At 39.4% G+C, this 1,147,891-nt stretch overlaps 8 protein-coding genes across 29 annotated transcripts; 5 read left to right on the top strand and 3 right to left on the bottom strand.

Annotated features, from left to right (window-relative positions):
• The first annotated feature begins 31,982 nt into the window (after nucleotides 1–31,982).
• On the top strand, nucleotides 31,983–93,101 carry VWA3B (von Willebrand factor A domain containing 3B). Its single transcript, XM_038154545.1, is given in 28 exon segments — nucleotides 31,983–32,090; nucleotides 34,411–34,507; nucleotides 36,188–36,406; nucleotides 37,978–38,072; nucleotides 40,384–40,634; nucleotides 42,909–43,068; nucleotides 48,713–48,882; nucleotides 50,760–50,884; nucleotides 57,291–57,407; nucleotides 59,135–59,331; nucleotides 59,968–60,122; nucleotides 61,869–62,007; nucleotides 63,581–63,712; nucleotides 66,829–66,927; nucleotides 67,891–68,073; nucleotides 69,440–69,567; nucleotides 70,663–70,769; nucleotides 71,419–71,615; nucleotides 72,524–72,694; nucleotides 76,954–77,072; nucleotides 79,843–79,893; nucleotides 81,064–81,283; nucleotides 84,740–84,860; nucleotides 85,607–85,731; nucleotides 86,908–87,045; nucleotides 87,579–87,676; nucleotides 90,797–90,966; nucleotides 90,969–93,101. Coding segments are annotated over 27 exon segments (3,819 nt in total). The 5' UTR covers nucleotides 31,983–32,090; nucleotides 34,411–34,467; the 3' UTR covers nucleotides 91,061–93,101.
• An 18,636-nt stretch (nucleotides 93,102–111,737) lies between these two features.
• CNGA3 (cyclic nucleotide gated channel subunit alpha 3) lies at nucleotides 111,738–142,126 on the top strand. 3 transcript variants are annotated; one of them, XM_038126517.1, is made up of 9 exons: nucleotides 111,738–111,804; nucleotides 120,866–120,997; nucleotides 124,654–124,770; nucleotides 126,235–126,414; nucleotides 127,977–128,030; nucleotides 131,688–131,807; nucleotides 133,895–134,002; nucleotides 134,894–135,000; nucleotides 138,198–142,126. In XM_038126517.1, exons 2-9 carry the CDS (start codon nucleotides 120,897–120,899, stop codon nucleotides 139,604–139,606), a joined length of 2,196 nt encoding a protein of 731 aa, XP_037982445.1. In that variant the 5' UTR covers nucleotides 111,738–111,804; nucleotides 120,866–120,896; the 3' UTR covers nucleotides 139,607–142,126. The 3 variants fall into 3 exon arrangements, with proteins under 3 accessions (XP_037982445.1, XP_037982586.1, XP_037982529.1); XM_038126601.1 differs by lacking the exon at nucleotides 111,738–111,804 and adding an exon at nucleotides 111,822–118,645; XM_038126658.1 differs by lacking the exons at nucleotides 127,977–128,030; nucleotides 131,688–131,807.
• Nucleotides 142,127–143,199: 1,073 nt separating this feature from the next.
• On the bottom strand, nucleotides 143,200–203,806 carry UBE3A (ubiquitin protein ligase E3A). 10 transcript variants are annotated; one of them, XR_005255553.1, is made up of 17 exons: nucleotides 203,442–203,806; nucleotides 199,630–199,719; nucleotides 194,099–194,166; nucleotides 185,750–185,868; nucleotides 185,029–185,110; nucleotides 182,590–182,684; nucleotides 182,312–182,356; nucleotides 172,317–172,627; nucleotides 167,913–169,168; nucleotides 159,541–159,685; nucleotides 155,732–155,937; nucleotides 153,394–153,558; nucleotides 152,856–153,011; nucleotides 152,690–152,763; nucleotides 152,080–152,223; nucleotides 148,175–151,869; nucleotides 143,200–143,535 (listed from the first exon to the last, which is right to left on the bottom strand). XR_005255553.1 is itself a non-coding variant. In XM_038125949.1 (17 exons), the coding sequence occupies exons 7-17, from the start codon at nucleotides 182,634–182,636 to the stop codon at nucleotides 151,749–151,751; spliced, it is 2,670 nt and encodes an 889-aa protein (XP_037981877.1). In that variant the 5' UTR covers nucleotides 182,637–182,684; nucleotides 185,029–185,110; nucleotides 185,750–185,868; nucleotides 186,479–186,625; nucleotides 194,099–194,166; nucleotides 199,630–199,719; nucleotides 203,442–203,806; the 3' UTR covers nucleotides 143,200–151,748. The 10 variants fall into 10 exon arrangements, 8 of the variants coding, with proteins under 8 accessions (XP_037981877.1, XP_037981991.1, XP_037981807.1 ...); XR_005255554.1 differs by having other exon boundaries at nucleotides 143,200–148,559; nucleotides 148,730–151,869; XM_038125949.1 differs by adding an exon at nucleotides 186,479–186,625 and having other exon boundaries at nucleotides 143,200–151,869.
• Nucleotides 198,415–204,539, top strand: LOC119703657 (basic salivary proline-rich protein 4-like). Its single transcript, XM_038143742.1, has 3 exons — nucleotides 198,415–198,488; nucleotides 203,047–203,566; nucleotides 204,171–204,539. Exons 1-3 carry the CDS (start codon nucleotides 198,415–198,417, stop codon nucleotides 204,537–204,539), a joined length of 963 nt encoding a protein of 320 aa, XP_037999670.1.
• Nucleotides 204,540–302,304: 97,765 nt separating this feature from the next.
• Nucleotides 302,305–413,838, bottom strand: ATP10A (ATPase phospholipid transporting 10A (putative)). Its single transcript, XM_038132825.1, has 21 exons — nucleotides 412,642–413,838; nucleotides 369,355–369,559; nucleotides 352,126–352,211; nucleotides 345,666–345,772; nucleotides 345,436–345,567; nucleotides 342,950–343,083; nucleotides 341,112–341,364; nucleotides 330,839–331,056; nucleotides 329,197–329,391; nucleotides 327,220–327,781; nucleotides 321,858–321,961; nucleotides 321,560–321,686; nucleotides 319,292–319,476; nucleotides 317,614–317,935; nucleotides 315,213–315,289; nucleotides 311,735–311,860; nucleotides 307,290–307,490; nucleotides 305,023–305,103; nucleotides 304,828–304,932; nucleotides 304,295–304,482; nucleotides 302,305–303,598 (listed from the first exon to the last, which is right to left on the bottom strand). Exons 1-21 carry the CDS (start codon nucleotides 413,082–413,084, stop codon nucleotides 302,893–302,895), a joined length of 4,557 nt encoding a protein of 1,518 aa, XP_037988753.1. The 5' UTR covers nucleotides 413,085–413,838; the 3' UTR covers nucleotides 302,305–302,892.
• A 215,330-nt stretch (nucleotides 413,839–629,168) lies between these two features.
• GABRB3 (gamma-aminobutyric acid type A receptor subunit beta3) lies at nucleotides 629,169–828,532 on the bottom strand. 2 transcript variants are annotated; one of them, XM_038139535.1, is made up of 10 exons: nucleotides 828,089–828,532; nucleotides 753,445–753,492; nucleotides 746,229–746,320; nucleotides 746,006–746,073; nucleotides 666,315–666,535; nucleotides 660,340–660,422; nucleotides 659,155–659,292; nucleotides 651,333–651,485; nucleotides 644,866–645,110; nucleotides 629,169–633,147 (listed from the first exon to the last, which is right to left on the bottom strand). In XM_038139535.1, the coding sequence occupies exons 1-10, from the start codon at nucleotides 828,187–828,189 to the stop codon at nucleotides 632,797–632,799; spliced, it is 1,500 nt and encodes a 499-aa protein (XP_037995463.1). In that variant the 5' UTR covers nucleotides 828,190–828,532; the 3' UTR covers nucleotides 629,169–632,796. The 2 variants fall into 2 exon arrangements, with proteins under 2 accessions (XP_037995463.1, XP_037994622.1); XM_038138694.1 differs by lacking the exons at nucleotides 753,445–753,492; nucleotides 828,089–828,532 and adding an exon at nucleotides 746,495–746,693.
• GABRA5 (gamma-aminobutyric acid type A receptor subunit alpha5) lies at nucleotides 778,769–836,564 on the top strand. Of its 8 annotated transcripts, none has more exons than XM_038140854.1 (11): nucleotides 779,579–780,036; nucleotides 780,686–780,740; nucleotides 781,368–781,520; nucleotides 789,475–789,596; nucleotides 791,394–791,461; nucleotides 791,572–791,792; nucleotides 807,834–807,916; nucleotides 826,535–826,678; nucleotides 832,481–832,633; nucleotides 833,897–834,108; nucleotides 835,025–836,564. In XM_038140854.1, the coding sequence occupies exons 3-11, from the start codon at nucleotides 781,435–781,437 to the stop codon at nucleotides 835,325–835,327; spliced, it is 1,392 nt and encodes a 463-aa protein (XP_037996782.1). In that variant the 5' UTR covers nucleotides 779,579–780,036; nucleotides 780,686–780,740; nucleotides 781,368–781,434; the 3' UTR covers nucleotides 835,328–836,564. The 8 variants fall into 8 exon arrangements, with proteins under 8 accessions (XP_038002816.1, XP_037996782.1, XP_037997630.1 ...); XM_038141702.1 differs by having other exon boundaries at nucleotides 780,686–780,744; XM_038143506.1 differs by having other exon boundaries at nucleotides 780,686–780,826.
• Nucleotides 836,565–842,847: 6,283 nt separating this feature from the next.
• Nucleotides 842,848–1,141,341, top strand: GABRG3 (gamma-aminobutyric acid type A receptor subunit gamma3). Of its 3 annotated transcripts, XM_038131038.1 has the most exons (10): nucleotides 842,849–843,392; nucleotides 846,557–846,705; nucleotides 858,914–858,981; nucleotides 992,907–993,127; nucleotides 995,433–995,515; nucleotides 1,085,604–1,085,741; nucleotides 1,121,875–1,122,027; nucleotides 1,127,720–1,127,916; nucleotides 1,129,385–1,129,414; nucleotides 1,132,702–1,141,341. In XM_038131038.1, exons 1-10 carry the CDS (start codon nucleotides 843,340–843,342, stop codon nucleotides 1,132,978–1,132,980), a joined length of 1,371 nt encoding a protein of 456 aa, XP_037986966.1. In that variant the 5' UTR covers nucleotides 842,849–843,339; the 3' UTR covers nucleotides 1,132,981–1,141,341. The 3 variants fall into 3 exon arrangements, with proteins under 3 accessions (XP_037986974.1, XP_037986966.1, XP_037986984.1); XM_038131046.1 differs by lacking the exon at nucleotides 1,129,385–1,129,414 and having other exon boundaries at nucleotides 842,848–843,392; XM_038131056.1 differs by lacking the exons at nucleotides 1,129,385–1,129,414; nucleotides 1,132,702–1,141,341 and adding an exon at nucleotides 1,127,189–1,127,254 and having other exon boundaries at nucleotides 842,851–843,392; nucleotides 1,127,720–1,127,853.
• The last annotated feature ends 6,550 nt before the right edge of the window (nucleotides 1,141,342–1,147,891 follow it).

The following is a 1,147,891-nucleotide window of genomic DNA, read 5'->3' as shown; positions in this document are numbered from 1 at the left end:
TGAGAGCCTGTGCTGGAGCTAGGGCGTGACACCACGCGTCTGCCACTCTTGAGGGAAGACGTGTACCTATCACTGTTTCGGTGACACGGCGTGGCCGTAAAGCCTTTGGGAAGGCATGGAGTAAATTTGCAGTGGGGGAAAAGGCGCATTGTTATACATACGAGGTTGGTGTCTGTCTAGCGGAGGTTACACTGGGAAATGGGTCCGTGGAACCAGTGCTGACAGAAGCTGTGATACCAGGTGTGCCATGTGGCAATGCTCCCAGTAAGAGATGTGAGCTGGGTATCTGTCCAGGACTGATAGTCTGAAAGTCATCTTGGATAAAGTGGCAGGAGCAAAAGTCTGTAGTACAATCTCCTCACTAAAGAACTGTGTTAGCTTTGCAGGTTTAAAACCTGTATGCATCCACGTGCCGTTGTCAACTGCTCATTTCACCACCTGATCAACACGTCACACTGGATTTGAAGTGGTTGAACACATCACTGAGTTTCATCTGTCACAACAGTATAACCGATCTTGGTAGTGTAATAGAGCCAGAGTCTCTAAGGGACTGACTAACAGCCTCACTAAAAATAGTAACATTTGTTATGGTTCTTACACAGTCATAACATGCGCTGTTCTTTATTGTTAAAACTCCCTAAAGACACCTTGAAAGTCTGGAGGTGGTTGTTTTGTTGAACTATGGCTACAACATCAACTAGGTTTATTTTCAAGGGAGAAATGGAATTTTAGAAGTACTGGGTTGAAAACTTTCCCAGCAATAGTGATTGTTTCCAGAAGACATGTGAGGAGAAACCTAAGGCTTCTGTGTAATTACTAATCTTTCAAACTTGCATAGCCTTTGACTAGTACATTGAAAATGGGTTTATACAAATCAGTGATTTATGAGTATGAGTCTCTGTTCATATTTCTCAGAACCACCCAAACCACAGTAAATACAAGACTTGATCACTGCTGTGAGCAAAAGCCCACATGTTGACTTCTGTGGGGGTTAGGTATGTACATCAAAGAGCAAAATCAAACCTAAGAACTCAGAAAGATAAACAGCAGTTAGTGATGCTTTCTTATTACAGTGGACGCTGTAGGATTTTGATTTTACCTTCCTTACTGGGCTTCTGCTACATGCATTACTCTTCTGGGAATAAAAGTCAGCTAATTTCTATTTCTCGTATTTCAAATGCACTATTGCACAACCAAGCAGACAGACTTTCTCATAATTCATGCTCTAGAGTGTCCTACCCACTAAAATGAATGGGAACTCTTAACAAAGCTAAGATGTAAGCATGGCAAAATCTGCAAGGATATAAATGAGAAAAGAACTATGAGTCTACTGTTATATCTATGAATCCTCAACCTTTCAACATTAAAATATGGGCAGTTTTTATTTGTTCTAAATACAGAATGTCTTTTGAAAAAGATATTATGAGTAAAAAACAAACAGCTCACAGTACATATTCTCCCTTTCATCTTTGTCCAGAACTCCCACTGTTTTCTGTGCAGGAGAAACCAATACAATATGGTCCAATGTCTGTAAATGATAAAGCAAAAAAGCATTCCATTAATTTATTTCTGCTTTAATCTGGGTTATATTATTTCATATGTATTTGCAGCTCTTCAAGTTGTTTCATTTATACATGCAGTGCATATAAATACCAACGTTTGGATACTGCAGTGTTGCATGAGCATGTTGAACAGTTTAGAAAACAATTTCTATGCTAGAAAAAAAAGCTTCTTAAAATAAACTATAACAAGACATAGAATATAGTTCTTATGGAAGTGTATTTGTGTTAATAAACAGAAATGACAGAAATACTTAGGCACTAAAGTTCAACAGCTGACTCATCAGATGAAGGAATGCCCTATTCTACAGGAGAACACATCAGAAAGACTTTGAGACAGAGAGCTGTACTCCAATTCCTGCAGCCATTGTCAGCTTTGCTAGCATGACTGCTAGCACAGGGTTCAGTTATCACCAGAAGAGTGTGGTGGTCCTTCCATGCTGAGTGAAAAATTGTATACCTGAAGACTGCTATGTTTACTGAGCTGTGGTAGTTTAAAGTGTTCCTTCTAAGCACACCAAAATGCTGGCATTCAATTATCATGTAAGATACCTTGGTTGATAGTTGATAGTATTTTTTTTTCTTCCTGAGCAAGGAACCAGAAATGCTAAAATGCAGATGTGTGGCTTCTGCCACCTTGATATGGAAGCAGAAATTTCTTGGAGAATATCAGTCTGGTTAGTTAGAAGCTGTAACCTGTTCAACTGCTGGTACTCACTAGACATTATCTGCCCGACAAGACTACAAAAGCAGTAATCCATTGTTTGAACCATCTTGTCTCTCCTGCAGGGAATTACCTCTTCTGTGGGACATAGATCAAATCCAAGTGATGTTGCACGCAAATAAATGAGAAATTTTTGTGGGGTCAATTTCTCAGGATCCGGGAGCATGTAAACTCTCTTCAATCAGCATCATAACCCTCGCTACTTTTTACTCAATGATTTTATTTTCTAGAGTGGTAAATTGAGGGGGGGTTGTTATTTGTTCTACTTTGATTTTCTGTTTGCTTAATCACTCATATGGTCATACCTAAATTAAAATCCAAGATATGTCATATGATTTTTATTGACCCCATGAGGAAAAAAAATCCCTAATTTCTTTAAGAATTTTGCATTTTAGGAATTAAATGCAATGATCCAGAAGTTACTTTCTTGAAGAAAGGGATGATGACCTTTTGATTTGGCTCATAATCTGATACACACTTGCCCGATGAGAGCCCACTTTCAGCTTTGCCTTGATAAAAGCCATTACTCTGATTTCGGTTTGCCACATCTTTCTAATAAAAGAACAGTAAATAAAAGATGCAATATTTTTCTGGCAGTAGTGCTAGCTGTAATATCCCTGTTGTGAACTGGGATGTGAACTTTTGCTGTGGATACACACCTGGAAAAATGCATGAAATAAGCACTAGCCTCATTTATTTGACTACCAATTCAGGTTTCCCTACTGGTACATCAGTGTCTTTCAAATGCTCTGTTCTTGTCCCTCTCTCCTGTAGTGACCCTAGCACCAGGCAGAGTGGGCTGGGCTGATCTGGGATGACCTAAGTAGTTGTGTCCAGCATGTAGGTTTGATATATGAAAAGGTGAAGGCATGGAGGAGGCTGGCTAGAAATGGATGCTGTGTGGCTGTAGTGCAGTGCCTGTTACTTGATTAATGCCTTTGCAGCGTCCTCACAGCCTGTCCCATGCAGTGCTGTGCACTGGGTTGTTGTGAGTTTGGGAGGTAGAACACAGGACTCTATCCTGCCTCAAAACCTGACACGGCAGAAGACTTCAGCACCAGGTTAGCTTTGTGCATACGAGTCCTGACAGTGAAGGGAACTGCTCCTGTTTGGCTGTGTGTTTGTTAGATGCCTTGCTAGTATGAGCCAGACTTTCCAGATTCACTCCCCAAGGGTGCAGCAATACATCTCCATTTGCTGTCAGCACAGTATTATTGCCTCTCCCAATGTTTGGCAGCCTGGCACAATTTCAGGTGTAGTGGATAGTATTTTGGTGTGACAGCAAGGTGTGTGATATTTATTCCACCCATACTCCACACTGATTCAGCAAAGCTGGAACTTTCTAACACAATCCTCCTCTCTATCATAGTCTGGTAGAAATCCAAGACTGCTGGCATGTTACCATAATGTGGTATCCAAAAAACACGCTAGATAGATGCTAATTGTATGGTAAATTCTGTGTATTGAATTCTCTGCCATAAGAGCTGGCATCTTGTGCTAAAACATCCATAACTGCAGAAGTAATCCACTGATGCAATAGAAAAACATAAAGGAGAAAGAAAAATAAAATAAATGGGCCTAAAAAGAATGCTGATTAACCAAATATCTTGTTCAGCCCAAAGATACACAGAACTGCATCCTTAAGTTCCTAAAGCTTTTCTGGGTGTTGAAACTTCATTGGAAACCTCTTCTTTCAGTAAAATTGGATTCTATCAAAACAGTGATGCACTCAACTCTGTGCTATATTTTGTGATGAGCACATCCAACCGCACTGCAATGATGTGCTTGGGTTTCTGTGCTTGGGTGAAAAGATGTTAGTTTATACTCAGACTGAAGTGCAACTCATTTTCATGGAGAGTTTAAAATTACCAACACATTTGATCATTTATCCAGTTGTCTCCATGCAGATTCAGAAGCTCAGCCACAGATACCTCCATCTGAAATTCATGGTCAGAGTTTATCAGTCCCAGATTACCTGCCAATGCTCGTGGAACCTATATCATAGGAGGGCATTTTTTATTAGGACTGTTGATTTCAATTTACAAGCTGAACAGAACAATAGATGAAGCGTGCAAAGGGGGCACACATCAAATGCTGTGGATTCCAGTTGTTGCCTGGGACCCTCATCCTCAAAGGAGACCAAAGTCAGAGATACCTGTTCATGAAGATTACCATGCAGGATAAAGTAGGATGAAATTCTAATAGTAGAACTTGATTAAATGCCCTAAAAATGGAAAATGGAAATGCCTTAAAAATGGAAAATGGTTCAATCTGGTTTTTACTGCTTTCTGTGCATGTGTTGTGTCTTCTGCTCTGTGTTTGTAAAGTCTTACTTCTGGAGGAGCTTGAGGAGTTTGATGATTGCCTCATTCTCATTGCCCTCTAGACAACACTAAATATTTTCTCCATTCTGAGTCATATGCTCTATGATATGAAGTATAAGTAAGGAGATGTCTGGACTTTCCTGTCCTTTCACATAGCCTAGGTTATCATTAGTGCTGGCATTCTGTGTACAGGCTCTCAGATATGCACTTCTCTTTTGCTCTGCTGTTGTTTCTGTTTCTGGGTTGGATTGTATTAATGATGGCTCTTCACTCTTGTCTGACTTCCCCTCTGCTGTTGTGGTTAAGCATCTCTTTCACTTCTGCATGTTATAATAGAAAAAACCAAAAAAGATGAGACCAAATGCTAGGGTAGACTCTTATGGTACAGCCTTGTATGTTTGGAAAGATCGTCCCTGATATTCTGTTGCTGTGATTGACATCATTTTAACATGTCTCCAAGTGCTTATTATCTCATCTCTCACACTGGCAAATAAAGGCTCCCAAGAAGCACTACAGAGATATTTCTGGGTGAAGGTTAGCCCCAATACAGACCCAATACATGTTCATATGTACCAATATGTACATTCAAGGCTCTGTTCCCTCAGCTTCTATGTTTGTTTGAGATCTCTTCACCTTCTTTCAAAGTGTGTTGCGCCGACCTTTTTGTGCTATAAGGCTCCAGGGGAAGGAGTGAGGTCTGAGGAGATGAGATGTAGAGCTCATGGGTGTTGTCTCCTCCCTTTCACCCTTCAGAGGAGACACCATGCAGGACAGAAAAAAAAAGGGTCAAAAAAGAGAGAAGTGACACCAGCTGAGCAGGACAGGACCAACACAGCTCCTGCATGACACTTAAATAACAGCATGGGGCTGAGCAAATGGGATATACCCAGGAATTTGCTGCAGTTCCCAGTGCCACCTCATCTTAACAGGGCTAGCATATTTTAGTCTCCTGCAAAATTTTATCTAATGTCTATCAAATCCCAGTCGGCATAAGATGAAAGCATGAGATGTCCCAGTCTTTTGTTATACAACAGAGTACAAAAAGATTCAAAAGACAAAGTGCTGCCTTGAATGAGGAGCTGTGGTTGGTTGGAGTGCCAAGGAAGCCTAAGTTGAGGCCCCCACATAACTAGTTAATTTTTTAAAAGAAATTTATTTTTAATAAGAACCTGCTGCTCTTCTTCCAGGTTCTGCTTTCCCATCAAGCAACACAAGAGCTGTCAGCCTTGCCTGTCCAAACTGAGGCATAGACGTCTGGGCACGCATCAGGGTGGAGGTGGAATTTCCAACAGAGAGAACTGAGAACCCAGAGAAAACAGAGCATTTTGGAACTGACGTTCTCTCTGGAATATTAAAAGACCTTATGCATACCTCAGGGATTATATCTGTATGGATGGGTGTGAGAGCTGCTTGCCTGCTCTTATACTTTGAGCTACCAGGCTGCAGGCCAGCTCTGATATGAAAACTGAAACCGTGACAGTGTGACACTGTGTGTGCATTTACCATAACTATTCTCTCTGCAGGACTTATCAACACAGCTGTGAGCTCTTGGTTAGTGCAGCTACCTGATACCCAGACCAGTCTGGATAACGTCCAGCTGGCTCAGACCATGAGCAACTGCATGCACCACCCTGCATGGGCACTGCTGCTCAGTTGCAGCAGTCAGTTCCCACAATGGCTACCGCAGCACTTGTACACAGACACAGAGTGAACTGCTAGTCACTGCAGTGAAAACAAACCCTTCCTGTGACAACGACACTCTTAGTATATAATTTCATATTTCATAGTTCGTAATCCTTTTGGATTGTTCAAATAAAATGTAAAAATGGCATTATATTGAAACCAAAGGAAAAAAAATTAAAACCAGAGCAGCTCTTAACTGACATATTTAAAATTACTTTGAAATGAAATTAAGCTTTTCAAAGACAAATGGGTTTCTGTGGCTCCAAGTGAAACAGTAAGCAATAAAATCCAGACTTACTTGTGCGTAAATGATTTAGGTGGTGAATGGAGAGGAGACGGTCATAGAGGGCTGAGCTGAAGAAAGTACATTTGCAAGTTCATGAAAAGCCGACGTAGCAGAGAGTTCTGCAAAAAAAAACCTGAATAGTATGACTCAACTTGATCCAGATAAGGTTTTCCTAGGGGAATAAAAGACAAAACCTTTGATCTTCGTTGCTGTGATAGAAAATTGAGTAATAAATAATGGTTCTGTTAATGTCTTAATCATAGCTTATACATGATGTTCTCTTGCCAACATTCCTTTGCTTCTCATTGTACTTTGACACAGTGTGATTGCATGAGTGTATCAAGTAAACTCAGTAGCTTTTCCAGAGGAAGCCTGTCTCCTTATAGCCCACCAAAACTGGATGTGTCAGAAGAAAGGGACTAGATGAAAAGCAGCCAAGGGGGCTTCCTGGCTGGGGATTGTGCAGCCAGCCATTAGCCTGCTTTCCTGGAAATACTAGTAAGAGAAGCATCCCCAGGGAACCTGACAGATGGATCCAGGGAGTCAAACTTCTTGTTTAAGCAACATCTGCTGGTGGTAGAAATATCCAGAAAGCCACACCACACTTAAAAATGAGACAAATTAATCTGCAAGAAGAAGAAGAGCAAACCAAGATAAATTTGCTGCGATAACCTACATTTTAACCACAGTCCTGCATGAAAAAGTTGCACAGCAGAAGTCATGCCACATAGAAAGCAAAGATCATTCAGTATCATAATCAAGCCTGAGCCCAATAAGGCCTGGTCATGTCCTGAACTTCCAGGCATTAAACTCTTAATCCTGGTCTAAACATGGTTATTTCTAATGTCTTCTAGTTTACCTGCACATTGCTCCTAAAGTATGGGGAAAGCAAAACACTTAAGAATTTTGGTAGGTGAAGCTTTGTTGGATACTTGTGTGGTTTGTGAGTCTTGTGATTTTTTTTAAAGCCAGAAAACTGAGATACAGAATGGTTATCCTGATCGAAAAGCAGGAAGAAAGAACACGAAGGGTTTGAATAGAAAACATATAAATTCATAAGAAAAGATATGAGGAAGCATATTTTTGAGACTATTATCCCTAATAAAAAACCAACAAAATCTAGTGCTACAGTGATGTTCTTTGAAATTCTCACGCCTTTTACTACATTTCACCTAGTGTATTGATCTAATGACTGAGCAGGCTGTAGAATTTTGCTCAAAGATAATAAAGACACAGTACCCTGTTCCAAGATGAAAAAGCTCAGTGTCTGCATGTAGCAGATTAAGGCTTGTTCCATTAGTATCAGAACCACCTCTGTTCTGTTTTACTCACTTTTACAGACACAACTGTCCATAATTGCTTGGCCTTCTGTTTAAACAGGGAAACATCTGGGCATTGAAAAATGATTTGGTATCTTAGTGGTGACATGTATAGGAAGCTGTGTACGTTTCTGGAGGGCAAGTGAAAACCAATTTATTTATAGTTCAACCTTTCATTTCTTTTCATGCTTCATATATTTGAAACCAGTGTCATTTTTAGCTCATCAAAATACAGAGGCACCAGTTTCATTTTTGCAAACCTACATATTTAAAGTAGGATGTTTAAACAGTGCTGGCAACTTTGTATTTCTAAATGCTAGTGTTCTGGTTTTCATCTAAATAAAGGAAGCGGGATTTGGAGTTGAAGTATAAATTTGTAAGCACAAAAGATACAGTTGGGAAAATATGTGGAGAAAAAAAATGCCAATTAAAAATATCTGTGTTAAAATTGGACTGTAATGACGGCTGCAATATTGCTGTTACCAATGTAGTTGCCGTAAAAAGCAGAGTACCAGGGCCAAGTACAGAAGCAAGAGGAATTAACTTTTAGCTACTCCAGCAGGGCAGAGCCCTGTGAATCACACTAGGAAGCCTAGATCAAATCCTCTTATGTAAACATCGTACGGAGCTGGCTCAAATCCTCTGCACACCCTAGGAGGACTGCTGATGTGGCATTCTCCAAACACACATTTGCTTTGCGTAATTGTGGCCAGTTGCTCTCGTGTGCAGGAGGCCTAAGTGTGAGCCTTTATATCATCTGCTCAGGGAGAGCAAAAATAAGTGGGAGAAGGCAAACTCTGAACATGGCTGTGGGCTCCCAGGGCCACCCCATACACTTCTTGTTGTCACTGACCTCCCCAGAGACAGGATATCCTCCTCCCAGCACACCAACATCTCGTGCCTGGGTCCAAGCCCTTGTAGAGCCAGGTGGCCTGTCTCAGTCCCAGGTCCTCCTGGATCTCCAGTAATGTCACTGGTGTCCCCCTGCTTTTCTCAGCAGTTGTCTGCTTCAGCGAGGAATGCTGAGCACCCATCTCCTGTTTCACACCAATGTTTAACTTGCTGAATCAGGACTCCATGTAATGATTCAGACCTGGTTTCTGGTGACTAATGCTGGGCACTCCCTTCCTCCTAGGCAGCAGTAGTTCCTTAGTGTTCCCAAACTGTTCAGCTAGGCAGCTACAGAACTGGAAGCCAGATGTTCTGCTTACTCCCACTGAACAAGTGGTGAATGTTTTTTATTTATACAGCAGCGTCAATCTTTAGTCTGAACTTAATTTTTTTCTTTTCAATCTGTGCAATTATATGGTCAAAAAAGTATAATCCCTGCATACACAGGTCCTGTAGTTTACAGAACTGATTTTCTTGAAGAAAGTCTGGGTGGGGTACTGTGCAATTTCTGTTGGTGTTCTTTTTACTCAGCTGGGATCAAATGTGAAATAAAGCAAATACCTTAGGATGAACACCTTTTTATAGGCATGGTTTTATCTATGTGAAGCTTTCTTCTTCCAGGTTATTTTATCATTCACACATAGAAGTTTAGGACGTAGAGAAGCACTCTGAGTAAAAGCTCTGGCACAACTTCCATTTTCCTCTTCTCACCCATCAAATACAAAATGTGTAACATAATATAAACACAGGAATTTCCCACAGAGACAAACATACAGTATCACAGCCAGGTGCTCTCTGCAATTTTTCCCTGTTTTGTTCAGTAAGGATTTGAAAGCATTATCAGTTTGATCACTCTTGGGATTTCTGTGGTGGAAGGAAGCTCACCGGTCCTCACAGGCTCCAGTGTGAGAATGCCTGCTCAATCACCCTGAATTCTTGATTCTAGATTTTCGGTGAGACAAAAATGTTTGTTCTATCCACCAGGCCCATCCATCCTGTGCAATTTGTCTCTTCAAGGTTTCAGTGCAGAATCCAGTGTCATCCCCCGAGAGGTAAACCTTCTTAACTAATCTTCTAAAACAGCTTCAGAGACCTCTTGGCTTGGTCTGGATCTTCAGCCTATGGGTTTTCCTGAATGTGTTCAGTTTTCATCTCTTATATTAGATAATTTCTCATCCTCTGAAATATCTCTGGTGTATGCATGAATATGAAAGGTGCTCTGCAGACCTTGCGGTAGTTTGTGCTCTGTCTTAATTTGTCAATGTCAGTGTAACTAGGTGATGCAGACTCCCAGTCAAAACCAATAACACATTCAGCTCTTGACTGCAGGAAAGTTTGCTGCTATTTTGAATTACCTTTCTTATCGTTATTGCAAAGCTTGGACTCAGTGGTTGGTGAAGTGGCTGAGTAGGGTTTTTTTAATAGTTCCAGTATAGGAAGTTCAAGATGATGTGGATGTGGTCAGGCCATTTTTCACCACCCAATACCTCACAGATATCCACTATGACAAGAAAAAAAAAAAAAAGAAAAAGCAAAGACACATTGTGGTATATCACCTGATACTACACCCAGTCGCATGCTCAAATCCATGAAAATTTAAGATAAATGGGTTGTATTAGAGCAATGGCTTCTATTCTTTGTCCTCTGTGAATATTTCCCTAATACTTAGACAAAGTGGGATGTTTCACAATTCTTTGCCATGACATGCTGTGAAATGTTTGGCTGTTGTCCTTAGAATCTGGTAATGTCAATTGCATTTTTGTTCTTACTTCGAGCTCAATTTTTGATGCCACATGAGGCGGCATCCTGACAAGGAGAAAACCTGATGGCACAGCTGTAGTTTCAAATACTCCAACAGGTTCACTCAGACATACTATTACACAATGACCTAGTTTAGAGCTGTCATGGGGTGGCAATTAATCTTTGTCACTCCATAGTCATTCTAGAAGCACCTGGAGCCTAAAGAACTCCCTGGAGCCACATCTCTTCCTGACGGCTTTCTGTGGAAGGGTTCAGTTCTGCTCCAGAGCACATTTACTTGCTTCAGTAGCCCAGAACACCTTCAGGGTCCCTGGATGAAGGCAAGTCTCAGTACAAGAGCGATAGAAATACTGATCACAAAACTGAGTTTTGTGAGTGTAGTCCACTGAGTTTACACACACCCAAAGTTGATGGGAGATTAATTTCTTCTGAAATCTGCATCAGCCAGTCATTAGTAGCTCCCAGTGTTTTTCAGGCAGTACATTTACTTCCCCTTCAAGCTCATAAGTATTTTCCATGGGTCATATTTTCACCAAATCACAATTCTTTTCAGCTGTTGATTTCTGCTTGGAGCAGCAGGTGCCTGGACAGCTCTTCACACATGTTGTTCTGGTTGTTGGGTGCTGACATCTCTGCAGCTTCTACTTATCTGGATGCGGCTTCCCTCTATATGGGCAATCCCACCTCCTTTGGCTTTTGTCTCTGCATCATCTACAAATACTGTCTGGCCCAGGAGGCCCCTGAAACAGCTTCTTTCACCTGACCCATGGTATGCCTATGAATGCATTGCAGTTGGGCTTCCTCCAACTCTTTAGTCACCTCACTAGAAATGTTTCCTTGAAATTCTGCATCTGGTTTAAATGACTCACCCCGAGGCTGGGAATTCACAGCTGATACCTTTAAAAAAACACCCTAAATTTCTGTCTCAGTGTTTATAGCTCTGTTGCTAACCTGTCCATGGAGTTATCTTTGGCAGCTAACAAACTATGAGTTGCCTTTGTGCAAACTCTTTTCAAAGTAAATGTTAACACAAAAGTCTCTAATAGTCTCCCACTGGTCACACAATCTCTGTGTATTACTTGCTCTAAATTCAATACACAAAGTTCTGCCTTGTTAAAACTGTCTTTTGACCAGGAGAGGGGAACCCCCAGCAAAGCTTCCTCAATGCAGGTAACCACCCTGTGGAGGCTGCTCTTTTGCTGCCCTTTTTGCTGTTTAGTCTGAATTTCCAAGGAGACACATTTCTGCATTTTTCTTTCCTGCACACCAAGAAAAGATTTATAAGACTTTGCTTTGCAAGATGCATAGCCTACACATGAAAAACATTGACCTTAACACGCTGTCAGGACGCAGTCCTGCTTTTCCTTTCCCTTCAGCTCAGTGACTGAAAGACCCTCCTACTCAAGGCCAACACATTTCTCTTTAGAAGTGCTTTTCCTATTTTGAGCCCACTGCATAAGTCCAAAGTACACAACGGCTACCAGGGGAAGGCCCAGCATGGAGAGCAGCAGTGCCCTCCTTTACTGCCTCTGGCTCAGAGGCAGCAATTATAGTAAAAAGCTGCATAGCATGTTGTTAATAAAATACTGCACCATCTTTTGGAGGAAGTGCTGTCTGGCCTAATATTTTTTAAATTACTTATTCCCTCACTGTCTAGGAGAGAGCAGGCAGTGGGTGTTGCAACCTGGAGGCAAATGAGTTGCTAGAAAGGTAATGGCTGAGTTAAAGACCTGCTCAGGTTTTTGCAGAGGAAGGCTTAAGTCAAGTCAGGGCAACACTAGGAGACTTAAAAAAAGTCTTCTAAACCTGAATCTGGCTCTTGAGCTGTGAGTATCCTGCAGAGTCATGCTTTTAGGTGACCAGGCTTGCTGCTTTTCTTGGTAGACAAACAGTAACCAAGGCAGTTTGCCAAACTGCCTTGTCCTCTTTATTAGAATGAAAGAATATTGACTCATACATCTGCCAATTTGTTTGCTGTGTGGTCAAAGATCCGTAGGGTGATCTAAGGCACTAATCCAGGTGGGTTACCAATACCTTTGGTATTGGCAATAAAGTGTTTGTTTAAGTCTTTGTCTCAAGTAAAATAGATCTTCTTATGAAGATTAACAGTAGAATTGTGCTTAATGGTGTTTTTGCTATCTTTTTTTTACTTCTTCACAGGAAAGAAAGGCCTAGAATAATTTCTTATTGTGGTAGTAAAATTTAATTTAACTTTCTCAGCTCTTTATTGTAGAATGACTTCCATATAGCACTATGGCTGACGTGTAAAGGTAAACAGCATTATTTTATTTTTCAATGTGACTCAGTGAACATAAGTCCACATTTATTCAGACTTTGTGGAGCACAATGATGTGTAGGAAAATTACAGTTACCAGGCAAATGAATATTTTAGTTCATTTAATTTATGTTGTATATCTACCTGTAAAATAAAATGCAGACATTTGGGGCAAAAGTCTTGTCTGAGGCCCATGGCTTGTGATCTAAGATTCGCAGGCAGCAGACAGACTTTTTATTCCCTGGTGTCTATGGGAGAACTAGAGTTATTAATGCTGGTAAAATAACAGCTGCTAAATGTTATTTCCATATGACCTAGCAATTATAGCATATGCCATCCCCTGATAACTTACTTGTTCTCTTTTACAATCCTCACTGTGATGGTTTCAGATATTCAAATTCTTTATCCTTCTCCCAGTGTATCAGATGACTCTAAACAGTCAGTGTGGTCCAACAGGCCCTTTGCAGAAGGCTCTGCTTTTTTTTTATTTTCTTAATGGGGAAATTGCTTAGTAAGCAGGACCTTCAGGGCTCATAAATAGAAATACTGGGTGCATGTCCTTCTCTGTGCCTGTCTTCTTGCTGAAGAAAGGCCATTTAAATTTTTTTTCCATAATTCTGACAGTGAGAGTTACTGAATCCCCATTGCCAAAGATATCTGAGATCTGCCCAGCCATCTGCTGTACCTCTGAGACTATGATGCTGCACTTCCTATCCCTGTGGTGTGACTTCAGTGCTTTCCTTTTGCAGAGGAGAGAGAAGGGCCTTTGGAAGCTTCTGGTCCCATCACACCTGTTAATCCTTCTACTTACCAAGCACACTGTAAATTTTTATTAACAGTAAAGGCTCTGACAAAAGAGGAACACAGGAGGCTGTACAAGGGAAAAAATGACCCATCTGTAAAACCATTTATTTTCTAAGTTGATCAAGAGATCAGTCATAGACAGTTCCTCTTACTCTTTCTTCCAGCTACTGGACACTCCTGCAAATACTATATAAAACCAATAGGCAACTAAATGCTGTATGTTGCTAAAGAATTTATATATATACATGTTTCAGTTCTGCAATCTGTTCCCTTCCTATGAATCCAGACATGGTGAACAAAATCTTCTATATGAAAAATTCTGCTATATTTTAAAAATAAAGAAATCACTTAAAATACAACTATTTGAAGTGTAACAAAGGATACCAGCTACAACAGGGAGAATGGATTTTTCTAGGTGTTCACAAAGTTATACTTTCTGCTGGTCTTACTTTGTTAATTTTCCTTAATTGTCCCACTACTTTTTGTGCTTGACTGCTGAACAGCTTTTGGTCATGGGCTTCTTTTGACTAAACAGATACAGCTGAAGTTTTCCTACTGCCTGAACTCTTTAATTGGAAAAGACTCAAGACAAATATGAGAGGCCACCAGATCCCTTCCTGTCATCTGTAAGTAATTTTCAAAGACTACAGAGAATGTTGTAGACATGTCAAGTTTCCAGTAATCTCAGGAGGAGAGGGAATATCCTAAAGTAAATACCAGGTAGTATATGTTACCTGTCCTGGGAGGCCAGCATGCCAATTGAACCAAAAATATGCTCTTCATTGGAAAACTGCCTGCAGCTTTAATCAGCTTTAGCTGACTTTTTTTTTTTTTCATAGTACCATATTTACCAAGGTGTAGGGCAACCCTGAATGGCCTCTCACTGTCTGTTTTAGCAGGTAGAAAATCAAGTATCATTGTATGTTGAAAATTCTCTTAATTATCATTGCAATGCATTATGATCCCACCTCTGACAAGCCATCTCTAATGCCTGATGGAGACAGAAGAATTAATGTGGAGCAGGAAGAATGCTGGTTGTAAGGACTGGGCTAGTTCTCAGATGAGACAGTTGGTGGTTCCATGTGAAAACAAGAAAAAGTTATCAAATAAAAGTACCTCTTTGAATTTTGGAGGGTATTTACAGGAGAATTTCTGGAGAGAAGTGTACAGAAATGATAGTAAAGACTTCTTCAGTAAAGAGCACGTGGGTTTGTGCCTGTGATACATGGATGATGACATGGATAATGACCTGTAGGGCAATAATGTAGTTTATGGGTTTCTACAACATAATCCATACATTGGTGGATATAATTATATCAGCAATTAAAGTGTACCTTACAAGTAGATCCTAGGATCAACAACTGTGGGAAACCACAGCAGATTCTGTATTTAGTTTGGAAACCAAATTGTAAAAGAAGGAGCCATAAGCTGCAGATACTCGCTGTTAGCAGCAGTGCCTTCGTCTGGCATTTCAGGATGCTGTTATAAGCATTACTACCCTTAGAGATCTTTTGAAATGTCCTATGAAATCACAAAAGTAATTACATTTTTGTCCTGCCTTATCCAGGAAATAAGGAGACAGTCATGCCTTTTCTATACACAGCAGACAGATCCCATGCAGAAGAGCTGTCTTCTGTCTGGGAGCACTGCTTTAATATCTGGGCAACTTGTGATTGCAACATGAATACCAGAGGCTTGCTAAAAGTCCTAAACATGATACATTAATGTCAAACTCTACACATACTGAATATTTCACTACTGGAATGTGTTACGGAAATGACTTATTTAATTTAGTTGATTTATGATGTAGGCTACAGTTTCTTTGGGAATCAGATTAATGCTGAAAAAAAAATCCAAATGTCCCAAGTTTCCAAGGAGAAATTCTCTCTCTTCCTCTTTCCCTCATGCCTGGTTCCAAAATCTGGAAGAAAAGCCCCCAAGTCATTAAAGGTATAGAGAATCATAGAATCATTATGGTTAGGGAAGACCTCTAAGATCATTGCGTCCAACCATGTTTGGCTAGCAGCAGTATTACTGTATGTAATAACAGCTCTGAACAGAAAGACTACTCAAATTTTTAAAAATGTTGCAAATCTTCTGGCAGATCCTAACTTCCTGGAAAAGTCTGAAGACATCCCACAGATGTAAGGTCCTGATTGCACACATAACCATGTGATTGCCTGAATTTAGCTGTAGCATTTGGACTTTCAGCTTACAAGGAGTTTGTTGGGGGCCATTCCCAAACATTTCTGTTCACTCAGCCAAGCAGAACATAAGCTGACCTCTATAAATAGGGAAGCTGATATGAAATTGTTTTGTTTGGACCTGTATCCCAATATTGCACATAGTTAAAGTGCTCAGAGCCACATGAAAACACAGCTTTGAACCACAGGAGAAAAGTCATGGCTCAAGGATGTATTACACATACTTGAGGACTACGTGGATGACTTGACAGCTTAGAGATGCTTGGGGGGAATACGTTTCAGGAAGGCCAGGGCTGTAGATCATTGCCTGGCGTCTCTTCAGCTCTGTAAACTGTTCTCTCCAGATCAGGTTTCAGAAAGGAATGCCGTCACGAGAGATGTTACCCGATGACTAAAACTGCTGACTTTCCAGTGCGACGTTTAACCTCCCATTCCATGCTCCACGCTTGTTTATTTACTAATCCAGCCTGTAGCTGTGATGTGGCGGAAGAATGGGGATAAGCTATGCCTTGAGAGCATATGTATGAGTGGAGAAAGTGCCACCATCTCCCCAGACACTGTACTTGTAGAAGCCCAGAGAACTTGACTTTTTGTCAAATTCTGATTGGGGTGGGGGTTGTCACAGTAGCCTCTCTTCTGAAACAGTAAGAAAAGCCTTCATCTGCAGTCAGGGAGAGAACATGAACAGGAATTGGACCTCACTCTCAGCTGAAAAAATAGCTATAGAATAGAGCATCCCAAGCTGCAATATATCTTTGTTTACCTTCTCCATGCTGGGAGGGAGGATCTGGACAGGGTCCACTGCAAAGGCAACAGTTGCAGGGAGCCACATGGTTCTACTACATATGACTTTCTGGTGTCAGAAGATTGATTTAAGACAACTCCTACAAAATATATTTTTTGGTATATTTCAACAAACCACCAGCCAAGGGTAAAACCTCTAACTGCTCAGAAAGATCAATAATTCTTAAAGGATAACAGACTCTTAATGTCACAGAAATACCAAGTTTCTTAGTACTTGCTCTTTTGTAGCAGCAAAAATATACCTCAAGATAGAAAAGTTCAAAATAGGAAACCATGTAAGTATTGCTAACTTGTGCTGTGGACTTGGTACAGTTGCTGTCTGTGTTCACATGCTCTTTTATGAGTGACAAGGTTTTATTCTGAATCCCAGCTAAGTCATGTGATTTTATGAGAGTCTTCCTTTTTGTCCTTCCCCTCCTATCAAAGGTTGATGTCGGCAGCCATCATGGAAGAATTTGAAACTGTTGGTTTCCTGAAGCCTAAAAAAAAGAGAAAGCACAGGTGTATGTGGGCAGCCCTTGTGTATCTGTCTACCTGTGTGGAGGGAGGGTAGGAGAGACACATTTCACCGTCTTTGTGAAGGCAAGGATTTCATGTTTGGCAGGGCAGGTCCTGGCAATGCCAGCCCTCTAAAAAAACCCCATTAATGAAGGGTTGCAGACACACAGCCAGTTTGGAGAAGACTCAGCCTGTTGCTAGACTAGGCCATTTAGGAGTCAGAAGACTTATGGCTGGATCTTGCAAGCATTTGATCCACTTGAGCTGTTTTTCATGTGGCTAGAGGTGGTAGGTAGTCAGTAGAGAGCAGGAGCTACCCAGGAGGGAGCACAAAATCTCCATCTCTTCCAGCAAGAGATTCCAGCACCGTGATACTGCACGTAGTTTTCTCACTCGTGGTAGTAGTTTGCATCATACTCTGTGAGGTCAGATGCTAAGGATCCAAAAATTACATTCTTCCTCATGAGTAAGCTTTAGCATGATCTGGAATGACTCATCAGGTGGAAGGGTTGTAAGGTCAAGCCATTTATGAAAATACTCTTTTAAGTGTTGGCTGAGTTTTCTGAGAATGATATTTTGTGTAAAAAGCATGAAGAATTTAATCCACTAGATATTTAATATTTAAGGGGTTTTTTTGGTCAAGATTTGTAGTTCCATAAGCTGTAGACTTTCTTATTTGTTTCTTATTTTTTCTACATGTAAATAAGGTGTAAAGCAAAAAAAAATTTAAAAAAAACCAAACAAAAAAAAAAGAAAAACCAACCACAAAAAACAACCCAACATAGATGCTGGCAAATACTCAAACTATCCAGCATATTCAGACTTATTTAATTAACTTGTCAGGCTTGGTTTTTACCAAGCTAATTCTGTGGCTATGACAAATTGTATCTTCCAGATCTGATTATTCATTAAACATCTACTGTGAACTTCAGGTTTCCTCATGCTTAAAATACAGTACATGTGTAATGGGATTAAGAATTGAAATATGTTTCTTGATTTTATTTAATTTATGACTTTCAATTACAGAATTTAAATTCTAAGGATGCTGCAGAACACATCAGTTAACTATACTAAGCTAATTAACAATTATAATAAGGTTTTTTTTGTCTGCAGCACATATATTTTCAGACCTGAAAGAAATGACTGGATTGCTTATTACTGATAATAAGCTTTGGGTTTTTTTCAGTGGTGGGCACATTTTAATCCACTTTTGGACTAAATAATGAATGACTTAATTATCAATGCATTTATCAGAAAGATGCAATGATGAAATTAAACATTTTTTTAGAATATTGTTTTCCAGTGTTTCTTGAGTCACATAGTGAGGTCTTGAAATGAGCATTTCGTTGCTGTACTATAGGACAAAAACTTTGCTATCCTGTGGTTGGCGAGCAGGATTAGAGTTGAGGTTCTTGGTAGCTGCTGCTCAGAAACCCCAGCCTGGCCCAGCTCACACAGATAGCTACAGGGAGCTCCCCTCAGGTTCCTATAGATTCTGGCTTCAGTGGGTAAGAGCTGTGTTTCAGTTGGCACATTATTATTTTCATATGTCTGTTTCTCTGGAAAAAGTGATTTCATGCTTTCTAACATGAAGATGACATATCACATACACATGATTTTTTTTTTGGGGGGGGGCTGGTTTATTTTTTTAATAATGAAATATTTTCCCTGTGTGGCTGACTTTATTTTCTTCATTCAGGGTTATAAGAGAATTGTCAGTACAATCTTAGGTAAAATTTGCATAAGAAATTATTAGCAGCAAGCAGCCAATCACCACTTCATTATACTCACAGGAACCCCCCCTCCCCTCTCAACAAAACAAAAGTTTAAAAATGGGACTCTGTATGCAAAGCCTGACATTATCACTTCACCTGTGCTCCTGTCCTTTCTGACAGTTGTGTAGTTTGCACAGGTCTTCACAGGCTGAGAATATGCAGAGAGAAATGCAACGTTTTTGAAAATGCCTTTAAAGTAATAAGCAAAAAGGAAAATGCAATGTTATAAGTTTTAAAAAAAAGCATAAGCTTTTTTGTGTCATTCTGACAGATCTTTTAATCTGGGAAGGAAAATAACACCTGGATAAGTTGCCAGAGGTTGCTTTTCTTTCACAAGTAATTTCAAAATACAAATGAAAGACTCTTCCCAGAGATATTTTCTGCTTCAACTACTGCTACTGGGCTGGGAAATGCATTAATTGAAGCAAGTGCAACAGCTTGTGTTAAGAAGGCCTCATCAACTCTAAAATGAACTGAAAATCAACAAATTTTTGTATCTTACCAACCTGTCAGGAGGATTAAGATTTCATGTCAATAGGTTACACTTCTCACAGCCCTTTTATATGTGATATCTATGGTGATACCTTTTTATCTCCTTTCCCTCCATGGCATCCCCTTGTGCATGGAGGAAGTCCCCTGAGGATGTCTCATCTACTTGTAATATGTTTCCAAGTCTCTTTTCTGCTGTGGTGCCTGTAAGAAAACAGCTGCTGTTTAACAGTTTGAGCAAGGTAGCTGTAAAACAGGAGCTGAAATAAAAGCAAATAAACTGTGATACAGAGGGTTTTTTCACATTTGTCAGTCTCCCCCTCTCCCTAACAGTTATGGTGCTGTTCCTGTAGAGGCTGATCTGCCAAGGGCAACTTAAGTGCACCACAGAGCACTAAGAAACGGTGGGAGGTTCTTATAAACATTAATTAAATATTTTAAACCAATTATATGAACACCCAGACCCAGTTAACTAAGGCTGATTACATAAGCAGACATTTTGCTGCTGGTGGTGTTTCCTCCCTGCTTGGCAAAAATAGCTGGAAAAGGGTTTTTTTCTGGTTTGTAAAAGTACTTTGTGCCACTGCCAGTTTCATAGTAATATGAATCCAGTTTCACAGACAGAGGTTGAAAGCCTGGTTGAAGCCATAATAGGCAACAAGCCTTGACTAGAAGTAAAATAATCTTTAAATGCTAGGTGTTCCTCAGTGACAGATTGAAGGGATTGCACTTAAGGTGCTGGCTGGCATTCATGATGATTTTTGCCTTTCAGATTTTGAGGAAAGAGATGAGTTCTGCAGTTAGGGGTGGTTTCAATAGAGAAAGAGTCAAAAAACCTTTCTGTATTCTCTGCCTGACTGTACTCTGGTGACTCCACATGTGCAGTTGCCCAAGTCATTTGACTTGGGCAGAAGATAACACCTGCTTCCTCATGCTGCCACGAGATTAGCCTCACGTTTGTAAAGCACTTTGGCAAGATTAGAAGCTAAGTGTTATTTGGGAGCCCTATGCTCCTGTTTCTGACACTACCCCAATAGCCAGGACTTCAGACATATCTTCTGCAAGCCCATGGCAGAGGATGCAAACAGCCTCCACCATAGCCACTCTTTTGAGGAAGCCACCTTTGGGAAGCTATGCTGTGCTTTAAAATTACGGCTCAATTTGCTCAGCTTGTCTTTGTTAATATGTAGCTGTATTTATTTTGCTGTCTTCCATTTTCTGGTTATATTGAGCAGGTTTTTCTTTTGAGCAGAAGCTCTGGGAATCAGAAAACAGAAGGGCAGAATTGTTTTACACTTCGTATCATTTTTCAGATGTTTTACTGACCCGCCTCTGCTGCTTGGGAAATGGGAAGTGTCCTTCCTCTCTTTTTCTAAGCATCCATAGGTTTTCCTGTGCTTGTGGGAAAAGCAGCAGGGCAATGACCTAATTCAATGCAAATGAAAGGGATTTCCTAGCAAAGGATGGTAATTGGCACAGTACTGCAGGTGTGTGAAAGCACTGAATGGTAACCTGGGACTACTGAGGGAGGAAGACCTCTGCCGTAACAGAGCTATAATCACCTTGCACTTTCACTAATTGCCAAGAGCTGGAGCTCTAAAGTGCCATGCTATTTTTTATATAAAATCTATTAAATTGCTATATCTTAGCCATTTTCTCCAGCTGTTCCTATCAGCCCTCATTATCACCGTCCCTCAAGAGCCAGTTTCAAAAATGAATGCAATTCCTGCAGCCTTCCATTCATGAAACTCCAGTGTTAAAAGACACTGTAAAAAATAAAAAGGAGACAATAGCTCAGCACAATATAATGAAATGGGCTGTAGTCCTGGCTTCCCCTCTCAAAATTAAAGGAATGATCTTCCAAACACAATGCCTTGCCTCAAAGCAGACTCTTACACCTCTCGCTGACATTTTGTGTCATGGTGATGCTGATGGTCACTCCTGCTTATATTTTCTCATGTCTTTCAGCAGAGTCATCAACTGTGCAGGTTTTCAGGAATAGATAATATACATTGTGTTTTTGTAATAGTTCTTCATTCTAGATGTGAACATCTTCTAAACATTTCTTTTATCTCTTACTAATTTTATCAATCTCTTCCTTTCCCAAGAATTCTGATGATACAGTTGTGTGTTCCAAGTATTAATTTCTATAGAGTGATAGAAATCACAGGACAAAATAAACCAAATAATTGAAACAGAAGATTTTGTTGGAGCATTGAAAAATAATTCTATTTTTCTTGCTATATGTGCAGATCCATCCAAGCACAGAGGGGGTGACATACATTTTTATCTTGCTCACGGATCCTCATTCGACCCATCAGTTAGGACCCCTCAGTTCAATATGTTAAATCAAAGTTAAAGACTGGCTCATTCTGGATTCTGGTTTCCAGCATGCTGATAATGGTTGCCAAACCAGATGTGTTTTGGCAACATTTTGGCGCTGCTTGTTCATAGTTTGTGTCCAAAGGTGGAACAGGAACTGTGTACAGCAGTGAGATTTGTTCTGTTTCTTTGAGACTGCTCTGGGAAGACCTGAAAGCGGAAGACTGATGGAGTCTCTGAGAGGAAACTTTACCAAGAAGTCAAAAGAGGGAGAGCAGGACTTTCTGTAGCAGCTTACTAAAGAGCTCCTTGTTTGCTTTTGCAGGCAGAGCATTTTTTATGCTTACCATTGTGACACTGTGACTATACCAGAAAAAGAAAAGTACTCAACAGTTGGGTGTACCTGTCATACGCTATTTAAATACTTGTCAAAGCAAATGATTTCACAAAAAGAATATGAACTGGAAGGACCTACACCCTTTTGCTAGTTACTTACATCTCAGAGTGTATTTGTGCTCACTTTTATGGCTGAATTCAAAGCCTTCTTTGGCATTGAGACCCTTTATTTTGCTGACACAGACCACAAAGTGTGGACATAGTGTGCAATCACAGCTTTATATAAATATTCATTGCAAGATCGCTTCAAGACAGAATTTAAGTGCATCTGAAAGGCAATGAAATACCTACAGGAAATGGAGTCTGATATGATTATTGCTTGCAAGTATACTGGACACACTGGGGACCACTTGATGGCACAGATTTTCTTATTGAAGTGGATTTTTTATATGGCATTCACAGCTTTTAGGTGCAAAGTGGTGGAAGGGCTTGTTACAGTATTTTCTTAAGTAGAAGAAAAGAAGCCTCAGTATCTCTCTGTATATAAAGATCCCAGGCCTCAGCATAGTCTTTTAGATAGGCTGTCTCCTTATTTCCCTCCTGAATAATGCTTTGGATAGTATTTGAGAAATGATGAAGAAGGGTAATGATAAATTGATGATAAACATCTAAGAATTTAGAAACAGGACATAAAGTTATTCATTTTATGGATGAGTAACAGCTGAATCACAAGAGAGGCTTGAATTGGCAGACCCTTTGAATATCCATTCCAAGTGAAATTCCGAAATAAGAAGTCATTTCAAAACAAAAAAACAAACTTGAGGTTGCCCATGGAAGTAGATTTTTGGTTTTTTTATCCCCAGGACAACATTCTGAATGACATATTTGTCTGTCATTTACAAATTTTCCCTCAACTTCTTTGAACAGCCAATAGTCTTGGCTCTTTACCATGCAGTGACGTGGGAAGCTGAAGAGAAGAAAACTAAAAAAGCCTGATTTCCTCAGATTTTTGGACTGTTGAGAAGCCAGGACTTGGAAGTCCTGGAAAAACCTTCACATAAGCATCTGTTTTGGAACCTGGAGGTGAGGTATTGTGGGATAATTCATACAACAACACGGACTAATCACGAGGGCCTTGTCATTTAAATGCTCCAAGTACTTTTTTTCTGCAATAGCTTCTGCTCTTCTCCACATCCCACAGTGCATTCCAAGGCTACTATGATAATTGGAAGTATATTCCTGTGTGTGAAGTGGACTTTAATTAGCACCTAAGGGGCGCAGTCTGGTGTCATGACTCATGTGGCATGGATGTCCTCCTGAGTCGCTCCATCGCAGCCTGTTGGACTGCTCATGAAGAAAGGTACTTCCTGGCCCAGACAAAGGCTGGCTTGGAAGCTCTGAGCCACCCAGATGGGACAAGAGGCTCCACTGAATCTCCAGCACATAATGCCATGGCCCGGGGCCCTATAAAACAATAGTTACACTAACACTTCCAATTATTTTGCTCAACTAATAAGCAATGTGAGTGGCCCCAGATTTTAAGTCTGTGAGCAATGTAGAAGCGCTGTAAAAATTGGGATTGCAGGCAGCTTTGGAACAAACAAATTACTTTGACAATTACGTGAATCATCTGTAAAATGGGCCCTGAGTTACAAAGACACACGCCAACTGTAGGGGATAGGGGGATATCATGGAAAATTAAAATTAATGTGACATAAAACTATTTCATTTACAATAAAAGTACTGCAGATGGAAGCGATGGGAAAAATGGGAGGGGCAAAAATCCACTATTAGTATAATTATACCCATGCATCTGCTTCCCAAAGGTTGCAATTTCAGCTCAGTAGCAGCAACTCCTGCCAGCCATGCAGCAAGACAGCTGTGAGCAGATATCCCAGCTCCTGCTCTGTGGAATGGAGCTGGCAGCCATGGTGAAAAGGAATAAAAGGCACTGATTATAACAACAAGCCTAGTCGGCAGGTTCTTCAATCATGATGTAATCAATCTCTTTTTTTTTTGTTTTGTTTTGTTTCTTAGGTTTTTTTGGGGTTTTTTTGTTTTTTTTTTTTTTTTTGTTTTGTTTTGTTTTTTTGGTCTTGATGCTGTTAATTGCTTTCAAAGCCTTTGCAAAACGCACTTTCCTGATGATAATGAAACATTCCCTCCAGAATCCATTCTCTGGGTCTTCCCTTATTCTAAACCCACGTGCATTGAAAATCCTTACCTGGAGGACCATAGTGCAGATGTCACTAAATACAGCTTCTTTGATGGTTACTACAGAATGGTGCATGTCTGTACTTTTCATGGACATCCTGAGACAATCCAGCAGGAGGAACCAGGGCCAAGTTATAAATCACCTGGGCAGTGTCTCAATTGCACTATCTCTGAGAGGCAGGTCCTGCCCATAGTGACACCGTGGGATTAAAATGTCAGCAAGTACTTCATGAAAGTTGTTATCTATTAATGATTTCATAACTCTGTAGAATATTTATGAAACTATGCTGTAAAGAATTATTTAGACTTGAGAATTATTATCTTAATTGTGCTTAGACTGTAATTAGAATACACTGAGGTTACTGATCTCTTCTGAATGAGCTCAATGGTAGGCAAATATTTTTAAATCCTTTAGAGTGAGGAAAGAGTTGAAGTTATTTAAAAACAAAGTCCTGCCTAAGAGTATGCTGAGTAACATGTCCATCACAAATGTAGTAAGGAAATATATGAAAACTAAAAGGTGAAAAACAGGTCTTAATTGCTTAATATATTTCTTTCTTGTATTATCAAAATGCTGTGCAGGATTTTGTCAACACCAAATCTATTTTATGTTGTTAAAAGACAGTAAAATGCTTCAAAATATGGCATTAATAAGTTAAATGCCTCCTGTTGAATCTAATGTAAAAAATACCATGTGATAGTCTAGTTATCTGCCAATAAGACAAAGCCCCATTAATATCTTACATTTTAGAAATGATGCACCACTTTTTTCTAAATGAGATAACTGTCCAACATATATCCTGCTAGGTAAAGAACTGTCATCTATGATATATGTTTTTGGCCAAACAACCCCCCTTAGCATGAATGAAGGTAATTATTTTATTGTTGAAAACACAGTGTATAAACACAGTGAACTGGGTATAAATATTGCTTTCAAGATCAATGCAGTGTTTGTAAAGCTCTCAGTGATTGTTGTTGGGCTGATGCTACATTTACAAATGGAAACAAATCTTTTTAAACCCCTTTTGTCAGCAAGCCTTGCAATCTCAGCTTAAGATTTAGGCAGCATCTTTGACACTTCATTTTGGCAGGTAACTCCCAGCATCTCAGGTTTGGCAGAGCTTTGAGGCCCTCACACAGTCTCGTCCCATCTTTCCTGCTGCCCTATGGAGGGTTGGTGGGCACAGGAATGGTGGGATCGTGGTGAACAGCCGAGCTCTCTGCTGCTGCAGCACCGGTCACTGCCTCTGCAAGCAGGCTCCTCTCGCCAAGACACAGGAAGGGGTGTCTGCCTGGCCCCCTCGCTCAGATCAGAGCCCACTGGTGGGACCACACCTGCCCATCATTCCCACCATTTGTAACACTGGAGAGGCTGCAAGCACTGCCTCCTTTGCAGAGGTACAAGCTGGCACACTCAGCCTGGGCAGCCAGAGCACACGGGGTGTGGAGAGATGGCTAACTCATCTCCCCACTGACTTGCCAAGGAGGGCAGGTGACTGGCCCTGATTAGTCACCCATGTCATAGGTGACTGAAGTCATAGGAGGCAAACCCTTTTTTGTAGGCTTAAGTGATCTGCAATATGCCACCTGCAATTCTCACCTCCAGTTATCCCTTTTGATAACACCATGATAACACACTATACTCTGCATGAAAGTAATACTACTTTGCTTAAATAATTTTTCTAGCTGATGGACTGTCCTTTGCTGTATATTTAATGGCTAATAAGCAGAGGAATCTGCAAAAACTTTACCTAAACCAGAAAAAGCTGGGTCTGCAGTTGTCCACAGTAAAAAAATCCAACCTGGTCTATAGTGAAGCAGCTTACTGATATAGTATTTTCATTTGTATATTAAAAAGTTGAATTTATTATCACAAACCATTATATATATCTTGCAGAATGGTACTGGGATATTTTGGGCCAGCTCCCATTCCTCTGATTCCCCCCTACTGTTCTGCTTGTTTTGATCTGTGCCTTCCTGTTGCTCACCATCACACTGTGTCCCCCTGCAGCAGGCATCGCTTTGGGGTCTTGCCTTTATTTTCATTAGTTGGTGCTTCTCTTACCCCATCTTTGCTTTCTGTAGTTTTGGCAGTAATACAACAATATTACACTATTTCTTGTCTAGGTTTGATTAGAAATCTTAACATAACCACTTTGATTTGCTGTTGCAGTAAAGATCCCCTGTTAGCTGCTATACAAGATGGGCAATTTCTTATTAAAAATTGTTTTTAACAATTACTGGTCTTTTTTTTTCTGTCATTCCAAACATTTCCTAATCTGATAGGCTTAGTCACTGTAACAAGGATTTCTAGTCAATACATATTTCTCTACAGAAGGCAGACAATGTAATAGAAGTGTATGTAGCACCCTGTAACACCCTAACAGACTTAGGAAAATAAAACACAATGGCAGAATTCCTTGTGCATTCATGATGATTTGATTTGAGTATGAATAGTGGGGTCACAGCACAGGTAGAGTTCAGTGAGTGCAATGTGGCTCTAGATATTAATAAATAAAACCACCTGCCTTTCATAAAGACTGTAGCATTATAGATCTATGTCCTTTGAGTTAAATACAGTCTTTAGATATTATCAAAAAAATTGTCTCCAGCCTGGCTGGAATCCCAGAGACTCTGAGGTATCTTGATAACTTTGTCACACATGACCTCTCTACCCTTTCACACATGATGCTGCCAGAAAGACTTTGGAGTTTTTGAAGACAATCTGTTGGTTTGCACAAACCACTGCACAATTTTATCACTGTTGCTCCCTAGTCCTTATGATAAGCCAAACCTTCCCTTACTAGAGGAAATTGTTAATTCTTCATCTTGCCTTGAAAGAATGAACTTCTAGCTTTAGCTTATCCTAGTGTATTCAGCTTGCTAAGCTATTTACTGGCTTTTAAATGTGTTGGCAGAATATTTGTTTAGTTTTTGAACTCTTCTGGAACCAAACAATTGAAGCATCTTTAGCGTAACCTGTCACAGCTGTGCCCCAAACATCTCTCCACATTCAGTGTTTTTATGATGGTGCAAAATGAGTGTCTCAACCCAAAGCAAATTTTAGTAAGGCTTTTACATGCTCTTATTTCAAATACGCCATTGAAAATTTCCCCTCCAGTGCAAATTAATCTACTCATGCATTCATTCATTTTATCACTCCTCCTGTCTCTCCATTTATGCCTCATTATCTTCTTTCATTTCTACCTTGCACTTAACATCCCTACTCCTAAGAATAGAGGAATGGGCAGAACCTTCTTGGTCAGTCTGTTCCCTTTTATATTAACCTCTATCTTTTAAGCAGCTTGTGTTCCACCAATACTCTAAGTCTGTTCCAGATCCTCACTTTTTTCTCATATTTAAGAATTTTGTTTTGTTTTCTAAACTAGAGTTATTAACGGTCACCTTAATCTCCTTCATGTGCATGATGTACTAGCATGGAAAAAAACTCAACAACCTTATTTTCTCACTTTTGCTCTCTGTGCTTCCCAGCTTCTTTACCTGTATTGGTATTACTCTTTCCTTGATAAACTACTAGGCTTCAATGCCCTGTCCTGGGAGTTCACAGACCAAAGAATATTAGGAGGCATATGTTAGTAAAAGTAGGCAGGGACTTTTTACACATGTTAACTAGAATCATCCTGTTATGGGAAGACTGATAGGAAAATGTCATGGCAAATAATGAGATAATTCCTCACCGGAACAAGAAATCAGTTCTTTCCAATCTTCTTAAAAAGAACCCCTCAGGTCAAAGACAAGCTGTAAATAAGAGTGACTTCCAAAAACGGGAAGAAGAACATCACTGTCAGTGGACTTGGGGAAGAACAAGAGCTGTGAGCTGAATGCCTCATTCCCCTTTCAGTACAGTTTCTTGAGTACTGGCATGGTGCCTGCTAGCATGCTTTTGAGCTTGTGCAAGCAGGCTACCTGGAAAGAAATTCATGTGATCTAGGTAAGGCAATATCACCCCAAGGCAATAAGGAATCAGCAGTATTTGTATCTTTCATCCTCCATTTCAGAAGACACAAACACTGTGTGGGTACCAGGGAGTGGCAAACCTTGATTTGCAGTGCCTATCTTAATAAAAAAGGTCATGGAGCTCTGAAATATTTTCATTATTTTTTAATTTTAAATTTTGACTGATCTGTTATTCATTGTTCCAAGTAGCATTGCCTCTTCAGTGACAAGGTCACCTCCATTAATACCTGGCCATACTACATGGTGGCTGGAAGACTTAAAGTCGTAGGAATGGAAAAGTTTCAGTTTGGAAACACTTCTAGTTAAGTATAAATCAAAAAAAAAAAAAAAAAAAAAAAAAAAAAAAAAAAAAAAAGAAGTAGAAATGGAAAAAAAAAGCTGAAGAACGGTATATGCATATTCAGCAACCGTGCTTCTTTCAAGACTGCACTGGTAGATTCAGGAAGCAGCAGTGTATGACTAAGTAGAGGACACATGCACAGCTCAAAAACATGGGTGGGCTGGTGAGGACAACCAGTTGCTGGCTTCTGTTGGAAATGCAACTCTCCTTCCTCAGGGCCTGACACTAGATTTTTAAACATGGGCACCAGACATCCGCAAGCAATGCCCAGCTTTTCATTATCACCCTATGGCTAACAATTTAGTCCTACAGCTATTACAGTTAGACGGGGCAGTTCTTCTATGGCTGATTTACCTCTGGTTCCTAAATAATCTGAAGAATTTTTTGTTAGAAATTTTTAGGAGGCTCTTGAGGGGTGACAACCACAAACACTTGAAAGGAGTATTTTACTTATTTGATATTTTTATGTTTTATATATTCTGTACTGATCAACTGTTTTTAGGTGTATGCAGGGTTTTTTAAAGACAATCACTGTAAACTATGTGTAAGGACAGCATTAACTCAGGTTCAGTCCAGCTTGTTTTTGTTCTTTTCCTTACCCCTTGCAACTGATTCCTGTTTCTCTTTGAAAGGGAGTCAACAGGAAGCATGACACTCCGGGGAAGGATGTGTGACAGCATTAAACTTCCTGGTGAAGCTTCATTCTTTGTACTATCATAGCTATAAGCATCAGTGCCATGAGTATCCTTACCTACTGATCCTGTGTACCATGAGAGAAAGTCTCTTAATACATGAGCAGTTAGAGTCGATGCACTATGTACACTGCTTTGCATGGATAAAGAAATTTTGCAAGCTTATGTTAAATGGGGTTTTAGTTATCTAAAAGAAATAAGATATTATGTTAAAGAGTCAGTTTGGTTTTTTTTAAATGAAAGACAGAATAAGAGTGGATTATGTCTTTATTTTGGTTCAAAAGGAATCATCATAAAACACAAGCCAACAGTTACCTGTTCTAAGCACCACTACAGAGAAAATGCTGAGAATTCTGATTTTTATCCATAAGAAAAAGTGATCAAATGTATTTATTGATAGGTGAAGTACTCGAGTCAGAACAGTCATGCTTGCTCATGCAATCTCAGGATGCATGTTACAATGACATCATAACATTTCCACCCATCAAAATCACTTTGTCATTCGGCCTAAAGGTCAGATGACAGAATGACTCCAGATTTAATTTTATCATCCCAACTGACAAGGAGTCAATTCTCATTTCCAAGTTACTTGGATCCCCCACCTCCTTTATTATTCAGCCTTGCCTCATTGAGCAGGCAGCATCTGGAGAATATATTCCTCATTTTCACAAGTTACAGAGCTGGCAATGGCCAAGGCAGGGCTTCCACATGAACAATGTTTATGAGATAGGCGGAGAGCATTTTATTTTCCTAAGAATTTCACCTAAGAGACAACAGCCAGTTGATTACAAAGCCCGTGGGAGCCAGAAGTAGCTTTGCATTTGTCAGCCTTTGCCCCTGGGCTTGTCAGGCAGTTCTATAAGCCCTGCAGTTCAAAGCATTTTAAGGAATGTTTTCTTGCAACATATTTTGTTTAGCGCAGCCAAGCCTCAAATGAAGGTTTCTGGCACACTCTATGCAGGGAAAGTTTCAGCACATATAATCGCTTTTAAAAAACTCTTGTAATTACTACATTTACAGACATTTATGCATCACAATGGATGGAGCTTTTCTGTGTAGTGAATAAAAAATTACCTGAGTGAGGAATATTGAGTGATGGTTAAAAAATTGGCTGGAAGCAGCATAACAAACCAAGAGAATGACTAGTTTGATTTTTGGGCACCCACTTACAAATCCATTCCACTTACACTTTCAAGAGAAATTTTTTAAGCCTTCCCCTAAAAATATGGGTTTCTACAGAAGCTTGTGCTGAGGCAGTCATGGTGTCCGAAAGGATCCTGAGAACATTCAGTTCTACTATTTTGAATTATATGATGGGAAACTGTTTCATGCCTGAGAAATAAATGCCTTTTCTATACCTCAGGGGAAGAGTTGTGCAAGCCCAAATCATTTGCCATGCCTAGGCTAGTCTTTAAGCTCTTGGTATGAGAAACTGGAGCTCCAGAAAGTCATGTTCCCATCCCAACTGCATGCCTTATAAGGAACTTCTCTTGCCTGTCACTGTTTACAAATCCTGGAGAGTTGAAGCCAATGCTTTGGATGGCCTGTGGGTGTGTGTTTCCATCTGAACATCAATACGTAGGTAAGGCTGATCCATTGATCCTATGAAGTGACAGATCTTTTATTACTCCGTGATTGCACAGTAAACCAGAGCAAAACAGGTAAAGTGCAAATCTCAGCCCTATCTATCTCTCAGCTGGAAACTAAACTCATAAACATTTACAGACCAAATACTGCAAATAAACACCTGGGGTTCTGGTTATCTTACATCAACAGGAGCTTTTTAATACCAAGTTCAGGTTTACGGTGCACATATTTTTGTAATTTTACTATGCTAGAATAGTTTTTATTTTGGCTTCTCCAGGAGAAGGGTGAAGGAGCTGGGCCTGTTCAGCCCTGAAAAGAGATGACTGAAAGGGGACCCCTTTAGTGTATATAATTATCTAAAGGGAGGTTGCCAAGAGGAGAGAGCCAGGCTCTTCTCAGTGGTGCAGTCATCAGGACTTGAGGCACTGGGTAGAAACTGATGCACAGGAAGTTCTACCTGAATATGAGGAAGATCTTTTTTACACTAGGGGTGACTGAGCACTGGAACAGATTGCCCAGAAAGGTTGTGGAGTCTCCCTCACTGGAAATACTCAAGAACCATCTGGACACAATCTTCTGCAATGTGCTGACTCTGCTTGAGGAGGTTGGACCAGATGACCCACTGTGGTCCCTTCCAGCTTGACTGATTCTGAGATTGTGTGAGCACAGCAACTCCTCAGACAGTGTATACTGCTCCTCTGACTTAAAGAAAGGACATGTGTGGCTGCTCTTGTTATAAATATTGTCAACGGCTTAGCCTAAATTAAGAATTAACGAGACCAGAAGGCTCGAATGCTCTATATATAGATTTCTGCAGCTCTCCAAGCTGGCCCGTGTATTTCTGGCTCCCCAAGGAATGAATGCACGGCGTTGTGCAGGCGCCTGTTGAGGATGAATTTATTCCACATCGGTCTCGCCGCGGCAGCAGTGGCAGGGGAAGGGGCAGGGTGGGGGCGGTGGCAGGGGCAGTAGCAGGGGCAAGGACAGCGGCAGGGGCAGTGGCAGGGTCAGGGACAGTGGCCCCCGAGCCGCCCGTGCCCATGCCCATGCCGTGCCCGTCCCGCCGGCCCTTAGGCAGCTCAGCCCTTGCGCCGTCCCTCCCGCCGCTCGGTGGCTGGGGCGCGGGGTGAGGCCGGGCCGTGCCGTAGCAACCGGGCGGTCTCCAGGCTCACAGCGGCACCGAGCGCGGCCGGGCAGGCGGCGGAGAGGCCGCGGCTGGAGGCAGGTGAGGGCGGAGGGCGGCCTGGCGGGCGCCACCGCGCTGGGGGAGGAGAGGAGGCGGCTCAGGCGGCGGCCCCGGTCCCGCCGCGGGGCAGCGGCAGCCGGGTCCCGGCGCTGGCGCAGGGCTGGCGCCGAGCCGTGGTCCTTCACCCCGGAGGCCCCGGCTTCCCTTCCCCGCCCGTTGCCATGCGGTGTATACAGGGACGCGGCCCGTTGCCTCAGGTGGCCTCTGCGAGGCCGCAGCGCCGGTGAACGACGTGGCCGGGGCTCACCCTGGCCCTTGTCCCGTTCTTCCCCTCTTCCTCACACCTGGCTATGACACCTCTGCCCTGCTTGAGAAGCGACCCATCAGTGTAAAATATGTAAAGGGGGGTGGGCGGGGGGGGATGTGTCCCAAGAGGAGGGAGCCAGGCTCTTCTCAGAGGGGCCAGTCGCTAGGACAGGAGGCAGAGGGCAGAAACTGATGCACGGGGAGTTCCACCTGAATAAGAGGAAGAACTTTACTGTGGGGGTGGCTGAGCACTGGAACAGATTGTCCAGAAAGGTTGTGGAGTCTCCCTGGAGGTATTCAAGAACATCCTGGACACAATCCTGTGCCGTGTGCTCTAGGGTAACCCTGCTTGAGCAGAAATTGGACCAGATGACCCACTGTGTTTTTTTCTGATCTGACCTCTTCTGTGATTCCATGATTCCATTTCCTCAGTGGGCAGCCACCAGCCTCAGCCCCCTGCACTCCCTTTATCTGCGTTTCGGCGCTTCAGATGGTGTGGAGCAGCTTCTTGGGCTGTAAGGTGTGTGGGCTTTCTCGAGGCATTGGGGCAGGCCTGTGGAATGGCCTCAGCAAACATTGCCACCCGCATGTGCTACACACTCCGAGCCAGTGGTGGGTTATGGCTTTAGCAGTTTGTTTGCACTGGCCAGAGCAGAAAGAGTAGAGGTGCCCAGATGATCTCTGGTTCACCTTTTGAAAATAACCTGTTTCGATTCAGGTCTTGGGCTGAAGGTTATCCGAGCTACCATTGGTTTTGAGCTCACTGTTCCCAAGACTTGAGGTAAAACTCAATGTTTCCATTGGAAGTTGCTTCATCTGTTTTCAAATGCTCCTTTTCATACAGAGCTAGCATTTCATGTCCAGGTGTTGTTCACAAGCAACTGGGGGTGGTGCTAGAGGCTAAGGCAACGGAAAATCTGTTGCCATACCTATGGGCATCTGGAAAATGAGACAGCACCTGGGATTCATTCTCCTATGCACACTAAAATGTGTCTTAGCTATTACCATGAGAGTACTTTTTCTCTCTAGAGAAAAATGGCTCAAGCCTTGTGGCTTGCTGTGGCCTTTCATGATAGTCCTGTGGCAAGGGCTTCCTTTTAATGCCCTGATGCCAAGGTAGGAGGTTGTGCTGCACAACACCTGGGATGTTAAGGTGCAGAGTTCTGCTTTTTTTAAGCCCTTCCTGCCCTTCACACTGTTCATCTCTTTCTTCATGAGCAGGACAAAGACTGGAATGGTTTATATGTTTCCATATGGGTATTTAAATCCATATAAGAGAAATAGGTAGCATGTTTCATTCTGCAGTAAAGAAAGAGGGAGAAGGCTAAGTGTTTGGGTTAAATATTTTATCCTGTTTTTGCTTTACTGTGGGAAAAACTGCTTGATGACAACGGCTAACAGCTGGCCTGCTAGTGATTCATAAATATCTCTCATTCATTCATCTTACTAAAAGTAAAACCAAAGCATTGGTGTTTCAAAGCAATACACTCAGCCACTGTAAGCTACCTTGCTTTGTCTAGCATTTTGCCTTCTGTTTCTCTGCTGTCTCTTATTCACACTTGGGCCTTATACCAAGTTCACACACATAATTCCTTTTCTTTGTGAGTCATCTTGTAGTCTCATAGGCAAAGTTATGAATCTCTGCACAAAACTGCGTCTCAGATTCTCCCAGGTTTAGTCATAAATTGGATTATAGCAAAGGTAAGGTAAACTGCAAAGCAATAATAGAATATTATACACGGGCTGACAGCATGCCAAAGCATCACACTCATTTTTCTAGCATATTGGCTTTTTTTAATGATGATTTGGGGTGAAGGAAGGGAAACAATATTACCAATTTCCTGATTTCCCGCTTTTCAGCTTGTGGATCCCTGTCAGATCTGACTTCAGCCTTTCTTGAGATGGGGAGTAACTATCATTTTTGTGTTATTTTTTTTTGCTTGTGCAAAACCCTGATCTCATCCTTCTGTGGTTTATTATTGGCTGGGCATGTGGAACTGGTCTCCAGTTCATATTGATCTGTGCATTGCAATATTTTAATTTTTTAAAACAGTGATTCCTCAAGGTTTCAGAATAAAGCAAAGAGGAGCTGCCAGTCAAGAGATCTATCATGACTGCTAATCCATCTAAGAGACTTGCCTGGAGTGACTGTGAGTATTTCATCACTATTTTTGCATAGATTCCATGTCCTCCTAGATAACTTCCAGTTTCCTTTGGAGCACTGTGGTGTGCATGCTGGCTGTATGCAAGCCATTCTGAAGCTTTGCCACACTCACCTGGGCTGTGTATGGGGTGCTGTGCTGACCTTTATGTATTTTTGGGGAAGGAAACTGGGAATGACTGTTCATGTGATTGTAAACAATGCCTGACTGTATTCAAAGCTTGAGCAGCTGCAAACCTACACCTGCCTCTCTCTAGAGTTAACATCTGTCACTGCTGCTTCTGCACAGAGCAAAGGAGGGCTGGTAAAATGCTGGCCTCTACAGGCATGCCAGCCCAGTGTCCTGCTTGTAAGACTGATGGCTGTGAAAGAACTTGTGCCAGTCTACACTTTACAGAAGTCCTCTGTCACTGAAAGATGATTTCTGAAGATAAGAGCTCCATTTCCTTTATGCATTTCTGAAGATAATAGTCTCATTTCCTTTGTGTAGTGTTAAATGTGGAACTGTCTATCTAATGAACCTTTGGAACCAGGTTGGTTGTTACAATACTTGAATTTAGCAGGGAGTTCTGATCATATTCCATACTAGGCTGAAGGTTATTTTGGAGGCATTAGAGACAGAGATACCTTTCTTTGTATTTTGGGCCGGTTCAGTATATGCAGTACATTTACAGGCAGTTTATAGTATATGGGCAGTGGAGGACTGGAACACACCAGATGGTGTTGGTACTGGGGAAAATATACAGAAATTTCCAAAGTCCACAGAAAGTAAACTTAGGTACAGCAAGGGCATTTAATCAACTAGAGCCAGCTTAGCTCATGCAGTGTATTTTGGGAATGAACAGGAAATACCAAAGTCCTCCTAGAACCTCTGCTAAAGAACAGAGGCATTATTGTTTGTCATTGCTTCCATTTCTGCCTCAGCACTCTGGGGTCTGAGCTGCTGCTGCTGCTCCCAAATGCAAGTAGAGCTAGCCTAGCAAAACATACTGATGTGCTCAAGTGTGTTCCATGTCCTGCAGAAGTGAAAAGGAACCTGGACCCTCATGTCCATGATTTCTTGTGCATTCACATGATCCATCACAGCCCAGAGCAGAAACTGACAGAACCATCGTTTAAGCTTGAGGCAAGTCATGTGACTGTAGGGAATTTCACCAGCCTTGCAATAAAGTCAGGTTCTTCTGGGGACAATGCTGTTGCTTATGGGAGAAGTTCAACATAAAATTTTTAGGAAATACTTGTTTATTGCATAATGCTTCTAATGTGTATGTAGTGATGGTCTGACAATCTTTGAATGCCTATTATGTGTTCTGATTTCCAAGACTTAGGAGAGATGTCTTAGGAGTTGGAAGAAGTGCCATTTGGCAAACTGGACTTATATTTCAGGGCTTGAAATTCAACATACAAGAGACATTTACTTTAATAAATTGAAAGTGAATGTATATGGATGAATAGAAAGACGTAACAGCAAGTGGATGTGTAGGACTGAGAGCAGCTTTCCAGATTAAGGACATTTTTCAGTATAAAAAAAAGAAAACAAGAGGTGAGCTATACATATATACAGTACCACGGAATACAGGTAAAGAAGGGAGAAAATAATCTAATTTGGTTTTGAAATTGTTTGGTTAAAATATAAATGTAGTGCTTCCCTCATTTCTCTTTACTGCAGATGCCTTTGATTCAAAGCACAGGCAAGATCCTGAAGATTTCCATGAGGTTGACAAGAAGAAATCAAAAGAGAAGAAAAGGAGACTGGCAGTTGGTCAGTGGAGAACAGATGTACAGTCCCTTGTTTCTTCTTCTAAATGGCTTCAGCGTTATGGTCTCAAAAGAAACAAATTGTCCCTGTCCCAAATTTTGTCCCAGATTGGATTCCAGCACAGGAAAGGTATAAGACAGATCAATAATAGCATAATAAATCCCCCAGCTTTTAATAGTCTAGAGACTCACACTCATTCTGCACCCCAATGTATACAGTGGAGATTTTCACATTGTCTTTTATGATAATGGCAGAAATGGAAGCTGTATCTGCAGTTGCTGACATTGCCAGTTCAAGGAACTGAGAAACTCCTTCTCCTTTTGATGTGAGAAGGACTTAGGGTCTGAGAATGGCTTTCCTTACCCTTTCCTTACTGTTTCTTTACCCTAGGCTGCAGTTCACATCCTCACCAATATAGCTGTCACTCAGAAATAGCTGGTGCTGCTGAGACTGTTAATCTTTTTCTTGCAAATAACACACGATAAGATCTCTGTCTCCTTTCAGATGGCAAACATAATGTATGCCATGCCATAATCTGTGATCTGCTATTGATCATCAGGGTTAGTAAACGTGCTTGGGAATAGGCTATTATTTCTGGGTATCCAGCTTTAAGGAAAAAGTTAAATTTAATTAGAATTCAGTCTGCTTTTCATGCAAAGTCAGACTATAGAAAAATGTTCCTTTGCAGTTATCTGACAGCTGGAGGGGAAGAGTTTGCTAATAATTATTAACCACTGCCATAATGGTGCTTTGCAGAGCATGGTAATATATTCTTTTCTTTGAACAGCTTGCTGCCTGAGAAGTAGGAATTGTAATGTATTGCCATAGTTCTAGGTTGCATAATTTAAGGTTTTGGCTGGCTTGTGTCCATGGGGCATTCAAAGATCACCAGTGCTATTCCTGATATCTTGTATGCTGCAGATGAAGAGGAAGCTGTTAAGCAGGGTTAAAGTTGTTAGTGTTAGGAGCAGAATGTACTAGCTTGGCAGGGCAGCATGGTGTACAGATAACTGCTTTATGACGTTAACTATTCCCACCCCTAATGTTTTCCTATCAGTGGAGATCCTGGAGAAGATTTCTAGCTACTGAAAGTGCAGAGTGCAGCCTTTTCCTTAGATGCACTCACTTCTGCATCTAAGTTGTGTAAGAGAACAGCATTATCTGTACCAGATTTTGTATTTGGTTTGACAGACAAATATTTGCAAGTCCTGTAGTGAGATTGCCCAAACCTCACAATAATTAAAGTCCTGTGTAGCTTTTTGGCCTATAAGTAATTAGATGTGGGTTTTTTCCTCCCTTCTGACTAAACTGGGAGCAAACAGCAAAAGCAGGCCTGCTCTATCGGAGGAAAATGAAACAGGAGCCAAAAGGGACTGCAGCCCAGGCAGTGCCCTCACTGAACAGAATACAGTCCTGCAGCAGGGTAAGGTAATTAACCAAGTCTAGGGTCCAGCCAGGGAATGCAGCCAAGGACAGCAGGAGATGCAGCCAGAGGTTGAAAGCCTCAGGGCCCCATCATAGATATAACCAGAAAATAAAACAAAAACAGAATTAGAATTTCTCTCAAGTTTCTTACTGCCAAGAGCTCAATACTGGTGCAAGTGCCTCACACATGAACAACATACACATCAGCCTGAAAAATACCTGTTTGAAGTAGTCCTGAAGATTAGCAACTTGATATTTTGTAAATTTTACTGTAGATTATGTGACCACCTTGGGGAAACCTGTGGCTTCTCGATATGCAGATGGTCTGTTTCCTCAGTACAAGAGAGCACAAGATGGCAGCGTGTATAATGTAAGTGTGGCTGACTTGTGGCACGTTCCCTATGCACTTAGAAATTATCACTGTAGCAGAATGATGAGACAAAAATGCTTTCCTATGACAAAAAATACTTTTATTCTTTGTGAGAACTTTATCTTTTGATAATTTTTTCTTCTGTTTTGTCAAACTGTTAGTGACAACTATCAGTGGTAGAAAAGTTAGGTATCTTTTTTCCTTTCTTAGTCTCTTGCCTTGGTGCAGCATTGCAGCAAATCTTCTCCAGACATGATTGCAGTTTCTAAGCAACATCTACCCTGTCTTGAAAGAAGGAACCCTTAAAGAGAAGATGCTCAGAACCAGTTAAAAAATAAAATTGTAATCAATAAAACAAATGGGGACACTGAAATAAGAAGACATAATGCGCTGTCATTGCCAATGCAAAGCAGTGCTTTGCTTAGTGCCAGCAGGTCACAAAAGGCTCAGCCTATTCTACAGAGACAGCTAGCTGGATGTCTGCCCAGGCTCATGTTCTAAGGAATGTCTTAGCAACAGCTGCTGGCAACCCCATTGTTAAGAGAATGGATTCTGATTGAAGAGATGTGCCTGTGAGTGTGGAAGGGAGAGAGTTAATTTATGAAAGATTTTACAAAAGCAAATGGCTTGTCATTTTTTCTGATGACTATAGTCACTTCTGATGTCACAATGCTTAAAAAAGGGGTGAAGAACCATTTCAGGGAGCCTTTCCCCCTCATTTTATTCCCATTAATTCAGTATGAAATATCTACATAAGGTCTTTTAATCTTAGGACATGTTGTGAGCAGCAGGAAAGGCATTTTAGTTACTATATGAAATCTGGAGATCTCCTTTAGGATGTTGAGTACAATGTTGTATACAGTTACTGCAGGCTTAGAGGAAGCCATTCAAACCAGAGTAGGTTCTGAGAAGAGCTGGTAGGATGAACTGCAGTGGAGTGATGATCTTTTAACAGGGCTTGGTTGATGCTGAAATGTAAGACTGAAAGAAGACAGAAGAAGGCCCTTGAATGCTACAGAAAGGCAAATTACAGGGATAGGGGGAAGCTGTAGCTTTCTCTGCTAAAATACATGCTAGTCCAAAAATAAATGGGTATGAACTGAATGAATAAAATTAGGCTGGACAGTCAGAAGTTTCCTGGCCCTCAAAGAAATGGAAATCTGCACTTGCTTACTACACGTGAGGGAGTATTCTAAGAAAACTGTTTTATTTTAAGATGGAGTTTGGTCAGTGTAGTGCAATAAACTTTGTATGAATCTGACTGTCATAGGAGGAAACTGGATTTCTAAGTGTTCCTTTCCAGGCTGACATTCTTTTGGCAGACTGCCTGAGACTCTGTATCTGGGAGGCACATTACAGGGCCTGAGCTGATATTAAAGAACACAGAAAAAATACAAATAAGAAGGAGAAGTGTGCAGACTGACACACAAAATATCTTCTCCCTGAGAAATGTTCTTGTTTAAAAACATTTGTATTTCCTAGGTTTTGTACTTAGTCCTGGAAAGGAAGTTAGTAGGTAGAAGGCAACAAGTAAATCAGCTCACACAGGCCAGAGATATTGGGGAAATCTGTGATGCACTTTTAGACTCACAGGCTATGGCGAATGTGTATACACTTATTCATAGGGAGGATGTGCTGGTTTTAATTTTAATACTGAATCTAGACTTGACTTTACTGAAAAGATATGGGGAGTTTTAGTTGTTGATTGCAATTAGTTGAACTAAATTTGCCTAAGCACCTACCCACAAATATTTAATCTGTAATGCTAGGCATTGTTAGTTGAATAATAGTACAAATAAGAAACATTTTACGTTTTCCTTTCAAATGCTAAAGACAAGGTGGAGATTGAAGAGCCCTAGAACCAAACCGTATGCTGCCTTGTATTGCTTTAAATTTTTTTTAAAAGCCAGTCAAAGTTCTAGTCTGAGAAGGTACAAAGTTTCTGTGTCCTTGTTTGTTCACCCATCTGCTCTGCAGCCCTTTCTACATCCTAGCCTGTGTTCAGCTCATTCTAATTGCTCCAGTTTTGAGACAGACAAGTCAGACAACCCACTGGCACCGTCCCATGCTCACATAAAAAGATTATGAAAAGCAATTAGGACAAAATGCAGTGCCTTTTCTTTATAGCTTAGATGCGTTTGTCAAGTATTTGCTCTTGAAATAGTGGAGGGAAAATGGGTTGTTTTCACTGCTACCTTAGCTGGCATATCTGACACTTAGAAACTAGCTATGCAGCTGTGCTAAGCTTGGGGCTGCATTTGTATTATTTGTTTTGATGTTCAATTTCCTTCTCTCCCTTATTTGAATAAAGCTGACAGCCAAAAAAGAACTGATTCTTCATTTTGTGGATTGTCTAATTGGAGCTATTGAGCTATATAAGCAGCGAATGGAATGGTTAACCAGTGAGAGCCGGCAGATATTTGGAGTGATTCAAGAACAGTGCATTGTCATTGTGTTGGATTTTGGCACTGCAGCTCCAGCTGAATTTGATCTATGTCGGGATGCACTTTCTATGGTGCTTGTGGAGCAGGTGATACAAATTTCCAGATTCAACCTCATTCGGTAAGCAGAAAGAATCAGAATCAAGAATGGTTTGGGTTGGAAGGCACTTTTTAAGGTGATTTCATCCAACACCCCTACAAATGGGCACCTTCCACTACACCAAGTTGCTCAAAGCCACTTCCAACCTGACCTTGAATGTGTCCAAGGATGAGGCATCTCCCACGTCTCTGGGCAACCTGCTCATGTGTTTCAGTACCTGCATTGTAAAAAAATTCTTCATTTTGTCTAGTCTGAATATAGGTTCTTTTAGTGTAAAACCATCACCCCTTGTCATATTGCTACAAGCTAATGTAAAAAAATAAAGAAGTAAAAAAAAAAAAAAAAGAGCTAAAAAAGACTGTCCCCATTTTTTTTCTAAGTCCCTTCAAGTACTGAAAGGCCACCATCAGGTCATCTGGACAAAGAAGTCCATGTCGGCCCATTGCTGGGGAATAAAAAGGAGTTGCATGTTACGCATGTTTGGATAAGGCACTTTCTGTACTGGAAGTTGTTGTGGTTCATGTCATGCTGATATGTGTAGGTTTCCCACCAGTTTTCACCCATAGCCATATTGAGCTTGCCACTTCTGTGTAACAGAAGGCCGCTGTTACCCTGAAGAACAGATAAAGGGTAACAGAACACAAATACCGACACATCTACAAAATCAGAAGGATTTGCAACAACAGTAATGCCCTTCAGATATTGCAGTATTAGTGAAACGGTGAGGTTCTTTCTGACCACCTATTGCATTCTTGTGTCTTTAGACATTACAGGTTTCTGCCTTGCAGCTAAATGTGCACTCCCCCAAGTGCCATAGGCACAGGCATAGCCATTTGTATTTCTGTAGATTTCCATGGTCACAGAAATCAGTAGCAGCACTGGGAAACAATAGTAGATTTCCATAACAAAAGAAGATTTCCAAGCGCTTGTTCCCTAAGAGGAATAAATTAATTTGCACTTACTTAGTTAGAAGAATAGAAGCAGCTCTTCATATTTTACCTATCTGCAAAAATTCTCATGCATTCATGAGAGTTTGAATGTGTAAGCTTGGGTTTGGATAGATGAGTGCAAAAAAATGATGAACAAATTAGGTAATATAATTTTAAAATTGGCTCCACAATGTTAACTTGCAATTACATGGTGATTCTTAATTTTATTTTACCCAGGCATTGTCTTACAGGTTTGATTCAAGTGCCCTATCTTAATTCTCTAGATTGTGATACTACTGAGATTTGGAAAGGAAAATAATAAAATCACAGAAAGGTTTGGATTGGAAGGGACATTATAGACCTTCTAGTTCCAAGCCCCCTGCCATGGGCGAGGACATCTTCCACTAGACTAGGTTTCTGAAAGCCCCATCCGGCCTGGCTTTGAACACTTCCAGGGATGGGGAATTCACAGCTTCTCTGGGCAACCTGTTGAAAAAGTAGATATTTTCCAAAGAAGATATTTTCCAAAGTAGATAGCTTCCATAGTTTTTGAGAACAGAGAACTTTATCTTTAAAAATTGACTGCAAAGCCAAGTCAAAATTGAAACAATAATTATGTTCATCAATTTGTTTGTTTTTGTAGGAGGGAAACAAAAGACAATATAGCATTTAAATTACTACTTTAAAAGAATCTTGGGTAATATATTTGTCTTTTAGATTTGCAGGAAACTCTTCAAAATAGTTCTTGATGGAATGTCACAGATACTGGAACCAGTTGGTTTTATAGTTCCTTGCTGCCTTTTTATGTGCAAATGCACAGCAAAAGTGCTGTTTGGCTTTATACTTCTGTTCTTCCATTAAGACTACAGTCTTTTGTCAATTAAAATACCAAAAAGCCTAGCATCACAAATTTTATTTTTGGTGGCTAGGTGAAGATCAGGTGTACTACCAAAAAAAGTGTCAGTTAAACTGCTGTGACACCAAGATCATGGAGCAAGTTGTGGAACAAGACCGGTGGAATGCACTTTTTTTTTCATGCCCATATTTTAAAAACCAGATTGAGTTTTTATGATAAGAAGAGTTATGAATCAGGAACTAATTTTAAAAATACTTTCTCTCCTCTGATCCTACTTTGGAAACAGTTGTCTCAAAAAAAAAAAAAAAAAACCTTGTAAAATTACAGTATTTTTCTAATGGTTTCATTTTTTCTATTCTTCTTTTATTGCAAATCTAGATTTAGTATCTGTGTTATACTGTAATTCTTATTTAAGAATATAAAAGAATTGTAACAATAGCAGAGCTCCACTCACTTGTTCTGCCAGCATGATTCTCAGTGTTTCTGATTTATAGTTAATCTCATTTTCAGGGCTGCTCAGGATCTTATGAAGTGGCAACAGAAATGTACTCCTGTGTCTGAGCGTACTGTAAAGTCTGCAGTTACATGGCTCTGGAAGCTGGAGCATATGACAGCTGTCAGCCGCACCAGCTCTGCTGAAGCTCTGCTGGAAGCCATGGGTGATGAAGCGGTAAGCTCATACATCTTTTCAGAAGCCCAAGTAAATCCAAGAGTGTTCAGTGCTAGGCTGGCTGCTGTTATTCACCCTGATCAATGCTGCAAAGATTAATATTCATGACAGCATTTGGAAAGGATTTTTTTCCCCTCAAGTGTAGCTCCATACTATGCTTAATGATTGTCTGTTTATGTAAATGTACTGTATTTTGAATGCAGAAACTTGTTTATTTTCTTTTCTAGAGTACCCAGAATAAATAACATTCAGCCATTAAGGGAAAGAGAAAGCATCTTCCCTTACATTTTCCTTGCCATATAAGTTTTTCAGGGCTTCAGGTTTATGAGAAAATTTCTAGTACCAACATTATTGAAGGCGGGGAAACCATTTTTTATTTTGTTATGTATCCAACTTGCTCATGAAAAGTTATATTTAAAATTCAAAAGGGTGAGTACAGAGATTTATGGAAGTATTAGCTTATGATAGGGCTACACAAATCTTTTTTCATCAGCCAGGTGATAGCTAGACTTTCTTCCAGAACAAAGCATGCACAGTTATTCCTGTAATTAAAGGCTGTTCATTTTTAAAAGTACCCTATTAATTTATTCATTAAAATAGAGTCACAGGAAATGAAACATAGATGCCATCATTTGACCTAGTAACTTAAAAATTGTGTTTTTAAAGAGATATTTTATGACATTTCCTTAAAATATATATTATTTTAGTTCTCTAACATCTGAATTTAATGGAAAATTTGGCCTAGTGTCTGTGGGGCAGGGTCATTGGTTTTCACTGCTATTTACATCCATCCCTGTGCACAGATCCGATCCTAACTCATGTAAATCTCTTTGTGGAACATTGTTTGAGGGAGAAAGTAAATTTTGCTTCAGTTACCTTCTGGTTTCCTATGCTGCTGGATTCTCATCCAGAGAATGTTTGGAAATCCAGGATATTTGGAAACATATATTAAAAAGGAACTGAGTAATGAACAAATTGTTCACCAGTGAGATTTTTTTAAATGAATGCTATTTAAATGCTGCCTTCATAAATTTTATTAGCATTTTCAATTTGCAGTATTAATACTGATTTCCTGATGAGTAACTAAAAAATTGTACTTAGATTTCAGCATTGTCTGGATGAAAAAAGTCTTGTTGGACCTGGTGGGTCTCTGTTTGAATAAACAGAAACTAAAATCTGTGAGACAATAAAACATGTATTATTATTTCTCCAGATATTGGTGGGCCTTTAGGCAATCTGGGGGTGTCAATTGTGGCAGGTGCTCAACATAAAACAAACTTCAATTGCTCCTGAGCAGAGTCATTATCATCCATAACTGACAGCTCACTTAAGAGCAATGTTCACTGTAGTACAGAGAGGGGTACCCCATTCAGTCCTAGAGGAAGCTTGTCTACTTACTGAGCAGTCATGAGTAACTCTTTCCTAAAGACTTGCTTCATCCACAGAAGAGTTGCTCCAAAACAACAGTTCGTTTTTTATTGGGTTTTTTTTGTTTTGGTTTTTTTGTTTGTTTGGTTTTTTGTTTTGTTTTTTTTTTTTTTGTTTGGTTTTTTTTTCCCTAGACATGGCTCTTCTTGTCATTCCTTTAGCTAGTCTTTTCTTCCCATTTATGGTGATTCCTTAGATTTCCTTTCCTTATGACCTGTAAATCCCAAGCTCAAGATCAGTCTGCTGTAATGTTGCAATCCTTTGAGCTCTACCTGCCACAGCTGCCTCCAGTTCTGTACAGGTGCCACTCTATGAAGTGTGGATCACTCATCCAAAACACCTCCCCACCAAGACCAAGACTGTGAAGAACTGTTCATGTTGTTCTCCTTTCTGTTCTTACATGAAGTTTGCTTGCTTTTTTGAATGTATAAATACAATTTTCAAAATATGAAGGACTCACTTGGAAGGCTTTAACCTTTCCCCACTAGTCTATGAGGAACATTTCCTTTTTGGTATGTCATTGCTGGATTTGTAGTTAAGTAGAATGAATTATCTGTGGTTCATAATTTTTAAAAATTTTCTTGTGGAGGGTTGATTCTTTTTCAGCTATGCCCAATAAATGTCAGCATTTTGAAAGTTGTAGAGGCAGGCAGTGAATCCCTTAAAGAAAGTGTGAAAATTTCTATTCTTGTTGAATATCAAGTTTATGAATTAATGTCAGTCTTAGAGGGGAGGGAGAGATTGAATCTGAAGGAACACAGGGAAAAATCGTTGTGCAAATATGCATGCATACCTCTGGGCTAGGAGCCTCCTCAACAAAAGCAGTAGGAACATGGTGTTGTCTGAGGACTGGGTCTCATCTGGGAGACCTGTGTGCAGGCTCAGATAGCTTTTAGCTGGAGGAGGCAGACAGGGGACTTTGTAAAACTGAACTAAAACACAGATAGGTTGCAAGAGTTAATAATTTTTGTTTCTGTATACCTTTTTCTAAAGCTAATAAGTATTTTGTTAATCTTGTACTTTAATAAAATACATTCATTATCTCTTTACCTTTAGTGTTTGTCTAGAATTATCAGTGATGCTGGGACACCTGGTCCTGCTTGCTCCCAAATAAGTGGAGTCTGTAACTATTGCCCCTGCCTTCTGCATGGAGCGTCTGGCTCCTCTGCAAGATCCAAGAGAAGTTCAAGATGGCAAGGTGCTGCTTTGTTAGTTTGCCTGATCCAGCCTGAAATTGGGTTGCGGCTTGGGAGAGACATCTTCCAGTGTTGAGGAAGGTGCCAAAAAGTCCATGAGGGAGGACGCTTGAAATGCAGAAATTATTCAGGGAGCTGGAATACAAATCAGTATCCAAGGCAATAGTGGAAAAGTATGAGCACACTTTAGGTGATATTGAATTTGCATACTACATTGCTTTACTACATAAAATTATAAAATTATATGAGTGCAGAGATATTTCCTCAGTGCCATCCCAGACTCAAATAGTTGTCTTTTGTGGTGCACATCCTGGGATTCATATTCATAGAATATAGTATATTCATAGAATCAGAGTCACAGAATGGTTTGGGTTAGAAGTGACCTTAAACACTGTTTAGTTCCAGCACCCCTGCCATGGGCGTGGACAGCTTTCACTAGACCAGGTAGCTCAAAGCCCCATTTAACCTGGCCTTGAACACTTCCTAGGATGAGGCATTCCTGACTTCTCTGGACAATTGTTCCTGGTGCCTTACACCCTCATAGTGAAGAATTTCTTCCTTGCATCTAATCTAAATCTACCATCCTACAGTTTAAGGCCGTTCTTCTTGTCCTTGTGAAAAGTCCCTCTCCAGCTTTCATGCAGGCCCCTTTAGGTCCTGGAAGGTGCTATGAGGTCTCCCCAGAGCCTTCTTTTCTTTGGCTGAACAGTCCCAACTATCTCAGTCTGTCTACATAGGAAAGAAGTTAGAAAGTCACTCCAGCCTTGTGATCATCTTTGTGGCTCTCCTCTGGACTTGCTCCAGCAAATCCATGCCTTCTTGTGTTAGGGGTCCCAGAGCTGGACACAGTGCTCCAGGAAATGTTTCATGGGTGTAGAGTAGAGGGGCAGACACACCTCCCTTGCTTTGCTGGCCATGCTGATTTTGATGCAGCCTTGGATACAGTTGGATTTCTGGTATGCAAGCGCACATTTCTGGGTCATGTTGAACTTCTCATCAACCAACACTCCCAAGTCCTTCTCTGCAGAGCTGCTCTCAATCCACTCTCCACCCAGCCTGTGCTTGAACTTGGGATTGTCCTTACCTAGAAGCAGGACCTTGCACTTGGCCTTGTACTTCTTGAGGTTCACTTGGTTCCGTGTCTCAACGCAAATCCCTCTGGATGGCATCCCTTCCTCCCAGGGTATCAGGCACCACACAGCTTGGTGGTGTTGGCAAACTTGCTGAAGGTACAGTCAGTCCCACTGCCCTTGTCACCAACAGAGATGTTAAAAAGCGCCAGTCCCCGTGCTGACCCCTCAGGAGCACCATGGACATTCCACTTGGACATCAAGCTGTTTGCCCCGACTGCTGGAGTGCAATGTCCAGTCAGTTCCTTATCCACAGAGTGGTCCATCCATTAAATCCACATTTCTTCAATTTAGAGATAAGGGTGTCATGCAGAACAGTGTAAAATGCTTGATAGAAGTCCAGGTAGATGAGGTCAGTAGCTGCATTGTAGAAGATTACCAAATTGTCTGGCATGGTTTGCCCTTAGTGAAGCCATGTTGGCTTCTTATTTTCCCTGTGCCTTAGCATAGTTTTGAGGATGATGTGCTCCATACTGGGCTCAGAGGTGAGTGTATTCAAATGTATTTTTTCAGCTAAACAATAATTTATCAGGTATTTATCAGCTGGTATGTACCATGATATAGAACTGATACACTGCACACATTGTCTTGAAAGTCATCATGGGATAGCTGCTTATTACATTTATTTTTAATGATGGTGAAAATTCAAGAAACATACTCACTATGAGGATCATTACATGGATAAGTGCAGGTAACATAAAATCCCTCATAATGTAATATTCAAGCAATAACTAAAGGACATATTTTCAGCTTCTCTCACTTCTTGTAACAGCATTTTCAGAATATAAGTGTGTGTGGTTATAGTAAAACTGCCAAGCTCCCTCTGCCTTGGGAAATATAAAAAATACAAATCATCTGTAAATAGCAGCAATAGCATTCAAGTAATCACAGAATCACAGAATATACTAGGTTGGAAAGTACCCACAGGATCATTGAACCCAACTCCTGGCCCTGCACAGGACCATCCCCACGAATCATACCATATGCTGAGAGTGCTGTCCAAATGCTTCTTGAACTCTGTCAGGCTTGGTGCTGTGACCACCATTCCAGTGCCCAACCACCATCTGTGTAAAAAATTTTTCTAATATCCAACCTAACCCTCCCCTCACACAGCTTCATGCCATTCCCTCACTGGTCACCATGGAGAAGAAATCTATGCCTACCCCTCCTCTTCCCCTCATGAGGAAGTTGTAGACTGTGATGAGATCTCCCCTCAGTCTCCTCTCCTCCAGGCTGAACAGACCAGGTGACCTCAGACACTTCTCATTCAGCTTGCTGTCAAGACCCATCTTTGTTGCTCTCCCTTGGATGCTCTTCAACGGTTTAGTGTCTTGTCTTATATTGCAGTGACCAAAAATGCACACAATATTCATGGTGAGGTTGCACTAGTGCAGGGCAGAATGGGAAAATCACGTTCCCTCCCTTGATTGCCATCTTTCCTAACCTCAGAATACATGCTGCCAGTAAAACTATGTCTAATGTAAGTTCCTACTTTTCAGCCCTGGCAAGGCACCAACACAGCATGTCTCTTGATAAAAGTGGCATATGGCACAGAGCCTTTTTCTGACTAATGATGCAGTTTTCCTTCCTTACTTCTCTCTTTGGCTTCAGTTAATGCCTGTGGAAAGAGGCTTGCATTGGGCAGAATCAGACCCAGGGACTGTGGGATGGTTCTTGCCTCACTTGAGGAAATTTTGTGTGGCCTTCCTTTGAATTACTAGCATAAATGAGAGGAAGAACCAAATGTCTGAAAATCTTACAGCCCAAGTAATGCATCAGTTTTACCAAATTTCCTGCCAATACTGAGGACAGGACAGTGCATTAATAAGTGTCAGACATTTATGTAAAACAATGTCTTCCAATGACCTTTTTTTTTCTGTTTAATGACAGGTTGAAGCTATTTATTACTTTGCTGTGGGGGATGTTCCAGTGGACACAAAGCAGCTACTTCTTGAGAAGATTTCAGATGTCTCCTGTCCAGTCAACACAGTGTCTTTCAATGCTAGGGAAGATGAAACTATTATTTTTCTGAAGGAGTTGAGCCACTTGGCCTCTGGCAGGTATGACAAAGAAGCACAGTAAAGATTTCAGTATTCATGAACTTCTTTGCTGTTAGAAATGGTATTGGGACATACCTGAGTATAATCCATGAGGAAAATGAGACAAAGCCGTTCAGTAAGTGATCTGGGGATATGTAAATAGTCTTAAGATGTATGACTAGAATGCAGGCCCTACTTAAACAGTCCAGTTTTTTTCTGCATATGTTCTCACTAGCTTGCAGAAAGGCTATTCCCTCTTTATGCCCAAAATCATCTGCCATCTGCCTCTCTCTTGAAGTCTGAAAAAACTGTTCAGGGGAAATGGTCACAACATAAACTAAGTTTTTGTTGTGTTGCTTTGTACATTAGTACAAAGCATTACGTTACTATCCACAAGCACCATAAAAAGATCTAGAGTTTAGTTGGGTCAAGTGCCATAGAGACAAGTACTGAAAAGGAGATGCCTGTCCTAAATGAGCAGCTCATGGAATAGCAGAAAAATGATGGGGTGTTATTCTTCAAGCCTGGTTGTGTGGAAAAGCAGTTCTGTAACATGCTCTCTAGCATCCTTTTGGTATGGTTGGTGGAAACTAATATATTCCACATGGCTTTTTGTCTGTTTTATCCTGGGAATCAGCCATGTGGTAAGAATCAGCCTTTAGCAGAAATGGATAAGACGACTTAAATCTTGGTTCTGTTATCAAAATAAGGAAAACAAATGAACAAATACACAACCCTCAAGACCAAACTCATGCTCAACAGCAAGAAGGCAGTAGGAGTCAGTAGGTGTTTCTCTGCTTAACAGAAGTCACCATACAGTTTCAGACTTGTGAAATTGCTGCTAGCTTTTTCTGTTTCACTGTTGTTTGTGCAAGAGTGGGAAGCCCTCCAACAGTAGAAATCTCCCAAATGACAGCAGAGCAATTGGTAAGATGGCAGCTGCTTAGCTCTTTTATAGCCATCTGTGTTTAGAAATAGCTTTTAGGAGATGGGAGCATCTGCCAAAAACAAGACTGGGAAAGTGTTATGTTTGCTCTGGTCTGATGTGTGTTTAAAATGATTGTGGTCATTTAGAAGCATGGTACCTCTATGGTACCGGGTACATTGCCTGTCACTATCCCTCATTTTCTTTTGGCAGTGTTTATACCTTCATTATTAAAGGAAAGTGAGTGTTTCTTATATAGTATAGACAGAGGCAAAAAGGGCTGTGGCAGGGAGCTGAGAGGAATTTTTTTGTTTGATATTATTCTCACTGTTGTCTTTTTGCATGAGTCTAGCTTTTTGCAGAGACTTACAGGGCCTGTTAATAACTGGCTGGTGGATAGTTGCCCAACAACTGTATATAAGTTTAAGTCAGCTTTCCCACAGGAAGAGCCAAGTTCATGGGCTTTTCATGCCTTGAACCTGTTTCTAGTGTACTTCTGTTTTAGAAATGCATCTTTTTCCTGCTCTGAGGGCTTCTGTTTTGACAATGAGGATAAATGAAGTCTGCTTGTCATCCTGATTTGTATGTCCATAATGAAATAAATGTTCCTGCTAGGCTTTCAACTGGGAGGATAATCTGATAAAAAGGTGTTAGTGTCATCTCAGACATCTCAAATTACATGCCTGCTCAGCCTCTTAAAAGCATTAATTAAAAATAGGTTTCCAGGAAATTGAAGAGTAAGGTGCTTTGCAGTTAGTAATATCAAAAAGAAAGAATATTCTACATGAGAAGACTTCAGAAAGTACATAAATGTATATAAAAAGCTTGAAAATATTAATCTTAATTAATATAATCTTATTGTAGTTGAAGCTTTAGAATAATTCTGTAGCTGTGTGTGGGAAAAACATCTCTTTAAAATTAGAGAAATATTTATGTATTTTATATACTGGTTGAAACTCATTTTGTATTACAGATTCCATGCTTTTGCTGAGAAGAATAACTGTAGAGATGCTACTGGACCTGCACTAAAATGTGAAGAGGATGGAAAAGGATTAATTGCCCTGAGCTCTGGAAAAGTGAAAGAGAGAATGCCACTAGGTAGACAATATAAACCCCAAAATTACACTGATATTATCAGCAAGATGTCAGAATAGAAATGTAGTTTAGGAACTTGATGAGTATAAAATCAAAAGAAACCTGTTGGTGTGGGTGGGGTGAGGACAGGACTGCTCTGGAAATGGAAGTTCTCTGTGTGGGAAGGAGAGGGCAAGGAAAAGAAAAAAATGAAGAGAGTAGAGGATGTGCATGTGAGAATGAAAGAAAAGTGAAAAAAAAGGAGAATTTATTTAGGAATATAAAAAATGGTGCTTGTGTGCTTATGCCAATGACCTTGTGGAAATGTATGGAGAAATGGTTAAAAGGAAAAGGAATAGTGTGGCAGACCATATGATACAACAGCCAACATCAATATAGGGCAAGTTCAGCAGTAATATAAGGGGATTAAATCAACACGAGGTTTACTTGCTTGTCCCAAGAATTTGTCACAAAGACAGGCAAAAAGCACGGTAAAGTGACCGTAGAGAAGGCAGTGCAAAGTGGTGGTGGGAGGATTGATAGAAAAAATACCAGGAGGAAACAACCAAAATAAACAGTTTCACTGGTGGGTGGAGTTGGGCAGAAAGCTCAATGTGCTTCTTATTAGTCACAGTGCTACTTCCTCTGGGTAAGTGTTCAGTGGGGGACTGGACTATGGTTTCAGCCAGGGTGGGAGGAGAGGAGCTTGTGATGTGAAGTGAGACTTTATGTGTCAAATCTGATGTCTTTCTCAGCAGAAGAGTAAAAAAAAAATAATTCTTTTAGGCATCAGGAATACTAAGAGGTCTTTAGTCTAGTGGCTCAACACACCTACCCCCTACTCTCCCTTCGTACTGGGGGCATTAGTGTTGCCCTAAAGGCAGAACAATGTTATCCTCTTCTCACTGTTAGGGAATGTATGGCATAAGGTGGATTTGGTGTCTCATGTAAGGCTGTTTGTCAGTCTTGGACTGACTGGCCCATATTTGGGTTGCAATCAAGTTTCTTGCATACTAACCTATCCTTCACTAGGACCATGATTATAACAGCACAAGAGAAAGAACCATTGTGGGGCCCAGAAATAAAGGAGTGAGGTATCACCTGCTTTTTCGAGTTGAGAAAGGACACTCATTCCTCACCCATGTGGAGTTTGGAAACCAACAGCAGAGTCTGCTTCAAAATGCTGTCGTTTCATACTAATGCAGAGCAGTATAATGATTGCCTTCAGTCTGCTGTGAGTGCTTTCTTGCTGTACCACATTTCGGGGTGTGTATGGGGGGAGCTGCCTCCCTCTTCCCCTGAGGCAGTCAGCCTGTTTCAATGGATGAGCCAAGAGCTCCTATATGACTGAAATTACTTCCTCACCACTGTTTCTAAAGCTGAAAGCTGAATAGCTTTAATCGCTCAAAAGGGCAGTAATCCCCTTGAAGTGCATTGTCAGTTGTGTCTTATTGCTATTATGGAGTAGAATTTACACATTAAAAAGGAACACAATTAGCTTTCTGCATTTACTGGGTATTACAAGCACAGCCGTGACATCACTGGCAGCCAATTGGAGTGTTTCAGTCATATGCAGAATCTTAAGTCCTTTCAGAAAAGAAAACACATTGAAGACATTATTCTGGTCTGTCTTTGATTTCTCTTGTTTCAGAAACTCCTTCAAGGGCGTAGTAATAAGGCAATAAAAATAAAAGTGTCGATTACTCACTAATGGGCTCTGAAACTTGTTCTTGGATATGTGGCATAAACTACTCAAGGAAATAAATAGAGAATGAACCAGAGATTTAATCCTCCAAATGTGGTGTTTCTAAAAACTAAAGGGAGGCACAGGAATATTTTGATTATGTTCCTTTTTACACCACAAATGCAACTGCTGAAGGCTGACACTCATAACCATGTTATATGGAGTGGAAAACCTGTTTTAACGACATCTGATAGTTTCTGGGTATCCACTGAATATCAGCATTTTGCAAATACTGGATATCTTTATGTTGATTCCTTTTTATCTGCTTAACAAAACAAGTCAGAACTATTTAAAATTTTAGATAAGAGCTCAATTCTCCCCTCTTTTGCATCTTGAGCAGACATTTAGAATCACAAGTGTGATAAACTGACAATTTTTTACACTCATTTTGAGTGGGTGCTCAAGATCAAAACAGGTGTAACTCATTAAAGAATTAGGGTCCTTATGCTGGCAGTCTCAGATTTACTTCTGGCAGAGAAATGCTTTTACATAAAGCCTTATTTCACCAATGTGATTATATCTCCTCATCCAGCACTAATTTTCCTGTTATCACTTCTGCCTACATTCTTTGTGCAGTTTACTCATCTGCAAAAAGCTGTAGAATTAAGCAATTGTGTTATGTAGTTAAAATTATAAGTGGAAAGGAGGTGACATTTAAGTTGGAACTTGAAGACATAGAGGGCAAGGAATGGTGGAAGCCTAGGAGAAAAGATGTCTTTCTGAAAAGGGGCACATTTGTGTCATCTGCTTGGAGTAACAGGGTGATAAGTGCTACATAGTGCTTGAAAAGCAATGGTGCTTTGAACTAGATCCTAAAATGAATAGAGGGTCCTCGGTGGCTGACATAGAAACAGTAAATTTCTGTGTAGTGGTTTCTGTGTGGCGGAATAGATGAGCTGGCAAGTGTCGAGAAAATGCAAATGGACTGAAATCAGGATTTTACTGATGTGATAAATCCAAAGTGTCTGACCTCCTTGTGAACAGTATAAGGCTCTGTTCTTAGGTGTGGTTGATTTTTCACATTTAGGGAAATTTGATAAGGAATATTTTAGGTTGTTGTGTGTAAAAAAGGAAAGTGTAAGAGCGTCATTCTCCTGTATGACATTGAAGTCAATGAACTCTGCACTGTTTATGTACACTGACATGGGAAAGATTGAACCCTCCCTGTGAAGAGCCAGAATAATGACTGAAGAGTAGTTACTTTTCCTAGAAGTTACTTTTCCAATGATCCAAAAATCATTGCCTCTGCTTTTTTCTTCATGTGCTTTGTCTAGTTTTAGCAGCCTAACCTTGGCCTGGCAAATCTCTTTGCTAATGTGTAGAGAATGATGCAGATAGCTGTTCTGTGACACCACATGGGATACAAAGTTCATTTGCTTTGCCCACTTGCCCAGTGGGAAAGGGGCAGGATTGGGCTGCAGTGAGTTTCAGCGCTGTTTGATCTGGCAGGTACGTAGGTAAAAGCTGTGGACTACCCTCTTACGTTTCTTTGTGCCTTCATTCATCCCCCTCTAAGTGGAGATTTTAAAAATCAATGCTTAAGGGTGTATTGCTGTGTTCTGCTGCCACGTGGAGGCTGAGAAAGGGACTGGCAGTGAAGAAAATCAATTTCCCCACCTTCCCTTGCCAACAAATTAATTTTCAAATAGATCTTACTTCATTATATTTGGATTTTCTTGCTTCCACCGTTTAAGTCAGACATTCAGAGAAGTAAGAAATGCTTCTGTTTTCCATGATTTGCTTTTGTATTGGTATTTACTTCCTGTTTCAAAGATACTGTAGATATTTTGGATATTTTGTAGGGTTTTTGTTGGGTTGTTTTTTGGGCTTTTTTTAAAGCAGGATTTTTTTCATTAGCAATATGGAAATCAAATCGGTTATAGTGACTTGTCAAACCAGATGAGTTTGTTTGTGGGGAGGTACATGTAGAAAAGGTGCTTCTTTTGAGATTGTCTGCCAGTTAAATAACTGGGAAATGGAAATGAGGGCAGTTATGAGTTTCCGTGTACACGTGCAAGTGTGGTTGTGTTTTTGCTTAGGTCTAACATCTTGCTTCTCAGTTCGTGGGTGTCAGCAAAATGCTTCTGGCTCTTGCCACAGGCTCTCCCCACAACCTTCCTCATCCTCTTCCTCTTTTCTAGGCCCTCCCTTCTCCCGAGCAGAAACACCTTTACCTGCAGGCAGGGCGCTGCGCTCCTGGAACATTACCCAGGGTGGGGTGCTCTGCAGGGTCAGGATGGCTTTGGGGAGAGCCAAGGGAAGCTGACCATGCTTGGCACAGGCTGGACATGTGCAGCAGGGTGTTCAGGCCAGTCCCCTCATTTGTGACAGGTAGCCACCCTCCTGCCATTGCAGTGGAGTGGGTTTTGAATCAGAACCGGGGGAGTCCCCAGAGGTCTGGCTCTTACACTGCCACCCAGAGCAGCTGGGAAAGTGCTTCATGGCAGGGGAAACCAGGAGGGCCCTTTCTCTCCATGGATAAAGTAATTTTTTAAGACAAGATTATTCCTGGGACGTGGGTGCCTGAATGTGTACAAGAGACAGTGGCTTGGAATGGTTGTGAATTTCACCCTCCAGAGGGGTGACTTTCTTTGGTTGGTGGTCCCCAAAAAATGGCACATCTGAGGTGTGAGCAGAGGGAATTTAAGCAAAGTGAGGTGCATGCTTTCTTGCTTATCAGAGATGTGCTTTGAGGGATGGGCCACAGCTGAGAGCCACATCCAGAAGATGCTATGCCTTGCATATAGGTTTCGATTTTGGAGATTCCATTTTGAAAGACACAGGCCACTCCTTAGCTGTAGGGGAAAAGAGGCTGAGACAGAGGTGCAGTTGAGCTTCCTGTGTAGAGAAAGAATGCTGCTATTGATATCACTGCTTGCAAGCTTCTCTCCCAGTTGAATCCAGGAAAAATGTTGCTGGAAAAAAGGTTTTAAGCAGCTGGAATTTTACAATGTGCGGTTTTTGGTGCCTGCATTTGTCCTGTGTAGCAAGTAACATCAAGCACATTTGCTTTCAAAGGCATGCCGTGCTACAAGCATAAATAAGGAAAATAACATTCTTTAAATATTTCTTTAAATATTTCCAAATGATTAAAAATATTTTAAAATGTTAAAATATTCATAAAATTAAATCTGGATGACAGTAGTTGACAGCTTGTGGAGGATATCCAGATTTATTTGGAGACAGCACCATTGGAATTGCATTCTTAACAGCCTTAAACTTAGAACTACATTCACGTGTTGTGTGAATGCATGTGTTTACATTTCAGGGGAGAGAGTGCTTATAAAATAAAAGTTGAATTCTTGCTGAAATATTTGAAAGGATTATTTTTCTTAAGTTTAACTGGTAATGATTACAGACTGAGGGTTATTTTTCTCCCTTTTGTGTTTTATACTGTGGAATGATCTGCCTTACTGAAGCTTTTTGTGATTTAGGAAACGTTGATCTTTGTCCTAATGGCTGCAACAGATGTTTTGAAATGCAGGAAGGTCCCAGGAGATGGCAGTGTACAATAGCACAATTCAAAATATTTGTTGGAAACTGAAAGCATTTGACAATCAAAATTAAGTTATTGTTTGTATAACATTATTATTATTATTATTATTATTATTATTATTATTATTATTATTATTATTATTATTATTATTATTTCTTCTGGAAAGCTTATCAAAGAGCTGGCAGCCTACTTTAGTAGACAAGTATGTATATCTTATCTTTCATACAGTGAACCATCACTGTATATTAGCTGAACCACTGGATGATAAGATACAGTTTGCCTTGTTTAGCATTTTTATGTGCAGTTCATTAGTAGGTTGTGATCTGCAATAGTTTGTATCCTGTATGTGTGGTTAGGATAGCTGATGATTCAGTTTCTTTTAGATTTTTACTGTAACACTGCACACAGTTTCTCTGCATTGTCCAATACTGTAGTTTAAGCTCTGAGAGTAAGTTAATTTAACACATTTTTAATAGCAATCCTACTGCTTAGGTATACAAGGTGTCTCAATTTTAGTAGTTTATTTTATTAAATAAATTAACATTTTATTATTTTCATCAAGAAAGACCTATCTGTTGAAATTGAGAAAACCTTTTCTCAATTCTAGCTTTGGATCTTTCTAATTCTTTTTGAAAATATAGCCTGGTAGTAAATTTTTTTTGGTAACATTTATTTTTGACTGTTGAGGATTGTTGGGATGAAAATAAATTTATCTTTGGCAAAATTTCAGATAGGCATCAGGGAAAGAAGATTTAAATAGAATTAATTATGTACTTTAGGAAATGGAAAGAGTCAAAATTGTCTTCTCTTTAAAATGTCAAAACTGGGTTTACTCTTTGAAGCTAAGTTTTGCAATGAAGTCCAGGGGGCAACAAATGAATTTAATTGTGGATTTTCCTTATTATTTTCTGAGAGTGTTAAAATGTATTTGCTTCCACTGTGGGAACAATCTGTGGCCAACTTTGGAGGTTAGCTTCAATATACTAAACACCTGTCATATCCTGGAGCCAGGTTTGAGCCCTTTTTCTGAAGTCTGTCAGGGAACAGCATTTGTCATTACAACAGGACCTCAAGAAAACAAGGTTATATGGCAAGATCTGGGTATACCAATGACTTTGTTGTTATTCAGGAGTTACACAAAGTTGAAATTGTATAAAAATATCAAGTTCTGTTTATTATTTCTTTTGCAGTAGCTGGTGTCCGTGAAGATGTGTTTTTGATCTGGAGGGAGCTGGAGGAAGCCAAGAGTACAGTGAGACAAGTTCAGGAAATGTTATCAGAATCTGACCAGTCTGCTTCTCAAGACGGTATCATTTATGTTTCTTTCTAGAAAGCTACCATTGTATTAATGATCAACATCTTTTTGTGAACAGCTTTGATTGCACATCAGTTTGGGGATGATTTTCTCCAAAATTTCTGTATACAGGGCATAGCACCTATGTGTCTATATAGCACTATAATAGTTATCTAAACTTAGGACTGCTTAAAACTTTCCAATACAAATCTCTGTTTGCTATGGCTTAAGCTTGCTAAACTTTAACAGCTCAGGCTGAAACACACCATTTTTAGTTTACCAGAGACTAGGTTTAGAAGTTACCTGGATTTTAGGATATGGAAGTTAGCTGGGGGGTTTTTTGTGATCTCTTCCCATCTGCCTGAACGAGTAAATCTTCCATTTTTTCTACACAGTGCTGGGGAAATACCTCATCCATCTCCTATCACAGTCTTGGGATAGCCTCCATCCTGTTAGCTAGTTCATTCCACATGAAGAAGCAGAGGGGTTGCATTTTTGTCAAGGGCGGAGATCTGAAAACAATTCAGAATAAGCACTCTTGACAACTCCTGTCTTAAGAAACATAGAGGAACACCTACATTTGTTCATTCAGCCCATAGTTTCTGCCATTATGTTTGGCCTAGAACATGACTGATTTGTTCTGTGCATACTGATTGGATTGAGCCCTGTTGGAGACAGAAGCATAGCTGGTTTCTGAAGTTCTGTTCTGGAAGGCTTTAACAAGGGACAGTGAGAAGCTACTCAGTCCTGCAAAATAGGAGATGCTCTATGTAAAGCATGTAGAAGAAAGAAAACAACAGTTTCCTTTTCAAAATTGTGTGAGCACATTTGTGACCCTTGTTGTTCTAAGGACAAAGGTTTCCACATAAAGCAAACGTTTCCACATGAACAGTCTCTGATTGTGCACCTGCCCTGATGTTGGCTGATCTCTCTGTGTGTAGGGGCAGTATATGCCTCCATAGGTTTATTTACAGGCTCAGGATCTCACTACTGTCGTCATTGTATCTGCATTTAAACTGAGTAGACATTTATACTGCCTTGGTCCACCAAAATTAAAGTGTAACAAAGTAAATTCACCCTGCTATGGGACCCACTGCCTTGTCATTTGGTTTAGGTGTGGTTTATTGGGATAGTGATGAGTCAGTGGAGAATCCTGTATCCTATTATTTTATCTGTGTTATCTGTATACTATACTGGTGTCCAGAGTTGTGCAGTGCCCTACCTTAAGATAGTCCTTAAAAATTTTGTGAAAAAATATGACATCGTAGTTTGCCTTTTATTTTAAATTGCCATCTCTAAACAGAATAATGTTAACCAATGGTCTTGACTGCATTTTCAATTATATCTTCTGTTGTTTCATTTTCTCAAATTAATCTCCTTGAAGTTAGACATCTTATTCAGGAATACTTTCCAGCATTTTGTAATTCAACTACTAAGAAAATTTGTTTTATATGTTGATCTTGTCACTATTTATTGTCTTTGCTCCCTGTCTTCTGGTGTTTTTTTTTTCCAGTTACAAAGGAAGTTGTTAGAGTGAGTTATCTGATAAGAAAAAACTCTGCAGCCTAAGTATACACTATTAAAAATCACTCAGAAAGATCTGCTCACTCCAATGCTGTCAGAGCAAGTAGAACAAGTTTGAAAATTTTGATTTCACTATCAGAGTCTGGTTTTGAAAACAGCCTATTGAAAATGAACCATATTATACAGGACATTTTGTTTGTTTATTTTCTTTATTAGCAAACAAAGGTGATCATCCATTATCAAAACATATAACTGACAAATATTTGACTTCAGAGAAGTGGTTGCAGAATTATGGCTTGAAAGCTCGGAAGCTTACACTGTATGATGCACTTGCCGATAGTGTTTTTCAACATGTAGATGGGCCTGTTGACATAAAAACTAAACCAGAGGATGAATGCTCACAAACTGATGCTGTGAGTATTGTTCATTTTCCCTCATGTCCTATGAGTTGTTTGTTTTTTCTTTTAAAGCTTGAAAACTTGGCTGATGGATAAATTGATGATATAGTGTATGGTGTTGTTTTGTATTTTTTGTTAAAATCAGATTATTAAATATTGAGACAGAATAAGAATGTCTCAAAGAACTTTTTGAGAATGACTGTTTTAAGGACTTCTTGTTGGTTCACATACATTCTAAAAGGAAGAATCAGGACTGGCTTAATCAATGCCTTGGTTTTCTTTGTATTTCTGTGGGGTGGGGCAAAGATTTCTTAACTTTAGAGGATGTGTTAGCTCAGATGATGTGTTAGCTCAGATGCTGCAGTGTCCTCTAGTTCCTTAAGAAAATTTGAATTCATTTGTCTTCTATTTGTTTTTCTCAAGCTTTGCTATTAACTGTTTGGTAAACTTCTGTTTTTTGCTAGCTGCAAGACTAAAATCACTTTCTGTTGAATCTTTCTAGGAGCAAATTCTGTGAACACTATATCCCATGTTTATTTCTACTCCAGCTCATGTGCAACAAGCCTGTATCTTGGAAGTTTGTTCCCCAAATATTAAAGGCAGAGCAAAATAATATGTTTTTCACATGAAATGTGTTTTTCTTTTTTGTAGGAGACAAAGAGGAAGATAATTCATGCAAGATACTGTGACAAGTTTGTACATACTCTCTGGAAAGATGGATCTGTAGTTCATGTATATGTTTCTACAGAAAAGTATAAGCAATATGAAGAGAAAATGAGGACAGCTCTCAGACAAGTAGAAGGAAGGTTTGTGTTCTTTCACATAAAATCAGTTTGATCACTTTACATGAGCGTTGAAAAGTTTGACATTTACTGTCACAATAAGTTGAAGTGGTTGGTAAACTGACAGCAGCAGTACTAAGCCAGAAGTCTATTTTAAATCAGAATCTTGTATGTTTGGTTTCTTAGTAGCCATAGAAGAAAACTGATGAAGATTTTGAACTTTTGTTCTCCTTCTGAAACAAAGGTGTGAAAGTCAGTCTGCACATTTTTTAATTACTGCTAAAAGAGCCAAAAAAGTATTGGAACTATAAGGTGGCAGACAACTTCAAGAATCATCAATAAAACTTAGTAAACATACATCCTGTTTACCTAGGATCTCTTGTGACACCAAGAGGCACAGTTTGGCTTGTGCCTGTACTGATAGTAGTTATCTGCCCTTTTTGCAATTTTGCGTTGAAAACAAGTTTGAACAGTCTAGATCAGAGTCAGTAATGCACATGATCACAAGTTCACTGCTCAAACTAACTGTGTAATTTACATTTCTGCAGCCATATGGACACTTAAGTTTTGTATGACATCTACAAAATGATAGGTAGTCTAGGGAAAACCTGTTGTAGAACAGAAAAAAAAATGTTGCCCTCTGGTTTGTACATTAGGACAAGAAGATGCCTCACTGAAAAAAGAAGGATGTGAACCTTTATCTTATTGGTGAACTTTTCATTTTATTGCTCCTTCCCTACCAAAAATGTAACAATCTGATTATACTTAGCAAGGTCAAACAGAGTTTTGTTATTCCTTCTAGTTTATCTTCATCTTACTGTATTTAGGATAACATTCACATACTGTCGAAGGAAAATTTGAGATAAGCAATTTTGGTGAGTATGAATTTTTGAAATCCAAGTTAAGATTGCTGTTTTGAATGTTTCATCTGAATGTTAAAAAGTCTTTGTAGACCTCATCAAACACTTTGGGTGAAATAACTAATGACAAAATATCTATCAGTAGCTACTGTAGCAGTATCCTTATATTTCCATGATATAATTTTTCTGAAACCTACTATGGAGACGAATATTTTTCCCAGGGCCATGGTGTTCCATGTGTTAAATGTCTCTGTTTCAGTGTAGATAAGCGTTTTATGACTCTCAAGGGAAATCAGATTTGGACTTGCTATATCCATTACTGAGGAAATGTTCTTGTGCAGAGCAGTATGTGTGCATGTATTTAACTGGTTGGCACATTCCGGTCCTGTTTAAAATGTAAATCAAACTCTCTATTTGAGGCTCAAGGTCCACAAACCATTGAAGCATCTGTGTTATATTAAGGCTCTTTGAAGTACTTAAGTTCCTTGGAGAAGAGACTCCCAAGTGGTTTCCTGAGAAGGGAGGCATAGTAATATAGGCTTAAATGATTTACTGAGATGAGTCTGGAAAACAAATACAGGGACCATAGTTCTACCACTTGTCACATGTTGCTTCCACGTTGTATTTCCCAGCATAAACTACCTGATAACTGACTTTAGAAAGGTGCTGTATTGTTTTCTCTTGAAATAAAAAACTAATAAAAAAATGAGAAAAAACCCTAAAAATATCTTGTGATGTAGGGACAGGGGACTGATTCATCAAGGGCTTCTGACAGTGACTACTAGCAGGTGCTTTGGGAAAGAGAATAAGAAGTGCAGCAGTGACAAAAAGATCTTACCTTTCAGATTCTGAAGCACAGAGTTCCAAAGATGTTACAGAACAGGTTTTGATATTTTTTTTCCTCCCCCAGGATTAAGTGGCTTCAACAAGGAAGCAGAGGGCTTTTTGGAAATGTGTTTGAAGATGATGTCTATATTCTTATTGATACATCCCAGTCTATGAGCAACAAGCTGCCACTAGTGAAGGAAAAAATATTTCAGCTAATGCAGGTATGAAAAAGGGATGACTCTGAAGGCTGAGAAACATTTTAGAGTAAACTGATCTTTTCTGGATAGTTGTTACTCTACTTTTTTGTTTATTTTTAAAAAGTTTTTTGAAAACAGGAGCTTTATAAAATTTAGATTTATTTTATTTAGATTTTTCTTCATGTACTCATTTTTTAGTCAAGAATTTATATTTTCCCCTCATTTATACAACTATTTGAAAAAAGCAAGAGAAAATATTAAAAATGAAAAATGCTTAAGTTGTTCTTTCCCTCAAGCCACCTCACTTCTAAAAAAACCAAAAACAAGCAAACTAAAAAACAAACAACAACAACAAAGAAAAGCCAAACTGAAAATAAGCCATACAATGGAACACCTTTTGGCATTTTTAGTTTCACTTTTAAGCAGTGTCATCCAATTTCATTGGCTGGTTATGATTTGTAATGTGTGTTCTAGATTCACTTTCATGCTTTTACAATAGAGAGTGTAGAATGTTTTAGACTTTTTTGCATCTTACAGTGACTCAGAACTTTGCACAGAGACTGGCAAAGTGCAGGAGTACCTCAAAAGCTGTGAGTGCTGGGAGACACACCTAAAAAAGGATTGACTTGTCTAGTGCTAGAGATCTACAATGATGTCACCTAAGCTTGCATTAATATTTCAGAGACATGATTAATTTTAAATTTCTTTCATCCTAAGAGAAGTAACTGAGATGAAAATTCAGTCTGGCATTGATAGCAAACATTGGTAGGGCTAAAAAAATTGAAATTATGACAGGGAGCTAAGTGCTCAAGTCATAGGACATAGTATCTTGTGGTCCTCTAAGCAGATCAGCTGCTTAGAAATAGATAGATGTTATATTATAATATATTATAATATATAGAAATATATTAGATACTGTCCAGAAGGTTTCACTGGAAGCTGCTTAAAAATTATCATGAAAGGGAAGCAAAGACTTCAGGCTCTGAAAGTTTGTACTTGGTTGCACAGATCTTTCCTAACTTAAAACTTCTGCCCAAAAGTTTCTTTATTCTTTATTTTCTCCAGCTGTCCTAGTTCTCCTTGCCAGTGCTCTTTATATGATTCTTGTTCTCCTCCTCTAAATGATATCTTACTTTCTTTCTGATTTCAGTTTCCTCTGGTAAGCAGTGATAATCTCGTTCTTACACCACTGATCATATCTGGTTTCATCTCTCTTTTTCATGCCCTCCTACACATTTGCTGTTTAAATTGTTTGAGAAATATGAGTATATGGAGACTTTGGGAATTTCAAGCAATCTGAATAATTGCAAGCAATAAATGTCTCTGGCTTTGTATGTCTCTCTGGACACCATATCTTTTAATATAATAATAATAATAATGGTATTAAAAATATAAATCTATTTTAAACATAATTTAATGTTATTACAGTAAACATATTAAAATGTAAACATATTTTAATAAGTTCTAATAATTTATTGCAATCATATAATTAATTATATAATAATTAAAATAATTGCTATTACTCAGTATTTCAGGATACCTATTCTAGTATTCTTCCTTCTAATAGTAAGTAAAATTCAGATGCTGTCTCTTGCAGGAGCAACTGAGACACAAGAAGAGATTTAACTTTGTGAAATTTAGTGCCCAAGCAGTGGCATGGCAAGAGAAGCTTGTTGAAGTTAATGAGGAAAATTTGCAAGATGCTTGGCTTTGGATAAAAGGGCTTGAGGTAATACGGCAGCTAACTATTACAAAGAGTTTGTAATAAAGTGTGTTTGTTTCTTTGTTTGTTCAAAGTTGTGTGTGTTTCTCCACTTTCTGTATGGCTGGGGTGATTTTGCATAGACTAAGTCTTTGACTTGAGTAAGCTGACAATATAGATGATGGATAAAATGAAGTAGATCTGAATACAATGTGTTTGTCATGTATAATAATCCTTGAACAACGGACCTGTTTAGGAAACCATATTAGTTCAACTTGCAGCCTGAGATGTTTAATAGCCAAAATGTCAGCATTTGCCAATTTGAATTCCATAGGAATTTTGTGATCACTCAGACCCCACATTTTAAATTTGTCATTCTTGCTGCTGGGCTGCTGCATGGATGAGAGGTGTTGCTGGCTAACTTATGCTCAGAGGCGGTACAGGAGGCCAAAACCAGCAAACTGGAGAAGCATTTCTAGTCCCTTTTGATGGATGGACACCTAACTTTAGTTGTCATAGAAACATGAGAACAAACATACTCAGACCAAACATCTATCTACCCAGTATTCTCTCTCTGACAGTGGCCAAAGTCTGAGTGTTTTTCCCTGAAACAAAGCAGAACTGCTTGTAGTCACAGTCATCCACCAGATTGTAACTATCAGCAGCTTTAGGACCACTTAATGTGTAAAGTGTGGACAGCAATGTTATGAACACAGGACTGAAAATCAGTCATGCAAAGGTGTAGATACATCCCACATTATGTTTTCTAGCACAAACCCCCATGTTCATGTAATAAACATGGAAGCTGCACAGTTTTATTAACACCTCAGCATTATGACAGCTCTTCTTCAGACTTAAAATGAAAATCCTGGGGATGAGATAATTGGGTAAGCAACATAATACCTCTGAGACTACACAGCAAGATCAATAACTTGGTATTCTCAGAAAACACTAAGAGACCAACACACAGAGAAAAGGAAGTATTAGTGTGGCCTCCCTGAGCAGCTGAACACTTGTAACTGAGCTCATTTAGCCTTATTTTGCTGCCTTCCTTGAGGCTTGAAAACTTGTTTCTGTTTAAGTCATGCATGTTGTACAGCATCATGAAAGTTCAATAATACTTTGAACTACCATGTTTTGATTCCATCTTGTATATGCATCAGTGAATGGCCTTTTCCATCATTATTCATAAAAGTATGCATTTTTGATTATAAATTTCATTCTAAGTTTAGATCTAGATATTGAAATGGAATAGGAACTGGCACAAGAACAGGCTACTTTCTTTCAGGGATGACATGTGCTGCTGACCTTTTAACCTCTTTTAAGTGTTGCAGGCATAAGTCTGAGATCAAAAAGCTGGCTTTACAGTGAAGGTGAAATGAATAGAGGGTTGCTCTGGAATATTATTCAGAGTAGATCCTTTGATCCCATTTTATGCTTTTTGGTCCCAAGATTATAAATTAGGAAGCTGAGCTGTAAATAGTAACTAACTGCTCCTTAAAAATCCTTTAGATGTAATAACATCTAAAATTTTAGTGGTAGTACTGTCATAAAGTTGAAATATATCATTGTTGTTTTAACACTGATAAAACTGGTGTTTATTTGTAACAGTAGCAATTGAGAAACCTAAAATGAACCATAAGGTGCAGGGTTATTTTCTTTTAAACCTTTACCATAAGGTACAGGGTTATTTTCTGCACATCATCAGCATCCACCCTCTGTTCCCATGATGTAAAAAGAAGTGAAGGAAACTGTTTTGTTTTAAATCAGTTCGGCCAATTTACACATGATAATGAGTGATGTGTCTAAAACTTTATTATTACTAAAACATCAGGAGTATTAGATAAATTTAACAACTTTGGCTGGTTATTTCTTACGAGTGGGTACTGATAAGGATTGCTTGTGAGTTGGAAGATAAGATAATTAAGTAGATGAGCTATCACATTGCCTATCCCATATTCTCTTACATAACCATACAGAGTAACTCTCAGAACATACCTTCTATTCAATTTCACCTGATTTCCTTTATCCTTTTTAGTGGAATGGGTTGCTGGTGGGAAGGAGTGGAAGAAATTTTAACACAGTTCAAAGGACTGAAGAAATAATGCTATCTCTTAGCATATTTTTGCATGTATGGGTCAATGTTAGATATTTACATTTATCTTCTGTAATGCATTATATATGTGGATGCTGAATCTCTTCTTACACCACTATGATCCTCACTGCCCTCCAGAGCAGTACTCAGGTGTTATACTAGCATAAACAGACTCTTACATTTTTAGAGGTTTTGCTTTAGTTCCATTAAAAGACTAAGACTTGATGAAACAGTTTTTCATACTGGTAAACCTTACATGTGCCTTTAGTTTGGAAGGTTTTGTACACAATGTTTGAAAGGTGGACAGTTGAAGACATAAAATGCAGGGCTTAGGTTCCTATGCCATGAAATGCATTTCATTGAATTTAGTGTAAAAAGAAGCAAGGTGGATCATGATCACTAAGTGTGTGAATGACATAGGAAAAGTGCTAGTATTACTCCAGTGGAAATTTTTAGTGAGCACAGCATTAGTTTGCTGGGCATGTTTTGTTGCTAACTTTTTTGTGCTAAAGCATAAATGATACTTACATTAATGTGTGAAAGGGGTAGATGGGAGAGAGTCTGGAAAAATATGTTTGGAAAACCAAGACCTTCTTTTCCAGTTTTGGAGAAATAAAATTGTGCAACTCTTCTGGGCAACTTTTGAATTGTTTGATTAAGTAAAATTCGTGTTTCAAGGGAGTGTGATGAGTTGGCAAGCAGGAGCATCAGTGGTAAAAATGAAGAGAATTTGTCTTACATCTTCCTATCTGTTTATAGTCTTTTAGTGATTGCTTTTACTTGTACAGCTCAGATTGCTGCTGCCAGCATTTTGCTTCTATGTGTTTCCATAAGCACTGAATACCAATCTGATGTCAATTTATTTTACATTGACACTTGCTTAGCTTTTGTTAGCTAGATGACATAAATGTTTTCACCATTTTGTTAGTCATTTTGGTTCTGTATTATCCCATGAATCAGTACACTGTCATTATGAATTTAAGAACAGAGGCAAAGAATTGTTTGTATTTATAGCTGTTTCTTGGTCTTTTTCTCCTTGGTTTCTTAGGCTGGAAGTTCCACAAATACACTCAAAGCTCTCCAGATTGCTCTTTCTGATGCTGACACTCAGGCTATTTATCTCTTGACCGATGGGAGACCTGACCAGGTATTTCAAAATGAGAAAACAGAAAATGCAGAAAAGAGGTGTCAGCGGTTGGAATTATGAGATGAATGTCATGCCTGCAGTGCTGAGTCTTGTGGAGTCTCTTGGATGTTTATTGGCATTTTTTCACAGTTTTTCTAGCTAAGAGCATAAAGTAATATTTTACCAAGGAATAATTTGGCTTCCTGTACAATTTATATTCTTATTTTTAATATTTTACTAAGTTCAAAATTAGTGAATAAGTAATATCTTTTTACCTTGTTAATAATGTCTTTTGTACCTTTTTAATAGTTAAATAAAGGAAATGCTGATATTGCTTTTAAGTATTAAAGTTCAACCAACACAAGTATTATATTGCAAACATTGCTTAATTTGTCAAGATTTTTGAGTATTTTGAACAACTGAAATGTTACCAGAATTAGAGAACTGAGTCAATAACTTTTTCTACCAGATTTTCAGCATTTTTGGAGATGGTCGGTCTACTTTTTCACCTAATTTTTATTTCTTTATGAGAGGAGGAAACTTTCCTATTTTCTCAGCCTCTACTTTGTTTCCTGGTATTGAATCAACTTTGAACTAATTTGGTTTCCTAAAAAGATCCACACTTATATACTTCCAAAAATATTTTTATATATGTCCAGTGATACTCAACACTAATGTAGTAGTTTAATTTCCTAAACGTTAGTAATTTAGTTTAAAACTTCAGAAACAAAGAGTACTGATTATATTACAATTTACATCATGTGCCTTAATGCACTTATCAGTCTTTCAAACTCAGTTTTAAATTAGCTCATTTAGTTAATTTCTGATTGAAATAGCAATCTGTAGAAAGTGGATGCTTTTAACTGATCTATATCTGTCTCTGAGCAACAGAACAACTGATGAAATTCTTAAAAATTCTCCATGTTTTGATAAATATGTTTCTAGATGCCACATTTTTAACATAAGGGTATTTTTGATTTTCAGCCCCCCCAGATAATTTTGGCTGAAGTCCAGCTTCACTGTAAAATTCCCATCCATACTGTATCCTTCAACTGTGATGACATAGAAGCCAATAAATTTTTGTATGAACTATCTACTAAAACAGAGGGGCGGTTTCATTATTACCACATTTATTTGAGTGATCCTGATACTACAGAGTTTATTGTTGTGAGTATCTGAAAATCAATATATTTGCTGCTTGATGCTACTTTGAAGAGCCACATGACTTGCATTATTGTAATTTAATATTACAATAGATTACTAAAAAAGATAGGGTTAATCCTAGTAAGATTTGACGTGATATTAAAGCAATAATACTATTGTTTATCTTGTGAAATTTTTCTAGACAACAACAAAAAAGGCTAAATATAATGCAAAGTACATTTGTAGTGCTATTGTTGCAAACACATTCTCCCTGTCCTGATGCCCCCCTCTTGAAAACTAAAACCTAAAAGTACATGCAGACCAAATCAGGTCTGGAAGGAACTTGTGATCTCTGCTGTTTCAGAAATAAGTTACTGTTTAAAATGAAAATATGGTTTGTATCCTCTTAGTAAATAAGAGAATGCAGAGCTAAATTTGAATGATAATGATTCTACGGATTTTTGTAACAAGTTTGTTCTGCAGTGGCTGCTTGGGAGAGATCTGTAAGGAGTAAGATGACTAGAATAGTAGTCATCTATCAAGTGTGCCTAAGCAGCTCAACAATCCCCAACAGGACATTTTCAAATAGACTAACAGAAACACCCATTTGAAACGTTTTCTTGCTTTTAATTAAAATTACACTCAGTGAATTGATTGCATAGATTTCAGAAATGGTGATAGTTGAACCATGAGAACAAGACAGTACTGGGAAATTTGAACTGTACAGACACCAATTAGAATGAAGATGTGAAAATAATCCAGCTCTTGAAAAATGTCAGTGTACTGGGCAATTTCAGTGATTCTGCTGGTGGGGACTGTGTGACACTGCTCACGTTGGAAAAATGAGGTTGTACATCTCCAGACTTGGACGTGGGAGCCTGTGGTCCTGTGGGAGCTGTACAGGGATGATTGTTGGAATTTCCTTCCTGTTTCCTCCTCTAGCCTAAATGATTCCTAGTCAGTTCCAGTGTTCACTTGAAGAGTATGTTTTTTGCTTCCTTGGGCCTGGGACAGTATGTGATACAGCTGAATAACAGGCTACCCCTTGTAATGTACAAATCTTGTATTGTATTGTATTTATTGGCTTATTTTCTTGCTTGCTTTTAATGAGTGGAGCTAGTGACCTCATGACCTTATTCAGAAATACAGCTGTTCATATCTCAAGGGGTAACTGGCTAGTTAGGGAATGCTTGCCATTTTCCTAGAAAGGAAGAATAATTTGAAAGGCTATAATGCCAAACACAAGAGCCTATCTCAAAAAGTATACAAAATTTGGAAGCTGTCCTGAGTTATTAGTAGGAATTATTATCAGAACTTGCATCATTTCAGTTCAGAAATGAAACATATTTTGGAGTAATTGTACTAAAACATTTGATTTTCTTTTTGTTAGAATAAAGACATACATCTTTTGAAAAAAGAAATTGATCAAGGAGAGAAAGATCTAGAGAAAGTGAAGACCTTTCATGAGAAAAGTCTGATGATGAATTCTTATAGTGAAGAAAATAATCCGGAGAAGAAGTATGTCCTCATTGTGTTATTATGTTAACAACAGATGTGAACTATCTCTTATATTTTTCCTTTTTTAATGATGGTTGTTGCTTTCTTACTCTTAGGGGTTTTTTTAACAGCCAAGGTAATGGAAAAGAAAAATCTGGGAAAATTAACTAATACTGAGATGCCTGAAATGAAATTATCTCAAATATACCAATAGTCTCAACATATTATGAATAATTAGAGCAAAGAGGGGAAATTAATTTTTTTTTGGTCTCCAACACATGGTAAAATTGGTCCATCTGACCTAGAGAATTCATGAAAAATTATTGTCATTTTGGTAGAGCTGGCTTGATACCTTATGACTAAATGGCTGCTCATTGGGATATGCTGATTGAAACATGAATCATGTACAAATACACTTGTGTGTTTATTTGTGCAGTGGTACTAGAAATTCAAAAATGCATTAAAATAAATCAGATTTCCAAAGACAAATCTATTTAAAACAGTAAAGGAATGAAAATAAAGTAAAAATTATTAAAAGTGGACAGTGATATATTATGACTTCAAGTATGAAAGGGCAGCTAGGATGTCCAGTATGAAAATATTTTTAAGTGCTTATTTCAGAATTTGCACGTTTTATGTTTTATTAATGCTGGGACATAGATATATATGTGTATATATATCTGTGTGTGCATATGTATGTATGTGGCAGATAATCTCATTGCTGATGGTAGTTACTTAGCCCTGGGATCCAAAGTAGCTATTAAAGAGCATTCTGTTCTTATTCCAAATACATGAGATTGTTATCTTAAAAGTAATGAACATATTTTAAATCAATGAACAAATTACATTTAAATTATTTAAAAACCCAAGAATATTTTAACCTGCTTTAAACTCTCCTTTGAAGTGCGTATTAGTATAACAGAGTAAATATTTTGCACTGTTCAAAGCATTTGAAATCAGTGTTTAAATTGTCAGGAAACTTCAGCTTAGTGTTTTTTAAACTGGTGTTATATATTTGCAGTAATTTCTTTTTGTCACTTACAAGCTGTAATCACAAGCAGACACACACTGTGTCCCTGTTTCTAAACACATTGAAGAGCTGAGTACTTCTCTTAGGAGTAGGTCTTGCTGTGCTTCAGAAGAGCCATCAGTACCATCACATGAGCAAACCAGGCAAAGCTCTGCTGCCAGTCCAGCCCAAAGAAAGAAAGCATTATATGCAGGTGAGACTCACATGAGCTGTAATTCTCAGCAGAATTCATTCACTAACTTGAAAAGATTCTGTTGCAAATAGCAAAAATTGTCCCACGTTTTGGGAACAAATTAATAGTTCGCTGACTTAAGTAATTCATAATTTTGAAAATCTAAACTTCTCTTCATCTCTACTTATTTGGTGCAAACAGACAAACGTCTGCTCATTTGTGCTTTGTCACAGGCCCTGCCATGAAAAAGTAGCTATTTTAGAAGAATGTTTTGAAAGCTCTGTAAACAGGTTTTTAACACTAGATATTAAACCCTGATCTCTTTTTATTCTACGTAAGTACATAATTGGCAAGAACAAAGAGGTGATCTGTATTGTACCAATTGCATTACTTACACTAATGTTTCCCCTTACTACACCCATAATACTACATTTCTCCTGGAAGTGTCCTTTGTATGCAGTCTGAAACTAAATTTAACCAGCTGAAGTAAAATAAACCCTCATCTTTGGGGAAAACACAAAGTACAACTAAGTGTTGAAGTAGTTTTCTGCTTGATGTATTGTGTAGGCAGTCCCTTAAAAACCGAATACCAAAGAGGAACTCAGAAATCTCAGGCATGTATTTGAGCAGTAAGTTAGCTCTTCCTTTCTTTCTTTTTCAACAACTACAGATCAAACAAAGACAAGTCTGCAAATCCTGAACCGTGGTGTGAAATTAAGGGAAGAAAGCCCAGAGGAAGGAGTGTCTCCAGAGGAAAAGAGTTTTTCTGTCAAAAAGGGAGTGAAATGTACAACCATTTTCAAAGGCAAGTTGACAGAACAAGAAGTGTCGGCTGGGAAAGATGGTAAGGATTCTCCCATTACATTTGTAACTAATGGTACCTCATTTGAGGCAAAACTGTGCAGATCTGCAGAACAAAGGACTGAAACTCAACAGACATACAGAGTTGGACATGAAGTTGGGTATTGTGACAGTGTCCTTACAGCTGTGGCCAGACTCTAGTTCCCAAACTAGCCTTTTACAACTGGGTTTTCAGTTGACTTAGAAATACATCCAGATAATATTAGTTTCTTTCAGTAATTAGTCCAACTCTGATCTTTATGATACATCTTCTAAATAATTCTAAAACCTTACCTATGACACTTGAAGCTGTTTGACTTTTTTACATTTCAGCATCTTATGTTTAGTTTTTTATATATCTTTCATAGACATTTTCATAGTGGTGTACCTTAAATTAGCTACTCCTGGCCATCTCATTAGTCTTAGTACATGGTGTCACATCTTGACTTGGGAAATAAGCTGGTTAATCTTTGGTCTTGGTAAAAAATAAATAAACTGAGACAAATTTCAGTTTAAAAAACAAATTTCCTTCCTATTTTATAAATTTCCTCTCTGGCTGATTAGGGCTCATGAGGCATATAGTAGCACTGTTACTATTGATCAAGCACCAGGCAGGTGAGGAAAACTACTTTTCACTGATTAATTTAGCAACTGAAATGTTGTACAGTCGTTGTGCATGATGCTGCTTGTAGGCTCGAATAAAAAAATGGTGCTATTGTATGGTGACTTATTTATGCATGTTTTGTGTGCACAAAACCTCTGAGATAACAAAATTCAAATGTTTTCTCTTAGATCTGAAAACGCAGAATGTGGAAGGGGCATCCGAAAGGTATGTGTGTGCATATATAAATGCATAACAAAACTTACAGTTTAGGTATTTTCTTCAGTCATTTCAAACCTTTCAAATGTATTTCTACTTGAGCTACATCTCACAGTCTCTCTTTTCTAGCTCTCTAGATGTCTCTTCAGCTCTTTGGTTAAAGACTCATGGCTTGGCTGCTAGGCAGCTCACCATCATGGATGCCTTAGCTCCTGCAACTGTCCTTCACAGTACAAAATACATCGCAGTTCTGGACAAGCATGTAGTTTCTAAAGTATTTGATAAGGTAAAACTCCTGTACTGTTTGAAAGCTAGAACAAAACTTGACAGTGTTTTCAAAAGGTTTTTTAAAATTAATTTCTGTGAATGTCATAATAACATTTTCTGGTATTGTAGATTGTTGATGTGCACTAAATGTGTCATGCATATCTGAGTGTTCATTCATGCATCAGTAAGAAGATAAAACTGACAGTTTTGTTGATGTCTTGCATACTTTACCCTTAAGTTCTTTCACTTAAAATGTCAGTGATGTCAGCTGATGTAGCTGATGTCAGTGTGCAGCCATTGGGTGTTTGGCAATTTCTTGAGCATTGCATCCTCCACTGATACTTACTGATTCACTGGAGGCTGTCTATTATTCCATAAAGTCATCTGCAAAAGAGTGCTGGTGTGCATTTTGTGGATTTGTGCATTCTCAACTTTTACATGGGACTACTAAGATATTTTGAAAAGTATTGTCATTCAGGAATTAAAATTAAATTTTCAGAGCTGTAAGACAGTTGTAAGATTCTATAAAATTGTGGGGGAATTTTGTATCATAAAGTTTAAATTGCTATTCCACTTACAGGAAATCCATTTCATGGCAAATTACTCTAATTTTTCTTGTGTGATGCATCCTGCCAAAGTTCTATGAATATACTCCAGCTGATTTCAATTAATAAAAAACTATTTCTTTAAACAATGCTCAAAGAAAAAGCTAACCTTTTTTTTAAATAATAAAGAAAGAAAAAGGGATTTGTAATAGAATGTGATATAGAACTAAGTAAAAGATTTATAGCAGATGTACACAATTTTACATTTTAAACTATTCATGCTTGTTTTTTAAATTTAGGAATGGGAATTTTTGCTAAAACATGCAGACTATAGAAGAAAAACCAGTTCTTCTCTTTGGTAAAATCAGTTCTCTCTGTTTACCTCTTTGTAAAACCAAGTCAAAATCAAGATCTGTAAGGATTTTTTTAAGTGTGATTTTTTTAAAATAGAATTAAAATATGTCTTTTTACATGAGAACATTTTTAAAGGTACATTTTAACATTTCAGATGTAAAATAGCCATTTTTCAAAAGAATGCAGACATTCAATAATTACAAAACTGTGCAAAACAATCTACCATAAATGTCAAACAAAAGACATTGAGAATTTCACAAAACTCTTACATCTCCTTTGTGAGCAGTCACTTCTTTTTCCATCTTCATCTGAATATACCTAAAAGATCCTCTTTCTTCCATGTTTCTCAATGAAAAGCCCTTTGAGTCCTTTACAGGCAACTCTTGCAAAAAACAAAGCAGTCTGTAAAATAGAGACTTTCAAAGACTGTCTTTGAAAGTAGTCTAAGCTATGATTCAGCAAGTACTATTTACAAGTAGTTTTAAATAGCAATTCATAGGAACTCCTGGTAGTCTAGTTCAGGACTGAATTAAGTTCAGTGTTATTTGAATTAACAGGTGCTGTACAGAATCCAAACAGTGGTCCATGGGCTTTCTTTAGATTCAGGGATGTAAAGGCAAAATAATAATTTCTGTAATTTCTTCATACCTACTAATCTCCATTAGTTGTAATAAGACACTCAATGTCTCAGGCAGTGGAGAATTATTGTTCTCTGTGTAAAGGAATGGATTTTTCTGGATCTGAAGCTGAGTATGGAAAAGAAAAAAAAGGTTGAGGGTTGCACACAAGATGAAAGCAGTAGAATTTTTGAGCTACAGAACCCACTTGAGCTCAAGCTTCAAGACAGCATATCAAGAAAATAAGGTGAGACTAGACAGTGAGCTTGAATGGGAGACTTTCAGGATCTTGATTATTCCAGTACTTAAGAAAATTCCATTGAAGATAATAAATGCACAGATAATTTTGCATTCTTCCTTCTGAGATCTTAGTTTTCTTGGTGTGGAATGCAGACATCCTTGTTTGCTTTTTAGGGTATAATATAATTTTTATTTTTGGCCTTTGCCAGCAGTGGTGATGGAGTAAGTTTGAACAGTTTTCTTATCTTGGAGATGCAGGAAGAAAAAGGTTTCCATGACAACTGTTCATTAACAAAAGGCTGACCTGTTGTTTTCAGTTCTGTGCTATCTGTCAGTTTCACCTGAGTTATTTCAAAGAGGTTAATGTATTAAACTACCCATCCAAGTTCATATTCAGAAAAAAAATATAATGGCTTGGGAGCTTGTCTAAATTATGCTGAATTAATTCGGGGGGAAACCTTCCCTGTGGAATCATGTAAATATATGTTACAGGCTGTGACATCTAAGTACAGGTTTGCAAGTCATGAAGTTTTGGCTCAGTGCTTTGCTCAAAAGAATTAGATTCAGCCAACAAAAGCATCTTTCTTTGGTCTAAAATAAGAAAATTTATATAGGGTTATTGTGCTTTGGTTTTGTCTTTAAGATTTTGAAATTCGGGCTTTGAAATAAAAGCCATTTTTAAACAAGTGAATTCTTTTAGTGTGAAAGTTAAAGTATGCAATTTAGAAAATGGGAAAACATTTTGGCAATAAAAAAATTTCTCGGTGATTCCTATCAGCTGAATCTGTCAAATTTCACTTGACTTTGTGAGCAGTTTTCATGGTTCTCAAATTATGCATAGTATTTCAAGTTTAGTATTTACTAAGAACATATTCCATTCTGGCTTTTGTCTTCAAAAGCATAATAATGTGTTTATGCTTGTATGGTCCTTCTATTCTATACAAAGTATTTTATAAACTGTATTAAATATTCATGCTGCAAATTATGCTGTTTGTACTTGAACCTCCTCAGAATTTGTGAGGCTATGTAGACGTGGGCTCCTACATGGTGAGGCCCTGCTGAACTTCTGTTACCTTGGTTTGAGTAACATCATAGACAACAATCGTGGCATTACAGAACTTGAAGAGGGGTCATCGCTTCCCTGCCTGTCAGCTTTCAAACTTCACCTGGAAATGACAAGTAGCCAGATATCACTGCTCAGAATTATGGGCAGAGATTTACCTCATCTGTCTCCAGCAAGATACTTTCACTGAGGTGTTCCCATTGTCTTTAGCTTCTAAGTGATTTTAAGATTAATTTCATATTAGGAGCTTTGATGTGGTCTGGCACTGATGTGACACAGATTTATTAATCAGAGAGACACTGTCCTTGGAAAGAGAGGGTGATATAAAGCCACAATGCTGCTCCTAAAAAATGATTTTTGTTGCAATATGAAATCCAGCTATGCTGAGATGATTCAAACACAAGTAAAGCACTACTGAAAAATCTTCTCAATTAAATAATTCTCTTTATTGTTCTATATTCTGATCATTTGTCTTATTCCCCCAACAGGGTTTTTAGTTTAGTGTAAATTGAACCTCATTCATGTTTTTCTCATCTATATCCTGATCTCAGACAGGCACTTGGGGAAGACTCTCGCTCAGTCATATGCATTGAAGACAGTTATGGGGAGAGTAACATTCTCTTTCCTCTCCAGTTCTTCCTTGGATTTCTTTTTTTGTTTATATTCAGCATCAAGACATTGATATGTAAAACAGCATTTTGTTTACAAACTACTGAATAATTTAAGAGGCTGAAAGATGGTGGGACTTTGGACTGAGAGTTTGGAAGGCATCTTTCCTCCTCTTTAGTCATCCATTTCTAACATTTTCTCTGCCTTTTGAAGATCTACTTGCAGTTGCATTCATTTTTATTTTAATGAAATTGACTTATGTAGGTGTTGTATTGGGAGATTTGAAAAATATAAAGTTCCTGATTCTGATGAACCTGATGACAGTCAAGACAAGTTTCGGTGACCAATGTCCACCTTGTTTGCTCTTTAGTGATCGGTATGATGGTGAGAAATATCTCTCTACAGCTTTACTACTCTAATTCCTTGCAAAAGAAAGTCCTCCAGAAAAAAGAGCATTAAATACATTTAAATATCTACTCTCACACCTGTATGCTACAATTACATGCTAGAGAGTATGAGAGTGTTTTAAGGCAGTAATGACTGGAATATGGTCATACACTAGACATATTTGTTTCCTTCTGACTTACATTATTAGAGTGAGTTGTTTGACAGTACTGATTTAGTTAGAATTACTTAGTAGTTAGGAATCTTAATTTGTAACTTCTGCATAATGAGATTGTATAATTTTAAAAGAACTGGCTGGAAACTGTGTCTTAATTCTGACATTTGTGGTGCTTAGATTTTTCTTTCTGCAGCTTCCACTGTTCCTTCTGGCTGTTCTGAGCCTCGGCATTCAGTCATTCATGAATTTGTATCATAAATGATATCTGTGTCTTTTATTGTATAATAGATGTTACCATTGGCCCATGTTAGCAGTGACAAGAAGGGGATTGCACTAATTAATCCTTGGGCAGTGAATCTTGAGGCCTATAAAAAGAAGCTGGAACAAGCAATTAAATCCTATGAGAGGCAAGTCTACTCTCCAGAAATTTATTATGGCTGCAGTCATGTTTCAGTTTTTTTCTCAGGTACTCAGTATTTCCTTACACATGCTTTGGTCAATACTGATAATTCTGCTTGTTGACTCACTTTAATCCACCATCAACACGTAGGAGAAATTTTATTTTCTTTAAAAAAATGAAAGCAGAATGTAAACTCAGATAATAGGCAAAGAGATAAACAACAACATGTTGCTCATATTATGTTTTTTCAGTGACAAAAGCAAAATTCTTTTACTTTCTGGGAGCAAAGCTGAAACCAGTCATCCCTCAGGGTGAATTTGGCCATAAACATACAATGCTAGCCAGACTGGTAGCTTAAAATTAAGCTCCTGTATCAACAGGCTGACACTTAATTTAAGCACCTGCTTTTTGCTGCCATCTGTCTATCACCCAACTATGCATGCAAGAATATAACTGAGGCACCAATAAGAAACTGACAATTTAAATTTGGTGGATTTTTTTTGAGAGGCATATGTATTGTAGTTTTGAATTAAATGTTAATAAAAGCACAAGAGAAGTAAAGAGGAAAAAGGCATTAGCTCTCTAAACTACTTCTTTCCATGATCCAACTTTATGCATTTTTTTAAAATAATGAAATTGACTATGGTGTGATTCAGTAAACATATGAGAGCTTTTGACTAGAATTATTTTAGTAAATATTTTTAGGCTGTATTCTAATAATGTTTACAAATATAATTATTTTATATGACCAAAACCCCCTTGATGACAAGTGTTTAGTCCTTGTTTTTTTATTAATTCCACAGGGGATCTTTAAGGTTTGAGATTGTTTTCCTTGGTAGCTATATGATCATACCTGTTCTTTCTAAAGCATGTTATAGCTTTCTTTTTTGATCCCATTATCCTATATAGATCTTTTGTGATAAAATCAAGAATTTTGATTTGAAAATGTCTAGTATTAATGGAGTTCAGTGAATAAAATCTCTTGTTTTCTTTGTTCTGTCACTGAGACAACACTGTTGTTATCAGGCTGATGAAGAATTAATAGAGATTGATTTGTCATTCATTTTAATAAAAGGTTCAAGTGGTGTATTTGTGATGGTGAATTCTGAAAAAAATTCAAGTTTTTCATTGTTTTGTCATACCATTGAATATTTTACATTTACTGACCTTGATTTTAAGGGAAAGAAATTAGTTTTCTTTCTGGTTAAACTTTGATAGCATTGCCACAGTCTCCCTAAGACTTTGGTGATAAGGATTACTGTTTACTTCTGTTTACCAACAGAGATCAATGAATCAGTGTATTTACAACAGTAGGATTGAATTCCTACCTCCATGAAAAAGAGGTATAGAAGACAAATCTACCTGAAGATCCTTCTAATTGGCAGTGCAAATAAAAAAGAGATCTCTTTGCTTTTTCTCTACATGTGAAACAGCAAGCCTGTCAATTTTTTTAAAATCTAGATGTCACAGCCCTTTTCTAGTAACTGAACTTCCAAAAGCTGCAGTTCAGCTTTGTAAGTACTGGTTGGTCACAAATTTATTTTGACATATGCAGATGAAACAATACATCAGGGCATCTAGATTTCAAGCATGGAAGCAAACATGCCAGTATTTTCCCCATATGCAGATTGAGTTTAGCATCAGATTTAGAGGGAGAAAAGTGGCAAAGGCAGAATTTCTGTGGTCTGACAAAGAGAATATGCAGTGTTAAAGGAGAAAACCACTGAAAGCTTCATAATGTGTATGATTTTGTAGAGCCAGAAGCTTTTATAACCAACTTAGTTATGGGTGTGCAGATTTAGAAGGATGAGATAGGCATTGGAGCATGCTGAGACTGTATATTGGGAATGAACTAAGTAGTTTGTATTGTAAAAATGCTGGGATATAGTTTCTGGTAGATAAAATGAATCATCAAGAATTTAATATTCAGAATCTATTGTTAATGTGGGTTTTTTTTGGGCATGCATCAGGAAATCTGGCAAGACTACTCGTAGTCAGTCAGGTTACAATCTGAATTTTTCCTAGTGATGAATTGGTTCTCGTATCCAAAGGAAATTTGGAATTTTTTTCTGGAATTACAGTAATTGGAATGATTAGTAAAGGTTTATTTCTATAGCCGAAATAAGGTAATTGAGTGATGATGGCTTGTTTGGGATTTTAAGCTAGATGATCTTATAAGAGTTCAAAATTTCTGTCTTAAAAAGAAAAAGTAGAAAGTTTAGTGGTGCTTTTAAAAAATCTCACAACTGCATTGCTTTGGGATAATCATTTCTGTTTTCCTGTAAGTAGTTTTTCTTCATAGCCAGAGTTTAATGAATTAGTAACCTGAATGGCACAACTGAGGGGTAATCTTAGAAGGGAAAAAAATTAAAAATTAGCATTACTACATTCAGACTACATTTTCTGAAAATGTTTAATTGGAGAAACTGTGCAGCTCAACTCGCATTTAATCAGTTTTGTTATTTGATTTAACTTGCTGGTGCTGAAGACAACCATCCATAGAAAATCCTGGCAGAGAGTAGCAGTGATTGCCATTAAACCTTCTATGACCCTGAAATAGTCATGCTGTTATTTGATGGAAGATACTGCTTTCCCATCTTCTTTTGCAGTTGATAATTTCATAGCTGAATGATAAGGATACAATTTGATGATACAGTCTGCTTGGAATACAAATCAGTGCAGATATCTTAAGAAATTGTGTTTATTTGCTAGTTTTGAGATGATCAGCTGCATAAGGGACTGCATTCCCTCAAAAACTGCTTTCCTTTTGTTAATAGGCGCCTGAACCTAGTTATTTGGAGAGCACTATCTCAGGAGGAAAGAGACAAGTAAGCTATCACTTTTGGTTTTCTAATGTACCTCTGAAGGTCATAAATATTTGGTAGGTTGTTATCACTATTTCTATAACCAACTGGTTTAATTTTCAACTATTTAATAATTATACCTTGTTTTCAAAAATGTAAATATGATATGGAGTAATATTAAATTCTAGACCTCCTTTTTATGGTGCTAATTATTTTTGAAGGAAAGGATTTGCATTCCATTTGAATGTTGCTTCTCTATCTCTAATCAGTGTCAAGTGCAGGGCCTTGGGAGGGCAGCATGTCATTGCTTTTGACATCAAAGTAAATCTTCTCCCATCCTGTAAAGAGCTCTGTAGTGGCTGGTTTGTTAAGGTGTAATAAGCACCTTTAAAAGCATGTGCTGGAACTGTATATTATTCTGGAAGTTTGTACTATGTTACCCTATTTTTTTCTATTGATTTAGAAAAGTAATTGCTGTATAAACATCAGTGAAGTTAGCATCTGTTTGTGCCAGAGAATAAAGCGGAGATCAGTTAATGAAAACTGAATGTGCCTGAAATAGTTTTTCTCAGAAAAATGGGAATGCAAACTAGAATGCTTTTAAGAAGACATAAGCTAATGAGTAAAAAACCTACAGTTCTATAATTAATGAGGAGAGCTAAAACCTCATTCTGGTGCAGAGAGGAAATTAAGACTGTTAAACAAAGCAGCATGTAAGGAAGAAAAAAAGGAAATAGTTGTCTCTTGATAGACAATGAGTTGCAAAATACAGAAATTTGACAGGGTGTCATCCAAAATGTTTCATTATTGATAACATATGGCAAATTATGCATGTAATGAAAAAAATGTCATAGCAATTGCACAGTCTATTGCTAGAGAAGCATATAAATCATTAGTATTGTGCATAGGTATTAAAATATTTGATTTATTTTTCAGAAATTATGGCTCAGACACCTGAATTTCTCTGTGGCTGTCTTTCTATAAGATATAGTTATACCAGGTGTGATTGTTCGACCAAACACAGCAGTATCTGCATGAAATGCAAGAACTTGTAGCATACAGAACATAAATTAGGCAAATCTGATTCTTTCTTCTGCCTTCACAATTTGTGACTCTATCTGTAGAGCACTGATGTAATTAAAATTTTTCCTACTTGTGATTATTAATTTCTTTAGAAATATTTATTTTTTTAAGATTTGAAGAGGATGGGCCAGTCCAATATATACAGCATAAAGAAACTTTGCTGGAGGCTTTAGAGAATCTGGGATGGCCAGTTTCCTATGAAGATGTAAAATTGTTAGAAGATGAGATATTGACAGCATTAACATATATACAACAAGCCTCTGATCTTCAGGAAACTGTCAAAAAGGAAATTGAGAAAAGCTCAGAATCACACATAAGCAACAATAAAAAGGTAATACATGGGAAGGGGTTTTTTCCCCCCCTTAGATATTCTTCTTCACTATGTACCTCTGAAATATTTTTTTTCCATGATCATTGATGATAAAGTAGAATTGTAGCATGATGCTAAATAAAATGGATAGAGGAAAGAAGGTAGTTAAGAAGAGAGTAAGCTTTCAATTACTTTTTTTAAATATTGGGGAAATAGCAGTTCTGAAGCTTCAGAGACAGCCACAGAAATCATGCCTCTTAGAAATAAATCACAGCAAAGGATCTTTATCTCTGCTGTAATGACAGCAGGAAAGAGAAAGAACAGATATATTAAAGGCAATTTAGATACAAGATTTGTGGTTGGGTTAATATCTGATAAACAGGACTAAAAGATATTCTAATATTGGAGTAATTCACTGTAATCTTCCATGGTACATTTCTTGTAAAAGAAAATATAGAGAGAAGAGGTGGGATTCAACTTCATTTTTGTACACTTAAATTTAACTGTCTCTAAAATGTGTGTGTGTGTGAGCTGGTGGGCAATATCACAACATTGTGAACTGAGTCAGTGGCATCTGGAGCTCAGTCTGAAGTGGACACCCACTTTTGGCTTGGCAGAGAGGCTTATTTTCTCTCTCCATTTCATTAATAAATTAGTCTGGCATTAATACATTAGTCTAGCTGCTCTGTAACTGCATTTGAAATTAGTATTTTTCTATATACATATATATGTGTTTGCGTTTTCAGTAGTTTTTGAGTTTTTAAAGACTGCACATTTGAAAACATTTTAATATCTCCATAAAACAGATGATCTTGATTGATTTTACACTAGTTTGAAAATATTACATTGCTGCTAGAGCTATTTTGATTATTGATTTACCTATGCTGTATAATGCCCCAATACAAGAGCAGCAGAAACATGTTTATGTTTCATTTGTTGAGTGTAATTTTACTGTTGCCTTGGAACAACCAGTGTGTGCTCTCAGACATGATGTGATTAACATTGTGCAATCACTTATCCCGAGTCAACCTGCTTTAGGAGTCTAATCAGAGCAGCATCTTCAGTAATTGCTAATCTGCAGCTGAAAGGCTTCAAGAGTGAGAGGCAGAAATGCAGATGTAATTAGAATTCTGTTTATGTAGCAGAAAAACAATGGGAAAAAAGAAGAAGAAAAATGGGAAGGCTTTAAAAAGTTTTGTTGAAGGTTTTGCCCAACTGCGATGTCTGCCCACAAAATGGGTCTAGAGAAATAAACTGCCAACTGAAATACATTGCAGCTAGGAAATAGCTGATATGGCACTGAATGAAAATTGTCATTGTGACATCATAGAAAAATCACAATTATCCTGAAGCTACTCAAAAAAGCGAGTTTTTAAATTTCCTGATGATTTTTTTACTAAATTTTAAATAAAACACCATTGTTTTCAGCTCTTTCTTTTTAGGCTCTTTCATAAAAATGGGCTAGGTCCATTCAGAATGAGCTTGTTCCCACTGGCACCCAGGGAAGAGTGGTGGTAGCTTGACTCTGGAGGTGTCAGGATTATCAGAACCCAAAGTTTGAGCCAAGATACATGGAGATCTGTGGGTATTCTTCATGTCTGTTCTCACTTATGGTAGGAAAGTGCAAAGACTATTCTTTTTGAAAGGGAATTTAAAAATGTAGCAGCTAATGGAAGAAGTAAACAAAGTCTCCACCCATTGTGGTTTAATGCATTGCCTTCAACAGAAGCAGAGTGAAAGATGGTAAAAATTCCTTAGAATCAGATGGGGCTCTTCTGTAATAAAAATACTGAATGCCAGAAATGGATGTTCCAACAGTGTCTGTTCAGTCCTGCTGAACACCTAAAAGCTGTGTGAGAGAAAAGAAAGATGGATTTGAATTTAGACAGTGTTTCTGAGCCACCTGAATTCTGCATGACTCGGAATCCTCATTGTGGATGCTTGTGTCGTCTTTAGTATTTGGATTAATGTGTAATGCTGGAAGTTGCCCAAGTTATTAGTCAAGCAATACAAATTAGTTGATAATAAATATTCAGCAGCAGCTGTCCTTTTGGAGCCTGAGGAATTCAGTAAATGCTTTACCCAAATACTTTTTTGTGTCTTTGGAACTGTAGGTCTGCTCTCAAATCTGCATTTGTTGAGTTATACTTCAAGCAGTCAGTTAAGCACTGTGAAGAGCCTCTGGTTTAGTCTGAGTTGGAAAACCCAGACTGTTGACATAATTAATATTCTGTAGGGGTAAATAATAAGCTAGAAAAATCCCATGTATCTCTAATTTAAAATATCTCCTTGCCTCCTTTGTGTGTTTTGCTTATTTTTAGGACTTTTTTCCTAGGGTTGTTTGTGATTTTTGAGGAAGAGTTTGAAAAAAAGATACTGTAATAATTATAATGAAACTGAGAACAAAACCTCAGTCAAAGTTATTAATATATTTTCCATCATTATTGACTATTAGGGAAAATCAAGTTTCAAATCAAATACATTTTTGTAGGGAAAAAAGTCATCAGAAAAAGAAGCAAGTCATACACATTGTAGCAAGCAGGGGTTTTATTAAGAGTCTGTGAATTATGGTACTTTTTCAGAACAATGTGTAGATCTTTGGAAAAGTTTGAGATTTCAAGATGCACATTTTTATGATTCAGAAAAACTGTGTAAGGGATGGATGCCTGCAAATTGTTCATTAGGTCGGCTAATAAATATTTTAAAAACTAATGGTGAAACTGATTTATTTAATGGTGAAAATAAATACCACTATTTTCATTTAGTGGTGAAGCTGATTTATTATAAGCAAGTTTTGCACTTGCTAGTAATTTATATTTAGGAACAATATTGTGAGCAGAAGGGCAAAAATAATTAGTGCATGAAGAACCCCAGCTACTGGGGCAGAATAATGGAAGTGGCAGGTCTGGAAGATGTGGTATAATATTTTGCTAAACTGGAATGTTTTAAAATGGTTGAAAATGTCAATTGAATTTTGATTTTTTCCCCAGACATTTCAAGATTTGTTTGAACATTTTTTTATTTCATAAATGATTTTTTAATGATTCATCCCATACAGTGAGTTACTTCCAATGCAAATCAGATTACTGTGAAAACTCTCCTGGAGTTTTCTCCTGTCTGGACAAAAGAAATGTGTAGAGCAGGTTTTCCTATTCTGAAAAAAGAGCTGATTTTTCTTTACCTCATCCTTTAATATGAATTGTTCAACTTTGTTACATTTTTTGTAGAAAAATGGTAGCCAGAACACATGAAAATATAGGTATTGTTATGACCATACAGAACAGGACTTTATAGTGAAAACTCTTATATGAGTACTTCCTGTACTTAGAACTATTCTGAAAGTTTAAAGTATTTCCAGTTTACTGTGAATTCTGTACAGATCTTGTAGCATTCCATTGCCTCAGTTTTTAAATAATTCCAAAGAATAGATTAAGGCTGCATTAACTATTGTAGAGAAATAATTGTGTCAAATTACAGAGATTTGAAGAAGAAAGTGGGAAGCTGAAGTCTAAGACAAGACAAAAGTGTCAAATATTTGTGACTCACAAAAGCCAAAAGGTAATTGCAAGATCAGATGTCACAGGATTTTATTATCCAGGTATACATTTTTGTCCACATTTTCAGTATTATTTTGTGTTCTTTAATACTGATAAAACCTAAGTTATGGTCATAATTGACTACTTCTTTCTTAATGACATTTACTAGTACATGTGCATATTAATGAAAAATGAATATATATTTTGTATGTGCACATATATATAAATTTCTAAGAAAACATTCCGTTTGTAAAGTTGGAGAGCAATGATATGTTTGTCTATGAAAAGTATGGAAGTAAATCATAAGCCAAGCTTTTTCATGTGTCCAAAAAGATCACTAAATGCTGCTACTTTTTTGTTGAATTTTAAACCAGAGTGGTTTGTTGGTAAAACTCAGTTCTGTTGTTTCACACAGAGAATATTAGACTATTCTCTGTGTGTTTGCTTTTATCTTTGTGTTAACTTTACTTGTTTGGTTGGGATTTTTTTCAATTACATATTTTAACTGTGGTAGTAGTTTTATTACATTAACCTGATCAGCTTACAAATTTCAGACCTGTGCTTGAAAAAGACTTCATTTTCTTTTTGTAGCACTATTAAGACTGGTTGGTAAGGCAGGGTTTTTTTAGGTACAAATGTCCCCATTGCCCTAGCACAGCTTACAGTGGCTAAATGAAAATGAAGAATGTATAGTATAGACATGGTTGACCTCGCTGATGTGCGAGAGCCTATAGGATTTTTTTACAAAATAATTACCACGAGGAGTGAAAGAAAAATAATTTGAATATTTTATTCTGTTGTTTTTCAGGAACTGTGATAAAGAATATTAGTTCTACCTGTGCACTTGTTTACTTCAGCAATGGAGAGAGCTGTGATGTCCCTGTCAAGTTTACTATACCTGTGGGAGGTGCTATGCCATGCCCACATCTGCAGGTGAAAAACGGTATTTTTTCATGATTGAAAATATGCATTTTATATTTAAAAATATGAAATCAATTTTATATTTAGGTAATGAATTATAGATTTTTAAAAGTCTTTAAAATACATTTCTTTATTTTAATGAAGAGTTTTTCATTATAGTAATATCGTGCTATTTTCAACATGAAGTTTTTAATTTGCTTGAAGCTTGTTTTCATTGTAATTCTGTTCCTTTGTTTATTAAAATTATGTGTTCTAAATTCATCGATATTGTTTTCTTTCTAAAACATGAATATTTCCCCAGTCATAGAAGAAAGGTGAACTATTTATTTGTACAGTTATTGTTTCCTAGCACATAGATTATAAATGTAAGAGAACCTTTTTTACTTAGTGTGATTTACAGTAGGTTTTAACCATTTGGTTTCCAGAGCATGTTTTAAATCCAGCAAATAACTATATACTAAGGCAAATAACAGTAATAAAAATATTATAATCCCTGTTCATTTCTGGTTTTCTTTAAAATTTATCAGCTGACTACCTGTAATCACAGCTGGGTTTTTTGGTGATTCTTATTTTACACAACAGAATGGTGATGGTTGCATGGAGGATACAGCATGGATCCATCTGTTTTGAATAAAAGAAACATGTTTAGAATTGCATTGCTACATATAAAACTAGAGACATACCTCTTTTTTCAGTTTGAGATAAAGACAAATCCTGATATAGTAGCTCCTGATAACTCTGTATCCAACTCTAGAGACCTGCAGAATTTGATATAAAATTGTGACTTCTGTGTAAATTTTAAAAACAATTTTGGATAAATCAGTTACAGCTGGAATTATCTAAAATTCCCAAGGTTGGTTTAGAAGCTTATTGAAAGCCTTAAAATTTGCATAGAATCCAAGGGAATGCACGGTTTGTAAGAGTTTCCTCATTCAGTTCAGCTTGCCAGCTAAGCCCAGGTACATTTAGTAGAGCTCAGTCCTTTATTTTTGTTTTGTGTTCTCTGCCCGATTCACTGGAAGTTGGATGATCAGAACATGCAAGGACCAAGTTCTTTTCTTTCAATGCTCCATATTAAATCATGGGAACATGATAGAATGATGATTCATGTAAAAATACCTCCGTAGTTATGTCTTGTAAACTTCACAAGTTACGTGGTTCTCGCACTGATGCTTTCCTGGTGTGCAGGTTGGAGACTATGTGTTTGCCAGAACTGGGACACGGGCAGAAAATGAATGTTACGTACCTGCCATTGTCATAGCAACACCACAGAGGGTGGAGACAGGTGACAAACTCTACACAGTACTGCTGTTCAACAACAAGGAGGTAAGTAAACCTAGAAGATGATACTAGTCTGGCTGTTTTTGAAGAATAATAGAATTTTCCAGGCTAATGGGCTCCCTGTCCCAATCTGACTGTCCAGCTAACCAGAGTAAATCACATTTCAGAGTGCAATGAACAGCTCATGTAATAAACCTGAACGAAGAAATTCTGTTGGATAGTTTATTCTTAAATCATATTCTGTTCTTTCTTATGGAATATATTTGGTGGCTTTCACAAGTTCCATGCTTCTAAAATAAGAAACATAGGGAGTTTTAACACAGTTGGTATAGTCTGAAATTAATTCCATTAAGTTTGTTTGGTTTGTTTTTTGTTTGTAGGCCATTATGATAATTTTACTGCATTTTTCACAGCGTGCATTAAATAAAATTTACTTTGTACTTGATACTTTTATATTAATTATCTTTATTAGAGGCTGATTACAGTTACATTTAAACAGTTGATTTTTTATGCATATGTATCTTCATTGCTTTTAAGATTGGGTTTAAATTAGATGAATATTGATTGTGTTATTGCAGGAACACTGTATAAGAAGTGAGCTCATTAAAATCAGCCAAACCAAGTATGCCTATTCCTGCGAGTACATAAGAATGGTGCAGACAGTGGATTGTGAGATGTGAGTATGTTTGAACCTAAAAATACCAAATTTTAAAAATTTGAATCCTAAATGTTGCACTTTGAGTTCAGCTATGCTGTCAGGTTTCCATATGTAGTTTGGTTTCAAAACTACAGCTATTTTGAACTGGCTTACTCTACACAGGCAACTAAGTTAATGTGAGAATTTACTGCCTTATTTTCATTCTGGAAATATTGGTGGGATCTGATGGTTTGAAGCTTAGTCCCAGAAAGTTGTAAGGGGATTGCTGAAAGGTGAGATGGCATTTCTATTTGTTGTAGACCTTATTTTCCTTTTAAAATGCTTACTGTTATGTAAAGCTGCACACTGAATTGCAATTTTTTTTTCTAAGATACTTGTTCGTCTTCTGAGCTTAAATATGGAGAATGATGGAGAGAGAATGCGTAAGATGAGTATGAGCCCCTACTTAGGTTCTGCAGAATTAATGGCATATGAAGTGTGCACTGAAAATGCAAGTGTTCCAAGTACTTATGGATTACATTTGTTAATCTTGTGTTAAATTCTAGTTTAATCCAGTTGAAATTGTGACAGCCTTCAGAGCACTAACAACCTCAGACAACCTTAGGATGGACAATAGGATCAGAACTGTCATCTAGGGATATTTCCCCAGAATACATTCCCAACCTACAATTATTTGGAATTTAAAAATTCTCTGAAGCAGAATTGGAGTCTCTGTATTAAACAACCTTGATGGAATTTTCTTCCATGAATTTGTGCAGTTACTTTTTTTGAAACCATGTAAAACTTCATCATCCATAGCTTCTTCCCAGGGGGAGTCACACAGTTTCACATTTTGTGTGAGAAAACAATTTGATTTTGAGTCTTCCATTTGCCTTGACATCTACAGGATGAAGGATTTCCTCTTCTATGTAGTACGAACACTGCTGCAAAAGAATCGTATCATCTCCATCATGGGAAGTTTATTTTCAAGAGGAAACATAGACAGGGAAAATCACAGAATTACAGAATTAGCTTGGTTAAAAAAGACCTTTGAGATCAGCCTATCACCTAACACCACCTTGTCAACTAGAGCATGGCACTGAGTGCCACATCCAGTCTTTTCTTAAACACCTCCAGGGACAGTGACTCCACCACCTCCCTGGGCAGCCATTCCAATGCCAGGTCACTCTTTCTCTGAAGAACTTCTTCCTAATGTCCTGCCTAAACATCCTGGTGCAGCTTGAGGCTGAGTGCTCTTGCCCTGGTTACCTGGGAGAAGAGACCAACTCCCACCTGGCTGCAGCTTCCTTTCTGGTAGTTGTAGAGAGAAATAAATTCCACCATTAAAGGCAATTTTAGATTACAGAATCATGGGATAGGTCAGATTGGAAGGGACCACAGTGAGTCATCTGGTCCAACCTCCCTGCTCAAACAGGGTCATCGCAAATCACATGGCACAGGATTGCATCCAAATGGTTGAGTGTCTGCAGTGAGGAGACTGCACACTCTGTCTGGGAAGCCTGCTCCAGAGCTTGGTCACCTACAGATGTTTTTAATTTTCATTGAAATGTTCTTAGATGATTATAATCATTAAAGATTTAATCTAAAAATTATGGGTGAGGGTATCAGTTGTGGGCTTGATCTTTGGATTCACTGAGAATGATGGAGTGAAAAGCAACAAAGATTCAAGTCCTGTGGTTCCCACATATTTTCTAGTAGTGATCTTAGTACAGTTTGAAACTCAACCTTCCACCAGCTTGCAGCCACAGCACACAAACAAATGAATGCCCTCTCTTTACTGAGCAGAATTCCAAATCTGGGAATACATCAATGCCTTTTCCCAGGCCACATTATTAATATGACAGTAGCTTCTTCTCACCAAAAAGCAAACCTGAAGACTATGGTTTCCTTCTTTATGCAAACAACCAGTTGAAAAGAGGCAGGTATGTAACTGGTCTGAGTTCCAGCAAAATCAGCAGAAGTCTTTCCCTTTCACAGAGTTGGATTGTATTCTGAGGTACTGTATTAAGAAACAATGTGATTAAATGCATGAGCAATAAGAATAGTGTCCATTCTACATGCTTTCATGAATGAGTGCTTTAGTACAAATATTCGTTCTCCAAAGAGAATTTATTATCAAGCCGAGTTGCCATTTTTATGTACAAATGAGGAGAAAATTGAATTTTGCATTGGCAAATAGAGGAATTCTTTGGAGAATTAACTGAAATTAATGCACTAAATAGAGTTTCCATTAGAACCCCTACTTTTTATGAGGGCATGGAAGTGTGCTTTCCAATGAAACTTGTTATTTATTGTATTTCTAAAATAAGTCCCTACCTCCTATGTCCTTTTTAGAGCAGGACACTGCAGCATATTGCTCATGGATGTGCACAGATCTAATGAGAAAGTGCTGACATTGTTGATAGGAAAAATGCAAAATCATAATTTAATTGGAAAGGAATCAAAAAGTTTGAATGCAGTATTGTATTAGAACCTCAAAAAGAGACAAACCATTCATGGTAAGTGCTGGAGTAGTAAGGGAAAAAAATTTAAAAGGCACATCCAAGGTTCCCATGTTGACAGGAAGTCCTCAGTGCCCATAGATGTTATACAATGGATTGGCTAACTCCAGCTCTAAATTCTTTGGGATTGTCTTTCAGTGTTTTTGTGGTGTGTATTAGGTAGTATGCTTAATTGACTAATCTTTAGAGGTACTAATATAGCTCTTACGATTTTAGGATGAGACATTAGCATCTGTTTGGGGCATTTTCCTGCCATCACTGTGGAAAGAAATAATTATGGCAGAATAAGCACTCTGCAAATGTAGCTAACAAGTTCCATATGCAAAGTACAACACTGTGTGATGTGGACCCACACAGCAAAAGGGTCCTTTATGCCCACATCCTTTCTGGAGTCATAAGAGGCAGATAAGATTAAGGGCCAGAGCAACCTGTTTTAGGCTATCTTTCACTTATTCTATTAGTAAAAGGGAAACTGAATTGTAGGAGATTTTATAGCCCTGTGAAATGGTCAAGAGTGTGGTAAGTCCTTCTCTTGTTGGTACTGTGAGACGTGGAAAAAGGTGAAATCTGTCTTGTAAAAGAGGCTTTATGAGATATGTGCTTTTAGCTTAGTGGATTTCCTTTTCTGGTTTTCCAGCCTGGATGGTGAGACTAAAAAGCCCTGCCCTCACCCACCTGTGGAAGATGAAGGAGGAGAACAAGCAAAGAAAAGTATAGTGAAAGAAAAGAGGGGAAAAAAGAAAAAGAAGAGGACAACAGTAGACAAAAGGCATCCCAGGGAGACAATGTCAAACTTGGATAATCTTTTGCCTCCAGAAGTGAAGTAAAACAGAGAGGAAGAAATTCACTGTCTAGCAATAAGGAAGAATTTAGAGGTAAAGATGTGGCTCTGAAAGTGTAAGGAATTAATAATTTGTGATGGGCCTTTAGCTATTCCCCACACAAGGAACGGGTTTCTGCATTTCTGGGTGTTAGCCAAGTTAGCTTTCCCGTGTCTTATATGATGAAATTCTTTCACCTCCTTTAGAAACTGTTCTTGACACTTTCTCAGCGTGTGTTTTCACAGCAGTGGCAAGAAATGAATAAAGCATGTTCCAGCATATGCCACCTTAATTTCCATAACAGTTGTAGTAGCAGTGAGAATGCAGTAACACCAAACCTTAATTCCTGCTTGTAAGCAGAGTATTTATTCCAGTCCCTCTTCTGTTTGTTCTTTGTTAGATTGAAGTTATGTCTATATTGAGGGTTTTTAATTATTGCACCTGTAGCTCAATGCTTCAGAGGTTAAATTGCTTTTGTTTTATGAGCTGGCTCAGTTAAAGCTGACAGCAGTACCTCTACTCCCTGTCACTCTGGAGCAGGGAGTGGGCTAGTGTAGGCCTGCCATTACATGTCTGTCAGCTCTTAATTTTCAAGATCCTGCTGTCAGTGGAAAGATAACAGGATTTTTATCCATACTTGCTAGGTGTACCTCCTTGTACCATTTAAAATATGTTTTCAAAGGCCTCATTATTTATTTACTTTCAGAAGTGATGGGTTATAAATTCACTCAATCATCATGTTTTCAATCAACTTGATTTGGCTCATCTGAATATTCCTTCTGTGTTCTCTCTCATCCTTTAAAGATTGCCTGCAAATTCCATATACATTGCTGATAGTGGGTATTATGGTCACCATTATATAATGCACATTTTAAGAGTGGCCTGATCAGAATTACATGACAGCAGAGGTGTTGGGCTTGTCCAGTGAAAAACCATGATTTCCAAAGGAGGGGCTATGTCGTTGGAAATGCTGTTATCCCAGACACCTTCCTTTTGGACTTTTCGAGATGCAGATTCTGAGGAAAGGTGAAATAATCCTAATGTGATGAGCAACTCCTTTAACTGATTCCCTGCAGCTTGGAGGAAAGATTATACCAGAGCATTGGTTATCTAGGCATTTTAATCCTGCCTAGATTTAGCAAATAATCTCACAGTATTCTAACAAGGGTTCAATGTCATATGCAGGTCAAACATGCTGCAGAAGGTACCTTGTCCTCTTCTTGTGACACTGTAAATATTGAAGATGGGTTTTTTCCCCTAAAATTTATTTTCATTTACATATCATTCTGTGTTTTATCAGAAAGGGAAAAGTCAGATCTGATAAAGATGTTAAGTAACACTATATGGTCATCCTCACATGGTTTCATTAGATACCTCTTTATCCAGTCTCTCTACGTGACTGTCTATTTCTCCTCTTTGGGTGTAGATAGTTGCCCCATTTTCATACCATGCAAATGTTTCCGAGCACGCTGTGTAAGTTACATAATTTTGTAAGTTATATCAAATATGCTACCTGACCCCTGATATACACATCTTTTTACACTGTGTTAATGCTGGATTTCATTTTAAAGATGAAGAGAATAAAGAAAACAAATTTGCCTGGCATTTTTATTCCTTATGCTCAACTTCCAATCAAGTATGAACTATTAGTTTACACTTACTGCTTGGCAGTTCAATATGTGTTGAGCACCAGTGAGATTCCTCTATGCAGGTTAACACTTTTCCTTAGAAGTTGTCATATTTGATTTCATTGATGTGGGTAGGTGTTAAATAACATGGATGAGGAGTTGGAAAGCCCTGCCATTCTAAAGAATTATTCAGTTAGTCTCTGTGGACCAGGTATTAAAAATATCAGATATCTAACAATGGACTTTGCCTTCATGGAGTTTTTGTAGCACTGAAATAAGGCTGGATATTCAAGTCAGGAGCCTGAACTGCACAAGAGAGGTAAAATACCCTGTTTTCCTCTTCAGACCCCTGTATTACTCTGAAGTCTCAAATATCGCCCTTCATATGCTGGACACACCAATGCTCATCAGAGTGATCCCTTTCCAGGTTTTCCTAGTAGTAGCCTTCATTACTTCATTATTTTTGATCTGTTTATATCAAAGGCAGACTTTTTCAAAGTCAGCATCTCTGAGAAATGTTTTGAGTAGCTGTGATAATAATAATTTTTGTAGTTAAATATCTTTTACAGGAACAAGGTTATGCTTTTTTTTTTTTTTTATATTTCTATAAGCAGTCTGTTAAACTGTTTTTTTTTTTCTGAAAGATGTATATTCCTCCCATGTATTCTTTTCCTTGTAATATCAAATACCTAAATAATTAGGATATCTTCTAACTTCTGAAAAAGCTCAATAGTCCTGATCTGTTTGGCTGAAGTAAAGGCATTTTCTTCATATTTGTATAAACGTTTTCGCTATGTATGTATGTGTCTAATGCATTAAAAGCATTTAATGCCATCAGTGTTTCTTGCATTTCCTTTACGAAGGTTTGTCTTGTCACTTTTTATGTCCAGATACATAAACACACGCACACACACACACACACACACACACACACACATATATATATATTTAGTAATCTGACTGGGCTATGTTTAATAACTATTTAATATGTTAATCGACACTCTGCCTATGTTTCTGCTGTCTTCATGTGAACATTCATCTGTTACATAAGGAAGTAAGTTCTCCTGAACTTGAATGAGCTTTGCCAGATACCAAGATGGATTTTTGTGCTCCCTAAGTTAATGTGGATTCAGCTACTTGGCTCTTACATAGGTAGTTGATGAAACCTTGTATTCCCATATATTTCCACAGACCTGTGAGCCCTATATGAATTAAGGGAATTTGGACTGTTGGTGGTTTGGTTTATGATCAGCTAAAATATTTCTGATGGTTAGGAGGAATCAACAGCCCATTCCTGTTGGTCCCACTTGCAGAAACAGCATAAACAGAAGTGGATAAAGGTTAAGTAATTGTGTTAGTTATTTAGCATATATTAGCTTCATTATTGTGTTTAAGTGAATTCTGCCTTATCCTTATTTCTTCCAGAACTACTATATTTGAAACAATATTATTTTGATGTGTATGCTTGCTACTCTTACTGTGCTAGTTAGCTCTTTGTGTTGTTTATAAGAGCGTGAATGAAAGTCTGGCAAATTCCTGCTGACTGCTGGCTAATGCTTCTTTGTCTTGGTAAGTCAAATAATTCTATTTGATGTAGCAAGACCATTGATACTTAACTCTGTCCTTGGTTATTGCAATAACTGTTTTTATAGGTGCAATAAAATAATGTATCTCTTTCTGTAAAAAATTCTTCTGTCGGTGTTTCTAGTTTTTTCTGTTCTGTAATGCCTAAAATCAACGTTCATTCCACGAAACTTCCTTGTCAATTTTCTAAAATGTGTATCAAGTAAAAAAAAAAACGAAACCAGAAAAAAAATGGCGTGAAGTACAGGTATGATACACAGTGCTACACTGCACTGCCTGATGCATTAGCATATAATAGCTATCAGAGCCAAAATCTCCTTTTTCATTTATAATGAGATATGACTTGAAGCAATTATGCTGATAATTACTGTAACTGCCAATATGGGGTAGTTGGGAGACCTTTGAAAATGAACATTTTCTATCCCTTTCTGTAGCAAACGTAGTTTGTCTGAATTGGGTTCAAGAGTGGAGCAGCTGTGGCACCTGGCATTCTAGTGGATTGGCTGGGTTTCCTGCAGTAGGATTTCCCATTTTTAGCACCCACTCGTTTTCCAGTCTCATTTTCCATCTAGTCCATTCAGCATTTGGAGAAGGCTATCATAATAAAGCAGTGTTCCCATCTGTTGGTCATGGCTTGTTTAATGAGCAGTTGATGTCAATTCAGCTCTGCCTGCATCTGTTCCTTACTGCAGCTGTGTGTGGCTAAGGGCTCCTCAACAGCGGCCAGATTTAGCTTTTGTCTCTTCATACCATGTTACAGCTTGGCCAGAAACATTTTGTCTTCTCTCAGGGCTGTTTGCTCATGGAAAGAGGAAAGTGTGCTAAACTCTGTCCCTTTCCCGATAAAGAATGAAACAGGCAAGGGGGGAAAAGTGGAGTTCCATTGGTTTAGGAGGCATGTTTGGGGGTATCTGAGGGCAGAGATGCAGGACAGTTCAGTCCAGATCCTAAGAGCAAGAGCGGAATGGGTTCTTTCAGCATCTTAGGAAGAAACAGAGAGCCTGTGCACTGGCTGAAGACAACAAACAGATTGTGAACTGTGTGTGATGGGGAGCACTCATTTAATAGTGCAGCTTTCACTTTACTCAGGGAAGCAGTATGGCCACAATACCTTTCAGTATTTTAGTCTGGCAATGCTTTTGTACTGCAGCCAGACAGGACACAGTCCAGACATTTCCTGACCCTTACACATAGGAACTCTAGATTTCTGTCTCTTGGGTGCTGAAGAAGAATCAGAATGTTTCTTTTGTGTATGTAAGTACTGATGGTGTATGTTTATTAGGCAGTTTTCAAAGGCACACTTTTGATTTTTAAACTGCAGCTTCAGAGTTTCAGTGGTAGCTATGGATGACAATCACTCCTAAAACTAATCATACTCAAATCTCATATTCTGTATGTATTCAATCTGTGTTGTTGCTTCCCCAACCTGTGCATCATACTTATCCTTCTTTATTCTTCTGATTCCTTCCGCAGTTTTGTTTTCCACTACACAAGTGGTTTTTATATGATCATTGAAAACCAAAGTCTGAAGCAAAATAGAGTATATGCTTTTGTTTACTTTGTTTCTTCCTATTTTATTATCTTGTTTTTCCTCCAGCTTCTGGTCTTTTGTCATTCATTATGATTATCATCATTTTGTGCCAGGAGGGTACCTAGTAGTTGGCGGTCTCATTTGATACGACTAAAAAGTGACTTTTCAGTGACCCTTCAAAGAAGGCTCAGACACAGGTCCATGTAGTCTATTCCCTATCCCCAGCAGTTCCTGGAAGATGATTCCTAAGTAAGAGTAAGATCAAAGATTGGCCTGCGAATACAATAGCTACAAGCTTCAGATTTAGAAAATGAGAATACTTTAAAATACCTAAAAAACAGACTGGTTTGAACTTGTGAGGAAGAAAGCAAAACTTTATGCAGAACTACTGTCGGAACTCAGAATGTCCCACAGACATTCTCGGACGTTCCAGACCCAGGTCAAAAGCATCTGAGACCCTGGCATGCAGCCAAAGACACACGTGGCTTTGAATCTGACCCATGGAACAGTTTACCAACTTTGCAGGAAGAACAAGAAGTCACAAAAGTTTAGATATTGTAGTAGAAGTAGTCACGAAGTAAAGGGTAGGATTTCTGAGTGCTGTACAGGTGGGTTTTAAGCCTTGCACGCAGGGGTCCAAGTTTTGTACATGGGGGTCAGGGGGTTCTAAGATGGAGGGACTTGGGTGTGCCCTGTCCTCTTTCTTTCTCCTTCCTAACCTCCATGTCTTTGGTGATGTTGGCACTCACAGATTGGTCAACAGTAGAAAGTCACCATTCAATATAGATAGTAGGTATTGGAGAAAAAGCATAAACATGTAGTACGTAATATATGATATAAAAGATGGCACCAGCCCCCTGGGAGGGCAGTGTGCCTTTGTCTGAGCTGCTGAACGGGCCACAGCAGTTCAGGGAGAAGAATCTTTTAGATAACCAACAATAAACAACCTTGAGAACAGACAACAGAAGACTACTGAGTCTTTCTTCGAAGGCACGGGTTGGAGGAGGGACTTTTCCATCTTTTGGGGTCATCCCAATCCGGGGGTGAAACCCCACAAACTACTGCTCTGTTAACATAGTCATTGAGTTACTTGTTTCATGATAAATTTCAAGGGGTGTTTGAACTGTGACATCCAAGCTCATGGTACATTTATATTGGGTGAATTTCAGCTTTTGTGGTAGCAAATTTGATCACAGATCAAATGCATGATATGCATTTGATGCATATATGCATCAGATGCATGATATGTTTTAACTGGGTCTGGCTACTAGGATATTGCTCTGCTTTGATATAGCAATAATATCTCAGCTCTTCTATTTTCCTTTATTACCTCCTTTACATTTTGATTCTTCTATTTTAAATGCCTTTATCAGATGAAGAATATTCTTAGATTAATATTACATCCTAAATTACATTCTTAGATTAATATTCTTAGATTAATATTACATTATTCTTAGATTAATATTACATCCTACATTACATTCTGAGCAAATTAGCAAATATTAAATATTGCTGCATGATTAAACAAGGAGTAATAGAGACAAAAATAAGAACAGCCTTGTGCCATCATTTAAGAGACAGTATATTAAAAAAATAAATTTATATAGTCAATGGAGGCAGAGTCTTTGAGGATATATTTACATATCAGTTTAAAGCTTACTTTAGGCATCTTTCAATTGCCTGCTCTAGGTAGCTAGTTCAGGTGTACTTGGCCAGGAAAATACTACACAGTGGCTGTACAGATATTTCCCAGGAGAACTCTGGTTTCACTGGAGATCAGCTTTGGGAAAATCTTGATGGTTTGATATGAAGCCAGGATAGTTCAGTGGGGATGTGAGAGAGAGTGTGGAAATTTTTGCCTGGCCTGATTTAGGGAATACTCAAACCCAGGAGAAACTGAAATGGTCTGTCCTGGAGGTTTCAGTTTGTATAGCTCATATTATCTTCTGTTCTTTCCTTCATCATGTCAGTTTTCTCTTGGAGAATGGAGCTGGCACTCACATGGAGCCCCTGGTTACAGGCAGTCACTGAGGGTCTTTTCTGTACAGTGAAGAGATATTACTATAGCACAGCACTCATGAAATTTTAGGACAGGGTATCTGGAAAGAAATACTTCACTGCGGATATGAACATTTCATTTTGTGAAGGAAATGGCACCACCAATAGATGGAAAAGTCCCATACCTGATGGTAGGGAAGATTTGTAAATGAAAAGTTTAGATATCTGTTTTATCCCCAAGAATGGCTTTCAGTCACACAGACTTTGGAATCTACCTGCTCACAGGTCCTTTTTTGAGGACAATGAGTCTCAATCAAATTACTCATCGACATGATCATCTCGCTTATGTCTCTTGTGATTATTGTGTGTTTGAGGCTGAGCAGGTGCAATCCCAATGACATGAAGAAAATGGCGTGTGGGCCCATTTTGTATGTAGATACTGTTAAGTATGTGCAGATGGGTTATGTGCCATCCCACAGTGACAAAGACTCAGATCCTGTTTCAAAAATTGGCTGAAGAAACTTACCTTCGTATTACACTGGGTGCAATACAAAATTGTGAGAAATACAAACAGGAATGTTAACCTAACCAGGACCAAAACTGTCAGCACAGGTAGTCTGAATGGCTAATTCTTGTGCATAAAGGGTGGCTTTAAAGTCTGATGCATTATAGAAATATGGATGGTGATGGATGAGTTTCCTTTTCTCTTGTTATTAAGGATCCATTGCACTGTTCCAATCTGGATGTGCAGTCTGACCTCAAGAAGCACCTGTCATTGGATGACATTTATTAATTTTTTCCTATTGTGGCCACAAGACTTTTTCCTGCCTGAGCTTGGTTAAATGTTTTGTTGGATTGCTTTGCAGTAAGCTTGGGAATTGTTAAGATGATTTATTCTTTTCATTCAAATATTGCTGTTGATGCATTTGCACAAAGCGAGCTCTGTCCTGAGTTCCACACCCTGGTGCAGATATGGGAGGTAATGCTTTCATATGCTTGTGTCTGCCCTCCATCTCTTTCAAAAAGAGAAGTAGTATTATGATGGTTTGCCAACAAGATGAATTTTCCAGATTTTTTTTTGATTTACCAGATAGCTGAGCCTGACCCGGAAAGCCTAATTTCAGATTCTGTCAAGGGAGCATAACCAGACCATCAAAAACCCAGGTTGCTGCTTCATCACACTGCCTCACACAAAGTTGGCAGAGGTGGGGTTTGGGTTGCCAAGACTATGCTCAGACTACTTCTTTCTGATTCTGTCCCAGCTACTAAGGTGGCACTTCTCCCACTTGCTAAAGAAATGTAGCCTCCACAGAAAAAACAACTAAACAAAAGCCCCCAAACAAACAAATAGAAAAGAATATTCACCTGCATGAGTATTCATCATTCTGGATCAAGCCTTGGACCCAGGGCTTGAGACTCAGCCCCTGGCATTCAGCTCTGCATGAAAGGCATAAGAGAGAACACCTGTTAGCTGTCCTGTTGGTGCCAGCTGTTAGAATGGCAGGAAGCTGAAAAGTGTTTGAGCCTGAATTCCTTTAGAAAGTCATCAGTAACCTCCTGCTCAGTTGTGAAAATGGGAAATCAGATCAATGTCCTATCTTCTGAGAAAAAGGGAAGCTTCATGGAAGTTGGTATAACAAACTTTAACTCAATCTGCACAAGTATGCAATGGACCATTTCTTCCAGGGTTGTTTCCTTGCTTGCCTGGGGCTTGGCTGCTCCTCTTAATCACACATCCCCATGGCCCTGAGTGCTCCAGGGCCAACTGTAACCCTCTCCTGTTGATAAAATGAGAGTGTTGGCATCAAAGCTGAGGTTTTCCTCCAGCTGGGAGGTGCTTCTCCTGGGAGGGGGGAGTGCTCAGCAGAAAAGGATGCAGGTTTATGCTGAGTGCCCTTGAAAACCGAGCAGTTAGTGATCCCAGTCCTCCCCACAGTGGCTCTGGAGCCAGGCCAACAGCATTAAGCAAGTGCTGTCCCTGCCCAAGCTATGAGACAAGGTTCAGCTCAGTGGTGCCCAGGTTCCAATTTAACAGCAAAACATGCTGAGGGCAAAACTGTGCGAGGCATGATTTCAACACATTGTAAGCTCAGTCTTCTAATTACAGGGCTGTAAGAAAAGGTCAGAAGCAAACAAATACAAACACATCTGTGGCCTAAACTGAACATCAGCTCTTTTTGCCCAGTTCTTCCACTCCAAAAGCTATTAAGGTACGGTCTCAGCACTGGCAGTGTCATCCCATCCTGTGAAAGATGCCCCATGTCTCAGTCTTAGCAGGTTTAGAAGAGGTAATTGTCCATCTCCAGTGGCATTCCCTGCTCCACAGTTTCCCTGACAGGTAACTCAGAGCTGAGCATCACAGCATCCAAGCAGCTGCCTCTCTGTCTCTTTTCCACATGATCTTTAGTTGCTTGTGGGTTTTGAGGAGAGGATGTTGGGAAATTTGTGATACAGGCTTTGACATGTAGTGACAGGTTCCTGCATGCACTGATCTAGAGCTCGGCTTTGTGACTGTAAGCTGAGTTTCTGCTGCATCAGACAGTGATGAGGAGAGCGGAGATCCCTGCACACCTCACCTTTGTTTTATACGGTATGTATGCAGATTTGTTTTGCAAAAAGCTCTGTCAGTCCCCTGAGTCAACCAGAAGCCACCTCAGAGTGGGTGTTGCAGCAGTGATGCTGCATTGATCAGCCCAGACAAGAAGGAGCCTGCACTGGTTAAAGACCCACTCTACAATACTGGTGCTACACAGTTGCTCGTAGGCTCAGAGTTAATGTAGAGCTTGGGTGCTTGTGCTTGAAAACAGAATCCGGGACTGCAGTGAGTAATAAATATTTGGGGATGATGACTTTTCAAGCCCAACATTCTCCTCAGACAGATCACTGGCATAACGCCCTCCTTGGAGTGTCCTGTTAGCCCCAGCCTGAAGGCACAGCCGGTGCCACTGCCCCTGCAGCACTCCGGGCACTGCTGCATGGAGCACTGCTCTCCCTGCTGACTGGGATGTGCTGGGAACATGACAGGGGGTCCTGGGGGAACATGGTCTCCTTACATGCCAGAAGTTCACAGAATCACAACCTCCCCATGCTCTTCCTAATACAGCATGCTGTGAATCTATTCACTTTTCACAGATGAAATGGAAACCGAAGTCTTTAATCGAGAAATGTGTGAGGGGACTAAATTCAGGCAATGCAGTGAATACAGATGGCAAATATAGCAGAATTGGTTTTTGTTTTCTTTCTACTATACTTCATATTTTCAACCTTCTCTGCCCGTCTGCAGAGCTTGTTTCTGTTCTGAAAGTCTTTTCATGCATAGTGCATTCATTTACCACCCACAGATGCTGCCTGTTTATTCTCTTCTGCTGTTTTCATTGATCTAACATGAAAGTCACCTTGAACTGAAAGAGCTTTGCCCTTCCTAGGTGTGCAAAGTATTAAAAGGTACAAATACAAGCACACAAATACAAGGACTAAGCAATTTTTCGTAGGGGCTACTGTTACAGGAAGTCATGGGTACTGAATCTGAATTGTCTATAAAAAGGCAAGATGCTCTTGGATTTAATAGATAGTTCATAGAAAGGTGGCAGACTAGATACCAAGGCAGAGTGGGCTATATGTGTTATGTGTTATACCTTTCATTAATTATCTTGGTCCTTTTCTTCCTGAACAGAAGCATATTTTGGTATTTACTGACTTTTTTTTTTTTTTTACTTACATCTTAATGGGTGACATGGGATAATTTGCCTGTGGATAAATTATAAGTGGTACAGCACCAGAGAAAATTTCTTTCACAAGAAAATTAATGCCAGGATTTACCATCAATCTTTATTTTATGCAGCTGCTTTACAGATGAAGGAAACTGAGACCCTCAACAAACAAGAGGAAGCACTTCAGCCTAACAGCTTTGCATTGAGTGCCTAAATATCTTTTGCACGTGAATTTAACAATATGTTTCCAGACAATTACATTGTGAGTATCCCTGCAGGGCTGGCAGCTGAATGTTGGCCTGTTTGTTCCCTTAATTAAATATATGGCTAAATGCATTCAGCCACGTTAGCTCTGGCTGGGATGAGCAATGCTGTGCTTGCTGATCCCTTCAGTTCTGCCAGCCCTTGTGGTCAGAGAGCAGCTACACTCTGTTACTGTTTTCAGCTTGAGCACAAAAGCTACACAGACTTCCTTTGTGTGCTAAAGGACAAAAATTAATTTTCTCTGCCTCTTTCTCTTTTTCTCACCATGGAATCTTTAGCTTAATTCTGGCTGCAGGTGATTGTAGGTTTTAACTCCACAGAGAAATGGGTTACACTGGAAAGCTTCAGGGGATGTGCTTTTTAATTGGCACAAAACAGCAAAACCCCAACATTTTCCATGGTTGGTGGCAATTTTGGGAATCCTTTCTCTCATAAATGTGTAACATTTTGTGCAGGATGTCTGATCCACCAAGAGGAACTTTCCTAGTGACAAACTGGGAACTGACTAATAGCTTGTGGTTCTTTTTTTCTCCATTTTCCAAGCCTACCCACTTTGTGTTGCTTTAAGAGATCAATACAATCAAATTACCAGTCTGACCAGTTTTGACCATTACCTGTACAACTGGGCTGCAAAAGCCTTGAAGTTCACAGCATGCCAAAGCACTGAACACAAAATTCCTCACCTCCCACTGGTGACTAAAAGTCTTGTTCCTGTATAAATGTGACCTTGTGTGTATGTGGTTTGCAGGTGCTTTGCAGTGGCAAACACTTTTTAACTTCAAAGAAGTGAGGCAGAAGCTGAGGGGACAAGGCCACTCCTGCACAGAAACCAGCAAAGACAGAGCTCAGAATATTTATGCAGTGGCTCTGGCAAAGTAGGTAATAATAAAGAAAGTTTTATTATACCTTGTATCTACTTGCACACCTATCGCTGTTTGGCGGTTTTGTTTGGTTGGTTTTTTGTTTTTTCTTTTAAATTAGACTACCAACACTTCTGCAAGGGCTTTGGACTTACAAGCTGTGTGATGCAGAGCTCAGTGGCACTGCCCTTTTGAACTTCCCAGCAGTGGCCCCAGATAAGTGTGAGGGCTTCTTGTTACAGGAACTCTAGACACATTGTGACTTTGGTTAATTCCCCATAATACTTGCCTGGTACTTACAACTGTACAATACTTTAAAAATGTGTCTCATATGTGATGCTAATGGGGTTTTATGAACTAAAATGTACATTGAAATGTACAAAAATAAAGGTAGCCAAGTTTGTGGTAAGATGCACACTTGACAATTTTCATCTGAGAGTTAAAATCTAAATGCAAGCACTTGGTGTGTGTCCAGGACACAGATTTAGCATCTAAATGAGTGGAAAGGGAGGAAAGTCCCATGATTCAGGATTTCACATGTGATGCTCATGAATGCTGTAGCCACAAATATATTTCCTGAGGACCTCTAAATAAATTAGGGAATTTTTAAAATCTCTCTATATATTCTTTCTCTTCAGGCCCACAGAATTGAAACAAACAGGATGAAGTCCAGCTGCCTAAACATCAGTCCAGAGCTATCTGAGATGTTTAAGGGTGTCCAAGACATCTGGTTCAGGCTGGCATATATGACATAACACTTATTAACAACTCCTTTTTTCTGGCTGCTAGATGCTGGGGGAAATAATCCACAGCACCTAAAATAGCACTGAGCCCTGTCAGTAAAGTCACTCTCTCTGGTGAGTACTGCAGGAGAGGCTTAGGATTGTCCATTTATATCCATTACCATTTATATCTGCCTAATTATGTGAAGAGTGGAAGAAATTGTTTTGACATTAGGAAACTGCAGAAGACAAAGGAAAATGTAGTGATACTGACACATGCTATTAAAAAATCGACTTGAAAATATTTTCTGAGCTGCTATCCAGAAAGTCATCAAAAGAATAATTATCCAATCTGCAAGCTACATTGAAAAATCATTCAAGTCTACTAATTAGTCATGAATGACATGAAAACAGAGGGGCAGTCTCTTCTGGCAGGTAACAAATGATAGAATGAGAGGAAATGGCCTCAAACTGTGCCAGGAGCAGTTCAGATTGGATATTAGGAAAAACTTCTTCACTGAAAGGATTGTCAAGCACTGAAACAGGGTGCCCAGGTAATGGTGAAGTTGCCATCCCTGCAGGTATTTAAAAGATGTGTAGTTGGGACACTTGGGGACGTGGTTTAATGGTGCAAGATTAATAGCTGGACTCGATGATCTTACAAGTCTTTTCCTATCTAAATAATTCTAAAATTCTATGATTTTAAGAGGAGTTTGTTTGCAATTCTCTTTTTTATCCCTTTACTTTGCTCTTGAGGTGAGGTCATGGACAGGTTCCCTAGTGCCATTGGCACCAAGACACAAGGTACTTTCCAGCACCTGATTTTTTTCTTGTTGCAAATCGTATTAAACAGGACATATTTCACAGAGTTAACTCAAGTTTTCCTTTAAGCTAACACCCTCTACTGTTCACTCCTGCATATTATCCATAAAACAAACATAGCCATGATTAAAGTGACTGCTGACTTTGGTGTGGTACAGCAATTTCCAAAGTATTGCCCTAATTTTAGTTTTGTTATTCTTTGAAATGACTGCAGCAGTGACTTAGTCAACTGACTTCCCTACATCTTTCAGAAAAAGAAACATGCTGCAATGTCCCTTTTCAATAGTTTATATGTAGCATATATAATTATTATTTATTTTTGAAAATAGCTGTGATTCCTGCAGTGACAAGAACAGCCTGATCACAATTTGATGTTGTTGAATGCTGGGGCTTTACTTTAGCAACCAGAAGTTTCTGAAGTTGACTTCTCTCATTTTTATGCTGTATTTTTGACATAGTTATGGAAGTTGAATGGAGTTTCTGTGTGAATGATGATTGCTCACACTTCAAGGTTTTGATTTTGGAGAAGACAGGCCTGTTCTGTCTTTAGAGTCCATGTGAATGAGTTATCTGACTCAGAATTGCCATGCAAACCAGACATCTGGCTTGCCTACCTCTGAATTACAGCCACATGCCAGTCACCAGCTGTTGCTATACTGATCTGCTTTGAGGGTAAGGACAATGTAAATGAAATAGCCCAAGAATTAAATATTATTTGTCACTCAAAGAGGGTGCTAATGCCAAAAGGACTCTTAGCCCATCTCTAGAAAAGACAGCTGTCCCCATGGCAATGAAAGGGGCAGAAGAAACTGCAGAGCTCTCCTTGCCAGTCTCTCAGTAGCGTGACACAAGTGTCTGAAGCTCAGTTTTAATCTCCTTTTTTCTCTATAAGACACCTAGCACATCATGCTTTTTAACAATCCCCACCTCCCTTGGCAAGAAAAGGGTTTAAGGATAAACTTTAGGAATGCTGCTTGCTAAGCTCATGAAACTCGTCCTTCAGGGATGTCCTTCTCTTTATATGTAAGGCAATAAATGGGAATATATTCTGTGAAATCACTCCTTCCCCTCTAACCATTACCAGCATCAAATCAGCCCCTACTTGTTGTTCTGTGCATGGGAAGGTGCAAGCATTGTTAAGTCTTATTAGCCACTGAGGATTTTAGCAGTGTTAATCTCATAAATTCTTCTGTCTTACTGCCAGCCTCTGAAGCTTTCCCCAAAAACTCTCTGGGTCTGTCTCTAGCCCTCAGGAAAACCTCTTAGAGTTTTCCTCTGGGCTGAAAAGAAGCCACCATTCTGGGAAATCCCTTTTCCCATTGGCAGCTGTGCTGCCATGTTTCATTTGACTTTCAAGTGACATCAGAAGATTAGTGCAATCTCTTTGCAGGCTGCAAATCCAGAGAGCTGCATTACACTGCCTTGATGTCCCTCTGAATATGACATTATTTGACAAGAAACAGAATACTGTTCATAGGTGCTACAAAGATATTGGCAAAGACATCTTGACACCCCTGCCTTGAGGCCCATAAAAATAGCTGTAACACCCCCTGGGCTATTCCACAGGTCTGCTTGGGCAAAGAGGCACAACTTGAGGCTGTTGAGGCTGTTTTGTCTTGTCCTGTCACTGGCTGCCTGGGAGAAGAAGCCAACCCCCACCTGGCTGCAGCATCCTCTCAAGTGGCTGTAGACACCAATAAGGTGCCACCCCCAAGCCTCCTCTTCTCCAGGCTAAACAACCCCAGCTCCCTCAGCTCCTCCTCCAAAGTCCTCCTCATTCCTCATGCACAGGCAGCATCAACTTTGAAACTTAGGTTTTGCTGGTAGCTACTGCATGGAAGGTCTTTGACCACTGCAACAGTGCTTTCAAGTGTGTTATTGGTTTGCTGCAATAAAACTCCTGCTGGTATGGAACTAGGACAAGCTGGCTTGGAACCAAGATGATTTCACTGTCTGGGGGAATATCTGCATTCTGGTCAGCTCTGATGGGCTATGCCAGGCCATGGTAAGCTAGCGTGCCGTAGCCATGTGTGTGTGTAAGCCAAAAGGGACAGGGCATGGATAGCCTGGCACTCATTCTACAAATGAAGGCATCTCCCCCAAAGAGAGACAAGAGCCATGCAGCAGGAACCTGTCTCTCCTGCCAAGATTACAGGTGAGAGCCAGGAACCTGCTCAGATCAGGTACATCAGCTAAGCAGCACAGCAGTCACTGACCCCAGCTCTCAGACAGCTTGTTTGTTTAAGCAAAGCCTGTATACCGAATGTTCCCATTGGAAAAGATTTCCTGAGTCTTTACCTTCATTGTCTGTGGTTGTTTCCACTTCATAAGGCAACAGTTCCCACCTGTCCCAGCCAGTGATATTTGTCCTTTAAAAGCATTTCCTTTTTCAGCATTTCCCCTTCGCCTTATCTAACTTGTACGAGGTGGACTGCTCCTGCTCTGCTTTAATCTCTGGTCCACAGAAAGCCCTACAAAGACATTTAATAGTGCAAGATAAATGAAGATTCAGCAGAACTCAGCACTCTACTGGAATATTGAACTTTCTGTCACATTTTCAAATGCTTGCTTTTTATGACTACTGTAACATGAGTATTAGTGAGACATATCTTACACCTTGAGCCTTGTATACAGCAGATGGAAATAAAGGGTGTTGCCTCAAAAAACTCCAAGGCAAATCATAGAATGGCTTGGTTTGAAAGGGACCTTACAGATCATATAGTTCCAACCCCTAAAATGAAGTGGATAGGATTTTTTCTTCTCCTCTTTCCTCAGCTGTTGAGGTTAATCACTGCTATCTGCTAAGATGCATTTGACTACCCAAACTGCTGTTGAAATGAAGGTCAGAACAATGAAGGTCAGAACAAGGACACTTGGAGCTATTAGCTCCCAGTAGCCCTCCTCTACACATTTTTTAGTTCTTTGATTTCTGTAGTTCTAAGTTTACAACTTGGCACAGTGCTTACAGAGATCTACCACTCTCTGACAGTGCAGTCAGAGTTGTCTCCTGTATCTCAGAACAGTCCATCACAGAGCCTGTGCAGGCTGTTGTTAGATCCAAGTAAAGATATTTCTGAGTTCATGAAAGAGATGTCTTTAATATGTGATTACCAGCATTTGGCTGCAGACTTGTCGGCTGGCTTTCCTCAGACTCATTAGTGAGGCCCAGCAATGGCAGTGACTGCCGTCACAGAGCACAATGGGAAAGGTTTTTAAGCCCTAACTTATATTTCACATAAGTGTCTCTCTTTCCTGTGCTTGCTGCTAATGGACCGCCATTATGTGAAATGGAATTCAGAAAAAATGGAAATGCCAATTCATTCTGTTTGCAGGAGCTGGCCTGTCTCCCTATCAGTGCCTCAGGCCTGACTAGCATTTGGCTGAAATTCCCCTAAGAGACAGCAGGTTAGTTTTATTTTCATTAAGAGATGATAGGATTGTCCTGAGAACCATAATAACAAAAGAAATGCTATTGTGTATACCTATTATCTGCAGCTAGCCAGCTGGGGAACACTAACAAGGCTGCATTTGCAAACATGCTTGTTTAAATAGAGGAGCATGAAAATTCACAGAATTCCACAGCTCCCTGCTCGGCTGTAGGAGCCTGTGTCTTCAGGCAGTGTGACTCACACAGGATGGTAAGGGAGCTCACAGCTCGGCTTGCAGTCAGCAGGAATTTCCACACCTCTCCTAGGCCAGGAGCCAGTGTCCCTGCTGACAGGTGACCGTGTGCTCCCCATCCCTCAGGGGTCTCTTGTGACAGAGAACAGGGCTGGGGCACCTGTGAAATGCCGTGTGACAAAACTGCTCCAGCTGAGCAGTGTTTGCTGGGACAACAGGCAGGAAGGATCCTCACCTGTCCATGCCTGCTCTGCTCTGGTGCAAATGCCTCCGTTTGCTGTGGCAGGAACACCAAGCAAAGCTACAGGGTTACCATTCATTCCTTGCAGTGTTCAGCCTGTAAGGGCTTGCACTGTGATTTTGCTTGAAAAAATGACTGGTTTTAGTGGATGCTAAGGCTTTTGTGTATGTAGCAAGGACCAAACCCTGTTACACCAAAACCTGGGGGATGCTTTTCATTGATTTCAAAGGGACACAGCAGCTACTTTGCGTTCAGCATTTATTTTTACTCAAGCCAGGTAAAAGCTCATTAATTTTGATTAGAAAAAAAAATACCAGACTCTTATCTTGCCCTCTTACTGTACCTCACCCCAGTGGTGCAGAGTAAGATAAAATAAATAGAGCTTGTTCACTTTTACTTAGGACAACATGGAGATTCCAGTGTAGAACAATACACAGCTATGTGTGACCTCTTGCTTTTATTTATCAGGACATCCTTGGCTCTGGTGGGGCTAGTTTGTGTAAGCAGCTTGGCTGTGTTCAGTTTTCTACAGTATTCAGTTCTTCACAGGATCAGGCTGTTCAAAAACTGTGTAAATACCTATGATGTGGATTTCACATGCCTCATTTTGATGTTTCTATTCTTTGTTTCTATTTATTCTGTCTTTCGAATCTTTTTGTCTTGCATTTGCACATGTTAACTTCACAGTTTTGTTCAGTGGAGCTCCAATTCTGCAGGTCTTCTCCAAATCACAACTCACATTGTTCAAATGAGAATGGCTTTCTAAGGCAGATCTAATCAGTGTTTCTCTTGGGAACAAAACCAAATGAGCTTTTCTAAGGTTGGCAATTCAGTTCAATTATTTCACAGATCTTTGTTCATTTAATTCCTCTGAAGTGGAACAATCAGAAGAAACAGGGCAGAGCTACACTGCAAACAGGAAATTATGGTTTCTCAATTTGAAGAAAATGAGATTTTATAACACATTCCTCTATTTATTTATTTATTTACTAAGCCTTACTCTTTTGTCATGCATCCTGGCAGCGCCTCACTGCAGAGCACAGCGGTCTTGAGAGAACTATCAGAGTAATGTCAGAGCTCCTCAAAATGGAGCCGCGTAGACAAAGCTACAGGTGCTGTAAATAAACTCAACTCCATCAATTACCTGGGACCTATATTAGTTTAAAGCAGCTGAGAACTTGCAGTTTACTGCAGTGAAAGGATGTTTTTTTCACTCCTTGGATTGAAAATTCAAGGATCCATTATATGGAATCATCAAGTATTCTGAGCTGGAAGGGACCCACAAGGATCACTGAAGTCAAACTGTGCTGAAACTCCAGATTTTCCTTTTCTTATTAATTATAATTTCCAGTCACAAGCTATCACGGAGGCTTTGCTTAATTGCATACATCGTGGTACAAAATTAATCTTTAGTTTGCATATAAAACTCAAAAATACTCTGTTGAAATTAGACATGGTAATTCATGGTTGTGTTTTAAAGAGTTGTCTGTCTAAGACAAATAACTTTAGGCCACTGAGATAAATCATCAGTAGGGCCTTGATGAACATAATAATTTTGATGGATGATACCTTGCAGCTGTGAGCAGGTTGAACATACTTGTTGATGGCTCTCAGGGGACTGGCTTAATGATTGTATAAATGAAGCAAGAACTAAACTTGGAAAGAAAATTTCATGGAAATTATGAATATGTTGGAAAGAAGCAATATTTGCTCCCTGAATAAGCACATATTAATTTTTACTTAACAATTCAGAAAATGGAAAAGTAAAACAGAATTTTTTATTCCTGTCATCTTCAATTCCTAGGCAACTGGTTTAGAGGTACTGTGAAGATGTATGACAACTTTGACACAGTCTTTTCTCCAGAATTCCTTGCAGCAGTACCACTGAATTCAACGAGAGACTTTGGACAGTGATGCCATTCTGGATGTGGACATTCATTATTGTTGATTCAGCCTGATCCCCTTACTGCCCATATCTGGGACCTTCTGGAAGTCTCCACAGCTTTTTCCTGTGTTCCATTCACAAGCTTCCTTCACATAGCAACCAGAACATAAGGACAAGATGTACAACCAGACCTTGTCTGAGGAGGAAGCCAGGAAATGCAAGGGGCATGTGTCTGTGTGGAACACCTGGGAAGTGCAACCAGTGCTTGAGCCTTCAGAGGGACAACAGCAGCCTGGCACTTGGTGCACACCTGGCTGGTTATCTGGGGTCCCAGTGCTTCCAAAATGCTGCCTGGAGAACTTCTGAGGGGCCAGCCCAGCAGGAAAGAACATGAAAAAGGATACTCTTCAAATGCTTTCTGCCTTCTGCTTTTCTGCCTAGGGTTTCTAGCCTGATCCTTAAAAACCCTGTTACTCTGAAGACTAGTGTGACAGCTATAGGAGACAGACACCTCGAGATTCTGATGGGGTTTTAAGAGTTTTAGCCATGGTCTTTTCCTCTCCTCAGTCCTTTTTGCGTGATGTGGCTCATCTTTCTTGACAAGCACGATAATAACCCAAGCACTTAGAATGTTTTCTGATGTCCCGTTGTGTTCAATGTAGCTCAATTGACATGCAGCAAAGTGCAGCAGCCTTTCAGTTAGGAATGACATGGCTTCTGCTGACATTTCCCAGCTGAAGAATCATTTTATGAATCATACACACTCTTTGTTTCCAGCTCTTCTGAACCCTGTGAAAAGCAGAATCTGAACTGAACAGATGGAGTTAGGAGGAGTGTGAAAGCCTTGAGGGAGCTTCAGCACAGGAAAATGAGGGTCAGCACCCTCAAGGAGGTCAGGGAGCGAGGGCCAGAGAGCTGAAGAAGAAACCCATTCATCGGCACCGCGAGGAGAAGCGCCTCTCACGATGGAGAGGGCGTCGGCCCCAGCAGCAGTGGGGTTCCATCCGTCCCCTCGGGCGGCAGGCGCAGGGACGGCGGAGCCAGAGCCCCGGAAAATCCCCTCCCCGACGGCTGCCCAGAGCGCAGCGCCTCGAGCCGCCAGCGGCACGTCCCCACCCGCCCTCCGAAGCATCCCCGCTGCCTGCGGCCCCTCCGCCGGCGGCAGATGAAGGAGCCGCGGGCGGCGTGTGCGAGGCTCTCCCTGCCGGCCCCGAGCTCTCCTGCCGAGCGCGGCCGGGGGCGCCGCCGAGCCTCCCGCTCCGCACGGGCTCTCCCGGCAGCTCGGCCCGCGGCGGCTGATGCGCAGCAGGAGGCGGATGGCGGCGGCCGGACCCTGCCCGGCCCGGGGGCGCTGGGGCCGCGGCCTCGGGCCCGGCGAGCGGGGCTGAGGGCCCTCACGGCACGGCTCCGCCCCGCCCGGGGCGCAGCGGCTGCCGCGGGCAGCGGGGCGTCTGGCCGCCCCGCACGGCCCCGCCGCTCCTCGCCTCGCCGCCCGGGGCTGCGGATCCTCGTTCCACCGGCGGCCCCGGGCCGGCCCTGCCCTGCCCTGCCCGCGCCGCGCTCCCAACTTTCCTCGGCGTGGCACGAAATGTGCCGGGGCGCCGCCGAGCCCCTTTGACGTCTTGATCCTCTCCGAGAACTTAACAGGATCGCAAAGCCCTTCGAGCGGCTTTTCCCGGTGAGCCGGGCTTAGGCGCTCGGGCTGCAGCCGTAATCCGCCCGCGCCGCGCGGAGGGGCGGCTCGGCGGGCCCTGCCCTGCCCCGCCGCCCCCGCCGGGCCGGGCGGGCTGCGCTGCCGCGGCTCCCGGCGCGGCCCGAGCGCGTCCGCGCCGGCCAGGGCAGCGCTGCCCGCAGCGGCGCAGGGAGAGCGCCCCGGGGCCCCGCACACGGACGCACGGACGGACGGACGGACGGAGCGAGCTCCAGAGTTCGGATGCTGCGGAGGAGAGCGTGGGCAGGTGAGTGTGAAGCTGAAAGCATAAGCCTTCTGTCACGCCTGTGAGAGTGGCATCATGTCCTGCACCAGACTTCAATTCCAAGCCTTAGCTCAAAAGCTTGAAATGGAAACGTAAACTTTGTTCATTTATTTAAAAGAAAAGTGTTAATTTGAATAATTGATGCAGAGATCTGTGTACTTATAATTAAATTGGATTCTGGGCACAAATCTGAAGAGAAGTGGGGCTGAGGGGTTTTACTCCACTCCTGTTGACTGACACTTAATTTTACTAGCTTGATCCGTGTATCTCTTCACTTCTCTAATGTCTGATGCCTGTGGTTAAAGCATGAGGCTGTCAAACCCTGTATAAAAAAATGCTAGCAAATACTACAAGCAGTGAAAGGGAATAATTTTCTAGTGATTTCTGGTGCTTCCCATAAATTGACCTTGGTTCTAGAAATAAGAAATCTTTTGCAAAAGTCCTGTACTGTAATCCTGGCCATCGTCTGCCTAAGAGTGTAGAAGATACAGTAATAATCAGTGTCTTTCTGTAATGCAAGGTCCCCTCACTTGCCAAGAGAAAAGTCTAAAGAAGATAAGGAAAAATGACGTGAACATTACTTTAGATCTCCGAAGAAATGATGTTAACTGTAAATGTCGGTACCTGTTGATCGACCTGTTTTAATTATATTTTGTTTTCCAGATTCGTAGTTGCTGCATCCAAAGCAAATAGTTAACGGATTGTTGTATTTAAAATCTGTAATTTTCATTTTTACAACTGAGTAAAACTACATCTGTAGTTTCAGATGTTACAAATTTTGGAATAGCATAACTGTGTGTCTTCAGCAGCGCAGTCTTTGGTTTTTTCCTTCTGGTATTTTTCATGTTGTTTTCTTTGAGTACATGCTAAAACCATCTGATTAGAAAAATACATGTTGCAAATGAAAATGGGACTGACGTTGAATCAGCGAGGGTAATCATTGTAAACAAGTAGTGAATAACTTGAGGGAAGAACACATCAGCTTTAAAAAATTATACCTCATCCTTCCATATCAGCATGTGTCAGCTTTGTCTTCTGCGTATCCCAGCCTTTGTCATCCAATTTGCACCCAAGCTCAGTCATTTCGGTTCAGCACGTTGTCCAGCAGCCTTCTCCAACGCTGCCATCTCTTTTCATTAGCATCTCGTAAATCCTCTTCGGTAGGATGCCTCCTTACGGCTTGTGAAACGTGACACGATTTAGCCCTCGTGTTTCCTTTCCCCAGGCAAGTGGGATGGCTCCGATAGTTCACATAAAGTGGGCAGGGAGTGAATTTAAATGGGCGACATTCACACGTGTGCAAACATACATTTTTATTTTACAGGCACACATTCAGTAGTGTAAGCCTGCTGTGCTCATGCTGTATTCATGCCCCTGCTATGTTCACTTCTAAGAGTTACTTCGATACATGAATGCACTGGCAGGAGACACTGGCAGAACCAGTGAATTTTAGACAGTGGCTGCAGAAGCCTTGCACAGAGCTTATTTCCTGTATAGAAGCATGGACACCTGCATTGTGTTAACCCATACTGGCGGCAGAAACAACATGAGGTGAATTGCTTGTGCTGTCAGCTGTAATTTTTATTTTCTGTGTTTCAATTTACAATATTAAATTCAATACCCACAGCTAGTTTCTCCTGAAAAGTTTCCAATCTAAAAAAGACTTCTCTGCAGAAAACTTTAGTAAATCTTAGAAAATTGAACTATATTGCTAATAGTTCATAGTTACAGAGGGAAAACTCGGTCCAAATAATTCAGTTTATTTGAATGATTATTTTGGTACTAAAAGGTGCCAGAGACTCAGCCAGCAAATAGATCAAAGGTAATCATGTGCATTTCATTGTAAAACTATAAATTATACGTACATGAATAATGCAATGCTTTATGAAGTGCATGCACATCTAAAGTACCTGTGAAAGGTAGAGTATTTGACATCCTTGGTTGGTCCTGAGGCTACTGGGCTATGCATATAAATTATGTGCATTCTCAGGAGATGTCAGTGCTCATAGACTGTAGAAAATGCAATATGATGTAGCAGAGAATCATAAATTTTGAAAAGTGTGCTTTTAAAAGAGGCCCTAGAATTTAAGAATTGTTGATTTCAACTGTAATAAATTCACGAGGGTTAGTTGGTAGTGCTGATTTGTTTTTTCAACTCCCTGAGCTTGATCGAATAGCCTTCATACAAAGCTGATTTCCATATGAGTGTGCCAGAGTCTGATGTGCAGGTGAATTCGCAAACCTCCAAATCCTTGAAGAAAAGGTTGTGCCTTGTCTTCAAACCATGTCATTATTTAAAAGTTCCAGTGTCCAGTCTTTGATGTCCATTTGTTGCCATTAGTGGTTGCATCACTGGAGCTGGAGCATGTCACACAGAGCACACACAAGATACATAGTGCACAGCTGAGCCACAACTATTAGCAAGTGATATAACAAGGATCATGTAGGTGGAGGTCAAATCCCAGAATAAATCCCAAAGACTTATCAGGGTTGAACCTGAGAGGCTGTGTGAGGATTTGGAACGTGTCTTAACTAAAATGATGCTAGTGATCCTATGCAGCTTATCACTGCTTCCATAGCAATAAATAAAATGCTGAAAGCTTCAAGAACGAGTGTTTTAATAACTCCACAAACACGCAGGATGCATTATAAAATCATATGTAAAGTCATCTTTTACTTTGTGGTGGTGATACATATTTCACCTTGAAAAGCTCTTTTTTGAATTCTGCCATATTTTCTTTCTGTAGTCCTTTTACTCTAAACAAATAAGCATTAAGAATACTAAGTGGAGGTACAAATAGCTTGATCTGTCACGATTACTTGATGAACAACTACATTTACTTTGTATCAGGTGTATTAATTCTTGGTTGGTTAACAATTTTGGATTAAGTTAGTTGGGTTGACATATTCTGCCCCAAAAGGGAACTGCTAGAGTAACCCAAACATGAACTCTCAGTGCTCTTGAGAGGCAGACTACAGTGATTCAAAGGTCCTTCACAGATATTTGACAGGCTGCAGAGCTCACTTTGATGGCTTAGTGGATAGCTATCAACTTCCTAAATTTGTTACAATTTGTAATATTAAAGTGTGTGCCTGTGTGTTGGGGTTGTTTTTCCTGCTGAGAGGGTGCAGAATTGCCTGAAACCCAGGCCAAAAGCTGCTCAGAGGCCTTGACTGTGTCCAGATAGCAGTGGGTACTGAAAATAGATACTCCTGCTGCCATAGGTGTTCTAGAGCACTGAAAACCCATGAGAAAGCTATTTGTAGCCCATAAGCTACTGGTAGCAGGCTCTGGAGAAAGGAGGAAAATTGTTTTTTTTCTTGCTTGATTCGAAGCAGACTTGAAAAGGTTTCTCATTTTTGAGGTGCAGCTGCTCAGCACAATGCAATTTGCTGCAAACAGGTGAATCGACTTGAGAAAGAGGGGAGTTATGGCTGTGAATTGGGTGCCACTCCTTTGGGCCTGGAGTTAGAAGTCCAGTTATTCTCAGTATCCCAGTTGAGTTTCAGTCATTTTACATATGTAGCTTCCTTCCTAGTGCCATGTTCCTGCTCACCTGCATTTCTGCATTCCTACTTCAGGAGCTCCACTGGATGGCAGAGCTCCTAAAATTTAGATACTGCAGCCTTCATAGCTCTCATTCTAGGTCTTCAATGATGTAGATCTAAAGAGACAATAGAACCTGATTTTCAAAATTAGGAACTACGTGAATCCAAAATTTTCATATGTTACTTGAGCTCATATTTGTTGTCAAACAACTGGCTGTCTTGTTAAAAATGCTTCTTTTATACCAGACAGTGCCTTGAAAATAGTTTGACACAAAACCTCAGTTGCTATTGATTCCAAAAGGAAGAGGATAAAAGAGCCTGACCATTTACATTTCGAGTAGGGAGTGCTATCATGTATGTAATAATTACATGTATGTAATTTGTTACATTTTTAGTAGGATAATACATTTGTCTTGTTTAGCTGTAGTTTCAGTCTCAGTGATCTAGGCATTGAAAAGCAATATTCTTGAGTGTGGAATTACTAATCTCTTTCAGGTAAGTATATGGGGTACCAAGGAAGAAAAGACTAGGTGAGAAAGCATGTTAAAATTCTGCTTAAGGCATTGGTAAAGATGCCAATCTTTCACGAGCTAGGAGGGATTCAAGTTTTATTTTGCTGGGTGACTAGACTGAGGCTCAGAGGACAATATGTCTGTCTGTCTATCTGTTCTTTTGTTAAATGACTTGTGAGCTAAATACCTGTTCTAAGTGCCTAACATGGATTTACCGGACTTGTCAGCTTTTGGGTAATCAAGTGTTACCCTCAGTGTAATTATTAGCATTAAATATTCAGAGCAGAGAGTGTATTTCCCAGGTAGGAGCTGTTATTTGTAAAAGGCAGGTATCAGTGTGGGGTGGGTGCAGTGTCCAGGGGCTGGCAGGGGCTCTGGGGCTGATGTGAGCAGCAGCCAGGGCTGCCTGTGCTGGACACAAATGGCTCCAGCTCTTCCCCTGTGGCCAAGAGGGTGACACTTCAGGGAAAAAGCACTTTAAGAGTAGGATGCTCCAAAGGCAGTGTGTGGGGACTGAGGGGAAAAAAAAGAATGAAAACTATCTCTGCAGAAAGCAAGATCACAGAAGAAGGAGCAGAGGTGGTGTTGCAGGCACTGGAGCAGGATTCTCTGCGAGTCTTGGAGGGCTCTGTGATGGAGCAGACGTCCACTGTGGAGGACCCTGTGGTGGAGCCATTCCTGAAGCAGACTGCAGCCAGTGAAGAGGAGCCTGTGCAGGAACATGTTCTCCTGACAAGGACTGTGGTCCATGGAGGACCCACACTGGAGCAGGTTTATCTGCAGGACTGCAGCCTGTGGAGTGGACCCACACTGGAGCAGTTTGTGAAGGACTGCAGCCTGCAGTAAGGACCCACACTGGGTCAGGGGCATGGTGTGAGGAGGAAGGAGTGGCAAGGAGGAAACATTATGGATTGACTGCAGCCTCCCATTTCACTGCCCTTGGGCTGCTGGGTAGGGTAGAGGAGCTGGAGGAGTTGGGAATGTAGGGGTAAAGTCGAATCTGGGGAAAATGAGTGGTAGAGTGTTTTGTCTTTGTTTCCCACCATCCATCTCCATTTTAATTTGCACTAAATTGAGTTTTCCCCAGTTTGAGCCCATTTTGCCTGTGATGACAATTGGTCTTCCAGTGTTCTTTTTTCTTCCTGTTTTTTCCTCTTGACCCATGATGAGCTTTCTCATCTTACTTTCTCCCACTGGGCTGCTGAGGAGGGGAAGTGCAATAGCAGCTGTGTGGGCATCTGGCAGCCAGCCAAGGCCAACCCACCACTCCACCTGGTTTTAAATATGAAGCTGAGCTTTACTCACTTCTGAAAACTGCTTTGGTGAGAACCAGTGTTTAGTGGCAGTTTTGGGATTGCAGGTCCTAGATTGTTGCAGCTGTCTCTCTGTGTCCTTGCAGAAGGTGTTTGTGGAGCCTCCTGACTCTTCAGGACTTTCCTGCTGGCTGACTCCTGTTAAGCTGCTCCTTATTTAATTACTTGCCGTATTTTGGATCCAATGTTGAAATGTCAATCTCTTCCCTAGACTATTGAAAGCATTTATCATTAGGGTTCTTAGAGGCCTGGAAGGAACAAATATTTCATTTCATCACATAGTTAGTAATTTGTCAGAACTTTATGGGCTTTATGCAGTGCCAAACCACGTTGTTTCAGGAGGTCTCTGAACCTGCACTGTACTCAAATTACCTCACTGTTTATTTCTATCTGTCCCATGTTCAGTCTCTCTCTACCACAGCTGAGCACAGGTAACACACTTTCATCCACTCTTCCTACCTCCTTCCAAAAATATATTAATGTATTTTATTGCTTAATAGTAGAGTTGTATTTCTGTGAAATTTTCCCCCTCTCCTTTCCTTCAGTATATTGCAGAATAAGAGCTGAGACCACACTGTACATTGAACATGAATTTTACAGCAGAAATAATTGTAAGGGATCTGAAATGACCTGAAATTTTACCTAAGTACTTTTATTTTATAACTGTACAGTCTTCACCATTTAGGGTGAGCAGGCCCCATTTTCCTTTCTCTCCCTTTTCCAGGTCTTTAATCATTCTTGCCATGCTGTTATTCTGCTTTATCTTTCTGATTAAGAAAAGGTCTTGGAGTGTTCCAGATAAGTCTGCACAGTTGTTTCATGGAGCTGTTTTAGTGGTTTTTTTGTCATTAACATGTTCCATGTATACATCGTCAGTTGTGTCAGCAAGGCTGCCCTGCAGTGAGCCTGCTGAGCTGTACCTATATCCTAAGTTAATAAATTGGTTTGGGTTGGAAGGGACCATAAGGACCGTGTAGTTCCAAGCCCTCTTCTACCAGACCGGTTTGCTCAAAGCCTCATCCAGCCTGGCCTTGGACACTTGCTGGGGTGGGGCATCCACAGCTTCTCTGGGCAACATGGTCCAGTGTTTCAACACCATCACAGTGAAGAATTTCTTCCTAATATTTAATCCAAAACTACCCTTTCAGGTTCCCTTTCTGAGTGCATATGGTTCATTTAGAAGCATGTAGGGCAGTAGTTTGCATGCTTTTCATGGCTTTCCATTTGCCTGTGTTGCACATCACTTATCATCAAATTGAGAAATTGCTGTAGCTGATGTTGACCACCCTGAGGTTCCCTGCACTCCTTTTGTTTCTCTTGCCTATACAATTTTTTGCCATCCTGAGATCTTACTGTATCACCACTTTATCTTTCCATCAGCATCATTAATAACAGATTTTCCTACGGAGCCCTGAGGAATACTGTTATTGAACTTCTGCAGTGGTGAAGGTGACTATTTAGTCCTGTTACTGCTTTCTGTCTTCCTGTTTTTTTTTAAATCCAAAATAGTGTTTGGCTTCATATGCTATTACTTTTTTTTTTTTTTTTCTTCTTTAGTGGCATAGCTTTTAAAAGTCTGAATAAGGTTTCCTGTGTTCAGTGCTCCACTGGCATACTCAAGCCTTTGGAATATCTAATTCCAATATCTATTAAAAGTGTTTAATTCCAGATTAGTGATATCCAATTTCAGCTATTTCAGTTTTAAGTTTAAAGAAATACTGTACTTCATGTTTTTTAACCAAACTTTTGGGAACTGATGCACAAATGCATCTGGAAATCCATTTGCCACACCTACAGCATTTGAAACATAGAAGGGCATTGTTCACTAATCTCCAGCTTCAGATGCAATGTGTCTTTTCAGTGAGGGAATCCATCGTGTTGGTAGCAAATGATCTCCATCACCCCAAGACTTCAGAAGGGGTTCATTATCTTATGCTTTTATTGTTTTAAGAGCTTTATTCTTTTAACCAAGTTGCTTACTTTGTTGGAGGTTATAAGCCGGGTGACCCTTGGTTTTGAGAACTCCTGTGGGTAAACATCGGTCTGATTGTGAATCACCAGAAGTGATAAGTGTAACTGTTAAGTGTCAGAACTAGTCAAGAACTTCAGTCAGTGCTAAATTTGCTCTGAAGTTACAACTTCAGAAAAAAGGTTAATGCTTTGTTACTTATGAATAATTCTTCCCACTATCAAGCTTTTAAAACTGTTGAGTTATGTTTTTAACATAAATTAGCTGCACTTTAGAAGTTAATTCTTCTGCGTGAACATTCCAATCTGAGAGTGGGTTGAAAGAATTGAATTTTTTTTTATATCAGTGTGTAATAAAAATGCCCATTTTTTCCCCAGTTAAACTTCAGTTAATCAGCATGAACAAGGCTCAGTTGAAGGTGAGACACAGACATTAACTGATTTAAATTGAGGCAAAATTACTGATGTGGATTACTAATAAAATTTTTGAGTATTAAGTGATGTCCAAGACTGTTTCTAGAGTAATTTCATTATTTCTGGATGAAAAAAATCCCACTTTAAAATCTATTAAATAATTTTTAAAGTTGTATATTATTTTCTTTAATTGTCTGGGAGTTGAGTGGAGGGTAAATCAGGTATCTGGTTTGCAAGAAAGGGGGTGCATAATGTTCTAACCATGGATAGTGGGCTTTGCTTCACTTTTGCTTTAGGAACAATTCAGGTCACAAAGTTGGTTTCTGAAAGATCTCTATTTCATTTGGTGTTGAAGATGGATCTTGTGTGGCCAGTGAGACAGAGGATTACAGGTGAAAAATGGATACAGCCTGGTGTGAGGGAGTTGTTTGATCCTGAGGGAATTTCATTCTAGTCATATTTCAAACAAAAAAAGGTTCCTAAATGGAGTTTCTAAACCTTTTTTTCCTTTTTGTAAAATGCAAAGCTTTCACTGAAATTCTTTCAGTTCTTCATTTGTAAGACACTTGTCTTGAGTCTTAAAACTCATTTTGTAAGTAGTAGATGTGATATGAATTTGGAAAGGCATTGAAGATCAAATCTGGAAAGGAATTCAGACAAATTTTTTAAAACTTGTAGGAGATGAGCTGCTAAATATCTTAACAGAGTCTGTTTTGAAGCACTGTCATAAAACCTCCTAGTGTGTGTGTATAGTTCAGAGTTTTAATAGTAGAGAATTATGACATGGCCTGCATTAAACTAAGGGGTAAATGTCATTAATTATCTGCTTGGTTAATATGAATTTTTGGAATGAAAATCTTAATCATAAAATAGATAAAATTAGCACAGGAGAATCAATGCAAAGTGGAATGGGTTGTCCTAGCACATGTATTACCTGAATTTTTTTGGTTGACTTTCTTACTAACCTTCTTTTAATGAGATTTTAAATCTAATTTCACTATGGATAATAGGTATGATAGTGTAGGTAGTCCATAAAGCCCAGAGACTAAAAGAATATGATGTCATATTTGTCACTTTTTCTTTGGTCATGATGACTCTTTACTAACCCTTTTTTCTGTCTACTGCAAATAAATCAAGAAACACATGTCAAATGTGTGTGTAAATATCACTGACTGTCCTTCAAACGGTTGACATTGCTTTTTACTGTTCCACTGTTTTAATGAAGAACTCTTTTTGAGTACTGAGCACATTCCTTTTGAAGCCTTCATAATTTTTTTCCCATTTCAGCTGTCATTTAGATGTTGATATGTAAAGCAAAATGGCAAAAATCAACACCCAGCACTCCTACCCTGGTGTGCACAGCCTGTCTGTCAGAACTGCTGATGAAGATATCGAAAGGATTGAAAATGGCTTTATCAGGTAATATTTTCCTTTTATCACAGTCAAGAGGACAGATTGCTGCATAGTTTGTGGAACTCCTGTTGCTCTGGGAATAGAAGCTAGAATTATGGGAATGTTGTGTTGTGGTATTGTTGGCCCAGTGCACTTTACAGACTTGACAACATCTATCCAAAGTATAGAAGAGACAGACACAGGGAGGTTGTCATGGTTTGCAGTTTTGGAACCAGGAGCTGTATTACCTCAGGAAAAAAGCCCATTTTCACATCAGTGGGAATTGCACTAACTCATTGAAGAGACACCTCTTTCTCAGGTCACCACACAGATAGCACACAGGGTCTATCTTCCAACAGAGTATGTAGGATTTAGTGAACAAATAGTTCTTTTGAGCACCATGCAGTGAGAAGCCTTGAGAATGTTTGGGTTTTTTTTAAAGCAGCCTCTGCAAATTGCCTAGTACCTGTGATAGGGAAAATCTGTAGTGTATAAAGAGTATCAGCATTTTTGTGCTGGATTTTCAGAGTGTCTCACTGTACAGAGGAAATGTAATAGTTTCTTTACATTCACCTTTCTCTAGTTTTGATAGTTTCAAAGTGGCTGTTTGAAATGTGCCAGGGAGCTTGCACTTAACCTATTGCACAGTGCCAGTCATTCCTCTAGACTGGGCAAAGCCTGCTGGGCCTGTGAAAAGATGCCTGATGATCCATAGCATCTCTAAAAGCTGGAAAAAGTTTTCTGCTTTTGGCTTGTTATGGCTAACCACCTCCTCTATGTGGATCTTGTCAGGCTGTCTCTTGCTGTTCAAATGCACTCCCAGACTAGAGCACCCAGAATCCTGATGGGCTGATGGGACTCCCTGCATTATGGTGATTTTTGGATTGCATGTCCCTAGCAGCTGCTATGGATGCTCTGTTTGAATTGGTCCTTTTTTTCTTCTTGTTTTGATTACATGATACCTGCTGTCACATAGATGTACCTACAGTAGTGAAAATGGATCTGATTTGTTCTGCACAGTAAGGCTTGCTTGCTGTTGTTGCACTGCCCCATGGTCTCCTTAGGGAGATTTAAGAGCCTTGGCCCTTTCTCTCCTTTAACACTTTAACAGTGATGTGTTAGGAAAAGTGAAAACACAGATTGAAATGAGCTTCTTCCTTTCCTTTTTTTTCATGTCCTATTTGTAGTGGATATTAGTGACTGGCAGCTCACAGAATGGAATTACTGGCTGGGATGTGAGAGTGGGGTTATAAAGGTTTAAATGTAGAGTTAAATCCCTGGGGTCATCTGCAATTTCAGAGGCAATGACTTTGACAGATGGAGGGACTGAAATATGAATTGCACTTTGTCATCATGGTGATGGTCTTGAAGAGGCATTTTTTAAAGGAAAGTTTGATATTATCAGAATTAATTGCAGAACTTCATAGATGGGTAAGAAGATACAGTCTTGCTCTGTAAAAAAGATCTCATATTTAAGATTTTTGGATTTTTGAAATGAGTGCTGCTAAGTATATACAGTATCTTTATAACACCATAAAAATTTTTTCAGGTTTTTTTTTTTTTAATTCAGATTTGCTTTAGAATATGTCTGTACCAAAAGATAGAAACCTTCCAGGATTTTAGGTTTTCTCTATCTTACATGAAAATACGCAACTACAGATATTGGGAAAAAACACATTTGCTAGACTAGCAGCATTTCTTCTTTGCCTTTGCTTTCCTCCAGGTCCTTTTTGCTGTAGTTCAACAGAGCAATTAAACATATTACTTAGTTCTTGAAAAAGTCAGTGGGTGTTAAATTTATGCTTAATGCTAAGGATGTGCTTAAGTACTTTTCTGCAGTGAAATGAGGTGTCACCAAGAAAAAGCATTCACTGCAACAGTTAACAGAAAGCTGCTACTGATCTTTAGGATGCTGTGCTCGTTTATGCTGCAGTGATTCATGTGCCCACATTCTTACTCTGTAGTGTGTTATAAAGTTGGTTCATTTTGTTGAAACAAAAATTAAAAAAACCCCAAAACCAACAAATGGATCTCCGTTTGTAAAACCCAGTCTCTGTATAGAAACAGCTCATGTAGGAGAGGCAGCACGTCAGCTTATAGACACAGGTTGGCTATCTAAAGTTGAAAGTAGGATTCAGCTGTGCCCTGTAGACATCTGGATTTCAGTGTCTTTATGTGAGCAGGTGCCTACATTCCTGAGCAGAGATGTAGTCAGTACTGGTGGTCAGCAGCACTCAGGAAACTGCTCAGCTTGCTCTCAAATTCAGAAACTCTTCAGGCTCCTTTGGCTCTCTTGATAATGAGAGGTATTTAGTTGCCTGAAATAGGCATCTAATACTATTTGAGATACTGTAGAGTATTTGAAGCATTTAGCTGGCACTAGTGGATGTGAGGAGAGAGCTGTGTGCTCTGGAGAGGTCCAATAAAGTATTCTGAGGTGTTTAAATTGCACCAGACTCTTTTCTGAAGCAGCTGAATCAAGCCCTGAGATGGCCATTGGCTACAATGGGAGCTTAGATACTTCTTAGGCGCTGCCATTAACAATATTAGGATTTATTGCTAAGATCACACAAAATGTATATTACTTGGTAAACAGAAATAAAAGCACTTTAAAACAGCCATAGTAGTGCAGTCTAAACCACTAGCTAGTCCAGTATCCTTTCTCCAGCAGGTCTGTAGGCAGTTTCTCCAGGAAATACTAAAAAACGTGAACAAACTCTACTGTTCTCTCAGCATTCAGCTCAAGAGAGTTCTTGGGCTGAGTGTGGGCTCTGCGTATCTGGTAATCTATGGTGAATATCTGTTCCATGAGTTTGTTCATTGTCCCTTAGAAGGATGTCAACTTTGGCAACCACAATATTCACTGGCAACATAAACTAGGTTATAAAGTTTTTTCAATACTAATGGTGTTTTGTTACTGGAAGAGAAGTAGAAAACAGTTAACAAGCTGAGAATCCTGGGACTGTCAGTATGTATTTTAGCATTGTTCTTTGGGTAGAAATAATAAAGTTTTAAGTCTTTATTTGTTAGTTTCTCGGCTGTGAGTGCACATAAAATTGAGCTGCTGATTATCCTTTTGTGGGCATTCACAATGCTGCTGCCAGCTCCTATGAAGATACCGCAAGCATCATTTTTGTCAGTGTTTTCCTGGCAATACAGATTAACAGACCCATGAGAGAGTTCTTGTTTCCATTACAAAGGGGGAAAAAAGTGATTCTTAATGGACGTAAGAAAGTCTTGTAAAAGTGAGTACTAAAGACTGAAAAACAGAGAAAACCAAGAAGTACTATAAAAAAAATCTGGAGTGAACATTCATAAAGTCCAGCTTCCAACGAAGTCAATTTTAAAACTCTGTTTACTGGAAGATGAGGCTAAAATTTAATCTTTTTTTCCTCAAATGCTAATTTTTTAAGTGCTAATAAGTCATCTTTAGCTTCTGAGCTTGCTGGAATGTATGGCAGAACCTCCACTGACTTCAGTTCATATTGGATGGCTCCAGAAGAATAGGGGCACAGGCTTACCAATAAGATTGTCAAATATATGCTGTATTACTAAGGAGAGGACAATTTGCTGGACTGTTTCCTGATGCAGTGGTGGAGAGAACCAGATGTGGGAGAAAGTCTGGTGGAGGCTGCATGGTACTCCTTAAAAAAAAAAAAAAACAAACAAAATTGTTTTTGCAGATCCCATTCACTGCGTGAGGATGCATCTTCAGAACTGCAGGGAGTCGTTTCTGTGGAGGGAGGACATGTACCTGAATCCCAGGCAAGCTCCTTCACTGGCAGGGGAGCAATGGCAAGGTAACATACTAACTAATAGAATTTCCAGTATTAAGTTCAATGTGCTGGAAGAGACTGGTCACAATTTGGAGGCAAAGAAAGAAGAGCCATCGCTTTCCAAAGAAGATGGATGGAGTCCAGCTGAAGAATGGCTGTAAAAAGAACAGAAGTTGCATTTGACCTTGATTCATCACTTACTTATTGCTAATAAAAGTCTTAGAATCTGAGATAGGCTGAATAAGCCCAAAGAAATTTTTCAAATATAAAAGAATAAATTATATTTACATAACTGTATCTGAAAATACATTGAATGCTGGTGAAATGCATGAAGTGAGGCCAGACTTTAAAATAAATGGGCAAGTGTTTGGGTCTGGCTGATAGCTGATGCAGTGTTTCCTATCAAATAAAACATAATGATTGTCTCCTTTTGGGAGATGGCTCTAGAAAGGGAGGAGACAGGGGGTCTTTGTGTTTTGAGTGCGAGAATTTCTCTCAGTTTTTAGAATCCAGTTGTGTTTGTAATGGATTTGGAGCCCTAGTCAGCCAAATTGAAGCCGACCATTGTCTTAAGTTGTTTGTATAACTAGGACTTAAATATAAGTCTGAAGTGGAGCTTCAGAACTTCATTGTGTCTGCTTTGTGTCTGAGACTGCAGGGCTCTCTTCAGATACCATTGTTCCACGCAAGACAGACCACAGTCTCTTTAAGCACAGTGTATTTCAAAGAGCAAAGAAAAAAATTATTGTAAACCTAGGGTAATTTAAAGAGTATTGTTTACACTTCATCATTTTGGATAGTGGAGAATAAACTTGGATTTTCCTCCTTGGTTTTCAGATAATGACACCACCAGATGCAGATGACAAAGTCTGCAAGAATTTGAGTTTAGATGAAGATGAGAAAAGATTATAGGTGTATGTTTTGTGTAAATATAATGCACATGAATATAAAAATTTGTACTGAGAGCTTCCTTTTTAATCTTAGTTTATAATTTCTTTACCCTTTTTCAGGATAGATTGAATTACATGTGTGTGTAGCTACAGTTATGTATGCTCTGAATATACAAGGAAATTTGTGATGTAATGTAAACATGAATGCCTAGCAATTTAAATATTAAGGTAACACAACATGACTCTTGAATGGAAATTCTGAAGGACCTAAGACAACTGCATCTGATGGACTTCACTGATGGACTTCACTTTGAGATGTAAAGGCCCCCACTCAGCAGGAATATTCTGTTGCTCCTGCAGGGGATACAGTAGAGTAAAAACTGATGTGTGAGGTATTTTCCTGATCCACTGCAGGAGGTGATCTGCAAAATTGTGGCAAGTGACTGGGTTACTTGCAGCTACACAGTTACTCCGTCAAATTTAATTTCATCAGAGGTGGAGATGTGGAGAAAAATCCTGTCTGGTGTTTGTGGGGATGTTTTAAGCCACCTCATGTTTCTCTCTGGTTCAGTCCATTTTGTGTGTGTGTTCCATGCAGGCTGTCACGGTTTGTCTTATCCGTAAGGTCTTGGGCCACAAGACGCTCGCGCCGTGAGGACCAAAGACCTGATTCTTTCCTGGAACGTATCCGGGGCCCAGAGCTCGTGGAGGTGTCCACCAGGCAAAGCAACATCCGCTCCTTCCTGGGCGCCCGTGAGCGGCCTGGGGGAGCAAACAGGTAAGAAGACACGTTTATTCTTCAAGTGAAGATGACAGAGGTTATCATGTTTTCTTGGTAATTAGGATGTAAGTTGTATTTTAAGAAGAGAGTAAGGAGCTTAGCGTGGGAGATGAACAGGGTATCTAATGCTGCCCAGGAATCTTCACATAACTAAAGTATTGCTCTTTGAACAGATTTTCTTTCTCAAACACACTGTGACCAAGATCGTGAAGTAAAGGATTTTGATCATGCTGCTTCAGGCAGAGTGATTTCTCAGAACTGGATTTTTTTCATATACAACTTGATGTTGGTAAACTGCTTTCTCTTCTGAGGAGAATGCAATTTCTATCTCAAAAATCTAGGATGTTTCTACTTTTGGCTTTTCAGGATCCTACTGTGCATTATCTGCAAGTGTTAGTAAACTCTACAGAAGCAGTTGAGTAAAATGTGTAATTGCTTTGTTATATCTACTCAAAAGTCCATCTGATAGCATTACAGAAAGTTTCTGATGCAGGAATGAAAAAATCATTTGGACGCTGACTTCACTTATTAGCACATACACAGTCTTTGGTATGGAAGGCAGGTTCAGTCTTAATTTTTTTCCAGTAAAACGAAAGAGAAACCTTTATGTGTTTACAGTTCTTTGACTTGATGAATTGTTATTGCACTATAAATGTATGATTGGGTGTTTTAAATTTAACTCCAGCTAAAGTGGGAAAATGAAATCCCAAGACAAAAGCTGACTTTCTGTTTGGCATTAGGCTTTGAAGCAGAGACTCCTATATTTTTTTGCATAATTAAAGACTGGTAGGTAAGCAAGTAATTAGTTTCAAAAATCTCAGCAAGCAATTCAGATTAAAGCAAAAACCTTTGAAGGTCTGTGCATTACACAGGTTTAGTCCAGCACAGCCTTATTATCTTCACTTGATATCCTTCTTAGAAATTCATCTCAAGAGCACATTTTATTGAATTAGCCAGACTGTTGCCTGATTTCTCAGGTATCTGGATCAGTAGCAACTGCAGATGGGAAGTAATTAGAGAGAACAACATTGATCATAGGCCAACTAACCTCTGCATAAGGCTATTTGAAATTAATTTGAGGGCACCCATCCTTGCCTTCTCAGTTTTATGCTGGTGGACAGTAACTCTTGGTTATTGGATCATGAAGGCTTAATTCTGCAGCAATGGGTAGGTATGCTCATTACTTATCCACAAGCCTTGACACTGCATCTGTGAAGAGGACTTGAAAGGATTGAAGAAAGCTTAAAATAGTAGCCCAATGAGTACAGGGCTAAAAATAGTGAGTTGCATCTTGCCATGCTCTAATACGCCTAAGAACAGGCTTCAGACATCAGATGTGGTCACAAATGTGTATGCTAGGCGCATGACAGAAAGGAGCTGGTGCCTTGAAGCAGTTATGCAAAGGGGCTTATCACAACAGTCAAAATTGACCTTGCTAATCTTATCAGTGCCTATGTGAGAAGCTCGTGAGTCCTTCTGTCATGTCGGCAAACACGTGCGTGAAACACCAGCAGCCTTTACTGACACTCTTTAATGTGTTTTGTTTAACTTGCTTGCAGTCACTGGCCCTTGGCCAGGTTCAATGTCAACTTTAGCAACAACACCAATGAAGAGTAAGTACTGTTAACTTCCAAAGACCTTTCTACCACCAGCACCTTCTCTTTTTCCCTATCCAGCCTGGTAACATTTGTAGTATAAACTCCTTAGTTCTTGCTAAGCCTTTCCTAAGAGTATAGTTTTATTGTAGAGAAAGGTCTAGTTTTCTTAGTATGAAAAGCATCCTTTGTGCTCCCTGTGAACTTCTTTTTGTCTGAAGTTACCCCTTCCTCTTGAGGAGTGAATTTGACTAAGCATTTAGTCCCTACCTTCTGTAGTTCAGCTGGCTGATTTTACTGCATTACCAATTGATACATTCATTTTTCAGTTTTTAAATGAGATTCATGTGTAAATTTTCTCATAGTGGTTTTCCTCTTTTAACACACTGGTCCCTTTTTGCAAATCAAGTGCCCCAAAAATTTCAGGTTGTCAAATGAGAAGTGGATACTGATGAGGGCACCAAAACCCGTTTATATGTCCATCTTTTAGAAGTGTGTATTTCAGTTCAGCAGGTACTGTTGTTTTAGAGAGAGTGACAGGCACCATAATAAGGCTGGTATTGCCACAGAATGTCTGACAGAAGCTGTCCTTTTGAGTTTATTTTATATAATTGACAAGCTGTTTCACAGTGTTACACCAAAGAGAAATTTATTAAACAACGTGAAGAGCTCCTGTAATTTAAAATCACCCAACATCATTTGTTGCGTGTCTTAGACCACAGCAATTTGAAGACATATCTGCTCATTAGTATCCAGCAGCAGATCTGTTCTCATACATACCTACAATGATAGTAGGTTTTTTCATTGCTTTCCAGATGAAAACAAAACATTTAAAAGTAATCAGTACATCTTCTGATTGTGTCAGAAATACTTCTAGAAAACTCTTGAGTGGTTTTTTTCTCCAAATAATTCTATCATAGGCAAGTTTAAACTGTACATTTTAAATGATGCTGCAAAACCTTTGTGCACATAGCTGAACAAGAGATCTTTCTCCTCCTAAAGCAACTTTTTCATTTGGTTTGTGTAACTTTTATTCAAAAGGAAAATCTGTGTGCAGTGAACAGTGACAGAAATATGCAGGCTTTTATTTAGACTGATATAAAAGAAGTGCTGTAAGCTTGGAGCCGAGCCTGCTAGATGGAGCCCAAAGGACTGGTTAGGACAGAAATACTTCTGCCTTGCTCTGTTTCTGACAATGACTCAGTTACCTTGGGCAAAACTTCCATCCTTTCACTGTTTCATTATTTTTAAATGAAGACAAGACCTGTCTGTCTACCTGCCCGACAGTCTGAAACATACTTGATTTGCAAAGTACTTGACAGATGAGAAATGCAAATATTTGAGTCATTCAAAGACTATGACAGTGTTTTTATAAGGGCTGATGAAGTAGATTTCCAAGTCTAAAGCTGCACACAGCTTAGAAACAGCATGGATTCTGCTGTGTTGAGGTCAAAGAGGACAGACACAAACTGTTTTATTAGTTACTGGATTCCAATTTACTCAGTGTTACTGGTAAAGAAAAATAAATGTGGACTTTTCATTATGTTAAAGACCTAAGTATGCCATGTCTAGGGGAGCTGTACATGATGCTTTCAAGTCTTTGATTAAGGCCAGTCTTTTCCTCTGCAACTTCCAATCAGACTGCAAGTAGATGGGAGTATGATAAATTGGGAGTTACCACAACAGAAAAATAAACAGAGGCAACACAAATGGAAGAAACTCATTTAAAAAAGGTACCTGTAGGTGACAGATGAGTTTGTAGGAGAACTCAGGCCACAGAAAAATAATTGTCAGTATTAGATGCTCTGTTGAAATAAAGTTTTTTCACTTCTTAAAAAATAAAACACATAGGAGGGAGTTGGAATTGTCAAAATACTCCCTCCAAAGTTCACCACCACTGAGACTTTTTGACTGATTCTCCATCTCAGCCTACATTTCCCTACATAACAAAATCCACAAATGTACAGGCAGCCTTACCCTTTGAAAATTCTGCTTACTGGTAGTTCTTCCTTTCTGGTAAGAATGCCAGGCATTTGAAGTATTGAGGAGCTGCATTAATGCTAATAACAGCAACTGTGCATTTGCCTTTAGATCAGACACCATGCATGATGATCTGAAGTGAAATCCTGACATGTTTTTTAAACAGGAAGGAGTTTTGGGGGCAGATTGGAAAATGAAGAGGTAAAGTTCTGGACAGTCAGTCCAGAGAAATAAATTCTTGAGAAGCAGTTCCCACTGCTGTGTAGGAATCAGATTTGGTAAATAAAAAACTCTGATTTGAGATGCAAGTAGAAGTAGAAGATCAGTCAAGCCAAAGGTTCTTTTCTCCAGTTTCTGCTGCTTTGTACTGTGTAATTTTGAAGGTGTCAGGGGTGTTTGTCAGCTTGGTAGTATTTCCCTGGCTGTGGCAGAGTGTGGGATATCAGCATTTTTTAACTAATGTGTCTTGGCTTTTCCGAAGTACACTGTGGTGGTGCATCACTGTGGGAATGTCTAAGTGTAAGAGCTGGAACAGGTGCTCATTGCTGATTGGTGAAAGCTGCTACTGTCTGAAAATTGGTGGCTGTCATCTCCTTTGGAGCACTTCTTTCTCCCTGTATCAATCACTTTGCTAGATGAGACTGCCATTCACAGCACAGACCTTTCTGTCTGAGCAGTATGAGCAGGTGTGCATGGAAAGCACAAGTCCTGTAAGCAGCACTGTTACATACTCTGTCCTTGCTGTGGGATGTTGCTGTCATTAAACTCATTTGTCCTTTCTTGACACCAGTGCAAAGGGAGACTCAGACCCAGTCTTGGCAGTCCAGAGGAGAAAACAGAGCTCCCATGGGAGCAGGAGTCCATGGCTTTCATTCAAACCAGACATTATGTGTGGGGAGTTTTGTTATCCACATACACTGTAGTGTGAGGAGCACTCTTAGGCTTCTCTGTTTTCTGCTTCGAGGACTAGAAACGTTTCAAATAAAAAAGAAGGATTTTCTGCTTGTGCAAGTGAGTACTCTTCTTCACGACATATTACATGATTCTTGACCAAGGCAATGTAGCAAATCTAGCTTTAAGTATTGTCAGAATCTCGAGAAAGATGTTAACTTCCTGTTGGTTTGAAAAGTATTTGTGGGCCTGTCTGCCTAAGTTAACATATTTCAAGACTCTTCTGTTCAGACAAACCTAAGAATGGGGCAATTCAGATCCAGAGGTGATTATTAATTAAAATTTTGGTGGTTTTAAAGAACCATGAGTGGAGTTTCATCCTCATTTTTATAATTACTATGAAAGCTTCAGACAGTCACATTGGAGTTTTGGCTGTGCAAAGAATGTTGACAGTTTGTTAAGCCATTTCACATTTGGACATCATTTGATAGGTTTCTTTTTAAGTGCCTGGGTTCTTAAGAGTCAATCAAACTGAAAGCATTTACTTAAAATCAGCCTGGTTCACTGATGTCTGATAAGGTCAAGAAGATGTGGGTGACTAATGCAGAGAATCAGCCAGCTGGTTGTCTGATGTGATGGTGTGGTGGTGTCAGGGTGAGAGGTCTCAGCCCGAGAACCCCTTTTTTTCCAGTTGGATCCCTGTCCTACTCTGTCTGGAGTTTAGAATAGTTTCCCAAACCTCTACCCTCTCTCTTAACTGCTCACTATTGGTAATACTGCTAAGCCTTGCATTATGTTGTACAGCAAAAAGGAAGAAAAGAAAGAGGTTAAAGAGGAGAAAAAAGAGGAAAAGAAAGAGGAGAAAAAAGAGGAAAAGAAAGATGACAAAAAAGATGACAAAAAAGATGATAAAAAAAAGGAAGAGTAAGTATAAAGCGTGAATGTGTGATTGTAACACGTCTCCTACACTGCAAAGCATGGTATAGCATTTCATTGTCATGTTTACAATTGTTCTATAGACTGCAGATTCTTAGCCTGTCAAATGTTTAATACGTTTTCCCCTTTGGGAAGGTTTCAACTGCTGAGCAAACTTGTTGTATCTTGAAGACCTGTGTTTAGATCTTTTAGAAACAGCTGCCTACGTCAGTAAAAGGGAATTGAGCTACCCCATGTCGCTTTGAGTTGAAGATCACTTCTCAATTATGATAATGCAGCCTGCTTTGCAGAGCTGCACAGACTTTTCATTGTTCCAGAATTTCCATAACGATTCAGAGCAGCTGAACCAAAAGTCTGGTTCGTCTTACCAAGTAGAAATATTTTACATGTAGAAAATTAAAGGTTTGCTAGTAAGTTTAGTTATTTCACCAACTAGTTATTTAATTACTTAATATGGTGCAGTTAATTGCTATTGATCACTAAATTTGCTTCTGTTGGTTAGGGGATGGTGTATTTCTGCAACAAGATGAGATAATTTGAATGCTTTTGACAGAAATGGATGCTGTTCTTGCTTTGTTCCCCTAAAGCTGACCCAAATATAGTGCAATTTGCTATTACCAGTGATTAAAAGTAACAATGATGGCAGATAAAAAGAGAATGCATTTGAGTGCATTTCACAGTTAAGGAGTATGTTACAGTTATATACTCTAGGTTTATATGGATGTATATGGTGGCACCTGCTAAATAGCCATGGGGGCATTCCAAATGGAATCTGATTGATCTCAAGATCTTTATTAATCAAAGCTTTTAATTATTTTTTCCAATTACAAAGCCTTTGTTTTAAGCACTCTCTTTTGGCTTTAATTAGTATGCAGTGAAAGTGTGAGCTTTGCAGTAGCCAAGAGTGTTCTAAAACATTTTGTCAAAGAAAATTAATGTTTTAATGTCTACAAGGTAGTATACTCTGATGTATAACAACCATATGTCATGGTCACCAGTTTTGAGGTTTTGACCAGTTTTCTAGAAGAAATGCTTTAAAACCAGTAGTGACGATAGTAAAGTAAATACATTTTAGATTAAAGCTGCTTCCTTTACTCACATTGCCTGGGTATTCAGCTGACAGCAATGGCAATGCCAGAAATACACAGAGATTTGCAATAAATTACCATCATATTTTAGTATATTTGCATTCTTGGAGATTAGGAAAAGTCCCATAAATACATATTCAAGCATTACCTCGCCACATATTCTGCACACTATTACACAGTCCACAGATCACAGTTTTACTGTTGAAATAATTTTGCAGCTGTGGACCTCAAATCCACTGGTGTATATTTCCTCTGATTACAAGCCTAATTGCTCTCTATTCCATATCAACCTTTCTCATGCTGGAGGCGGGCACTTCTGAGCGTACCCTGTGCCATTAGCCGTGCTGTTCTTCAAATCTTTACATGCCAGGCCTGTGTGCTTCCCTTAGCATCACTTCCTTGTTGTGAGGCCTAAGGAGCCAGGACTGTGAATGTTTGAAATTTGCCTTTGACAAAGACTTGTTTCAGCTTTAGTCATGCACACTGTATGTGCATATGCACACAGAGTTTCTTACTTGTACAGACATATATTTGGATACATACATGCTTTACTTCTTCAAATGCATGCTTATACAGTCATTTCCATAATGGAATTTGCTAAAAATCAATAATTAGCCTGCAAAGGAAGGCTCTTTCTCTAGCAATGGAATGTAACCTTCTAATCTGAGTGATAATAAGAAACATATAACAATTAAGTTTTTTTTCAGTGTGGGGCTTAATACAGAAGACTGTGGGTTCCAGCCTGGGAGATATGAATGTCTGTGCTTTTCTTTCCACTCTTACTTACTTTTTTCGAAGTTGGGTCAAACAAAGAAGTAGAGCTTGTCAGATGGGATGCCTGGTATCTCATCTGCACTGCCTGCATGGATACTTTCTCTTCTCGGGCAGCTGTGAGTTCATGGTGAAATGAGCAGCCTCAAGAAGAGGGAAATCCAGCAGGTTGCTTGCTTACATTTCCAGTGTAAATCTGCATATTTTACTTTTCAGGCAGAAAAAGGAGGTCTTTGTGATAGATCCTTCAAGCAATCTGTACTACAACTGGCTGACTGTAATTGCAGCCCCCGTGTTCTATAACTGGTGTATGCTAGTGTGCAGGTATGGATTTAAGTGAAAAACAATTTTACATTTCAGTCATTATGTTTCCTGTGTAAATCACCCTCTTATCTCCCTGCAGTATCTTTTGAGTGACTTACCTAGAAGGTTCACAGTTCCTATGCCCTTAGGGATGTATGATATGCCTACCACCAGGAATAGATTCCCCGTGTTTCTTCTTTTTTTTCCCCTTTTTGTCTAAAAGCAGGTGGATGTAACTTGCAGTGAGTGTCCTCACGAGCGCTGGTGTGGCCTTTGTGTGCCACCTGCTGGCTGGCAGCTGAGCTGTGCCCTGGCCACTGCATCCCATGGCACTGCCGGGGATGAGGGCTTCCCACCACCCAGGAGAGAAGAGAAAGGAGGGATGTGGGCAGTGGTGGGGCCTCTTAAATTCATACAGTGCATCTTTTGGATGCTCGAAGGGCAGGAAGATGTAAATCAAGTATTTCTTTTCCATGGTAGAATGTAGAAATCAGTTTCAGTGAAAAGTGATGGAGAGCTGTAGAAATGGTTTCCTTGCGCTGTGTAAGATGGTAGGGAGATGAAGATGGGTTGCCACTGAGAAACAAATCTTTTATTTGGGAATTATCTTCATGGAGATGTGCATCCCGTGAAATCTGATGCACTTTTAATTGTAGGGATATGTGTAATCCTCCATAAGTGCACTTGTGTGGCATTTATGTGTTTGAGTTTTATTCCTGTCCGGAACACCTTTGAATTCTGAAAGATCCTGGTGTCCGTTTGGACATAGCTCTCGTGGGCAGATGTCTGCACATGGAGATATGCTGTAATATTACTGGAACACAAATGTGCACTAACATTGCATTGTGTAATGCAAGTACTCTGCTTATGCAGTTGGCCTAATTATTTCTTTTTAAATTTTTCTTTCTTTAGAGCCTGCTTTGATGAGTTACAAATGGACCATGTTAAAATGTGGCTGTTCTTGGATTATCTCTCTGATATTATCTATGTTATTGACATGTTTGTCAGGTTCAGAACAGGTGAGTCTTTCTGGGATTGTTTTCTAATACTGCATTTATTTAAAGGCTGGAAACAAAAATTCCCCTGTGGGGTATGATCACTGTAATATCCTGTCAGAGTGCAACAGTGGAGGCTTTTGGAAGACGAAGTGTCTGATCAGCTTGGATTTTTTAAGGCCATACACTTGCTCTTCATTTGTCTCTGTATTCAGTTCTGTCAGTAACAGGCGTGCCAGATGCTGAGTGCATAGTCACTGTAACAGGCTGTGTGGGGAAGGGACAGTAGGCACTTAGGGCACAAAACCAACTGCACCCCACAAGTGCTGTTTTCTTAACCAAGCTGTGCACCATCTTGGTCAGAAGTGGTTACTGAGTTGGTCAAGTGCAAGACCTGGCACCTGTCCCAGCCTTCAGTCTGTGATCCTATGCCTGGAACAGGCAGCGCAGCCCCTCTGCCACCATCTGCCACCATCTGTGCTCCCTGCAGGCTCTACGAGGTCCTGGCAGGGTTTCCCACTGCATGGTGATGGGATAGGGTTAACCCAGGAACCTCTGCTTAGGTCCTGCCTTCCTGGAGGTATTGTGACCCCAGAGGATCTGTGAGGGCTGTGCCATGCTATGTGTGGAGGGGTTCTCTTCAGCTTCTTGTCCCTGTTTCTATAATCCAGCAGGCTGAGATTCCAGCCTTAAAGTGGTATCTGTTTTAAACTGAGCAAGGTCATAACATAGGCCTAAGCCATGATGTACAGTGATCCATGTCACCAAGTTACTGAATAGTCCCTGATGCACTTTGGTGCTGGCACTTTGGTCCATGCCAGCGAGCACCCAGTGTCTGGGGACAGCTAGGAGGACAGCAGAGGTTGGGTGTTGTTCATGGTGGTGTTTTTGGAGGGGCCTGGAAGAACTTACATGTGAATAGAAGCTGTCATGGTAGCTGGTCTTGGGCCAGAAAATATCTCCTGTCTCATCCTCTTCACTGGTACAGACACAGCTTCAAAATGTCCCTAGAAAGGGTCCAAAAGAACGCTGATAATTTAAAAATTAGAGTACTTTTAGATCTTTCATTTTAACATCTTATACATTTTTATCTATTTATTTATTTAAAGTTGTGCTGACAGCTTGATGTTAATTATGGCCTGTGAGAAGTTGTAAACATAATTACAAGATGGGCTAAAAATGCTGTCATGTGGGAAGCACACAACCCATGGCAAGCCAAATTCTTAAACTTAGCAAGTACCTTGTTCAACAGGAAAGTCAGTTTCAGGTGCCAGCTGAAATTACAAGAGTGCTGTATTTGGGGCAGAATGGGGAGGGGTATTCGTCTTCTTTATGTAGTTAAAATGTCAACTGTGCCAACTAAATTTACCTTCTGCAGTTACATCTGATAATGTAATGGGAAAGAACGGAGCAGAAATTAGGCAGATTCAGGCAAAGCAAGTTATAAATTTCCATGGGCTGTCCTGATAATGATTATATGGCTGTTAAAGCCTGACTGGAATATGAATTTTCAGGCCTGGTTTCCAACTGCAGAATTGCTGGAGCTGTCTCCCAAATGCTTCAGTGCAGGTGTCTGCTGTGGTTCCAGGCATTCCAAGAAAGAAGTCGCTTCTTTTAGGTGGCAAAATCTTTGTCAGCTCTCTTAGCAGTCCTTCCTGGCTCTACCTTTGCCTGCTGCCTTTTCGTGTGAGTCCACAAGGTCCATCTGCCCTGGGGACAGAGGTCCTGGAAGCCTTTGGGGAAGAGTGAGACTTTCTGCTGTCTGAGGGCAGGGTCTACCTTTGAACTGAGATCTGCTCTGATCAGCAGCTTCTCCATGGTGCATTTCTTCTGGCTGCAGGGCCAGTTGGACTGCATTTCACCTGTTTGGTGACTGTGCACTGTGAAAGAGAAAAGATTCATGTCTCAGCAGCTGGTTGTGTTTAGCATACCCTGTGTTCTAATGCTTTCAAAAGATTTTACTGTAAGATTTTAGTTCCATAAGGGAACAAAAAGTTGAGAGATTTTATCTCCTTTCAGGAGGAAGGTGTTTTCAAAGTTATTTTTCATAACTGTGTATCAGAAATTGATCAGTGTGCCCAGCTTTTTTGTTTGGTTGTACAACTAAAGGGTATATTTGACCAGCTTTTTCAGCAGTGTTCTGGGAGGCAACACATGCATGGCACATGAACTACTTCCATTTGTAGTTGTCATCAGTTTGCAGATCCAAAGCCAGCTACACACAAATAGATGTGGCATTTACAGATGAACCACACATTCCAGAAATACCGTGCTGTGTAGGGCACAAAGAAATGCAGCTTGGTGTTCCTCAGCAGAGGCTTCACTGAGAAAGCTATAGGTGCCTTGTAGATTGCTAAGGGGTTGGTAAAATGTGATAATCTGGGATACACTGGGAATATTTTGGTGTTTTCTCAGTGGACTTTTTCTCCTGAGTGGCCCAATGGGCTGACAGTTGGGTATCTCCAGTTGGAGCAAGTATTTTGCAGTGCATAAGCTGTTCCTTGTGGAACATTTTTAATTCCCTCAGAGGCACAAAAGAGCACTGTGACTGTACTGTCTGCAGTAAATGTCTCTCACTGCAGTTTATATCTACTTGTAAATTTTTTTAATCTAATACTCTTCAAAGTCTTTGGAATGAAGAAATATTGATGTGTGAAAGTATGCTTAGTAACTCTCTCACTAGAAACACAAAGTTCAAGGAAAATCATGTCAGTTTTAACATTGGACACAAGAGGAAAAACATGACTCAGGGAGGGGGGTAACTGCATTTCTTTATCTCAATGATATCGATATTGTTTGGAAAAACTTTCCAACAATCTATTATACCTACTTATTCATGGTATTTATTTTAAAATATTCCACTCCTATTTTATATACACTTGCTTAACTTTAGTTATGACTCATGCCAATGATTAATGAAAAATTATACACTTGAATATTCTTACTTTTTTTGCAAAGAGACTTAAAAGAAAAAGATACAGCTGTCGCAGGAAAGAGTGGAAAGCCTCAGGGAGCACTGTGGTGATAATAGAGTCATTGTTCTTAGTCATTACATATCAGCTTTGAAACTTGATTGAAATATTTAAATATGCAATTAAGTGACCTCAGTATCTGTAGGCATAACAGTACAAATTTTAACTTTCTTAGGCCTGAAATGTTAAGTTACTCACTACTGTTGATGGTATTTTTACTCTAACATAAAATCTTTTTAATCTCTGAAGGCTTCCTCGAGCAAGGCTTGCTAGTTCAGGATGAGAAGAAATTACGAGAACATTATACCAAAACTGTGCAGTTCAAACTGGACGTGCTGTCTCTTGTGCCAACAGACCTGGCATATTTCAAGCTTGGTTTGAACTACCCCGAGCTCCGATTTAATCGCTTGCTGAGGATCGCTCGGCTCTTTGAGTTTTTTGACCGTACCGAGACCAGGACAAATTATCCAAACATGTTCCGTATTGGCAATCTGGTGTTATACATCCTTATCATCATCCACTGGAACGCGTGCATATACTTTGCGATATCGAAGGTGATCGGGTTTGGAACCGACACCTGGGTGTATCCCAATGTGTCCGTCCCGGAGTACGCGCGCCTGTCCAGGAAGTACATTTACAGCCTGTACTGGTCGACGCTCACGCTGACGACCATCGGAGAAACACCGCCGCCGGTGAAGGACGAGGAGTATCTCTTCGTGGTCATCGACTTCCTGGTGGGCGTGCTCATCTTTGCCACCATTGTCGGTAACGTCGGCTCCATGATTTCCAACATGAATGCTTCCAGGGCAGAGTTCCAGGCCAAAGTGGATTCCATTAAACAGTACATGCAATTCCGAAAGGTGACTAAGGATTTGGAAGCCAGGGTTATTAAGTGGTTTGATTACCTCTGGACCAACAAGAAAACAGTAGATGAGAAGGAAGTTCTCAAAAATCTGCCTGACAAGTTGAAGGCTGAAATTGCCATCAATGTCCATTTGGACACGCTGAGGAAAGTGCGTATATTCCAGGATTGTGAAGCTGGACTTCTCATTGAGCTGGTGCTGAAACTGAAACCTACGGTCTTCAGTCCTGGTGACTACATTTGCAAAAAAGGAGATATTGGGAGAGAAATGTACATTATTAAAGAGGGAAAATTGGCTGTGGTGGCGGATGATGGCATAACCCAATTTGTAGTCCTAAGCGATGGCAGCTACTTTGGTGAAATCAGCATCCTAAACATCAAAGGTAGCAAATCTGGCAACCGGAGGACAGCCAACATTAGGAGTATTGGTTATTCTGATTTGTTCTGCTTGTCTAAGGATGATTTAATGGAAGCCCTCACAGAATATCCAGAAGCCAAAAAGGCTCTGGAAGAGAAAGGACGTCAAATTCTGATGAAAGACAATTTAATAGATGAGGAGGCAGCAAAAGCAGGAGCTGACCCAAAAGACTTGGAAGAAAAAATAGGACGACTTGAAGTGGCTCTGGATACGCTGCAGACTAGGTTTGCGAGGCTCATGGCAGAATACACTGCATCTCAACAAAAGGTGAAACAGAGACTTGCCAGAGTAGAAACCCGAGTGAAAAAATACGGTAGTGGCAGCTTATCAGTTGCAGAAGCAGAGGCTGAAAAACCTGAGGAGGAGAAAAAGAAATAATGGAGTATTTATATTTCCTCATTTATTGGAGAAAGATGAAGCACTGAAAGCCATAAATGTATGTAAATATGTGTGTGCATACATAGACATAATTATTTTTATATGAACTCAAGAGAATGGTTTTTAGCATTTTTAACTGAAGCAGTATTTTCTTGTAAATAGAACACCGTCACCTTCTTCTTGGGGGGAGATTTAGTCCAGCACTTGGTACTTTTTTGTACTGAGAGTGGGCTTCTTACAAGTCATGCTCAGAATGTCTGTTGTGTTTGGTACCTGTAGGTCTTGACACATTGTCTCTTCCTGCGCATCATGCGTTAAGAAGGTATTGTACTTGAAGTAGAAGAGATTACATTTTTCCATTTTAAGAGCTTAAAAAATGTTTTTAGGGTACCCTGCTCTAACTTGCTACTTTAGTAGCTGATTAAATGCATGGATGGATGTCTGGGTTTCTCAACATTTTTGTTCTTTCACAGTCTGTGCAAACAGTTGGACGACAGCTAAGCAGTGTCAGGTACCTCGCCATTGCAGTGCACCCTGCACGTGTCTGAAACAGCTGTGCGTTCAGATGCTTTAGTCTGATTCTCTCTAATGAGCTGGGCTCTGCACAAAGGACCATGCTGACAGACTAGCAGTCCTCATTCATGTCCCTTCTGGCAGGGTCTGTGACAGCCTTTGCTGCTCTGCAACTGCTTTGCCAGGGGAGAAAGCGGGGGATGCTCCATTCTGGATTTTTTAGCCCAGTTCCATCAGCACTGGTAAAACCCTCACTTGAAAAGGAGTCCCCCTGAAGCTCACTGGTGGAAGGGTAATGCGGCTTCACCAAACCTGGGCAGAGAAAAGAGGGTCCTGGTGTGTGCAGCTCCGCTATGTAGGGCGCTGAGTGAACTCCCTGACAAGTGGGCAGTCCTGAGGGAGGCTACTGAGAAATCCCATGGGCTGGCAGGGCAGGCTGTCACTGCCTGCCAGGCAGCTTGCTCCCACAACAGGTTTTCTGCAAGGCAGGGATAACAAGCCCTGTGTTGCAAAGTCATTCTGGCCACTTAGGCCTATGTTTTCTTCCTTTTTATTTCTTCTGAGGATTTCTACTCCATCTCCTTTTGCTGTTTACTGCCATCTTTTCTCCAAAGTAGTTGTTACACTACCTTGTTTTTATTACTTAGGGAGAATGCAGAAGATGACTAGCTTTCACTTTTTACTGTACAGTATTTTGCTGTCATGCAGCTTTCCCTATGTTACTTTCATCCTCCTGTATCTCACTGGCTTTTGAAAGGTATGGAATAGCAGAGGCTGTTCAGCAGGTATGGCATGGGATCCTCCAGTGGCGTTAGGTATTACTGTGGGCAGTGCTCTGACTTTAGTTGTCCTCAGGCCTGAGTTATGGCAGCATCTGGGATCAATGGCCTGTTGGAAAATTGGTGAGGAGCTCACTGAGAAGAGGGTGGTTTAGCTGGATGACAGTGGAATGAAAAAAGACAGTTTTGCTAAACTGAGTACAACTGCTCAGAGTAAGTCCTTGTCTCCAGGCAAGCAAATGTTCCCTTCTATTGACACTTCTGAGCCTGGTGAGGGAGACAAATCTGTCAGTGATTAGGGAATGGAGCTTTGCCAGCAACACTGGCAAAGGGACAACTGGGTAGTAATGTCCACACCTGGCCCTTGTCTAAACTCCTGTTAGTGTTAGCCTAGAAGCCAGCCATACTTACAGATCTTCCCTAGATTGGGCTTAACCTCTATTTTCAAAATGTCCACTGATTGTAGTAAGTGGTTTGGAAAGTGTCAATATCTCTTTGTGGCCAGTGGCACTCTAGAGTCTTGGTCCATCAGCTGAATCTTGTCCTTATTTTCTTTAAGGGCTTGAGAGAAATGGGGGAGCTCTGAGAGGCTGGTTTTGGCAGGGGTGTAGTGCCCTTGGTCCCACCCAGAGGCAGGCAGGGCTGAGGTGGAGCTGGGCTCACTGCAGGGTCCCCCTGCGAGCACAGACAGTGCTGTCACAGGCTGCTCAGCTTGCAACTTCCACCTTGTGACAGGGCCGGGTACCACACTTGCCTTGGCTGACATTCACTGGTGTGTGACTCAAACCCACTGTATGTGGTAGGGGTTTCATGCATATTGACATGTTCTCCATCATTCTCTGTAAATACCTTTCTACCCAACATAGCACAGCTGTTCCAGCCCACTAGGTATATATGAGTAAAACTGTTTAAAGTACTCTTTATACCAAATTTATACCTGTTTAAAAACCCTAAAAACCACAGGACTGCATCTTCACCTGATGGATCAGAACAGCCTAATCTATCAGTTAAATACATGTTTGCTCTTCCATTTCTGTGCCTCTTGATCTGGTTTTCACATGCCAGAAAAAGAGCATTTTGATGCTATTGGCTTCAGTCACTTTGAAACATACGGCTTCTGGCATGATGAAATCACATCCTTTGGCGTCTTTCATCTCTGTAAGATGTTTTTTCCTCTTCTTTAATGTGGCTACAGCATGTACATTAAAATATTTTGAGTAATGTTCAAGCAACTCTGTGTTTTCTCTTACCCATATTCCTCTCGATTTTAGTGTTTCAGACAGACTTTGATCATGTCACCATTACATGGCCTGGAAAACTGCTAGCTAGAACAGAGATCTGAAGTGACAGAAAACTACGTGGGAATGGTGGTCTCCCCTCACTACAGGGCAGCTGGCACACAGCTTTGGTCCTGGGCCCAGTTTTGACACTATCCCTGAGTCTGCAGATACCACACGGGCACAAGAGCCTGACCATTGTGCCACTCCCCAAGGGGTTCCAGGTCCCATGCGGCACAGAGCCTGCCAGGCTGCTGCCACCTGTCTCCTGTCTTCCCTTCCCAGCTCCAGGCAGGGTGGCACAGCAGGGACAGTGGCTTGTCTAGCAGAAATAAGCGTGTGCAGCTTTCTGTTACTCGCACACAGGTAACCTACCAAAAATTGCCTGGCACAGACTGGGCTGGGCTGGTTCCTCAGCCCTGCCACAAGAGAAAGCAAGGCACAGGGCAGTGCTTACAGAGCATTTCAACATAGGCCCTGCATCTAGAAATAGGTTTAATGGTCACAGCACCCACTTCACATGGGCCTAGGCACATAGCCGTGGGTTGGCACTGCTGCTCCAAACTGCCTGTGCTGAGTGAGACACCAGATGGGCAGAGTCTGAAAAGTTTGAACATCTGCTCCACAACACATGCAGGAGAGAGGAGAGGTGGTGGAGTCACACACCATGCTCCAGCTGCTGCTTAGAGTGAGCTTTTTCAGGAAAAGGGCTACAAGCTGTGGACCCTGTACCCTGGCAGCAAACGATTTCAGCCTTGCTCCTCTCTGAAGTTTTCTCAGTACTCTCCCCATCCTTTTACCCTCATCCCCTATTATTTTACTTTACAGTTTTTACAGCAGAAAACTGCCCTGGCAAATTCAATGAACTGGACTTCAGAAGCAGCAGTAACAGCAAAACAGCTCATGTATTTGTACAGCCAAGTATTGGGGTTTTCTTTACAGTGCAGCTCTTTCTTCAGAAACAGCCCAGGGAAGGTACAGTCATGCTTTTAAAACTCTTTTGTCCAAAAGGAGAGATGTCAGCTTTGGAGTTTCATTCCTGCCAAGTATTTATTAATATACAATACAAGGGCTCGACTTTACATTAGAAACCAAACTGCTCATTGTCCTTGCCCCCACAAAAGCATTAGTGCCTTCTCTGAGCTGGTCTGTGTGTTGGTGGCTTTGGAAGACACACTCGTGTCTGTATCACTGCTGACACCAAGGATGAGACATTCACAGGCCAAACCTAGGCCAGGCTGTCCAGTGAGGTGACACAGGTGGACTAAAGGAGAGCTACTCTTCACCCTCAAGATTTGCAAGATGACAGCAATTGCACTTGGCTCCAAGGTCCCCCAGCTCTTCTATTAATGTTTCCAACCTGGAACAAACAGAATGAATCAAACCTTGTTTACAGAATCCAGCATTTGCAAAAACATCTCATGTATCCCTGAGAGCAAAACGAATTATGCACTAAATGGATCTGGCAACTGTACAGGCAGTTAAAGCACAAGATTTCAGTTGTGGTGGCTTTCCTGAAGGAAGCCATCAATCTGGGACTCCCCTCTCCTCCCCAGTTCCATTCATAGCCCAGAGCATGAGAATGGTGCCGGGGGGGGAAAGCCACACAAACTCTCAGGAACAAGCTCTAGGGCTGAAGATGGTCAGGCCTTTTGTTTCTGAAATTCAGATTTTGCAATCATTTCCATCTCACAAGGGCTGAGGCTTGCTGCTGCCAGCTGCTGTTGCAGCTTCACTGCGGCAAATACATTTCTGCTGTTCTGTATTGGCAATCCTCCCCTTTCCACGCCCTAGGAGCAAAGGGAGGAGGAAAGGCTTGCACTCTTTAAGCAGTTATTTAAGGATGAACATAAACACCAGCTTTACTCCAGAAGCACGAGCAGTTCTCACAGATTTCCTTCATCAGAAGCTGCGAGATCACCTGGGCTCCTGCAAGGAGAGTGCAGGTTGCAGTGCCAATGGCTCAGCTTCCATGGGCTGTCTTCCCAAGAGGCTGGGGACACTGGCCAGCTCTAACAGAGGCCTCTCTTATTTGTACAGGTAAATCAGGTTCGAGTACTAAAACCAGAAGTGCAGAAACATGGAAGGAATTTACTAATGGATGCTATTCAATTTTTCCTTTCCGTAGCATTTGTGGTGCCTGGTACCAGCCTTTCTGTAAGAGATCAACCGAAGAACACTAACATGAAAAATCAGGGAAAGCATGGCTGCATTCTAGAGCGATGTGCAGCTTGATAAAGAGTTATTAATTTCTCAGCTTTTCGTTTGTTTTAATATGTAATTTCTTTAGCTTTCTGACAAGGAAAAAACCCCACACCATTCTGTTCTTACAGCCAACAGTAACATCCCCTCACTGCCCTGGAAGGGGAACCCCCTCAAAGTGGTCACACCCAAGCAGCCCCTTCAGGTGAGTAGCATGGCAAGAACCCATGGGCATTACTTGCCTTTCCAGAAAAGGAGACAGAGAAGCACAAAACCTTTTTTTTTTTTTTTTTTTTTTTTGTGTAGCCTACTGCCAGGTTTGATAAATCAATCCAACCATGCTGTAAAGATCTACTCTTTGTAGGAGTACCAATTGCCAGTTTCTCATCAAAGTACAAATATTTTTTTTGCAGAATAGTGCAGATAATTAATCCAACTTCCTGCAGTGGGATTCCCACTCTTTTTCATATTACTTGTAGATTTAGGCTGTTTTAAGCAAGTCCTCAGGCTGCTTGTTCACGGGTCCAATGCTTGGCACAGGAAACCCTCTCTTACAGCAGCAGCTTTGGGTACTATCAGGGAAGGAAATAATCCAGTGGTGGGAATTTTAAGTTCTGACTACTGACAACCCAATGCCTCATCTCCTAGCAAAAAAAGCTGCCTCTGACCACACTTGCATCAAGGTTAGGAAAAAAGCTTATGTCTAGCAGCACAAAGCTGCAGAGCTTTTCCAGCAAAGCACCTCATGCCTTTCCAAACACATTGGTTGCCTCCACAGCTCATTTAGCCTGTCAGCCACAGCCAGGCTTCTCGGTGCATGGTTCAGCCTGAGCACTGACAGCACAGGGTAGGCTCATGGCTCAAGGCAGATTGGCAAAGGAGCTGTCCCAAGCCAGAAGCACTTTCAATTCAGGGCTTCAAGGCTGGCAGTTTCATTGCCATCATCTGCACCAGCTGTGGGCGCTGGCAGCCCAAGAAGGGTAAGTGTGGTGAGGATGAAAAGCAAGAAAAGAGCCATGCAGCACCTCCAGGTGGCAGTTCAAAACCGCAGCCACCTTGGAGCTGGGGTGACAGATGTGCTGGGCAAGGGAGAGACCCCAAGCTGCTCAGCTTCCTGCCACCAGGGCAGGGAGGTTGGTACAGAAGGGATGCTGCAATCTGGAGCCAGAGAGACAAAGCAGACAGGGGAGCTCCTGCAGAGTTTTCTAAAGTGATTGACACTTTGGTGGCCAGAAGGGGCCCAAGCCAGACCAAAGGGCGACAGGAATTACTCCAGAAGGGCACGTTCCCCCTCTCCAGACACTGCCACTGCTGAGGGCAAACCTGTTGTGCAGCATAGCAGAGCTGCCTGCTCTATAAAGGGTTCAGTCCTACACAGCTTCACTCTCACTTGGGCAGGGCAAAGGGAAAATTTCAGAGCAAACTCAGGAGGTGCTGAGACCAATTGATGCTACCATCAGCCACTAGGAGACCGCAGAGGCTGCAACCATCCTCAGGATCCAGGATTCCCAGAGGAAAGGTAAAAACCAGCAGAGTATGGCTGCTGGAGGCTCCCACCTTGTAGATGCCAGGAAGAAACTGCTGGAAGAGCCTGTTTTTACCAGCCACAGCCCTGCAGCAGTGAGGCTTGGATGCAGCAGGCAAATCATTGCCACCAACTGCCCCAAGTGTCACTGCTGGGCTGCAGCAGGATGTGGTGTCCAAAAGCGCTGGCTCCAGGCCAGCCCTTGTTCTGGAGACACCAAGAGCAGGAAAGAGAAAGGGACTAATCCATCCTCAGAAGGTGGCAACAGAGGGCAGGGGTGGTCCCATAGAGAGAGTCCCAAACCCAGGAAACCTTTCCTAAGGCTTAAACACTGAGAAATCCTCTCCAAAAAGCAAAGCTAGCACGCAAGCTGTTTGGGATGACAAAACTTGTCCAAACTCCTGCAGGTCTGGAGCAGGATTGCTTCTGAAAGGCCTGAGGATGTTGTCTGGAACAACTCCTGGCATAGGAGCTGGCTACTACAGCTAGGGCAGAAAGCAGAGGCTGGGCTCCAGCCCTTACACCACATCAGCCAGACAAGAATTTTGTTACAAAGGATATCCTCTTGGGGATTTTACTTTTGGAATGAGACACTCTCCAGAGAGATTCAAGGTGTAAAAAAACCAGTGCAAGAGCAACCCTTATCAGACGCTCACAAAGAGGTCTGTGTGGTGCTTTTAAAGGAAAGTACCCATATTGGAGAAACCAAAATGTCATTTGTTTTATTTCAGGTGGCTTGCTACAAAATTCATAGTATTCTTCATGTATAGATGACAAAAATTAAAAATCAGTGTGCATGGCACAAGGGAGATTTTTCTTTTGAAAACACCCTTTCATCTAGAAAACATTCTTGTGCCGAGTTTCCAATTTTTATTAAAATCAGTTATATTAGGAAACAAAACCCCTTCAGTAGTAACATATTGGCTTACCTGATCTTTATCCTCTGCTGCTCAAACACAGAGTGATTGCAAAGGGAAATATGAAATCAAAGGTGGCAGCTCAGCCTGGAACAGGGAAGTTCAACTAGTTGCCATTTCAAGGCCACTTGCACCTGAGCACTGTTACTCCCTCTGCTGTCCTATACAGGTCTGGGAGCAGGTTGCAGTGGGAAGACAGTTTTAAAGGATTTTCTCTGTACGTGACCCCAGTGGCACAGCAGATTCACCAGAACCTTTGGTGGTGTTAAGAAAGGCTTCATGTCAGCTTTGCATGTAGCAGTTGAGCCACGAATCTCTGCAGTTTTTATCTTCACTTGACATTGGTCAGTCCAAGCTGTGAGCCAAGGCTGCAGCAGCAGCAGGATCCCTGCATGTGCAGTTGTTTGCAGTTGAGCTGTGCTGCCTGTCCTTCAAAGGGCAGAAGTCTAACTCCAGCAATTGGCTGTCTGACTTTCACAGTCAGCTCTGGTCTCCATTTTTAAGTCTCAATACCATGCACAAACCTACCCAGCAAAATAATGTAGGAGTTCCTAATGCAATCTTATTGTCCTAAAATAGAAAAATGATTCCCACCCTCCACTTGCATCTCCAATGTCTTTGTCTCTTAGACATTTCCCCACACACAAATCCCAACACAGGATCTGTATTGAGCAAGACATCCATGAACACAAGAACACTAGGCAAACTTCAGCTATTTTATCAGAATTGCTCTTTGATGTATCTTACAAATACAGCAGAACAAAATTATACTTGTATATCTGCAATTAAAACCACCTTCCCACACACTTTTTAACTGGGTTAATGAAGAAGAACAATAAAAACCAACAGCTGAAGACATCTTCAGATGGAGCACTAGAGAAAAATGCTGACATTTCATGGGTTTTCAAATTAATTCATCTGGGTAAGAAATGACCTAAAGACTAATGCCAGTATCAACTCTTATTTCCAAAGCAGCATCCCTTCCATGATTCAGTATAAATTTTTAAAAATTAATTTTATTAAGTCCCCAATGATCTTATGAATTTTATGACAATTAAATTAAACTTTCAACTATGAACAAGAACTGTAAGTAACTCATCACAAACCCTTGTGACTCAGACTAAGCATAATAAACTCAGCTCTTGTTAGGAAAGGCTTGATTTTGAATAGCTTAACCTGGAAGAAATTGGAAGAATTCGGAAGAATTCCTGTACCATCTTGCATGCTGAAATGATGGAGTTTTTCTTCATAATAAATAAAGCATAGCTCAAACATTCCACCCAATTCATATGCATCATAAAAACTCTTAAGGCAACCAGGAAATTCTTAATCCTCTTGTGAGAATAAAAATTTACCTGGAGGTAACTGGTTACAACAGTGCGACGGAAACACCTTAAAGCTGGTGATGTGGGGAATTGTCCTCTTGCGGAACATCAGCAGCATGGAAACCTGTGTCCAATTCCCTGCTTCACAGAGCAGAAGCCCAAGCAGGCACCTGGGCAGCTCACACTCCAGCTCCCTGGAGGCTAAGCCCACTAGGTCCATAACACCTGTGTGGTGTCAGGTGGCACAGGAAGCTCCTGCTTCAGCAGTGAAGCCACTGTTGGATGAGAGGCATGGACTGACTATTGTAACACGGAGTTCCTTGGAGCCCTGGGCCCATTTCAGCATCAGCTTTGCTCAGAATGCAGGGCTGGAGGGGGTCCCCTTGGCTGCCACCATCCTGTCTCAGGCTGCTGCCTGCCAAATGGAAGACAAGCCCAGTGAGAAGCTCATAAAACACTATTCCTTGGCTAACTGAACTATGCTCACTGCTGACAGCTGTTCCCGAAATCTTTTTAGCAAGAAGCAAAAGCTTTGATCTTTTAAAATGTGATGCTCTGTTTATGCAGCATTATGTGCTAACATACCTCCAGAGCTAAACAAAACCATTTCTTCATTCGTAATTAAATCTGAAACAGTGCCACATTAGGATGATTCTTTTCAGGTCGTTACTTCTCTTGCACTACTATCGTTTTTGAAGCATGTGATGGTACAATACACAGAAGCCTGATGGCCCCTTTGCACTGAGGTTGGAAACATTCAGGCAGTCTGTTAGGGTGCAGGAGGAGATACTTGAAGAGGCATTTTTCATTTGTCAAATGAGGCAGTGCTGAGATGTCAGAAATATTTTCTTGTCAACATATTGAAGACACCCTGTGGAGAGAACACCACCACACTGGCATCAGACTACTGCCTTGGAAGAGGAATCTTCTGTCTCACTGAAGAGAGGTATTTCCATGACACATAAGTACACTTAAGTCTCCAAGTTTTGTAGACCCAAACTTTGTTAGACACTGTGAAAGACATTCCAGGTGTACCAGGAGCTCAGAAAAAAACCTCAAACCAAACCCAACTTAAAATGACATTTTCCCCTTCAAAGAGAACGCTGGCTGAAACTTCTGTAGGACATGAATGCAGCCTGCAGCTGTAAGACTTCAAGATTTATTTATTTTAAACCTTATCAACTGATGCTGCTGAACAATTAGTGCACTTACACCAGTTGTAAGGAGATAAGGTTTCAAAACAGTGCTATTTGGAGTGAGGCAGTATATATTTACATGAGAAATCAGTCAAATATTAAGTACTTATATCTTACCTGAAAATGGTTCCTTGAAAAACAACTTATGCTTTTGAAGGCCAATGCCATTATGTATTATTTTAATCTTAATGCTAAAGGAAAACAGAAAGAGCGTATTTACAATGTCAACAGTTGAATTAAGAGAACTTTGTATTGCTATCCAGTTATGCTTCTGCTCAGCTTTTAGACCTATATAAAAAACCCCAACATGAATCACATACGCCTGTCAGCTGGGTGCAACCACAAAGCACAGCTAGATTAGTGTAAGAAGAGTTACAGGGATAGAGTTTAACACATTAGACTGTGAACACAGTACATACCAAACAGCAGTATCATGATGTGTTCCTGCTTGTACTGAATAACCTTAAGGCACTGGGCAAATGTTCTTACCACCTACAGTAAGAGTTGCTCCAAACTTGAAGGGCTCAGCAGGCACTGTTGTCAACCACGTTACACTGAGAGGTGGGGTATCTTGTGTTTTCCTCCTCTGGGACATACAAGAGGGCAGGCCCCAAGGGCCACCTCTGAGATCAAAGGTGCCAGAAGGCAGACAGCACCTTTCCCTCCCCAGTAAGTTTCAGTCCCGTGTGTCCAGGCCACCTGGCATTGGCTTGAATCTGAGAGGGGAATATCGCTGGACCCCACATCACTACAGTTCACTCGTGGAGAGCTTTCCGTACCTGCAACCCTCAAATTATTCAGTACTACAACAACGTCTAATCAAACCATTTAATATCTAATTTATCAAAGTAAGAAAGTAACTTGTTTTCTTTTTCACTGAACCATGGTGAAAAAAGGTCATTGTTTTATTCAGCATCATAGTTACATAACAGTTGTCTGTTTCTATAACTAGAAAGAATTTATTAAAATAGTCCTGAAAGACATCTTTTCTTTTTCCAATGATTTCAAAACTAAGCCTTTTAATGCCAATTCCACACAGTCACGGGTTTGATCGGTAGTAGCCAGTTATAGCAATTGTCAAGGCACAAGCTCAGCTCTGCACACCCGCTGCAGCTTGTATTGGAAAAGAGATATGCCAGTTCCATCTGCACTTACAAATGCAGAATCCCTTCATCGTATATTGCAACAGGAGAAATTAACATTAAACACAGACTAAGAAAGGTAAAGGATTTATTTCTGATATGATTTGTAGAGTTAAATTAAAAACCTACTGAATACTTTATGTAGTAGATGAACATAACCTTAGTACTTACTTTCTAACAGTTTATTTAATGGTTGGAAGTGTACAACATGAAGTAGGCCTCACGTTTAATATTGTTCAATTTTGCTTATTGTTAGATGAGATTAAAATACAGCAGCCATCCCTTTAGACTATGGTGCAACACTGATCATGTGCCTTGATAGGTAGGAAAAATGATTCATTAAATAAATGATGACATAACATGTAGGGAAGACTTTGGATTGTCTATTTTAAATGTCAACATAATAGGCAATTAAGAATAGAACTTCATTTTAAGTGCACTTCCACATGCTTTGTTTATAATATAGCAAAAACTTCCTATCTTTTTTTCCAGACACTTCACTCCCTACTCTAAAGCTGTTCAGTTGAAAATGCACTTTCCCCAGTAAACTTCTTTTTAAAAAAAGTAACTAAAATTTCTACCCTTTCATATGCTAAGAAATGTTTCCTAATTAAAAACACAGTTTATTACAAGACATGTGAAGACAACATATAGTGAAATGAATTTTAATTGTTGTGCTGTGACTAAAGTAAAGTTCTCAAGGCTGCAATTTAACATTCCAAGTTCTCCCTTCCATCTTTATTGATTCTTAAGATTTTGCACAGAAACTCTTTGGGGGCTAGAACAGCAGTAATTGCATCACACTGTTTTTCAAGACTTCAAGTTTCAAAAGCAAACTCTTCAAAAAGTACAGTTCTTGATTTGATTAGATACAGGGACAAAAATATAGCACATACTTGAAGGTTACATGGTCTACAAATGATGGCAATATTTTCCTTGGGAGAGTACAGTTTGTTTTCTTGTAAATACTCAAAAAGGCTCAACTTCAAGCAGTAATAAACACAAGCAAAAGTGATTTAACCCTTAAAATAAATATTCAGGAAAACCTCTCTGTACATACAAGTGAAAGAATATGTAACACTTTCACGCTAAAAGAAAAAATAAAGATTTTGTTCATATAAGCAGCTGAAATCTGCTGTTCCAGCCCAATGTCCCCAGTAAAGAAGGGAGGCACAAACACAGGTGACTACTGTAGCTCACTATCTTATGGCCTTTTTGGACAGGGACATCATCACCATCATTTTTAAATCCCTTTTGTTATACTTATTACAGCATGCCAAATCCTTTGGCATATGTGATGGCCTTCAATAATCTTTCTTTAAGCTTTTCTTTGCTTGAGTACTCCGGAAGCAAAAGTACATTAAAGCATGTGTGAGATGTAGGTAACCTGTGGGACAAAAAATACGAGAATTCAGATCTTGGAACATGCAAAAGAAATACATCTCTATTTTACAAGTTGAAAAATAATGCATTTGAAGAAAATTAACTTTTCTTATAGATTCAGCTTTCAGATTTAATTAGGTTACTAATTTACAAGCACATAATTCACTTCCATTTATAAAAAAAAAACAAGCAAAATGTAGAATTTTTTTTTTACCTCTCTGTATCTGGGCCATTTTTGGCTATGATCATCTTTAACTTTCCAAGTCCTCCCACAGGGGCTCTGTCTGTGCCTGTTGTAAACTGTAAGAATAGTCTTTTCTGTTCATCTGTAAATGAATGGACTATTTCCCAGAATTCCCTATTGAAGAAGAAATGAAAAAGTAAATAAACTGTAAACTTTCTTTGGCATAAATAAGAATTTTAAAAGTAATTGAGCTTTGAAGGTGTAATAATTCTAATCAGTCCAAACATCAAGTTTACAAGTTGCATTCATAAACCAAAACTCTCAGAATTTACCAATAAATGAGATTCAGTAATAGAAATCAGAAATATTACTAAACACTGCAGTTTAACTGTCTTTAAACATTAATTTGGCTGTGTCCTGCAGCTATTTTATCATTCCTATTTCCTAAGGAATTATACTGATTCAACAATTCTTACACTGTCTCCTCTTCTGTAATGACAATACTTGAGAAAAGTGAAATTACACATAAGACATTTGCATCTCCAGTACTACAAAAATACTAAATCTTACAATATTAAAATAATTCGTAAGAAACAAGCAGATGAAGTGCTTTTTATCTTTACAAAATTCTAAAAATTACCTTATAATAAGAGAGTCTCTTGTATAGCCACCATCATATTCCGTAGTTTCTTCTAGTGCTTGAAAATCTAAATTCTGTAAGAAGATGACATTTTTTTAGATGACCACTAATTACATAATCAGTATCAAAAAAGCTCCACTCTCTAGTGTATATTCAAAATTCTTACCCTACTTCCACAAATAAGTAATTCAATTTCCTCTGGTCTAAATAAATATTTCAAAGGAGATTCATTGGTCACCATGTGGAATCCTCTCCGAAAGGCTTTGAACTGCTTTTCTACTGATTTATTGAGTATATAGTCAGCATACAGATTGACAAATTCCTGCAAAGAAATAAACCCCAAATAACCTTAGTGTTTCAACACATGCCACCTGAAGTACCTCCCAAAAATCCAAGACCCCAAAATACATATTAATCTGTAATTCTACGCAAATTATCTGAGCTTAATTTTTAATCAGCAACACAACAGAACAAGTCTCAAATACTGCTCAAACAGGTCAAACATCCCACCCAGAAGCTATGTATCCATCTATCAATGCTTTCTTTAACAGAAGCCTTTTCTGTTCACAACCACACTGTGCTATGGCAATTTTAAAAAACTTTTAAACTTAGAAATTGTGAGACCCAACCTTTGTAGGGTTCTAGATAATTCTACATACAGTATATCAAAGAACTCCAGACTGTGTTTAAAAAGCTGAGTGTACCTTTCTGTTTTCATTCGTAATAGGAATTTTATCACCGTTTTCCTTTAAATCATGCATCATTGGATTGCCAAAGAGATCCGTGTGAGATATCTGAAACGTTATCATCATATCATCTTCCACACTTCCTTCATACTCCAGTAAGTCTCTCAAACTCTGATACAGAACCTAACAGAATAAGAAATACATGTCTGTCAAAAAAAAGCTTTGATAGATTCCACTGAGCAATACAAGACATGAAACCACCTGCCTCAAAAAAGCGTTGTTACAGTCTATGACACAAGTCACCTAAAAATCTCCAATAGCAGTCCAAACAATTATTTATTAAGCTCAGTATCTGAAAAGAGAAACAACAGAAGATACTAAGATAAAAAAGAAACATGGCAATCAGCAATAATTCCCTTAAAAGAGCCTTTTAGTACCTACCAATCTTCCAAAATGCCATGATCAAACCTGCAGTTTAAGAGCCTTTAATAACATATCTTAAGTTTTTTGAATCTGTCTTTATTTTAGGCATCCCGAATATGTTACACTAGTAAGGGGAACATTTATGAGTTAAGAAACCCCTGTATTTATGTCAGATAAAATTCAGACAGTAGGCTTTCATCTTCTACTTCTTATTTAAAACTGAAACCAATGAGGAAGTAATCCTGAAGCAACACAGATGGGGCAGTCTTTAACAGAAGAAGACATTTATGAACCAAAAATAAAAAATCACAAGTTTGATCAGAATTTACCAAGTGGAATCTGAAATTACCAGTAAGAATTTGTTCTATTCAAAGGAGCAACCAGCTTTCCTTCCTGCTATGCCTTAGGAAAATCCCAAGACTCTCTTTGAAACCAAAGCCTACGCAGCAAAGGAATAATTATTTGGCTGCAATAGAGGCGTAGGGGCCAAAGAATACAAAGCGAAGTGGAAGCGACAACTGTGTGCAACTTATTTTTATACTGAAGTAGAAAAAATAATTTTCCCTGCAATGTTATAACTGCAAGATGAAAGCTAATATGTAAGTCTCAACCTCTCACTATCTGTGTGCTTTTGATTCTTCCACAGGACCTTTTAAAAGGACCTTGCACTGAAAATCACTGGACTTGGAACCATTGGTGGTAAGGCCTGGTGAACATCGTATTCTCCATGCTCTGCAGCATTAGAAAAAGCATTGGGAGGTTTGACTACTGTGAATTTCATTTTGGGTTTCAGAAGCTCTGAAGTGTTTCAGTCAGATGAGAACACAAAGAGTTAAAAAAGGATTATTTTAAAAGAAATCACCATTAAGTGTTAGCAGACAAACCTAAGAGCAGGGGAGAAAAATTAGGAAATGCCCTGTCCTGTTCCACAGACATACAGTCACTTTTTCTTTGGTCATGTATGAGTATGTAATAAAAGTTAGAGGAAACTCAGGGCACCATTGCTCAACATCATTATACAGAGAAACTGGTCTGTTTCATACATCATTTCATACATCATACATTCATTTATTTTATACATCTGGCATGCTGTTGTATGTAGCCACCCATACACCAGATAATGTATTTTTTGATTAAACATGCCTCATTTTCAAAAATGAAAGCCAAGTTCTTTTTAGACGGTATCATTTTACTAACCTTTTTTGAAAAGATGAAGATTTTGTGTAACTGCTAATAAAAGGGAAGTGTCTCATCGTTTGAAACAAAATGAAGCTTGCTAACAAGTCCTACCAGCATCATGAAGGGAAGCTGCTAGTGGAGGAGGAGGAGGAGCAGGGCCAAGACATCCTGCACACACACCTGAGTGCTCTATCTAATAAAGCACATGTACAGCTCAGTGCTTGTGTACAGCCACTGGCTGGGAATGGGCGTGTGAAGATGGACACTGATCACTGCTCTGACAGGATCTTCATTAACTGTAGGGATATTCATAAACTGTCTCATCTGTCTCTTGCTTTAGACAAAAACCAGGAAGAATTTCACACCTTTGCGTGTTTACTCTTACTTGCACCTTTTTTTTGGTAGAAATTTACTTCTACAAATTGGTATAAACAGCCCAGTTTTACAAGTCTCCTTGGGAAGAGACATACTTGTTTATGCTTAATAATTCTTAGTAACATTTGGGAGTTTATGTAGCAAAAAAATTATAAAGCTTTATTGATACTGAGCCCTATTCATTGGTGTTACAGTTTTGCCTCCTCCAAACCAAATGTAGCAAGAAGTTTTCTTGGTTATGAATTAATTTTAACACACACTATTAAGGCAAGGTTACTTCACTTTCACTTGTGACAGTGATCGTGTGTTTAACTGAAATATAGAATAAATTATTGCACGGAAAACGCACTATTCAACTCAAAGAACATAAGGAACTTACAGGATGAGAGTCTGCCAGATCACGGAAAGTTCCTTTTTTGCCCATTAGCTTCCTGTAGACAACCATGGGGAAATGTACATCCAGTATACAGTTGTTGTAAATAGCCAGTCCCAGTACTATGCCAATCAGGGTAAACTGACCCTCAGTTTCGAAAGAGGACGGATTAAACCAAAACAGTTTTGTAGACTCATCATATGTGAACATCCCTGTTAAAAAAACCCCCAACAATTATGGTTACAATTCAATAAAAATTGCACATAAAACATGTCATTATAAACCCATTTGCGCTATCCTTTAAGCAATTTTAAACTTAACATTATACTGAATTGAATGGCAAAGAGAAACTACTTAGGGTAACTCGAGGTGCTCAAAATACTGTTACTCACATCACCACTAAAAGCATGCAAGAGATCTGTAATAAAATATCCTGCAGCACTCACTCAAGCTGCATGTACACAAGCTTTCATCCCCTCCTCTACTGAGGAGCCAGCAGCACACTGATACCAGTGACTGTGACTTTGATAAATACAGCAGTACAAGAAAAGAATACAGACAAAAACATGTGGATGAAACAATCCCGAAGGACTCTAATTACTAAGATGTGACAGTCTTTCCTCAAAGGCCAGTTCCAGCAGAGGAACAGGACTAGATGCAGCCCTACTGCTTAATTATGATGATGGAGCAGGGATTGACCATCACCCATGATTTTAGAGTTAGATGCCCAACAGAATTGTTTGCTTGTTTCAGGGACCCTTGTTACTGCAGCTATGAAACACATCTGAGCTTGAGAGGAAAATGGACCAAGGCCTCACAGAAGGCGTTGCAATTTTAACAGCTTGTCACTGTCTAAAGAGAGAGGTTTTGCTTCTCTCATTCAGTTCACTGTTTCAGGAGATCAATGTTCTGCTCAGCTCATGAAGCACTGAAGACTTCAACAAACAGCTGAGCTGGCACATACCAGAAGCTGCAGAGAGAAAATGTGAAGACAAGAGACAGGCAGAGTTCCTAACCCTTTTGGCTGTAGCAAGACACGAGATAGCTCTTGTTTATGAAACTGGAGTGCACAGGCTATAAATTATTTATATAAATATTATTTATATATAAGTAACATCCACAATAAAATCCACTGCTTACCTGACTAGATACTGAAGCAAGATAAATGCAAACCCCATAGATTTAAGGTGAGAGAGAGAATACCCTGGACAGGTACAGTCCCAATCACCTGTTGCTTGTACAGATGTCATGATTTTCCGGCAGACCCTAAGAAAAACTGCCCCAGGCTCCTTATTCTCAACACACCCTGTCAGATCCATGTGAAGAGTATCAACTACATTTGCCACAAGGATTTATCTTGTCAGCTCTTAAAAGACACTCTTGTTTGCAACCTATGCAGATGTACAAACTGATTACAAAGCCACATGAACACAAAATTGCTCTGAAGACTGAAAATATTATCTTCAGCCAAGAGATAAAGACTCTTTCCTCATTCCATGTAAGGCAATAAACTGCAAGCTCATTCAGACTCTGGGTATTCCCCAGAATGGATTATGTATCTCAATAAATGACTAGGGCTAGGTCAGCCATTAGGGGAGCACACAAATAACAGACTGACCCATCAGATAAAGCAACTGGAAATCAGAAATGGATGGCCAACTCAGGCATATATCGGCCAAACATTCTACAGAATCCTGTATGCCATTTTCTGAACCGACTGAAGTAACTTCTGGATTATGGGTACAAAAAGCAATGACTTGAACTTTTTGGAATATGAAGGAAAAGTTAAACTGTCAAAACCAACAACTGCAGCAAATGTCTAATAATGAAGCATCAACAGTTTACTCAGATCCACATCTGGAAACACTTTAAGGTGTAATACAGTATTTTACTCCCTTACCAAAATTAAGACTACAGTACATTAAAATCAGAATGAAACACCAGAAGAAACTGGAATCTGCAAGAAGGCAAAAACACTTGCCCTTAAAGTTATATGAAATTATCACTTATTCCTTTCCCATGGAATACCTTTACCAGTATTTTTCTGAGTTATTGCCTTCTTTGAGTAAAATTTTAGGGTAGTTTAATATAGAAATACTCAAAAAGTCAAAGAAAATATAATAGCAATATACATCTCTCCAAATATACCTATTGAAGACAGACATTTTAAATTCCACTTAAAGGATCTCCTCAGGTAGGAGAATGCTTTCTTTACCTGCTTTCTCAGGTAAAGAAAGCATTTATAAATCAACAAAAGTCACATGTGGTATATCTGGTGCATACATGAACTGTTATACTGCAATGCATATATATGCATATATATATATATACACACACTGAATGCAAGCTACATTTTCTGCTTTTACACATTTATGCTAAAAGCCACTAAAAAGCTTTTCTTCCCCCCAGTTACTATGAATACAAAATTTGTGCATACTTTTTTACATTTTTAATACAGAAGTAAAACTTAACACATGCATACATTTCTAATATATTACCTACCTTTAAATGCAGGAAGTATATACACACGGCTTGGATCTTAGCTTAAGCACACTTTAGCACTACTAAATAAAGAGTATTTCAATACACCCACACAATTTCTGTTTAGATAAGCTCAAGTTGAAAATGTATTTCTTTTGCATTGAAAATCAAATTTCATCAGTCGAAGAACTAAAAGTTTTTTATTTTGCCATACTTCAAAGTAAGCTAATTCAGATTACAAATCTCTCTAAGTCAATAGCATTTTTCATAGTGAGTAAGACTTGTCTATGATTCTGTACCACTTGTTATAAGAACTGCCTTGCATATCGTGATGAGCAAGTGCCAAGGTTCAGATTTTTGCTACTGATTCTGGGTACTTGATACTGATACCTCCTTTCTAATCCAAGCAAAATAGATTTCTGTTTATTTTCATCAATTTTCTAAGCTACAAAACCAAGAACAGCAGCTTTATCATTTAAAATAGTCCAGTGAAACCAAATTAACAGCCATGAGCTGTTAGGCCTCTTTAATGGAAGCCATTACAGGAAATACAATGTAACATCGTATTTCACATAAAATGCAAAATTAGTATAGGAACCTGACAGGTCTTATTTCTATTCTAAAATGAAGTATTCTTATAATTTTAAAACATTGTAATCTTTTCAGTGCAGCAGACAAACTGCACACTAAAAGAAGTATGTCCTTGCATAAATGATTGGTGCAGGGAGCAAGGGAAAAAAGAATATGATGGAAGAATGACTTCCAAAACACAAACGTAAAATTTTGGCTCTAATATATCAAATTACTCTTGGTAGTTTAACTACAATCAAATTTGACACTGCTGTGACACTTTGGATCTGCAGAACTGAGACTATCAGATTTATTAAGCTGGAGGAAGTGGAGGAAGTAACTCAAAAACTGCCATAGTCCAACTCTTGCTTTATTGCAGAAGCTCTTCCTCTTTGGTTTGATTACTAATTCTAGAAGCTAATTACTAAGCAAAGTGAGGAGAAATGTGAGAGAACAAACAAAGGAACCCAGCAAAGAAACCCTGCACTACTTATTTGTATGCAAACAAGTAATGATGGTTCTCATTAACCATATACAGTTACTCCTTCCATCATTCCTCCTTTAGGAAGATGACTGCTGACAACACAGTGAGCCTCAACGTCTGGCAAATACTCTGCTGACCCTCAATGAATCTGGAGAGCTTCAGAGAGAAGCAGCAGTGGATATAAAAAGCATAAACATAGAACAATCCAGTTTGGAAGATCATCCAGGCCAACCTTTTGTGAGAAAAACCTGTTAAATCAGCAAATTATTAGAACACATACCGATATCTGGATTGAAGATTTCTTCCACAACCAGTTGAAAAAATTCTTTGGAAACACCTCCTTCATCTACCCCTTGCTCTCCTTCAAATTCAACATACAATTGCTTCTTCAAGTCTGCAGGATTTTCCATGGCAATCATCTCTAGCTATTGAGTGAAGAGATAGAAATATTTCATTAGTAAATCTGTTTACTAGAATAGTTTAGTAACAAATAAAGAAACCAGAAGTACCCTCCAAATTTAAGAAGAAAGTGAGCATAAATCACAACAGTAAAATAAATCAATAGTAACCCTAAACCACTCTAAATATGTTTTACAATGTGGGGATAAACAGCAAGAAACTTACCACAGAATTGATCTGTCAGCCCATTAAAGCTCACTGGCTGTTAGCATTCTCTATTTCTATTCTTTTAAGCACTTATTTAAAACAAGTTGTCATTGTGTTGCACACAATTCACAGAAAAAGGAAGAAAACAAGATGTATTACTGGGATAATTAAATTCATCTGACAATGAAGATTCTGCAAAATGATCTACATGCTTGACAATAAACGGCTTTGTGAAGGGATTACGCAGATATGTTTTCAGAGAGGGAGACAGAAAACAAGCCTTTGATGAGTAGTTGCATCTTTCAAACAAAGAGCTGAGGGAAAAAACCTAAGAACAAAAAAGACACTAGTATTACAGTCAAATCAACTCCCTCTTCTTGATTCTAATGAAGTCTCAAAACTCTCTTGCTCTTATTTCTTCAGTGTCTTTAAACAGATCTACTGCACTGCTGCTGTGAAAGTGAAAATTCAGTTAAGACCAAATAGAAAGTCTGACATTTTACAAGGGTTTCAAGTCTATACAAAGGCCATTAGAGGCCGCAGAATCACAAAATAATTTGGGTTGGAAGGGATCTGGAAAGATCATCTAGTTCCAACCCTTGGAACACATGGCACATGGGCTGGGACACATTCCAGTAAACCAGCTTGCTCACAGCCCCACCTAGCATGGCCTTAAATAGTTCCAGGGATGGGACATTGCCAACTTTCCTGGGCAACCTGCTGCAGTGCCTCACCACCTTCGCAGCAAAGAATTTCTTCTGACTATCTTATCTAAACCTCTCCTCTATCATATGAGGTCAATTGCCATTGTCCCATCACTACAAGCCTTTGTAAAAACTTCCTCTGCAGTTCTCATCAGCCCCCTTTAGGTGCTGAAAGTTTCTATAAGTTCTCCCAGGAGCCTTCTCTTTGGCTGAGCAATCCCAACTCTCCCAACCTGTCTTTATAGGAGAGGTGCTCCAGCCCTCTGATCATTTTTGCATCCCTCCTCTGGACTCAACCCAACAGGTCCACATCCTTCTTATGCTGGGGACACAGAGCTGGATGCAGCACTCCAGGGGAGAGTCTCACAAGGGCAGAGTAGATGGGGACAGTCACCTCCCTTGACCTGCTGGCCATGCTGCTTTTGATGCAGCCCAGGGTATGGTTGGATTTCTGGGCCGTGAGTGTACATTGCCAGGTCCTTCACTTGCTTACACCAAAAATGTATCCTTTCTGTAAATCAGAAGTTAAGCAAGGATATTTTGCAGCTGATAAGAAATATGCTACTTAAAAGCATAAACACACTGGTTACACATATTCAGCACGATTAGACTAAACATACCTACGTGGCAAAGAAAACTCAACAGGAGTAAATTAAGGCCCAGATGGATCTGTATACTCCTCTACCAAGACCATATTACTTGTGAGATTTGCCTCTGATGCGGGCTACTGCAAATTGTACTTACCAGCAGGTGTCCTGAACATCCTAAACCTTACTTTTTAATTCACTCCCCTACCTTATCTATATATGTCAAAACTCTTTAAAGCCCAGAATTTTACTACAGAAGTTTAAAGTAAAAAAGGAACAGAACAGAGAAGGTAAAGGCAGCAGCAATGACACTATGGACTCACAGTATCATACCACCAGCAAGACACATTTTCTCCTGCTAACTGCCAAGTCAGCCAGACACGATCCAAACAGTGCAGCAGGGAAGGATGCTACAGAGTTAGGGGGTTATCATAATGGGTTTGAACACTTGAAGCACCCCATGCAAAAGGAGCAGGTAGTGGTAGGAGAAAAAATTCCATTACCTGGTACTGACAACTAAATCTGGAAAGAGAGGGAGTGTAACTTCATAGCATATAAATCTCAGTTAAAAAAACCACAAAGGCAAGCCATGAAGACCCCAATAATGACAAGTGAGATCAGTCTGTATTTCAATCAGCAAATCACAACATTTTTCAGAAAAAACTTAGTTATGTACCACCTAAGCCATTTGTATAAAAAATTCTTTTCCTAGGACAACAATGGATATTAATCCATGTTCCAAGCAAAACTTGCAACTTTTGAAAAACAGAGAACTAGCATTTATTTTAAAACTGTAAATACAGGTTAAATGTTCAAGCTGGACAGAGAAAAATTCTCTTATTTGGATCCTTTCCACTTAGAACCAACAGCAATAAAGCTGTGGTTTTTTTCCTCCTCAGTCATGACTTTCTTGGCTTTGTAGTCTTTACCACCAGTAATTTAATATATTGCATGATTATGAATTTTCATGAGTTCTGAGAAAGCATATGCTGTCTCTGCATTTCTTCTGGGACAGCAACCCTATGTCATACTGTGAGGACTCTATTGTGTCATGGAAATGCACTAAGGAAGGTGTTCATATTTATACATATAGAGCAGTTAAAGAAATTTCAAAATTATTTTTTGGCTGAAGAAAAACTAGCCTTAAAAAAGAGGAAGGAAATAGTCTTAGTTTAGCAATGCTGGCTAGGCAGATTAGAACAGTGCAGTGGATGTCTGCAAGGGAGTCAGATAAAGGATTATCAAAAATCCAGTATTTTGTGCAAAGCCTGAAGCTCCTTGAAGTAGATTTTATAAGCACAAAAATGCTGCTAAGCTGCTCAGCTCAAAGTTCTGGGTTAGCTGCTCCTTCGAGTAACTGTGTCAACACTGATGCTACACAATAAACATTGAATGCAGTGGGCAACAGCAGCAAACACAACAGTAAGGAGGCACTGAATTTAAGCAGAACTGCAGCAGTGTTTCTATAGGAGGGAAGTATGAACTTCAGTTATTGCTGTCTGGTTCTTAGATTTTTCGGGGTCTTTGTTTGTTTTTAATAATCACAGCTATCTCAACCTTGTCAATATAGACACTGCTAGGAAAACACAATCCATCTGTGTGAATTACCAAAGTTTTAGAAGTTGTTTTCTGTCATGATGGTTTGACTGGCCATGTCATTGAAATAATCCTTATATTTTCCAGGGACTTCCTAAAAAGCAAAGACTTCCTAAAATTCTTAAAAATGTCTAAAGCAGCAGAAGAATGTATGAATTGAAAAGCTGAAAGCTGAGAGGTGATGTCACAAAGAATATCTGTATTTTGTTTGCTGAAACACAACAGTGTACCACAACTTAAGACACTGGGTGATTTTACTTTGTTTACAGAATAACACTGCTTTACTGAAAGACAGGAATGTTCACTGAATGACAGAAATATGACAACATTTAAAAGCTTAATGTAACACCAGTGTTTGGCAACCTGCTTAAAATTGATAGTAACTGAACTAATTTCTATTCAGGTAAAAACAATCACAAACCACCTTAAGTTCTATCATAACATAAAAGTTCTCTTTAAGGCAGAGACAGGAATGCTTTCCACACTAGACAGAAAAATGACAGAACACAGCTAATTTAAGCTTGAAAGTACCAGTGATGCATCACGACATAAGTTGGTGAACACACTTTTCTAAAAACTGGCATGGAAAGTAATAGTTACAGTGACAAAGTAGCCTTTGCTACAGCTGTTGCTTGGTTTTTTGTTGGTTTTTTTTTACAGTTCACGCATTTGGAGCCTGCACGCTTCAACAGACACATGCTCTGCACCCAACCAATGCATACCAGGGCTGACATTTTCACCTGAACACACAAACTGCAACATGGTCTGAAACAACGTCAAATCTCCTGAAGTACTTGGCTGCTAATACAGGAGAGAATCTGGCTACTGGGTCCAGGTGTCACAGAAGAGTTTTGGTCATCACTACACTCAGCAGAGACATTTGCAAGCAGGAGAGGGTTGCTGCCCACTAGCTAGTCTGCATTCCACGTGGAATTTGTCAAAGTGAGTTTCTAATTTGCAAGCCAAGTACAAGCCTCATTCTGCTGAAGGAATCCAAATCCACCAGGTTTTCACTTGCACAAGTTGTGTGTCATAACTCACGCCCTTTAAATTACTGCTACCTGAGAAGAACGCCACATTTAACCTGGGCCATGGGGGTGGGGGAAGAGTAAACTTGGAAGAAGGGGATGAAAGAAATAATTTTTGGGGAATGAAAAGGCAGAAGAGAGGATTTAAGGAGGTATTTCCTTTCATTACTACTACACTCACACAACATGACTCAGCAGTGCAGCTAACCTATTAAATCTGCTAGACAGTAAAAAGCATGCTAACTACCTTCAGGAACTGCAAACTCAGTTACCAAATCCCAGATACCAGAATTCCTTAAAAAGAGTGTGGGGACTAAAGTGTTACAAATTCTAACATTCCACTCTTGTCCCCAGGTGGCTTTTCAGACTAACATACATACAAGTAAGTATACAATAAGTATATAGATGTTTCATTGAATAATTTCCAATAAAAAAGGAAAAATAAGTTTCTGAGGCAAGTTTCATGCATGCAAAGAAATTGAACAAGGAATTTGTAAATAAAGTTTTTCCTTAGATGTATGTGAACTAAGGAACTAAGATTCTCTCAATAAGCGACTTTAAATAAGACAATGCCCTAAAGGCATTTTAAAAGTATTGCTTCAAATTCTTAGTAGAAGGAAAAAAGTCCTATGTCGTTAATTGTAACAAAAAAATCACTTACCAGTGTTCATATTTGCCTTACTGAAGTCCAAGAAGGGAGAATATATCCATATTGAATTATAAAAGCTAAAATATTAAGTATTGATAGGAGAAAAACAGCTTGGTAATGACTTTATCAGCTCAACTGATCAGCAGAAAGCCAGTATTTTGTGTGTTTGCAAGAAATGGCAAAGGCTCATCGATGTATTTGAAAAATATTCAACATCAATAAGTAAAATATGAGTAAAACTATCTCAACCTCATTTTCATAAATATTCTTGAAAATGCTTTTATCAGGAAGTTATCAGTTATTTCACAGATAATCAAAAAGTCTTCACTGACTTTTCTGTCAAGACACAGGTCTAGTGACATAAATAGTAGTCATAATTCAAAAATGTCTGTAAATATTCAAACCTCTGTAGTTAAAAAAATACTAAATTTGAGGGTAAATATGTTGGCACTCACAATTAATTACCTGTATATTAAGTATGTTCAGAAACATTTTGTCATTGAACAGATATAAGAACATACTTTCACTAATGAATATTTATTATCTTTGAAAGATCTTTCTGGTATTTTTCAGTGAGACTCTTCCTAAGTTCAATACTGTACATCCAAAACTGCAGCCATCCCTGATGCAAAGTCATCCAGTGCAGCTTTCACTTAGATTTGATGCTGTCAGTACTGCTACAGAAGGTCATGGTACCCATCTTAGATTCCTATCAGAGACAGAGCAAACTGTTTTAAGGCTTAGGACTTAAGACTGAAGAGCCTCCTCCAGAGCTATTTAGACCAATTAGGAAGTAATTGTGAAAATTACTAAAATCACTTCTGAACCAAATACAGAGACTCCCAGTAACAACAGCATGCAATTCTTGAACAGATAGGCACTTTCTGACAAAAGACAACAGTGTGGAACAGTTATCTCCCCCAGAATAACTTCCCAGCTACCAGCACAATTGCAGCTTAGAGATTTCCTGAGGTTTGTGTGTAGCTCACACCAAATGCCTAATGTCATGTCCATTAGCTTTTGATGGATCTTTCATGAAGAGTTACAAGTCCTGGGCAAAGACAAACACCCTGTACACAGTGTGGAAAACAAAATGTCACTTTGCTTATGTTAAGCCTGATTCCTGATAATAAAACTAGGGGCTACCAGTTGTAAAAACCAGTATTTCTCATTCAACTTCTCCATTCATCTTTTATGTTTTCACCCTTAAGGGGACTTTACAGTTTCTTTGAAGAGACTCTGAGCTTCCCAAATGTATTTCTACTGCATCCTTTCTGATATTAAAATGAGAAGAAACAAATGAAAGAGAATAGGCACACTGTGGCCAACAGCGCCATTAGAGCATTCCATTCACTAACACTTCCTGGGGAATATTTAAAATATATTCACTGAGCAATGAAAACATATCAGTAGTTAAAAGGTGGATTCTGTACCCACTTTATATAATACAATAAAATTTTCCCTACTTCCACATCATCCCACAGCAGGTACATTGTAACATCTCTTTGAAACAGCACATACTCCCTTCCTCCACTTTGGATAGCACCTCTGTGTTCATCTCCATTTTACTGAATATAATCTATTTTCCACTTCTGAGAAATGCCTGGGCTGCACTTGGTCTTTTTGGCTACCACTACAGTTTAGTTCAGACTACCTGAATTTAGAACAATTTTATCTTTTCCCTTTCTTTTCTGTCCCCAAATAAACAGTTTAAAATCCTTATTTTCCTCGTGGCTCTGACAGTCTCAGGTCACCATAATTTAGCATGCTCTGACAGCTTCAATTAACAGCCATAGGAGGATCCATGGCAACTGCCCAGGCATGTAACTCAGGCTGCTAGGCTGAGCAAGGGCTGCTGCAAGTGCATCATAATTTAGATTAGTATGTTTGAGCTTAATCTAATTTAAATTTCCTGAACTTCCTAAAAGCCAAGAATGTGCACAGCAGTGACTGCTGTGGCACCGCTGCAACTTGATGCCCACAAGCTTTTTAACCTACACATAATTTTTTTGTCCTCAAAGATTTCAACTTCTACAACCAGCAATATGTAAAAGAATGCCTTTTCTCATATTTATGGATTTTCCTCCTTATTATCAGATAAAGACGAAGGTTTGCTTTCGCTCTGCTGAAATTGGCATTGAAAAGAACATCCTAAAACTAGCTTTTAATGCCTCTTCATTTCCTCAAGAGAAAGAATTATCCCTCCCTTCTTTCCAGTATTTTTGTACCCAAAGCTGAACATTCAAGGAATAAACTCCATTACAGTAATAGCACAAAATGTAACTGGACACAACTGTAGATCTGATAGGTAGTGAAATCACAAAGAGTATTCTTAAATTAAAAAAAAACCCAAAACTGGTACACAGTATTTTTATATTTATTTGCCTAATATAAAGGCGAGTTTACAGACAGAAGCCACTTCTGTACTGCAATTTCATTTTTTCTTTTGGTACTGAAGACAAATGTTTTCCCTGACAAATCATAATATCAGCAACTCCCATGAAGCAGCTAACTCAGCTGGAAATTCCCTGGCATACAGAAAAATCAAGGTAGGAGGTCATTTAGGGTTCTCACAATTGACTTTCACTAGCAGTTACCATCATCCAATTTAAGTACAAGTAACAGCTGGGCTGAGAGGCAAAATGAGGTAATTTTCCCAAACCCTCTCTAAACACCTCTCTAGGTCTTCAGTAACAAGTTTTAAAGCCATTGGTAAATATAAAAAAATTTGCAAATTTGCAAATTTGCAAACCATGTGCTTTAATAACAGAACACAGGAAAATGAGTTTTTGAAAATTACCAGCTTTAACAAAAAAAAAAAAAAAGAAGGGTCCTAAAATAAAGAATATATTAAGGTTCATATATGGACCTATTTATTGTTAAACAGTTTGTATCCTGTATGACTCCCCTATTCCAAAAACACATAAACAAATGGCATTAAGTTTTAATTAAAGAAGTCAGCAGATTCAGAAACAGGCTGCTCTCACACTGCTTTGGTATTAACAGGTCTGTCTTCTTTTCTCAGATGTATCAGTATTTGCATCAAATTAAAATAATGCTTTATTTCTAGAAATTTTTAAGTCCACAAGAAGAGAACACAACTAAAATGTTTTAATTCTGACTTCCATCTGAAAATCCCTACCATCAGAAGACGATCCAGGACAGTGCAGAGGACAAAGAAACAGAAGTTGGTCACTCTCTCACCATCGAGATCTGTGCAGGATCTGATAATGGGGAATAAGTGCTATTTGATACTTTATAAAATCTAAATCTGCAGCCACTCTGAGCAGAAGTAGTTCTGCCGAACATAGAAATCTTCAGCATCATGCTTAGAATTCAAACAATAAAGCTATCTGAGATTCTTCTAGAGGAAATCTAGTACAGGTGCACTCACACAGAGTCCTTTTCAGTGACTCCAAGCCCATGTAGTTTGCACAAGTCAGAGCCACCAAACCCACGGGCCGCGTTGCTGCGGGACTTACCCGGACAAGTGCGTCGTCAATGATGTGATCACGCCTCACTTTCAGCCGCAAATACGGGTTGAGCTGCTGCCCTTGAACTAAGCTGTAGAGCACAGTTATGCGTCTCTCACTGTACATCCGGATCCTATTGTCGTAGTACAATCCCAGGTTCTTGGTAACAGCATTCAATATGAAGGGACAGGTCATAAATGAGAATTTATTCTCTGTTTCTACTTTGAAGAAAGTGTAGTCTTTGTCCATTTCTAGAACATCATTCAGTGGTTCATTAATAAATTCTTCAAAAGGGATAAGTGGTTTTCTGCAATCTATAGTTTTAACACCAAGTTCAGTTTCCAGTGGGTCTACTCGAGGACCTTTTTTATTTCTTCTTTCCTCACCCAACAGCTCTTGGAGAGTTAGTTCACTTGATTCTGGGATGGGTTCTTCATCTTCCTCTTCGTTATGATCCGTATCCACATCCCCTCCTACTACATTTGCATAGTAAACCATTTTCAAGCACTTTGAAGCAGCAACAACAGCATCATCATCATTCACTAGGTTACGACTATTGAACTCGTTGCTTATGACTTTGTAAGTAATAAGCTGCTGAAATGTTTCCATCATTCTCCGAATTTGATCTGCTCTGTACTTAGACCACAATCTGACCAGTTTTGCTTGAGCTGCAAGGGGTAGCTTGCTCATTGCTTTGCAAAACAATGGTAGAGCCATTTCCAGATATTCTGGGCTATGAAGATTGCCATTCTCCATAACGATAATAAACAAATTCAGATAGTTAGGATCCCGAGAGTACACATTATGGTAAGTCAAGTCACATTCCACATTAGGTGACAAGTACACAAGTGCATTTAAAAAGGCAGTTTCTATTTTTTCATTAGAAAGTAACCTATCATAGACCCGTCTGACTGCCTCAATATCTACAGACACTTCATCTGGGCCTAGTTTTTGGAGGTTATTATCTCCCTGTGTGCTATCACCTATTCTTGATGATGAAGATGATGATGCACCAGAATCCTCTTCCATAGCAGCAGCCGAACAGGCAGCTTTTTCCTTTTCATCTTCATCTTTGTCTTCATCCTTTCCTTGAAGAGACTTGAGCTCTTCCTTGGTGTGCTGCTTGGTTTTTCGGAAACTCTGTACCAGTGCTTCAGCACTAGAAAACACTCTCCCAATCACCCGGATTAAAGGGGAATAATCCTCTTTTTCTCGACATAGTTCAAGAATTTCATATATCTTGTCTTCTGTTAGGAAGGTCACATCTATAAAAAGATAAATGCATTAGTTTTACTAATATAAAAATTAAAAAGTTCATATACTTCTGGTTTGCCCTACCTAAGAAACCTGTGTGTCATTTCATCACTAAAACTTCAAAAACACTGTCAGTGTTGAATAAATTCCAGACAGATACTTTATAATTTCATTAGCATGAAAAATCATTACTTCATTCACTGACTTAGTAAAATATTTTATTCATGGATGTCAATCAGAGAATGTGAATATATTCACAATAGTGAAACTGTTTTGCAGCCAATTAACTATATTAGGTAGTTAACAGTACTGTATTGTCTAAACAAGTGCAATCAGTAAGAGGTTTAAACTTTAAAAGCCTTAATGAATAAGGCTGTGACAATAGAGTCTTCTGGTAAATCTGCATAGTTAATGTGTAAGTCATTAAACTAAACAAACTAGACTCTATCAACCTCTTTTTTTCAAAACAGACCTTGAAGAAAAGACTCAATCACTTGTTTTGTTATATGTTAATGGCAATATAAGATTGCTTATTTCTGTTTTGAATGCTTGCTTTCTGCAACTTTTTTTAGACTAAATTGATGCCTGAAAACTCTCCCAAACCCCTCAATATATGCTCTGAAATTTATGCTGCCTTCTAAATTACACATACAGCGTGGCATGTAGATTATGTCTTTGTACATTAGGCCTCCTGAAGATAAGCAACTTGGGTATACTAATCAACATGTTATTCAGAGGAACAAGATGCTTTACACACATCATCTGCTCCAAATACCTGTCTGCTCTCCCTCTACCCAAAATCCTGATACAAAATAAGTCATTCGAAGAGTCCATTTGTTATTTGAAATCTTCCTTTCTCTTTAGAAAAAAAGAAAGAAAACATTATTTATAGTTTTCTGTGTTACTTCTCAAACAGAACCCACAGATGCTTTCACATCAGGTGATGATTTACAGTAGAATTACTGTAAACATGATCAGACCCTGAAAAGATATTCTAGTTTAAGCAGATTCTTCTGAACTGACACATAATTTAGAACTAAAACAGAATCAGTTTAATAGCATCTCTAGAGAAAACATCTCAAAATTGTATTCACCAACAATGCTAGAACTACCTACCTCTGCAGAAAGAAGTGTAGCATTTTAATAAAAACGTTTCATAAAGATGTTGTACATTAAAATATTTTGAAATGTGATCACCTACACTGATACTCATTCCAAAAAGTCATTAAATTAAAAATACAAACTAGATGATGCAAAGATAGACAACCTATTGACTTTCACAGAACTCCAAGCCACTCTCACAGCATATGTAACATAGGAAAGGTTAGGCTTATGTCTTAAGCTCAGATTGATTTCCAATCTGAAGACACTGACAAATCTCAAAGCTAACATCTGTCCTGTTAAAAAACCAGCTCTACTGAAAACATTTTGAAAACATTGTGAAAGGATTCAAGCTTAGCATAACATCTATTTTTATCTGCTGCAGTGCATGCTCAGGAAGCAAAACTTGTCTTAAAAGAAGTCTTAATTTTCTTGTGTTAATACAAATTTATCTGCTGATACAGATGACATTCCATGACGTGGCTCCTCAAAATGAGGACCACAGTCTCAAGTTCATTGACTCTGATCCACAGACATTGTTCATAGCATAAAAATTATCAGCACACATTGACAATTCAACAGTATTATAAATTTCAGATTTTCATATTTAAACAGGAATTTTCTCATTCACTCTTTTAAAGGTTTTCGTGTTTCAGGAACTCCAGAAAAGTAATTTAATTATTTCTGAAGCATATTTCTTTCAATTTATTTAGAACTTTTAATCCTATGTCAAGCATAAAAGCAAGCTATACATACTTTTCCTTGGCTTTGCTAAACTTTGCTGCAGATTTCCAGGAACTGTTGTAGCAGACCTTAAAAAAATTCAGAGTACTAGATTCCTTAGACATCACCCAATTCCAAAGGTAACTAAGCCTCAGATGAGCTTTAAAAATGCATTAAAAGCCCTCTGTCTATACAGCTACAAAGAAAGGTCAATACTTGTGATGCTCCAAGAGAGGAAGTCTGAGTCACTGCTGTAGCCAACAGACTGTCTCTGGAGGTAGGTTCAGAAGACTCTTAGGTACCTGCCTTAGGAAGAGGGGATGGTTAGACAGAATAAGGAAATTTCTGTATCTGAAAACCTCCATTAATAATACAAAAAAATCAAGAGAAAAAACACAAAACAGACTTAATGTACCTCTTGCTCATCTAATGCTACATTTTTTCCCTTTCCCCTTCCTAGTGTTTGCCTCTCTGCTTATTCAGATCATAAGTATTTTGGGTACAAATTTTTTCTTGCATCAGATAAAGAATGAACCAATGCTGAAATATCTTGGGTTGCTTATAACAAAGTGCTATGTTTTATTGCTAATTCTGTAGGGTTTTTTAAATCTTTGCTGTAAACAATTTCACCTTCTTTAGCTAAAATAAATTAATCTGGACTTGTGTTTATACCACTTTTTGCCACAATACTTAAAGGTGGTCTGCTCAAAGGTTAATGGCTTTAAAAACCATTTGGCCTGGTTTCTGGATGTGTTTGCATCATGGGTTAAGGTGACAACTAACATTATTCTATTAGTATGTATTTACTATTACAGATTGTTTGAAAAGCTAAACAGAAGTTAGAAAATATATACACAGAACAGTATTTCATTTTACACTGGCTTAAAAATAACTGTGCTCAAGCATTTTTTAGCTTGGTGAATGTATTGCCTATCACATACTGTATCATTTATTTAATCTGTTAAGTTTCTCAATATAGAATCTGAAATTAGTTAAAGCATAACTTTTATAATTTATTAACTGCAGAATAACTATGAAACTAGCAAAACTAAAAGAGTCATACAACAGCACTTAAAACTTTTCCATATTTGCAAAAATCACTGTTTTTGTAAGACAAGAAATGCATGTTTATTTTAACAGAGATGTGGTCAAGATCCAGATGTGGAATCTGTTTTCAGCATTAATCCATCAATTTTTCTGAATCCATAGTAAAATATTCAATTGTCTAATACCCTATTTTACTAAAGTCAGCAGGACACCACCAGAGTGAATTCTGCTGGCTTGTACTTGTGCATATTAAATTGTTTAATTTTATGAAAATTGTAAACATCTTACCTTTAAAGTCATCTCTTGGGCCTTGCATTTCCTTCTTATTCATTTTTCTGTCAGTGCAGGAATTGTTATGGGCACCTTTGGAATTGTTTTCTAGGTAAGCTGAGCTCGTTCCTTTCTTGGAGGGATGAGGATCACAGAGTTTTGCATTAATCTTATAAAGCTCGAGGGCCTTAATGGCTGCTGCATTGTTATCCATACGGAGAAAAGTTGGACAGGAAGCACAAAATTCATTCGTGCAGGCTTCATTTCCACAGCCCTCGGTTAACTGGTGGTAGTAGCGCTCTATTAGATGCTTTGCAGCTGCTCGCTTCCTGTAGCAAACATTCAAACAGTAAGTACAAGGATTAGTGGAGCTTTCACATACAAAGCTCATTCAATAGCATCAGCAATGCAGAGATTAGTCAGGCACTGAAACACAAGATTTCTGTCAGAGAGAACACATCAGAAGATTTTTTTAAATGCAGGATCCTCATCTTGACAAATATAAATATATTTAACACACAATTTAATTTGTGGGTTCTATGTAAGTAAAAGATAAGTCCTATTTATGCAGTTTTCAGCTTTACATGGTAGTGCTACAGTGGAGACAGTCTTGTACAGTTCTGAATAATCTCAACTGTTGCTAAAAAGAGAGCAATTTGGATGCAAAACAAAGCTGCAACTGAAACAAAACTGAAAGCTGTACAGGTGTTTAATCTAATATGTAGTACTGAGGCATGGTTGCCAGTGACAGATGAAAGAGGCATGAAACACAAACAATTCAGACATTTATTTAGCAATACTATCAATACTATACTATTTTACCCATTTTAACAAGATTACAGATGACTAAATTATCATATTTAGCCTACTTAAATCTGTACGAAAAGTATTCCTCAATTAATTAAACTGATGCTAAAACCACAATTACAGATAAGCTCAAGACTGGATATATTTCTCCTCAGCCTAAATAAATTATATGGTTGCCTAAATAAAATAAAAAACCACCCCAAAAAGTGCTATCTGCCAAATCCTTCTTTTTCTCCTGCCATTATTGGTGCCTAGTACGCATTCTGAAAAATCATAGCTGTATTCTGAAAAATCACAGCTGTATCATTGTACAAGTCTAGTGCTCAGTACTATATATATGCACAGAAGAAAATGTAACTGCCCTATTAATAAGGTCGCAGACTTCTACAGAAACATGCAAATAGTAAAGAAATCACTGGAAAGCTGCAGGTAACCAGGACAGAAGCAGCTGCATGCAGCACCAAGAGCACCATGTTTGACCACATTTCAGAAAGAAACCCCCAAATCTTGACTGCATTTAAAATAGTAAGTTACTAATGGAAACTACCAACTATGAAAGATTTCAAACAATCTGACTAGGCTTAACATACAGGCTTTTTATGGAACTTCAGTGATACTGTACTACTAAGATTAGAGCATCAGAAATTGTGATATTAACTTAAAATTGCCTTTCCTGATGTCAATGTATGCACAGATTCTGCACAGAACAAGTACTTCAGAACTGAAGTGCTAGACCCACTGGCACTACTCAGCACTTGCTGCACCTTGCTGTTGATAATGGCTGGGTAAATAGCAGTTACTTCAAAAGGGAAAATGTTCTGAGAGTGACTGTTGATTACTCAGCAATAGGACCTCTGCTTCTTTCTTTTCACCCTTCAAGATCTCATAATCCCAGAGAAGAAAATATATCTTACAAGGAAAACAATTACTTTGATGCCTACCTGAGCTTTCAAATGCCCCAGTACATTCCAAGGAAAAGAAAACAAACAAAAAACCAACTGAGGAGAAAGGTTTCCATGTCACTTTGAGATGGATGTGGAAAGATAAAGCAGCATGAGCAATAGCATTAAAACCATTACTATGTAACAGGGAATAGCTATATTCTAATCTAAGGGAAGTGTTCTAGTCTTTCACATTTTTGTATGTAGACTTACAAAAATCTGCCTCTCTCCATGTACATCTAAAAATAAGTGGGTTTTTTTTATCTTGTCTTTCATACTTCAGCCATTAGTATAGAGGCTTTAAGAAAAACCACCCAAATCCCCTCAAAGCAACAGCATTTGGAACAGTTTATTATTTCAGAGACAACTATTCCTGAATGCAAAATTTCATACTTTGATCATTCCTGACCTCTAGATTTAGAGTGTGAAATATTGTAATCTGTAAGCAGGTTAAGTATTTATATATGAAAAAGCTGAATTTTTACACCTGAGCTGTGGCCACCAACATGCACACCTTTCCAGCTCACACATCTAGTTTGAATAGAGTTGTATCAATGAATAAACACTGATACATTTTATCATCTTAAACACATTTTATCATCTTAAACAACACTCCATTTAAATCAGGTCATGTCTGAGATGCCAGTAGATAAATATAAGCTTAGACTTGTCTCTAACAGTTAACTTCTGAAGGACTCAACATTTTTTTTATTTTAGTTTTTAGCTTCCGATTACTTCTCAAACTTTGCCATGCCTACAATAAGGCTGTTTGTATAAACACTTTTATTTTAACTTGTGGCTGAAGACTCACTGACTCAAGTTCTCTGAAACTCTATTAGAGACAGAAGGTCTGACTGAAGGTTGTATTTTTCATTTTTCTTTTTTAAATCAAGTATAAAAGTAAACAATATGGTGTACAGCAGTACTAGAATACAGCAGTGTTAGAATTTCATAGAATATCCTCAGTTGGAAGTGACCCACAAGGATCATCAAAGTTCAACTTCTGGCCCTGCACAGAACCATAGCCAAGAATCACACCATGTGCCTAACAAACACTTCTTGAACTCAGGCCTGGTGCTGTGACCACTTCCCTGGGGAGCCTGTTCCACTGCCCAACCACCCTCTGAGAGAAGAACTTTTTTCCTAATATCCAGCCTAAACCTTCCCTGACACAGTTTCATGCCATTCCCTCTGTCACTACAAAGAGATCGGTGTCTGCCCCCTGCTTCCCCTCATCAGGAAGCGGTAGACCATGATGAAGTCTCCCCTCAGTGTCCCTCTCCAGGCTGAACAGCCCAAGTGGACTCAGCCACTCCTCATATGGCTTCTTCTCAAGCCGCTTCATCTCTGTAGCCCTCCTTCAGATGTTCTCTAACAGCTTTGTATCTTTCTCATATTGCAGCATCCAAAACTGCACACAATATTCAAGGTGAAGCTGCCCCAGTGCAGAGCAGAGTGGGACAATCCTCTCCCTTACCCAGCTGGCCATGCTGTGTCTGATGCACCTCAGGGGATGACTGGCCATTCTGGCTGCCATGGCGCTGCTGATTCAGGTTCAACTTGCCACTGACCAGGACCCCCCGTGGGCCCTTCTGTGATGCAGGTCCCAGGAGCACTTGTATTTGTTGACCTTCATGTGGTTTGTGATTGCCCAACCCTCTAATCTAATGAGGTCTCTCTGCACAACCTGGCTGCCTTCCAGGGAGTCAATAGCACCTCCCAATTTAGTATCATGGCAAACCTACTCTGTATACCTTCAAGACCTGCGTCCAAGTCATTCATGAAGATGTTGAGGAGGGGCAAGGATAGAGCCCTGTGGAACTCCACTAGTGACCAGTCTGATGTCACCCCATTTACTGAAACCCTGTGTGCCTGACCTGTGAGCCAGTTGCTCACCCCTCACATGATGTATTTATCCAGGTGTGTTCTGGACATTTTATCCAGAAGGATACTGTGAGAGACAGTATTGAAAGCTTTATGGAAATCCAAAAAGATGACATCAACTGGCTTCCCTTGATCAACTAGATGGGTTACTTTGTCATAAAAAGAAATTAGGAATGACATGAACTATGACTATGACTGATGTCTGTGGTGTTCTTTAGGTGTTTTTCAGTAATTCCCAGAATAATCTTCTCCATAATTTTACCAGGCACTGATGTAAGACTGACAGTCCTGTAGTTTGGAGGGTCATTCTTCCTGCCCTTCTTGAATACTGGACCAACATTGGCCAGTGTCCAGTTGACTGAGATGTCTCCAGATTCCCAAGATCATTGAAAAATCCTTGAGAGAGGCCCTGCGATGACATCAGCCATCTCTTTGAGTATTCTTGTAAGAATTCCGTAAGTCCTCATAAACTTAAAGGGTTCCAGCTGGATCCTCCCCCCTCTCCTTGGCAGCTACTCCACAGACTTTTCACATTACCACAGACAAATGATTTAGGTAAATAAATAAAATAAATTTCAGTGAGGATATAGACCTCAGAAGGTAGAAGAGGATTTACCAATCCTTCCACAAGAGCTACCCTTACTAAGGTTCATCAACAAAAGGACTTACAGAAAATGCAGTTCTGAGTAAGTCAGTGTGAGATTTTCAGACATTCCATATCACATTCCAACTGGTGTACTTCAGGTATTACTATCACTGTCCATTGCCAAAAACCCACATTTCCTATTTCTACATTATTCAGCAAAATAACTTGTAGTATACTCTCTGTATTGTCCACAAGCGAAAACTTGATCTCTTTCTACATTCCCCTCATTTAGTATGCTGAAAACTAAAGTTCTTGGCCTGAGGCATTAAAATGGGTTCATCAAGCAAGGTAACATAAAACCACTCTCTATTCTTAGCTCACGCTACACCCGTGAAGACCGCAGCTCTTTCTAAGTTCCTATAAAGGGATCGGGGCAAGAACAACTGGTCCCTTAGAAAACTCAAGGCCTACTTCACTGCCCATGAGCACACACAGTTACTACTGTAGCTCAGGCTGTAGCGACTGACTTGCGTATGCATTTCCAAATACTCGTTGTTGCACGTCCAACTATGAAAATGCACCGGTGTGGCTGAAGTTGTAAACATTTCACAGGCATATTCTTATGACTGAAAGATAACTTCCCACTCAGTGGGCCATGTATAACCTCCTCAAGCAATGCTTCAGTGAGGAGGAGAGGCACCTAAAATAGACACTCAACTTCCTTCCTTAAAGTCCAACAATTTCACAAGCAAGCTTTTCTGTTTAAAATGAAATTAGCATTCATTAGTTTGTAGTAGTTACAGAAAGAAGAAAGCCTGCTTTTAGGCTTTCCATATGTTTTTTAGCTAATAAAAAGCCAGATAATAAGTACTTTGCATTTGTAATTTAAATAGTGCCAAAATTGTGGAGTATCATGAGAAACATATATCACCAAGACAAAGGTGAACTGGGCTGCATTTTCTGTAGTAATTTTTGAATGTCTAAAACCTGTAAAAAACAAGGATTGAGTGTACTGGTTCAAAAGTTCCTATGAAATAGAATGCAATTTGCATTTCTCAAATACCTTAAACTAAATATAGGAGAAATACCACATAAAGGAATCTTTTGCCACAGAGAAAAATCAATAGTTTAAACATTAAAGGAATTTTGGAAAGATTTGAAGCATGTAGTAATTTAAAATTCACCTACAAAGCATTTACATTCAAGTTAACATTTACATTCAAAACATGTCTGAAGTTTAAAATATCTGCATAACTGCATCATTTTTGCTTGTAAGTTTACCTAAATTTTAGAAATACACATGGATGTTTCATACTTGTCTGGAAAGAGCAGCACACTTTGGAATGGTTTTTGCTTAGAATACAATAACTGTTATATCACTTTTACAAATAAATCTCATATTGGACAGGAGTGCTGACCAGCTGGAGGGCAGGAAGGGATCTGGACAGGATGGATTGATAGGGCTAAGGCCAACAGCATGAAGTTTAACAAGGTGAAGTGTCAGGTCCTGCACTTGGGCTACAACAACCCTGTGCAGGCTGGAGCAGAGTGGTTGGGAAGCTGCCCAGTGGAAAAGGATCTGGGGGTGCTGGTCCACAGCAGCTGAACATTGAGCCAGCAGTGCCCAGGTGGCCAGGAAGGCCAATGGCATCCTGGCCTGTATCAGCAAGAGTGGGGCCAGCAGGATGAGGCTGTGATCTCCCTGTTCTTGGACCTTGAATCCCATCTCCAGTTTTGGGCCACTCACTGCAAGGAAGTAATTGAGGTGCTGGAGTGTGTCCTAAATAGGGCAGTGGAGCTGGTGAAGAGTCTGGAGCACAAGTCTTAGGAAGACCAGCTGAGGGAGCTAAGGGTGTTTAGCCTGGACAAAAGGAGGGTGAAAAGTGACCTAATCACTCTCTACAACCACCTGAAAGGAGGTTGTAGCCAGGTGAGGGTTGCTCTCTTTTCCGAGGCAACCAGTAACAGGACAAGAGGAAACTGGCATCAAGCTGTACCAGGGGAAGTTCATGTTGGACGTCAGAAAAAATTTCTTCACTGAAAGGGCTGTCAAGCTTTGCAATGGGCGGCCCATAGAGGTGGTGGAGTCACCATCCCTGCCGGAACTGTTCAAGAAATGACTGGACATGGAATGTACAGTGCAATGGTCTAGTTGATCAGGTGGTGATTGGTCAAGGGTTGGACTCCATGATCTTGAAGTTCTTTTTCAGTCTTGATGATTCTATGACTGCTCCAAGATGGCTAATTTTATTAAATGGAAATCTGCAACAGCCTGTTTTACAATGGCTATTAGGAACTTAGAAGTGCCAAAATGTTCATAAGCAATTTTCTTAATAGAAAAAAAAAAAACATTAATATGCACAGAGACTCAGGAAACAGTTTTTTTTTAGTACTAATAGCAAAACAACTTTCAATAGATGTGTTTACAGATGCATAAAGAGACACATCTGCAACAGTTATACTACACTTTGGAAACAAGACGACCAGCATTTCAAACACTGTTACAGAAGGTGTTGCAGATGGTCATCTTTGTGAAGTTAAATACTGCTTTGTGCAAATTTCAGCTTCAAACCTTGCATGCTGGTATTCCTGCTCCAGTTTATTTAGAGTAAGAAGAGTAGTGCTAGAAAAGACAGGCTTTCAGTAATAACACTGCCCACACAGAGCCTTTTGAAGAGCCTTGCACACCAAACTGCCAAACAGTCCACCCACAGCTGGAGCCCAGCCCTTTGCTCCAGCAGTGCTGTAACACCTTTTGCCTGCCTCAGCCTCTGGCACCACAGCAAACGTGCATCTGGCAAATGTGCATGTCCATGGAGCTCACATTTTCCAAACTCCTTTCTTTCCAGTGTGGTGGACCTCAACAGCAGGGGGGGATTGGGAGCTCTGCTTGGACCATACTGGCTTAACCCAAGGGACCTCCCTTCCCACTGTGTATTCTAGATCCAGCACGCCTCTGGGAACATCATGCGCTGACAAAAGCATGGCATTTTCTCAGAAAGGGCAACCCTGAGAACAGAAGGTCTGTCCTGGTTATATGGAGCACCGCAGGAAGACAGGGAAAGGGAGCAAAGAACACAGTCAGCATCTATCTCACAATCTTGTCTCAGAACAATTGCCTTGCTACAGTCATATTAAAAAAACAGAGAAGAGTTTCAAAATTGCACAGAATCCCATCCTCAAAAGCAAAGAGAAGGAAAGATGAATACACAGAAAGCCATATGAAGACAGCCATACCTTTGCCTTGATAAAAAAGTTTAAAAAAATAGAGAGTGAAAACACACGAACATTTAAGAAGTTGCTGTTAATCAATCAAATGACGTGATTTAGTACTAAAGAGGTTTTAAGAAAGTTATGCTAATCAAAGGGGAAAGTCAATGGAGATGTGTGACAGGAACAGTCAGAAAATGCTGACCTGAACAATTCTAAAACAAAAGACTTGTAAATTTGAGCTAGCACCAAGATGTTCATCACATGGAGACCCAGAATTTGAAAAGCCTGGGATAAGCAAGACTTACATATGGAAGATTTTGCTGTGTAAGAATCTGAATATTTTCTTTAAATTTCTTTTTATTCAAACATATGAAACACATATGACTCTGCTCCTGGTATGAAGCTTTGCAATTGAAAACATGGAAATAAACAAAGCAATTATAGCAGCCAACCAGAGCAAAACCAACCACTCATTGTGCAAACAAAAAACCACTTGCTTTAGTCTCTGCATTTAGTAATGAATTTTAGGCATGTAAATAACACAGTAACTATTTTAGCAACACACCAGGCTTGCAGGTCACAACTCTACCACTCAACCTGCCATTCCACCTTATGTAGCAAGAGCAGCTATGCAGATGGATTGCAAAATTTCTCTGTAACAAGTGTAGTACACATCATATTTTGATACAGTTCAAAAACCATTGTTTTGCAAATATACTGTATAAATACTCATCAAATATGTGAATTCCTACAGTTTGACTGGCTCATATTTTAGACAGATAGCTAAAATTTATGAAGGCAGGGCCACTCTGATCACTGGTGTACATCAAAAAGTATTCAGCGATAACACAGAAAAGCTTACTACTGTAAATTTTTTTAATGTTTGGTTTTAAGGAAGATAATTCACACACACACAAGAATTGTCAAATTTCTAAAAAGAAAAAAGCTTTACTGCCTTTTCCTTCTAATTTATGCTAGGTTCTTAAAGTCTTTGTTTCACATCAGTCTAGGTGAGTGCTGCTGATACATCTTTGCTTAAAATACATAAAAACCAGTAATCCAACTAGTAACATCCGGACTGGACTATTAGCCAGCCTGCAGCCTTATTTCCTCTGTTTGGCTAGGCCAAGGAAACTAAAGGACACAATTCAACTCGCTGCAGGAACAATAAACCACAACGCAGCATGGGCCATGACTGGAGCCATGACTGGGCCATGACATAAGAGACCATGGCAGGGCTTTTACCCTGTGACCTCTAATGCAGCAACAAACAGAGTCCACGCACCAACAGGCAGAGTCACCTTTCAGGTCAGGGTCCCTGCAACCTTCACTGCGTTCCGAAGAAAGCAGCTGGACAGCACTTCTGTAGCAGATGGTATGAGTGAGGGAAAAGAAATCTGTCATACCAGGAGAATTGCTTCTCCTAGTGCAAGAAAAGGCTTCACTGCCGTGAATTGCTAATAACACGTCAGAAGAGCCCTCACTGTTTCCTCCTCCTCATTTCTTAGGTACGCAGTCCAATGTATGGGGGGCTCACTGCAGTTTTGCTCCTCCTTAAGTTGGGTAGTTACAGCAGAGAAGTCCTTGAGCAATTCACACTATGTCACTAGCCTGCAAAACATCCTGAAAATGGCATCCAGCCCACGGCAAGTACGCTAGACCACTTGGGGGGAAGGCGTGAAGGAGACAGTTTAAGGTCAGAGAAGAAGTTCGTGACAGAAGACAAATGAACCCAGATGCTTTGAAGCCTCAGACAGCACACCAACTACTGGGCTACATTCCCTCTATTATTTTGGAATTTGCATTGTTATTCAGAAGAGCAGTTTGTGGTTTCCCTGAGTTCTATGACAGGACAGTTTGAATAGCTACAAAAGAATTTCACAGAAGAATAAAGTCTCAAAAAACTTATTTTGTTTTTAAATGATCCTCTAAATTCCTGCAACCCCTTTGAATTTTGAATTTAAATGAACGTTTCAGTCCACCACAATCTTGATTTTAGTTCATCCTGGCTTCTAACCGAATGAAGACACACAGAAAGGTTCAGACCCATCAGCAAGATGTTCTGTGAATACTGTTTAGCAAAAGAGAGTCAGTTTTCTGTTTCTAGAAGTAACTGGCATACAAATTCAGCAAATGAAGTCACAATTTTTCTTAGTTCAATAATCCATCTGCCATAAGACATACCAGCAGGTATTGTGCCTTAGTACTGAAGTGTCTTCAAACCCATGCAAGATGTTAGTGAATGGCAGGTAGAAATTACATCCCTTCTGTGAAGTCTGAATATAGGCTGTAAGATTTCTGACACTGTATTATGCTACCATCTACTGGTTCACATTAAATTAAACCTCTGAACTTTCCCTCCAACTCATTCAGCATCCAAACAAAACAAAAAAAAAAATCAGTTTCTACAGAGGTTTAAAACTGCAAAAATTAAAAAATATTAATTTGAAATTTTCTAAGGTAATTTCACAGTTCTACTCAGCTTTTGTCTTCTTTTTATTAAGCAGATGCAAGAGTGACTGTTATATATGTTCAGAACATTTTTATCAAGATAAACCAAACTCGTCCACTCATTTACTTACATTCGGCTAGTTTCAATGTTCTCAGAGTGCGGTTCTCCTGGTGATCTGCAAAACCAGATAGAAAACCTTAAGCACTGCTTGTTCTTTTAAGTCATTACAATATGAAGTTATGAAAGATGGAATGTGATGCGTGTATTATTGCCACTAAAAGCATCAACTTTTTGATACTTGCAGATTTAACTTATCAAACTCTAGAATACAGTTTATCACATAAAACATGATAGTCTAATTAAGCTAAATTTCCCTAAGAAGGAGAGCACTTTTTCCCCACTGCTTACACAACAGGAGCCATTAGGGAAGAGATCTGCTGGCAGTACTTCCGCATTCAGGCTGCATAGTGCTCCAGTTCTGGGCTAATTCTTCATAACCACTCCTGTAACCAAAATGCGTACTCAAAGATTATCAGTGATCAACTGCAACCAACAAATCCTCTACAGAGCTGGACTGTAAGAAGTAGCAGCTCAGAAACAGGGTCCAAAAGGATATCAAAACAAATCTCACATCCCTCTCCACCTGAATTCATGAAGCTTATCTCACAGACAGCTTTCTGTTTTCTTCAATCCAGCCAAGAGATCGGCCGGCAATATTCAGAATTAAGTGTTATTGCCTAGCACAAGCAGCACCTGTGTTTAGCTTGGCAACCCCATTGACTTAATTTACAGACTAATTCAAGGGGTATAGCTCCATACTAACTTAAAGTAGACTAATTGATAGTTATTTAGCTCCTCCTTATTGCCATCTTCCTTAAGACAGCCTTGATTCAACTGTTAACTATTTTTTCAGACAGTATTTTTTTATTGTCTTTGAGGTAGAACTTCCCCCTAGCCAGTGCATTTGTAGCCAGACAGGCCAGAAGACAAGGCAGTACAAATGCATCTGTTTTGATTCCCATCATCTTAGGATGCCTTGAAGTCAGACTTATGGAACCTTTGCTTGGGAACAACCTTTGGTACAGCTGACCAGAACTGCCATGCTGGATATACTGTGCCAGGAGTGAAAACAAAGCACAGACATTACAGTACAACTCTCCAGCTCAGATGAACAAAAATGTCTTTCATGACAGCTCTCTAAAAACAGAAGTGAGCTAAAATCTGCAAACAGAACTAACTGTTTAGGTTTCACCAGAGTCTGCTGTGAGACTTCAGTTAGGACAGCTAAGCAGACTTTCCCACAGCTTTACAGGAAAAAAAAGTCAGTATCTGTAGGAACGCAATTTCTAAATTTCGCTATTTATTATACAACTATCTATAATATTTTAAATGCTATTGGAAATCTCCACATGTAGCCTGATACATTCCTTTTTTCCTGTTTCATTGTGCTATTTTACTGGATGGTCTCTCCTATTAAAGTTTGGACTGCTCTCCAAACGCTCCAATAAAATTTTAGTTTCTTTTCTGAAATACCAGATCTTAAAAACTTTTTGGATTCCACTAAACAGACCCAGTGCCTAGAAGGCATTTCTGGCAGACAACTTATAATTCCCAGGTTAGCTGGATACTGTGTGGTGACAGATGATGCAGAACACAGGAAATTATTTGTTTGTATTTCACTAACTTATAAAATTTAATGGACACTAGGGACAGAATTCTGAACTTCCTATCCAACTAACATTATACTCATGCTTAAAATGTAAACAAACTTTAACTGGAAAATAACATAAAATAACATAAAAACTGCCCAATCTCAAAATTTGGCCTCTATTTATTACCTCCAAATTATGTTTCCCTTACTCATAAAATTCAGGACTGACAAAGCAGTTGCAGACAAAAGTACTGCTCAGCAGCAAAACAAGAATTTCCCTTTAACTCTCGTGACCAAAGAAAGCCTCTAAACGCTTAGTGAAAAGGATCTCAATTTTTTTTTCCCCACTCATTCACCTGAGCATTTAAGTGTTAGAAGCTGAAATAGTAGAAAGACACATGTTTATATTCATACTGGTTAGTTCCTCTATTTACTTCCAGGACTTCAGAAAATGGTAGCAAACTGTGTGTTCATTTAAGGCTTTGCTTTCTTAATTCTAATATTGGGACATACAACACATTGAGGCTTTGGGAAAGAGTAGTGCTTTTAATTGCTATGAAAATACAAAGGAAATAGTGGTGTTAAAAGAAAAACATCAAGAATACTTAAAGCCTTTCAGCCTTTAAAGTAAACAGCAGCATGAAAAATTACAGAAAAAGAGCAGATTGGCATCTAAACTCTGCATGTAAAAAAAAACCAGCCTGGTGATCTGCAGTACAGACATGAAATTAGCTAGCAGTATATCCAAAATCTTTTCCCTATCCCCCTATCCTCACTATTTGTGAGAATATTATTAAGGCTGTAAAGAGAGTTTGGTATATGTTACTCAAAAAAAAAAAAAAAAAAAGGTTGCATCTATAAGATAAACAATAGAAGAAAAAAAAATATCATCTAGCTGGGTCAAAAAAGGTTTGGTCCTCTAAGGTAAGTGGTTCTGCAGAACACAGGGTGAAAATTCCTTCAGCTTATTGTTTTCTAAGACATGAACAGACCTACTATAACTATGATTTGCAGAACTATTAACGGACATACTAACTCAATTTTAAAAGGTTTCAAATGACAACATAAGCACCTAATAAAATGAGCTTTCAATGCTCAGTAAAATGATGTGGAGGATCAATCTAATTACAGGAATTGGACTTGTTGTCTGAGAAGCTATTTATTTTGCAATACCCAATTGTTTACAAACAAGATACCTTGTTATTTCCTGTGAGCAGGCAACAGTATTGAAAAACAACTATATAGTATGGCAAGACGTCCTTTCATCATGCTTAAAATCTGAAACAAGAGTTCTGTTCAGAGAAAATCTCAGAGCAAATGCTCTTAAAAATTTCAGCTTTCAATTAGATTGTAGATACTGATCACAAGACAACAACTAATCCGATACTGCAGTATGAGCTCGCAAATTCAAATGGTGGCTCATTTCCAATAACACAGGGAACAACTTCTCCATTCTACAAGCCACTCCTTTTACTTCCAGTGTACCTCTCTAGATGAGAAAAGTAATGGTATGCAAGCTTACACATACTTTAACATCATCAAGCCATCTGGATAAATACTTCAAAACAAGAACTGAACACATGCTTGGATAAGTATGCTAAACAGTTTATACAGAAATTCAGTACGAGAGCAAAAACTATCAGGGACTTTTAAGTGATCATATTGTTTTTAAGAGCAGTATCATGGAGCACCACAGTGCTTGCTTGTATTTTAAAAAGCAGGCAAGGAAAACTAAGCGAGCTTTGAAATCACTGTCAGCAAGAGTCTAAGAACTTTTCCAGCTGACTTATCTAAAACAAACAATGTAACTTAATATTATTTATAAAACTTACTTCAGGCCATACAAATTAAATACCTTAAAATAAACATTATAGTAGAAAAACTCCTGAGAAACAACCTGATATGTTTTATGCTTACCTTTTACAAGCTGTGGCCATTCGGTGACATCAGGGTGATCACAATTTTGAGTCACTGATCAAAACCGAGTTGTCGCACCAGTCCTGTATCACGCTGGGCTAAGCATAAGCTTAACAATTCTAAATAAGTAAAAATAATGTAGTTAAAAGTTGTTAAAAATTATTTTCAACCAATTCTCTAAATAAAAAAAAATAATAAAAAGAAGAAAAATATTGATGCTAAGCATTGTTTTATCAGTGAGATTAAGACTTACTTACATTCATTTTTTGTATGGCATTTTAACTTCTAGAATAACTTGCTACAGGTACAATCAACTGACAAACTTGAAAATTCAGCAGCTTATTTTTAGTTTTTCTAAAAAACCAAAAGCCATACCCATCTCTTGGACCACTGCAAAACACCCAATGTCAAGACAACAAGCATTCAAGGATGTGGAAGTGTGTGCACAAATACAAACTGTAATTTCTAACTACAATAAAATTCTGGTACACGTGTTGCTGCTACAACTTGGTTAACATTGTTTCTTAGCAAGCCAGGCTCTGTTCTCAGAGGAGCAACAAAGTAACCTGAACTTTGTTGCGCGCCTCTCCCCAAAAAGAAGTAAGCTATAGATACGTAAAAGTTTCAGAGGAGCAACCTTTGCTATCTATGGCAAATCTTTTAGCTTCTCTGCTCCATTTTTACCATGTCCTCTCTCCTCTCCCTTAAATTTTCAAAAGTATATTTTACCTGTCAATTGTTTCCCGTGATCTGGCTCCACTGGTATAAATTGAAGGGTTGGTCCTTTACTTTGTCACGCAGGTGGCAGCCAATGATCACTCAGCAATACTCGTGCCCAGAGCGCCCTGGGACCACCCCAGCTGATTACTTCCATGGCTGAAAAGGAACCAGTTAGTCTCTTACCTACTGCTATTATCTACTCTAAACTAAAGTTAATGGATAAAATATTTCCGAACATAATCCTCAACACTCAATTCATCCCATTCTCTCTCCCCCCCACGCTCCTAAGTGCACTGGAGAAAGCCAGAAAAGAAAAAAGGTCTCTGAAGGAGAATCAGATAACAAACAGCATTCGCTTTCTGCTAATATAAAGTTTTGATAACAATTGCAATGTTAATATTGTATTTAGTAAATAAAAAGTCATCTTACTCTCTCTTTAAACCAGTAGCTATGAAGACAGACCTCTGTATATCCTGAGAAGTTTATTCCTGTGGTAACCCAGATGAAACCCCACATTTGCAGGTTGCCATGCAGCAAAAGCCTCACACAGAATGAAGGTGCACAAAGCTACTGATGGCACAACCGCAGCTCTCTGCAACACCTGCAGACATAACAATCTGGTGCAAATACTAAGAGAGCACATCAGACAGCTTTAAATATTTAGTAAAAAACATTTATTTCTTTACTGCACCTTCTTTTGTGCTTCAGTCCAATGTATTACAAGAGTATTACAGTAAGATCTTAGCAAGGCTCATGATTTTCTAAAGTTTGTCAGAAAAGCTGCCCAGTTTTGACAATCTACTACAATTTGCCATTCTGCCACAAACTCTGCACAGAACAAATTTTGTTTTAGTTTCAGAATGATGCTTAGTTTTATCATTCATTGAGGTAGGTAAAGTGCCATCTGTTGATTTTAACATCAGCAATATTTGAGTGTTCTCATTGTAACACAAGTGCAGTTGACACAAGGAAAGTAAAAAAAGAAATAGGCTACCAAAAATTTCCAAGGTTCTCCAGTTCTTATGTTCCATGCGTGTAAATTGTAAAACTTTAACTGAGACAATGCCAGGAACACAGAACAATGATTAAAAGTCAGTTGGAAAGGTCCCTCATCTGTCAACATTACAGAACAGGGTAAAGACTTTCCATTTAATGTTTGCTGACCATCAGCTGTACAGAAAGGCAACAACCCAAGATGCTGATGCAAAACTAAGAAGCTGTAAAACACTTCTCTGCTTATGACATTCTGATTAAGACCTGGAAACTTCCACTTTCAGACAAGCCTATTCTAACACTGCTTCTAGCACTTTGCCCGAGTAACTTTTAGTACACAGGTCAGAGGACAGTGGTATGATCTCTAAAGCCTCATTGGTTGGGAAACCTGCATTCTGACTGACTACTCAAAGTGTTAGCTCATGTTCTGGAGTGTGCCTGACCAATGACTCCCTACCTAGACTGGGTCCTATATCACCCAGACTACTGACAATAACTTATTACAGTAGTCTTCCATTCAAATGGAAGCATGCTGGAACACCAGGCTGCCATCAACCTTAGTGAAACAAAGTTTTCCTGAAGCTGCTTCATATGGGAGAAGTCATGCACGTGACTGACAACAGTGAAGGAGCACATGAAGTGCTGGTGCTGAATTCAAACACCACTAGATTTTGGAATGCTAAAAAATATACTTTAGGTTGGCAGCTCCACAGTCATAGTCAAGACAAGCTTGTGCCAAGGCCTGATCCAGATCCAACTCCGTTAGTCTCATTTACCACACCACCGAACACAGTATCTACAGCAGTTTTGTGCAGGATCTGAACTGCCACAAATCTCACTGAGCTGAAGTTAACTCATCTAAGTTTTGTTGGGAAACTTGTACCTACAAACCGAATTTGTCTCGGGTCAGAGCTTTGAGTCAGGTAGTTTCAGCATTTCTGATTTGTTGCACGATACCTTAAACCTAGACTTACTGTACTGTGCTCTAAAATTCTCATGCTCCTTTTCAGCAGTCTAGATGCAAAAAACCTTAATGAATCATTTTTCTCTTTTATCTCCTCATCCTACCTTTCCCACCTATCCTTGCTGCCACTCCTGTGGGACAGAATATGATTGGCAAGGATTCCCTAGCACATATGAAAGAATTAATTTTTCTAAAACCTTACTCATTCATGCATCAGCAGAGTAGTGTCTGCTGGCAAAGAGACCAGCACATTGGAATGCAAGGTGGGTGGTGAAGGAGACTGCCATCAAAGATTTATTCTGAATATATTTCAAAGGACATTTTGACTGCTTGATACAAACAAGGCACAAGAACCTCCAACCTGGTTAAGAGAGTCAAAAGACACTACTTGATTAGGAAAGGAAAACCACACTGATGAATACGCTAAGATCCTTGAAAACGGTATAGTGAATTGTGAATTGGTCTAAACCAATGGCTTTTCTGTCACAGTAGGTTCTCTACAAAAAACCTCCTTTGTTTGTAACTTACCTTACAGAAGATAGAAATAGCAGCCCCAGAGCAGATATTTATTCATATTACTCAAACAAATTTCTCTGTCCTCACTGTTATGATCAGCATGGCTTACAGTTTAGGCTTTTACAGACACACTGAGCAGCTGAAGATATGAAAGGAAGTTTGTGCCTATGGAGTATGCCCAGAAAACCCAAGATGGCTGCCAGGCTCTTTGGGACTGGCACATCTGTGTCTGCCTAGTGACTATTTACTGGAAGCAGAATCAACTAGGGCTGCAACTACACCTATTACAGTTAGTAAGACATGAAGACGTCTTCAAACCAATAATCTAAAGAACTTTGTGACTTGAACCAGCCCTCATGAAAAAGGAACGGGATAAATAATGTTTATGCAGTGATTTGGAACAACATCTATTTCTCCAAGATGGCACAGGTGAATATTTTCTTAAAAGAATGTTCCTATCAACTCAAGGAGTTCAACAATGAGCGAAAGAACAAGATGTCAGAAAGCAAGTTGGGAAGCATCAAAAGAGGCTAAAAGCAACTTTGTTGCATAGTTTGATGAAAGGTCTCAGCATATTTCCTTAAACCTCGAAAGTCTACAAGCATGAGGCAAGAGGACGTCCCCAACTTCACCTAAAGCCACACCCTGCAGACTGTAAATATTTATTTTTCAGCGACCAAAAAAAAGGCAAATAACTACCAGGTTGGAATAATTCCTTTGAACAATGTTACCTACATGATTTCCCTAAATCTGCTACTATCCTTGGGTTACTTGATGGTCACCTTCTGTGAGAGCAATGCAATCTGGCAGCTGACACACAGTATCTGAGGCCTAGGAAGATCCCCTAGAGGATGAACAGCTTCCATATTTAAACTATAACTTCTGATTGACTTATTGAAAGAATGGCACTTGTAAGAATTTAAGTTTCACTTACAAAGGAATTTTAAGTATCTACCCAAGTAACCTTTGATCTGAATTTAATGTTCTCTTTATGATCTATGATGAAAATAGGGGTAATCCACTGTACAATGAAGTACCATGATCTACCTTACCTTTCAGTACCAGAATTTTAGTTGCTCAATTAAATATAACCATCTGTCTCAAGAATATACCACTAAAGACAGCTTTTGAAGGCCTTCTGAAGAGTCCTTCTGAATGCTCCAAGAATGAATTTTATGTATTTCCAGAATGACTTTAGTACCACAACAAAACAATCATGTACAGTAAGAAACTGACACCTAATAGGAGAGTGAGCCTTTTATATCTTGAGATTGCATCAAATGTCCTGGAGAATATTCACCAAACCCCTAAATTCAATCTTAATTGTCATATGCAGAAAAAAAAAGATAATGTAATAGGCATGTTTGAGCCTATATTTCTTCATAAAGTTGGAAGTATAAATTATTTTCTTGCCTGTATGCTGCTTCCAATGCACAAAACATAAAAAGATAAGTTTTCTTCATCTAATTAGTAAGCAAAATTATTACTGATTCTACAGTAAAATAAAACAAACACTAATACAACCTGATCATATAAATCCTAATGCAGCCAAAAAAAAGTCCCAACCAAACACTAATAAGGCCTCTGTAGGATTTTTTCCCCACTGCCAAGTAAACCAAGCCATTCAGCTAGTAACAACAAATGCAAAATCACATGAGTTAGAAAACCAAAAGAATTGGGCTCTATCCTGGAAAATGCCAACCTAAAGTGACTAAAGCTGTCACAACTGATGTATAAATGTACACATGCTCCCATGTACTACAAAAAGAATGACAGATATGGCTCATCAAGGGTCCCTGGAAGAGTGTCTGTTCATCTGCACAAAGCACTTCACACATCTTCCAAACTTAAACCCAGTTCTCCAATTATTAAATATTCTTCAAAAGTGTTCCAGAAATAATAGAAAAGAGCCACAACGGCATAATGAAGATAGAAGAAAATGCCTTGTGATTAGACAATGAAAAGAGTTCAAAGTTAATCAAGCCTATCAATATAGATACTGGAAGAAACTAAGTCTTCTCATAGCACAAAAGGAATACATAAAGATCTTTGAACTGAAAGAATGCACATAAAATCCCCACTAATAGAAACTGAAGGCGCAAAAAATTCAAATTAGAGCAGGAATACAAGCATGCAAGATAATGAGAACAATTAACACTTGAATAAATTATTTGGGATGGAAATCTGAATTTGTTACTATCTTCAAATTAAAGTTAGTGCTACTCTAGAATTTACATTTCAATAAAATCACAAGTTACTGAGTTTCATAAAGGTAGAATTTTGTGTATCTCAATACAACGAGATCAAACATAGATTTACATAAAAGCTCCATCTTATAATATCTGTATACTTACTTTGCCTTGATGTCAATACTCCCCACTGTACTGGTTTTGGCTGGAATAGAGTTAATTTTCTTCATAGTAGCTAGTGTGGGGCTGTGTTTTGGATTTGTGTTAACACAGGGATGTTTTTGTTACTGCTGTTCGTGTTACAGCTTTCATAGAGTCAAGGCCTTCTCTGCTCCTTACCCCACCAGGGAGTAGGCTGGGGATGCACAGAGAGCCAGGAGGGTTCACAGCTGCGACAGCTGACCCCAGCTGACCAAAGAGACATTCCATATTATAAGGCACCATGCTCAGTGTATAAAGCTGGGGGAAGAAGGAAAAAGGGGGGACGTTCGGAGTTATGGCATTTGTCTTCCCAAGTCACTGTTACATATGATGGAGCCCTGCTTTTTAGGAGAGGACAGAACATGTGCCTGTCCATGAGAAGTGGTGAATGAATTCCTCGTTTCACTTTGCTTCATGCACAGCTTTTGCTTTACCTATTAAATTATCTTTATCTCAACCCACAAGTTTTCTCACTTTTACTCCTCCAATTCTCTTCCACATCCCACTGTGTGGGTAAGTGAGAGAGTAGCTGTTTGGTGTTTAGTTGCCAGCTGGGGTTAAACGATGATATCCATAAATTACAGAGTAACAGAAAAATATCTAATGTTTGCTCTCATTCCCTCCCCTCAGGCCAAAAGCTAGAGGCCTGCATGTTATTCCCATTTGCTACAGCTGCTCCTGCAACTTTGGACTCTAGATTTTGCCTTCAATATCTGGGTTTGGTTTAATATTTCAGTGAGATCATGTACATATTTTGTTCACCTTTGTAAAAGCAGGAAAGATCCAAAATTATCTTTAGCTTCTGTGTTTTACACTTAGACCACAGCTGATTTTTTTCTTCCACTACACACACACCTCTAATTTTTTTTTTTTTTTGTAGCAGAACAATTTGTTTCTATTTCAGTTATATTATACCTGTTACTTCAGGCTCCCTCCAAAATGATATGCAGCCATGAACAAAAAGGCCTTCCTACACCAGAAGGTGAAATCCAATCACCTATTTAAATGTCTTTTAATAATTCTTTTAATGACTACTGATCATGTTAAGTTATTTTGCAGGTTAAGTTTTACAGCTTCACTTCAGCTTTACTACTTAAACTTTTATTCCGTCTGTTTTTTTGCTTATTCTCTATTTTGATTTCTTTTGCCACCCATCTTTCATGCTGCCTTCCATGTAAAGCGTCTTTCTGTTAACCAAGTTCTTCAGCATGTTTGTTTAAATATAATTGATATTAAAACCAAGCAACCATGCAATTCTGTAGTACAACATTCAGCTTTTCTGATGTTCCATTAGTATTTATTACTCAAAATTTGTGGGGGATTAGAGGGGAATTCTTCATCAATTTATGAAGCACATACCACTACAAAGACTCTATGCATACATATAGTGGCAAGCAGGTAAACATCCAGAAGAAAAGCAGCCAGCAGGCATAATGGCAATAAAGAAATAATGGCTTAGGTTTGAAGAAGGGCCATCATACACAGAACTGGTATTGACACTGGAGAGCAAGAAGGAGGTGGGTGGTCCCAGTGGTGCTGTGGGTGCAAAAATGAATATACACTACCTGCCGGATGCCTGCTAGAGTAAAGGACCAATCTATACAATTCTCTCAGGAACATCTGGATTGTGACAATGTAACATTGTAGCTTTTTGAGAGACTTACAATTTTTAATTAGTACATACTACAGCTAAAGTTTCAGCTTAGAGTTAACAGTTTTATTAGAGCCTGTCTATAGCTTCCTACGAAACAGAACTTAAAAAGACATCAAACAACTGTTCTGCAAATTTGAGATTTCTAAACTTTAAGTATATTTCTAAGTTAATTATCTTGAAAAGAAAAATCCAGACATAAACCCATGGCACAGAAAACCTGGATCAGCTTCCTCACAAATTAAGTGGTTAAAAGAGAAAGTACACACATGGCTTAGGAACTGTTATTGTAATAACTACATACAATCTTGTATAGGCATTAACAGACCAATTTAATATGGGAGAAAAATTAACTTAATTTTGTTTTTCTCAATGTAGTGGTGCTAAAAATTTCAAAAATTCTCAATGTACCAAGTTGCAAAACCACAGAACTTAAAAAGACTCTACAAAGTAGTGCAGTAATACCAGGTATTACTAGAGAACTACACCAGAATTAGGTTAGGAAATGGAAATTAAAATAACTACAAGTTCAAGTTCCAACCCTGCCACAATACATGTACATACTTTTAAGCTGGCTGGACATTTAAGAGCCTAGAAAAAAAGAGATACCATGTGCCATGGGTTTATGTTAACACTGCTAAAAAAGATTGCATTTCTCTATTTCCCAGCATTTCTATTTGTAAACTTGATTTACGCTGATGATTGCATAAATTTTCTGCAAGTTCTAAACTTATTTTTCAAGTCATAGCCTCACTATAAATATGTTCAGTAGTGAATTAAAAAAAAGCCACACAGCTTTCAGAAACACCAGTTCTTATCCAATCCATGGAGAAATAAATGGATGGTAGCAGTGTGATGATGAGCTTGTTAAATCAAAAGGGAATTCACCAATGTTATATCATCAGTATTTATTTTCCCCAAGAAAAATCAAGTAAGTCAGTTTTCTAGAGAATTATGACTAAGTAATAGATATCAAAATTAAAAAGGGAAAATTTAATGTGTGCTTCTTCTGAATTAATTTTCAACCTTTTTTAAAATTTCAGTGAAGAAAAGTATAATTACTTGCTATAACAATTATGAGCATACAAACAATGTAAGTGGAAACATAAACATACCATATCTTTCCAGAGCTGCAGAATCTTGTTCTTTCAAATTCTAAAATGGACTTCTACAGTTCTTGTACCTATAATGCAAAACATTACAATTCAGTTCCTGCACTATGCTTCATACTAATCTGAAGCTCCATACAACTTCAAGACAATACATTCAAAAGTGCCTGTTTGATTAGTCAAAAATCTGCAACTAAAGGAAACACAGAATCATAGAATATGCCTAGTCAGAAGGGACTTACAAGGATCATTATACCAAACTCCCCACTCCTCACAGGACTATCTAAAACTAAACCACATAAAACTAAACCACACCTCTCATAGAAAAGCACAACAGAAAATAATTATTATGTTAGATAAGCTACAAAAGCATGAAGTTCATACACATAGTGTTCCCTATTCCTTCCCCTGTAGTGATGCAAGAGAGTTTACAATTCCATTCATCCAGTTCATTACAAATACCAATTTCCTTTCTCCTTTCCACCCCTTATTTTGTCCTTTTTTTTTTTTTTTCTTTTCCTTAAGAACTGGCATTTATAATAATAAGAAAGAAAAAAAAAACACTCAGGAGAAGTCACAGATAGAACCAAATCTTTGTTCTGGGTGCAGTATGCTTTCCATAAATTCATTTTCAGAGAAGTCATAATTAACAAGAGACTAAAACATACTTGAAATATTTTCAACAAACACCTAAAAGCACAAATGCCCTCGAGGGAAATGATGACAGAAACAGTTATATTCATATCACTAAAGAAAGATAGTGGATTCCCCATCACTGAAGGTGCTCAAAACCAAGCTGGATGGGGCTCTCAGTAACCTGGTCCAGTGAAAGGTGTCCCTGCCTATCGATGAGGCTTGTAGTTAGATTTTTTTCTTTAAGGTTCCCTACCAACCCAAACCATTCCCTGATTCTATGAAATCTACTAATTACTTTCGAAAAAAGTTAGTAATTTGGCACAGAATATCACATTTTCAGCACTGTGAAGATTTAATATACAATTTCTTGGCTTCAAACTCTCTTAAGAACAAACAAATCCAATGCAGCTGATTTAGGCTGATCTCCAATATAGATCAGGGTTCCCACATAGGCAACCTCAATTTGGTTACCTTAATAGTACATTAAGCTTTACTTTAGAAGATGTCAAACCAGTGAGAAATCTTTTAGAGTCAGGGACCAAATTCTTTATCAGGGAACTGTAATGGGGTGATCCTGGACCAGTTTTGCCACTAAAGCTCCAAGCACTAACAATGTGAGCACACTCTTTTGTATTTTTAAAAAATTAGTTATATAGGGCAGCCTACAAGTTTTGTGAAAAAGGACTGCTATTTCAGCAAACAATTCTACTAATTCTGTAGCTTTCTGTACAGTTAGGATTGCTGTGTTAATGATACGCAACTGTGTCAATAAAACTTCGCTACCATTCAGAAAAAAACAGAAGAAAAAATTCATCTAAACAACGAGACAGTAACTGATGATTTTCCTATTTGCAAGTAGCACTTCTACTCCATATCTACAGCAGAAATCCAAAATACCTTATATTCTACTAAAGAATAATTCTTCATTCGCTGTGGTGCCATTAGACAAACTCAGAACTATTCTGACATATGCAACCAATATTTTCACACCTTGTGTTGCAGGACTTCCAGATTCAATGTATACATTTGTTCCTCTACAGCAGTGTCATCTGTATAAAATTCTCTCATTCTCCTCTAAGATTCAGAAGCACAAATTTTCAGTATGCACAGAGTAGGAGGAGAGCACCAAGCACAGCTTAAAAAAGTATTGCAAATACATCTACCAGGGTTCTTATGATTATTGCCCAGCAACCGAGACAAGACAAAAAAAAAAAAAAAAAGAAGGTTCACAAAAGAACTGAAGCGAAGGTTCACAAAAGAACTGAAGCTATGGAGTAGGGTAGGACCATACAGCTGATAGAGGAAACAAGACTACAATGGAGGAGATGTAGACAGGTTATTTGCATAATAATACACAGCAACAGAAGAGCAAATCCAACAACACAAAACTGAAGTTCCTGGACTTCCAGTTCTTCTCCTTCAGTTTCTCCCCAACAACTACACTAAGGCAGAACAGAGTTCAGCAGTCTACTAAGTCTAAAGTCTACATTCACTCAAAGGCTACATGACAACACAAAAGGAAATAAGGCTCTGTAATGCTTGTCTAAAAGGAAAGAAAATTATTTCATGAAATCAAATGTACTTCAACATCCACCTTCAGTATACTTAACTAGCACTAAGCCACATCTCCCTAAAAAAATGCAAATGACAATATGACTTAAAGCTTGGCCAACCTTATTGCTTCCACTCCACATTAAAACAATCTCCATAGATTATGTGACCAGAGTCAAAAAAGCTGCTTGTTTATAACTACATTATACATTTTCAACAAGGAGACTTCAAAGCACACTGAATTATATTAACACAGACAGTAAAGCACTGAACTAACCACACTGTTGCATACGGAATTACAACATATTTAAGAAATTAATTATAAAATACAAAAAATATTTTGCAACTCTCATGTCTGGCCTGATAAAAATATAATGAAATTATCTCTATCAGGTGCTTAGATTATGTTTTATGTTTACATCCTTCTTTCAATCAAATATTCACGTTATAGGAATCATGCAAATGGAGTATTTTTTACAACCTTACTATGGAAAGGGCTCAGTCTTGGCAAGCAAGAAATACCAGTGTTTCACAGAAGTGTTACACTCTCTCAGGAGCTCCCTTGTCCTTGAAATCTGATGGGATTTGCAGGTTGTGTGGACTCTTAGGTATGTATTTCTATTGGCTACAACAAGCAAGTTTTGCTATACCAGCTGAAACACGAGGTGTTGCTACTCGGCCAGTGTACACTAGTATACCTTGGACTTTCTAAAAATAAACCTGGGTGTACACACATAGTAAAACACAATATTCATCACCAAGACTTTGGACATGAGATTTCACTATGAAAAAATAAGCAATTCTTATCTGAGTATAGCTACACAAATAAGAAAAATGAAAGATTGTATTGGAAACAGAAATTCTGAGGTAGTGACAGACTCTTCAGTATTGTCTAGCTTGGCAGAAGTTTTTGATTCCTTTTAAGAAGGAATTCCTTTTAAAAAGGCAAATACCACATTGTAAAATAAAAATATATAAAGTATTAGTTAGCTCAAACATACAACTAACCATAAAGCAAAAGCAAATCTCTTCTACAACTATGATAGCCATTCTTGAAGTATTTTGACCTACATCCTATTTGAGAAGTTGAGTTCCTTTAAGAGCCACTCCAACACCCGCAACAGCCCAAGCCTGCTGAACTGCAGCTGCCCCAGCCCAGGGAGCATACCAGAGCAGGAGTACACAAGCAGGGCCAGAGCCTGGCTGCCTGGACAAGCCTGGCACCTCTCAGTGCCATGCAAGCTTGGCAACACAAGGTAGATCACTCTTGTGCCTCCCCTGCACAAAGCTCCTAAGGGTAAAGGAGAAGTTGTCTGTCATCCAGATCTCCTAATTTTATCAATTTCTTAGGTGTAATGATCATCAAGGAAGTATTAATAAGTCCTAAAAGCAGTCTGCGAAATGAAGCAAAGAGCGTGGTCTTCTCTAGGGAGAGATGAACTAGCTTCACACCTAGAACTCTAGCTTGATCAGAAGTCCTGTCACAGTCCTCAAACAACACCAGAATGAAACGCAAACTATGTGGACTAATCATTGCCAGACCATTATGCAACAGCCACCAAACCTAAACAGAGGTTCTGTACTTTTCTGTTTGTGATCCTACTGATCCATAGGCCACCAAGATCAAATTTCCTTTGGGTTTCAAACCACCCTTTAGTTTTTGATACTTAAATTTTGTCTTTAGTTGTTTAGGTCACAGCTTTGACATTCTGTCACACAACGAAGGAACATGAAGGCACAGGGAGGACAGGGAGATTTGAGACAGCCAGCCTTCACCAAGGGCAAGTCCGGCTGGACCAACATAATGGACTCCTATGACAGAGTGACTGCATCAGTGGACAAGGGAACAGCTACTGATGTCATCTATTTGGACTTCTGAGGCCTTTGATATGGTTCCCCATAGCACCCTGCATCCTAAGATGAAGAGATAATAGATAGACTCTTCGGTGGATGAGGAATCGGTTGGATGGCCGCATACAGAGGGTAGTGGTCAATGGCTAAATGTTCAGATGGACATCGATGACAAGAGGTGCCCCTCAGGAGTCCATACTGAGACCAGTTCATCAATAGACAGCGGGACCTAATGTACCCTCAGGAAACCTGCAAACAACATTAAGCTGTGTGGAGTGGCTGATATGCCTGAGGAATGGAATGCCATCCAGCGGGACCTGGACAACACTGAAAAGAGGGCTCATGAAAACCTCACCCAGTGAGTCCAAGTGCAAGATCCTGGACCTGGGCTGGCAACACCTGGTATCAATACAGGCCAGGGGATGAGGGAATTGGCAGCAGAAGTAATTACAGAAGAACTTGGTGATCCTGGCTGTTGGAAGGCTAGCCTTGTCCCAGCAATGAGTGCTTGCAGCTCACAGTGTATCCCTGGCTGCATCAAGAGCAGCATGGCCAGCAGGCCAAGGGTCTGCACTTCTACTCCTCTGAGACCCCACCTGCAGTGCTGCATCCAGGTCTGGAGTCCTCAGCACATGACAGGCACGGACCCATTGGAGGAAGTCCAGAGGAGGGCCATAAAAATGATCAGAGGGCTGAAGCAGCTCTCCTATGAAGAAAGGCTGAAAGAGCTAGCATTGTTCAGCCTGGAGAAAAGAAGGATCTGGAGAGACCTGTTTGCTTTTGTTTAGTACTGAAGAGGAGCTTACACGACAGAGGACAAACTTTTAACAAGGACTTGCTATGACAAGATAAGAGGTAATGGCTTTTAACTAAAAGAGAGTAGATTAAGATGATATCAGATTCTTTACAATGAGGGTGGTAAAACACTGGAACAAATTGCCCAGGGATAGGAGATGCCCCATCCCTGGAAATATACACAGTTAAGCTGGATGGGGCTCTGAGCAACCTGATCTATTTGAAAACGTCCCTGCTTATTGCAGAGGAATTTGGACCAGATGACATTTAAAGGTCTCTTCCAACCCAAACTATTCCAAGTCTGTGGGAAAAAAAAAGCAATGCACTCCACATCAAGCAGTCAAGTGGTACATGAGTTAAAGTTGTCCTATATCCACCAACACTGTAATCCACCTCTGAGTGACAGTCCCACTTCCATCATACTACATAAGATAAACATGACTCTCAGAAGCAAGTTATGTTAGTACACAGAGCATGTTTTTTAAGTTATTTGAATGGATGCAGACAGCAATGCTTTTCAATGAAAAGTACTGGGACAGCTACATACTGTGAATGCCCTTTTCAAGCCACCAGATCAAAACAAACAAAAAAAAGAATTCAAAGCTCTGCTTTGCTAACTAGAAGTTTCTCTAATAAAAAACCATACATACTTCTGTCCTAAGGAAATGCAAGTAGCTTCAAAAGAAGCAGATCACCCCTCTTACCTAAGACAGTGAAGTGAGGGTCCAGAAGGAAGCCACCCATTTAGCTCCACTCAGCAGAACAACTGCAGCTTCTCCTAATTCTTCACCACTCTGTAAAACATGGGTAAAGAACCATGCTGGACGGTAACGGAAAGAGTATCGGTAAAGACTGACTTCCACCCCCTTCCTCCATTCAGCAGTTTGCATAATACAGGGAAGCAGGCTCAACCTATTAAAGTAAGTAAGAAGTAGTTAATGCTTCCTTTAAGAGATTCATTCATAAGAGTATTTGTTAGACAGAACTATGATAATATTTAATTCATAATGTAATTTTGCACCCAGCAAGTTATTTTGTCAATAAGCTCTATCCCTCCTAACCACAGGAAGGTGCAGCTATTCAAAAATAGCAATTTAAAATGCTATTTAGTCAGATGTTACATTGCCAAACCTGAATCCCGAATCTCAACATTACTTGATTTTCATGTTCTTCCTATGAGGTTATTTTCCTGAAGAAATGTGTCACCAGCTGCTGTAGTTACTGAAGTGTTGCTTCCTTGCAAAATGTTACCTTTAGACGGTATTCGCAACTTTCTGCTAGCCAACCAGATATGTTACACACATTACTATTCCCATGAAACAGCTTTCTTTCAAACTTTAATTCATGGGCAACACAGCTTTATGAGGCCATCAGGCACTGCCTGCTAATACAAGAAGTTAAAGCAGTAAATGTTAAGGTCAAAATATTTAAGGTGACAAAATTCACTTCAAACACAAGATTTGCTCACTGCTGTTGTCTCTGGGAACCACCTATTAAGTACAGCTTATAGAACTTCTGGAAAGGGGGTTCCTTTTTTTTGAGAGTAAACAACATACTCTAGATTTTTAAATCACAGACCCTGATAGCAAATGTATTACTCTCCTCCTTCCAGGTACAAATCAGAATCTGATCAGTGACAGAAAACCTTTTAAAACTGCTTCTCTAAAAAACTTGCAGCTACCTTAAATACACTGGTCATTTCAGACAACTTGTAAAACACATCTCTTTTGTTTAAAAATCAATATAAATTCATTAATTAGAGTGAAGACTTGGCCCACACTACCAGAAAGGAAGATTGATGCTGGAAAAGAGATCTATGCCTACATACTTTATGAATTATATTCCTTTTTTCCTTCAACTGCATGTTCTATTTTTAAGAATTAGTGGCTTTCATCTTCAGGTGTATGAGTACACTGGTGTGGGGAGGGAGAAAGACATTTCTTGCGTTTAAAAGAAAGTGAATGTCCAGAGAGAATTCATCAAGCAAACTAAAACTAAAAGTAATGGGGGGGAGGGGGGGGGGGAATCATTCCTGCACATCAAAACTTGGGATGATGCATATTTACAAAAACATAAAACCTGAATTAATTCCATGGTAAGTGTCATATCATGTACTATGCTAATTACTGTTTATAGAAAATGTTATATGTTTAAACATGTTTACAAATAAACGTGTTTATAACTTAAAACTCAATTCTGGTTAAGCAGAACCTGTGAATTCTGAGAACTAGTGAAGAAATGTCAACAAAGCACAGAATCATAGTGAAACAAGCATGATTTCATACTGTGTGTGCTGAGTCCTGGTAGTACACATGACATTTTATACTTTCAAAAGAGAACTTAAATTATATGAAAAAGAACCAGGTTTATTTTCTCAAGTTGATTAAAACAATTTGGGACAATTTCCAGGTGCTTTAACAGGTACTCCAACAGGCTGAGAACATCCCTAGATGTATTCAACATGTACACACAGTTTTCAATTCCATTCACAAAAGAATCATCGTTCCCATATTTTTAAAAAGCAGCAAAAATTTAAAAAAAGGAAAATACCAGAAGTCTTGTTTGTTATTTTAAAACAAGGATCAAATCCACACAACTTTAGAGCTCTGAAGAGGACTTGGACTGAGAAATTTAGGCTTTGAAACACACTGCTGTTCAAGCCTGACTTTTTTTACCAAGTCACAGAACCATATGCTGAAATAAACCTGAACAAATCAAATACTCATTTTGGTATCTAGCTTGGTGCTTTTGTTTCTATATTCTTGGGAGATGCTCAGGACACTCCAATGAGGAGAAATAACAAACACTTCTGATAAAAAAAAATTAACTTCTTAATTCCAGCAGGAAAGATGCTACATTAAATAGCAAACACTTAGAGTGGAACGGAAGGTATTTGTAAAAGAGAGATGAAACATCTGTAACATTGTACAGAAATAATTTCAATTACAAGTATCAGCTCTGTAAATGTAACTAGTGAAGTAGGTTTTCTTTCACTACTTTTCTGTCCTGAGTTGACAGAATGATACTGCACTCCAAACTGCATCTGGTTTAAAAGACAAACACGTGTGATAGTTTTCTCCGCACATCCATATCAATTTAGCAATACACATTTCATACTTTCAATTCAACCACTCAAACTGAGTTTTGCCATATTTTCCAATTTCTAAAAAGTACCTTCAACTGTTTCTACAATGAAAGGGCACAGCTATCAAGCCCACATCTAAACCAAGCAGTTTGTGAGAACTGTAAGCCCATTTTCCAACAATTTTCCTTCTTATCAAGTAGTACACCTCTCTCTATCTCCAACATTTCCCTCTCCCCCCATTGTAAGTGTCTAACAACACAGTGCAACTCAGTGTGGCTTCTTCCTTAGCAGGTAATGTCTCTTAACTGGAAGCTATTTGCATGAATTAGGAACTTAATCTTATCTTTTAGACCTCTCCTTTTCAAACCAGTCAGCTAGTCAAAAAAAGAAAAAGATAAAGAAGATAAATGACAATACAATCTTGCAGGTCCTACTTTGTTAAGAAATCAAAGCTAAAACCGGGTACAATTTTCCACTGAGAAACTTTCTGCTAGACATGCAAGAAGCATGGTAAAACCACTCTGAGAAGCCGATTTCTCACAGGGCTTCAGGTTTGCAGATTCTTACTGAAGCAGGTAAGTTTCCATACAGACAGAGGGACCATCCCTGAAGTGATGTGTAAAACACACGCTTAGTCCCAGAATTAGACCAACACATTACACAGAAGCAAACATAAACAAGTATTTCCATTAACTGCAGAAAAAAGAAAAGGAATAACTACAAATCTATATATTACAGGTTCTTGTCACTTAAAGGAGAATTGTAAAACAGGTTTGGTTTCTTAACCAGTAGTAACTTCTGAATGACCACAACACATCAGCTTAGACATCTGATTTACAAATCAGCAGTAAAGTGTAAAATCCCTTAACAGAAACAATGTAGGTATGCTTAAAAACTGAAGCCCAGAAAGTCCTGCAGTCAGGAGCGATACATCACATGCACCAACAAGGCAGCCTGCTCACAGGTTCAGGTCCAACTCTTCAGACTGGACAGAAGGTAACACGAGCAAAGTGATCAGACCCACTTTGTCAAGCAGGCCTCGGCCACTAGTTAAGAGACCCTCGCCGGTACTTCCCATTCCAGCCGGCCGCTGCGACAGCACCGAGCGGTCCCCTGCCCACAGCAGCCCCGAAGAGCAGCCACCGAACCGGGAAACTGAGGCAGGGGCAGGCTGGGTTCACCCAAGGTCGCCCAGCGAGCCCGGTCTCCCGGGGGGGCGGGAGAAGCTCGGAGCCACCCGCCCGCCCGCCCGGCCTTTCCGGGGCGGCCCCGCACCCATGTGTCTCACGGCGCGGAAGGAGAGGACCCCCGGGGCTGCCGCCTTCCCCTCCCCGGCGCAGGGGAGCCGGCAGGGCCGCCTCCCTCCCCTTCAGGGCCAGCGTGAGCCGGGCGCCATCCCCGCTCCCGGCCCTGCGCAGCGCTCTCACCGACCTGGGCACCGCGGCTGCTGCTCCCGGGCACTCCCGCCGCCACTGCCGCCCGGGCTCATGCGGGGGCTGCGCCGCACTCGGGGCCGGGCCGCGGGCGAGAAGGAGGCGCCGCCGCTGCTGCTGCCGGTACCGCCGGAGCCGCGGCCTGGCGGGGCGGGGAAGGCGAGGCGGGCGGGCGGGCGGACGGGCCGGGCGGGCGCGTCTCCTCCTCCTGCTCCTGTGTCGGCCGGGCCGCGCTCAGCGCGAGCCCCGCGCCTCCATCTTGGGACAACGCGGATGTCGGCGCGGCGCAGGCTCGGGGCGCGCGGGGGGGTGGGCGGGAAGGAGGGAGAGGGAGAAGGAGGGAGGACCGGCCGCGTCCCGGCGTGCAGCGCGGGCGGGGGCGAGGCGAGGCGGCGGCGGCGGCGCGCTACCCACCGCGGGCAACCATAGAGAGCAGCCGGGCCGCGCCTTCCGGCCGTGTGCAGTCGCGGCGGCGCCCGGCGGAAGAGCGGAGCCGCGGCGGCGCCTGCGCGTCCGCGCGCGCGAGGCGAGGGCCGCCATGTTGGAAGAGGGCGCGGGGTGGGGGCGCCGGCCAGGCGCGCGTGCGGGGCGGGGCGGGGCTCGGGGCTGCGCGTGCGCTCGCGCAGGGTATGGGGCGGGGGCGGTGCGGCGCGGGTGGGGCGGTGTGAGGGAACCCGGTCGTGTGTGTTGGGTACGGCTCTACATGCACGCATATACGTGTATACAGACATCTGCAAATATAAACATATACACGCAGGTGCACACGCGCACACTCGCTGACCTCCACACAGACACACACAGGTGCCCAGCTGCACACGCAGCCCTGGAGGCCGGCGGCAGTCCAGGGACTGGTGGCACAACAAGAGGCCATCGCTGCCGTGGGCAAGGAGAGCGGCCGCAAGCAGCTCTGAGTCCCCCGGCGGGTTCCCACCGAGCCCACCGGAGTCCAGCCTATCCGGCAGGCCCCATGGCAGCCCGCCCAGGGTTTATCGGGTTCAATCTGGGCAGGGAGCCGTGGCCGGCTGGCAGAAGGGAGCAGTGGAAAGGGAGCGGCCGGTGGGTGACCTCTGGAGGGGAGCCCATGCTGGAGCCATGAGTCAGCCAAGGCCTGAGAGCACGGGCAGTGCCAGGCCTGGCCGGCCCTGCCGTGTCTGGCTCCTCCCAGGCAAGGGAGGAGAGGACGGGGAGACCGACTGTTGGGTGACCCGTAGGTGGCAAAGCGTGAGGACAGCCTTGCTGTCCCAGCTTGCCGCGCTGGGCAGAGAGTCACCACGGTGTAAATTTAGGTCATCAAATGCCTGGTGTTATTCAAACCTAGCAGCCTGGGGGGCACAGAGGGCAGAGCTGGCTGGTGGGGCTGGAAGGGTCAGGGACTGCGACCCGGGGATGGAGCGTGAAGGGTGGGCAACACACCCTCTGTTCCTGCGCAGCCCTGTCTGACACCTGGCTCTCCCCTCTGCCCTGTGCATAATATTTCCGTGTCCTCTTCGGTCACTCTTTTCTTTCCCCTACCTACACCGAGGCCTATGCATTGCAAGTACACTTTTCGTGTGATGTTAAAAGCACGAGCAGAAGTTGTGTTTTGTCAGGTCAATGTTAAAAGCAGTTTTATGAAATAATTTTAAAACTGGTCAGTGCATGCAAAATTTTACTTTTTTTTTGGACATTGACTTTTAAAAGCTTTAAATATATGGAGCTACAAGCATAGAAGGGGGAAGGAGTAAGTAGGAAAAAAAAAAGGAAAATAGATCAGGTTCTTTTCTACATTATCCCTTAATAAAGGCAATTAAGTAGAGGTGCTTCTATCCTGGTAGAGATTATGCTTTTTTGTTTTGTTTTGTTTTGTTCTGAAAAGCATAGACTAGAAATATGAGTAGTTCTCAAATGTTAGAATAAGCTGTTAAAACCATAAACACAAATTCTCAAAAATATGATACTAAAGCCAGGTTCTGGGCTAGGAAATAGGTATTTAAGAAGATATATCTTCTTGGGCACAATTTTGCAAGACCTATTTTGTTTGTTACAGGGTAATAGCTGGTAAGACCAGTGCACTCAAATGGCATTATTACAAAGCAGTGCAGCGAGTCCTGGTGCTTGCAGAGGACATGGTGGGCAGGTGTATCATTGAAATATTAAGGCTGAATGAAGTATTTTTGTACTTCAGTGTGGTCTGAAAGCAGGGTACATTGCTGTGTTCAGATGGACATTGGTAATCATCTAAAAATAATCACTGGCACGAACACAGCCTTCTGCATCTGGATGCTCTCTCCCACATAGTAGCAAAACCTGCCAACTTTAATGTATTAAAATTTCAGATTCAGGCCAAAGTTTATTGTGCCATGATCTTTCCTGTTACCTCAGAAGCAGTAATACTGAAAAAACTGCAGCTGGAAAACGCACTGTTTTGCTACTTCTCCCTTGCTCTGTTGCAGAGCCCATGTGTCCAGCCCTTATGTCCTGCTTAACTGTAAGGATGCTATGGGGCAGCATGTCACAAGCTGAGTCTGCTCACTTCTTATCTACAGAACCTTCTCAGCTCAGGCTGGTCAGGCATTATTTGATTTTGGTATATCCATGCTGGCTATACATGCTGGCTGTTCCCAGTCTGGAAGTTCTTGATCTTACTCTGTCTGGAAATACTCTCCCAGGAAATACTGGTAGATCTTACTCTGTCTGGAAATACTCTCCCAGACTTTCAGGTGAAGCTGCTCAGCTGTATCCTCCTTGATCTCTGTACCTCAGATCTCCTTGTCTGCAGCCCTTGGAGACCTCTCACAGACACTGTGATTATTGAGAGATGGCAGAAGGCGGCCTCACAGCGACATTGGCCAGCTCTGTTTGTGTCATCACTTGCCATCTGATCCCATGAGCTTACATATGTCCAGTTTACCTAAGTAGTCTCTAACTTCATGCTCCTCATCCAAGAACAGCATCTTTCTCCCTCAAGCTTTGCTGCTCTCCATAAGGATCTGGGAGCTCCAAGACTACACCATGCCAGCAGTGATGGCACTGATGTACTCTTTTCTGTATACCTTGCCACTGGTGCCTTGTCCCATTTAGGAGCAGTCCCACAATTTCCTTAGTCTTCCTTTTGCTGCTGATGTACCTACTGATGCTCTTACCTGTCCTTCACATCCCTCACCTGTTTCAACTCCAGTTCAACTCTGGCCTTCACAATTTTATCCCTGCATACTGAGGTGATAGTCCTAACAACCTTCCTGGAATTTCTGGCAGGCAATCATTGCATGGGAGTTGTCTCCATAACTTTTATCAGGACATTGGGTCATCTTCTTGTTTCCTTATAGCAGAAAAGACCAGTATCCAAGATAGGACACAATTGATTTATATGATGAAGGTGTTTTTAAACCCTCAGTGTTTCCAAATAGTAGCTGACACTTCTTTCGGTTTTTTGGCCCTTGGAGACCATCAATTGCATTTTTCCCATGGATTGCAATCCTGAGATCTTGTCCCACGTTAGTAATGAGCAGTTCATGACCCACCTCTGCTCTGAGGTAATATAGTGTAGATGTGCCACACGTTTTCTTCTGAAGAAACCAATGCAATTATGAGGAAGGAGCAAATGATAACGGATGGAGGAAATGTGCAGGATATAGCGAGCTGTTGTGGATGCCGGTGGTTATTTATTGCGCTGGCTAGATGCAGAGGTAGGGGAAGGAGACTTTTCTGAAAAGGATGCAGGTGGGGAAAGACTCACCTGCTGTTTTGAGATGTGGGACAAATCACACTGGCAGTGGACAGGCAAAGAATGATACATTAAGGAATATACCCCAAACTAATTGCAGTATAGCAGTGTTGCATGGATGACCAAGCTGCATGACGGATTTCGTTTTGCTTCTGCCGGGGACAAGTTGCCATTTTGGGTGAAATACTAGATCACTTTTAAGTTTTGTAGCATGTGTTTGGGGCTTCTTTTTTTACTTTGAGATAGTGTGACTAGCAGTAGACTAATTGTGGCCATTGATGTACCTAAGTTGTTTGTGTTGCAATGGGGATGATTGTACTTTCCTTCCTCATTTAAGTGTGTTACATATTCTGAAGTGATGAGATACTAGGGTGCAGAAATGCTTTTGCTGCCATGAGTGCTTTCAGCTACTTTACATTGGTATAGCCAGCTGCTGGAAAGCAACTGGATCTGCCCAGCTGAGCAGGCTCCAAATTTGTAGAACTGTGATTGGAACTCCCAGTGAAAAGGCCCCACTCCCTTCCTGCTTCCTTGCTAATCCCTGCAACTCTATGGCCTGGGTATGGACTGCAGCTGAAGAGAACAAATGGTTTGACTGCCTTTTGCACTGATCCCTTCACAGAGCAGGCTCTGGTGGTAATTGATAATTAATTACTCTGGTGGTAATTGATGCTTCAATTACATTATTGAAGTAATGCTTGGTAAAAAAGTAAAAATCAACTATTGTGGCTAATAACTTGGTCATGAAGTGGAAGTCCTGCAGAAAATCTAGTTTTAACATCTGAATATTTGGAAACAAACAGGTTTTTTTACTGCTCAAGGGAATAAATACAACTTGTCTCATAGACAAATTGTATGGAATAGGCAGTGGTTCCCAGCAGGAGGAAAGAAGCTTTGAAAATAGAATCCCTAGCCTCATTCACAATTTACTTATGATGCTGGAGAAATGCCATCATGAACCAAGTCTGCTGCATATTAATTTCAGTAATGTTGATATCTCACTTCAGAACTTTGTAGCAAATAATTTCCTGTCTGTAAACACACACAGAGTGCTGTGTGTGTTCTGTTCTCATTTAATTTGAAAACCCCAATATAAATGGTTTGCTAATACTTTTTTTGGCATTCATTTCAAATAGTTATGTGAGTGGAAATTAAATAGTGAAGCTCTGTAAGTGTAACCCCTTAGGAGATAGGGGTGCGCTGAAGCGTACAGAGACTTTGTGAGTCAAGCCAAATGCTTCAGCATCCCTTTGCAGATAAAAAGATAAAGGATGGGGAAAGGTTATCAGTGATGGAATGAAATACTGAAGTTTTGAGTTAGGGCTTAGTCTGGGCAACTGGAAGATTCAAGAAATCCCCTTTATGTGGGCATTTCTGAATGGCTATGCATAGTTCTGAGTCCTGAAAAGCATACTTGTTCTCTCTTTCTTTTATACAAACAGATTATTTGGTTAAGCTGTGATGTGAAGGTTCATGTCTTCTTGAAGTGGCTCCCATTTCTGAGGACTTATCTCAGTCGAGTGAGGTTGTTAGTTCTTCCCTGTAAGCTGAGGGAGGTTTCGCAATTCATTTGCTGAAATAAGCTTGTCAGAGAGAGTCTTCTTTCCCTGAATGCTTTGCCCAGCCCAGTGGCCTCTGGAAGGAAATAGGGTGAAAGGAGAAGCAGCTCACATGCACTTCTTTTTCTCCAAGTCCAATGTATCATTTTTCTGCAAGCCTTGCACTTAGGTCCTCCACTCTTCTTGTAGATGGAGCAGAATACAGGCAATACAGAATACAGAGGTTTGTGGTTTGCTGCAGGTTTTCATTGAATTTCTGTTGGTCACCTGCGCACATGAACTGGAAATGCTCCTTTTTGACTATTCTGTGGGTTTTGGTGGGGGTTTTTTTTTGCCTTTTTACTTGCTGTTGTGCTGTATTACATATTTTTCTACATTCACAGTCTGGCCCTGGTTCCTCACATATCTTTTTTTCAGAAAGAAGTCTTGAGCAGTTGTAGCTGTGAAAGATTCTTAGGAGCAATGCTTTTGTTTACTCAGAGATTTTGTGGGGACACCTTGGTATGTTTTGCTGGACTCAACACAGCTGAAGCTGCCTTACATTATATAGCTGTGCACATTTGGGCTAGCCATTGTTTTGGTTGTAGAAGAGGAGCCTGACTGACAGCTGTTTTTCTGACCACATGCCTACTTTTTTTTTCCCCAGATATATATAGAAGTCTGATTTGCTGAGAAGAGCAAAATGGCTTCATGCAATTACTGTGATGTGCTTAATAATGCTTGGAAGGATGCAGGCAACTGCATTTAAAAACCTAAAAAAAAAAAAAAAATTGACAAGCAATCCTAGTGCAAATACATGTTTTTCTAAAAAAGGGACCACATAGTGCCTAGTTGTAATGTTGCTTTTGAGACAAAGAGCTCTATTTTTCCAAGAGAACTTGTGTCATGCCAGAAGCTTACTTATCCTTAGATTATCCTACACAGTGACAAATTCAATTTTTGACTTTTTTTTTCTTCTTTGGAATTTGAATGTCATTATTACTTTCCTATTTAAACAGCTCATTCCTTGAATACAGAGTATTGGTTTGGTTATTAGCACTGCAGTGGCACCTTGGTGAAATCAGGTTCAACCAGCTCTCCATATTTTTTCCAGTCTATAAATGATTTTAAAAAGGTCATCATGACAGAATTGAAGAGCTGAAGGCTCGGATAATTAGCATCAATATTCAGCTTTCTCCACCCAGTATTTTATAAGCTACTTTACTATTATTGTTGTCTGGGGAGGTTTTAATTTGAAAAGGGCATTCACAAGGGGTGTCTGCATGAAGACGAAACCTTATTTAGCTTGATAAGAAATAGCATCAGCCACAGCTCCAACATCTCTTGTCTTAGCTGCAAGAGGATGTTAGAGGACAAGCCTATCTCCCCTCCTTTCTTCAGCAGCAGTACTCATTTTACTGTAGATGTTGCTACTGCAGATCACACCAGCTACAGCCACACACCAAGTTCAACCTCCTGTAGCTAGTAAGGACCTACCCTGCAGTATGACCTTACTCTAAAGGTAGAATGTACAACTCACAGCATTTCTTCAGCCGTGTATAAACATCAGATGCTTGGCTGGCTGCTCCTTTCAGGAAAACAAGAGTAATGGGGAAGAAGATGGAGAGCTGAATCTGCTTCATGTGCCTTGTCAAAGTGAATTGCCTGGGTTTAGTATCAGGTGGAAGTTTAATTCCTGTATTTTGTGTCCTGCTGCCTGTCTTACTTCCAAGGAACATCAGAGGAGGAGGAAGAAGGAAAAGGGTCTAGGAGGCATTGATCATTGAAGAGTGTAGCTGGGGAGAAGAGGATGAAAATGTTAATTTATTATCAAAGAGGGTATAAACTGTGTTTGAACCCAGAGGTTAAAAGTAGTATAGCTTGTTTGTATCCTGAGGCAACCACTATCCCCAGTGCTGAGCTCTCCACAGAGGCATAGGATTGAGAGACACCGTACAGATAAAGTTTTATGCTTGGGGTCCCACTAGAGTGTGTTGGAGGCTGAATCTGACCCATGTGAATTTGGCATATAACCTTGTCACACCTCTTAACTCCAAAATGGAACTTATTCTAGACTGGTAATACCCATATTGTAGAAGAGATCACCCAGACTATTTTGTACCCAGCAAAAGCATTCAATGAGTGTTTGATCTGGCAGGGCGTTGAACATCTATCCCATTCATATTGATCCAGCTACTGCCCAAACATAGATCTATGGTAAGGGGTCTTGTTTGCATTTGTTCTTTTGCTTTCAGTTTTGCTTTCTTAATTTTGAATTTTGTAAGATTAGAAAATAAAACTTTCTGTCTGGCATGCTAAATAAATACAGCTATTTTCACTGAGAAGGTAAATCTGACAGAGGAAAATCAGCTTGAAATATGTGTGAGTTTTTCTCTGAATAAGCACTGAAATATTTTGCCCTTGGGATGGACATAGACCATGGAGTTTTACCAAGGTGCTTCAGAGATCCCTGCTCCTACTGCTTTTCTCTTTCAAATGATGACTGGAGCTGTCTGGATGCAGGACTCATTTGAACTAAAAATAAATGTATTTTCAAACAGGATCCTCATTCTCTGGTCTCTTAGAAATTCTGCTAAGGTATGTTACAGTTTTTGGTGCTGATTTTCTAGGCTAGTTACTAATCTGTGTGAACTGTGAAAGGCTGGTATAATTTTATTTACATGGAAAAGACCAAGCTTGTGAATAAATTACTGTGTTGCTAAAGATCTGATAAGCTTTTTAGTAATAGTTCTTTCCTAACCTTCAGTAGCCATTTATTGCAGGTACTTAAAAATAAAGCTAGCTACTTCACTTTGTTTGGAGGCATTGAAGAAGAAATATAGAGCTTTTTATGCACAAGGGAATCAGATTCAAATAGATACAATGAATGTTAATTGTGACTTCTTGTCATGTTTTACTTTGTAAGCCTAAAAGTTCCTTGACAGCCTTGCAATTGTGGAAAGAAATATTTTTAAAAGCCACAGAGCAGATGTGATTCTGTGCCCTGAAAGGCTGAAATGACACCACTTTGCAGAAGGGAGCAATGGGGGAATGCTTCTATGATTCTTCAGAAGTAACATCTGATTTAAGAAGTATCGCTCACCATTCCAGAGAGGATATTGAAAATTATCATGAAAATAATCTCATGTTTCTAAATTGATCAAAATTGATGTCATTGCAGACTAAAAGGCATTGTAAAGCTGGGTGAGTGCTCACAAGGCAAGGTAGGGTAAAAACCATAAACAATGTCTGTTCTGTAGCGGTGGACATCACAGCATAGTCTTCTGGGTTGCAGCTCCTTTCATTTGCTGTATGAACAAGACTGGATGCTTGTCTGTTATTTAGGGTTTCTTACTTGTACTGACCATAAAGGAGGTGAAAATGAAAAGTTAATTTTCAATTGGCATACTGTTGGACCCAAAGTACTAAGAATTGCATCTTTGAAACTCAATCACAAACTCCTGTGTTGGAATGGAAAATTTTCCATCAAAGCACAGATTATCCTCTCCTGCTTGGAGAACAGCTGAAAATTGCTGAAGAATCTGTCCCTTGGAATGAATGGAAATGTGGCAAGATGCATTGTGTAGGATGGGAAAGTTTTCTTTTATTAAAATACCCACACTGAACTGATGTGGTAAAATTTTCTTTTATTAAAATACCCACACTGAACTGATGTTACTAAGACTTACATGTTACATTCCAGAAGGAATATCCTTCTGTTTCAAATTTTGGTTAATTCCATGCTTACAAATACTGTTATGCTCTTCACTCTTAAACTAAATTAACGAGCCCCTAAATGTAGTAAGTTAGCACCCCACTACTTTTTTTTTTCCTTATCCGTAAAAATACTCCTATTGAACTCAAAAGCAAGATTTGCACAAGATCTTTTCCCTAAGAGTGGATACTGCAGCTTGATTTCCCTGTCAAAGCTGCAGATTTTTCAAAAGCTTGTTTATAGGGTCCTCAGCTAAGAGTTGTATAACACAGTAAGTGCTTGCAATAATTTATGAACTGGAATTAAAGTTGTAGCGTTATTTCTAATACTATAATGCTTGTAATGCTGGAAATAGTATTTTCGTAGGGCATGTAATATACTTCAAACTAATTAAGATATAACTAGCTATCATGTCTAAGTAATCTTTCTCTTTTTTCCCTTTTTTATTGTCTTCCTATGAACTAAAAATAGATGAAAATTATATCAAAATTAGTGTAAAAACACTCAGGGATAGACATGATCCCTGAAGTTTAACACTAAGTGAAATTCTGATCCACAGTTTTATTGTGATCAAACGGGATACATTATAATACAATATACTACATGGGATGCATCAAATATGGGATACATAAGGAACAATGGCTTTCTTCTTCATGTTGAACTTTCCTTATGTACTGGTTTTATCTGGAGTAGAGTTAATTTTCTTCACAGTGGCTGATATGAGGCTATGTTTTCAATTTGTGCTAAACACAGAGTTGTTAATATAGAGATGTTTTTGTTATTGGTGAGCAGAACTTACACAGAGCCAAGGTGTTTTCTGCGTTTCCTACTGCCAGGCTTGTGTGAAGACTGGGAGTCCATAGGAAATTTAGGAAAGACATTGTTGTGACAGATGACCCAAACTGACCAAAGGCATATTCCACACCATGCAACGTCCTTCTCTGTATGTGAAGTGGGGGGAAGAAGGAGGAACAGAAAGACATTTGGATTGATGGCATATGCCTTCCCAAGTCACCATTGTGCATGATGGACCCCTGCTGTCCTGGAGATGGCTGAACACCTGCCTGCCTGTGGGAAGCAGTGCACTAATTTCTCCTTTTGCTTTGCTTCCATGCATGGCTTATGTTTTCCCTATTAAACTGTCTTTATCTCAGTCTGTGAGGTTTCTGTCTTTCACACTTCTGATTCTCTCCCCAGTCCTGCTGGTGGGGGAGTGAGCAAGTAGCTGCATAGGGTTTGGCTGCTGGCTGGAGTTAAACCACAACACCTTAGAAGAAGAAAAGACCTGTCATGCTGTCCCACAGAGGGCATCATGAGATGTCATCAGACACACAGAGGGCATGTGTGCCTTATCTTCCTTGCACAGACACACGTTTAGGGTGAGTGAGAACTGGAGAGGCCACCTCCCAGGCTGACACCCATTAACAATTCCTTTGTGCTCATATTTCAGTTTCCACTCCCTTAAATTAAAAATTAATAAATATAAATCTAGCATAACAGAAGACCACTTTTCATGGTATTTATGCTGCAGACTACATGTAAGTCATATGAATGATGAAATATTTGAACTGCAAGGTCTTTTATATTACATTTACATTAAACAAAGTCTTTCCTGCCCTACTTGAGCAAATAATTCTCTTGTGTACAGAGACCATGACTTGTCTCATTTTCAAATATCTTTTGCTAGCAGTGGTTGGTCTTGAAAGTATTTTGTTCTCCCTAGCTTTTCTGTTTGTATTTATGTGTGTGTGTGTGTTTCCTGCATTGATGCAGGAAAAAAGAAGGAAAATGTGTGATAAAGGCTAACATTGGAAAAGGTTGCTTTGGAGTATTAGAAGATACCTGTATTGGGATATCATACATCTGTGAGAAGGAAAATTTTTATTTTTATCCTGATACTTGTTTTTTTTTTTTTTTTTTAAACAAAGGGTCTGAATGAATCCATATGCTATTGAAGTGAAATAGGGATAGTGGAATAAATTGCCAATTGTTTAGATTTAGATTTAGATTTAGATTTAGATTTAGATTTAGAGACGTTGTCAATCTAAATGAGTATTCATAAGGAATGACCTGACAGATAAGACCCTTATATCATGTAGATTCTGCATCAGTGGGTATCGTTGTCTAGTCTGCTGTTTTACAATTTCTTTTTTTTTTCACCATTTGAGGTTGACTTGGTGTTTGAAAAGATGTGTGATATTGTTAGCTTTGTGGCTGTGAAAATGTTTTCAGTCAAGGCAGCATAGATAAAAGGGCAGCAGGGAAAGCATCAGGGAGGGATGTCTTTGCTCTGCAGGTGCTGACAGAAGTTGATTATTGAAAGAGAGTTGTTCCCTGGACATTTGTGCCAGGTTCTGGTAGCTGAAAATAGTGGTGATTGCTGTAGGGCTGTCTATGAAGAACTAAATTTTATCTGCAGATAAAGCAATTATAAAGGTACTGTATGTACTGCTATCACAATACTATTTTTTACCCCCTTAGGAAAATAATGTGAGAGGTTTGGACAGCTGGTGTTGATCTGTAAGCATCAGGGTCCTCAAGCTGATGAATTACTAGGCTGAAAATGCCTTGTACTGGATTTGGACCAGAGAACTGGATTTGGAAGCCAGTGGAGTTTATGCAGCATTGGAGTCGTGTGGCCCCAGGGGACAAACCTGGGTGTGCAGCTGCCTGAGATCTGAGTTAAGCACAGAGTAACAGCACTTGGGGAATTGTAGCAAAGTCCACACCTCCAAGAGGGGCTTCTAATACCTCAGCCAACTGGACAGGAAGAAACATCTCTGACTACTGCTGCTAGCAATTGTATTGCAACAATGTGGGATCCAAGGAGTAGATTTTACATTTGGGGTTCAGATTCCTGAGGGAGTAGGGAGTGCAAAATGGCCCCCTCACATTTTCTGTACTGGGTAACAGATGAGTCACCCTCTCTGCAGAGTTCTGCACTGACTAGGGATGGAATTTTTCAGTACTGACCTAATAACTTTCTCGTCGGTATTATGCAGAACAGAAGTGGGCCAAAGCTAACCTTTTAGTGCAGCTATTTAAGTAAATGGTGCAAGTAACACCTCATGTGTGAAACTTACAGGAAGTCCCAGGGTGTCTAGGTGGATGTCTGAGACACACTGAGGGGGTGTCACAGAAAAGGACTTTCCTTTTCAGCTCTCCTGGCTTTTGTTCTCAAAGTTTTGCAACAGGTTTTGTCAGGATAAACCAAGTGGCTTTTCCCAACTGCATCCTGTAGGTCTGTGGTGCCCAAACTGAATGGCCTTTAACATTAGTCTTTAAATCTTTTAATGTAGTGATTAAACATGACAGGGATTAAGTCCCTGCCCAATAGAAGCTCACCTGGGTACGTTGTTGGTTGGATGCAAAGCACAAAGCCAAATGCTCTTAAGCACCCAAGCATAAGACAGTTTGGAAACATAGCAAGACCCATCATGTCTTGTGATTAGGAAGCATTTCTTCTTTATTGAAGATAGAGTGGAACAAAAAGGTGGCAAAAAGAAATCCCTTCAGAGCAAAAGAAACAGATTGTGAACAATGGTCGGAACAAAAATTGAAAGGCTTATCCTAAGTGTTTTTAAAATACATGTATATAGTATGGTTTGAATATATTTTTGACGTACCTACTGTAATTGAAAAAGAACTTAAAATTTCATAATATCCTCAAGTATTCAGGCAAGAGACTAAATTACTCATTTAAAGCAAATCAAATAGAGTTTGACACACAAACCATTAACTAATAAAAACATTTTTCTGGTTGCCAACTCACTTAAAAATCTCTCAGAAAATGTCAGAAAGGAGGTATATGTGTGAGCCATAGAGCCTTTAATTATGCCAATGCATGTTATATTTATTCTTGCAGGCTTTTTGCCTCAGTATTTTTTATTTTCTCCTCATTGTTTTATGTGGATTTTATGGTTAACACACAGTTCATATGTGATTTAAACCTTGTTCTGGAGACGAAGTCCTTTGTTTCCTTATTGGCCTTTTCCTATGATGCTAATTACTATAGCAACTGAGTGCTTCCCATGGCTTTATTTTCATAAAATCTCTAAATGTTGAGGGGGTAGCATTACTGTACTTTACAGATTAACAACAGAAAGTTTGAGGTAAAAAAATGAAGTAAGTTTATTCATTTATAGATGAAAAGTGCCATTTCAAGAAAATTAAATTGTCCATTGATGAGTTTTGTTTTTAGCTAGAAACCACTCTGGGAAGTGTGATTGTGTTATTCTGGAAGTGTGATGATTTTTTTTTCCTCCAGAAGAATAAAATCAAAATATTTTCCTTCCATGTGCTTGAATTCCACAGGAACACATTTGTGTTGCACTGGCTCCAGATATTTCATTTGAAATCTCTTCTCCTAAAACAAAGTGAACTCGGACAGTGGAGCAGAGTCCTTGGCAGATTATGTCTCCTAATGCAGAGTCTCTGTGCAGGAGTTACATGATGCTATGTGCTGCAGCAGATGGAAACACAATTGTAAGCCTGGGTTTCTGAAAAGCAAAGAAAACATGTGGATTGATCATACTATTGATTTGTGTGGACATGCTAACAGCCAGGACAAAAATGTCAATTTCCCTGTGATAGGTATGCAGTGAAGAGGGTGGTAGACAGCAGCTGCCAGCTGCCAGTGGGTTGCCTAGGGGCTTTTGGGAGATCTGGCATGCTTTGTCAGAAACTTTCATAGGCATTTCTGGACAGAAAATTTAAAAAAGGAGACCCTCAATGCCTCTCAGCTCCCAAAGCTTTTTCTTTAATCTTTCTACTTTTTTTTTTGCATGCTGCTTTGCACCTCTTGCTCTCTTCTGATGACACATGCTCGCCTTTCTCTGCATCCTTGGTTCTTTCCAGCCTTCTGTGCTTCTTGTAGCATGTTTTATTTATTCATCACTCTTCCTACTAACATCATCCCATGCTTTGCCCTTTCATGCTTTCACTACTCAGCCAGTCCCAGTTTTCCAGTTCCACTCCTCCGAATGTTGTTTTACTCATTGTCTTGACAGCGTCCAAACCCATGTTCCCCATTTTGTCCTCCTGATCATCTTTGCTTTTTCCTGGTCCAGTTGCTGGTCCTCATCTGCTCCCTGCCTCCCCCAAACTCTGCAGACTGATGATCCCCATCCACTCCAGGTCTGAAATTAGGTGTCTTTTACATGGTGCTTGGATGGAATATTGCTATTCAGTTTCAGCCACTGCTCAGTCTGAAGCATCCCGGAGTCATGAAGTGCAGCTCCAGGCTCAAGGGAGTAGATTGAGCATATGACAACACTATCAGTCACTTTGAGGAGTCTTATCTGAGGCCAGAGGGGCTGTGGACATTGGACAGGCTGCTCATGGACAAGCAAGATGTGTAAAACAGGTCCTTTGGCAGGCCTGGGGAGGACGTGGAGGGCAGAGGGTAGTGGGGAGGCATGGGTGGCAGGCAGGGGCCCGAGGTGGAGACTGCCCCATTCCTCCAAGGTGACCTTTTGGACAGCCTTGTTATTGCCAGCTCCTCTCCGGGATGTGCTTTTCCCATGCCCTCTGAGGCAGCAGGAGTTAACATAAAGCGAGGCAGACGGCCATGGCTGAAGCGCTTGGCAGGCCTCCCTGATCCATCTCTGCCTCCTTCACTCTGCATGACCAGCACTCTCCACACACAGGGCTGTCTCCTCTCTCAGCCAGGAGGACAGCATGAGGCAGGTGCTCTTTTGACCCTGCTCATTTTTTTTTGATGCACACTGGCATGATCCAGCTAGGATTTTGTGAGGAAGAGCAAAGGATACTCTGACCCTTCACAAAATTCCATGTCATGAACTACTGCTAGAGGGAAGCTGCCCCCACAATGGGGAGAGATTTTTCAACAGAGGAGATTATTTGCAGCAAGGTGTGCAGGAATGGTCAGAGCAGTTTTCCAGTTTAGCTGCTGCCTAACCTCAATTTTGAGATGGTTCAAGAAGGGCTGGAGAAATGGGGAAATAGTGCATAAACTGAGGACAAAGAATACTGAAACTGAAAAATGACACAAGGCAAGACATCATCCACATGGCAAAGAATCCACAGATTCCACAGAATCCACAGTGGTCTGTACTTACTGCTGGACTTATCTGTACCTTACTTCTGCAAACTGTTCATCTGTATAGGTAGCATGGCTGAGTTAAGTTTAAGGAAACAAAGACTTTGCCCAAAGGTATTCTCCATCCCAGCAAATGAACTGAAAATATAAAATGTATGGGGCAATCTGATTTTTAACAATGCTTTGAAAAAAAAAAAAAAGGAAAACACTTTCATTGTGTATTTTAGAATTTCAAGGACAGCAAAAAATCAATGATTAAGCTGTATCTGGAGAGCTGATGCAATCCTTATCAGTAGGGAGTTATTTAAAAAATCTGGGCAGAGCTCCTGCTGGTGGCGTTTGTTGGACATCTTTGCAGTGTAATAGGTGATATGGGGATGCTCTAGGGTCCCTGCTCTAGGTTCCTCTCCTAGAGCCTGTCAGTTCTGCTTGCTGACAGACTTTGGAGCTGGGCTGTCCTATCAATCACAGACTTTGATCCAATGTGCCTTGAACCCCCAAAAAGTACAGGTAGAAATGATAGAGGCCTTTCTGATAGCTTAACTCAGGGTATTTTGCTTTCATTTGTATTTCTTTTGAGCTGAGAGGCTCACAAAAGAAGATTTGGGTACCCTTGCGTGGAGTTTCACAGGCAAAATAATCACGAGCATTGACAATAAAAGTGCCTGTGTTATATTCTCTGTGGAGAGAAGCAGAAGGTGAAGACAGCAGGTGCCTTGAACATTGCCACCATGATGGTCACTGTGGTAAGCAGAGGTCGCAGGAAGCCTGTTTCAGCTAAAATAAACCACTGCAGCTTCCTTCTCACAGCAGACCAGAGATTTAGGCATTTTACACTCAGTTTAGGATCCTCCCAAAGCTCTTGCAGCCTCTTCTGAACTCCTGCACGCACATAATCCCCAGCTCCTGCTAAGTGTCCAGGCAGCCCAAAAATACATTGTCTGCTTTCAAATATCATTGTTGCTAAGGGGAAGTCCCTGCTGTTTCCTCCTCATCTGTCCCTTTGCTTCTCTCCCCCTTGCCAGTGAGGATTAGGCTTGACTGCAGCTGACTTTGCTGTCTCATTTCCTGCAATGGGGTGCCAAGCGTTCCACAGTGATACAGCAGTTTTTCTTCTGTTCCCTCCACCTCCCCTGGCTGCCCCACTCACTCAAAGCCACAGGGCTGATGATTTTGCCTCGTTCAAGGATGTCATAAGGCACTGAACTTTTGCTGGGGGCTGGCTTGCTACAGTGGGTCTGAAAAGCGCAGCAAAGTGAAGGAGCAAGTGAGGGCCCACAGGATTTTCATGATTTTCGCTTTACCATGAGTGAACTAATTCAGAGTTTACTAATATTTTGCATTTGTAAAACAACAAAACCTCTTTTAAATTTTTTTTTCTTTTGTGGGAGGAAGGAAACCATTATGAAAAAGTTGTAAGTTGTATATCCATGCATGAATGTGTGCACACATGCTTGTTTCAATTCAGAAATGAAATTGATGGAAAATAACATTGAAAAAAATGCAAGAACATTTTTAAAATTTCTGTCAGACTTTTTCATGAGCCTAAAGCATTGTCACAGGACTTGACTGGTTGCTGATTTTCAAAAGTTCATTGAATCTCACTGTGTTCTCTCTGAAATTTCTATGAGTTTTAATAAGTACAACTTAGTAAGACAATGAATAAAACCTAAAAGACCTAGTTTTTATCTTGATTTTGAAATATGGTGACTTGTTATTATTGTTGTCATTCTTGCTGCCAGTCTAGGGTGTAGAGGCTAAATTTCAATATCTTTGAAGACATTCCTGAAAAACAAATGAGCAAGAATTCTGTATTAGCATGGATGGCTCACATTCTGCTCTACTTGGTACATTATAATTTTCCCTCTTTTTTTTTTCCTTCTGATTGTGAAAAGTAGTTTTTAATTTCCCCAAATCATTCTGTAAATTTACATTCTGGCTTAGCTGGCTTATTTTTCAGTTTTAGAAAAGTCAAATTGAGTTGGCTTGGCAAAGTGAATTACTTTTCTTCAGATGAGAGTGGTTTCCTTCAAGTGTAGGTTCACAAGATGCACAGTTCCCTAACTGCTGAGCTGCATTAATTGACACAGATGCAAAGTTGTCCAGCTGAAGTTATTGCTACTTGTAAAGGCTTGAGTAGGAAGGAAAGCTGTTCCCTTTCCCTCCCTGCCCTATGTGACCTGTACATCCAAGGCCAGGTCCAAGTCTTTGGGTGCAGTGCCTGCAGGGCAAGCCTAAGGATGAGCAGCAGCAGAAGGGATCTTTCCTCTGCTTTTTGTTTCAGGTTTCATACACATGCTCATTCTCTGCCACAATCACTTTGGGTTAAGCTTTTAACTCACCTGCCCATCTCAACTGGACTTCAGTAAACCTAGGAAAGCACATTATCAGTTTACAGAGAGAGGGATGCAGAACCAGGTGATATGAGAGCACCTGATGCCAGTGAAGAGGCTGAAAATGTCAGACTTACTAAGTTTTTTGGTTTTCTATTTATACTTTACCCTGCTGTGGTCTTCAGAGGAGTTTGAGCTGTAGATGATTGTGTAGACAAAGTTGTCTTTTCTGTCTCATTGATATTCATCATCTGTTCAAAAAGTTTTATACATTTTAAGCTGCTTTAAGTCTTTTGGCTTTAGTTATTTTTCCCCCTACTGAAATCCTTGTACCTATCTCTGACTGAGAAGTCTCATGCAGACTGAGAACCTGATTGTGAAAGTCTGTGAATAAGCATTCCTACTGGTTAATATTCTGGTCTGATGCTGGAGAGCAAAATATTTCTGGCTGTATTAAAATGCTAACCATTCTAAGTACTGGTTCAAAGCTTATATTGATCATTATCTGTGTACTGGAACAATCCCTCTATACAAAAATTAAAAATCAAAGAGCAGATCAGACTGATGGTGTTCTCAGTCGTATTTCTTTCTATCCGTATGTGTCGAGGGACTGGAGGAAAGAGGTGTCTGAATTTTCCCAGGCAGTTCTTAGCTGGTTTTCCCTGCTGCTCTGCCTGGCTCTCCCCTCTGGCTGAGAGTGGAGGATGCAGAAACAGGGAAAAATCTCAGAGCGAGTGCACGACCCTCAAAAAAGCAGCTTGTCCTTTATAGAAGAAAGAACTTTTAGTGAGTAATGTTCTATTCCCTTCTTTAAGGGTAAGGAATACTACTTGCAAATAGCTGATTTTATATGTCATGGAATTTCAAGTCACTAAGCAAAAAGAAACACATATAATGCATGAAGAGAGGTGTCAAGGGAATCTTTTCATCTGGACTTTTGGAAAATGCTACCCATTAGCTGTGTAAAAGCTAAGTTATGTTCACCTCTTCAAGCAGGGTGGCTGCATAATTCACCATGCTACCTGGGGAGGATGCTGCATTAGAAGATCATGTGAGAGAAGTGAAATTAAAATAGTACAACAATAAAAACCATGGAGCAGAACTGATGCTTGAAACAGCCATCCACATTCACAAAGTAGTAGCAGTTGCATTTCAGAATCTCTTCTGCTTGTGAAGAGACAGAACATCTCTGAAAACACACCGAAACAAGGAAGGGGGTGGCACATTTCTGAAATACTGAGTATTGTGTATGTGTTACACCATCTCTTTCTGCTCACAAATCTTTGTTTGTAGGCTAGGTCTTTGGCCCACCCTGAGTTCCTGAACAGGCAGCAGAGAGAGAGGGACTCCTGGCTGGAATCTCCAAAAGTGGTGAAACATCCCTGTTTGTTCACGTGATACCAGAGAGCAGCAGAGTGGACCTTAGTGAAAATTTTAACACAGAGCTGAAAAAAGTGGAATATGGCAGCTATGCCAAAATTGGTCCTATTTTTCTATTTCATATCTTCAAAAAAAAAAAAAAAGCCTAAACCATTTAGTTTTAGCCAAGTCACTAAGAAAAAAAAATTAAATTAATGTATCTGTTTTTACAATGTGTTTCAACAATTGTAAAACCACAGGAAAGCTGTCAATTAACTGAGTGTAAGTTAGTATGTGTGAGTGCCAGGGATGAAAGTGAGACCAGTTTTCAAAACACAGGGTATCTTTGTTCCTCTCTAGAGCAAAGACACCATCTCCAGTCTTCACTTGACACAGCAGCTTGTGTAAGTTTATTAATCTCTCCTTGTCCTTTATGATGCTTGTATCCCAAATCCTGTGTTCTTTTTATGCTGGATGTTAAGTTCTGCAGCTTTAAGAGTGGTTTTGAGAGCAAGGGAGGGAGAAGAAGCACAGAGATTGCAGAAACTGCACTTGGCTCCCCTGCTTTCCTTCTCATGGACTGTGGTGTCTGCAGCACAGACAGTGGGACAGAACTCTCCTTTGCTCTCAGTCAGTTTTTTTTCTAGTTAGCTGAGGCCAGAAGTTTTTTGGAACTGTACAGATATTGTTCAGTCTGGGAACACCAGGACTATGGTCTGGGGGGGCCCCCAGGCTGCACTGTGGCCGTGACACCTGACCCAAACCCCAGAAAGAAAGACCCAAGCCCTGGTCTCGGGGGGCCAAGCTCCATCCCATGAAAAAGACTGTCTCTGAATTGACCATCTCTTCAGAACAACAAAAAGTTCCATTATTTAATTCTTCTTCCTGTTTGTGAGTACTTTGCTTGTTAAATAAACAGTTTTTTCCACTTCTCTCAAAAAACATTTATATCTCTCAAACCAATGAGGAAAAGAGCAGCTTAAGTTTGCTTTCTAGAGGGACCCCATTTGGAAGTTTGCTCCCAAATTTGCCCTAAACCAAGACACTCCTGAAGACCATTTTGCCCAGAGCTTGTCTCTGTTTTCCCTTGCTGGTTTCCAAGTGGGAGCATTATTCTCTCAAAGTCTGGATGTTTGGGAACTGAGCTGAACTGTTGGTCTGGTTTTAATTTTTGCACTCCTGCAAGCCCTGCAAGCTCAGTCTCTTATTGTCTCTCTGTGGCCACATTTAGTCTCTTCCAGATTTTTCCTGTTTGCTGGTAACAGTAGAACAGGACCTGTTGCTCCATAACCAGCCACTCCTGCATCTGCTCCAGCATCCTCTCTGGGACGGTGGAAAGTTTCAGGTTTGCAGTGAAAGGTCTGAAAAATTCTAGAGCATGATAGTTAAATAGAATTTCCTTGGAGGGAAAAAAGTTTGCTCTTGCCCACCCTCAAAGATCACTTTATGCCCTGCAGCCTACACTGGAAGATAGCCTCCATTAAAATCAAATCACATCTTTGCTTTTAGCGCTTGACATATTCTTTTTTTTTTTTTTTTCCCATGAAAATGTCCATTCCTTTTTAGTTCACAGAAATTAACTCCTGGCCTCAGTTGTCTCTGGTAGAGAGGAATAGCATCAGACAGTTGCTGTGGGAAAGGACTGTTCTTCATCCTTTGTCTTTCATTTTCAACAGATGCCCTTCTGCTCCTTTATGATGGGAAATGATGAGCAGAACCCACTTTCTTTGGTGCCATTCATTAATTTTGAACACCTTTATCTTTTTCCTTCTCTGAAGTGAACAGGTTTGATTATATTATTCATCTAGAAGCTTTTCTAATGCCTCTAATTGTTTTCATTGTCATTTCTAAACTAATTTTCATGTCTCTTTTGTCCTTCTCAAGGTGTCCAGAACTGATCATGATGTGCTCAGTTTGGGTAATAAAAAGTATTTTCAGTATTGCTTCTCTGTTCCATTTTTTTCCCTTCCTAACTGTTCCTCTTTTTAGCACTACGAGACATCACTGACAAAATGCCAGTGACACCCAAGCATTTTTCTTACTCTTCACAGTTAAATTTAGAAGCCAGAAGATGTAGTTTATATTCTTCCTCTCAAAAAGCACCATCTTCTGTTTGAAAATGCTGCATTCATCTGTGATGGCATCTTGCTTTACTGGTATCTCACCCAAGTTCCTCTCTTGATTTACTTTTTTTTTTTTTGCCTTCTACCATCTTCGCTCTCCCATTTCTTTGCTCCTTTTCAAACTTTCTCAGCAAAAAAATCTTTTGCACTTGGCTGTCCAAGACTGTTTCATATCCACATTTTATTCCTCTCCATTCCTAGAGCCTGAGTTTGTAACAAGATAACTTGAGTAATCTTCTACATTTAGTATTTTACATATTTAAAATATTTTTAATCCAGGTCAGATCAAGGCATTACCATGGTTTATTAGCGGGTCTAAAAAAGCTTGGCTTGTCTATTCTGTACTTATGGCAAAACCACTTCATCAACTAAGACAAGTCACTCAAGTTCACTCAGAAGCACAGGTGCCCATCTGCTCATCAGTCAAACAGGCTGCAGAAGGCCATGGGGCAGCAAACGAAATAATTCATGGCAAATCTGTGGGCTTTTTGTTTTTCTCCCTGACACATACTGACCTACAAACAAGGAGAACAGTGTAGCTGGATATTTCATGATTATATCAGCCATTAGAGAGCCATATTGGTGGGTCAGAAAAGAAGATGACAAACTTTATTTTTAAATAAAAATGCTTACTTGAGAATTGATAAATATTTTCTCATTACTGTAAAATAGTATTGGTTCAAAAAATGTAATTATGCATTTAAAAAAATAATCTAAAAAACCTGCCCATAAATGTCTGTTTCTTCTTTCTCAATTGCCATTTTCTGACTTGGGGACTGTTTCCAGGGCAACATAACAAACACTGAAAGAAGTACATAAAAGAATTCCCTCTTCTGTTTTAGGTGAGAATTATGTCCCTCTGTTATTGCTAAGGAAATGAGGAGTATTTTGCATTAAAAAGTACTTATCATGCATCTCTGCCAGAAGTACACAGAAGCTTGTGCAGTTTGTTTTGTACCTGATATTTGCCAAGAGATGGAGCTGCAGAGTAAGGCACCTCCCAAGCCTGACCCTGTAAATCAGGAGAGATATAATAAAACCTTTGGCAGCAAAAACCTGTAGCCTCTCATACTGATGCCTGTTACTCTTCCCCAAGTGGCGGCGAGGCTTGTGTTGGGCACTTAGCCAACTCTGTTCAATCTATTCCAATTTATTTCATTAAGCCATGGCTCAGAAAAGGCAAGAAACAAGCTATTATTAATGTTGCTGGATATCCTGGCCCCTGCTCAGATAATGCTGTAGAAAATGCTCAGCAGCCCCACAGTTGAGCAGTAACAGGATGAAAACAGCTGCTCTTTTGGATTTGCCTTAAAACCTCTGTTCCCTAGAAACACTCCAGTGAAATCTTGGTTGTTGCTCAGCTGATAATTTTCTGGGGCTACCCTCACAACTGAGGCATTATGCAAAACATGTTTCAGTTTCTAGGCACTTGCAGTGTGAGACAGAAGACAGCAAAAGGTTTCCCAAACTGCCAGAGACCTGAGTTTGTCAATTTACGAAGTGTCCCTCCCCATATGGATTTACAGGCTTAGCTCTGGAAAGCTGTAAACCTGTGTTAGTACTGAGCAAAGCCAAGTATTTTTGGAGCAGAGCTTGGGTTCAACGCTGGGTTAATGCAGTGATCTGGCATGACGGAGCCAGCTGCCATCCACGCCGTGCTCCTGTCCTTCCTGTCCCAGCACTCTGGCCTGTAGAACAAGTCCAGGTTTGTCTGTACCTGCCTGTAATATCCCAGGATTTCCTGGAGCTACTTTGGGATTAGGTACAGTATGGAGAGCCTTCTGAACTAATCAGGCTCCCACCCCTCTCCAAGCCCCAGGGGATTCTCAGAGCAGACATTCCTGCAAACCAAGTCACTCCAGTTTCTGGGTCTCCCCAACATCTGCAACATCAGTTCTCACAGGAAAAAAAAAAGCTGTGAAAGGGCAAGGATTGACTTCCCCAAGTACCCTCTTGTACCCGTGAGCAGTCAGGGCATTGCTTTGTTTTCAAATCTGTGTTCTGCTTCATTTGCTTAATTCAAAATCCTCGTGCCTACTGATTCTTTTGGTGAGAACCAGCAGATTAACATGGGATAAATTCTGCCTCTGTTGTGCTCCCAGGTGAGGGAGAGAGAGAGGGAGGTGAGCAAAGAGAGGTCAGTCTACCTCTGCCTTTGGATTGCAGTGCAAACCTTGAGGCTGTGCCAACCAGTTTTGAGCCCTTCTTCTACTGAAGATTTCATAGATTTCATCCTTTGTGTTATGTAAATAAGACAGAGACTCCAAATCGATTAGAAGAAAAGCCACTTGTGTATTTGCTAAACAGTGTTGAGAGCAGTCTTTTTTTTTCCTCCCTGTTTTTTCATGGGAGAAGGCTGACCTGGGTTATAAGCATAACTCCAGCAGGAAAATAGTGGCTGGGAATACTGATCAGACTAAGGGGTTCAAATACTTTTTGGGATAAGGATTCGGCAGCCTGTGTCTAGTTGGTGTTTCCCTTTGGGTGTCCAAGATAGCTCTTTGCTTGCTAAGTTCTGTTCTTTTCCCTAATTTTGGGTATGATTGGCCCCAGCTGTCAGATATTCAGAAAATTTCACATGGTATCCCCAAGGTTGCTTTGGAGTTTTAAACTGCACAGAGGTGGTGAAATATTTTCTAGTCTGATTTCCCAGGGAAAAGTCTGCTTGTCAGTCTGTTGTTTTATAGTAGGGCAGAGAAGAAAATCCAAAAATAGCACAGGAGAGGAATGGACTGTTGTTCATACTTTTAAGTGAGGTGTGTCTGGTTAAAATACATGTATGTTTCAGACATGTGTAGATCCAAAATGGCATAAACACACACTGTGCCTTGTTGTAGTGTCAAAAGAGAGAAGATTTTGAATTGTGGAAAAAAAAAATCTACCTGACTTCAGATGATAACTTTTTCAGATACCTGTGGGGTTTTAATGTGGAAAAGGAATGATGGGTTTTTTTAAACCAAAATAATCCCTTTAGACTTCAGGTCTCCTTATACAATGATTTCCAGGTCCATACACTTCACTGGAGCAGTGTTGGAGAGATGCCAGTATATTTATGTACATATATCAGCTGGTTACAATACAGCTTGTTGGGAGCTTTTGCTCTGAAAGACCTGAGGCAATTTGATCCTGTCTCCTGTGCATATTTATCTTGGTTTTCAGGGAGTAGTTTCATGCATTGGAGAGCAGACAAACCACATGCATGGAGCTGAGCTGTGTTTGAAAAAAGCAATTGAGAGCAATATTTTTGCACTGCACAGGTAGCTGATATTTTAAATGATATAATTACATGCACATGCTTTGTTTATTAAAGATAAAGCATCTCTTTTAAAGTGCTATAATTAAATAACCACCTCTTGTTGGAACAGCTCTATTTTCTACATTGTAGAACCACATTCCTCCAGCACAGAATTTGTGCCAGCATTCAGTTGCCCTCAGAGGCTGTGAGGACATTGCTCTGCTCTGCCTTAGCCAGGAGCTGGTTGTGTCTGGTGCTCACAACCTGCCTGCTTTCAACAGAAGATGTAGATCTTGGTGGTTACTTCTGGAGTTAATTCTTGAGACCAGACAAGACCTTGAAACACTATTTAAACAATAGCTTTTTTCAGTCTCTAGCTGAAGTTCTATGATGCTAGATACTGTAAGAGTGTGTCAGGTAAAGCAGACATCTCTTGGACATTCCAGTTTTGCTTCTCTGGTAAGCCATGGTGTAGTAGTGACTCAGACTTTAGGACTTTTAAAAGTTATGGGATACCAAGGACTATTTGAGCCTCTGCTTCTTCCTGTGCTTACCTGTTTGTAGAGCAATGATTCAGTGTCAGGTTATAATGGGGTGGTAATGGGATGAGTATACACGATATTTTTTTAAAACTAACTTGTATGTGTATTGTTGGTTGATATCATACGTAAGATTGAAGTGTGGGAAAAGAAAAATGTCACATTTGGGCTATTTAGATGAAAATACTGATAGAGGAGCTTGGACTAACTGGACAACAGATGGCATTGCTTCATGTGCTTCCCTTTAGCTAGATTGGTGTTTGGTTTGGTTTTTTGGGCATTCCTTTGGGACAACGTGAATAACATTTTCTAGGGTGATGTTTAAGAATAGTTTGGTCTTAGAGATGCTTTGGATGAATGTAACAGTTTTTGGAAAATTTGTGTCCAGCTTTGTTATTCTCACCTTTTGGAATGAGCAGCTTCAAAGACCAGCAGGGATTGGTTTTTTCTCAGACCTTTTTCTTAACTTCACTGCTATTTGGTTCCAGACTTATCATAGTATATGAGTCCCACAGAGTTCTCTTTATTTATGAGGGTGGGTGGCCTGTGCAACAGTGTTACCAGTGCCAGGTAGTGGAAAAGAGAGGTAAAGCCCTTTCACTTTTGGAGCTGTCGGTCCTGGTGCTTTTCACAAGCAGCACATTCAACCTTTCTTCTTTGCTGGTGGCTCTAGCTGTTCCCTCTTTGCCTCCTGCGCTGTACTGGTACAGGAACAGGCTCACAGATTTTACATCAAGAGCAGTGTCACAGCACTTTGTCCTAACATTTTAAGGTGATCAGTTCAGCATATCTGGAAAACTTTCTGAGCTGCTTCCCTTACCTCCCTGGACCTTCAAATTCAAATCTATTTTTCTTCCCACAGTGTTGTCAGATTATTTCCTTTCCTATTGCATTCCCTTCTGGAGCACTCTCTCCATTGCACCATGGAGTGGAACTCTCTCCATTGGAACAGTTCTGTGGAGAGGTATAGGCAATTCCTGGCTATTTTTGATATATACTTTATCAGTGCCAAGTGCTTGAAATTCCTGGACCATTAAACTGCTGGAAAGCATAGTTCCAGAGGAAATCTGCTTATTTTCCCACCAGCTCACAAGCTCAGACTTCTGGCCAGTGGTCCAGAGGCAGCCCTGCCTTTCTGACAGCTTTTGATTTGTATATTCTTATAAAGTCAAAAAGTGTGTCTGAGGCTCCCTGGCAGGAATTGGATCAGGGGACTCTGCAGGTTGTGACCATTAACTGGGCATTTGAGCTACATCTGTGGTTCAGAAGGGTCAGGGCAGGTGTTTGTGTACTGCTCTGTGGTTTCCCACGTGGCTTGGCTGGGTTATCCTGGCTGCTGCCATGGGATTTTGGTACTGATTACCAGCTGCAGATACCGGGCACCGTGAGGAGAGCAGCATACCCAAGGACCCTTCCTGCCAAGCACTCTGAACATGGTCACCCTAATTTTGGGAGAAGAGGAGTTTGCCACACACAGGGGAGAGCTGAGTTCTGCCTTTTGTCCTCAGTGTCAGGGCACAGCCCATTTTACTAGTCCAGACAAAGCAGTGGGTGACTGCTGAGAGATTAATTGTGCCCTGGCTACTCCGGGGCAGGATGCTCCCACAGCAGTATGAAGGGCTGTGTAAAACTGTCCTGTTCACATGGCTTGAGGCTGCCTCTAGGGCAGGCTGGAGCCAGCCCGTGGCACAGCTGGGCATCATGTGCTGCCCTCTGCCTCTGCGACTGTTGTTGCTGCTACTATTGCTGTCATTGATACTGTGATGAAGATGATGGAGAGTGACTTTCTGGGCTTCCTGCCTCCAAAGAGATTTGAAGGCTCTTCTCTAACCTACCACAGCAACACTTTAATGTCAGGAAATTGGAGGTGCAAGATTCATGCCTTGAGCTGGGGCATAGAAGCCTGCAGGAGCACATGGAGGTAAAGGATGGGCTGGGGCCATGCTGGATGGGGGTGATGGGCAGACAAAGCTGGTGTCACCACTTTCACACTGCCCGGGGGGACTGTCCTGGAGCCTGCTGTCACCCAAAGCTGAGGGCAAAAGCCACTTATCCAGAGCAGAAGATCATCAAAGGCCAGGGCTTAACAAGGAACTTTTTGTTATTTGAGAACAGACATACCATAATAGTTTGAGCTAGTAATTATGAAGCCCCAGCTATGCAACTTCTTATGGGCTGCCACCCAGGGGCGCATCACTGTGCCGTCTGTGCCCTGCACTTGTCCCAGGTGTGCTGGAGACCTCCTCAAAGACTGACAGCTGCCCTGACATGTCTTTCAGTGGCTCCTCAGGAGTGATGGGGCTGTGAGTACCTATAAACAGGGACAGCAGCAAGCAGATGTTTCTCAGTTTCCACCCCTAGACTGAGGGGTGTGGTGTCTCTGAGTATTTTCTCTTCCTGCAGGATGTCAAAAATGGCATTTGTGATAGCTCACAGTGAGTCCTTCTAATTCACTGTGCAGGGAACATGCAAAAATTACTTTCCCCCAAAAGATCATAACAGTTTTCAAATAATTTGACAAGATAAATAAATTATTTATTTTACTTTAAGGGATGAAGAAACAAAGTTTGTTAATATAACAGTCATCTGGGTTCAGTGAACCAAAACTTCAGAGATGTTATTTTAGGATGACTAGTTTTACAGTCCTGGTGGAATTTCTCCTTTTAATTAAAACCAAGGAATTTTCAGAACATGTTACATGCATCTTGAATAAAAACTATTCTGGGAGCTTGCAAAACTGAATCTGAAGTAGTTCTCCTTAAGCTTCAAGAACTGATCCATTCAAAAGAAGGATAAACCTTTCCACTGTGAATCTTAAGTGCAACATCCTTGCTAATATTCTTTTAATTGATGGCAAAGACAGTTCTTGTGTTTTACACATGAGTACTTTCCAGTTGGTGCCATGCTGAATGACTAGGCCTTAAGGTGAAAAAGGAATTCAGGCCTGAAAATGCTGCACTGCTTCCTAGGATATTGTTATCAATCTGATAAAATTATAATTTAGAATAAAAAAAACCCAAAACATGGGTAGAACAGCTGCTTCTTCCTTGCCATTGTGATCCCACATATATCCTGTTTTATACCTGTGCTAATGCATCCTCTGAGCACAGAGGGAGTTAGCAACATGTACTTTTATGAGTCACACTCCTGATCTTTCTACTTGAGCCAAACCCATGAACTATGTCATTTCCACATTTGAAGAACTGGAGCTCATGGGAGCCAATTATGAATAACATTGCTGAATGTCCTAGTATTCTTTGCAGCTTAAGTGATACACTTGTTCTTCTGGATTATCTATAATAGGATAATAATGGCTTTTTAAAACATGTTGAATATGTTAGCTAAGAAGTTTTAATGTTTAGACCAGGAAGGAATACCTGAATCTAGTGTCAGGTTAATTGGTTGGCTTGGAGTCTGATGTTAAAAATACTTCCTCAAGAAAAGATCAGGCTCCAAGTATTGTAATGCCAATATATTTTTTAAACGTCTTAAAAGTTTTTCTTGTTTTTTAAAGAGATAATAACTTCTTTTGTGATTCATAAAAATAATATTTGTTGAAAGACACAGTAAAACCACCCACACTGTCATCAATAGAGACATATTAGTTGCATTAGTTGCAAAACTGGTAAGAGGTCATGGAAGTTGCAATGAGTTATATATCCAAACAGGAACAGACATATCAAAGTTCCTGTTATGGAACTCCAGGGTGAAAAAGGGAATGACAGGTGACATATTATTGCTATATTTTACTCAAAGATGGGCTTTCTTTTTCTACTGTCAGGGCATGGTTAACAGTTTTTAAAAGGGTTTATCCCAGAATCAGCTGTAGTCAAAGAAACAGGAATTGCTTTACTGAAGGTGAAGTGGTTGGCTCAATTACCAAAAAGCATCATATAATGAATAGAGTGAATTTTCCATCTGTCCCATTGAAAGTGCACTTGAAATGTAATCTTCCTGCATTTTGATTTTTTTCAGATTTTTTAGAAGTAATCACTGACTTCCAACAAATGGCAAGCTCTTAGTGTGTATATTTCTAGTTATTGTGAGTTTATATTTCATTACTTCAGTGTGAAAAAAAATAACAGTATTCTTAAGGACTGTTTGCTGGTTGTTTCTCACTCCTTTCCCAGCTGTGGTAAGGATATGTATTAATTATATCCGGGTATGATACCTCCAGAGCTGAAAAGCCATGAGAACACACAGCATGTGTGGCTGTGCTCGGACACCTGAGTGGGAGAGCAGGAAGAGAGAGGCTAACAGCCCATGTTGTTTCATTGCACACAGATAGCCACAACTCACACTTACACATATGCCTTGCCTTTAGCTTGGAGTCGTTTTCCCTGTGCAGCTCCGTGCCACGCTGCATCTCACAGTATGAAAGCTGTTGAAAAGCCTATAGGCTGTTACAACAGGAATGCTTCTCCACCTAAGCACCATCTGCTCACGAGCGCTGGAAGTTGAACCCACCAGTTGAACTGCTTGGAGGCAGCTGAAACACGATGCAGAAACATGATCAGAGAGGATTGCTCCATGCTTTTGCTTCTTTCTGGTCCTCTGGTGAAACCCTGCCATCCTCCTGGCCTAAGGAAAACAGGAGTCAGTCTTTTGTTGGTTGTTTTTATAAGACATGTTTGGTCTTCTTTGAAGTTGCTGTAGTTTAAGGGGAATAAAAAGCATCTTGGGTGATGAAAGCAGAAGAACTTCACTTTGAAGAAGTGAAGAAAGCTGGCCCAGTCAGACCATCCCCTTATGAAGGGAGGCTGAAGAAGAGAGGAGAGAGAGAAAATGAACTTGTCAGTGCAAAAGCCGGGCTTGACTTCATGCCTTACCATTACTTACCTTGTTTCATTTTTTCCAGTCTCTCAGGCAGGCTTACCATTCCTAACAGCAGTTGTTGCAGTAGGAGTAAATCACTGTAAGAGTTAATCTCATTTTCTAACCTCTCCTAGTGGGAAGGATTACATGCCTGTATTTAAAAAGACTGCAGTGCCAAGTGTAGTACACTGAGAGGCAGTGCTGAGGTAGATTGCAGAAGCACCATGCCTATGCTCTGTCTGTCATCGCTGGGTGTGCTGGGAAGCTTTTTTTTTTTTTTTTTTTTTGCTGCTTTCAAGGCTTTTTTTGCATTATTTATTTTGGCGATCTGGAAGAATGCAATGCCTTGGGAACAACAAAGGTATCACGGCAGGACTCACGTTTTAGCCACTATTAGGGACAATACTCAAGGGACCAGGTATTTTTAGTGCAGTGAACTGTGATAAGGAGACTCAGAGTCTCACAAATTTAAAACAAGTTTTGAGCCTCATTTCAACAAGGCAGTCTCTTGAGTGCATGTTAGCAGTAGGGCAGCTCTGAAATTTTGAGTAGAGAGCAAGCCTGTTACAACCCCAGCACATTTACTTCTAGTCCTACTTTCTGGACTTCAAACGTACTGAAGCAGTACTGGAAGTTAGATGTAATTGGGATTCTGCAGATAGCACAGTTGCCTCACATAAATCCTTAGAGATTTTTTCTTTCACAACATAGCCTGGAAAGGCTGGCAAGGGTGTCCTCTGCAGGAGTTGCTAATTAAGACAGAAGAGTGGAGAGACATTTAATCCCTGTTTCACACGTTTCAGAGGTGCAGCATTTTACCCTTCAGCTTCACTTTTCTTATGATGTTGCTTTGGGTTTTCCTCTTGTCCCTAATCAGAGGAGGCTGTTTATTGCTTTTGTGTCTCTCTGGTCCTTTGCTGAAGTTACTTGTGCATTAAGGAGAAGTAAAGGCCTGCCATTTCTTACTCTCTGGTCACCAGCTTAGAGTTCTCAGTCTTTATAAAGGCAATAGAACCAAAGGCAACAGCAGAATATCTCTTGTTTTGATGTAAGAAAGAGATTGACCCTGTCTAGCTTGATGGGGAAAGCTAGGAATCATGAAGAGGGTATAAACTGTATTGGCACAAAGAGAAGAAAGACTCCTCAGCCTACTTTTTGAACCTCACTCTTTTGGTGCTAACTTCAAGATTTTGACTGCTTTGCAGAAGTGCTGTTGCCAATATGCTAAATTTGAATGCACACCCAAACACATGCATATGTGTGCAGCTCTTTGGGGCTCAGTTACTCAGCCTCCTTCTTGGTGCAGGTTTGTTTAGCAATCATTCTGCCTGCTTTAAACACCAGCTTTTGCCTAGCAGATGCATGTTGATTGCTTCACAGCAAGATAAGTTAGTCCTGCCTGTGCAGAAACATGTATTTTCTAGCGCTGTCTTAAGTGCTTTGTTCAGTTGTCTTTTGCTTGTGGGTTCCCATCAGATCTCCCCCTGCATCAGTGCATGAGTCTGAAAGGGCTTCCTGACACCTGCTGTGTCATCTCCAGCTCTGTGGTCTAAATCAAGCAAGGCTGTGGCTCTGGCTGTCCCAGCTTTCCTTCTCAGTGCTGTGAGCTGAGTGTTGACTCTTCTGAGTAAACTGGTGATTCATATGAAAATGCTCAGCTATGTGGGAAGAGTCACAGAGCAGTAATATGAAAATGAAGGTTTCTGTTTCCAAAGAATCTTTTGCAAGATTTTACTTTTGAAAATATTTTTTCCCCTCCTTAGATCACAAACAGAAAGAAAGATGTGTTTATTATTTTTTTCCCCTAGCTTAAAAATTTTAGTTGCATCTGTAATTTCAGGTGAAAATCCCCCTGCCACACAAAGAAAATAGAAAAAGAGCTTTAAGACTGGCCTCTGCTTCAGTATTTCTTTCCTTTACAATCTCTCTTCTCCAGTGTCTCTCCCCTTCATCTCTCTGCTTCTCCCAAAGTTGGAGAGACAGTTCCAAATTCCCCACTTGCTCCTCATCTGTTTCCTCCTGGCTCTGAACATTTCACCTCACCTTGTGGTGTTTTCCTCACTGCAGATGTTTCTCAGTAGCTTCTCTGAGGATATTTCTCACCTTTCTTGAGACATCTCTGTGTCTTTCTGTAGGTCAGGTTGTGATAAACAAAGCAAGTAGGTTATGTGATGATGCCTTCAAGTCAGAAGGCATTTGGGCTGCAGTGGGCAGAGTCATTCAGAGCTGCCTTCCTCAGAAGACTCCTATTTAGAATTTGTGCTTTGCCTGTATCCTCCACTAGGCCAGAGCCTCACAAGCAACACCCTAAGGCAAGCAGCATGGGAAAGAGCTGGGCACGGAGATAGAGCTTCATTCTGGATGGGCTTCTAGCCACACACCTCTCTCCTTGGGCACTTGGGAAATCAAAGGGGAAGCTGGAAAACAGAGCTCTTGCAAAATCACCTAATCACCACCACACAGTCAGAGGGCTGCTGACCCTAATGAAGGTCCTATATGGTGTCTGAATCTTGCTTTTATGCATTTTAATGTCTTAATGGTTTTCAGAAGTATATTTCTAATGCCTCAGAGGAGCTGAGAAAGTGCACAGCTTGCTGCATGGCAGATCCACTGCTTCACTCAGTGTCAGATTGTATTTTTTTTAATGTAAAGGGGTTGGTTTGTTTTTTTTTTTTTGTTTTTTTTTTTTTTTTTTTTTTATGAGAGACCAAGTGTAATGTGTCATTTCCACAGGACATCAGAGATGTGCTGCACTCTGGATGAAAAGACACCTCAATGCCTGGAGTAACTCAGTCCTTGCTGTCAGTTTTTGCTGGCAATTCTGCCGTGCAATTTCACTTTTAGATAAGTCCTGTTGTAAATATAATATAATAAAAGGAGAGGCAATGGGGGAATCAGAGTAGTACAGGTGAGAGAGACATGAAGGACCACAATGCTCAGAGAGACTTGTGGGTAGAAGCTCTTGCCACTCAGCCAGTGTGTGCCACAACCCCATGCCCCACACACACATGCAACCTCCAGCACTTGAAAAAGCAAGAAGAAAATAGATTCAATCCTAGTGAATTCTATCAAATGCTCTTTAACACAGTCAGACAGGTAATTGTTGTATAGGCTTAATTGTTCCTATCAGGAATGAATGGTGTGCAGCTAACGGGCCCTGTGGGCAGTGGAAAAGCCCTGTCTGCCCCTGCTGGCAGAGGGAAGGACGGGAGGGAGGGATGCAAGAGGTACAGGGGATGGAGGTGTGCAGGGATGCTGGGCTCCTCGAGAATACAGTCCACCTCCCGGGGATTTTTCCCAGCAGATGTCACTGTTCACCCACCAAATCAAAACACTCCCAGGCAGTAAAGGGCCTTTGGAAAAAGCCACCGCAGGCTATTACTTAAAAATGAAATACGCTGCCTCAGAGGAACATTTCCACTCGGGGATGAGAGTGAGAGCAGTTTATTTTTATAAAGATGGCATGGGATGGAAATTTGCTGTAAACCTGGAGGAGAGCTGTGCCTGCAGCAGCCCCCTGGCCTGGCACTGCCATACCTGGCACACAGCTTTAAGGTGGGCAACCTCTGAGGGTGGAGGAGGAAAGCTTTAGCTGCTCTCACTAATGTTCCTGCACTGCAGGGTTTAGTAGGATTTAATCATGACTAACAATTTAGTGATTTAATGATGACATAGTTTTGTGGTATTAAATCATGATTGGCCCTACCCACGCTTTATTTATTCAATATGTAGGTCCTTATGATGTTATATAGATACAAAATTCATATTCAATATTGGAAGAGCTCAACTATCTTTCCCTCAGTACATAAATTAGCCATGAGCAATTCGAAACTAGGCAATTTACACTCGAAACAACTTACATTCTTATTCTCTTTTAAAGATTTTTAGGGATACTCTTCAGTACTCTTCAGGAGAGAGGCTCTAGGAGGGCTTTGTTTTCCATGCAGTATGACAGAGCTGTTCCTGGCATGCAAGCAAAGTATCACTGCAGAGATATGCAGATACAAGGATAGGGCAGCTCAGACACCCGAGTGACAGACGAGCAGAAATGCTGCACTGCACACAGGAGACAAGGGAAGCCAGGATCTTGCTGGCCTAATGATGGGGCTGTAAATGGGATAATGGGCATGTTCAACGTGGGACAGCAGAAATGCCCATAATGGTACAGTCGCAAACCTCATCATCGGTGATTTTGCATTTTAAAACAGCAGAGAAGGCGTGCATCAAGAGAAAAGCAATCATCTTACTGCTGGGACATCATTAGCCTGGAGCGTGCTGACACTGATAGGGGCATGCAGCACAGAGCAGCAAAGGGCAAAACTGTGTGCTACACACTGCTTATCTCAGGGGCCCTGTGTGCAGAGCACCCCTGGTGCTACAAAATCCCTGGAAGAAGCGCTTTTCCACCTGAAAATGTGTTCATTTTTTTTCATTTAAAAATCCTGTATTTTCCTGCCAGCCTAAGCTCCCTTGTTTGCTCACCCCACTGACACACTTGTGCTTTCATAAGCACAGCAGGCTCCAGACAGGAAGAAGTTTAGACTCTTTTCCCCATTGTCCTACACAAAATCTGATGGAACCCTCCTCTCATCTGAATTTCCAAACTGAATTATTCATAATCATTTAAACTTGTGCCAGCATTGTCTTTTGAGGTGAGGAGCTCCTCTGCCCCCCCAGCAGGCATTTCTAGGAAAGCAATTGCATCCCTCTCTGTCTCTCCTCCGCAGGATAAACAACCCAGGCTCTCTGGGTCCGTGCTGTTGGACTGGCTGCACAGTGCTGGCCCTCCTTGCAGGCCCACATGGGGTCTGGGCATTTAATGTTCCTTCTTGTGAGGGGGGTGAGCAGAAGTGAACTGCTGTGCTGTGTGAGCCTCACTTGTGCCCTGTACATTTGTTTTACCAGGCATTTTTCATTTCTTTAAAGAGCTCATGATGGAAAAGTTTGAGTTGTCAGTGATGTCTGAAAGCAAGTGTCTGTATTCAAACTGGAAGTTATTGCTGAGATTGCTCCAAAGGTGATTTCCTTGAGGAACTTCACCAGTGATTTCCTGTTAGTTCAACAGTTCTCCATGTGGGGCTGCTTCAGTCGCATCTCCAAATAGTTCTTCATCTGCTTGGCATGTCCTGACAGTAAACTCGATTTCCAGCATTATGAAACAGCAGTGAAGGTGACTCTGTGTGGATGATGAGAGATGTAAAACATGCCATGGGTGGGCTCAACCACTGTTGTTGTTTTCACTGTTCATGAAGCCTCAATAGAAAAAAAATTGGTTTAAGCAAAAGGGTCATTGAGTGCCCAAACCCTGTAATGACTGTGTTCACTCATGGGGCTGGGTTCCTGACATGGTTTCTGACCTTCCCTCTAACTCATGAGGGGTTTCCATCAACTTTGGCAGGATCGGGAAGAATTTGTTAGAGAAAACATTGGGGGCAGATAACTTTGGGGTCAGGGAGGAGATGCCTGTGAGATACTGACAAAAGGGAAGAAGCCAAAGCAGAGCAGAAGGCCAGGGCTGGGTCTCTGCAATGTGGCAGAAGAAGGAGCAGATTATGCCTCAAGTGCTTTTGGGGTTCAGGGTGACTCCCCTCCTGCATGTGCCTGTCTGGATTGTGGGACTGGCCGTGTCCGGGAGCGAGGAGCCCAAGTCAGCTGCCTGGGTGAACCACTTCAAAGCTCCTTCTCTCAGACAGTGGGTGAGTATTTTGAGAGTGATAAGGCTGTAGAGTGATAAGGCACTCCCTCGTCATCTGATTCTTACCCTGCCTGGAATCAGATTGCCTCACTTGCCGGCTCTCGGCTCAGCCAAGAACCATTATAAATTGGCCCTCATGAAATGCAAAATGCTTGTCTGGCAGAGTTAGAGAAGACATATTCCACTCCTTGGGTTTTGCTGTGACTGAATAACACTGCAGTGAATGGATAAGACCCTGGAGAGCACCTTGTTTGGGAGAGGAATTTATCAGTGTCGGAGGTGTAAATTAAATGCAGTGCAGACCTGGAGTCAGTGGAGAGGGGAAGCTCAGTGTCTGCACATCGTGCTGGTGCAGTGTGTGTTCCTCCGACAGCACCAGGAAGAGTTTGGCTCACCCAAAATAGAGCATTGCAAACATAGGCATGAGCAGAGTGGGTCTAAATAGCATCAGACTAAAGACATAGTATGGGCCTCAGTTCTAGAGCTCAGCAGTAGTTAGATGTGTGCACATGGACTCCCAGCCATAAGCCAGGTATCCAAGTCTTCTGCTCAGTCCAAGGGCTTGATTCAGGCCTCTCAACACAGGTAGTGGGACCAGTGGGAAACCCACTGGTCCTTCTGGAGTGGCAGCTGAAGACATCTCAAGTGGCCCTGGCTGGCAGTGGCTCTAACCCCTGACTCGTATTGAGGCATCTGGGTGAAAGAATCTCACTCACAGTGTAATCAAAATACAATGAAAAAAGGCCACTGCTGCATCTTAAAAAAAAACACTTTGTAGATACCAACTCAATTAAAGCAAGTGATGGTGGGCTGACTTGCTGCAGGCTCTGTTGGTGGGTTAAGCTGGAAACAGTCTGTCAGCACATGCCTGAGGCTCCTGTGCATCCTGAGGATGACCCCAGGAAAAGGTTTTGGGACTAGCAAACTGTGTAAAAAATGTATATAAGCTGTTCTTGATGGAAAGTTTGTGCTTTGCTAAATTATACTATTTCATGAAAAATGCCACCTCCTCACAGTAAGACGCAGATTTTTGTTGTCAAAAGCTAGGTTATAGAAAATGAGCACAGAGCCAGGGTACAAGGATTTCTTCATGTGGGATGCTGGGTTGTCTTGTGGGATGGATCATCTTAGCTAGCTGCTCACACCATAGCAGCAGCAGGAAAATGAGGCTCCTGAATCAGTGCTGTTGTGAAACACAGAGATACTCACAGCCAAACTTTCAGAGGAAAGCTCATATTTTGTCTGAAAGTTGGTAATTTCCATGGAAATATCCATAAAATCTCTTAACTTACTTGCATTTCGGTTGCGAAAATAGTTTGCTTTCTGACCAGCCCTAGGGAGGGCCATCCTGGGAGAGGCAAGGACTCCAGCTCAGGGTTCAGCAAGGGATCAGCTCAGGGTTCAGCAAGGCAGAAGGCAGAAACAGCAGTGTGTTTCAGATGGCAGCAGTCATCAACATCCAACCTGGAGTTACAGGAGGGATTTATGAATACCAGGCAGAAGGGGAAGCCCAAAGATTGCCCTCACAGGCCAGGCAAGAGAGCACATTTTAATAGGTGGCTCTAAGCAGAGCTAAAACGTACTAATGATGGGAGAAACGCCTTTGAGAGAGAGGCTTAGAAATGTGAATTACAGGGTTCACAAAGAAACTTTCTTCCACAATACACACATTTCTTTAAAAGCTAGAGATGTGAAGGAGACTGAGAAAAATCAAGGCAAAGCTACCAGGTGAAACAAAAACCAGCTGTACTCCTCCTGCCATTCCTCTGTAGGCTCATTAATAGCACTTATCTCCTGTTTTTTACCACCCTTCTTGATGCAATATCTCTGAAGCACAGCAGAGACTGCTGCTGCCTTGGTCCAGAAGATATTGGCCAAAGTGTTCAGAAACTGCTAAGAAAAAATGGACATACAGGAAAACCTTCTCTGATCACATTAGGCTTGTTTCCTTCAAAGCACAGGCTAATAGCAAACCTGTAATGTACACATCAATTGCCCCTGCTGAGCCTCCCACTGGACTTGGATGGATCACAACTTGTGTGATCAATGCTAAGAAGTCAAACAAGGGCACAGCTTCTCAAGGTGATAGTTTAAAAGTCTCTTTTACAAAGAATGTGGAGAGGCAGAGAAAGGTCAAGCATTGTTCATGAGGGGCAGACTGAGGGAGTTAATCTCTCTTGTTCTCCTGCTGTGACCATGGCATCACAGTACAGGAAGTATTTTTTGTGTGTGGATCTCAGTTTCACAAACATGTGAATCCATAACTGGACCAAAATAATCAGACACAGAAGCTTACCTAAAATACTTCCAAATGCACAGAGTTGTTACTAAAAATTTGCTTTTTAAAATTTTCAAAGTGACACAAAAGTCTTGCCCAGCACTTGACACCTGCAGATAGTAACAGCTGCATAATCTCAGTAATTATGCAAACAACATTCTCTAAGCTCAATTTAACTTCCCCCGTCCTTTCCCTCAGCTAGAAACTTGGTGCTAATAAAAAGGCCTATCTGTGTTTATTTAAAGAAAAGGGAGATGTTTGCAACATCATTTCAACCAAATGAAGAAAACAGAACTGAAGACGGAGCTCTACTGCCTTATATCCTTCCTTGATGCTGTAAAAGGACTGTGCAGTAAAAGTCTGGATTGATTTACTGAAAATGTGGGATTCATTAATTTTCCTGTCTAGGGGAATCCACACTAATATACAGTTCTTCACCATTCCATGTGAAGAATTTGATTTTGAAACACAAAAGCTGTTAAATTCAATGCATGGCAGTAGAAAAAGTGGGAGTATGACCCTTTCACAAGTGCAACAAATTTGCCTGGAATCCACCTTCTTCCACAGTGTGGGGAAAACCTTCCATTTCACTCTAGGCTCTAGAACATTGTATACGTATCAAGATGCACATATATCTCAGATAAGAATATTTAGGGCAGAAAACCTAGGTTTAGTCTAATGTTTATGGGACCATTGAACCAAAAGGCTAAGCTGTTCTACGTAACTCCTCTTCCATAAGAGGCTTACTGATGGGCCTGCCTGTGAGAAGCATCTTCCTTGATGTGGGAAGTACCAAACCTGAGAACAAAAACAAACTTTAAGATAGAAAAACTTAATTTTTCCAAATTAGTTTCTTAACATCTTAAATAGTCCATATGGCAAAGATGTTCATGAAATTACTTCTGCAGTTTGGATAAACCCCAGCAGAACTCTGATGTGTAAGAAACTGTAAATATTGCACATGATCCAAAAAAGCTGCCCTGCATGTCTTTAGAGAGCAGAAATTTCTGTCTTCCTTGCTAGGTTTTGACTGCACGCTGACTGTGAGCACTACTCCTGCAGTCACTGGAGGGATGGTAGGAAAACGTGGTTTGTGTCTTCCTCTCCCAACAGTCTTGTGCCCTGGGAGGAGCTGTGTCAGAGAGGGCCTGCAGAGGGGAGTTTCTCCAGCATTTAATATCAGCAACAGAAGAGAAAAGGAGGTTGGAGATGGTGGCCTTTGGGCACCGTGTCCCTGGGCTGTTACATCACAGTTTGCAGCAGGTGCAAAAAAGGCATAGCTCATCCCAAGAGTGGTGTATGTGGAGTGCTATCTGCTTTTTACTGGTAGGAGGGGAAATTCCACATTGGGTAATTCTCACCCTGCACACCCCAAAATAATGTAGCCACTACTCAGTGAGAGTGGCAAATTGCAGCTTCTTATTTGTGTCCACAGCTTGAGCCCAGTGCTTTCCAGCCAGAATATCCCCAGCTTGGTTTTCACTGGCTTTTGGGTTTTCTTTTGTCCACACAGGGGTAAGATTTCTCCTTTGCTTAGGACAGACTCTAAGCTCTCGGAGTGGGTCTGCCTGATCCCATCCCTCCAAACCACTTTGTGCTTTGTACTCCAGACTCTTTTACAATTGAGCAGAGAGGATGTTGATACACACTGTGAGCCAGATTCTTCCATTCTTCTCAGTTGGAGATGGTCATAATTCAAGTTTTGGTGACAGGCTGCTGCCTTAGAAATACAAGATCATAATTTGGACTTCCAGTATTTGTTGTTTCCCATTTAGAGCTCTTACGAAAACAAATAAACAAATAAACAAAAAAACCCAACCAAAAAACCAAACAAAAACCCAAACTACTCAGAGGTCCTTGTTGTCAAGCACTCTATAAATCTGTGTGATGATATTTTCATTTACTTTTTATTTACTAGTCTAAAATGCCACCTTCTGTGATTTATGTCTTGCAGTGTTCACCAGCAGCCTTTAAATATATCATAGCAATGATTTATCAACAATTTTCAACAATTCTCTATTGGAATTGAGGTTTTCTGTGAAAAATTAGGAATTACAGCACTCTCTCTCACATCAGGCAATAGCTTTTGACTAATAAATTTTGCACCCAGACATTTACCACGTCTTTAGTTTGCAAATGATTATCATGATTCTTAATGGTGCAGTGTTAATAATAATTAGGGAAAAAAAAGGAGATGGCTTTCCAGAATATGGCTGAATAGGGCTGAGTGCTTTGTTCCAGTATCCAGGACTTTGTCAGCTATTACCAGACAGTGAATGAACATTTATTCAGCTTTGAGAGGAGCACAAAAGATACATGATTAGGAAGAATTTTAATTATTAGCTTCCAGTGTGTGAATGTTGTAGCACTGCAGTGTGCCCTCCGTGCAGTGCCCTCAATTTGAGCGACTGCTTTGCCTCTGCCCCTCCACGTGTAATTTCTTTGCTCCACACAGAGCCCAGTATTAGCCAAGTTCAAAGGAGAGCAGTGATAATTTATGACTCTTATGCTTTCACTTGTTAGTCATCAAGATGAAATTAGGTCCAAGAGAAAAAATGCTCAGAGGATTGGCTCCAGCTCTGCATGCCATAAAATTAGATGCCAGAGTGAGGCAGACTCCATGGGTAGCTCTGCTGCCCTGCTGGACCATTTTCATCATCGATGGAGAATGACAGGCAAGCCTAAAGGGAAATCAGCCAACGTGATGTTTGAATGGCTTTCAGACGTGCCTCTCTGACGGCTGCAGTGGGACCTGGGCGTGCTGTGTGCTCAGCATGATGGTGCTAAGTGAGGTGAAACCATGCCCTGCTCACCCTGTTCATCTTTTTTTTTTCTTTGCTGTTGATACTCCACCTGCCTTCAGCTAGACATTGCTATTTAGAAACTAGAGCCAGTCTTTGCTAGGTTTATACTAAGACCAAACTCCCCAGGGCTTACTATGTCTAAAAGGAGATGTTCTTTTTCCCTCTTTCCATGGAAAGGTGCTGGATTTTGTCCTACCTACATCTTCCCAGTTCAAAATCACATCTGAGCGTGCAGAGCAGAGTTAGTGCTCCTGAGGTCTCATTGAGAGCCAATGCCCAGCGTCTGATGGCCTTTAAAGCTCATCCAGCTCTGCAGGGACTCATGGTTCCAGAGTGAAAAAGGAATCAGAGAAAGTCTGTAGGGTTTAAACCATTTCATATCCTTTTTCCAGTTGCACATCCTTTGCAAAATGAAAGAATCATCATGTCATAATTCTTGTTGCATAAGGAAATTACATGAAAGCAATCCACCTGTTTCTGAATGTATTACATGAGCCTAGAAGAACCATCCTCCCAGAGACAAATAAAATTTTTTTTGAACTTCCATGCATGCATGACAGAGGATGTATAAATCCAAGTTACGGAGCTTGTTCTTCTTTGCTACAAGTGAACTATTGGTGCTGGAAGTGTAGCCACCTATGAAGTTGTGTTAGTTGTAGAACAATAGCTGTCTGCAGTGGGCTTGTCTATAGAAGAGGCAGGATTTGGCTTGTTTGATTGGGTTGGTTTTTTTCCCTTTTTCTATCATAATATAGGCAGTTAGATTCTTTCAGGGTCTGACTGGGATGCAGTTAGCTTTCTTCATACCAGCCTCTGTGGTGCTGGGCTTTGCATTTGTGGCTAAGACAGTACAGAGGAGGCACCAGTGCTCTGGCTGCTGCTGAGCAGTGACTGCACAGCATCAAGGCTGTCTTGCCAATACTCTCACCCCCAAAAAGACCAGGCTGGGAGTAGGCAGGAGGCTGGGAGAGAGAAGGGGCCAAAGGAACATCCCCTACTACATGATGTTGTACTCCGTGATAAAGGCAGAGATAAAGGGAAGAATGAGGAGACATCATGTTTGTGATGGTTGTATTCCCAAGCAATTGTTGTATGTACTGAGGCCCTGCTTCCTAGGAAGTACCTGCTGATGGGAAATAGGGAATGAATTTCTCTTTTCATTTTGCTTCCCTGCACAGCTTTTGGTTTTCTTACTCAACCCATGAGCTTTTCCATCTCATTTTCTCCCCCCATTCTGCTGAGGAGAGGCAGTGAGAGTGTCTGGGTGGGTGTCTGGCAGCCAGCCAAGGTGAACCCACCACATCCTGCCTGCACAGCATTCTGCCAACAACTTCATAAGCCTTCAGCCTTTGTGTGACTTCACAGTTGGATGTTTGAGATTTTAATTTCTGTAGTGCCAGTGACAAATTGAAAGGTTAACTTTTACCACGAACTCTGCTGAGCCTCAGAGGGGACCATCATGACAGCAAAAGTAGGATAGGCCTTAAAGTGGTATAAAGCAGGGAAAGCAAAAACAAAGGCAAATGCTGTTTGTGATTAAAAACAACAGGGAACCAATGCAGAATAACTTTTTCTCCTTTTAACCAGTGTTAGTTACTCTGCATACCTGTGCCAGACCCCCAGCTGAAGCTGCACAGCTCGAGGGCTCTTGGCTTGCCCAGCTGCCCATGCCAGAATTTGGACAGCTGGTGGGTGCCACTGTGTCAGCACTATCCTTGACCAAAATGTGTACTCCTTACACAAAACCCAGAAATCTGAGGAGGTCCTCCAGGAGGGGGCTGATGAACAGAGCCTCAAGCTGGGGTTTTAATGACCGTCTATGAATAGCCTGAGAAACAAGATCATTAAACCTATTCTTGCAGGGATTTGCTGTTACCTTTTTTTTTTTCCTTTCTTAGTTTTCACAGAATCTCAGTGACTCACCTGAAATTTTTCCTCCTCCAACATCACTTGTGTCTGACATCAGAAAGCTGATTTTCCTTGTCTCTTTCCAGGACAAGACCAGAAGTAGCTGGAATTGGGCGGGTGAACCTGTATTTGTCAGGTTTTCTTGTTGGGCATTTCAGATTTTAGGACAAAGAACACTCAGTAATGATTAGCATGGTAATAGACATCATTCTTTTATGTTAATTGTACAGACAGCAAGCCATCCTTACTTGTTGATCTGACTAACACCATTATTTAGGCATCTTGAGATACCACCAGGTGCCTTTTGGGATTTATTAAAGTTCCTGAACAGGACAAGATCAGAGGTACCCTACATCCAGACCACTGCTTCAGTGGGGTGCACTCCAGGAGTGGATCCTACAGGATCCAGGGGAGCCAGAGGAGCTGACAACCATCACTGCTTAGCTGAGAGCAGCACCTGGCTGGGAGGTGAGGCTGTTCAGCACTGCAGGCAGAAGCCACACATCCAGGCAGCAGGTTGGAGGCCCTGCCCTTAGCATGAGGACCTGTGTTTTCCCATGTCCTTCTTTCAGTGTGGTAGGTTTGGGGGTCCTGCCGGCCTCAAAAACCCATCATAAACCCAGTCTGGCTCCACAGCTTAGGGCAAGGGATTCAGTGCAATGCAATGCAAGGCACTTCAGCTCTCTTTATTTTAATGAACTTTATGCATTTTAAGCTTTTAAGTAATGAGTGTCTTAAAACACACATACAGTTCTGCAGCAGTGTCACATAGGTAGAAGGTGTGGTTTACAGTAACTCAGTTACTCCCACAGTCATGATGATCCTAGAACCATAGAACCATAGAACTGTAGAATGGTTTGTTTGGAAGGAACATTAAAGATCATACTGTTGTAGCTCCCTGCCATGGGCAGGGACACCTTGCACTAGATCAGGGTGCTCAGCCCATCATCCAGCCTGCATTTAACACTTTCAGGGATGGGACAACCACAAGTTCTCTGGGCAGTCTGTTCCAGTGCCTTACCACCCTTGCAGTGAAGGATTTCTTTCTAATATCTAATCTAAATCTGCCTCTTTCCGTTTGATTATGCACTGTCAGACTTAGTGGTAAGCTGGGCTTCTACAGCCTCTAAAGCCTAAATGCTCAGGTGCTTATCTGGATTGCTTAAGCTGGGAAAAAAGAATTCCTATGTTAACTGCAATATCTTATTTTAACTGAGATTTTCATAATTTCTTTTGGACTCTGCAGTTTTACCCATCATTGTATCTGATAAATCTGACTCTGCTAAACTGCAGAGGTTATGAGCCTGTAAAACAGTGTGGCCTCAGCAAAAGCACAGTAGTGAAGTCTGGGAGAACTGGATGTTTCAGAAACAAAATGGAATTTTACTGTGTATGCTAAAAATAATGTAAGTGCATTGGCTGGGACAAGGACTCCCAGATAAGCTGAAGCAGCAAAGCAGAAATCCTTCATTTGGTGATCAGAGACACAGAAGGTTTTGCAGGGAAACTTCTGGTGAGGGTAGTTGCTGGTGGTGTTTTCTCTGGCCCCAAAGCTCCCTGAACTTTTCCAAAGTTTTGCAGCCTTTAACTGAACTTCCCATAGGCAGAGCATCCCACAGGATGGCCTAAAGCATTCACCTCTCTGTTTCTCAGCATCCTTCTCATCAGAAACTCTTTCCTTTTGTCCCCTTGGGTTCCCCAGCTTTCAAGTGAGAGACCTTGGGGTCAATTTGCCAGCAGTGCAAAACCAGCGTGTGCCAGCCCAGCTCAGTGCTGATCCCCTCTGTGAGAGCAGGCTCCTTCTGTTCTCATCCTGTAGCACTCGGCCTTGGGTTTTCCTTGAGTCACTTGGGGTACTCCTGTGGCTGTGGCTGTGCTTATGTGGGGGTGTGTGAGTGTCCATCTTGCTTTTGCAGTTTCCAGGGAAGCAGAAGCCATGCTAAAGCCCACCGGAGTGATGCTTTGGGAGTGTGAAATTGGTGTCTGTGCTGCAGGCTCTGGGGAACAGCACAGGAGCTTGCAGCCACAAAGGCAGCTTGGGTAGTACAAGGGCTGTGTGTGCTGGAGAGAAACAGACCTGGGATTGCTTTGTCCTTTATATCTTTTTTCAGCAAAATGTGGTGTGCAGTATTCCTATGAAGTTCCTGTAGAGAGGATGTATGTGGTATTACCTGGCAGGCTTTTACAGATTCACTCTCTGTGGCTCAGGGGTTTTCCTCAGTAAGTAGCTGCAGACAGACCATCATGTTAATAGCCTTTGGTGGTGTTTCATGAACTGTTCTAATACCCCTTTGAAATGAGTTCCATTTCTTCACTTTGCATCATCCTGTGCCACTGAGTTCAGTGATACAATTATGTGCTGGGTGAAAGAGTTCTTCCTAATCTTTGTTTTAAATGTGCTACCAGACCATGCCACTTTTCCCAGAAAAGCAGCAAGTAGGGAACAACTTTGCCTATTTGTTTTAGTGACAATGTGTTGACTCTGGACCCCTGTGCTATGTACCCTTTCAATCATACAATTTCCAAAGTGAACTCCTAGTCTCTTTAATCATTGTTTCATTTGGAAGTCATACCATCCTGCTGCCCACCAACACTGCTTCCAACTCTATTGTATTCCTTTTGAAATGGAACGACCAGAGTGATACTCAGTATTCCATGAGTATATACTCTGGGGATTTTTACAATGGCATGATAGTATTGTCTGGTTTTTTTTTTCTCTATTCTTTTGGTAGTAATTCCCTCAGTGTCTTTTTAACCACTGCTGAACATGGAGTTACTCCCATAGAAGTAACATGGTTTCAAGATTTCTTTCCTAATTGATTAAACCTTCTTCAGACTCCATTAGATATGGTTTAAGGTTTTGGGTTTTTTCCCATGTGCATTTTTTTGCAGTTACAGATACTGAAATTTGCCTGCCATTATCTCCATGTTGTGTGATCCCTCTGCAGCTCTGCAGCTCTGCAGCATCAGCTTGTCTCCAGCTTTTCCCCTAAGCTGGGTCTGGCTGCTCTGAATCACTCTGCATCCCCATGAACTTGTCACTTCACTTGTCCCCCTTTTCCTTTCCAGATCATACACAGACATGCTATTTAATACAGATCTCTCAAATCCACACCAGTTCCTGCTGTGAAATTCGCTTCACTGTGAGCTTGGACCATATCTGTGTCCATTGTGTTATATCTTCTCACTAGTCACTGATTCAGAAGCATGTGTTCTCACATGTATCCTGACAACTCAGATGCTTAACAGTCTTTGGCTTGTTCAAAGCCTTTTGAAAATGAAAATGTGTACACCTCCAAGATACCATCTATTTGCATACTAATGTCTCATTTCTTTGGTTTGAAGTGAGTATTTCTCATTTTATGTGAACACTGAAATGATTTTCCTGCATGTTTGCATAGGGTTTGAGGACTGTTAATCGTGTATAAATGCCAGAGAAGATCATTGGCAAAGGGTAGCTGCAGCTACATGTCTGTTTACTGAATAAGTTTAAGTTAACCCACATCAGCTGGCTTTGAATTGAGTTGGTTATATCATTGCAGTTTATTTGACTGAGAGGAGAGAGACACTTCATTCTTTGATAATGTGTGTTTGATGAAGAGATCAGGCCAAGGATATTTCCAGCCCTTTCTGGGGTGATTCATATTATCACTGAACAATTCACTTAGTGACAAAGACTGTACCCAGAGAAGTGGTACCTGGACCTTGAACTCTCCATCTGTCAAACCAGAAAAATAATCACATCCAGTCCATGCCAAAGATGCCATTATCAGCACACAAAACACAGTCCTTTCTTTTTATAAAAGGGCATATTTCAGGCTTTGGCAAACCTTGTAACAAAAGGCAATTATATAATTATTTCAGTTTTGTCTTTGTCATGCATGCATGAAGTAATTTAGATTTCATATTAAGGACTATATTTTCATCTCCATGTCTTAGAATGATGTTTGCTTTGGAAATACCTATGTGCCATACCTATAAAACACAAATAACCTTCGGTCTGCCAAGAGCTGGCCAAGAAGGCAATTGTGGATGACTGCTCTTATAAAACCTCACATAATAAAGCTAGTTATGAAAAGAGGAAGAAGACAAAATGTTAACACTTACTGCAATATCAGGTGTAAGTTTTGTCATTGTATCCTCAAGATGTTGTAAAAGACACAGAAGCAAAAAACAAGAGATTCAACTTTGGCTGTTGAAAAGTTTGCAAAGACATCTGTAGCAGAAAAGGAAAGGAAAAAAAGAGACTTTTTTGTCTCTTTACTGGACATGGAGCACCAACTGGTGTCTAGTGCCAGACACAGGCAACAGAAAGGGAGGTTTCACAGGGAAGTTGCAAGCAAGCTTTGAACATCTTGGCTGGGGCTGGCATGAAGGAATGATCTCTGTGTTTCCAGAGAGAGTACAGGTGGATGATTGAGGAAAAGGTGCAAGAAGAATCAGAAATAATCTCACAAGAAAAAAGAATATGATTATTGTTTGACCTAGAAGAGAAAAAAGGTAGACACCAGCTGCTATGGAGGTGGATCTCTATTGTTAAACATGCCCTTGTTCAGGAAACTTGTTTTATCTTTTATAATGTCATTCTATGACTGCCTATCAATTTAAACATTTTATTCTCAAATCCTGATTTGTGCTAAACCTGATTCTGAGTGACTTGGCTGGCAGCAGATGACTCCTCTGGAGGTCTAACGCAGGCAAACCCAGGGACCAGGAGCCCTAAACAGATCTTTGTGCATTGCTCCAAAACAAGGGTTGTTCCTACTGCCATTGAAATAGAATGGGTCTGGGTAAAAAGATGAAATTGGTGAGATGGAAAAGAAGGAATGTGTCTTACAAGGGCAAACTAGAAAGTTTTGTGCTAAAGAGGAAGATGCTTCAACCCTACAGGGTGTTAGTAATATACTAGCAGAATTTAATGGACTTCAAGATTGTGATCTGGTCAAAAGCCCTTTGCATGCTAATTATCAGAACATTTAAAAACAGAATACCCATGCCAGACTTTGGAGCCTCAGGAACAAGAAGAAAAAAGCTTTCTATGTCTGCAGAAAGAATATCAAAAATAATGTAAACTACCAGCAAACCTCTCCTTCTCTTGAGAATTTTAATAAAGGAGAAACTTGTTGTTTATATTAGTTCACTATTACACGTATTTTGGGCCACCAGGAATTGCCTATATGAAATAATTAATTGCCAGCTGAGTCTTAAAAATTTTAGTCTGGGGCAGTGTAGTGGGTTGACCCTTGGCTGAATTCCAGGCACTCACCAAAGCTGCTCTCTCACTCTCTCCATGACTGGACAGAGAAGAGAAAATATAATAAAAGGATCACGACTTGAGATAATGACCGTGAGAGATCACTCACCAAATACTGTCATGGCCAGAACAACCTCAGCTTGGGGATATTTATTAAATTTATTACTAACAAAATCAAAGCAGGATAATGAGAAGTAAAACAAATCTTAAAAACATCTTCCTCCCACCCATCCCTCCTTCCTGGGCTCTACCTCCTCCCCCTCAGCAGTGCAGGGAGATGGGAAATGGGGGTTACAGACAGTTCATCACATGTTGTTTCTTCCACTGCTCAGGGAGAGAAGTCTTTCTCCTGCTCCACTGTGGGTTCCCTCCCACAGGAGAGAGCTCTTCATGAACTTCTCCAATGTGAATCCATCCCACAGATGACAGTTCTCCCTGAACTGCTCTGGTGTGGGTCCATTCCACACAGTGCAGTCCTTCAAGAACAGTCTGCTCCAGTGTGGGTCCCCCACAGGGCTGGTCACGAATCCTACTAGGAAACCTCCAGCATGGACTTCCCTCTTCAGAGCTTTACAGGTCCCTGCCAGGACTCTGCTCCAGCATGGGTTTCCTATGGGTTCACAGCCTTCTTTTGGGCTCCTCCTGCTCCAGGGTAGGTCCCCTCCATGGGTTGCAGGTGGATATCTGCATGCCCCAGAGATCCCCAAGGGCTGCAGGGGCACAGCTGCTTCACCATGGTCTCACCATGGCCTGCAGCGGAATCTCGGCTCTGGCACCTGGGGCACTGCCTCCCCTTCTTCTCCACTGACCTTGTGTCTGCAGAGTTGTTCCTCTCACATGTTCTCACTCCACTCTTTTCTGGTCCCACTTACATCTGCACAATGTTTTTTTTTTTTTCCTTTTTAAATGCATTATCAAATAGGCATTACTATCATTCCTGATGGGCTCAGCCTTGGCTAGTGGTGGGTCCATCCTGGAGCTGGGTGGCATTGGCTCTGCTGGACATGGAGAGCTTTCGGCAAGCTTTCAGCAGCTTCTGATAGAAGTCACCCCTGTAGACCCCCACACCAAAACCTGGCCATGCAAACCCAATACCGTTCATGGTAGAATTTTGTACTTGCCAGCTGCAAAACGCACCACTCTGATTGATAGAGTCAACCTCCACCTGTACTTGTCCTGTAATTCTTGCTGCTCTTCATGTTTAAAGATGATTTTTATCACTGGGATATGTTTATTTCAAAGCATTTGAAGAGATTGGTTTCATGGAGATTAGCATCATTATTAGAATGGTGCTTATTTTACTAATCTCTATTATGCAACTGTTCATTCTTGATTATTAATAAGCATTTCCTTTTGATAGAAACACTTCCACAGCAACCAATTATAGCGCTTTGTGCAAACACAGGATTATGAATTCCAGTGGGGAATAAACAACAAGTGCAGTGGAATTTTAAAAACAAAGAGCTTGTTTTCATGCAAATGCCTCAGTGCTAAAAAATGGGGAAAATTATATGCTGCAGAAGCAGAAGTTCCTTCCAATTAGAATGTTTTTCAACAATTTCCACAAAATGCCTAAATTAAGAACTTAGCACTCGCTGGAGCAGTACATCTCATCTGGTATTCTCTCTGCAGCAGCAGCCAATGTCAGAAATGTGTAATCACAACTCCTCCCCATTTTCCCTGAAAAGACTCACTGGATTCATAGCTGGTCCAGTCTGCCTAATTAGGCAGGACTACAGCCGTTTCCAAGCAGAGATTTTTACTGAGCAGATCCAGCTGAAAGAGGATGCCCTGACTTTGTGATTTGTTTCCTGGCTCTAATACCCACCTATCTTCGGCAGTGCAGCTGGAGCAAACGGTGTCTCTGTTCTGCAAATACTTTTGTGTATGATTAATGCCGTGCCCTTGATGAGAGTTTTTTTATCTAATGATAAGCAGAGGATAAGGAATTTGCAGAACCTGGTACACATTTGCTCTTTGCTCTACAAAGGGTGCTCTATCTGTGAGAGGTGAGCTTTGCAGTTTCTTTTAAAACAGCTGATAATACTTAGGCTTAAACCAGAATACCATATATTACACGTGTCCAGGTATTAAGATTAGAATAAGATACATGCCAAAAATATTTCAAAACTGCTTATTTAATTTTGGTTTTATCAACCAGGAGATTTCCTCTGCATTCATTGCTTCAATTTACTGTTTATAGCTCCACAGTGTGATTTTTTTCCCCTAACAAATACAGCCTTATACCCCTTACCTACAATAACAATTGCTTCAAATAAAATTTACTTTGTGCCTGTGAAAACAATTCCAAGGGTAAATAGCAATTTGCTTGTGTGTGCTTTAAATAAGCTTTATTTTGTTGATGTTGTACGTGATTATTTGGAAAAGAGATTTTATTCCCTAAGAATTGGCTTGTGCTGTGAGGGAACTTGATCACTTGACAAAAGCAGAGATACAGTTCCCTCATTGTAGAAAGAAAAAGAGTATAAATGTCTCATGGGCCCGTTTCAAAGACACAGACAGCAAAATCAGAGAGCCTCCATCCTACAAAGGTCAGCCGTGCTCCTGATGGCTGGAGAGTGAACAGACACTTCTCTCCTGAGATGAATTCCCCTCAATTAAAAAAAAAAAAAAGGGTGGTGAGGCAAAGCAAGGATGGCACAGCATATAATGAGTTCTTCTTTGAGCTGGAGCTGTGCATTTCTAGTGTGGTGCAAAGCAAATGACTCAAAAAACCAGACAGACCAGAAGCCCTGCTATGGCAGGAGTTGTGTGTTCTGGGCTGTATGGGGTGCACATACAAGGTACCAGGAGGGATAAGCCATAAATCTCTCTGCCAGACCCACAAGGGCTATGTTACAGGAAAAGATGGCCCTAAGGTGTGGTGGAGGGTGGCAGGGATGTGCCTGGGACCAGGGCAGTGCTGCTGGAACCCTTTGCCAGGATATGACACAGCCCAGTGCACCCCTGGATGAGCCTGGAAAGACAAGCCTGAGGCAGTGCCTGCATGCTGCTGGGCCTCAAAGCACAGGTGCAGGATTGAAAGCAGTGCAGGAGTGTGTTCACATGGGGAAGGTACCAAGGCTAAGAGACCCTGAGCTTTTAATGGTTTTGCAGTTGTGACTGGAGCAAAATTCTCTTGGGTCCCATTTATCCCAAGTGCACCATGGCTGAAATCAGCGTGAGTGACCTCTTGGTTTGCTTCCCCACAAAAAGCAATGTCAGAGCTACCTCTTAACTGCTGGGATTTTATTCACCTTGTCACTTTTTCTCAGCTATCCAAAGGAATTCAGGGAGCTTAAAAACCAGAACAACAACTCTGGCTATAAAGTAACTGGGTCTTAACCTGCCAGCTCTGTCCTTACAGAGGAAGAGTTGGAATTTCACAGCCTCCCATGTCTCATCAAAGGATTCCAGTAGAAGTAACAGAAATATAGGGCTTTTCCCCTGAAAAAAAATCCCCTGAAAATTCCTTTACAAGTTCTGTAATTATTCTATTTGATAAGCTCTGATTTTCTCTGTTAGGATGCCTCTGGTTTTGTCATGAGAGAGAATCTACAGATCCTGCTGTAGCTGAAGTCAAGGGCATCTTCAGCACTCATTGCAATGGAGCAGATGCAGAGTTGCAGAGCATTCTGTCTGGAGACCCCAGAGTTCAGCAGGGCTTGCCTTGGCTGCTGTGGTGCTTTTGCCTTGGTGGAGTTGCTTTAGAGACACAAATGGTCCCTTCTATTTCTTTTAGAGCAGCAGTGTGAGTAAGGTCAGCTCCTGTTGTTCTGGGACATTGGGTGAGAAAACGCTGACTTAGGAGCAGGACTGGTTCCCAGGCACAGATGCTTTAGTGTGATTTGCAAGCCTGGCACACATCTGCAGGTTGTGCCTTAGCAGCAAGCAGACAGTGTGGCACAAGAATAAAGCCAAGGTTTTAATTTTAATTTTTTTCTCTTTCTTTTGTTTCCTTCTTCTTCCCATGAGTATTTCCCATGGTTACTGTTTTTAAGCGCAAAATGGTTTGTGCTTCTTCACAGGAAGGCATTCCACTGTGAATGTCTGTAACTATTGGGTGACCACAGCTTTTTTCCACCTCTGCTTAGTGTTCTGCAGTGGCCCTAGCAGTCCTGTGTCAGGCTCTTCATGAAACTCTTTTGCTTATGCTCAAAGGTGCAATTTTGAACTTCTGTCTTTTATTCACCCATTGGGATAAACCTTGACTGCCCTAAAGGTCTGCCATCTCTTGCTATTTCTGGAAATTCCTGGCAGCTTGGTTGTGGTTCTTGGTTCTGGCTTGCAGAGTGTGCTCACAGGATTAAAAGCCATCACATTTTCTTCCTGTTCTGTGGGAGCAGGGAAATATCTCATGTGCCACATATGAACCAGGCTCTCAGAAAACCCATAACAGAATGAGAAGAGGATTCTATGAGTACAGTTTGACCATCTTCAGCGACACACACAGAGTCTAGTGGACACTGTTGTCTAGTGATGAGTAAATTAGCCACCATCAGCCACAAAGACAGCAAATATGTGTCTTCACTCAGGGTTGTGGAACGAGGCAATATTGTACTGCAAATTGTTTTTTATTAAGTAGCTGTTCGTATGGGTTTGTAACACTTAAAAAAATGTAATAATTATGCTGCACTCTGAGCAGTGATAATTTGAACTCAAAGTTTCAACAGTGTGAAAGGGATAACACATTGGAGCTGGTCAGGAAAGCTGAAAATACAAACAAAGAGCTTGATCTTTTCCCATTGCTGTAGCCTTTTTTCCCTGATTTTGCATAGTTCCTGCCCTTCTGCCTCTTGCCAGGGATAAACCTACTGACCTCATCAGCAGATGTATTTTTAGATGTATTGTTTCTAGCTAGAAGGTTGCAACAGAGAGGGCTGTTAACATGTGTTACTTTGAGTTTGTGCTTTTTGTGTTTCAGAATACAAATAACTGCAGCCTTCAGCACCTTTGAAGGCGATGGCCTTGCTGGTCTTCCATTGCTCTTTTATGGCCTCACTTGGCAGATGAAAGTTCTCTCCATCAACAGAATAGTCTTGGGTTTGGCCGCTTTTGATTTGTAACATATTTGATATTGTTTATAACACTGCTAAATAAACAGAATGATTACCCTGGATTTGACTGCCTCTAAAACAGAAGGCCATAATGTGTAACATGGAAACAGATGTTTAGTAATTAGTACTTATTATGCAGCATCACAGAAACACTCATTGTCAGAGCACACGCTGACACTGCTCACCTGCCTCATGACTTACCTGTACATTTTCTCACTTGAGTGATAATGTTACAATACAAGATGTGCCTGGAAAGCTGTGACTCCAACTCCTTCATGGACAAAATTAATTTTGAGTTACATTTGTACAGGAAAAATAAAGTGGAAAGAACTGAGAAGCTTTTATAGAGGGCCTGTTTCATTAATATTCTTCTGCAACCTGGTGGGACAGAGCTCTGATTGTCATCTGTATACCACTCCCTCCCCTGCTCTGCTGGGTTTGTTGGCCATAAAAGTGTGCTTCTAATTTCCTAATTTCAATAGTAAAATAGAGCATTTTTGTGGAATAGGGACCAATTCAAAATAATGAGGGACAGCCTTCAAATATTTAAATTAAACGACAAATGAAAAAATACACTAACTGATGGTTATGTTGACACATGTGGCCAAACACCTCCCTCTCTTCCTCTTCAGGGCACAGTCCTCCTGTGCTGGGTAACCCCATCATCCATGTTCCAGATGAGTAAAGCAATGAAAATACACGTGCTTTTGGGCTGTGCAGCTGGACTTGCCTTTCCCAAAGTGTGCAAAGTTTAAAGGCAAGGGGATGGTGGATGTCTCAGCAGATGCAGGGCTACCTGCTGCCTCCAACCCCAACCCTGGGTGCATCCCAACACTATCTCTGTGGGAAGCAACCTGCTCCTGGGGCACAGTGTGGGTGAAATTGTGTCAATATCAAGAAGGGAGGTTGTCCTATACATCTGGCCCAAGTACCAGAGCCAAGTACTTAAAAGGGAGGGAGGAAGCTCTCTAGGCCACCTCTGCCATGACAAAGATAACATGTGGACTGGCCAGTGAGGACGATAATGGGGACACTGGGAAAAGCAGCATCATTTTCCAAGCAACTTCACTTCCTTCTCATTGCCTCTGTGGAAAGAATTCCATAGGCTGCTTTGTAGATGGTGTTATATATAGCCCAAACACTTACTGCCTCTACCTATATGGATACCTATTGTGTAGCAAAGAAAAACAGGGGAAGATAATTAATCCTGGAGGCCCACTCCTCTCACGAAAAATCAATAAAGAGTCTTCCTTGCTATGTTTCCAGGTAAGAGAAGAGAGGACAATTTTTATTACAACTGACAGTTCCCTTCCCTGGAGCAGAAAGGTTTTCCCTTACATCTAGCAGAGAGAATAGTGTTTTGCACCTGCCAGATGCTGTTGCCATGGCAATTGAACTTCACGCTTACGTTGGAGAAGCAAAGCCCCAGGAGCGGGTACAGAGCAAACACAGCAGAGAGGGTGCTCTGCTGGGGGCTGCCAGGTGGCCCAGGACTTTGCCTCCCTGTTTTCCCCATTCAATAGATGGGTAATTTAACTTTTCAAACAATGTTGGAAGGAGCTTCAATTGAGCAAATGATGCTGGCTGGGAATTTTCTCGCCAGCAGATTGTGTTTGGGCTGCTTGCCTGTGGCTCTGGATGCACCAGTCTGCAGGAGCTGAGCTTGCCTTCGGGGCTCTGCCAGCCCAGGCTGCCCTGACACCTTGTGCCCTGCTGGGCCTGTCCCCTCCTGTGCCCAGACATACATGTCATGGTTAGACAGCTGCAGGCTTTTTAAAGCACTCATCATCTCCCTGAATTCCTTCACCGGTGCCTAAATATTCACAAGGTACCCTTGCAGGTGGCCCAAATCCACTCCACAGTGCACAGGGGCCATGAGACTGTCAGCAGGCAATTTATTCTCAACACCTCATTTCCCAAATGTCCCAAGTAAATGCACATTTTGGCTGAGGACTTCCACACCAAACTTAATTCCTGAAGGATTTTCCATTGTTCAAACACAATTAATGATTAAATTAGGGAGTGTGTGGTGTCATGAGCACCCAGAGCTCTTTCTTGGCTCAACTGCTGCTTTGTTTTGAGAGCCCCACACATGAAGATATGATACATTGACCTTAATCATAGATTGGTGCCCCATCCTGCCAGGCATTGCATACATCAGGAGAGACTTGGCCTCGAGAGAAATCCCTGTTTATCACTGTACTTCTGGCAACAAGAGAGGGTTATAATGTGGTGAGAGGTGCAGCTGACAACTGCAGAGTGCTGTGCACTCACTGGAGGAAAGAAACTTCAGTTGCACAGTGCTATTCTTTTTAAAAGATAATTGTCTATGGAAAATAAACCCCAAAGCTTAGAGAAATGTTATAGGTGAGACATTTCATTAGGAGAAATGAGTGGTAGAATTAAATACTAATCAAGCAAGCTCTGAAGAAGCACGCTACAATTGTTAGCCTCCAGGACCTTAAAGAATTGGCTTTCTTACAATTTCTACTTTAAAAAAAGGCCAAAATGGATGATGGAAAAAGACTTCTGCTTTAAACAACACATTCCTAACTCTGTTAACCTCTAGTTACCTTGGCTGAGAGTTGTGTCAGTCTCTACATCTCACTTAACATGTTCATTTAAGCTACTGCATGCTCACATTAAGGTTCCTTCTGTAGTTAGTGGAGGAGCAGAGTCATTGCTCTTGAGGCAGACATCCAACCCCAATCTGATGAACCTGAGAAGTACCTGCTCCCCTCCCTATTTCCCAGGTGAAGCTGGTGCCACAAATGGGAAAGGGCATCATCTGCACTGGCCATTCCTAAGCTTAGATAAGTGGCATTTCTAAGCTTAGGTGACAGGTCTCACTGTCCAGGTCAGCAGAGAAGCAGCACTGCAGATAGGCAGGAAAGACCAAAGTAGAGCTACACTCACTGTGTTTCCTTGGAGGAAGTTGTGCTTGAATCTTTGTGGTAGTAAAGCATGAGATAAACTAAAGAAGTAAGTGGGGACAGAGGGTGCTGAGCTCTGACTACCCCTGTGAGCTATCCCAGCTCCCCCTTAACACAGGAGAAAATGTTTCTTTGTTCTTTTCCTGCTTGTTGGTCCTGCCTAATAACAGAGTACTTCACAGAACACTGTCTGTTTCTCTGGGTTTCCACAACAAAAATTCCTCTACTTTTTCATGGAGACTGTCACAGAGCAAATAATTAACTGATCTGTCTGGGTAATTACAACAAAATCCAACACTTGAATGGCAGGAAGAAGGTAACGTGCAGTGGCTGAAGGAAGGGTCTTCCCTTCTCATCTTTAGCTCTGTGTTTCAATCAGTCAGACCACTCAGCTTTGACTTATCTTCCAGAAAATGCCACAGGAGCAGGGCTGAAGCAGAGGTTAGTCTTAAAAAGAGGATCATGGAAGAGTTTGGGTGGGGCTCAGTGTGGCTGCTACTTGTGAACATTTGGTGCCCTGGCATCAGCACATGCAGCAGGTGAGGATGGACAGCTGGACTTTTTCACAAGGGCTGAAGGGGTCAGACAGGCCACTGAGGGATGTGCAAGGGCATTGAGAGAGGGATGTGGCTTTCTGAAAAACTTTTGCTCCCAAGTACCACCCCGTGCCACGAGGTAAGAGTGGCTTATGCTTCATTTCCCATCCATACACCAGTTTCCCTTGAAAATGAACATATTGTACTCTGCAGAGGCGGACAATTTGCTGAATTTCATTTCACTCCTTCAATCTGCCTAATGAATAACAATAAGCTGGAAGGTTTCACTGGATTCCAGCACTGAGCTGAAATTTTCATTAACAACAGGTTTTCAGACCTCACTTGAATTTGGTTCTGCCTGGATCACCTGCCTCTTCCCTGTCCTTGCACGGCTAAATTTTATGTTGCCAAACAAAACCGGTCACTCCGTGTTCACCTAAAAGGCAGAAAGAAATAGTCTAATTGGAAATTCTCGAAAGAGATTTGTAATGCCAAAAGTTCCTGCATGGACAGATTTCACTCTTCTGGTAGTTAATATGACTCATTTTGAAATTGGATAATTGCTATATGATGGTGAGTTCATCACTTCAAAACAAAATGAGGTGTGGGTGTGTTTATGTGTGCGTGCAGGGCATTAGCATTTAGTAGCCATTAAAGAAAGTATATCTTCAGTCTACTAGTTCAACTGTTTTCCAAATTGTAGTGGAAATCCTGTGTTAATATAAATAGTTAAAGCCCAGTCAAATGTTAGTGGTCTTCTGGATTCTGACCACCATCCATCCTGGGCAGGTGAGCTCTGTCAGCTCTGTCCAGGAAAGGGTCAAGGTCCTTGCAGGAAGGACCCAAAAACACATGGCTGGGTGCATCACTAAAGTGAAGACACAGAACTTGCAGTGGTGCAACCCAGACTCTGGCAAGACTTGATGTGGTCATCTAGGCTGAGCCTGCAGTGAAGAGAGATGACCAGGTTAGAGGTAAAAAAGGATTCTAAAATAATCCTTTTGCCCTCATAAGCAATTCTTATGATTTATGATTATCTTTTAATTTAAATATGCTTAGATTATACAATAAGTAAAAACACAAGTATTTATATACCTTTTTCTCCTAGAGATTCTAGCAAATATATCTTTAGAACCGAATTCTTGATCAAGTCAGGACCAGGCTTCTTCAGAACTTTTCAATGACATGGACTGGCTACAAAAACAAATTAACTACTCCTAAGGTGGAGTCAGAATGGAAGAATTCCACCCCATGTATTATTCAATTGAGTGAGGAAAAGCAAATGTCTGAAGATTATGGGGATGTTGCTCTGCCTTCACTGAAGACCCACTTCTCCTAATATTTAATCTAAGTCCTACAAATCACAAATGAATGCCCTGAAGTTGAATCCTTCAGAGATAAAATCCCATTTCTTGTCTTTCTCATATTCCAGAGAGACAGCAGAATTGGAAATTTTCAAAAGCGATCTGGGAAAGACCTTGAACAATGTTTTGAAGTTAACCTTGTTTGGTGCATAAATTTGGAGTAGATGACCTGCACAAGTCCCCTTCGAGCTCAGTTTCCCAGTTAATCTATCTTTCTCTGCAGGGGGATTCTCCTGAGACAGCTTTCCATCTTTCCTGAAACACAGTATACATACACAGATATTGAACTACATCTTGGCTTTGAACCAAAGTTATTTTGGATGCTTTATAATCCTGTTCATACACCTCAGTATTATCTTCACATAACAGTTTTCACTTGTGTTCAGCCTACGATGGATGCATCACAACCCCTCCATCCTTTCCTGCGTAACTCTCATTGAGTTTTTCCCAACACAGTAGGTCTTTAGTTTAATACTTTTGTATACCTGAACTAACTTGCACTTATCTTACTGAGTTTTTAGGTTTTTTCAGCCTACATCTCCTGCTTGTTGAGATAATTTTGAATTCCAACCCTATCTTTTGATGTACTTTCACATCAAAGTCCCCTCAAAGCTTGGTATTTACAGATTAAATAACCAGGAGGTTATTAAACACTTCCTGATCTCTCCCTCTGTTCCACCTACTTCTTACAAGTAAGCCACAGAGGAAACATGAAAGACCAAAGGAAGATATTATTTTGCTATTGGATACTACTTTTGAGCTACATTTTCACTGAGAAAAATAAATTCCTCTGTTATGGCCACCCCTAAATAAAGGCAGTATCATGCCCCAGAGCACGAAACAGCAGAAGTCCTACCAGAATGAAGGGTCATATCCTGAACCAAGCCAGCCAACATACTTGAGACACACATTCCCCTCCTAAAGGGCAAGGTACAGAAGGAGCAGTGGGGGAATAAGCCTGGCCCTCGCAGCACAGGGCTGAGAAGTGTGCATCAACATCTTCTGTTGAGCTGCTGCCTTCCTTCAGAGAGCTGTGCTGTTACCTCCTCCCACTGCAGGGTGTCTCAGCAGTCTCTGTGTCTCAGGCCCATGGCTTGTTGGCCAAATGCTTTTATTTCACCCATGCAGAAGAGCATCTGCGCAGCTGTTTCATATTAACCGACGTGTGGTTTGCAGTTGTAGGAGCCATCTGTGCAGAGCACCATTTTGACTGCTGTCCTGATGCTTCAAAGGCTAGCCTTGCTCTCCATCTTTCTCAAATGTTATAGAGCCCCCAAGACTACACAGCACCTTTATTAAGAGAACAGAATCTGTTCCACACTGATAGCACTCTCTGGGAACATAGCTTTGAAGCTAAATGCTTTTGCCATGCACAGATGTCAAGCCCCATAAGGCTACCAAGAGCCAGACATGGAAATGTCAGCAGTCTGTTAAACAGGGGGTGGAGGGAAGCTTTTATGATTATATCCAATTACCTGAAAATGTGAGAAAAAAAATCTCGCTAAAGAACTTTCAGAATTTTAATCACCTCTTGTTGATGGCAACAGCTCTTCCCATCTAAATGTAACGAGGGCACAAAATCCCGAAAGCAGATCTGTAACCTTGACTTTGCAAGGAGCCAAAGGCTGGACTGTCTCTGCACAAAGCACTCCTTTGGAGTATGCAAATAAATCTGCCACATTGGTGCTAAAAACGGCTTTTTTTGTCCATGAAGTCATCTCGTCACCATCGGGAATGATGGGCCAGGAAGTAGCAGTTTACTTCCAGGATGCTACTGCTGGCCCTCAGTTGTTTCTCTCAGCGCTGGTCAGGGGCTTCTGCACCAAGCTCCCAGATTTAGGATACATCATTGCTGTTGCAGGCCCATGTAAGTTCATGATATTATCTTTGGACAGGTGCAGTATAAAAATAGGAATATATTGCCAGATATGGGAGCGACTGTCAAGGGCAGCAGAATGGCTATTCCCTTGTGTTGTTACCCTGTAAGTGAGATGAGCTACCTGGGATAAGGGAAATCTAGCTGTGCAAACAATGTTTTGTAGTTAAACAATTAAATTAGAAAATTTTACAGTACTTTGGTGCCATTGGCAGGGTGCCCATTCTCCTGCCATTTCTTCCTGCGGGCTATGGAAGCAGTTTCTCCCAAAACACCCCATCTGCAGAGGTCAGAACGGGCAGCTCACATCAGAGGAGGTCCTGGTATAGATACAGACACAACTTTTTCCCTGCAGTGATGGCCCTGCCACCTGCCCAGTACTCCCTGCCTTCCCTTTGATCCTCTGCCAGGTTCTAGCTTTTCCAGCTCCACAAAGCACATTCCATTAGAGAATACCAATTGGATCATTCCTGTTCTCCCAAACTCTGTTGTATTACTAGTAATAGGCCACATTTCAAATATCTATGTAACAGAGAGAGCTAGCACTCCTACTTCTGCATTAACTCAGCTCAGTGTAGAAATCCAGTTTGTGTATCCAAGCTCAGACTTAGATGTTCAAATAGGAGACCCCAGAAAACCTTAAGCAGAAACTGTGATCCATAAGCTACATGACTAATGTCCAGTGCATTTTTTAGTTAAAAATCATGTTTCCTCTCAGAGATGAAAGCCCTTCCAATAATTGCTAAGGTAGGTTTAAGACTCAACATTTAAATGCCATCTATCACAACCTGTGTCCATGCCTGTACCCTTATTGAGAACAATTTTGGGGAGATTCAGCTCATCTAACATATTCATAATTCTAGGTGTCTTCATCTGAACTAATCACTCCGGACTCCTTTTTATAATCAATAGAGAGAAATAAGCAATTTTATGCTGTGACTCATCTGACATATGTTAACATCTGTTTTAGGATAAAATGAATCATGCTCTAGAGCTGTTCCTTTTATTTCTTATTTTTTTTTCTCAAGGCAGCTAGGTTTACTAAATTGAGCGCAGCAATATCTACACACCTCTCTCCCCTTCTGCCCTAGAATCTATCCAGATCACAACATCTCCTCTTAGGCTCTGCATATATCATTTTTCCTTCAGCTTTTTCACATACGCAGTTTGTGTTCTGGTCAGTGCTTTGCTATGGCTTACAATATGTTCACTGGTGAAGCCCTTCAGGAGTTATCCTCAACATTTTCTTCCTACATCTTCCCTTCATTCTGCAGCTGTTTCCTCATGTACTGCCAGGGAATGAGCAGGACATCATAACATCTCTGTGCCTTGTGAATGTCTGCCTATTTTCCTAGGGCTGGCTAACTCATACTCCTACTTTGCTTCTGTCTCTGTGTTTTCATGGCATCCAGCTCAGTTAGGTGGTAGTTGAGCACCCTCCCATCCTCAGGTTAAAGAGGAAGAATACAACAAATGCAGTTTAGTGAGAAGGAGCCATATTTCAAAGTCACGTTCTGCATGAGACCAGTCTCAAGTGAGCTCTGCAGAATGCAAGAGGAGCGTTCTTGTGGAGAGCTCTACTGGCACCTGCAAGAGAGCATGAGAGAGGTCTGTGTGTGCCATCATTGTTCCCAGCACAAGCTGAGAATCCCATTTTCTTGAACCTTGCTAGAATTTCAAATATACCTGCAATACTGATTACCCATAGATGTATTAGTTTCATAGCACCGTTACCAAATTCTCCTAGCATGGCCTCAAATTGTATCTTGCATCACTACACCATTTACCTAGGTACCAGAGGCAAGCTGTGTTCCAGACAGCAGTAATCCCTTGGTTTTACATTGATATAGTATTGGGGTGAGAGCTGCCTGGGGGAAGCTCATGATAGATGTCCATAGGAATTCATTCCCCCCTGCAGAAATTCCAGAGCCAGACCATGATTCCATTGTAGTGTGTGAGTTTACTTGCTGCTGAAAAGCTGCTTTGCAGGTGGGGTAAAAAGGCAATCACAAGATGCATCATGCTGTGCAAAGCTGTGATCACCTCTGCTCCTGGAGATCCCCGAGGATCCCTGCAAGTCCCAAAATGTTTCTTTCCCCTTCAGTGGCAATTGGGAAGCTGGGTTGATTCACCCTGCTATGAGGCATCTGAGTGGTGCAGAAAGCTGTCAAACCATCCTTCTAACGTGAGGCAACAATTTCCATCTTTCAGAGGTGCAGAGAGGAGAAGGCAGAATCCATTGCTGCTGTGCCAACTCAGCAAAGAGATCACTGCTCATGCCTAGGAAGGCTCTGCTTAAATATCCACTGCAGTAGCTCGTTGGGCTGCACAGAGATCCCACAAACTGAGCAATAAATGAACTCACTCTAGATGGAAAAGGGACAGTCACATAGGCTGACCCAGAGACATCCTGTGCCGACACCCTCTCTTCCTCAATTGTCAAAATTAGAAGCACAGGAAAACATGAGGTGGGATGCCCCTTCCAAGGGCACTTAAAATCACAAGGCTCATTTACCTTACAGGGCTTTTTTCACTGTAATATCATGTATGAGCTTTTGACATGTGACCTAGTTTTCTAATCTTCCAGTCACTTCCCATATTTCTTAGTACTTGTTGATGCTTTGTATTGGGTTCTATCTTTTGTTTTGTTTTTGGGTTTTTTGTTTTTTGTTTTTTATTTTTTGTTTTTTTTAATAGAAATTATAGAAGCTGCTGTGATCTAAAAAGCTTTTGGACAAAAGAGAAGAAAAAAAAACAAGCAGAGGGATAGATTGCAACCTATTTCTAGTTTCAGAAAAATCCTGAACAATTCTATTACTGAAAAGGAATCTGTAGTGCAATATTAAAAGATAAATTTCTTTAAGAATGAAATTACTCTAAGAAGGATGAATATTCTATTGCATATGTAAGATTGGTGTTCATCCAGGAGAAAAAAGGACCTTTTATAAGGTCATATGAAACATTTGCAGCAGTAGAAAATGTTACTCATTTACATTCCGAAGTTTTTCTTCTTTTAAATATTTTCTAGCAAAGAAAATGGTTTCAGGCTGAGAGAACCCATTCACTAGATTTACTTTTGTCTTTGGTTAGCCCACTATGTATAGGCAAAAGTGTAGTTTTGCTATCTGCTAAATCTGAGCAGTATTTAACAACAAGAGCAGCCCAGCTGAAACAAATAGTCTCTCTTGCAGAGGAAGAGATAATTCAGTAAAAAAGTGGCAGAACTCCAACAAAAGGCTCAGTCCTGAGAGATACTTAGTAATCTGGCACTGATCCATCATGGCCCCCAGTTTGAAAACTGCAAATCTACCTGTGTCTGTATTGCCAAGCATTTCCTTAGGCACAATGCAAGAGCAAAACAGCCCAAATCCTGCAGGACACAGGCCCAAACAAGAAGAAGAAATAACCTGTGCACATCTTCTGGGTATAACAGAGGTCTATGAAATGCTAGGACAGCTGAGGAGGTTCAAAAGGTTGACCCGAAGAAGCACCTGATTCATTAGGTGAGCCAGTTTTTAATAGATAATGACTGGTGAGGTAGCTCTATTACTACCAGCTGGTATCCTATTCTTCATTTTTGGATATAGGCTGGAAGCAATTAATGTTAATCCTGTTATACATGCTACATGGAGGATTTAAAAGCCAAAGAGATTTCTTAAGAAATCTTAAGAGATTGCTTTAATTTTTTTTTTTTGGAGGGGGGAGGGCATGTGGATAGAGTTGGTGTATTCCTTGTCTTCTTTTAAACATTAGCACCTCAAAGATTTCATATTCTTGCAGAATCTGGGGGTTTTCTTTGTTCTAAATTGGTGTATTAGACACTATGTCCCAAATTCCCTGCCAGATTTGAAAATTAGGGTGTTTGAAAACCAATAGTTTATTTTTTCAAGGATACTTTTAAATACTATTTCTAGAGCTTTAAAGGTCTCTAATTTTTAAAGATGTTTTCTTACCTCAATAAGACTGGAATGATAAATGCAAAAAAAAAAAATTGTAAGTCAATTCCATATTCATAGAGGTCTATCTGAATTTTTTAATTCTATTGTCCATTTAAGTAAGCCTTTTTAGTGACCACTGTCCACTTCTTGCTTTATAAATATTAAAAAATGACTAGTTTGTGTCAGACCTTCATGGACTGCAATTATTCCCTGACAGTGGTTAATCCTGGATGACTTGTGAGGAGGACCAGGATATACTGGATATTTTATCTGATCTTTAGGCTTCCATAACTGTGAGGTTTCCTACAGAGATGCTTCCTAGCATTGCTTCTTGGTCCCTAGCTTTCTGAGGAGGACATGGCTCAGGACTGCCCTAGGCGGAGCAATCCTCTAAAAAACTTGTACCTGAAGTCTTCTGAAGAACTCTTCCATCTAATTTATCTTTGAAAGGTAGCATCCTTTCCAAAATGAATTCAAGAATCATTGCATGATGTGGATCAGAACAGATGCATACTTCTTGATTTCTCTGGTGCAGTTGCACTGGAGAAAAATCAAGAGGATTAAATTGGGGGTTTGTTTCTTGCCACACATCTGCCTGTCAGCCACTGAGTCATGAGCTGGTCAAAAGCTGATGGGATGTGGTGGCTGGAGCTGCTTTTGAGATGCTCTTTTCCCATGCTCAGGAGTGACAAAAGCAGCTAATGACTGTCCCTGTGCTGAGCCATGTACAGGATGTCCTGCACCCCTTTCCCACAGCAGCCGGGGCGATAGCTCCGGCCAGCTCCACTCCTGGCTCTGCATGTGCAAGGGGACGTGTTGGCTGCTGATGCATTGCTTTCCTCCTTTCCTCCTGATGCATTGCTTTCCTTTGTCAGGCTCTTGGGGGAAGGCTGGGGCCACATGGAAATATCCCATGTCTGCGGGCTGCCAGCTGGACCACTATGAATAGAGGCTGATATTGCCCCACGAGCAGACACGGAAAGAGGCCATCCTTCCTTCTGTGGAAAACAGCAGAACGATAATTCTCTTGTTTCCTAATAAGGAGATTTCACAGAGAATTTTAGTTTAGCCAATTTTTGTCACACATTGCTGGTTAATTGTTTTTGTCTTTTAATTAAGTTCATCTGCCAGGATTTACTCAGAGAACTGTAGCTAAGAGCTCTTTTGCTGACTGCAAATGTCTGCGGAACATTTTTTCCTAAATTATTTGGTTTGCTGTGTTTGAATTTGTTGATCGGAGTTGTCAAAAGTTTAGGACAGGACTTTTGGTTAATTTAAGGAAGGCTACAAAATATGTAACTGGCAAAGTTTACATTTTGATCATGATTTAGAAGTTTAGAAGTTCCCACATTTCCCTCCCCCTCCAAAACCTGAAGAGCACAACAACCACAGATCAGAGGTGGATATAGATTTGCTGAGCTTCATAATAGCTACCTCAGAGAACCTGAACTCAAATCCCATAACTTGAGATGATTCATTGTCTCGCAACAGAGTCATCCAAAACTTGGCATTGTGTGGCTGCAAGGGAAAATTCCACAGCTTTGACATATCTCTGATTTTGTTGTGCTTGCACAGTTAATTTTTAAAAGACAAAACAGATGCCACTTTGAGAAATCTAGTAAAGAAATTAAAAGGAAAAAAAAATAAATAGATGATTGCTGGTTGAACTAGAACAAAAGGAACAGAAACTTTTTTTTAAACTTTATACACTGCAAATATGTAACTGCTAATATTGTGCTTATCAGAGGACATATAGAAATAACTTTAATAAAATAAATTTTATACCAGTAAATTTTTTCTTCTTTTCAGAATAATTTTGAAGTACCACATTGGTAAATTTAATTTCAAATGATTTTTCTTTCCTAGAATTTGGAAAGGAGAGACTTCTGTGTAAAAAAAACCCCAAGTTTGGCTCCAAATTGTAGTTAGTGCTTAAATATGTACTGTTGTGAGATATAGCACATGTCCTCTTGCCCTTGTATTTTAGCATTCATACTGATCACCTCTCATTTTCCTGGGTCAAGAAGAATTATCTCTACTTTTCTGGCTTCAGAATAACTGCTGTCATTATTTATATAATGTCTGACTCTTCCTTATATTTACCTCTACAAATTATAGGTAATGGAAACCGAATGTGATGGACAGCAAGGCAATTGCTACAATGCCATTTCTCAGCCTGTGTCTATTTAGGACCTCCCTACTCCTGGAACACTGAGTCCATATTTCCATTTAATGCTTCCAAGAAACACATAAATGCTTCCAGACATATGGGATAGTGAAACATCTCTAATCCTGAACAATTGGGAGACAACTTCCCAGCAATCCTGAATAAACCTTCCCCAAATCACATTAAACAGTCCATCTCCCACTGCAGTCAGGACTTGAAGGACCTAACCAGGAAACTGAAGCTGAAGCTCTCCAAAGTTCACTTTGTCTGTGGAGCAAGAGGACAAGGGAGCAAGGCCAGGAAGATGCATCATTGCATGCATTTTCAGGCCATGTCATGCTGGAGAAGCTTCTTCACCCCCCTGTGCATCTTCTTAGCCTTATAAATCCCATGGAAATAGTGCACATAAGGACTTTCTATCTATTTGTAGAGTGCTTGGTGAAATGGGAAGTAATTTTTAATGTTAAATGCAGTGGACAACAAAGTTGAGAGAAAAATAAAAAAAAAGAAGCTGCCAGTAGGTGATGGCTAAGGAGGAGATTCATTCCCATCTGGACATTTCCAGCTAACCCATATAAAATGAAATGTTTTTTTAACATGTACATAAATTCCTAGTCAATCACTCAAGAAGTGGTCTCATAAAGACAAAGCATGAAGTGTAATCCTGCAGTAAACAGGCATGTTGGCACCAGGAAAAAAAAAAGGAGATAAATATATTTATGCAGACTGAATTTGCTCTACAGAATAAAAGGGATTGCTACTCTGTGGCAAATGACACTGTCCTTGTACCTTAAGCAACCACAGTCACAATAAGTCTCTGAAGAGAACTGCAGAAAATGAAAAAAGCAAGTGTCAGACATGGTCTTTTAAGAAGATTATTTTTTCCAATCGATCTTTTATGGAGAGGGAAACTGATTTTGTCCCATCTCAATTTTAGAGTTTGTTACAAGATTTGCCATTTTTCTAGTCTTCAGTGAACAAAATAATAGTTTGCTTTTTTCCTTCACCTTGGAGCAAAACACTGAAACTTAGAATTATTGCCACAAAACAGATGGGGATATTTCTCATGAAGATGAAAAAGCAAAGACCTAATAAATGAAGAACATTTGAGAAAAGAAGGTTAAAGCAGGCTCTGCTGCACTGTGCTTGGCATTACTATTTTAGCAATGTAGAGGGTTTTACAAACCAATGCTTTTTTATGTTTTAACTGCTGCAATGCGTCTGAAGGGAAGGGTGGATTGTGTTCAGCGTTCACTGCAAAGGTGGGTGCAGTCTGGTCACAAATCTGGCCATACTTCAGCATTTCAGATCTCTCACAGCTCTCTTCTGGCCAAAGAGGTGCAGTACTGCCAGGTTTTCTCCAGCTTCAGCATCCCCCTTCGTTGGGGTTTTTTTCCCTGCTGGGACCAACCATTCTGACACCACGAGACAGGGACACAGCCAGGGCAGGGATCTGTTTCTGGCTTGGCTTTCCCCCTTCTCTCTGTATGCTCAGAGATGCTGGTGGATAATATCACCAGTGACCTTGTGGTTTTGGTCAAGGGCTGCAACTGATGCAACTGTGTGCGAATGAGGATAAGAGTTAGAGAGCTGGGGTCCCAAGACAGGCTGTGCAGTGTAGCCTCACCCAGATACTCTGGATAATACCCCTGTGCCTGCCCAGTTCTACCTACCCAGCTTCCTTGTTTGAGGTATCTTCTCTTCCAGAAAGGAATAGTGTGACTCTCTGTGGTAGCACAGTCTCTGCGACACAAATTAACCATGTTTTGTTCTTTATCTTTTTGACTGAGCAGTGGTCTCAAGAGGGGAAACTGAATTGCTGTTTTGTGTGTGTGGTGTTAGGGTTTTTTAAAAAAATTAATTCATTTGATTTCTAGTCAGCCTAAAGTTTTCTTTCAAAATTAATATATGGACAATGTTGTCCCCTGAGACTAAACATGAAGAATTTGAGGCCCATCAGAGAGTTTATCATAAAGTTAGCAGCCTGTGAAAACTAATGGTCCTAATAGAAATTTATAGATTTTAAACCCAGAAAGGACATTGGGAATGCATCATATGACCTCTTGTATAATATAATTCATAGACTTTTACTTAAAAATTTTCACCCACCTTAACTAAACCAAATAATCTTGAAAAGATAGATGGCCTCATTTCAACAATTCATGATTAAAAAACAGCCCAGGATTTTGTTTTGTTTTGTTTTGTTTTGAGTGGGTAATTACTTTCACTGCCACAATATTTTGCCCACTTCTGTTGTGAGTTTATCAAAACTGTAATACACATCTGTCTGCTCTGGAAATAGTCTTCTCACATGCAAGCTCTTCTTACATCTGATCAGCTCATATGCAGAAACAAATAATTTCCTCCCCATATCCTGTCACCTAATCAGAAAGAACTCCTTCATGTTTCGTGAAAGAGCTAAATTTTACATTCTTGTTGTCGTGTGGTGGGGTTTTTCCTTGGGAGGAGTTGATCTTTTTAGGGTTTTTTAGTATTTAGGTGGTGCGTCAGGATTTTCTTCACTTACAGAGCAAGTGTTCTTTCCTTCTAGTTCAAATAGTGGAAAAGCAAGTAGAGCAGGTTTTGTGGGCCAATCCATCCTTGAAATTGCTGATGTAGGATAGCAGATCTGCTTCTTCACACTAAGGCCTTTTCTATTTTTGCCTGTATAGAAGCAGGTCCTTCAATCAGTGAAAATTTGGGATGGATAAATAATAAAGGAAAGATGTGCAGTGCCTTATGCAAGAAAGAGGCCTTTCCTTTATGGTCACCAGGTCTATCAATAACCCCTGTGAGTTACACAGATTTGCAGTACAGTTTTGAAAGCTTTATGGAAATCCAGAAAGATGACATCAGCTGGCTTCCCTTGATCAACTAGATGGGTTACCTGTCATAAAAAGAAATTAGGTTTGACATGAACTCATGCTGGCTGTGACTGATGACTAAAGTGTCCTTCAGGTGTTTTTCAGTAACTCCCAGAATAATCTTCTCCATAATTTTACCAGGCACTGAAATAAGACCGAGAGGCCTGTATTTTTCAGGGTCATCTGTTTTGCCCTTCTTGAAAACTGGGACAATGTTCGCCAGCTTTCAGTCAACTGGGACCCCTCCAGATTCCCAGGATCCCAATTCCCAAGACTGAAAAACCACTGAGAGGCCTCATGATGATATCAGACTCTAACTTGCTCCTGGCAAAACAGTATTTAGAATGAATGAGGACCCTTTGATCTCCAGCATCTCACCCTTGGTAAAACAGCAATGTCACCAAAGATAGCAGGATGAGGGTTTGAACTTTTTTTGGAGTATTAAGCAGGCCATTGTTTCACATTTCCTACTTGGATCCTTAAAAAATTCCATTTGATCTAACTTCACTGCTAGTAGTCCAGAAATAAAGCAATTCCTTGGGGCATGAATGCTATTCAGACAAAATAATACCAAATTTTGTCTGCTTTCCCTTGCTGATATCCAGCATCTTTGCCAGCTCATTTTTCCTTAAAGAGGAAATAACCCACTTCTGGAATTTAGATTTTCCTGACTTCTTGGAAAAAGGGAGTATGAAGTGTTCTGAATAATGTTCCCCTTTGAAACCTTCTCAAAATAGCCTCGAAAATATCTACCGCTTTGAAAGTTTGAAGTTCCCTGGGGGTGTAATTCTGCTGACATTGATGGCATCCGCCAGCAGAAACTCTGTTTCTGCAGTTTCTTCTGTGAGCTGAATTCCCTTTTGCTTGATAAGGAAAGCAGCATGAAGTAGGTCCAAGCCCAGCCATGAGTATCTTTTGCTGTGCTTTTGTCAGGCTGTGCTCAGCACTCCGGCAGATCTGATGCTGCTCTGACAGGGGCTGAACTACTCTGGTTAGTTGGGTCACCACTCACAGCTGAGGGAGAGGCCACTTCTCCCTCGAAAATATTTGCTATGGAAATACACAAGTATTTGATCATTTTCCTTGGGAACAAATCCTCCCAAGATAATGCATATAAGTCAAAAAGCAAAGATCTCTCACATTACCAGAACAGAAGAGTTTCATAATTCTTACGGAACAAATCACATGCAAGTGAGTCATTCATAATTGCTTTACAAAAATAGTGAATAAATGCTGTCTTATTCTATACTTGATTAAGAACCTGTATAACTTTAGTCAAAAGAACCTGTCTTGTGAGCATAAAGCTGTGGGAATAAGGCTCAGTAAGAACAGCACCTTGTGGAAAATATGAATCCTACAGCCAAAATGTCTTTGGGAATTGCAGTTCACTTTTAAAGCATTTTCTACTTCAGGAAGATTTGCTTCTGTGCATGAGAAGAGATTGTGCTTGTCTCTCTTTAGGTAAATGAAACTGTCTCTCCAGTTAGCACGGTAGAGGCCAGAATTTAATCTATCTAAAAATAAGTTCCTTCATAAATTTATTGTCTATCTACCTAGAAAATGATCAGAAAAGATAGTTCAATTGTGTTTTCTCTTTGCTGAGTTACATCTTTGTGCTCAGTACTTTTTTTTCTTCCTGGAATCAAGATACAGCCTGAACACTGGATACAAAATAAAACCAAGCCAGACCTTTGGATTCAGTACATCAGAAGAAGAAAAGCTGTGCCATGCTGAAGTTAGGCAATCTCATTCTTTTAATTGAAATGCTATCAGTTTTCTTCCAGGGTACTTCACCATCTCTAAAGCCAAATTCAATCCATGTAAAAGTCAACATGAATGTTTGATTTTGGCTTGAAAAATAGTTTGTTTGACAGGTATTGCCTCAGAATGCCAAGCAGTCTTTAGTCCACCCACCTGCAGCTCTCCTACTGACAGGTGAGCAAATTCAGCACTCCCCCAATCAATGTTTTGAGAAGTTGCATGTGAAAAGAAAGCCCCAGAAAGCTCTTGCAAAGTGAAGCACAGGGTCTTAACATGGAGGTTTAACAAGTCCACAGGCACTATCCAGATGAAGGCTGCCTTTCAGACCTACCTTGGAAAAGCTCAGCAGTTCTGTATCACTCATCCACTTGATGTGTTTGCCCCCTGGACCCCTGCAGTTGAAATGTCTGATGAATTTATGCACTCCATCCCCATTGGATGTTGGGGTAAGATATTGAAAAGTATTGGTCCTAAAAGGGAGGATTCTGTGAGAGACACTATTGAAAGTTTTACTAAATTCCAAAAAGTTTGGAATGGCTTCATCCAAAAGTTCAGCTGGCTTCCCTTGATCAATTAGGTAACCTTGTCATAAAAGGAAATGGAGTTTGTTGATCAGGACTTTTCCCTCATGAGCCCGTGCTGGCTGCTCCCGAGGGGAAAGTCCTGATTAACAAACTTAATTTTTGGCGATAGAGTTCTCCTCAAGGCAGTCTAAGGACTGTCCAGCACACCCTAAAAGAGATGCCTCCATCTGGTCAGTGCACCTGCTCTTCAAACCTGTATGAAAACCCCTAATAAATTCAGGTGTCTTTATCTCTGAGGTAAGCAGCTGTGGTGGAAATGGTGCAGGGCAAGTTGCTGCCATCACTCCTGCTCACAGTTCACCTGGGACACCAGGACTGTTCCTTCACACAAGAACTGGTGCAGGTCCCTTTTTCCCTGAAGGAAGAAAGTTTTTGAGCAGTCCATCCTCTGTGCTGCTGGTGTTTTCCACCTCAAAATGCCTCTGAGTACTTTTCCAGCATAATTACAGCGATACTCAAAGACATTTGAAGAAGAATGATGCAGCTGCCTTGTCATTGCTCTTAGGATGTGAAGCAAAAGATAAGTAAATTCAATATTCAAAATACTAAGGGTTCATATAGTTAAAGGTATTAAGTGCATTTTCCTGTCACTCCTTAGCACAAAAACTTTAGACCCAGAGCTATTTCACCAGGCCCTTGGTAATATCCCAATTGAGTGAGCCTAGTAGCCAGATCTGGTAAAAGAAACTGCTCTTCCAGGCCTGGCAAGTGTTTTTAGAGCCATGACAGTTCCAGTCAGATCAAGTTCCTGGCCAGTGCTGTCTTAACATGATCTCCCTGGTATTCTGAGTGTCCTTTGACCATGTCCTAAAATGATTTGGGCAATGCCTGTCTGCTCCAAAACTCAAAGACAACTCCAGCTGCTCTGACAGCTCCTCTTGGAGTGGAAGACTTGTGGGGAGTAATTGGAGGAGTAATTAATGGTGTTTGCTGCCAAGGGAAGCATGCACAGCAGCCCCTGGAAGAGCTGTGCTGTGCTCGTAGATGGGGATGGCACCCCTCTCCTGATTTGCTTCTGCTGACAGGATGAAGCTGAGATCTGGCCCTTCTCCTGATGCTGGGTACAATGGCAGCTCTGATTAATGCTCTTGTCACCTTATGCATTGATCCTTCCAGCTCATCTCCTCCATTTCACCTGCTTGGCCTACTTCAGGAGTCAGCTGCTCTGCAATTGAGCCTCCATCTCTCTCACAAGGAAAAGGAGACCTGCCCGGCCAGGGTCTGCCCCCCAGAGTGACCTGTGGGAGCTGGAGTCTCATGAAGTGTTTTGCCACATTTGTCACCCCACAACTCACAGAGGCTTAGTGCTCTGCTGGGCACCACGGGGTGTCAGTGCTCACCTCCAGAAATGCTGCTGACTGCTTTCTGAAGATGGTTAATTGCTTAATTACCATGGTCTGAATAGGAGAGCCTCCATGCCCCTTCAGCACAGGGCACAGGGGTACACTGCCTTCCCAGTGCAGGGCTGTACTGCTCTGAGAAGGGCAAAGAGAGGTGTAGGGTGGGAAAAGGCTGAGAAGAGGGGAGTCACCACACCTCCATCCCCACCAGTGCCAGAAGCAGGGAAGGTCCCACCCTACCTTTTGTCACGGAGGTTACTAAATGGGGATGCAATGGTATTATAACTATGGGGAAACTGTAGTATGGATTTGCATGTTGTAAAGTGGTCCAAGACTGATTCCTGACATTGCCTGCTGTTCCAGCAAGGCTGTGAGTGTGGCCAGATAAACTGCCTAAGGCAGAGGTGATGCAGGCCCAGCATGTATCCTCCTTCTTCCCTGTCTGGGGAGAAAACATTTCCATACCTGAGACCCTGTCTGTGCTGGGGGCTGTGGCACACATGGAGACAGGACTGTGACAGCCCAGGACCTGGCCTGCTCACACAAGGGCTGTTAAGGCATGGTACAGAAGTGTCCTAAGCTGTGCTGTGTAACAAGACTGAACAAACCCAAGGTATCAACAAGGGTCTGCTTACATCCTCACCAGTTTTGCCAGTGTATGTGTACTGCCCTGTAGAATTGTTATCGCAGTTGTTTTGTTCTTCCAGGAACAAAAGAAAAAGTTTTTACAGTTGCCCAAACATGTTCATTTTATGAAAGGTAGAATATGTTTTTAGTAGAAGCTGTGACCTTAAAAGAGCAATTTTTCACCACTGGATGGCAGAATCTTCCTCTCGTCTAAAAATCTAATAGCAGAACAATTTGCTAAAATTAAAAAGAAATTGGATCTGTCATAACCAATCCAAAGTGGAAGGATCTACTGGAAATGTAATTCCAGAGGCAGAAGTTAAATATTTTAGAAACTCCTTTCTGACTATAACACCTGACCTTTCAATATCTGTCCTGTTCACATGAATTACTGGGCACTTGCTCTTCTGAAGATTTGTCAGTGTCCCACAGACTTAGTCACCTTGTCAACATGGTGTTTACATCTACACGGAATACTTTGTCTCTTCAACTCCATATTGTGCCACAATTAAATGTCTGAATTAGGGAAATCACTACATACTTGGGAGACGTGTTTAGGAAGATGCTGCAGTTGTTAATATTATATCCTCTTAAAAACACAAACAATAAGTACAGGTGCTAAAGTTCAATTAATATAGTGATTGGACTATCAATGGAAATATTATAAAAGAAAAAATAGATGTACAATTATCTACAGGGAGGATGTGGTATTTTTAAACCTTGGAACTTTTCAGGAGTTATTTTTAAACAGGGAAAAAGAAATGTATTTATTCACCATTGCTTCTTTTACTTATGGTATACACTGAGCAGCTTCATTACACCATGCCTGAGAAAAAGGAGACTATTGAATGAATTAAGACTTCACCCTTGCCAAGTGGGAAGACAAACTTCATCCTTAACCTCAGAGGGCTTGGAATTAATTTCTATCAAGCAGAGACTATTAGTTTCTATTAGCAGAGACCATTAAGCAATCTTGAGTATTGTTAAGAATCTAAAACTTTGATTCTTATCTGAGTTCTACTTCCATGGGCATATCCATGTGAAGGTTTTCATAGAGATTTGGATAACCTTCAAAATAAATCTCACAACACTTGGCAATCCTTCTTTTGAGAGAACTTTTTAAAATGTTCAAATTAAAACATTTCCCCAAATGGTTAGCCATTATAAAGAAAACAAAAAGTATGTGGATAGATAGGAAAGGAGAAAAACCAAGGTGTGTCATAAACTAAGTTGTTTCAATGCATGAAGCACCCACTTCGTATCTTTGACTTCTGCAGCATTCTGTGGCAATGACTTCAATAGCATCATTATGTACTTTGGACAGAGTATGTCTTTAGAAGTCTTTGTTCATAGCATTTTTGCCCTTCTCTTTACTGGTCATTTATGAATTCTAAGCTTTTTGTTGAAGGGATTTTAGCTTAAAAGAGACAACATTTAGACTGATGGGAACTGAAATATGCATTTGAGTCACTTTCTCAGCAACAAAATAGATGTGATATAGAAAAAGTAAAAGAGAAAGTAAGCAGGGCAGTATGAGTGCAAATCAAACAGACGTCACATGGACATCTCTGGAGGGGCTGGGGATGCCACTGGCATTTCTGTGAACCACGAATCTCCCTGTGTATTGGCAGGTGCTGTGCTGGAGCAGCATTTGAGGAGACAGCAGTAGCTGATATGGCAAACCCCAGTAAGGGGCGAGAAATTGCTTATTCTCCCCTTTCTGGTGACTACCTTTGGCTCAGGATTACAGCTTACCTTGATTAAAGTGACCCCCAGGATGACCTAAGATCCACCCCACACTTCCTCTGTGCGGAGCAGCTCTCCTAGTGTGTTCTCCAAAGAGCATCTTAACCCTGAAAACTGCAGAACTGCATTTCCTCTGTGAAGCACTTGTCAAGTTGTGCCAGAGGGTAAGAGGGCCTTGAGAACATCTGGATTATAATTAAACAGGAATTTCCAGTAACTAGACCTAAGTGCCTTGAACAACAAATTTACTGCTGATAAAGTGAGATGAATTTACCAGTATAATCCTCTGTGTTTTTTCTGTCCTGAATAAAATGTAACTTTGTAATTTATAGTGAGGGAACACTGGGAAAGGTTCCTTTTCACTTGAGGGCTAATTGCAGGCCAAATAAAAGACTTTATCAATGGCAATACCCAGCAGCATTACATTATTATATCCGTGTGCTAGGCTTATCAGAGAAATGTAGAATTTGAGCTGCCTATTAAGAAGTGCAAAACAAGATTCAGGGCAAATAAACCATCACTCATGATGTTTTAAAATATCCTATTAAAGCTGCAGTGAAAGTATAGAAAGAGTTTGCAGCATGGGCTGTAGTTCATTTTTCTAAGGACCTCCTCATTCAGCAGAGGCATGTCAGGATAAATTCCCGATGGTCAGACCCAACACAGCAAGTCACTGATATCCATAATGTAATATTCATAACATTGAAACATTGATGTTACACCTGAATTAAACACACCTGGGGCTGCTTTCTGGCATTGGGCCAGCACGTCTAATCCAGCCTCAACATGTTTTTCAGTCTCTTCCTTTTGGAAGAGGGGACAAGAAGTGCAGCCAGACTGTGCACTCAGAGTGGCTGCTGGAAGTGGCTTTCCCTGACCAGATGGACATGTAAGGGTCTCTGCTGCTCTCCCTGTGAGACCCTGCAAAGGGCAGGCCATGCCTCTTCTGTTGCCTGTTGTCTTACCAAAACCACTGTCTACTTAGTCCTTGGCCTTTTATTTTTCTCTGAGCTACCATAAGGATGGTACAAAACATCATCTACACGGGTGGAAATTCCTTGAGGTCTCCTCCTACGATTCACAGCGATAGTAATATTAATGCTGACACCTTACACTTGCCATAGCTCTGCTGTGTTACAGTTAAATGTCATTTTTGATGAACAGTGGGCAAGTTTTTTCTCCTTTAATGCATGGGGAGCTGCTAAAGAGGGGGGTCCCAATACAGTGCTAAGAGAACATGAGGCTCTGAGTGGCTGATTTTCAGTACAGCTCTTGTCTGACATCACACAGCCCTTAGCTGCTGTGTCCTCATCCCCTGCATCGCAGATTCACTTTGGAAGGAGCCAATGGACTCATTCAGCACGTCAGAGCTAATGTTGCGAAATCCTTGGGTATGTCAACGTTTCCAAGCACAGTCATAAATGTCAGCAACTCCAGCGACGGAATGAATTACAGTGAAATTATGGTTTAACCTGTCACGAAGAGTAGGCTCTGAAATATTGGTAATCTTGCCTGTGTTTTGCAATGTATGTCTTCAGCTGAGGTCACATTGAGAAGTCACTGATGGATGTTTAACAGAATAAATGGTACACAGCCTGGTGCTTCAAAACTCTTCCTTAATTTTTGCTTGTGCTTTGAGCATTTATTTATTTTTCCCATTTCCTTTTGCAAGGCTATCCCTGCTGTATGAATGTCCCTATAAAATGCTACTGTCTTTCAGCATTAATGTCACAGGTACAGGGCTTTGTCTCACTGTGACTGATCCTGTATGTAAAACAACCCAGCTAACCTTGGAAGACCACGAAAAAGCTGTTGGTCCTCCCTTTATCAGTGTCACCCAATCTATTAATGAGATGCTAATTGAATGGTCTTCACTTATGGTCTAACTCTGCTCCGTAAGGTCAGGATTAAATGTAAGTGCTTCCTTCACTGAACTCCTCAGGGTTCATTCCCTTCCTCTGGCAAAAGGACTTGTGAGATGGGATTCAAGCTTGATGTCTTTGATGTGAGGAAGAAGTCCCAGCAGTTATTTGACAGCTTTTTCTTCCAATGCTTCGAGCCCCTCTTAAGGCCCTTCCGAACACTTAAGGGGCCCCTTTGTTCTTGTGCCAGCTCTATGTGGATGCAAAACCATCACCTCAGGACACTAAATTGTCTGGTTTGCCAAGATGGAAATCTGCTTCTGTTTCAGAAAATGGGGTCTGATTTGTGAGGGCATTTGGGAAAGAATGGGAGGTGCTATCTTTGTGACTCACTCTCTCAGGCAAAATGCAAAGTAGGGTAAAGACTGTATAGCAGCAACAGGGAATAAATAGGTTTCTGTTTTGCATAGCTGTTATCCAGGGATACAGGGCTAGAGAAAACATATTCAGTGATGAGGCTCCTTTTTTTGTCTCATTGCTGGGTGTAAAAATCACTGCTCTAAGAGTGAGCAGGAAGAATTTGATGTGAAGTGGCCAGAATAAATGAAGATACACGAACACGGACCAGGGTGGCTTTGTGCTGAGAGGAGCACCTGCAGTTCTTGTGAAGAGAACGACAGGGAAGTCTCTGCAAATCAAGGTACTTTGTTTTTTATTGTAAGAAAATAGAAAACCTGCGTCACAGCGAAATGAAACTCCCCATGTCTCCCTAGAAATGCTGGTTCACACTCCTCCAGAGGTTCTTATTCCCTCGATGGTCTTTGAAGGGTAATGAGGTGATCAGTGGAGGACTCCTTCAGCTATTAGTCTTCCCTGGACTGAGTGATACTGCAGAGAATTAAAGCTCCCAGAAGACAACAGCCATTCCCATGATCTCAATACATTTTATTTCTGTAAGTGGAAGAAAGGCTACAACAGTCACCCTTCCCCCACTGCCCATAACTTCCCTTATTGCTGCTGTATAAATTAAAGCTTGCAAGGATTTTTCTCCTAAGCAGACTCTTAGGGCAGGTGTAAAACTCATTAAATGAAAACAAAATGTTCAACCCTTCCCTGTTATTTCCCTCTCCATCTGGCCTGCTAAAAAAAAAATCCTAAAACTGAAATAGAAAAAGGTAGGAGTTTCCTGTTTTGCTCCCTAAAGGGAAAGGGCAGGCTGAGCCCTGGTGCAAACAGTGAGACCATCCACCCTTCCAGCCTTCAACTGGGACTGACCAAGAAAGGAGAGGCAGTCTCAGAAGTGGGTGCAGCGATGCTGAGCCCTGTGCTGGTGCACAAGAGGAATGAGGCATGTATCTCCTCTTCAAAGCACAGCCCCAGGCCACTGCTGGGCGCAGACCTATGTGCAGGCAGTGTGTCCACCAGCAGCTTAAGCTGGCCATTTAGTGACAGCAGATGCACTCAGACTGGCACCAGCCATGGTGTGCTGGAGTGAAATGCCACAGAGATACATTGGCTTCATGGAAACATGCAGTAAGTTTGCCTCTGCACTGATTAAATGGAGTTGTAAACAATGGAACTGCAGAAGGGCTTTGAAGGGGTAAAATGGTCATGCAATGCCTAACAGAGCCCCTTACCATTTCAAGTTATAAAAATCCAGTACCCATGAAAAATACAGCAAACCCCACAATTTCCTAGAAACTTTAGGTGGACTATACTGGGGTCCATGGGTGCTGAGAACAACCATATTTCTGAATGGTAACTTGCCAGCAGTGTTGGTAGGGCTTTGGTAATAACACCAGAGCCCACGTGGCAGTTTTACTTTGCCCTGGTGTGAACTACTGTCTTCATAACTCTCTGTCAGTGAATTGTATTAGCTGCAGTTCAGAGCAATCAGTCTCTTGGGAAGTTACCATTTGACTTTCGCACTTGCCCTTACTAAGTAATACTATAAATCTTTGAATCATCTGGCTGCCTTTGATCTAGCTGCAAGTGTGTGGAATGCTTGGTGGCTGGATTGGAGGGAGGAGGGAGAGAAATGCCTCATTGCTGTGCTAAAGCCATTCAGAGCGCCGAAAAAAGAGAGATGGATATGGCTTATCTTCCTAATGAAATTATTTTAGTTTGCAATGTTGCAATTTGTGTTATCACACTTCAGAGCTGGGGAGGAATAATTATCTTTGTAAGTGTATATTTTCTGAGGAAAAAAAATGTTTAGTTGTATCTTAAAATAGCTTCAAAATAAGATCTTGTCAATAGCAGAACTCACAGGTTGTTTGTAAATAGCACTTTGATACCCAATTATACAAAATATTTAAACAAGGCAGATTTGAGGAGAGATATGCTGCTTGCAGGTGGAGCACTCATGGCAGAATGTGGGGAACCAGATGATAGGGTAGAGTATGCTGAACTTGCAGCATAAAACCCCCGAGTCATGAGCCCGAGTGATTGCAGTAGAGAAGAAGCACTGGATTTCCCAAGGGTGGGATTTATCTCATTAAGTTCAGATCTTGCACAGTCATCTAGAGTCCCTTTAGCAGATAACAGACTCAGCTCATTGCATGTCTGCTGGAATGTGGAGCTGACCTTGCTTTTTGTTCCTAGTTATCTGGATGCTGCTTTTGTGCTGCCCCTTCTCACAGGCAAAGGGGCAGTTTCTCATCCCCTGAATATTTGTTACCTATGTTTTAGTGACATTGTGAAGTGGAAGAACAGACCCAAGTCCTGTAACTGGCTTAGCATGGGCTCTATTAGCATTTGTAGCAGATATCATCTGGTGGGCAGCTCTCTTGGAGTGGATCAGTCATTACTAAAGAGAAGCACAGCAAGGTGGGCTGTGGGAGGGACCTTACTGAGAGTAAAGCACCTCAACGTGGTCTGTTGAGGCTACACTGGCCTTATTACACCATGCCAATGTCACAGAGACCACATTGCCCTGAAACCTGCTCAGAAAAATGAGAGTGATATCTGTGCCAAGAAATATATTTTTAAAAAAAAAGGAAAAGAAGAGCATTGTACTCAATATTTGCAAGGCCATCAGCCACATTCATCAACAATCACATCTAATAACATGATTACTATTGATAACGTACCCTTCACTTCTGAGCTTCCTTAATTTGAGCATTCATGGAACTCAGGTACCAGCTGAAACACTTCTGATTTTTTTTCCCCCAGAATATTACTAGATGACATTATTATCAATGATGAATAATCTTTGAAAAATGCCTTCCTCTGAGAATTTAATTTTGGCATCCTTTTTTGGTAATGTTTAATACTCTCTGACTGTCTACAAACAAGAGCAGAAATGGGAGAGAAATGCATCCTTGAGCACAGGTTCAGTGCTCAAATTCAGCTGCAGCACCAGATTTGAATGAGACAGCAAAGCAGGACAATCACCTTTTACTCCTGAATGCTCTTGAGGTCAAAAAGGAAAAAATGCACCATTCAGCTATAGAGACTTCCAGTTTCTGAGGCAATCACTTCTTTTTTGCTGTTATCAGCTACTTGTGTTACTGTCTGTTATAAAAAATTACTCCCACACCCTTTATATCCTTGTATTGTGCTTGTTTGTGCAGTTCTGCTGAGGCACTTATGAAACAGAGGAAGCTTGAAACTAATCTTCCTATAATATTACACATAGACAACATGTGTATATGTGAATATATATATATATTTTTTGTTGTTGTTGTTTTTGTTTGTTTTTTTTTTTTTTCCTGGAGGCTGGTATAGTCAGGCATCCCTGGACATATTTATCTATCTCCTAAGAGGAAAAGTGAATCTTGCTACAAAAAAAGTTTATCTATACTTATACCTGCACCTGTACCTGTACCTATGGCATGGAATCATAGAATGACCTTAGAGATCATCTTGTTCCAACCCTTGTTCCATGAGCAGGGACACCTTCCACTAGACCAGGTTGATCAGAGCACCATCCAACCTGACCGTGAACACTTCCAGGGATGGGGCATCCACAGCTTCTCTGGGCAACCTGTTCTGGTGCCTCACCACTCTCATAGTAAAGAATTTCTTCATAATATCTGATCTAATCCTACTCTCTTTCAGTTTGAAGCCTGGTGCAGTCACTCTTGTAAAAAGTTCCTCTCTCTGTCTTGTAGGTTCCCTTCAGGTGCTGGAAGATCTCAATCTTCTCTTTTCCAGGCTGAACAATTCCAAATCTCTCAGCCTTTTCCTGTAGGAGACTCCATCAATTTGAGAGGAATGTTCTAATCAACATAAGCCCTTTTGTGGACTCACTCGAACAGGCTGATGTCCTTTCTGTGCTGGGTCTTATCCCAGATATTCCCAGAGCTGGATGATATCTATCTATTTCCACAAACACTGAAAAAATACAGAGAAATAAATGTGTGAAATGGACACTCCCCCCCCAATATATTCATGGGTTTGAAATTAAATCATATATCAAGGGCTCTGACTTGGCCATGCAAAGCAGCAGTGGGGTCCTTGCCTCAGACACTCTTACATGGGCTCAAGCCTTCTGCAGCTCAGAAAGGCTCAGAGGGAAATCCAGACTATCTCTGTTGTCACAGACATGTCCACAAATGTGAATTATGCAGTGCATTTTTCTGGTTACCTGCTCCTAAAATGTATGATGCACATAGGTCTATGAGTACCACAGAAGAAAAAGGGAGCTGTGCCTTGTGACCAGCTTTCCAGTCCTTATGGGAAATACTATTTTCTGCTTAAAATATACCAGGGTTTTGTGGTCTTGAATTTCTTATGAAATAGGAAGGCTTTTGATTTTCAGAAAGGAGGGTTGACTGGAAAACAAGTTTGATTTGCAATTTTTGAGGAAAAATATTGACGTTTTATTACATGCCAGGACAAAACTATCCCCTTGCCATTTTTTTTTGTGAGCAGTAGGGAAAGCATATTTTGTGAAACACACTTTAACTGTATTTATGCTTTGAGGCAGGTGAGACCCAGCACACTGAAAAAATGTGCTTGGTGAAAACAACAGGCAAGAAATCCAGGTGCCAGACTAGTGAGAATCGGGCAATGAAAGCACTTTTCTCTCCTGTAACAGAATCAGAGGTGTAAGTTACAAAAACCACACTGTCTGCTTTCATCCAATAAGTGGGACTCACCTCTGGGACTGCTCATCTAGATGCAACATGGGATGTTTGGAGAGGGGAAAGGTTGCTTTTCTTTGGGAAGGCAGACAGCAGGTGTTGTGGTGCACTTTCTACCAGCATGCTTTGGTTAGTTCCTTCTGCCATTAGGAAGTGGTTCCCACTACCCACATCTGCAGCAGAGCACTCCCACAGTGCAAAACAGCCAGGGGATGCAACCTTCAGGCCAGCTAGCAGGATCAGCTCAGCAGCCCAGTGCCAGTGTCTGAAGACAAAATGACTGGAGGAGGTTGCATGAGAAATGCTAATTCCCACTAATGGTTGGGAGCAGAGGCACGTGCAACAATTTGATTCGATGCATTTTCTTTAGTAGTGAAGCAGGTCATCTTGGATCTGCTCCAGACAGCTTATTCTTGTCTTGTAGTAGAGTGAATAAATATCACTCCTTGCTTGTAAGGCCACAGGTGACTTTCCCCTGGGGAAGCTCCATCAACCCCTCTTCAGCTCTACCAAGTTCCTCTGATTAGGCTGAGTGCATTATATAGCAATAACCCTCTCCAGTACTTTGGAAAACATGTGTTAGAACCAGCCAACGGGGCTCTGGCAGTCTGGATGGATGGATAGCCTAGGTCTGATCACAGCAGCAACATCAAAAAGAGCAGCGGGATATCATGCCTTGGCAAATGCAGTGGCAGGACAAAAGTTAGAGTAAGTGTGTTCAGGGAAGCTTGAACATGTCTCTGCAGGTTGTCACAGCTCAAGCCCTTACATCTGTAGGCACAGACCACATAACTGAGCAGTGGGACTGACCTAAAAGAGAGAGGCCACCCCCCTGCTTGCCTGGGGTAGCTGCTCTCTTGCACCTGCCCTGGAGCTGCCTCTGCCTCAAAACACCCTCCAGGGTATGGCAGCCACTACACTGTGGCACATGCAGCTCTCTCAAAACACCAGGCATTTCTGAGTGTCCTTTTCCCAAGCTTACACTGAAGTTCAGACACTGCAGGATGGACATGCTGGCCCCTGCAGCTCCCAAGCACAACCAGATGGCTCTGGTCTGCTGGCCCTCACATCACTAACTTTTTAAATGAAGAGAAAAATCCTCAGAAATACAGAACTTTTCCTTTAAGGTTCACTTTCTCATTCTACAGGAACCACGGAGATTTCCTCTACAATGAATAGAGAAGCAAGTACCTCTCTCCAGTACCTACACTGCCTGACAACAGCAAACCACAGCTCTGCTGGAGCAGATTTTCCAAAGCACTGGAGAGGGTTATTACTATATAATGCAATCAGCCTAATCAAAGGAACTTGGTAGAGCTGAAGAGGGGTTGATAAATAGTTGCATGGAGAAATTTGCACATCTAAGAGTAGGTGGGAGCCAAATCGCTGCTGTGGGGGTCTCCTGGGGGTGCAGCATTTTCCTTGAATCCCTTCAAGTATCCTTGATGCTCCTCTGAGGCAGATCCTGGAAACACTTCACAACCAGCCCAAGGGATGTCCTCCAGCCTTGGCACAAAGCCTGTGACAATCCTTTTTCTCTAACAAGGAAACCCTCTCCAGGAAATCCTCTGATCTGACAGTGGGGAGTAATACTCATCATTTAGACCCTTTTAAAAAGGATGAAGAGCTTTGGGACTAGGATGGGTGCGCCTGAAATAAGAAACCTTGCTCCTATTGAGTGCTTACCTTGGTTGCTCAGCTGGGAGGTCCAGCCGGCAGTGTCCCAGAGGCAGGACATTTGCAGCCCTTCAGGGAACCTAGGGCTGATCAACAGCACTCATCCCCTTGACAGAGGGCTTAAGATGCCTTCTCTGCCTTAAAGATAATGAAGTGAATGAAACTCTATCTAATTGAGCTTGGTCTGCAAACAAGGCAGGTTGGGGAAGTCTGGATGGTCCCCAGAGCACCAGATGATATTCAGGTCCAGTTTTAATTATTTTTAGAGCAAGTATTTGCAGTTTAACCATGTAAAAAGCCTCTGAACTATGTCTACAAACCAAATAGGTACCAAAAGGAATTGCTGCTACATTTTTACATGAAAGCTTTCTGCAGCTCATTGCTAAAGGCAATAATCTCTACATTTTTGCAGGACTTGTAGCCTCAAATATCAAGAATCAAATCTCTTAGTCATAAGTTTGTCCCTGAAATCCAGTACTCTGCTTTTTACCTTTTACCAGCAGAATCCGTAGTTTCAGAATGCAGCTGGCAGCTCCTAGGCTAGCTCTCTAGGCTCAGCCCCTTTCTTCTCCTTCCTTTTCTGTGTTTCTTCCAGTTTACCATCTCCATCAAGGAACTAGATGTTTTCTGTGATTATGCTCCATGATGAGTTAAATGTTGCTAAAAGTATTAAAGGATTGCTGTAGAACAAAATGCCTGTCTGTGTGAAAATACAGCAGTTAAATGTGGAAAACCTGTGTCTCTCCACAGGTTAAATTTAAAGTAGTGAGGTTTCAAAAGTGCTTTAGTTGGGCAAACATAGTGCATACTTTTGTTATCAAAATATATATGGGTCATTATTGCTCCTTGAAATCACACGGGGTCTCTGCTGAAAGATGACTGAGATGAAAATTACTCTGTCTAGGATTTCACATTGGACTTTGTTTGGTCTCAGACTGAGGGAGAGGTTAGAGAAATGCTGATGCTAAGGGTACTGGGCTACCTCTGAAAGTCCTTCAGTTTTTCTTTGGTGTTTTTGGGCCAAGGGATATAAGGCAATGGAAGTCAGGCATAGTATTTGCTTCAGGTCCTGCTAAGTTGCAAGGCACAGGGTTAGAGAGATGTTATTGAGCCCTAAATTCAGTTTTTTTTTCTGAAAATAACATTCATTAATCATGATTTTCTTCTCTCCTTGGGATACTTGTACCTGGATTTCTGCTACCATCAACTTCTCAAAAATTAAAAATTTAAGTGTTTAATGCTTTAACATGGTAAACTTTTAAGGCCCTAAATTTTTATTTTTAATTTTTTTTTTGGGGAAAGGTTCTTCTGCAAGATGTGCATAGTTTGCAAAAATCTAGTTGGAACATGTGGATTTTGGAAAAACCCCATGTCATTTCCAACTGTTAACGTCCCATCTGCCTCCCTAAGACTCCAGGCCCTCTGCAGATTCTTATCTCATCTCAGTCTCGATGCAGCTTTTTATATTATTGCCCCTGCAGGGATGAAAACAAGCCCCACTGACAAATAACTACATGCACCACAGACATGCAGCTTCTGGACCAACCTCCCCATCTGTACCTTGGGCCGAGGGCCAGGTGCTGAGAGCTGGGACAAAAAAAAAAAAAAGAAAAAAAAAAGAAAAAAAAAGATAAAACTCTGATTTATTTCTTTTCTGTACACCTGCACGCAAGAGGGTGCAGAATATCCTTGCCATGGTGATGCAAGTGCCCAGGTTGCCAGATAATTTGAAGGCTGGATAATAACTGCCTAACTGCATTTTTTTAAGGAAAGTGCATATGTCTCTCAATGCTGCTAACAAGCTGCAGAGGAGTAGCATGGAAATCGGCATCCCCCTGCCCCCGCTGAGCCTAGAAAATGCTATTTAGAGCAGTTTGTTTTAATTTTAGTGGAGAGATTTGCTTTAAAAGCTTGTGCTCTCTACAGTATTATGCAACATATGCCCTGAAAGGCATGTTATTTAATCTGTTTTCCTGTTTGTGTTCTATTTAATGCTAAAGGGGAAAAAGGGAATACAGAGGTTTTCTACTGTCCTCACCTTAAGCAGCTTTTTGAGCAGGGTTGAGAAGCAAAAGCAAGTTCTGCTCCAGGAAATACGGCACAGGATGGATGCATTTTGGACAAGCAGGAAAGAAACCTGGAGGTGTGGAGCCAATCTCTGCCTAGCCCTGCATGCAGGAGTGGAGATTGTGCTGCTGGTTAAGGTAAACAGCACAGGGCTTGTGTGGTTTGGCATTGCACAGGCACTCCAGCCATTTCAGGGCATGGCAGCCACCTCGGGGTACCACTGATAGCAGCAGCACAGTTCAGCTCTGCCTCCTCACACCTCAGTGATGGACTCAGTCCAAAACTTCAACCAGAAACTGGCGAAACTTGGAAACAATCTGCTTTTTTAGCACAAATAAAAGTGCAGGATTGCTTCTGTCGCTAACCTCAAGAATAAATGGCCCTGTCTGTTACTATTTCATGAAGAGAAACCCAGGACAATTCATGCCATGAATTCCTGTTCATTTTGGGGCAGTGAGGTGCTGCTCCAGGGAAAGCAGAGTTTGTTTCTTTGTTAAGCTGGATTTCTGCCTGGTGTTTGGTTTCTGGCCTCATCCTGCACTTCTCTCATGGACTGAACTGAAACAGTGACATCCTCAGAGGGCTCCGGGGAGCGCCCTCAGCCCTGTGTTCAGACACAGCTGCTGAAACATCCCCAGGGTGGTGATTTGGGGTTTAAAAATCTCTCATTCTCACTAAGGGTAGCTCCATTTTCCCACCTTTTGCCAGCAAGAAGAAAGTGATTCCCAGGAAAGAAAATACATTAAAGCACCGTTGGAGATATTTTCTCAAGGAGAGATTGGGAGGGCATGGGGTTGAGGGAAGGTGAAAATACAAAATACTGTATTCAGTTTCTGAGCAAGTATTATACAGAAAAATCCTTATCCCACTGTTGGTCTCCAAATCTTCAGGGCAGGAGCAACCTGGCCATGACTTCCTCCAAGAGAAGTAGTTCTTGCTGGTCACTGCAGAACTTCCCCTCGGGTGTGGAGCAGACACCCTCCCAGGCAGGTCATGCTTTTGCACTCCATAGCCTGGTGCATCCCTTATTTCCTGATCCTTTCAGCAGCCCTGACATTCAGATTGTGTAGGGTTTTTTTTTTTTTTTTTTTTTTTTTTTTTTTTGTTTGTTTGTTTGTTTGTTTTTTTTTGGTTTTTTTTTTTTATTTTTTTTAATTTTTTTTTTTTTATTTTATTTTGAAGCATTTCATGTTCATGAGAAGGGCAGGAAAGGAAAGAGACTTTTCAGTCTGGATGTGGGAGCCTTGGCACCTTGTATTCTGCATCTGCCCAGGGTGGGCTCAGGCCCTGATCATTCCTCAGGAAGGAAATCCTTTGCTGAGTTTTCTCTAATGCTGTGAAGCTCCCCTGATGTTATGGCCCGTGGTGGCTTTGCAGCCTCACTCCCACAGCCCTGGCCCCAGCACATCTCACCCTCCTAGAAAGCAGAATTCTTGGCTGTGCTGTCACAGCCATTCCTAAAATAAAATAAAATAAAAAAACCCAAAAAGCCAAAAAAAACCCCCAAAAAAACAGCAATGCAGTGTTTCCCAAAGACTTCCCCAGCTGCATGATGTAGTTTTGATCTAAATACCCCAGGCAGCATTTTCAGAGCTTCAAGTAAGCACACAGCTAATAAAGGGATTTTTATGGGCACAAAGGATCCTTTTCAGTCAGCGGCTGAAAGAAATAGGACAAACCCAGGCACAAGGAGGGGCAGTGCTTCAGCTCAAGCCCCCTAAAACTTTTATCTTTTGTCAGATGATCCGACTGCCACAAGTGACCATACTTTGAAAAACCCTTCCTGTCAAAATTTCTGATAGCAAAATCCCTTTTAATCTACTCTGAATCAGGCCATGCTGGCCTTTTTTATGCTGCCAGGGTATCCCCAACAGTGACATTGCCCAGGAGGATGACAGGTTCATAAGAGTAATGGCAGCTCTGGTGAGGCAATGCAAAAATGGTCCTACATTTTGTTCTATGCAGAGTGCTGCCCAGAAGGGTGGGAATTTTCTCCTGGAGCAAGGTTCAGGCTATAGCTTCCTACAGTGAGAGGAGGGAAGAAAACAGGGCTCTCATTTTTTAAGAGCATGAGGAAGGATCCACTCCTCAGGCAGAAGTTTTCCTTCAATAACCAAGTATGAATACAGGCCATCCAAAAAATGAAAAGTGGAAAAACAGGGGAGTGGCCAGGCTTAAAAGCAGTATTTGGGTGGGATGCTTTGTAGTCATGCTCTGCCATGTTCTGGATTCTGGATCTATCTCAGGGGTGTGTTGTGGCCAGTAACTCTAGAGGAACCTCAGTTAGAAAACAATAATTTAAAAAAGCACAGAAATCAGCTGGCACCTTCCTAAATCAATACAGCTTACAGCAATCAAAGTAAAGAAAAAGTACTTAATTTATTTTCTTTTGGATATTTTTTAGGGAAACAAAAAAACTGATGATATTTTACGGAGTAGATAAATATGTGGTGGGCTGATCCTGACTGGATACCAGGTATGCACCAAAGCTGCTCTATCATTCTCCTCCTCAGCTGGACACAGGGGAGAAAAACATAAAAAAATAGCTTGTGGGTCAGGATAAAGGCAGAGAGAAATCACTCACCAGTTACCATCACAAACAAAACAGAGTCAGCTTGAGGAAATTAGTTTAATTTATTATAAATTATTATCAACCAAATAAGAGTAGGGTAATGAGGAACAAACCCAAAATGTTAGAACAGCTTCCCCTCACCTCTTTCTTCTTCCCAGGCTCAGCCTCAGTATTTCATGAACTTTTCCAGCGCAAGTCCTTCCCACATGAACTGCTTCAGTGTGGGTCCCTTCCGTGGCGTGCAGTCCTGCAGGAGCAGGTTACACCAGAGTGGCTCCCACGCTGGAGCGGGTTTGCTGGCAGGACCTGTGACCCAAAGGAGGACCCTGATGTCACAGGTCCTGCCAGGGGCCTGCCCACAGGATCACAACCTCCCTTGGGTATCTGCTCTGGCACGAGGTCCTCCGTGGCTGCAGAGGCACGGCTGCCTCACCATGGTCTCTGCCACGGGCTGCAGGGGCAGGTCTGCTCCAGTGCCTGGAACACCTCCTCCCTGTCCTGCTTCACTGCCCTCAGCTTCTGCAGGGCTGTTGCTCTCACATATTCTCACTGCTCTGCTTCAGCTGCTGCTGAGCAGGGTTTTTTTGTCCATTCTTGAATCTGTTATCCCACTGTCACAAATGGGCTCGGCCTTGGACAGCAACAGGACAGCAACTGGAGCTGGATGGATCATTGGACACAGGGGAAGTGCCTGGCACTTTCTCACAGAAGCCACCCCTGTAGTCCCCCACTGACAAAACCTTACCATGCAAAACCCAATATAAAATTAAAAAGAAACCTGACACTTCTAGACAAGCCCAAATTAATCTATTAACTTGAGAGAAAGCAAATTAAAGTGCTGGTAGTTTAATAATAAAAAAAAAACATACAAATTTTTATGAGCTGTGGAAAAAAAATTCTAGAGTGTCCCCAAGTTAAGGTAGCTTGTGGAGTTACAGGAAAAAAAAGGATCAAGCTTCCCCCAGCTAATTATAGCTTCATTGTTCAATCAATGTGCCTTCTCAGGTTGGTGGAAGGAGATGGTTGATTGTGAACAGGGGTGTAAAAAGAGGAGGGGTGTGTGTGTGTCTCCACAGATGCAGAGGCTGGATGCTGAGCATAAAAATGTCACTTTTAAGGTAGTCTCAGCCTGTGTGTCTAGTTCAGCCTTTTTTGCTTTTTTCAGTTGTGCCACATGCCAAGTTGACAATCAATGGAAGATCCTGCTTTGGTATCAAGCTTGTTACCTTCTTGGGGCAAGCACATGTGGAACAGACAAGAAAGGGTTGTTGTTGTTGCTCTTAGCTGCTTCCCAAAGGAGAATTTCTGTCTGGACAGGTGGTTGGGACTTTTTGGCCGTGAGGTGGGAGGTGGCATGAGAGGTGGGAAGCTGCTCTGTGCCTGCTGGGTTTCATTTCACTGTTTGAGTGGGAGTCATCAGTCACTTTTCCTCCTGGCCCAGTGGCTGAAACAAGCAGGGCGCCTCCATCCTGGTGGTCTGATAGATGATCAGTGCGGTCTATAATTCTTACGTGGGCCTTGAGGAAATTTCCTCTGGTCTGCAAATACAAGATGAAGCCTTGCTGGGTGCCAAAATGAGATGTCAAATTGTGCTGTCCTTTCCAGCGAGATGAGAAATATGCCTGGGACATGAACGCATTCATCTCGGCCTGCCTGCAACCCCCTCGGGTTTTTGTACAAGGGAGTGAGTGAACCTGGCACGTGTGCACTGAGGGGGCTCAAACAGGCCCGTGTGCCCGGCTCCTCTGCACCTGCTCTGGGCTTTTATCCACACATCAGGAAGTTACACAGGGATGATGGCAGCTGCCTCTGCAGGGGTGGCATCCTGGCCCTGCCAGTAGCCTGCAGAGCCCACGGCAGCATCTGTGGCACAAGCACATCTTGTCCTCCACCAGGTTCTGCTGCATCCCGTGGCACCCCACAGCATCCTGTAGCATCCTGCTGAATCCCATCACATCCATCTACAGCCTGCTGCCCTGTCACTGCAGCAGAATTCATTTCCTCTTTCTGGCTGTGCTGGTGCAGGGGAAAGGAGCTGCCTTCCCAACCAGCCCTCCCTGGCTCATCCAGAGATGGCAGCCAAATGTGAGCGGAGTGGTTTATTGTTTATTCAGTTGTGGCCTTTGACTGCCTGTATGTGCTGGGGTAATTTAGTGCAGGGAGATGGCTCACTCCTCGGCCAGTGGATAAATGTGTCTCCTCTTTGGTTACAAAGGGCTGCACAGAGGAATGCTGAGTGCCAAGATTTATGGAGCCACACGTTTATCAAGGAGATGAAAAGAAAGAAAACACCTTACTAAAAATCAGCAGCATTGTGGCATCTTTTTTTCTTTTTTAATGATAGGAAAAAAAACCAAACCTCCCCCACTATTACTCTTTCTCTCCTGGCTTTCGTGTTATTTCTTTATTGGGTCTAAAGCCCGTCTGCTTGCCCTGCACTGCCAAGGATAAGCTCTAGAAAAGAGCAACCCTGCATAGGAAACTCTTAGTGACTGGCGTGGGGCAGCAGACAAGCCTGCCTTTGTGCGCTGGTTTGTTTTGGAGCTTTGTCACAGCCTGACAGGGACAGGCACTGGCTGTGCCCAGGCACCACCCAGCCCCCGGGTGTGCCCCGTGCAGAGCCCAGGGACACTCGGGGCCTTTGGGCTGGGGACAGCTCTCCCAGAAAGTCACACCCTTAAAAAATGGGGGGAGGGGGAGTGGTACAAAAGTCGTAATTAGGTATGGGGTGAGTTAGTAGGGTGTGTGCTATTTTGGGAAGCTCAGTTTTCAATGTAGTATGGTCTTTTTCCAGATTAACTGTGGTGTAAAAATATCCCGACCTTTTAAATAGTTTTCACAAACCTGTCTCAAACAAGTCTCTTAAGGATAAGTCTCCCTTAAATCTGAAGCAAGTACAATTGAAACTATTACAGATTTTAGTTAACTCTTTCTTTTTTGGCTTTGTAAGGAGCAAGATGTGGTTTTCCTGCTTGGAGACCCTTGAAGCTGAGCTGTTGTCTCAAGACACCTAGTTACAGGCTTAAAATCTCCACATTGCTTTCAAATAAATATACAAGGGGGTTTTTGTGAACTTCTTTTCCTCCCTCTATGCAGGAGCACTTTCTCTTTGAAGATAACAAGTGGCTGGAAATGAAAGGCAGGAGTGGGAATAGAAAGATACAAGGGCTTTTTGGACTTCAAGCAGGTGATTAAAAAGAAAAGGCTACAGTGTGGTAATACAGTCACTAATATTTTTTGGGGCTTTTTTTTTCCTGCTCCAAACAAACAACAAACAAAGAAAATGTAAATTGCTTCTCTCTTCAGACAACGCTGAATTACCTCTAAGTAGCGTTCAAAAGTCTATAATTTAAACATGATGAAGCCTGCATGTTTCCTTCTGCTTTCTTTGAAAAACAGAAGAAGAAGTGTTCTCCTCTTCAAAACACAGCAGTGGGCTGTGACAGCTCCTGAGCACAGAGTCACCGCGGCCTTGCCCAGCCAGAGACAGTGACCTCCAGACTGTGCTGGAGGTGCCAGCTGCGGACCCATCCTTGAGGATGGACAAGGATGATGAGCTGAATAGCTGTCTCTGGCACAGGGCTGCCAGGCAGGAGAAATTCCACACTCAGAGCAGCGCTGCAGAAGCAAAGGAGATGGGATGAATCCTATTAATTTTTAAAGCAGGTTTTCTCTGCACATTCCTCAGAATGGAAAATACTGATGGAGCACCTGTCCCTGTAAAATTGTTCACATGGTAAAGCACCTCCTGATGCTTGTGTCCCGGAGCTGTCCCTTGTCAGTCGCCCCTCCCAAAAATAGGATATTTTGTATTTTATTTTTCTAAAGGGCCCCCAGGACGAAGAGCAAACCCTGGCAGGAGTACATGGGATGAAATGGTGCTAATGCTATGTGGAGAAGTAAAATTGGCTGAAGCAAGATCCCAGTGAATGTTTATATGAGACTAGGATGAGAACAGGGAGCTGTGGGGAGGAGAATGGTCCATGGGTGCTAGTTTGGAAATGTATTTGGACATGACTTTCCTCTGCTTGTGCTGCTGCCTCTGGAGGGGAATGTGCAGTGAGGAAGGTGCAGATTTGCTAGGGTGTGGGAGAGGACTGGGACAGTCCCCCACTGCCGCTGTGACCTCTTCCTGGGGACAGGTAGGGGTAGAGGTATCCACTGAGACCTCTCATCGTTTGATGTGTCCCCAAAACCTCATGACAGGAGTCACTGCTCGACTTCAGTCCTGGATGAGCAGGAGCCATCTGGCAAGAGGGCGGTTGCTGGTGGGCTACAACAGCAGCCAACTGAAAGCAATGAAAGCACATGGGGTATTTTTGGAAAAGCTGACATCTTTCTTTCTCTCTTTAGCACTGAATAATCCAAGAGCCTGACTTCCTTGCGCTGTGGGCCTTGCTGAAAGAAATGGACAGGAAATGCTGCCACCTGTTTTTGATGATTGCAGAGACCACCGGTACCTTTGGATCTAATGAATTAATTCACTCTTAGTCTTCAAAACTCAGAAAACTTCAGATGAACTGCAGGTCTTGGTACCTAATACTGACAGGTAATTTCCATAGGCCCCCAGGGGAGTGGAATCTTTGCCTGTAATGCCTCCCATGATGTCATCATTTGCCCTCAGTTTCCAGATGATGCCAACTCAAACTTTCTATTTCCATCATCTTACAAAGAGCTTTTAGCTAGAATGGTTTTATTGAGTTCTTGAGTGTTAAGCAAAACAATCCAGCTAGGAAGTTAATTGTGTCTGCAAAATGACAGGGATCTTACAAACTGCAAACACCCAGCCCACTCGGGATAAAAATGGTTCATGCAGCTCTAACAGTACACATGGTTGATTGAGAGTTTGTTGGTAATTTGGTTTTTTTGTAAATATAACCCCCACATTTTCATTAGCAATTTGATTAAAAAAAAAAAAAAAAAAAGGAAGAGCTTTGCATTTTCTGGTTTTTAAAGTCAAAAGCTCAATATCCCCCTTCTTGCTCTCAAGTTTTCAGGCATTTGCACATAAAGAATGGGATAAGAAGCAGCATCAGGCCCTTCAGTGGGCAGTTGTGGAGGGTGTGAAGGATGTGTCAGCCAAAATGCTACTTAAACAAGAGGCATACTGCTGTTCTCATTAGCACATTTCTGCTTTGTTTCTAGGCGTGCTAATGGTGAGCAATACCTCTGTTGTGGTTTGGGTTTCTGAAAGTCCAAGTAGATTTTTGTGGGCATTGTGTTTTGGGAGGGAAAATGGGGAAGGGTGAAAAGGTAGGAAGTGTATTCAAGCAAGTCTGGCTGCAGGGACGATTCAGTGCCTTCATGCACATAAAATGGGTGGTCCAGGAATAAACTGGAGACTTAAAACTGTGCAGCTTTTGGGAAATGTGGTGAACAAACACCAGCAATATACCATGGGGAATTTTGGGCCAGGAAAAGCTAACTTTAGCTACAGTAGTGCTGTGTTTAGGGGTTGTGGGGCCAAAGTGAGAGGCCCCTTGGTTCAGCTCTGAATCAACACTGCCTCTGGAAACCTGTACCCTGTCCTGGCTAGGGCAACTGCCCAGATAATGAAGAGGAATTTAAGTTCCAGCATGTCTCCTTACGGAGGGAATGGGCACTCCACTCAGTTTGAGCAGCTTACATTCACCTTGGCCAGCTCTTCACTGACACTTTTCCAAGTCTCTCAGAAGGTTCTTTCAAGCATTTTGTGTTCACTAACAGACTATTTCCATGCATTGTGTTTCCATGCTGCAAAAGCCATGAGCAAGCTAAATGCTGATGCCTCTAACCTGCTTTTCAGAAGATTCTTGTTTAGTTGTACCTTGCATAGGGCCACATCACAGACAGGCACTAGGCAGGATGAGCTGATAAAACAGGACTTTTAGAGCTGACCCAACTAAAGTCCTTCCAGCAGCAGAGCTGGCTGCAGCACCCGGCTGTCTTTGCCCGCGCTGGCGAGGATATGCTAAATCTCATCTTGGAAGGATTTATGTAGCACTGCACTTGATGTATCAAGGGAGACATTATTGCACAGGGCAAATATCTGTACTTAAAGCCACATGGAAGCTGCTGCTCAAAATAGAGATAATTCCTTATGCAGTTATATAGAAAAACCTTCCTTAAAAATTAGTATTTTCTTTCAACTGCTCTTCTTCTGTGTAAATAAAATATAGTCCTCATGGCACTGTTGCCATTTTCAACAGTAGCTTCTAATTCCAGATTTTGAGATTTAGGGGTGGTCAGGCTCCCAGGAAACCACAGGAAATTTTAAAGCACACAAAGCACCATGATCTCCTTGAGTGTGTGATACACTACAGGGTTTCACAGCCCAGGACAGCTGGAAAACCCTTGTCTGGATATGGGTGTCCAGACCCAGAGACGTTGGTAAATCTTTACCTGTTGAATACCTCTTAAGCCAGGGCAAAACATTTTGCTGTTGCATCTTTCAGCTGAAGATATGTGGGCTGCGACCACACAGAGTCTCCTTCTGCAGAAAGGACCCTCAGGGAGAGGCACATGGGTGAGCAATGGAGCTCACTGGCAAAGGTGCCTCTCACTGGAGCAGTGGCCTCAGTGCAGGTGCTTCAGGGGCCCCTTCAGGAGGCAGCAGAGGACTCCCCATAGCATCTTCCATTGCAGGAAGTGCAACCATCCTGGGGGCTTCCCCATGGCCAAGATTCCTATTGGAGAGCATGAGAGAGAAACATGGAGGATTTTCTGCAATGACACAGGAGGTTCCTCATGAAGCAGGAAGTTTCTCTGCCATGTTATCTGTTGTTTCCCTTCCTGGTGACTACCAGGACACTGCAGACAAATTTGTGGTATCAGTCTAATGAGCAGTGGAGGGCTGCTTGCCCTGGGAGGGCACCAGGGTCCCTTTGCTATGGCTCCTGCCCCAGTTTTCGACACAGGGAGGAACTGTCGGACCAGTAGTGGGATCTGCCCTGGTCCCTGGCTTAGGAGAACTCCTGACCAGGGCACAGCCAGCACGTTCCTGTTTGCAAAGCAAGTGCTGACCTACCTCCATCTGAGTCGGCATCAGTTCAGTTCCAACCCCTTATCCATTCTCAGCTGCAAGCAACAAACCAAATTTGCTTGTGGTACAGCTGCAGTAAAATTTAAGCTTAATGGAGTCAAGTCCACCAGCAAGCAGAGAGGGCAATGCGCAAAACCTTTGCAAAGGCAAGAAAAAGGCAGTTGGGAAGCTCTGAAGATCTTATTTCTCCACCAGCTGTGGGACTACTGAATAGCATCCAACAGTGCCTTTCCTTCCTTTGTTACACCTGTATGCCCCTGCTTCTCATGGTTTCTGCAGTGCCTTTGACACATACCTGTTACTGTGCCATCACAGTGCATGGCTTTATCAGCCACATTTACAGAACTGCCATGTGTGCTCCCTTACAGAAGCACATGGCTGCATTTAATGCTGCACTGAAAAATGCCCAAGGCACAGATTAGTCTGGATCAAGAACCAGCTGCTGCAAAAACATGAGACTTTAAAAAATATATTTATTTAGTTCAAATTTTGACGCAGATTTATGTTTATGTTTTATAAATTGTCACTCCCAGATGATTCAAGCACACACAGTTCTGACAGTTTATTTTAGGCTGAACATCTCAATTTATTGAAACCAGTATTCATGCAGAACCCTTTCATATGGCAACTTGAACGAGTAAACCTTCTCAAATCCTCCATATCTTGTGTGTGTGTGCATCGGGCAGTCAGTGAAGCCTGGAGTGGAGCAAAAAGTGAGCATGACACTAGAAAGGTGGCTCAAGGCACAGCAAAGCAGTGCTTGTTCACTAAGTGGGTAGAGCCTTCAGGAGATGTACTGGGAGCAAGCACAGACTGCTGCCCTGAGCAGTGAATTAGGTGTGAATAAATGATAAGTCAATATCAATGCAAGGTCACTGAGGAAGTCATGTAATAGAAGCAAGAGCAGTCTCTGAGTAATCTGAAAAGGTCTGAGGAAATTTTATTCAGGGTGTATGGCTGTGGTTTCGCAGCCAGAACAGGAGGGTGGCAAGCAGATTCATGACTGGGCACACAGAACAGTGATGTATAGCTGGAAAAGCCTGGAAAAAACACTGGAAGGTTGTTTTGTTCCTGTTTTGACAGTTAAATGCCCAGTTCTAGTGCCCTGGCATATGTATGATATGTAATTTCTGAGAGTAGGGAGCCATCCTGATAGAACACTCCTGACTGTTTCTTAAAGATCTTTATACATCCAGAAGGAATTTTGGAAATGGATAAATCACTGAGATGTTGGTTCACATAAATAAGACTAAGAAGTATGGAACTCTGTGATGCTTAATTCACAACTCTCTTCTTCTCAGTCATTAATTTCATCCAGACTACTTCAGCCACCAACATAAAGCAGACACAGAAGTGCTTGCAGAATTCAGTGCAAATATTTCAAACAGTGTACTGGGGGCTGTTGTTGGTAAAAGACCAAACATGGGTACTGTTTTATTTGCCTTGTGGAATCTTTTCATAAACAGTTGCATGCTTTTTGTGGATTAGCCTCATGCATTTAAAGATTTGTTTTGCCTGATACAGTAGCTGCTCAACTGCACCAACAGGAATAACTTTACAAGTTTTTTTCTATTTTATTAAAATCTATGTATACAGCTTCAAAACGCAATTAGTGTTTATTTAGCTAAAATGTTTCAAATATTAATAGCAGCTTCAAAATGTTGACAAGTCCTAAAACCCAGCAAGTAACATGCTTTGATGTATTTGTCTTCTGGCAGCTGAAGGGAGAACTGATTTAAAATGTAGATAATTAGTTTGCTTAATATTTTATTTCCAAATGCAAAATGTTTGGGCTTTTTTTCCCCTCCAAACTGTGGTTTAAATTCCATTTTTCTGATATTATTTTACAATGTATCTGCCAAAAGAAAATGGAGGCAACTTGCTGGCTGACATCCAACTGACCTGGTTCTTGCCTTCAGGTAAGAACCTGTGAGTTTGGCACATGTTGGCTGTGCGGGTTTGGCACACGTTGGCCTCAGTGAGGCACATCTTCCTACCTATCTGGAGGCACACCAGCAGCCCTGCTGAGGCCACTGCTCCATTCAGGTCAGCAGGATAATTTGGTTTATTTAAGATTAAATTAATGCATTTTTGAAGGATTGGCGCCACAATAAGGATATTTTATCTTTTAGTACAAAGGGATTCATTTACACCTTAGGTATTTAAAAATAAGTCTCTAAGGATTTTTTAAAAGATTTTATGCTGCAACAAAATAGAGCAGTTCTGGAGGCCTGATTCCCAGCTGGGGTAAGTCAGCTTGCAGATACTGGAGAGGCTATGATGTTACAGCAGCTGAGGATAGAGATCTACAGTTTCCCTAAATATATGATACAGATGTACAACTCACACCCACAGTGGCAGCTTAACACATCTATCTGGCACTGCATGAGAACCTCTCAGTCCCAAAGGAATCCTTCCACGCCTTACCTACAAAAATAATCTTTCAAACACTGAAAGCACAACAACTAAACTAAACAACAACTAAATCTTGTACTGCAAAGGCATGGCCAGAGATGAATTTAGGTTCTTTGTGAAAAGAGTATAATGAATACAGCCTTGAGCCAAACCCTAGTGATGCTCCAGCCCTTTCTGCTGCCAGTAAATCCCATGAAGGCCTGTGGGACACCAATCCTGCTGTGAAAAGGAGGCGACTCCTGATGCAGAGGAGCCAATAAGCTCAGGAGATACTCACCTGGCTGTTAGGGCTGCTACAGCAACTGAGAGAGGGCACACACCCGCAACATCCCTAGCAAGCTTCTGTATGACCCCATGACTCTCTTAGACTGAATTTAACATGTTGCAAACCTATGAACTCTGCCCACCTGGTATCTGTGAGATCCTGTTTTACAAGAAGATGGTTTCTAACTAGATGGCAACATTTACACGTTTCAAAGTGTCCTTTGACTTCTCCTCTGACATTAAAAGACAAATCTCCACACAGATGAGTTTATTTACAGTGGCAATCTCTGCACAGGATGTGTTAAATACAACCAGCTAACCTTGCAAAACAATTACCTGCAAAGTCATCCCAACAGTTACTACCAAGACCAAGCAGGCTGGTAGAGCAAGCAAAGATACCTGACCAGGGGGCTGTCTCCTTCAGCTAGAGACCTTAGCAAAGGAGGTTTCTACAGCTGAGCCGAATCCTGCAGGCTCCTCACCAGTGAGTGGAGAGTGCTGTGGACAGCACAGCATCTGCCCTGCTTCAGGGGGGTGTGCCAAGACCCACACTCTTGGCTCGTGTTGGCACTGAGAGGGCAGATGCTCACCTGCCTTTGTGGAAACTGAGTGGCCACTTGAACTGCCCCATTTCTATCACAATATATGTAGCAGAGGAGTGCCTGCATGTTTTCAGCCAGTAATAAATGAGTCAATAGGTGTGCTTTCCTCCACTAAACCCATCCATATAAACCAACCTTCCTCTTTATCTCAAGAGTAAAAGGAAGAAGTTCAGCTTCATTTTTTTCAAATCAATCATGCTAAAAGCTGTTCACAGGAGACTGCAATAGTGAGTCCCTTAGTGACTTTCCCCTGCCCCTAGTCAATTCTAATCCCAAAATGCAGTTAAGTTACATGCGGATGTGTCATGTTTCATGAGGGTAACATATTTACAGGCTGGCTGCTCTTATTTACATTGCTTTCATCTCGTCCTTTCATTGGCACTTTCAAGTATCATATTATCAATTCAGCCTTTGGGAAAGAGGCCAGTGTATATAAATCTTTGAAAAAAAAAAAAGATCCTGAGTGAATTAGCAAGTGACAGATGGTAGGTACTGTGTCTTACCACGCTGAGGCAATCCACATGGCAGGCAGGTTGCCAGGCACAGAGCATGGCACTAACAAGTTGTGGCCTTAGAAAAATTGATGGCAAATTCCAGGCTAAAGCCCCTGGGATCCATCAGGCTGGCACAGGGCAGCCACATACCCATGTACCACTGGCAGTTTGGGGTTTACAACCACCTGAGGTCTGCTCAGAGACAACCTCAGAAATCAGTGCAGCTTCCTGCTTTTGGGACTGGACATAGCCTGCTTTACACCAGGCTCAAATAGCTGTGCTTAGCATGTACCCTCACAGCTGGTCATTCAGCTTCCCCATCCCCAAGGACTTAATTTAAGCTGACTGAAACAACAGCAAAGGTGTCTCACAAAATTCCACTCTGCCAGTCCTTCACCCCACCAGCAAGCAGAACAGATCTCTTCAGTAGCAGTAGCTGTGGTAGTGCTCCAGCACCCAAGATCACAGGCTTTCCAGCTCAAGCTCTACAGCAGACATGAGGCATCAGTTCTTTGCCACCAAATCCTTCCTTACAAACAAGCAGCAAGCTTTTTGTACAGCATGATGTAAGGCCATGCCCAGCCAAACACCAGATACTCCAAGGGAAGGGCTGAGTTACAATTAAAGCCAGACTGGGAAGTCACTTTGCAATATGGATGGTCATTTATTTATTGTTTTATCATGACACATCAAATGCTATGGCTGCAATATCAGAACATGGTGTCATTTATAAAATATCAGTACTATTAATGCGGTGGTAAGATATTGTTAACATTTACAGAGAGGTGAATAATAATTCCATAGCTTTGCCTCAGTGACAAAATACACTGGCAAGCAGATGATGGATGGAATATAGTGACTCTTTATTATCATGTTTTTTTCTCCTTGATTACTGAATGGCCTATAATGATAATAATTGTTGCTGAATCTAATCCTTTTGAATATGGTAGATAGATCCTTTGCTTTTACAGTATGTGTCAGAATAAAAGAGAAGCATCTGAAAAATAAAGAAAAGGCATTTCCTTACAAAATGAGATGAAAAAATAAAACAATATAAATGGAAATTTCAAGTGTTTCTTTTTATATTTAAAGCTCTTAATAAACTGTATTTAAACATTCTTAAATAATCGTTCTGTACCTTTGATTTTCTGTTTCACCTTTGGAAACAAATAGAGTAATCTCATTATAAATGTGTGCAAATAGAAAATATATAAATATATTTATGGCCCACATCATAAAAAGGTGGTCTCAGAATTGTCATTTTTACAATGATCAGCTGGGGTTCCTTTCATTTTGTCCTGCAAGTTATTTGAGCTCTCTTCTTTTAAGCCTTTGAAGTCCACATGCAAAGAAGAGCCAAGCACACACATACTGTCCTGTGCTTCATTTTGTAAACTGCTTGATGACACCTGCAAAACAGTCCCAATGTGACTGAACAGTGGAGTTGATGTGATCCACTTCAACAGACTGAAATTTGCTTGGTCGACTGCTGAGCTCCATGGGAATGTTGTTCCCACAGGCAACGACTCCACCTCTGAAGTGCCACATTGAACTTCATGAAACCCCATGGACTTTTCCAGACCACTTGCTGATGAGGGGAGCTTGTTTTCCTCACGCAACACAGCACCCTGGGGAGAGGCAGCCGCAGTCTGATCTGTTTTATGGTCTGCCTTTGTGTCCTCTCGGAGAAGTGACTCCCTTGTTTGAGGAGAGGTTGGCAAAGAAGTGCTTTGGTTATCAGCCTTGTAACAATCACTAGCATTTGAGCCAAGGCTCGGGGAGAAGCTGTCTGCAAAGAGTCGTGTCTGACACACTGTCTCCTTTACATTCAACTCGGTGAGAAGCTGGGCACGAGTCTCTGGGGACAGTTTACTCAACTGGCGTCCAAGCTGAAGCTGGGTTGGGAATAGTGTTCCCTGAAGGGTTCTGTACAGGAATCTGCAAGATGAGAACGGGCATGTGAGAAGAAGTGAAAGAAGGAAATACCCAACACGTTATTAAGGGAAAACATCCAAGACAAAAGTACAACACAGAAAAATAAGATAGGTGTATGTGCTGTTCCTATGCTCCACACAAGAAAGCTTGCAGATGGACAGTTCTGGATGCTGTGCTAATATTTTGATTAGTAACTTAATTAGGCAGTGTAATAAATCTGTATCTTTAGTCAGTGATCCACCTTGTGATCACACACAGTCTTTAATCTTTCCTGATGAGGAACGGCAATGGGGATAAGTCTGCAGAGCAAGCTTCCTAGATCTACAAATAAGTAAGTAAGTATGTTCACAACACAGTATCAGAACTGGGGTACTGTGCATTTTATGTGAGGATGGACTGAATCCGGAAGCATCACAGAAAACCTCACAGGGGAGCAAACCTCTGCATGGCCAGGAAGTTTGACCAACAGTCTACAATTATCCCATTCCTGTGGTCCTTGGCCAGGAGCTGTGGTCTGTTCCTGTGGTCAGGAGCACAGAATAGGTTAGACAACCTGACTTCAAATAATCAGCTGCTGAAAGAAACTCAGTTGGCTGTTAGGTAAAACAAAAGATGGGGAGTGGAAAATGTTCTTGCTCTCCCAGTCATACCACTAAGTGCCTTTACATACAAAAAAAGACATGAGAGAAGATACAATACCTGGGCAGCAATGCAACAACTGGTGATATAATGCAAGTGAAATAGAACATAGGGTCTCCCATCAGCCTTTCCATGGTCCAGTAGGGATTGGATGGAGGATGGCAGACTGGGCAAGAAGCATTGTAAACCAGAGCCACAAAGAAAAATAAAATGATGCTGAAGATGCAAGATGACCAGTGGAGAAAAGTCTAGAACAAAAACCAAAAAATCAACAACATAAGCATAATGATTTTTTATATTCTGAGAAGTTTGCTGTGACTTAAATTAAAACTTCCTAATTTCTGGAGTCAAATCCATGCATAGCAGAGTTTAGAGCTTTGTATATTTAAAAGTTCTTATAAATACAACACTACAAAGCTGTTTGCAGATCATATTTTAAAACTCTTTCCATGCTTTTTTAAAATGCCTGCTAAAAACAGAATGTGCTGAGGGAAAGAAGCAACCACCTTATGTTTTTGAAAGGTGGCACTAAGAGAAGAATTATGTCCATGCCAGTGGCTGACATACATCTATGTAGACTGTGGGTACCTTACCCAAGTTTTGGTTTCAATAGCCAAATGCAGGATGATGGTGAAAAGAGCTATTGTGGTGATGGGAGTTCCCCAGGAGAAGATATCCACCTCTGAATCATAGTAAGTCTGTAAGAAAGAAGACAGAATTTAGCCCAAGCTGTGTTGCCAGTTCTCCTCCAAATGCTTGAAATAGAATGGCTTAAACCAAACACTTACAAAATAGGGGATGAAGAAGCAAACCAGGCTTTGATACATAGCATCAATCATGTTCATCCAAAACATGTGTGGTTGGTACTCCTGTGTCATTAAAAAAAACATTAAGACAATCAGATCATAATGAAGATCCTATCGGCCAGGATAGGTATTTTGAGGGGGATATTTCAAGGGCAGTTTTAAGGGCTTGGGAAAATAGCTTCATAACTTTGTCAATCATTTAGCTATCCTGGGGGATGAAGCATGAACAGTCTACCTGCAAGTCACTCTGTTCTGGGATGAAAGTATTTTGCCTCTTTTTTTTGATTGTTTTTTCAGAGGATGTAATTTTAATCTGATGCTCAGGCCAGGAAACATTTATGAAAGTGCCCTATTTTATGCACTACAGTCAGACCACTAATGTACATGAATAAATGGGTTCTACATCACACAAGCATAAGCACAAGCACATTTATTGGCAGAAGAGAAAACAATAATGCACATGTACTTAGAGAAAATTCACAACAAAGGTCTTTAGTGGCAATTCATGCAGCAATATATGCTACAAATATTTATATAAAACATATATATATATAAACATATCTCTAAGTATGTGCATAAAATTGCTTGCTAAAAAACAATATTAAACTAATGTTTTGATTTACAGAAATATACAATTGCAGGGATATGGATGGTCATATAAGGCACCTAGCTATAAGGAAAAATAGTTTATAAATGGAAAAATGTTTATATAATTTTGGTATATATTTTACATCTCCAGCATCTGGGTTGATCAGGTCTTCTTCCTTTTGTGGAAAATATCATGACAGACTAAAAATGGGAATGGAAAGATGCTTAGAAAGAATGAAGGTGTTACCTGGCCTCCTGAACTAACATGATTAATTACTGCATCAGGCTGCTCAGAGGGATTGTGGAATCTCCAGTGTTGGAGACATTCAAAACTGGACTAGTTAAAGACCTGAGAAACCTCATCCTGGTTTGAAGCTGTTTTGACCAGGGGTCTGGAAGATGGCCTCCAGAGCCATCTAAACTATTCTATAATACTGTAGGCCCTTTTTGAAAGAGATCCCACCTGAAACAGGATTTTAAAGTTTTTAACATGCCTTTTTAGGTAACTATAAAGAGAATTCAATCGACAGATAAAAAAAACCCAACAAATGAAACAAACCCCAAAACAAAACAAAACACAAACAAACAAAAAACCAACTTAGAATGATTTCTGGGCTTCTCTATGAGAAATAACTGTTCTGTGAACCTGGGAGACTTCTCAGTTTGCCAGCTGAAGACAGGCAAACATAACCTCCCAACAAGCCTTAAGGCATGACAAGATTTCTATCATCCTAAAAATGTGCAAGAGAGGAAGGTATTAATAGTACAGATCTTTCAAGTGTGATGCACTGAAACAAAAGAAATGTAGAAAACAGAAAACAACAGATGAAAAGGACAGAGTTTGGACTAATGGACTAAAATAAGTTATACTCAAATTCTCCTTTGATCTTTCCAGGAGAGTATCCAGCAATGCCACTACATGTGTGGGGTACCAAATACAGGTGTACACTTGGAGGCAAAAACCACTTACTGTGAACTCTCAGAGGACAGCTTTGTAGGACATTTTTAAGAGGGCTTTTGCCTTCAAAACAATGTCCCCATATAGATAGTTTTGCCAAACAGCAAGATTTTCCCATGGTACACTGTACCTGTAATTACCAGGAATGGTTTGGCTCAAATTCCTCCTGCAATTTCGTTTTCCTTGTGTAATTCAAGAAGATGGGGACAAAGTGTTTTCGACAGATATTCAGCTGAATCTGTCATCTGTGACTACCTCCCTCAGAGATTAAGTTTATTGTGCTTACTACCAAGGCCATCTTTCTCTTCTTTTTGTAAAGGGCTGGGAACAGAAGTTTTGAGTAAGTACTGTGAGGTTATTCTGTAAAACCCTGCACTAGCTACAAAGTGCAATCTGTTTTATTTTTTTGGTTATTTGTGAGTCTGGACCATGAAGGAGGTGTTCAGTTTAGGTTGAATTAAATCATCCAGCTTTCTCTCCTGACACATATTAAAAATATGGCTGGTTGGGGCTTTTTTTGTTAGTGTGTCTTTTGTTTAGGTTTACTTTTGGCATTTTGACTCAGCTAAGAAGTATCACAGAGTAATAACACTGACTTCTCAGATTGTATTTACCACCCATCTACCCTTTGGGAGCAGGGCTGGTTTTCAGTTGAAACTAATGATGTTCAGGAAAAAAACTGCAATAATCAAGAAGTTTTTACCTCCATATTCTGTCCGCTTTTATAAAGCTGAGGTACAGCAATTAACACTTCAGCTGGCACATCCTTATCCAGCACACCAGTAATCATTTGTGGAAGAGAAGAGAAGAATAAATTAAAGAAGATCAGATACCACTGATCAATCATTGATGAGCCAGAGAACCCGCAGTAGAACTGGTACCAGAAGAGAAGGGCCACAAACATCTGAAACAGAACAAGCAATTCTGTAAGTATAACAAGATAAGGGGGATCATCATCCCACTGTGTTCTGAAACCATTCTGATTCCAACTCTGCAACGACTTATCTCTGAATGCTGAAAATGAGAGCAATCCTTGTGAGGATACCTGCTCTTTAATTCACTTCCTGATGCATGGACCACTTGGCTAAGCTGCAAACATCTGGCACACCTGCAAGTCTTTGTGCTGCTGCAACCTTAGATCTTAGGCATCACACAAAATTAACTTTCAGTTCAAGTGAAACACTGAGGTGCAATCTAACTAACTGTAAAAAGCTTTCCCAACCACCACTGACCTCTAGGAAAATGAGTACTGATGTCACAGCACTTACACAACTACTGTAAGAACATGAATTGCCACAAAAATATCCTCTGCTGGCTGGAGATGTTTTGGGAGACTTTTGTGGTCCACAATAGATAAGTGAAGAGCTTTTTCTCAAGATGAACATGAGACCAGTAGCAGTAAGGAAGGTGAAACTGTAAGGTCTAGAAAAGTTGTTTTAAGTATTCAATCTTTGTGCTTTGACACTCAGCAAATTAGCAGTACTGTAAAGATTCCTCAATCTCCCTTCTTCTTCAGCTCAAGGAAGAAATCAGCTGCATATACAGATGCAGAGGGGTTGTTCATCTGCTTGAGTTGGTATCACCCAAAAAGAAACAAACCACACAACTCATTTTTTCTACATTGTCTTCAGCATGGAGAATCCAGAGGGCTCAATAAAGGTGCTGATTTCAGATGCTGATGAAGGATTTGAGGCCTAGAAAAAGACAGCCAGCTTCCTAGAGAAGGAAATAAATTCCCAGGCTTGGTTCTCCTACAACTAAAACTTTTATTATTCTTTGTAAAGTGATTAAAACCAGAAAACTGTTGGAAACTGTTGAGGGTTTTCTTCCTTTTAACGATGAAGATGGGAAATGACATGACTTCTTTCACTTCCTCTTCTTTTTGTATTCTGTTCTCAAAAAGCTTTCAGTCAGACAGAGAATATTAATCCTTCATGAATTTTAGATATACAGAAGAAAATACAGATCTGTTCTATCTGTGTGCCCAAATGTTGTTGTCATAGAAAGAAAAAAAGGCTATGGTGTGCTTAGTCAGTGAAAGCTGCTTTAAGAAGAGTAAACTTGTCTTGTAAAGGGGAATTGCCACAGAATAAGAGGAAAGTCCTGCAGTACACAAATGTACATATGTGTCTCTGTGTGTGTATATATATATATATATATATATATATACACACACACACACATATATATATGTGCTCAGGAAAAGTTTACATACTACATTGAAGTGGCTTGTATATGAGCAGCAAATACACCTCACTGTTAGTGAGCCTATTCTATAAATTACCCTAGGGAAAGTTAAATGTAACTTAGTAGTATTTTTGTAAGCACAACCTCTAGAAATGTTTCTGTAAATGTATTTCAAGAAAAATATCTTCCTATGGCCCAAACAAGACTGAGTTACCAAACCTTACCCTCCTGAGTACAGCTGTCTAGGACGTGGCAGTTTCCTTCCAAAACTGAACATATTTTGAAAATTATTTCTTATCAACACCAAAACCAAAAAATAATTTCTTGAGTAAGTTCTCAAAAAGAAATTACAATAAGTATGTAAATTTATGTACTTTTTTCTCATGCTTTTAAAACAAAATGCAGCTAATCCTGGACATAGTAAATTTTCTCTCTAGAGCCTTGCTAACCTGTCTTGGAAACAATTTGGCTCTGGCAAAAATAGGTAGTTTGATGAAAATACAGGCAGCTGAAAATCTTTCTACCAGCTCTACTATGTGTCTTAATAGTGCTGTTGAAGAAAGCTATTTAAATAAATGAGGCTTAAATAATATTTTTTTTCTCCTGAAATTTTGTTGTTTATTAAACAAGTTTTTTACTTTATTTCAAATGTTCTCTCTTGCCTCTGTGTATTACCTGAAAAAGACAAAACAAATTTACATAAAGATTTTAAGTAAAAAAGCTTTCCCTTCCTCCCCTGACAGATGAGACTGTTTTATGAATGTGGTCCCACAGAGAATTTCTCAGTGACTGAAGTATTGTTGAAAAGTTTTCAGTGCTGCCTTGCAGAGACAATGTATAAACAGGAAGAAGATGTGCACACTTGTGCAGGTAAAAATTTTGTTTATGTGAAATCCCTTTTCATCATGCTCAGATATTGCCAGTCATGCAATGTTTTAGTTTATATTTTACTTGTATTTTTATCATCTTCATGAAGCTAAACATCTTCTTGGATAAGTATCTAAGTTTCAAACTTGCTTTTGTAGCATTGTGAAGTTTAAATTTAAATTAGCTAGGTTCTAGTGGAGAATGGAAAATTTCATAGTATGAACAAATGGGGAAAAGAAACCACTTGAGCAAACAGAAAACTTGCAGAACATTTGCAGTGTAGCTATCTTGACTCTCTGTGGAGAATCATCCAGAATAGTCTCCTTGCAGAAGGTTCAGGTGCTCCTATCTTTCCATTTTTAACAATCTTTCCTTAAGGGCAGGCACTGTGTCAGACATGATATATTCATGTCTATATGCTGGATATCCAACTACAGTTTAGAGTCAGAAGCAACAAGTATTTCTCAGAAAGCTCTGAAGGCTGCCAATATACAGCCAACACAAAGAGATCTCTTCAGCTGTTTTCTAGCCTTGAGGCAGTAGCTTCTGAAAATGTCTTATTAAAAATGGCATGAGAAATAATACTTGTAATCAAGGGCAGTTGTACCACAGAAAATGGAAGATTTTATCCAAGCTGAACAAAAGCATTGATGTACAAGCAGCATCTCTGGCTGCTGATTGCTGGAGTGTCTTATGTGCATTACTTCTGGGTTTATTTTTTAATTTTTAATATGAGATGGCTATGCATACACCTCTTGGAAGTTCAGATTTGATAGTGTCAATGGGTATCTTGGAAACCTCCAGCACTGGGGGTGGGAGTACAGATGTTCAGCATCATTCAGGATTAAGCCTTAAAACATGCATCTGAACACCACCACGTGTTTCACTGCTGTACTTCAACAGGTGGCTCTCCACTCAGCGCAGCATTACTTAAATCTGCTTGCTATTTCTGACTCAAGCAGCAGCTCAGATTACAAAGTCCCTTCATTCTTCTGTGTCTGAAAGGGCACTTGCATGCAGTTCCTGCTCTGACCCCAGAATGTATTTTAACATGCTTGTTTTAACAAAAAGACACTTCATTAGTCCTTTAGAACCCTTAGGTATTCTGGTGATGTTCAAAATTTTGAGCAAATGATGGTTTTTTTCTGATAAAAACTGAGGATTAGATTAAAAGTGGAAAGCAACTTTTACAAAACTGAAAGCCACTTTTCTTCTGATACTGAGGACAAAATCCAGTCTCCTGCACACAATTCACACATTGCCCTCTGAAGCAAACAGAGATATGAGAGCTCTATTTCTCCTCTTTTTCTTGCTTCTTCCTATGCCTTGCTCCCAAAGTGATTTGTAGATGTTGCAAGTGAGCAAATATATGTGTCTGCCAGTGACTCCCACCCAGCTGGTGGTATTCTTGGTTTCCTTGTTAGGCTGTTTTCAATCAATCATCTTTGTACTCCAAGATCAATGCAAAGGGCCTTTGTTGAGGCCAAGGAGTTGAGCTGCTTCTGGCTCCATGCCCAGTACTGGATTGAGTCCTGTTTCATACACCAGGGAGGAAAGACAGACCCATCGTCTGTTCTTTACCACCATGTGCTCCCTTCCTAATGAACTGTTTTGATTAGTTAGAAATAAGATAAATCAAGAAAAAAACCCTTCCCAGTCTCTTCATCTGAGACACAGAGAGGACTCAAATTATCCCAAGTTACTAAGAAATATGTATAGTGATTCATAAACAATGATGAGATACAGTCAGGAAGAGAAAACACACTCAACTGCTACCTGGGACCAATGCTGGATGACTTTGGCATTGAAGACTCCTGTATCCAGCCAGCTAAATTCTGCAAAACTGCTCTGTAAGAAACTTCTCTTCAGCAGTGCTTGTTATTTGTGTTACCTAATTTGCACATTCAGCAGCACACTGTAGCTGTTATGGAGTGGGTCCCGTATTTCTGCAAATGGCAGCCAGCTGTCTTTTAGCTCTGCAAATTTCTTTGCAGCTTATTTATAAACCATTTGAAGGCTGACCTAATGCTCACTTAGCACAAAATAAACCCTGGAAACATGTGGTGCCATAAAGCTGCCAAGTCAAACACTTACTGCATTTTTGTAGAAGAAATACAGCACCATGTTGGCGAGTCGGGAATAACACCAGTGGCCATGAACAAGCAAAAGCTTCTCCAAATGCCTGAACCTCGGGATTGCAAAGTCGCTTGCCATCACCGCCTTTAATGAAACAAAGGTTGGAATCATTATTGTAAAGCACCACCTTCAACACTAACAATGAATCTAGTCATCTTCACGACTCCTACAGGCAGTGGAAGTTGTACTCATGAAGAATGAAATTCATGACTGTGCTTATGAAGTGCAGCTATCGCTGCATGGATTTGAAACACCCATGAGCAAATGTGGCAGCTTGGCAGGACACACAAGGCAACCTGGTCCTCACCCAGAGGAGATTACAACCTACATTACAGATGGTGACAAGCAACAACAAAAAGCAGGAGGTGGGAGAATGGCTGGCAATTGCAGTTGCACGAGCATGAAGGCCCCGGGTTCATGTGTGAAGACCTTGGTGGCTGTATCTTTCTCTGTAAAAACTACAGCATACTTAAAGGGCAAAATGAATTTCCAGAGAATAAGATAAGAACAGCACAATTAAGTGGTTGCATCATAATAATTTGACTTTAAAAGAAAAAACAATAAAAATATTAGTTTTAATTTAATTTGCAGACCTGGTTTATACAGTTTACTTGGCTGTCCTGAGATATCAGTATTTTGAGGGATTTTTAAAATCACACATTTTCTGTAACTGTGTATGAGAAAAAAATCACACTAGATGAGAGTCCTCTGGGACTGTGCAGACTGTCAGATGACATTGACAAAATGAATCACAGCTTCTCTCTAATTCTGACTAAATTTCAGGGTATTGTATATCTAGATGAGACCTACTTGTGTTATCATGGGTGTTTCATGATTTTCCTTATCCCTAAGATCACACTATGGTTTAATTCAGTATTACTTTACATTTCATTTTCTGTTTTGGTATCACCTTTCTTCTCACAATTCAGTTCAGCAAAAACAGGAGGAAAGGTGAAAACCTCCAAAGGAGCAGTATCTTCCTTACACTCCGCTGGGTATATTTTGGCTGTATTTTTAAATGAGAGACATATTTCCTTTTAAGTTTACCTAATTCTCTTTCTTGGTAAAACATCAAAAGGGCTCAGTTTTCCCAAGGAGGTGCTTGTAGAAGCTAATAAAATAAACTCTAAAACAGTATGCAAGAGAAGGTGTAAAAATGCATTGCAATTTAAGCAGTAGATATATATGAGGGCTGAGACACTTTTTAATATGTTGACACATCCTAGGATTTCTCAGGTACTGAGACACACTTGTTATAACCTCCCTGCTCTGAAGTCTGATTTGTCTTGCAGACATACAGCTATCTTGCAGTTTGAGGAGAAAACAGCTATGCTATGTCTGCTTCCTTGTCCTCCACCCCATCTCAGCCTATTCCAATGTCAAAACAAAACCGTTAGCTTCATTTGTGCTGCTAACATAGTACTTCTCAGCAGACTGTGAGAAGTGTCACGATTCTTTCCTTTTTTTATTCCATTTTTATTATGGTGAGGAACATAGAGAGAAAGATCTGTTATCCAATTACATTTGCATGTTTACTTAGGCTCAAAATACCCACTTGATTTTCACATTTATTTTTTTTTTCTTCCAGCTCCACATGCTTCCACAGAATGTAGAAAGAAAATAAATCAGACAGTATTGCTGTCTTAGGCATCTAAATGCTCAACACCTTCTGAGTACCTGCATGTGTACAATTCTGGCAGTTGTTTATAGTAAAGAGGTCTGTGTGGCTCCTTAGGACTTGCAGTAAGGGAAGGGATCTATAAACATTTTCCACTCTGCTGAACTTTCATTTAGAAATAAAACCAGGTTGTTTAATGAGTTAATGGGAAAACAGCTTTCAGACCTGGATACACTGCAAAAGCCAGGGGGATTTGAGGACTGGTTATTGTAAGTGTATGAACTCAACTGAAAGTGGCATATAGGGGCAAGGAGTCAAAAAAAATGCTATGAACAGTTTATGTCTGCATTAGGAAAAAAAGTATCTGAATTAATACATAGATGATGGAGCTTATTGGTAAGTTCATAAGAGGTGGTAAGACCCAAGAAAAATGTTTGCAGCATATTTTTTTGAATTTATAGGTTTGGAGGGGAGCCCACAAAACCAGCCTTCTCTGAACTCTCTGGAGCTTGGACTGCCTGCAGAGTGATACTGCAGAAGTTATGCAGGATTTGAAGATGCATACACATTGAAAAGTGTATGATAAATAAGAAAAATATCCACTGACTTTTATCCAGTGACCTGTGCTAGCTTCTGCTGATCTGGACTCAGAAAATGCATAAAGTTGATACCCAAGTTCATAGCTCACTTAAATTTTTGTTTTATAAGTTTATGTGTTGACCCAAATAAATTACAGCATTCATGAAATCCCATTAAATAAAACCCTACAGCCAACTTGTGCACTGTGTGAGGGAGGCCTCTCTTCCCTTTTGAGCAAAACATCCAGCCAATGTTGCAAAAAATGCAATTTGGGTCAGAGAACCACCCACTGGTAACTAAGTTAAGGAGCATGCTCATCTGCTCAAGTCCTCAGGATGGAAACACTTCCCACTTTCCTGGTAGAGCTATCTGACATACACTCAGCTACTCTGTTTTCTCTTGCATTCAACCTGCCCAAATACAATGCAGGTTGTGGAAATAAGGTATCCTCCTCATTATGTGTCTTACTGTCACGTCTGGTCCTAACACTGCAACTGATCTGCACTAGCAGTAGAGGAGGCTGAGATAATACATACATCCTGTACATATACATCCTTTCTTCTGGGGATGAGAGAAGTGTCTCTCATACAGCGCTACATGCAGTAATCATGGGTGGAACATATTCAGAAGACTACAAGGCAAGCACCCTTACCCTGTGACTGGAAACGTGGCCAAACCAAGACTTGCTATAAGGTATAAGGAGCAGTGGTTCTGCAAAGGGCCACAATTTCTACTTTACTGTTTTGCTGTCTGAATGAGTTGAGTGAGTGAGATGTGTGGGTGGTTGGGCTAAGGGTCACCATCAAACCATGCAAATAGCTACATCAGTTGTACTGGCTTATGCAGCCACTCCATAGAAGAAGTATACCCAAGCAATACAGGAGACAGGGGAATAAGATGAACCTTTATTTTCTTAGTAATGCATAGCTGAGCTTTCTTTCTTCTTTAAACAATTATTTAGCTAATTATTTCTTTAATCATATTGCTTAGAGAGATCTGATAAGTTCAATTTTCTGAGAAGGCAGTGTTTGTAAACTCATCATGGATCTCAGAACAAGTGTGAGCTCAAACTCAAGCTGAGAGAGTCCTTATAAGACAAAACTGGCACTCCTCAGCACAACTTGCTGTTTTTCCTTTATTTGTGCTGACTACCCAGAGGCAGTCTCAACAATCTGAACTATAGGAAGTGGCTGTTTCATGTTCTCATGGGAGTGCTTTCCACTAGATGAGCAACATTACCTGCATGCCTTCTTGACCAGAGATCCCCACACCAACATCTGCCACTTGGATCATGCTGACATCATTAGCACCATCACCTAAAGATGACAAAATGCAGTTTTGTTGTCACTAGCAGACCAACAACAGCTGGCAGCAACAAAACAAAGAAAAAACAGCTGTTACTGAGTGTTGGTTGAGCATAGTAAGAGAGACATTTACTAAGTGTTGGTTTGGTATAGAAGTGCATATATATATGTGCAGTAGGAGAGGATACACCTTTAAAATATAAGGTTCAAAGCTTGCAATGTTTCCAAGATATTTTGATCTTTTTAGACCTTTTTTATCACAGGAAAGTAACAACAAAACAAATTCATCTCTTTTTAATAATACCTAAAATTCAAGTATCAGGCTTGAACTGCACCAGTAGAAAGATGAGAATAAGCATCCCCAATACCTCTGCTTCCTGATCAAGAGTCTGCTTGCAATCAGGTATGACTAAGAATTAAATGTGCAAGAAGGCCTAAAGCAAATGAAAATGTCCACACTGTAAATATACTAAAAAAAGTTTAAAAGTAGATGAATGAAAGACAAAGTCAAGAGAGTAGGGTTGACCATTCTGAGATCTTCAGTACACGCAAGACTGGTAGATTTAATTGGAATGGTTGCAGAGCCACCACCCCCTACTCTGCTTCCAGTCATGATCCCACAAGTGATATGTGCCATAGACAGGATACCAGAATGAGATATGTATCTAGTTCTTAACCTCTTAAATTTACAGCCAGTGTACGAATGGAAAATGATACTGTATTAGCTTATGACAAGACATTTGGTTTTAAACTTCAGGGGCTGAGGTGCATACCACATGCCACCAGTCTCCCTGCTGTTGGCACGTGTAAGAGTGGTATCTGCTCACCAGACAAAGCTGATGTCTTTGTGACCGTGTGATCCAGAATCACAGAATCACAAGGTTGGAAGAGACCTTCAAGATCATCGAGTCCAACCCGTGCCCTCAACTCAACACCTCAACTAAACCATGGCACCGAGTGTCACGTCCAATCATTTTTTAAACACATCCAGGAATGGTGACTCCACCACCTGCCCAGGCAGACAACTCCAGAACTTTATCACTCTTTCTGTAAAAAACTTTTTCCTAACATCCAACCTGTATTTCCTTTGGTGCAGCTTAAGACTGTGTCCTCTGGTTCTGTCAGCTGCTGCCTGGAGAAAGAGACCAACCCCCACCTGACTACAAGGAAGGAGTCCCTCTTTTCAGGAAGTTGTAGAGAGTGGTAAGATCATCCCAGAGTCTCCTTTCTTCCAGGCTACAACCCAAGTTAGCTCATGTTGGTTAAAAGGGAGGATGCATACAGCTAGGCTTTAAGCCAGAGCAGGAGCTTAAGCTCAACTTGCAGGCTCAAGGTGCTCAGAAAAAATGAACATATAAGCTGCCCAGTCTCCACTAGTGTTTTTAAGCATTCTGGATAATTCAAGTTAATGAGCCAGATGTTTTTTAGAACATATGCAAGTTATTATGTCCACAGTCAGTTAGCCAAAGATATAAATTCAGTGGGAGGGAGGCACATTTGAGCAAGATATAATATATTAAGCAGGAAGATTGTGATAATCAGCGCATACTTGGTGATGTTGATGTCACACAAGTCTGGCAATTATTATATGTACTTTGGGTTTCTCATGGGCAGCTGCCACCCATATGTGTTCCAGCAGAAATTATTCAATACAGATAGATGAAAGCAAGTGTATTTGTAACAGTATATGCTGAAATAATATCTTCTAATGAAACATGAACCTAAACTCGAGATAGGGAAAGAAGAGCTGGTTGACTTGTGTAAAAATCATAGAAACATGGAAGATCCTGTCATACTCAAGAAAAACAGACTGCCAAAATCTTCTCTTTGCCAATTGAGTGATTAGGTGGGAAGAACTTTAAGTGTTGTTATGATAACAGTTGTAAATCCACTCTCTATAATGACAAGGCCAAGCCATAGCCTGTGCTGTATAGCTGACTTGTAATGATAAACACAGAACCTTGAGTTTAAGCATGATTGGATGAAACAGCACTGAGCAGTTTTTTTGGGTGTAATACAGTGATTGCAAAGTGGTGTTTTGCACAGCATAAGATAACCCAGTTCTTCACAGCTTGTTTAGACATGTCAAAACCTCTTAGCATAACTAGGTCCTGATTACCTAACTTCTGAAGGAAGAAATCTCCAAAGTTCTATCCTGGTTTTGAGTAAGTATGTTAGAATAAATATATCAGAATTTTTCAACATGTTTTCAGACAAAACTGGAAGGCTGCTTCAGTTGTGAGGCAGCTGGGAGGCTCCTGTTGCACGTCAAAAAAAAAAAAAAATTTAAGACACAGTATACATCAAGGCAGACTAATATAAACTGAGGTATTTACCTATTGCCAAGGTCATTGCTTTGAGTTTGTCTCTGACTAGTTTCACTACCATGCTCTTTTGGAGTGGGGTGGAGCGACAACACAGGACTGAACGGCATCGCTTGGCTAGCGCAAGAAATTTATCTTCTAGCATGGGTTCCAGGGCATAAGCTAGAGTCCTTCCATCAATGACTAGGCCCAAGCTGGAAAGCACAGAGGAAGAGGGTGGATAGAGAGGGGTGAACCCAACAGTCATGTTTCCAGTAGCTCCGTCTATTGTGTTGTTTGAAAATTTAGACTCTACGCATTGCAGACACTGTTCCAGCAAGACAGCACATGTCTCCTGAAAAGAAATTCAAAATAAAAATGCTTGAGAGAAAAGAACATGTATTCAAAGGCTTTGTTTGCTGTATGCTTGGGCATAACTAATAAGGGGAATGTATTATTTGCTGTGCTGTTAAAGTTTTAATTTCTCATAATCTTCTACTTGTTCTGAACACACTTAACTCTTGCAGAAGGTATGACAACAATAGAGAGTAGAAAGGCTTAAAATCTCATTCTACTTTAACATGCACTTTTGTATGCTAAATTTCTTTTAGCTCCTTCTCAGAATAACAGTGCTGAGAAATGATATATAATTGGTATCAAGTATGGTGATGAACACCATTATGGTGATGAACACCATGTATACGCCCACAACTCAGATCAAAGAGTTATGCATTGTTAAAGGCCAATTAAAGGTTATTTAAGCTGAAATCTTTCTCCTAGCCATACTCAACTAGAAGATGTTATTGAGAATATAAGAACATTTAAAAGAAGTGCTATTGGTCTTACAGCAAAGTATTACTAAAGAGAAAAACCATGGAAAATTAATTTACCACTCCAGTTGATACACCCAAGAACGGAAATTGCTGTTATCTATTCTTCCTTTTTGAAAGAAATTGGAGCTGAATGCTGATGGCCTACCTCTCCTCTGCTGAAGTCCAATTTTATCACCCCATAAAAGGACTACAGCACTATTAGTCTGGTTCCTTGTATGTTAGACCGTATCAGTAAACTCTTTGTGACTGCTTGCAACAAGTTGAGCACAGGAAAGATTAGTAATTCAGAAGGATTAGAAAAGGTCCGTTAGGAAGCAAGGCATTACTGTGGATGTGGTTTTCTGCCTCTCACTGTTAGCGTCAAAATTTAAATATTGCTTCTATCTCCAGAGAAAAAGCCACCTGAGAAAACATGAATGACTCAGTTATCTAAATACTACATTTCAGTGGCATACAATAAAGCACAATTTCTCAACAAGTTATTAATTGCTCTCTTTATCAAAATATACTTAAATACAGGTTGCTTTTAGACCCATTAGTGCCAATACACAGAAATAGGGATGCTTTGAGAATGCATACTGAAGGAAGTGATTTATGATGCTGTGGCATATTTTCATTCATGGTGGAGTTCCCTACACACAGTTACATGTTTTCAGTAAGGTAATGACACATGAGGCTATGGTTTAGAAGCATGATTCACTGAAAAGTATTCAAAGACATGTCCTACCTGAAAATTATAGCTGAAGCAGGAAAAGCAGCAAAAAAAAAAAAAAAAAAAAAAAAAGGAAAAGGAAAAAAGCCATCAAACTTTTAGTTGTACAAGTTGAAAATAAAGCAAAACTAGTTAATTAGGCAACTTGTATATTGGATCTGCTTACTGGTGATTCAGCATTCAAAGTGATGATTTCTTCATCATGATCTAGTAGCTTGCAGGCATATGCAATATTAACAGCTGTTTCTTGCTTGTCTCCAGTAAGAACCCAAATCTGCAACCCAGCTTTGCGCAAGCTTGCAATGGTTTCTGGAACACCATCCTGCAAACGGTCCTCTATGCCAGTTGCACCTAAGCAAATAAAAAAGCCAAATATTCCATATTAAATGAACATCTAGGGTCGCCCTTAAATTTTAAGCTTAGATTAAAAATAAAACAAAACAAAACCCAAAACAACCAGACCAGCAGCCACTTTTACTGGGACACAGCTAAGCTACCAATGGTTGCAAGATCTGGGCAGCTTCTTGGGGGTATTGAGGAGGAAGAAAGAAAAGTAGCTGTGGTAAACAGTTGTAAATAACAAATCCAGAATTTAAAATGTCAAAAGCCACCAGATGCCACTCCTAATCCCAGAGGTTCACAACGCTTATTGTCTCTATGCTTTATATCTATATTATTTCTGCTGACTGTTGCTAGAGAAGCTATTAGTTCTTGGATCATTTCAGTTCCTAAAGGTCTTAACTGTCTTTTCTCAGCAAGAAGAGAGCGGGTCACTAGAAATTCCTCTTCTGAAGGGGACTAACAGCAGGACTGCAGCTTGGCAACAGCGGATTAGACTGCAAACATAAACCTTTTAGTGCCTTTTTGCTGCTCTTGGCTCTTGCAGAAAGATGGGTGACTAAATGAGATATAGCAGAGAATAAATCATAAATCTGTTGACCATGATGTGACAGTAAAATGTGTATTTTCATGCTTTCAATGCATCTTTCTACCTGTTATAAGAGATTGGGTATCTGTTTTAAGCTTACATAAATCAATTGACTGAGACAAGATTTTCATATATATGAAAAGTGGCAAAAAGCCACCCAGGACTAAGCTCAGTGTCATTACTGGTACATCAGTGTTCCACTGAGTGTCAGGAAGACTTCAATGTGAGGAAATCGATGCCTCTCACAGATGCAGTTTGTGAGCTTTGCTGCTGCTAGCAAATGAGGAAGTGACAGACATGCAAGTTACCTGGAACAACAGGAAAAACAAAACAAACTTTTCTCAGCAAATTATTTCTTCTATGGTTCTTCCTTGGAAAAAAAAGCATTAACAACAGAAGTCCCCTTAAGTCTGAGGACCAGTCATTTACATGGAAACACATTCTTAGAGCAATGTTGGGAGAGCATTGCTATCCAAATAAAGAAAAATATATTCCAGACTGAATTTTTATTCCCACAACCTAATGATGACTGATAATTACAAGCTACAAATCACAGTATGAGGTTCTTAGGGAATGACTGAACTGATAGTTTACTACTGGCCAGAGCTCACTTATTTGTCTGGCAGCTCAATTTCACTTTTTTTTTTCCTTTTTTTTCAGCTCAGACTGCAGCTAGAGCCAACAGGTACACTCATGGTGGGATCTTGACTACTCTGGTCCAAATTAGGCAACTCATGCCCCCCTTTAAGTCAGGGAATAGAACCAGACACTTCGAGGGCATGATTCATCTAATCCTAAAGCAGATATCTAAGTCAGACCAAATGAACTACCCTTTTTTTGTCTCCCCATTGGTTGTATGTTGAGCCTTAGAGGTCTGTAGTAGATGCATTGGGTGAAGTGGATCTGTCTCCCAGATCCATGCTGGCAATTGATGAAGATCTTTCAACATCTCAACTCAAAAGAGTATGATTTAGCTCTTGCAGGACTTTTTACATACACTGATTTTAACTGCAACCCCTTGCCACAGAATACACAGGCCCTAAGTGCATGTGCTGAACCTGATGTATATGAAAATCGATGCCTCTCACAGATGCAGTTTGTGAGCTTTGCTTTGTGCGTGTCTCTGGTGCCCCTGGAGTCAGGGAAGTCTCTAACATCTTGAAGCAGCACTGAACTAATGAAATTCTGTAGACAGCTTGGGCCAAATCCTCCTCTTCTTTAGAGCAGCAGCTCCCATTTAGGATATTGTGTCAAATTCATCCCTGATATTACTCCACTTACTTCACTAGTGATAAAATGTTGGCAGGAGCAAGGAAAACAGGGTATGTCTTTTATGTTAATGACAGCCTAATCCTTTGTGGTGCTGCACATGACAGCCATATAAAGTCCCACGAAAGCCAATTTCTATACTGTCAGAAACAATTTAAGGGAAAGAACGGATTTCATAGCCAAGCTTTAAGAATTTTTATCACATTTTAATTTCATGTCCAGCTCTCATTTCATTACCTAGCAGATGCAGATTCTTCTCTAACCGCAGTGCTGACTGAAACAGAAGTTCTTCGCGATTTTCAATAGAGGATTCTGCTTCTAAATGAGTTTTTAACCAACAGCCATACTCTTCCTTGCTGAGAACCTATTACAAAGAGTATGTGAGGGCACAGTCAATATGATGCAAAGGCATTCATACTTTACTGAATAAAATGAAAAATAAGTTATGAATCAAGAACAATAAAATAATAAATACCTTCAGTAATCTTTGTAAAGACTCTCCTTAAAAGCAAAGTAAAAGCCTGCATTTACTTACTCTTTTTGCAATACAGAGAGTCCGCAGCCCATCTACAGCATAAAGATTAAGGTAATTCTGGGTTTTGCTTCGGATTTTTTTTTGATGTTTGCCCCGAGGGTCATCTAGACAAGAATAAAACCATAAATTACTTGTTGAAAAATAACAGCAGCTGAATTGCCTCAGAGAATAAAAACTTGTATACAGTGCTTACTGTACCAGCACTTTATAACTGATACTTTTAAAGAGGTGTTGATATTTCCTGGGAAACTCAGGGAATTTTTTTTTAAAAACAAGCCTTTTTTTGTTGTCTTTTCTGTTTTCCTTCTTCAAAAATGTCACTGTGAATGTATGTGAGAAAGACCTTTTTTTTACTCAAGTATTTCTTTCACCTGAGTATTTTAAGAAATTGTGATAATCTTCACAGGAAACAATAGTCAGAACTAGAAGTATGATTTCAAATACACTACTGGCAAATGTTTTTTCCGCTTCTCCACAGCTCATCATGTGCAGAAAAATGACACTTCAAAATAGCACTCAGTCTTCTACCTAGGCTAATATCTGGAAAGAAGTGGAAACGGTGCTCTGTTTTATATATCTAAAGGTCCTTTTGTCTGTTAGTGCTGTACTGGTACTTCCTATTTCTAGCCTGAATCAACGCAAGAAGTTCTGGGTGGGACTGCGATTTCATTTAGAGCAGAATTTGCACTTGCAGACCTCACAGCTAGCTTCTACCTCAGATGCATAAGCAAAACTTCCACTTAGCTTTACCCTTCACTTAGAGCCATGTGTAACTACTCAAAATGAGGACTGAGCATCTGTTTCTTTTCTCTCTTTAGCTGGGACTGGTGCAGTGTGCTCACTCTGTGATCAACACAGAGTACTAAATATGATGGCAGCACATTTTGTTCCATCTTATTACATGAAATGATGTCTCCAAAAATTAAAAACAAGTGATAATGCCCCTTTTTATCATCTAGGATTGAGACAAGTTCATGAAAATGGTACTGTAGTACTAATCTTTAATAATATGAATTTCAAGGTTAGGACTTAAGTAAACGTACAAGGGGGTAAATTTTTAGATTGGAGCCATTGAGTGAGAATGACTGGTACTTTCTGGCAGGTTTTCCTACTCCCTGATGTGATACACATTTTTTTACTAAAGTCTGAATATTTTCAGGGGTTGTAGAATCATTTAATGATATAATTCTGTAACTGGAGCTGTTCCAAAGTGCAATATTTGAGCTACTGGTACCTGCACAGTAGCCAGTCAGAGTCAGGTGACCACTCCTCACCCAAAGTCTGGGCACCTCAAGAGACCTACTACATACAGCACTGAATGTGCTCACCTCTCATACTGGGAGCCTATGGGCACTGTGCCATTATATTAAGTGCTTCATACTGGTATATAAATTAGATGGCATAAGTATCTTACTGTTTATACTTCTCACTGCCCATTTACCCAGTGTGGACTCATACTGAATTTGATCTTGCTATATGTTGACTGCATACGTATATCTGTCTATAAAGTTACATAGCATTCAGCACTTATATATATTTATACAACAGCAGAGTGCATAATTGGGCATTCAGATGCTCCACTACAAACACATACATGCATTGATTTTGTAGAAATAAGGGAACTGTGAATTCAGAATCCAAATATTTGTTTTTTGTTCCATTTATTTCAACCATGTATCAGAACATTTAACTCACGGTACAGCTACTTTCTCACCTTTAAAGACTTTTCTGTCCTCCTCAGGTCAGCAAAGCTGAGAGTATATGTACATAGTTGTTCCTAAGGGACTCTGTGAAGATTGTGGTATTTCCTGCATATGTTCATTGCAGCTCCATCTGATTAAGGTCATGTGGTGAATACTGACTGATAGGAATATTCTCATGCCCATCTACCTATTAATACTACCTATGCTATCACTGTTGATTGTCTCAAAGTGACAATACAGATTATTCCAGAAGGACATCCCCACAAGTATTATTTGCATTTGGAAAGCCCTTTCTTACACTATATATGGAAATATGCATATAAGGAACCAGCAGCCTAACACAGTTTCATTTTGCTACTTTTCTATTAGTACATTACAGCTTTTTTGGCACATGTGACTTGCTGTATAACACAAGAATTTTCTTTTCTGGGAGAAGCACTGCAGCTTTCTTTGAGGCTTCTTGTATTAATGAGGTTTTTTTTTAAACTTTGGAACAATAAAGCAGGCAAGCATTCTTCCCAATTTATTGTGATACATTAACATTCTGGAGAAAAATGCCATACTTTTTGCAAATCCCACAGGAAATCATCTTATGGGAGTGGCTATTTCAGTGGCTCTCTGACTTCAAATGATGAAAACTTCAATAGGTGTTTAAACACATCAAAAGCTGTTTCTATCCCTTTAAGGTTAAGTGGTGTTAATTACTTCAGATCTGTCTAAATATCACAGGTGCTAATGCAGTGATTAAATGCTCATGCCTCCTTCAATTAACAAAGACAGCAACTCTCTACAAGTAGGGATGTGTATAATATTTTCTGTGCAAGTTCTCATTTCCACCATACCAAAGACAGCTAAAGCCCCTTACAGCTGTTCATATGCCTTATCAGTCCTACCCTGAGATTTATCTTGTGCTCAGAAGTCAGAAGGAGGGAAGGAATTTCTTGCAGACAAAACCCAGTTGTGGAAATTTTTTTTTTAGCTGGGATGCAGTGTCTGCTCTGAGCAGTGTGACCACATGCCCCATGTCAGTGAAAAACAGCAAGGAAGTCTTCTCCAGAAGAATGATAGAGAGCTAGTGGCCTTCTGCTTCTTCATTTCCTTCCATAATCTCGAGCTGCAGAAAGCCACTGCAGTCATTGTTTTCCCAATGATTTATGTTCACAGCTCCTGTGCGAGCTGGGTATTGACTCAAACAGTAACTTTCTTATTTATGAACATGGTGACTGTTGAGATAAAGTAAAAACAATACACTCTTGGGAATAATTTCAAGGCTTTTGGAAATATCTGTTTGCTATCAGAATACACTAGGTTCTTGTATATCTTAACTAGATATACAGGCAGAGCAAATAGAGTCTATTCATAACCTTTTTAAATTTTGAAGCTCATGACAATTTATGCTTTTCTATAAGACACAAGGAAACTAAAACATAATACTTCTGCTTCTGATTTCAGGCTGTTTCTCTCATTATATTCTAAAATACTTATCCTTCCAAACAGGAATCTTTGTTTCATGCCATGTTTGAGCTGGGAGATTACAGACATGGTGCTGCCTTGGTCCTTCAGTCTAAGGGCAGAAGTCTCAAGACACACGCTTGACTAGTGTTCACATGTCCCTGAAGCACTAATAGAGCAAAGACCAAGTTGTGGGATTAGCTGTCGTGTCCACTCACTTTTTAGTAATTTTCTTAAAATGATAAATGACTGAATTCTTGTAGCATTGCATCTCCTCTCACACACATGCTGCACCATCACCAGTGAACTGGATAAAACCAATGACAGATCCCACAATACAGATAACGGCCACAGCATAAATCTTTTTAGGCTCCCTCCACATCCATTGACACTAGGATTCTGCAGGCAGAGACAGCAAATTCAGTTCCAGGCGTGAAAGATACTCAAGAGAAATGTCAAATGCTTTACAGATAGATCTGCTGAAACATACAGAATTACTGAAGCCAGCAGGGGCTCAAGAGGACTAGAAAAAACAAGGGGAACTGCTTATGGTGTTCTAGTGGCTGCACTTCACATTGCTTGCAAAAGCAAAGCACACCAGAACGCATAGTTCAATCTGGGCTAAAGAAACCCCAAACAAACAAAAAACCCAAACCAAAACAAAAAACTTCCAGCACAATTTCAGAACCACTTTCAATTTGCTTGCCTGTTATGATGGTGGAATCTGTATTTGCCCAGCTACAGACACTGTTCATTCCCACACTGACCTTCAGGAACTCTGCTTCTTCTTCTCTGACATACATCACCTTTGATAATGTTGCCATTTTTTATTTTTTTAACTGGCCTTACTGTTTTTACCTAGGTGGGTCCTACGCCTCCTGAAATTTCCCTGAAAATTCCTTAAGTTCATTGAGTCTACTGTGAATGGACGTTGCAGCTTTGAACACAGTCTGTTATACGGTGGCAAAAAATTTAAGACATGGCATGAAATATTTTTTCCTTTTTTAAATGTTCAGTTCTCATTCTGAGAAACTCATTTCCAATCATTATTTTCTTGGTATTAGAAATTTTCAGTGCTAAAAATTCTCTATTAGTAGTTTGGAAGGAAAGAAGTTTCCATAGATGCTCTACATGCCTTCTGTGATATCAGATCTTTGCTAGAAAATTATTCATGAATACTTTGTTGTTAGTTAAGGACAAGTTGTTCTTAATTTTTTTGGCTCAGCTTTGATTTATATGGCTGAAACCAGAAAACTAATGCCAACATTTTTTCTGTGTTTCGTTAAAATAAAATTACACAGTATAGGCCTTTCACAATTGTTTACTCCAACTAATGTCAAAATAACCACAAAGTCAATGCTTTAGTGAAACATGGGAAGTACCCCTAGCACTTTGGAGCTCTGTCCATTCATATTGGGATAATCTTTAAACACTGCATGAAATTCAGTGTTGAAAATACAGGAAATTAGATGCAAACTGATTAATGCAAACTGAAACCCATGAGTTTCCTCTAACTTCTGAAAACTTACAGGATTCTTCTTGAGACCAACTGATTACAATAAGCTATTTAAAGTTGTCCCTGCTTCCTAGGACATTTGGGTGCTGGAGAATTCTCCATGCTTTAGGGAAATTCCGTGTTCACAGCTGCATGTCTATTGCTTGCTTGAAGCCAAGATTTCTTGTCTGAACAGCATCTCTCCGTCTTTTGCCACAACCTTTCTGTTTTGATGGCTGATTGATTCACACTGCCCTTTAGCATCATAATTAAACATGAAAAAATGTGCTGCTTAATGCAACATATTTCAGCAAATGGATGCAAGGACTTACAAATGAAACAGAGGGAAGCAGCAATAAAAAGTATTTCAGTTTCATATAAAATACTCAACTGTCCAAGCACTACCAGGCAGGTTTTCTAAAGAAATGTAAATTGCTTTGGCTGAGTTGTAAGAAATTCCTTTAAAATAAAACTTGCAAGTAGAAGATCTTCTACACAAATTATTTTCATTCATTCTTGTGAGGTAAGGAACCAGTAATTTGTTACAGAAAAATTGAGTACTTATAAAAGTATTATAAAAGAAGGGTAATGGTTGCCATTCTACAAAATTAAAAGCACGCAAATCTACTTGCTAGACAAGGCAGCAAGATATGATGAGATCTTCAGCAACTAACTGCCTCCCAACCCCCACAAAGGTAAGTAAGAGGTGTACCTGAAGAGCAGGGCAGAAGAAGATCCATAACAACTGAATCTGCTCCTTTAGTGTAAACATTTATTTCGTCTGTGAGAGGATGCCTGACCACTACTGACATCCTCTTCCTGATGGAATCAAAGCCCAACGTATGTAATACTTCAAAGCTTAAGGTTCCCAGGTGAGGTAGCTCCACTGATACCTGGTCGGACAGCCTTCCAACCAGAGAACAGTTATATGCCCTTGCTGCATAGACGAGAGCAGCTTCGTCTGGACTCTCTGCTTCATAACGGAGTTCTCCTTCCTCAGGTGCACCCCCGCCAGCAATCTTGCCTTGCTGGGAGCTGTAGCCATTGTTATTCATCTGTGCAGAGTATGCCAGCTTCTCTTCCAGTTTTAATAAAGTGCTATCCGTAGATGTAGATGAAAGCATGCTTAGACCAAATCTGTGCATTGATTTGCTTGTAGCTAGACTAGAGGAACTGCTGCTGTTAGATCCAGAGGTCAAGCGACTTGGAGTGAATCTTCGTATGAAGTCTTCAATGGTTTTTACTGGGGATTTTAGTTCAAATCGGTCTCTAACCTTGAGATGAAGAAAACCCACCAATTAACAAATGCCAAAGAAAAGCTGTACAAGAATTCTGACACTGACAGTCAGTCTAAGCATCTCCAACCAAAGAGTAAAATTTCTTTGAGGGCAAAAAGTAATGATATTTGTATTTTGAGAAATGAAAGTAAATGGACAACACTAACTTAACAACAATAAAAAAAACTCACTAGAACTTCAGAATTATACCTGTGTATGAAAGCACATACGTTGATATTAAAACAGTTTTTTCTTCTTTCACCTCTTCAGATATGACTAATGGATAGTCTATCAATGTTGCACCATCACCATCAGCAGTGCATACTAGAAGCTACCATTAGTATGAACTTGTCATCCTTCATGAATATTCAGTGAAGGTAGTGAAAAAAAAGTTAATGCAGTATTTTTCTATTGAGAAGGGTGGTATCTCATAAAAGTAAAGTTTAATGAGAAAATGCCAATGTTGAAAATATTCTCAAAAGACACATGTTGTGACAATTAATTTCCCCTGTCGCTTTCAGCATTGAAGCCTTTTGCTTCAGACTAACCATTCATCTCAGTTCACACAAATCTGTTCTAAAGATACAGTAGCATTACTAGTAATAGCATATTCATAGTAATATATATTATATTATTGTATAACAGTGTAGCATTCCTGAAACAGCCAAACTGAGCATTCTCCAAATGTTTCCTTGGCACAAAACCACATCATTTTGCAGACTAGCTCACTTTTTATTCCAATCTGGAACAGAAGCAAAGGGCAAAATTTTCTCTAGAATGAAAATTCCAGCTGCTGGCGAGCTTTAATATTACATTCCATTATAGTTTTGTCTTACAGATCCTCTTGGGACTGCATTCTTGAAATTCTCATTCATCAATTACACTAGTTAAAGGCCAATTTAAGCACTTACGGTCATTATTTCTCACAATGAGCTTAAGATGCATCTTTTACATAACTTGAAAGTTTTAAGTGATGTTTTTCAAGTGTATTTCTCTTTTTAAACTTTTAAAAAATGTCTCATCCTTCTCTTAATTTAATCCATATATATGAAATATTTATTCACTGACAGCTTATATCCCTTTCTGGTAAGTTTTGCACATATACAAATTAGGTTCCACCATGCTTACATAGTCATGCTTATTAAATGAATAAATTACAGTACAAGAAATCTGGAGAGTTTCAGAGGTATCTTGAAATTGTCAATGAAAGAATATCTTGCCATGGAGACAAGTGAAATAGCTGACACACTCCATTCAGCTAATGCATTATTAAACTCACTCAGTTCTACAAGTCATCACAACTCTAGCTGTTTCTCACTAGAACAGGAGGTTTTCATTTCCCTAGCGTACCAGATAATTTAGTATCAAGGCAAAAGAAACCTGAACTCTCATCTTCTTTTTCTTTAACTTACCTTCTGTCGGGGCTGATTAGGTGCAGTAACCACGACTGTGTTACAAATAGTCAAAGCTATGAAGAAGTCAAAAACGTCGCATAGTTCTGGACTCAGATGGGATAACGGCTGCTCGTGGCTCCTCATTACCTCCAGATGCTTTGCACATTCATTCACCTTTTCTAACAACCTTGGGTCAGGTGTGATGTCCTTCTCCTAGTAACAAATACCAGTGATTAATATCTGCGCTTCTACATTTCCAAAGCAGCAACATGCAATTAAAGCATCCAAAGCAGTGTCAATATCAAGAGTTTTGGGGTGGTCTTACTCCATAGCGTAGAAGTGGAGAGAACTGTAACACACACATTCTAGACAATAAACAGTTAACAATGAGCCTACTGGTAGAAATGATGTGAAATATTTATAGCAGCAATATTTATCTACTTTGGAGGTAGTGGAAAGGAGGAGTTACATCCTATTTTCCTCCCTCTTTCCTGTTTAATTCAAGACATTTGTTATCTAATACTAAAGTATGGTACACTGCAGAGACCAGAGGTGTGGAAAAAATAAACAGCAATGACATTTAAAGTTTGGCTTAACATCAGCACAAGAAAACTAAACCATCTTCAATTGTTTCTTAGAGAACAACAACCATCCACACATTTTAAGTTTATTCATGAGGGGTTTTTACACTGAAACATTGCACCCCTTCAACTCTATTTCATCAGTATTTTCCACTTATTTAATATAACTCTTCTCAGAGCAACTCCAGTATTTTGTAACACAGAGGGAGGCAAGGATACAAAAGATTAAAAGATAAACTGATCTAAGCCTCTTTTCTCAGTAGAATTTTATCTCTTGATGCTCAGCAGCTGATGAATACAAGCAACCAAAGAACTCCATGTACAAAATCTGCAGTTTGGAATTTTATCAAAAGAGCTTACTCTTCTTAAATGAAATCAAGAAATTCCACCAGTGCAAACAGCGTCTTTCTTTGTCTATATTTGTAATTTGCTTTAAGGGTGAATTTGTGTCAACAGAGCAACAATGCAAAACCCCTGAATAGACACAACTTGGCTCCTCTCTCCTCTTATTACCATTTAGCTGATGTAAAACTTACACGGAGTTACAGCAGTATAAAATAAACCAAATGAAATTGTAAGGACATAAAGTCACCAACATTTTGAAATGTAAAATGTTTAGTTTTTAAAATACAACACATGCAGTCAACTGATAACCACTGAAACACACTAAAAACTATGCTATGGTGTATGTCAACAGTGTCTAAGAATTGTTATACATGGTGTCCACCCCAGCACTTCATAGTTTTAAAACCCTCTGACAAAAGAGAAAAGAATTTGCATATGCAGAATAATTCTAGTCCTTGACCTCAATGCTATTCTCAGCTTCTGTAGATAAAAGGAAGATACACATTTTCTTTCCAAACTCAAACTATAACTCAAACCAACGTTTCAGATTGTCTTTACCTTCAGCTTGTTCACACAGACAAGGCATTTAGATAAGATCTACGCCAACACGTCATTGTTTTTGTAGAAACAGCTGTGACTACGGAAGTAAAACCAGCAACCTTTACCTTTCCCTTTCCAAGACATGGTTCTATTACAAGATACATGACACTGTGCATTTAGTTCTCATGACTTACCATTGGGCTACTGAATGCAGTGTGCTTCGAGAGTATGCTTGCTCTTTTTGCTTCAGCTCTGCTACCCGTGCGCCGGTGGGTTTTGGTGCTCTGGCTCCTGTGTATCACTTTGATGCTCTGATGGCTGCAGATGCTGTCACGCTGGGACAGAGTTCCTCCTTTCGGGGCTGCCTCTTCTTCTTCTGAATCAGGTTCTTGGTACATTGCTAAGCGTTTGGCTATCAGTAAAAAAAAGAGGGACAAATGTTGCACATGTTAAAAGTAGCAAAGAGGGAGAGGGACATGGTGACTTTTTTTCAGGTGATGATTTTACTATTATGCGCTTTCTCAGTAATAATGAATGATTCCATTACCAGGAGATATAGTGTAGTCTTAATTGAATGGAGGATGCAGATAACATAATTAGAAATGTAACACAAGGCAAAGGCTGCCTCCCTTATCATCACATTCTCTCTGAAAGGCAGTTAGACTCTGCAGTAATTCAATGCATCCTTGAAGACTATTCTCCAGCTCTGCCTGATGAAATCAACCAAATAATTTGGTCTTCACTTGAAATCTGAGTAGGAAATAAACAATCCAGAAATTTTTCATGTAATTTCCAACACAAATTTCAAATTAAGTATTTTTCAGCCAAAATGTCACATCTACTGAGTACCAGTTACTGACACCTGAAATATACCCAGAACAGCATGCCTACAGAGCACTACTGCCTTTGTTTTACACACAGAGATGAGGTACAGACAGCATTAAAGCTTTGCTTAAGGTCAGGGCCATTTCCTGCAGAGTGGAGACATGAACGCAGATTCTTGATTGTTAGCCTAGTGTTAAAAACCACTGTGGAGCTTGTCCCTTCTTCTCTGCATGACAGACAGGACAATGCAGCATGCAGTATGAAAAGCAGAGGCCCCTCACCTACTGCCAACACCTGTTCCTATCACTGTCTGCTGCAGTGACCAATTCCTGGTTTACACAGAATGAAAGAGTTTTTCCAAATGATATATTTTAGATGAATACTTCCTCAGTGAAGAATCTAACCAAGCCAATTAATGCTAGGAAACAATCCTGGCAGTTGGATATAGAGAAATCAAAAAGGAAACAGAAAGCAGAGGTGTGAAACAGCTGTGGAATCCTGCCCCTCTAATGACAGGCTGTACAACAGCCTGTTGTACAGGCTATATACAAAAATATGTACAACATATTTTTTCATTCCTAAAGACCATAGGTATTTAGAAATCTGGGCTATTCATTAGGCAGGCAAATGCCACTCTAACAGGTATCTATTTATTCCTTCATTATGTTTTCATTGAAAAGTTTTTCATTATGCTTTCAAAATAATCCACACCATACAAGTTACATACTTGTGGCTCAGTTTGCTTTGGTTTTCCAGTGTAACAAATTAGATTTTCCTAATAGCAAATGATAAATCACTAGCATGTAAGTTAATTATTCAGGCCTTTAACAAACAAAGGAATTATTTCCAAATACTTCCTGAGAATAATCTTGCATTATATAGGGTGAGTTTGGCACATGATCACTTTTAATGCAGCTAGCTTTACAAACAAACAAAAACCCACCCTCACTATCCACTGAAATTTCCAAACATGTTTTAGCTTTCAAAAAGCAGCTGGAGGAGTGGAAAACAGACCAGACACAGTACATGGTGATAGCTCTATCACTACAGTATCATGCATCCATTTGAAACACATATAGGCTTTGTCTGAAATCTGGGAAATGGGAGTTTTTCAGTCCTGGCTGTGACTGCACACCTGGTCACTGCTCTAAATGTGTGCCCAAGTATGCAATGTCCTCCACTGCACTCTGGCTCCTCCTGGCAAAAAATTCAGACCATGGATGTAGAAAGGACCATAGCACACTTGGAGACACAAAGGACACACTGCAGTTCACTTCTGCTCCACAGCTTGAATAGAGCCCTGCAGCCCAGGTCCTGAGGCTGATGTAGACTAATGGTGAATGACTGGGGAGTCTTCTTCATTATTTGGTGAGATACATGTTCCTCTGTGTCATGTGGTGGAAAAGAGGTTGAGCAACATCAAATTCACTGCTGTGTAGGCAGCTGCTCCTTGAGCCACACAGCTTCCAAGAGACTAGCACAGCACTGTTGCCTTATCCTTCCAGTACCTGCCTCCTTCTCTGATTTGTATTACAGAACCTACAGGACAGCTCAAAGAATTAGGGAGGCCACTGGTCTCCTTGGTCCTTCTGTTGCACAGTGATGAGCTGCAAGTAAATGAAGTTCATTTCACCTCCAAAGGCTGCTTCCTGCAATTTCATGCATGTGCTTTCGGCCAGTGCAGTTCTAACCTCTCCCATCACTCTTGCCCACTAATTCCCACTTTCTTCTGCTCTGTAAGCTTCTGTGTATTTTCCCAGTGGAAATGCAGATTCCTATAGTGTGAATTGTAATTCAACTGATTATAGGCTTATCTATATCACGAGCAGTCTACACTGAGGGCCCAAACTGAACTGCAGCACCTACTAAGCAGAGATCCAGGCCCTGGATCAAGAGGAGAGGCAGACTGTGCCAGACTGCTCACTGCTCAGGAAGGAAGGAAGGAAGGACGGAGCCAGGTGGATATCACAGTATGTTAATCTAAGATGATGACTCAAGAACCAGAATGGAGCATCACACTGAGGGGCTTTTGTCCTTCTCTCCACTGGGGAGGTATGATGGAGGGCACACCCCAGGATGAGGCCTGTGTGAGGGCAGTGCCCAGTCAGACAGTGCAAGCTCTGCCTTCAAGATCTTCTGCAGGCTCCTTGCTACATGCTGCTAACCTCAGGCTGAAAAAGCATTGCCCAAGATGACACAGCAGTAAGGTTTTCCACACTTTACCAACATTTAAGATTTAAATCAATTGTAAGAAAAACATTTTTGCGGCTCATTTTCTCTAGAGCCTTCAGCAGCAAAACCAGTCTCAAGCAGAGCTGGTGCTGCATATGGACATGGCCACTCTCAGGAAAAGCATAAGAACAGTTTGGATTTGCCATAGGGATAATATTTTCACCATAGATGCTGAAATTGAATGCTAGGCTGACAGAAATCTGTGTTGTTTCTTCTCATAACAGGTAACAACCCTTGACAGGGAATGAAATGTTACAATTACTTCAGCTTCACAAAATGTGCCACTCAGTTGGTCCAACTCCCTTCCAAGCAGAGATTTTTCTAAAAGGATACATTTTCTTTAATAATCATACCTACTTTAGGTTTGTGCTCTGAAAATATGTCTTGAGATACAAGACCTCAAAGATCCTGAACTGAATATAATTTTTATTCCCTGTAACTCTACTATGGTTAAGCAGAGAATGCATTTCATGTACAATACACAGTTCTGCCTGCATACCATATCTCTGGATTGCTCATTGCTCTTTCTTCTTTCTTGCATTACATCTAAACATATTTTGTTTATTCAACATAGCAAAAGCTGTTTCCTAATGCAGCAGTTTATTTATTAGCATTACACTGATAGCGCGGTTCTTTTTAGTCTCTATAATAATAGCTATCTCTTGCTCCCTATACAGGTTTTATTGTAACACATCCATTTAATTGTCCTTGCCCCCGAGAAAAAGGAGGAAAAGGGAAAGTAGGAACAAGACTAGAATCTCATTAACCAAATCAAATGCAATTCTTTTGATACAAATGGTGTTATTTCAGTTTATACCAAGGGAAACCTGACAGCAACAACAAAAAACAAGCCTGAGCACCTTTCAACATTTTCTCAAGTGCAGTCTTACATATTATGCAGCAAGAATTAAGGAGTTTAAAGAAATAATGAAACTCGGTTCAATCGTTATGCTGTGGCTAAGGTTCACAGTGCTTCAGCTGTGCAGTGCGTGCTTCTCTGGGAACATGCTGTTCTCTCCACCCACTCAGCTCCCTCCAATTGAGAACCTTTTCCTGTGAACATTATAACCTGAGAGACATTGTTGTGGGATACTTTTCAGTTTCAGCACTAAAAATTGATGGCCTTGATCTTTTTTTCTATCCAGTTTCTTATTAAGGGCAAAAACACAAACAGCTTTGGTAACACAGCAATGCAATTTATGAAAGTCAAATTTCACTATCCTGTATTCCGCTTCATATTTATGACACAAAGAAGAAACAACAGTTCATACTTATTCCATTAACCTTCTTTTATCTTTCATAAGACGGCAGGAAGCTATAAATAAAACTCCTGTAATAGCTGCCCAGTATTGAGAAGATAAATTCTTTATCTTCTTGAAGATAAATTCTTTTATTTTAAAAATCCTTTTCTTTAATCTCATTTTGATTTTACGTTTTTTTTCTGTTTTACCTTCCATGCCATATATGCTCTATGACAAGGAGTCCATTTGGCAGGCTGACAGAGACACTGCTGCCACACAGCCAGATGTTCCACTTTGAAATGTGAGATTGGGAACCTGTAAAGAATTTCCCTTCAAGCAGCATAAAACTGCAGACCCCTCAAGCCAGAATACTTAAGCTGTCTCATCTTGTGGGCACTATTTCACCATGGAAAAATTCCATTTTGCCTCAAACCAGTCAATAAGGCTGCTACTGAACTGACACTAAGTAAATCTATATGTGCAGCACTTACACCATCACACCACCTTATTTCCTTATTATTTTATAAGTGCAAGTTTATTTCACTTTGAAGTGCACTCTAGTGTCCACATAAAGATTGAGACAAGCAGCTAGAATGCTATAAATTTGTACAAGTTGACTAACATAATCTTAATTTACTTTGCATGAACTTGCCCATAAGAGCAAGATATGACATAAGAAAGCACCAAGATTTCACTTCCTCTAACCTTCTGACATCGCCAAGGGCTTAATAATCTTAAGTCCTTTACTAAGAACCCTTTACTGAGAAACTGAGATAATTCCTTTTTTTTCTTGAGATTTTTCAGAGAAATTGTCAGTGTAGGTATATGGTTAGAGAGAAGTAGTACTTGTCTCTAGGGATGAGTTATTCTGTCTTTTATAGGATTTAAAATGGGGCACTCCCAATGTACTGAGTTCTACATCTGCTCATACTGGCTCTCTCCTTAGTTACCAATTATAAATTTTTAAAAAGCAGTAAGAAAGGTAAAGAGAAACTACAAAAAAGCTACACAGAATGCCTGAAGCACCCAGTTCTGCTAAAGATTTTCAGCTTTCCGGGAAAGACTAGATGGACTATCCTGATTTCTGAAGCTCATCAGATTTTAAAGGTGGCAGATGAGAAATCCCTTTGGAAGCAAGTACTGCATTTATGGGAAAAGGTTTTTCAATTTCAATGCCTTAAAGAAAAAATAATTCTGTAATATGCCTGGACTATGCAGGCTATGTTCTCATTACTGCAACAAAAAGAGTGAGAAAATTCCACTACAAAACAGCCCCCTGAAGTAGGAAAGATTTTTTTTTAACATAACGTATTTTCCTGTAAAAATTAGTTGCTAGCCAACTTTCATCAAATAAAACTGGACAGCAGTAAGAAACTTATTCTCTCTCAGATTTAGTGATGAAGGAACTTTGTTAAACAAGAGAAAATCACTGAGGTTTATATCATCTACCTTCAATTCCATAAACTTCTCTTATTCTTATGTTGTCTATAGTTTTTTTCAGTCATTGGAAGGAAGGAGGAAGAATTCAAAGAAGGAAAAATTTTTCAGATTTCTGTGGTTGTATTCATGGAGATTCAATTTGTGTTTTGTCAACAGCTTCATACAATGGGTAGCTAAAACTAGAAAAACAGAGATCACATCCCATAGGCAAGAGGGTGATTAATGCAGCATTTGGAAAACAACTACAACAAATGTCAGGCCAAGACCATCTGGTTGTAGCTAAATCATGTAAGGACTTTCAGAAGCACAGTGGGCTTTTGGGCACCTAATGTCTCTGGGATTAGGAGGCAAACTTGGGGCATGGCCAGTTCTAAGAATTGCTAGGAGCTGTCTCCTAGCCTGAATGAAGCGTGCTGGTATGGCCATGCAATTTCACATATAGGGAAACAACACATTTTCTCTTTTTTTTTTTTTTTTTTTTTTTTTTTTGGTGCTAACATTCTTTTGGGCTAGAAGGTAGTACTGACTGGAAGAGTAATTCTGGGATTTTAGCAGAGTATAGTGATAATGGGTATTCTGTAAATACCCAAGACACATATGAATGGGACAATCATTCTTCTACATCGAGTGGTCCATGGCATACCGTGCTCCTGAATGAACACTCTGCCAGTCAGGAAGAATCTTTGGAGAAGATAATAGTCATACAGACATGAGGTGGGAATTATCTTTGTCTGTACAGAGAATTCTACACCACAGAGAAATAGGCACGTATTAGAGACCATCACAGATGTCTAAAAAAATCTGATAAATTACATCCCACAAATGTTTAATTTTCTCCAGTAACTGTAAACTTATCAGATTACTATCCTTCATGCAAATATCACCAATTAGGTAACTAGTTCCCATCCTTGTCAATATAGTCTCCACAGGAATTAAATGTGCAGTGCAAATTCCCATAGTTTGATCCAAATCAGTGCATAACCCACCACCAAAATACTGTGAATGACCTCAACAGTGATGAGTATTTCATAGTGCTCCCATCATGGGAGCACTATTATTACTCCTGGATTCCTCTTCAGTGCTAAGCTTTTGCATAGCAGAACCTCTGAGTAATACTTTGTACTACCTCCAGCTGATTCTGTCCCACACTAGTGCAATTTATTGCCCTCTATATTTTATGTTTTTGTCACCTCTTGTCTAGACTAAAACAATGCTATACTCCTAGGCAAAGCATCATCCACCAGTCATAAGAAACTTTGAGCTTATAGAGAATTCTGGAGGAAAATGTTTTCTCCAGAACATTAATGAAACTTGCTTCCCATACCTAAAAATGTATTAAGTCTCACTCAGGGTTTCTGTTTTTATTTTAAAGCATGTAATAATTGCTTCAACCCTGCACAAGGTCTGCATAAACCTCTGTGATGAAAATCATAATTAATACATCCATGTCTGATGCAAAACAGAACTCTCCCTCATAATCATAAAGCTCAACTTTCACATGGGGAATTTATATGATTTGCGGTATGAATTTCCAAGGGAAAAAAGGATACTCCCACCAATCAAGAAAAAGACATGCTGCCTCAAATATGCCAAACTGAACACAGCATAGCATACACCTTTAAAGTAGCTCCCAACCCTCCAAAATTGCATACTGCATATATAGGGAGAGGAAGAAGGGGAAAGATCAATCTACATGTCAGGGAACTCATGTGCGCTGCTTAATGCACTCCCTGAGTGCAAGGAACTGAGATATGACAATGTCAAATGCAGTATAGTAACAAGTAGAACAGAAAAAAATGGGATAATTTCTCATAACTCTGAATAAATTTTAGGGAGACGAGCTTATAAAGCAGCATAGAGAAAATTTATGATGGCTATTCACAATCTGTTGGTTGAGTAATTAACATATATGGAGTAGTCCTAGACTATGCAGAAAAAAATGCTTTAAAAGAGAAAAGAAGTTCAAAAGTTCAGAAATTTCAGACCTCAACTTGCCAGTGTAGACATAACTCTCCTGCTCTATGTGTGTGCATGGTTTAGCCCAAAAATACAGGGCCTCCAACTGACTTCAGTGGAAAACTTGCCAGAAGATCTTGCCATGGGAAAAAACGTCTGCTACATCTTAACCTTGTTCTTGGATATGGCTGAATGGTGCTGCTATAACTGAAATTTCTCTTGTAAAATCTATGCCTGAGGCAAACATCTGGCATGACAAATTTGAAAGAATAGTTAAAAGTTTTGTATAGCTTTCCAAAACTGAAAACAGGATCTTATCATGAGCAGGGTCAAGCCCCATCGCAGCAGAACAACAAACTTCAACCAAAGAGCTCGTAGCAAGGTTATTTCCGTCCTTTCCACTTCTACAGTGGAAAATGACCTGTTATTGGCAGCTTTTGCATCCTGACCCATGTACACTAATTTTGAATTAATTTCTTCATATGAAGTGCTATTCAAAGTTTGATTCCAAGAAATAAACCACTGCGCATGAAAAAAATACTTGGATATGTGAAGATGTAGTATCATCTTTGAAACAGATCAAAAAAGGCAAATGCATTTTACTTGATTTTGTAGCATATATGACAGACTCAGATCACCCCCTAAGTGAATTTCAGAATTTTCTACTTCACTAAATCTTCAGCAAAACCTGAGGTGCAGAGCAGGATGGCATCAGTTATAATGTATGCAGGAAATTCAGATACTCTGGTATAAGACACAGAAAAGTGGCTGACAAATAATTTGCATGTAAGTACACAGCAATGAAATGTTGTTGATGCACACCCTAAAACCAGAAAGAGCTGTGATAGACGTTTTATCATATCTGAACAAGAAGGCTTCAGCAGCAGAAAAGATAACAGATGGTTATAAAACCAAACTGCAGAACAGAGTTAACAAAATACTTCAATGAAGAATAGTATTTATTGTGGTATTTACACTGATTATAGACAACAAATAAATAGAAATTATCACAATTTATATAAAGAATTATAGAGAAAGACCTATTTTCCTTAGAGGGTAAACAACAAAATAATAAAATGCTGTGTAAATATTCGGTGTCAATTTAAAAATTATATTTGTCAGAAATTTTATACTGACTGGAGTTACACTGAAGCCCAAGCAAGGCCTAGGTGAAAAGAAGGACTGAAAAAAATCAATCAGTTTGTGTATCTGAAACTTTTGTTTGTAGTGAAATTCACTCTGTTTTCATTAACTTTTTTATCGTAATATGAAATCATAATAGGAAAGCATGCACAAACATAGATTTCTGTTAAATTCACTACATCTGAAGAAAAAAGATCTAAACATTCAACACTCAAACTTAAGGGCCTGAGTTCAGCTAACATATCATCAGATGATACCAAGCTCATAAAAATACCTTTTCTGTACTGTTTTAATTGGCAATAACATCATTTTTGAGAGGAACAGAATACACTCTGAAATTAGTATAAATAAGCAAACAATTAATGACAGAGAAGAAGCAAAAAAGAATGAATAAAGAGTCATAAGCAGACTTAGGAATCCAGCAACATAGTTTAAGTTCTAATTTTCATCTCTTTCTTACCTACTCTACAGAGGCAGAAAGTTGTTGGACTTAGTCCCTAAGTTGTCCCTAAGTCCTTTCCATAACACTTGTAACACTACCCAAAGGTCTAGTTTCTTGAAAAAAGTGCCTTAAATGTAAGGTCTCAGTACTACTTTAAAGTAGGAGAAAAAAAAGAACAATCCACTACTTAAAAATATCTTTTTCCAGTTTAAGATCTTGTCATCTTTCTAAAGCATGTTTTAGAGTTCCCAGTCTATTTTGATTCTTTATCTTATTCTGTATCTTATTTGTAAGCTGAAATTCTGTAGTGATCTTGGAGAAAATTTCCTAATCAGAGATCTTTATGTATTGTGTAGAAAAAGAAACTTACTTTTTGCAAACAAGAATATTGTAGTTGTCAATGTTTTTGTGCATACAGAATATGATTTGAAGAGTTAAGATCTGTTCTTTTAAAAATGCTAATGATAGTATGTTAGAGAAAAATAACACAAACTACAAACATTGTACAATAGGAATCATAATTTTAAAAGGATGAAGAAATAACACAGGGATGACAACTCTCACACTGCCTTGTGAAAAATAGTAATCTTTTACTGTTTTAAGAGGCTGATACTTGTGGATATTCTCTCCACTGCAGTGTTCATAGAGCAAACATACCTGACACAGACTTTTCACACAGGAGCACTGAAAAGACTCTGAAAAAAGTAACATAAAATATGCAATTCTATCCAATTATGTTTCTCGTTAATATGAAAACTGGCATCTTCGCATTTATTTCTCAGTACAAAAGGATAATCTCATTGCAGGTGTTCAATCAGACACTAATCTGGCTGTATGCTTTACAGTGTTATTTTACACTGTATACTTCAAACACACCAAAGAAGTGGGATACCAGCAGCACCATTCAATTTTCTTACATCAGCCATGCACTCAAGTGCTTTATTACATCAGGAGCTAAAGCCAGAAGCTTTAAATGTCTTGACAACATACTGTAGATATTACAGAACACTCTGGTAAGATTGTCATTGCTAGCTGAACACAGCCATGAAATTACACTGATCTGACAAGAGCTGTTAAATTTCTTTTGTTTTCCTTTTTGATTTAAGATTACAGCAACTTTTATGACTACTTCAGTTTGCCCAAAGTTAGATAGAAACTGTTAGATAGAAAACGTGACCATGAGCTCACCATTATCATCATGGGAATACTCTATTCCAGAAACAGTACATCTTCGGAAAACCATCTTGTTTTCAGTAAGTGTCCCAGTCTTGTCTGAAAAGATAAACTGCACCTGACCCAAGTCTTCTGTGATATTTAAAGCTCGGCACTGCAGTTGAGAGTCTGTTTCTTCATCATATAAATCTTTATCTTGATGAATAAAGTATACTTGGCAGATTTTAACTATTTCAATAGATACATACAAAGAAATTGGAATCAGAACCTAGAGTACACAAAAGGGAAGAATTAGGAGAAAACAGAATCAAGAACACAATCAATTATTCAAGCTAGTTAACTTGGTACTAGATTGGAACATAAAGAGGCCATGTACTTCAAACATCTACCCTAAAGTTATTATTGTGCTTAAAGAGTTTATTTACTGTGTTAGATGAGGAAAATCTATGGTGAATTGCAGAGGTGGAACGTGTTATTATGTCTAGAAAACTGATTATCAAAACTGACAGAAGCAAATACTTCTTAGGCTAATAAGCTGAGCTTTAAAATAGTTGGGAAGGAAAAGAAAAAAAAAATCCCAACCCAAATCAGACCATACAATCAGAATACTATAGATGTGAAAGGATTGAATAAAATTCTTCTGCATAAATAGACTGTTTACAAATTCACTTTGCAGAAATACAAGAAACAAAATGAGAAATGTTAATCTCTCCATAGGAACAATATCTTTGGCCTTGACGTTTGTACTGCAAATTATTTGAATGAAGATCACATTTTATAAACGCTGAAGAAGGAGACATGAAAAGATTTTCAACTGTTTCTTGAGGATTCTCAAAACTACATAAAATACCTAATTTGTATGTAAGTTTTTCTCTGCAGATTTTTTTTCAGAATAGAAATTCCTGACTGCAAACATTGTTTAGTTTTCTGAATTAGATACGTGGGAGAAATTATAGCATGGCTGTGGGTGGCGAATATGGTCATTTAAACATAAAATACAGTGAAATGTAGGTGTTTAAAGAAATCAGTGGTGAATTTTCTTAACCAATATCATAACCCAATCCCTCAGGGTAAAAATTATTTTTACAGTCTTTTTCATTCCCTTTTATAAACAAGTTGTTGCCTCCAGTAAAGCAACCTCCTCCAGTGTCCCACTAGGCAAACTTCCATATATCTCAGTGACATGAGGCTCTTTTACTTCTCTGAACTTAACCACTTTCACCATTCAAGATATTTCTCCTCAGGACCAAGAAACTTTTAACATAGTTTGTTACCTGGCTGACATAAGGTTTGTTAAGAAAAATATATCTGAAAAGCTGTTAAAAAGTATAAAATTTATTTTCATAGCAGAACACTGCACCCGAAGTGGCATCCTCAGTCTTTGAGGTGTTGTTTCACAGTGGGTAGACAGGAAGAGTAAAGCTTGTTTTCTGGTTCATGGGGTTGTTCCTCCCCAGGTGCAGGACCCTGCACTTGCCTTTCTTGAATTTCAGGCAGTCCTCCTCTGAGCATTCCCTCCAACCTGCCAAGGTCCTTCTGAAGGGCTGCACAACCCTCTGGGGTATTGGCCACTCCTCCCAGCTTGGTAACAGTGAACTTGCTGAGGAGGCATTTGCCCCTTCATACAAGTTATTTAACAACACTGGGCCCAGTATTGAACCTTGGGGAAGATCACTAGTGACCGGCCTCCAAATAGACCGTGTGCTACTGATTACAACCCTCTGGGATCTTTTTAGTGCTTGATTAGCTACTTATATGCCTTAGTGGTAAAATGAGTACTACATATATTGCACGTATATAATTTTATTGCAGCCAACTAGGAACAGAGGTGGCAGCATGTACAACTTGATTACCTGGAACACTATGATCATCGTCAGAAATAAATATACTGAAGCTAAAACAGGTGACAAATATTTGCCATCGGGCCCTGGAACATCAAAAATTGGTTTCTTCTTCTCACCATATTGCCATACCCACAGACCATGACCTGTAGAAAAATTGGAAGAGAGAAAAAAGCAAATTAAGTCCAAGCAAAAATGCTTATAGTATGACTTTGTTCTTAAGAGTAACGTGGGAAATTGTTATTTGTTTTCAAATATTCTGCATGACTTCTGAAAAATGCCCCAAACCCATGGGTTTTTGTGCCATGGGATTTGGGGTTTGAGAAATGGCTTTGGCTATCCTTAAGCCATGTAAGACTAATTTCTCATAACTTTATCTAAATAAAGTGAGCTGGCTAATCTAAATTAGTAGGTTAGACTGTTTCTCTCATCACCAAAGAAAACTACACTTCTTCAGAAGATGATCAATTTAAATGATGTGCTGAGTGTCAAAATGAAAGAAATCAACTGACTGTACTATCACCAGCCAGCTATCAGTAAATTTGCTTTAGATGAAACTTTAATTTTACTGTGTGAATTATATCCACCACATGCACAGAACTAACGAAATAACAGTATCAACTGAGTCAACAGCATGGAAGCTGAGGAATGAAGAGCAAAAAAAAAAATTTCTAGATCTTGCTCAAAATGTTGGGTTTTTTTAAATTGATTGTGCTGATATCTAAATAAAGGTAAGAGTTTTATTGTTATGGGAAAATTATATTCTTGCAAAATAGGCAGAATGTTGTCTTTTTAAGTGCAGCACAAAGATTTAATATTCTAAAATCCCTAAAATAGTATGTCTGATGTTTTTAAGGCGTAAAAAACAAGGAAGAATTCTTCTGCAACAAAAAGCATTCAAACTATCACTACAGAGTGAATTTTTTTCTGATTCTGAAAATCAGAAATAAAGGACAAAGGTCTACTTTAAAAGTAATCTTCTGTAAATCATCCTTTGACGAGATCCTTTACCTATTGATGCATAAATCCAGTACTGAGTGCTTGAAAAATAAAAACACATTAAGTGAGCACATTATTTTGTCCTATACTACCAATATGAGATCACACACATGATGTCTTTATTGATGTATATATTGTTATTCTTGACAGCAAAAATAGAAAGCTCCACACTGAGAATCACTTATATTAAGGTTTGTTTTATAAATACCCTTAGATTTGCAAAAGAATTTTCATATCTCCTGTTATTTATTAACAGAAGGGGCAAAAATGGCCTGATTTCTACAGAGTACCAGGCAACTCAAAGGGCTCGAGCAAATTTCTTTCCAGCTGTTTGTGGCTGTCAGCACCTCGAGCAGTTTGCTCTGGCCCTCTGCTGGCGGCTTCCAGCCTTGTAGCAGACGGGACAGAAGGGAAGGTGCACTTGTCACCTACTAAGGGCCACCTCTGGGGACCCCCATCTAGGCTGAAGCCACTCACAGGGCACACCCGCTGCTGCTGCTCGGGGAACACCGCGGGGGCAGTGGCAGAGGGGAGAGCTGCAGGCAGTAGCTCCCTGCTTTGAAGCCTCACCATGACAGTTCAGCCCTGAGGACTGGGCTCCCCAACACTGAAATACTACAAAAGCTTGTCATGAACTCAGTGGAAACAAATAAGCTGGCTGGTTCACAACTGGAAATACTCATCTTTAAGCATTTAACAATACCTGGAAAAAGGCAGAGAGAGATATATTAAAGTGACATAAGATTGTTATTAAACTACACCATGGTTGTTAAGAAACATTCTGGTGTTTATGCCATATGACTCACATGCAAACATTACAGAACACACAAATATTAAGGAAATGGAATTCACATGCCATATATAAAAAAATATTTTTTTGTGCCAAATGTAAAACTCAATTCTTTCTCACAAATGAACAGAAAAAAAGGCCTGAGGAGACATAACCTGAACTGCAGCATTTCCTTAAACACTCCCAGAAGTTTAGAGAGTAATCTGCTTGGATTTATGCAGACTTTTGCTTATTTCTTCTATGTTATGGCTGCAGCCTTAGGGACAGTGAGTCCATGTTGTGCACTGTGCCCTCAATTTAATAAGGAATACTGGGGAATACTACTGCGCTGATTTTGTTTACTCTCTGCTCATAAATTACTCTACTGCCTGATTAATGACAAGTTACATTCTACCACCTGTAATTTTGAGGGGATTACATATAAACTGGGGACTTCTGTGGGCTTGACATTTTTGGATGCTATCAACGGTAGTACAATCTAAGCCTTCAGATCTCTGGTACTAATAGCATATATTTCATTGAGATTAAGAAGGTATTTAGCTCAGGTTGTTTATCAAGACATTTTAATTTTTGACAAAAATAAGTATGGAAACAGCTTTATGGATTTTATGTTTTAGCAGATTTTATGTTTTTTATAAAGCTAAGTGCATGAATCCCAAGACAGTGTAATACTTAAGTAGCAGTGTTTCTACTAGTAAAGAGCACTTACCGATGGCAGAAAACAGACACATGATTAGAAGTATGAGGACACACCAAAGGACATCAGTATTCATCTGCCTTTCCAGCTTACTGCGCTTGTAACGTGGTCCATTATTATTTAACAAAGCTTTGGTCTCATGCCCTGCAGAAAGAATTGCACCACATATGTCATAGGGAACTTGGCTATTATTTTATAGCTATAAAAATGTGGTATGCCCTGTAAGACAGAAAAGCTCTTACCTGCATAGATTACTATTCCTGCAACTTCTTCTGTGTTTCTAATGGTACATCCACGTAACAAAAGATTCTCTTTGAACAGTCCATCCTTTTTTCCACTTTTATGAATACTACAGAAAATTTAAAAACAGAACAAAACACAGCATGTCAAAACATCAAGCTTGTTACATCGTACTTGTAATATAACAAGCCTAGGAAACACCTTCAGCGTTTAAGAAGTACATTTTCCTCAATTTGATGTCAAAATGTTTCATTGCATCTTCCTCCTGGGAAGGTTCTCTGTTGGACTTTGAGATTACTCACCCAAGGATCCCCTACATGCATCAGCCCAGCTGGAGCAGCACCAGTTGCTGTTGGATACACAAATGTCCTGGACAAATGCTCACTAGAGATACGTGGGCCAAATTGACAGCATGTGTGCAGCCTAGCTAATGCTTGGAAAATGCACTGGACTTCCTGTGCCTGTGTAAAATGACTGAGCAATCACAGTTAATCCAGTCCACTAAAGGCAGCTGAGTACTGGATAGAATTAACCCACTATTCACATGTGCTTACTAAAGAAATCCTAGAAAGCAATATGGTGAAAATGGGAAATGACTGTGCTTCACAAGTAGTGAAGATGTGCTGGGATAAGACATATCAGTTCAGTGAAAAGGAAAAATATTCCGTGTTTTTATTCCATGTATCAGTGAGAATTAGAGAAATTATTTTCAGAACTGTCTCACCAACTATCTAAGAATGGCCTGCACCCTGAGGATTCTTGTTGACTAACACCAAAACACAGGAGAAAAATGGAATGAAGTCACATTTCTACTACAACTTATGGCATGGACTGACTGACATTTCAGCTGACAGAGAAATACAGAAAATAGTCTTATGAGAATTAACAGGGAAATGCTAAAAAATAATAGCAACTAAAAATGGTATTAGAATTTTTACTATGTAAAAAAGACAAATCAAATAATAATTTAAAACTACTTTCAAATGAATAAAATTTCATTTTATCAACTGAAGTACCCCAATGCCTCACAGAAGACTAAAGCAAGTCTGGATTGTTTAAATGTTGTCCTCACTATCAGACCATCAAAACCATCATACTTTCAATATGCCACGCTAAACATTGTGCTGCTGCAACACCAAATCTTATGTCTACCTGGATTTGAGCACTTAAAATCCTCTGCCCCCTGAAATCTGCAAACTGGCTTAAAATTGTCCTTTTCATGTAAAGGTGAAGTTATTTTCATGTCCTTCCTTTTTTCTAAGCCTTCACATCTGGGTTATATATACATGCTCTTCCCTGTTAGGTTCTTCTCTTTTTCTAAATGAGGACCAAAATTGTAATTGAAGTACATACTTCTAGGATCTCAGTGCTAGGAACTACACCAAATACTCTGAGATTTGTAAGAAGAAAAGGTTCACATTGGTGCGTTCTTTGTACTTGTCCCAGTCTAGTAGGACTACTTACAGAATATTCTGCAATGCTGGTTATGCTACATAACCTCAACAGTCAATGATTTTAGTGAGCAGAATATACCTGTGTGTATATACACACACATATACAGCCTATTTTAGTTCAGCACAATATATTATACCCATCTCTGCTCAAAATATATACATATATATTAAAAGTATTGGTGCTTCAACAATTATGGATAGCTTTTCTCTGCAGGGATGGAGGAAAAGCATTGGGTTTGACTACTGAGATAGCAGCTGCAGTGATAACATCTGACTAGAGGCCAGAAACGGAGAAAGAAAGAAGTGGATAACACCAAATTTGCAATTCTGACATGAAAGTCAAAGGTGGTTTTTTAGTCAAGAGCAACTTCCCCTGCTCAGCCCATCCTCCTTGCCAGTCTCAGATAGAAGAACAGAGCTTTTACTTCTGTTCTTTTCAGCAAAAGTCCTTAACCCACTGTCTCACCTTTTGCCAAAGCAGCATTAGTTGGGGGGCTGCCCAACACCCCTCTGGCAGAATGTCAGTAGGTGTCACGTTGTCTGTGCTTGAACTATAGGAAATAATTTCTTAATGATTCCATACTGTCAAAATTACACTGCTACTAGGATTCTGTCATTCCTCTGATTTTTCAGGCTAAATTCTGCATTAGGCTTTCTTACAAATCATGAGAATGTTTGAATTTCCAATAAAATCTCGAAATTACAGTTATGATTCCAGTTAATAAATGGGACTTTTTAGAGATAAACCTACTTAAGTGGTACTTGCTCTGGTTTATAGTTTTATAACCTTTGTAAATTTTTTACACTTCACAGTCACAGGTGAACTGGGCCAGGTATATTGCACATGGCAAACTTCATATACAATTACTTGTGTATTTGTTCTGTAAAATTATATATTTGTTCTTACTAGCTTAGCTTACAAAACAACTCCAAAACAATTGTGCAACATCTGAAGTTAACCTGTAGGTGTTAAAACCCCAATCTACTGCCCTCACCCACAGGCTGAGCCTTCTTAGCACATCTCATCCTTACATGCATTTGGTACTGCTTTTTACTTTCCCATATCCAAATGAAGTCAGAGAACTCAATTGTTGCTCACCAGACCTTTAGAAAAGATGGATGAAATCAAAATCTGGAAGAAAGAAGCCAGCAGAGGCTGGAGGAAACTCATCATTTGCCTCTTGTCTACAGTCACTCCTAGTGACTCAGTAACACAACATACACATAAAACAGTTGGGCACTGATGATAAAAGGAAGAAAAAAATTGCAGACATAAAGGTCTGGATTTAAAAATATTGAAAACTACAGTTAGATAAAACTGATCACTTTGACAACAAAACTGCCGATAATAAACTTTGAGTCTGGGTTAACAGACACCCTAGCTCCCATTTCTAGCTCTGCAGAGTTATAAACCTTAAGCTTGCTACAAAGGCTGAAGAGTCTGCTTTCCCCCTTTCTGGATTCTGGCCAGTGTAAGTTACAGGCAAAGAAGGAAAATTTTGTCTGTCATTCTTCAGAAAAGTGTCTGGCTGAAGCCACTCAGATGCCTGAAATGCAAAGGCTAAGCAGTGAGGAAATGCACAGGCAAATGTGGGTGCAATGCTCTTTTTCTCTGCAATTTCTCACATGGATGACACTGCAAAAATGTGGTATCTTCACATCTAAAATACAAATGCACCACAAATTAGGAGAAGTGGGCAGATCATTTGCAGTTAACTACTATTATACTATAGCACTCTGAAAGTCTTTATACAGAAGTAAGCCTCTGGTTTAATATAGCAATGCAAAAATTACCCTGAGGGTAGCTCACTTCATCTTTCTATTATGTTTTAACTTGTTATGTGTCTACCAGCATTAGATAACAAGTTAACCAATGATAACTGTATTCAAAAGAAAGTATTTTCTTTCACATTTTGGTTTATCATGTGCCTTACGAAGGAAATGGTAGAGCTGGCTTTCCAAGGCTTGACACTCCCAAAGAAAATATTCAACAATCTTAAACATGATATCAGTGAACATTACCTGACTCTCAACTGATGAAAATTAGTCTAGGTTGCTTTGGTTTTTTATTCCAGAAGTGAAGCTGTTACTATAGCACATTAAAGAGACATCGCTATAGATTTATATTTGTTTTTCCTTTAAAAAGTTGCAACATGGTTTTATATTAATTTGGGTTTGTTACCTTATCACAACCTTTGAAATAGAAATACACACATGTATTCATCTCCTTCTTCTTCTTCTTCCAATTCCAAGCTATACTTATTTTGGTATGATCAGATAAAATTTTATGTTCTTGTCTAAGAATAAAATTACTATTTTCAGAAAAGCTGAAAAGTCAGAATCCCAATTACAACTTCTCTTTTTCTCTTGCCCATATACATACAAAAAGGTATAAACAAGATTTTAAAGCAAATATTGCTATTTTTGGAACCTGGAATTGGATTTTTGAATGTTTGCCATGCATACTGTACATAATCTGGCTAGACACATAGGGGCAGGGGGCATGTTGGGTTTTGTTCTATTCTTCTTATACAGAATATGTTTATAGGGGAAATAAAAATGAGAGAATGTGCTTGGGTTATTGGGAGTGCAGAAACTGCAAAAGAGAATTAAAGCAAGCCCCTGAATAAAACTGGTAGTCTGCCTGTGCATCTGCACACCCCAAGCGTGTTCAATGCAGGTTGTGACAACACAGCTGAAGAATTCAGATGCAGTAATGTGCATGCACACTTTTTCAGATATAGGATAGGGCTAGGCCCATCTCAATGGATTTTGAAGTATCTTTTTTTTTTTAATATCACGTCTCCTTCTATCCTTGACTGCTTGTGCTACATTGGCTACCTGTAGTGATTTTGTTTCAGAAAAACTGTGGGGAACAGAATTTTTTACATGTTTACAGCATATACACACAATAATATTTCTATTTCCTGAAAAATTTGTCAGCACGGACATTAAAACCGAAGACTGCATTTCATACAGGAAAAAAATCTGAATCAAAACTGGAAACCTACTAAGTGGTCAAAATGTCTAGGAAACTTTGGTAGTAATGTTTCAGCACAGCTTTTACATATGGATCTGTTGAAAGTCTATTATTTCATGGGATTCGTATTTAATATTTTGGTATCCTTTCAGTCGAGCTATTGGCTGGTAGCTATCTGATCCATTATTTCAAGCAGCAACTACTGGTAAAATTTTGAACAAGAATTAAGATCTGAGTTTGACATGACAATGCCACGTTTCAATTTAGATATGTTAATTGCTATTCATCTTGTTAATGTATGATTTGAAATAGACTCCTGATTCCATTATACTAATGAAGGAACTGTAAAAAGTGGGGATGAAAAGCCTTCTTCTGTGATAAATTAGGGGACTGGGAATTTATTTGTTGAGGGGTTGCTCCCCACTCTCTAATTCTAATGGCCCATAGGCCTTTAGCTGTAGATCTCTTGGAACATAGCTGATGAGAGCTGGAAATCACCTGATGCTTTCTGCCAGATTCAAAATTTGCATCAAAACATATTCACATCATTTGTGAAACTATAAAATACAAAAAGATTAAATATAATCAATACTAAACAATATCATCAAAAAGATAATATCATGTTTTCTGCTATGTAATTCAAATTGTTCTGTAACTTACATGCCACAGGCCTTTTCCATATGGAGTAAATAAGTAAATACATAATGAAGGAAAAATTTATGCATATTTTCTACAGTATTCTGCTCAATATTTTGGGGACTAAGATTTACGCATAAAGTGTGCTAGAAAAGCTGCCAACCTTTCCATTTCCGTATCTGGAAATGGCATGCCTAGAGTAGAGCACGCTCTCTATTACACAGCCTCATGCAGTAATGTCTAATACTAAACTTTTTTCATCACATGAACTGTAGAGCTTTGTGCTGCTAAATAAAGGAACACATTTTCCCACACTACAACTTGATGTAGTTTAAAGAAACTGTCCTGATTTACACCAGTTGACAGTACATCCTACACAATCTGTGACATCTGAGAGTAGTAACTATGATGGTAAATGGCATCACTGTAAAAAAACTCCCCGAGCTCCAGTAATTTTCCTTGTGACATTTACACAATTTACTACTGCTTATCACTCCTAATCAACATGGGTGGTAAATCATTGTATTTGAAATGGAATTAGTGTCAGTTTAACTCCTGTCATTAAAATTTGGGCAAAAATTATGCATCCTGGGCTCTCACTCTCCGTGTGGTTAACAGACTGTAAAAAAAATAAGTCATTCAAGAGTGCATCTCCTAAGCCACCACAATCAATATACATTTACACTACAGACCAGGCTACATAAGAAGCAGATCCTAAAACATTTGTACATCCGAAAAATTTGGTTTTGCACATCCTAAAACATTTGTTTCTGAGCAGGACTAATTGGCCAGAGATGAGCACCCTGTAATGTAGTTCTGTTTGTTTAGAATTAAGTCAAGTGAGCATAGGTGATGTGGTAATGTACAGGCATACCTATTGTGTGAGCCAATCATTTCATTTTATCTGAATGAGAAGAAAGGAACAGCTCCATGGCTGGAGAAATTTAGTTTTGCCTTCTGATTTTCCTCAATGATGCATGTATTAAAAGAAACATGCAATAGACCCATCTTCATGAAAGTGTATAACAGATTGTGCTTGTTTGTTCCCTCTTTTGGACTTGTTTTCAATTTCTTCCCATTTCCAGATGGGCTTTTTTGATCCATGGAGGAAAAGGAGAAGAATGCCTGTAAATGCAGTGCTTCATACATTAATTTCTGTAGTGTAAGCTGATTGAAGGTAGCAAATAAATCCATCCTAAGGAATGGAAACATGAGGTTCCCATCTCATTTTGAAGAGAGGATCCTCTAAAAGAGTCTTAAATATGCAGCCCTATTTAGATGTGATGATGATGATGCAACTTACAGAAGACAGTGCAAAGCAAACAAGCATTTATTTTATCCCATATTAGAGAAAAGGAGTGTATACTGAAGGATACTGTATGAAATACTCACATGTAACCTCGAAACCTACTTAAGTCATTGTTTGGCTTCTCACATTCAATCACACTGGTGAACTTTAAGGGGTCAAATTCTGAGTCCTAGAATAAGAAGAATGTTCATTATTTAGAGCAAAGACATGAAAATTATATCCAAAATCACTTTCTTTTCTAGTTTTTGTAATATGATAAAGTCCATTTTTTTTCCAAAGGCAGTGAAAGCAAAGATGCAGACCACGGGCACTGAAAATCAAAGGGACCTGGGAAAAAAATTCCAAAGATGCCTCCCAAAATCTCTCTTACAAGGATCATTTCTGTTCTGCAACTGGAATATGCCAAATGATTTTGGTCTGCAGTGGAAAAATGAAATTTACCTGAAAAATCTCAAAATCTTAAACATTATCATTATCCTTCTTATTCAGTGAAGCCAGTGAAAATTTAGAACAATGTAAGTCAATACACTGCCAATTTTCAAAAAGCTAGTGTGAGCTTTTGAAATATTAGCAAGCCTTCTTAATTGCTTTATGCCAACAGAGATGAATTAGTCTACTGTAGTAAATTACACATATGGCAGAATAACTTTTTCTTAATTATCACTTAAAAACCTTCTTGATTGTCTAGCTCATTACTCTGAAACTGGTATTGTTGATGACTATTTAAGTTTACTGGTAGTTAGCACCTTGTTGTATTTGAGGAAAAACATTGGATCACAGCAGAATTACTTTGTTAAATAAAAATCAAGGTTCTCCTTTTTTTGCTAACTCAAACTACACATTGAAAGCAGACACGTTGATCCTGGTCCTGCAGAGAAGGCTGTTTATCTCCATCAATGAGGATGACTTCTATAAAACTGCTTTGCATAGCATTTGAAGCAAAGAACTAATTGTGAATTATCATATTATTAAGCTTTCACTTTTATTAATAAGCTTTCACTACTATTAATAGTGACAGCACTTCATATGTTATGTTTTATAATGGTTTTCCTGAGCTGCTTGAGACCCCAACCACTACTTTTTAGAGTAAACTTGTGAGAATGGTTGACTGAGAACCAGTAATCACAGGACAGACACAATCTTATTGCCAGTTTCTCTGAAACACACAGGTGTCTCTGGGGTTTTTTGATGAAAGGTGAAAGAAACCAGATTTTGAGTAAGAGACAAAAGAAACTAGAGGATATGTCAGGATCAAAACCAACACCCTCCATTTTTCTGCTGGTTACACCTGGAAGAAAGACAGACTTACACTATATACGTGACAATTCAAACCACCTACACCTGAGACTTTTGAAAACCTTTTCTGTATTTTCAAGAAACACGAGATGATAAAGAGAACTGTGAAAATGGGCTGTCACTTAGAGACAGCTACAGCCCAGTGGAGGAATGAAAAATTTTGACGTGCAGAATTCAGCTTGTAAACAAGGGGAAAAAAAGTAGTAAAAAACAAAGGACAGCTCTGAGTTGAGACTGCTTTGCTGAGAATCAGACTCCCCAAATTACATCAAGCTTGGCAGTCAAGAACCTGAGCCTTAGCAAGACGTAACACCTGCCTGTTGTCCCAGATGATCTTTTCTTTCCTTGCCCCAGTATGTTCCTTGGCAGAAGAAAAAAAAAATAAAAGGTATAGAAAAACTAATCTACAAATACTCACCACTGTAGCTTAAACTGCATTTATAAATTGGATGGAATAAGAAACATTTCTTTTCTCCTTATTATAAAACTATATATATAACACATTTAATTTAGCACAAATTTTCATTCAATGGTCTTAAAAAAGAAAAGAAATAAATCCTAACATCTTTTATGAATGTCTGTGAGGGAATCCTAGAGACCCCTAATAATAAAGCCCAATGTAATCAAATGCAGGTTTTGTATAGCTGCTGTACTCAGGAGGGAGAGAGTGGTTGGACACATTACCTCTAGAACAGTTGGAAAGCTGAGTTCCCTTTTTGCTAAGAAAACCTGCCACTCAGGTTTATATTTCACAAATTAAGATTAAAAGAAAGGTACTTAAATCTAGAGCCTCCTAAAGTCTTCACAAAAAAAAAGATCTTGTCAAGATCAGAGAGGACCACGCAATATTGTCTTTCTCCCTCCTTTGTTGGTTGATTTCTTTTCATTTATGACTCAGTTTTGGAACTAGAAATCCTTTATCATTAAATCTATCTGTATATTTGTGTTCTGTTACAATTAACTTGAAATATGTGATTATGGTCTTTACCCAGATAATATCTGGGAGTGAAAATCCAATTTGAATAGTAGTTTATGTAAGGAAAAAAGGCTGATGAATTCTGATGTATGGCAAAAGCTTTTCAGTTTATTAATAAATCAAACTGCTCCATCTCTTCCCTGTGAAATGGAAGGGCAAATATACACTGTATATTACAGCTGATGACACTGTTTTGATGTGAAAATACCTTTTGGTAAATGAAAGAACAAATATGTTAAACACAGCCTGTGTGTGACTGCTTTCAGTGGTTACAAAGAAGCACAAATTTAATGTAAGATTTCACAATGATCAAAGTTTAGCTCTTTTTAATGCTGATACTCACACTTCAGCAGTAATTGAAACACAAACTGTGATGATGATCTCATGTATTAGCAGCTAAGAGAAGCTGTGGTTTGACAGAAGTTAAAGCCAAAACTGTTGCTTTTACAGTGCACAGATTTGCTCCTTTTTCTTGGTAAAAGTCCATGAAAAAAACATTCTCCACTACTACCTTTATTTTTCTCCCACTGTTAAAGACACAAGAAACAAGATCAAAATATGGTCAAACATTGAACTGGCCCAGACCTTTGTGCAGTAATTACCTGATGTACCTGATTTTGTACATCTCACTTCCCACTTAGAGAACTGCTGGGCATTAAAGCTGTCCCAGTATCAAGAGGGATGAAAAGCTCCATGCCTAGACATACTGCAATCTGAGGTGAGGCTTTCCAGTGCCTAATCTCCCTGAAATCTTGACTTCTGTGGTGTTCTCATCATCCCCTTGTGCACATCAACAAGGCTGGGTCATATACAAAAAGCAGCTGGGGGCATTTTTTAAAATTTTCTGAAGGCATGCATCATTTTTATCTGGTACCTCGGCAGCTGTCCCAAACTTTTGCCTTGTGCACCACTGGCCTGAACAACTGACTCTGGCTTGTAAAAAACTGGGGTGAGATTCACTGATTGCACATAAATTCCCCAGAGTATTTTACAAAACTACTGTTGAGTAGCAAAAGCCAGGGCTAAATTCTGTTCATGTCGGTCACATTGTTTCTGTTGAACAACCAGTTCTACTTTTGCTACAATGTACATTTTACTTGCTATGACTATTTCTAAGGACAAGCCCCCATAAAATAAAGTAAAGCAAAACCTACTGCTTTCACTCAAGGCAGATGTTTTGCTACTAGGTAGTGCTTAACCTGGAGCCCAGACCCATGCTCTAATAATTCACTATGCTTCAGAAGAGTATTAAATTATGCCTGAGATACATTGGAGGAGTAAAATCCACTTCTTGCTCAACTCTTCTACCATATGTCATATCAAAATAATAAAAAATAAAAAAAACAGGAAAAGAAAGAAAAAAAAAAAGAAAGAAAGGCTCTGATTCAATAAGAAACTGACTTCCATCAAATCCCTGACTTCACTTTTTGATTTTGCTAAGATAGCTTTAGTCCACTGCTTTTCTTGAAAAAAAAAAAAAAAGCTGACTTCTTAGGAAGTCAGAACACCTTATAAGTATTTCTGAAATTTTGAAGTTTGTCAAGAGGACACATGGTGATACTTATACTGGGTATTTTATATACTGAAGGATTCCATGGAATGTATTTCGTTTCTTCAGGACTCTTCTTGCTAGAAAAATGTTTTACAGCCTATACATATATGCTATTTCTTCCACTTTCTTAAAGCCTTGGGAAATTCATTCTTAGTCTAAATGCAGCAATGGAAAAGCTTGTTTTCCTTACATAAGCAGACCTAGTCAAACTGCAAAAACCTGCTAAATATTGATTCCTTCGAAGCTGAATTTCAAATTAAAGTTAAATTGCAGATGCAAAGGGTTTTGTGACTAGCCTTTTAACAATGCACTAGCTATTAAATCTGACAAAAGGTTCCATTTAAAACAATATCTAAGGTCTGCAATAATTGGGCTGTGTCTTATACCCTAAAAAGATGAAGTGTTGAGGGGAAGAAAACGTTAATATGTCTTTATAGAGTGGGAAACCAACAGGTAGACAGATGAAGACAGTATAAAGATTTGTCACAAAAAAAGCAGAGTGAATTTAGCTGTCTCCAATATGACTTTGTAGCTTCAGCTGTAAGATGATTCTGAATCTCCACAGTGAAATGCCAGCCTTTTCAGTTCTGCTGGCAACCTCACGAAACTGTCATAGCTCAAGAAGCAAAGCATACCAGATGAGTCAGTTTGACAATTACACAATGTTCAAACAACATATTTCCCTTCATTAAATGCCTGTTGTATGGGTGATTTAATAGCCTGCTAGTGATATTAATAATGCATAGTTATTAAAATGTTTTCCTTTATTCATCTGCCCTACTTTACTGTTGCAGAAACCTGACTTTGATGTTCAGTCCTTCCCTCCAATAGGACAGCAGTGGGTACCCAGGATGCCCTTGGGTGACAGTGACAGCTACCCGCTTATCACGTTGTGTTTACTGGCTAGGCTGGGGATCTTATCCAGGCTTCTCCCTGCAGTGCAGGGCTGATGAGGGCTATGGGATTTGTTTTGGCGTGTATGCCTGGAGGAAACAAAAAAAAAGGAGAAATGGAGTCATGGGGACAACTCAAAGAAAATATTTAATAGACAAAAATCTGCCTGAGCCAGAAAAATAGCTTTTCCAGTTTAAAAGTCTTTAAGTGCACTAAGAACTCAGGCTGTTAATGCATTGGTCCATCCTGTTACTGCTTTTATAGAGCAGTACTCTTCCTTCATCATATAAAATTAATCTGACCTTTTATTAGTGTGCAATTGGAATTACATACTGATGGAATTACATACTGATGTTCATATGTATCCAAAGCATATGAACTGTTTATATACTGGAAGAGTGAAATGTTTTCATGTCTGAACTGCATTAGTCTCTATGGTACAATTTATCTGTGCCACTAATTCACAAGAAAAGGAAGAAACAGTTGGATCGATGCTGTTTAGGAACTAAGAGGATCCAGCTGTACATTAGAATTTAACTATTCTGTTTTTCACACTTAAAACTACTACTATAATTGGATTTTTTCAGTATTGTTTGTTTAAAAGTAACCCATATTCATTACGCAGAAACATTGGAACAACTGAGCTAGTCAAATACATTTTAGGGAGCTGATCTTCCTCTGGCTGACCAAAGTTTTCCGCTTTGTAGAAAATAATACGAGGGAACAGTGTAATATCCAGGTTGCAGAAAAGAAATGTATTGCTTGCAAGGCCTAGGAAGATCCAAATAATTCTGTAACAGCCAGGTGAAGAAACTGCTGTTAGTCAGTCACGGAACAAAAGTATAAAAAAAAAAGTCAACAATACTGAAAATACAAACATGCAAGTTTTAATGTCCCTCAGGATGATGGCCACCCTTAGCAATGCACTGAAAATTATGGTGGTGTGAATAAATTTGTTTATGGACTATAGTAGTGCTGGAGAGCGGTAAGGGAACAGTGTATGTCAAGGCTGAAATACAGACCTTGATCTGGACAATTCAGAAAGTGGTATCTGCCTGTTCCAAAAGCTAGTCACTGAAATAAATGAATGGGTGCATAGTCTCTGAGAGCCAATCCCAGTATTAGCTCAGTGCTTCAACTAAACCACAAACCAAGCCTCTCGAGGACTCCCAAAACTCTGTGTATAACCCACGCTGCTGCTGCAGAGGCCTCTCGCTTCATGCTCACAGACAGATGTAACTCTCCCCACTCTCCTGTGCTTTCTCCTTTCTGGAAAGATTTTTAGCAGTCTTTCTGCTCCATTTCTTACATGCTGGAAGAAAACGTCCATAGATTAGTGGCAGAAACATTGCACAGTCATTTTAAAGTACTAGCACAACACCTCAGGTCAGCTTCTGACTATACCTTGCACTGCTCCTGCTCTAGTCCAGACTGCTGGACAGTCTGACTTCCTGTGGGATGAAGTTCTGCCAGAAGAAATTACTATGGGAAAGACTAAGATCCTTCACCCAGAAGAGAGAAATGCCAAGCACTGCTCTTACATCATCCCACAAATAAAACCCAAAACAGGGGAGTCTTAACGGAAGAGTGGTTAGTAATGCAAGGGTTTTCTTGTGAACAGTAAAACCTAACAGTAACAGCGGCAGTGTCAGGATGCAGTTAAACACACCAAAGCTTGATGACCCCAACTCAGCCTGAAGACAGGGAATCTGTCTTCAGATAAAAGCAGCTTTACCTTACAAAGTATCATGTTTAAGCAATGTCTCCAGGATGTGAGGGAAGCCTGTAACATACAGCAATTGCCTAAGGAATTGAGAGACTCCAGCCCCTGGCAACTGCAGGGGGGCACAGAGGGAATGAAGCAGTCCTAATGAAAAGACAACTTTTATTCCAAATACTACAGGGCAGAATTTAGATCAGCCCTATCACAGTTTTGTCAGCCATCTCCAGTGTGAGAAGGTGTTACAATCAAGTAAAAACTTCCCAAGCTGGACACTGGCATGCTGTCTTCTCTCGGATTCATATTTTTTATCAACATTTACCATCACCTGCTCGTCCTACTGCAAACATGGCATTCAGAGTGAATGAACTTTCTCCACTTAATCCCAGCTGCTTCTGTTCTTGTCTTTTAGCTCTGTGGAGAGGGTGGAGGTGCAGCTGTGAAGATTAACAGTCAGTCTGAGGCCAGCAGACTGTGGTTGGCATACACAGAACAGGGGGGAAGTTGGGATGGCTGCAGAACACTTTGGTTAGCAGCTTCCCCTCTGGTCTATTTTCATGTGCTATCTGTTCTACTGAACAAGCTGCTTTGCAATCAACATGTTGAAGTTATCACTAGCAAAATGAAGAACACCTTCTCAAGGATTTTGAGGGTGTTTTATTTTTCAGACACCAGCTGACTGCATGAATCTTATGAAAGGAAACTCACAATGGCCCTGTCAGTTCCAAAACTAGCAAATGAGCTGAAGGGAACAAAAATGTATCGTTATGGCAGAGGCTGAGGTTTGCTTCCATTTGTAGGTCTTTAGACAGCCTCAGACTTCAGGCAAGCACAATGACTACAAAGTTCCTGCATAGTCTTGTCTTCAGTAGTGTGGAAATCAACATACATGAATATGTATATGTATATGTATATGTATATGTATATGTATATGTATATGTATATGTATATGTATATGTATATGTATATGACCTGTTGAATTAGATCACAGCCACACAGCAGAGTCTGTTACTCCTGTGCAGGCTTTCCTCACCACCTGTCTTACCTTCTGTGTAGAAGTCAACTACTTGGACTTCTGCTTTGATATGGTCTTCTGCCTTGATTTGTCCTGTTAGGTGGGTAAGGAATTGGCTGGATGGCCATGTCCAAAGGGTTATAGTCAACGGTTTGGTATCCAGATGGAAACCAGTAACGAATGGAGGTCCTCAAGGGTTTGTATTGGGGAGCAGTACTATTCATCAGTGACAGAGATAGTGGAATTGAAGTTGAGAGAGGTGATTCTTCCCTTCTACTCCACTCTCATGAGACCCTACCGGGAGTGCTGTGTCTAGCTCTGGTATAAGTAAGACATGTGACAGGTAAGACTGATTTCAGAAGAGAGCCACAAAAAGGATCCGAGGGCTGGACCACTTCTCCTATGAAGAAAGGTGAGAGAGTTGTGGTTGAGCCTGGTGAAGGCTCCAGAGAGACCTCGTTGAGACCTTTCAATATATAAAAGCAGCATTTAAGAAAGACCAAGAGAGACTTTTACCAAGGCTTGCAGCGACAGGATAAGGGGCAACATTTTTAAACTGACAGTAGATTTAGATTAGACAAAAAAATATACATTTTTTACTAAAAGGATGGTAAAATACTGAAACAGTTTGCCTAGAGAAGCTGTGGATATCCCATCACTGAGGTTTCAGATTCAGGTTAAACAGGGCTTTGAGAACATTGATCTAATGAAAGATGTCCCTACCTTTGGCAGGAGTGTTGGATTAAATGGTCTTTAAAGGTTCCCTTAGAACCCAAATTACTCCATGATTATATGATTCTTATGCATATATTCATTATTATAAGCATTCAAAAAATGTGAGATGTTGAAGGGCAACCAATGAGAACAAATGTCACAAAAAAGACCAACAGGGAGAACATCAATTGATGAAACAGTTTGTTTCATTTTTCTTCCATGTCATTATCAGTTATCTAACCTACAGATCACAAACTTCCTATGAAGTACCAGGAGATGGCTTTTTGTTTCTTAATAGCTGACATGACCCACCTCATGCAGCTACTAGCAGGACAAGGTAATTTTTAGCCCTTCCTGTTACACTGCAGCAGCTCCTAAATCAGATCCCCATAATCTCAGCCATACAGACCACATTGCTGTACAGGTATATGAGGCCATTTGGGGTATAGTTTTCAATCTGTTTTTAAATCAAGTCATACAAAAAATACAGTACATAGAGAAGCTTGGAAAAGTTAATGAGAGGAAGGGAAAATGCTTAAGATAACTAATATGCATTTTTAATCAAATTCTCTTTCTCCAGGAAGCCGAAAGGCTGTATTCCCTGCCTGATGTAAACCAGTCTGTTTTCTGTACCATTAAGGAAGCTGAATTAGTGTATTAGCACTTCTGTCTATAAATCTCCATTCGCTACTGATATTTTTAATTCAACACCAAATAGAAGTGTAAGCATTATAGTGCTGTGTGGAGAAGAGTATCTGGTCCGGTCACATACCTGCAGGACAACCACAGCTCTCTCTCTCTCTCATGAGCACATACATGTAATGGAAAGTATCTGACCATCACAGAGTCATAGCAGAGCTTGAAAGTATGAACTCAAGTATAACCAATGAACAGAAATGTTCATGGTTTCATTGAAATATCAGTTTTGAGACATACAGCCAGCCACTTCCCACCTTCCCACGTAAGTAACATTTCAATGCAAATTTCTAATGACCACCATGGCTTATCACCACTAAACTGTGTAAAAGACTTGGAGGGTAGCAGCAGGTGGAGAAAAGAGAAGTGGGATGAGAGTTCACATCCTTGATGCTGAAATAAATACTGGAGTTCCTCATACTGTTCCTCTGCCTTTTCTGGCAGAAAAGCAGACCCCTTCTCCACCTCAGTACTTTCAAAGGACAGTGAGACTACACCAATGTAATTGGGGTTATATATGGCTCAATACTGTGAACACTTCTGCTCTGGAAAGAAGGTCTTTCCATCCTTTCCTAACCACTGATACTGCCATCTGGGGTTGTGGTTTCAGAGACCAGTGTAACATGACGTGTTTCCAGCTCAAAATTCCTGGCCCTAAAATCATGAGTTCTCAGTGCTACATTACAAAAACTCATTTCCAAGAACATATATTCCAGGTATTTCCTGTTCTCAGGCCAAAGAATGGCTAAGAAATAAACAGTTCTAGAAATAAACATTTATTCAGTAAAACTGAATTAGGCTATATCAGAAAAGTCAAGACAGAACAAAAAAAAAAAAAAGGAAAAACTCTTCTTAACTTTCTTTAAATGTAAATGTTTACTTTTCTATAACAGGAAAGCAGTATAGCATTTAATTTTCTCTATGGACCTGAAGTGCTCTTTTGTTTTCTAATACTTTTTCAGGGAAACAGCAAAATGGAGAAATCCTGGGTTATTGATACAGAGAATGAAATTTCCTGCCTCTACAGAGCTTTAATGCAGCACAAGCACTGGCATAATACATTTCCTTACATGGATTCACCACTGTTCCACCAGTGCTGGAAGAATTACCCTAGGGATGAGAAGTTCTTCACAGCCATGACACTCAAACTTAGATTCATCCATTTGGCCCCTTTGACCGACATTTAAAAACAAAACCAAACAACTAATGCTAATGGCAAAAGTCAACTACTCAGCACTCTTCAAACTCTCAGGACTCTTCATCTCTTCTCCCCCTCCCTGCTATTGCTTAGATTACTATAGCCAAAATTTTCTCTTACAGTTATTCAAATTCTTTGTCTCTCTAATGAAGCTCTCTCAAAATGCAAACTTGTGGCCTGGACACCTGTGCAATGGAAACTAGAAGGAGGTGATAACGGTGCCCCAAAGCTGACCAAGAAGGAAGTCAGCCATCATTCTTGGTTTTTTTTTTTTTACTTCCCCATGCCTCCCAGTGTGGGACTGCTGACTAAGTGCCATGGTTAGGTGTGGAGTGAAAAATTGTTCTCAGCCTTCCTTTAGCACGTTTAGCTCAGACAGAGTTTGCCACAGCACCAACTTGAGTAATTTGTCTGCAGCAGGTCATTCTGCACGCATCTGTTATATGTTTGTTTCTCTGTAAGAGAGACAGCAGTTGCTTCCTCTTCAACTAGACACGTCCACAGTTTCCACACAAGTCATCTCTGAACAAGATACTATCCAAAAAAGATACAACAATATAGGTGTAGAGATTTTCATAACAATTCACCCCTATCAAAGAAACCTACTGAATGTTCAAGGCATTACCTCAAACAAAAGTCTTTCTCAGGGTGTGACATGCTTGAATCTTGCATTGACAAACAGAAGTCTTTTCACAGGACTTTTTTTCTCTAAACTCTTCAGCTAAACTGTAAAACTAAAGAACAATGGGTTTTAATTTAATATTCTGGTAGCGCATCGCAAAAACCATTGTTTACTTTTGCTTGTTTGGTTCATTTTTTTTAAACTTTCTTTTCCCTTGGGAAAATTAATTTTGGCGTAACCTGTGGGATGGAGCACTAATCTGATGTTTTAACATGTGCATGTCTGGAATTTTCAAGCCGATTTCCATCACCTTCTGAACCTTCTCAAAATACTGCAAAAAAATACATCCCAAAAGATGCTAGAGAGGCAGTTGCTGTTATTTTGGCCTGATTCTACATTTTTCAAATACTCACAGTCAAAACAACACTGAGTCAACAGTGAGTATGCTGATTAATTCCCATCTACTAGATTATAATAGTGTACTATTCCCACTAATTGCAGGTGGATGGTTGCCTGAGGGTACAAGTCAGACAAGAAGTAACAGGGAGAATATAGCTATACCTCTCTTATCTTGCTGTAGAAGACTCATTCAGACTCTTTGAGATAAGAAGCTCATATCAAAAGGTAAGTCAAAAACTAGTCTGCCTAGAAGTTGAGCTGGTTTAACTTCAACTGTTCTCTCAAACTGGGCTAGTTTAGACAATGCAGATTGCTGCACAAGAAATCTTAGCTCAGTTTAGGCTAAACTAACATTTGAAAATTGCTTTATTTTCTCTCTTTTTTTTTAAACTTTTCTTTGAGTGTGTAAAAAACTGAATGCAAAAGCAACATCTACACTGAGATACCAAGGCTGTCCTGTGAGCTGTTTACACACAATCAGCATGAGTTGCCCTTGCCAAAGTACCTCATACACAGAACAGCCTGGATCCACCAAGTCAGGCTTACAGCCCTTGTAGAAACCAATCTTCTCTTCTGGGCTAGCTTCTGCCTGGGACTCACAGGGAAAAAAAGAAATTTCATAAATGGCTTAATGCTTGGAACAGGGAGCTGCGGCACTGTTTCTCTGAGTCCAGCTGTAGCCAATGTATTTCCAGCATAGTGCAGGACTGGGAAGGGCTGTAATGAAAGCCGGATCTGTCAATTTAGCCCAACTTTCAGGCTAGGACTGATGAAAAAATATGCCTGCAGTAAGCATAGGCTCTGCATTTATACATATTCCAGAAGTGTTCACAAACTGACTTGTGAGGAAATCAGATTCATCAGTTATTTTGGCGCTAGTCTGCATGCAAATGAACCTCCCAAACAGCAGACACCAAATTCAGATGTGCTTTTCAGACGAAGTAAATAAGCAGTCACAAAGTAATTTGCAAGGCTTATCTAAACCTGTTTAATCATGCTAGTAATAAGTTTGTTTTGAACAAAGTTCTACTTTTAGGAGAAAATGAGAAAGAAAAAAATGCATCTCCTACCCCCACCAGCCCCACAGGGATACATGCACCTTCTCACAGGGGATGGCAGCTGCTACATTTAGCTCAGCTTTCAGCTGAACTGAAGCTTTCCACATAAACATCCAGGACAGGGGCAGTGGTTAATAAACCATAAGCTGCTCCAGAATCCACAGTGAGTCTTTGTGGATTTTGTTAAAAGGCATACTGAGTAAAAACAGTGGAGCACGGAAATGTAAATGTTTTTCATGAGTCTAGATTCATACTATCAAAATATCCTAAATCAAGTTTATGAAATCTGAAAGGGAGTTTTGAGCTCTCGCAGCCCGAGCTGTATCTGCTTATTCACTCTCTGAAGAGCAGCTGACATGACGTCTCAGATGGATGGAAAACATTCCATAAGCAACTGCAGAGGGTGTGGTGGCACGGCAGCTTGCAGAGTAGCACAGAAAACACATTGATTCCTCCTGCTTACTCTGTCTCCTGTTAGATCCAGTGCACCAGAAATGGCTGCTGTGACTTGGCAGCAGTGAGGGTGGGTTTGAAATTAGAAGGAAATGGGCAGAATTACCTACAAAGAGTGGGTTTGGGTTGTTTCATTTTTTTTTTTCCAAGAGATGTTTACTGGTCATGGCTAACACTTTAGACCACAAACAGTGGGGTGTAGCACAGTGCTTTCTCCTAGCTGCACTTGCCCATGAGTCATGCTGCACATGAACCTGATCTGTATTTCAGGGTGAAGACAGTCCACTATCCTGTTCGTTTTAAAAATACAGCGTGCAGAAGTATGTTTATGGCTATTTTAAACATTTCTAACACATCCTGTTGCTGTAGTAGCAGAATAACAAGAACACAGTATTTAAAGTCTTGGAGGAAAAAAATGTCAAGGCCTTTGTAAAATCTCCTGTTTTCTTTTTTTCTTTTTTTAATCTATTCACTGAGTGGTTTTCTTTTCTCTTGTCTATTTTGACTCTACAACAACAAAGTATAATTCAAACTGGTGTCTTGCTCTGGAAACCAGAGGAATGTATCAGTGACTCTTCTCACAGCTTGTGCATTGATAAGGTGTAGAATCACGTACACAAAGTACAGGTTTATGTCTGACAGACTGCATTAGTTAACAAACATGCAAAGCTAACAAGCAGTATGTTCCCAGTCTACTATAAATTACTCAGACAACTCAAAGCAGCACTAAAATAAGCAGTATTTATGGTCACTTGCACTATAAAGGAAAATAGTTTCCAGGAATTCACAAGTGGGGAGATGCAATCCAAGCCCAAAAATGCTGATCCTGGACCTTCTGAGCATATGTTCAGAGTAAAATAATGCCTGCAAAGCATTGTGGACAAGGATAGAGAAAAGCTTCTATAACTTCTTATTGCTTCTGCAAGAATCAGGCTAAAATGTTTTCAGTATGCTACTTTTCTAAACAAAGGTTTGTAAGAGGGAAACTGTAAGGCCTTTTCCTCTCTGAGACTATGGACCTTATATGCTGTTACTGCTGAAAAGAAACACAAAAAATCCTTCAGAGGATGCTGGAGGAGCAGAGGCCTTTCCAGAGGACAGTTGTACCCAACATAGTGCTGGAAGAGGACTGCCCAGTGCGCACGCCACTTCAGCAACCCCAAATTGGCCACCAGGCTGTCTGAGAGCTCAGCACAGACCTGCAGGGCTGTAAACTGTGTGGGTGCACACAAGGCAGGAACAGAGTCAAGAAAGCACAGCATTAGCTTAAAACAACAGTTCCTGCTGCCACCCCCACTCCATTCCCATGCCCAGCTGAGTGACAGGTATAGAAATAGCTATCCTTCATTGACCTGCTTCACAGGCATGTGCTCCAAAGTTATCAGTTAGCTCATATATGAAGCACAGACAAGCCAATCTTTGTAAAAGTTTCTTTTAAAAACTTGAGATACTGATACAGAGACATTATTCAGATAACTATTAACAGCTGATACTGTGAAAATAAGCTTCCCAAAAATCTGTTTTTTGTCCTGTGATAAGCCACATGACAAGGCACGTCATGTAAGGGAGGTGGGGAAAGTGTTTAGCAGTGTGGGAAAGAGAGGGTCAGGACTACATAATTTATTTGTTTGTTTTCCTGCTTGAACAACAGGGCAGCAGAATGACACAGAACCAAACAGCTATAAACATAACTGAGAGTTGTTCTTCTGAGCAGAGTGTTAATACAAAAAGAAAAAAATTCTCAGCCAATGCACGAACAGATTGGGATGCAGGTCTTGTAAGAGACTTGGGAATAAGCTTCTCTGAGGCTTGGCAAAAGGAGGGTTAGCATCAGGTGCAAGAAAATTTTGGTCATCCAAAGTATTTTATGAGATCTAGCACTAAGTTCTCTCCAGCTGTGACACCTTAAGACATATGCAGATAGGAAGTGAACTTCAGCCCAACAGACAGGCATCACCTTCTTATTCCATGCTACTTGGCTGTCCCCCTCCTATTCATCCAACATTTTGCAATCACCTCCCTCCATCCCACTGCTGAGTGTCTTTCAGCAAGGCAATACCTTCAAGAATCAGTAAGAGCCTTTCCTTACTTATATGGAATGTGAAAGCTAATGCTGCTGCATGAATTAAATTAACAGTAAGCTTAGAGAGGTTTTGGCCACGATTTTAATGAGGATGGCAAGAATTCTGCTGGATAACGTATGGGGTGCTGTTACAGAGAGATTCTGTGATGCTGCAGCTGCTGAAGACTTCTTACTTGCAAGTGTGCACTTTGCCTATAACTTAGTTGATGTAGGAACCCAAGCTTGGATATTTCCTGCTTTCTCAGCTATTTTAAGAGAGGGGAGGTAATCACATGTGGTTTTCTTACAAGTTCTCTTTCAATACTTGCCTCCTTGAGGACCAGTCCTGTTTTCATTGGAATGAATGAGCTTTTTGTCACTGACCTCAGTTTAACCCCTGACAATTTACTATGGACCTCACAGCTACTGTAGCTTGGCACCTTGTGATCTGGAATTTATTTTTTTAAAAATATTTATCCACATTTTTCTGAGCCCACTTCTGAGACAGAAAAGTTCCATAATCATCTTATGATACAAAGAACTAAGATATGGGAGGAGGATGGGCTGGAGATCCAAGGTGTGCTAGGTGTCTACAAAGCTGACTGCAAGTATCTACAAGACAACTAATTTCCTCAGTAAAGCAGGGTATGCTGAGCTAGCCATGCCAGATATACCGTGATGTGCTTGGCACATAGAGCTAACTATGCTTCCCTAAGCAGGAACTGTTTCCTCAGCCTTCTTCCTCAATGAGGCCCAATTCAGTCTTTGATAATCTTACTGTTTGAGGAGGAAATGGCCACTCACTTCCACACAACAGCCTAAAGGTTGCAGGCCTTGCCAAACTGTACAAACTCCAGAGCTGAAGTCTTTAGCTGCCTGGTTTGGATCAGCAATTTAAACCTATTGAGTATGCCAAACATAATGTTGCTGGGCTACTTCCTGCTGGTTTTCCTGCTGTGTTAATGCATGCAATTGCTGGTTGAAGACACAGAAGTGACTCCACAACTGATGGGCTCAGGCACACATCTAGGTGCCATAGCTCACAGGAGCAGGGCAGTCTGTAGGGTGTCCTCTCAGCCTGACAGCTTCCAGGAATACTGAATCAATACTCTGCTGCCATGGAGCTTGGGATCCCAAGACAGTATAAGGGACTCCTTCGGGCAGCAAGGGTCTCCAAAGCCAGTTTTTCTGATAATTTTTTGTAGTTGGACATATAGATTCCTTTCACCATGTTTACCAACACCTAATGATGTGTGTCCAGTGGTCTCAGATCACAGAAATCCAACTATCTGCTGTAGATGAGTGGAGGACCTGATGCCTTCCCTTTGAGACAGAGCTCTTATGTGCCCTTAGCTTATAACTGTACCCACAAATGCAAAAAACACACCTGTGTTCCGTTATCTAAATGAAATCGACAGGTTTTGTCCTACATAATGTACCTGAAGTCACATAAGAAGTCTGTGTTGGCAGAAAACTGTGATACATCATCCGTGATACCACCCTGAAGCTCTATTCAATGGGAGAGATTTCCTCTCAGCAGGAACAGGATGGGAAGTCTGAGCAGCAATTCAATTAACTTTGAAACAATAAGAGTTTTTAAAACATTTGGCCTGTAGCTGATTGAGCTTGTTGCCACAGTGGTAGGTGCCATGTCATATCTAAATTCTGTGTGGAAATCACTGATCATTAAACAAGTCCTTATCTCACATTTTTACAAGCTATTTAGAGAAAAGGTCTACCTACCATAAACAATTATTTGGAGGGCACATTGACTTTCATCTTGTTGGTTGGATAATAACTTCATTAATGCTGATCTTTCTCAACATAACCACAGGTTTCTGTAGTTACCTTTGATGACAGTGGTAAGGGCAACAGCTCCCATTGTTTGCAAAATCCCTCAAATTAGAGTGCTACTAGGAGAACCAATGTAGCTGAGTTCTAAAAAAATATTTTTTTTCCTGACAAATACAGGAAGCTGGAGTTAGCTGGCAAGAGGGATGAGAGAGGAGGGCATATACAAATAAATACTATTTCAATAAGATCATTAAAGCAAGTAAAACTTCAGGTAATTTCCTCTAATTCTGCTGTCAGTAACTGATCTGGATTATGTTTTGTTTCAAAATAGTGCTGCTGGGGAGAGATAAGCACAGTGAGAGAGCAGTAAAACAGTTTTTGAAAACAGATACCTCCAGAACGAATGCCTGCTGTCCCTTTAAATCTTACAAGCTTTAATGCTCCAAGTGCTGTAGGGATATTCTCCAACCCTGAGTTTGAGGCAGATTCCTAATTGAAACTGATCTGGTTTGCAGGCAGGAAAAATACATGTTTATATTTAAGTGTCTTCTCCTTGGGCACTTAAAATGTGTTTTCAAGAATCAAGCTACAATAGAAGCCATTAAAATCCTGCAACATTTTCCAACCACACACAATTGCCCTAAATAATTCCTATTCAGATCCAGGGAAAAATGATGGTAAAACTTCTGATACTATGATGAGGTCAGTTGTTGGCAAGTGCTAGCATTTTAATGACAACCATAACAGTAGTTCATCAGCACTATTAGATCAAGGAGATTTAGCTGGTGTGGAGCTTATTGGTAACCAGCTACTTTCTTGAAAGAAATTCTTATCTTAAATGTGAGTTAGGAATGGAGACTTACCAGCTCTAAGAACCTCCTCACCACCTGTCTTTGTTTTAAGTTAGTTTCACCATCCAGGTTGGCTGTTTCTATGTGGCACAGCCCATCGGGATCACTTGAGGAGAGCAGCAATATGTCAGCAGGTATAATTTCATTACAGCGAAGCTGCACAAAGTCTCCGACTTTCACTTCTTTCCAGTATCTGCTTATATATTTCTTCTCAGTTCTGAAAAAAAAAAAAACAACAAAACATATAAGCCTTTTAATGAAAAAAATTGCACAGACTGAGATGCTTCTGATAAATCTGGTTTGATTTGTAACAGGAGTACCTGTTACAGGAGTGCCTTTGGAATATCAGGAACTCTCAAGTTACCCAGGGAAAAGTCAATGCAGAGTCCCAAGAGGCCATTTCCCAGTGACTCAGAAACAGGTATGAGTTACCAAGATCCTCTTTTAAGATCTAGAGTAAAACTTGTTGATGTCAGACTTGACCAAGCAGGGTAAACAGGAGCTTCACACATTATTCTTTCTCTCCCTGTATGCTCTGAGTCACCCATATGACCCCAGGAAGGAGAGGCGTGCCCATACTGTGTGAAAAGGAGTCACTTTAGGAGACATGAGAACAGGTCTGGGCCCAGAACACCTGCTTGGAAGGCCTCCTGAATGTTCTCCCTTCATGTGCCACCCTCTGATTCACCCTCACATAGCTTCCCCTTGTTCCCTTTTTCCAACAGAGAGAAACTCTGCATATTGCTGCCCATCATAGCCGGACAAAGATCCCTACATGGGAGGAATTTCATTGCTAAATCTAGAACTACAAGGACATGTTGTGTGGTAAAATGCAATCCTAACTACTCTACTGGGAAAGGACACTCTAATTTCTTTTAAGTATTTCTACACTATTCCCATTCTAGCCAGAGTGCTGTCACATAGCTGATTCCTGCTTAGTTACCCTGAACCTTTCATTTTGGAGTAAAAGCACTAAATCTCTCTAGTTTTAAAGGCCACACTAGTTTGCTACTTTTTTAGTTTTTAACTTTTTCTTGAGAGCAAGAGGAAAAAGAAACAGGTGACTGCTTAATTAATTTTAGCTAAAATATCAGGTTTTAGTTTTACAGCAGGCACAGACTCATGTGCTTTCTTGGCGTTTGCGGAAAGTGTTTTATTCTGCTGTGATTTTGAAAGAAATCAATTTCAAAACAGCCCAAATATTGACTTGTAAAAATACCTCCTGAAAATGGGAAGCTAATATACTGACACTTTTCTAAGCCATTAGAAGGCTTTCTGCTCTGTGTAGACCAAGATAATTGTCAATGCTGGCACTGTCACCTGAGACTGTCTCCTGGGACAGCACTTTAACTGGCAGAATGAGATTCTGATGAGGGGTGGGGAGAGGTGGCAGCAGCTGTTTTATCTTGTTTAAAGAATATTATTTTTAAAAACATCACTTTCAGCAGTAATGTGAATAGATTTGTAACAAAGTGGAAACAGGGAAATCCTGACAATGTTGTTACTTTGGAGTTACTGATAGTTATGCCTTCACTGGTGTTAGAGGAATTAGTAATTAAATTGGCATTTATTCATGTATTTAGTCAAAATCCTGAACAATAAAGGGTCAGGTAACAGATCAGGTTATATCCCCCAGAACTTCTTCCCTTTAACATCCAGTTTATAAGGGGAAGAATGAAAATTATAGCTGTGATTTCTATTTTGATAAAACCTGAAAAGGATTAGTACGTACCAAGTGTAAAATATGATAATCTGTAACAAAGGCAAGTAATACACCTACTAGGTGCTGAAATTACATATTTTCTTCATAATCAGGCTGAAACAAACATTTAACTTTCTCTGCTAATGAGTATGAACTGCTTTGAAACCCAGTGTGCCATAATACAGTACAAATTACTGCACTGCAGATCTGAAGGGTCTGTTAGCTCTGCAATCTGCAACTCCAAATACCTTCAAATGTGTCTGTTGTTCTTCATCCTTTTTAATTGAACTGTGAAACTGGGTGATGTACAAATGCATGTACAAGGAGCAGCAGCACAAAAGCACGATCAGGATAAAAATAGCAAGTAGACCCATACTATTCTATAAGCACTACTATTTTTTATTTAATTTCTATTGTTTGAAATAGCACTGCTATTTTAGCATTTCCTCATCCCTCACATGCTTAGCAACTGCCACAACTACATACACGGTGGCAGGAAGGGTGGATATCAAGCAACACAAGGCCAAATGGCTCTGCTGGAATAAATGAAGTTGTTCAGCCTGGAAAACAGCAGGCTGCTGGGAGACCTTATTATGGTCTTTCATTATATAAAGGAGACTTGTAAAAAAGACAATTGTTACCAGTGCCGATAGCCACAGGACAAGGGGTAATGGTTTTAAACTGAAAAAGGATAGGTTTAGATGAAACATAAGGGAGAAATTTCTTATGGTGAGGCTGCTGGGACACTAGAACAGGTTGCTCAGTGAAGCTGTGGGATGCCCCATCCCTCAAAGTGTTCAAAATGTGGCTTTGAGCAACCTGATATATTGAAGAGTGTCCCTGCTCCTGGCAAGAGTATTGGACTAAGCGATCTTTAAAGATCCTTACCAAGCCAAACCACTCTATGATTCAATAAATCTATTAAGGTAAGACCTCTTGGATATGCACCAGGGCCCAGGGTACAACCCCCTTCATTAGGCACACGGGAACAATTTGGCCCCATATTCCACTTGATCAGCTCTTTGCTAACAAGGGTCAATAGTGGATGGAAAATTACTGTCTTAATGGAAAATTACTTCCTAATCCTCTTTAGACAGGGTTGCTCTGTGTCCTCTAGCAGAGCTCTGAACTGAGACTTGTCTTACTGCAGCCAGTGAGTGGTCACTGCAAGCCTTCTTTGCAGAGTATGGCATGATACTGTCTTCACATGGGGTGGTTCAGAAACTGTCTGGACCATAACTACATCAGGACCTATGAAGCTTTCCTTTAGCATTCTCAGCCTAGTCCTCTGAACATGCAGGTTAGCTCACCTTGAGACAGCCATCATATTCTGCCACCAGTACAACCACACCAAGTAACCCCATTGATAAGGTTAAGCTTTTTCCATTGATTCTGCAGAGACAGGACTTTGTTGTCCAAGTTTTATATTACCTACTAAATGTTTATTCTTGCTGTTATATTGTGCCACTAAGATTATACAATTTGGTTAGAAAAGCGAGACTTTCTACGAGAGAAGGAGGCGAAAAGGATGGCAGTCCTCTGCAGTCTCAGTACAGGGCTTCTGTGGTGATGCATTCCCTAACCCCCTGGGGTCTGCTCTACCTCCTCAAGCCTGTTCTACAATTTCAATAATTCTCATTAGGCCTTGGCTTTTGTGTAATGAGTTGGGCAGTGAAATGTCCCTTGACCATACCAGGAACCCTTCCATGGCTAAGGTGGAGTGATACTTTTCATATCAGGGACATGTGCTATCTGACCAAGGAGGGCAATGAGAAATAATCAGTCATCCCCTAATACCCTTGGAGCATTACCCACCTGAATCATAACTCCAGTGAATCTGGGCTTTTGAATCATTTCAGTAATTATCAACTTGGGTTACAGTCAGGATGGAAATGGACTAATTAAAAAATGCCAGTCATCTTGTGACCTTATAGACAGTGGTCCCATGTGAGGCCCTTTGAATTCTACCAGAGCACAGCAGGCTGTACCAGCACATCCCTCAGAGTGGGATGCCACTCAGAGCTTGCAAATTATCAAGACTCAGAGGACTGTCACCAAAATGTGATGAATTGGCCTGGGCCGACACCCCCAGTCCTTGACACTCAAGCCTCTCCCATTGAGAAATGCCAAGACATTCAATGTGAGTAATTCACTGACACTGTAGTGAAACAAAGTGGAACTTGTAACAAGTACCTTTGTGCCTACATATAAATATATACACACACGTGCACACATCTTTATGTCTGTGTGAGTGCACATACAAATTGATTTAAATACCTACACATAACTGAGTTACTATTTTGGTTAAGGTTAGTCCTATTTAATCATTTTGTAAATATTAAATTAGCCAAGTACTGAGTGCTGTGAAATCCTTCAGACATAAACCCTTTTCCAGGTCTGACACTAAGACTGGACTCAGCCACACCCAGGCTTAGTCTGAAGTTTAGAAAGCAAGGGAGTCCATTCTCAATCTTGTGACCCAACAGCAGGATTTCCCCACTAAATCCTTTAGATATCCTATGGATGAAGACTGAGATGAAGTTTGCATTGAGTTGCACTTAGGCTCCTCAGAAGTTTAGAAAGCAAGGGAGCCCACTCCCTAACTCATGACTCAATGGGGAAATCTCCCTTACCCCATGCACCCTTACCCTGGTCCTTGTGTAAATCATGCAAAATTCATTATAACGCTACTTTCCCTGTATGCTTCATCTCTGTAGTAATAGACTGAACCTTGCCATCAAACTCTTTTAAGTCATGCTTTTCACAAATTTATCTTAAAACCTGCTTTTGGTAATACCTTTTTGACTGTTACTCTTGAAGTGGCCTAAACCACTCATTTGTGACAGCTGCAGGCACTGTTTGCAGGGACTTGTTAACAAAAGCTTTTTGGCAACACCATCAAACCTACTGGAATATTTTGCTCAAAGGAAAGGCTCAAAGAATTCTGGCAGGAACGCAGGAATGGGAGGCATCATCTCAGTGAGTACAGTCCCCTACAATGGTCACAGGAAACTGTGACAGGGATATCTAGGCCAGAAGCTGACACCCCACAATTCTAGCTCTACATGCCCTCATTTATCATGAGCCTGAAGATACATTTTATTACCTACAATATACTTAAGGCTACAAGAGATGAATGCTGCAAACCATGATGAACCACAGGAAGAGGTCACAGATACTAAATCTTTCAAGCTTGTAGAGTTAAAAAAAGAGTCCTACAAATCAGTATGCTGCCTTGAACTAATGCCATTCTGCAGAAGGAATAGATATTGTTGTTATTCTCTAGTTAAATCACAATGATGAGCTATTAATTTTAGACAGCTATGCCCAGCTACTAAAACGTGTTCTGTTGAACTCAAATATTAAAAATGTGCATCTTTCTGCACACAACCTAATCTTTATCAATATACTTGCACACAAAGAATGTATCTGTCAGCTGTGGTTTAAACCCACAGTCACAAAAATCTTTGTGCTCATCTCCGCCACAATTGGAAGCAGAACTTTCCAGTGCTTTCACATTTTTGAGCATGTTGTTACAGGTAAACATTGACAGAAATCTAAAGATGAATAGCTCCAAAGTCAGGTGATACAGCTGCATTGACATCAACACTTTTGTTAGCCAACAGCAAATGTGGTCCTGACAGGAATCAAATTGTAAAGTGCCATTATCCTAGCATATCTGCTCTTGAATATACACACAAAAAGTCTGAAACATCCTTTCAAGTGTATGAACACAGAGAAAAATACTTTCTTTGCTATTAAAAAATTTGTATTAGTCTACCATTAGTCTATTGCATGTATTTGGCCAATGCTCTGTTTTGAAGCAGAACAGCCTGCAGGTAAGTGCCAAATTTGAGACTGACTTTGGTTAGCAGCAAAACAGCTACTTTGTTCAGCAAAAACTGAACAAACCAAAATTATTGGTTATTTTTTTTTTAAATTACAGTTTCTAATTTAGAAACACAGAAACTCATAAATGACATTTCCTTTTCATATTAGTTATGCTTTTTCTTTTTTTTTTCTTCTTTTTCTTCCTTTGCAATATGAGCTGATAAAGGTTATGCTCATAATTTTGCTTTCTGGACATGTAGACTGTCTAGAAGACAGACTATCAAGTGGTGACTTGATATCTACAAAAGGCTGAAGATTTTCAAACTGACTCTATTCAGAAATCACAAAAATAATTGTTTACTCTTTTGAATGTATTTAAAGTTTTTTGGCACAATAAGGGATTATTAAAAATTACTTAAGATAACATATATATATGCGTATATAATAAGAAGATAAAATATGTCTTGCTTTTTCTCTAGAATTTCTTTTTTAAGTTTGGGAAAATTATCATAAGCAATACTTGGCAAAGAAATATGAAGGCCATGCAGCTGCAATCTGTTCCATTTGTGTAAGGTCTGCATGCTAGAAATTTTATACATTAAATTGAGAAGATGGGGACTACTAGGTAATCATTTCTTACTTCATGTACTTCTCCACTGACAAAAATTACAGTTAATGAGTGAGACTGGCTGATGCAGATTTGCTCCATCAGATCCAGTGGCTGAGACACCCATGCTTCTAAGTAGTGCTGCCCTAGCTTAGTCCCAGCACTAAGCCTCCTACATTTACCTCAGCAGGGCTTGTAAAACACATATACCTGAAGTTTGGAAGATGTTCTCTTGTACTTTTTGGGGTGTTCAGCCTGTTTGACCTGGCTTATAGAGGTCCTGCATGCATTCCAGCTGCAACCCAGAGGTTTTCAAGCCTCTCAAAACATCCAGATAAAATGTCATTTCCCAGTCCAAGCCCATCCGCTGACCTGCTTTTGAAGTAACAATCGTCTTTACTTCAAAAGAAATCTGACTCCTTTGCCTTCCCTGCCAGCTGAGGTTGGCCAGGAGGATTTTAAAGAAACAGCAAGAAATTAAGTCTGTGGAAGAGGAAAAGCCCTCCACAGAAGACAGTCAAAGAGCTGTTGCACATGTACAAAGAATATTTTGTATCTGTTCTTGATGTCAGCCAGGACCTTCCTTTTCATCTCAGGAGGCAGAAATAGATTGGGGTAGCACAAAAGAATGATTCAGGTACATCTCTGCTCCCAGTGATTTAAATATGTTCCAATCAATTGCCTACAAGTGCTGTGACAAATCTTCTGGTTAGGCACGAGGTATCTAAAAAAACTTGGGAGTTAATTAGCAGCGCCCAAACAGAGCAGCAACTTCTGAAGGAGAACCTCAAACTAATGCAAACACAGAAGTGTCACATTGGGCCAGACTATCTTTAGGGAGGCTCCAGCATCTAGCTGTTTCTCCATAGGTCCTTTATGCTCATATGGTTTTCCCAAATCATCAGTTCCTTCTCTTGCCTGGTCCAGAGCCTTCACCTTCAGTCCCTGACCTCTCCTCCCTAGACCTGCTGGTGTGGAGAGGGTTCCCACTAAGGGAGCTGTCCTGGTTTAGGGCAAATTTGGGAGAAAATCTACAAAAGGAGGCCCCTCCAGAAAGCAAACCCACACAGCCCCTCCCTCCAACCGGTTCGGGAAGGATTCCTTGGAGAGAAGTGGAAAGAACCTGTTTATTTAACAGGCACAGCACCCCCAGCACACAGAATGAACAATACCAGATGATAACACTCCTTCACCACTCTGAAAAGGATGACAAATTCAGAAAGTCTCTCTTGGGGGGTGGTTGCTCTGTTGTCAGTCCCTCTGGCACTGGAGATGGCTGCTGCAAGCCACGAAGTGCAAGCTCTCGGTGTTTCCAGGTCCCAGTCCAGAGCAGGTTCGAGTAGTTCCAAAAAGGGGAGGAAAAAAAAAGGGAAAAAGGAAAAAAAAAAAGGAAAAAGAAAAAAAACAGTCCAGGGAAAAAAAAAAAATTGGACTGCTTAGCTAAACTAGCTAATGAGCAGAAGCAAAAGCAAAAGCAAGAGCGAAGCAGGAGCAAGCAGAAGCCAGAGCAAGAGCAAAGCAAAAAGCCCAGCAAAAAGCAAAAGCCGCACTATGTACTCCCTGTCTCTGTGTCCCGCCAGCTGTGGGGGAGCGGGCTGATAACAAAACCCAAAACAAAACATTCACTCTTCAGAGCCAGTCTTGAAGGCACAGAACATAATATCCAGCATAAACAGAACACACAAATGGGGATACAAGCATCATAACATCACCCTAGGACAGGAGCCCATAGCACTCCATGAACACTTCAGTGGCAAGCAGAGATGTTGCAAAATTCATCACAAGCTAAAAAATAAGAGCTGGTGGACAGCACTGAAACATGTGAACAAAACTGCTGTGTATAATCAATATCGATTATGATTTGAAAACTATGGGTGTAGCAGATCTCAGAGTTTAAAAACAAGTGCTATCTGTGAGACCAAGGCATGCACAAGGTCTGAACATGTCAAGTATCTATGGAAACATGTTGAGAACCATTTGGGTACAATTAAGATGTTATGGCAAAATGAAGGAGAAACATGTAGCATAAGTTAATGCCAAAGGAGGTTACATAATGCCCAGAATATGTCTCCATTCCACCACAAATGATAACATCTGTTTCTATGAAAATAAATCACTAAGAGACTCTGAATCTGATACTAATCAGACAAAACAGATTAGTAGAGTGTGTTTCTGAGAAACACTGAAGAGAATGAAATCTCTCCATAAATGAAGTTTCTAAATAGACTCCATAATCTTCATGTTATTTTAGGGGCATTATTTTCAGGCACTTCAAATATCCTCTTTCTCTTTTTAGGAGGATGAGCATGTGCAAATGTATGTTACAGCTGCCAGAAGCAAATCTGCATATACAGTGATGAGGAGGTATAAATGTGCCTTTTATCAAATTCATACTTTCTGGAAACAGGTAATTTTTTTGCTACCAGTGAAACTTGCTATGAAAAGATACCCAGGAAACCACAACGATTCAGGCTTACAATGTGGAAGTAGTAATTTAACTTCTCTTGGCAGTGTTATCTTCATTATACCTCATGTTGAAAGAAACCTCACTATTGTTAACTATAATGAAACATTTACTACCCGGAATAAATGATTTTTCAGCCAAGAAACTTGTTGTGATAACAACATGAAACATAAAAGCAGAACATGTAATGAGACTTTACAAAAACTGAAGAAAGCAAAGCTGTCTTCTAGAACTTGATTTTAAAACAAGACTGTTCCAAAGAGACATCTAGTATTAGGGTTTCTGTAAGTGGCATGGTTCTCAACCTCTTAATGTTTGCTGCCAAAAATGCTAAAAACGTCCTGTCACTCTTCCAGTAAACACATATATTGGGAGAGAAGAATATCAGTTGCTTTACATATAGCAAGACAGATAGATCATGGTTAGTATTGAGGCTTTCTAAATGGTATCACACAAGGAGGTGGAAGTGGAAGAACAGCCTGGATGTGACCTGGCTCACAGCCAGGTAAGATTCTCATCCTGATTTTCAGAGCCATCACAGATATTAACATTGATTATTTCCATTAAGTGCTGCTCCAAGCCACTGTAAAAAGATTCAGCAGAGCTTGGTGTTCTGAAAACATAGAAGAAGGAATAACGCCCTGCTGAAAGGAACCCACTGAAATAGTAGATATCCAATGACACAAACCTCCTGAATCCGTGCCTGCTGCCCAAACAATTAAAGAAAGAGCAGGAACTCTTCCTAGGGAGAACTTAGGTGCCAAATTTTGGTAAGACTTGAGCTCCATGCAGGAGCTTTCCAGGGTCCTTGTTCTCTAAACAAATAATTAATGGCTTGAGGAGGCTTAGGAATACTGTCTGAGTGCCTAAAATTCAGGTGTGAGATAGATGAACAAATCTGGTGGAGCAGACCCTCCTTTTGGTGCATCCCTACTACATTTAAGGAGGTACAATCAGATGACCATTCCAAGGGAGCTCTTCATATCTTAAAGACACATTTTAAAAGGTAAATTAAGGCTCTGCACAATTACTGAGGAAAAACCCATTCTTTAAGAGTTTCAGACACTTCGTGGAAATTTTATTCCCTATCATTTCTCTTGTTCTGCACATCTGCCTCATTTGATCTCAGGACAGCTTGACCCAGGACATAAAAAAAGCATTAATATATTCAGAGGGTATACACAAAAAGCCATATACAAAGACCTTAAAGACAAGTACTTCTTAAGAAGTGCAGCTGGTTTTATTTGAAAAAAAAAATCCAGTTCTCTTAAATAAACATGTAAAAACTGAAAGAATTTTTATCAGGAAAGGTATTCACTGCTAATTGCATTCACAGTCTTGATGCAGTTGTTCAGTGATACTCAGCTTGGGAGACTATTTTTGTGTATGTAACTGTGCCATACATCTCCTTCAAAACTCTGAAGGCCACATTTTACCTAATCACTGCAGTAAAGCACTCTAGAAGTTAATATAATTTGGCTATTTAATGTTAACCAGAACATTAATAATTCATCACTTTCACATTTAACAGGCAAAACTAGCATCTCAGACCAAATATAAGTGTTCAACCTTCTCCAGGTCCTCCTAAAACTATTAAGTTCTACATTTTCCTTCTGGTTCTGTTCTTGTCGGGCAACATCCATCCATGACATCCATCTTGTTTGGATGTTCTCACCTGTGCTCATCTGGACAACCTAAAGTACAGGTTGAGGGTAGGAAAAATACTGAGTATCAGCTGAGATCTCAGTGGTTTCCAGGGTGCAATGCTTATATTCAGAACAACTGAGATTATATTGTTGCCTCAGAGTTTCCTCTGGCAGCAGTTCTGGACATTAGCTTTAGCCCATACACCAGACTTTGTTACTACAAAGTGCCACACAAAATTAAACTGCTTAAAAAACTGGTATTGATTAAAAAAAAAAGAAAAAAAAGGAGAGAGACGAAGGAAGGAAGGAAGGAAGGAAGGAAGGAAGGAAGGAAGGAAGGAAGGAAGGAAGGAAGGAAGGAAGGAAGGAAGGAAGGAAGGAAGGAAGGAAGGAAGGGAGGAAGGAAGGAAGGAAAAAGAAAAATGAAAGAAGAAAAAGAAAGAGAAAGAGAAAGAGAAAGAAAGAAAGAAAGAAAGAAAGAAAGAAAGAAAGAAAGAAAGAAAGAAAGAAAGAAAGAAAGAAAGAAAGAAAGAAAGAAAGAAAGAAAGAAAGAAAGAAAGAAAGAAAGAAAGAAAGAAAGAAAGAAAGAAAGAAATCTTGGCTGTAATATTATTGGAAGAATCTTGCAAAAGTAAAATCTGGATGCTACTATGTATTTGCAGAACAGTTTTTTCTGCTATGAGGTGAGACTCATAGAAAGGTGCAATATGTGGGTTACTGATTTTCAAGGATATTGGAAGCATGTATTGGTGCATGTATTTCTCAAATCATATGAATTATATTTAACTGCAGAGTTACAAAAAAATTCCTTTCCTCTGTCCAATGAAGATATGCATTCAATGGAGACTGAATAAAGAGGAAAACCTCGAACTCGGGCACACTTTTGTTGGCACCAAGGTGTACAAAGGGAGATTTCAGGTGCTATCCTGGATTCTATCTCCACATCCATTCAGTTAGAGGCCTGCACCAAACACCCCCAGGCAGGTACAACAAAAGGAGCAGTTTAACCTGGCCATTGTGCACGTCTTGGCTATCAGGCAAAGTAAACTGGGACATTTCTGTGTGCTTCTAACAGTTATGGAGGAAAGATTTGGCAGGATTTGTAGGTAAACATTGACCTTACCTTGAATGCCAACTTACAAATGAAAGAGGCCCCATAATAGTCAGAAGTCAGGCAAAATGCGTATCACAATAGCATTTGGCAAACTTTTGTTTATCAGATGCTTCATGCCGCTTTTAGAACTCTGCCACTGGTATGACTGGCTGTCCTGTGCCTTGAGATGAATTCCCAGTGGGATGAGATAAACTTCGCTTGTGAGCTACTGCTCTTCATCATGTCCTCCTAACTGGCTGCGGCTCAGCAGAAAGAAAGGAGGACAACAAGTCTGTGGTAACTGAGTTCTCAGAAGTCTCTTCCTAATCTGGAGGAAGAGAACAGATGGCTAAGGACCTGAAATAGGAACATGAAGATCTTTCTTTGAAAGCTTTATTTTTTTTATTATTTACTATTACTGTCCCTCTTCTTTGCTGCTATTTTTCCATGCAGTTTCTTACACACAAGAGCTATGTGTGTAAGATGTCTCTTCTCAGAAGAGACATCTCTAACACACTGACTGAACCAAACATGGAAGAGCAGCAGGTTCCTGCAGTGCTCTCACTAGTGCTTGCACTGGTAGCCAGAGAGCTGCCTGACATTTTACATTTAGTTCTATGAAGTCACTGTGTGAGAAGAAAGACACTGAGGTGCTGGAGTGTTTACAGAGAAAGACAATGGAGCTGGTGAGGGCACTAGAGCACAGGCAGCATGAGAGGGGGCTGAGAGAGCTGGAGTGGTTGAGTCTCAAAAAAACAAGTCTCAGAAGGAATTAATTGCTCTCTCTCCCCTGAAAGGAGGTTGTAGCCAGGTGGGGGTTGTCCTCTTCTCCCAGGCAGCCAGAGAGAGAACAAGAGAGAATAGCCTCAAGCTGTGCCAGGGAAGACTTAGGGTGGCTGTTAAGTAAGATTGGTTCAGTGAAAGGGTGGTTAAGCATTGGAACAGGCTGCTCAGGGAAGTGTGGAGTCACCATCCCTGGAAGTATTTAAGACATGTGTGGCACTTGGGGACATAGTTTAGTGATGGACATGGTAGTGCTACAGGTGGACTCAACAATCTTACAGGTCTTTTTCAACCTCAATGATTCTATGACGAATCCCTGATCTGAACACTGTGAACCCCTGATCTGAAGCAGAAACATCTCCAGCATCAGTACATTTGCAAGAGGGAAGGAGCAGTAAAAGGCACTAAAACTCAGAAGAATCCTAATTTGTCCATGTAGCTGGTAGAGGATAAGCCTTAACTTGTTGTACTTCAGGCTGATCTGAGAAGCACAGTTGAAGTTTTAAATGTAGTGACTTATCTTAGGCTGTATCTGGCCAATTTTTCTGTGTTCAGCTGCTCTCATAGGTTATACAGCCTGTCTTTACATTTCTGGATCACTGCTTGTCCCAACAAGACAAGAATACAAATGCAAGGAAAAGCAAACAGCCTCAGGCTCTTAGTACTAAGACATGTTTAAATTAGCATATTGTTCTCAAAACAAAATTTAAAAATATTAAAATCTCTAAAATTCTGGTATAAAATAATAACGACCTATTTCCCAAAAATGCTTTCTTAATGACGATCATTAAAGTCCCATCTGAACTGGGTCATGGGAGCACTTCCCAACAGCCCTACCTGAGTACACAGACTGGGTTGGATCCTACCTTAGATTGAAATCTGGGTGTGTGTAAGTCTCGATTTGCTATGCTCTAAGTCTTAATGCAATTTGAATTCAGCCTTATATAGGCCATCTTATAGGAATTCACAGAATATAAAAAATGTTCTTCACTTCCATCAAAGAAGTATTAGAAGACCAAACTCCATGCAAATTATATGCAGTGATATGAATCTTTGAAGGTTTGAGTCAAAACAAGTATGCCTAGAGATGCAAATTTTATATTCGAAATTCTTGGTGGAAGTAAATAATAGAGATATTGAAGAAGTGAGAACCAGGAAATGTAAAATCCTACTATTTAAAGGAAATGTAGGTTGCCTTTAGTAACATTTGAGTAGTTCAGATTCAAAACTAGACTGATACTGCAGGTATCTACATTTTAAAAAATCAGGATAAAAATTCATTTAAATCTTTTAATGTCAACTTGACTGTTTTCACACTACCTGCTGTTTGCTCTGAATTAAGAATGATGGTCTTCATCTTATTAATATTCCAAACTTACTGTAGCCAATCAATGAGTATAGTTGAATATGAAATACTAAGCTAGAATAATACTTTTCACAATAATGTTTTCACAGAGAGAAATGTAGTCCTTTCCTGTCCCACTGATTTACAATCAAAATTACTATGAATTATGTAGCTCATAATTCCAATGGCATTTGTACATATTTAAACAAAAAGCTGGTAAATATACTCTCTTCACTATTGCCCTATTACAAAAAAATAGTGTCATCTGTGAACACTGTTTCACAGGAACTCTTTTTTAATTAATTTTGAAGAATTTAAAATCTAAGCAGGCCAACTAATAGGAATGGATATTGTCCTTTGTATCTTTTTACATGACAGGTTACCTCATGAAGCTCGGTCTTTCTTGGAAATGACTGAATAATTTGTTGGCAAATATTGTTCTCACATTTAGAAAAACACTTTAAAAAACAATTTCCATGCATGATTTTCACTTATTGTTCACTGAACTCCAAAACGAGGCTACAAATCTTGGCCCAAATTCAGAAACGTATCTAAACAGATGTCTAAACTCAGGCAGAAAAGCCCTCTTTCTGGCCAAACTCCATAATGACTTCTCTGTAGTTCACATTCATACCTTCCTTGCGGGAAAAATGATAAAACACAGAAATTCAATATCATAGAAAAAAAAATTAAGGTCTTTTTTGTAGCCAGAAGAAGAAAGTGACTAGTTTTTGAAACACCCAGAAGCTGAGCTTAGGACAAGCAATTTCAAAGAGACTGTTTATTCAAAAGTTTTGAATCATGGAAGGGGAACAAGCAACCTAAAAGAGGTGCTAAAAGAGCTTCAGAGATCTGAAGCACCTCAGCAAGTGGAAGTCATCCTGTTCATAGACAGAAAAAAACAGTATTAAGCAGCCTGGAAGATACAGAAGAAACATTTGTGTCACAACCTCTAAGCAGAAGCTAGTTTAAAGGTGAGAATACTAGTTTTAAAACTGAACTTCAATCTGATCTCACAATAGGGTATTCAAATTTAAACCAGTCTAAAACCAGAACCCTTCCCCACAAATCTGAAAGAAAGTCAAAAGAAATAAAAATATTTGAATCTCAGCTTTTTAGAGTTGACACATGACCATTTTCAACTCTGTTATGCAAAGCTGTAACTGAGGGTTATTTTTCACTCCTAATCCCATCCTAAAAAAAACCCCACACCTTAAATGTGTGCCTTTCTTTCTCTCCCTTAAGCAAACTCTTAGCAGGACATTCACTTCCAGTCTTTTCTCCATCCTTTTTCTATAATTGCTTTGCTACATGTTCCTTCTTTATCTGCAGCAAATTAATGGCTTTGAACACTATGGCTCCTCATTCCTACATCCAGTTGAGTGCTAAATCCTCTCCAAAACACCTTCCTCCTCCTTATCTAGTGTTTGCTGTATCTCTGTAGACAGTGATCTTTCTTGCTAGCACCTCCTGATTGATTATGTATCTTTTTTTAGGACTCCTCTAGTGGATAAAACACTTTTCCAGACATTAAGTGGATTGCATTTAGCTCCATATCTGTGAGGTTAACTAAGGAGAAGCCTTTGTAAGGAAGACACCCCCAGCTTGTAAAATTCCTAAAACTGAAAGTCATGGTTACAATCCCCTTGTGATGTGGATCTTACTCATCAGAGGAAAATAATTTTTCATCTGCAGGCACGAATTCCGACCAAGCTGCTTTGTAAACGCACAGAACAAATTCTGTAAATGCTTTCCCAACTAACCTCGACAGAATTAATTTCTTGTGTAAACATATGTCAAGAGTTACTTCTGCCACCAGGATAGAAATCCAGTCTAGACACGTTCCAAAATACATCAGGTCACTCTGTCAGCATGCTACTGGCTTGTGTGCTGCCTACAGCTTACTCTGTCTACGGAGACAAAAGCCATACACCACTTGCACTTTCAGAACCCCGACTTACATATAAGCTATGACATCAGAGCAAGACTGTGGTATGAGAAAGATGTAAAAATTCTTCAGGGTTAAGCTATCTAAATTTTTTTAATGTAATCAAAATGAGAATTTTTCCTAGACATTTTTAGATTTATAGTAATTTATTCTGCATAAAAATAAGTAGAATGTTTTACAAAGCGGTCGAAAGAATCTTTAGTCATTTTTTTGTTTAAGATGAGTAAAAAAAATTGCTGTTGGCTCAAAACCTTGTTTGAGATCTCTACATACAGAGCATTATTCTCCCTCATCTTTTCAAACAAGACACAGTAGAAATAGTGACATGATCTTAATCTGGGTGGAAAATGCTGTGGGCAGCTCCAAATTCCTCCTGCGACTACAGAGAATGCCTTCAAAAATCCAACCTGATAAATTCTAAAAACAAAAGCAAACCACTGAGTTCTGAAAGGGTTAAAGGGCTTGTCACATACATATTAATCTCTAACATACAGTTAGAAGAAAATATTAATGACAGGAATATTTAGATTCTGGAGACTATCAAATGGACCACTAGAAAGGGAGGCATTCTCTAGCAAACAGATTTTACAGCCTGTGCTACTGCCCATAAGCTGCTCCACTGCAGCTGGCAACCCACTGGAGAAGACTAGACCATTGTTTGTAATGCAGAGTAAGTCTAAAGCAGCATCAAATGGGAGTCCTGCAAGAAACTCCATTTGATACTTTGTGCAATGAAGCCACATTTGGGAAAGGTACCTATGAAATCAAAACAGCAGTTAAAATTCAACTACTTTACAGTTCGGACTAAAAGAGGGCTTCTAATCCTTCTAATCCTTAGCCCTTGACTAGGAAGAATGAAGAATTTCTCTCCTTTCTTACCATCTTTGCATCAATAAGCAGATCCCTCCCAGGAGAGATCGATATCCTTCTGGGAGAACTCTGATTTTACACGTCTCAGACACAAATGAAGAGAAAGACAGCAGAGGAGTCTGCTAGAAGGGAACAGAAAAATGAGAAGTGTATGAGAATTGAGAAGAGGTACAGGAGATACACAAAGAAGAGAAAGGTGTGAGGTATACATGGAGGAAAGTGTAAAGAAGGTTAAAAGTGGAGAAAGGGAAGTACTGGCCACTTGAAAACATAGAGGAAGGGTTATTAAGGAAATAGTTTAACTGAAGATCACAGAAGTTTCAGTTCAGGAAAAATTCAGTCCAGTTTGAAAGTGGGAAGAAACTAAGACTAGTTAGTAAGAAAATATTATCTCTGTGACTCTACTTTTTCTGGGGACTTCTGAGCTTTATTGATTAGCCTGCAAAACAAGGCAGTACTGTGCAGCTGTGTCTTCTGCATCTGTTGTTAGTTTTTGAGATCCTACCAGTTTGTGGGTCACAATGGTCTTTGGAGATATAGACTGTGAAATAAACTTACATGCTGAATGTATGTTGAGGGCTGCACTTTTGAAGTGACTTTCATCCCAGTTGACAGGAGACATTAAAGATGATCTCAATGGACTATTCACATTCAGTTCCATATAGAGGGCATATTAGTTTTCAGAGAGAGACTAAAGCAAAATGTACTTTACTGCCAATGTTGCAAAGATCCACCTCGGAGCAGAGAGACTTGTGCAGTTACTCCCAAGAAACACAAGAAGGTAAAAGAGATTTCTCTATTTGTGTCTTTCACAGACAGCCTTAGTTCACTTGGTAAAGCATCTTTAGTTCTGTACATTTAATAATATATAAAAGTAAAGGAAACAGGAATAATTGTATGCCCAATATGTACAATAAATCCTATTACACTTTGTTATCAATCACACTTTACTTCCACATCAGTTCAATTGGGAAACATCACAGAAAATTTATAGATCCATTTTCCCTGCTTTGATTTAAAATGAATTTGAATGTATTTTTAATCAATCTGGAAACTGAGGATGGTGAGACTAAAAAGTCTTACTAAAGGATAGAGGTAAAAGGATATAACCCATAGATTGGGATTTTAAAATTAATATGGTTTATCAGTAGACTATTTCTTATTATAGTGAATTTTATGTAAAGAAATCCAGCAATCAAAACCAAGATGAGGCTGTATCATTCTAGCTGGTCAGCCCAGACACAGTAGTCTCGTCTCTCCTTCAATCCCTAAGAGAGACGCAAGTAAATCATGGCAGCACATGGGAGAGCAGGAATCCAGCAGGATCCCATTTTTCTGTGAAAATATTTTGTCTTTTCACATGCGCCTACTGATAGCTTTGAGTTAGAAAGCCTCAAATGTTTTAACCTTGCGGTGGAGTGAATGTTCTGTACTCAGCTTAACCACCTCCAGCTTCAGTGCTGAGCTCAGCAGAGCTCTATCAACTGACCCAAAAAGTTATCCAGTATTTAGCTGGACTCAGGTACCTGGCACTCAGGCTGGACTCAGTAATTCCCCAGCAAAGCATTACAAGACATTTCAAGCCACACAAGCCCAGACTGGACTGCAAAACCTACTTGTATCATGATAATTTATTTGAGCTAGCACACACTTTACTGCTTAAAAGTGAAAGGTTTTAAATATGGGTGTGGAACTCTGGCAGTCTTATGTTTATCACAGGCTGTGAATCTGTCCAGCAAAGCACTAAAACTGAGAGAGCTTTAGCCAAACTCCAGCATCTACCAGGTACAGAAGTGTCAAAATAGCGACAGGCTGTGCATAGAACTGACTGGTTAGCCTAAACCAAAACAAGTTATATTTGGCACTAGGCTAAAACCATCATCACCTGAAATACAGAGAAAATGAACAAAGACGACACCTTGTTTTCTAAAACCAAGAAACATATGAAATCATAGAAAACAATCAAAGTTGCCAGATCATAAAACACTGGAACAAAGTATTTTAAAATGATCTCACTTTAATCTCACTTTAGTAATTTAGTAATCTCACTTTAAACAATTTAGTAATCTCACTTTAAACAAATCTGCATAAGTAGGTTTGCATATTCTTCTCAGGTGGCAGATATCCCTGTCCAGAAAAACCTAGAACACTTAATGATCTTGCTGTCATTTTGCTTTTAATGGAAACTTGTCTTAAAGGCTTTCTGATAGACAGAATGTCTGTATCTCAACAGAGGATGGAATACCATCTCTAAGCATCACTAGATCTATTATTCCTAGTCTAACAAAAGCTATTGCATATAGCTCAGAAATTTCAAAAAGGTGTTCCTCTGGAGTTAATCAATTACTTTGACCAAATCTAAGAAATTAGCCAAAGTTCAATAATAATGTCTACAATCTATGCAGGTAAATACAAATTCTCTTATTTCTTTACACTCTAAAAACCTATGGCTCCTATTTATACAAAGTTATTCAATCCTTCCTTCAAGCAGAATCATATGCTATTTTTTTAAAATAGCTTAGTGGAAAAATGAGAACAGATGTAATTGTCTACAGACTGTTTACAGACTATTTAACTGTTAACACATCTCATTCAACTCTGTGCATAAAGCAGATGACTCAGCAAAGTTACCATGTATGTCCTTGGCTAGACTAATAAATCCCTGTGAATAAAACTACTGATTGTATTGTACTGATCACTATTTTATAGTGTCTGGCCAGTTTTTAACTAAAAAAAAATTTTGTTGCAATCTCTGAGAAACTGGAGTTTATGTAAAGATGTGAACTATTATGGTGGTCAAAATGACATATGTTAACTGAAGTGGCATTATGAGAGATGTGAGTCTAGATTTTGTTACCAGTAATAGAGTATACAGAGACACTCAAAATCTTCTTGGGTTTGGTTGGGGTTTTTTAGTTTAAAAAAAGACTGAGTTTTAAAACTTGCAATCATATTTTTAGGGTGATGGTATAACACATGAAATACATTAAATGTCAGCATGAATAACAGCATCAAAAGAATCACAGACTTCTCAAAGAGTTTCATGTCAAAATTCTCACTGATGACAACTGCAGATTTTTGGCTGACCTTTCTGGCATTAAACAACTGCAAAAAAACACCTACAAGGACGTAATTCTAAAAGTGATTGCATTTCCAAAAGCTTAAATGTACAAAAAGAAAAGACATAAAAGTCGTACTAAGTGCTGTCATCAATATAGTATTTCACAAAAGCTTTCTGAAAATGTTACTTTCAATAGCATCAGGTGTAAAGAGCAGTGTAATATGGCTTATAAATTACTGGAAGGGCTGTTGACACAGGTTAATCATAAACGACAGCATATGCAGTAGAAAGAGTCACAGAGGAATGCTTGCTACCTCCAGTTTTAGTCACCATTAAAGCTAATGATCTGTAGGCAGTGCATGCATCATGGTAAACTAGACCTATCAAATACAAAGTACAGGACCTACTGAGGTAAGTTAGCTTCTATCTGCTTTATTACACAGGCATAGCCATGTTAAATTAAACTGATGGTTTTATTAGCACTAGGCTGTATTGAGTTTGGTTTTAAGACAGCTCCTTCATTTTAGCTCTCTCATTTCTGAAAGGAGTTCTTAATTCAGTGCTTGCAGAAAGATGCAACTGCTCTCCTGAAAACCCTCTGAAAATTATGCATATGAAAAAGAAATTAAATAAGCTCCTAAATACAACACCTAAGCATGGACTTGCAGACCATGTGGGGAAGAAGGCTGTGATATGCTATGGTTATGTCACGACTGTAGATGACACAGGGATTAGGAAATGAGAACACACCAAAGCATGAGTCCCACTCACACAAGATGAGGGTGTGGATGGCAATGCTACCTTTAAACACAGGAGTTGAAGGTCAGCAAAATTTGTAGCTAAACACAGAGGTTATTCCATCATAGCAGGGATTTCTATTCCTCTGACTGCTCTGCATTTTGAAATATTGCCAGGGACCTCAGCAGTTCCTGGAACGAAAAGGATGAGAATCTGGGCAGAGTTCAGAGAACACAAACATGGCAAGATCTTTATTAGGAAATATAAAAATAACTCAGTATGTTGCATTCAAATCATTTGCAGAGGTGTGATAACCTGACAAATACTGGAGCTGTCAAGTGAAAGAGGGAAGGCATTTTAAGTGTGGTACAAGGAGGCAAAGACAGAGCAAAAGAATGAAAATCCATTCAGAGGACCGTCTGCTGCATCTGGGCAGCAAACACCCAAATATAAACCATTAGACTGGGGCTACAAGACCAGGACTGCAATCGTGCCCAAGCAGTACAACACCCCCACATGTTGATAGAAACTTACTTTATGTTACTTCACGTTTGCCTTGTGCTGCTTTAGAAATACGGGGCTCTGCCTGCTCTGAGTACAACTGGGGCAAGTTCAGTGCAGCTCACCACAGACAGCTCACCACTGCCTTCCTGTAAGATGTGACTGATCATCACTTCAGTTTCTGGAACAACTGCTGCTTCTTAGGTCAGGTCAGTTAGAAACAAAAAATAATTCAACTATTAGAAGTGCTGAAGTTCTTCTGGACCATTGTGACTGAACTATGCTAAGAGGAAACCTTAAGAGCAGCTAAATTGAGCAGCTGAGGGAGTGCAAGGGGGTCCTGGGGGCAACCAGACCTGCAGCACTCAGCTGAAACTAGAACAGGATGTGTAACCACACTGCTGTCCTCTGCTTTCTGTCACAGAGGATGTTTCTGCTGGAGGCAAACAATTCTTTCTTCCAGCCTGTGCAAGCCCTTTTGGCTGAGAAAGCATCACAGTTTCCAGTAATTATGGTGGCCAGTCCACTGCTCACTAAGCTAGGACCACAAACTATCCAACACCTCAATTACTACCAGCAAATAAGGGATGCTCCTTATCGTTACCAGTCTGCACAGGATTAAAAAAGAACCCAAGAAACAAAACCAAACAATCCACCTCAAATAAGAAACTCTACCATGTTTATGATACCCTGCCTCATCTATTATTTTTTCTTAACTGAGTATGACATGAGGAAAACAAAAACAACCTCCCTGACCCCTCCACATTCTCCAAGAGTTATTTTTCTGGAGGTTTACTTGGCACGTAGCTCAAAAATAAGGTGTAGAACAGAACTGCTAAAGGAAGATGTCTGTCATGGACAAGCATCTCTGAAACTGTTAGTACAAACCCAACCCTGACCACAGGGACTTCCACTACAGCTACTGTGACCTTTCAGTGATCCAGCTTTGTCCCTAATGCACTGCAACACACTCAGAGTGCTCTGTTAGGAGGATAAATGAGTTTAATGAGTAGTTCCATTCTGGGAGACTGCCCCTGCCAGTATATTCTGGGCTGTGTGGCTCATTTCTTAAACTAAAATATTCCCTAGAGAAAAAAAAAAAAGAAAAAAAAAAAAAGAAGAAGACAATTCTTGGCTGCAGGGTGGATACAGAAAGGTGGTTTTCCTAAATAATAAATTAGGTCAGTCTTTAAATAAGTCATCTCCTTCTGCCTGGATAAATATTTACTCCTTCCAAACTAATATTAGGTTTATGTGTCTCCCGAAAACTTCTTTCTTTTCTGGTTTTCATTAGGAGTTCTGCAGTCAGCCACAACAGAAATTAACTAGATAGCTTTAGGGGATTAAAAAAAAGGAACACCAAAATAACAAAAAAACCCTCTTGGGCTAATAGTTTTCAATAAAACCAGCCACTGTTTATTCAGCACACAAATAAGTTATTTCCCCAACAAAAATGACAACTGGATCAAATTAAACCCCAAATTTTCCAAATGGAACTTAAACACTGGCAGGAGTTTGCATTTTCAAAACCAGCTGATAATTTACTATAAATTGAATATTAGAGAGGCTTTATCCTTCCAAAGCCCAGTGCTCCCAAAAGCTGTTGTGACAAAGACAGGTGGAGAAGCAATATTTTGAGGATACAAGGCCCTGCTGCATATACACAGGGCCCAGGGAGTAGAGGGAGAAAGGAGGCCAGCAAAAAATTAGCATTAGAGAGTCCAGAGGGGAGGCATGAAATTATTAGAGAAGAAAAACAGTGATTACCTTAGAAAGAAAAATTCAAGAGAATGCTATTTCACAGTACACTGTGAATCTTAAAAGATGCCTGATGGCAGACAATTTGTCATTTTCACAAGTTGGATGCTTTTCTGGTTTACAATAATTTTTATTTCAAATTGCTGGTCCTTAATGATTTTAGCTCCTCATAGAACCACAGAATGATTGGGGTTGGAAGGGACCTTAAAGATCATCTCGTTCCAAGCCCCCTGCCATGGGCAGGGATGCCATTCATTAAATCAGGTTGCTCAGGGCCCCATCCAACCTGGCCTCGAATGAACCTGGCCTTCATCCAGAATGAAGAACAACTTCAAGTTTTTTAGTGATCCTTTTGTACTCATTAGGAAGCTTCTGGTTTCATTTTGACTTTTTAAAATGATCTAAAAGTAAACCAAAGAAACATTTCTTTTCCACTATGTTTGGTTTTCTTGGGGAGCAAAACAAAGCCAAGTGAGTTGCTCCATTACTCCCATCGGAGTAAGTTTGGAAGGAAGCAAATGGGTGTTTAACCAGGAGGGGGTAAATCTTTAGATAAGACTAAGTATAGAAGTGTCCATGAAAAAACTAAGGCTGGAAAGAATGGGATTTCTGAGGACTGGGGGATGGTTCAGGAGGGCACCCTTTTCATAGCAGTGGGTGCACAGGCACTTCAAAGCAGAGTGTGGTGCACTCATGAAGAAGGTTGTTTGACAGGTAGCATGGACAGGGCACCATGAGCCACATGACATGACATGTCATCTCAGCCACACAGTAACAGTTTCTGAAAATGGACATCCTGACATTACAGGGAACCCTAGACAGCCCTGGGCTTCTACTGGCAGGCAAGTTTCTGCCCTTACTGAGCTCAGTAAGGCATTGACACCCATGTCTTTCCAGCACCTTATTTTTTGATAAGCTGAGCACCAGCAATTTTAAAATACTCAGCTTAAATAGCACATAGGAACTTATTATCAGGCACTGCTGCAATTCACAGCTCCTCCCTCTACAGAAAAAAGCCTAACAAAAACCTGAGGAATGTAAATTTGATCACTTACCATTGAATTTTAGGAACAACAAAACAAGAGAATTTACTAATCTCTATATATTCTTCCTTAAAACTGGGAATTATAATAGCAAATAGGCCTGGTATCAGAAAGCCTTACATGACAGAAAAGCCAAGCAAGAGCAACCTAAGACAGGTTAAGTTCTCGGTGGCTTTTATGAAAACAGTTTTGAATGCAGGTTTTCTTGTTCTGGAACAAGTACAAAGCCATACTTGTTTATCCCTTCTGCTATAGAGTGTGTGCATAGCTAAAGCAGAACAATCAGCTTGAGGAAAACATTCCTAAAAAAAAGAAAGGTCTTATTTTTTTTATTATTCAAAAGAGGGGAGAAAAACAAACATGTAATTTCAGTATACGCCCAAGAGCCTTTTTTCCAAAAACACTTGTATTTGTTATTAGATCAGTAAGTATGCTTTGCTGACCACATCAAAGCTCTTTAATTTATCTGTGATCAATCAGGAGTAAGCCTGGAAGATAATTTTTTTCCCATCAACTAAAAAGAGTAAGCAGGAAAAAAAATATCTTGGACGTGAAACTAATCAAATTATACATGCTATTAGTCTCTAGCAGCTCCTCAAAAGTAATTTTGGAGAACAAAGTGGTCTACTTTAAAATTACTTACAATTAGAAATGTTTGTCATTTATTTTCCTTTCAGGAAATTCCAGTGCTTTATCCCAAACTCACTGATGTCACTGAGGTTTTTCACAGTGATTTCTGTGTGCTTTGGAGCAGATCTCTGCTGCATTCCGACTTCTGTCAAGCAAAAGTCTCTGAACTAACCCCTATGCTAGGATGGGTGGGGATGTGCTCAGAATATCTTGCACAGTGTCTGACACTGCAAATTTCCCCCTACATTAATAGATGACTGGCTATTAGGCAAAAATATAGTAGGGAAAAATGGAACATGTGCAAAGTAAAGTGTAATCTATGGTCTTAAAACATGACAAATAGATTAATTTACTTTAACTGTTTGCATTACTCCTGAAGCTTATGATTTTACAATGCAAAAAGAGGAAACCAATCCTGCATCCATTAGGAATACTGAGACTTGTGCTGTTCAGTCCAAGCAGGACAGCCTCTAGATTCTTCTGGTATTATTCATAATTTGGGTTGTCAAGAATTGATTAACAGTTAAGTGAAGAACGTTGCTTTGTAATCTCAACAGATAATATGCAGCTATGTAGGAGGAAAATCTAACTACACCTTGACCTTGTGCGTAATGGGGATAGTGCTAAGTTTCTATACCATGGGTCAATTCAATTCATTAATTAAGGACAAGAATTGACCTGATCAAAACTTGTTAAGAGCTATTCAGTGCAGGGCTTTCTGAGGGAAGTGGTGAGGCAAGGAAAGAACAAGGTACACTGGTTAAGACCTAAATCTAAACGAAGTTCAGACAGAAAAGAATGTGCAAGTTTTTCACTGTACCATCAGGATGATTTCAAAAGGTTCTGCATTCAGCTGTAATCTCTAAGACAAATTTTTCCACATCTAACAGTAAATGATGCAGAAATCTTTTAAAAAAGTTTTTTAAAAGCATCCCATGTCTTGAAGATAACATAATTATCAGACAAATGCCTTTCTATTTTTTTTGACTTTGATCAAAACATAGGTTTTTGTAGCTGGTGTGCCCATCAATGCTAGCAACATGCTATGCTCCAGCATGGAGGTCTTGAAAATTCATGTAATTTACTTTATTTCTAGTGACATATCAGAAATAGGAAACTGCTGATTTGTATGAGAATGTCTTTAAAATTCAGGTTCCTTACACCATTTTCCCTCTTAATTAGGAAAACAGTAGTGAAATTAGGCATTTGTTGATTGTGATTCTTAGAATTACTGGGATGCCTCAGCAATCTGAAAGGTTAAAGCAGCTTTCTTTCCAAACACCTGCTGTGTTATTACTGGAAATAGTGCTTTTCTACAGCAATTCACAGTCTAATCACTTCCCATCTGAGGAATGCCTGACTACCAGTATTACTCCTCAAAAATTGTAATGAGATTGAAGAACAGTGTGGAAACGAAACTTCTACAGATAGTTGGAACACTTCTATTTTCTGTTTATTTGTTTGGCAATTTTTTTTCCCCAAGAGAAAGCAATTAAGTACTCTCTGGAGTAAAGAGGCTTAACTCATCACCCTTACCTGTTGAGTAAAGATCTCCCTATTTGAGGCATGGCACACAGCCTTCCTTAAAGAAAATGTGCAAGTCAGCTTAGGTTGTATTTATAGAATAAACTTACAGCTTCTCACCCTGAAGAAAAAACCTCTTTTGTTCAACACTGCCCTATGTAGAAATAAACAATGGCATGACAGCAGTAGGTGTGATAACAGAAATGATTGAATGATTGAGCACAGTTTTTTGTTTGTTGGTTTGGTTGTTTTTTTTCCAGTAGAATGCACTAAATTAGATTCTATCCACTTGTTATATTTGCAATGTTCCAAAATTGCGCGAAAGGGCGCTGGGGCAGCAACTTAGCTGAGATGAATCAAAATAGCTGAACTGGATAGGATCAAATAAGGTGACTGTCTCATAGTATTTGCAGTGTTCAGCCCCCAAACTCGAAGCAGTTGCAGTCCCAAATGCAAGACAGCGGGAAATTTACTCTCTTATTTGGCATAAGTGATAGCAGAGGTTTTTTGTGATTTCTCTTTATTTTTTATGCGCAAGCATTTTTCTTGTGAAGTACAGATCCAGCACTTCAAGCCTACTGATAACAAGCTTGTTTTTATCTTTCACGGAACCTATGCGTAATGCCTCCCGCATCTCCTGGGATTTGTGTAGATGCAGGTGGAAAATTACTGTTGGGTGCATTTCAGGAGACGTCCAAGAGCACACAGGCCGACTGTCAGAGATGGGAAAAGGAAGAGACTCTAACACTGCTGAGTCCCAGCATTCCAGCACTTCTGTACCTGCACTGCTACAGTCCAAAGCCCTTCTATAGGAGCGGTAGGACTCAGATAGGCTCACAACTTTTGAAAGCCTGTGTTCTTTCAGTGAGAATGGTGGCAGAGGTACACAGGAAGAAAGGCTCATCCACTAGTAGCACGAGGTTGACATTGGAGGGCTCCCTTGGCACCATGCTGATGCAGACTGGGTCTAGACTTGCTGCTCAGTTTGCTAGCGTCAATCACACTTGATAGGAAAAGTAAGGTGTCTCCAGTGAAAAATGAAGCATGCCAACTGCTAGAAAAACAGCAGGTACACTAACGAAAATACAGAAGTTTTGACAAAATTTGGCCTATAATGGTGCAGAGGATTTAGTACTAAAAAGCATCTTAGTGATACTAGCTGCTTGGGAAGACCTGTACATCCCAGCTTGTATAAAGCTATAGAACAGCACTAATTAGGCCTAAAATTTGCTAATATTTAGGTTAGAGCTGGTAACAAAGTTTGATATTTACAACAAACAGGGCATGGGTCTGTTAGTATGATTCAATATTCTAATCAACAGTATAAAGGTAAAATACTGTCCTGTTAAGATCACCTTTATGCACATCCACATCTACACCCCCCCCCCCCCCCCTCCAGTGACACCAGGTTTTCATTCCACCTTATTCAAGCTGTCCAGATGTGAGGGAGCTCATCTGTCCTACTTGCTTAGATGTCTCCATATCAGATGACAAGAAGGGGGAGGACACCTTTGGTGGGTGATTCTTCTTAGAAGAAGATGGATAGGACCAACAGCTCTCTGGAGATGCCCATCTTTTTGCCCAGGACAGTGTGAAGGACTACAAGTTTAGTGGGACTGGATGCCTAATGTCCAAATGGCTTAAGATTGCAAAGAGAAATCCCAGGTTGATCTAGGTGGTTTCAGAGAACACCAAGCAATTTCAACACTATAAACAAAGTTTGGCTGGTGGATACAGAGGCTATTTTATGCCTTAATCTCACCCTTTCTAAGAATCCCAGCTTTCCCTCTGAGCAGATATTCACTTTCAAGTCATTTATTTTGCTGCATATAATTAGAGAATGGTTTAGACTGAAACGGATCTTCAAAGACAGTCTAGTCCAACCTCTCAGCTTTGGGCAGGGATGCCTTCAACTGAACCAGGTTGCTTAAAGCCCCATCCAGCCTGGCCTGGAATACTTCCAGGGATGGGGCACCCACAGCTTCTCCGGGAAACCTGTTCCAGTGACTCACCACCCTTAAAGAATCTCTTCTCAATATCCAATCTAATGTTGGAGTTTAAAACTGTTGCACAGTCCAACCCTAGGGAAGGTAAGCGAACATTGAATTTGGCTTAGTGCTTCCCTCACTTATCAGCATCTTCTTCAAAAAAGTTTTCCAAAACCACTCCCCCTTCTTTTCAGTGTGATGGCATAAGTGATCCCCATGCCTGGGTGTTTACAGAACTCCTATTACCTAGAGTTAAAACTAGGTAATAGTTTTATTCTTACATAGTTAAAACTATGTAAGAATATTGCATGAGAAAAGTTTCTCAACTCCTGAAATATTTTCAGAATAAACATTCTAGAGACAGTTTCAGTATTACCCTTTTTGCTTTGAAGTCTTTTTTTATTTGACCTTTGGAACAAATATTTCACAGGATTATTTGTAGCTAAGGAACATGATGGAGAACTTGAAATGTTCTCTCTTTCTGCCTGTAATTTGTTACTGTACATACGTTTTTATTCTGAATTGCACCTCTACTTCCAAAGTGTTCCATCTCTACCAGCTGGCAACTGTTATTGTGCAGTAACATTTCTTCAGTAAAGAGGCATTTCTGAAGTGGTTATTTCTGCACATGGCACTTCCAAATGTTTTGCTTTGTCTTAACTAAATGCCCACCTTTTTTTTCTGGGGTGCCTGACAATGCCCTTTTAACCTTTTTTTATTTCAGAGTTTCCCTGAGGATTGTGGGAGAAGTACAATAATGATAATCCATTTACTACAGTAGTGTTGGGACTCATCTGCCCCTTACAGATGGTAGATACACATTTCTTTATAACTGAAACTGTAATTCTCCCATAACCTATTTGCTACTCCATTTGAAATGGTTGTGAAATCAAATCACAACCCAAAAATCCAAGGGAAAAAAAAACCCCAGACATCGCATAAGATAGCAGATTTGAATATTGTTGAAATGAGAAAATCAAAACTCTGAACTCTCATTCAGCTTTAAGGGGAATCAAATCACAACAAAGACTTCTTTTAAAAGTCCTGCCTCAAAACTGTGAAAACTGTATGAAACAAATAACAGTTTTCCCATTTTGAGAACCATGACTTTGACACACAGGAAGGGTCATGCAACTTGCCTTTTGAAGACCTGAGTGGAGACCTGGTGACTCCCTGTAAGTGTCTTGAAGATTCAACACTGTCCTCTTTCCAAAAATGATTGCCAAATCCTTTCAGCAATTCAGCAAGACACCAGACCAAAGAAAAGGAAAAAAGGGGCAGGAGGGATCACATTTCTTGCACAAATGGGTTACTTTAAAGTGTTCTGGGTGAACAGGAAGGAAACAGTAAGCACATCTTCATTCACTGATGCCCTTGAAGCTCTGACTTGGGGGGGATGATATAGCTTGCCTTGGGACTGCTGATTTTTGCATACAGGTGATGTTCCCACCTTGCTGCAAGGAGAGAGCATGTGCTTGTGAGGTGAAATTAATTTGTCATGATATAGAAAAGTGTCCATCAAAAAAGAAATAAAGGGTTGGCTGTAAATCAAAACCCCAGAGCCCTAGTTTACTCCCAGGGCTCATTTCAAGACCCAGATATAAAGCACTAAGAATTAATATTACTAATATTAGAGGCTGGAACCACATTTGTCTTTTCCTTAGTTTTTAGTTTATCTTAACATCGATCTTAAGAGGCCTTGTAATAATCAAATTTTGCATATTTTTCTTCAACTTCCATAGCTGATCTCTACAGTACTAACTAAAAAGTCACTAGTTTTTCAGTCTTGCAGATACAATGTCTTTTTCTTCCCACAGCAGCTGGGAAGAAGCATTCTGTTTGTGAAAACATGCAAGCAGAAAATAAACTCAGGAATTCTGATGCAAAAAATAACTTGTTTTGGCAAGTTAAAGTATTTTGTGCATGTGTATCTGCAAGGTGTTGGTAGCAAAGCTAATTTCTTGTTCATCCAAAATACTGTAGAAGAATAACCAAAACAAAATACAAAACCCCCCAAATACCAGTGCTTGCCAAGTGGTGGGAAAAAAACCAACAAAACAAAACAAACCTACCAGTAGCAAAAAATAATTTACTTCCCAGCATGTTAAGTTGTTATGGGCATCAGAGAGCATTTAGGAAAATGCCTTTTAAAAAAACAATGAAGTGTTATTTTAATAACTTGAAACAGGAGACAGAGTCAGTGCTACTGATGCATGAAGTTTGGCTCTGTTCTTCCTTCTCCTAGCAGGTTGAATTAAGGACTGCCCGTACCAACCTTGCAGACTGATCTCTTTGTTAACCATCAGCCTTTTCTCTGTGCCAAGAGAGTTCAAAACACAACTTCAGAAATAAAGTGCCTCTCTTGGAAATATAAAACCAGGACCAAATGTTTGAGCTGGCCAAAGAATAATGCCAGGATATGACAAAAATACTGGATTTCCAATTTCTTCGCTGTTGTGTGTTGCCTATTTTCAATACCATGAAAACGCTGGTTATTTTGGCCATCAGTTTCTGGACACTGAAGGTCTATGGAAAAAGACCTACCTCTGCTATTTTATCATGGCTCCCCAAAAGTGGCTGTTTTCTGTCTATTGCTCAGAGATTTCTTGACACAGCACAGCTATGCAAAAAGACAGCTGTCCCAGCATACAAACTGCTAACTTGCTATGTGTGAAGCCACACTTTGTCTTGACAAGACAGCAAAACTGTCACCCTGGCCATTTTCTCTTGTACCTACCCTATTGTAAAGTACCTGACTGATGTTTAAAAAAACACCCTCTGCTTCCTTACAGAGAAAAAATTATGACTACAATTATATCAATTTAAAGACTTATTAAAACTCACAATCATATTTTTAATACTTTCTCAGTCCAAGGACTGTTGATTTCACGGTGCTATATACAGCTGTAAACATTGTAACCTCAATATTTCTACTTGATTGGTGTATGTAAACCAGACTCAGAGAGTCTTCTGAGGTGCAAAATAATCCTGAAACTACAGTTGGAGACTTTTGAACCCAGGGCTGTACAGCAAGCTTTCCACTCGAAGCAGTGTGACTGTGCCAAGGCATTCTGTGCCTCACATTCTATATCAGTGCTTGCTGAGCAGCTCAGAGATGCTCATCAGAGGCATTCTGTGCAGGGCTATGCCCACACCAACACAGCAGCCTGCTGCAGCGCCCATGCAGACCTGCAGGGAGGAATGAAGGTGCCTCTGGGTTCCCTGCACAAATCACCAGGGACTGCCTCTACAATAGAGACAGATGCACACGGACAGCCAGTATGAAAGCCAGTGATGTTTAAGGCCATGGGAGGTGATTCTGTAAATCATAAGGAAGGTCTGACTTGCAAAAAGTGTCTTTTTTCTGAAAGCCAGGGTGAAAACTCATGGCTCAAATAGAGTTTCCTAGAGACTTCTTGCAGGGTAAACATTACTCTGGAACATGAGCTGCCTACGTTGCTGTGACACGAACAGGCGACTTTTTTGAAGCTCCATAAAACTCCTAAGAATGTTGTGCTGCGTTCCTAAGAATTTAACAGCAGCTTTTCCACTTAAGTTCTCAGTAAAAATGAATTAGGATGGCAGAAATATGATATAAGGATAACAACTTGCAGTAGCACTTGCTTACATCTGCTTCATTTGAATATCTTAAGCTTATAGCTAGCTTGTTTCATTTGCTTTTCAACCCTTAATCATCAGTCTCCTGGTAATTTGGTATGTGCTGATGTAGCAAATCACACTTATTATCTGTGCATGTCTTAAAAAGAAAAGGACTGTTTGACAGGATTTTATTTCATAAAATTTACTTTCTGATCCAAAGTTATTAAGGAAATAGTGCTGCATTAACTGCCAAGATACATGGTTTGCTACCCATTTGGTCACAGTTAAATTGAAATAACCTTCCCAAATTAAGCAGAGTCATGTAATTTGTATATGCATTTACTGAACAATTTTTTCTTACTGGGTTTTATCAATCTAAGGACAATAAATTAGAGGAGGCTGCAGGGCTGTCCCCACCAGCTGTGCCCCATCCACACATAGAAAATCTTAGTCATGTGAACTTGGCCGTGTTTGAGCTGACAAACCCTGCTAAGAGACAGGACAGCAGTAATGACCCAAACTGCCTACAGAGCAGTAAGCACCTCTGCATGGGGCTCTGAGGGTGTTGAGATACACCAGCTGGGACAGCTGTGATTCGTGCTCAATGTGTGCTGCATAAACACACCTTTCACAGCTGACCGTTTTAAGAACTGGCATTCATGTAACCAGCTGCATAAGTCACACTTAAAAGAACTTAAAATACCTCTTCTTTGGGGCTTTGCCTCTTATTTGAGTTAGACTTGGGCAAAGAAATGCAGAGACTAAGCTTTCTAAATACCTGGTGCATATTGAACATCACCTTAGAGCTCCCATTAACTATGTACAGGAGTAAAGTAATTACAGCACAGTAATAAAAGTTACAGAAAAAAACACTGACTGGGAACCTCTCCTTCACAGGCTGTGTTTTCATATTGTCTATGCTCTCAGTGGAATGAACTGTTGTGGAATCTAACTGGAGCTCATGAGTTAAAAGTACAGGTCAGAAAGGAGTTAGACATCAGTGAGGATGTATTCCAAAGATGTCTTGGACATATGGGATGTATGCTCAGTAACTGGAAAAATAAAAACTGTTCTTCCAAGTGCTCACCAATCAGATTTGCATCTAATTTGAATACTGGTCAACTAGCAGGGGCAATGGATCACAGGTCTTGACGACTTCTGTGTCTACATTTGCTTGTCTTTCTATACTTCCTACCAGTGGTAAAGAGTATGCCTTGTAGTTTGCTTTATTGAAACCTTTTCTTAGGGTGCAGCACTGTCAATTCAGGCATGCTTTCTGCAAATGCAAATAGTGGTTAAAAAACCACAACAAAACAAAAAAAACCACCCAAACTTGAAAACCTTTCTAGAAGTTGCCAGATAGGAGAACTGAAGGGAACGTTATTATGACTAAGAAGCTGAATTCCATATCACTAGCTATTTCTAGTGATAAAGCATAAAGGTTAAACAACTAAGGACAAGACTGCCAGATGTAAAATGGAAAGTTTCCAATTTAGGAGCAGCAGAGGAAGAACATGAATTAATATGGAAGGACCAAATTAGCATTACAAAAATCCTCCAAGCCAAACCAAATGCCATTGAAAATAAACTCAGGAACTCTCCCCCTTTTCTGCTCCCTGCATTCCAAGGAGGATTGAATTTAGAACAACCATAGGGAATTTTAGAGAAATCTTACACTTAAATGCAGAGCAAAGGCTTCAAAAGTTAGAGACTGTATGTGCTTCAAAAACACTATTAATCATTCTAGATTCTTCTTCAGTACTGCTGTTTAAAAGGAAATAAGTATTTTGGACATAGGTTTTCTCATTACTTTTATCTTTAGTGAGATTGGTAAGCATCAGGCTGATTTTTCAACAGTTTTGAAACCAGGGTATAAAATGATAATTCCTACTTTTTATTAACTGGAAGAAAAAAACAAATACACATACACACACAAAACCAACAAAATAAAAACCACATTAACAACCAAACACTTTGCAAATACAAAAAAAAAATCCACTGGTTGTTAGGTTTCCAACCTAGACTACATTTTAGTGCTAGCTTCATTAGCACTTCATGCAGATACACTGTCAGTCTAGGTGTCCTACACTGCAATATTCTTTGCAGATGGCTCTTACTGGTCTCACACACACTTCTGTGGCATGAGGGGGCAGATATCAGTCCACTGTGATATTCCTCAAACTGAAGATACGTCATGGATTGTTCAGTCCATAAAAGTCTATTACAGACTTTAAATTGGACTCCTGGAACCTGGATGTAGCAGACTGAACATCAGCACTACTAGACTGATGTCTGGCTCAGCTGTGGTACACCTTTTCTGTTGAGCCTGAATTTAAGAAAGCTCCCACAGGATGTGACAGCAAGAGGAGCTTCCACACAGCCAGGATCCACAAAAAAGCAGACACGCAGGGAACTACACTGAAAATAAATGAGGGCTATATGTAAGAAAAACCTGATAGGATTCAGGATATTTAAACCTAAAAGGATCAGGAGGAGCAGAGTGCCAAATGCTGCAATTAGATGAACAGATTTCAGGACTCTGAAGATAGCAAACAGGGGCACGATGTCTTATGCCACTGCACCTCTTATATGGCTCCATGGTGTATCTGCAAGAGCCTGTGCACCTATATAGATGGACACTGAAATTCCAGCATAGAAATTGGTAACTACAGGTAAGTCAGCAGTACTCAAAACTAGCAGAATAATTTTGCCATTGATCCCTCTGATTCAATCGCCGATCACTTAGCAGTATTACCTGCAAGTCTGAACATCTGAACCTATTGGGCAAAACCCAGAAGCCTTATCTGATATTTATGAGACACCTGGCAATGAAGCCCCACTTTCATTCTTGTAACATCCATGATTATGTCAAAGATACAACTGCCCTCTGCATTTTAGAAGTTATAGACCAAGTAAGATCCCCAAAATACCAAGATTCCCTACATTATGAGGACAGTCTTGAAAACTCCAAACATTGCAGAAGTGCAAATGTAATCAGTCATTCAAAGAAGAAAATTATTTATTGACAACAACTAATTTCTTATATTGTTTCTCAACACTGATACATTTTACGAGTATGAACAATAAATTAATGGCTATTGTTGAAGGCAGAACATGGCAGGAAATGAAACAGTGGATAATTGGTTAGCCCCTCCACCTGAGACGTGAACTTACTCATATCTGTAACTCTCAAATAATAAATAGTTCTTAAATCAATCATTAAGTATATTGAGCAGGATAAGCTACTTACTCTTCTACAGTCAAAAAATCATATGGAGTGTTAATTGACAAGAAGTAAAATCTATCCCCTCTAAGTTTACTAACGGGATTCATCTCACCTGAACTTAGCTGTGTAAGTGACCATCACATTCAGCTTCACCTGTATCACCACTGAAGAGAGGTAAGGACCCGCTCGATTCAAACTTACCTAAGGTAAGTGTCTCAAATAAGCTGGAAAGATTTCCCCTTCCTCCCCAAAACCATTCAATGCTCTCCACGGATTTTGGCAGAAGTGTAGATGATTTTGTCAGACTGTAAATGTACCTTTTAGCTAAAAGACATGTGACATAAATCTCACCTCATGTTCCAGAAAAAATATTACAAATTCCTTTAGGAAAGACCCTTGTCAGGTAAGAGAGAATCTAATTAGCACTTCAGAGGGCTTCTTGCAAGGGAGCTACAATCATTGGCTCACTTCTGTTCATGGGGGAAGCAACTACTGGCATTTGCAGAAGAGTCAAGATGCAAACCAGTGGCTCTCTTAGAAACTAGGTATGCCCGTCCATGCTTCTCTGATAAAACCGGAGCATAGGACTGTGAAGGAAGGAAGATCTACATGCTCTCAAACGTGCAGATAAAACCAATATATGTCTTTGTTCTGGTAAAGGGTGTAAGATCAGGCTTTAGCTTCACAGCTCTACAGTTACACAGCACAGGGAAGTATAGCAAGGAGAAGCTGACAATGAGAACATGGGAATCCTAAAAAGGGAGGAAAAGAAAATATAAGAATCCTCCAAACCTCCAAATATAAGTGTAGGCCAATGCAAAAATAATGCACAACAACTGCGGGATCAAACTTAGGAGGCTTATACTTGATTTCTTATAATCTACTTTCACTCAAAACAAGTTTCATCTTTCTAAGATAGTTAAAGAACTTTCTGCATCTCCAAGGGTTTGGCTGATAATCTGCCTGCTAAAATTCCAAAATTTGTTCCCTGGCAAATTTTATGAGGCATCTTATTCCATGTCTAGATATTGAGAACATACTCACATATGTATTAAGGTGACTGCTGTTCTAACCTTCCTGTGTTGGCGTCAATATTTTGAGATTTCACAACAACCTTCCCAGTGACTTGCTAGTGAACACACAAAATCAGCTAACATGGCCAAAACAGGCCTATTCAGGTTGCTACTGGAAGGTGGGAAGGTGGACAGACAGGAGCTGAGGATATAGCTATATGGCTGTGAGACCCAGAAAAAGCCCAGGAAGCATAAGATAATACACAAAGATAAAAGATCTCTGCTTACAAAAGCTGTCACTTCATAGTGGACTTTCTCCTTTTATTCAAAAAGCCAAAACTAAAACTTCCATGGAAAATACAGAAATAACAAATATTCTGCAATAGCGTTCACACACTCAGTGTTGATGTGACAGCAGAAACATGTAAAAACTGAAGTCAGTTATCAGTCAAGAAGTTAAACTCTTCCTTGAAGTTGGTCACTATTTCCAGACAACCAGAACATAAAAACAAAACAAGTGACCTCCGCCTGTTTAAATAAATCTCCAGCAGAGGCTGGGTTTATAAAATGACTGGGCATGATGCAAATGTTGGCCACTGAACTGAAGACTGAACTGAAGAGTGGCCTACTTGTCACTCTTGAGAAATCGTGGTCAGACAAGAATAAAATTGTAACAAAATAGCACTGGAGATGGAAGATGTTTCCTACCCTTGAAAACATATGCCTTGCCAGTGCAGGACTGTCCTTTAACCAGTGTGGTCTGAAGGACGTGGGCTAACCATGGCAGAGATGTTCACCTGCAACAGTCCTGAAACAGAGTAAAAATATTGCTCCCGTTGGAGCAAATAACTAGATGGTAGTTTGACAGCTCCAAAGGGTTAGATTAATCCCAGCAGCCCACAAGACAGAACACCCTATGAGCTGGGTGGCTAGCCCGTTACGGGCAGGCTGTGCATCTGTATCCTTGAAAGAGTAAAAAAGAGAAAGATGTTCTTCTCAGCTCACATCTGACAGGCACTGTAAGCTCTTACTTTGAAGCCCCCTCACTCCCACTTCCTCTACAGACAGCAAAGATTAAACCAATTCGCTCAGAAACATGCAGGTCATCTCCAACTAAATCTGAGGTTTGCTTTATCTAATTTTTCAGAATCAAAGATCTATTTGGAAATGTACATTTTCTCAGTTGATCTCAATGTTAGGGCTATTCAAGCTCCTCCTTTGCATTTCTTCTCCCCTGCACACCACCACTAGCACCTGCTTAGAAGAAGCAGCTATAAGCTAGCATCTTTTACAAGTATACATTGTGGCTGAATTTTGGCAGTGAGGACCTTTTGTGCTTGAGGAGCAACAGAGGAAGCTGCTGCCCATAACTACCAAATTTACTCATGAGAGGCAACTGTCCTGGTTTTTAGCAGGCTCCTCACTTTATGCCATTCACTGAAATGCACTCTCCCTGGTCCACCGCATGGAGAATCGGTCTTGCTTCCGCATTCTGGTGAGACAAAGTGAGGCAGCGCTGGGTGGGTGCAAATCAGGTTCCTGCTGTGGGTCTCTTCTGGGTACAAACATGACTGGCTGCTACCACAGCCACATTAGTGACAACTCCCAAAGTAAGAACACTAAGGCTGAAGGTAAACCATGGAAACTGGTTCACCTCCACAATTATGTGAAGTGAAAGAAATTGTTCTGCTTTTCATGAACTTAACTGCTTTCAATATATGCAATTTCTAAAACCAAGCCTGCACAGCATAAATCCTGCAAACTGGATGTAATCCTGAAGCTGTGCATTTGGCTTCTCGTTGCATTGGCCTTACTGCGTCCATCCCCAAAAGCACCATAGTCCAAAAAGGTCTGGTGCTGCAGGGAAACAGGAAAGGTACCCCTGAGACTGCTCTTGCATAGCGTAACTATCTCACAAATTGGAAACATGCTGGATTACACAGCAGGGAGATGTGGCACTTGGACTTCTCCTGGTGCTGTGTCAAGTTAAGCAACCTGCCCATCCATGAGGATTGTGTGAGCCTGGAGCAGGTATCTGTAAAAGTCCTGCCCAGTGACAGGGACCTTTCTTTCTCTAATTAGTACTTCTGGAGGACTGATCTGCTTGTGAGAGCAATGTCCTGGCTAAGTTATGCCATGCTAGCTAGTAAGCAGTTCCATAAATATTGATTTTTGCATGGCTGTCAAGGGTTTCAATTCTGGTTTTCAGTACTGCTGACTATGTGACACATGGAAGGTGGAATCACAATACCAGGCAGAGTTTAACAGTACATGCAATTCTTTTCTCTTGTGTATTTTCTTTGGAAATGCACTCTGACAGAATCAAATAGAGCTGTCATTCTTCTGGCCACCTCTAACAATAATCACGGTCTCAAGTTAATAAAGACACGCAACAGCAAGGAGATCTGCACACAAGGTGGCCCCCTATAATTCTGGGCTGTGGTCTGCTTAGCACAAGAGATTATGCTGTGTCTCTGGAGGGGCAGTGTGTACAATAAAAAATTTATTTGGGGACATCACCAGGTCTTTCAATGGAGATTAACAGCATCTTCTTTGGCAGTCAGCCAGAGGCATGTGAAACAGCCTACAACAGCTCTCATGACATCCAGTACAAATGAAAGAGCTTAGCAACAAGAGTCAAGCATTTTTCTTTTCCAATAAAGAAGCTCAGGCACTTAGAAAATTTACCCTACAGTGAACAGCAAATAAACTGCATACATACAGTAGGACAGAGAGATGGGTTCTCCTGTGCATTCCAGCTGGCTACATCTCAGAAGATTAGCACAGACATCCCTTGCTACTTGGATAAACTCTACTGCAGAATAAAACTGCTCCCTATCAGTCTAACAGAGGAGCCTCTACTACATCGCTCACTGAGTTTATTCACTGCCATGCTGGTTCAAACTGAAGTGAAGCACAAAGATACAGTAACATGAACAGAGATGCATCTTTCTGAAACTCAGGGAAGGAACACTGACTTCAACAGATTCAGGCCACTACTTCCTGCTTTCAGCTCTTTGTGCACCGAATTCACTCACAAAGGAAACTGAGTAATCCCAGGTAGTTTCCTTTTGAATCACATCTAGTGACATTTGTGTTTTGGAAGCAGGACAAGCTTGCTTCTTCTGCTGAGAAATGTCTTATCTGCCAGCACTTTTTGGGACAAGAAGCTGCTCTTGACTATGGTAGTAATGGGAGATACAACCTAATTTGACTGGTGTTGCCAACAAAATAAGGCACCTGAGAGGTGAAGTAGTTGCAAGCAAGTAATCATCTGGCTATTTTTGAGGCCATGAGTGGGATCTACTGTGCCTTCATGAGGATTTGGTAATACTACTGTATCTTTTTCCTCCAAGGCTGGAATTGCTTTCACAGGTGGGTTGGCAAAGGGAAGAAGGGACTGTATTTTTGAAATTATAGGAAATGTTGCCCACATCAAACTCTCTTCTCTCCGCTCCTTCAGTTTTGTAGAAAGAAATTAACATTTAATGTAAAACAGCCTGCTTTGATAGCTGTCTGAATGCCCCATTAAACATTTTCCACACCTCAGGGGTGACAAGTATCCAGTCATAAACTGCAATTTTTCATGGATTTTCTAAGTCACAGATTGACACAAGAAGCAGTTATCACTCTCTGATCAGTATGTAGAGGTATTACACTCTTCAGCAGTACTCTTCGATGGACACAGCAAGAGTTGAAAAATAGATTTAAAAAGCAAAGCCCTTTGGTTTTGAACATATGGCTCCTAGAAAAATGTTAGCACAGATTATTTCACCAGCACAGCCCCGAGACAGCAATAAAATGTAATTCTGTGATGGACAAGTGCCATTATTTGTCGTGACTGTAGTTATCACTATTCATCTTCTATTTACATGTCATGTAAACATATACCATATTTTGTAACAGCACACTGAAATCAAAGCTTCTGCCCCAGTGACAAATTTATTTCTATCAAATATTTAACAGCAGACATTTACATGTGCCATCCACAGCTCCAATGAAAGCCAGTGAGCACTGGAGGACAGTAACTGCAAAGAAAAACGTCACCCTTCCAGGCTCCCAAGTCCAAGATAGTAAAACAAATTTCACTGTTAGGATTGTAAATTTGTTATCTCCAGTCTTCAACCTCAATCTATGGGTGTTGGAAATGAGGAAGAGAAACAAAGAGAGGAGACTAAGGTAATCACAGGTTTGCAAAAACAATTTTCTGCAGGCTAGGCTCTAATGCCTTTGTAACTTCCCTCCATTTAAATCAACTAGGAGTTTTGGCTGTCATCCAGCATTCCTAGCTTAAGCACCTGTACAGAATTGAAATTCTAGGTGACCTGTGAAGCCATTCTCCTAAAGTAAGTGCCTCATTTCCTCTGAATCACCAAATGAGAGAGGTGCCCTAAAGGCTTCTAGAGAGACATCCTATTAGCTCCTCTTGGCTGAGAATCTTCCTCAAAACTCTGCCTGCTCTTATAGACAGACCTGCAAAGTCCATCACAGAGCAACACAAGTCTGCAATTCTCCTGTGTGTTTCACTCCTCGACATAAGCTGCCAATTCAAACTCAATAGCTTCTTTGAATTTATTCAAAGAATCAGTTCTTTTCCCTTTCCATCTGACTCTAGAAAGCAATAATCTTCTGAGGTATTTTCCACTCTCCACAACATCCAGGATTCCTAAATGAAAACTGTCTTCTTTCTGTCAAAACAAGCTGCATCACTCTTCAATTTGTTACTTTAGGTTGCATCATCCTTTGCTGTTTTGTTGTCTCATAAGCGTTGCCAACTCTGAGCCACGGAGTCATTGATTCTGCAGTGGCTGTATGAGAACGGGTCATCTGAGTCCACTGGGCAGGCAGGAGGAAGAAGGCCAGCTGTCAAGCAGTCAGCAGAGCAGAGAACAGTATTTTCCCCCAGACCAGTGCTGGACATGATCTGCCTGTGTAGGCTGTGCCAGAGCACCAGGCAGTGGACACTGCTGGAGTCATGTAGAACCTCCTCCTGATGAGCTGCCCTAGGCTCTGCCTATCCCTGCATTCTCTCTGTCCTGTAGCTTTTGCATCACTAAATGCTGCCTGTATCTAACAGAGGATAGGTACTTCAGCAGCCAGGAAAGCATGTTTGGATTATACATAAAAAGGATACGTGGCAGAACACACAGTATCGAACTTGAATCTTGGTGACTAACAACGTGGAACATGAAACAGAGGGCTTTTCTCTACTACTGAAGCAAAAGTCCCTGTCTGCATTTGCTGACTTATAATTCAATGTTATTTTGCTGCAGTGTGTTTGAACACTGTAGTCTGTACTTGACGTGGCTCTAGCAGCTGTGTGGAAGGCTGGCAGGAAAGGAAGCCCATCACAGCACAGAGTTCTGGAACTCAGATACATCCCATCTTGCAGAAGGCCTCTTTCCAAGCTATGAACAACTGCCCAGCAAGAGTTACTGCTCCCCGACAGTCCTAGGGGAACACACAACTGCGGCAGTGTTCACTAACCTACAGCAGCATTTCTATCGAGGACAGCATTTGCATCAAAGTCTGCCCCAACCACAAGGAAGCAGCAAGTAGGGGGAGGGAGAGACAGTCTGATTTGCTCAAAAGGTAGTAAAACTGGTAAGGGATCAGCATTAAATCCATCTGAGGAGAAAGCTGTCATTTATTACTTCCTTATGTGATGCGCTTCAACATTTTTGCAGAAACAAAGAGACTAAGGAAACAAAGTAAATATCAGGATCAATCCCTTGTGTTTCTCCTGGCATGACACCTCTCTAAGAAAACAGCTTTTCTGAACTCACGCCTAGCAACTTCAATGACCTTGCTACAAATCTCTCAATCTTGGTACCCCGTCCCACGAGTTTGCAAGAATCTTAGCTCTTATCTGCAGAAGTAGCAAGTTTCTAGTCTCATCTCGCTCACCGGAGCTGGAGGGCGTTTAAAAAGGTGGCTTGGTGAAGTTTATATAAAGCTACAAAAGAACAAAAAGTGGGCAGATTAAAAACATGTGAGCAAATTACTTTAACCACATGTTTTGATTGTGTTTTTTAATTGTGGGAGGGAAGCCTTCCCTAGGCACTACTGGAAGGTGAAAATGTTGAGCTGCTGCGGGGGACCATGCTTCTGTTGCAGGCTGTAAGCACACACCATTCAGCTCTGCGTCCAGCCAGAAAGCTGTGTCTGAATAGGTGACAGAGCTCTCACACTTCCTTCTTTGCTGCCCCACAGGGATTTGGCCAACATGGGCCTTTGATGCCAATGCAAAGGAAAACCACTCACAAATTAATCTGTGTGTCACTCAGCAGCAATCTGAACACTGCAGTAAAAGGAACAATTCTGATTTACTCTGTAAAAGCACAAGCATGACAAAGGGTAGCACATTTAGCTGGGACTCACAAAAGAGCTCAAGTGATATTAACATCAAAGGTACACCTTTTCTCATAGTCACGTCTACTTTTTGGCAGCAGAGAGGGACTGGAAAACTGCCGGGAGAAAAACATTCCAGAATTAATATCCCAGTACTGGTATTTGTTAACATTTTGAACATCTTCTGTACTGGGCACTTAGTGTTTTTCAACCTAGGAGACACAAGAGCTTATTTCTAAACTGATTTTGTTTTGAAAAGGTTAAACTAACCATCCTTGTTATCACTGTTTTACTTTCTGCATGAATAGCCCCTTACAAGACCTTCTGCAATCAATCTTCCTCAACACCAGAAGTGTTCAGAGTTCTACAGACAAGCAAGGCACTAGGCACAGGCGCAGGTTAGCAGTAACTACGTGTGTGACTTGACTGGATTGTTTTTTGGTTTAGTTTACAGAAATAAAGCCATTTAACTTAAGTTTTCATGCATGCATATCTCACCCTAGGTGAGATTTCTTTCATGATAGCAGTTTGTGAAATAACAAGCTGAGTTTGCTGATGTTGGAAATGCAGCCTTTTCCGAGTTCTTTTTCAGTGTATTTTTTTTCATGCCTTTCTTGCAATAGGAGAGCTGCTCTCTGTCTCATGCTTACGTCACCCAGAAGACCCTCCCAGACAGTCTGTGGAATCCAAGTGCAAGTTTCTTGGCACGTGTTTAATTTCTTTTAGACTTAGAAGCATCAGAAATGAAACTGAATCTGCTTTCTCAGAAAATATATTCTTCTCTCATTCCCCAGGAAACCTTAGCCTTAGACTATTAGGAGATGATTGGCACTTGGAGGAAAGCAAAACAAAAATTTTGTAAAGCTGGCTTCTAAGCACATAAATGTTGATGCAAAAGTCATTTCAGTCTGACTTACAAATAGCAAGGCACTGCTCTAAATGTATTGCCCAGATTATTAGAAAAACTAATTCTGAGAGACATAAATGACCTAATGCTCTGGGATATAGCAGTCACAGAGAATGATGACACTTGAGATGATATATAAAAAACATTCGCTTAAAAGTAAATGTTCAATGGAAAGACTGGCTCATTCTTTAGAAAGGCAAAGTTTGGGTTCACTAATTTCATGTCATGAAATCTCACAGACCTAACTGAAAATCAGAAGCCTCTGGCCTCTATCCTCCCTTCACTCACTGAAGATTTAATAGCAGACTGCATGAGTTCTCATGTTATTATAATGAAATTAATGCCTGAAACTATAAACGAGTGTAATTTACTGCACACACCGGGAAGTGTTTGCATAAAGTGATTTACTGCCAGACCCCACCGGTCAGAGCGGATTCGCTTTCACCTGTAGGTACAGGACTGTATGAACTCCCGCAGTTCTGAGTTAAGAGTTGGGACACACCAGTTCCACGAGAACTGGAAGTTTCTTTGCACTTAAAATGAAAACGAAACCCCTCCACAATGGACCTGCTCAGTGCCCGGCGTCCTCTGAGGGCTGATGCCAGGCGGGACCCCGGTGCTGTCTGCTCCAGGGCGCTGCCGTCCCGCGCCCTCACCCGCCCTGCCTCACCTGCTGTACACCAGGCACTCCATGTGGTTGATCTCCTTGTCGGAGCGGTAGCGGCTGTAATCCTCCCAGAGGTCCTTGATGGCGGTGACCGCCAAGATGAAGAGCACGGGGGCCAAGGCCAGCTCCGGCTGGAAGGCATTGACGGCTGGCACGAAGTTGAGGAGAGCGATGAACACAAAGTAGACGTTGGCCAGGCGGTGGAACTGCTCGAAGAGGTTCTTGGGCAGGAAGGACAATGCCGTGTACTTGGTGGTCTTGAGCCGGTTGCAGGCCAGGACCGTCCCCTTGGACTTCTCCGGCTCGGCCTCAGGTAACAGCAGGCTGGAGCGCACCAGCCGCGTCTTACTCTCCTTCTTCTTCCTCCGCCTCCTCTTCCTCTGCCTCTCCTTCCCCTCCGGCAGCACCTGGGGCGCTCCTTCTCCTCCTGCCGTGCCCTGGGACATCGCTGCCGCCCCGGTGTCCTCGCCCGGGCAGGGCGGGCAGCTCCCACGGGCAGGCACGGCCCTAAGTTATCATTCTCCGCCGCCCGCCACAGCTCTCCTTTCCTCTTCCCCTCCGGGGGCGGGCGAGCGGGGGGAGGAGGGCTCTCTCGAACCTCTCCTAGCCGCTCTGTCGGGACCTCTCTCGCTTTCTCCTCCTCCTGCTGGCCGGGGAGGGGACGTGGGCAGGCGGGGAGCCGAGCCCTCCTCCCGCGGGCCTCTCCCCGTCCCAGGCGCGGGGGATGCGGGAGCCGCCGTCCCGCGGCCGGGCGCGGGCAGGGCCGCGGGAGCGGGAAACGGGAGCGGCCCTTCCTCGCACAGCCTGCCCCGAGCGCCGTCCCGTCCCCGTACACACCCGGCACGGCACTTTAGCGGCGGCTTTTGACTTTGAGTTACGTGTGGGACGGGGGAAGAGGTTCGAGGGGGGAAAGAGAAAATTCCCACAGAAGCGTCGGCGCTGCTCACTGGCCTTTATCCACAGTGGCCCAGCAGCAGCTGGTGGGAGTTTTTACCAGCTGACTCACGGCGAAACACTCCACTTTCTGCCTGCATCCGTGTGCCACGTTGATACCCATCCCCGTGCTTAGCCTGGGAGCTAGAGCACATCTCCCGGCTCTTCACGTCTGTCGCGTACGCCGGCTCTGTTGGTGGCGGCCGTGGTGCCTGGGACAGCCCCACAGGTGGGAACCAGAAAAATGAGGTTTCCGATGGAAAGCATTAGGCGCTGCCACCTCCGCACACGCCCTGGCAGTGGTGAGCTGTAACGCACGTTCGCCTCTGTGGATTTTCCTATTCCCTTGTGGTAGGGTAGGTCTTGCCAGCAAGGATTGGAATCTCTTGCTCTGTGGTTTACGCTCTGCACTTTCTGAAGAAAGATACAGTTACGGGTAATGATGGATAGACAAGAAATACAGAAGAGAAGATAATTTAGATTGAAAGATTTCATCTAAAATCACAAGTGAACAAATGTAGTGAATAAATGCAGAAATTTAAAAAATCACCCAATAAGAGAATCGTTAAAATTTTGCTACTAGGTGTGACAGGAGTCTTTACTGCATCGCTTTAGGTTGGGATTTAAGAGCAGACCCTTTGGATATGGGATTCTGCAGGCAGTGTGAGAGGTCACTCCAGGCTGTGTCTAACCTGTAGCACAGATGCATTTTATGAGGGTACTCTTGGTCCTGATCCTGTGATATCCCAAGGTGGGATCATACTGAGTACAAAAGCAAGCCCTTCATACCTGTCAGCATGTTTCTTGTTGTCACAGAAAATATGCATAGAGTATAAACATCCAGTCTTGATATGAGGTCAGGTCAGGACAGTACTGGGGCATTTTCTGGGAATGTACCTAGTCCCACAACTCAGATGCTGCCATGGCAAATTCCATGAAGGCCAAGAAGTGAAAGCCATTACCGTAGCCTCACAGATTGTATGTGCTGCTGTGTTTTCATCCTTCCTTCTCCCATGTGCAGTATGCTTGTAATTGCTCTTTGAAGTGTCTGGTTAATTAGGAGCCCTTTTCAGCCCCTGAGGCACTATGTGAGTGCTAGTTCAGCCCATGACCTGGTACTGGTACTGTGTGAAGCCACAAACCCTTTACTAATCCTGCTGTCTACTCTTCTGATGCTACTTCAAACTACACAGGGATTTCCTGGGTTTCTCAGCTCTTGGAATTTAGACACAACAAGGTTTTAGTTAGTGCATGGGAAAAAGGGAAAATTGGCCTGTTTTGGTTTTGTTTGGTTTTGGTTTTTTTGGTTTTTTTTTTTGCAAAGTCTGCTCCTTTGTTGATAAGGGAAAAGTACAAAATGTTAAGAGAAAAAAAAAAGAGACAAATTTAAAAATCCCTCCTAATTTCAATTTTCAGTGGGGCTTTTTTTTGTTGTTGTTTGATGGTTTCTTTGTTTATTACACTTTGGTTAACTTAAAGGGGAAGCTGGAATGAACAAACATCTTTTTTTCTGTGCTTTGGAAATGCTGAAATGGGATGAGGAGGACATTTTATCATTGGGCAATATTCCCATAAACTGAGCCTCATCCGTCTAAGGGCTCCTTGCATGCAGCAGTGGATACTCCAAAAAGTGAATTGCTGGGATTTTTGCCACTGGCCTGCCAGCCACTGCAGCCCACTATTTTGTAGGTCTCTGGTTCATTCCAGGCCTCCAGGAGCTGAAACACTGTTCAGGCTTCATTTTTCCTCTAGATGGCCCTTCAACTTGTTTACACAAATTAGAGGAGAAGCAACAGTAATATTTGTTCCTTTCTCTTGCCAAAGCACATCACCTCTTAGAATAAACTGTTCGTGTCTTTATCAATGCCAGATGACTCACCTGGCATTCCAGGTATACTCAAATGGCTTGAGTATAGCACATCTGAGTAGAAAGATGGTGCACATACAAATGTTGTGGAGTAGTGAGAGGCTGTGCTGGCAGGAGAAGTAAACCAGTTGCTCAGTCACTGAGTCTACCACAGAAAAATGATGTGCAAATCATCAAAAAATGGTATCTAGATCAGGTTTAGCAGTGCATATTCAGCAAACTTTCAGTAACCGAAAGTAAATTAAGGGTTAGATATGTAGTAACATTAAACTTTCAAACAGAGTGCTCAAGGCAAGGTAAGGAAAGACAATTCTCACATTCCCCTTAAGCTACTTGTTTAAGGAAAACACCTGGGCAAGTTTGGAGAGCCTAACCTGGGATGCTATTTGAGAATACCACTTATACCTAGTGGTATTGGCCAAACCCGTGACACCAGATATCCCATAATTGTCAGTTACAATCCCACAATTATAAGAAATGGTCTTTAAGTCAGTGGGCTACACTTTAAAACCTGTTTTACTTGCATAGTTTTGGACTGCTCAGGATTCATATTAACAAGATTTCTTTTGGAACAAAAGAACAGGAGAGAAACATAAAGATATTGAACAGAAGCTGAAAGTTTTTATGTAATTCCCATGAGCTGAGTTTTACAAACAGATATAGCAGCAGGAAGATAACAGTTGGGTGGGAGCCTCTGAAAAATTATGCATTTGTTAGCTAAATTGTTAATTTAAAAACAATTTAAAGCCTTTGTATTTGAGTATGTATTGGCAGAATTAAGTGCCACCCTTGGGAAGTTTCACTATAAAAAAAAAAAAAAAAAGTAGAAAGTATGCCACACCCCACTGGTCAAGAGCTAAAAAGCTCTTCTCATAATATTGACCAGGATTTTCTTTGTTGCTAGTAAATTGCTTTTTAACTGATACAGGCAAGCTAAAATATTGCAAGGCAGTGCCGCATGGTAAGGATGTGGCAGCCCTCTGCTTTCTGTGTAGTCACATGAGGAATCCAAAATTCTGGATATTTATACTAAAACCTGACAAAATGTAATCCATGATAAATAAGAACAAGAGTTAACCTTACTTAAAAAAGCCTTTAAAAACTAATGTTTGTTAGGCTTTTCTAGCCAAAAATTTCGTCAATTTAGACACTCCCAAGAATTTAGTCCTTCCTTTCCATTTGCAAATAAAACTGTGCAGAAGGGGTTTGAGAAAGCAGGAATATTTGTATCTAAACTCATATCTGACCTCTCCCTGCCCACACAGTTCAAGTATGTGAGGTTGGAAATAAGAGGCAGGGAGGCAGCAAATTCAGCTTTCAACTGGAACAAAATACACATGCACAAGTCTGGCTTTAGCTTTTGAGTGCAAAAGTGACAAGTGTGTTGCTTTTGTTGTCAACTGCAGTACACTTGCCTCTCCTTTTTATGGAGTCTTCTGGAGGAAAGAAGGTATAAAGAAATTGGCTTTAAATCATTCTGGATGATGCATGGATCCTACAAAGTATCACCCTCAAGAAACAGAAGCAAACTGTTTTGAAAAGCCAGAGGAGCCAAGAGCCAAAGACTAGATTTACCAGATAACCTGAACTAAAATGTGGACTCTTTACCATACTAAAATGTGGACTCTTTACTGTTTTTCAGGGTCTTTGAAGTGAAGCACTAAACCCAGGCGATGTCTGCAGATTGCTCTGTGCTCTAATTGCTCCCTGCACCCATTGACGTCTCCTTCCCATCCAGAGCTCTTCCTTTGTTGTCACATGGCTTTTTCTCAGTGTCCATCTCACTGCATTTTGCTTGGTATCTGCTCTCTTATTTCTCCTGCCATTAACCTGAATCCAGCCTCTGATGCCCAATATCTCTTGAAATTTAAGCTCTCTCCAGAGCCTTTCCCAGTGCCTGACTCCTTTTTTTCAACTGTGCACATTTTCTTCAGATCAAAGACTAAAATTGAAAAAGGAGAGATGCTCTAAGCATCACTTATGCTGATAATATACCTAGTGAGCTCTTTGATAGCCTGGGCCACTAAAAGCTGAGCCTTAAGGTATGGCACTGCCTTTAAGGCTAGAAGGAACTACAGGATTTTCTGGCCCAAGATACTGTATTAACTTGGCTTTTAGATGCCACACATGCTAGAGCTTGAAATCATTATTGAACTGTTATGTGAACAGGCTGGTTGCTCAGAGACCAGATAACCAGTTTTATTCCTCTTCTCAGGGTCTTTAGGCCTGATTATGTTTGAACTATTTTTTATGGCATGAGGTTTTGTCAGTATGCAAGAATCATTACATCAAATGATGTAATAATAATGCCTTTAGCCTGATGGTTGTGTGAAACAGTTGAAAATTGGCATCTACCTGAATGCTAAGGATGAAAATACTGTAGACATAGAGATAAGATCACATATACATTACTGATATAATAACTCCTGATTTGACTTGTCATGGTTTTTGAAAGCTTGGAGTTACCACTATTCCATTTTAACAATTAGCTTCTTCCTATCATAAGAAAGTGAAGCAAACCTAATTTTAACATAGCCACTTTTGTAATATTTATAGAATCCTAAAATAAAGATTTCCCATGTTGGATATTGCCACAAACATCTTTCAAATCACTCCTGATTCTCCTTTGGTCCAGAGAAGTTATTTTAATATTAACATGCTTAATATTATGGAACCACCCAGAGGCCTTAGTTGGAATCTAGGACTTTAAGAACTATAAAAATAACTGTAAAGACATGGTACCACACATCAGACAAAATCTGTTCTGCCCTTTGCAGATGAGGCATATCCCATCTGGCTTCCTGTAAAGGGGACAGGCATACATGTTTTGAACAAGCAGAAAAAAGGCAAGAGGCTTTCAGTGTGAACAGCCTGCTGAAAATGCCAGAATTTTCAGATGAGTTGAGACAGCAGCCAAAATAGCATTATTCCTCATTTCCTTCTAGTCTGCAGGAGATACGTAGATACACACACACACACACACACACACAGAGGCACATACAGAGGCTCTGTGTATGTGTGTGTTTATGTATATATACACCACAAGCAGTCTCATAGAATCATAGAATGGCTTGGGCTGGAAGGAACCTTAAAGATCATCTAGTTCTAATCTCACCGTCTTGGGCAGGGATGCCACCTACAAGAAGAGGTTGCTCAGGGCCCCATTCAAATTGATCTTGAGCATCCTGCCAGGGATGGAGCATCCACAGCTTCTCTGGGCAACCTGTCCCAGCACCTCTGTAAAGAATTTCTTCCTAACATTCAATCTCTTGGTTTTCAGTTTAGAACCATTACCCCATGTTCTTTCAATATTTGCCCATGTAAAAAGTTACTGTCCCTCTTTTTTTTGTAAACCCCCTTTAAGTACTGGAAGAATCCAATGAGGTCTCCCCAGAGCATTCTCTTCTCCAGACTGATCAACCCCAACTGTCTCATCCTGACTTCTTAGAAGAAGTGCTCCAGCCCCCTGATCATCTTCATGCCCCTCCTCTGGTCCTGTTCAAACAGGTCCCTGTCTTTCTTGTGCTGAGGATTCACTCCAGAGCTGGACACAATCCTCCAGGTAGAGTCTCACAAGAGTGGAGTAGAGGGGCAGAATCTCCTCCCTTGACCTGCTGGCCGTACCTGCTTTGGTTCAGCCTAGAATGTGGTTGACTTGTGGCTGCAGGTGCATATTGACAGGTCTTGACCAGTTTTTCCTCCACCAGAACCCCCTAGTCATTCTCTGCAGGGCTGCTTTCAATAAGTGCTCCCAGTCTGTACTCATCTCTGGCATTGCTCTGACCCTGATGCAGCACCTTTCACTTGGTCTTGTCGAACCTCATGAGGTTCTTGTGGGCCCACTTCTCATGGTTTTCCAGGTCTCTCAGGATGACATCCCCTCCTTCAGTTGTGTCAACTGTACCGCACAACTTCGTGTCACCTTGGTGACTCAATCTCACCATCCATGTAATTGCTGAAGATAATGAAGAACACTGGTCCCAAGACAGAGCCCTGGGGGACACCACCCATCACTGACCTCCACCTGGACATAAAGCCATTGAGCACAACTCTGTCTACATCCAGAGAAATCCCACTCCTTTGTTTCTCAATGGGCAAAGAGGGGAGATTTTTGTCCCTAGGTGAGCAGGAGCCATGTGACAAAGAGACATGTTCAGTGTTGCAGCACTAAGGGAAGTCGATCTTGTTCAGGGCCTGAGCAGCCCTGCTGGACCTTTTCATTGCAATGGTAAGACATTATTGAGGAACAGCTTCTACCTTTTGGAAGCTAGAGTACTACCTAGCAAGCTTCTCACATTCTGCATACATTTCACTGAAATGTTTTTCCCATCTACCATGCCCCAAGGGCGCCTGCGTCTCGAATTCTGCCAGGTACATGTTGCAGGATCTGCTCCACCACACCCAGCTGTAGGGGGAAGGATGCTACAACACAGTGGAATGCATACCTTTGATTGGTGTCTTGTGTGGAAAGAAGCCTGTTCAGAGAGTAGAGTGATGTGGTGGTCTTCAGGGCAGTTAGGACTTGGTGAAGGGGAAATCTTGACTCCGTTTTAGAAGGCTGGTTTATTATATTATGATATATATTACATTAAAAAAGACCACACTATAACTATACTACAAAGAACAGAGAGAAAGATTCATCAGAAGGTGAGACATGAATCGAAAGGAATGAATAACAAAGTTCTGTGACTCCCAGAGAGTCCGAGAGCTGTTGCCTCCTCAGTTGGTCAGCAAGTAGAAACATCTCACATCGACTAATCAAGAAAGCACCTGCTGCATTCCACAGTAGCAGATAACAAATTGTTTACACTTGAAGCTGAGCCCCTCTCAGCTTCTCAGGAGAAGAAAATCCTAGCAAAGGGATTTTCATAAAATATTATAACTAGAGAAGAGGGCTACCATGTCCTTTCCTCCACCACCTGAACAGCCATGTCCTTTCTATGACCCTGTTTGCATGCAGACCCCTGGCAAATGAGCCAACTGGCCTGTTAAGCCTCAGGAATGGCAGATCTGGAAATTGGTAGTACTGTATAATAAACTGGATAAAAAACTAGTCAAGGTGTAGGACAGCTGTAAATTAAAGACATAAAGCATTCAGGTATCTTTAGTTAGCTTGTAGGCATGGTACTGAGGAAAAATACCACTTTGCAAATGCTTAATAACTAGTAATATTTGAGATGTAAGGAATAGCCATACAGAGCCACTGATCAGCATTTAGAGCTTTCAGATCTGGAAGTTTCCTCTAGTAATCTCAAATAACTGAAAGAGTGCTGCCAGATTTGGTAGAGAAAGACTGCCACTTCTAGGACACCAAGAACATCCCAAAATGTGTCAGTAGGTAAATGGATTCGTGAATCCCATGCTCAAAAAAGCACTTCATTTTCCACTGACCGTAGAAGTCGTAAGTGATTAGTGCAGAGGAAGGTGTTTCCTTGGTGGTATCCAAAGCCAGGCACAGTAAACTTGCTCCTTAATATCTTGCCCAAGCCAGTCCACAGCAGAGCAACCAACGCTCCACTGTACAAGACAAAGGTTGAATTGCATGGGGCACTCACTATACAAGATGAGTGCAGGAGAACCCCCAGCCATGTAAGAATCCTGTGGTCACTCAGCTGTGCCTGGCACACCAACCAAAACTATAATACACAGTGGCAAGTTGTCCCCTTAAGCAGTGGGAAATCAGAGATAGCTCTTTACCTACTTAACCTCCTCAATTGCAGAAATGCTTTTTTTTTTTTTTTTTTTTAATATCCAAGGCATTTACAGGGGGAAATCCATAAGCATTGCTTCAGTCCATCAACTAACATACCACAGGGACACTGCAGAAGAGGAAATGCAGGAAAACCTATGTAATTAACTGCAGGAGTCAAAGCAGACATGCTATTTATAGAAACTGCAGTTTGTGAGGAAATGAAAGTTAATATCCTTACTCTGGAGCTGCCAACTCTTGCTATTTCATGGTGAGTCTCACAGTATTTGTTGCTGTTCTTAAAGCTGAATATCCTTGCATAATGGGATCTTACAACAAGCTCAGCTTGCTAAGGCAAAAAAAAACCATGGTTGGAAAAAATATAAAAATATAAAAATACCTAATGTTTTTTGGAAATGCTGTGATTCTCAAATCAATTCTATGACTTTATAAAATCCTGGTAATTTTTAACACCAAGTACTTGGAAGTGATTGTCTTTGTATAGGAGCTGCTGTGGGATTTCCTGTATGTGTGGAGTCAAAACATAATTCACATCTCTCCAGAAAGAAAATACTGACTCAGGATATTGTTCCTGAATGGCAAATTGGGTGTCTCTTCAAATTAAGAGGTATTTAATGACTGGTCGTGCTTATATTTTTCTATATTTAGATTTCTTAAAAAACTTTGCCCAAAAAAGCTAATTAAAGATACTTGAATGAGTTTTTACAAGAATTTGTCTGAGGAGAGCTTGCTATGCCTTCACTGGAGAATTATCAAAGGGAAGCTGGGGCTCTTTTGCTATTTGGTTGTTAGTCAGGATTGGTCTAAGGGAAAGTTGTGCAAGCCAATGTTTTCTTGCTGACTAATCACTAGAGTCAGAATTGCCCCTGGATTTTGTGACTCTGCACGGCAAAACAAGACTTCCATTCAGCTCAGATGCAAAGTAGCTGCAGGCTCTTACTCCTTCTGGGAAGCCGGGTGCTGCTTTCAGTCTGCTGAGGGTGTAGGGCAGCACTGATTGATTGTCTCTTGCCTAGAGCTGACTCAGAATGGCCAGGCTTAGTACAAAATAGTGTAAATGGGCTGTAAACAACCAGATTTGAAAAGAAATGGAAGAAAAAACCTCAACAGCAGGAGAGTGAAAGGGTGACTTTCCCGCCTTTGGGGAACTCATCTCTAAGTAGAACTGATTGGGAAAAAATCTGGTTCATTGAGCCTGACTGCTTTGTTGGAAATCTAGTAGTCTGGAGAGCTTTTGCTGAAATTAAGGCAACATTTTCAGTGGTACCTTCTGGGTTTGTCAGGAGTCTTGAGATACTACTTAAGGGGGGGTTTGCCCAGTCTGCTTTTCCACTTGCCCCGGAAGCAAGGGATGCCCTAATGTATGGGATCCCTGACTCTGCAGCACTCGTCTTGCTAGCTGGGGCCATTCTAGCTGGTCTGGAAGCTTGCAGGCTTCTTAATGTGTCTGCTAGTATCACCAGAGAAACTGGCAGTATTTTAGTGATTTGCATACTGAAAAATATTTCAAGTAAAGAGGTGCTTTGTGACAAGTTCAGACTGTCTATAAAATAATATAGTCCAGAGTAGAAAATTACTTGTAGTAGAGCAACACAAGCTTCTGACTAGTCCTGTTTTTAATCCTTGTGTCCAAATTCATGTCTGAATGCCAAGATCCAAACATACAGTTGTTTGCTACATACTTTAAGAACACTGGTGTATGTCAAACTTACTGTCTCTGTTTATATTATATGCCATTGACCATAAGAATAACTCATCCTTTTGGCCTACTAAAACTAATGAACTTCAGTGGAGACTTGCTTTTAACAATTATTTAACGAGGTGTTTCTGCAGTGCTAGAAAAGATCTGATCTGACTTTTACTGAAGTGGGTAGAGAGACCAATTCTAACTTAAAAATTCCCTATAATTTCCCAACAGATTAAAAACCTATAACATTCAGAGAGACTCATTATTTGGTTTTTGGTGGCTTGTTTGGGTCTTTTTCCTGGAGTAATTCTATGTGTGTAGTGACTGTTCTGTAGACCTGTCCATGATGTAGCAGGCAATAGCTAGTCAAGGCTGTATGACAGTAGAATGTGTGTAAGCATCAGTTATATCAGAGAATGTATATCACAGAAACAGCTGAAAGATGACTTCTAATTCAGCATTCACTAATGCAGTAAATATTAAGACTGTATAAGACTTGTATATAGGACGGTATATTAAAATGGGAGGGGAGGCTTTTTATAATCAACTAGCTTTTGCTGTGTTTGGAAAAACAGAGGATTAGTGCTGGCTCTCTTCTGATGTGGAAGTAACTCTCAGTGGTGGAAAAAATTAATGTTCCTTCCACCCTGGTGTCCAGAAGCTGAAAGTTCCAACCACTTCCCCATAACAGTGCTTCCATGGTGCTGTGCTGCTTTATTGACTTGGGAAATTGCTGCTTCTGCTTTGTCAGCTGTGTCAGTGATCCATGTTTCTTTCCTTTCCTTACTTACTTCCCTGCTGGCCTTAATTTAAACAGGTTTTTATCGTCTGTGTTTTTATATTGTCAGGTAACACTACTAATCCCTACCTGAATGAGAGTGACCATAAATAGGCTCTATATTTCATATACAGCACTCACCATATGTGCACAATGTGAACACACACACATGTGCCCCCATTGTATGCATACACAGTCTGTGTGGACACACACTGGACTGATCTCTGCAAAGTGTACAGGGAGACTTTTGATGTTGTTCAGAGATGTAGTAATCTGCTGTGTGTAGTAATGATATTGTAATCTGAGAGATTTGTGTAGGCCATTGCTTTCCTTGCAAGAAAAGCAGTGGACTTGAGATAACTAACGTTTTAAATAAATAAGATGTGGGAAACCAGAAGGAATGCCAGTGAAAGGGTGGTGTATCAACAGTAGTCAGGAGAAATCTGAAGAGCAGCCAGCATAATAAATTTAAAGGGTGGAGGAGAATTACAATGGCAACACAATGTTTTGATCAAAATAAAGCAATTTTTTTGTGTAATGAAGCACTAGCCCACATTTTTTAAAGACCTGTGCATTCAACAGCCACAGGCTTCCTTTAAAGTTTACAGACTACTATGTTTCATATTAAGAAAAGATATAGTTTATAATTCTCTTTTAACAAAACACCAGATAGCTAACACAGAAATGAAAACCAGACATTTTTAGAAAAACAAACCCTGGTGAGTACTGTTTATTCTGTTTATTCTTGATTTGTTGATTTTTTTATCCACTATTACTCACTCTCTGCTTGGTTACAATATGAGAGTCTTTGTGCTCTTCTGCTTTCTGACCCTCCTTTCCTGCTCCTCTAACTCCCTTTTTCCTAACACAGACCTTGGCCAGCAGCATGACAAACTGCTGCAAGGTATGTGCATCAATCAGGGGAGTGCTGAAGTGTGATCTGCAGCCAGCACAGCTGTGCCAGCAGAACCCTATAGTATGGATTAAGACATATCAGCAAAAGTGCTCTTTTACAGAATGATTTTTTTTTCTCATAAGGTCAGCAACAAGTTCTATCAGCAGAAGTGGAGTTTTCTCAGTCTAATGTGCAACTATGAACACTGTGCCCAGATGTATCTTATCAACACCAAGCTACCTCATACAGCTCTTGGCATAAATTTGGCTTTCTGCACTTCAGAGGTTAACAAGAATATCTCCTGAACTCATACCATGGCTGTAGCTGTCTGCCCTCTTCCTCACTCACTCTCTTGCTTTGGCCTCTATAATTTATCTCAAACTTATCCATATTTTTGAATTTCACCTCACCACCATTTATACTGTGTACTCTGATCCTTTTTGTCACATTCTCCACACACTTTTTGGTACCTCCTGCCTGGCCTTAGAAAATTATTTTCCTATTTCCTAGATATGAGCATTTTTGTATCTGCTAATTCAAGGCATATAAAAGTGAATCTTTTTATTCCCTAAGCTCCCATAATGTACAGAAGAAAAATAGCATATTTGGGTCTTTTGTTACTTGTCATCTAGTATTTGGAATGTTGGAACTTATTTTCATGCAATCAGTTCTATTCCTGCTTTAGTATTTAGAAAACTGATATTCTCAGATAATAACACAATCTGAGTATTTGGGGGCTTAAGGATTATTAATTTTCATCACCTGTCATTTACAGAACAAATTGGTTCAAATCCTACAGCACTTATTTTTTCTCTGCCTAAAACCAGTGAAAACCACCTAATCCCTCTTCAGATTCCAAAGCTACGTCAGTGAGGGGGGAGAGTGGCAAGAGGAGGCACCCAGACTTGAGCTGCAGTTCCACTGCTGGTGCCTGTTTGTACTGAAATGATCAACAATTTACACAATGCCACTGGAGCTGAAGAGTTACTCTCCAGCTTCAGCGCTAAGAAACCATTCACCACAAGGGAGCTGATTTGGGATGGAAAAGACATCTCACTCTGTCAGAGGGACAGAGGAGCTTCTGGTTCTGCTGTGCTTGCAGGGTGAGCCTGAGGGGTTACACTTGTGCTGGTATACTGAGGATTTAACATGTGAGTGAGGATCTAAGAACCCAGAAAGTAAAGAATGCTTCATAAAAGAGGCTTCACCTATTGTCATGACATAGTGGTCACTGGCTGCCAGGCCTGAAATCCTACCTTTTGCCAGGTATGCATGAAGCTATAAGGTTTTTCTGGGAAACTGGGAACTTACATGAGAATATGTTAAGTAAATATCACATAACTCACTTTGACTGATGCAATCCTTGGTGCAGAAGTCAGTCTTCCTTGACTCCTCCATGCTTAAAAACAATGCAGAAAAAAACTTTGGGCATATGATCACCTGGAATGCTTAATTTTTAGCTCAGTTTTTGGTCCCAAATATTGTTCTGGTTAATGCCACCTTCCAGTCTTTCAGGCTATATTTGGCCAATGTTTTGGACCATAATGTGTACCAAATTTTTAGGGGGGGATTATGGGAGGGGATTATGAAAGAGACAGTTTAGCTCTTCAAAGTGAATACCACTGGCCTAATAGCCTGCAGAGATTGAGCCCTAGCATATTTTATTGAATATTCTACAAGTAGCCTCTGAGACTCTTTTGAGAAATTTTTGAAATTTTTGAGAAATTTGAGAAATTTTTGTCATTTCACACTTCTGTTTAACCCATGAGTTTTATGTCTTTCATTTATATTCTCTTCTTCACCTAGTTTACTTTGTCCACAAAAACAAGAAACTGATTTTTCTTACCTGCAGACAACTTTCACCCTAATTTTCACTTCCATGTAACACTCAGCAGAATTAGGTAGTGCACTAACTCCTGGCAGGTACCTGCTTCTCAAAGAATAAGGAAAGCTCAGGAAGCATTTGTTGACTTTTTGTTGGATAAACCAGTCCTTGAATCTCTTTGCAGATAGACTATTCTTTGCAGATCATTGACCATCACACAAAAAAGCCACTGCTGTACTTCATTTTCTCATCCTCAACAAATTGTGGCACAGCTGGGAACTCATACCTCTGCTCCAGATGTTTCTCTCCACTTTCTTCCCACTATATAAAATTCTCTCTTTTGTTTTTTTTTCCTCTAGTGGTGGTTTTATTCGCCTTACAGAAAACTTAAGTTGAGATTTGTTGTTTGCCCTGCAAATTAAGGAGTCCAAAAGACCCCAGGCGAAGGTCAAAATAAAGCTTTGAGCTAGTATTTAATTAGCATTTATCAACAAACAGATTTTAAAGCAAATATTAGTACAGGCTTACTAATAAAAGGGAAGTGTTTGTGTAGTGTCACTCCCACTCATTTTCACCTTGAGGTATTTTAGGAATTGATGACCTGGAAAAGTGAGCAAGCTGTAAGTACTGTACAGACTGTGGGCAGTAGGAAAAACTGTTTGTCTAAATTCAGTGTTGTGACAACTTTGTGATAGAGACATCAGGCCCCGGTGTCCTTGGAATGTAGGTGGGTGAGTGAGTCACTTATTGCTGTCCTGACATGCCATAAGTAGGTGGCTGTTCTTCGTTGTCGGAGTATGGTCCTTCAGTTTTTATTCAGTGAGAGACATCACCATTTAAAAATGGATTTATTTTGGCTTACACTTGAATAACTGGTGTCATTTTTCATTCTGAGCAAGGAGCTTCTAAAAAACAATATACTTTAGACCTGTCTACAGCCAATTACCAGTTCCATAGTCTTGAACCATTTTGTCTGCTTTAAAACAGTGCCAGGTGTCTGAATGCAGATGATATGTTTAGAAGCAAAATTGCAGCCAAAAACTACCTTAGACAAACGCTGTGCTATAAATGTCTTTTATCACTGGTCATGCTTCCTATGACAGAAGCCATGGATAGGAAAAGATGCAGGAAAATTAGTAAGTAGCACTATGGTTAATGTGGTTATCTTATTCCAGACCTCAAAATTCCAGACCTCAAAATAATTTCCTCAAAATACTAGAAAAATATGCAGATAGAAGAAACCTGGCATTGCTGCTATCTAAATGGGAGTTTAACACTGGGTTCCCTGAAATGGTTGTAGTTAATTGGGAAAATCTGTCAGGATTATTAGCACATTATATTGAAAGAAACATCAGAGTTTCTAGTTGCCGCCAGTGAACTGCTGCAGAACTTGGAGTCCTTTTGCTAAGGAGAAAATGACTAAATGATTTCCAGGGGTCCCTTCCAACCCCAAACATTCTGTGACTCTGTGAAATACTGCCCACTAGCAAACATATGGCAAAGGGGGGCCATTGCAGGGCTGTTCCAGAAGGGTTTATTAACTGAAGGTCTTCTGTTACCTTTAATAAAAATGAAATACTCATCCAGACTAACAGATATTTCTGCTACAAACCCAAAATCCTAATTTTGTGACAGGCTGGAAAAAGCTGCTGAAAATTTAGGACAAAGTCCTATAAATGTCTGAATCATTAGCATCCAAACAAGCCAGTCACAGTATGACAGATTGAAGGACCTGTAGTCAAGCTGAAATATACTTGCTCAAAACCATAATTTGTCTTTCTGAGAGTCATCCTTCCTAACTCTGCTGTTAGGAAGGGGGTGCAGATGCCAAAAGCAGCACCCATTCTGCAGCCCCAGCAAGTTTCAGATTAGGTAACTGGTTATCTGGCTTTGGGGTAATTTTTCCTCTTAGGGAGAGAAGATCTCATGTTATGCTTACTTTATCCTCCCTATTGTGTTCAATATAGAACTTTCCTTGGATATGCCCAGTTGCAGACCCATTTCTGTATTTCAGCCAGCACAGCCTGGGCTAGGAGCTGCTTGGCCTTGTTCCAAAGTGGAAGGGCCTTTCCTTGTTCCTTAGATATGCATCTCTGCTGCACTGGCATCCTGGTCCTCAAGGGCTGCAGCCATGGCTACTACCTCTGAACACATTCAGCCTTCCCTAAGCAGTCTTTTTTCTCTTCCATTTCTTCCTTCCAGCTCCCATGTTTTACTTACCATGTACCGTAGTCACTTCCCTCACCCTCATGGTCAGTTTGCTTCTCACTGAAGGCTCCAAGCATCTGGCCTCCTTTGCTTTCTCATGGCTCCTGTTTTTCTTGCACTCAAGAGAGTTCACTTTGTTCTTCCTTTTCAAAAGAAAAGACCCTGACAACTTTTACCTACACAGCTATTCTTCCTAATGCTGCTAGCTCAGCTTACAACCTTAAAAACCATAGTTAAATAGTTTTGTCTTTGAAAGATATGGGCAAAATTGAGTTTGGTACAAGAAGTCAAAACACTATTAATGCTAATAGATTTAGACCATGGAAAAATTAGTCTAAATTGTCTGTTTCCCATTTAAAATAACCATCCAGAATAGATGTGCACTCTGTCCAGCTACGCAGCTCATTCATCCTCATTGCCTATGTCTCATGTGGCAGAGTGTTCTTTTTAAAGATTTCAGTAATAAAAAATGTTTCTATTTCTAGTAATACTCCATTGTTTGCAAGTTTGGACAATTCAGCATACTTTTGGTAGGCTTCTAAGGATTAGTTCCTGCATTCTGCATGCTTATTTTAGTACAAAAAGACGTATGCATATTTCCTAAGTTATAGTTGAATTTGCTGTTAGATATAAATCCCTATAAATACACCATTCTTTTGAAAACTAGTAATGTAGAGAATAGTATGTGTAGTGAATATTTAAAGTTTTGCTCCAGTTCTTTTGCCAAAAATTAAGAGTGAACATAAATGGCACTTGGAATAGAATTTGGAAATTACATTATATTTAGAATTGAAAGTACAGCTTCCTTGTCTTTCTAGGATCCAATGTGGCAAATCTGATAGTAAAACTGCCTCATTTTCTCATACTTCTTTTTGAACATTACCTTCACTCGAAAAAATGCATGTGATTTTTAGAAATCATTTTAGTGACCCAGTGAGTTACATGCATGCAGAATTTAAAAAGAGAAATCTTTATTCCATTTATTGGCTGCTCCAGATATGGGATCAAGCTTTGCAAGCAACCTGCCTGTCTCAAGGACAGCAGGATATTGCATGGCCTTCACCAAAAAAGGGAGCATTCTGGATCATGGTTGAATACTTCTGGTCAAGGAAGTTTCCAAGAAGTCTGCTTTTAACCAGTGCCTGCTCTCTAGGTGGTACTCTGGTGGCAGAACTCTGCCTTCCATGTTCTGAACCTAATCCTATCCACACACCATCGTGGACAAGGTTTTGTAGAACAATTGTAGGACAATTCATAAGAGTTTTTTTCCTTGTTTTCATTATGAATCTCTCTGAGGAGGGATGTCCTTAATCTGTCACTGGTGACAGGGTCTGCCAGCGCTATGTCATCTTCTTGTCCCACTGGTTTTTGACTTATTCTGTTCCCTAATTAGCTCCTTAGGTGTTACCTGGCATGGGGACCGCCTCTCACTGTGACAGCATATTGCATATTGCACAAAGTGTCCTTAATCTTCTTCAGTGTGTATTTGTATTCACCAGTTTGTATTTGAGTACCACCAGCCTGAGAATTTAAGACAAAAACACAGTTACTGCTGGAGCCCGTGGACGCTCGTGCTCATACATGGCACTCATCTTGACATTTGTGCTGCTTCTTCCTTCCTTCCCCAGCCCCTTGTCCCTGTTCCTTTGCTGTAGGTCACCTGCCCCAAAACCGACATGGCTGAGCAGTGCATGTGAGCTTCAGCAGAAGCCTGGTCATGTAACTCAGCCCCCCATGCAGCAGCTGCCTTTTTCTTGATATATCAGGGAAGATTTTGGTGCTTTTTTTCTGCTAACTAGCCTCAGCAGAGAGGTGGTGACAAGCACTGGGGACAAGATGGGGTGGGAACACCTCAGGGAGCTACATCTCTCTGCTACCTAAACTCTGTGAAATAGCTTTCATCAGTGTTTGTTCGGCACTCGGTCTGCAGGCAGCAGAGCTTCAGAGCTTCATGCAGCTACAGCAGCAGATCTGCTTCTGGCTCATGCAAGCCAGTGGTTTGTCACCTGTAAACATAAGAAGAAAAGTGACAGGAGAGAACAGAGCCAGCTGAGAACCCAGGAGAAATCCAGGGAGAATCAAAACTTACACAGTTGTCCAGAGAAATCAAGACAGATACTTAAGGCAAAATGGTTCTGCTTTTTCTCCTATTTTACACCTCTTGGGTGCACATGGACCACTGGCTTCAAAATAGTACTGATAGTACTACAAGTAGTACATTACTGATAGTAATGGACATGGTGATTCAGTGAAGAGCTGTGGGAGAACAGAGAAACATACAGAAGCGGTGGTTGAAAGATAGGGGAAAAAAACATTCAGAAAGCTACATTTATAGAGAAATGCTACCAAAACACGTGTGCATGAACCTGCTCCATTGACAAGAGTGGGCAAAGCTAACTATTCCCCCAATAAATCACTTAAGATCTGCTCGGTAATGCAGGAATATAGCTGGCTTTGTTCAAGATGTTGGCTGCAATGTGGAAGAACTCAAAAGAGAATAAAGCATTTAAAATTCAAAGCTGTCCATGTAAGAGACAGTGTAGCATGAATGGCCTCATTTGGAGCAGATTCTCATTAACGAGGTTTGGGAGGAAAAGCTGTCAGACTTGTGTTGATTTGAATTCCTTTAGATAAACAACAGGGTATTGACCACATCGGTTTTAAGACAGGACATTATTTAGACATTAGGACATTATTAGGGTTCCCACTTCATTCAAATATCTTATGTCCACATTTGAGACACTAGAAGGAAAGAGTGCCATTTGAGGAACAAACTGTTGCACTTGGGAAGCCCTCAAGCTCTCATGTTCTTGCAGGGGGTGACTAGTGTGAAGAAATCTCTATTCTGTATCAGTACCTGTCTTTTTTCTACCATGCCTGTAATTTCTCCTGCCTGCACCTCCACTTTTGTCAGACACCTCTACCAAAGTGAATGGATGCTGACACATGCTGTTTTGTTATCACTGAAGCCCATATAGCTTTGCCAGCTTGGCAGTAGTCTGCGATTTAGAAGAAGAAGTTGACCAGTATGCCTTGATATTTACATCAGGAGCAATTTTTCTATGGCTACATTAAATGCCAGAAGCTTCTTGTTACCTTCCAGTTTCAGTTCAGGTGATACCTTGACTGGCACATCTGGACTGAAACCCCCTTTTCTTGTGCTCTTTCTTTTTCCAGCTTAAGTATTTCCTTGCACTGGTCATCTCTTCACAATTCAGAACAATGCAAAACAAATAAATGGGAATGGAGGGACAGAGGGCTTCAATATAAGGAGCATTAATTATATCCAAGGGACTTTCTTCATGGAAAAGTTCCCTACCCGCCTTTTAATAGCTGTCATCTGCTGGGAGTCGGGCACTCACATCAGTACATTCACAGTCTTATCAAACTGTAAACTTTGTAGCATTGTTATAGTGAGCATGTGACCAGAGGTTAAAAGCAAGAGGGTAGGTCAGCTGCTGTGTTCTTGTTGCCCTTCTGTGCTTCTTGGTGGATGTTAAAGATTGTAAACATAGACTACTTGGATAACTTCTGGAAAACAAACAAACCTCAAATCCACCCCTAGAGCAACCAAACAACAAAAAGAGCCACAACAGAAAGTATATACTCTAAGTCAGTGCAAACTAATAATGGCAACTCTGTGCCAAGCTGTCATAAGCCTCAAACTGAGCATGCATGGCTTTGAGGAGAAGGACCTAGGGTGAGTGCTTCTGTCCTGCAACTATCTCCCTGGCTCTCAGGCCATAGCTGTGTGCTATTGTGATTGAAGCCACGAATAAAAATCTCTTTGCTCCCCAGGTTTTACATTATGTGAAGCTCAGTGGCAACCCAGAGCTAACTTTGTGGGCCCCTGGGGAGGTCAGGCTGACAAGGTCAGATAATGATGGGAATTCATGTTTCCTGTAATTGTGATTTATTTCTGGTGTAAAATTCACTCATCTTAATGAAGATGCATGGTTATTGTTGAACCTACATAAACTGTTTCATGCCCATCAATAAAATGGTTTGGGGGGCATGTGGTGAATGTAGCTTCTCTGGAACTAGTTCAGTATTTAATTCTTGCTAATGTACACCATGAGATTGTGTCTAATTCAATTTGCAAAAATGTAAAGTGCCATTTAAGGGGAACTCATATATGGTTATATAAAAGTGAAACCCAGATGCCTCTGTAATTCCTTTAAATGTCATTAATTTGATATTCTGAATTGTTATTTACAGACTCTAGTTCCATACATACAAAAGAGAATAAACCTCAGAAAAGTAACCACAGTAAGTGCTTTTAGGAGTTTGGGTTTTTTTCTGTGCAGTAGCACTGAGGAATGCTGATGTCTCTTCATATCTTGTCTTCAGCATTGTAATTCATAAATATCATTACACAGAAATATCACACACTGACAAATAATAAAAACACCACACCCAAGAATACCCTGAGAAATTACTGAGATTTATTTTACTTACTTAGTTATCACTGTATTTCTATGAGTGTCAGAATCAGTAATAGTGAAGTCAAGAGAATATAAGTCTCAATGTATGAAAAGTGTAACAGTAATGTGGTGTACTGGTATCACAGCTTGGCCTCTGACAGTCCTTTTAAAATTATTTTGTGTAACTTGATGCATGTGTGATCATCCAAGTTGATGCAAGATCAAGCAGACTTAAAAACCCAGCTCAACCTTTTCTTCAGCCAGTCAATTTGATACAGGGAACAAGGGTGCCATTTTTACATTCCCAAGCTGCAGAACTAACCTCAGTTTTGAAATCTTTCTCTGTATTTTGCTTTCTATATTTTATTTTCCTGGAGGCAATATAGCTTTAACCCTCCCAGACTGACTGCATCCCATTCAGCTGGATTAAAATCTGACTATTATTAATGAACTTGAACTTGGAGAGTGATGTAGTCACAAAATGGGCTCAGGAAGCAGCAAACTCACCCTCATGTACAGCAAACAAGTCAAATGAACAGCGAAAATATGCTGAGGATATACCTGGGTTAGTTGTAAACCCTGATGTTTTAAAATTATATAAATGCTCCTTGGAAATTCTAGGACAATTCCTCCTCTTGCATCCAGGGGTGTACTATCATTGGAAGAGGTTGTGTTAAAATGCATTTATAGAACAAAACAGTTGGTCCTCAGAAAATGACAGTCACACAGGATTCATTGCTGGGAATTTTTACTTTAGACTAGTTCTACCTTTGTCCCCCAGTCTGGATGCCCATTAGAGGTGTCAGTCGTATGACAGGAAAAGCATGGGTGGAGGAGATCGCCAGATCAGCACCAAAAGCACAATTTGGATCTGAACTGACAGTGTAGGTGTACTCCTGAGGCCCAATGAGCCAGGACCTGCCCTGAAATGAAATCTTTGCATGGGAACCTCAGCTGTGTCACTGGAGTTTCCCAGGAATTAAGAGGGGAGAGATTAGTTGGCTTGAAGTAAAAATGTAAATAGCAGGCATGAAAAGCAGCCAAAGAATGTGCAAGAGAATAGAAGATAGTAAGATAGTAACAAAAGAAGTCTTAGGTAAGGTACTCAGAAATAATGAAAAATGTATAGGGGAAAGCTAAAGGCAAAGAAAATACTTTCCTTAACATTTAATTATGTTTTTGTCCTCAGAAAGCCATGCTCATTTAGAAAAATCCTGTAAAAAGTCCAAACCATTAAAAGGGAAAGGCTCCACCTACCCGTAAAAAACATAACAATTTTTCTTTACATAGGATATCTGAGTGCACAACTTGTGAACATAGGTTCTATTGAATATTTTTTGTCTGGTTTGTCCCTCATTAGGTGGTAAGTGCTGGGGAAAGAAATGGGCCTTATCTGGTTTGCTACCTGCCTAACCATTATCAGCTGGCATCAGGTAAAGAAAAGAGCCTGAAAGAGTGAAGGATAGGTGCAGATGCTGGAATTCAGTGAGGTCAAAGAAGTCACATGGATGGATGAAAGGAGAGAAATTTTCTTAATGCTTGTTTTCAAATGAGCAGCTCTCGCAGCAGGAGGAGCAGCAAAGCGTGCTTCGTCAGAGGACTTGTGTCTCATGGCTGGATTCTCAGGTGTCTAATAAAGTAGAAGCAGTGATTTGATTTTTTTTTTCTCTGAGGTGAGCTATTCATAATATTTATCAGGTGCAATTTCCTGTGATTGATGGGTTGAGCTAATGCCAGGGGCCTCTCCTTGGTTAGTGTGTTTTTAACAATCTCTCCCTTTACTTGTTAGGCTAGTCCCATAAAAAACTGGTTGGATCTTAGTATTACTGCAGTTTTGATCTTCATATAAAATTTGATTGAAATAACTAAATGATTTAAGATTTAGTGTGTTGGAGGGTGGAATAGTGGAGGTGAGGAACAAGGGGATACACAGGACCAAACAGTGTAATACAATAAAATTGCAGAATTCTTTTTTCCTTTAGAAACCAGGCTGAAAAAAATAGATAGTAGCAAGCTCTGAAAAAACAAGATTTCTAGATTCTTGGCATTTTTTATTTTGGTTCAGTTACTAGAGACTGAATGAAAAATTAAGAGTACCACCCAAAAAATATGCAGCTGCTGCATGTCATTATTTGAGTGTTTTGCATTAATTTTTTATTTCTGGAATTTGGTAAAGGAGGTGAGTTTAACTGCCTCCTCCTTTGCTTTCCTCATAGAGATCTGAAAGTGCATCTTTAAATGATATGTTTTGAACAAGGGGAGGAGGCTGCTGCCATAGCACTGGGAACTGAAGAAGAAAATACCTGCTTGACTGAGCTGCCCTTTTCATCCAGGGTAGTGTGAGACAAACTCACTGAATCAAAGCCTGAGCTCCAGATGCCTCGTACAGTTGGAGATGGCTTCCTGCCAACAAGTTTCCAAAGCAAACAAGGAAGAGCAAATTTGCGTAGCATGAAGTGCAGCCACACAGGGAGGCAGTGAACAGGGTGGTTCCCTTCAGCATGGAAGGGAATGTTAAGTGCTTTAATACAATGTTGTTTTAGAACAGAACAGAGCCTGAAAAAAAATATATAATTTTCAACTGTGATCTTAAGTTCTCTGAACTTAACCAAGTTAGTCAATGACATTTTGACTGGGGGTGGTGTAATACAGTGTCTGTGGCTTGCTTTAAAGCATGTCTCCATGACTTAGAGTGGTTTCTGATATAATAGAATCAGAGAATCATAGAATGGTTTGGGTTGAAAGGGACTCTAAAGATCATCTAGTTCCAATGCCTCTGCCATGGGCAGGGACGCCTTCCACTTCAGAACCTCATCCAACCTAGCCTTGAACACTTTCAGGAGAGGGGCATTCAGAACTTCTCTAAGCAACCTGTTCCAGTGCCTCATCACCTTCACAGTAAAGAATGTTTTCCTCATATCTGATCTAAACCTACTCTCAGTTTAAAAATATTCCCCCTTCTCCTCTCACTATGCACTCTTGTAAATAGGCTCTCATCAATAACCAACATAGCACTGAAGTAGATTGGAAGTAAACTCTAGGTCAGACTAGCTGGGGCCAAACAGACTCAAATGCTTTTGTCAATAAACCTTGATTGGCAAGATCTGCAGATCCAAGCAGTTGGCCATATCAGCTAATAAGATAACTTCTAATCTCCGGCTAAGTGTACAGAGGTTCCATGTAAGCAAACCCTGGATATACCCATTGGTGTAAGATGTTTTCCATGCCTAGTGTAATGAAGGAATAATAGTGTTGAAAATAAGCATGATCTAAGAGAAGATTTTTGTGTTGTTCTACCTTCTTGCCATATGTGCTTATCGACTTCAGGAATGGTCTTTTCTAAATGCTGAAAACAGTTCCTACCTTGTTGCCTTCTTTGATGATACCGTTGAATTCAATGATCTTAAAGGTCTTTTCCAACGTAACAGTTCTATGATTCTATGCTGAGAGAACTGACTGACCTCTTCATCTGTCTGCCACAGAAGCACCTGGCTCCAGTTCACAGTTTAGAAACCTCAGTTCTTGTTACTTGTGAATTTACTGCTGAAGGGCCTGTGTAAAAGGAAAAATAAATGAATACATCAGTTCTACAGCAGCCCATCTGGGAATTTTATAATGGTATTCCATCCTCACAGGAATAACTGTGGAGGATTGCAGATTGAAAACAATGGCTTCAGTTTGTTACAGCTGAGGTCTGGGTAGCAAGAGACTTAGTACAGGATAACAATTTGATATCTGAGACTGTGATTCATTCAGAGACTACAGTTGCCTTCTGTACCCTCCTCCGCCTGGTTATCCATTGAGCTAAGAAAAATAAACCACAGAAACTTAATGAGAAACAAATGTTGTTGCTGAGTTGGTCTGCAGTGAGAAGCCAAACTGTAGAAATTACTTAGTTACTTTTTCAATCACTTTGTTTTTTAAAGGTAGTTAAATAATTCTGAATTGTCTGTGAGTCATGACCTTTGGGAACCTCATCATAGACTGACCTCTGTCCTATATGCAGGCTCGGTCAAGAAAACATGGAATTGAAGGCAGCAGTGTAGTCTGGAATCCAAGTGAGAGTCTACCAGTGGCAAACACAAGCACCTTTGAACAAGTAGTGGAAAGGATGTTTGTTACTTATGACACACAGCAGCACTGCTCCTGCTAACTGGGTACGTAAGGCCGTCCTGTAATTGTTTACTGTGATTGCATGGGAAAAGGGGAATCCAGAAAAGTGCCAAAGCAGTGTGGTCTGCTTCCCTGTGTTGGATAGGTGTGCTCCCTATAGAAGTGTGCTGGAATCTTGGGCATTGAAACATCTACCAAATGAAATGAAGTGCCTCAAAATTGGGCAATAAGGTGCAATTTCTCTGGGATTTTTGCAGCTCTCTTGGATCCCTAAAAGGATTCAAGTGTCAGTTGCTGGGTGGAAGAGCAAATGCCATTTCAGAGGGACTTGCAGGGAGATTACTGAGCTGCCCAACATGGCTTTAAGGAAAAGGTCTGAATTGTTTAAATTGTGTTGGGCCCCAGCTTTCAGTTCATATTCTTTTTATTATCTTGGATAGTTCCAAAACAGCAAAACTGCTCCAAATTAATGTTTTTATATATTTTCTTTTGTTTTGGCAAGACTTGCCATAGAGATTCTAATCATATACATGGTAAAATCAATGCCCACTAGTTTCTCTAGCATACAGATATATACGTGCATTACCAGAACTTAAATATTTAAGTCCTTAGTGCTCTTTGAAACAACAATTATTTTGGAAACAAAAGGCTAGTACATCAATTTGCCATTCTGCCCATGTGGGCATTGGTTTTTTTACCTTGTTAAAAATCAAAAAATAACATACCATTATTTTTAAACTACAGATTTCTCTCATATCTTTATTCCCACTCTTCTCCTAATGCTGCATAGTACATAAAGTTTTAACTTGCGCACATTGGTGCCACCTGATCCCAAAGTGTCTGTAGGTTTTTTTTTCTACAGCTCTGTCTGCTTAGTGGTTGCTTTTTTATGGTGCAGCATTTTAGAGTTGGTTGGATTAAAAAATCAGGGTGAACCCATTTTGGACAGGTTGTATATATATATATATATAAATATATTATTTGTATGTGTGTGTACATTCATGCACAACCATATTTAAAACAGTGTTGTTTCCAAGAGTGGAAAAACCCCTTAACCACTGCAAGTATGGATTCACTGTATTTCTTGCAACACAATGTTATGAAGATGCAGGGACCTGTTATAGTAAAAAAACCCAGCCACATTCCATTTTAGGAGCCTAGTATGTTCAAATATATGTTGGAATAATTTGTTACTTAAACAGCCCTGATGGTTCAGTGTGAATTGGGATTTTAATAGCAGCTCCCAGCTGAAATGAATGGTATTTGCTTGAATGAGCATCTTTGTCAACTTTGAAAATTTTAAATCTGGTTGTATCCCTCACGGCCTTTTGGGTTCTCTGAGGAACAAACCCAACTGTCCTTGCAAGGCATCCCTGCTCAGGGGAAGGCAGACAGGTGATGGCACCTGGTGATCAAAGATGCCAAAGTCATCAGGGAACTCTACAGATACCACTTTGGGAGCTCATTCACGGATACAGCCTGGAGCAGATTGCAAGCCAGAGCCATCTGTGTAATCTCAGGGATGTAAGCAAAGCTGAAGCCAACTAAATGAGAACATCAAGCTTTTCTAATACATCACAGCCTTAACCACAATATGGAAGTTTGTGCAAGTCTGTCTTTGCCAGATTGTCAACCTCAAGTGACAGCTGTCCAAGCAAAGGCTTGCAGCACTGTCTGACGTGCTGCAAAGAATTCCATACTTCTTCATCCACCTTCATCAGCCAACAAAGAGGCAGAAGTCCAAAAACCTGATTTCTTTAAAAATGTGAAATAAAATCCCAGCAGATCCAGAACCTCAGTGTCTGGTTACACAGTAACAGCAGGCAAAATGAGAGGGTAGGAGAAAAAAAAATGAAACTGATGCTATGGTTCTCCCAAACTCCATGGTCAGCTACTGCAGGTAGCAGTTCTCACTTGGTTGTCACTTGTCATTCAGCAGCTGCAGACTGCATTGGACTGAAGCCTCCCCAAAAATTCTTGTTCAATGATGCAGTGGCATTGCTTCTAGGAAGAAATGGTTGTGGATGAGCTGTCTCAACTGAAACCCTTGTGTTGCTCTTCTTTGTGTACTGCCTTAGATATGGCACACAAAACCTAAACTAAGCAGTCTTTCCCAAAACCAGTAAGACACTTTCTAGAGGGATCACCAGAGTGATCTCTCTCCCACAACAGAGATAGCACATTAACATCTTGGTCTTGGAGAAGGCAATTCACAAGTATGTAAGAAAGAGTTTTGCTAAAAATGATGCGCATCTGTGTTTCACTGACAGAAGTTACTGAGCAGAGAGAAGCTTGCACGTGACGTATGTATTGCACACTGGCTGATAAAGCCATGGACACAACTCAGACACCTTCCTTCAAGACCTAAACTTGTGCTTCAACCTCTGAAGACCCCACTGTCTCCCATGTAGTTATGGTTCACTCTGGGCAGTGGGGAACTGGTTATCCTGGAAAGCACATACATTTTTCAGAGTTTTGTGCTCCTTAAAAAATAGCACATGGTTTCCACAGTTCTGTAGTGTAAGTAATGTAGCTGATACTGCAGGTATTTTTACTCTATTACACTCTGTGTTTCTCCAGCCTTTTCTTTGGATTCTGGGTGGTGAAGTTGCTGAGAGAAGGAACATTACACAACCCAGAAATGTATAAAAAAATCAGTTCAAGTCTGTAGTGTGAGCATCTGGGATAGGCAGAAATGTGAAGGCATGCCTGACAGCAAGTGTACACACTGTAGAGTGCCACACGGGGAAGAGCAGCCAAGATTACCCTAAGTGGTGTCTCTCTGACATAGCACAGCACCATGAAAAAACCTTACTCCCGTCACACTGGCTGTGTTGTGCCTGAGGATCTCTGTCCTGAACTTCACCATGCAATATAAGTGTGCACAGAGCTACCCGCAGTCCCTGGCATGCCCACAGCACCATCCACATCCAGGCTTACCTGCAGCCAAGTAGGTAATTGGATTGGTAATTGAATCAATTCATCTTAGCCAAACTGTGTCTGGCTCTGGGAGTGCAGGCCTAAGTCCAGGCACTGCTTGCACTCGGCGCTCTGGTGAGGACAAAGGCAGCTCTTGGAACATGTCTAGTGTTTCTCAGAAAGAGAGGAAATTCACACCGCATTCCACTGGGAAAAAGCATCTCTGCTGGTGCAGGAAAGGATGCAACCCTTTGAGTCTTAATAATTTCTTGAGAAATGAAGTGCCAGTGATGTCATAGACAATAAGGGAACTCTATAGTTTGGCCAGTTGTTTCTGGGTTATTTCTGCACTCAATCTCACTTTCAAGTCATTGTTGTCTCCAGAGTTCTGGGGTCCCCTAATGTTTAGTACAATTTAGTTGCAAGGCACCAAATCCTTTCTTCCTGCAAATGTTTATGAGCTGCAACCTCTTATGAATAAATAGCTTCTTCACAGAAGGGTTTCGGTGGAGAAGATGTTTTGCAGTCTTACTTTGATCAGTGCATGACCCAACAGGATGACTGATTAAAAGCCTCACTGTTTCCTCAGTTGCTGTCTGAGAAAACTTGGTGCTGAGAAAGTCAGACCATATTTCTTCTTCTTTGTTTACAGTGATGGTACTGGCTTTTCACAGAGGAGCAGTTAATTTGAGGAGAACTTTTATGGGACAACAGGTCAGGATGTCATACAACACTCTTCCTCTGCAGCCCCATGACAACAACTGGATAGGAGGAGATATCTCCGCCTGACAGCCTTCCAGCTCCCAAATGGTTAGATGGTGAAGTGTGATTCCTTTTCAGCCTTTGAGAGATTTGAAGACAAATTTCAGGCTTTTCCTTCTGCCCATTCTGAATGCAAATATCTGGACAACAAGCAGTGTACTTCTGAAGAAGGAGTTGCACAAGCAGTTGGGCACCATGGTTAGGATGGCTCAGGATGTCTTTGAAAATCCTGTACCCTGAGCTGAGCTCTGCTGGCAATTATCAGAATACTGAGACGAGGGTTTCCTGCTCCACTGGGGAAGTGCCCAAGACACTTGCTGGCATGTGCAGCCATGATGTGATGCCAGGGTGGCTGGCCTGTTCAAAGTGCTACAGCTGAAATGCTGGCAGGAGCCACAGCTTTCCCTCCTGGTGCTCAGCCTGGCCTCTTTCTGTTTACACCTGGGTTGGGCTGATAGCATTTCTCAAGGACAGAGAAGACCCCTGGGTGTGCCCGTCCACTCCCCAGGCTGTTGGGCTCTAACCAGTGCGGTTGGATAGGGGCAGCTTGGAGAAGCCTTACAGGCAGTTGCCCAGCAGACAGGCAGAGAGAGCTTGTTTTTTGCTAAGGGAATGTTTTGAGGCTGAGCTGCAGCTGGACTGTCCTCCAGCACATAGGCAGGCAATGTAGAGTTGACAGAATGCTGCCAAGCTCATGTCCCAGTGAGCAGGGTGGAGATGACCACCTCTGACAGGTGACCTCCACCCATTTCGCAGGGGACCGGGAGCATGTGGAGACCACAGCAGCATGGCAGTGTGCCCACTGGCTTCCTTGAAGAGGGTCTTGAAGTGGGGTACAGACAATGTGATTTTTGCAATCTGCATGGGTACAAAGGATAGTGCTACATGCTGTTTTAATGTCCACCCTTCCTGCTCACTCTGTTCTTTTACTACCCTCTGAGGAGGATGGTTGGACCTGTCCTACAACCTCATACATCAGGGACAGTGGAAGGGAGCCTCACCCAGCATCACAACAGAGATGCCCCCAGCTTTGTGTCCACATTCAAACCCTGGACCTCCTAAAACAAGATATCTAAATCAGTGGGGAGAGATAAACACACTTGGGAGTGGGGAATCTTTCCACCATCTCAGATGCTGATTGCAGAGGAATCCTTCTCCAGCCATGCCTTGTCTCTCCTTGTTGTCTGCAGACAGATGCCAGCTGACTGCTTCAGAGCAGGCAGAAACTTCTGAAAGGATAAATTTAGATGAAGCCAATTCCCTCCTGAGAACATAAGCTTGCATAGCTGTTGTCTGGTCCTTATGTTTTAGTAATGTCCTATTCCTCTCTCTGAAGGATAAAGAGCACATACTCCTACTCTTTTTCAGTTATTGCTCAAAGACTTTCCTCACTCTGGGCAACTGCTTGAAAAAAAACATCCAGCTGAGGGCAAAAAAAGGAAGTGCAAGGCGACTGAAAGGAGAGAGAAGGAGCTGGAACTTCGAAGAGTGGCACAGGAAAGTAGAACAAGAGTCACTGTCCACAGAAATATTTATTTATTCTAAGTCACTATGCAAACACAAAACAGCTGTTGGCTTCAATTGTGGAGACTGTGATTGGTAACAGTATCCATCTGTAACCTGTGAAGGAATTATTTTACAACTTTTTACAGTCTTTTAAAAGATTTTTAAATTTTATTCCAGGGAAATTGGCAGGCTTTAGTCACAGACACTTTTTACATTTTAAACTGAACAGAATCAGTGCAAATATCCTACTAAGAAAAAAATGTGAGTCCCCAAAGTATTGATATACAAATGGAAATGAAATTAGTAGTAAGTATAAGGTAGAATTTGTCTGTGTCTAAAGACTGCATTTAATTCATTTCAGTAAATAACAGATTGGATAAAATTATTCACAGGTCCATGAACAGTTTCAGTAGAAATGAAACAAAACCCCAATAAAATAATCACACGGTACAGTGGTTCAGTGTGAGCTGCTTATTGTCAAGTGTTTTAGTTAGGATTTTAGAGCATGAACATTTGCAATTCTCAGCTCCATTACAGCTTCTGCTTTTAATATTTTTTTAAAAGGCAACAAAGAAATTTTTCTGGCCTACCAGGCACCTGGTAGGAATTGTTTATATACAGCCACTGATGTTTTATTTAAAAACACATGTGAAAAGCCTCTGTGTATTGAAATAAAAGTTGAAGAAGAACTAGAAGGTGCCTGCATAAGGGAGGGCTCAGTCAAGCAGAGGATTGCTTTTTGGAGAGGCCTAATCTAGGAGCATTGCTCAGAGATGCTCTTGTTCTTTTTTAAACTGGGCTGGTGCAGCCTTGCTGCTTAACTGATGCCTTGAGCTGTCTTGGCAAATCTCAGCTTGCCAATGCCCTGTGCTTTGCCATGGTGCACCTTAAAGCATGGAAACAGCCCGAGACCTCCACTTATCAAAAGTGGGGAGCAGAGAGTGCTCAGGAGTGAATGTGGTGGCTGAGCAGTTTCTCACATGGATGTAGCAGCAGTAGTAGCCCCAGCCCTCCCTGCCTCTCACTGCTGCACCTCTGCAGGAGTGGGGAGCTGCCCTGCCTTTCTGCCCCACCACGTTCCCTACTTCACTGATTTTTTTGAGATTTCCACATAAAGCCTCTCTTTCCTTATAAAACCTCTTTGCCTAAATTAGGAGCAATGCTGCAAATAAAAAGGCAAGAAATACAGAATCTTATAGAGAAACTGGAACCCAGTGCAGAGCACAGCAGACAAGCAAAATTTCTGCAAAATGTTTTCTTGGTAGTGGCCAAGCTCTTGCAAACTCTGACAAAGTAAGCCTATGCCAGCTAGCTTATGGTTTGGTTTGTGAACAGGAGTAGGGCTCTGATTCCGCACACGTTCATGTATGTGAGCAACTCCTTGCATAATGCCTGCAATTGTAAACTGCCTTTAATGTGTAGGAACTGTACCTTTTTATGGACAGATTGCCTTTGTTATCTGCTGGGAAAATCTTCCCACATTAGTTTCTCCCTGTTGTCTCAGGAAAGGCTGCATAACTGTTCAAGCAATCTCTGCTGGCTTTCAGGCAGCTTTCCTTCCCCCTGCTTTCATGTGCTAATGTACTGTGGGGGATCATGACAGGGGCCGAGGAGTAAAGTTGCTCTTCATCACATTTCACATCTGAATTAAAATGAGCCTACAGATCCTCACATGACACAGGTTCCAGCCTTCTATGGCAGGAGTGTGGAGAGCTCTCCCCTCTCTCTGGACAAGCATCCATATGCTTCTTTTCTCACCAAACACCCACCAGACCAAAGCCTGTCTCTCACTGTCCCTGCCATCCTCAGCTGTCCTTGCAGCACAGATCCACTTGCCTTACCTGGAGGTCTGTGGAGGTAGCTTGGCTACAGACAGGGCAGGTGCCCACAGCATGGCAAAGCTGATGGGAATGGGAGAGAGGTACTCAGTGCATTATTGGCAAGAGTTTATTGGTAAGACTGGTGTCACCTACCTGCTAAAGAGAAAGTCTGCAACCAGGGCAGAACTGGGCTCCACTATGGTTTTTATATGAGCAAACACAAGTACCTTGCAAGGCTCATGGTGATAGAAAATGCTTTTGAGATGTGATTTGGCATTCCATAGAGTCTGACAACCCATAAACCTCAAGTGCCTGTTGCCTGTAAAGTGTGCCTGTGGTGAGTGGGCATAAGAGGCGCTGCTCAGACCCCACTTCTCACCTTGGGGCTGGAATGGCTCCTGCCCCGCCATATGCATCCACCAAAGTATGAGTTGGGTGGGACCCAGCCAAGCCTGGGGATGGGGACTGCAGGGGCAACTCGCCTTTTGGAGAGGCATCAGTGTGCATGGGAGGGATGTTGTTGCTGCTCTCTTCTCTTTCACACCTCTTGCTTTTTACTTTGCAAATAGATTTTTTGTTTTTACTTTTCAAAATGACTCTTGCATTCATCCCCCACTGCAGGCAACTGCAAGCCAGGCATTTTGTTGCCATGGGCAGAACTGGGCTCTCCTGTGGTGCTAACCAGGCTATTCGAGTCTGCATGTAAGTCAGCTTTTATAGCTGGGCCCACCCCAGATGTTCAGACCAAGTTGTAGCATTCACTCTGGGTGGTTGGATTAAATTAGTGGAGAATTTAATAGGTGTGCTAAATCCTTATGATAACAAGTATTGTGCAGTTTTATCTTGTAATACTTCTGTGGGAAGTTTAGAGCTCCTAAAATTAGTAATTTCCACACCTTGGCAATAAAATTCCTGTTCCCCATGACTCTTACAGGGCAGAATAGTCATGATATTTTTCCTAGGTTTATCTCTGGGTTTGTATGTTTCAGCAAGTTAGTTATAAGGGGTAAACTTACCAGAAAACCTATTGGCTGGGTTACAGTGTGACCTGCATATCTGGAGATGAACAAGGAAGCACTGAGTCCTGGGACTGGGAGAAGCGGTGTACCACCTGTGGTGAAAGATGAAATTCCTGGAAATGTATGTTAATTTTTCTCTGAGGTGAAAGAAAAAAACCACCACCCTTACTTTGAAACACCCTTCTAAGTGCCACGAGGATGACAGAGAGAAATTCTTATACTGACTCCTTTTCCTTCTATGCCAGCAGCTTCATTTAGGGGCTGGCCCTGAGATATCTGTCTATTCTAATCAGGTACTTACGGGCTAAGTAGTGAAAATTTTTACATTTCAGACTTCTAATGCATCCAGAAATGTAATAGAAAATTATTCTTTTTGATTACCTATGTCAGGTGGAAGTGGAGAAAACCTGGAATTAATACTTAAACTCTAATTTTATGTCTTAGCTTAGCCCAGATGGACCATCCATCTCTGACCAGATTAAAAAAAAAACTTAGGTCTCCTGTTGCACCTGCTCAAGTTCACACAATCTGTCAGTTTTCATGTGCAGAACAAATACTTTAAACTGAATGTTTCATTGATATTTGTGACATATATACCTCTACACATTGAACTCTGTGTGTGGGTGATGTCACATATTGATTCATAAATGCTAAAGTAACTATTCTCCAATTATCTCTTTCCCTGGATAATCTTCATTGGCTCCTCTCTTGCATAGAATCAGTGAAACTCATGTTTTTTTCTGTACTTTTTTCATGGCCGTAAGTGTGGAAGTTTGATTTTTTATGTCTTTGTTTCTTTCATCCATAGGAGAGCATAGTGAGACTGTGTGAAATCAACTACGTCTACTTGTTCAAAATCCTTAAACTGAAGAGAACCATGTAGTCCTGGATATTTACATTTGTACTAGGTCATATCCTAATATTTTACCCAAGCAATGTCTTTAAGGCAACACTGCCTTTATGGCTGGGATACAAGCAACTTGATCTGTTTGATCTAGAAATCGAGAATATTTTGTTCAGGGAGGTGTTGTGTGCAAATCACTTTCTTTTTTTCAGAGATGATAGATATACTCTCATTGTCCATAGATACACTAACAACACAGAAATTAAACATTATGGATTGGTGCTTTCTCTCTAAAAATACAGAGGAGCCATTAGCAGCAATGTGGGTGTTTTATAACATGTACTCTCATATTTACTTCCAGCATTAGGCATGGTCACTGCTCGGAAATCTGCATATCTTTATGCTCTGCTATGACATGATGACAAAGCACCAACATTTCCAGGAATCTAGGAGAACAACTAAATCCTGGGAAGAGGCTTACTTACTTCATGCATGCTTGCCTTGCTTAGAGAATTATATGGGTTATTTGCCTCATGCAGTGAGAACCAAATCTTCATTCTGCAACTGTCTCCTTCAGTGGGAGTCTTGGTTGGGGAAAGACTTCTGAGTTTTTCTGGTCAGAAGGAAGTTACTTCTTTTATAGGATCAGAGAAGCATGCAGTTCTGTGTGCAGCAGTTAAATATCTCTCCTGTGCAGGAGGCAAACCATCACTTTGGATTAGTTCTCTTTAGACGTTTTTCCCTTTGCCATTAGAGTAATTTAACCTTATCCCTTCCTGAGAATCCTGATTTGCTTTATGCCAGGGGGCAGATATGTGTGTGCTTGTTGAATATGTGTCACGTGTTATCCTGCCATGGAGCATTAGTGAGCAATGCTTTTACACAGACTGCAAGGCCCATTTTGCTATCAAAAAGGTAAAATGTATGTATGTAGGAGGAGGGAAAAGATATGAATTACAAAAAATTTGTGTCTCAGAAATGTGGCTTTACAGCTGTCAGAGTACATGTAATGTTTGCAGCCTATTATTGCCATATACGAAGTGGTTCCATAGCCTGAGGAAGAACAGATTTGAGCTGCAGAAAAGGCACCCACGTGTGTATTCATGCCCTTCCTACACCAGCACTGCATTTTAGAGAGCAGAGAAATACATTTCAGAGGATGAGTAGAAAAGGATGAAGACAGCTTCCCAGCAAGTTGTGGAAAAAAGGTGAAGAGTGCCGGTCAAATTAACCATGCCCAAACTACCTTAGACTCAGAAAAATCACATCCAGATTTATCACTCTGTATTTTGAAAGCGTTCTAAAGGAGAAATTCCATTAGTCCATTGATCTTTTTGTGGATGCTGACAATCATAATCTGGTTTTCCCTTGTTGGATGTTCACATGAGGGTGAGCTTGGAGAGAAGAGAATGTATCAATTTCAAAACAAATAGTTTTTTGCCCAGCAGCTCTTCTGTCTAAATAAGGTTGTCTTTACCAAATGTCTTGAAAAGTTTTGGGATATTCTCATCAGCTGTTCACCTGTTGACATCCTTACATATAAGGTTCTAGTGAACTTATGTTTCCCATTTTGTATTTTAAGTCATCATATATGAATCTGGAATTTTAGATTTCAGACTCTGAGTTCTCATTGGGAATGTTTGTTAAGAACTAAAGGTCATTTTATCAGTGACCTAGACAGGAAAATAATCCTTCTCTTTTGGAACACTTCTGGTTCCACTGGTTTTCCCATTTTGAGGAGGAATGATCTTGTTACAGCTGGAATTGATGGCAAGCAATAGAAAGTCTCTCAAACCAGTGGACAACTGCACAGGAAAAAAAAAAAAAAAGCAGCCCCTTAGAAGCCTAACTTCAGTAAATGCTAACCTCACATTGCATGTGCTGACAGTTCTTGACCACTTGAGGGTCAAGGAATAAATTGCTACAGAAAATTGTTGACAATTTGAGCTAATGAATACATTTAGGGTCATGATCCCTTCAGTGGAACTACTTGGGAAATGAATTTTTTAAAATGCATAATTTTCTCAGCTTCACTGAAGAAGTAACATAGAAATTTGACTGTCATCTAGTCCCAGAAGAGAAGAGAAACAGACGCTACATGAAACCACAATCACTGGTGTCAAAGAGACCTAGAAAAGTTTCACCCTAGTCTCTCAGTAAGTTTCTGGTAAAAGAAAATGTGAAACAGGATAGGCAATGACAGTATCAGCTTTAAAATACAGTTTATTCCAAGCATTTAGAGTTCATTTCAGTAGTGAATCTGACCCAAACTCCTCCTATCTGCAGACAAAAGCTCCTCTCTTGAGTAAAATTATGCTTCAACCTTCAGCACGCATGTCTGTCAGGGGGAAACACTCAACTTCCAGTCTTGGAGCTAACCCAGCTGCCTTGCAATTGGGCATCCGACAACTTGAGCTGGGCTTTGCAGTGTGCAGTTTTGTCCCACTTGGACATAATGAAATCATACTGTAAAGTAAAAGTTTTCCATTTGTGGTCAAGGTGTCTCTGCAAACCTGCAAACTGCTCCTTAGAGGATCTGCCAAGGCAGATTAAGCCAGCCTACTGTCAGTACACTTGGGTTCAATGTACAAGACTCATAAGCCTCCAAGCTGAATTTTTTTTCTCTGTGGTGACCAGTAACAGGACCTGAGGGAATGGTCTGAAGTTCTGTCAGGGGAGGTTCAGGTTGGATATTAGAAAAAGGCTGTTCACCCAAAGGGTGGTTGGGCACTGGAACAGCTCCCCAGGGCAGTGGTCACAGCACCAGCCTGACAGAGTTCAAGAAGTGTTTGGACTATGCTCTCAGGCACATGATGTGACTCTTGGAGATGTTGCTGTGAAGGGCCAGGAGTTGGACTTGATGATCCTTGTGGGTCCCTTCCAATTCAGATTATTCTGTGATTCCATGATTCTTTTAAGTGTCCACAAATCCAACTTGAAAGCTTTCATTATAAGGAAATTGCCATATTTATTCCCTTGTGTTCCCTCAGCCATTTTTAGTAGCTCCCTTAGCCACTCCACCTGCTCCTTATTTTCTCTATCCTAGAATGGCATGAACTCAAACTCAAACTGTAGTGCACACATTACACATCAGGATCGCAGCAAGAAGCAGAAGTGGGCACAAAAATGTTTGTCAGTGCAAAAATAAGTGACACATCTACATGGAGGCAGAGAATCCTGGCAGATCAAATAAATCCTTTCCCCTAACAGTCTTGAAATCTGTCAAAATAGGTTGAATAAAATAAGGGTAAAATCAAACACTTTATTTCTTCCTGTTGTGGCTGCCTGTGTTTCTCCAGTTCAAAGTTAGCCTCCAAACTACAGAAAGTTGCTTTTGGTTCTCCAGGGGTGTAATTGCAAGTGCTCTCCACATTCCCTTACAGTAACTAGTTGAAAACCATGTATCTGGGGCTTTCTAATGAAGCCTCTAGGTATTTCATTGGAGCTTAAAATGCTTTTATTAAAAAAAACCCCAACTTTCAAATTACTTACTACAATTGCTCCTTTTTCTTACAGAGTGTAAGGTTTGCTTTTTTTTTGCTTTTTTTTTTTTTTTTTCCTGGGATAGAATATTTCCATCTTCTGATGCTAATTGCCAGACATTACTGGAGAGCTATAATATCTGCCTTCACTGACTTCTGGACTGGGGATCCCCCGTTTTATTTTATGTGTACATACATATATATGGATGTATATATGCATATTGCATATGCTTCAGTGTGAGGGTGTGGATTGATGACGCGTTAAAGCTCAAACACGTCTAGTACTTGGTGAAAAATGCCTTGAACCTCTAATATGAAATGTCAGGTGTTTATAAACTCCTTCTGCCTGTCTCAAATGTGTTCAAAGCAGTTTGATGGATTAAATTTCTGTCATATATATATATGTCTTTACTTGGTCAGTATTGCCTGTCCAAATCTGACCATCCACAGTTATTGCAACCATTTTCACTGTTCTTTCTAACTCCTGCTCCAGTTGCTGCAAGTTTTGAGCCCTGTGGATCCACTTTTTTTTTTTTTTTTTTTTGCTGTTTGCCTCCACTGGGCTTTCATTAACTATGTCTGCACTGAGCTTTCTTTTGCAGCTGATGTCTGCAATACACCTTTCCTTGGTTACTTTTCTTTGAATGAGACCTCCTGTCTTGTATTAGAATTCTGCACCACTGAAAGACTTTGGATTTTCCAAAATACCTCCTGCAGCAGCCAATGCAATAACCATCCCACACTGTGTATACAACATTATTGTCTTCCTGACCCAGCCTTACCCAATGGAGTCATGCCTCAACAGAGGCAGAGGTTTTAGTCTGCTGGGCATCAGGCTAGGAAGGCTGTTTTGCAGCAAGATGCCAGTTTCTGAACCCTAGTTGCAGAGATGCTTCAGCAAAAGCAGTGAGGCAAAGGCACGGAGGCAAGGCCAGCTGTCCTCAGAGGACCTACAAGAGGACTGGGGTTGTCAGTGGCCAATCTGGCATCAGGGCAGGGAAAGCTTGCCTGTACTACAGCATGTCTGACTGCAGCCTGGAAAGTGAGGAGCAGCTGTTTCCTGAGGTCAGGAACAGAACCAGTTCCCCTGATCCCCACAAAAGGGGAAATCCAAAGATAAGGAACAGAGTGCTGAGGGAGAGAAGGAAAATGGTTGGGAATCTCCTTAGTTCTCAGGTGTCCACAGAAAGGTGACAGAGCCACCAGCCAAGGTCAGAAGCTTGTTCCCCATGTTTTCTCCTCCATCTTTTGAACATTTTGTATCAAGAACAGCATAGCACCGATACCTCTTTAACTTCTTGTACCTACACAGCTTCTGATCTCTGACCAGAGCCAGGGATTCACAACAATGCTTTTCTGATCCCAAACACATACACCTGTACCTCTTTACCTGTCTGAAGGGTTCTCCCAGGCCCATTACAGCAGCTGATTCACAACATCTCCTGGCAAAGTCTGCCTGGCCCTCTAGAGTCAGCTTTCTGTGAAAACCAGCTACTCTCTGGCCCCAGAGGTGTTCCTTTGGCTGGTGTTGTGATACATAGAAGACATAAAAACACTTGTCTGCGTGTGGGTACACACATATATGTGTACATACAATGCAGAGCAATAAGGATGTGCCTCTACTTAACGCTTCCTGATCCTCACTAATCATTCATCCATCATCAGCTTATGTAGCACAACTCACACCATTGCACTGCAGCTCAGCACAGAGGTGCGCTGGTCCCTGTACCGGCCCTGGAATGGAAAGATTTCACTGCTAAGGTCTCTTCCTGCCAGCTGTCCAGAGACTTGAGCCAGTCTGGAGACCAGCTCTGCCTCTGCTGGGAACAGGACTGCCCCAAACACGTTGGAGCTGTCACACATGGTGTGTGCCATGCCTGCCTGTCTCCCTGGTGAATCAGTGGCACGGTGCAGTGAGACTTGTGCAGAAGGACAGCTGCCCACAGAGCTAGCCCGGGCAGCTGAGAGATGCTGGCAGCAATTGCCCTAAAATAGCACAGGGTGGGAATACACCTGTGGAGCAGATGGTGGCTGCTTTCATTTTCTTGCTTGAGAAGAATAGAAACCTGTGGTTGAAACCAGACTGCAAGGCCCAGGTGTGCCACTCATCCTGGAGGCTGGCTGCTCTGGGGCCACCCAGCACTGAGTTTACTGTGGGGGGCAGGAGCTCCCTGGCTGTCCATGGGGAACATGTTCTGGGTGAATGCTATTCACAGTTTGGAGCAGAGATTTCTGCTCTTGCTGCTGTATTCCATACTTGAGAAGTGGGATTAGCATTGGGACATACCTCCGGTGGTGGAGGGATAACAATGTGCACAAGAAACATAGACTGTCTCTTCAGCACCTGGCATCCCTTGTGCTTTTAATCACCCTCTCCAGCATTATATTCTAGGCCAAGTTGGTAGAGCAGCACTAAGTCTGCCACAGGCCCTCTCTTGGAGTTGTTGAGGTGAGATGATTCTAAAAGTGCTGTAAGATAACCATAAGGATTTCTAGTCCCACCTGCTAAACTGCCTTCATCCCTTCTCCGCCAGGGTTCTCTGTTCCCCATGTTTTCCAGGTGGAAAGCTTGTTTTTTCCTTCCCATGGTTGCACTTTCCTTTCATTAAATCCTTTTGAATCTGTACTCAAGCAATGTTGAGATGATTATTTATGAGGATGGGATATCACAGACTGCAGAAAGCCTGGAACAAAAAAGGTGCATTTGAACATTGCAAGAAAAGCAGAATATGTAGAAAGACTGTCATTGATTCCTTCTTGTTTCTGCACAGTTTAGAGCTATAACCAGCACCCCAACAAGTGTCTGATCCAGTAGTAATTAGCCAGGACTTCCCCAAATCTCAGCGGTGTATGTTGGTGCGGAGACAGCTGGTCCCACCTGTCAAAGTCCCACCAGCTGTCTTCTCATCCTTATGCCATAAATATTGTTCTGAATTATTACTTAGGTGAAGGGGAGCCAGGTGATACAATGGGGATTAATTCCTGTCTGACCTTCCATTGTGTCAAATGCAAACCATTTTAATCCTGTCAGCAAGAAATAAAAGATACAAATAAACCAAAGGTTTTGCTTTCCATCACTTGCCTTCCTTTCTCTGAATGGCTCTGCTCTTTTCTTGAGATCAGCTTGTTCTCTGTAGCAGTTTTTCTTTCAGACTGGGTTATAATACTAAATGGGCAATGACTTTCAGCTGGATCATAAGACAAGGATGTTTAATGGGTCACGCCCAGTGTCCAATGTAGAAAACAAGTATTAGACCCAACTGAAAAGGAGATAATCTAGAAACAAAGTATAGTCATACCTTGCATAGTTTGTTCATCAGGTTAAAAAAAATCTGGTCTATAATTTACCAAACAGTGCTGAGAAGCTTCATGAAGATAAAAACAATATAGGTGTAGAGGAAATACATACAAAATGTGATAATTGGGATTTTCCTACATAGGAGTTAAATGTAATGAGTTTGAATCTGGACAATTTGTATTTTGGAATGACATCTAATTCTGCATCAGAATCCCACAGCCTGTCTTATGAGGTCAACATAAGCTTATTTTTTGAACCTGTGTCCCTTGGGGTCTGTTTGAAGTCTCCAGCTGAACATGGCAGAACTACCCCTCATGGTCTGGAGGGTTTGTGCCACAGCACAATACATTTCAAATACATCTCAGCTTAATCCCCTTGGCTCAGAATTCCTGTCAGTAATATTTCTATTAAGAGGAAACAACAAAATGAAGCTCAAACTCCTTTACCTGTAGCTCTATTTCTTATTTTTCAACTCCAATTCGAGAGGGGACAGTTAACTATGTGACTTTTGTGAGTATGGGGTGAAGGAGAAGGAGATAACTATGAAAATATTCAAAGCCACTCTGATGGGGATATAAAGTGTTGAGGCAAAAGAGCCAGAGAAACACCAGGTTGAGAGGCTGAGGATGATTTAATAGCCATAATAGCTTTTCTGCAGCAGCATGAAGTTTTCTGAAAATGAAAAACTCAAACCTCTTACCACCCTGACAGCTAGACCTCAAAAACTAGACCTCATAGATGAAGTGCTTGAAGTGTTTCTCTCCTCCTTCTACATACAGTCCAAAACCACAACAGGATGTTTCTGTTTATGGAAATCTAATATTACACACACAAAAAAAGAATAAGTAGAAAAGTAGAAGAAAGATGGACAGAGAAAAAGAGTTCGGATTATTCAGAAGAGTAATCCAAGTTGCAGAGACAAAGGTGATATTTTTAACATTTTGCTTGTATACCCTATCCTTTCTACACATTCTTATCCTGGTTATAACTTGTGGCTGTCTAGAGATCTCTTGGGATGTAGTCACATTAATATTTTGCTGTAATATACCCGTGGGACATGGAATGGATATGCAATACTTGCTTAGGTTGCAAGAAGATTTCTTTAAACAGTTCTTTAGAAATTGAGGTATATCCCACCTAACTGCAGCTATAAAGTACTCTTAACCAGTCAAGGTTGCATTGGTATTGGTCAGGTTGCTTTTTAAATCTCTTTTCTTGCTTTCACCCTTTAGGGAGGGAAACCTGGGGACTAGCTATCTTTATTTCCTTTCCTAAAATTATCTAGAGAAAAGTATCTTTAGATCCTCTGTGACTGATTCAATGGTAAATCAGTTTTTCTGGGTTTTATTTGTTTTCCTCCTCCACGACCAAACACTTTGTTACTGCCTTTGCCCTTTTGCTGCTCTGTGAACCCTTCATGGTTATAGGTGTGCATGTCTTATTCGTAGCCTGGGGTTATCTTTCTGCCAGTATCATTCCTCCCTTTTGTTTTTTTTTTCCTCCTGCCCTCAAGTCAGTATGCAATATCAAGTGCATCTGTTGTTTATTGATTTATGCAGTGCTCCGAGACTGCACTCAAGAAGCCTTTTACAAGCAGAGAAGACTTCATTTATAACTGAAATACTGGGACCTCTCGGCTGGAACGCAACAGCCGGATAACAGCGCCAGTAACACAGTTCAGCAGCTCTCTGAGAGAAACTGAAGAATACCATATCTAATTGAAGCAACAAGGGGTAGTTAACTACTGCAGCAAGAATGTAATTGCTTATGCTGGAGACTGGCCAAGACGCTAGGGTTAACATTTCTTCTCTAACAAAACACATGCTGGGACCTTTAAATGGCTACTGCTAGTTATAATTACCCCAAATAACACTGTCTAAACCACCTTTTACTATCACATCATGTCACAGTATCAATTTTTTTATTATTACTGCATCCTTCAGAATGGTCTTTTTGCAGTCTGCCACACAACAAAGTAATTCACAGAATGCTAATAAGGCTGTACTCAAACTGCTTCAGTGGATTGAGCATGAAAAAAGTCTAAAAAAAATCAGTGGATTGAGCATGAAAAAAGTCTAAAATAAATATAACTCCTACTTTCAGATGAGTTTTATTTTTAGTAAAATCTAAAAATGTCAGAAAATATAACTTGAGTAGAAAAATAGTGCAAATGGGTAGGTGGATTTGGCTGGTGAATCGAATCCAGCTCTGCTGTCCTGAGTATGTAAAGAAAGAAAACAGATTGAAATTTCTCCTCTACTGTGTTGTACAGTGGCTGGAAAGATTTCTATAGTCTTTGGGGAATAAGGTAGCATAACTTGTGTCCATCTCACTTTTGTCCATCAATTCCATCCTACTGACATTTGAAGAAATATAACTGTGTTGGTGTCAGGGGCACTCACAGTCAAAGAAAACTTTGCAGTTTAACACTTGAGCTTCACAAATGTATTTAAAATTACATGACCAAAATGGTTGCAGTCCCATTAACTACTAGTCAGGTTCAGCTGAGGAAAATTTCACTCATAATGTCTAGGCTTGAATAACAGTCACTAATGGCACTCAGCAGATGCCTTTAAATGTATTTCTTTTTCTACTTCTCCATTAACTGTCATTTAATGATGTATTCCACATCTTTACGTTTAAGTAAAAAAAAAAATACATCTCTTTAGGACTAAACCCTCTATTAGTTATTTTAAATAACAGCCTATGCAGGAGATAGATGGCCAGAAGCATGAGAAATGCAGAGATATGTGTTCAAGCTGTACCATCACCATATTCAAATCTGCAGCTCCCATAGCTTTCACCCAACGGTTGAGTGGCTGATACCTTTGGTAGTGGGCTCCACAGCTGTTGAAGTTGGACTTCTGTCAGACCCAGAGATGGAAGGGCAAATCCCACCATCCTGTTGTGTTATAGAGCCCTCACTGTCCCTTGCATGATGCAATGCTGGCTTTTAAAGTTTTCCCAATGCCTGGAAAGGGAGCACCTCCAAGTAACACCATTCTGGCCAGGGGCAGTACTTCAGAGCTTGCCAGTGGATCTTATGTCCATTGGTACTGAGCAAAGGGACAACAGTAGATGTCCATGTTAGTGACACTGCTCAGAGTATGGCATTCTTAACTTGGATTTAATGTATAGGCTGGTTTGGGGCTTCTTTGAAGAAGATGTTGAAGGTGAAGCATGCACGTATGCATATTGGCTGTAATGGGACCACTCCCATGCCCACAGTTTAGTGACTGTAACTACTTGTAAGAATGAAGCTGTAAGTTTTAATTTTACAAGGATATCAGGAAAGGCTCGTGCCTTTAGAACTTTTCCCACCCAGTCTGGTCCCTATCCATGGAAGCATAACAGAGGTTCGCACTCTCACACTTGGAAGCAATGCTTGGAAAGAGTTACCAGCTTGTTTTCCTGAGGACACTGCCACAGGGAATACAGTGATCTAATAGAAAGATTTCTAAATAATTAGATTATCTCTCCCTGTCAAGAGTTGCCTCTCTCATGTCTTTAACTGATCATGTCTACAACAGTACTAGAAATACTGAAAGGAAACTATCCTGAGATCCGAGGAAAATTTAGCCCCCATCCCATCCTCTTGCAATGTTGTTCTTAACATACCAGAAATCAATATGTGCCAATAGCATCTTCCCTCTAAACAGATTTAAGTCCATGATATTATCATAGATTCTCACAGTCTTCTTATGTTATGGGTTTGTGTGGGTTATGTGTGTGGTTTTATAAAAGATTTCTTTCATTTCTGCAGAGCTAAGAGAGCTTTGTGATGAATAATAGTCCTGTATTTGCAGAATTTATATTACTAGTAGTTAGAAGGATGGATGTTCCAGTCTGTTGAAGATTTTAAAAACTGATTTTCTTCTGAAGAAGAATAAACTTGAATGTTTTAAGGCTTCACAAAGAAGGACTTTAAAAATACTTTAGATAAATACAGAGTTCAACAGAGTGCAGTGTTTTATATCAGTGCTTACTTGTTTTTCTATACTGAAATAAAAGGTGACTATAAATGGAGAGGAAATTCATTTGTGCAGTTAATGAGACATTTTATTTATGAATACAATAAACAAATAGAATAAAATGTTGCATAGTCCGAGAATGTATGGGCCCATCAAAATTTCTGTATCCAAGTTCTCTTGAGGAAGATGTTTAAGCCAATAGAGCTGAACTTCACTTAGAGTTCCCTGAGATGCCACAAACATGCAAACCCTATTTTTCAGGCTGGGTTTCAGGCCATGCAGAGAGCTGGTGGCTCTCCCTGCACTGGCACACACGCTGCAGGGGCATGCAGGCTGGTGGGGGCAGGGGGCAGCAGCAGTGCCTGGCTGAGAGTGACAGTGAGAAGGTGCTCTTGGTGTCCCTGGAGGTTGTTGTTATGCCTACAGCAAAACACCCAAGTTCTGAATGAAAGATGGAGAGGTCCTGTGGCAGACATTTCAAAGTGCATGTAATGGATCCTGGAAAAGGGAGAGGTTTTGGAGGAATAGAGGTGTTTGGCCACCAATTTGTCCTGCTGCATGCAAATAAAGTACTTTTGTAAGGAACTGCAAAATTTGGTCCTCTGCATGAGGTGGAGCTCCCCGGGGAAGAGCTGGAGTTCCTCTGGTGCTGACTCACATTGCCCTGACTGATGGAGCTTGTTCTTCAACTGACATGATAGTAATTTAATATTGTTTTTCAGTTGGATTTGTTGGGTTTTAGGAACTTGCGCCAAAAATGTCTTTAAAAACATGCTGCAAAGCTACTTCTTACTGTGCCACTTGGGATTAGATTCCTTTAATGGCTGCTTACTGAGAAGAGTAGATTAGGAAACCTCATCTGGGTGCATGAAGTCCCTGGCAAGAAGAAGGTTGTGAATTTAGTAAACATTAGCCATTTCATGCTGAGTTAATCCTGAGAGATTAATTCCCTACTCTTCAGTATACATTTTGTGTTATCAAAATAACTATCTAGGAAATATCAGAAATAATTTTCCCCATAATACAACATTAGAAGGTGAATTCTAATTTTCCCCATAATACAACATTAGAAGGTGAATTGTAGGCAATCCTGAAACACCTACTGCAACTAGAAAAAGGAATAAGAAATAAAATTAAGACAATCTCTACAATGTAAGTCACACAATACTAAGAATACAATGTCTGTGTGTATAAATTAGGATATTTCATTACTGACTGACTGGATTACACTCAACTATAAAAATGATAAATACTTGTGGAAATAAATCCTGGATTAGTTCTATGCAATAACAGCTACAAAAATAAGGGGATGAAAATTTTTCATTTGAGGTGACTTTTAATTATTCTAAATTAATCATTAACCTTCCACTAACAGAAAATATAAACTTTCAGAGGAATCTTATTTTTAAAATGTTAATGTTAATTAAAACATTTTGGATCTCAGCGAAGGGTGTGGTGGGAATTTCATCATTACGGAGTGCTGAACAGAGGGTAGATACTCAAGAAGTGAAGTGTGCAGAACCAGGAACAGCATCACAGATAACTTTCCTCCCAGAAAGAAGTTGCTTCAAGCTGAGGAATCGCAATAACCAAATCAATATAACCCAACCATTCCAGACCCACAAGATTTTCAGGGATTTCACCTCCACTGCCCCATTTTTATGTTTCAAGTATTGCAGGCAGGATCATTACACATGCAGCTAATTTCTGGCTTGAAACTAGTTTGGGTAGTGGAATAAATGATTTGTCAGCGTAAAAAGATGTGTGTCTTACAATGACCTAACTATATTCACAGAAAAGGCTCACATAGAGGTAATTTTTTTGTTGTAAAGGAAAATAGATTTTGACTAGATGGATTTTTTACTACGTATCTGTGAGTGGGACAAGGCATTGTAGGTCTATTTGATGTGTAGTGGAACTCAGCCCCAAGGGTTGGGGAAGGAGCTCTGCTCCATCAACTCCCTGAAGTAAATTCTCATCTGTACCTTTGTCTCAGGAAAAAGTTGATGTTTTAAGGAAACCCATATATCTGTGTCATCAGTTTCTTATCCATGTAGGAATCTTATTTTAAATTCTGCTATTGTTGTGTTTACATAGCAATAATATGGATCATATTTGTATTTTTATAACTGAGGGTAAGGTAGAGCATGACAATTAGCTCATGCTGTGTTTGGGTTTATTTGGAATATGAAAACATCTCTTGGGCAAAAATTCTGTGAAGTTCCTTAGCACAGAAATTCCAGTGCTCTCCATGAAACATGGGTGCCAGTTAGAGTGGGTCTTGCTCTCTTCAGACAGCCAGAAAGGGCAGACACAAACATTCAGATCTCTAAGACTATTTAGTTTCAGCTATGTCAAGAATGATTTCTGTTTTTCACAGCAGTTTTATTCTACAGAATAGCTGGTGTCTACCTCCAATAAGGGACAGCATTTTTTGCCTTAATTGCTACATCTCTAATTGCTAAAATGGTTACATAGCTTTAATTACAACTACACATGTAAGAATTTTTCTTTTTTTTCATAGATCTAGCAAGAAGTCTTCTCACTTTAGAGACACTGACAGATAGATTCAAGCTCAGAAGCCACCAGTAAAATAGACAGGCTTTTTGTGTCAGAAAGACAAAGATACTCTTTTCTTATGAGCCCCCAAGCATCTGTTGTATTCACGAGACATTGAAAAGTTAAAGATCACACATGATGAAGAACCCACCAGAGCACTTGTTAATTTGCTCCACACTAAATTCTCCTAGTGCTTAAAAATGTCCTTATTTACAGCTTGAATTTGTCTACATCCTGGATATCAGCATGTTTTTAACTCCTGGAGTATGAGGTAGTAAGCTGGAGGAAATCTTTTTTCTATATGGGTTCTTGTAGATCACTTTCACACCTTTTGATCCCTTAAATAACATTAATAAATACAGCTCTTTGAGCATCTCACTTAGTTTTATAGGCAACAAATCGCTTTTGTGGCCCTTTTCTCAGCCTTTTCCCATTTTTCACCATCATCCTCTCAATGCATCTATCAAGCCCAGACACGCTGACTACATCTAGAATAGTAAATTAAACCGAGAACTGTTTAAGTGCTTGAACTTGACTGCCCCTGGCGTTAAATTGTTAGCACAGGCCCTGGTGTGGTTTTTCCCTGGATCAATGACACAGATCCACTCATCCCAGAGAATGTCTGAGCACAGTTTGGGCTTAGCACAAGCCAGCAGTCGTTCCCTGCAGTCACAGTGATTTAGAAATTAGGATAGTTTACAGGCACGGATATGCACCATATCACTCCAGCCTTCCTCAGTGTTAGCACAGGGCTAGCACAGGGTGGTTGTAATTTACTGCAGAGGTGCAGGCAGTAGTCTAGGATGGCCTCACAATGCTGCATTTGGAGAGGGGAACACTACCTTCTTGTTCCTTATTCTTATCTATTGTTCATGCCTTCAGATCTATACTCTTGCCACTGGATTGTCCTTGGAGCTTGTAGTGATATTATCTACTGCATTCCCAAACATTGCCATTGCCCAAGGATCCCTGGAATTATTTTTTTCTTTTCCTTTTAATTTTTAATTTTTTTTTTTACAATAGGAAGGTAACAGGGGTAAAATACTAAAAAAATATTTTTAAATTTGATGGTGTGTGTTATTTATTCAAGCACTGTTTATGAGTGTGGGTGAGCTTTCACAAATAAACATTCTGCTCTTATCATGATATATCACTTCACCATTTTTACAATAAATTATTTTACAATTCCTTACAGAAACTAGTACTAATGAAAAGATAATGAATAGCATTATGCCAAGAATGTCTGGGAACTAGGAATTCTAAAAGTTCAGTAGGGGAATGTTCTGCTCTTTGCCATTAATGTTTGGGATGTATCAGATACCTTACTGGTAACTCACTCCTTTCTCTACACTGATTCCACATAGCCTCATTGTTTTAAACTGGGGTGCTGTACACTTCCTCCCCAGAGGCCTCAAGAAAGTCTTTTTGGTCAATGTAGCAGTGGGAAGGAGAAAAAAGAAAACCTTTCCCAGAGGGCAGTAAGTAAGTGTGATAGATAGAATCCAGTCAGGTCTGGATTTCAGCCCTCTGGAGACTTACTCCATCTCTGGGAGAAAAATATGTGAACTGAAAGTCCTCCTACATTTGTAAAAAGGCATTTTTAGTGATAATGCAAGCATATTTGGCTTCCTCCCAGCTGCAGAAAAATTGAATCCCTAAACTGAAGTAGAACTACTCTTTTCTCTGGTAATTTGAAGATCTAAGACACATTTTCATCATTCATCATCACGTGGAAGGTGCTTGTGTGTCAGCTTCACACAGTCACATAACTGGTTAGTCAATGCATATTTCACATCATCTCCTGATAGTTTTCAAACAAGGAGGTAGAATACTCTGAGGTTCCTAAAAGTCACCTCAGTGATGAATTAACTCAGCACTGGGTTTCTGCATCTCTGCTAATGGCAGACCACAGAATGATCTGTGGCACCAAGATTAAAATGGATATGTTTGGGGACAAAGTTGGCAGCTTAAATACAACTTTTTTTTTTATTTCACATTTGGATTACTATAAGCTTGGATCACCTTACAGGTGGCAATTTTTTAAGATGCTCTAATTTGATTGATCACAAACTTATTACTATATTATACCAGTGCAATGTCTCAGTCTGTGACTAATCTGGATTGTTGCCTACATCAGAGGATAGTCATGTCTTAATCAAGATTTTGGTGAGGTTTAAAATAAATTAATTTTTGCTACAGCATTAATGCTATTGTTGTACTACATTGTTGTTTCTCAGGTATTGAATCATCACCACTTGGGGTACATATAGGGGAGAAGGGCAAGGCAGCAAAGAGTTGAAAAGAGGATTGTTAAGTGACAGTCATGCAGCAGCTGCAGTGTAGGAGTGCATAGATCCTTAAATTCCTTTTGCTGATTGTAAAAAGCCCCATTCCTCCAGGATGGGAAGACATTACACTTTATTCAGTGAGAAGGAATGTTCTGCTGAGCTGCAGTACATACAGGGACATTGTAGGAAATATCAAGGAGACCTCTAAAGTGGAGAGACTGTGATGCTAGACTGAGAGGTCATGAGCTCAGCTGGCTTTGAGAAGTCTGGTCAGAGATACCAAATATGTCTTTCTGCTTGGAAAATTATTTCTTCCAGAGGACCCAAAAAGAAAGAATGAAACCATGTCTGCAAATAAGATTGCAAAGGTCAGAAAGCACTTAAAAATTTTACACTCCTTTATCCAAACTTACCTCCAAGTTTCCTTATCTCACCACACAAAACTTTTCGACTTTTCTGTCCTTTTCCTCTTTTCACTTTTTCCCCCCACTCTCCCGTGCCTCCAGTCCTTCCTCAGCTAGGCAGGTTTTTGATACAAATGGTTGCTGGGATTTTTTTTGCTTTCTTCTCCCTTTCCTGGCTATTCTCTCTGCTCTCTCCTCTTCCCTTCTCCCTAAAAGACTGCAGAAAAGCACTGCAGAAGAGATAGTGTGGTTTAAAGACGCAGAGTCTGAGTGAAAGAGGTTGGAAAGTTATGCTCTGAAATTTGTGAGAATCCTTTGCACATCATGCCCTTTGCACCTCTGGTCAATGATAGGTGTTTTGTATAGCTGCATGGCCTGGTTGTGTCCCAAGCACAGAACAAGGAACCAATTTACAATTATTTAAGGGATTATTTTTTGGCTGCTGTAGTTGTCCTGGAGAAGGAATCAAAGGTCAGGTGTTAAAGTTACTTTTGGGCGACTAAGGAGTCAGGCAGACTCTGGAAAATTTGCAGGAGGAATTGGCATTGTGTAGGTGTGCTGAGCTTTTACAAATCTGGAAGTTTTATTTAAACTAATTGATCACAGAATAGTTTGAGTTGGAATGGGCCTTAACCATCACCTAGTTCCAGACACCTGCCATGATCAGGGAAAACTTCCACTAGACCATGTTGCTCTTCTGCTGCTGTGGCCATATGTGTGTGTGGTCTCCTGCTATTGCCTATCAAGAGTGGAGTAGCTCAGGATTTAGCGTGAGTGTCTTCCAACATCCAGGGTGGTACCCAAAACCTTGTCTTCTAAAACATGGCCGTATCTTCACTGCCTGCAAAGGGGCAACCCTTTCCCTCTGAATCACAGGAAGCTGTGCTCGCACCATGTCGGCAGCTGATGGCTTTTTCTCCGTGTTACTGGAGGATTTTGTTCCCACTCGGAGGAAGCTGGATCGTCAGAGCGGAGGATGTTTCACGGCTCCAGCAGCGAGCCGCCCCGCCGCGTGTCCCGGATCGCGCCCCGGAGCGGCCGCAGCTCCGCGGGGCCGGCGCCGCTCCCGCCCGGGCGCATCCTGCGGGATGCCGAGGTGGGAGGGGGAGCCTTTCCACAATTAAACAGCACCACCTGCAGGCCCCGCGCCGCCCGGTGCTGCTCCGCCGGCTCTCCCGAAGGTGCTCCGAGTGGACGTGCCGGTGTGCTTACATCTGCTCGGGCAAACATCAGCAGCGGCTTGCTCGGCTTGCTTTGCCCACTAGGTCAGGGAGAACAGGAGCGCCCGGTTGTGTTGACACACACTGAAGGACATCGCACCTGCCCCTTCCAGGGTAGGTCCCTTTCCCGCCAGGAAGGTTTTGAGAGCAGGGGTTGTTCACTCTGGAAGTCTTCGGGGAGATTTTATTGCAGCCTTTCAGGGTGTAAAGAAGAATTTAAAAGGAGGGGGAGGGATGTTTTACATGGGCAGAGAGTGATAGGACAAGAGGGAAGAATTTAAAACTAAAAGAGGAAACATTTTAATCAGATATTAGGAAGACATTCCTATATATGAGGGTGTTGAAGCACTAACACAGGTTGCCCAGAGAAGTTGTGGGAGGAAGTCTCCATCCCTGGAAGTCTTCAAGGACAGGCTGGATGGGGCTTTGACCAACCTGATCTAGTGGAAGGTATCCCTGCCCTTAGCAGGGCAGGTGGAACCAGATGATCTTTAAGGTCCCTTCCAACCCAAACCATGCTATGTGTCTATTGGGAAATAGAATTCAGCCTGACTGTGAATGTGCTGTCTCTTATGCACTTACATGCACTTTGCTATTAAAAGAGAAAAAAAGTAGACAAAACATCCTCCTTTACTTCAGCTCCTGAGCTTCCCAGGTGAGAGTCAGAGCCAGCAAAGTAGACAGAAGGTGAGTGAGACACAAACTGATGTTTTAACATGATTAACTTCCTCTTTAAATCCCAAACTTTTTTTTTTTTTTGGTAGTTTTAAGCCCCCTGCTGCTGGCACATTAAAATGTCTTCTGAATCCCTGACTACTCTTAAATCATCTGCACTAGGCTGTAAACACTTTTCTGCTGATACATATTTTTTACTAATATCTCTGCTGTTATATGAATTGTGCTAAAAGGATCATGACTGATTTTGTTTCTTTCCTTCTTTTTTAATGCTGAGGGTCTTTATCTGTATTTTCAAGAATGCCTCGAAATCTACCTGGGGAATTTTTTCCTGCTGTCCAGCTGCACCTTTCCAACAAACTTGAAGAATGAAGGCAAGTTTACAACATCCTCCAGGCATACTGTCAATAGCTCTTCAAAAAATAAACCCCACAAGCCCAACAAATCCAAACATTTTAGAGAAGTTGAGTACTTTAGAATGGATGAAATGAGCCTGTGTGGAAGAAGACAATCACCTATTACTCAAGGTGGAACATGGTTTGGACTTGGTCACCACTGTACTATTGTACCTTGGCTTGTACTCAGAGCACTGATCAACTTCTCTCATGTTTGGGGGTGTTTTGTCCCAACCACAGCTGGAGTTCGCTGTTGTTGCTGTGAGCCTTATCCAGATTTTCATGGCGCACTGGCAGCAGAGGTGGCAGTGTGATCTTTGTCTCTCATAAGCTGGCCCAGGGGTCATCATCCTTCAGCCTGCCCTCCTGCCTGCTCCAGGCACCCAGGACTCCCACAGGGAGCCCAGGATTACAACATTGCTGCTGCCCGTAGCTCTCATGTTCTGTACCCATCTCTGCACTGTCATTATCCCTGTGACACCACCCTGTGACCATGATCACAACAGTCTGGATCTACAAGGACCATAACAATGCCTCCTTCACGGGATGTATAACTAGTGTGATGTATAGTGGCTGCTTTGTTGCCAGGAGAGACAAATGAACATTAGCTGCTGTCTTGGGAGTGCCCTGTGACTTCAGGCACTCCCAGGATTTCCCAGCTCAGCTATGTGTGACTGCAACCCTTTTGTTCAGATCAATATCTAAGCCACAAAATCATCTTTCTCTAGTACACCGAGAGTTATATGCTCTAAGGATGCATTACCTTCCAAGCCATGATTTTGTACAGTCAGGGGCAGCAGAAGTATTATGTATGTAATGAAAATATCTGAGAGCAAGCTCTGTCTCTGATGACCTTCTTGCATGAAATCTAAATGAAAGATTTGTAGCAAAACCTGAAAAATAATTTTAAGAGAGTGTTGGCATCCTAGTTTGGCTGAAGAGCAAAGGAAGTATTAAAGCATAGTACAGGGCTCTGGCCCTTATGTGGGACAGAGGTTGCAGCTGTGTTGCAGCCAAGGATCAAGAAAAAGGAACTGCAAGAGGAACAGAGATACTATGCTGGTGCTGGAAAAGCTGTCATGCTGTTAAGGGGGGGGGTGGGTCTTAAAAGGGTAGAGTAGATTCTTCTGTTGTGATGATGTGCCTTCACCGTACAAAAAGGAGGAGAGAGCTCCAAAACCCCTAATCACTCTTGCAATGAGTTCTGGCAGGAGTTGCATGAGAGGTATTTGAGAGAGCAGGAGTTAGATTTGATGCTTTGTCTGTTCTGTTTGTGTCCAGCCATTGCACTGGCTGATGTAATGCAGCAATGCTCTTCAGAAAAGGTTGGACTAAATGCTGCATAACTGAAGTGCTGGTGTCCAGGTGTAAGTGCACTGATCCTGCTTGCCATGGGAAGTTTGTCACAAGTGTATGAATGCCAAAAAGTGGCAAAGCTTGCCCACAACACAAAGGCCATGTCCTCCTCCAGGGATGGCTGTTTGTTTCAGAGCCTGGAGGAAGCACAGCACTGTTTCTGAGAGCCTTGTGGGGCTGCAGGCAGCCCTCACCCTCAGCTGCCTGTGGTCATCAGTGTGGTGGCAGGTGTAGATCAGCATGCTGGGTACAGTCACCTGGTAGCTGTCTCCTCCACAGGATTTATGGCTTAAATGTACCAGGTAAGAGGGAATGACCTGGATTTTACTCTGCTGGATGTGGTGCAATTACACTGGGGATTCAAATGTTTAGTTACTACCCAGCAGCTCCTGCAGAAATTGCAGTTCTCTCCTGGGCAGCTGCCTACCCTTACTGGCAGGCAGGCATTCCTCCAGCCTCATCTCCCCCCTCACATCAAGCTCGCCAGCCCTTGCTGTTTGAAACCTGGGTGGATTCATTGGAAACTGTCCTTCTGGAGACCATGACCAGCCTGGCAGGGCTGGAGGGAGTCACTGCAGCAATCTCTGAGCCAGCAAGGCTGTTTACCTGAGAAAACAGCCGCAGCTCCTGCTGGATGCTGCAGCTCAGGCCAAATGTGGCATTACCTGCTGCTACCCGGTCCCTTGCATTTGTGCTGCTAATAGGAAGACATAGCAGGAGCAAGGACACCTGTTCCCTCCTTCTCCGGCCTGGGACTCCTGCATTCACCATGCTGGGCTAAAAACGTCTAACTCATTTCCCAGGGCAGTGCAAGCCTGCAAGATCTGCACTGGGAATTGTGAGGTGTGTTCTCACTGTGCAGTCTGGGTACACAAATAACGCCATTTCTGTTTCCTTATTCCTTTGTCAGAATGAAGATTTGCCTTCTGCTCACAGCATTGCATGAACTCGGCAGCAGATTCTTTTAGCCCATAAAGAATTACGTTTTTATCCTAGAAGGAGTGAGACCTCCAAGACTTGGACACTTCTGCTCACAAACAGACACAAGCAAACTCAGGTCCAGAATGTGACAGAAATGGTAAAGCTCCCAGGAGGTTTTACTGGCTTGGCTGTAGTTTCACTTTAACCTGGCTTTCCATGTTCTGGACCAGAGCTGGCTCAGGCCCAAACAGTTTACACACCCCACAGTCTTGGTCCATCTGCACAGTCTGTGTCTACATATAGCTACAGAACACAAACCTTTGTCAATGAGGAGTCACCACCCTCTCTGTAATGAACATTTCTTATGGAAAGGTCTCACTCTGGGAGGGAACCTCACTAGTGAATCTACTCAACACTTCTAATCCAAGTCAACAAAGCATGCTTTGGTTATCAAAAATTTGCATGACACTCACACTGTTTATCAGTTAGGATCCTCCACGGCATGTCCTAAATAGGCGAAAAGGCTTACTCATCAAAAAACTAAGGTTTTGTTGCTTGAGACTTCACTAAATGCTGTTGGAAAAAATTACTGCCTGTTTTGAAGTAAAAAAAATAATGAACAGAATGTGGTAGAAATGGAAACAGTTCTGGGTTGCTGGAGGGTTAAACCAAGATGAGATAATAGTGCATTATGCTGTTGTTGAAAACCAGCAAACTTTACTTTTAATTCTAGTTTGCCAAATGATTAGAAGTGGAATGGAGCAGAGATTTTTGTAAAATGGACCTCAACTTATGCTGAATATTCAAAAGGCAGAGCTGTGAAATTTAAGCACCTCCAAAATGTGTTGTTGGCTTCTGCTTTCAGAAATGCCTAATCGCAAATTCTTTTTCTTTTCTAGTTTATGGGCTGTGATGGTGCTTTAGACCTTGCCAAATACAATATTGCAGGAGTGTAGAATTACATGTTGAAAGATCAAGAAGGCTGAAAATATTTGCATTTATTTCCTGTTGCACCTGAAGGAATACAAGCCTCTGCATTCATGAGGCTGGAAAAGGAACAAGGAGGAACTCAAACCCCTAAACCAAATAGAAGTTTTGGGAAGAAAAAAAAATTAAGAGGAGGCACCATCTCAGTGCCGTGCTTGTTTTTGCAAGAATTTCATATTAACTGTAAGTTGCTATTTCTTATTAACTATGACAGAAAAAAGAGGATTAGGATACCCGAAACAAGGTCAATTTGCTTTATGTCAGTCTCCCCCCCCTTAGCTGCTGCTAAGCCATGTAGAGGTCTAAAGCTGATTTTAGCTTTAGGTCTGCACACTCAGTGGACATTTTTGAGTTCCTGGCTCAGGGTTCCCACATCCAGACTTCTTCTGGATGTCACTCCCTGGGAACAAGGTACCAAGAAGATAGAAATAACAGCTCTTGCTTAGTGGATTCAGGAGTCTTTACTGGTTCTGGCCTTCACATGTTGTTCTGGGTTGTGAAAATCAGAAAAAAATATAATGGTAATAAACCAAATTACACATACAGAAGAATTTAGCAGATATGAAGGCAGGTACTGGAAAATTCAGCACGTGAGCTGAACAGTCTGTGAATAAATGTCATCCACATCCTTCACTATTTGACACATTTAGATGGTGCCAGAATATCAGGTAGGTTTTGTTTTTGTTTTTGTTTTTTACAGAATGAGGACAAATAGACCTGAATATCTACTGGAGATTAGCTAATGTTCATCATGTTGCTAAATGCACAACAGGAAAGTTCAGTTGGATTTTAATGACAGGGTAATAGAAAAACCATAAGGAAAAAGAGAAAGGACTGAATTACAGCCAAAATCCAAAGAAGGCAGACAGAAGGCAGGATACCTTGGGAAACTACAGTGGCAGATATCAAGGCATCAAAGACAGGTATAAGGTAACAAAGTTATGAAGGTCCATAGTGATAAATCAATTGTTGTAAGGGATGTATGTATTGGAGAAGGGAGCACATAAATTGGACTCCTGCCACCTATTTCTTTGTGAGTCATGAAAGGAGTGCGGTAATTAAAGTCTAGATTCACAGAGGTATTTCAATTTGTAACTACTATTTGTTCAATGGTGATTTTAATGGGTTTAAGGCTTTTTGCAGATGGCTTTTTGCAGAAATCCATCTACTTCTGAGGACACAGCCACAAGCCAGGTTATGTAATCCACATCCAGCAAGCAATCATGAAAGCTGGACACCATGCATAAGTGAGAAGAAAGAAGGGACACTTTTTTTGTGTCTATGACTCTGAAAACCCACTGAAAACATGCAGTTTTAAGCAATCAGCAAGAGAGATAAAGTTCAGGTGTCACTGTCTGAGGTGCAGTTTGCAAAGAGGTCACGGCGCCAATAGTCCCCTTTTGACAGCTTTGCTTACACTGGTGCCCATCTTGCTGTACACTGTCCTCTCTGCCTGCAGGGCCAAGACTGAAGGATCAGAGGGGAAGGTGCATTCTGGCTCTCATTATGAACACTATGGTGTCTCTGCCATGATGAAGGACAGCTTTTTCTTGTCTGCAAGGACTCAAATGCAAATTTTCACTCTTTCATTCAAAGAGCAAAATGGAAGAAGTATTGGACTTGAAAGGTTCCTGTATGAGGAGGCCTAAGGTATGAGCACAACACAGGGAGATACACCATTCTGGGGAAGGAACCTAGAACTAATGGACTGTGGCTGCTGGGTGTTTCTAGCTGCTCCCTAAATGAACTTTGTAGATGAGGATGAAGGACAGCAAGCAGATAAAGATACCAAAATCTGAGAGACACCATCTGGAAGCTGACAAAATAGCGACTCCTTCTGCATGGTGACCCCAAATTAGGCAAGACTGACTGTATTAAAAAAAAAAAAAAAAAAAGGAAAAGAAAAAAGTCATGGCTATCCAGATGGACAGTTTGAATTAAGGACAGACAGTTTGAATTCCACCTAGGAAAAGTTGCTTTTCTTTATCTGTCCCTGATGACATAATTAGCAGCCTCACAGGAAGAATAAGACTGGATGAGAGGGCTGCAGCTGACTTTCTTACAAGTCTTGTAAATACTAAATGCAAAGAAGGACCAAACAGAATTTGGAAAACAAGTTTTTGGCAGAAGAAATGTTACATTCAGGAGATGTGAGATGTCCCTGGAAGAGGAACTGGTGTGAGCTGGAGACAGTCCACCCGTAGGGTAAATAACCTTCTGCTATGAGGGTTAGAGAGAAGGGCTTTAAAGAGGAGGAAGATCTATCCTCAAAGGACAAAGGAGAAGAGGATAATAGAATACCAGAGCTAGTGTTACATACAGAAGTAGAGGAATGTTGTTCTTGTATAGAATCCGTTTAGGGTCTCAGCTGTCCTCCTTCCAGAGATGCTCAAGGGGATGCAGAGTCTGATAAGCAAATTACTTCACAGAACCAAGCCTTTTAGGTCCAACAAATGGTTCTGATGTTTTCCAGGTTGGTACTGATAAAAAATTTTTTTTCACCCAGTAAGTGTAATTTAGAAATAATTCCTATAAATATCTTATACCACAGTTTAATTGGTTTACTTGCTCCCTGTTTGCAGCAAAGAATTCAGGGACTTGGGAGCTGTGGATGCACATTTCATGACAAGGTTAAGACACTCCCTGGTCACACCTCTGGCATGGTGTTAAGCTCATCTTGAGAGCATGGACTTCTGCAGCATGGACCTTAGACAGGAGACCTCAGTCTCTTGTAAAATTTGTTTTCAGAAAATTTTCTGCAAATCTGAATTTCTCAATCAAAATTTTATTTTCTACCAACAATTTTTTAAGGTGCAGACATGTGCCTTACTGAAGAGAGAGTGAAAAATATATCACAAAGAGCTGAATGATACTACTCAAATCAGATTGAAATAAGTCCCAGCTAGATCTCCAGCTCCCCGTAATTTCTCAGGAGGTTCCTCCCGCATTGCTGCACCTGCTGCTTGTGGATTGTCTTTAGAAAAGAAGATCTTACCCACTGCATGTGGGGCATTTCCTGTCCCATGTTGTGGTCCAGGAGACAATCCTGATATCCTCCAAGATATCAAGCATCTGGAGATGTTGTTTGAAGCCCAGATCAGTGTTATTTGCTCCATCCAATAAAGTCAATTTATTTGATACAGTCTTTCATGGTTAGCTCTGTTTCATAATGAGGAACTCTGTGGAGTGACAGATCCTAGGGCAGGTATATACAACTGGGTTTGTTCTGGCAATGCTGTTGTTGTCAAGAAGAGGAGAAAACAGGAAAATATTTGGGCAGTGCTGGCATGCTTCTCTGAGGCAGTTTCTGTAGCTCTTGTGCTACATTTAGCACAGTTTGAAAAGCAGAGCCCCAAAGGAATGTGAAACAAAGTTCCCTGCACACCGAAGTCATGAAAAGTTAATGCAGCTGGATGGCAATGATGTTTCTGATTCATGGAGGAGTTCGATATTTGCTTTCTTTCCTATTTGTAATCAAAACTAAACGTCCTGCAGTTCTCCATACCGTGTTGCAAGGAGATTGGATTCTGGATTCTGGATGTATTGCATGGCAAGCTATTTGGGAAACACCGATCCTGATGATCCCGCTGCCAGAAGCTTCAAGACTTCATGTTCTGAGGACAGTCAACTTTCTTTTTGCCTGTCTACTTGCACATTAAAAAAAAAAAACAACCACAAGAGTGGCCCATCTAGCTCAAAATTCTGTCTTTTCTTGTGGTCCACAGCAGATGCCTAGGAAAACAAGAACAAGGCAAATGTATCCTCAGGACTCTGCTGGTTTCCAATGATCTAAGAATTAGGAAGTCTTTGAGCCAGAAGTGTCATTTTTGCTCCAAGTAGTCCTCAGTGAATTTGTCCTGAAGCATTTAGCATGTGTGGCATTATGTGGCATGACTTTCTGTATCTGGTGTGACCAACCATTGCCTCTGCCCATCTTGAACCTGATACTGCCAGAAAGGCAGGGATAGCAGCTGTGCTGATGGGAGAGAAGATCTTTTGGTATCTGAAATTCATACTGCTTAGGCCACCTCTGAGTGTGAGGCATGTGTCTTCTCCTATTGACATAGTTCAGGACATCTATGGTTTGTTTCTGAACAGGAAAAGAGTACTTTCCATTCAATCTAAAAGCCATTGTTTGATGAAAATTCAGAATGTGTATTGTTTCTACTGTTTTTACAGTCATATGGTTCAAGCAACAAAAGTAAAACCATACTGAGGTGAAAAAAAAGAAAATAATTAAAGAGGAGAGTAAATAAAGGAAAAGAGAAAGGGAAGAGAATGTGAAGGAAGAGAAAACAGCAGCTTACATCAATCTAAATCAAAAATATTGAAACAACATTTTACATAAATATCCTGTTTACAGTAGACATAGAGCATTGAATAGTTATCTGACTATTTCAATTGATTTTCTATTTTTTTCCAAGCATGTCACTAGTCAGTTCCCATGCCACTAAAAGCTACACCAAAGATTTATTTTCCCTAAATGTGAACTTGTGCCCCTTAGTTAATACACAGAGAAGATGCCGCAGGGAAACACTGGGGGAGGTGGGGAGGTGGGTGAAATCCTGGCTCCACTGGAAGCACAGGGTATAGTCCAGGCTGTGCGAGTGCAGGGTCAAGAGACCATTTCTTCCCTGAGCAGGAATTCACTGTTTTTCTCTTCAAGCATTCCAAAATCATGATGTGCCCCTTCCAAAATAATGGGAGTGGCTCAATAAGGCTTTAAAAATTATTTTTGGTCTGTTTTTTTCTCATGAGCAAGTGCTTTCTGGACTTTGGGCGTTACTTGCTTCGCATTTTTAAGCTTTAATCTGCCGTTCCAAAACCTAGAAGAGGACGTCCTGCCAAAACAGCACCCAAGAGCCTCTACCTCCCTCTGGCAGATCAGACCTTAAGATAGTAGAGACTATTACAATGTCCATGATAAAGCTGAATTTTATCTCTGCTGTGGGCTCTGTGTGTGCTGTGGGAGCAGATATACATTCCCTTGGGCACATGGTCCATAAGGGATGTCGGTTGTCCTCTGATTCACTGGACCCAGTGTCCTGCAGCCAGGACTGTGCCATAGGCAGAGGGAAGGGGAGGCTCCAATGCACACAGGGATCAGACATATGGATGTCTGATTCATGCAGCATGCAGGATCTGGCTTTTGGGCAGAGCGCATGCATGACTTCAGAACAATTACACTTCACCAGCAGATCTGCACAAATGAGATGCTGCAGCAATTTCTAATCCCCATTGTGCTCTTTTGAGAAATATCAGGAAGCAATTTTAACCACATGGAAAATGAGTATCTTACTGCAAAGTCCCATTATGAATCAGTAATCTACATCAGAAACTGCGGGGATGTGCCAAAACCTTTCTCAAGAACACAAACAGAAAATTAGAACTAATGCTCTACCATGTTTTATCTTACTTCTTTCCAACTGGTCCCTTTTCCCACAACGACTGGGTGCAGAAAAATAAAGAGTTTGATTGCAGGAAAAGCTTAGTGGAATGGGGAGAGAGGTTATTGAGCTGCTTGTTGGTTTTTGTTTTTTTTTGTTGAAGTGGATGTAAAAGTTAATCTGCAGCAAAAGGTCTCACAGCAGGAGCATATTTGTGAAAATCACTTGTACCATTTAATTACTGAAATTCCTGTTGCAGCATAATTTTTTTTCTGCTCTAAGTGAAGGATGGAAAACTGTTCCTACATTTACCACACTCATACGTATTCGGGAATGGGCTAGGTTTTGTTGTTGTTTAAAATTAAAACTAAAATCAGCTCACTGCTGCTAAATAGAAAAAAATGCAATTTAAAAAAAGGGGAAGTAATGCAGGAAAATGTATTCCAGATAGTGAAACTGAGGGCTTGCTGACAACTATTACAAGGAAAAACACACCAAAAAATGGTTCTTTACTTTGCTTCTGAGCTGACAGGGAAATCTTGGTTAAAAAAAAATTCCTATTTAAGCGAGGAAAGGAATAAATCTATTCCATTGACTAAAATACACTTTCTTTAACAGAAAAGAAAAATTGTGTCAGATGTTATCTTTAAGTACACTGCATACAATGCCCATGCAGGCAGAGCAATTACCACAGCTGAAAAGGAGACGTCTCCTTTGCAATGAGTTATTTTTCTGGGTATTGATTGCTGTCTTTTTGAAAAGGCTAGATGGTTACACATGCTGATTTAGGAGAGTTCATTAAAGTATTGCCCTCTTCTTTTCCTCTTGTCGGATTCTCCCCCATCATCATTCTCTTTAAGCTGAATGATACTCAAATGAACTCTGCGTGCTGTAGTACACATCTGTAATCTGAGTACATAGCCAAGGGGAATATCCTGGTGGGCTGAAAAGCCCTGCCGTGCTATCCTTTTGATGAATGTTTCAGTAGTGTTGGCTTCGGATACAGATAGGAAAGCATAACTCATTACTACTTGTGAAGCTGGGGAAAACATATTTTCAAGGACAATTTTAGAGCTCCAAAATCTGGGGATTCGCTTTTGCTTTGTTTTGGCTTTGGACATGAAAACTGATGACGTAACTGCTTTTGTGTGAAAAAGATGAAAAAAGATGGAAAATAAGGCTTAGCTACAATAGCCCTGCCATGTAGGCTGACAGAGAGATGGAAACAAGAGAGGCCCCAATAGGCAAGTGCCCAGATGGGTCACCCAGGCGGGGAACTCTGATTCCTCATCATGGCAAGATGGGCAGCAGACAAAAGGACAAGCAAATCATCTGCCACAACTCAGCTCTGTGCCTTTCTGCTTGGCAAGAAATGTGCCAACAGAGTCATTGCTTAGACTTCAGCCATCCTTGTGAAATGCTTTGGGTGCTCAGGAGCCTCAGTTATCCCCTGCTCACAGGTGGGAGTCTGGGTTTCCTTGCTACGTGACTTCAGCCATGAGCTGCTCTACATATGAGGCAGGAATAATGCAGCTGAGGAGGCACATACTAGAGACACGTTAATGACATCATATAAAATAAATCAGAGGTGGAAAAGATGGTTTGCTGTATGCATTAGAAAAATTACTGGGAGTACATCGGACATTTAAAAATAAAATAATCTGAAGGAAAGCAATTATTAGATGATTTAACAGTGGTCTCTCACCTACGAAACTCTAAATAGAAATACTGTAAGGGGAATGGCAACAGGAGGTGGTGGAGCTAGCACAAGTTCAACAATCAGTGGGGCTGTGGTAGGGCAAATATTCTTCAGAAAAGCTCTCAGATAATACCTGTGGGCTCCATGAAAGACAATAGGATTTAGAAAATGTCAATGAGATTAAAAGGAAATGTTCAGCCACTTTCCTAAAGAGAATAGGATGCTCAAGGTTAAGGGTACACTTGCAAGGTTTTGCTCATCTGAGGTTTTAAATCTCTCCCCTGTGTTGTTCCCTCTCAAAAGCCTATAAATGTTACAGATTAGGAGAGTGTTCACCAGTTCCTTTAGATGGATTAACTCAGGCTAAACTCCTTCATGGCGACAGAGGGATCTCTAGAGACCCTTGAATGCTTACAAGGTAGCAAACTAGCAATGACAATACATTTTTTTTGTTATTCCCTTTAAATTTAGCAAATCAAACCTTTGCCTCTTTCCCCCATCTCTTCCCTGGCAGGGTGATCCTCAAATGAAGAGGCACTTAGAGGCAAAAGAGAGGCAGTTGATTATCAGAGGTCATTTGACCTCCTGTTGGGTCCTTCTCTTAGCTTTGTGTCTGTACATTGTCTATAAATTCAGTACTTTATTAAAACAAAATAAATTATTGGTTACTGTTTTGAAATCTTCATTAGTATTATTTCCCTGATAATCTCAGAGCAGACATGCTTTTGTTGGAGAACGATCCTGCTTCCATGGAAATCAGCAGCAAACACACAGGGAGTTGCTAGTCTGGTTGGTGGAAACCGGATCTTACATCTTTTAGGAGCAAGTGCAGCATTGTTTTCAGGGTACCTTCTGCAGACAGGGGAGCCTGATTCAAGTGTCAGATCTCCACAAAGAATGTAGGTAAAGTTCAGTTTTTTTGTCTGTTGGCAGAAGGAGTGAATGACGAAATATTTGTCCCAACTCCTTGTGTTATGCATCCTCCTGGTTCTACTGCTTAGATTCTAGGTGGACAAAACCAGCTTGCTACATCTCACTCATCTGTTGAGTGAGGCTGGGGAAAATTCCTGTTTCCAATAGGAGAAACTGCCTAAATAAGAAACGAGCTCCAGAGGTACATATGCGGCACAGTGCTGCAAATCCTGCCCGTTTTGGAAACCTGTGTTAATTTATGCTCCTTCCTCTTCTTCTGCTGTATGTGGTGCTTCTGCTGAAAGAAAATCCTTTCAAGGAGAAGCAGCATAGTGACCAGTATTAGCTGATATGTTGAATTGAATTCTTATATACTGAATGAGCAAAGGTGACAAGAGTTAAGATCACACACTCTCCATCTCTAAAGTCTGTGCTTCGTGTGGTGGTTTGGTTTGGAAATGCATTTTTCATATGTCTAATAGAAAGAACTGTTCTATTAATTTCTGGTTTTAGGTGGAGAGGCTTGCATTGCCCAAGATTTCTGATGAGAAATATGGATTAAAGAGATAATTATTCTCTTGGTTCTTCTTGCATTATGATTACCTATTTAAATATGAAAAATATGAATAATGATTATTTCTTGTTGGTACACAATTTATAGCTTGGAAATTGGTTTTTGTTTTTTTCCTGTGGAAGAATATGTCTACATTTTTAGGAAAAGTAACCTCTGTTTCTGAGGTAAAAACCCACCAGCTTTCCTCACTTTAATAATAATATTGAGAAAATAAACAACTCTGAAAACAGCACACTGTAGCAACTTACAAGTTTACTTAAAGGCTTATTTTTGTTTAAAAAGCAAATAAGTTCTAAAAGGGCTTGACAGTGCCCCTTTTTTCAAAAATCTTATTTTTGCAGAAAAGCTGATCAGCCTCTTCATCTCTGTAAACAAAAATTGAGGTCTCCTGGAAGCCTTTTTAGGCTTTTGAAATTCATTAGGCAGTTACCTAATAGCAGTACTGACATGCTATGAGCCACTAATTTGAAAGGCGTGAAAAGAGAAAAAAATAAAAGCAAGGGTAAATTACATTAAAATTTATCAAGCAAAGTTCTAGGGAGGAGGTAGTAGATTCACACTGACTGGAGCTCCAAGGTACAGCCCTTATGGATTCTTCCCTGTGTCAGGTTTACAGGCCACAGGAAAGGGAGATGGTGACAAACCACCTGACTGGACTCTGTTGGGGTGGTCACTTGAGTCTCTCATGCTCAAGGGCAGAGCCCGTGGGGTGGGCCATTATCCTGGCCTGTAGCCTGTGGCTCTGGCCATAAATGGGAGGCTGCATGACCAGCTGTGGCATGTGCTGCTGGTGTCCTCCTCCCAAAAAGCTCTTGGAAGGTGGCTCTGTGGGCAGGCACAGACTGAGGACACAAAAACTTGTGGATTTATGTCAGGTGACGTGGTGCTGAGGGATCTGTAGTTAAGGCTTCCAAAGGCAGAACATGTATGCCACGGTCATGCCATCACAAGCAGAGCTTTCAGCCCTTCCTTTGGCCTCCTCCAAAATCCAAAGGGAGAACAGCACACAGCCCTGGGAGGAGTCACAGGTCTGAAAAAAGGTGCCAAGAACAGAACATATGAAGCCAGCTCTGACAGCACCTGCTTTGCTCAGACCATCTGATGTGGCCGTCTGGGATTTAGGATGTTAGGAACAAACATCCATTCCCTGGAACAGGGATTGCCCTGGAGCTGATCTGATTGACTATTTTTCCATGTTGTTCTAAAGACGGGAGAGCAAGATTGAAGCTGGCAAACACCACTCCTCTGCAGGGTGGCAAGGGTAGGGAAAGTGAGGTAGTGAACATTCTGGAAGTTGGGTCTGTACCTCAGAACACTTATGATGAACTGAGCAATGCAACAAACTGGAGTGAAATTCATGGGGTGCTACTTGGTAAGGAAAATTTAAAAGTTCTGCACCTCCATAGGCAAAATCAACTCACTGCCGAAACAGAAGACCAGGGAAGTTATGGATCCCATCCCTGGAGGTGTTCAAGATCATGCTGACTGGGTCTCCTAGCAACATTGTCTAGAGAAAGGTGTCCCTGCCCTTGGCAGGAGGTTGGAAGAATAAGATAACATTTATGGTCTCTTCAAAGCCAAACCATTCTATGGTTCTTAAAGCACAACTGGCTACAGGAAAGAAAATAAGAGAGGGTTAAACACCATCAGAGGAGATTGATTTTTTTTTTCCTCCCAAGTCTTGTAACAGTCAGACTAAATGGGATGCTTTTTTAGGGGGACACATTGGCTTTTTTGTATGGCCTGCAGAAAGATATAGGTTTGTCAGGACATCTAATTTGTACCTATAGCTCTCTATTTACCATCTAATCCACTGAGACTGTGCTCCTTTCTCAGTCAGTTGTATCGTATTTAAATTTAGGCACCGAAGTACCCCCAACAACAGCATAAAATCAAGAGAAATTTTCAGATAGCATTTTGCACTCCAGGCTTGGTACTGCCTGGATGGCTGTATCAGGAAATCCTGCAGCATTAGCCTATTTCTTTTATCTGGTGTAATAAGCAGAAGAAACATTAAAGAGTGATGTGCAGGAAAGGGAATGAAAGTCAGATTCCCATGGCTGGAGAGGGCTCTGGTGCTGGGAAGCAAAGTGCACATGAAGCCAGGCTGACATGCTGCATGCCTTGCAAAAGGGAATCCAAGCTAATCTCTGAATTTGTAAAAGAGTCAGATTAAGTTTAACTGAAACCACCAAAAAATATTTCCAGTGCAGCAGATCTGCAGCCTCAGAGAAATCAGTCACCTGTAAACCTTGATGCTTGATTCCTTTCTCACATATGAAATTAAATTCAGTTTATCTTAATTTTCTACAGAAGAGAGAAATGATAATCTGCTTCTAGGAAAGTCTTACCTGTATTTAGACATCCAAGCATTTTCTACCAGGGGGATCCCCCTCAGCTCCACCAGCCTTAGGCCACCAGTAAATGGAGACTCATGAACACAAACCTAATGATAGAAATCAGCAGTTTGCTGTAAATCTGCGTCTCTTGGGCTGTTGAGGGTCCACTCCAGCTAGTTATGTACTCCAGCCCACACACAGTCTTACATGGACGAAAATAAAAGACAAGAAGTGCTCTTCTCCATGTGGGGATGAAGGTCCTCCATTTATTGACTTGAGAGGGGACACCTCAGACTCTTGTGACTACCCAGGTAGAAAAGAGCACATTCCCTTCTTGCGGCAGACTTCTATACCCGAGGGAATGGGGGCAGCGGGAAGAGGATCGCAGCCAATGTGATACCACTGAGGAGGGGCGAGGGGAGGGGCAACCAGGGGACACACCACCAGGGCGTGCGGGGCAGAGGGGTGGATGAGGGAGAGAGTATGTGATGGGAGAAGGGAACAACAGACAGTGTGATGCAACACAAACCATTCTATGTAATACAAAGACTACTCAGAGCAAATCCCAAATCACCCAGTGCAAAACAACAACCAAACAAACTCTCTAGTGCAATACAACCGTTTGCCTTGATGGGACTCTTCCTTGCTTAGCAGGAAGAGCATGCAGCACTGTAAAGCAGGTTATCCCAACCTCTTCCCTGATAAAATCCTGGTGAGGTCAAAGAACGATTTCTGTTTCAAAGACCACATTTTTTTTCATGAACCTTTTTCATGACCAAGTCAAGATACAGCCAAGGGAGGACGCAGTGGGAATGCATTTTAAATACGTTGAGGATGGACTGTCGACTGAGCTTCAGGTGTATTCAGCACAGCTCACCCCTGTGCATGGCTGTCTCTCCCCTATGTCAGCAGTTTCTCTCCACTGTGTTCACTGGCTGCTAACGTCAATGATCTCCACCCTAGCCCTGTTAGCACTCACCATAGGAGCCAGTATTTTATTAAAGATTTCCTTTCTGGATAGTCTTTCTGCAGTTGCTTTTGCTATTGATCCAGTCCAAGAGATGAGATCAAAAATGAGTGAAAGGACACACAGTGCTTTAGTTTTTAAGGAATTTTATTTTTGCAAGTTCAAAAATTAATTTTATCAGTCATCTGCTGAATTTGATGTGACAGCTCCTTTACCTTTCTTTGACCTGAAAATTCATTTTGAAATGAGAAAGGAGGGGAAAATGTACTAATTTTTCTTTGTACACATTATAAAGTTCTTTGGAAAAAGTGTCTGCCCTAGGAGACTGTGTGTTGTGACAGTGTGAAGTATGTGCAACAGCATGTTTTATATTGGTGATTTTGGGTGGCCACCTGTTTCACCTCCAGAGATGGCCCCAACTTGGCACCTGACCCATTCAAAGCAGTGCACTGTGGCTGTGGGGTGTCACAGTCACTGTGGGGTGTCACGGGCACTGTGGAGTGTCACGGGCACTGTGGGGTGTCACGGGCACTGTGGAGTGTCACGGGCACTGTGGGGGTGTCACGGGCACTGTGGGGTGTCACGGGCACTGTGGAGTGTCACAGTCACTGTGGGGTGTCACGGGCACTGTGGGGTGTCACGGGCACTGTGGGGTGTCACGGGCACTGTGGGGGTGTCATGGGCATTGTGGGGTGTCATGGGCACTGTGCGCTCAGGCTGGCAGCTCCTGCTCTCCTCACCTCCACCTGAACATAGCAGAGCTGTTTGTCTCCTGGCTCGGCTGAGAGGCCTTGGGGCTCAATTCATGCCCCAGAGCCAGCCCTCCTGATGTGACATTATTTCTCTTGAAAACGCTTCTTACAGCCTGGCTGATGTGTTACCAAGGACCACTTGGTCTTGACAAGGCTCAGATTTGACCAATGTTTCCTTAAAAAAATGGCGTGACATCCCTGACAAATGACCACAGGCTGGATAGACAAGAAAGATGTGATCAGGTGGTTCCTAACCTAAGAAATGCTATAGATTATGTCAGCATTGACATTCACCATAGTATATATATTATTCCCTGCTTTTTTTGGTGGGGGGAAAAGGCAAGAGAGAGTGACTAATAAGGGCATCTGTTCCTTCAGGAGAGATCTTAACATGTAGGGTTTTCCTGCAGTTTGTTATTTCTGAATGATGAGAAAATGTTCAGTAATCTTATGCTTGTTATGAGAACTTAATTTCTTTTTCCATTTTAGTTTCTACCATTTTCTGCTATTTAATTCTGCTTCTTCTATTCAGGTCAGTCTAACAATGTGTAATGCAACAGTAGCTCACTAATTTGCAGTAATGATTAGAAATTCTTTGGAAAATAATTAAATTTGCAAAGTAACAAGTAGATAAGCAAATGGAAATGTGCAATTAGTGAAAAGGTGTTTTCAGCTCATTTATGTTGTCATCCCTGATTTGCTGTTTATGACAATGGCATGTTGTCAAGCTGCTGTACTGAGGCAATTCCTCATGTTATGCTCAGTAGCCCATGTGCTGTAGCTAGGAGAAATGATGCTATTAATAGGAGACTGCAGTACCTTCCATTAAATCTTAGATGAGAGGTGGAGAGGCTGCCAACTTCTGTTGCAGATTATAGTGTGCAGTCTAGCAAGTGTGTATTAGCTAGATGCAAGTGCAAATATATTGCCATCTATGCCAGGTACATTAAAATGTCCAGATATCTACTTTTTGCCATTCCTGCTGCCATGAAGGAGAAATAAACGTGAGTCATTTGGTGAAAGCATAACAATGGTAAGGACTTCTATCCACTTTCACCATGATCTGTGGTAATAATTGTTCTTAAAGACACATAATTGCAGATTTCCATCTTTGAGAAAAGTGGCATCTTAAATATGTTTCAACTGCCATTATAAATGGGGGTGTAGAATGACCAAAATGTGCTGTCCATAGAGAGGGAAATCTCCTCTCATGCAGAGAGACGGGTGACACTGACAGGTGCCCAGGTGGCGACAAGGCCTGCCAGACACTGCTGCTCAGGAGGTCACGGTGTGGCGGGGTGGTGCAGCATCTCCAACACCTCTCTGCCACCAGCCACAGGTACTCTCCTGCCATGTGGGCTGCACAAGCTGCCTTCATCTGTGCTGGTGTTCCTGGAGTAAGTTTTTCCAGAACCATTTGTATGGCTGTGGGGGTATTGCACCAAATGGGACATGAATGGCAGCAGCTGCAGGGCTGGTCTTTTTCCTCACAGATGCTTCTGGAAATGCCCAAAGACTCAGTGGTGCCCTGGCAACTCACCTTGCCATCATCTCCTTAGGGATAGCCTGGAGTAGCTATGTTTTCATGACACTCAGAATTGAAAGAGTATATGGGACAAAAGATGTGCAAATCCACCAGAATAAATAACTTAATATAATAAATAACTTTATATTTTTGAATTTTTTTTGAGCATCTCTGATGTGCTAGGTGCTGCACAAGCTCATGGAAGACCCAACGCCTCTTTTGTGAACAGCTTCTATTTTCATGTCAAAAAGATTGATTCAAATAATACATAAAACACAGGTGCATATTATCTACATCTTTTTTTTTTTTAACCTGACTAAAATATTAGCTCTATCATTCAAAATATGACCACAGTATTAGTTTCTGGGTTAATCCACGATCAGGGTTGAAATTATTTGTTGTTTTTAAATTCGTCCCTTAGCAACCTGGCATGTTCTACTCCTGAAATAGTGAAGCTGACCTCCCATGGCAACATGCCAAAAAAGTTTGCTTGTGTTTAAAGAAAATACAAATAAATTATTGCTAGCTTTCTTCTAGGGTTGGAAGACAGGAACAGACTGCCAAACAGTGGAGCATATAGAAATTTAGGACCATGCTTCATGGCCATCATCTGCTCTTATTCTCAGAGACACTTTTCTACTGTCACACTGTTCATCTCTGTGTGCCATTCCCTGCCAAGCTCTCACAGAAGCTACAATTACTGGGCATCCTGCTCTGGTTTTGAACCTCTGTCTTATTTGAGCAGGGGTTAGATTAGATGACCTCCAGAAACCCATTTTAGCCTAAATTTTTCTATGACCCCATGATTAACGACCTCCCCTCTGCCTGGAAGCAGCAGCTCTGTAATCACACATGCAGACATCCAAGCTACTGCACTCAGCACTGGATTTTGCAGCGCACTGATTGACTGCATTTATTTTTCACTGAGATCTTGCAGAGTTGAAAAGCTCCACACCAGTGCAGCTCTCCAGAGTGCCTCCATTGGCAAGCAGATAGGTCTAACTAATGAGAAGACATCAGTGTTGGGAAACTTCTAGCTGTTAGGGTCCTAAGTCCTGGCATGACCACTCTTCCCTTAGGACCAGCCAAGAGAGGATCTCTCTGCTACTGGCACTTCTGGGAGGTTCAGTCACAGCTGTAGGATGAGTGTCACCTGAGTTCTTGGTGAAAGGGTCTGCCAATGAGCCCACTAGAAGGAGCTTCCCAACCCCTCTTCCCTCCTGTAGTCAGGATAGGATTCAAGTCAAGTCAACATAGATGAAAAAACTTTCATTTTTAAAATTGAGTTTGTTTCATTGAACTGCTGATTGCAGCATGGTTTTAACACATTATCAAAACCTGTGAGACTTTGGGCTTGATCACTTTGCAGAGGAAGCTTTAAACTTTTGCACCTATGCGAAGAAAAAAAAAGTTGGGTACTCACAGCTCTGCAATTTTAAATAAGGTTAGTATTTTGCTAGCTACTTATGCCTAATCCTTGCATACAAGAAAGGTTAATGGGATCATTGCAAGATCAAATGTTTATATGGCAGTGGATTAACCTTTATTTCTAACTCAGTTTTTTGCAAATGTAAACTCTGTTCAGTATGGATACCTGCTAGCTACACTAGGGCAATATGGGCAACAGTTCAAGCCTTCATTACCTGAGTGTTAAATTACAGTGATAATCATGTAATTTTTAAGCATTTCAATCCTTCTATATTGCCCATTACAACACCAGCACAAATGGCATATTCAAACTCCAAAAAATTTAAGTGAGAAATAAAACTACCTTTTAAACTCACTCTGAGAAGCTGGCCTTGATATATTTTTATTCTGCTTTGTGGTAGAATTTTGTATGTCCCTGGGGAGGGAGAGGTTTTCAGTTTAAAAATACAATTTAGACGTGGCATCTTTATTTCTCATCTAGATTGATCTTTTTCTTCAAATTGTCTCCAAAATGTATACTACAAGAACAGCTTGTAATTTATGGGGATTTTTCTACCTTTTTTGTGTTTCTGAAGGATATTCTGAAGGAGTGTTGCATGATCCTGAAAGACAAAGTGGAGGCTTTGTGTTTTATCCTCTAAAATGTAGCTTTAGATTGGGATCAGCTGGAAAGAGAAACATCATCTGACATCTGAAGAGTACTCAGCATGGATGGGAAGCCTCTCACACCGCATTGGCCTTTGCAGGGTAACACAAACAGAGAACTCAGATGCAGTCAGCTCTCATCTGTGCTTTGCTAAACTCCAATGACTGTGCTTACATCCTGCAGTCACTGGGATCCAAGAAGCCTGTGTATGCTGATCAAGGCTTGAAGCTCATCTTAGCTATGTCAGGTTTGTGAGATTACAGTCTTTTCATTCCTTGCCCATGTGCAAAATCATTATGGATTGTTCTGTCACAGAAAGAGTCCCAATGTCAATGGTTTTCTACAGCTTCGCCTTATTCTGGAATGTCAGCCCATTGCTTTTCTTTATATTTTCATTGTCATGTACACGTGCTGTAATGGTGGGGAGGAAAAGACAGCAGGGTCACATGAGAAATATTTAAATAATGACCTTTCCAAGGGCTTTTTTTCCACAGTGCTTCCACCCAGGTAACATTTTGTGCAGCCATGCTCAAAGTATCACCCCAAAGTATCAACTGGAGACCCATTGCTGAAGATGAGGTGGAACTGGACAGGAGGAATCTGTCTACTTATCTGTTTGAAAGGAGTATCTGGTGAGGCTAAATTGAAATGTACAAGTCACAAACCAACCTACAAACAACTTTGCAATTAGTTGCTAAATAACACTATGCTGGGGTGAGGGTGGATTTATTGGTTAGTGTCTGTCTACAGCCTTTGGATTATCAGTGCTAGGATTCTAACTATTTCATATTGTGGTAAAAATATTTTTGCTTCCTTTGCATGTGGAGCATGAAGGAGAATACAAGAACAAAACCAAATACCAGAACAGGGATTTGTTCAGTTCTGAAAAAATTACATGAGAAAGAACACAATGGAGTAACAGTACTGAAAAAAGATGCTCCTGAACATCAGGAACACCATGTGTATTAACTCTGTCAATCTCTTTGGCAAAAGAATAAGTACAACACACACTTTTTAAAAGTTTTTATGCAACTTCAGTCAGGTACTATATTCTACCACTTCCAAACTTATTCAAGATGTCTTATTTGAACTACATTTTTTAATTTCCAACTGTTAGGACAGATCTTTACCAGATGAAAACTGACACAGCATGAAGCACCTAGGGAGTATACTCAGGAGGGTAAAGAGAAGAAACTACATGTATATTTATACAGTTCATTATTTTCAGCTCTGCATCTGATATTTTTTGCTGTAGACTAGTGACAACCTTGAAAAGGTTGAATTTTCACAGCAGAAGGTTGAGGTTTTTTCATGCTGTTTAGGGGTAACACATGCCTCATTAGCCCATAATAAACCAAGAAATGTTGCAAATGCTCTAAAGAACATATTTTCAGTCCTTCAAGCAGAATCTGGTAAGAAAAGTCATATTCCTTAGTTCTTAAAATTGTTTGTTTCCACTGTTTTGATCCCTGCAAAGTATTGTCCTCTATATGGCCTTCATCATTGTGCAAGTTCCATCAAACAAAAAAAAAGAGCTGGTTAAGGATATGATAGTATAATTAATTCTGTGGCTTGAACTAGCCTTGAACATAACTTAGGCCTAAGTTATGGATTGTGTCCAAGGTGCTGCTACTCATTTTAAATATGACTCCATGCCCTTTGAGAAGCACTGAGGTACTTGAGGTGGCTGAGGAGATGCACTTGTTGTGTGCCCAACACCCCCATGAGCAAAGCTGTTCACCAAAACACGTTTCATTGCTGGCAGGGGCCAGGTCATCACCTGCTGTGCTTTCAGCCAGCATCTGGTGATGGGCAAGGTCACAGCATTGTGGGGGTGAAATAAGGGACTGCTCCAGGCCTCAGCAGGTGTCTGAAGGGACATTGCTGTGGGAGCATCCAGTGGTGGGGAACCACCCAGAACACTAAAGGAGTACGTGCAACATGACTTTGCTACAGGTTGTGTGCACTTAAAAGAAGAAGCCTGTGCTGGACTAGGGAGAGTCCTTCAATAAACGTTCTTCCATGCACCAGTATTACTTAGGCGCGGCTCAGGCAGCTAGCTACTCTTTATCCATCCTTCATGTTGCCCAGACACGTAATTAGCTTTAGACTGTTGCATTTGTATCATTTGACAAAGGTAAACCTCCCAGTCATCATCATATTAGAGGGAGACCAATCCATATTATTACTACTATTGCTTTTAAGAATTCAAGAATAATGAGAGAGATAACAAGTCTGGCTATTCCCTATCATCTACTGAGAAAGGTTTACAATCCTTCATTTAATATAGGTCTAGATTGGGAAGGCTACACAAAAAAAAAAAAAAACCAAAAAAAAAAACAAAAAACAAAAAAAAAAAAAAAAAAACCCAAAAAAACCCAAAACAAAACAAAAAAAACAAAAAAAAAAAACCAAACAAAAAACCAAAACCTTGAATGGTTTCCAAAGGATAGCCGTGGGCAATTGAGTCTTGGACAGCAAGATATTCCCTCATCTTGGTTTAAAAACTTAAAAACTTATGTCAAATGTCACTTCAGATTTCATTAATTGTTGTAGATATTAAATTACTGTGTAGATAAGGAGATCAGCAGTGGGAAAGCCATCTGTTCTGACTTTCTGATGTTGGAACATTGATTATAGAATTCCTTCTTTCTTAATATGACCCCAAAAGAAAGCTGGAAAAAGCAGAAGCTACCAATACTGTAAGAAGAAATATTTCTAGCATATCCCTCTTCTTCTCTCCCCTTACCTACAAGACCCTAATTAGGGTGGTATCCAGAACAGAGGTAGACTTGATTTTTCTTTTCACCCAAGATGGGTGAAATCTGGTTTAGTGTGTCCTCTTTTGTAACTTTTGTCACCCTTTGATTTGGAAGAAGCAGTTTGCAACAGCTGCAAGCATCCTGCAAGGGAGATAAGAGGATTTATAACTATTAAGATACCAGCTGAAAATTTATTCAGATATTTCCCTGCTCTTTTTATTATCTACATCTTGAGCTTGACCTTTTTGCAGGAAAATTGCTGAAGAAGATCTTCCTCTAGCATTTTTTCTGGAAAGTTATTATATTTATTTATTTATTTATTTAAAATTTTTGTTTTATTTTTGCAAAAGTATGTGTTGCTTCCCCAAGATCTGCTGCAAACATTTTAAGTGGACTTATGGCTAGATATAGAAGGCATAAGTATTTAAGAGGATATAAATCCCCAGAGACTTCATAAGAACGGCCACTTCAGAGCTGCTGAATCTCATTGGATGTCTCTGTCTTTCACTTCAAAGTCAAAGTCCCCAAGGTCTGAGTGTTTTGGGTTTGAATGTGCTCTCGTAGCTGAAGTTCATGTGTTCATCTCTCCTGCCTGAACCCTACTGGGGGCCAGGCTCTGGGCAGCACAGGAGTTCTCAGTGTCCTTGGTACCATGCACATACACGCAAAACCTGGTCCCTCACAGAAAGGCAGAGTAAGAGCCATCATTGCTTGCCTTGTATGTGAGATATTCCCATTTCCCATTACATCCCTTGATCATTCCAGCCTACGGGAGTCGAATTCCTGATGCAGTGCCCCAGCCAGGTTTGATAGCCATGACCATTTCTAGTTTCTCGGTAGACCCTTGCAGAGATACCCATGCCTGCAAACAGTTCTGATACATAAGAGACTTTAAAGAATTACCATGGAGCTCAGTATTTAGCCCACAGGAGTGAGACCTTTGTGCATAAATTTTTTTTGGTAACTGAAAATGGCCTGTGTTTGTGCATCCATTGTGAAGAGAGGCCATATAGAATGAAAAGGCTTTCTGGATTCATATATACTGATTTCATTCACTCTCTTACAAATGTGCTGGTGCACACTCCTGCCAAAGTATTCATCAATATAAAAGTATATATTAGAGGTCACATACAGTTTCTTATGGTGATGTGTGTAATCCTTTTATCATGGTATTTTACTGGGAAAACTGAAGAAAGTGAGATGGCTGATGAAGTGAGCTGAATATATTCTTAGACAGAAAGATCTGTTGAATAAGTTTTTCTTGTTTCACTGTTGATGTGATATACCAGGAGTACAGTATAAATACTGACTGAAATAGTGATACCAGTAACTCATGGTAAGTGCTTGTCATTATGGAAGGATCAAGGCTGCCTGGTAGTCTGCAGGTTTGGGGAACTTCATTAGAAGGATAAAACATTACAGTTTCTGGGGAAATGTGGGAATAAAGGAATAATTTCTTCCCTAATTAGAGCCAATTCAACATTTACATGGTTTAAACAGCAGTGGGTGATTTGTGGGATTGTGGGATCAGTTAAAATGAGCTAGGGGAGGTGACCTGGTTCACAGCCCTGCTCAAAGCAGGGTAAGCTATGGCATCAGACAAGACTGCTCAGGGGTTTGTCTAGTTGGATCTTGAAAACTTCCAAGGAAGGGTACTGTACAACCACTCTGTACAATCTGTCTCATTTTCAGGCTGTCCTCACAGGGAAAAAGCTTTTCCTTAAATCAAGTCTGAAACTCTCTAGTTCCATGTATAGACATCCATGTCTCATTCTCCCATCCTGTACCACTATGAGGAATCTAGTTCTGTCTCTCTGACAACCCCATGTAGGCACTGAAGGGCTGTTAGGTCCCCATAAGTGATCTCTTCTCCAGGCTGAAACAGCCCAGCTCCTCCTGCCTCTGCTCATACACCAAGGACTCCAGCGCCTACTGCCTTGGAACCTTCTAGAAGCTCCCTCCAGTTTTCCCATGTGTTTCCTGCATTGCAGGGCCCTAAACTCAATGCCCTATCTAGAGTAGTGAGCGCCACAGGGAGAAGGATGATTCTTTTTCCTTGATCTGAGTGCCATGCCTCTGTTGACACACAGGAGCTGTTGGCTGCCTTTCCTGCTGGGCACACCATGTGCTCATGTTCAGCTTGCTGCCTCCCACCTCCCAGGGCCTTTCCCACTTTCATCTTTCTCTGGAGGAAAGCTTAGATGATGCCTTTATATTAGGCCCCTACCTTGCAGATGTTTATCTTTTCCGTTGTGTTGGGTGGAATACAAACTGTCATCCTAACATGCATTCCTCATAAAAGGTTAATTTAGTACCCTTGACTTTACTGGGATGAGTCATGAGTCACGAGTTACTCATGTGCATAAATGTTTTCAAGATCACGCCTGGAGCATGTACCTGGGTTTGGAGGCCTTTTGATTGACAAATTCATTCTGTTCTTTTTTCTTTAAATATTCATTTGTTAACTTAAAGATCCACTTATTCATACATTAGTCATTAAAATATGAATAAAGTTAGTTATAAAAGGTCTAACCTATAAAAAACTCACTTTTTTCTCAATTCTTTTGCAAGCTCTTAAGAAAAGTGTTATTTCCATTATATTTGAGGGATGCTAATGATTAACAAGGTTCATTATTACTGGTGTATGCTGATATTTCAGCACTTTGAAGATGAAAAATCTTGGCTTTTCATCATAATGATTAAACTGTTATCTCTGTCCACTTCAAAATCCTTTAAATAAAAGATCATTTATTAGTAATAAAGGATTAAACTGCCTAGGAATGATGCAAGGACATCTTAATTTTCATTGCTTAATAAAGCAAATGTGAATTCTCAGATTTTTCTTTTCTTTTTTTTTTTTTTCCTTGAATTTCTCTCAAGGTCTCTTTATAACTAATTTCAGCTGGTAGCTAATTCACCTTATTATTGCAACTTCACAAGTGCATCCTCCAACCAAACACTGCAAAAACTTAATATGCTGGGTCATCTTTGTGAAAAACATTCCAAGTTTGATGATTTCTTGATTTATTGAAGCAAAATTTGCTTACAGAGGACGATTCCAGGTTTGAGATGAATTTACCCAGGAATCTTTCGCGTTAGTAGAGAAAAGTGATGGTACTTGGTTTCTTTTTTGCCAGGTAGCTGCCTTTGACTGAAGATATATTTTACCTCTGAGAATGAAGTCCAAAGAAAGGATGAACCTCATTTGTGTTTGATAGCAATAAAAGAGAACCATTTTCTTACTCTTCTCCAAGAGTTTAACTTGCAATCTGGACTATGTGTTTGAGACATAGATACCTTAGTGAACAGTTAAGTTTCCTCTGCTCTGCATGAGCTAAAGACATTGGGATGTAGCACCCATGGCTGTGGAAGCACCAGAAAACAGGTTTTGCCCTCCTGTAGAAAAGCAAAGCCTCGGGGTTTATGACTTGTGGACAGTAACAGTGCTACGTATTATTTGAGGCTCCCTCCTTCCCTTGGACCCCTTGCTTCTGCTTGGTGCTGTGGAAGGAAAGCTGGAACATATGTGGAATTTCACATGGACTTTGCTGCTACTTGAGGTCTTCCTGTTGGAATTAAAAGCATGGTGATTAAAATTTCATTATGCACTTCCAAGAAAAATGCTCCTTGTTTAGTGAAATAATTAAAAGCCTGCATGGTCTCTGCAGTAAGTGGCTATGGAGGAATGAATGGGAGTGCTGTAGAAGAAGTCTTCCTTTAATCAGCATTACATTAACTAAATGGGATCCAGGCAGGAGAAATGCTAAAAATCTATCATTCAGTGGGGCTGCACCATTTCCAGACTCTTGGGGAGTGCTCAATGATACTTTTGCGTTTCAGACACACCATGGTTGGGTCAGAGCAGAGTAAATCTAAGCCATATTCCTCCCCAGGGTGCTTATATAATTAAAAATAAATAAAAACTTCCTACATCAGAGTATACTACATCAGAATACCACCCCTCTGTCAGCCTTCAAGGTATTTCTGTCAGCCTCTGTGCTACTTTAAGCTTCTATATAGGTGGCAAATGCTCATCTTGGCACTGAACCTCAGTGACACAAATGCTGCATTTCAGCAGCAAACAACGTTGAAAGGGAGAGCAAGGGAGCTATGACACTCACTCCTCTGTACAGAGAAAGGATGTATTTTCAGATTTTTTTTTTATCCATCCACCCCTAAAGCCCTCTTTGCTCCTTCAAATACATCCAGGCTACTCTGAGTACTTGTATGCAGTGGCCACTAAAATGACACTGATGTCTTCTAGGAGACTCAATTCAGCAACAGGTTCCACCATGAACAGCAACTTAAACGTGTCTAAAAATGCATGGAAGTGGGAGATGTTTGTCATTCAACTCAAAGGCTCCCAGTAGCTCCTGTGTATAGTGCTGAGGCTACCTAGATTATATTTTGCCAAACTGCAGTATTCAGCTTCCTCGTTTCTAACTTTCCATATTGCTGTATCCAAATCAATGGCACACGATATGTTCCAGGGCTTGTGCACTGAACTGCTTGTAGCTGCAGTTGTTCACCACAAAAGCTTCTTCCCCACTAGACCTGCTTCCAAACATCCTCCAGCTGCTACTGTGACAGTGATTTTCTTGTGCAAAAACCTTATAACATGGATCTCCAGAAGAGAAATACAGAAGCAGCCAAATACCAGCAATGGCTTCTGGAAGCTGCTATAAGATGCAATCAATTTGCTTGTAGAAATTCTATACCTTCTTTCTGCAGCTGAAAAATGTTCAGCTGTTTTTATAAGCATGCCTTGCTTGGTTTACAAATTGGACACAAACCTTCAAGGATCTTTGCATTTGATCCAGTAATTTCTCTAAAGCAAGCTAATGATTTAATTTTGGTTGCATGTATGAGGAGTCCCATTGAAGTAATTTCTATAAAGTAAAATAAATCCTTAAGTGCAGCAATGTACAACAGTGTCAGAACCAGGCCCAGAAAGGTGATATTTCAGATGCCAGGTCTGAAACCTTTGGTGTGTGTTTTCTTGTGTGTTGGCATCTTCCTATTTATTATTTTGGGTGACAAGGCATGCTCTCCTCTGCACTTTCTTCAGTACTTGGCAAGGTTTACATTTCCTCAGGGTCTTTTTCCTAGCCATGTTTTCCTGTCACAACCAACAATTTTTGTTTGGAGCTTAGTAGCAAAATGCACAGTAATTGGACTGCAGCAGCATATGATGAAAATTTTAGGTCTGCTTCACTTCTCTGTCACCAAGACCTCTGTATGACCCTGCTTCCAAAATCTCTGCCTTCTCTGCTTTTACTGGCTCTTGTGGGCTGTTAATCACATATTGTTTCCCTGACTCTAATTAGGGGGAGTCTAAACTGGGTTATTTATTCCAATAGTTTCTGGAAACTGTGGGTATAATATGCCTTGTACAATAACAGAAATATTACTCTGAAAGCAAGGTCCATAGACAGATTTGGGAGGGGACTTTCCTTAGGGATTTTATAGCAAGGTCTATGATATTTAGTGCAGGAATATTTTTGTGCCGTTTGACTGAAAGGGGAGGACATTTTCCAGAAAGAACATTTGTGTAATATATGGAACATTTGTTTATTATTAGGTATGGAGAATTTAGAATTCGGCAACTATTTTCCCTGCTGCCTCTGGCTAAGTTCCCACTACTGGCATAAGTCATGGTAGCAAAATGCCACCTCTCTTAGCTATAGAGGAGAGTTGCTTGCTTGCTTGCTTGGGAAGAATTCAACAGCTTTGAATGGATGGTTCTTTATATTTTCTTTGAATAGTGCCACTTCTAATGGCTTTGCAGTTCTCCGAATAAATGAAGCTGTAAGTCTCATTTCTAAGCTCAAGAGTGCACATGCATTTTTCAAAACTTAGGTCTTAAGCAGAAATTTTACAATTTTGTAGAATGTCCCCAATTCATCTTGGTAGTCTTGTACCTGTGACCCAGGGAAGGTGTTTTTCTGCCTCCCCTAAGGCATCTCCAGGCCACGCTGCGTGTCTTTATTGTACCTGGGATGTTCACATGATGTTTCTCTGAGCTGCAGAGCAGTGCAGGATTAGCCATGCTCCCCCAGAAGGTGAGCAACTGGAAAGAGAAGGATTTTATATGGTGACTAGGTACATGATTGTATGTATATGTCACTAGAGAACTGATAAGCACCCAAAGATTTTACAAACATCAGTTAATTTTCTGGAGCATGAACAAGTATCTTTCTTCACCCAGTTTGTCTGAACAATTTCCTTTACCTTTCAGCCTTTACTGCTCATAGTAGAACTCCTTCCCTTACAGTGAATTTGCAAAATTTGGTATTTCTGGAGAAACTGTTACTGTAGCCTGTCCTTTGAGGAAACAAAAACTTTAAAGTCAATGATTTGAAAGCCCAAAAACATTCATTTATGTCTTACTTCTAGCCATTCTCCTTATCTTCCTGTGTGTTTCTGTCACCCTGATTTTCTAAGACTTTGCTAAGCCTTCTGATGTTTGCATTCTTGTAACGAACTTTCTCACACACAGTTCTGTAAACAACCTATGTTTTGCATTCTTTCATGGAGGAGGAGAGAATTGATGGACTCTTGGTCTGTCCAGTGTCATTGGAGAGGTGGCACTGTCACCCTCCAATCTACTGTCACTTTTGGAAAACTATAAATGTTGGAGTCAGAAAATAAAGGTCCCTCTTTTTGTTCACCTGGAGAGCAGCAGTGTCCGTGTCGTCTTTTCGTGTCGTATTACGACATGTTTCTCCTGACAACTCTCTTGTACTCTTGCAGTGAACACTTACTTATGCAGATCAAAATACAGTAGTCATAAATTACTCCAAAACAGCCCTACTTCAGTATGTGTTTTTTGTATAATGCAGTCAAAAGCTTTAAGATACACTCAAGACTGTGTCATTTATGGCAGGAGCCTGGCTTAGTATTCAGCCATTACACTCTAGTCACAAGGTATTTTTTCAGTCTTCTTAATCAGTCCATAGTCTGAAATAGATTAACAGATCTAAAATCATTAAGGACACCAGTACCAACCTTAAGAATATTTATGAATTCTTCAGATCATCTTCTTAACTCCAGATTAAATATTTGTTATTTTCAAGCACTTTCTAAAATTATCTTCATTGTAGGTATTTGGGTTGCTTTTGGTATGACCCCCATTTTCTTTTGCCGTCAAAGATAATCATGCAGAGAAAGAAATATGTTCACTAATCATAGCTTGTTATTCCCTTATATTGCTAATCAAAATTTTTTTTAAATTTTTTGAGAAGTATCCCAGTGTAGAGTCAATGAGGGATTTATACCATGTTGTTCCCATTTCAGTGTGTGGGAAAAAAATAAAGTGAACAGTATGCAAAGACACCACTTTGATTGATTTTGCATAAATAATTTGGTGAATATTTGTGGAAATGGAGCTGATCAGCAACAATCAGTCTAATTTGCCAGGTCCTATCACTGCAGAACAGGGCTATGCTTACTGGGAAAAAATATTCACAAAATTTCTCACTACCTAAATTCTGTTTTTCACACAATGACTTAAAATAGTTTTAGATTGGAAGATGTCTGTCCTACAATCAAATTGCCTCCAGTTCTTTACAGAAAATACAAAAGGCCATGTAATTTTTATGTCAAAATTTTCATCTTTCAGCTGTCCTGCCCCATTGATATGGCACATCAAAAATGCTCATCACTGAGGGATTTCAGTGCCAAAGCATTCTATAATTGCTAATGAATCCAAAATAAAAATTGCATGGAGGCTGATCATTCTTTCTTGCTTTGATCCTTCAGACTTTCATATTTCTCTTGATTCCTTATCAGAAAACCAGTAAACACCCAGAGCATTTTCAAAACATGACTGGTCTTTTTGTAGATCATATAAGTCAGATTCATAGATTTAACACAGAGTTTTGTATTCTGCCTTTCTGTACCTCAGAATCTTCCCACTGAACACTTTTCAAATTAGGATCTCTCTACAAAAGACTCTTTACCTGACACAAGCACTTTTTAAGAAATGTCCTATGTGTTTACTAAAATATCAGTGTAGAAAAGTTTGTAGGTGAGACAGACACAATGTTGTATCTATCTTAAGATATGAAAATGAAAATTCAGAAGTTGGTGAGTTTTCTTTCTATGACTTACCTTGGGATTCATTTTAATAGTACTTTTAAAATATAATATTTTTTTACAGGAAATGTTACAGGAAGCTAAGAAAATTTCCCTTTTTTCTTTGTGTCCATTGTGATTATGCATGACAAATTACAACCTTCTTTTTCTCCCTCTCCCAGAAAACAAATCCCCCAGCTTCAGAAATCCCTTTATACTTGGACAGGAAGCATAGTTTAAAGCATAGGAGTTAATGAATTAGGCGATCTGAAACATTTAGAGTAAAAAGGTATTTCCAGACCTCACATGTGTTTTAAAAAAGTTTCTTTAGGTATTATGAAGAAGAATAAATATTTTGCTTTGTTTTCCTTCAGAATATAGATAGTATTAATGCTGCCATTCTTTACAGACACAAACAACAATCCATTATGTACAAGTAAATAAGTGCATTATTAGAGTCAAATAGTTCACTGCTCTGAACATTAAAAATATCTACATGCACATTAACTTGACAACTGATTGGAGTACAACACTGGCACACAACTCCCTCAGTTCCAGGTAGTGCATAGCCGTAGTTTTACCCCATTGACTCAAACTACATCATTACATGAATGCATTACTACCATTCAGGTGAATTATTGATCCACATAATTTCTGTCCTTTGTTACTCGTTCTTAAACTAGGTCATTGAAGTGCTGTATATTACAGAATATTATTGTTCTAGACTGATCTGTGATTGCTCTTATAAATTACTGGTCTGATTTTCTTAAACTGATTTTTTTTTCTTTTTTGGTGAATTCCATTTTTGACCTTATTTTGTTTCAAGTTATTGGGTTTATGTAATTTTGTCATCATAGCAACATCGTACGTGATTAGAGAGATGTAGTGTTTCTAAAGGACCAAGAAAAAAACACCTAAAAAAGAATCACTTTCCCTTTGATCAGCAACCCATAGAAACCTGCTGGCTTCTTTCAGACTTTATAGCTCTTTTAATTAACTTAGTACTGGCTTTGCTATTATACAGAACTAAACCACTGTAAGAATGTTAAGGCGATAATAAACAACTCATTTAAATCCACTAAAGAGAGAAAAAAGTAATTTACAGCAAGATCTCTGTCCTTAGTTTACCCTTTTGTGTCAAACATTTGGAGAACATCTGGGAACTGACACAGTTTTTCTTAGGACATAAAGGAGTCCCTCTGGAAGAAACAGGCTCACTTAGTGAGTGAGATGAGAAACATCCATTCTTTGCTGCCTAAAATATGGCTAAGAAGCTGGAATCAGTATCAGCTTGCAAAATTTTTTTCATTTCCATTTCCTTCTTTCAGTGCCTGCAAACTCCAGTTTTAGAATTATAGCAACCTTCTAATTTTTTATTAATTTTTTTATCTTTTTCAGCTGAAGCCTCAATGCACTGATGACTTTTAATCCATGGGTTTCAAAAAAGGACAAAAATTTGACTCAAATAAATTAATTCTGACTTAAAAATGGTATTATGTCTATGGTATGGAAAAAAAAGGGATGTCATTATTTTAACAAGTTGCATGGTTACCTTAAGACAAAGAAGGGAGCAGTTTAGAGAGGGCTTAGGAAAGAATATTGGAAATAATTCAGAAATTGAGAAAGCCTGTTTCCCACAGCAAGAGATTTAAGAAGTTCAATTTATTTATTTTTTAAACAGTAGTTTGAGAGATGATTTTATCAAGCATGGCAAATATCTCCATGAATAAACAATTGCAGATGCTGTAGAGATTGTTCATCCACTGATGATCAGCAAGATCCTGAAACTGATCATGTTCCAAATGGAAAAAAATGGGAATTTCTGGCCATGATTGTACCAAAACTCAAATGGAGGGGATAGAATCTGGGTTGCTTAATACCCATAAATCCTGAAGAGATATATTTACCAAAATTATTCTCTAACTTTGTCAGACTTTGCAGACATAATGCAGGCAAGTGGACTATTTGATAAGCCCTTCATGTCCTGACAATGCCTGCTGCCACAGAACTGGCCTGAACTAAATTTTTCATCTCAGATGATAATACTTAAATTTAAAATGCACATTCCAAATGAATTTGATAAGCAATGATCTTTAAAGCATGTTAGATGCTTTTTCCTTTAATAACCTAATTTTGATTTTTCAGTAATTTTCATTTTTAAGTTAAGCTTAATATTCAATCTTTATACCTAGATTTGTAACAAGGAAGTTGTACAGGGTGCACCTGGGCCTAGCTGCAGGTCTGCACATTCAGCAGTGTCCATCCCAAATCCTGCCTTCCATTCACCCTGATCTGGGACCATTTCATTTCTCACCACGTCACTTTGTCTGGCTAGTCTTGTCCTGGGAGCTTGGAAACACTCTGAATGTTCTAGCTAGGGCACAGTCATTGCAATCAGAGAGTGGAAAATTGCTCTGCAATTGCCCAGGAACACTAACATGGTATCTGCTGTGAGAAGCTGAGAACTTCCTGAAAAGGGTGTGTTTTCCACTGAGGGACAAAGATCCTTTGGGGATTGATCCTGCAGGTTGCTGACAACAGAGACATCTCTTTGGCAGGCACTAGGTGGTGGCCCTTTGGGGTAGCAGCACGAGGGATAAGAAAGCACCTTAGGACGTGGCATTTATTGCACAGCTTCTTGAAAGCCTGGATCCCTTCAAGATTTTCAGTGAATCCTGTGAAACCGTCTCTTAATTATGAGTTGCACTAATCCACTCAGGAACACCAGCAATCCTGTATGATTTGTCACTATTATCAGCTAACAAAAGCAGTTTCAATGCTGGACTGAACCAATCCAGAGGGCTGAAAAGACTTGCAAAAAGATGTGTAAATTCCAACAATGGATAAATTAGAGGTAATTGTGAGCTGTTTCTGGATATTCTTTGAACAGGAGAAATAGCTAAACTCATTAAGACCACAATTCCTTGCAAAACAACTTTTTCAGTCTTAGTCATGAAACGTCATACACAGCCAAATTGTTTGCTCTTAAACCCGGTCCCTAATGCAAGCAGTGTTTCAGGAGTGGGGCAGGGTGGCACTTTACCCTCACCCCTCTGTCACTAGCACCAGTAGTCTCATTGCAGAAATGTTGTGCTTTTCTGTGCTGTTAACAGCTGTCACTGTTGCTAACCTAAAAGTACTGCTGTACTTGGCACTTTCATCTCTTCCATCTTGCTTGCCAATGGCACCAAACTGCTTGCTGAGGTGAAGAAAGAATTGAATTAATCCTAGCTCCATGATGAGACACATACCTGGATTCTACTACTAAACTAATTTGGAGTTCTTTCTCTTGCTGCTTGCTGTTATTTCAAGAAAGGTTGAAATTCTGATGTTGATGGTGCTTATGGGCTGTTGTCTGAACAACATGTTTTACTGTTCAGAACTAAAAAAGAAAATAGCTTTTTTCAAAATGTGATGTGGGTGCCATGATTATTTCATTTCAGCAGCTTCATTCCATTGAAACAGTGAGGAAATTATCAAAACATTGGCTCAGAGTTCTTGCTTGTATATGTTCTCTCACAAAATGTAGGAATTCAATGCACAAGAGAGGAAAATAATGAGATTAACTGCATGTCTTTGTGAGTCTTTAGCTATTTACAATTTTGAGAAAAATAGAGCAAAAATATATTAAATACTGTGTGCTTTGTAGGAATTTGGTATCTCACAGGACCCCTTTTAATGTCTTCAGTCCTGTGACTTTGGGATAATACCGTGGCTTTCAAATTCAAGTCCACCCTGTGCTTCCAAAGTGTCATTGAATGAATTGGCAGTCTTCATCTTTTCTTATTTCAATGGATCATTTGATCAAAACAAACAAGGTACAAACCCAAAAGTTTTTATCTTATATATTTGTTAGGAGGCGAAAATTTTACATGCCCTATTTCTGCATTGGCAACATGATTTGTACAAGTCTCCAGAATGCTTCATTGACTCCAATCCACTTCATAGTCCATTGAGTATGAAATAAAACCAGAAGAAAATTGGCATTTACTGTCACCTTTTCACTTCAAGGGCCTTTTGTGCATCCCAAATATCTCTGAAGACACGGTAATGCAGAACAAGGCCATCCATAGCAAGCATGAAATCACTGATGGTATTACACAGAAGATTTTAATACCATAGAGATTGTCTCTGAAGTATGAACTTTGCGCTCTTGGTGATAAGAAATAATGCTGGAATGACCGTGGATTTTATCTGAGGAAAAAGGGAAGAGAAAGGAGTGGTAGGCTGCCACTCCTGCAACATTTGATGTTTGGTCTTGATGGCTCAGCCATGTGGGTTCCTGGGAGAGGATTCCAGAGCTGGTACTGTTTTGACATCCTAAGAATGACATTCCTAAGAATATTCAGGAATATTCATTCGTTGTTTACACAGGGTAAAGTGGGAGAGGAAGAAAAAGAGTTTTACTGAGAAGATGCAGCCAACAACAGGGAGGCCGTTTCCACTCCATACACCTTGTTAGTTAGAGCTTTACATCCAACTTGCTTCTGGCAACTACAAAATACATAATAAAATTAATAACAGTTCATTGCCTCCAGCTGCTCACAAGAAACAGATGCAGTTGTGGACCTATTTAGTCAGCATTTCTTCCTTCCCAGTTATACCTCATCTTGAGCAGGGAATATTTGAGTAATGAATTGTGTATTTGACTATGAAGTAGGGCAGATATAAATAAAATTATTCTCCTTAACTGCTGCATTTTACTAAGAAGCAGTTTTATAGTAAAGCACAGGATTGTGAGGAATGTGCAGTTTTGGCTTCATTCATTTGGGACATTTCCTCTCAGTTGCATCCAGTATGAGATAAATTTGCAGAACAATGAGAGTTCTTTGCCCTGACATGAAATGGCTGATCTTACCCTCCATCTTGGGCATACTCTTGGATTTTGTCACCTGCTTGAATCTTTCTTTTTCCTTTACAGATGAGAGACAATAGCATACCCATACCTCTGCCCCCTGCCAAGGCATCTCTAGAAATTTTTGTTTGAAATGTTGCAGATCCCCTTTTCTGAAATGTGTTGTGACCCAGGCATATATCCACTGCAGAAAGATTTCAAGGGAAATCACTTGAGTTTCTAAGAGTATTAGAAACATGATTTACATGTTCTATATTATTCGGGCTAAAATATTTCCCCTTGCTCAAAAGTATCTAATTCTCTCTGAAAGTAGGAGCCGGGAAAAGAGGAATTTTTCCATTTACCATTGAACTTTTTATAAGGATAGCTAAATCAGCTTGGTAAATGAAGCCTTGGATAAACACTGTGCAAGACTTTAGAACTCCTGCATAACCCAACTGACAATAAATTGAGAGGTTATTCAGATAGTAAATTACATCTTAAATGAAAAACAGGCTGGAAGCATTCATAATTTAGAAGAAACTTCTAAGTCCCAAAAGAAAGAAAAGAGAAACTATTTTAGGTACATTTCTACTTCAAATTAAACAGTCATACAATGGCTAGAGCTATGCCTGCAGCTTACATCATGAAAAAAATTTAAATGAAATAATAATAGCAAAAAATGACAGTAATACATTTAGACAGCCTTATTTAAAGAACCAGGGGACTGGAAACAAATGGTTACAGCTAGAGATATAAATAGTCCAGGTAAAAGATAATGATAATAATGAAGTATGAAACACTAGGTTAGGAAGAATTATAAGTGGCAGCACCAAAGGCTTTTATTTTGCAGCCCCCCATGTCCTGACTGTCCATAGAGGTGCCTGAGAAGGTTGGCATCATGGTGCTCTCACAAAGGAATCCCCTGAAGTTAAGCACTGGCTAGCTCCTCCCCTGCCCTGCCACTTTCTGCTACCCTTCTCCTCCAGGAAGGATCTCAGGGAGTCCATCTTGGCCATCTTCTTTCATGCAGATTTTGGGAATTTTTATTCAGATGTGATTTCTCTGAAACTGACCAAAAGGTTCAGACAATGTTTTGGAGGCAGGAGAGACACAGGCACTCAGGTAGTGATTAAATACATCTAATTACCTTGGAAATGCAGGTAAAAAGTAATGCCCCAATGAAGAATTTTATGCAAAAGCTGCTTTTCTTTCATATGCACTGTGATTCTTTGAGCTTCTCAGTCTTGGTTATGAGAGGGAAGCTCAGTGTACACAAATATCCAGAGAGGGGATGCCAAAAGGAGGGATACAGGCTCTTCTCAGTGGTGCTGGGCAATAGGACAAAAGGCAATGGGCAGAAACTGAAGTTCCACAGGAAGTGGATGGGCACAGGAAGATCCACCTGCATATGAGGAAGAACTTCTTTAATGTGTGGGTGATTGCACATGAGAAGAGATTGCACAGAGAAGTTGTGGAGTCTCCCTCACTGGGAATATTCAAGAACCATCTGGACACAATCCTGTGAAATGTGCTCTGGGATGACCCTGCTTGAGCAGGAGGTTGGATCAGGTGCCCCACTGACATCCCTTCCAGCCTGACTGGTTCTGTGATTCTGTGTGTTTTATAAACAATCCAGAGCTAGGAAAGTAAGACTTGTGAGGCTGCAGAGATTCACAGATTCATCTTACAGTGACTCATACATTTAATTCTTCCATTACCTTGCCTTTTTCTTAAGATACTCAAGCTGACTTCTGCTGAGAAGGACACTTTTCCCAAATTTGCTAACATCTACATTTCAGGGCTGGTAACACTGCACGTTTTTGAGAATCTTGCCATTTAGTGTGGCAGAGAGAATGTCTTCCACACTGGAAGAATGATTCCAAAAATGGGGAGAGCGTGTTCAAGCCAGTGTTATACTAGTCACAGATTTAGCACTGAGCAAGATTGAGAGATAAAATGACTTTCTAATAGGAAAATCACAAATTTGCTACTATGAAATAAAGTTTTTAAAATATAGCAAAATTATTGAGTGAGTTCATGCTTAATATAAGAAACTTTCTATGCTACTCCAGTGTTGTCATGGCTTTGCAGGTCAGCCTGCACTGGCCTCTGCATCCTGCCCTGGGCTTGTTAGGTGCTGGGAAGCTCCCAGAACTATGTCTTTCCTGCTCTCAGCTGAGGCTGAAAAGTCAGGCTAGGATGCAATTTCCCTCTGAGTTTTTTTTTCTTTTCTCATGACCAGCCATATTCCTGAGTTCATGTTTTCCCCCCTTTAGAGGGCTGCAGTTTGGATTCACATTTCCATCTTTAACTAGAAGCAGCAGAGACCTGGCTTTAGTCAGGTTCTGTTCTGTTCTGTTTACTGTGCCCTTATAGCATTCCACAGATAGATCAATCTGTTTTGTCATGAGATATGAAATGTACAAGATTTATGACACTTTTTTTGCTATAGTCATGACTCTACATATGACAGTAAATCTGAAGGATGACAGATATGTTGTTTGGATGGCATAGCACACCGAGATGCTTTGTGTAATAGAATAACAGAGGTTTACCACCCTGCAGCTGAAGTTGCTTTAGGTCTTTCCTTAGAATGTAAATACTCAATCTTTTAAGGGCTACAGGTACTTTTCTATCATAAGCTTTAGCAGGTACAGACCTCTGATCCTCTACTGTGGGGTTTCACCCCCGGATTGGGATGACCCCGAAAGATGGAAAAGTCCCTCCTCCAACCCGTGCCTTCGAAGAAAGACTCAGTAGTCTTCTGTTGTCTGTTCTCAAGGTTGTTTATTGTTGGTTATCTACAAGATTCTTCTCCCTGAACTGCTGTGGCCCGTTCAGCAGCTCAGACAAAGGCACTCTGCCCTCCCAGGAGGCTGGTGCCATCTTTTATATCATATATTACGTACTACATGTTTATGCTTTTTATCTATGAGTGCCAACATCACCAAAGACATGGAGGTTAGGAAGGAGAAAGAAAGAGGACAGGGCACACCCAAGTCCCTCCATCTTAGATCTCCTGACCCCCATGTACAAAACTTGGACCCCTGCGTACAAGGCTTAAAACCCCCCTGTACAGCACTCAGAAATCCTACCCTTTACTTCGTGACTATCTCTACTATGCTATCTAAACTTGTGTGTGTGTGGCTTGTAATTCTTCATACAGAGTTAGTAACTTGCTCCATGGGCTAAGATCAAAACCCCACGTGTGTCTTTGGCTGCATGCCAGGGTCTCAGAGCCCCCTGCCAGCGGCTCTGGCCATCCAAGACACCCAGAGGGATGTTCTGGATTCCGACACTCTACATAATAATATGAAATCTGTGTGAGCATTAATTCTGCTCTTGACTGTGGAAAAGTCCCTCCTCCAACCCGTGCCTTCGAAGAAAAGACTCAGTAGTCTTCTGTTGTCTGTTCTCAAGGTTGTCCCCAATACCTACTATCTATATTGAATGGTGACTTTCTACTCTAAACCAATCTATGAGTGCCAACATCACCAAAGACATGGAGGTTAGGAAGGAGAAAGAAAGAGGACAGGGCACACCCAAGTCCCTCCATCTTAGATCTCCTGACCCCCATGTACAAAACTTGGACCCCTGCGTACAAGGCTTAAAACCCCCCTGTACAGCACTCAGAAATCCTACCCTTTACTTCGTGACTATCTCTACTATGCTATCTAAACTTGTGTGTGTGTGGCTTGTAATTCTTCATACAGAGTTAGTAACTTGCTCCATGGGCTAAGATCAAAACCCCACGTGTGTCTTTGGCTGCATGCCAGGGTCTCAGAGCCCCCTGCCAGCGGCTCTGGCCATCCAAGACACCCAGAGGGATGTTCTGGATTCCGACACTCTACATAATAATATGAAATCTGTGTGAGCATTAATTCTGCTCTTGACTGTGGTTTGAATGAGAAGTGTGGCCAGGATGTTATTTAATTGGATTTTAGACACAGTAGATGACATTTTCTTGGAAAATTCACTAGAGTGGTTTAAAATGTAAAACCTTTGAAAACATAGATTTTGCAAATTATATCCCTTGTACAACCATATAAGGAATATTTATAAATGCAGGTCATTGCTAAATCCCTTCAGGAAATACAAACTATGGTCACTGAGTATGTTTGGACAGGATTGGATAGTTTGGGTGAAATGGCTTTCTGGGACAGGATATGCTGTGGCATGTCTTATTAGCTGTTGACTCCCTTGGTTGATTATGACAGCTTTCATGTCACTGCTGAGCTCTTATGAAGGAGAAGATTTTGGGTGCATGCATAAATAGTAGGATGTCACAGTATAATTCATTTAAATAATCAGTCAGCTAGCTGATAGCTGACTGATGATATGTTTGAATTAGGGGGAAACAGATTCAGGGTAACTCCTGGCTTGTTAGCTGGAGTGCTCACCAGTTAATGTGTCTGCATGTCACATTATTGAAATGGTGTCTGCTGGACTGGGCCTCTCAGGGCATATAGGCACCAGGAGGTTAAAGCACGTATCCCACACAGGCTTCAGTTTCAGGCAGTCTAGAGACTGATGCTCAGCTCTACCATCTCAAGCCATGTCCCTCATCTTTAAGTTATGTGAAAATTAAGTAGGTTTTTTTTGTAAATTACACTCTTAAATATAGTGTCCAAGATTTAGATCACTGTAGATGCTAATTACTTTGTTGCTGACCCTTAGCACCTAAATCAAAAAGTACAGGACATACATGGCATTGAATTCAAGTATTTCATTGAAAGCAATGGAAAGGGTGGGCTGGAATGAATGGACCCACAGGAATATGGAGTAACAGAATTTCAAGAAGTGTACAATGAAATACTGAGCTCTCTGAATGATGAGTAATTGTATCATTAGAAATATCCAACTGGCCAATGCATTGGCTTGGAGAAGTGTTGCTGCATGATGAAATATGCAAGCAGATTGAAACCCCGCTGCTTGCAGGGACATAATGCAGAGATAGATGGGGACAGAACACAGCTTTCTTTGTCATGATGGAGCAGTTTCAACCCCTCTAGCGGTTAGGCTGGTGGAAACAAAATCTTGAGACACACCTGGGTTTTACTTGCAGTGTGCTGTAAAAGACACAGCAATAACTGGGTGCCCACCTCCTTTGTCCCCTCCTCACAGCACCTATCCTCAACTTGATGCCTGACCCCTAGCACCTCTGAAGAAGCACTGTGAGCCAGAACAGCTGTTTGTTTGTGCTCAGGTGGAGCTAACAGATGCAAATCAGCAGTTACTTTCCAAAAATGACTATTTCAGCCCTCTTTTAAAAGACAGCAGCCAGGTAAATTCTTACCGTGAAATGTGCTATAGCTATGCTTAGCCCGGTGTGCTACAGTGAATATTTTGATTTAGCTTTCACAGCTCTGAAAACACAGGCAGCGTCTGGCAGTGCAAGAGCCATGCAAATTTCATGAGTAGGGAAACAGCAGATTCCTGCTCTTCTCACTGACACTGGCTTAGTGCAGGCTCTTGCTTGAAAAACAGCCTGAGAGAGAGGGGTCAGAAATCCAGATGCAGCTCAAAAAAGAAGCCGCAAGACTAAGCAGACCAGAAACTGGCATTTTCTGAAGGATAGCAAATGGAAAGATCCTCTTGCACCTTTTCCAGTGGCACATGGCGAGCAGTTACATAGAGTGCTCTGTGATGTATCACCCCCAGTAGTTTATCTGCTGGTGCTCCAGGGGATGCTCCAGGGATGCTTGCAGGTCCCTGAGGTCGGTGCTTTGGGTCCACATGCATGAGCCCCCATCTTGTATGTAGATCTGTCTCTAAACAGTAGCAGATCTGTATTTCTCCAGCTGATTCTGGATGTAATGGTGGTGTGGCAGAGGGATTTACTTAGCCAAACTCTTTAAAAAATAAAAGAGCCTGTGAGAACATGGTCATACATAGTATAGCATATCTGTAAATATGGGCCATGACCAAGGAGTGTATTACTGTAATTATCTTGTTATGGTAATATTTTTTCCTTGTTTATTTACTGGTATTTAAATTTGTGGGAAATTTGCAAGGACCTTTAGCTAAGTGTTCATAATGCCCTTCCTAAAAACTTGAGCTGATGTAAGAAAAGAGAAACTGACTATTGCCAGGGCAATATTATTCCATCCATTTTACAGCTGGGCAGGTGAGGGGAGAATTCATCAGGCAGCCTGCTGAAGACACCAGTGCTATGTCTGTGAGTTTTTCTAACAGAGGTCTTATGAAATCCTATCTGATGCAGCCACATCCTAGACAGTCAGAAATAATGTACAGATATATATAGCAATTCCAAATATCTCCTGGGGCAGAGCACGCACATAGGAATAGCAACACTGTGCAGCCTGTGGAGATACCAATGAGAAAACCAAATTTAGAAAAAAGAGAATCCTTTGCTTTTTGTTTGGTCAGGCTTTGTTTGCTTTCTTATTTTTCTTAGTTTCTGTTTCCCCTGGAGTACTGTCTTTTCATCTTTTATCTTTGTAACAGAACATTTAGTTTTCAGTAGTCCCCAGCATGCAGTTCCATCAATAAATATTTTTACACTTGGTGACTGAAAAGTGTCGAATATCAACCTGTTGATTGTGTTAGTGCATGAGAAATATCAGAATCCTGATCTTTCAGGGCACATGTAGTTACTGTGAAAAGAAAACATGGCTCCTAATTTGGCCTTACCTTTTGCAGTATCCATGCCCAGTTGCAATTTCTGGAAAAATATTGGTCTTACAGATTAAAACATAATGATCTCAGGGAAATTTAGACAGGAAGTTGATATAATTCTTAAAAGCTTAAGCGCTGTATAGAATCAGCAGATTTTAGCTCTACATTTCCATTGTTATATCTGTCACAGAAATACCAATTCACATTATTCTTTTCTTACCTCTCATTTATTTCCCAGCATTTTTAGTGATGCAAGACTTGTTGATAGATGTGAGAGAAAAATGACATGAATACTGGTGCAGAAAGTATGGTTGTAAATGATGTTCATGCTTTCTATTAGGTTGCTTTTAGTTCTGTCAATAAGGCTCAGTAATGGAGGAAGATAGCATGCTTTCCAAAATACACAAAAAATCTGCAACAAGGTTACACCCTACTGTGCTGTTCAAGCAGCAAAGAGTATTGTCAGTATGGACTGCTAGCTGTGCAGATAGATTTAGCTCCTTAGAAGCTTCGAAATTATGTTCTGCAAAACTGTAGGACTGTGTACTTCCTTCTATTTATGCTGTCTCTGGGGCCTTAGTGCATACTACAAAACAGTTATAATAATAAGTAACTTGAGTCCCAGTGTGCCTCGTAAAGAAGCATAAGGAAGCTGGCTGTTTAAAAGCTTGTCTGGCCTTTAATTAGCTCCTCCACAGAGCCAAGCACACCCTGCACTGTGCAGGGAGGAACAGTCCTGTACGTGTTTGGACCACACGGCTTCCCACTCCTCTCGCTGCTGGTCTGGGGGCTGCTTGCTTACACATCCCCCTGTACATGCTCGATGATCTGGCTTAGCTCCCCAGGGAAACACAGGAGGGCTGCACTGAATTTGGCATCAACAACAGCACAACTCCCCTCGGGAGTATGGTCAGGATCTTCTCCCATCACCTCTGACTCAGCAGCTGGGCATATCTTCTGCTTAAGAGTTTCAGGGAATGATTTCCAAAGGTCTTTGGACTGAGAAAACCAAACACCTGTAGAGGTCTCTCTTCACTTGGTCAGAGGAGATTTATCTCCTTTCCACCAAGGCTCTTCCCTTGTGCCCTGCAAATCCTCTCCAGCCAAAGCTGATAACATGATAAAGCTTTCAGAAATTATCATTTCACAGGTTGAGGTAATTCATACAGAATCCTTACTATTCAATTTATTCTGCCATTTTTGGAGCGATGAATTCACAACATACAGCAGTAATCGTCAGGCAGCTATATCTAAACCATGTAATAGCTGGATGTTCTAATGGGAATTGACAGCTGACATGTACAAAAGTGCTACTTACCATGGCCTGAAATTGAGGGAATTATGTGACAAAATTAAATATTTGCATGCTTCCAGGCAGCAGCTCTGATTTTAGTAAGGAACAAAGAAATACAATTACTGCACAAAAATTTCCTGTCTGTTAAGTTTGATCAGGGTTTAATATCTACAATATACCACTTCAAACTACACCACCAGGTATGCACGTAAACACATTCATCTTGATGGATGCCCCAACTTGCTTTAGACAAGAAGCAACACAATTTCCTGCAAAGGCAATATCTTTGAGGAGAAAAAATCCCAGAACAACTGCCCAGCTTTCTTGTTCTTTTAAAAGGCAGCCATTTAAAAACACTTCTTTGTAAAATTTAGATTAGCATATGGCAGTCATTTGACAGGATTTTTCTTCCATCATAAAGATTTTGAAGGTAATTTTATCACCTTAAATTTGGTAGTTCTGATTTTTACCTTTTTTACCCTGTAAAGATTTAAGTTTATCAAATCCTACAAAAAAAAAAAAAAAAAAATCTACAGCAATCCTGTGCTCTGCTTTTAGACAAGTGTATTTTGTAAGTTAAAATGGCAAATTACTCCAAAAAGGATTCCCATAGGTGGATTCTGCAAGTGAGAAAGTGGAGGAACTCAATAGGTGTCAGCCTGTTGTGCTTTCCAAACAGCTAGGTTAGCAAGGATCAGGTGGTGGTGTAATGCCTTACACATACTCAAAATATCTTTCCAGCAGGGGGATGTAGAATTCCAGTTTTTTATGTGTTGCAAGACTGGTGGGATGATTATTTTTCTATGTCACGAATACCGGAATGGATCTATTTCAACAGAGAACAAAATAAGAGAAAAAAAACCCATGCAAATTTGTTTGAAGAATTCCCAAGTCTGAGCAAATGTTAAATTGTTTCTTTTTCTTTTTTTTTTTTTAATTTTATTTTATTTTCTGAATAAATGATGGCCAAGAAGGCATTTTAATCACTTATGAGATCACTGCCTGGGAACTGATTGGGCCAAATAGTCTTGAATCTGGTCAGAAGAAATTACGGATGAAAAGTGAGATAGTATATTGATGATTTAGAAACTATTTGGCCAGTATTTAGCTTGCTTAAGACAATGTAAACTGGATCTCACATTGCTCTGGAGCATGTTTTTCCATGGTAAAATCAAGTTAAAATAAGGTAGTATTTAATAAAATAAATAAAAAATTTGCTAGACACTCTCAAATCTTTTGGCCAATAAATAGAATTTCCCTTCCTAACATAGTTCAATGCTAGGGAAAAACCCCAGAAGCCCAGTCCAAAGCAGTTTATTTGAATTTTGACAGGTGGATTAAACAGTAGCAGCTGCCACTGAACCTCATGTGATCATTGACAGCCTGCTCCTGTGGAGCTAGTCTGGATACTCTCTTTCCAAACCAGACCCTTCCTCCTTAGGAAGTTGCAGTTATGTCATAGTAAGGGCAATCTCCTGCCTCTTCCTCAGTTCTCATGAGAGAGGTGAAACCTGGCTTGATTTTTAGGGCGGTGCACCTAAATCTGATTAACTTAATCATCAGCCAGGGCTATTCAAGGCAGGTGGGAGCTGATCCAAGTGCTATCCCAAAAAACTGCCAGTGGAAGTGTCTCACCTGCTGCCCTTATGAAGGGCCTGAACTTCAGCTCAGGCAGCAAATGTCTGAGGATCAGAGTATATTCTGAGTTGGATGGTTCCCACCAGGATCATCAAGTCCAGCTCCTGGCCCTGTGAAGGGCACCCCAAGGGTCACACCGTTTGCCTGAGAGTGACGTCCAAATCCTTCTTAAGCTCTGTCAGGCTTCTGCTGTGACCACTTCCCTGGGGAGCCTGTTCCAGTGCCCACCCACCCTCTGGGTGAAAAACTTATTCCTGACATCTGACCTAAACCTCCCCCACCTCAACTTCATGCTGTCTTCCGTTCACCAGCCTTCTTTGTCCACCTCTGGCTGGTGTAAACCAACAGCATTACATTGGACCACAAAGGGTTCAAGTGGATACACCTGTGAAGCTGGCATCTACCCAGAGCAGGGTGCGTAGGTGCAACCTTTGGAATCCTTTTTGACTCTGCCTGAGACCTAAACCTGAAAGAGAAATAGACTGGGTTAATTCTTCTTGCACTCCCAGTTGCCAGACTGAATTCCTTCTTCCTCACTCTAACCCTGTTTCCTTTTTCACCCTAAGATTGCTGGTGCATGAAGAGATGCAACTTGGAATTTATACTTTTGACTGAAAGCTACTTACTGCTGTTGTTGATGTCAATTGAAGAAGGAAACATTTCTTATTTAATCATAGCAAATTGCATTCAGAGATAAAAAATCATTCCACAAAACAAAGCAACTGGTTAATCCAGTTAAGATATCCTAAACTAAAAAAAACAAGCTGTTGTCAATATACCAGTGTCAATTCTCACCAGAGCTTTGAATTATCCATCAATATGGCTCTTTCAGGGGGTCTAGTCCTGCTTTTTTTGAAGACAATGGCAGAATTTCCAATGACACCAGGAGGAGCAGAATCAACTTAATAATCTGTAAGCTGCTGGTTCAGTAAGAGTCATAGTAATTACACATATGGCCATATAAAGAAGTTCAGCTGGAAGTAATTTTAAAAAATATGGAAGAGAAATTCTTTTCTAATAGAAAATTACTGAAGACTTAGGTTGAAGAGATAGAAGGCAATAAATAATTTGACATTATAAAATGTGGACAAACTGTAAGAGACATATTAGGGATATCAAGATGGGCATAAAGAACAGGTCTGTATGAATGAAGTCTTTGAAACCTTTCTTTTCAGCATTAAGATAGGATTTTACAGGTTTAATTACATGCTGAGTTTAGCACTGTTGGAAGAAGAATTTCAGCAGGGCTGTGAAGAGTATAAATTAGTATATTACTGACTTAATCAGATTTGTGTTCCTTGAAATAGGGAGCTGGCTTCAAAAGAAGGGGAATGAAAAGAGGGAAATGTGTGTTACGGCTAGAAGGAACCATTTAAAATTGCTTCAGGGGAATTTCAGGTTAAATTTGGAAATAGTTTGTCTCCAGAGGTTGTGAAATCTTTATTAGTAGCACTCTTTGACAGTAGGTGTTAGATAAACTTTTATTAAGATGTCAAAAAAAAGAGCAGATCCTGACTTGGGAAGGGAAGGTAGGCTAGAGAATGTCTTGAAACCCTTCCAGGCATATTTTCTTTCATTTCTATTTTTATTTTTTCAATGTGATGATTTCTTCTAATTTATAGGTCTCATAATTTTACTCACTGCTGCCTTACAGAATGTAAAGACTCCCGTTTGGCATCTGGTCTGGTTGTAAGAGCGTTATAAAATAAAGATTCCCTTCATCAGTTTTTGACAGCAGTGTCTAATGACCAACGAAGAATGGTGCCACTGTACTAAGTGCTGTACTCAACAAGCATTAGAGGGCCAGCTCTTCTGAGGCTTTTGGGCTAAAAACCCTTTGTTCCTTTGTGCCCATGGTGAATCACCCTCATGCCACACTGCCCATGCGGTGTCGTTCCACTCCATTTGGAGAACTCTGTTGCACTTCCCATTTTCTTCCTCTGAAAGTAGTTACACTGTAATAAAATCATTCTTCTGGTCAGTGATGCAGATTTGACTCTGTTCCCTGATCATATCCCAGTGGAACTGAGATGCCTATGTTGACAGGTTCCTTATCTCTCCTGTAGATAAGATGAAAGGGGGAGGTACCTTCCAGTGAGGTCAGTGCTGCCTTGCAGTGATGATTCTTCTCCCCCTGACCACTCTGATTCCTAACCTAGACCACACAAGTCCCTAACCTAGGAATTTCAACCTGGTTGAAGGATTTTAGATGAATTTAGTTCTTTAAATTTCGTCAGTAGGATGCTTCCTCCATTTTTTCAATAGATTCAGTGGCTTCTTTCTTCACAGCCAATGTTTCTATTCTTAGTCTTTTACCAGAAATGTCAAGTGCAGGCCTTGTTTTTACCATATCTGTCATGAAGGTCCTACCAACACATGCTTCTCAAGCAACTATTTTGAATTATAATCTTTCCACCCACTGCCCTTTACCTTCACTCTTTGTTGGGTGTGGTAAAATGACCCTGCAGACAGGAGCATGGACACTACCACCATGCAGTTATAAGATGCCAAGAAGAGATTTTGCTGCCAGTGGGGCCTTATACCCATGTTAATGCCAGCCATCTGCCATCATTTAGGCTTTTTCCCAGACTTCAAAAACTTGTGTTGGTCTTTCACTATTGTTTTGATATTCAGAATTTGCTTTTAAGGACTGATCTCACTGTGGGAGGCATTTCAGTTCTAACCAAGTACCTCTATCAAATTTGATTCTGTGCTTTAGTGTTTCCTTTCAACATCCAATGTTTTGAAGTAGGATCCCCAATCTAGATTAACTTTTTTTTCTGAAATGATACAATTTTCCTCTTGTGGTGTACTGTAGTGTCACTCATTGCACAGACTCACAAAATTAGTCTGCTATGAAGCATGACAGAATTTATTTCATCTTATTATTTTGTCATCTTCTTATTAGTTCTGTTTCTGTTTGGAGGCATGGGCTGGGGGAAAGAAAACCTTTACTAACCACTGTGAAGAAAATTAACTCTAGCCCAGCTAAAACAAGCACACTAGTACACACACACTGAGCAATGCAGCACTAGTCAGGCACCTGACAGTGGATTTTGAATAAATCTGAAAAATTCTGGATAAGTGCTTGGAAACCATAGTGTTCACCATTAGCCACAGCAGTTCTAAGAGAGAACTGTGAAACATCCTGGCCTCAAAGAAAATGAAATTAAACCCATGCTGTAAGGGAGGTGATGCAGAAAAATACAGCAGATCAGCTCGTTTTGATCAATACCAGCAAAACTGTAGTGGGCTTCTGTTGTTACTAATGGACATCCAGTCAAAGCTCAGCAAATGCAGCCTATGTCAAGATGGTTTCACTGCTCTTAATGCCTGATCTTGCAGTAAAGATGTTGCAGCAGTACCTATCCATGCTGGAATCACACCCTCAAGTGCACCATAGAGCCTTCTAATGATAAAGATAACGAACCATTGAAATGAAGTGGCTGGAAATTGTGAAACATCTTTGTTGAAGGTCTTTAAATGGAAGCAGAATAAAAAGCTATCTGGAATGATGTAGTTAGAGATGATCCTGCCTTTGGGCAAATAGACAAAGCAATTGACCTCTTGATGTTCTGCCCAGGTGCATTTTTTAACTTTATAACCTTACATTTTCATTGGATAGTAAGCCTTGCTAATCTATTTTTCTGAGGCTCTTGTACTGCCTCAGTGCAATGTTGATGCATCAATCTTCAGTGTGACATCTGAGCCCTAGTAATGCCTGCTATTGGGTTTGCTTGCAAAATTACATTCCAAAATGACATTATTCTAAGATTGCTCTGAATGTAACGAGTCACCTCCCTTCCTGCTGCTAGGTTTTCCACGTCTTTGAGTCTCCTTTCACCCAGAGAAAGCCTTCAAATGTGACGAGCTATTTACTGTCAAGGATGGCAGCTCCATACTTTTTGAATTTAATGAGGGAAAATATATCTCTAATGTATGGAAGTTTACAGGTTGGTTAGTTTTGTGGACTACATGTAAAGAATTCCTTGCCTTTTAAATTCTGCATATCCATCTCTCCAGCTTACCTACAGAATTTGCCTGGTGGCATAATTTGATTTTGTAACAGGAATGTGTGTTAAAATTATCATTAGGGTATGTGTCTACCAGATTTATCTCTACCAAGTTCCAAAGCACTTGTTCTACTGAGTTTCTGATTGCTATTATAATTAATTAAAATGTTATTTGGTTGGTAGCCTGGAAAATGCTTCTGTAGAACAATCCAGATAGAATAGATCCACACTTTCTTCCTGGACTCTGCTTTGTTTGGGTGTAATGATCCACTCACTGACTATGAAATGACAGCAAATTCCTATGGATTTCCTTGAAGAGTGAGACAAGCCTGAGAATATTTTGTTATGATGTCTTTGAAATGAGTTTCATGTAAATAAGCAGGGTTTAACTGCATGACTTCCTGCTCTAGATAATAAGACCCAGGACCCTCCAAGGCATTTTTTTCTGTGAGAGTGTATATATTCTGTTTAGCCAAACAAGTATGAATTTACCTTCATTATATTTTCTTATTACACAAGTTATTGATTGTATTATATGATTTAGATGTAGCCTCTGAACAGACAGAATATATTCCTATCTGATATTCAGTCTTTCCTTGGGCTTTTAAAAACCTGTTAATATATAGACTTAAATTTAGTTAATATGGTGTTTAAGATGTAACACTCCTTTGTTGTTTAACCTGTCATTATGTCTGGTTATTCTACTACGTTAGAGCTTATTCAGAGTAGAAGAGAAAAACATCTTGTCTTCCTGACAAGGCAAAGCAGCAGAAGAAAATGGTAACACAAAGAGATAGTCGGTCTCATTCTGCCCCATTAGATTGTATTTGCACCACTGTTTTTCCAGGCATTTTAGCAAAGTTATTCTGAATTTACATCTGTGTCACCATGGACAGGATTTGGCCCACTCTGTGCAAAAGGCTACATCCAGTTGTTATGGCAACAAGATTTCTAAAAACTGGGAAAGAAGAATAACAGGTTGTTGTGATAAATGATGCATTAAAAGGGACTGCTTTCTTGTGGATTGATTGTTTTAATTGATGCTTTTTTTGTGTAGAATCCATCTTTATTGATGGATGCAATTAGTCAAGATGCTGTTATAACAACTTTATCATTCCAATGACCAGATATTACACAGAAGATGACCGGGTTAGGTTTTATAGCAAGATGAGAGATTGGTTAGCTTAAATTTATATGAAAAACTTATGTTCTGTGCAATCCAACTGATATCTGCAACAGCTGTCACACAGCAGCAGGAAGCAACCTAAAGCTAATGTTATCACAGTGACAAGAAAGAAACTACATTTTTAACATCTGAAGCATTCTATATTCTGAAACGGGTTTGTGGGAGGGAAAAAAAAAACTGGTTTCTGTGATTTCCTTTACTTGTTTCTTTCAGAAGCCTTGCCTGGAGATGTAACGTGTATAATGCTGCCTGATTAACTTCTCTCTGGTCTGTGCTGAGTTGAGGTTTGACGACCATGAATCTATTTTTCCAGCCCTCTGAATTTACAAAATGTTGGGCTGAATTTGCTTGAGTGGCTCCACCAGCCTCCCCTCTTACAATTTAGCCTGCAGCAGTTGTGTCCTTGGGAGGAGAGACCTGACTCACACCCTCCTCCTCCAGAGTTACAGGCAGCACCGGCTAGGAAGCGAACGCAGAAATGAAACCTTGGGAGGCTGAAGGCAGAAGCAAAAGAAAGGTGAATTTGAGTTTTAATGATGCAGCATACTACTGTGCATGTACAAGCAGATGCAGATCTGTTCCAGCTTGCAGACATGGAAGTGCAGATGTTTGCATGTGGGTGTCCATTCGTGCCTAAGTTTGAAGCACAGCCAATGGTGCCCAAGTCAATGGCACGTTGTTTCTTTACCTCAGTGTGCCACCTGTTGCCATATGAGATATTTCGGGGTGTCAGAGATATCGAGGACTTCTGGGAGGTCCAACCATATTTGTAGTAGAAACTGGATATAGTTAAAATGGCATCAATATTTAGTCAATTGAATCTTCCCACTATTTAGGCTGGAGAATTGCATAGCTTGGATATTCAGCTGACACCAATGCTAGCTTAATGTTTTGCTTAATCTGCATTAATCTGAAGTCTAACTGTAACAAAGTCTTAAACACCGGCTCACATGCAGATACCTATATTTTAGACACCTTATTGTCTAAAGCAGATACGTATATTATAGACACCTTATTGTCTAAAAATGGGTAATGAATTTTGCACCTGATAGCTATTTTCCAGCCATAACCCTAACAACAAAGAGAGAAAAGTGCTTGGAGCTTTTTGTTTTTAGGTAATTTCCCATTAGCTCAATTGAACTCAGAGCAAAATTTCTACTGTTTTCAGAAGAGGGAAGAAAGAATGCATGATTTAGAGATATAGAAACTTAGTGATTTAGAAATGTAGCTCACTAATGATACCATCTAGGGGTGTGAGGTTCTAAGTCTTCATAGTCTTGTTTGTTTAAGATGTTTAAACATCAAGTATCTATAGTGGTATTTGGACCCTTTCCATCGCCAGTGTAGAGAGAGACACTTCCACAGGGTTTTCTTTCCACTACTGACTAGTAAGCCTGACTCATGGGGCATTATGTTCAGAATAGTTTCTGGCTGAGCAGAGTTTGATGAGATAAATTACCATGAATGATTGCAAATAACTGGTACAACAGTGATTTGGTTGCTCCAGTCTGTAGGTAAATGGGAGTGCATGAGATCAAATCCATGCTTTCACATCAACCAACAGATTTAAAATATTGACAATAACTTATTTTGAGAACTTTTTTTTACAGATGTGTAAATCTGGAAATTAATTGATAAACTAAGTTTTCAGATAAAATCACTGCTGTGGCCCTGACACACACTGATGATTAGAAAGCGAACACCAACCTTCTGTGAGCTGGATTAGGTTCTGTGTTTGTGTCCTGCAGTGTGACCAGAAAATTTCAGGATACATATCAATCAATAGGAAGAAAATAGTCTCCGAGGCTCAAATTCAGCAGGGTATTTGAGCATACAGACTGTTTTTTGCTGGAATTTCTCCTGTGCTTGAGATTAGGCACTTGCTAATCAGAGCCTAGGTTGCTACAAGTTGTAATTTGCAGCATTATCCAAAATATTGTTCTGTCTTCCAATTGCTGCACTTACCTCATTCCTGGGAGGTCATGGCAAAACTTTGCTGAGATAAGAGGAAAATTAGGTCCAGTAAATTCTCAGTGCACCTCAAGCACTGTTTTGATGAAAGTTTCTTCTCAGAAGCCAGGATTTAAGCACCTCTCAAAAGGCTAATGTGTGTCTGTGGCCAAGTTCTGGGTGTTAAGCGGCCACCCTCCTGTGGCCTTGCTCTTAGCCAGAAATTACTGCCCCATTGGAAGAACTGCAAAATCCAGCATGCCCTGACTCCTCAGCTCCTGCAGCTCCCTGCTGTGTCAGGGAAAATAACCTGCACACTGCCTCCTCCCATCACAGCATGGTCTCCAAATGGCCAGGAAAAACCCCAGCATCTCAGGTGGGAATGTGAGGGTGATCAATGCTTGGGACTGGGGCCACAGAAACTGGTTGTTAATAAATCAACCAGCACCTTTCAGTTAAACTGTTGGAGCTGAACAGTTGGTTCAGAGTTTTTTCTTCCTCTGAGACAATGTGTGCATGCACATATATTCAGAGAAATATCTCATATCTTGGAAGGCAGCAAAAATGAAAACCACATTCCACTGCAAATAATAATGGCTAGAGGCTGCTATAGCATTGTCATTTTTAGCTCTTAAGCAGTGACAGTGCTTTCTGTGCTGTAGAAAAGTGAAGGTAAAATATAAGTCCTGTTCAGACACTGTTGCTGGGAAGAAAGTACATAAATATGCAGCTTTAATGAACAGGAAAAGCAGAAGTGGTTACAGTCAGAAAAACACAACATCTTTTTTATTTATTCTGGGGATACTATAGGGATGTAGATTGAAAAATATGTTAAATATTGCAGGATATTTATACATTATAGCCCTGACCTTGAGTATGCTAAAGCTGCTTTATGTGCACAGCAAGTGATGGTTCAGCTTATTTTTAACCCATGGAACTCCAAAATAGGATAAAAATTAACAGAGAACCTGCATAAAGAAACTCTGGCAGATTCCTCTTGCCCTCACACTCAATTGTGCACATTCTGATAAAATCTAAGGCAATGTATTCGACTTCTGATTTATTAGTGGGAAGCTGTAGGTGTAGCTCAAGAGAGGAGAGAGAGAGAAATGAGCAAGATGGGACTTATCTAAAGCTGTGACTTGTGAGCCCCTCAGCAGCAGCAATTCAGCTGACATTTTGTTTTTCAAGGATTTTTTCTCTTAAGGCGACAAGGAATCCAGGTAGTTTGGAGTAGTTAGAAAAGTTATAATGTTCCCTTCTCCTCTGGCATACAGTCAGAAAGGAAAAATTGATCTGGAACAGAGAGCAGACATCAACCTTTCTTCTGTTCTCTGTGAGGCATTGACCAGGGCAGGAGCATGAAATACTGCCTTGGCACACAGAGCGAGTATCTGAGCTGATGTAAGATTCCTCTGTTGGGAGCACAGGGACAACTTCCCTTGTCAAATTGCTTAGAAAATAATGAAATGAATATACGTTATTTTCCCTCATACTTGCAGAGTTGTTAAAAATTCATGGCTCCATTCTTCAAGAAATTCATCAGGCATGAATTGAATTAACTGAAAACTGTGGTTTATGTTGCCCCAGCATATTTGGAATGGAATTGGAAAGTGGACATAACTCATGAACCAAAACTGACTTTGGTGTGACCATCATACACAGTGCTGCATCCATTTCCTTAGAAGTTCCCTCTGAAACTGAAACAGGCGGAAGAGTCTTTTTAAAAGCCCTTGATTTTCCCTGAGGGTTGTTTTTGACAAAGATCAGGTAAAATTGACCTGTTGCTGCACAAGTTGGGTTGGCGCCACAGATCAGTCTCGGGGTTAGAGGATGAGAGGTGGGGGACACCTATTTATTGTTCTTCGTCTGCAGTCTGGAAAAACACAAAATAGGAATTTGAGCTGGATAATTACTGATGCCCCCAAAGCATGTCCAGTTATACCAGCTGATGGATTTTTTGTCTCTGCAATGATAATAGTTGAGTCAGAAAAAAGTGGCATGAGGATAGAAGCTGATGCAACTTCCTCTTTTTCTGCTGAGAACATGTATTATGGTACAAAATCAGGGAATTAACAGCACATTAAAAAGTACTTTCCATATAGCCATTTAGCAAGGTTAATAATTGAAACAAGTAAAATACATAAAAGTGCACCATGAACTATATTAAATTGCTGTTTCAAATCAGATTTTTATTTCAAGAGAACATAGTGACACCAAATAATTTGCTGAAAAAAAATAAAAAGGATACCAATTGTTATTAAAACAGCTGGAAATTTGTGTATCTTACTACGTTATGACTTCTCCAGTAAATTTTGTCAATTAAAATATTATGAACATTAAATATTAAAAGTGTCAAGCTCCATAAAAGCCTGAAATTGATACTATGAATTTAAATATGGAAGCAAAAAATATTTTGAAAAATAATAAGTAGTAAGATGATACTTTCAGTTATGTCAATGAAAATTGACATTTCATCTAATAACCTAAATAATTTTCCTGTTTGTTAGTGACCAATCCTATAATAATCAAAAACTTATTTGGAATTTGATTGCTCATTTTTTGACTTTGGACTATACTTTATATTTGTGTTATATATGTAGTCTCTTTAGAATTATTCTCATCGTGTTCTTTCATTTATAGCAAAGGGTTTCCTGCATCAGGTACTGCTTCGCAATAGATATCTTTTATAAATTTCCCTTAACTATCTTTTTATTCCACACTGATAGTCTCCTCCTATTAGTTCTCTTAATCCATGTAGTGGTTGATTTACTAATGTGAAAAGACATCCAATTCCAATCCTCTAGAAAGTAATCTTAAAACCTGATTTCACCTAGTGGAAAGTGGAGTTTTGAAGCAATCGTGACTGACTTCTTTGCTCAGAACTCATGTTGCTGAAAGACTTTAATCATCATCTGTTTGGCCCCAGGTATCAGGATGAGAAACCTGATAGTTGGCATATATTGTCTCTTCTTGAAGGAGAAAACCAGCATTTCTGTGAACAGTTGTGTAGATACTGGAAGTCCAGAAAGGCAGTACTCGGTACTAACATGATCTGTGGTCATATGAAAAGTTAAGAAATTCTCTGAATAAAATGCTGATTACTGGGTAATATTAAGGGGATTCTTCTTCCTTGGGAGCTTCCTTTTTTTTTTTTTTTAATTTAATTCTATGTTTAAACAGGACAGTTGCAGAATTGGACTCCACATTTTCACCAGGGAAGTCCATCCCCCTGTAGCATAGCAGTGGACTGAAATCTTCATCACCTTTTCTTCCTTCACTGCAAATGGTCTCTGCTTTTTCTCCCACACAACTGATTTCATCATTCCCAAATGACAGATACTGACCATTGGATCCATTATCTCCCAAAAAATGAAATCCTGAAACAGGATTTCAATAAACCAGTTTGTTTAATTTAATTTATTCTGAGACATTTCTAGAGAGTACCATCCAAGTTTTACAGTTTTGTGCTCCTTTCTTTAGATGTGATGGAAAACATTATCCCTCCCAGGCCCTGGATTAGACAAAAATATCCAGGGAGAAAATGTTATTATGTAGACAGGTAGTAGAGCCCGCAGACAGGTATCCCCATTGCTTCATAGGAAAAATAATAGCTGCTGTCTGTCTTGCAGTGGGACTTCTGGAAAGAAAACATGGGGTTCTGGGAAGGCAAACTGCTGGGAGGAGCTAGTCCAGGTGTCCAAAGGCAGCTCAGATCCCAAAGGGAGCCCTGGTGTCACTGCCTGGGTTGTGAGAAGCCAAGAGCCAATACCTCTGGGCGGCTTTATTGAGAGGGTCCTCTGCAGAGAGGCAAATTGTGCTCCTTGTCCTGTTTCCATGGGGATGGGAAATGTGCCTCTGCAGAGACAGCAGCACAAGGGGAACCAGGGGAAGAAAGATCTGAGTGTGGTCCTGTTTCCCAGACACAGCACATGATCCTCCAAAAGGAAATAAGAAATTTGTCCTCTGCCTATTCTGTAAACACTAGGGAAAAAAAACACCAAAACATCCTGAGAGCTGTTTCTCCTCCCAGATACTATTGTGCTAATCAATAAATTCTACAGCTGGGGGTGGGAGGATGATTTATGGAACAGTGAAGTATCAGACTCACACTCCTTTGTTGATGTATTGATGCAGTATATTACAGAGGCAATATCCTGCAGTGAAACATTGACTCAAAACATGGTTTTAACCAGCAGCTGCATCATGAAATAACCCTGTCTACCTTAATACATTCTCTTTTTCTCTGTCCATGGGATTAAAACATTTGGGGTGATGCCATTATGACATCGCTGGCCTCCTCAAAAAGATCCTCATTTCTATGAGAGTCACACCTGGACAAGCTGCCCCATTCAGCTGGTGCATGGAAGGTGTTGGATGTTGTCTCCCCTGAGGGCAGCTAAACGGTGTAGACACCGCTGGATGGACCAGGTAGCATTTGCAGCCTGGCCAATGGGGGCTGCCAATGCCTCTGAAAGAGAAGAGGCTGCCTGATCCCTCCTGTCACACTGCCAGCACAGTCTGTTTACCTTCCTTCCTCTCCCCATCAAGGATGAGCAGTGTTTGTTTTCAAGTGGCTTTGCTTTGCCACCTCCCCAGTGAGCTACGAGCAATGCAGCCATCAGAGGATATCGAGCAGTAAGACTGCATTAAGAAACCTCCCAGGGAAGCCGGAGTACCACAGTGTTGAAATTAGACAACATATTGTACAACACAGCCTCAGATATTCAGATGCACATTTTCCTTGAGGTCCCGTAGGCACATTCAAGTCTGAGCAGCGAAGAGTACACACAGCTGCAGTCCTCGGGAGCCGGTGGGCACGCTGCTGTCACCAGCCACTGAAGTGCAAGTCAGTGACTTTGGCACACCTTGAGGAAAAAAGTCTGCTATCCAAACAAAATGTAATTTCTCATCAGGGAGTAGAGCAGGAGCTTGGAGGAGAAGCAGAATCTGACTGCAGAGCTTCACAAGGATATTTGCAGAAGGCATTAAGTGTTCGAGTATTATTCTTTGAAATTTTTTTGTCTGACTAGAATCCCATATCAACACAGATGTGCTGGTATGCTCTGATGTAGAGTATTGCCTGCTAAAAATTATAACAACTTCTTTTTGGGAAGAAAATAACAATGGGTTATATGCCATAATGGTGCAAATCTTGTTATAAATTCAGTGATCGAACAGACTACTCATACAACTAAATCTTCAGTGTGCCTCAGATACAGTGGATGTTTTGGAGCAGATGGAGAACTGAGAAGACACCCAAAGCTCAAGGGAGCACCTGGAATCCTTTTTGAGGACTACATAACTATACATCTTTGGACCATGTACTTATCAGCTTGTCAGGGAGCCTTACAGGATGCAGTTAATGGCATTGATGAATTCCTTTTCTCGTACGAATCATTCAAAAGGAGAAGCTAAGAAGAAGGATCTGTTGAAACTTTTTTTCTTGAGTAAGATAAAAAGACAAAAATTAAATCTGTGGTCTAGAACAGGGCATGTTCAGGCTGCTGAACATGTGCACTTTTGCAATGTGCCCAGTTGTGAGGGAGTGGTAAGAAAGTTATATGGTTCTCAACTGAGGCATCTCCACACACACAGACAAAGAAAAAAAAAAGAATCACCCATTGCCTTTTCTCCATAAAGTATATCAAGGAGCTGAATACTTCTCTGGAGAGTGATACAAACAACCTTAGCCGCCTGGATTTCTAAGGAAACACAAAATAGAGCACAGGAGATGAATTAGTTGTTCTTAAGCACCTGAAATTTTCTTTAGGCAAAAGTAGTCCAGCATTCAGCTACCAAGCAGGGAACCACTTAGAGTACTAAGCACTTGTTAGAAATTTTCAAACTAGCTGAGAAATTCTGGTGCAGATGTCACTGTCTGTGTCTATTTCTGGCTGTGTTGCTGTGCAATTAAACTAGTACTCTTTTCTGCTCATCTGAAGGGTAGGGTAGCAATAAGTGAAGATAACTTTACAGCATTTCTTCCATGAGGACATTAGCATTTACAAATTATTTCCTTGCAGGAGTCTCAAAATATTTTATGTTAGTTATCATCCTCTCAAATAAGACAAAGTTTAACATCAAGAAACTGATTTGTGGCAGAAATTTTCATTCAGTAGTGATGGAATTTCAAAAAAAGTCATAGAATCTGGCACCTAATAGTGTATATCCTTTGCAGTATGTCTTGATAAAAGTTTCATGTCGATTAGTTACTTGGGCAGCTGGCCAGCGTTCTCTGCTAATTGTAGAAGACGGAACATTTATTTTGTAAGAGACTTTGGAGAAAAACTACCTCCAACTTAAATTAGAAGATGCTAAATGAGAGCAGGTCTGACTTGTGTATTGAAAGAAAAGAAAAAAAAGAGGAAGCAATCTGACACTTCAGCTTCAGCAGATGTGTCTCTTCCAATGAAGCTTTCTTGGATTTCTTCGGATTTTCAGATCAGAGATCAGGGAAAGATTTATCACTTTTCTAAATTATTCCAATTTGAGGAGCAGCCTTTAGAGTCAGAGCACAGAAAGGAAATAATGCGCTGCCAATATATGCTGAAAATTATTTCTAACTGGACAAGAAACCATTGGAAGTTTTTTTTGTGTGCCAAAAAAACATTGAATGTACAGCTCACGCCGCGTCTGTGTGAAGTAGGCTTTTGCTTGTACATTTGTGCTTGTTTTGAATAGCAGCTCTCTGGAGGCCTCCATACTGTTCTTTTTCCACAGTAAATCCTGCCTAAAGTGGAGCAAAAAGATCTTCAGCTGTTAGAATTCAAGGATCTCCTTTGTGCACTAGAGATTTTTCCTGTAGTTTTTTCTTCCTTCAAGCAAAACTTGAAGAACATGCTCTAAGAGTACATGAACCATTGTAAGCCCTTTCAAAAGTCTCACCGAGCAAGTTGATTGGGGCCTTACAGTACTCCATTAAACATTGTTACAGGGAAAACTGCTCACATTTTTCATGAAGTGGTGTGCTGGAATGTGGTACTGAAGAGCAGCATCTTATGCTGGGAAGGCAGAAAACTCACCAAGGAGGATTTTTCCTTGACTATGGCTGCCTCCACCAAGAGAATGAGCTTAAAGAGGACATAAGAGAATCCTGATTATGCTTCAATCACTGACAGACACAACAAGTTGTATACACTATTAATCAGTTTGTCACGCATCACAGTATGCACTGAAAATATTGTGATAGATGTAGCTCCTACTGTACATGGAGCTGACAGCAAATGGGATATGAAGGAATTTTGCCTTCAAAAATGCAGAAGTTCTCTGGCCTATTAATCCAGCATGTTACTTTTCCATTGAGAAGAGGTGTAACTCCTACAAAATTGTTCTGTATTCTACATCTTGTGGGTATTTTCACCTGGCTTTTCCCCTGTCTTAAAAACAGTAGGATAACCTGGGTCAATAAATTAATGTCAGCTGTAATTGAAATAGATCATTTGTGCACAAGTCGCCTTCACAAAGTGAGGATTTAAGTAAGGAAAAAAATGGTAAGGAGCAGAACCATGTTAAGAAAGTTTGGAATGTTGCAGAAGATGACCACTGAGAAGTGGAGTACAAGATACGACTTGGATTCAGAACAGCAGTCCTCAGAGACAGAATGGATGATCAATTGACAGGCCCTAGACCAAATAATTTGTGTCTCTAAGTTGACAAAGATATTGGAAAAACAGTATAGGATTCAGAGGTAGGTTATAAGGAACAGTTGAAATATGAGCAAATGAAGAGCAGTTAGATAGTAAGAAGAACAATATGAGGATACTTAATCACCTGCTGCAAATACCCGTGAAACATAATACACTCTTGGAAAAGCCACGCTGAGAAAATAGAAAACTTGTCCCAGCTCACAGAATTCAAATGGATCTAAGCAGAAAGGTAAATGAGAATAACATAAAATGATTTGCTGAGGGATATATTCTCTGTATTTTGGAGGTAGTTTCTAATTCCAACATGGATTCTCAGGCTCTGCATGGGACCTGTGAGATTCTTTTGGCAGAGTAATGAGGTGCATCAGGTTTGGTATCCTGAAACTATCCTCTTGTTTGCCCCCGTTTTAATTGATTTGCCTTCATTTTTTGCCTGGCTTTAGTCTGTTGGTACAACTCTAAGCAGTGAAAATAACTAAATTTTTAGGTCTAGCACAGTAGCACTTCTGAATAGTCTTTCTTGCAGAGACTATCATTCTATCAGTGTCCATTTCACTCTAAGATGTACAAGACTTAATAGGAAAGATGAGTTATAAGGATAACTATTCCCACGGTGAAATCGATTTGTCCTAAATGCTTGGCAGAGTCAGGAAAAATTATGAAAAATGGCAGAAGAAAGTATATTTCAGACTTTTTCTAAGTCATAAGTAGAAGATAAACAGGTGGTGTATGACTGCCAGAGGGAACATGGATGGTCATATAAACTGTTGCACTGTAGCTAACAGGAACACAGGACAGAAATTAAGCAGCCCTGCAGACACCAAGGTGAGAGGAGAAGGGCGGGATAAGGTTCCCCAGGGACTGATACAGAGATTCCCTTGCAGCCCATGGAGAGCCATAGTGGAGCAGATTCACTCAGTGCACCCACATTGCAGCAGATGTGTGAGTGCCCTTCATGTCACCCCTGGGCTCTTGGACAGGGGGATTGGAAGAACGGCTGTGTGAGCATCCAGCAGCCAGCCAAGGTTAACCCAAGGCATTGATCTGCTACATTCAAGTTCTGCACACTGGTGCCTTCTTTGCAACATATATCATTTACACAAATATAGCCAAAATAATGGCAATTATTAATACTTTTCATGAATTTTTAAATTGCTGTTAGTTCAGTGCACTAAGCCAAATAACAACAGGGAGACCTATAGGAAAAGGCTTAGAAGGATAAATTAATTCTTGCAGTCTATCTCTAAATTTTAGTCAACTTCTCAATTCCCTCACATTGTGCTAGACAGTTGTTGTGTTTAATTACAAACATTAATACGTTTCTCAGTATGAAGCACACTTGTGACGTTTACCTTAGACACTAATAAGTTGAGTTTGATAGCAGGAAAAAGAAAACTTCAAACATTGACATCGTTAAGGTTAATAACGCAGTAGTTTACCAAAGAAGCTCCATGCCCTAATTTGAATTGATTATCTAAATAGTTTCATTACAGGATCCTAACTAAATCAAGCCCATTGTTTCACAGAGAAATGACTTTGCTATCCTAATTATTAAGGTAAAACATCTGTGCACTTTGAATCTTGCTTGTCACTCCGATCACTTTGAGGTAAATTATAAATATAAAAAATATTTAAAATAAAGTTGGATACAGAGTGAGAGTCCATGGATATCAATGAATCTTTAGAATTAAGAGGAGCAGAGCTTACATTTAGCTAATTCCTTCAAATGAATGCAATTTAGACTTAAGCCCCAACCCTTTTAAAGCATCATTCTTGTAACCTTGCATTCAATGCAGAATTAATTTTGCAGCGGCATGGGGAAGCAAGTAAATATAGGGATTTTTGGAAAGTTGAGATCTTTATCCTGAAAAATTACAATAAATGTTTCAGATACCATTATGACTTTTTTAACTTTCTCTTTTTTTCATTGAAATACACACAGACCTGTCCCACACACTGCTGTCAGGTCAGAGTCCCTGCCCAGCGCTCAGTGTGCAATCCCCAGCCCAAGTTAAGGCAGATGAGAACAGGGGCACCCAAAAAGCATGGAAGGAAACATGAGGCTCATGGCACAAGGGGCTTCGTAGTGAGAATGTCTGTATCCAGCAGCTTTCATAAACTTCAGGATTAGAATGCGAGGGGACGTTACTTGCCTGTAGTGGTCAGACCAAATGTAGATTTGCATGGGGAAGAAGTAGGTGAGACAGTTTTGGGGGAGATAGGAAGGGCAAAAGAAGATGGAAATAGCATGGGCTGAGATGTGGGGACGCAGCAATCTCTCTGTAAAAGTTAGGCAAGTCCTGTGCAAGGAAAACATCTGGTGGGAGTGAGGTTAGCAGAGAAGGGGAGGAAGTGACATCCCCAGCAGGACAGAATCTTTGTCAGTGCACTGCCCAGGCGCTTCTAGAGATGATGCAAGGAAATGTCCTTTCGTTTATTTGTTGTGCCTTGTCCTTTCCCTCAGAAACCAGTTCTCAGGTGGCTCAAACAGATGTTACATACTGACTGGAGTCTTAATATCTCTGAAAGTGCAAAGCCACATGTGTTAATATTCAGTGCTGGAGCTACTGTCAGAAAAACCCCAGCACTTAAGTTCACCAGCTCTCAAATTTGCAGTATCACAGTCTCCTTAAACCATCCTTGCACACAATAGGTCTTAATTATGCTCCTTTCACCGAAGTTTTACAACAGACTCCTCCAGTAGTCCTTGTACCAGACTGCAACAGTTTCTACTGTGTTTATAGAAACATTTCCTGCTGGTGGGGCATATAAAAACAAAGGCATTTAATGAAGGGTCTGCAGCAACCTTGGAAGAGCAGCACTTTTGTCTGCTTTAGATCACATTACACAATCTTCTTTATATCGTTTTCATTTGCATCAGGGATACACAGCCTGAAGAATGACCTACTTTTCCTGCAATATTTGCCTTGCTTTTAATTATAGCAATTATCATGCCCTGATCGCTGGCATAGTCCCCAGAATGTTGACTTTTTTCTTAATGTTATTGTTATATAGATTACACAGACTCTTTGCCAGCATGTTGCCCTCTAATTATCCAGCTGAAGATGTTGCCTATGCCTCAGACAAGCAGGAGGGTTTTGTGTGGAGGATCTTTGAATATTTCTCAGGAGGCTGCTGTACAGCAATTGTTATACATAGGCTCCTTTGAGGAGGCAGGTACAGCTCCATGTTTCTCCTAAATACCCTCTTATTTTTCATATTTCTTTTTTTTTCCTATTGTTCTTCCCTCACTTTCAGTGCAGACTTTTTAACAAAGTGTATAACACAGAAAGAGCAGCCTGGAAACCATTGAATGGATGGCACAACTCTCAGTCTACACATAGCAGTATACCTTCTACATATAGCAGTACCTTCTATAATTTTCAGACAAATACATTAGGACGTTTTTACTTCACAAAGGTATTTTATGTCTTTTTATTAACTAGATTATTAGATTTCTTTTCTGTCTTTATTAAATCATTTAACCTGAAAATTGATCTAGGTTAATTATATTACCATTCAGCCACAGAAAAATTTGTATATGGCTCAAGCAATTAGGAGAGTGAACCAAATTGGTTGTCACACCAGAGAGGACAGGAGTAATACTCTTCTGTTTCTTGAGGCAAACCAGTATTTCCTGGTTTCAGAGTAACAAATATTTGGGCTTAAAAAACAGGTACTAGTTAAGATTGCTTTTGCCAGAAACATAATTAGGGGAAATATTCTTACATCATGAATAATATGAGAGTGATTGACTTGATTAATGGAAAACTGTTTCAAGAACTTTCCTCTGTTAGAAAATGCCATTGTTACTGCCTCAGAGTCCTCCTTCTTCCCCAGTCTCAGTCCTTGCTTGCAACTGTTCAGTTCTGAATCCTTATTAAAGAATCTCAATTGAAGAGTGAAGTTTTTTTGCTGAATGAGATCTATGTTTTGTCCGGATCTGGACAATCAGAAAGTCATTGACTAGCCTAGACAAGGAGGGTACAGCTGATCATCATCTGATTTTACAGGTGTCTTTCCTTATTGTCCTTCTTTGAAGGAGACTCTACATTTATGTGTGAAAAGCCTTGGTCACATACTCCAAAAAGATTACTGGGCAAGGAACAGTTAACTGACAATATTTTTATATTTATATTAAAAAAAATATGTAGAAGATGTATTCTTGAAGCCGTATCAGAATCACTGCTACTTCTACTATCTAATAATTTAGTTTCCCATTTCATCCCTCGGTGAACTGATCATATAATTGCTCGTGCTGCAGAAATGTCAATTTTCTTATGGCAACTTTCTTTTGGAACAAGCTGATGTGCTCCAATTAATAAAAACAAATAAAAACAAAAACCTGGGTTTGCTTCTGAGGGAAGTGCAGCTCAAGAACTACTCCCAGTGGCCAGCATGGAGGATTTAGTCTGTTTGCACAACCCCCTTCAACTCTATCGTAGCAATTTTTGCACCTACTGGTCTGCAGCTGCCCCCACACCACGTTCCAGGACAAACACTGCATTCCCAGGTTTCATGTCAAAACAAAGCCCACATCACTCGAGAAATTTGCATCTGCAATAAACTTTACATAAAAACTACTGGTTTGTGATAGCTAAATAGATACCCCCACGCATCCTGGCTGTGTGATTTTTAACTTGGAGCCAGCTGCTCTGCTCTGGAGGGGTCTCCAAGGCACTCTGCTCTCAGTTGCTCCACACCATTTAGTGACGAGCTGAAGACTATTTCTGAGAGCAAACAAAATTTTGTAGCGTGGGTGTAGCCAACGAGAAGTTCCAGCTGCAACCCTGCCCCAGTGTCAGCTCTAATTCTTATGCCAGATGAGCAGGCCTTGTTCCTACAATGTTATTCTTGTTCTGGCAACCTCTGGGATCGATCTCAGGTGTACCAAAATATCTTGCCTGGGGAAGGCAGGTGGCCTAAATCTGCCAGATCAAGTGGGGCTTGGTACCTCCTGACAAAAATCTTCATGTCCTTGCTTAAGGGATGTCCATAGCCACGCTCATTCCTTGCCCACCAGGGACATGAAGGGACAACTGCAGATGTTAAGAGCTGTCCAACCAAACAGTTTGGTTTTGTGGCTTGAAAGACTTCTGCTTCTTCTCCCTTCCTTTCATATTAAATTGTTTTTATTGCTTTAAATTCATTCACATTTCTTTATGTCCGCATGCCATGCTACATGTTTCCACTCATTTCTCCATTGTCCAAGCCAGTCCTCCGGTTTTTAGGTAGCGGTGTTCTATAATAAACATCAAACCCCATGGACACAGCAGGAGGCTTTTGACAGTATAATTTTATTCCACAAGGCATGAAATTCTCATTGTGCTCCATTTGTGATTTTTTTTTTAACCTGGAAAGGCAATTTTTTTGGTTGATTTCATCTGTTTAAAAGCCAAGGAGTTGTATTCCTTTGGGGCGCTGTAAAAGGCTGACCACTTATGCAGACATAAACAAGGTGTGGGGATTAACAGGGGATTGAGAGGACATGGCTTTCTGTAATACCGTAGGAAAACATCCATTTTAAATAATGCTTTTCTTCCCAAGGTGCTTGAGTAGGGTCATGGCACACGTGTACAAAATGGAGATAAACTCTATCACATCTTTCTTGCCAGGAGGGAAAATAGAGCCTTTGCAGACTCAGACCCTGCTGTTAGCTCTGCACAATAACTAACTGTAAAAATGCAATGAAGGCAATCAGCATAGAAGTGGCTTTTCCCAGAGTTAAGTGTTAAAATGTGTCAGAAATCTGAATTTTTAAATCTTCATCTATACACATAAATTTGGTCTGATTTAAATAGTGTGAATGTGTGTGTCATCTTTCAATTTAATGATGATTTGTCTTTCCTTATTAACCCCTTTAAGAGATATTTAAGTACCAATGAAGTAAGTCTAAAAACAATTCAAATGTCTTACTTGAGCCTCATTAATCTATTCAAAATTTAGCCCAGATTTGAAATACTACAGTGCTCATTTTGGACAAATTTTATGTATTTCAATGAGATACATCAATCTCTCCATTATTTGGTTATGATTTCATTTGCTACTAAAATAATGTATCTTTACAAAAACATAGACAACCAGACATACTTGACAATGTTATTTAAGATGGGGACATTTCAAAGGACTTTTCAATAGGAAAAGTCTGAATTATGATTCTGACCCTTTTGTTCCAGGAACACTCCTTTGTGGAAGATATTTCTGTGTCTTGATGGGAAACTTCACTGCTGCTGGAACCTTGCCTCGTCTGCCTTACCCCTGTGGGCTCACCTGGGCTCCACAGGTCTAAGTTCTCATCATGGGGAGCCAAAACATCTGATTTTGAAGCAGTGCATTATTTATTCAAAGGCAGAGGGAGGGAGTTCAGCGGTGTCACTTCTGTATTTCTTTGCAGGTCAGGGAGATCTGCTCAGGTCAAATCCAAGTTCTATAACCCCAGATGGGAAGAGGTAAAAAACCCCTGAAGTGCTTCTTCTTCAGTGATGCCTCTGACTGCTGCTACCTACACACTGTTCTTGTTTAACAGACAAGAAAATCTGATAGACTGGTTGCACTCTGACTTCAGGCACTTGAGTAGAGAGAACACTTTGCTAGCCCTGGCTGATTAGCTGATGAGCTTCCATTACACAGCTACACTGTAAAGAATTATTGATAGAATTTTCCCTGATTGTACTTCACCCTAGATATTATTTTAATTAATTTTTTCCTCTTTCTCAAACTCTGAAAGCCTCTTTTCATTTCACTTTATCTCTTACACTTTTATAAAAGTAGTAAGGTGTTCTCAGTCAGCAACAGAGTTCCAGTAGAAGTAGGAGATGTAAGAGAAGAGACTAGATCTGGGAGAGTCCCAAGCACACCCTGCCAGTTCTGGGAAATTCTCGATCATCATGTAGTTCAGAAAAAAACAGAACTTGAGTGATATGGCACTCAAAAACCAGAGAATGGTGTAGGTTCTGAAGTGGCTTTCAAAGGAAATATATCTATTGAAAAGCTTTGGAGAGTCATCCCTAAGAGTTGCTTGCCACATGTTTGTTTAACTTAATTTTGACAACAGAGCAGCTCAAGACAATTCAAAGAGGTTTATAACATCTTGTTCCTTCCTCACTTCCTCTGAAGTTTTAATAGGTTCTCTGAAAGACAATGAAACTATGGAAAGGAGACACAGAAGATTAGTTTCCAAATTACCTAGATAGCATGTTCTCATCCACATATTTCTTTGCTCTCTCCTGTCTTGGAGCTGTTCTACAGGAAATGCCCTGAGACCTATTAGACACTCATGGGCTCTGTTAGTTCTGTGTTGAAAGCTATCCTCAAGTGTGCTTTCCAACCTGAATGAAAGATGAACTTCCTCTGTAGCAAGTTTCCATTTCAAAGGAGCAGTAATTTGCATTTGGCATCTGATGATCCTGTTGTTCTTCCTGCACCCACAGATAAGAGAGGTTAAGAGTTCTGCCAGGGATGGTGCTGATTTTAGTTCAACCTCTCAAGTTCCAGTGTTTTTTAAGAGAGCAAACCGTATATCAAAGCTGGATTTTGCCTAGTTGCCTCCCCACTGAGTGCAATATTTTTTTCCATTTAGTAGCTGCTGGCATAAGATTGCTAAATGGTGCCCAATTTCCATAAGACCACTTTTTCTAAAGCCTCAGTGTTAGCAGATGGTTGAAGTACTACAGGTAATATGTAGCCAAAAAGAACCTATAATGGTATAGGTTACTACTAAAAAATTATTACAAGTCTGAGACGGCTGCATTAGTCATCACTAACATTTCTTAGGCTAGTAGCAGGAAAACTTTTACAGCCCTTCACATTGCCATATAATACCTGTCCCCACAGGTTTTTAAAACAGGCATAAAAATCCAGTAAGGCCAGAATTTTTGTAATTCTTTTCTGTCACTCATTTCTTAAATATTTAGTACCCCTTACTAACGCTAGGCAAGAGATGGCCACCGCTGTAAAATGAAGTTATTTCTGAAAATGATGAATGCAATGGCCATTTTCTGGGAAATAAAGACATTCCTCATGTTTTTGATAGGAATATAGAGTCTAACACAAGTAAATCTTGACTAAAATAAAGAACTTCTCTGTTCCTGTGCAAAATCTGAAATCAGTCAAGGAAAGTACCTTTTTATGTGTGCCTTTCTTCTCCTCATTCAAATGAATAGAAAGACCATCAACAATGGTCAATTTTTACACTCTTCATACTCCCTCACCACCTCTCATAGTAAATAAGTGGGCAGTATGGCTATTCAGGGAAAACCTTAACAATTCAAAAGATTTGCAATGCAGATATCGTGAAAGGAGGAGACTTCTCTCTGGCAGAGTGATAAATATTAAGATTAGATTAGGAAGGCAGAGTGGTAGCCTTTCAGTTCACACCTCCTGCAGCCCACAACACTTTATCTAATTTGCTCTCATCACCAACCCCGTTTATAAATGAAGAAGCCACATACCTCAGTATTTATAGGTCAGAGCAGCAGATCTATTTAGTGGCATTATGAATTCTGTAAATCAAGTCACATCATAAACTATGAAAGGGTTCAACGACATCACAATAAAAGGAGAGAGAATTTATTGCCAGGTAGCAAAAAATATTATAGATTATTTTTTTCTCTTGCCTAAAATGGATGTGTTGAGAGGACAGGAGAACTACAATTAACATCCTCATATGAAGCAGAACCTTCTGTGGGCAGCCAGGAGTGATGAGATGAACCATTGGTATGATTCATTTTGATCATTTTTCACCTGCCTGTCTGGTAAACTTGCCCTGGAAATAGACAGTGCAATTCCATCCAGTTCTGCTAGAGGACGTGGAATGGAAAACAGAGACAAAAGAACAGTGTGTCAAGCACTTGTATGCTGCAGTGCCCCACTTTTGGAACAGCTTCTTACAAGTCCCTCAGCAGCTGATGATGGGCTCCTGTTTGATAACATTCAGTTTGGCTCCAGCACTCCTCAGGTTCACCCCCCAGCTGCAGCACCAGGGACAGTGTAATACAGTGTTTCCCTGCTTCTGAACTGGGTTTATCCACATGCTCTGAGATGCAGCTACTGACAGGAACATGGATTTGAAGGAAAACCTAAAAAGCCAAAATGGTCTGATTGACATCTCCCTTTCCAGATAGAAGTTTCTGGAGAAAAGAGAACCAGCTGACTTCAGGTATCTCCTGGAAATTCCTTTTTAAACTCTTTAGGAGGAAACAACTCCATGCAGCAACAAGTTCAATGCTTGAAGGACCATTTGCTGTTATTTTTTTGCCTTGCAGTGGCTTTTGTCAAGTTGACACAAGCATATGTAGGGCATGCACTTGGCCCAGGTGTTTCCATTTGAGATAAAATGCTGCTGTAATGATCTGGTTTATAATTTGTGCTGCCTGGATTTCTGGGTGACTTTTCTTGCTGGGGGTCCTTTGGATTCAGTATTGCTCTTGACCCTGATTCCATGTTTGGCTTCTGGTGTCAGCGTTCCCTGTTGGTAACAGGTGTGAAATATAAGCAGGAAATCCAGGCATGTATTTACCCCAGACATAGCATTATCCCCTGACTTTTCTATCAATCCTTGAGCCTTCATGAATAGCCATGTGTTACCATACCTCTGTCTTGCTGGCAAATGCCCGAAAAATGAGTGCCTTGGAAATCCCACTGTTTTTAGAACTGAGTCTGCTTTTAATTTTTTGTATTCCCTTTATAGAATGGGATTTAATTGCCAAGAGTAAGGTAGTCCTTATATCACCCCAGAGAATTATATTTGTTGTAGTCAGAAATTTACCATGCCTGGAAAGTGTAGAACCAGAAACTTTGCTTCTGCACTATTTTTCCAGTTTTGGTGAGTTTGGACTTTACATTTTTTTATACAAATAAGTAGTCCTGGCCATGGTTAGTTTCAGGGAATGTTTGTGTCTGGGAACCTTTCAACATCAGATTCTTATTGAATGACAAAGCCAAACTGGAGTTTGTCATCCAAATTGGTCACAGTGGAATCACAAGACGCTGGTTTTTAGAAGGAACCTCAAAGCTGATGAAATTTAGCTAAATGTTTACAAGTAGGGTGTGTTATGTCTTTGCTTAAATAAGCAAGGTACTGAGCATTGAATGTGAGGTACTGAGCAGCCTTTAAGGAAATGAGCCTTCTGTTTCCAATGTGGAGCATAAATTTTATAGCCAATTAATTGCTATTTAAAGAATTATTTTAAAATTGAAATTCAAATTCATGTCTGGCTAGAAGTGGAAATTGTTTGGGAAATAAAACTCTGCAGTAAGAGCTGCTGTGTGGTTATACCAGAACTTTGAGTACTCAGCTAGCACATTTGAAAGATCCTTGAACTTTGTTGCAGACCTTGTCAGCAATGAGAGAAAAAATATCTCAGGAGCTATTGAAAGTGTCATTCTCTTTCTTAGTTTATTCTTGTGTTCCCTGGGCACAGAGATGTATTTTGAATACATTAGGCTTTGGATCTATGTAGCTGAATGGAAACTTGAAGATGCAAACAGAAGGGGAAACTGAATGTTCAGGATAAGACAAGGTGAAACAAACAAGCATTAAGCAAAAGAAGAGGCAAGAAAATCATCATTTTCAACAGTGAGTTCTCCTAAATCACAGAAAATTCTCCTAAATGAACTTGGGGAGACAAACACACTGCTGGAAGCATCCAAAGCCAGTCTGGACCTGCATATATCAATGTCGTGGTGTTTCAAATATATCTCAATGAGGAGTCTAGATATTTGTCATATGTGATCACCATTAATTTTCAAAGAAGGAATTGTCTGAATATTAGAAGTCTGATATCAAACCTGTAAGACATTTTTGACAGGAACTGGAAGACGTTATGCACCAGCTAATGGCAGTTGATATTGAGACTGAGCGCTGATGGTCTTCATAAAAATTCTGTACCCTCAAAAGGAGGGAGCACTCACTGAGTTAGCAGCTGGCACTAGACTGGAAAGAGATCTTTACATGCTGGTGGGTAGAGCTGCCATTCTCAAGAACCTCCACTAAAGAATCAGCCAAAAGAAGCAATGAAATTCAACAAATTAAAAATACAAATTCCTGAATCTGGGACAGGAATACTCCATATAACTGTGCAGGGAATGAGCAAGGTACCAAGGAGCTGTTTTGCCCAAAAAGACCAGGAGAACCTGGTATACAGCAGGCTGAACATGAGTCAGCATCATGATGAAGACTATCAGAGACTGGGCTGCATTAGCAAGAATATAGCTAGGAAGTGTTGATTCCCTTTCACCTGGCATTTGCAAGGCTTGGGGGGGGGGGGGGGGGGGGGGGGGGGGGGGGATTCTGTGTCAGCTTTTGTCTTCCTCATTCAGGAAGGACATCAATAAGCGGAAGAGAGAGTGTGGAAGGACACTGAGGGGCCTTGACTTGGTCAACCTGCAAAAGAGAAGACAAAAAGAGGAATTTAACTGTTTTCCAAGGGACCTTGTAGGAAAGAAGAGCTGGATGCTTTCCAAAGGTGCAAGGACAAGAGGTGGTGGCTGCAAGCTTGGCAAGGGAAACTTCACATGGATATATGGGGAAAAGATTCTTCTCATAAGTGTGGTTCAGCACAGCACAATGTTGTCTCAGGATGTCATGGAACTGTTTGGAGACATTCAGCATCTGGTGGGAGAAGGCACTGAGTCATCACATCTAAGTTTGAGGCCAGTCAAAGAAAGAAATTATAAATATATTTGAAATTATGATAATCAAAGGAAGATAGGTGAGGAGCTTTTAGAATGTTCCAAGCTTTTAGCTTACCATGAGGACTGCCAGTGAAAAAAAGGAGGTAAACTCAAAAGTAATAACACCAAATTTTTTTTCTTACATTGTCAAATATTGGATCAAACACTGAAGTTCCAGTTTTAAAAGATTGATACAAATGTCTGGAGAGTTACAGGGATAAGTAGAATAAGAAGAGCTTTATTTGTTACAGTGCCAAAAAGGCAGATAAGAAGAGAGATAGAACTCCACATTTTGGTTTTAAAGAAGTTCTAGACATCTGAAACTCACATGAAGTCAGTGTCAGGGCAACTTAGGCCTAGTTTCTCTGCTGCAGAATGTTTTCAATGGGCCCGGAAAAGAGTTTCTGTTTTAGGATATCCAAAAGAATCCTTTCCAAAGCAACAGAAAAGTGCACACAAGCTTTTATAATCAAGGATCAAGCTTTTCCTATATAAAGACATGATATTCAATTTTATATGATATATAAGAGCCAAAAAATATTAACAGAGGCATCAAGTAACGATCAAAGAAATTTTCCTTCTTTACAGCCAACAGCCAAGGTGAGAAAATTTGTTTTATTCATTAAATAATTGATCAATACAAAAGGACTAAAATGTCTCTGTTTCCCTTAAAGTAATGCTAAGATCATAAAACTTTGCTAGGAATTATGAGCACAGGTGCACCAAACCACATCAAAATATCATGTGCTACTTGCAAACATGGCCAGCAGTGATGTTTGAGTCTATGTCAGAATAAGCTTTGTGTTTGATGTGAACTGGGAAATGCTTCTGGTGACTCCACTGGAGCTCTGGGGCTCAGGAGCGCTTCCCTGTCCTGGGCAGGGTTTCCTGGCCCCAGGACATGTAGATGAGATCCATTTCCTCAAAGTTCCCTTGTTTCTTGAGGCTGATTTTCATCAGGTGGAACCCAGGTGTGGGGATGAGGAAGCACAAGGGCATGATCCTGCAGGTTCCCCAGCATGCAGGGCTCCACCAAGACCTCCACCAAGGGAACACCCCTGGAGCTCACGTTAGAAGGTAAGAGCAGCCACTGGGATTTATTCCTTCCTATAATAAAAAATGGCTCAATTATTGCCCATTTTAGCAGAGAAATTAAGCACACTAAATTTACATATGCATGTACATCTGAAGATATCCTGAGAGGCATTCAAATGTAAACTGAGGCCACCTGGATAATTGAAGCATCATTGAATACACAGACATTTCTTCTTAGGTTTTTGGTTGGTTGGTTGGTTGGTTGAATTTCTGGTTTTTGGGTTGCTTTGTGGTTTTTTGTTTGTTTGTTTGCATGGAATTTTCTGAAAGATGGCGCAATCCAGAATTAGAGAGTAGTTAAAAAGTAATTTTATTAAAAATTACAGGCCTTTAAAGATATATCTGAGCAAGAAGACAGAGTTTTGTTCTACTGATCTTTCACTACTACAAAAGGCAAACTGAAAAAATGAAGTCAGGTAGGCTTTAAATGTGCAGCACTATATTCATAACTGGAATCATGATGAAAGACCACAAAGTCTTATTGAATTTCACAACACCTTCAAAAATTCTATCATTATCTATTTATGAGACTCATTTAAAGGCCTCAGCAGAACTCAGCATCTGCAGATTATATAAAGAATGAAATTTTAAGGAGCAGTAAATATTCAAATTAATATAAAAATTTTAACATATAAAATTCACTATAATACTGCAGTGAACTCCTTGCAGGGTTTCTCAGTCTTATTGTACTATCAGCACTCTGAACTGTGGTCTGAACAAACCCAGTTAAATTAAAAATTCAAAAGCTCTTGAGACTCACATTGATATTCAGGTACTTTGGCGTTTGGACATTCACATTGCACTGCTTTAATTAGCTATCTAACAGCACTCTCCACACTTTAGGAAAGGGAGCACTTCACAAGAAACAGTCAAGAAGTTTGCTTGTGCACTTATGAAATATACAAATATGCCTGGAAATTAATCTATGCACTCTCCCATCTTCCCTACAAATGACATCTGCTCATACTACAGCCTTGAAACCACTTCCTTTAAATTTGCCATGTGCTTCACTTCTCCTGAATGATACATCTTTTCATAACTGGTGACTCATTCATTTCCCATATGTATTGTTTTTGAAATATCAGTGTCAGGGAAACACATATCATTATTTCAAGTGAAACAAGATTTCTCTGATTTTTCTAATAATGAATGACTCTATTGTAATGATATTAGCTCTGCTGAAAAATAAGAATACATGAAGTAGTTTTGTAGCAATTCCTACAGCTTTATTGCTTAATAGTCATGCAGAATTCCTTTTTTCTTTTGCCCATCAACACTATAATCCAGTGTATGCTTATTTTACTTCTGTTATGTCCTCATTTAACCCTTATAAATATCCTTTTATATTTCAGTTTTGACTCTCCTTGACTTATGAGACTTTTGATAAACTTCAAGATGTCAAAGGTTCCCAGTTTTTACCGAAGATGCTCTAATTTTACAGTCCCTCTCCTCGTGGAGGGCATTCCCTGGAGAGACATGTTTCAGGCAATTGGAAGGCTCAACATTAGGACATGTAAATGTTTAAATTATGGCTTGCAGATCAATGACAAGAAATAGGACATCTATTTCTGGTAACATTGTGGATTTATAGTTATGAGTCAAGGCTAATGCAAGGTGAACTCCTCCCTTTATGATCACTGGCACAAATGCATTAGCTCATCCATGAATTTAAAAATCGACCTCCAGACAGTTAGTTGGTAATTTGGCACCTTGCTTTGATTGTATACAATTTAACAAAAGAACATCCAGCACTAATTCAACAGTAATATTGCTTCTGCCTTTCAGGAATGATTTATTCCTTTGGATATGATGTCCAAATTGCATTTTCTAAAGGAAGGGTGTTTACTTTGTTTGCAGTTTATTGCCTTACTTCTCAAGGACATGATGAAAATAAAATTGTTGCTACTGATTATTAGGTTGAATGCAAATATGTCCTGAATGATGGTCCTCTGTACAGAAATCTCTGGGAGTGAACAAGTGGATGGGAGGGTGGCAGTTACACCATGCTTTCTGAACCTTTACAGCGCATCTCATCTGGAAACTACTGCTCCAACTATCAGCCACGTAAAACAGGCAAGGGTTTTACACACCAGCACTGCAGACCCCTATGGATGCACCAGCTCTTTGTACTGCCTCATTCTTGCAGCTGTGGCATGGCCATCTCAGCACTTCCAGGGTTCACCACACATAAGGCTCTGCCTTGCCTGTGTTGAGCTCCTTTGTAGTACAGCTGTGTGCTGTTGTAGTGTCAGAGCTCTTTTTCACCAGTAAAACAGGCTTGGGTTTGCCTAAATTGCAAACATCAATCTGTAAACTGAAGTACAGAAATGTACTACACTGTTTTCTGTACACCAGATGCCATCCTTACTCTGGTCCTAGAGGAAAAGGCTTTCCGTTCCTCACCGTTGCCCACAGTGCTGATGCAAGGCTTGACTTACTATTATGTACAATATTTTTATTGTCAGGGCAGAACTAAGAATTTATAAATTGGATCATTGTACTTAAATTTTCACATTACCAGTACACTTATTGTTAATTTTTTTAATCACACAGCTTAAATGTTCAAGTATCAGAGACTCCTTACATTATTGACATTTCAAGTGAATGACCTCCTTAGTTATTGACTCTCTTCTCAGCTTACTCTTTCTGTCTGGGGTTTTCACTAAGCTTAGCCACTTGCTTTGGAAATTCATTACATTAGTTATTGTCCCCAAGACTGTCTTGGATGTGGGCACTCAAGTACAAATTAACATTCATTCTTGTCCTACTTTGTAGGCATAGCCCTGCTGGATATATGATGAAGAGCACTTCAAAAGGATATTCTCTAAAGGTGGTTATCTGCTCCACTAAGGAAGTCATGCAGGTGTAGGTCTAAGTTGTCTCTGAAGCTGTGAATCTCACGTTGACTACTCAGTGAGGGCTTCACTCTCTCCGTGCTGTGTGTTGGGCTCTGCAGGTAGCTCATGAGAGGTCATCTGAAAGGATTCTGCATGCTGGACAGCAGGGCAATTCCTGTCCTGGCACTGAGCTGTTGCTGTACATATTCTTTTCCTCCAGTGGATGCATGTGGATAGATAAAACCAAGAATGTCATCCAGAGGATTATTGTAATTTTTTAGTTGCGGTTTTTGTTTGTTTGTTTGTTCAGTTGGTTGGTTGGTTTGAGTTGGTTTTATTTTGAGGATTAGTGCAGAAGTCTCTCCCTGTCTCTCTCCTTTTCTCACTGCTTTTCATTAATTTTCTTTGGTTGATAATCTGTGGGGTATTTCCATATGAAGGTAAGTGGCACTGGGGGTGATTCTCTTTCCCCTTTCAGCTCTTTGCCTTTTCTCAGGATACCCTCTTTCACACTGTGACCTTCCAGTGCCTGTAGTCTTCCAGTATGCAAAGCCTCTCGCTCCCTACGATGTGTATAATAAATCTGCACTGCTGAAAAGCTTACTGGGGAAATGTGAAACAGCTGTAAGGCAGGGGAGCAAAGAAAGGCTCTGTCTCACCTTGAACCCACTCTGTTACCTTAGCTGGGATCTCAGACACTACTTGCATCTCCTTTTTATAAAGTCTTCTAGGTATTTGCATGTCAGAAGATAGGGAGCTCAGATGCCAAAGCTTTGCAGCAGAAGTGAATTTCCAACACCCTGCCTTGGCCTTATAGTTCCACCAGCAAAAATTAGAAAATGGACCAACAGTATCAGAGACTCTTCAAATACTATGGAAGTATCTTGGTTGCCTCTTCCACAGTTTTAAAGTTGAGATCATGAGAAATCAAAACCCACTACAATACCACCATCTTTGCTTTTGAAACATGTATTTTTATTCCCACATATTATTCAGCTTTTTATTGACAGTGTCACTTCTGTGGCCACAGTTGTGCCAGGCACAAGGAGTATGTATTGACAAGACAGGAGGGAGAGATTGAGAGAAACTGAAAGTGTAAGTTAGATATTAGGAAGAAAAATCTTTACTGTCAGAGTGGTGAGACACTGGAACAGGTTGCCCAGAGAAGTTGTGGACTCTCCAACCCTTCAGGAGCTCAAAGCCAGGCTGGATTTGGGATTTGAGAAATCTGGTCTAGTGGAAGGGGTCGCTGTTCCAATTGAGGGATTTGAAATGGATGGATGCTCTTTAATCTCCCTTCCAACCCAAACCCTCCTGGGGTTCTATGATCTGTCCAGTCCATTTCCTAAGGCAGAACTTTCTCCTGGATCCCTTTAGTATTCTTGTGAGCGGGTCTTGAGACTGCTGTCTCAATTGCACGGTGCTTCTTCATTGCCTTTAGCAACGGTGGTAACTGCAGTGAAGGCCTTTTGGTCCCCAAAACTCATCTCAAAAATGGGAGAGGAGTAAAGGTAATGTAAAGAAATTTTTCAGAGAAAGGGAGGGTTTTGGAGTGAAATCCCAAGTTTGACTTTGGACTTCATAATTGCAAATATGTTTTCCTCATGTTTGCTATTGATTTTGTGCCCTGATGACCAAATGAATAAAAAATTCCCTTCAAAATCTGTTGGAGAGAACCTTGATGTCAGGAATAGCATGCTAAATTATGCTCTGGATAGACTCATGACAAGGGTATACTAGGAAGGATTCCACCTGCCAGGCACTCACTATATGATAACCTAGATTTCCTAGAATACAGCTTCTGTCTTAAAATATAATTTTAATGTTGAAAGCATTTATTCTTTGCAAATTCAGTTCAATTTTGTCCGCTTGGCATGGATGATAAATTTCCAGCCTCCATAATCAAGCATTTATTAGAACTGTAATCTAGTTATTTTAACCTAGAAAGGGATTTAGTATCTCAAAAAATTGCTGATCTCCTTAGGCAGAGCCAAAGATGACACTGTCTTTCAGAGTCAGGTAAAACTTCTGTTGAAATTGAAGGCAGTTTCAGATGTGCAAGGACTACAATGCATGCTCAGGCTCTGGCACTGCTGTTAGGCTGCTGGTTTAAAAAAGTGACTTGTCTGAACTGGGATTAAAGATCAAGTCACCAAGCCCCACCTTTCATCCCACATGGGGGTTGCAAGAACTCTGTGCTGGATGACATTGTCACAACATTTTAGTTTTTTGTAAGTTAACTCAACAAATAGTAGTTTGTTATTAAATAATTTTACTTTTATTTCACTGGGGACTGCACTAATTTATAAATTGTAGCAGCTGCATTTTTGCATTTCCCCAGCTGCTACCATGTATTAAATTTGGAAATCCTCTTGCACAAATGAAAACACCGTGGTTTTCTTCCTGAGACCATTAGGTAGGCAAAACTATAGTTTTTGTTTAAGGAAAATGTGCTAAAAAGTCTTTTCACCCTCTCATTTATTCAAAGTTGAATCTTATATTCTGCATTGGATCACATCACAGGCATGTCTAAGGATCTTGGTGATCTTTTCAAGAATAATATATTTTATAATCTCAACACTATTTCTAAGTAGTGTTCACAGTAAAAAGCTGCACTGGGGTAGTGGTAGAGGTTGAGTGTCTTTCATGGGTCACAAGGCTGTAACACAGAGGGTATGAGCGTTATCCCCTTAATGCCTCGACTCACTGTGCTGCTTGCATCTCTTGCTCTGGAAGTCTCTGGATGAAGAGGGCAGGAACACAAAACAGTCAAACCACTTCTTAGACAAGGTGGCAGAATGCTGTATCATATGTCATTTTAATAGGTAAATTCACCTCCCATAGAGTAATTATTTTGCTGCCATCTGCAGATGTGCTTATAACATGGACATGGGCAAAACTGTTACCAGAAACTATATCTAGATATTATTGCCTGTTAATCCCAGCAGGCTGCACTGCTATAAACTCAAATGTCTGTCTAATCAACTGAAACTAATTAAATAGCAGCTTTCAAAGTCATATTGATTCAGCTTTATTCCTCCTACAATTCCTCCACTTTAGCAACAAGATAATGCTAAGCCTAATTTTTTGTATAGCTACACAAGAAAAGTGCTTTCAAAAGCTATAATAAAGTCAAAATAAGAAAACCCAGCTAAGGTTTTTGAGTGCCAGAGGTGCAAGTAGTGATGGAGAATAGCATTTTCTTCTCTCTCAGGAAACTTCCTACCAAGAGTTCCCTCCACTATTTGAGATAAAATTTCTTGGTAAAATGTGAAAGAGTTTGAAGTTGGTGAAATGTTTGGGACAGTTTTACATCTGTTTTCTCTTGAACAAAAATCCATCTTCATCCCAGACATCGTTTGCTGGGCAGTAACTAGTGGGGAATACGGGCAGCTAGTAGAGAGGAAAGGGTCTAATGGAACAAAATTTCAATTTAGAACCCTGAGAGTATAATAAACAGAGGACTCTGGCTGCCATACAGGTTTGCCACTGGTCAACACTGCAGAGGGATCATTGGCAGAAGAGTGCTTGAAACTTCTCCAGAAACATGTGTTTACCTTAAAACTGTAGGCAGTGGGTAGGGACAGGCTACGGCATTTCTGTACAGAGGACCATGAGCTTGTGTAAACAGGGAAGGTCTGATGAAGGTAGCGCAATTAAGGGTGTAATTTGTGTAGGGTGACAGCAGAGCAGAAACAGACACAGGATGGCTTAATAGATCAATTCTCTCCTCACCCTAATAAAATTTATTCTCACAAAGAGGTTACTTTTTCAAGTGGCAAAAAAATTAAAGGAAATATCAAAGCAGAAATCTCCACAACTTGCCCTTCTGGAAATAGAAATAAAACATAAATACACAATATTCAATAAAAATATAAAATATAACATGATATACAACACAAAATGTATAATTTATATCACATGTTATATGATGTATATTACTTATCACATATATATCTAATATGTATAGAATATATCAATAGTATATATCAGATATTATATATTACTCTAAAAGTATATAATATGTATTATATATTAAATTTCTACATTCTGGAAGGAATTCTCCAGCACATTTTAGGACCAGACTCAACAAGGGAAGAATCAGCCAAAATTCAGCCGATGTGCAAACACGGGGAGCTGAAAGTTTTTTCTCTAATATTTCCTATAAGTGACAAATGCTGTAAAAAGCTATTTTTATTCTTAAAGCGAACCTTAAATAATTAACAATCTAGTAGAAAATAAACATGCCATTCTAAGGTTCTATGAATATGGGTGATGCAAACTGTTTTCTGGAAAAAACCTATTTGTCCCCTCAAGAGGAGACTGGACCCATGTGCAGCTCAAGGCAAAGGCACCTTGGCAGACAGGTGTTCACAAATGCTCCTTTGGTGCTGTGGATCAAGACAGAGGGAACATGACGTGCTAAAACATGGAATCTGTGGAAAATTCAAGGCAGAGAGAATATCCAGGATGCTGAGGAGAGGTAAGAAATCCACATCAGACCCTTCTGGGCTATGAGAAGCACCTTGTGCTTTTGGGATGCAGAATGTCATACCCCTTCTGCAGTTTGGTACTTAGTGCCTTTTCTTATAAAGTATTAGGGCAGTAAAAACTTTATTTTAAAACCCTGACAATGCTGAAGAATGCTAGCATTTCCTTCAGAACTTTTTAAAGGTAAGATTTCATTTTTACCAATTCCTTTTCAAATCAGCATTTCCTTGCTTACTCGAAAAGAGGGGAGATGGATGTTCCAAGCAATACTCCAGCTGCTATCTACTAGAGGAGACTTATTTTTTTCCTGAGCCTCTTTGATTTATATCATGTACTTAAACACTCATTATGAATGAAGCCCAGAACAAGAGTCTTCCCCCATATCAGATCATTTCAACAATTAGCCTGTAGAGTCACCCCCCGTTCTCACTTGAGCATGTCAGTGATTCATATTGTATGGTAGTGCAGGAACTGCAACAGGCAGAACAGGCACACGCACTGCGCCCCACACAGCCACTAGCTGACAGAGCCCTGGCTCTCTCCAGGGTCCCCCCCAACAGGAACCTGTCATCCCCTCACTGTCCTCTCCTCACCTCCTCATGGGCCTGCCCTTGTCCCTGGCTGCACCTCCAGCCTACAAGCCCTCATCTCTGTGTTGCTGGCCCCGTGGTTCCAGCCCCGCAGGAGGGTGAGCACTTGGCACTTTGGCACATGGGCACAGGAGATGGGGAGCACTTACCTGACAAAATAATCAGAAACAGAGTTTAAAGGGAAGACAGGAGAAGCTGTGCTGACTGGACATATGGACAGAGCAGGACTCAAACAGCACCAGCCTCATTTTTCCCTCTGTTTTACCTCTGTTTTCCTGTGCTTGTTTCTTGTTCTTGTACCACTTGCTCCCTTGCTTTCACCCCCTTTGCTCCTTTCCCTTTTCCTATCCTATCTAAAACACTCTTTCCCAATAGAAAATCTTGTTCCTGCAGGCAGTTTCCCCCCATCTTTCAAGTGACCTGGGCAGAGTCTCCCCCGTGGACTCATCTTGAAGGATCTCACCCAGCTCATGGGGTGGCTGCTCCCAGTGACAACCAGGAGGGGCCAGGGCAGGGGAATCCACTGGCCCCAGTTGACTTCATGAAGTTCACCTCCCATGGGCCTCCCTGCTCCTTCTGCAAGCCTTTTTTTTTTTTTTTTAATCACAGAACCCAACAAACTTTTGAGTAGACCCAGTAGAGGGTAGAAGCACGCCATGGCCATGTTTATCTTGGCTGGTCCTCAAGCAGCTTTATGCCTCAATGTTCTGCTCTCTGGAAGCAGGCAGTCAGCAACCCTGAGAATAAGACCCTTTCAGGGAGTGGGGAACACTTTGTTCATGCCAGTCATACGTAGATGTTTGAGTTAGACCCACAGCAGCCAGCAGCCAACAGCCTATTGGTTTCCTTTGGACAGCAGGACCAGCTTGTGATCCTGATCCTTCTGGGCAGAAGGGTAGGGGAAATTCCACCAGAGTCAGGAGAATGTGTGGGAAGAGGGTGGGCTGCCTGAAGGAGAGAATAAGGATCCAGAAGAAGGCAGTTAAAGCACTAAAAAAAATCCCATGTCTTTTCATATAACTGGGAGGAAACAAAAAGTCCTTGGGCATCATAAAAGCCTGCTATCAGGAGGTAGTTTTTGATAACCTTTCAGTATTGATTAATCAGTTGCTGTGTTCATTTAAAACAAAGCCTGTGGCTTGTTTAGGAGGTGGCAGCATTGTAGCTTAGTAGTGTTCAAAATACCATATCACTATCAAGGCTAATTTAACAGTGATGAGATCAATAAGGTTCCTAGGGCTAGGAGTAGATGAGAAACATGGCTCATTACATGCTGCTCTAGTTCTCCAAGTGAAGAGAAAAAATGTGCAGTAGGGTAAGAGAAAACAGACTAGGAAACTGTGAAGTCCTGAAAAGGGGGCAGGTGCTTTTGGCTTGCCCCCCTGAAGCAGCATCCCTGAAACAGGGATAGAAACTGGGAGAGGAACAAAATCCAAGTTTTCTCTACAAAGGTAAGTCTCTATGCAACCCCATTATCTTTGGTGATACCAATGTAAGCATCACTTTGCACAGAACTGCTGGACATTGTCTGGTAAACATTGCTTCCTGCTATGGAGCTCAGAGTTAAGACACAAAAATGGAGTCTTGAAAGAGGGAAGTGACAGTATTCACACACTGAAGCGCAGGCCAGGTGCCTGGATGGCATGCAACAGGTGCCATGCCTTCTGCACCATGCCAGAAAAAAAGGTGAAACCCTTGTCCCTTCTGGGAATTCAGTATCTTTGCCAGCCCCGGAGGTAAAGCATGGACCCCCAAAAGCAGCAGTATTCTTTGGTCAAAATATTAAATGACATGAAAGTGTGTTTTCATAGTTTAAAAAGGGAGAATCTAATTTTGCACACCAGCTTAATAACTGAACTAGCAATTTATGCAGCAGACAAATAGAGAGCTCAGCAAGAAATTGGGAGCAATCAATTCCCTTTTCTCCTTGCCTGAAAAAATTCAGCTTCATGTAGCTGCAGCATGATCACTCAACAGTGACAAATCACATTCCTGAATATCCCTTCTTCCCCTAGTTATGATTTCTTTTTCTTGCAAGTGGCACAACTGTGGTGCGACAGACATGGATTTAATTCTGTCTCTACCTCTAGTACCACCCTAGAAGAGCCCACATAATCTTTCCCTCATCTTGTAATTACTGTGCCACTGTGATGTTTGAAGGCTAAAGTTTGGTTGAATTCTAGTAGTTTTTAGGTTAGACAAGCAAAGATGGACAGCCTAGGTCTTCTGGTCTCTATCAGAGGATGCTGACACTTCCTGCATAGGTCCAAATGTATAATAAATTGACTGAAAAGCATTGAGGGATTTCACATGGCCAGACTATTCCCTTCTGGTTTGCAGGTTCATACCCAGTCTGTCATTGCAGTGATGAAGAGGGAGCTTTGGATGGCCCCTGAGTGATTTATTTGGGAAATGTTTATTTATAAATTCCTATCTGGCACATACATCATCAACAATCATATTTCATGGTAATGGGAAAGACACTCCGTGTAATTATCTCAAAGAGGCAGTCATTACCTCCATTTAGAGAAAAGATGAATTCTGAAACAGGGTGGGCTCTCCTTTCCAGAAACATTACTCCTTTCCATGGTAAAAAGAGTGTAGTTCATGTAAGTTCATGTTTGTCTTTCTTGAGAAAGCCAGCTGAAAAATGTATTTGGACCTTGATTTCTTTTCAATTGCTAAACACTCCTGCATGCAATGGTGGCAGACCCAGGAATTATGACAGTTTTGTACTTTGTTAGAAACACTTTATCTTGCAAATTTTTTATCCATCCCTTTTAACATCTGGAGACTGGAACTTTTTGACTTCAGGAGCCTTTCTAACAAGTTTTATCTAGCAGGCTGCAGATGGGCACAGCACCAAAGCTTTGCCTCCCCAACAAACTCTTGTCTTTCTACACCTCCTGAAACCTCTGGAGCCATACTGGAAGTGGCAGTAGCTCTTCTCACAGTCACATGGAACCAAAGAAGCCCCACTCTGGGGCAGAGCTCCACATCAGGGAAGTTGCCCTCAGCTGAATTACCTGAGGAGTGGCTGGCTGCTGCATGCCAGCCCCTGCTCCCACTGCTGCTGCCCCACCAGCTGTAAACCCACAGGATTTTGTGTAGGCAGTCGCCCCTGTTTAAAGGAGGCTCAGCCTCCCCATTCCCATCATCCTGTGTGTATGCCTGTTCTTGGAGTCTTTCCTCCTCACTGCAGCCCCTTTTCAGGCCATAAGCATAAATATAGAAGAGTAGGGTCCTAGAAACTTATGATGCTTTGTGAACACTGCAGCCACAGCGCAGTATCTTGAAAGAGAAAAAACTCCCTGGAAAAATTAACAGCAGATTGAATACAGGGATGTATGCAAGGGTGTAAGGCTTCATCCTCTCAAGAATTTCCATGGAAGATAACGTTGAATCAAATGACACAGTCAAAGTTCAAACCAAAGAAAATAAGCTCAAATAAAAAATGAACAGAGCTAAGCTAAAACTAGAATCAATAAAGAATTTAATGACCTGTTCATCTTAGTATCATGTAATTGAGCCCAAATGACATTTAAGCAGAAAGAAAACTGGCCTAACAGTTTGTTAATAATTACTCACATTCCAGTAACAAGCCTACAGGAGTGTTCCTTTAAATGCATGTTGTGTGTCAGCATTAGAACCTACTCCAAGTGAGGGTAGCTGATGAACTCCAGTCATGAAAGAAGAATCAAGTACAAATTAAATATTTAATAGCTTTAGCAAATGCAGTGGAAGTAGATACATAAATTACAGGGAAAAAAAAAAGAATTCCCAAAGTAAGGAGAACTTAATTCAGCAGCAGCCTTGTTTAAGCATTTTCAGTCACTTTTATTTTGGAGACTTGCATGATAATAACATTTCCAGTTCAGTAGCTTGTGAGCCCACACTTTTCAGTAGGTTTTCATGAAGCAAAAGGTAAGTAACATTAAAAAAGTGCACTGGATTTATACAGTTCAGTTTTTATGCTTTTAGTCTGCAAATAATTTCATCTACAGGTTTTGAGACTCATGGTATCTTTATGCAAATTAGCCAGTAATATACAAAATCATGAAGCATTCTATCCAGCTGTAGAAAGGCATTTCCTCAGTTAATTGGCAGTGATGCTTAATGGCACTAACCAAATAATAACCCACAAAATACATGGGACTAATTATCAAAAGAAAATGTTTTAATTTTTGAAGAAAGACTATGTATCTGCCTGAGATGTTACTATGTTACTTTCTGTGCTTATTTCTGTCTTTGCAGGCTAAGAGGATAGTGCTCAATCATTGTACAAGGGGGAAGAATTACTTACATTGCAGGGGAGTGGGGTTCTTTCTTATTCTTTTTTTTTTTTTTTTTTTTTTTTTAATTGATAAACAGGTTTCTCTGTTTAGTCAAAACTGAAGCTCTCTGAGGTTAGCAACCCTTTGGATTGATTCCAAGGGGGTTTCTGCCAGGGATTAGCTCTGCAATCTCATAGTGTCACTGGCTGGGCTTTCTTTTCCTTTTAGAAGATTAAGTGCAGTCTCAGTATATAGGGATATGCTAAAAAGTAATTAAGTTACAACCCCATAGCTGGAAGGCACTGCTCTCTAGCTGAGATGAAGCAACTGACCATGTTGGCTTTCAAAGCCCATTGGAACATGAAGTACAATCAATTATTTAAATCAACAAGAGTCTTAATGGAACTGTTAGTGGAATATCAGATTTCAGCCATCTGTGACATGCAACATTTTGCATTTTGAATCACATTAAAATGATGTGGTAAGTGAAATAGATGTTGTGACATGAGATCATGAACAGCAAAACATTTTCCTTCGCAGTGTTACACCCAAGAAAGATAGGTGGTAACCACAATCTAGCTGGGGAAAGCAAACTTCTTGTAAAGAAAGCAACTTTTCCAGAAGTACTAATTCAATTGCCTGTGCTTATGCCAAAGTACCCATACCAGGGCATCAATATTTTCATTCCACTGCGGACCTCAACGATCAATGAATGTATCTGCAGCACAGCTTCTCTCTTAATCAGGCTTTCAAGGTTTCCTTTCTCTGCTTGTCATGTAGATTAAACATAATTTAAAAACATAATCCTGCAGAAATCAGGTGACTGCAGTTTCTAAAGACCATTATTCCATTAATTGATGTGTTTCTCTTCTTCATGGGCCAGTCTTCATGAGACAGAGGGCTGAACCAAAGAAAATGTAGTTATTAGACAGAACTAGTGTTATCAAATCAAATTTCTATTACACTTGGAATCGAAAGTGGAATTTTATGCAAGGCTCATTTCAGAGGTTTTCACACTTCTGTTAATGTTTTTACTTGAGGCATGAGAATAAATCATTTTTATTTATAATTTGACCAATTCTCCATTTAGAAGCACTTTGCTTATCTCTGCTTCATTTAATTGTGCTGGATTTTCAATCATATATGGTATGGACAACATCTAACAGGAGTGTTTTCTAGCATCACTCTCACATACAATCCTCTCTCTATTATGAAACACTTCTGTCCTAACTTTATTCTCTAAAAAAAAGAGGCGAGAAATGTGCCTGCTTTCTCTGTGAAGAGAGATGCAGCCACAGAGAAGTGCTGAAGAATCTTCATATACAAAACCCAGGGGTAGAAAGCCCTCAGCAAAATGGCTGCTCTGATTTTAGTCTGAGTGACAAGGACAAAATGAATGAGAAAATGTATGTGGCATGTAGTTTGGCCAAGTGAGAATGTGAAATTTTGGAGGTCACTATTCCTAGGAAAGAAAGGTATGAGGCAAGGAGAAAAATGTTGGGGAAATTCACACCTTTTCTTTGAAGATTTGTAGAGAAATGGCCAGTAGATTGATTACTTAGAAAGTTTATCTGAGCTACTTGAGAGTTTAGGTCCAGTTCCTGGGGACCTAAAACACCAAAGTATGACAAATCAAGAAATCTGAAATTTACGTTTCAGTCTTGCAGCTTATGCTATGACAAATTATATGTGTTAGATGAATTAATACTATTATTATTTTTATTTTATTTAGTAGTAAAAGGTTTTGTTTTCTTTAGACTTGCTTTAAGTATAATCATGTTAGGCACCTTTCTGGTATTTCCTGAGAATTTCCAGCTTCTCTCTTACTGCTATCCTTAATGGAGACTTTTCTTTTCTGGCTTGTCCAAAAGCATCAAAACCAGCTCCTCCTTCCAAAATAGCTAACATTGGACTGGAGAAAAAGCTTTACATCGAAAGTCTGATGTGGGTTTTTGTTCCAGAAGTTTTTGATGGGTAGAGACAATTGTCAACAGCCTTGTCATTAGGGCTCTCACTAGAAACAGGTTATCTATTAAATAATTATATTTAACCTTTCATGCAGCATTAGGTTATGGAAAAAATATCCTGCAGTTCCTGCATTGGGACTACTACATTTTTGAAAATCATCTAGCATTTGTTTATGCTGGACCTGGGAATGCTCTGTGCCATATTTTTGTCCAACATGTCACATTTCTGTAGAAAGAATTTTTAATTGAGCTTGCTGCTGGAATTTTTATTTTAATTCCAAGATATAGCTATTTCTATTTTTTTTTCTGAAGACACTTCAGACATCTGCAAAACTATCTGGAAACAAGGAGAAGTAGGTGTTTTGTGACTAGACTTCTTCCAAACATCCACAATATAGTTTAACTATGTATTTTTACTGCAAAACCTATATCATCTCCAAAAGTGTGGGTGCTCCAATCAAGAACCCAACTTCATGTATCCCTGAGGAAGAGTTTACATTCCCTTTTTCAGGTGCTGGATAAAAACACTGGGTGTGAAATGATGGCCAGTTTCAAGCCACTGACAATGCTGTCATTAACCAGGATGGAGCTCATATTCAGAGTTCAAAACATGTCAGTCACTACCCAAATGCACAGCTCTTCTAAAGATCTTAGCTCAGTGGTGGCACTGATCACAACCTGTCAAACTAACATTTCCCCAAATCCAGGGAGGTCCTGGACATGCCAGGGACTGATGGAAGTTCTGCCTCCTGATATCCTGCACAGGAGTAGCCCTGTAAATTTTGCCTTAAATGTAGAGATATCTCTGTCTAGGACTGAAAGAAAACAGAAAAACATTAAAAGGTACAAAGGGAAATACTGAAGATGCTTGGGAATTAGATTTAGCATTTTATTGAGCAAATCTGTGAGTGCTAGTGCAGCAGGACTAGTGCTTTGATGTGCTCTGCTCCCTCGTGGCCTGTGGGAGATTCCTCTTGCAGCATGAAATGAAGACTTCTGTTTTTGAAAACACAAGTGGGTTCCATAGAGCTGGGTTTTTGCCTTTCAAGGGTCCATTCCACGGATTCAGCTCAAGGGAAAGAGAGTAACACTCTTGGTGTTTTATTGGTTTCTTCTGGAAATAGTGAAGAAGGGCTTCTGCTCCTCTCCTCCATCATTTTTCTGGCTTACACTTCCTACAGTCTTTCCTCAGTGCCAGAAAATAGGTATGAATCAAGACATCGTTGATCATTTGACCGTTGTGTTGGTCAGAATGGTGGCATTTTTTGCCCACAGAGTTTCCATTCTCCCCTATCTAAAGAGTCAAGGGGAGAGTTCAACTGTTCAACTTGCAAAACATAGAGCAATGGGTCAGGAACTATCTTAACTTTTTCTGACAGCACCCAGTATGATGGGTTGTAGTCTGTTCCTTGGGTTTAAGCATTGTCATGTTACAAACACTGTATGTCATGGAAATTTTTCTGAAATAAGATGAATTTGAAAAAAAAAAAAAAGCCACCTCAATAGCATCTTTTATTTTTCTGTAATGGATGAAGAGAGATCTTTTATACAAATCATTTACCATAGACATAAATTAGTGTCTAACACTCTTGTCAGGGAGAGAAAACAAATTTACATGAAGCACTTTGATGTAATTGTTAACTGACCCTTTTCCTACTTCCTTTAATTAGAATTTCATATTTGGTAAAATGTATCATTTGTTTCTGACTGCTATGCACCTAAAGAGGAGGGAGTCATTTCAGAATAAGCATTCACACCTGGTATATATATAGCTAAACATCCTACATCTATTTCATAGCTAGCTTGAAGAGTGGATTTTAAAAAAGGATGAAGTGCTGCACCATTTATCTGACTTCTCAAAACAACTATCACCTATTTTCATAGCAAGAAGGAGGTGGAATAATAGAAATGTAGGTTTAATTTATTTATCACTCTGTTTTCCTTCTCACATTGTTTATCCAGAGACCTTCTGTCATTCTTATACTATCAAGAAAATAAATAGATAATTAGGGTTCATATATATTACTCTCTTCCCTAGACACATTTCTAGAAAGCAGGGGGAATACACAGGAAGGGTATGGACTGAGCAGTACTGCTGCCTGTCTCAGCTGAGAGCTGGTGAGCAGATGGGTGTTAGTGCTGAGAGGAGTCCTCCCTTTGTGCCACAGTGTCATGTTATCTTAAAAATTACTCAGCCAGCTGTGCAAGCCCCAATGTGGGCTACCTTGCTCTAAAAGAGCTGGGCACCCTCCTGCTTTGCTGCCCTCTTGCACTTCCTCCCCTCTCGCATTTCCTCCCTGAGATAAAACCATTCACTGTCAACAGACTATTTCATTTGATTATTGCTATTTGCAGCCACAGGTTACTTCCAAACATAATTATTAACCTGTGTTGCTCTTCAGAAATAACTGCTGTTATTTCTCCCACTGTTTCCTGCTTCCCCTGTACTCTACTTGGTAGCAACTGAAACCCAGATCTCCTGGAAGAGGTGGAAGGAGGCTCAGGACACCTCAGCAGACTGTATGTAAAGCCATTACCGTGGTGCCTCTTGTGCAGCCAAAGCACTCACCACAACCTTATTTGAAGTCTAACAGTAACCCAATGCAAGCAGAACACCTCTGAAGCCCATCTGCCATGCGCTGAAGTGTCAGGAGCAAAGCCACTATCAGATGGACTAAACTTTTGGGATTAAAAAAAACAAACAGTGTAGGCTGTGATCATCATGAATCCAAACTGTGTAAATTGTCTCTCGTATATAAGTCTGTTGGTAAAGGATTAAGAACAATCTATTTTGCAGGTAGCCCAGGAGAAGATATCATGAATGAAATGCAAAATGATGGGAAAAGTGAGGGCAGAGTCCATTAGCTCATGAGGTTTTGCTTTATTTTCTGCAATCTGTTGACCTTGTCTTTGTTTGAAGCCTGAAAGGGAGGGTTGACTTCTACCACTTGGCTGGACTCTCATTAAATCCCACTGATGCATTGTCTCCCTTATTTTCCCACCTCATGAGTGCAGCTGAACATGGAGGAAAAAAAGTTAAGGAAAAGGGTTTCTGTGAATCTGCTCTGGTCAGCTAATATACACGGATACTGCAAGATTTTAGCTAATTGGAAATACCACATGCTCTTGATTGCACTTATTCCCTGAGAAATCTTTGCTAGCTTTCCAGCACCAGATTATACCACTTCATAGTGGGTTAAATGGATCTTGTTGGTTTTTAAGGACCTGTTTGCAAGCTTTGTCACCAGTATTGTTCCTCTCCGCTTGAGGCACCTGCTGTGTTTTCCCTGGATGCTACTTACATCACCTTCCAACAAATTACCTGAGTATCATAAAAATACTCACTTGGAATGAACCAAGGATATGTATTGCAACATAGGAATGGTGGCTCAGATCTCTGTGGGAATTTGTCTGTTTTAGTTCAGGCTTTACATCTTAGACCCTCCACAGTGATATGAGAACATTTCCAGGGGAAATGCAGCATCCTATAAATTGCCTTCACAGTCTTCTTGTTCTTTAGTTAAGAGGATGAATTAGCGACGTGGATGGCAGTCTCTTCTCTCAGGAAGCAAACAATAGGGCAAAAGGAAATGGCCTCAAATTGCACCAGAGGAGGCTTAGATTAGATATTAGGAAAAAAAAAATAATTCACTGAAGTGGTTGTCAAGCACTGGAACGGGCTGTATGTGGAAGGGTGGTGTCAGCATCCCTGGAGGTATTTAAAAGACATGTAGATGTGGCACTTGGAGGGCATGGTTTAGTGGTGGACTTAGCAATGCTGGGTGTATGGTTGGACTGAATCATCTTATAAGTCTTTACAACCTTAGCAATTCTATGATTCTAAGGGCACTCAAAATCTCACTCAGCACACACAAGGCAAGAACACAGGGCGAGAGAGGAATTAATTTCCCCTCTGAGTTAATTTCCCTTGGCTTTTGGCATGGCCAGAGTAAGATGGGCATTCACCCAGGCTCATTGTGGGGTGAATTAACTCCCAAGGGCTGAATTGCTTCTGAAGGAGCTCATTTCTTTTAATTGGCAATACTGGCAGCCTTGGCTCCTCACTGAGGAGACAAATTACATGCCCAAAAATAAGTGGGGTGAGGAATCTGAGCCAATGAGCCTGAGGACAAAAACTTTATCAAATGTTGATGCAGGAAAAAGAATTTAAAACCACACACTTTTACAAAAAGTTGCCTTTACAAATGGGACCAGGGACTACAGAGTTATACTGTAGAGAAGGCAGTTCCACTGAACCAGCTGTCTCTCTGATAAGGCTTCTATGTGCCTTTTATCTCTCTTATCTCCCAGTCTCTAGAAGTTGCAGTAGCCAGAGCTCAAGTTGTGCACATACATTTCAAAGTCTGATAGTTTCATAAAGTATGTGAACAGAAGATTAGGTCTTAGGCCCTGAAATAACATCCAGCACAACGTGAGCATCAAATATTTTGGGGTCCTGGTTGTACATTTTCTGTGAATCTCCTATCAATCACTCCCAGGAAAACTTTACCAGTGCTGTTAACAAATGCCTGCTTTAGACAGACTGGTCAGTAGATCCCACAGATGACTCCAAAAATATGTCAACAAACCTTTCCTGCAATTTAAGATCATTGAGAATATTTTGAGTGTTGCTATCTCTTTCATGGTGGTGTAATAGACACCCATTCACAATTACAAATTTTGGTCTTTGTTTCTACTCCTATTTATTGCATAAAGACTTCTCTTTTCAGAAATATTTACAGTGAGATTTTTAAATCTAAATTATCACTTTGCCAACATTTTGTTGCATATTCACAACAGTTTGTGACATGATGCCAACTGCTGAATTAATTATTTAGTGAGTATTTTGTGTGACACTTTAAGGAATGTGACAAAAGTGCTGGCTATAGACCCTATTTTAAGATCTCTTATTAGCAAGTGCTAGAAGTCCCTCCAGGTATGTTGCAATCATGGAGATTGAATAATACAAAGGGAGTGGAGCAGCAAAATATTGCTGAATTTCCTTGTAAGATGTAGGGAAGGAGAACTGATTGGGATGGACCTGTCCTTTGCTAGCTTGCAATGAGGAAAAGCTTTTAATCTAGCTAGAAAAAAAGGTAAATATCCTACTGACACATCTTGCACCAAGTCTGGAAATACTTCATGAGAGAGATTCTGCTTTCCAGTCATGCAATTTCTTCTTTTCTTTCCTCTCCTCATTTATTCTATAGCTTATTTCTTGTAAGTATTGCAATTAGATACTGTAAAAGCTCATTCAGTCATCTCGTCCAACGCCTTGCTGATCCTTCATTCCCTTCTATAAAAGGCAATTCCTAGAAAACTCGAATTTAGCTCACTGCAGTACCAAGGATCACAGAAAGCAGACCTTCCCCCATTTCACATAGGCACCCTAGACTGAGACTAATACTTCTGTGGTCTGCAGCTTAGTTTTTCTCACTCTAATTTCATCCCACTGCCTCTGGCTGTAAAGCTCCGCAGCTTTACAGAATCTCTCATCAGACTTGCAGCCCCAGTTCAAAACACAAAGTGTTGATTTCTACTTTTACAAAGCTACATATATTTAAGACAATATTTTCTGAATGGGGTAAGCTAAGATGGGATTTTGAGATAGGAAGCTGATATTCTCCTAAGTGCTGAGAAGTACTGCAGGCATTGCTTGGATCTCACCACTTCAATAAACTCATTGGTCAGCCTTTGGCTATGAATTATTTTTAAGCAGCTACAACACTTTCAGCTTTATCTCAATCACATCTCTAGGGACTGACACTACAAAAGTGGACATAAGAGGCAAGTCTCCCACCTAAGGATGCAGAGGGTGAGGACACTGCCATCATTTCCTTCAGTTTCTTCATGCATCCCAAACTTTTAGATCTCTCTTGAAGAGAGCACATCAATTTGAAGTAATAAGTTAATTACATATGGTAAAAATTCACTTGACCTGGTTGCTCATTTGTTTCCAGAACTGGTACTTTTCTTCCAAATGATGTTTTTCATAGCCAGAAGACAAGAAAAAAAGGCCACTTTTCATTAATTTTTTCATTTTCAAATTCTGATGAATTTCAGTCTAGCATTTGTGGGTATCCCTCCAGCTTTTGAGAGACTTTGCCACAGTCTGAAAGAGAGAGTCAGAACAATACTTGTGGTGTGAGAGGTGCTTAAGGCAAGTTCATATCTATACACAAGGACTAATGTAATAGATCTATCCATATCTTAATTCCTTCATCAGTGAAAGAAGATAAAATTTTAAGATAAGAATTTTTTCTTCTTTAAAATCTTGACATGCAAACACCAGGAAGTTAAAAAAATGTGTAAAAATATGTGTAAAATTAGAAGGTAAATCTTAGTACAAACAGATTTTGACCTTTGTGTAAATCTGAATAAGCCCCTCTTGGACTGAGGGGCAGACAGGGTGAGAAAGAAAAGGGAAACTCAGATAGAAGACAGCTTTGAAATTCCCAGCATTGAGTCTTTTAAAATCAACACTTACCTCAGTTCCACTGGCTTAAATGTTATCAAAGCATAACTTTAAAAGATAGTTTTGCACAGTGCAACTTGAAAGGTTTCTGCATCCCAGGAATAAAGATGTTTAGAAACAATCTCAGTAGCATAGCTCGAAATCCCTCATCTGTAGACATCTGGAGTGTGAAGAGATATTTTTAAAAAGTCAGGAATTTGAAACTTCTGGTAAAAAATACTCTTAAAAAGTGAGAACAGCAACTGTGGATGAATATGTAGAGATGAAATCCTGTCTGCAGCCACCAGCACCATTCCTTTAACAGTTACTAGCATCTCAAAGAAAAATAGTTTTTCTCTGTGACTGGGGGGTGAGATCCTCCAACAGTCCAAAGAATGGCATTGATCAGCAAAGAGGAAAAAAACCAAACCAAGTCTAAAAAAGGAACTGGTAGCTTGCAAATATTTGATGAATCTCCGTAAAACCGTCCCCCTCAGTCTTTTGCAGTGCAAAAAGAAAATGACAAATTGCTTTGCCTGGCACAGTCCCTGTCAAAAAAAAAAAAAAAAAAGTCCTCCCTGTTAAATAGTTCTTAGGATAAACTAGTTTAAAAGGTGCCTTGCACAGCCCTGGTCTTGGCTGCACCATGATGACAACATCCCTCTGTTAGCACAAGACTTGACTTCCCCCTCATACTCTGGTATCTCCCCGCTGGCTCCATGCTGTGAGCACAGAAAGAAAGTTTTTAATGCAATCTTTTCTTCTTGCCATATCTGCTGGGCTTTCTTTGTTCCTGTGACTTTCCAAGATGATGGACATATTAAATAGCTGGTTAAATATCTGGTTGGTATTCTACAAATAAAGAAAAGGTGAAGGGAGAGCATCATTTCCCAGGAAGCAGGCTGGGACATTATTGATAGTACCACATTATTATAGGCAAGCAGCATACACTTGATGCATAATAAAGCAAGGGCAAATATTAACAGCTGCTACCAGAAGGGTGTTATGCTTGCAATAATCAGAAACAAGCTGCTGATGGGCTGTGTAATAGAATTACAAACCAGTAAAGAAAAACTAACACTCTCTCTGACAGGTTGGTGTAGGTAGAGATGAGATAATTATGACCAAATAAAAACCACAACAATAAAAAATCATAGGGAGGACAGCATCAGGCAGATGCAGCCTGCAGTGCAGAACTAATGAGCAAGTTGTTGGTAAAATTCTACTCTGTTTAGCTGCAAAATGGAGATTAATTTGCTTTGTTATAAGACACAGCTACTAAAAACCTCACAGGCCTACAGATGCAGTGCAGAGGTGGCAGAAAGAAATTTCTGTGTCAGACTTGTACTCTTCAGTTGTGTGTGAGGTTTTTGCATACTATTTGGGAATCTGAGATAATTAATGATTAAGAATTATTTATATAGTCTTCTACATTACTTTCTTTCACAAAACTGAAACAGATGGGCTTGTTCTCTTCTTTTCTCCCTCTGGTATCCATCTCTTTTCATCCAGACATATGTCAATTTATGGATAAATATTCTTTCCTCTACTGCATTACCTAATTGTGTTTTTTGGGAAAGTGTAAAAAATCATGTCAAAATGCCAACATTTTGAGGTCAACTTGTTCTCAGACCAGATCATCTATGTTTTGTTGTTATCAGGTATACAAAAGCTTTTCAGAAACATCAAAAGTACACAATAGCAAGAGAGTCAACTCCATAGCATCTGACAAATGAAGAGGGATTGTACCTACACTGCCAAAGGCTTTGTTTGTGACAGACCAGGCTGGCAGGCCTTACCAGGCAGGTTACCAAAACCACAGGGTAATTTAGGCTGGAAGAGGTTTGCCAAGGCCATCAGGTCTAGCCTCCATTTGGAGAAGTCTTCCTTCCCATGTTAGCACAGATGCTGCAGGCAGCAGTTAGTTACAAGATCTAGGAACTTCAAGCCAGCTGCTTCTGCACCTGGATGCTCTCTCCTTGCTTTGTCCTTGTTTCTAGCCATTCTTCTTGAATTCTTGGAGGTTTCTGTATCTTCTTTCTTCATCCCTTTATTTTGCTGCATACCAGGAATGAGATCCTTTTTTACTCCAGTAACATGAAATCCACCTTTCTGCCACTTTCTTCTTTCAAGCTTTTCTAGGTATACTAGCCACAGCTATTATAAATGTTATATCTACTCCATTCCTTTGCCTTTCTTTGGTGTATTTCCTTTATACTCTTTTTAGATAGGAAATAATTCAGGGCAGTGTGTGTCACATCCTAAAATCTCTATAAAATGTGATAGGATACCACACTGTCATCCAGTAAACCAATAATTATGAGGATAATGATTTCTTTCACAGCTGTCAAATTACTTTGACTAGAACTCAATTTTTAAAGATACAGAAAATGAAGTGTTTGTCTAAACTTTCTGTCAAAAACATGAAGTTATAAGTGAATATGAATTCCATTTTTATCATTATTTTCACTCATTTATGTTATCAATCTGCAAAAAACATTAGATATGCAAAACATATTGTGATGCTGTCAGTTTATAACTGGTTTCATACTGTTAAAATAGTGGTTTATACTGAATCTGCTGTAGCTCTCACATTGTATCTTTCTAGCACCTGCATTTAACTGCATTACCTTAATAACATTGCTGGCTGATCCAGGACTTAGCTTTTTCTCTTTGAAAGGTTTTTGTTTATATCAGTTTTCTAAAACATAGATTTTTTTTTTAACTGAACAATGTGTTTGTATTTATGGATTTGTTTTTCCCATAATCCACTGGGGAATAGTTGAGGGTCATTAAGTTGAGGCAGTTTTCAGAAGCATTTAATTGTAGGAGTATACTTAAAGAAATATGTCTTTGGTTTCATGTGTGTACTTTTATTAAACTTCATGAGTTGGTTCCTATATAATTGAGAAAATTACATGGTCTATAATATACATACATAGAAAATAAGCTTGAATTCATGAGTAAGGCTGTTTATTACTCAAGTTATCTGTCAGTCTTCAAGGAATCATTTCAAAAGCTTGAAGAAAAAATTAGCAGAAGCTGAAGCACGAACATTTTGTTGCCCTTAAGGAGGATTTTGTACAAAAACTGAACACATCAGCCTAATAATTAAACATTCATCATTGTACAAAATAATTTCAAACATATATGAGCACTGGCTTATTCTAGCAGATGAAAGCATATTTTGCTATTTTCACAAATCTGATCAGCCATAAATCATCTTACATAACATTGCATAGGTACATTTCATTCTTTCTTCTTCTGTGGTTAGACACAGGATCATCTCATTATACAGTTGAGTGAAACCAGAAGAGGCTCTTCATTTTATTATGAAACTCCCAGTTGAAACCTTATTTTTTTCTCTCCTCTTGTTTCCAAAAATATTTGTAAGCACAATGTAGGAAACCTGGAAAACCTCAGTGCAGCACTCACACCAAAATGTGTGTGTGTGCATTAGGTACTTGATGACTTTGCAACCTATGAGCACTGTTAGAGCTGTACATGGTATTTGTTCAAAAAGCCTTCAGCAAAGAGCATCACAGGCAAACCCATTTCAGGATGACCAACTCATGATCTTGTCTGGCATTAAAATGTTTATTTTGGTTTCTGCATTGCTCAGGAGTTCTGTCCATCACAAGCATCCTGCTTCGCTGGCTTTGTTGGGTGACTAAGTTGCATTGTTGAACTTGGTTCTGTCCTTTAGAAACATTTAGGTGTCTATTTCTAGGCAGAATTCAACCCACTGCAACTTCAGAAAAATGAGCTTTCTATGTCTAGGGTGATGAAAAGGCTTTCTGGTGCCTAATTTGGTGAGAGGCTGAAACTGGAGATCCTGACCGTTGGGGGTGGAGTGATGGAGATGGGAATGGAGAGAAGACCCTTCCAAACAGTATACTCCCTTATTTACTATCTTTGGTCTAGTTCTAAAACATCAAATGAATGACTGCCAGAAAGCATTTCCAGGCTCTGGAATGAGTCTCGTTTTCCAGTCTGGAATGAGTACTGACACAGTGTGGGCCAAATTCCTGAGCACAGCTCAGAAAACAGCATGCACAAATCATTACTCCTGCAGGGCAGTGTGCATGCAGCCGCCGTGTTCCGGGGAGTGAGAGCATTAGTAGTGTGCACTTGGGCTCTTCTGCACCATTCGACCTCAATGCCTGAGGGTGGCCATTGGCATATTTATTTACCAGTACCTGCATAGTCCAAATGAGATGTAATCAATGAATTAAGTAGCACCACTTCCTCTTCCTTAGCCTCTTTGTTCAGTTAATGAAAATTGAGTAAGAACTCACAACTTGTTTTTACACTGTTGATTTCTGTTGATGTTGTTTTTACATTGTTGATTTTCACTGTTGATTTTTGCACCTAATTATTTTATTTAAATTTTCCTTAGCATACTATCAAGATAATTGTCCAAATCATTAATTTCTTAGGCCATAAACCAATCCAGAGATTCCTGATAGCACATAATTTAAAAATGAGATCTGACTGAAACGGTATTGTGAACTCATCTCTCCTAATATTGAGAAATTACTCACTGGAAGATAGTCCCTGATTTCAGTGAGGCTGGTAAGGGAACAGTGACATTTTAAAATAACAAAATTTTCACTTTTAATATTCTTAATAAAACTTTTTACAGCTCCTGCATATTAATATGACCCAGTGTTAAATTGGTATTTGAGATGAAATTGGTATTTTAATTAATACTATTTTTTAAAATGCTTATATGTAGTACATCATATAATCTCTGAAAAATGAACACTCTCTTCAAGAATTAAATCCAGCAATGTTAGATCTCCTCAGAAACTAAATAAAACCAGTGAAACCTTGAACTATATGTCCTTTTAAAAAATAGGCATGATCCTGGAGCATTACTGGATTATATTTGAAGCACAGCACTCTGTATATATGCAACCAGGTAGGCAATTTAATTATTTTATTTGCTGTATGTCTAGAAAAGCTTCCACTATTTATTTAAGTCAAACAACTTTTTCAGTATTCCACATCCTTTTGAACCTGATTATGTTGAGCCCCATCAGTCAATATTGAGTCCTTTACCATTTATTGTGTTTACAAAAGCTGCTCTGGAAGCTGTTTCATGCTGTAGCAGAAGAGAGGCTTCAGCCTGTAAATCTCTTGTTAACTCACTTTTAAGGCTTACATATTAATACATTATGAATTATGCTTCTGGATGGCATCATGTATTGCTCTCCAGTTCAAAAAATAATTTATCACCTAGATGTAGCCACCCCCAGAATCTTAACCCAAATGTGATCTGCAGTGTATTTATTTGTCTTATAACACACTTGTAAACAGACAATCAATCTTAGTCCAGCATAAAAGCTCAAAGGTACTCTAAAGGCAACACAAAGACTCTACACATAATAATATTATATCCCCTTTTTGTCCTAGATGAGAACATAACCGAACAAAATATTTTTGAATGTTTGTTGCAGAATGGTTTCTTTTGTTCTTAATATGTTCCAAATATTTGTATGGAATAAATCTGCATCCTTCCCAGAAATTTCTAAATGATGCTGTGCCTGTAGCTGGAAGAGATGGTTTTTACAGGAGCTTTTAATTAGCATGTAACACCCACCCCACCTCATGCCCTACATGTCAAGCTTTATGATTGATTAAAATTTTCTATGTGACTTCTAAAGCCTCTTTCCTGCATCTGTACTTCACCATCCAAATCCACCTATCCAGTCTGGATTTGGTTTTTTTCTGGCTTCATTTTTGCTGGAAGTATTCTAGTGCACCATACACATATATATGGAAATTTGAACTCGTAAACCTAGAGTATGTATCCAACCATGGTTCTCATGAATGCATAACTCCAGGGAAGGCAAATCCATGAAAGAGCTTCTTCAGTCCATGGAAGATGCTTCTCTCTTTCTTTCCACTGCTCAGCTACCACTCCTCTTCCTCCTCTTACCTGCAGTTCCTTTGTGCATTTGGGGCTGATAGTTATTCAAAAACAAGGAATAAGCACCTTCAGGAAATGTATCAGCTTTTTTGGGAATTTTTTTCATACGTACACAACATTTTCTAAGCAGAAGACATGGTGCAAAACAAAGGCATGCATAGCAAATTTTAATTGCATTTAGCTAGTGCCCAGCTGGACTAATCCTGCTGTTGGCAGAAACATATGCTAATATTGTTGCATAATCCTAGAGAAGCAACCAGTATGCCCGCATTAGAAAATGGATCTCAATTTTCTATTATAGATTTGACTCAGCTTCATTGCAAATCTGCATTTCCTCCTTCAGTTACATCAGTGTAAGTAAGAGGAGTGATAGGCTGAGTGAGCAGCAGCTTTCCAGCATCTACTGAACCTTAGATTTTTTTCCTTACTCTTCCCTGTACGTTTCTGTAAGGCCTGCACAGTCTCTATTGGAAAAGGGAAATTTTATATCAAATCATTCTAATATCCCTATCTTATACAATTTTTGACTGTATTTAATAAGAAATATGTGAAAATTATGAAAAACCTTGTGCATGTTGGGGTCAGAACTCATTACTATGCACAAGCGTAGACAGTTCCAATGTGCCACTCCAAAATTTAATTGTTGTGGTAGAAAATGCTCTTGGAAGTAAAAGATTCACATAAATAGAAGGTCAAGTATATACAGAATTGTTAAAGCAGATTGGGTTTCAACCTAACATTTCATCTACAAAATGCATCCTAGAGTTATACCAGTAATGTTCTGTTATTATGATAGAGTCCTCTTGGCAGTACAGCACAGTACTTAGTTGGGGAAAAAGCTTTTTTTTCATTTTGTTCAACCAAAGGAACTGCAGTAGAACCTCATTTAAGTTCCAGGATCAGCCAGAAACCAAGTGTGCTTGATGTTCTTTCCGTTCCTGTGAACAAAGGCACCAGCAGCAGTACTCAGATATCATCAGTGCCAGAAGACCTTCTTCACCTCCATTCAAAATAAAAGCTTGCATTTGGAATTTCATCAGCTGGATCAGGTTTTTCCTTGAGTTTAGTAATAAGAGACCAAGAAGATAGGTGAATAGTTTATGCACTTCTGATTTTAAGCCTTTGAATACAATCATCACACTTGACTGAATAGAATCACTTTCCTCCATCATTAATCATGATGGAGGAAAAAGACCATTAATCATTATGGAGGTACATACAATATGCTGTTCTCTTATTTTAAAAGTAACCAAGCTGAATTCTCAAATACAATAAGACAGGGCTGCAAAAAGGTCTAATACACATTCTCTGTGTAAATTCAGTGTCCATTGATGAATAAATTGTTTTCTAAAACTAGATAAATGTTAAATTTCCAGTATATGTTGAAAATTACATTTAAATTTTCATCTCTGCTTGAAAATAGGGGATTGTGCTCCAAGTAAAGGGACAATAATCCCTGTTTAGAATTAGCAAAACAGGAAAATGGAATAACAAATGGGATATAAGTATTTTGGTTTAAAGCTTTATTACCTTTTTATTACTGACTGTCTCTCTAGAAAGAAGTTCAACTTATTTGTACACAGATGACACATGTTTACCTCTCTTTTTCTTGTGATACCATATGGCTCCCTAATGAACTTTATGTCTGCTGAGGGACTCAAAAATGGAACAGATGACTACTGGAAAATTAGAAGGTATTTGTAACTAATTCCTGGGCTTCTGGTGGAGATGTGCCACTGTTACATTCTCTCTACCATCCATTTCCTAAAAAAGAAGATACATTAACAGGAACTATAAGGTTTATGGGAGACACGTTTATTCTGTTTACCACAGGGTTGCTATATTAAGAGAAAACCTGTAGAAATGCATCATCATTGAGAGTGGCTTTAGAAGTGTAAAAGGCTAAAAACATTATTTCATTGAACTATATTCTCACACTTCTAAAGTTCATTTATAACTGCTTTTCAGAAATCTCAGGGGGGCCTGTCAATATTTTTTTTTTTAATTCAGGAAAAAGTAAATGATTGATTGATTGATTCAGTTGGTAGTTTTAATGTCATGTGAGGAAGGCAAGCAGGCACATGTAAGTGTGAAAACATGATCCAATAGCAGTAACCAAACGTGAAAAAAAAGTCATCTCTCTTGGATAGTGAGAATTGTGTAAAGATATTAAAGTCAGCTTGGTTTTTTATCTGCAGGTCTTGGAAAGCAGTGGGAAGAGACAACACTGGGATACCACTCAGAATTGTCCTTGGGGGACTCCCAACAGCCCTTACCCTGCAGCAACAGGCTAATGCAGAGGGCAAGCCGTTGAGTAAACTAAGCAAGGATATAGGGCGCAGCATTTTCTGGGGCACAGCTTACATTATAATGATCAGAGGGTTTATTTACAGAAGTAAAATATGTTTTTCTCTCCTCAGTTTCTGGCTCCCTGTCTGCAGTCATAATAAATGGTGTACAAAATGTTCCTTCTGAATTAATTTTCTAAAACCAGACTATTACTGAATGAGTAAGTTCACGTGGGCAGTTCCAAGGGGACGAGGATTTTACCACCCCCCCTCCAAAGATGCTTGCAGTCCAAGGAGTTTCTTCAGTCAAATCATAGAACACTCATGAGCCTTTCCCCTGTTGTTGGCTGATGCAAGTTCTTCCAGAGAGTTGCACTGGAAAACATGGCATTAGCCTGAGGACAGAGCAAACACAAACTGAAGGAGAGAGGATAGGCAGAACTTCATGTTGAAATCAATAGCTTTGTGAAGGGAAAATAGATATACAGCAGAGCTTTTAATTGTCAAAAAATTACAGCTATTCTTATCAAGACTAAAATATTGTAGAAGGATGACTGCAGCTACAAAAACAAAAGGCTTACTTACAGAGGGTTTTTGGGGTTTTTTTTGTTAATTAATAATGCTACCATAGAATCATCAAGCAGATACAAAGACCAGAAAAACCCAGCTTTAAAAGGTTACTGAGTTCAGTATCACACAGAGTAACAAAAAAACATTCCCACTTGATTCTGAGACAACATTATGGGACAGATTTTGTTTATACTGTGAGGAATTAATGCTTGGCTTTATTAAATTCTATATAGATGGTATGTATATGGCTTGGATCTTTCACTGAGTAGAACTCTGTTCTGACATGCTCCAAGACATGCAGGATATCAGTTCAGTGCTGTCTGATTATTTTCTTTCCCCTGTTTAGAACAACCTAGTTTTACAGCCTGTTGCAAGACTTATAATTTGGCTTTGATCTTGTAAAAACAAAAGATGGATTATTTGAACAGACATTACTGGTTTTATTTGTGTCATTTCTTTGTTTTGCTCAGAATGATAAATAGGAATATTTTGAAATATATTTTCGTGCAGATATAGAATAAATGTTTGGCACCTCATCTTCTTCTTGTGCTATCAAGGGTCCTGAGCCTCTTCCTGGTGGGCTGTCAATCTCTCTTCCCATCACACCTTGTCATGGTCAGAGGTAGAACAGCTCCTCACCTGTGGGGCAGCAGTACTCCATCTTGGTTACACTGCCTAGGCTAGAGGATTTCTGAGTAGGACTTCAGGGGCATCCCATTCTCCATCTTTGCAAAACCTGGAGAGAAGCAGCTAGGTATTGGTTCTCACCACAAAGATTGAGAAGTTCCCATCAGGAAGAACAATATAATATTTAAGCCAACAGTTATTTTACAGCTTCAGAATGTGCTCAAAGATTAAATTCAGACTGAACCATGACAGGGGAGAGACTATGAAAGAGGTGTAATGACACAGAGTTACCCATTCTGCAGGAGCATCAGATTGCACGGAGAAGCAGGAAAGAATTCTGATGACATGAGACTAATTACTGGATCCAGCCTCTGAAACAAGCTGTGTGATTTTAATCAGATGGAGCGAGACTGGAAAGAGAAGGACATCATGCAGTTAAGAAAAATATAGATCTCTTTTAAAAAAATGAAAACACTGAGAAAAAAAACCTATATGGTGGAGCAGAATTACAATAGAACTGAGTCACAAAAGACCAAAAATGAAAGTTTTCTTGAAAGGATGTCTTAGTTGGTCTTTCCAAGGGGTTGACCACACAGAGGATAGAAATAAATTGTACTATAAAGAACTCCTGTAGCTGCATGGAAAATTTTCCAAAATAATTTAGAGGTCTTTTGTGTGCTTGATCTCAGACTGTGAGCACTATAAGGTGTGCAGTTTCATAGTAGGATATTCTTACACAGTCCTTCTCATGGATTACTTCTTGGCCTCTCCTGAAAAGGGTATCATAACAATGACTACGCTCTGAAAACCTTGATAGATATGAAGTCCTTTTTCCGTGCAATGAATTCACTTGTTTACCTGTTGCCCCACATGCACTTCTCACTTCTAGCAGCAGGTTTAGAAACCGTCTTCATCCCTGGTCTTGCTCCCTGACGGAGGTACCTGAGCTGCTTCAGCAGTATCTGGTGTGCCTGCACTGTTCATCTGCCACAACACCAGTCAGACACTGGCTGGAAGCAGTGTGTTTGTGCTTACAGATAGTGTTATCCTGCTTGGATAATTAATCCACATTCCCAGCAGTGTTGTGCATTTGGATTCTGAAGCCCACTTGTTTGAGGAACAGCAAGGTGCCATTTCTATGCATAACAGTGGGCACAGATGTCTCTGACTCCTCTGATGAACATTGATGTCTCCTCAGCTTGTAAGCACTGGGGAAGAGTCTGAGGTTGTCTGACCCAAACAAAATTCATCACACCAAATTTGAGGTGTCTAAAGTCAGAGGTCTATTTCACAATAAGTACCTCTTTCTTATAAGCTGAAAGTAAAAGACATCTGGAGAGTGTGGTTCACCTGGTCTGCTTCCAGCATCAAGGATGAGATGGACTGCAACATGGAGGAGGCCTGTTTGTCTAGTGACCATAAAAGGACAGAGATCAGCTGTAGATCAGGCTTGAATTCGATGATGACTCATCTCAACATCCTATTTCTACGGTCAGTGAAGAAAAACAGGCACCTCCAGAAGGTAATTCTCCTGTCAACTTAGAAAGGTGCTTTTTTTCCTCTAAATGCTAAAACTACCACCCCAAAACCAGGTTTAAAATGAAAGCCTATATGTTGGAAAGCTAAAAGAAGTGACATGATTTCAAGGGAAGGTGGACACATTATTTTTTCTCTATATAGGTTTATAACAGGAATCTAAGACTTTGTGTTTTCCTCAGGATTTCTACATTTAAAAAATTTGCGTGTTCAAATTAATAGTTTTACACTATTGTAAAACTTACTAAATATGAAATGATTGTTACTTTCTTTTATAATCTACATGGTTATAAACATAATCACACTAGATCACTTTCCCTCATTCATATCTTCTTGTTCACCCACACTTTGAAATGTAATTCTGAAATACAGTGAGTAGTATAACAATAAATTCCATCATCAACATTCTTTGAGTTAGAAAAAACGCTGGACTGCCCCAATGCTAAGAGATGGAAGGGAATAGTGGGCAGAGATTTACACTCATGGGTCTAATGCAATATGATGGAATAAAAATCCAGCATAATTTTGTGGATGGGTACCCAGAAAACTCGTGAAACAGGAAAGAAGTGGCCTTTATCTACTGCACCTTGACTGCTTTCTTACCAAATAAAAAAATTGCCAGACAAGTGTTGTCAGACTGAAGGGGTTTCAAAGAAAAAAGGCTACAAAAGGGTGCTAAGGAATTGAGTGCAGTGTGGAAAACTAGGGAAGTCAACAGTAGCGATCTAAGAAAGAAAGGTGTCAGAAGCTGCACAAGAGATCCATCTGGTCTAGCATTAAGTGCCCTATCATGCACATTTTTTCCTGGGGCATTTCACTCCTGAAAATTAGCATGAACAGGCAATAAAATGGAAGAAACACTCTTCTATAAATTAGGACAACCCAAATTCTTACCTGGGCTACCAGCTACTGCTCTGTTATCTGCTGCCTAATGTGGTTTCCTCCTGTCAACGAGGTAGCAGTTTTTATGACTTTCTTGTTTATTTCGACTGGAATGGACTTTGAGCTTTCTGCCCATTTTGTTCCTCCAGTTTCTCTATCTATATGAGACATACATCAGCAGCTAGCTAATTTCTTTCTTGCTAGAAAATGAATAGTACATTGTCACCTTTTAGCATCACTGTGGTTAAAATCATAATCTTGCCCAAAAGGCACAACCACAGTCTGAACTATAATGGGCAGGGTGAAGTTTCAGTCTATTTCCTGGAGGCAGACTAAGACTTCACTCAGTGAAGACCAGAAACCTTGAATGACTTGAGGATAAATTGCCTAACTTAGCAAGCTGAATTTAATTCAATAGTCTGATGGTCTAATTTGAAACCCATGCTTTTATTGATGTACTAATAATATGATAACATCAATACTATTTTGTATTTTTACATATGGGTTTGGTGCGGTTTTGGTGGGGGGGGGGGGGGGGGGGAGTAAGGAATGTTGTTTTGTTTTGTTTTTCTAGAGTTGAAGAAGCTGAAGTGTTCTCCAGGCTGAAAACCTGAGACTGACAATTGAGTGGGGTTGATAAGTAGTGAAAGAAGAGAAGAAAACTGAAAATCAAATTTCTGAGAACAGTTTCTTGCATATTGCTACAGAACATAAATATTTCCCAAACAGGACCTATACTGGAAAAAAGCCAGAAACACTGTCTGCAAATATTTACAAAAATGGGTAGGCATCTTAGCAATCTGAAGTCATTGACCTTTTTCTCAATACAGCAAATGAAGCATCTATATAAGCATTTAAGACTTAAGTGTCTTGGGAAGATCTGCCTAGACTTAAATATGATTATTGGTGTAAAGAACTACCAAATGATTATAATGCACTCATTTATATAAATGTCACGTAGTATGGTTTATGGTAAACTGTGAAAGGAAGTCACATAAAACGTATGACCAGACAATCACTTCAAAAGTATTCCTAACACAGAACTGATGAATTGCACTGGTAAGAACAAGAAAAAACTTGTTACAGAAAGGGGAGTTGCAGCAACAAAACATATAAATGCTGGTGAATGAAAAGGACCAAGAGAAGAGATGTCTTGGATTGGATTATTCTGGTTTAATTTTGTTGTCTAATTTTGATCTCCCTTAGTTCCTATTAGTGCTGACAGAGATCAGTAAACAAGCAGTGGTGTATACATAATATATAAATTGCTGTTTCAGACCACTGAGTTGCTCTTGCCATTGATAGTTTGCTGTCGACTAGTGTGGAGTCAGGCCAATTGCTCACATGCAGGCATTCACCTTGTAGCTCACCAGGTTAGGAGGAGATGAAAATAAAGAAGAAAGGAAAAGGCATGGGCTGATAAATTTATACTATAAATATAGTTATATTATAAATGTAGTTATAATATAAAATTTTTGAAAGAATCAAAATGTAAAAAGCATACCTGAAATTAACTATGCTGGTGGAAAATAAATGTGCCTCTCCATTTGACAACTGTGTGGAATGCCAAATGCATTTTACCCACCAATTTCAATAGAGATGTGATTATATGGCTACCTTAGCCATCAATTTTTTACTACAATTTTACATTTATATAATGTGCACAATTACATTTTATATAATTATAATTAGATCATTTTACATTTCTTTTTTGTCATTGGCTATATTTTATTAAAATTGAAGTAGTACCACAGCTTCATAAATCTCAGGAACTGTTCTTCATTTGATTTGCTTTTTTAGTATCCCAACACATTAAGACTTTATGCATTTTTTGTAGCTATTCAAAAAGGAAATAGGCTTTTGAATGACTTAATAAAATTAAATAAATCATAATTGCACCATTAGGTTGCAGAGCAGATGAGTATTATGAAGGCAACTTATCTTCTAAAGATGACGTTTGCTTGTTATAACTTGAGATTTCATAAACCAAATTCAGACATCCCCAGGTGTCTGATTGATGGCAAATATTTTCCTGGAAATTCTGTGAATCATAGAATCATACAGTGGGGCGGAAGGGCCCCTAGAGATCAGCTAGTTCCATCCACTAGACCAGGTTGCTCAAAGCCCGTTCAACCTGGCGTTGAACACTTCCAGGGATGAGTTATTCACAACTTCCCTGCAGACACTACAATTTAACCTGATTAAGGTTAAAAAGATCACATACTTTTTAAAATTATGTTGTAGCACACAGTTTTTAATTTTTCTGCTGTTCTGCCTGTAGTCAGTGTGAATTGTGTGTCCATGTATCAAATTCTGTTATCATGGGATGAGAACTACAGACAAGTCACATCTGCCAGGTAAAGACCTCAGTATTCATCACCATTCCAAACTCTGTCTAAGCTAGAAAATAGTGGGGTTGAAAAGGATCCAATTTGTAGAATGGGATAGGTGGTATGGAGGATCTGATATCCATGCTGTATACTTGCCTCCACAGAGTGGCTCTAGCCTCAGCCCAGACTCAGTGACCATTACCAGCTGAAAAGCATTTGGTACATTTTGGGAGTTCATCTCCTGTTTAAGCCTGTTTAAAAGGAATCTGTCTTCAGGCTTGTGAGATTTGTCCATGACACACAGTGACTAAGTACAGCCTGGAATCAGCTTCCAAAGCACACCCTTGACTGAGCTTATATGCTAATATAGATATACTCACAAAAGACAAGTGGTACACCAAGAGCAAACTAGGCCAGTGAGTGCCTCAGCCTCTACAGATGTCAGAGGTTGGATGGGACTTTGCAGGCCATAGGTTTGAGCTCAGACATCTACCTGTTGTCAGAGTCTCCTTTAAGTAGCCTCCATTCCTCAGGTGTAAGGTGAATTTGATGGTACATCTCCCTGTTCAAAGGAAATTGTAAAGATGAGGAAAAAGATTGTGAAGTACTTAAGAGGCTATGATGATGAAAAATAAAGTTAGACTATCTTTCCTAACAGTACAGAAAATGCTTCATTAATCATTTTTTTAAAGCCTTTCCACTGAAACATTCCAGGACTAATAAGCCAGGGAAAAAAAAAACCTAAGGGTAAATTACCTGAGGGGAAAGCCATACGCAAGGATGCAGAGCAAGGTTTGCTGTGTTGCAGATCAGAGGGAAGAGCTGCACGAGGGACCAGCTTTGAGCAACACCAATGTGAGGCCATGCTACTGTTCTGCTGTGCCTGCTGAGACCTCTGGGCCTGGCAGATCTGGAAGTCCCACACACACATACTGGCAACAGTCACGAGACCATAGCTCAGAAAACTGCTTATTTAAGCATTGCAAGAAGTGTGTTTTCTTAGGAAAAGGCTGAAAATTGTCAGTGAGGTCTAATTTGTGGAAAATAAATTTCCAGTTCACTTTCTTTCAAATGGCTGATGTATTTTCTCCTACACGGAAATATAACAATTTCAACAGTTTGAACAGCGTACAGAGGAGCAAGGGATCAGACAATTTTTTACAGGTTCTGTGAATAACAAGACATTTAAGAGAGTTTCCTTGCAGGCGATATATCAACAACAAGCAGGATTTAATCCCTTGATTTATCAAAGGTACACTTACAGATCATACAAGTCAAAAACTTAATTCTGCTGGAATTGTTTCTCTCACTGAGATATTTTGGAAAGCAATGTGCCCTTCACTCAGAGATTAAAACAGACAACCTCTCTGTTAATTTAAATTTACCATACTCATTTGCTAGGCTATCAGTTGTTTTCATTTTTCTAGACAAGCAGCTATTGTTCACCAGCCTGTGCACTTGAACTGCAGAATTTGTCTGCATGAAACTCATAATTCAAACCACAACAGAATGCAAGGGCCCATTTGGAAAATGATGCCCATCAGGAATACATTCATTTCTCTGCATGAATTTTTGGCAACACACTATCCTTCATAATTTGTACTGCAACTGTTCTCGTTTACTGGCACTACAGGTGTACCTTTGTGTTTTCATTTTTAACTGTAGGTGATTAAGGAAGGAAAAAAATTCCCTCACTGATAAGTCGTCTATTCCATATTTGCCAGATTTCCTAGTGTTTGACTTACAGCTTTTTCAGTCTGAGTCAGCTTGACTATTGGATTAATGAGAAAATTAAGCACCACCAACCCTAGGTCTTGAAAAGATCATCAGACTGCTATTTGAATGAGTGATTACTATGATCTACAGCTGAATGTGACCAAACCAAGCACGATACCTTCACAGTATAAGCTGTGTGACAGTAAAAGCAAAAGCACATATTCGCAAGAGTGAGACTTCATTACCAAAAAAACCTGTCTGTCCTCCTGGTCTCCTTAAAAAGGGTTATTTAAAGATTCTGTGCAGGTTGATTTGGTCACATTTCTCCAGTGTTTGTACTCAGGGGTTCCATATTGAAAATAATGGACATACATCAGAAAGAACTTTGCCTTGTGTTTTGTACCAAGAAAGAAAAAGAATATGGAACTAAATAAATACGATTTAAAACCGATTCCTAGTAACTTATTCAAATGGTGTCATGGACAAACAAAAAGCCAAATGCAAATGGCATACCTGCATGGGGGAATTATCAAGTTACTCACAAGCATTGAAATTAGAGGGGTCCACTGTTGAATGTATTTCTACAGGCTCTAGCAAAGACAGAGTCTCAGGATGATGAGAAAAAATGCAGGCCATTTTTTCTCTGGAGCTCTTCTAACCAAAATTCAAACAATCTAAACTTCTTTTGATTCAGTTATTATAGGTGCTTACAGTAAAGCAGCAAATATCTCTCCATATATTCTCCTTGCATAAATATAGAGCTCTTGAGATCTACCAGTGAGAAAAACATTACAAGGGGACATGTATCAGCAAATGTGAATTAGCATCTTAAATAAACCTTAACACAGCTATATTGACTAATTACAATCACCAGGCGGGGGGGGGAATCATATCTTGTGAATAGATCATGTTCCTACCCATCCCAGATACCTCCTGCTGAAATTCTATGTTCACTTAAAACAATTCTGTCTTGAAAAGGACAGATGTTCCAGAGCAGTGCAATTACACAAGAGAAGGAAAAGCATAAAAGGAACTCAATCTTCAGAGAAATGCAGGCTAGATGTTGAGTAGGGGAAAAATAGTTCAGACCTGCACCCCAACCAAGGTTTCTTATTTGGATATATCATTTAAAGCAGAAGGTTCATTGAATCAAGTGCAATTTGCATGTTCTCTTTACATCTTTTTTTTTTTTTTTTTTGTCTTGGTGGAAATGAAATGGTAATCTGAGCAGCAAATTACTTTGATGGAAATAATGCACTGGAGTGCACTTCAAAGCAGTGATTTTTACAATAACATGCAAGCATTGTAAGTAATCATATTTGCAGCTAAGTCACAGGTTATGTGAAGGAAGATTTGAGGGAAGCATGGGAAAATCCATCTGGATATCTGGCTTGATAATGCCTGGCTTGGAAGCACAGCCGCATGCAAGTGCAGCCATGCTGGATTTGGGACTTGGGCTGACTCCTCTGCACAGCACTGTGCTATTCATTCTCTTGTCCTTGGGAAGGCTCAGAAGTTAGAAGGCGATGCAGCAACATAGCTTTGATAGCTTTCTATGCAACCACAGCTGCAACTCCTGACAGAGATTTGAGCAAATTCAGAGAACCTGGCAGCAATAGAGAGTGGGATTCAGTGTTCTACCTGCCTTGCCATGCCTGGCCTCCTGCAGGCCACTTTAGACACCCTGCTGTGGCTGTGCAGGATTGGGAAATCTAACACAAGAGATGCCTTGCCTTTAGAGTGGCAGCTGGAGGACAAGGGGCTTATTCCATGGCACCTAAGTGGCATTAAAGATCTAGGACTGGATCTTTGAATTCTTCCCAAAGTGTCAGAGTGCTTCAGAGTAGTGACTTGCTTCAGAGTAGTGACTTGCTTCAAAATAGATCTCAGAACTAGCAGAAGAATTGGAGAAATAAAAGCACCATTAGGGTGCACTTTTTATCTTGCAATTTTGTACTTCTGTCATTATCATAATTCTGGGAAATGACAACTTTTAAGAACATTTTGTTATGTCCTATTAATCTTATCTTCTTAACTAAAACACGGGTTTTATTTTAAAATGTTGAGGAACAGAAAAACAACATTAATAAAGGCTGTTTTGTAATGATTTGTGTTCTCTTTTGCCAACATTCCCTCATTAATTTTGTACTATTCCCTTCATATTTACAAGTAATTCATGGAATGCTTGAGAAATCTCATTGTATATTTTAGCCTGGGGCCCAGTGGACAGAACATGCTTGAGCAAGGCATTGAGCTTGGGTTTTCTGATTCGTAATGAATTGCTATAACTAGTAAACTGTGGTAAGAAAGGGGATATGTAGCCCCTGCCATTTGAAGCAGTGTGTCTTACTCAGTTCATTAAAAAACTGACTGTAGCATCTGGCTCTTAGGAAGACATTCAGGCTCTGGACTCTATATGAAGACAGTTTAATACTCCCTATCTAGGGTCCCAAATGTGAAACTTCGGCAAATATATGTGGTCAGAGGGTCTCCAGATGTTTTGCAGTCTCAAATACTGAGCTCATCCCATGATCTGAGGCAGGACTCTTTGCTGACAGCACGGTCTAATAACAGGAGCTCAGGCAGTGAAGGCAATGTGCAGTTGTACCTCTCTTTCATAAACTCATGGTCTTTACTGGACTGACTCCAAATCCTCAGCAAGGGTCGGTCTTGTACCCATTAAAATGAATGGAAGTTTTCCCACTGAAATCAATATAATGAGAATCAAAGTCATTCTCATTAAGTACAATTCCCAGAGATTTAAGAGCCCATCATTTTATACTGACTGCTTATCAGTCAGTATAAGAAATGGACCTCATTATGGAAAAAAGCTGCATTGAGTTTGCATTTTCAAAGCATGGCTTAAATATGAACCAATTAACTTCAAAGTTTTCACCTGATGCAGTGACAAATCATGCTGACAAACATGCTATTCTAGTTATGAATCTCCCTAAGCCAGTCTCCATGCCTAGGAGTTAAGTCTATAAAAAAGTTTTGAAAGAACCAAACTTCTACAGTCATGTTTTATAAGGGAACATGAATCACTTATACAGAGAAAAATAATGAAAGGGTTTTACTCAGAAAGGTATTTGCCTTTATGTACCTTGATGTTAAAGCACCAGTAAGTTTATGTGCTGCTAAGAGAAGTGAAGAGAATGGGCTGGTCTCTGAGGACATAAAAGAAGCTTTTTCTTGCTCTCCCATGGCTGCCAGAAATTTTGTGACTGATATTTTTTTAGATAAAAAAAAAGAAGGAGAAGTAGTCTACAGTTATCTTCAGGTTTTTTTTTTCATTTGATTTTTAAAATATTTCATGTGTAAAACATCTTGTGCACTGCTTTTAATGTTGAATCTTCAGACTTTTTTTTTGCATATGTCCTCAAAATGTCACCTTCTTTAATGTGGAATGAATGTCCCTGACCATTCCTTGTTTTTCTCAAAGTTTTGGAGATGAATTTGCAAGAAGTAACTTCAGTGAATTCAGAAAACCAAACTGTAATAACAAAGAACAGAAAGACACTTCAGAAATCAAAACAAAACAAGACTCTAAAAAAATTAGTCCAACTCCTTGCTCCTTGTAGGACCCCCTAAAACTAAAATTATATGACTAAGGCCCATGTGGTCCTTGAATTCTGACAGTCTTGGTGCTGTGACAACTTCCTTAGAGCCAGTTCCAGGGACCAACCATACTGTGTAAAGAACCTTCTCCTAATGTCCTGTTTGAACATCCCCATGCAGCTTCACACCATTTCCATGTGTCCTGCCATCATTCACAAAGACAGGAGATCAGCACCTGCCCTCCACTGACCACCTCAGGGAAGCTGCAGACTGTGATGAAGTCACCTCTCAGTCTTCTCTTCAAAGTTTAACAAACCAAGTGACCTCAGTTACTTCTCCAAAATCTTCCCCTTGAGGCCTTTTATCTTTGTTGCACTCAAGACACATTCTAAGAGCTTTTTATTCCTGTTATGTTGGGGTGCCCCAAGCTGCACATCACACATGAGACTGATGGCCCAGGAGCGCAGTGCTCTGCGGCATAACCCCCTGCCTTGGCCACGCTGTGCTGCCCGGCTGTGCCACATGAAGGCTTATCACACCTGGGCCATGGCAGCCACACAGTCAGGGAGGCAAGGGCTCCTTCACCTCTCTTCAGCACCTGTGAGACCACTTCTGGAGACCTTTGTGCAGTTTGGGGCTCCGCTGTGCAAGAAAGGTTCTTTCATACTGGGACTAATGCAGTGGAGGCCATCAGGATGGTCAGAGGCTGAAGCACACGACAGATGAGAAGAGACTGAGGAACCTGTTCATTGTGGAAAAGAGACTGTTTTATGAAACTTCTTACTGGTTTTGCTGATTGACTAGGAAGGGGACGAGACAAAATTTCCCAAAGAGATTGTTGCATTTTCATCGCTGGTGACATTTAAACTGCAGATGGACACAGCCCTAAGCAATATGGGCTGACTGGACCTTCTTTGGTATTGGACTAGAGAACCACCAAAGTTTCCCTCCGATCAAAATTATTCTGTGATGCTATGAAAAAAGGGCATAAAAATTGAAAGATCTGGAGCACATCCTTCCCCTGAGAATAATACTGGATGGAGTAAGCTCTTGTATCATTTTTCCTACTTTTAGTGTGCATCCACTTCTGTGACAATTCAGATTCTCTGGCGAACAAGCAGTTTGAAATGAAAACTAGTTTCAGTGCTTCTGTGCTTCTAGCATTAATTCCTTTTTTTTTTTTTTTCCACTTTGCTTTATCTTGTTTTCTTTGTGTGCAGTTATTTTTGCATTTCCATAAAACAAGAATGTTTACCAAGGTATGACTTTCACTTTTAGGCCTCTCTCACCCAGCATCTTAAAGACCCAAATAGGCTGCAAAGCAGCAAATGGACCTAACAAAGAAAAGCTTATGTATATAGAGAGATAAGGCAAATGAGAAGGAACACAGGTATTATTACATTGATGAGTTCTGAATGGCACCTGAAAAAGCAGACTGAAAAAACAGAGCATGTTCTCATTCCCAGAAAAGGAGCAATAATTTTATATTGAAGAGCAGAACAATCTGAAAAAATGAGTGGTTCTTTAATTTTACATTTCAATATGGCTCAAAAAAAGATGCAACATAGAAAACCTGGAGCCTTTTGTGTTCCTGAAATTTTAGCTTGCAAAGCCATTACCATGAATATCTTAATCTTTCTAAATGATCATTGTCTTCTTAATATTCCTTTGTACAATACACCATCAAAATTTAAATTCAAGAGCAAAATTTTAGCCATGAAGCATTTTCCTGCTGGATGTCATCATCTGCAGTCTGTATACACATAATTTGCCTGCTTCTTTCTCTCTTGCAGATATGTAGGTGAACAGTAGTAATTCTTTGTAAAGAGTGACATTTTTCTACTTTAAAAATCTTATTTTCTCCCCTCAGCCATCCCAAGAGAAGCTGAAAACTGTAGATTAATATGATTTTACTCTGTAGCTTCAGAGATTTTAGAGTCTGGAGGTGCCACTGTGCTCACTTTGTCTTGGAGACAAGGCTCTTATATCCTATTCTTGTGTCCCCAAATTAAATACTAGAGTCTGTATTTAACTAAACTATTTCTTCCAAAGAGAAAGAGTTTGATCTTCAAGTCAATTTCTTTTGGTAATTTTATCTTTCTATTAAAAGTTTGCACATGACTTCTTACTTAAATATGTCTGATACCAGCTTCTGGATACCAGTATTTTCTGCTCCCTGTTAGATTAAGCAATATTTTATATATAACATTTTTCTTCCTGGGATAGGTCTTAAACATTACAATCAAGTCATCTTTGATCTCCTTTATAGCAATTTCTTTTCTATGTCATTACTTTGTACTCTTTTCTTTCTAAAATCTCTCCCTAACAGGCCTCTTTTTCAGCCTCTTGAACATTTTGTGTTTGGCATTCTTCATTTCCTCATTGTATTTGACACCAGAAGAGGAGATTTTTCTTTTGGTCTTACATGAAATGCCAAGAAGACTGTTTCCATATTCTTCTTCATTTCTTTTTATGTATCAGTATGAAGATCACATAAATTCTTCACTCATAACATTACACAGTGATACTGCCTTTACTCTCCCTGGAGTCTTCTGAGAGCACTTACTTTCTACAGTATATAATATATATATAATAAACATATGTAAAATTATACTCATTCCCTCAACAGGCTGCAACATCCACAGAATGCATTGGCAGTGATAATCTACTTGCTTCCTGATAAAGCATGAAAATTCCAGTATGTGATGTTTAGCAGCTGGAACTGTCCTCTATTGATACCAAATGTCATCGGGTCATGTACACCCAAATCTAGTAGATACCAATCCCCACTGAAGTAGTGAATTTACCTTTACCTTTCAAAAGAAGGTCTGGAAGAGCTTTTTTTTTGTGTCATATGTTTTGGACATGAAATGTAATCTTTGTCTTTTAGAAATTGGTGTGAACTCCTGACTATCTGCAATTTTTGTATTCATCTCCAAATTGAAGCTCCTGAGGAAGCCCATACAATTTTTTGGCATGCCATACAAAAGGACATTGAATCTTATCTCTGATTTATATTTATATAAATATATTTATATATTTGCTGTACTCCAGTACACTCCTACTATGAAACTAGAGCCTAGTAACTTACAAGGTCCAGATCCTTAGGTAGGCAACAAAAATAACTGGCTCTGTTTTAAAGTTGAAGACTCTTTCAATGTTTAACGTAGTGATTGGTATAGAACGTACATCCTCTAGAGGACAGAGATAAAGAAATCCAGGGTGGTAAATTTAGTGCTAGGAGAACACACTGCATCTTTCCCATCAAAGTCACTGAGATATCTGTGACTTATCTATGTGCTATCAAAGGACAGCAGTGGGTGGATTAATCTGAACATTGCTTACATTCCTCTGGTGTTCAAATTGACCTTGCTCACCTCTGGAGCACCACTGAGACTTATACTTGCTATCTGTTAAATCCTCCGTACATCCTTTCCGCCCTGGTGCTAATTTATGGGAACTGCAGTGGGTTGCCACTGTGGGCTGGAGTCACTTCTCCTCACTGTTCAAAGCTGGCTGTGTCAGTGCCCACATGTGACAGTGTCTTCCCAGGCTCGCTTTGGAGTCACTGGAACTTGGTTGTTCTGACTTATTTCAAACATCCATGTTGAGACAGATTAAATGGCACACAGAAAAGCCTGCCTCTCTCTGTGGATGGCAAGCCCAGGATGTGAAAGTCTACAGTGTAAATCTGGACATCTGGTCAGGTGAGCCCCACACAGCAGGTCTGGCTCTAATTGGTGCTGGCTGTAGGGCTTCAGACAGTCCCCTGCCCTCAGTGATAATGGGGATGGCAGGAAGAAAAACACAGAACTAGCTGCTTTGCTTTGAAATACTAACTAAATAGAGCAGTGGGTCAAAACAAGCCAGTACTAATGCATTCTCAGTGGGAAATGAAAACTATCGTAAGTCATAGCAAAAGTCCTCTCAGCTACTGAAACTAAAGGATGTTCAGTTTTCAGTTTCAATTTAGAGGCAACATTTTCAGCTGCATGTTTTGTTTCAGGTAAAAGTGTGGGCTGGTTTTCAGTTCAGAATAAAAAAACCCAACTGATTTATTTAAATGCTAACATTTAAAATCCAAATCCTCTATCTGTGCAAGAAGGCTTTTATATATTTCCAAAATGTCTCTGAAATAATTCAGAAGGCAGGAACACAGCCAGAACAGACTATTCAAGCGTGAATTATTCAATTTAGTTCTAGGCAAACAGTAAAACAATAGATATCAGTGAAAAGAGCACATTGCCAGCATTTGTTATTGCATACTCCTTGAATCTTCAAAAACTTCTATTGCTCAGAAGGAAAAGGTAAGTTATGCCATCAGTCATGGTCCTGCTCACATGGGGCCTGTTTCCCATGTCAAAGGGTCTAGACAACATCAGCAGGTAAGAAATGGGACAGTAAATGATGCATGCGGGTCTAACATCCTCACTGTGCAGAGGGACTAGTGCTGAGGAGGAAAATGACTGTTGGACTCAATGACAGAGGGCAGTTGCACGGAAAGTTTTGAAATTTTCTTGAAAATTAGCAAAAAAGAAGTAGAAAGTATTTGTATCTTAGGAAAGAGGGCATGGAGTGGAAAGAGAACACCAGTGTGGCCCCGTGGCACCACAGTGCCTGCCCAGGCAGACTCCGTGGGCACAGGGGATGGGCATGCAGAGAGCACCCAGAAGGGGTGACCGTGTGGGTGGAGTGCAGGGGGACCCACACCCCAGGATGTCCTGGTAGACCTGGGACCCAACACTGTGGAGTGTTGGGAGCAGTGATGGTGACATGCAGGCAGGGCAGACACATCCCTCGTGTGCAAACATATCTGAGATCAGAACTTCTTGGGATCAGCTGTAGAAGGGCACTATTAGAAACTTGTAGGTTACATTGATATTTTGTAATTGTCTAGCATTTTGCTTTTCTCTTAACAAAAACAAAAGTTTTATCAGTATTGATTCTGCATAAATGGTTCATGGATTTTGAGTCAATGATCTGTCATTGATAAATCAATAAATGGTTTCAATAGTGAACTGCTTCAAATCATGGGAAATTATGTTCACAGTTTTTCAGGAAGGTCTGCAGTAAACATTTTGGTCTATACTGCCATGATTACAGTGTTTTTGTGAGCTGTTTAAAAATAAAACTCTTAGCTTCACAGTGTGTGAGGTCCTTTAAAAAAATACCAAAAAAGCCAAAAAAAAAAAAAAAAAAGATTTCTAAGCTCACCAACCATGCATCTGACACTGCCCACAGAGAAAGAGAGTGGGCTGCAGATCCTGGCAGTGCAAGCATGCAAGGGCATATTTACAAATGACTGGAGGAAGGTAATTCTAATCTATCTTTCTTCCCTCTGCTTCTCTGTTGGTTTGCCAAGGAGTGTTTAGTACAATCAAGCATTGCCCAGATTCCTAAGGACTCCAAGAAGCATTTCCCCTCAGACATGCTTGAATGACCCCTTCCAGCAAGCCTGGTCTACTATCACTATGATCATGTCATCTACAAAAGCAACTGAAAGTGGTTGACCACAGGGTTTTTTGCTATATTGGAAGAATCTGGTTTGGAAGACCCATGAGCATTTGGGACAGGGAGGACCCAGGCATAGAAGATTTCTGGTGTTTCTGTACAGTTGCCACATTCTCCTGGGCTGAATAATTTGTAAGCAGAATTTCTCTCTTCCAGTAAAGCACCATTAACTGCCAGTGCTTTAACATTGCAGTTATATTTTTTCACATTTTCCTTTCTTTCCATTTCTTTTGTGACAGTAATTGATTTTGAAAGAAAAATTAATGACAGTAGGGCCTGCCTGGTCCTCCAGGTATCTCTATAATGGACATAAGTGCACTGCCAGCAGCTACTCCAGCACCTTACAGATACATTAACTGGTAACAGCCTTTTCTAGGAAAAAGGTATGCTCTCACTAATGGAATAAATATATACATATATATGTGTCTGTGTGGAAATACAGGAAAATTATAGCAGAGAAGAAGCTCAGTACTACATAATAGCAGTTTTCAGAGGGAAAGACTTGTGTCTTGTCTGGCACTATTCTGGCTGCAAGACCATGCAAGAGCTGTTGAAAGAGACTTCCTTAGAGACAGCAAGTACAACAGCCTCTCATGATGTCCTTCTTCTTCTTCTAGTGCAGCCCTGAACAAAAACTCCAGTCTTTCATAGCAGAGTAACTGGTGCACAGTCCCTGCGTAGACAATACCCACCAAACAAGCACAGTAATTAGTTAATTGGAATTAACTGCACAAATACAGTACACATACCCACCAAACAAGCACAGTAATTAGTAATGGAGCCCTGCATTTAGTCAGTCGAATATAAGCAGTTGCTTGCTTCTCTGTTCTGAGCCTGTTTCTTCGTTCTTCTCCTCTGAGCATTTTCATTTAACCAGTTGCAAGACCACTGCTGCCTGCCTCCTTTCATGCATAAAGCTATGCTGTTGCCAGCCTCCTTACTCCTGGAGATTCCGGGGTTCATTTCAATCATTATAACAGAATGTCACCTGTAGGTTTGATTGCTATCATCCAGACGAAAAATTTATGGCTTTGATTCTACGTGTTCCCTGTGGGAGGAGGAGGCTCCCAGGTCTGGGCAGCACAGTCTGTACAAGCACACCAGCTTCTGCTCTGATGGTGGAAATTAGCAAATTATCTTGGTATCAGTGGTGCAAAATTTGGCAGAAATACACTGTGCAATTTATAGCAGTATTTTCTTTTGTGACTACCTGGGTTTTCTGTTACAGGTAAATTTTGAAGATTAGGAAATCCTGTCAGATTAAAAAGAAAAGAATGACTTTGAGGAAGGTTGTTGAGCTACTTATCTACATCATGGAGAGCACGAGCGGGGCTAAGGCATGCAAACTGGAGCACTGAGGCAAACCGGGGCTCAGCTGCAGGAGGGTTGTGAACCAAGAGGTGTTTAGTATTCAGATGCTAAGTTACTAAGATGCAACTCTCCTCGTAGTGAGAAATTAGGATGTCAAAACCTGACAATCCAGACAATTAAAAGCTTTGGTACTGGAGCCTATGAAGTAAGAGGAAGGAGCAAATGCGGAGACAAAAGGGAGGAGAAAGATTTAATTATTCCTTCAGGGAAATTAGTGTCCATTATAATTTTTTGTATTTTTGTCAATTTCTGGTTGACAAATGCATGCCCAGAAAGCAGGAATCTTAAAAAATCTGTACAACAACATTATTTTCAATGAATATGAATTTAATATTAACTCCTTGTGAGCCCTAGTAAAGGTTCTAAATAAATAATCTTCTGTAAGTCTGTAAGGTAAAATAGCTGCATCTGGAGTGGGAAAAAGAGTATAATTCCTGATAATGAGAGGAGTCACAGAACTCCCTCAATTATCACAGTGGCTGTCCAGCAAATACTTGCAAAAGGTTTCACCTTGAGACACATTTGCAAGTTCCTTAGAATGAGGTTTGAGTGTCTCCTAAAAGTCTTGTGAAATAGAAGTCTCAGCTAATTTTCCTCACTCCCATGAAGGCCCGTGTGGTCTGACAAGTATTTCACTGCTGACTTAAATGAAGGCAAAGTATTACTGAGGTACTTCCCCACAGATTTACACTGAAATCTTTTTGTTTTTCTTAGGATGCAGGTGGGTTTTTTTCTCCTTTGTCAAAACATATATTATTTTACTAATCTAATGTCTGGTTAGTGTTCCTTTTCCCAAATCATTTAATCTGGATTATGCTGTTTGAGTTGATGCTTTTCCAACATCCTCAGAGTCCTGCAGATCCCTGCCAAGTGTCTCAGATCCTCCCTGCTGATCTCTTGGGTGAACAGGCTGAACACCACGGGGCAGTTTTCCACTTGCTCTCACCCTCTGGTGGCAGCCTTTCCTCTCTGTTCAAAGGATTGAATATACCCAGGACCATCTTGAATATACCCAGGACTCGTATTATGGCAGATCTTCAGCCAGCTGCTTTGGGCAGGGGAGACTGGGGACAGAGATCTCTTGGGTTTCAGTCTCAGTGTCCCTGAAGAGTTACACATTTTCCACCTAGCTGAAGGGTTTCAGCAGAAGTGAGGAGCATGCTCTATTCTATGTAGCAAGCTGTCTGAGAATAAGGCTCTTCTACTGGAGTGTGAGCACAGGAGAAAGGAAGGTTTGTGCTGTGGGGGTGAAGTTTCAGCTGAGCTGAAGCTGTTCTCCTGGTTCCCTTTTCTCCTAGTGAATTATTTAACCTTGTGGCTAATGAAAAATTCATTGCTTTTTGTGGATGTAACTAACAGTGGGGCCTGACTCCTGTCTTATTACCAGATTCAAAAGTTTTTAGTTTATTGTTTTTGTGTTTCATTTCAGCCCTGTTTTTCTCCATTTCTCATGATTTAAAAAGGAGAAATAATAGAATAAGGGTAAAAGACTCATCCAGCAATAGTTACCTTTCTCTGACAAATTTTGTCATGTACTAGCTATACCCATAGCAAACATTATGTAGGAAAAAAAAAGCCCCAAACCAAACACAAATCTGGGAGCTGGAAAAAGACTATTTATGTATTCTTTTTATTTACGTACTTATTTCAACACCATTACCCCCCAAAAATGCCAAAGCCTATTTTCTGAGATGGGATTCTCAAACAGAAAGGAGGAATAATTAAAGATGAGGAATTCTGTAGTGGAAATTAAAGTTTTTCATTAACCATAGTTATTGGGCCTTTCTGGATCACTGCTTGGACTACATCCATAGTGCTAGGATTGCTATTACTCTTTCCTGATCCAGGTTAGGGTCATGCAGCTGGCCGACAGGACAGAATCAGGCATATGTATGCCCACTTGTCTCATGATGTTGGTTCATACAAGAAGGAAAGCCTAGTGTGAGGGCTGATGTAGATCTCCCTTCAGGAGATCCCTGCATGGTAGAACATCTATAACCTGCACACACAAACTTTCTTGAATGGAGCAGAATATAAGTACGTGCTGTCAATAGGTAAATTCTAGCCATGGAAGAGGTAGGTCAGTCCATTTTTAACTGTGGACTCCTTCCCCAAAGTAAAAGTGGATTAGCTGAGTTAAGAACAAGTTTTGCTCTTTAATTCAAGTCACATACCAGCAAGGGATCTGTGTGCACTTGATTGATGCAGTGTCACAGCAGTGCTAAGTTACATGTTTGACTGTCAGTGGTGCTGCTGAGGTACAGATGGAAAGTAAGAGCTTGCAATGTGTCAGACAGTGAGGCAAAGGACATCAGAAAGGAAGACTGGAGTGGAAATGTCAGTGGGTGTCTTGCTTGTAAAAAGGCCCCAGCCCCACAGGAACTTTCATAGTAGCTGTGAAGAAAACAATTGGAGGAAAATTACCAGTGGCATAAAAATTCTAGTACTAACAAAAGGAAGAAAGGAAAAAAGCAGTAAAATACAGAGCAAATATCCAGTTTTCTAGCCTTGGTGTATAGAACACTGCTTTGGCCATCTTAGACCAGATACGATGGGAAGAAGAAATTAAATGGAAAATGGCAGAGACATTTTAATTGCTACAAGTTTTGACTTTTTGGCATGGTCATCACTCACTGGACCTTTTCAGGCAAAATAAGATCACATCTGCTGCTTTGTTAACATCTCCCCCTTCCTAAAAATTTTTCAGTGTCTAAGACATCAGAAGTTGTTCCATAACCTTTTGTGGTCACTAAAGTGAGACAGTAAGCATCTGAAGCGCGTGGGACTGAATCCTCTGCTGGTCTCCTCACTTCTGGCATACCATAATTCTAATGAAAAAAGGCTCAGCTTGGCCTGTCCTACCTAGGCTTATACTGAATTCCTGCTTTGTTGCGGCAGAACCTTAAAAAACAAACTGATAACCACAGGTGGATCTCGAAGCAAATCTTTCCTAAATGGACATTTTTCTCCAGCCTGGTAGCCTGGGGAAGGTGCCATATAGCCATTGCACTGCTGAGCTGTAGGTTCAGCACTGACTATGCCTGCTGAAGGAGCTGCTTCTCTTAACATGTAGTTCTTTTTCAATCTCAAGGGTGTTATACCTAAATCACACGTACCTAATTGTATTTCATCTTTTACTGTAGCATACATACCCTTTTTTAGAGTCAGACCTCGGGAATTTAGGTGCAATTGACTTAAAAGGGTATTTAGGACCCAACAGACTATTGAAAGTCTTAAGACTTAGGACCCTAACTTGTTTAGCTGTCCTTGAAAATGTTACCATCAAATGTGTCTGGTGAAGCCAATAGAATCTGCCAAACCAACACACGTCAAAAATCAAATCAGAAAACAAAAGTGTCCATGAATTGTCACTTTTTGCTCTTTCACTTTTACTGTTTTAGGTTTTGCTTCCCTAAATGGAAAAATAGCAAAGAAAAGTTACTTACAGCAGTTGTTATATTATTTTTAATATTTTTTTAACATTGCAATAGCACTAATTCAATCTTTTTCATTTTATCAGTTCCTCACAGCTGTACTTAAATGCTCATGGTGGACTCAGGCAGCTAAGGTCTTCTCACTGACATACAGATATTGACAGGTCCAGAAAAAAAATTAGTTTTCATTGCAAAAAAATGCCTTTATTGCATATCTTCATTATATTCACTTAGGTACAGCTTCATTTTAAGTGTCAGAGTTAATTTTAATAGGCATGGGAAGGGAAGGGAAGGGAAGGGAAGGGAAGGGAAGGGAAGGGAAGGGAAGGGAAGGGAAGGGAAGGGAAGGGAAGGGAAGGGAAGGGAAGGGAAGGGAAGGGAAGGGAAGGGAAGGGAAGGGAAGGGAAGATTCACAGTTAGCAAGCAGCACTCAGAGGGAATGAAGGAAATGCAGAAACATGGGTTGGCACCTTTCATATTGAATCTTGCTGGCCAGCCACATTGACTGAATATTTTTGTTTACTGATGAAGAAAGTCTCTTTCTCAGCTTCTCTTTGAATGCACAACCACTCTCCAGATTGCAGCTGTGTGTGTGCAACTGTCCACACCTCCACAGCTCCCAAAAAAATTATCCAGGAAGCAGCAACTGGGAGAAATGCAAAAATCTTTATAAGAAGCTGAATTTCCTTACCCTCAAGGTTCCAAGCCTGGCATGTGGTAAAGGCTGTGTGGCCAGAACTGGCTCTGCTGTCAAGTTAAACTTGCAGATTTTGCTCAGTGTTTTGCATTAATGAACAGGGATTAATTTTACGGAGGAAAGTATCAGTGCTACTTAGAGATCTTGTGGGAGCAGTCATGTACGGTTCTTGGCAGAATTCCTTCATCATCTAGTTAATAACTTTAGTTTCCTGCACTGTTGACCCAGAGATATCTTTAAGGAGAGATGGATGATGAAAATAACTGTTCTTTTAATCTTTGATTAAACATGACAATGACATACTTAGACTGATATACATATTGTAAGAGCTGTTTCAAGGGAAGAGGCCATGGGAAAGGATGGACTATCTTTCATTAGCAAAACCTTTCTGTATTTGTTCCTGGTGAAACAAATTTCTCATTGTGGTAAGTGGTTACCACAGGCTCTTATTCTAAACTGAATGTTAGCTTTGGGACCAAGCTTAATTTATTTTGTCAAAGAAGAAAATTACAGTTAATCTTCCTAAGTAGACTTTAGTAGTTTTCTGGAGTTGATACAACATGAGGAACTTCATGAAGTTGCGTGGCAACGGGACAGTTATCTTCCATGTTCAGTCTCTCTTTTGAGATTTCCAGGAGCTAAGTTTGAAGGTGACGTGAATTCTGCTCTGTATGAAGTGGAAACAAAAGCAATTGGTTCTGGAGACAAATTTTTGATCAGTTCTCAATCTGAAAAATGTCTTGTACATGGCAAAAAACAATTAGTAATTTAGGTCATTTTACTTCCCTATATATATGAAAACATCCCTACATATCTGATATACCAAGCAGGGCACTGTGCAAAAACTCAGCAGTAGCAGTGCCAGCTATTCCCCAAAGCTTACCCTGAAAATCCATAGCAACTGAAAAGTACAGAGATCCAGGTGACTGATTTTGCCTCTCCTGTGTTAGAGGTTACTGAATGCAGAAATATCTATTTTGGATAAATAGACCATGCTGGCCTGTCAAACACACTGATTCAATAAATTTATAATAAGAAAGAGCTAGAAAGGCTCTTCTTGAGAAATTCTTGAGCAAGTATTATTTTTTATTTGAAAATACACAGTTTACTTTACTTGTACTGTTTTTCTTTGCACCATGGAGGGGAACTGATAGAATGCTGCAAAACATGTTCTCTTTATTGTAAATTAACAGTTTTCTGGGATGGGGCATTGAGCAACCTGGTCTAGTGGAGGGTGTCCCTGCCCATAGCAGAGGGTTGGAACTAGGTGGTTTTTAAGGTCTCTTTCAAATTCCAATGATTCTATGATTTTATAAATGACCAATAGGATTTTAATAATCCTCCGAAATCCTGTGTTCTTAGCATTAAGTTTTGATTGCTCTCCATTTAGTGCTGATTCGGCTTCCATAAGTCAGCATTTAAGTCAGCCACCTAAGCATTCAAAATCAAATTTCCCAAATACCCAATTTTTTCCAAGATTAAAATGAAACCAATCTAAAAAATTTCTATGATTTCTGAAAGCAGAATGATTGAAAGCCCTTTACTAAGATGAGATCAATTTTTTTATTGATCTTTTGTAAACTTAATGAAATGTCTAAGAAAATGAAATTATTTTCCAAAAAAATGTAAGTTGCATGAAAATGCTTCCTTTTTTTAATTTCAGAAATAAATTCTCTCCTATGCTCCTAAACAAAATATTTACTGTCTGAAAAGATTAACATAAAATATTTTGTGTTATACTATCAGGCCATTTCATTGCACCTTCCTACATATATTATTAATTTGGAATAAGCAATTTATATCAATTAAAATACAAATATGGATATGAAGAAAGAAATGAAAAAAAATTAATTGCAAAATTATTACAAAATGTATGATTTTTGTTTACAAATCCTTGGCAAACACTTCCTGAGACAGACATGCAGTATTCTGTCAGAAAAGCATATGTGAGATAACATTGGTACCTGTCTCTATATGACTTATGTCTTATTTCATTTAAATCCTATTCTCTTCTCTGCTTCTAATTTGTGTAACTGTTGCAGATTTTTGGAAGCCAAAGCAATGATTAGTGATTAAGAACACAATTTGTTGGATGAACTTTGTATTAAGTAGCAATTTACAACCTAGAAAGATTTGGGGGACAAACCCAGGGCTTGTTGAATACTCAGTAGATGAAAGGCCAAGAGAATGAGGTAGCTGCATGCACGAAAATGTTAGAACTGTATGTTTTAATATGTATGATTAGCTCTTATAACAAAACTGGAATCTAGGAGGAAGCTTGTGAAAAACAGAAGTATTTCAGGCATAGGGAAAACGTGTGCAAACGTGAATGCTTTACATGAGCTCGTTCACATGGCTGAGAAACCCATCTGTTTCTGTTTTCTTGCTCACTTCCTTTCAGTCACACAGAGTTCTGTGATACCACCCAAATAAAATAACCACCATCAAAGCAAACAAAGGCATTTCCCTTATCTGATAATTGTGGCCTTTCTCATCCCCTGCTGTGTGTGTTTCTTAAAAAACCAGTGTCATTGACATCAGCAGCTCCCAGTACATGATGTCTCATTTGTACACCACAAGAAACAGAGCTGGTGAGAAATGTTCCCAAGAACTAGAAGGCCATTCATTGTCAATTAACAACACACTTTAATGGGTTTCTTAGCAACAACGTTTGCTTTAAGCATAGGCCCCTAAGGGACGAGCTCTGTGTTGTCAGACAAACAGCAAATGAAGACAGCTATTGATCCTTACATTGTTGTGTGCTGAATTACAACATACAAGGATAACCATTTCAAAATTACATTTGGAGTCAAAATGCTTATGGTACAAGATGTTTCCATTAAGAATGAAATGTTCCTTCCATTCCCCTGGTGGGATTTGCATCTAAAAATACGATTTGCTGAAGGAATTTCAATCAGGAATTGCCAAAAAGGGTGTCAAATCTCCAGTCTTGAAGTTATAGGAACATGGTAAACTCCAAAACCAGTGAAGACCAAATCCAGGTGAAAACATTTAGTCAGAATATTTTTAGGGAAGATAGAGAACCAAGGCATTGAAAATCTTTCAAGAGGGCATCCAGTTCTAGAAAAAATTTCCAATCTGAGGTATGCATAATTCCAGGGCATAACTTTACCTGATGACAAAATTTCTCTTAACCCTTCACATCATTTTTCATCTAGAATTTAATTTTTTCATCCTTCTGTTATTCAACCACCTGGGCATTCAGGACTGCTCATTTCCCTCTCTTTTTTTGGCAAGCATTGCTTTATGTGTTTAAGAATACTATTTTTTCTGAACTGAAAAAATGTCATTCCTGGATTCATTCTTCAGACAACAGGTTTTCTACACATCTGTTTACTTTTGCTTCTTACTGAGCATTTTTTCTTCCTTTATTTTTCTTGAAGGTGTTAATAGAATCATAGGATGATTTGAGTTGGAGGAAACCTTAAAGACCATCTAGTTCCAGCCCTGCTGACATGGCCAGGTACACCTTTCCTAGCCCAGGTTGCTCATAGTCCCATCCAACCTGGCCTTGAACACTTCCAGGGATGGGGATGGGGGACACTGACTGAAGTCTAATACACCCACTGAGCCCTAACTAGAGGGAAAGCTTTGACTTAGTTCCGTACCTTAGAGTCAAAAACTCCTGTTAGCGTAGACAGCTGTGGCTGTGCATCATACAGGCCCTGTAACCACTTCCCCTTCCTTGGGATCTGGCTACACATGCTCAGGCCAGCTTTGCTATGGCTTGGTTGAATAAACTGTGATCACATTGTTGTGAAAGAGCTGGCACAGAAAGTGCTCCTCTTTTCCTGGAGCTGCATTTGAACTCATGGTCTCTCTGCTTGACCTTGCCTATTGCCTGCCTGACTGTTGGTTTGGCATGGCGACATGTGGACAGGTCGCTCACTGACCATAACCTACAGACCTAACCTGGCTGGAGCTCAGCCCTGTCCTGGCCCTGTGACCATGCCGAGCAGCCACATGGCTCTGCGTTTACCTGGTCACCATCCCCAGGCTTGCTGAATCCTATGAAATCCTGGCTGGGGAGGACAGAATCCCATGGCGACCCCAAGCACCCTGTACCTGTTGTGGCAGCTGGTCAGTGCTGTGGTCTGGCAGCAACTCAGGATGACCCACAGGGTCCTTTCCGACCCAATCAGTGTCTAGGTGTGTGTATTCCCTACCCTGTACGATGCAGTTGAGTGTTCCAGGTGGAATGCTTTCCCTGTGGTTTACCTGGCTAAACGCAATATGGACCAGCTAATGGTTCTTCAATCTTTTGGACTACTGCAAAAAAAGGCAATTTTAAAGCTTTTTAGAGAGTTATTTTTAAGGACAGCTGTTGTTATCTACAACCCAGGCATGCAATAGTCTTCAGTTAAATAAAATTTTAGCTAGTTGATATTATTTGCTAGATGCTTTATATGGGTGTTACTCATCTCTGACCAGTGATACTTCTTGTTTTCTGGGCTCATTCGCAGCTGTCAACAATGTTGAACCTAATTTCATATATTTGTTAAAATAGCAGTAGTTGTTTGGGCACTATTTTTGTTATGTTTTCATTGTCGATGCTAAAAGGTAGCTACCAAACGGTGGTAAAAATAAGCCATATGTTAACTTTATGCAAGCTCTAAATCAAAAATTGTGTATAGGCAACTTGCCTGTGGATAGGCACCCAGGAGAAGTCTGGGTTTCTTAAAAATTAAAAAAAATAAATAAATACTGCAATACAATTTGTACAAAACCTGTACAACACAATGAAGTTTCCTTGGAAATATAAATGACATGCAAAGCATGTTATTTTAAAGCCCTATTCGCGTTTCCGTTCTTGTCAAGTAGACATTTTGACCAAGGTAGAAAACTGATGTTGAGAAACAATTATTAAAGAGAACATAACCAGCATCTACCTTGGTTTCTTTTATCATTGCAATGCCTGGACCACTGCCAGATGCCTGAGAGCCACCCCCATGGACTGTCCCTGGTGGCCTCCCACTACTTCCCCTGCCCTGCCCATGGCCCAGGATGACACATCAGCCCACTGAGGCTGTCAGCCCCTGCCTCTGCCGCATGCCAGCAGTGCTGGTCCCCAGCTCCTCATAACCATTCCTTGCTCAGCCATGGGCCCTGCCCAGCTGGGCCCACCCACGGGACCATAATCCATTCCTGTCCCCATGGAAGTACCAAAACCCAGGGCTGGAGATGAGCCAGTGGCTCCCAGGGCCTTGCTCCTGGCTGGGAGTGGGATGAACTCTGCCAAGCATTTAGGGAAATATAATATTGTTTCCTGTTAACAATGGCTATTGTGCAGATATTTCTGCTGCCCTCATTAGCTCTGTCCCAGCCCTTGAGGTCAGGGAGAAGCCATTGTTCCACCTTCTGAGGGCCTTTTCCTAAAAAGACCTCCCCGTAGTTTTGAAATATTGATTTCACGGTGTTTTACCTTGCTGCACAATGCACACATGTACATGACTCCAAGGGCAAAGGCAGCCCCATGCTGGATGCACAGATCAGATGTGAAGGAGGCTGGCAACACACATCCACTGCCATCTGACCCAGGTGCCAGGGGATTTTTTTCCTTTAGGGTGCCCAAGGCTACAAGCAAGTGGTGGATTTAGCTGCCCTTATCATAGGTCTTCAGACTTTCTGCTTTCCTGCTTTGTCTTGGTAGCAAAGGAATGGTTGTGCCTGACTACATCCAGGGAGGGACCTAGGGATTTCATATCTAAGCCGACCTACAGAAGTGTTCCTTGTTGATAATGGGAATCGAAGCAGGCAACTAACTTGCATAACTAATTTTTATTGAATAGTCATAAGTTTTCTACTTTATTCTTCTTTCTAAACCCTAGAACAAAGTTTCTGTAATGTTTCTTCCTTGCCTGATCACATCCAGAAAAACAACACTCTAGGTGCTCAAGGCCTTGCAAAAAGTTCAAGACATGGAACAGTTCAGGAAATTTATTTCACTGCCCACCCGATATCTAGCCTCTGAAAAGGTTTATGGATAGACCAGACTGCAAATGCAAAGTCCTATCAGTCAGAAAAAAAATCTTATGAGGCACTTTCTTCATCAGATATACTATTGTACCTCTGTGTGTCTTGATCCCACTGCTCTTTTAAAGAAGTTAGGGCCTACATAGGGACAAGGAAATGACAGCTGGAAGAGGTTTATTTATTTACTATGGACTGCCTGTCTGCATTTTAGTTAAGGTAAACTATTCCACCGAAGGAATAATAATTTAAAGGAATCTTTTAGAAGTTTAACATTTTAACACCACACACAAAAGTTAACAGGTTGTACCTAAACATGTCTTGAAGGGTTCTTGTGGCCTAAAATACAAAATTTATTTTTGTGATTTGGCAAAGATTGCACAGTGCATTTGTCACTATTTCTGTGGAAGGATGTTGACTTTATTTTAAGTGGCCTGGATGATGTTAACACGCATCAATACCCAAAGTATTTCTCTCCTCAAACTATTTGATAGTCATTGCTTATATCCCTTACCAGCAGACTTCTCTTTTTGAATTCAATCCCTCTGCTGTTCTTTTCTGCTAGATAAGAACAAGAAAAAATTTGAGACTTGCAAAAGAGTTATTTTTTCTTTCCAGTTAATGTGTAAATTTACCCAATTCTGCTACTGAGCTAAAAAAGATAAAACAAGGGTAAAAATATGCAAGATTCTTTTTTTGTTTGCTTGTTTTCACTCTCTCATTACAGGTCAGAAAATTGCATTTTGACCAAAAAAAAATTACCCTCTGTAACAAAAAAGTGGTTCTGAGCAATATCTTCTAAACCTTGCATTTCAAGAATCTTTCTCAAGAGATGAACAATATTTTCTCTCTATGAAGAAATGGAGTCATCCACCGCCCATAAGTTTGGTTTACAAAATGGCTCTGTTTCCTAGGTAAAGAAAGAAAAAACCTTTCAACATTCTGAAGAAAACTAGTCATGTTCTTTGGGTTATGAATCATTTCAGAAAGTCAGGAGCTCCTATAATTCTGGTTTCCTGCTCTTGTTTTGGATTGTATTGTTTCCAAAGTGAATCCATATTTCCCATTAATTTAATAATCCAGAAGTCCCTCTATCCTATGCCATAAAGTTTCAGAGGTAGTCCATATCCTAAAGAGAAAAAAGTCAGCATAGATACAGGAATGTAATTCAAGCTCTATTGATTCATATTTGCTGAGGATATGCTGGTTAATGTGATACAAACAAGGAATGTACTCTTTGAAAGACAGGGCAATCCTGTAAGGAAACCGGCAGAAGTTGCTACTTGCCAAGGCAATCCTTTTCTATTGGATTGATAGATAACAAGTATTTTCAAGACAAAGGAAATATCACCTGGGAGTAATAGTGTAAATTCTTGTCTTACCCTTGACTTGCCATACATATTTTCATTCATATTTTTTAAATGGTCCTTTGTGCCATGTGCCTGATTAGTACGCCTCATTAGAAACATCTCAAAGGGTTTATTTTCAGATAGATAATCTTATAGCTCTTGCTCCATCAAATTTTAAAATATCAGAAAGATATTTCAAGGGCAACTCTGGATTAAATATCTGTCTTCAGAAAATCTTGGTTGTGGACATCACCATCAAAAATAGAAGTCTGTTGGCTCTATCCCTTTGTCTGTCTTGTGCCCCTGAGTTTAAGTGTTACAAGGCCATGGAAAAAGAATTTGTCAGTCTCCGTCTTTGCCACCAAATCTGAAGGGATTTCCTAACTTCTTAAGACCTTCAGCCTCAGTAATACTTCTCACCAACTGAGGTGTCTGTGTTTGCCGTTGTTCTACTACCTTCACACAAGTTTCTGTGCTCAAAAAATACATGAAAGAAATGGCATTATCAGGAAAAGAAAGGCTGAATACAGTACTAAGCCTCCCTCTCAAACATATATCTGTTTCATAGGCTATCCTTGAGACAGTGAATACAAATATGAAGAGAACATGACAGAGCCTCCTGGTCATGGGATTAAAAAGCTCATCTCACTTGGCGTAAATCAAATGGGGATCAAAGTAGTTTAATTTGTGGCATGCATTCAACTGATAATCAGTTCCTTCAGGACTGACACAAATGTAAGATGTGCCTATGATCATCAATGCAGTCTGTTGTGTTCTAGGATAGGTACAAGAGCAGCACCTCTTTACTGACAGGGAAAACCTCAGGAGTCCCTGAAGTAAGAACTTCTCCACAGTATTCTGCTTTGCCTTCTTTCCACATGCTGCTCTCTGCTGGGTTGCTCCTGGCTGCTTTACACGTTTTTCTCAGAAACAAGGAAAAACATCTGAAACTGCACAGCATATGGAAACAGAAGAGACGGGGGTGATAGAGTATGGGGGTGGAGTGTGGTGTCCTAAAAATAGGTATCCAGGGGCTATTTAAATGTTCCAAGTTATCAGACTGTCACTTCAGAGTGACATGAATGTCTTTTAGGATGGAGAACCTAGGAAAGGGTTGTGTCATAACTGATAGCCCATAAGGATTTCTTTCCTAAATGTCACTGAATTCCTCATGGTTATGTGACAGCACCAAGCCCAGTTCCACTAAACACATTTAGTGGAGTTTAGAGATTCGGTCAGTTTTTCATGAAGTCAATGTTACACTTGGAAACAGAGAATCATGGAATTGTTGAGGTTGGAGAACACCTTTGACATCTATGAGTCCAACTGTTAACACTGACAAGTCCACCACTAAACCATGTCCTTAGGTACCACTTCTACGCATCTTTTACATGCCTCCAGGGATGGTGACTCAACCACTTCCCTAAGAAGCCTATTTCAATGCTTGACAACCTTTTCAGGGAAGAAATTTTTCTGGTGAGCTTGGGAAGCAACCTCTTAGTAATGATAAAATGAAGAAAATGAGTTTATTTTGAAATACCGTAAGACAAAAAGTCAAAATAATGTCATGCATAATATACAGTAAGTGCTTTATGGTGTTAGAAATATAGCAATATAGTTCCATTTGGGAATCAAATTACTTTGGGGAAGAGGGGGAGTTTGGTAATGCCTATTCAGTGTTGCTGGAAGGACTGTAGCTTCAAAGGCCCTCTTATTCCCTTCCTCAGTGTAAGGTAAGGGTTTCCCTTTGCTGGTGTTCCCACCATCTTTGCTTAATAGACAATTACTCCTGCTTGTAACAAACCTACTTTATCCTGATTTAATAACCTTATTTCATGCTTGGACATTTGATTTAAGTGAGCTGAATCTTCAATGATGTACACTGCATGAGTTACTGAGAAAGTTACTCTACCCCAGCTTTGGCAGTTAAAGATCTAGGCTGAGTACCTGTAGCTGGTTGGTTTAAAGTTGGTTCAAAGAAAAAAAAAGTGCCTCCATAAAAGACTCATCTTACCCTAAAAGAGTTGTCCAAGGCAGATTGAGTCAACTATCTCTGGAGGTGGCCATTTTTCCCTAATAACTGTAAAAGGAGACTGTTGTGGCTAGCCCAAACTTAGCCATACCTTTAGTTCATACCTTTAGGATACATTAGATGCCATCTGCTTTGTGGGCTCCAAGGGTGTCAAGGCAATGTTGGAAAAATCAAGTTGACAAGGAAAAAGGAGTTCCAGGTCCCTCATTCCATTTTGTCAGAATTGTGAACAATACTACAGCCTTTGTTTTGTTGGAGATATTTCTATTCTGAAAACAGACTTTTCAGTCAGAAAGTGAAACGTTGATCACTTTCACATTTCTTTTTTCTTCATCAAATCATCAGGTGTCTCACACAAAAGTTCCTTTCTGACACTCCAGATTCACAGCACTGTGAAAGGAGAAGTATTCACTGCCAGGCTTGTGTCTTAGTCCCAGGCAGCATATGCACTTCATCCACAAGGAAGCATTTATTCTTGCTTTGCTAATCCTGAAGAAAAGCAGCTCTTACTCTACTTTAGCTTTGGGGATTATAGCATTTAAACAGTCCAGAGAGCAGATACTCATAATTTGGGTCATTTTAAAAAGCAGGAATTCTTAGCTTCCTCTTACAACAAGGTGCAGATTTGCCATTTTAGTTTTTCAGCAGAAAGACTACAAAAACAGTGGGGAACTGATTCCACTATAGACTAGGGAAGTACAACAATACAGAGACAACTATGTAGAAAGTATAGAGAAGCTTTTTTTTTTCCTTTTCTCAGTAACAATACAGATTTGGTTTGGTTGTATGAGGTATTCATGTTCCTAGAGTCTGCTTTGTTTACAAAAAAAAAAAAAAAAAAAAGAAAGAAAAAGATTTGTTGTAAACAAAAAGGAATCTGTAAGTTTCTCAGTCAGATGTCTAAATCAATGAATCACATTAGAGGAAAAATGTCATAGTGTTTGGGCCAAAAAATTTTCTAGAAGTTGTTATTGCTTTCAAATGACATAAACACAGAGACCAATACTGAAGTGACAAAGTTTCATTCAGTAAGAATCCCATGCCAAATGACAGAGACTCAGCAGAGAGACTTCTGCCATGAACCATTGATTTACCAGTAAATCCATATCATAGGAACTAGACAAGAAGTGGTTTTCAGAGCAAGCCTTTTCAGAGTCACATTCCAGGTTTCATTCAGCCTTTAGCCCAGCTGTGTACCCACTGTAAGGGTTTCCATGTGAGACTAAGAGGCAGGGTAGACTTGAAGAGAACATCCCCATATTTCAATATCTCCAAATCCAGCTTCCTTTTGCAGAGGGTTCTGCTGCTCCGGGAACTCTCCATAGCTGTGCAGAAGGGACCAGATCCTCTCCACAACATCTGCTCCCTTCAGAGATCACGCAGAGGGACCAAACACAGCAAAGGTGTGCCCAAGTTGAGTGCCTGTATCCTGCAGTGAAAGACAGATAATATACTCCAGAGAACAGTGTAGGGGAAACTAGGAAGAAGTGGTTACTGCATAATGACTTTCTGCAGCTTGGAGATGACAAGGTCTTTAACAGATCTCTGATTTTTTTCCAATAACACCTGCAAGAATACCTTAGACCCTCTCTTATGGGAGAGGGTGGCTTAGACTTGAAGCAGTTTATATACACATTAGAAAGAAAGGCATAGAAGGTTGTCCTAATAAAGGAATATATATTTTATAATCAATACTGAAACATGGTTTAAGATATCCACAAAAAATTTGGAATCAATGGTAATTCTGTGAGTGACAACTTGGAAGTTATTTTTTAAATTTCCACCTCTTGACTGTTAGGAATTTAATGCTAAATGTCAATGTTTACAGCTTGCACAAGTCTAATTGTGTTAATGATGAGTTTATGTTTGTAAGTTCAGGCTTAGCATGATTGATATTTAAAATAAATTTGTTGCGCTAAATTTTAGCATTCATAGCTTGTTTAGCATTCACTAAATTACAGGTTTTACTTCACAAGTCTATCAAAAAAATAAAACTGAGATAAATTATTTCCCTAAACTACAGGCTACAATCCGATTAAATTAAAATTTGGGTGCTTTGATTCCCATCAGTGTTCGATAGTACTTTTAGACTTTTCCTTTTGCTTTTTCTCTTGCTTGTTTATGGAAATACCTTAGATAAGGAAAAACCTAGCCATTGAATTCAGCATCATCCCTTAGAAAAGATTTTGGAGGCTCAGTGCAATCTATTGAAAAGGCTGTTCTATCAAAATAAAGGTAAAATGGAATGAAAATAGCTATTTCCACTTCTTTGGAGTGATAGCAGAACAGAGAATCTCATCAGTTCATACTCATCTGAGCATAGCAGTTCTTGTTCTCATCTAGAGATGTAACGTGTAAATGAGAATTTTGTGTCTCCACCTGCTGTTTACCTCCTTGGGCGAGTCAGGAAAGTTTCAAGGCTGAAGAGCTGCATGTCCTAAGGCCATTTTGGTGGCAGAGATTGTCCTGGTGACCCATGACCTCTTTAGATATATCACTGCTATTTAATAGGAGACACTGCAGTGCCTTTCCATGAGCAAGCAAGGGCACTGTAATTGTGTCTGCATGGTCTCTGATAGCCACAGCTCAGTATGGATTTGAATCAACAGTGCCTGCAGGAATATGATCTGATTTAAAGACCAACCCTATGCACAAGCCTGTGTCACATATGGTTGTTCATGTCTCAGGAAATTATTTTTCTAGTAATTTTCTAGGTATTAAGGAAGATCAGGACATTTAGGCTCAACCCTAAAGAAAAGGATTACATGCATTTGCAGACTTGCCTTCCACTAACATATTTGGTGATCCTGAGACTTACAACTCTGTGAGGAGGAAGAGGAGGCACAAAAACTAATAAATAATCCTATTGCTCATCAATCTTAACTATTGAGATGGAAATTTGATTAAAAGGTATTCAATCCTTAGCAACCCCTAGTCTTCCAGAAGAGCGGTTTTTTTAACTGCTCAGTTTGCTGACGGTGGTAATTGTGCCAGTAACCACCAATAACAATGTCAGAGAAAAAGACTTTGCCCCAGCTCCTGTCCACAAATTGGTAGTTTTCCCAGCTGTGTGTTTCAGGCTGCTCCTTAGATCATGCTCCGGGTGGTACAGCTGCCTAGTGTTCAGAGCAGGCAGGTTTGCCCTACCTCCCTCATGGTGTTTGGAGGATCCCCAGGACAAGGGAAGAGATGAGGAATCTGACTCCATGTTTCAGAAGGCTGATTTATTATTTTATGATATTATATTAAAAGAAAATTATATACTAAAACTATACTAAACTATGGAGAAAGGATACAGATAGAAGGCTAGAAAAGAATGAATAATAAAAGCCCATGACTGAACAGAGTCCCAACACAGCTGGACTCAGATTGGTCATTAAGTAAAAATAATTCACATGAGACCAATCAAAGATGCACCTGTTGGTAAACAACCTCCAGACCACATTCCAAAACCATCAGATAATTATTGTTTACATTTCTTTTCTGAGGCTTCTCAGCTTCTCAGGAGAAAAATCCTGGTGAATGGATTTTCCATAAAATATCATGATGACACTCCCCTTGTTCCCTTCCCCTTGATATCTGTTGCACTCTGCTTGTCATCCATTCCTGCCTATTAACACATTTCTCAGTCCAGTGCCAGCTGGGTAGTTTGCTGCCTGCAGTAAAATTTCCATGGGTGAGCAATGTGTGTGCCTCAATTGAGGCCACTGCTGTGCAGCGACTCTCCCATATGCCGAATTCTTGCTCTACTAAATACCCTTCTTCTACCTCACTCCATCCATACTACTGCTAGAGCAATAACATGAACTCCATCTGAGGCTATTACTCTGCTTTCAATTTCCCTTTAATTTCTGAAGTTGGCCTGTTTGCTGTATTTCTGCACAGGGAAGCACAAATCTACCCTTCACCAAACATTAGGATAATTTGATGTCTCGGCTTGCTTCATTGTGAATAAGGTCTAATAGACTATGATCATATCCCAGGCACAAACACAGTAATAGAAATATGAACACATTTTATCAAAATATGGTCTTTATTGTGCTGTTGTCTCTTACACAACACCCAGCATAAATGCCTTTACAGCTTATTCTCGAGTGTACAGCTGGCCTCTCCTCTGTGGAAGGAGCTGTGTGATTGCATGTGGTTAGCACATTATTTGCAGACTGAAGCTTGTATCTGGAAAATCCAGCCATTAGGCTGTTTTTAGAGTGACAACCAGTTTGTGGATCCATGCCTTTTTTCCTCCACAACAATGTTCCTCTACTTATTGTGGCCAACCCCATCCAGGTCATTGTTCAGTTGTAGTGTTTTCAGTTTACTGTTTTTCACATTCTGGCTATGGCACAGTATTGTTGATTCCTTCTGCTAAAGTTCCTTTACACAGTATGACTCATCCAGGCTTTCACTATCTTACATCTTTAATAGCACAGTATTATTTTCTTCTGCTTTAAGAGATTCCTCTCTTTGCATATCCATTCAGACTGCTGCTGCAAAGTGCTCTTCTATGAGTCATTAATTTCGATCATAATGGTCTTGGTTTGGAAACTTTTGACTGTTTTTTTTCCTATTCTTTTCTGTCAGACACAGGCCACTTGTGATCTTATTCAAGGATCTTAACATCTTTGACTTTTCATTTCAGTTCTCTTCATTATCAAAATAATTTCTTGCAACTCTTTTCAGTCTATGGCATCACCTGCATTTTTTCACAAAGTCCTCTAAACCTTTTCAAAGTTACATACTTCAGTCCCTCCTCTTTCTCTGTGAAGAAAGCAAAGACCTTGGCAACATTTAGCCTGCTGGTGTGCTGGAGCCAATACATCCAGTGCCTTTGCAGTACAACTCTCTCATTTACCTGATATGTTTGTTGTTTTTCTGTATATAGTGTGAAAACTGTCTGGGGAAAGGATTAGGTTTTTTGTTTTGTGCTTTTATTTCCCAGTCCTGATAAACATGGTCCTCTTCCCTGACTGGACTTCATTATGCCAGACAGCTGTGTGACTCTTTTGAATCAATGCATAGATATGCTGACATAAGCCTGAAAGAGAATACAACCCTACTGTGTACTCTCTTGAATGGTATAAGCAGTCTTGGGATAAATACTTGGGACAGCTGCAATTGAATCTTTTATTGCAGTCGTGTAGTCACAGCTGCAAAACATCCTTATTTAGAAAACCTGTATTTCTCTCTGACTCAACAATGAGACACTATAAGGATGGAGATGGGAATATACTGCTATGAGGAGCATCAATATTATGACAACAAGGGCTAGAAAGGGGGCTACATAGGTAGATATTTGGTATACAAGAAACACAGATGTAAAAATATCTGACAGGACCAAGAATGTTTTTCAGAGGGGTGCCAAGATCTTTAGTGACCATGTCATCATTCATCTTTGTCAGTTGTCATGTCTATCAAATCCTCCTCCCCAGATCCCCAGCACATGCATGGATTGCTACTTGCAGAGAATTATCCCTATTGCAAAAAAAGAATAAAGATATAACCTTGTCTTCTTTTATGTTTTAACTATTATTCAGGCTTCTAAGTGTTCTTCACCCTGTCCCATTGAATTGTTTTCCAAAGAAGCAGTACCTACCTTGTTTTCCTGACTCCAGTACCTTAAAGCAACATTGCAGGTTCTCACAGCTTCTTTGCCATGATGATGAAATGCTGAAACCTTTTTTTCTCACAGCTGCAGTAGGTTTAGCCTGCCATGAAATAACTAAGTATGTTTGAGCATATGCCCACCCCTCAAGTTTTATAAAATGGAATAACCCAGTCAGTCAAATCTGTTTAAAAACATGGATTAAATGTTGCAACTAGCAAGTTAGAAGTAAGAGGTATAGCATTTTGATCTCTTCTAAATGCCTTAGTTGAAAAGAGTGAAGACTTGATGTATCTGAAAATAAATCCTTTCACCAGATGTCACCCTGGGGAGCTGAACTGGTACAGCAATAACATTTAGAAAGAGTTCAGGAGTGGCTGAACTTGTGAGTCTTTGTTTTCACAGGAAGAGGTCCCACCACCCATCCTCACTTAGAAATATAGTTGGGGCAATAGTCACTCTAGTTTACATAAAGCAATCAAGAAGCTAAAGCCCTAATTGGGCAAATACTCTGTTCTGCTAAAAGTGTTCAAGTTATAGGCTTCTGTCTTGCTAATGTCATATCCTAATTAGTTACATGACAAGAAATGACATACAGCAGTGGTCAAGGAAGCTGAGAATTAGAGACTGTCATAGGAAATGATTGATAAAGCCTTTTACAGGGGTTAGTGTAATGGGGAATGACGATTAGAATAAAATTCTATTTACAGCAGCAGCTCCAAGCCCTCTAATTACCAGAGGAAGAATTAAGGCAACGGAGGTGGATCCAGAGATTAGTGAGATACTAGAATGCCATTTTTTCTCCCATACACTCATGGCCTGAGGCAGACTAGTCTTCAATCCCAGATATGGTTCGGGGCATGGCTGATTTTTTTCCCCCCTTTCCTCTTTTCTTTTTTTCCAGCCTGAGTGAGCCTTTGGACTTCTTTTCTGTAGAAAGTTGACAAGAAGTTGGCCAAAAGTGTTGATGTAGGACGAGTCACACCTGTGGTGAATCCAGGACCCTGCTAAAATGCACACTTTCAGCAAGAATTAATGTTTTTCCCTAGTTCATTAAGGTAGTCATCCCTCTAAATGGAAAAGTACAGGCAGCATGTATTTGCTTGGTCTGTGGTCTGAGCCACAGGAGCCTTGGAAAACTGTTCTTGACTGTGGTCTATGAGACCAAGAGACCAAAGACATCTGGGTTGGGTACAGTTCTGAATCCAGCTCAGATCAACATGCTTCAGTCCCTCTTCCTATCAGAAATAAGAAAATTATCTCTCTGAATCTCAGAGCGGGGAATGATGTGTTAAAAACATCACTTTCAACATCAGTTTCTGACAAGCACTTAATCAGACAGGGCTAAGTAGATCACAAAATCAAGCAATATAAAAGCAGCAGATGTTTTGACTCTAAATAGAAGTATTTTGATAGTCATGAAGTGAATGGCAACTGTCCATTCTTCTTTAATGCAGGAAAAAAGTTGTTTGACAGCACTACATCATTTGTTGCCTTTTCAAAATGCTGTCGTGTAAATGCCACTTGCATTATGGTCATTCACAAGAAATGTCACTTCAGCCAAGCAAGCTTGTGGCTGAGGCTCTGTCATTTTCCATCCAGTTTGCACAATGAATCAAGCGCTGTGATAAAGGGGTGCAGGAGGCAGACAACTGAGGTAAGTGGGGAGAGGGCACGCTGAGAAAGCTTGGCAAGAAAATTTTCTCTCAGCTTTATCCAAACTGATAAATGCTAAAAGAATGCCATTTACATTAAAACCATGGTCAGATTGCAAATAAAGTTTGGTGATTCACAAGCTACTTCTTTCCTTCTGAGATAATGTTTGTAGGGCTGCGAAATATTGCATTTTAAATATAGCAGCATTTAGGGTACTATAAAGTGAGAAACTGCTGCTGTTAAAAAAAGCCTGCAATATGCATCAGCCCAAGAAACTAATTTGCCACCACAGTTGTATCCCTATTTTATGCCATCACTCCCTTTTTTCTCCTCCAACACCGTTCAAAGCCCTTCCAATGGAATTGGAGCTCCCAGAAACTGCTGCACCATCTCCTGTGAGCCTGAGGTTCTGATGAATGGAAGAGGAATCTGAGCATGTCAGCAAGATTACTTCAGCCTTGCCCTGGCAGCTAATAGCCAGAATAAAGTGTGGTTCTGGCCTTATTGGTGAGACTAATGCAGCTATCCAAAAGGAGTGAGAGCTGAATGAAATAAAATGCTGGCTTAAGTGTTTTCCACCTCCCAATAGATTAATGGTGTCTCTGTAGGAAATCAGAAAAGAGCATGTGGGCAAGCTCGTCTTTCAAGACTCACCAAGCCAGCAGGTTGGTTGGTCACTTTAGGCTGCCTCCAGTGTCAGAATTTACTGCCATGTGAGTTAAGCAAGTTTTCTAAGGTCATGTCCATCACATGCTATCTAGTCAGGCTTACAGAGTTCCCCCAGTTACGTAGGACATTACTACACTTGTCCCTGCAATAATGTATTTCTATAAATGAACTCTGACTACTGAGTGGACTTTGGGGGCAAATAAAGATCCTGCCATCAGTCTTAGCAGAAAGATAAATTCAAATATATGTGACACTAAATCCTTTTTCCCACTCCTGCCTTGTTACAACATTGTTCTTAATGAATTATCTATGTGCAGGTGGCTGGATCATCCTGTAGGAATGTGTTAAAGGGAGCAATGGTGTCAAAAGCTGGGATAACAATGGTCTTGTCCCTATTTGAATCATCTCTTGTAAGAATAATTTGGGGGCAGCATCTGACCCCCAAGCGACTGAAAAATGAAAGTTAAAACTGAACGAGGAAAAAACCCTACAAGCTGCAGTAAGAAGTTTAGAGTGGAGAATTAGATGCTGGCTTTGCCATGAGTGTTCTCTGGGGAATCAGTACAGTAGCAGCCTAATACATTTTATTCATGACCTGAGGAGAATTTATCCCAAGTGTGAGCATGATGGTATTTCACTGAATATAGTTGGCTTCACTGATCAGAAGATGAGAGCTCACAGTGCTTAAGAAATAGCCTATAAGAAGGAAATGTTAATGATGTAGAGGTAATAAGGACCATTTGGATTTTTCATTTGGATTTTTTAAGGACTACATATTCTATTTATCACAGTGACTTTTAACTTGCTCTGTTAGATGAAAAAAAAAAAAAAACAACAACAAAAAACCAAAAAACTTTCATAAGTAACTTCAATTCCAAAAAGTTTGTGGTTTTATTTCTGTAGTAACTTATCCTGGTTTAAATTTGGAATCTAGCTGTATCTACAAGCTTAATTCAGTGAACTGTCTGGATCGTGATATTGCCGGGGTGGATGCAGTCTGTTTGGAACACATGTAATGCAGCTTGACCTTTAGGATATGTGCATTTTTACACAACGTCCGAATAAACTAGTAACTATCCAAAAATATTTTTGCTAATATAATCATCCCATTTTAACAAACTTGATTCTCTTAAGTCAGCCAACACTAAGAGTGGTGTTTATTATCATGTGGTACAGTTGAAGTCTATGTGAAGTCTTTTAAGAGTTGGTAAAACATCTAGTTTTACTTTCCCAGAAGTAGAGGGTGATGGCATCTTCTTTTGCATTCTCTTTAAATTGCTCTTAGTTTATTTTAATTGATTTTTATCTTCAAAGGTGGTTAGTAAATACATTTTGAAAATTTTTCTGGGGGTATATCACAAAACTACTGCAGTCAAGGGCAAAAAAATTATCAGATACTGTATTTAGTTGTACTTCATTATTAACAGCAAAATTAAGCAATTGTGATTCTAAAGAAATTTACCACTCACCATCATTTACCCATAATGCTGCATCTTCATTTGAACTGCAGGTTTATGGTAACCTTGAGCTGTTTTCAAAACCTTAAAAAAAATTACAAAATCTTCTTCTAGTGTTTTGCTTTTCTAAAGGAAAATATGTTGGGTATAAACATAACCTTACATAAAGACCTTCACCAATGACCTGCAGCAACTTTCAGAAAGGTAAACATCAGGTGTCTCCAGACCTTGCAGAATGACATTTGAGTTGTGTTATAGGAGGAATCTGGGATTCTTCACGCTATACCCTAGAAGGGTATAAAATATCCAGTCACGAACCTATTACTTGTCGCAGTCTGTGTGATTCTTGTTTTGGGCATTTGAATATTGTACGTTTTCTGGAAGTAAATCTGCATTAAAAAATAACACAACAGAAATCAAATAAAAGTCAAACCCCAGAAGATTGGCATATGAAATAAATTACTATTTCATGTGGGCATTGAATTCCAGAGGTAAACCTAACAGGACCAAATCACTGTAGAGTCTAGGACAGCATAGACTCTACCAGAATACCAGTTACTGAACCTGTATTCCTTCTCCACACAAGCAGGTCCTCTTATGTATCTAATTCAAGCATATGACCAAAAATCATAATATAATATCACAGCATTTATTTCACTCTTAAATCCATGACAATTAAAATAAAACGGTCACAATGAGCCAGAAGCATCTCCTTTCCTATTCCCCATCAAACCAAAAGGGATGTGTAAAAATCCCTCTACCACACAAGACAAGTGCCAATGCTATTTGGTGTTTGTATTTCCCTTAACAAAGATAAACTATCTCATGACTGCAGAAAGAGAAAGGAGTTTAAATGATTAGACACACCGAGGTGTTTTCCCAAGAGTACTGTGTGTACTCCATCTACCACTGAAGATCTCAATTTTACCACAATGTGAGTTGATTGACAAATTTTATGGAGATACAGAGAAGGACTCAGGACTGTTGTATCAACACGGTCACCTAGTTGTCCTCCAGGATAACAGACATGGAGAAGATGAATGCCTGTAAGTAAATTAGTAAGCGAATTCCTGCCTTCTTGTAGTTGACTGAAATGTTGAGATATGATTAAACCTGTGGGCCAAAACTGGTTAAAAGCACATTTTACAACCAAGTAACCCCCCCTTAGGGTGGAATGCATGAATGGGGGTGTTCATACCATGTGCAGGAAGGGTCTTTTTCTGGTCTTGAGTGGAAGCACATCAATCTATGTTTTCAGCAAAATGGCTGCTCCGTGTCAGCCTCAGTGTATTTTTCACAGCACCTGCTTCCACAACACTTCTTCAAAGCACAATTATGTACTTGGCACACACACACACACACACACAAACACACACACACACACACACACACACACACTCTCTCTCTCTCTCTCTCTCTCACACCAGTTTGTCTCTTGACTGTGTACCTCACATGGTATGGACATCCTTGCCATGTTAGGACCTGTTCGTGATTGAAACTGGGGGATACCTCCAGTGATGACAGGCATACATGAACTACTGCGTACTTTGGCCTCTCTTCCTGCATTTTCTCATCTGTCTGTCCCTTTAAGCCTTCTGTCAGAAGAGCCACCTTCATCCTTATCATACTGTTAGCATTCTAAACCGCCAAGGAAACAGAGGATGAAAATTTAATACATATATAGAAGTTCTTTTGTCTTTCTTCTATATTTGGCAATCATTTATTTGATATCATTCTTCATACAAAATTTTACATAGAACCCTCATACAAAGAATCCATACAAAGAACCCTCCCTTACTGCAAGGTGATTTTGATGCTAATTAATCACACTAATCTGCATTTTTGAGGGAAGAATTTTTTATCACTGATCTTTTGGATAAGGGCAAAGTTTGCTAGGTTTGGGGTCAGCAAGTTTTTGTTTTTAGACAAATGATCTCTTTGGCTCTTGGAACAGCAATGGTGGAAATACCTCTAAATCTCTCCCATCTAAATGCCAGTTAGTACTTTGACCTTTTCACTTACATTTATTTTACATTCACAGAGCCTCAGGCATAGACCAAATTGTAAATCCCTCCCTGTTCACACACTCTTACTAGAATTGCTTAAGGTTAATTAGTTCTTCAACAGACCCAGCCACAGGTAATTTCTTTAGTTACCTGCTCTTGAAGCTTGGTCTCTTGCTCTCTCTTGATTTTTATTTAGTGTCTTCCTGGTTCCGTGGCTTCCGATTTAAAAGCAATAACAGGAAGTCCCATCTGGATGTGTTCCTGTGTAACCTGCTCTATGTAATCCTGCTTTGGCAGGAGGGTTGGACCAGAGGATCCAACCAACCAGGGAAGAACCAGGGGACAAGAAGTCCCTTCCAACTCCAATGCTTCCAGGAAAGTGAATGGGCTGCTACTGAACCAAAGTGTCACCTGTCACCTCCTCATGTCCTGTGGTTCCCTACTCATCAGTGCTCTCAGTCAGCCATGGCAACAATGAATTCAACAGTAAATGTTTTATATTTCAAAACCAAGTCAGTTCTTTATTCTCAATCCTAGCTTATAAGCTGCAGCCAAACCTCTCCCAGGAGCTCAGCTGAGATTTGAACTTAGATCATGGCATACAAACACTTCTGGTAGTAAAGAGAGACCTGTGAAGATTTTAAATGTTCAAGGCACTCCTGTTTTGTGATTGCTGATTAAACAATGTGCATCCTCAGTGGCCACACAGTTGTAAGCAGCTATTTTGGCAGTTGTCCTGGTGCTGTCTTATTGCTGCCTGTCACATCAGAGTGTCAGGTACCATGTCCCATGAGAAAGGCTGATTCAGAAGGTTAGAACAAACACGCTAAGGGACAAGTTTTCAGTTAATTCAAAAGAGGCTTTGTTATTCTGTCTTTAGGCATCTGGGGGGAGGGAGGAGAGTTTTGCATTACTCAGGAGAGCTAGGTGTTTTGCCAGAGCTGAAGAACATGATTCTTTTGGTGCTTGAACTAGGGAGGAGGTATCAATTTAAAATAATATTTTCTAAATATTTTTGTTTAACTATGAGCTCATTCCCTAACTCTGTTCAGATGTCCTCAGGCTGTCTGTTTTTCATACAGGTTTCCTGTAAGGGTGCTATAAACCTCCCGTTTGGCAATGGTACCAGAAGTCAGCCTTTTTCCAGCTTTTCTCTAGCTCTGTGGACATAGCCAGAGTGAGCTGGGCTTTGTTACTAATTGCTGCATATTTCCACCAGTAATAGGCTTGGGTAGCTCTGACTTGCGGAGACATTGGAGAAGGGATGGAGGAGATTTGAGAGGTATAATCGCTGAGAAACCTCACGTTGCACTGATGAGAGCAGCTGGCTCCTTATGTACTACAACACTACTGGTGAATTGCAACAGGCCATGGACTGATCTTGTCAGCCACAGTGAGAGACATCAGAAAAATGTGTTTCTGTCCAGTGTGAGGAATGGAGAGACCAGGTGTCCTGGAGTGAGCTTTTGCCTTCCACATAAGTTGGCCAGGATGAGACTAAAGTTCAAGTCTTTACAAAATCTGAAAAAAAATCAGTTTCCAGATTTCCAAGTGTTTCTAAGCCGCACAGAAACTGTAGCTGAACCTGGAGTGTAGCTGAGGGAAGAGAGGTTAGGCTCACAGTTCCCTGAAAAAAAAAGTACAGAACATGAAAACTTGGTTGAAAATAACTGCTGTGCTTAACATGTCAGCAGTCCTGTGAGAGCCCAGAGAAACACATGCACAGGGTCTCTCCTGCACCTCCAGCTGCCTGCAAAGCTTTGTGTCAACACTGATTATCCAAAGAGTCTGTCCCATGTGATCAGCTTCTGCCAGACCTGCCATAGGAACTTCTGGGGTTCTCCATGTGCTCCAGAAACCACATGGATTTATGGAAGACTTTGTTCAGTCCTGACATGCTGTGAGAAAAACAGGAGTTAGTATAGATCTAAAAACATGCTCAGAGGGAGCAATTACTTCTGGCATGTGAATGATAGGATCAATATGTACACATTCTATATAGTCCTTGCCTGTCTGCTAAGTGCATAGGGGAGATTATTTTTAGCAGTGCAAGTTGTTTGCCAAGGTAGGTATTTGTACCTTTGCTGAAGTTACTTCAGCCTGGGAAAGGCCAGGGGAGAGACATCTGGTGGAAGAGCCTGGATGAAGAGCAAGTCTGTTTCTGAAAGAGGGAAAAAGTTTGGACCGAGCTTGCAAAGCCAAAAGCTAGGTTAATTAAAATATTTCATCCTGTCACTCTGATGTTCATGGAAGCAAACCAAAATACTTAATATTGCCCTTCAGGGTCAGACATGCTTTGCTTCGCTTCACTTCTAGCTGCCTCTCCCGGTCATTGTTAAGTGCAAGCCTCCAGCTCACAGGGACATCAAGCTTATTAATCAGATTTCAGATAAGACCACATTAGATTGTCTGGGTCCCAGGACTGTCAGGTATTTTATGCTGAGGATGGAGTCTGATACTTTAGATTCATCATCCATTTCTGGGCATTCAGTGGAAACTCATCTACAGTTCTGCTGATAAGTTTTCACTCAATGAGGCACACCACAAGCTGAAAAAAAATATTAGCAACATTTCGTATTAACAGAAAGCATTTTGAACTAAAGTAGAAGCACACTGAAAAACATGAAAATGAAAATATTTAAATATACTCTTCCAACAACCACAAATTAGGAGCAGAGAGACTAACAAGGAGAAGCATTAAGCTTCTGCTACATCTATAGGATTGAAGCATTAATTTATTCAAAGCCCTTGAAAAATCTTAAATTGAGTCTCCCTGAAAAACCATACATCAAAGTGACAGAAGTTGAAGGCTACACTTGTTGTGACTCCCAGCTGAAGTCCATGACTACCATGGACTCAATGACATAGGAAAAGAGGCAAAAAAAGAGAAGAGTGACAAAAAAAAAAAACCAAAACAAAACAACAAAAAAACCCAACAACAAAAATACTAGAAAGAAAAGAGAAAAGAAAAGAAAAGAAAAGAAAAGAAAAGAAAAGAAAAGAAAAGAAAAGAAAAGAAAAGAAAAGAAAAAGCTCTATAATGTATGAAGAGAATGCAAATATTTGAGAAAAAGACAAAACTAATTCCCACAGCATTGCACATCACAGACAGAGCGGCACACATACACAGCAATCCAGGTTTCTCCTCTGTGTCTTCCCTACGAGGTCCTCCAAACTGTTCTGCCTTTACCACACTGCTCCTTCTGGGCCAGACAGAGACAGACTCCAGCATATTTGTTCAGATTTGATGTGACCATCAAGCCATCCTTGCTCAGGTATTTTTGGTAATAAGTGCAGTATGTCTGGATACTCTCATGAAGCATGAAGCTCAGTGTTTCACTATTCACAAGAAACATCTTCTAGACAAAATGACTAAATTTGGATATATATTCAGTCAAGGTTTATTTCTCCAGTTTAAGGAGGTGACTGTATTTTTCTTGGAAAAACCTGAGGTAGTATGCAAGAAAAAGAGCTGACCTCCAACTGTTACAGGTTAAAGAGGTTAAAAACCCAAGGATAGCTTCCACCTCAGCTATCAGTGATGAGAGATACCACCTGCCTTGCTGCATCTCTCTATTCAGTCTCAGGATTCGTCTCATTCATGGAGTGTGTAATTAGTATAGTCCTGAACACACACCCTGTCTGCCCTGAAATTTGAAACTTTGAAAATTTGAACCTTTGAAAATTTGAAACTGTCTTCCTCATGCCTGAAATACATGATTTTTGTCATGCTTCCAAAATTTTGAGGCAAACAAAAGAAGCTAGACCTATTTCCGGGCTTCCAGGGTCATCAGTTAGGACCAAGAGTTGTGATCCTATGGCTCAGCTCTTCTCTGAGCCCCTTCTGGTGTCAGCCCCACTTAGTCACTCTTTGCCTTCTCTTATTTCAAATTCCTGCTCTCAACGCCATCAATGACAAAGCAGTAATTCAGTAATTCAACAGGTGTACATCATTAGGGCATCAGAGCATATTTTTAAAAAAAAAGTAGAAAGGGAATTTCATAAAACATGTTCTATTTAGTCCACTGCACCTTCTGAACTGAGGGGTAATTATTCCCTGTTATTATAATCCTTTGTTTTTTTGTTTTCTTTCACCACTATAATAAATTAACCTGAGAACCCTTTTCTTCCTCAGACAGTAATGAAGAAATAAGCAACAGATTAAGGAGCTATAGCTCTATTTTTTAAGACTTCATCTTCAAAATAATAAGAGCCCAGGTCTTCACCATTGGGATGAATAACTGCTGGTGATGCACCAGACTGCTTAGGCTTTGCAAATGCCACTGGAAACAAGAAATCAAATGCAAGCCCTTCCTCACATCATACTGAGTCCTCCAGAGTTACTGTAGATCCTCTCCTTCTTCTTCTTCTTAAATCAATTTCTTTCTTCTTTGTCTTAGCTGGATGGTTAGATGGTCTCCAGAACTCAGTCCAAGGGGCAAGTGAGGTCTGAGGGAATATCCTGCTGTCCCTTCTGCAAGGTGAGTTATTTCCTCTGATGTAGAGGGAGTGTATTTGCTAGCTCACAAACTCTACAATTTGGTCTGTTTTACTGATTATCAGTAATTTTCAAGGGCCTTCAGCAATGTATAGTATTCCATGCTCTCATGGAACTCTTATGACTTTATCACATGATTTGTAAACTTGTTTATGAAGAAAAATTTTACACTCTGGTATTCTTAAACTTTCTCCAGAATTCACAATCCTCAGAGCCCTCCAGGTGCATGTATTAACTCAGTTAAAATTGGTCAGGGATGTTAAGACTGATAAGAAGGCTGAGAGCCTAGGAGTTCCCAGAACTGGGAAGGAGGTCTGGGGCAGAGAAGGCTGACTGCCCGGAGCAGAAGACAGTGTTTCTTAGGGTAAGGAGGTGGGAAGGGGGATGTGGCGCTCACAAAAATGGAGACCAGGTCAGCAATTTGGTGGCTGAATGAACTGTGTTGTCTCTAAGAATGGGGAATAGGAGATAGGGATGAGGAAGAGGAGGTAAAGATGAAGAGGTCAGTGTGTAGAGAACATCCTTGAGGCAAAAACATAGTTGATAGTGTTAGATTTTGGGCTGACACATGGGAGGAGATGGAGAATTATTTCCCCAAACCCTGAGCATTGGTCTTATTCAGTTGTCAACATTCAGCTGTGAAATGAATGTTTCGGCAGAGTATGACTTACTGGGTCTGGTGGGGGCTGCACCAGGTGGGGACATGGCACCACTGTTGCTATAGGGTCACAAACCTTTGTTAAAAAGGATAGTGAATAAAGGAGCCTTGAGTTTCTCTTCTGTTTGTGGTTTGGTTTTGTTTGTGGGTTTTTTGTTATTATTTTTTAGCTATGAAGTCTTTATGAGAAACCACTGTAAAAAAATATTGAAATAATACTGTTTGCAGATGTAATGATTTCAAAGATAAGCAGTGTCAGAATCAGGTATGAATCAGACTTTGATGACACATGTACTAAACTCTGCCAGTGTCACACTGAAAAGTAGTGTCAGGACATGTAAGGATGCTCTCATATGGCATACACAGTAGAGGAGAGGTGTTACATTTGATTATGCAAGCAAAATTTGAGTTTTCCCAGCTCACGAGTGCTTTTTTTTTGGCAATGATAGTAGTGTTATTTTAGCTTCACAAGTTCCATGTAAGCCAGTGCTGGAGTTAATGAGAGGCAGCAAGTACTGCACTGCATAATGCCATCTATTTTTACTGTGTAACTTTGGAGCACTAATACCCTTTAAACAGTTTATATATTTTGCTTTGGCTGCATGTTTATAGCTCAGTCTTTCACATGTTTGAATTCAACCTCTACAAAGTCTATCTATATACAGAGTTTTGCTAGTATGTAAGTAAGCACACGTAGATAGGTGTAACAACACATTGTTTAATCAACTTCCTTAAGTAAACTATAAATGGAGATCTGCTTACTTGTTTGTACAGAATATATGTGAATGGCATCTGTGTACCTATGCTAAAAACAGACATATGAAGAGAGAGGCCGTAGAAGATTTTGCATCCTGCTGTCTGTGTTTCTCTATATTGAGAGTGCATGAATGTGGTAATGGTTGGTTTTTTATAGCTAGGTAGCTCATTTATCTATTTCCACAGCATTTTGACTTCTAGGAACCATAATTGGTGTTCCATTAGGTGCAGTGCTAGCTTCACTTCAAATAAATATAGAAAACTCTTCCAGTATGCATCATTAATGACTGCATAGCACACACAAAATCATTCCCCATGAAAGGAAAACAGATGGCTTCTTTATATTTTTAATATTGCACAGAGTAAAATCTTGCAATTGCTTTTATTCAAGAAAAGCTTTTGTGTCCTCTGCAGTAAGATATATTTTAGCCTTTATGGCCTCACAACTTACGAGATAAATAATTACTGGATTTCCATTTATGACTGCAGGCACAAATATTCTCTAGGTACAGATGGGACTGGAGTGTATTTATGAAACATATAGATCATCTTTAATCAGTGGGTTCCTGAAGTGACCTTCAGATACATAAATAGCTAAAATCAGGTGTCCGAGTCTGAACCTAGATTTCTATGAAGAAAACAGAGTAGATAAGGAATGTTTAGAGGGTAAAAAGAAAGAAGGAAAGTCACTAAGTTACTTTAAATTGTTCTTTGAGAGGAAGTCTACCTCTGAAGATTAGGTACAGTGCCTAGGAAAAGAACGTGAGAACCTCGGCAGAGTCCAAATATAAATATAGTCCCTGGTTGAACCCTCCCCTTGTTCTTCCAAGGAGAGTAGCACATATCAGAGGAGAGAGTATCTTGACAAGTGCTTTGGTTAGAAAATAACCTGAGTTCCAGGGGCAACCTGTGTATTTCCTCCAGCTGAGTTAGATGAGAAGTACACAAGCACACATTCAGCCACACTTTTGATCTCAGAGAAAGTGCTGATTCTGTGGTTTAACTAGAAATCCGTTTTTAGTAGACTTCTGGAAAATTATTTACAGTAAGATTCTTATGGCTCTAGATGAGGCAGAGCCAGGCTGTTTACCAGCCATTTTCCCAATCCTTCCCAACCTGTGCCAATCTGTGCCAAGCACTGGGATGTGACAAAGGTGAGGTGGTCACCTTTCCAGCTATAAGTTATTGATCTCCCCTAAGATGTTCACCTAATCTCCTCTGTGAGCCAGTGAGGGCAGAAAATAGACTCCTTGCCCCTGCCTCAGACTCTGAGACACTTTGGTGACACAGTGCACATGAACTGAGAAGGGGCACATTAGGTTTTACAAATCTTGGTTAACCTGTTGCAGTCAAGTATTTATTCTTCAGACTGTTGAAGAGCATAAAAATAATAATGAATAAATAGCCTTCCTCCCTGACAATAACAGCAGTAGCATGAAAATGAAAGGTGGAGATGGTTGGTATCCACCGTTGCAAAGTCCTACTCCTCAGAGAGCAGAAGATCCTTGTGAGGGATGTCTTGTGCATCCTCTCATTTGGGCACAGGTTTTGTTCTGAAATGAAATTATTTATTCCAGGGAGACAAATGACTGAAAGCACAAGTGCTCTGCGTTGAGACTTGCATCACCAATGGCCCAGCTTCCACACCACCCCAACTTCAGCCTAGAGTTTCCTTTGATGTCATTGTGAATGGGGGCATCAAATGTTCAGTCTGACCACTCTGATCCCAAAAAAAAGAATCATTGCTTTCTTTTGAACACTGTAACAAAGGCATAACATAATTGGACAATTTTTAAGATGTTGGAAAAGGGCACAATGCTTTCACAGTGCTATATTTGCACTGGAAATTTTCTTTTTTCTGTAATTTTTCAAATTCTGATGAAGAGGAAGCTCGGACCATCTGTACTTTAAGGATAACCTGGACAACAGATGTTTCTTTTACATCATGAACATTTTGCTCTCCTCTGTGATTTGTCATCTGTTTTTTGGTATTTTTTGTTAGCTGTTTTCATTTTTTACTACCAAATTCTTGCCCAACTAAGTCTAACTTTTCTTTGAGCTAAATCAACAATGAGTGTTATGAAGTCAGTAGGGCTGTGCTGACATGGAGACAGTATTTTCTCAGTGGAAAGGTCTTTGGACATTGCTTCCAAATGCTGTCACACACTGCTCTGCAGCCATGCAGGAACTGAGGAAGCTAGTGAATTTCTGAACCAGCAATTTTAGTATCTAGTTACAAATGTAGCCATATGGTCATTTTTGTCTTGGTCCTAAGGGTCTGTATATATTTGCATGTTTCCTCCCGAGGGCCACCACAGATGAAGAGCACTTTGGGGACAGAAAACAACAATAGCAACAGAAACACTCCCTTAAGCTGGGGGGGGACAGATTTGTACCATTCCCATGATATTGTTGGGATCTTCCATTGGTTGGGATGTTTATAATTGTCCGGTTATATAAGTGCATGTGTGCAAAAGGGGAAGAGACCTACACAGAGGGAAAATTCTGTTCAATGCCTTAGTAAAAAAAAAATGTCTTCACTGGAAATCACAAAAAATGCTAATTTGCCTCAATGGTATTGAATATTTTCTTTTCCCTTTGATATAAAAGTAGGGATTTAGGAGTCCAAAATTTATCTGAAAGTGAAATGGTGGCAACAATATTAAGCAACATCTTTTTTTTCTGCAAAAATTCTTGTTTTTAATCATCCATTCAATCACCCTGCTACAGGATTTGTTTCATTAGCATGACCTGTATCTGCACTGGAAACCTGCTCCAAAATCTTTCTTGAGGTCAGTATAGCCTGGCAATGCCTCCCGACACTGTGTGGATAGTCATGATGACTGCCTGTGACCAAAAGGATTACTTGTATCCAACTTTTCTTTTTTATAACACGTCCCATTTTCCTCCTTTCTCTCTTTTAGATTTGTTTTCTCTCTATTTGCAAGTTGGAGTATTTCTGGTAAACGTAAGAGCTTGGTAACCCTACCACTTAAAAACAGTTTAGGCTGTTCATGAAATTGAAAATTAATGTGCCTGAAGTTCTTAAAATTCAGAGAAGGTGATTAATGGTAGGCGGTCCTCTCCCTCATGCTTCTCAAACAGTGCTGTGTGCAACTATGATCTTTATTTGCCTTTCAATCCCAAACAAAATCTCACCACTATGTTATTCCTATTCCTTACATCTGCTTACAACATGCCTTGGGTGATGCCTGATGGCTCTTCTCAGATGCATAATTGAATAAAGGGAACCTCTGAGGAAAAAAGCCCTTAACCATGCTTAACTTTTTGAATTAGATGCTTAGGAGTCTTTGACCCTAAGGATGATCTCAGATATATCCCAAACAAGATAAATATTCAGGAAGGCCCTTGAAAGTGTCAGTTTTTTATTCTCCAGCCTTCCTGAATTTCTCTCCTAGCTTAGAGTATTTTGTGTCACATTTCATGCAAGTTGTAATCTCCAAGGGGAGAAAAGCACTTAAGCATGCTGTCAGGCTCTTACTTCAGGCTCTCCTGCAATTTTCTCCTTCCTCTGAACACTTGTGTATATGAATGAGACTTATAGATATTGTCTGACTAAACAAATCAAATCACCAGCTATCTCATGGAAACTCCGGAGTTAGCTTTGCATCCCTGCTCTTCAAAATGTCAGGGTGTCTTTTAAGTATTATTGAAAGTCTGTTAGAAATGCCATCCAATGTGTAGTAGCTTGAAAACAAACACATGAATCTAGGGAAACAATTTTGATAACGTTGTCCTAATTTTCTACAGTTTAGTAATAAGAACTTAGAAGGGTACATATATAAATTTGTAAAATAATAAATATACAATTATATTTTTACTTTATGTGCTTGGTATACAAGTACATAAAGGTGTACATATATATAGTATACAAATACCATAGAAATGTAACATAATAGCACATATATTGTTAGAATACACTATTTCTGTAGGAAGGGACTTACAAAGATAATTTATTCCAACTGCCTAACCACTTGAGGATTGACCAAAAACTAAAGCACTTTAGTTATGTCCAGAGAAATGTTGTAAAGAACAAAATCAAAAGCCTTATTAAAATCCAAAAAACTGCACTCTCTGCCTTTCCTTCCTCCACAAGACAGGTGACCTTATCAAAGATGGATATCAAATTAATTAAAGAGGGTTTTCCCTTTGTGAACCCATTTTGACTGTGCTAGAGTTCCTAAAGCTCTGTAAATCTAGGAACCCTGAGAAATCTGGGAATGCTAAAGGAAAAATCTGTCTGTGAGCAAGAATATATTAAATCCATCCTAAATCACATTTGGAAAAATAACAGCAAGTTGCTGTGTCTTAAGATATCTATACCTGAAGTAAAATATCATTTGGTGGATAGTCCACAGAGAAGCAAATTATTGGGGAAAATTATTCACAGAAGAATAAATTTTCTGAAAATCCATACATTGGATGGTATACAAAATGGGTGGCTTATCAAATTAATGAAAACAGGAAACATCTGTGGGAAACCCTGTTAACCTTGTATATGGGTTACATAAATTAATCACACGAGGAATCATCAAAGTTGACATAACTAATGTCTTTCGTTATGTGTATCAGACTCCATCACTCAGAGATGAGTTGTGCCAAAACTGCTTTTCGTCCAAGCTGGGTGTGCAGAATTGTGCATTCTGATATCCCCTGCTGTGAACTTTGGAATACCTGTATCAGATTATTAATTTAAAAGGGAAATAAATTTCTCTTGCTGTTGTTTTGTTTGATATCCCACAAATGACTGTAATCAAATCTGTAATTTGCAGGTCACAGAGGGATTCCTTCTACACTACTTTCACAGTTCTTGAAGACTCTATGGAACAACATGAAGTTCTAAATAAATATAAAGGAAGAGTTTGGATCTAATTTTCTTCTTTTCCTTTTTCACTTTCTTTTCTTCCATGTTTTCTAGCCATCACTGAGACACAGCACATGGTTCATGAAGAAATCTCAATCCGCCTAAGAAATGGTGAGAACAAGCTCTCGACAAGGTACTATTGTAGTTAATATCTCTGCACTGGCAAGTGCTTCCAATTCCCCATGGGTGTCTCTAGTTATAATGTATTGTTCATTAAAAATGGCAACCAGAGTTCACTGAGCCTGCATTCTTGTGATTAATTGCAATGTACTCCTAATCTTTAATTGTTATTTATACTTCTGCCTTCATGAACTGATTATGCTGTACATTTGCACCATTCAGAGAGTAACAGGAGGGACACAAAGGGTAAGTTTACATGATGCAATGGAGCCTTGTGGAGCTATGTCTGATCTAGTGCTGACCCAAGCTGTGTGCTGGCACAGCCCAGAGATGCATGTCGCTAGGAATTCTCATCTCAGAGCTATAAGGAAGCCACATTGAGCGCATAAGCTCTGCCTCAGAAGGATTTGCTACACTCTAGGAAGAGCTGTGGAATCATAGTTTTTCTGCTTTCAGTTAAGCTCATGCTGTTTCCAGTTGGTGAAAAAATTACAGGCAGCTCAGTGCAGGTGCCTCTCAGGAACACCCTCTGAGCGTTCCTCCCTGTATGTGATGCCTGTATAAATATCAGATACCAGATTTCTGCTAAATCCTTAAGGCTCCTAAACATATCTTTAAAATTACCTATCTCCACTGACTAAGCAATGATGTACATTAAAGAATCTACTGAGAAAAAACCCCATAAAAGTCTCTGCAGCTCCCATCATCAGGAGGAATGGAAATTTTGAGTTATCCATGGTAACTTACCTATAGCAGGACTGTAGCTTGATCCACCTTGAGTTTACATTTGTCATTAAATGATTTCTGATTTTCCTTTGATGATTGTAGCTAAAGTAGTAAGCAATTTTAGGTGCCTGTTATTGGATATCCCAACCTGATACAGATGTCAATAAATTGATTTTGGAGAAATTTCAAAGCAGCTATCTCTGAAAATGAGTTAGTCCCTCAGGTACACTAGAATGGATGGCTTGGAAAAGTGCACACTTCATTGAGTAAAAAACTAGCTGGATGGCTGGGCTCAGAGAATGTTGGTAAATGGAGTCACATCCAGCTGGTGGCAGGTCGCTAGTGGGGCTCCCCTGGGCTCAGTGTTGTTTAATATCTTTATCCATGATCTGGATGAGGAGATCAAGAGCACCCTCAGTCACTTTACAGATAACTCCATTTTGGGTGGGAGTGTTGATTTGCTGGAGGGAAGGAAGGCTCTGCAGAGGCATGGACCAATGAGCCGAGGCCAATGGTGTGAGGTTCAACAAGGCAAAGTAACAGTCCTGCACTTGGGTCACAAAAACACCATCCAGCACTACAAGCCTGTGTAAGAGTGGCTGGAAAGATACTGGTCCAGCCAAGAGGACCAGTGAGTTCTGGTTGACAGGATTTGAACATGAGCCAGTGTGTGCCCAGGTGGCCAAGAAGGCCAGTGGCATCCTGGCCTGGATCAGCAATAGTGTGGCCAGCAGGAGCAGGGCAGGGATTGTCCCCTGTACTCAGCACTGGTGAGGCTGCACCTCAAATCCTATGTTCAATTCTGGGCCCCTCAATTCAAGAAGGACATCAAGTTGCTTGAGCATGTCCAGGGAGGGCAATGGAGTTGGTGAAGGATTTGGAGCACAAGTCTTACAAGGAGTAGCTGTTTGGCCTGGGGGAAAGGAGGCTCAGGTGAGACCTTATCACTCTCTACAACCACCTGAAAGAATCTTGTTGCAAGTGGGGGGTTGGCCTCTTCTTGAAAGTAGCAAGCAATAGGACAAAAGGAAATGGCCTCAAGTTGTGTTAAGGGTTAGGGTTAGATAAGCTATTAGGAAAATTTCTTCTCTGAAAGGGTGGTCAGGCCTTGGAACGGGCTGCCCAGGGAAGTGGTCGCTGTCCCTGGAAGTAATAAAAATTTGTATACATGGTGCTTAGGGATAAGGTTAAGTGGTGGACCTGGCAGAATTAGGGTAATGGTGGGACTTGATGACCTTGGAGTCTTTTAAAACCTTAATAAATTTATAATTTTATGATTCTATGCATGTGCATAAAAAATTGTGACACTGAGATGCCAGCTTAATTTCTGTGGTATTTTTTCAGAGAAGCCCAGACTTTCTGCATTGTTAGAGATCTTTCTTACATCTTCCTCTTTTATTAGTTTTCTGCTTGCTCTGAAACTCTTCTGTTCCTCAGTTTCAAACTTTTAGTTGCAATTTAATGCTATTTGCACTGCATTATTGCCTGGAGGCCTAAGTCAACACTGGCAAGGCTCCTACTGGCGTGTTATGTTAATAACCACTTGGTTTTGTTCTCAGTGAAAGCAATTTGTTCCAACAACTGGGATTCATCCTGCTTTTCTTAGTGAGTACACAACTACACTCGAGTACAAATATTAAAGGCCTAGATCCTTAAAAATAGAAAGGTAGGCACCACCAGCATCACTGCATCCAAGCCAGCAGCTGCAGGATCCATGGAGTAGCTGCCTGGCCCAAACTGCACACTGGACCTGACCCCACCATCACAGACCACTGCTCCTGAGGGCAAATTTACATTTGCTTACTTCTGATTGAGCATTTTGAGCATCCAAGTATCCCCCTGCTAGGTTCAAATATTCAGACTTTTTAGCAGACAATTGTGGAAATTTTGGCCCACTCTGAAAAGTAAACACTGCAGGAAAAAATCATGCAGATAAGGACTTGCAATATACTGCATTAATTAATACGTAGTAATGGGAATTAAGGTTGCAGAGAGTATGCTTGTCTGTAATGTACTTGTTCTTCAGTACAAGCAAAATATGTCCCTAACATTACATGCATTTGTATTTGGCACTACAAAGATGCATCTCTATACTGTAAGCTTGGCATTTTGACTGCCTGGGAAATTTCAAAATAAATACCCCAGACAACAAAAAAAATGCTACTCACAGGCAATAAAAAGTAGTATGTTAAAATCTATATTTTTAAAATAAGTCTGTGAAATTTTACAGTCATTTGCATTTCAAGTCTGCAATTAGATTAAAACAAGCCCATAACTGCAGCTGTGACAAGTACTCTGTTATGTGAAAAAAAACCCACGTAAATAATCCTCTTGTCCTTCAGTGACAGCTCTGAAGAGAACGAATTTTAGCATAGCACTCAACAATTGCCTCTTCAAGGTTGTTTTCATGCTTGATACGGTATGAATGGTAAACCAAAAAGAATTGGCATCCAAACAAGATATGTATTTATTTCAACAAATTGCTCTTGGTATTGCACGTGACCCTTTACAGAGTGTCTTCTCAGGCTTTTAGGATGAGCTGCAGAGCATCCCCAGAGCCACAGAGAGGCTTTTCCTGGCACACAAGGCGATATGGCATCCCATCAGCTCCATCATTATTCAGACAAAGAGGAGATGAAGGTTTCTAGGGATGGCCATCCATCAGCTCCCCTGGAGCCGGGAGTACACATCCTCCCAGGAAATGGAGCATGTCACACACTGGGCAGCCAGGTGTGCAGTGCTCTGCACTTTGGCTGGTTGTGAGTTGGCAAAAGGAGGTGCCGAGGTTTGACACAGCCCTGCCCTGAGCACCTTCACGTACAGACAGTGACTTCAGTTTTAAACCTCAAAATAATCCACCATTTAAAGTCTTTTGCTGCCAGCATTAATGTTGTAACAGAGGTGTATTAGATCTGAGCCCCAAGACCTCGTGGAGGAAATGTGGCATCTTGGAAAATATCCATTGCCTACATCAGAAAGCAAGTGGACACAGCAGGGAAAAGTGAATTACAGACAAAAAAACCGAATCAAAGTAAATGACGAGCTAAGGACTGGGCAGGGGAAGAGACTGATGATTGTTATTGGGAGAGTGTGTTGAATTGACACAAGAGAGGACATGATAAGGAGGAATGAAAACAGTAGGAACAGTATATAATAATTTTGTCATTATTTATGATCCATAAAGAGGGTTATTATATTTTTTTTTTCTGCAAGAGGTGAAAGACTAAGATGGTGGTCAGGGGAGAAAAGCACACAATGTGACTTAAAATAACTGAACTTGTTTCAGCTCAGCAAAAGGAAGGTTGAGAAGGATGTGATTTCTCTCTCGAAATATATCAAGAGTAAATGCCAGATGGAGAAGGGCTATTTGAGCTAGAGGGCAATTTTGGCAAAAGAGCAAAAGGGGGAAAATCAGTCATATATACTTTCATCCTAGAGAGCTTTCTACCCATCTGAACAGCAAGGGTGTCCTCTCAATTGGTGCCATTGGGGCAACATCTGGGATTTGAAACTAGAGCCTGATGGCTGCATGGAAAAGAATCAGTGATGGGACTGCCTGACTTTGGCAAGGCAGGATGCTCCTAATGATCAGGTCTTTGGGAAAAGCCAATGAAAATGGAAATGAAGGCAGAATTTGCTGTAGCCCTCTTGTTAGCTACCAGTTATCAACAAGACTGAGTGTACTGAAAATTTCCAGTTGGCTTCACCCTCACCCAGCCAGTCCCCTGAAACTCTTACCTTCATGTTTTACAGCCACTTTACAATGGAAAAGAATGCATATCTGTGAAGACAGTGCTTCAGAAGTTACCAACACGTTTTCTTATTACAGCTGAAGCTACTAAATATGCTTTTCAAAATCCTTTGACATGCCAGCCAGTACTGAACTCCAAATAAACGGCAGCTAAATAAATATTAGACAGAAATTCTTCCAAATAAAAATACCTATCTGTTGCAGTAGGATTCCAGCCATCTGGAGATGGGAAGAGTGTTCTGACCTGCCAGATGTGGTCTGCTTCCATTTTTTGGTGGTGGTTTGGAGGGTTTTTTCATTTAGTTTAGCTTTTTGCTGCTAAGGGACAAGCCTGGGTTTAGTGGACAACAATGGACAAACAAAAACTCAACCTGGTTGTTTTTCACCTCAACATCAACAGTGTAGTTGATTAAACTAGAATCACAAAAAATCCTATCCATTGTGTCTATTGGAATTCCTGGTTTCAGTTAACTACTGCATTTTGATCTTTCCTATAGTCATCTTATAGTCTGGAAATTTTTATAACTTCATTTTTATATAGTCAATTAAGATGTAAATTTTTCAGCAGTCTGGTTAATATTAATTTCAGGTGGTATGAAAAGCCTGTTGAAACCTTTGAGAGCTTTTCTTTCAACTATAATGGGCTTTGGATCAGAACTCATAATAGAAGCAATTTGCTTGAATCTATTCTAGCTAATGAGTGATTAGCAGATGCTTTTTCCCCTCTTTACCTAACACTTGATAAACTAGAATCCATGAGGAGCTGTGTACTAAATAATGGTGTGATTTTACAACCCTCAAATTGCTTTAGAAAATAGATTTATAAATCATGCACATAAAGGCAACGGATATTGACAAATTCTCTGCTATTAAAGAGTTGGCTTGCTATGCTTTATGTGAGTCTCTCAACAATAAAGTGTTACCTGTCATGGGGCACTGGGAAAAACTATCAGGTCTTTATATATATTGGTGTCTCCTTTCTGTTCTCTTTTATATGAGGTGATTTACATGTCTTTGTAATTTCAGCTCAAATTTCCTCATTTTTAGGACCAAATCCGTTTAAATATTGTTAAATCATTGTTCCTTTATGCAGAAAGAGAGTTATGCAAAGGAATTACTTGTTGTTATTCTCTAAGTCACCTTTCAATCCAAGCAACCTTTCCAAAACTGAAAGATACCAACTATCAGGATTTGTTCTACTCGACCTTTCTTGATATTTAGGCATCTGGCTTTCCAGCTCAAGTAATCAAGATGATAATTAAACCTACATCTTTGTGAATGTCAAAACTGTCATCTGCATTCAGGATGTTACAGGTCTGCAAGAAATCATGATCAAGAGAAATTTAACATCAGTGAGGTCATTAGCAAATTGTTCCAGCATTGGCTTCACCAAAAACTACCTTGTCAAAGCAAATGAGATACATGGAAGCATATTATATTAACTTCCCCTATAGAATACCCAACCAGTGTTGTTACAAAACAAGCATATTTGTCAAATAGAACTGTCAGCAGTACTTTTAATAATGCCCAAGCAGTAGAGCCAGGTAATGGGTATCCTTTAGAGTGTTTCACTTCTAATACCAAGCACTATGTGCAGTTGTATATGCATTTATAACACCAATTAATTACTTTCCTGCTGCAAATGGGCACTGTGTGTTTAGAGAAACCAATAAAAACCCTCTATGCTTCACACTAAAAAATGGAAAATGAAATAGTATTTCAAAAATTAATTAATTATGCAGTAGCCTCCAGCTTAGAATAAGACAGAGTCAGGACTGTTAAGTTCATGGGAAAACATGTCTTGAAATTGTTCCCATTTGCAAATGAAGTCATGTCACAGTTTTCCAAGCCCCAAACAATCAGAAGTAATTTTCCAATAGCCAACGTGGTTCTGAGTTTTCAGCCAAAGCTGTGAGCCCACACTCAGCTCTCACTGATACCAAAGGATGACCACTGTTGGTCATGATATGGGATCACTCACATCGCAGGATGTCTTCCGTCATCTGCACTGAAACTGTTTCATCCAGAACATTATAAATATAGGCAAGTGTAGGAATTATTTTCATTTCCCTGGCATTATTTCTCTCTCATGCTCCCTGTCACATGCAAAATTCAAGCTCAGAAACTCCAGCTGCGGAGCAGCATGCAACAGCACTTCTGTGCACAAGCTTCCTCTGCTCAAATCTTTCTTTGGAGATGGTTTTGCAACTAGTTGAAGAAATGAAGCCAAAAATGTTGGCTTGGAACTCCAAATGTGTGCTTTAAATAGCCAGGATGATAGTATATATTTGCTAAAAATAGGGTCTACAAAGATGGAAGGGCTAACTGGATACCTCAGATAGATGTGCCGTGTGAGATGGAGCGAATTCAGTCCATGTGTCCTCTCCTGTGGCAGGAGAATCGCACAGCTCTGCAGGGCAAAGCACCACATCCAGTGTGCAGTGGCAAGAAATAGAGAGTGTAGAGAGAATCCATGCCTTGAAGGCACTCACAGAGACATGCCTGGCACCCAAAGCCTTTTCATGACAGGAGACTCCCCTCTATCTAAGATGCAGTTAGATGCAGTGCTTTTGTCAACTCTTTACATCAGAGGCAGATGCCTAAAGCACTTGCCCAAAGAGTGCTCTGGGTCACGTTAAGGATCATTCTCAGCTGAGCTGGAATTTCCATCAAAACTCTGCAGCTGCTCAGGCAAGAAGAAAGACCTTTAAAAGCAAGAGGGGCACACGTGCCTGACTCCAGCCTCGCTCTTGGCCAGCTTGCGTAGGGACATTTACTGTGCTGATTCCTGCTCCTGCAGTTGTTTGTGCCTTTCGCATTAAATATCTCCAATAGAAAAAAAGATGTACAGATTGTTGCTAGAATTTAAAATACTTCAGCATTTACCTACATTACTTGTGTTTTGGACTGCAAACTCTTAAGAGTAGCCCTGGGCAGGAAATTTTGCACCAAATTACTTCTGTCCCTGTAGATTAAATGTATAACTTGAAGCAAAATGTGAGCCTGGGTGAATGGAGAGAGGTTCTTAATTGTCTGACAGCCTGCAAATTTCTCTTTTTCTGGTATTTTTCAAAGGATGGGAAAAAAAGGTCCCTAGTGGCAGTGCTGGCATTTTAGGAAAAGGTGTGAAGCAGGCAGCTCGTTGTTAGACTAATTATAGCATCTGATCTGTGAGAGACTTTCCAACAAGCAGAGGATTTAATGGTACAGCTGAGCAAGTCAGCACTTGGCAGCGCATGCCTGCAGGTCCGGGCTCTCAGTAGGGGGGTGGTTAACCTGGTGCAGGGGCAATGCAAACTCTGACCCGTGATGTGGATGAGGAATGGAAGAAATGCCCAGGAGGGTGCTGCTGGGCAGATTTAAAGTGTTTAGAAAATTTCCCCATGCTCTGTCCCAGGTACATTCATTTAAAAAGCACCAGCATCTGGACACAAGTGGGCTAACCCTTGAAGGCTAGAAGATAACTGAAATGTCTTTAAATACAGCACTAGAATGAATAACCTAAAGATCACCATGTTGTATCTTAGCCCTGAGTCCACATGCTGTTTACCAGTGTGCCTTCTGACAGCTGGGGTAACAGCTACTTTATCTCCAGGTTTTTGCAGCAGGAGCAATAACAGCTGAAACAACCCAACTGCTGGTGGTAAGCTGGGGGATAATTCAGAGTTAGCCTAAGGCTCCCTCTGGAGTTAAAGGAATGATCAGTGCCTCCAAGGAGGAATTCAAAGACGGGATCAAAGTCTTTCTGGAGAGCTCAGTGTAGGGAAAACCCAAAGAGGTGCTCTCCCTTTGCCTTGCTGGAGCTGTGCCAGTGCAGGGCCACTTTCTGGGTTTTCTCTTGTTACTGGGGAGAAGAAAACTTGGTAACCTAAATTAGGCTGCAGTGCTGGGAAAAAGACATACCACAGTGAATGTTGCAAAGCTAAGGGACATTGTCCAAATAAATATTGTGCTTGCTTAAGCATTACCTTAAGTTCAGTTAATTAGTGATTTAAACTTTGGCTTATTTTAGGGGCAGGTTTTTTTTTTAATTTTTGTACTATTACATATTCCATCCACATAGCTTTAGTTTTCAAGTACAAGTGATGCTGTATGTTGGGAAAACTGTCAAAAGGTTTGATTTTCTGAACGTGTATGTCAAGGTCCACAAATCAGCTCTCACAAGCTCTAAGGACCACATAAATTAAACACCCACAATCCGAAATAATTTTTGCAAAGCTCTGACCCTGTATTTGAAGGAGTTTGAACGCACTTATGAGAGATTTCTTTGTTCAAAAGCAATTCAGAGAAGCCTTGAGATTCCTACTGGTTTTAGTTCAGTTTTCAACTCCTGCTGTACCTCTTTTAGCAGGTGGTACTTGCTGTTGTGACAGTTGTGACTATAAAACCAACATCTGTGGAAATAGTCCTGATACTAACAGGACCATAACTATCTGGAGAAAAGAACCTATCATTTCTACTAGAACCTGAACTCCTTTGATATAATAAGTAGTACTTAAACAATTAAATAGTATTTATCCATATATCATCTCCAAAATACACAAAGAAATGCATCTCTTAGCAAATATTACCAATCACAAAACTAAGCTTGCCACAAGGGTAATCTGTCCTACTCTACAATGCAGGCTGGACTAGAAAAAGTAGATCATAGATGTTACTTACAACCTTGGAAACATTGCTAAAAGTGAGCAGAAATGTGCTGAAGTAAGAGGGAGCCTTTCTGTTGATTTAAAAGGCCATTACAACTATGATGCTGAAAATTTTTATCTGCTTTTAAAATTGTGGCATGTATCATTAGGTGCTATGAGATTTAAGCAAGCATATGACAGCTTGTTCCTGCTCTCCAAATTTTCAAGGTATTTTTTGGTGTTGGGGGAAGGGGTTGTAGCACTAATATCAAGGTGTCTTTAAAATCCCTTTTCACAAAATTCTCTGTATCTGGACTCCTCTAAAATTTATTTAGCAATAAAAAGTTTAATGAATACAGTACTTGATTACTGAAACATATAAACAAACATGGTCTTGTTTTGATATTAGAAACCTTTTTTTTTTATCCTGGGTAGAGGCAGGCTTTTTCATACAAAGCACAGAACAAAGTTTTTGCTCTTAACTGGCAATGCCACAGCTTGAAGACAGATTGGTTTGCTATTAAGAATCTTGCTAAGTCAGTGGATGTAGTTTTTCCTTCTTCCTTTATCTACTATATAAAGCACTAGGAAATATAGTTGTTCAATGCTCCAGAATCTCATCCTCTATTTGTGTGTTGGTTAGAAAATGCTTCCGTATTTGGTCTTTTTCTGTAAAATGTGTAAGATTAATCATTACATGCTATTTCAGATTAAATTTGGCTAAACAGTCATCATGCTCCCTCCCTTCCCAGAAAAAAAAAACCAATCAAATAATTTTTAAATACTTTTTAATAAATTAATATTCATTCATCAATATTTTCATAAAGCATCTTTTCATCATTCCATTTTACTATTCTTTTTTTTTCACTGCAGAAGAATACCAAAAATACATAGCTGTGCCTTAAGCAAAAAGGACTGGGTTTTACTTTGTCTTCACAATGGGATGAAATCAACTTGGAGTTACACCACCGTAATATTTCTACTGTTTATTGACCCTTTTGGCTATAACAGAAGATAGTTCCAGTTTTTCTTTTTTTCTAATGCCTTTTACAAACAAATTATGTGTAAATGTTATAGTAGTGTTGAGTTACAAAGGAGTTAATTAGCTATGAAATACAATACTCTGGTGTGATTTAATTGAAATTACCGTTTTTAGTCTTAAAGCAATCTATGGTTAAAATAATTTACTGCAGCTAGTGCACAGGGTCAAGAGCCAGAAAATGGGAGGTCAAGGCAAACACTGTTCTTAACACGTGGTTGTACATGTGTGTTTTTTGTGTGTAAGAAGTCGTGCTGGGACTGTAGGAACAGAATTGGCAAAAAAAGGCACAAAAATGTGTGTGTAAGATGAAGTGCTAACCTTAAGTGAGTTTTTCCTGGCTTTTTTCAAGTCGAACCAAGACTTGGATCTGTTCAAGATTAAAGCTGTTTGTGACTAAACCAATGAATGTGAAATCTTTTGAAAAAATTGAAATGGGCAACTGCCTACTTTTTGCAAGGGCAGGCAAGATGGGGAATACAGTTCCCTGAAGGGGGCTGCAGTAACGTGCTGCCCTCCAGTAGTGCAAAGCGTAAGAGAGGGAGAGAGTCCTCAGAGACTAAGCCCTCTTGCACGTGCAGGGCCCTGAAAAATCCACACTGCCTCTCTGCTCAGTACAGAGAGTAATTTTCTGCCTTCTTTGAAATTCTGGTTGAAGCCACTGAAGAACAGATTTCAGAGGGATTTGGAATATACATTTCTATCACAAGTAAAAAGTCACTTCTCATTGAAGGTTTCTGCCTGGCCATGTGATTTCTAGGAGGTGGGGGCTTGAAGAAAAGGGAGTGCTGTAGTTAAATCATGAGGGCAGGACCATTCTCAAATCCGACTTCTTAGGGTAGATCTTTTAGGGCACTTACAGGAAGACTTGCCTGGGGATAATTTCAGTAGGGAAATATTTCTAAAGCAAAGCCTACCATTTATAATTTTTATTAAAATCAGATAGTTTTATTTAAACATATTTTGCTATTAGGATAAAAACTTAGAAGAGGTTTTCAACAATTCTATCTAATATGTATTTTGGGAGGGTGTAAATTGTTAGTTACTTTGATTATAAAGGTGCTCTATAATCCCTTCACAGTCTGGAGAGATTTTAGAGAGCTCGCAATACATTGCGCTTTACCAATGGGACTTAATACTGAGGAGCTTTTAAACACCAAGTTTTTCTGCTCCAGCTATACGGGTTCCTTTGAGGCTCTTCATGCTGTGTAGTTGTCTGCAGATACAGTGCTTAAAAACTGCAGCTTCAGCCACTATGCACCATTGCCAAGGCTGCAGCGGGACTGCGGCGCTGGTCCTGCCCACGGCAGCAGCCGGGGCTCCGGTGAACGCTCCCGGCTGGGATCGCACTGCAGCGATGCCGCAAGGCAACTGCGCCCAGCCCATCCGTGCTCAACAAGCAGCCCTCGGGATGGAACTGAAACACCTTTGCACACCAGGCTCATCTACGCTGGAATTTTGGTCCAGAGCAAAGTTTCACAGTTCAGCTGCAAATAGGGGTGGGAACAGTAATGGGCCATGCACAGCAGCAACCCAAGTATCGGTGCTCTACTCATACACAAGGTAAATCAAGTCCTAGCGAGAACAGGGGGCGGTTGTTACAGAGCCAGGGCGGCCTTTTCACTTTCATTCATATTTGGTGGTTTTTCTGGATGTGTATCCACACATATTTTTGCCCATAGAAGTCTTCAGCTAGCATTCAAAGCTCTCTGTCAAAAAATCCCATTGATGTCCACAGGAATTTCGCATGCAGAGAACTCTCAGGGCTAAGCCTGAATTCTATTTTTTAAAATCTATTTATGCTACTGTATTTGTTGTTATTTGAGAATGTACATGATAGAAACACTGTTTACAAAAAATATATCTTCTTTTCTTTAGAAAGATTTAGTTCTGCTAAATAACAAATTAGGTTTACAGATCTGAAATTGGCATACCTCAATGACTACAATTTACTAGAATGAAAAAAGTTGGAATCCCAGTGAGGGAATGAACTGGGATCAAAACTAAAATGGTCACATTTGCATGAAGGGTATGTTAGAACACAGTTAATGCTGAAACAAAACATACTCTTGTGATCTGTGATGGCAGCACACTACCTTGGTAAGTGTAGGCGTATACTTTCAGTATATAAATAAATTATGAAAATGCTCCATTACTGAATCAAAGTATCAGAAGTGCTCTATTTGATCAACTCTAGAGAATAAAAAGTTATAACATCACAGAAACAAAAATATGACATAACATGCAGTCACGATAGCAAGCACAGGAAAGAAAAATATTGAGAAAATATACTTATATGCATATTATGCAAATATATTTTACATTAACATACAATGTTATAAGAATGTTAAATAATATGAATGCACGTTTAAAAAAGGCTACAGCTAGGTGATTTCATGTTGAAGTAACAAATAACCTGAGACATCTTCTATGCTTTCACTGGAATAACAATCTTTAAATCTACAGCAGATGTAGAGCACATTGACAGTAGTTGAATTCGCAGCTAAATTATACTAGAAATGTGCTGTTCTTTTCCAAAATGACATGGTAGCTGGAATCAGTCCAAGGGAAGGAAAATGTGCTGTACATTTACAGTACTTACAAAAGATTCATGTCACTGTTGATGGACACTTAAAATGCTTGTTTGAAATATTATAAACCTGTATATGTCTCCAAAGACCTACAACACTCCCATGATCAGCTCGCTTACTGCAGAAGAGAAAGCAAGAGATCATTAAAAACTATGTCCATCCTGGACTGGGAAAATATGTATTATGACATATATACCCAAAAAATTTTAGCAAAGAAAAATAAATTTCGCTTGATAAAATGGTAGTTGATGGATCTGCAATATAAATAACTTATTTTAAACTTACCAGTGTAATTTACTGCTTTATGATTAGCGTGTATGGCAGCATTTACAAAGGATGTTACTAAATACTGGCTTTATACATGATTACAGCTGTTCAAAAATTTCTATGACAATCAAAGTTTTGTAGTGATAATATACAACACTTACTTTCTCAAGGCTTGCTTCTTTGATGACACCTGCCTTTCAATTTAAAAAATTCCTGTGAAGTGCATTCTATGTTAAAGTGTCCATAACCTCAGAATGAATGTGTTCATGTGTGTGTGCATACATATATTTTTGCTTTGCAGTACAGTATGTGCTTCAAAGTACACACAGTTCTTTGTTACATGTATTCACACATACATGAGTATGGTCTACATAGTAAAAGTTCATATATATATTTTTTTATATATAAATATATCTATATATATATAAATATATATATAAACTCTGCAGGCAAGTAGTACTTCACTTGTTATAGTTGAAGTCCTTTAAAAAAACTAAGTCACTCAGTTAACATAGTATAGCCAATAAATTAAATTGAAAAGAGAAAATGTGAATGGAAACACCATTCTTGACCATCTGTCGATGGCATTCACATCTGTTAGATCGGGGATTTTTATTTTCAGTTGCGAAGACCTTCTTCGTAAATGGCTCCTCTTGCTATGGGACCCTGTTCTTTCTGACGAACGCCTTCCAAGGCTTTCACGATGTGAGCTTTGTTTTCTGTACTGGATTCCTGAGTTGTCAAAGGATATAGTTGAATTTCGGGCCTCTGTAACACTGGTGGTGACCTCGTTGCTTGCCACCTCATTGTGAATTTCAAGCGATGTTAGCAGAATGTTTCCATGGGTGTCCACCTAGGGGGGAAAAATAGAAACATAAATTCTTTCAAAAGACTTGACATCGATGAGCAGAACGTGGGTGTATGTAAATCTCCAAACCCATACATATCTAGAAAAAAAATGTAATTATTTTTAAGCATGTGATAATCTTAAAAAAGAAATGGCACTATTCATCTGCCTAAAATTAAGGAAGTACTTAAATACTTTTAAAAACAGGCTTATCATCATACTACCAAACATCCACTACAAAACCGTACTTGGCAAACTCCACCATTTTCTTCTCCCTCTGAGGAAGCCACATTTTAAAGCATGGTGCAGTTCAGTGAAACCTCTGCGTTGCTGGCAGTAAAGCGAAAGAGTAAGGGATGGATCCTCTCTCTGCTACAGTAGGAAATTAAATTAAACTGGCTAGTTTTTTTTTTTCCTAACTGTGATCTAAAATAAGATTTTAAAAAGTGTCTGTGAAGTTTGCTAAAATCACAAGAACAGTTCTGATGTGCTGAGCTCTTTATTTTACAATCATAGAGCTTATTTACAACTTATCTCTTGAAGTTTTCCTTCCAAAGTCATTTGCAGAGTTTTCCAGTCATGGCAATTTTTAACTGCAGGGATTTTCTGTCTGAGTGATTGATCTTAAAAACCAATGAACTTGAGGCATAGAAAAAAAAGTGGGTGAATTGAGGAAATAGGAGGGACTCTTACCTTTCACCACCCTATTCCAGAGGCAGTGACCAGTGTTTAGCACAAACTAAATATTTATCAGGCTAACAAAGTCAAAGCCTTGTTCAGAGAAACTTGACAGTGATTTCTATGTAGATATTTTGGTTTAGTATTAAGAATACTTCGCTTAATTTAGTAGCAACTACAACCACAGCAAGGTCAATGTTTGTGTTAGCAGTAACCCTTACTCAGTCAAGGACTAGGCATCTCCCTGACAGACAAAAAACCAGGTCTCTGGTCAGCCATACCACAGAGAGCTCCATACAAAAATCATAAAAACCCCATATAAATTTCCAAGTACAGAGCAGTATGATGCCATTTTCAGTAATAAAGAAAAAGGTCCTGATAATTTAGACTCTTAAAATCTGAGCCAGACTCTTCAGTCTTCCTGAGTGGCAAAAGAGGAGCAGCACAGAGTTGCATATGGCTCCGTCAGTCCAGAAACCTTAAGAGCTCCCATGAGTGGCGCTGAGGAGAAGTTCCAAGGAATGGTGTCTGAATCAGTATTTGATAGTTTCATTGGTGGGGCAGCACAACCCCCATGCCCCAGGCCCTACAGGTTGAAGGATGAGCACTCAATACAGGTAATGCAGGGATCAGCTCCAAATTTTCTACCAGTTTTGGGGCAAGGAAAATGATGGCTGAAGGTAAAAAAAATGCCCTGTGCTGGGTATTTTCAGACAGTTAACACACATGTGACTCTGTTCAAGAGAATTTAGTTCTCCATGTCAGAAATAGATAGTGAATCATGGAACACAGGATAATTTCCAGTTTTACATATGCAATTTATTCATCCATATTCATCGCACAATTAATACATTTTTCTAACCTGCCACATGATCTAGCTGTGTAGCAGTTGATCATCTCATTCTAAAAGCATGAGTTTAAAAGTGATTGTAAAAACAGACTATTGTCACAGCCTTCTGAAGTTTGCACAGTCATCTGATACCATCTGATGTCCTTTGCAAGCTGTGTGATGGATTAAAAGTATGCGCAGCTATGTGTCTATCCATACACATTTAACTTCTTTCATTCTTATTGAAATTTTGTGAAATGGATATTTCTTTCATCAATTATTGATGCTTCAGCTTATCTTTTCTCAGGGAAGACAATTATGAGAGTATATCACTAATGCTTTGCCAAGGTGCTTACAAATAGAAAAAAAGAATGTTAAATGCTATGAATGATATATAGGCAAGTAGGAAAAAATTCTAAGGTATCTAACAAATCCTGCTGCTGTAGGCAATGGCACATTATGCTGATGAGTGCCTATAAATAAAAATAAACAATATGAACAAAAAAAAAATGGCATGGAGAAGCCTCAGTGGTGATTAAGAAGAATTTATTTTCTCCATTGCAGAAACCCTTTGGGTACAAAAGTAAGATCTCAAGGTTTGTAGAATGGAGTTCATGCTGTTGAGCAGTCTCTGTCACCAGAGAATAAACACAAGTGTAAAATACAGTCATGGATATCATCACTACTTATGGTGGTCTCTGAAAAAACTGATTCAGTTTCTTCTGTCCTTTTTTTTTCCCACTAAGAATACAAATTATGATCAGGATAATTTTTGCGCAATGCGTAAAATATTTCAACAGCCTGTTTTTCCCTTGTGAAGCTCAAAACTAAATCTCTCATTCAGACCCCCATGGCATCAAATGTGTCATCTTTCCCATCTCCTCCTAGGTTTTGAGAAACATCCTTCAGCTTACTAAAAATGTCATAGCAGAGACCATTTTGGTGGGCTTCACCCCTAGAGGCCTGCCATCCCCTTGCAGGTCTCTATTCCTTTTCCTTCCAGCACCACAAATGTCAACTCCTCTTTCCCTCAGAACTTGCTGATCTCTCCTGATTCTGTGTACCACCTACATAGACACAGACATCAGCCCATCCTGGGTACTTTGTCCTTCTACACGGAACCTCAACTGTTGTGAGCTGTGAGTTGAAAGCCTGTATTGTGAAGAGTACACCTATGTTGAAAGCCTGTATTGTGAAGGGTACATTCAGGCTTCTCCTGATCAAAGAATTAATTTTATTCCTAGAAGGAAATAATATGAATAAAATTAATTCCTTGATCAGGAGAAGCCTGAATGCACCTTCTTCACCTTCTTCCATAGCCTTCTTCACCTTATCTGCTAACTTCACATGCCACCTTAACATGGCTTCTGCCTTCAATGTGCCAACTTTTCACTGTTTGTCACTGCATCTAGATGCATCTGCATCAAATCAGAAAGGCGGCCAAGAAAGTTGCAACTTTTGTGTAAATTCTTTTCCTGAAGATACCAGTATATCCTATGAAGCTGCTTAACAGTATACATTTTTCTCAAAATGTCAAATGAAACATATTTGGAAACATACTTTAGAAATTCATCTCTTTGCTAATGGAGCAACAGGCTTGCATGTCAAATATGAGGAAGGAGCAGATGGAGAGAAGGGGTCTGCAGAAGCTAAATCAGCCTCTGGTCCACAGATACTCTTGAGATTTATTCTCTCAAATTGATTCCTTCAGAGGGTTTGAATAAACCACCTAAGCTGTTGACAACATTAGTGGACTATATGCTAATACTTTGTGACAATCTTAAGGTGATGTCTTAAAGTATGAATACTTAATGCATGCAGCATGTTAAAAAGTATTTGCACATAAACATGACTTTGGAATCATTTAAGCAATGATTTAAATTACTTTGACAAAGGTACACAAGCTCTCTCAAGGAATAAAGAAGCAAACCAATAATGGCAGGGTAACCTGTACAAGTCGCCTCATGCTTGTCTGAATATACAGGGAAGGCAAAATCCTCCATGAGTGAACATGAGTGCTGCTCAGTGGCTCCGGAGAAAATGTTACCCCTGGCATAGATTAATAAAAGTAGCTGACTGGATTACAGGCCGTAATGGCTACATAGGACAAACAAGGCCAATGTCTTTGATAAAATTTAGTTTTACTCTGTATGAGCCTTAGAACACAATTTTATCACCTGGCTCAAAAATGTCACTCTGTGCACTGGAAATTCTCCCCAAAATGTTAATAGCAGCCTTTACTCTCAAATGCTGTTATAAATCAGAGATGACACTGTGGATTTGGCCAATTTCCCCTCAATTCTTACCATCCTTCCTTAACCTAAGTATTTCCCTTTTTTCATTTCTCTGCCAGCCCTGTGCTTCCTTTCTTTTTGCAGCCTTCTCTCTTCCCCACTTTGGCTCCACTGAAGCCATTCCTTACCACTTCTCCACTATGATCTCCATGTTTGGTTCTCACATCTCCTCCCCAACACAACCAAGGATTGGTTGTTTCCTTGGAGTATTTCCCAGTAAGTTAATCAAAACTGATGAAAACAGTTGAGTACCAAATCATTAACCAATTCTCTGCTGAATCAGCATGGATATAAATATGCAAAACCAGTGCTCTTATTTCAGAATAAATTTTTATCCGACTCCATCCCTCCCACCTCTGAGTAACTACAGCTCCTGCACCAGGGTGAAGTGACTGAATCTCACATAAGTGCATTTGAGAAGCAGATTCACCTTTGAACGTTCACCATTTCTGAACTATACATATTACAGTACAAGTGAAAAATTCAAATACTCCAGCAGCCTAATGTCATTACCCAAAAATGACTGTGACTCATCTAACTGAATCCAGAAGAAGGAGAATTAAGACAATGTTCACTAAGAACCTGCTCCTTGCTCTTGGAGGAACACCACATCACCAGTGGGACTCTACTTGGAGTATATGTTCCAGGTCCAAAACTTCAGTGCCCTGTTATATCTGGGAAGTCCTAAATCTACTTCTTAATTCTGCCTAGGATCCAGGTTCATTTAGATGTTAGCTATTCTAGTTTAAAAACCAAAATGTAACAGCTGCTATTAAATACCTTTGTCCAATTTTTTTTTTAAAGCTTCAACCTTAAAGCCAGTTTGAAAGCATTTTACTAGGGCCAGAAAACTACCATAAGCCTTGATTTATTATTAGGTAGAGTCTGAATTGTTTCAAGTTAATTTAGTTCTATGTTTAATATTCCATAAATTTTAAAGAGTATGTTACAATGAAATCTCTTTTTCCTTGTAATTCTTTCAGAGGAAGTATTTTGCTCAAAAATAGGAAGCATTTTGTTCAAACCCCATAGGTATGTTTACTTGTTCATCAATCCCAAATTTTCAAATACCATGTAAATACTTCCCATCATGTGAAGCAATATAAATGCAAATAGGGGGTTTAAATAACATAATGAAAAGCTCTGTCTCTGTAGTTAGTCTTGCATTATTTTACATCAAAATTAGTATTTAAGTACATACAGAATCACAGAATATTCTGATTTGGAAGAGACCCACAAGGATCATCTGGTCTGACTCCTGACCCTGCACATCACCATCCTCAAGAGTCACACCGTGTGCCTGAGAGTGTTGTCCAAACACTCCTTGAACTCTGTCAGGCTTGGTGCTGTGACCACATCCCTGGGGAGCCTGTACCAGTGCCCAACCACCCTGTGGGAGCAGAACCTTTTTCTAAAATCCAGCCTGAACCTCCTCTGGCACAACTTCAGGCCATTCCCTTGGGTCCTGTCACTGGTCACCAGAGAGATCAGTGTCTGCCTTTTCACCTTCTTTACTTGTGCATAAATGGCTTTCCAAGATGTAGAAAAATATGCAATCAGGCCTTAAGTTTTATCTGTGCTTAAAGCTAAATACACTGACCACATTATGGCTTGGATATTTAAAAATAATTTAAAACTGCAGGCAAAACAAAAATTATAGTGTTGAGTGTTCTCCCTAAGTCTAAAAGTTGATACTACTCTCACTGCCATTTAAATATGTCTACATTAATTAATAAGCATCAAAAAATTGAAGAGGGAATTATGTTATATCAGCTTAGTAGATGAGCCCAGAATAACCAGCAGAACTGGGAAGATGGAAAGACCTTGAAAAACAGGGAAAGTATGAAGAGGTAAACTAATTAGGAACTTCCATATTATTTTCACTGCCTACCAAGTAATAATGAAGTTTTACAATTAGCCTTGATTTATTTCAATGGAGGAAGAAAAGGAAACAAGTGCATAGTCCTCCTTTGCCCTGTATTTCACATTGTCTGGGTTTTTACAGTCTCTGAGATGTCCTATGCACGTACAATCCTTCTTACCATCTCAGGATTTGCACGATGCATACTTGTGCAAAGTGGTTGCAAAACAAAACTAGTACATTCATGAGTCTCAGTGCACAGTGAATGTCCCCACCGTGAGCTACAGGATGAGTGTTCTTCCCACAAGAACTGTGCTTATCACCCTTGACAGATATATTTCAAAACTTGGTACCTACTCATCACAGTGGTGATATAAAAATCTCCCACTGTTAAAAAAAGCACTGAAAAAAGTATCCAGGAAAGATGAAGATACACAGGAGAATACTGCCAGTTTTGCTATTCTCGTACTCTCCAATTTAAACTGAGTGATAATTCTTCCACAGAAGTCAAGATATTAATCTTCACAATAAAATCCCACTTATGAGAAGTGGGATTAACAATTAACAAAACTGCTAAGTAGATGTAAGTGGCCTGAGCCTCTATTCTCAGCAATGCCGGGTGGGAAGCTGCTGCCTTGGCCAACAGCGGGGGTTGGAGCCAGGAATCTCCAAAGCTAAAAATATATGTAGACACTGCCTGATGAGAAGGGCCTTTTTATAAAGGGTTATTGCATTATTCTTGTCAGAGGAAGCTCTTCCCACATGTCTGACAGCCATCGGGGGTTTGAAGCTTGAATGAGCTTGTGTACCTCCTGATAGTTACCCTCCTGATTGATACTCTGGGGCTGAACTTTTGGTCCCACCAAACTGAAAACTTGAATTGCCACAGTTTGAACCAAAAATCAATGTTTTCAGCAGGGGACTTTAACATATATCACATAAGCTCTATGGATTGGCCCAGAAGGAGCAATGTCCAAAACACGTGCTCACCATCTGATTATACAAGTACCCTCTACCACAAGAGTGAACAACAACTGACAACAGGATTGCCTTAAAGCTCTCTCATGCTGATTTAGCCATAAATTAGGCTTTATCTGGCCCTATTTAAAATTAACAACTTATGGAGCTAAACTGAAAGCTTTGAGAGCTGCAAATGAAGCCTCAATCTGCCAACACAAACAGGATAAATGGAATTGATTCCTAACAATGGCAATCAATTTTCAAATGAAACATTTTTTGAGACCACCTCTTCTTTTCTGACAGTTTTTCTACAATCAGAGGACTTTTTTTACAATCAGAGGACTAATTTAAGCACCAATACCATATCAGAAGAAATATGTTATGAAAAATAAAAATTAATTTCTTCCTTGATCCTAGAGCTTGCCCTCATATACGAAGCAGAGCATCAAGGCTTTCAAAAGAGAGTTTTCAATCCCAAATGAGTATGTGTATGAAAATTGGTTATACACAAAAAAAAGCAGCATCCTGTGTTTGTCTCAGTAACTATGGTTTACTGCTATAGGCTGGAACAATTCAGTGAGGAATACTATTTACAGTGCATTATCTGAAATAAAATGTGATGCAAAAGCAGTCAAAAGAAGAGACAGCTAAGTGTGAAATTTTCTCTGTAGTCAGCTGCTGATCCACAGATGAATCACTCAGAAAGGATCACTCAGGTTTCATCTCATCACCAGCTCTGAATCTTCTGAAACCTTCTCCAGAGATTCAATTTAGTCAGACGTGCTTCAGCCATCATGCCACCTTCAGCAGTGCTTCACAGGAGAATACAGCACAGTTTTTCTCTCCCCACTGCTTTTTTTTGTCACCTCTGCAACGTGAGGACACTGGCTGTGCCAATTCCATGCTGCAAGAGCTCTTCTTTCCCTTACACCTGGAGTTATTTGGCTCACTTTGTTTCAACACATGGACAGAGCTGGACAGCAAGCCATAATGAGAGCATTGAAGCCAACAGACAGCTCGGCAGCAGCAGCTGGTGGAGCCCTCCTCAACATAGCAAGCCCTAGTGGTAGCATATCAGGAATAACTCAGGGAGAAGTACCTAAAGTCCTGGCACTGGAGAGGCACATCCAGAGCAGCAGAACCAAAGTGGGGGTGGCTGTGCCAGCCTTGGCTTTTCAAACCCGTAACCTCTGACAATGCAAATGCTTTCATTATGAAGAAGACTTACTGAGCATGAAGTTACTGCTTTGAAAAGCAGTTATCAAATACAACACCAACATACCCACATCTGTGCATTTTGTAGTCTAGATAATTTTTATTACTAAAAACCTCCTTTGCTCTACAGTCCAATAGGAAAAGCAGGAAAAACCCTTTTGCTACTATAAGAGGAGTGTTTTTAACCAAGCCTGCTAGCTTGCACTCCAGATTTCAGTTCTCTGATGTGTAAAAAATACTACATGTAGTACATACTACAATAGTAGTATCCATGCTGGTTCTACTGGTTTTCATGGGCTAATACACTTCTGGGCGGAAATAGCATGCCATTTTCCCACTGCCTTCTCTTGTTCCCTTCGCCTGAGAGAAAGACTGTCTCAGCAGCACTGCCAATCTTGGGAACCATAAAAGAAAATCTTGAACTCAGGGCCTGAGCACCAAGCAATGTGTTGAGCTGCCCCTTCTCTGCTAGTGCTGCCTCCCAACACAAAGGATTTCCATGACACCTCTCCTGACTCTGGCTGGATTTGATACAGCACTAAGTTGTTCTGTCACTACACCCACAAGTTACAGCATCTGATGTGGACAATAAATTGAATAATATTTTTTTTTTATTTGTCTCAGTTTGGTTTTTGATTTGTTTTGTTTTCCTAGCGCCCTGAGCTAGTATTCTTAATCAGTGGCAGGGAGCTCATGCACATGGTTCATAAACAAGTAAATTCAATTACTAAAACAAAACAGCAACAGAGCAACCCAAAATAGTAGTCAGAAATAAACTAATAATAACAACGCTTTCTTCCAGTTACATATTTGAACATTTTTCAATCTCCTTTCCAGCACAGCTTACATTTGACAGTCATTAAATAGTGGTGATAAGTGCAAAGTGGGCTGCCTGCTTTTGGCATTCTCCCTTTCTTTAAAAATGTCGCTCAGCCCCAAAACACATGAGATTGAAAATATTTTCCAGGATTAGAAATCTTCCCTTTCTGAATGGAATTACATTCCATGGAAGACTGAAGCCTCAGGAAAAGCACAAAACCATTAATTTCATTGAACTTGCACAAAGTAGTCTTCATGAGTGTCTCTGAGACTCCCTTACTGTGCAGTATTGGGGTACACTGTGTGAGCCTGCCCCAGAACATCCAGCACTGGAGTCCTAAGTCTAAAGCAAGAAGCAAGCAACTGGTATTTCCATCAGATTCAATGATTTTCAAGAGTCACCAAAGGAAAGATTGGAAGTTAATCACTCTTTACTATCCCTGAAGTGGTCAGAACTAAGGCTGCAGAGCTTTCAGGTACTGTCTTCCACAGAAAGTATGCTAAAAACTCTTGCATGACTCCAGTCCTGCTGCATCCGTGGATATCTGTATAGCATGGTAAATGGTGGACATGATCCAGAAGATAAAACATTTTCCTGCTTCAAGGCTGTGGTATCTCAAAGCCATGGAAAACTTTGTCCAAAGTAGATCTATTAGATCCCTGAGATGCTCATCTTGAAATCCATGGGAGCTCTTGCCTGTTATGATCAGTTTCCTATACTTTACATTTGCCAGTGTTTCTCAAATGAGAAATTTGACATCCTACATCCAATGGATCTTCTATCCATGTTTTGTTTCAAAGGAAGATTTCTGATTAGCTCTACCTAATGTTTCTGTCTGTTTCTGTTGCATGTTGACACTGCTACTCTGAAGGCACTGAATCCTGAAACTGGAACAAAGCTCTGCTGAATTCCCCAGCTGAGGCCTGGGGACAAAATGTTTTCTACACAGAAAAGGACCGTACCATATTATTTATCCTGTGTTACTTGAACAGCAAATATTCCCAGTAAATATGAGTATATATGATTCTACAATGCACACAGAGTTCCCTTTCAAACCTGGGACTCCAAGAGACAAAGTAACACACTCTTCTTTAAACTCTGGTATGCTGAATTTGTATCCTTATTTGACAGAATCATGGAATCTCCCAGGTTAAGAAGTCCCCTAAGGTCACTGAGTTCATGTGTTAACCCAGAACCATGTTCACCAATGAAGCTTGTCCCCACATGCCACATCCACATGACTTTTGAACTCTTCCAGTGATGGTGATTCCAATGCCTGACTTCCTTTTCTGTGAATAAATGTTTCCTAATATAGAATCAAATCCTCGCCTAATGCAACTTGAGGCCACTTCCTCTCATTCTGTCACTTGCCTCGTGGAGAAGAGACCAACCCCCCACCGTGTTACAACCATGTCTCGAAGTGCCACATCTGAACATCTTTTAAATATCTCCAGGGATAGTGATTCAACCGCTTCCCTGGGCAGCCTGTTCCAATGTTTGACAACCCTTGCTGTGAAGAAATTTTTCATTCATGCACGGTTGATACTAAACCAGCAGAAAAAGTAGAACAGTTCATTATATTTGCTTGGGATGCTTCAGAAACAAAAGAAAAGGTTGGAAGTCAAAAGCCAGGAAAAAAAAAGATTCCTATATGGTATGAGAAGATTCAGGATATAAAATTGGCATGAACTGGGTATAAAAATGTACATTTTCATTAGTTAAAATACTTAAGAATATTTTGAAAATGTAGATAAATTGATCTCAAGATAGAAGAACTGTCAGGCATGGGGTAGTATTAGATCCATTAACAAGTCTTGTACTGAATTATGTAAATCATTTAAATGGATGAGATACACCAGATGGTTTCCAGCAGGAGAATTAAACCTTAGTGCATGCATCTGCATTACCTGCTTGCAGTTAAAATCTTCTCCATGGCTTTCAATTTGGATACTCTTTTATTTCCCCATCTGTATTTTTTTTATTATTATGACTATTTATTTTTCCAGTAAAGGGAATTCCTTTGTCCTGATGTCTTAGTTCTAAAGTAGAGCTGCCAACTGTGATGAGAATCTGGTTTCATAATACCATGGAAAAAAATGTGTTTACTGGTTTAGAATTGTTTCATATATGAGTGCAGATAATTAGGTGTAGTTCTGCATTACATTTACTATAGCAGACAAAATCATTAGGATAAACAAATACAGCTTGAAATTACTTTTCTGATACTGGTTTTGATAAACAGGTAGTAGTTTTATCACTGTGAATTCCTCTAATTTATAGCTGATAGAAAAAAAACAGTCTTACTCAACAGAGCTGAATGAAAAAGCCTCATAGGGGCCATTTTAGTAAGAAAAAAAAAAAAAGATGTTATCTTCAAACTGACATGGCTTATTAATGTCAGATACTGCTGAATACCTTGAATTTTTCTTCCAAAGATTAAAAAAGGAGGTATTCACTGGATAAAGTAATACTCCAGGCAAGGAAATAGGCTGGACTATAATCAGCATAGACCTTGCCAATACCATGCTTCAGAAATCAATCTGAAAGTTTCTCTAGGACTTATACTTTCCTGCTGGTTTTTAACAGCAGCAGATGCCACACACACATCATTGAACTATGCATGGCAGAACTAATCCTTTATCTGTTCTCTCCCACGGTAAATGCATCTCATCTAAGGGAAGTGAGGAAAGGTGTGCTCATATCCTAGATTCTCTTACACAGGAAATGTACATCGGTACTTAAAATCACAGTTAGATTATATTTGATTTAGACAAATAAATGCCTTTGTAGATCTGAGCCTTTATTTTCAAGCTAGCTTCCCTCCCACTGTCTTCTTCTTACACTTGTCATACAGATCATACACCCTTCCACATCTGTAGGCCTACATATAGGCCTATGTCAGTTCCTGAAAATAAAAATGGCCAAGTTTGTCCACAAAAAGATGGTGGTTGGTTGTCACCAAATGGTTTCTTTTTTATTTCTTTCAAAGACTGATAGTCTTTGCAATGTAAAAATAGAAAATATATAAATACAAATATAAATATAAATATAAATTTAAGAAACCTACCCGATTGCCTTCAAACCTTGAGCGATCGTTGTTTGCTTTTGTTGTTTTTTCTGCAAGTTTCTTCTGCCTTTGAGGGCCTTTTCCAAAGAAAATGTAGTTGACAAAGGCGTATTCAAGTAAGGCCAAGAAGACAAACACGAAGCAGCCCATGAGATACATGTCAATGGCTTTAACATAGGGAATTTTAGGCAAAGTCTCTCGCAGGTGAGTGTTGATTGTTGTCATAGTCAGCACAGTTGTAATTCCTACACAAAGAAAAAAGATCACATAACTTACAACTCCAAGCTTTCAGTTTTATTTCCCTTCCTGGCAAATATGCCTTGTCAGTGGGAAGAAGCTTAAGAATTTGTAAAAAATGTCTTGCAGGTGACATCACTGCAAAAAAAAAAAAAAAAAAAAGCAAAATTGAAACTTGATGCATTATTATTCTGTTACAATTATTTCCTTCCTATGAGCGGGGGAACAGCTAACAAGGGGGGTCTGGCACCACTACCATGAGTTGATGTAGCTTCATGGAAGCCAAGTGTAGCTGTATTGAAAATCTCTTCCATGGAGACCAAACTCATGTACAACAAGAACAGTGTTCACACAGATGGTGAAAGTCTTCTCCCACAGTTTTGAATTTTTAAGATTTAGGCAATTGGTTGATGTCAGCCCTGTAGGGTCTCCCTGTGGTAGATGGGGAGATGGAGGTACCTTTCAAGAGCAGTTCATCCTATCTAGTTTAGATACCTATTTCAGGAAAGGACAATGTATAAGTGGAATTTGAGATGACTAATTTGCAGCAGTAGGCTAGTTACATAGAAACAAATGAGGTGAGCAATGAGAGATAGACAGGTATGTGAATTTTTTTGGAAGGAAGAAGGAGGGAGAGCAGTATTTTTATAGCAACAAACTGGACACTAATAAAATATCTACAAAATATCTATATCAACCTTATGTCAAGGTATTTATCTAAGGATGGACATAGCACCTGAAAATATATTACAGAGCACTGTTATGAAAATCTTGAAAGAAAAGCAAATTTATTGTCAGTCTGCCTGAATTCACAATAAACTGCAGGATCTGTATCTCCGCTGGAAATTCTATGGGAATTGCAAATCACAGGTTGCTGAAAACACTGATTTGTGGAATAAGTCTCATTTCAAGGCAAATCATTCTATTAGTTCTCCTCCATTACTATTTTCTTTGATTCCATAATTATACCATCAATTTACATGGCATCCCTATAATACAGGCAGAACGAAAATAAAGGACAAAATAAAATTGCTGCCATATAATAAAGCACAGCTTCTTTTACCTGAAGAGACAGAAATAAAGAAAATATAACTCAAAACCAAGCTGTCAGCGTAAGCAGGGCCACTCCACGAAATTGTAGTAATACCTTATGAGATTGTATTACAGATATTTTGGATATTTAGTGGGTTAGTGTCATGTGGTTTTCAGTGGTTTTCCTCTAAACTGTGAAACAAGTGTGCATTGATGCCAGATGTCTGGTGATCCAAAAGATTAGGCACACTGGATAGAAAGGCAGCTATCACTAACCAAAGGGAAATACATTCCCTGGGAGATCCTGAAATCCTGTGGCCAAATGTCCTTCTGAAGCTCAATAATTTATTTTAAAGCACAGCTGGAGGAGAAGAAGCTGACACTTCCCTAAGAAAAAAAAATTAGATAATCTTGTGATTATAGTCCTTCCCACAAGGGAGGACTCCAGAGATTATTCTTCTCCTCACTCAAAGGGCTGAATTTAGGAACTTCTAGGGCTAACTAGCAAAAAGTTGAGAGCGGAATTGATAGGTTTGAATATTTCTCTTGAGATCGGCCCTCTACCACCGTCCGTCTGCAGTGTCCATAGCACATAGTCTCTGGAATGAGCTGGCCTTTGCTCTGCACCTTGCCTTCACTCTGGAGGCAACTATTTGGTTCAGTACAGCAAGTGATCAGGCACAGGGGCAAAACATGGAAGTGAATGAATAGAATCAGGCTCTTGCAGAGAATACTGGCTTCTTGCAGGAGTTGAGTAAAAGTTTGTGTTCCAAGAATTGCACAGGGAATGCTTCCTTGAACAAATACTTAGGAAATCAGGTATACCTTCTCTGTACTGTGCTTTTCAGAGCCAATCATATAGGTCCAAAAGTGCTATATTGCCTTTAAACTTCTATACCAGTTCACATTAGGATGCCATGTAAGTTCACAGACACTACATAACAGGGAGCAGCTGTTGCCTCCCCTGGTGGCAGGAAGGCCCTGCAGAGAGACCTCGACAAATTAGAGGACTGGGCGGGCAATCACCAACCGTGTGAAATTCAATGAGGGCAAGTGCCGGATTCTGCCCTTGGGATGGGGCAAATCTCAATGTACAGACAGACTGGGGAGCAAAAGGCTGGAGAGCAGCGCTGCAGAAAGTGCTGGGGGTCCTGGTGGATGGCACCTTTAACATGAGTCAGAAGTGCCCTGGCAGCCAGGAGGGCCAAGTGTGTCCTCGGGAGCATCAGGCACAGCATGGCCAGCTGGGCAAGGGAAGGGATTGTCCCACTCTGCTCTGCACTGGGGCAGCCTCACCTTGAATATTGTGCGCAGTTTTGGGCACCACACTATAAAAAAGATATTGAACTAATATCTAAATAATAGTTCTAATATTGAACTATTAGAAAGTGTCCAATGGCGGGCAATGAGGATGGTGAAAGGTCGTGAGGGGAATCTGTATGAGGAGCAAGTTAAGTCGGTCTGTTCAGCCTGGAGACCTCATTGCAGCCTACAGCTTCTTCATGAGGGGAAGAGGAGGGACAGGGCTGATCTTTTCTCTGTGGTGACCAGTGACAGGACCCAGAGGAATGGTCTGAAGTTGCGTCAGGGGAGGTTTAGGTTGGATATTAGAAAAAGGCTGTTCACCCAAAGGGTGGTTGGGCACTGGAACAGCTTCCCAAGGCAGTAATCACAGCACCAAGCCTGACAGAGTTCAAGAAGCATTTGGACAATCCTCTTGAGCCCATGGCGTGACTCTTGGAGATGGTCCTGTGCAGGGACAGGAGTTGCACTCATGTGGGTCCCTTGTGGGACCTTTCAACTCACCATTTTCTGTGATTCTGTGATATCAGCTTAAGACTAATGAGAGGGGGTATTCAAAGGAACATAGGATTAGACCCATGATACTGAACTTTATTATACAAACACCACTGACATAATCACCAAGGCACTAATTGTTTTCTGAGAATAAACTATTAGATGGATTTTTGTCCTCTCAAAAGGACTTTCTACCAATTGGAAATAGAACATCTGGTCTCCTGAGTTTGCCTTGTACTCTCTGATTTTTGTTCTAATATTTGTTTTACAGTACTTGATGAACTTGTGCTACACAGAAATGGGTCACATGAGACAGTCATTCTCCTTAAACAAGGAAAAAATCTCATTAACCTGTAACAGAAGGGCATGGAAAGTCACTGGATATGGTAACTTATGTCTAACCATCTGTTCTCTGCAGTCCTGGCCAGTATGTATCTAAATGGTGATGGTTGTGTTTGAAGTGCTGCCCTCACTTGGTCCACCTGTGTGGATCTCTGCTATCCAGTAGCTCTTTTACGAACACATCAGAGATGTTTGGGCTCTATGCCCCACTTCCTATTAAGCTACTTCTTAGCTTCAAGCTGCTGAACAAGCCCTGGCTGCTGAGTGGTAATGCCAGACCGTGTCATGCCCATACACACAGCTAACCCACAGTATGTGCAGAATTGCTGCACAGTAACTGCAGTTAATCTACAGTATCTCCAGCTACCCAAATTCAGATGCTGGATAATATGTTGCACAAAGGTGGCTACCCTGCCTGCTTTGGTATGTGGGACCTTGGGAGAAATGGGGTATGGATAAAGGGGATCACAGGGACACGGACTGGAGTCTGGGTTTGCTGTGGTACATTACAGAAAAATAAGGGAACTAGGGAGCATGTTTCTATTTTAAGAAAAAAGGATAATACAGCAGGAAGATAGCACAGACTTAGTGACAAGTTTTGGGTAATGGAGAAGTGACAAGGTATGTGTAATTGAGAAGCACAGGGTTGAAGATAGAATTTAGGACAAGATGAGAGGCAGAAGTATCTGTAAGGACTTATAGATCCATTTAATCTTCCTTAGGTATAGCTATCCCTGAGTATGCTTCTGTAAAGGATGAAATATTTGCTGTGAGATATTGTCATAGAATCTGTCCTGGTTATGGCCAGGACAGGGTTAATTTTTGCAGTAGCCAAGAGGGGGCATGGCTAGGACCCAAAGGTTATTCTATGTCACCTCACAACATTGCCAGAGGTTGTGGGAAGGGAGTCTTTTTCTGGGAGGAAGGTTTCTCTTCAGATTGGGGCAAGGGTGGCTGCCATTGAGTCACAAGTTGCACAATGAGCATTTTTGCTGGGGAATCACTCTCACTTTTGTACAGTTTTGTGTCACCATGATATTTTATGAAAAATCGCTTCATCAGGATTTTTCTCCTGAGAAGCTGAGAAGCCTCAGAAAAGAAATGTAAACAGTAACTATCGGATTGCTTTGGAATGTAGTTTAGAGGTTGTTTACCAACAAGTGCATCTTTGATTAATTCCATGTGAATTGTTTTAATTTAATGACTAATCACCATCAGCTGTGTCAGACTGAGGAGTCAGTCACGAGCTTTCATTATCATTCTCTCTTCTAGCCTTCTGATGTAATCCTTTCTATTCTTTTAGTTTTAGTATAGCATTTTTAATATAATATAATATCATAAAATAATAAATCAGCCTTTCTGAAACATGGAGTCAGATTCTCATCTCTTCCCTCATCTGGAACCCCAGCAACCACCACAGTTTTGTTATCACTATGTTGATGATCCTGTTCTTTTTCGTGTTGCATTGCTGTTTCCAGTAAATTGTTCTCACCTCAGCTTAGGATCTTTGCCTTTTGTGCCTCCAATTCTCTCCAGCCACCCGCAGGGGGAAGGGGGACGGGGGAAGCAAGCAGCAGTGTGGTTTTAACAGGACCACTAAATTGGAGTATATCCTAAACCTAACCCTAATCCTAACCCTAAACTATGACAGAATCACAGGATTGTCTTGGAAGGGACCTTAAACACCATCTAAGTTCACTGCCATGCACAGTTCGAGTTTCTTGAAGACACATCTAACTTGGCCTTCAACACTTCAAGGGATGGGGAATCCACAACTCCTATGGGCAGCCTGTTCCAGTGCCTCACCATCCTTACAATCAAGAATCTCTTCTTAATCTAAACCTATTCTCTGTGGTTTTGAAGCTATGCCTCCTCGTCCAGTCACTACACGTTCTTGTGTGAAATCCCTTTCCAGCACTCCTGTAGGCCCCCTTTGGGTACTGGAAGGTGCTGTAAGGTTACTCTAGGGCCTTCTCTTCTTTAGGCTGAACAAAATCAAGTACCTTGGCCTGCCTTGACAGGAGAGGTGCTCCAATCCCTGATCACCTTTGTGGCCCTTCTCTGGACTCACTTCAACAGGTCCATGACCTATTTACGCTGGGGACCCCAAACCCGGATCCTGTATTCCAGCTGGGGTGTCATGAGAACAGTTAAGGAGAAGAATCACCTCCCTCACCCTGCTGGCCACACTGGTTTTGGTAACAGCCAGACACAGCTGGCTTTCTGGACTGCAAGTGTGCATTGCTGGGTCATGTTGAGCTCCTTGGCAACCAACACCCCAAGTCCTTCTCCTCAGAGCTGTTTCTCAATCCATTCTCTACCCAGCCTGCACTTGTGCTTGGGATTGCCTGACCCACGTGCAAGATCTTGCACTTGGCCTTGCTGAACTTCATGGGGTTCATGCAGGTCCAAGCTTGTCAAGGTTTTTCTGGATGGCATCCCTTCTCTCCAACATGTCAACTGCACAATTTTCTAGTGAACTTCTCTTATTGAAAGGATTCCCTGATCTGAAAAGTTCTTGGGCAGGAATCACTTACCTGTGCCAAATTCATGTTTTTCTGCCATGAGGTAAATGATGCTTTAAGCTGTCATAAACATGCACTTAACATCCCATGTACTCTGAGGGTTAGGTGGCACGGCATGGTCCATAGCTGATATGCCCCTGTATGCTGAACTGTTTCTGCCAGTGTCAGTTAAAGAACCCAGGACCTCAGAGGGAGGCTTGGAGCCACATTTGTCCACCCACACTGAGCTGGACTAAGGCCCACGCTCAAGTATGATTGTGGAGCTGGTCTCCTAGATGAACTTACTGACAACAGCATTAACTTGATGAGAACAAGTCTGGGACCTGTATGAGCAGCTCATGTCAGAGTTTTAGTGGTAGCTACACTCTTGCATGAAGGGGAAAACATTACTTTTGAGGCAATACTGGATGACATGATTTTGACGCAAATTATTTTGGAATTTCAAAACACTGACATCATGTCGTAGTTTTTAACAACCTCTGAAGGCTACGTTAAATCTGACATTTTAATGTCCCACTCATTTTTAGCACATACCAAGGGCAACTCTTGCTGCTGATGCATCATAATTGATCCAGAATGACACCCATGATAAAATGGTAATCAGTATGGAGGGCATATAGGTTTGAAGAATAAAGTAGCCAATATTTCTCTTCAACCTGAAGCTCAGTGAAAGTCTCGGATAGGCACCTGAAAAAAGAGAGAGGAAAACATTGTTATTTATACTGAATGAAAGACATTGTAGATAGCTGCCTTCAGTTTCTACACATTTTGTGGGGTAGTATGACATCTGCAGAACAGTAGAGATGACACCTTCATAGTATTACTCATTTGTATTAAAAGAAACCTTGCAGTGAATACAGTGATAGCCAAGTAATTTGTATTTGGGAAGAAAAAGGGAGACGGTAAATTACTTTAGACTATTGAACAGATAGGTGAGCACCAGTTAGTTTTTAAAAACAATTGATTAGGTCTCCAAGTAAAATGCTTATCCAAGTACACAGTTTTCTATATAGAATTTATACTGAGAGAATAAGTAATGTGCATAGTTTCTTCCTTTACAATGAGGAGTTGTTCAAGAGATGAAACTTCTTAATTATATCTGAACTATAAGAAACATGTGGCCCGTGGTGTCAAAAAATAAATTGTAATGAATTTCACTAAAGGAAAAGCCTTCAGATTAGATAATCTAACATCAATTATAGCCAGCCCAAATTATTCTTCCAAGCACATTTTAAACAAAAAAAAAATAGAATTTTGTGTACATATATATAGTTCATGAACAGTTACAAATAGAAAAAATTAACAATGGAAAGAATTAATAATCTCAATACCAACCTTATTTCAAATTGGTGTATATCTTACTGAATTGGTGTTTATCTTACTGAATATGTTTTAGACATATATATATTCAGACAAATATACTTAGAAATCTCAAATTGTTAAAAATAATTGTGACTTTTTTCACCAACTGCAAAGATGATTAAATCTGAGTACAGCTGTATAAGAAAAAGGTAGTCATTCACACATTAGGTCCACGATTTCAGTGTTCGCACTACCAGTCTTAGATATACTTCTAACAGCTCATCTAAAAGATTTAGTTAGTCAACATCCTAAAAAAAATTTCAGCACATACCGAGAACCCAACCAGATATTAGAACACTTCCCACCCATTCTAGTGCAAATATGTAAAAACTATGAAAGATTACATCTAGAGAAAAAATGAAAAATTAAAAACTTCCCTTTAAATTATATTCATGTATTTGCATATGAGCTTAAGAAACTACATTTGCCCATATAGACATGAATGATGGATTTCATAAGAAAGAAAGGGAAAGAAGGAATGGAAAACTGCAGATTTCTCTCCATCACTGATAGTTTGTTACGCTTCGAGTCATACAACAGAAAAATGCCACACCATTTCCAGGCAGCAGGAGCATCAAGGTGATATCAAACTTGTATCAATATCCTTAACTGTTTTATCAAACAATCTCAGAGTAACTATCAGTGGAAGAAGAAATATCTGGTACGTGTATCTGGTTGCTATGATTACTTCAATCAGTAGCATTTTTTTCCAGAATGAAATGCCTTTTAGTTTCACCAATAGAAGTATATTAGTGGAATCAGAAGGATGTATTTCATCCTGATTAGACCAAGGTTTTCTGCTGTCTGGAGCAGTCGACAATTTTCAGCAAGCAAACATCTATACTGCAGCTTGCTTAACATCTTCATTTTCAGATAAACAATGTTTCATTTCAAAAGACAAGTTTTCTCATTGAAACCAGCCCTGCTTTTTTTTTTTTTTTTTGCAAACCTTAACATTTTCAACATTTTCATTTGGATTCTTATGAAAATGTTTCTGTGGCCTTGTGTCTGCAGACTATATAAATTAAACAGGAGACCATAATGAAATATATAAACTCTGCTATCGTGAAATACATTAAAAATGCAGCAGACCTGATCACCTTTCTGCAATAAGAGTAGAGCATCAGACAGAAATCTTTATAAAGCTCTGTTGAGAAAAATAATTTCATGTAATACACTACCCACTCAAAGGATTCTCTATAAATGTGTATAAAACTTTCAAAAGTCCTGTCCAGGTCTGGATATCTGTGGAATATTATTGATAGAGGTGACAACTGAAATACTGATTCTTTGATTAAATAGTATGAAGGATTAATTCAAGAAAGTTCAATAGAACTGAATCACTGAATCAAAGTCAATTCTTGGTTTGCTCCAGAGCTAAGGACCCTGAATGCACTAGGGAAATTCAGAGAAAGAAGAGAGAACTTCACCATTGATAAAGCACAGAATATGGTGTAGGTGAAAGAGGTGTGTATCAACAGGGAGAGAATAATGTGCCACATATGTTAGTAATGTTCAGTAATGAAATCCCAAACTGAGAGTGAGCTTTAGATATTTATGTTGAATGCTTCACCTGTGACCTCCATCCATTACCTCAGCACCATTTTTGTCTAATTAGGTAAGGTAATTACTGAAGCTAGTGAGATCTGGCCTAAAAGGTGGGCTTCCCAGAGAGCTGACCTCAAGGCCAGAGACACCAGTCTAAATATGCTTGAAGTACCAGGTTCTTTGTTCTGAAGTTAGAACCTCAAGAACCATGTCTAGGGCCAGGGCTGTCAGTGCCTTCCGTCTTCCTGCTCCAGAGTTGGAATTTACGGTAACAGAGATTCAGTTGCTAATCTGATGGTCCCCTGATCCTTTTGAGATGCCTTGTGACACCTCTCAGACACCAGCACACAGCCTGATGGACATGATTTACCCCCCTACATCTTTTTGATCAGCACATGGATACCACAAAGACTGCCTTGTGCCCTCTCAAATAGCAGTTGATTAGGCAACTCACTTGAACTGCTTACACATGAGCTTGGTGTCTAAGCTCCAGTTCATCCAGTCAATCTAGCAAATGAAACCTAGAGAATTATCCACCACACCCTAAAATGGACTCCTATAGGTGTGCTGGATTTGTCTCCAGACTCCACCAACTGCATGGACTCTATTCTGACCAACTCAGACACTTAGTTTAAATGTAGACACTGAAATTATGTTCCCTATAAATCAGAACAAGATGAATCCAGACCCTGCAAGTCTCAGGGTAGATTTAGATGGTGTGAGGCTCCTGCACAATATAAACAAAAGTCTTGCTGGCATTACAGCTGCTTACTGCAGTTGACACGTATAGTAGAGTATAGACTTTGTTAAGGTCTGGCTGAACGTGAAACATGAACTGGTAGCCTCATTTTTTATCATACTACATAGCCAGGGTTTTCCTTTAGGTATCTCTCCCTGTGAGAGTTTATATTACTTTCAACTGAATTGCTTTGTGTCTTCAAAAATTATCTATTGACCCTGCATCCAGCCTGCCATCTCTGCTGCAGTGTCTCACCTCCAGCAAACAGGCCACAGGAGTGTGTGGAGAAAACCAATTAAAAGAAGGACCACTCTTTATTTCCTGTAGTCAATGCCCCCTCTTTGTCTGAATGGCTAAAGCTCTGTGAAAAGGATGGGTCCTAACCTTTCTGGCGCAAGGACTGTAAGTCCAGATCTTTACTTATCTAGAAAGATCCATTCTGTGGGTTACTTATTTAATACAAGTTGACTTCTGGGTAAGCTCAACAATTATACTGTTACTTGTCTGATTACGATTGCATAATGATTTGTCAATTAAGGTTCAGTACATTTAGAGATTAATTGCCAGGAAATTCTAGTTGTAAAGTTTCTATAAAAAACTTCTGTTTTTTTCCTTTTAACCTTGTTTTGCCTTGTAACTCTTCCTCCCATCTCATATAACAGGTTGATGTATGTGGGCTAATTTAAATGCTACAGGAATAACAGAATTCTGCCAGAAGTATTTCAATCTAACAGTATTGGGAATGAAAGTATGAAAATAAATACTTAATCAATAGTTTAGCCCCAAATGTTCCTTTTTCACAGTTTTGGGCACTTGATAAAAAGAGATTACTTGTTTCTGTTCCAATTTCATTAAAAGCTAGCAAGCTGAAATATCTGGCTTCAAGGCTAAATTAGTCTCTTGCTGTTTTATCCAAGTATGAAACAAGATAACAGAGTTGGTCAGTTACAGAATTTTTATTTTAATATGTTCTTCTGGGAAGGTTCTTTGGCTAATTGGAAATGTACTTTACATACTGATCTTTCAGAATACAGCAAATATTTAATTTTTAAATCTTTTAAGACTACCCTCCTATTACCCACAGGTTGCTAATATGGCTTTGATTGCTATGTAACTTGAAGCTTTTAGGTGGTGTTTTACATATCCCCATTCCTGTTCACTATCCAAGCATTTTGGGATAACAAACATTTAGGAGGCAGATGCAGGTAACAGACTTAGCACTACATTTCAGGTGTTTGAATGCAGGTATTCGCTCATGCATGGAGCATGAGCTGTTGGTGGAAACCATGGAGATCTAGACTTTGAGCCAGCTCATTGTAAGGATGTGATTTAACTGTCTATACTGAGGTGTCTAAAGCCATTTGAGATGTGAAAGGGAAAAGAAGAGCAGAACAGAACACTACTTAAGTAATCAATACTGAAGCAGTAGATTGTGAACATAGAACACAAGGCTGTAAGATGCCAGAGCAGCAGCCTAACTGCTAACCAGGATCTTCTACAGCAGCTCAAGAAGCAGGAGATTGTTATGTTTAGGAAACTGAAGAGTGTCTTAAAATATTCATTTGAGAAAACAGAGATGTTCAAGAGCTGAATAGCTCTTTAGGCTTCACTGACAGCACTGGCTGGATAGTGTTCGACTGTGGGCTTAATTCAGTTACTGACACATGGGCATCCAGTGCCATTTAAATATCTTATGGTATCCTGTATGGCCTTCAGTTGCTGTGAGGAGAATAGTCAAACCAGGTATTTCTTCTTCATAGCAATTTTAAAATCACGAATAAAGGGAACAGGCTGTTGTACATGGCTTTGCAGGTACTTTCTAGAAGCCTGAAGGTTGACTTTTTATGATGAGATTTGTGGTTTTGTTTGTTTCTTTTCTTTTTCTCCCAAAAAAGATCTTATTGGCTCATGTTCAGTTTGAGATCAACAACAACCCCTATATTTCTACACACAGAACCCTGGCATAACCTGGCATTCTCTATCCTTAATTTGGATAGGAATAATTAGTTGTACAGATGCTGTATTTTGAACTTGTCCATACTGAATTTTATACTTTTTTCAGACACATTTTGCTAATTTGGCAAGATAAATTTTAATTTCCATTCTATACTTCAACAGGCCTGCAGTTCCTCCAGCATGCTTGCAGCTCCACCCAGATTTCTGTCATTGTCAATGGGGCTTTTCCCATGCTTATCATTTCTTCTCAGTAGTAACTATGGGAACAGATTTTTCCCTTTGCCTAAGTTACACAAGATTATACAGCACAGTTTCTCTTGAAAACAGCATGACTTATGAAGTCTTCTTTAAGTTTTATTCAATCAAAGCACACTAGGACTGAAATCTATGAAATGTTCCAAGATATTGTGCTCAAAGAACTAATATCTCCCTCTGAGACTACAATAACCTCAAAGCCAAAAACATGCCTAACTTATTTTCCAAAAAAAAATGTAGAAACTGGCCCTAATTACTAGGACTGTAAAAAACTCTTTAAGAGAAACTTGAAAAGTGTCCGCTGACTTTATGTTTCCGATCTGCTGGCATGCTTTAGATTTAGATTTAAACATGTGGTTTTGAGAAACAAATGTGATGTTTTCCTGTCTTGTCATAAAATGTCATAATTAATCACGCATTTTTATCATGTCCTTTATCAAAGCAATAGTAAATTCAGTATTGTGTCTTCTGCTGTGAAAAAAATTAAATGTTTCAGAAAATGGCACAAGAAACATGCTGTTCTCTGTGACTCCCTAATGCCAAGCTGTCTTAAACCCTGAAGCATGAGACTTTTTCATTCCTTTCACTAGTTTTTTAAAGAAAAAAACATTAATATTCTGAACATTTGGTCAGTCACAGAAATATGTACTCCTAGTTTTTTAGTCTCTCTTGTATTTGTCACTTATCTCTTTGGATTTCTTGTTTTCCTGATTTTTACAAATCTCTCATCTCTACATTACTAAGTCATGCATCTAGTGAAATATTTCATACTGAACAAAAAGTGGCCTTGGACTGTCATAAAAGTCACTCCACAAATAAGTTCTCTGTATTCTCATTGTTGTCTAAAACAGCCTTCCTACAAAAGCATATCCTGTGGAGGGGCAGGTAAGCCCTGGCTGCCAAAGGTGACACTAGCTGCAGGACAGAAGGATATAGGATTAGAGCAACTGATTCTCTATAAAAAAAATCTTCCATTCACAATGGCAACCGAGAACAGCAGCAGCTGGCAAACCCCCTCATACTAATTTCAATCCCAGCAATATTTACATTTTGTTCTGAAATACAACTTGTGTTTCTGTGTACTTTGAAACAGATGCTGTGTCCAAAGAGTGGGTGAAGTGATGCTTACAAACATGATTCAGCTGTGCTTCATTTGTTCTGGTGTGCTGAGACAGATGGAACAGCACACTCCTGTGGTCTGAACAGCACTGAAAATCTAAAGGCCCCAGTAATGAACCAAGTAATGGCCCCACATGCGCTGATGGCTTTCTGTGTTGCTTTGGTTTTGTCACACATATTCCTACTTTGGTGTCTAACACCAAATATATAAACCAACTTTGCACTTTGTAATCTAAAGACATCCAGTGCTGTGAGTTACTAACTTTCATTCCATCTTCAAGGAAACAAGCAGGGATTTCATTTTAGCACTTCTTAATTAATTTATTTAGCACTTTTAAATTTAATTAAAATTTAATTATAATTTTTTAGCACTTTTTAATTTTAGCACTTTTAGCAATGATGACAAATGCGCTAGATGGCTGTGTATAAAGTACTATATATACATCAGTGCAAATCAAGAGACAAAAGACATTACTTTCACTATATAACAACAAAACAAACATGCACTGAAAAGTTGCAGGGAGGTGTTAATAAAATTGGTGGCTTTTTGACCTAGCATGCCAAAACACATTTATGAACGATCAGTTACCCTGTAGGTTACATTTAAACTCATGATTCAAAGGGTGAATGACTTAATATTTATTTAGATCATAGGTATTTAGGTGGCTAGTTAAGTATCACACACACATACAAAAAATAAAACTAAACAAGGAAGCAAAGAATCACAAAGTGGTTTGGCTTGGAAGGGATCTTAAAGACCATGTACAACCCCACTGCTCTAGATGGGGGCACCTTTGACTAGACCAAGCTCCTAAAAGCCCCATTCAACCTGGCCTTCAACACTTCCAGGGATGGAGCATCTACAACTTCTCTGGGCTATCTACCACTGTTAAAGTAAAGAATTTCTTCCTATACCTAATCTAAATATACCCTCTTTCAGTATGAAGCCATTTGCCGTTGCGCTATCACTACACATTTTTACAAAAAGTCCCTCCCTCTCTCTCCTGTTGGCCCTATTAAATGCTGGAAGGCTGCTAGAAGGTTCTCTCTTCCAGGCTTAACCCCAACTCCCTCAGCCTGTTTTCATCAGAGAGGTGCTCCAGCCCCCTGATCATCTTTGTCACCCTCCTTGGAACTTGTTCCAACAGGTTCAAGTCCTTCTCGTGTTGGAGGCCCCAGAACTGAATGCAGTACTGAATGCAAGCCTAGAATTTTCATGGGCTCCTACCTCCAGGCTTTGTCAAGTAAATTCTTTATCCAAACATGCAACGCAGGCTACATATTGTGACTGGTAATAGTAGTTAATTATTATTAATAAAACAGTAATTTTCATGCGCAAGAAAATTAAACACTAAATGGGCAAATGGAAATACTTGCCTGTGGCAAAGACAACATTCTTTGACACCAGTCTGTATTCCACAATAGAGAACTGAGGAAGTTCAATCCTCTCCACGCCAGTGACCGCGTTATCTCCACCTCTCCAGTAGAACTCTATGTCATCAGTTGTGTAGCCATCTGCAGGCAGAGCAAGAGAGTCAGAAATAACAGCAGACTCAAACATAGCTTCAAACATGCAACTTGTCCTTTGTGACAACAAAAAGAATTGGTACAGCTGGAGAGCTGTATGGTATTTTGCCTGGGGGAAGGTCTCCCAAATTGCTACACCATTACAGTCTGCCTGGGAATTTTAGGCAAAATATTCAGCTTTCTTTTTATTTTACTTTTATTCTAATCACTCATGTATTATTCACTAATGGTCACTGTGAGAAGAAAACACTATCCAAGATTTAGGATATCAAATGCATTTAGCACTGAAACCAAATGTATATTTACACTGATAATCACCAGAAGAAGGTTGATTATTCAATGAACACAGAGAAACATAACTGGGGCAGATCTTTTCCACTCACAGTAAACTGTGAGTTGCATCATTTCCTCTAGCTTCCACTAGTGGAGGACTACAGCTGAATATGGAATATATACTAGTATTTTCTGTATATGGCCCACAATTTCCAGCCAGTAGCAGAAATGGACCAGGTACTTCTGAAGTGCAAATATTGCAATCCTAGGACATGACTAAATGAAAAAGAGATACTGTTCTTTTTGTAAAACAGTTTCAAATCATAAATGGGATCAGTCTGAAAGCCCAGGGTAGGTCCTGCAGCAAGATGATCCATACATAATAAAGCATACTGAAAGAAAAGTGTATCACAGTGTTTGCTCTCTTGAAAATAAAGCTGATAAAAATACAAATATTCATCTCTCATGTTGAAGATAAGCACCCACTACCTCTGCCAAGTCAGGCAGGAATATGAAATGACTTCATTCTGTCCTAAACTCATTTTTCTACGAGGTACTCATCTATCTAGAAATGGTTGACTCCTTACATCTTTTAATAATTCAAATAAACAGACAAACAAAAATTCCAAATGGTGATAATTATGTGATTCAAATCGTGTTTATAGACACATGTGTAAATATTACACAGTTCTATAAAACAAACAAAAAAAACCCACCAAAAACCAACAACTAGATTTCACATGCATTTTCTTAGGTACATACAGCTTTCTATTTCCAGAGTACAGTTTTGTTCATCTAATGGGTATCTTCTCAAGTCCATCATACATGCTGCAGTGGTTGTGATTCTGTAATACAAGCATCAAACAGTTTTACCATACAGACAGTAATCCATGTTTTGGGTGATGGGGTTGTTTATCTTCTAAAGTGAAGACCCTCTGAAGAATAGCTTATGATAACTGAGAATCTGGTCCATACTTTTACATCGAGCAGCAGCCTGATAGAGCAGCAATTACACTGACTTTCAGTGGAACAACTGGCTGTGAATTACCCTTATGCAACCAGCCCCTTTGGGGCTCAATGGACCTATCCTCATATGCAAATATTACATGAACATTTGCTGAGATTAAAAGATACGACTTTATAACAGAAACCATGACATGAAAATAGTCTGCTACAAATGTCAACATGATTGCAGCTGCATGAATAACTGATTTCTTGGTTTTGTGGCAGGTCTGGAAAAAAATCCCTGAAATGTTGAAAAAAAGTTCTAAGTCCAGAAAAATGCTTTGTTTTAAACCTTACTTCCCTGGTTTTCAAATTGAAAGAGGATTTTGTTGTGAAGCTCCATATTAAATTTTAGTTTTTCTCCTCAAAAAACAAAACACTTTCATTTCTCTGTCTATTTAACCATTTAGCACCCTAAGGATGGTTTTGCAAAATATTTCACTATTGATGAATCAGCATTATTCAACAACCTCTTGTATATCAGGAGAGTCAACAATAAACATGTGCAACCAGAACAACTGTCTTAACAGCTTCACACAGCACTGTCACTTCATTTTGTAATTAATGGATTTATATATTTGTTCTAATTTAGACAGATATAACCATATGCTCATAATTAATCTGCAGCATATTTTGATGTTTTTCTGAATCATAGCCTTCACCAAGGGTATGTACATTATTATGCATCATTGTTTTTATAATGGCTTCATATAAATTATCTTCTGAATCTGACTAGCTCCATTCCTTACTGATCCTTTTTTGATATAAACAAGACATGGACGTTGCAGAGTTTGTTCCTAAACAAATAATATTCTAGTGATAATTTATGCTAATAAATACAAGATGGGAAAATGCCTTAAATGTACCTCTAAAAGCTAGAACCTTCAATGTTAATGGTTTTTTTTCATGTGTTTTCTCTGAAGTTCTTTCTTCTACCCATTAACCTTCTCAAATTACAGTCTTCTAATCTGGTAAACTACTTTAATATTCCAGGGCAATATTTCAAGAGAAAGAAGTATTTAGGTGCCTTTCTTCACATCTTTCACAGTAAAAAAAAAAAAAACCAAACCAAAACCCTATCTTGTTATTATGAATGTTGTATCCAATCTCAAAGAAAAGGAAGGAAAGAATGCTTATCCTTAGTATATAGGATCATTTTAGATTAATAACTAGATAATACCTGAAGAAAGGGATTAGGACCATTATTGCTATCTTACAGGACAACAAAGGCCACCCTTCACTGAGTGAGAAGGCTCTTTTGCAAGAAAATATTGTAATTTCTTTGCACGGGGAGAGACAATTTTATGAGCACAAAGGCAATGAAAGAGGAAGGAGAGGAAAAAAGCTCAAGGATCTGTTACTCAGCACATCTTCTAACTTGTGTTCCTTCCAGTAGCCAGTGAGAAAGGCACACACCTGATCTTTGTGCTTACCTACAACATGATCATGTCTTTGTCACCACTGGCTTCTCTGACAGTCCTCTGAATAGTCTTATGCTAGTCCCACAGGATTTCAGGTCCTAAGTATGTATCACAAGAGGATACTTAGGTCAGCCTTCCTCCAAGCTGCATCTGGGAATTGCTCTCGTTCCTCTGGCAACACAAATTCCAGTGGGCTGGAGCTGTGTACAAACAGCAGTTCCTCAGCTGCACTGCAGTTTAGGGAAATGTCTTCTCTGCAACCAACATTTGCAAATGCCCTTCTGGAACCTCAGGCAAGGTGGTAAGACACAGGGCTATTAACTATGGAGATGATTAATCATCTGGGTTGTTCAGCCTGGAGAAGAGAAGGTTCCAGGGAGAACGTATAGCAGTTTTCCAGTACCAAAGGATAGGCTAAGAGAGAGCTGGAGCAGTACTTTTTAGAAGGATTTTTAGTGGTAGGACAAGGAGTAATGGCTTTAAACTGAAAGGTGGTAGATTTAGATCAGATTTTAGGATGAAATTTTGACTTTGAGGGTGGTGAGGCACTGGAACAAGTTTCCCAGAGAAGTACTGGATTATCCATCCCTGTAAGTGTTGAGGCCTGCATAGGGCTCTGAGCAACCTGATCTAATCAAAGATGTCCCTGCCCATGGCAGGATGATTTTAAGGTCCTTCCCAACTCAAAGCTTTCTGTGATTCTTTGAATGTCTCCTCAATACAATTACTAAGAGCAGCTCTAACTAAGCATGTAAAACAAAGACTAACATACAGTCTTAGAGGAGAAAACTTATTCTTAAATCTGTGATTATTGATAAGCAAGCAATGATGCGCTTAAAAAAGCCATACTGATTGTGCCATGAAAGGATCTTGCTCCTGAGTCAAATAATAACTGTGCTCAAAGTAAAACAAGTAGGCATGCTTGGAAATTGTTGATATGAAGGTTCTCTCCCGTGCTTTGGAAGATTCGCCTACACTAACCTAGGTCTCATGTGGGATCCTGCAGCAGAATCCACATGAGCTAAGTTGATACAAAAGGGAATGTGCTAGCAGACTCTTAACTATTATGTTGCATAACTATCTATAAATGCCAGCCTTACAGAACACAAATTATTAATTTTACAATATTGTAAAAAATTATACAGCTGGCAAATTTATATTCAACTTAATAATTGTGTTATGACTTTTAAGGAATGTATTTTTATTTTGGTCTGTTCACATACTCTAGTGGGTTTGCATCACAAGTTCCAGTACCAGAAACTACTCATTCTTGCTCAATAAATTTTTTTACACTATAGAAAAATGAACTAGAAAAGAAGATACAGCTAGAAATAGACAGAAAGAAATTTGCCTCATTTTTTCAAAGTAAGTTTAGTACTCAGAGGTCCCTCCTGAATGAACATTCAAGCAATCAAATTTAACTTGCACAAATGCACACCAAAAGCAAATACAAATGGCTCAGGCTTGTGCATGCTCCCAGGAAGAGCAGGTTTATTTTTATGGGATAGGATGGTGCCTGACACAAGACAACAAGGTTTCAAGAACTCATCATCATGGCAGTGACAGAGGAATGATTACGAGCCACACAAAGATGAAGTGGGACACAGACACAGACACACATATAATTTGGGTCAAAGCAACACACAAGGGAAATGTTTTTAATTTTTTATAATTTCATACTCTGGTTTTCTTTCCTCTGGATGTAGATTCTCTTATCCTTTTCTGTGCTCATTGCCTCTGATTATACTGCTATATTGTATAGGAATCCCATCTGTGATGGGCTGTGAGGTTCTGCATGTATAACCAAGAGGATATTTTATGTCCCTAAAACTTTTACAGTATGAATCAGTCTAGGCAATATAGATACTTCATATGTGACTAGGTCACAGTCCTGTTTACTTTCTTGATACAGAAATACATTCACCCAAAAAGAAGTAAACATGGTTGCCTTGTCTGACTGATCACAACTAACCTTTTCACCCTGCAAACATCCATCACGTTTCAAATATGGGTAAGAATTATGTGAGTCCTTACATATATTCCTCTACTCCAGTTACTTTTAATGTTTAACACTGTACTGCCTAAAAATAAGAGGTTTATGCATGAGAAACACACAAGCAGTCAGACTCTATTTTTGATCCCCAGACTATAAAATAGTTATTTCCTCCGTAGTCTCTTATGAAAAAAAAGAGCTGTTTTATCAGCATTTTCCTTGTAGATTGTTCTGAAGAAGGTAGAACAAATTCAGTGTGTTGGCCAAAGAAAAAAATTCCCCAGAAATGGGCTGAACTTCAAAAAGCTACTGTTCCATTCCCCCAGTATCACCAACTTCTGCTGCAGTAGCAAAGAGCTTTCTCTAAAGCAGAGAGGAACCTTGGATGACTGAAGGTCAAGTCCTTAAAAAATGTGATAAATCCTACATTGTTCAGAAGAGAACATACATCCAGTGTGGCCTCGGGATCACTTTCAATTGTATATGTGTTGAGGAAATGCTTTGTTCTGTGGATGTTCTGTAATTGGTTGCAACCCTCCAAAATTTCACCTATTATTCTGAGTGACCCTGTGCTTTGTGGAACATAAAACTCCAAGTTCTGGCCTCAACCCACATTGCCCCTGGACTGCAGCTTGAGCTCAATGCCACTGGGATGCTCTGAAGCCCTAAAAGAGGAAGTAGGGTAGTGATGGAACAACACAAAGCACAGGTCTTTAAATCAGCAGAGATAAGGCTCATATATTTTCTTCCTTTTGATCACAATGTCTTTATTTTGCCATGATTTAATTTAAGACAGTCATTCTTCATTATGTAACTTAGCTTCATATCATGGGTATCTCACTCTGGTTATTAGATGCTTTCAGAGAAAAGGAAAGGGAAGATTTGCACTACACATGAGCCACTGGTGAAAACCCTGCTAAGTAAATCTTATTATGTGAAATGCATCCGCTGTGGACACTTGTATTTTGCAGAAGAGGAAGCCAAATTATTCAAATACACTACTCTATGACAGATAATCCTCACCTGATTAGATGTTTGTAGAATGCGACAGAAAGACTTCCACATATTACTAGGATCACAAGAATTCTAATCTCCTTTACTTTTTTTACTATATTGCTGAGGGAATATTTCTTGACATGAAGAAAAACAAGTATATCTCAGATAAATTTTTGTTACTTGTAACCACTTGAGGAAAGCATCCTAAACCTGTAGTGCTCCAGATTGGGTCAATACCTTGCAAAACAAAAGCCTCGTTTTGCTGAAACTGGTTAATTACAGAGAAAATATTCTAAACTTCTTTGAAGATTCATATTAGGCTGAGTCTATCTCTATTTTGTCTGGAAAGATTCATTCAATTCTCCATAATGTAATAGGAGTTAAATAGGTGAGGGCCAAGACCCAAGTCAAGTAAAAAGATCTACTGTTGATAAAAAAGAGAAGCAGGTAAAATACTAATACTGGATAAACAACCCATCTGCACCACTTTTCTGATCTCATTCATTTTTATATTAGGGACTTTTTATCCTTCACTACCTATGTGCACCATACTTGAGTATTATCTCTGCTTAAATCTACAAGAAACTTCCAATTATGGCAAAGGAGCTTTCACTACAAAAGACTTGTTTTGCTGGTTTAAACCACTGGAGCAAATAAAGTAACCTGTACAAAGAAAGCAATATTTTGATACTACTGGGTTTTCCATAAGGATTTTTGCTGGTGTAGTTAAGTTTATTAAGGGAAGGATACTTCAGCACTTCTAACCATAAAAGTTATGGCAGAAAAGAGAGAAAACACAAGTCAAACCTAAAATAGGTAGAAAGTAAGAGACTGTAAGGTCACTTTGTACCCCTGGTTTGAAATGTAGCAATTACGGTGCTGATTCCTGCTTGAGGAAATCACTGAAAGTACTGCGTCATGATCTTAGCTGTGGCTGACTCCCCAACCAGGGCTACTTCTGGCTTTTTTTTAATAGACTATGAACAAATCAAGAGACAACATAAGCACCCACATTCAGTCTTACTGCCTGTATTTTGTACAGGATTTTCAGGTTTACAATTAATATGTGCTTTTCTGCTTCCTATAGCCAGTGGGCTTTCCAGATATGGTGACTGTACAGAAACAGATAAAACCTGACTGAAGGCGCCTCTGGCAAAATTAAGAAACATCGAGTGTGTCATTTGTTTTCTACTGGCATCTCTTAGAGTTACAGGGAAGGTTACATAATAAGCTAACCAATGTTTGTAATAACCTTGTACCAGGAAGCAAACATCAACAACACACAACAGCAGTGATGAAATCTTCATCGTGGAAGCACAGACCTGAGGCCGTAAAGCACCGTTCCGTCCGGGTGAAGGCGAATCATTCGATTCTTCACAGTAACGCCGTGCACAAATGATTTCTTGTCGTTTAAGAAGTAAGTGTCAGGCACCCAAAGCTGATCTGCCACTCGGTTATCAAGCGTCAGGTTGAGAGGTATGCCAGCATAAGCCAGCCTCTTATCTCTCCAGTACTGTTGAAAATACATAGTCAAAGTGTAATCCTGGGGAGGAAAAAAAAAGAGAAGTACAAGAGTCAACTATACTTTGTGTAACTAGGAGAATAATTTCCCTGTTGATAGCTTATTCTGCTGTTGATTAAATTTAAATTTATTATTTTTAAATATTTAATAAAAATTAAATATTTGTATCACTTAATAAGTAGTTCATTTAATTCAAGTATCACTCTAGACTAAGGGGGCATTTCAACTTCTATGAAATTCAGCAGGTATCAGTTTCATTTGTTCTGCTCATGCTTTTCTTTCATGTAGTTCCACTGACAACTGCCCAAAATTATCATATTTGTGGAATGATAAATGACACAATGGGTAAATACTGCCATTTTCCCTATTTTTAAAAATGACAGATAAATGGAAAAAACATTTAAAGTATTTTGAAGCAGTATGCAAATTTCTGCCTGAAAAATAAGCTGAAGGTATGTTGATTATACATGCACATTTGTATGAGACTGCATTTTGCAGTAACACAAATATTTTCTCATCAACAGACTACACTGATACCTTGAATAACAGTAAATTGTATTAAAGTCCCACTAATAACAATGTTTGGTTTTCATAACTTTGTCAGTTTTAAGGTTTATGGTATCTACTACAAGCTGTGATCACTAATGTAAAAGCCTAAACATGAATACAGAAGCTTAAAACATCCATTTAAAAATTCTTCTTTTCATTCCAGAATTTGCTAACCTGATTTCTTAATATCGTAATAATGCTATATTGAAATGCTTTGAAAGGCTTAGATGGTAGGCCTCATTCATTAGCTTCATGGTATTACAAAACATTAAAAAATGCCTGTGAACATTTTAAAGTTATATACCAGCAAAACTGAAAAAAATAAATCACATGAAATAAATGAGACCATAAGCACAGGCCATTAAAACTCTGATTTTCAAATTACAGAAGCGCTCTAAACAATAAAACACTTCATGAGATTCTTCACAAAATACTGAGAAATTTATGTGATCTCCAAACACATTTAAATATTTAGCAGCAGGTGTGCAAGCCACAGGATACCTGCATTTGCATCTGGTTCTACAAGCTGGTGATGCAAACCCCCTCAGGCTTGCCGCTTGTTTGGGAAAAAGGATGCTCAAGTTTTCTGAGCACGGCTGTTGGGAATGGTCCATTCTTGTAATGGGTTTCATGTGGACACAATCCAATTCCAGGCACTACTCCTGCCCTGTTTCCCTCAAGCCCTATGGTCTTTCCTTGAAATCATATGAAACTTGAGCCTGCCTTTCACACTCAGAGACTTTGTATTTTTGACTCAGTGATTCATTCTCTTTAATGAGGGAGCTGCTATGGTTTAAAGAAATCAAACTTAATTGCTTAGAAAAATAAAGCATTATAGATATCAAGGAAAAGCTGTTCCCATTTTAAGAAACTAACAGGAGACCTTTGAAAACAAAAGGGCCCAGTGATGGGAAAAAGGAGCCCACGTGGAACTGCCTGGAAGGAATCTCATTCCTCAAACCTCAAATCTGACATGACTGCTCAAGAGAATGAGCTCTAACCTTTTTGTCAGCAGCTTTCTTCTGTGGGACTGACGGTCCCTGCTCAGCAGTGAATGAGGTGCCTCAGACACTGGGCACATCTGCCTTGCTCCCATTACCATGTCACAAAGGCCACCTCTCTCTTCACATTCTCTGCAGTCAGTTTTCTAACACAGATGCATTAGATCAAATGCATCTCTACCAGCTCTGTTTTGCTCTGTTTAAGTAAATTTTGTTTCAATTAACATTCAAAACTTGCTGGCTTCTATAATGGTTTGCACAGCAATGTCAAGAAATTTGGGATTATAAAAGTTTTGGACACAAGGACAATACACCAAAAGCTCACTACGTGTAATTGCACAGTATTATGCACAAAATAATACTAAGAAATTAAATAAAGAAAAGGGGTTGCACTGCATAGCATTGAAAGAATTGAGCTGGCCAGCACCAAAATACAAGAGAAGCAGTACATCGGAAAAAAATAAGCTTTAGGTTAGCTTTCTTTTTCCTTTGGTTTAAGATAAAATAAATGCTAACATCTAATGAATGGAGTAATTAATCAGCTAAATAAAACATACATAACAATACAAGCACTAATAATCTGGCATTTTATTTTAAAATAACATTTATTATGTCAGGGAACAACTTTACAAATTATTCACAGAAACAAAACAACCATCAAACAACCAAACTTACTGTGTCTTGAATGAAAAAAGGACTTCCAAAACACATTCTCTAAGGTACAAAGTTCACTAGTTCTTTTGCTATTAACCCTGTTTACTTATTATATAATCTTAATTTTAAATTTTAAAAGACCCTCAAAACTCTATGTCCATTAATGTGTATGACTATATTTGCATTTTGTACATTTGGGCTCTGCCAGCCTCACTTGCTCTGAAGATGGTGACAGTAAGAATTAATATGAACCATGCTTGGCCACCATCACACTTTTTCAATTCCCCCCAAAAAAAGAAAGCAACAAGTTTATATAAGAACTGCACTGAAACTGCTTGGCTCTACAAGGAGTGATAAATGAGCAGGAAAGGCCAGTTCCTTAGGGTGGCTCCAAGTCTCTCACTACCTGCAGAAAATATACTTTTTAAAACCTGTACGGATCAGTTCTCATTCTTTGATTAACTGATTTTCAAGACTTTGTGTGTAAAGAAAGTTTTTTCCTAGTCTAGACCCCGGAGGAAAACGCAAATATGTTCTAAGTGTAGACTGGAAAATATGAACTAGATGTTTCAGGTAAATGAGAAAATGAAGTTTTAACATTCAGTAAGTAGTCTACAAAGTTTATTAAGGGCCACCTCTCTTCAGGGAGCTTCTGATGACTAGTTCTGATATGGAGGTCAAGAGGGTAGATGTCTAAAGCCAGAAGCGATTCATACCACTACAGCCACTGCATTAGGGTGCTATTGTATGTCAAAGATGACACTGAGCTGCCAGCTTTAGGAAATTCTAGCTACTGCAAAGAGCAGCGGACAATTTTCTCAGCAGCAAAGACCTCCATAAAACATATTTTATTCCCCCAAACAGTACAATGCAACATTCAACATTTACCTCTCCAGGTCCTCACAGCAATAACACGCTTCAGGTCAAGCATGGTAACAAAATCACTCAAAGCTCGGACAGCCAACAAACACAGTGCTTCTCAACTACAGGTGAAATGTCCTCAGAATGGGAAAAGCTCGACTGCACAGGCAACACAATGTTTCTTTTGTGCATTTAAAGACCCTGAAACATCCTACAAGGATAAAAGACAGTGCTGGGCATCCTTGAATTTCTAGCATGGCAACAATGCCACTAATGTAAGGAAAGGTACACAAAAAGTTGCGATGGCTGTTCTTTTATTATAGTTTTCTCTGGTCAAGGGGATTGGAAAACAGAATTTAAAAACCTCAAATAGTAGATAATACTTTGGATATTATCAAGATAAGACATCTAAATAAAACAATAAAGAGGCTGATATCACAACTTAAATAGTGTATAATATCTGTGGTCTTCACATGTACTGCTTATGATTTTAATGTATCTTAAGCAAGAATTATAGACTAATAAATATTGTATATGCTAACCATGTACAAAGACATTTTAAGCATTTTCTACATTATATTTGTCTCTCTTGGACCAAGCATACCATGCAGGAAACACAACTAACCTAATCCTAAAATGCCTCTTCAGACAGATAATGTACAATACCTAATGCACTGACTATAAGACCAATTAATGAAAAATACTAATATTCTGTAATAGCAAAAGAAACAATTACTTTTTTCCTATTACAGGGCTTGTTATCTCTAGTTTTCCTCTCCTTCACTCAATAACAGTGAAAGAAATATTCGAAAATATAGTTTGCTCATCAAAATAAAATTAACATAATTATAGCAGCAATAATGCTCTAAATTTGACTATCACTGTTTGCTGTCTTACTAGATCATGAATCACTGATTTTACAAGTTTTCTATTAGCTGTAAAAATGTTCCTTCAAAATGATTGCTAGATAAACACTGCAATTAATATTTAAGATGGAATACTGTTAATATGGCAAATAAGCAAAAGAAATTATTAATGCAAAATTAAAGAATATATTGAAAATAATTTGAAATATTGAAAAAAAAATGATGCAAAAAAGAACTATTTCACTGCTTGAGAAGATAGCCTTGTGTCTACCTGAAATGCAGTTTCCTGATTTAAATTAGTATTCGGATGTAAATTCACATCCTTGTTTTCTTGACCAAAAGACAAATGTGATTTTTACCATCAGTTTCTGGATTATTTAATTTTTATGAGTTAACAAAGTAAGTACTCATTCATTGGATAAAAAAGATTTATTGAAAATCCATGCCTTAGTCTCTTTAATAACGTCAAAGTCTCTTCCCTCACCTTCTACACAATTTCAAAAATTAGATATGGCTCCTGTAGTATAAAGAGCTATTTCTGCACCATTGATGATTGAATTATATTCTTCCCAATAAGCCCAAAGTGAGTTGCAAAGCCAAACTCATGAACCCTATGCTTTGACAACATATCTGTAAATCTGTTACCCTACCATACGCAGAAGAGACCTGACAAATAGATTATTGCCCACATTAATTCACTTAGCTAACAATGAGTTTAATAAAGACATTTTCAGAAAGGCTAACCATAAGAAATCAAAATTTACCAGCAATGCTAGTCAGTTGTGTGAGATGATCACATAAACATTTTTCTCAGAATTCAAAATTTTGTAATGGCTTCAGCAACTTTCATATTAAAGAAAAAAATTATTAAAGAAAGAATTTCAAATCATAGAATCAGTAATGCTGGAAAAGACCTCTAAGATTATTGAGTCCAATTACTAACTATCATATTCAGCACCAAACCTTATCCCCACATTCCACATTTACAGACCTTTTGAACACTTCTAGGAATGGTGATTCCACCACTTCCCTGGGCAGCCTGTTCCAATGCCTGAAACCTGTATTTTCACATAATATTTTACTTGTTGACATTTTGGGTTGTCCAATGTCTAAACAATACAATTTCTTACTCAATCGCCAGAAAATGGAGAAAGAAACCAAAGTCGGTTTTTCTGTAAACTCTTTTACAAGAGAACTGCCTGATGAGAACGCCTCTGGCAATAGATCTGGTTCCTGGGCAGCCTGAGTGAAGGAGATCTGAGCATGCACACAGATACACACACACTCATGCACTCTAGTCCACCAAAGCTGCTGCTTCTAATGTTTCTTGGCCTACCTGCTGTTACAGTAAAGGCTCATCTCACCTCTAAGATCCTGACTTGGGCTTTTCTTTGACATTATGTAAAACCTCTACAATACTGACAGGTTGAAAACATAGCACATATTTTCCTGAGCATGTGGCTACAATGCTCTTCCATTAAGGAAAAGCTAAAGCAGCTCAATCATGCTGATTTCAGTGTGACCCTCCATACATCAATGTTGTCTTGGTATCTTTTGTACAAAATGACCATTACTGTTTTCCTCTTCTACTGAAACAAGAAAGCATGGTGTTATAAACAAGAAATATTTAGCCTCCAAGAACCTACTAGACTCTACAAAACCTTTTTCCAAATAAATGTCTGATTGCATGGATCTTTCCTGCCCCTCATACCCTTTGGCACAAGAGCTTCCACCTCCACTGATACTCCAGTGCCTTCTCCAAAGAGCCTGCTCCCCATCGAGCATCCTTGGGTGCTCCGAGGAGGGTTGCCATACCAACCAGTGCTTGGCTTTCTGCAGGCAAAAAGAGCACAGTTGACATAGCAACCAGCCAAAGCAGCTCCTCCGCTGCTTTTCGGGCACAGGTGTTGGTCACTGCAGTGGAATTGAAGCTTCTGAGCAGGAATGAAGGGAGCAACCGGGCACCCTGAGGGGTACTGCCCCTAGCACCTTCCTGCCATGGCCAGTGGAGCTCACTCTTCAAAATCTGGATATTGGCTCTCTTGTCTCTGTTCCTCTACCCACCCCAAACTGATGGGGATGCTTTCCTGCTCTTGGGGTGTTCTCTCATCCCAACATCAGAGCACACCAGCTGACAAGAAAGCAATTGCTTGGGGTGAGCTTTGGAAGGTGAATATAGAGAAAAAAACAAGTTCCTGCAAATATTTAAGCTGAGGGACATAAGACAACAGGAAGACAGCCTGGGCTATTTAATCCCTGACAGATGAGGGTGGGGGGAGAATACTTCAATATACCTTTTCTGATTCAGAGTATCACAGGTATTATAACACCCCAGGCTTCTCAGAAATCAGGAATTTCTATTCCCAAAGGACTGATCCAGTGCAGAAAGCTAGCAAAAAAAAAAGTATGGTCTTATACTACATCCCTGAAGAGCTGTCCAAAGAATTTGTGATAAATTACAATCAAAATCCACTTACTGATGGACAGATAGAACAAAAAATTCAGTATCAGATAGGTCACTCCTAAGAAAGACAAATAGAAATGCCAGATGTATAGATGCTGTTCTTGAAAACTCACAAAGAGATCAAGTTACCAAAAATACCATCAAATACCCTAAAAAAAAAAAAAAAAAAAAAAAAAAAAAAAAAAAAAAAAGAGACATACAAAAGAAAAATAATACTAGGCTAAGTGATTCACTGAACTTGTTTCAAGAAGCACTTTTTAATGCCAACGAGACCTCATAAAAACAGGTACATTTAATTGCACTAATTGAAATCCTGCTAACAGCATACAGGGAAGAAAAAATCAACTTCTATCAGCTGTCAGCTGGTTCCCACGATTGAGGCAGCTGACCTTAGAGAGATGGGAACTGACAACTAATGGATTGTGCCTCCTACACAGTAACAGGATGTGCCACCAGTGAGTTGGAGAAATGAGCTACTGCCCTGTCACCTTAAAGCTGTAGGTTTACTTTGGTTTTAGTTTGGAGGTATGAAAAGAGGTTAAAACTTTGGGATATACCAGGTACCTACATTAGAGAATGAAGGACTTCTCACACTTCTACTTTACTGTTTCCATAAATACATAATCTTACATATTTCCTTTGTGTTTTTTGAACTATCAATATAAATCTGGGAGGAAAAAAAAAAACCTCTCTGAGAAAGCCCTGTAAGTTGATATTATTTGTCATATTTATTCAGGCCTTCCAACTTCTTAGACAATTGAATGCATGCACTCTTTTAGTGTCTGCAAGGTGTTCCAGCACAGACCCCAAAGTTGGGCATACGCAGATGTGTTTTAAATACTGTGACCATAAATACATAGCTCCATGCCCCTCTTATTTGCTGTGATTGAACATGAAAAACATTCCAAAAAAATCAGTAAACAATATTTCACACTGAAAAGTCTACCTTTTTTTGTCACCACAGAATTGTAAAAAGACCACTGTAAAGGCACTTGTAGATACTTTTTAAATCACTCCAGAGTCCACAAAAAATCAAAACTATATTTAGGAAGAGAGAGCTGAAGGATATGTGCATTTGAATGAAAATACATATTTGTTTACATCCACACTTTTTGGTTAAAAAAAAGGAGTATTTACTCCACTGTGGGAAGAATTTCTTAAATTTTCTCATCTCCCAGCCTATCCATTTGCTGACTCTAGGAGCCAGCCAATCTCACTGGCACTGGAGCAGCAAGGCTGACACCCAAAGTTCTACTTGCTGTCTGTAATTATGTGAAACAGCAGATATTCTTACAAGAAAACCCATTCAAGACAGAGTGAACAAAACACCCTTTGAGAAAGAGAGCAAGAACACATTAGCTATGCTAAACTTGAAACATAATCTGTGTATTTTCAGTACCAGGCCTGGAGGACATCCCCACACCCTGCCAGAGCCCAGGGCCCAGGACTCCTGGTCAGTCCCCTGGGTCCATCAGCTCCTGCCCCATCGATGCCACAGCAGGGCTGGTCTCCAGTTTCCACAGCTGCTCTAGCCAGCCCTGGGCCAACCAAGCCCAGCCCTCCCATGGGCCCATGACTTGTCCCCAGCCCCAGGGAGGTGCCCGAACCCAGGGCTGAGGCTGTCCTGGTGCCCCCCAGCTGCCCTGCTCTGGGTTGGGATGGGATGGGCCCTGGCTGCCCGCTGCCTCTCTGCCTTTCATGAAGATCCCCTGCCACTACAGATACCTTGGCCACTGAGGCTCTATATATGTAAGAGGGTAGTTCATTTGCAGCAGGCAATGAAATCTGTTCATTTCAGAGCAAGGGAATGAACTGGAAGAGACTTATCCATGGTGGCTGAGTGTTACTATAGGACACGAAATAACACGATGCGGACACGCTCCTCTCTCAAGGTAAAAAAAGGCTTTTTAATTTCTGACTCCAACATTCATAGATTTTCAAAAATGACAGTGGACTGGGGGGTGAAAGTGCCACCTCTCCAATGACACTGGACAAACCAACAGTCTATCAGTTTCTCCTCCTCCATAAAAGAATGCAAAACAATAAGTTATTTACATAAAGTGTGTGAGAAAGTTCGTTACAAGAATGTAAACATCAGAAGGCTTAGAAAATCTTAAAAAGTCAAAGCAACAGCTGAGGATTGCAAAGGTGATGCCTGAACTATCCTCTGCTGCCTCCTCCATTCCCTCCAGATGTGTCACTCACACTGCCAGCTTCTCTCACATCTTCTTTCACTCCATTACTAATGCTAATTCCAACTCTATATCTTAGAGTAACAAAATTAGGATGCCTGCTAAGTCAAAGGGAAAACATGCATTTACTCACAACTCATTACAGCTAGTAGGACAAACATCCTGTGACATGGAAATGCTCATGAAACTCAGCAAAGCACAAAATAAAGAAATAAATAGACAAAATCCCCCAAAAGCTGCACCCAAGAGGACATATTGCAAGCATACATGATATTTAACATCCACAAAAACTTCCTGCTGTACAGAGACCTGTGGAAGAAGTTGTGGAGAGCATGTCCTTCTGACAGTGTCCTTTAAAGAGCAGGCTGTGAGAGATTTTATGGGGAAATATCCTGCTGAAGGAGGGTCTCCCCTCTTGCATGAGATATGAATATCCTGCAAAGTTCTGCTAATAACTTTTGGAAGGGAATCAAAGTGTGCAATTGCAAAAACAAAAAGAAGGAGACTTTCAAACTACAATGCTGCCTAACTCTCTAAGCCACAAACAGTATGGTCTATAAAGGAGATATGTTCAGGGATCTGTGTCTACTTAGGATATTTAGAACAAAACTGATCCTGTAGGAGATAATTACTTTCCCCTTTGTGTGAACCTCATGAAGTGCAATAAGGCCAATGCAAAGCCCTGTACCTGCATCAGGGCAAACCCAAGCACAAATACAGGCTGGATGGAGAAGGGATTGAGAGCAGCCCCGATGAGGACTGGGGGATGCTAGTGGCTGGGAAGTGGGACATGATCCAGCAATGTGCACTCACAGAAAAATTCCTCATATACATCTGTGCTAGGTGAACACACTGATTTCAAAGACACACCTCAAATTCAGAAGCACAGGCAGGGACAAGTTATTTACAGAAACTGAGTTGTCTTTCAGCTGATAACCACTGCTCAATTATTTACTCAATTCATCTACTAATGTCAAATATCTCAGAAGGAGGAAGTGCATTTATGAAGCAAGAAATCACTTTCCCCACGAGGCCTTTGGATGGAAAAAAAGAGTCTGTGTAAATCAGCATGAGCAAGGTACATTGTATACCATTGCTTTCAGATAGAGATTAGTATTCTGCAGAGTCACTCAGCTAGGATGAACAGGTGACCTCCCAAATATGAAAATTATATCCTTGACCATCTATCTACCTCTGCTCTTGCTCCAGCAGCGTCTTTCATGCTGACTTCAGACAATGGCGGAGGAATGGAGGGTTTAGACTCATCAGGAACTGGACACACTTTGCACAAAGTCTTTACAACAAAAATGGGATTCAGATAAAGCTGCTGTAAGTAAACACCAGGAAGGTCACTGAAGAAGGAGATTGAATTAAAGACTAGAGGAAACTTAAACAGGTGCAGAAGAAAATCTGGCTTGAGGATATATCATAGAGGGGTGAAATTATAAAAAGCTTTCTATCCTTGAGAAGAAACATAGGACAGAAGTTCATAAAATTCAGGTAGGACACAAGCTCATTCCATGCCCAAAAATACCATTTAAAGATAGCATAGAAAAAAATAGCAACCAGATCAAATACATGCATCCTACTATTGAAATGCTACAGTTTTAAATTAGATAAAGAAATGAGGACACTTAGTTTTAAGAGACAATATTGACCTAACAGGAGCATGAAAAACTTGATGGAATGAAAGGCACTCAGTGGAAAATACAAACTACACAGGCAAGAAAAAAAGGATGCAGTATATGTTAAAGAATGCTTTGCATCAGATAATTGTTCTGAATGTTGCACATTATGGATTAAGACACCAGGACTACAGAAATATTAGAAAAAGCTGTCACTCCCTAATCAGGATGACAGTGGTGTGAGTGAGGTACCAAGAGAGATTTAAAAGACAATAAGAAAACAAGTTAGTAATCAGAAACTTCAATCACCCCCACACAGACTGGGTAAATGTCAGGTTGGGGTGTGATGAAGAGACTAAATGACACCACAAATGACTGATTCATGGAGAAGCTTTTGCTAAAAGCTGAAACAAGCCAAGATACCCCTGACTGGGTTCTGAGAAATGTGCAAATCATGGGGCAAAATGCTGTGACAGAAACACTGCTCATTAACCTGATGGAATTGGGAAATTCTCTTTTTAAACTGAGAAACTACTAAATTAACATTAAAATAGTTTTTGATTTCAAAAAATAAAACTTAAAATCTTGCTTCAAAGTTGGAGAAGATTGTTTATAGTCATCAAAATATGATTTTTAAATATTGAAAGCAACAGTTGAATAACAAACAAACCAGCAGCAGAATGTTTACTTTATTACAACTAAAAATACGTACTTCAAAAATAAGAAGGAGATCATATCCAAAGGAAAAGAAAATAGCTAAGAAGATATACAAGAAAAGCAAAATAAAAAAGCGAGACAAAATTGTCTAAGCATTAATATTTAAAGGCATAAACACTTACTATAAATCATCAAATGATATTAAAAGAAAGTCTCGTAAAGCAAGAATGTTTTACATTTACATTGTTAATGACCAGATATAAGACAAGAAACAGAGACCAGCAGTTTTTGCAACAGTGGGAGGTCACCTGCTGACCTGAATGAGGATGTTTGCAGGCCTCCATCATCCTCATAAACATGACAGACAGGAGATGAACACTGAGGTACCTAAATTTGCTACAACATTTCTTTGAATAGTAGAAATTAGAGGTGTGAGGAGGTGCAGAAGGACAGCAGCATTCTGTATGCCTGAGTGATAAAACAGAAAAAAAATTCAATGCTTGCCCAAAGTAATGCACATGGGGAAAAAACAAGAAACAGTCCTAACTATGGACTAATTTGTAAGTTCTGAGCTAACTATGGCCACTCAGGAAAAAAAAAAGTGGTATTAACCAGCATTTTCATGAATTAATCAGTTCAGCATTCTGTAAAGTCAAAATAAGCAAACATTACTAACATTATTTGGAAAAGAGGTAGAAAGGCCAGTCTGAATGGAGCTCTGAGCAACCTGATCTAGTGAGTGGCATCCCTGCACATGGTGGCAGGTTTGGAAACAGATAATCTTTATGGTCCAACCCAAACCATTCCATGGTTTCTGAAAGTGTTGAAGAAAAAAGGAAAACTCACTGCACTGCATCATTTTAGTTGACTTACACATTGAATACTGAGTACAGTTCAGGCCCCTGTCCTCACCAGGGCAGAGCATAACAAGGTACAAGGAACAAGGGGAATGAAGGGCACAAAACTCCATATAAAACCAGACTAAACATGCAAGGACTTTTCTGCCTACAAAAGAAGCAAATAAGTGATAAATTGAAGATTTCTGTAATAACGCTGTGGAGGAGGCCAACAGCTATTTACTCCTCCTCCTTTTTAAGAGACAGAGACCAGCAAATAAAATTACCAGATGTTAGGCTCTGAACAACTGAAAGGATATTCTATTTTCACATATATGTATATGTGTAGGTATATGTATATGTATGTTTAAACTATGTGATTCTTACCCTCTGCTTGACACCAAAAATAAGCAGATGTTCCAGGAAGCCCCTGAGCAGTTTCATAGTTTGATGCTGGAATAAGAAAACTAACATAACTTAGTCTAAATCTACTTTTATCCTATGCTAGAGCATTCATCATTGCCCACAGCAGGAAACTGAATACCAAGAAAGGCAGATTTCAGGTTTAACTTCATTTCTTGTGTCTTTATCTTCTTGGAGCATGCTATGAAGTCATTTAGGACTCTGCAGTGTTGTTCAGGAGCTGATGTGACTGTCCTGTGGTGTTAATAAGCATTGCTGTCACGGCTGACAACTTATCTTTCCCAGGGGAAAGGAAGTAGAAGTTGTAACCTGAAACACACAATTCATTTTTGATCCAACTGCATATGATGATTTTGAACATGAGATTTTTGCAAATAGCACAAATATGTCAATGTAGAATATTTTACTGTCTGTCAAAGTTCAGAAATTATTTTAGAGTCACTTTTTTAATGATTTTGAGTGATAATCATGTTCACTTTAATTTGTCTAGCATCTGCTCCTGGCAAATGTAAGCAGATGTGTCTAATTATTACCTTTTGATACTTGCATATGCGTAGCATGAGTAAGATCATGAAAAAAAACAGACTTTTGCGAAGAGGAGGCAAAATACCTTTGAAGCCAATGACATGGCAATGAATCAGATAGCTAACATATCTATTTTATAGTTGTGAAGTTGGCAAATAATCACAAGCCATACATTATTCCAAGAGAAAACATAGTTTGAAGATGATAGATACATATGTAAATTTAAATTAGTTTGGAGCTCGACATCAGAACCGTGTTCTTTCCAATTTAAGCTCATGAAATCATAGAATATTCTGAGTCAGAAGGGACCTAGAATCATCAAAGTCCAACTCCTGATAAGTTGATCAACAGGGATAATATCCTTGATAATATCCTTATTTTTCAACTGTAACACCATTCACATTTTATTTGAGTGGGTTTTGCCTATTGAAAAATTTTAAATTGTTTAAAACAACCAGTTTAAATGGTGCTATTTAACACAACACAACAGTTACAGGCAGAAGTTTACCCATAAACCCCCTGTAGAACCTCTAACCCCACAACAGCTTGTGCAGCTTCTCCACCTCCCTCAGGCATATCTATACTCTTGAATTTTGGATCACTTGTTGACAGTGCAGCTCCTGGACTTGCTGCTGTGTCCAGGGACAAATTGCTGGAGAGTGTCTCTGGGATCTTTTACATATAGAAGGCATGTCAGAAAGGGAGTGTGGTGGGTTTCTAGGGTGCTATGATCAGGAAAAGCCAAAACCTGACAACTGCTGTGAGAGCAATCCAGTCTCAAATCAAGAGGTCACCCGATTCACACCAAATGCGAAGTCGGTTATGTCATCTCATACATACAGATCATGCCAGTAAAGGAAGAAATATTTTATTTTAAAGTATGCATTAAAACCACAGAAAAATTATTTTAGCAGTTCAAATTTTAAGACTGCTTATTTCACTATAATGTCACCTGGTTTTGTCCACAGTATGCAGACAAAATGACTCTGCTTATGAGCAAGTTCAAAATTTGTAGATGGTACAAAACTTGTAAATAGTTCAAATTCTGCTGGATGAGAAAGATGTACCTAAAACTATATTGCATGCCAATATAGATCATTAGAGAAGCTAAACATAATTGTTCCTCCACCTTATTGTACTATATTCAAATTTGATTCTGTTTCTATTTATACAAACAAATACTTTTTCTCCACTATTGGCTACTTTTTGTGACAATGGTGTTTATCTTTTTCAAATTAGATTTGCAGTTTTCAGCTACAAGCAGAAACAGAATTACCAAATTATTAATTGTATAAAACAAGAACATAAAGTAGCCCGTATATCTAACTCAGAAACTAAATGTAGATCTATGTGTGTTATAACCAAGTTTTACATTATCTCTTTCACATTTTTCCAGGTTCATCTCACAAAGAATTCATTCCTACATGTACAGGTGTTCTACATGGTCCCAAATCCAGCAGCTCACCTTCAGAGTAGAAGCTGCTAGATGCTGAACAGATTAAAACATCTGATGCTATAGTGGGAAAAGAGATCTCAGAAATTTGGCTGTAATAACAGAAATAGATGCATTTGAAAAACATGGTTGATTGATTATCTTTGACAACTAACTGTAACAAATGTGTTTACAATAAAAAAAACAACCTGACTTTCTTTGAACTCAGACTCTGTTCCCCCAGCTAAGTGATTTATTCTATGCTTAGAAAAAAGCCTTTGCTTGAGTTATTGATCTATGCATTATTACTACAATAGCATGACATGGCAGACATATTGCAAATGGATTCATAAAGTGGGTCCCTGATTATATAATGACTAAATACAAATATAAAGAATTTATCTTTCCTACCAGGAGCACAGATTATACATGCATTTGTATGTGCAGACATGCAGTCTCTAAATCCTGGTTCCATGCTACAGTATATGAGAGAGACACACGGTGCCCTTCAATCACACTAACTCATCTTTTCAGTAACATGGATTGCCTACCTAGGCTTTAAAAAGGCTCTGGGTTATAGTCAACATTTCAAAAAAACTAATTTGTGATCATTCAAAAGCCACCTGAAATGCATGAAGGATTGAAGCTAGTGTTTCAAAACCTTTACCTGTGGCTATGAATTCTAGAAGGCTAATTTAATTAGAAGTGATTTTTAAAATATCACTAGGCAATATTGCTTTTTTGGAGAAGAAGTATTTATTTCACATACTTCAAATTTTCAAAATCAATTGACATTTCTTTGCAAGAATAGTCTTAAAAAGTCTACAAAATGCAATGCCATTTGGGTGTTTCCATTAAAGACAATGACAAATTATATTGAAAACTGTGGAAAATTAGCCCCTGCCTTTCATAAGACTAGACTTTATTTGACTGTCATAGTTTGGACTACACTTCAGTTATTCCACTAAGCTCTCCTTTCAGTAAAGAGGAAAGAAATTATTTGAAATTGGGGAACATAGAAGAGGAAAGTTGCATGCCCAGGGACCAAAAACAACAATAGCTGATCAGTCAGTAGAAATCATAGATGATGAAGCTGGGTGTTTTGGACAATTACAAGAGCACCAGGCATATGTGCCTAGTGATATTGATATTTCATATCAATGAAATGCCTATGTGAATAGTGTGGCCAGCAGGAGCAGGGAGGTCATTCTTCCCCTGTACTTGGCACTGGTGAGGCCACACCTTGAGTATTGTGTCCAGTTCTGGGCCCCTCAGTTTAGGAGGGACGTTGAGATGCTTGAGCGTGTCCAGAGGAGAGCAACGAGGCTGGTGAGGGGCTTGGAACACAAGCTGTATGAAGAACGACTGAAGGAGCTGGGGTTGTTTAGCCTGGAGAAAAGGAGACTCAGAGGTGACCTTGTCACTCTCTTCAACTTCCTGAAGGGTGGCTGTGTTGAGCTGGGGGTTGGTCTCTTTCTCCGGGCAACAACAGACAGAACAAGAGGACACAGTCTCAAGCTGTGCCAAGGGAGATACAGGCTGGAATTAAGGAGGAAGTTTTTCACAGAAAGAGTGGTCAAATACTGGAATCATCTGCCCAGGGAGGTGGTGGAGTCACCATCCCTGGATGTGTTTAAAAAAAGACTGGATGCGGCACTTGGTGACATGATCTAGTTGAGGTGTTAGAACATGGGTTGGACTCGATGATCTTAAAGGTCTCTTCCAACCTAGAAATTCTGTGATTCTGTGATTCTGTGAAAGATGCTACTATAATGATGCTAGCATGCAGCAGGCTATGGAAGTCAAAGTGCCACTGCACAAGGTACCAGTTCAAATTTCTTCTAAAATAGGCTGAAAAGTTATGGTCACCTTTCTTCAAAAACTGCAGCTGGGGAAAGTGCAGGGGAAGGGCTGATGAAAGCCCAAGGGAAGAGAGCACCTGTCTTCTGAATCAAATACTGGCTTGTTTAGCTCAGTGACATGAAAAATTGAGTGTATGGTGACTCCATCCGTACACCACATGCACTGTTTCCTTTCAGACTGAGTAACCAGAGATGGACAGATCATGTGCATCCACATCTTAGCAAAACACACTGTCAGCATGTATCTGCTTTATTTTACTTTATATATTTGATCCTAAGGAAGGAAATACTCCATCCTCATATATAATCAAAGACAGTGTACAATTGATTGCCTCAAGAACCGCCCACACACAATTCTTCATCATTTAGCATTAAACTTTCACAGAAAGGAAAAAAACCTCCAACTTTTATAAAAAATAACCAACAGGTCCTTTTTAAAAAAAAAAAAAAAAGGTGTTTAGGTGCAGTGAGGATGTAGGCTCCTAAGCTACCTATGATCTTGAACTCCTTACTGAAGCTCTATGGAAACAAATTGTTCACATTTTAATGGGAATTAATTAGAATGATGTAATCAGATCTTTTTCTTATTTATTAGGAAAAAGACATTAATTATATTTAGAGGCATCAGTTGCCTAATTAATGTTGATCTGATTCACTGGTTGCTGTCATTGATTGCTACTAATGGAAGATTCAAGTAGTGCTAAAACCAGAAAATCTGAACTAAACCAGAAGTTATGGGACTTGTCCAAGCACTCTTAGGGCTAAAGTCACAAAGCTACTGTTATATATATAGTAATTCTGTTCAAGTGTGTACTTCACACTGCGCACACATGCATTTGGAAACCAAAACACAAACCTCAAGAGCAGTGAAACCATGAGCACAAAGTCTGCTGATACTGGAGGGATGACAGCGGCAAGCTGCACCTATGCAGCCTGTGGAGACACCATGGGGCTGATGGGCTGCCTGAACAAAAAGTGACATAAAGGCTTAGGCGTATGAAAAAGGGAGACAAGACCCTGCTTTGAGGGTGCAGTTTGAGTAGCCTGATGAGTCAGGAGACAGGAGCTGCAGCCCTTTGTGCTCTTGAGATTTGAACTGCAGAGTTTCCTAGAAGTGGTCTAATGCCCCAGTACCAGGATCCAAGTGTGACTGATTAACATTGAAGAGCTCATGAGAGGCTGACTAAGAAAGAAGACACAAAGCAGGGCTAACACTCTTCTTTGGCACCCCAACATCTTGCAAAACCAGGGTGTAAGTTACAAGCAGTTTCTGCTTTCAGACTGTTTCTACATCACCATATCAGGATGATGTTTTATTTTAAGTATGCTTATTCTGGCATCAAGGGTTACGCTCACTTTTGACTGAAAGGAAGCATCACATGGAGAAAGTATTGTCAAAAACCTGGAACAACAGTGATAATGTGTAGCCTACACTCAAACACTGTTAATCTTGCACTTAGATAGGATGTAAACACATTCACAGCTTTAATGGAGGCCTCTAGCATGTCAATGCCCAGATAAGCATTCTCTAAAACAGAGCCACAGCAGAAGAGCTGCCCATTTAAAATTATTTCTGTCATGTGATTCAGATTCTGGACTTAGCTCAGACAGACAATTTACAGATAATGGGCCACATTCAGCTAATGTGATGCTATTAGAACTCTCCAGGTTCTGATGGGGTTGTACCATCATCTCCTGTGTGAAGGAGATGTTAATTTCTCCCAGTAAACAATAAAATAATGATTCATGTAGAATGCTATGATGCAAGAGTAAATACAACAAAAAATTAAACACATATTTTCCCCTTCTTTCAGGGAAAGCATTCCATTGGCTTTTTCTGTTGTGTTCTGCCTGCTGAACATTTCTTCCTCCTTCTATAAACTGTGTTTCTGCTCAGGAATATTCTTCATTTCTTGATTCTTTTCTTTTTATTATTCAACCTACAATCATCCATGATATGGTCTATGTCGCTGAAGCTCTATCCTTCTTGCCATATTTTTGTTTCTGAGTATATCTAATTTGATCTCTGCTTTTAAATGCATTTCTCCTTCCATGGAAATCATATTTCTTCCTCTAAATGCATTCCCCCATACTTGTTTCTGCCACTATATGCTTTTTAGATTACTTTTGTTACAGTATTATCAAACCAGAGCAATAGATTCTTCCTTATTTCTCTGCTGTGGATTTAGTCTGGATTCACACAGATATAACTGTGCAGAAACTGAAATAGAACATTTTAAGGTGTTGGGATCAATCTTTTTCCAGAAGCCAGTACTTGTATTGATGTGAATGTGTTTTAATAAATATTTCTCTTCCTTCTGAAAGTGCTGTGAATAACAAGCAGTAATGGAATTCTGCAGGGATGGTTTTAGAAATGTTGCTGGTTGCTGTTTTCTGGCTTTTACCATTTTTCTGTCCATCAGCTGTGTTTATTCAATGTTAGACGTAACCAGTTTAAATCTCACTAATCTAAAATTCTCTAAAGCACATAAGTAGTAAATATAACTCCCTACCTTGGAAAAAAATACAAATGTTTGAAGCCATCTAAAAACTAACCATTTTATCAATATGCTCAAGTTTTTACATATTATCTGAGCTACCTGGACTCATGTTTATCAGGACCATAAATTCAACAGACAGAAGGAAGAGAAAAGACTAAAAGACTTCTTAAATTCAACCAGAAGCATTCTGCATTTTGTTCTAAGATTTACATGCAGGTAAAAAAGGTAAATGGCTACTGATCCCTCTCTTTTTGGGAGCTTCCAAGGGCGAATACTGCTGTGTGTTTTAATGTTGAATTACAGGAGGAGGAGTATTCACTGGTTCATTCAGGTCTCACCACCTGGATATTGATGCACGCAGCATTAAGGAAATGGCACTTAGTAGTCTGGAGACTTTCCTTTGAATTATATAGATTTCAAACCAGTCCCTCTGAAAGGCCTCAGGATAACTGTTGAGAATAATTAAAACATTCATTATCAAGGCATGAATCACAGTAGATTGCAACCAAATTAATATGATGCAGGGACTGCATTTCCTTATTTGTTGTCTTCATAAACAACGTATATCACAACTTTCCCAGGATGTTGAAACTTCCTTCAGATGGATTAGCCAAACCATTTCTAAGCAATTTTTAAAAATCCATTCTAAAAATAAGTAATGCTATTCTGAATATAGCACCCTTACTGAACATTTTGTTCTTTTACTCTTCACATGTTGCATCTTTACTGATCAATTCATTCTTTACTGAACATTTTATTCTTTTACTCTTCATACACAAGGAAAAAATTGACACTTTTTACTCAAAACATACAAAAATGTTCTGGAGTGTACACAATTTCCCTTCACTGATCACTTTAACTGTGAAGTTGTAACCAGAAAGTTCTAATCAGAAATTCTTCAGCAAACTTGGTCCAGCAAATTCTAAACTACAAAATAATTTCCAATAGTCTTTGCTGTTTTCTGTCTCAGAAGAAAACTGGAACAATCATAAAACCATAAAAATTCAGCCCTAACATGTTAAACCAGCAGTGCAGTTTTTACTAGGGCCTCCAACCATAATGATGAAGTCCCATTCATTTTGTGTAGCTGTCACTCCACAAGAAGAAGCAGCTTTGCAGAAAACACCACAACTGATTTGTACGCCTTTGTACGTGTTCAATTTAGTTACAGTCTAGAAAAAAATCCAAGCAGCAGAGATGGAAACTGTTTGGAAATACAAATGTTCTGATGCAATGAAGTCAGCCTGGATTGAGGGGTTGTGCTCTCTCTCATATGGCAATGCAAAACGCAAATATTTTGATTATCTATTACTGTCACATGACACACTGCCACTAGGTGATAGATTTCAAACCAGTACAAATGAAAGGAGCACAGAATGACACCCATATGCAATAAATATTGACCCCAAAATATTTACGTCATGTATTTTCACTGAAGCTGGAGGAAAAGAACCCAAGCTCTAGGACACTTTCCTTAAGAAGCCTTGCAAGTATTTCAGTCAAATGGAGATACAGCATTTTTGCAGTTATGCTTTTCACCAGAGAACCCACACCTCTGATGAAATAACAGAAATAGCTGAAACACTAAGAGGGCAGCACCTTTCACATGATTCAGTTAGACAAGAAAAATTACGTGTCATACCAGTGCCTGAAACAATTTGAAAATGCAGATGGTGGAGATTCAGTATCTTCATAAATATACATATGAAAAGCAGAAAGGACCTAAGTAAAAACCATAAAATCACTCCATGGTTTGGGTTGGAAGGAACCTTAAAGATCATCTAATTCCAAACCCCCCCTCACAGGACACCTTCCACTGCTCAAAGCCTCATCCACTCTAATCTTTCAATACTTCCAGGGATCTGGCATCCACAGCTTCTCTGGGCAACCTGTTCCAGCACCTCACCACCCTCAGAGGAAAGAATTTCTTCCTTCTATCTACCCTCTTCCAGTCTGAAGCCACACCCCCTGGTCCTATCACTACACATCCTTGTACACAGTCCCTCTCCAGCACTCTAGTCACCTTTTCCATACTGGAAGGTGCCATAAAGGTGCTCTGAAACCTTCTCCAGGCTAAATTGTCCCAACTCTCTCAGCTTTACTCCATAGGAGAGGTGCTCCATACCTCTGACCATTTTGGACTCCTTCCAACAGAGTCCCTTGTCTTTATTGTAGTGGTGACCTCAGACCTGGCTGGAGCACTCCAGGTGGGGTCTCATGGGGGCAGAGTGGAGGTGGAAAATCACATCTCTTGACCTGCTGGTCATGCTGCTTTGGATGGAGCCCAGGATACTGACTGGTCCCAATACCGACCCCTGAGGAATGTCACTGGGACATTGGGCAGTTGAGTGAGACCATCCAGACAATTCTTCATCCACTGAGTGGTCCACCTACCAAATCCATGTCTTACCAGTTCAGGGAAGAGTAGTTCGTGTGGGACAAAGTCAAATACTTTTCTAGGCTTGCACTATCAGTGAGGAGATCTCTGCATGTGTAGTCCTGCAAGAAAGCCAAGACCCACATATGGGGTTTCGGGTGGAGTGCTTGTGACCTTCTTATTTCTGAACACAAGGGAGATTTCTCTTGTATTCACACAATGGGACCAGGAAAACAAGACTTTTCAAATACTCTTACTTTTGTGTGTTTCCCTTGTAAATAAACACCCTTGCTAGACCAAACACCACCAAACACATACATTTCCCTTTCTCACCAAAAAGGTAACAAGATCCAGTATGCTATCACTCCACATGAATCTCAAACAATATTATCAAAACATGCTGCTACAGTTGTAATGATTAATTAACTAATATTCACAAACCAAACTTCACTATTTAGCATTTACAAAATGGATTCTGTCTGGAATACACAATATGAAACATCAGATGAATGGAGAAGATGAAAGGAAATATGCTCAGAGGCTGTTCATATATAAATGTATTTTAATATGATTGAAATAATTTTTCAGACAAACTTTACTTTTCACTTCAAATGTTGAGACATACACCACTGTTGAAGGAGAGATAATTGACAGCCTGTGGATGCAGAATAGAAAGAGACAGTTTTGCTCTATACATACAATACAAAAAAAAAGGTAAACAAAGGAATTCCTAATTACCTGTGTATTGAACTCAAGGGCTGGCTGAATCAGCTCATTCCTAGAGCTATGCTACCATTTCAGTGCTTCCCATTCAGTAAAACATCAGTCTACAATAACTGGACTGTGTGGTTAAAATACAAGATTTGTTAATTTCCTGGTCATAGAAATTTTATTATCTTATTAAATGAAATTAATTTAAAAAAAACCAAGTTGCCTCCTTAAGAAATAGCAAATATCTTCAGCTTAATGCCTTTGCTGAGGGTAGCAGGTGAAAACACCTCTTTTTTTTAGAATCAGTGACTGCCATTTCAGGCTGCAAAAAATAGAAAGCAGCGAAATGTCAGCTGACACAATGAATATCTGTATAAAAGCAATGATACAACTTGGCTAAAGCCAGGGAGATGTATGTGATAGCTAAGGGCAGTAGAGCTGTCAGACTGCTATGCAGATTGTATTGTATTTCTTATTAAAAAAAAGAAACATCATTTATATTGTGCACTGCAGATACAACATTTTTGCATTCGTTAGTGCTTGCTTTTCTATCAGCACTTTTACTTTTTTTTTACTGACATAAATATGAAGTATTTGTAGCCACAGAATAAAGATATGCAACAGGATGTAGACTTCATTAACTGGCATCTGCTTGTACACTTGTTCAATTAAATCAGTCAATACAAGTGTTAAAGCAAACTTGATCAAAAAGTAATCTCATTTACCTAGATAAACAAAATAATTGCATTAATCAAACGAGAGCATCTGCCAAATTTCCATTATGTCAGTTTTAGTGAAGAAGCAATCCCAAACTCCATGGGCAGCCACTCCAATGCTTCTGAGGATATTTGACCTACACAAGTGCACATTTGCATCCCCATAAACATGAGAAAAACACATTTCTTTCTTACATCTGTCCTCTTTTGGTTGCTTTGGACTATTATGTGACCCCTCCTACCAATATGATCTGGCTGGCACTAATTCAAAGAGTCTGTTCCTGCCAAATAGTTTTCCCTATGACAAAAAAGCTTCCTACTTCTCCGTCTGTACTCCCACACATATTTACATCCATCTTTGATAGCCGGTGGACTGCCAGGCCTTAGCAAACACTCAAAAAAAGTTTACAGAAAATAAACTCTTTTAGCTGCAGAAAAACGAATTCAGAATGGTTTTTTTGTCTGAGAAAATATGTTAATTTTCATACTGTCCACTGCAGTTGGTTTGATGTTGTTGCTCTCAATGGCAGTACATAAAGACCGTGAGCTCATGAAAAACAGGACAAGGATTAAAAGAGTATCTAAATGTCAAATAACTAAGGTAAACTGGGGTCATCAGGAAACACCATGGTGAAGCCAAAATGTATTTTCCTGGTACACAATGCTGATGTGACTGTTACAGAACAGTGAGAGTAGTAGCAAATGATGTAACCACGTCGACTGATACAGTACAAGCCCTTACTTTTCCTTTTTACAAAAAAAAATACATCATATAAAAACAGGATGAAAAATCAGTGGCAATGACTGGTAGGAGACTTTATTCGCTTTTTTATTCTTAATGAAGCAACAGCACAAAAATTATAAATGAAAATAAGAAGAAAATTCTACCCAACAGACGCCATTAACTTACACTGTAAGAATTTAATATAAACTCAGCTACATCTATAATCCTTCCAGTTTTGCTTCAGTGTTTGTGTGTACACATTGCTTGAAAGGATATATACATTAAAAACTTTACATTTTTTTCCTGAAATCTGTAAAGTGGTCATGCAAGCACATTTGTTCTGAAAAACAACCATTACAAATATGAGAAAGCCTATTCAAATCTAGGACTGTAAACACTCAATATGAGATAAATTAACTTTGAAAAGTTTGGGCTTTTTTCCCAAATAGTACTTATTTTAGGGTCTCGTGAGACTTTTTTCAGTGTGATTCTTTACAAAATGATTCCAGTCCACAAAGTACTGTTTTCAAGTGTATTACTTACAGCTCATTTAGTGCTCAAGGTTGTGCTTTTTCAGAGTGCTCAGAATCTGGCATCCAAACAACAGTTTGTGACCTTGTAATTCAGTAACCCATCTCACATCTTTTACAAAAAAGAACAGATTCACTCTACTGGACACTTGACATAAGAACACTGAATGTTTGGCAACTTCAGACAGTCAGACAAACACACCATTTTCTGAACCATCTTAGCTTGCTGATTACTTCATAAAACAGCTCAAATTTTCCAAACCATGACTTCTTTTTCCTTTACTCTTGCCTTTTTCTTCTTCCCTCCCCTTCCCTAACATCTGCTTCTCTTACTCCAGCTCTTCCCTTCCCTTTTTTTTTCTTTTTTTCTTATAAAAATAGCAACATCCATCATTAGAACCGCTATGCAGCAAAGGCACTGAAAAGAAACTCAAATGAATGTTGTGTGACAACAGGAATGCTACTCCTTGAGCTCACCCAGGATACTCTTGATGTATTTTAGTGCTAGTCTATCACATTCTTAATTCTCCAGCCCTGGCTTCCTCCTGAGCAGAGATGCACACAACCATTTCTCAGCAGGAAGATGTGATTGCATATTTCAGTTACAGCTTCCATATTCTGAACACTTGTGATCACTAAAAAGCTCCTTCAATGCCAATAATACCACATATTGATGGACACTGAAGAGGCAAAAACTTCTAAGGAAAGAAATATACACTACAATAAACATCTGAAATCAGGCCAGACTTGTCTTTTGTTTTATGAACAGTAATTCTAGATACAGGCTACATGGCAACCACATTTTCTTTTTCATGAATGACAGAAACAAGAAAAAGGAAAACTGCTATTAATTCTTCAGAGAGCATCAAGTCCTTAGGCCTAGGGTCATGCTGCTGTATTTTAAGCACTTACATGAATGAGACACGTAATTGCCCCAGGCCAGTGGAAAAGAATATTTAGATCTTTGACAAGCTGAAGCCTCTGAGGGGCACTTCCCTTTCCATTGACTGTATATGCAACCTAGGATAAATGCACTCATAATTTAGATGTCTCATATGAACCCCAATACAGATTTCACAGGCAAGTTACTCAGCCTGGACTAATTAGGGTTGAAACAAAGCCATCTCTGAGCTAAATACTGCAGAATCCGAATCAAATGTCTACTGCAAACGCAGTTTTAGATTTGCTGTTCCAATTTGCACCGCATAATTGCAAGCAACTATTGTCCATTTCAGCTCCTCCTTACATTTCTAGAGCTCAAGAGTTGATATTTGTTTGTAATGGGCTTAGAAAAAAGCTTTACATTTCACTTTCCTGATGCCTGTGAATATTCTGTTACAGGAAGGATTGTCTACTTACCCCTCAAGAAAGTAAACAAATAACTAACCTCTTCAAGTACAGCCTATGTCTCTATAAATATTTCACCACACATTTTGTTGTAGAAATAAAGTAAGAAATAACACACCCACTTCTACTAGAATTGATTCTGGCACTTACACTTGCCAGACAGACTCAACGACTACTGGATGAGCATTGGTGTGTGGCTGTCATCTTACAAATACACTTTAAATTCTAATCCCAAAGTTATAAATAAATAATTTGTATTTACAAGCCCTACCTTAATTTTGTTAGACCATCTAAAGCTGTAATTCAATATTTATTAGAAAAGGTTTTTTTGTTTGGTTGGTTTTTTCATTTACTGAAAGGAAAAAGGGGGTAAGTGAACAAAGAAAGATCACAGAAACATTTAGGGTGGTAAAGATGTCCAACACCATTGAGCTCAATCTTTGACCAAACACCACCTTGTCAACTAGACCATGGCATTGTCCCACATTGTTTTTTGAATACGTCCAGGGACAGTGACTTCACCTCTTCCCTGGGCAGCCCATTCCAATGCCCGCCCACTCTTTCCATAAAGAAATTTTTCCTGATGTCCAATCTAAATGTCCCCTAGTGCAGCTCGAGGTTATATCATCTCATCCTGTCACTGGCTGCATGGAAGAAGAGCCTGACTCCCATCTGACTACAACCTCCTTTCAGAGAGTTGTAGAAATGATAAGGTCCCGCCGAGTTTCCTTTTGTCTAGGCTAAACAATCCCAGCTACCTCAGCCACTCCTCATGGGACTTACCCTCTAGACCCCTACACCCCTTACCAACTCCACTGCCCTTCCCTTGACACACTTCCAGCACCTCAATGTCCTTCTTTAATTGAGAGTTCCAGAACTGAATATGGGATTTGAGGCGTGGGCTCACCAGCACAGAGTACAGCAGGACAGTCACTGCACTGATTCTGCTGGCCACACTATTGCTGATACAGGCCAGGATGTCATTGGCCTTCTTGGCCACATGGACATGCTTTGGCTCATTTTCAGCGGCTGTGGACCAGCATCCCCTGTCGAGCCATTTTCCACTCATAAAATAATTAACGTTACAAAACAAATTTTGACTCCCAACTCCAACCAAATTTTGACTCTAAGTCCAACCTAGCCCTATTCTTATTTCCACTGAGAAATAAAATCTTCGTCTAGAAAAATTACTAATAGCAAAGCCAAGTCAGTATTTCTACCTTAGAAGCATAACATGGGGGAAAACCCTATCTGCCCTATCAAGCAATTTATTACAATAGGTGTAATTGTAGAGAGGTGAATGGATCTCTGACACTGAAATTTATCCTCCTGGAGCCTACTGTATTTCTGCACTGTGCTCTGGCAGATCTTGGTGTTATCTTGTTCTGTCCTTCACAACACCCTGGAGTAATGTCTTTGGCGGGCCTGGAAGCTGATTCACCTGTCCCTTTGGTACCTGTGAGCAGGGTTTGGTTACCAAGATGAACAAACCTAAAATTTCTGCACTAGGCTGCAGATGGGACATTTAACTATCAGATGAGCCTGGAACTCTATTCGTACAACTGTACCTGGATGCCAGATGGAATAATTGCAACACCCAAAGGGACATTGTCAAAGGATACTGGCTACCTGTGATTGAGCCAAGGACTATAAAATTCTTAGTTACAAAATTAACACAGATTTAAAGAAAGAAAAAAAAAAGAAATAATTAAAATAGAAGATAGATGATCAGGCGTTGCAAAGGTATTGGACTAAAATAGCTAACCACATCAGAAGTAGCAGGCAAAAATATGGCCCACAAATTCTGATGCTAAACAAATTTCATGTCCCCTGTGTAAATTCTCCCACTTTCTGTTCTATTTTGCTAATTTAGTCATAGAAGAAGCCCCACACTCGTTAAGTTTTTCTTTATAAATGAGTCAAAAAAGAAAAAGAAAAGGTATGAATGATCACAATAAATACTTAACTGATTCAACTCCTTTTCAACCCCTGTCTGTGATGTTCATTTTCAACTTTTCCACCTGGACCCCCTCAGAGTACATTACCTGAATGGAAATTTCAACTCTCAAAGCTGCAAAAATCTCCAGACGAATAATGTTTTACAATATATACCCTGGTAATGAAAATACTCATTTTCCTGAATAGGTCCTTGCCAAAGTCTTGAAAGACAGCAGGATTTTTACATGGAGTGAGTGATCAGTTCTTAATATTTCTACATGTACAGGAAATAACCATATAGAAACAGTATCTTCAAGGAATTAATCTTGCTGGTATAGAATTTGTCCTTTGGAATTACATGCCTGGTACCTGTGCTTCTGGTTCAAGCACTCCAGTTCTTTCCACATAGAAAGGGAATAAAAATATAACTTAATTCCACCAGTATTACAGTTTCTACCTATTTTTGACCTAAAATAATAAAAGGTGTAAGTTTGAGTATTCAAGTACATGTATATCTAACAACTAGAGTGTCTACACTTTATTAATCTCCAGTGTTCAAAAGTAATCTTTGAAAATTCACAAAACAGAGTCAACAAGAAAAGCAGGGAAAGATTCATTCGTTCTGATAAATTCTACATCAAATTAATTGAGCAACTTAATAGCAGAAGTGTACCTGTCAGACATCACTCATTTTACAGTCATTAAAACTCAAGATAAGAAATATCAGATGGAGAGTAGAAGAGGTGTAAGATACAAGCCTTTAAACAGCAGGGTAAAATCATACTCCATGCAAATTGTTGTTCAACTAAGGCAATTTTACATATTTTATTTTTTTACAATAATTATTTAAAAGCTGTTGAACAAACTTTTGGTATTTCAAAAAGGCAACATGATTTAGTTCTGGGACAATGTAGGGGCAATTCTGTATCATTTGTGTGTATTCTCTTGAAGAAATCTAGTGAGGCAAAATAAAAAAAAGCCCATCCCATGGGGGTGTCCATTAGAAATTGGGAGAAGACATTTGTGCCATTCCTGAGTATGTTTTCTGGGGAAATTTGATCAGGATAAATGTACTGGAAGGATACCTCTGTGTAGAGGTAGACAAACAGGAAAATGGCTCCAGGCAGAGCTGCAGTATAGACCTTCCAAGAGAGTGGCTTGAAACAGGCTCAGCAATGAGTTCACTTCTGCTGATGCCTGACAAAAGATTGAGAGACAGAAAGAGGGGAAGGAGCAACGAAAGGCAGGAGCTTTCAGTATGACTCAAGCCACTGTAGCCAAAGAAATCGGAAATTCCAGTGGGAAATCTTAAAAGTCTGCAGGTGTTTCAAGTGGATGTTGGCTGATTTAAATGACAAGATGAAAATAATGCTGCCCAGTTTTGTGCAGCCACAGTGGAGCTGCTGCTGCACAACACTACCCATGTTTGGCACAGATAAGGGGAGCTTTCACTTTCTGGAGAGACCAAGGACTTTGAGCAAGTTGTTCCATCTGAAAAGGAACTATGAATGATTAAGCATTGGATGTATGTGTCAGAGTACAGGGCAATCCTAAAAGAGCCCTCAAAGGTAAGCCGTACATCCACCTGACTGCTCCCAGGCTTCTGCCCCATTGCACAGGGTTCCCAGGCTGTCTGCAGAGCACAGAACAGGCTGGCAGACAAACACAAACCTGGGACATTGCTCTAAAGCACACATGTGCATGGGTTGCTTCAGAGAATCTTTGGATAGTGACAGAAACCACAGAGACTAAATCTAAATTATACCTTTGTTTTCAAACACGCAAGGAAAACCAAGACCAGCCTAAATACCAGCACATAACATTAGGAGCAAGGATGCAATTTTACCTCCCTGGGAGAAGAGGTTAACATCAGTAGGCTTGCAGTACTGATGCCAGATGGGCTTTTTCAAGCATCTGTAGATCAAACTGAAGTCTTCAGGCAAATCAGAGACAAATGCATGTCAGTGTCCATGACCCACTCATAAACAGTATCAGGGAAAACTAAACCAACCAAATAAGCAAATGCAAACAAACCTGGAGGCAGAACTTTCTATGTTTTAGGCATTAACTGAGAAGTGTAATGTTGTAATTCCTTTGTGGTCAGCTACTCCAGCAGAGATGTAAGGCAAAATTACTCCAGCTAAGCAGGACTTAGAACAATTTTGATAGAAGTGTGCAAAGCACAGGATCAGAAATATGCTTTTAAAGTTAAAAATTTGTTTACACAGAAATGCATTATAGACATGATCAGAATATTGCAAAATTCTAAATGAACATTTTCCTGCTTGCATTAGCCATGCTAAATGAGAAAGAGTTTTGCCCTTTCTTTCTATTTCCTTTTTCTTCACAACTCAGTGCTTAACACAGTGCCTCTTAGTTCAGATTAAAGTGAGAAGATGTAGGTCACTTGTGGGGAAAAAAAGAAAAGACAACAGCAAAATTAACCATTTTTTCTAATAATTTAGCAACAGATCCAAGAAATACCAACATTTTGGAAATGCCAAGATGGTACTTTAGAGCTACGCTTTGCTTTTTTCCATGGTCCACGTATATAAACAAGCAATTGTTTCAATCTCAGGAAACTTCCCTGTGTGTCACCTCCAAGTGTCGAGAATGGTGAATCTCAGCAGCAAGGAACCCGCTTCTTGCCTGCAGACAGCTGCTTCTTGCAGTGCTCTGTGAGCACGATGACTGGGAAGGCTGGAACTGAACTTCCATCGACAATCTCTTCCCCACTCATACTTGTGTGGGAGAGCAAGAGCCACACAGGTCTTGCTGTCTCCTTCTCCGTTCTCGTACCCAAATGTAGGAGAGACAGCCTACGGTAGCATCTATACCAACAAGCTACACCTCTTCAATTTCCAAGTAGGATTAATCAAATCAGCTGATTTGATTAAACTGACCATTAAAAAGGGGGCCAATGAGTCAATACTTAATATCACAATCAATGTCAATCACTTTAAATACAATACAGTAATAAAGCAGAATGACAGACTTTGAACTACTCAGTACAAGAAAGAAGGAAAGCAAAAAGGGACTGCTGCATCATATTCTGTAATTCTGAAAAGCTAAGTCCCCTTCATCTCCAAGATACTGCAGTAAAATATAGTACTTATGGAATCTGAAATAGGTTTTCCAAGGAAAAAGATGTGCCACTTTCATGCCAGCCACAGAAATGCTACTTTATTTGTTGTTTTCCAATGACAGTCACAGTAAATCTTAAGCATGAATCTTGCATAATCCTGCAGCTCATTCTCTCTTGTTTGTGGATTTAATCAGAGATGGGGAAGGTATGGCCCAGATAACTTTAAATATAGGAGAAAAATATTTACAACAAGTTACACAATAAAGTAATTATATTTACTGGTGCAAATGTATGCTGTTTATTTAATTTGTTTAAAAACATATGCCAAACACCTTCCTCTAATAACCATCAACTGGCAACACAGAAAAGATATGAAGGGTATACAGTTATACTGAGTACTCTCTGCTGCATACTTTAATGTGTGTGGAGGTCCCTGCGAATGCATATTATGTAAAACAAGTGTGGAAAGAATAAACGGCATAGGGAAAAGGGATGGACTTATGTTTTGTGGTCTGAGTGAGTTGTTTCTCTTTGGTACTTTAATGATGCTACGGAGTTGTTATAGCAACAGGTCAGAACCCTCTTGGGGAGGAAAAAAAAAAGGAAAAAAAAAACCCAGGAAACTGAAACAGTTTATGTGAGCGTCAGACATGACACTGTGCATGTTTTGATTGAGCAGGCATAGGGAATGGACACTGTCTCATTCTGATAATCTCCATAAAAGCTTGAATTTCTCCATTTGTTTCACTTGGGACTTTATGATCCATTAGAGTCTACAATCAAATGTGCGTATCCCTCCTTTAATCGAAATAAAATCTTAGCCAGTCTGGTCAAGTGGAGGAAAACATATGAGGATATTCCATAAACCAGAGAACTTTTTTCTGACTGTATTGGGTCTGGCTGAGCTAGAGTTCATTTACCTTTGGCAGTCCTCACAGTGCTGTGCTTTGCATTGGTAGTTGCAAAGGTGCTGGTAACACCCCGGATTTTTGGCTACTGCTGAGAAATGCTGGCACAGCATCAGCACCGTCTCCTCAACATTCTGCACCCCAGCAGCAGGATGGGGTCGGGCAAGATCCTCAAGATCCTGGGAGGGGACACAAGCAGGCCAGCTGACCCAAATTAACCAGAGGGACATTCCATACCATGAGACATAAGCTCAGCTATAAAAGCTAAGGGAGAGAGGAGGAATGGGGGGCATTTGTTATTTCACAGTGTTTGTCTTCCAGAGCAGCCCCTACGTGTGCTGAAGCCCTGCTTCCCGGGAAGTGTCCGAACATCACTCGCTGATGGAATGTAGAGATTAATTCTTTTTCCCCCCTCTGCTTAAGTGTGTGCCAACTTTTGCTTTTTTTTTTCTTCTTTTTTTTTTCCCTTTAGTAGACTGCCTTATCTCAACCCACAAGTTTTTTTCCACCTTTTTCTCTCTCCCCTCTGTCCCACTGGGAAGGGGAGTGATAGAGCTGCTTGGTAGGCACCTGGTGCCCAGCCACAGTCACCCACGATACTGACTGTTTCATAAAAGCCCTGAAAATCCCTAAGTTTTCCTCTTCTGCCACTCATGCCTTCACCTCATTTCCTGCTTTTGTGATCAACAACACCAGCAACTTCTAATGTAAGTGTTTTGAAAGGATTAGTGTGGTAAGGGAGTTGACCTGACTTAGACTGAACTTGGAAGCATGGAAACTCCTGAACTGCAAACAATGTCAGGCTCTTCATCATTTACTAACATGCTTGTCTGCCTCCTTCTCATTTACCTTTGCTGGATTTTGAAAGACTCACCAAAACCTGACCATTCCTAACAATTTGCTCAAGAATAATAGTTAGTGTCTGGAAATTTCAAGAAAACATTTTCCATTTTATTAAAATAAAACACCAATAAGGGATAATTCATTATTATAGGCCAATTTTGAATATTAAAACTATCCAGATGTGTTATCTTCACTATTTTTTTTTGGGGGGCAGGAAAATCATGAAAAAATTTTATTTAGCAATGCATCACAAGAAAAAAGCACTGAAAAATCTGAATTTTAGTATATTCATCATCTTGAAAACAATAAATAGAATTAAAAGGGTATTTCAGAAATGTATTAATTCTAAACATTCATTTCAGCTTTGGTGTGGGGAAAGTCACACATCATCTTGATGTAATAATGAAGACTGACTATAAAGAACCAAAGCAACCTGGACAAATGTTCACATCTGGATGCATGGCATGTAGCATATTGTAGTTTTTGGTTTAAATTGTCAAATGTAGATATAGGAAGGGTAACATCAAATTATGACAACTACATTATTTGGATACAGCAAATCTAAGTTTCTAAAGCCTTCAGGGCTCTACAGTATGTCAAACATTGTTACATTCTCATGTTTAGTGGCCCTTAAATGTGTATCCTAATTATGTAAATACCTACATTTTACATAAAACTCCTCAAGGACTACTGGCAGGCAAGGGGACATACCTTTTGTATACAAAAACACACCCCAGGAAGTGGCATCCCCTAATGTTTCAGCTCTTTTAAACCTAGGACTGGCACAGAGCTGGAGGAGGAGGTGGAGCGCTTGAACAGGCACGAGCAGAGAATGACTTTTCACTGATGCCTTTCACCCACTTACCAAATTCACATAAGACATAAATGTAACTCCTTGCACTATGCAGATATTTTTGCAGATATTGCAAAGATATTTTCAAAAACACATCCAGTTCATCCCAGAAAGGAACTAGCCCCTGTACATTCAGCTCCATGGGTATGTGCTGAGGATGACTAGCTGGCTGAGGATTACTCATGGCTGTGAAACCTGCTCTCAGCATTCACAGCCGATAAGCATACAGTGCATGGCCTTTTGGCTGTCTATATTTGTACCACTCTGCTTAGAGGGCTCTGCATTTGCCTAGCATTGGTCAGGTCATTACATCAGGCATCAGTGCTTCCCCGTAAAGCAGAACAATTGCCTGAAGCAGTTTTAATCAGTTTGTAACTGGAAATGTTCCATACAGGTCAATGGCTATCAGCTGTTGGAGTGTGCATAATGTAATTAGAATGGGCTACAATTGCTATTTTGGACTTAAATAAGGGCATTTTTGCTAAAATCCACAGCTCTGTATGCATGGATACTGAACTCTCTATCTTGCAGTAGTGTCACAGTCCATGGAGGCTTTATTCTCCAAATCAAGAAAATTTGGACTGTTTGAAGAGAAACATTAACCATAAATAGTTCTGGAGGGTCAGAAGGATGAAGGGCCTGTTTGGCTTTCTACAAGCCAAATTTCTAAATTCTGCCCTAGCTCTGCAGAATTTAGAAGCTGTCTTTCTCTTATTAGTCAAAATAGAACATATATTAATACATGTTGGAGTGCATGAAAAATGTTACTACTGTTAACACATACCTTGTAAAGCCTGCTACAAACTGTTTCCTGTTATGCCACACATTATTTACCAGATAGCAATTTTGTCTTCTAAGTCTTTTGGACTCAGCTGTCTTATTTCAGCAGATCCTTGGAACAATAGCTCTCTGCTCCTAGATGTCCACATCCCTCAAAGCATTGGTGAATTAGGTCAATACCTTCCCTTCAAGCTCCCTCCATCTTCAGGATTTCCTGCAGCTCCTCCTCAGCTAAACCAGTGGAAAGCTTCTGAAGAACTTCCCTGTGTTTCTAAGTTATTTGGTAATTAAACAGACCTGCTTTTGAGAAGAAGGTCATGCAATTATTCTGAGGAAAACAAGATAACTTTTCCAGGCTCCTGATAGTATCTGCTGCCCTCTCATTGCATTTTACATATTTAAAGCCTAACTTTCATCACAAGGTAAAATTAGCACTGAAGCAGATAATTTTTAAAGCATCAATTCATAATGTTAAACAGAGCAAGGGACTTTCCCTTTGAATTCGCGTGTTAGCATCCGTCCCTACAGTCTGTGTGTTCCTTGTTTTAAATGGCAACAGGAAAAACAAAACAAAACAAAACAAAACCCAAAAAGCAAAATCAGGGAGGCAGAACAACTGCAATGAGTAATTATGAACTAAAATTGTATTTAGTGGTACAAAAAGTTTCTTTTTATTATTAGACAGCACCGTTAACACAGCACTTGCATGCACTGGTTTAGATTGGGCTGTATTTGGTAGCTACTGCAGAGAACGGACATGAACACAGTCTTCATTCTGTTTATGCTCTCGAAGACGCTGATACATAAAAGGATGTTTGGGCAGAAATACAACCAATTCTACTGATATAATGGCCTCTTTGCATACTAAAATAATAATCTGTTTTTCATATTCCATCATCCTCTCAATGTACTGGAAAGCACTAGAATTTAGAGCTTCACCCCTGGCATTCCAGCAGCAACGGGTCATGAGCAGCCTGAAACCTTACCTTACCTGTGATGGAGAACTGCATTAAAAAAGTGTGGGGAAGATGAGGATAGCTCCCTTTGCAGAAGAGTATAGAGCAATTTGATAAAATACAAAAAGTAACCAGAGAGGAAAGATATAGTGGCTTCCAGAAGATGAAAAGCACAAAGTGAATGTGGTGGAAGAAGATGAGGCAGTGCAGGGATTCCCAGTGTGAGGGTTCTGAATCCAAGATTACCGGAAAAAAAACCAAACAAACCTACAATTGCTTTGGGTGTCTGCGCTTAAAAGAAGGAAAAAGGAGAAATATGTGAGATAAACCAGATAAGGAAAGGCAGTGTCACTAAAGGACATGGAAGTAAGCTTGAATCATACCACGACATATTTTAGAAAATGATTATAGATATGCATTGGCAACTACAAGCAGAAAAAGAAAAAATAAAATTAGTTGTAACCTTAAACAAACACAGAATATTAATGGAAAAGCAAGCCTGGGGCTCCTTATTTATCTGTGTATTGAATATTGATCAAGGAAACAAAAACCTTTGGATCCAAACGGCAACAATGATCGAATAAAAATATATTGACAGTAGTTAGTTCTCATTCAGACATAGGCTAGAGAATTCACAAAAGGGTTTAACTATCATATATGTACAAAGGGAATACTTTAGTAACAATTTGAAAAGAGAAAGAAATTCAAGCATGGTATCTTGTCTTAATACAGCCAATGCTGAAGAAACCTTTCTAATCACATTCTGCACATTTAGAACTTGGGGGGAGGGGGGTGTTTGTTTTTGTTTGTGGTTTTGTTTTTTTAACTGCTGTGTCTGTAACACAATTATTAGTTGTTCAATGCATGGTTCTGTGGAGAGAAATGCCAGTCTGTTTCAGATGACCAGCAGCTGCAATTACAGCCAACTTAATTGTTTGCTTATCCTTCTTCTTTACAGCCTCAGTCTGGTCCCTCTCTGCAACCTTTGCACACTCCTTTTGCTGTTCCCCTCTCTCAATTTTTGACAGAGAGGTGGACATTTTGAAGGCCAAGCATGAGAAGAAGGCAAGAGGAGACTACTTTGAAGTCCTTCTTTCTCCCCATGCTCAGCAGACTTCTCTACTTGCAAGCTGGGCTATGCTCCCCTGCTTCTGACAGGCAGAAGAGAGGGAGGGAGCCACCTGGACTGGTAACTTGTGCCCAATCTCCTTACCTGTTTGTAGAAATGGGTATCAGTGCAACAAACTTTAGAAATATTGGCTGTTCACTGTCATTTATATCTGAGCAGAAAAAAAAAAGGGGATATGAAGAGCATTTCTACCCAAATATGTTTTGGCTTAAATCTTATTGCAAACTTTAAAAAAATCCAAACAAACAAAACTTCACTTCCTCTTCCCAGCAGGGAGTCTTCACGGGAGTAATGAGTGCACTCTCAGATATCCTTGTTTATCCTTGTTTAATCAAGACTGAAATGCTAAGCTTCATAGGCAAGGTCTATTATGCAAATTAACTTGAATAGTTCAAAATGGCTTAATTTGTACTGAAAAGATCCCATTAGTATGTGCATTCTTCAAACAAAAGGAAATCTGAATACTAGTGTAGGGTGTTTTTATCTGTATAATTAGTGTAATTGTAATAGATGCAAAATGAAAATCTGTAGGCACATCCTAGAAAACATGAACTAACCAGTAATAATTACCATTCCTATTGATATAATATGCTAACTGGCTGAAGAGCTCCCTTGTAGAGACTTTTAAATGTGTTTAGTTTAGAAAGAACATGAAAAATCTTAACATCATAGGATCACAGAATGAATAAGATTGAAAGGGAACAATGGTGGGGTCATCTGGTCCAACCTCCCTGCTCAACCAGGGTCATCCTAGAGCACATGGCACAGGATTGTGTCCAGGAAGTTCTTGAGCATCTCTAGCAAGGCTAAATCCAACACAGCTTAAAAAGCCAGACATTCAGTTCCATATCAAGTGTGGTTTACAGCTTATATTCTTATATACTTCATTCCTCTTAATGAAGTCTTTAAAAGCACATTAAAAACACAGTTAAGGCACAAAGGCTGAGACATTATTAAGAAGTTGCAGGTTTGGGGTGTTTTTTTAAGCTTGACTAAATAAATTCACTTTGTCCACAACATTCCTAAATTTATGCCTGAGCAGAAGTCCCACAGAACGAGGGGGCACAACATTCATGCTCCAGGTTGAGGACACACCAAAGCGAGCTGCTAAGTAAGACCTAAACTACATCTTTGTGAGGAAGCTCAGCTGGGAGGCCAAAGCCATAGATGACAAATTACCACTTTGCCCTCAGATATGTCTTCCTTCAGACACAAACAGAATTCCATTCTCCCCAGAGGCCTGGGGAGTTTTTTGCCTTGAGGACAGAAAGATGTGATTTTCTATCCAGACTAGGGAGAGCCACAATACAACAACCCCCTCTGATACCCCTACTAGCACTTCAGGGGACCTGGGCTTCTGAAGTGAACTCCTGAGCAGATCTCAGCCTGGCTCTCCACTTCTTGTGTAATAATCATGCTGCTTTTAAGGATGCTAACGTCATGGTCTCAAATTAAAAGCTGAAAATCCACAGACAAAATCTGGAATATGAATTTTATTCCAGATCTGAAGGGTTATTCACTGGCATTCGAGTAATGTAGGAAGATAAAATATCCTGCTCTCAGAAAAGCAGGATAACCTTTGTTAATAAGACCTTTGGAAAGCACACACTATTAAGCTGAGTACATAAGAGCTAGGGATATAACTCTCAGGCATTGTGTCTAAGAATTGTGTCTTGAGACAGGAGTGTCACTCTACTGAATACTATTTCCAATCTAGCTGTTCGGTATGGTGTCCTTACTCAAATGATTTGTACTCAAATACATATCAATATATCCAAAGAAAAAAAGACTTTTTATGCTGCTGATAAGTAGACCATAAATTAGCCTGCATCTTTGATATCTAAGATGAAAATATTAATATTTCTATTATCTTGGAGAACCAGGCTACAGAGCTACCCCAAGGAGTTTTCACATTATTTTCTGCACACTATACTCCTGGATTTATATTCTAGTAGAAAACAAAAGTCATTTGTTTCCTAGCATACTCCAGTTTGCAAGAGAAGATCAAGCACATTATGTGAACAAGATGTCAGAGGAAAAAAAAAGTCTAGCTGTTTGAAATGATAATTAATTTACCATAACAAATAGATAGAAAAAACATTTGGCAGGTGGTGATTGACTTAGCATTGCTGCTAGCAAATTTCAGTTTACTTTCAGTAACAGCATGTTCACTGCATAGTAACCCTGACTTCACTTTGCCAAAATCAGTGGAGAAACAGCCTGTCAACTGCAATAGATGTAGCTGGCTCTAGGGAGCTGGTCTAGAGTACTCAAAGTAGTGAGTAGACAAGGCCTCTCTGCCATTTAGGGGCACACCATTCACAGAATCACAGAATCAATTAGGTTGGAAAAGACCCCTGGGATCACTGAGTCCAACCTATAACCCAACACCACCCTGTCAATTAACCATGGCACTGAGTGCCAGGTCCAGTCTTAAACACCTCCAGGGACAGTGACTCCATCATCTCCCGGGGCAGCCCATTCCAATATTTAATTGCCCTTTCTGTGAAGAATTTTTCCTAATGTCTAGCCTAAACCTCTCCTGGTGCAGCTTAAGATTGTGTCCTCTATTCCTGTCACTGGTTGCCTTGGAGACCAACCCTCACCTGGTCACAGCCTCTTTTCAGGTGGTTGTAGAGAGTGATAAGGTCATCCCTGAGCCTCCCTTTCTCCACACTGAACACCCCCCAGCTCCATCAGCTGCTCCTCATAGGACTTGCTCCAGACCCTTCACCAGGTCCATTTCCCTTCTCTGGAAGGGCACATTCCAGCCCTCCAGTGCTTTTCCTGAACTGAGGGCCCCAGGCCTGGACACGGGATTTGAGGTGCAGCCTCACCAGTGCCGAGTACAGGGGGACAATCCCTGCCCTGGTCCTGCTGGCCACACTACAGCTGATCCAGGCCAGGATGCCACTGGCCTTCCTGGCCACCTGGGCACTGCTGGCTTATGTTCAGCAGCTGTGGACCAGCATCCCCAGGTCCCTTTTCACTGGGCAGCTTCCCAGCCACTCTGTCCCCAGCCTGTAGCGCTGCACTGTGGCCAAGGTGTACTTTGTTAGTCTTGTTGAACTTCATGCTCTGGTCTCAGCTCATCTACAAAGCCTGTTGAGATCCCTCTGCAGAGCCCTCCCAGATCCTAGCACCCAACCTGGAGTCATCTGCAAATCTCTAATGGTGGACTCAATCCCTTCATCCAGATCATCAATGGAGATATCAAACAGAATTAGGCCCAGCACAGGTCTCTGGGGGGCACCCCTGGCACCAGGACATCAACTGGATGCAAAACCATTCACCATGACTCTCTGGGCCCAGCCATCCAGACAGTTCTTATCCAGCAAAGGGTGCACCTGTCCAAGCTTTTTCAGGAGTCTGCTATGGGAGATGGTTTCAAAGACTTTGCTGAAGTCCCAGTAGACAATATCCATGGCCTTCCCCACATCCACCAGGCAGGTCACCTGGTTATGAAAGGAGATCAGATTGATCAGGAAGGGCCAGCCCTTCCTAAAAGCATGCAGGATGTTCATAGTTATCTTTGCTTCTACTCTATGGGCTGTTCTTTATATTTACAGAAGGCATCTAAAGTATTGAACCGTAATCTTCTAATTTTATCTGACCATTTATGTTCAATGAGGCTCATATTGATCCATCCTGTACATCAAAATGTGTCATTTGAGAAGAAAATATATAATTCTTAAATGGAAAATGGAACGAGGAAACAAGGGCTGAAGAGGAGAAGGACTGCAGAATAAATATTAAAAGAACACAAATCCTGCTTGACCATCTAAAACAATTCCTCAGCTGAGAAATATTAGCTTTCTACAAACAGAGTTGCTCCCTTGTAAGTATTTTATAAATTACTATTCTGCTGGTGAATAGTATGCAACCCGTTAAGCCCCTAGAGATGTTATATCTACATCAGAAAAGAATGGCTCTATTTTTAGCCACAAACATGTTCTGGGTAAAGAAAAGCAAAGTAAAGCCATGGCAATTAAACCTAATAGCTGTGCACAGCAGTCCTGTCAGGCTGCCTCTCCATAGGTGAATGGAAAATGCAGTGGGACTAAAAGCTCTGTAGCTAAAGGAAATTGCACAATTAAGATGCTTTTCTGATTTGGTATTTGTAATCTGTTTTTTTAGGGGAGAGAAGCCATGCGTTTGCGATTTTCTTCTAATTACACAGAAAACATTTCAGTGAATTTGGTCCCTTGAACCTATACCATATTCTTTCCAAGAATTAGAAATAAAATAATTTTCAATGTCTTAGCTCCTGCTTTTTTATAGATAAAAAAATGAAAAAATGAGAGGAAGATCTAGTCAGGCACCATTTGGCTCTCTGCTTTCCTTCCAGGATTCTCAAGTCCACCTCTAGTCTTTAGATCCTTGGAAAAAAACCCCACACCAACAACAAAGCAAACATTAAAATAACCCCAAAATCAAACAATCAAAAAAAACCCCACAACCAATGAAACAAACAAAACAATAGAAACAAATAAACAAACAAACAAAAAACCCACAAAACCCCCCACAACCCTGAAACACAAACCCAAAAGAAACTCCTAACACAAAAAAATATGCTCATTTATTTTTCAGATATTGAAGATATTTTTCATTAGCCATTGGCCCAAATCTGACAGTGCTTGGGTACAGCCCTTGTAAGATACAATACTCAGGATAAATAGGTGCTAATTATGTTTTGAAGAGTCTCTTAGCACTTTTTGACATGTTGTATCTCCAGAAATTGTCTGTTCTGAAAATTTCAAATAAAGCTCATCTGAAGTGAGATGTAGCTGAAAAGAGCCATTAGAAGAGGCATGAAGGCATTCTGGGACATTATTTGTTGGCAATCACAAAAATAAGAAGAATCCTAGGAGCTTTGAAGATTTTTAAAGAATGCAAAATTACAAAATACTATTTGGAGTCCTAATCATTATGCTTAACTATGGAAAAACACAGTTTTGGAGGAAACAAAGGAGTAACAAGATTGCTAAAATGGTGGAACTGAGCTGTCTACCACATTGTTGAGTGACATCCATTTTTCACAGCAAGGAAGTTTTACATTCAGCAGTGCTTTAATATGAAGTTTTCAGCATGACATTAGTACCTAAATTAGAGAAGCTGCCTTTAGGTTTGCATCAGAAAAACATAATACCACTAAACTGGAAGATTTACCATGCTGAGGCTTACACACTACGGCCCTCGGTATCACACATCTGGACCTTCGCATCTTACGTCCAACAAAAAGGACCCAAGAGCTCTTCCACATGATGCTATGAAGAGCAGAAAATAATTAGAGGGTTTATCAGCCAGACCCCTGAACAGGGTGCTGAGGTCCAGCATTTAAGAAATGTCTTGGAGTCTTCTCTCTGAGGATGAAGTCTTGCAGTGCTTCTGCTCACAGGCTGTGATAAGGGTCAGCTGCAGGTGGAAAAAAATGGCTGATAACTGGCACATCCAATTGAGCTTCCAGGACCTGTGAGGGTTTTTCCTTCTTGGGAAAACAAAATCAGTAGCAGACAGCTTTCTAATGTATGTTTATAGGGATGCTGGAACCAGACATTTACAGAGCGGAAAAAAAGATTTCAAACCACAGCTAACAGAAATATACAATCTCAAAATTTTCACATTAGAATTCCCTCTTAAAATAAAGGGTTAGAACCCATTTATGATGTCTGAACAAACCTAGGCTCTTTGACAGTCTCTATGTAGTCATTTCTTTATACAACTGCCTTCTTCTTACCCTTCAGCCCAGAGATTCATAGAAGCACCATTACACATGACTCTCTGTCTCAGTCAAATGGTTTGCTTCCAAATGGCTATCACAAAGATTTCATTTTTTCCTTTCTTAAGAGGGCATATGCTCTTACCAACTCAAACCCTGAGTCTGAAGTATTTCCTCATCTATAACAAAGGCATTTCACAGCAGTTACAGATACAGACACTGTGTCAGTAACCACCCAGGATCACAGCCCTCTTTGTTACAGCTTTGTATCTCTGAAGGTCTGCAAGGAGGGGAAGCAGGAATCAATATGTGCAGACTGCAGGAATACTGAGTAACTGCCAAGGTGGACAAACACAGCTCTCCAAAGGCTGGAGGAGAGGCAAGGGAAACGGAGAGTCATAAAGTAGAATAAAGACCTCACAGACCCATGAAAACTCCTCTCTGAGTATTTTGCCCACATGTCTTGCACAGAAAATATAAAGAAAATATATTTCTTGACGAAAGAGTCTGTATTAAGCTAAAATTATAGCTCAGAACACACTTTAGTAACTAATGGTAATGCAAAAGTATTTCACCTGTAGTGAAATAAACATTAAAAGAGGAGGAAATTGAGTGTTAAATACAACTGAAGCTGAAAGATTCAAAAGCACTGAAAAATGTGTCATCCAAGTACCCTTGGGTCTGTCCAAAAGCTAGTCAATGCAAAAACCAACAACAACAAAAAAACAGTTCAGTAAGTCTGAGATATCCTTTTTTCACCAGAAAAAAAAAGGGCTTAATTTTCATCACCAATACAGAAAAACAATTATTTAAATTCAACTTCTAAATTTTTTTACTAATACCATCCTCTGGGATCAACAGATAGCTCAAGACAGAAACTGTAACTTAGTGCTGTAACTTCCACCAGCTTGAGTAAGGGCAAAAGACTCAAGTCCACCTTCCACATGGTCTTCCTGTGAACCCTTACATTATGCTACATACAGGAGTTCACTGGGTCACAAAAAGACACAGAGGATATGTGAAATAAGACTTGCACATGTGTATATATATATATATATATATATATATATATATATATATATAGGCAGAGGGAGAAAGGATCTGACCTTAAACTGTTAATTTAACCAAAATACAATTGCGCTTTTCAGCCTGAAGCCAGTGTTACATAAGAACAGTAATAGAGAAAAATGGTTTCTATGCAACATAGCCTGATAATCTATCTGAATAAAAAGCTATTTTTAGTTTTTTGAGAAAAATTACATCTTCAGATGAAAGCATCATTTTCACTATACTCAAAAATTACTTCTTGTCAATCATAAGTATAATGTGTACCATCTATTTACATATTTTGCACAGATTTGATACTTTACCTGATTCATCTCCTACATGTAAAGTTCTATCAAAATACATATAATTTAGTAGAATATTTATTACAGTATGTTCTGTTTATTGAAATGAAAAAATACAAGATTTTTCTTGAGGCCAACTGCATTGCTGTGTTCTGTAAATAGAAGTCAATGATGTTTCTGTAGTTGTAATTTTTTAAAGACACTGATGTAATTTCCTTGTAAACCAATTTCTAATAACAGTATGTACAATAGGATAACAAAGATTCTTTTCCCCCAGCTTACCCTTTGCCCATTTAAAAATTCTTTCTCCTGGATGCATGATACTTATACATAATGTTCATCACAAGCAGAATTCAGAAGATGCTGTTAATTGTGTCGCTGTTTTGTATGGAGACTGCACTACGGGATCAATTTAAAACAGGATCCCACACCAGAAGTCTCTGAGCTAGTATCTAAAACAAACTACTCACTACAAAGAGGAATGCTAAAAAAATAAAAAAGCAGAAAGGAGAGCATGACAGCAAAAGAAGTCATGTTAGTGTCACAGAGAGAGAGCACCATGATTTCCATGTATAAATATAAGCAGCATCACAAAAGAATTGGGAAGGCAAAAATGTCAGCAAAGAGGAGCTCAACAGAAGAGGGAATGGTAGAAAAAAAATTTGCTCATTAAAAGTTTAGGCAGAGTAGTAGATGGACAGATGACCACACAAATGGTCACAGGTGACTAAAGCTCTGTGATTCCAGCTGTAACTCTGCAACCCGAGAGAACCTTCAGCCCAACCCCCTGGTGAAGTAAAACCACCTAGAACCCCAGGCAAGTGACTTTAACCACTGAAGTGTACTTCATGTACAGAAATGCAGGACTGTGAGTACAGTCACTCGATGCTGAGGTACCATCCAGCTTCTCACTTAGTGAGAGCAGCTCCGTGTCCTCAGCAAGAGCAGCTGTTGTCTTGAGCTGAGGGCACAATCACCACAGGCTTGTTCATGCACACTTTTGTTTGCCTGTACCAAGAGATAGTGATGGCCAGCATGATTGTTCGGATTTATGTTTTTCCATGATGATCAGTTCTGCATGTGTGTGTGTGTGTGTGTGTGTGTTATGAAAATTGTGGATTTAGTACATATATATTTGGAGGGAATCATGCAATTCAGCACTACCAACTTCATCTCCTGGGAAAAGGAACAGTTATTTAGCATAAACACTTTGTTTACAGCCCAAACACAAAAACAATTCTGGCTAGCTAGCTGACATATGCCCAAAGCATGTTTATCTAACAAAGGAAAACTCCCTCAAACAAGGACAACACAGTAATGAACAAACAAATTATATCTAATGCTCCCATAACACTGTAATTAGGATGGGATTTAAAGATGGCAATACCTTTAAGGGAAAATCTGAGGGAAAACATAAACCAAAGCAGCTACTGTTTCTAGAAGGAAAGCTGAAAACATGTCAAAAATTATAACTGAAGTTGTACATCTACAAAAGCTTGTTTCAAATTTCTGTTATCATTGCATGCTGTTTTGCAATTTTGCCAATGCCTCAGTTATATAGATTTTTTTGTGAAGCACATTAGCTGAACAAATAACTGACACAGGTGGACTGAGCACTGCAGTGCCATGACCATCAACCTGGCACAGCGGTGGCAAAGGCCAAAGAAGCACTTGGGGACACAGGAAGGAGAAAGCAGCAAAGCCACCTTTGTCAGTGGAGAAAATATGGCATCCTCAGCTCCCTTAGCAGTGAGTCCCCTTCTCCCTGAAACAAGATGTCAATGCTCTCTCCTTAATTTTTAAATCTTTTATGAATTCTGTTATTGCTTCACTAACATTACATTCAGAAGGGTGGTCTATGTTAAGCCATCAGGTTTTGGTTTCTATTGAATGGATTACTAAGATAATATTATTTTCAATGTTGCTGATATCAAACACACAACAGAAGGGGTTTTTTATCATTACGTTGTCCCACATGTGTTACATAATAAGAACTCCTACCAAAGAAAACATTGATGTACCAAAGTATCACAGTGCAATAAAACAAAATATCTTAAGATATTTTAAGACTTTGAAGAGAAAGTAAGAATCAGTGAATGAACAAAAATGTAAATCTATTTATGAATAAGTAAACAAGAATAAATCCTAAAGTGTTGGGAGTTGCTTTTCGTGGATTTTTTTTCCATTTCACAAAGTACTGTTTAGAAGAATATATAAGATATAGATTAAATATGTAAAATACATTCATTAACACATTTGAAACTTATTGCTGCCAGAGCCTAATTTTTAGGCTTTGGTCAGGGATGAAGGATGAGCTTGACAAGGGCTATGTAGCTCTGGAACACAGAAGAGTTTGACTGTCACCTGAGACCACAAGAGCCAGAAATCTCTGAATAACCATTTTGTGCACGTATGGGAAAATCAGTTTTTATGAGCGAGGGGGCTCTCACACGAACCCTTTTAGTGCCTGAATGTGTAGAAGGGGAACTTGTAGATGGATAATTTGCTGTCACCAGGGAACCTGAGAAAAATAAGATGCATTTTTGCGGATCTTTTCTGGCAAGTCATTTGCAGAATTCAGAGCAAGACACTCCATCAAGAAGTGTGTCCTTGTGGCATATACAAACAAAACTTCAGTTAGTAGCCGTGAATTCTTTCATTATCACTAATATTAACCAGGTCTTTATTTAAGGGGTTTCTGTTTCTTCTAATATAAATAGTTTTTTAAATTCAAACAGTATTATAGCTGTATTTCAGTTGGGGTCAGCCTGAACATCTTTACAGCAATTGCTGGCACAATTTCTGACCAAATGTGTCTGGACGGAGACAACTTGGTTATTTAATTTAATTAGGTTCACTACTCTTTTCCATCACATATAATTTAAGCCATGTGTAGAATCTTTGATTAGTGCAGCAGTGAGAAAGCAAATCTATCTACTGCCAATTCTCCTAGCAAATCTTACAGTTGGTGTTAATAAAGTAAGTCAGAGACTGAATGAGAACAATCTTATGTTCAATAGTTTTTAAAACATTGTATGTTTAAGGAATAAAATAAATTCTTCATGTTAGTATGTCAGCGGTGTTATTTTAGTCTATATACTCTTTAGCTGGCATGTACCCAAGCATATCGCTGATCAAGCACCATAGCTGAAATCATTATGCCACTTACACACTTAGAATGTTGGACTAAGCAAGCTGATTGCTATTATCAGCATTCGCCTTTTGAAGCAAAATAATAACTTGGAATATAATTCAGTGGTAAAGGAAAAAACCAGAAAACAACAAACCAATTTCACCTCTGGCACAATTCCAGTGAATATACATGAGAAAGACTTTGGAGCAATTCATCAACTAAATCTCTTGTATTACATATGTTCACTTCAGGTACCATGATTTTATTCTGAAAAATGCTGAAGCAGCACAAAATAAGCAACGAATCTGTATGCAGCAGAAATTTCAATTACCTGAAATGTTTCTTGAAGCTCCAAACCAATCTTTAGCTGCCATAGAGAGATCATAATACAAGATTTTCTAATATTTTTTTCTTCAAAACTACACCCTTGTGGGTCCTTCCAACTCAGGATATTCTATAATTCTATAAAGGCAGCCTGTGGGGCTTTGTGCTTGTTTTTCTCCCTGGATTTGAAGACTTGTATGTTCTAAAGCATTGCTAAACCGTTGTGATGTAAAAACTTTTCCAGTTGCTATTTGCTCTGTTTTGGATTCCCTATTTCAGCCTTAAAGCAATTTAATCTCCATGCAGCTACCTGGCTGGACTACACATTTCTGCTCAACACTGAAAAAATCAGAGCACATACACACTCTCTCATCACAGTAATCATGATACCAGTAATTTTTGCTGTCAAATCTTCTAGGGTCAAATCTTGCCTCCTTGTCTCTCATTTTTAAGGGTGAGGATACTGTATTCCTACAACCCACTTAATTCCATCGTTCACACATCTAGCCAATCCCCAATATACCCTTAAAAAAAAAAATCTGAAACAACCCAAAATAAGAAAATGATTAGTCAAATACACACACATGCTTCATTTTGGTGGTAAAACAAGAGGCCTAGCATTGCTCCAGGGGAGGAAAAAATTTTTCATGAAAAGGCTGTCAAGCATTGGAATGGATGGCTCAGGGAAGCAGTTGAGTCACTATCCCTAGAGGTACTTAAAAGACATTTAGAAGTGGCACTTGGGGATACAGTTTAACTGTTGGACTCAATGATCTTAGAGGTCTTTTACAACATACATGGTGCTACAACTCTATGAATGTCACAACAAGTAGAAGAAAATCTCATGAGTATTGCAGAATGTTTCTTAAGGTATATAATATATACTATTCTATGTACTAAGCAACTGAAAGGATATTTCAAAGGAAAAGGAAAATTTGACATTGTGCATTTATAGCATTAAAGAGCATCATATACAATTATGACATTTCAGTTCTGAAAGTGGGTAAGAGCCAAAACCCAAAAAATCTGATCACCCATGTTCTGACAGTCCCAAAAAATTTCACAGCATCATAGGAAACTCTGATGCTTTCAGCCCAGAGTTAGAAAAACTTTTGTCTATCAGCGTAAAAATAATTAAACTTATTACTGTGTCAGAAGCTTTCTACTTTCCATGCTATTGATTAACTGCTGGCAAAAATTAGTTTACATGTCTTGAATTTTTAATAGAGATCTATGTCTACTGCCCTCTGGACAGTCTGGAATCTCTTAAATTACATCTACTTACTAAGAATTTTAATAACTGTTTCAGTGATTGGTACTTTCTGGATCATTAAGAGCTGAATACAAAGAAAGCAGCACTTCAGTGATAATTATCAAACTGTAGTTTTAGGTAAAAATCCAAAAGAAAAGGAAGTCTTCTTCAGCAGGAACAAAAGTATCTCGGAAAAAAAATTATCTTGTTTTATATATAGAACAAAATTTCCTAAGGGAATTTGGAAAAACTCTTCATAGAGCATGACAGTTGGGGCACCCTTTATATCCTGAACAGGAAAAGCAAGGAAAGGAATGTGTGTGAGTGGGAATAGGTGGGGGGAATCTTTCAATGCAAATTGTGTCACGTAAGTATCATATTATTTTGCACAAACTTGCTAACATTATCTAAGAAAACTGCAGGGAAGGCTGGACTCTAGTCTTCATTCTGCTGCAGTAAGCCTTTCAGAAGCCACTTGAACCCCAAATGTAAAAGAACTGATCATTAAGGTTAGGACTATCAGAATCAGATCCTACTCTCTCTCTCTTCAAAGTGAAATCTGATGGGTTTACTGAAACACAGATTTGATTTGAAAAAACATCAAACAAAATATAAGGAAGGCCCAGAAAATTTGGTATTTTGAAAAATACATCCTCAAATTATTTGCAATTATTTTGGTGTTACCTAGCAATTCTCTTTGGGGTTTTGTTTTTTTTTTTTTTTTTGTTTGGTTTTTTGGGGGTTTGTTTGTTTGTTTTGTGTTTGTTGTTGTTGTTTGGGTCTTTTTTGTTTTAGTTTGGTTTGGTTTTGGTTTTTTGTTTGTTTTGCTTTGGGTTTTTTGGATGGGTTTTTTTGTTTGTTTGGGCCTTTTTGTGGGGAGAGGGGAGGCTTGGCAAAACATCCTATTAGGTAACAGAGAGATGAGCCCAGCAGAAAGCCCAGTATTATAATTTATTCACTACCAGCCTGATTCCTTGATCACTAACAAGTGCAGGTGCAAAGAGAGCGACAGTAGATAGAGGATATCAGAATACAGTTTAGACCATTTTAACAATGATAAGCAGAGTCAGGGAAAGGGAGAGAGGAAAAGACAGAGAAGCTGTAACAGATACTCCAGCCGGTGCAGAGCGAAGGTGATGGCAAGGGTTTGTCTAATCACACTCCTGATTGCTTTAAACATGCGCCAGGTTACATAAGAGAACTGGGATTTCCACAGCATGATGAGACAACAGTTTTGCTGCCTGCTGCATGCATCAGAAGGCCCTCTAGAACTTGAGCCACCATAAATACCAAAACTACAAACTGATAATGCTGAGGTAACACAAACAACAAAAAGATGGGTTAGAGCAATCCCTCAACATCACAAATACTAATCAGAAAAATACCTGACCCAAATTCCAGCATCCTCAAAATAAGGCAATGTTGTCAAAAGTTGGGTTTCTAAATTGAAAATCCATCTTCATTTGTACAACTGCTGAGCTGGCATTAACCTCACCACTCCAGCTGGAATGGATGGGATGCCTGAACCACAGAAAAGTATGATTTACAGATTTTACCTATTTGTTGGGTACCCAGAGAAATTTCCCAGCTAAAAGCATGTTTTTTGAGCAGGAAAGGTGTGCAAGGTAAAGGATGCTGCAGCTCATGCACTACGAAATGTCCTGCAAAAACTGTTTATGACACAGAGACCTGTACAGTTGTCTGTGCATCTCATCAGCTTGACTCATTTACTGCCACACGGGCCCTCTTAACAGCCAGGAATCATTACAAACACCATTGCTTACAGTTCACCCAGTGTTCTCCATCGGTGGACTGGCCAAGAACAACTCATGAGATTTGTTTTCCAAGATGTACAAATCAGCCTGATAAGCTAAACAAGCTTAGAAGCGTTTCTGGAAAGGAAAATGATGATTTGTAGAAGAGAAGCACCTTAAAAAACCTGAAGTTTTCCTATGTGGCACAACCTAATGTCTGAGGATAAACAATATACAGATAATCTCTAAAGAAAGCCTACACTTCAAGGCTACATCTGCAGTTACTGGACTGTCCGTCCAGGCTGATTTAGCCTGCTGACATTTTTATGAAGATATTTTCAGCATTTCGAAGTTCTGAGTATAAAGGGTGAAAGGAACACCTTTCAATCAAGCAAGATTTGCAAATATTCAAATAATTTCAGCCTGCATGCTGGTCTAGCCCTGAATGCTAAAATTATTATTTAACTCCTTACTGACCACATCTTCCTAACTTTAATCATGTTGCATGCAGGGCATGGTAGAGTCCTTTACTCTGGAAATACTGGCTGCATGTGGTCTTCAGGGCAGCCAGGAAAGGGTGAGAGACACAGAAATCTTGACTCCATGATTCAGAAGGCTCCTTATTATATTATTATATATATCATATTAAAAATGCCACACTAAAACTATACTAAAAGAACAGAGAGAAAGATGCATCAGAAGGCGAGACAGGAATAGAAAGGAATGAATAACAAAGGCTTGTGACTCCCAGAGAGTCTGACCCAGCTGCCTCCTTGATTAAGTAGAATCATTAGAATCATTAAGATTAAGTATTAAGTAGAAACATCCAACATCGACCAATCAAGGATGCACCTGTTGCATTCCACACCAGCAGATAATAATTGTTTACATCTTGAAGATGAGGCCCTCAGCTTCTCAGGAGAAGAAAATCCTGACAAAAGGATTTTCATAAAATATCATGGCTACAGGTGCATTTAAACAAATCCACTACAGATTTCTAAGAGAAAAGGAAGTACCATAAAAATTACTGAATGCCCCCTCTTGCAATGGCAGGATTCGATGGAGTCAGAATCCCTGTTAGAACCAGAATCCCTGTTAGAACCAGAAGTAAGTTACTAAACAGTAGCCTTAGAAGGGCAGAGGCAGACTCTTAAATTGAAGCTGATGAGATGAACACTGGTGGACATTGTTTTTCCTATTACTAATCATTATGTAAAAGGTAAGACTTCCAGTTTGCAAGTTTAATGTTCCTATGCCCAGAGCATTTCTATGGGCAAAACTTTAATTGCTTCAGTGCCTGCAGAAGTCACACACAGCAGTTTAAATAGAAATAATGTCTGCTCAGGTAAACAGTGCAGCACAGGAAAGAGTATCATCTCCAAAATCTCAGGAACCTCACTTCTGATTTTCTTTTACCATGGGATGGAATGACCAGCCTTTGAGAGTGCCAATGGACAGAATTCAACTGTCATTTCAGGATCAATGTTCTTGGACACAATGCAAACTCTTTTGGCATATTTGGGTAGGCACCTGATCAGTTTCAGGACTAAAATGATCCCAGGTTCATTTCCTGATTGTCTGCCAGGGCTGTTTCTTTATCATCCAGGTGAAATCCAGTGAAAGCTGACAGATGAAATCTGGCAAATCATTATCTGCTTGACTAGATATTTCAGTGTCTATATGCAAAGTACTGCCTTCCTATATATTGAAATTACCAGCGATGCTGGAGCAGGTTTGCTTCCCAAAGTAATCTGATGCACTGCAAGACAGAAATCATTTAGACATGACAGGTTTTCCATGTGGTAGGTGACACAGAGGAAGACTGAGTAAATCTACAATACACCGTACAAATGGAAATGGAGAGGTAAAACATCCTGCTCGTGTTCTCGTTCCCATGGCACAGCAGTAGGATGGCACCATGGCTCAGCAGTTCCAGCCAGGTCCTCCAAACACATGATGTGTATGAGGACCACGACACCATTTCTCCAACAGGCACAGCTACTGTGTGTTTTGATATGGCCTCGGAAGAACCAGTCCCACCAAGACACAGCCTTGAGGAGGGATGTAGGCTGCTCCAGCCACTTCTGGTTTGGATGACTCGATGGACTTCCCTGTATTGAAGTGGATGACTGCAAATGCAGCCACTTGCCTTTTGTTTCTGGATGTGGGGCATTTCCAGAAAATGGACATTAATGCTGCCCTGTCATGGTCTTGGTTCAGAGAAGTGAAGTTCAGGTTGGTTCACTTGGTGAACCAAGTGAACTCGGTTCAACCAGTTCACTTGGTTCAGGTTCAGTGAAGTCTGAAAACTTCTGGTAGAAAAACACTCTGGTATTTTACCAATAGAGAGGGAACTGAAGAAACAAACAGAAAAAAAATGCAGCAAATTTGCACTCCAGTAATGTCAGAGAAATATTCCAGTAGAAGAATGTGGATGACATAAGGCAGAGGTGGAAAAGAAGATGAGGACAAAGATGAAGAAAATGGGCAAGAGGCCCTAGGATCATTTTTTAAATGCAGATTTTGTTCATTGCAGCAGAAATAGAGGTGATTTCTTTTGAAACTTATCTTCCATATCTATACTACTACTGTACTGTTCATTTGGGGTGTCATCTAAGGCAAAAGCTATTGCAAGTGAAAAACAAGAAAAAACAGAAAAAACACTCTATGGAGCCAGGTAGCCATATTTCAGCTAAGGAGGGAATTACTGAACCTCTTTATAAATAAAGTTTAAAGTTGAGATTTCTAGTTCTGGAGGATAGTGGTCTGTATGAAGTGTGGACAGCAAAGAACTTCCAAGTTTTATCACAGTATTTACTCCATTTCAGCAAGTGTATCACTTCAGCTAATATCTTCCTAAACCAAACAGAGCTAGGCACCTAAATGTAATTTTAAGCACACAGATAGGTGGTTTGATGCCTCTCAGCTGCAGTTTGCAGCAAAGTAAATAAGGCCTGTTAAATAAACATTAAAACATTACTAAACATTTCATGAAGAAAATACTGTGGGATGTGATGCATCAGGAGACCTGAGTATGCTCCACTTCATGGTCTATTGCCACACTGCTCAAAAAAAAGCAGCTCAGGCTGAACATTTTTGAAGGCAAACATTCAATACCTAATTACATTTTACAAGGACACAAATGGTGACACCATATCCCAACATTACTAAAAGGAGTACAAATATTATCAAATCATCTGTACAGCTAAAAGCATCCAATTTTTATTTTATATTATCTATTACAAAGGCAAAGTAGGCAAAGAAGTTATTAACTAGCCAAAATTCCAGCCTGGAACAAGCAGTGTGAGTCAAAGTGTGATTGCTGTGCAGCCATTCAACAAGAGCCCAGTATACATCTCAGTAGGATAGTGGAGGGCAGAAGAAGCAGTTTTGTACTTAAGATCCAGGTCTAATATCTGGATTTAGTTCATTTCATCATTCACATTTAGTTCAACTACAAGTTTTTGAAGCAATAATTTGTGACAGGTATTATCATTCACAGCAAAACAAAGAGTATTTTTATCTGTATTATCAGTTCTTGAACTCTGTACCCATTGACATTATTTTTCTTTACATAAAATATTCACTATCATCCAAGTAAACAATTTACTTTGGGTTTCTGGTACATTTCTGGATTAAATGTTGACTTAACATGTGTTTATTTACCAGCAGCTTCTCCTCAAGATACTGGTGTGACAGAACATTAGTGTTCCACAGTCGTAAGCACAAATAATCCAGGCTGATGTTTGCTAAAGTGGCTTTTTGCATCTTGGCATGTGAAAATCTGAAGCGGGATTTGTGACCCAGCCCTTGCAAGCATGCAGTAGCACATTTGACTTTAGAAGTGGAGAACCTGTAGCTGAGGTCTGTGTTCAAATTCCCTTCCCTAAAATGAAAAAGCAGCCTTAGTCCTGTACTCCAGTCATCAAGAGAAATTTCGGCAGTTTGATCAGCTTAATGTGTAAAACCTCACAAAGTTTAAGATAGGTTTTTCAATATCCTCCGAATCAAACAATTTGTCCAATATACAACCAACTAATTTAATTAAGTTCACTAGGATGTATCAGGCTGTGAAGTGATTTGGCAGTAGCTTTCCATATAGACTCAAACCTCTGCAAACACAAAGCACAATCTTTTCCAAATTTCCAGCAGCTTTTTTCATTCCCTCCCTTATTTTTCAAAGAAATGGGGATGGACATCAAATAAATTGTTTGAAATAGTCCTGGTAAAATTATATGCAAGCTCAAAGCTGTAAACAACATAGGCCAAATTAGTTCTTCCTCCTCTTAACATTTTCATTAGTAGAGAGTAAAATTTTTCCTTTACATGCCTTGAAAACCTGATTCAATTTAATTATGCCTTAGCTTTCATCCAAATAACATAAATTGAGTGATTTTGGTGATAAACAAATATAGTAGGACTACAACCCACTTAAACTGCATACTGTATCTTTTCAAATATGTTAAATAAATACATATTTAGTAAATTTAATAACTAGCAATTCACTCAGTGGACAAACACTGAAACTGAACACTAACTCTTAAATATGCATAGCATAGGCAGTTATCAAATCTAATCTGGTTGCGTTGTCTGGAAAAAAAAAAGGGAGCCTATTGCACAAACCCTAATAAAATTCTCAATTGTTAACAAAACCAAAGTATGCCATGTTGTAGACAGATTTCAGATAATAATAATAATAATAAATTAGGATGTCTGTGCTCTGGATACATGTAAACATTACAACTCCTTATAAAAATACCAAAACAGTGGAAGAATTATTTATTGTGTTTTCTCAATAATTTATGGGTCAAGAGATTTCAATGAAACCTGTCTTTTTGATGTTCTCTGTGAAGTGTCTGAAAATTCAAATAAAATGGCCAAGGTTCAGAGCTGTCAAGCCAGAGAAATCTCACTTGGAGGAGGAATAATGAATCATGGTGCCTTTCAGATAATTTGGACTCTTTCCTTCTCCAACATTTTCAGGTACACTTATTGTAGATACACAGTTAGAAATACATCTGGGCACATAGCTGGCAAGTAAAACAGCTATGAAACTGAAGACTATCCACTTCTACACTCAAATCTTTCTGCCCCTATCAAAAGTGAAAAAATAACTTTCCATTGCATGCAGAACCTAATGGAAGACTGAAGAAACTTAGCTACTATTTATTTTACATTAGTCTGTAATGGAAAATGCTTCTTTCGATCACTTATTTACTCACAGTACTCCAACTTCACATCAAGAAATATTGTGTAGGGCCTTGCATAAAGACTTTTTGAAGGACCAGCCTTGTGAAAGAAGAATCAAAAATGATGTCTACTTCACTAAAACTTCAAGGAAGAACAAACTCTGCCAAATTCCTGCACTTTTCTCCTTCATCCTGACTACCTCCCTCTGATTTTCTTTCTTCTAGAGGTTTTGTTCAGAGGTACATCCCATTACCAAGGAGCTCTGCATAAAAAAAATAAAGGTACAGGAAACCATCTCTGGTTTTGGAGACAGATAACTCCATGGTTTTTAGAGGTTTCTAGCCCTTATAGTTGCATAAAAAAACTTTTAAAAGTGAGTTCTCATGGATCAAAACCCAGAACACAACAAAATGCCTTACAAATTGGTTTCATATCTGAGAAGCACTAATAGAACTTCATAATCAGTTTCAAGATATGACCGACATAACTGGACTTCACATCTGACACCTGGCCATAAAACAGAGCACTGCCACCTTCCCACTCAGCACTGTGACTTTCCACTGCCAGATGATCCCAGTCTATCCCTTTGCTCCAGTGCTGGCTCTCTCACCTATCAGGGAATATAGATTTCACACTGCTCCAGTTCTACACTCTTTCTTGAAGATTAAGATCATGTCATGAATATGACTCAGACCTCAATTCAAAAATGAACTGAAGACAAAAAGTGTTCAATGAGTTCTTCAGAGGCAAATATTAGAGGCATAAACCTTCTGCATTCTCAATCATTTGTCTTTGCTAAGGATCACAATGGTATTGAAGAAACACATTTTACAAATGAGGTATATACACCCAAAACAATATTATTCAAATTTTATGAGTGAGTCATCTTGTCACTTAATGATTTGAAAACCGCTTCTTTAAGCATGTAGGTATGCAGTTTATAAATGGAGATTTCCACTAGTTAACTGTAAATCTCCTCCACAGCTCAACAAATCCCACTGACCACCTCTTCTTCACAGTTGTTCTAAACAACCACCACACAGATTATTCATGGGTATGCATATGTTATGTTTTCTCTAATGACTCTGGATTGCTCTTAATCTTTTCAATATCTGTGCACCATAAGCAGAGATTATCTCAGGATTAGGGTGTTAATTTAGAATGTATCATGTGGTTAGAGAAACTATTCTTGTGTTTGATGTGATGCCACTTAAACCTTAAGCCAATTTGCCATTCCTTCATTGAGATGTGAACACTTTCTAGCTAATTGTTAACAATTATATGGACTTATTTTTCCTGATCTTCCTACAGAATGTGCATTCTGGTTTTAAAATTTAAAATGTAAAGAAGATTATGTGGCATAGAACAAAGTGCCAGTACATGGTGTTGTACTTGAACTAGCCAAGCATGTGAACAATGTAAGGGAAAAATAAGGCTTTACTCATAAAATATTTCACTCTTTAAGTATCAGGTCATTTATCAAACTGTGTTTTTAAACAGACCATAAACCTTGAAACTGTATTTTCTAAAATTTTCCACAAAAAAACCCATTTTAAAAGCATTTTTTCTCCAGTTACAACACCAAGTCAGGAAAGCACCTTTATCCACTTTTATTTAGCAAAACCTTTCACATCAGGATTGCTTATAACTCTCACTCTGAGCAGAGCGTGTCTCACAGTAATGCTGAAGCCAGCACTCAAAACATCATTGCCAGTTTGAGCCACCCTGGCAAGGCTTCCCCCTTGTTCTCCATCCTTTCTCCATCCATTATTGTGCCACAATGTCGCTGTGAACCAAGTCAAAAGGACTCTGGAAAAGCCTGACTGGAATGCCCAGAACGCTGTCACTCCCAAGGGGGGTTTGAATAGATGAGCTGAAAGGAAATCCTGCAGCCAGATTACAAACTGTGGGCCTTGGGGCTGCGCTCCTTCAGAGGCTGAGCATGTTACAGCAGAGCACAGAACACTGACAGAGCTGACCCAGAGCATACACCATGTTTCTTTTCTCCTTCCCTTTGCAGCTGGCAATCTCTCTTTGAAGCAGGTACAGAGGTTTGTGTTGTCAGCAAGAGGGAAGAAGAATTAAAACACCACAGCTGCTGCAACATTCCATCATGGCCACAGGTTTGGAAATGGCGATTCCTCGGGGAAGGCTCCCGGAAAGGAGCAGCCCCTCACTGCCTCCCCTCACCTGTGTCACTCACACCACTGGAGCAATCTGCTCCTTCTGAGATTTCTCAAATGCATGGGAGTTAAATATTCTCAATTTGACTAAATCTAGTGGCTCTGAGGGGACACTAAATATTTCAAGTTCTATCTGATTTCTGGCAGAGCAATAAATTTAGGAGTGTGGGAAGAATAATTTATTTTTGATCCCTGACTCTTCATTTCTCTGTTTCTTTGTGATACAGAAAATAATAAAAAATGGCAAGACATGTTTATCTTTTACAACCACTTCTACTCCCAAAAGGTGAAGCTGCATTTGCTCATATTTCCAGTCAAGAACACGATAAAAACATTTAAGCCAAAATGAATAATTCTTGTCAGAAATCATCCACGCTTCTAAGACATGACAAAAAAGAGATTAGAAATTTATGACTATAATCAAGGCAGGTTCTCTACATTAAAGAAATTGGTTTTAATTAACATAGCAGAAAACCTACCCAGAGCCTCCAGAGACTCTCTGGGATGCTCTGGGAGTTTGGAAGTCACTGACAGCTTATTCAGAGGGTTTTTCCTCCTGTGGCCACTCTGCTGCATCATGAAATGCACTATGTGTCACTGCAGTACAAGAACTTGTAACAATCTTCATTGGCACTAGCATTAGAAATTTATGAACTCTCCAAGTATAAAAGACCATTTAAAATAACTGCCAGGAGGGAGAATGTTAGAATTGCTACTGCTTCTATCAGTCTCTGAAGTAAAACCAATGAAAAAGTTTACCTTAGAGTTTTGACAGTAACATACTAATAAGTATGGGTCAACACCTGGTTTTGAAAACTTTAAATATAATAATGCAATTGCAGAAAGAAAAAAAGCCTTTTTTTTTGGTACTGTTTCTCTACATTTTGCTTGCAGTCATCCAATTCTTTATTAAGAAATACTCAACTCCAACAAGAGAAAATAAATTTCAAAATAAAATTTTTTTAAATCCTCTAATTTTATCCAAGTACTAGGAAAATAATGCTCAAGGTGGTAATGAAAACAGGAGTTATTTTTGTTAGCATTATAGGTCTGAAAGAAGGATACTCTTAAAAGCACTGGTTTTTTAATGCACAAAAACAAAACCCAGAGTTCAGTGAAACAATTCAACATGTAATGTTGGTTCATTCTACTTCCTTCTCTTTGAGAAAACAGAATTATCCATGATTTTTTCTTTCTAAAACATTAGCTGGAAGACTTGCAGAAGACTGAGTGCAACACAGGACTCTACCTTGGAGGCAAATGCCTACCTTACAAGGAGAAGCAGTTCAGACACTATAAAAATGCATATGAATTGTTCAAGCAGAAACAAACAAACAAAAAAAAAAGTTATTCTGAAAAATTAAATGACAACAGGCCAGGACATATTTATGTAAAATGTCCAAAGTTTGCCTGTGTTAATTTCTTATATTATGAGGTATCTTACAGGAAAATAAAATGACAATCCAGATGAGTAATGTTCTATTAAGCAATCAAAAAGTTATAAATAATGACATGCTTGTCTATGCACTATTAAATATTTTTTACATTTATTAGTACCCTCACATGTACATAGTACTAGGAGTCTAATGCATCAGTAAGGTATGCCCAAAATTGTAAGAAATAATACTTTATGTTAATGCATTCTTAGGACGTAGTACAGAGATATCTTTGAAGCTGGGATTTTTGCCTGCCTATTTTATTGTATTCCTCTGTGAAATGTTTCCAAAATCAGCATGTTTCTGAAATATTGTTCCTTAGACATGTTTTGCAGTCGTCATTCCAATTAATTTAAATAGATTGTTTTATCCATAGATATAACTAATAAAGTTTAAACAACACCACCCTCACACTAAATTATTCTGCAAGCAAAGGAAGAAAATGCAACATTTTCCCCCAAAAAATAACCTGACAAAACCTGGGCAGTTTATGGAGGGCGATCAATTACATCCATAACTTTATTCTAGTGCACCGATGTCACAGTTTTCCACACTAACTTCAGAAGTGAGCTATTGCAGGTACTGGCACACATCTTGAGTCATGGGATGATCTCATCAAAGAAACAAGTTTGTCATCTGTATCAGGTGCATGACAGTGCTCACAGGCCACCATCTGAGATGCATGTCATGTGTCAGCACCAAGAACAATAAAAAAACTTTCTGCAGCAATTCAGAAGGTTCTGGCAAGAAGGCAGCTTGTTGCTTGCTACTAGCAGCCTCACTGGTAGACACCATGGAAAATACTGCAACTTCAAGAAAGCCTTTTCAGTTTCATCTGGAGTATTTCCTTTCCTCTTCACTATAATTCAATAATATATATGTAGCTGCACAAGTTATTGAGGACATAAAAGATGTACTTTCTGTGGTGGTTAAAGTGTAAAAAACATATTAAATAATTCTATTGTGAAAATAAATGGGCAAATTATGCATCAAGCAGAAGATTCACGGAGATTCAGCCTTATTTTAAAGCAATTTGTAAAGCAGTCTTGTTCCTCCAGTAGCAATCACTCTGATTCAATGACATGGCTTTTAAAATGCCACCTTGCTGCACATACCTGGACCTACTTTTCTGAGCTGGACTGTAAGCAGAACAGCAGGATCTTAAGGAGAACGTAATTATCCCAGCATGGCCCCAGCACTAAGTCTGAGCTGAGAGCTGAGGGCTTTCTGTGGCTTTTGTGATACCTGTGGTCTTACCTAGGAATTAAAAATCTAATCAATGCATGCATCAGTTAATGACTTCTACAGTCCGGGTACAGAACAACTCTCTTAGTCAGGCTCTGCTTCAGTTCAACCTGCTTACAGAGTCTTTAAGGATATGCTGCTGTACCTGTGCACACACTGCTGGCTGGCACACCCAGTCCTAATGCTACACCTTTCATCCCAGGCTTCATAAGATAAAGTAGCTTAACAACCCTTCACAACTGCCCTGTCCACAGTGACAGTCATACACTTCATGCAGTCATTCAGCTAACTTCATAGAGGAAACAGTACCCTAAGAGCAGCAGACCTTTTTTGACTGGATGTAACTTTACAATGGCTCATAAAGATCTGCCTAATAGGCTGTTTTCACATGCTATCTTTTGAGACTAGTCAGTCAGAACTGATTGCAACTATAAACTCCCAGAGAAATATTTAATAGGTATGTGAAGCTTACTTTTCTGAAAGTATCTGATGCATCTGGATCTCACTGGGAAGGACTAAATTTTTTTAGGCATGCTTTTTTGGAAAAAAAAAAACCTAAAAAAGAAATAATCAAATGAATGGCCAATCAGATCTACACAATAAACTGATTTCAAACAGAGACTTCCTAGAACATGACATGGAATAAATTAAAAAACACAGGAGTGGTCATCATATGCTGAAATACTGGTTTTACCTATGCTGTCTAAAACAACAGTGACAAAAGAACTTTAAAGCTTGGGCTTTAATCCACTTCTGCCTTCCTGGAGTTAGCTGTGCCATTGCTTCTACACAGTACTAAGTAAACAAAAGCCATTTCAAATCTTTATTTTCCCACTCGTGCCAAAGAGATTCAGCAGGCACAGAGATGGTGGCTTTGTGACACACACACACACTCTTACTTTGCTAGGAGTGCTTAGCACCATAATGAGTAGATTCCAATAGCATTGTAGTTGATTTCACAATGATAAAAAGTAGCATCAAAATTTGTCTGCCAAAATATATTGATTTTGAAAAAATGTAATTTAGAAAAAAAAGTCATGAAGAAAATCAATGTTTTGTTGCAAGATCTCTGTAAATGTTTCAGTATTATATTATTCGGTATTCAGTTTCATATTAAATTAGAAGTACATAGGAAAAAAAAATCAGCATTATGATAATAATACTAAGTCTACTACTTGGTGTGCTCCTGCCCTAAACTCCAGAATTCTTTCAGAGGTCTTCTACAGAGCCTTTTCTTCATACCCTGCCAAACTAAGAGTTTTAGTTCCTCAAAAGGCACCTTGAGCCTGTCTCCTATCTGATCACAGCAGGAATTCTCACGGGAGTCTAAAAACTCATAGCTGTCCTTAAGAAGGGGTGAAGAATGTATTGGCACTTGTGAATTCTCTTGCACCATCCGGTCATTTGGTGAAAAAAGTCTTTGAACTGAAAAAAACCACTTGAAATAAACCACTTGATGGATTTTTGAGCACTCTGCAGCAATGATTAACTTCTCCCTTTGTCTGCCCACTTTCTGTTCACCTCCTGCTCTTCAGCACACCTGAGACTACAGCAATAGACTTATCTGGAAAACTCTGCACTGGTTCCACAGTAAATAACAGCAAAGAAGATGTTGAGGTGAAGATCCTGAGAAAGTACATACTAAAAAATTAAGACTGTGTCAGTGAAAGGTCTGTGTGCATAGTAGGAAGCACAAATTATGTCTAATCTGAGACACTGGAGGACTCATCACCAACTCCTGATTAAGGGTGTTTGTCTTCAGGTGCCATACCTCAAGTATGACCTCCCTACAGGAAAATAATCCTGTTTTCCACTTTTTTATGAAGCAAATACAAATCATTGTCTACTCCCTGAGAAGCAATACTTAAACCTGAGCTCTATTGGATTTTCTGTCCCAGATTTCACAATGACTTAGTTCTGAAGCTTTATCTTTTTAGAAAGGAGTCACGAGTTCCAGAAAGAATACCTCATCTGCTCTCAATTCCTATTCTGCATTAAAAAATACAGGTTTTAAATTCTTTCAAAATGTATTACAGTTTCTTTTTTTAAAGTTCGTTGAAGTCATCAAAAACTCTCATCTCAGGGATTACACACTACCTTATACCGTGGAACTCGGTATTGTAAGCAAAAGAAGCTTGAGACAAAGTAGTCTCTATTAATCCATGACTGAATATTCAAAGACATTTGGATTTTCTCTTCCTGAATTCCCTGTAGCATAATTCAAACATTACTTCAGAAAGATTTTTGAGGACTAGTGCAAATTAATGCAAAAGATCTGCTGCTCGCAAAATTCTGGACTAGAAAGTCCAGAAATTTAAAGAAGGAAAACAGCTTTTCCCTGTTACAGCCACAGACAGACATACACTGCTTTATACTACTTGCACCTGGAGGTTTTCTGACATTCAGAGGAAACAGCTGTTGAAAGTAAGCAACTTCCAAAGTCTACACGTGTGCACAGAGGCAGATTTCATGGCAGTGTCAGTAGTTAACACTGGGCAGCTCTGGGGATTTAATGAGTGCAGCTAACAATGATGACACTGAGCATTACAATAATATGTTGTAGAAAAGCATGACGTACAAGAAAAAACATGGCCAAAACCTATATATAGATGTTTCCTTTATGTAGGTGCACATAGGCTAAATAAGCAGAATAATTTATTTTAATATCCCTTAGATTAAGCATTAAGAAACCAATTGCAACCACATATATTCCTGAAGCAAAGTCATGGAGACTGGGAGATTTTTCCAGGGAAACACAGCTTTTTTTTTTTTTTGTTATTCATGAAGCATCTGACACTAGCCCAAGTGAGAGATATGATACTGGGCTAAGGCACATTTGCTATGAACTGACACAGCATTTCTTTCTTACACCTGTTTACCACTGCCACTCACAAACAGTTGAAAAATGAGAGTAAAGAGGAAGGTATCACTCCAAAGTAGTTGCTAATTAAGTCATGAATAAGTAACACATCAGATGGAGATGTGCTTCAGTGTCCCAAAATGAAATGACAATTAATTCTAAAAACAGGAGTCAGTATGACTTTGAGTTATCTATATTAACATTGTGGTTCTAATTGGGAATATGCTTTTGAAGTGCATCTGCCAAACAGTCTCCCTTTCTACACCTTGGAGCATGCTGCAAACCTGCTCTGGAGCATGTCACAGAATCATTGGATAATAGGGTGTTCTGGGTGGGAAGGGACTTTAAAGACCACTTAGTTCCAACCCCACTGCCATGGGCAGGGATACCTTCCACTATCCCAGGTCGCTCAAAGCCCCATCCAGTGTGACCTTCAATGCTTTTGGGGATGAGGGATCTACAACTTTTCTGTACAACCTGGATGGGCCCAAGCCAGAGGTGCTCTCCATAAGCATACCTAGAGCCCCAACTATGAATTATGCCCACTGAACCAAACCGGAACTACTTCCACAAAGCAAACTCTCAGCATTTAATATGGACATTGGCCACCCAGCTGATTCCACAGATCTTCACCTACTGGGCTGAACAGTACCAGCTTTTGTCACCAAAAATTGGACCAGACCTCAGGAAGACAGGTTTCACTGGTCAGCTGAAGGATCTAGGATATGCTTCTTCTCTTGTCTGTTGTCCCCCAGCACAAGACTTTTAAGCCCCTTTAGATGGAACTTTGAGACCTATTAATGAGAAGTGATTTCCAGTTATTTCAAACACATAGTAAACATGACATTCTGGTAATCCATCCCTTTACAGACTGTGTTGTACCTTGGATTTGTAAACTACCTATTCCTCACCCACTTCTCACTTGTCAGACTCTTCACTAGGGCCAAGACACGTTTGGGCACAAACAGACTCTCTGGACCCTGTGAGGTCCTCCTGCCGAGCACACAGGTAGCTCAGTGCCAAGAATGCATTTTTCAATGGAAATCTTACAGATTGCTGCTAGGAATGGCAATGTCTCTTGGCTTCCTTTTCCACTGATGTGATTCCAAAATAGACAATTTCCCACTTTGTTAACATAAAGCCTCCACAGTAATTCTACATGGTATTAAAAAAAATCACCTAATTTGATCAGTGTAGATCAAACAAATTTTTATCCATGTTAACTTTATTGACATTTTTTCCCTCATCTCTTATACATAATAAATATGAAATATTTCTTTGGAGTGCTATAAAGGAAAGTGGAAGCTAAATTTGCATCACAAAAGTGCTCTAATGGTGCCAAGGATGAAAAGAACAAGATGATGGCATTACACAACTGGCCATGGCACCCAACAGAGACAACTTGCCACTGCAGGTGGCTATAGGTCTGAGGCTTGAGTAGGGAGCCATGCACTTTGTCCAGAAAAAAATTATTTGGGAAAAGCTAAACTGCAAACATCACTGGAGCCTTTTGTCACAGAAAACTGCAGGGAATTTTCACCAACTCTGAATTCCTGCTGAGAATTCACCTCCATTTAAAAGTTCAACACGTATGGCTTAGTGAAGATGCTTAATAAGGTTAAATGCAGTACAGACTACTTCTAGTAGCAAAAAAAAAAGCTGAATTTATTAGGCCTGCAGATCAGTAGATAAATTTCTCAAAGAGACTCTATAGCTATCTCTCTACTAGTGGATTAAACATGACTAGAATATTAAACATATACTCTGGCATGAGCATCTCAAATCCTTACTATTAGACAATCTCACCCTCCAAAATGGGGTGTCCATATGTTAGCTGGGTGTCAGAAGCAACTTTGGCACTTGCAGACTGCTGGGTAGTGCCTGGAAAGCCTGGAAAGAGAGTTACAGCTGCCAGGGGCCAAAACCACATGTGAGTGCTCTAAGAATTTACTGGTAGGGCTGGTTGGAGCTAGAGTACTCAGGAATGTTTTCCAAAATCTGTTGTTGTGGAGTAACCTAATGGCAGCAATGTTTGTACACATCCCCCCCCCCCCCCTCCCCCCCCCCCACTACTTTTTTCTGGAAATCAAGAGTCATGGTGGGGCAGCAGAAGAAACTCAGACACACACAAACATAAAAGTAGCTCAGAAAAATTCAGTTCTTGGGGATATTTCTTCATGGTCCAGCAGTAACTGTTGAACTGTACAGTCTTTAAAAATTTCTTTAGGATGTATACTAACTCTAAATGACACCAAGGCTCTGAAGATTATTGAATAATTTTTTTTAAAAAATGCCTCCCCACTTATCACGTTTAATACTCTGGTTTGTTTATTCCCGTGAAGGGAAAACAAAGGGAAAAATGGTGTTGGACCTATTGGTTGATATAACGAAATTTTTTATTTAGTTTTCGTATTTTTCAACTGGGAGTTTAGCTTGAAAAGAATTAAGAAAATATTTTGAGCTCCATCAGATAGCATAGAACAGCTCAGGGGAAAAATGGGAGAAGTTGTCTCAAAACACCTTCTTTTTCCTCTTATCCCAAGCTAGCCAGGCTGAGCCAGCCCTCAGCATGAGCTGCAGCACAGTAAGGACTACAGAAATAAGAAAGACAAGTCCTCTAAGTGTCAAACAGAGCCTGTTGCACACAAATTCTGTTTTCTGTTCAGCCTGACAAGCTCCTTTCTGTATCTCACCCAGACAGAAAGAGAGTATTAGCTCCAGGGAGGTATTTCCAACAGCATGCCCAAGGGAACCCTCAGTTTCTTATTTAGTCTCTTGTACTGAAACAACACCCAACACCTACACCCCAGAAAAGGATCTGGCTATTTCCTAGACCTCTAGATTTAAAAAATCCTCTTCTCATCCATAAAACCTACATAACCACACTAGAAAGGTATCAGCAGGAATCCCAACTGGCATTATTGTTATTGGCCACTAAAGAGAACCCTCTATTAACAACAACAAAGATAAACTGGAGAGTAATTAATGCAAAAGGGCAGGTTTTAGAAACACATCATCGTTTGAGAGCTCCAGTCAATATTCTTGCAAACCTGAGGAGTGATACTGTGAGATACTGTTCACATCTGTATGAAGATGTTGAACTGAACACAGCCCCAGTTCTCTTACATATGTTGCTGCTTTTCCTTAAATTAAAAAAAAAAAAAGAGTGGGCAAGATGAGACATAAAATTTGTACATATCAAGGGACAACCAACACAGGCAATGTCTGAAAAAAAAATCAAAGAAATGAAGATTTGAAGTGTTTTTAGAGTTCAGTTTTGTAATTACATACACTTCTGCTGCTGCTTTTAGCACACGCTCCAATACTCACAATGCTGAAGTCCTAGTTTTTCAGGGACTATACACAGAATTGAAAACATGGCCATTCCTTGCCCTTCAAAGCACCTAAAAATTCAGGTGATGATACCTAACTACTTAAAAATTCCACTCTTGGTGTAAAGATCTGCAAGTCTGTAGCTTTAGAGGCATCCTACGATGACACAATGGGATAACTGATGGTCGGGATATCAGCAGTAGCGTGGGACGGATTTGCTTCTGCCATTCTGTATGACAGACAACACAAGATGGGCCAAAACCTCTTCTCTTTGACCACTGGAATTGCACCACTGCCTGTAACAGCCAAATTTGACACAGTATTTGCCCTGGAAAGGAAAAGGCAATGTATTCCTTAGAAGTCTGATATGACATAATATGCTAAACTAGTCTCCTCTGGAGTTTTTTCAGTCAATCAATAAAATAACTGTCTTGGAAGATTATTGAATACATGATTTTGATGACATGGAAACTACAGCTGCTTCTGAGTGCCTGCCTGTTTACCAATGGGTGTTGTGAAAAACAATCAACATACCCTGTCCCTGCTGAGCGATGATAACCAAATAAAATTGAACTTTCACTCCACTGTGATCACAGAGTAATCTAAACATCGAACAATTCCCTCCCACCTTCCTTCCCTGCATTCTCTAAGGCCATTAGACACAGTCACAGCTATGGTATGGCTCAATGCAGCAAAAGCACGGGTAGGAGTATACTGGAGGATTTTCTTTCAAAGGTCTGGTACAGCAACCTTTTTAAAAATATAACCCTTCTTATATTTCTTTATACAGCACAAATATCTGCTATTCAAGTCAAAAGTCAAAATAAATAAACAAGTAATAAACAAGTAAGACATTGTGTAATGGCATCATTAAAAATAAACACTTTCTGTTTTCAAATAAATTAGCAAGCCATAAAAAAAAAAAAAATTAAAAAAAAAATTACTGACAACTCTGCCACACCAGCAGAAAAGGCAACATGGCAAAGGACTGGAGGCTGAGCATTGAGCACTGAGCACTGAGGCCGGAGCGCTGGCTGTAGGCAAGGGCATCTTGAAGAATATGAAACAGCCTAACTGGCAGGGGGTTGGCTATGCTGCACAAACGTATGAAAAAATATCACCCTTCTGACAACAAAAGATGACCAGAGAATAACAGACTTGAAGGCTTGTCAAAGGACAAGAGGGAGTAGAAGATGGAAATATACTAGTGGCCACAGTAAGAGCTAAGACAAAATCTAGTTGCAGTGATAGATGACCACAATTCAATGACAGATTGAAAAGTAACCCTGACACTTTCATCCTTTGATTGCCTTCATCAACATTACATCAAGTCAATTCTTCATACCCATTATTTCCATGTATCCAAAGATTTATCACTCATTTTTGAAAGGTAGTGTTTAAGTTTGTGTCCTCTAGAAGCAATTAACTAAATCCATCTTCTGAATCTTCAGCACTGTTACTGCATTATTGCCATGTTTTAATCCAATCCCTCCAAAGTGATCTGCCATTAAGTACAGATTCATCAGAACATTTTATTTCAGGTTTGCTCTTGTTTTATGATCATGAAGGGCGCCACAATAACATGAATATATAAAGAGACATAGGATTCAACAATGCCACACACACAGATGACATTCAATGTCATTTAAATGTTAAAAACAAATGGCAGACAGAGGTGCAAAGAATTTTAGAACTCACTTATTACCATATTTTGCAGTATCAAGCCCAGGAGAGCTAGCTAATTCTGTGCCAGAAAGTAGCAAGCTATGTTTGTATTCAGCTTAATTCAGCAGTGTTTTCAGGGAGAGGGATGGATCTGGTTTTCCCTACAACAAGTTTTTCTGTTTGTTTGGTTTTGGGTTTTTTGGGGTTTATTTTGAGACTACATATCCTAGGAAAAGGGCTATAAAAATAATGATGAGAAAGACCCAGCCTCCTGCTTTCCAGCACAAAAGATGTGAATAATCAAGAGTCAAGAAGGATGAGAAAGAAAAATTGCAAAAGATTCATATAGGAGTCTCATAAGATTTGGTCCCTTGCTCAAGCTATTAACAAAAATCATTCAGGGACTTGCAGGGAAAAGGAGCAGTAAACGACTGTGACTTCTGTTTTAAAGACAGCTGCTCAGTGAGCACCAGCAGTCAAATTATTGGATATACTTACATGTCAGTAGAGTAATTCTTTTTTCATTTAGGCCGCCTTGCTCATATAGAAACCTTTGTGCCAGCAGGTTACTAAGTGATGTGTCTATACATGTGTGTCTCTAAGTAACTTACAGGAATATAATGCAAGATTGTAAATGAGATCCTTGTAGATGTGACTAATGAAAGAAAAGCAGAACACCACAAGCATTAGGGCTAGATGACTCCTTGAGGAAGGCCATGCAAAAAGGATCTTCTTTGGAGGTTAGAAGCTTTTCTTTTTAATGTAAAGATCATGAAATCATAGAATGCCAGCTTGGAAGGTATCCCATCTTCCAGATCACTCATGATGGTATTACACAGATATTTATAAAACCAATAAAGAATATTATACTAATGGATAACAAGATTACATTATGCAAACTTCCGGCTTCCCTTTCCAAATTACAGCACCAGCATCCAATTCAAAAGGCACCCAGTGCCACACAAATGGGTATGCTGGGAAAGACATACAGTATCAGCCTTGATGCAGTCAGGTTAATAATATATGAGCATGTGACTAAAGTGGATCTACTGGAAAGATCAGCTGACCAGCTACCTTAAATGCATTTGCTAATTCACTGCCCATCTTTTCATTCCTCTTTTTTTTTTTCCCTGTCCATTTAAGGGAGATGATTTATAAAAAGAATTGCAGGCAGATAATCAGCATTTTTAAAATAGCTAAGTTATTCCCCAGCTAGTTCAACCATTTTTCTGGGGGAAAAAAAAAGGATGAAATGCCAAAGGAGACACCATTTTTGATTAAAAGGAAATGAGATATTTCCTCCTTAAAATTGATTTTTCTTAATCACCTCTACTTCATCACACAAACACACACAGCTACTGCTAACTACTTCTCTACACATTCCATAAGCCCTTACTGCCCAAGGACAACTTGCTTTCTCTATCACACAAGGTTAAAGTGAAATCCAGTCCATCTCATCTGTGCAATTAATTTGCACCTACGTTCTAGGTACCTAACAAAGGCTGCTTATGGGACTCTGATACTTTCTCTAGTTTGTTTTCACAAAGTAAATATGCTGGAAGTCCTTCACCTATAGACCCTTATCTATCTAAACTGAAGTGAACAACATCTCCTCTGAACTTAAGTGCATGTAAACTGCCCAGTGTAGCTGTCCTGTGTTCCACCTCAAGCTCCTTCTTCTCTTCTTCAGTGGCTGTCTCTCACCTACCACATCTTTCTGCTCAGTCAGGCAGGTCACCATGCAGCATATGAACCTCATGGAGTTGCTGTCAAGGGGCATGAAGCCAAGCAAGATCAAGAGACTGAGCTCACCCCTCACAAACAAGTCTGCAACAGCAGTTTCCCAACATGCAGGGAATATCTGTCCACCTGTTTTCTCAAAGAGGGAAAAAAAAAGAGCTGACAGCTCTGACAGCAATGCAGGTGGCATTCACGTCACTTACGGCCAGAGGGGTAACAGATGAACATTTGGCTTAAGCCACATTCACTGTACAGAGAATGGAAAGAAACGATGCACAATGAATTGTCTACAAGCTCATTGAGCTCTACAATGAGCTGTCTTCTAATACAGATCTGCCAATCAGATCAGCTCTACGGCCCTCTGGAGAGTCACACCTCTCCCACTAGAAATGATGGCTGAGTAACCTCACATGGATGCAATGAATTGCACTTTCTGGATAGATGCAACCTAACAAATGAAGTGAGCCAAGGAGTTTTCTTGTATGAAGGACAAGTGTTGTTGCACAGCACAATTTGTTTCTATCTAGATTTACTTATTTCACAGCACAACTAGCTGCATCCAAGGTGCCGAGCAGCAGTGGAGCTGGCATGTGCTGACCTCCAGAGAGTATCAAACCTGGGAAACTGCTGAGACAAATCCATGCTAGTAACTGACATACAAGTGCATGACTGAGCACAGGTGCTGTGCTCAAGCACGTAAGTACTGACATTGTACAGATTATCAGGAGCACCACAACTCTGAAATTTAGCAGTGCCATAGTTTGTGGCTCAAAACCAAAACTAAGGGTCATACACACTCTTCTGCAAATCCTGAAGACCTTTTCCTATGTAAAGTTCCAGTTGGTTTGGGAGATATTTTTGTTATCCAAACAGAAACCTATCGTACATGATTGGAAAATGCTTAGAAAGTCCAAATGAATAGCATAGGATTCCTATCTAAATAGCCTAGGAGGTCAGAAGCTAAAGCAAATCACTTCTGATGCAGAGAAAAAAAAACATATCAATGTGCTATATTATGAAAAAAAAGGCTTAAATAAATCCTTTGTATCTTTAACAACAAGACTTACCACATTACCCAGTAATATTGAGAATTTAAAAGCAATTTTGTATCATCTAGTATTTTCAACTTCAAACCTTCAGTGCATTCTAAAAGGCACAGTAGCATAAAAAACCACCAGGGAAAATGGTCATCGGAAAACACCAAGAAAAATGTCATCTGTTTACAAAACAATGTTTGATGAAGTAGGAAAATTACTTTACATTTTAGGCTTCTAAATCTGGAAGATTCAATTTCTTACTCTTCCTGAATTATTTCCCCACTGAAAAATGTGACAGGGGCTCTGATTCCCCGCACAGCCCAGTGCAACTCCTGGAAGGCAAAGACCTCAGCTTTTTGATTGTGCTTCAGCCCAGTCCAAAAGCATGAAGGACCCTGCCCAGACGAGCTCAGGCACACCTGCATTGGATTACAGCTCAACCTTTGACATTGCAACTAAGCAATGAGCTCACATGCGAAAGACATAATGGGTAAGTAACAACCAGAATGGGTAACCTTAAAATATCCCTCATGTGAACAGGACATAGTTATGGGAATGAAGCTCTTTCTTTCAAGTAACTTTAGGGTTAACAGGCCAGCAGAGTAAAACAGCAGGGCTATCGTGTATCTCAATTCAAAGCACAAGGAATGACCTATTTTTAATCACATGGATTTGAGGTTACTTTCAAAGGCTATCTTCTCTGTCCTACATGTATTTTGATTCAGAATTCACACAAAATCTACATGAAAAACCCTCTGCAGTTCACACTGTGCACAGAATTCACACGCAGTGCATTGACCTGCTGGCTAATACTATTTAGTCAACTAAAGCTGAGCTGTGTACCAGTTCAGGGCTGTCTTCTAATTATCTTTGAAAAGGCAGGTTAAGAAGGATCAACAGGTGGAATTCATTCCAACATTAACTGAAAAAAAGCATCTATCCTAAGTCATTCAAGTCCTCTCATTGTCTTCTCCATCCCATTACCCTATTAGTACCTCCAGACAGGTACTTTAGGAGGGTCAGTCATCTCTGTCTTAAATACCTGCTTTAGAACAAAAAATACTCCCTTACAGAAGTGCTTCTTTCTGTTAAAGGGCACTCAGATGGTCAGTTCTGACTGGATGCTGGTCATACACCAGATAATCTATTTAAAGCTTGTGAGACAAGTCTTATTCTGAGACCTGACTTCCACTGGTAAAACCATTCTGTACAGAGCTCCATGTTGACATAACTTCACAGCATCCAGAAATTCTACTAGCTGCACCAGAGGTACCTCTGGCATCTCTGCAGAGTGCTGTATTGTGCCATGGAGACATACCCATGAACTAATGAAAATTCAACATTCATATTAGTATTAAGAAAAAAGTCATTAGCTGCTATTGAACTGCCAATTACCCAGCATAACTGCAGACCTCCCAGCGCAGCTGTTTTATCTTCCCTCTCTGCTGCGTGCAATATTACATTCATATTGCAGATTACATTATCACAGCGACCTGTAACCAGCTCCTAACTGCTGAGAGAACAAATTATTTTGCCAAAGTTATCGGTTCAAATCTGTAATAGTGAATAATGAATTAGACATGCCCAGACTTGGGGATTTTTTTCCTTGCAATATCTGTAGTTATGAGGAACTGTGACATTCAATTACAAATATTAAATAAACCATCGCTTTGAAATTATTCTTCTCCCAGCTATTTTTTATGACTCCATGTCACATGGGAGAAAAAAAGAAATTTTGTCCTGGATAAGCTAAAATCCCTAATGGTAGTTTAATATTATTCAACCTCTTCCACTGAAAGTTTTTTATTATCCTTCAGTATTGATGGATTGCACTTGATACTACCCGAGTTTAAATTCTTTATATAATCATATCTTTATTAAAAGAAAAACTGGGGGGAAAAGTGGATTTTTACTAAATCACCTCAGTGCTCTGCTGGCACCTAAACAAAAGGTACTCTCCTCAAGTTACAAATCACTGGACATGGTAAAAGTACCCCAGAGAAGTAGTAACACATGTTTACTGGTCTCGTCCCCAAGTATCCACCACCAGCAAGTAGCAGAGTCAGGACATTTGGCACTGAGGACCATTCTAGCAGATGTGTCATGGAAGTTTCTATGTTTGTCTGTTGTCTTCTGCCAAGTATGACATTGCCTGCCATGCCTTTATCAAAATGCTAAGCTTTCTGTATCACTACAGACATTAAACTATCTAAATAAAAATTCAGTGTGCTTATAAAGCTCTTCATATAAATATCCCTCTTTCCTTTATCTCTTTTTCTTTCTGTCTTCAAGGGAGTGAAAAAAAAATTGCTAGGTATAGAGTAGGTAAAAATTCATAAAGTTTCTATCAATTTTCCATTCCTGTTAGCTTAAATTAGTGCATTTCTTCATTACCTGGGCATGATAAAATTCTTTCAGCAGAAGTAAAAATATATAATGATTACATGCATAGAATTCCTGACCTTGTAGCTTCATAACTCTTTTCAATGACTACTATGTATATTTGAAAGAACATACATGTGACACCTGCATCCTGTGCAATGGATGCAAAAGTACTAAGAACACAATAAAGATTTATATAAGATGTTGGTGACTAATGACATCTCAGCTGGCAAGGCATATACTTATGGCACTGGCATTTATTTACAAATGTCCTGTGGGAAACTTCTCATCTTCTGAGGCATCAGCATGATACCAGCAGGAGCAGCTGAAACCACACCAAGACACACTTGTGAGCGCTGACAGAAATAATAATGAATCAGAGCAGAGATTCACAGAAACAGAGTGCCAAAAACAGCTCAAAGCATCAGCTAGCCCAGCCTCCCCAAAGGCAAGAGCAACACCACTGGAAGAGGTATTTATCAAATCTCTTCTTGAAAACCTGAAAAAAGGAGATGCTACAAAAAATGCAGTTAGATGAAAACCAATTTGAAATCAATTCCCTAATTTTTTCAGGTCTTAATTCAATTGATTCCAAAGAGAAACTTATCATCATTCTCTCACTGCCAGCATCCTACTTATTGAGAACTTTTATTTCTTCTCCCCATTCTATCTTTCAGTGTTAAACAAACCCATCTACTTCAACATCACCGCATATGCCCTGTTTTGTAATTATTTTAATTAGAAACACTTTTTTTTGTTCCTTACATCTCCTGTTTCTTTCCATCTCCCTGAAAGCCAATGAGGAAATACTGGACACAGCATTCTTGCTCAGGCTTAACTAATGACAAAGCAAACTCTGTGTCTTGTGAATGACATTTCTATTTATGTACCCCAAGGTAAGATGTGTCTATTTTCAATTATACTACATCTGTGACTTTTTCACTTGCTTTAGATTCTAGTCCACTAAGACCCTTTTTTTAGTGTCCTACTGCTTAGCCAAATCTTTATCATTTTAAATAATGGATTCATCATTCCTTATATAACACAACACTTCATGCTTGCTCCCTCTTTATTTGGGCTATTCTTTTAGTTTGTAAACATAATTTGAATCCTTTTTCGTCCATGGTACACTTGCAATTATCCAGATTGATGTCATCACAGATCATATCTATTTCATCATCCAAGTCTGGATGATTCAACACTGGCAGCTGGAGTTGGTTTTTAAACAGTCTATTGGCACCTTCCAGCAACATTAACTACCTCCCTGTCTCTGCATGAGCAGGTATCTTCCCCTTCAGGGTAGCTGCTTTCCAGTGTGGATAAGCAGAAGCCTGTCATCAATTCCCCTGGACAAACAAGAGTCATTTCCCAATCAAAACATCTGCTACAAGCACTTCTTTCTCTCTCGCTATCAATAAGAACTATGAAACATGACAGAGATGGAGATACAGAGAAAGTGAGGCAGGCTGGGGGAGTTCAGGGGTACTGTACTGAGGAGGAAAAACAGATGGAGACAAGGCAGAGGATGGGTGATCTTGTGGCCATCTGGTAACTAGAGAGGAGGTGACCTGTCAGATAGACTATCCTCCATGATCAGTGCCTGTTGCTGCACCCCTCTTGTAGTGGATGGTTGCTGGCTCATCACCAGCATAGTGACAGCACTTTGCAGGGCTATGCTGGCCTCAGGAGATCCTTCCCTGCTTGGGCACTACTTCTTTCTGCTTCCTTTTCCCCCCCATACTATCTATCAAATACATATATGTATGTATGTATGTCTATATGTATGTATGTATCAAATATATACACACATATATGCAAAATTATCTATGTGGTCTTTCTACCACAGTACGATCTACTATTCTCCCTAAATACATTAAATTATAAAATATAAAAAAGCCAAAATCAAATTATGAAGTTGCATATTCTATTTTATACTTCTTTGATTTGTGAACTAGCAATAGGCACTGTACACATGGATCTTTTTCTAGCTAGAAAACTTGTGTTTGTAATATGATTATGTAAGCATTGTATCAGAACAACTCCTTTAATTTCTCCATCTGAATATTCAAAGTGAAGTATGTCAAAACTTGGTTATCACGTCAAAACCTGATTTCCTGCAGGAGGTAATATCAAGATTCTGCCTGCAAAATATTTAGGAAATAACTGTTTATGGCAGGAAATATAAGCTACATTTCCAGTAGGAAACACAGGTTACATTTCACTGGATGTACTCAAAGACGAACCAAGTTGCCTTGGCTCTCTCCATAGCCATTCAGGAAACAAGGACACCTCCCAGGAATATTAATCCTTCCATTTAAAAAATAACAACCACACATACATCTAAGATATCTGTTGCAAATTAGTGACTGTCTCCTTCTTCTGATTCCAGAGGGAGTCTGGAGGATAGGCTTTGGCTGTCATCTAAGGAACAATTCAGTTACCTTAGCAAAGGTGTCTGGTGGCATTTTGGATGCCTGGATTATGCAGGACCCCTGCACAGAGCTGGCAGGTACTGCAAAGGATCTATACAGGTTCACTTAATTTCTAGAGAGGCAGCTGGAGTCCAAACAGAACACCTTGAGGCACTTAAATTATCTAAGAAGCACTATTACATGGCCTTTTTTATTTTAAGCTCTCTTGATTGCGTCACCTGTATTGACAAGAACAAGACTCAGTTGTTTAAATTTCAGGAGCTGGTGTTGTGTCTAAAACCTGGGCACAGAGACATGGCGGAGAATTTGTGGGAGATCTGCACCAACCTGGACTGGAAACAGGAGGACAAGTATGAGACTGTGAAACCAAAATGACAGTAGACACCTTTGCCCAAGCATCCACATTCTGTTCTAGATCTCCATTAACTGCACTTGTAGAGTTTAGCAATCCAGCTCTCACTTAGATATCTAATGCTATAAAACTCAATTTACATAAATGGAATCCACCAAATTTTTCATCATATAAAGTAAGATGTGACAGATTTCATTAACAGGAGCATGACATTCTGCACCCTCAGAACTTCAGGTGAAGTATAAATTAATTCACCTAAAAAAAAAAAAATCTGTGTATCCCTGTCAAGGAAAATAAACACTATTTAGTCTCAATGAGTAGTAACTTCAGTCAACCTTAGGGCAGCAACTAAAACAGCTTGTCAGAAAGATGTCAAAATTGCTTTAAAAATCAGCAGGCACCCAATGATGTCGATATGAATACTTGCAGTTTTATAAAGGCACATGCATAAAAATAAAAATTACATTGTTAGCATAGAAGAGATTACATCTGTTTTAGAGTGACAGCATAGAATAGATGACATCTTTTTCAGAAACAACAACTCATCTGTTTTAAGGTCTGACTTTATGTCAAACTAATTTTCTGACTACAGTATTCTCAAAACAGCAGGGCTGTATAGCAAATGATGCCTCCTGGGTTTTGCTTAGTTTAATTTTATCAAAATTAGAGCCTTTGAGAAACCCAAATGGACAACTCTGAAGTCCTCTCTATAAACAAAGACAATGCAGACAGCACTTCTGAGAGCAGTAGCCCGTTTCCCATTCTCTGCAAAACATTATCTCTAAGAAGAAAGGTTCATTTTTGCACTAATCCCCTTGTTTTCTCCATCCACTTTATAGCATTATTTCCCATAAACTATGAAACACATTCTAAAATTATAGTAAAATGAAAGTACAGTACTTTACTCTTCCAGCTATAATAATGAGTTTAAAGAGGGGGTTATTTGGAGATTCAAAGCATTGATTATCTAACTTCCTAAGATACAGAAGTATTTGGATGCTTGAAAATTGAATGCCTGGAACTAACACATTTGATTCACAGTCCAAACATTCAAGAAGAATCAGACTGTTAAAAAAAATTGCAAATTGTGGTCACTTATCTGAATGGAAATAGGCTGACATGCTAGTAAAAGCACAAGAACTATTTCTTTTTCAATTCATGTCATGTGAGCAAAACACAGCAAAAACAAAATACAATCAACCTGAATCATGAAAAATCATAAAATTTATGGTTAAATTATTGAAGCCTGGCAACAGTAATCTTCCACATTCTTTATTTGTAAGATGACTTACAGTATAGTCTCAGTATTACATCTGTTTTTATTATTGATCAGTATTTTGTTTGGAGATTGATATTTCTGTGCAATTTATGGCGGTTTTAAATGCAATTATCGGCGGTAAGCACAAAAATAAGTAGGTGCTTAAGTATCCCGTTATACATATAATTTGTGAAACAGGCAAATAATTATGGGAAAGAATGTACAGGCTAATCAGGGGAGTAAAGCACACTGACATATAGATATAGACATATGTGCAGGTGATTAACAGACTGCAGCCCTTCCCTGAGCAATGCACTTCTTATATGCAACTTCATTAATTCCCCTTTGTTACCATATATATGTAACTTGAAGTATAAATATCTAATCCTGTGATTTTTATAACATACACGTTTACAATTTCAGTAATGCTACTCAATATTTTCAAGATGTTGTGAAATCGAATAGAAACTGCTTATTTACAACTTTTCAGTAAAACAAGTTGATGGTCTGCAATTCTGATACTTGCATCTGTTCTCCTGATCCAGCTTAGCATTTCAGCATCAAAAATAAAGAAAAACATTAGTAGTTTCATGTAATCCAAGGAAGATGTACAGGGCCACCAGTAAGTCTATTCTAAAAAATATCTACAGGTACCTCGGATGTATAGGCAAAGGACTCATAGTGAATTTCAACAGAAAGACTAAACCCACACAAATAATTTTTTTAAATGCTGAAAAGCTTAATAAATAGCTAGTAAATAAAGATTTGTAGAAGAGTATATTACATATAAACCTACAGTTTGATTATGAATAGAAAAGAGCATGATACAAGCTGTACTTCCTGTTACAAATAATTGTCATCATGTCACTGAAAGCAATATTACAGGCTGCCTAGAAAGTAGCATAATAAAACTTGCTGTAATAACATTTTATTTATGTCCATAAAATTGAAGAATGGAAAATCGCTGGTTATTTTATTTTTTATACAGAAATGAATTTTAACAAGCTAATTTATAAAAGGTTACACCAGTGTCTAGATTTAAATCAAAGGAATTAATGTCCACACTGCCACAGTTCACACAGAGAAATTCTTGTAACACATTTCAATAGTTGATGAGGCTAAAGGTCAACACTCACAATATCTGTTTGGAATTAAATGAAAGAATATGCCTAAGTTTAAAAGTTTAGTTGGCAACCAGAATGAAGTTCAACAGCTATGCCTCAGTTCTTCAGACTAACTGGGCCTTTTTTCTCCTGTCCAAATTACTACTTAGAATAAATACTTGAGTAATCTTGAAAAGCTTCTTCTCTTCATCCTAATTCACTCTTCATTGATATATACTCAAGAATTCTTGCAGACCAGTAAAAAGTTACTTAAAACAAGTAGAAGTAACCAACTCAGGTAGTAGGTGAACATAGCTGTGCCTAGTCAAAGATGACTCCTTTTCCTGGCAGGTGAGACAAGCTTAGCTGAAATTCTGGTTGTAGTAAGGTGTTCATCAGTCAGAAGCCCTTCCTGCTCATTTTTTCTGAAGTAAACTACTACAATTTTTATAGTAAAAGTACACTAGCAACTTGCTTCAGAAACACATTACTTCTTTCTGTTGCAAGATCTGTGTTGATGTTTTTCAGAATTTGTATTGCTCCATGAGAGGGCACAGAAAAAGGCTGCCACTTCTCTGCAGCTGCTCTGGCAACTAATGGGCAAGAGTGGGCACTGACTCCTGGGGCAGCTAGAAACTTAAGCACTTGGTACACTGACACACAGTTTGGGGACAAACTGGCCATCTTCTTCCCATATCACTGAGGATCTGATTACCCAGCCTAGCATAAGAAGCAGTGTAATTACTTACTTTTCCTAATACCCTTGCTACAGTGTGTTGGACAAGCTGTTATTTAAACCTAATAGGCTTTCCTGCAGCTAGGAAAAAAAGAAAGAAAAAGCACAAAAAGCAGCATACATCCCCTCATTTTCTTTCCAGTCTCAGTATGCCTTTTTCTGATATTTATTGCCTCTCTGGCACTTCACATACACAGTGTTATATATTAATTTAATGAGTCATGTAATGCTTCCCTAAGACTGGAACATATCCAGAGGTGGAGAAGGTGGCAGTGGGGATAGTGAAGTCAGATTTTTCAATTACACTTCAGAGAGAAGCTTTCATTCAGGTCCCATTTTTTTTCACTTGAGAAGAAATCCTACAGGTACAGAAAAGCCTGCCAAATACAAGAGGTGTCTCTGCAGTTGCCTGAATCTGCATGAAGCCTAAGACAAACTCTTGTAAGTAAGGACTATCTCATTTTTTTCCCTCCTGAATGAGTAGAAAGGCTGGCATTGGTGACACTTTTAACTGCAAACTGGTAACTGTATCTCTGTCAAAAACATTTTTTGGAAGATGAGAAGTAGAGCAAAAAGTTTCTCTCTCAGAATTTCAAGTAGAGGAGGTGAAAGTAGTGGCAGGATTAATGAAAATACACGAAAAAATATTCTGAAAATACAGAAATTATTGAAAAAATGAACATGTATCAAGCCAAGATATGCCAGCATGTAACACTGCAACAGTGCATTGAAGGAGAGGTAGTGCAGTGTTAGCACCATATGTGCTGTAAGAGAGCTCAGCTTCCAAATATTTACATATTATTTTTAATGCCATAAATGTAATTACAGCATTGCAGAGTGACTGGTCTTTCTACACGAGGTTTGCAAAAGGGAGAATACAAGGAAAAGAAACTGAGACACAGAGAGGAGTAACTTGCTGAGGAACATGAAAAATCCACCTCAGATTTAGGATGAGGACAAGAAACAGAAATTGTAGCTTCTTACATTGAATCACCAAGGTATACAGACGAGAGGATCAAAAGGCAGAAAAGCACTGAACACCTCCCTGTCCATCGGTGAACACGACAGCCCCGCACATCATCACTTTCCGAGACAAGACTAGACTACTATTCCTCCCAAGTTCATTCACAACCTCGCCGGCTCTGCGTGCTCTACAAGCCTTAAAGCACCCGCACATGTCAGAGTTTACCCACAGACAAGCTGTGCTGCTCGGTTTTTTTGCCCTGAACGGCGCAAGAAGCAGGGAGATGCCGATAGCCGCGGCCCTCCATCACCGGCGCCGGCAAGCCCGCCGGCCGCGGCCAGCCCGCCCCGCATCCCGCGGGCTGCGAGGCCGCGGCAGGTGCCGGCGGCCCGGCGGAGCCGCAGCGAGCTCCGGCCGCCCGGGGGTACAGGAGGAGGAGAAGGCGGCTCGGTACAAACCGGCGGCCCGGCACGCTCGCGGAGACGGCCGCCGGCAGCGAGAGGGAAAAGGGGGGAAGGAGGAAAGCGCGTCTCCAGGGAAATAAAGTTTTCAAGCGAAGAGGGCAGCGCTCGGAGCGCCGCGCAGCCCCGCCGCCGCCCGCCGAGACAGCGGCGACTTCGTGAGAAACGAGGGACGGGAAACGGGCGGCCGCGACCCGGGCGGCAGCCCCGGCGCCGGGCGGGCTCGCCCGCTACTCACCATGTTGACTTCGGAAACCATGTCGATGCTGGCGATGTCGATGTTCATCCCCACGCAGACGGGCGGACCTGCAAGCAGAGCAGACCTTTAGCCGGCGGCGAGAGGTGCCGCGGCAGCGCGGGCGGGGTGGCCGGACCCGCCGTGCGGGAGCGGCGGCAGCACCGGGGACAGCTGCGGGGGAGGGGGAGATCGCCGAGCGGCAAGCCCGGGCAGGGCGACTCACCTCCGAAATCCGGCCGGAGGCGGATGTCGTAGCCCTTCAACAATTTATCCACAGTTTCTTTCACGAAGGACATGTTGCCGGGATCGTTCACACTGTGGGGAGAAAGAGACGGGGGTGTCGGGCGGGAGAGGCAGAAGCCGGGGTGCGGGGGACCAGGGGCGACGGCGGGAGCGGGGCGGGAGGGGGAGGGCGGGGGGAGCGCATCAGCTTGTTCCCCTGGAGAAACGCATCCCGCGCCGCCGCCGCCGGGGCACGCTGGCTCCTACCTCTGGGCGCAGCAGACCACGGCCACCAGGACGGGAGCAGAGAAGATCCCGAAGATCCTGCCTCCCCCAAAGCCCCACATCCCTCCGCTCCACGCTCCCTTCGCGCAGCAGCAGCAGCCGCCGCCGCGATCCGGCTGCCCCGGCTGCTGCTGAGGAAGAGGCGGGGGCGACAGTCCCCGTTCTCCCCCCACCTCGCCCTCCCCCCCCAAAAAAAAATCCCCCACCCCCTGCCCCAGCACCACCGCCCGGACCGCGGGAGCCGCCCGCGCACCCGGCTGCGCTCGCCCCGCGGCCGGACGCCGCCGAGCCCCGGAGGAAGCTGCCCTCCGCCGGAGCCCGGCCAGCCGCCTCCCCTCCGCCCGCCGCCGCCCGCCCTGCCGCCTTCCCGCCAGCCGGGAGGGGAGGGGACGGAGGGAGGGCGCCGCCGTCCCTCCGGGCGGAGAGCCCGAGGAGGGGCGGCGGAGGAGAGGGGCTGGCGGGGCCAGGACGGGCAGCGAGGGGCGGCGGCTCCCCGGGCACCGCCTCGGGGCACGCCCGACCTCTGCACGGCACCGGCCCCGCGGTACCCGCCCGGAGTCGGCGATGGTCACCGGCAGCCCCCGCGGGGTCTCCCCGCAGCCGGCTCCTTCTCCCCGGGTTAGGAGCGGGACTGCGGGGCTAGGGCAGCCCGCAGGGTCCCGCCTGGAGCCGGGTGAGCAGGGGCTGCCCGACGCCGTGCCTCCGTCCGCCCCTGCCCCTCGGCCTGCCGCTCTGTTTTGGGGGACTGTGCCCATCTGCCCTGTGGCGCATCCTGGGAGCGATGCCCGGGGTTAGCCGCTGAGGCGGGAGAAGGAGCCCTGCCTTGACTTGCAAGGGCCTGAAGCTGTCTCTGCCACGGGCAGGGATGTGGTGTGCATGTACAGGTGCTGGTCCTGAGGCTCCCTTTAGCCGTGCCTGCGAGGATGCCAACTGCACTGACCGAGATGGACATGCCTTGCAGAAGCTCTGCTGGGTTCAAGACGTGTGTAGCCAGGCTTGTCACATGGGACAGTAATGAAGGGAAATGGCACTGGTACCAGAGATGTAGGGTGAGAGTTGTCTCCTGTAAGCTTCTGGATGCTGTCAACTTTGTATAAAACATAGGCTGGGTGAAGACAGCACAGTTGTTAATATTTTTAATCTTCTTCCATGCTAATTAGTCCTTTCATCAGGACTTAATGGCATGGAAACAGAAGAATGTTGACTTAGGTATATTGGTTTTGGTTGCAGAGGCAGCTCCTCACCACTGGAGCTCTTCACCATGCTCTATGAAAGTACAGACATGCCCTTGGCCAGCCTCTGATTCTGGTTACAGAGCACAACACCTCAGCAGCCAAAGGCAAAAAGCTTTGTCTTTCTTTTGCACTTTTTCTCTTAACACCTCTTTTTTTCTTCCACACATTCTCTTCCCTTATAGAAACTGCTGTGAAAACGATGGACATTGAGTAATGCCGTGCTGCTATGTACAGGTGAGAAACATGGACGGCTTTTCCTCTCTCCTCAGCAAATTATTGAAAAGAAAGACAAGTGCAATCCATTGTCCTGACCTTGCTGCTGTTACAGTTAATAATAGAGATCCAAATAAAAGAAGGAACAGGCTCAGTTTTAAAAACAGTATCAAGCTATACAGTCAATGCAGAGAGTTACTTGTAAGACTACAAGAAACTGAGTGTTGCCAAATCTTGTGATTTCATGTTAATATTTGGATTTTTAATAGTGGCATAATTATTATGATTATAAAGTAAGTGAAAATCTTAGCATTTATTTAAAAACCTTATTAGGCTTATGATGAAAGCTTGAGAATTGTGGCATGAAGCATACATGACTCAAGGGCTCAAAAATGAAAAGTCAAATAATACGTAACTATGTAAGTAATTTTAAAGCCATGGGTCCTGATGGTTTTTTTAATGCTATAGTTGAGCAGTATTGAAGACCAGTTTTTTCAGACTTTTCGAAACCAAGACTACTTCAGAGGGAGTGAATGTAGGAAAGGGTACAAATTTAATTCTGTCCCCCTAAATTCTGAAAGAAAGTATTAACAACAACAAAAATATTTCCTATGAAGAGTTTAACATGGTTTAAAAGCACATTTAAACACTAATAACTTTTCTTAAATAGATTGTCAGTTTTATAACAGAAATAAAAAAGTTAGAGAGCACTATTTCTGATTAATGTGCTATCCTGGTACTTTGGAAACACATCTGAGGTAGGGATGAATCAATGGTGCTGTGGAGTCTGTCATATTTTATCACACTTCATTTAAGTATTTGTCTTCTTGATCTTACAGAGCAACCATTTACTTGGAAACAGCATAAAGATAATCTAGGCTGGAGCTGATGGAACATGGAAGTATTTAGTGGGTTATGGAGCATTTGTTCCTTGGGACTCTGGGTTCAATTAGGCTTAGCAGTAACTGAAAGATTTTAAAAACTATAAACAATCAATTAATTTCATGAAAAGTAAAAATCATCTTGACTTCTCTGTGACATGCAGTGAAAGTAGCACTGTGGGTTTTGTCTGCAGGAAAGGCTCATAAATAAGCTTTTGGGGCAATGGACTGGAGGTGAGACCCAGCAAACACCTGCACCAACCATGCTCAGTATTAAAAGAAACAGTGGAAGCCCAGACTTTTGGGAAGCTATTTTATGTGGCCAATAAGGAAAGAATGGGCACAGAATGTCTCTTTGTCATGCTCCAGAATTCAACATCCTGACTTTGCTTCTGGAATTAGGGTCCCAAACATCTCCTTTCAAAAGGCAAGCAGGTTATTTCAAGGCATGGCTGGAAGGAGTCAGGGTACTTTTATTTGCTAAAGCAAAACAAAGAATCCAGTCACAACCTGTAGATTGTCCATCCAAGAAAATCCCAAGGATGTATCTCCTGAGATAAGCACAGACTCTAGTATCTCAGGATAAACTTTTGCTTTTTGAAACGTTCCACTTTTCAGCAAATAGTTAAGTAGGGGAGAGGGAAGGAGTTAACATTACTCTGTGGCCCAGTGGTTTGGCTGTTGCCTGGGAAGTACTGTTATTTCATAAATAATCCAGCGATTCATGAATTAATTACTGGGTAAAATAAATCAATGTTCAGTGGTATAAGGAACAGAACCCAATTCTCTCCTGCTTTTAGGTGCCTTCATCATTGTTCATTCTCTCTCCTTGCTCGTTTTTCAATATACAGTCTTACTGTCCCAGCAAAACTACCCCTCTAAAATATGAGACTTTGAACATTATAGTTCAGGGACTAAAATTCATCATATTTTCTACAACTTTGGCGAATGTTCCAGCCTCTGGGCCACTGGACAGTTAAGATCTATGCTTCTGGTCAAATTCTTTCAATGAGGAAAGCACAGCATATGTTCTTTGCTTCCTCAGCATTGCCAATGTTGTAAAGGCCACTTCAACAATGGATGAGCCTAAACTGCAAAGGCGAGCATTATGTGTGAAGGAGCAAAGGACTGTCCTTGCTCCAATGCAAAGAAGAATACAACTGCCAAGCCAACACATGAAAGAAGTCCTTGGGGGAAGTTGGATTATAATGGATTCATCAACTAAGTCTGGGTTAGCAGGTACAGGGACTGGTCTCTAGAGCAAAACTCATTGCTGAGGATCTGATACCCATGCCATACACATTTGCTGTTTTAAGTTTGATTTTTTTTTCTTTTTTTTTTTTTTAACCCCATTAGGAAAAGTGGGGAAGTTTGGAGCACTACACTAAATGCTACTTAGCAGTTAGAGCAATGTGCTGCTGGGGTGCATTTTTCAGCTTATGAAAGGAGTTTGAAAGGAGTCATGTTCATGTACTCTGAGACTGCTCTGAGATGTGAAACAAAGCACAGTAAGTGGGAATGATCAAGTGATTCACTTTGCAAGCACAGTCCTGGTCTGCAGTAAAATGCTATGTAGTTGCATCCATCATCTCATTTCAGAAGGAGCTGGAACAGAGCACACTCAGCCCTTGTCAAAGGACAGAAATGGTTGAAGGCAGTGGGATTGGAATGAGAAGCGACTCAAAATTTTGGAACAAATTCCAGTTTCCTTCATCATTGTCAGTACTAATGGAGATACAGCAGAGGAGGCAGTGACAGGAAGGCTAGAGAAGAGGAGAGGTCTGCTCACAGCTGATGCATTTGCAGTACTACCACTATCAGTCATCAGATGCAGGAGAAAGCCTGGCTTGGGAATCAGGGAAGAAGTATTTGATCACACCATGTAATATATCACTGAACTCCTGCACTGGAAAATGGTGCTAGGGGTCTACCTGACAAAATGAACTTAACTCCACTTACAGACTCAGGTCAGAATCACTTATCAAATATTTTCTTTTTCATTTTCCTTTCTGGCTTGTCTGTCATTTAACTGATTTTGACAAAGATCCAGTCTTATCCTGAAGCAAACTGCAATCACAAAGGGTTCAGAGATACAAAAGAGAGAGAGAGAGACTGAAACTAAAACTAAGTAGGAAGAATTGCTGTTATGGCTGAAATGTTGTCTTCTGAGGAACAAAGGACATTAATCTTACTAGGCTGAGACCCATGCTGCTGCTTACCTACACTGCCTTGCAGCAATTTTAATAGCCTGCTGGTTTAACCTGCTGAGAAGGTGTAATTAATAAAACTGGCTGGGAAAAAATACACAAGAAAATTTTCAACTCTTTTTTTTTTTTTTTTTTTTGACCTGACTTCTTTTTCACTTTTTGAAATCAAAAGTTGAAGATCATTTTTGTCAAAATACTATAAAACATAAAATTAGTATTTCCTTCATAAAGCTCAATTTTCTTATTTTCTGTCCTACAGTATCTCAGCAGAAGCAGAGCTTTAGAGTGACAGGCAGATGCTGGGAAGCATTAGGGCTTAGGGAATACTCTGCACTTTGGCAGTTTTTTCACAGTATTTTGTCCATTCAGATAATTAATGAGCAGTGGTTGTTGGACATACTATGTGAGGAGAACAAGATTATGTTTATTTACTATATATATATTCATCAAAAATTGTATGTAATGTTTGCTGTTGGGTAATACTCAACAGTTTATTTAACCGACAGTGAGTTTATACTCATTGTCCCCATTTCTGTCAGACAGATTGAAAGCAGCACTGCATGAATGCATTTGCTTTGGTTGCATAATTTGCTGGTTTACATTTAATTATAAAGAAATATTAATGGTGTTATGTCAACAGTTCTGATGTAGTGGAGATCGGAATGTTTCAGTGGGCCACATAAAGAATAAGTTATTAATTCATAGGAGTAATGGGGAAAATTTTCCTTTAATAAGAGGCTTGACCCAAATTGTTTTGAACAGTTGTTTAAATTTCAGATGGGTATTTTTTCTTCATATTCAAGAACATAGAACAAAAATTTGAATTATATGAATGAATTTAAAAGAGTATTCCTGCAACATTCCATTTCTTATGCTGCAAAACCTCTGGATTATGCACATAGTGAGTCAGACATGTCAAAATAAAAATCCATTGACACTTTGGCAGAGGAAGAAATAATCATTGCTCTTTATAGCTCACATTTTTTCATCATAAAGATTAATGATTATGCACTGAAATAACACAAATACATTAAAGAAGCCTATGGCGCATTAGAAATACTATTCTTTTAAGTCTCTGTCTGGATGAAAAGGGAGTCTTTGAGAAAAACAGATAAGTAATTGAGCTTTGACATTTTAAAATTTTTTTTACTGTTACTGCAGTTGAGGAAGTGCTATTTTATATGGGACTTCTGTGTTAAATTTCAACTTGAGTGGATTCATCTAAATCCCTTTGTCAGGAGCACATTATTCTTAACAAAACAGTATGCAGCAGTTACCTTTTTCTATAATGCTATATCAGAAGGATATAGTCCATATATTTATGTTTTCATATTTATCAATGCCTTTATGAACCTTATTTATGTTAATTATTGGTTATGCAATTTTTTAGTTACAGCAGCCAGAATTCTAAGTTAAGATCCCAGCCGCCTTTTGCAGGAGATTATACAGAGTGAAGAAGACAAGCATGAGTTGTTTGAATTGCTTATATTTAATATTATGTATATTTAAAGGAAGATCAAGCCAGGATTCTAACTGATGCATCTGTATTAGGACTGGCTGAAACACCAAGATGTTGGTTCCTGGAATTTTCATCCAAATGTTCCTTTGAATTTTAACAGAGGAAAAAAGGAAAGACAAGGAAAAAAAAAAAAAGACAAAGGGGAGGGAAGTGCAAACACTTCCACATAAAACAGGATAAGCAATGAGAAGGAAGTGAAGTGAAATTTTTTCATTTTCTAGACACAATTGTGGAAGTGAAAATCCAGGGTAACAAATACAAAGCTATGGGTAGAATAAAGTGCAAATCTGATGTATGTCTTGTTCTTATCCTTTGAGAAGGACATAAATCCTTTTTTCCTCACTCTGAGGAGTGCCCTTAACAGGAACCAGTCCATGAAGGATGATGGGAAAGGAAAGGCTTCAGAACGAGGAGGTGTGCTTACGTAGAGGCTGCATCCACAGCCTTCCACTGCCAGGGCACAGCACTCTGCTGGTCTCTCTAAATGCATCCTCTTTTCCCCAGGCTGTGCCAGCTAGCCCTTCGCTCTCATTCCCCAAACACTGGCATCAGGAGCAGACACAGTTAAGCTCATAATACACAAATCAGAATCGTGGGCCATATTCCATCTGGGAAATAACATGTAAATTAAACTGGTTGTGTAACGGTGCTTCTTTGTCATATGCAGTGTACACAGAGGGGGAAGTCACCGTAGTTTAGGGGAAATCATTATTAATTATATATAGAATTGTGTGTGATGGGTTAAAATATTTTTCATCTTGCCTTAACGATTACTTTGTGGCTCTGGAAAAAAATATTAATAATAATTTTTAACATTTTGAAGGATTTACATTCTATTACAGATAATCACATGCTTTAAGTACTTTTAGTAACTCACCTTGTGTCATAAATTGCATATAATTTTTTGTTTTCTTCAACTGCATTCCTAAAAAGAGAGAAAAAAGAGTGTATTAGTTGCATGCCTTGTGGCCATTGCCAAAAAAAACCCCCTTGTTTATGGTTCTAGATGTTTTCAGACCATCATTGTAGAATCTAGAAATGGGGAAAAAATAACCTATAAATTGACTTGTTCAACCCCTCACATGACAAGATTGTAATAATCCTTTGGAAATTGCCTAAGTGGGTTTTTAATTATAGATCCATGACTCCGTTGCCAAGAAATGAAAAAAGAAAAAAAATAGTAACTGCTTTTGTGAAAAACACAATGAAATGATATGTTTTTGATAGAGCTACGTGAATAATTTTCAGCAATGCTTTCCAATTGATCCAGATGAACCAATTCAGTTATTTCATTATTTTTTTAATTAATGAAACTAAATAAATACATTGAAATCTAATGCACTGTACTCAATGTGAATAAATAATTTAACTCTGATACTTTGAATACTTTTAGGTATGATTAAACATTGGGGTTCATATTAAAAAAAAGCATATTGAAAATTCGAAGCTGGAGTCTATATTTTTGAGTTTTTTCAATTGAAATCCACATGACCTTGCAAAACACATTTTATATTCTTTAACTATAAAAAAGAGGGGTTTTTTCCTGAACTTTTTTTTGTTGGATTGTTTCTGAACATGAGGGGGAAAAAAAAGTACTCTTCTGAAATAATGCTAGTGATTTGAGGGAGAGCAAGAAATGTTGTCTGAAATGTGTTGGCTTTGCTGGAATCAGCAATAAAGTATAAGTTTTAGCTAAGTAGTTTCTGAGAAGGCGTGATGAATCTAAGAGGCACTCCATAAAAAGTATTGATTTGTATCTTACAATCTGATTTATGTCTCTGTGCATTACTTTACCTGTCTGCTTAGAGAAGTTAAAGAAAAGCAACTGAAAGCATGGGGTAAATGATCCTGAGTTTGGATGCATTAAGCTCCACTTACATGGGAAAGTTAGATGCTGGGTTTGGTCCCTGTTCCTGGAGTGGTTATGCCTTTTACATTAAATATGCACTGGCTAAAGGATATTAACAGCTGAGTTTTGTGCCTGCTCAACTCTCTTGTGCATCGGGTAAGATGTGGGGCCTCTCTAATGTCTTGGATGTCCCTGAAATAGCCAGCTGAGTAAAACACAGTGGGTACTGCTGGGCTGGGCTCAAATTTGCTGCCAACATCTGGTCCATTTAAGGTGCCCTGAGGCACCTGAGACACTGCAGAGAGTTACCAGTTACAACACAGGACCTCGATGACACCCACACTCTACTGGAGAGTTCATTGGAGTTCCAGGGGCACACCCTGGAGAATTCCAATGGCTCAGAATGCTTGTGTGTGGGAATAACAGGGCTCAAGCTCTCAGGTCAGATTCCACCCAAGAGAAGGATCCCCAGCTTTCTATACAAAGGCTACATTAACTGAGTTGACTAGATTTCTGTTGACTTAATGGGAACACCCAGGTCTTGTGTAGACACCTATGACTAATCTTCAGATTAATCCTACTCCAAATTTCAAAATATCTTATGTTATTTTGACTGTTCTAGCATCAAGATTCACAACCACATTGCTCTGGATTTAATGATCATAGTATTGGATGCCTGCAACCACACCTGAGCATGCTCTGTTGGGCTTTGATGGATATTCTCAAGTACATTTATTCTCCACACTTCTTAGCTCTCTGTTCCTCCGTGACCCCCACTGGGTAATTTCTTGAGCTCAGCAAAGGAGAGAGAAGGGGAGGAATAGCAGAGAAATAGCATCTGAAACCTGAACACTGACCCAAATATATCTCCTGATTATAGTTAGGGATCTCATATTGGTAGAATCATATGGTCAATGCTGAGACAAGAAGATGGCTGGGCTCTTTTCTGAAGTGCACATTGCAACTTGCTGCAAGGTACTGGAACATCCACTGCATTTGCAGAGGCTGGGTCCATAGAGTCAGGGAGCAAACTTAGCCTTCGTCATCCTTTAGGACTAGGCTCCCAAACACAGCCAGTGACACCTGAGAGACAGACACAGCTCAACTTGTAACCACGACAGCTGGCATGAGACTTAACAGCAAATTAGCTATGGGTGGAAGAGGGCACCACTTCTAAATGAAAACCTACAGTATAGATGGAAGTATCTGGTTTCCATGTCATTACCTAAATAGATCCGTACGCATTAGGTAAAAAGAAATTTGAATACAATAGAGTTTTTTCTGATGAGTAGATTTGTGAAAATTTTCAGACTGGGCAAAACATCATGTGTGGCCACTCTGTTTATAACTTTTGACATCCATCATCAAAAATGCCAATGGCAGGATAGAATGAGCTTCCTTATTGATAGAGAGATGACAATGGCAAAAGGAGATCAGGAAAATAAACCATCAGGCAAACGTAACAGGAAAGAATCAAATTTAATCTTTTAAGTGTTGATGTTTCACAATCAGCTTTTATTCAGACTGATAATGCACTCCATTTTTTTCTTCTCTTGCAAAAAAATGTAGACACATCTTAATGTTGAAATTCTCTTATTCAGCAGAGTGGTAAAATCATGTGGTCCCTGCATTGAAAAATGCCTTCTTGTGAATGAGGACTAAATGGAGTTCAGGAATCTCCTAGCATGGCTCTGTCTGCCTGGCACCAACAGAAGACATACTTCTGAAAGTATTACAAAAGTAATTCCCCTGTCACAAAAGCAGCGCATTAAAAGTACTTCTATTAAAAGCACTTTGTTGTATATGAATATCATTATATAATTGATTATTCCCATTAAAATGCTTTGCCTCCTTATCACAACTTTAATAAAAGAACAAAACTGCTTTGAGTATTATGCATGCACTTGCCTAGAGCCACTATTAAGCAGAGAGGCTCTGTGTGCAGCCAGGCAGTTGTTGATGGTAAATCAAATGGAGGGCATACAGTTTCAGTATGGCTGCTGGTGGAGTTTTTGTTGCTAGAAAGAGCTAATGTTTTGCATTTAGGATTATTAAAGTAACAGAAATAGTAGTTTATCTTTCCCCCCTTTTTTCCCTTTCCAGCTCTCTTGGAGGCCTACTCCAAATAATACAGAAAAACATGCTAGGAACAACCCATGCTGGAATGTTAGGACTTCCCCGAACTTCAAACTTAGAATGTTTTGTGTTTTTTTTTTTAAGACCACACAATTTCTGGATGATACCATGAGTCAGAATGCCTCTGGCTGGGATTCCTCCTTGCTGATGTAAGCATCAGAGATTAAATGTGTAAGTATGAGCCAGTTACCATGGACTACTTTAATAATCAGTGAGGACAGCAAATGGAAGTCGAAAGACTGAAAGAAATTCCAGAGGCTGAAATAGACTAAAATAGTGTAAATGAATCACCCTCCAGAAGAACATAATAGCTATGAACATATAGCCCATAGCTAGCAAGACATCTAACTTTTGGGTAGGTAGTATTGCCTAAGATATTGTCTAAGATATATCCCATTCATGTGATTTATTCGGAATGAAGGCAAGATCTGTTTCAGTTCATTGAGCATAATGCCCTACAAAAGTTTATTAGACCAAGATGTCTTTAGGTTGAAATTCCATGAAGAATATCTCTGCTAATGTCAAGTGGGCAGCAAAGAAGCAGAAAAGTTGCTAAGTTAATACTTTATTTCTGGATTTGCTAGAGTCTCTTTTATCCAAATGGAAATAGAATTTTAAACAAGGATCATCCTTTCTGTATTAAGGCCACAATACAAAGCAGTGCTGGTGGATGAGAGGCTGGACATGACCCAGCAAAGTGCACTTGGAGCCCAGAAAGCAAATTGTATCCTGGGCTGAACCAAAAGCAGCATGGCCAGCAGGGTGAAGTGAGACCCCACACGGAGTGCTGCATCCACCCCTGGGATTCCCAGACAGGAAGGAGATGGACCTGTTGGAGCAAGTCCAGGGGAGGAGCACCAAGATGATTAGAGGGGTGGAGGACTTCTCCTATGAGGAAAGGCTGAGACAATTGGGGTTTTTCAGTCTGGAGAAGAGAAGGCTTTGGGATGACTTAATTGCAACCTTCCAGTACCTAAAGTGAACATATAAGAAAGATGGAGAGGGACTTCTTGCAAGAAGATGTAGTTACCAGACAAAGAGAAATGGATTCTAACTAAAAGGGAGTTCATCTAGATTAGATATTAGAAAAAAAATCAAACTATGACAGTGGTGAGATACTAGTGTGGAGGGTGCCCCATCCCTGGAAGTGTTCAAGGCCAGGCTGGATGGGACTCTGAGAAACCTGGTCTAGTGGAGGTGTCCCTGCCCATGGCAAGGGGATTGGAACTGAATGATCTTTAAGGTCCCTTCCAACGCAAACCATTCTATGATTTTATACTTCAATGCTAGTGAGTCACAGGATGCTTAACAAGGACTCTTGACATTATGTATCTAACAAAATGATTCAGCGTGAAAATATAGATACAAAGGCTAATTTTATAGCTTGTTAGACAATGATAACAGTAAGGAAGTGAGATATTTTAGCTTCAGATTTGAAAGCATCTGAACATGGAAGGCCACCAGTGAGAGAAAAATACTTTTTCTTCTTTGGGAAAAATTCTCAGAGTAGATCTCACACAAGTTATTTTCAAACAGGATGAAAAAAACCTGTGATGCTAAACTCCCTCTCCACTGGCTCAGGGAATGTACACCTCATTATGTTTGAGCCTTATTCACTTTGAAATGAAGAAAATAGAGTTGCTGGTTGACCCAGCATACACAATAGAGGCTGAGTGAAGCCCATTCTACATGGCTTTGGTGCAACAACTACTGGTTACAAAGGCAAAGCCCAACTGTAAATTTTTCCTCCTTAGAATAGCTGATTTTAGGCTTCTACCTCAGGACTGTTCAACCCACTTTGCAAACTCTCCCTCCAGAAACTTCAGAAGCAGTGAGGCACTTGCATCAATGAGTCAATAAAATTAACTTTTCCTAGGAGGTTCAACCCTTGCTAACCACCTTAGGTATTCAAGGGCATCACTGTCACATAGCGTGATAGGCACTAACTAATTATTTTTAGTACCTAGAAGCCTATCAAGAAAAGTAAGAAAGTACAGACTAAAATGTCAAATGCAAAAATGGGAAACTGTGTTTAAAACTCCCAGGATATTGTAGACACAGTTATTGAATTACCATTGTAGATCTGCTGAAACCTCAGTAAGCAGCAGACGATGGAGGTTTTTGCTATAAATATGAGATTCACATAGCTATCTCTTATTTTTTAAAATATAAATTAAGTGGATGCAAGCCAAGTTTTCATAAATAATGCCAAAAATGTTTATGTATGAGCAGCTTAAGCTATGTAGCTCTAGCTGAAATAAATGTTTCAGTGAACATGATTTTAAACATGATTTATTCAAATGTTATGTTAAGTAAGCATTCAATATGCTTTTATGTAATACTGATGCCCAAGTTACATGTAATTATGATGACATTATAGCATCCTTGATCTTTCATAACCTCTCTAGAAAATCATTTTTCCCAGCATCAAGCTCCACAAATAGTATGGAAGTGACAATGTCACATAGTATAAACAGTTACCAGAACAATACTCTTCAGTTCCACTTTCATGAGGACAAGCCAGTCTTGAGTCCTTTTGACATCAGCCAGAGATGGGAAGTTTAGTACTGCTCAGAAACATGCCAATGAATTAGCAAGTCTACAAACCTGTTTGTTGACACTTCAGAGCAAGATAAGAAGGATGAATCAAGACAATGTCAAGTTGTAGAATCCTGTTTGCTCACATTTAATCACTGATATTTTTGAGTGTGCCTAGTTCTAGTTCAAATTTTCTAGTTTCTATAGCATTATTTTAGCCCACAGAATTTATTTTCATCTTTTCTTTTTAATGCATTATATTTCCAAATATAGAAATAATAGGCATAGAGAAAGCCATGAAAACACACACAAGACCAGTGCATGAATTTTCCATTCTCCTGACACTGAAGATCTCAGTGTCACTGCAAATAGTTTAGTGAAGGTTCCAGCTCCGTGCTTAGCAGAGGTCAAAAAGGTAAACAAGTGCTAAGAACAATGAGGGAATTAATAAAACAAAATAGGATCAGTAGAGTATTGTAGGAATCTACATTCTACCCACACCCTTGAAGATCCGTGCTGTTCTCTTCCATCTCAAAGAGCTTGAGAGCTCAATAAATGTGCAGGAAAGAGCTACAGGGATGAATAGAAGTGGTAGGAAGAACAAGATTTTGGCTGAGACACTTAAGTCTGGAAGGCAGCTGAGGGAGGAGGGAGATGATGGATGTATATGAAGTCATAGGCTGCCTAAATGATTATTTGCTATCATGTGTATGAGAAAAATAGAGAAGCACTCAGATGATCAGGTGGTCAGTTCAAAGCAAACAATATGAAGTCCTTTATCACACAATGCATAATTAAATTGTAGAGCTCATTGCCAGAGGAAGCTGAGGAGGTCAAAGATATAAATGGCTCAAGAATCCATTAGACAAATGCATGAGAAGAAGCTCCATCAATAGATATTAAGATCAATGATATGAATGCACCCTCTGCCTGAGAAAGTCCATAAACCTCAGACTGCTTGAAAATGAAAGTTTATACCTGGGAAAGAATTGGGTTTTATCTGTGCTGTTTTGTATGTCTTTCCCAAAGTACTACTACTGCCCATTGTCAGGTGACAGCAAACTGACACAACGTTGGCTTGATTCAGTCTGGGGATGGTTCTCTTCAATGCAATCAGAAATACATGCTTTTGATTTACTATGAGCCAGCAGTTAAATAACTTTCACACCTTAAAATTTCTGTTGTTTTCATTACTATACTCTCCACTGGTCCAAATAAAACACTGATTTTACTTCTCTTACATCAGAAATTCATCAGCATATTTTTGATTTCTATGCTTTGATCCTCTGAAGCACTTGCATACATCCCAGGGTGATAAAAACTTAGCTAGTGTCCTTCTAACTCTCCTGAGGTATTAGAGAGCTGTCGTAAAACGTGCATTTACTCAGAAAGAAAAAAAATTCAGATGCAGCTAGTGCTCATAAAAACCTTTAGAAATAAAACTCTTTACATTTCACAGTCTAGAATATATGTTCAAGTAGCATATCTGTATTATAAAAGATGTGATATATATTGAATTTTAAGGTGTATTGGGGTTCATGTCAATTTTGGTGGCAAAAGCATTCATGATTTTTTAAAAAAAGCCTATTGTCCCAAGCTCTTAAATTCCTTGTATGTGTTTTGTTTTGGTTTTGGTTTTGTTTGTTTTTTAGTTTTCAGAATGACAGTTAATAGTCTGGGAAAAATAAAAATTAATTAATTAAAGAATAGCTGTGGCTACCGTTGAAAGCCTCATGACTGTGAAGGGCAGTCCCAGAGAGGGATTGAGTTTCCATGCAAGGTACGCAGAGGCAGAAGAGAGCCCTGAGTTCTTAATCAGGCATCCTCATGGACATTGTGCATGTTTTTCAATGACCCATATTACAAAATGAAGAGGTCACCTTGGCCCAACATCATGACAGTTTAGACTGAAAGCAGGTGTTGCTAACATGCTCTGTGCTGAACTCAGAGCTGTTCTGCAATAGCCATGCCAATGAGCACATCAGTTTGACAGGGCCCATTAGATACTCCTCAGGTACTTTTACAGTAAAAAAAAATTAAGGAGCCCTTGGTCTCCAAAGAAATTTCTGTGGCTCATCCCTTGGATTTTTTAGGCACCCACAGAAAACCAAAAATACTTTATTTTGTTGGTTTTTCTTTTGATTTTTCTTTAATAATACTATGGAAAAATCCCTGAACTAAGAGAAGGCATTTCCATTAAAGACTCAACTATTTCAGTCATTTAGAAAAATATCACTAGGAAGAAAAATTTCTTGATCCATTCTAAAACATGTTAAGTATATGCAGTTGTACACAAGTACTTGAAATGGATTATGAATCCCCTGACACACACTTTTACAGATAAAACTAGTCTCCAGCTATGCATGGAAGAGCAATTTTAAGATGATGAAACCACATACCATCGGATGAAATAATCGCCTGGATATGTACATGGTAATACTTTCTCAAAGGTTGCTACTGCTTTGCAAGTACAGATCAAAATAATTATTCTAAGTGATCTTTAGCTCTTTTGGTTGTTTAGATAGGAGGTCTTTATAAATTCAAAGGCTGTCAGCCCACAGTGTGTCAGGAAACTTGAATTTAAGAGCCCAGCCCTAACATTTACATTCCTCTGTTATGTTTCAGGGTTGGTTGTAGATGTTAAGAATATTGCCTTTGGGACCTCTAAGTGCATTATATCATAGCCTCGAGCTGTACTTTCTTTTATCTGCTCTTCTTTAATCATCAGAAGTTTTGATTTAAAAGAGAAACAAACTGGTAAAGGAGCCTATGCATCTTAGCATTTTCCCTGCTTCACATGAAGTATGAGGGTGAGAGAACTGTAAAGTGTACTTAAATAGTCATGCCAGTCTATGAAAGATTGGAAATGTTCTATGAATTGGAAAACATGGAAATGTTCTTTGCTTTAAAAATGCATCAGAAGAACTAACACTGTTTTTATTGTACAGGATTTTGAGATGTGAATCTGAACACTGAAACTGTCCTGAATATATTGGGACATCCCCCTATCTGTTGCAGTGGTGCTAAAACTTTTATTTTCTTTAAATGCAAAATAAACATCCAGTGTCATTAGAACACTCTCAGATCTCCTTTTGATCTTTGTAAATATAAAAAAAAAATAACAAAAAGCTTTTTAAGGGTGAAATTTTAAAATATATTTTAATTAAAATGATGTTTCAATATTCCCTCCATTGTTATTGGAAGACACCGTGAAGTAATTAAGTCTGAGAAAACATTTAAGAAATCCAGAGCACACATTTCAACACCTCAGTTTATCAAGAGTTTTATAAACAGTTTTGGATATGCCTGAAGTACTTTTCTATTGCCTGTAAGCAACAATAAAAAAATTCATATTCATACCCCTTTATTCATATTCATTCAGTGTTTAGTCATCCACTAGAATCTCTAAATTGCCTGGCTTTGTTATCATCAGCTTTATAAATTGAACCATGCATGCAAGCTGGCTAAAAGGCCCTAACATAATTTTCAACTATATTAGGTATTTTTCTTTCAAAGTTCTCAAATGCTGTGTGTACATATATACTAGACATTGTAAAACTGGGACATCTGAAACCTCAGAGAGGAGAGCAGTTATTAATCTCCATTTAAAAATCCCACTTGAGGAATATGGGGCAAACACTACAGAATTAAATCATTTATCAATGTCAGGCTGTGAGTCCTAGTTATAAGGTTTTCCTGGCAGATAGGGAAGTGAATATTAGCTTCCTAATGCCTAATACTTTGTTGTAACTTCTAGGAAACATAAATTATATTTTCCCATATAGAAAGCAATTCTACATTTAACAGTGCTTTAGACAAAATAAATCAATTAGACATCTATTTTACAGTATTTCAGACATCCCAATACCCTTAAGTTGGCATGCAGAACTCTTATATATAGAAAGATGTATTATATATGATTAAATATCAATTAACATTTAACTCTAAGCTGCAGATTGCTAGAACCTGGGTGTTATGGAACAGTTGACTTTCCCTGGAGTGCTGGGTACCACAGACTGCAATTTTGGCCCTTCAGCCAATGGGATATTAATTCCTTGATCACCAGAAAGTTTTTCATTGCTTCTAAACTACCACCCTGGATTTTTTTTTAAGCTTTCTAAACCTCTTGAAATTTCATCATGTGGACCTCAGGCAGAATGGGGACTCTGGCTGGCACCCAGAGCAGAGTGGGACCACAGCAGGAGGGGACAAGAGGCTGGACCCTCTCACAGCCTTCCCAGGCCTTCTTTGCTGCTCAGCACAAGGGGACTGCTCCCTCTTTCAGTAGTTGTGTAAGTACTTATCCTCTTCTTATTAATGTTCTGTAAATTTAGGGGGAATCACTGAATAGGTGTTTTGGTCTGTTCCAGTGTTTCCATTCTATGTGCTTATTACTGTACAGAGATTTGCTATTTCACTGGATGCACTCAGCAGCAGTTTTAAATCTTAACAGAATCTCTCAGCAGAAGTATCTATAATGAAAATATACCATTGTTTGCTGAACTTCAGACCAAATTTCCTTTTTGCTATAGAAATCAATGTCATAATATGCTTTAAAATTTTTCTGCTTTTTCTTCAATGCATGCAATCTAATAACTCGCAGAAAGTTTAAGACCTCATTCTTTAAGACAGTAGCAAATTGAATAAAACACATACTTTGTCAGCCTTTATTCCCACCTTAATATGATCCCTTCAGTGTTAAGTGAAATTGGTACAAGTCCACTGTAATTAATATTAGACTGAAAAAGGAAATGATAGAGCTGACAGCTTCTACGTTTCAATGTGGTACATTCTAGCATATTTTCCAGTTCCTCTTCTGGAAAGATGAATCAAGCTCTTGTAACAGAAATATTTTTTTTCTTCTTTTGGTAATTTCTTTCTGATCTGTTTTCTTTGACACTTATGCACAAAATCCACTTTGAGAATTAAGTAAAAAGCAATAACAAGTAGCTATTTTTCTGCTAAACAAAGGGGATTTATGAAATGATGAGCCAGATTGTGCCTCACACAGACATGCATACTCTGGAGGTTATGGCAAGCTGCACAGTCCACTGGGAGCTCCGGAGCTCCATCGGACACGGCAGACGTGCCAGATGCTGCACCTTTCTCAGGCATGCACCATGTCCTTTTCTAGGGGTTTGGCCAGTGTGGAAGGTGGCTAGGTTTTATTTTCCCATCTTGGAGGATGGTTGATAGGCCAGGAAAGGGAGTGCAATGCTGACACAGTCCTCAGTAACATGCACCACCACCTTGGAAGAGTGTGGGAGCAGACACAGAGGTGTGCCTGTGCCCCCACATGCACACACACCTCACATGGTGGGGTCACCCTCCTTGTCCCAAGGACTGGCTAGCATTAGGTCAAACTTTCCCTTAGGAAATACCTCTTTTAGATACTTATGAATGAATAAAAATGCTTGAGATTCCCATCAGGAGGAAGGGAATTGCTTGAGCACTCTGGCCATTTCTGCACAGGGAGCCCAAATGAGCAAACACAGGGAGCCGGTGATATCCCAAGCTAAAGAAAATTTGGTGCACATCTCTGTTTCATATGTGCAGCTCAGAGAGATAGAAAGAGCTAAAATACAAATAAATCCAAACTTCAGGAAAGACAACCTGGAGGAGACTGCATGATGGCATAGCATGAGTTCAGGAGCCATTTTGCTAAAAAACTCAATGGATTGACAAATTTACTTCATTTTTTTTTCTTTAAAAAGACCCCCACTGTACTGTGGTACTGGATTGCAGCCTCTAGCAATCACCATTAATAATTTGGTAAGCCCGAACTCTGGGGAACTCCAATAATCTTTGAAGATCTTCATGTACCATCTGATACAGGAATAATTTTCCTTAGAATATTCTGATAATTTTGGGTATTTTTCCTTAGAATTAGATAAGAGGAAAGCTTTATAACATGGGATATTTTAGGGGGGGTTATTTCATATATTCATTAGCAGAAGTCAGAAGATTTTACTACAAGAAAGCATTCATCTAACATCTAGGACAGACAACCTTACAAGAACAGATGGGCTAATGCCCAGTGCACCCTCAGCAATGTGGTCACATCTTTCTCAGTGACACTCCTAAAGGCCACAATGAGTTCTCTCTTGAGCTTTCTCTTCTTCAGGCTGAACAGCCCCAACCCTTCCAGCCTGTCTTCACAGCAGAGGGGATCCAGCCCTCTGACTATCTTTGTGTCTCCTCTACATCTGCTCCAACAGGTCCATGCCTTTTCTGTGCTGGGGACCCCAGAGCTGGACGCAGCATTGCAGGTGGGGTCTCGCTAGAGCAGAGCAGAGGGGTAGAGTCCCCTCCCTTGCCCTGGTGGCCACGCTGCTTTTGATGCAGGCCAGGGTGTGATTGGTTTTCTGGACTGTGAGTGCACATTGCTGGGTCATGTCCAGCCTCTCATCCACCAGCATCCACAAGTCCTTTTTGGCAGGGCTGGACTATCAAGGCTGCTCTTGATCCTCTCATCCCACAGCCCTTATTGTTACCAGGGGTTGCCCTGACCCAGGTGCATCACCTTACACTTGGTCTTGTAGAAGCTCATTAGGATCCTGTGTACCCACTCCCCAAACTGTCCAGTTCCCTATGGATGGTATTCCATCCTTTAGGAGTACCCCTGAAAAAGATGTGACAACATTGCTGAAGGTGCACTGAGTATTAACCCATCTGTTCTTGTAAAGGTTCTTATCTATTTCCATGTGTAGATGTGCACAGTTCTACATCCAAGTCTTATTTTTGTCCTCTTCTCCTATTCCACTCTGCTAGGTAGCTATGTCCTGTTACTATTAAGAAACATATGTACTGCTGCTATTAAAGAGCATTTAGTTCATGGCAAGTGACATTTTCACTAGAAGGGTCTTAAACAGGGAGTAGATAATTCAATTTCCAGCTAAGAAAAAGAATAATAAATAAATAATGCTGAAGCTGTCTTTTTGTTCCACCCTAATGGGAGGGTAATCATTAATCTTTTAGCCACTAGGGAAATACATTTAAGGAAAAATTGGGAGGATGATAACAATTAAAAATCAGACTGAAATGAAATTACCCACATTAGTAAAGTTACTAATACCATGGAGTGCCTACATGCAATAGAGAGAATGATGGAGAAAGCTGTCGTTATTTATGTAGGCATCTGAAGGCCTAGCAGCAACGACTGCTTTCTTGTTTGTTTGTATTTTTAAAGATAAGAAATCTTCTGGATGATTCAGGCTATTTATATAATATGGAGCTCTACTCAGGTTTTCATGCTGTCACTTGGGTCTGGCCTTCCAAACACACTCAATTCTGTCCGTGCATCCCAATGGAAACAGTTACACAGCAAAACTTACAGCATCAATCTTCTCTGCACACTCTTTAAAATGCAAACCTGTATGCAGTCATAACTGGGTTAAACAAGCCACAATTGCATAGTTGCTGCTGACCACCCCAAATTCTCTTAAATTAAGGCAACTTCTTATAACCTTGCTTGTGGTGCTGCTCCCAGCTCTACGTTACAGCTGGTGCTGAGGTACTGGTAGATGGTACGTTCTTTCTTCATTCAGGTTTTTCCCTGGTGTCACTCTGACCTTTTCAAAGTACATTCTGTGATATGAAAGATGACAGTGATCTCTCCTTGCCCTTAATCTCTTTCCCTGACACCAAGAAACAGACATCAGTGTTTCAATTTGGTTTTGATTACAAGCATCAGGGTGCTATTCCAAGAAGATGAGAGTTTTATGTTTAACTCCAAGTACAGCTAGGTTACAATCATTTTCTAGCACTGAATTCTGTGTATTTAGCACAGTCTCTGCTGAAGTTCTGCTTGTTGCAATTGTGTTCATCTCATACTTTTCAATAGTAGCATTATTTCTGTGGCCACCATTTTCAGGGGAAATCATGGTAGGATACTTTTTCCAATGAGCTCATCAGCGGCTAAAGAGAAAGGACATTTCTGACTTCCATCAGGGAACCCACATGAAAATTCACATTGAAATAATACCCATTCCATTTACTTCACCATGTTTTCTATTATCTAGGTGCCGCTGAAGGTGTAGACATACCCAACAGCAAACACTAAGCAAAAGATACTTAATTGAATTTAGGCCATCAGATTCTGTCAGACAACAGTGCAAAGGGTGATGTACTTTTGGCAAAGTTTTACTGACACGCTCATAACACACTGAAGATTTCTTCACAGTCATCCTTTTTATATGCAAACTATTTAAAAAATGTTTTCAATGTGAGACATTACATGTTTAATTCATAAGTGACTAGAAGTAAAAGCCATCCCCAACAATAATTCTGCACCGATTGTTTGTATCCTGCTCATAGCTGGTAGCACCTGTTGTTAAGTGAAAAGTAAAAATCTAAAGGACAAAGTGTTGCAAATGTGTTTCTACTGAGTTAATCACTGCTATGACTTTGCATGTGGGCTCAGTTGCCAAAAATTCACATGCCTGGAGTGAATTATGTGTGTAGATCATAAGATAAGAGCCTATAAAGAAACATTTATGGAAATAATTTGCTCCAAAATATTTGCTTGTGAAGGTTTTCAGTATAAGTTGCAAGAAAGAAACTTATTTTAAGATCTAAATTTAAATATCCTTTGAGGACATATAGTACATTGTTTTATGCAGTTTATTCTTTTTATTTCATATAGATCTTAAATATCACAAATAATTACAACAAGCAAATGTCTAGAAATATAAAGGGCTAGATTACAATAAAACATGCTTTATTAAATACACCGAGGGGCTGTAAGTATTATGCAGTGGATGATATCCTGTTATATCAAGACTACTGCAAATACCACGATTCTAATTTGATATGTCCTAATTTTAAATATAGCACCACCAAATGGGGTGCAGATCAGACTAACAAATCTATGCATACCCTGTCTTGGCAGAGCATAGATTTTTCTTCTGTATAGAAAAGTAAGCGTGACTCAAAACTATACTCAAAAAAATCCATTGGGGTAGTGTTGCACTAACACCTCATATACACAAGTACAAAATAGAGAATTCCAGAATTGCAGAATGGTTGTGGTTGGAAAACACCTCTGAAAACTGTCTGCTCCAAGCCCTCTGCTAAAGCAGGTCCATCTAATGCATGTTGCACGATACAGGCAGGTTTTGAATATCTCCACAGAAGGAGACTCTACAACCTGGGCAATCTGTTAGAGTGCTCTGTCACCCTCAAAGTAAAGACTTTTTTCTCATACTGAGAGTGAGAGTGTCTGGAACCATCCTCTTGGCACCCAGCCTTAAGATATTTGTATGTATCAATAAGATAGCCTCTCATTTTTCTGCAGGCTAAACAGTCCCAGATCCCTCAGCCTTACCTCACAAGAGAGATGATTTATTCCCTAATCATCTTCATAGCCCTCCACTGGACTCTGTCAAGCAGTTCCTTATATTTCTTGAATGGGGAAGTCCAGAATTGGACTGAGTAGTCCCAATGCTGCTTCTCTAGGACTGAATGAAGGGGGAGGATCACCTCCCTTGACCTGCAGGCCTCGCTATTCCTAATGCACCCCAGGACACCACTGACCTTCTTGTCCCCAAAGAGACACTGCTGGCTCATGGACAGCTTGTTGTCCACCTGGATCCCCAGGTTCTTTGCAGAGCTGTTTTCCAGCAGGTCAGCCCCCAGTCTGTGCTGCAGATCAGGGTTGTTCTTCCCGAAGTTCAGGACCCTGCATTTACCCTTCTTGGACTTCATTAGGTTCCTCTCTGCCCAACTCTCCACCTTGTCCAAGTCTCACTGACCGGCAGCAGAGCCTTCTGGTGTGCCAGCCATTCCTCCCTGTCTTGTACCATCAGCAAATTTGCTGAGGGCATGCTCCATCCCTTCATCCAGGTCATTGAGGAATAAGTTGAATGAGAATGGTCCCAGTGCTGATCCCTGGGGAACACTGCTTGCTGCAGGTCCAGAAATAGACTCTGTGCCACTGGTCACAACCCTCTGGGCTCCGTCCCCCATGCAGCTCTCGATCTGTGTGCTCCTCTCTCTCTGTGTTCACTCTCACTGGGCACTCATCTAACCCACACTTTCTGAGCTTACCTGTGAGGATCTTATGGGAGACAACTCCAAAAGCCTTGCTGAAGATAAAGGAGACAACAGCAACTTCTTTCCCCCCATCTACCCAGCCAGAATGATAATACAGATCTCTGAACAATGTAATTGTAAAGGGACATTTGGCACCTTGTTTTGAGGATTGCCCATGCTTTTAACAGATGTGATAGCAATGGTCTAATAAGCAGTTAAACTACAAGATAGACATGCTCAGACTATTCTAACAAAGTTTCAAGTGTTAGCATTCCACTGTGTACAGCGGCCTTCATTGCTTTTCTTGCTACTTGCAACAGCGGAAATTTATTTGTTAAGAGAGGAGCCCTTTAGGGGAATTTTATTTGTGTACAAAGGGAAAAGCACTGTATTGTGCAGGTCACCTACCTTGAAACTATCCTGAGAACTCAGAAAAATGCAAAATAGGAATGGGAGTATAATGGTGTGATCGAAAGAGCCATTAAAAAATACATGTTAGGCTAGTTTTTTCCTGGTTTTCAGACAGAAATAATTGCACAGGAGAATGATACATGTGCATAGTCACAATGTCATTTTTTGAGTAAAGCATCCCTTCGGTCTTATGGCAGGGGGCAGGTTACTACACCTAAATATGTGCCTGCACAGAAGACAATTGCCTCAGAAGAACATTATGATGTCTGCCAAAATCAAGAGCTTTAAAGTTGAAGAACACTAGAACCTAAATGGTTGATGAAATCCTAACTGTACTTTCCTGTAAATCAGTATTAAGATTTTCTTGAAATCTGTCTTTACCTCCCTTTTTTCCCCCAGGGAACCCTTTATCATTCATTACACAGGATAAGTAGGTACTGATTACACAGTACCTACTGAATAAACAGCTACTTAGAAAAGTAATCTTCACCAGCCAGTTAGCAGTGCCTTATTTACTGCACACCCAAAGCCTGCTGTAAATACAGAATTATTCATTTTTTCATGGTCTTTTCTGGGCCACTCATCACTGTAGTATTTGCATGCCTCAAGAACACAGATGAATTTATCGCTGCTGAAAGATAGGAAACCATTATTATTATTCCCATTTTACAGCTGAAGAGATAGGGACTCGCCTGGAGCTACACAGTGAATTAGTGGCAGAGTAAGGATTAAAATTCATGGCTCGCAACCCTGTGCACTTTACTGGAGATTGCACTGCCTCGCAGTCTGAAGCACTGAGAAACCATGGCTCTCACCAACTTTGTCTACCATTTCAAGTGACCCATAAGCCTTGGGCAGCCCAAGCTGGTCATCCATAAAATAAGACATACAGTTAAAGGTCAGATGCCAAAATTTTGGAGTTGTCTTCACATTGAGACTAATACTTCAGTCCAGTGCTTACAAAAATGCTCACCCATGCCTAGGTGAACACCTTAGCTACCAGGCTGCTGGTGTTTCCAGGGTGGGTAATTTTCTTTTCCATGATGTAGATGCTGGAACTCAAAAAGCTGTGATAAAAGCACCCTAATCTGATTTTAAAAAATGGCATTTCATGATGAAACACAGTAAAGAGTGGAAAACTAACTGGCAGGCTCTCCTGATTTCAGCAAAAGTAGAGTCAATTTCTTCCCAGTAGCTGTTACAGTGCTGTGTTTTGTATTTGGAATGAGAATAATGGTGATAGCACACTGATGTTATGGGTTTTTTTTAAGTTGTTGATATTCTAAGTCAGGGGCGTTTTCCTTGGCTCATGCTCTGCCAGTGAGGAAGTACACAAAAGAAACTGGAAGGGAGCATAGCTGGGACAGATGGCCCAAACTGAACAAAGGGATATTCCATACCACAGAATGTCATGCCTGGCATATAAACAGGGGGAGTTACCCTGAATGGGGGGCTGACCCTTTGGGAAGGGGACTTAAATAATGATAGGCCTTTTTGAGAACAAGTGGGAGGCACAAAGGGCTGAAATAAGGACAGATCCGACCACAGTGTGTTAAAAGAAACATGACACAGCTCTAATTTCCCTTTTCTTGGATTCTTCGCCTGAAACTCATTCTCTCCTGCTGTCTTGGACATACCCAGGATGCTGCCACAGCGCTCTCCACATAAAAAGCATCTGATTAACATTTGATGGCTCTTGTTTTGTTCTTTTTTGTAAACTGGGAAAACACCAGTAGATCAAACTGCGATCACTCTAGTGGTCATGATTTATTTAAGTCACTATTTTCTCTTTGAAGATACTCTTTTGATCCTCTTCTGTGCAACTGAGATGCTGTGCTCATTGACCATTCCCACTTTTTGGCTGCTAAAATTAACATGGGTGTTAGCTCCTTGCATCCACAAGGGATCTGTTGAGACAAGCAGGTAAAGTTTCTTGCAGACAATTGACCAGCAGTCTGTGATCCATTCAAAGTATATAGCCCCAAACTAATCCACTAGTTTTCAGTTGCTGAAGGTGGAAGGCATAGTGATAAATCCAGTTTATCTTACTTAAGCTAGCGGACTTCTTTCTCAAAAATATGCAGGCAGTAGAGTTGTTGTGGACTTTAAAGAAGGACCAGACACAATAGATACAAAGCCCTGTCCCTCCAGTTCACATGCCTGGTTCCTTCCTTCAAAAACTACAGCACAAGCTGTCAAGAAAAACACTCTGCACCTAGGAATGGAAATGAATCTGCTACATCCTAAATATGTTGAACACTCCATCACCTCTGTAAAACTGGAACAGTCTGAGAGGAGAGAACAAGGAAAATCCATTAAAAATTCTCAATGCCCCAAAAGAAAATGACTGCCCATAGCAAAGAATTAATTTGACTTTCTCACAGCATAAGTGAGAAATAGCCCATCAAAAGCATGGGTTATATGATGGCTCCTCACAACTGTTCTTAAGTTTTTCTGCAATTATAGCCTCTTCTTCCATCCCACTGATGTTTTCAGAAATATTAAAACCCAAATGCTTAATAACTCTGCTGTTTTAATCTACTTTTTTTCCATTGACTAATACAAATTGGCAAATTTGAGGCTGCACTGCAGTTGTTTTGTGAGCAAGCCACCTGCATTTTTCATTGAATTAGTTTGCAATAAAATGAAAAAAAAATGCACCTCTTTAATATTTGTGCCAAATCTCATTCTTCAGATTCAAACAAACTCTCATTGACTGAGTCATAATTACTAGGTCACACTCCAGGCATAACCTCAGCTGATGTATGGGTGTAGTTCTGCTGCCCTTTACTTAGCCAATTTATACTGCATGAAAATCTGGCTTATTGACTGATATATGCTACTATTTTTATCTTTCTGAATTCTACTGCACTGAGACTGATAAAGTATTTTCCTACAAAGCTGCAGGACTGGCATCACCTGCATTGGTGTGATATATTTTAATGGTTGCTATAGTTCAATCATTAATATTTTGAAATCCTGTAAATATTTTGAAATCATCAATATCTTTTCCAAAACAAGGCACTCTAGGTAATTTCCTTTTTTTTATTTTTTTTAACCAGCTCTGTTCAATTTCAGTAAAAGCTAATTCTAGATAAAACAATTTAAAAACTCACTTTTCTTGAAATTTTATTAATTATAGTACTTGAATCTATACAACAGAAGTCACATTTAATGGGATTCGGAACTGCTGAGAACATTTATTCCCACCTAACCTTTGCCAATAAATTCAGCCTGAAAATCAGTATATTGCAAATCCTAAAATAAATGTAAGTAGTGTCTACAGCTTTCCAAATGGTATGCATTAATGTATTTTCCTGTAGCAGCAGCTAATTATTGTAATGAATCATGAACAGGGTGACTTGAAAGCTTATGTGAAATTTTACAAAAGTGGATACTAATATTTGTTGGCATCTTTGACAGTTACCTTTATTGATCAGAAACAGAAATAATGAGTTCTGTCAGTATGCCCAGCACACATATAAACAACACAGGGAAATGCAGTAAATACGGAAACTACAGCAGCCAAAAAAAGACCTGGGTTCATCACAACAACTTAAAACACGCTAATCCAGTCTTTTCTTAGTATTTACCCAGCCAAAACCCAGCTGACAGTTGATATGTACATACATGTATCAATAGACATCAATATGTAGATCTTATAACCTAAATATGAGAGAGAGAGATACATGCATATGCATGTATAAAAGAACTCACAGATTTACTCTGAATGTCAAATAGATTTTGATTCCTCTTGGCTGTATTTAACCAATTTCTAAACTTCAAATACTCTGTTCTTAACATCAGTAAGTACATTATTTTACTATAGTCCTACATTGTCCATTAATACACTCACCTTCCATCCATTATGAATATTTGAATATATGCTTAATAAAGAATTTATCAACATTGATCTGTTCCTCTTAGTTCAATGAATTTCTGTGTTGTTCCTGCTAAGATTTGCTCTCTCCTTCCTCTTATGAAGGAATTACATGTACAGTAGCATATGCATAAAGCCTTGAATATTGATGCAGAGCTCGCATGCTCCAGTTTAAGCCTGATTAAGATTTCTTTAGGAATCATATGTATGAAGCTGAATTGTGTGGTTATTCTCCACAAAATACTTTCTTAATTAGATGGGGTTTTGCTCCACTGTATCATTAAAGGCATGCTCTATCCTCACCAGGAGTGCACCATGCAGCACCTTACAGTAAATCTGCACCCAAATCTCAAGGCTGAGGCCTTAAAGAGTATGTACAATGCTACCCTAATGACCCATTATTTTTCAGATATAGATATAACTGCTACTCTACCGAGCTAAAATACTAACCAGTAAATTTAACTGTTTTGAAGAAATTAACTAAAGGTATTTTATATATGATAGGGTCATAAAGTTCCAGTTCACAGGTTTTTGGAGTTGATGCTCACTTGTGTGCAAAAATCTTGTGTCCACAAACTTATCTCTGCTAGAAGCACTGTGCCAACAAGAGAAGAAACCAGAGGAAGATTCAAGGTGAGATAACAGCAGGCCCTTGTTTATGGGATATAACATTCATGGAAGAGGTGACTTGCTGCAGTTTAAGGATACCCCAGAAAAAAAAGAATCTGTATTCTTACAACTCAAGAGGAAAGCAAAACAGAAAGTCATACTTTATAGTACTATAGAAATTTGTGGACTGTGTGATGCAGGAGGGATTTTTGTTAGGTAGCTCCTCTGCTTCCCAAATCTAAGACCATGAACCAGGATGTGTTGTAAATCCCTTTGGCTTTCATTATTTGTGTTTCAAGGGCAGACTTTGGTAGGCTGCTGGAACAGAGAGCAGATTTCACATCTGAACCCAGTAAGGACATAAATAAAAGCACAATTCTTCCACAGGAAAAATATTTGTATGAGGTTTGACCCTTCACTCTGAGTTTTCATTGCTATCCACTGGTGTGGAGGAAATTCTCTCTTTTCCAAGGCAGAGGCAGAAAGGGCTGTCTCAGTGGCAAGCTGAACTGATACAAACAAATGGTCCAAACCTGCCTGTGAGCAACATTTCCCTGCAAATGCACTGGAAGGGCAGTGTCAGGGCTGATGGGCTAACCCACCAGCCCCACAGCTGGGTTAACCTGTAGGGACGAGAGAATGGGTAAGGGACAAGGGAGCTGTAAGGAATCAAACACCTACGCAGGCTTGGAAAAAAGGTGGTAGTTTTATATGGCTGCTGAAAGACAGGGATGTCACATTACATTAAGTAACAATCTTTGCCTTAATGCACTAATCCAAGGGTTAGAGCATTAAAACCTTAAAATGGGCTGAAAAATGTTGGAAATGTTCTCCATTCCTTTGGGTGTGGGAGGTATCTCTGGGAAACATTTTGCTTGTCTAATGGGGCAAGGTCTCTAATACAAATAGTCTTTAATACAAAGTCATTACATTTCTTGACAGACATTTTTGAGAAATAAGGCTGCCAGCACTCGGGGTTCTAGTCTTGGAGTAAGGACCTCTGAAAGGTGCCTGCGTGGTTTTCAGAAACAGTGAATCTTAGGACATTGTATAAATCCACAACTACAGTATTCAGACACACCCTGGACATTTGCTCAGCTGCTAGTCTAATATGTGAAAATGGTCTGAAGGTTGCCCACAGCAGACAGGATCAAGTGCCAAAGAGAAAATGAAACCTTTCATTCATTTCCAAACTGAATTAATGCAGAAAGCACCCAGCTCAGGATTAGATTCAGATGAACCTTTGAACCTGCAGATTTGAGAATCACAACAAATAGCACGCAGAAGTATCAGTGTTGCTTGTTAAAGGTGTTACTTCTCACAGCCAGCTGGAATTTTGCTGGAACACTGCATGTGGGCATCTGCCTCTCTCTCCCAATGGCACCTCTAATGTCTTCTGTGCTACACAGAAAGGGACCAACTCTATCTCTGAGCAATCCTTCCCTGTGTTACCCTGCCCCCAGCCACATTTCACAAAACTCAGGTAAGAAGTTCCCTATTGCCACTGGGATGCTCAGAACAAACCACCAAAACACCAGGTCCTAAAAGCAGCTCTCTCTGCAGCATGGCCCAGCAGACAAGTGAAACGCAGCAAACTGGTCATGTTTTATGGTGTCCATGGCATTACAGGAGAGAAAAAAGGCTGTCAATATCCCTCCTTTTCATTCAGAAATACATCAAATGCTTCAGAGTCTATCAGACTCTAATAACGCTCACATCATCAAGGTTGTTTTCATCATTTCACTACCAGACACAGCTGTGAAATGGTTTGGAGAAAGTAGGAGAGACTTTCAAAGGATGGCACAGGCTGGAGGGTGCCTCTGGAGATTACTGAGGTCCACCTCCTGCTCAAACAGGGTCACTTACAGTGAGTTTCCCGGGATCATTTACCGTCAAATTTTGTCTCCACAGACAGAGACTTCACAACTTTTTTAGGCAACATGTTCCTATGTTTGACCACCCTTAAAGTAAAAAAAAGTGTTTTCTTGTATTCACATGGAATGTCATGTCTTTTAATTTGTGACGGCTGTACCTTTTCCTGTCACAGAATCATTTAGGTTTGAAAAGATCTCCAAGATCAAGTCCAACCTTTGACTGATCACCACCTTGTCAATTAGACCATGGCATTAAATGCCACATTCCAATACTCAAGAACTCTTTCTGTGAAAAAATTCTTCCTGATGTCCAGCCTGAGCTTTGCCTCGTGCAACTTGAAGCCATTTCCTCTCACCCTTTCATTTGCTGCTTGGAAAAAGAGGCTGACCCCTGCTTGGCTACAGCCCCCTTTTAGGTGGTTGTAGACAGCAATAAGGTGTCCCTTGAGCCTCCTTTTCTCCAGGCTAAACAACCCCAGCTCCCTCCTCATAGGACTTACTGTCAGCCAGCAGAACTAAGCAAAATCTGTCTCCCTCTTCTTCAGCCCCCTGCCCTCAGCTATTTATACCCACAGATAAGTATCCCCCTTAGCCTTTTCTTCCACTGTTTGGACAATTCCAGCTCTCTCTGCCTCACCTTCATAGGAGAGACACTCCAGTCCTTTAATAATCTTCTTGGTCCTTTGCTTGGCTTTCTCCACCATGTGCATGTCTCTTTCATACTGGGGAACTCTGGATGTGTCTCACCTGGGCTCAATAGAGTCTTGACTCCAGTCTTTAGAGATACCAGTAAAGAAGGGAGTGAAAACCAGACTTTCACCCTTTGCTCAGATCCAGTCTCTGCATTGAAAGTCACTGAGTCTGTCTTAGCTGATGATTAGGGGTTTCTTCAATGACTGATGGATTCAGACTGCTCTCTATTGGAAAAGGATTTGGATCACTAAAGTCACTGTTCCAAGTGCTGCCTTTTATGGAATCTTAGCTAAGTGGCCAAAGGTTAAAGATTTCAAGAGAACAGGCAGTCCTCCCTACCCAGATGATGGAATTGAATTGTTTTGGTAGAGGGAATGCCGCTGAAGAGCCTACTCACACCAATTCCCACCACATGTCACACCTCCACACAACTTCATGAGCTCTCTGTAACTGTCCTAGAAGAAGGCATGACTTGATCAATTACATAGGCACCTTTGGCTACTGGCAAAACAGGCAATTTTCTAACACAGCGAGAGGTTGGTGTGTGTTTCCTGGTGAGCTCCCAAGCATGTGACATGGTAAAAATCACAGCTCAATTTCCCTGCACTATTGTACCAGTCCCATGTAGAGGATGATTGACCTCAAATGCATTCATCACTTCAAATAAGAGACATTACTTAGTGAAACAGGAAGGAGAACTGTCAGAGAGGGACCATGCAAGCTTTTCCCAAATTTGAAAGAAAATCACTGTATGCAATGGCCATGTTCGTATTTTGCTACACACCAGCACAGAGAACAATCAACCAAACAAGACATTTCCCTGACCTTAATAGAATGCATTTGATTCACATACTAAATTCAACATATCCTTTAAAACGTGACAAGGAGGCTGAGGATCCAAACAGGGTGTGAATCACAAGGGAGTGCCTGAAGAAACGGCGGAGGACGCGCAATACCTTTGCCTTCATAGCCGCAACCTCCCTGTTGCTGGCAATAACCGCGATCACAGGCCAAAGCCACCGTCCTGCCGGGATCCAGCCCGCCAAGCTGTGCAGCCAGCGTTTGCCCAGCCCGCTTCGTGCCCCACCGAGCGAGCGGCGCCCGGCCCCCGCCGCTCCGCGGCCCCGGCGCCGCCGCTTGCGTGGAGCTGTGCTGCCCTCCGGCGGCCCCGGCGCCGCTCCAGCAGCGGCAGCAGCAGCAGCAGCCGCAGCCCCTGGCCCAGGTGGCCGCCCGGGAACAGGGACAGGCGGGAGGAGCGGTGGGCTCGGCGCGGCTCGCGGGGCGCAGCGACGCGGGACGCCGGCATTGCTCAGCTCGCTGTAAGGCGCTTTCCCGGTGTCCTTGCCCGTGGCAGCGGGTGGAACTAGGTGAACGCTAAAATCTCTTTCCAACCCAAACCGTTCTGTACCATCAATCTTTTCCTATTCTTTAAGATTTCCTTAAACATTTTCTTGCTCTTGTTCGGCTCCCCCAGTTCCTAAACGTTCTCTCCCTTTGGTGTTGCTAAGCGGATCTGCAGCATATGGCTTCGCGGAGAAGATGTAGGGAGTCAGAGGAACCGAGACTCAGTTCTGCTCGCCAGGGAGCTGGAGCGAGAGGCTGAAGCACACAGATCTCACCTGCTTGCACTCAACTCTAGGCCAATATTCCTACATAACTCTTTTGTAAAATTATTTAAAGATCACATATTTTTATAACATCACCTATATAGAGATATAAATAGCTTGTACTATAAATCAAAGCACTGTAAAAAATGTGATTTAAACACTCCTAGGCATGAACATTATAATAAGAAACTACTGGCGCTTCATACTACTTAACTCAGATATTTTTAAGCACTGGGAAAGCTGTTCTGATAGCAACATTCATTCACAACTTCATATTTATTGAAGTCACTAAGGAACAACGAGGAACAACGTATGTCATTGGCTCTGCATTCAAGATCATAAATCATTGCTGTAAAACGAACACAGCTAAGCACCAGATATAGAGCCATTGAACCATAAACTGGTTTGGGTTGAAAGGGACCTTTAAAAATCATCTAATCCAATCCCTGATGAGTCTCAAGGGAATGTTGAAGAGAGGAATTACAAAGAGCTGTCCGAGAAAAATCCAACTGGATTGATACTAGAAAAATGATTCAATGTTTACATGGAAAATTCTCCCTGGTGCAACATTTCTGGTTTCGTTAGGTGGGAAAAAAAGTAAACTGAAATTTCTATGGACCATTTTTCAACTCAGACAGCACAGACTGAGAACTAGGCACACATAGAGCAGCACCCTCTGTGGCAATGAACTACAGAACCAATATTGATTTCAGTGGAGGGATTAATTCCATAGAGCTTTTATACGGATATAGGAAAAAAACCAAGCGCTTCATTGATCCATAACGTTGCCTGAAAGACATGCACTACCTCATTAGATCTGATAATTTAATAACTGATTAGATCTGGTAATTTAATAACTTTGGAGTGTTACTTTGAAATACAGTCACAGCAGTATATACTGAAATCATATATTATCACGTGTAAGATGCGCATGCTGCAAAACATTGCATTCATCTCAAGGAATCCCGAGGAACTGGGACTATACAGCTCATTTCATCTTTCATGTAGTTCAAAATGAACCTGCAAGCAGTACATTACATATGTGACTTGAACATATAGCGAGTGTGATGCTCCTATCATTGAAGCTTTGAAACAATGCATTCATTTTTCAGGAATAGCACCACACACGATCACAAGGAAACCTCGAAGTTACTGCAGGTCTCCTGGAATATGCAATACTGATATATAAACTATGGATGTCTAACACTGAGGATGTAAAATGAGACTTTATGTTGTGGATATAAACCTACCACTTCAGCATTTAAGAGCTATGACGGTTTAGGTCAGGTCCACTGGAAGAGGAGCATAGGTAAGATCTGGGTATGTAGGGGTGTGCTTATACATATGTACGCTAATACACGTGTGATGCAACGAGCCTATACACCGGCAAGCCTCGGCCGTGCTGGGTGCCCCTGCCCCACAGTCACACGATACCTGCACGCCCGGGTTGTGGCAGGGGCTCCCTCTCCCCGAGGGCATTCGGTGCCGGCCGGGCTCGCCCGGGACCCTGCCCCGGGGGGCGCTCGCTGGGGGCTGCTCGAGGGAGACCAGTGCGGCGAGCTCGGGGAGCCGCTGAAGCCTCTCAGGGCTGCGACGGGTCCGGGAGCGGCCCCTTGCCGGGAGGAGCTCCGGGTGCCCGAGGGTCGGGCGCGCCCCGCACACCGCCCCGCGCTCCCGGCCGCGGGCTCCGCGCGGGGGCGGCGCGGGCGCGGCGCTGCGGCGGGGCCGCGCCTGCCAGCGGCCGGGAGGCAGCGCCGCCGCTCCCGCTCCGCTCCTGCTGCCGCTCCGCAACTTTCGGGCAAACACTGCCCCCTCGTCCTCGTCCCCCCGCCGACGGCTGGTAAGCGCCGGGCTCCCGCGCCCGGCCGGGCAGGCGGAGGGCGGCGGGGAACCCCGGCTGCAGCCCCCCGGGCGGGCACCGCCGCGCCCCGCGCCGCGCACATGGCCGCGGGAAACTTCGGCCGGCGGACGGGGCGGGGGCGGTGCCGGGGTGCCGTGGGGACCGGGGAGGGGAGACGGGAAGGAGCGGCGGAGCGGGCACGGGCGGGCAGGTGCCACCCTCCGCGGAGCGGAGCGGTGCGCGTCGCCCCGGGCGCAGTGCGCGGCAGAGGCGGCGAGTGAGCGACGGTCGCCGGACAGGTGCGGGCGGGCCGGGCCGGCGGGGAGGGAGCGGCGGCCCCGCAGTGCCCGGTGCGGAGCCAGAGGGACCCGCTGCGGGGCAGCGCGGGCCGGGCGGGGGAGCCCCGGGTGGCGGCTTTTGGTTCGGGCGTTTTGCCTTGCGGCTCCGGCGGGGTGGGAGAACAAGTTGCTGAGCGATGTAGCACGGGGACACAGGGTTCAGGTGGAAAATCCAGGCAATTCTCCTCTGGGTGTATTTTTGAGGGCTGTTTTGGGGTTTTTGTTGGGTTCGGGGTGGTTTGTTTGTTTTTTGTTTCGTTGGCTTTTGGGGGGTTTTGTGGTGGTTTTGGTTTTTTGTTTGTTTTTAATAGGGCACAGAGGAAAACGTTAGTGCACAATGCTGAAATTGGTGATCTGGTCGCTGAGGCAGGTATCCAAAAAGCAGCAGTCGCTGGAGCAGCTACATTACTGTCGTTCTTCGTGCTAGCGTGAGGTTTATGTGCCTTTGCGAGGAAGGTCACTTTTTACCCTCTTCCTCCCCCCGCGCCCCCCCCCCCCCCAACAACCCACCCTCCTTTTGCTAAGCCGTGCATCAGCAGCATGAATTCCAAGAAGCAGTAGGTGTTTCTTGGCATTTCAACTGGGATTTTGGAAAGGGAAGCCGGGTATTTAATGGGAAAAAATTGTGATGGAAGGAGAGGATGCGGAGGCTGCACACAGCCCTGGGTTTGCAGGCATGTGGAAGTTGTTGAAATAGGTAAAGGGTTGAAATTGGCATTTGGAAAATGGTGGCTATTTTTTTAGTTACTTGTACCACAGATAAATATTGGGAAAAGCTGGGCCACAAAGATTTTTTCCTGTTTTGCAGTTTGCTGACAGCAGAAGGTAAAACATGTCCTTGAAGATACACAATTTTACATAAACAGCTGATGTTTACATAAGCCTAGATAAGTTTGTGAGAAACGCAGATAGCAAAAGATGCGGTGTTAGCTGAACTCCGCTATCCTGCTCTCTGTCCATGCAATAATTTATCAATTTTTTGTATTGTTGCAGTGTAAGAACAAAGTGAACAGCTGCACCTTCACCAAAGCAACCACCTGCGTTCCTCTTCTCCTCTGGAATGGACAATGGGATGGTCTCTGACTTTATCATGATCAAAAACTTCTTCCTCTTCTGCTTTTCCATGAGTTTAGCCAGCCACTTCGGGTGAGTTGCCAGTTGCATTTGAATTTCTGCTGTGGCTTTTTTAAGGATATGAGAAACCTTGGCTCCGTGTGGTACAGAGCAGCTGAACAAAACAAGCGGGCTTTGTGTTTCCTCTTAAGGTGCTGGTGTCAGGGGGAAGGAAGTGGTTTGCTCTCCTGTTCAAATTTGCTCTCTTGCATCAGTTCTTTATGCCTGCTATGGTGGCACAGGGAAAGGCTTGTGGGGCACAAGGGGCTCAGACCAGGCCTGCAGCTGCTGAGTGCTCTGACCTGGGCTTAGAACAGCCGGGGGCTGTGGTGCCCTCTGCCCCTGTGTCTGTGATGTCGGGATCTTGCACCTTTCCTCTCACCTGATGGGTGCTGGTTATAGGCGGTAGTGCAAAATAAACCCCAAAACTGCGACAGAGAGACTTGATGCATGTTATTAGCTGATACAGGCTTTTCTCCTGAGTGACCTAAGATAGTGACTGCTTAGAAGGATGTCTGCGTTGGAAACTTGTTAGGATAATTAGAAATTGTGTTTCCCTGAAGCATATAGCAAGGAATACTGTTTCCTTATGTTTGCTTCAGATGCTTTCCTGACAGTGATATTCTGAAAACTGTATCAAAGAGATGCTCCAACTGTAGGTCTCAGAAAATGAAAAATAAAGTCAGAAACCCTCTATTTATATGTTTTCCCTATACCCAGACATCTTAAGAACTTTCTGAATATGAGCTATACAATAGAATCTGGAAAAAGCATTTTGCAAGTGCTTGAGAAACGTAGGTTGATTCTTCTTTGTGGAGGAGAACAATTATTTATGATTTCACCAGAAAAAAATGAATCCTCCCAACATGCTGATTCACAAGTGCACCCATCAATTCCTTGCTATAAGAAGATACAAAATGGAGATGCAAATCAGTTTCTGATTTCAAGTAAACGGATTTGTTCCAGATTGGAACTAGGAGAAAGACCAAACTCTGAGTGGTGACTGTCTGTGCTGTAAGCAAAGCTTAGCCTGGTATCCAGCACGTGTCCCGTGCAGGTAGGCAGAAGCCTGTGACCTCAGAGATTTACATGAGCAGTTGTAGGACTGCACTCTACAAAGGATGCAAAGAGCTGCACACTCATCTTTTCACCTTGGAAAAACCTGGTCCTTCTTTCACCATGGTCTAAGGCAAAAGTGTCCCAGGATTTTGTGACAGGATTTAAGAGGGCAGAGTGGGACTTGCTTTAAACTCATCTTTACATTATTGTAGTTTGACAAAGTATTTCCACATTGAGAAAATCTTGGTGACTATAACCTTAAGCCCTTTTTGATTGTTCATCATCCCTGCAGAAGGCAGCACATTGCAATAGCTGAGTGTGACCTGCTCGGTGTGTGGGTCTTTTAAGTGTGTATCTCCTCTAACACAAGAATAGATAGATGAGGATGCAAAAAACCCCAAAACCAAACAACCCAAACCCCAGATGGTTTAACTCCCTTTCAACTCCAAAGCAAATACTGAATCAAAGACCCAGGTAGAAATCAGTGTGACCTGTAACCTGGCAGATAACCAGAATGGGACAGTTAGAGGAAACTAGGACACTTGTTTTCTGCAAGTGAGTCAAAAAGCTTCTGTGCACTAAAATGAGATCATCACATAAATTCCCCCCACCCCACCCCCCTCGCCCCCCATTTCTGATCCAGTAATTTTAGTCCAGGCCTGCAGAGATAAGCAGCTCCAATTCACTGCACCATTCACACACTGCCTTAGGGCTGAATTTTGACCCTGCTCGAAAGACAGAGGATGCTCCAGCGCTTCTGCTTCAGAGGCAGAAGCAGTTTCAGAGTGTAATTTGCTAAGTGCTTTGGGACTGACTCTTCAGGACGGAGGAGTACAATTAACATGTAGGCTGCTGTATTAACTGCAGGAATCTAATACTGATAACACTTGCTGTTGCTACCAGATTCTTCTTTATTAGCTTCATCCATGTTTCTACTGCCCTGTTATATTGCAGTCAGTTTTGCAATGTGCTAGATAAAAGTGATTGGACAAAGGAGCACAAATTAAAAATCAAAATACTGTAGGACACTACAGATGAAGGCAGATATTTTTCTACAGTTCTTCATAGTCATTCCATATTTATATTAAATCATAAATACGGTTTTTGGCTGACATAGCCAAAGCCGCCTTGGGGATTTTGATGCACAATGCCTGGTAACATAAACAGAAATTATGTATCTCAATCTACTAGACTACTTGAGAAATCTCAGCAAAAGACTGTGATTAATGTTAAACATAAAATGTGTAATGACTATCGAGAATTATCCACATTAGTAGGTTGTAGAGGAGGACTGTAGACATAATTGGTAGCAGCTATCTAAAGAAAAATCACTGAATTAAAATGAAAAGATATAAATGAACTGAGAAGAGGTTTTGAAGTCCCCCCCACTCCTGTTTTTGGTATAACAGTTTTGTGAATCTACTTCTGCAGAAACGGTCCAGCACGGGTCAAAGCTTTTTCAAGCCTGCTTGAATTCAGCCTTGAGTTGTATAATGCTCTAACAAGTTAAGGTGCTTTACTTAAGCATTTCAAAGTAGCTCACAATTGTCTCAAAATTAAACAATAAAGCTAGGGAAACAATAAAAGTAAAATAAAACCGTGAAGAGTATTTTCAGGTGAGATAAAACACTGTTTGTGAGCTCTCAGGTTGCCCAGGTAGTGGCAGTCCTGTGACGGTTGCTGCCACATGTGGCTGCTTACACATAGATCTCCCTGAGACAAGGTAGCCCATGGTTGCTTCCAAGCTGGCCAGCTCTTACTTTGCAAATCCCAGGTGGTCCATGGGATCCCACTGGTGATGCCCAGTCCTGGTGTGTTTGTGTTTTGGATGTGCAATTTCAGAAATCTGTCTAAGAGCCAGAACCAACAGGGATGGACGTTGTTCATGTACCCACGGTATAGTTGCCATCTGCTAATAATATTTGTAATAGCAGAAACACGGAGAACAGAAGATCCCAATTATGTGAAGCCAACGCAGCATTTCTCTGTACACTCTGAAGACTCCAGTCCATGGTGTGTCTGTATTTTCACATACTTTTTCTCCGGCTCACGGCCGTTATTACTAACACCATAATCCTGCTGTTTAGGCAAAACATACCTCTCCTTCAGGCTGTTATTTCAAGTTAGTCTCTGCAGCCCTAAGCAGTTAGTTCTGCTGGGATACCTCATTTCAAGTACTTGTGATGCTAGGGAGTTCTTCCTCATAAAGACTAATTTCGTAAGAATTATTGTATCCTTATGCAGTCATGCTTGTCTATTTATTTATTCTGTCTTCCTTTCATTCTTCATATCTCCAGATAGCTTTTTGAACCCATTAGACAATTTTAATAACTGGAAAACTAGATTGCAGTCTAGAACTGCGTGCAGGAGGCAGACAGGTATCAGTCAGTCCCACTGCTGAACAGCTGAACAGCTTCAGCATCTCTGGCCTGCCGGCTGGCCAAAGAGCAGGAGTGTCCCTCAGGCCATCCAGCTCTGCTTGGTGCAGGAGAAGCCCCAGCATGCAGTGCCTCCCAGTGAAGCTGCAGGTCAGTGACCTGGGGAGCTGAGAGTGCTGGGAGGTGTTTAATGACCCTGGAAGCAGTTCAGGACATTGAAAGGGGCATTAGGATGTCAGGGGATGGGGAGAGCTGTAAGATGTCACCTTGTGAAAAACAGGCTTTCACTGCACTGCTCAAAAATTGCTCCTTCCCAGAAGGTAGTAAAACACTGCTCTTGTAAACAAAATAATTAAATTATTTTTAAAGAATCTGAAAATAGTTATAAAATTTCATCATCTTAGTCAGCTCTCTGTTCTTATCCAATGTGAAAGAATTGAGTCTTCAGTGCACAAATTCACAGAGTCAACATTTTTAGATTTCAAGAATCCATACAGAAGGGGTGGCAAGAAGCTAACTTAGAAAAGTAAATCTATTTCCTTTGATGTCTGGCCAGCTGCTTTTTCCAACAGTTTGCATTCTCCACTGTCTTCCACAAACTGTTAATTTGTCTGAAATTCAGATATAATTGCAATCCTATTAAAGCAAGTTATTGGAAACACTACTCTTTAAAGAGAGAGAGTAAAATATATCTAGTAGTAAAATACTCTTCAGTTATTTTTTCAGAAATGTGTACCTTTTCTTTTTAAAGAAGTTTTGAGAAAATCATTAAATATCTTATCATACTTTTTCCTCTTATTACAGCTAAGCTGTGAGTAGTACCTACCACGATTCTGACTAAATGGCAAAAAAAAAAAAAAGATGTTTAAAGTGGTAAATTATGAAGTTATCAGAAGAGGTAGCTGAGCATCTTTAGAGAGTTATTACATTTTACACTGATGGGCCCCTTCTGTGGCTTCTGATTTTTTCAGTTACCCTAAAATTGCAATATTAAATAAATGCGATGAGAAGTATTCCTGGTTGGTTTAGTTTATGTTCAATAATGAGCTTTAAATGCAATTATCTCTGAATTTTCTTAGCATTTCCCTAAGATTCTTTTATAGGTTTATTTTTATCCCTAACTGAAAATTTCTTCTATAAAAACATTTTTCGCTGCAGAGAGGCAATAAAGTGCTTACCTACTAATATGTTGATAAAGCCTAATCCTTAGCTATGTGGAAATAATTAGTTTAGGGTAGGTAGCACCTATTTCTCTCTATTCATTGAGCTATATAGTATCTAATATATGCATGTAACTTTGCAAGTAGAGTTTACATGTCTTTTTACATGTTACCACAATCTCAGCCCTTACTCCAAAACATGCATTTTACCAGCAATCTCAATAACAGAAATTACATGCTAACTTTATGTTGACAGAAAAGTGTGAAAAAGTCACACATAAAAGCAAACAGCAATCCAACAAATACAACTTCACATAATACTGGCATTTCACTGAAATTCGGAATCAGATGCCTTCTTTTTTGGGTGAAGTCATCTGCCAAATCTAAATTGGATTGCAGTTTTGCAGAAGTGCAGACTTTTTACTCGTCTTCAACATCGTTGTTTCTCTATCTTTTCCCTCTAATAATTGGTTTTTGTTGTGAAGAAATAAAAGTATTTCAGTATATGGGGTGTGTGTACTATTCCTGTGAAAGATGTACATAGCTGAGATAGAAGGAAGTAGCATCAATGACTTTTTAGATTGAAAGGAGCAGTTCTGAGAATTAAGTATATTTTGTCCCATCCCCACAAAAATAGTTCAATGGAAATCCTCCCTCAGAGTTCAATTGGCTTTGAATTCAGCCATAAGCACTAAAAATAACAAGCTTTTTCAAGAGCAGAGATACTAGTGAAGCTTTGTGTCCTGTGTCCCACCTCTGCATCTTTGCAATAATCCCAGCTTCGCATTTGATATCCCTTGTTCCCGTCTCCCAATGCAACACCTACATTTTACCTGTACTGTCCTTTTCTCCCAAGATCTTTCATGATGACCCTGCAAGTCTCCTCCATATCTCTTAATTGTCAGAGGGGAGCGGGGCTGGTCTTGCTGAGGCTGTTTCTGAGCTACATGCATACTGAGTGGCCCAGTCATCGAGCCAGAGGGAATAGATGACTGCTAACCTCACATTTTTACTTAATGAGGCACTAATTTAGATTGCTCTCCCCTTGTCTAGTCACAGCTTCTCATGAAACTTGTAGGAATGAAATGAAGTTTGATGTCTTTGCTTCTTTGTCAGATGCAGTGGAAAATGAAAATGGGTTCCTACGTTGATGTGGTGTAGCAGGCAGACAGCATGATATCTCTTTCTTATGAAAAAGAAAAGATAGAATAGATGAGAAGAGTCAAAAATAGTATTTTAGGTGTACTGGATTTTCATGCTTTATACTAGGATTTTATCAAAGCAGTCGTTGTGGTTGCTGCATTTAAAGAGAGTCTCTAAGTTCTGTCTCCTCTTTGTATTTGTTAGGCTGCTACTTGGGAATATTCACTTTTAAATGGTGAATCCCTTCAATTAAAATTGACAATAAAGTGTACAGTCATTTTTTCTGGAATAGTCCAGCCTGAAAACATGTCTTATGTTTCTGTAATCAGTTTGTATGTTCTGGATTAACTTTCTTGTCTGCCTCACTTGCTAACTAGAGGTTGTGGTCACAGCAAAGAAAACAGAATTAATTCGGTCTTTTGACCATGGAGATGAAAAATAGGCAAGATTTGTGGCTATGCCTCCCCTGCAATGAGCAGAGATCCTTGTTGGCCTTGGGCTCTGCAGTGTGGAGCTTGCTGAGGGTTGCAGCGGAGCTAACTGCACTTAGGTCATAAGAAACCTCCTCAAGCAGACGTTTTCATGGGCTTCGATGTTTCCGGGAATCACATCTGTGCTCCCTCGACCTGACCTTACTCCTGTGTCCTGAGAGGCTTTGCAATCCCTTCCTCTTTCAGGAGAAGCATACCAACTGTAAAGGGAACGAGTGCAGGACTGGGGGTTGCTTGGGTCTGTGAGGGGATACATGGCTGAGAGCAGCTTGCTCTGAGCTAGGTCTGGTGTCATTAAAACTTCCAGATGCACTACAGGGTTGTCAGTGAGGTCTCATTAGTGGAAACCTTATGCAGGTAAAATCAGGTTGAGGTCCCTTTGTCTTTCTTTGTATGAATCCTATTCTGTTAGGTAAGGCAACCACGTATTTTACAAGTACTCTGCAAGGAAAGCTGTTCTGAGAGATGCTCAGAGCTTCTCTATTTATTTACAGATTTATATTCCTGGGGACTGGTAGTAAATAAACATGGATTCTTTTTATTTATTTATTTTTTTATCTCTGTCTCCCATCGAGTTCAGGTTGCTGAGTGTAAGCTATTCCTGCCTGTTGGCAGGGTGCATGAGGCAGGGTACAGTTCCTGGTGGGGCAGTGTGCCCTGTCACAGCTGGAGGATTTGCTGGTGATCTCAGCAGAGGCTGAATCATGAATAAGCGCCTAGTGTGAGCTGTCTTAAGAGATGCTCATTGCTTGCTGCAGGTGAAGCACGCTTGTGGATAATCTCCCATGTCTATTCTTTAGATAAGCAAGGGCATTAATAAGCAGGGGATTCTCCTAAGCATCTTTAAATGAAAATCAAACAGATTAAAAAATGCGAGTTGTTAGTTGTGCTGTGAGCAGCTTCCTAGGTCTGAGCCATGGATAAAATGATGAAATAAAAAAGAGTTCGGAATAAAAACAAATCTGGCCCAAAAGATATGGAATGAGGCCCACTACACATTGCTGTTATTTGCATACTACAAGGGAGAACTAATTTATGCAAAAGAGAGAGGAGGAGTGAAGAACTGTGTTTTTCTGTACAGCAGTATGTTTTTCAGATACCCCAGTGATACCCCAGTGGGATTTTTCAATGTAGTGAGAGTTTTTTATCCTCAAAAAAGGTCACAGTTCATCCTTTGTTCTGGCAATAAATTATAGAAACTTTGAAAATTAGAAGCTGTTTGGCGTTTAAAGATTGAACAGCATTTTCAGGTATACTTGAAGGTGCATCTCCAGGCACACCTGTGCTTCTCAGGCAGCTCTGCAGCTAGCTGAGTAGTTCACAAGGAATGGAGAGCTAACCTTAGGAAAACCAGTAACAGTTCTTGCCAGTGCTATGAGCTGACCTTGCTCCCTGCCATGGCTGGAGCCATGCCAGCACTGGGGAGGTGGTGGGGCTGATGTCGGAAGGGGTAGCACAGGGGACAGGGATCTGCCTGTGCATTACAGGCAAAGATGAAAGGGCTCAGGTGTCCCCCGATCCTGCATCCCATGGTTTTACCTCCATGGTGTGGGTCCTTCTTTGGGTCCTCCTCCAGGGAGAGCTATTTATGAGTTTATAGTAATGATGAAATAAATGGCTGCAGCTCCCTGTGCTGTTCAGGAGCAGCAGGAGAGGAGAGAGCCTTAGAGGCTCCACCACAAAGTACCCTGTAGACTGAAGCCCCTTGACACCAGCTTGGCTTTTGACATGTTTCCTTTTTTTTTGTATAAAACAGCTTTTCACAAACGCCAACACCATCAGTAAAAGAGGAGGCCAATGATAACATCACTATATTCACCAGGATTTTGGACGGTCTGCTGGACGGCTACGACAACAGACTGCGCCCAGGACTGGGAGGTAGGATAACGTGTTGTCCCCTGCTGGACAGGAGCATTGTCTGCATGGTGCCCTCTCAAGTGGTACCTGCTCTTGGCTGTGACAGGGGACTTGTGTTTGATTAGCTAAACTAAGTCCAGAAAGCAGATTTGTCTCCAGCAAATGGGGCACAAGAAAAAGATTACTGAAAGTCGTGTTCTTCAGTCACTCAGGTCATCTGAGGTTGGCTTAGGAGAGCATCTGTGATACATTTTTTCTGTAATTGAATACAATTTGGGGTTTTCTTTCTAGTATTTCCTAAAGTGAGCAAGACATTATGCTAGCAGGTTGCTGCAAGATTGCCTTACTGGTCAGCCTGTATAAAATTATGTTGGTAATGCATATCTCTTTTAAAAACAGATCCCCAAACCGTCCATATTTAGACAAGTACGGCGAATCTATATTGATATGTCTTTTTGATAACCTCTACAGCAGCTATTTTAAAACCATAGCATGTGAATAGTGGTTGCCATCCTAACCTTGTTGAGCCCTCCTTCAGCTCTCTTTCCCCCAGATTTCTCTCATTTTCTACCCATGTGTAAACCATCTGTTATGTTTCTTCCTGGCCCTTTTTTAATCTGGCTACCCCCACCCCTTCCTCTTGCGAGACCAACACATTGCTTTCATCCCTTTCTCTCCTTCTCCTCTCACTTTACACAGAGATACTTGAAAATAGGGCTCGATGCTTTTTATCTTATATAACGAACTTCTGAAAATTCTGCCCTTAAATTAAATTAGACCTGGATTTGAAAAGATGCCATAAGACTTAGAGACTTGAGGGTAGAAATAATTTGACCTAACTTCGGACATCTCTGATAGATGTCTGGAATCAGGCAGATCACTAAGCCAGCAGAAGGGAGTAGGTCCTTCCAAGATACACTTCATCTGATCGTGTGGTAGGTATTGCGTAAGTGCTGGCAGTGTTAACTGACAGCCCTGAACGCCAATCCCATCCTGGGATGCATCAAAAGAAGAGTGGCCAGCAAATTGAAGGAGGAGATTCTTTCCCTCTGCTTTTGTGAGTACTGTGTTCAGCTCTGGAATCCCAGCATAAGAAGGACATGAAACTGTTGGAGCAAGTCCAGAGGAGGCTACTAAGATGATGAGAGTGCTGGAGTACCTCTCCTGTGAAGACATGATGAGAGAGTTGGGGTTCTTCACCCCAGAGAAGAGAAAGCTCTTGGGGGAACCTTATAGAAACCTTCCATTGCCTAAAGATGCTTAGAGGAAAGATGGGGAAGGACCCTTTATAAGGGAGTGATAGGATGAGGGGTAATGGTTTTAAAGTGGAAGAGGGTAGATTTAGATTAGATAATAGGAAGAAATTCTTTACCTTGAGGGTGTATGAGGCACTGGAACAGGTTTCTCAGAGAAGCTATGGATACCGCATCTGTAGAAGTGGTCAAGGCCAGGTTGGATGGGGCTCTGAGAAACCTGATCTAGTCAAGTGTGTCCCTGCCCACGGCAGGGGGTTGAAACTAGATGATCTTTAGAGTCCCTTCCACCCCAATCCGTTCTGTGTCTCTATGATCAAAACCTGTCAGTCAGAGGAAATGCACCCTTGAAGGGCTGGTTTCTTTCTGTTTGTAAGAACAAAGCCTGGACTCCCAAAGGTCAACAACTGCATTTGATCCGGGATGAAATGTCTACTTAAGCATGCTCTTAATTTCAGTCTTTTGGGGATTTTTCAAGTGATTCAGAAATTAATAGAAATAAGCATTGCCGGTAGGTATTTGCATTTTAAAGCAATTACTGATGCGGAGCCTATGTTTATTACAGAGAGAATAACTCAGGTGAAAACAGACATCTATGTTACCAGTTTTGGTCCTGTGTCAGACACAGAAATGGTAAGTTAGCATGTGGCTGCCAACTCGGTTGTGTTTACTTTGCTAAAGTCATTTTTGGAACCATCATTTTATTCAGATCCTGCAATACCTCGAGTGTTTCTTTGTGCCAGGAATACACCATTGATGTTTTTTTCCGACAAAGCTGGAAAGATGAAAGGCTGCGATTCAAAGGACCTATGCAACGCCTCCCTCTTAACAACTTGCTCGCCAGCAAGATCTGGACCCCAGACACTTTTTTCCACAATGGCAAGAAGTCTATTGCTCACAACATGACAACCCCAAACAAACTTCTGCGCCTGGAGGATGATGGCACTCTGCTGTATACCATGAGGTAATAGCCAGGGTTGATGTCTTCTGATGCTGATTTCCAGATAACTACAATTACTTGTGGGAAGCATCATTTTCTCCACTGCTAGTAGAGCCTGGGAACCAATTTTGCACACATATTTGTATGAATATCAAGAAAAATGAAAAATATAATTGTAGCCTTCAAGTACAGATTAATTAGTAGCTTCTGAATAGTGCTAGTGCTTAACTATTTCTTTTGATTAAATGGAAAGCATGTTCTCAACAGATTTGATGATTCAGTTCAGCTTTTTTAAGATGATCTGTTCTCTCTTACTGTTTGTGTTTGCAGCTGTAGTGCACATTGCAGGAAAACAGTATCCAAGACCAGAAACTGAGACTTTCTTCTGGGGCAGTACATCTTGAACCCTTGGAGCTTTTGTTATATTTTTTTTTTTGTTAATTTGACTAATAGTCCTAAAAGGCAAATGATCACAGGGATAAATTACATAAGCTAGCAGCACTGTGGAGCTGCTTTAGCAAGTACAATCCTGCAAACAAAGCTGGGACATTATATTACCAAGGAGCAAATGGATGTCTCAGATCTTCAGAGTTTTACTCCTCTTCTGATTTGAGTATACTGCCAAGAATCATGATTGCATAATGCAGATAGAAGATATAATGTCAATGATTTTAGGTGTCTTAGGACAAATCCCAAATTTCAGGACATCAGAGTATGGAAATTTCCTCATTAAAGGTAATTAGCCTCTAGTAATTAAGACTGCTGTCAATCTTCAACAGGGTTTTCTCCAAGACCATAGTCAAACCACGACACTTTTTCAAGTTGTCCATATGACCAAACCATGACAAAAAGAGATAAAAGGAAAAACCTACTGAGCAACAAAGGGTTATTCTGAGCTTTCCATAAAGGAGCCCAGAGTGGTGCCTGAGACTCAGCAAAGAGCTCAGGAGCCTGAATTTGGGCACTGAGATGACTGGGTTTTCAGCAGGCAGCCCCCAGCCATGTGTGGGAAGCTGAGCTCCAGCCCATGCTGTGTCCTGCTGTGGAGCCACACAGTCCCGCACGCTGGCAGGGCGAGTCTCACGCTCGCTCATGGGCCTAGTGGCTAAGACTTGTTGCTCAAGAGGGTTATGCTTCTGTACACAGGAAGCCTCCCAGGTTTTATTTCAGGTATTTCAGACATGTTTGAGTTTTTTGAGCCTAGTCTTAAATCCTTTATTCTGGAAGGAAAAGGAGACACAGGGTATTCTTAGGTATGTCCTTATAACTTTATATAAGGACAGTTGTAACTACACTAGCATTAGAAGTAGTCTAAGAAGACTTAGACATGATGGAAGTCATGTTTAAAAGAAGGAAAAACCATCCTAATTTTCTCTTCTACTGTGTGTGTCGCTGTACTTAATAGCCCCAAATTAGTGATCACTGCAATAATAAACCGAAAAATGTGAAGATGCATGGACACACTTAAAAGTCCAAATAGCTATCAGAGAAACTTCACTAAAAAAGTTAGTAATGCCAGCCTTAAAACCAGTCTCACTGCTGCATGGACTATGTAATTACCACTCCAGAGATTGCAGAAGTGGCAATTCCCAATTATTTTTGTAAATTACTTGTGTAAGTGAAGTCCAGATCAGACTTACATTCAAGCTGGAGCAAAAGCTTTTGTTGTGGGGCAGATTGCCCAAATTCTGTGCAAGCACTGTTTTTTGCAGTGTTAAATGCAGTGATGCCCTGATTCATGAGGTGAGGAACTAAGCCGCCACAGCTAGCAGTGAGACCTGGGTGAACTAGACCTAGGCGAGCTCATCACTGAATCTGAGTTACTCTGTCAAGGTGTCTCTCTGGTGAAAATGGCACAGTAGTTTCAGGTCCCACTGGTACTCTACTGAGGAAAAGCGCAGCATATGCATCTGGAGAAAAATATGGATGTGACACAGACTTTCTCATCATCCCACTCAGCTCCTTTTCTCCTGATTTTTTGGGATTGATGATTTTGTAGACTACAGAAAGAACAGAATGCTTTTGTAACCAAAAAACCATGCAAGATAACTGTTTTTGGTTAGAATATTGTCTGTGGAAATAAAATTTCTACTAACCACAGTATATGTGATAAGAAATAGAGTGCAAAGCTTTTAAATCAGCTTGCTTTCCACTATTACAAGTAATAACTTTCAAGTGTCTATCCCTTCTGCTTAAACATGAGTCAGGAGCCTGCTTTTGTAACATGCATGGAGCTGTGCTCTTTTAGAAGCAGAGCCATTCTGTGCCACAGGGTGGCTTGAGGGTCCCATCCCAACCTGTTCAGAGGTGACTGACAAGCAGCCAGCCCCTTCAGCTTCCTTGAGTGTCCTGTCAAAGATATCAGCTGTCAGAGTTACCTAGGATGGCATTCCTTGAGAAGATAGCCAGCACTGAGCGTTTTTTGGGGGGAGCTGCTTCTCCCAGTCGTAGTGCATTGTGAAGTACTGAGTTTCAGCTGAGGCTTGAGCCCCAGTTCCTGTAGCTCCCAGCAGGTTTACTCAGTTCTCAGGATCTGGGGATGCGTAGACAACCCTCTGTTAGCTCTGCATTCTCCTCGTTTCCAAGGAGGAATTGCGAGCTTCCCAGACTGTACGTAGGAGTATTCTGTGTGGGGAGGATTGGACCCTCTGTCATTGACAGAGATGCCTGAATTGCTTTTGCAACCTTGCATCTGGCTGCCTGAATGAAGGGGAGGAAAGCAGCCGAGCCAATGCTGACCTTCCATCCTAGTTCACTTCCAAATATACCAAGTATGAGCAGCTGAGCAAACTTCCAGCTTTAGTACTTGTCAGGACATATGTTTCCATGACACACGTGTTTACTTCTAAAGAAAAATGTACACCTCGCATATTGCATTTGAGGATACATTGTCTGGGTCGGAAGTTGATGGGATGTGTGTTGCTAGGGAAATCTGATAAATGGGCTTCTGTATATGTGTGGCATTAAAGCCCTTCTGTGTGAATACAGGAACACAACATGTCCTCTAGACAGATTTCACAGACAGCAGTGTTCTCTGTGGGGAATAACTTAATAATTCTGATTATCTTTCACTCGGGAGGACCTATTCGTTTTATTTCACTAATGTGATTTACAAATGAAGCGCTCCTGAATGGAACACTGCAAATTCTGTTTCGGCCCCTAGAGGGGAGTATTGTCTGTAGCTCCACTTTCAAATTTTTTACTTTCTTTATTTTTTTCAGTAAAAACAGTGTTATAAAAAGCATACTTCATATTTCACTAATATATATAGAAAACAGCTTTGTGAATGAAGGTAAAAATTAGATTATTTATTTTTAAAAATTAAAATGCATTTAGTTTATCTTATCTGAGAAATAAATATTGTAAAAAGTATAGAATTAATTTATTTTGAAAAATTGGAACAGTGATTTAAGCAACATTTTCAGGCTAAGAAGAGAACCATCATGTTTCAGTGAGCTGCACTTTTTTTTTTCTCAGTGGGAATTGGCTGTAAAGACAGAAGCTTTGATAAACTTTGCTGTAGAATGCCAGAAAAAAATGCTGCGAAGAAAAGAAGCCAAAAATTATATGAAGTAGAGCATGCTCACTAGAGCTAAATTTTTGAACCATAAGTTAATTTTTTGGCCAACAGCTTTTACACATTTTTTAATGTTTTTTTATAATCTTGTAGATAGTGAAAAATCTTTCTTGTGCCATCACAAAAGCACTCCTTAGAGCCTCATTCTCACTGTCAATTTGAAAGGACCCCAAATCCCTTTTTTTACCACCAGGGCTTCTACACATTTGATATAACTGGGAGTTTAAATAGGACACAGTCATATATATCTGCACAGTGCACAAACAGATTTTTCCCATGTTATTGTAGTTGCCAGAGAACCTGGGGGAGTTTACAGTAAAATCTGTCCCAATAATGTGCATATGAATGATTTAACAGCTGGAGAATGCAGACATTCTTCGCCATGGTGTTAAAAAATTCCAAAATTTTTAGTGCAGCCCTGAAATTCTTTTATCTTTAGTGTTCTAGGAAGATATTTACAATTCAGCAATGTGTGTCCACTTGATGGCAGCATAACCACGCTGCTTGCTCTGCTCTGGTGCACACGAAGGCTTACCTAGGCTGAAAATACTGATTCTTACATTAGCACTTCGTGTTAAAATTGTATGTGAAAGTGAACACATGGCCTGGGTGCATGTTAGCACCAATTCTGCTCTTCCATGAAGCACTTGGATTAGCAACATAAACATTTTATGCTCTAGAGCTATTGATCATAAAACCAGTTGGCCAGAAGATACGGTGCTCCTTTCAAGATTTTAATGGGAAAGCCAGAGTTGGTTGGTTGGTTTGTTTGTTTGTTTGAAGGGAAAATTATTCTATGAGAAATGTGTACGTTCTCAAGCTCTGACTTTGCCAGACATAGTTTTGCTAGTGTGCCCATGAGCGGCAAGTGACCAGCAAATCTATGATTTAAAACGAATTCTGTTTTCCATCAGCCAGATGTCTAGATGGGAACATTTCTGTTAAATCTGAATGCATTTTTTCTTATTTCTTATTTATATCTACAGAAAGGGATCTGTCAATGTTTTTTAGGTATCATGTAAATATTGCAAAATAATTACAAGCTATCAAGACGTACAAATACGCATTTCCTTTCCCTGTGTCAGACTTGCTGTATTTTCTTTTGTATTCAAGCTTCAACCTGCCTGAAGCTGGATGAAAAAAAAGTGATTTCTTTACATTGGGCTGAATCTTGCAGAGTGATGAAAAATTGCCGTGGTGGCAAGGACTCTCAGCTGCTTTTCGTCAATTCGGATTTTGACAGAGCGAGAGAAAATAGGGATATGTGAAGTGAAGGGCTCTTCCCTGAGGACAGCAGCAGGATTCTTGTTTAAACACCAAGTCTCTTGGTTGCCCTCGCTCTGTTTTGGTTGCACATTGCCCCATTTCTCAAAAGTTGTCCTTCAAGGAACCACAATTTGTTGTTTTGAAAAATCCAGGGCTGGAGTTACTCAGAGGGAGAGGAAGACATCAGAGGAGGCTATGGTGTAATTCATTCAAAATGGGCAATTATGACCAAATATAATCCCAATGTAGATTGTGTGACAATGGGCTATTCTGCTGGTAATAAAAGTGTGCAGAGCCCCACAGAGATCTCCATCACAGAGATGGGAACTCACACAGCAAGGGCAGAATTGATTAAAAGACAAAACCCAAACCAGAACCGGCATGTCCTTGGAGGAGGAGGATGCTTGCTTGGACTTTGAGGAGCTACAAAAGATACAGCTTTAGTTCCAGGTCTGTGCTGAGCTCAGAGGCAGACCCACCTTCCCTTTGGGGTTAGCTGGTACAGTTTCTGCCAAATTCTTTTGTGTTGCACCTGCTTTATAGGCATGAGCCAGCAGGGGTGGCATGCATGGATGGGGTGACTGTGACTGAACAGAACCTGGAAGGAAGCAGTGCCCTGACAAGTGCCTCCAAGCACCCAGGGAAAGCACAGATGCTTTGGTGACTCTGTATCAGGCCAATCTGCTTCTGAATCTGGGGGCTTTGAAAGTACCTGATAGATGCTGAAGAATTGTTATGGCTCTGCTATCTTTTTTTATTATTAGGGGAGGATAACATTAGAGTGGACTCCCTGGTCATTTCACTTAGACTGAAATTAGTATCTTCATCTGCCTAATCAGAAATACCATCCTCTGAAGTACATTATGTTTGTGCTGAAACATCCAATGAGTAATCTAAAATACACTGTGCTGTAATGCACCAGGCAGGGTGGGTGGGATTCACTTAATTCTGTTCATCTGTAATGTTTGTGACTGCAGCCAAGCCTCTTGGCTCAGACTTGCTCCCAATGCAGGAGAGAGAATTTCTTACGGAGTCAGAAGTCTACATTATTTCAGATCTCTGCTTTAGTAGTGAAGTTAAAAGAGGCTTATTTCTCTCCAGTCACACTTCAGAGGTTCTTGTTTTTTTCAGAGTGGCAGACAAAGGAGTACAGTGTAATTAATACCTTTGTTTAGTCACATGACTCCCATCTTAGTTATTTCCTTTGGTGTTTCCCACCTCCATACTCATGCAGCCTGGAAATGGGTAGTGTTCCAGCAACCTAAAGCTATGGGATGTTGTGGCCAGCAGCTGGTCCTGTAGCTGTTTTGTGGAGGACTCATACAGTTTCCTCTCCATGCACTATAAGGGCCAAGGTTGTGCAAGCGTAGCGCATCTGAACACACATAAATCGGGTTCAGTCCTCTGCTTTTGTCTAGGTGGGTGTAGGAGAGAATATAGTGCACCTAATGAGGAGCTCAAGAAACAAATGTCACTAGGAGATTCGGCCCTTCCTTCTCTGAGGTTGAACTGTAGCAAGCAGGTGATTATGCTGTAGCAGATGCTAGCACTGGTGGTGGTATAAATAGCAAACAGATGGTAAATTGAGGCCTGTTTAATGGCTATTTATGATGTTGAACAGCTGAGGAATCATAGGGCTCTTTTCCTGGAGCAGTGAAAACCTACTTTCTGACCCTTTACCTGGCTCTTCATGGCTGTATTGATCAGGAGCATGTAGCATTTCAGAAGTAAGGCAAAGAAACCCCAGATAATAACATCCTGCTTGGATGGCTAAACAACTTTCTTCATGTACCAGTAAGGTACATACACACAGGGATGTGCAGGTTTCCCTCTAATCCAAATCACTGCTTCCCTCTTTTGCAGAGGTGTGGGGAGCATTAATGTTACACAAAAGGCAGGAGATTATGATGAGGTGTGACCTTGGAGGTAAACCTGAGATGGATAAGAGGAAGCTGGAATTAAATGCAATTGGCTGAAAGGAAGCTGTGATGGTTTTGAGCTCTAGGTCTGAACTGTGGAAAATAACCAAAGATTGTAGTTCTGTATCTTGGGTTGCCAGGTCATAATCCTTCCTACCTCCCCTGCCATGTCTGTGCATCCCAGTCTAAATGAGAGAGAGTCCAAATGGGCTGGTACTGCCCATCTGGTGTCTGCTCCTCCTCCTCATCCCTCCCCCCACTCTTACTTTCCAAATCCAGATCATTTTTCTCAGTAGAAAATACTTCATGTAGTTTATGCCTGTCCATAGAATTATTAGGGGTCTGTGAATTGGGAGGAAGCAAAAAGATGTCTGTGCAGTGAGGTAGCCCTCATCCATGGAGAAACACATGCTGTACTGCCAGGAAGAAATGGAGAAACAAAAGCCCTTTTGGACAGTCGGAAAACCTGCGCTGATCAAATTGCCTAGCAGGTGATTTCCAAATTGAAGGATGACTGCACTGTATCCATCACAGTCCTTAGCCTTCATAATTTAGTGTGATTTCTATGCTCCCCTCTTTCTCCTGGACTTGGGTTGCCTTCCACTGAAAGCAAAGATCAGATGTTGCTGGCTGGTTCTGCCAGTAACTGAGACTGGCCTCTCTTGAGAGCCAAAAAGATGCTCATAGTTCAGTGTTACTCGGCACTTCAAGAACAATTGTACTTACTGCAGTCAGCTCCTTCTTGAGCATTCTATCAAAAAGCCATGCAGATAAGGAGATTATAGTCAAAACATGTAGGATGGGCAGACTTGGGGAATGTGTGGCCTGGCAAAATGAGGTGTGGGCTGCCTAAGATGTTGTTTCCCATTTCACCTGCATCAACAACTGCATCAGCTTCTCAACATTGCTAAGCTAGTTAGATTTTTGGGTTTTAGTTCAAGAATTCACTAAAAAAAAGAAGCAGCTGCAGAGGAGAAGTTTGGAAGCCTTCTCCATGGGGTGCCAAAAGAGAATTCATCATGGATAAGGGACCATAAAGAAGAGAAAGCTTGGAGAGATTTTAAGTGAAACTATCCAATAAATGGGTGTGATACTGTGCAGAGCATTCAGAGCTGCATAGCCATTTTGATCTCAAGTTTTTTTAGGAAAGTGAAGTTTTTAGGAAGAGAACCTGAAGAAGGAATTGTCTGTCAAAAAGGTTGGGGTTTTTACTGCACTAGTTAGTCTGATAAAAAAACAGAGCTTTTCCCAGCAAGTTCTACCTTGCTTACAGACTTCATTAGATAACTTGCATGGCAAGGTTGGATAAGCATAAACTCACTGCTTCACCCATTGGTTTTATGCACTTAAAAGAAGTACTGGAGAATTAAAGGTATTACCTTTAGTATAAATGTCTGCTTTGTGAGTCTTTCTGTAGCCTCCCAAATCCATATAATGTAATTTGTGTGTCCTATAGGTTATTTCATTGCCTTTTTCTGTTTTTCCTGTGTCTAGAGGCTAAACATATCCCCTGCTCCTGTCTAACAGTATGCTCTGGGTATGTCAGGTTATTCCACATGCAGGGAGGTCATTCTTATAGTGGGACAGCTTTTGAGATCAATTCTGCCACCTCAGATCACATCACAATAACTTAGTCTTCAGCACAGTTCATCTAGGCAAATAAAGTCTTGTTTTACACTTCAGCAGAAGCTGTGCTGAAGATTTTGTTTGCTTAAAGTGAGAGTTTTGCTGTCAAGTACACCATACATCTGAATTACGTATTCACAGCTCCCAAAAGCATCAATGACTGAAGTTCTTAGTCTGCCATAGTCCCTTTCCTGTAGCATTTTAAAGGGCATTTCGTTGTCACATAGTGATAGCGCATCTCAGCATCATAGGAAAGTTGGGACACTGTAGTGTTCTTGGCAGAGTGGTTATGAAGGTAAAATGGGCTAAGACAGAAATTTCTGTAGAGCACCTCACTCTAGTCTTAGCTTTACTTTCTGTTCTCTGTTCACTTTATTTGGTGTATTGCAAAGAAATCAGTGTTTATAAATAGGAAACAGTGGCGAACTGCCTCCACATCCCACTTGGGCATGCAGATCAAGGCTCTGAATCTGCATTTTGGCCTTTTTTCCAGCAAAGTGATGGAAATCCATGAGCAAAGCAGTGTTTGAATTACTAAGAATGATCACTTCTTTCCCCATGAGCCAGGCTGCAGACAATCACCCAACCAGTAGCAGGTTTCAGGGTGACTCTTACAGCCGCTGTGTTTCCACAGGTGAACATCTGTCCACATTCTAAAATTTCTATGTGGTGTTCTGTAACCCACTACCAGCAACAGGGTTTGTTAGGACTGTATGGCAAGTGCTTCAGAACCAAGAAATGTCCTCATGTATATTTATGTGTGTGTGTGTATATATGTATATATTTTCTTTTATGTACATGCATATATGTATATATATATTATGTGTGTGTGTGTGTGTATATATGTATGCAATCTATAGGCTTATACTGGCACATTACATTTACTTCAGGAACACAGGAAGAGTTCAGTTCCCTGGATTATACACTTACTGTGCTAGGGCCTGAAACAAGTCTTGCTTTAAAACCTTTTGAAAGAAATAGAAGTTTGGGTATTGAAGTGTTCCCAAGACATCACAGTAGGAGAACAGGTGGATGGTTGTGTCATCAGTCAAGGTCAAATGAATAATTTCACAAACCTAAAGTTTGAAACAACACAGTTTGAAAAAACAACCCAAACCAGTAACTCTATTATTCTCCTGGCCCCATGTGTGTCAGAGGGCATACTGGAGATACCAGAAGGGCTCAAGTTGTTCTGCTGTGGTTGTGCTGGAGCAGGTACCCCAGGAAGCTTCTCCTGGAGTTGACTACTGAAAAGGTCTGACCCAGCCCTGAAGTCTCTCTCAGGGAGCCAGCAAGCCCACTGGAGTGAGATATAGCCTGGCTAAAGGTTGGATCCACTTGACTTTTTTTGGCATGTTGGGGAGATGGGTTGTGGTAGGATTAAGGTGAATTTAAAACAAATATTTTTCCTTTTATTAAGGAAAATGGCTGGTCTCATGCTGGGAAAGGCACTTGGCACACCTGAGCCCCATAGCAGGTACTGGTTGCCAGCACAGGTGGGGTCAAAGCACAGCATTTAAATGCTCCCTTAAACAGGGGTGAAGGTAGTGCACAGAAAGAAATAAGAAGATGGAGCTGGTTTGGAGATGAGTGAAAATAGGCAGAAAAACTTTGTATCTCTCTAGCCATAGTACCAACAAAAGTATTTCTGTGTCCCCTCTTCTGTAACTCTTATTATTCAACATTTATCTTGAATTAAGTTCTCCCAAAAGCCACTGGTGACTGCCTTTCTGCTCCCCTCTCATTCTAAAGCTCTCCATTTTAATTTTTTTTTTCATATTAAATTTAGTTGCAAATAACTTTTGATAAGCAAAAGCAAGTTTTGCAGCTGTCTGTGGCTCCCTGGGCAGGTGACTGCCCTCAACTCCTGCCTGGCAGCTGCAGATAATATGTTGGAAAATGTTTCCTGCACTCACAGGGTAGGAGAAGGATGCTCAGTCCCCCCTCTGTTTACCCACAAGTAGGAACAGATGCTCCTTGCATTGAGGAGATCATAGGAACAGCTGGGGGGTCCCTACAGTGTCTTGTAAAGCAGGGTCTTGCAGTACATGGTGCCTCCTGTCTCAGGGACTGCTACTGAGGGTTTCTCACCTCACCCTGAAGCGCACTAACTCCAAATGTCTGCCTCCCTAATATCTGAATTCATTTCCTTGCCGCATCCTTGATTTTAACACCTCCTTCTCTTCCCTCTTGCTAAAAAGGAGCAATCTCTTGAAAGCATTGTCATGCTTAATTCCCCAGTGGAAATGGTTGAAGGTGACTTTTCTGAAGCGAACAAGTCTTGCTGCTTGAATTGTGCTTTTCTTAGATATTTATGTGCCTTGAAACAGAATGTCAGTAATTACTTTATGTTCTTAAAGGCTATACATTATGAAGCTTTGATAAAGCTTTAATGTACAGTTATAGGTGATAGATTAAATAATTTGTAGACCTAAGTTGTTTGTTTTTTTTTCAGATAGTGAAGGTACACAATAGCATTTTGTTGGTTGATTAACACTTGGTTAGCAGTGTGAGTATTTGGAGCATTATGAAAACAAAATTTTGTCATTAATAAATTGGCAGCTGTAATCAGGGTTTGTTACATTTTTTAGATGAATAGTGGTCCCATTCAAGTCAGAGAGAATTTTACCATTATCTTCAATAAAATCAGAGTTTTATTCTCCTATTGCAAAGGACCTTTAACAGTTGCTTATAATCTTGTCATAGACCCTGTTTGAGTGGAACTAATCCCATAGGGGTTTTATTAGGACAGAATGGTGGTGGAGGAGGGAAGTTTTTAAGTGCTTCTGTTTGAAAGAACTGCCTTTTGAGCATTGTGTGTGCTGTGACAGAAAAATCCTGGTTTGGTGACTGTCTCTAGCTCAGATAACTGTGCTACACTGGGCATAGCAATCATCATCATTCTGGAGAATCACAGATCACTCTGGAGTCTCCATATTTAAAGGATTAGGCAAAGACTGTTTCATGTGAGGCATGCCCAGGCCTCCTTTCTATTTCTAAAGTAATGGAAACTGAAAGTAATTTTGTTGTAATCATGGAATACTGTGTTGAAACAGACCCACAAGGAGCATCAAGTGCAATTCCCCCTGCATGGGAACATTCCCAAGAATCACACCATGTATCCAAATGCTTAATGAACTTTGTCAGTCTGGGGCTGTGACCACTTCCCTGGGGAGCCTGTTCTAGTGCCCAACCACCCTCTGTGTGAAGAGTCTTTTTCTGATATCCAACTTGAACCTCCTCTTGACACCACTTCAGGCCATTCCCTTGGGTCCTGTGTCACTGGTCCTCACAGAAAACAGATCAATGCCTCTTCTTCCCCTCACACAGAAGTTGTAGGCTTCTCTCAGCCACTTCTCATACAGCTTCCTCTCAAGGTCCTTCACCATCTCCATAGCACTCCTTTGGATGCTCTCTAATAATTTAATCTCTTTCTTAGAGTGTGGTACCCAAAACTGCACACAATATTCAAGGTGAGGCTGCCCCAGTGCAGAGCAGAGCAGGACAATCCCCTCCCTTGCCCCTCTGGTGATGCTGTGCCTGATGCACCCCAGGACATGGTTGGCCCTTTGGGCTACCAGGACACACTGGTGACTCATATTCAGCTTACCATTGACCAGGACCTCTAAGTCCCTTTCCATGGTGCTGCTTTCCAGCATCTCATTCCCCAGTCTGTCTATATATTGAGGACTGCCCTATCCCAGGCGCAGAATCCAGCACTTTCCTTTGTTGAACTTCATACTGTTGGTGATTGCCCAGCCCTCTGATTTGTTGGAAGTATCTCTGCAGGGCCTCCCTGCCTTTAAGGGAGGCAACAACTGCTCGCAGTTTTGTATCATCTGTGAACTTGCTTAATATCACTTCCAGTCCTGCATCCAAGTCATTCACAAAGACGTTGAAGAGCACAGGGCCTAAGATAGAGCCCTGCAGAGCCCCACTAGTCACAGGTCATCAGTCTCATGTCATCTGTTCACTGCAGCCCTTTGTGTCCAACCCCTGAGCCAGTTGCTCACCTATCAAATGATGTATTTATCCAGCTCTGTGCTGGATATTTTGTCCAGAAGGATGCTGTGAGAGACAGTAGCATAGGCTGTATGGAAATCCAAAAAGATGACATCAGCTTCCCTGATGACTTCCCTTGATCAACTAGATGGGTTATGTTGTCATTAAAGAAAATCAGGTTGGAAAAGCATGATGCCATGCTGGCTGTGACTGAGGACTGTGTAATAATCAGCTATGTAAACTAGAATATACAAAGGGTCCCTAAGCCTTATCACAATGTTAAAAGCCAAAGTGTGCAAATATCACTGCAGGTGATATTTGGAGGAGTAGACCCAGATATCAATTTTTTGAGACTCCTGGGGCTATGATCTGAATATATGGTTTGTACTCTGCATCTCAGAGCAAATCTGTATGCAACAGCCCATGCTTCTAGCCCCCAGAGTGTAGATGTCTGCTGTGCTGCTTTTATTTCTGTATGCAGTAGAAAATCCAGCCTCTTTGAACCAGGAGTCAGTTGAGTGACTTTGTTCTTCAGGTCCTCACACAGTTATGAAAATCAGTTTGTGTTGGGCACAGAGCACCTACAGAAATTCAGGGTGGTGACATTTGTGCTGTGAATCAGAACCCACAGTCAAGTTTTCTTACGAGTTTCCTGTCAAAATTTTTGTCACATTGGCCATTACAGGACACCTCAAAAGCTCTGGGTAATGCACATTTTTGTAAGAGGTTTCTAGGAGAGTGTTCACTGAGCACTTAAAAATCACCTAAGAGGCTCAACTACATAGTTCTTAATAGCATGTAGCAAATAGGTAGAGCTAGTTAATTTTGTTCAAAATTGCCAGACTACGACTGGTCCTAGGATAGCAGCATGGGAAGAGGAATGAAGCATGTGGATATCACTGATAGAGAGCAAAATGAACATTTTTAACCAAAGAATTCATGTTAATGAAAGGAAAGGCTGTCCCCAAGCACATTAACAGCTCCTAAACTTGGTTCTACCGTCCCCCAGGCTAGACCCAGAAGACTGCAGCAGGCAGCACTCTTTTAAAGGATATTCTGTCTTTTGCTGGATGAGAAATTCAGAGGGGACAGTGGAGTAGCCCTGGCACCTCAAGAGTCTTTGCAGCTTCTGAGTCAGGTAGTGGCAGCCAGATGCCCTCCAGCCTTATCTGCTAGCCTTTTATTTAAGACGGGCAAAAATAATTTCTGGAGGGACTTAATTAAATTCCAGTAGGTCACAGTCTCTGTGTAACTCATCTTCACTTCTCTTCCATATTTATAGTTGATGAATGTCTGCAACCTTCCTCATTACACACAAGGGTTATTTCCAGAGATGCAGGCAGCAGGATACAATTCATAGGACAGTGAGATGAAGCAGAAGGTCTTATGCATAATTCTGCACTGAATATTTCTTCACTTCCTGATTCTACACCTGTTGTCTTTGTAAGATAGGATATAAGATATAGGCATTCCCTCCTTCCATGTTTGCAGATGACAAGTGTGTATATTAAAATGTTGTCAAGCTGCAGCTCTGAAATGATATGTCTGAAATGATGGTAGACAAAGAGACAGGAGAGGGACTGCAGCAAAGCACGCTAGCTTTCTCTTGGGCTGTTGGAGCAAGGTTTCTGAATTTATCAAGAAGGTTAAATTATCAGTGCATAACATGGAAAATAAAATGATGCATTGGAGGAATGGCACCCTTGCTTTCAAGTGCCCATTAGAGTGGTTTTTTTGTGAAAAGGATGTGAGTTCTGGGCAGGATACAACTAGAACCAGCTTATTAAATTTATCCACACACCAGTCTTGGTAACTGGCTTTGCTGGCTTTGGTGCCCAAGGGCAGTCTCCACTGCAGACAACTACATATTTGAGTGATCTTAAAATATCTTTTACAAAAATAAAGCTCAAGAACAGTTTTGCTTAAGTGCAGGTATCTCAGGCCTCAGTAATTTCTTTTCTATATTGTACCCTCCTGTCTGTTTTTGCCAAATAGTAAATTATCTCTGTTCTGAACTGGATTTCTTTTTCTTTGGCTTTCTGTGGCATATTATCTTTACATTTTCTATTACTGTGTGCATTTTGCCTTTTTCTCTCCCTGTTTCCCCGTTCATCCTCAGAATATGATCTCTAGCCAATGATACTGTTGCATTTTGTGTGCTTACTTTGCCATTTCCAGCCATTGGTACAGCTCCAGAATTTCTGTGTGTTAGCCCCAACAGAGTGGAGCTGTTTCCCCCGGTTGATTGTCTGCGTAGCTGTAGTGCCCTGGCAAGGCATCAGAGCGTTGTACTGAACTGGACTGGCTGAGCACTGTGCCATCTGTACACAGATTATTACCCTTTACAGCCCCTTTCGATACAAGCTCTTATGGCACAAGCAAGGATGACTATATATAGGAAGTGATGACTATATATATAGCCAGTATATATGGCTCCATGTTGCTGTAGTGATAGGAAAGTGTACTTTTGCATGCTGTGGGTTTCTTTGGAGGTTTTCACTCCCCAGGCAATAGTTTGGTTAGAAACCAGGCTGCCCTCCAGTAGAGCCCTCCAACTGTCACCCCAGCACCAGGCAGTCTTTAGAGCCTTGGATGTCTCTGGGCTCTTGCCTCTGTGGTGGAATAACAGCAGAAAATGAGAAAGACATAAAGATATTCATAAAGTAAAATGAAATTTTCATCTTCACATCCTGAGCAAACTGTCTGTATTATGCAAATATCAAAATGGCATAAACAAAACAGATTGTCCTTGTGCTAGAAGCACGTTTTGGCTCTCTTGAGATATTTGATATATTTGATGCATTTGATATCAATATAACTGATAGTGCACTGCCCAGAAATTTACCTCAGACTATTCTTAGTCTTCAGCTTGATCTGTCAATCATGCAGAACATCCATGGGAAACATCTATATTTGCCTAAGGGTTTTTTCTTCCCTACCCCTATGTCCAGTCTAGATGAAATATTTCTACATAGTGGCTGGTGAGTCCAGGATAGAATTGCTTCCCTAGGCAGTACGCTGAGGAATATGACCCTATTGTTTTTGCCTGACAAGATCCCCAGGTGTGGTTGAATTCACAGTGTGTTAAACTGAAATGGGCTCCAATACCATGATTTCCACAGAAGTTAACCATAGTGCTAGATAAAGTGATGCATATATGTCCTTGATTATATATAACTTTATATATAGCTATATTAGTTATATTATATATTTCTAGCTCTAAATATCTATTTAATGCATTTAAATAGTTACATCTACATATAAATTCAATGATTCTTTATGTCTGTAACAGTGCTGTTTGACCCAGGAATCAAATTCCTAGTCCAGTTGTAGTATGTACAGAGAGCAGATAAGTATAAAATACATGGCAGAAACTCCATCACAGGAGTTTCTTCTCGTACTAATAAGAAAGAATGATCTTATTGGGACAGCTTACATAAATAAAATCATTCCACATGTCTCAGGGTTACTAGATAATGTCCAGGGCATGCACACAGAGTGGTCCATCTGGCTTATCTCACATTCAGTTTAACAGGGGGTTATCTGTGATTTCAGCAGGAGCAAGGAGCCTTCAGGAAAAGCTTGCTTGTGTCAGCACTCTTGTAGTGCAGTGAGGGGCCTAAAAGAAAAGTGCAGGGGAAAAAAATGATGTGTTCTCTTTTTACTCCCCCACAGATTGACCATCTCTGCTGAATGTCCCATGCAGCTTGAAGATTTCCCCATGGATGCACATGCTTGCCCATTAAAATTTGGAAGCTGTAAGTTCTTTTCTGGAATAAGAACTCGAAAAATACCATTTTCTGGATTCCCATGTTCAGACATGTCTTGTACAGATCTTTCACCCTCCCCTCCAGTCTTACCCTTTTAACATGGTTCTTCAGCATTCCCATTCTGCTCCCCTTGCTGCTACCCTGCTGCTTCTTTCCCATGACTGTGCTTTATCTGGGCCTGCTGCTTTTCAACTCATGCCTGTATAGGCCATGATAAATGGTGAGTTGATGGGTGATCTGTCTTATATATCCACATCAAGTGTAATAGCCACTGTTAGATGGAGTTCTAGATGCAGACAGCTAAATTGATAACTTGGTTTTACATCTGGAGTAAAACAGAGCTTTCACTGGACTGATCAGATTGATGTGCAATTGTTATGGCATTTACATGAACCAGACTGCAGGACAATATCTGCATTGCATATATTAAAAGAGATCTAGAATATTAAAAGAGGAAATATCTTTCCATTTGGCTTTAATAAATCCAGTCCTGTATCCTGTTACATGATGTTTAATACACATGTATTTGTATATATGCACACATTATTCTAAACTGTATGCTGAACGATGATTTTTCCTCAATTCCAAGCCTCTAATCCACCACACTGCTGCCTTGCCAGAAGCTTACTTTAAAAATAACCCCAGGGAATCAGATGGTTATATTTAAAAACAAAGCTCTTAATTAAAGTACAAATGAGGCTACTGCAGTAGACAGTTTTTTTTTTTATTTTGGTAATCAAATCAGCACTTCCAGGTGCAATCATTGTCTCTGAAGACTTTTGATAATTACCATGCGAGGAATTTTGCTAGCCCCTGAAGCCACCTAACTTCAGCATTTTGCAATGTTTTTCAGCCGTATCAATTTAGAGTCACTAATCCCAGCAAGATTAAGCTTTGCCTTTATCGTCTGTATCTGCCCTGATTTAATACTGACTATACATTGTCTTCTAGTGATCATACTAAGAAGTAAAAACACTGTTTACAGTAACTATACCACATGACCAAACTTAAGATGAACTGATTTCCTTTGCTTTTTCCAATCCAGATAGATTCTGTTTCATCCAAATAGTCACCAGTATTTTACTGGTCACTGCAGGTTCAAGTGTGTTTATTGACTTCAGCAGCATTAATTTACAGCAAAGCCAATATAAATCTGAAGGTCCAGACACCTTTACATTCCACTTAAAAAAAAGTGTATGCAAATCACCCATTTAATTCTGAACTTGAAAATGGGAAAACATCTCACAGGAGACTGTAATTGTGGAGACTGTAATTGTTTATATACAGGGTTAAACAAAAGCCACTGGAAAGAATTAATAAGAGAAAGAAAAAAGAAGTAATCTTTCCTGGTATTACATATTGTTTATCATTAGATGAAGTTACATCAGTTGATTTCTAGTCTAGACTACAGAACTGATATGTTGTATAGTTTTATGAAATCTTGCAAAATATGCAATACTAAAACATACAGATTTAAATTAAGAGCCTGATGCAGCAGAGATCTGAAGCTCAACCTTAAAGTTAAATGGGTATTTCCGTGTATTAATAGATTAGGTGCAGTAAGGTACAGGTTCTAACTCTCCACATAGTAATACCAAAAAAAAAAAAAGCATCCCAGTCAAACATGTGAGTGCATGAGATAACATTACAAGATAAGCTACAAATGCTTAGAAGGAGTGCCCAGTAATCTGTCTGAATGTAATTATATGTCCTGCTAGTGCCAATTGTGTTACATGTTAATCACCTCTTAGCGCACAGGTAATTTTAATCTGTGTCAAAACCAGCAATAATAATTTATATTTTAGGCCTGTGAGGGGTGAATAGAGTTTTAGTTTATGCCCCTTGCCATGCTCAGAATAAAATCCTAGAATAAGGTATTACAAGTAACCTTTAAGTTCTTTCACAATGTGTAGACATGGTTTGGTCTGTGCTAGCCACACTGCTGGCCTCTGCAAAAAGTAAATGTACAGGGACAAACTACAGACAGTCTTTCAGCCTTGAGAATATCTGTATTACTGATCTGACAGCTCCCTTGTAATTTATTGGGATTTAATTTGTTTGTACAAGTAGCAGCCAGTAAGTCTAAGTTTATTGAACTAGTCCAGGTATATTTTAGGAGAGGACAATGTTTATTCCCTATTTACAGCAGTATGGGTTTGCATTGAGTCACCTGCAGGCTTGCAGCAAGACAAAGCCTACAGGGGAATATGATACATAAGCACATACCCTTTCTGCTTTAGCTTTCCTCACTGTCTTGCCCTACAGGCTTTCTTTTTTAATGGTCTTCTTTCCAAAAAAGTTTTTGAAAAGCCTCAAGGAATAGCATCAAAGTAATTGTTAAACACATTATCTAATGGAGCTGGGAGGGTGGAGAAGAAACTGGTGCTGACCAGTCTGAGGATGAAGAGAGCAGGACAGTGAAATGCAAGAGCTGGTGTACAGCGGATCAGCAGCAGAAAGGATGCTGAGAAGTGATCAGCGTTGCAGCAGAGGCAGGAGCAGGTTATCCATTTTCTGGCTGCATGAGCGTTCACTATGTTTGTTGTAATTCAGCAGGCAAAAGGCAAAAAGTGCTTGATGTTTTCTTCTATATGTTTTTCTTCTATAGAATAGAAGAAAAAATAAGCTTTCTCACATCAATAAAGGTAAATGTTGAATTCTTATGTCCTATTTGACTGATTTCTTGCTAAATTGGAATTGTGGAAGATTTTATGGGCTAGGAAACATGATACGTAGCACCAGAATATTTTGTAGAAATAATTAAAGGCCCAGTCAAATACACAAAATAGGATATAAAGTTGCCTGTGCATGCCACCTGCCTAGGTACCTGCTGGGCAGTTCAAATGCCCACTACAGAAGTGGTATTGTTTAGCACTCTATGGCATGTCATGAAAAGGACAGAAGTTCAGGGACAGCTCCTAATGAAATTAACAGAGCAGGCTTTAGTTGTCCTTTAGTTGTCCTTCTCTTAAGTTCAGCTCCCCACTGCTCCAAGATGGCAAGATCAGGTGGCTCTGCTCCAGGAGTACATGTATACAGGTATTTTTCCTGTGGGATTGGATCCCTGGTAGGGGTCAGAACACCTGTAGAAATTACCCTGCAGAAGTCTCATTTAGACGGAACTGGGGATAATGCATGAGCACATGCTCAGACATCTCTGCAGCAGGCTCTGCTCTCTTTGAATCCAGGGTGCTTGATGGGGATTGCTGTGACAGTCTGTTCATTACCTCACGGTAGCATGGGAAGGGTGCTGGTTTCTTCCATGGCCAAATTTAAAATAACTTTTCATTGCAATTCTAGTACTGACCTGTACTCTAAATAACTTTGCTGGTCAAACAGGATGTAATGAAAATTCCTGATGCCAGAAGCAGTTTCACTAGGAGCACGTTAACCCAAGAAATTTGTTCTCAACCCCAGGCTATTTCTGGTGTGGGTAGGAAGAATTAGATAAAATAGCAAGGACTTTAATGTTTCAAAGCTTTAATGTTTCACCTCTTCCACTGACAGTCCCTAAGAATACATTAAGAGTATAATTTAGTACAGTTTCCAAACGCCCATGTGTCACCAGGTAGGTAAGCATCATTATCTCTAGTGCAGCTGAAACAGAGAAGTTAATTGACTTTCCGTAAGGTCATGCAGCAAATCAATGTCAGAAAAAGGATTAGACTCAACGTCTTTGGTTGGAGAGGCAGATGTCTAATCCACTAGACCATGAAGGCCTCTGCCCAGGCAACTGACTTAACTCCTAAATCTCATTTTACTCCTGTGTTAATTATATCGGTGTTACCTAGCTCACAGGGTTGCCCTGAAGATGAAGTAGTTAACTGCTGTTAGTTGGTGCTTTGACAATATTGAATACTGTAAGGCGGAGTCTGTTTATGACAACTGTCTCTTGAAGACGCAGTGCCTGAGTACATGGAGGTACCAGATCTTGTATTGTGGAGTGGACAAATACATTAAGCAGCTACTAGTAACTCAGCAGCAACCTTCCCCCATGCTATTTTTATAGAGTAAGTAGAGAGTTTAATGAATATTCTTAAAATAATGAGATCCCCAAGCTCATGAGCACAGAAAAAGAGGACCTGTGTTGATTCCTGATGAATTTGAAGTCGGACATGAAGATAGCCAAGGTTGATCACTGTTGATCAACAAGTGAGCTTTCCAGCTGTTGGTAAGGGAGCAATTTGTAGTGTCTGGAGATAGAAGCTAACGTAGTTTATGTACATCTTCCTTTTTAACACCTCAAACTAAGTCACAGTTTGACTTTTGATAAAGGAGAGTGCACAGGCTAGTTCTGTAGCAGGAGATATGCTCAAATTATTTTCCTCTAATAAGCGTGATGAAGTCAGAGTAATGAGGAGACAGTAACTTCACCAGTATCCCAGATTTTATTGCAACACTGAACATTAAGGCACTCACTGCTCACAAACTACCCATTTCTTGTAGCCACTTATAAATTTTTTTTAAAAAGGTATTTTAAGAAAATTTCTCTGATATTTCCTTGCAATGCAGAGAAGGCACTGAGGTGAAGGCACCTACAGGGTTTTTTCTTGATTTTGTACATTTCCCAATTAGTACCTGCAAGAGCTGCAGGAAAACAGCAGGTATGGAGGAAGAACTTGAAAACAGTGTCCTTCTAAACAGACTTTAATTCTGGTTTAGTAAAATATGATAAATAATGTATTCAGCCTCTCAAAACCTGTGTGTAAAAGTCTTGTATAAGAATATAATTAAATTAATAATAAATAAAGACAAATGTTAATTTTAAGAGACTTTGAAAAGTGGAAATGGCTCTTAGGAAGCTTTTCGTAGGTTGCTCTCAGGGACAGCTGGAACTGCAGTCTCATATGTGGAGGCAGAACTTTTCTGCTACTTGTCCCTTCTGCTGGACAGAAGAGGCTCCTTGAATTTATTCCTGAGAGCAGAGACAGTCAGCACAGCTTGTTGACTCTGCTGGGATGTATTAGTGCCTTCCTTGTGAAAGGACACGTGGAGAGAGCGAGAGCAGACCTCTGTGAAATGCTGAGCAGCCAAGTTCAAGACTAAGTTGTGATTTTGCAATTTGAGGCAGAAGTCAGCTAAAAGGGAGTGGATAGGTTTGGTGGCGTTCTGCTCACTAAGGTAATATCTTCTGTTACATTTTCCTAAGGTTTATCACTGCTTCCTTAGACACCTCCGTTGCAATGGATATTGAATTACTAAAATAAGATGAAGTTAGGTGAATACTAAAACGAAATATTTCTAAGACATTTGATGTATTTTTCTTCTCTCTCTTTCAACCCTATATTACCCTCAGCTACCAACCACCTCTTTAGTTAGCATACTTTCCCCCTTATTTTTAGCTTTTTAGAAGCTAGAACTCCAGACACAATGAAAGACTTGCTTGTGGCACCATCAAAGAGGCAGTCTAGACAACTGTGTTGGACCATTGTTGTTGTTCTACTGAAGTATAGCTAGGTAGTAAAGCACAGGCATCTAGCCTGAACTAATTTTCTGTGGAAGCTCTAGAATGAATGGAGGAGGTGGACACCACCTAATGGTATTGCTGTTATTTGCCTTTATTTTCCTTGGAATCATGGACAGATGACTTCTCATGGGACTGTGTTGTTAAAAAAAATAAATCTTTAAATGCAGAATGAGCACCGGGATTTGGCCCATATCAAAAGCCTTGTATTGACAGAAAAGCTCTAGGGAATGGATGGGACGGCTCTGTGACAATTTTGGATAGAAAAATATGCTCCAGTTAGTTATCTAGAGTCCCTCTATGGCCACTGAAAGGAAATAAGTACTTCTGCAGTGAGGTTCATTAGAATTACTTTTGATATATGCCTAAGGATGAGATGAATCATATTTTAGAAGTTCCTATTTTTCTGCAGTGCTATCTCATGTAGGTGAGTGTATTATACCCTAGTCAGAGCAACTTAGAAATCCATTTTTCTCTGCATTGCTAGCTCAGAAATACAAAACCATACTTTGTTCAGAAGAAACATCACTGCTGTAGATTAGTTAGGTGTTACATTATATTGGTGGTGAGCTTTTTGTATCTCTCCTAATGACAATTTCAGCTATTTCTGCTGGAAGTCCCATTTTTCAAAGGACCTCACTGAGACAGTCAGAAGGGCTTTTCAGTACAGAGAAAACCACTTCTTCAAGCATCTTGTATGAGCTGGGCTGTTTCTTCTGCATTGAGTGCAGTGGGTTAGAACAGCCTTAAGCCTTCTCACAGGTTTTGCATCATAGCCTATAGTCATATATATATGTATGTATAGCAATATAGCTTCTTTAATTCAGCATTTTGGGCAGTTAGGTCCCACAGTCAAGGTGGACCAATGTAGCCCAGAACATCCAAAGGGCAGGAAATTAATCAAGAATGGTGTGTAAAAGAAAATACTGTAATATTCAAGTATTCTGAAGATGTAAGAAGATTTATTAACAGGAATCTACTTAGAAATTAAAACACAGGGTTCTAGACGTGGACCATATGGTTTCTGCAGCAGCTGTTGTTGTAGGACCCCAGTCTGTATAACTTGCAAATGAGTATGACCATAACTTACCACTTGTCTGGTACATTTGCCATAGAGGTATACCTTTTAGTTTGACAAAAGGGAAAAGGGCTGCCTAAAATGATCAGAACAGTCAGTTTTACTTCACCCATTATAGGGCCACACATCCACGACTTCCTTGAAAAGGCTGAAGAAACTGTAGTATATCCTTCAAGCACTTGCAGTAACTGTCAGTATTTAACTTTTCAAATGCTTTGTCATATATACAGGGTTACTGTATGTCTGCATTGAGATAATTCTTAAAATACATAAAAAACGGCAGCCCAGCTCCCTGGCTGTGTGACAGCTTTCCTGTGGAGCAGTGCCCAGCTCTGGGTCAGTCAGCTCCTACTTCTGGTCACCTGCTGCATAGAAGCCAGTGAGTTTTTCCCCTCTTAGCTTCATAACAAAGTGAGAAAGGGAGGTCAGAAAGAACAAAAGCTGTTTGCCTTCCCCACGTCTTGCAGCCAGCGCTGAGCCCAGGCTGCAAACTCTGCTGATGTGCAGTGGCCGAGGGCTTGGCTCCCTACCAGCTGAGAGCCGTGTCCATGCAGGCAGGATCATCCTTAACAAAGCCCCTTTCTTTGAATCGGCTTCCTTGGGGGGGTGCCGGCAGCAGCTTTTGTAGCAGCTGCAAAGAGCCCCTCGAGCAGCCAGCACTGAAAGGCTGCGCTCCGCCTGCGCTGGGAGCAGCCTCCTCATTATGAGGTGGCTCACAGACTCTTTGAGGAAGAAAAGCTGAACTGGTGGTGGTTTACAGCTCAGGGAAACAAAAGTTTAGGTGGGGGTAGGGGTTGGCGTGGAGGTACTCAGCAGCGGTGTTTTTGTCTCACGTGGAAGAGGTCTCGACAGGATTGTGGTGGAGCCTCATGGAGATCTGGGTGCTTTGCTAATGGTACAAACATCAGCACGCGTTTCCCACTTTGGAGATTACAGCCTAAACTTAAAGGCTGCACAACTGCCTGATTACAGGGAATCAATATAAGTTGTCAGCAATAGAAAACAACACGCAGAAACTGTGCTTAATATGCTTAAGCTTTCAAATGGCCTTTGGGTGCAAACCTGCAAAGACATTGCTGGTCTCATAATGCCCCAGAAGGCAGCGCCAGGCTTGCGGTTGCCAGCCGTGGAACATGGGTCTATAAACTGGCAAATGGGATATTATTTGTAAATGTGACAAATGAGTAGATACTGCTGCACTGCTTTACAAGCCAGGTTTTTAATGTCTCTTATTTTCTAAGGTGGCTGTTTCCATGGCTTGTAAGCATTTCATAAACATTTCTGGAATCATTCTCATGATCCCCGTGTGAGGTTGGTAGGTCTCTGCTGCCTGCATTTTGCAGGTGGGCATAAAGGAAGCAAAGAGCAATTACAGTCTCTTCTGTGCAAAGATAGAGTGGTTCATTACTTGCTTTTATTGCCTCTGTCGTTATGGGTCCCTAGGTTCAATTAGAGCTTCCCAGTGCTACTGCAGTACATTAATGACAAAATTACTTGCCTAGGGTTTTTGGGGAAGGAAAAAAGCTGTAAGACACTGCTGAAACTCGGATTTCAGTTTCTAGTCTGGCAGCTCCTTTATGACACCTCAGTCTCTGGTGGGCCAGGAAGTCCTCCACCTAAATTGCTGGAACCTCATTAGCTTCCTCTCCTGCACAGAGAGCCAAGCCAGTCCAAGCTGTCATCCAGTGCTGCCGCAGTCCCAGCCCAGCAAGCTTCTTCAAAGAAAACAGTTGTTTCATGTTGTCCCCCACAAAGAAATGAGAAGGAAAGAGAACTGCAAAGAAGGAAAGCCTGATAAGCCTTCTGGTTTTTATCCCCTTCACCATCATTGCCACTGAAAGTCTCCTCACAGCCAGCCTGTGCTAAGAGCCAGACATTTTGCTGAAAACATCCCAGAGCTAAATATGCCAGCAAAGCTGGGATTCCTCTCTCCTAAATTTATATTTTTGTAGGGTAAATATATACAGCTGAGCTGATTGCTCTCACCGTCTTAGGGGAGAGAAGTAGATATATTTAGGCTCAGGTTAATCTCCTCCTAAAATAGGTCAGCTGATGGCTGTAAATAAGGAGATGTTTTATGTATGCACAGAGAAAATGAGATCGTGAGCCCCTTTGGATCTGGGTCTCCAGAGGGACTGGGAGGGGACAGTTCCCAAAGAGAAGATGTGTGCCTGAGTACTCTAGGAGAGAGCAAGTGGAATGGCAGTGCCCCTGGTCAGCAACAGCTCGCCTCAGAGAGGCTCCTTGTACCCATCACTCGGGCTGGGCACTTGGAACTGACACCCTCAGGAGATTTTATCCCCTTCTCTGAAATACAGGGCTGCACTGTGCCCCAGAGCAAAGGTCTGTAATCCATCTTCGGAGGTTTAGATGACTGCACCTTTGGCATAGGGAATAAGTTCTTGTGATTGCAATTTTAAGGCAGTATTAAAGTGTTTGAATAATAATATTTCAGCCTGCTCTCTCTGCATGCCTATTGATTACACATTCGCACAGTGTTATTAATGTAGCAGTACTTCTGAGATTTGTAAATGTCTTCATTAAGGGATAGGATTCAGAAACAGAGGTATATATTTAGCTGTGCAAGTACTTCCAATCACTCTCAGCTGGTTTCAGGCCATACAGATTTATAAGATTTATAAGTAAGGGTGTTTTGAATGGTAAGCTCAGCAGATACACTATGATGGTTGAGTCCCTGATGCCACTTAAATGGGTGAGAAGAATATCTGTGGATTACAGTAAGGTTGCAGTTTCATTCTATGATGTTACATGTGGCCAAAAATACCATGTTTGTGAAGGCACCTTCCACAACAAGATCAGTTGGAGTATTTTCTAAAATTCACTCTGCATTTCTCAAAAGAAACTCCAGTGACACTCCTGCAGAGCAGGTCATGTTAGCTTTGCTGATATTAAGTGGCACTTTGCAAAAGGAGGAGACCACTGCAATTAAGATTAAGCAAAGGTGCTTAATCTTTTTAAAGGTTCTATGCAAAATGAGTAATGGTATCTGCCACACTTTGGAGGATACTTTTGTTTGCCATGCAAAAAGTAAATTAAATGTCTTAACATCACCCTCATAACCATACTGTTTTTCCTAATGAAGCTGCTAATATAAGTGCCTAATATTGTGATTGTAAATTCAAAGTTCATTAAGTGTTAGTACAGCATTCAGATTAGCTGGCTGGTGTGGAATTACCACATGCATGGCCTAGAATGATCAACGTAAGGTCAGAAACATTCCTAGGACATTTAGCATTTAAAATATCATCCTAGCACATCCCACTGTTCTGTTTCTCTAGTTCTCTCACAGTGGATATTTATGCCAGCCATAAAGGGGAAAAAGGAAAGGATCAGAGGCTGGCACACCAGATTTTGACAAGTTCCATATGAAAAGCAGTTTTCTAGCCACCATTAAATGTGATGTAAATTCAGTTCTCAGGTTAGTTCTAGCCTGAGACAGCTGCTACTAAACCTGAAAATAAAGAAAGAGTGCTGAAACTACTGACTGCAGTGAGAGGAGGATACAGGAGGAAGCAAAAGAAGGAAGGCATGACGCTCCCTAATATCAGCTCTCAGATGGAAGGAGGAAGCAAAAGGGGACAGGACCTGGTGCTGCTGGTGCCTTGGAGCACTGGATGTGTAACATCCCCACAGCATGCCCTGTTTAGACACCTCTTTCAGTCAGTATGTGGCAGGTGTCCCACATCATGAGTGGCAGAGATCAGTTGTCTACACCTACACATCTCTTTGCTGTTTGGCATGCTCCAGGCTGCACCATGAAAAAACGTTCTCTTTGCTCTTTTTTTATTATTCCTCCTTTTCTGAGTAGAGCCTTGAGAACCTGCAATCCTGAGACACACAGCTCAGTTACGTCTTCCATGCCTGGTTTTTACTTGCCTATTTCACAGCAAGTAGTCACTCCCAGTTGCAATCCCAGTGCTTGGGAAATGGATTCATCCCTCTTATTGCTCCCCCATGGAATGGGTGAGTGTGATGGGGCAAGAAAGAGCTTCTGTCACTGGTGATCGTGATCATTCTTGGGAGACATTCTGTGTCATTCTGCAAAGCAAAGCTCTGAGCTCAGGGCTCTTCTTAAAGGCTGCAATTGCTTCCTGTGAAGGTGCTATGCCTGACTGAATTCTTAAGACAGCACTGTTCATTAGTATTTATGTTACATCCATCATCAGTATGACTGTGATTTAGTGTACCAACTTGAAAACAGTCAATTTATTGTATTAAAGAAGTCAGCAGATTTGCCTATGCTAATCATGAATCCAACCTCCAAAATCACAGTTGCTTTCAGTTTGGGTTTTTTCCTTTGCTTTATATTTTTGACCTCAAAGTTGGGTCATGTTTAGACTTTTCTCCCATTAACTGGAACTTCTAAAATCACACAGGACCTTCCACCTAATTTCTTTATTTGAAAAGCCAAAGAAAATGGCTTTTGCAAAAATATGTGTCTCAAAATGAATTTGACAGACATCTTCAGTTCTGTATGTTTCACCACCTTGTGGGTACACTCTGTGCTTCCATTTCTTTTCCAAGCTAAATTTCCATTCTCACCTTTTCCTGAGGTGACTTGTAAATCATATTCTGAAAGAGAATAATTTTTATCTAACTTAGAGCTTTATTTTTTTCAGCAATGATCAGTAGAGTATATTAGTGTTGCTTAGTAATGAAGTCTCTTGAGACCTGTCTGGCACATTTTTCAGAACATCCTATACTATTCCCTGCAGAATGTGACAAGGAGATCAAATAAAACTGTATCAGGAAAACATATAGAATACTACTTATATTACCGACTCTTATTTTTGTTTTAATTTCAGGAAGGACAGAAATGAACATTTCAGTATGACTGGACTCCCTACTGCCTGTTTTACAGCCAGTGGTGTCCTATAATTTTTCATGACTATGCTCATGAGTTTCATCAGTTTTCATTTATAATTTCCTCCTGGGATGTCCTCTGTTGTCACAGACAATGATACTATGTAATTCCAAAAATATTTCCTTCTGGGCATTTAATTTTTACTTGCATCTGGAACCATTCTGAGTGCATGGCCAATCTGAATTTCCCAGTGAAAGAAGAATGGAGACGTTGTGGAGAGAATCCTGTGCAGGGCCACAACAATCATTGAAGGGCTGGGGCATCTTTGCTGTGAGGGGAGACTGAGATCTTGGACTGTTCAGTATGGAGAAGGGAGGTCTCACAGGGTCCTAATATATCTGTATAAATTGCAGGGATTGGGGAATGCGAGATGAAGAAGAGGGAAGTGGGTGCTGCTCAGCAGTGCCCACTGGCAGAATAAGGGTCAGTGGTCATTGAAAAAAATTACATTTTATCTAAACAGAAGAAAACATGCTTTTACTGTGGGAGTGCCTGAACACTGGAACAGGCTGTTGAGAGAGATTGACAGTTGGCCACAGAGATTTGAATATTGTGGAGATATTAAAAACCTGACTGGACATGGTGCTGGAAAAAAATGCTTTTGGTGTCCCTACCTGAGCAGGGTGTGGTACACATATGATCACCAGAGGTATCCACCAGTCCCTGCTGTCCTGTGACTCTGTGTTACATGAATTTGTAGTCCCATGTGTTTGTACACATTACACTTCTTGTCTGTGATGTATTCAAAATCATGCATGCTGTTTATCTGTATGCTGTAAACTCATGCCAGTTTAAATGATCAGTCTCAATTTTAATGATTTCAAGTCCCTAAAGTAATTGCCATAACCCTGAAATTCTCCCAAGAACATCAGAATTCATCACACTATGGCAAAGTCTTTATTTTAGGCTCTTAATAATTTCATATGTGAATACATTTCTCTTAGTATTTGTATTTCTATTTTACATTAAAAATTTATTTTTATAAAATAGCTATATCCCCCAAGACCTAGACCATGCATATTAGTACCATGTCTTGTTATTGTTATTTTTAAAAATACACTTTTACTAGATTTGTTTTCCATTTGCTCTTCCTATCGAATGATGTCATTTGTACATCAAGTCATTCTTACAAAGTAATTTTAATGGGAAATTCCAATTACGGAGCTCAAATCTGGCCTGAGTCACATAGGCACAACTGTTGACAGATGCTTTGTAATGGGCTACAAAGTATTTGTGCACAAACCCCAAGAAATCCAGCCTGACTCTTAGAATTCAAGCTGGTACATGATGGCTTAGTATCAGCGCTGTTTTGTAGCCTGCAGGAGTCAGAGAGCTGTAAATCTGGATCACTAGTGAGTTATATAACAGCCTCTAAGTGAGTCAAATACATTAATGGTTAGATAAGATAGATATTTGTATGTGTATTCAGATTGTAATTAGAGTTTCTAAAAAAGCTGAAAATTTATGCACATCTTCCCCAATCAACAGGCTTTGGTAGGGATTAGCAATACTCCCAAGATTAGGCAGTCTGACAATCCTTGTGGCATGTACTAAAAGTCACGATAATAAAGGCTTAGAATGTAACTGCACAATTGGAATGAATAAAATAGAAAACAAACCAGAAGTCATCTTTCTGCAATATCTCTTTAAGTTAATTCAGCATCCAACTAGCACAATTCTGAAAGTTCCAGCCATGGCTTGTGGATAAATGGTCTGTTTAATTGTGGAATGTACCTCAAGCATGCTGGGTGGGCATCCAAACATGCTGCACAGGCTGCCTTAACTTAACTACGCAGGCTCTGCTTTATGCTTCCTGTGAGGTCTGACAAAGGGTTTAGGGGGTGGTTTGGAGAGGGATTCTTTGTTTCTCAATTATTTTATGCCCTGTAATGCAGGAATTAAAACTTATTGGCAGATATCAGTGGTGATTTCTTTCCTCAGGTATTACAGCTTAAAAAAAATCAAGTCCTAGAAATACATCTGGGTCCCATAGACTCGAAGTTTGGGCTCATCCATCCACATTTAGGTTTATTTGACTTAAGGTGCGAAGAAATACTCTTCCCCACCACCACTTTTTTTTTTTTTTTTCCTCCCCTAGAGTTTCTTTCATCTGTGGAGGGGAGAGAAAAGCAAGGAGAGTGTCTGCCAGAAGCCATCACTGCCCTGTGGTGGGGTGGGGGCAGTGGCAGGAGAAAACTCCCTGCTTGTGAGGTGCTTTTTGAATGGAAGGGAGGATTCTGCACTGCTCACACTGTTTCATTTGCAAATGAAAACAGGGCTATCCTCAATGCCAAGGTGAATGTCTGGGATCCTCCAGGTCTTACCCACTTACTGTTGTGCTTTGCTAGACTTTTTCTTAAAGTAATTCCTCTCTGGTTGTGGTCTCTCCCCGCCCACTGTTCACTGGCATAAAAAAGACCATGTCTGGCTTTCCTTGCCAGCCATACAGGAGCAGGGAAAGTGTGGGAGACGAGCCAGGGACACCTTTACCGTTTTTATATTGTGTGGTGTATGTTGGATGCTAGAATGTAGAAAAACAGATCTGCTTGTCAATAAATATATAAGAGAAGATATTATTTCTTTCATCATTCTGGTAGATGATAAGCCTGCAGCCATTTATCAACTGTCCAGTAGAAATAAATGTCTGTTGTCATTTCCTCACATTTAATAACATTATACTTCTTTGTAATTTTATCTGTTCACCTGAACTGAAACCTTTTTTTTCCTTTCTCAAAGAAGTGAGCATAGAATAGAAAGGATACTTTAATGAGACTTCCTCCTTTGACAAGACAACAAAATGACTGTAAACAACACAAGATTAATTATTTGGATTCAGAAATCCAGAAGACATGCACTTGCTCAAACTAGAATAAACACCAAGCAGTCTCACTTGGATTTGCAGTGGCTTTGAAGTTGAGTTTGCTTTTGCAAAACTACCAACATCATTTTCTTAGCTAGCTATTCTAGAGCTGCAACTACATTTTCCTATCATCACCCTTTTGGAGACATCCCCACCTTGTGCATAACGTAAAGGAGATGACGTATTTCCATTTTTCCTTTTGTTGGCACATCTTTCTCATATCTTTAAACAGCAAGACCTGAAGTTGTTCAGTGCTCCAGCAAGCAAGGCTGGTAGGCAACCTATTGGAAGCTTTGCTTAAGTGGAAGAGTGTTTTTACAAAATTTGCTATGACAGTGAATAATAATACTGTGTCTCCATTAGTGCTTCTACCCTGATAGCAAAATAACATCGTTCTCTACCATACCCACAGTTTCAGCTTTCAATATGACCATGCCTGATTATACTGCAGGGGTTATCAACCACAGAGCTGGAGCTTCTGGTTCTCAGGTGTGGGATAACTGGAGTTTGAGGCTTCTGTGAAGATATGGCATAAGGTTTGCAGTAGGAGGACAGCTATCTGCTAAAAGTACACAGGCTTATCCCTCTGGAGGTTTATCTAGATGACCAGAAAAGATATGGTCAGCTGCCACACCAAGGAACATGGGGTGGCTTTTTCCTGTCAGAACTTGATGTATAGTAAGGAAAGGGGGCACAAAGTCAAAAATCTTATATTAGAGCTTCTTAAAACACAAACCATGTTTTATTATATTTGCATGGAAAATAGAGGATCATATAATATGTGTGATCCATCACAGTAGAATATATCTAGATTGGGGTAAATTCATGCTATTCCTAATGTGACAGACTTCTCCTGAGGAGGTAATCTCACTGCAGGTTGCATTGGTTTGGGTTGGGCTTCACAGGCACACATTTGTTATCCTCTTGTGTCTTAAAGGCCTGGCTATACCCATCCTGCCCTTGCACAAGAGTCTTTTCTAGATGAGCTATTCTCCCTTCTCCCATGGGTACTCTGTTCCTGGTCTAGCAATGACACAGCTCTCTGTCCTGTAGCCTCACAATAAATCCTGTGAGGAAGGACCTACAGACAAGAGTTTTCCTCCCAGGCAGGGACTGGCCTCATGCGGTGCTCTTGCCTGCCTGAATGCTCTCTCTTCTCACCATCTGGCCTGGGATTGGCACCCCCCTTCCCTGACATGGTTTCAAAAGAAAATAGCCTCATGAAGTAATGCTTAGGCATACCTGTGGGATCTTGAGTTTTGGCATCTTGTGGCCTCTCTCTGAGTTGCAGGTATTTTACAAGAGGAGCTGCTGGACTCCTGCAGTATAGGAGCCCCCAACTCTGTTCCACTGCATGTGTTTTAGCACCCAGTAAAGGCTGCAATTCACAGCAGAGGTGTTCAATTATTTTTGGACTCCCCTGCCCTGCAGGCCAGGCAGAGGAGAGAACCAAAGCATCTGAATTCTTGTTAAACCTTACAGGCCTAAATTCCTGTGTGATTGCAATTTCAGTGAATTTGGTTACAGTACTAGCATTGGGAAGCATCTAATCAGGATGAATTGATGTATATCATCATCAGAAAACAAGGAAAAATCCAATTATCCTGGTTGTTAGGATCATTGCAGAGACAGGGAAGTGCTGAATAGGGACACATCTAGATCATCCCAGGGAAAAAAAAAAAGTCCAATGCTGTTGTTAGGAACTTTTTTTTTTTTTTTTTTTTTTGCATAGGAAGTAACATAGGTAAAAATCTAATTTTCTGACAATCCCAAATCTACCTAAAGATATCCCACATTCCCTGGGGATAATCGGCCCATGAACAACATATACCATATACCATTTAAAAAAAGGAGGGCTTTCTGCATTACTTTTTTTTAGATAGCCTCATCTCCTCCCACTTGTCTTCTCCAGATCTGGCTTTGAAATTATTTACAGTACATTGTGAACTTGTAATCATCTCAGAGATAGTAAAGTATCTCAGCTCTAAAGGGACGGCAAAATTCCATGACTTTTTGTGATGCAAATATTTTGAAACAGGGAAGACATTCCTTCTTAGCCTTTCAAAGCAGATCACGACATATAATTACAGTAATTTTACTGCAGAGCTACAAATACAAGCATAAGGAAGGCATGTGGGCAGTCCTGCATGGCTAACAAAGGATGAAAAATTTGTAGATTCTCAACTTCCAAACCCAGGATCAGCTCCAGCCCTGGATACAGCAACAACTGTCAGATAAGTGACAAAAAATTATTTCAAATTGTCAATGTCTTCCTAGTGACAGTAATTCATAATTTTTTTTTTCTCAGAGGGCTATCCACTGTATAATTACCCGTCTCCCACCCAGTTAGGAAATTCTGCCCTGTTCTTCATCTGAATCTGCCTGTAACCATCTTTCAAAGGCACCTTTTGTGAGTAGTCCAAGAGATTCACCCTGGTTTCAGATTTCTGTATGCAAGGATCTATACTCAGAGCTTGTGCTACATCTCAAGCTTTTATTCAGTGAGCTGAGTAAGCTGAGCTGCTTAAGTTTCAAATTGTGACTTATTTTCCAGTCCCTGGAGGTACTTGTAACCTTCTTCTGACCTCTCTCCCCTTCTCTATCTTCATTATTTCTATGACTTTTTTGAGGTGTGGATGAAAAGCCATAAACAGTCAGAGCAAAGGTGTATTGAGCCTAGTGCCCTGCCTCCCACATCCGACACAATAACATTAATAACAGTGCAAAGAAGGTGCTGTTTTCTTCCCTGCTACCTGGTCGAGCATTCAAGTGAAGTTCATTGTGCTACACACGTGCTCTTAGCCTGACCTGGGATTGCTTCCCATTTTCTGCTGGACATTCCTGGTTTTATGAATCCAGGGATTACTTTAGCATATTTCTTGCCCTTGCAGTGCCTAAGAAGCTCATGTTGACCCACTGCCTATGACCCAATGCCTATGAATTTTTTTGTAAGTCCTCCATGGAGCTGCACCTTTCCAATACAGCTCGCTTGCAAACAAAACATGCAGTCTGATGGAGTGAGTACACATCCTTAACCTAGTCTGTTGTCCTTGACTGTCAAGTCCTGATCTGGAAAGTTACCATGTGTTGTCTCCTGAACTAGGATGTCAGGTTTTTTTCCAGAAAGAAACATTCTGCACTGACATCTTCCAAGTTCAAAAGTGCAGAAGATGAGATATTAATATTTGACTTCAGATCACATCCAAGCCTACCTGCTTTTCACCTTCCATTTGGAGAGTAAGCTTTGCCTGATTTCCAGAGATTTTAGTACAGTGTACTCTAGTCTACTGTAACATGCTTGCAGGAATGTGACCTGAAAGCTTTCTATGCTAGAGGAGTTCTAAAAAGTGTGAGAGCTACTTATATTAAATGAGATATAATTAAATATAGAGTTGTCTCCTGGGGTTTTTGAGACCATCTGCAAAGAATGCTTAAAATCTAAACCCAGCATTGACAGTCTGTAAAAGAAAACTAAGATTTCCTTACAATACTATGATCACTATGGGTGTTGGAGCATTAAAAGTTACAGCAGCATTATAGAAGAGGGAACGAGCTGGCAGTACTGCAACCACATTTAATTCCTAGGACTTCTAAATGAACATGAGAGAAATCACATACACATTTGCAGCTGTGCAGATGTTTTCACACCACCACCCATTCTGCTATGCACAAACACCTACCCTCTCCTCGTAGCTCCCTGCCCCATTCCTGCTCTCCATGCATTCTCACCCCTGTATCCTGTGTCTGCTCTTCAGCATCACAGGCACAGACAGGCACGTTCCATCTTCCTTTACCCGCATGCAAGACCTATGCCCTCACCCACAAGTAGGTGTTCCAGTCAGTGCATACACACCAGACCCTGCGCAAGCACAGGGTATCACTTAGAATTCTATCCTGGAGACAGGACAAGACATAGAGGGTCCCTGTTGTCCTGGCATTCAAGGTGTCTGAGTCCTTTTGAGGGGGAGCTTTAGCAAAATACCTTTTGCAGCTTGCTGATGTTTAGGAGCCACCAGTGAGGTGAGTGTAGGTTTGAGCTGCTCTTTCCCAAATTGAGTGGTTGTGATGGATTATATTTATACCTCTACTGTTCCAGCCTTTCACAAACCATCCCACACATCTCTTATATTAGAAGGCTTCAACCTAATATCTTTTGAGCTGGGCATATGGGACCATGATTATATCATCTTTATTTGTTTTTCTCCATTCACTCTCACTCCTCCATTCTTCTCTCTCCCTGTCATTATCATTTAAGGATCCACTAAAATATTTCACAGTGTGTTTTACTCCTTACTGTCTTTTTCCCCCCTTGTTGGCAGACGCTTACCCCAATTCTGAAGTGATCTATGTGTGGACTAACAGCACCACAACGTCTGTGGTGGTGGCTGAAGATGGCTCACGACTTAACCAGTACCACCTGATGGGACAAACCGTGGGCACAGAAAACATCAGTACCAGTACAGGTAGGGGGAATATTACCACCCCACAGTTGATGATGGTTGGAGCAGGAGGTGTGATTCACAGGCTCTGGGTACTTTGCAGTAAGGCTGGGGAAGCTCCTGCGGGATGTGGAGTGCTAGGGAGATCCTGTGCAAGTTCATGGCCACTTAGCAGGGGCATTTAAACACTGAGAGGGTTAAATGCTGGCTCTTAGGTACATTGCTGAACATACATCCAGGCTCCTGGTATTTACAGGAGTGCCTGAGAAGCCTCACGCAGTTTCTTGGCGATCGCCCTCGCTGTGGCTGCCAGCGCTGTGGCTGGCTTATTTCCCCGTGGGAGGAACCACCCTGGGAGGCAAACACCACCCACGCATTTGATCCGTTTCAATCATCGCTTTAAAATGATTACTTGATGGAACCGCGTGGAGGGGGGGGGGGGGGGGGGAGGGAATGGGGGGCAGGGGGGGACTCTGTGGCATGGCAGGGCTCTGCGGCGTGTCCGGGGGACCACGTGGCCGGAGAGGAGGTGCAAACCCCGAGGATCCCCATTCCCTCTCGGGCTGGAAGCGGAGGCGCCAGATGTGGCAGCATTAGGGAGGCAAAGAAGCTTTAATCCCAGGCCGGGCAGCCACGTGAGCCGTGCCCCCCTGCTTCTTACGGCTCCCCACGCAAGGGCAGCCCTGGGTGCGCAGTGGTGGGGGGGACTCCCGGGGGGGTCGAGGCCGGGACAAGGGATCACGTGCACTCAGTGGGACCGGGGCTTCACCAGGTTACACAATGCACTCGGCTGGAGAGCATTAGTGGCATCCAGCGAAGGGAGGGGGAAGCGGTGGAAATGAAATAGCCTGCCATGAAGCAAAGGGGGATTTCCACTGCTGGTGGTTGCAAGGGGCTTGTGCTGGGGAAAGGGGCAGCCTGTGGCAACATGCCTGGTAGCAATTCCTGCAGGCAAAGCCCAACAGAGTGTGCTGGTGATACACTGTGTCCCCAGAGAAAAATGATGGCTAGAGTGGTAGAGGACAAAGTAGAGATTAAATTAGAACCTTTTACTATCTGTAGGAAATTTAGGAGACATGAAAACAGGTACATACATGTACACTTGCACACAAAGTTAGTTGGACCGAAACATAATGATGCATAAAACTTTGTGCTCCAACTGGCAAATAAAGAGGGGGCATACGAGCCGCTTGTGCTCCAGAAAGATCACAAAGTGAGGGAAGGCTTGCCTTGGGCAGCCAATAAATTTGACTGCCATCTCCCATCCTATAGACATTCACCCCCCCGCCCTTGCCCTTTTCAGGAGACACAAAGCTGATGCTAAAGCGAAGATTCATAAAATCAAGAGAAAGACATAAACAGAGTGGTGAATTTTACAGAAAAAGAATGAGTACCCGACCTCCCATTAAAGAGTAAAGACACTTTTTTCCTTACCAGTTCACCATCATAGCTGCGTTGTTTTCTGCAATGAATGGCAGCTCCCCTCTCGCCTTCATTGTTGCCAAGAAAAAGATCCAAAGGATGTACTGGAGCATCTCCTACAACCTTGTCCTGCTCCTCAGAGCAAGAAAATCATCCAGCCCAGGCAGTGAGTGCTCCAGCGTGTCAGCTCCAGGCCACTTCCAGTTTGCCGCTTTGCCTGTGAAAGCTCCTTGTACTCCTCAGCCCAAGGAAACACTCCAGACAAATCCCAAAGTTGCCACACAGTAAACACCTCCCTCACGTATTTAAGATTTATAATAAATGCTGTGTTTCCAACGTCAAGATTTTATATTAATGTCCTGGGTTACATCTGGGCTGGCTGGATTCTGATTGCAGGGTGGATCACAAAGAGCAGGACACAGATTGTAACCGGGGATTAGCAAAATACAAAAATCCGATTTTGCACAGGGAAAGCATCAGTCAACGATGGATTTTCTGGAGTTCATCAAGCTCGTAGGAGGCCAGTAATCAGCATTACTTACGAATGGCCATCGAAGGCATTTCTTCTTTCTATTGAATTGTTGAACGTGAAAAAGAAAAACCAAATAGCTATTGCATAATCCAAGTGCTTGGATCTTTGGCTTTTATGACACACTACAAGTCAAACTGCACAGCCCTTGCAGTTTGCATAGACAAAATGTTTGTGTATGTCATAGGTCATTTATGCCCTTCTTTCCAACAGACTTTTTTTTTTTTAAATGGAAGTTCCAGACCTGTACTGGTTCCTTGGGAGTCTGCTGATTTGTAAGCAAGCTGCCGTTTAGCTGGCTTCTCAGAAAAAAATACCCTGGCATTCCTAATTCTCCAACCAATCTTGAAACTTGGAACATTTTAGCCATGGCACAGGAAACAGCTCTGTCATGTGCTGCCTGATTTTTATTTTTTTAGCTGTTTTTTTTTTTTTTTGTTGTTGTTGTTGTTGTTGTTGTTTTTTGAGGTTTTTTTTGTGCTAACATCCCCAAATGTTATTCACCTGAAAGAAAGACATTTTCCTACTGACTCTGCTTCTAACAGAACCAACATCTGTTATGTCCTGGTGGTAAAAGTGCTGAAAACAATCAGGTATGAGATTTGAGTCCAAGTGGAGCTTGCTGCTTTGCACAAATGGTTGCCCAGTTATGTTCCCCATACCCAGAATCTCTCATGGCTAACTTAGGATCTGCAGTGGCAGAAAACAAAACATAAACCCACTCTTTTGTATACTGCCAGCTGGAGCCTGAGCTCTGTAGTATCCAAAGCTGAAATAATAAAAGAATCATTCAGCTCTTCATTTTGAACCAAATAATTCTGATTTTTTTTTTTCTTGAGATGAATATTTCTCTAGTATCACTATAAAAGGGAACATGCATTTTTATGGGTCAAAATATTCTGGATGTCAGCATAGTCAGGGAGGTGTCTAATGTACCTAATGTCAGGATCTTGCCAGAATAGCCATTGATAGAACTGAGTCCAGGTATATCCAGTAAACAAACAAGCCTGGGGGCTGGTCTAGCCTCCTTAAAGTATTCAATTGAATTTCAGCATAATGGCAATGAAATAATGTGTGTAAGATCCTGGAAAATCGGTAAGCGTGATCTCCAGAACCCCATCAACTATACACCAAAACAAAAACAAAAACAAAAACAAAACGAAACAAAACAAAAAAAAAACCCAAAAAACTGTAGCAGCTTTTAAAGCATAAAAAACCCCTTAAGAGCAGCAGCACAGTTGCACAGCTCCATGAAGTGCAGCCATTCCTGCTCTAGGGCTTTTCATTAGTACTAGATTTGTTTTTGTTTACTAACAATAATTTGTTTTCTGCAGTGATGAGTGGATCCCATCAGGAACAGAATTCTCTTTAAAGTGCTACATAAACCTATAACAAAAATTAGCTCTTGCTCAAGAAAGCTTATGGTCTAAAGATAAACAGTGGCCTTGCAGAAGTAAAAAGGGAGCTCGGCTGCTCCAACAGAGCCAGCATCTTATTCTATAAAAAAAAGGCCAACTCAGGCAGCTTTTAGCTTTACTTTAAGCAGCAGTCCCAGGGCATTAAAAACCAAACGGTGGGGTTTTCTTAAGCCCTAAATCTACAGGAGGAAGTATTCCTGGTATAGACATCTCTGAAAGGGACGGCATGGGAAATCAAAGAATATATCAGCTGGGAGAAAAGCAAGTACAAAATCAAGGTGCTGTGATTATTTCAGTGGAGACAAGAGTTTTGATAGGTTAAAGAAAATGGTAAGGTAAAAATCAGCCGTGGAGGGCCATCAGAATGGCCCACTCATTTCCTGTGTTTTAAAAATGAAACGAAAGAGGGTCCTGTTGCTCTTCCAAAGCTGTGTAGATTCTTTTTTTATTCCAGCTCTGAGAGCATACTGTCAAAATCGATAATGCACATTGTCACAGCGAGCGAGCGGGAAAACCGTGACTCAAACACATCCCAGTGCAGTAGCAACTGAGAAACAGTCTCTCTACCTGAGATTACTGAGGCAGGCAGACCCTGCTTCAAATACCCCTTAATAAAGAGCAAGTGGGCTTCCTCCTGAGACCATTGCATGTTCAGCCTCCCTGGTTCAAAATTACACTAAATGGAAGGGAATTAGGCTTTTCTTTGCAGGGGTTTCCTCCCCACTTTCACAGCATTCCATGTCCATTTCCACATCACTCTTCAGGGAACTGTTTCACCGGAAAATCAGACTCCAGAGAAAAACATAAAGATTGAGGCAGGATGTCAGTTAGGTATTTCTGTGTTATTTCACTTTCTAGCTAAAATCCTCAGCATGAACAAGGTCTGTAAACTTGATGCAGAATAGCAGAGCTCCTGTAGCATAGTGTATGAGCGCAGCTATACCTGCAAAAACCCTTTCACTGTAAACCTGTTCTTTGCTAATTAGCCATATTGTCAATTAGAAGAAATCTACCAAATCTAATAGCTTAGTAATGCTGGCAACAGCTCAACTCAGGCTATTCACTCAAAGCAGAATCAGTCTGTTGGATATTTTCCTTTTGTGGATGTGCTGTAGAGACTAACAGTCAAATCTTGCAACAGAGATTATAGCTATAGTTGTTCTTGAAGGACAATATAGATTTCAAAACAGGCATTTCTCTGATTCATCAGTACCCAACTGAATGATGCATGCTTTTAAATTACTTTGATATCAGTGAAGAACTGTTAGAGCTTGAAGGGATGAATTGTTTTTTATTCTTACATTTTGTTTTTACAGTTATTATTCTTAGGTAAATAGTAGCATGCTTTTAGCTAGCAAGATTTTGGATTTGGGGATTTGGGATTACCATCATGAATAACCTTCAGTAACAACTACATGGTTTCCCAGAAATACTCTGAAAGAACCAGGGAGCAGTTACCACCAGGAATAGCCCTCAGTAACAACTACATGGTTTTCCAGGAACAATCTGAAAGAACTGATTAAGGTTTGAATTTTTTTGAAACATCAGGGAAGGTGACAGCTGGTCTGTTGATTTTTGAGTGCATTTATTTAGGCTTTTATTGAAATTCAGAGAAGCCGATAAATGGCATATTTAGGCAATGCTGTGAATTTGGCATACGAAAAAGAAATGGAATTTAGCATTGCTGTGGCAGCTTTTAGGGAACTCTGCATGCAGGCAGTACAATATTCATTGCACAGATGAACAAGACAGGACACAGTATCTTTCCAAAAAGAGATGATCTTTTGTAGGGCTAAAGTGTACCAAATTCTAGAAACACTGCATGCATTAGAGGGACTTTTTATTTCTGGACCAGCAATCTGAAGGGTTTGAGTACTCAGATTAATAAGACATCCCAACATGCATATGCAAAATGGCAGTTCTTGCAGAAGATGCTGGGACTGGCAATCCCTAAAATGTGGTGCAGAAAGAGGTGTCTGGACCCATTTTCATATTTGAAAACTGATGGCTTGGCCATAACACTTTCGCTGATGAGGTTGCTAAACCCGCTGCTAAATCAGGTCTTGGAGAGTCGAGGGCCTTAATTGCTACTATACTGCAAGAGTTTGTAGGACTGAGTCAAAACCAGACAGTGTTGAGGCAGCGCCAGCAAACCAGATTTTTAAGCCTGTGAACATCACAACATTCCAGGTGCATAGGAGGACTGCAGTTTTTCAGTGTAGTAGGAACAGCAGTCATTGTCTTCTGCTTTGGAGACTGAATGTGAAGACTGCGAGGATCTAGCAGCACCTCTGTCTCAAGTCTTGGTTTTCCAAAGTGCGGAAATCCAGACATTTTTCATGAAATTAAGAATGGCTGAGTGAGATCCTCAAATGGAGGGTTGGAACTGGCCTCATTCAGTCCCTAAATCAGTCAGCCTTCCTTATTTTACTCAAATGCACATTTTTTTTCTTCTAGGTGAATATACTATTATGACAGCCCATTTTCATCTGAAAAGAAAAATTGGTTATTTTGTCATCCAAACGTACCTTCCTTGCATTATGACTGTGATCCTATCGCAAGTGTCGTTTTGGCTAAACAGAGAATCTGTCCCTGCTAGAACTGTCTTTGGTGAGTATCCCACTTTCTCCTAGGACACAGATAGGATCTTTGTGGCTTGTGAAAATTATTTGCTGTAGTAAAATCACAGTTCACTGCTGATTATTTCTGCTTGAGATGTTGTAAATGTTTTCTCATTCTCTTCCAGTTTAAACTCAAAATCGATTTAAAATCCTTGTCTGGACTGTTTTTGTAAAGTTATGACAGAAATTGGTCAATCAATTATGTGAAAATTAAGGACAGAAGATAGAAGAATCAGATTAGTGTGATTTGTGTTGGGATTTTTCCATTTGGTAGATGCTGGATGGTTTAGAAAAAAAGACATACAGATTATCATACTTAATGTGTACCCTAGCTAAGCATTTGAAGCAGATATCACTTCAAGACATTTTGTTTATCTTCGTTGTAGGATGTTTATCTGGGAAAACCATGTAGAGGTTAATTACTGACAATTATCTCTATTACCATCAAACAAATTAATATGACTTTGCATTTAGAAAATGTATATTTACTGAAGAAACTGTTATGGAAAAAACCTTTGGGGTGTCATTAAATTACTTGGTTTATCCCTAGAAGGCTGCAGAAAATAAGCACTTTCTCTAGTGAAGGTTGATGAAATACAAGATTTTTACTAGATGAAAAACAAGGGGAGTTGGAACAATTAATTATTAAGTAAAACTTTGTTCAGATATTTGAAAGGAGCCAGCCTGTACCAGCCTCCTGAAGTCAGTTGGCAGCTTTGTTCAAAAATCAGCTCAGCAAGTTGTATGGAGAGAATACAGGTAGTAGCATCACTTTGCTGACTTACTCTAGGTTTACAAAGCTGTAACTGAGAGTTGAGTTTTTTGATCTTGGGGAAATCTTCCCACAAATGAAAGCATTGGCTGTTTGTCATTTACTGTCATATGGGAAAGGAGAAGCTACAGTCAAGGAAACCAGTAACAGTCAACAATTTTAAACATGCAATCTGTGTGTAGGAGAACAAAATAAGTAATCCCACTTCATTCTGACAGTTATAAACCCAGGGCCTATGTTACCCTTAAATCCTTATTTAAACACACTACAGCTAGAACTAACCAGAACTCCATAGAATAAAATATCTGAGGGTGAAGGCTTTCATTTTTTCTTATTCTTTCATACCATTATATACAAACACTGATTGACTTCATGTGGCCTTCTTAGATATCCTGCTGAACTGGGACCTGCTCATAACTCATCTGGGATCCTATAAGGGTTAGCAAAATGATCTCTTACTGATATTTTTTTTCTTTGCAGGAGTAACAACAGTCCTCACCATGACCACCTTAAGTATCAGTGCTCGTAACTCTCTGCCAAAAGTGGCCTACGCTACTGCAATGGACTGGTTTATAGCTGTTTGCTATGCCTTTGTATTTTCGGCATTGATTGAATTTGCAACAGTCAACTATTTCACCAAGAGGAGTTGGGCATGGGATGGCAAAAAAGCCCAGGAAGCTGCAAAAATCAAGGTGCTTAACTTACATTTTTTAAATACCTAAAATAAAAAGCAGGTATTCAGTATAGTTTAAATAACTGAATGGTCAGTTTTCAGCTTCTTTCTGAAAAAGGTATTTAATTACCTGATGACATACTTTTACCTTCCTGTAAAGAAAAATTTGCAAGGAAATACGGTGCCTTCCCTTCACAGAGATAGACTACCAGTCTCTATCATCTGTATGAAGAGGACTGCTTACAGAAGCACATTGGCCATTGAGTATGCAGGACATGGGATTTCAGTGATCAGACTTCTGATAATAGCGGACATACACCATGAAACATGTCTCTGCAGAGTAGTCCCTGTATGCTTTCCTAAATAAATAACAATGCTCACATTGAGCTACATGAGTCGGGGTCCCACCATAGTAAAAAAAGGAACCACAGACTAGTTCTGTGAAAACACAGACTTTTGAGTTTCATGCTGAAATGAAACTTTTGGGATAGGACTGGTTCTTAGTAAATCATCTCCTAGAGAGCTCATACCCACAGATATCCCAAAGAGGCCAAGCTGGCAGGGGCAATGAGCCCTTCCCCACACCCTTTGCAGCAGCTGGGGAAATGAGGTTCACATCTTGTCAGCTGTCCATGGGGCAGCACCCTCTTCAGATGCTACACTACATCTCACTGACAAAAGAAACTGCTAATGCACATGCCAGGTGGAATATGGGTGCAGCCAGTGAGTTGCAGCTTTCTCCCATCAGGGAAAGTCCCACTTGAGTAAGGGCTACAAAACCAAGGCAAAAACATCTGTTTGGTAGTCAAAGTCAGAATAGCCAACTGGACTGAACAGGTGTGATTGGTTATGGTGCTCAGCTTTTTGGGTCAGTCTCTTGAGATCGTTTCCACTTTCTGTTCTTGTGGTATAACATTTTGTTCTTTACGCTGCAGAAAAAAGAGCGCAACTTGCTGGGAAATAAACCAACTAATACCTACAGCACCGGGAAGATGACTCCTGCACCAAACATGCCAAAGGACTCAGCCCCAGCTGTCATCTCAAACACTACATCTGCTCCAGTGAAGCCTGCAGAGGAAAAGCCTGCTGAAAGCAAAAAGACTTACAACAGCATCAGTAAGATTGACAAAATGTCCCGGATAATTTTTCCAGTGCTGTTTGGAACTTTTAACTTAGTTTACTGGGCCACATATTTGAATAGGGAGCCTGTTATTAAAGGTGCCAATTCTCCAAAATAAACTGAAGTACTCGGGAGCCACATGTGAGCCATACTTACAAAGCAGATGCTACCAAGGAAAATTTGAGATCCAGATGACTTTCTACGTTTGGGCAATATTCTTCAGGAAGTTTTTTGCATGTTTAATAATATGTACAAATAATATTGCCTTGATTGTTTCTACATGTAACCTCAGATGTTTTGGAGACGATTATATTACTTACAGCAATGGATCTTTATAAAAGATCAGAAGACATTGAACATGGCTTCTTTGCTGCTGAGTATCTTGCATTGATAGTTTACAAATAAAATAAGTTATATTTTTTAACTGTTCAAGTGTACTACATATCGTGGTTTTTATACTTCAGATGTACAGTCATACAAATATGGGCTTAACCTATATTTTACAGAAGAGCTCCACTATTGTCATCTGATAAGTTACTGAGTAACGCCAGTTGTAAATGTGCCAAATTATTAAGTGCAGGGCTATGTTTGAGCACCTTTACCAGTTACAGGTAGTGCATTACTCCATAGACAAAACTGCTCAGCCCAATTTTCACTGGATGTTTAATACAATGCAGTAAATCCTAATGGGACTATGATGATTTTCACTGCTTGAGACTCTAGTTTGCAGTGAAATAACACAGGGAGCAGGATGCTACTTATGTAAATAAAGATGATGGAATCTTGCCCTTAAACGAAAATACAAAATTTGTTTGGATTTTGCATTCCAAAGAAGTCTCTCTAATGATTCTCAGTATTTATTCCAAAAATTAGGAATTATATTGCATGAAATTAACATAGATTAGGAACATATTTGTGCTAATAAAACTTCTAACAACAGCAGCAGACATTTTATCAGGGTAAAGTAAATTATGTTTGGAGATTTTTCCAAGAATAAGACTGCATTATATTAGCAGAGATTAGCAGAAAAGAATTACAATAACTCTGCAATAATTATTACTTGTTTCCCACTGCAAAAATCAATCAGCCAACACTAGAAAGTGTGATCAGAAAAAAAAAAAAGATGTGCTTCATGACAGCAAGGTGTTTCAGTGACAATATTGACAGAAAGGTCTTTGTACTGTCCATCTGAAACTTTTCTATAAAACGCCTTGCTGCTGACAATGTGTTTTGCTTTCACAATGAATGAGAAAATGCAGTCTGAGTTTTCAGCTCTTTCCTCCTTGGCATCCTTTAATTGTTCCAGAAGCTTTTGTAATTAAATCTTAATGTTTAAATAAAAAATGCATTCAACATTTGATTGCAAAATGTCATTCTTATACGGGTTGTCCTTTAAGAAAGACCAAAGAGCACACCAGAGAAGCTGAAGAATTAACTGGAAAGCACACATGCACACACTCAGTCACGCGTACACACGTGACATATCCTCCCTGTTGCCCAGAAAGGGACATGCCTTGATTGAACACAGTGAATTGAGTTGTTGCAGAATTTGGTGCTATCCAGCTATGGAGCAACAATCCCATGATCTTTTGGGGACAGAGTGGAGAGTTCATGTTTCACTTTGAGGTGAGGGTCTCGTCTGGGACTGGGGAGTTGTCTGGCATCTTTACTACTTTCTCTTCAAACCTTTAATTCCTAAAAATTGCCGAGAAAAAAAATCTCATATGTCTATTGTTTTTTGAAGCTTTTTGTTTGATGCTGTGGAGTGAGAAATTCATAAATTCTTGAGGGCAATAGAGAAGCCATGGGACTGAGCAAGTGACTGGATGCTGATAAACAGGAGCAAGGGAGGGGGCACACCCATCTGTTCAGTGCTAGCCTGATCTGAGGTGAGGATGTGGATCTCTGTTTTCATGTAGCCTGCCTCTGTGTCTTTGAGCAGCCACACACCTCCTTGTTCATCATCCCTTTGGGGGATCCCTTTGGCCCCTCAGGGATCAAAAACCATGGAAAATTGCAGGGCTTATTGCAAGACAAAACTTTATAAATAAAGTCCCTTGGCTATTTCTTTAGGGGAGAAACTCCAAGAATTACATGACTGAGTTTTGTGAATGAGAAACTCAGAGCCATCTTTGAGTAGCATCTTCTCCAGGCCAGTTCTGGAGTCTCCCCAGAGAGTTTCTGTACGTTGTTTTATCTGCTTACACACAGGTCTGACTATTACTCTGTATTACAGCATTATTTCCTGGTCTCCATTGCAGGACTCAGTGAAAGGATCTCTAAATCTGATCTATATTTACATGGAAAGTAATCTTCATCAAATTTGGGTGTACCTGCAGCATGTGCTTATGCATGAACACTAGGTGTCCCATAGTTTGGAACATGTTTCAATAAGCTGATACATTCCAGGCTGGAATACTTGAATGTTATTGCCTCGCATTATATCCTACCTCACAATCCAAATCTCTCCACAGTCAGTGGAACTGTTTGTATGGGAGATCACTATTCACTAAGATGGTATCTGAACTGTGGGAGACAGGAGCATTCTCCAGGTTCTGGCTCAAGCAAATCACCTTGGCTTTGTCCTGCCCCAGGCTGGGGTGGTATCTGGACGTGCATCAACTTCACCTGGTATCCCATGGAAGTAGCTTGGGCTTTCGGGAATGGAGTCAGCTGTGTCACTGTCCCCAGCACGGGTGAACAAGGACCCTGCAGGACACAGCCGCCTCACAACGTAGTCATGGCCAAAGGGAGTAAAAAATAGGAATTGCTTCTCATTGATTTTTTCATGTGTGCTTTCATGAAAAAGAGTTGAGAAGTGAATTATAACAATACAGCACTGCAGGGGAAGTGTGTGCAGGCTGCTGCCAAATTTCCTTCCTTGCGCCCACTAAGAATGATAGAACAAGTCAAATACAATGGAAGAAATTTTTAACTTCTCATATTTGAGCTCTACCAGCTTACTTCAAGGATGAATTTAAGCAACAATGTATTTTCTAAAGCTGAACCCTCTTCTTTTATCTTGAGTTGTATTCTGCTTTTTTCTAAATGGAATGTGCCCTCTGTGGAATAACTGAACATATTTATACAAAATTGAGGAAGTAATGATTTTATGAAATAATCTCATCTTTCAAAAATTCTTGCTCAACATCTAAGTTAAACTTTGAAGAAAAATTAATTAAACTGTTTTGCTCTTCATTTTATCCAGAGAAGATGAATGTAGCACTTGCAGATTTTTTAAATCTGGAGATAAAGTTCTTTGTAATAAGGATGTATTTCCCCTAATACCCTTGCTTCTCAGATCGGAATTGACACTGAAATTATAAAATTGCTTGAATCCTTTCTAATTTTTAATATGTTTTTATCTCACTACAAACAGTTAAGTATGGTCATTGCATAGTGACTCTCAGATGACATCCTTACTTTACCAATTTTGCATTTTCCACTATGTTGTTATAGAGATTTGTTCAATTTTGAGAAGATAGAAAGATTGGAAGTTAGACTTTATGAAGCCCGAAGGACTTTTGAAGGATCTTCCAAGGATTACCCCTAATTTAGACTGAAGTGTAAGTGTCCCATTCTGTAATGCATTATTTCCTTTTCAGTGCCATCCTCAAAAGCAATTATCACTTCTCACAGTCATAATGTCTTAAAAGTTGCTGCTTAAATTAGTCCCTGGCTAAAAGCAAAGTAAAAGGTAAGAATATTGATTGAAGATACCGACTAATTTCAGTTAGATGAATTTGGAGAGATTTTGAGAAATCCTGATATATTGCAATGGACTGGACCAACAATGATAGGCTGGATTTGTAGGCAGGAGAATTACTACACAGAGGGCAGCCACCCACTATAACTTAACACATAAATGATAATAAATGTTGGAGCCAGACACCAAGGGAGTTTTGGCCTCAGTGGATCTGGGCTCAGTTCTTCATTTCTTCATTCACTGAGGGCTGGTGTATTTGATGTTCTCAGGACAAGTGCTCAAGGGTGGCCTGCCCCAGAGGAGCAGCCCTGCTTGCCCTGGATGCCCATGCTTCTGCCAGAAGTCTACACAAAGCTGCTGAAAAGCTGCAGCATGGCAGCATCCAGAGGTATTCTGCCCATGAGCCAGAGAGCAGAGAGCCCTGTGCTGAAGGACAGAACTGAGAGCACACAGAAATTGTTGCGACCTCTGAGGTTCAACTTCCTACCTAAAGGCTCTAGCAGGAGCAACAGAGACCTTCAGGCAGAATAAACTGGCTCAAGCTTCTTAGAAATCTCTAATAAGCCTTCATCTGGAGGACTTCAGGAGCTGTAGGGTATGGATTTCAGGTTCTTCCTTGTCTCAGAGCAGCCCCAGTTCCCTTCTGTGCTTATCATGGTATATAGGAGCACTGCCAGGAAAACCACTAGTAGAGCTCTCCTTCTACACTGAATCTCAGAAAATTCAGGTGCCCAAACTATTCAGCGCTTGAGATGGGGCTCCCAGTTCTAGCAAGCAAGGAATTTGATCCATGTGTCCCATTCCCTTCTTTGGCATTTCCTCCCTTATTTATGTTAGCTAGCTTCCTGCACAGCTACTTTCAGAGACTCATACTTCCCCACTGCACAGGACATACCACAGAGGTATCCCTCAGGTTGAAAAGATACTCACCTTCTGTGAAAGTGCAGTGAAAGGTAAGTTAAAATGTGGACGCATTTTGTTGTGCTGGAGATTATTACTGAGAACATAAGCATTTTACTGTCATCACATGGCATGATAAAATGTTCTTTTTGTTAAAGCCTGTGCTGGATAACCATGACCCTTACCAGAATATACAACTTGAAAGGCTCAGCAGAGGCAGAGTGTGTGCTTAAAAGTAAAATGAAAGGATGTGAGTATGAAGAGGAGGAGCAGAAATGAACGAGGCATGAGGTGTAATGAAGAGTGGTGCTTCAGTATCCCTTTGGCATTAACACACCGAGGACAACAGAAAGAAAACCTTAAATATCAACTTTTCTTACAGCCCGAGGAGAAGGAGTCACTACACTAATCAATGAACCGTATTGCTCCGATCGAGCCTTGGGGACTTCTGACACTCTGCAAGGAAAGCGGGGACACTGTGAGGGTCTTTCTTGAGGTCTGAGTGACTCGATGGTCACATGAAGTTCCGGTCACGACGCAGGGGTAACCGAGCGCTCTGCCGCCGGCTGGAGGCAGCGCGGGGCGGGGGACCTGGCCCGATTCCTCGCGCTTCCCGCCGCCGCCGCCAGAGGATCCCGCCACCGCTCCAGGATGCGCTGAGGGCGGGATGGGGCTGGCGGGCGAGGAAGAGGCGGAGCGGCGCCCGACGGAGCCGCCGCGGCGGGGAAGCCAGCCCCGGCTCCCTCCCATCCTTCCCGGGGGTCCCGGCGGACCAGGGCCGCCGAGAGCGGGGACGCGGAGCTGGACCTGCCCTCGCCATTTCTCATCGTAAATCGCCGCTGGCGTGTTTCTCCTCCGGCTCTTTCTGCCACCTGCTGTCTGGCTCACTCGTGCTGCCCGCCCGGGAGGTGGCGGAGGCACGGCGGCCCCCAGCCGAAGCGAGCTCCCCCGGCCCGGGCCGCCGCAGCCTTCTCCGGGGCTGCAGCTCCGCCCCAGCTCTTCGCGCTGCTGGGCCCTCCGGCACGGCTGCCGAGGCCGGGCTAAGCTTTTATTTATTCAAATTGAGTGTGTGTGTGTGAATACACACATTTTTCTATATGGCCAGCGCAGGGGAAACCCTTCCTTGCATGTCGGGCGCTTCCCGCCCTTGCTTTCCAAACGCGCGGGCGCTGCGAGCCGGGACGTGGGCACCTGGGAGCCCTAAATGATGTTTGCATAAGCAGCAGCTTTCAGGAAACGTTCAAGTGGCTGCGGACTATCGCCGTGCGGCGGTGCCAAAGCCCGTGCCGCCGGGGCTTCCTCGGGTCGCTGGAGGCGGCGGCTCCCCGCTTCGCCCCGTCCCGGCTCCCGCCCGCCCCACAGCGCCGGCGTTCCCGCAAACTTCACACCAGCGGGTCGGCGTGCTGCTTGACCGTCAGCATAGATATTCCTGGTGAAATCCAGGCAACCCCCGAGCATTCACCGTCCGTTCCCTTCCTCATTTTCTCAGGGCAGCAGGCGGCCTGGTTTCCACCCGCTCTCTGCTGGGGACCGAAAAGCGCAGAAGCCTTGAAACAAATGATTATTAGCAATTCACGGTAACTGCAATTAGACAAAGTAAACACGAAAGAACTGCTGTATAATCTAGTAAAGAGGCGTTTAGTTTGAGAAAAAAAAAAAAAAACAACAAAAAAAACCCCAAAAAACAAAAACAAAACCCAAAAAACCCACAACAAAACCCGAAAGGTTGAAAGAAAACCCCTAAAGTGAATTACTGAGAGTTAATTGCCTGACTCACGACAGCTTTTCCTTAAGCTGTGTCGTTCCTTCAAAAATTAACTTCGGGAACAGAACTCCCTGTAGCCAGCTCTTCTAAGCATCATGTAGGAGTTATTCTAAAAGCAAGACTGCATCTTCCAGCAGATTTTTTTTTTTTATTAAACAAATAAAAATGACTCCCCCAGGACATAACTCTCCCTTAGTTATGTCTAAGGAAGAGGGAAACAGAGATTTACACTCCCGGGATTTCTGATCACAGGAAAGCGGTGACTCGCTGTACCTCTGGCAGTTTTTTATTTTCCAATTAGCATTATGTAAGTGAAATTGTGTGACTCCCCATTCTGAAAACAAAGGGGAATATTCCAATTACTCTGATGCCTGGAGCAAAGCTCCATACACCTGAAAAGAACTGAAGTCGCTAAAAATCACTGTGCTGTTCCTAGTGGAGTAGAAAGACAAAAGTTGTCCAAACCCAAACTATTTTTGCCCTGAATACACTTGACTGTTGTCTCATTACTGAATTCTCACAGCAGAAAAACCTAATTTACTCCAAAGTTCACAATGTACACATAAGTCCACGTAACCTGGTCTACAGGATCGTGTAGACCTCTTCTTTTCTCCGTGTATACATTTTTCTGGCATACCTTGTGCATATAAATGTATTCATACACAGTGCATGCAAACTTCTGCATGCATCCACCACAGAGGCGTACCGAAACACAGTGCCTTGCGTTTGTCTATCTGTCCCTGTAAGCAGCCGCACCGATTACATGGATCTGCGCCTCTGTGTACATCGGACTGCCCGTCGCTCCGATCAACCCGAGACCAGCATCCGACCCCTCTCCCTCCTTGTGAAGAGAGCACCTCCAGTCCCGGGCGGTGGGGGGGCTTTCGGCAAGTAATTGTGGGGTTTGGGCGTGAGGGCATCCCGCAAAACACCACGGGGATCCTTCCACCGGACACCCTGTCTGGGGCATCGGGCTGCTGATGTCGGGGAGACCTCCCGGCTGCCGACTATCTGCGGCTGCCGGGTTTGCTGCTCCCCCTCTCTTGTGTGCGTGTGTGTGCGCCCGCTGGGGCGGGGGCAGGGTTCACTTCCCGGCTCCTCCAGTCGCCGGCGAGGCGGGAACCTGTTGGGCAGGGAGCGGGGACGAGGTGCTCTCCGATGCGGGGCGGTCCCCGGCAGCGCTCTGGTGCCGCGCTGCGGGGCTGGCTGCGGGCAGGCGCTCCGCGGGGGGGGCAAGGTGCGCCCCTTCCCCCCGCCCCTGCCCGCCCCCCTCCCGGCCCGGCCCGGCCCGGCCCGCCCCGCGGCACCCGCGGCCCGCCGGGGCCCGGGCTGCTCCGCGCTGTGCACCGCCCGGGGGGCACGGCCAGCGCCAGCCCGGGCAGCGGCAGAGGCCGCGCCGCTGCACCCGGCCACCGGCTGCCGGCAAAGGGGACAAAGCGCCGCAGCTCCGTGCCCGCTGGACACCTGTCAGCCCGCGGAGCCTGATTTATACCTGGCCGCTCCGCTCTCCGCTGGGGATTTCTCCCTCGTTCCACTTCTGCTTTTTTTTTTTTTTTTTTCTCTTTTCCCTCTCGCCTCCCCCCTCCCTTCTCGGAGCGTTGTGGAAGAGAGTGTTTTCTTCAGGGTATTAAGCTGAGAATACAGAGGAGGAGAGGCTCAGACCTTTACCTCAACTGCCTCATTCTCCCTTCCATGTGAACATTCTGCAACGTTTCCTTCATCCTGCCACACCTCTCACCTGGCCAGCGCTGTCCGGACCATGTCCGCTAAGCTCCTGCCGGTTTTCTTCCTCCTCTCAGTGTTCCACGCTTGGTAAGTCTGCGCTCCCCTCGCCTCCCCTCCAGCCCCTCTCCTCTCTGCACTGGGGCTGGAGGGCTGAAGTCCCATTTGCCGGAGTTTGCACAGTATTCGGCACCCAGGAAGAACAGTGGGCTCTCCCCACCTTCCGCGCCGTGCCGGGGCTCTGTTCCCAAACACGGCTCACTCCGCTCCCATCCCGGGACGCGCCCGGCTCCGCGGTGCGCCCGGGGCGGTGGCACGGCCGCCGTCCCTTCCCGGCCCCGCGTGAAGCCGGAGGTCGCCCGCGAGGGCCCTGTTCTGAGCCGGCCCGGCGGAAAGTTTCCCCCTCGGGCGGCTGCCGGCGCCCGGTGGGACGGCGGCTGGAGCTGCCCGGGCTCCCCTCGCGTCCCCGGCTTCCCTCCACGCCACCCCGGGGGATCCGCGGGCGGCGGCGGCGTGAGGGATGAGCCGCGGGATGCGTGAGCCCCTGGTCTCCGCCTCAGGGCCGGGAAGGGTCTGCCCGGCGGGGGTCCGGTATCCACTCTTTGAGCCAGAGGGTCACAGCCGGCAGCGTCAGCCCTGACCTTTTGGACTTCGGTCTTTTTGGTTGTCCGGGGCTGTCGTACACCCTCACAGAATAACCCAGGTAGAGGGGTCAGCTCAGCTCCCCACTGTAGGAACCACTACAAACCAGGCTACAGGCATGCTCAAAGGCCTTCCCCTGTCCTCCTTGGCAGCCTGCTCTGCACCTGAGTGGTGTCTATCTCCTAAATCCCCACAGGAACTAGGGGATGCTTCATGCCAGCCTCCACAGCAAATGTGGGACACACCTATTGCAGGAATTAAACCCTTATTGACAACCTCTCAGAGTTTTCTAGACTTCCTCCCCTGCACTTTATGCACAGTCTCTTGTCTGTCTCCTTTCAGAATCAAAACTGATGAAGAGTTGGGGAAAGGCATATAGCCTTTCTTCCTTCCTAGTTTGAGACTGGCTTGTCATCACCCTGTAGTTATTTCTCTGGATCACAGGAATATGAGAAGTATTGGCAGCCACCTGTAGGGTTAAAAAAAAAAAATGGAATCTCAACTGCCTTGAAGGAGCGCTATTGCTTTAACTATGTAGAGACAAACAATGGAAGGGAAATAATAACTTCTTAGGGAAGAAAGCAAAAAAGCTTGAAAAATATGTGTGTAGTGTATTAGTCTGATCCACTGTGAAACCTCTTCCACCTCTAATCTTAATGTAGAAGATAGGGATTTAAATGGTTTGGAGATACTTTCTAGGAAAGAAGCTTCTAGAGTGAGGGGATCTAAAAGGTCTGCCAGAGCTTCGTTAGACTCTTGTTAGTGACTTGTTTTAAAGGAGCATCTCCCTGAAATAGGAATCATGATACTACTTGAACTCAGTTCTCATTTCCAGAAGCAGTCTGAATGCCTGTGGTAAAGTTGTGGTGGCTGCAGCAGAAAAAGACATATGATTTGTCCTTCTTTGCTATCAGCAATTCAGCACCACTGCAGAGCTTCAGCTCGGAAATATCAACCATGTATGTTTGGAGATGATGCCTCCTTTGAGAATGGTTCTGTGACAGCAGTATTAAAACACAGAGCTTATCATGAATGTGATGGAAAAAAAATTCTCCCCAAATCCTCTTGAGTTTTTTCAATGCTCATTGGGTGAATTATAAAAAGAAAAAAAAAAAAGTCTAGTTTGTAATAAATACAGCCCAATAACAGAAAAGTAGTGGTTGTCTATTCAAAATTTCATCCTAAGTTTTCTCTACTTTTACAACTCAGTTGTATGAGCTCTCTTCAGAAAATCCCCAAGGTCTAGGTTTAAAAATTATTTTTATATAGAAATTGTGCCTACAGCAATTGCAGATTGTGAGGTCATGTTAAGTGATTAATGGTTAATCTTTAGGGGCATATTGGCTGTAAAGCAGTTTCAGTTTAAAGTTTCATTATGTTCTCAAATAGTGGTCTTCGAGCAATGTGAGGGTTGATGATGCTCTGTGATTAAATTTTTATATTTGTATCAGGTTTTTTTTAATGTTCACATAGAGTATTTATTGTCTTCTGGACATCTGAGGTGTTTTAAAATACACTGGTGTCATAGTGGAGAAAAGGAGAGGGAGAGAAAGAAAGTTGCACAGATGTGTGTAGCACATCGCATGAACAAACAAGGCTTGTTCCTCTCATTCTCCACTGCTTTGCACCTCATATAATTATTGACATTTATGTAAAAATGTTGCAAAATTATATCATATCCCCTGGGCAATTGCAAGTTGAAATAACACACAATTCCTTCAATAGGTTTCATCACTGAGGTTATCTTTTCTCCTAATAACTTCATCTCAGTCTGTCATAGATTTTCTCCAGTGAGAGGCATCAAACAGATTTGGTTTCTAAGATACCAAAAGATACATCTGATGAAGATATCATCTTCAATCAAGATTTTAAAGTCCATGCACAAAAAGCTCCACAAATGAAATTAGTCTTGTGTGAAAATAGCTCTTGTTGTGATTTCTGGCCAAACTGTAGTTTCACCACCTTTGCATTAATATACCCTTAAAATAAACATAATTCACCTATAAAGAAATAAAATTGCAACTCTTGATGTAGTACTGTTTTTTAAAAAAGTTACTAAAACTGCAGGGAAATTCAGATTAATTTATTCAGTGTGTTTGTGTGCTTGTGATAATCCATTTCAAATTCAAGGAATGAGCTCTTAATTCTAAGCCTTGTAATATATTAAACTCTGAAATTCATGCACTGAGAATATAATAATTTATTAATAGGATAAAATGATCAGGAAGCATTAACAGATCTGAATTTTTAATACTCTTATTAGCCTTTGTGCAAGAGATGAATCAGTTGTCTTGATGTATTAATAAAGTAATACTGCAGATGTTCGCTCTTTGTAAAAGTATACTGTAAACTAGTCAGAATAGGTTCATTAAAATGCAGGATATAAAATACTACTCTGATAGCTGTATTATCTTCTAGAGTATAACTTTTTGAAGACACTTCCAGAAGACAATTTCTAAACAATTGTCAATCATAACCCATCCACAGATACTCACAATTGTTAATGGGAAAATCCTGTTGCACCTGTTGCATCCTGCTGCATCCTGCTGCATCCTGTTGCATCCTATTTTAGTAATGTGAAATAATATATGTTTGTTTCATTTGTTTTGCAGTTCTAGAAAGGTTGAAGATGATGAATATGAAGATGGAACAACTAACCAAAAATGGGTTTTAGCTCCAAAAACACAAGATACAGATGTGACTCTCATACTAAACAAGCTGTTGAGAGAGTATGACAAAAAGCTGCGGCCAGATATTGGAAGTAAGTACTTCTTTCTGCACAAGTGAGGATAAGCTTCTCTGGGCGCAGAGTAGATATCTTACTATCTCTGGAAGTGTGCAGAAATATCTGGGGAAGTGTAGATCAAGTTTTTTTGGCTGAAGTTGATTTTCAAGTCAGTATTTTTAAAATGCTAATTCTCACAAGGAAATACGGTGTTAGCTTAGGGTCCTACAATCTGGTTGGCTTGTACAGAGTTTGTGTAAGGATATGGAAGGGCTAGTTCTTAAGTATTCAGCAGGTCTTTGGCAGGGGAACACACCACTTTTGTCATCCAGTCCATGCTGAAAATCTTACACTCTCAGAAGCAAACAAAACCTCAGCATATTAAAATAAAAAGTAGGACACAGCAAGAGAAGAATGTGGGCCTATTCTCTTCAAAATATGATCCTGAAAGTTATGTTCGTTAATGCAGAGAATAAGGCACTGGGATTTGCCTGTGTATAGGGCAACTCCAGAGATTATCTTCCACAACCAGCAGACATATCCAAAAGAAATCGTATAGAATCAAAGTGTCTCATGATAGCACTACTACATATAAGTATAAAATTTAAATAAGAGCCTGTAAGTACCTGCATATAACCATCTGGGGCTATTATATTGTTTTAACTTGTATAATGAGTTTTCAAACCAGTTGTGAGGATTTTTTTTCTTCTTTTTTTTTTTTTTTTTTTTTGTTTTCTTTTTGTTTTTAGTGCTCCACCTATTGCAATTATGTCCTTTTTTCCCGGTTTGCACCCTGAGAGCATAATGGCTGTAGCACAACTGCTACTCAGTTTGCTCATAGCAAGCTTGTATGACAGAAATCAGAGAGAATTTGTCATTTTTATTTACTGTACCTTGCATGTGCTTCAGGACAAACTGAGAATGGGGAATACTCAAAACAATCACCTGATACAATTTGCTTTCCCTAAATATTTGCAGGGATTAGAGGAGAATTCCTACCACTAATTATTAGTGAAATAATTGTTTCCTAATTGCATATGTATTGCTATGCTTTCTGGGTGATCTCTTTGGATTGGTTTAGAGGGAAGTAAGAGCCATCCATATGTATTCATCATTACAAATGTGAGTGTCTCATAGCTACACAATAATGCAAGAGTTGCAGAAAAACAAAGACTACCCTGTGGTATTAAAAAGAGGGTCTATTTAGTTCTTTTTCATAGCTATTACTTTGATCTTCCATAGTATTTACGAAGATCACATTTGATAGGTGTGTCTGTTTTTATCACAAAGTGACATTCATCTCTCTACTTAGTTTGTCATGCTGGATTTAGCTATCTTTAATATCTGATGGAGAGATGCTTTAACACACTTTCCCACCCATATCAACATCTGGAAGACAGTCTCAGACAAATTTTTTTATTTATTTTATTTATTTTGTACACTGTGTCCTTAGATCCCTGACTTAAGGCAGAGTGAATTACATTATGCTTATGTGGGGCAAAGTAATCACTCATGGAAGTCCCTGTATCAGTTGCCATAAAATCAGCACAGGTCAGACATATCTTACAGTACTGCGAAGTCATTATTACCAAAATAATTCCTTTTGTGTCTCCATAACATTTCGTAAATTCTGTTTTAGAGAAAGGAGTCAAATTACACAGCTCTTCACATATCAAACAGATTTTAGAGTTCTCAACTACATCTATTTCTATCAAGCATCTTGGTCCTAGGCCATTTTTTGTCTTTGATAGCAATCTGGCTGTTTCAGAACCTGAGCTGAGTGTTGTTCAAATGCTACAGAAGTTAGTTCATCTCTGCTTCCTCCCCTGGTTCCTCTTTGCACCTCTCCTACCTTTGATGCAGATAAATAACATTGCCCTTTTGAAGTTGTGGAGCTGTCGCATTTGGCAAGGAGAGCACAAGGGGAATGCTAGAGAATCAGGCATTACAGATAACTTCCCTGAATTGCTGGCTGGTGCCTCACACACAAGCACATCTTCCTTTCCATCTGGGAGCCGGTTATCCTCCTAACAAGGTGGTTGACATGTCCTGGCAACAGATTTGTCTTGCTGCCCTGAAGATCTCAGTATTAATACAAATACTTTAAAGAATAATACATGCCAGCTAGAGCACCAGGAAAAAAAAGGTAGTGTGCCAGGTGACATAGACCATACAATAAGAAAACGTGTGTTTTGGAAATTAGAGGAAACGTGGAGTGAACCAGTAGAAGAAGTGAGAAGTGATTCTCAAATTCAAGCAGAGGTTCAGCCAATACTGAGGGTTAAATCCAGGACTCATATACAGTCCCCTACTCACTAGGGCCTTTACATTAGCATGGTACTGCTGGCAGGTAAATTGTCTGACCCACAGGACAGGGACATTCACCATTTCATGTCACGCTGCTCTTCACTCATTTTTCAATCCTTTATTGCAAATCCACTATTTCTAACAGTGTGTAGCTTTAGCTATCATCCTGAGGAAATGATCTTTGTTCTGAATGCAGTCAGAAAGACCCAGGAAATACTTGTTAGGATTCCCAGTTTCAGATCCCTTGGGAAGACACTTCTGCAGCCAAAAACCTTGGAGAGGAGAAGACTGGTGAATGAAATATATCAAAGTGCATGCTGGCACAGGCAGTGACTTCTCTGTGGTTTTCTAGAGTCCTACCTGGTACAGGAATATTCTGAATGCCCTTTTGCCCTACTGTGGGCACTGACATCGTCAGCAATCACATCTCCTCCAGGCCAGCAGTACAGCCATCAGTGAGGGCACTGTGAACACTTAGCTACCCTCTTTCCTCCTCTGTCACCCAAGCACATCTAAACCACTGTAAAGAGTGTGTAGGTCACTGCTTGGATGCAAGGCTAGGATTCTTCCCCCCCCCCAATCCTGGCCTATACTTGGCCTCAGCTTCCATGACTGTTGCTCAGATCATAGGCACAAACTACACTCAGCACTTCAGGCATCACCTGCAAGGTTCTAAGCCAGGATTTTTAAAGAGTGGATTGAACAAACTAAATATTAGGCAAAACAGCTAACCTGTGAAGACTATTAGCAATGTGATACCTTAACAGGACCTGTCTCTCTAAAAGGAGATTTCCTTTGATCTTTGGAAACAAAGCAGTGTTCTACCAGCAGGGGAATGCCTGACTACATCCCCTGTGGCCACACACTTGGCAGATTTCTTGTCTCTATGAATATCATGGCTTTTGAGGGTTTTTATTTTATTGGTGGTATCTGGAAAGTTTCTATTATACCACAAAAAATACATGCCTTTTTGAATTGGGAAAAAAAGAAAGAAAGCACTTTATACGGAACAGCTAATGACAATGTACTGATTAGATCAAAAAGAAAAGTGTTTTATGATGTAAAGCATCTTTTCACCTATTTTTTTACCAGCTACAATTACAGATCTGACATACTCAAGTCCTTTGCGTGGTATGAAAGGCACCAATCCTAGAAAAAAACTAAACCAATTCAGAACTATGAAGGTTTTAACATCTCTTCCGTAAGCAGGTATTCTGTGTTTTGTTTCAAAGTGCTTTGAAGTGAAGACCTGTTTAATGGATATGCGTCATTTTCTACGTGCAGTAAGACTTGCTACTCTGCAAGTGTGCTTTTTTCCTCCCATGTCACATCAGTACAAATCCTGAAATTTAGTAGGACCCGGTTCTGGCCCTGAAATTTTACTTCCTCTGTATTAATAAAATTTCCTTCCTTCCTTCCTTCCTTCCTTCCTTCCTTCCTTCCTTCCTTCCTTCCTTCCTTCCTTCCTTCCTTCCTTCCTTCCTTCCGCCACTTCCGCCACTTCCTTCCGCCACTTCCTTCCTTCCGCCACTTCCTTCCTTCCTTCCGCCACTTCCTTCCTTCCGCCCCTTCCTTCCACCACTTCCTTCCTTCCGCCACTTCCTTCCGCCACTTCCTTCCTTCCTTCCGCCACTTCCTATTAACTCGTGGTTTCCTCTTGGATCCTCTAAAATTATTTGCTCTTTGCAGCCTCTGGCAGGCATCTGTATTTATTTTGTATTTATAAGCCCAAATAAGTTCACTTTGGAACATGAAATATCCTGACTCCACCAGTTCTAGCTGTCTTGAGAGTCATGCTGGTTTTCTTTACTCCTCCAGTATCTTTATAACCATTAGCCATCTTTCTGAAGATGAGAGCAGTCTCAGATACTGCTGTGCAGCTCTCACTACCCTGAGTAGGTTGGTACAAGCGGAGCTGGTACAAATAGATGGGCTCATTTGAATCAGCAGACACAGAAGACTGATCAGACTCTGTCTGATGTGCTTTACTGTGCTGTTTGAGAGCATTAACAGCAGTCCTCTTTCAAAGCAGTTAAAAGTTTTCTTTGCAACTAATTTAACCAGTTTCTCAGTGTGTGAAAGGAGCAAATCTGTTGGTTGAGGGAAACAACTCTGTTGGTTTTTAAAGAGTACGTCCTTTTCTAGGCACAATTCTATTGAAAATCTTGAGTTCTAAAGCAGTATCACAATCTTTGTCCTGTCTGACCTGCTTTCCTACCATGTCGCACAGAAATGAACCCTGAAGAGCACCACAGGCGAGTATCACAGAGGCTGTCAGGTTATTTTTGCTAGCTGCTGATTGCCACACCTGATGCTCTTTAAATTAGCTCCAGCTAGGTTTCCCCATATGTGGTGACAGAGGTCTGCATATTGCCTGAAAGATCAAAATATTTTCCAGATCATAGTGCAGAGAAACTGTGAAATGCCATGCAAGGTCAAATTACTACTTTCTGCTCTAAGTCTTTTTTGGTGCTGGTCTATAAGACAGTGTCAGGCATCTTATAACATGAAGTAGTGAGAGAGACATTATTGCTTCAGCATTGATCATAGAGAGTTGTACCTGGAAAGCCAACTTGTATGTAAAGATAGAGCACATGGGAAGGAGAGATGAGGTAAATTCTGTTTATATTATGGCAGCACTCAGGAGGGGAAAGCCATAGTCCTGGATCCAACTTCTGTAGTACTGGGCTCTGCAGAACATTGTAGAGTTTAGTCTAATTTAGATTTATATGGAAGAATAAACTTGAATAACCTGTTGTTGAGGACACAGAGTGCTGTGACTAAAACCTAGTAGGAAACAGGGCTGAATATCGTGAGAGCTCAATGAAAAAAATCATAACAAAAAATCAGAAATATTATTCTCACTGATACTTTCCTTTTTCTTCTTTTTGGGTGGGGTAGAAGTGAATTGTCTTCTTTGAAAAGACTTTTGTTCTCATTTAGCCATCTAACTGGAAATCCTCAGGAAGAGGAATATTCCTGAGGAAAGGGTTGCTGTTCAATGAAAATGAGAACGATCTCTGTTCTAGGTGGGATGGTAGAAGGGATTTCTTCTGATTCTGCAGGAGTTCTAATTCTCTACCATTTTCAGAAACTGATGTTTTCTTTTGCAGTGTTGGCCATGAACATTTCTAGAATATTGATAGCAAGGTTAGGAAATTAAATTAGGAAACTAATCTATGAACACTCCAAAATACCTGCTTCAGGTTTTTGTGATACATGTTTGAGTTTTAAGAGATTACATAAACAAATAGTCGTGGTGTGATGCTGGTCCAGTGCATTAAACATAGGCTCTTTCAAAACTCTGATTAGGACTGGATCTTGACAGTGAGCTTTCTTCATGCCTGAATTCTGCTTTTCTAATTGCTTAACCATGGACTGAGTACAGGGAGATTTTTACCTTGGCTTTCTGACCTCCTTTGGTTTGCAGCTTTTCAACCCTCAGGGGAAACATCCTACTTTTTATTCATCCTTTTCTCAGGTAAAATTTTAATGTGCCATACTGAAAGTATAAGTAGAGAAATTTTAGTTCAGTGCATTGAGCCTGAAGCCCTACAACTCAATGTTGGGCTGGATTCCATCCAAAGAACCCCAGTTTCTTTTTTTTTTTTTAGATCACCTGATTTAAGTCAAATGCTGGAAAGCAACACTTTAATTTGAAGCTTACTGTACTTCAATATATAGAAATATTGTAGTATTCAAACACTGTTTTTCTGAATTTACCCCATCATTTACTGCCAATAATTTACCCCTGGTAATGCAGTTCTTTGCCTATATAAAATGCTCCTTTCTCTCATTTCTAAGAAGCCACTTGTATCTTTGCAATAGTTACGTCTTGTGTGTTGTCTGTTGGGTTGAAAAAAAGTACTGCATGTGCGTTGGAGAAAGAGACCTTTTACCCAATTACTAAACAGGAAGCTCTCTTAAAATGCAACCTTATCTTTGTGAATGTAAATAATTAATTTACACAGATAACTTTTATTTTGTGTTTTATTTCCTGACAGTGACTGTTTACTGAACTGGCTTGATGCATACACAGATGGAATATTTTTCTTGAATAGCATTGTAGGTAGGAAAGTTTGGTTGACATTTAATGTTTGCCTAATTCTTAGTCTTAACTGTCACACACAAAACTAAATGTAGAAGATGTTAGTTTTTATTCTCTTTTCTTTTCCATAGCTCCACTGTCGTATTTTTTAATCTGAGGGGATCATGGGAGTATAGCATACAAACTTTCTGAATGCCATGATTCGAAAGTTAGGAAAGAGTCAGGGAAAGTTTTTACATGCGAAAATTTTTTTCTTCTTATCCCTTCTCTCTCTGATTACCCAGACTATGCTGTCATTAAAGAGTTTTCTTAGAAAGTATTTGTAAACGGCAAGGGTGTTTAGTGTTAGTTGCCATTTTGAGGTCATGGCACAAACTAATTGTTCTGTCATCTTCAAACAGGGAGATATTATGTTCTGCACATATTATTTAAAATGTTATTGCTCATTTTTACGTCTGTATAGTTTTGTCATGGCTCTTATTTTTCATCCAGACCCTGGTTGCTAGCTTGCTAGACTTAGCAGGAGCAAATTCTATTATCGTTTAGTCTTATGATATCACACAGGAACTCTCCTCTCTGATGAATATAAGTAAAACAAAAATTAAAACTGTAGGGATTGATTGAAAAACAAGCATAACCATTAAGATCTGCAGTTTTCATTCCACAACATAATACTTGAAAAATTACAGCTTGCACATTAGGGAATGGTAAATGAAGGATGAAAGTGCTGAAGGTTGATTGATAGTTATGGTGGGAAATGAAGAATAAAAGTGATTTGTAGTTAATTGAGGGAGTCCGTTTATGTGTGCACTGTCATTCACACTCCTGGACAAAATGACAACCAAACCTAGCATGTAAAAAAAATACTGTTTTCAGAGGACTGTGTTCTCATCCTGGTATTGCTTTAATCCAAACTTTCTTTCTTCTTTCGATTTTCCTTTGTAGTTCCGTTTTGGTAGTTTAAACCTAAAACATATATGGGTGTCATTTCTGTTAGTGTCTGTGACTGTAGCAAGTGGAGGACTTTGACATCTGTTTTCAAGCCCATTCTCTTCCATACAGGAAGAATGAGGGTTTTTAATTTTCCTCACTGATAGATTTGTAGAAAAGAACCATTGAATAATTTAGGTTGGAAAAGATTCTTATTAGAGTCCAACCCTTAACCTTGCACTGCCAAACTGAATGCTAGACCGTGTCCTTAAGTGCCACATCCACTCATCTTTTAGATACCTCCAGTGATGGTGGCTTAACACTTCCTGTTACCAGGTTTTTCTTCAAATGTGGTGATTTGTTGTAAAATGGAGATGTGTTAGCAAACAGTATTTAGTCTTGAGAAGTGACTTGTTAGCATAGCAGTTTGTTTTATAGGAATAGCTAGGTAAATAGATGCTGCCTGTAAGGTAATGTAGGAAAATTGGAATAGTCATCATCACTAATGCAAAGTAAAAATTAACACTATAATCACCACTATTACAGTTACCAATAACTGTGTAATGATTTATTGCAGCTCTGTCCTAATTTAAAAATAGCAATTTATGTGGTAATGAGAGAACGTAAAATATCATTATAGAGCAATATAAAAAAAAATCTAATTACTGCAGAGCCAATCTTGTTAGTCATTTGCGTTCAGAAGTCTTGTGAAATTTGGGCAGAACTCAAGTAGCCCTGTAGTTCTTGAACAGAGATCGTACTGTGATTTTTATGTAGTTATGTGTCTTCTAAAAATCTGGTTCTAGTTTGCCTCTATAAATGTGTATTGGTCTACAACATTTTTTACCACCACTGTGTTGGGTAAAACCAGAATAAACCTGAATGTTGGTTGAACAGTGTAAGAAAGGTTAACTCTCAACAAAAAGAATTTTATTTTAAAATCTATGACAACTCAGTAAGACATACTCTGTTTAATTGAGCTTGTAAAAATATTTCTCAATATTAAAATTTTAAAAATGTTTCTAAATATTTATGATTTATGCAGGAACATTAGTGCTATTTGGACAGACTTCAAATGTGGAGGAAGCTTTCTGTAGGAAGAAAAGTGGTTTCATTCATGAAATAAGCATCAGTTCTGAATAGTGGATATCTATCAAAATTAAGAGATATTTTAAAAGGACAGAATAATTCAGAGTAGTAAATAAGCATATTAAAATGACAGGAATTTTTGCAGATTTTTTCCCCTACATGACATGAAATTGTATAACATTCCCTCTTTTGATTTACTCAAGAGTCTTTTAAAATTCTCCTGATTTATCTGTTGAGTTTTTAATACACATGATCAACTCACATATGTCCAACAGTAATGTCTTTGTGGATTTTAATGAGATTCAAGCTCAGGTTCTGTTTTTTTTTTCACCAGTGTAAATCCACGATGCAGAACTAGAAGAATCCTATGGTTGTCCTAGGTGTGTTTTGAACTGTCAGGCTTTTTTTAAGTTTGTGGGCACTACTTGTGGGCAGTGTCTTTGTAACATGATAGTTACAGAGCTGACTGGAATATAAACACTGTCTGTCTCAAAGCCAGGGCATTTGGATCAGATGACCTTAGTTTTGTTTAAAAACATTTTGATTTGCTTTATAAATCCCCATCTCAATTAAAACCAGCATGTTTGAAGATTAAATGACTGTGATAAGCAGCTAGGTTACCTTAGGTAGCACTGAGTAGCAGTGTAACACTGCAATCACTCAGATGTGCTTACACTGTCTGTTGGGGAAAGTTACTGCCATGTATGAAATATCATTTCAGAGAGCTTTGAGAAGGCTGGTACATTTGTTGACAACCTTTAATTGCTCTGTTGCATGTTGTATACACATGGTTCTGCCAGTATTTTTTCTAAGTTTCTGACAGCTCTTTAGAACTATCTTGGGTTTAGGCCAATAACAAAACAGTACTGTAGCTGAGTATCCATATTTAATCTTATTGTCAGCTTTTAGTGAGGTATTAACACTTTAATTGTTCTGTCAACAACACTGTGAGCATTCTTCTAGTACAAGAAAAAAGCTCCATCTGCAGCTCAAGAACTCCATGTGTGGCTTGAATTCCTTCATGAACTGAGCATTCACAAATGAATGCAATGCACAGAAAAACTGAGCAGACATTGAAATTGCAGAATCACGGAATCACAGAGCGGTTGGAAGGGAACACAGTGGATCATCTGGTCCAGCCTTCCTGATAGTGTAGCTAATTCATATTTCCATGAAACTCAGTTTATTTTTAAGAGCACTGTAGGGTGAGTTCTTTCTAATAAGACATGATAACACTAAGACTCAGTTATTTCCTTTTTCATAATACATTTTGGAGGAAATAATCTTAAAACCTTGTACATTTTGGTTGGTATTTGAATAAAAAACCTATGATAATGAATCTAAAATTTATACCTCATAATCCCTTGTTTGTTTGTATGTGTTTATATCCGCGAAAGACCACATGCAACAAGAACTGTGCTCATCTGTCTTTTCTTTTAAAACCTGAACACACATTTATCATGCAATCAAATTACAATTGTATTTTTTACCTCTGCCTAGGAAAATAAAAAAAATAACTGAAATTAACTTTCAATTTAAAAAAAAAATTTAACAGGTATAATAGCTTACCTGTATTTTTTATTATTTATTTTCAAATTGAATTTCACTGGAAATGTCTGATAGAAGAAGTGACCATAGTTTATTGTTCTGTTTCAAGGTTAGACCTTTACTGTAAGATCAAATTCTCTTTAGCATTACTATGCAGTGCTTAATTTTTTATTTTTTTTTTTGCACCCTAAGAGAATTTGATCCAGCACATTCAGGAGAAATGATCACCTCATATTCTACTGATACACTTAACTGCAGTGATTAAACAGATTAAAAAAACAGATTTCAAGAACTGTGTTCTGGTCCTGAATTTTGTTCCTGATCCTGCCAAGATTCAGTTGCAGGCCAATTTGCATCCTTAAGTCTAGTGCCGTAAATGTTCACCAGAACTCCTTAGACTTGAACTTCCAGGTAGACACGTGCATAAACCCTATAAAGCTTAGAGCTCTTTGTTCCATGAATGCTGTTCTGGTGGAAGAGCTAACTGTAGTTTCTTGCTATTACCAATTCTTGTGTAATGACATTTATTACTGCATTTTGAGGCAACTCATTACCAGAAGCTGCTAGACTCCTATTTAGTTATTAGCTGGGTACAATTAGAATTGCTTTAATCAGCTGAGCTTGTTCAGCTGAATTCACATTTTCTTTTGCTGAAGGGGAGATCTGAGCTCATCAGCCATTACTTCAGACAGTTTGAAACCATGACCTTAAATAATCCTGGATGTTCTGACCATACACAGTCAAGAAGTATGTGTTACTTAATGAATTAGAGAGAATGGGTATCATCTTTAACCAGTATTTGTACCCAGTTCAATGTCTGTTTTTTGCAACAGGGGATATAGACTTCCTAATGATATGTACATTCCAAAGTCTTACAGGACAAGCCAGCATGCAAATTATTTTTTTCACAACTATCTAAATTTTCAAGTACTTTAAAAATACTTGACACTTTTTTGATAGTCTGAAATTTGAGGGATGCAGGCAAAAATATTCATCTTTACATGTGAAGATCCCTTTCTATCTATCAGATGGCTTTAGACCAATTGACTGACTGTTACCAGAGATAAACTTCCATCAGAACCTTGGTATTTAGCTGTTCCTCACTTCTCTGCTCAGTAGCTTCCCAGAGGAGAGCTTTCTGAGTTTTGCATGGCTGATATGCCTGCATTTCCTCATTGTAGGAGGCTTGGGGATTAGTGAAAAAAGTCCAAGTCCAACATAGTTCCCAAACTTCAGTGGTTTGAATACTCTCTGGAGATTTTTGAAAACAATGTAGAGGAGAAGGTGCTTCTGTGGGAAAGAAAGATGTGCAACAGATGCTGTTGGCTTACTAGGGGTAAGTTTGCATCAATTCTCACTATGCAGGTTATAACAGCATTTATTCTTTATACTAAGTTTTGAGTCCGCTAACTCTGGAGAGAGTAAACCACTAATTTAGATTTCAATTTAGAGCTTGATGTATTCTTCCAGCATGTGGGGCTAGAAGCAGTATAAGCAAAAAAAAAAAAAAAAAAAAAAAAAAAAAAAAAATTAATGTGTCTTTTGGTGTAAGATTGGCATTATTTTAGAGTTAGATTATGTCACCAGTAAGAGCTCAGTAATGTCCAGCAGCTACACTGACACCAAAGATGATGAAAGAAAGAGAAATCCTAGTGGCCTCAGCAAAAGAAAAGAATACAGAGCTTGTCTTGGCTTATAAAGTCCTTGAAGTCTGAAAAGATGGAAGATCTGATGAGAAATGTACATTGACTAAACCAAATCAAATTCAAAAACCTCTAAATGAACGAGTGCAAAGGCAATGTGGTCTGAAAGGAATGAATCTGAATTGAAAGAAGAGTTGCTTAGGTTTAGCGAATCAGATTTCATAGAGATTTTACTCTAAATTAGGATGATTTCAGGGCTGATGATATGCAGTAATCTGGAAAGATTTTTTTTTGATCTGGAACGAACAGGCTGAAGGACCTGAATGTTGAGGCAAAGGGAAAAAGTAATACGCTGCATTATTTCCACTTTCATGTCAGGCATCTTAGGTTTGAGCTTTACTTCGAGCTACCATGCTTAGCACTGAAAGTTTCTTTAACAAATTGCTGCTGACAAATTGGAATCATGATGATGAAGTGGTACAGATTTTAATTTATGGCAATTGTTTTTGTTGGGTAGGAGGAATAGAACCATGTTTTCCTAAAAATGCATTATCCATATTTCTCAGTAGTTGTACCTGAGATAAAGAACTCATGGTTATTGGGGAAAAAAAGTATTTAAAGTAATTATTTATGTTGTCTGCAAAATAATATTTAATTTTTTTTCTTTCTTTCTCCACAGTAAAACCGACAGTTATTGATGTTGACATTTATGTTAACAGCATTGGTCCTGTATCATCAATAAATATGGTAAGTGACGTTCTTACAAAGATTTTGATCTGGATTGCTGATCTCGGCATCAACACTAACTTTTGAAAAAGACACTAAATACCACAGTGATAGGTTGTTTTGATTCTGATATACTCCTGTTTTCAGCTATAATTCTGGTTTTTGTGTCTCATCAAGAGAACAAACCTATAAGCACTATTTTGTTCTGTGTTGTCTATTGAAAAATGCTGGTAGAGCTTCAGTGGTAAAATAGCCATCTTAGGAAAAAAAAGTATGAAGTCATTTTCAAGAAAACTCTTGAGATGTTGTTTCAAGACGCAATCAAATATACAGAGCTTAATAATGTGGAGATAATGAAAGTCATAATATAATCCAGCATATTTATGTGGAATTCATCATCTATTCAGTGGTTGCTTTTCTTTCATTTGTTACCAACAATCTTGAATGTAAAAGTATAATTTTGAAGGAGTTGCACATAGATGTAATGTAGCTATGGGGTTATGGGTAGCTGTGGTTGCTTGTGCAACTTTTGAGTTTGGATTCATCATATTATTTCCCTTCTTAAATGAGGTTGATTTTTAAAAAAAATACAATAAACTTGGAAATGGAGGGCCTGTTAATATCTTACTGTACTAAAGATTTTAAAATAACCTCTTCAAAGCAATGTCTCTTTTCCACAATGGCATTCAGAGGCTGCTGTGTACAATGTTCCTGTAAGAACCTAATGAAATGCATTGCATGTATCTTTTGTGTTTTTGGAAGAAAAGCTCCTGAATTTAGAAGATGTCTGTTCAGCCTTATTCTTTGGTTTTCCCTGTAAGTATGAAAGAAGACAGATCATTGCAGCATATCAAATACAAGGTGGTCAGAGACTCCTATGCACCCTGGCAGTTGAAAATCTGACAAGTAAACACAGAAACAAATTATGTGCTGTGGACAACTTGGTGTCATATTCACCAACTGTGAAATGTGTTGATTGATATTTCATGTGAAGTACTGAATGTCAAGCAATGGGAGTAGCTGCTCCATTCTTGAACTAATAAATAGCTAATTATTTTGCCCTTCCCTGATGGTCTACCATAATGACTTCTCTGGAGTAGAATTTATTGGAAGGTCCTCTGGCTTGCATTTACTCTAGGAATGGGCACTCTGTTCAAAAGCAATGGGGACAATGTGTTTTTGCTCTTTGCCTCTCTGAATTGTTTTGTAAGTAGGATTTTGGGATGCTGGAATTGTATGTGGAATAATAAGAAAGCATTTCATCAAAACTGCTTCAGGTAGAAGGAAAAAATTAGTCATAGAAGAAATCAGTGGGTTTTGTAAGATTATTGTAGCACAATCTTACTGATGCATTGACATGGAGTTGAAGATACCCTTTGAGTTCAAGATACCCAAAATAGATAAATGCACCAAAATATCAGTTGTAAAAATTAATATTTTATCTCTTTTATAGTAAATGGTCTCGTTAGGATAGTTAATGAGTGTACGACATTGAGATATTTCTTGCTTATAGCTGATGAAAAAAATATGTGTAAATCTGTAAGAGCAGAATGATAAGTAAAATAATAATATATGAAATTTAGGTATCTGAGGTTTAAGGACTCAAGACTGCATAGAGTTATATTTAAACTTTCAAATAGAAATGGACATTATTTCAGATGTGCTTGTGGACAGCACATCGCACTGAAACTGAATCTGAACTACCTTAGTACTTTTGAACTTCATTTCTGTTCTCAGGCCTAATTACAAATATAGGAAATTAACATTAGGCACTCAAATGTAGCAAACTTTTGTCCAAAAGCTACATTTCTGCTCTGTTACTTTGGAGTTTGTCCAAACAATACATAAGAGAGCAGTAATGATCTTGCAGTCTCAAATTTACAGTGAAGATGGCAAGTCCTCACAAAATTGCGAGCCATTGTGCTGTATGATGTCTTGTCTCTGCAGTGGCTGAACTGATTGAGAAGCTTCTTTTCCCCCAGTTTGTGTTATTTTAACTGTTGGGCTACAGTATTCAGTAGCCATTATTTGGTCTACTGGAAGAAAAAAATCAAACAATTTTTGGAATTGAAAATAATAATTTATTTACTTTTAAGTAAACAGTTTCTCATGTAGACTGTGAACCACTGAAGCATGGGTACACCAAGAGCTGAACAGAAATAGAAGCGAAAACTACCTGTGTCAGAGGAAGAGGAAGAAAGGGACCATCTTCAGTTTGATATCTGTCATATAACTGAAATTTCAGAGGGAGAGGAATGTGCATGAAAATCTCATTTCAGGAGGAAATAAAAGGAGGTTCTTGGTAGAACCCACCTATGCTCTATTTCTCACCAGGACAAGACCTTTTAACTTTTCTCCCCTAAATTATTATTAAAAGTTGAGCTGTTCTGTCTAAGCAACTTGGTAAGGTGGTGGTTGATTTAGCAAAAAGAGCGATGATTGCTTTGATTTCCATCTCTTCTATTTCAAGAGTGAGATCATCAACACGTACAAGGCGGACTTTCCTGCTGTGTACTTCCAAACTTAGACCTTAGCTCAATTACTTTTTTCTTGGTCTGCAGCACTTCTGAGGGAAAATCATGTGGAGCTTCTCTAGAAATCAAACTCTGCATGTATATTTTCTGATCAGTTTTCATCAGTGATTTTCATCTAGTGGGTGAAACCTAGGAAATAATTTTCTTTAAGATATTTTTTCAATGGGTGTTCAGCCGAATATTCAAGCCGATTTTGTAGAGCAGAGCTTTTCAGATGTCACTAACTGTTGCAATTATGCTTAGACTTGAGTATGAATATTAATATCTAACTGTTTCTTTAACATTCAGGAAAAAGACAGCTGCTATCAGACACCTACTTGTAGCAAAGTTAATCTCAGATGAACTGCATGTGAATACAAGGGAGAATGAATCTTTTTAGACTGAGGCTGTAACTGCCACAAGGGGAAGAAATGTTAGAGACCCCATCAAAAAGGCTTCAAGTCAAAGGAGAGGTAGTGTTCTGTGGCAAAGGCACCATTATCCACAGGAATATACTGCTCACCCTGCATTCCAGACTTTTTGCAGAGAGCTTCTGCCACTTCCCCTAAAAGTCTTATCAATATCTCATTTTCTAGGTGCTTTCAATATGTCTATTTTAAACCTCAAAATTTCCAGAAAGAGTAAAACAGTAATGTGATTAGTCTTCTATTAGAGACTCGTCATTATAATATCTTTATGAAGACAATAGAAACTTGTTTTCTTAATTGACAGGGGTGACTCTTCCTTTGTGACATGGAAGATTTCTTTGGGTCATGGTTTAAAAAAACTGATATGAAGAAATAGGTATTGTGTAATAATAGACAAGGAAAAACAGATCTGAATAGGGAAGTGAGTGATACTAGGAAGTGGTTGTGAATGGCAATAGCTTTAAAGAAGTAATTTCATCATTTTGAGTTATGACATGATGTTATGAAATGGGAGATACTATTGATATGAGTATTTTGAATTTAAAATTCCAAGATACATGAATGCCCATTCAAAAATGTTAGGCTGTCTTTTTAATAAATGAAAGCTGTCTCATATAAAGGTATCTTGATGTCTGTCCTTTATCAAGAACATAATAGGATGTGAGATTAGACTCATTTAATGGATACAAAAACTGGTTTATGCAAAAGTAAATGACAAATGCGTTCTGTGAGCCAAACAACATGTTCCTGTGTGCACATTATATCTCTTTGTCTTGGTTTTCATCATCTAATAAATTAAGTTAAAGAAATCTGCAGTTTGCCATTTCAAGGTGCAATGACATTAGAGAATTTGGGTTGTAGGATGCAAGATTTTAATTCAATCATTTCTTATTGAAAATCTTTGTTATATCTGTAATTATAATGAACAATCTTCCACTATATTAGGATATCTTAAGGATCTTCTAAATTAGTTCTTTCAATTATTTTTTTTAATTTTAGAATTCATTTGCAATTTTTTCCCTATGCTTTATATTGTAAACCAGATGTATGAATTCCTTATCACTCAGTTTTTATATATTTGCCTTTTAAATTTTTTTTTCTTTAGTATTTTCCACTGAAAATGGTGTCCAGGAAGCTTATGATTTTGCATTAAAACTCATAATCCATTTTTCATCAACCCTGCGGTTCTTGTCAATAACTGTAAAGGTTTATAGATTGCCTTGTAAACTGTAGTCTTAACATGGCTTACTGTAGCCTGTTTTTAGACAGATAAGCAGTACTGGCTTGTCTGTGAAAGAACGGAAAAGGGAAAGAGACCAATAATCAAATTGGGAGCTAGACATAAATAGTGGGGGGAAAATCCCCTAGAAGTAGTTTCGTGAGACAGAAAAGTAAACACGCTAGGATTAAATAGACTTTTAATTTTCAGTGGCATCAAAGCTGTGATGTGTTTTTGTGCATTCACACATACAGGTTTAACTGAGTAGCTACAAGAATCTGAAATTGCAGCACAAATTGCTAGTGAAGGAAGAATTTTACGCCTATGTGATTTTTACAACTGGAGTCTCATTTTAACACAGCTGTTCAGAAAGAATGTTGAAGAGAGTGTGAGAAGCAACTTTATAAACTGTACTTACCTATCCATAAAAATAGTAATTGGTTACCTGCCGGTCATCTCTTTGTTCTCAAGTATTCTTAAATGGCAATTCAGAGTGTTTCTTTTATGTACTTCATCACTTCATTCTATTGTGTCCACTCTCTAGGCTATGACATATATCTTTATGGATGCTATATTTCCCATTTGTTCAGTTAAGTGTTCTAAAATAAAAGCAGTTTTTACTCTCTTTTACCTTTTAATGTATTGGTAGACTTCTTTGAGCTTCAAAGTCCTCACATGCTCGTTCTGCTTCTCCCCTGGACACTGTAGGTATCTTAAAGAATAGTTTTGATCTGGAGACTTGTCAAAGCTTTTATAATTAAGCCTGAATTTCTTGTATGCTTTAGTCTTTATATCTGTTTTTTTGATATGTCTATTTGTCTTTACGTGTATTTGCTAAAATTATTGTTACAACAGTTGCAATTATAAAAACATAGTCCGCTGAATCTTTCCATCATATGGCAGAACTACTTTATAGCCAGATTTTATCCCATTTTCAGCCCACTGTGAAATACCCCCAAGTATTTCCTTTACAGACATCTTCTCAAAGATAGTGCAAGTCCCTGTTTGAGCACAAGGCTGATTCCCTGTTCATTGTTAACTTGAAGTGTGTTTTTCTAACTCTATCTCACTATCTCACCTAATCTATGTAGAAAACAATTGTGTAGGGAGGTGGTTTCAGTTATTTTTGAGGAGTGAGTTTTCCAGTTGATGAGTTCAGATAATCACTATAACAATGGAATGCCTTGGGTTACTTGTAATTTTCCCTGAAAATCTTACAAGCTCCTTTGTTGCTCTGTGACCTAAGAGAACACTCAAATACTGGACTAAATTTTAGTCTGAGTGTGTCTGTTTGTTTATGAGGACTAATATACTAATCATACACCTAAACATTTTTCTAGACTATGATCAGATTACTGTTGTTGTTTCTAGAGCATGTTTATATACTGTTATTAAGTTTGGATCTCTCATAATAAAAAAATATGTATTCATTATAGAAAATTTTTAAGATTAATGGACTTTTTTTCTGATAAAACAAAATCACCTCTCATTCTCGTTCTTCTTGCCTTAAGCTCTGGCAGTCAGTGCCTCACTATGAAGATATTTCTGGGAGGTAGTAGTAATAAAATGAAATTTGAATCTATCTGTGGCTTCTGTTTCACCACTGACCTTGTGAGAGAGTTGTACAATATCAAAAGTGAAACTGACTGGAAAAGAGGAAGCTGGGGCTGGGGAAATGAACATAGATTGATTTTTTTCACATATCACCTGGGCAGCCTCTACACTGGTCTTCTCTAGAGTTCCACTTTGTGTAACTAAAACAGGGCCTGGGAAATAGAGACGTGGATAAAGAAGGGCCTTAGGCTGCTCTGGTTTGACATGCAATGGGATGGACTAGAATAAGGTTAATTTTTTTGCAATGTAGCTTGTGTGCTGTGATGTGCAGCAATAAAATGCATGCAGCCATAATTTACTGCATTGGTAGGAAATCCAGTTTACTTCTTGGAGGAGTGATAGATTCTGTCATAAGTCTTTGGTAATGGACTGATCTTAGGTCTGCTGCTCTGTCTTATCAGAATTGAAGCAGATTTTCAAATATGGATGAATGTATTAGCCTTAGAGTTGTCTCAAAAGGTGTATGACAAATGAAGCAATTTAATTTCAGTAAGATAGTAAAGTTAAATGTCTCATCTGCTCAGTAGTGGGTATTAAAATGATTTGAAGAGCAACTAGGCTGCACGTTTTTTTCCATGGATAAACAGGGTGACAATATATAAGAAGTACCTCTTCTTTGAGGTAATGTATTAGCCTTCACACAAAAAGTGGTGAGAAACTCCTTTCCAGCTTTTAAAGCTGGAAAGTTTTTAAAACTTTAAAACTTTAGTCACAGTTTTTAAAGCTTGATTTCTCTCACTTCAATAACATGTTTCTTGGGCCTGCAGGCCTTAGGCTTTAGAAGTAGTATACTCAGTGTTAAAGTTCCTTTAGAAAGCAGTTGTTGCCCTTCTTGTCTGTTCAGCAATACATGGCTTCACATTCTTTATTACCAACACTTGGGAAAATTAGTTTAGAAAAACTATGGCTAAATTTCTGTAAAGGGTATTGAATTACTTTAGGGTAAATTGGCAATCTCTTGGCCTGAATCAATTTCATTTTTGAGTGGTCAAGTCCTTATCAACTTTATTTTAGTTTTTGAGCTTTCCATGATTGCTCCATGAAAGAGTAAATACTTTTGTGTTGACCTGTCTATTGGATTCCTGAATGATATTGATGTAATTTAAACTATGGTTTTGAGAGTTCGGTCTTCCTTAGTGCTTTCAGTTATGAATTTATTCAGGAAGCAAATGGATGTTGCTGACTTGTTCTGCAAGTAATAGAGATGTACTAATGACAAGTATTCATATGACTTCATGGTATAACTTTCTGCAAATGTAGACCTAGATGTCACAGCATCCATAGAGCAATTCGAGCAGCATTATAAATGTGCTTGGTAGTTAGGAAGTAATAGCTGAATAGAGGGTGACCCCCTATAAACCATTATTGGGCCACAGAATCATCTTCAGTTTTCTGTAATGTTTTTTGGTTGGTAAAGAATGAACACTATTCATCAGCATCATTTGAATATCAGAACAGTAATCAGCATTTTTCACATCACTATTGCAATGAGCAAAACCCAGAAGAACCTCCCTACCTTACTTTTTTTTTTTTTTCCACAAGAAAGCTTGTCATCAGTCTAATTGGTCGTAATTTCCTTTTTTGTCAGATTTCTGAAAAATAAGGTTTAGAGAATTGTATTACATTTCCTTTTGAGATTTTTAGTGAACATGGTGTCCCTTGACTCTTAAGAACTCTCAGATATGCTTTTTCTGGTATAGATAAGGTATTTCTGCTGAATGACTACACAGAACTGAAGAATAATACAAATGCTTGGTCTCTGCAATTAAAAAGGTCTACAGCCTGCAGGGTTGTATTGTATCCCTGCACTTCCATGCTTTTGCTAACACTGTACACTTTCCTCCTTTTAAATCAAAGTAGTCCTAATTTATTGCTTCATGGTCTGGAAAAGGGGCTTTTATGTGGTCAAAAATAGTGACATTCTAGGTTCTTTATATGTTTTCATAGCTTTCTTCCTCAAAGGTCTTTCTACCACAGTCTTCTTTTGTATCTGCTATTCATTAGGTTTAAGATACAGGTGGTTCTGTTACATTCTGTGTTGCATTGGGGAAGTTGCTCTCTACACTTGAAACTTCTATCTTCTCATGAAACTTTGTGGCTCTTTTCCTGCTTCTGCAAATTTTATTTGCAACCCTTGAAACCTGAAGAAGTGTTGTGAGAGGAAGTTGTTATTATAACTATTATTAGCTTTTTCCACACTACACAGAAGCAGATAGTTTTGACCACAGAGTTTCGGATATGTTTTAGTTAAACATCTGAGACATTAAAGTGGAGTCACTGCTTTGAAACTCACAACAGGCATTTTAATGATGATGTAATAATTTTACTAACTGTTGAGGGTTTCTTTAAGTTATAAATGGTAAAGATATGGAAACTGTTCAGGGGTAGAGGAGAATAAATTCTCAAGGCTGTTGTGAGATTCTTAAACCAAAGAAATAGCCATTGTTCTTTCTGACTTGTTTCCCGTGCTTACCCCATAATTTATCTAGCAAATTGCATTTCTAGGGAGACTTGGGAGCAGGGATAACTGATTCTTGTTTTCTTGCAATTGCTTTTGTGTATTTTTCAAGGATTTTTAAAAGAATTTTTAAAAGTATTTAAGGAACTTAGTAATGGGAGGTATTAAATGCCCAACCTTCATACCTTTGTGAGCGTGGCCCTCTATTTGTCAGGTCAGATTTATGAAAATTGCAACAGGTTCATAAAAGTAGGAGGGTGTGAAGCTCTTTCTTACAGTGTCTAGCTTAACATAAATGCCAATGGTTACCTCAGCTCCACTGGTATTTTCCATGCATATTTAGTGAATATTTGAATAAGGTGAGATTAGAAATTTAGATGAAATTTTTATGATTCTTGACATACCAGAAGAAATTTGGTATGATTTTTATAAGTATTTTTCCTTAGGAATTCTGGCCTAAACAAAAAATATGTTGTAATAATAGGATTGTTGTACCTGCTTTGATTTGAGATTTCAAATAACAATATTTGAAGGAAGGCGTTTAGGCCAGCTGTTAGAAAGAAAAATGGAAAAAACACTTGGTCTTGCAGACTCTTCATCATGTTGACATAGACACAGTGATGATTACACTATCATATAATTTGCTTCTGTATTACTATTCTTCTATGTAACCAAAAGTTCCTGTGAAAACTATACAAGAAACAGAACAAATGTGATACAGCACAGGGAATTGTAAGAGAGGAGGAAGGCCAAAAATGGTTGGATACTATTTTGAGAGCATTTCATAAGACAGCCATGCTATTTCAGACCTCCTGGTCCTTCTCCTCAAGAGAGATTACTAAATTCTTCAAAAGAAAAATCCTGGAAACTGAATTTCATAATCCTGTTGAATACAGAAAAGCACCAGCTCAAAAGTGACGTGGGTATTGTGGCTCTGTTCTTGTGCTCCTGGTAATCTCTGCAAGTGGTAACTGCTCATCATCTTTCTTGTGTGTTGCATCTTTTTCGGCTTCAGTTGTATGTACTAACATTTTTCTCTGTTGTCTGTTGATTAATGAATCTTGTTTTTACCCAGAACATGTTTATCTAAATAGGCTAGAAGTTTGTAATGGTTCTCTCAGATAAGAAAAAGGACATATGTGCCCAAGTTTTTATGACTTTTTCCACCTGTATTGTCTAACCAGTGAGTTACGTCTGTTTTCAGACCTTGCCTTTCAAAATCCTTCTTGGAAGCAGTAGCTAGTGAGCTCCAGGGATTGTGAGCTTTGGCAGATAATTCATGTTTGGTAAAGTGTGTTGGCTAACTGAGACAAAGAAATAACTGTCATCTGCTTACACACACTCCATGTATCAGGCTATGACAGCTCTTTGCTTTCAAATGGCTTTCCAGGTTGGTATTTCCCTGAGGTATATTTGCTGCAGTGTGCACAGCATGTGTTTCTCATTACCTAGAAGGCCTGTAGATTGAGGTCAAATTGCAAAGCAGTCAAAGTTGTGAATTATAGAAAGGTACAATTCTATTATTTCAATTTCTAGAGATTGTTATATTGGAATCAAAAAAGCTTTTTTTTTTTTTTTTTTTGTTTGTCTACGAGTGCCAGTTTCTGAATTTTACTGCTCCTAGTAACTGAAGAATTGGGATCACCAAAATGCTTGCTGGTCTTTCCCACTGCAAATGGGAATAAAAATTTTCCTCCTGTATTACTTATCTGTCTCAGTCTTGGTCTTCATTACTCTGGGTGAAATTGTCCCTTGAGCACATGCTCACTAAACATCTGGCTATCTTTAAGGCAAAGCAGTTTCAATTTTCCTAAGCTGGATTCATGCATTATGCAAATGTTACTTCATTAGACACTGAGATGAGCTATCAAGCTATATTGTTTGGTCAGAATAATGTAGGCTCAATGATGATTTGAAATCAGACTATCAATTTTGGATAAATTCAGTTCGTGCAATCATTTTTGCTTGTGATTCAATTAGGGCATACATAGTGATTGAGGTAAATGCAGTCAATGATTTTGTCTCTGTTTCTGACTTACTCTGATACCTATATGCAGTGTGTGAAACAGTATAAACAATAAAAGAGCTAAATTAATCTCTCAGAAAGTGAATAGAACTATGCCAGGCATAATTTTGAGCCATGTTCTCCTAAAATACTCCACACTGAGAGCCTAATTTTAAGACCTAAAATTACCCGGAGTTGATTTTGGCGCTAGAACATATTGGATTCTCACTGCCTTCTGTCTTTTCTTTGAATTTTCACTGTGTGGAGAGTGCAAAGTGAAACACCTGCAAATTGGGGAATTTCTTCCATGCTGGATGGGGCCAAATAAATAGGAGATGTGTGCAGTATCAAAGGATCTGCCTGATGCCTGATACTGCAGTCTGAATTCCACAGGGGACCCACTTTCTCACCTGACATAACTGGTTGAATTCATCAATGTAAATGGAAGTGTGATCTGTGCTAGCCTGCTGCTTTCATATTTCCTTTTACCTAAAGTACCTTTTATTGTTTCCAGATTAAAAGGTTAGATACTAGGAGTTTTTATTTTGAATGATATTATAATTTAGTATATTATTCTTTTGCAGAGTATATTAGGAAAAAAAAGGAAAAAAAAAGACTGCAAGATTGTTTGATTGCACTCTCCTGAAATCTCTTTATCTTCATTGTTTTCCCTGCAATGTGTTCTCTAACTCTCTGGTGTCTGAAACTGTATTTATGTAAATAGGTCTGAGCATTACTTTGCCATCTGGATAGTACTGTAAAAATGACATAAAGAGCAGGAAAGTGAAAACAAATATAGGAAGCCTGGGAGAATATCTTAAAAAGAGAAAATTTGACCTGTATTTTGAGAGCTGCCTAGCTGGACCAGCTAACAGAGTTTTTGATGGACTGTGGCACAGCTAGGTTAGCTAACTGAAAAGAGGCAGATTAAAATAATTACTTAAGAGTTTCTTCTGGATTTTTAAAAAGTCTGGCTAAACTAGCATTGTGTGATTGTTCTAGATAATGATAGCTGAGTTGAATGGTCAACTTGTGTAAATTCTTTGATTTAGCTCAGATTTATACATGAAGTTTTTGTTGACATAGTAGTGTTTAGGAATGTGGCTTCTTTCTAGATATCTCACCACCTCTTACATATGGAATTGTTTTTTTGTATTCTGTTACTAATATATTTCAGCCTATAAAAATATAGGCAGTGATAACACACTAGAATCTCTCAAATTTCAAACTCTTTGTAGGTCTAGAGTTACAAGGATCTTTGTAAAATGCTTTGAATAAAATGACAAACAAACTAGCAGTCAAAATCATAATTAAATTAAATTGAGGAACATGCCAAAATTCTGTCAGCTTCTAAATAAATGATCTGATTTATGCCAAGTATCACATGGAAGCTAAAGTCAGGAACTGGATTTGAAAGTGATTTTTGAATATTTTGTTTCTAATGGAGTCTTACAAGGCTCAGTTTCTATTTTCATTCAGAATTTGAAGCTTGTCCAGGGCCTAAATCTTCATTTGTTTGAACTGAGCATTTTCCAGAATGAAATGGATGACAGGGTCAGTTTTACACAGAAAAAAATGTAGGCAATTTTAGCTTTATCTAGTAATTTGTTCCTGTGGCACTATCTTGGACTATAAAAATAAAACAAAAATGGTGAAATAAGGTTATAAGTACTTGGGGTTGATGCTATAACCTAATGAAACATCTATGGAATATTTTTCTTTAGAAATAGTGGATTTCAGATTAATATTGCAAAGAACAGCAGATATATATTATAAAGCTTTGCCAAAGGCAATTCAGACAGTGGTTTTGCTCTGAAGCAAATATAGGAACATGTATTTTTTTCACTTTCAAAAGCAAGGGACCTTCCACCTTTCACCAAGCTTTGCTACATCATGCTAGTTAGAAATGACATTAAATTTTAAGGCTTTGGAGGTGGGAAAAATGGTGCATTTCTTGTATGTCAGAAATGCCTTCTGTTGTCTCTGAGAAAATCTGCCTGCAAATCTGTTTGCACATGCTCTGCAGAAAAAATGGTTTTAGCAGCTTAAGTCTCTGATTCCACCTGTGTTGTACATGTTTTAGTGTGAGTGTGGGCCAGATTTTCTGGAGAGCTTACATTTGAGCTACTAAAGCTGGTGTAAAAGAGCAATGTTCTGCGCTCCTAGTGATCTTGCTGTAATGCAGCAGCAAGGAGGAGGGAGTTGAAAAGTCAAAGTTATGGTTGATTTTTTTTTTTTCTCACTGGTACTTAGGTATGATAAAACAGTCCTGCATTTCTTGATAGTCTACCATGGTTTTTGCAAAAGTGGTTCCTCCTTCAACATACACATTGTTTCTCTGATCTGAGGCTCTTTGTTTGATACAAGAGTTTCAGGAGGGCCTTGAGGTTAGAGCAGTAGAATCTTCTCCAGTGGAATATACTTCTGAATTCTGTCAGGATTAGTGCTGTGACCACTGCCCTGGGGAGCCTGTTCTAGTGCCCAACGACACTCTGGGTGAAGAAACTTTTCCTAATATCCTACTTAAACATCCCTTGACACACTTTCATGCCATTTCTTTGAGTTCACCACTGGTCATTAGTGCCTGCCCCTCCACTCCCCCTCATGAAGAAACTGTGGACTGCAATGAGGTCTCCTCTCAGTCTCTTCCAGGCTAAACAGACCAAGTGACCTCAGACATTCCTCATACAGCTTCCCCTCAAGGCCATTCAACATCCTCATGTTCCTACTTTGGATGCTCTCTAACAGTTTAATATTTTTTTCATATTGTGATGCTCCAAACTGCACACAGTATTCAAGGTGAGGCTGCCCTAGTGCAGAGCAGAGTGGGACAATCCCTCAGCTTGCTGGTGATGCTGTGCCTGATGGACCCCAGGACAAGATAAGGCAGATAAGTGGCTGGTAGCACATTCAACATATATTTTTAAGCACATACTAAAGCAAAATGGAAAGGCCTTCCATGCTATCTGGACTCTCCTTAAATTTCTCTCTTTACTGTATCTTTAAGTGCCTGTTTTCTTATTGTAAATCTGCATCAGCTAGAAATATTGTGGGCTCTCCTAGCAGAGCTGGTAGACAGGGGCTTCCAGGTGGTGTTGCTTCTGTACACAACTGAACACCTTGCTGAATTATGACTTGCTGCCATTTAATGATCTTCTTCTGCCTGCAGAAGAGGCAGAAGGTGTAAGTTCTTCTGCAATGAGGCATGATTTAGTTAGGGTTTAAGATCCTGTTGCTGTTTAAAGGAAGTATTTTGATTTCTTAATCAACTTGTCCTAAATTTCTGGGATTGCCAGTGAAAGTAGCTTTGAGACCTAAAAGGCATCTTGCACTGGTATTGTGTAAAGCCAGGTGTAGTTACATCTTTGGAGAAATGCTTGCACTAATCTTAATTTTACTGCATAATTTTTGGATATCTCTATAGATGAGGTATTGGAAATGGCTAGAGATCTCACTTTTTGGTGGAAATTCAGAGGTTTTTAACACAGAATCCATATGTATATTGCCTGACACATAGTTTTTGAAGGGTGGATTGCCTGCATCTTTTTCAGGACTCGTTTGAAAGAAACAAACTGGACAAAAGAAAGTTACATGAAACTTACTCAGAGTCAACATGAGATGAGTCTGCAAAAAGTGTGGTGGCCTCTCGAGCAGAAGGGCTGCTGGGTGGTGGAACTGGTTGAGGAGAATGGATAATTTGCTTTTGTGTTTTCTTTCCTTTAGATAAGCTGTGAAGTGACATGTCTCACTTGGAACCTGTGAGTTTCTAATAGCCTCTTAAAGAGCAGTTTTCTACTCATGAGCCAGGAGAATTTCTTTAACTTGAAACAAAGTGAGTAATTAAGTAATTAGAGGCCTTTCTGATGGAATGTAGGAGAATGTAGATCACGATTTTTGCCTGGCCTAGAAAAGAGCCAGGGCTTGAGCTCAGGAGTTCTCTACTGAATCCTACCCAAACTGGGTATTTAGTTGTTGGTAGCTAGGTTGATTTTGTTTTTTTCCTCATTCTGCAGTCATTTCCATGCATATTTTGCATCCCTCTTCAGTGATTGTTGCAGATACTCAGAATACAAAAGGAACATAACCTATATTTTCTAAATGTAGGATCAGTAATTCACATTAGAGTGATTAGAAAACTGCATGAGGAAAGTAACCTAGCTCGTATTTTGAAGGGAGACACTATGATACTCCAAACAATGCCCCATATTCTAATTCCATATAATTTAGGAAATGTTTTTACTGGGGGAGAATGCAAAGGTTGACAAAAATCTTTATATTCCCCTAACTATTCTGATATAGTTAAGCAAGAAACACTCCTTGAATAAAGAAGATAAAGGCTTAAGTGGAGGTTCAGTGTGATTTGCTTGAAGGCATATGACATATGGTAAATTCTACATTATGTTAGGAGAATTCAGTTGTTGGAAGTAAGGCTCTACAGCTTTTTGGCATGTAAATGAAATCCCTGCTCACTCGTTGATATAAAATTAGTGCATTATGAAATCAGCCTGCAATTTTTAATGTCATTCATGTGAATGGTCAAAGACTGTTAGTCTATGAACGCACTCCTCTATTTTCTATAGTATACATTTTGCAGAAATGTACTTTAATAAATTAACTATTGATTATAATACTTGCCAATAATGCTGTGTAGAAATGTCTCTATTCAAGATACCATTGTTTGGTTCTGTATTTTCTTTCAGATAACCAAAACTGACACATCTATCCAATCCATAGCTTAAAGGGAGAGCCTGAAAGTAGGAATGTATAGGAACAGTAGGAATGTAGGAACAGTATGAAATACTGAATGTAGGAACAGTATGAAATACTGCTTCTTTTCTGTGTATTCTTCCAACAGATTCTCTGGAGATCTGTATTATTTTTCTTATCACTTCTAATTTCCTCAACACAAAAATTGTGTATACTTTTAGAAAGCCTTTGAAGAAAGTATGATGATGTCGTTTTGGGGTTTTTGTTTTCTCTAGGGGAAAATTGTGTGGCAAAGTTTCTGTCCCTTGGCTTGCTGTTCACTTGCCTTGCCTTGCCTTTTCTCATCTGTTCTCACAGCACCTCACTTTGTCTCTCCTCCCTTCCCTTTCCTTCTGTTTTTTTAAGCTCTGGCACAAAGTTAGTACCATGCAACTGCTCTCTCACTTCCTCTGACGCTGTTAGGTGAGATGGAGAGGAGAATCAGAAACTTGTAGGTTAAGATAAGAACAGTTTAATAATTGAAAATATGATAGTAAGACTAACAATAAAAAATAGCATTAATTTTAATAAAAAGGAAAGAGAGAGAGTTTTGCTCTCTATATGGGGAATTGAAATATTTTTTAGAGTTCTCAGATGGCTTTTAATCTTGAATGTGTGTTTTCTGATATAATTCAACTATGCAAGCCCATGGCTCAGTTTTGATTTTTAATGGATCAGGTGCATGGCAACATGGTCTTTTCTACTCCTTTTTATTCTATAATTCTGTTAAGCTAGAGAGATTCCAAGAGCTCTGCTAAGAGGATTTGTTGATTTTCCTGTGGATGTTGGAAGGAAAAGACAGAATCACTTTGTACCTGCATCTCCCATCTTTTGTGTTATAATAAAAAATTGGGTGCTGCCCATTATTCCCTCTATAGACTGTGTCCATAAAAGTTTGCTAGACCTTTTCCTTAGCAAGGAAAAACTAGTGGGAGTATTGAGGCTGTTCTTATGTTGGGTATGCAGGACACAGTACAATCTTTTTGTGCCAATCAAGTATGGAGGTGTCCCTGCTGACTGAGAGAAGCCATGAATGGAAAAATTGTTGGTTGTTGTCCTAGGCATAATACAGGTAATGCTTCATGGTGGAGGGAATAAAAGGTGGGCTATAAAGAAAAGAAAGTGTTGCCATTATTGTGGGATTTCTAGATGTGTCTACAAGCTAAAGGATATTTGGGCTTTTAAATTCTCAGTTGGCTTTGGGACCAAAAAGACCTTTCTAAATCATGCTCTTACAAAGGTTATAAAGGTGCAGCTTCTTTGTGGATCCCAGTAGCTGTTCTGACCTGCTTTACAGAGCCCAGAGGCCTATGTTTGTTAGTAACAGCTGTATATTGATTGGCTGGGTCTTTGCTAGTGGTGAACACTGACTTGAAAATGCCTGTGCTTTTCACAGTGCTTTCCTACACTGGGAGTGCAATCCTTGTCTGAGATTTCTTTGTCTGGAGATGATAATTTTGAGAGGGAGTATTAAGTATATAATGGCAGTAAACAAAGCTAAATTAGTTAAAGGAGGAGAAATCTTTCAACAATTAGTAACTGAAAGTTCTGTGGGAAGGATAGACTGTAGACCAGACTGATGTAAAGGTTTGGATATAACCTTAGAACCATGCTTGAAACACTATTTCTTTATGCAGTGTAATAAAAGCAGAAGTTATCCTCTAATTTACTGAGCTGATTCCATGGTGCTGTAGGAAGCCATGTAAGCCATGCAAATAGAATGAAATGTAAGCTAGTCCTTTTTATATATTCTTCTTTAGTCTTACACCTAAAATACAGTTTTCTACTTCTGAGGATGGAATGACCAGAATGTTCAATTTTGGTCATTCAGATGAATGCAGAGATTAGCACCTCCTTCTTTTCCTGTACTGGTGAAGAAGAACATCATAGGATAGAAATGGAATTGCTTTCCTTTATGTTACTTGTCTTAAGTGAGAGTGTTGAAATCCAGACTTCCAGATGCAATGTGCAGGATAAAGTAAATGAACAGAGGAAAAGATGCTATTGAAAACAGGGAAAAGGGAATCTGAAGGGAGAATTAGTTATTTCTTGGGTTTAATTCATACAGTCTGCCGTTGGCAGAGTGTGGAAATAAAGCCCAGGCACTCTCTCTGTCTCCCTTGCATATTTTAGGAGTTCCTACTTCAAGCTGCTGAGAATACATGGCTAAATGGAAATTTAGAGCAGCATTTAATCAGAATACCATGTGGAAAGAGTGAATGAAGATACTGAGATTCATTACTGATACATATTACAAAGTAAGGGGTCCTCTCTGTCTTCCTCTGCTTTCTTTCCCCATCTCCATAAAATACTTCATCTTTAATTCTGTTCTTTCATTTACTCTCATTTTCCTTGTGGAGTCCTATTTCTGCCTTTACTTTCCTTTACCTATAGGTTACCCTGTCCTAACTTACACCATTCCCCATCTCTATAACATATATTTCTCCCTGCCAGTAGAACTGGTGCACAGTTGGCTACTCTTCCATGCTTAACTCCTTCTGTACATGGTTTTGTGCCTTCTTTCTGCTGTTCTGTCATGCTTACCAGTTCTTTAGCAAATGGGACATTTATAACAGTGTGTACAACAGAACTATATTGAATTTTACCCTTCATATAATTTCTTCCTAATAAATATGATTAATATTAAAGGCCTACTACTACCCTAGTATACAAACTGTACTGAAATTCAAAATTTGAGGGCTCCTTGTATAAATGTCAACTCTTACAGTTGTAACATTTTAACACTGCAAATGTCAATGTATTCTAAGTAATGGTGTTTTCCTCTGTGTGAAGTACATTATAATCACTGATGGATGAGTCTTAAAATTTTCAAAAGTTCAAAGAAGTTAATCAATCTAAAGTTTGTAGCTATCAAAAACTATGGGTTTTTTTTTTGTTTGCTTGGTTTTTTTTCTTATTTGGTTTTGTTTGGGTTTTGTTTTGTTTTGTTTCTATGTGCAAGTAGAGTGAAATTCAAGGTAGCTCAGGATTAACTAAGAAAATGCCAAAGCAGTTGAAATTAAAATCCATATTCCAAGTAATTCAGATGGTAAAACATTGCTTAAGGTGTATGATAGAAGATTCTCATGAGTTTAGACATAGTTATGTGGTCATGGAAAAAAATATTAGCAGCAGAATTATTTAGGCCTCTAATTATTTATACATGCTATTACCAAAAATCTCATGTGAAGGAGAACATGATTTTGGCTCATCAGTAAGCTGGTTGAGAAAGACTGGTGAAATTCAGGTTTGCCATATTTATCTGCTCAGTTTCTTTTTTCTTAAATGAAAGTCTTTAAAGTATGATTGCAAGAGCAGGAGCAGTCCTTTCCACAGGCAGTCTTTCTCAGTGTTCAATACTGGGTTTTTCAAGTGGTAGACCATAGTTAATGGGCAATCTTTAAAATTCATGCATAGAGCAGAGTATGTATCTAGTAATTCCTTTAGATTTGAACAGTTTCTTTGTAGTCGCAAGAAGACTGACTTGAGTCAGAAGAGGTGGACACCTATGTGGTATTCCAGTCTAGCATAAAGATTGTTTCAGGTGCAGAGTCAGAATCATAATCTTGTTCTTTATCATTTGCCTCTCTATCCATTTTGTTGGACATCTGATTCAATCAATGCATGAATGTGGTTTTATGTATGTCCTTAGTATGAATGAAATTTGTATTTTCAATCCTTAATTGACTAGGAATGTGTGAATCAGCTAAACATAGGCTTATCTTGGATGTGAAGAAGTGGTAATTAAATCCAAATATTTGTTATTAAAAAAATTTGTTGATATTATTTTGCTTTTTAATTTACAAAAAAAAAAATTAGCTACTGATAATAAAAAGGTACGGGAAAATAATTCTTATTCATGCTTAAAATCATGGAATAATTTAGGTTGCAAGGGACTTCTGGAAATCCAGTCATCTAGTCCAAACCTCCGCTCAAATCAGCTTCAGTTAGATCAGACTGCTCAGGGCTTCAGCCAGGGCAGTTCTGAGCATCTGCAAGAATGGAGATTCCAGATCCTCTCTGGGCAGCCTGTTCCAGTTTGTTTGGCCACTGCAGTGGTTTGAGAAAATATAATGTATATCTAACTGGAAATTCCTGTGTTCCATCTTGTATCCATTGCCTGTTGTCCTGCCTCTGAGGGGAATGTGGCTCCATATTCTCTATAAACCTTCCCATTAAGGTAGCTGAGGAGCTCCCCTAAGGCTTCACTTTAGGCTGAATAAATCAAATTTTCTGAATTTTTTAAAATGTTTTTCAGTCTCCTGATGGTCTTGATGATCCCCTGATAGACTTGCTCAGTATGTCAGTGTCTTGTACTGAAAATCCCCAAATTGGCACAACACTCTAGAGGAAGCCTCTGAAGGTCTAAACAGAGAGGAACAATTCTGTCCTTCAACCCCCTGGAAATGCTTTAGTTAATGTCTATCATTGTGTGGTTGTCCCTTGCCCCTGCAGCAGCATACTGCTGGTTCATGGTCAACTTGCCCATTAGTCCTCCAGTCCTTTCCTGCAAAGCCATTACATGGATTTATTTCCTTCCAGCTGCAGAACTTTACATTTGTTTATGTTGAGTTTCGTGAGTTTTCTGTCAGCTCACTTCTCCAGCTTTTCAAGGTGTTTCTGCATAGCAACCCAGGCCTTCAGCATGTTGGTTATTCCCAGCAGTACTATGCACACTTTCCCAGATTGCCACATCAAGCACTGAGGTCATTAATGAAGATGTGAAAGAAAACCAGATTGAGTGATTGATCCCTGAGGAATGGTAATAGTAACTGGCTTCCAGCTGTACTTTGTACCGCTGATGACACCCATGTGAGTCCAGTTAATTTTCCATACACTTTATAGTCTGTTTATTGAGTCTCCACTCCATCAACTTGGCTGTAAGTGTAGTATAGGAAAACAATTCACGTGTTGTTTTTATCTATTGGTAACCCTTAGAATTCCATTTTCCCCCTCTTCATTTATTCACAATACAGTGAATGAGGTTTTAACTCTTCTTTTAATCTAAGCAATATTGACATACTTTAGGAAGTGCGTAATAGATCAAGGACACATATGTAATATGGACATTGACTATGCTCAGGTGTTGGAGGTCAGAAAATTTTGTGATTAATTCTGTGGCAGAATTTTAGCCTACCTCTATGGGATTATTTATTACAGGGTGAAACTTACCAAGACATGATAAACAGCGGCCTCATGACTGGTTACGCATCCAAAAAAATGGATATGTAAATTTTCCTTTCTTTATATCCAAAATAATAGCTAATTACTGTCATAGAAGGATACATATTTTAACTGATAACTTTTAAAAGTTAATTTGATTTTTGGGAAGAAAAGTGGGAAAGATCTGCATGAAAAACTGTTAAAATCTCTCTAGAGATTATTCAAAATTTTCTCTTCAATGGCCTGCTCATGCAGTAACTGATCTTGGTAAGCTGATGAAACGAAAATAACTGTGGAATACCTTTATTGGCTGAACTAATCTCAAGATGAAAGAATACTGGTGCATTAGAAAAATACTGGTGCAGCTATCTGTGATTGCAATATTCTCTCAACCCCAATTGATTTAATTTAGCAATCAGATGAAACAGCAAGAAAGCTTCTTCCCAGCCTTTCTTAGCTATGATTTATCTTCATTTGTCTGGCCCAAGAAATGCTGACTGTCTAATCCATATGTAGAAACTGCTCTATTTTTAAGTCTGTGTCTCTTCGTGTCCAAGGCAACCGTTTGAAGCCAAGGAAATCGTAATATCTGCAGAATTTACTTCATGTATGTATGAGTCCAGCTACAGCAGGCTCTCAGAGTCTGTCAGATTATCAACAGAAACATATAGAAATGTAGATATCATGAATTTGTCTCCATGGGATTAAAGCTAGCAACAGCTGTTGGGGTTTCAATAACACTGCAGATGTTTGAACATAGAAATCTGCTCCTTCCTTTAGCACTCATTTTTCACTTCCTTAAAAAATAAGTTGTTTTTTATTTCCTGGGGTTTAGATTTTGTTAATAGATTTGCCATATTAATTACAGAGCTATTCCAGCTTTCACAAAGCATTATTATGGCTGAGCAAAGTGCAAATGTTACATGCGTGCATTTGGTCTAATTAAGCAATTCAGTGCTTCGTTCCTGATGTTAACCAGGGCTTTGTGACTATCAAAATGTATCAGCAAAGTGTCCTAAAAGCATATTCAGGACCAGCAGTCCACACACTCGTAGACAAACTCACTAAAAGCATTGTGAAATACTTGCTTTAGCAACCTACAAGTGATTCACAGGCAGGGTAGTGTGGCTATGTACTCCTCAATTTTTTCCACTCTTCATTAAAAAAGGGAAAGTGCAGGTTTATACATATGTTAATTAGGGTTCACAGCAATCCTCCAAAAGATCATAATCTTATCCATCATGTTTTAGAGGTATGTATATTAGAGCTCTGAAAAAGAGTTTCATGATAGTAGGCTGTTTCATGGTAGTAGTTTCATGACAGTAGATCTCTTTTGAGGAAAATGAGTGGTCCTAGGAAATGAATTCAGTGAACAGCTAGAGGAAGGCAAGAGAGAGAAGGGTGAGATCATTACTCAGCCTGTTCTGAACTATTTTGTTTGGCTGGCAATTTATTGGAATTTATTCTTATTTGACTTTCTCTTTTGGATAATGTTTTATTTGTACAAAATGAAAGCATTCTGATTTGGAAGTGACTCCTGCATAGACTTAGATTTTACTTTTTTTCATCATTATGAATAGTATAGTCAAGAGAGTAGGAAGTAACTCAAGAGATTGTAATTAATAGGATTTAAAGTCAAGAGGAAAACAGCAGTTTGTGATATTACTATCCTTATACTTCCTCTGGTTTCTTGAAGCAGTTTGTCCACAGGTACTTTTGGTTTAGTTTTATAAGTAAGTATAAAGAATGTTTAATAAATTGCTGACTTATACACTTTCTTACCAACTCTTAGCATTTTTATTTATCTATATACATTTGTCAGAGTTAGTTGGCTTTTGTCTGAAATTTTGCCACTACATTCTGTTAAACTGTGAAGGTCATTATTTTGTTGAAAATAATCAGAAGTGGGACCCAATATGAGTTTGAAACTGCATTTTGCTTCTTAGAAGCTTTTCATGATCCTTATTCTTTCTGCTCCTCTATTAGCTGAGTCTTCAGGTGAATATACCTATTTTTGTAATGATCCCTCAGTCTCAGAAAGGTCGTGGCAAGAGGGAGATAATTGAGGAAGTCCTTGGAGTTGTAACTGCCAAATATTAATAGCTTTATAAAGATTTATAGGATCAAGCTAGAAAAATAATATATTTTATAACATCAATTGTGACATTCAAGCCAACACCAGGCCAGAGTAATAGGGATTTTTTTTTTTAATAAGGGATGTTGTGTAGAGTATTTTTCAAGTAAAAATGGTTTAATTTGGCAAATTTTTCTCCTATTTCTTTGTCCTACACATGACCATCCTAATTTACACTTGATAATTCTTGGAGATATGACTCTTGTTACCATGCAATGACAGAAAAGATTTTAAATGACAGCATATTAATTTAAGGGTAGGACATAATGATGGGGGTTTGAGTTTAAATGAGTAGCATGAAAGGCTGACAAAGTCTTTCAGTCTGAAAGACTGTATCTAAAATTCTTGAAAGAAGGTGAAAAAGAAGGTTTTAAAATTCACTGGAAATCCGCTGGTATTATTTTAAAGGTATGTTCAGCTAATTTATGTAGATTTTTCTCAGCTGTATTTCGTTTTTTGTAGATTACATTGCTTGAGTCTGTTCTTGCTTAATATTACTTTTCTTATAGCAAATGATTTTATGTTTTCTTTATCCATCTTTATAAGGAAAAATTGAACTTGCTTCTTGCATGGTTTTAGAAAAATCTGCAATTCTAATGAATATTGCTATGAACTATACAAGAGCAATTTCATTAAATTATCAGGATAGAAACAAGTTAGGTAGATAAAAGGCTGCAAGGTACTGAAAGCTGAAATACTTTTTTGCTTTTTAAAAATAGATTTCTGAGACTTCTAAATAGATTCTACAGTTTTCAGGTTAACTTGCAAGTATAGCTATAAAGTTTTAGCAACTTATTTAGGCATCTTAATGTAGTAAGAATGACTCATGTTCATCAGAGTTTTGAAAACCAAAAGCCATTTAATAAACATGAAACTGTCATGAGCTAGCACAATTAGCTAAATTGGCTAAAGCTGTGGTATTTTTACTTTGATTGATGATAGGTTTAATTTATGAAAAATTTTCATAAATTTTCATAAATTTTCATAAATTTTCATAGGTAGCCTTGACCTAATGTTCAGTTTAGCTTGTAATTTATCACACCAGATATGTTGTGATATGGAGTTGGGGAGAAAGCATTGGGAAGGGACTTGGATCATTTTGATTGTATTTCAGACTCATCACTGAATTTTGATCAATGCATTGCTCTTCTCTCTACTTTTTCTTACCTCTCCTTATAGATGAGTACAGACAACAGAATGCTGTTGTGACAAAGTGACAAAGTGTTTGGAGGGTGCCTGGATCAGGCAGGGTCAACCTACTACACTTGTAAATTTACAAAAATATCCATACTAGCACATGCCTAAGAAGTTCCTAAACACTAGGGCCTGCTACTGTGTAGGCCATGGGGCTGTCCCAAGGACCTTACAATGTACAGATTATTTCTTTTCCCCATATTTCTGTCTAGAAAATCCAGAGCTAGTGCTACAGAAATTATTTTCTGTAGAAAAATAGAATACTTATGTGTATTTTAACACCCTAAATTGTAACAGATTAGGATACCATGTGCTTGGACAGTTAAACAGATAGATCCGTTCTCTGCCAAACCTTAATTCTACCTAAATTAGTATGAGCAATATTAACAGTATGACTTCTAAATATCTAATCCTGAAAAATATGAACTTAATGGGTTCCTGTATATCCTGATCTGGAATAGAAAGAGTATTTACATACTCAGCATGCTGACAGGAATCTGTATAAGATTCCTTGGAATATTGTGGTGCGAAGTTACCTTTGTAAGCAGGAAAAAAATAGCTTAAACTGAGATGCCAAAATGGGAGAAGGCAGCAGATGAAGGAATGTGTTTTGGATGCTTTGTTTGAAGAAGGTTGTCTTAAAGTTTTGGATGTGAAAACTGTGGGACATACTTGTTCTTACATCTGATAAAAGATTTTTGGTTTTGAACAAGTTTTCCATATCCCCACCCTAAAAGAGAGGATGAAGGCCTAAAATGCAACTGAAATGCTGCTGGTGGTTTAAAGATGAAAATGGAGGTTTTGACTACCTCTCAAATGTTTGAATCTGTATATAGTAGAGGAGATCATAAGATGCAGATTTTTGGACTGGGAATGTTGTATGTAGAAATACATGGCCATGATGACAAAGTTGAAGACAAAACTGAGAATAGAGAAAGAGACAGATGTACTGGAAACAGAGGAGGAGGAGCTGTCAAAACAGAAAGTGGAGGAAGCAATAAAGGCAGAAGAAAATATGTCATGATTTTCCTTTCTACCATAACAGTTAGCACTGCCACAGACCTGGGACAGTTTACTGAGAAAAACATTTTTTGAAATGGAGACCTGGGTGATGTATGGGACCTTCTGGTCCCAACACTGTGAATAGGCTGCATAATTCAAAGATGCTCATTCCACTAGTTATTCCAGTATTTTTATTATGAAATCTCCCCACCTTTTAGTGGGAGTCATACTTGACTGGTATCATCAGTGTCTTCCAAACAGCATCTGACAGTTTTGGAGTTTGTGAAAACAAGACATTTTTTTTGGAGTAAGAGATAATAATTGTCCAGAACACAAGTGCAGATTCTTTTGTTAAGGGAAAAGAGATCATGTTGTAATATCGTTGTTGGACGGGATAGTTTCATTTTAAAAATCATGTTATAAGTGGAAGAGACTTGGTTTGAACTCCCTTGGATTTTTGTGTAGAGTTGGATTTTAAGGTTTTGATTTTTTTTTTCTTTTCTATTAAAGGAAACCCATAAATAGGATGTACAGGGCACCCTATATATTTCAACGACTAGATTTTATTATGAACAGAGGCTTTTGGAAAGATGCTGTGAGAATTTTTTCTGCTAATGGTATCAATATTTGAAGTTAAGGTTTCTCACAACTAGAATAAAAACCTTTTTGAAAACTATAGTATATTTGGTACAAAATAAAATAGGTGATTGACTGAAGAAACGCTTAAGTAATGGATTATTGTTTGATATTGTTTTATGTACAGATAAGATGGTACAATCATATTATTGCTTTCTTGAAACTCAGTTGCCAGTTGAGATAAATTAGGTAGGGTTTCTCCCTGTAGAAGTAATTTTACTATCAGTATACTTGGACATAATTATTACTTTTAGTTGTAAAGGTTTACTTTATTTTTTGGACTCTTAGTTTCATTTTATCTTTATCAAACAATCTTTTGCAATACCTTCTTATAAATGTAGCATGTCATGGCTGATATGATTCTTTACTCTTGATGTCTCACTACTGCATAATTAAGTTGATAGCTTAAAAGAATTTTACTTTTTTTGCTGAAAAAGTCTGGTCACTTTGGGCTTGTAATTTTCTCAGCTAATGTGTGAAGGTCAGCATAAAGTTCAGTTATTACTGGATGTGATAGCAGTCTGACTTTTTTTACTAAGTAATTACTGTGCCAAAAAACTGTAATGTTTGCTTTTGTAAGTACTGAAAAAATAATTGAAAAAAAATCCAAGGCTGTTAAATTAAGAGGTTGCACATTGGTTCAACTTAGCCTTCACTTCAGTTGATTTATTTAAGAAAGCAAACTTTTAGAAATTTAAGAGAATTATTTAATGAGGTCATGTTGATTGAACATCTTAAGAAATTTGATGTTTAAGAGGCATGCACTTACTTCAAAGTTCTAAAACTGACTTTCATCCCAAGCAGAAGAAGGAGTGGGATGGAGGTGCAAGGGATAATGAAGAAGAGGGCTACAGATCTAGGGAAAATGGAATTAAGAGCTGGCCAAGAGCTTGTTAAGACCAGAAAGTAGATTACTTACTGAAAACTCAGCCCATTTATCCAAGTTTGAGAAGAAAGTAATTAAGAAGGCAAAACACTTTCCAAAGAACATTAAAATTTGTCGTACTTTATCTGCCAAGTACAAAGAAAGTGTGTACAACTGGGACTGTTCACTGGCAAAGTGGTATGATCTCAATAATTAATGAATACCTGCTCAATTGAATTAGAAGGTTGTGCTGTAGAAAAATAGCTAAGAAAAATGGAAAAAAAACCCCAAAGATAACAACTGTGAAGCACAAACATACAGATAGATCAAGGGACTAGCCATTCTTTACCTGGTGCATAAAATTGCAAATTTACCACCAGCAGGGAGGGCTAGTGATACTGTACAAGGTGGGATGAGAATTCAGCTGAAATTCCTTTTGAAAGATGACTTAAAGATGGATGGAAGAGATGTATAGGAAAGCTAGCAAAAAATATAAGGAGGTTAGAGATTTTACTTTCTAGGAAAAAAAAACAAACAAACAATCCAAAAGCTGTTGTTATACATGCCATTTTGGCTGCAGTTGAGATGGATTCAGATCTGTGCCTATGATGCTTATGTATTATCTAACCCACTTTTGTCAAAAACCCTCCAGCAGGAGAAGGTTTTAATATAATTTTGACAGAACCAGGAGAGGAAATAAACTGATATATGGTTATGCCAGCTCATTTGAAGAGGCAGGGAAGGTGATTTGTAGATTTATATTCTGAAGGTGCAACTTCACCAGAGCAATACAGCTGAACAATTTAAACAAGTTTGAGTTGTTCAGTAACAGGATTTTTGATTGCTGATTATGTATCCTCTTATGAGGCTAAAGAGTAAGAATGAAGAAGTTCAAAGGACAAGGTTAATACAAACCTTATGCACAATTATAGATACACGTTGTTTCGTTGCTGGCTGGAAATAATATTTCTAACTCAGAACAGTGAAATCAAAATGGTCTTCTCCAAGGAAAGGCAAATGTGTTTCAAGAGGGAGCTTGTTAAAGGATTATACATTGTTGTCACAAGCCAAACATAGTGTTAAACTTGATTACCCAACTCCATCATTCCAGATGACAAAACCAACCACAGAATCACCAAATTACTTACAATAATGCATGCAATCAATTTTCTGTTCCACACTCCTTGCTTGTACAGCTCCGTTATTTATTTGTAGATTTACAATGTAATAATGTTCAGTATGATGTAAAAAGTGTCTTTTAAGTTCAGGTTGTATCCAGTTGAAAAATACAGCATTAGTTTTTAATCCCTCAGCCTATCTGGTTTATTAAAGTAGGTCTACAGTCATCTGCTCATAGGAGTACTTTGAACAGAATCTTAAATCTTCTTCCAAGAAAGCCTACATTTTATTAGAGACTTTACAAATTCTTAGGAATGTTCATATGCCTTCAGTAAGGTTATAGATAATGTGATTTTCTTTAGTACTTTTTTAGGAACTCTCTATATAAATCACAATATAATAGATAATGAATGAAGTTTTCTTTTTAATGCTGATTTGTAAGGATTTTTAATATTAAAAGTTTCAATGCAATGTGAAAATGCCAGTTTTTTCCCTCATATCTGAGGCCATTAGTTGTCCTTTTACACAAATAAATAAGACTTTAAAAGCCTATACATTATATCTTACTACTAAGTATGAGCAATGGGGTTTAATTCAGAGAGTATAGGCAGAGCTTTGGATTTTTTGGTGCTGTTTTGAGTTCAAATTGTGGAAAATTTACACCTAATGGTAAAATGGTTTTATTTTTGATGTGTGGAGGTAGATACTAATGAGACAGAGCAGCCTGAAATTTTGCTGCAAATAGGAACCGTGGGGTCACACTGCATGCTTTTGGTGTCCTGTACCTGGATAACAGGACAGAAATTCTAATTTCTGCTTCTTTCACACTTCTTGTCTAAACTAACTGAAATAGCCAAAGTACTGGATAGGCCAGTGAATATATGAATAGTGTATATGGATAGGCATAGTGAATATATGGAAATACTGCTACATTTATGCAAATCCATGTTGCTCCAATGTTCAAGTATAAATTGAAATATGTACCTTTTTCTTCATGCATTTATTGCAGAGAGAGTCACGGACAGTTTTTTAGAAAGACAAACTAATTTACTGGGTTCTTAATATAGAGTAATGCTCTCATGGGTAGTCAAATCTACTGAGCAGTTGGTCACCAGCCAGATGGTAATAGGAGGCTCCACTGCAGGTCCTTGAGGTAGCAGCTTCACCTGGATGTGATGGGACTCCTGAACCACTGCTCTGCTCAACTCTGGCTTTGGCCCTTAGTGACCACCCAGCACAGGTATAATTCATTGCTATTGATTAACTTAACTGCATACAAACTGACTTTCTATTAACTATTTACAAATGTCTCACCAATTTACAGTGTAATACATCTTACAGCACAAACTACTTAGAGGAGCCTTTGGAGAAAAAGGCCAAATTCTCCATCTAGGGTGTTAATTAACAAATCCTAGCTGAGACTGGGCACAGTAGGAGCTGCCTGAGGGAAATCTGTATGAAGGTCCCACCTGGGGAGGACCTGCAATGATCTGTCAAATCATCTCTCTAAGCATCAGCCTTAGCTCCCTGGGTCATCTGCATGGACAAGCTAGTTGGACTGGTCTGAGGTAACAGATAAACTTGAAGCTACAAAATTGCCTGAAATTCCAGTGGTGGTAGGGCTGCACTAGGCCAGGTCAGGATGCCAGCCTGCAGCTCAGTCATGGACAGGCAGAGGCATCACTTCTATACAGCCAGAGACCAGCACTCCTACCAGGTTGCTGGGGCAGGTGCATATGGCCACGGGCTGGAATCAGTGTAGACAGGGGGTCCCAGGTGAGGCTGGTCAGGGTCAATCAGTGCGCTTGTGGCTCAGAGGCAGAGGTTCCTCAGACAAGGCGTCTATCGGATGCTGCAGGGGTTTGTGAAATGCTGGAGGAACACTCAGAACTAAAGGCTAATAATCCATACCAGAATATTTTGCTGCAGTTAATGATGGTATCTGTTATACTTGTGATTTATGGTCCCATTTAATATACTGCTGCCTTTGTCATAGATCTATTTTTCACCTGCTTGCAATGAAGGTAATAATATTATGGATAAAAGTTTAGTTTAGGATCTCAGACTGACAAGAATGGCTTCTTTTGTTTGTTACATGCTAGTCAGTTGTGCTTAAACCCTCACCATTTTTTAGCAGAGCTGGTAATTGTTGCTCTGATTATGCAACTGTGTTCGTGCTGCATTGTGGGTTATTAGTGCTCTGGTTAGCGAGCAGATCTGTCTTGCCACCAGCTGTAGGAAAATACTTTCAGAAAAGTGCACTCCCAGTGGAAGTGATTCAGATTTTAATGAGCAGGATGTTTTATGATCTTTGCTAATATAAATGAAAGTGGAAGAGACCACTTTCTTGCCAGAATATGTTCTCTGCAATGCCAGAAGTTGCAGGCTACGCATAAGCTGTTGTATTGTCAAGCATATTCTGTTAGAATATGGATATGTATTGTTCAGTTCAGTGTTACAGTATGACCATATAAACAGTAATAACGTGTGTGTTGAGATGGGAAATCCCATCGTGTATAATGATGCCACCAACAGAGCAGAATGCTAATGTGCCCTCTTAGACACTCGGTGAAAAGTAGTCTGTGACATGGCTGCTCAGGAACAGTCTTCTGGCAAAAGACCTAAGCTATTTCAGGTTCTCTGCTTTTCCTCCTGAGCCCCTGAATTCCCAGGGGAATACGATATATTAAGAACTAGCTGCCTACAACTTGTGGGCTTACAAAATATCACTTTGTGGCTTTTTTTCTTCATGACAAAAGCTATTTGAAAGCCCTCTTTCACTTAGAAATAACCCGAACTGTTAATGTTTCTTTTAAAATCCTGAATTGACAACCTACAAATGCTAATGCAATTGACAATTGTCCTGAATTGACAACCTACAAATGCTAATGCAAAAATTACCCTGAGTGTTGAATACTGTATCCAGCTATTAGCTTAAAAAAGCAATATTCAAGACAATATTTCCTTTTTGCCTTGCCTTTCCCAGCCCTGAAGAAAACATATTTACAGCAATTCTAATGTACGTGCTAGGGTCATACTCCCAGATTCTTTCAACAGACTTTGATTGATCTTGCTGTTGGAGCTGAGCCATGATTTTGTCTTCCTATTTTGTCACAGTGTCTTGGAAAACAGCAAATTGGGATATGCAAGAACAGAGGTCTCTAATAAGCTCTGCAGTTAGCCTTGTAAATGCCTCACTATTTTCTTAAATCTTTATTTACTCTCATTCTCTAAAATGTGGTATGTTATCTCTCGTGGACAGAAGATTGGGTCTGCCATCAGGATTTTTTCAGTAACATCTATTTATCTTGGATCAAGGATGACCTGTTATTATCTGGAAGAATTTTTAGAGGTTTTACCTATGCCAAGATTTTCAGCACAAAACATCTTACATATTGTATCTTATATTATTACATATTATACCTTTTGTATAATATACGTTCAGGTTAAAACAGTTAGATCTTTTAGTTCTCTGCATTTTTGTCTGGCAGGTACTATGTGTTTTCTAACAAGCGAGAAGATGTTGGATACAGAGTGTATAGGATGGGTACAATTATGGTAAGGCTATTCAGACCAAATCAGATTATGGTGGAGGTCTTTATAACCTGTGACTAGCGGAGGAACAAGAGCAACAGTATTTGTAGGTAATGAGGTATAAATGTGTTCACAGAGGAACTCTTTGTGTGTTCCATATCCATATGTAACCTACTGTTAGCCTAATACTTATTTTTCCTTTTTTCCCCGCCCATCTGCTAGCTCAACATCAATAAAGAGAAACAGTTTATATATAAACCATAACATTTGGCCATAAGTAGTTGATCAGTGTTTAAAGTAGAAAAATACGCAAAGCTTGGGGAAGAAGCTGAAGGACTGGAGTGGCAACACTTGTGTTTGTTGTCTGGATGCATTTGTTAAGAGTTTGATTTGGATTAATTTTTCAGCATTTCCTTTTCTTAGTGATAGATTTTATTTTGATAATTTGTGTAGTTTGTTGTAGTACAGTAATCTGTATTGTGTTTTCTCTTTGTTCTGAAGGCTGACTGCTTTTATGGCATAGTATGACCTGGGAGGAGCTGTATGCTGTACAGCAGGACATAGTGCCTTCATCCTGAGGACACCAATGGTGTGCACTAAAAGGCTGAATGTATTTCCTTATTATTATGCTTGAACATGGGAGTGAGACCTGAAGGATTCTAACTATTTAGAGAACCATCTTGATGTTTGGTCCAACAGCAGAGCTAACCTAAAACTAGAATTTATTTCTGGTTTTACAGCAGATGCTCAGCTGCAGAAATCCCCGGTATTTTTTTTTTGTTTGGAGAGTTTTTTTCTAAAATTGCAGATGTATATTATGTTTCAGAATTATGTGAAAAAAACCCTTGTATTCCTACCACAATTTGCTTCCAAGAGACCAGACCTAATGAAATAGATTGGAGAATCTAGAGCTGGAATAAGATGACATGCACTGTCAAACATTTGTCAGAATCACATCTAATTTAATATACTTCAGCATGGTGGCTGTGGGAACTTCATTTCTTTCAGATGATTTAGCACATCTTTGTTGTAGCATTCAGTGTTGAATAAACTTGGAACCAAAATTGGACTAGCAGTTTGCCCCGTATTACTTTTTTTCCTAGGGATTCCTCTGAGCTGAAAAGAGTGAAACAGAACTGTGATGTGGGTGATTTATTGTTTCAGGTCCTGCTTTGATCCTGTGCAGCAGGACACTGCTCTATAGGGGGAAGTTTAGTCAGGAACTTGCTTCTTTGTTTAGAAGTGTTCTTCAGGTGATATAACGTGAATTCCAATTAATCACAAGTCTGTGCTTCTGAAATGGTCTTGATCAAATTGCCCCTTTCCAGGGAACACATTATTCCAGCTTTTTCACTCAGAATGTTCGGTGAGTAGGAATGTGTATGTTTGAAGGCCACTTTCTTTTACTATCGTGATCATGTATGAGAATAGTTCTAAGGAGAAGGTGGTCAGATAGATGTTTGTAGAATTGAATCCCTTAATGACAGTCTTCATGTTGATCATCTGTTAACATTTGTGGAGAAAAAATGCACAATGGTCCCTGGATACCACAAGTATCACATCTGTGTGATGTACTTGATGGCATCTGCCAGGACTCATCTGCCTGCCTTACTGAACAACTAAAGGTAGAGGTCTATTGATCGCTTGCTTGAAACTGAAACTCTGTTCCTAATGGAAGCCTTTTAACAGAGGGAGCTCCTGGTCACATAAAAACAGAGTAGACATGGCAAGGAAGAAAAGGGAAGGATTACTGGTATTTTTCTTCTCTACATGATTTTGAAGCTGGCAATAGTGAAATATCCCAGAAACTGAAGAGGGAAGATGGTATTATAGATAAAAAAGTTGAGAAATTGTGAAGGAACTGCTGATCATGGGATTAGGACAGGAGAGTGGAGCATGTTATACAGAAGAGAAATCCAATTTATCAGACTGAGGAGAAAGGAAATTACCTAAACAAGAAATGGCCTAATTTATAGAAATAACAGCTAAATAATTCTCTGGAGAGGAAAAAAATACGAACAACAGATGTCTTGGAGGATCTCTGAAGACCCAGTGCTCAACAATTTTTTTGGAAATTATGTGTGTGGTTTTCACTTTGCCTAGAGTTCCTTTTAGCTATGGAAATAGAACAAAAGGAGAAAATTGTATGGAAGATTTCAGTTATATCTTATCTTAAGTTCTGACAGTTACCTCTGAATTAGTAATGATAGTAAACAGTAGAGAAATAAGTGTTAGTGGGGTTAGGCATCATCTGATCAATGGAAAATTTATGATAAGACCAGGTGCACCCTTCAAGGACATTTTTCTCTGCTAAAATATATCTCCTGCTAGCAATTGTAAATTCCCAAATAGTCAATTTTAAGTCTACAGTGAGGATGGAGGGGAAAACTGAACTACTGACCAATATGGAAGGAGAGACAGTACTGAGGAGGGTGGGGAACTAGATGTTGTCCTGGGGGTCTAAAGATCTTATGTTTGAACAGCCCCATTCCCATCAAGGGAAAACAAAGTGTTTGTGTCCTGAAAATGTACCAGAAAATCCCATGAAATTGGGTGTGCTTTTACTTAGCTGGGTCTAACTGAAGGAGATGTAAGATTACTTGCATTTCTGTTTTCAGGTTCATGTTTGAAGGCTGTGTATGTGTGTAAATGTGAACGCATGTGCTCCTAGTAAAACAGGAATCTGCCAGGCATGTGATTGTTTAGAATGGTTTATTTTGCATCCTTTGAAGACCTAGTGCCAAATAATTTTGTGGCTTATCTCTGGCTCAGTTAACTTGGCCCATTGCTGAAGAAGCCAAGACTGAGGGGCTGAGAATCAGTTTGCACTTCAGACCTGCCTAAATACAGAGTCAGAAGAGAAGAACCTGTATGTGTACCTGTACAGGAACCTGCTTCAGGGAACCAGTGTCAACTTAACCATAGCAACTTGAATGATTAAGTGAGTGGACTAGGAATGAGACATGAGCTTAAGGTGAAGTCTAAATATTCTTTTTTGATTTAATTTTTCAGACCTGGTAGCAAATCTGTTGTAAGAATTTAGAAAACTGAACACTTACTGAAATTTAAGAAGGATAAAAAGGTTGATCAAGTGTTTTTTTTCTCTTACCACTCTCAACTCCTTAACACTCCTTTAAAATATTGCCGGTTTTGTGGACGAAGTATGGTATAAATGTTTTCCCTAAGGGATTACAATATGTCCTTCATCCTGCACAAGCAGGCTGATATTCCGCACAGACTGCACCAAGGTCAGGGCCATTACTTAACAAGTGCTACTGAGCAAAATGAGAGTCTTGTCAAGGCAAAAACTGAATCAGGGATTGAGGATCCAGCTCAAGAGGAGAAGGTCTGAGTCTTAAGCTGAAGAAAGGAACATAAATGCTACAAAAGGATGTTGAAGTGAAACAACTTCAGTTCTTGCAATTGAAACCCTTATCACTAGTCTGGTGTTCTGCAAGTGTTCCCAGACCATTAAGAGGCTATATAAATGCTCCAGAGGCTTAAAATTAGCTTTAAGAAACTTCTACAAATAAGTGACAGAGATTGTTCTCTGGCATATCAGGTTTATCCTCAGTGCATCAATCTTTTTTTATGATCCTGGTCAAATAATTTTGTTCATATAAATTAAGCAGTGTTGAGTGTGCTTTTTCTTTGCAGAACACTTTTTAGGGTTTTGAGGGTTCTAAGTAATTAGAGGACATTTTGAGGAGTACAAGTTATGACAATTTGTTGACTTTTTAGGTTCTTCATGGTAATTTACTTACCAGAGAGCAGCAAAATCCAATCACAGCTACATTTAACAGCTCACAAAAGGGAGCCTGAGATGGCAGAGGAAAGGTGTTAAGTCTGAACAAGTTCCTAGCCAGCAATAATTGTTTATGGTTTCATGGTGAAACCTGCGTTTGTTTTAAATACAGATGAAGTTGTACAACTGTTTCTCTGGTAAAAATAAGAGACGAAAAGACACAATTGTATCCTTCCCCAAAAGCTTCAATTCTTTATCTTTCCCCCTATACGCAAAGTTCCGAATATTTTTCTCCACTTTGTTGCCTCTTCTGGTTTTCTCTCTTGACTCTTTGCCACATTTACATTTCAGCGTGTTCTTGTCAGCTTTTAAATAATCTGAAGCCCACCTTGCCAGATCCTGAAGTTAGAGTCTGACATCACTCTGTCACTACAGTTAATGTTGGTGCCTTTTCTGTGAAGGTTCCTGAAGCAGAGCTTATTTGGCTGCATGTACACCTCCATCTATAGATCTCTTGCCCTCATTGTCATCAGAATCCTCACACAGATACTGGTGGAATTCTTCAGGATGCCAACCTCATAATGCCTTTTTGACTAGGAGGTGTTATAATAGGGAATCAAAAGCAGTCAAAACCTCACACAGTGTTGGAAGCTCTTGTTGCCTGTAGAAGATGTTCCATGTACTAATGGTGCTGGATTTTCATCCCGCAGTAGGAAGCCTGTTTTTTATGGAAGGCATAATAGATTAAATAAAAATTGGATATACCTTAAACCCATGACTGGCTTCCATCTTATATGGTTACATTAATTTAAAGAAACTGTGTACAGGTACTGCTCTTCCGCTGTTTCTTCTACTGGGCATCTTAGGTAGTGAACTTTCACTGCCTGAGACATGAGGTCAGTGGCTTTACCAGGTGACAGTGATGACTTTGTCAAACTAGTAAATATAGGACTGTTTATGAGCTGGTCAGGTATGGGTAGAGCCCTAGTAAGATCTCAGTATTATAGTGAGGTAAAGCCCCAGTGTGCCGTACTCCCACAAGCCACCTTTCCTTCCTCTTTTAGCTCATTGAAAAGATAATAATGGAGTAGTAGTCTGCTCTGGTAAGGTGTGAAGTCTGGATGAAAAATTACCCACATCACAGAGAGTTTTTCTTTAGATGCTGCCTGGTCTAGCAGGGAAACCTTATAATGGTCAGCTGGTTTCCAGAGGGAAGGGTGGGAAAGCAGTTAGCATTCATTACACACACTCTGTACTTAGCTAATTCTTATTGCATTGCAGGAGATGACATGGCAGCTTTATTTAGCAATAGAAAGAGACATTTTGTACACTGCTGTGTTTAATTCCCCAAGTTCTGAACTACAGATGAACAAAAAAAAATTTCTTTCTGATAACCTTATGTTCTTAGTTTTATAGATTGCGAGGTACTTTTCAGGCTAAGGAAGCTAAAATTTGGGGAGAGTGGTTGGGGCTGATATCCTTTCTTCCCCTGCCTCTTCCCACTCAGGGAGTGCTTAGTTGTATTAATCCTGCCAAAGAAATAGAGCTTCCTCACTGGAGACACAGAAACTAGGAAAAGTAGGTATATGTGTGTAATTCTAGCTTCTTCATTAGAAAAGCCTTGTGAAAAGAGCTAATCTGTTTTCTACATGTTTACAGTATTTGTGGTTTATCACTTGAGTTGGTGCTTAAAATAAAGATGACAAAAAGGTTTTTCTAGAAGTTATCTAAGGTTTTGAGTGCAGTGCAGTTAGAAAAATTATCAATATTAAGCTCCTTTAAATCAATTTCTTGACTATCCTCCTTAAGTTGAGGGTCCTGGTAGAATAAATCCTTCAATGCAAGATTGAGTAGCTTTCAGTGAAGGTGTGTACATAAATATTTCAAGGTATAATGAGTCAAATAAATAACAGAGTTCCTAGAATCAGAGTCATGATGAAAATACACAGATCTGACATTGCCCTACTGACTGGCATTTTAACCTAAGGAAACAAAAAGACTAAAGGGAGCATGGGAGAACAAGTATTCCAGCGCTACAAATTTGGGGTGAATATCTGAGTTTGCAAATCCAGTTTAGTCAGTTTATCAGAAATTCAAATTTTATGGTTCACATGGGTGTACGGTGTCCAACATGCAAAGGGCATTGGTGAACTAAGTGCCCATAATTATGCTTGTAGGTCCTGGATGTTTCTTGTTATATGTTGAGAGCCTCTGTATAGCTGTTAGTGGTGTGAATTTACCTTATCATCTCTCCCTGGTTTAATTATCTTGCAGACCCATGGGCATTACTGTTTTCATAGAAGAGGAAGCCCTTGGGTGGCAGGCCTCTCATCATATCCAAGCCATTTATAAACCCTCTAAATGTTTGATCTATGCTAATAATACAGATGCATTGTAGAGCCAATTGAGGGAAAAAATTCATTTTTCTCAAGATATCCCTTCTAGACACAGGTTTTAAATATGTACAGGGAAATGTTTATGCAAACCTATCTCTTTTTTGAATTGACGAAGAGGCATATAGTTGCTAAGATTCTCAGGCAGCTGAAAGAAATTAATTCTTGGCTACTAAGGTTGTGCAGAATGCTGTGGAAATCAGGGATAATTATTTTTATAAGCAGAATTTCCACTACAAGCAGTCACTCAATATTCTCAGTAATCTCTTTGAAAAGAGATTAGTTCATTTTAAAAATACGGCCTAAATGTTCTAGGGCATACAATATGTATATATTTGTATACTTTTCAATGTGAAAAGGTACTTCAGATGGATGTGATACTGAAAGTGTTGCCATCTCTCAGTCTTGGCTAGTAAGCATTTTAACTGATGCAGACTTGTTTGTGTAAGCCAGAAGAAATGATGCTGTGGTTTGAGGTGAACAGTAATAGTTTCATGTTTGAATTAATGTTTACTTGTAAGATAATTGACTGGAATTTGTTTAACCTTAAATATTTAGATGTACTGTAAGAGACCAAGAATGAAAGCATCAGTAAGTAAAGAATTTATCTAATTGAAAACAAGAGCACACTCAGTGGCCATATAGATAATGGAGAAAGTGTAAATCTAGAAGAGCTGGATTGAAAACATGATGAGAAATTCAAGCCAAATCCTTGAAACTCCAAGGGAGACCATGTAAATTTTTAGTAGTGTTTCCTCCTTGAAATAGATCGTTCTATAAATAGAAGCCTGAAGAGATGCATCCACGCTGAAACACTTTGGCTTGACATCAAATGTAGTTTGCTCTCTGACGTTCAGAAATACCTCTCAAAATTATGGTAATGTTTAGACTTAGAATGTATTAGAGATTCTTTTCACTGGGTTGCATCTGATTTTTGCACTTGTTACCGAGGAATTCTGAGAAGATATTGTTATGAATAATAAGTAAGGTTTTAAACTAGTGTATGCATTGTTTTCTTCCTACAAAGGATAAAAAAAATGTATCATGAGACAGCAGACTTCCACAGAACATGTTTAATTAATTAATTTGTAAAATTGCCTACGCCTTTATATCTAGATAAATACAAGTATGCATCCGAAAGAGCAAACACAGCTGTGTCTGGCTCTACCTAAGAATTTTGCAGTGCAAATGATGGATCATTTCCTCCACAAACAGAAATATGTTTTTCACTTTTTTATTTTTTCATTGATCTCTCCTAGAGGACTCTTAAAAATACTAGTTTAAGCTCTGAGTGCTCTGTTTCTGCTATAGTGCTTCCAAATACAGGAATGACTTTAAACTCCTGAGCTTTGAGTGACATACACTCCTTCTGCATTACTTCCCTTGCTCTCTGTAATCAGGGTATTTGTGCAGCTGTAATGTTTTTCTTTTTTCTTCTTCAACAGAGAGAAATACTCGCTTTTTTAAGGGATGTTGCAAACAAGTGTTCCAGCTGTGTGTTTTTCACCTTAATAATTTTTGACACATGAACCAAAACTTTTGCATTCACCAGATTGTAGTACTGTCTCTTGAAGGCATGGATTGGTGATGTGAGTGTTCAGGATGTTATGCCATGACTGTAAGTGGTGCATTTAGATTTATTTATTTAGATAATGCAACTTTTTCACCATGAGGGACATGATTAAATGGAATAAATAGTTATGTGGGTTTTTTTCCACGGCCTTAGCAGTCAGCCAGGTGATGAAATATACAGAAAACTCTACCAGTGTCGAGAATGAAGGTTAAATGAAGAATATAAATTCTGTGGCTTGTTTAATCTTTCTGTTTATTATGACAGTCATCATCTGGGACTACCAAATAAGAGAGGTAGCATTCTGCTTCTCCTTTTCTCTGGTGCATGTGGTATCACCACGAAGGGAGAATTTTCAGACTGACAATACTCACTGTATGTTTTTACTGAATTCTCAATAAAATTAATTTAAAGTGCCTGTTAGCAGGCACTGCTCTTAGTAACATGAAAACTAGCATGCTAGAGAAGACTGCTCTTGTTGAAGTTTGATACAAATTCAGAGCTATTTTAGGACACACTGAGAGCTCTAGGCTATGCCATCTTTTGGTCCTGCCAGGAAAATAACATGGATGCAAGTCTGAGTGAGGTGACAGATTTGTCACGACGACATTTTTGTGAAAATCCTTTTGTCAGGATTTTCTTCTCCTGAGAAGCTGAGAGGGCCTCAGGAACAAATGTAAACAAATTACTATCTGCTGCTGTGGAATGCAGCAGGTGCTTTCTTGATTGGTCCATGCTGGATGTTTCTACTCAGTGACCAATCAAGGAGGCAGCTGGGTCAGACTCTCTGGGAGTCACAAGCCTTTGTTATACATTCTTTTCTATTCCTGTCTCGCCTTCTGATGCATCTTTCTCTCTGTTCTTTTAGTATAGTTTTAGTGTGGCATTTTTAATATAATGTATATCATAATATAATAAACCAGCCTTCTGAAACATGGAGTCAAGGTTTCTGCATCTCTCCCCCTTGTCCTGGCTGCCCTGAAGATCACACAGATTCTTTGCCATGATGCTCGTCATCTCCTGTGTTGTCACATTTTTGTCCATAAGGCTAGATATACTCCCTTCGCTTTCTTTACTTGCTTCATCTTGGAACATATAGCAGTGGAAAATTAGAATGCTGAAATGAAATCTTCTCAAATGAGGGCCTTGCAAAGACTTATTGCTACAGCTTGGGGGATATCAGGAGACACTCAGACACCTGCTTCTTTCAGGAGTACTGTAGTTCTGCGTTTTCCAGGAACATTCCTTCTTAGGTGATAGGTGCCTCTGCATGTGTACTAGACAATCCAGATCACTCTTCCTTGATGCTATATGAAATACAAGATTTACTGCTAACATAAAGAAAAGAAAAAACCCCACTAATAACAACTTCTAGACATCCTGCTACAAAATTAGTACTAAGTAATTAAGAGCAAAGAGAAGGTAATCATGCTTCACACTGCCTTGTTTGTGCCTTGTGCAGAAAGCTTCAAAAACCTTTGCCTTGTCAAAAATATCTAAGAGGAAAAATTAGGATTAAAGTTAAGCTATTTTCCTTTGGTATCAGTGGACTCTGAATGTGACTTTAATGCTGTATGTTTATTATACAGTGCACTTATACAGTTTGTAAAAGGCAGTGTTGTGTGCCATTCTTTAAGCACTGTAATTAGTTAAGTTCAGTTTAAGTTTGATTGAGCTGTTATTTTATGTGTTAGTAAGAGTCTATTTTTCTCATCAGTTCTTTGATTTTTTTTTCCCAGGGAATATAAATCTTGTTAAACCTGGGACTATTATAATATATATTGACTCCTGTATTTTCTCTACTTCCTGGATGATGTGCTAACTGTGAAAAAGGCTGTCCAAAAATATAGCCTCTGGACTTTTCTATTGATTGCGAGGCTATCTCACTCTTGTTTTGTCAGCTCTATTTTTTACTTTTGTCTTTCATCTTTAATCTTCACATTCTTTTTTTCTCTGTTTGGAATTTCCTCAATTTCATTGAGGAAATAATCTCATTAGGAGTCAGATCACAGAAAAATAAGGCATCCTCTCATACTTCTATCTATTAATTATTCATTTGGAGTTAAATGACAAAGTATAGTTCCCTTGAAAAATGCCCATATATGCAGTCAGTTGTCAGTCACTTATCATTCCATGTAACTCTCCTCACACACTCCTGTGGTAATCACAAAACCTTAAGAGAAATTGACAGTAGGAAAGTGATTGACAGATCTCATTTTGGTAAGCTCCTTATGCTGAATGACCACACCTGTTTGCTGTTTTCAGGGTTTATATTCACTTTATTTGTAGGCTTTCTAGAAAACATCCTCAGTGTTCAGGAAAGTCAAAGTGGTTCTGAGAGATTCAGTTCCTGAAAAGACTGGAGAGAGATGTATTAATTTTTTTTTTGTAATTGTGCTTCCTTTCCTGTTGCTATTAGAGGTACATAAATGTAAATGATGTGTGTTAAAAATAGAAGTCTATCCCATATGTTAGTAGTCTACCAGCAGATTAATTACTCGTATTTGATTTTGAGAGTTGAATACTGGTAATTATTGGACTGTAATGGCCATAGTGTTCTCTTGCAGAAATGACCAATAATTTACCTCTGAAATCTCTAGCTTATGCTTGTGACATCAAAATGTCTGCAAACTTCATTGATTAAAACTAATGGTGCATTAAAAAACTTAGACAAATAGGTCTGGTGTATTTCCATTAAAAAAATGCAAGCACATGAGATTTTAATTAAATATTGATGTACAATTTAAATTTTTTATCTTATTTGAATTTGAAGTAATCATTGAAAAAGTTTGCACCTCCAAAACAAAATTCTGTGTACTAGAACCTGAAAGTATATAGGAAATATAAGTTTATAATATGAAAAATTGAGCTGTTTTCAGAGTATTGTCTTCCTAGACAATTTACTTTTCTTTATCTTATAACATTAGTTGGAAATCCTTTTATTAGATTAGGATTGGACTCAAATTTTATGTTTTTAATTCCTAGAGGATGATCCTTTCATTGTCGATGTTGCAAATGTAATGTGAAAGAACAACTCTTGATTTGGGCTCCAATACTCATGTGAAAGTGAGAATTTGAGTCTGGACATATACTCTTCAAAGTCTGGAAGGACTGAAGGCCCTCACTTTTCTGATACTGTTAAGCCCCCACAGGACTTAAGAGCAATTTGCTGACGTAAGATTAATGGTAAGTTGATACCTTCCCAGAAGCAAAAGAGGGAAAGAATAAGGAGGAATAATGCACAAATATAAAACTACCATAGGATTATATTTCTTGCTGGTGCATGAATCAGTCAATCAATTTCAGAATTTAAACTGTCTGAGTCAGCTTAAATCTCAGCCAGTATTCTACATCTACATGAAACAATGTTCTTAGGGACAATTCCTAGGAAGAATTTTATCGAATACTTTATCAAACACTCACAATTTTATCAAACACTTGTGATTTTCTTCTTTTTTTTCCAATGGAAATAAAGTTTGATAGGAGCATCATCTAAAAAATATTGGCACTAGCAAAGATCGTTTGAGCATTTTGAAGAAAGGAAAACATCAGACTTTTTTTTTTATATATATATATATATATATATATATAATGTTTTTGCCTTCACTGAATGAAAATCAGTTTTTGTACTTGACAGAGTCATATTGCAGTTTCAGATTAACTCTTCAAAAACAAAATCTTAGTCACTGTGTATCTACGAACAAGTTCCTGCTTCAACCACAAATTTCATAATTGTCCTTTTTTTTTTAAATTCTCTTTCAACAATAAGGAATAAGAAGTATGACTAGTTCCCAGCCAAGCCTTTGAGCAAGCATTTAGCCACATATGTCAATATTTTTTGTGCAATGAGTAGTGTAGTGCTTTTTTTCCCCATACTTGAACAATGCTCCTAGCAATCCATGACTCATGACTTTGTAGGACTTTGGTGATACATACTGTTAAAAGCTAAGAAATAAGAGAAACTGTTTGATCAGCCTAGTCATTATCAGCAGATGAAGTAATCCTGTCAAAACAGAGAAATGCACTTGAAAATGGCAAAAAGATAAACTGAGGACAATGTATTATTGAAAAGAAAAAAGAAACAAAACAGGAGCTTTATGGATGAAAATTCAGGAAAGTTTCAAGGTGACCCCGTCACAGAGAAACCACAGGCGAATTAGTAATTCACCCCTAGTTAATGGTTTGTCTGCTATAAATAACATTTTATAGATGGTTAATCCTCATTTTTTCATGGTCTAGCAGCTATTTCCAATGGTTTTCAGCTGTGTTTGAGTACAGACTTGGGAGATGAAAATTTGCCAGCTTAACAGCATGTTTTCATTGTAGTAGCTGGGGATTTTGGTTAAAAGAGATCATACAATTCTGTAATGACTTGGGGGAGGGTGTTCTGCTCAATTCATCCAGTGCAGTTAAGGATGTGAAACTGTTTTTAAATGTTCTGTTATTCACCCACCAGCCAACACAGAATTCATCACATACAATTTTCCCTGTCAGAAAGAAGATAGAGAACTTGTCAGAGAAGTTAATTCTTAGCTACTTCAGTCTCTAAAGGCAGTGAGAGCGTCTGAACTGGGACACCATCTGTTCAGCTGAGGTGGTTTCTCAGCTGAGCTGTGACTCTGGTCAATGTGAGTTACGACTCTTACTCATCTTGTGGGGATGGGTTACCTTTGAAAGACATCAGGTTTTAGGCAAAAGACTTACTATTTGCCTAAGTCCTGCCCTGTTGTGGATACAGGTAGAATATATACTCAGACTTTAGAAACTTGGAAACATTCCCAAGCTCCCAAATTTATATGCTGCTTAATTAAATATTGGGCAACCAAGTTTTCTTTTACCAAGACCCCAGACAAAGAAGAACTGAGTGGTGAAGATGTTGAAGAGCCTATCTGGGGAGTTTTGACTGTGGTAGCAATAAACTATTCAAGAAAACTGTGTGATGGTTTGACTGAAATGGAGAATAAAGAAGAATACTGAAAAATTCCAGAAAAGAAGACATTAATAGGACAGGGATAAAGACCTTGACCTTTATCTTAGCATGTTCCAAAAGAACATGAGAGAAACTGAGGCAAGGTATGAAACACATCCTGCATCTTTGACTAAATTGAAGTCATTCTTGTGCTGCTTATAGTATAGAGGGATTGCTTTCACACTTCTGGCAAAGATTTTTAATTGTGTGTGCACCAAGTAGTTGAAAGACTGTGTTTCAATGTGTTTGTATTGCAAATTTAGAGGGAAATATGGTAGTACTTCAAAATGTTAATATTCATTTTTAAGGAATTCCCATTCGTTTTACAGAAAATTCAGTGTAGTCCATAAAAATGCCTCTCACTTTCTGCCATTCCTCTTTCCATTTTAGTCTTTATTCTAAACCTCTTGGCAGGTTTGGAAGTCTGGCTAAGCAAGACAGTCACTGAAAACTCTTGTACTATGGTGAAAAATCATATCTTCAGATGTTAGTAATGCCCCAGTATGCTCATCAGCACAAGTCTACGTGTGACATTTGATGGAGTTTTGTGCAGGAAGTGTTTTGTTTTTAAAGGCTAGTTGCTAGGTGTTTGCCATATTCTGTGCAAATTTGGGTATAGGCTAGGTACTAGCTCAAAATTTTGTGTGAAGGAGATGCTGTTGTTGATCTTTAGTTTTAACTGGTATTTTCTCTTTCATTTCTGCTAAGGTATATTTTAGGATTTACTGTGTTTTAAAATAGCATCAACAGACTATTCAAACCATAAATTTTCAGAAACTGATGTAGGACTTAGTACAATCCTGTGTTTACAGTGGGAAATGTAATCAGTGTTTTGGGATTTTTCAGTGATGTGTCCATGAGGATTGACTTCAACTTGAACTACAGATGAAAAGCCTGCCTTGCACAGTGATACTGCCAACTAATCCCTGTCGCTGAGCAAAGCATCCTGAACTTACAGAGTTTGAAGATATGGGCTCATTTAAATACTTCTGCACCTTTTAACAGTAGTGAAATTTCTAATGTGGTCAACAGAAATATGTTAAGAAACTTCCCTGTATTTTTTCCTATGTGTAAACCCTAGGTTCTTCATCTTCCTCTGTGAAAGCTCTTCTTTCTCTAGATTGCAGAAATCAAGATGATAGCATATAGCAACCAAAGTAATTAAAATAATTTCTGAAATATAATTTTCAGTTAAAAGAGCTTTTCCATTAAATTAGAGATATTAGTTACCTTTGACTTTCCAGTACTGGCTGACAAAATTCTGCAAAACAAAATCCAAGGTAATTGCTGTGATTTGTAGTAATGAAGTATTTACTTTTTGTGTCATAAACCATGTAATGAAGTATTTACTTTTTGGGATACGATCTTCAAAATTTTTATAAATTTCAGATTACAAATAGCAGAAAAGGAGCTCAAAGGAAGAATAAAGCTATTTTTTAGAAACATCTATTAAGATCTACAAGTGGTTTATCTAACCTCTCATATAAATAAAGAATATATCTTTTCCACAGAGAGAAAATGTTGACCACCTAGTTCATCAAGTAAAAAAACTCAAATAACAAACTCTGCCACTCCTACCCCAGCCCATTTATAATTGTGTATGTGAGTAATAGTTTAAATAAGGATTTTGTCCTTTCATTTCAGTTTCAGAACATGCTCCTTTTTTTTCTGTTTGACATCTCTATCTAAAAGAAAAAATTCTTTGGACTTCACTTTCTTGCTGTAAGTTCACATAAAATAAAAACAAACAGTGTGTTTCAGACGGGCTCTTCTTCTCTCCCAGTATGAGATGTACTAGTGTCACTCAAACACGTTTAATGCAGATCAACTTTCCAACAATTTTTGCCAACTGCTATTATTCACTATTTTAATTGTAATTCCTGTTTGGTCTGTCAGGTGACTAAACTGAGTATTTGTGGCAAATGTCAGAAAAAAGAACAGTTGCTTTGCCAGATAGAAAGCTGTAATGAGCAAGAAGAAATCAGGTCTGAAATAGTGATGATTTAGAAGCTCAGAATGCAGATCAAGAATTGAAAACTACAAAGGCTTTAAAAACTGTTCAGCCTATTTATTGAGATAACTAAGAAAGTCATTCTTCATTTTGGAAATGTTTCCTCATAACACATTTAATTGTATTTTGGTCAATGCTGACTTTCCTCATTTGCTAGTTTAAAAGATCTTTTTGAAACTTCTTGCTGGGTGTAAATGCAGCTTTGGAACATTTGCATTTAATATTAGTAGGCAGTTTATCCATCAGCATCAATGATAGGTAAAACCTAAGGAAAATGGTTTACCACAAAAATATGGGTTTAGGAGTTTTAGTAGTCAAAGCTCTTGAGATGGGATGGTTTGGTATTCTTCAACCTCAAAGTAAAAGAGACTTTGATTTTGTTTATTTGTTTTTTCTTTCTCCCCAAATGGGTGCTTTCAAGAAGAAATGTTATGGAGCTGCAGCTTTGGCCATTAAACAAGACATTCAACGTCTGCACCCTTATGATCCAGAATAAAACTTTTACATACTCTCCTTTGTCACTGAGAGTCAGTACGGCATGTATCAATTGCAACAGGATTACACTGTGCTTACAGGGGTATTTTGGGGTTTTTTGTTCTTCTGGCAGACAGGAATGTAATATGAGAGAGGTTTCTTTCATAATCTTCATCTACATGTCTCCCTTCCATTATAGCCTTGCGTAGTTCATCTTTTTTCTGCGTGTATTAGGCTTACATTCTTGGGCACATACTTCAATGTAGTCATTCCTTGACAAAAATATGTTTATTTCTCAGTAGCTCATCATTGCAAGTTTACTGGTCCTACAATACTATGAAATTCAAGGAAGAATCCTTCTGAATTTTGTCATTTTAGCAGGAGAAAAAATGCAAGAATGTAGCAATTGAAAGTGATTAGAGAGGAACACACAACTTCTAATACATCATTAATCTGAAGTCACAGACCCCTGTTCTGATGGTAGAAGAGGGAGTTTGTCACTGAGGAATCTAGGTTTTGCTCTTGAGGTCATGAACAGTACTTGTTACTACTGATGAAAACTGTCTGGGCAGCTGACACAACCCAGCAGTAGTTCCTTTACTACCTGAAAAAAAAAGCTTTTGAAACCCTGTGTGATGCTTGACCAGTGGGTCCTGTGCATGTCTGTGGAGAGATTCTATTTCTGACACATTGGAAATGTTGTAGGGGTATTTCTCTCTTTCTTCCCGTGGAATGTGCAATGAGCTCACAATGCCTGTAGCAAATTAGTATCTCTGTCCGTTGCTACAATAATCAAAATGATGCTCAAGCTGCACTTGAGTGCACATAGAAATTTATGATGGAGGGAAGTTGGGTTCTTTCTGAATCTCCTGCTCTGCCAACTTGTCTGCAGCTGAATAGGATGACTTGCAGAGTTGTCCTAGTGTTTTTCACCACAGAGAGGCAAGAAGGGTTTGTTCCTACCTCAAAAGACCCTTATTGAGAGATACAGCAGTATCTACCAGCTGACTGGTAGTCAGCTCCTCACAGAAGGTGGTCATTCATTGACTTTTATCCCAGTCCTCTGCGTAGAACAGCATGATTAGTTCAGTCAGAAAAAGGGCGCACAAAGAAAATAATAAAACATGACAAAAAAATTAGGAAATGTATTGAGATCATTTAAGATCAAAAAGGGGGTTTAAATTGTGCTATGAAAATAAAAGTACATACTGTAAAACCAATTACTTAAAAACTGGCCATAAAAATTAATTAGTAATATTTTTGTGCTTTTTCTATTTAGTTTGAATTATTTTAAAACTAGTTTTTCAGGGTTTTTTTTTTTTTTTTGGGGGGGAGGATCAAAATAATTAGTGGATGAAAATTTATGATCTTCCTCTTAAAAAAAACCCAACTATGTAGTTTTCTACTAGGAGACATTGTGTTAGATTGACAAAAGTGTAGACATATCATTCTTTAATTATAAAAATTAAAGAGCTTCTAATCCTCCCAGAATTGTAATCAGGAGATGTTTAAATCAATTTCTGTTGTTCTTGTAATGATACATGGTATTTTAATTTAAATTGGTAACTCATTCCTCCAATCCCTTGAAAGGAAAGCTGACAGCATGATCAATTACATTCAAACTTCTGTAAATTATTTTTATTGGTCATCATTTATGCAATAGCACCTTGATGTCCATAGGCAATATCCTAGAAGGCTTTGGGGATGTGGATTTTAATCACTGCAAGTAGCCAAGGAATTTAACAACTTAATGATGAGTCCCCCTGTTTTAATGGGAGCTGTGTGCTAATTAATTAGTACAGGTAGTTTGTCAGCTTTTTAAGAGACACTGATAACTAGGCTGCATTTGCCCTTTGGGAATGTGAATAATTGATTAAGTTTGGCTTCCAAATCAGCTGAATTAAGAGAAGTGAAAAGATTGCTGCAGATTCAAAAAATTCTGTGGTTGTCTTTTAATTAAAAAAAAAACCCAAAACCTTAGAGTTTTATGTTCAGCTGAACAACAGCAAAAATCTCCATTTGTCAAATCTAAAATAGTTAATTTCACGTATTAATTTTAAAATGGCAGGGCCCTAATGGGAAACAAAGGTCTAAGTTTACTGTACTTCAAGAGCAGGACACCGCATTCTTTTTTTGCTTGGTCCAGTAACTAACTGAAGAGGTTGGAAAGGTGAGGTTAGAGGTAAAATTAGTGACAAGACCCTTCCAGGATTTGATGGCTTTTGCAAGAGGGATGTGGAAAGATTAATTAATGGGAAGATACCAGGAAACTCTGGTCTCTAAATTGCTGTACCAGAATATAGAGCAGTAATTTGCAGCAGTTAAAAAACAAAGACAAGTTGTACCTTTTCCATAAAAATAAAACTGTTTCACATTTTCAGCTTTCCCTGCTACATACAGACGTGTTCATGTCTATAGTTTTGTTTTCAGAACACAGTAGATACTGGAAAATTTCCCTTTACTCTGCTTAGCTTTTCTGTAATGGAATGATCTTCTTTTGTCATGTGCTTGATTCCAGCATATCCCAGAACTCTCCATCTTGGTTAAGATGTTTCTTTTTCCTCTCCGAAGTTTGTCTTTCTTTCATAGAATTGCATCATGGCTTGGGTTGGAAGGAACCTTCAAGGATCATCTGGTCCCACCCTGCTGCCACAGTTGTTCAAAGGCCTGTCCCAATGTGCTACAAGTCTCTTCACCATTGAGACTTGAATTAGGCTTCAAGTCTCCTCACCTTTTTTACTTTCTTTCATGAATCTGTAAAAACTACTTCCCATAAGAATTTAGTGTCATTTGTCTACTGAGTACTGACTTCACACCAACTGGAATCAGGTGAAAAGCCCTTACAGAAATCTAGAAAGTCATTAAGGGAACAATAATGTATTTTAGGGTAGTTTGGCAAGTCTGGAAAGCTGTAACCCAAAGTCATTTGTGCTGCCAGCTGACCCTCAGATTATTCTCTTTGTATCTTATCTCACTGCTAAGAAGGTTGTTTACATTACTTCTGAGTTTTTTCTTCATGCAAATTACAGGCAAGCATAAATATTCAGTGCTTTAGGCTTGCTTTTGCTGTATTTTGTCATTCAGTGAGTGCTTCAACCAATGAAGATATACATTATGTAGGAAAATATAATCTCAAGTAATTATTCTTGGAATCTTCTCCTACGGTATTTATTAAATATTTACAAGTGGCAGATAGCTTGTGGGTTTTTTCCTTGTTTTTAGAACAGAATAGGAAAGCAGAGGGGGAAAAATCTAAAGGCTTTTCCAGCACTGAGGGTGCATAGCAGTTTTGAGGGGTAGATGAAGCCTATGTTGTTCAGAGAAATCCTCCTAACAATTAAAGCAATGAAAAAAGAAGTTGAAGCTAGTCTTTTTATAAAGATGTATATATGGAATGAACTAAAAAAGGGGTCTAGAGGCTTTTAGCCAAGCATCCAAGACAGAGAGATTTTGACACCTGAAGAAGACCAGGAAACAACCTCCGTTGATCTTGAAGCAGTCCTGCTTGCTGACCTTGGGTGTGTAAAGATTCTTCAAGTGTGGAGTAAATTAGAGAAAAAAAAAAGTCAGTAAGAGAGCTCAAGATTACGGTGATTCTGGTGGAATCATCTGGAAGACCTGTGGAATATAACGACTGCTGCTTTGCTGATAATTTATTGAATGCTCTTTTATATTTGTTGTATCACTTTTTCACATTATAGAAATACTGTTGCCATTCAACCTAATTGGTTCTTAGAGACTGCTGCTGTCATTATTTTATTTTCTAATACCTCATCCCTTAAATGTACTACCAAGGTAAGTAAATTGTTACAGCACCACAATATAAAAAATCAAGATTTTTTTTAGATGATGAATAAAGCAAGTGTAGTCCTGTGCAACACATCAGCTGCTTTTTATGGAGTCTTTTAAAAATAAAATAGTCCTAGTCACTCTTTTCAAAAAATGTGCTTGGGAATATAATCTATAAAGCAACAACAATAAAAAGCAAATCCAGAAAGCATCCAACAGCCACTATGAGATAGTTGTTATTTCTCTGCTTTAAGTTTCTGCCTCTGTATGCAGTATCGGAGCAGTGCATCTACTTCAGACCAGGAAGGATAGAGAATCTGGTTTGACAAGTAATGAAAGTTAAATTATTTAAGCAAAATCTGAATTCTTTGAATCCCTTAGCATGCAAGAAAAATCAGACCTGGGTACAGACAGTCTCATTACAGAAACTGGATTTATATGGACTTCTGTGAAACCTTTGACATGGTCCACACAGCATCCTTCCGTCCAAATTGGAGAATGATGGGTGGACTGTTAGGTAGAATAGGAGTAGCTTGGATGGTCACATCCAGAGGGAAGTGGTCAATGGCTCAGAGTCCCAGTAGTCATCAGTACTGAGTGGTGTCCCGCAAGGAAATGTACTGGGACCAGTGTTACTTAGTATCTTCATTACTGACATAGAGGAACTGAGTGTACCCTCAGCAAGTTTGCAGCTGACACACCTGAAGGATGGGCTGCCATCCAGAGAGACATAAACACACTCAAGAAGTGGCACATGGGAATCTCATGTGGTTTAAAAAGACCTGCTGCACCTGTGTCACTGTGCCCTGTTGTCAGTACAGGCTGGGGGATGGGCATATGGAGAGCAGATTGGATTTGTGGTGCTGGTGGGTGAGAGGCTGAACATGACCCAGCAATGTGCACCCACAGACCAGAAAGCCAAACGTGTCCTGGGCTGCATCCAAAGCAGGGTGGCCAGCAGGGCAAAGAAGGAAATTCTGCCCCTCTACTCTGTTCTGGTGAGACCCCACCTGCAGTGCTACATCCAGCTCTGGTGTCCTGAGCACAGGAAGGGCATTGAGCTGTTGGATTGAGTGCAGAGGAGGGTCACCAGGTTGATCAGAGGGATGGAGCGCCTCTGCTATGAGGAAATGCTGAGAGTTTCTGGTTGTTCAGCTTGGAAAAGAGAAGGCTTAGGGATGACCTAATTGCAGTCTTCCAGTATTAAAGGGAACTTAGTGAAGAAAGATGGGGCAAGACTACTTACAAGAGTATGTAGTGACAGGATAAGGAGGAATGCATTCAGATTAAAAGGGAGTAGGTTTAGATCAGATATTTGGGAAAAAAAATTCTGTGGGAATGATGAGGCACTGGAACATGTTGCCCAGAGAAGCAGGTGCCCCATACCTGGTGCTGTTCAAGGCCAGCTTGGTAAAAACCTGGTCTAGTGGAAGGTGTCCCTGCCCACTGCAGGGGAATTGGAAGTAGATAATCTTCAAGGTGCCCTTTAAACTCAAACCATTCTGTGATGATTCTATGATTTAATGGGAGTTATTAGTCTAAAATTTCAATAATTTTGAAGTTAGACTGCTTTGTGTTATTCCCATCTTTCAAACTGTCTCCCCCTGCTTTCCTCTGTTTTTCCATTTTGTTGAAGTTGTTGAAGCCTCTGAGTGATTTCTTATCCATCTCATAGGGCTGCAAGGAGCTATTAATGCTACCTGGAATTATCATAACAAGGATGAGTTGAGAAACTTAAGGCTACCAACACTAGCATGCCTGTCCAAAAATTCTATTCAGTCTGCTCTATTTCAAATCTAGCTTTTAACTGCAGAATGAACAGAAAAGTAATTGTAGGTTCAGAAAAAAGAAGATGGGAAGAGTTGCCTCCACATGGGAGTATTTGGACACAAGAACACCTGGGGTGTAGATCTTGCCTTTCACCTCAAAAAATCAAATGCATTTAGAATATATGATGTATTTATGTGTAGTCTAAGTAGAGAATGCTGTCCATTAAACTTTTGGGAGGTGTTGTTTCATGGTTGTGAATGTGGAACTGCGTGCAGGAGTATGTTGTCAATATTATTGAAGGATACAAATGCAGGAGTGTAGAGTAGGAGCCTCTTTTGTGTGAGCCATTCATTTCCCTGTGGATTTCCTTTGTCCTTATCCTTGTTTCCCAAGCTCAATAGACTGGTAAAACCTCCACTTCACTGCTCACCCATGCAGCAGAAAATCAGAAGTCCAGTAAGGCACAAAATAAGAGATCCATTGCATCTTCCTCCTCACCAAATGAATACATGTAGTATCAGTTGCTGAACGTATAAAGATGGAGATTCTCAAGTCTTTTTCCTTTATAGTTCTTCATATTCCATACTCTTAGGGACTTGATTATCCTTTGCTGCCACGGACATTTAAAATATGGAGACCAGCCTTTTACATATTTGAATACTATAAAGTCTTATTTCAACTGTTATTTTTCAAATTAACATCTCTTCCTTCATTCCACAGCTCATTCAGTCTGTACTGGTAAATTTTAGATCTCCAGTTTCTCTGATCCTGCTCTATGTCTTCATGTTCCCTTTGAACTTTCTGACAGACTGTGCCTATCTTGGTATCATACTTGAAAATAGGTCTCAAAATAAATTTCTAGATGAGTCCTTACCACTGTCTCATGGAAGAGAAGGATTTTTTCGTATTTGTGTAGCTGATGACAGTGACCTAGATCTGGTAATTTACATATGTTCTAAGAAATTTGATTTTGTTTTCCTTCACTACATTCTCCAACTTTCAAAATCATTATTCATTCTTATTATGTCCTTAAACTGCTTAAAGCCACTTCCAGGTTGATATCATATGGTTATTATTATCTTTTATCCATGTGTATGTGTACTTATCTTTTTTATGGTTAAAACTATTAGGTAGTTCTGAATCAGTTAGACCTCAATGGAACCTTGCCTGATTCAGCCTTTCATCTCCTTTTTTTTTGGTCATAATCTACTAAGAGACAAATATAATGAAATAGTTTTCCATTACTGCTTCTTGTTATCATGTTCACATGCACCATAATCCGCCTTAATAAAAAAAAAATAGGTATTTGATGGAAGAGGCAGCGAGGTTCCCTGATAAACACTCTATTTCCTTCTCAATTAAACTCTTCTTATCTCTATTTTCTCCAGCCTCCTCCTTGACTTAACAGAGGATGTTTAGCATCGAAGCACACTTGTACAGTCTTTTAAAAGACTGAAAATGTAAACTAAGGGAAAACATTTTTTCTTATTTCAACATGCTAAATCTAGATGAGGGCTTTTTTTCCTGTCATAATTTTTTACAGAGTTTAAAAAAAATAAATTTGTATTTGTTTTGAGACTTACTCAATGGAAGCTACTTAGCAAAAACACTTCAGTATGAAAGGATTTTCATTTGGCTAACACTTCTACTTAAGTGGGAAAGTGAATACAGTTCGGCAAAGATATTTCAACGCCTACTCAGCTCATTAACTGTTGTCAACAGATGTATCTGAAAGAATTCTCTCTCTAGGTAAATGCATAACAGCCGCTTGCATAACTCCCTAGGCTGTGCATGGTTAAGCTCTATTCATATCATTGTAGTGTGCCTGTTGCCAAAAAATCTGAGATGCTTCCAGGAAAGTGACAGCAATATGATCTACCATCTGACACTTTTTTCCTTTCTTACTTTTTTTTTTTTTCCTTCACAATGAGAAGAATTTGCATGTGACATTTTTTGAGGGGAAAAAAGGTATGGTATGCTCAGTAAAAGCACTTTCTGTGCACAACAAGGACTCCTAATACAGTCTTGGGCCGTTAATGCCCAACTCTACTTTGTGCAAGTCTGTGTAAGGTGTGAAAGGCAGCGTGGAACCTCCATTTATTGGAAGTACAGTATTTGGTTTGGACCACTGGACACGCAACCTTAAAAATTAATAAAATGTTTCCTTTTTTACTTAATCTGAATTTCTTACATGCTGCTCTGTTCAAATAACCAAAATCAGCCTTGCGGAAAATTCTCAGCAAGGATACTTGTTTCTAAGCTAGCCCCTAGGCATTTTCAACACTCAAATTCTTTTGCTTGTATTTCATCTGTCTCCTGCAACCACACAGTCTGTTTTGTGGTTCTGTCAACATGCTGCTTCAGTTGATCTAACTACTTATTTTTATGCAAATCTTTCAAATCTAGCAGTTTTCTACAGATAGATGGATACATGAGATTTGCCTTCTATTAACAGTTTACAAAAGACAATCAGCCTTCAAACAGCCCCATGTGATAAACCAATTAAGGTAAAGCTGGCAAACACAGATGAAACAAATGTTTTTTTCCTGATGCTTCTGTGGACAGATTTTTACCCACCCTCATTCTTCTTTCTCATGATTTTTTAGGAAACAGACTGAAATTCAAATTCACCATATTCAGTTTTTGAAAAAAAATCCTCATTTAGTACCTCAATCAAAGCAGATTTGATCCTGTGTATAAACTATTGGTCTGGGCATTTGTTTGTATCTAGATTTATATATCAGAGTGAGGTTTTAAAACCCCTAAAACCCTCCTGCTCCCCAGCTCCCTAACAAACTGTGACTTTGTCTTTAAAAGGGGAAATAAAATCATGGCCTCTTTATTGACTTTGCATCTATTAGAAAGAAAAACTGAGTTCTTTACCAAACTCTTTCAGTGGCACTGGTACTGAGAAAGAAGTTCTCTATGTCATCTCAGCTTGTGGGCTGTTCCTCAAAACTGAAGAGAATTTTTACTGTTTTTCATTTTGGTTTGAGGTAATGAGATTATTAAGGACAATGCTAGTAATGCTTAATTTACGGGCTTTGCATGGAACTACGGCAAACACAACTCAAATTCAGATGTGTTTATTTCAAAATGTTTTGGCTAAAACACAATCACTCCTAGTATGCATTTCAGTTTAAGACAGCAATGAACTGGTATGAGAAAGTGAAAGTCATATTAAACCTGCTCCTGTATTTTGTTAATGTAAATAGTTCTTGAACTGAAGCAGGCCTGCTCTTTTTTGTCACTTATCTGTCATTTGCAGATGGCTCACTTGAGCTGCATGTGGGGTTGCTATGTTCTACAATACAGGAAAAAATTCTTTGCTGGAGATTTTTACACATCTTAGTGACAGTGGGAAGACAACATAAGACAGGGCAGGCTATTCCTGTGCCACTTTAGTAACAAGGAAATTCTGCCTGAAGAAGGCTTGCTATTAGATAAAACAGTCGTGTGCAGTGAATGGGGTCAGAATCTGTAGAAGGGTTTTGTATCTGCAGGAAACTGAGGGTGGCTGGGAGAATAACGTGCACTACATTTATGAAATAGGGTGAAATAAGGCCTCCACAGTGAGTCTGATACAGTGAAGTGAGCATATAGCAGGCTGCTGTTTCTTGTTGATCTTTTTTCCTGCTTGTTGCCTTCCTGCCAGTCGACAGTCCGCGAGCTGTGACAGCAGCAGTCATCTTCCTGTCTGCTTTCTCAGAGTTCTGACCTCTCAGACAAGTGCCCCCAATCATCACAGATGTTGATGACGATTTATGTGTTACTGCTCAGCAGCTTGGGCTAGAATGTGGTCAGAAGTAAAAAGTTCCTTTTTTAAAATTCAGAAGCCACTTATTCCCCACTGTCTTATTTCCCATTGGAAATGGGTCATGGCTGTGTGTGGCTGTTGCATTCCTAGGCAAAGCATGAAAAATACTTTCAAAACCCTCCTTGCAACTGATTATAATTGCTCTCCTCATTACCATTCTCATCATAATGTGCTGCCTTTGCCCTTTCTTCCAACTCATAATCGATGCTTACTGATGGAGGTAAAATGTGATTGTTGAAGGAAAAAGGTTAAAAAGAGCACCAGCCAGTTGGGTCCATACTGATACAATAAGAAATAAAATACATGTAAGAGATCAGAATCATTGAAATGGCAGCTAGAGCAGCTCCAGACTCTGAGGTTGAGTTTAAAAGCTCTGTTTCAGTTTTAGTTTTGGACCGATTGTTTCAGCTGAGTGGATTATAAGAGCCTTCTACTGGGAGAGCAATTAACTGGTCAAATAAGTTTGAATTAATGACATAAGTAAAAAGATGACAAATTTTGTTACAGAATGGTCAGTCAGGAGATGAAGAGTGATTTTTATAGTTAAGGATTCAAAAACTATTGAAAATTAAAAGCTGAATTGTTGTAACAGATTTTAGTTAGGTGTGTGGATTCAAATGGACAGTGATTCAAGACTAAATTTAATCAGAGGCAAAGTGCAAAAGATTTTAAACCTCAAACATATTGTTTCATAGTAAATAATCTCTGATTAGGGGTCAAATTTTCAAGGTCCATGAGTTCAGAAAGTAAAGAAGCACCAAGCTGAATGAAAATGTAAATATATTTCCAGTTCCTAGTATTTTGTTGACAGTTGGGAACTGGATAGCCTCTGAAAACATTAGTGGGAAGCTGAATCCCTTTTTAAAGGTCTACATGATAGCATTAGAGAAACATCATATCAGGACCACTCTTTGATCACCCTTAGGACAGTGTGTGCAGTATCAAAGTCACCCTGCCCTCAGATAATGGAAAATATTACTGCTTCAGAAAAAGCAATACTTGATGATAATAGCATTGAAGAAGAATACCAGTGTTTGAATTTCCCTATTGGTTGTAATCTGATATTATTCCCAGTTCCTAGAAGAACTGGGAGGGGAGGAGTTATGAGACAGCAGGTCTTGACTCAGCTGCTTATCAGAGTGCTACTTGTAAACAAACCTATGTAGCTCTGTAGTGCTGAAGACAATTCCCAACTCAGTTTTCTGGCATTGCCCCAAGAGTTCTTTCCGTTCACACACTGCTCTTGCTGAGGTTTTCCATGCTGAAATTATAAAATGGTGAAGAAAATTTTGTATAGTGAATGCAGCAAATAATCAAATGTAGAATCTTGATGTGCCCTGTACTGCTGCATTTGGCAAACTCCCTTCCCAGTGTTTTACAGTTCTGTTTGTGATATGCCCATTTCCAGCTACTGCAGAGTCCCATTGGAACATCAGCTGCTTGTATGCAATGGGGAAGAGAGTGCTGTCAGAATTTGTTTCTCTTATACTTTCTACCTGAATGATAATAATGGGAACTTTAATCTTTCTACTCTTTCTCTAATAAGCTTTATTCTCCCATCTTATCACTGTCTTTATTTAATTTTTTTCATGTATCCCCCTAATCTTGGTCCAGGTTTAAATGGAATTTTTTTTTGCTTGTTTCTTTTACTAGCATTTGTATTCCCTGCAGGGATTTCTAGCCAATTAGTCACTCAGAATACAGCTGTTAGGTAGCACAAGAGAAGATTCTCCAATTCGCCTCCCTGTGTCAAGACAAGCAGAGGCAACCTTGCAGGGGCAATTTCTCAACAAGAGCAGCACTGCTGTCACAGATGATAAGTAAAAGTAGATTCATACTTACTCCTCAAGGATCACTCCTAGGTGCAATTTACTGTGAAAATACCAGATACAACTCCAATGATCTTTGTAAAACTCAATTTTGCCTTACTCCCAGTGGAAAAATTTATGTGCAATCTTTTGTAAAGTAGCTTTTTTGCTGCTTAGTATGAGGATGTACAATTAGTTGATTGTATGTGTATTTTCTTTTTCACAATCAAAAAAATAGTATGATCCAGAGAAGAGAGAACGTTCTTGTCAATTTGATCTGTCGGTCAAGATCTACAGCAGTGCAAGAGCAGAGGTTACTAGCAGAGGCAATTTTTATTTTTGGGGTGAGGATTGGTTTATTGGTTTTCTTTCTGATAAGCACTGCTCAGACATTCCACAGATAAGTTTTTACTTATCTGCAGGAAAAACTAAAGCATTAAAACCTAATCGGTGATATTCATTCTTGGTGAAATGTGTTATGCCTAAATCCCCAGAGATGCACTATTGTTACAAAAACGAAGCTTTTGATGAAAAGGCATTAAAGTTTGTAGGGGCCTGGAGCCTTTTTTTTTTTTTTCCCCTACTGATAATGTGGATTAAATGTCTTTTAAGACTGGTAAGAATGTTTTTGGTAAGATTATTTATTTGCCCCAGACAATTTTTTCCATGTGTACACCACACCTCGCAAGTGAAAGCTCAGAATAATCCTATGGAACAGTGCAAAGGCACTCAAATCTGTGTCAGTGTGTGTTTGTTCTTTGAGATGGCATGGTGAAACATCCGGTCCTTTACTGAACTATTACCTGTGAATCTATGACTTCAAGAGGAGCAGCCACATTGAACTAAAATTAGGCCTGTACTTAAACATGCACTGAATTGGGACTTAAAGCTAATGTGCTGTACAAGTAACAGTATCCCAGTGAAATAATGACTCTTCCTTCACATATGCATTCGCTCAGTTCAGTAGGAATGTCTACACCTTTATCTTAGGCAATCCATTTTTAGAATTACTTTCTCTAGCAGTAGATTTTTATAACATGCTCATTGCTGCAGAATATGAATTGATTAGAAATCTTGGGAGAATATGAACTGATTAGAAATCTTGACACTCCCTCTGGACTCTGTCCTAACACAGTGGGTGTGCTTTGCTACTGTGCAAACTGGCTGTGGTGGAAGAAGAACTGGTTGGTTTCTTCAGATCCTCTTTTAAAATTGTGCATTTCACACATTCCTCACCTATCCCATATATGTTTCAGTCCCATCTGTATCTTACAATGATAAACCACAACAAAGCTTATCCTGTAAAGCACTGGTATCTATGTTCCAAATCAGTGACAGAGTCTGATTGGTATTAAGCTCCTGCTCCTCCTGTTCTCGAGTTCCAGGTTAGGGCGTGTAACTGGAGACTCCTTCCCTGGATTGACATGGAAACAGAAACAAGAAAGAATCAGGGAAGGCTTTTATCTTTGCTGCTGCTGCAGAGCAGAATTTTCCATTCTTAGGTGAAGCTGACCAGAATGAGAAAACCCTCTGAAAACACTGTGGTGAAACCCTCTGGACCCAGTTTAAGGAGACGTTTACTAAACTGGGAGATCTGTAATAACCAGTGAATAACATGGTGTGTGGCATGGTAGTATTTTTATTCTGCCTTTGTGTCTGATTTTCTTTTTTGGCAGGGGAGATGTTGATAGGAGTAATGGAAGCAAAGAGCCTGTAAGACAGCCAAAAATTTCTTTAATTTCTAGTGAAACACGTCCCAACTTACCACGACTGTCCTTTCTGCACCCATACTGTAAGCACAGATGTGCTACTAGAAGGTTATAATGATCTTACTTGGCTATCCAGTGCTTCAGAAAGAGGAAAGAATGTCAACAGAAAAAGTTTGAAGTGTGAACTCTACAAGGAAAAAATGTTACAGTATTTTTCTTTTTGTGCTTTCTATCTTACTATTCATTTGTTGTGTCCTTTGTAGATAAAGCCTCTGGAGGTACCAAAAATCTGTCAAATCCCTGAACTAGTAGTATAAAAGATTACCTTCAAAGATAGATGTTTGAGAATTCTTGGTGCTTCTTGTTTTGAAAATGTGTTAGATATTTTATCACTTTATTTCTGGTGAACTATAAGTATGCTCTATGAATGGGCAGTGATGGAACTTTTGCCAGGCTCAGAATCATGAAAGTGAGAGGAGAGGATGATTTCTGTTGTAAAAAGCAGTGCCACACTTTCCAAAATTCCCTCCAAATTCTTTGTTTAATTACGCAGTTCTCATATGGATTTCAGTTTTGGGGGGGAAAAAAGTAACAATTGCATATGTAGTGTACTTATTAGTCATTCTAACTGAGGTAAAAATTGAAGCTCTTTTTTGACTGTTTTTTTCTCCCTAAAACTTGTAAATGTAGTTTGGGTCTTGTTTTAAAACTCTTTTGGTCTCATAGTGGTGAATTCACTGTAATGTAGTGCATTAAACACAGGAGAGATTATTCAGTTGTTATGGGAGGCTGGAAAGGCAAACAAAAGTCAAGGAAATAGTGTGCATTATGAGAGAAGCATTTGAAAATTAGTTTGAAGAGAGGACATGTTTTTATCTGTACCTTCTACAGCAAGCAGTAGAAAAATGTCTCATCCTCTTGTAGACAATATGAAATCCATTGATGTAGAAAGTAGTGAAGGCAGAAAATTGAATATGTTGCAGATTGTAACAGAGTGAAGTTCAAACAGCCTGTTTGGATAATAGACTGCCATAAATACATCAATGGAAAACATGCCAGCTGAAATTACAGAGAATTTTCTTAGTCTGAGAAATCTGTATTCCAAAGATTGTTTTTGGTCTAATGTTATATATTCCAGGAAGACTTAGGTGGTAAATTCAAGCTATATTTGCAGTTCCATCACAACTTTAGAATAATTAGAAAATTTAGCATGGGATATTCAGACAGATGCTTTCTCTTTTTACATGTATTCCTGTTCTTTCTGTCTTTTTGTCCTTTTTTTCTGTCTTTATTTTTAAACATTTTCTATTCTTTATTTTTAATGTCCCCTTTCTTATCAGATTTTGATAATGCTTCAAAAAGATTAATTGGAAGGGACTGTAATGTGTGATAAAATAATGATAAGAAAAACTGATCTTGTGTCTCTAAATACTGAAAGAAGACAAATATATTGATTGGTTTTTGTGGAATGATTGCTGGATTACTGTTTTTGTGGTGAGGTAGATACACTTACCACTATCCCCCAAAAATGCACATACACACAGATGTATGCACACATACGAGTTCGAGTTTCCTCTTATGGATGAAGATGGCTTTTAATCCTTGTAGATGAAATCTTCAGGCAGGCTAGTGAAAATCATCAGAAACTCTGGGAATGAAAGTCAACTACTTTAAAATAAGTTGAGACAAAACTTGTGATGTTGTATATGAATTTAATGGAGACTGTGCATTTGGTTTGTTTGGGTATTAATCTACTTCCCTGGATAAAATACTGGGCAGAGGGCCTGGGGAGGGTCTGTCTGAGGTAGCTCAAGGTGTTTTCCCACTATGAGAAGGTGCTACCCCTTGGATCAAGCAGGGCTCTGTGGAGGACCTCCATCCTTGGGAAAGTGATTCTGCGCTTGTAGTGCTGCCCTTCGGCGCTGCTGCATTGCAAGGGTCTGCATGCCTGCCCTGAGTCACAAGGAGGCATCAAGTTACAGCTGTGGCCAACATGACTTTTTCATATAATGTAGCAGAACGTTGGCAAGAACTTTGGCTAGAACTTTGGCTAGAACTTTGTAGGCTCTTTGGTTTAGGCTGTGAGGAACCTGCCATCAGCTAATAATGGTTTTGTAACTAATGATTTGGTGGGAATGATTTCTTTTTTTATAATACCTGTCATTCAGAAGCATCCCAAAGTGATCTATAGCCTAATTTACTTATTACTCAGAAATTTCTTCTTTCACTAGTAAAAGGCAGCTTTGGATAGAAGGTGGCAACTGTGTGTTACAGCTCAGAATCTACCTGCTGGAGATAAATGGGAAATAGAAGTGGTTCTTAGTAAGATCATAGTATCATAGAATATTTTGGATAGACAATGTAAATACTTAAACTTACAGATTTACTTTTAACTAAAAAAGAGTGAGAATTTGATTTCTGTCCATCAGACTATGAGATCTTGATGTCAGTAGGCAATGATGAAACAAGAAAGCCATCTACACAGTTGTGAAAAGTTTATAGCTCCTTAATGGCCTGGGTTCAGATGAGGAGACTGCAAGTTTCTTGACGAGTTTCTTGTGAGGGCCTTCTGCATAGACAGAAGTGTGATCTCATGCAGAATATAGGTAGCTCTGTATATGTTTGTTTTGATTCAAACGTCCATTTTTATTTCACTGGGTTTTTTTTTGTCCCTAATATTCTGAGATTTTTATATAATGTTCTGATGAGTGAAGAACCTTGATGTTCCTTTTTCAAATGTAGTTGCAGAATTATGGGATGACTGAATCTATAAGGATCCTCTTAAGATCATTTTAGTTCCAACCCTTGCACAGGGCATGGTAAACCAGAGCATGTTATCTGGGCCCATGTCCAGTTGGGCTTTTTGATATATCCACAAATAGATACTCCACCAGCTTTTTGGGCAGTCGGTTCTGATAGTTGACAACTACTGCAGTAAAAATGTGTTTTCTTGTATTCAGATGGAATTTCAACAGATGTAATCTCCATCACAAGGTGAAAAAACATGTTAAGTGCAGTATTGCTTTAAAAAGTTGAAATGATTACTCCTATTCTAAGAAAGGTCAACTGAATTCAAAGGATTTTTTTTCCTTTTTAGTCAAACCTGAAAGACTTTTTCATATGAATTCAAAAAGTTGTTTGAAAAAACAAGAATAAAAACTTCATGGGAAGTATTTTAGATAGGATTCTAGTTTTTTGAGAACTGAACTCAAATAAGAGTAGCTTAAAACACTATAAGATAAGAATGAATTCTGGTATTGGGAAATTATTCACTCTGCAAGAGGATAACAAAAGAGACTTGAACAGTGTGCATATGTGGAGTCTTCTCTGAGAAATGAACAGCAACACTGATAAAATTGTAATTGTTTGGATGCTGGCTAAGCTTATCAAGTTAGAAATGTGTTTAAAACCCTTCTGAACTACTTTGAAAAGTACTAGGAACCTAATAGAGTGTTTTCTTCTATGACATGATCTCCCAGAAATGCAGAGCTTTGGCAAAGGAATCCACTTATTTAGTTGCCTGAAAACACATTATGGATGTTGAGTGCAGCTACCAAGTTTTTAAATTCTGGTTTGTGTGAATTTTATTTTTCAACTGCCCTTCATACAGGAGGGGAGTATCTGTTTGGAGTATTGTGTCTCCTTGAAACGTCTGGTTTTAGCACCAGTGAAGATAATACTGAAAGTAATCTTCAATGAGTCCTTGATTTCAAATTGTGGCCAAGTGAAAGATTGCATGGAGAAGTGTGTGGTAGCAAATCATGTGTTACATTGGGTGATAGAGAGAGAGAAACAATTTCATCACGGAATATTCAATATACAATTGACAAATCAATATACTGACAATCCTACATCTGAATGAATCCAGAGTTTTGGATTAGTGCTACTTCATTTCTGTGTCTTTAGACAGCATTCTTTCAAGTTTAATTACTTGCACTTAGGCTATGGTGGTTTAACCCCAGCAGGCAATTAACCCCCACACAGCCACTCACTCACCTTCATGGCATGAGGAAAGCATGGGCACTCTAAAAGTGAGAACACTTACGGGTTGAAATCAAGGCAGTTTAACAGGTAAAGCAAAAGTATGCATGCAAGCAAAGCAAAACAAAACAAGAAATTCATTCACCAGTCTCAGGGGCAGGCAGGTGTTCAGCCATCCCAGGAAACCAGGGCTCCATCATGCCTGCTGGACTCACTGACAGAGGCACAGGTGGTCCCTGAGCAGCAGTCGGCACCTGTTGCTATTAGAAATCAATTTTTTAATAAATCTATTATTTAGTAAATATATTTATTTCATAAATCTACTCTGTTATTTCACATAACATGTTGTTATTTGAAATGTACTTAGGCAGCTACAGAAAATAAGTAGCCTCATTGTATGGAGGCTTTGAGCCCTGTAGCTATTATCACTGAATACGTGTTTATTATATTTTTCATATTGATCTTCATCAGCTCCATAAACAGTTGCTAGAAGTCTTCAAAAAAGATATTAACAAAAGGTTTCCAAATAGTATATGTATTTATTTATTTAGTGTTTACCCAGGTTTTGAAATTATGAAATGGAAGATAGATTTGCTTAAAGAAAAACTCAAACCTCCACACCATCTGGAGCGAATCTGGAATTTGTTGGTTATACCCTTCTGGACCGTTGTTTTTTATTTTGCTCTTAAAACTTGTTCCAAGAGAAACTGACCTTTTTAGAGAAAACAATTATGTTTAGAAATCTCAGCCAGTATTCAGATGCTCTAATAGTTCCTATTGTTAAAAACGTTTTGGAAATACTGACCCTTCTGTAATGCACTGTCAACTGTAGGAGCCGCAAGGCTTCAAACTGATTTACAACAGCTGAAGTTGCACAAAATTATTCATTATGCTGATTTTTATTATCATATTTTATGTGGGTGTTTTTTTCCCCCCATTGAGAAGTCCAAGTAAATAGCCAAAATAAGACAGTTTTGAAAACAATGTATGAAGGGCTTTGGAGTGGACGTTTTATATTTATAGGTAACTAAAAGCTCCCTCCAAACTGTTATGTAATATGAAAATCTCCTGACTAAGGAAGCAAACCAGATTACACTTTTCTAATGTATTTTTCAGTAACATTTAAAAATGGGATCCTGTTCCAAATGATGCAATAAAGAATATCAAGCTATATTTTCTAGAACATGAATTTTAATATCTCTGCAAAGTTTTGATGTTGCAGATTCAGATTGTTACTTGCTTTGAGCACCGATTGTTTTTACCTAGTCCTGAAGGATGCTATTATGTTGCTCTTATGGGGACTTTTAACGGCAGTAACAAGAGAGAAACAGTGTAAGTCTGTAAAGACAAAAATAAGTTTTCAAAACAATTGTTTAGAAGTCCTTTGTGATCTCAGCAGCGACAGTATTTAAAGTCTTGTATTATTTATTCTCCTTGTTCAAATGTATTTCCTGAAACTCCAGGCCAGCATGATATATGTGAGTAAAGTCTGGAAAAAATAGAAGAGTTCCCAACTGAAGCTGCGTTTCTAAACCAAGAAGTACAACACCCCCTCACACTCACTCTTCACCAAGGCTCTAGAATCTGTGTAAGACAGTTCTAGAGTGAAATATTTTCTGTATTCATCACTAGGGTGTTCTTTACACAAAAATTTCCAAAGTCAGTGAGAGGAGGGACAGTTGGGGCTGCTTTTGGAAGCTTGTAGGGAAGGTGCCCTGCTAGTTTTGTCTTCAAATGAGTAATTGTATTCCCCTACCTCCTCTGCTTTCCACCCTTAGCACAAGAGATGTGACTGAAATGAAAAAAACAGCTTTGAAAATAAACTTGTTTAAAATGATCTAGGAATGGCATTGAAAGCATATGCTGCACACCTACTCTGTAGAAGTTGCAGTGTTGATAGGTTCCCAGACTGCTCCCTTTGCCACGCCATTACCATGCCTTCAGGAATGACTAACATCTGTCGCATGCTTATTTTTCCCTGTACCCCAAGTGAACAACTATGTGTAGTGAATTTTTTTTTCTTTATTTTATTAAACTTATCCTACCCACATTTATGGTAAGTTTTTATATGAAGAAGGGTCAAAAAAGTATTCTGTGAAACTGAAAACTCAAATTGTTGCTGCCTTTAGTCCTTTGAAAGATCTCCCCATGACCTTCAACTGTCCCTGGAGGAAGCTAATTTTTATCAAGGACAAACCTTTACCGTCAGGGTAGACAGTTAAATTGAATGTTTAAGCTAAAAAATACCCCTTTGTATCAAATATTGTAATATTCAGTGACAAGATTGATAACAGCCCAAATATTCTAGCTGAGAGAATTAAAAAGACAGCATCACATGGTAACTCAAGGTTTATATAAATACAACCCCTACTATAACTAAACTCCATAGTACTCTAAAAAGAAGCAGGGGAAAAAGAAAAAAAAATCAATGTTGGAAAAGCAGTGCTAAAAGCATATCCAAAATATTCCATGCACTTCTATGTAAGTGCAATTTTTTTTTCTAAAGTTACGTTTTTGAACAGTATTTAGTGTTTAAAAGAAACATTAATGAATTCCATTGGAAAATTTTCAGTACACAAATAACTAAGTAAATTTATAAACATCACTTTTAAATACCTGTTTTCAAAGAGAAAGTAGATAAAAGCAAATAAATCATTGTAATGAGATTAAAAGGCAAAGCCCTCAGGAAGGCTGTTTATAATGCATCTTGCAAAGAGCAGGACTTTTTTAAAAGTAATTCTGGTGCAACTGAAAAATATTGCTGCTGAAAAACTATTGGGTAAAATTCTACAAGAGGTATTATAAATTCTAACAAAGCTGCTAAACAGATAGAAGCAGACTAACACCTTTATTTCCCCAGGCTTCATTAAACTAGCATTACAACCCTCTTAACACAGATTGGAAGAAATAAAAAAATGGTTCCTGTTCAAATAAGTGAAATCACATCCTCGTAAACTAGTTAGGTGATACAAGGTATGATAAAAATGAAGGTTTTCTGGTTCTTCTCAGGGCAGCTCATTTGTACAGCACCAATGGTGGTTTGGGAGCTATGGAGTAGAGAGGGATTTCCCTTTTAAATGAATATGAATTAAGATCTAAGATTAAGATATTGAGATTAAGACCCCAATGCCTAGGGGAAGGAAGAAAGGTGGCAGGTGAACCACAGTAGTTGGGTTGCCAAGTCTGTCACTGAAGTTTCAATTGAGATTTGATCAACAAGATACTAAAAATCAGTGTAATTCTAAGAGTGGCATTTATCTACTCTCAGTCTTGGTTGTTTCTGGAAATTTCTTGGTGTGTGTAGTCCAGCCTTCAGTAACTCTCAAATAAAAGACATTAGCTGAGGCGAGGAAAGAAAACATTGAAAAAGCTCCAAAGTCCCCTCCAAGCATTTCCATTTATTATTCACACTGATAGCCTTCACTATTACTGTGCTGGTGCAAAAAAACCCCAAAAAACAAAACAAGATGAGTGATGTTTCTGAACCCAAGTAAGTTGCCCAGCCCCAGGAACACCTCCTGCTGTAGGTGGTGAATATTTACCCCAGACTCAACAGAAGCTTTTCCACTGACTCTAATGCTCTGTGCATGGGGCATAGAAAGCACAGGGGCCAGGCTACTAGATTTCCTTGGTTTTCAACTGGAAACAACGGTTTTCAGGCTTTAATGATGCCCAAAGACTACATTATCATATGTCAGCACTTTTGTTTTTTTACTACAGCTTTGATTATACTTTGTGACTCCAAGCTTTCAGTCATCCTCAGGAAATGAGCCTGAAGATGTGTTTGGAACATCAGACAACATTAAATGGGTGCTCCCATGCCATTGGGATCTGAGTGCTGTGCAACGTAGGGCCTGCTGACATTGTTAATTGACCAGTGTTAGCTTAGAGGAAACATGATGGACTGAAACAGGCCAGAGCACAAAGTGTTACCTTTAGTAAATACTTGATGAGCATAAGCTCCATGAGGTTACTGTCTGCTTGATCCTTTATCTGTGTAGTAACATCACTGTAATATCATGAGTTCTGCTGGGAATGTATTGTCAACTTCAGCCTTGCATTATCAGAGTCTTCCACTTCAGCTGCATGTGCTCCACACTGCATGTGAGGCAATCCCTCTGCAGCTAATGGAGTAAAACAGGCTTCTAGAACATAAAGCACTTTGTAGTCTCTGGTTTTTCTATCAGTTCAGAGCCTTAGTCATGGTCTAATTTTTTTTAAGTACATGTATTCTTTCCTTGTTGCTAACATCAGTGCTCTACTACAGTAATATTTGGAGCTTGTCACCTATCTGGTTACATTAATTAGTCCTTCTCCTGCCAGTACCAAATCTGTTGAATTTCTTACTTCTAATTTGCCAGCTGCATTAAGAAGTACTTCAAAGGAGCCCTCGTTTTTTGGTTTTTTTTTTTGTCTTTCAAAGGATTCTTTTGAGTCTGTATAAATGGGAGGCTTTTAAATTGTGGGACTTTGCACATAAAAATACATTTACAGAGTGCCTAATCTCTATCTGTGCACCGTTCAGCATACTTAGCTATCATTGTTGTGGCATGCACAAACAGGCTGTCTTAGATTTGATATTTTCTTGGGTTATTAACCTCTGCTATTGAATGTCTCTCAGTTGTTTCTCACTAGATTGTAGCATAGCATGGGAAATAGAAAACTGTATAAAATATATTGATTGCCATAGGAAAACAGACACACTTATCCTTCAAAACTTAGTTGGCTTCTGTTTGGAAAGGAAAAGCCTAAAGATTATTTTTGTCTGAAAGTTTCATCAGAGATCTCATTCTTCTATTAGAAACATAAGAAATTTGTAATAATACATTATAATCAGTTCTCATAGTGTTCCCATCCCATAGGATATTCATGAAGACGGACCCATATTAATGTGGGGTTTTTTTATACGTTTTTTTTTTTTTTATATGAGGCATCATTTTAAAATGCAGTGATCAAAGCAATGACAGAAATTAACAAATAGTGAAAAATTGGTTATTTTCTTCAGTCTCACTTCAACCCTTTTTCACCTATGGAAGGGCTTAAGAAATGTACCTCAACACTTCTTAATTTTCCATTTTTAAGATGGAAAGACATATAAGGAAATAAAAATGATGGTCTGGACTGGTCATACTATATTTCACTTTAATGATACATTCAGTTCTAGATTAAACAAAATCCAAGACTACCAGATTCTTGGTACAATAGTGATCTCCCCTATTTCCATTGCATGGAATAGAACAAGTGTCCAGTTTTTGGAAGAGGTGTTATCTTCTCTTTTTCCTCTCTTGTGATGCTGTTAAGGAGAACACAAACTTCTGCTGAGTGATTGTAACACCTAAAGTGCTCTCCATTCTACATCCCTCCTAACATCATTCTACATCTCTCCTGACATGAGCGCTTCTTAACTGAACTGGCCCATAATACTTAGAATATGATGATAATGCTTTTAAAATACTCCCAGATGGGAGTAAATACCACCAACCTTCGTAGCTCTGCTGGCTATTTTGGTATCTACTGCACTAATCTTGTGCTTCTCCTTGAAATGCATCTTCCTGGGGTTGGGCTGCCTACCTGTCTTTGCTCTCCAGCAGGAAGAAATGGAAAGAAAAAGTGGAACAGATTTCTCCTCTTTCCTGTCCCTGCCTCAGGGAAGCTCCTCTATCAAAGCTCCGCAAAGAACAAATATTCCTGAAAAGATATTTAGTGGGGAAGGTAGCTCTCACTGCCCTTCTCAGCCTAGTAACTTAACTAGTTTTGTGGATTTGGATATGGTGTTCTTCTTTTAATGTTAAAAAAGGCTATCATCAAGACTGTCCTATTTCAGGAGGGGCCTAAGCTCACTTCATGGTTCTGTCCTATGTGATACTGAGTGCTGCTGCTTTGTGATGTTTCAGACTAATGTGAAGATATGGCACACCAAGAGAAAGTAGGGATCTGTCTTTTTAAAGTACAGTGATTCATTTGATAAGGCCCATCCACCAAATATAACTCTAAATAGCGTTTGTAGGTGGGATGTCCAGATCACCAAACTCTTCACTCTCATTCCTTTCCAGGTGAATGTAGGGAGCTGGTGAACTTGCCACAGACAGAGCTACATATTTAAGTTAGACGTACTATTCAGCCAGAAACACTGCATAGCTTCTTTATGATCTGAGTTAGATTTGGCTTGTAGATATTTATAACAGTAAAAAAACCCTCAAAACTTAATGGAGAATAGTATGTGCCTACATCATGGTAGAGTTCACATTGATTTAAATAATTAATCAACCACTACTTTATCATTTTTCACTAAGTAAAAATTCCATCTGTGTGTTTGTAATTTTTTTCTCTATATTTATAACTTTGTTGCAAGAATTGTAAAGAGGGTGTGTAGGGGCAGTTAGAAATGAGAGAGATAGCTTACAAAATCATGGAAACCCATTATTTTAAAAACAGTGTCTACCAAGCCTAGAAGATATTAAAGAAAAATGAAGTTAACTGGTTATCCTTCAAAACTACTGTTGTGGAATAAAAAATTAATGATAGATGAATACTGTTTGCACATAAAGGCCTTTATAAATAGATCAGAGATGCAGGAAGGAAAGGAAGGAAACTATAATAGCTCAAGGAAAAAAAAACAACAATGATTTTTGCTATTTTGCTTAGCAAGTGAAAGCAAAGCCTTGGTAAATTTGTCTGTGAATCTTTACACACTTTGAAACATATTTTAGCTTGCAAATTAGGCATTCAGTTATTTTTGAGTGATGCAACATGATTTAGACAAAGCAAAGTGCAACCATGAAACACAGGGAAGACGTGCCATGAATAAGGCTTGCAGCAAATAAAACTGGTGGAAATTCTACTGTGAACTCTATGTAGTGATGTGTAACCAACCCATCTGGCACCCAAGAGATTGGTTACTTCTGTGCTTTGATCTCCACAGCAGTGGAGATTCCAAGTAGGAGGATTTCAGACTAAGGGGGTGTGTTCTGCACGAAGCTCAGTATGGGTCTGGAGCTTTCTTCATCGTATTATTAGTATTAGTATATAAGGAATTTTAAAACTGTCCCAAGTACAGTTTCTTTTAAAAGAACTAGAGGGAAAAAACTAAACTTTTTAGGATGACATGAAATAAAATACTAAACACTTGTTATGTTCATACTCATGTTGCTTAGGAATCAAGAAGAGGATGCAAGAGTAGGACAAATTGCACCCCACACTGTGCAACACAATTGTTCAAAGTGTGTTTTGCTTTCTTGTTTTTCTCAAATAAGTGCTGTCTTGTTGCACAATGCCAGAAGCCATTTGAGAGGAACGGGCAGAACTTAGCAGGAATTGACCCAGGGGAGGAGAGATTGCAGAACTACTTTCAGTGCAAAGCTTTGTATCACAATGAGAAGAAAACTCAGTGATGTTAAATGTTGCCAACCAGAGAAATGGAAACTATTTCATGAGAGTTAAGACACTGGCTTTACAAATAGTGCATAAAAGGCAGGTGGTCTCACAGTAGTGATGGTGAGAAATAAAAAGATCTAATTTTGAAAGAGCTTTTCTTTTTTTTATATCCACCCATGAGAGTAATAATGAGATCTCCTGCGCTAGATCTTTTGGAATTGGTTTTAGAAGCAGGTGTTAATTTAAAGAAAATAAAGCTTCCAAAAGATTCTGATTCTTTGGCTGCTGATTATTATCTGATCCAGAGGCCCCTGAAGTCTCTGGGCAGTCGTAAGGACTTCTGCTGTTCCTCTATGCTTTTCTAGAAGTAATGCTGTTGTCAAGACATGAAATGCACAGAAATACTCATGTCACACAAAGCTGCTGATGGGACTGTACATGGGTGAGTGACTTATAGTCTGAACCTGTAAAGATTTGTGCATGCTTTTAAACTTTGGACTATAGTGATGAGAGTGCTGCCAGTGACTGAGCTGTGTTTTATTTGAAGTTGAACATTATGTGATATTGGCTATTACGTAGATAAGAGATGGACACATTTTTGTTTTGCAGTGTTGAATTGCCCTTGGGGTCAAAGAAGATGTGAGGAAGTGGGCTGAATTTTTCCATTCCTTTTGCTGAAAATAGGTGGTCCAGCAGATTGAGCTTGTATCCCACTTTTAAGATCCACAATGAGTGCTCCCACTTAGTTTAGACCTGGGACTTTTGAATAACCTTGTGCTAATTGAAAGGAGAATGTTGGGTTTACTTTTTGTGACTTTGGTTATTTGTTATTTTCTGGAGGCTGTTTAGTACAGCTCATTTCTGCACATTTGCAAGGAAAACACTAATGAATTTGAGGAAATTGTAAAAAGCAAAAGAAAGGGATGCAGTTGCATTGTCACATTAGCAAACAGCATGGCTTTCAACAGGCACTGAGGGAGGGAGCATTTGCTAATGTTAGGATAATTTTTAAGACAGCATGTAATTTTACAATTGACAATTCTAGGTGAAACAGTGAACAAAAATAAGTCTGGTTCAAAAAACAAAACTACAATGACCTAGTGGGGTTTCAGGGCCTCTTGACAAAAACATCTGGGACAGGACTTGTCAGGTCTGGAAACAAAACCAATTCAAAAATTACTTCTCGAGATTTTTAGCAAAAAGGAGAAACTATTGGAAGCACATCTGTATTCCAAAAATGTTAAAAGGCTTTCCAGTTTCCAGGAATGACAATTAAATTAGGCTGTGAAGGAGTATCTTCTGCCTTTAATGACCCCATTCAGAATTAATTGTGACTGGACTGTCTTGTTCTGCGGTATGATTCTGACTACAGCATTGAGTTAAGACAGCAAGATAAAAGTCTGCTTTTCATCTTGACATCAGTTTTTCTGATGTTTTCCTTCCCTGTTTTTTATAGAAATGGGGGGTGTGTTTCAATTTGGCTATCTATTTTGCTAGCAGCAGCTTTTTATGAATGTGATACAATGTCAGGCATTTCACACTGAATGTGCTTTGCATATGCTTTGCCCTTGAATTGAGGCTTCTATCCTTCCCCAAGAAGTAGGGGAACCTCATGTTCTGAAATGCTCTTTTCAGGAAACTTGAAAGGCTTTTAATTTTGCATGGACTCTTTCCTCCCCCCTTTCTCTTACTTCTTTTTTCATAGCCGTCAATGCCACAGTCCTCCAAAGAATAATTCTAAAAATAAAAACTGCAAATTACAGGCCTTGGTTTACCACAGTGTTGCAAACTGTTATTAACAAACAGTCTCTAAAAGCCACTGGTTTTGCAAGCCGTAGGGTAGCCTAAGTCCATAGAACTGTATTGTTCTTTTTCAGGGCTCCCAGTCACCATATATTTTAACTACCTTTTTTTTTTTTTTTTTTAATACATACTTGCTGCTTGAAAACACTGTGACTTGTTTCCAGCAATGAATTAATATCCTGTCTATCTTTCCAATGATTTTACAAAGAATATATGAGTTAGAGGATAAATAACACCCAGGACATGCTCTTGTTAGAACTTGAACAAAATTTCAGCAATATGTGCCTGCTGGGGTTTAGTCCTCAGCTTCACACGCAGAGTAACATAGTAGCAGTGCATTCCTCCCCTTGCCTCACCCTATAAATCAAATCCTCTTTTTTAGGAAAGCTGGTGAACTAGCCAAGAGCTGGGACTGTGCTTGGAAGGGTTTCAGAGCCATAGGAGCCATCCATGGGATTTGCATTTCAGTTCAAGTATCCCAGGATTTTAACACCTGTGTCCATACCCTGTTTTATATACATCTCACACACACCTAGAGGTCTTGTTGCTTTCACATCTAGTCTGCCATCAGCTGGGGAGGACTACCAGAGCATTTTTAGGAGAGCAGATATTTAAATACTGCTGACATACTGCTGGTACTGACCAGCAAAAGTAGGCATGACATTGAAACTCCTGCCTCGGAAATTGTTCAGCTCTACTTACTCTAAGTCCCGTGGCCTACATGCCTACGCCCTCTTTCAGTATTTGATTTGTGTGTTGTCTTTTTAATTTGAAACTTTATTTTATTTTCAAAATTTGGACTTCTGAAGCTATGGTCATTGCCCTGATGCCATGACCATTATAGGTGCCTCACTACATCTTTTTAATTAGTTTTTCAAATAAATGGCTTTTTAAATATTGGGGTTTTTTTCAGGAGAAACTTTGGATCTGTGAGTCCTCAACGCATACTTGTGTATTTATAATGATATTAAGTATTTTTCTTTTTGGTAAGAGCCAGGTTTGTAAGCCAGTCACTCTAAGCTTTTCCATAGATAGTACTCAGTGTGCTGCTGAGACTCATCCTGCATTTTTGGTAAATGTGAGTGTCTAACACAAGGCAATTCAATCTACTATCTGGCCAGGTTGCTTCAAGTATTTTGGTGTAAAAATCCCTTTGTAGATCTAGGAATAATTCTTAATTAGCCAGAGACTCTAGAAAATAAAATGTAAACTAGGATTGATTTGGAAAAACAAACTGGAATGTAGTCTTCTTTAAAACAAGCTTTTATTGGTTCACAAATTTATTATGCAATTAGCAGCTTTTTTTTTTCTTATTTTTATGAGTCCTTACTAGTAAGAAAAATGAGAAGTGTTTGATAAAATGTTGCAATATAGCAAACATTAGACAATCTCTTTCCCTTAAGAGCTTTTCAAGTAGCCTTATTCTAAGAGGGCACTGTAAAATATGCCTTCTATCAATGTGTTGTTCTACAATTCCTAGAATATATTTCGTTAGAAATAAAACCTGATGATGAAAATTGGAGAGCACAAGCTTCCACTGTCATTGCTTCTTGAATTGTGCCAGTATTTTTCTTCCAATGCAGAAAAAATGGCTTTTCCTTGGAATGTCCACATTAGTAATCAGTGGTGGTATTAGCTATGTAACACTAAAATCAAATTTCAAAATTTGACTTAAGAACATGTTGATTTTTTTAATGAGACATACTATGAACACTATGTTCTGGTTATAATTATTTTGCTGGTTTGTGTAGCAGTAGATTCATATCTACCACCACATATACACACACTTCTGTATAGATACTAAGTAGTGGCATAGGGTTGTACTAAAATAATAAAAATTGATACAAGTAGAAAAATCTTCTATTGTCATTAATGAAACTCATTACTAAATAAATATATAAAAATTTCATGATGATGATGATGTGTATATTAAATGTTAATATTCTAATATATTAAATATTAAATGAAAGTAATGGTTATGTGATTCAATTAGCTGTGTATCAGCTGGTGAATATCTAAAGCAAACAGATAATTCCTAAGTCTGTGACTTGAATACCCAAATGTTGAAATTATAATGGGTATTAGAGTACAGGATGCAATTTAGTTTGAATGAGTATATCTTACCATCATATTTTTATTCCATTGAATCAACAAACTGACTACTTAATTCCCTTTAGCATGAGTGAGTCTTGGCAGATCATAGTAAAACTACCAGTATGAAACAATTAGCAAAACTGAAAGGCTACACAGTAATAGCAAAGATGACTTGATGACAATTCTGATTAGACTAAAAAAAGATATCTGAATGTTGATGACTGGCTTTACATTAATTTGAGAATGCAAAAAAAGTAATTGTATCTAATGTGTTAAAAATCACTTAGCCTTAAAACTTTAAATTTAAAATTAGATAACTACAATAATCTCAGTATGGTAGTTGAAAAAATAGACATTATGAAGCTTGACATACTTATTTGAGTGGCTTAGAGTAGAACATGCGATTTACTAAACCTCAATAAGTGTGCTTAAGATATTTCGCAATTAGGAAGGCATCACTAAAATAACAAGAAGTATTCTTTAAATTCTCTCTGTGTTATGTGTACATATTATCTTTGCAACTCTAAGTATTACTCATGTATATAAAAAAACACGACAGAGTTGTGTAAAACTCTAAAACTCAGGTGAGGAGGCTTTGTAGCCCAGTATCTGAAATCACCTGAAAAATAGTGCAGCATATTTGACTTTAACATTTTCATTTAAAGAATGTTTCCCCTTATGATTTTTGCATTAAATTCTTGAACGATTTTACTCCAGTGCAGAAGGAGTCCTTTCAGCAGAGCATCCTCTGAAGCATGTTGAAATCAGTTTCTGGCTGCTTAGCACAGTATCCAGAGAAGAATGGACTTCAGCAGAGCTTCCTGATGAGGTTAGACACTACTAGCAGAAACTAAAAGTAGACTTCTGAAAGCTGGGCCCTGGTGCCAAAATTAAGGATGAGATTTCTCTTCCTTCTCATAGTGGGCCATCTGTCTATGTATGAGAAGGATTCTTTGCTATCCTTGATAGAGGAGACATTCAGAAAAACCTGTGATCTGTGTGGGGTTTTTTTCATTATTTTTTTCATTTTTGGTTTTATTTGTACACTTCAACTGTCACAACTATACCTGTAAATGTTTGGGTTTCCATATTTGAAGCATCAGTTTACACTTAACGTGATGCGCGCTTGAATTATAGAGATTAATTCTTGTTAGATTTTTACACTGCAGAGTTTGAAAATGGAGTAGCATTTTCATAGGTGGGAGAGGAGAAATGGGAAAGTCCTATGTTCTTGCTCATTACTGACTAATCATATTTAGTATTTGAAATACCACCAAAGAGGAAATAACATTTCTCTATATTTGATTTTGTTAGATTATTATGATACGTGATTTCTGTTGTCCTTCGTCTGTTCTGATCTCCCTTGTGTTCTCCTTCATTCTGTTGGCTGTTTTTACCATTGATAAAGAAATTAATAGTAATTTTCAAGTTGTGTGAGTTCCTCTCTCTTACACACCTGGTCTTCTAAAAGAATTATGTCACCTCTGGGTATAAAAGCAGAGATTTGACATTTCCTCACAAAATGCATTGGATAGGATACGTGATGTGGTAGACCTGGTGATGATTTCAAAATCTTTTTTGTCTTTCCCATAGAAGAAAAGAGTGCAGTATCTACTCACCTTGAGTATGCACTTACATAAATAGAAATAAAACCACACACAAAAGTTTCAGTGTTTACATGTGGAATTGTGTGATTATTACTGGATCAAAATTGTTAATGAATATTTTCCAGCAAATATGTCTTCTTCAGTTTATCTCAAGTATTGTGCAGTCATGGTTATGGAAATATAGTAGGTCTTAATTTTCATTATGATTATACTTTTCTAGGAGGGTAGCTTCTCTCAGTAATTTGAGAAGGTGGGAATGTCTCACAGGTCCATGTATTCATTTGTAGCTTCCTCATGTGCCTGTGTAGGAGCAATTCACTCTGTGCCACACTGAGGTCAACTCAGTTCTGTTCCTACCTTTCTCATTCCTGCTGTAATTTGTCTCTGTATAGACAGCAAGTGAGCCAGGCACTTTTGTAGGCAAGAACCTAAAAAAGCCATCTGAATACCTTTGAATGCAGTGGGATTCTTTTTCCCAATGGTAAGTTCTGGAAGAGTAGTGACTGGATGTATTCATACAAATGAATACATGCTTTATTATATTTTAATTACATGCACATTTTTCCCAATGATTAATGTATTGATGTGCAAAAATGTACAGGGTGGGAATTTCTGAAAATACAGACAGATTCCTTTGTTGTTCAGTGATGTCCATTTTCTGGACAGCCTTTTTTTGCTGGAAAGCTCTAGCTGCAAAGCATTAAGTACCTAGGGGGGGAAAAAAAGTTATGTTAGGCAAAAATGAAGTTTGTGATAGTCTTTGCACAATACCTCCTACCACTCATGTACTGGAGAATGTAAAATTATGAGCAATTTTCAAAGCTCATAGATTTAATTTTCTAGAACTGATAGCTTTAAAAGCTTAGTTTATATCAGTCCACTTTTAACCAAGGCTGTTTACCAGGTTATGGAAATAAATTATAAATTTATCAGTGACTCCTCTCAAGGAGAACAATGTTGCAGTGGCAATGATTTTTTTTTTCCTCCAGTGAATCTATGTTTGACCTTTAAAAATTATAATTATGAGAGGGGAATCTATTCAATAATATTTACAGTGCAGTGCATCCTTATGCATTTTATTGCTTACGTGGCAGGAGAGAAATATTTAGCATTCTTATTTTAGTTTTATACTTCATTTTAAACCAATCATACCTAGGTACCCTTGGTAATATCATCAGATATTCTATCCCCTCTACTGTCTTTCAATTGTTGCTTTTTTCAGAAGAGTGGCAGAAAAATCCAGGTTTTGAGTGAAAATTAGAGCAAGGCAAGGAATTAGCTTATTTCCCTTTAGTTTTCTTTGCAGTTGCCTCAGGCTTTGAGATCTCAGTTTACAGGATCTCACCGTGGGACCAGCGCACCTTCACAGTCCTGATCCCCAGGTGATCTTTAAGAAGAGACCTGGGCCCACAGGATACATTCCTGCTTGCTTTTACAGACTTTCTTGAGATGTCCTTTTTTCATCTTGTCTGATTTATACTCAGGACATAGCTACAGGTTACATTTGGAGGCCAGGTCCAAGTTCTTAAGTGGTTCTTAAATGATTTTTAAGCTGTCCAAGGATGACAAAGATCATATACCTCCTTCTCAACATCCCGTATCTGTGTACATGGGTACAGGTTCTAGAATCTTGAAAAGGATTTATGTTTTTCAGAACTTTTTCCCCACTTGTTTAACCTTCATATTGAGACTGATCAGCTGGTGTAGTGGAAGTGTTGCTGCTAGTGGTAGAAACAGGTGGTGGTCGTGGAAGTCTGTCAGGAAGTAAATTGTTAAGTGCTTCCTACTACAGTCTTTCTGAACCAGGAAAAGTTTAGAGAAAGCTCAAGACAAGCAATGCTTCTGTAGCAGTATATTCATATGGAAACATTTTTACTTATGTTTATCTGGATAAAAGAAGCAAATGAGAAATAGAGTAACTAGGCACTTAAATGAGAAGGCTCTTGATGTTATGTGTCATGACAGCTCTCAGAGTAGCTGCACTTGATTCATGGCTTTTCAGATCTGTATATAGATTCATTTTTAAATCAGAAATCCAAAAGTATTAATGTTAGTACAATTTCCCCAATCCCACAAATGTTGTCTGTATGCTTCTGAAATTGAAAATTAGAATATCTCCATTTAAGTCCACTGAAATACTCATGACAAATTCACCTCAGGTATGTACAAGCAGAAGCAGTCTAAAGTCTTGAGTTGCCAGGAAAAAAATCTGTTGGGATAATATTTTGACTGAGTACAGACCAAAGTTCATTTGAGAGGCAGAGGCTGTCATTAACATGTCAGTGTGGGAAGAACTTAATCCGTGGTGATGCGTTATACAGCTTTTATGAGCCAGAGCAGATGCTACACACTTGCGAATACAGGAGACACACCATGGCTACTGCTCCTTGCAGTAGTTTTATTTTTGAGATGAATGGTTGACACAAAATGCTTCTCCACAAATGAACACTGAGATCACTGGGGACCCCTTTCGGAGGTCAGGACCTTGTGCAGAGTGGGAAGGACGGGTATTCTTCCTTTTAAAGCAAATTAATGGACATTGCAGATACTTCCCATGGCTGCAGTCCATAATTTAATGCTCCAGCTTGGTTTCAAAGGAAGTTATATATAAATGTATAGGTCTGCATATGCTCACACTCTGCATACATAAACATCATAGATGCTCTTTCTTTTTCGTTTTCCCTTTCCCTTTCTTTTTGCTTTTAAGTTTTTCCTCGTTTTACACAAGTGCTGCTTTCAAGATCTCTACAAAGGGCTTTGGAAATAGTAATGGCAATTATGTTTCTGTCATGATATAATTTAGTCATTTTGTCCTCTACATCTGCTGAGGGATTTATGCTGGGATTTTGTTTGCAGAATCCAACTAGTTCATAATCTTTAATAAACATTGTTTTATTCAATGTTCTGTAATGAATATTTTTTTATCTCTTCAAAATTAATTACAAAATCAGGTAAACTTGAGCTATGTTAGTCTATCTTTATTACAAACAAAAGAAAACGGGTATCTTCTTCTTCCTTTATAATAAAGCATCCCCTTTCTTAAAAAGCATTTGCACGTTTTTAAAAAAATTACATTAATTATGAAATGCATGCTTAGGTTTTTACCAATTCAGCTAATATTTAGAAGGGTAAAGATAACCCCATCAGTTATACCTATAGCAATTAGAGTGGTATTTGTCTCAGTAATGCCAGGAAAAGTTGAAGGCTTCCTTTTGATGCAGCCGAGTTTTGTGTTTGTGCTAGAACAAGTTTTCTGAAAGTCCTGCAATATTTAGATACTCAAGGGGTCTGGCTTTTCTGCTGTTTACTTTTTATTTTTCTTTTCTTCCAAGCTGCAAAGTTACTTCTTTAATATTTTGGCAATTAACACAAACGAGAGTGGTTTAAGTACCTCAAGGAGGTCCTTTCTGTCTTGGCTTCTTTTAAGGCCGAAGCATCTTTAATAATTCAAATCTGTGGAGTTTTTATATAGCTTGATATGAATCTCACAATTCTGTTGAGACTGAAGTGTTTAGGAACTTTGTCAATTACTTTTTAAAAATTCTCGAGTGCAGGGGGGGAGCTCCTCTTTTTCCCTTCTGTAAACACAATTATGTCCATAGCCTAAAGAACTGCTCCATGCATGACTCCCAACTCCCTTTTCTGTCAGCCACTCCGACTATCCTGGGCATGTCATAAGCCTTTATTTGATGATTGGATTTCCCTTTAATTTTTTTTTGTTTTTTGTTAGCTATAAAAGTTCAGATCATGTGACTCTTTTGCCAGATCTTCAATACCTGCTGTGCTGTGCAGCCTGGAAAAGGTAAATCTGAGGCTGTGGAAGGAGTATCTCCACATATTCCTTGATTCCTCTCACATACTGTTACTGAGGGAACAAGGTAAAGTAGCTTTTTTTTACAGATTAAAAGCAAGTATTTCCCAGGCTGCCTAGGGCTGGGGGTAACACTGCACATTTCCTTGTAGGTTTTGTGATATGAATAGATTGGTGTCTACAAGCCTTATGCCAAGTGACTGCTAACCTTATGTTTCCTAACATCCCCTAACTGTGGGAATGTTTTTGGAGCTGCAATCTGATAACAATTTCCAAAGACAAAACAGCACTGATTTATGTTGCCTTTATATGCTCTTTTGCCCAAGTGCATGGGTTCATTCTTACACAACTGGATTGACCCACCACAAGTAAGCATTAAATTAATTTCTCACTTGCAATATTGACCAAACTATTAGTTTCTGTTTAATATGGTTGCCTGCTACCTGTTCCTAAGAATAAAAACCTCCCAAATACAAAATATTTGCCTGTAGCTGATTTCTTGTCTAATTTCTTACTTTTTATGGTGTGGATATTGAACCTATTTTGCCTAGAACTTCTTTCTTTCTACATATATAATCAGTTCTATAGGAATTTAATATCTTTTATACCAGAACAACTATCCTTGGTATCAAAATGCTCTTTTTTCTTTTTCCTGTTGCTTTAGCTTCTGATCAAGAATAAAACATTTTAAAAAACCCCAAACTGTGCTGTGTTATAGCTCTTTATTATGTTACAGGTGCCAGAGAAGAGGATTTGTCTCAAATGCTTCATTAATATAAAAATCTTCTCTGGTTTGCCTTTTACACAATTTCATTATACTTTCTATAGTAGTAATTTCATTTAAGTTTTATTCCAACAAGTGTCAGCTGCAGGCAGATTTTTAGGATCAGTCTGTTCAAATCAACTCAAGTAAAAGTAAGAACAACAAAGTTTTCTGTCTTACTGGTTAGTCAGCAAAGTAAAGCTACTTAGCTTTCACACCTCTACACAAATTCTATGTCAGAAATAAGTAGATTGAGCATCTCTGAGGTTAATTTACTCTTTGGAGTAAACTCTTTGAGGATGGAACAAGCATACACTACTTCAATCCCCTAGCATGCCTTGTATAAACCCTTCCTACCTACTCTTATAAATGTAAATTTTATGCTGTTATTCTCTGCTTCTGCCACAATTCTTCTATTTGGAATATGAAATAAGTTCATACTGACTGTACTCTTAGCTAAATCTTGGTAGAAATTACCTGGGAACAAATCCCAGGAAGTATATAAATAAATATGAAGGAATAGAAGATGACTTTTCTTTTTCTGACTTTATGTTTTAGTAATATTCAAGTGCTGCAAATGGAACTATAGCCAGTGCATGGTTTCAGTGTGGCTGTGATTGTTGATATGTGGTGCTCTTTTAATCATTGCAGTCTTTTTTTTTCAAAGAATAGTGAAAAAAATCTCAGCATGATGTCAAATCTAACAGCATTCGGAGAGAGCAGAGAAGATACACATTCTTTCTGAAAGACAAACAAACTGATAGAGAATGCAAAGCTATCCTTAAAATGTAAATATATAGCTTCTCTCAGAAATGCTGCAACACAAAAATGACATTATTTAAGAGCATGAATAGTCAAAACCAAATAGAGCTTTTTAAACTACAACAGAGCTGAGAGATTTATCAGCACTATGGGAACTTGCTGCCCAACTTGAAGAGGTTGATGAATTTACAGAGTACACCAGAGTTATAGTACAAAAATATTTGGAAAAACAGTGCATGTGCATTGTCTAAGAGATAGACAACAATGGAACTGTTTGTTACAGTGATAAAATTAGAAGAAACAAATTTTGTATTTCAGTACTTATTTTATTACTAGTATGTAACAGCTGTATCTTACAGAAACAGAGGAACCTAATTCAAACACTGTGAACCACGGGAATGGGTCAGTCTAACTTTCAGCCATGTTTTTGGATCTTCTGATGCCTTAAAGATGAAAAATAAAACAACGCACTTTCGAGATAATGCTAGTATAGGAGGTAATATAAAAACTGGTGTTTAATTGGAGGCCTCCAGAGGCAGATATGGAAAAGTGCCCACCCTACACATAGCTAATACAGCTACATAAATTTAGCAAATTAGCATAATTGACAGGAATTCCCAATTAGCGGCACAGGTGATGAGGTAGTTCTGCTCCTTTTCCAGAGCTCCCCCTCTTGATACTAGCTCTACTTTGTTTATGGGAAGGTGTCTTGGGAGAGTAGCTCATTCTTGCTTCCCAGAGAATTTAGCCTTGGACCCCCAGGGCTTGGAGCCTCTGGTGAATATATTTGGTCTTTCTGCCTATCAGGGGAGGAAAAGTACTGGAGTTAGGTAGGAACTGTATGACTATACAACAATAGTCTACAGACCTATGAATATATGAAGGAAATATAAAAGCAAAAAATATTTTGGCATCACTTTCATACTGTAAAGACATTACTCTTTTTTTTTTTTTTTGTCTAGAAACAGTATTGGCTACAAAGTAGATTGTGCATATTTTCCCCTCTCTTTTCCTTACTGTTAAATTTTACTTTCTCATTGATTCCTTTCTCCATTTTCCCCCACAGATATTTAATGTCTTGTGACATCCATAATATCTTGAAGTTTTCCAGCTGATATTTGCCCATTTCACATAGCAGATGGCTAGATGACCTCCTTTTTAAATTTATTTAAGGATGAAGCTTTTTTTTTTTTTTTTTGCTGAGATAAAATTCTGATCTCAACATATTGACAAAAATATGACCCTAGAGGGTAATATTTACCCCTGTTAAATGCTGCAAGGGTAGACCATCTTATTAGACAAAGGTTGTTCCACTTTCCTCTTGTTAAATTGGCAGAAGGTTAAATCTCTGTAAGTAAAGAATGACCTTAAAAAACCTCATGTCTGTATATTGAATGCTTGACAATCAATTGGCTACTTCCATGGTGTAGGTTACCTTGAATATAGCAGAAAATGCTACCCTGAAGTTTGCTGCCCTATTCCGTAAAGGATAAAAGAGTAAATAGCTGAAAAGGCTAAAAAATATAGCAAAGGGAAATGGCTTATTTGGAATGTGGAATGGACCAAACCAATTACCACAGTCTGAAATCCAGATAAAGCAAAACTTAAAGGTTATTCTAGTTGTTTATTTAAAAAAAACCAATATGGATGCCTGATTAGCTTCAGTATCCAGAACTTTTAGGACACATTTTGATGTTGAGACATATATTATGTCTCAGAATATGCAGTATATTTGTACTTCTCCAAGAAAATACTTACAGAGAAAATGAAGTGTCCTCATGTCCCTCTCAAAAAAAAAAAAAAAAAAACAAAAACAAAAACAACAACAACACTCTGAAACCAAAAAACCAAAAAACAACATCAATTTCCCACGATAATTTTAAGAGTATAAAAACATTTGGATGAATCTATGCCCAAATTCAAAGTGGTTCTTTGTCTAATCCTGTATTTTTCCTCCCTTTCATAACACTATGTGCATTCTAGCCAGTTATGAGTCTGATTCCTTCCCAAAGGTCACAAGTGTAGATGTCAAGTTCTGAAAAAGGAATCTATACTCCCTGAATGTTCAAAAGAGGAAAAAACCCCAGATGCTTCTATAGTGTAAATGGTTTTAAGAACTTGTTTTTCCTAAGGGTAGCCTCTGGTGAGTAGTTGACATGTGGACTCTGTAGATATCTAAGTTGAATAAGACAAATCCTACTTGAGAAATTTACCTTCAGAGAACCTTCTCTGTTCTTAATCTTGCTTCTGCTTTAAATCTTCCACTCACTGATGGTATTTCAGTGTTCTATTTCTTTTGTAACTTTGATGAGCTCTGGTTACTTTGTCCTTTCCAACTCACCTTTCCCTCATTTTTCTCTAGTCACTTGGCTGTTCTCAGGAAGCAGAAGTGGCCTTTTCTTCATGTTCTCCCCCTTTAGCTGGAAGGTATCCACCGACCTAAATTATTATTTCTGCGAGCATCTGGCCCACTGTTAGCCATAGGAGGAGAGGAACAGCAAGCTAGTTGGTAAAGTCAGGTGATATCACGTCTGGCATGGTAAATTGTGGTGTAATCTATGCAGCATCTACCTTTGCACACCCAACAAACCATGTGCTATTTTGATATTTACCTGTGCTGTGTAGGAAAGTATATGGCTAAACCAGAGGCCAGTTCAGACATTTTGGTGCAGTATTTTCAAGGGGTATTACCTCACGGGAGGATCTGATGCATGGAAATGTCTTTCAAAGGATTGGATGTACGGGGCAATGGATGTACATGGATGCTTGGCAATGTGTCTTCTTGAGACATTAATTTGTCTGGGATAATATTTTGTCCTGCTTGTGCTACAGTTTATCTGAAGGGAGTTTTAAGCTGTTCTCAGTGTGATTTCTCACTGATCATGGCTTTTTGCTGTCATCTGTGATTAACTGCTACTTTGACTGCAAATGTGCTCTAAACTGCAATCACAAATATCTGCCCTCATCACTGAGAGCAGGAAGAAGGGAGTTGTTCAGAGAGATTTCCAGAGGGCAGCTAATAGCTAATGGGCCACTGGTGAGTAAGCAAATGTATTATCCCAGGATAAAATTCTTTGCTGAGGGGAATTTCTAGATTGCCTTTTAAAGGTGCATCTCTCCCTTTAAGGTTTTCAAGAGCACAAGCTTTTTCCATTCTGAACCTAAATCAGCCAACTGCGTAGCGTTGTCAGAGATAGACGAGACCTCCTGAGTTCTGTCTAAACATACCCCTGCACTGCAAAGGAATTTTTAACAGAGCTTCTCTGTTGTTTAGTTTACCTTTATGCCCAACAGTCTTATAGATTATATATTTTGTCACTGTTACATGGAAATGATGAAGTTGCTTTTTCTGTATTACAATGTCATAAATTGCATCTTACTTTCATAAAAGTTGTTGGGAGTGAAGGCAATGCCTACTTTGGAGATTATTAGTCATTCTTCTGGAAGTGGATGTTTGTATTTTAAGAGACATTTTTTCTTCCCTCAAAAATTGGCTAGCTATGATTTGGGTGGCTTCAGCAATTCAAGATGATTGCTGAACAGATATGCTAACGTGGTGGAGCCTGCCATTCAGCATAGTTGTATGCCAACTCTTCAATTAAATTTTTTTCTTCCCTTTTGTTAGCAAATCTTTGATATGGCAACATTTATGCCAGCAAACACTTTTGCTGCCTTACTTCACCAACTTTTTTTCTGTTTCTTTTATTGAATATCTAGTTACAAATTGCATGTACTTTTGTAACATTATAAAATTATCAACTCTTCACTTCTTACTTTGAATTAATTATGAATTGCAATGGAGTCTATTTATGTATACAGGATGTCTTGCAAATTAACAAAATGGATTGTATCTCATTGTCAACATCTCTACAGTGACTTTTAAATCACACACAAGTACTGTTGCTTTAGATATACTTTTTATATTAGTTTCTTTTTCTAAGATTCTTAACACTATTACCTCTGGGACAACTCTTCAATTTGCCTTAGTGCCCCATTTGAGATGTTCAAATTGGTATTGTAGGTATTGATGCCAAGGAAATAATTTCCATGTGAAAATTAGTGCTTCAGCATCTTCTGCTTCAGCATCAACTGATATACTGTAGCAGGCTAAACAATGAGTATATGTTTGCACTTCATTACGTATTCCTCATTTTCCTTTCCAGTTTTAGCAATGTGGACTTCTATCTGATTGTGTCATGAAGATGTTTGCTTAATTGGTGACCTCTTGGTAATTTAGGCTTTGGAAGTACTTGGATACTCAACTGCTGTTCATTGGAGTACACAAACAAAATGCTGCTGATAAGTACAGTTGAAGGGGAAATACCTCAGAATGTTTATAATTTTTTTTTATTTTAAATAATCGTACATGATTATATATTGCCATAGACATATGTAGTATTTTAGATGACAACTCTATTTGTTGCAAGTACTAGACACAGTATTAAAGCGAGTAGTGCAGACTTTATTTTCAATTAGCCTTGCATTTCATTGCATGCTTGGAAGCGAGATTATGTAAAAGACTGAGATGTTAGATTAGGCTCCTCATGGACATGGCTCTTATCTTCTAAGTTCCTAGAAAAGAGAAGTCAGCAGACATTACATGCATTTTCTGAAAAGAAGATCTGCATTCCTTTAATAAATGAAATGATATCTTAGTAGGAGTCTGAGCTTTCTTAGTGTATTAAAGTGACACTAATATAGATTATCAGGCTTTTCAGCTTATTGGGTTATGATAAATCACCACACCTTTAATATAATAGTAGCAATTTGATTGTACAATAAATTTTAAATGTAAATCACCTACTGCTAATGTTTTGAAACTGTGTTCCATCAGAAGCTTTGCTGAATTACAGCTATCAACCAATTCATAATTGCTAATGAAGGTTAAATTAAGGTTTGGGTAAGCATGTTCAAAATCATTCTGCCCATGCTGTCAGCTCTGCATTTTGTAGCTATACCACTCAATGGCTTAGAAAATATCCTGAGAAGGTGAAGGAAATGATTGGGTACTGGTAGGGATCTGGAATTTGGCTAGCACAGCTTCCCGCCTCTCTTCTGTCTTCCAATTTATGATACCAGTGAACCATTGCTGTAAGTTCTGTACATTGCAAATGTGGTGTAAATAGCTTCCTGATCAGACTTTGGAAAGGCTCGGTGAATAAGGAAAGTCTTAATGGCAAATACGTAAATTTTATAAGAAGAATACTTACAGGCAGTTTTTTGCCATGCTTTAAAAGCCTTTCTTTAGCCTGTTCCCATTTTTTAAACTAATGGAAGCTGCTGTTGGCTCCCTGATCTACTTTTGTATTCTGGTTACTGCATGTATTGTACTTGTTGTCTTGATTGGACACTCAATCAAACAGCCATGTTCACATTTATAGATTAAAAGGAGAGAAGGATCTTTAGATCATCCTGGCCTCAGGTATCACAGTGATCAAAACAACGCTTCTTCCAGCACTTAATTTAAAGAATTAATGCAGAACCTACTAATTCCAGCTTACATGATATACCCCACCACTGGGAATCGGAAAACAGATTTCTTCCCTTCATTGCTAGGTTCTCAAACCAATTCACCTGAAATGCTTGTGGTATATAAATCCACGCTTTAACCCCCAGGAATAGAGACGGAGTTGGTTTGTAGAGTAGATCCTCATAAAATTTTTAAATGTAATGTTAAAAAGTGCATAAAATATTAGTGCCTGGGGTACTGTAACTTTGCATCATTTTGCTGTACTTCCATCTGTATATACTTATTTTTACAGCAACTGGCTGCGAGGAAACATTCAGAGACATCTGCAGTGCTAAAAGCACAGTTACAGCCCAGGAGACTATCCCGCAAAATACAAAATATTTTCCCATAAATATTAATCCCTTGATAGTAAAGTTTGCAAAAATTTCCAGTTCAACAGCAGCTATTTGGGAAATTTATTTTGTCTTGTAGCAGAAAAAAACAATAATTAAAAAAAAAGTGGGAAAATATTGTTTGTCTGCATGTCATAGAATGGCTTGGGTTGGAAAGGAAATTAAAGATATTTTAGTTCCAACTTCCATGCCATTGGCAGGGACATATTCAATTGTACCAGGCTGATCAGAGATCCATCCAATCTAGCCTTGTACCCTTCCAATGATGGGTCATCGACAAACCTGTTCCACCACCCTCACTGTAAAGAATTTCTTCCTAATATTGATCTTCCTAATTTGATCTAAACTTTTTTTCATTTTGAAGCCGTTCCCCCTTTTACTGTCACTAGATGCTGTTGTAAACTGTCTCTCTCCATCTTTCTTGCGGGCTCTTTTCAGGTAGTAAAGGCCACAACTAGGTCACCCTGAAGCCTTCTCTTTTCCAGTTTGAACAATTCTAATTCTCTCAGCCTTTCCTCATAGCAGAGGTGCTCCATCCTCTGATTACTTTGGTGCCTCTCCTCTGTTCCACCAGGCCTGTTCCTTTCCTGTGCTGGGAACCCCAGAGCTGGATGCAGCACTGCAGGTGAGGTCTCATCAGAGCAGAGCAGAGGAGCAGAATCCCCTCCCTCACCCTGCTGCCCGTGCTGCTTTGGATGCAGCCCAGGGCATGTTTGGCTCTCTGAGCTGTGAGTGCCCATGGCTGGGTCATGTCCAGCCTCTCATCCAACATTACCACCAAGTCCTTCTCAGCACAGCTGCTCTTGATGTATTTATCCCTCAGCCTGTGTTGATTTTGGTGGTTGCCCTGACACAAGTGTAGGACCCTGCAGTTGGACTTCTTAAATCTCATGACTTTCCCAGAGGCCCACTCCTTGAGCTTGTTCAGGTCCCTCTGGATGACATCCTGTCCTTCAGGATGGAGTATGGGATAGAATATGACAGCTGCACTTTGCCCAGACAAAGCAAGGGAGAAGAGAAATAAAGGGGAAAAAAGAAAGAGAACAAATGATATCATCAATCCTTAGATCCTGTGATGGATCTGACAAAGAAAGAGAAAGAGGGGAAAAATAGAAGACAGGGGACGGGCACTGATCCACTTCCTTCTATAGTTAACCTGGTGCACACTTCTTATGCAAAGTAGACATTTTGGCACATGCACAGCCAGCCCCTTTTGAAACCTCCAGGAGGTGAGTAGGAGAGTGGGACTCAACCTGGACATGCTGAGCTCAGGTCTCAGGTGGAACCAGAAGTTGTCTCAGAACAGCACAACTTTTCTGTCACACCAGTCAGAATGTTTGAGACAAAACATGCTTGTGCCTGGTCCTCCACAGTCCCGTAGTGTTATGTTCCCTGCATGTTCAGGTTCTTCCTGTTGAAGATATGATTTTGTAAATATGATTTTTACTTACAGTGAGAGACACTTTGCACCCTCAGTCTTTATCTGGTTGTCCATCCACTCAATAGATGAGAAGGAGGTTTTCATTGAAGACCGAGGCAAAAACTTTCTTGGGCATCTCAACCTTCTTCTCATCTGTTGTTACCAGTTCACCAGTATTGTTTTCAGGGATGGGGGGTGTACACCTTCTTTGACCTTCCTTTTCTGGTCTTACATTAATTTTGATTATGCTTTAATTCTATGACATTTGAAATAACCTTAAAAAATATATTTTTTTACTTTTCTGAACAGCAGGTAATGGCTTTATTGTTACTAATAACAAAATTATAATTTATAATTTCCTTTCCTTACCATGTTATTTAAATATTTTAATTTCCTTCACATTACAAAAGATGAAGTAAAATACTATTTTACTGGATGAATAAATGGGGATTTACTATTTATTTTCACTAAGACAGTCAAACATAGTTTTCAAATTTGTAGTTATAGCTGTCTGATTTTTGCATATTAATGCAATCGGTTCACTGTCCTACCCAGAAAGTTTTTGGAATAAAATTATGTACATATTGGGAACTTGAGAGTTTTTTCTTCTGCTTTGCTACCCATATAAATTTCTGTCTAGCTGTCATAAGTCAGAACAAAATAGTAACTATTCTCAAACTTTTTTGTGTGATTTGAAGTGGTTTTGTTATCATCTGTATGGGTCCAACATATAGAACAAGCTGAGATAAATTACTTATTTATAGTGCAGATTTCTCAAATACCATCAAAACCCTTCTTGATTGTCTTTGTGGGAGAATGTAGGCCCAAAAGTGACAAGTCATTTAAAATGCTGTACTTGGAAAGCCTGTGCTCTTCTGCGGTCTTGCTAATTCCGACTCGTTTTCATGATTTTTAGTGTGTGTCCTAAAGTTTTAAATGTCATCTCTCTTTTCATTCTTGGCACACTGAATAACTTCAAATAGTAATGCCCAATCTTCTGCTCCCCAACAACAGATTAATTATTTCATCTTTTGAGTAAGTAACTTCTCTATGTTAATGCTTAGCTTTTTATTCTATGTATGTGTATATTTAAGGTCATAGAACCATAGAATAATTTAGGTTGGAAGTCCAGGAATCATCTAGTCCAACCCTATGCTCAAAGGTAAGTCAGATCAGGTTGCTCAGGGCCGTTTCCATCAGGTCTTCAACACCTCCACAGATTGTGAATCCACAACCTCTCTGGCCCCTTTCCCAGTATTTGACCACATTCAGTGTTATTTTTTCCTTTTTTTTCCCTTTCCTTTTTATCTAATCATGAGTCATAATTCTCCATGTTCCAGTTTCAGTCCTTTGCCTCTTATCCTCTTGCTGTGCAGCATCAGGATGAATCTGGGTTCTGCCTTCTTATCAGGCAATAGTAAAAATCTTGGCTTGAGCCTTAAGGGTGAAGAGCTGTCTCTCTCAGCTGTCTCAGCCTCTCCTTTTATCTCTTGTGCCACTGCCTCTGAACATCTTGGGGTCTTCTGCTGGATTTTCCCCAGTGTTCCAATATATTTCCTTCAGTGGGGACTCCCAAAGTGAACACAGTTATTCAAATGTGACCCCAAAAGAGTTAAATAGAGGGGAAGAAATGGATCCTTAACTCCTACTACCTGTAGTCATACTACTACTGTTCCAAATTGTTTTCTGTCTGCTTATGTAGCTAACTAGCTGTAGCAGCTTTGGACAATGCTGCAGTTCTACCTCACACTAGCAGAACAGCAAAAGACCAGCTATTTACCAGAAACAAAGTACTGACTCTAATTTTGTTTTCTGCATGCCTACAGTTAGGCACTGTTTTCTTCATGAAGTTGTTGATTATGTTGAATTTTTCAGTATAAGCTTTTACATGAGCCATTTCGCCCTACAGACGACTCACAAACTACTTTATGAGACTGTTCTTGATTTGTTATTCGCACTGGGTTTGCTCAGCTAAGCCATATAGTTTTAGGGGTTTTTTTGTAACGGGATGATTCCTAAATGTAATAAGAACTTCTGAGTTAGCAATATGAATAATTTTTCTTGAATACTGATGTGAATTTTTGCATAAACCTTCACAGATATTTAATGCTTTCCCTGATCTTTTGTACGCATCTGAGCCCTCCTGGGAAAACTGACTGCTGGTTTTGAATGGCTGAGCAGCATTTCTGTTCTTTCTCAAGGGCTGGATGCAGCCAGGGTGGGACTGGAGTGATGACTGTATGGTGATAGAGCAGCTGCTTTGTCATCCCACCTGGAAGATATGGCCCACAGGCAGTGTGGATGGTGAGGATACTGCCATGGCTTCTTGTAAAATCTCTTCTGTGTCATCCTGAAGAGTGCTGAGGATGATCTTTTTAGTATTCCATTATTGCCTTGCTGCTAAGTGGGAGTCTTTCTTTCCATTCAGCCTTCAGATCCCTAAGGCTCTCCTCAGTCTGGATAATGTGTAATTTGGGTTATAGTGTACCTAATTATTATGCAGTTCTTTTCATCATTCTATGAATTTTCCTATACAGCTTCAGTGAACATACACTATTTAAAACAGCGTATTATTTTTTATTCTTTGAAAACTGAAATATCCCATCTGTGAAGAGTATGATTGATAATGCATATGCATCATGTGAATATTCTCTCATATACTTGCATTCTCTACTTCCAAATATTTCTGGTAAATTATGATACCATAATTACCATAAAATACCATAAAATAGCATATACCTATTATAATGGGCTCTTAGTTGCCATTTTTGCTTGCTCTTCAGCTATAGCTGTGGGAAAAAGGGAAAAAGCTGCATGGAAATGTCTTTCGTGCACATATAAATGAAAAGTGAAAAGTGTCTACTTTTGAACAACATAAATAAATTTACAAATATGTGTACGTGTATCCTGAAAATGAAAAAAACATTAAAATCATTCTTCTCAGCTGCAGATTATTAAACCATAAGAGATGAAATCTTTATATCAAGTTACAATCTGTACTGACTTAAAAGATGATGCTTGTTAAAGCTCTCTCCAAGGTGCTTTTTTAAAATTAATTTCTGTAAGTTTAATTTCTGGCATATTTTAGAATCGGGGCTGATGCTGACTGAAAAAACAAAACTGGTGCAAAGTTAGCATTACTAGTAGTGTTGGTGAACTCTGCTTTTTTAAAGCTTAACTTTTTTTCTTTCTTACTGATATGTGTGGTTTCTTGATTAAATTAGAAGTAGAAGCATCTCCTAGTATCCAGCCATGTGGCCTAATCCACTTCATACACTAGAAAATCTCAATCTTAAAATTTGTGAAATATTTTTCTCCTGAAAGTCCTGCTGGGACTGTGTTTCCGAACCTTCTCTGGTGGGAAAGATTGTGGACACAGAAGCATTTTCAGTTGAAGAATAAAATAATTTGTTAAACATGCATTCCAGTCTGTGGACAATTCTTAAATCATTGAATATAGAATAGTTGGGGCTGGAAGGGACCTTTAAAGGTCATCTAGTCCAACCCATTTGCAGTGATCAGGAGGATTTTTAACAAGACTGGGTTGCTCAGAGACCACTCCAATCTGATCTTAATTGTTTCCAAGGATTAGGCATCCGTGATCCCTCTGGGAAACCTGTTCCAGTGTTTCAGCATCCTTGTGGTAAAAATCTTCTTCCTTATTCATATCTAAATCAACCCTTGTCCTATTGCAACCAGGCCCTGCTTGAATGCAATCATGTGACTGCCTGGGGCTGCAGCCATACAGTGAATTATCCAAGACATCTCATAACTGCTGGAAAATGTGCAAGGAGATATCACTGCTTTTATGTATATAATAGATGTAGTCCTTTTGTTAGTGGAATAATACTCCAAGTAGTGGGTTCAGTTCTTGCTATTTAACTTACCTCATACATTTAGAGATTAAACTATATCCTCAATAATTGGACTAGATCTTGTAACCTCTGTGCTTTTGAAAGCATGATATTTAAATTTTTATCTGTTCTTCAGAAGTGTCCCCTAACACTGACTCTCTGAACATACATAATTTGGTTTTCTATGAATTGGAAATTTTGTTGAAATGATCGCTTTTGCTGACCACTTTTTATGTTCCTGTCCCTACCTAAGAAAAATACTATTTTAAGTCATTTTGGACTCAATATACAGGACAGACAGGTGTCTTTTATTTCTGCCAACTTTCCTTCTGCCATAACATGAGGCAGGATAGCTGAAGCTTCTTCTCTCCTTTTCAGAGATGCTGCAACCTAGAACACCTGATGAGACTGGATGAAAAGCTGTCTTGACAGACTTGTTACAGCAGGAACAACTTCCACTTATAGACATAAAATGTTGCTGATCAACCTCCCCACATAATTTATTAGTCTAAGTTGCTTGGTTATAATCTCGATCTCAGTCAAGAACCAACAGTGTGCTCCTTGTCTTCCAGAAGTTTAGAGCTGCCTCTACATCAAAATCCTTAAGCTGTCCAGCTCAACTAAGTCACTCTTTTCAAGATCTTGAAGCTCAGTTAAGTCTTTCCACTAATATTAAATTGCATTGCTTACATGTATAGATCCATGGCTGATTGGTAGGATGAACTCCAGTGACTATAGAGGTAAACAGTGTGTTTACCTTAGGCTAGCAGTAGTTTTGCATTCAAACTGTACTTTATTTCAGTCTACTGCTATGATCAATGTCTTTGTAACCAGTACACACACCCATCCTTATGCAAAGTCCAGCAGTCTACCCACTGAAAACATTTTATGCATTGTTGTGTCTACATTTATGTTATTTTCCATTACTTTGTGTATTAGTAGCAGGAGGTGAATGTCATGTCTTCTTTCCAGTCTCCTACCCCAACACACGAAGTAACAACAGAATAACACATGAAATAACACATGAAATTCAACAGAAGGTTCTCAGAAGATGACACAAACAACAAATTAAATTTCGACTTTGCATATTGTTTCCTTTAATGTAGATACTATGCATCCTGCAACCATTTCCACTTTAAAAAATATTTTATTGTGTTAAATTGAGCAGAGCAAGTGTTCAACAATTGTGTTGCAATTTGCATTACTGCACTCACAGATGTGTGATGTCCTGTGCACCTGTGTGGGGCCAGGAAACTCTTCACTGTTGGTATCTTTTGATCTATGAAGGAAAGGATTAGAAAGCATTTAATCATAATTATCACAACAGGGATGTATTTTAAGTCAGTGTTAAAAAATTGCCATTCCAGATGAAAGTAAGGGAGTCTGTGCTGGCTTATAAGAAAGCTAGAGATGTCACTTCACTTTTCTTTTATTACAGAGAATAGGGTAAGACCTTGCTCAGCAGTAATTTGCAATTTATTTGGTATAGAATCACAGAATCATAGAACAATTTGGGTTTGATGGGATATTAATGATTATCTAGTTCCAGAGTACCTGCCCTGGCTGGAACTGGGTTGCTCAAAGCCCCATGCAACCTAGCCTTGAACACTTCACAGATGAGGCATCAATAACTTCCCTGGGCAACATGTTCCAGTGCCTCGCCACTCTCACAGTAAAGAATTTATTCCATACATCCAACCTAAATTTCTCCTCTTTTAGTTTGAACCCATTTTACTCCTGATCCTATCACTACAGTTCCTTACAAAAATTCCCTCACTGGTTTCTCTGTTTCCCCCCTTCAGGTACTGGAAGGTTGCTGTGAGGTTTCCATGCAAACTTCTTTTCTCCAGGCTGAACAACCCCAAATTTCTCAGCCTTTCCTCATAGGGGAGGTGCTTTAGTGCACAACACCCATGAAGGGAGCCACTAAGGACTTCAATAATAGCCAGGGCATCAGTGAGGAACGACACTCTTTTCAACAAAGTGAACCAAATACATCTCAAAAGAAAACATTTATATCTAATCCAAAGCCTTCAGATACCATAAATTGGTATCTAAATCGAACTTTATCACACAGAACTCATATCAAATATTTTTTAAAGCGACTGCTAAATTCCACCACAGTGTTTAAGCATTTGGCTTTTTTTTTGTGTTGCACCCATGAGCAAATGCCTTGATAAGAAGAATTTTCCCTCTTTCCCACCTGACATCTGTCCAATTCCCTTTCATGTTCCACGTGCTTATAATAATGATGCATTTCTGCTATTCTTGAAATATGCACACATTTCTTCCCTTCTTTTAAGTTCCAGATATTGTTCCTTTCAATTCCCTTCTGCAGGAAATTTCTTTGTCCCTTGCACTGCCTGTCATCTCTCTTTTGACATGTCAGATTTAAAAAATAAAACCCCATATTATATCCTATGAGCAAGCAGAGCTTAAAACTAATTTTCCTAATGTACTGCTAGGAGATCGAGCTTTCACATTATCAGCTGCAGTTTATAATAGAGTCTGAAATCTATGTGGAAGGATTTTCATCATTCCCAATGAAGAGAGAACTTTTTACAGTTTTCTACTTAGATATTTCTTTCTGGCATCAAAAATAACATTCAAACAGTAAATGAACTGATTAGGGTACACATGAAAATGCATTTGGGTAGTAAGGCAGCAGTAATGTGAATGAGAGGATGCTCTGAACCCCTAAGGCTCCAAATAGTTATTATAAAACTCCATTTCTTTCACAGCAGACTTTCTGCAGGAGACACAAAATAGATTTTAAGGTTTAGTGAGTGCTGTCTTTTGGATCAATGGGACTGAACAAAGCTGCCTTGTTATTTTGTTTGAGTTTGTCCTTGAATCTTCAGCTGCTCTTTGGGGGGGCAATTGTTCTGGTGAATAACATTAACTTATCTACTGTTGAGGTTTCCTTTGGTTTTCTAAGCGTTTTGGACACAGAGGTCAGTGACACACAAAGGAAAGGCAGCCATTAAATCATTAAAGTCTGAGCAGATTCAACATTTACCTAGAAAACCTTCTATTCTGGAAAGACACAGCTCCTGAGTAGTTCCCGTGTTTCATCTCTCAAGAAGTACACAGCAAAAGAGCAGCACTCATACCAAGAAGTCTTAGCCATACTTTTTCTCCCCCACTGATTTGTATGTTAAAATAGGATATTTTATTAGTGGTGCATAACATTTAGAAGACAACTTCTATCTATGTGAGGGAGGTAAAACTCTGCAGTAGACTCCTTCTCTCTTCAAGTCAAGTGGAAGGCTTACAGAAGTTTACCATAGCTGTTAACCTGGCATGCAGCTGGATTTCCTTCCAAGGCAGTTGGGAGCTGAGAAGGTATGATGTGCAGCTAGATCTCATCTTGTTGTGCAACAGTATGGTCAGTGTGAACTGCTAGGGACCAGATGGTAGAGGGCACTGTAACAACCTCTCATGCGTTCACCTTAGGTGGGGTTTGCTCACTTATTTTGATACCATGCTGCGCTTTAGTGAAGCATTCATCATAACGTAAGGCAGACATTGCTCAGGAGCCTCATGAATACGTGTTCTGCCATGATATTTAGGAAGTTCTCTACGGTCCAGTTGGTGAGCAAATAGTCTCATTGGCCAGCAAAGAGGAGCTCTGGAGAGTTGAGGAATATAACATCCATTAGTATTTGACATCCTCCTGGAATTAACTCACCCTGGATATTATTTCATCTGGTATGTAATAATTCACTAGTTAATTTGTATAATCAGCCCAGGCTCAATTTAAAAAATAAGTGCCCTCTTCCATTTTTGGTATCCCAGACTGGCACAGGGAATAGGGATCCATAAATAGTCTGAGTCAGATCAGGAACTGCTTTTAGCCTGTACCAACTATACCTTTTCATGTCTTCATCAGGAACGTTGCAGTAATCTCTCTGCCAAAACCGAACTCGTTATCTTTTTTGCCAGCAGCAAATCAGATGTAGCCATTGCCAACTAAAAGCCATTTTCTCAGATTGCTAAGAAAGCTCTCACACAAAATACTGATAACATAGCATGTGGGAGGTATCCACGGATAATTCCAGACTTAGACCTGTTGTCATCCAGAAATGTAGCTACCTCTCATGTTTAGTCAAGACTGCATAACTTCACTCAAGGCTTTTTTTCCTTAGGTACCTAGAAATGATGTTATATCAAGAGCAGCTGAAATTCCTCTTCAGGTAGCTGACCCTTTTCTCTTTCATTTCGTTGTTACCCTGCTTTTGTTGTAGTGGAAAAATGCTACAAGATCTTGTCCTCTTCTGCTGCTGGACTTCCATGCTGAAGAGGTGTTACATACTTTTCCCAAAACAATCTCTCACAATAATCAGAAATACAGTAAATTGCATTTCTGTTAGTTAAGAAAAAGAATTTTCAAAGTACAAATTGCTGTGGGCTAAAAAAGATGTTTCAAATAGGACTGCATGCAAAGCCCTGACAGAATTTGAATGTTAGACTCCCGAGCCTATATTTTTTGTTCATTGAGAGAGGCTTGTGGCATTTATGTTGCAAAATGTTGTGGGGTAAAAACGCATATCCTGAAAAAGGCAATTCCCAAGAGAGTAGGACTGGAATATTAATTCACTGCCAAGAAAGCAGTGATTTGAACTGAAGTCTGATCACTGGGGCAAGTTTATTTCAGAACATCTGATCTGTTAGTCTTCTAAACACTGATTGTTTTGGGGCCATCTGAGCCTCAGGCTTGAAGCTCATGGTTTGGGTATGACTTCTGGATTTTTTTCACACCATGTTTCTCTTTCTCTAACTTCTCAAAGTTGATACAAAGCAGGCAGAAGAAAAGGAGTGTGTGTGTGTGTTTGTGCACATGTGGGTGAACAAATAGATTTAAAAAATTTCTTTCTCTGTAAAGAACTGATAAAAATAATGATATTTTTGTGTGATAATTATTTATATATTAGAATATAAAAACTTTCTCCTAGTAATCTGATTGATTTAGGACTAATAATATTGGTTTAGATAACTGTATGTAGAATAAACTTGACTCAGGTCGCTGTCACATGAAAGAGGGGATTTTCTTAAATCCTTTATGATTGATTAGTCTTTGTGATCTTCAATTGAAATGAGTAGCCAACATCTGCTTCTCACCCAAGAGCCATAAATTAACATTAGCAGTAGATAACATTTGTTCTATTTACTCCAGTGATTTTAACTTTTTGCCATCCCAGTCTTATCATCTCGCTATGTTAGTATCAAAGGTTGAGCTCCTCCATCTATTAGAAATGTTATTAACTGTTGACAAGAACCCACTGGAATACAAATGCATGGATATTATGTATACACATGCTGGTTTTGAGTCTTGCCTGGCTTATGGCCATAATGCCTTTGGGAATCAGCCACTTGAACTGGATTGAATCGAGCTGTTTTTTGGGAAGGCTCCCCTATCCATCCTGAGTTTTTGTAGGACACCTGGCTTCATGCACACAGGAATTTGAAGGAGATAAAGAATCATTTTCCCCTGGTTTGTAATCATAGGGGTCATCCTCTATATTTCCATTATTGCCAAGGGAATCAGGAGTCTGTATAAACATAATTTCAACTTCAGAGTTTTCTGGTTTCCTTGAATAAATTTTCCTGCAATTTTGCCACCTCTGACAGAGACTAGGGAATAGAGGACACAGTAGTAAAAATCTCATTGTTAACCCTCATCAGATTTAGAGTCAGGGTTCTCTGAGGTCTCATCATCATCACTATCATATCAAATATCCCCATCCCAAGCCTCAGGGTCTGTATAAAGTACTGAGTTGCAGCAGAGCCACTTATCTGAAATAGGAGGTTGTTTCTTCAGCAACAGTTTTCTCTGTGCTCAGCTGCAGCGAGCAAAGCTTTAAGGTGGTCAACCTCAGTTTTAAGGTGCTTTTTCCCAATTTTAAGATAATTTTCAGTTGTAAGTTTATCAACTCATATTCCCATGTTTCTCGTCTGTCCCTCTCAAAGGCTAATAATGACTTAAACACCTGATTTTCTGATTTCAAAGAAGTACATTCTACATCAGAAATCCATGTGGAATCAGCTAAAAGATGTCACCAGGCTCCCTCGTCTACAAGGATTTTAACAGAGTCTGGCCGAGGTGTCTCCACTCTGCTTTACCCTCCACTGAGTCCCCTTAGATTGTACTGTGTTTGGAAAGTCAGACATTCATTCAACTGTGTCATCCAGGGAGCAGTGACCACATTTCCCCTATAATTTCCATACTGTTATACACTTTCCTTTAATTTTACCTCCAGACTTTTTCCCTGCCCTCCCTGACAACTGCTGTCACTGATTTCCTTTGGTAGAACATGTTAACTGATATTCCACAGTAAACAAAACATTCCTGGTCCCAAAAAGCTTTTACCAAATTCACTGTGAAATGCTGAAATTCAGCTGCTTAGGAAATGTGTAATAAATTTTCACCTATTTTCAAAGTTCTTGTGGTATGGTAAACTTTGGCATATTCCTTTTTCATTTCCTTCATTATTTTCTCTGTAGTAAAGGAACCATGGCTCTTTATGTTTCATTGTTGTTCATCTTTATCACTAGACAAAACACATAGTTGCACTTAAACCCCTCAAACCTAAACCACTACAAGTGTGTTCATGTGCACAAGAAAAAGAGAACCAAGTGGCCCAAGAAACTTCAAACTGCAGCAACCTTAAATGGAACCAACATCTCAGCAGAGTTTAGAAAGCTGATCTCAGTTCTAGACAGCCTGGACAATCCAGTGGCTGCAGCAAGCTGTTCTGAGTCAGTGCAAGGTTTTGGTATTGACATTACTAAAAATAAAGAATGAGAAACACGACTGTGAATCACTGTTTTGAGTGAAGCAATCTAGATTTAGCAAATCTAGCTGGTATGCCTGTAAACCCAGCTGATTTGGTAACAGCTGGGATAACTCTGTATTGTATTCTGGTTTGAAAGATCAAATTCATATAAAGTATACCAATTTTTGCATTTCTGGGTTTGGTTTTTTTTGTGGGTTTTTCTTTTTTTTTCTCTGCTGGGTTAACATTTATTATTTTAATTTTTCAAGTAGCATGTTCCATCATCCTTTACTTTGGAATTGTTATCTGATTTTTTGTCCTAGCTGTTGGACTTTTTTCTGAGTCTGAAATTGGTTAAAACCAAGTGTGGAAAACAAAGTGCCTGTGGCCTTAATGAAGAGCATGCTGGAAGGGTAAATTTCTTTCACCTTAGCTAGTCTTTACTCAAACTAAAAAAACCCCAACAAAACAAAAATCCCAAACTATAAAGCTGCCATTACCAATATTAATTATGCTAACATTCATCACTCAAGGCATTCAATGCATTCATTTGTCGAGAGAAACCTTGAACTGCAAAATGTGAAAAGCTCTGGAAAGAAAACCCAATAAAATAAAGACAAAGAACTCATCTAACATTGTGACAGAATAGAAAAGGTCAGGTTTTAATTCAAAGATAAGGAAAAGAAAAAACCTAACAGGTAAATGAGAGAGAGAGAAAAAAAGACAGATTTAAAGGAAGGGGTAAAAAATCATAATGAGTGCAAACCTAGAAAGCTCAGCAAACACTGGACAGGATAAAAATAATCCCCTAGTAGGCTCAAGATACGGATAATTACTGTTTTAATCAAAGTGATGTGCTCGTTAGTTGGTGTATGATTGTGACAAAAGCTGCCAGCCACCATAAGAAATTAATAATTGGAACCAAAAATTCTTCCTGAAACTGTAATGCCTATCTAAATATTAAGTTAGTGAGGAAGATGTGTCTGTGTATCTGAAGGGGTGTCTCTGAGTATGGAACAGATGGGATCTTGTACTTTCCAAGATGAATAACAATAGCTGCTGGACTGAACCCTCCTCTGGGGCCACATTCCTGCATGTTTGCAGGATGGCTACCTCTGCTTAAAATGTCTGATGTGCCAGTAGAAGTGAACAAAGAGTTGTATGTAAATTGCTGTGAATGCCTTCTGAGGCATGTGATGCTGTGATGCTGTATTCACTGCTGTGCCAGTGGTACCATAGTACTGCTGAGAGTAAATTTACAGTAATCCAAATCCCTGATGAAAAATTTGGTATGGCTATTTGGAAATTGTGGGAAAAAGACATCAGAATGTAAAGTCTTTGTGAGCAGCAAATATCCAAATCTCTATTTTTTTCCTCAAAAACAGCAGTGATCTCAAGTAAGTCCTGTATGTTGCATTTGGCTTCATTTTACTGTTCATTCTTTTTGTAGTGCAGTGCCAATATTTCTGTCAAACCCAATGGTAATAATAGAGTAAAGGTTACTGATGCTATGCTGAAGAAAGTTGTGTCTGTTTGTCAGGACAAGTGGCAGAGGCAACACAGTTACAGCTTTGTGTGTGTTGATGGAAACCCATGGCTTCTGCTTTTCAGTTTGCGTCTGAGGAAATGAAATAGAGCCAGGATTTAGAAACAAAGCTTATTGAACAATTATCTATCCTCATGCTTAATTCCAGCATTTGCAGTTGAACTTGTTTTATTCTTCACCTGTATGAGCAAATACTCAAATCACCTGTTATAGGTTTTCATCTTTTTCTCTAGTAGTTTTCTTCTCAATAGAAATAGTTGGTTCAGGTCTGACATGTCTGTAAATCAGAGTTGTCTGCTGACAGAGCAGAAGAAAATGACCTGAGAATTTTTTAAATCCGTTTCAGAGATGTCTCCTCTGACTACAGAATAGCATTTCAGTGTTTCTCTGACCTACTAAATGACAGCTCAGTCTGCTAACAGGAGGGATTGATTAGCTTGCACAAGCTAAAATGTCTTCCCACACACTACAGGAGTATATTGAAGAATGTTCCTCCTGTAATTTGCCTGAACACAAAACTGTATAACTTTCAAACTCTGGCTCAGATAAGAGAGCAGTCTGGAAGCTGACTAGATGTTTTACTTACCATGTTCTTTGGTACATTTAATGAAATCATATCTATTTGCTAAGCATTTGCTAAATGTTTTCTTTTCCAGTTATCTAGGTTTCTTTTCTTACCATACCTCATACCTCATTGGAGGGGCAGCAAAGGTGAGGGAGAATTTTACGTTTTGTTTTGTTTTTTGGGTTTTTTTGTTCATTTTTGAGGGGTCTGTTGTTTGGGGTTGGTTTTGATATTACTTTTTTTGCCTCATTGGTATAAAACTGAAAGCATCAAATCACCCTGTATTATACCAAAATCCTTGTCAGATGGAGTCCAGTAGCAGAGCTTCTGTCCTGTGTGGCAATGAAAACCCTCACACCTTGCCACCTGCTATAATCCCAAACTCTGAGCTGTGTAGAGGAGCACCTTACATGACTAAGAGGGAGCTCAAGCTGAGGGGGACCCGCATAAAATGATGAAGGAAGAAATACAAAGGGAAAAGGTTAAAAGAACAAGAACTCACCTTTACACAGTGACCAGTCCGTTACTGGGGTGATAGATAAGAAATCTTTCCATTAGACATTCATAGTTAAGTCAGTGCTGTGCTGCTCCACTTCAGCTTGGAGAGCATGAGTGCCCAAGGTCAATCATAGAACAGCCAACAGGATAGCCTTTGGGCACTCCCTTGGAGCAGGACGAGACTTGGGCTCCCTCCATCCAGTCTTCCTGGTCTTTTTAGTTCCCTGAACCTTTTTGACATTCTGTTGCCGTTTGCTCATTTTAAGCAGCCAGGTCTCAAAATTGCAGCCAAACTGTCTTGTAATTTTAAAATGCTGCCACATTTCTGTCATTGAACTATTCCACCTACAGTCTTCTCTTCACCTTTTCTATCCTTGTAAGTGATCCAAATTCCTAGTTTTGCTTCCCAGTATTTTTCTGAGCTCTGCTGAAGTTATGCCCTGCCTGTCACTAGCTTTAAATGATAAGAAAACCCTTTTCATAGATTCAGTGACTCAAAGCAGATTCCCAAAAGGCAAAGATGATTTTTTGCCTAACTTATTTCTGTTGATGAACACATATAAACTTTGAAAGCTAACAGCAGGCTATTCTTTATTAGCATTACTGTCACATATAAGTCCATGGAGGATTACTTGTGCACTTAGTATCTTGCTGCTTGGAAAACTTCCCATCTTGGATTTTAAGGGCAGCCTTGCGCTTTCATATTCACATGTCCTACAGAAGGGAGACTAATAATGCTGAGAATATTTCCCAGAAGATTGATTGATGGTGGTATCTGGTTTTGTTGCTTTGTAAATCTGATTTTTGTTCACACATACACCAGTTCTAAAATTAGATGGTTGAACAAAATTAATGTAATTTTTTTATAGGTTCTGTCTGGTTTCTAGGAATTAATTGAACTTCCAAAACAGATTTGTCTAATGTACATGAACTGCATTCCCAAGAAAAGCTTAGCCTATTTGTCTCAACAAACTGCTGGTTCTTCATCCAAAGTAGTGCTCAGCTGGGTCCTGCTGTATTTAGCAGGATGGTGATGGCTGGTGTTTTCAGCTAACCTGAGATTGCCTTTCCTCTGAAACAGGCTGGAAATGTTCTTGCTATTAGCTGCAACGGAGAGGGCGTGTGAGGAGCTGCTTTTTTCCGAACTTGAAGTGTCTCACCTCAAGTTTCTTGTGTTGCATGTTGACCTTCTTGCTCACCACTTGGTATCTACTGTTCGTACTTTTCCTACAACAACTGTGATCCTTTCTGAGTGTTGTGTCACAGGAGATCACCACAGCCTCCAGACTAGGACAGGAACAGGCCTGGCTTAGTGCATTGTCCATAGATTACTTTGATGACATGAGAATGTCACTCATGAGGCTTCTACACCTAAACCCACGAACTATAGATGGTCTTCCCCAAGCCCAATTTTATTTGCACGATGATATGGGTTTTGAGGCTATGTGAACAGTGACACTTAGTGGCAACTGCCAGAACTATACCTTCAGGAGAGGAGGCTGTTTGATAGAATTAAAGTAAATTGTGAAGTTGTAATATATCTAATTGGCTGAAATATCTAATTAATCAGAAAGATCAACAATAGCCATTCAGTTTGGTTTCCATTAGATTAATTTACATGCCAGTTAAACTCTGTCAAAAATGGGAAAAAATGAAGGAAAAGAGAACATTGACTTTTGAGTCTGAGTAATATTAATTAGTAAATAGGTGATAGTGTTTGCCTGTATAAATTCCTTTCTCTGTATACTGTACCTTCAAATTATTTGGTCTTGGTATGTGAAAAAATCCTGAAGCCCTGGTAGAGAGACCATGCTCAATTCTAAATCTTTTTCAGTTCTGTCTGCCCTTTTTAGGGGGGCAGACAGAAGAGGTAACAGTTGGACTAACCTGGTTTTAGGAAATGGAAGGATGAACGTCCCATGTGACATCTTCCCTTATTAATTCTTCTGAATGTGTTGCCTCTTGTATTCCCCCCCCCCTTTTTTTTTTTTTTTGCTATGGACTCTTGCTTAGTGGTGTTGTTTTTCTGCATGTCTTAAAACAGTGCCACAGGTGATCAGTTGCTCTCCTTATGTAAGAAAACTGCTCACTAAAATTGATGCCAGTGACTTACCTCAGAAAAAAGGTGCAGCCATTTTCTTGTGGATGTGGTTTCTACTTGCATAATGGAAACATCCTCATTGTTGGGTGCAGATCAGCTACAGAAAGTGAGGTATTGCCTTAGACATTACATTGGATGCAATGTGATCTGTGCTGTCATGTGTACTACAGAGCATTGTGTCTTGCTACATGGCTTTATAGACATTTGATAGCCTGAAGGGCATTATGAAGTGACAAACAAGATGACTGAGGACAAGACAGAGACCTTCCATTTTGCTGGCTGCCTATATTCATTATTATTTTTGGGCTCTGCGATGGGTGAGGCAGAGTGCAAAACATCCCAGAGAGAATCTGCATACTGGGAATTGAAAAACCAGCAAGATTATATTTGTTTATCTCATGCAACCTCTTGCACTTCCCTCAGTGCTGTATTCCACAAATCTCAGCTTCTCTTCCCAGCTGATGGTTGCTGCTCTGGGAAGGTGGGGCAGAAATTTGTGTCAGTTCCTGCTGTGCATCTGTTCAGCTCTTGGAGGCCTGACTCAGCTGTTGGAGACCAGGTCCCTGGGGATCTCTGCCGTTTGTTTCCATGCACCTTGCTGATCTCCAGGATCCTCCTACCTCAGGATCTTTCCTCCACTGAGAGTGTTCCCTTTTAGCAGCTGGCCTTCAGTTTTTCCAGAATCAGAAGGAATAGTCAGCTTTGTAATTGGCAGTACTGTCTCATCAGTCAGAGCATTAAGGATACAGCGCTTCTGTTCACACCTGATGATCTGAATCCCAAAATCATGGGGACTCATTCACATTACATTATCCTGAGTTGTCAGACATAGTTGGAGAAAATGCTTGGTTAGGACTTGAAGAAGGCCAGTCAAATCTTATATTGGGTGCCTGATTTTATGACTTGCAAGGCTCCTAACAAGAAATAGTGAATTTACACAATTCATTCATTTCTCAAGTAGATGTTTCTACAATTACAACTTCAAAGAATGCATTTGATAGAACAGGCAAGGAATACTGCACTGTGGGAGGCAGGATATTCATGTTGTTTCATAGTTGGCTTTGGTAAAAAAAAAGACCTCTGAATTCAAAGCAGAAACATTAGAAACATTATACATGGAGCTATTTTTTTTAATCTTCTAGCATCTCTCATGAATACCACAACGTGGATATGTTTCTGACTCCTTTGAAATTCACTGGGTAGTTTGAAAAAACTGTAGTTTATAAATAAAATAATTCTTATTTCAAAGGAATAACAATCAAAACAGCAGAGCTAATTAAATGAATTTTGAAGGAACAGTATTTTGTGGAGTTGCATGTTTTGGTTGTAGTCACAAATGGTAAATTTATTCAGAATTTGATATCAAAGGAAACTAGAAAATAAGTTGTGGGCTATGTAGAAATGTTGCTGCTGTTTCCTTTAAAGAAAACACATTTAATTTCTTTCTTCAGAAGCCAGCTTCAGTTATAGTTGTGTCTAGCTTGTGTCCAACAAGCTCATATTGTAGAATTGTTATATGGACTGGAATGGGCCTCTGGAGGTTACCAGGTTTAACTGGAAAGGGCCTCTGGAGGTTACCAGGTTTAACCTCTGGTGGTTACCAGGTTTAATTGTTATATGGACTGGAAAGGGCCTCTGGACGTTACCACCATTAAAAGCAAGGACACTTTGCATCAGGTTGTTCAAATGCTTGTCCACTTAAATTTTTAATAGTTCTAGTAACCTATCTTTTCAGGCTTTTCCAGTGCTTGACAGTCATGTTTTTTTCCAACATCTAACTAGCAACTTCTTTGCTTTAACTTGTACCTATTTCTTCTTGTCCTCCACTGTTGTCCCCTGAGAAGGATCTATCTTCATTTTCTCTAGACCCTGCCAATCATTGAAGACATTAAAGCAATTCACTTTGCCTAAAGAAAATCTTTCTGTCAATGAAAACAGAAATGAAAATATTTCTGCTAGATTTCTGCTAGACCGTTTTCTTTTTGGATGCCTCTGGACAAAAAGAAGTGTTCCTCATTTTATATGTTTTGGGTAATCCCAATGACTGGAGGAGACCTCATTGCAATCGACAATTTCCTCATGAGAGGAAGTGCAGGAGCAGACACTGATCTCTTCTCTGTGGTGACCAGTGACAAGGCCTGAGGCAATGGCCTGAAGCTGTGTTGGTAAGGTAAGGTTGGCTCTTAGGAAAAGATTCTGTGCCCAGAGGGTGGCCGGGCACTGGAGCAGCTCCCTAGGGAAGTGGTCCCAGCCCCAAACCTGTCTTAATTCATGGAGTGTTTGCAACACTCTCAGGCACATGGTGTGATTCTTGGGGTGTCCTGGGTGGAGTCAGGCATTGGACTTGATTATCCAGATGGGTCCCTTCCAACTCAGCATATTCTGTGATTCTGTGAGTGAGAAAGGAAGAAAATAAACACAAATCCTGAAACAAAAGTAAGCTGAACCTGTGGACTGTTTTAAAGAGTACAAAATTGGAAACAAAAAGCCATATGTGAAAGAAGAGACTAAATGCAAATATTTTCATCCTGAACAGTACGTTTCAATTTCAGAATATTTCTAAAAAGACTTGGAAAGGTTAGAATTATAATAATATGAAAATCTTCCTTATATTTTTTCTCTGGTTGCTGTATATATTTTAGCAGAAGATTGAATACAGTTAAGTGATTCATCATATCCTGTTTTTTGATGCTGAGGTCTTTCATAAGTGCAGATTCTTGACACCTTTTATAAGGAAAAATCAGAGAGACAGTATATGTTTTGAGTTTCTGACCATAGAAGGACCAGCATTAGACTCCTGTTGTTCAACAAAACAGCACTTTTTATCTTTGAACCCAGTATGTGTGTTTTCTCTGTTCAGTCTTTTGCTGAATACCACACTGTTTTCACTTCCAGTTATTCCAGTAATTGTACTTTCCAAGTGACGCAGCCTAGCTTGATGTGATTGCCTTTTATGATCCCTGATTTTGATGGAAATTTATTTCCACATCTTGCTGTTGCCCTGTGGTCAAATACAGTTTCAGTTGGAGGGAGCTGTACAATCCTTTGCCCATCATTTGCTACTGTCCTCTTTCATTGAGTTCAACCTGTTGATGTCCTGATTGCCAAAGGCGTATCATTTGATTTTGAAAAGCCTCCTCCTTGGTAAACGCCTAGGGGTATTTTCAGCTCTATTTAGATTCGTGCATTACAGTTTTAAATTGCTACTTTGGGCTCTATTAAAACAAATTTCAGAAAGAAAATGTCAGTGTGCACAAACAGGTAATTGAAAATAGCACAGCTTAGGAACAAACACAGTTTTCCTGCAGATTTCCTTCACCTTTGTTTAAAAGCGCAGCATTAGAATTATGCTAGTGGGGATTTTTTTATCTGGTACGAGTGCTAATCAGAATAAAATGTCATTGGTTTGGGTAACATATTCATTTGTGCAAGAACAAATAGTCTGTAAGAGCTGTGGTGCACACAAGTAGGAAATCCCAGGCTGTAGTCCTTTAACAACCCAAGTCCAGTTCCCATTAGTTTATGCATGTTTGTTATCAGTTTATGGCATAAAATACTTCATTCATGACATGCACTTTTTAGCTTTTAGTAGTCTGTTGTTGTCTAGAGTGGTAAAAGACTCCATATTCAGCATTGTATAATCATAAAATATTTTTGTTCTAGAGTCACAGCAATAAATCTTTCAACTCCTGCCAGCTGTATAGACTGCACAGGTAGTATCTTGATGTCTCGTGCCTTCTAAAATCATTTATACCACTGGAAATAATTATGTGTACTTTTACTAACTTAGTCTCACTTTTCTTTTGTCCCACTTGTGTAAATTGAATACCAAGTTATTTATTGAGCTTCAGTGGGAGCAGTAGAAGGTCATAGAGGGAGCTTTGCTTGTGAAAGTGTAGATGAAATTTTCTTCAGAAATTTCTTTTCCAGTGAAGCATTGCTACTTTCAGAGTCAAATATTATTTACAAAAATATTCCAAAGTATTTTTAAAAAAAAATCCATTAGGACCAAATGTATTTCACCACTAATTTTCTCCTGGAGTTAAGAAGGCTCTGTAATTCTCAGGATAGCAGGTTTTTTATTCTGCATGTGTTATTGACACAATATTGGCAGTGAATAAAGAACAGATTTCAATTGAATTTCAGTAGGCCATTTAATTTCTTATATGGATAGATTCAGGTCTACCATAAAGCACTGCAGCTGCTTTTGTCACTCTTCTATATATCAGCCAGTGCAATGCAGTTTTCTGTATTATATGAAATAATATTACTGCATGATTTCACAACTTAATCTCTTCTTTTCTCCTCATCAAGTCAACTCTGACTTTTTCACTCAGTTCATATTTATGTGGTAGCAGCAGCTTTGGCAGCAAGTAGTCTGCACTATTTCCTTGAGCTCTATTAGCACCCTGTAACATGAAAATTCTATGTGAAGGAAAAGAAACCTGTAAAATCATTTTAAAAAACTAAAAAATCAAACACCAAAAAACCCAAACCACATAATTAAGTTGTAAGTGTTGTAGATGCTCTCAGGAATACTTAAAGAAGATTGAGGGACTTTTATTGACCTAAGCATTTTAGAAACCAAAGTCAAACTGAGTATGTCAGCCTGCGGCATTAAATGGATCAGCTCTGAGTTCTCTTGATAATATTACCCAGGACTCTCTGTTGGACTGAGGCAAGACTATTCCCTGCTGTTCATCACCTCCTTTTTATTGCTTTAGACATTTTTTTTGATGTTTGTGTAGTGCTAGAGTGGCTCCACATTTGTTGAACTCCTTGCTCTGGAAAGACAAACTGTTGGTATAAAAAATGGGGAGGCTGGTCTTTGGAAGTCTGAGTTACTGAAATTCTGTTCGCTTCCAATCAGTCTTCATTCATTCACAGACATTTCCCAAACAAGGCAAATACACCTTTTCAGTGAATGTCTCCTTGAAAAATGCTTTTGGAGTAAAATCCTTGCAGCACATAGCTGCCCACATAGCCACACAGGATCTGCATGCTCTGTTATGCAATGGGCTGGGAGGGGATCTGCTTGCACAACAACAGCTACATTCAGGGTGGGTTCAGTGTGGGGATTTGCCCCTCTGTTGTTCCCATGGCGGAGCTAATGCCTAGGTTAGAACTTTGACTCCCTCAGCAAGGCTGGGCTTGTGTGATCTGTGGCTCTGGGGTGCTGAGTGCAGAGCACCTGTGGGTCACACTCTGCTGGCCTTTGCTGCAGAGTGAGTCAATAGCACTTGCTTGAGCAGGCAGAGTTGAAGAAGTGGTGGGGTGTTGCCTTTGGGCTGTGACAGTCACCTTCCCAGGGGACTGACTGCCCAGGTGGCACACCAGAGCCTGTAGTGCAGAGTCACCTGGCACCCGTGCCTGCTCTCACATCCTCCGGACCATTCACTGAGTTAGGTCTGAGAGAGCTGCAGCATCAGGAGCGGCCAACAAGGTGCTCGGATCTGTGTGTAAATGGGTGATAATTGACTTCACAAAACACACCAGCTTTCCTGCAAGGAGAAATGATATCTGTGTTTACATTATAGGTAGTATGGAATACCCAAACTGTGGGATTGTTCCAAAGTCCTTGTATACTGAAACATTTTTTTTTAGAAGCCACAAATATATTTATGATGTATACATATAGATTCTAGCACAGTTGGGGCACAAAACAGTGGGGGGGGGGGGGGGGGGGGGGCAAGTGGCTTGGAACATCTGGGTTTTGCTATACTATGCATAGTAATATCATATTTTAAGATGTGATTTCCTCAGTTTTATTCTTCTCCTAAGCTATTACTCATCTTGATTGCATTTGTATATTATGCATGAGGACAAACTTGAGCTTTGTGGAAGGAAGATTATCTTGGGAATTCCCATGTCCAAAAGTGCACGTTGTTTAACGAGGTGTTTGGACAACATCAGCTTCAATCTAAAAGGATTTTGTGTTGGTTTTATTTGTGGTGTCTGTTACTTGGATCACACACAAGCACAGTCACACATAAGCATACCGGGACAACAACCTGCAAGGGAAAAAGGGAAAATAATTCCTTTTTTTGAACACTGAAATAAAGGTGATGGAAGCTGAAAGTATTGTTGTCAAAAACAAAAGTAGTTAAAGAGGACCAGGAGGAAAATATTTAAATGTAACTACATCCATTTCTACTAGCTAATAAAGAACATTTTCTTTCCTTTCCCTAGTGGGAAAATAGGACAACTTCCTTTAGCACTAGTTTCTATAGTGACAGTATCCTCAAAATCATCTTTATGCACTCAAAAATAGCTTGATATTACAGTGTAGAAATGGAGCTTAATCAGAGTTTTGTTTTCTTTCCTCTATAAAACAGTTAATGATCTGAAAAACCAGGAATTTAAATTGCATGGAACATTAAATTCTTCTGATTTAGTAACTGAACTCTTGTTTGCTCTTGCTGATGAGGAGAGTGATGGCAAATGCCATCCTTCCCAACCTCATATGCCATCTGAGGTCCATGATGTTTACTGTGCTTTTGTGTTTGAGCCCACAGGTGCTGCATCCACCCATTCCTTAATTTTTTCTTGGTCTAGATGCAACAGAACTCTTTGTTTTTTTCTGGTCTGTCTGTGGCAGTTCTTCTTAGCTCAGACACTTATGAGCTGGACATGGATCTGGTTGTGCTCTTCTGAGCTCACAAATCTCCCTTCTTAGTCAGATACAAACCCACAGGCCTCTGTCCTCTTCCACCCTCCTGACATCTTTTTTTCTTCAAATGGCATCTCCTGCTGGACATCACCCCTTTCTTCTCCTCTCTGCAGTCATTTTCTCTTTCTCAGGTATTCCCACAGCCAAACTAACAGTTAAAGCATGTCCCTTTTCTTACTGTCTTGCCCTGAAACTGCTTTTGTTTCTGTCAGCCCCTGTTCTGTATACTTCGCTTTCCTCTTCGGGAATTTTTCAAACATCTACCACTCCTATGTCCAGATAAGGACCAAAGTGCTTTTTCTTTGTTTTTAATCTGACTGGACAGTTCATCCAAACCCTAAATATTTCAGTTAACTTCTGTCTTCCATTATCTATTGCCTCATCTTTCAGACAGATTGGGCAATAAATTACAAAGGACTTAGGTAGTTCATGGCTGATTCATTACACACTGAGGCATTAAATATTGAGTAATTTTACATAATTAACAGAATTCCTGAATTCATGCAAGCAGGTTCCTCAGCCAGTCACAGTAATTATCCATCAGTTACTGATGAACAGCACTAAAAAAAATATCAGCATCTTCCCAGGACTGCACTTACCAGGTGAACCTGTCTGTCATGATGCAGCCATTCAAGAATGTGCATATTTAGCTAGTCAGCTGATTCTGCACTCTGAGCTGCAAGAAATTGCTAGAGAAAGGCTGCTACTTTTGCATGAGTTTAATTAAAGTGAATGATACATTGCATTTTATGTGTATCTGTTGTGTGTAGCTATTTTAATGTCCCCTTGCACACCAGGACTCATTACTTCATGGTTTCTGTTATTTGTTTTGCAAACATGCAAATAAAAAAATAATTATGACTATTAGAGCTCACCCATGAGAGATGAGGGGGAGAAATGATCAGCAAGTTGTTGTGTTCCTGGAAAAAAAGAGAAATATTTGAATTGTGCAAGCATCTAAGGTAAAATATGCCTCTGCTGAAAATTTCTGACATGCCACCAGCTGTTCAGGGCTAAGAGATCTTTAAGGTATTCCTGACAGGTCTGTCATTTAGGCTGTCCTCTGTGGCTGGAGCCTGCAAGTGCATGTGCAGCCCTGCTGAGGGGCCAGGAGTGTTGCTTCCTCCCATGTTCAGAGCTGCTCCTGAAGGCCATGGACCCTCTCAAGGAGCAGCCACTGGCAGCTGTGCCTGGGCCTTACTAAAGATGTTCCTTCTTCTCTCTGACAGTGCTGCAGATGGTCTTGCAGGACTGTATTGAGGAATATAATTCCTGAGTGAAAGCTTTTAAAAAAAAATCAATCATTCTGATAAATGCCTGGCTTGTGCTGTTTTGAAAGTGTTTTACTTCCAGTGAAGCTGCTGCAGGAGGTTTCCCTGTAGAATGAGGCTTCCCTATGTTCTGCCAAGTGCCAGTCCCCAGGTTGCCCGCCCTTCCTGCTGTCAGTCAGCAGCAGCCTAGTGCTGTTCACAAGGACTGTATGTACTGCTCTGTCATTTGACTCATGGCATTTGCTGAGGGAGCCACTTCGATGTATGGAAAGCATCCTAGAAAATTCTGATACTGAAAAAATACACATAAAATCAATCCTCTTGATCCTACAAATTAGCGTGATGTGTAACCACTTGCATTCAGACATAAATATTAGACAAATACTTACTAATTCACAAAGTAATTTTTAGTCTGAAGACAGGGAAGACCATTTCAGGTGGTCTGCTCAGGTAATTTCTATTGAGCTTTGTCAACTTACATAAGCTTTTTAGAAGTGTTGAACTTTAAAATCTGCTCTGGTGCTTAGTATTATATCGGTGTATCTTCAAATAAGAGATAAGTCAGTAGGGTAAAAGTAAACCAGACTGTTTTCTTGCTTGAATATTGTAATCCATGTTATAATGTTATTTGCTTTTCTCTATTAGAGTTCTGAATTATCGATGGCCCAAGGCTTTTTTTATTCATTAAAATAATTTGTTTTACCTTTCTATTCTTCTAAGGCCAATGAATTTAAAATTCTTATACTTTTGCCTAAATGAAAACATATATTATGCAGTAGGGAAAAAGATGCATATGTGATTAGTCTATGATCATCTTGCTGTTAAAATAAATCTAAACAAATGGGATTTTTATTGTTCCAGTGCAGACTATCTGAATGGTAAATTATTCTAAATTGGTCATAAGCCACAACCCATTCAAGTTTGTTCAGAGAATAAAGGCAAAAGTGCAGCTTTTATTATTTTTAAATATAGTTAGTTTATTCATTCTTGGTGACTTTTCTGGTTATAGGCAATAAATGTAGTTGAGTATTACTGCTTTGTGTAACTGATATGTCTCCATGATACTCTTTAAAGCACCAATGATATGACTTTATTTGAATTTTTAATAACTGAGAGCCTTGCAGAAGCCAATATAAGTAAATGATGGTTAAAATTAGATAGACACATAAGTGAACTCACTGTCAATTTGTCTTTGAGCTCCAGATGCTTGCTGTGAGAGGCTCCATAGGATGAATAAACAGTGTGTGTTGCTCTAATCAAGGAGAAAGAGCAGTGCACGTGTATAGATACAGAGAGATTCATTGCTGTCATGACAAGATGTGAGTACAGACTTTCCTGAATTGTCCTTGGAGCACCTTCTTTGAAGAAGGTGAAGCAAGGAAGCTGCAGAGGCATCCATTTCAGCCAGCTGGGCTGGATCTGGCACTGCTGCTGAGCTTTCCCACTGGCTCTGTTCTGGACTAGCATAATCCTACATCGTGTCTTGAGACAGGAAACCTGTGGTGGCCTGGAGTGGATGAGATCTGCACTCCTCTATTTTGCAGGTACATTACCTTGCAGAAGCAACAACTGCCTCCTTCTTAAACAATACGAGCTGACTGGATCCCCTTTTTTAGTTGCCAGTATAGCAGAAAATAGTGTTCTGACTTATTAAAAAGTTGTTTTAGCATGCTCTGCAGTTAAAAAAATCTCAGATCTAGCAAGAGGAGCACTCAGTCTGAGGAGATAAGATGAGAGAGGGTGACTAAAGGGGACCATGCCCAGATCTTTTTAGTAGTTTCTTTATTTAACACATTGTTTAATATAGCAGAAATTTTAAAGAATTGCTCATTACTAGTTGGTTACCTTCTGTAGCACGTTATGATGCTTTTGTAGCCTAAAGACCAAATTATGTGTTTGGTTATCTTTCTATGTAAATTAAAGTATTTTTCTCAGGAGGAAATGAAAACATAGCACATAGCACTATTATAGTGTTCAACTGCAGGGTACAGTCTGGTGCATACTTAGAAGCTGGTCAATTCAGTGCCCCAAAATGTTCCTCTGCTCTTAGAGTGGTTAGAATAAAGGAAAATAATTTGCCCAGTGTGGACCAGTTTACAAAATTTAATCATTCAAATTTTGCAGTAGAAGTACAAAGCTGGTTATTGGACACTAACATACCAAGCTTTTGAATTACTGCTTTCTCTGCCAGGCTGTGGCTGGATGGCAGGGAGGTGTTGTCTGCTGAAAAGTCCTGCTGCCACCTGTACAACCTGTGTGCAGTTTGACATAGTGATTGCAGTAGGTTGGATGGATAAATAGGTGATATTTCTGTTTTGTGGAAGATGTCAGTCTCAAACAGTTTCTACTTTTGCTGCAAGTGAACTTGCAAGTTTTCATTTCACAAACAAATAAGTTAACAATAATATGTGGATAAGTTCCTTCCTAAGGCCAGGGCTAAAATCTTCTCCCAGAAATGTTCTACTGGAAAATGCTGATTCAACTAAATCAAGGCCTTATGATGGAATATATTTTTTTAAAATTGTGTTTAGGCAAAATATCACCAAGGTTTTTAATGTACCTGACAGGTTTTTAACATATCAAAATGAATTTTTATGGACAGACTATATCTTGAAAGTTGAAAAAAATATTTTGGGATATTTTGCTTTGTGAACAATCCTGCTATTTAGATTTTTTTCTTACTGATTCATGATTAATACAGTATTTAATACCTTAGAGCTTTGAAATTAATGGGTAATATAATTTTTGGCCAAGTCTGGCTAACTGCACAATGATATTGGACAGCAAAGGCACTGACATACACACATGGGAAATATAGTTCTGAATTAGACCACTGAGGCTACTCCTGATCTAATTTCCTAATTCAACATGCTTCCTTCACAGAGATAAACAGTTCCAAGATGTTCCATGGAGATGAGTCCTGTTCTGATAACAAGCTCCATGAAGTCATGGCTTATACTTAAAAATATACTCTTTCTATCATAACTCAGAATCAGATAAATCCTTAAGTAAATCAGACATCAAAAATGAGAAAGAAATATAGCATAGGAATTTAAGAGGGAGCAGGATAATGCTCTGAGGAGATGTCAGTGTTCAAAGTGTGACACGAAGCCTGAGTAACTCAGACCTGTATTGCTGCTTGTTGCTGAAGCTTTTTCAAATACAGTGAAAACTTCGTAATACACTCTAGTGAAATATTTAATGGAAGATGTTTTTTCCTTAGTAACCACTGTGTGCCTGGCAGATGGAAGTATTATACATTAATGTACAGCTGACCTCACTGGCTGATGTTTTCTGTTTAGAAGGACTTAGAGAGGGATATTGTGGTTTGCAGGTTTGCAGTCACAGATTTTCCATGAGGACCACTCTGTTCTTCTGTAACTGAGGATTCCTGTAACACAAATACAATCTCCTTTTCTCCCTGCTGCTGTAGTGCAGCTGAAGAAGCTTGCATGGGCTTTCTCCTGCAGGAAATACTCCTACCGTGAACTCAGCTGTTCCCAGTCATAAGTGAGAATTGTGGACTTTTACCACACCTATCAGGATTTAATCAGGCCTCAGGGCTGTCAAAGTGCTTCATTGATACCCCTTTTTCCACAGTGCTGCTATTCCGCGGTGAGCATGGGAGCTGCTGGTTTGGGATTTGTTTTTCTTTTCCTTGGTGGGATTCTCCCTAGCAATGTTCAGTTTTTTACTGTCTCAGTCATTCAATGCAATACACTTGCCACCTTTAGAATACATATAGTTCTGTGCTGTTTGTTAGTCTAGCTGAGAACTATAACCCAAACAATAAAATTCCTGGATACTTTCTAGACTTCTCTTCATATCTGTGTTCCAAATGGAGTAAAGACTCCAAAGAAACACCATGAAATACCTGCTTCCTCCTGTAGAAAGTTGAATTGTTCCATATGCTTTGGAATATAAACCAGAAGATATAAAGTTAGATGCCCAAATTTTGCCAAATGCCATCATAATTATGTAGCCAGCTGCATATTCTAATCTTCAAAAGTATGTTTAAATTTTCTGTGGGTTATCAGCGATAGCTTTTGATGGGGTGTGTTGATGCCTCAAAACTCTAAAAAGCAAGACTCTTAAATGGTATTGAACTGTTGCTATAGGACCTACAGGCAAGCAGCAAAGCCTGGAAACACTGATCACAGATTTACAATTAAACATTTTCCAGGAAGCTCTTAGGGAAAATGATGCTTGCATCAAACAGCAGTGCCTTATTTTAGAAATATATTAAGAGAATATAAACAGGGACTTGTGTGCTTGTGTAGCTAAATGGCAGCATTCAAATTGCAACTGCAGTAATCATAACTCTATTATAGTTTTAATGTCATAGTATGTAGTTCAACATCTCTTCCTGCAACTTTCATGCTATTTCCAGCCAAAACAAAATATCAATTAGCTCTATGGTATGAGTAGTTTCAGTAATTTTTCTATTTCTATCATATCAGCAAAATCTGCCCATCTTCATGAATAGAGCTATATATAAATATTCTGTCAGAATTTGAACACTCTGGACAGGAGATGTGGATTAAGAGTTTTACTCAAGCATTGCTTCCTTGTTAAGTAGAATCTAGAGGGTTGATTTTTTGGCAGTTTTTTTGGGGGTTTTTTTTGTTGGGGGTTTTTTTTTTTGGTTTTTTTTTTTTTTTTTTGGTTGGTTTTTTTTTTTTTTTGGTGTGTGTGTTGGGATGGAGATTTTTGGCTTTCTAGGTTTTTTAACTGAAAAAAAAAATAGTTTTCTGGTAAAATTTTGGAGAAAAGACAACCTAAGAGTGTAATTGGGCAGCTGGTACACAGTTTAACTGATGTTGCTCTGACACTATTAATCTGTGTCATATTTGAATGAGATTAATTTATGTCTTCCTGGTCCAGTGGGGGAAACAAGAACAAGGAGACCTTCGTTCTTGAACATAGGAGAAGAGCTTTGCATGTCTATAAGCAAAGATATTATTTTATGTGAAAAAAAGGTCAGATATTGGGGTTTTGGTCACAAAAATATTTTCTGCAGTGTTGTTTCTGGATAGTATTTTTATTCATCTCTTAGACAAAAAAGTAATGATATAATGCTGTCATCTTGTAATTATCTCTGTTCTCAACTTTCATCTGCCATGCACAGTTGGCAACAGATGCTCAGGCACTCTGCAGTGAGATGCTCTTCAGCCACAGACTTTACAAGTACAGCAGTGCTGTTGAAAAAGTAGTCATGTGCAGAGCAGTATTTCAAAGCTCCTAATTGAAAAGGAGAAGTATTTCCACTGGGTAACTCACATCCATTGTGCCAAATATGGTTTGAAGTGAGTTATAATGTTTACCCAAAAATATTTCTAGAGAGGTCCATTTAAAAAATCTCTGCCCTTCCTTTAAACTGCAGAGGTCCCATAACTGATAATTTGGAAAGGTCTTCTGGAGACTGCCTTTTACAGTATAAGCAGACTTTTTGTATAATTGATTAATCAGTCTGATAACAAAATTTTTGTCTCAGCTGGCACTTCTGCAACAGAGCAGTTCTAATTTGTGGCACTGAAGTGAATTCTTGAAGTAAACCTAAAAAGGGACAGAAGGAAAATGTATCAAACATAAAGTTTTCAGAGGTAATGCTGATTTTGCAAATGCAGGTGTAGGCACTGCCTAAAGAATGTGACAGTGTTTCATAAAGAAAAAAAAGTCATATTTGATTCTGAGATATGTATTTTTTACTTTAAATAGGTTTTTAATGCCTACCATAGTGATTTATTTTTTCTAAATGTACTGATTGATATGAAGATCCTAATGTCAGAAATCATGTAATTCTTTGAAATTATTGTACTTGTTGCATCAAAAACACATATGGTACATGTAGGAAACCAAAACACTTAGGCTGTCTTTCTCATTTCATACCAAGCTGCCATCTCAGTAGAACTGACATTTTAAATCCTTTTTGGCAAGAGATAGAGGAAAATAATTTTGACACATGAAACATTTCACTAAGTTGACATGCCTGTATCACCTGCCTTTCCCAAAGCAGAAGCCTGCACTGAGCATATGCAGGATGATGTTACATGTGAGATGTTTTTGGTTGTTTTGTGTTTTGTAGGTGTTTTTGCAAAGCCATACTGCAAAAAAAAAAGAAAAAAAACCAAAAAAACCAAACCAAAACAAACAAAACAAAACAAAAAAACAACAACAAAAAAACAAAACAAAAGAAAACCAAACCAAACCAAAAAAAGATGTTTCAAATATATGTTACTTATTACACTTATTATATCTGATCTGCATGAAATTAAGTATTTTGAGGTGGACAAGCCCATTTTCTGTGAGAGAAAGGGAAACAATTAGCATGACACTGGCAGCATTTTTCAGGATGTGGTCACTCTTTAATCAGGTGAAATGTGACCCTTCCTTCGCTTTCCACAGATATAGAGAAATACAACACCTGGTATGCTCTTTAACCTTTAGGAATCTGAGACAATAAGAAATGAAACAGCAGCTCTGTAGTGGAAGACGCACTGTTCCTGCAAATTCATAAATCCACAAATCTCAGTCGATTATCATAAAATGACAGAAAATCCAAAAAACATGTCCTTCCTATGCCTAGAAGTAGTTTCCAGGACTAGCTGCTACATCACCTTTCCAGGGACAGAGGTGAGGCTGTAGTCCCCTTCTTTCTTCTTCTGGCTCATCTTGGTGGTAGGAATGACATTTGCTTTTCTCCAGTCGTTGGACACTTTTCCCAGTCACCCTGATCCTTCATCAGTCCTTCCTCAAGGATTACCCAGAGGGCCTCTGCAGTCACAGCTGGCAGTCCCTTGGCACTGGTGGGTCCTGTTCTTCTGTCATCATCATCTTCTTTTCCTGGCCAATCTCTGCATCATTTCATTACCAGTTCAAGGTATGAGTTTTTGCAAAGTTTGGAGGCATTTAAGGGCGCTGCACTTCTGCAAATTTCAGTGGGATTTAAAGTGTGTGCATGTTCTTTTTCAGACAGACCTCTGAAACAAAACTTTAGCTTTTTGCTTGAGCCAGAGCTTGATTTTAGCATAGAGGTACCACCATCAAATACACAGTTTCAGGTGATGTGATAGTGTAAAATGTCATACTAACTGTTTTTATCTTCAACTGATAAAATGAAAAGGAAGATCTCTAGTGAGAGACAAGCCTGGACTGCAGTCTTGAGATAAATTTTTGCAATTTTTCTAGCTCCTGTTTAGGTTATAGTGGTCTGCACAATGTTTGAAATCAGGTAGAACTAAAAAATGCAAAAGCATAAAGAAAGAATAACACCACTTTGAGAAATTGCTTGTACATTTTCTGATAAAAATTCTTGTCTGTCTAAATCCAAAACTGGTACAGTTTTTCTCAGACACTTCTTCATACCCTATTTTTGTTCTTCTTTTCCTAACATTTGTCAAAACCATGAACTCATTCATCAGTATTTTGCTCAGTTTAATTTATCAGATTTGTTGTTTTCTTGCTATAAAAGTCAGTATTTACCTTCAGCAACACATGTGTTTTGGAACACTTGCATGCACAGTCACAGTGATTTCATCATGCCTTATTCCACTACAAGTAGCAAAGAGTGAATATCCTCTCATATATATTGTGATGCAATGATCTCAGCAAAACTGTGTAACTCAAAAGTTAATAGAAATTTCTGGTCAAGTTGTTTTTCTCATTTTCTCATTCACCTTCTTGGGAAGATTGCAATGAAGTTTTGCTAAGTTCTGCTAAGGTGTAATCTGAAAGAACTGTCCTCCACCCACTGTACATGGAAATAAAAGAAAGTGGAGGTAGGAAGAGGTAGGATATTTCCTTTTTGCTCTGTCATTGGGGCCTCAGCAATGCAGAGCAATGATTACAAAGAAAGTCCTGCATACTGTCAGCAGAGAAAATTGTCTATTTTGATAGATTCTTTGAGAAATTTAGCTGCAAAAATCTAGAAATTGTTTACCAAGAATATATAGACTGTGGCATGTGTTTCCTATTTGATTGTTTTCTTTTGGTCACAGTTTGGGCAAATTTTCAACATACATAAAGGTATGATTTCTAAGGCAAAGCTGCCCTTCTTGTTTGTGTTCTTGATGCAATAATTTCTTTCAGGAATTTTCCAAAACTTTTTTTTTTTTTTTTTGTAATGTAAAATAAGATTATGTTGTCATTGTAACTTCATACTTAGAAATGGCTGGAATGAAAACAATAATTACAAAGCTGGTCTGAGTCATTTACTTGACAATGATATTGGTTTTGGTATATGTTCTGAAAATAGATTTCTATAATGAGACAAGTCAGATCCCATAATGTCTGTTGACATTAGGAACTTCACCTACAATATACCAAAATGATTCTGATATAGAAACTCTTACATAATAGAACTGCATTTTCTAATAAATTTATCTAAAGAGAGCCTTATTTAACTCATAAATTTGAGGCTTTTAGCATTATCCTTCTGGGTGTATAATTTAGAGCAGCCTTATGCTGAGTTGTCCATGAAGTTCCTAATGTTCATTATAAACCTTATTTATACATCAGTGTGTGGAGTACATGTCATTTGGGTGCACATATGAAAATATTTTTGGCAGGAGTTGTGATGAATAGATTATATATTTGGGTCTCTGGTAGGAATAGGGAGAATGCTTCAGATTATTAATACACTTACACAGATGCTGGCTCTGGCAGCAGGTGTTACACTGGTCATTGGTTCTGTTTGCTTGCTGTTCATCTGGATCAGTTTGGGCCTTTGCCATTTGATTATGTTATCTTCTCTCTACTTCAGAATTCTCATCCACACAAATATATTTTAATGACACATCAGCTTTGTGCCTTTATTTCGAATTTCTTGGGTTTCCCCAATAAAAATGTGATAGAACAGTATCAAATATAGTCAGTCTTTAGACTATATATAGACTTTTTTCTTCATTTTTTGTTATGAGAAACAATTGACTGCTAAAATAATATGGAAATTTTCAAGGTGTGATGCAAATGTGCTCTTTTCCTGCTACATTTCCTAATCTACTGCAATGCCTGCCAAATTTAAATAAGAGGTCTGAAGAGCTGTGGCATTCACCCCAGGCTTGGGCATAAATCAGATCTCTCTAGGAACATAATTCATGCACTTGACTGACACACAAACACCATGAAAATTCTGGGGTTTTTTCGGATTTCAGTATTTATGATGGGCACAATTCTGAGTTCTGGGGTACCTAAATTAACAAAAATTACATTTGATGGAAGAGGACATGCTTTGGAGCACTGACTTATGGATAGCCTGGGAGAATGGAAGTCAGAGCTTGACATAGACAAGATTGGAGAACTAATATAGAAGGACAAAGCATTAGCATGATATTTTTACTTTTCATCTAGTAATTGTCTAATGCGAGGTGCATAAACTCTTGTTCTTGTTCCACTGTTTGGCTAACTTGGCAAGAAGCTGTATATTGCAGTCAAAGGAATATTTTTATCTTGATCTTCTGGATCTGTGAAACTAATCTTTCTGGTGACACAATGATATATCTTCAACAGGAGGTGTGCAATGTGCTGCCATCCAGCAGCAAAATCTGCTGAGTTTGCTCCATAACATATCCTTAGGCATTTAAGTTTTCTAAAGCACCTCAGCATTTTTGGTCAGAGCTTTGCTGAATTTTTCTCCTGAAAACTCTCCTTATGGTTTATATAACTTGAGGAATGTCTGCCTGCCTTTGCTGATTCTCATCTAGATCAAGATTTTCATGCTTGGAAAGAAGCATCAGTTATACATTTAGTCTTTACTTTTTAAAACATAATCACATTCAGTTTTCTTTAGATGCGTTGACCAGTGGCAACTGTCCAAAGTTGTCCCATAGATGATTTTAATTTTTAATTTTGTAGGATTAGAAGTTTGTTTTGTTTTTTTTTCTCACTTGCAGAGTAATTAGTGTCAGCTTATCAAAGAACAGTAATGTCAGGTAGAACAGTTCCTATGGTTGCTGTTATGCACTCCTACATCTGTGTATTGTAATAAGAACAAGATGAAAAGAAACTCAAATAAAGGATCAGATGAGAAAATGCTGTGGTTTAATATTTGATCACTTATTTCTCCCAGGCTGGTAATGCCACTTAATTATGAAGGTTTCTGAACCCAAATGAGCAAAGTTGCAGCAGGAGGCCAGTTTCCAGCTCTGATGAGTGTTCATCTTTATGAATTTGGAAAAAGATATAAACTGTGTTAGGCTTGCTCCTCAAGCTTTGTTCACTGTAATGGCATCTGACACATGTATGTATTTATCAACTGGAGCTGACGTTCACTTTTTTAAAAATGCATAATTAAAAATTCAGTTGTTCAATAGCTGCTTTCAAGAATTCTCACATTCCTTAGTTAATTTTTCACTCAGTTATTTCCTCCAGAACAATTTCAACCATCTTTCTCGTGTCTTTCATTCCACTTTTTGAGAAAGAGAAAAATCTGCTTCCAAGAGTTTGTACTTTGAGTCTTTTGTTTTCCTTTTTACTCTTATGCTAGGAAATGAAAAAGTAAGGATTTACAGAGGATTTCATTACCAAAAAAACATGTCCACTTCTTTCATGTTGTTCACAATGGACTAGTGTTTTGGTATCAAAACTACAATAATAACTTTGCCCTTTCATAGGCAGTTGAAATGTATATTATAAATTTTTACATGAAACACTTCACAGCTGGGCATTATGAAATCTTTTTTGGAGAACAACAGTAAATAGAAAATTGCCATGGAAAAGACATCTCTTTCTTTCTGTACTGGCATAATTGTTGTTGAATTAGATCTTAGTTTTTCTCTCATGCTACAAGTTTAGAGATGTTCAAGTGAAGAACTTAAGTGTGAATCTGTATTGATATCAGGTAAAAATGGAAACTACTGTTAGCCCTTGGACTTTCACATGTCTTCTTGCTGTTCTTCCAGTTGTCTGCTACAATTCAACAAAATGATAGACCATGAAAGACTTGTCCTATTTTTCTAGTGAAAGAAGGTTTACTAATCTGGGACAGTTTAAAGTGGTTAAGAAAAATTCAGAAAACTTATGCTGGAAAGCTTACCAGGTCTGTATCTTTGCAGTGGAAAGTGTTCAAGGCTGGAGAAGTTTTAGCAGGATTCAGAAAGAAATGTGGCAAGATTCTACGCAAAACATTTCTTTCTATCTTCCTTAAACTGAAACTGGGAAAAAGAAAAACAAAAAAGAAGTAGTAATAAAACCTCTCCCAATTTAAGAACAGTATCAGAAAGGAGAAAAAATGCAAACTGAATAAGCCAAAAGACATGAGTGAGAGAAATGTGACTGGGTCAATAATATTGTTTCTGTCATTAAATAAAGAAAGGAAAAAATACCAGGAAAAGGTCTGCTCTAGAATTAATTACCAGTGACATACACTTCTGATCAAAGGGTCAGCCTGGGTCCATGGACCACAGAAAACGGCATATAAACATTATATTGACCCCACGACTTCCCCCTATAGCACATCCCTGTATAGGCCCATCCAAACAAAACAAACTGAACCTCCACAAGCTCTTGTGACTCTGGAACGGTGCTTTCCCAGTGTCTCCCTGGTTCAGTTCCCAGCTGCCTCGTGCCGGTGTCAGTGTGTACCCTAAGCTGCTGAAGGAAGGGTGAGTGTCCAGTCAGGCCTGGGGCCACAGGGGGGATGCAGGGCTGGGAGGAGCGGGGCTGATATCGAGTGGTTATCGTGGCAACAGGGAGGGGACCAGCGGAGGGCAGGGGAGCAGAGGGGGGTGGGGGGAGTGGCAGTGTTACCACAGCAACAGATGAAGAAAGAGCCTTCCTCCCCTGGTTGGAGATGCAGCTGCCGTTATGTAAAATTACCTGTCTGGTGCTGGGGGGTTCAGGCACAGCATATGAAGAGTGCTCGTGTTATCATCTGTTTATATTAACTATTTAAGTTCTAGTTAGAAAGTGAATCTGCATGGAATATAAAGTATTTTTCCCACACAAGCTACACCCATAATTATCTATTTTCATGTTTCACAAGTTGTAGCAGAATTTCTTCTTATTCTTTCTTATATAGTGTAAAAAACTATGGGCCTATATCAGGAATTAATCATGAAGTACTAGAAGACATGCTGATTTAAGGTGTGAGTTTGACTTACACATCTTTACAGGACTATATTTCATTTTCTCCAATGAGCTTTTCAAGACAGATCTTAAAATTTCTTGTTTGGGTTCTTTAATTTTTTCTTCTTTTTTTTTTTTTTTTCCCTTAATCATATCAGGTACTGAAACTTTCTGGTAATTTCCTTTAGAATTTCCCCAACTGTTGAGTGATGGAGTTTGTGAATATAAGAGGAATGTACTCATGTAAAACTGACTGAAATTTCAGGAGTTCAGGCTGTTCCTGTCATTGCAGGGCCCAGTGAATGGAAATCAGCCATCTGCTGTTTCATCTGGTGTCCCTTGTGCCCTGACTAGGGACAGTGAAGAATTACTGATGTCAATAGGTGTTTTAATAAGTCTCACACCAAAAAATAATGGACTTAAATCAAGGAGGAACTGGAATTTGATGGAATTTGGCTTCAAAAGATGGGCTTTATGGTGTGGTAAAACTAATTCTGGGTGTTAAACCACACAGTGCAAGAAGATTTGGGAGGAGGTATGGCTTGGATCAGTGGTGCTCAGGGCCTTGGATACTTAACCTGTGAAAAAGTCTCTTTGCTTCTGTTGTGAAACCTAGGTGAAGCATGAACACATTTACCTGCTGTGTTTTCCATTGAAGAGGCCAGCTGTGATCTGGAGTGCTCTTAGGCTCAGAAATGTGGGAAGGTTAGGCTCAGCCTACTAGGGCAGCCAGCCCAGTCTTATGGGCTCTATATTTTGAACATGGATTCTCAGCCTTCCCTCAAAGTGTGCTCCCAGTAGTGCAGAAGCAGAGAAGGCTCTGGTTTCACCTGAGCCAACAGTTCACAAGGTGCAGGGCTGCCCTGGCTCTTTTGGAGGCCAAGAGCAAGAAAGGTTTGTACACAGACCCATTACAGTCCATCTTCTTGTGCCTACATGGCAAAACGGTCATTTTATTTTCAGAGCGGTTAAACATTTGCATTTCCCTCGTATGCAAATTAGAGCTTTTACAGGTGAGGTTTTTTCTGCTACTTTGTGCACAGTTGGCTTTTTTGTGCATCATTTTGTTTAATTAGAGTAACACCTATTCACATCCTGTGGATATAGGCTATAACTCCCCTGCTCACTGTGACTTCATTTATTTCCCTGATTTCTGTCATCCAGAATTTTAAAATCTCCTTTTGGATCCTATTTATGTTGTAATAAATTCAGACTTTGTGACCTGCGTATGTCTACTCTGCTAAATCAAAGATACCCAGGGACCAATGCTTGTCCCCAAGACTGAGTGGCACCAACTGGTGTATGTCTGCATTTTTTAGTTTTAGCTGCTTTCGTGGCACATTTGCCTTGGGAGCAACAGGGCGAGGAATTCAGCTGGCAGTAGAGTGAGGTGAATGACTGGGTGTGTGTACTTGAGCTATGTGTGTAGTCTGTCTTTATTCAGGTGTGGGGATGCAATCGGTGAGTTAGTGTCTGTTTTGAGCAAATGCAGGACTGTGTGTATTTATGTATTTTGACCCTTGAAAGTGTTCAGTGATGCATGGCAGGATGGTTTGAAATGGGGAAATATCCCAGGTGAGCTGTAGCTTTCCAGCATCTTGGAGAAGACATGAACGCCCTCAATATATCAGCGTCTGAGAAAAAGAGGTCGTAATTTTTTTGTTTCCCAACCATAGTGTTGTAAGAGTGCACTGGGACACTTGGGTTCTGTAGTAGAGTGGCATGTGGGTTCTTAAGATATAACGTGGCCTCAAGAGGTACCCTAAAAGTACCTCTGTAAGCGAGCAGCTAGAACAGGACTTTTACCTACCTGATCTTCCCATCTGCCTCCTTTAAAAGTGTTCCTTACCATCTTTTCTCTCACTCAAAATTCTGTGTGAGACCATCACTGTACCTGACCCTCTACCCTGAGTGTTTGCTTTTTCATGACTGCCCTGTCTCCCATGCCTTTACAACTGTTCTTGTGCTAAGAGTGACAGTAAGTGTAAAAACATCATGGTAACTTCTCCATTCCTAGGTTGCTGATGGCATAAAAAATGTTTCAAAATATTCTTGCACTTCTTTGGTTAAAAGGCAGTCGTTCCATCATTATAGAAACCTGTTTAATACAGAGACTATGAGCATAAAATCTTTTTGTTTACAGTCCTTGAGAACACATTTATTTTTGTAAAAAGTATTGTTTAGCTTCTATTTTGAATAAGGTAATGCCTCAAAAATTATGTTTATAAAGTCAGTAAATCTTCTGTTGAAATATACAAATACTATTAAGTACCTTTATAATTTTATAATTTTTTCAGATATCAGGTATTCTTAGGAGACCTTGATAATTTATATTTTGTATATACTTTATTAAGTATAATTAATTAAGCCATTTACATATATTCACAGTCTCTTAATTTTCTCTTTCTTTGTTTTTTTCTGATCAGCGATGATTAATTTTTATTTCTTTACTATTTCCACAGGAGTTAAGCTTGTCCTTGTGCATTTATATTACTAAATTCTTAATTTAACAACCTTGGTTTCTTCAATTGTGCATTTGTATTCTCTGTCTCTCTCTGTCTCTCTGTCTCTCTCTCTCTCTCTGTCTGTCTCTCTCTCTCTCTCTCCATCCTGACTGCTGTCTTAATAGTAAAGCCTTAAACTACAGGTCAGAGTGAGCACTGTACTTTCCCTGTCGATCCCAAAAAACATTGTTCCTTCCAGCAGCAATCTTCTTAGAAATGACTATTCTGATTAGCATTTTGAGTAACAGTGCTCACCAGTTAACAGAGATGAAAAGTCTGCACGCTGCCATGGGCATTCCCTGCACTTCTTTCCGTGCTTTGGAAACCTCTTTTCTAAAGCAGACCAATTTAAAGCATATACAGTTATGTCTCATAGAAGGCAAAGCTTCTCATCAAGCACAGTCTGCAACAGGACATGAACCCTGACACACCAAAGAGAAGAGGCTGTGGAAATGCAATTGTGGCATCATAGCAATCAGGATATCTTTGGGAATGCTTTAATAGCAACAGAAGGCAACAGAAAGCTCAAAAAAAATAGGAAGCAGCAATATTTGAAAAGTCTTCCACTAAAAGGGGAGAGAACAGAGCTACAGCTGATTTTCTGAAATGCATTATTTCTAATTTCATGCTGTGTTTCTGACTGTGAAATGATTGATTGAAGCAGAAGAGATAACCCATCAATGTGGGGTGAAGAGAAGTCTCAAAGATATGTCAGGGGTTGGGCCAAGACAAAAATCTCCAGCTCTTTCTGTAACTGAATGGAAGAATTTATCTGGAATACAGAAGAGCCTCCAAAGAGCCAAAATAGGCAGTGGGAGACAGACAAATGTTTTCTCAGGGAAAGGGAGTGCTACATGATGCTTGCATGCTTTGTTTCTTGTGTGAAGTTAGATGTCTTTCCCTCTTTATAATAGCAGGAAATCAGTGAAATAACATTCTGAAGCAGGCAGGAGGCAATACTACAGTGAAGAAGGGGAGCTTCCATCCTCCTTGCTCCAATATTCCTACTGAGTCAGTGATGAGAATAGTTTTGGTGGTTTTTTTGACTCAAAGCGTTCAGCTATGGAGATGATTGGTGCTGATTGCTGAAATATTTTGATGTTGCCAACTAGAATAGCCCTTATATCTGTGGTGACAATCCCAATTTTGAATTTGCTTCTTTCATTGTATTTTGCCCATGGAACCATGATGCTTGTAACAGTATGAAAGTACCAAAGCAAATTCTCAAAAAAGAGCTAGTTATTGAAAGCCTTTCTTTACATAAAACAGTTTGGAAAGTTTTCAAACTTATATATGTTACTACTACTGTACAACTAATCTTTAATCTCTTTCTTTTGACTATCTTTTAGAGGTACAGCCTTAACACTGATGGGAAAGATAAATTCAGATTAGGAAGAGAAAAAAATCCAAAAGTGAGAATGTGTTGCCCACTCTTCCACTCTCAATAGAGGCTATTAGGAATTAGGATCTGGAAAGGGAGCAGGAGCACAGAGAGTGGAAACAAAGCAAACTGGTGGAGAATGAGAAGGTGATCCCTGCTGTGCTGTCTCTTAGGCAACAAACCCAGTATTGTATGTAGTGTGAAGTAAATACACCCCCATTCCTGGGCAGCCTCTGGAAACACAAAGCTCCAGCCTGGCAGAGATACTTCAGGAAAACTTACCAGCATCTCTAATGATGCTACTCCACTCATCCCAAGCTCTGCTGAAAGCAAGGCAAACTTTGAGGTCATGTGTGAGAATTATTGTCCTCACAGAAGGCTTGTCTTGGTCTTGATACCACAAGAGTTTTGAATGTACACTGCATATGAAATACACTATTTTACTGTGTTTTCTACAGCAAATATAATTTATTTCTTTCTGCACTATTTCCATAAAATGAGAATGTAGCTTTCCATTGGTAGACCATTCCATTACTTTCAGTTCCTTTCCATGAGATATCTGAGAGGTTTTAACCAGTTCTTGAAATTAGAATGCAAGTTGCACACAGGGTGCAAACCCAAGCAGAAGCTGTCAAGTAGTTTACATTAAAGCTTAACATTTTAAGCCTTCTGGAGGTCTCTTGAGATCACCATAGTTCCTGACTTTCCACAATCTATAGTCAGCACACATCATGTGACAGTTGCTGTGGAACTAATTTCCATCAATACCGAAAATAGGTATGATCAAGGTACTCTTCAAATTATCAAAAGTCTTTTCATAAGATGTACAGAGGATAATTCTCTCCTCATTCTAGCCCAGGGTAAAATGCAATAAATCAGGGAAGCTGAAGGTGGGCTGTGCTCAAGAGAATTACTCTCAATATTTTGATATCAGACATGTGAATATACTGGTTCAGGAAGAGGGAACCACTCATTCCATATTTCAGGGAGCATTTTCTCTTTCACTCATTTGTCACACAACTAAATAGGCAGGTGAATCAATCATTGAACTTTCCTTTTAGTGTTGAGCTGGGCTGGAAAAAATACGCTTTTATTGAAAATCACCTTCAAACTCCCAAGAGATTACTCACTTTTAATGTTCTCAAGTGCATCAGATTGCAGAATAAATAAACAGACATCATGAGCATTGCTTTAATATTTGGGTAATTTTCTACTAAAACCCAATATCTCAAACCCTTCTCTTTGTATTTCTAAGTCAAGCATGACAGGGGCATAAAGAAAGAACGTTCCTGGTTGTGTTCACCTGTGTTCTGTGGCTGAGTGCAATAAAGGGGAGACTCGCAGTCTTTAGAGATTTGCTCCCATGTCTCTCCTGTTTCCTGGAACGGCTCCTTCCCCTATTCCCTTTTAAACCCTTATACTTTATATTTCTATGGCAGTTTGCATGTAATGGGCTCAACCATTATTCGTTTTTTAAGCATACTTCTTACTGAATGGTTTGGGCTGAAATCTAAAAGCAAAGTTTAATACTTATTTCCAGTGAAGTCCAGCCTTTTGGTAGCTAAAGGAGATTTTATCCCTTACACAGTTTATTAGACTAGTTCCAAGCTTCTACCGACAATGTTTGTGGTATGTTGTGGTGTGCTGGCATGTGATACAAGGGGTGTGGGAGGGCACAGAATTATTGTAATATAATCTGGACCCTAATTATGTAGCTATTTTCAGTTGATTACCAGCCTCACACAAATGGCAGTAGCAGTTTTAATGATTTACAGCCTCACTCTATCACCAATCAAGATACAGGTTCTAAAATGAAAAAAGAAACCAAAAAGAGTCTAGTAGGCAATAGTAAAAACCTGAAAAGTATCATGCAAGAAATCCTTGCATTTTTTACAAGGACAGGATTCTTGACGTTGTTGTTGCTGTTGTTGTGAAGAAGTTTGAAAATGCAGAAAAAATGAGAAGGCTGCAGCAGAAGCAACAAAGGAGTACCACACTATTTATCCGTAGTCATTCACATCCATTACCTAATTGTGACAGCCTGTTACATCATATTTTTCAGAATTAAAATGAGACATTGTGATAGGAGAAAAGCTCCATGTATTACCAACAACAGGTTAGCTAGTCTTTTGACTGAGAAAACAATTGGAGACTTGGTTGAAAAGAATGCATTTTTCTCTGTGATTACAGATGACTTAGACGGTGGCATATTCAAGGTGTTCACAATCATTAATCATTCCTACACAGTTGAAAAGCAAATAGTTCAGTGCTGACTCTTGATTATTTTCAAAGTACTAATGAAACCACATTAGGAATATTTGAAAATGTGAAAAAACTCGCTGAAATCAAGTAGTTGGAACTTTGACTATCTGAAGCTATTTGCAGGTAATACTGTTGCTAAATCTGGGTTATAGCTTCTGTCCACAAATCAGTGAAAATTAAGTAGGTAAAATTGTCTTTTGTTTCTTGTTGTCTACATAACTGTAGAACAGGAAAATACCATCTAATTTTCCTCATCTCATTCAGTCATTTCTGTCAGCCAATGTTTCAGATTGAGACAACTTACAAAATTTGAATGGGAAGAAATGTTCTTCATGAGACAATTACTTGTATATTCTGTAGGTAAAAGGACCATAATATGCTTTCTTGGTTTTAGGAGTTACTTTTGGAAGCCATGTGAGCATTGCCAGGTGTCAATTTACAATCCCATTTTCAAAGGTAACCTCATAGGAGGCGATACAGAGGTTTTCAGTGACACAATGTCACTTATAATTTTAAGATGATACTGAGTGTTTCTTGCAAACAGAAGTCTTGCGAGTAGAACAGTCTGTCTCTTTGCATGATGAAATGTATAAGATAGTGCATTCATTTAAGGTCAATTTGCAAAAAAAGTACCAATGAGAAATTCTTTGGTCATAAGTAGCTACGCAACATTGGGGAGCAATAAAGAAAAAAAAGACATTTCACACAAAGATACACTGTAGCTGCCTGAAATGAGGCTTTATATTTTCATACAATCAAACAAAATACAAATAAACTGATTAGGTTTTAGTGGAAATTGAATGCCTTTTTCAAAGTTTGACTGCTCTGGAGTGAACGCATCCAGGCACTGTGTGAATATGTGTTAAAAGTAGGAAAATCTTGGGTCTGTTTTGGTAGTATGGCAAACTAGGTGCTATTAAGACAAGAAGACTTAGTGACAGAACACTTTTCTGTACATGACCTCAGTATTTCATGTAGAACGTGTTTTACCTTTTTGCTGCTGGGAAGAAATCTTTCTTAAAATGTTGCTGGTTTTCACTTCTTTCTGTGTTCATTGTAGCAGTCAATAGTTGCTGCCAGGGGGGAAAAAAAAAAGAGATGGAAGAATTGGAAGATTATTAACCAAATTACTGGTGCAGTGGTAGAACAGAACATGAAGAATATTGTTAGAGTCCTAGGATGTTGTTTCATCTGAGGTATCATGTCACTGAAACCTGATGTCCTGCCTGAACTCTCTAAGTGCAATCGCCACATTTTGTGAAGATCTAAAATGGCAGGTATTAGCTAGAAAATGAAGAGTATTACTTTTTTCAATCATATGATGTTGACCTGTCTGTTAAACCATCATAGAAACTTTTCTTCTGGCAGTTTCTTGTTGGATGCTGTGTGCTGGAGATCACTGTACCAGCTCTGTGCAAAACAGCGTATGAGAGCTGTTGACTTCACTGGGAATGGAGTATCTGTTCTCAGTGAAGATAGAGGTAATTTTCTGAAATATGCATAGACGTGGAACCATTAGAAGTGGAGAACTGGGTGCCAGCTTCAGAGTGACTTATTTGCTTGGTTAAAGACTGAACGGAATTCCAAGGATTAATGTAAGGGATGTACTGATATAACATTCACTTCTAAAAGGGATTAGTGGTAAGAATCTCCATTCAGATATTAAATGGAAATGTGTTTATTTTTCCTGGAAAAAAATTGGTTTTGTAATTTGTACATTCTGACTGAGGACTGTAAATACTTTAAGGTTTTTTAAAAACTAAAGTGTTTTAGTGTTTAAAAAGTCGATGCAACTAACTTAAACCAACTTTAATGATTTTTCTTTTAAAAATGCTGCTTTGTTTTTTATCATCTCAGTTTGCCAAAAGAAAAAAGCTGGGGTTTTTTTTCAGAACTAATTCACTCTAGAAGATCTGGGAACCATTTAGTTTGAGTTAATTTTTTTTTTTATTATTAAGGCAAATGGAGTGGCCCATTCTACAGGTATTTTGAATAATGATCATTGGTGGCACATTCTAGTTGCAGCAATAAATAACAAACATGCAAAACAGGAGTTGGGCAGTGGTGTCAGCATGACCCTGTTTTTAGGCTGATGTAATCCACTTAGCCAGAGTAGTTTACTGGAATAGAGACCACAATGTTACATTTACACTGCTCCTGGGGCCCACTTTGCTCAAATGTAGCTGCAATACCTTCTCATGGTAATGTATTCAGGAGCTCAGGGTCTTTCCTTTCTTTTGGCAGGGTAGAAATCCTGAATACCTTAAATCCTAAAAATCATTAAATATGCATGATGTACAAAGAAAAGAATTGTGGTTACTTCTAAATTTAGTCAAAATGAAGCATTCATATAAAATAAACTCAAATGTCAATATCATGCAAAAACTTTTCCCCTGAAAAGACAGCACTGTCATTAGCCAGCTGTATACAAATGGTCTTTGGTTCTATAAATACAGATTCTCACATGTGGCCTAGAGAAAGCAACTCTACTCACTCAGCATTTAGAGAAACCCATAGACATGTCTGGCATATTCCTCTCTACAGAAGTTGAATGTGCCGAACTCTTGTCACTAGACTTTCAAAGGCTAAAATGCAGTTGACTTAAAGCTAAAACCTGGTGCATTAAGGATGTTCTTTCTGAATAACAGAGGTACACTGTGTACATTACATTACATGCTTCAGATCTGTGGAGTTGTCATACCTATGAAAGAAAAGTCTCTTCAGATTCGAAGCTGTCATCTTCCCTGCAAAAATAAAGCTAATAATACAATGAGAAATAGTAGTGAGATAAGCTATGAAGAAAAATGGTCCTTATTGCCTTTGGTGGCTAGGCTTTAATTCCTGAGGTGATCTACTGCCTGGTGTTTGGATACCTGCTAGCACCACTTACGCATCTTTTTATCATTTATCATCTAGAGATGTGAGGCCCAGAGTGTGTTTTGTACTTGGATTACAGTGCCAGTGAATTGGGTTTCCTGGTGTTATAACATCAGCTTTGAAGGGATGGCCTGCCAAAAATGTAATAGCACAGGAGAAACAGGTGGCTCTTAGCAAAAACACTGTCCTCAATTCAGACTGCAAGCTCTACTGTCTATAAAGAAAAAAACCCAATACTACTGTATTGAAACAATAGATGGAAAGAAGTGAAATAAAAGCAAATTCAGGGTGGTCAAAGACTTACCAGACTTCACATATAGCCCTAATTACCCTTTGTTCAGGTATACCAGGAATGTATCTACCGGGGTCCTAAAGAGATGTTTTCCTTTGGATTATTCCCAAGCCCTGTATTAGCCTCTGTTGTAGAGCACACACTTTGTGCCACATCAGCAAACGTCGTCCCTGTCACAGCCAGCCCTGTGGTATTGGGAGGGTATTGCATGACAGACTCCGATGGCTGTTTCCCTGATGTTCAAAAATAGAGCAGTCTATTATTCATTTTTCAGTCTTTGAAAAGAGGAAGAGGAAAACAAGCAAATGTAGCATGACCTTTTCCAGCCTCCGGTGGCTTGGATTCATAATTCAAATACAAAATTAAAATACAGTTTTTTCCATGGGGTATTAAATGCATAAAACAATGTGTTTATATGTTCATCTGTATAATTTTGTCTGTCCATGTGTACTTTGATTTCTGCATTTATATGTACTATGGTGGCTTACCTACAGAAACAGAATAATAAAACATGGAGTAAATGGAAGGGCAAATTTCGTGTAAATTAAGGTGTTAGCATATTCAGGGATGAGTGTTCAGCTCTTAGAATCAGGGTCTGTGAAGGAGCACATGCCTGCCTTTTTATTCTGCTGCAGTGTGGCCTGAGAAAGAGTGGCTGAATAATTGGTAGCAAATGGGAAAATTATTTTATTGCATTTACACAACCTCTTCCCTAAAAAGCATTACTATAATCAGGGGAATTTCCCATTCTCTAGCTTGTGTGTGTTGGTCCTGTTCATCATTCATGTCTCTTATCGGTCCTATGACAAAGAAGTCTCTGTAAATTATACCTTCTAGCTGTGACTTCTCAGAGACAATGAAAAAGAATGTGCTAATACTGAAATTGTTATGGCACAGGACTAATGGAAATGAGATGTTTGGCTTGTTTCATTAAGCAGCTAGATATAAAAAATAAAAGGGTGAAAAAAATTGAAAAAAATATTCCTAAGGCAATGGAAAAAGAAAACAGGGCTCCATTGGCCAGAACATACCCTGTTGATTTACACCAGAACAGACCTAATCAAACACCAAATAGTGTGAAATGTGGATCTTATTTCAATTGATGCATCATGCTTTCTTTGCAGGAATATCAAATTGATATATTTTTTGCCCAGACGTGGACAGACAGCCGCCTTCGTTTCAACAGCACCATGAAGATACTGACTCTGAACAGCAACATGGTTGGCTTGATCTGGATCCCAGACACGATATTTCGTAACTCAAAGACAGCAGAGGCTCACTGGATCACCACCCCCAACCAGTTGCTCCGCATATGGAATGATGGCAAGATCTTGTACACCCTCAGGTGAGCACTTGGCAAGGTGCAGGGCTGAAAGCTTCTCCCACCTCTGGTGTTGTAATAGTAATTTTCAGAAATATCTTTGTTCTCCTCTGCTGTTTTCTTTCTGATGCATATGTGGCCACGCTTTACAAGTATTTAATTATTCAGGCCTGCCAAGATTAAAAAACAAAGTCTTGTCTTTCTATGAAAGCAACCTTGAGAAATAGGAAATAAGTCTGTCTAAATTATACAAGCTTGGCTTTTTAGTGCTCGTAATAAAATCGGGAATATGTAGTCCCATAAAACCTGTCAAAAGCCTTTTTGATCAGAGTTAGATGCAGGGCTGGATAAAGCATTTTTAGATTCATGCTAATGCCAATACTTGATTCTTCAAATAAGTCATGCTGAAAGATAGTCTGCCACATCTCATCACAAGGGTGAATTGCTGGAGGAAAGGCTTTTACAGTTTTCTAATCTTTGTGATAAAATCAACTATATGGTATTAGAAATACTGTATATATTTGCATTTTAAAAAGCCTGTGGAAATCAAAATATGTGTTTACTCGTGGAAGAGATGAGTTGTTCAGAAGGGAGTTTTGCCATGAGCTGTGTTCCACAAGGGAAACTGTTTTAGAGATGTGCCTTTCACGCTACATTTTCTTCTGTGATTGTGTTCAGCCCTCTTGGTGCACCTGAGAGGGCTGATCATGCTTGCGACTGCTGTTGGCCTCTGATACAAAGTCTTTTGAAAACAATAAGAAAGGAAATAAACATCTGGAAAAGCTATTGATATTTTTAGTGCCCTTTCCTTCTTAGTCTTGCTCTACTGTGAAGAGCTCTTGCTTATTGCAGTTGCCTTTGGCTAAAGAGTTTGGGCATTAATGTGTCAGCTCCATTATTCTCTTGGTTGGGTTATTGGGGTTTTTTTTCCTCAGGAGATTTTGATTATGTATTTGGTTGGGTTTTTTTCTATTAAGTTCTGTTTCAGTATTTCAGGCCAAGTATCTACATAATAATAGTTAGACTTACTGAAGAAACTATTTGTCAAATGGACTACAAAATTTTTCTAAACCTGCTAAAAGTAAGTTAATACTTGACCCATTGGAATGAGCATTTCTAGTTTGTGAAAGATGTTTTGAGTCCTTTTTGATCACTCAGGTCAACCTCCTTTTTGCACAGGGAAAGCTGTTAGAATGTTCATTGTTAACACTGTGTAATTCAAACCAAATTTATCTGACCTAAGTGTCAGAATTGGTATGACATGGAAGAGTGTATGCCCTGGTGCTGTCAGGTGTTGATGGGTGTTATGTGTACAGGAGAAAGAGTGCAAGGTGCAGTCATGCTCCATACCTCTCCATCATCTTCCCTGCCCCTTTTAGGGTGTGAATGCCCTCCTGCTGCAGCACTGCAAATTCTCTTCTAGTGGCAGTGCAATAATTTCATAATAAGTGCAATTTAATTCAATAATTAAATTCCTCACAGATGACCTTTTCTATGACAGAGTTTTTCTCTGTGCCATCCTATATCTGAGGCACAAACCTTTCACCGCAGTGTTTTTAATCTTTTTATTTAGTTTCCAAAAGGAAAAACCCACATAGCCCACATGCATTAATTCTGTCATGAAACCATGTGGTATCTTTTCAAAAGAGTGTACAGTAAACTAGCACTTAATTCAATTTCCCTGAGTAAGTACATTCACTTTGTAGGCTATTAGACTGAAGATTATTGATTTTTATTAGTAATTTTAAAATTGGCTGTGTTCATAGCATATTTTGTTTTAGGGATGTCATGTAAAACCAGCTTTCAAGTAGGGATGAAGATATTTCTCCTGATCTGTTTGTTGCATCTGTACAATATAGAATGGCATATAGAGATTTATTAGGTTTGGGAGAGGCAGCCTGAAGAAATTGGAAGAACTTTAAGTTCACACTATAAGTACACCTGGAGAACATTTTTTATAAGTTTCCCTCTGAAGTTCAAATTTTATAGAATTGAATACAGCACGAGACATATTTCCTGTTATTTTTGTAAAGAGCAGTTGTTTTCATCCCAGAACCTTCAATGATGAATTGTCTAGAGAAACACATATGCACAAATTTCCTGGGATCCAGAAAGTCTTGATGATGTGTCTGAAATTATTTAAGATAATTATAGTTGTTTTGTATCAGACTTAAATAGCCAACAAACAATCTGCAAATATGGTTTTTTCCTTTCGGGCCATATTTATGGATATCAAAGCGTTCTTGCATGATGTTTAAGGTTACCCTGCCTCCTCCTCTGGCTGTTGCCTGTACTGGCACACAGTAACAGACCCTTGGTTTCTTCACAGGCTTACCATCAACGCTGAGTGCCAGCTGCAGCTGCACAACTTCCCCATGGATGAACACTCCTGTCCTCTGATATTCTCCAGCTGTAAGTGCTTCTTTGATGCCTTATTCCTGTGTATGCAGGGGCATGAGTTTAATTCTGATTTCTGTCAGGTTGGTCAGTTGTTCCATAACCAGTATAAGAAGTTTAGGTTTGCTCAAATATTTAGGGAATTTTTGTTATCCTCTCTTGCACTTCTGATCAATGGACTTATGACATAAGTCTCCTACAGATTTACTCTGTTATTTTTTTTAGACTCAGACTTTTTAGCTGATACTATAGTCACAAACTCAGCAGATATTCATACCAGTGCAATGTTAATTTATACAATCACTTGACATTGCAAATGAGAATTGAAGCTGCAGTTTTCTGGCAGAGGTGCACAGCATGGGGACATGCCCAGCAATCTCTGAACATCAGAGTTTATAGCATGTAGCCTGGTAATGCCTCTCTGTTTCATAGTAAAAGTAAATGGTGCAGCTACTGTAAATCTCATTTTCCTTTTATTGCTCAGCTTTGCCAGCAGTCCCAATGTAGTGTTGTATGTTGTGTTGCTGGCATATTTAAAACCTTCCTAACAGACAAAACAAATACATGGGAAAATGTATGGAAAACAAAAGTCAGGTGAGTTAATTCTAGGGTCCAATATTACTCTGAGAAGTTTTCTTCATACTGATTCATTTAAAAAACTTTGAGAGCTGTCTGCTCATAGGAATACCTGCACAGTTTTGTAATCTGAAACCACACAATGCAAAGGTTTTAAAAACATTTTTAAAAGGATCTCCACAGAAGATTTTAATCTTGACAATCTGTAAGACTCAGGATATGTGTTCTTCAGAAAGTGAAAGGAAAATGTATCTTTTTGTCTATCTATTTAAAAACAAGATTATCTCCCTAATCCCTTTTAAAGTAATAGACAAATAACACTATTGAATATTTTCATAATAAATATGCTCTTGTGATGGTATTTATTCTGTTTATAAATATTATACAAACAGTGATCTGCAGTCACAAAACAGATTTGAATTTCTGACCCAGGATGTATTTTTCTTTTTACCCTGGATTTTTTTTTAAATCTGTCATATAAATATCTCCCTTTCTTCTGAAATTCTACCACTATGTTGCCAATTTTTGGTTTTGTATGTATAAGTGAATCTGGGCAGAAAGACACAGTTATGTGTTTAATTTGGTTGTGTGTAATATATGCATATTCAACTGAACAAGAGGCAGATAGCTCCTGAAGGGGCTTTCCTGCTCATGAGCACTTGTCACTGAACGCTATGCACTTCAGCTATCTTTAGTAACTACATAAAACTGCTCTTGTGGCAATCTGCTGTTGTTTTGTTGATGAGCTGGGAAAGGTTTGTGAACTTAAAAATCAAATTCCAGAGATTTAAGGAAACCTACTAAAATTTTGGTTGAAGTCCAAAGACACTAATTAAACCACATAAATTTGAGAGGTCCTGTGATAGCAATATCCAAAGAAAGTGAACTCTAATAAACAGGAAGTCATTTCAAACCTTGCATTCCCTAATAGCTAGGCAGTTGCTAAATGGAAGTAAGTGATGCTCTATGGTTTCTATTGAAAGAGAGAAGATACCAGTGCGTGCTTCAGCAGGCTCTACTCCATGGCAAAATTCCAAGTACATTGTGTATGGCAAATATTCCTCCTAATTTTGATCTATTAGCTCATAACACTTATGATCTTGGAATGTACATGTGTTTCCATCAAATATGTATTACTGTCTGTGGAGAAGATTACATTGGATAAAGCAGAATCTGAATGTATTGCAGTTTCTGTGTGTGTTCTTTGTAGGTTCTTTCCAGATGGAGGGTCCTGTAGAGGAATGTTAAAATAATATTTTATAGTTTTGTCAACCTTTTTGGTCATGTTGAATACAAGGGTTTATTTCTTTAGATTCATACTGAATTACATTTTTTTTCCTTGAGCAGTTTTAATGCTGCTATTGCCATCACACAGGACATCTCCTGTATGATTAGTTTGTTACATAACTCACTTGTATTTTCAGTCTTGTGTACATTCACAGAAGTCTCTAGCTAGACAGCACTCAGTGGGACTCAGGAAGTGAATGACTGAGTGAATGCATGAATGATTTATTACTGCCTTCTATGACAAGTTTCTGAAGGGACAAGCTGATTAGGGATTCCAAGATGTATGTATTTGAATAAAATAATAACCTTTGTAGAATTCACAGCTCAGTTCTGCTTTCCCCTTCATCCCTTCTGTTTGTTCCTCAGCACACAGACAAATCTTTGTAGTTTCCACTGTAGGCAAGCACAAAGAAGCACAAGTTTCAGGAAATATTCCACATACCTCTATACACAGATGAAGTTTAATATTTGAAATTTCTGACTTTTTATCCTTGATATTTCAGAAATATGAAACTCAACTTAAATTTTTTTCTAGAATATTTACCTCCAGTGCCAGCTAATTTGCACCCTAACCCTGTTGTTACTCTGGGGACAGTTGATGTTCTCTCAGTGGGAATACTGAGCTCTACTTCATTTGTTTGCCAGGATGAATAAGGAGAAAATGATGGCTTATGAAAAGGACCCATCTCAGTGTGCTAACAGTAGTTACACCTGCTCCTTCCTGTGGAGAATCTTGTTCAAGAACAAGTTCCTAGAGCTCTCTAGTTTATTTTACAGGACTTAAAAAGTATTGACATAATCTGAAGCTCTTCAACCTGGGCAGGTTTCGTATGTGGGGTGACACGATGAGGTGATTCATCTGGTATATCAGGCCTTGTGATCCGTGCGTGTCTGTAGCTGCTGTTCTTGTGTAGATGTGCACCAAGCACACTGCTTATGTGAGAAGTTGATCCCCGAAACAAAATGCAAGGCTGCTGTGGCATGTGACAATTTGTGTCTGTTCCATGCACCAGATTGGTTTGATCAACCAGATGTGCCCAGCAGGATTTCTTCCTAGTGAGCTACAGCAAGGCAGTGTATGAATGTGCATTTCCCTGTAAATGTGAAGAAAGAATCAACGCTGTCACTTGATTTCAATGGAGCAATCTTGGATAGATTTTGAACTATATGATCACTCTTTCTTCATATGGTTTTAAAGTAGTATATGCAACTATGTAAAAATATTCTGTCACTGCCATTCTTCATTTGGGTTAATTTATCTTCCTGAGCCAAGGGAGGCTGCTGTGCTGCTTTTGGCACTCAAACAGCACATTAAACTGTCTTGGTTATCTCTATTCAGCATTGATTTGAGCATTTTGGAAATACTCACAGGATGCTGCCATAAAATTTAGTTTATTGAGGTAGTTAGGATTCACATAAACTTCAGGAAGGAAGAGGAGGTGTTCTGTCTGAAGGATGCTATCAACACAAGAAGAAATAAATAAAACACAAGCAACAAAAGGCAGACTGGGAATGAAAAGTTAAGCACATTAATTGTGAAACTTCTTCTGTAGGGAACTGTGGCTGCTCAAATATTATAACGACTCACAAGTGTTTGAACAAAGCACTAGAACAACAGTACACTAGGAGCTATCCAGCATAACAAGATCACTCTGTAGTAACAGCCACTACTTTTTTTTATTCTGAGGGATAAGAGCATTAGAGATTGTAGAGCAGGAAAAAGGGGCTGTATGGCTAGGCTACTTGAAAGAACTCTTCAGCATTAGAGTTACTGTGTGACTGTTTTCTAGCTAGCTTACATGTTTTAGTTTTCCTTTTTCAGTTACTGGTGAGACTGTTGAATGTTCTGGATTTTCCTTAATTTGGGAGGAGTAAGCATGCTGTAAAATAACGTGAGCATGTTTGCACCCAAAGCTTTACAGAGTTTAACAGTTTAACAGTTAATTGTTTGAGGTCTTCATTTTTTTCAGACCAGCAGAAACCTCCTCTCCCCATACATATGCTCAAGATTAACTTGACACTCCTTCAGGTGACAGGATATGAAAGCCATGACAAAATGAAGCTGACAAACCCATTACACCTTGTTTTGAGCATCTGGTCAACTAACTTTTTAATTATGTCCAAGGAGGTTTGTGGTAGGAATGCTGCCTGAAGGTATGCTAGCTGCATACCTGAAGTCTGAAACAACTGTAAGGCCATGCCTGGGGCTTTACTAGATGCAGTAATACTGAGCTGTAGTGCAAGATGCCAGAAAATAAATTTAAAAAGTGACCAAACTGATTAATGGGTTTTTACTGGTTTATTTTTCTTGCTGCTGTCCTGATCCAACTGCAGATACAGTTGTTCATTTTTCAAAGCACCTTTGACTTAGACCACAGGAATTATGGTACCCTTTGTAGGTGATTACTGATCTGCTCCCTAGTGAGAAGATCTGGTGTCCTGAGCTGCCTATTATTGGAGGATTGCTGCAAGACAGGAAAAGGTGGGCATGCCCAGAATGCCATTCTTACTGCAAACACCAAAATACTTACACAAAGGTTCACAAAGAATCCAATTACTTTTAGTTAGTTTAAAATAGAAGAAAGCAAAATTTCCAGCTATTGATGGTCCAGTTTGTTCAGTCAGGACTTAAACGAAATATTTTTTGCCTTTTAAATGCTAGAGTTGTTTTGGGGTATTTTAAAGTGACATACAAAAGCATGGCAAGTATTGCAGGAAAATAAAAAAGGAAGGAAATATGCAATGCTTTTAAAAGAAATTTATCCAAATCTAACATAGTGCTTGAAAGGAACAGATCCTTTTTTCTAAATATAAACTCAGTTCAATCAAATGTTCCCCCTTTGAACATGAAACCTCTTATGGATATGCAATCAGTACTTTGAGGCTTGTATCATTAATTTCTAACACAACTAGCTGTCATCACCCATTTTAATATGTTTCTCCTAGCCTAGAAAAGTAATTGCTGGTTTTGTGGAATGAGCTGTGCTTTGTTTCATCTCCTTTGTCATCAGCAGAGTCATTAATACAGTCTGAGGGTAGAAATTTACTTCTGATGAAGAATAGGCCAGAAGGAGCACAGCTTAATGTTCATATCTCAACAGCTGAGTTTCATTAAAGATGCTGGGAAGGCATTGTAATGTGCAGAAAGAGCTTTAATCCAGATCTGAATTTCCATCTCTGCTTTCTGTAATGGGCTGAGCCAGATCATGTGGCATCAATGGAATTCTTGAACCAATTCTTGTGGTTCACTTTTTCCTCTTCTAGGAAGGTAGAAATATTTGTATGCATCCATCCTTCTCTTCAGAAGATCATCTTTTTCAAATAACAGTCAATATAGAGAGGTCTTATAAAGAAGAAAGAAGAAATATATTTATGGAAAATTTGTCCTTTGAAGTTTCCTCCCAAGCTTTGTATTTAGCATGTGACTTTTGTCATATATGCCAATTAATGAACATAATATGAGAAGCATATCTGTGACACATCCCTCCTCCTAATCATCTGCTAATTCTTCTCTTACACAGGCATTTTCATATCTTCTTATTTCATTTCCCCTCTTTTAAACTGTTTTAATTACACATCTTTTTCAAATAGCTTGGCTAGTGTGCAAGACAATCTTCAAGGAAAATTTGATCATCCCAAAGATTTATGAGGTGTGCATGACTCGGTAGGGATCTTCTTTGCCTTTGTTAACCTGTGAACATTAATGTTTCTAAGCATTTTTTCCTTAAATACCTATACCTACAATGCCACCAGGATACAGTGAATTTAAAATAGGTGATAATCTTATGCAATTTCATTTCATCGTTCCAATAGCTTTTCTGAATGTATTCTGCTACTGCATTGCTCAGTTTTAACTCTCCTTAGGTTTCCTTAAAATTCCCTGAGGATGTTTCTTTTTTTACCTAAGTTAGATTCCTAGGGAGTACTGTACTATTTTCTGGGGAATCAATATCGGAATATTTATCCAATTCCTTGACTACTCACTACTGGTTAATTCACTACTACTTTTCTGTGTGTGACTCAATAAATTTCTCAATACATAAGAAACACTGCATTAAGTATCTTTAGATTTTTATGACTCTATTTTATAGCCAAGCCAAGACTTGTAATAATTATTACAAGTTAATTTTTATTGTAAGTTCTCTTAACTTTTATCTAATTTCTCAAATATGATGTATTTTTATGAAACTGTTCAAATTCATCCATGATGTTAGTACACTCAGTACTAAAATTATACTTTCTACATCAAATTTATGGTAGATTTGTGCCAAACTAGTGCATATTGTAAGTACTATTTTGGCACTGCTGTTTCTGTTAGCATTGTGTCTCATTGTTCAAGGTATATTATTGTGGCCTTTTTAAACATTTATAGCTATATGGTTCAATGCTGGCTCCAAATGTATGCAACATATTGTAGTGAAAGTGTACTATTGATATTGCATCTGATAACCACTAGTACATAAATTATATTTCTTTGGTAAGAAAGCAGTGAAACTTCCCCAGGGTCAGGGGTAGACCACTGCCTCCTTAGTGATCAGGCAGAACTGAGGGCTATGGTTAATTCATGTTAATTCATTCCCATGCTCCAGTTCCTCACAAAGAGCTAAGATTTTGTACTGGTAGCAGACCAAATGTCTCTCTTCTTTTATAGTGAAATTTTTCTCCACAAGATTGAAGGCTCCTCTGGAGAGGGAGCAGCTGCCATTACTTCCAGTGAAAATGAGACCCTAGAGTAAAATTACAGTAAGTGCTAATTAGTGAAGCCTAAAATGCTTAACTCATGATATCTTGGGGCCAGCACAGTCTTCCAGAGACTCTCTGGATTGATGGTAGGCTATTCCAGGAACCTGGCATCTGCCCCAGTTTTGCAGCAGTCTTCCAAGGATCCTTGGTATCTACATTTGCCATGCACAATTGTCTGAGGAAGATGGGATGCCCATGTTATGAAACAAACTCTCTAGGCAACCTGCTTCAGAGCAAAGAAGTGCTGTTATTCCTGGATCTGAAATTTAAAACAGATTATTGCATTTCATGGATAGGATCCCCCAGCTCTTACTTATTTTTATACAATGAGACTGGAAGTCTTAAAAATCCCAGTCTAGCATTTCAAAGCAACCAGTCTTGTTTTTCTGTATTTTCTATAAAAAATCAGCCTCAAAATTTTTAGAAAAGAAGAAAAGAAAAAAAACCTGCCTGAGAGCCAGTTATTTTTGGCAAGAATATATGTAGCTAAGTTGTGCTTATGGTGTCAGTAGAAAATAAGAGAAAGTGCTAAAGCGAGATGTGGCTGATTGCATATCTGAAAGCTGAATGTATCAGCAACAGGCCCTGGAGTCTCTGCCACGTGATAGTCATTGTTAGTTCCCATGATTTCATCGCAGATCTCAAGATATTCAGTGTGTATTTGAAGCTAAAACCCCTTTAAGCATCTCATCATGTGCCAATGTGAGTCTGTTCTTTTTATCTTTCTTTTAACCAGACATTTGAAAGTGTGACAAATGCACCATTGGCAGAAAGAAAATAGTTTTAACCCTCAAATGTAATATAACACCTATTATGAACTTTGTGTTTCTGTTATTGTTAGTTGCTTATTTAGGTCTTTGATAATTGGTGTTCAGATTAATCTGGTCATTAGGGAGGGGCTGGTCCATAAGCTGTGAAGTCCTGGCAGCCCTACACTTTTAAAATCTGACATACAGAGCTCAAATTTGTGATATTTAGAGCACCAGGAGGAAACAGTCGCAGTCTTTTGCCACATATTTTTTAACATGAGGAATTAGTGATTTTGACACACTGTAACAATTATATGACTGGAAAATGTAGCCATGTTGTACCAACCTGTAGCCATCGGTGACCTTTAGTGGCTACAGACTGTCCAGCTGGGATGGGACAGGAAGGTGATGCAAGGGGTTCCCAGCCGCACCAAGGAATGGACAGAATGTCTCTGAAGAATGGCCTTGACTAGGTCAACAGCTTATGGGTAAGATTTAGAGACCAAGGCAACAAGGGGAACCTTGTGAACCAGTAAAAATCCTGGGGATACTTCCCTCTGGGACAGATCTGACAGATGTCTAAGGGCACTTTCCATAGATTGCAAGAATTCTTGATCCCCAGGTGTAAGAAATCAGGCAAGGGTCTTTCATAATTCTCCTAATTCTTGAATAAATTTCCAAAGACACTTTCCACAATTCAGGCTTCATTGTGTGCGCGCAGATGTTACAACATAGCTTATTTGGTATTCCTTCCTTTGGAGTGCTGCAAATGCTGGTATAATTAACTGCTTTTATTCCTTGTAGCCTCCCTCAATGTAATTGAAATGTACCTCATAAAATATTACATAAAATATGAAATTACAAGTCCAGGTAGCCCCTGCTGAGCAACATAAAAGTTGCAACATATCCTTTCTCCTACTCCAATTTGCACATTTCCAAAGGCAGAAGACAAGCTTGATTGAATCCAGAAGGTTCTAGCTATTTTAGATCTCTACTACAATACATTTCCTATTTTTAAAGAAACAAAGAGCATGTCGTTTTCTAATTGCTTTAGTGGTTTTAAAGAGAAAAAAGATCAGAAAAAAAAATTGATTGTGTTACTGTCTTCCGTAGTTACCTCAGTGGCCACATTAAAAATTACAGTAATGCATCTCCAAACCATGAGAACTGTACGTTTGAGCTTACTGGTCTTCTTATAAGAAATTAAGAATTGCTGCAGAATTTCTTCAAAGTATAAAGAAACCTTTTGGGATTTTGAGAACCAAAAGGTGACAAACCAGTGTCAAATCCAGAGGAAATACCAAGTAATTGAGAAGAAGAGAAAAGGAGAATGAAGAGAGACCAGAGCTGCCAAGGTCAGCCAGAACACCTGCAGTACTCCACAGAAGTGTAACAAAACCAGTGAATATTGACTCTCAAATTAAACTCATCTTGGCTAGAGCTCAGCCGATGCTTGTTACTTTTGCCAGGCTTGGCTGAGAGATGATAATGGAGTTAGTAGAAGCCATTAAATGTTTACTTGTAACAGACTCAAAATATAAGATGAAGACATCAAGTCCTTGACTCATTAGCCTCGTCTTGTCAATTTTATTTACTTTTAACACCACCTGGAAAAAACAAGGCAGCCTGGAAACATAAAATAAAAAGCCCCGTCCTTTTCTTGCTTCTGGTACTGAAAAATTCATGGAAAAACAAAAGCATATCCTAAGTGCTGATGGAGCTAGGAAAGGAGAGTGACGCAGTCATGCAGCTTTGGATGTTGTTTTCCTCACAGAGCTAGAGGACCATCAGGGAAATGCCCTGCTCATCTGTTCCTCTAAGAGGAATGTTGCTGAAATTTGGCTGGCTGCATTCCTTGCTATGAAGTGCAGGTCGGCCTCCTTAAAGGGGATTAACTTTGTATAAAGGGCATGCTGTATGACAGATAACACCATTTTAATCCTTTTCCATAGTTGGGTAGCATATTTTTTTATCAATAACAATATATGATGGGATTATGCCTTTTCCTATCACACAGCCCCTCAGACAGACAAACAAATAAGTGATAAGCTTTTAGGGGGGAAAGCGGGAACACACAGCAAGACATGAAATTTAAATAAATTTTTGAATAGGTATTTTTATGTTCTCCCATAGGATGTAGATTTTTAGTTGGTACTTTAAGAAACTCTGCAATTTTGTGTATCTAAATAAAGAAGATTATTTCTGTGGAATGGAAATTATGTTATGATTTAATGTTTGGGTTAGCCATGCATATTAAAAAGTAATTTATTTTCCCCTAATTTTTTATAATGTGACTTCTGGCAATTTTGCTGCTACTCTATTAAAACTCAGGAAGAGCTGATTTTTCCATAAAATCTTTCCATCAGTTTTAAGAAAGTAAATATAGAGAAGCATGCAAATTGAAGAAAAAGTTCACGCTATTCTGAGGTGATTTGCATAAATCAACAGCTTGTGCAAGGGACACTCAGTTTCCTTTCCAGCTCTTTCTACCAGAACTTCTTTCACAGGAAAGCTAAAGGACCTTCTTTGGTGTGTGACTTTATTGTGTCGGAGAATGAGGTAGGAGAATCTAGGAGCTCAGAAGCTCTTCCAGCTCCATCAGTTGCTATGTCACCTTAATCAGATTATTTGTTTCATGTAGTCTGTTGCTTTTGCTCCACTTGCATTGATGTCTCTTGATAAGCACTGGGAAGCAAGGCCAGCTGTACCTGTCTCTTCTGCTTGGCCAGCCCTGAGTGCATCAGTACATGGAAGGTCCCAGTTAAAGCCTTTTTTTTTTAAACTCTGGGAGCCTCATTTGACTTCAGTGATTCTTCTTAGAAAACAACCATCAGTGAAAAAGCAAGACTTTTATTAAAACAAATCTCCTTATCAAGAAGTGGAATGAATTGCAGTTCACAGTATTTAGGTCCTTCATCAATATCTTTCTATTTTCATCCTCAGCCACACAGTTTACTACAAAAACACATCAGAGCTGTTCCAGGCTTGCCATGGGCCTCTTTTGCAAGAAAACAATGAATGAGGTTCCTAGACTTGGTTCCTAGATTAAGGTATTTTATACTATGCCCGGGATATATTAAAGCTCTCTAAATTCCTAATTGAAACTGTTCTTTGACTAGAGCAGAATCAAATAGTGTGTGTGAAAGGCTAATAAGAAATTTTTAGGTGGACATAATGAACAAAAGGTTCCATCCTGATCTCACCATCTTCTGCTCTACTTTTGTTATTGATAAGAAAACAATCAGCATGAGTATAACAAGAACAAACCTACAGAAAAAGAATCCGTGTTCTTGTCTTTCACAGACATCTATCCGTCTACACATACTCACAGGTACAACTAGAAGAATGAGAAAGAATTAGGAAAAAAATTATTAAAATTAAATTATTATTTAATAATTTTTAATCTTTTCATTACTTTCATGTTCTCAGCTAATATGGTGACAAGCAATATGCTTGCAGTCATGTAGAATTAAACAGGATGAAGGAAACAAAAGAACAAATCCTACTGTGAATCCTCTAAAATGGGCAATCAGTCTGGCCTTTAACTTATCTCAGTGGAATATATGTCAATATTTAGTTAGGTCCTTGCAGTACTCCAATGCTCCTATGCTTATGAGTCTTCCCATTATCTATATTAACTGATTTGACATTTGAGTGTACATTCCCTATAATTGTGCTTTTAAAATATTGTCTTCAGAGTTGCAGTGGAATAATTTGCATATCTCATGGCATTTGAACAGAAGAAGGTTGAATGTCAGAGCTCATGAAGAAATTTCAAGGAAATTTTTTTTTTCCTTTTAGAGGAGATTATTCCTGTGAATTTTTGAGGAACATACATTTTAAATTTGCCATGCTTTGGTCATCAACAGAAAGACATAATCCACCATATCACAACCTGAAGCCCCTGAATCTTAAATATGTGATGCTTAGTTTCAAATCTCAGCTTAAAAGGACAATGGAAAGCTTCTAAATAGATTTTTTTTTCATTTTGTTTGTAAGGGGCCTGATGACACAGTAGCTATTTTACAGTTTTTAAATTTTTCTGTCTCTTTGATTTCTTCACTGCAGAAGATGCAATCAATATGCTTATTTTAGTTCAAAACATATACCTAAAGGAATGGAGGCTATTTTGCAGTTACAGTACTATCCATTTATTTTTATGAAAGGGGGCAAAAATACCACTTCTTTAGGGAAAAAATGGTAGCCATTTAGGGTACTCACTATTGTTGATGTTTTAACTCTGGAAAGTTGGTCTTTCGAAGTTAAAAGGAAGAAAAAACAGCAGGAAATGCATGTTTCTACCTTACAGGTATTTTATTCCTGTATTGATTGACTTCAAATGAAGCTGCTACACCAAATGAGTGTGGAGAAGTTTGTCTGCAAGTGGTGACTTTCAACACAAGGGAACTTTGAGGTCTGAATGGTGTATTTGTTCACAGCAGTTGTCTGAAAACCAGTATTTGAGTAAGACAACACTGCTTGCCTCTGGCAGTCAGAGAAGACAATCACAAACTCTTGGATAAATATCTCTTATGATTAAAAGAAAACTGAGGTATCCAAGTGGTTTATAACATTGTATTTCCTTTCTTTCTTTTTGTCCCCAACACCGTTCTCCAAAGCCCACACTTGAAATCTTCAAAGCTTTTCTTTTCTAACCAACATGAGACTCCAGAAAGAAAGATAAAAGGCTGTTCCCAGCAACTTGCAAATCTCAATGTTGTCTGGGAGATTTGTACTGCTGTTTTTTTTATTGATTTAAGGGCAAAATATAGCAATATTTCTTATGTAAAGGCTTAGATGAACTGACAGACAAAAATCCTGGTCTGTGGTACTACCAGATTTCAAAATCAGCCGGCTGGGACTGGTCACTACTTGTATGGGAGTTTCAGCAGGAAAACTGAGGTGGTGTTGTGATTCCAGAATAACAGTCTCACTTATATCTACAGTCATGTTCACTGTGATTTGTCACAGCAACTGAAGTGTGTCTCCCCTCCAGTATCTTGCATAACTGCATGTGCCAAAGCAAAGCACATTAATGGCCAGTGCATGTTTGTAGTCTTTAATGTGCAGGTACTGTACTGAAGTACATAATGAATTAATGTGGCAGCTGCCATTACCTGAAGTGGGAGAGGTTCTGACTTCATAGATGGAAACAAAAAATCACCAAGGACAATCAAGCATTAGAGAAAGTTTTCTAGAGACATTGTGAACTCTTTGTTCTTGAAGGTTTTTGAGATGCAACTGGAGAAAGCCCCGAGACCCCTGGTGTGAATTAATTTCAACCTTAATTTTATCAGGAGGTTGAACTAGAGACAACCTGAAATCCCTTCCAACCTGATGGACTCTATCATAACATCTTTTTCTCACTCAAAACAATTTTTACATTAAAGTATACATTTTTATACTAAAATATATATTATTTTTTTCTACAGAAGTTCAGTCACATTCAGAAGTACAAATATCTGCTTGAGAAAACCATCTTTCCCTTAAAACATTTTAAGACAATCAATTCAATGTTGGCTTTCTTAAGGAACTCCCAGGAAGCTGGGAGGAGTTGGGAAAGAGTTGAAAATTGTTGCCACTTCCTATTTATATATATATATATTTTTTTTTTTTTAATGACTGAATATCTGTCCTGTTAGAAATGGTAACATTTTTTCCATTTTTTCTGTATTTTTTTACTGTACAATGGTTGTTGCCACCAGTAATCACTAGTATATTATATGCAAAGAAGGTAAACTTATGTTGATCAATATTTTGGGATTCTTCCAAAAACTGAAACAAACAGGCAATATGTTCAAAAGCCAAGCAGGATACAGAATTTATCCTTTTATTCCCCTAGAGGTCTCCCCACTGTGCAGGAACTAATTTTCAGGTCCCTGGTGTCTCTGTATCACAGGTTCCTCTGATATCTAATTCTTCCACCTGTTGGCCACTGGCATTCACCACAACAATACACAAGGGCTCTGACACTGTGGCAGCTCATTCTGCTCTGCTAAAATTAGACAGTACTTCTGGTTTTTGTCACAGGTCAAACACAAGATCTGTTACACCTTTACTCTGTCCCCTCAGAATCATCTCCTATTCTTGCAGCTTTCTCCAGAAACATCCTGTGTCTGTCTTCTATAATCCTTTCCTTTTTTCCTTTCTACCTTTTTTCCTCTCCTTTTTCCTTCCCTTCTTCATCCCCATTCATTTTTTTTCTCATTTTCTCTTTTTCCTCTCCCTCCATACTTTTTTTCACTTCATCCTATTGTATTCTTCAACCCATGAATATTTCCTTTCTCCACCTACACAATTTTTCTTTGCACTCCTGTATTGTCTGGCTGTGGCCCTTCTCCATCTGGCAAGAACAAATGTTCTTTTCAGCTTCTTCATTCTTTATCAAAGAGCAGAAAGGAGTTGAGAGGCAGAGGTTCACCTGTAAAACCATGAGGGTAAAACCTAAAAAATATATAAGATCAGGGTGTCCTCTGCATTTTAATGATAAGTGTCAAGTGACATGCAGCTAGACAATAAGCCTGGGAAAAATAATAAAAATATTTAAGGAGTAGAAAATGTTTTTGTGGTGCAGATGTTGACAGAGGAGAAAAATACACAGTAATTTCTGTGTTTGAAAAGACAGATCCAAAAAAACATTGATACAAGGTAGAACCCCCAGAGAGAAAAATCAAGAACTATGACTGAATTTCAGGGTATCCACAGGAAACTTGCCTTTAGGAAGTATTGAGAATATAGAGAACTGGTATAGAAGCTGTACCAAGACCAAAAAATAAACAGATAAAGAAAATATGTAGTTACTTTACTGTTCAAGATTCAAGCATAAAAAATCATAAAACTTATCACACAGTTTAAAAAGTTTCTGTGGATTTGTTTTTCTAAATTATTTTCATGAACATCAGTTTCGATAATTCAGTAATGATCTGCAATGTCTGTGCTTTGCTGAAATCTGACCAGCTTTCCCTAAAAAACTCTCAGTATTCTGCTTTCCAGTAGTTTTCTTATCACATACTTTTGTTTTGTTTTGTTTGGGTTTTTTTCCACTTTAATCAGAAATTGGAGCAGAAGAGCTGCAATATTGTAAAATACATTTTCATGGTGTTCCTTCAATAAAGAGAGGCAGGGCATGGCAGAAATTTCTCTCTGGAGGTTTTACCTCTGTAGAATTTCTGGACAACTGTAATAACTGAATGTGAGACTGAAATATTGCTCAGATAGATGTACACTCTTCTCAGTGATGGTCGGAATGAAACCCTTTGACATTCTGGAAAGTAATCATCACATAAATACTGTATTGAATGACAGACTGCAATTGCAAATCTGCATCATCATTTTAATATAAACTTCAGTTTAACAGCATTAACTATAACAGGCACAAACCACTTTTGAAACCATAGGAAAAGCTAATTCCTGTAATAGTCAGAACTTAGAAAATTCATAATGACAGTTAAATCTCTCAAGGAGATTTATGCATGTTCTTTGAAAACATATTTAATTTATTTTAATTTTTTATTCTGTTTCTTCTCACCTCTTAACTCAGGTTGAGACTACTTTTCCAACTATGCAAGGTCTTAGGAAACTGAGAGACCTTTGTTAAGTAACCTAAAATACTTTTGTACTTCATTGAAGTGCCAGTAATTTCAAGGCCCTTTTATTAAGTCATTCTGTCTATAGGATATTATTTTTCTGTACAGCCTTGGAGGTTTTTAAGATATTCAGTATCTAACGTACAAAAATTTTGCAACTAGAAAGATTATTAAAATTGACAGAACTACTTTATGTGAGTATTAGTGTGATATATATTTATCACAATCAGATTTCTAGAATAGTAAAATATGAAATGAATATTGCTGAACAGTCTTGATCAAGAGAAAAACAAAAGGTTTTTTTCACAATTACTTGACTTTAATTTTTACTGAAAAATCCATTTAAAGTGAGTTTGGGATAGCATTTTTTTAATACAAAACTAGAAATTAAACAGTTGAAATTACTTTCCTTATATAAATGATTAACTTTGGAGATGGTGATAGACATAGAGTAGATTTTGACCTAGACCAGAGTTTGATGTCACTTTTAATGGTTTTTTCCCTACTCTTTAAAATATTGCCTGTTCTTTCATTCACTATTGTGAATTATGTGATCCTATAAACTGAAAGTAAAACAAACCCACTAAAACATATACATTTAGCCTTGCACCAGGTTTAGTATGGCCAGGGTATATGTAAAAGTAAATAAATCTGTAATGTCTTTGCTGTGTCTATGTCAGTGTGTTACTTTGGACACTATCTGTTAAACTTCAGTACTGTAAGAAATCTACAAAGGTGTGTACAATAACAGCTCAATGCCAGAAAGACCTCATGTTATTAGGTTGGAGGAGGTGTCATGCTGTGTTAAAAGCAACCCCCAAACTCAGGTGTTGTCACGTTGTAGACACATAAAATTCACATGCTGTGATGGCACAGAGGAGAATCTTAGTAAGTTTAGTACTGTGGATATCTTCTTAGATGTATGGCATGGGACATCTGCTAAAATTCTTGGAATGCCAGACTGGCTGATCAATGAATCCATATAGGATTGTCACCAAAGCCTCAGCACCTTTCCTCTTGATGGCTTAAGCATTGACTAATTTGTTTAACGTGAGCTGCCAACATCAAATGTAATTGTGCCAGGTACCTATCAGATGAGAGAGGATATTCCATAGAATTTCTGTAATCACACTGTTATTTTCAGTTCTCTTCCTTCAACTGTGAAATTTATAAGTTTAATTTTAAAAAGGAAACCGGGAACATCCATGTTTTTGATTCCAGGAGCTGGGTTTTTAAGTGAAATAGCAACTTCACCAGGAAAGATTTTGCAAAGCATGTGATTGGAATTTCCCGATAGTAGCAGAAAAGTATGGTATTCCTTCAGTCACTGGCTTTGGTATTTCTATTCCCCTAATGTATTGAGTTTTTCTAATTATTAGGAAAGTGAATTCTATTTTTCACTGGGAGAAAAACATCTCACCCAATTACTATTTTTCTTCTATGTTGCCCAAGACTGGTTTGCTCCCAGTTTTGCCTTTGTGCATGTGATGTAGAATATCAAATTATTCCTAATGTTAAGAAATTATATTTTTAAGTTCATCATTAAATATTTCAAGTTCTGAAACAAATCTGGCGGTCTGGCTTTGAGTCAAAATATTTGTGTTCTTTGAGGGTAGAATATATTATAAATACAAAGCTCATGTTCCTTCAAAGCACTGAGGCTGTATCTCTACCAGGAAACTAAAAACAAATGGATTTTATACGGTGGTGGAAATGGGATAACAGGAACCTTAAAAAAAGCTCAATATAATGAAAAGCAAAATTCTTTGCCTGGGATGGAATAAACACTTTTAGTAGGGGGGCTACTTGCTGGGGGTTGACTGCCTAGAAAGCAGCTTTGCAAACAAAAAGGACCTGGACATCCTGGATAACTTTCTATAGCTGAGGAATTGTCAGTAGAAGATTCCATGTGTCAATGGGAACACAGAGATGAAATAATTTGAAAAAATATCTTAGCATGGTAAAGAAGTCATAAATCTCTGAATTTGTTAAAGAAGGCATTTATTAGCAAACTAAAATCAAGCAAAGTTATTTAAAAATGTCAGCATATGAATTAAATACTTGACAAGTACTAATAGTGAAACAGAAAGTGGGCAATGCAAAAAGTGGAAATTTTTATGAAAGTGGCAAGAGTAAATGTAATCTTGCTATCTAGATTTACATTCATTTGTAAATCAAATAGTTCCTATGAAAGAACCCTGTATTCAAGGGAGGATTTGAAAACTAGAAATTGCTCTTTTATTTCTTCTTGGCTAGCATGAATAATGTATATTGAAAGGTTACGTCAACTATTATTTTTATTCTTTGTATTGAAATTAGATTCCCTATATCTATTCAACAAATTCATTCAGCTATTCAGTCTTTATCAGTTGTGTTATCTTCCACCTCATTAACCAAACAAGAGAGTAAAGGAGGGAATCAGGAAGGACAATCTTCAAAATTTATTCTGTTAGTGCTATAAAAAAAATCAGTTTTTCAGAAGTTCAGTAATGATAGCATTGAAAGAGAAATTGAGAGAAATACCTAGCATTTTGTAAGTACAGTATGTCAAGATTCACAGAAGTTTTTGCTTGTAGTTTAGAGAAGATTCTGCGTAAAACATTTTTTCCTCTTTGCTGAGAAAAAATTCTATAAAGTTGTACAAGCCATAAAATTGCTGACAAGACAGAAAGGACAGGAGGTTTTAGGAGAAAAACAAACAAGACAAACTCACAAAAATTGGTGCCTGTCAAAAAGACTGGGGGAATTTTTTTTTTCCTGTTCTTGTCCTGGGAAATGTAGACTCTCCCTTAAGATCTCATTATTGTGTTCTCCTTAGGATCATAGCAACACCAGTTTTTCCTTTGCTCTCATTTTCCATGGGTCTTCTGTCATACACTTACTGTCATCTCTTGCTCTTTGACTTTTTTCTTCTTTGCATCTGCTTGCTCTTTTTTTTCTCAGTTATCCTGTGGTCAGTTTGGTATTACCATGTATTACTTTGAAGCTGCTGCCTGGATGCTTCTGGCTATGCTTTCCCTTCTCTGTTTTCCTATGGACTTGATGCTTGCCACAGGTGAAATGTTCTGCTCACAAAAATCAAAATCAGTATTGCAAGCAAATCTGGGAAGCATAGAAGCATCAGTCTCCATAATAATTACCAGCTGCTACCATGGAGGAAGAGCTGACTGCCTTTCCATTATGAGTATGGTGCTTTTCTGTGATGACGTGTACATCAAAGAGTTGGTGCTGCCTGTGTGTATGTTAAATATAGGCTTAAAGTGCTCTACAGCTGTTACTCGTCTTCTCTATAATGAAATTCTTGGATGTATTTCATAGCTTTTTCTCCAGGGCGTAGTTATCTTTCACTCCTTTTTTTTTCTGCTATTTTAGGTAGGTTTTTTTGATTGTTTTTTGTGGGATTTTTAATGCTTCTGAGATGTTTCTCTGGGGAATTTTCCACATCAGTTTGTGTGTCTAAATTGATTTTAGAAAGAGAATGCTCAGACATCTAACATAGTGTTCATATAGTCATAGAATCATTCAGGTTGGAAAGGACATCTAGATAAGATCAAGTCCAACCTTTTACCCAACACTACCAAGTCTATCACTAAGCCCTGTCCACAAGTGCCACATCTGCATGTCTTTTAAATACCTCCAGGGATGGTGACTCAACCACTTCCCTGAGCAGCCTGATCCAGTGCTTAATAACCCTTTCAGTGAAGAAATTTTCTTAATACCCAGTTAGGATATTAGACAGCCTTCCTAACTGCAGCCATCACTGGCACAACTTTAGACCATTTCCTCTTGTCTTGTAGCTTGTTACTCAGGAAAAGAGACCATTCCCTACCTGGCTACAGGTAAGCCTTCTTATTTCCAGGCTAAACAGCCCCCAGCTGCTTCTCATAAGGAGCTGGGCTCCAGACTCTTGCACAGCTCCATTGCCCTTCTCTGGACAGCACCTCAGTATCTTTCCTGCAGTGAGGGGCCCAGAATTGGACGCCGGGCCTCACCAGTGCTGAGTACAGGGAGACAGTCACTACCCTGGTCCTGCTGGCCATGATGTGAGCCAGTGGCCTTCTTGGCCACCTGGGCACACGCTGGCTCATGTTCAGCCACTGTCAGCTCCCAGGTTCTATTCTGTTGGGCAGCTTTCTAGACACTCTTCCACAAACCTGTAGCATTGCATGGGGTTGTTGTGACCCAAGGGCCTGTGCTTTTATTTTTCCAGATGCCAAATAACATTGAAGGTTATTTCGTTTTCTCTAAGCCAAAACTCGACAAGAAGCAGCTGGCCAGGTAATACTAATCACTCAAACACCATATAGCCATATTTAATCCTTGTACTTATGGTGCATGTCAGTGTTCAATATCACTTTCTTTCTCTCATCTCCTGTGTGAGTGGCAGAAAATATATTTTTATCCCATCAATAAGTTTTCTGTCTCAAATTCAATCAGGAGCAATGAATAAGAACTGATAAACAATATATCACCTTGGCAGATATGCACTTGCATTTAGATATTTTTCTTCTGAGTGGCAAATAGAGGCAAATCTCACTTCAAAATACAGTCCAGATGATGGAAAACAGAACAGAAGTTGTCTCTGCATGTATATTCAGGGCAAAAAGCCCCTCCCCTGTCTCCAAGTCAGAGGAAGTATTGTCTGGCATCTATGACTTTACCTAACTTTTAGACAATGTTTTTCTCATTGTATTCCATCTCGAGGAGACCTTCAGCTATGCTGTCCATGAAGTAGGAAATTCTTCTGTCATCTTCCTCCTTCAAATTGCTGCTTCCTGCCTAGTAGGGTTTCTCTTTCTGCTTTAAACAAACCTTTAAGGTTTAAGTCAAAATTTGTATAGGGACCAGGTATTTAACTTACCAGACACCTGGAATTTCACTTGTGTTCTATTCAGCCTAAAATAATTGCTCACTTCTTTTCCATTTTTTTTTTCAATGAGAGTCTTCTATGCATTCCATTATTTAAAAACAAAATACCAAATGAATGTATACCAAGACAAAATAAATCTGTGTCTGTTCCTTTGACTGTTATAAGGAAGCATGATTTGGACAAATGCCATTTACCTAATGTGAAATACCGGTATTTCAACTATTCTTCAAACTTTAGAGTCAACACAGCCCATGATAAAGGGGGCTCTCTGAAAGGTGTTCACTGTGATTCCTTGGGATCAATCATACGGTTGATGAACTCAACACATTGGCCTGACCTTTACAAGGATCCATTGTAGCCACACTGTCTTGGCACCGAAACCATTTTTTGCAGTGTTCTCAACTTGGATTCTGAACTAGTAATATTCAAGGTCATTCACAATCACTGCATTGGTGGAGTTGTAGAAGAAAAAGCCTACCTTGATCACAGAGTCACATATTCACAGGAGGCATTTTAATTGTGTCAAATCTCATTTTACTGAAATCAACTCTTTGATTTAATTTCATTATTATCTTTTTTTTTTTCTTTAGCTGCCTCATAGCTGGCATTTTATTTAGTTTAATGGGATGCAGTCATTAAAACACTTGAATAGTAGTGCTTTGTTCACATTGTTTTATGTCAACTGTATGCTGGGGCCTAATCTAGCCTTGGAGAATACTATGTCTTGGTCTGATGTTGAGGTGTTGCTTTTAGAAGAGCACCTTCCCACACACATGCACGCACCAGCAAGCATAAAAGAGGTAATGTGGCTCTTCAGGGATGTGTGAGAGGAGTGATAAGTAATGCCTTTTTGTCTACATGTAGAAGTGATGGGGTGATAACCATCTGTGATTCACAGGGACAGCTAAGACCAACTAAGACTGTGGTGGTTTGTGGATGAAGAAACTAAAGTAAGGCAGTCTTTGATCAGGCTGTGTGAGGGTCCGGAAACTGCATGTGCATTTACTCACAGAATCAGAATCAAAGGATATGCTTGGTTGGAAAGGACCCATCAGGATCATCAAGTCCAGGTCCTGCCTCAAAAGTCACACCGTGGGCCTTAGAGTATTGTTCAAATGCTTTTTGAACCCTGTCAGGCTGTACTGTGACCACTTCTCTGAGGATCCTGTCTCTGTGCCCAAAAACCTTCTGGATAAAAAAAAACTTTTTCTGGTATCCAACCTGATTTTCCCCTTACTCCAGTCAGTTCCTTCTGGTCCTGTCACTGTCACCCCAGAAAGAGATTGGAACCTGCCCCTCCTCTTCCCCTCATGAGGATGTTGGAGACTACAGTGAGGTCTTCCCTCCGTCTTCTCTTCTCCAGCCTAAAAAAACACATGTTTTCAGCAGCTTCTCATAAGGTTTCCCCTCCAGAGCTTTCACTATCCTTATGGCCCTCTTTGGATGCTCTCTAATAGCTTAATGTTTCTTTTGTAGAAAATAATTTCCCTCCAAATGGGTATTTTTTATTGAAAAATCTTCATGTGGATTACATTAGAGTTGTTTGAACAGTATTCAATTGTGTATTAATTATACTGTCTCAAAAGACTTCTGACTTTTCTGTGTTAAAATTAGATGAGGATTCGTATTGCATCTTTCTTAGGCATTAGCTAGCTAGTCACAGCTCTAAATTGCACTATCCTCAATGACAGTGAGAATGGGGTAGTTGTTTAAAACTAGATGTTTAGATTAGTGTAGTCAGTTTAGACTAGCTGTTTCCAGCTCATCCAGAAAGTGATGTATTTTGTATCAATTTTAGAAAATCTGTAGGTGAAAAATGTATTTTTTAAATACTCTGGTGGGCAGAGGATATTCTCAAATTGTATAATGTCATTTTAATCAGCACTGATCTATTCAGATTTTTTAGGTGGGGACAATTGGCAAACAGTTTGTCTTGCTGTGTTCTAATTCAGGGAGAATTCATTAGACAGTGAATGTGATTCTACTTAATGCAAAGAAAATGTTATTCTGGTCTGAAAAATACTTCACAAAGTCATCAAGGTTCTTTGCTAAGTCTTTGAACTCTACCTTTTACAGATTTAGTAACTTAGATAATGGAGGAGGTGTTTAGATTATTTTTAACCTTCTGTATGTCTCTTACTGTGATACCCTGCTCTCCCTTGCCACCAGCAAGATGTCAGGTTTTCTCTATTCTGCATCCACAGAGGGGCTGGAGAAATCCTGACCTTCATCAGCCACAGGAAAAAATGTCAGGACTGAGCATGGCAGATAAACCTTTGTTCTACTTAGTTTGACTATTGAATTTTCTGGAGTGAATTGGGATTTTTGTTCCCTATTCCATACCTGACCTGCACCTACATGCTTCAGACTGGGAAATTCACTTTTTGCCTGAGTGAGCCAAATGCTTTCTCATGTGTGACTGTGTGCTGAATGACCCTGGCTGTGCTCAGTAGAAGGCAGGCAGATTTGCCGAATGCAAAAGAATGGAAAGGGATTTGAAGCTCTGTTCTGTCCTCACTTCTGTGTCACTGATGTTTCGTGCACTCTGCTGAAACAGCATGAGTAGGTCAAATTTTTCCAGGCACAAGGTCACCTTCTTTAAAAGGTTATTTGAATACATCAGCATGTGGATTTTAATAACCCGGTAGATAAGGGAAAAGCAGTCCTGCTACAAATTGAAACACTGTCAGCCTGTTCCCATTCAGCTACTTATCAAGGGGCTTTTTTTGCCCACGGCTCTCTGTGTAATGTAATCTCTGGATAGCACAGTGTTAAATGGCTTTTTTGTTACCAAGGCACATAAGTTGAAGTATTTAGGATGTAGGACTTTACAGTAAAAGAACAGCATTAGAGGAAAATTAAAATCATATTGCCTGCATCTAGAACAAATTTTAATCAATAGAATCTTGTGATTATTTTTTCCCATTTGTTGGTATTTCTGCTTCAGGTTATACAAATAGATAACTTATAATTTTAGATTAGCATGAGAAAAGTGTAATTCAGGTATTTATGACTGAATTTTACAATTTGCAGAAAAAACAAAAAGGCATGTGTGTGGAAGTAACATTATGTGAGCTTTCTTTAGGACGTCTGTTCCTCAGACTTTTCCCCAATGTATACCTGTCCATGTTTTCTAAAATCTTCTCTTCTAGGGTTGCTTCCTGCTTTCAGATTCATTTAAGTAAAACCTTCAAGATTGTTGCTACTGATGCTATTGTTATTTGAAAAGCATGTATTTTCTAATGACATTAGCCCTTTAACTTCATTTTGCTCAGTTTAAACCTTGTGTATGAGAAAAACAAAGTCTTTGTGTTCTCAAATCAAGTGTAACCCAGGACAGATACTAAAATGACAGTGTTTTCTCAAATTACCTACAGAGAATAAAAAATTTTCCCAACAGCATATGAAGAAAAAGTATAATTCCTCCTTTGTATTCTGAGCATGTATATCCATGGTATCATGCTGTTGCTCAACCATAAATAAATACATGTAATCCTTTTGATGATTTTACTGTTAATTGGAATATCTCTATGTTTTGAATTGAGAGATATTTTTTCCAAACCCATCTCACATCTAGAATTTCAAGAAGAAAAAGAAGCGATTAGTTAAAATGGGTTATCAGGATATTCCAAGGGTAGTCTATGGAAAGATTTTTTTTTGTGGAGATTCCTTACAACGATCACTCTCCTTTTACAATGTCCTCTATACTTATTAAAGTAGTTACACTAATATAAGTATGCCTAACAATTTCTCTTTTTTAAGCTGAGCCACAGAGATATAAATGATCGATAGACTGATTTTTTTTTCAAATCACAAGTGTGTGGGAACAGTAATATGTCAGTTTGAATGTTGAATCAATCCTTTAACTAAATGATAGCTTTCCTTCTTGTCCTCCAGTGCTGTGTGTTGAATGTAATATTTTATTTAATCATTGCATGATATCTGGAAAGAAAGGAGAGATTGAAAGTAGATGTGTTCATTAGCTTCCTGGAGGATGTAATCTAAGGTAAAATGAGGAAAATCCTACTGCAAAGTAGATCAGAGTGTGTGGTACAATGAAAACACAGAGCTCATCATAAGTATTACTACTAGTAATAGGAAGTAATCTACTCTGAATTTAACAAACCATTTCTCTTCTCATATCTCTAATAAAACTACATTTCTCATTTATTTCTTTTCATTCCAGCATCCACTAACATAGTAGTTTTTACTAGGGCATTTTATACCAGTTCTTAGGCTGTGTGGTGGCAATAGGTGAGAGCAATCACAGCAGGGTTGACTCTGGAAAGAACCTCAGAGGATCATCTGGTCCTATCCCCCACTCAGCCTAGGGTCAGATACAGCAGGCTACCAGCACTGTGTCCAGTTGTGCCTTAAATATCTCTGCAGATGGAGACGCCACAGCATCTCTGGACAACATGTTCCACTAGCAGCAAACATGGCCGTGGTGAAGAATTTTTTTTTTTTAATTTAAGTGAAATTTCCTGTATTTCAGTTCGTGCCTGTGTCTTGTGATAACATCAAAGAGCAAAAGATTGGCTACAATGGCTCTGCAACAGGCAGAGTCCACTGACACAGCCAATATTTTTCCTTTGAAGGAAATTTATGGCTGACTTTTCAGCTTGTGTTGCTGTGGCAATCAGTGTGTTCCTGCAGGAGAGTTTGGTAAACTGATACTGTCTTTTCTGACAGAAAAAAATATTCAGGTAGAAAATTTTCATTTTTTCAGGTATTACCACTTGCAGAAAGGATCTTCATGAGCAAGTCCCAAGTCTTATTTTAGCCTGAATCAGAATCTTAGGCAAGTCAGATTTCAGTTTATTTGCTTTCAGTAATTTGACCCTTAATGACATCCCACCTGAGGGTACTGATGGCCCTCATTTGCTGTGTCCCTTAGCACATTCCTTCCTTCTGGTGGGTGCAGGCAGAGGCAGGTGTCACTACTGTGACTAGGCTGTGCAGCAGGGTGAGGGAGGAGAGAAATGTAAGTGGCTCCCAATTTACTTTTTATGCATATATTTGAATTTTTTACTGCCTTTCAGCCTCTCCAGGAATAACCATGTGGTTTGACAGGTAGCGCGTGTCTTTCCAGCCTCTACTTACTAAGGGAAGAAAGTGTTGTGCACTGGAATTAGAAGCATCATGCTACAATGTGTAATTTCTTCTACATTTGACACTATTAAAACTATAACACAGGTATAACAAACATTTTCCAACTGAATATTTCCAATCTCATTCACTGATGTGCTTGAAATACTGGTTTCCTCTGGAAACTGATTTTTAAAGAATATGAGAGGATGTCAATCACTTGATTTTTTTGGGAAATCAGTAATTGGGATAATGCAGGTTTTTATGTGAATTATTTACAAAGATAGGCTGCAAAGAGGAAAATTATCAGAGAGACCTATTTGGCAATCACACATATTGTCATATTTTGCAATTTTTTAAAGCCTAGATTTTGGTTTATAAGACTTTGAAGAGTAGAGCTTTTTCAAATGTTGGGCATTGAAATGGGGCAATAAAAATACAAAAATGCCACTCTGAAATTAATTTGAGATTAGTGCTCTCTTTTGTGTAAGACTTTTGAAGAGGTAATTTTCTAATTCTGTAAAATTTCTTGCCTAATTTATGTATAACTTTTTATCTCAGAAAGTTTTTTAAAGACTGTTCTACCTACCCCAGCATTGTAACTCCCAGCCTTATGGTATTCAGCTCTGTGTCCTAGACTTTCATGCACACGATAAAAAGGCAGAAGTCAAGGACACCTTAATTATTCTGCTCCAAATACTGTCTTTATTCATTTCATATCTCTGAGTGAACTTGCCTTCCTTTCAGTTATTAAAATGTACTGTGTCTTTTAGCAGCAGTGACAGGTAGATGAAGCAGTAAACACTGAGGCATCCTGTGGGCTCTAGGTACCATTAGTCTGCTGTTCCCCCATTACTGCATCCTCTCTAAAAGCTCTTAGGGCTGAGCTGTATGTATAGATGTGTGTGGGGGACAGATGGAGGAGGAGAATGGGGAGATTTGCATAATCTGACTGCACTACCAAATATCTGAGACAAGACTCTCAAGGCAATCAATTGAGAGAATTTGGCTCTTCCAGAAGGTGATTCAGAGCACCTGAGCTATGTAGGCTGCTTAGAGAGACTACAAATCAGACATTTTTAGCTTGATGGTATAAATAATCATTCGTCCACCCTTCATGTGTTAAATTTACCATATGGCCAAATGTAGATTCATGTCTGGATAGTTGTAAACTAAACTTTTATCATAATCTTAATGTATTTCAACTGATTAAGCATTGTGGAGATAGCAACTCCAGTAGTTATCAGCCATCTGTTAACCTCCATCCATATTTATTTATCCCTTTGTCTTGCAGAATGAAAAAAAAGGCAGAGTTATTGCTAAAAAAAATTAATAGAATTTGCACCAATTTACCTAAAAAGTGGCATATTCCCCTGGGATAATATGGGACTGAAGTGATCCCTGTGGAATGCTGTGGAAAGCACTGTACCAAATCTTTGGTCACATCATGCACTGTTTTCAGCATTTTTCATGTGCAATTCTCAACAGAACTTAATCTTGATAATTTGGTGGTATCCATCTCCTCTTTACTACTTTACTACTTTAATGAACAAAAAATGTGCTGGAACTGAAGAAACTACATTTCTCTGCTCAGTTTCTTTTCCTGGATGTTATGGGGTATTTAATGTTTGAAGGAACCTGAATTCATCAGGACTTTGACTTTATATTTAAAAGAGAGTGTGTGGGCCATTAGAACACTCTGAGTCAAATAAATGACTTTTGTTGCCTAATAACAATACTTCAAGCTAAGTATTTTTTTTTTTGGTTGGCTCAAGCTTCATGTTGCTCATATTACCACAATATGCTCATGGATTTGGACAGCAGTCTCAAACAAGTGAAGACTAATAAACAAGCACACATTGTTGAAGAGTTAGATGGCTGAGCTATGAAATTGTCTTTATTTTAATAACTTGTCTAGCAACAAGCATTGGCCTACTTCTTAGATAATTTTTAGCCGAAGGCCGTGTTAAATTAATTCAGAACCTATCACTTTTTAACAAAATTTCATATAGACTAATGCAGTGGAGCATGATAAATAAAATAATGTTGCACTTGATGCACGTAGGTCTGCTGCAGGTGTATAGAAAGCTTTAGCAAAGGACAGATCGTTCTTTGAGTAACATAATTTAAAAAATTCAGATAGTGTAAAGATAACCTTAGAAGCTTGGATGAGTTGAACATTTAATAGCAGTGAGAGGAGACAAAATTGCTGTTAATTTTCAGTGTATATCAATAGTCTGAATTTTCTAGTGTGTTTGATTGCTTGAATACCATAGTATGTGATTCCTAGGTTTGTACAACAGTATTCTGTTTTATAATGTAAGCATGTGAGATATTTCATTATATTGTTTCAAAAAGGTAGCAAAATAATTGTGTTTCACTTATGGAAATGCTGCAATTTTGCGTTTTAAAAAACTGTCACTAGAGTATATTGGATGTGATCTAAGGAAAATACACATTTTTTAATGTTAAATTGCAAGTTTCTTTCAAGCTGTTATATAAATATAGACCTGTATAGCATCCAAGATTTGAATATTTACTCTACATAACCTATAATATTTTGAAAAATACGTCCAAGTTGGAGGAAGCCACCTGATCACTTCAATCCCAAGGTATTACTTTCAAAATGACAAAATAAAGTATTCCTTATAGCTCAGTATGACACAGTAATTGAGTTTTAGACTGTTGTTATACATATGTTACATCCAAGGGACCTCAGCTTATGTCCTGAAATGTTTATGAGGAAATTTTGGGTATCATACATGATGGTCCGGACATTCCTGGCTGAAAAAAAGACAGAGGCAAGAACAAGAAGTTGAATGGTAATTTAGAGAGGGATAGTTCACTGTATGTTTAGAGAAGAATCAGTATGTGTGTAAATGTCATACACGAAGCAGTTTCAAAGGAAAAAGTGATTATTTTGGAAAGCTAAATATTTAAAGAATGTTTTATTTTATTCAATGTTGGATTACATTATTATAACCTTCAATAAAAATAAGCTTCAGTATTTGCAAGCAAGGCAAATAAATTTTAAAACTTTGTTAATAGTGATGTGTTAGATAAATTTACCACAATGGTGTATTTAGTGATAAAAAAAACCTCCTTTTTAGATTAACTTTGCTGCGCTGATTGATGAGTGTTACAGGGGGGTAGTGCTTGGCAAGAATGCCTGGACGAGTGAAAATGAATCAGGCACAGATTTCTTGTCTTGATTTCTGCCTGGGGACTTGGATCATGACTATTTTAGCTGTAACACTGTCCCATCATACATGTGCAATCAACTCTTATTAGCAGTGAGGCAGAAGTAAAACTAGATTACTTGTAGTATAAAATAATTTGTAATTCCCTATTTAAAAAGTGTGTGTATTTACAAATGTTGTAGAACAAAACAGCATTGATGTTTTTCATCTGCAAGCATTATGTTTTGCCAGGAGTTAGAGATAATCTATTTAGATTTAGCAAATTTTCAATGTCTTTGAAGCAGAATTTTTTTAACAGTGAAGCTGCAGTTAAATGCTGTGGAAATTGGATTTTAAGTGGTGATTTTGTAAACAAAGGATATATTATAAGAAAAAAAATCTGAGCATCATCCATACATTTGGCCACAGATTATAAACTATTAAGCAAATTTTGTGACAATTAAGCATGTGTATTTACAGAAAGTTAAAATAAAGACTTTTCCTGAATTGTTGTAAAAATTCCATGGAAACTGTGCCAACACATAAATTAATATTTTAAAGCTTAAGAGAATTACAATAAGCATAAGTACATAAATAAATAAGGATAAAACTAACTGGTTTTCTACATCACTGCGCATTTTGTATGATCAGGTGGTATAATTTGGAGCATATTTGTTATGGCGAAAATACAATTATATATTATACTTTGTATTTAATTCCTGCATGATCTTCAAAAAATATACAAATATAGAAGACTACTCCAAGCATGATTCTACACTGGCTATGAAATGCAGTCAAAATGCTTGGATAAGAGTTTATGCAACATTCAAACCAATCTGAACTGGAAACCTAATTTCTTCATGAGACCTAAAATTTAAAGGAAGGTAAACACCATATTGTTTGTTCAACTTTGCAAATGGAGGTTTAAAAAAAACATGTTTCAGTCAAATTATTTGTAGATAACCCTTAAGCTTTTGTCTTTTGTGAATTCAATAGGTTTATCATGTCCATGGAATTGCATATAGCAGCTAGTATTGTCACTAGGTTCCTACAGAATTATACCACCACTGACCTCATGGTATATGAGGTATATATTATACCTCATGGTATAATCATGACCTCATGATTCTGTCTTACTGTGGGACTATACTGAGCATATCTACTCTTGGGACAAAAAAAAACCCAACTTGTGATCTTTGTGCATAGCATAGAAGCTTAAATTGTGCCACCTGATTCCTGGGCTAACTTTCTTCACAGCTCACATCAAGCCCTTCCATCCTCAATGAGCTAAGCAGGTGGCAGAGCAGTACAACCAGATCACAACTGATCACAACTTAAATTTTTCCACAGTGTTTTATCTATACAGCTGGGATATATGTGGTTGTTGTGGCTGAGTTCGTGTTTACTTGAATTAAAATAATTCTGATATAAAGAATAAATCTTTTCAGTTCTCCATCATATGGTATGTATCCCTGGATTTATCTTTTCTTTTTTCCCTGGATTTCCAATGTTATCTAAGATGAATGTACTAACCACTATAGTGGATTTTCCTACTAAATGTTATACTTGTGCAATCCAAGCCTTCTTTGGTATTTCATCAGCTGCCTCACAGAAAGATCTTTCAAACAACTAGAATGTCAATTCTTCTGTGTTTTTTAAAGGAAGCTTTTTGAGTTTTACATGTATTGCTAGAAAAGTTGCAAGTTTCCCAAGCATACAGAGTAGTACAGCAAAATGGATTAATGACAGTTTTTGAGTGTTGTAATCATCAATCCATGCTTAATATACAAATATGCAGAAAGATTATTAGGTAACTAATTTCAATTCCTGTGCCAAAATATGACCTATAATAAGCTTCAGGCGTGTTCTAAGTGGAAAAGATTAACATTACATGAAGCTGAGCCTTGAGCAATTAAAACTCAGTGCAAGATGGTTGAATTTTGACAAGTAGTCTAATCACACAAAAATATGTCGTTGCTGTAGAACAAGGATGTTCAAGTTTTTTCCTGCTGCCTTGGTTTCTTTCACACTGTGAAGTGACAGTGTGTCTCCTGTTGTTCGTGGGCTGGAAGTTCACTAATGCAAGTGGTGGTGTCAGGAAACTGAGATAGTACATCACTGTGTCACAACACAGTAGAGTGTTTTGAGCTGAAAACAAAGCTTCGTGGTGTACAAATGTTGCAAAAAGAACAGCATAACCTTTTATCCCAGTGTCAGGACAGTAAGTGAATTTACTAAATTAATTTTGCAATAATCAGGAACAATAAAGATACCATTATGATGTTTTCGTAACTCTAACCAAAATCTCACTTGCCTTTTTCTGTTTCATGACTTAAATATGAGTTTGCTATTGGGATGGGGCTATATGCCTTAATTTATACAGAGATGTCCTATAATTCAAAACCCAGTCTTTGGACTACTGCAAAAGTTAAGCTGCAGAGGGTGGGGATAAAACTAAAGAAAAAAAAACTGAAAACCCCAAAAATTTTTGTACATAGGTAGAGAAATGGCAATCAGAAAAGTGAGTGTTTCTGGATAGCTGAAAAGCGTGTGTCAAGTTTTCATGAACTGTAATACAAGCATAACTTATGACAAAAGATGAAAGAATTTTAGATCTTAGCAGAGAATTGCTTATATTGAATTTTGGAGATTATATAAAAGAAAAAGTTCCGGATTCAGTCGTCACAGTGCTGTCAGAGTGGCTACCTGCTGGTTAAGGAAGAGTGACAGGTGGCATCTCATCAAAAGGGCCTTTATTCACTCCAAATAATGAAAAACATCGCACCCCTTCACCAGAACCTTCCAGCTGACAAAGGTGACTTGTGCTTTATTCATGCATTTATAAGAGAAGGTGTTCTAAACAGGCAGTGTCCTTTCTGCCCCCCTTCTCAGATACCTTCTCTTTTGGAGAACTTTGACAAAGGAAAAGCCTCAGAAAGACTGAAGGAGTCAAATAAAAAGCAAAGGTATAGAAAAAGTGCAGTCCTCTCATATAACTGTTTCCTCTACCATGATTGCATGCCAGTTGTTGCTGTCTCCCAAGAAAATTAAGAACTGGATGGGTCAAATTCTGCACTCTTGCATTCATATGGCTCCTCTTGACTTCAGTAAGAGGCATATTATCACACAAATACTTCATCCTTGGCTAATAACGTGGTGAATGATTGCCTGTCTTACCCACTTCAGAGGGCTTTCCACCTTAGCCAGTGAGAAGGAAGTATGGACAAGCAATGTGAGCGTGCACTTGTGTGCCAGATCTAGTTCTGATGATGGAGTAAAGTATCTGATTGCTTAATGTAATGGTGTGGTAAGATACTTTGTGAAATATTATTAATAAAATATTAAGCCTTTTACCAGTGTACACAGAATGGTGATGGAAGTTAAATGTTAAGGTTCCCAAGAGGGAATGCCTCCAGCCAGATATAAATCTAATAAAGCCTCTCTGACTTCATCTGAGGGATGACTTTTGGCAGTACCTGAGGGCTTGCTGCTTTCAGCTTGTTTTCTCCCACATTTCTAGTTAGAACTGAGATTTTAAAAAAATATATAAATACACAAATGAAGGTAGTCCCTTTTCCAAGGTATCTTAGCAGCTTAAACAGAAAATAGAAGATGCTTTGGAGCAGACTCATCATGGTTGAACTTTATGATGTGCAGTGCTGGGAGTGTGAATAGCCAGTCCTTTAAAAAGGCAGGTAATGATTAACTCTGAGAGTCAGGTCTGTTTTCTGTCATGCCACAGTGCCTGCACCACACATGTCAATGCCAGCTGGCTCATGTGCCTGCTTGTATGTCCTGAACTGAGATAAATGATGCTTTCATGGGGTGAGACCTTGAGCAGACCAGATCATGGCAAGAATTTCCACCCTGTCAAATTCCTAAGCTGGCTGTCACTTCTCCCTCTCTCTGTCACATCTCACAGACCCTGCTGCTGGCACACAGATATGGGTTCACCTCACTGATCAGGTCAGAGTGCTGATGCAGATTCACCTGGCCAGGAAGGTATAAATCAAGAGCAGGGTGTGAAAGCAGCTGGCAAAATAGGCTTTTTCTATGAAGGAAAAATTGGAGCATACTCATAGTCAGACATTTTCTACAATTGTCTCTCTGATACTCCGCTGCAGATAAATATTTGTAGAGAAACTAAATAAATAGCATATGCCTGATTTAAATTATTTATTTATTTATTTATTTTTTATTTCATGTAACATTCTATTTATTTATCTGTTCAAAGCTATTTAAGTAATAGTTATGCTAGCCAGTCCTTGTTATGTGTACTGGAAGGCAGAAAAATGTTTTGGCAGTTAAGCAGTGGGGATGAGTTTGGAAGATTGAGTCATTCTGGCATTAGTTCCACTAATGGGAAACATTCAGTTATGTTGAAGTTTTGTAGATGGTTAAAACTTAACCCTTGTCAGGGATAACTCTCCCATAACTTCAGAGAAAAGCCTCTCCTCTCTCTACCTATCTTTTTCAATTAATTTCTAGTAAAGCTGAATAGAACCTGAAAAAAGAGGAGTTTTTAACCTAGTGATGCAATATTTTAATTTGTGATACAAGGAGATCTGAATTAGTTGACCTAAAACCTTGGCTAGGGTGGTCTGATATAAATTGGTAGATTAGATAAGTACAAATAATGTTTAATTTCTTTAATAATTATGTTTCAGTTTAGAACACAGTACAGATTTTTCTTACATACAATGTATTTGAGGCATTTTTATTTAAACAACTATAAATGCTGGCTTATTTACTGAAAAATTAATTTCCCATAAATACAGCTCAATGCAAATTATAAGTTAAATACGAAATGTTCCCAGTAAATTGTTTACAAAAACTGTTTGCATGGCATTACAGCACCCAGCCACAGTCCCTGCCAATGTGTCTGGCCCCTAAAGTCAGCAGCCTGGAGTCAGATTTATTCTGAACGGTTGTCCAGATTTCAGCTAGGATCATTCCTCCTCAGTAGCTGTTAACTGTGCTGTGTTTTGGATTTAGAATAAGAATGGTTTTGATAACACACTTACATTTTGGGTTTTTTTTGCTAAGTTGTGTTTATCTTTTCCTGTCTCATGCTCTGCCAGTGAGAAGGTACAAAGAAAAAACAAACTGGGAGGGAGCATGACTGGAGCAGGTGACCCAAACTGACCGAAAGGATATTCCACACTATATGATGTCATCTCTAGTATATAAACTGGGAGGAGTTACTTGAAAGGGGAGCTGATCTGGTTTGGGAAGGGGGATATGGCATCAGTCAGTGCATGGTGAGCAATTGCATTGTGTTTTTTTCTTGGTTTTTTTTTTTTCTATTCTTGTTATTATTATTAGGCATTATTATTTACCATTATTATTGTATTTCAATTCATTTTCAGTTAAAATAATTTCATTAAACTAATGCAAAAATACTGCATTACTAGATGAAGAGAAATGAACAGTGAAAGGAAGGATCTTTTCCTCCTTTGTCCAATGTCTGCTGAACAAAAACTCCCACAGATCTGGACTTCATGCATGCTGTAGGGTGGTTGCTACCTGACCTCTGCTGGTCTGAAGTACTCTTGTGTTGCAGCTTCTCCAGGTGTGGATACAAGAACAGCTAAGAAATTGTCACAATGAGATTGTTTGAATTTTTATTTAATAACATCTGGAAATTCCAGAAGAGTTCTCATCTCTGAACCATGGCCTCTTGGTATCACTTAACTCATAGCGTTTTGGGCCACTTCACAAATTAAATTTCCACAGCAACAATGTTCATATTATGCTTGACTTAAATATGGTCACCAAACGTTAAATATGCAAAAATGAAATATTGACTATTGAGGTTTCCTACTTTAAAGTTATTAGCTTTCATATTTGTTTGACAAACTATATTCAGTCTCACAAGTGTTGATCTAAACCGGATGTCAGCACTACATCAGAGTGGTGTGTGAGCTCTGATGTCAGCGTGTGGGCAAGTGTCAAGTATTCACTTCAAGTGTGCTTCTCATGACTTGAAAAGGGTTTTGGTCTCCCTGGTGTGCAGGAAAGATGTGGCTCACAACGGGATAAGTGTTTGTACTTTAAATGCTGGTGTGTTCCTCCTTTCCAAGTCCAGGTTTACAAGTAAATTGGTGACAATGGAGAGGCTGGCTCTGTTGTGGTCACCTCACCTTCTGCATGCAGAAAGGAAGAACAAATGAAATTCTGTTTAGTTATGGTTTTGAAGGATGGAAAGCCACGTACTGGAGAGAGGAGACATGTCATGCCTCAGTAGGTCTGCACATCCAGAGAATAGGCACCCACCCAATGGTCTCACACAGCTGTCTAAACGGGGCTTTCTCCAGGACTCAGCACCCAGGTAGGCCCCAGAAAGGGGATGTTTGTCTCAAATATGTATGGTCTTAGGGCACTATCTGAAGAATAAAAATAGCACTCATGAGGCTTCACAGTATATTGGAGTGTGAAGTGCCAATTCATTTTCTGTTCCTGTAGTTGTCTTAAACTTATGCCTTTCCGGAAAGAGCTGACAAGAGCAATCCATCAACTTGTTCCCCCCCTTTATATTATAATGGGTTTGTCTTTTTTTTCCTGTTTGGTTTATTTTGTTCAAAGTTAGTCTGTTTTTTGAGTACTTATTTCTTAAACTCAGAACAGGCAAAGAAGCAGCTCCCTTCCTGTAAATGAAGCACCTCAGTACAGAGTGGGGAACCACATATAAGTTAAAGGCATTGCTCACGGGCTCCTTTATGGAGGTTACTGATGAAAAGAGAGAGGTCATTGCCAGCCAGGGCTCTGATGATCCCAGGAACACACCCCAAGCTTGTTCTTTAGTTTTCATTAGTGGAGACTGGAACCTGCCTGCCCAGGAGGGCTGTACTCATGGCTTGGTCATTACTCAAGCCTCACCATTAGGTTTTCTTTTTACTTTTCGTGATATCTGACTGAATTCTTCTGGTACAATTTAAAGTCATTCTGTAGGAGTTTTGCCCATAAAAGAGATGAATTCATAGCTCTATACCTGTTTTTTACAATGTTTAAATTACCCAGCTTTCTTATGCCCTCCATGCCCTTCCCTAAACAGCCACTTCCAGCTCACACACTTCTAACTGTTCTTGTTATTCCTTTTTCCAATTATTTTACAAATTTTTAATTTCAAGTAAAAATGCAGTTTTTCCATCCAGCTCAGAGCTGAATATCACAGGTTCAGCATCTGTGTTGCTTCCAGTTGAATTATGTTCTGTTTTCCTCAAACCATTTCCCCAGTTTGTTCAGTTGTCTTTGAATTTTATTTCATGTGAAAGTTTTAACTTAGGCTTATTTCTTTTCTCCTAGTAAAAATACTGAATAACACTGAAGCCAGGATTTGTGTAGAACACTACCTCCTGTTTTGGCAGCAAAACACTGATGAGTGTTTAAAAGATACAGCCTTTACTGCCCTTGCATTTTTTCTCTTCTGTTGGAGAACCAGCACATTGGCACATTGCTTTTCCTAAAACTATTTTTAATTCCTGAACTTTGCAAAGGTGGGCATCTTGCCATATTGCAATGTCTGCTATGTGATTTAACCAGCTGAAACTTCTGATCCTTTGTGGTGCTGGAGCATAGGATTTTTTTAAAGGGAAGTAGATTAGAAAGAAATAGGAAAATTACTTTAAAAAGCTCTTCTAGCAAAAATTCTATACTGGGACTCTAATATTTTTTCATGACTGTTACAATAAATGAGTACATGCATGAGCCTAGAATTAATGTAGTTATAATTAAGCTGCTCTCAAAGTCATTAGATATTTTAAGCTGTTGAGCCATTTTCCAGCCCATTAACTTTATTTAGACATAATTATATTTTTAACATGTTGGTCCAGAGAATGCTGTGATCATGATTATACATATGCCACAGTGCAGTAGACATACTGCACAATGATGTATCTTTATTTTGGGTTATTCCTATGACCCCAGACATCTCATGATGAGTTGTGGGGGATTTTTTTTGTGAGGGGAGGAGGACAGAGGCAGGGAGATGCTTTGAGGTGATGGTAGGGTTTTGGTTTGCTTAATATTTGCATTTTTCTCTGGAGTTTTCACACTCTTTGTCATGGCTGTTATTGCTTCTTCAGTTGTTGCTTCTTCTCCTGTCATGACTATTGTAATTACACCCCAGCTCTCATTTCACAGTTGGCATCCTGCTAGCAAAATATTACATGTAATCATTCCAGAATGAGGAGAATTCCCTGTTTTGTTAAGTTAGTGAATCTGTTTATTAATTTAAAGCTTCATTTATCCCCTAAGTTCTGGTGGTCTGACAAATATAAAACAAGAAGTAAGAAACTGGCCAAGTATTTCTTTTTGCACAGAGGTAACCCACAAACTTTCACTTCATCCAAAAAACCCTTGTTTGTTGGATGGAGATTGAATTGTGACTTTAAAATTCATGTGTCACGGCTTAGGGAATAGCTTCACATTTTGCTTTTTAGGAAGGTGCTGGGAAATCTCTGCTTATGAACAGAAGCCTCTGAGAAAGGTTTAGGTGCTTGCTTGGAGAATTTCAGGGAGATAAAAATTCAGGGACAGTTTCATTAATTCTCCTTTTCTTTGAGAATATTTTTAGGAGAGAGGAATGTTCCCAGTTCTTATTGACACCATGCTCTGTTACATAGATACCTCCATGTCAATTAACAGGGCATCTCAAATCTGTGTTATATCCAGTGATGTGCTTTTAAGTTTAAAGTGAGGCATCTTATCCAGAGCACGTCCAGGCAGTCTGATTCCCTAAAGGGGTAGTTTGGTACAGATTGACAGGATCCCCACAGGCTGATATTCAGAGCTGGAAACTGCTAGACAAAATAAAGATAGGAATGTTTAAAGAGTGCTTTTCTTTTGAGTCCTAAGGCATCTTACCCAGGACTTCAGAAACTGATACCGTTGCCCTGGAGTCTCTCTTGAATTAGGTCTGAAGAACTTAACACAGAGTTTGTGCAAGTGGTACAGGCCAAAATATTTTCATCCCTAGAATGTAACAGCTTTTGCCCTAGAGATGAGAGCACTGGGTTTGATTCCTCCTTCAGCTTCAAGGGCTTTAAATCCTCCCACACAATAGAATGCTGACAGTGGAAAATACTAAAGAAGATGTAGGAATAAAGATCAAGAAAATCCTTACCACAGGCCCTGATAGCAACTCTTGATTGATCTAGTGAATCCTGTGTTATATTTGACCTGTCCTTACCAGAGGGCATTGCAGTTGTGATCTATCCAACTTTGCAACACAGGGCAATCCTGCAGTTAATGAATCTTGGGAATTTGGATCCCTAGGGACTAAGGGAGGATTTTTCTCCCAATTCCTCTTATTTTATAAACTAGTATTATTAAATATCACTTCCCTCTACTCTTCACTTAGATGCCATGTGGTAGTTGTAGCTCATATTGTTTTGGTGTGATCTGAACAAGCCCACCAAAATAGGAGAGGGAATGTATTCTCTTTCAGAGGTTTTGGGCTCTAATCTAGGTGTTCTTACTCCAAGCCACCTTTTGGGCACAGTCAGCCTCCTAATGGGGATTAAAGTCAAACAAAGAAGCATCTTATGAATTCAGGCATTTCTTGCACTGCACAGGGATTAAAAAAAAGCTTTGGAAAATTAGGAATGGAACTGATGCACTTCCACTTTTAGCTCTTTGGTGAATTTCATTGTTTATGACTAAAGTGAAACAAATAATTTCAATTACAATGATATTTTGAAGGAATGAAACTCACTAATGAAAAGTGGGTAAGCAACAATATTTAATTAATGGATTTAATTACTGCATGTAATCATTGTGTGTAATTAATCACTGTGTCTAACTAAGATAACAGTAGCTATGAATAAGCTATGTTAGTTTGGATGGAAAACCATCTTTCCACTTCCAGTCTCAAAGGGAGAATTTGCCATTACACATTGAATTGTCCTGTTCTTTGGATATTGAACTCCTCCTCCCATGTGGAGCAAGGAGGCATGCTTGGAGGGCTGAGCTAAAGCTTCAGCTGTAGTGACATAGTGCTTGTGCTGCTTTAGTCTTTGCAGCTCTCTTGTTTGTGGATTATAACTTTACTTTGCTGTGCCAATTTCAGTGCTAGGCAGTGTTGGTAGGCACATAACTCTCCCAGGAGTAGGGAATCAGGATTAATTACCTGAGAGCAAGGTGCTGTACACAGGAAAAGTACCTACAAATTTCAGTAGTGCGCTGTATTTTGCATTTCTTTCTGATCTTTCCAATTTCCTATATTGTACCATTGCTCCTGTAAATACAAGTAATATTTTCTGAAGGTTTTTTTTCATATCAGCATAGGAAATATGTGCCCATGCTGCAGACCACCAACATTATGTAGACTACATAGAGTGATTGTGTTGTGTGATTGTCGCTGGTGGAATCATACAGTTCACTCTCAAGAGATTAGCAACAATGTATTCCATTGATACAAGCCAGTGACACAACAGTGGAAAGGGTGACAGTGGTTTAACAGGATTTGCTGGCAGGGTACACTGGAGTATTTACTGCATAGAGGACAGGGTCAAAATTGACAGAGGTACCTCCCTGTTGAATCATGAGGTTTGGAAAGCACTTTATTAAAGCACCTTTTAGAAATGCATTCTAAATTCCTCAGAAGGGGATTTAGGTGCAGCTGGATTCAGACTCAGTCCCAGACATGTCAATGCTTTATGTCTAAAGGATTCTCTATGTGCAATCAATGTTTTATATCGCTTAGCTAAAATAGCAAAGTGTGTCCCTATTCCAAATTCACTTGCTGAATAAGGATTCTCCTACCTCAAGGACTAACCTTGAGAGCTATCCCTACTCAAGGGGGGATCCTGGTGTGCAAGCCTCCTGCCATGCAATAAAGCTCAATTGTCTCACAGCTACCTGCTGTTCATGGAGTAATATGGTTTTACTCAAATGTTCCAGGTAAATAGCATGCTTTGAAAACAGAAGGTATGAAGAATGCTGAAAAGGCTATGGTTCGTTACTCCTGACTTATCTTTGAACAAACTAAAAAAAAAAAAAGGAAAAAAAATTTCCAATGATTCAGCATAATAATTGGAACTAATGAAATTGGTCTGTCACTTATTTCTAGAACAGCTTGTAGTTTTCACTTACAGACCTGCAAGTATAATACCAATATTTTGGTGCATTATATGGTTTATGGTAGTTTATTGCTTTTTAAAAATATCTAAAGGACTTCTTGTGTTGAATTCTTAGAGAAATGAATGAACGGATCTCATTATATTGTACATCTCAGCTTTTCTTCTCTGATTTGTTGCCCAGAGAAATGCGAATCTTCTTTTTGAAAGCAATTTGCAGGAACACGATGTACAAAACATCCGTTAAGAGTCACAGTAGTGACCTGAACCAAATTGGAACAAGAGCATTGCTGTTACTATGCATGCACAAACCTGATGTGTGATGAGAATAAACACAAACACACAATTTCAGTGAGTGGCTTTATTTGCAGAGAAATAGTCAAAATCACATGCCATTCCTTTGTATTTGCAGTTTGGAGAGAACAAACATTATGTCCCAGCCTTTATAGTCGACTGGACTTTAGGAACCACTACCAATATTGATTTGAACAAAAGGTTGGAGATATAACCAAGCCTATTTTTCTTTTAAGTACACAGGGAGGATTAAAAGCACAGGCATTTGCTGACTCTTGGTGGTGAGGGAGGCAGAGCACAGGCAGAGAACATGACCATCCAGTCAGTACCAACATAGATATATTGAATACTGACAACTGTATATTTGGGTTATGTGTTTCTATGCTGCTTCTCAAATTAACTTTAAATTTCCACCTGAAGCCTTAGTTCTCTGCTGCTGCCCTGAAGATGCATAGACAACAAAGTATCTGGTCAATCAACTTTCAGGAGGTTGAGGGAAAAAAAATTTTGGCGCCGATATGATGTATGAACTTCTCAAAAATTTCCTTTTATGTTATTTGTATACTTTTATCTCTAGGCACTTGCATCAAGTCTCCCTCAGTGGGGAAAGCTACAGTGTCTCTAGGATTCTGGTTGCTTAGTAATCCAGAGGATTTGCTCAGCTGTGTGTTGGAGCCCTCTCTATAGCCATGGTTTTTCTCTGAAAAATGAGGGTAAGGAGAGCTGGTGAGCAGTCAGATCTTGGCCTAGTAGGAATATTTCACCCAGCAGGAGCACAAATATAGACCTGGAAACCTGAAAACTTCCCATGATTAAGCACATAAATAATGTCATGGGGCTGAGGAACTCAGCTGTTAGCGGATGAGATGCTCACAGACAAGGCAGCAAGAAGCCTTCAGAGATTAGTTCCCTCTGCCACAGGACTTTGTGAGAGAGCCATTGTTCCTCCCTCTCAGAAGACAATGACACCATCTTTCTCCTTCCAGTGCTGTGCCTTCCCACTGGCAGAGTGTAACTACTTTTGGACAGGCAGCAACTGCAGGAAATCACCTCCAGCCTGGTTTGAGAATCCCCCACTGGCATTTTTATGGGATCTGTCTCATAGGTTAACAGCTTTATATGTCAACTGAAAGACAGAATAAGTGAGTGCAGTTATAATTTCTCTTTTATACTGTTAGTAAGTAAGGCTGATAGGTTTTTTGTTGTTTGGATTTCTCACTCCCCCAGATTCAGCCACACAGACTTAGCTAAAAATTACAGTTTAATTTTTTTTTTAAATAGACAAGTTCTGTTTTCAATTATTTTCTGTCACCTCCCAAAGGACTCCTATCTTGGTATTTATTTTTCAGTTGGAGATTAGTGTTACTATCCTTGGATCATTTATTAGCTGGTGATGGTTCTTGCTGAGTTGGTGGAAAGATTGCTGAGGAAAACTAATATAATAACTTTCCTACTATATTAAAGATTTCATTTTAGTTTTAATGGAAGTAAGGGAAAGAGATTTTTCCTTTCACATTTCTTCAGAGATCAAAACTGAATCATTTATTTCATCCTGAAATTGAAAGCAACATCTCTTAAAGAAAATTTACATGGAAAAAAAAAAAAACAAACCTGTAGTGTGTTTTGTGTTCTTACTCTAAAACCCAGCACAGTAACTCAAGTTTTCATTTTCATATCTGTTACCTAAGGAATGTTACCTGAATATATCTGACTGACATTTTTTCTGTCACATTTCATTATTGGAGATACTGTTTAGATTTTGCTAAGCCAGTCAGGTACCCCAGTGGTCCTTTAATTATTAGGATGTCAGCCTGGTGAATGAATACATGTTGCTTATTTGTTGAGGTATGTACTGAAGGAAATGTAATAAAATACCTGAGCCACTCTGATCTCAAAATAAATTGAGAATATAATTTCAATTGTTTTAGCAAGTTTACTTTTTTTTTTTTGTGGACCTTCAGTACTTCATAGCACAGTAACACATATGGCAAACTGTTGCTTCCAGAATCAGTAGCTGTTGCTCTCCTTATCAGCGTGTCATGTGTGTACATGTATAAGGGATGTTACCTTATAGTTTGATGGATCTATTTGTATCTCAGCTAAAAGCTGAAAGCTCTGCCTCATAAAGGAAGAGATCCTTCAGTTTTCCTTCAATCCCACACTCTTCCACTTTTCCCATTTTTCCTTTTTGTATTAGTGTACGAATAGGAGAAAAAAAAGAAAAAGTAACAGCCAAACAAGAAACTACTAAGGAAGAGCATTTTTAGAACTTCATTGCAGATTTTTGCTAATACGTTCTCTGTATTTCCTCTGATAACTTTTATGTAGCTAGACCTATAGATTTTGATGGAGTCTTGTGTTCTGTCCCTTTTGTTGCTGGAATTTGTGTTGGGAGGAGTCTCACTGCTGTCTAGTGCAGATTTTCTACAGAACCCTGACAGCCTGACTTGTCTTGAATTCACAGTCGCAAGTGGAGCTGCTTGACAAATATTGAGTGTTGTAAATGGACTGTAAAAGGAATTACTCATTTTCTCTCTCCCTCAGTGATGTGCAAGCATAATTAATAGCTGTAAAGCTTTCTCAGTAGGGTTTTCCTTGTTTAGAAGTCCTCAGCAATCACACATTCTGATGTTCACAGAATGCAGGAATAGAATTTCTGGATTAGAGTGGTTTTAATATTAAAGTCATATGTAAATACAAATATTAAAGCATATGTGCATACATATGTCTTCTTAGGGGTTACCATCTGCCCATGGAACATACATGATAGCTGGCATTTTTTAGGAAAAGCAGAATAATCCTGTTTTTGAAATAAAATAACATATCATAAAGCAGATATTCCATCTCAACAGGCATCCTCTGACTGATTATGAAGACAGTGTGTAGTTTGTCTCCTTAATGCATTAATCTTTTAGGTGTAATTTAATGACAGGCAATTGTTTGAATGCTGTTTGTCTCTATAAAATCCCTCAAGGATGTTGATCTGATGTGTGATAATGAACAAATATTTTTTAATGTCTTGTATTAGTGATCCACAGAGTCATATCACATGAGGTGATTTCCAGGTATGATATTCTTGTTGTATAACCAGTAAAGACAGAACAGTAGAATTTGCTAAAAAGCTACCTTACACAGGATTTTTTTTGTTGGATTTGCTGTTTGGTTTTGTTTTGTTTTGTTTTGTTTTTTCCTGAGCTATGAGCTGTTGCACTTGTTTTCAGAGAAAATATTCATAGCTGTTATGCATATCTGTCATATAGAATAGCTGCAAGTGACTGCACTGGAAGCAGAGAGCACTTACTATTGGACTAGATAAAGCATTAGAAAGCACTGATGGGTGATCAGCACAGACTAGACATATAATGTTATTGCTCCATCCTCATCCACAAAGAATCACAGCAACCCAGGAGAGTTACAGGATATTTTTCCTTGGGCATGGCTGAGGGGGAGTTACTTTTCTTCAAAGCAAACCTTGCAGTGTTGTGCCTTGTACTATTGGATAGAAAGGTGTGGGTAACACACCAACGTTTTGGCTACTGCTGAGCAGTGCTTGCACAGCATCAGTGTTCTCTCCCAACCTTTCCTCCTTACCAGGAAGCTGGGGGTGGGCAAGATCTTGGGAGGGAACATAGCCAGGAGAGCTGACCAAAACTGAACAGAGGGATATTCCATGCCATGTGTTGTCTTCTCAGCAGAAAAATCTAAGAGAAAGGAGGAGCAAGATGGGGGCCATTCAGTATTATGATGTTTTTCTTCTGAAACCCTGCTTCCTGGGAGGTGGCTGGATGTCACCCACTGATGGGAAGTAGAAAGTTAATATTTTGTTTACCTTTGCTTCTGCATCTGGCCTTTGATTTTGCTTTATTAAACTGTCTTTATCTCAACCCATCAGCTTTTTTGCATTTTATTTTCCTCTTCTCCCTGTCCTGCTGAGAAGAGTGATAAAACAGGTTGGTGGGCACCTGGCATCCTACCTAGGTTGAAGAACCAGAGTCCCTAGAGTCCTTAAACAAGGCATTTTTAAGTAGCTCTTCTAGCATGACTAACTGCCAAAAGGGACTGAATGCCCCGTTTCTTTCTGCTGGAATAGAAAAATGTGTGTCTAAACCCCTGAAGCAGCTTCTACTTGTAGAAATCGTATTGCTGTCTCTAAAGTCCTGTGATAAATTAGGGAAAATATTAATGGAAAAGCTCGGGATTTAAATAGTGTTCCATCACTCACTGTAACAAATGTTACTATCAAGCCAAGTCCTGTACATGCCCATGCTGTTTTACTGCAACCTGACACCTATGGTAACAAACTGTTCCAATGAGACAAGGACCTAATAAAACCCCATTGTCAATACAATTTTTCATTTGACTACAACAAGAGCTTCAGGTTGTGCCTGAAGCTACTACAACTACCTACAAGAGCTTCAGGTTGTGCCCCAAGACCTAGGAACACTCACAGTGGGAGACACAGTCTTACTTTGTCTGAGTGTGCAGGACTCAGCCAGCCATGGACCTATAGTTTCTACTGGCTCGTGAAACTTGTGAAAATTTCACATGTTTCAGCTTTTTTCTTGCTTTTTTACATTTGATTGAAACTGATTTGTGAGTTCATAAATCAGTGGGAAAGGCAATCACAGAACATTGGAAAATCTAACACTAGTCCCATAAAGTTCTCACCTATTCTGTGTCTCAGTAATGCTGTATTCCTCGTTACTAGTTTCAAAGAAAACATCTGGGTTCTCAAATATTTTCTCCTGCATTTGTATGTCTTTATAACACAGATGTGAACTGCTTAATCTGTTCTCAGCTTAATCAGAGATCTGACCTTATATAGAGTGTTTATCCACAAATTCAGAGAGTTCATCAAGGTGCTTAAGTATGTGCTTGTGTTAAAAAGCTAAGTAGCCCTGCTGACTCCAGTTGTGCATACTTTAGGACCTTGATGAGGAAGTTTCAGAATATGTGGATAAAGCTTTGGTGCTTTCCCAAAATAAATGAAGGGACGAGCTGAGACATATAATGAATTAAAACAAAGAAGGGGGGAATAAAAAGCTGGGTGTACTGAAAAGAGGAATTTTATGGTGAAGGTAGCTGGGAATAATTAGCTTTTTCTTCTAAGTTCATTAGCACAACTTAGATGAATGCTGAGGGCCATGGCAAAAGTGGTGGCAAGTTAAAATCAGATGGCTGAAACTGTTAGTGCCCCTCATCAGCTGCCCTGCACCCTTAATGCCCAGAGTTAAGGCAATCTAATCCACCTCTGAATCAGCTCTGCACCAATTAACTTCTGATCCCAGTATTGTAAGCTGAATCTAAATCAGGGACAGAAGTGATAATAGGAGAATCAAAATGATTCAAAACTGGTAGTGAGCTTTATTTTCTATTTTATAAAAATTACTGCCATTCATGGTCCAGGATTGATTGTACTTTGACAGTGAAACATATAATCCTATTGCCTTTTGATTAAGTGCCTTGCAAACCTCCCTGTCTTCAGTGGGGCTTCATTTTTGAAACTAATGGCAGCATTAATCTTGGAGAGATGATTCGCAGAGCAAGATACTGCTCAGCATGAACAAGGTTGTGCATTAAGGGAAAGCTGGTTCTACAGGGGGGTTAGGCTTAGCTCCCTCTGTGATTAATCATCTTCCTCCCAGCTGCTGCTCTGATTTTTTTTCTTTAATACACTCCAAATGCAAACAAGGGCACAAACGTACCTGTGGCTAAAACTAGCTCACAGCTGTCAAAGTTGTTTTTTAAACACAAAAACAGACACAAATGAGACACTCTTTTTAATCAGAGACATTCCTACTTTTATTTGTCTCAGTATTGTTCAATCCTTGTCCTGTTAGTTAGGTAACCAACTCTTTAACAGGCCAAATCCATTCCCTACTCACATAGGCAGTGGGCTGTTTTCCTTACCTATTGAACATTGTCAGCATAGCAGCTAAACATCTACAATTAGCAAAAAAGATTTAGGCAAATAAAACATAAAACACCACTCCACTGCAAGTTCTCACTCTCATTTTCACTTGCAGTCAGTCACAAGCCGAATAGCAGAAAAGAAGATGGATGTTTTCAGTTAAAATATTCTAGAAGGGTTTACTGGAAATCATTCTGAAAATAAACTGAAGTATGGAGTGCAAGGAAACATAGCCAGAAATGTGGCTGTTGCTGAGACTAAGAAGTAGGAAACAAAGGAAAACATACTTGTAAAGTCTTACAAGAGGAGAGGCTAGCCGTGGGGTCTCAGAGGGAGATCTCCTGTTTAACAGATCCATAAATTACCTGGAAAGGGAGATGAATAATGACGTTAGACAATTTGTGGATGCTACAAAATTATTCAGGCTTATTAAAAAAAGAAATCACAGAAAGTTATGGAAAGTTGTCACGACTTTGGAAAGTTTTGGATGGATAATATATAACTATTAAATTATCGGTGGCCTGGAGAAAAGAAATTATTACTCTGTGTTTCTTTTAATGTAAGACCTCAGAAGCATGAAATGAAACAATTGGGAGATAGGTTCTCAACAGATAGGTTGACTTTCCTTTATAAAATTTGATTTTTAAACTCTGTCCCAGGTGTTCTGGAGACTAAAAATATGAATGGTTCAAAGAGTGCTTAGCCATGCATCTAGACATTGAGAGAAAAAACACCAATAGTTATTAAACATCAAAACAGTGATATAAAAATAGCTAGCTCTAGGGAATTGCTCCCCCAGCAGAAGACACTCTCCCAAAATACAGAAGACTTGCAGTCTACTGGAAAGAAGAAACATATGTTAGGAAAAAGAGGGAGCTTGCTAGCCTTTTTCACAGATTATTCTTCTTTCATTTTTTTACATTTCCTCTTTTACATTTCCTTTCCTCATGGTTATTCCAATGTCTTTCAAACAGGGAGATTCTAATCTGCCATCAGGAGCTGACTTTATTCCCTTTTTTGTCTGTTGTAAACCAAATGTCTTGGTGTCATCACAACTGAAACAGCAAAGCAAATGTCATTCAATGGTGAGAGGAGAATCTAGTTGCCATTAACTTTAATATGATGGTCATCCCAGCCACAGCCAATGTAGTATCTGAACTTCATGTTTGAGGAGTACAATTAATTCATATCAATGTGTCTAAAGGGCAAAAACTTTTTTTAATCTACAAAACACTAAAACTTCCTTGCGAAACATCCAGCCAGTATTTTGTATCAGAGGTAACCTGTGGTGAAAGTATTTTCAAAAAAAAGGCAAATGTGATATAACACCAAAACTGGTCACTGAGTTTGGTGTTATAGGAAGAAAGCCAGATGAATAAGACATAAATTTTGAAGTGTGCAACCAAGAAGATCTACACTGTTTATGTTGCAATTATGTCTCTCAGACTCATGGAGTTAAATGTTCCTAATGATTTATTGCAAATGCCTGGAGACAGGCTGTACCTCCTTTCCTTCTCAAGAAGCATTTTTATTGTGTTTATGGTTATCCAGTCTATCATAAGGCTTTTGGAACCTCTGCTGATGCCTGGTATTGTTTCTTTTGATGGGCTGCTGCTCTTAAGAAACTGCATGTTCTTTGTTTAATCACTGTGCTAAGCAGTTTTATCATTCAGCTGAATTGCTCTCTTAGCTTTAAAAAACATTGATTACAGGGTGTGCAGTGACAGCACTCTTTTTTTAGACTTTAAAGCTGCAGACGAGCCCACTCAAGTATCTGGCTTCTTCTTTAACCTTTTCCTGCTAAAATAAGCAATGAGCAAATGCATCGCATCCTGTGGCCTACTCTGTTTAATATAAAACTTTTAGAAATACCCTGTGAGTCCTTAGCCCTTTTTCTATGATTGGTTCTCATCCTTCAGGTGTGTTTGATGAGCTGTGACACTTTGCCATGGGTACAGTATGTGTGTTGCTGCTGCTGACTTGTATTTCCTATGCAAGGAGAGATGAGGGAGCGTGTCAGGCCCCAAGTGCTGTGGGGTCTGTCCACATAGCGCCAAGAGGTGGGCCAGCCCAAACACTACATGAGAAGGAAGCATTAGAAAACAAGCAAGGCAATGATTTCCAAACGTCCTTGAGATTATGGTGGCTTGCTGAAAGAGATTGTAACTACAATGGAAAGGTGAAATGCAGTCAATCATTTGCTATTAATTATTCACTGAGCTCTCATCTCCACTTAGTGGGAAATTGAACTAAACCTAGTGACCTTTGGAACAATTTCATTAATGCCTAACTGCTTTGCAAAACAGTTTGAAACCTGATTTACTGGAGTAATATTCTCTGTTCTTGTTTAAGAAGTGTCTCTGAGGTCCGTTTTTAATAAAGTGTTACAGAGCTCTTGGAGCTAAAACTGGAACACACAGTATGTGAAGAACTTTCACAGGGAACATTCAGAGTTGTGTCGTGTAGTTATGTTTATAGAAAGTTGTCATTTGATTGCAGTGGTTGTCACTAGACTTTTGCTTATAATCTTCCTTGGGAAAGATGAAAATGTAGCTCTTCAGTAGGGATATTCCGCACAATTTGCATCAAGTGTACCTCTCCAAGGGGTATATGTGGTCATAGTGGGTGAGTTCCCCAGGTTTGCTTCCAAGATATTATGTGCTAGATATGTTTCAAAGTAAAAGTGCCCCACAAATTCAAACACAGGAAATCATGAACTAGTCTGGTATACTAATAGAACAACAGAAATTAAAGGTGTTCTCTGTCATTTCCATCACCAAACTCTAAAGTTAAGTAGATGGTGCAAATTAAGACTGTTAGCAGGAACCACCAAAATCACAGATTAAGAAATTTTGCCTTGTTTCGGATGGCCTGCTCTATATTATTTCAGTTTTATGCTCCAGCGATTAAAATTGGCAGGGTTGAACTGGATCCAGAATCAAATTATCACAATAAATGCACACATGAGGCTCAAAACTGAGTACAATTTCTGTTCTGATAAATAATTTTTTTGAAAGTGTATCAGTCAAATCTGCTTAAGGACACTGAAGCTCAGCAAGAGACCTTTGCAGGCCGAGTAATATCAACAGTAGTTTATGAGACAGAAAATAGTTAAAACCAAGCCTGCAATACCACTGAATACTGGAGATAAAAAGGTAAATAATTCCTAAAGTATTATTAGAGCTTTGTTTATGTTTTGCCACCATTTTTCCAGTTACCATGGCAACTCTGCCTGATTGCCTGAGACTTGTAAAGCATTCTTTACTTTGGCAAACACAAAACCTGGTAAGCTGGCTGCAGGGATGTTGGCAGACTGGGACATGCTGTTTAATAGCCTGAATGTCCCTCCAGAGATTAGCAACTACAGTGGCACCAAACAATCAGTCATCCTTGCCTTGGCTGTGATTACTTCACATCTCTTATGAAATGGGAGTTATCCCTAGGATGTTTTGTTCAGGAAAGAAAGGCTTCACTGCAGAGATAGGGAGGGGAAAAATATTTTCTTTAACAAAGTCATAAGTTTCCTGACATTTTTCTCCATTGCAATTTCCTATCATTTTAATACTCAAACAGTAAATGCTAGGTAAGAATAAAAAAATCCAAGAAAAAAAGAGGAGTAAAAATTTTTCTCCAGCTACTTATGAGAGAATACTTAGCTGTAACTTCAGAAATTAAGTTGATTCAAATGACAAAGATCTGCTAGTGGAAGGCCTCTGTTATTATCCACTCTCCAAAGAAATATTCTCCTCTGACTTATCATCTTATGGATTGTATTGTAAATTATAAACCTTTTGTTCTTCCTGAAATCACCTCATACTAACACTAACAAAATGTGCATCTAAAAGGGTTTTGGTTTTTTTTTAGCATTTCTGTGAGTGAACTTCTGAGGAGGAGTAAAAATCTGGTATGTATTTAGTGACTACTTCTACAGACGCTTTAACAGCTCCAGGTATTTATGTACTGGGAATATTACCTTTTCCTAGCTGAACAGGAGTGCTTCTGATGGTGTGGAGACTTTGAAAGTCCACAAGTCTCCATTCTTTATAAAGGCAGTGGTGCTTCATAATATTGAAGAATAGAAATGTAAAGATGCAAAAATTTCAAGAGGCAACCCAGTACCTTTTGCATTGAAATGGATTCAAGGACACTTACGTAAACCTTAACAGAAGCTTATTTGATCATCTGTAAAAAAACCTTCAAGAGAAAATTCTACAAACTGTGCAACTTTTAGTAGAACTTCACTGTTTAGAGGTTTTTTCAGAACTAAAGAATCAAACTTATCCATAATTTACTCATACCTCTTGAACCTGTTTTCTCTCTACTTTTCTGAAGGATTCTCTTCAGCTTGTTGTTATTTCTCAGAAAGGGTGGCACTGTGAATAAGTAAACATTGGCCTTGAATCGTGTTCATGTCTTTCCCTACACAGTTCATGCATGTATTTTTAACAAGTTTCATAATATTGATTTTTGACTCTGCTGACCCTATCTCCAGTTTAACCACATAATTTTAGCTGTGATATGGTCCAGTGTTTGCAGTTCTTTTGAAAGTTGAAATCATTTACAGAATTTGAAAGTATTTTTTTATGCCATGATTCAAGTAATTGCTGAAAAGATTGGAATCAGAACTATAATACAGTTGTACTAGCTCCTGAGATTGAGATTTCTCCCAGTGATGCCAATAAGCATGCAGTATAACAAATCCTTTTTTTACCAAAACATTTTAATAGGCTCTGTTGGCAGAGATAGTCAGAGGAAGCCACTGGCAAACCAGGCCATTTCAAGGTCCCAAGAATGTCTGCAAGTATAGATCTCACTCCCTGAAATTCCTGCTAAAAGTGTTCCTGTTCAAAGTGAACAACCAGAACACAGAAAAGACTCTGCTGCCCACAGAACACATCTATGTATAGGGAACAGAAAGAGCCAAGCTGCCTTTGCCAGTTTTCCAAGGTGGACACCCCACCTATGCAAACTGCGCACCTGAGCAAGGCAGCACACATCCTTCAGCATCTCCTGCTTTGGTACATCTGTGGCTGTATTACATCAGCCTTTTGGTTCAGGCCAGCAGAGCTGTCCCTTTTTTCTCCCCTTTCCGTGCTTTGGACACACCATGGAGCGCACTCAGGGCTCACAAATCAGATTCCTTTTAGATGAACTGGGAGCTGTGTTCCAGCAGTACACCAGAGACACATGCCAACTGTGAAAGGCCACTTAGACTTTAGGCCAGACTAAAATCAAACTAAAGGAAATAATTGTGAAAATATTCAAATATTCAGAAAACACCAACAGCTGTTGCTCCTAGTCCTGTTTGATTTTTTTATTGTTGCCTTTTTTTTCCTTTTTTTTTTTTTCAGCAGTAGTAGAAGAGAAATCTTACTTTATTTCAAGGCTTTCTGCAGCAAACTGCATTATCAGAGAGAACACTGTCAGAGCAAAATAGACTTGAGGATTCTAGTTGGTTATGAAAAAGTCTTTTTTCTGAATTGTCTGTTAAAAAAGGATCAGCTTATACAAGAAATTCCTAAATTGGGTTTAGTCAAGTCATCCTCTTGTCACACAGCAGCTAAATCCCAGAGTGCATGTAAAGCTTAGAAATACTTCAGCAGGCTACAGCTGAATCCACACAATTGAGATTCCTGTTCCTGCATAATACAGGTACTCAAATCACTGAACTATGGGGGTTTTTTAGCAGTAAAAGTCTACTTTTCATGAAAACTACAAAAGAAATGCCAATGCCTTATGAAGCACTTACACCCACAAGAGTAGGATGTTGAAGCTAGCATGTAATAAGAATGTAAATAATAAATTATGCATTAGTGTCTAGTCCATCAGCAGTTAGGTATTAAATAGGGATTTCTGAAGCCAGGAGTGCTTTTTGAAAGCAAAGTTTTGAAAGAAATGGAGGGAAAAGCAAAATAAAATTGACCTGAAACAAGTCTACCTCTACAGATTTCAAAGACATAATCCCCAGGAGCACAGCAAAAGCTTTCTTGCTCTTGTAAAATAAGATAGACTTGATGTGAAGATTGACCCAGACTCAAGGAATTTGTGATTCCTTAGTACACATGTAAGGAAGGATTGCCACTTGCAAGCACATAACTTAGGGATTTTTTAGGTAAGCTTTGCTATTTCCAGCCCACACTCCCCACAACCAAAGAAATTAATTCATTTTTCTAAACTGAGTATGTCTTTTATAGCTGTAATAGCGGATAGCCATATCAGAGTCATTCCTTGAGAATCTTCTATTTGTAGACCTTCATGAGTAAAATAAGCACACTTAAAATTGCACTATGTGCTGACACACCCTGCTCACAAGTGAGAGTTACTACAGGGCTCTTAGGTTGTAGCCATGTCATCCAGCTGCACAAATAGGCCCTTGATGTAGGTGATTAATTCTGTAAAGATGGAAGCAGATTCAGAATAAAAGATCCTGCACAGAATCTTGAATTTCACTGATTTTCTGTTCATGACACACAGAAGATAGGGATGAGATTGGTCACAAAATAGGGCATGCACAGGGGTTTGAATATCTTTCCAGATATTTTGAGCTCTAGAAATACAGCTTTGTTATTCCTGGTTTTGCTGCTGTATTGTACTTAGCAGCTGGCATAAGAACATGGAAGGGCCGTATAGCACCAGTCCAAATTTCTAGCTCTGTATCCTGTTTCTAACTGTAGCCAAGACCAAATGCTCAGAGAAGAGTATAAAAATGGAAAAGTTATGGTATTTTCTCTTCTGTACATTCTCCTATCCCTTACATATCTTTAGCCCAAGGACATCTTGAGGTAAAGATGATATCTTTGTGTTTAATAGCTTTTATGCATTTTTCTTTTGGACTTTTTCTTGTGGCTTTTTAAACTCTATGAAACTTCTTTAATGTCTATAACATCCTGTACCTAGTTTAACCATGTTTTGGTTAAGAAGAAATACACCTTCAGTTTGTTCTGGAACTGTCATCTGTGTAATTTTAAACCTCCCTGTATATTAGTGTAAGATATCTATATTGGATGGCAGTCAGATAAACAATCAGCAAACAGTTGCTCCAGCTGCTCTTAGAAAATAAATTGTAACCTTGCTGGATCTCATTGACAGCTGAGTAATTGAAGATGTTGAAAAAGTGCATCTAGAGTCAGCATATACAGAAGGTATAAAAAGGAGGTTTTACCTACCACTTAAGAAAAATAAGTCTTGATGCAAAAAGAACACAGCTCTGTTACTCCTGAAAAAGAGCTAAAATATGGTTAAAGTATCATGGGCAAATAACCACTACAGGTAGCAGGATTCAGACAGCCCAAAATTACAAGGGCTTAGACAATGTATTCTTGTGAATATTGCTGAGATTGTTTTTAATCTCTATGTCTGCCTCTCTAATAGCAGTTTAAGTGAATACTCTTTATACTTAAATAGGTGCAGAGAAATCCTACCTCCTTCTACTTCCCTGTTTCAAGTGTGGCAATACGCAGGGTAGAGATGATATGGGGAGGTGAAGGGTGAAATGTCTTCAGCTCCCTTACTGTGATTCTCCAGTAGATGTATCTGAGTATCTTTGGAGACTGGAGTTACAAGGTGGCAAGAAATCTTGCACTGTCAGTCACCAAGAAATTTCAGGGAGAACCCTGTGTCTCCATTCCTGTGGTTTTGTTTATCCATGACTTTGCAGACTTTAAACCCAACAACATTTCTGATAGGGTTTGCTTCAATTTAACTCCAGAGCTTCCCTGTAGGGATCCGTGCAGCTGGCAGTTTCCCCAGACAGTGGCTTGGTGTGTCTTCCCCAGAGTTTAAGGAGTGTTAAAGAGTTCCTTTCTCTTCTCCACTGGCGAGGCCAGCTCTGGATACCTCAAAACAAGGCAGACTGGAAAAAGTTCAACTGAAGGCCACTAAGGTGGCTGGGGAGAATCTGAGAAAGATGGGTTCATTCAGCCTGGAAAAGGGAGGGCTGAGGGGAAGGACAATCTCTTCTCAGAATCACAAAGCAAAGGGACCAAAGCAACGATTGTAAGTTTCAGCAAAGGAAAATCCAGTTTGGTGTAAGGGGAAAAACTCCTGTCAGAGTAGTAAATACAGGAACAGGTGCTATGGGAGAGGCTGCAGAATCTCAGTTCTTGGATATTTTTCAAACTCCACTGGGCCTGATCTAGCTTGATCTAACTTTGAAGCTAGCAATGCTTTGAACAGGGAGCTTGAACTGAAGGACCTCCTGAGATCCCTTCCAATATTAATGTTTCTATGACTCTGTGAATATGACTTTGAAGTCACAATTCCTTCTCTTTGCTTTATGGCCTGTGGTCAGGTTGTTCTATTAATATTTAAACAAATTAAATAACAAGGTAATTGTCTTCATTCTTAACACCAAAGAATTCCACTGCAGTTAAAGTGAGAAAATTTCAGAATATTCTAAGTAAGGAATCCCAACCACCAATATGAAAGATTTTTCCATATAAGAATGAAACTCTTTTTCATTTAGCAAAAGGGGTTTTTTTTGTACTTCAATATGATATAATATGTACCATATATGTCATTATGTGTGACAAAGGAGAAAAGTATCTGCATGCATAGTTCACAAGCCAGAAAACAAATGGCATTTGATCTGAAGCTCCAGGGGAGTTCCTTAAGCAGATAAGGCCCTGTTATTTCAAGATGTTTTGGTGTGGTTTTTTTCCTTGTCAACCATTTGGAAGTTTTTGGGGTTTTTGATAAGAGAAAAAGAAAATAAGGTCTCAACACAAACATTGCCTCTTCACTATTGCATTCCATTATATAAAGCAACACAGTAGTTACTGTAGAAATTACTTCTGTGCTGTCGAAGAGACGTTAGGAATGTGACCTAAAGCTGAAAGAAAACCCTTGTCTTCTAATGTTCCTAGTGCAACTTCAACGTAGTGTTAACTGTACAGGTATGAATGTCTCCAAAAGTGTTGAGAGCGGACTGATAAACCTCCTCACTGGGAATGTACTGAGTTCCTCAGGCCACTAAAATCACAGATATAGATAGAAATAAATATAAGGGATTATCATAGATAAAGGATTTAAAACAGGGTGTTTGTTGAAGAAATAGACAGAAAAAATAATGAAAGAGGCTGTAAAGTATATAGCAATGGTAGTAATATTACACAAATTTGAAATTAGGGTATATTTTCTTACCATTTCAAATCCTCCAATTTTATTTTGGCATTCTATCAAAAATAATTTTCACATGCCTTTCTTAATTTCTCTAGAAATAGAACCTTCGCAAAATCTGATTTTCAGTATCATTGAAAAAGGAAGTTCAAAATTGCTAAGTTATTCTGTTGTACATCATAAAAAAATCCATCTCTATCTTTTCTTTTTGTGTGAACTTTACTGTGCTATTGGGACCATGCATTATTAAAACATTATTTGTCAGTGAAGCCAATGGAAATGAGTTGGATTCTCATGAGGACTGTACCTCTTAAGCAATAAAGGCCTTTTCTTATCTGGTCTTTTTGCACAGTAGCATCACACACTGAAACTAGTGAAAAGTGCTTCTTACTGTTTCGTGGCATAGTGGAGTGCTGTCTGTCAGAGCTAATTGTACAAGAAGAGGATCAGATCTACACTTAGACAAAGCAAGGCAGTCTGGAACTTGTTACACAGTAAGTTCAGATGCTTCAAAGAGAAATACTTCTGTAAACCAGTGTACGGCCCTAGAGCCAAACCTCTGCAGTCTTTGGAGTGGCTGCTCAACCTTCTATTTTCCCTTTGTATTCACATCTTCACTGAAGAAACTCAGTTCATGCGAAAGAGCAAACTTGTCAAACTTGTCTCATATTCCTTTCTCAGAATACAGCTGAAGGAGTATGTTTTCTATCAAAAATACTGCCATGACAACATTTGTGCACTGTGCACCTTCCTCTTTCCCACCAAGATCCACAGTCAATGAATATCCGAGCATCCTTTAAAAATAGTGTCGTTTTCCTGAAACACCCCGTGTCTGGTATTTACGTCATGAACGGAGGTGGCTCATTACCTTAAAACAGTTACCAAGAGATGGCAGAGAATAACTGAAAAATACTGTAACTTCATTGGATGGACTGATCAAAAAGAGTAGCCAGAGGAACAACTGTTCAAGACAAATTTCTGTATGAATTTTGTGAAGAAAACTTGACCTGTAATTAGGTGTAGAAAGCTTTAACTGAGGCATTTTTTCCCCTTGATATAAGAGCCTAAAACAGTTAATGAAGAAATAGTGCAGTCATAGGTCTTATAGGATATTTTGTGTAGAATACTAGTAGATTAAATTTCTTAATATTTTTCATGCTATTTAAAAAATGTATGTATAGAAACACTGGAAGTGACAGTATTCTTCTTATTTTCTATATATTTGCAATATTTCCTATATGAAAAGACAGTTTATTGCAGACACATACATTTAGGCATTTTCATCAAATGCAAATATTAAATCTACAACAGATTTTAAAAGTCAAACTTCACAAAACTTGGGGTTTAGATTTAGTTTGGAGTTCAACATCTTTAAGTGGATAATTTAGGATTATCCCATTTAACTTAGCACATTTTGTAAGTGGTTTTGTGTTCTTCCATCCTTCTGGCTTATTTAAAACAATGAGAAAATGATTGTACATGACCTAGAAACCCTTTGCTTGCTATTTCATCGACCTTGATCATGATCATGTTCACCAAGAAATGCAATACAAGAAGGAAATTACTACTTTTAATCTTTCTTTGAAATCTTCTATATCAAAATGTATACAGGATTCTGACTGATGTATTACGAGTAGGCTCAGTTCATTCCAGTGCTAAACTTGACTGAGTATTTATTCTCATCAAAGTGATCAGTTGAACTTTCTTAGGTACTAGTAATTCCCAACCAAATGGGACCTGTGGAATCATCTTCATCAGAAACATATCATAAATTGGCATATTTTTAATATCTGACAATTTTAAGCTCTAGCTGCTGGATAGTATTCAATAATTTGAAGTGTTAAACCCCATATCTGATGTATATGGGGTTAAAAGATTTTGTAGCATTCACAACAGGCAGGTTTATTGGTGCCTCTCCGCAGCTACCTTCTTTGAATATAGTATGTCTGCCATGAAACTGAAAACCAGATTTCTTATTGGTCTGATACAGAGCGGAAAAAAAATTTCAGTTGGTGAACAAGAAGCCATCCCGTTCCACCCAGCACTGTTTCTTGGCACTTTACATGGTTTAAGTTTCACTTAATATCAAGTTGTCTTTCACCGGTGTGAACCTCTGCCAACATTCTTCCTTTTCCAACCCTTCATCCTCTATCTTCCCCTTTGCAGTCGGGAAATCTCACATCCCGCTTTCTGGCAGTAAAGGTATTGACTGTCACTCTCTAGCACAGCATTCCAGTTTCTGCACACTGTAGCAAATCATTTAATCGTAACAGATAGGTACTATGCAAATGTCAGCTAATCAGCAGCTTGAGAAATTACACGTATTTCTTGCAAAAAGGTAGACTGGTTGCCTTGAAGAAAGAAATATAAGTCAGTGCTGCTGCAGGTATTTGTATCTATGCAACAATGTCTCTCTGTAACAGTACACAGGTGGATGGATGGTTGGAATATGGTGGAATGGATGCAGGGATATGTCACCCAAATGAAGTAAAGCCATCCACACTGCAAATGCCATTTCTTCTACCCATTATACAGCAACACTGTTACTCCCATTACAGTGGCTATAGTGCATGAAGGCAAGTGATTTAAAGTAGAGCATTAAATGATATATGGTAGAGCTGAGTATAAGAGGGATTAATTCTACATACAGATCATTTTTCTTTGGCTTCTCTACTAAAATCAGACATAATAATAATTAAAAAAACCCTAGTTTCAGGCTGATTGTTTGTTAACAAAATAAATAGCCAAGGAGTAAGGACAGCAGGAACAAAAAGATAACAGCAAATTCACTGCCAAAGGTGACACAGAACATACACCTTCTGTCCCTTCTGTTCTCCCTTTAATTAAAAACAGAAGCAGGAAACAAATTAAGCATACCAAACTTCTGCTCTGTGCAGTTCTCAGACCAGACATGTCATGCATACCCCTGCAAAAAATACACTTGATGGGTGGCATCTGATGGGGCTTTATGTCCTTTTTTATCCCACTGGTGCAGGACTACAGGGCAATGTAATACTGAACTAGTAGGTGTAATTATACCATCAGCTTGGTTTGCTCCTTGTTTTGCTATCAGCTCTGATTTTCCCCAGACTATTTACATACATCAGAGTCGGGAGTACACCAAATTGCTACAAAAATACACCTGAATTGCTTTGTATGCCACACTGTCTCAAGTTTTGAGAGTGTACAGAACAAAAATAGAACTAGAATGAAAATAAAATAACTCATGCAATTGAAACATACAATTTTTTGCCATCTTTAAATTTTTGGACTCTGAGGATGAGATCCATCTCCCCACTTGTAAATAGAGGAAAATATTCACCTCCAGAATGTGATTCATATAACGTATGTAAGAAAATTCAAAGAATATGCTGAATTCCATTGTAAAAGCACACACAGAAATATTGTCTGGATAATCTCAGATGATTAGCTAAGATGATAAGTTCTCTCACTTTTGTATACCTAAATTGAGGCAAATTAATCTGAACAATATTTAATCTTGAGATCCTAGAATTTATATTATCATATCTTTTCTTTCATATTTTTAAAAGATAAAGGTTGCTAATTCCTTTCTGAAGATCATATTCTGAAAGCAGACACATAGACCCATGTCAAAGTTATTTTCTATCCTTACTGTAATGTATATGGGAACTAAAGATGTCCTAGGTGATTTACATTTCAGTTGTTTTTCTGAAAAGATGAGCTTACAATGAAGGTATGCCACAACAAGGTGAAAATGCCTCCAGTATTGGTAAAATTTTGTGTAGAGAAGTTATTAGAAGTTAATCTTTCATCATATAGAGGATCCACTTTAATATATTTGCTGCTTGCTTGTTGTTACATAATTCTTCCTTGGGTTTTCCAGTCAGAAGGCCTGAACCATCCATGCCCTTCACCAACACCCTATAACACACACACACGCACAAAGTTATCTCCTACTTTGTAGTGAGATCAAAAGGTGGAATCCTTAATCCTAAAATATTCAGTGTAGCTCTGTTGTTTCACTGATTCTTAGCTTTAAAAGGTTAGAACATTTGAAAGACTTAAAGCTGGGATTTCTCTTTAGTTTTCACCCAGACCAATTCTAACTAAGTTCCAGGGAAAAGGAACTTATGAAAAATGAAAAGCATAAAGCTTTGTTAGATTGTGAAGGCTAGATCAAAGTAAAGCTGTAGCTCTGGCTTTTCAAGACTAAGTGGGAATAGCTGCCTCTCTGCTTCCATAAGGTACAGGTATCAAACCTAATGAGGGGAGGAGGAAGAAGGTGAAATTATTCATTATAATTTCCTCTGTAGAAGAAAGTATTGAAAGAGGGGTTCTCATACAATTGAGGAAGATACACCACACCTCTAAGTGATGTGTAGAAGTACAGTCACTCCTTTGTATGCTTGGAAAGCCCTCTCTGCAATTGCAGGAATCCCTTACTACAGGCTAGGCATTCACAGCGTAATTGAATCATAGGCTAAAGACCTCAGTACAAAGCCTGTAATACAACACTATTTACAATAAAGTATGGAGTATGGTAATCCATACAGTACTTCTTCTCTGACTTTCCAGATGTTCTTCCAAATTGAAAATGCAAATGGTCATTCTCTGAATGTTTATAGTTATGATAATCTTGTCATCTAGTGGAGTGGGTATTTTTCTCAGTCAGTTGAAGTCAGGAGTAAACAAACAATTCATGGGTTGGTGTTGTGGTCTAAGCTCAGCTGGAACTTAGCATGCAGTCACTTCTCTTCCCCCACTCTGGTGAAAGAGAGAGAAAAAAGGCAGAGGTTACAGTTTGAGACAACAATTTTCTGGAAAAAGCAATGAGATAAGAAAACAAAACCAGTAACAACAACAATAGTAATAACAGCAACATATAAAAGAGGATGATCACATGGAAAATCCCCACAGAGTCTGTGACATGACTGTGGCCAGCACCACTCCACTGCTCCCTTCACAATTTTTTTTCCTCAAGCCCAAGACAATGGAAAAAACAATGGCAGACAAACCCTCCAGCTGGGATCAACACCACCACACTGCTCCTCTCACCACCCTCTCCCCTGGGAAAGGACAAAACTGGCTTTGGACCCCTCTGCATGTGACCTTTTCCACCTGAAGCTATGTCCTCTTCTTCTTATAAGTGCAAATCCCTTATTTCTGTACCCCAGCCATGGAGGGGGTATAGAATAATGACCTAGATACAAACACCCTGCTCCAGGCTCCACCCCTCATATCCTTGTCTGAAACTAGGACAGTTGGCACTATCATTATCACTATGCCACTGATGCACTTTTTGCAGGTTACAGCATTCTGGAGAGCAGAAGCCATTGCTCTCTAATAAAGTAAACAAAGGAACTTCATCCTCAGGAGGATCTTAAATTCCCGGATGCACACAGAAACTCTGGAGCTGATCCAAAGAACTGGTGAAACTAAAAGCTTTGGAAAACTCAGCGTGCCTGGCATGTATACTGAGAAACTACCTCTGTCCTAGGTTAAATACTGAATGAAATACGAAGTTAGAGGGATTCCCAGTTTGAAAGAATACATTTCATAACCTTACAATTTACTGTGCTGTTTCCAGACTTCCCTAAGGGATGGTGTTGCACATTAGAAAAGTGTCAGAGTGTAAGTCCTCAGGTATTTCACTTTGTTGTGGCATGGGTTATATTCAGTCTTCAGAATAGTAGGCCCAGATAATTATTGGAAGTGGTCTAGATGTGCTCCTGCTGTCTGGGAGCACTCATTTTTAGGTGAGAAATTGAAAGATAGAGACACTTTGAGCATATACTGGAAGCTAATCCTCAATTAATTGTTTTCACAATAATAAACAAAAGTCTGCAAAAATGATCGTGTAGGAATATTTGGGGGTCAGGAGTGAAACTTTATGGAATTCTTTAGTCCCCATTCAAGTGCACTGTTAACTGTGCTGCATAAATCATTTGGTAAGACCAAATTATATATAAAAATGTGTTGAAATAAAAAGATATTATATATGCTTTTACATGGGACATGGGGTGCTCCTGTCGCTGAATAACTCCCTAGATGAGACATATATCCCCAAGTCCAGAGAGCTGCTGAGCTCTCCCATTCAGACTGTATTTATGTCTGCCCCAAATATTGCCTTCCAGATGTTTTTTTGGAGTTCAACTCCAGTTCAGGTCCAGAACACTCTTTTCAATGCTAAGCTGGAACTTTGAAAAGGATATTCCATAAAGTAGAAGTAACTGGTTTTGTATTGCTGTTTTTCTCTTTGTATGAAGTCCTCTGGATCTTGGTTTCTCAAGCCACCTAAAACCAGCCCAACATGAATTCTGGAATATCATTTTAGAAGTACGCTTTCCTAATTTCTTCTTACGCATTAACAGTTGATTCCTGGAGCTATTTAATTTTTTTTCTCCTGCAGCAGGTGTCATCTTACAAAAGTCTCTGCAGCAGTTAATGAAAAAGTGGAATATTCTGGGAGTTGTAGTCTTTCAAACAGAGCTTCACAAGGACATACCTGTATTGGAACACTACAGCTCCCTGAACTTCCTCGCCTCACTGCCTATGAAACGTCCTGCAACATGAGTAGTTTTAGTGGGGGTGGTACTCATGGACTTCCAGCACTGCAAATCACACTGCACCTTACATCTGTGTGTGGCAGCAATTGGGAGCCAGAATGGACACCTATGAACCAGTGCATGCTTAGGGTGTGAAATGACTAAAGAAGTCTGATGTGAGGCAACATTGTTATTTGAAATATTTCACTTTAGAGAAATATTCAACCCATTTTATGCCTTTACCACAGGAGTCCAGCCACTTGGACACTCTCCAGACATGGAGACATTTTGGTCGAATTGTGTTGCACTTGATTGATTATGAATTTTCTTGGAACTAAAGAACTTCCAGCACTGGCCATTACCATCACCTCTGGCTCATGCCCTGGGAACAGTTTGTCTCTCTGTGGTCCCTGAAGAAAAGCTCTTGGGCTACTGCTGCTCTTCCATGCCCAACTCGTCCATTATTTAAAACTTTCTAACATTCTCACAGCTTAACTCTCCATGCAGACAGTTCGTTCAGACAGACGTCAGCTTTGGAGGATTACAAAAGAAATCTCTCTAACTAGCAGGAGATACATAAAGATCTAAATAAAAATATTAAAAACTTGGACACTATTTCTTACCTCCGTTTCTTTTGGAAATTCCTTGGCCTTACCTCAAACTTAACTCATGAGCCCAGATTAAATTCGGACCAAATTATTTGTGATTTGAGAAGTTAGGTACAAGCTGCATATTCCCTGACAGCATATGGCTGGCTCCATAGAGATGTAGATTGTATTAATTGAGAGAGCAACTGGAGAGCTTTACTATAATTTTTCAAGTTTTTATAAAGTGAGAATCCCCAAAACCTCAGGCTCATCAATTTGTAAACCTGTGCTGAAACTCTTACAACAGCAGCTGTGCTTGTGCTGTGAGCAGTGTTGATTTCTGCTGCTGAGCATGTGGTGTTAGAACAGCCTTTTTTTGCTGTCTTTTTGCATTTGTGATCCTACCTGGAGACCAGAAGTTGGGAAAAAACATAAAGCCATAAAAAAAAGAAATAGACATAATGATACTTTCTTTCTCCCCAGGGTTTAAATATTAGCTTAAGTTCTGAACAATTGGAAAATTTTGTTTTAGCTAAAAAGCCTGATTCTCCATCTAAGTCAGAGTTTTGCTTTATGTGAACTAACACAACCTGCCAGTGGCTCTGATGTACAAAATCTAATTTGCAAGTCACAATATTCATTCAGACTATAATATCATTGAAAGTAAATAGAATAACTATATGCATGCATTTATATCAGCATCTAAATATTTTGAAGAAAATGAGAATTTTAAAATGCAAAAGAAGTATACAAGCCCTGAAGATAAAGGGAAAAAAAATGGATGGTGAAGGAATCAGATTCCACAGAGATCATTCCCTTCATAAGAAGGAACTTCAATTAATTGAAAAATGTTATGAAATACATGAGAAGTACTATTCGAGTTAATGACTACTTTTATGCTTTACAGTCTTTGCCCTACATGCACAAATAAATTTCATAAACATCCAATACTTAGATCTGGCAGAAGATGTATTTATAATTAATGTTTCATTGGACTGAGTAATGCTTATTTGCAGATTCCACTAATAAATAGCATTTTAACACATTCCTAAAGAAGGCCAAGAAATTTATTTGAGGTAAAAATTTCACTGGCTGCTTTGGGGAAACTGCAGCAACTGTTCTTGGATGCTTTTTTATACCAGATGAAAATACATTTTCTGAATTGTGAACATACTGCATCACCTGTTCCCTATTGCTGAAAAAAGACAAACTTGTCTTTTCTGAGGTGTAGTCATGCAAAAAACAAACAAACAAATAAATAAACATGGAAAAGATAGTGGCAGAAAAATTTTTAGGTAGTATGTCCTCACAGAGGACAAACTTGTTTTATTATCTTTATTTAAATATCACTTCCTAATGTTATATGGCTTTCTATTCTTCAGAAAGCAAGTCTTTGTTATTATAATACCTGCCAAAAAATAAAAAATACTGATGCATTTTGTCTTCAATCAAAATGTAACACTTTTAAAGTTTTCAGCAATGAGGAATATTTGCATGAGCCCAGATGCTTTTGAAGATGAATATACATGTTAAATGAAAAATTATTAATTCTGTTAATTAATTATATTTATTCAATTAATCTATTAATTTATTCACCGAATAATCATTTGTTTACTTTCAAAGGTTCAAGATGTCCTTGAGCAATTCATGGACCAATACATCAGTGTAATTAACCACACGCTGCACTAAAAATGCAGTGAAAATTTTTCATTTGCTGCTCACAATGGATGGAGGTGCTGGTCCCTAATGGGCTGTAGCAGAGCAGGCAGTGCTGCCATCACCCCGTACTGCTCACAGTCTAAACCCACAGAGAACAAGGGAATGCTTATGCATTCCTGATAACAGCTTCCTCCTTCCATTGCAGGGCAATACTGAGCAATGGTAAATGAATGTTAAGATTCAAACAGTCAAGACCCTACAGGCTAGTCTGCTCAGTCTGCCCTAATCAAGTGAAGTACTTCCAAGGCCAATCATCGCTCACCAGGAACAGTGTGGGTGAAAAATCAATGTTCCAGGAGCACCAGACTCCAGATTTGTTGTCCAGATCTATCTATATCTATATAATCTATATCTATATCTAATCTGTATCTATATCTATATCTATCTATATCTATATCTATGTCTATGTCTATATCTATCTATCTAATCTATATGGCATGGAATTAAGGGGCCAAGTGTACTGTTAGAGTGAAGGAAGGCATGTGTAGTGTTAAGCCACAGACATTAATTAGCCTGCATTAATATCACCACACATTACACAACAGGCATCAGTTTTATTCTTCGAGTCTGCTGCTGTCCTTTTAGGTACCCTGCACTTATGCAGGAAATTTACCCCAGCATTTTTATCAGCAGTGCAGAATTTATTTACATGCATTATAATTTTGGATAGTTCAGCAAGAAAAACATCAGTAAGTGGAGCTGTTTGGGCAGCAGACCATGAAAATGTATGTTTGTCAACAAAATTAGATTAAAGCATTTGATAGACAATCTAGAACCATGGACTGAGATATTAGCTGTTGAACTAAAGACTCACATTGGCATTTTTAAGTTTTAGAGTAGAGATTTTCTCCATATTTTTGAGTACATCACTGAATAACTGGACACCTGATGATTAATGTAAAAGAGGTTCCCTACATTTCAACATAGCTCTTGCTTTTAAAAAGAGTTCTTCTGTTCATATATTTTAATCAGTATGCTACTTGTAATAATTGATGAAAACTTTGTGCTAATTGTGCATAAAAGTGAACTTTACTTGGAGAAAAATAACTGCACACCTTTTTTGGTACATAGCCAGCTAAGCTTTTTCTTATGCTTTTTCTTTCTGACTGGATGCCTGAAAATCAAATAAGTGAGAAATCTGATGTCTCAGCTGCAACCCTGCCAGTTTGCATGTGCATTGACATGAAGATTTTATTGTTATATAAACTGTATTTGAACAGAACTATGTTAATCATGTTTGAATCTCTGGGAGGCAAACAGATTTTGTTAGAAAAATCATGGAAGAAAATCTTTGGAACTATATTTCCAAAATGTTTTCTCCTTTGTTGTGAAATGCTGATTAAATGTACTGGTTCATGTCATTAGGATGACTTTTTTAATGATAATCAAGAATAATTTATTAATCATAACACATTAAATTATGTTAAAATGTTTCTCAAATATTTATATCTATTTGCATAATTAATATTTATTCTTACAAGTGAACTTGCAGCTTTATATATGTAGGAAGTGTCATGAGTGTGATCAGTAATAACTCTGATCAGTGATTCCATTGAGATCTGTGTTTTGGGAAAGACCACCTCCTGCTGAAGTTGGTATTACCTTTTCCAAGGCATAGTTCTAGTTTAAATTATTCCACAGCTGAGTCTTTGCAAAATCTCTTCCATCTAAATATTGCTTTGTGACCCAGACAAATGTGTCATAAGGTCTTTTGGACTTCTGATTCAGCTAGAGGTACTCCAGGGACCTCATCTACTGAAAATTAGGGATATCTTGAATTTTGTCCTTCCTGGGAACTATACACATGCATGTACTTCACCATGCAACCACTTTATTTTTATCTTTATTTTCATGTTTATTTTTAGTTAATCTAGGACATGGACTAATTGAAATTATTAGATTGAAAAGCAATATGTTTACATGATTTTTTTCTTTTAAAAAAGCTTTTAATGAATTACAAATTTTTTTTTGAAATCCTGACTATTTTAAGGGACATTCTGAATATTTGTTTTGCATTAAAACTTAACACCCTAAGCCTGAATGAAGTTGCTGTGGAAATTAATTTTAATCAACATAGCCTGAAAAACAAGCATCAGTTCTCTATAGACGGTAGTAAATTTCCAAGTATTTATTATTTACTACAGTTTTTTCCTCCAGGAAGTCCATAGGAGGTGTGATCTCTCTAAAACCTGTGACATCAGTTCCAAATGTTTTGTTAAATGTTTTGGTATTTCTATGTAAAATTAAGTTTATCCAAAGAAACACTAAATGCCCCTCAAATTTTTTCTTCTAAACAGAGTAGGAGTTTTGTCTCTGTAGACAGCAGGCGATGTAGACAATTACTGCATTGCTGTGTTTGAGGCAATTTCAACTACCAGAACCAGAGTTTTAATGTCATTGTAGCTGATGCATCATGCTGATTAGACAACAGAAGCAGAATGAAATGCTGATATGGTCCAAAAGAAACAAAAGCCCAATCATTGATATAGCCCCTGCTATTGACAACTGTAAATTTAAGGGCACAGAAATAAGATTTTGATTTCATGTTGGTCTATGCAAAGTTATAATACCACAGAGAGCTATAATTTGGTGATCTCGTGGAGAGACTATGGAAAGCACCTAAGGTAGTAAGAACCTTCAACACCAAGATGTTGTGAATAGACTTGGTAAGATGGGAACTGTGGGCAGCAGGCTCTGCAGGATGACAGGTTCAGCTCAAGGTGATAGCTGATGAAGGTGAAGGGAGATGAGAATGTACATGATCCTTTTTCTGTTTCTCCGTTTTAGAGTCAAATCTCATTTTGCCTCCTTAAGAAGATACATTCAAAGACGTATCACAATTTATTCTCCCCCTATGAATAGCAATTCCTGTACAGATTCTGCAATTCTCATGCCTTTAATATGATGCTGTGCCATGGCATAAAAATTTAAAACGATAGAATTTACGAAGGTCAATTTTTTCCAGAATAATAGCAGCACAGTTGAGAAAAGCCTTTTTAACACTATCTCTTCCTTCCAATTCTCAAAGAACAGACTTATTTTCCCCCTCTCATGCCAGTTCAGTAGGAAATAATCTATTATTTACTGAAATGATTGATAGTCTTTCAAAGATCAGCTTGTATACAGAGGAAGTATCTTTAGCCATAGTTTGTGTTGGGGATTTTAGTATGTGTGGAAATATACTGTGTATGGGGAAGAGAAAAGAGCACTGGTTTAAAATTTATTTTTAGTCTTACTGGAAGCTGTTCAGCTGACAGCCGTGGAGAGTTAAATTCCCTGCCAGCCATAGAAATAGTATAATAGGAGCAGCGTAGTTTTGTTATGCTGTCAAGTGAATAACTCCACCTTGGTCAGATGGAAGACCAAAAAACCAGCAATGACAAAGAAGTCATTGACCTCTTGATTGCCACCACTGTCCCCATAGCCCTGTAGTATCTGGCAAATAAATAGCTGGGACTGTGCCAGATGCAAGGATGCAGAAAGCAGCTGTGAAGGGCTGATCCATGTCACGGACCATATACCCAACCACCAGCAGAGGAGCAAAGTTTGATCACAGATTGACCTCTGCTTGAACCAGTGACTTACAAAAGCAAATGGCCCTATGTGCCATTTTCAATTCCCAGAGTCATCCAGCCCTCTCATGGAAATTAAATTTTGTCTTCCATGTGGCATTCCTGAGCCCTAGTTGAAAGGATAGCAGAAATCAAGGCTACATGAAAGCCTGTCTTTAAATTTATCTACCTCCTGGAACCTGAAGGAAGCCATTTATCACCAGGGATGAAAGAAAGAATTTGAATTTGATTTTTTTTCCAGCTGCTTTATGTGTTTCAGTGTATGAAATATTTGATTGAAAAATAATTTAATACTTTTGTAATAACCACATTTCTCTGAAAATGCAGTGTTGCTATGCCAGGCTCCTTGCTGTGTTCTGCAAACTTTTAATTCATTACTGAGGAAAAGCTATCAATGCTTTTTCAGTATTACAGTATCCTTTTGCTCTGAAGGTGTCTCAGAGGGACAAGCAGGCCACATGCCAGTTGATTGTACAGGCATCCCACACATTCAAGAGTCTCTCATGCAATTCCCAGAGCGGCCCTTATTTCTTTTCTGGTTTTCATTCCTTCTGAACCCAGATGTAGATTTAAATATTTCTTCCCAGGAAACATTGAGGAAAAAGGAGATCTAAGAGGAAATCTTAGAGTTAACCCCAAAAGAAGGTAGTAGCAACTGAGGCCTTTCCTTAATCTCTGGTAGGTGAAACCATGGTGTACACCACCAGCCCCTGGCTGGTGAACAGCGCCAGTGCTAGTAGTGCTTACCAACCTCTCAGGCATGTCTCAAGGCCCTTTCACATTGATGGGATTAGAAATTAGGCACTCTGGAATGAATAAGGCAATTCAGCTAGATGTCTGGGATGATATCCTGGATGGATCTTGGAGGTTCCTGGGTCTGCTCAGGTGCTGTAGTCCTTGTGCTCTGAGCAGCAGCAGGGAGAAAGCTGTGAAACACTGGTTGTTTCAAGCGTGGCCCCACATCCAGGACTATTGGAACATGACAGCTGGGTTTGGCTCTCTTGTTTCTTAATAACTTGGGTGGATTATTAAATAAACAGGTAGAAAAAAATCTGATTAGGAAAGGTTTGTCTTCCTTTTTTAATGCTTAATTAGAAAAAAATCAGCAAAAAATGCCAAATCATAGAGAAATCTACTTCATCAGTTTAGCCATGTATGTTAAATTCTCCTGTGTATTTGAGGAAAGATGATTGATAAGGGGTTTTTTTGTAAATTTTTATTTGAGTGAAGTTTAATCAACTATGTATTACCATTATGTAAAGTCCACATGATTAATAATTGAAAAGGCTAGAAAATGCCTAATTTTCTGAGACTGAGTTGTCCATTGCATTTTGAGATGCCCTAAGCACAAAAAAATTGTTGTTCTATCCATAAAGAAGGATAGCAGAATGAGGGTGGTGCTGATTGCCTTCGCCTATTAAGCTGATTTTCAGGTCATTTATAGACAGAGCTGTTTACAAATTTTACAATGGCCAAAAAACCCCAATATATTCAAAGCTATGAGCTTTAATGTCTAGAGACTGGGATAATGTATGGACCGTAAAATAAGCTTACCCTAACAATATGAACATTTTGAAGGATCATCTCGAGCATGCAGCAGCGCATTCAGAAATCCTTTAGGATAAGCAGTGCAATGTAGCAGATGTGGCTCAAGGCACCAGAGCCCTCAGTAGTTTTTCAGATTCTGTTTTTGGCCTTTGTGGGATGATCTGCAGCCGGTCATTTCCCCTCCATGTTGCTTCACCTGCTAGTCTGTACCCAAAAGAGGGATTCAGTCCCTGGCTGCCTTCCCATGAATCAGGGCTGAAAGGCAGTTTATGGTGGACATTATTACACTGTCTCCAGAACAGGAGATGTTGTCAGTCAAGAATTGCACTCACCTTGAGGAATTTCAAAGCCTTATTGTTCTCTTTTGTGCAGTTTTATATTTATAAAACAGAAATTAGACTCCATTCTTCCACAGCAGATAAGAAATTCAGTTTTGCTTTCCAGCTGCAAATATGAAAATGTGCAGTAAGGAGATTTTTATTTGAATTATATAAGAAGAAGTAAATGAATAAGCCAGGATCAACATTGTGTCTGTGAAAGATTTAGTTCTAAAGATCTTTTCTGGATACATTTTTTGTTTAATATTAATACCAGAGATGAAATGACAGGACAGCTATTCAGTTTTTCCTTCTCTGAGATCATACAAGTGAATGGTGCAGTGGTTAACTATAGTTTTGTCTGGCACAGAAAATGGGATGGTAGCCACCTCCTACAGTCAATGCTCAAGGGCACTGTGATTGTCACCCTCTTTATACATAGCAGCTGTAATCATCATTTCAGCAGCAATTGACCTTGCAAATAAAAGGTCCTGAGGCAATGAAATGGCTTACAACAAAGCTGCTGGAATGGCATCCAGGGCAGAGAGATCAGCACTGGTGTAGCAGCATCTAAGACTGAAGACAAAAGGGACTATATTTGTTTCTCAGATACAAAAAAGAAATGCATTATCAGCAAAGAGTGAAGAACACTAAAAGAATGAACATGTCTCCAAGCTATCTGGAAAAAAAGGACTCACCTTTTAACTCTATTTAATATTGCAAGGAAGGAAATTGTTCTGGCTCACACCTGATGAGTGTGCAAGGACAGAGGAAATGGAGCATTTTATTTACATAAGAGCTCTGTCAGTAAAAAAACAAACATTGGTAGATCAAACTGGGCACTAAATCTAGTCCAGCATCATGTTCTTGCAACAGATCATACCTGAAGTGTCTGTGAAAGTCTGCAAGCAGAAATTAAATTATTTTGATAATTTGAGAAGCTGTCTGTATGAGGTTTCTGGATCCTGCACACATGTGAATTGGACCAGTACTTCAGTCAGATCACAGGTTGATCTGTGCTGGCTCTTTGTCTTGCTTTTGCCTTAAATTACTGCTCCTTAGGAGTCCTGAAAGACAGCAAACATCTGTTGATTGTTGCTGCTACTGATACACAAAGGAAATTTACAGCAATCTTCTGCCCCTCAGAATACTTGGGCTGCCAGGCAGGACTGCTGTGGCAATGCAATCCCTTCAGCAGGGTTATACACTGTGATTCCCCTGGGTCCCAGTGCCCAGTACTTCCCGAGGGCTCCCTGTGCCCCTTTGCTCTGGGCTTCTATGCTGAGGTGCCCGTAAACCAGGCTGTCCTGAGAGCCGGGGCATTCCTGCTCCTTGGAAGGTGGCCCACTGTCTGTATGATTTCCAGAGCTAGTGGGCACTGCTAGATCTAGCAACTCTGTGTTCTCCAAATTAATGATCCAGCAGCCAGAGACATATGAGAGGCTAACCAGGTGATAAAAGGACAAGACTATCAATTTTTGCTATTTTGTTCAACCTCAAGCCAAAATGCATTGCCAAAACTGGCAATCTTGTGATGAGGAGGAGACCTTGCACCCATCAATGTTGGCAGACTTCCTGGAAGTGGCTGTGGTAGCTCTTCTGTCTTTCTCTCTCCATAGCTGACCCCATTACTCCTCCTAAGATCCTAAGACCTTTCCTTCCAGCACTCTTATGCACAGTTTGAGATGTCCTGAAAGGAGATGACAGTTTCTGTCTTTCCCAAATGCTATTTAATTTTTAAACTTTTAATGTGTACATCCCAGTGTCTTAACTGTAGGTTTGTTTAATGTTTTGGGAGGGCTTTTTAATGATAGTGTTGATAATAACCATCAATGGGTCATAAATTTTATTGTTCATTAAAAAATAATTCTACCTTTTTTAATTTTCTACCCTCTGAGTTTAATAGCAAGCTCTTTCCATTTTTTAGTCTGTGGAGACACATCTAGAAGCATTCATGTCACCTTCCTGATGTCATATATTATTTTGAAAACCTTTGTCAACACCTCTTTGTATTTTTTTCCTAAAATAAACTGTCCCAAACTTTTCAATGTCTCTTCACACAACTACTCTTGTAGTTTTTGAAACCAGCTACACCCATAATTTATCTCTCACTTCTTCCTATTCTCAGAATTTTTTTAAAAGGACAGCTGGAGATGAACACCTTGTTTCAGGTGCTTAGGCACTTTTAAGGGATTTGTTACATTTTCGGGCTGGTTTTCCCATTCTTATTTGTTCTAAAATTTCATTTGTTTACAGTTTATTTTCTGAATGCTGCAGCCCCTTGGATGGCAGGGCTTTCAATGAATTTCTAGAGTTATTGCAGGTTTAATTTAGACCCTGAGAAGCTGTTTTAATAACTCAGATTCTTCCAGCCAATGGGCATTACACTGGTCAGCAGCAAAGAGGTGGCAAGGTTCTAACAGCCAATTATTTGTTATTGCCAGGAATCACAGATACCAAATAGGATCATGGTAAAGTGAGATGTTTTAGATTATCATCACTGAGTTGTAAGGAAGGTATGAGAGATAAAGGAATTGGGATACTTGTCTGCTGCACATCTAAGTCTCCTAAAGGAAAAGACCAAAATAGTTGCATAACTCCCTGTGGCTGTACAGTGAGATGTGTTCTTTGGGGAAGGACAATAAGAATGACAAAACTTGGAGAGACACGCTGGAGCTGAATGGGATTTATGTCATCTTGGAGAAAAGCCATTCTGTCCCACAGATAATCATCTTTAGCCCTGCCTTTACAGGCATTCCTAACAGGCATTCTGTCATGTGGCTCCCAGTCTTGGGTGTATCTCATCAGAAACCAGACATGAAACATCTTTTGAGACACCACATATCACTAGATATGAGAAAACTCAAAATTAGTCCTTGAGCTATATATGTTATATAGCCCCCCAAATATCTATTTCTCTAGTATAAACATTTGTTGTCTTCTTAGAAGTGGTTATTCCAATTACAGATTGCAAGAGGGAAACAAGAATTCTCCTCAGATCACCTGGAAATTTTAATGTCCTGAATCACGCCAAGCCATAATGCCCAGTTATTTATTTCAAGCAATACCCGACATTTCATTGTAACCAGCTGTTCTGCAAGCAAAGATCATCCCTTCAAATGTAAAGGAATTCTGGAATTTAGCATCATGCATCTCCATTGCCACCTCATGTGGTTCAAAACAAGATTGAAAAATAATACAGAAAGGAGCACCGTTTTAACTAAGAATACTAATCTAAGTGTCAATCTGTTTACCAAAGCACTGCATTTGGAAGACTTACTAAGGTGGTATCCTGTTTAAAACATATTAGGCCAGACTTATATCCAGAGGAATGCAAACTAAGGCAAAAAAAAAAAAAGAATCATTTATAGTTGAAGAATATAAATATAGAGAGAAATTATTAGAGAAGTCAGTCGTACTTTACGGACTCTGTTGTTGCTATACTGATTTGTTAGGGTGTATGTCTTCCATCCTGCTAGTCTCCTAAATCCCTTTTTTTGGGAATGTTCATGTCATAAAGCTGTTGAAGGGAATTCAGAAGCCTGTGTTCATGCTGTGCTTGTATAAATCTCAGCTACCACAGCATTTGACTTCAGCTGCATTTTTTTATGTTTCAGCAATCATCATGATCATTATGGTATAGTTTTGATGGGCATGTGGATTTCCTCTGCATCAAGCATCTGTATCTACGTAGGAAAACCATTGCAGCTCCTGGAAGTGGAGGCTGAGTGATTTCCGTAGTAATTCAAATTGAGATTGATGTCAGGCTCCCTGGGCAAGTTGCCTGCTCGAGTGGGGAAGAAGGATTAGAGAGAGCAAGAGCAAACTCAGCATAGCCCCATTTCTGTATTCCATTTCAGGGACAGGGAGCACCCACTAACATACCTGGTGTGTCAAAAACCAGTGGATTTTAATCAGAAGTGCATGTGGGTGCCTTCTCAGCCAAAAGGATGGGGAAACTGGATCACTTTTTACTGTTTTAAATGGAGTTTTAATTGAAAAACTAGCTGTATTTGGCAAACTGGAAGGAATTCAGCGCTCATTTCCTCACATTTTATACAAACTCTGCTATAAGCAGTCAACATTAGGGTTAGACTTTGAAGTCCATTTTACAGTTAAAATGTACTTCATATTACACTTACATACAGTACCTAGGTGAAGAAACCTGCTAGGCAACCTGTGTAGCAACATCAACATCTACCTTTCCATATGTTATAAAGCAGTTTTAAAATGTACCCAGTTTTGAAGGGTGTTCTTTGGCTTCATTATAACACAGATGAGCAATAGATGCCAGCTCACTATAAGATGTTGGGTCTGAAATAGTTAATTTTCACTCTTAAAATTCTCTTGGATTCTGTGCAGTTACAAAGGAAACATGCCATCTCTTCAGATCCTCTCTAGCAATTATAAATTCTTTTAAATTACTATTACCAATATCTTAATCTCATCATAAAGGAAAAATATAGGCCCAAAGTAATTCTCCAGACATTGGACAGCATTTTTTAAAGACAAGCAGATTAAAGGGTCTCCAGCCACCTGAAGCATCTGCAGTACCAGGAAAAAAAAAGGAAAAAAAAAAAAAAGAGAACGCTATGACTGTCTTTTCATGTAGAAGGAGAACGTTTGCATAGTGTCCTCTCATATGTGCCATCATGTTCTGAAGTGAGGAGTACTGCAGTTAATTTAGTGTGTCTGACATGCTAATTAGCATCTCTGGAAACATGAGAAATATATTCTTTTCTTTTAATAATACAATGGCTTCAAGGTTCAAAATAGTTAAGGATCACAACAGGAAGCTCTGCAGAGCAAATGGCACTGCATATAGAGCAATCAGGAAGAGAGGAAGAGACTGAAATTTTATAAAGGCAACAGTCAACACTTAAAATACTGGGCACCACACTTATGCTCCCGAGAAGGTAAATGAAGCATAGAGAGTATCCCACCTTCTCTTCGCCACTGCACCAGAGAATGCACAGACAATTCTCTCTCTCTCACCCCCTTCCCCAGCATGTCACTTCTCTGATTCTTTGCACTCAGACATGGGGGTGGTGAACTGGAGGGTGACTCACTGTAAGTTATATATGTCTATTGATCAGAGAAAAAAATAAGAAAGAGAAATTAAAGTGGAGGTGGTGCTTTTAGAAGACAAATACTTTTACATCCTAGTCTCCTGGAGAAAACTCCATGTTTTCTGAGGTCAAACAACTGGTTTCATATGCCATTCAAATTTGCCTGTCTGTGCTGCTGGTAACAAGTGTGAACTTCAGCCCTCATTTCACTACAAGACAAGAAGAGGCTGCCCCATTGTTTGCTTTGCTGTGTGACTCTGATTTCCTGCCTTTGAAAGTTTCTTCTGCCAAGCCAGCTGAAAATCCAGGACAGTTGTTATTCGGTTCACGTGTTTGTTTAGACTGCCAAGTTAGTTGTTTGGGGGAATTTTTGCAGAAATGAGTGGGATTTGTCACAGGTCATGTAATTTCTGTGCAAGGTATGGGGACCTTGTTGTGAAAGGTATGGGGACCCCATGCAGGCAGCCCTGTGCTTCACTAAACCTTTTCAAAGGAAACAAGAAACTGAACAATTTGTAGAGGGAGTTTTGTACAACTAGATATGCTGCTGTAATGAGTGGGTGGTGAAGCTGCTCCCATTTTGTCAGAGAGAGGATATTTTTATTGTTACTGGAAGTGACTGAAGAGCAGCTTCTGGCCTATCATTCAAGAAAAGGATCTCTTACTTTCCAAAAATTTAAAGTTTTTTGATCCAGAAATCTTCTAATAGGTGCTCACAGGTTTTCATCATATTTAGATTCCAGATGAAATTTTATTCTGTTCCTTTCTTAGTGGTGTTCACTTTTAAAGAGAAAATTGCAGCCCCCTATGCCCATACTGAGGCATTAGTATAAGTCAGAGAGCTTACTTTGGGCTGTAGGGCTCTCCTTGTTTTCCTCTTTCACTTAAACATTGATTCATTTCGTCTTAATTTCTTTGCTTTAGAAGGCTGCTCCTGGAAAGCAAGGAGGGGCACCACTAGGACAAAGTCAGCAGCAGTCTTCTGTTTGGGGCAGAAGAGTGCAAGTTTCTTCTGACACTTTTGCCTGTTCCAGAACCTTGGAAAGCTCATGAAAACCTTAAAGACTTGGACCAACCATCTGAACGGTTGCATTTGAATGGCTTTACCCTGTGGTTCTTTGAGGGTTGTCTGCACTGGAGCATGGGCTGTGTGTTTTGGAGTTGGGCTTCCTGTCCTGGTGACATGCCAAACCACAGCTGTCTTTTGCATCTGGAGCAACCTGTCCTCAGTGGACAGGCAAGCAGAATGAAGATCACTTGCACTGGGGTTTTAACCTATCAAAAAAAGGAGACAGATGGGAGAAAAGAAGATAACTCAAACATCCACCTCTTCCAAAGTGCTTTAAGGGAAAGGCAATGTTACAGGATTCAAAAAAATCCAGGACTAATATATAAAATAAAGATAGAAGGCCTATCTAACCTAACAGGGTTAAGGTAATATGATTGGAGAAGACATGGTATCAAAAGGGATCTGAGGCACATTATCAGTCAAGTCATCTTCAAAGGACTGTAATTGGCATGAAACCCCAGCATGCCATGCCAAAGCCAGCCATTCCAATTGAAAAATCTATGCTGGCTGAGAAGCAGAAAGCTGTGTCCAGAAAGCCTCTGTGATGACAGATTTTTGCCTCTGGTAGCCTAAAGATGAAATCCTCTACTTGTCAGTGTCCTTGGGCGAAGCCATTCCAGCAGTCTAAGGCCCATTAAATATGGCATCTGCTAAATCACTGGCTGGTAGTAAGGGAAAGATCTTTTGGGAGGGATGCTAAAATAAGTAGTGCTGCTGGAGAAATATGTGATGAAGGCAGCACAGAGGAAATGGTGTATTACAGACAATGTCAGGAGAGCTGCTGAGACTTAAAAAAGAGACTTCAGGCTCCACAATGCACATGTCATTAGGATGAGCCCTCATGCCTTTTTAAGAGCAGGTATTCTTCCCCTTCTGTTTGTTTTTTTTTGTGAGAAAAGTCCTCTCAACGTATTGGAGTAGTGCAGTGTCCAGAAGCATTTCTGGTTGCAGGACAAAAGCAGAGTGATACCCCAGGGGCACATAACTTGAGGATGAGTGGCCTTTCTGTGATCCTTAATAAGACTGCAATCTTTTCCTCCTTGAGGGGCATTATAACAAAATGTCTCCCCTATTTGGGAGCTCCTTTTTAAAGAATATATAATATCTGAGGCTTACTTTCTTCTGTCAAATTACAATAAAATTGGGGAATGGGTGCAAAATGTATTGCAGCAAGGACAGATAACATGCATATAAACATAGACAATGAATGTAATTACATAAGCCTCATTTCCTGAGCAAACCAAGCTAAAAAAGATTTAATTACTGTTACTTGGCCAAGAAACACATGAAGCAAAAGCTGCTGATGTTTTGATTTTCTGTCTGGGGATTTTTTTTTAATAGTCGTCAGTATGATTTATATGGGGCCTAGAATAGCTGTGCACTTTTCAAAACAGTATTCAGACTAGTGCTAGGACACAAGAGGAGTACACAACAATGAGGTACTTGGAAAGAAAATGGGAGTACACAACAATGAGGTACTTGGAAAGAAAATGAAATTTGAGCTATCCTAAAAATTCCCCCCCCAATAATTTTCAAGTGTAGGATCTTGCACAAAGAGTCTCACTGTTTTGTAATGGTGGTTTGGTATTGTTTTCTTTTTTTACCTCCTAAATATAAACATGCAAACCAAATTTTTAAAAAAGGGTTTTCCATGAGCTGGATATACAGATAATGTTTTCTTTCAGAAACACGGGCGCACATTTTTCAGGAACAAATGATTCTGACAGACCCTGGCACCTGCTTTGTGAACCTGGCATTACTGTCATTTTCACTGCCACAGAACAGGCTGTTTCACTGTCAATCACCCACGGGCCAAAAAGCACCTTTGTTTGGGACAGAGATGCTAGGCTTCCAGGCATACACCCTTGACCACCCTTGTAGCCATAATATTTTGTGTGATGACAGCAACCTGATGCTCTGGAAGGACTTGGGGGAGCCATAGGCTCAGGAGGATTCAGAGCTATTGCAGGCAGTTGTAGTCTATGCTGATACAAAATTCTAATGCCCTAAATCCTTATCAGAAAATGAAGCAGCACAAAACTATGTATGGCAGTGTGTAGACTTATTTCAGATTTTATCTGTTTATGAAAAAAGGCATTGAAGAACTTGATACTTATTGGTTAACTACAGGCAAAGCTATCCATGAACCTAAGGGCTAAGAAATAGGGCACCCCAATGAAAATTGAGATGCATGAGGGAAGCACAGCTGATATCTTTTTCTATCAGGAAAAAGGATCAGTGACCTGGCTTCTTCGGTTCTAGCTCACCAGAACTCTTCAATTTTGGAGAATTAATGGATCATCTGAGGAGATTTAGATCATGATTAGAGTCTGGGAGCAGAAATTGCAAAATAAACTCTCAGGAGACTCAGTATTTACCCTATTGTGTCCTGTAAGATACTGAGATTTACAGTCACTCTGGGAATCTGGAGAGAACAGTAATAGAGCATGACTGCTCAGAAGTTTTAGCTAAGCTAAAGTAAAACTAACCAAAATGAATTTCATGTGCTGGAAATAACATACCTGGGTAAGAGAATAAGGCATTGAGATACACAGACAGGTCAGAGGAAGATCAGTGTAACCAATACGTGTATCTCAAAAAGTGAGAAAAGTACATGAAGGATACTTGGACTGATCTAGTACACAGCGCAATCAGCTAATTTCCATCAGCAGTTTCCAGGAGCAAATGAGATATAAATATTGAGGTGGAGGGGAGGCAATAACCAGAGAAGCAGCAGTCCAGATGCTTGGAAAGTAAATGACAAACAAAGGTGTTGATAAATGTTTCCAGAGAAGACAAATACAGTGAATGCAGTATGAAAGTATTTACTAATTCATCATAACACTGTTGCTGGTGTTTAAATGAAAAAAAAAAAAAGCACAGTGCTTTCACGAATTTGAGTGTGACTATAAATATGCCAAAATCAACAATGTGTTCTGTTCATCTGAACTTTCATTCCATCAGATAATTTTTGATGAGCTGTTAGTATTATCAGGGACATTACATCTTAGCCATGACTTCTTCCAGAACTGAAAAAGTTCATTTTTTTATAAGCATGAGACAGAAAAAGTATTTTAACATTTGTCTTTGGTTGCCAAGTCTTGCATGCTTTGCAAATAAGGTGCAAACAAGTCCTACAGAGATAAAACTGGAAAACTAGCAAAATATTACCAAAAAAATAGAAATTTATTTGATACTTTACAGAGCTATAAATCTGTTTTTTAGTGTGTGTGCAAATGACTATAAAGGTGTGTAAATAACAATAAATCTGCATACAGAATGATAGTAACGACATTAATAACCAGATAACACTAATTTCTTTGCAAATGAACTGAAAACCCCCCTTTGTGACTGTGTTCGAGGAGTCCCAGGATGAGGGAAGAGATGAGAATCTGGACTCCATTTATCAGAAGGCTGACTTATTATGTTATGATATATATTATATTAAAAATGCTATATTGAAACTATACTAAAAGAATAGAGAGTGAGGATTCATGAGAAGGCTGGAAAGAAATAGAAAGGAATGAAAAACAAAAGCTCATGACCCTCAGAGAGTCAATGCAGCTGGATCTTTGATTGGTCATTAAGTTCAAACACCTCACATGGACCAATCAAAGAAGCACCTGTTGCATTCCACAGCAGCAGATAGTTATTGTTTGCATTTCTTTCCTGAGGCTCCTCACCTTCTCAGGAGAAAAAAATCCTAGCAAAGGATTTTCATAAAAATGTCATGGTGACACCCCTTATTAGAAGAAATTAGCCACAAATGACTGATTTTGATTTTTCAGTGTCAGTTCACATGTTAAGCTACACTGTGATGCAAAGCAGAGACATTAGTCCTTCATTGAAAAAAAAGTTTGTATGGGCTTTTTCTTTTCAACAGCAACAACTCTATTCCATATATCATTTAAAAGCTCACCCTGCTTAATCTCAGTTTTAATGACATTTTCTGTTTAGTTTTGAATTTATGCTGTGAATTATTTTATTCTATGAAATGGCAGTACTCGAGAAAAACTGTGTTTTCAATTTGGACTCTTCTGTTGTTTTACCTTTTGCTATTCATTCCTGATACGTTCTGAGAAGATCTGTATAAAAGTCATAATAATCTGGTATGGAAGTCTTAATTCATAACCTGTTTCCATTAATGCTGTGTTGACTGAGAATAGTATATTTCTGATGGCTTTTGTAAAGCCATGGGCTTTGCTGATGCAGCTTCTGTGAAGCCTGTAATGGGTCTCATGGCAATTTAGAAAAAACATTATCGATAGCTGAATTTTCATTTTCATGGGTCTGAAAATGTACAGTTCAAGCTAGTCACAAAATATAAGGACTGTGTAAGCTAAATATCTAGCTACAATGATTTCTGTAATTGAAATTGGGTAGAAAATTTCTGTATGGGGGCCGGTGTGGATAGATTGGAGAGTCTTTCTAACCTAAGAAATTGCACAAGGAAAAATAGATGGACGCCAATATTCCCAAGGATGCTATAATTATTTTGTTTTAACAGCTACCTTCAAGTTGTGAATACAAATTTTTCTATCTATGCATTATTATTAATCATTATTTTACAAATTCTTACTATCCATCTTTAGAAATGCTGCTAATAGGTGTACCTCTTTTAACTGCACTCATACTTAGCATGCACATACTGATTATTGAGTAGCACTTGGAAGATAAGGATTAAGCATGTTTACAATAATCCTTAAATACTCTCAGACCCATGTGAGAAGCACAAAATGAGTTCTCAGTGTTAAAAACCTCATTCATATCAAGTATTCAAATAAAAAGATTAGATAGATTACTTCTCAATGACAGGAAAAAGCCTGTAATTAAATTATGTTCTCTCTGTTTGTCCCCACCTGCATGAACTAAGAAACTTCACAGGTGTACATTCTTTCATTTCCTATATAAACTAACACAGCTATATAAGGCTGTGTTCTTTACTTGAGCTCTGAGTCTTCACCTGAATCTCTGCTTGTTCATTATATATTTTCAGATGAGCCAAAACACATTTTCTCAGTACTTTCCTTAACAAAACAATGCATGAAGTAAACAAAGTTATCTTTCTCATCAGGATGGTCTTAAAGGAAATCTTAGTAGTCCTACATGGAGGATTCAGATAATTACTGTAATTAAATGTGTAAAGACAGGATTATTTTATCTTGTAATATCCAGTACAGTTGAACCTGATACTGAACATATATGGGCTATTTCTAATCCAAAACATATCTTTTTAATCCAAAACATATATATATATATATGTATATATTTGGTTAAGAACTGTGATGGAATTTACTTAATTTAACTTGCACAGCTATTTTGCCCCTAATTTTGAGGTGGCCTACATAATGAGTAAGGAAAAAATAAATATTTGAAAGGCCTTTAGAGAATGTTATTCACCTCCTGCTGGGGTGTTTGAAATCAGCTGACTAGAATCTTTTGGTGGCAGTGCAGTCCATCCCAGTCGTAAGAAATTTAAGTACTTGCTTTAGAAGGTCATTGTCACTATGCAACTTCAATAAAAGTGCACTTGAAATAAATGGAAAAGGAAGATTGTGTTCTGGCTATAGAGAATGTGAGCAGATCAAAGAATTGAAGATTTGACAGATATTCCTTTAATAAACTGAGGTTCATGTTCTACTTTTGACTCTTTTATAGGTCTGATTTCTAAAATGTCCCAAGCAAGCCCTGATAGGTTTGGTTTTCAATTCTCATGCTAGGAGCTTTTACTTTCTCTGGTTTACATAAGTATTTTTTGTCTGCTTTATTGTGATAATGCTGTCTTCCTCTTTTACATAAGGCTGAATTAAGAGCCAGCTGCTGTACAGAAAATTGTGAGTGATTGACATCACCTATATTTGCCTGAGATGCTACTTCAGTATGCAGTCACTCAGACTTTACACCTCTTGGCAAAAATTCGGGGAAAAACCTCAAAATTTTCACATCCAGCACAAAATTCATGTTGAAATGGTCATGAGAAAATCTTGCACACAGCTGGAGGTTCTTCAGTGGTCAGTTATAAACTAAAAAGAAATTACTTGTTCTCTTCTCACTTGAGCTCATGCAGTCAGCCAAGCACAATATTTTAGCTGCTGAAATACTCATTTTGAGCTGTTTGTTTTCCATTAGAGAACTCAATGTACATATTTAGCAGTACAGTGATGAGTCTGATCTCTCAGCAGTAGTGCATAGCTCTTGAATTCTCAGCATCATTCAGATGTTGCTGTGGGGCTTGTGTAAAAGAAGGGAGGTTGAGATGAGACGAGATGAGATGAGATGAGACTAGACTAGATCTCTTTGAATCTCACCCTAAGTCCTATGAAGCACAGCAAGTGCTCAGGCAAAGCCTCCCATCTCTATGCAGAGCGGGCCATGGTGTGTAAGATCTAGGGCAGGACAAAGCAGCAGCACAGGATTCCAGCTGATTCTCAAAGGCCACATCTTTGCCACACATTTCTGAAAACATCCTTTTACTAAGCATCACCATCTGCAGTTTTGCAGCCAATAAAAATGTGAGACTTGGAATTCTGAACCACATTATGAATGAAGTCTATTCTTTGTCTGTAAAGACAACACATTTGTGAAGCACCACCAGTTCATTATCAAATAGCTATGTTAGCTTTGAAAAATAAATACAGGGAGCTAGAAACTGTCTCTTACTTGCATATTTGTTTATAAGAAGAAGATTTTTAAATGCATAGAGAATAGAACAAGTACATATTCCAGAATCATTCAGATCCAAAGACAACTTGAGCTAGGAAAACTAATTTCTGGACTTTCATTCTTCCCTGCAAGGGGTTGGTATTGCCGAAAACTGAGGGCAAAATCTTCACATTGTTACATTCATGAAAGAACAGGAAGCTGAGGTGAAGTATCCATTCCATGAAGAGCATGAAGAAGACTGCACATGACTAAGCAAACTTTCTCTGCCCTCAGTACTCTGATCTGTGCCAGAATTCTGGCCTTGGAATAGATACAATTTATATCCAACAAGCTAGACGTGAAATCAGCCCATTTACTGTTAGTGATGTCAGGCATGGGTGTGAAATATGGCTAAATCAGAAGAATCTGAAAATGTAGCAGGTGTTTTAGTTACCAGTGAATTAATTTGTGAAAGAAACTGCTGGCCAGAGAAATGCAAGCAATTGTTGCACATGAGCCTTCTGAAAATTGCCTTCCAAATGAAACTTCTAGCAAGCAGTAAAATTAAGTATATAGATAAAAAAGCATAGAAAAAACATCAATACAGGCTGTAAGACAAGACTGGTTTTTTGTTTTAGTTTTGGTGGATTTTTTTCAGAAAAGATGAAGTGATTTTCAAAACAATAGAAGGGTGGAATTATGGGGACAGTCTATGATAAGAACAACCATTTTCTAAAACCAAATCACTCATGGTACTACTTGTAAATAAGTCAAGATGGAAATTGTTTGGCAAGCCTAACAATAGAGTAATAATGATGCAACAGGATTGCCTTAGTTTCTCAAGGTAATTGCCTTAGTTTCTTAAGGATAGTCTACCTATTCTTTAGGATCTGATACTTGGAACAGGGAGTTTTTACTGCTAGGGCTGTGTGTGACAAAATCTTAGCCCCCCATTTGAGATGCATCTGTTAGATTTTAGAAGATAGTGAGTACGTGGAAAAGCCACATCTCAAAATGACATCAGGAGAAAACCTCTCCCTTTTCAGTCCAATTATATTCATTTTTCTCAGCCTTTTTCCCTTCTCATTTTCACCTTTCTATTATCTTCTCTGTTTTCTCTGAGCCAAATTCTTAATTTGTCTATAAGTAGCAAGAAAATTACTACTTCCTACAAAAACTGGTTCACAGAAAGTCCTTGTTTTGGGAACTATTTCTGTGACAGCAACACCTCTCTTTTCCTTCTTTCTATTTTGAAGGCCCAAAAGAAGAATTGATGCCAGAAGTTCCTCCCAAAAGCTAAACTACCATGTAATTTATCAGTAAATAACATCAGCATTCTACACTTCTATCAAATAGATAATTAGTCCCAGGTAAGGGATAATTAAACATTACTGTTAAGGATAGTGTCTGGATCCTCTAGTTCTTCATCAGAATTGTATCCCAGTTATATTAAAGCAGATTTTTAGGTAGAAAAACTATCTTCATTGGGACATATATCCTTTAACTTCAGGGCAGTGTTAGATCCATTAATCTGCAGTCATGATGATGTTGGTTGATTTTTTTCATGAGCTAATGTACTGTTAATAAGGTGTCAATTACTGATGCAAGCAAACAGGGCAAAGAATAACATTTCTAATTGCTGTAGTTATCACCTAAGTGCAATTATCTACTACTGCTGAAATAAATCACTTCAGGATAAAAAGCTGTCTTTACGACATACACATTTATCTTTAATTATTGTTATTACCATAGCTACTTTTCAAGAACCTCATCTTTTCTTTTCCTTTCCTTTCCCTTTCCCTTTCCCTTTCCCTTTCCCTTTCCCTTTCCCTTTCCCTTTCCCTTTCCCTTTCCCTTTCCCTTTTCTCCCCTTTTCCGCTTTCCCAGGGGACAGAGAGATGTCAATATGCATTAAACTATGAGTATTGTTTTCCATAGATCTTAAGTAGACTATTAAGTCTACATTCCCTTTCCCTACATTTGCTTCATTCTACCCTGAAGGATTCCTCCTGGAGAAACATAATGACTTGTCTATATACCCTATTTTTATTTTTTTTTTTAATTTTAAACTAATTGAACTACAACCTTGCTTTTTCTGCCATCTAGTTGTGCTTAGTAAGTTCATACTATCATGAAATCTAAGGTAATAATACCAATTTTAATAGGGGAACTTTCAGGATTCTCCTACTTTAAAAGCCTTCTGAGAAGAAACACCATACAGATACGGGAACAGATCACAGATCACTGAGAAGCCTCTTCCTCCAAACACCAAGAAGTTTGATTTAAAATTCAGTTTGCTTGCCAACAAAGCAATTCTAAAGACTGCTAACAAGAAAAAAAAAAGCCCAGGTAGATTTTGTGGAAGCATATGATTTGTCATTCACAACATGGTACCATAGAAAGGTGCATTTGTGGACTTCATTATCCTCTTCTGACCCAGGCTGTGTTGACAGAGGTCTCCCAATTAGCCTGAAGCAGAGTTAACAAGGTAGCATTCAAGGAGGCAAAGTGTTTCTGGCTGTACAATGTAAAAGGCTGCTTATTCCTTGCCTCTAATTGGAGTAGAGCATCCTCCCTCTCCTGACCTCTTCACCAGCATCTACAACCCTCCCTCCATGCCCATGATGTAAACTCCAACCACTCAGTGGTGGTGGCAGCTCATCTTTGAGATCACATTTCCCACTGACTTTGAGTCGGTATCTAACACCCATGGAAAAACAAAACCTTCCCAGAACCTTGCTACATCTTTCGAAAACATACTCCTGTCACAAGCATCAGCTCCTGGCAGATACTTAACAGAACCAATCCTTTCTTTCATGCTTCCCCCACATTTTCAGCTTTGCTGCTGCTTTCATTGAGCATACTTTGAGCAGACAAATTTTTGCAAGTCTAAGAAGGAGCCTAATTCTGTTATTCCTTCTGCTGTAAGCCGGGTCTACCTGTGTTACGTGTGAATGAACAGTGTGGGGAGCCAGCAGAAATAAATGTATTTCACAGAGTGGTAAAGTATGTATGAAGAGGTGAAAGATGTTATTTATTTTTTTCATGCCTCACTATCTTTTCATGTCTTGGATACTTTTCTGTGGAAATTTTTTTACCTTTCGAAGTGGTCTGTGTCCCTTTGACATGATGTCTTCTTGGCTGTCTTTCCAGCTCTACTCACTTCCCAAAATAACCACATTGTCACACAAAAGAAAGTGAAACAAAGATATCAGGCACTGACCTAAGATGTCCAGATCAATAACAGCATTGGGGAAATCAAGGTTACAGGCAGTATGCACAAACAGGCACCAATGGTCAAATTGCAAAAGTTGGAGATTTTTCCATCAGTTGTAGATTCCTGTAGTAGACATGCTTCATGGCCACTTGATAAGAATTCTCATGGCCAGCTTATGGTTGCATATGCCTCTTTTTTAGCCTGGTGATGTTTTAGGCCTTGACCATTTATTCAGCACTTCGGTGGAGCCTTCTGCACAAATCCCTCTCCCTGGAAAGTGATGCAGTGTGAAGTTTAAATATTTTTAACCTTCCACTTCTAAATTATATGGTGGCAATGTGAGAAGATCTGATAACATGAGTCCAAGTATCTCAATAATAAAGGGCAAATACAGGAAAATCCAGAGAATCTCAGAGAATTTTCCTGACAATTTACCTTTCTGTTATAATAGTTCCACCTTCAAAATGGCAAAAAGTGGAAAAGCAAAGTCATTATGTGTGTTTGGTGAAAGTAAACACAAGGCATTACACATATACTTTCTCCTGAGCTCTTAAAGAATCAAATTTGGTTCTGACTTGATTTTGCAAAAACATGTAGTACCATCTTACAAAAAGCCAGATGATCAGGGTCGTCTCTAAAAGTTGCTGATATGGCATATAAAAGTTGTAGTACTGCCTACAGAACAACCTTTGGGACAGAAAGTAGGAGAATTTAATCAAGTGAAATGATGGGAGGGAAAATGAAGTTGTTGACACAGACTTTGGCTGAGAAGATCCTGAGTTGCAGGTTGCCAGAGCTCAGATGGCTGTAACACAGAACACACACTTGGTTGTCTTCTTCCAATGCCATCACCCTTGCCATCTTACTGGCACCTGCTGGAAAGCCTCCAAGACCTCCTGGAGGCTTGCCTTACTGCAGTGTGAATACTTTTACATAACCTAAAGCAACTTGGAAGGGCAAATACACTTGACAGAAGTTTGTTCAGAATGAATGACTTGAAGCCACAAGGCTAAAAATTTAAGATGTTTTAAGATGATTTACTGTTGTTTGTCATGCTGGGAAAATGAAAGGAAGCTGAACAATAAAGATTGCATCTTCTTGTGGAAGTACTGAAGCCCCTAGTTCTGATATTTGCTGAAATGAAATATTGAAAGGGCTAGAAACAATTAGGCTGTGTACAAGAAATATTGAATATCACCAAAAGAAGAACCGTCATGAACAGTTTATTCTGTAAGTTGAATGAATTCTAGGTCTAAAGAGATGTGTCACTCCTCCATAAAATTATTCTTCTTTTAAATAATTGAAAAGTGAAGTCAGTCACCTGGCACCAGAGCAGAACATAATAGCAGTTATTTAAGAGATTGAAACAACTCCCATCGAATCTCTAGTACTTCTCTCTTTTGATGTAAGCAACCAAATCATTATAAGAGCAGATCTCAGCAACTGTGGATTAAGGAACTATTGGTCTGAAATGTCACAATGGTCTCCTGAGGTCAGTTGTTTATGATTGAATGATGATGAATAATACTGAAAAGAGATACTTTGAAACTGAATCTGACCTTTCTTAGTCAAAAATACAGGAAAAAATCTTGAAGGACAGGAGTCCATGAACTTGTTTCTGACTGCATGTTGTTCTTGTCAGATAAACAGCTATGCCTTGGTTAATATGAACTTAACCTGGCAACTTCTGTTAAAAATAATTTTAAAAAGTTTTTACAAATATATTAATGGTAAAAGGAAGGGTATAACCGACCTCTGTTCCTTATTGGATAAGGCAGGCAATCTAGTAACTAAAGATGAGGAAAAAGCAGAAGTGCTTAATGCCTTCTTTGCCTCAGTCTTTAGTGGTAAGACAACTTGTCCTCAAGACAAATGTCCTCAGGGGTTGGTAGGTGGTGCCAGGGAGCAGAATGGTCCTCTTGTTATCCAAGAAGAGGCAGTCAGAGAACTGTTGGGACACTTGGATATTTATAAATCAATGGGACCAGATGGGATCCACCCTAGGGTGATGAGGGAGCTGGCAGATGAGCTTGTGAGGCCGCTCTCCATCATTTATCAAGAGTTGTGGCTCACTAGTGAGGTTCCAGATGATTGGAAACTGGCCAATGTGACACCCGTTTACAAAAAAGGTAGGAAGGAGGATCCTGGTAATTACAGGCCAGTTGGCCTGACCTCAGTACCAGGAAAGATAATGTTCATACTGAGTGCTATTGCACAGCACTTGCAGGATGGCCAGGGTATCAGACCCAGTCAGCATGGGTTTATGAGGGGTAGGTTGTGTCTGACCAACCTGGTCTCCTTCTATGACCAGGTGGCCCTCCTGGTGGATGCAGGAAAGGCTGTGGATGTTGTCTATTTAGACTTCAGCAAGGCCTTTGACACTGTCTCCCACAGCATACTCCTGGAGAAGCTGGCAGCCCATGGCTTGGACAGGAGCACTCTGTGCTGGGTTAGGAACTGGCTGGATGGTCGGGCCCAGAGAGTGGTGGTGAACGGTGGTGTGTCCAGCTGGCAGCCAGTCAGCAGTGGTGTCCCTCAGGGCTCTGTACTTGGACCAGTTCTATTTAATATTTTAATAGATGACATGGATGAGGGCATTGAGTCCTTCATTAGTAAATTTGCAGACGACACTAAGCTGAGAGCTTGTGTTGATCTACTGGAAGAAAGGAGGGCTCTGCAGAGAGACTTAGATCGGTTGGATGGATGGGCAGAGTCCAGCAGCAGTCTAATAAGTCTAAGTGCCGAGTTCTACATTTTGGCCACAAAAATCCCCTACAACGTTACAAACTGGGGACAGCGTGGCTGGACAGTGTTCAGGCGGAAAGGGACCTGGGGGTGCTGGTTGACAGCCGATTGAATATGAGCCATCAATGTGCCCTGGTGGCCAAGAAGGCCAGTGGCATCCTGGCCTGCATTAGGAATTGCGTGACCAGCAGGAGCAGGGAGGTCATTCTTCCCCTGTACTCGGCACTGGTGAGACTTGAGTGCTGTGTCCAGTTCTGGGCCCCTCGATTTAGGAAGGACGCTGAGATGCTTGAGCGTGTCCAGAGGAGGGCAACAAGGCTGGTGAGGGGCTTGGAACACAAGCCCTCTGGGGAATGTTTGAAGGAGCTGGAGTTGTTTTGCCTTGAGAAGAGGAGGCTTAGAGGTGACCTTATTGCTCTCTACAACTTCCTGAAGGGAGGTTGAAGACAGTGGGGGTCGGTCTCTTCCACCGGGCAGCAAGTGACAGAACACGAGGACACAGTCTCAAGCTATGTCAGGGAAGGTACAGATTGGATATAAGGAAAAAAAATTCACCAAAAGAATAATAAAATACTGGAATTGTCTTCCCAGAGAGGTGGTAGAAGCACCATCTCTGGATGTGTTTAAAAAAAGACTGGACATGGCACTTTGTGTTATAGTCTAGTTAAGGTGTTAGGGCATAGGTTGGACTTGATGATCTTAGAGGTCTCTTCCAACCTCATAATTCTGTGATTCTGTGATTCTGTAATATGTTAGCAAGCTTTCAGGAATACTGACAGAGTACTGGAATTTTTATTTTTTTTTTGGTGGGGTGGTCATGGGATGAAAAGAAAGGAAAAATCAAGAAGAAATTGAATTCAAGACTGACTGGCACAAGTTTTTCATGAAAATTAGGGAAAAGATGTAAAAATGTCATTTTGGATCACTTAAAATAATGTTGGTTTTTTTGTTGTTTTTTTTTTTTACTTGCAAGATATTTGAAACATTTTTACTTACAATGATTGTAGTGAAAGTTATCTGAGAAAAGGGACTCCATCTTCCCTAATATTCAATTTAACACCACCATCCCCCACCTTGGTGCAACTTGAGGCCATTTCCTCATCTTTTTGTTTGTTACTTGGAAGAGGAAGAACTGTGATCAGAGGGTTCAGTCAAATAGGAGCCAGACTGGAGAAGATTTCACATCATTCAGGGTCATGGCTTGGAGGCTCTGCAAAGCTTGACTTCTTTCACTGTATTGCTGCATCCTCTGACATAATCTGCCAGCCAAAAAAACTTAACCTTTAGGTCAATCTCACAGACTTGCACAGCAGAATTGGCAGCAAAATCTACTTGGCAGCAAGAGTTCTCACAAAGAACAGTGTTTGTTACTCAGTTGGGTCCTTCACAGGTTATTTCTTTATTTACATTGATAGGAAATACACAAATGTGACATTTTAAATTAACACATAGCGATTTTTAGTAATTTTTTTAGATAGGAACTAAGGGACTTGTGGGTTCTTTTCTTGCTGTTTTAGTGAGAGGGATAAATGAGGCCGTGCACACCTTACAGCAGTACCCCAGCAGGGTGGAATCTAAAACAAGATTAAAAAGACACTCACGGGAGGAAGACATCAAGGAAATAGCACCATGACCAGAGAGGTTGTTTTGCAATGCAAATATAAAAATGTATCAGTTTTCAATGGGGAAAAATAAATTACTGATGTGACATCTATATTAACCATCTATTGTTGCTGTTAGGCTTTTAATTTGCCTTGTAATCTACAGCTATTCTATTAATGAGATGAATAAAAATTGATTGTATTATGCATTAGAGAACAATCTAATTTTAACTAGCATGGGTGGGCTGTTGTTTTCTAGATGGTTTATTGTTGTGGTTTGGACTGGTTGAAGATTTGTTGGACATCGGTTGGAAAATGCCATTCTCTAACAAAGAGGAAATTAAAAATTGGCATAAGAATTAATATGACCACTGAGTGCTAAACTGATAAAGACTTTCAGAAGCTATTCAGTAGAGATCAGGTGATGCCTCATTAACTACGAAGAAATATGGTAACATAATCACTTTAAAATTCCCATGCTAATTAAAATTTTGCTTTCTTTTGCTCTCTTTTTTTCAGTAGTACAGTAGCACACCCCCCATTAGAACTATTGCAGCTTTTAAAAAAATGTGTCCTTTTCAATTGTTCATATTTTCCACTGAGAGACTCCTCCTTTTTTTGCATTCTGTTGGTTTGCTCAGCTTGTTCACAGCTTATGCAAAGCAGCATACTTCTATGCCTGGACCTCCAATTAGTACAGTCAACTGCACCTCTGATGAGATCTGTTTGTGATAGAACCAATCATATTTTTCTATTGTTAAAAAACAATGATTGTGAAAAATCACAGGTTTGCCAGTATTATGACTCTATTTTTGTGTACATTATATCTCTATTTTTGTGTGCCATATGACTCTGGATGAATGATGCCACTTAACTCACTGACAAAGCATCAGATCAGAAATTTAGGTGTTCCCAAATAACACTGAAACAGTGAACAGATAACATTTTGCAGATATTTTTTTATTAAATTCAAAATATTCATATGCATATGTATATATACATTAATTTCTAGATGGCTATCCTAAAGAGGAAATGATTTACAGATGGAGGAAAAATTCAGTGGAGGCTGCTGACCAGAAATCTTGGAGACTCTATCAGTTTGACTTTATGGGTCTCAGAAATACTTCAGAAATTGTGAAAACCTCTGCAGGTAAGAATGATAGCACTTTTTCTGGAATTCAAATTGTTTAAAAATATTTATTATCCTTATTTTGGTTTCATTCAAGTGCAAATTGGTTTTAATATGTTCCAGTGTTCATTTTAGAAGCTGTAAAGTTCAGACCTCAAAAATATTGAATTTATCTTGATTTTTGATAATCTGTACTCTTCTAGTGACTTCACAAAGTGAGGAATCAATGTTTGCTTGATATGGATATTTGTTGTAGACATGAAGTTTCTGGATGATTCTCATTCCTCATTTATTAGGCCACTCCTGTGTTGAATCTGTCTTCACCATAAATTAAAGAGAAAGATTTTGAGCACAATGGTAGGTTAGTGAAATTAGACACTTTCTGTACTTAATCATTCAGAAAATGGTTTAATATTTTTCTTAATATTTTAAAGACATTCTCAGTTGATAAATGCCTTTGCTAGTGACCTTACCAATTGATTGCAATTAAAATCTAATGATGCCTAGATCTAATGATTCTATTTCTTCAGAAATTTTGCTGTTTCTTATAATAGCACAGTAATATAGAGGAGAAAAAAGATTTTTAAATGGAATACATTATTTGAACTGGATAAATTGTGGTCACACTGTGTCTAAAATTTATGCATGACTGCAGTAAGCTCCATGATTGCCATGATTTGGTAAGTCTTCCCACAGCTGCTGAGGGAATCTGCTAGAAGCAGCCTTCTGCTTAAGAGATGGTGAATTTTTGAAAAAATATAATTTTTTTTTTCCAAAAGGTAATCAAAGCTAAGCTATTATTTTGAAAACATTAATTATAAAAAAATTATAAATCTGTGGAACTACTGCTGTTTAGTCCTGGCCCACTCACTAACATCAGCAATTAATTCTTAGAACTGGATAGGGATTTTTGTAATGAAAAGTCACTAAATTTTTAGTGAATACGTTGAGCTGGTGTTTTAGCAGAAAAAATTGTTGCAAAGATCAAGCATGTGAAAGTTCTCTTTTGCTATGGATACAAAGTCTTTTAATTTGCAAGTTACTCAGGAATGCAAATTTCCCATAAATTGAATCAGGTAGAAAATACTAAATCATTAAAGTATCTGTGTATGTGGTTTAACCCCAGCTGGCAGCTTAACCATGCAGCTGCTCACTCACTTTCCCTGGTTGTATGAGGGAAGGAATGGGAAGAATAAAAGCGAGAAAACTCATGGGTTAAGATAAAGATAGTTTAATAGGGAAAGAAAAAGCTGTGCACCCAGGCAAAGCAAAACGAGAAATTAATTCACTGCTTCCCATGGGCAGGCAGGTGTTCAGCCTTCTCCAAGAAAACAGGGATATTGGAACCAGATGATCTTCAAGGTCCCTTCCAACCCAAGCCATCCTATGATTCCATGAAAAAGAATTACCAAGTTAATATAACATCAGAGTCTTGATGAACAAATCTATTTAACTCTGCCAGGACAAAACCATATTAATAGAGGTCTTACCTAAATAAGTGGATGGATAATGTGGACCAAAGAGAAACCTATTTCCTACGTTCATTTTAGCATGTGCCTGGTTCTTATTAAGTGAGTTGGCACAATATTTTTGTATAATTGCTCTTGCTGTTTCTGCTCACCCATGTTTGTGAATGCAAAATCCAACAGCAGTGTTGAACTCAAGTTACTGGAACCATGTGATATTTCTGTTCTCCTAGAGGCACCACAGTGACAGACAGCTGTTGGCAAACTAAAGCTTATTCAAATACTGAAACCTCCCCCCCCCCCCGAAAAAAACACCCAAAAAACAAAACAACAAAAAACCCTGTCAGGAGATTGTGGAAGCTAACTTGGAGGAAACAATGTAAAATGTATGTGTCAGATTGTCATCTGGAGTTATTAGATTAGAAAAATGATTGTGCATTTCACCAGATGTCTAAGATAGATGTCAACAAACATGAGAGATGTGAAGAAGAAACCCCTGAGTTTGCACATGAACCTGAGTTTTCAGAAAATAGACTGTATTTTGTTACTCTGTGATTTAAGGTAATTTCAAAATCCAGATTTACTGAATGTCAACAACACTTATTGTCAATAGCAAACCAGGGCCAGGACTTAAGAAAAGGCAAATACATTGGAAAACATTGAGTATGCCCCATGCTGTAGTGTAAGGAGTCCCAAAATAGAGGGAAGGGGGCAGGACACAGTGCAATATTTCTCTAACAAAATTCCGTAAGTACCTGCTGTGGCTAAATCTTTGTGAACAAATGGGATAAAGGGGCATCTGTACTCTGGGACATGCCTATTTACTGAAGTAAAGCCCTAGCCAAGAAGTTTGAGAATTAGGGAACCCACAAGACTGCTGTTTCCTACTGTTTGGACAATCTGTGATAAAGGGAGGTGGCAGCTGCTTCTTGCAGATGTTACATCTCCTTTACAGCCATGCCACGGGGGGCTGCAGGTGGTCAAAAATAGATGCCAAATTCTGATATGGAAACTACTATTACAGAGGGAATTTAAAAGCAGACAAGGCATAACATGAGAAGATCTACTGCAGAGACCAGTCCTGCACTAACAAGAGATGAATTCAAAACCCTAACTTCTTTTTTGCTTACACCCTCTTGCTTGTTTATGACTCTATTGCTTCTCACTAAATTACATCTATATAATGTGAGAGCTGCTGCAGTGCTACCTTCCTATGTCCAGCTTGGGGATCTCTTTTTAGCTCCTCTTCAGCCCTGTTCTGGGTATAATGAAGAGAGGTCACACTGGCCACACAGCAACTTGCTGCTGTTCTTCATTTACATTAAGTCCTTTCTTGGTAGTCATTTTTGTGACAGAATTATTAGATTTAAGACTTGGAAGTGTTCTGCTTTTTTATTTTTTTCAGTCTTTCCAAACCTTCTTCAGACATTTAAATAACCTTTATGTTAATCTATGACAATTTCAGAGGTACATGATTAAGAAGCCAGCTGTCACAGAGTGCACTTCAGAAATCTAAGCAATATGGAAAATGTCATATTTTGCACTGAACCAGCAGTGGCTTAAATTATTGACACAGTGTTGTACTTTGCTCTTTTTTTACAATAATTTTGCAGCAAAAAAAAGTCTTCATTGCCACCTGGAAGAAATGTACATCTTTCTCCTGAGGGTATTTTTTTTAATTTCATGCTAAGATATAAACACAAAAAAAAAAATTAAGTACCTACTGCAAATGATGACTGTATGCAATAATCAGCAGAAGTCATTGTGCTGATGGTATGAACCTTTATGAACCTTCATGAACCTTTATCTGGAACCTTTAGAAAGTTCTCACTGTCAGGTGATACCAAATTAATTTACAGATACTGAAAAATTCCCCTGTTGCCACCTGGCAAGGTACTCAGATCCTGTAAGGAGGGCACTTCTCTTGCTACAATGTCAAATAAGGCTGACAAAGATAATTAAAGTGGAGGGAGTACTAAGCCACCTATGAAAAGAAAGGACAAACTGCATGTATAGAAAAAATGTGCAGATTTTAAAACTGCAAGTCAGCCAATGGAAAGGTGACTCTTTAAAAGCACTCTCTATGTGTTTGTGGTAAACTTCAGGTTTCTGAGTTCTGAGACATTCCAAATAGATTTGAGGCTGGTGATGGGCTGGGACATAGGAGGGGAATAAAAACAAAGACCAAGAAAAACCCACAACAAAATTATGGAGGATTTCCACAATTAAAGCTCATGGAGTGAGTTGTAGTGTTGCTTGCACTTTTCTGTCTTCCTCAGAAAGTCTATTCTTTTAAAACCATTTATTTTTTTCACACTGTTAGGTAAACACAAAGGTCCTCTAGCTCTTGAATCTTATTTTCATTTACTTAAAAACTTCTTTGCATCATACAAGTGCTGTTTGTGTTCTTTCTCAGATGGCTTTAGCCTGAGAAATTTTTTGCAGTTCAGAGGGCCTTTGCGTAAATAAGTTCAAGATAATTAATCTGAAATAAAAAATACCAATAAAAGCACCCTATTAAAAATTGTAGCTGATGATTGAAAATTGTATATATAGAACCAGACAGAAAGTTCCATTTCATAGATTCTGAATTATCCCAAGCATCAATACTCAAACTCAATAAATAGCCATAACAACTGCTGTAAGAGGGAACACCTTTGTTCACATACCATGGATAGGTGATGATTGGTGGAGTCTGCCTGTCAAGCAACTTCTAAATTGTGCTTTATGTTTTGAAATTGCTGTTTCATAAAGTACTTCAGCTTAAATGATGCTCTCAGCCCTGTACCACAGGGCTGCAAATCAAAGTTGGTATCTGTTGTCACAGATTTAGGTAAAGCTCTTTTGGACCATACTAGTAACAACACAGATTAAAGTACATATTCTCTTGCAGAGTACTCAGTAAATGACAAGTACAAAGCTACTACAGAACAAAATAAAGCAAACTTTTTTTTCAAGAAAATGCAAATATCTACATACATATATACATGTATGTATACATATATACATATATGGCTACTTCCAGAGGAGGGAAGGGACACACATGTTTTTATAGGAATGCTAAACTTCCCTAGGAGAGCCCCCATCAAGTCAAATTGCAGCACAGAGCACCAACCATATTCTGGGCTCCATCAAAGAACAGTATGTTGAATGCATTGATTCTGCCCTTCTATTCCACTCAAGTGAGACCCCACATGGAATATTGGGTCCAGCACTGGGACCATCAGCCCAATAAGGACATGGACCTGTTGGAATAAGTCCAGAGGAGGGTCATGAAGATGTCCAGAGGAGGGTCATGAAGATGATCAGAGGGTTGGAGCTTCTCTCCTGTAAAGAGAGAGGGTTCAGCCTGGAGAAGAGAAGGCTCCAGGGAGACCTTCTAGCAGCCATGCAGTGCCTAAAGGGAGAGGTGGAGAGGGACTTTTTACAAAGGCCTGAAATGCTGCCACTTCGAGGCCTTTGTAACAACAACAACAAGGGGAGATGGCTTCAAACTGAAAGACAGTTTAGATTAGATATTAGGAAGAAATTCTTTATGGACAGACACTGGAACAGGTTTCCCAGAGAAGCTGTGTATGTCCCACCCCTGGAAGTGTTCAAGGTCAGACTGAATGGGGCTTTGAGCAATCTGGTCCAGTGGAAGGTGTCCATGCCCATGGTGCAAGACATGACACTAGATGATCTTTAAGGTCCCTTGAACCCCAGACTGTTCTTTGATTCTGATTGTGTGGCTGAACCTGAGACTGACGTTAGTTGATGCTCCTTGGCTTTGTCAAAAGTCAACACGTTCCAGAGATTTATCCAGAGGAAATGGTGCTCATGACTTTCTCTTCTATTAGGTGTGCAAAGAACAGATGACTTGAGAAAGCATTTCAAAATGGTCACTTTACTTACTCTTTATTGTCACATGCTCCCAGATCGCTTAGCTGTAGGCTAAAAGCCCACAAGAAGTACCCACACATGGTGAGCCAGATCGACCAGCGCCAGTCCAGGGCTAGGCAGCACCCCATAGGTCCATGTTGATAGGGCAGGACCAGCACCTATCCCAACCATCAGACCCACAAGGAAAGGCCAGTGCCAGCAGCAGGCAGGTGAACCCCCTAACCACAGGAAGAGGTTGCAAGAGGAGTGGCAAAGAAGGGTAGTCAGAGGCTTATGAAAGCAGTTGGAGCTTATTGGTGCCCTTATGGTCTTGACAATGAGTGGAAAAAATGCACAAAATGCCACAGTGACTGAATGCAATTGCATCCATACATACTTCTTTTTAATTATCTGATTCAGTCACATCCTCATGTGCCAGTTAACTCATCTGAAGATATTTATTTATTGAATATCTATAAAGCCTATGGTTTTAAAGTAATTGACATTTTTAATGTGCTGCTGAGTCCTGATGACACAGCAGAGGGCTCTTGTCATCTCTGTTCCCCCCAGGACAAATGTGAATTTGAGGATTTTTTTTCCCTCAAATGCTAAATTCACTGGGATCAAGAAGACACTACACTTACTGTATTTCAAAGACATGTCTTTAACCAGATGGCATCCTGAAGCAGACAGGTGGAGACTCATAAAAATACAATGCACCATTTTAAAATAGTGTCTGTTTTCACTTAACATGGCATTGCAGGATCTTTGCCTCTTTCACCATGGGTATCACAATGTCCTGGTTACAGACAGGATAGGGTTAATTTTTTGCAGTGGCCAGGAGGGGCGTGGCCAGGGTGTGGATGTTATTCTATACCACTTTAATTGGGAGTGGAGGGAAAGGGACTCCAAAAACACTGTAAAATCCAGAATGTTCATACAGTTTAAGATTACTTTGTGGCACCTGGATTTGAGCTGATTCTCTCATTCTTTGGCTGCTTTCAGAGGAACAGAATAATACTGTAAGTCTTTTGCCTCCCACAGAAATCCTGGAATGAGGGAATATCTTAGGACTTACTTTCTGACAGTAAATACCAACAGAAAATTAGCCTGGTTATAAGAAGATTTAGCAATAATCTTTTTGTTGACAGAGTTTTTATCTCTAATACAGTATTTGGAATAAACCAAATCCCTTTTTAGTGGAGAAATCAACAGTATTGACTTCTAAAAGATATTCATTCACATGTCAAACAGCAATTGATCAGTGTGAATATTTTGAAGATTTTGAAGTTTTTTCAAGAGAAGTTTCCATTTTTATTTTTAACACTAATTAATAAAATAGTCTGATAATTTTGCCATTAGCTACTCAGATTAGAAATGTAATAAATAAATAAATACATATACCATTACTTATAATACTTCTAGTCTATTAAAGCATTTTCCTATGTTGCTTGCAAGTTTGACAGGCATTCATGGGAATAAAAACATTTCTTTGCCCTGAAAATCCAGTACTTGCCCATATTGTTACAAAACTCTCTCATAAAACTCATAGTAAAACATCTTCTGAAGAGAGTGATTTATAACTGCAGCAAGAGCCTAGTGAAGATAATGGAACTTTTCCCCTAATGCTGGCCTGGGATCAGACACTGAAATGTAGAGCCCTGAAACTGTATATTTGATGCAAGTAATTCTTTAGTCACTAGAAACTAGAGAAAGCTCCACTTAATAATATGAGTGGGATAAGTATAACATGCTCTAAAAATACCATCCCTCTTCACAAATAGTGCAGAAGAGAACAAGAATAAGAGGAGCAGAAAGAATACTACTCCTCTCCATACTTACAAATTCAGTAGAACTGCATATATAACTGGTTTCATTCTTATGCTTTGCCTTGCAGAGACAAATGCAATGTCCTTTGTATAGGTACTTACTGCAGCAAATGATGAGAGATAAGAAGTAATAAGAAGTAATTTTGCTTAGTAGTAAAGACAAAAGTAGAACAAAAAAAAGACAGTAGAAGACTTAGGAGCAAGTCTTCACCTGCATTTTTTCTGAAGGGAAAATTTCAGTAGGAAGCAATTTTTCCCTAAAAAGCCATCCATTTGTCCTTGTTAAAGTACCTCAAGTTGTCCTTTTTAAAAGACTTCCATACGGTATGGAAAAAAACACACAGTCTTCTTTCTATTATGTTTTCCTTCAGCAGATGTTTTTATCTGATAGTTCCATATTTTGGAGTGTTTTGTATGTGTCTGACTTCAAGGTTCCTTAATTAGTGTTCCCATTCACTCATCGAGTGACAATGCTATATTTATTTGTTGCTTCTCTCTGTACATGGAGTCCTGATCTTCTCCCTTCTGCTGGAGTTACATAAATTTCCACTCTAGGATAGCTCACCAGGACAGATAGACAACAAGGTTGACTCTGTTCTCCAGTAACAATAAGCCAGACCTTGAGATTTTAGCCTGAACTGTCCTCTGAGCTTGAGAGATGATTGGATATTTATTAGCAGTATGAAGCACTGAGTAAACCCATTACAGAATTTAGCACGAAGGCTAGCCAAGTCACTCACTTGAGACATCGGGACTTTGGTCTCACATGTCCTGATGCTTTTACCAGAGATCACAAGGTAAAAAACAAAAGACTGGAATTGCTTCCTTGTTTAGCTAGGAAAAAGATTTTGCTTCCTTACTTCTAAAGAACAGATTTGGGAATTTTACATAGCAACAGAGGCCTTCCTGACAGCAGTCACTTCTCCTCTGCATTTTTCCTGTCTAGCCTAGATGACACTGAGGAAAGCTGATAGCTTTTAGGAATTCAATCTGGGATTTCCAGCTCCCTCACTTGCTGCTCTCTGCAGTCATAGCAAGGTTTGATTTGTGAGAATAATTGTATGGCCAGATAATGCCAAATAAGAAGCCACACTGCCGTTTGTAAGACACCCAAACCTTTACAAGTAAAACCCTTGATCTGCTCAGCTGTGTTTATAAAGGCAGTAATGGGCTGTCATAGTGGCTAAAGCAGTAGGGAGAGAGGGAAAAGACACCACGACTGCAGTCAGAATGGCTTTACAAGTGTCTGTAATATACAAAATACAAAACAGAATTGGTTCCATAGGTTGACTTCTAATTAAGTGCACAATGTATACCAGATATTTTGACTCCAATTGTGAAACATATCTTGACCTGCACTGCAGGTTGATGATACAATTTCTGTTAATCATATCACTGTGATGGGGGTGGAAATATTACATAAGAACTGTGAACCTGTTTGCATTTATTCGGCTGAGAGCAGCCTTCTGTACTTGCTGTTCCAGCACCTCTGGCTTTGATTCCTACTTTTCTGTCATTACACTGCTGTATTGGTGATTTATGGTGGGCTAAATCAAAAGCTTTATATTAATGCAGACTGTGAAGGTTTGGCCTTTGGCCAGGGTTGCACAGTCACTAAAATGTTATCTAAAAGTCTTTCAGAAGCAGAAATTGTACTTAATTTAAAGCTCACAGTATTGCAGAGGATATTTTATATTTTATTCACTTCTAAATCTACAATCTTAATGAAAATTTTAAGATACAGAGAGTATAGAAGAGCTATTCACATGCTGCAGAAAGGTGCTAAGTGTCTTTTTAGATTTTAATGTCTCATAAACTAACAAAAATTGCAACACAGACTACTTACTTGCTAGCAAGATCTCTCTAAATTTAGCCTCTACTCCACATCAAGGTCATGTTTCCAGATCTCTTTCATGGTGTTGTGGAAGCTCTTTTCTCTAGGACCCTTTTCTGCAGCTAATATTCACAGCATTCAGGTCTTGTTCATAATAACAGCTCCATTTCAGTCAACACCTTCTGCTTCAAAGTTATGCTGGCAAGAGCCAAAATCTCTTCTATAATTAGTTGCCTGATGCTGGATTTACCCACTCTCTACTGAAGCCAATATTCATCTTACCTTTATCTGCCAGAAAGTCTGGCACATATGAGCTATGCTGTCAGATAGCTAAGGAAATGACGCCATAGAAGAAAAGGCCTTCAGAAAGTTTCCAAACCTTCCAGCAAATACAGCTAAAATGGTGATAAGAGACAGCCTGTGAGCATCCCAGAAATGTGAGCAAGCCTGCCATGACAAGGGCTGCCACAGTATCCCATAGGAACCCAGAGGTGAATCCTTGGCACTTGCATAGAGTTATCTGGCAGCGACAAAACCCTCATCTGGCAGCAGTCACGATGCATTGTGGTGTTTACAAAGTAATTTTGGCAGAAGACACCAAAATTTGCTCATTACATCTGAAAAAGTTAATCATAGTCGGATTGAGACAAACTGAAGGTGTGGACCAGAGGTCCATTGCGGGGAAATATATAATCCCAAGAGTACAGGAAGGTGGCATTAGGACAAGGATCTCAAAATACTCAAGTGATTTGTACTAAGATCTGCCAATGTCCTTTTGCTTCTGGAAAGATAAATGCTCTTGAATACACTGCCTTCTTGAATGAGCCTTGTAAGTGAATCTGTCTAGTGTTTTAGACGTTGTTCTGTAAAACAGGGATGAACTATAGTAGTAGGCAATATCCTTATAGAAGATAATTCTGCATGATAATGGGGTATTTCCTTGCCAAGCTTTCTTTCATAACCTTTTGGTCTTTCTCAGAAATTACAATCTTGTCTTTATCCTCAGTGGAGAGGAAAATTAAACTTTTTCATTCTGACATGACCCCTAAAGACTGATGTTTAAAAGCCTACATTTAGCTGTTCTGAACATCTGTACATTGCTCCCCAATACAAGACATTTAGAACACATTCTTTTTCTTCACTGGAAACAATCCACAGCTACACCTCTTCTAGTTGTTTTAAATGTCTGCAACTGCAGTAGGTTCACTTTAGGTTGTACAAATTTTTCAAGTCTGTCTTGGACCTGGGGACACCCTGCTCCAGCTTCCCCTCCCCGCCCCAAACAAAACAGGGCATGGTGTTGTATCAAAGGAGGACAGTTTATTTTTAGATAAGTACAGGTTGTTTTTTTTTAGATACATACAGTTTTTCATCTGAGAAGTACAGAACCCCACCACCCACATTCTAATTCAAGTCAGTATCACAGTTAATTGCAAGCCTCTTATAGGTAGGAGCAGTTAGAGTGAAAAAAATCTGAAGCTCTTTCTGCTCTTCATATCCATAGCTTCAGGCATGTCCATTGCATGCTATAAACAGAGTGCCAAATTATTCCTTCGGTAATATTGATTCAAAACAGAAATTGTCTTAGAGTAATGATGTACAAGTATCATAGAATTGCAAAGCAGTCTGAAGACAAAAAAGAATGTGCACCTAATTCATTGTTCTCTGCATGCAGATTTCTGTGAAATGCAAAGATTTCAAAGGTTAAAGAATTTAAATTCTCATTCCTACTGTAGTTGGATACTTGACAAAATAACGCAAAACTTTAGGCAAAGATGAAGCTAAACATGCAGATCATAGTTTTAGCATGTGTCTTGGTCTACTTTGATTTGAATTTTTCTCTGTCTAGTTAATTTTTTTTTAATCAGGGTACATTCCAGAAAAAAAAACCCAAACTGTAAAATATCTGTCTGTTAATATTGATTAAAATGTCTCTTTTAGTAATACTAATTTACACACTCCCATTCCAAACTCTCTATTTCATCCTTATTCTTCTGTTCCTTACTGAGAGGGAACATGTCTGTCTGTTTGCTTTTCTAAATGCTTCATTCAAAAGGAAGGAAATGTGGCAAATGTTGTCTGTGTTAACGCAATAGATAAAGAGAGAACCACATCAAAATGTGACAAAATCTTGTTGCAGCTTTCTCTAATTTTAATAGAGTTATTTCTAAGGACACATCTTAAGCATCCTGTCTGAAAAAGAACAAGTCCTTGAATAGATTTCCACAGTGCCTGCAAGGATCCTCTCAGCAAACTCTGAATTTCAGATCACCCCCGTCTAACACTCATGGAATTAATTAATGTTTTCTATAATTCAAGCTGTCTCCTGGTGCCTGCTCATGGGACAGGCATCGTCAAAAACTTTTAAAGAACAAACATGGACTGTCTTTACTGCTTGAAGTCACCAGAAACATTGAGGCAGGGAAACTGTTATCATGTGGTGAGATCATTCCCTTTGCAATGAAGTGCATCCTTGAAGAGTGCTGGCAATACTGAGCTGAGGAAAGCTCCCTCCATCACCCTCAGGCAGCACTAGCGAGGGGGCAGAGCTGAGCTTTACCATCCTCTAACAGCAAATAAAGCAGCTGGAAAGTGTTTTGGTCTTGACATTCTACACCGTCACTTAGAGGTGTTGAAATTTTAGGTTTAGCCATGTCATCTGAGATAACAAAAGCCCTTTTAACTCAGCTGTAGCCTCAGAACTCATTTCAGGCCAAAGTCCATTGCAAATGGTGCTTAATCCCATTCTCTAACATCATGAGTTTAAAAATCAGATCCATGGTGAGGTGTGCGGAGGACAGTATTGCAGGATCCTAATAAATACCCTATCATCTAGGAAGGGATGATCCTTAAAACATAATGCAAAGTTTTCCCACTGTCACAGTCTTAAAATAAAACTGCACTTAATTTGGATTCAATTTTTTTTTCCAAAATCTGACATTTTTATGGCAAAAAAATCTTCTTAGGACAGGGGAACTCCAGAGAAGTCCAAGAATTGTAGCAAACAATACATTTGGTATTGCTTCTGGTTTTGGTAACTTCCAGCTGCCTCTGATATTGAAGTGCCAATATGCCCTTTTTTTACTCTATACTCAAAATCATTTATAAAATATGAGAACTGCTGACATCTAATCTCAGTTGGTTGGAGGAAAAAATTTACTCTTGTAGCTTTATCTGAGCACTGAACCAGTGATAGCATCCTGAAACAGTTTCAATCCCACTAATATCATTTCAGGCATTGCATTATAAGGTAACTTGTGAACTTTTTTTTTTTTTTTTTTGCAGTTCCTAAATTTATACATAAATGCCCATTTTTCTTCACTTCTTCCCAAAGTTTTTAACAAATTGACAAGAAAAAAGTCTGATTTCAAGTGCTGCATATTGTGGAAGTAATACTTTCTTGAAGAATGTTGTAAAAGTAACTTTTAACCCATAAGGATGAGTTGCTGAAAACAAATAGAATTTTGAAGACCACAGCCCACAATTTTCTTGAGACAATCTCTCTTTGACTGCAAGATTCTTGTATAGCCCTATAATTGGTATTTGGAAGTGTTTTCTTAGTAGTCATACTGATTCAGAAAAAAATATAAAGAAAATTTATTTATTGTCTGCTTATTGCAAGCTCCAAGCTGATCCCGTAGAGTAGATGTGAGATGCTATTATGATTTTCAGCTTTTCTTCAGAAAGCTTCTGTAAAAGGCAGTGAAAATGAAGTAACTTTAGCATTATGTATTTCAAAAAGCACCTTCATCTTATATTATTTGAATTTCTGTAAGTAAAGAAGGACATAAGTAATTTCTGAGTTGAATTGAGTAAGATAATGAAAATATTATTGCTGAAGGTTTTTTCATTGAATGCATGCTTTTGATTCATAAATCTTTCAGTACATTAAAATCTGTGTTTGTCATTTTTGTTACTTTGGTTTTGCTTTGTTCTGAAATATGGTTTTTTATTCTTCTGTTTAGGAAAGCTGACAGCCAGTAAAGGCACAGACAGTGCCATTGTGTTTGATGCATCACAAAAGATTGACAAATTATTTATTGAAAGTATTCAACAAATACCAAATATATAACAGCAAATTCATTTGACAACACTCAAGGACATTCTTAGAATGTTATATTAATCAAATAGGAGATTAAGTGTTCTTTAGTCCATTACATTTCTTACTTACAATTTAAAACTTTTAATCATGGGATGGGATTCAACAAAAAATATAGTTTATGCCTCCTGGTGTTGGATGAAAACCCCTTAAGACACACTGTGAATAGAAGCAATCACTTATAATCTCTCTATGCTGGTTTAGATGTCAAAAGTCAAAAATCTCTGCTTTGACCAGTTTCATGCCAATTTGACTCAAACATGTCAAATCCAGCTTGCCTTTCCACACCTTGCTGTCAGGTCTCTCTTCTTGTTTCTATTTTTCCTTCCCACTTCTTTGTCCCAAAGACCATTTTCTCTTGGCACTACTGTCCTTCCTAGGCTAGTTTGCTTTTACTATCCTTTGAACACATGCTTGAATAAGACCTTCCTTGACCTTTTGCCGCGGCCCTCCTGCCTTGTTCTTGGCTATTGTGCTTTCTGTTTAGCACAGACATTGCCATTCTTTCCCTACCCAGAGGCATGACACCATCACCTCATAAGAGTCATGCTGCATTAGAGCCATGCACATTCTCCTGGCTCAAATCTCTCCTGCCACCCTTCAAAAGTGACCAGGACACAAGCTGTGGGTTTGACAGATCTCTGGAGTATTCAGTATCCCTCACTGGCAACACATCATTATGGCTGTATTTCAGCTTTTCTACACAGTCACACATGTAGATCCAGGCAGCTGGAACAATGCAGAACCAGAGCTCTGAGAAAGGTCTCAAGATCATTACTAAACTATTACTGAACAATTGCCAACATTAGTGTTTGGAATGAGGAGGTATATGAGGATGCAAAGATAGGTCTGTAATGCAACAGAAATAAATCAATAAAGATCTAAGATTTCTGTTTATAAAATTCTAATTCTACTGTTCTAAGGAGAAAAATGGAATCACAGATAATTAGCAGATATTTGTGACAGCAAGGACAGTGGAAGAGATTGGGTAAGTTCCCAGGGATCAAGTCAAAAATTAATCTTTGTTCCATCAAAAATTACCTTAGTTCAGCATTTCAGGAATAACAGGTTCAACAGACTGCCCTCCCTTTTATGTCCATCATCCCCATGAAAATGCTAACCAAGAACCACAGGAATAACAGATGTCACATTTTTAATCATATAGGTGGTTGTTGTCTCTCCAGACATAGTCTGCTCCCACTCTGCAGTCAGCAGAGTTATGGTAGTCCAGCTTCAAACTCAGAAACACAGATCTCTTTCCATACATGGTAATAGATTTCCCTTGTCTATCTGCTACAACAAATAAAGGTTTAGGATCAGCATGGATCTTTGCAAATGTTACATTTTCCTACCAGAATTTCCTCTTGCTCTGGTGGCCCTTATATTGCAGCATGGCATTTCACTTCCTTTCTGTCTAGACTGACTCCCACCTCCCCAGAATTCCCTGCCCTGTGCAACATCCATGGTGCATGGACCATCATGCTTTCTTGGGTCACACATGGGCCACCATGGAACTCAAAACACTTTTATCAACACTTCAGCTGCAAACATGAATGATGTTGCCAATGGTTTCATGACATGTTCATGCAGTGCAGGAAATAAAGGGTGTCACTCTGGCAGTGGCAGCTTCAGCCGTAGTGACTCTGCAGTCTATCAGACTGTTTCTGTTTTGAAGTCATAGTCTCAAGGCTTTTCATAGTCTCTTCTGCTTTTCTCCCTCTAGCTTGGGTTGATTCTACAGTGCAGAAAGCTGTTAATGTAATGATTTATCAAACCACAGCACATAAAATATCTTGGGCCCATTTTAGATTCACTGAGATTTTTTATGTTAACAGAAACAGCTCAGTGGCTTTTGCACTAGAAGAAATGCAAAATTACAGGATTGTATTAACTCTAAAGAATCTCTGGGCATGGACAAAGAAATTCAATAAGCCTGATTCCCTCTACCTTAGAGAGAGTTTCTGCTGTAAAAGGAAAAGGGAGAGAGAAGCAGAACAAAGTAAATTTTGCACAGGATGATTCAATGTTCAACAAAGTGAGAAGCAAAGGTGAAATGACTTGCCCATAAATACAAGTATTCAACAAAGCTGGAAACTGGCTCTAGCTTTAGTGATCCTTTTTTTGCATCAGGTTTCTCCTGAAAGCAATCAGAAGACATCCTAGTGGGCAGTTAAGGTTCAGGGTGTTATTATGCATCATGAAAGGCTTTCTCTTTGACTTATATACCTTAGTGGTCCTTAGGGCTCTTCTGCTGGGGGATTGTGATCATGGGTTTACTGCCAAATCAGAACTGACTCAAATTACTTGCAGTTTGACAATAGATAAAAGTTGCAATATTTCAACTTGATTTGCTTTCCTGAGGGCCCTTTATTTTGCCCTTGCCTACCCTGTTCCCCACCACTTCATATTATGAAACCTCCAGTTAAATAACACTGGGTATTTAAATCACATCCTATCAAAAGAAAAAAAAAAAACCAAACAAAAGCTGAACTTTTAAAGGTTTTCTGTCCTCCTCTTTATTTTTGGTTGGCTGGAGTTTTTTTTGGTTTTGTCTTTTTTTTTTCTTCTGACACCACTAACTTTTCCTGCTGTCAAATCAGTTTTGCAAACTACTTAGGAGGTAGATTGTCTTCTGTGTTCATAATATTCGTAGGGAACCTCCGTGAGATGTGATCTATGGGTTAGGTGTGTGTTATAGTGGACCACTAAAATCAGGAAACAAAAAAGAAACAGATTAGATGTTTGGACTTCCCTCGAATTTAGTGTGGTAACTTCCATCAGTTTAAGTGAGATGTAAAAATAACAGCCACTCAATATGTAATATTCAAAATTATTTTACCAAAGTTTACATGACTTAATTAAACGTCAAGAGAAGATTTTATTTATATAGGATTTGAGAGTACTGATTTCCTACTATAGGTGTATTTATGCAATTTTTTTACTGCAAAATGGGAACATGAAATTATCTGCACAACTGGAGACTGAAGGAAGAAAAGGGAGAGGGAAGGTTTAGTTGTTTAGCTGCAATATAAAAAACTTGAGATTTGTATTTAGTTCTAAATAAATATGCCTAAAGAAAAGGGGGGAGGGGAACCAGAAAAACCTCTTTATCATAGTGTCTGTGTAATTAAGCATGAACTGTTTTTCTTTATGATAAAACACAGTTTTTTTCCCTCTGCAATTCCATGTAAATGCAGCCTCAATCATTAGTATTACAGGATCTCTGATGATTTCCAGCATTAATAATAAAAAGTGGCAGCTTTATTAATCAAACATGTCCAGCCACCCAAACATCATTAATACTTGATATAATCTCATAGTGCAAATGCTCAAGCACCTGGAAACATTTCCATGAAATATTGACTTAATGGTAAGTGTCAAGAAGATACATAGTCCTCTATTCTCTTTTCTTTAACTATATAATCCAACAATATAAATCATAAACAAGCCTGCCCACCATTTGTAAAACTACAGTCCAGTCTCCTGCCCATCCATTTAAGTAGCTGAATTCTAAGCAGTTTTGGTTGGTTAAGAACTCTGTTTAGTGCTCCATTGCTTCTTTTTTGAGGCCAGGGCCAATGAAGAAATGATGTTTACAGAAGATTTTAGTCCATAAGTAAACCAAGAAAGATTTGAAATAATTCTGAATTGTGGAAATAGCTTTACATTGAAATATATAATTTTGAGGAAGGGGGCTAGTTAAGTTTAAAGTATTCTTGTTCCAGCTGTGTGAGGCCACCATGTGAGTCAAGGCATGCAAGGAAGAGCTTGCTCCTCAGGGTTAATAAGTCCAGACCAACAGCTTGCCAGGCAAAATACCTTGTTTTATTCCATGTTTGAAGAGTTTGTAGGCCCAGTCCAGGCTCCCTCTGGTCAGGAGATCATGCTGAAGGAGAAATGTAAAAGTGTCCTGTAAGTCCAGATGGAAAGAAATCCTCTCTTCCAGGTCATGTTCTTCTCCAGACTGAATTGACCTAAAAGCATGCCTATTTTGGTGATTTTGCCTCATTATTGTTCATGGTTCATTAATAAAATAATTAATCTTAAAAATCTCCAAGAGAAGACAGAGTGTGGAAGTGATGAGAAACTGGAAGCTCATGCTAGAGGCCTGCGACTGGTTGGACAAGAACACTAATATCCAAGGATAGGCAAGCAGGTCATGAAAGGAGAAAAATGAAAGAGAGAGACGTTTGTGGAAGGCTGGGTAAGAAAACTTCTGTCATAGGAAATGAAGCTATGCAGTGTCGGAAAGACTGGACACAGGTAAGAAGGGAAACAACAGGAATGAGTGGTTGGGAATAGGACGAGAAGCTGGTGAACAGTGCTGGAGCCATTTGTACAAACAGCTAGAAGGTTGGAGCTGTGAACAAGGAAAGGTTCTAGAAAGTGGTAGAATATATTAAGCTTGGTGAAAAGATTACATTGCTGTCCAGACCCCGGAAGGAAGTCCAAGGCTCTCAGACCCCACCAGTCCTCCACTGTCAACAATGCATTTATGAGTACATGGCAAAATATCTGTTTTCTTCAGTTTCTGGAATTAGGTGCTAAATGATCTTAGTAACAACAATCGCTGAGCTCAGGTATCAGTAAGGCTGCAGGATGATCTGCAAATGAAGTAAGGAGAGAAAATATTCAGGGGAACCTTTTTTTCAATCAGGAAGTGGAGAGATTCAATAGAGGCTATTTAATCTAGCAAAACATTGGATGAAAATCAAGAAATGAAATGAACAAACAACCTCCTAAATGCAACAACCACAAAGCTTTGACCATTTTGTTTTTTGCCATTCACTGTTACCTGGAAGGAGCTGCTGAAAATGTAACATACCCTGCTGGCAGAGCATCAAGCTTTGTGCAACTTGCTAGGTTCCTGCAGGGAAAATCACAGCAATTTGCATTAAAAACATACTGCTTTGCACTGAAAGACCCTTGCAGAACACAGGGAACAAAAAAGAAGGTTTCGGTTCTTAACATTGTAGTCTGCTGGTTTTAACATGAACCCATGTAAAGAATTACCCTTTCCAATCACAGCCAGAGCCTGATAAGGGAATGATAGTTTTCTTCAATAAAAGATTTCCAAGGGAAAAGACTAACAGCCAACAACTGGAAAGGAATCATGTCAGATTTAGTTTTAGATATAGGTTTATAGCTGGTTTTGCTAAAAGTCACCCAAGTCTTGCACTACATAAGAAATGTTGCAGATAGATTAGAAGGTACGCAAATTAGAAGCTCCACATCCAGGACTGCCTTATTATCTATAGTGAGGAATAATCCCAGCTTTCCTTGGCTCCAACTCACCAGTTTTGTTTCCAAAAATCTGCATTATTATGGGGTTATGTAGAAATCCGTACAAGGATGGAATAGACGTCTAATCATGAACTGAGATAATTAGTTATTGCTGACGTTCATTGCTTTCAAGGTTGAGATGGTGGGAGGGCAAGGATCAGTATATATACCAAGATTAACCAAATTATAGCTTTACAGTTTTTAGCTGCTAACTTCATATATTGCTTCAGTCCTAACAGTTATCTTTTAAGTTTATATATTTTCATGTCTATGGAATTGTATAAGAATTTTTTAAATAATATTGTCTACTGCATGAAATTGTCCAAGCCTTGATTAAAACCATTTAAAATTAGTAACTTATGGATATCATAAAAGATACTACCAGAATAGGAATATATTTCTGTGCACTCATGGGAACTAATTATGTTTGCCATTTATGATGGAGACATGTATGTTACCTTGTTAGAGTATAGATTGCTCTGTCTGGTATTTAAATGACAACATTATTCATTGGTCCCATTGGCTTAATCAAAAAGCTGTGTTTAATGATTATTTTAAAGAACAAATTGCTTTTTCTAACATTAAAATTCAATGTAGACAAAACTTTTGAAGTGATAATTTCCAAAGTAATTCATAAGCTAAGAGGGAGTGTGATAGAGGTGAAAAAAAGTGTTTGATAGGTTGAGTTGGAGGAAAATTGCATCTCTCTCATTGCTCAAAGTAGGAAAATAATCATAATAAAGAAATAATGAAACAGAATGATGACTGCCTGAGGGTAGGTAGCTCCAACTGAAATAAATGAGATAGAAGGTTGATTCAAGGAGAAAATGAAGAATGAAGTGGTTAGAGGTTTCATAATTGAACTGTTTTGGAGATATTTTCATAATAAGAAGGGATTTGATTTGTTTTTTTTTTTCTTTATTGTGGTTATTTAAATGTGCCTTTTCCAAAATAGACAAAGCAATTCTATTATGTCAAACTTGTCAAAAATAACAAATTAAATCAGGTTAAAAATGTACTAAGAAATCTACCAAGGCTATAAATATATTCTGCTTTTTAAGGTAATATTTCTGAAATTTCTGCAAATAAAGAGTTCTCCAAGGCAGCACTATTTTTGAAAAATAATTCACTTCTCTCACAGATGACCCATGCATCCCTAAAATTTCTGAGAAATGCTGACCAAAGGCAGTTACACATAAAAAATAATAAAAACTTCAGGTGGTGCTCATAGGTGAACTGCCATTTTCAGTTTGGTATGTATCAATATTGTGGTCCTTGTCCTAAAAAGACACTTAAATATTAATGGAAAAGCAAGCTACCTGCATCACAAGTGCTCTTTAAGGTTCTTCCAGCTACTTCAATTTTAGCAGTGTCTCCTATTCATTTCATGACAGGAGATTGCACCTGTCATTAGCAACTCACTAACATTTTACTTCTGTACAAAGACTCAAAGTTTTCCATTACTGACTGGCAATGCCAGAGAAACCTAATTTCAGTGGCTAAACGATGTAGGGGCTTAGCACAGTAGCCTTTACCCAAGTAGAGTTAAAAATAAAAAAAGAAGGGAAGGATAAAAAAGGATAGGCCCAATGGTTTGGTCCTGCTCCAGTGTTGTTTTTTTTCCTCAAAATGCTGTTTATTGGAGCAAGTGTACACAGGAACTTTCTCCTTGTATGCACATCCTGCTTGAGCACCTATTTACGCAGTTCCAATCTCTATCCTGGGCTAATCTAATGCCCTTCTTAAATATTTCATATGTTGCAAATCACTGAAATGTCAAGAACTAGTGTTCAGTAAGCAGGTGCTGTCAACACAGATTCAGCCATAACACTTGGTTACTTGGTTTAGCCTTCCCAGGATGAAATTTAAGACTCCTCTTCCTCCTTGAGCTGACTCTTCCCCTCAGGTTGATACATACAAAGCATCATGAATGTTAACTGCCTTGCTGAGAACTGTGAGCAAATTGTACAAATAATGTACTTCATTCTCCAGTCTGGTGGTTTCTAAAATAGAACTGTTGTTGAGGAGTGTCACGGTTCAGAAGAAGCGCTCTCTTTCTGGCCCGCTCACTCCCCTCCCCTGTACAGTGGGAGATACAAAAGCTAGAGGTTAAGGGTTAAAATAAAAACAATTTACTGAGAAAGCACTGAGATAAGAAAAAGGAGTAGTAACAGCAACAATATTAATAACAGAAAAGAGTGATTTATGGGCAAAGTGCTCACCAAGTCTGACAAGATGCAGCGTAACCACAGATGGTGCCACCCCTCTTCTCCTTCCAGCATGTTTTTCCCAACCAGAAAGGAACATCCATCTCCTCTGAAAGAAGGGAGAGTCCAGACCTGTCCTGTCCTGCCTTTTCCTGTGCCATCCCTTCCTTGCCCTGTTCTCCCCCACCCCGGGTAATTACCTAAATCAGTAAGGAATAACCTCTTAGACACATCCACAGCTGTGTCACCATAGCTACTGCAAACATTAACTTCTGCTGGTCAAAACCAGGACAGGAAGAGATATGAAAAACTTATTTTTGCTTCTTTCTCAAAGTAGAGTTGCTCAGATAGCTCTTAGGCAAAGTAGGTAGTTAAATGTGATGGCTGTTGTGTGTGTGGTCAGGATTCAAAGGCGTATTAGTTATTTAAATGGGACCCTAACCTTTAAATTCCTGAATTTACTTCTCACAGGTCTGAATCATATCTTCCCCAGCTAGTTATTTCTATGCTGTTACCATTTTGTGCATGTGGTACTTTCTCCCCATGTTGCATTCAGATTCATCTGTGGAAGCAAAGCTCAAGGCAGAGACTGCTGGCTGTGAAAAAAAATATAAATCAGAGGCTTAAATTAACACTAAATTGAAAATGAAATTTTTTGGCTGGCCCTCAGGTACCACATCAAACACTTCATTTTTGCAGTCCTAAACCCTCAAAAAATTGAAACATTCCTACACTTTTCTTCAGAAGACGCAATTTGAGTGAAATACGGAATCTAAGTCCTGTACTCTTTGCTTTAGATTACCGGTACTAACAGATTCTGTTTACATATTTAAAACCAGTGTTTATAGGAGAAAACACTCAAAAGTGTCTGTTGGTCCACCTGTGGAGCAGAGAGAGTCATGGGGAACCTGCACGCTGCAGATGCACAGTAGCAGTGGCCCGAAAGTGATCCCACCAAGACTGGAAACCCGTCAGTGTTAACAGGGCATTCCCTGGGCAGCAGTGTGGGCTGGTGCCAGAACATGCTGAGCTTAAAGCCTCCCTCATGCTCATCCAATTACCTGGTAAATACATGGCATAAGTGACTTAGAAATCTGATTCACAATAGAGTGAAGAGCTTTTGAAACTGCTACCAAATATTAAAGCTATCATCAACACAAAATGTTCACCAGGCTGGAGTTCATATCCAGTAGAGGGATATGAAGGCAGGCAGGGCATGGTTACGAGTCCCAGGCCTGCGAGGCACAGCAAGGAAGGCTGTTCATGCTGAAAACAAGCAGTGCAACCAGAGATACACAACTATTATGAACTGCCAGCCTCCAGCCTTTCCATAGCCATTCCACCAGTGTAGCTCTTCAAATTTTTAACTTGGTCCTTTCACATGGATGAACCAGACTTGGTGCTTTCAGCCAAACATACATGAAAATGTGATCTTTCCCAGACTCCCTGAGGTGAGCAGCTCTGGTGGAGGCATGTTCTGCAGTGGAGCAGGGGATCTTGGCATAGAGAGGGATTTCCTGAGCCAAGGAAACCCAGGGGATCCCTGAGACTGGCCGGGAGCTGGCAACTCACACAAGAGTGGCTGATGAGGTGTGAGTGAGGCCAGGAGATATAGCAGGGGCCACCCCAAAGGGTCTGCCTCATCTATCCTGGTGTTGGCCAATGCCCCCACCCACACAGAGCTGCTGAGGGGAGAGGCAGCAGTGTGGAACCCACTCTGTGGGAAGAGCCTGGACAATTCTGGGACAGGGAAAGGCAACAGACCTATGTAACATCAGAGAAGGAGTTAGACAGCTGGTTCCAAGGACGGTCTGCAGTGGACGCACAGCCCCACATGCAGAAGAATGGATGCTTGCTGGAGCAAGGACCAGCAAAAGGCACAGGTTAGGGTGCCCTTACAGAACCACTTCATGGCTCTGCAGACTCAAGAGGGAAGACCCATTGCATTAGGGGAGGAAGAAGGATTTCAATGCGGTCAGAGGGGCTGATGAGAGGACTGGAGCATCTCTTCTATGAAGACGGGCTGAGAACTGAGGTTGTTCAGCATGAAGAAGAGAAGCCACCAGACAGATCTTACAGTGCCTTCCAGTACCTAAAGAGACTACAAGAAAGCTGGAGAACTTTTTACAAGGGCATGTAGAGATAGACAAGGGGGAGTGGGTTTAAATTTTAAAGAGGGTAGGTTTAGATTAGACATAAGGAAGAAAGTCTTTACTGTGAGGATGGTCAGCATTGGAACAAGTTGTCTGGAGAAGCTGTGAATGCCCTATCCTTAGAAGTGTTAAAGGCCATGTTGAATGGGGCTTTGTTCTAATGGAAGATGTCCCTGCCCATAGCAGGAGGGCTGGAACTAGATGGTCTTTAAAGTTGCTTCCAATCCAAACCACTCTGTGATTCCATGATTTGGGAAAAAAAGTATATTTAAATCATACACTCTGTTCTTTGCTTCTTTCTGCGGACTGGAACTTCAACCACTACAGCAGCACAGGCATTAAATAGTTAAAAAAATAAATGGTATATTTAGCCATTCTCAAATTGCTTTCATCTTACAGTTGGTTCAAGTTTCTGAATTTTCCAGCTTGGTAGTGTCACAGTCAGAGTTTATCTTAGGTTCTCTTTTAATTTGCTCATACCTGATGTACAGTCCTCTTCAACCAGGGCCATGTGAATAAGCCTCTAGTGGTGGTTCATCCATTGAAGTACATAAGGCCACTCCACTCCCTCCCAAAACTCATACATTTTAAGGTAATTGCATGAATTGAGTTGAGGAAAACTGGAACCTATGAAGTAAGAATCTAACACATTACCATACGCTCTTTAAAAAGTTAGCAGAGTTGAAAAAGAAATCCAAAATTTGGTCCAACTTTGCTACACAGAATACCTTTAGGTTTTGTTTGGCAAAAACTAATTAACTTCTGGCATCAGTGGATATTGATATCATCCTTCTACAGTTGCTCTATTCTACAACTGTGAATTGTGAATGAAACATCACCTTTGTGTCACTGAACCATTTACCATGCTCATGCCTTTCTTTAGAAGCCCTTTTCAGGAGTCCTTTCTCCTCTCTGCAGTTCTTTGTGGTCAATTGTCCTTTTTCAGGCCATGCAGAGATGATGTAAAAAGATGTGGGCTGTTGCCCAAGTGTGAAGAAACCTATTTAAAAGTATTACTGAATGGTACTTAGGGAAAACAGCTCTATTTCTTCTTTTGCCACAGGGAAAGCATTGGTAGTTTTTCTGACAGTATTTAATTTGACAGGACTCCCTCAAAAATCAGTGCATGTTATTGATCTGTAAGTTAAGTATTTCCCTCTGCAGAATATCAGATAAAGAAAAATAATTAATATACACAGCAATTCCCTGGAGACAGCAAGGGGGGAGGATATCAAGAGATTTGGTCTGATTTTGTGACTTTTAACAATTTTAAGTTAACATCATTGGCAGGTTAAGGCCAAGTTTATTTCCAGTTGAATGAAAATAAAAGAAAACTTCTGATGAAAGCAAGTGAAAGTTTGAGCACAGAGTTCAGAAATGAAAAATATTATTCATAAATAGAGATAAACAGATGAGAGGTAGATAGATTTGGAGGAGATTTAGGCTGGCTTTTTCATTCCTCACATAGGAACTCAGAAGTACCAGGCAGAATGACTGGACAATCCAGGAAGACAGTACAAGATAGAAAAATTACTAGTAGAAATCAGAAAAAGGGAGCATTTTTTTAATCACAAAATTAATTTAATAATGGCACGTGGGAAAAAAGGCACTAGGGAATGTGAAGATAGAAAAAAAACAAACATTACATAATACCAGAGGTGCAAGATGAGGAAATTAATAAAGGCAATATTCATGGCCTGATTATGAATATACATTTGAAAAGGTGATATCAAGGAAACTTGAAGACAAAAGAGTTATTGCTTGGAATGCAAGAAAGAATGCTAGTAATCCAGTTAGAAAGCCTTGAGTAGCAAAGAAGGAGCTAAAATAACAGTCAGAAGCAGCATTATCTTTCTTCAGCTGTCAAATGACTTGGAAATGAATAAGTGACTGCATACAGATCAATATTTTTCTTCATTCTACCAGATAAGACAGCACACAGAATACAAGCTTGCATCTGTTATAGATTGCCAAATATCTTTGTAGGAAAAAAAACATATCTCCCTATAACATGAAGCGAGAAATACTATTGCCAGATGGCTTTAATCTGAAAGACTATGCTAGAAAGCTCCTTCTGCAAATACTAGTATTCCTTGGAAACTCTCAACCTTTGCCTTTAGTATTTCTTAACTAAAATGGCATTGTCTTCATCATGCAGGAATTTGATGTGAGTTAGAAAGTTAGAGTATAAAAGATAAACCAACTCTTGCTTTTCTTTTAATGCAAGTAATCAATACTTGTTGTGAAAAACAAATATTGCAATGTAACAGGGATATGAAAGTCCTTGAAAGCAACCAGAGAGGAGCACAACAAAGCTGGTGACAGGGCTGGAAGTCAAGTCTTTTGAGGACCAGATGGGGACTTTGGGTTTATCTGGTTTGGAGGGAAGGAGACAAAGGGATGATTTCATTGCTCTCAGCGGCTTCTTGAAGAGAGGAAGTGGAAAGGGACATGTTGAGCTCTTCTGCCTGGTGTTTCGTGATAGGACACATGGGAATGGTTTAAAGCTGTGCCAGGGGAGGTTCAGCTTGGACATTAGCAAGCTTTTCTTTCCTGAGATGGTGATAAAACACTGGAACAGGCCTCCTAAAGAGGTGGTTGGTGCTCCAAGCCTGTCAGTGTTTAGCAGTTATTTGGAAAATAGTCTTAAAAACAGGCTTTAAAAACAGGCTTAAAGACAGGCTTAAAAACAGGCCTTAAAAACAGGCTGTGGTAAGTCCTGATGTAGTCAGGGATTTGGATTAGATGAATTATTGTAGGTCCCTTCCAACCAAAACTATTCTATTCTATTCTATTCTATTCTATTCTATTCTATTCTATTCTATTCTATTCTAGTTACCAGTCACTTACCCAGCACAATCTCTTCATTAATTCATTCTTTGTTTAACATATCCTTTGATAATTTGATAGTAATAGTTTAAGGAGTTTGAGGTTTGAGGGCAAATAGTTTTTTACCCCTTCCAACAGTTTCAGAAATCTAAATAAATTAACAAAGTATTTACTGTTTTTTTAATCTTGGCATTGGTCTTGAGCAAAGTTATGGAACAGCTGATCCTGGAATAGATTCCTACAAACGTAGGGGGTAATGTAATTATAACCAATAAACATTCATTCGTAGAAAATAACTCCTGTCAAACTAGCTCAGTGTCATCTTCTGAGCTTATATATTTCTGATGATATAATATACATTTGTAAGATGTCTCACATGATGCAGTATGACATTTTGATTAAGAAGCTACAAAGATAAGAAAATCAGTGAGTGTCACATATAAATTGCCAGATTTTGACTACTTGGAAAGATTTATGACATAACTAGAAAAAACATTTGCCAGGACTTTCTGTTGAAATACTACATCTTTTGGCTTGATGCTGCTTCATACTTCTTTTAATGACAGAGAAGCAATAATAGCATGGAGACTTGTTAAGCTTGTAAGTGTCACAAAGCTTGGGGGAATGGTCAATAGTAGCTACAAGTCAGGTAGTTCTGCAGCCTGGATGAAAGTGACAATATGTATTTCTGTACTTCAGAACTTTTATTCAAGTTGGAAGCAGGTACTTAGGATTGAAGCCCAATGATGTTGCTTTTCCAGAATTGGACCTGCCATTCTGGATGCTGCAGGTCTAAAGGCTATGTAATTGTTCTTGTGAATTAAAAGTTATTTCCAAATACACTCCTTGTTTGAAGGTATGGCCAAAGGCCAAAGTACCAAGCACAGGTTTTGCATATGTGCTCAGAAAAGGATTATTTTCTGGAAGAAGAATGTTAATATATTGTTTTATATAAAATATATTGTATATGTTATATTAATGCAGCTGCTATTAAATTAGGATCTAATTCTGATGGCTGCACTTCAAGAATTATTTTGAAAAGTTGTGGAGTCCATGAAAGAGACAGAAGGCTTATCAGAGACTGGAAATAATTCTTGTCATGAGACCATAAGTGTTTATCTTGATGGATAAAGGGTAATAGATTGCTATCCCTAAATGCCTGCATGAGAAAAACAAAACTGGCTAAAAATGCTTCAGCAGTCTAGCAAAGATATGCTATGGCTCAAGGTCTGAGTTGATTCTAGATGACTGCAGACTAAGTCTCAGTTAAAAAAAAAATCACTCAGTTAAAACAGACTCACCTGTTTTTCCCAATGAGAATAACTAGGCATTGAAAGAACTTCAAGGCTTGCAGTGCAACTCTACTGCTGGAATTTCTTAAAGTAAAGATAGGGCGCCTTTCTAAAAGATGTTCTACTTTATTAATAACTTTGGGGTCTGCAGCCGGGCTTTCTTCAGGAATAGCTCATGCCATTCAGAAAATGTAGCCAAATAATCAGTATAGTCTCCTTCAGAACACAGCATGGCCAGCAGGGAAGGGCTTCCAACAGTGAGATACTGTTTAAAGCTATCCACAAGAGCATATGTTAGGGACAGTTTAAGTGGAGTAGATGTCAGAACAGATAGAAAGAAACAGGCTACTCCATTCCATGATTATATAAAAGATGTCACAGTAATATAATACAGTCACAATGATTGTGAATAAGGCCAAACTCATGAACATTTTTCTTAGGCAAAAAGAATATCAAGTGAAGCAAAACAGTTTTTTGTTTAGGGTTTTTCTTTATTTAATGTGTAAAATGAAAATTCTGAGGAAGAAAAAGATAGCATTTTAGTTGAAAATGTTTACATGGGATTTTTTGATGGCTAATTAAAAACTATTTCAACTGGTTTGGGAATTACAAACCCACCAAATCCAGTCCTGTGGGACTGTGTAACAAACTGCAATACAAATGGGCCTCCTCCCACAAACAACAGCTCTTGGGAGTAAGAATTTCAATACTAGAAATAAATGAGAAGTGATTGGCATTGACAGATGTCATGAAACTGGAGGTTCTCAGTGCTTTTTAAAAGCAAAGTTAAAGTGAGAGTCATTAATGTTGTGTATCCTTGGATGTGCTAAAGTATTTGATGCTCTGTGGAATGTAAAAAAAATATTCTGTTCTAAAAGCATTGCACAGCTCATCAATAAGCCCTCTCAGGAAAAGATTCCTACATAAAAGACATTCATTTTCACTCTTATCCTTCATCTACTTTCACTGACATTGGCAGCTGTGGCAATTTATTGTTGTTTTTACTTCAACTGCTATTGTTCACTTCTATTCTTCAAACACAAAAGAAAACCTATGTATGGAAAATAGGAAGACTTCTTAGGAATAGTGAGTAATGGATCATGCCATGCTGTGCCGTGTTTGTGTATTGATTTTCTCTCAGATTGATACATTAATTTAAATAGAGATTATGTGTGTAACTTTTCTACTGATAAGGCAAAAATTGAACTGGACTGGTAATCATGGATTAAAGTTCCGCTTATGATATTATACATTTTTATTCCCATTATGATAGTATATTATTTTGTTCCCATAATTATTTCTCTATGAAACTGCATGTTTTGAAGGATTTTACAATATTACTTATACCTTACAAAAGCCAAATTAAAATTCCTTTGTTTTCAGTGGTTCCATGTTTCAAAGCATAGATGAAATGATATTTCATGTTGCAAAATGAAAATGTCCTTATGTCTAAATTTAATAGGCCTGAACATCCTGAGAGCAATTCTGGAGCTCGTAATACCTCACAGATGAATAACATGCTACATCTCCACATGGCTTAGTGGGAGGAGAGCTTTATATACAGTAGTTATGATTGTAAAAACAGAATAGCTGTATTTGGCAGGACAGTTTACATAATATATAAACATGTAAATTTTATTTATGCAAATAAAAGTCTTGGTAATGCCACCAAATGCTAAAATAGTAGTATTTTTTTTCAAACTGGGATACGGAGAGTGAAATGATTGCCGTGGAATCAAAAGCAACTGTCTTTGAAACTGTCAGTTTCAACTGTCAGTGGCACATAAAGAATTGTTTAGGGCACAAGAAATACTGACTAATAGGTTTCAAATTACTCTGGTACACAATTAATTCAAGTCTTAAGAAATTGGGTCTTTTGCTTATTTAATTTCAGTTCTTCATGAAAAGTTCCAGTATACAACATATGTATTCCAATGATTCTGGGGGGAAAACAATCAATATAAAGAAGTTAGAAGTTTAAACAAATCCAGTTATTTTCTAGATTCAATAATAAATGCCAAAATCAGAGGATGTAATAACTTTATGTGCTGAAAATATAGTTACTAACTTTTAAAAACAGGCTTTTAAAGTTCATTTAACCAAACTGTCATTTTACAAAACTATTTTGAAAGTGCTATTTGCATCAAAGAAAATTAAAGTTCAGGAAGGAAGAACAAACAGAAAAAATTAAATTATTTTATGGTGATAAAAAAAGTTGATAGCCTCAAGTCAAAACATGTTTCTTGTTATTATATTCTTGATGTTATGCAAGGCAATAAACCTAACATAATACCTTGTGGTTCTGCCAGGTTGGGAAGACATGTTGGTCTAACTTGACTTTAAAAATTCTTTTTCCTTGAGACAACCTGGAATCTGGTCTTTGTTTTTCACATTCTAATCTAACAATATTTGATTTTTATTATGCATGCTAATACATATGTGTATACTTAAAATTGAACATGATTTCTACAGGCATAAACAGTGCTATTAGGGTTAGTTGGTGTCTTGAGGGTTTTTTCCACTGTGTATTGATATAGTAATTTGTCTATGATAATGGGAAACTTCAGCAACGATTTGGCATCATGATATGAATGTATTTCTGAAAAATTTGCTTTTCAAATGTAAGAGCTCAAAGCCAAATCTAGGCTCCATTGCTCTAGTACATGCACACACACACATACACAGAGGCACATCATGATAATCCCAAAGGCAATTATGAACCCAAAACCAGAGAGATCTTTGAGACACAGAAAGCTTTTTTGATCTAGTGCCTAAGATCCTTGCCTGTGACTAGACATCTAGTCACATTGCTGCTATGGCAATACAGATAAAAACGACACCTCTGAAGCCCAGTACACGTTTTTTTGTGAGGTTAAATATGCAGCTTAAGCAGAAATGTGTTAGTGTAGCAGTGCCTGTTACGACGCCAAGAACACTTGAAATAAGGTGTAAATGTCTTTCTCTGCTGTACACAAGCTCCCATCAAAGCACAATATCCCGGTGTCTCTGTGGAATACCTAAATGCCAAAGCAGCATAGGGGAATTTAAGACTAACCTTTAAGCGACAGCATGGCCTTGGTCATTTTATTCTTCCTTTTTTCTTGGAAACATTTGTTCTAGCCTACTGTGGAGCAAAAAATGTTCCCATCAATGGAAACTCTTTGTTGACTGATCCATTTTGCAAGGAGTCAGAATAAGCCTGCAATATGTCCTCAGCATTTCTTCATTATTTACAATGATGCTGAAGAAGATAAAGGCATTTTTAATGATACTTGCATGACTCTCATTTGCTACATTTTTCTTCATAAGAACTGAAAAATCCTGTTCTCACTCATGTCTTTTTTTGTCTTAGTAGTAGCTAATTTTGGAGTCATAACCACCTATGAGTACATGAAGCTCTTTCTTCTACCATTTTGTAGAGTTTTTGGATCTTCCAAAGTTTAAACTTGCTCCATACCTGGCTGGAGATAAAGTCATGTTAGGATGGGATGCCAGCTCTGAAGACAGACTGGCTGATGAAGTATTAATTGTAGGCAGTGTATTTCAAGTAATTACAATCCATCCTTCTTTTCTTCTTAGTAGTTCTAGTAAGAAGATAGCTTTACCCTCCACAAGGCCTATCTCTGAGGTGGGATGAAAGCCTGGGATGTGAAAAGAACTAGCTCACATGGCTCTTCTATCTGATTTTGAATCATAGAGTCATGGAATAACAGAATGGTATGTTGCAAGAGACGTTAAAGATCATCTTGTTCCAACCTCATTGCCATGGGCAGGGATGCCTTGCACCAGACCAGGTTGATCAGAGCTCCATCCAACCTGGCCTTGAACGCTCCCAGGGACAGGGCACCTACAACTTCACTGAGCAACCTGCTTCAGTGCCTCATCACCTTCACAGTAAAGAATTTTTCCTAATATCTAATCTAATAGTGCTCTCTTTCATTTTGAATACATTCCCACTCAGTCTGTCACTACATGCTCTTGAAAAGAGTCTCTGTTTTTCTTGTAGGCCCCCTTCAGGTATTGGAAGACTGCATTTAGATCTTCTTAAGCCTTCTCTTTTCCAGGCTGAACAATCCCTATTATCTAAATTAGGTATGGTTGGGTTTTGTAACACTGCCTGTGTTTCTGCCTGACTTTGAATTGAGATATTCTTTCCAGTCAGTGCAGAATCTGGAGCCGTGTCTTGAACCTGAAACTTGCACATTTCCAGTTGGCACCCTCACTGACACAATAGTTTTGCTTCCAATTCCACTTGCATCTCTTTCAGCAAACCTCTCTAGTGAACATTTTGCAGAAACTTCTGTCTCTACTGATTAGAAAACTTTCAACTTACTGAGAAAGAAGAGAAACCTAGCCCAGGAAATAAAAAATGGAGCTTTGTGAAGCAAAGATCAGTAAACAGGTTCAGGGTGACATGAATAGTTAATGGGAAGATTAAATAAGGTCTTCTCTTGGCTTCCAAATGAAAAAATAAAATGTAAAAAAACCACTGAAGATTGGAAAGTTAGTTTGCTTGCTATTAAGTAAATTTGATTTATTAAGATAGTGAGGAAGATTATTCAGTCTCTGTGGTCTTGCTGATCAAAAAAGTAATACTTGTGGCACACAGTGTGACTCCTCATTTCAATGACGAGGCTTTTCTTCTGAAATCAAACTCTTGCAGTAACATGGATAAACTCTGCCACTCCTCATTATTCTGCAGTTCTAGTGATGGGCAATTGGCATGTAACCTTCATTCACATGCTGAATCTGCTTTGTGTATGCATTGTACCTTCGTATTTTAGTCTTTGTAAAGTTAATAATTTTATCTTTTTTCTAAGTTAATTGTCAACCTCAGAGTATAGTGGAAGGATGAATGAAAATGCAACATAAGATAGTATAGTATAGTTTGAATTAAAAAAAAATTATTTACAGTATATAATTTTGTATACTTTTGAATTTATTTATTTTTAATAAAATAACTAGTTGCATTCTGCTCAAACATTTTACCTTCAAGGGAGCTGCTCTTTGTGCAACATAGGCAGAATTCCAGCAATTCCGGCCAACAGACCCTTAGTCTTCCAAAGTAAAAAAAAAAAAAGCTATAATTTAATACTGTTTATTAAAATCCACAGCAGTTATTAAATGGGAAATCATTATTGTTCCAAACAGTGTCCTTCTTTCAAACTAGAAACTTAGGCTAATATAAGTCCTATGGGTAACAGCCAGCAGTCATCTTGGTTTCATGGGAAGTGTTGCTACACTATTTCAATTACTCCAGATCTGTTGCCTAAAGGTGCACGTTTTGCTCCCTTTATAGAAAACTGATCGCGCTCTACTTTGCCTTGAGTTAACTTTCAATATTTCAGGGAATTGATGACTGATCATTTCATTCAAAGTAAGTTTGCCTTCCTGGGAATATTACTCAAGTTGTTAAAAGGTAGAATTCCTCTCTGGGTTTAAAAATGAAGTTTGTTGGTATCACCGATTCCAGTGGTACTTTGCTAGGCAACCACTGTGTGATTACTTTCAAACCAAGCTCATTGGTTCAATGACATGCAGTTTGGAAGGAGATTTTTCCCATCTTTCCTGCACTGCAGAACTCTGTCATACAATGACCCCCAGCTGCCCTTCTAGCAGTGGCAGTAAAAACAGATGGACCTCTGAAGGCTTCCAAAGGTAAAAGGAGGCACTGAGCAGAGATTTTGAAAGTTTTTCTCTCCTCTGGGTCGTGCATGACTGCGCAATGTACAGAATTAATTGTATCCCAGAAGAGAGGAGCCTTTCAGAAGAGAGGAGTTTCTTTGCACAGATTATTTTGTGTGTATAGAGAAAGAAATATACATAACGTGGCTACTCTTCTTTAATGTGCATGCAATGTTTTCAGATACATAGAGAATATTTACTTGTGGAAGGAATAATGTGAAGAGTAATATAATCATCACCATCAGGAGCAGCAGCAGCTGCATGCAGTTTGGAGTAGTGCAATAGGGAAAGTAGCCACAGCACATACTCTTGTAAGTAATGTGGCTCTTAAATGTAATGAGAGAATCCAGCAATCTCAGTAGAGGTTTACTTGGCTGAGTAAAGAACTGAAGTGGTAATTTAGCTGAACATTTTAATTTACCATAGCTGTAAAAGAAATTCACTCAGTATATGTTGTACAGAAGCATGCTTACCTCTGAGAGCAACACTGGTGTGGGGGAAGGAAGGAAGTGGCGGAAGGAAGGAAGTGGCGGAAGGAAGTGGCGGAAGGAAAGGAAGTGGAGGAAGGAAGTGGTGGAAGGAAGTGGCGGAAGGAAGTGGCGGAAGGAAGGAAGGAAGTGGCGGAAGGAAGTGGTGGAAGTGGCGGAAGGAAGTGGCGGAAGGAAGGAAGGAAGTGGCGGAAGGAAGTGGCGGAAGGAAGTGGCGGAAGTGGCGGAAGTGGCGGAAGGAAGTGGCGGAAGTGGCGGAAGGAAGTGGCGGAAGTGGCGGAAGGAAGGAAGGAAGGAAGGAAGGAAGGAAGGAAGGAAGGAAGGAAGGAAGGAAGGAAGGAAGGAAGCAGAGTTATGTGTATCCTAAAGGATGAAGGCATCAATTTTAACTGTAAAAAGGAGGAAAATAACTAAAATACCCTTTAAAATATCAGGAAGGCTAGTATATTTAAATGAAATAACTTTGGCATCCTCACAGGAGTAGCCCAATTTAGCTCTCACCATGGAATCAAGGGGTGTGGTCAACTGCTTGTGTAATCTGCAAGTGTCTACAATGTTTTTGTCCACATCTCAGCCCTACACTCTTGTTTTTTAATCACAGGAGAGAAATGGAAATGTTTTGAATGCATTCACCTTCTAAAATGTGCTTCTAAAGCCGATAAGACAAACCATACACTGAAAGTACCATTTTCGTTTCATTAGGTGTAGAAAGGAGGCCACAGTGTGCAGGTTATCTGCAGAATTTGCCTTCTAGATGTCTAAAATCACAGGAAATTAATCCTGCCTGAAAGACACTAAATCAGTTAATGACTAATTGTGATGATGGACTCTCTACAGCTTTCAATGTGCCATAATTTTCTCCCACTCTCATGTTTATCAGGTTTGTTTTCATCAAAGGCCTTGGAAGCAGGGACTCTTTATTACTTTCCCAGTATCTTGCAGTGCAGTATCTGCTCCTGCTCTTGGTTGCTGTGCTGGGTATTATGACCACACTGCTGAGAGGAGCACTGACCTGTGTGGGTACTGGAATTGTGTGTATCATATATTGTTATACACAATGGAGGTGTGCAGATTGTGCTTGACTTTATACCATTCTCAGGCAGGTTATCCATTAGCACCCAGTTCTAGATACAGGAACTAAGTAAAAGAAATTGAAAGGCTTGAAATATTTTCTGTAGAGTCCTTGGTTTGATTTCTTGCTCATTCTTCTACCTTGGTAGACAATGTTTGACTCATTAACATTTCTTCCATGCTTTTCAGTTTGTTCATGTCTGTAGAAGTACTGGTTTACACTCCACCTGGCTCTTACACCTCTTTCTATGAAATTATCTCATTACTGTGGTGTAAGTCTTTCTTCAGTGAGGCAGGCCAGCCAAAATTAAGCCAGCAGAACCTGTGGTTGCTAACCCACATCAATTCCCTGGTGCCATTCCCTGCACAGAGAAGACTCCTGGGGATTAGTGGAATGACAATAACCCTTAGCCACAAGGCACAAAATGTCATGATGCACTGCAATACCTCCTAGTTGTAACCAGAGTGAGCCCTTTAAGGGCAGCTCCTGAAATGACTTTCCAGTTTCCTGGGGTCACACAGTTTTCACTGGCACAATTCTTGTGAAGATGTTTGCTTTCATCTAACAGAGGCATTATGGAAACATTCACAGGATTTTCAACCTCTTCCAAATACATCTATCTCAAACGGATGTACTTTAAATATAGGAAATTTTCCTTTTCACACATTCCCAAATTCCCACCGTCAGATTTTTTTATTTACCTTTAAATTTTTAACTTATGTAAATTCATTGATTTTACAGTGACTTCAGAGATGCTTTGGATGAAAGTTAGTCTTACTGAGTAAATTTATTTTTTATATAATATTTAGCTGTAGTCGAATTATCCACTGTAAGAAATGCATTTGTTTATATGCCCTCTGTTACTAGATGATTAAGCTTTAATTTGCCTCAACTAATAAACCCATTGTGCTTCTGCTTGGGTGAGTTGTACGTACATTCCTCGGGGGATTAATCTTTATATGTTTCCAATTTCTTCATTCTTCTGATGGTTTGCTCTAAGAAGACAGAGTTACTTAACTATTGCAAATGATGCCTTCTGCAAATATCATACTCTAGAAAGTTAAGTTTTGTAACAAGAAGCCATAAAATTTATTAGGCCAAATCTGATGCAGTCAGACAAAACCACATAGAAATTCTCTGGCATATAAACTCTCCTTTACATCCGAAATGGAAGCAGCCTTCTTCAAGTGAAGTATAGAAATCAGTCCCAGTTCAGTTTAATTACTATTATTCACCATGACTGTTTAAGCAAGTGAACTGAGGCTGAGAGAGCTGTTAGTAGAGCAGAGGTGATAAGGTCAGTAGCCTCTGCTGAGGAGAGAGGAGGGACAGATTATTATCTCCTGTGGAATCACAAGGATTACCTGAAGAGATACAGTGAAAAAAATCATGTAATGTGAGATAAACTAACCTTCTTACTGATTTCTTGAATGTATGATTTTTACTGTACAACAAAATAATAAACCTTGTGTTCAGACTGACCTTCTGAAAATACCACAAATGGCCACAACTGTTTTGAAATGCCAGCATTGAGTTCTAGTGTCTATTAATGACTTCTTCTGTAAAGGCATACTCATGTGCATGTTATGTTTGCCCAAAAGACCCTATTTTCAGATTCATATCTCAAAATAAAATAACAGAAGTCATTCAAACCTGAAATTAGGGCACAGAAGACACAGCCTGCAGAAAGAAGGATTTTGTGTGTAGTAATTGCAGAATCTGGTGAATGACAGTACCTTCAAATTCATGCCATGAAGATATACAGAAATACCATGTCTGGAAATTCAAGATGCCTTTCAAAGCTTTACTCATCCAGAATGATTGCTGAGAAGCTCTGCCTGTCAAATACATAATTTCCATGGAGACCTAAAACTTAAGGATATTAGAATGGCAAGGTTTACTTAAATTTCACATGAGAATTACTGTGCAGATGCTGTTGAAACTATAAAAAATATTTCATATGCAGCTTTTATAAAAGTTAAAATATTAGCAGGTCAGTGAACAACTCTCTGTATCCCATTACAATGAGAATTTTGGTTTTGTGCTATTCTTGCAGGTGATTATGTAGTCATGACTATATACTTCGACTTAAGTAGAAGAATGGGATACTTCACTATACAAACATACATTCCCTGTATATTAACAGTTGTTCTTTCCTGGGTATCCTTTTGGATCAAAAAAGATGCCACACCAGCAAGAACAGCATTAGGTAAGTTGTTAATAATTCCCTTTTCTGATGTTCCTACACTACTATTTGAAAATGTCAGCTTCCTTTCAAAGAGACCACTAGGTATTCCCTTTGGATTATTGCTACTATGTCTTGCAGAACCAGATCTACTTATTACTGAGACCACTGGGTTTTTTTAATGTAACAGGGTAATTAAAAGTAAACTAATCTGACCCTTTGGATGACACTGCCACCTATTTTGCATAAAACTCTTGAATTAATGTCTGTCTCCTTGTTCTCACCATGATATTTTAGTGACATTTTTGAAGACTTAATTAATTGCACTGCTGGCTTTCTTCCCTTCTGTAACTCTCCCCCACTGGCAATTATGTCTTATATACACGGAAAACTGTGGGATGTAATGGTATTAACTCATGCAAAGTGTTTTAGCTTGCATGCTTGAAGTTAAGCTTCCCACTGGGTGTATTGATATTTTTCATGGATTGTGAATATTTATGCTGATTTAGGTTTTCCAGAAACTCATTTTTGTTGGGACCAGCATGTGCATTTTGGCAATGTGCTTTAGTGTACACTTAGAAATGTTGGCTTAGACTTAGAATTTTTTTCTAACATCTGTAGAAAGACCTGCAGGTTTTGACAGCATCAAGGGTATAGGAGTATGTAACAGCCAATTATATGTTAACATCAGAACCAAAAGAGAAACAATTCCTTGGTTCAGATTGTGATTGCCAGGTCTGCCAATATGAACTGATTCAGAAACCTACCAGTCTAGGAAAAAAGGGGAGCCCACGTCAAAGTTTGCATGTCTGTTTTCAAACATTCCCAGCGATTCATTGCATCCTCCTACTGGAGTTTGTTACTATGTAGGTCCATTTTTCTGAGGTTATTTTACAGGAAAGGAATATTCAGTCCTCATTCCCTCCATGTGAGTGCCAAAGGGCTCGTACACTGCAGCTCCAGCAACAGGATAGACACAAAGACTGTTATTCTGTTATCCAGTAACATCTCCAGAACAGCTAAGAGACCATAGATGGGTGAGGACAGAGCAGCTTACAACTGCCTGTTCCTGGCTGAGTAGACTTGCCTCTGATAGCCAGAAAATTGAGCAATAGGTCTTAAGTATAACTCACTGCTGAACTCTTAAACTGAACTCTTTTTCTTCTTAAATTAGGTGACTCAAGGGAGATAAGGAAAGACTTGACTGTTCTCCATCTTTTTTTTAAAAGGGAGTCTGAAGCCCCATGCATGGGGATATTCACATAGCATGCAGCTGGGTTATCCTTCTTAATGCAGAAAAAAAAGAGACAAAAGACATCTAACACTTGGTGTTATTGATTTGCCATAAGCATTTTTCATATCCTGTACTTAAGGGTGGTTTCCCACGCCATAAAGCACATTTTTCAAACAATTAGACACAGAAATATTTTTAGATCACTAAGCACTAACATGTGACTCTCCACCTCACTCCTCAGCCAGCAGGAAGTTCAGAGAAAAAATGTATTCAGATACTGAAGTCATGAATTTGGGGTAAGAACATAAAAATTAGTTTCCCAAGCTTCTACTCTATGGATGTCATGACTCACTCCTAAAACTCTGACTGAGAATTTAATTTCATAGGCTAAAATATGACTTTTCTAAAAGTAAATCCAAGCATACATGGATCACTTCTTTTGTGCACAGAATCCTGCTGCTCCCAAATTGACAATGGCCTGTTGACTCCCGGGATGCAGTGAGCACATGCTCCCATTGTGCTGTAGACCTGCATGCATAATGCAACTTGTAAATCTGTCTGAGCAACAGCACACATCCACATCTAAACAGTGGCACATAGTAAAATTGTGAGTAATGCAGCCAAAGGCGCAACTGCTGAAATTGTCCTACTAATTAGTTGAAATTAATTGTAGAGACTCTGTGCAACAAACCTTCTCCAAGTATAGCTGCATTAATGTAAAGGACTAGCACCAGGGAAATATTTATCTCTCTGAAATTAATGAATAATTTCCTAAGTTATTGGCAACTACTCACAGTTACACGAAGGACAGGTTTTATTCCTTTCTGAATAATGCTAGCTAATACATTTCCATGCTAGCTGATACATTTCCATGCTGGGAGAAAAAAACATTTTGGGTTTTGGACCATAAGAATACTTATTAGTTCAGCAGTAATGTCCAGAGACATTAAAGCATTCTTTAAAAACTTGTTTTTTTAATCCCCTTTTCACATGCACTTTGAGGCAATAAGGCCCAGACTGGCAACAAAATTAACTCCAGGCCACCTAAAGAGTCAGTGGGAAAATGGAAGTAAAATTTGAGGGCTGGATAAGAACTGTGGTTTTTGATCCTGAGTTACTCTGCTCTTCATTCAAAGAGAAAAAAAAGTCTCTGCAGCTTCTGCTTGTATCTAGTAATCAAAATTATCTCAAAATGTTCTAAGTCAAGAGGCAACTTTTCCCTGAAGAAAAGTTATGATCTGAAAAATAATAGGTTATTTTCTGTGAAGATGAAGGGAATTAAGTTAAACTGAAGCTTTCATCCAGTTTCCCTGTACTTTTCAAAATGGGTATAATGTGTAATAGGCAGTTACTACAGAGCAAGAGCGAACTGCAGTTTAAAAAGATACTGTGGGTATCAAGACCAGAAATGTGTTGATGCAAAAAAAGATACAGGTGATATTTAATAAAAAATGAACATTGCTTTCCTTGCCATTTCATCTTTACCTGGTTGAGTAAAAAACCAAGACAGTGCGCAAAACAGGGCCAGACCAGAAAGACAGAGACCTAATTTTATGGACAAGTGATATCATGCATGAAAGCAAAATACATTTCCTTCACTGTCCCACCAACATAACCTCAAGAAAATAAAACATTAGCCTTGCTGACCAAAGAATTTCTCACACTGAAACTCCTGCCACCTCACTTTGCATATGGCTGTCCAATAAGCAGATTTCAAGCAGTAATAATTTTAAATAACTGTTTAGACCAATGATCTAAAAGTTAGAGTGTTTTCATGCATTATGTAGATCTGCATAATTTGATCTTCCAATCAGTCCTTTTTGTTATATCAAATAGCATCTTTGGTATGGGATTTACTGAAAGAATATAATGTCCCAAAATGGTATTTACACAGAGACTTGTAAGCTTACACATTCAATTTCTACCTGAAAATTTTGAAGCCAGATTACCTCAGAGCTGTCCTTAGCTGATACTAAAATTCTGTTGAAATAGATAGTTCATGAGCCCTGTGAATTTCAATAACAGATGCAAAGCTCACTTTGCCATAAGGGACTCCACAAAGTGAGAGACTTCACAATTTCATCTGGCAAGACATATGCATTTGAAACCACTCAACAAACTGAATTTCCTTAGCATGAGAGATGAAATTAACTATGGGTATGGAAACTAGATATTATATTTGGAAATAATGGTGCTGAATTTTATTCATTCATACATATATATATATATATATTCTGATTTGTAAATGTACAGAAATACAAAACTGTATCATCTGGTGCACCTTCTTTCTCTTTCCTCTCTGTATGTATCCCCATAAACTCACTTTAACATTTTAAAATTTGTGCCTGTTTGCTAAATGTAAAATTGACATACTAGATAGAATTTTCATCATTTCAAAAACTCAGTGCTTGTTTACAATGTGAGCAAGAATCCAGTTGCAAGCATGATCTGAGCTGCTGTTTCACATTCAGGCTTAAGGTATGGAGTAGGATACAGGTGAGTTGAGGACTTGAATACTTAAACTAATGGGTTTTTTTTAGCCTTTTAATAAAATATGTCCTATCACATGATGAGTGGGAAACAAAAAACTTACATTTGAGTCCAGGTAAACGGGACGCTGTATATTGTACTGGAAGAACTCTATAGGTTTTGAGGAATTTTTTAAAGATAGTAAAATACCTGAAAGCATGTACATGTGGCTCTGAAAAGGACGCTTTTGGGTCATGAATCTTAATGTGGATTAGGAAGTGTTAAAGAACTTTATTTTATATTGTAGGGTATGTCATGGTCTGGATGTGGTTCTTTTGAAATTAGTGACTCCCAAGGCCTGGGTCAAGGCCATACAGAAAGTGATTGACCTGTAGTTAGTAAGGGTCAAATCAAAGCCAGTGAGTTCATACCTTCTGCAGTTGGGCATCTCTGCAGTTGGCTGCTGTAATAAATGGCTAAACATGGTCTTTGCAGCTTATTTAAACCATCAGCTGGGTGCAGAACTGATGTTGAGGGATCTGGAGAGGTTGCTGGATCATGCCAACCCTATCTGCTTATACTGGGAGGTGGCAAAGATTTCAGGAAATGGCTTTTAGATGTCCAAGGCACACACAAAGTCCACACTTTACGCTTCCTATCAGCATTGCTTTCATCTTGGTTATTCGCTTTTGATTTTTTCAGAAACTTTCTGTTTGTTTGTTTCTGGGTAATAGATATATAAGGAATTCAATTAATCATTATTATTCAAGGTTGAGACACAGGCAATAATTTGTCTTCTGGCTTTTCCAGGGACCTTCTGTTATCTTGAATGGAGAAGGTTGTTCTTGTGAATCACTGTAGCTTATATCAAACATTACAAGTCAGAGATGGACAACCCTTCATAAAGAGAAAGTAGCCAAAAGTAATCCACAGACACTTCCTTCTCTCCAGAGTGCTTTTAGTGAGAAGTTATTTAACTATAAGGCATAACTTCCATCATTCCTTGCCATTTTAAACACTATGCACCATTGTGAAACATCATTTCAACTATAAAAGAAGAAAGATTATCTTATGGCTATGCTGTTTGTTGAGAAGGTTCTCTCTTGAGACTTACTTGTGGGAAAGCTTTATTTTTTTTCCCTAGCCAATAAGAAGTTGGATTTTTTTTTTTCTATCAGAAGACATGCTGTTCATAACAAGTTGGGAATGAAAAGACTGCTATTCCTCAGGAATGAAGAGAAATCGTACGAATTACTGGGAATCAAATAACTTACATGACATAAATTTTATTTTAGCACTGGTTTTATCATTTTGGATATTTCACACTAATCCCATTTTGTTCACTATTACTGAATCTCAGAAGTGATGCTTTGTATGAATTAAATAGGCTATCTCTGTTAATGTTATGTTCAGACATACATCTGAAGTTTGTATGAGAGTCTTACTCTGACTGAACAAGTAACATTGACTTCCCTTCCTCAGAAGAAAAATGGCACTGGAGGACTCTCAAGGAAGCAGTGGTGTGAAGACATACTTTCAGAATTCATGGTCAGATCTTAGCAGATTTTTTTTTTCTCCCCCCACCTCTTTTTGAGCATAAGATTTTTCCTGAGAGCACTACTACTGTGGAATAGAACATGTTTCCTTCACTGTTTACTAACTTTCTTGATTTTATTTTTCTGGGTTTAGTATCTTTTCTGCTTCATACTTCTCTTCAAAAAATTCTTCATTCTGTCCCTCACCCCCATCTTCAACCTTACTGGGATCAGAAAAAGGAAGACATGAAGAAAAGCATATTGAGATGCACAGGAATGTCACCTTTGCAAAGATGAAAATAAACAACAGAGCAAATCTGTATTTGCTGATACTATTTCCCATTATTTCTTAATACTACCAAATTAATTAATTACTTGAGTACACTCTGGATTTCTGTTTTGTATGTTTATTTCCAAAGATTCTTCTGTGATATGAAGAAGTGTTGTAGCACACAATTAACTGAGGTTCTCTCTGCAGGCATCACCACAGTATTGACCATGACAACTTTGAGTACCATCGCAAGAAAGTCATTGCCCCGTGTCTCCTATGTCACTGCCATGGATTTGTTTGTGACTGTATGCTTTCTATTTGTATTTGCTGCTCTGATGGAGTATGCCACCCTCAACTACTACTCAAGTTGCAGGAAACCAAACTGTACTAAGAAGAAAAAGTCGGTAAGATGGGAGCATTTAAATTTCTTTTCATGTGCAGCTCTGAGAGCAGATAATCATTCAATGGTAGCCTGTAATCCCACGGCACTTCACTCCTCCAAGATTTTCCCAGTGGTGTGATCTGCCCTAAAAGCTGATGGAAAAGTCACCCACAGTAGCAGTAGGAGTGCCTGCTGAGTGAGGTCTGCTCCTAGCTCAGCCTGCTCACTATGGAGCAGCAACCCTGCCTACACATCCTTTGTCCTCCAATTACTGTGCTGGTAGTTGGTAAAGTCTCCCACTGAAATAGATTGTATAGCTTGTTATACAAATAAATGCGCATCAATGTATATTCAAGTGCATTGCTATTTGATGGCTTAACAGGTCTAGAAATGAGCAAAATTTCATTGTGTCTGCTGGGAACCACGATTTGGTTTAAGCCTTGTGCACAATGGTGCGTGTTCACAAGGACAAAAATGGAGGTCACTTAAAAAGGTTTTAAGCATGGCTTATTTTTGGCCAAAAACCAACTTTTAAGTGTAACACCCAGAAAAACACAGAAGCTATCTATTTAGAATAAACTAAAACAGTAATGCAGGAAGAATTGCCTGGTTTTCTTCATAACTGACTATGAGACTGAGAGGGGGCAGTTTAATAGAGAAAAAAATCTCAGTGTAAACATATGGAAGGGGGTTGACCACTCAAGATCACTGATCAATATTATTTGTTCAAGATCAGTAGTTGGAGATGCCACTGTGTGTAATGGAGGAAATAAGGACATTTGAAATCAGAAATCAAAGCCAAATAGGAAAAATGTGAAGAAGGAAATTGAGGAGAGAGAAGCCTAAATTTAGGGAATAATAGGTCATGATGTAAAAAGGGATTGAATGAAGAGCTATAGAAAATTATTGAATGAAGAACTAATGAAGGAAAAGCTGAAACAAATATGGGATTAGAGAAAGTCTAGAAAGCCACAGACTTAGTTAATGACAACTCCATTAAATTTAAAATAGCTTCTTGCAAAAATGCATTGCTCACAAAAGCAAAAGATTGTTACCAAAAGAAAAGTTTGAGACCAAAATGAACTTGCTAGTGATCAAACTAAAATTGCCATCCTATAGAAAGACTGAAATAAAAAGTCATGAGTATCTTTGTTAGTAGGATGTAATTCCAGACATATGAATGAAGACATGAGAAAGAATGCAACATTGATGGGATTTAAATTAACCCCAGAAAAATGCTCAATAACCTATTGTTTGAGCATTTAATGGGTTGAATAAAGGTTTTAAGTCTATGAAAACTAGACGTGCATTCTGTTGAAGTTTCATGCCATTTTCAAGTGTACAGAATATTCTGAATACATATAGAACACACTGCATGGAGTGTTTTAGGCATTTAAGGGCTTGGTCCAAGGAATGCTATTGAATATAGATGCATGTGAAGCACTAAGTATGTTTTCTTCTGAATAATTCTTTTGTTATCTTTATTTAAGCTACCTGATGTAAGTTTTGGTCATGTAATGGTAAGTAAGTTACTTTATTCAGTGAGAGAACTGGGGGCATGAATAGATGGTTGACATTTACTTGTACTAATTCCTGAGAGAGCTGTATTGCAGTGTTATGCTTTACCCTGACTTCACTAAAAATATTTAGTTTGCTTTTTTGTTAAAAGGTCAGTTTGTTTTCAGCTGTGGCAGAGGAACATAGCTGCCTCTTTCTATAAGGACTTATCAAGTGATATGAGAGGGAGGAGGGTCAAGTATAGAATATTATGTGTTTTATTTTTACCTCAGAAATTTTATATATTTGCTTTATTTAATACAGAAGTTTCTCACTACATTTTATGAGAAAGTAATAAGCACAAGTTATGACATAAACTTCTATGCAGTTTTAACTAAGTTTCACAGAAAAAAAAAGTTCATTTATGCATATGCAAAACCTTTAGTAAGCTTTCAGGTGGATTGTCAAATAATTTAGGCACACAGGTTGAACACAGGTAGTTGTACTCTATCTACAAATGGAATATGTGCAACAGCAATAAAGTTGGAATAGAGCACAAAATTGTGTCTCTAAGTTGTATGAATACCTGCTATAGTATATGCAAATATAAAGCATTCAGAAAGCCTGAAGCCAGTTAACCAGCTGGTTGAATGGTCTGCCACCAGATAAGAACAGAGCCAGAACTAAAACACTGGGGTTTGCATTTCTTCGGCTGGATATGATGAAGTTTCTCATTTACAACTGCCAGATCCATGTTAATATTTTGTCATTTTACAAATAATAATATACACTTTTTTTTTTTTTTAACATGAGTTCTTTGATGTATTTTAAGACCTCACATAACTTAGAAAGTCCGCTCATTGGCAATTAGTGGTTTACAGCAAGCATCACATCTATCCACTTCCTACTGCTGTCACTCCCTGGACAGACTTTTCTGTAAGATAAAGTTAACAGTGCATGTTGAAAGGGTAGCAGCACTTTCCTTTTTCCAATTAAAAGCTATAGGTAAGGATAATTAAAATGACATTAGGGTTCAAAAACCTTTATCTAGAACTAGTCATTCTGATCTGCTTGGAAAGCATCTGCAGCATTTTCAAGTTTTTTACTCACTCTTTTCAATTTTTTTCTCGCTGTTTTTTTTCACCTTAAGATAGTTATTTAACACCTTTGTCTATACTGAGGACCTTTGTCAATACAAAGAAATCTTCAAATTAGAGATTAAATAAGCAATGTCTCTGGCTCTCAAGATATCATTTTGTCTTTTTCAGCTTTGTAGTAATGACACTTAAAAGGTGAAACTTGTTAATCTTAGTAAATCCATGTTCAGGAGATCCCAAGCCTTTTCTTTTCCTCCTAGAAAACACACATATACCTTGTCAGAAATAATATTATTAAGCATGTTTAACACTGCACCTAAACTGCCTTGTCCGAAGCCCTGAAGAAGAGCCTTGCCCTGCCAGACCTCCTTGGTGATTCTGGGATGGTGCCCATGGTGTGTGCACTGCTGTCCTCCCAACCCCAGCTCAGCTGGACACATAGAACACGGGCAGACCATCCACCTTCCCCTCGTATCTTGTCACTTCAGGATACCTCCTACGTGATAGAGATTAAAACAACCAGATGAATCTCTCTGAACTATTAGGGCACTTATTTTATCTTCTGTCCTGAGCAGATAGTTGATATAACCAAACAACAACAAAATACCCCAGAGATGAGGAAGTTTCCTTTGCAGAGCCAGAGCACCTTTTTATCATCACTCACCAAAACCTCTCTGAGCCTTTATTTTTTTTAACATAAATATTTTAGATAGGCATGGACAATTTAAGTCCCTGAATTGGAAATGTTCATAAAGACCTGCAATAAATGTACAATATATGACATAGTGGTATAGCAGAACTCGGTGTATACTCTAGTCATAGTCTTTTCTTTCCACAGTACTAGAGTCAAAAAAGATTGCTTGTACAATAATCTTACACTTTTTTTCACATGGCAACACATTGTAAGGCTCTGAAAGAAGCCACACAAAACTTTACAAAAGAAACAGGAGACCATACAGGTATAATTTCTCTCATCAAATCTCAGAGATAAAATCATTCACAACAAGTGGATTTTCAGTAATCTGCTTCTAAACTGCAATCTGCTTGTAGTTCACAACAGAATGCACCTGAGACATTTTAGCATTTGCTTATGATAAAATGAACTGTGTTCAGAAGTAATTGACTGGATTCCATAGGGCCCTTGTTCAGGTGTACTTATCTATGTTGGCAGTACCAACATCTAAGCAGAGGTATGCCACATCAAGTTCTTTGCTCAGGGACCAGCATTTTTATTGAAATGGGTAATACTACAGTGTGCTGAACCACAAGATTTGTAGAAAGCAAATTAAGTCAATATAAAAACATTTCCACTGAGGCACATCAGTTATATCACCAGTATTTTTCACATCCAGGAGGAGAGTTTTCAGATACCCCCTAACACCTTCAGCAGGAAATGCTGAGTACTTTGTATAGTATGGAAGCAAGAGCCCAGAGCATCTTCCTAAATGCAAGCAGTTGTGACCAGCTTGTTCCCGGCACAGCCAGCACATTCCTGCAGGCAAAGCCAATGCTCGGCACAGTGCCAGGGAGAGGAAGGGCCTCAGGTAGATAAACCAGGCTGACAGGGCTGTGTCTGCTTTGTCAGGATGGTACAGACAGGCAGCAAAGCTGATGGGACCTTTTCTAGTGATGTCAGCGGGGGAGGTGACACTTGTGAAGATGGAATGGGTGGTTTAATGAGAGGGGAGACTATTGTGAGAAGGCATCTTGCATGCCATGGAAATTATGTGACAGAAAAGCTGACAAAGTGTAAATAGGGAGTACATTGAAGAAGGAAAAGTCTGTAAGCACGAATGCTGCTGTGAGGATGCATGACATCAAAGTTCCTATTTCTGAGCATGGTTAGTGTGATAAGCACTAAGGGGACATGCCTCGGGATGGCATTTTGAAATCCTGTACTGAAATGATCACTATCTATTCCTGACCATATCTGTTCTTATAAATCATAGTAAAGTTAAGAGGCAGTGAATGCACCTATGTGAAGTGGAGGACATTGTATTCTTAAATGGAGAGGGGGGATATCTTCCTTATTTTTGAGAATCCATCTTAAATGTAGTAGCTGCAAGTGTTTAAAACAACTTGCGAATTATATTCTGACAGGTAAGTGAATTCCTAAGTGTGAAAAAATGATTGCTTTCTGCTGTGATTATTAATTTTGATCTGCATCATCCAGGGAAACTTGTCAAACTGTCGCAATTTTTTTCTCTCCTCAGAATTATTCTGTACTTGATATGAGACCACCAACTACAGTCATCACATTGAACAATGCCATGTATTGGCAAGATTTTGAAGATGCGTGTGTCTATGAATGTCTGGATGGGAAAGACTGTCAGAGCTTTTTCTGTTGTTATGAAGAGTGTAAATCAGGCTCGTGGAGGAGAGGACGGATTCACATAGACATCTTAGAACTGGACTCTTACTCTAGGGTCTTTTTTCCTACATCCTTCCTGCTGTTTAACCTGGTCTACTGGGTTGGATACCTCTATCTTTAAATGTTGCCTGTAGCAGTGAAGACTGCTGCGTTTTCTCACTGCGGACGGATGGTGGAAGCGCAGAAAAAGTGAAGGACACAGTCATTTTCATCTCCAATTAAAAAGACCACATTAACTTTTACATCACAGAGCCTGATGAAGAATTTTAACATGTAATTTCTTGAAAAAGAAAAACATGGAAAAATTCTCTCCTAACTGCTATTCGTTTTAAGAAAAAGGTTCTTACAAAGTTCAGCTGAATTTGTAGTGTAAGCGATGTTTATGAATAATTATTGTATATTAAAATCTCTACTATTGTCCCTTACCATAGGAGCTTTTCACAATTCAGGCAAAGTTTAAATATGTAATTTTTCTTTTTATTCTCATACTTTCTTTAAAATGCTGCCATATCCCTAAGCCTCAGAGAAATGTACACTGGCACTAGCAAATAAGCCAAAGCTGATGAAAATGCTCATTTGTATTTAAATTTGCTTGATACCACAGGTTTTGGGAAACTGATGATCTCCTTGATATAGAATAACCACCAAGAGACACTAAGAAATGTCTGGTAGGATCAAAACATGGACATGACTTTCTGCAGAGGTCTGAGATTCATTGAATTAGCCACTTACCCACACATACTGGTTTTAACTTAGAGGTGAAAAGGCAGACAGAGAAGAAAGCTGTAATTTGGATATAAATAAGACTTGCCTATCTGTGAGGCAGCTGTAGGCATAACTTCTACAGTTTTTCAAGCTTTTAACTGTGGTTTTTTATGACTCATTGAACACAGGATGGTCATTGATTTCTAAAGTACTATACTTGAAGCAGGACAAGATTCCTGCTTGTTTGTGTCATTGTAACTGTTCACATACATAGCCCATGAGTAAAAATTATAATAGCACCAGGAATATGTGACTTTCTTCAGATTTCAGTCTGCTAAAGAAGTGTCCCCATGCATTCTTATTTTTTCTCTCAAAGTTGTATTATAAAATTGAAAAACATGTCTGCCAAAGGCCTATTTTTTTTCCTTTCATACCATTGAACACTGCAATATTTACTCACAGTAGTTGTTCCCTGTGCCTGAGCTAAAGACTGAACACTTGTGGCTTGAATAGTGCATTACAGGAACTCAATTGTGACACTTGGATTAAACATGAAATAGCTGCCACAGGTAGAAAGAAGTTCTTTTCATTCTTTTCCAAAATTTCCAACTATCTTTTACACTAAAAAACAATTTTGTATTTTTCAAGGTTTTGACCATTCAATTCTAAACTACCCATTTTTTCAAAAACTAGTTTTACAGTATTAAACTAAGTGATGTCTTTTACAGACTGTCTACATAATTGTTATTAAGCAAACAAAACACATCCAGAATCAAATAGCAATAGCTTTTCACTACCCTTTGCATGACAAATTGTTACAAAAGATTCAAGTTAAAAGATAATTTAAAACAACAATTCTATTTCTTTTCTCCTTTGGAGATAACTTTTTTATGAACTCAAAAAATGTGTGTCTCTTCCAGGCAGTAGTTGATGAAAAAATGAATAGTGGATGTGACTTGAAAAGAGTTCCCTTTTCCTCAAAAGGAAAACCCTGCAAACAAGCAAAAGCTAATGCAATGGTAATTCTAAAGGAACAGAAATGCTGTAATGTTCTTTGAAACATCACTGTCTCTCATTGCTATTGCTGTGTTCTTCCACTGAATTTTAATGGGGGGGGGGAAAAACAAACCCAAAAGTTAATTTTAGTTTTTCAAAATCTTTCTTCTGTTTTTAACTTGTCTCAAATATCTAAAACATAGTTGTGTTTAGGTCATGGAGGGGAATTACTTCTGTAAGGACCGACAAAATTCAAATTAGAAGCACAGAGAAGAAATATTTTGAGGCAGAATCAAAGCATTATTTTTAGAAAAATCTGCCCAATCTGATGTCTTTTAAACCAATGATGATAACTTTCTGATTTCAAAATACATGTTGAAACTTTTGCTAACTCTAATTAGCAAATTAACTACTCTGTAAAGCTGTGTTCTGCACTTGGAGGTATGGACTTAATTTGAGTATGACAGTGATATTTTAAGTAGTGCAAGAAGGTGATTAAATTTGAGTTGGATATCCTGATCTCTAATTATTAAGTAGTCTACTCTAATAGTCACTTTCAGCCATATTTTGTAAGAATACTAGAAATAGTCCAAGCCGAAATAAAAGAATAGAAACCATTTTCCTTTAGGGGCTGATCCTGCAAACCCTCTGCACAATCAATGGATTTTGGTGGTAGTACTGAGACAAATGATGCACAATCAGGTGCCTTCCACCATTAGATCTTGAACAGGTAAAGAGATGTTTATTTAACAATTCCATTCTGTGTGAGTTTTCTGGGAAGTGGAACATTCCCGTGCTAGATGATGAGCATATGCTTTTCTTGCACTTCTGCTCATGGCTGCTCATGAGCCCTGCTGAAAGCAGACAATCCCAACAGATCCTTCTTTGGAACACTGATTCTGCTAATTCCATTCATATTGCCAATTTTCTGACTTTTTCATACACAGAAGATGGAAGCAGATAATTCCAATTTTTCCACTGTCCTAAATCAAGAAAGAATCTTCAGACACTACTGCCTTCTGCTCTTACAGTGAGAGCAGAGGACATATTCTACTGTGTAATTTATTCTACTCTGGGGTTATCAAAAATTGATTTTTATGCAAGGCAAGTGGCTGCAGGCTGGCAGGTTCCTGAATGCATTCCTCTTCTTGTTCCCAGTAACTTGGCTTACTCTCACTGCTTTACTGCTCCGTGCTTTGGCAGCCACTGAAAAACCTTAGAGATCAGGGAAGATAGGCTTTCTGTGATCTGCATCATTCAAAATGGCATTGTGGTCTGCACACATCTTTGTTCTATATCCTTCTGTAGGAGTAAGAATATCCTCATTCACCTTCAGATATTCTTTTGCTTCTTTTGCAAATTGGCAAAAGTTAACATTTTCATGTGCTGTCCCACGAGAAAAGTAAGAACTGTTTCTTAGCATTCTAGAACATGTTCTTATCATATAATTTCATATTAGAGAGTTGCATTTATTCAACTACTTCTTTTGTTATTTAGTACTTCTTTTTTACCCTTCCAAGGAAGGGAACAGAAGAAGGAAAAACCAAATGAGCAGTGAAATGAACACATTTGGCTATGTAAAACCTCAAAACCAAGTATCTTCACGTTACATTTTTTCTTTGTTAAAGTTGCAGAAGGGATTTTGAGGGTTTTTTAAATAATCACCTTTGTTTCCCAGGAGGATTTAAAGTCAGTCCTCTTATTCTCCCCTTCTCCCCAGGAATTATAAGTTCTTGGGCATAGTGTTTCTTTATTGAGGGCAGCATTTTCAAGGCAACTAAGAATGTATAAATAATGTTGGTCTGCTTAATTCAATCTTCTCCGTTTTCCGGGCTCTGATGCTTAGCATATTGACAGCTCCTTTTTTTACAGCCACTCTTCCAAGAATAAGGGTATAAAAACTTGTAGCCAGTTTTTGCTCTCTCAATGTCCAGCAGTAATGGGGAACTGCAGTGCCACAAAATTTTAATGTAACTTTCTAATCAAAAAGTAGGGGTGTAGTTTAAAACACCTCAGGCATTTTGATAACCTTCTCTTTCTCATGTTCTCCTTAATCAACTCTCAACTGTATATTGCTATATTGTGCATACCAATAAAAATGATAAAAATTACAAAAGCCAGAGCTGTCTTCACAGAGACAGTGATGAGTAGTGAAGCTAAAAGAAGAAAAAGAAATTATTTTTTATTGCTGTGCAGCTCTTATCTGTTGCAGTCCTCTTATTTAATTTAACCCACAGCTAATTCCAAATCATCCACCTGGAGGTTTGCACATTCATCAGCTGGAACAGCAGTGACACATGAGCCTTTAACAGATAGGAAATTATTTCTGGAACTGCAGGCATACTGCCAAATAACTCAGACAGATAGCTATCTTAAACACTTCTGCAGCTCTAATGTGTCTTGGTGTCTAGCATCTCACGTTATTTCATGAATTTATCACCATGAATTATCTCCCTACTAGGTCATTTCATGAAGAGAAGGCTGTTTACCTCCTTTTTATACAAAATTTCACGATATATCTAATAAAATTACTCTCCTACATGACTGGATGCCAGGTAGCTCTGGAACTGCTGACTTTGTGGGAAGGGAGATTCAATATTTTAAGACAGATTTCAAAGAGTCACAGAATCAAATAGGTTGGAAAAGACTTTGGAAGTCATCAAGTCCAGCCTATGACCTAACACCACCTCATCAACTAAACCACAGCGCTAAGTGCCACATCCAGTCTTTTTTTAAACACCTCCAGGGACTATTTCATTAGCCTCAACACCTGGAGGGTTGGTGTTACCTTTTAAACTGTAAAACAAAGTGCCCATTGAAACTTGTAAAACCTATCTGTAACAAACTGTACTTTTCCCATTGGTTGCTTTTTCCTGGTTTCCATATAATGCAGTAAGAAAAGGCAAGCCATATCTCATAATATTAGATGCCTACACAGGCAGATTATTTTTTTCCAAGGTATCATCATCATCATCTTCTTCTTCTTCTTCTTCTTCTTCTTCTTGCTTACAGTGAAATGCTTGTGCCTCTTACGTCAGTGCCTTTATCATTTATTAATATGATAGGATATTCCTTAACATATTTCTCATCTGAAAGTTAGAAAGTGGGACCAGTGACCTTCCTGGAGTTCTTCCTGAGCACCACAGTGTGTGATCAATATTCTACATGTCTTCAACCTACAGACTGAGCATTTCTCTGCATTTTCCTTATTTTTCTAAACAGTCTGTAGGCTTCTTATTTCTTATATAAGAAAAGGCTGCAGTGGAACTTCAGCAGTTTAGCAGAATCCTTCCTTCTTCACTCAGCAATTTCATTCTACCAAGAGATACAGAGTGTAAACTCAAGGCTCATCCAGATCTCTTTCCAGGAGACTATTTAAAATAGGCAAAAACCAGACTATGAATTGGGAATGTATTTCCACAGATGAAAGGTGAGGTTCTTTTTCCTTTAGAGGTTTTTTAGCTTTTTCTCTCAGTTAATTTTAGATCCTTCCTCTCTCCACAAGCATAAAATTAGCTCAACTTAGACTTGCCTACTGAGAAAAAAGTGTTATTAGTCTTATTGTATGCTTGTATGCCCACTGCCTTTGTATGGTTCATCACACTCTCTTCTTGAAGAGTTCTAGTATATATGTGAAAAAATGAAGGCCTTTCTTCCAGACTCAGTGGCCTTAATAGTATTACCTTTTTCCCTGGGATCTAGGAGGAATTCTTTCCTCATATTTTAGGCCACTGGTTTAGATGCTAAAACCAAAGCTACATTCTATATCTAAAGTGAAATTATGTTTCAACAAAAAAAATATCTCAGCTTGACCTGAATTGCTTTGAGAAGTTAAACAGTAAATTTTTCTTATGCTGAACATTTGGTGGATAATTTAAAGAGATACGATGGCCTACAACCCTGTCTAGCTAGGACTAAGTCCTGAACTAGGGATAAATATTGTTCTAACTATCTAGTTTACCTAGCAGCTGTTTCTTTAAATGGCTTTGGATTGTGACTGACTTCAAGCACTTGGTTAGTTACTGCTGACATTCCTCAAGTGAGATATCCAATATCTGTGATGATGCATTCTTTTCTACAGACTTTACTTTCTTTTACTTTTCTTCTTTTGTCTTGGGTCCTCAAGCTGGTGTCTGTATCCATCTAGACTTCTCAAGGGTTTTCCTAAAAAAATATGTGAAATTAGAGAATGAAATTAATTATGAAATTCAGTGCCTCAGAGCTAGACACCTGAGAATTCTCTTCTTTCTACCAAAACATTCATTTTGATCTTCTAATCATTTGCTATTTATAAAGGACAAGCAGAAGACGTGTTTGTGTTTATTCATATGTCTTGGGGAAAGCTTTCTCAAGGACTGAACAAGGCAAAGCAGGCACTGCTACACAGCCAGTAACTTGCTGGGTATTCTTTATCTAGGTAAGGAATGGCTCTAGTCATAGGAGACACAACAGCCTCTGGTGTCATTGAAGCACCCAATAACTCTACTTGGAGGCCTAAGCCAGCCTGTGGAGCTTCTTACAGGGGAATGCAGGTGCTCCCTTTAGTGTTTAATACAGCCCTTAATACTCTCGTAAGGTCTCTATAACTTCTTTCAGCAGTGCTTGCGAGACAGGAAGCTGTACTGACACAATAGATTCTAAAATACAAAGAATGAAATATCCACAGTGAAGCTTATTACTGAGACTGTATTAGGGTTACAAGTTAAAAAAAAAAAAAAAAAAAAAAAACAGACCTACTAGGTCTGAGTCAAAACTTTCCACATTAATTAAGACCACTGACCAGAAGAGGGGATTATGTTCAAATCAGCAATGAGGAAGATGGTTGGATGATATTCTGTAAGAGTTGATTATCCATTGTTTGGATTCAAAACTTGAGGAGTGTAGATTTGTAACTTAAGTATTTAATGTGAGATTTCTGATTTACATACTTAAAGTGAGGCCCAAAATAGATAAATGATAAAATTTCTAAATTGCACATTAATATGAAATGGATGAAGAGAACAATACTGATGACATATATTTTAAAAACTACTGACAATTATGTGAAATAGAGCATGCTACAGAGTCTGTTCCATGCTTACAGACCTCATGGGATCCTTAGAATGAAAGCAACTGTGGAACTCTTGGAAAGCTGGTAAAATAATTGCATTTGACAGTATTACGCAGGCAGCCCAGGGAAGTACAGCACTGCCAGACAGAGTGCTGCAAAGGAAAAAAAAACAGAATAAGCTCCCAAAAAACACTTCCTCTGAACAACAGTGGGAAACCTGGTGCAGAGATTACAGTATCACACTCCCTTATTCTCTTTTGCAGTCATTCAGGAGTCCTGTGACATTTTTGTCATCCACAATCACTTGCGATACCAACCTTAAATTATGGACCAACCTGTGGCTACCACAGGCCATCACCAAAACCCCACATAATCCTGGTCTGAACTCTCAGTATACTGCTCTCAAAACATTTTTTCCCACCATGACAACACATGCATTTTTTTTTTTAAGTGAGTGTATTTTTAGCAATCAAATGAATACTGCCAACTATGTGCCAAATTGAATTTTCTTATAGAACACAGACAAAATTTTAGATTTTTAATTATCTTTCCTTCCTAAGTTTTTGTTAGGGGTGTGTGATTTCGTTGCTAGCAGTGCAGCTTGTGATGTCATAGTGAAATGAAAGTACAATTATGTGCCCAATGTGCCTTGAATAATACAGGTAGCACTAGTCCCAGTATGTCATTCTAAGTTAGATAGCCATCCCAGTGATCCCCCAGATTGACCTAATCAGAAAAGTCAAACACCCATGTGCTTCATCTCCTCAAGTTCTCAGACAATGACTTTCCCTTCTTGATCACATCCATTCCAGTTTACTTTGTGTTAAGGAGTAGGGCTGTGCGTCTAGAATACTATTTATATTCGTATTTTGATCCCAGCATTTGTATTTCTGGATACAAATAAATACACATTATCAGAAAATGCAAGTATGGCGTGCATGTTTGGTGGTTGTATTTTTCTTATGAAATTTGGGAGCTTAACAAAATAGATATAGATTTCTGAAAATTTGCTTGAAAGAAAAGGTGTGGTGTGCTACCTTTCTAACAGGGTATAGGGTGTTCTTGAAAGTAATTTCAAATGAGTCTTTAAAAAATATTTTCAACAGGGAGCATGAGCCGACTAAATTGCAAAAAATATTTGAGACTGCAGTTTATCCATGGGACTAATTTAAACTGGGAAGAACATGCTACAAAATTCAAAGAGAAATCAAGAAGTAGGCTGTGTCTTTTTCATAAACTGCTTGAATGCGAAGACTCTGCAATTTTAAAATTGTGATAAAATTTGGCTTCAAAACTTTCCCAATCCCAACGTTTTCAGTACTCGGTGAAATTTACTGGTAAAACTATACTCTGTGTTTTTACAAGACCTATTTTTCAGCAGCCACTTATTGTTAAGTAAGACTGTCTTCTTGATTTATGCTCTTTGAATGTAATTTAATTCCCGTCTCTGTACATTCATGACCACAGAATTTTCAGTCTCAACCCACTCCAACTGTGAAATGCCTACTTCATTTTAGGATTCCACTCCATAGTAACACTGGAGCTGGCAGCTGGGCCACAGATAATGCATAAGATAATGCACAAATTTCCCAGATCTCTCATGATCCCACAGATTTCCTTATCTGATCTTGTTATATTTATGCTTTCTGTATGTTCCTAGCACTAAGGCATGTTTCTCCAAAGGACATTTCATTTCACAAAAACCAATTACACTCAGAGTATTTAATTAAACTTTTACTAAGAAATCTTTTTTCTTGTTTTCACTTATTAGTTTGAAATGCAATTCATGCTTATTCCCATTTGTGTTCTAATACAACAACTAGATACTTACCTGACCTGTCTACTCAAAAATAAACATAGATTCTGTACTTCCCCAACAGCATCTGACCCTTGTTATTACAGTTAGTAAAATGCAGTAACCAGGTAGATGTGGCTATGCCTCACTCCCCTGGACAACTAGTAAGCATAATTGTTGCCATGACTATTTTCTATACATTAGTTGTTACCTCTTGCCATTGTCAGAGTGTGAACACAATTCCAGCTCTTCTCTCTTGCAGAACTTATCCTGGAACACCAGCTACATTCTTGCAATTATCCACAGAGCCTGAATGTGAGTTGAGCACATTGGCCATTCCAGAGGTTTAAGGTGCTCATCCTGCCAAATTCCGGTCACTCTGACACATCTCTCAATTTAATAACATTTCCTGCCCAGTAGGCTCGAGCGTGCAATAGAGTATGATGATGAATCGTGCCAATAAGTTCTGCCTTTTTATGTCACCCTCTGTCTCACCACCACAAATCTAGTTAAGAACTAAATTACTGCTTGGCAGTTTTAGTTAAAGTAAACTCAGTTTGTGAAATGGAAAATGAGCAAAGCTGAACATCAGGGAGCTATCCAGAAAATAAGGAATAAATGGAATAGACATTTTCCTACTGACTGATATTAGAAGATCACTGTCACTTAATAGCCATAGTAAAAAACCTCACCTTTTAAAAGTTGGTTTATAAATGGAAAGCACCTGTGTTAGTAACGCAAAATAATTGGTATATGCTGAAGTTTCACATGCAGCAATGTGTGCTAGGTTTGAGGATTTTTTTTGATTGATTTGCATGTTTGCTTTTTTTTTTTTTTTTAATAACTTATATTCTTGTAGAGTGCAACGGAACTGGCCTTAAAAAAAGAATTTTTCATCTAAGGAAATTCTGGGCCAACAGGAGTTTCATTAGCCCATCCTCTAGTCTTGAGCAAGCAGTGCACACCATAGACATCCATTTTTATATACCATAGTGGCTTCAGATTCTAGGTTGCAAGAAGATGGAATACATTTACAGAGAAAGTCTTAGTCTAACAGTGTCATGGATCATAGCAGAGCCAAAAAGATACTCATTGATAAGGTGCCTTGGTGTCTTGCTGTTATCTGGCAGGAGTCAAAGGTCCACCAAATGACAAAAATAAGGCAAAGCAAAAAAACCTCAAACTTTCACTCTTCCTAGGTAAACAGAGAAGTCCTTGCTATCCTGTGTGGGGTCTTTTACCTGTAACATCCATTTTTTCCCTCCTCACATACCCAGCACTTCTTGGGTCAGATAGGTCTGAGCATTGCTGTTAGGTATCCTCACAGCAGCGAGGGCACTGGTGCCGTGGTCCTGCATGTGCAATGACCAGCTGGGAAAACAGCACTGAGTCCTGTACAGCTCAGTGTCATGGTCACCTGAAATGCATGAAAGCGACCGTAAAACACACAGGAGTGGAGGCTGTGACAGTTCATCCAAAAGGAATCCTCACTGAAAGCAATCATGAATACATTAATTAATGATTAGATTTTATCAGAAAAAAAGTAGATTTTAATGCACTTAATTGTAGGTTAAGACACCACAAAACCCATTAAAAAGTGAATCAACAAAGTTTATATTCAGCCAAAACCTTACCCCTCCCAAACCCCAAGAGATTCTGTTTCCAATATTTTTTACTATGAAAGACTCTTGTTTTAAATATACTAATGCACTTTCTACCAGAGAAAAGTTGTTAAATATCAGTTAAAATGCTTTGACCATTATTTTTGATAGAACTGTCCACTTGTAGCAATGACAGCTATAAAAGTTAAATGTAAAATTCCCATCGATTCCCTTGTTTCCCACTATTCGTGCTAGTTGAAGTGTAAATGAAAGTTGCAATGCTTCTTAACTGATTGTACAGGGAATCTATGTAAGAATCAGCCCAGGACTCATAGGATTAATACCACATGCATGCTGTCATTACTACACATTGACTGTGCAATTGACAACTGAATATCTCCACATCCAGTGAACTATAAATCATGACGTTGTCCATTCCTGGCACTTCTGCTGAGGGCTAAACTGGAGTTCAGTAAGGAAAAGGATAACACTCTGTAGGAGAGCAGACAGATGCCACACATCAATGCAGGCTGGTAATGAGCCAGCAGAGCAGCACAAGGAGCCAGTGAGAAGGGCTGCAATGGCCAGGCTGAATGCAAGGTAATGAGCACAGCTCACACAACTCTGTAATGGCTTATGTTATGGCTGTGTCTCGCAGATCAAAGGAATTCATTACTGCCCCAGGCTCAGCTCTGGTTACTACAGGACAGTAATAACAGGTTTTGGCATGTCCTCCCTACCCACAAGGTCAAAGAGGATGCTGAAAAACCAGAGGGAACCTATTAGACAGCTGCTAAGATAATCAAAGGTCTGGAGCAGATGAACTGTGAGAAGCTGAGGAACAGAGTTCATTTGGAGCCGAGGCTAAGGGATGTTCTACTTGCAAACTGCAACTACTTGAAACACAGAAACAAAGACATTAAAGCCAAACTCTTTATCTCCTCTCAGCATTGCTGTAAGGTAGCAGGGGACAGGTGTTTCACCTTGGGACGCTTAGGTTGGAGATGAGGAATAGCTTTTCTACATTACAGTACTGCAAGGAAGGTGCTTCCTGGGAGGGCTCAGGGTGCTTCTGCCAAAGACGCTTTATACATCTGGCTGGATAGATCCTGGCCTAGTGTTGGTGGTGGTCCCCTTCAAGCATAAGGTTTAACTACACAACCTCAAACCACCCCCCCCCCCCCCCGCATTCTAAACAACATAAACAACATTTCTATAATTCCATAAAAGGATTTTTTCACCAGTTATCTCTTTCATAAATATTGAACTAGATAAACAGTAACAATGGCATAGCTAAAACCAACATATAAAATATCTGCTTTGGCATTGCTGCTATTGTTCATTCTCTGAACAATTTGTCTTTGTATATAGTACTTAAGATATGTAGGGAATCACATCATGCTTTGCTAGTGGAACCTCTCAATGCCATCTTGAGAAACAGATTTTTTATGACTGCAAAGTTCCAGTTTGAACATGCCATTTATGAAAATGAATTTTTTAATGTATATTGCTGCCCTAGTTTTGTCAAATTAAAAAGTAACATTTATTATGCAGCTTCCTAAAATAAGATTCTGATACCATCCCTATTTTATTTTCCCCTTGCAAACTGGTAAATCGTACTAATTCCATGTTATGTTGCAAGAAGGAAAAACCCTAAAAGAAAGCTTTTAGTGGGCGATGTACAAACTATGTGTCTACACAAATCCAAGATTCAAACAGGCAAAAGTATTAACCTTGAATAGGAAAATGCATGATTGACTATCAGGTTCACTGTTACAGGAGATCTAGGTGCAGTTCATTGAATCTATAATGAGTGAAGATACTTCAGGGTATGAAAAAATAAACAAGCAAACAACTCCCTTCACAAGAACTTAAATAAATTTCTAGCCCTTACTGTAATGCAGGTTATACCAGATTTTCCAAAGTCATTTCAGCAATTGGTGGACACCAAATATATATTTTATCCTCTTTTTATATGTTGCATACACAAATAAAATTACCTCTGTCTGCTTATTTTTTGCATACAATATGCAGCTATATCCAAAAATGTACAAGACATATACATTTATACTCTACAGCTCTATAAAGTTCTTGTGCATGTCTTCCCCTTTGGCCACATACAGAACCAGCCATTCACAAGGATAGGTGAATACAGAATGCTTAGCAGAAGGTTAAGACCTTGAGTTTGTGAGAATATTTCTGCTGAGTACCTTTGGCTCGAAGGTTGCCACTCTGTCAGTGTTATGTGTGTACGTACATTTTCTTAATAGAGGCACTGAACTCATTAGTTCTGCATGTGTGGAACAAAGCCAGATCAAAATTGATGATCATACAAAGATCGTTTCAGTACAAAGTATTATCTTCACACACCTATGGAGAAACCTACCAAAACAGAAACACTTAGTTTTGTGCAAATTAAATCTCAGTACCATCTGCTATGCAGCTGATTCTAGGAAGGGGTTGATACACATGGTTCACCCCAGAGCTATTGGAAATAAAAGGGCAGAGGGCTTTTGGCAGTAGGACCTCATCACATGGCACTGCACACAATCTCAGTTGAGGTAGTGAAAGGCATCTCCTGAGCAAAGAGGCTGATGTAGGCTATACCCTAAGGAGAGCTGAATTCCCAGCATGGACTCATCTACACTGAACCTATGTGTGGTACTGGAATGCAACTTAGAGTTGCTTGCATGAGACAGCACTCCCAGAAATACAAAAGCCAGGAAGAACTCAAACTACGGGCAGTAGGCACGTGGGTGATCTGTGAGGTGTTGTCGGACTTTTCACGTCATCACTCAGGACAGGAGATTGCTGCCAGCTGCAGTTCTACACAGGCAATTGGGACTGCATTTCTCCCATCCCTGCCATGTGGCAGGTAGACAGCAATGCAGTCCAGACAGACAGAGGGGCCTGCAGGTTTAAAAGTGTTGACAATCGAAGATACAAATTGTTCTAGGAGGAAATCTGTATTTTCATATTTTGCTCCCTATTCTATACACCCAGAGGTATCACTGTCACATGAACATTCCTGCATCAAAAAAAGAAACCCCATGACTCTTTCCATAAGAAGATCCCTGACAACAAAAAGAGAAAGGACTCCTCCAAGTAATGTGCTGCTTGAGTTACTTTTACTGCAGGTGTCTATCCAGCAAAAATAAATCACTATTTCTACAGTGCAAGAGCCCAGCCAAATCAAATATCAGTAGAAAAAATGACAACACAAAGCAAAGTTCATCTGTCCAAATATAGCTATAAATATTGTAGACTCTGTCACTGGAGTTAGTAATCTAAATTCTCTTTATAGTTGATGGAGAGGCACAGATACTTCTTATAAGCTCAATTTATTTGAAAGAAGACATCTGAAATCACAACCATATAAACCATACTCAAAAAGAGTTAACTTATTTTTCACCAACTATGAAGGGATTCTAAAGGAAGTCTAGCCCAGACATAAACATTTACAATTCTGGAAGATTAATCCTCTGCTATCTCTTAAACAGCAGAAACATGGATGCCACACTGAGGAACACAGAACAATAGCATAAGAAAGATGTGTAAGCAATAGTGCAGTTACAAGGAACAGAGCTGTGTGTGTCTCTGTTCCTTCAAAAAGTAGGGGAAAACAACGACACAAATATGTCTACAGTATCTACTATATTTATCGAGCACTTTTTGCTCTGTGGTATCACTGTGCAGGCTGCTGCACTAGAACAAGTACGAGGAGATTTCTTGCTCGGATAATACGGGGTGGTACATGAGATCACTCACTTTGCAGGGAGCTCTAGGCTCTCTCCAGTTTAAGCTGTCCGAAAAAAAATGGCTCAAATATTTCTAGATTTCACCATAACATGCAGCAGTTTCATATCCAAAGGTACAAAGTATAAAGGTATAAAGAAGTATAAAGCACAGTGGTCTTGAAAAGTCATGATCAGTTTTATGTAACACAGCAATGAAGTGCCCCAACTCATTTTCCCATTATGTTCTGGATGATCTCAAGCCATTTCTACACAGAGTGAGAATCAAAAGGCAATAGCTAGTAGGAAAACAAGATGATGTGGAACAGGAAATACTTTTAATCTGGAGAACACACACAGTCTTGTGCTTTTGATGTTATTTGTAATGAATTTGTAATGAGCTCTTCTGCATGAGGAACACTCAAGTAGGGTGAAGTGTTACATATTATACAGCATACTGAAGTACATATGAAATCTCAGGGGAACAAGTTCACAGTTTCTGCCATTTTTCTACTGTCACTTGGGAGTTCCACCATCAGTCATTTTATATTGTGCTCTGCTAAATGCTGTCACAAAATTTTTTCCTTCTATCAGGACTACCATGAGCTAAACAGTCACAGAGAAGTGTTCCTGCCAAATATCTGCCCATATTAAAGTAATTGCTGAAAATACAGACACAGTAGGCTACAGTGCAGTATGTTAAATATCTCACTAATATATCATTTGTCTCTCACACAAACACTAGGAGAAATATGCTGAGAACCTTGTGTTTGGATATGCATCAGCATCTCTCTTGTCTTTATTCTCCATTCATGTCATTAAAGTCTTGCTTTTTTTGACTGGTGTTACTGAAATGGCAGGAAAGATCTTATTGCCAGAACATAATGATGTCCTTTTGGGTTAAACTGTGTGTATTTCTCAAATCCCATAGAGAGCCTTCCCTCTCACTGAAAAACGGACCATCCCACTTTCCAGGAAGTGATTCTCAATGGATAACAGAGTATGTCCATGTGCTGTGCATAAACTCTCAAATAAGGAAAACACTTGCCAAAAAAGAATGGAGGCAAAGCAACCATCATGCAACCCCCCAAAGCCTCTAGATTCTCACATCCACATGGTCAGCAGCAAGAGGTAAGCTACCCTCCCTTTCT

Source organism: Motacilla alba, chromosome 1 (assembly GCF_015832195.1).
Source record: "Motacilla alba alba isolate MOTALB_02 chromosome 1, Motacilla_alba_V1.0_pri, whole genome shotgun sequence".
In the NCBI taxonomy this organism is placed as follows: Eukaryota; Metazoa; Chordata; class Aves; order Passeriformes; family Motacillidae; genus Motacilla; species Motacilla alba.
This window is presented reverse-complemented; position numbering and strand designations above follow the sequence as displayed.

Excerpts from the sequence above, each read along its gene's own strand:
- CNGA3 (XM_038126517.1), top strand. The coding sequence starts at position 120,897 with ATGGCAAAAATCAACACCCAGCACTCCTACCCTGGTGTGCACAGCCTG. Across the intron at positions 126,415-127,976 it reads CGGCCTGGGGGAGCAAACAG|TCACTGGCCCTTGGCCAGGT; the intron begins GTAAGAAGACAC and ends ACTTGCTTGCAG. Across the intron at positions 128,031-131,687 it reads AGCAACAACACCAATGAAGA|CAAAAAGGAAGAAAAGAAAG; the intron begins GTAAGTACTGTT and ends TATGTTGTACAG.
- UBE3A (XM_038126063.1), bottom strand. The coding sequence starts at position 182,636 with ATGCGGAAGTACTGCCAGCAGATCTCTTCCCTAATGGCTCCTGTTGT. Across the intron at positions 159,686-167,912 it reads TTGACGACGCACTTGTCCGG|CTAGAGATGATTGCCATGGA; the intron begins GTAAGTCCCGCA and ends TTCACTCAATAG. Across the intron at positions 152,764-152,855 it reads TACTTATTTGTGGAAGTAGG|AATTTAGATTTTCAAGCACT; the intron begins GTAAGAATTTTG and ends ATCTTCTTACAG.
- LOC119703657 (XM_038143742.1), top strand. The coding sequence starts at position 198,415 with ATGCCTGAGGAATGGAATGCCATCCAGCGGGACCTGGACAACACTGAA. Across the intron at positions 198,489-203,046 it reads GCTCATGAAAACCTCACCCA|GCCTCGGCCACTAGTTAAGA; the intron begins GTGAGTCCAAGT and ends TTTGTCAAGCAG. Across the intron at positions 203,567-204,170 it reads CGCCGCCGCTGCTGCTGCCG|ACATCTGCAAATATAAACAT; the intron begins GTACCGCCGGAG and ends ACGTGTATACAG.
- ATP10A (XM_038132825.1), bottom strand. The coding sequence starts at position 413,084 with ATGTCCCAGGGCACGGCAGGAGGAGAAGGAGCGCCCCAGGTGCTGCCG. Across the intron at positions 331,057-341,111 it reads GTATTCCCATGATGATAATG|CCAAACGCTTAGCAATGTAC; the intron begins GTGAGCTCATGG and ends TTTTACTGATAG. Across the intron at positions 304,483-304,827 it reads CTATTGAAACCAAAACTTGG|ACTTTTCTCCACTGGTCATC; the intron begins GTAAGGTACCCA and ends TTTTTGTTCTAG.
- GABRA5 (XM_038146888.1), top strand. The coding sequence starts at position 781,435 with ATGGACAATGGGATGGTCTCTGACTTTATCATGATCAAAAACTTCTTC. Across the intron at positions 781,521-789,474 it reads AGTTTAGCCAGCCACTTCGG|CTTTTCACAAACGCCAACAC; the intron begins GTGAGTTGCCAG and ends TGTATAAAACAG. Across the intron at positions 789,597-791,393 it reads ACTGCGCCCAGGACTGGGAG|AGAGAATAACTCAGGTGAAA; the intron begins GTAGGATAACGT and ends TGTTTATTACAG.
- GABRB3 (XM_038139535.1), bottom strand. The coding sequence starts at position 828,189 with ATGCTCCAGTACATCCTTTGGATCTTTTTCTTGGCAACAATGAAGGCG. Across the intron at positions 746,074-746,228 it reads CCTCCGGCCGGATTTCGGAG|GTCCGCCCGTCTGCGTGGGG; the intron begins GTGAGTCGCCCT and ends CTCTGCTTGCAG. Across the intron at positions 633,148-644,865 it reads CAAGGTTTGAAGGCAATCGG|GTGGACACCCATGGAAACAT; the intron begins GTAGGTTTCTTA and ends TTTCCCCCCTAG.
- GABRG3 (XM_038131038.1), top strand. The coding sequence starts at position 843,340 with ATGTCCGCTAAGCTCCTGCCGGTTTTCTTCCTCCTCTCAGTGTTCCAC. Across the intron at positions 995,516-1,085,603 it reads TCCTCTGATATTCTCCAGCT|ATGGCTATCCTAAAGAGGAA; the intron begins GTAAGTGCTTCT and ends ATTAATTTCTAG. Across the intron at positions 1,085,742-1,121,874 it reads AATTGTGAAAACCTCTGCAG|GTGATTATGTAGTCATGACT; the intron begins GTAAGAATGATA and ends CTATTCTTGCAG.